Below are 1,153,433 nucleotides of genomic sequence, written 5' to 3'. Positions count from 1 at the left end.
AACAACCCAAATGTCCATCAACAGCTGAACAGAGAAACAACATATGGTACATACATACAATGGATTATTATTCAGCCTTACAAAGGAAGGAAATCTTGTCTCATGCTACAGTGTAGATGAACCTTGAAGACCTTATGCTAAGTGAAATAAGCCAGTCAGAGAAAGTCAAATACTGTATGATTCCACTTATATGAAGTATCTAAAGTAATCAAATTCATATAAACAGAAAACAGAATGGTGGTTACCTGGGTCTGGGAAAAGGAGGAAATGGGAAGTTGTTTAATGAGTATAAAGTTTCAGTTTTGCAAAATGGAAAAGTTTTGGAAATGGAAAACCATTAAAAATGGTTATGATGGTAAATTTTATATGTTTTTTTACCACAATTTTAAAAATTAAAAAAAATATATATCCAATTGTGGAGAGTTGGATTTTTTTATGGTAGACCAGGATGATTTCTACTCAACGAGGCTACTGGGATCAGGGACAAAGGACAGATATGTGCACTATTATCTGGTATTTCTTGGCAAGAATTAGCTAGTTTGGCTATCCTGGGTCCTGGGTACAAGAATAAATATCTCTTGGTTGGATTTTGGGAGAAATTTTTTCTTTATACTATATATACTATATATATATATATATATATATATATATATAAAATATATATACAATACGTGTATATATACTATATATATATATACAAACATAATAAATAGGACAAAGATATAGATAATCTTATCAGAACAAGAGTTAATTTATATAGGGTACACTAATCTCACCAGTAACTTAACAACTAAAAACTTACAACATATACTAGCAGAAAATATATTATAGATATTGTAGTCTAGTATTGTTCATGACAGTAAAACAGAAAAGTTATATACTGACTTAAAAATAAAAGTGCAGCACTGTATCCTATAAATAAAGCCTTTAGCTCTTTGAATGCGTTTTTGAAGTGAATTTTCTTCTTTTGGAAGAATAACATTAGTTGAATTGAGAATCACTAGATTCATTTCATTTTGACAGATCCAGTGTTTGATTTGTATCTTGGGCTGTATTTGATTAGTTGTTCTGGGGGGAAGAGACACATATGACCCTTCATTGACTCTACCAACTTTCCTATATGAGTAATATCATCGAAACAAGTTTGTAAGAAACTGAAAAAGTTTTCAAGATAGTCTTTGTCATTTATTGAACTGAAATTCAAACATAGGTATGTCCTCACTTTAAGTAATCTTAATAAACAGAAATACAGGTTTATAAGACAAACAAGTTAATCTGAGACTGTTCACTTCACAAAAGGAGTCATCCTAAATTATATACTGTCCTAGCAAATTTTACCTAGAATTAAATTTTGTTTTATACAAGTTCTCAGTAAGAGGTTTACTCTGCTGCTAATGCCCTTCAGTCAAAGACAATCAGGAATATACCTGCAGGTGAACAATTTGGATTTATTACTCATCGCAGCGTCTTCAGTAAGAAGGCATTAGGAAGAATTTATGATAGGATTTGGCCTTTGGTTGGGTGATACTGGGGAGGGTCTAAGCAAGCAAGGGTTTGCTTTGTATTGAGTGCTGTCAGGAAGTTGGGGCAATTCTTTGACTCAGTATCTTAATAGATTTTATCTATAGGGAGGGCAGGCTAAAATAAAGATAAAGCTGTAATTGGTTAAAAAGTAGCAGTCACTCATAGTAATTTAGTTTAGATCATGAAAGCCTTATACAGAAGATTAAAACTTTTATATTTCATACTATTAAATATGAAGATCGAAGAATTTTAAGTGAAGAATAACATAACCAACTTTTAATTTAAAAATGATAACAAAGATTAGAAGGTAAATATTAGGGACTGTGACAAATTAGTAGAGAGCTGCACTAATTCTTATTTTGAGGGCTCGAATTGACTATAAAGATGGAAAGATAGAGATCTGAGAATGATTTGGGAGGTGAAATCTACAACACGATGACTAATTGTGTATTAGTCAGGGAGAGGAGAAAGTCAACAATGACTCCAAGATTTCTGAATCATTCCCTGAGAATGAAAATATGGGAAAACATGCAGGGTTTTTGGGGGAGAGTGGATAGCTAGAGGGAGGGAGATGTTGAGTTTACTTTTGAATATAATTCATGTTCTTAGAGGACATCCAAATAGACATATCTAGATAGAAATTGAAATGTGAGCCTCAACGTAAAGGGTCTGCCCTGGAGGTAATGACTCAAAGTCATGTCATTGTATCATGTGATGGTTATTTTTATGTATTGATTTGGCTTGGCCACGGGATGCCCAGATATTTGTTCAAACGTTATACTGGATATGTCTGTGAGGGTGTTTTTGTATATGACTGATATTTACATCAGTGGACTGTGAGTAAAGCAGATTGCCCTCAATAATGTGGGCCGGCTTCATGCAATCAGTTGAAGCTCTGAATAGAACAAGAAGACCAGTCTCCTGCAAGCAAGAGAGAATTCTCCAGCACACTGCCTTCAGACTTCATTTGCAACAATCGGCTCTTCTTGCTTCTACAGCAGATGACCTCCAGACTGAAACTGCAGCATTGGCCCACCCTGCAGATTTTGGATTTGCCAGCCTCCATAATCGTGTGAGCCAATTCCTAATAATAAATTTCTTCATATATATATATATATATATATATATATATGAACATACCTATATATACACACATTTATATATATATATATATATATACACACATCCTATCAGTTCCATCACTCTAGAGAACCCTCACTAGTGCATACAAATAAGTAGGAATGGTCTGCCATCACCTAGAGGCTAAGTATAAAATATCCAAAAAAAGTAAACATATTTAGAGGATGAATGGAGCAAGAGGATTCATGGAAACAGACTTAGCAGGGTGTTAAGAAAACAGGAAGAGAAGCAGCAAAAAAATAGTGTCCAAGATGAGCTGACAGGAGAGTTTCAAGAAGTGAATGGTGAACAGGGTCAAGTACTGTAAGGAAGTACAAGAAGATAAGGATGGAAAAGCGGATTGCGTAAGTAAGAGGTAGAAGTTAGATCAACCAGAGCCTCATCCTATCTTTTATGAGATGCTGTGACAGCAAAATATGAGAATAATGCCTTATATTTGTAGAGTACTTCATCATCTACACAGTTCTTTCACATATTTATTTGATTTAATCTTCACAACAACACACTGTGAGAGAGGAAGGTATAGTTATTCTCATTTTGAATTTGAAGAACTGAGAACTTGCACAAGCTTTCCAAAGGTTTAACATTTAAATGTCAAAATCAGTACAAAAATCTAGGACTGCTGACTCCTAGTGTAATTCAATTACACTATAACACAAGGAACTTCTACTAAGTTACATAAAGTTCTAGAGGATCTGGACATCCACTGGCCAGAAACTTGGTTTTCCTTGACATCAACGTCAGAAGTCATGGACTTCCAAAAGATTCCTGGCTTGAGCAATCCATTATGGAGTTTTCACTCTTTAAACCCTTGTGGGAGTTGCTCATATTTTTATTCTCTACCACTTTGTAGGGTAATTACATTCCATATGTTGATTACTATTTTGCATCCAGTCACACTTTCTTTTTTAATAATACTTACATAATGATTACCATGACACTGTTCTAAGCAGTGTATATATTAAATCACTTAATCCTCACAACAAACTTGAGGTAGGTCTTATTATTATTACTCCCATTTTGCAAATCAGAAAACAGAGATACTGATTATTTAAATAACTCGCTCAAGATAATACAGCTAAAAAATGGTGAACCTTGGATTCAAATCTATTCCTTTCCAGTATTCTAACTGCTCTTGTCTTCCAAGCTCAAAGAGGCCTATTAACTATGATATTCTAGCATTTAGTGAACAAATCCATACATACTGTTTGTCCTCTTATCTTACAGACTTGTCTTTCAGACTCTGTGTTTAAATTGAAATTTTAGTTCTCTTAGTCTGTACTTAAACGGCAGCCCCTCTAGTTCTCCTTCTCTCCTGTCCCATGCCCCATCTCTTATAGGCTTTTTTGGTCCTTTTCTGCATGTTATTCAACATTATAGTGGCTTTCTTCAAATGTGGTGCCTGAATCCCAGTTATGTTTTCATGAGTTACAGATGCATGTGTTTTGATGTATATTAAAAATAAAGGGTTCAAATGTTCTTAGCAAAGTTGTCATAAAGTTATATTATTACTCTATCTTTTGGACTGTGAGTAACAATTATTCATTTCTATTGTCAGTAAGTTCATGTAAGTCTATTTTATTTGTAAAAAAAAGAAGTAGTATGACAAGAGCAATGTGTTTATCCAGCTTTTGAAAGGACATTACCCTTGATCTTTTCCTCCCCTCTACTCTAAAGGAAGATTGCAATATAGTATTTTCATCAATCTTCATTCAAGGCCTTTAAAAACATTAATTTGCTTAATCCATTGGACTAGTGATTAGAGCTGTAGAAAAGACTGTCCTGTACTGTACAGTTTAAATACTTCACATAGACACAAGGTTGATAGGTTTTTGAAACCTCTAACTACTTAGAGCACATCTTCTCCTCTGTCATTAATCGACTGGCATTCTTTTAACTGTTTGCTCTACAATAACAGAGAAAACTTCGTTACACATTTCAATGACACTTTAGATAGAGTGAATACTAGAGAGACAGTAGATTGCCTGAACTGGAAGAGAGACGATAAGTAGATTTATATCCTTTTTTTTTTTTCTTGCAACTCTGCAAAAACACAAACAGAATTATATAGCCAATCATTTAAACGCCTTTATTTTATTACATAGGCCTAGATCAAGATAATTCCTTTTTAACACAACAGTAATGATGTCGCAGTGCTTCTCAAAGCAGTTCTCTTTCTAACGTTTCATTAGCTTTTTAAACTTCTTGCTTTGATCCAGAGTATTTTTTCTTTATTTCATTTGTAAAGCAAGTAAATGTAATAAGCTCCCTTTTGGAAAATCAGCCTGGCTTAAATCATGCATTCTTTATACAATGTTAGGAGGAGAATGGTTAACATTTGTAGCCTCATGACTTGCAAATGAAAGAAAATAATAACGCTTAGCAAGACATTAGAAGAACACATTCACCATGAATCATACTGCCCTTGAAGGTGCAGCTTAAAAAAGCAGAGAAATAGATTTGACACCACTTGGACTTGAAGCTCGGACATGCTGCATTAAACTGTTCAAAATTAATTTAATCTGAGCAAGGAGAATAATAGCCTCTCAGTTCAAGGCTTCTGATAGCAGTAATTTGCACTCGAAAGTACTTCCAAAGGGAAAGAATAAATGAAGGGCGACTCTCCAAAACTGAGTGAGCAAATATATTCACTAAATGAAAGCCTCTTGATCACCCTATAAAAGATCATCCAAAAAATGACACATTCTATATCACTCTCTTGGGTAGGAATTTTCTCTTGCAACTGTTCAGTTGCTCTGCTTTGGGGATAGATTCATCCCTTTTTGAACTGTTGATAGCTCTGGAGGAAGTTTCTGGCTTCAGTTGCTACATTAATTCAGTGGCCCAAAACCAGTTTGATGAAAGATCATGTAGTCATGGGCTTCGTGTCCAATATTCTCTTTCATACTCTTGGGGAAGACCTTTCTTGGTGAGTAAGTGAGCAAGAATCACAGCAAGTACTTTGGGTTTGAGACAATCCATTCCACATTCTTACTGTCACAGAAATGGTCTCACCAAACTCAGGTGCCAAGATGCTGAGCACAGGGAAGGACATGTACCCAAGAGAGGATGCTCACACTAAAAAGCCTGACTCATCAAACCAATCAATGAGTAACCAGGAGGGGCAAACTGGTATATAGTGTGACTTGAGAAGAACCAATATGATCTGCTTGCTCGAAATTCTCTCTTCCATTGACTTACCATACAGTCAAAAATTCTGCCCACATGTCAATCCCTTAGGGGCAATGCCTTCAGGAATCACTGACACATTTATTTATCACATTAGCAATTGTCCAGCACTTCGCAGAACTCTGAGAGACTGGGACACAACATAGGCATAGAGAAAATTAGCTTCAAGGGTTCTGGGCAGGTGAGTGCCTTTGGAAGTAGATGGAAGAGGGGACTCCTGGTAAATGCCTCTTGTTTGTAATATAATAATATAAAAAAGGAGTAAATGCAGATGAAAATAGTGATGCTAAGTACCAAAATAATTACATGCACCATGCAGGAAAAGACAAAACTAACTTCATTTTAGACAATTTACTTTCCTTGATGTTAATCAAGTAGTTTTCTGCATATACTGGGAGAAATTATTTTTCCCTTGATTTGAGTTCTAATGGTGGTGAAAAAGTACATGCAGGGAAATACAAAGAAGGAGTATTTCCAAACAGCATGAGAATAAGTAATATATTAGTATTCAAGTTTCATTTCCAATTCCTTAGTTGCTTTTCTTCTGCAAATTTAGAGGAAGGAAAACCAAAAGGTCTTTTTAAATTCTCTGGTAACACTTAATTTCTTCTGAATAATTTACCTGCCAGTAGTTATTTATTCTATAATAATTCAAAGAATGCTGGTTATGCCAAAGGCCTTTAAAGAAAAAGAGGAGAACGTCTGTAGGATATGTTAGAGGTTTAAAATAAATTGAAGACTTTCAGGACATTAAAAAACATAGTCGCTGTTGATCAATGTTGCCAATTAAAGCCCCACTTCCCCCAAAATAAAACAGAAATGAATATCATTTACAAGTTGCACACAATGTTTTGCATACTTATCTGGTCCTTAATGAAAACTAATGAAACTTCTTCACAGAGTTACACCATTTCTCATGGGTTAGATTGATATTATTAGATGAGTGGTTTTAAAACTTTTTTGTTAACAGAACATTTAAGAATGGCTAAAATTTTGTTAACTTCCTTATGTTAGCAAATTTCTCCTTTTCATTTCAGAAGAAACATAGAATTCTATGTATTACCATTTGATAACAAATTAGATCATGTTTCTCAAACTGGGGCTATAAACCATTTGTATCAGAATCACTTGTGGTATTAAGAAAATATATAGTCAGCCCCCGTCCTTGAGGCTCCCTCCCTATGGGAGTTGTTCTAAACTTTGAGAAACCCAGTTTTCCATATTTTACACAAATTCCTATCTAATGCAGAAACTCACTCTACAATATCATTGAAGGATAGGCCTCTGCTTTAAAACTTCCACTGAAATGAAACTTGTGATGTCACATGTCAGTCATTATTAAACAGCCTTAATGGTCAGAAAATTTTTCTTTATACTGAGTCAAAATATATTATGAAACTTCTGCTTTCTGGTTCCAGTTCTTCCCTCTGAAATCATGCAAAATAAATGTAATCTCTTTTCCATATGACAGTCTTTCAAATATTTGGAGACCACTACTATATTCCCTCTGTTTTCTACCCTGGGCTAAGGATCTTCAGTTTCTGCAACCATTCCTTTTCTGATACCATTTCCATATGCTTTACTGTTCTTGTCACCAACCCTAGATAGGTTCAGGCTTGTCAATGTCAGTCTTCAAGTGTGGCACCTAGAGCTGAACATAATATAGATGATGTGGTTTGACCAGTATAAAGTGTTGTGACAGTAATCTTTCTCTCACTTGTTTAGAACACTAGACAGGAATAAAGTACCCTAAACTCATGCAGGCTTTTGTCACTGTGTGTATTTTTTTTTGCATCCACATGTCACTGTAGCAGCATATTGTACTCAAGTAGACAAAAGCCTCTATGTCTTTGTCATGTAGAAGGTTATCAAGCCAGCTCTGCTACACATTCTATGCATTATAGTTGATATTCACATCTAAGGCCAGGACTTAGATTTTATTTCCTTTACATAAGATTATATTAGCCATCATGGAAGCAATATGCAAGTCCGTATGCTTGTCAACATGCAAATCAATGTGACTTTCTTTTATCACACACAATTTAGTAATATCCATTCCAGCCTGCTTTGGGTCCTCTGTTAAATTTGAGAAGTTTTACTTTTTTAATGCCTTCATTCAAGTTACCAACTAAAATATTGAAATTCAGGAACAAGTTTAGAATCCTGTTGGCAAACCCCTAGTGATCTCCTACCAGGCTGATCTAAATCCATTAATTAAAACTTTAAAATTTCTTTGACATATTTATTTGTGAATACATTTGAATTTTTTTCATGCATTTGCCATTTATATTCACTTTTTGGTTATTACTTCGTATCCTTTACCCATTCTTTTTCCTTAATAGTTTTATTGAGATCTTTGTCACATCTCATAAAATTGACATTTAAAGCATACAGTTAAATGTTTTTAATATATTCACAGAATTATGCATTCATCACCAAAACAAATTTTTGAACAATGTCATTACCCCATAAAGAAATTCCATGCCCTTTAACAGTGATTCTCCACTCCAACAACCCCAGAAACCTTAGGCAACAACTAATTTACTTTCTGTCCTTATATATTTGCCTATCCTAGACATTTCAACTAAGTAGAATCATACAATATATGTGGAATTTTGTGTCTGGCTTCTTTCACTTAGCATAATGTTTTTAACATTCATCCACATTGTAGCATGTATTAGCACTGCCTTTCTTTTTATGGCTGAATGATTTTTCACTGTAGGTATACCACATTTTATTTCTCCATCCATCAACTGATGGACATTTGGATTGTTTCCAAATTTTGAATATTATGAATCGTGTTTCTATGCACATTGCTGTACAATTTTTTGCATGGACATATGTTTTCACTTTTCTTGAGTATACATTCAGGAGTGGAATATAGGGCTCAGACCTATGTTTAAACTCTATGGTTAACCATTTGAGGGACTGCCAGATTGTCTTCAGAAGTGTCAGTAACATTTTATATTAGCACCAGCAGTATAAAGTTTCCAATTTCTCTATATGCTCAGCAACACCTGTTATTGTCTGTCTTTTTTATTATAGCCATTCTAACGGATGTGAAGTGGTATCTCATTGTGGTTTTCATGTGTGTTTCCCTCACATCTAATGATGTTTAGCCTTGTTTCACAAGTGTATTGTCTATTTCTATATCTTTGAAGAAATATCTATTCAGATCATTTGCCCATTTTTTAAAATTCCTTTTTTGATCTTTTTATTGAGTTGTAAAAGTTATTTATATAATCTGGATAAAAGTTCATTATCAGATATATGGGCAAATATTTTCACCCATTCTGTGGGTTGTCTATTCACTTTCTTGACGATGTCCTATGAAGTACAAGATTTTTTTATTTTTTTAATTTTGATACTGTCCAATTAATCTACTTTTCTTTTGTTGCTTGTGCTTTTGGTATCTTATCTAAAAAACATTGCCAAGTCCAAGGTCATGATGATTTATACCTATGTTTTCAACTAATAGTTTATACTTTCAGCTCTTACATTTAGGTCTTTGATTCATTTTTAGTTAATTTTTATATGGTATGAGTTAGGGGTTCAATTTCATTTTTATGCATATAGATATCCAGTCGTCCCAATGCCATTTGTTGAAAAGACTATTCTTTCCCCACTGAATTGTCTTGATACTCTTGTTGAAAATCATTGGACGTAGGTATATGGGTTTATTTCTGTACTCTCCATTCTACTCCACTGATGTCTATGTTTGTCCTTATTCCAGTACCACACCGTCTTGATTGCTGTAGCTTTGAAGTAAGTTTTGAAATCAAGAAATATGAGTGCATCAACTTTGTTGTTTGTTTTCAAGATCATTTGGCTGTTGTGGATGCCTCGACTTTCCATGTGAATACTAGGATCAATTTGTCAATTTCTACAAAAGAGGCATCTGTGATTTGACAGAGATTGCATTGAATCTGTAGATCAGTTTTAAGTATTGCCATCTTAACAGTATCAAGTATTGCAATCCATAAACACAGGATATCTTTCCATTTATTTAGACTTTTTAATTTCTTCAATGATGCTGTGTAGTTTTCAATTATATAAGCCTTGCACTCTTTTGTTAACTTTATTTCTAAGTACTTTATTCTTTATATGCCTCTGCAAATGAAATTATTTTCCTAGTTTTAATTTTGGTTTGTTCATTACTATATAGAAAAAATTGATTTTTCTATATTGATCATGAATCCTGCAATCTTGTTGAAATCATCTTAGTTCTAATAGATTTTCAAGGGATTCCTAAGAATTATCTCTGTACAAAGTCATGTCATTTTCAAGTAGATATAATTTTATTTATTCCTTTCCAATATGGATGAATTTTATCTCTTATTCTTCCTTACTTGTCTTGGGTAGGACCTCCAGTACAATGTTAAATAGAAGTGGTTAAAGTGAACAACCATGACTTGTTTTTGATCTTAGGGGGAAAGCATTCGATCTTTTACCATTACGTATGATGTTAGCTATGGTTTTCTCACAGATGCCCTTTAAAAGATTGAGCAAGTTTCCTCTTGATTCCTTGTTTATTCAGTGCCTTTGTGATGAAATGGTGTTGAATTTTGCCAAAAGCATTTTCTGCAATAGATCATCTCTGTGGAGATGATCCTGCACTTTTGTTTCCCATTCTATTGATGTGATGTATTACAATAATTGATTTTTTGGAGGTTAAATAAATTTTGTTTTTCTGGTATAATTCCCAATTGGTTATCATGTGTAATCATTTTTATATATTGCTAGATTTGATTTGATTGCTTGTATGTTATTCAGGGTTTCTGTGTCTATATTCATGGAAAACCTTGTCCTGTGCTTTTCTTTTCTTGTGTGATATCTTTGCCTGATTTTGATATTATGGCAAAAATGAGTTGAGGTGTTCCCTCTTCTTCTATTTTTGGAAGAGTTTGTGAACAATTGGTACTAATTTTTTTCAATGTTTGGTAGAGTTCAAAAGTAAAGCCATCAGGGCCTGCACTTTCATTTGTGGGAAGTTTTTGGATTACTAATTCAATATCTTTATTTGTTATGAATTTATTAAGAATGCTCATTTCTTCTTGAGTCAGTTCCAGTGTTTTTATGTCCTTCTAGGAATTTCTCCATTTTATTTATCTAATCTGTTGGCACACAGTTGCTCACAGAATTACCTTATAATTCTTTTTATGTATGTAAGGTTGGCAGTAATGTTCCCTCTTTCATTATTGACTTTAGCAATTTGAATCTTTTCAAAAAAGAATCTTTCAAAAAAATATTTTTTTCTTGGTAATTATAACTAATGTTTTGACAGTCTTCCAGATCTTTTCAAAGAACCAACTTAGTTTCATTGATTTTCTCTACTGTGTTTCTACTCTGTTTCATTAATTTTATGCTCTAATTCTAATTATTTCTTTCCTTGTCCTTGTTTTGGCTTTAGTTTGCTTTTCTTTTTCCTGTGTCTTAAGGTAGAGATTTGCTTGTTGATTTGAGATCTGTCTTCTTTTTTAATGTAGATGTTTTCAGCTGTAAGTATCTCTCTAAGCACTACTTTAGCTGCATCCTGTGAGTTTTCATACGCTGTCTTCATTTTCATTCATCTCAAAGTATTTTCAAATTTACCTTGTGATTTTACATTTGAGTCACTGGTTATTTAATAATGTATTGCTTAATTTCCACATACTTTTGAATTTTCCAAACATCTTTCTATTATTAATTTCCAATTTCACTCCACTGTGAACAGAGAACATACATAGTATGATTCAATTCCTTTAAATTTATTTACATTTGTATTATGACCTAGCATTTTTTTATCCTGGAGAATGCTCAGTGTGCACTTGAGAAGAAGATACACTCTGCTGTTGTTGTGTGGACAGTTCTATAGAGGTCTGTTAGGTCTTGTTTGTGTATAGTGTTGTTCATGTCCTCTATTTCCATGTTCATCTTCTTTCTAGTTGTTCTATTCAATACTAAAAGTGAGATGTTGAGTTCTCTGAATATTATTCTTAAATTCTCTATTTCCCATCTCAATTCAGTCAGCCTTTGTTTCACACACTTTGGATCTCTGTTGCTAGGTACATATTTGCTTATAATTATTATAACTTCTTGACAGATTAAGCTTTTTACCATTATAAAATGATACCCTTTATTTCTAGTGGCATTTTATGTTTTAAAATATTTTTTATGATATTAATGTAGCCACTACAGTTTTCTTATTATTGCCGTTAGCATGATATATCATTTACTTTTTGCTTTCACCCTATTTGTATCTTTAAATCTACAGTGTCTCCTATAGACAGAATATAGTTGAATCTTGTTATTTTTTATCCAGTCTAACAATCTCTGACTTTTCATTACTTTTTTTTTTTGAGGAAGATTAGCCCTGAGCTAACTGCCACCAATCCTCCTCTTTTTGCTGAGGAAGACTGGCCCTGAGCTAACATCCATGTGCATCTTCCTCTACTTTATATGTGAGACACCTACCACAGCATGGCTTGCCAAGCCGTGCCATGTCCGCACCCAGGATCCGAACTGGCGAACCCTGGGCCACTGAAGCGGAATGTGTGCACTTAACCGCTGCACCACTGGGCTGGCCCCTCATTACATTTTTAATACATTCACATTTAAAGTTATTCATGACATAGTTGGATTTATGTCTGCCATTTTACATTTGGTTTTCTGTATGTCTCATGTCATTTTCATTCCTCTTTTCCTCCTTTACTGCTTTATTTTGCATTAAATAAATATTTTCTAGTATAACATTTTATTTATTTTAATGATTTTTCACTATATTTTTTGTTATCTTCTTAGTGGTTGCTATAAGACATCATATACATTTTAATTTATCAGAATCTACTTTAGAATTATATAAACTTAATTCTAGTGAGATATTCATATGGTACTCCTACATAGCTCTATACACTCTTCCCTTTTTCTGTGTTATTATTGTTATACATATTTCATCTATATATGTTACAAACCCAACAATACATTGTAATAATTATTACTTAAATAAATTTATGTCTATTTAAGAAGGTGAGAAAAGAAAGGAGAGCAAGTATATATTTGCCTTCTTATTTAACATTTATGATTTCTTATCTGTTTCTGTGCATTCCAGTTATCATCTGGTGTCATTTGCTTACTCCAATACAACTTTGCTTTCACTCACCTCTTGGGAGCTGTTATCAGATATATTAAATTTCAATATGTTATAGAATCAATAATCCAATTATATATATGTGGTTTTACACAATTGATTTTTAAATAAGATAAGAGATGAAAGACAAATAAATGTGCATTTATACTATCTTTTATAATTACATTTACCAGTTTTCTTTGTTGTTTCAGGTGGATTCCAATTTCTGTTTGGCTTTACATGCTTTTAGGTGAGGAACTTCTTGGATGTTTCTCAGTTTTGTTTATCTGGGAATGTCTTTATTTTACCTTCATTTTTGAAAGTTAGTTTTATTGGATAAAAGATCGTTGGTTGACAGTGGGGTTTTTTTCCTTTTTGCATTTTGAATATTTAATTCCACTGCCTTATGATCTCCATTGTTTCTGATGAGAAGTCAGCTGTTAATCTTATTGGGGCTCCCTTGTACATGACAAGTCATTTTTCTCATGATGCTTTCAAGACTGTCTATTCATCTTTGGCTTTCAGCATTTTTTCTATGATGTGTCTCAAGGTGGATCTCTTTGAATGTGTTCTACTTGGAGTTTATTCAGCTTCTTGGATTTGTAGACTAAATGTTTTTCAGAAAATTTGGGACACTTTCAACCATTATTTCTTTGAATAGTTTTTCTGCTTCTTTCCTTTTCAACTCTACTTCTGGTACACTCATAACACATATGTTGGCGCAATTAAAAGTGTCCTACATTTCTCTGAAGTTCTGTTGATTTTTCTTCATTCTAGTTTCTTTCTACTCTTTGGATTGCAGAATCTCTATCAATCTATCTATTTTTAAGTTTGCTGATTCTTTCTTCTGCCAGTTCATAATATACTTGGAGATTCTCTAGTAAATTTTTCATTTTGGTTATGGTACTTTCCAACTCCAGAATTTCCTTGTTTTAAAATAATGTCTATCTCTTTAGTGACATTCTCTGCATGAGAAGGCATTGTCTTTATATCTTCTCTTACTTCTTTAAGTATAATATCCTTTAGCTCTTGTAATATTTTTATACTGACTAATTTGAAGTCTTTGTTAAATCAGACATGCGTCACTGTCAAAGACGTTTTCTGTTGCCTGCTTCTTTTTACTGTGTATCAGCCTGTTTCTTTGCATTTTTCAATGGTTTTTCTTGAAAACTGGAAAATTTAGGTAATATAGCAACTCTGAATGCTGATTGCCCTTTCTACTCTCCAAGAATTATTTGTAATTTTGTTTGCTTATTTATTTGCTTTGTGACTTGGCTAGGCTATTTTAGTAGAGTTTGTCAGCTCTGCAATGTGAAGCCATTGGTATTGCTCCTTAGCAGGTACAGCCTTATATATTTATACAGTCACTCTGGAATTACAATGGTTTTAACAGAGTTCTCTTTGTATCTTTCCCTAACTTCTCTGTTAAACTGTTTGCCCCATTTTGTATATCACTCAGTCCTTAGATCACACTAATTCCTGGTTGATTTTTCTATTATTTTTTATAATGCCCTGGGGCATATATTGTTTGACAGCCTGATCCAATTACATTCAGACAGGGTTAGATTTTGAGGCCAACTTTGAGGTTTGTTCTGACCCCAGGAGGGCTCTCCTTACCTGTTTCCTTCCCTGGTTCCCTTTGGTGAACAAGATGTCTAGTATTTTCCTTGTTGCTCTTAATTAAGAGGAGATACTCTTTTTAAGAGTGTCCTTAGGCTTGAACTGTCCACATACTGTTTCAAATAGAGTCAGTTCCTTTGAGGAGAACTCTTTCCATATGGACCACCTCCCTTCCTAGGTAAATTCTCTGTGTCACTAATCTGGGCACTTGGAAAGTGTAGTGGGTTGAATGGTGGTCATCCCCAAAACATATGTCCACCGGAAACCTGTGAGTGTGAACTTATTGTGACAAAGGATCTTTGCAGAGATAATTAGATTAAGGATTTCAAGATGAGATAAACCCAGATTATCGAGGTGGGCCCTAAAGCCAATGACAAGTTAACTTCTAAAAAGGCAAAGGGAGAAGACACACAAGAGAGGACCATATGAAGTCTGAGGCAGAGATTAGAGTTATGCATTCCCAAAACAAACAACTAGAGCCACCAGACGCGGGAAGAGGCAAGTAAGATTTCTCCCATAGAGTCTTCAAAGGGGGTGCAGTCTTGCTGATATATTGATATTGGAATTTTGCCTTCAGGAATTTGAGAGAATAAATTTTTATTATTTTAAGCTACAACATTTTTGATAATTTATTATGGTAGTCCTAGGAAATTAATGCAGATTTTGTTACCAGGAAGTGATGTGCTGCTGTGACAAATAACTAAAACTGTGGAAGTGGCTTTGGAATTGGGTAATGGGCAGCAGCTGGAAGAATTTTGAGGCATGTGATAGTAAAAGCCAAGATTGCCTTGAAGAGACTATTAGAAATATGAACATTAAAGGGAATTCTGGTGAGAGTTCATAAGGAATTGAGAAGCTCTGTAGAGAAAGCTTCTATCATCTTGTAGAATGCATATATAATTATGAACAGAATGCTGGTAGAAATATGAATGCTAAAGGCATTTCTGGTGAAAGCTCAAAGGGAGATGAGGAACATGTTATTTAAAACTGAAGGAATGGCAATCCTTGTTACATAGTGGCAGAAAACTTGACTGAATTGTATTCTGCTGTTGGGTACGAAGCATAATTTGTAAGCAATCAACTTGGATGTTTAGCTAAGGAGATTTTTCAGGTAAAGTGTGGAAGATACAACCTGGTTTCTCTTTGCTGCTCATAGTAAAATGAGAGAGGAAATAAATTGAGGAAGACATTGTTAACTAAAAAGAAACCAGCATTTCATGATTTGGAAGTTTCCGGCCTATCCAGAGAGTAAAGGATGCTAAAATTATGAAATTCACTCTTGGGAAAGACTGCTCTGAGGAGAGGGACAAGGATGCTGCTGGACAAATTTTTGCTGAAGAGATTGGGTTTATGATTCAGAGATCCAATCAACCATCTCAGCAGAAGTCAGAAATAGAAATAAGGTTATCCAGGAAGGATCTGTGGAGAACTCTGTTGTCTAATGTCATAGACCTCCTTGAGACATGTGGGAGACCAACTAGGTTTCTGAGAATCTTTAACCAGTAGAAATACTTCCAGCTTGGACTAAAGGGGAAAAGACAGAACAGAATGAAGAAATGCTGTCAGTCATTTGAGTTTCTACAGACAGGAAATGGACTGATAGAGCTACTCAGCTGCAAATGTGCTACACTTCAAGAAAAAAGAATGATTCTGAGGGCAGAGCCTTGAATACAGAGACAGAGTCTCACTCATACCTGATTTAGATAAATTACATGATTTAAATGATGAGATTTGGAACTTTTTGTGCTGATCATATTTACCTGAGAGTTTAGACTTAGAGTTGATGCTCTAATGGGTTGAGACTTTTTGGATGTTAGGATGAGTTGAATGTATTTTGTACATAGAAGAGAGATGAATTTGGTGCACAATGGGGAGGACTGTAATGGGTTGAATTGTGCACCCCCCCAAAAAAAGATATGTCCAGCCAGAGCCTGTGAATGTAAACTTATTTGGAAAAAGAGTCTTTGAAGATGTAATTATGTTAAAGACTTCAAGAGAAGATCATCCTGCCTTATCAGAGTGGGCCCAAATCCAATGAGAAGTGTCCTTATAAGAAGTAAAGAGGGGAAGACACAGAGAAGGTCATTTGAAAACAAGCAGAGACTGGAGTTATGCATACCCAAACCAAGGAACACCTGGAGGCACCAGAAGCTGGAAGAAACAGGAAAATATTTTCCCCTAGAGCATTCAGAAGGAGCATGGCCCTGCTGATAACTTGATTTCTGACTTTTGGCCTTCAGTACTGTGAAAGAATAAATTTCTGTTGCTTTAGGCCACTGGATGTTCAGTATTTTTTTATGACAAAAACAGGAAAATAGGGTGGAGTTATAGCCTCTGGACTTCTTGCCTTGCCTCTCCTAATTTAGAATTTTGTCCTACCACTGAGCTGGGATGTAGCATTCTCAGCCTGCAGGGCCTGGGTTAGGGCCTCTGCCCTATAGGTAGGATCTGGGTCGAGGAAGGGATCTTCTGTTCTCTTGGCCAGACTCACCAAGAATTTAGCCTCTTAAACTTAGAATTGGAGAGGATAAGAAATGCTAGTGACCTGCTCCTTCCAGTGAGATGAAGTATGCCATGACTTAGAGCTGAGGGGATGGGGAACACTGTGTTCTTGCTCACACACACCATGAGTGGAGCATTCATCAGTCTGATTTGGGGAAGTAGAGTGGGAGAGGATCATAGCTCAAATGGCACAGATTCTTGCTATTCTTACCTAATTTTGGTAGATTTTCTTGAATAAATATTTCTTCATTTGCTCTATAACCTTAGGAAAATTTCCCAAGACTTTAAATGGCTGGGATTTTCTATGGTTTTCATTAGCTGTGCTTATTTCACTGGAGAGAGGATCCACAGAACTCCTCACACTGTCATCTTGGAAGTGGAACTCCCCCATTCATTTTTATTGGGTAATTGATTTTTTACTTAAAATTTTTATTTTGAGATAATTTTAGATTCATATGCAGTTGTAATAAATAATACAGAGAGATTCAGTGTACTCTTTACCCAGTTTCCCCGAATAATAATATCTTGCAAAACTATAGTACAATATCACAACTAGGATATTGACGTTGACAAAGTCAAGACAGAACATTTCCATCACCACAAGGATCCCTCATGTTGCCCTTTCAGAGCCACAAGCACCTCCCTAAGAGCCTAAGGATTTATAGGTAACCAACAAGCAGACCAATATATCCATTATGGGAGTCCCAAAAGGAGAAGAGATGGGATAAAAAGGGGGTAGAAGGCTTTTTTGAAGAAATAATGGCTACAAACTTCCCAAATTTGAGGAAAGGCATGTATATACAAATACAAGAAACTCAATGAACTCCAAGTAGGATAAACCCAAAAAAGACCCACACAGAGACACACTATAATCAAACTGTTGAACTCTTGAAAGCAGCAAGAGAAAAGTGATTCATCATATACAAGGAATCCTCAATAAGATTATCACCAGATTTCTCAGCAGAAACATTGCAGACCATAAGGCAGTGAGATGATATATTTAAAATGCTGAAGGAAAAAACCTGTCAACTGAGAATTCTATGTGTGGCAAAACTGTTCTTAAATACTGTAGGAGAAATTAAGACATTTCCAGATAAACAGAAGCAAAGGGAGAACATTAACACTAGACTTGCCCTACAAGAGATGATAAAGGGAGCCCTACAAATCGAAAAGAACGGCCACTAGATTCAAACCATATGAAATGTAATGTAAAACCATATGAAAATATAAAGTTCTCTGGTAAAAGTAAATACATAGACAAATATAAAATCACCTATTATTGTAATTTTGAAAAAGAAGTAAAATTATCTTTGTTCACAGACAACATAATCTTATAAATAAAAACCCTAAATAATCCACAAAACACTGTTAGAAATAATAAACGGACTCAATCTACACACAAAAATCAACTGTGTTTCTATATACTAAAAATGAATAATCAAAAAAATGAAATTAAGAAGCAATTCCATTTAAAATGGCATCAAAAAGAAAAAAGTACTTAAGAAAAACTTAATCAAGAAAGGAAAAGACTTGTACACTGAAAACTAAAAAATATTGCTGAAACAAATTAAATAAAAAACAAATAAACGAAAAGACATCTCATGTTCATATATTGGAACCCTTCATATTGTTAAGTTGTCAGTACTAACCAAAGAAATCTAGAGATTCAATGGAATCCCTAACAAAATCCCAATGTCATTTTGCAGAAAAATAAAAAATCCATCTTAAAATTCATATAGAATCTCAAACTATTCGAGGTTGCCAAAACAATCTTGAAAAGGAAGAACAAAGCTGCAGGATTCACACTTGCTGATTTCAAAACTTATTACAAAGTTAAAGTAATCAAAACAGTGTGGAACTGGCATAATGACAAACAAAGAAACCAATGGAATAGAATAGAGAGCCCAGAAATAAACCATTATATATACAGTCAAATTATTTTTGACAGGGATACCAACATCATTCAATGGAGAAAAAACAGTCTTTTCCACAAATGGTGTTGGGAAAACTGAATATTCACATGCAAAAGAATGAAGGTGGACCCTTATCTTACACCATGTTCAAAAACTAACTCAAAATGGATCAAAGATCTAAACATAAGAGCTAAAACTATAAAACTCTTAGAAGAAAACAAAGGGCAAAAGCTTCACAACACTGGATTTGGCAATGATTTCTTGGATCTGACTCCAAAAGTACAGGCAACAAAGAAAATTAGGTAAATTGGACTACATCAAAATTTAAAAGTCCTGTGCATCAAAGAACAAAATCAGTTAAGTGAAAAGGCAACTAGAGAATAGGAGAAAATAGTTCTAAATCATATATCTGATAAGGGGTTGATATCCAGAATATATAGAGAACTCCTAAAATTCAATGACCAAAAAAAAAAAAAGACAATGTAAATAGGCAAAGAACTTGAATGGACATTTCTCCAAAGAAGATATACTAATGTCCAGTAAGCACATGAAAAGATACTCAACATCAGTAATCATTAGGGAAATGCAAATAAAACCACAATTAGATAAAATCTCACAGCAATTAGGAAAATTACTATAAATAAAAACAAGACAGAAAATAGGTGTTGACAAGGATGTGGAGAAATTGGAACTCTCATGTACTGTTGGTGAGAGTGTAAAATGGTGCATCTATGATGGAAAACAGCATGGCAGTTCCTCAAAAAATTAACATTAGAATTACCATATCATCCAGTAATCTCACTTGGGATAGATACCCAAAAGAATTGAAAGTAGGATCTTCAAGACATATTTATACAGCCATGTTCATGGATGCATTATTCACAATTGCTAAAAGGTGGAAGCAAACAAAGTTTCCATCAATGGATGAATGAATAAAAAATTGTAATATACACATAATATTATCCAGCCTTTAAAAAGAAGGAAATTCCGACACATGCAACAACATGGATAAACCTTGACATCATGCTAAGTGAAAAAGAGCAACTGGAAAAAGACAAATACTATAGGATTTCACTTATTTGAAGTACCTAGAGTCATCAAATTCATAGAGACAGAAAGCAGAATGATGGTGGACAGGGGTTGGGAGAAGGGAGGAATGGTAATTTTTGCTTAATGGTTACAGAGTTGCAGTTTAGGAAGAAAAAGAGTTCTGGAGGTGGAAAGTGGTGATAGTTATCCAACAATGTGAATGTATTTAATACCACTAAATTTTACACTTAAAAATGGTTAAGATGAAAAATTTTATGTTATGTGTATTTTATCACAATTACAAGTGTATAAAATGAAATAAAATCAGTTAAATATAAAAGAATGGGTTTATTTCTTGACTCAGTTTTATCACCTTGGTCTATATGCCCATCCTTATGCTAGTACCACACGGTCTTAATTACTATAGCTTTGTATAACTTTGAAATCAGAAAGTGTGAGTCCCTCAACACTATTTTTCTTTCTTAAGATTTTCTTTTTTTTTGCTTTTCTAAGCTCCTCGAGTTTTCTCATGAATTTTAGTATCAAAAACCAGGTAGGATTCTGATAGGGATTGTGTAAAATGTATGGATCAATTTGGGAAGTATTGCCATCTTAACGATATTAAGTCTTCCAATTCATGAACATGGGATACATTTCCAGTTACTTTGGTCTTAAATTTCTTTCAACAATGTTTTGTAGTTTTTAGAGTATAAGTTTTGTACTTCTTTTGTTAAATTTATTTAAGCATTTTATTCTTTTTGATGCTATTATACAATGATTTTTTTTCTTAATTTCACTTTCAGATTGTTCCATGCAAGTGTATAGAAATACAATTGGTTTTTGTGTATTGATCTTGTATCCTGCAACCTTGCTTGTTTTATTACTTCTAATATTTTTAAGTGTATTCCTTAGGATTTTCTGTATACAAGACCATATAATTTGAGAATAGAGATAGTTTTTCTCCTTGTTTTCCAATATGGATGCCTTTAATTTAAATTTATTGCTTAATTGCCCAAGCAAGAACATCTAGGACAATGCTGAATGGAATTAATGAGATTAGCTATTCTTGTCTTATTCTTGATCTCAGGGGAAAGTGTTCAGTATTTCACGATTATGTATGAATTTATAGGTGGGTTTTTCATAGATGCCCTTCATCAGGTTGAGGAATATATCTTGTATTCCTAGCTTAACATTTTTATCATGAGGGTATACTTGATTTTTTCAAATGCTTTTTCTGCATATTAAAATGATCATTACTCATTAATTCTTCAAGCACTCTTTTAGCCCTACCCAATTTCTCCTCTATTCTGGGATTCTGAAAACTTGAATGTTAGATCTTTCCTTATAAGACAGACAAGCTCCTGAGGTTATCACCATTTATTTTCATTCTATTTTCTCTTTATTTTTCAGATTGGGTAATTTCTATTATTCTCTTTTCAAATTACTGATTCTTTCCTTTTATGCCTCCATTCTGCAGTTGAGCTTATCAATTCAGTTTTTATTTTTGTATTTTTAATTTATGAAATTTCCATTTGATATTTTTTATATTTTCTGGTTTTTTGCTAAGTTGCTATTTCTTTGCTGAGGCTTCCAATTTTTTTTATTTGTTTCAAGCCAGTTTGTAATTCCTCCTGTAAGCATATTTATGATGGCTGCTTTAAAATCATTGTTAGGTAACTCTGTCTTTTCTGTCATCTCAGTTTGGGCATCTATGGATTGTCTTTTATCATTAAATTTGAGATCTTCCTGATTCCTACCAGGATGAGAGGTTTTTTTAATGAAACCTAGGTATTTTAGGTATTATGTTATTATAATCCATATCTTATTAAAAATTTCTGATTTTGCTGGCTTTATCTGATACCACATGCCAAAGGATAGTGGGGTGCTGCTTAGTTATTGCAAAATGGGGGTAGAAGTCCAAGTCCCCCAGTAGGTCCTCTTTTGACACTGAGGGTGGCTCCTTATAACTGGTGGGTAGGGGTGCGAGTTCTGGCTCCCCACATGGAGTCCACTAATACGGTAGTGGGAGGATGTGTGGCTCATTACCGAACGGTAACAGTGAAAGTCTTGATTATCCTGTAGACTCTCTCTGATATCACCCCAGTGGGGAGAGAGAGGGTTCCTCATTACTTCTGGCAGGGGTGGAAGTCCATGCTCTCCAATGGTATCCAGTGACACCAAGCAGAGGGTAAAGAGAGGGGTGTGCCTCATTACTTCCCAGTTCAGATCAAAGTTCTGCCTCCCTGCTCAGCCTTCTCCCTACTCCACATCTCCCAGCTCTGGGTTTGGGGCACCATATTAGAGCCTGGTGAAGGTACAAGTCTAGGTTCTCCACTAAACCTTTGCTGGTGTGGGTAGGAATTGGTCGATAGGTTTTCTTTGGTGTTTGGCTGGAGTAGAGCAGTTATTGTCTAAAAGTTTTCTATTTTGATTGTCCACCCAATTCCTGGTCCTTTACCTATAAAGAGGAGATTTAGGTGATGGGGTCTCTTTTTTGTTGGCTCTCGTTCATATTTTGGGGTTGTCATCTTCTTCTAAGTCTGGTATATTTGAGGCAAAAAGAAAACCCAGGGAACTCACCATCACCTTGTGCCTTTAGTCCCAAGGTCCCCAGCCAGTCTTCCTTCTTCTCTCAACCTTTAAGAGTCTTCTTATGTTTCTTTTATATATAATATTCATAGGTTTCAGTTGTACTTAGAAGGAGGAATATAGAAAAGTACATCTACTCCATCTTCCCAAAAGTATAAGACTGCTAATCAAAATCTTTTAAATAAAGCTGTTCAACTGGCTACACATTCATTTGACTTACTGTTACTCATCCCATATTTAATCATTTTAATGCATTAACGTATGCATACTTTCATTTAACAAATGATTATTGAACATCTACTATATGCTAAGAACTAATAAATAAGGTCCCATCTTTGCCCTCAAGAAGTGCAGAATCTAGTGAGTGAAGACAAGAGAATATTTGATAAAAATATAATTTCAAACGTGCAATGGCCTTGCAAAGGAGAGACACCTATATGATAGATAAAGGAATCTGTTAACGTCTTGCTGAAATCTAGATATGGTATCCCTTCAGTTTCCCTTACTACAAGCCTACGAGTCTAGTAACCCTTTAAACAAAGGTAATTAAATTAGATTTACAATGTTTATTTTTATTGAATCAAGAGTACTCTATATTTACTAATTTTTTGCTAAATGTTCACAAGCTTATCTGTTTATAAATATAAAAATTGGGAGGTTATTAATGCCAAGATGTCTCTAGTTTGTAATTGGAAGGATTTACATTTCTCACATTTATGAAAAAAAGTGAATCAGAACAACATTTTTGAATCAGAGAAACATTGGTACATCTCTATTCTTCTGATGATTCTCTTATTTTTGTGATTTACCAAAGATTAGTGACAGAGGTTTCATGACTACATCTGGAATTTCTTCCATTTCCCTTACATATAATTCATCTGGCCTGGAAGTTTGAAGCATTGACAGAACATGCTCTCTTACTATTCTTTCCCATGTATTGGCCCTCATCTCACTCCTAACCATATGTATTCAATGGGTTCCAATAGGAAAGCATTTCTCTTTCTTATAAAATTTGGACACATTATATTTCTCCCTGTCATCTGTTAATATTTTGTCTTTAGCAAAGAGCTTCTCTTGTCCTGGTTTTTATTCTTACATTTAATACAGTTGTCTGTATTAAAGCCCTTTTGTCTGTCCTCAGCATTTTTATAGCTCTCAGCATATTTTGTGTTTAATCTTTCAAACCATATTCTTAAAGAATATTTTGTATTTGTACTTGATTGTATGTATTTTCTTCTATATTTGAACATGTCTCTGAAGAAAAATATGAACTCATGAGAGATTTCCCAGTGCCACAGTTTTCTTTAGATGCCTGTGATGAGAAAACAGCTATTTTGAGTTGCTGCCTAGGCATTTTACAGTGTAACAACCCTGCTCACACCCAGAGTCTGGATATTGAGATAAGGATCCTAAGTTAGGATTCCCATCCCAAGTTCCAATTTTGCTTTTCCTGGGGCACCTTTTTAAATAACCACTTAGAGTTGAGCCTGCAAGAAGTTAGTCACCTCAGCCCCAACCACCTTATAAGTAATAGGTGTTTGCTACTCTACTCTCTATCTCCTGCTCACTCATGACCTGGGACAGAGGACTGCCTTTCCCTCTTCTCGTTGCACCCCCTCCCTATTTTTGGGATTTCTAAGTAATAAATCTTGTGACTTGACTTCCTTTGTGTGAGTGAACTGAAACTGTGACTACAATCAAAACAACCCTGGGGTTTTCACCTTCTCTAAGTGGGAGCTATTCAGCCGGTCATAATCTGCATATTCTTAATTTAATACACCAGGTATGGGTCCCCCAGGGGTGCATTGAACAGCAATGCCTCTTCTGTTCAAAATGTTTTTTTAAAATATCTCATCCTTCTTGTGTACTTTTCTATCTTAGAGTCTCTGTCTTCAAATCTGGCCTGTGGAAATATTTTTTTTTTTTGAGGAAGATTAGTCCTGAGCTAACTGCTGCCAATCCTCCACTTTTTGCTGAGGAAGACTGGCCCTGAGCTAACATCTGTGCCCATCTTCCCCTACTTTATATGTGGGACGTCTACTACAGCATGGCTTGCCAAGCACTGCCATGTCCACACCCAGGATGCGAACCCCAGGCTGCCAAAGCAGAACGTGCACACTTAACCTCTGGGCCACCGGGCCAGCCCCTGGAAATATTATTTTTAAAGTCAAGAATACCTTTGAATATTCAAACCTTCCTTCCCTTGACTTTCTTCCCTCTTTCAGTGCTTTTTTGGGTCAGTATGTGCCAGTAAAGTACACAAGCACTTTTTCCTAGATCAATGCTGCCAAATGCCTACTCAAATAAATGAATACTTTCCTCTCAACTCATCTCTTTGGAGGGACAAAAAGTTCATATGGTAACCTGTGGATGTATGGATGTGTGCATATAATCTCTGCTGCCCCATTTATATGAATATAAAATATTTAAAACAGGTATTTCTGTTATCATGCCAACATGTCTTTACATCAAGAAATGATATTTTCAACTAATGTTTTTATGCTGACATTAACCCACACTTAGCTAAAAATGGGTCATGTGAGGTTAGAGCAAAAAGGATCACAGAGCAATCATTAAAGAATTTCATATTCTCCCAATATACTTTTACTATAAGATATTACGAAAAAACCACAATACAATGCATCACACACACACACACACACACACACACACATCCACGCACACACACACCTATGTCTCCAGAAAAAAATTCCACATAATGGCCTAGTGTTGTATACCTCAAACTTTTTCACTCTGAAATCCTACTTTATACAAAATAACACAACTCTGATACCATAAGACATATAAGAAAATTTAAATCTGGGGTAGCTATTTTTAATAAGTATATATAACTATGATTATTACAATAGCCATTAAAGATTTAGGATGCATGTAAAAAGCACACATAATACCCACAATATTTTCTTTGTTTTTGCTTGTGAAAGGAAGACTGGTTTTCCCTAGTAGTGTTTTTTCCAACTATTTTGAGGTATGATTGACAAATAAAAATTGTATATATTTAGGTGTTCAACATGATTTTTAATGTGTACAACATAATGATTTAATATACGTAAGAGTGATTTATGTACCACCACTATAGTATTAGAGTATTCTGAATTTGACTATATATTTACATTTACCAGTGAGTTTTGCACTTTTATATGTTTTCACATTGTTTAGTGTCCTTTCCTTTCAATTTGAAGAACTCCCTTTAGCATTTCTTGTAAAGCAGAGATAGTGGTGAAAACTTCCAGCTTTTTGGGAATGTCTTTCTCTCTTCATTTCTAAAGGACATCTTTGTCAAATAGAGTATTCTTGACTGGCAGTTTTTTCTTTGAGCACTTTGAATATATCATCCCATTCTCTCCTGGCCTGCAAGGTTTCTGCTGAGAAATCTGTGGATAGCCTTACGGGGGTTCCCTTGTATGTGATGAGTCCCTTTTCTCTTGCTGCTTTCAAAATTCTCTCTTTGTCTTTACTTTTGACAATTTGATTATAATTTGTCTAAGGGTAATCTTCTTTGGGTTGACCTTGCTTGTGGTAATTTGAGCTTCATGTATCTGGAGTTCCATATTCCTCCTAAAATTTGGGAGGTTTTCAGCCATTATTTCTTTAAACAAACTTTCTGTCCCTTTCTCTCTTCTCGTTCTGGGATTTCCATAGTGTATATATTCATTCTCTTGATGGTGTACCATAGGTCCTTGTGCTTTCTTCACTCTTTTTTAATTCATTTTTTCTTTTTGTCTCTTTAACTATCTAATTTCAAATGACCTGTATTTGAGTTTTCTGACTATTTTTTTCTGCATGATTGAGTCTGCTTTTGAAGCTCTCTATTGAACTTTTCCGTTCAGTCATTGTATTTTTCAGCTCTAGAATTTATATTTTTTTTAATGGTCTCTATTTCTTTATTAAACTCCTCATTTTGTTCATGCATTGTTTTCCTGACTTTGTTTAGTTGTCTATCTGTGTTCTCTTGCACATCTCCTTGAGATTCTTTAAGAAGATTATTTTGAATTCCTTGTCAAGCTATTAATAGATCTCCATTTCTTTGGGGTCAGTTACTAGAGCTGTATTAGTTTCTTTAGGTAGTGTCACATGTATCTGATTCTTTGTGATCCATGTAGCCTTGCATTGGTATGTATGCATTTTTTAAGGAGCAAACACTTCTTCCAGTCTTTACAGACTGGCTTTTGGCAAGTAAAGACCTTCTCCTGTCAAGTCCCCAGGCTAATGATATTATCTCTGCAATCACAGTCTAGTGGGGTTGGAGCTAGGTCAAATGGCTGTTTCTGGGTCTGCAGTGGGGTCTGTGGTTGACAGGCCTGTTACTAGGGACTTGGTCAGGTGTGGATTTTGTTAGGTCCCTTGGTGGATGGGATTTCCTTTAGGACCTTGGTCTTTAGGACTGGCACTAGGACAAGGGTCCACTTCAGGGTCTGTAGATGGTGGGCCTTTTACCAGGTACATGGATGAGTGTCGCTTCCTCTAGATCCCTGGGAGGGTTTTTGACAGGTCACTATGTAGGTCCCCAGGTGGGCAGGATTGATCTCAGACTGCAGCTGAGAGGGGCTGGAACAGAGTCAGTCTGTAATATTTTTTTATTGTATAAATTTAAAAGTAAAGATCCCTACTCAGTTCATCTAATCTTTGGTGTCAATGCTTCCTGAACTTTTCTTAATTTTAGGTAGTCATGTTGACCACAAAAACCAACACAGGACCAGATCAAAAACAGCCTATCCAGTGTAAAGGAAACCATTGTAGTTGCTGAAATAACAAATGGCCTTACTTGAACGTCCCTCTATTTCCAAATAGTGTCAATTCATTATTATTACCATCATCCTAAAATTGATGTTTGCAATATAGGCAGATTGTTGAGCCCTCAGTCTGTTGCAGAACATTATATTTTATTAGGCTCATTCAAAAAATAGGAAATTTTACCATGCTGCTCATTAGAAGCATAAAGATAACATCTTGAATTTCAAATTCCAAGCATATTACTAAAGACATATTATTTGGTGACAGAGGAGTCATGATGTAGATTATTTGAAGAATTATATTTTACATGATTAACAATAAAAGTGAAAACCATGAACTCATTTAAATTAGTTATTTTTTTTAAAGTTTGCTGACATTGTCTAGAAGCTATTCCCTCCGCACATCCTCCCCACAAAATGAAGTATACAGCAATACATGGTTATTTTTATTCTATGATGTAAAGCTTTTGAAACTACATGGAATATTAACCTTCACAATTGACTTCAACTTTTTTCCTGCTTTGACATCTATTGTTAATACAAGAGTACATTTATATAATATAAACTTTTAGCTAGAAGCTAAATTTGGTTTTTGGCCAGATATCGATGAGATGTAGATGCCCCTCTGGGCTAAAGTAGAGCAGATGAGATGATATCTTAATGGAATGGAGTGAGAAGAGGTTGAAGACACCAAGGGTGAGAAGAATAAAATAATGCTTCAAATTTAACCTGAATTTTTATTTTGCTTCAAATCCTTTCTGTTCTAAGTGGAGTAGATAATTGGAGTGGAGGCAGATGATGAGAAAACTCCCTGTGCTATAACCTACAGTTATAGTTTTAGCTCTATAACTCAACTTTTACACAGCATGTTATCTGGAGTTTGATAGTTTATACAATTTTAATGATTCTTACTTTGTAAAATAAGAACAAAATAATAATAGAAGGCTTTCTAATGAGTCTAAAAGGGTAAATTTAAGTTAAAATGTCATAGCCACATCCAAGACTAAAACATGCAATTAGCCATTTTGATGACCTAGTAATTTTTTTTACAAAGTAGCACCTTTAAAAACACCATATCATCTTTCATCTCCCCAATCTTGAGTTAAAATGATAATGGAGCACCCCAGGTGCTGTTGAAATTTGCAATTATATAACGTGCTTGGAGTCACATATTCTACCACTAGTGAGAGGCTGCCACCATACAACTGTAAAGTGGCAAGATCTAAGGTGGTTTTCCAATTTTATTTAGTTAAAAAACCCCTGTCATCTGAGTAATTTTTTTCTGGAAATACACTTACTGCTTATGCCTAGGTTTCTCTTCTGTCTTTAATTCTAACATACTCTATGTTATTTTTTGAGGGAATCATTCAAATCCTACCATTCTCATCATCCTCCTTTTTCTACATTTTTCAAAATATTTTAAATTGTGTATAAATATATCTTCCCTCAAAATGAGGACTCATTGAAGGTAGGGAATATGTCTTGTTTAGCTTTTAAATCTCATTACCTAGCGCTGTGCTGGATGCATAATGAATAAATAACTTCACTTTAGCTCTGATTGCCACAATTTCCTATTTATTATTTCTTCTCTTCTCTCTTTCTTCCAATTTCCATTAGTAAAAACTCTAAGAGATGTATCACAGGAAGTCTCCTCAGAATTCACATCTTAAGAAAACATACTGTTTAGATTTCTAACATCAGGCCTTAAAATTCTGCTGTGAAAATAGAAGAGAAACTAGACAAGAAATTTGAAGAAAAATCTGCTGTGAAATGCAAATATGGATCATGAAACTGGGTCAATATAATTTAGTAAGATGGCAAAATGAACTCCCCAAATGTAATCATATTTGAAAAGCAGTTTGTGGTAGAGTGAGTTTTATAGTAAAATGGCAGAAAGAAAGAAAAGGGATAAAGGCTCTGTCAGGTAACTTTTGCTTAGCGTCATCACAGAAGGCCTAAGATTTAGTGTGAACAAGGAAAAGAACAGGGAAATGAAAGAAGAAAAAGTAATAAATAAAGTGACTTACAGAAACATTACTATATAATGTTTTAAGAACTCTCAAAGGTAAGTTGAAAAGAACTAATTGCCAATATTTATTTGATTAAAATATCACAAAGTATGTTTAATCTTTAACACATCAGAAATAGATAATGAAATTTTCAAAGATTAGAGAGAATATATAATTTGTTCAAAATAGAGTCCTGAGCATATATCTACTGCTGGTTCTCCTTAAAAATCCAACTGAAATTACTGAAAAGTACTTAGAGAGTATAACCATGGGAGAAAAGAAAATATAAACACAACCAGCAAACTAGAAATTTTGAGAAATTTTATTTCTGATTAACAGAAATAAAAGAATAAGTAAAGCTACAGCCTAAAATAAGTGTGGTCTATTGCACAGTTGGGAATAGCTCTTTCCTAAGAAAGCCTCAGATAGACTCAAAGTTCAAAGTCAACAAATACAAAGAGCAGTAAAGAATCTGCAGGTACCAGGGCTGGCCCAGTGACGTAGTAGTTAAGTTTGTGGGCCCTGCTTCAACAGCCTGGGGTTTCTTGATGTTGGATCCCAGGCAGGGTCCTACACCACTCATCAGCAGCCACGCTGTGGTGGCAACCCACATACAAAATAGAGGAAGACTGGCACGGATGTTAGCTCATGGACGATCTTCCTCAAGCAAAAAGAGGAAGATTGGCAACAGATATTAGCTCAGGGCCAATCTTCCTCACCAAAAAAAAAAAAAAAAAAAAACGGAATCTGGAGCTGTCAGGATAATTAATCAATGGAGTGCCACCCCTCCCCTGCATATAATGTGCTGTAGGGCACAGTGATATTTGTCCTCAGGATAAACTCATGAATATCTGTTTTTCTGGGTACTAGTCATTTTTCTTAAACATTTTTATTTAAGAAATACACGTACATAGTTTTAAGAGCCAAAAGTATTAGAAGTCTCATAATGAAAAAATGGGATCCCATAGCACTTCCTACACTAAAGAGTCAACTACTCTCAACTGTTTTAACTGCTTTATTTTATTATTGTTATTTTTTAATTTTTTTTTCATTTTAGACTCTTTATACTGACTTCTGACTTCAGAATATTAATATTTAGTGCTAATTCAGCAACATGTACTTCTAATACTTCATCTTTCCAATATGGATATATCATCACTTATTTGTTAAGTCAATATTTACTTCTTAAATTATTTTGACTACATAAATATTACTCAAGCTGAATCAATCAGTGTAGTATAATTTAATTTTCTTTCTTGTACAGCTATATATTTTTCCTAGAGTTAATAATTGCTTCAAATTTATTTGCTCAGTTTTCTTTGTAGCTATCACTAACTTGTCTCCAAAATATCTGACAGAACGCTATAGCTCTTCTCAATGTGGTCACATGCTGGAGGTAATTTGTAGGTTACATTTTTTCATGGAGACATTACTCTGTAATACCTCCATTCTTTTACTCCAATCAGAATTGATTCTCTTTAGTGCCACTGTATAGCTGTGATATTGGGAGCTCTATTCACCATCATCCTAAGAAATCCCTTTACTTCTTTCTGTGTTGGATAACCCATTCCCAAGATAGAAAGATTTCCTTTTTCTTGGTTTACTGCTCCCTGAAATTGTCTCTGCTCCCCTTCTTCTTAAATTCTTATTTTTATGTTATAGTTTATTTTCTTGTCTGAATTTTTAAGATGGAAGTTATCTTCAAAAATCTAATGTTTGTTCAGTCATATTTAAGGAAAAAAAACAAGCATGAAAACTTGATTGCAAACGCATTATGGGAGGGTTGGCTTTGTAACTGGTTGATCTCCCAGGGAGTGATTGAGTGGGGACCTAGCAACGTCATATGGTTACTTTGAAGTGTTAGTATTTGACAGTTTTTTGAGGGCTTCAGATTCCTCAAAGGTATAGTCTAACCAGCTAGTTTGATAGGGGTGAGTTAGACCCACTGGACCTTCAGTGTTTTGGGAATAAGTAGGGGGATGAGGGGTATTAGAATTAACTAACATAGGGTTTCATATGATCTCTCTTTTAAGTAAGGTACCTCATTCCTGTCCTCTGCTGTGCCTGGTGTCTTCCAGGACAAAGTTTCATTTGTCCAATTTTACCACATAGTAAAATTCTCATTTTGTACAAGAAGTGGTGGTGTGATACACTCATCCTTAAGTGCCGGTTCAGAAAGGGGATCAGGAGTCTAAGCATTCCTCATACAGATTTTAAATATTTCTTTTTTTAGCCCCATTTTCCTCCTGCCTTCAGAGTTACCTGATGCCTCCAATTCTTGGATTTTTCTCGGCTTTCACAGTGGAAATTGGCTTGTGTACTGTGGTGTCCCCCCAACACTTCCACTTTTGCAGGCACTTAGGGAAAATAGAAACCTAAGTTAATTACCACTTGTCAACCCACTTTCCATCTTCCAAAACCACATTCGCATATTTGTCTGCTTTCATCATCTCCTCTTTTATCCTTGTGGCTTTATAACTTTTAAAAATTTCTTCGCTATCATTTTAGCTAGATCTCAGGAGGGGAGAAAGACAAAGACATACTCACTTACTTATATTTACAAAGAAATCTCAGAACTACATTTTAAGTAAGTAAAGGGCTACTAATGTGAGTAATTAACCTAACAGAGAAGCAGAAAGGAGCCTGAACATAACTCTGAAAAGAAGAACAAGCAGTAAAAGGAATACCTGATTCTAACATTTTCTCTCAGGATAAAGCCCTGTTTAAGAAAGTGTGAAATTGGAGTTCTGACTCTGTCTCTCAGAATGGATAATGGGCCTGATGAAGCAGGGAACTTCTCTAGGAAAGAAAAGGAAATATCTATACTCAGACAACCACCTATGGATACAGTCCATGCAACCAAATGTCCAAGCCATCTCCCTCAATTACCTAAGACAGACGTCTGAATCAAAACCTGTGTTCTTCAACAGTTGAACCAGGGTTTTGCATTTAGGTAGGCTGGAAGCTCTATTTAGAGTTCAAATACAAGGTACAAAGAAAAATCAAAAATCACCTGATTTTAAAAAGTAACCCTCAGGTAATAAAATTAATTGGGAAAACAGAATAAAAAATGTTAAAGAAGAACAACCAATATAATTAGAGTAATTTTATAAAAAACAATATGCGTCAAAAAGAACAAACTTCACTGTTGAAGAAATAAACTTCTTGGGGGCCGGCCTGGTGGTGCAGCAGTTAAGTTCGCACGTTCTGCTTCTCAGTGGCCTGGGGTTTGCCAGTTCGGATCCCGGGTGCAGACATGGCACCACTTGGCACGCCATGTTGTGGTAGGCATCCCACATATAAAGTAGAGGAAGATGGGCATGGATGTTAGCTCAGGGCCAGGCTTCCTCAGCAAAGAGAGGAGGATTGGCAGTAGTTAGCTCAGGGCTAATCTTCCTCAAAAAAAAAAAAAAAAGAAAGAAAGTTCTTGAAAGAGATAAGCTTAAATAATTAATGAATAAAATGAATGAATGAACATGAAAACATATCAATAACTTTGGGATGACACTAAAGCAGTACTTAGGCAAAAATTTGTAGGACTAAGTCCCTATACTGAAAAAGAAGAAAAGTCTCAAATCAATTAATTCAGCCTCCGCTATAAGAAACAAGAAAAAAATAAAAGCAATTTAAAGTAAACAGAAGAAAGGAAATAAAGAAAAGAGCAGAAAATAATGAAAGAGAAAACAGAAAAAAAATAGAGAAAGCCAAATCTTTGTTTAAGATAAACAAAATTGAGTGCTGGCCCGGTGATGCAGCGGTTAAGTTAGCACGTTCCACTTCTCGCCAGCCCGGGGTTCGCCAGTTCGGATCTGGGGTGCAGACATGGCACTGCCTGGCAAAAGCTATGCTGTGGTAGGCGTCCCACGTATGACATAGAGGAAGATGGGCACAGATCTTAGCTCAGGGCCAGTCTTCCTCAGCAAAAAGAGGAGGATTGGCAGTAGTTAGCTCAGGGCTAATCTTCCTCAAAAAAAACAAGATAAAATCGACAAAGCTACCTTGATCAGAAGGGAAAAAAAGAGAGAGGACAGAAACTTTCAATATAAGAAATGAGAAAAGTAACATTAATAAAAATTCTAGAGGCATTAAAAGGATAGTAAGGTCATTTTATAAACAACTTTGTGCCAGAAATTTTCAAAATTTAGTTTAAAGAGACAAATTCCATGAAAGATGGAAACCACCAAGGATCACTCAAGAACAAACAGATAACCTGAATAGTCTAGTCTATTTTTTAAACTGACTTTATAGCTAAAAATCTTCCCACGAAGAAAACACTAGGCCCAGATGGGTACACTGATGAAGTCTACCAAACATTTAAGGAAGAGATAATACTAATTTAAAAAAAATTCTCCCAGTAATTTGAAAAGTAGGAAATACTTCCAGAATCATTCTATGTAGCTAACTTTACCTTCATATTCAAGCCAGACAAAGACATTACAAGAAGAGAAAACTACTATTTTAAACAAAATTTTAGCAAATTGAATTCAACAATATATAAAAAGGATGATACATTATAACCAAATGGCGCTTATCTTAGGTTGATTTAACACTCAAGAATCAATTAGTGTAATGCATCATATTATAAAATTATACAAGAAAAGCCATATGATCATTTCAATAGAGGCAGTAAAAGGTCTTGGCAAAATTCAATATCCATTATAAATTCTCAGAAAACTAGGAGTGGAAGGAACTCCTTCATCTTGATGGAAGACACCTATGAAAACTTTCTTTTGTTTTGGTAGTGCACTCAAGTCAATTCTAGCTCCAATGCTATTCATACGGTTTCACAGTCAATTTTTCAGGAAGTGGGTGGCCAGGTCCTTCTTCCTAGTCTTAGTCTGAAAGGTCTGCTTAAACCTGTCCACCATAGGTGATCCTGCTGGTATGTGCAATACCAGTGGCCTAACTTTCAGCATCACAGCAACACACAGCTGCCAGAGTATGACAACCGACAGATGGATGGTGTGGTTCCCTGTGGAGGAAACGAACCCAGGTCACGGCAGTGCACAGCTTAACCACTAGACCACCAGCCACCATAGCTGGTATAAAAACTTTACATTTAGTATTATGCTTAAATGTAAATGATGGAATGCTTTCATTCCAATATCAACATCAAGACATAGATGTCTACCCTCACCACTTCTCAAAATTTCACTGGATGTTCTAGTCAAGGCAATTAGGCAAAAAAAAAAAAAATTGAAGGCATTCAGTTTGGAAAGAAAGAAATAAATCTGTCTTTATTTGCAGTCAACATGATCATGCATGTAGAAATTTTTATAGAATCTGCAAAAGGCTACTAGAACTAATAAACTAGTTTACCAGTGGGGCTAGATACAATATCAATATACAGAAATAAATTGCATTTCTATATATTAGCAATAGACATTAGAATATTGACATTTTTTAAAGTACCACTTACTAATAGCACCAAAAAAATAATAAATACTTAGCAATACCTCTAAAAAAATTGTTCAGGACATCTAAAGTTGAAAACTACATAACATTAATGAGAGAAATTAAAGAATATTTAGATAAATAGAGAGATATATGTTGGTCATGGGTCAGAGGTTCAATATTTTTCTTTTTTGGGGGGAAGATTAGCCCTGAGCTAACATCTGCCACTAATCCTCCTCTTTTTGCTGAGGAAGACTGGCCCTGAGCTAACATCTGTGCCTATCTTCCTCTACTTTTTTTTTTATATGTGGGACTCCTGCCACAGCATGGCTTGAAAAGTGTGCATAGGTCTGCACCTGGGATCCGAACTGGCGAACCTCGGGCTGCCAAAGTGGAACATGTGAACATAACCGCTGTGCCACTGGGCTGGCCCCTCAATATTGTTTTAATGTTAATTCTCCACAAATTGATCTATAAGTTCAACACACTCCCTATCAAAATACTAGTAGGCATCATTTGTAGAAATTGACAAGCAGATTCTAAACATTTATATGGAAATGTAATAACGTAGAATAGCCAAAACAACTTTGAAAAAGAACAAAATTGGAGAGCTCACACTTACTAATTTAAAACTTATTATAAAGTCTACTGTAATTAAAGTGTTGTGGTATTGCCATCATGATAGACAAATAGAAAAATGTGACAGAATATAGTCCAGAAATGTATCCATACATATATGGACTAATAATTTTTGACAATGGTGCAAAACAAATTCACTGAAGAAAGGAAAGTCTTTTCAACAAATTGTGTTGGAAGAATTGTATCTCGACATGCGAAAAAACAAATTTTGATTCATGCCTTATACCACATATAATAATTATTTGAAAATGGATCATAGACCTGATGTAAAACCACAAAATATAATTTCTAGAGTAAAACATTAAATAAAATCTTTTTGTTCTTGGGTTAGATTTCTTGATCTGAGCCCCAAAACATAATCCATAAAAGAAAAAATGATAAATTGGACTTCAGGAAAATTTAAAACTTATGTTCTTTGAGAGATAATATTAAGAGAATATAATGACAAGCCACAGACAGGGAGAAAATATTTGCAAAGCATATATCTGGTAAAAGACTTGTGTGCAGAATACATAAAGAACTCTCAAAGCTCAATATAAGAAAACAAACAGCCTAATTAATTAAATTGATAAAATATTTGAACAGATACTTTGCCAAAGAAGATATCTGTATGGTACATAGGCACATGAAAATATGCTAAACATCATTAGCCATCAGGTAAAAGCAAAATAAACCACGGTAAGTAACTACATACCTATTAGAATGACTAAATAAAAAAGACTAACCATAGCAAGTGTTGGAGAGGATATGGAGCACTCGAACTTTCACACACTGCTGGTGGGAATATAAAATATCACAGCAACTTTGGAAAATAGTTTGGCAGTTTTTTAAAAAGTTAAAACATATGCTTACCACATAATCCACCCATTCTACTCCTAGGTATTTACCCAAAAGAAATTAGAGTATATGTCCACACAAAGAGTTGTACATGAATGATACTAGCAGCTTTATTTCGAATAGTCTCAAACCTGAAAACAAGCCAAATATCAAAAAGAAAAAAGATAAATTGCCGTCTATCTGTTCAAAGGAATACTACTCTGAAATTTAGAAAAACGAGCTATTGATGTATGCATCATGGCATGAGGGAACTTTTGTGGATGATGAATATTTTATGTGGATATATCTCTTGATTGTTATGATGGTTTCTTAAGTGTATACATATGCCAAAACTTCTTAAATTATCTACTTTGAAAATGTGCAATTTCTTTTATGCCAAAAGCTTCAGGCACATGTCACTTCTTTCCAAATTAGCAAGAAAAAGAGTCTGCTTCTCATAAAGTTCAAACATACATCTCAGAATTAGACTGACTTGCTCTGATGAGCATGCCTCATATCATGTCCCTATCCTTGAACCCATCACACTGGCTTGTGACTGGGATATATACCTTACACCAATTAGAGCCTATCCCTGGAGTATGAAATGGGGTTGATCCAACAAATTCACATGGTTGGAAAATTCTGGGTATTGTTAGGTTGCATAAAAGAGTAATAAATCCTGGGGAGACAATCAAAACTGTCCATTACAGATTTTAAATGATTTAGGATATTTTAAAAATCTAAGAATTCCTCATCAAATTCCTTTCAAGAGCTATATATTCTTTGATCCAGTCAACAAATATTTGTTGAGCTTCTGCTCATTTGTTAGGCAATGTGATAGGCACTAGGATACAGCAGTGATAATAACAAACCATATCCCCACCTTCATAAAATTCACATTCTGGTGAGGGAGACAGAACATAATAAAGTAACTTACACAAATATATCATTTTAAATAGTGATAATTGCTTTTAATAAAAATAAAACATGGTAAGGGGAAATAGTTATGGGGATATTTCAACTTTTTATTATGAAATATTTAATACATACAGTTATAAATATATATATATATGTTTGTATATCTATAAAAAAGTAAAACGAACACTTGCATATCCACCACTAAGTATAATAATAGAAAATTACCAGTACCTTTGAAACCGCATGTTTTCACTGCTACTACCATGTACCTAATGCCTTATTCAGAAGGGGAATATTGTAGATAGGAATGAGAAGAAAGTCTCTCTGAGGCCCTTCTACATTTTATGAAGAGATCTAAATGAGGGAATGAAGTGAGCCATATGATGGTCTTGGGGAACAGCATTCCAGGCACAGGAAAGAGCAAATGCAAAAGCCATTAGATACACATTAACTTTGTTCTTTGAGGAAAGACAAGAAGAGCACTGTGGCTGATGAGGAGCAAACATGTGGAAGAGTAGTCGCATATGAGGCTTGAGTGGTATCCAGGAACCAGATCATGTTGATCCTTAAAGACTGTGAAAACAAGAGTGGATTTTATGCTAAATGAGACTAGAAGACATTGGAGAATTTGAGCAAAAGTGTGATGTGATCTGATTTTACTTTAAAGCAAAGATTACTCTGATTTTAAGAGGTCAAGAGAGGACGCAAAAAGATTACTTATAATGCCTTGCTGTAGTCCAAGAAAGAGAGATTACGGTGGTTTAGACTAGGATGAGAGGAGTGAAGGTTAGATTAATTGGATTTGGGATATATTTTAAAGTTAGGATATGATTTCCTGATAAAAGTGATGTACAAAGGGAAGAAAGAAATCAAGGATAACTATCAGATTTGTCCTGAGCAACTAAGTGAATTGTGGTGCTGTTTACTAAAACAAGGAATATCAAAGCAGGAATGGGTTGAGAGGCAATCAAGAGTGATGTTTTGGCCATGACAAGTATGAAATGTCTATTAGGTATCCAATGAGAGATATCGAACAGGCAGTTGGAATAATTCTGAAACACAGAGCAGAAATCAGGAAAAAATAGAGTATATACCTAGGAGAGGTATTCCTAGGGAATAGAAGGATATAGCACTGAACAGAAGACACAAAAATTTGACCCTCCTAAAGTTTATATTCTAGCAACAATAGCCAACGCTTCTACAATGCTTGCCATGTGCCAGGTACTGTTCTAAGGGCTATGTATATAATGACATTCGATACGCACAAAATTCAATGGGATAGGTGTAACTATTATATTTATTTTCCAAATGAGGAAACTATGGAACAGAGAAGTTAAGAGACTTGCCAAAGATCACATCACTAGTAGGTGATAGTGTAGAATTTGAACTGAGTCTGGTCCTAGAGTCTATGTTCATAACTACCATGTTATACTGTCCCATTCAAAAGAGCAATAATTCATATATAGATAAAGATGCAGATATTTAGATTTAGAGATACAGCTTTATGTGACAGAGGCATATAACATATGTTCAGAAAGGGGGAGGGATAAAGAAACTCACAGGTAATTATGTAGCAGGTGCTTTCAAGTTAGCATATTTGTTCAATCCCCATGGCAGCCCTAAATGCTAGATTATATTATTCTCATTTTCACATAGAAGACATAGAGGTTGACAGGCTTGGCAGAGATATGTTTGCAGGGCATAAATAGAAGGCCTTAAACCTTAGGGTTATAACCTTAACTACAAAGTAAATGATGACAGGTTATTCAGAATAAGTAAATAATTGTTCAAAATGATGAGACCAAAAAGGCAAAAAATTAAGTTTAACTTAACTTATAACTGCACCTCACTTGATGCACAAATAAAGGGGTACTAGGGAGATATTTTTTTCACACTAGATCACAGTGTTTCTTTCTATTTTCATAACACTAGCATTAACATATTTTGTGTAAAACAAAATCAGAAATACATGAGTTAATGTAAATAAGGTAAGTGAAAGGAGGACAATCAGCATGGCTGACTTTATTTCAACTTCCTTCTCCGTTATTAGAATTACTGTGGTTATTTAGCAAAAAAAAAAAAATCTAACTTCAGTGAACAATTTGTCATTTACATTTGCTTACATTATTCATCATGAGCTATTCAGGGTTACCTCTGGTTATGCTTACATTATTTTAATATGAAGGGAAAAGTTCTCCTGATAATTTAGCTTTCCCCTGTGGTCTAAATTTACCTTTCCAGAGCATTTGATGTGAAATATATTTAGAAATGCAGCGTGATCATATCCCAGAAATGTTTCATGTTTGGTTATCTTTTTTTATACTCTATAAACAATTTTGAATTTATCTAGACAAATTAAAAAGTATGGATCAGATATGATTTTATCGTCAATGTGATAAAATGCATCCATGGTCTTCAGTCAATCTAAGTCTCTATGGGACCCGCAACGATCATTCAGGGGTTTAAATTAACAGAAGTCTTGTGATTTTATAAGTATCCAGCATCAAAGTCACTTCAAGAACATTATTTTACAATAGTATTTATCTGACCACTTCTTGTCAGACAAAAAGAAAATGATATCAGTGTATGTGTTTAAAAAGTTATACTTTATAACTTACCAATAAATGTTTGCTTTTATTATTTTCTAATAAACATTATTGACATACTCTATATCCAATAAAATGCTCACAATTAAGTATATATTTTGATGAACTTTGACAAATGAATATACCCTTGCAACCGCTACTACAATCAAAATATAGAACATTACATTCATCCGCAGAAAATTCCCTTGTGCTCCCTCTCAGTTAATCCCTGTCCCCACCCATAAAAATTGACCACTTGTTCTGGTTTTCCAGGGAGTGTCATGGGTTTAGCACTGAAATTCCTGCTCCTAGGAAACTTCTCAGCACCAAATGAAGCCAGATGGTGAAACACTAATCTGCTTTCTATCATTATAGATTAGTATTGCCTGTTTTAGCGTTTCATACAAATGGAATCATGCAATATGTATTCTTTAACATCTCAGCATAATTTTAAGATTTATCCACATTGTTGCATGCAATAGTAATTCATTTCTCTTTAATACTGAATAGTATTACATTCTCTGGATATAACACAATTTGTTTATCCATTACTTGTTGATGACATTGGGTGGTTCTCATTTTTTTTTTTTTTGAGGAAGATTAGCCCTGAGCTAACATCTGCCACCAATCCTCCTCTTTTTGTTGAGGAAGACTGGCCCTGAGCTAACATCTGTGCCCATCTTCCTCTACTTTATAAGTGGGACACCTGCCACAGAATGGCTTGCCAAGTGGTGCGTAGGTCCGCACCCGGTATCCAAACCAGTGAACCCCGGGCTGCGGAAGGGGAACATGAGAACTTAACCACCGTGCCACTGGGCTGGCCCTGGGTGGTTCTCATTTTTTAGCTACTATGAATAATGCTGTTATGAATATTCACACATAGGCCTTTTTATAGACATATGTTATCATTTCTTTTGGATGAAATAACTAAGAGTAAATACCTAAGAGTAGTAACGCTGGGTCATAAGATAAGTATATGTCTAAGTTTACAGGAAACTAGCAAACTATTTTCTAAAGTAATTGTATCATCTTACATTCCTACGAGTAATATACACGTGTTCTAGTTGTTCCACATCCTAGTTATAACTTTATCAGTGTTTTTAATTTTTGCCATTCTAGTAGTTATATAATAAAATCTCATGATTTTAATTTACATTTCACTGATAATTAATGATGTTGAGAATTTTTTCATGTGCTTATTTGCCATCCAAATATCATCTTTTGGATGCCTGATTAAATATCACAAAGAGCACATATAAATCCAAAATTAGCTGGGAAATGTTGATGCCCAACATTATTTTGAATTGATATTATAGAAACAACTGATAAATCGTAAAATACACAAAATTTGTTTTTGAGGTTCAACTAATACTTATCACACTTGCTACACAACAGAAATAACTTTAAATTTTGTGTAGCATTTAATATTGAATAAATTTATTTTCAGAGACTCAGGTAACTCTGCCAAAGTCATAGATCTAGGACATTACAGAACTAGAATTCTAACTACTTAGCTCATGGTTCTGAATTTTGTGCTTGTATTTCTCCCACTCATTGTTTCTCCTTCAACCAAATGCTTCCTCATTGTTGCCTCTGTCCTCCCACTCTAATCCTTTGTTCTCTAATCCATATCACCTCCTGAGAAGTGTGCCATTAGTCACACTTTAGCTGGTATCTTCACCTTCATCAGACTTATCCCTTTGTTGGCTTATTGTTACACTAATCCAAGTGAAGGGTAAATGACCACTACTGCTTAGGGCACTAACCTCACATAACAAAATTGACATCCTGTTAACAGAAGTCTCTGGCTACCTAATGAAATTAGAATTACTGTGAGAATCTTAGATACTGAGACCAGACCAGAAAGGAGGCATAATGATGTGTTTAGACATTTTTGAAGGTCCCTTGCACACATTACCCTAGGCAGCTGTTGACTGTGCCTACTTCAAGAATAAGCCATGGGTATACATAGACTATATGTTGATACACTACTCTTACCCCAGAGAGTGCGAAATGATGAGAATTTCTTTTCACTAGCCTTCACTAAGTAGCCTTACTCAGCACTCCACCGACAGCTGTGTTTTCTATTTTAAACTAGGGGACACTAGAAATAAATATAAGTGGTGAGAATTAGTATACAGATTACTATTTTTCTTGATTTTCATCTCTAAATGGTATGAAGTGAGTTAAATATATAAACTGTAAGCCATATAATTTTTACTTATTCACATCATCTGGACATGTATTAAACATTTATCAAATGGCTTCTATGTACAAAGTACTGTGTTTGGCACTGTGAGAGTTTAAAAAAATCCTGCATATCACACAAATCTAGCCCTCAGAGATTCATGTAGTCTGCTGGAGAATACAGAAATGTCTATGAGAATTGGGAGGGAAACAAACTTAGTATGGATATATCCAGCTTCAAGTTTAATCCACTCATTCAACAATATATACTCAGCACCTACTATGTGCAAGGCACTATGTTGGAACTGTGGATTAAATGATGAACATAACCCACTACAATCCCTACGTCATGGTATACAGAGACTAGTAAGGAAGACAGAGACATAAAGAAAATAATTATTTAAAAAGTGGAAAATTTTCAACTGTGAATAAGTGTGATGAAAATGAGGTAACAAGAGGATTTTACCTGGACAGGAAGCTCAGAGACATCTTCACTGATAGAAGGATAATTAAGCTACAATCTGAAGTGTGAATAGAAGTTAACCTGGTAAAAAAGGGAGAGAATAACATCCCTGGCCCTCTGGCAAGAGGGAGCAAGAAAGAGACTAAAAAAAAGAGCAGTGTGGCAAAAGAAGTTAAAGCACATACATGATGAACCTAGAGAGGTAGATGAAGCCAGACTATGACACAAAGACTTGTGCCATATAATATAAAGTTTCAAAATTAGCGTTTTCATGATGGAGTAGAACCTATTTAAAAATTCCACCCTATGGATATGCCTGATGTTAGAATCTTATTTATATATTAATTATATTTGTATATTTCCCTCTACATTATAGCTAACTTGGTTAATCATGTAAATTACTCTTTAACAAAAATACACAACAGATAAGAAAATTTAGCACTTAATCTTTCACATGCTTCTCTAAATTGTACACTGAAAGAGAGAGGTGAGAGGTGTGCATTTGCAAAGATTTAGAGATCATGAGATAAATTCAAATTGGGAATTAAATATGAAAATCATTCTGGAAATAAATTCTATAATTTTAACATATTGAGATCATTTGTTTTTCTAAGAAAAGGCCTGAGGAAAATGTGATCAAATACCAGCTATGCAAAACATTCTCTAGTCATCAAACTGCTCTGACTTTTAACGAAATGAAAGAGATGCAAATTCTTTCCTAAGATACACACTTTTTTTTACTCTCCTCCATTTGGAGTTAAAAATTTGTACTGTATTTAAGGTTTGACCAAGTGTGTTTTTAACAATCTGGATAGTGCAGCAAATACATGTTGTTCTAAACGCTATCTGTGTCACTAAGAGGTGCTTTTATAGCTCTGCGTATCGGAAGTTCAAAGTAAATTAAACCCATGGTACATACTTAAAGGCCTACTTCAACCCAGACATAGCTGTATATTTTTTCCATTATAATCATGGCAGATACAATATCACAGGCATTAAACAGAAGAAATAGACTGCATAGGTCATGCTCTACTCATTATGCACATCTATAACTTCAACAACGCATGGCTCTTGTTAACATACAGGGAACTATGTAGGTGAAATACGCTCACCAGAAATTATAGCCTCAAGAGAGAAAATTGTGCTTCCTGGTTCCTAGTCTAAATAGAGAACAAGAAAGCAAGAGTAAGCACAAAGGCCTCTTCCTATTTAAATAGTATAATGCTTTTATTAAATATATACTTGATGCAGGATGAATAGTATATACTTCTCAAATTTCATAAAATATTAAAGTACATTTTTAAAAATCAAATTTTACTAACACAAGAAACATTTCAACATGATATTTTTAAAGGAATTCTTGAATAAAAAGCTATCACATTGCTCAGGCTTTTTTTTTTTTTCCTTTTCCATGTACATCTTGCTCAAGAAGCTTGAGAGATTTTGGAAACTTCAAAGATCAAAGAGCTTTAATTTTGTCAATTCCACATTTTTAGTGGAACAAGTACATCCCCATTCAATGTTCTTGAAAGCATTCTACAGTAATCAGCACTTGAAAGCTAATCTGGTTATGTAGCTTAGCTCACTGTAGCTGTAACACATCATGTTTTTTCAGTGCAATGGTCAAATTCAGAGCAAATGCTTCCTATAACTAAAATGGAGGCTATTATTGAATATGAACTATGTTACTATTTTTATATATATTAACATCGTTATTATTTCCATCACTATTGCATATGGCATTCTCAATTTTTTAAAGCAACTTTTCATACTGTAACTTCTAAAATATTAGTTCATTAATGTCATTGTAATTTGAAAATCTCTCTCTCTTAGTCAGTTTGGACTGCTAAAACAAAGCACCATAGGCTGAGTGGCTTATAAACAAGAGAAATTTATTTCTCACAGTTCTGGAGGCTGGAAGTCTGAGATCAGGGTGCCAGCCTCCTCATGTTCTGGTGAGGGCTCTCATCTGAGATGCATAGTGCCAAATTCTCCTTGTATCCTCACATGGTGAAACGAATGAGAGAGCTCTCTAAGATCTCTTTTTTGGGGGCATGAATCCCATTCTTTATGTGAGTCACCACCACAGCATGGCCTCTGAGAGACCAGTGGTGTAGGTCTGCACCTGGGAACCAAACCCAGGCCACCAACATGGAGCACACTGAACTTAACCACTAGGCCACTGGGGCTGGCCCAGCACTAATCCCATTCTTGAGGGTTCCATGCTCATGATCGAATCATTTCCCAAAGGCCCCACTTCCTAATACCATCACATTGGGGGTTAGGGTTTTAACATATGAATTTTGAGAGGACACAAACCTTCAGTCCATAGCAATCTCCAAAGCAGCAAGTTGTTTAATTTACAATGATTTTTCCAAAATTAGAGTCAAATGTGTTTTCTGAAATCAAGATTAACAAAATGCCTGCTACATAAGATTTATTAAATTTATTAAATAAATTTATTAAAATTCCAAGAAATTAGATTCCATTATAGGTCAAGTATGATTTATCTCCAGCATTTATTTTGTTTATTACTGAAATCTGTGTGCATCTTTTGAGATTTTTGGCATATTTAAGTACCATGGAGAAATCATATGCTGTAGTTCATTATTCAGTATTCTTGTATCATTAGTGAACTCAAACTTCTGGAAAGCCTTAGGTTCACTAGTGTTGACATCATTCAAATAATATAAATTTAGTATGTGCACTAAAAGGAACATATCTGGGGGGGGAAGCTGAAATATAGTCATTTGCTGTCTGAATAAAACAAAAAAGCAGTAATGCTAAAAGACAAATAGGATGATAGGAATAGAAAATTAGGTATGAGCTTACAATGTGATAAAAAGAATAGAAAGGCAAGTACTCCCCTCACAATTTAATACAAGGAGTCTGTTCAAGAGAGACTAGGACATCGTTTCATCAAGCAATAAATGAGGTACTCTGTCAGTACTCTAGAATGTGAAGAACAGAACTCCCTGATAGTGTTTATCTGCAAAATAATTTTTTGGACAATTAAATCAGCCATTAACTCACAAGTATAGAAACACATTGATGATGAGAAATGTTAGATTTTTGAAGTCTTCAAATTTTTTAAATGCATAATCTATAGAGCTTTGCTGTCATGCAACCCGCTATATTGTAACATTTGTCTGAATTTGGGTACATATTGGAATTTGCTCTAGAATATTTAGTTAACAGATTTATCAGCAAGAAAAAGTTCTTGCTCATTAAATGCTTTTCTGTAGTCAAAATATTTGTAAGAGTGAAGGTGGGAAAGAGAGACTCAAAGTTGCCTTCTATTACATGAATCTCAAAAAAGTTGGATTGTATTTTATGGACTCCTTACTTCCCTTAATAATTCTGTCAGGGATATCTAACTATGAATTTACCTAAATCTTAGCAAAGCTATTTATATTATTATGCTGTACATTTGGTAACAAATGTTCTCTTTTTTTAAATTTTTTATTGAGTTAATGATAGGTTACAATGTTGTGAAATTTCAGTTGTACATTATTGCCTGTCAGTCATGTTGTAGGTGCAATTCTTCACCCTTTGTGCCCACCCCCACGCCCCCCTTCCCCTGGTAGCCACTAATCTGTTCTCTTTGTCCACATGTTTAAATTCCTCATATGAGTGGAGTCATACAGAGATTATCCTTCTCTATCTGGCTTATTTCGCTTAACATAATTCCCTCAAGGTCCATCCATGTTGTTGCAAATGGGACGATTTTGTTCTTTTTTATGACTGAGTAGTATTAAATTGTATGTATATATATATATATATATGTATATATACCACATCTTTTTTATCCAACCATCTGTTGATGGGCACTTCGGTTGCTTCCATGTCTTGGCTATTGTAAATAATGCTGCAATGAACATTGGGGTGCATGGGAATTTTGGAATTGCTGACCTCAAGCTCTTTGGATAGATACCCAGTAGTGGGATAGCTGGATTTTATGGTAGTTCTATTTTTAATTTTTTGAGGAATCTCCATACTGTTTTCCATAGTGGCTGCACCAGTTTGCATTCCCACCAGCAGTGTATGAGGGTTCCTCTTTCTCCACAACCTCTCCAACATTTGTTACTATTTGTTTTAGTTATTTTTGTCATTCTAATGGGTGTAAGGTGATATCTTAGTGTAGTTTTGATTTGCATTTCCCTGATGATCAGCGATGATGAACATCTTTTCATGTGCCTATTGGCCATCAGTATATCTTCTTTGGAGAAATGTCTGTTCATGTCTCCTGCCCATTTTTTGATCAGGTTGTTTAATTTTTTGTTGTTGAGTTGTGTGAGTTCTTTATATATTATGGATATTAAGCCTTTGTCAGATGTATTACTTGCAAATATTTTTTCCCAGTTAGTGGGTTGTTTTTTTGTTTCAATGCTGTTTTCCCTTGCCTTTAAGAAGCTCTTTAGTCTGATGAAGTCCCATTTGTTTATTCTTTCTATTGTTTCCCTTGTCTGAGAAGACATGGTGTCCGAAAAGATCCTTTTAATACTTATATCAAAGAGTGTACTGCCTACATTTTCTTCTAGAAGCCTTATGGTTTCAGGTCACAGCTTTAGGTCTTGGATCCATTTTGAGTTTATGTTTGTGAAAGGTGAAAAAGAATGGTCAATTTTCATTCTTTTACATGTGGCTGTCCAGTTTTCCCAGCACCATTTGTTGAAGAGACTTTCTTTTTTCCATTGTAGGCCCTCAGCTCCTTTGTCGAAGATTAGCTGTCCATAGATGTGTGGTTTTATTTCTGGGCTTTCAATTCTGTTCCATTGATCTGTGCACCTGTTTTTGTACCAGTACCATGCTGTTTTGATTACTGTAGCTTTGTAGTATGTTTTGAAGTCAGGGATTGTGATGCCTCCAGCTGTGTTCTTTTTTCTCAGGATTGCTTTAGCAATTCGGGGTCTTTTGTTGCCCCATATGAATTTTAGGATTATTTGTTCTATTTCTGTAAAGAATGTCATTGGGATTCTGATTGGGATGGCATTGAATCTGTAGATTGCTTTAGGTAGAATGTACATTTCAACTATGTTTATTCTTCCAATCCATGTCCATGGAATGTCTTTCCATCTCTTTATGTCGTCATCCATTTCTTTCAGAAAAGCCTTGTAATTTTCATTGTATAGGTCTTTCACTTCCTTAGTTAAATTCACCCCGAGGTATTTTATTCTTTTTGTTGTGATTGTGAATGGTATTGTGTTCTTGAGTTCTTTTTCTGTTAGTTCGTTATTAGAGCATCGAAATGCTACTATTTATGTAAATTGATTTTATACCCTGCAACTTTGCTGTAGTTGTTCATTACTTCTGAAAGTTTTCCAATGGATTCTTTGGGGTTTTCTATATATAAGATCATGTCATCTGCAAACAGCGAGAGTTTCACTTCTTCCTTACCTATTTGGATTCCTTTTATTCCTTTTTCTTGCCTGATTGCTCTGGCCAGGACCTCCACTACTATGTTAAATAAAAGTGGTGATAGAGGGCATCCTTGTCTCATTCCTGTTCTCAGGGGGATGGCGCTCAGTTTTTGCCCATTGAGTATGATGTTGGCTGTGGGTTTGTCATATATGGCCTTTATTAGGTTGAGGTAGTTCCCTTCTATCCCCATTTTGTTCAGAGTTTTTATCATAAATGGCTGTGGGATCTTGTCAAATGCTTTCTCTGCATCTATTGAGATGATCATGTGGTTTTTATTCCCCAGTTTGTTCATGTGGTGTATCAAGTTCGTTGATTTGCAGATGTTGAACCACCCCTGTATCCCTGGTATGAATCCCAGTTGATCATGATGTATGATCCTTTTGATGAATTGCTGTATTTGGGTTGCCAAAATTTTGTTTAGAATTTTTTCATCTATGTCCATCAGTGATATTGGCCTGTAGTTCTCCTTTTTTGTTCTGTCCTTGTCAGGTTTTGGTATCAGCGTGATGTTGGCCTTGTAGAATGTGTTAGGAAGTGTTCCATCCTCCCTAATTTTTTGGAATAGCTTGAAAAGGATAGGTATTAAATCCTCTCTGAAAGTTTGGTAGAATTCCCCAGGAAAGCCATCTGGTCCTGGGGTTTTATTCTTTGGGATGCTTTTGATGGCTGTTTCAATCTCTTTCCTTGTGATTGGTCTGTTCAAATTGTCTGCTGCTTCTTGAGTGAGCTTTGGGTGATTGTAGGAGTCCAAGAATTTATCCATTTCCTCTAGGTTATCCATTGTGCTGGCATATAGTTTTTCGTAGTATTCTCTTATAATCTGTTGTATTTCTGCGGAGTCTGTTGTTATTTCTCCTCTTTCATTTCTGATTTTATTTGAGCTTTGTTTTTTTCTTAGTAAATCTGGCTAGGGGTTTGTCAATTTTATTTATCTTAAAGAAACAGCTCTTTGTTTCATTGATCTTTCTACTGCCTTTTTTGTTTCAATAGCATTTATTTCTGCTCTGATTTTTATTATTTCTCTCCTTCTGCTGACTTTGGGCTTTGTTTGTTCTTCTTTCTCTAATTCTGTTAGGTGTAGTTTAAGATCGCTGATTTGGGATTTTTCTTGTTTGTTAAGATGTGCCTGAATTGCGATGAATTTTCCTCTTAATACAGCTTTTGCTGCATCCCATATGAGTTGGTATGGCATGTTATCATTTTCATTTATCTCCGGGTATGTTTTGATTTCTTCTTTAATTTCTTCAATGATCCATTGCTTGTTCAATAGCATATTGTTTAGTCTCCACATCCTTGTGCCTTTCTCAGATTTTTTCTTGTAATTAATTTCTAGCTTTATAGCATTATGATCACAGAAGATGCTTGTTATTATTTCAATTTTTTTTAAATTTGTAGAGGCTTGCCTTGTTTCCCAGCATATAGTCTATCCATGAGAATGTTCCATGCATGTTTGAGAAGAATGTGTATTCTGCTGTTTTTGGATGGAGTGTTCTATATATGTCTATTAAGCCCAACTGTTTTAGCTTTTCGTTTAGCTCCACTGTTTCTTTGTTGATTTTCTGTCTGGATGATCTGTCCATTGATGTGAGTGGGATGTTGAGGTCCCCTACTATTATTGGGTTATTTTTGATATCTTCTTTTAGGTTTGTTAATAGTTGCTTTATGAACTTTGGTGCTCCTGTGTTGGGTGCATAGATATTTACAAGTGTTATTTCTTCTTGATGAAGTGTCCCTTTGATCATTATATATTGGCCCTCTATGTCTCTCTATACCTGCCTTATCTTGAAGTCTGTTTGGTCTGATATAAGTATTGCGACACCTGCTTTCTTTTGTTTGCTATTAGCTTGGAGTATTGTCTTCCACCCCTTCTCTCTGAGACTGTGTTTGTCCTTGGAGCTGAGGTGTGTTTCCTGGAGGCAACAAATTGTTGGATGATGTTCTTTAATCTATTTTGCCACTCTGTGTCTTTTTATTGGAGAGTTCAATCCGTTTATATTGAGGGTGAATATTGATGCCTGAGGGCTTAATGCTGTCATTCTGTTGCTCATTTTCTGGTTTTCCTCTGTTTCCTTTGCTTCTCTTCCTGTGTGTTTTAGCCTACCCATTGACTTCTGCAATTTCTTATGCTGGGTTTCTTAGATTTTTACTTATTTATGTTTTGTGTCTCTGTTCTGTTTTTTAGTTAAGTGGCTACCCTGAAGTTTGTATTCAGAATCTTGTGTATAACATAGTCCATTTTCTGGTGGTCTCTTACTTCCTTAGCCTAGACTGTTTCAGTCCCTTTCCTCCTCCCCTCCTAAATTATTATTTTCATCTCTTATTCCAACTTGTGTTGGGAGTTTGTGGTTAGAGTGATAAGATTGCCTTTGCTTTGGTGATTTCCTTCCCTTTATCTTAATGCTATAGTTGAATATTTGCTGTCCTATTCAGATTCTATCTATTTCTCTCCCTACTCTATGTTTTGTGACCCCTTACTCCCCTTTTTTCTTTTTTCTGGTATGAGAGCCTCCTTGAGGATTTCTCATAGTACAGGTCTTGTGACTACAAAGTCCCTTAGCTTTTGTTTGTCTGGAAAAGATTTAATTTCTCCCTCATATCTGAAGAATATTTTTGCTGGATAGAGTATTCTTGGCTGAAGATTTTTATCCTTTAAAGTTTTGAATATGTCACTCCAATCTCTCCTAGCTGGTAAGGTTTCTGTACAGAAATCCGCTGGAAGTCTGACGGTGGTTCCTTTGTAGGTTATTTTCTTCTGCCTTGCTGTCATGAGTATTCTTTCTTTGTCATTCATTTTTGCCATTTTTACTACTATATGCCTTGCAGTAGGTCTTTTTACGTTGACAAATCTAGGAGATCTGAAAGCTTCCTCCACACACATTTCTCTCTCAATCCCTAGATTTGGGAAGTTCTCTTCTATTATTTCGTTGAGCACACTTTCTGCTCCATTTTCCTTTTCCACGCCCTCAGGAATTCCAATGATTCTTAAGTTGCATTTTCTCATTGAGTCAGCTATTTCTCTGAAATTTTCTTCAGTTTTTCAAATTCTTAGTTCTCTTTCTTCCTCTGTCTGGAGGCATTCAGCCTGTCTATCTTCGATTATGCTAATTTACTCCTCTATGGTGTCTACACAGGCATTCAGGGAATCCATATTCTGTTTTATCTGATCCATTGTATTTTTCACCTCTAGTATTTCTAATTGATTCTTGTTTATAATTTCAATCTCTTTTGTGAAGTAACTCCAGAACTTGTTGACTTGTTTCTCTATATTTCCCCTTACCTCAGTGAATATTTTGATGATAGCTGTTTTGAACTCATCTTCACTTAGTTTACCCATTTCCAAGCCCTCAGGACCTACTTCTGTATTTTTATTGTTTTCCTTTTGGACTGGAGCCTTTATAAATTGCTGCATGGTAGAGGAGCAGGTTTTGCACATGATGCTATTATTTGGTTGCAGTTACAGCCTGTTGCCACTATCTGGGGGTCGAGAGCCTTGCATTCTGAGCCTTCCACCTTCAGCTGTGATGGCGGAGCACAGCATGGGTTGAGGGAGGAGGGGCACTTTTACTCACACTGACCTGGATTGGATCAGGTCTTGCTTTCTGGTCTCCCAGGGCCCTGGCTTGCTGGGGTTCCCCCACGAAAAAGCTTTGCCCCATTAGAGAGTTTCCACTGCATTGGCGGTGGGAGTCCTGGATGATCCCCGGATGTGTGGCCCCACCCCTGCTCCTTCTCTCACCTGCGGCAGTGATCCCAGTTTGTAGGGGAGGGAGCGAAGTTCTCTCCTACCCCATTCCAGCTCCTCCGAGGGTGGCTCCAGCCTCTCTGCCTTCCATCATTTGGCTGCTGTGGGTCTCTGGCGATTTCTGTTATTACGATTTTTTTTTGGTTGGAAAGTAGTTGCTCTTTTTGGTTGTAATTTGGAGGGGAGAGAGTCCTGAATGAGCTCACACCACCATGTTGCTGACGTCACCTCCCTGTCGGGTAACAAATGTTCTTAACTACACATTGCAGTAAAAAGTAGTCTTAATTTATCTTGTATCTACATTCTGTGCAGGGAATAAATGTAGATCTCACTCTCAGAAATCACAAGGGTTCCATTTCAGGTCCATAAGAATACAATGAGATACTGAGAAAGAAAATATGGTGCTGTTTTCACTTACAAATTAATTATCTGTGTTTAGTTTATTTTATATCCAAGAAAATTGTATCATTAAAATGTTCACACTGAACTCTTTCCTCTAGTCCAAAATAGCACCTATAGTAGATCCAAAAATATCTCAAATCTCTCTATTGAGAGAAACAGGTGTCATTGGCACAATTTGGGATGGTGTGCATTCATTAGTCATACATTCTAGTTAAAATATTAATATTAATATACTAATATATTATGTTCTATATATATGGATTACCAATCATTAAAACAGAGATTACAGTAAAGTTAATAATATTATAATGTCTGCAACTACTCTTGCTGCTTCTACACTTGTTATTTCATTTGGTCCTTACAATGACTCTATTCTGTAATGATTACTATCCCATTTTACAGGCGAGAAATTGAGGCTTAGCAAAGCTAAGTAAGTTCACTACAGTCACACAACTTATTAGCGTCTTATCCAGAACTTGAAAGAGATCCAATACAACTTATGCTCCTTCCATGACCTTTGATGTAAAAATTAAATATAAATAATCTATTTTAACCTTTCCTTCATAATCATCGTGATGTAAATCACTCTTAGGCAATAGATGTATAGATATGTCACACAGAATATTGGGTAGCCCTATATTCTTCTGGATTCACATTCCACGTGTTTCAGTGGGTCTCCAGATTTGGGTTTTTTTTTAATTTCCTAAAAAGGAATTCATTGTCTCTGATTTTTCCTTACATTTTTTAAAGCTTCTATTTAATTTGATCTTTTAAAAAATATATTTGACATATAACATTGTGTAAATTTAAGGTGTACAATATGTTGATTTGATACATTCATATATTGTAGTATGATTGTTGTTATAGCAATATTTAGCACCTCTATCATTTTGGATAAAGAAGCCTATGGGTCAGTTTATGAGAGGACCTGGCATTTGAATACAGAAATGTGTGGTATAATTGTTTAACATAAACTCAATTTCCTTTTGGATGAGATTTTCTGCCTTGAACCTTTCTTTTCTCTCTTTCTTTCTCTTTTTCTTTTCTCACCCTTGGCACTGTTGACATTTTGCATTGGATAATTTTCTGTTCTGTAGGGGTATCTTGTGCATTTTAGGATGTTTAGCAGCATCCTTGGCCTCTGCCTAGTAGATGTCAGTAGCACCTCCCTTCGCCAATCATGACAACTAAAAATTTCTCCAGAAATTGCCAAAAGAAATATCCCTTCAGAGGCAAAAGCACCTTCTGCTGAAAACCACAATTTATGACAATACCACTAAAGAAAAAGAGAGCAGATCAACATATTTCAGTGTAGCTTTATTCAACTTAGAAAGAAGGCAGAATCATGGACGTTGCTTTTCTGACCAACTTGAGGATTATACAGTTGCCTATTGAATGAAGAGTTTTGAGTATATTATTATAAGCATAGTTTATTTTCACCGATTTTTCATTAAAATTAAACATATTTTATTAAGTAAATTTCATATAGATGATAAAACTTTGAAAAATACAAGGAAGTCACCACGTATTTAGTGTTTTTAATATGATCACTGTTATAAGTAATATACTCAGTCATGGTTTTACATTGCAGAGATTTCCCACTCTGTGCTCCTGTGAGTTGGATTCCATGCTTGGCCTAAGAAGCTATTTTCTCACTAGATTAAATATTGCGAAATAAAAAGAAAATATGTAAATATAATATGCCCCAAAGCAAAAAATTAATTTTCAACACGGATGGGTTCCAGGAGGTTTAATGCCAAAGATTTTAAAAATCTTGTGCCGGGGGGACTTTGCAACTAAGAGAAAATGCTTCCTGTATTACCCTCACACAATGATGAGTTTCTTTCCCAAAGCAGACGTTAGAAGGGTCATTTGAAATAAAGTGAAAAGTGTTAAATATCCAATTCCTTCAGTCCCAACAGTATCATTAACTCCATCTGTCCTGCCCCCGAAAATGGAAAGAAGGACTGGTAGGTAGGAAGGTGGGTATACTGCATTATGACGTGAGTTTTTTCCCAAACTGAAATTAAACACAAAAGGATAATTCTGAAGTTTCTATTCAGTGACAACCTTATATGAAGTCAATGGAGGTTGAATCTAAATAAGGACAAGCTTATTTCTCATTCTATATGGTGAACTGATACCAATGAAGTCTTCCACAAGTAGGAAAGAAAACGTTCTGATTATCATCAAATGACACATTTCCTTGCAGCCTTCCTTTGTCAATAAATAAACACTGCAGTGCACGGAGGGGTCAGGTTATCTATTCAACATTGGATCCAGTCATTGCCTTCAAAGAGTTATCATTATATAAAAGGTAGTTAGGACAGAGATACAGGGAACTGCTGGAAATACATAATCACACTTTTTTTCCCCCCTGAACACACAATATGCACTTAATCAATGTGGAATGTAACCAAACTGAGAGAAGTTACACGAGTTAGAAAACAGACTGAATTGTTTTAGGAAGACTTATACCCATATAAAAGAAAGTTGCAAATGACCTCAAATTCTTAAAATCCTCTTTAGGAATGCTTTAGTAAATCTCAAGATATTCTATTTGATTATTCAAAATGTGCAGCTTGGGCTAACAGACAAGTTGAGAAAGAATCATATTTGCAGCCACCACACATCTCAGAATTTCTGCAACAGTCCATTATCCCCATAAATTCACTTGCATGTGTCCCAATTTTGGTAAAGACAGTTTCCTCAAAATAAGCACTTTATTCTCAAATGTAAATCTTAAGGACCCTTCTAGCTGTGGCTTTGCCCTTGGTTCAAGTGCTTGGCTGTGTAAACGTTCCTCTATAACTTAATTTGTAGTTGGACTTACGCAGACAAGTTTTGGGGAAGCTATTTCTTTATAAATGTTCAACATGCCCACTGTGGCATTATGGCTAATCTGGGAGACTCACTTCCAAAGGAGAAATGAGAGGAGAGAATTTATGGCTGAAGTCAAAGGCCCAAAGAAGTTTGCTCTGCAGGCTGTGGTCTCTTCTCCTCAGTAAAAGAATAACACTCTTCAGAGTTTGAATGACCTCAACATGCTTAAGCCACCTTATCCCTAGTCTAAATAAGGGTTTATTATTTCATACTACACAGTTCCAAAAAAACTAATGATAATGATATTTAGCATTGAAATTGTTATGCATGCATAATTATTTGTAAAAACTAGGTATGTTATGATAAGATATGCTCATTTATTTTAGATGGACATTATCTCAGACATAAAAAAATTACTCTAAATAAAAGTTTTGGTCAACTCAAACAAAAAAGCTAATCTTGTATATATACCTCAAAGGAATTCTCTATAGAGAGAACACCATCATATAAATGAATGACAAGGGGCACTAGCAATGTAAAATTATTAAAAGATAAAATCTACTTCTTACCACAAAAAGTACATTTAAATGCTGTAAAAAATATTCACATTGTGAATGAAATCTTTTTTTAAAATGATACATGTTCCTCATACTGTCTTCAGAGAACACAATCATGGAAATTTACACTTAAAGTGATATAAGAAAAAGATTGAATGCACCATAATAATATTACTGATTTTACTGTGACCCTACAAATGTTTATTTTTTGCTTAAACTTAAGGTTCATATTTAAAATATATATAATAAAGTCTACACTATCTAATACGGTAGCCACCAGTCATGTGTGTCCTTTATATTTAAATTAATCAAAAATGAATAAAATTTAGTTTCTCCATTATACTAGTCACATTTTCAGTGCATAATAGCCACATACCCAACATTACAGAGAACGTTGTCAATTCTGCTATGCATAGTATAGGTAGTGATATGAGAAATATATGTATCCTGAAAATATTTAAAGATTGAGAGAATTTACATTTTTCCCAATTGTAGAGCACCTGACTTTGAGAGGAAAGGCACTTCTAAACATTGACCAGTTCTATCTGATTATGCAACACTTTTATCAGTCACTCCAATTAGAACCAGGAAATATTAAATTAAGACTTTTCTACTTCATGCACTTTTGAAAATAGCTTTCCTAATTTCATTGACTAGCTCTCCACCAAACTGATGACAAGGCTAAAGAGTACAAAGAAGATTATTATATGTAATTTTACTGATTGCCCCCACTATTATCATTACTTTCTACTTAGTTTTAACTTCTTTTGAAAACTTGGGGGTAAGGACGGTGTAACAGTCCTGATTCTCCACAGAAACTGAATAGGAATATATATATATATGATTTATTCCTAAGGAATTGGCTCACACAATTGTGGGAGCTGACAAGTATGAAAGCTGTCAGGCAGGCCAGCTGATTTGAAACTCAGGCAGGAATTGATGCTGCAGGCTTGAGGTAGAATTTCTTTTTCTACGGGAAACCCCGGTTTTTGCTCTTAGGGCCTTAAACTGATTGGATGAGGCCTATCCACATTATCAAGGGTAATCTCGTTTACTTAAAGTCAACAGACTGTAGATATTAACCACATGGAAAAATACCCTCACAGTAACACCTAGATTACTGTTTGATTATAACTGGGCCTAGCCAAGTTGACACAAAAGTAACCATCACAGATGGTAACAAGGTCATCTGAATTCTCTAAAATGGGACTAGGGTGGGAGGGAGGTCTCTTCCCATGGCCAAAATGTGTCCAGGTCTCTGTAAGAATTCCTATTTACCACTTCAAACTTCAAACAACCCTTGTTATGATAATGATCTAGACAAGAGGTTCTTGATCAATGTGATTAAACTGGTGGATTGCAAGGCACTCCCTCCTTTGCCCCGATGGACTGGTGAATTGTCTGCAGTTTTCTGCCTTTGTCTCAAGGACTGTTTCCAGAAAAGTGGTGATTTTTGATTTATTTTCTTTGTCAAAAATCAGTGAAAATAACACTACACACCTGTGCCCTGCCCTCTCTCCTCCCAACTTGATACTTTATTCCTACAATCATTGACATTCTTGTTCTCAGCCTCCTTCCTTTTTCTTTATTGTTCTAACCTCAGTTTATTTCAAGAACTTGAATATAGATCTAATTTATCAATCAAATTTTTAAACACTGTGGTCAAAACAAATATTTTTTATTAAAAGCTATGATTTTGGAAATTTGAAATTACTTCAAATTAAGATAAAATGGTGAGAAAATATTATTATAATTCATGCTGTATATGAATTAAACTCAGGGTTTAAGAGTATACATTCTGAATTTCTTGTTGACATTCATTTAATATTTATTTCCAGTTTCAGAATAAAGCAAGATAGAAGCTGAACATTCTTGCACATTTTAATCTCAAAACAAATGTGTATGCCCCTTCCCCCAAAAGGTTTCAGGCATATATGCCTATGAACTCAAATATAAGAATGTTAAAGATTGTACTTTGTGATAAGATCCTGCAGTAACATGGAGAATCATACATCCACAGGACTCTAGGTTATATGCTTTGAAAAATACAAATAAGAAAGTTCAAATTTACAACTTGGAATGGCAATTGCATTAGAAGATAAAAGATGGATAGTGAATAAATACAAGGTCATAATCATTCACTGAGAAGGCCCTTGCTGACATCATAAAACATGGGAGCACAGTTTGAACAGCTTTTGTATGTTGGGAGACCCCCAAGAGTGATTTGCAACCACTTGCTTCTCCATTGTCGCACTTAATATATAAAAGGTATGTTTTTTACCCCTTTTAAGAGCCTCTTCTGAAAAACTTTTTTAACTGTGAGGAAGCTTAGAGAAAGTTGCCCACCCCATTTCTATGAAAATGCAGTTTGAAACTTTTTATCATGAGGTGATAATGTTAATTAATTCAAGAAATATTTGTCAAGGGCTGTGTTAGGTGCTATAATTACAGAGATGAATACCATCAAGTCCTGCCCTCAAGGAGCCTACAGTGACTTTAGCACAGTTGTCATTAATTTGTATCAAAGTGCCACCTAAAAGAGATTTACAGTAGTCCTCCAATTTGATCCCTGCATAACCATAGTTAAAACACGCTGGATAGATTTTCTAGATACATTTTTATTTGGGAATAATTTTAGATTTATAGAAAAATTGAAAAGATAGTATAGAGATGTGATGGTTAATGTTATGTGTCAACTTGACTGGGCCATGGGTGCCCAGACATTTTGGTCAAACATTATTATGGGAGTGTCTATGAGGGTGTTTCTGGATGAGATTAACATTTGAATCCGTACACTAAATAAAGCAGATTGACCTCCCTTATGTGGGTGGGCCCCATCTAATCATTTGAAGTCCTGAATAGAACAAAAAGGCTGACCCTCCCTTGAGTTAGACAGAATTTCCTCCTTTCTGACTGCCTTCAGCTGGGACATTGTGGGGTGTTTTGTCCTACCATTGAACTTGGACTGGAACTAAACTATACTACTACTATATACTATATACTACTAAACATATATTTATGTATCCTTTTGATTCTGTTTCTCTGGAGAACCCTGGCTAATACAAGAGAGTTCTCATATATCCTACACCCAGTTTCATTTTCCCATATGTTACCATCTTCATTTTTATGATGCATTTGTCAAAACTAAAAATAACAAAAACACATTGCTACATTATTATTAACTAAACTAGAGATTTTATTTGCATCTTACCAGTTTTTCCTCTGTATACTTCTGTTCCAGAATCCTTTTTCTGTTCCAGGATCCCATCCAGAATACTACATTGTATGTGGTTTCCATGTCTCTTCAGTCTCATCTGGTCTTTGACAGTTTCCCAGTCTTTCCTTGCTTTTCATAACTGACAGTTTTGAAAAGAACTGGTTATGTATTTTGTAGAATGTATCCCTATTTGGGTTTTCTGATTTTTTTCCTCATGATGAGACTAGGATTATGAATTTAGGGGAAGAATACTATGCAGGGGAAGTGCCGTTCTCATGCCATATCAAGAAGCACATGATATTGTAGGGGACTCGTCTTGGCCACGCCAAGGTATGTCTCTTTGGCATGAGGATTATTTGAGGCTGATTGCTTTTGATAAACTGGGACAGGGAAGGAGGCTCTGAGGAGTGGAACTTGCTTGCCCTTTGTTAGGAGACTTTTACATTGTAAAGGAAATCTCTATCTGTAAAGGTGCCTCCCTCTCTGGACCAGGAAGAAGAAAGGGGATGACCTTGTCTCTAGAAACTCTTAATCAATGCCAAAGGCAAGGACTTAAATCTGCATAATAATCTTATTCCTGTTTCTGGTAACCTCCTGTAACTGACTCCCCCCACCCCCAACATCCTCCTTTGTCATTAGCTGAGATGATTTAAGGTGAGGGCTTCAGCCATTTTGGCGAGTTGCTCAGCTTGCCTGACCTCTCCCATGTATACATGTTATAAAGCTTTGTTTAATTTTCTCCTGCTATTCTGTCTCATGTGAATTTAATTCGTTCTCTGGCCAGACGAACCCAGAGTAGGTAGAGGAAATGTCTTCCTTTCTACAATATCCATATGACATCACTAGTACTATTAACCTTGACCATTTTTTTAACGTGGTATCTGCCAGATTGCTCTACTATGAAGTATTTCTCACTTTTTGTATTCTATTCCTGTGAAACAAATTACTATGTCTGGTTCATACTAGGAGGGGCGAAGGGAGTAATCTCCACCTCCTGAAAGTAGAAGTATCCACATATATTATTTGGGATTTTGCAAATTACATGGTTAACAAAGCCCTCTCCCTCAGTAGGAGAGACTTCATCAAGAGACTGAATACATGATACACAGCTATAGAGATTCAAAGTATAGAGCTTGCAGTTCATCTTTGCTTGTACATCATACCATGTTCATGGTGGCAATTTGGGTATGGATAGTAAATCATTAAAGGCCATTTTTTTCTTCCCCAGGAGCTGTTTAATGCCCTTCAGACTGGTGGAAGATAGGAAAGAGAAACACAGACTGAAATTTAACTCTTATCTCTTTGTACTTCATTTCAATTCCTGGAAATATTGGTCCCTTTGCTCCCAATATTTACTTAAAGTGTGGATCTCCCATCCTTGACAATGGAAACTAATAAGAAATATCATAAATGCTGAACACATTGTGAAGATTATTAAAAGTCTTAAGTGTTTAGCTCCAGCTATTTAAAAACTATTATGCTGTCTTTGAAACAAATATTTCTCAGTGTTGTCATCCTTGGGTTTTGTTTCTTTATAGGTTCCACTATAACTCCTTGTCCAATTCCTATCACAGTTGAGCATATCCTATTATTGTTGTATTAACATATCCTTAACACAATAACATTGTATTAAGTAACTAATTTTTTCCTGAAATGCATCAATATGTGAATTTGAATTTTATCATTTTGTCACCACTACAGAAAACACATTTTGTTTTCTAGCCCTAACTTTTAAAAAATTAGCCACATCACTAAACACTGTTCACTAAGTAATGAAGATGAATAAGAAACCATGATTCCTAGTTTAATAATAATAAATATTATATTGCCTTGCAGTTTACAGAAGGCTTTCATATATGTTCTCTCATGTGATCATGTCATCTCCTCCCAAAATCTCAGGAGGAAAGCATAGATTAGAAATCATAATTTGAAAACGAAAAAACCAAGATGCATAGAAGTTAGTGGCTTGCCCTTACTGCTCCTGAAAATTAGGGCCATATATAGAACATATGTGGTCTCAATATGTTTCAATCAGACTAAATGAGTTTATGCTGTGTACCAACATCCCAGGAGCTTAACACATTAAAAGTTTATTTCTCACTCACACAAAGTCCACTCTGAGTCTGGGAAAGTCTCTAGGGCATCTGACCTCTATTTGGTCATTCAACATTCTAGGCTGCTTTCATCTTTATTCCTCACCCCAATCCGATAAACACTTCCACAATTACCATGGCAAGGAAAGAGAACATGGAGAATCTCATACCAGCCTTTAAATAATTCTACCCGAAATGACACAGGTCAATTCTCCTCTCATTTCATTTACAAAGCAATCATATGACCATATCCAACTTCAAGGAGGCATGTGCCCAAACGATGAAGAAAATTAGAGATCTTGGTGAACATTCGTATGTCCACCACAGATTACTTGCTTGGATCCCTTCCACAAGATCATACCACCTCAACTCAGAACGTTCATGAGTAGTATCAGTAACAACCCACCAGCTAATGAAGTGCCCTTCTAGACCTATAGTCTAAACAATTTTATGACTCTAAGCCACTTTTTAATCCACATGGCTAAAACATTCCCAAAGAGGCACTATTACCTAGTCATCAAGAACTTGAGCTTTGAAGTCAGAAAAAATTTGTTTCAAACCCAGCTCTACTACTTACTATCTTTGAGACCTGGGGCAAGGTTTTTAACATCTCCAAGTAAAAAGAAGATAAAGATAATATCTACCTCACAGATTTCTTTTGAGCTTTAAGAAAGATAACGCATTAAAGCACAATGTTTGGCATATAGTAAACCCTCAATCAATGTATGCAACTTTCATTATACTGTACCCCACTGTAATTATAATAAACATAGGTCCTCGGTTTTCAAGGACAGTCCCAGTGCTGTCTTATCTTCCCTTACTCTAAATGTATTGGCTTTGGTGCAAAAACATTGCTACAAGTATAATCTGCAACAAGATAAATTTGAAATCTTAAAGAAAAATAGACTACATCTAAAAATGCTGACATATGAATATCAATACACTAGAATAATATTTTGGGAAGAGTCAGAAGAATATAACATCTGCTTTACTTCCATTCTATTTAATAAGGTCATTTGTCAGTAAGAGGAAGAAATTAAAATGTTCCAATATGAATGATTCTTGATAATTCATGTTGTTTACTCTATTACTCTGAGGTCTTATAGATATTTGACAATTGATTGTTTAGTGTTTAGATCCATGAACTACCAGGGTGGAACAGCCTTCAAATTAGAAAGTCGGGGACACAACTAAGACACTTTTCAACCAGATACAGTTTATGGTATTACTGAAGGTATAGAAAGGTATTTGAATCACCATAAGCACTAGCATAACAGAAATTATTTTAGTATTATTTTTGAAGTACCTAATGCTACATAAACATTTCATATTGTCAATTAATGTGCTTATAAACACTAGCTTTCCCCCAACACCAGTAGAATCCCATAACAGTGGACACTTCCTATTTCCATTCATTATATATATAAATAACATCCTGAGTTTACAACAGTTCCAGATAAGAAACCATTTAGATAAGCTCCTAATCAATATTAGGCTCATCTAACCGCTGATCAGAAGGAAATTTCGGAACTTTTGAAGTTTAGCCATCCAGAATATTAACGATTTTGTGTTTTGTGTGTGTACCTATGTGAAGCATGAATTTATCCTTAAAATTACACTGAAATAATCTGCTAACTTCTTTTTTATAGATCAACAAATATATACAAATGGAAGTGAACTATTGACCTAACGTGAAGACACAAAATTAGGACTTTACCTCCAACTCTACACTAATTGATAAGCACTTATTGAAATAATATTCTTCACACAAAGTAACAGTATCTTTTCTAACACTTGCCTCACTCCATTATAATTTTTTTAATAAAATGGTATGTTTATGACAATTGTCACTGATTAAAATTTGGCCCATTTTCCCACTTTCCGAAGCATAAGTGAACCTTTGAAATCTGACTGAAATGAATTACAAATGACAAACTTTGCCTTCCTTTTCAGAAAGAAGCTAGATTTCTTTTAAACTCCACTTTCCTACAGTCACTGACACATGTATCCATTATAAGAAATTAATTTCCCAGATTGTCTCAGTAAGGTCATGTTTCCTTGCTAATTTACACTAAATGAATTTTGTACCCTACACGAGGGTGAAAGCATCTAACTAAACTGTTAAAGCACCACCAAATTTGCACTCTAACTTCATAGTTTTATACCAGATATTTTGGGCCCTCCTGTTTTCCAAGGTCAATATTAAAATACTTTCTATTAAGATCTCATGTAAAAAACTAGTTTGCATATTGGAAAACTGAGATTTATTTTAATTATTCCAGAAAATTCAAATGAGGAATAAAAATAATAATACACAGTGAATAACTAATATCTTATAGGAACATTGTTCTTCTGAACATGAACTGGGAAATATTGATCTAGACAATATGCTGCTCAAGGCAGTGACTATGACTTATTTTTCTATGCAATTTCCCCAGTACCTGACTTAGTGCTAGCAAGTGTCTAGTAAATGTTGAATGGATGAATGGACAAATGGATGGAAGGATGGATGGATAAATGGATGGATGGATGAAAAAGTGAATGAATGAACAAATGAATAAAATGACTTCTGATCAACAGTTGAAGTAGGTCACAGACTTCACTTTATGAGGTCAAAATTTCTTTGCCCCAAGAAAAATTCTTTTTGTACTCTATTAAATGGCCTTTTAAGATTTGAACTTGACATTATCATCAAATCAGTAGATACATTTCAAGAAATAATACATGATTTTGACCTTTTTTATTGTAGCCACCACATCATCAGTCTGCTTGATTAACTTGTCAGCTTTCTCCTCTCCAGACAGTGAGCCAAGCCCTTTGCATTGAAAGCTTTTAAAATGGCTAAAGAATCCATGATAAGGTCAGGATATATCAATAGAGAAAGCAGAGCCAGATTTTTTATTTTATTTTTATAAGATTAAAATGACTGAAAATTGATTAGTGGCTGTCTCATGACACTTCACTTATTCATGATTTTTTGTGTGCGTACAAGTAGGACACAAGTTTTCTCAGGGTAAAAACTTTGAAATCAATTTAAGGTATATTTCTGTTTTAAGACCCCATAAACTGAAAGTTCTTTATAAAACTGCAGCCTGAGCGGCATTTTCACGAAGTATCTTATTTATTAAACAAACAGAATAGTAAAATACCCTGAACTAAGCAGAGAGAAATAACACTACAATTCCCAAGACTAGCTGTTATCAATGTCAATCAACATTTTGTCGATCCCATTTGACACAAAGCATTGTACTACATATTACGAAGGGGTCAGAAAATAAGTTTTCTAAGTACCTAAAATCGATGTAATTTATATAGAAAGAGAAACAGTCAGGTGATTCAGCTTAAGACCTTCTAAAAACATTGCTATAAAAACATATAAATTTGAATACTCAGAAGAAATAACAGGTAGAGGACACCATAGTAAAGGAAGGATTAGGATAACAGTTCACAACGGATCAGCTAAATCAGTGGTTCTCAACTAGGGGAGATTTTGCTCGCCCTGAGACATTTGACAATATCTGGAGATATTTTTGTTTGTCACAACTGAGGTGTGCTACTAGAATTTAGTGGATAAAGACCATGAATGATGCTAAACATCCTACAATGCAGAAGATGGTCCCTCACAACAAAGAATCTGGCCCAAAACATCAGCGCTGCTGAGGTTAAGAAACCCTGAGCTAAGTTGTGGTAAGACAAATTCATGATACTCTCCGTTTTCAACTTTCCTCATCTTCCCAAAATATTAGATTGCTAAGTTTGCACTAAAGCAATCAATATTTGAATGCTCACATTGCTCTAAAAATTATGTGATCTAAGTCTATTTTCCTACTTTAATGTAATGACAATTGACCCTTATGCACTGAAATTATTTTAGTGATGGACATAAACAATTTTACTGTTTGTTAGTGTATGAGATAAGATTATTTGATTTTCCATGGCTATTTTAAATTTTCAAAGAGAAGGAATAGTGAACAAGAGTTAATGACAGCTATTATAACATGTCTCATCTTGAAGGTAAAACAATAAAAATAGAACTATCCATAATGACCATTTCTATCATCAGAGGTTTTTTTTTTTTTTTTTACCACTTGGTGGGAAACACGATTATTAGGAAAAGAAAAGTTTGAATATTGGTGTATTAACTTTTTTTATAAGGTAAACATTTACTGCCAAATGTCTTTCATATCTCTGTCAATGAAAAGTACCTGGTCTGTAAATAAAAATTTCTCAAACATCATGGTCTCAGTTCTCAGTGTTTTGGGCTGAGATTTTATATGCTCTTTGACTTGTCTTCTAAAAGAAATGAAACAATCTCAGGAGTAGCTTAAAAGTTTTAGGACCCCATTTCATATTTGGTAATCTGAGCAGATGAGACATGATTTTCAAATGACCTTTGGCAAGAAGTATTAAACAAGTCCTCCTGAGTTTTTGTTTTAGACAAGCAAATTCAGGATGGGAAAGGTTTCAGAAAAACCTTGGAGTATTGCTCATATAGCAATCCTACTTTCTATCTCTGGAACCTTGGTGCATCCATAATGCTGCTCAATTCCCAGCATGCTTTTCTACAGTGTTTCCATTCTTCTCTCCCTCACTTGGGCGAAGTTCCATAGCCAGAACTTGTAACACCCTGCTTCCCTCAGGAGATGTTCTATTTGATCACTGACAGTAATCAAGATAACCAATCCATACTAATCATCGCCAAAGTATAATTTATCCAAAGTACCACATCTGCATTTCAATATAGCCCTTTTAGAAATACAATGCCTTACATGAAAGCAGTGATTCCAAAGCAACATTAGTTGATTACCATATTGATTGCATTTTTGGCCTAATAGATTTATTAATATGTGAAAGATGCAACTTAACCAAGTGATAATTGAAGCAATGAATTCATAGACCTAAGAAAATAAAATACAAAATAATTGAGAGATGGGTGTCTCTGATAGAAAGTGACACTGATCATAATAAAATATACACATGCATATTCAGTGATTGTAGGAAAGGAATCAATCCTATCTAGTATTAATATACTTTGGTGGTAGAATCTGAAGTTTGTCCATTTTTGATAAATATTAATCTAAAAGATAATTCCTAAAAAAATAATGTATTTTTTTGTTGCAGTTGTCATTGTCAGGTTATTTTGATTTAAAACAAGCGAAAGAAGACAGAGTTGACAACTGAATAAGTATTCATCATAAGATAAATAGTAAGGATATATCTATCAGTTTATTTTTATAATAATTCTAGCAAAAGCAAACTATTACATTTTACAAATGAACAGAATACAATAAGAGAATATAGGAAGACAGGATTCTATTAGACTAGGATTGTATGTAATTTGGCTTGAGATCTATTTTCTATGACACTTACAAGTGAGTGTGATATTCCTCTGGATTATCAGCCAAAATCCAAGAAAACATGGATAAATAATGGCTGAACTCCTACAGCCTGAGAGGGGGGTTAAGATGCCTGTTACCATGACAAACTGTAAAAGTTGGGAAGGAGTAAGTCTGGATGTTACAGTTGAGAAAATTAGGTGAAATGACAAATTTACAATGATGGTTACACCGAGGGAGGAGATAGAACTTCACTGTAGGAGGAAAAGATATAACATGACAAAATAGTATGTAGTAAGGATCATAAAATAATGAATCGCTAAGAAGGAAAAACTAATATAAGAAAAATCAAGAAAATGCTATAATTGCTTATCAATAAAATATATTTTTGAAAGAACTATAGAAACATAGTATATTGGCTTTAGAATGAAGCATAGAAAGCACCTAGTCCATCTCCATCATTTTGAAAATGACGAGACTGACATCAAGAGAGATAAAAGTTGTCCAAAGTTACAAAATAAATCAATGGCACAATAGTATTTTACATTCTAATAAAAGTATCACTTAAATTCTGAAGATAATTTGTTTATTCAAATTAGATCCCAACTCTCCCACACTAATTCCCCAAAGAAGTAAGAAGTGTATTATCCAATGGGGACTTTTTTCCCATTTGCCTCTTATCTAAAGATCGCTGATCATTTTAGATTGGTTTTATCCATATTGAAAAATAATAACTAGCATATATTCATTGCTTACTGTGTCAGATACTGCACATATTTTTCTTTTCTCTCATTTAACTCTTAGAGCAATCTTATGAGGAAGACACACTTAATGTCCCCATTTTAGACAAAATAATGGAGGCTTAACAAGGGAGTAACTTACCAAACTCTCACAAATAAAAATAGAAGGACCAGGATTTTAAATCCAAGTAGTCTAGCTTTGGACATCTCTAGGCTCTACAGCTTCCAAAAGATGGAATTTGCCCCTAACACCTAGTTTTTCAAGGTAAGTACGTAAAAAATGAACAAGGCTCAATACCCTGGACTGTTCAGTGAAGCAACATGCGAATTAAGTAACAAGCAAATAAAGTAACAAATAAAAGAACAGAATTTTGCTTGAGATCTAAGCAAAGCTGATTGCAGAAACAAATAAACAAACAAATAAAACTTAAAAGATAATATCTCGGGGAAGGTTTAATTGTCCGTGAGTTCCAGTAATGAGGGTAGAAGCTTGGAATGAGTCAACAGAATCAGAGATTGGCGATACAAAAAAGAGGGAATAATCCGTAGAACAAGATTCCTACAAAGATAAGAAGGACGGACTCAGCTCACAGGCAAGTTGGTTAGCCTTGGAAAGCAGGAAGGACACCTCTTCCCTGTAAAATAAGGGAAAGAGGAAAATACGGGTGTGGACGCAGAGATGATTTTTGGTTTGGTAGCAGTGAGACAGAGTGGGGGAGGTAATTTAATGGTGTCCATTTTCTCTGTGAAATAGGCAAGAGATAATCAACTGTAAAAGTTTGGAGGTTTAAAGAGAATGAAAAGTTTTGAAATAGATGCTGCAGAGTATGGATGAGAGCTGACTGGGGAAATGTAGAACTATTGTCAAGTAGCATTAAGGGCCCCTCTGAGGGAGGAAGTGATTGATATATTTTATTGTGAGATATATCATGTATGGCGGTTAATTTGATGTGTCAACTTGGCAGGGCCACTGTGCCTGGATATTTGGTCAAACATTCTGGATATTTCTGGGAGGATGTTTTTGGATAAGATTTACATTTAAATAAGCGGACTTTAAGTAAAGCATCACCCTACATAATGCAGATGGGCCTCATCCAATCAATTGAAGGCCTAAATAGAACAAAAGGCTGACTTTCCTGGGGCAAGAAGGAATTCTCCAGCTGACTGTCTTCAGATTTCATCTGCAATATCAGCTCTTCCATGGGTCTCCAGCCTCACTGCCTTTGGACTTAAACTGCAACTCTGAGTCTCCAGCCTGCCAGCTTCCTCCATCAGATTATGGACTCACTAAGCCTCCCCAATTGCATGAGCCGCTTCCTTAAAATAAATCTCTTCCTATACACGTACACATCCTATTGGTTCTGTTTCTCTGAAGAACCCTAATTAATACATCACCTATACAGAAAAATGAATTAAACATAAATACATAATGAAAAAATTAAAATTATAAACATTAGTATTTATAGATTAAGAAATAGAACATTCCTAATGCTCTGAATACCTTATGTTACCTATCCTGATCCCACTTCCTCCCAAGACCATATCCTAAAATTAACAACAATTTACACAATTGTATCTTTTTTTTCTTAATAGCATTCAGCAACCCTCTGTAGACTCCAAAAGGGTAGATAGGTGGATTGAGCCAAAGTTGCTTTTAACAGAATGCTACAATATAAGGACAACTGGATTAAAAAAAAATAAGAATAATGACAGAGTGTCTGATGGAATGGGCCATATCGGAAAAGGGGTAAGCTGATATGTTAGAAAGGAAAGAGAAGACTGGAAACCTATAAAATATGGGCTTAATAGACCAGAGCCACTGCTAGCTAATGATAGCCAGAAAGAATGGCTTCCAGTATTCCAAAATTAGTTAAAATTATTAGTAAATATCCCTAACATTTAACTGACTTATAACCAATAAAACTATCTAATGAGTTAACCTATTTTGATCCCTTGCTATATATTTTTCAACCAGCTTATACTACAAGGTTAATTGGAGAGCTGTGTTGCTTGATTTTAGAAGTATTATGGGTGATTTACTGAGCTTTCCTTCTTGTAGGTGAGAATTTTGCATGTGGCATCAAACTTGGGGACTTCTGATATCTGTTTATCTGTGTACCAAAGCAGAACATATTGACCTTGCCAACCCTCAATCCACCTCTACAGAGATGAAAAGGTCTTCTTTTCAAATGTGCACTCTCATTAGGCTTCTTTACTTGATAAGAAGTCATTTCTATGCCCTATTGATGTCGAAAGCTTACGGGTCTACACTTCACCATTACCACATTTCATGCTATATACCTCAGGCCTGTTCCAAATCAATATTTATTTTAAAAATTATTAAGTGAAATAGGACTTTTTAGAGGATTGTCTAAAAGTTATGCAAACCATTCATTTCTCTATTCACCAAAACTTTGTCCTTGGATTAAGCTAAACCACCAGGGAGTGATATACTCGAATCATATTATTTAAGACTCATATAAAGTTATTTTTATTGATATCATTGTCTCATCTTGAAGAAGGCTATAAGGAAATATCTTATGAAATGCTTCATTGTATTTACTGTAATGCTAGTGTTGAGGACATTGTTCATCATATTATATAACATCTTCCTTATAACAATGCCTTGGAAAATTTTCCTTACATCTCAGTACCAATATAATTGTATTTCTTTTATGACACTGGCTTATTTTTATCTTCTGTTTACTGTGAATCATGTGTCTATCTTTATATTAAATGTTAGCAAGCTCAGAGGTAAATGTTTGGCATACTTCGAGCAGATATACTGACATTATGTCACTAATTCTGTGTATTTATATCACCCCGGCTTTGTTTTATTTTTCTATGTGTATTTTTATTTTGCTCTGATTGATCTTCCTTACTTTCTGTTTCAACCTTTCTGTGCTGTACGAATTTTATAAGCCATCTTAATTCCTTTTGAGAATGAGATAGGGCATAAATCAGTAAATATACTATATATAAATTATGGACAAAGAGGGAAGCATGGACTACTGGAAAGAACAAATTCTAAGGTCACTTAACTGGATCTCTGTTTTATAATGTAAAAAAATATATAAGTTACACTTTCTCCTATTGCTCAAGATCCTTGTAAAAAGAAAATCAGATAATACATATGAAAACACTTTAAATAAAAGACTAATTCTTAAATGCAAAACAACTATAGTATTACCTTCGTACAAGTATAGTATAATTGATGATTTGTGCAATAAAAATTTAAGTAGAATTATATCCCCACAATCACACTGAAAATAATAATAACCATGTAAAAAAGGCCCTGTGGCCAATATTAGTGGTTTTATCCCAACTCTTGGTGACAAGTGACAATCTGAAATTTGGCATTATCATCAGCTAGTTAAAAATTGTTTATTGCCCTCCTATGTGCATGAAACGTTCTGTAATAATCCACAAAGGTCTTTATCCCAGAAAATAAATTGCTCAGTTCCCACACCTATAAATTGAAGAGGTAGACTACATGTTTTCCATGTTCCCTTCTGGAAAAAATCTATATGATTTGATAGCTTTTCTGGGTTATATAAGTCAAACAATTATTCACAGTATGGTTTTTTTTTCAACAGTTTTTTGTTTGTTTGTTTTTGAGGAAGATCAGCCCTGGGCTAACTGCTGCCAATCCTCCTCTTTTTGCTGAGGAAGATTGGCCCTGAGCTAACATCCGTGCCCATCTTCCTCTACTTTATGTGTGGAATGCCTACCACAGCATGGCGTGCCAAGTGGTGCCATGTCCACACTTGGGTTCCGAACCAGCAAACCCCGGGCCGCTGAAGCGGAACGTGCACACTTAACCACTGACCCACCGGGCCGGCCCCTCACAGTATGTTTTTATGTTGTCATAAAATAATAGTTACTATTAACTTTATTAAACATTTATTTATAGAACTAATTATTACAAGTTCAGTGCTACTTATCCTATTGTGCCATATATAATAGCCTCCTACTTAATACCACAGTCTAATCCATAACAATATCATAAAAGACATTAGAGAAACAAAAAAACACTGATAGGACTGAGGAAATGTCATATTCAACACCCATGTTAGGAGCCAAACACAGAATGGATAAAACGTTTCTTGGAAAATAGATCCTGGTGACTGCTTTAGATGTGGCTGTGAAAATCCAGGAAAAAGCATTAAAAAGGCTATTTGGAAGCACTGTTAATAAAGTGCTTAAATATTAAGATATTAAAGAGACTGTAGGAAAAATCAATAGGTACCTACTACCATAGCTGCCATTGAAGCCATAAAGAAATAAAATCACCCCTTCAGGTGGCTTTCTTAGTGACTATGAGGAATGACTAAGAGGAATAAGAGGTCAATAATGTGGTGATTTTAAGACATGTCCACAAATACTTTGATATTCCTAACTTCAAGTGCAGAGCCTAATTTCCCTCCCCTTAGTGTGAACTTTAGTTAGGGATGTGCTTCTAACAAATCAAATAAAACATTGTGTGACCTCAGAAATTAGTTCATAAAAAGCACTTCAACTTCTCTCTCTCTCAGATCACTTATTCTGGAGAACCCCAGATGCTCAGTCATGAAGACACTTATCCAGAGACCTGTGTGGTGAGGAACTGAGGCGTTCAGCCAGTGAGGAACTTGAGGATTCCTACTAACGGCCATGTGAGTGAACTTAAAGTGAGTGAATCCTCCAACTTCTCAATCAGTCCTTCAGATGACTGCAGTCCTGGCTGACATCTTGCCTGTAACCTCATGAAAGACCTTGAGCTACACTCGCCCAGCTAAGCTTCTCCAAAATTCCTGAGTCAAAGAAACTGTAAGATAATAAATGTTTGTTATTTTAAGCCACCAAGTTTGCAGTTAACTTGTTATGCAAAAATGCATAACTTATACAAATAAGGAAGTTAATCCTAGACATCTCAGGTATATGAATTTATTAAAAACAGGAAGAAAGAACTTGAATTACTTGGTGAATAGTGGAGAACACCTGACAAAGTCATATACCTTCATGTTTCAAAGGATGGGGGCTCAGCTATGTAAGTAGGTTATTCAAATGGGAGAGTTTATTTTTATCTATTTTGAAAACAGTTTTCAAAGTTTAATCTTTTAATATGGTCTTACTAGTAACTCTAAAGAAACTCTTCCTTATGAAAGACTGTTCATATCAAATAGGACTCTTCCTCCTACTCTTTCCTTTCTTTTTAGATATTGTGATTATTTTTAATCCCTACTAGACTAGTAATCAATTTGAAAGTATTTGGTGTGTTTTAGTATTGCTAGGAGTTTAGAAACCAAACAAGAAATGCTTTTAAATATCACAGAGGCATAACACTACCAACCTGTAAAAATGCAGATAATCACTCTCCCAAACATATGCTACTTCAAATGCACTCCCCCATCCATTTTGATTGTGCTCATCATTTTTCAAGCTGACAAATCAGAAAGCTAGACCTTTTTCGTTCCCTTCAGCTATTGTATTTATTCAAAGTGAGCCATGAACAGGCTTGGAAAAAAGTAAATTTAACTGACAAGGTGACAGTTGCGCAATGATATAAAATACTATTCCAGCCTTAACCCGCCTCACTTTCAACTATCTCTGGTGCTCTCATGTTGTAGAATTTTACTCCTTGATTCTTATACATGCAAAGCAGAAGCATTTCCATCTTATTTTTATTAGATAAAAATGACATTGAAAGGTTTACATTGTCCTTCTCATTGGTTAACACACTAAACCATCACCATAACAAGTTTGCAATATAGAAACTTCTACCTCCATCCAAATACACATTGAAATAACAAAGGGGAGGAGATCTCGTCAAGATGGCGGCATGAGCAGACATTGAACTCGCCTCCTCCCACGAACACAACCAGGTTACAACAATTTTTGGAAGAATTACCCTGGATTGAAAACTGAAAACTGGATAAAAAGAACCCCCACGACAAGAGACAGTCCTGACAAAGGCACAAGAGGCAGTAATTCCGGCCTGAGAGGAAAAAAGCCACCTTTGGGAGCAGCAGAGCTTCTCAGCTGGCCAGGCGGGAGCCACCCTAAGGTACGAGCCCTCCCTGGAGGAGTGAGGTCTGGAGCGGCGGCGATACTGCTATAAGCACCCTTTGGACTCAGCCCAACTGAGACGGGGGTCTTACTGTCTGGCTTTGCTGGCTATTAACTGCTGCAAGGACACCCCTAGAAAAGCTATCGGCTGAAAGCCGAAAAGACCCGGGTCTTAAAGGGCCCACGCACAAACTCACTCATTGCAGCAAACTAAAATCACCAGAGAGAAGGCTGACTGTCCTTTGGTGAAACAAGACTCATGTGGTGGGCTCTGGGGGCATCTTGGTGAGAGGAGGATCCTCTCCGGAGACTGAGACATTGGTGGGGGCTGTTGTTCTGAGCTGGTCCAGGCATGCTGATACGGACACTGGTGGGGTGCATCCCTTGGGCTGTTAGCCCAGGGGTCTGCCACACCCACTAGAACACAGATTTAATCCAGTTCAGCCAGGGCAGGCAACCCGCCCTAGGGACTGGCTGAACCTAACAGCAAGCCCTCAGGCTACTTTTCAGCCTGCATTGACTGGGTGCCTTGATCCTCTACAGGCTGGCAAGGGTGTCTGCCTCTGTGGGGAAGGGCCTGTGTGAGGACCAGGTGAACTGTGGGGGGCATTGGGGGAGAGGTGGAGGCCTCTGCAGTGTGGTGTTGGGGTACGCTCCAGTGGGTTGAGACATGTGCAGGACCAGGACTGTGTTGACAGTGTATGTGGTCCTGTGGGGAGTGAGGCTTATCAGCAGCAGAAGGCTTGTGCTTCACAAATAGCCATAAAAAGGATTAGCTCCACCTTCCAGAGCCTGAAACAATTGAGTGCCCCCATGCCAAGGGCTAGCCCCACTCAGCTGCACTCCTAAGAGAACTGACAACAGCCTTGGTGGCCTCAGGCCTAGCATAACTGTAAGCCCCTGAGCCTAGCAACCAGCTACACTGGGTACAAACCCAATTAAGGAGGACATTTGCAATAAGGGTGTGCTGATAGACTTTGTAGCCAAGAGTGCTGAGGCCCCCCAAACCGGATTTACAAACAGCTGGCCAGGGAAGGAAAGATCAGACTCCATGGGCACCTGCAGTGGCGGCAACCCTGCCACAGCAGAAGGAAACAAGTAGCCCACAAAGGGGTCACTCCTGGTTCTTATGGGCTGGTGACGAGAGGGAAGCACACTGCTGGGACTCATAAGGCATCTCATACATAAGGCCACTTCTCCAAGATCAGGAGACTTAGCCAACTCACCTACTACAAAGAAAATAGCACAGAGAAAGAGGCATAATGAGGAGGCAAAGAAATACTTTCCAAGTAAGGGAACAGTACAAAACCCCAGAAAAAGAACTAAGTGAAACAGAAACTAGCGACCTCCTTGACAAGGAATTCAAACAAAATATCATGAGGATGCTCACAGATATGCAGAGAAGAATGGATGAACACAGTGAGCACATCAGCAAAGAACTGGATGATATTTAAAAAAACCCAACCAGAAATGAAGAATACAATACTCGAAATGAGAAATTCACTAGAGGGAATCAATAGCAGAGTAGAGGAAGCAGAAGAACGGATCAGCAAGCTAGATGAAAGACTAGAGGAAATCACCCAAGCAGAACAGAAAAGAGAAAAAAGAATTAGACAGAATGAGAACAGTGTAAGGGAACTCTGGGACAATATCAAGCATGCTAACATTTGGATTATAGGGGTCCCAGAAGGAGAAGAGAGAGACAAAGGGGCAGAAAATTTATTGGTAGAAATAATAGAGGAAAATTTTCCTAACCTGAGGAAGGAAACAGACATCCAAGTTCAGGAAGCACAGAGAGCTCCAAACAAGAGAAGCCCAAAGAGGCCCACACCAAGACATATTATAATCAAAATGTCTAAAATTAAAGACAAAGAGAGAATCCTAAAAGCAGCAAGAGAAAAGCCACAAGTGACATATAAAGGGAAGCCCATCAGGCTATCAGCAGACTTCTCAGCTGAGACCCTACAGGCAAGAAGAGAATGGCATGACATATTCAAAGTGGTAAAACGAAAAAACCTACAGCCAAGAATACTCTATCCATCAAGGTTGTCATTCAGAATGGAAGGAGAGATAAAGAGCTTCCCAGACAAGCAAAAATTAAAGGAGGTTATCACCAAGAACCCAGTTCTACAAGAGATGCTGAAGGGACTTATTTAAGTGGGAAAGCAATGACCACAAATAGAGATAAAAAAATTATCAAAAAAAAACCAAAACAACAACAAAAAAACGGGCAATAAAATCACTTGTAAGGTAAAAATATAGTAAAGGCAGCAGATCAACCACCTGTGAAGATAATATGAAGGTTAAAAGACAAATGTACTAAAATCACCTATTTCAATGATAAGAGGGTAATGGATAGACACACACTAAACAAAAGACTATATATGATGTGAAAAACATATAATGTGGGAGGAGGGGAGTGAAAAAGTAGAGCTTTTAGAAAGAAGTCAAGCTAAAGAGCCTATCTACTCAATATAGACTGTTATATGCATAGTATATTAAAAAGGATCCTCATGGTAACCACAAATCAGAAACGTATAACAAGCAGGAAAAAAGTAAGACAAAAGAAATCAAACATATTACTGAAGATAGCCATCAAACCACAAGAGAAGAGAGCAAGAGAAAAAGACAGGAACAGAGAAGAACTACTAAAACATCCAGAAAAAAAGAAAAAGTGACAAAATGGCAATAAATACATATTTATCAATAGCTACTTTAAATGTCAATGGACTAAATGCTCCAATCAAATGCCATAGTTTGGCCAATTGGATAAAAAAACAAGACCCATGTATATGCTGCATACAAGAGACACACTTCAGACCTACAGACACTCACAAAGTGAAAGTGAAAGGGTGGAAAAAGATATTCCATGCAAATGGCAAAGAAAAGAAAGCAGGGGTAGCAATACTTATATCAGACAAAATAGACTTTAAAACAAAAACTGTAATTAGAGACAAAGATGGGCACTACATAATGATAAAGGGAACAATCGAACAAGAAAATATAATACTTGTAAATATCTATGCACCCAACATAGGAGCACCTAAATATATAAAGCAATTATTAATAGACATAAGAGGAGAAATATACAGTAACACAATAATAGTAGGGGACTCCACTTACACCATTGCATGGATCATCCAAACAGAAGGTCAATAAGGAAATACGGGCCTTAAAGGACACATTAGACCAGATAGACTTAGTAGATATATACAGAACATTCCATCCAAAAACCACAGAATACACATTCTTTTCAAATGCCCATGGAACATTCTCCAGGATTGATCACATATTAGGCCACAAAACAAGTCTCAATAAATTTAAGAAGATCAAAATAATACCATGCATCTTTTCTGACCACAAATGTATGAAACTGGAAATCAACTACAGAAAGAAAACCAGTAAAGCCACGAAAATGTGGAGATTGAACAAAATGCTACTGAACAATGATTGGGTCAATGAAGAAATCAAAGAAGAAATCAAAAAATTCCTGGAGATAAATGAAAATGAAAACACGACATGCCAAAATCTGTGGGATACAGCAAAAGCGGTTCTATGAGGGAAGTTTATAGCAATTCAGGCCTACCTCAACAAAGAAAAAAAATCCCAAATAGACAATCTAAGAGCGCACCTAAAGGTACTGGAAAAAAAACAACAAAGCCCAAAATCAGCAAAAGGAAGGAAATAATAAAAATCAGAGCAGAAATACATGAAATAGAGACTAAAAATAATAGAAAAAATTAATGAAACCAAGAGCTGGTTCTTTGAAAAGATAAACAAAATTGACAAAACCTTAGCTAGACTCACCAAGAAAAAAAGAGAGAAGGCTCAAATAAATAAAATCAGAAATGAAAGAGGAGAGATGACAACAGACACCTCAGAAATACAAAAGATAATAAGAGAATACTATGAAAAGCTATACGCCAACAAATTGGATAATCTAGAAGAAATGGATAAATTTTTAGAAACATACAACCTTCTAAAACTGGACCAAGAAGATGTAGAAAATTTGAATAGACTGATCACCAGTAAGGAGATCGAAACAGCAATCAAAAGCCTCCCAAAAAATAAAAGTCCCGCACCAGATGGCTTCCCTGGTGAATTCTACCAAACATTAGAAGAAACACCATTAGAAACACCATAAAGAAGACTTAATACCTATCCTTCTCAAACTCTTCCAAAAAATTGAAGAGGCGGGGAAGCTTCCCAACTCCTTCTACTAAGCCAACATTATCCTGATACCAAAAGCAGACAAGGACAACAAAAAAAAGAAAATTACAGGCCAATATCACTGATGAACATCGATGCAAAAATACTCAACAAAATACTAGCAAATCGAATAAAACAATACATTAAAACGATCATACATCATGATCAAGTGGGTTTCATTCCAGGGATGCAGGGATGGTTCAACATCTGCAAATCTATCTACGTGATACACCACATGAACAAAATGAAGAATAAAAATCACATGATTATCTCAATAGATGCAGAGAAAGCATTTGACAAGATACAGCATCCGTGTATGATAAAAACTCTAAATAAAACGGGTATAGAAGGAAAATACCTCAACATAATAAAGGCCATTTATGACAAACCCACAGCAAATATCATTCTCAAAGGAGAAAAACTGAAAGCTATCCCTCTAAGAACAGGAACCAGACAAGGATGCCCACTGTCACCACTCTTATTTAACATAGTATTGGAAGTCCTAGCCAGAGCAATCAGGCAAGAAAAAGAAATAAAAGGGATCCACATTGGAAAAGAAGAGGTGAAACTGTCACTCTTTGCAGACGACATGATTTTATATCTAGAAAACCATAAAGATTCCACTAAAAATCTTTTAGAAATAATAAAGGAATACAGTCAACTTGCGGGATACAAAATCAATGTACAAAAATCGGTTGTGCTTCTATACACTAACAATGAAGTAGTAGAAAGAGAAATTAAGAATACAATCTCATTTACAATTGAAACAAAAAGAATAAAATACCTAGGAATAAACTTAACCAAAGAGGTGAAAGATCTGTACACCGAAAACTATAAAACATTGTTGAAAGAAATCGAAGAAGACACAAAGAAATGGAAAGATATTCCGTGCTCTTGGATTGGAAGAATTAACATCGTTAAAATGTCCATACTTCCTAAAGCAATCTATAGATTCAACGCAAACCCTATCAAAGTTCCAACAACATTTTTTACAGAAATAGAACAAAGAATCCTAAAATTTATGTGGAACAACAAAAGACCCCGAATAGCCAAAGGATTCCTGAGAAAAAAGAACAAAGCTGGAGGTATCACACTCCCTGATTTCAAATTATACTACAAAGCCATAGTAACCAAAACAGCAGGGTACTGGCACAAAAACAGACACACAGATCAATGGAACAGAATTGAGAGCCCAGAAGTAAACCCACACATTTATGGACAGCTAATATTCGACAAGGGAGCCAAGAGCATACGATGGAGAAAGGAGAGTCTCTTCAATAAATGGTGTTGGGAAAACTGGACAGGCACATGCAAAAGAATAAAATTAGACCATTCCCTTACACCATGCACAAGAATCAACTCAAAATGGATTAAAGACTTGAATGTAAGACCCGAAACCATGAGACTTCTAGAAGAAAACACAGGCAGTACGCTCTATGACATTGGTCTGAGCAGCATATTTTCAAGTCCCATGTCTGACCAGGCAAGGGAAACAAAAGAAAAAATGAAAAAATGGGACTACATCAAACTAAAAAGCTTCTGCACAGCAAAGGAAACAATCAACAAAACAAAAAGACAACCTAACAATTGGGAGAAGATATTTGCAAACCATATATCAAATAAAGGGTTAATATCCAAAATATACAAAGAACTTATACAGCTCAACAACAAAAAAACCAACAATCCAATTAGAAAATGGGCAAAAGATCTGAACAGAGATTTCTCCAAAGAAGATATACAGATGGCCAACAGGCATATGAAAAGATGCTCAACATCATTAGCTATCAGGGAAATGCAAATCAAAACTACAATGAGGTATCATCTCACTCCAGTCAGAATGGCTATAATTAACAAGACAGGAAACAACAAATGTTAGAGAGGATGTGGAGAGAAGGGAACCCTTGTTCACTGCTGGTGGCAGTGCAAACTGGTGCAGCCACTATGGAAAGCAGTATGGAATATCCTCAGAAAATTAAGGACAGATCTACCATATGATCCAGCTATTCCACTGCTGGGTATTTATCCAAAGAACTTGAAAACACAAAGGCATAAAGATACTTGAACCCCTATGTTCATTGCAGCATTATACACAATAGCCAAGACTTGGAAGCAACCTAGGTGCCCATCAAGGGACGAATGGATAAAGAAGATGTGGTATTTATACATGAGGGACTACTCAGCCATAAGAAATGATGAAATCCGGCCATTTGTGACAACATGGATGGACCTTGAGGGTATTATGCTGAGTGAAATAAATCAGAGGGAGAAAGTCAAATACCGTATGATCTCACTCATAAGTAGAAGATAAAAACAACGACAAAAAGAAAAACACATAGCATTGGAGATTGGACTGATGGTTACCATTGGGGAAGGGGGAAGGGGGGAGGGCAAAAGGGGTGATTAGGCTCACATGTGAGAGGATGCACTATCATTAGAGTTCAGGTGGTGAACATGATGTAATGTACACAGAATTCGAAATATGATGTACATCTGAAAAAAATTAAAATTAAAAAAAGAAGTAACAAAGGTATCATTATGAGGCAGTTTGGACTTTGATGGCTTCAAGGAAGACAGCAGGGCTATAGTGAAATGCCAGTGTGTTTATTTAACTTCATCAAAACTATGCTAGGATAAGTACTAAGAATGTTAGTTGAAAATAATAAGATACCAATACAGATGCTTAAGTTTGATTTTTTTATTAAAAGCATGTTTACTTTGAATAACATTGCAAATCATTTAAATCACTCTTTATTTGTAAGGGTTTTAAAAATGAAAAACAGTATGTGAAGTTGTTACAACAAGCCATGGATCGTGGTATGCACTCAATAGGTAGGATTTACTACTACCACTAGTACCGCTGCTGCTCTCATTTTTTATCAGAAGTAGTAATGGTAGTGGCAAAAATAATCCAGTAGCTTGACAATAGTTCCCTGCTCTCTTCCTCTTTTTTAGGTGTGCATATTTTCCAGAAGGGAACAATTATATTAATTATAGAAGGGCCAGTCCCTCATTTAATCCCTTTATTGTACATAATCAGGAGAAAGGGAACAGATTTAATGGAAGACAACGAAAGACCCGAGTGAGAGTATAAAGGGAAGGAAAGCTGGAGAATTCTTCTTAAGTTTTGCAAAGAGAGAAAAGTCCATATTTTATCTACTGAGACATGTAATAATACCAGCCCATTGTGGGATTCACTGCTATGCGTTGTAAAAGATATTACCACTATGAAATCCACAGAAAGAAAAGGAGGAAAAGGAAGGGAAAAAAGCATCATCATCATCCAATATGGAGACGAATACAGAAAGGAAGGCAGTGAGAACTGAAGACAAGTTTGCTAACTGTAAAATTATATTGACAGGAAGGACAGAGACAAAATGTGGACCTCTCCTCCAAAGCTTATTATTTTTACAGACCTAGGCACTTACCCAGTCTATTTTTTATAAGGAGGTGACTCTGGTCCTAACTCCTCCACAGAAGAAGTTGGATTTATAGAGGGCACACAGATTTCCAAGAAAGACAACTTAAGATTGTAGGTAAATATTTGGGTTCAGGGATTTCAAATCCTGGGGAATCTTCAATTCAGACACTGAATTACCCTGAATCCTCTCTTAAATCATTCAGCCTCTCTGCCCTTCTGTTTTACTTAGTTAAGAGGTTTCTTTTCTAAGTCGAAATAATGTGCATTCCTATATCAGTCATGATAAAGACTCCTTAGAAATACAAAATAAATTTCAGCTGTTATAATTTTTTTTAATTAAAAACTACAGTTTTATCTAAGATCAGAATTAAAGTCAGACCAAGGTGGAAGTGCCGGGGGAACTTAGAGTCCAAGATATTTATTTTTCTTTATCCTCAGCACTTCTGAAGTGTTCACAGAAATATTAATATCTGTTTATTAAAAGCAAGAGAGAGGGAGTAGTGGGGAATGGATAATAAAAAAGAACTTGATTTCATATTTAGTTCCTTAAGTTATCAAAGCTCTTACGAAACACTTTACATGGTAATAAGTTAAATGTCAGCAGCGATGAGCATGGGTAAAATGAGATACCTTTTGCACTTGGCAACAAGTTACATAGAAACTTGGGGGAGAGAACTTACTTTACTTACTTACAGTGGGGGTATTTGGTAAGATGCAAAGTGCTGCTATTGCTGTTGTTCCTGTTGAACAAACATTTGTACAGGACTTACTATTTTATCAAGTGCCTACAATAATTTTTATTATTGTTCATATGCACCTAAAGAGGTGAGCCAATATTAATCATCCCATTTTCCAGATGAGAACGCTGGGGTACTTAAATTTTTCAAGCAGTTGTTACTTGAATCATTCATTGACAAAGAGCTTTTTAAAAGTGGTTCGCCCAAATAGGAATAAGCTCCAATTAAGAGTTATTCTTACAATCACCAGGACTTCAAATTGGCATGAGTCCATCCGATCACTAAATGTCTTTTTAAAACATTAATTGATACTTTAAATTCAAAACTTCATAAAACCAAAAAAATACAGAGAACGAAAATCAGAACTAGGTAATGAATATATGCAGTCTGCTGGGTATTAATTTAAGCATATACACTGTATATTAAAAAAATACCAGACAATCCCTTTTCGCTGTTCTCTGGACTATATGGTACTTCCACATCTGTCACTGTTTCATGCCTCTGCTAGACCACAAAAGGCTTATCTAACTTCTGATATAATTATAGACTTTTTATTCTCTCTCAGAAATTATTCAAGGTTCAGATTTTATATTACTCAAAGGTCTTTTCCTGTTAGCCAATTTCTTAAAACTGTACACTCAGAAGCTAGAATTAAAAGCTACTTCCTTGCAACAATTAAAAAATGCTTTTGCTGAGGTTTTCTCATTCAACTATTTTGAGCCCTTAACCTGTGAGTTACAAATACAATTCTCTATTTCTGTCTTTCCACTCAGTTGCTTAACTATCTGAAAAAATCTTTTACTATCTTCAATACCTGAATAGTCATTGCTATTTAATCACAAAATGACTACTGGGGTGAAATAAAACTGCATGGGAAAGGAAATAGATAGGTGGCCTTATCTAGTACTGCAGTCTACTAATTGTCCTTATGAATAATTTCTAACAGAATGGGTGAGTTACTGAAAAATAGATTATATATTTCTGTTCATAAAAACATCATTTTTTCTCTGGCCTATATTTTTTAAATTAGAAAAATATTCCAATGGGGTTATTTGGCAGAGAAAGGAGAAAAAGAAGTAAAGTCGAATTTTTAAATCCCATTTAAAAATTGTGCAAGCTGTTTAAAATCCTACTTTTAAGGAATTATTAAACTATTTCATTAATGAAAATACTCAAAATAATGAATAATTATTTCCAGATCCTTGTACATAGTTGGTGATTGAAAAGTGTTTATTGAACGACAAAATATCACCACATAATCTTGCATAATCTCACTAGAAAATATATCCTTTAGGGCACTGGATTAATATGAAATAATATATACCCTTTAGAAGTTCAACAGTCTGTAGAAAGCAGATAGAAAGAACAGACCTGCCTTATTTTTAAAAGTTCAATAGATTCATTGTATGCCAACTAAATATTCCTTCTTTCTCTACTTACTATTGAGTTGATAAACTACTACCAAAAGTTGCTGGATTTACACTACAATCTCTTAATTGCTCCATTTATTGACATTTCCAACTGGGCTTGTTAACTTCTTAAAGAATATTGGAATAGAGAAGAAGGCATTTCCTTTCATTTGAAATACTTTTGTGAACGAGGCAGCACTGTCCTCCTTAGGAAGATGTGTCTCCATGTATTAGAAGAATTAACAATCTTCTTTACTATTTTCATAAAATGATTATCTCATCTGCCTTGGATTTCCTTTAAATGAGGTGCATAATGTCTTATATATGTACCATCCCCCCTAAAAACTTCTGCATTTGGTTTGGTTGAGTAACCTCCACCCCACATAGCAATTTCTGTCAATGCTCTTTATAATTTTACCCTGCTATAAACAGTTGTAGAGTTCATTCATTTTACATCACTGTCTTTTCAGTAAAGGAACAATTCTTCTCTACAGAAGTCACAACGTATAAGTGAAGCTAATGCCCTGCCTTAATGGAATTTTAAAGTTTTTCAACAGCTGATTTGTAAAAGCAACATAGAGACTAGAGATTTTTAGAATCTTCAACATTGGATCAAAAAATAATCTGAATAACCTCACCTTAAATCACTGCCACACAGAACCACTAGTCTGCAAAAGAAACAAACACTAAGAGGAACTCATCAGAAGGAAAACTCCAAGATTTAACTACAGGAGTCTAGAGGATTTAACTAGACACATTTTTCTTCCATATAAGAGTGGCAAAAAAAAGTGGTTTGAGTTTGAATTTACTTACCTCTCCCTGCCCTCCCCCCCAAAGTAGAAGTAGTGATGAGATTAAATAGCCATAGGCTGAAAGGATAAGAGAAAACAGAAGAGCACTTGGATCATCAATCTGTGAACACTGGAGAGTGAATGATACCAAAAAAAACGTTTCTTCCTTCATCATGTGTCAGTGATCACGCTTCACCTTGTACTTATGTCTTCTCCCTCTATTTGCTAAATTCCTAGCAAACATTTGTCTTTTACAAATACAGTTTAAAGTATTTTAAAATATTGGTTGTTAAATCTCTGATACTAGAACGAGGCCAGGAATTGAGAATTATCCTACACTGTCTGCCAAGGTAAATCAATTTTCACTTGAAACTTTGACTTGGTTAAAGTTTAGGGACAGATTTTCATTAGAGGATTTTTCACGTAATAATACAGCCAGGAATAAAAGCATTTGACAGATTATCACATAATTCATTAGTAGCTAGTATTCTGGTAAAACAAGAGAGCCAATTGTTTGTCCTCAGGATATGTACCTGTAATTGAGGCTGTGCCCCATCACTAATGGAGCTGTTGAGCTCTCACAAGTACATAGACCATCTGCAGGATTCAATCACAAAGACCAGAAAAAAAAAAGATGAGACAGAGAGAGAAAAGGAGGAGGAGGAAAGAAGGAACAGAGGGGAAAAGGGAGGGTGAGAAGAGAGAAAATAAGTTATACTAGAACACAATTTGCACCCTCATATTTCTTCTATGGTGAACAGACTTTCAGCTAGCCTCCATGATACTTGCCTCCTGGTGTTTATGTCTTTGTATAATCCCCTCCCTTTGAGTGTAGATGAGACTGGTGACTTTCTTCTAACAAACAAAATATGTCAAAGGTAAAAGGATGTCACTCCCATCATTGTGTTATGTTATGTAAAACTCCATCTTGCTAGCTTGCTCTAGGGTCTTGTTCTCCTTTTTGGCTTTGGAGAACCAAGCTGCCATGAGCCCTACAACTATAAAGAAATGAATTCTGCCAACAAACTGAGAGAGCTTGGAAGCAGACACTTCCTCAGACAAACTTCCAGGTGAAAATCCAGCCCTGGCTGACACTTTAATTACAGCCTTGCCAAGGACTCAGATAAGCTGTGCCTGGATTCCTGACCCACAGAAATTATGAGATAATAAATGTGTGTTTTTTAAGCTATTAATTTTGTGATAATTTGCTTTGCAGCATAGAAAACTAATATATCTTATTTTGATAACATGAACATGTATCCCAAATTAACTTAGCCTACTGACTAGTTTTTTTTCTGAATAAATTAAAAGGTCTGGCATAATATTTTGAAATTTTCATATCCCTTCCATAGTAATTGAGAAGTGAATGCCAACTAGTGATAACTTAAATATTTATTCTCCTCAAAACAACACTATAAAATACTTGTAAAAATAGGAAATCAGTTTTTACTACTATCTGTAGGTATAAATTCACAGTAATTGAAAATGTGTATGTAAAGCATTAAATGCTAAATTTTCAGATACTCAGTTATTGTCAATATTAAGGTGATTTGAATAAAATCATAAATGTAATAGAAGTGAAAGGGACCTTAGAGAGGTTTAAATCCAAGTCATTCTTTTCAGAGACGAAGTTGAAGCCCAGAGAGGTGAAGTGACTAAAGTAACTTAGCTATTTAGCGTCAGAGCAAAAACCAGAAACCTCAGGTACCTCATATTTTTCACCATTCTATCCTTATACCTAAAACTGTCCTGTTATTTTAAAAGAAATGCATAACACATTCAAATGAATGTAATCTTCTTAGAATATAAACAAATGTTTAATTATACAGGTAAGAATTATAGGTGCCTACTATATTTCTTTTTTTTATTGCAAGAAATGGTGTCCTATTACATTCACAAAGCCATGTCATCTCTTTTTCCAGCACATTGTCTTTCTACATTAGTGCCAAAGTGGTGGAGGTCAATCCACTTTTGCTTTTACTGGTTTGAGACAGAGTTACATATGATTCTTACTGAAAGACATAATATTTGAATAGTATAGTTGAATATTTCACTATATTGATTAAACACTTCAGTTTCTGTAAGTGGCTCCTAAGTTGTTGAGTCAGTACTGAAACACAGTAATTCTCATACTTGCAGTTGGCTCAAAACATTTCTATATCAATCTGCCATATATTAAAGACCATCTGGTACTACATTTTATATTATAACATTTTTATTTGGGTTTTGTTAAGACAAATTTTTATTTTTTTCCAAAAAATGAGTTTGCTAGTCATTTTATTTTCATTCTAGAGCACCACAATGTAACTAAGTCAGCAAATACTCCTTAGTCAGTTTCCATAAATGAAACAACCCAATTAGGTAACCTTTCAAACTATAATATTTGGATTGCAAATAATCTCTTTTAAGATATTCTGGTAAAAAAAAGTGATGGGAAAATATTATACTACCCACATTCAAAACTCAAGCTGCAGCCTTAAACTTATAGTTCCTTTATAAATTCTTATTGTCCAGTAGATGTTTCTCTATAGCTTTGAATGCCTCCCAGGGAAGAAAGTAAAAGGAAAGGAAAAATGGGACAATGTACTAAGAAAAGAATGGTAGAATATCACTAAAAATTGTATCAGATAACCCAAAATTCCATATCTACCTCTGGGTTATACATAGCATATTTTTAAACTTTCAACACACATACACACATGCACACTTTGATTTGACCCCTTTGAACAACAGACAGAAGTAAACTAAGGGAATTTATATGAAGAACAGCATATCTTGACATTAATCCTTTGGTAAATACATTCCCCCCCAAATAGGACAAATTGTCCATTACTGTCTTTGTGTAGTTGATGAGACAGCAAGGCACTACATTGTATGGATCTGCCGGGCAATAAGCAGCCTAGTGCTTGGGAGCCAATTCAAAGGGATTGGATCATCCCCATCTTCCAGGATTGCTCAGAAATGAAGGGAGAGTCTTTAGTAATGCCTTGTCATTACTTGAGAACTGTATGACTGAGTTCAACCACTTCTTTTCATTTCCATTTTAGTTTCTTCAAATATACTGTAGATAATAAATACATTGTGGTGGTCCAGTGTTGTAAAAGTTGTTAAACTAGTGCTCTTAAACAATATTTCAAATGACATTTTTATTAAGCTGGCATGAACCATGTTGCTAAATTGCTTTTAATATGATAATGTTTGCAGTTTACTATGCCATAAGTGCAGTTTGGCAGTGGAATGTACATGAATATTTCATCCAGCAAAGGCCATGATTCTGTAATTATAAATAGACCTGTTCCAACAGGAGTAGACAGATGCTTGTGTTTCAAAGAAAATGTTCTAAAGTACAGGTAGCTGGTTAAAGGCTTGGGGCAAAGCAGAGGAATGCGGTATATGTGTGTGTTGTGTGTGTGTGCATGCATGCAAGTGCGTGCAAGTACATACACCCAGGTGCACATGTTATCTGTGGCAATTCATTATTTTAGGCACCAGGAAAGTTGAGAAGGCAGCACTAACATCAGCCATAGCTGTGACTGAGACTACGTTACCTCTGTAGCACTCCATTGTACTTTTGCTTCTCTTGTGCCACTTCCGTTTTGGAAAAGAGCTTCTGTCTTTGCTCCAAGTACACCTCTCAATCCTAAACAAATAGTACCAAGATCACCAAAGGGCTTAAGCAGGCTGTATGCGGTATGTTTTGTCACAAGTAAATTAATTAGCTAATGCAATTTTCCACTTTTCTTTATTCAACATTTTTACATGATGTATATTGAGTGTTGTGTCACCAAGATGAAATGACCTGTATCAAAATGAAGTAAGAGTAAATACTGTCTTTCTGTGTGTACTTCTAGTGAACTCAGTAGTCTGAAAGACAGTGGCTCTTAAAGACATACACTGCTTGCTACATTTTTTATGTTAATTTTGTGTTTCTTCTTTGCCTCATGTTTGATTTGATGAAGGCAATAGTATACACATGGTTAGAACACAACACAGAGACAATAATAATATAGTACAGCACCAACAAGATTTTACCCTATGGTAGTTTTCCATAAGACTAAATCTTCACCAATACATCTAAAATCGACTCAGAATTTTCTCAAGGTGTAAAAGGTGTTGTATTTGAATAAAAAACAATGTCTTGATTAGAAGTGTAAATTGCAACAAAGTTATAAATTACTCAATACACCCTTGCTTTACCAATAATGGAGTCATTGGCAATGAGAAATTTTATCACCATTTCATAATAATTTCTGAAATTATTGTTTCAAACACTATTGGGTTAATAATAAATGTAAACTATAACCTTTTTCTTTATGTAAAAGTTCATGCAATTAAAATGTATATGGGATGAGTTTATAATAGTAAATGCATTCCTTGAGTATTTTATGTTCATTTCTCAGTGACCTTTATAGTTTGTGTTGTTTCCTTAGCCAGTGGGAAATTGGATGGATAGTTCACATATAAGAGAAACAAAAAAATTTTTGAAAATTATAATGTACTTTCTTGGAGGATGTTTTTGCTTTCATGCTGTATTGTTTTAAAGTTTTGGTTTTGTTTTTAGTTCTGAAAAGCTTATTATTATCCATTGCTTTGTACCTTTGTCCATTCTACACCAATCACAGGGTTTCTTTGTTCCATTACAAATTTGTCTTCTGTAGAACCAAAAAGGAATCTGGCATAGAATTTGTCATATGTTTTCTAGTTTGTCCAAACTAACCTCATCCTTTTAAAATATCTCTGCATATCTAGTTTTCTTTGAAAGTGCAATTCAATTTGAAGTAGACTTGGAAAGTTTCTTAGCTAAACTAGACTGCTTTTTTTAATCTAGGTTGTACAGGCAGAGAAAAACATTTTTTTCAACTAATTTGGGTAACTCAGGGCACTATTTAGGTTAAAATGTATATTTTTTCTTTCACATGAATATTTGGCCTTAAAAATTGTCTCAAAATAAATTCCTAACCCAATAGAACTAATTTATCATTAATACTGCTAATAACCATTTATAATTACATCCCTATATCTCCACCTCTTTTACAATACAACTCAAGCCTGTTCCTTCTATTTTCTTTCCTTATTCTGCTTCATCTTTCTCTCCTACTCTTATTATTTAACTGAAGTTTTATTGCCATCTTTGCAAAATGTTCTATGTTGCCATTTGTTTGAAGGATGCCATAATAAAAAAATTTGTAGAGTATTATATTTATATACCACTTTTTACCTCAGAAGATCCTAAATCACTTCAAAAACTATATAATGAGCCAAAATCTGCAATCAGTCCATGCACACAACTCCTATTAACTTCATAGGGAATTCTGTGTAAAAAATGATTACAAGATCACATCCCCTGAATAATACCCTTTAATCATGTCACCCTCCACTGAAATGTAGTCACCTCTGGGTTTGGACCCAGAAGCTGTTTGAAAGCACAGCACAATACTCCACAAGTTTAGAATAGGAAATGAGATTGCAGCTATTCAAAATAGCAGAAAGGAGGTGATTAGTTGTTGTTTGATTCATAAATGCACCCAATGCTATAAACAGCCTCTGGGCATATATACATTCATAAAAAATGTAAACACTATTTCACAAAAGAGAGGAGAGCAGTTGGGTGAAAATAAGTGATCCGCTTTATAGCTGAGCTCATGTGTAAATAAATAAATTCCTTATGGGGTAATTTCATCCTTACCTTCCTGGCTAAGCCAGTCAAAATGAAGAATACTGAGAAAATTTATTAAAACAGCAATTGAAATTACAGAGAAGAACATTTGACTCGCTAGGGAATTTGTGGTGAGAATGAAGATTCAGGAAAAGTAATCTCTGAGGGAATCCTCAACAAGGTCCCCAAATATTTTCTTAGGTGATCTGAATAGGTAGGGCATTTCTTTGCATCAACTCTCACCATCCTTCTCCAGATTTCAGGCTTCTTCCAGTTTTGATCCTCTCTAATCCCATTTGCAGCTACTAACAATCACACCAAGTGCCTATACAAAGAAACACAGGTTTGCATATGTTCTTCTGCCTCTCTTCTTCCTTCACTGTGCTTGAAAGAGCTGCTTTCTATGTCTTCTACATCTTGGACTAATTTTCTGGACTATCTTCCGAAACTCTTCACATTACTCGTTCTTTCAAGCGGTAACCACAATGCCCCCTTCCCTACATACTAAAATCACTCATATAAGGGAAGATGATCTGTTCCTTACAATTCTTTTAGGCTAACAGGTAAAACTATAAAGGCAGAAAGAAGATAAATGACTTGTCTTAGATCATACAGCTCAATAGTGACAGATCCAGGACTCAAGTTTCCTAAACTTACTTAATCAACCAGCTCTTCCAGAAGAACATTATTCTATTTGTATCTAATCAGTGTGAGTTATTGAATTTTATCTAAAATGTGAATCCAAAGTATGTTTCTACCTGATTCACAAACTTCCTATAAACTTTTCTTTTTCACTGTTTTTATTGAGGTAAAATTCATACAACATAAAATTAACCATTAATCATTTTAAAGTGTACAATTCAGTGGCATTTAGCACATTCTCAATGTTGTGCAACTGCCACCTATATCTACCTCCAAAACGTTTTTATCACTACAAAAAGAAATCCTGTACCAATTAAGCAGTCACTTCCCATTCCTCCCTACTCCCAGCCCTCAACAATCACTAATCTACTTTCTGTCTCTACCTATTCTGGATGTTTCAGACAAATGGAATCAAACAATATGTGACCCTTTGTGTCTGACTTCCTTCTGTTAGCATAATGTTTTCAAGGTTCATCCATGTTGTAGCATGGACTGTATTTCATTCCGTTTTTATGACTGAATAATATCCTATTATATGGATATACCACCTTTTGTTTATCCATTCATTAGTTGATGGACATTTGGATTGCTTTCAGTTTTTGGCTATTATGAATAATACTGTTAGGAAAATACATGTACAATTTTTTTTCCTTTTTCTCCCCAAAGCCCCCTGTACATAGTTGTGCATTTTTAGTTGTGGGTCCTTCTAGTTGTGGCATGTGGGACACCACCTTAGCATGGCTTGATGAGCAATGCCATGTCCGCGCCCAGGATTTGAACCAACAAAACCCTGCCACTGAAGCAGAGTATGCGAACTCAAGCATTCGGCCACGGGGCCGGCCCCTACACGTACCATTTTTGTGTGGACATATGTTTTCAATTCTCTTGAGTACATACCTAAGAGTGAGACTGCTGACTCATATGGTAATTCTATATTTAACTTGCTGAGGAACTGTCAAACTGTTTTCCACAGTGGCCAAACTACTTTATATTCCCAACAATATTGTATGGGGATTCTAATTTCGCCACATTCTCACCAACACATACTATATCTGTTTTGTTTTGTTTTTAATTATAGGTATGAAGTGGTATTTAGTGGTTTAATTTGCATTTTCCTAGTGACTAATAAAATTAGTCCTGGTGGTCTAGTGGTTAATATTTGGCACTCTCACCTCCACAGCCTGGGTTCATTTCCCAGTTAGGGAGCCACACCACCCGTCTGTCGGTTGTCATACTGTGGCAGCTTCATGTTGCTGTGATGGTGAAAGCTATGCCACCAGTATTTCAAACACCAGCAGGGTCACCCATAGTGGAGAGGTTTCAGTGGAGCGTCCAGAATAAGACAGACTAAGAAGGACTTGGACAACCAGTTCCAAAAAAACTGGCCGTGAAAACCCTGTGAATAGCAGTGGAGCACTGTCTGATATAGAACCGGAAGGTGAGAGATGGTGCACAAAGACTGGGAAGGGCTCCACTCTGCTGTACACAGGGTAACTAGGAGTAGGAGTCAACTTCACAGCACTAACGACAACAAAAGTGACTAATAACAATGAACTTCTTTACATGTGCTTGTTGGCCATTTGTATATCTTCTTTGGAGAAATGTCTAATCTAATCCCTTGTCCATTTTTAACCGGGTTGTTTGTCTTTTCGTCGTTGAATTGTAAGTGTTCTTTATATATTCTGAATATTAGACGCTTATATTTATGATTAGCAAATATTTTATCCCATTCTGTAGGCTGTCTTTTCACCTTCTTGATAGTGTCCTTTGATGAAAATAATGTTTTTTTCACCTATAAGCATTTTTCTATAAAGTTTTTCATAGCATTTTGGGTGTTCCAAGTGCTGATATAAATTTTACTGTTGTAGCAACTTTTATTGGTTTCTTTCATAAGCATGCCTATAATTGTATACCACTATTGTCTACATTCATCTGACAGATGGGTTTTGTTCTGTTATACTTTTACCAAAGCTATAAGTCACAATAAAAATGAACAAAAATGAATTACTTGACTTCCTTTATCATTCTGTTTCAATTAAATGGCTGACAGTTGCTCCCCATAAAATTGTTGTGAGATTAGATAAAATCAGAATATTATTGCACTTCTTTAAAAAAATGTATTCTGTGTCAAATCATGGTAACTTTTCCCCCAGCTTTATCTTTTTAAAAAGAGATGTTCCTTAACGTGCTTTTGAAGAATAAGGATGTAGGCTACTTTCTAGTATTCATTAATTCTCCAGAATCATTAGCAGTCTTTAAATTTAACTTAGATTTTCATGAGCTCATAAATGATTTGTTTTCATTTTTTAATGTTCTCAAAAAGTCCACTTTGATACAATTGCCTAAAATATTAACATTAACAAAGAAACTAGTAGAAACCTTCTTGAAAAAAAGACAGTGAGTGCCATTCTGAAATAGTTGTAAATCATCAAGTAATACGGTAATATTTTCACCATTGCATAGTTTTTCTGACCATCAGGAAAAACAGACCTTTCTACTTGGATCCAAAGTATATACCCAGTACAAAACAGGGAGCTTAGGCATATGCAGTAAGAGATGCTGGTATTTCCTTTTTGAAAAGTCTAACATTTGTACAGAATTAGAGAAAGAGTATTCATAATTTTAAAGGTGAGAATCTCAGAGAAAATATAGTATTCTCAGGATGGGCGCTAACAAATAAATTAAAAATATGGCCCATGTAGTTATTTTGGTGGCCTTTATAACTAATGGCAAGAATTATAGGAAAAAAAATGGAAGGAATAAAAGGACTAGTCATGATACACGTTATAGCATATCTACTCTGAGTCTCGGTCCAAGTGTAAAAATATGCATTCAAGGTTCCTCCATGTCTTTTAATGGCTCACAGCTCATTTCCTTTTAGCACTAAATAATATTCCACTGTCTGGATGTACTAGAGTTTATTTATCCATTCACCTAATGAAGGACATCTTGGTTTCTTCCAAGTTTTGGATATTATACATAAAGCTGATATAAGCATGCATGTGCAGGTTTTTGTGTGGATAAAAGTTTGCAATGCATTTGAGTAAATGACAAAGAATGTGATTGCTGGATCATATGGTAAGAGCATGCTTAGTTTTGTAAGGAACAACCAAACTGTCTTCCCATGTGACTGTACCATTCTGCATTCCCACTAGCAGTGGGTGAAAGTTACTGTTGTTCCATATCCTCGGGTCAGCATTTGGTGGTATCAGTGTTCTGGATTTTTGCCATTCTAATAGATGTTGAGTGGTTGTCAATTTCTGGGTAGATTATTTCTCTACAAAATCATCTTAATTTCCTTTCTTAACAAAATCCATAACACATACAATACATTATAGCATACATATGTTCTCAATAAGAATAGAAAGTCCTCAGATGTTTCCCTTTGTGCTGTCCCCTCTTCAATGATGTCCCAGCTGGGGGTAAGAAAGCAGAAACCTGCACCCTAGAAAGCCATTGACAAAACTGCAAGACAATTGGTATAGTTTGAAAACAGAGCAGTGATATATGCTTTGCCGTAGCTTGAATTGTCTTCTTTCTAAATCAACTTGATTTTAAGATAGTTTATGTAAAATAAAAAGCGTTCATTTTAATTGTATAGTTCAATGAATTTTGACAAATGTATATACCTATTTAACCACTACCACTATCAAGAATATTTACATCACTGCCCGTCCCCAAAAAAACCCTCCTTCCCCTTTTGCAGTCAATCATTCCTTCCCCTCATCCAAATCACTAGTCCTCAGCAACCAGTGATCAGATTTCCCTCATTAAACATTAGCTTGGTTGTCCAGAATTTCACATAAATTAAATCATAGAGTATTATTTTCTGTTTGGCTTCTTTCATTAAGCATGTTTCTGAGATTTACCCACGTTTTTTGTGTACCAGGAGTTTGTTCCTTTTTATTAATAAGTAATATTCCATTGTATGGATATACCATAACCTATTTATCCATTCACCTGTTGAGAGATCTTTAGGTCATTTCAAGTTGTGCGCTATTATGAATAAAGCTGCTATTAAAATTTGACTATAATTATTTCATTTTGTAGACATATGTTTTCATTTCTGTTGGGTAAATAAATATCTAGGAATAGAACAGCTAGGTCATATGGTAGGCATATGTTTAACTTTATGAGAAACTATCAGACTGATTTCCAAAGTGGTTATGCCATTTTATACTCCCACCAACAACATATGAGATTCCTGGCTGCTCCACATCCTCACTAACACTTGTCAGTCTTAATTTTAGCCATTGTAGCAGATGTGAAGTGTTATCACACTGTGGTTATCATTTGTAGTCTCCTAATGATTAATGATCAGAATCTTTTCATGTGCTTAGCTGCAATTCATATATCTTCTTTGGAGAAGTGTCTGTTCAAATATTTCTTCCAAATTATATTCAGTTGTTTTTCTTCTTAGTATTTGGTTGCAAAAGTGCTTTTTTTTTCAAATTACAAATACCAGTTTTTTGTCAATTATATACAGAGAATCTTTTATCCTAGTCTGGAGCTTGCCTTTCCATTTTCTTAATATCATATTTCAAAGAGCAGAAGTTTTCATTTTGATGAAATCCAATTGATCTTTTATTTTTAATTTTATGGTTAGTGCTTTGTGCCCTCTAAGAAATTTTTGCCTTTCTCAGAGTCCGAAGGATATTCCCCTAGAGTTGCATTTGGATGATTTTTACTCTTAGCTTTTTCAGTTAGGCCTATGATCCATTTTGAATTTAGTTTTGTATATGGTATGAAGTAAAGGTCAAGGTTCATTTTGTTTTCATATGGATATTCAGTTAATTTAGCACCATTAGCTGACTGAAAAGACTATCCTTTCCCCCACTGAATTATCTTAATACTTTTGTTGAAAATCAATTAACCATATATGTGTGGTTTTTTTCTGGACTCTTGTGTTTCCTGGATCGATATGATCTATACATCATATTTAAAACTAGCTTTAGAGTAAGTTTTCAAATAAGTGTGAGTCTACTAAATTTATTACTGTTTTTCAAAATTGTATGGCTAATGTAATCCCTTTGCACTGCCATATTAATTTTAGAATCAATTATCAACTTCTCAGTAAAACCTGCTGGGAATTTACTCGAGATTCTATGGAATCTATAGATCAGTTTGGGGAGAATTGACATGTTTACAATATTGAGACTTGTAATCCTCATACATGGTATATAACTCCATTTATTTAGGATTCAATTTCTCTCAGCAGTGATTTTCATTGTGTGGTTGTTGTTGTTTGCTTTTTGTAGACACCATTTATCAGGTAGAGGAAGTTTCCTCCTATTCCTAACTTCCTGGAAGTTCTTATCCGAAACAAGTGTTGAATTTTGTCAAATTTACTTTCTGCAACCATGGGGATAATTTTCTTCTTCTTTACTCTGTTATTATGATGCTATATAACTGATTTTAAAATATAAAACCAGGGTTACATTCCTGGGATAAACCCGATTAATCCTGATGTATTATCCCTGTAAATACTGCTTCAGTTACATTCCAAAAATTTTGATATGTTGTGTTTTCATTTTCATTCAGTTCAAAACTTTATCTAATTCCCCTGTGATTTCTTCTTTAAACCATGAGTTATTTAAAGACTTGTTCTTCAAAATCTAAGTATTTGGCGATTTTCCTAATATATTTCCATTATTGATTTCTAATTTAATTTCTTTGTGGTCAGAAAACAAAGTCTGTATAATTTCAATCCCTAAAAATTTATCATGACTTTTTTATTGCTGACCATATGACATATCTTGGTGACTATTCCGTACGCACTTGAATATAATGTACATTTTGCTTTTGAGGGTGTACAGTGTTTTACAAATGTCAATTAAGTCAACTTAGTTATTAGTGTTTTTCAACTATTATAACTTTACTTATTTAGTATTGTTATGTCTTCCTGATGAATTGATTCTTTTATCATTGTGAACTGTATCTCTTTATCTTTGATAATATTCTTTACCTTTAAGTCTACTTTGTTTGATATTAATATAGCTTTCATGAAATATAGATTTCATAGGATTTCTTTTTGTTTGTTTGTTTGAGGAAGATTTGCCCTGAGCTAACTACTGCCAATCCTCCTCTTTTTGCTGAGGAAGACTGGCCCTGACCTAACATCTATGCCCATCTTCCTCTACTTTATATGTGGGATGCCTACCACAGCATGGCTTGACAAGTGGTGCCATGTCTGCACCCGGGATCCGAACCGGCGAGCCCTGGGCTGCAAAGAAGCGGAACGTGCACACTTAACCTCTGCGCCACCGGGTGGCCCCAATTTCTTGTGACACTCTTTGCATGTTATGTTTTTTCCATCCTTTTAATGTCAGCCTGAATCTTTGTATTTAAAGTACATTTCTTGTAGGCAGCATGTAATTGAGTTTTGCTTTTTTATCTAATCTGCCAATATCTGATTTTTAATTGAAGCATTTATAACATTTACATTTCATTTAATTATTTTGGTTCTGTAGATTTTTAATTATCATGAAATTTAGGAAATTTTTGGCCATTATTTTTTCAGCTGACCCTTCCTTCTGCAACTCTAATTTTGCTTAAGATAACCTCTTAATATTGTCCCACAGGATACTGAGGCTCTGTTAATATTTTCATATATTTTTCCTTTTTTCTTCAGTTTAGATAATTTTTATTTCTGAGTCTTGAAATTCACTGATCTTTTCTTCTGCAGTGTACAATCTGATATTAAGCCAATACAGTGAATTTGGCTTTTCAGTTATTATATTTTCAGCTCTAGAAGTTTCAATTTTATTCTATCTTCCACCACTCATTTCATTGTATTAATGTTTTCCTTTAATTTTTGAGCATATTTACAATAGATGTTTTAAAGTCCTTTTCTGCTAAGTCCAACATGTTAGTCCTCTCTGGATCTGTTTATATTGACTGATTCGTCTCCTGGTTTTCAGTCACAATTTTCATTTTCTTTGCATCTCTAGTAATTTTTTATTGGATGCTGTACATTATGAATGTTGTATTTTTGAGTGTCTGAATTTTGTCTTGAGAGGCAGCTAATTTACTTGTAGATCACCTTAATATTTTTTTTCTTAAGATTTTATTTTTCCTTTTTCTCCCCCAAGCCCCTTGGCACATAGTTGAGTATTTTTAGTTATTGGTCCTTCTAGTTGTGGCATGTGGGATGCTGCCTCAGCATGGCTTGATGAGCAGTGCCATGTCTGCACCCAGGATCCGAACCGGAACCCTGGGCCATCGAAGCAGAGCACGCAAACTTAACCACTGTGCCACCAGGCAGGCCCCTCACCTTAATTTTTTTTGATGATTGATTTAAGATTTGTTAGGAGAGGTCTAGGGTAGTCTCTATTCTATGGCCAGTTTAGCTCTACCAAGGTTTGACCCTTCTTAAGTCCCTACTGAATTCCCCAGGTGTTCAATAAATTCTCTTGAATCTGGCTGGTCATTAGGCAAATATTTAACAGCTGTAGGTTATCTCTGGGACTTGTTCATCTTAAATCTCCCCCACAGCTGATCTTTGCCCAACCTCATGGATGTTTACCCCACAATGCACAGCTTGGTATTAAGTAAAAAACTTAAGGGGATATGTCAATCTTCATGGCAGCATTGTTCACAATAGCCAAAAGGTAGAAACAACCCAAATGTCTATCAACACATGAATGGATAAACAAAATGTGGTATATACAAACAATGGAATATTATTCAGCCATAAAAATAAATGAAATTTTCTATATATTACAACATGGATGGACCTTGACAACACTATACTTAGTGAAATAAGCCAGATACAGAAGAACAAACATTGTATGATTCTACTTATATAAGGTACCTAGAGTAGGCAAATTTATAAAGACTGAAAGCAGAATAGAAGTTAGTAGGTGCTGGGGTGAGGGGCAGTTATTGTCTAATGGGCACAGAGTTTATGTTGGATAATGAAGAAGTTTTGGGTATAGATAGTGGTGATGAGAATATAGCACTGCAAATATATTTAATGCCACTGAATTGTATACTTACAACTGGTCAAAATAGGGCATAGTATGCTATGTATATTTTACCACAATAAAAACATAATTTAAAAAGAAGCGAGCTACAGAGAAATATTGTTTCTACTTTCTCACTGTTTATGGAACAATTAATATGTATGTTTCATAATAAAAAATACTTTTGTTCTAAAAATAAAAACTAAAGGGGACCCCCCCAGGTAGATTTCTAAAGTTCTTTTTTCTGTGTAGCTTCCTCCTCTCCAGTATTCTGCACTGCAAATTCCACTACCTTGCATTCCAAAACTCTGATATCTGTCTCTTTGAATCATTGAGATGGACATGTTCTTCTTGGGGATACCTCCCAGTACCATTCTCTGGAAAGTGCCCCCAGGTAGAAAGTCAAAGCAGCCATAAGGCTCAGATAATTTGTTTTCCATCTCTCAAAGATCAATCATGAGCCCCTGTCTTAGTTTGTTAGGGCTGTGATAACAAAATACCACAGACTAGGTGGCTTAAACAACAGAAATTTATTTTCTCACTTAGAAATTTACTTTCTCACTTGCACTCTCACTTGGACTCTTAGTTCTGTAGACTAAGAGTCCAAGATCAAGGTGTCAGCAGTTTTGATTTCTTCTGAGGCCTTTTTGCTCTATCCTCACATGAACTTTTCTCCATGTGCACCCATCCCTAGTATCCCTTTTGTGTGTCCAAATTTCCTCTTCTTATAAGGACACCAGTTAGATTGCATTATGACCCACCCTAATAACCTCATTTTAACTTGATCATCTCTTTAAAGACCTCATCTCCAAATATGGTTATATTCTGTGGTATTAGGGATAAAGACTTCCACATATGAATACGGGGGACACAATTCAGTCCATAACAGCTCCCTATTGTACAATGTCTGAAAATATTTTCACATTATTTGTTTATTTTTCTAATTGTTTATAGCAGGAGGACAAACTTGGTACCAGTAAGCTTTCAGGGTTTTTTTAATTAAACATTTTACTTTGAGATTATTGCAGATTCACATACAGTTCTAAGTAATAATACAGAGAGACATCCATGTATCCTTTAACCTGATTCCTTCAATGGTAAGGTCTTACAGAACTCTAGTACAATATCACAACCAAGGTATTGAGATAGTCAAAATACAAAACATTTCCATCACTAGAATAATCCCTCATATTACCTTTTTGTAGCCACACCCACTTCTCTTCCCTGCAATTCCTCCTTAACCATGTCAACCACTAATCTGTTCTCCATTTGTATAGTTTCATCATATCAAGGATGTTATATAAAGGGAGTCATCCAGTATATAACTCTTTTGCATTGGCTTTTTCCACACAGCATAATTCCTGAGAGATTCATCAAGGTTGTAGCATGAATCAATATTTCTTTCTTTATATTGCTGAGTAGTATCCCACAGTATGAATGTACCACAGTTTGTTTAACCATTCACCTATTGAAGAGCTTCTGGATCATTTCCAGTTTATGGCTATTATAAATACATCTGCTATAAATATTCGTGTACAGATTTTGTGTAAACATAATTTTTCATTTTGATGGGATAAATGTCCAGCAGTGCAATTGCTGTGCTGTATGGAAAGCACATGTTTAGTTTTGTAAAAAATGCCTACCTGTTTTCCAGAGTGGCTATGAGTGACCAGTTTCTCCACATTCTTACCAACATTTGGGGTTGTGATTTTTAAATTATGTCTATTCTGAAAGGTATCACATTGTGGTTTTAATTTGTATTTCCTTAATAGCTAATGAGATTGAACATCTTCTCATATGCTTATTTGCCATACATATATCTTCTTAGGTGAAATGTCTCTTTCTGTCTTTTACCCATTTTCCAATTGGATTTTTGGGGGGTTATTGCTGCTGAGTTTTGAAAATTCTTTATAGATTTTAGACCGTAATCTTTGTTGGATATGTGGTTTGCAAATGTTCTCTTTCAGCTCTGTAGTGTCTCTTTTCATCTTAAAAAGGGCTTTCATGGAGTGAAAGTTTCTAATTTTGATGAAGACCAACTTATCATTTTTTTCTCTATGGGTTATGAATTTGCTACCAAGTGTGAGAACTCTGTCCTAGTCCTAGATCCTAAAGATTTTATAATGTTTTTTCTAAAAGTTTTAAAGTTTTACATTTGACATTTAAGTCTGTGATCCACTTTGAGTTAATTTTTGTGGAAGACATGCAGTTTAGGTTGAGGCTCATTTTTTTGCCTATAAATATCCAGTTGCTCCAGCACTATTTATTGAGAAGACTATCATTTGCCCATTTAATCTGTTTTGCACCTTTGCCAAAACTCTGTTGATGATACTTACATAACTGTATTTCTGAATTCTCTATTCTTTTCCATTGATCTATATATCTATCCCTCCACAATTTCCACACAGTCTTGGTTACTGTAGCTATGTAATAACTTTTGAAAGTAGGTAGACTGATTCCTCCCACTACATTTTCCTTTTTCAGTCATTTCAGCTATTCTAGTTCACGTTTTTTTAATATAAATTTTAGAATAATCTTGTCTATATCTATGAAAATAATATTGCTAGTATTTTCATAGGAATTGCATTAAATATATATCAATTTGGAAAGAATTGACATTTTTACTATGTTGGATCTTCCAATCTATGAACATGGTATATCTCGCCCTTTATTTAGATCTTATTTTATTACTTTCATTATTGTTGTGTACTTTTCAGCATATGTCTTATACATGTTTTGATCAATTTATATTTAAGTATTTCATTTTTTGAATAATTGCAAATGGTATTGTTTTTAATTTTGATATCTACATGTTTCTTGCTACTATATAGAAATACAATTCAATTTTGTATGTTTATCTGATATCTTCTGACCTTTTGTATGTTTATCTGGTATCTTCTGAACTTACTTATTTCTAGGAGGTTTTATTGTAGATTCATTGTGATTTTCTACACAGTCAATCGTATCATCTGAAAATAGGGAGAGTTTTTGTTCCTTTCTGATCCGTATGCTTTTTATTCCCTTATGTGCTGGCTAGATTATTCAGCATTATGTGGAATAAGAATACTGAGAGCAGACATCTTTGCCTTCATTCTGATCTTAGAGGGAAAGCCTTAGTCTTTCACCAATCAGTAAAATGTTAGCTATAGGTTTTAGTAGATAGTCTTCATCAAACTGAGGAAGTTCCCCTCATTTCTTATTTTTCTGATAGTTTGTATTGTGAGTGGTTGATGAATTTTGTCAAGTTATTTTTCTGCATGAATTGGTATTATCATGTGATTTTTCTTCTTTAGCCTGTTAGTATGGTGGATTGATTACACTGCATGATTTTCAAATATTGAACCAGCCTTGCCTTGCTGGAATAAATCCCTCTTAGTCATGGTGTATGATTCATTTTGTATATTGTTGAATGCTATTTACTAACATCAAATTAAGTTTTCTGGGTCTATACTCATTAGGGATATTGCTCTGTAATTTTCTTTTCTGGTACTGTCTTTTCCTGAGTTTGACATCAGAGTAATACAAGCTTCACAAAATGAATTGGGAAGTGTTCCCTCCTCGTCTATTTTTTGGAAGAGACTTTCTAGAATTGGTGTTTTTCTCTCCTTTAAACATTTGGTACAATTTACCAATGAAACCATCTGGGCCTGGAGATTTCTTTGTTGGTAGTATTTTAATTATGAATTTAATTTCCTTAAATTTTATCGAATTATTCTCTGTTTCATCTTGGGTAAGTTGTGACAAATGCACTTTTTTTGAGGAATTGGTCTATTTCATCAAATTTACTTGATGTCAAATTTATGTCTATAGAGTTGTTTGTAGCATTCCCATGTTATTCTTTATATGTCTTCTTGGTTTGCAGTGATATGTCCTGTTTCACTCCTGTTACTGGTAATTTGTCTTCTTTCTTTTTTCTTTGTCAGTCTTGACAAAGGTTTGTCAGTCTCATAATTTTTAAGAACCAGCTCTTTGTTTCATTGATTTAGTCTATTGTTTTGTTTTTCTGTTTTCAGTTTTACTGATTTCTGCTCTTATCTTTTTTTTTGAGGAGGAGGATTAGCCCTGAGCTAACATCTGCTGCCAATCCTCCTCTTTTTGCTGAGGAAGACTGGCCCTGAGCTAACATCTGTGCCCATCTTCCTCTACTTTATAAATGAGATGCCTACCATAGCATGGCTTGCCAAGCAGTGCCATGTCCGCACCCAGGATCTGAACCGGCAAACCCCGGGCCACCCAAGCAGAATGTGTGCACTTAACCACTGCGCCACTGGGCTGGCCCCCCGCTCTTATCTTTATTGTTTCTTTCTGTCTGCTCTCTTTGGGTTTGACCTGCTCTTCTTTTACTAGGATCTTGTGATAGAAGCTCAGATTATTTATTTGAGACTTTTCCTTGTGTGCATTCCATGCCCTAAAGTTCCCTATCATCATCACGTTATCTATGTTCTATATATCATAACATGTTGTATTTAAATTTTTATTCAGTTCAATGTATTTTTATTATTGCCACTGGAGACTTCCTCTTTGATCCATTGATAATTTACAAGTGTGTTGTTCAGTTTCCAAATGTTTGGAACTTTTCCTGTTATCTTTCTGTTACTAATTTCTAGTTAGATTCCATTGTGTTTGGAGAACACATTCTGTTTGATTTCAATTCATTTAAATTTCTTAATTTTTTTTATGGCCCAGGAGGTATGGCCTATCTTGGTACATTTTCCACAGGCACTTGAAAAGAACATGTATTCTGATGTTTTTGGATGGACTGGTCTCTAAATGTCAATCAGACCTTGTCTTTTGCTAGTGTTGAGCTCTCCAACATCTTTGCTTATTTTGTTAGTTCTATCAATTGTTGAGAGAAGGATGTTGAAAACTCCAACCATAATGTACATTTTTCTATTTCTCCTTTCAGTTTGATCAATTTTTGCCTCACACATTTTTAGCTCTCTTTTTTGGAGCACATGCTTTTAGAATTGCTAGGTTTTCTTGGTGGATTAACCCATTTATCATTATGTACTGACCCTGTCTGTATTGGGTAGTTTTCTTCACTCTGAAGTCAACCTTATCAGATGTTACCATAGCCACTCCTACTTTGCTTGGATTAATGTCTGCATGATATATGTTATTTTTCCACTCTTTTACTTTCAATATGCCTATACCATTACTTTTGAAGTTGCTTTTTAAAGACCTCATCAAAGACAGTATATAATTGCATCATGTTTTTAAATCTAGTTCACCAATCTTTTAATTGATGTGTTTAGACCATTTACATATTGATATGTGATGGCTTAGATCTGCCATTATATTTTTTTATTTTCTCTTGGTTCTCTCTGGTTGTATTCTGTTTTCTTTTGCCTGCCTTCCTGTGGGATACTTGAATATTTTTTGGAATTACATTTTTATTTATCCATAGTGTTTTTAATGTCTCTTTGTAAAACATTTGTAGTGCTTGCTCTAGATATTAAGTTATATATACATAACATCACAGTCTACTGGTGATGTTATTTTACTGGTTCAAGTATAGAAAATTTAATTCTCTTTACCTCCCTTTAATCACCTACATTATAATTCTCTTAAATATTTGCTCTACATATGTTTAGAATTGCATCAGACAGTGTTATAATTTTCCATCAACTGAAAAACATAATTTAGAAAATTCAAGAGAAGGAAAGCCTATTATATTTACCCACTACCTTCCTGATGTTTGAAGATTCCTTCTTTTATCATTTCCTTTCTGTTTAGAGGGCTTCTTTGTCAGTCTTGACAAAGGTTTAGCCATTCTTTTAGTGTATGTCTACTGGTGAAATATCCTCTTAATTTTCCTTAATATGAAAATGTCTTGATTTCTTACTTCATTCCTGAAAGACCTCTTGGGGGATATAGGATTCTGGATTGACAGTTCTTTTCTTTTGGCACATGAAAAAATGTTGTGCCACTTTCTTTAGGTCTCTATGATTTGTGATGAGAAAGTCAGTCATTCAAATTGCATTTCCACTATAGCCTGGCTGCTTTCAAGACTTTGTCTTTAGTTTCAGAAATTCAATTATAATTTGCCTTAGTGTGGATTTCTTTACATTTCTTTTCTATGGGATTCACTTAGCTTCTCTAATATGTAGGTTTTTATCTTTTGCCAAATTTGGAAAGATTTCAGATACTATTCTTTCAAATATATTTTAGTCTTGACCTCTTCCTCTCTTCCTTCCAGGACTCCAATTATGTGAATGTTTGATCTTTTGTTATAATTCCACAGGTACCTGTGGCTCTGTTCATTTTCTGTCTATTTCCTCTCTGTTGTTTAGATTGGTTAATTTCTACTGCTCTGCATTCCAGTTCACTGATTCTTTCTTCTGTTCCTTCCATTCTGCCATTGAGTCCATACACTGAGGTTTTTTTTTTTTTTAATTTCAGTTACTTTATTTTTTGTTTCTAAAATTTCCATTTGCTTCTTCTTTATATCTTCTCTTTCTTTTCAGAGATTTTCTATTCTTTGCCGAGGCTCTCTCTTTTCTCATTTGTTTCAAACACATTTATAATTACTCACTGAAGCATTTTTATGATGGTTGTTTAAAATCTTTGTCATATAATTCTAATATCTCTGTTATCTTGGTGTTGGCATCTATTGATTAACGTTTTAGTTAAAGTTATCTTCCTTGTTCTTCATATAATTTTTATTGTAATTTGAACATTTTGTCTCTTACTTTGACACACATCTTTTTAAAATATTTAGTTTTAGCTGGCTTCTTCTGACATTGCTCCATCAAGGCAAGGGGAGGTGATTACATTCTTGTTACTGCCAGTTGGAGGTAGAAGTCCAGGTTCTTTCCTTGGCCTCCATTGGCACCCTAGGTAGAGGAAGCTCTTCATTACTGCTGGGCAGTCGTGGGAGTTTCTTATATAATCTCCACTGAAACCACAGTGGTGGTGACCTCATTACTGACAGGTAATAGTGAATGTCCTAGCCCTTTTATGACATCACTACAGTAGGGAGGGGCTAGAGTACCTAGTTACTGTTGGTGGGGTTAGAAGTTCAGGCTTCCCATGTTGTTCCCATTGACACTGTGGGGAGGAGCTTATTACTTTCCAGCAGGGATGAAAGTCCCATGCTGCTTCTTGAACTTCTCTGACTTTATTCTGGCACGGGTGTTCAGGGCCTCCATTACAGCTTTATGAGGCTGGAAGTCTAGGTTTTCCACTCAACCTATGCTGGCATGGATGGGAATAGAGATACAGTTTTTTCTCTGGTGTTTGGATGGAATAGGGCAGCTTTTCCAAAAGGTTTTCTGTCTTGCAAAACTGTCCCCTTCCTGGTTCTTTGGTTTGAGAGAGTCAGCTCTTGGTGGGACTTTGGTTTTTCTGGGTTGCTGGCTTCTTGTGGTCCAAGACTGGCATATGTGAAAAAAAAGGAAAATCCTGTGGATTTACCACCATGTCATCCCTTGGGTCATGAGTTCCCTAGTTAAACCGCCTTCTCTCCACCTGTCAATCTTCTTATGTTTGTTTTATAGATATAATATCCAAGGTTTTCAGTTTTACTTAGCAGGAGGCAGAGGAGAAATTATGTCTACTCTGTCTTGCCAGAAGTAGATTTTTACAGTGTTTTTTTATCTTGACATTTAATTTACTTTGCAATTTCAAGTATCATAGAGGAAGGCTGGAGATTGTTATGATTATCATGAGATTTTTAAAAATTGGGAAGCACTAGTCTCACACAAAATCTCCTTAGGTACTATTTGTTGCTGTGTGTTTTAAGCACAGTCAGATGTTTTTCTATCCCTATGAACAAAATTTACCCATACGTAGTTTTGGTGACCATACAAAATTATTTTCCACACTGTCCTATGACAATTTGGTATTTTCCAGTTATCATTAGACATATCAGGAAACATTTTGCATACATACAGTATACTTTAAATTGCCGTAAATAAAGTGTTTCATCTGCCTCACCTGATAAATATGGTGATTTTTCAGCTATAAGAATGGATTTTTCTAGGAAAAAATGGTGAAAAGACTTATGAAATTATCTGTTCATAAGTCCTTATGTTCAGATGCAAGTGCTAGCAAGACAAAAATCAAACTGTAAAAGTAGTAATAAAAATAGTCTTCCTATCATGACTTCAATTCCCCCTTTATGTAAACCAACTGTTTAGGAACTTCCACTGAGTTATCTTGTTGGCCTTTCACTCCACCTGCCTTACCAAATAGCCTAATCATTTTTCTTCCATCTCTCTCTCTTCAGTCAAAATTCATTTTTCCATTACTATTATTTAGCTGGGGCCAGGGAGGGACTTTGCTTTCCCTAGGAATATCTGATAAACTATCTAGGTGCCTTATCTATAAAATGAGAATAATAATAGTATCCAGTTTATAGGGTCTATGTCATGATTAAATGAGATAGTGGATACAAAACCACTTATTTTAAAAGTGTATTTTAAGAGCAATCTTAAGAATATTAAACAAAAGCATTCATTATGATAGACATTTCAGTATAACTTCTGCAGCTAAGATATTTTTTAGATGTGCCCCACCTGGAACTCTTCAAATAATACCACAGTGGTATTATTCCTTCTGCGTATGCTCAGGAATGTGCCTGATTATGACCCAAAGGAAAAATATACTGAAATATCAGTTGCTATACCAGGTCATAAGGTTTATCCATCTAATATTCTATTACTAAGAATATTTTCATTCATTCAACAAGTTCAGCATCTACTATCTGTGCATTATTGTTTTAGGCACCGAAGAGATATCAGTGAAAAATATAGACCAAAACAAACAAAAATAAACAAACTCTGTCTACACTTTGGTTTTCATGACTGATGTCAAGTTTCAACTTTCTAAAGTGGCCACATCTAGCTCTAGTATTCATAGATTTCTCTGAACTGTGTTTGAATACATTCATATTTCTTGCAATGTCACTTAGCATAATATGTCCCATTCACCTCTTATCTGCTAGTTAATTATATTTTCCTAAGTTTACTTATTAAAATATGTTAGCACATTGAGATTTGGCATACAAGTCATGTTAACCTTATCCACATATTCATTATTTTATAGGTGTCAACTAAGTATCATTTCATCTTTGGCTCTTCCAAATTGGAAGGTCCTGGTTTTCCATTTATTCATAAGGCAGTCCACATCAATCTTCCCATCATTTTAATGGTGCTCTTATAAACATTCTCTAGTTCTAAATATCCTAAGAGATATGCAGTAATTAGAACATAACAGAATTCCAGGTGCAGATGTACCATAATTTTACCTAAATTAGGGGAAGATCTTTCCTATGACATTTTCAATATCTGTTTTTCCTGTTTAATTTCTTAAACATTGTGTTATGTAAATTTTCAAACACATAGAAATGTTCAAATAAATGTACAGTGAACACCTGTATATCAACCACCCAGCTTCTACTATTAACATTTTATTATATTTGTTCTATTATGTATCTATCCATATGTCCAACCCTCTATCCAACTATAAATCCACCTCACGTACTTAAACATTTAAAAGCAAATTAAAGACATCAGTATATGTTCCCCTAAATATTTTATCATGCATATCATTAACTAGAATTCTATATTTGTTTATATTTTATTTTCTTTTAAGGTAAAATTAACAAGCAATGAGATACATGAATGTTAAATACACATTTGCTGAGTTTTGAAAAATGAATATATTTGCACAACCCAAACTCCTATAAGAACATAAAACATTACCATCACCCCAGTAAGTTCCCTAATAACACTTCCCAGTCAAATCCTGATACCACATCAAAGAGAAAACCATTACATTGCCTGTTCTAGAACTTCATATACATAAATCATACTGATTCATCCATGTTGTTATTTGTATCAGGAGTTTTACTTCATTTTTGTGTATCTTTTCCCCCCAGTTATACCGAGATATAATTGACATATAACATTGTATAACTTTAAGGTGTACAACATAATAATTTGATATATATATATATATTGCCAAGTGATTAGCACAAGTTTACTTAATATCCATCACCTCACATAGTTACAACTTTTTTTCATTGTGATGAGAACTTTTAGGATCTACTCTCCTAACAACTTTCAAATATACAATATAGTATTGTTAACTATAGCTACTATGCTGTACATCACATCTCCAGAACTTATGTATCTCTTAACTGAAAATTCGTACCTTCTGACCCCCTTCACCCATTTTCCTCATCCTCTACCCTCCCCTCTGGCAACCACCAATCTGTTCTTTGTTTCTACAAGTTTGGTATTTTTTAGGTTCCACATATAAGTGAGATCATGCAGTAACTGTCTTTCTCCACCTGACTTAGTTCACTTAGTATAATGTCCCCAAGCTGCATCCATGTTGTTGCAAACGCCAAGATTTCCTATTTATAGCTGAGCCATATTCCATTATTTATATATTTTTTCTTTATCCATTCATCTGCCAATGGACAGTTAGGTTGTTTCCATGTCTTGACTATTGTAAATAATTCTGCAGTAAACATGGGGATGCAGATATATTTCTGAAAAACTGATTTCATTTCCTTTAGGTATATACACAGAAATAGAATTGCTAGATAACATGGGAGTTCTATTTTTAACTTTTTGAGGAACCTCCATAGTGTGTTCCATAGTGCTTGTACCAATTTACATTCCCTCCAACAGTGCACAAGGGTTCCCTTTTCTCCATATCCTTGTTAATAATACTCTCTTGTCTTTTTGATAATAGCTATTGTGACAGGTGTGAGGTGACATCTCATTGTGGTTTTGACTTGCATTTTGGTGATGCTTAGTGATGTTGAATACCTTTTCATATACCTGTTGGCCATCTGAATATCTTCTTTGGGACAATGTCTATTCAGGCCTTTTGCCTCTTTTTTAATCAGATTATTTGTTTTTTTGTTATTGAGTTGTATGAGTTCCTTATATATTTTGGATATTAACCCCTTATCAGATGTGTGGTTTGAAAATATATTCTCCCATTCTATAGGTGGCCTTTTCATTTTGTTGATGATTTATCTTGCTGTGAAAAGGTTTTTTTTTTTAGTTTGATATAGTGTCACTTGTTTATTTTTTATTTTGCTGCTTGTGCTTTAGGCGTCATATCTAAAAAATCACTGCCAAGATTAATGTCAAGGAGTTTTACCCCATGCTTTCTTCTAGGAGTTGTACAGTTTGAGGTCTTAAATTTGAGTCTTTAATCAATTTCAAGTTAATTTTTGTGAGTGGTGTAAGATAGACATCTATTTTCATTATTTTGCATGTGCATATCTAATTTTTCCAAGCACCATTTATTGAAGAGACTGTCTTTTCTCCATTGAGTATTCTTGGCTCCCTTGTCAAATATTAGTAAACTGTTTAGGCATGGGTTTATTTCTGAGCTATGAATTCTGTTCCATTGGTCTATGTGTCTGTTTTTATCCAGTACCATTCTGTTTTTATTACTATAGCTTTGTAATATAGTTGGAAACAGGAAGTGTGATAGCTCCAGCTTTGTTCTTCTTTCTCAGGATTGCTTTAACTATTTGGAGTTTTTTGTGGCTCCAAACAAATTTTAGGATTTTTTTCTATTTCTGTAAAAAATGTCATTGGAATCTTGATAGGGATTGCACTGAATCTATAGATGACTTTGGGTCATACGGACATTTTAACAATATTAATTCTTCCAATCCATTAACACGGGATACCTTCCCATTTATTTGTGTCTTCTTCAATTTCTTTCATCAAGCTCTTACAGTTTGCAGTGTAGAGATCTTTCACCTCCTTGGTTAAATTTATTCTTAAGCATTTCTGTTCTTTTTGATGCTATTGTAAATGGGATTGTTTTCTTTATTTCTTTTCAGATAATTTGTTGTTAGAAATGCCACTGATTTTTGTATGTTGATTTTGTATCCTGCAACTTTACTGAAACCACTGATTATATCTAACAGTTCTCTGGTGGAGTCTTAGGATTTTCTATATATAAAATCATGTCATCTATAAATAGAAACAATTTTACTTCTTCCTTTCCAATTCTGATGACTTTTATTTCTTTTTATTGTCTGATTTCTCTGGCTAGTACTATATCCTAGTAATTTCTAGTACTATGTTGAGTAGGAGTGGTAACAGTGGGTACACTTATCTTGTTCCTGATCTTAAAGGAAAAGCTTTCAACCTTTTACTATTGAGTATAATGTTAGCTGTGGGCTTATCATATATGGCCTTTATTATGATGAGGTAGGTTCCTTCTATAACCAATTTCTTGAGAGTTTTTATCGTGAATGGATGAGTAGTTAATTTTTTGTTGTTACTGAGTAGCATTTCTATTATATGACTACACCATAGTCTGTTTATCCATTCACCTAATGATGGACATTTGAGGTGTTTCCAGTTTAGTTAGAAGTTTTATAAGTAAAGTCTATGTGAATTTTCTTGTATAAATCTTTACATGAACATGTCTTTTTTGTTTTTTTAAGATTGGCAACTGAGCTGTTACCAATCGTTTTTTTTCCTGCTTTTTCTTGCCAAATCCCCCCAGTACATAGTTCTATATTTCAGTTGTGGGTCCTTCTAGTCGTGGCATGTGGGATGCTGCCTCAGCATGGCCTGCTGAGTGGTGCCTTGTCCATGCCCGGGATCTGAACCGGCGAACTCCAGACCACAGAAGTGGAGTGCACGAACTTAACCACGCAACCACTGGCCTGGCCCCTACATAAACATGTTTTTTCATTTATCTTTTGTAAATATCTAGCAGTGGAATTGTTGGGTTATATGTTTGGCTATTTAAAAAATTGCCAGACCCTTTTCCAAAGGTTTGTACCATTTTTACACTCTAACCACAATGGATAAGAATTATGATTGCCCCATATCCTTGCCAACATTTAGTTTTGTAAATATTTTTAAATTTCAGCCATATTGCAACATGTATTGTGGTCCTATATCCTTTGGAATGGTGTCAAGCATTGGCCAGTCTTTTTGACTACAGCATCACATGAACATGTTATCCTTAAGAAATACTCTACAATGAATCCAAAACGACTTTTAAATGGTAGCTATTATCTCAAAGCATCTTAGAGAGATAAATTGATAGTCTAGTAATTACTTATATATATAATTATATGATAATAATAATGTTACCACTCACACAAACTTGTAAGATCATTTCACATTTTATCCTTTCTAGTTTGGCTCTTGGCAGGTGAGAGGAGCTTATAAAATTGGCTAAAAAATTGTTAAAGGAGTACGAATCCCTGGCTTATCTTCAATTTGATGGTTAACATCTGTGCATTAACTAGCAGACCCCATATAAAATCAATTTAAATATAAAAGATAATGGTTAGTTCTCTTATTATATAAAAACCTTTAAAAAATAAAAATTAATTAAAATCAAAATAGAAAAATTAGGGAACAACATGTATAGGTGATTTGCAAAAGAAAAATATATATTGCCCAAAATATGAGATGCACATATATATCTCTAACCTATGTTGCAATATATAACATACACATAACATAACATATATATTGCAATAACATGCACTGCAATATATAATAATATATCTACTTAATTATTTGATATATCTAACAGACTAGTGGTATATAGATTGATGATGACAGTGCAGGGAAGCCAGTGCTTCCATGCGTTATTGATGAAAGGGTATATTAGAAAATAATAGTGAAGTTTATTTGGGCAATACATATAGGAAAATTTAAAATATAAAGCATACATAAATTTTGCCCAGAAATTCCACTTCTGGAAATTTATCCTAAGAGAAAAAGCAGACAAGTGCACAAATATATGTACAAGGATAATAGATGCAGCATTGTTTATAATAATAAAAATATTTAAAATAACCAAAATGCTCACAACAAGACTAAACTATGATGTATTATAATACTATGAATCAATTTTAAAAGACAAGACTACTTTCAACTGACATGTGAAGATACTCATATTATTAAGTGAATAAGAACTGGCTACAAAAGAATATATGTAGTGTGATTCTATTTTTGTGGAAAACAAAAATGTGTATATGCATGTAAGTTTTATATATGTAGAGAGAAAAGCCCAGAAGCAAAAAGACTTTATATTCAAGAAAGAGTTGGCAAACTTTTCTTGCAAAGGGTCACCTAAAAAATGTTTTACAATTTGTAGGACGCATGGCGTCTGTCACACTACACAATTCTATCATCAAAGAATGAAAGCAGGCATATACATGTGTAAATGAATGAGCATGGTTGTGTTCAAAAGAACTTTATTTATGGACACTGAAATTTGAATTTCCTGTAATTTTCACATGGCACAATATATTTTTCTTCAATTGTTTTAAATAATTTAAAGATGTGAAAAATATTTCAGTTTGTAAGCCATAAAAAATAGGAGGCAGGCTAGATTTGTCCCACAGGCTTTAGTTTGCCAACACTTGCTCAAAATTATTAGTACTTACATTGTGAGGTAGGAGGTTTTTGGAGGGTAGGGTGAGTGAGAACACTTTTATTTTATACTTAATAAACCTTCAAATTATTTAAAAATTTTAGAGCAATTTGTGTTACTTTTAATAATAATAAAAATAAAAATATTTTATACTGAACGATGAAATGTTCATTTTCTCATAGGAACCAGGAAAATTCTAGAATGAATACTTCCTGCTTCTTTGGTGGATAGTCATCTTATAATTGTTAATTTTCCTCACTATCACCTAAACTAAAACAGAATTTTCCTGGGCGAAATACATAGGTTTAGATATAGGTATAGATACAGATGATATAGATATAGATATAATCTATAGCTGAAATTATCCTCAGTAGAGAAAGACTGAATGATTTTCCCCTAAGTTGGGAAGAAGGCAAGGATGTACACTCTAACTACATTTATTCAACAATGTAATATGGGTTCTAGCCAGTGTAATAAGCTGGGAAAATAGCTAAAAAGGCATACAAATTGAAAAAAAAGAAACAAGAGTCTCTTTATTTACAGATTCTATTTATTTATTTATCTTGTAGTTATTTATGATTGCATAGAAAATCACAAATAATCCACATAAAAGCAACTAAGATTAATAAATGAGTTTAATAAGGTCAGAGTGCTATAGACTGAATATTTGTGTCCCTCAAAATTCATATGTTGAAATCTAATGCTCAATGTGATCGTATTAGAAGGTGGAGCCTTTGGGAGTTGTTTAGATCAAGAGAGCAGATCCCTCATGAAAGGAATTAGTGCTTTTATAAAAGAGACCCCACAGAGCACACTAGCGCCTTCCACCATATATGGACACAGTGAGAAGTCAGCAGTCTGCAACATGGACGAGGCCCTCACCAGAACCTGACCATGCTGGCACTCTGATCTTGGACTTCTAGCCCCCAGAACTATGAGAAATAAATTCCTGTTGTTTATAAGCCACCCAGTTTACAGTATTTTTGTTATAGCAGCCCAAACAGACTAACACAGAGGGTCAATGTACAAAAATTTACTACATTTCTGTATACAAATAATGGAAAATAGGATATACATTTATTAAATAAAAAGTACCATTTAAAATGACATCAAAAACATAAAATACTTAGGGATATATCTAACAAAATATGTGAAATATTTTTATGCTGAAAACTATGAAACAAAGGTAAGACAATTAAAGACATAAATGGAGAGATCTATCATTAAAATTCAATATGTTTAGGATGTCAATGCTGCCTCAAATGTTCTACATATCCAATGCAATCCCAAACAAAATCCCAGCAGGGTTTTTTAGTAGAAATGGAAAAGCAAATACTAAAATTTATATGGAAAAACAAGGAACCTAGAATAGCCAAAAAAAATTGACAAAGAATGAAGTCAGAGAGCTTGAAGTACCAGATTTTAAAACTTACTATAAAGGTAGACTAATCAAAATAGTATGTTGTTGACATAAGGATAAACATATCATCAGTAGAATACAATGGAGAGTCCAGAAATAGACTCATACATATACGGTCAATGGCTTTTCAACAAAGTTGACACAGTACTCAATGGAGAGGTTTATCAGTAAATTATACTAGAAGAACTGAATACCCATATTGAAAAAAATTCATCCCTTACTTTGCACCAGCTACTAAATTTAATTCAAAATGGGTCATAAACCTAAATATGAGACCTAAAACTACAACACTTCTAAAGAAAACATAGGGGAAATTCTTTGTGACCTTAGGTTAGACAAAGATCTTTGAGAAAAGCCACAGAAAGCACAAATGATAAAAGAAATATTCACTGAATTTTAAACTTCTGATCCTTGAAAGATGATGTTAAAAAAATAAAAGGACAAGCTAGATACTAGGAGAAATATTTGGACATATATTTCAGATAAAGAACTAGCATTCAAAATATATTTTAAAAATCACACAACTCAATAATTAGAAAACATAAAAACCCAATAATAGAATGGACAAAAGATTTGAACAGACACTTCACCAAAGAAACAGTACAGATGGCCAAAATACATATGAAAATGTGTTTAACATCATTGGTAATTGGAAAATGCAAATTGAAACTGCAAGAAAATATTACTATACACCTATTAGAATAGCTAAACCACTTTTTAAAAACTGACACTATCAAGTGCTGGAGACAGTGTGGAGCAATTGAAATTGTTGGTGGAAATGCATAATAATAAAGCCATTTTGGAAAATAGTTTGACAGATTCTTATAAAATAAAACATACTCATACTCAACACAGTACTGAGCAATCCCTGCCCTGATTACTTATCCACAGGTACACAAAAAGACCTATGCTTGAATATTTATGGAGCTCCTCAAAAACTGGAAATAACCCAAATGTTGTTCAGTTGTTGAATGGAGGCACAAACCGTAGTACATCAATAAAATAGAGTACTACTCCTTAATAAAATCAAACTACTAATTCATTCAACAACAATGATGAATCTCAAAAGCATAATGTTAAGTGAACAAAGTCAGAAACAAAGATTACATATTCCATTTATATAACATGCCAGAAGAAATAAAACTGTAGGGACAGAAATCAGATCAGAGAAGAGGGTAGGTGAGGTGACTGATTACAAAAGAGAATAAGGGAACGTTTTAGAATGATGAATATATCCTATAACTTAACTTCAATGGTGGTTACATAATCATAATGTTTACATGAACAACAAACAAACATGATTACATGTTACTCAAATCCATTAAGCCTGTACATCTAAATAGGAAGAATTTTACTATAAGTAAATTATACCTTAGTAAACTTGACGTTAATCAAATATTAAAGTTTAAAAATTTATAAATTTGGAGATTTTTGATTAGCTGTCTGATAGAACTTTGAAAACTTGGTTTTTGTAAAATATTCAAGTATATGGACCATAGTTTACAAAGTATACTTCTAAGTAAAAGATTATATTATTTGCTTGAATAGAAATAGTCGTCACACCTTTATTATTTTGTTTTGGGTTCATGACATTTATCATGAAATCATTAAAAATTTATCTTTTTTTCCTTTGCCTAAAAGCCAAAAAATTATAAAATATTTAATACTAGTCTTTAAAGCAAGTGATTATTTTTAATATTATTTTTTTCTCTTTACAGTTTTGGGAAAATATTTGATAAATATCACAAGCAATTATTTGTTTTTAAGATCTATTCTCAAAAAATATAGGAAAGAAACCTCAACTCATTCTGCTAGAATAAATGTTCTTTTATTGTGCAATTATCAACTCCAGAAATAACTTTACACGAATTTGTCTATTCCAGCTGAAAATGCATTCCATGATATCATTGGACCCATATGCACAAACTTTGGTGAAAATAAAAATTTCCTTTGGAATCTGTAGATTTTTATGAATTAGGGTAGTAGGTGTTAAACTATGCACTGAAATTCGAGGAGTTCTGGAAAGTAACCACCTGACAGAATCTATTTTCTCTGCTTGTTGGCTACTAATATCAGAAATCCCACTGTTAAATGTCCATTTGCTTAAGATGCAAGTGCCCTTGAAAGAGAAAATCAATAATTTCCCCACCTTTTACAGTTAAGAATATTCACTTATTTTTCCCTATCAGGAAGAGTAAAGAATCAATTCGAAAACCCTGGAGGAGTGGGGAGGGTGCTAAGAGTAAGAAGAAAGAATCAAGAAAGAAGATTGGCCCACAGAAAAGAAACTTCTACCAACCTCACAATACTGCCTGATATTGATTGTCAAAGGGTAAATGTGAATGTTTCTCTACAAAGCTCCAAAATGATGGCAATTTTTTTCCTTTATATTGGCAATAAAATCCTTATTTTGAGATACAAATAATTTTAACAGCTATCATTCATTTTTCCTTTTTTTATTTACTAAGTTTTACTTTCATAACTCACATACTCTCTTTATTTGATTCCAGTAGCACAATGGAATGAATAGGCAACCTGTATATCATTCACTGAACATCCATCTTGTAAAAAAAACAACACAAAACAATCAATACAGGATACTTTACTCCTATTTGTAACACTGCACTGTATGGTGTGACAACAGGAAAAAAATATTGATGGTAAGCTTTTTTTTTCCTTTAAGTCTTCAGCAATGTAAGAAATATGACTACTTCTCTTTTAAGGCTGTATTCATTTTTAATGATATTACTTTTGGTAAACAGTAATGTTGTAGCCTTAAAAAATTGTGTATATAGCTTAAGTATCAGTTTCATTGGAGGTCCATGCCTTTGTTTTACTGTGCTCAACAAGTAAGATGAAGTGTTGTCTAGTTTTCTACTCTAAGTAAATTTCAGACTTCTGATTACCTATGAATCTTTTTTACTCTTTATGGGAGAGAGCCATCAGCCTCATAACACACAAGCAGTTACTAACATCTTAAAAAGTATTTTTCTTACATTCAAATTCAGTCCTTCCAACAGTATCACCCCAATATAAAATTTCATTTTATTTATTTTTTCTCATGGTTTTGAAAGTTATAGTTTAATATATAATGGGATTACAGGTCTGGAAGGGATGCCAAGGCCCTTTTGATTTGTAATGTAAAAAACAAAAAACACTTCTCTCTCTTTTTAAGATTATTTTCAGAATATATTTTATCAAATAAATTGTCTTGTGGATACTATATTTATAGATTAATAGATTTATTTATAAATACTATATAAAGATACTATATATGGATATATAGATACTATATGTGAATATCACTAACTCTTAATAAATCATCTTGAGGTAGTTAGATCATAATATTCTCCCAATCAGTTCTTGGGACTTCATGTTATAAACTTTAAAAATCTAAATTCTGCACATATGGGTACCTATCTTTGGGAACTCAGCCTTATGGTAAGAGATTATGGTAATGAAAATTGTCTCATTTTAATTTTAATTTCTAAAGGATCCTCAGTGCTTTATTCTCACTTGCATAGCTCAAATAGATGATTATCAATTTTATAGTTAAGAAGAAACAGCCCAATGACAATTCTATATGTCATATCCATATCATAAGAATATTAGACATTTAAAAGGCCATAAAACATCCTTACAAAGTATATTGCTGGCTAGCTCAATAAGATATACTAACAGACCTAAGAGGTCAAGATCATATGGTAAGGAGGCACCAGCAAAAATGACAGAGTAAGAACCTCTAAAAAACTGCTCCTCCATAAAAGCAATGAGAACATGGGCAAAAATTGTCAAATCAATTTTTTCCGAACCCTGGAAATTAACCAAAGTCTTGTAGCAAGCTAGGTAGTGTTTATTCAAGAAAAACAGTTGAATTTCAGTAATAACAGCAAGCTTTGTGCTGTTTTAAACTTAACCTATTCTCATCTTCCCCTTTCCCAGATCAGCAGTACTTCTGAAAACCAACAGCCCACAATCATGGTGAAAACCAAAAGCCTTGCAGGAATCAGAGGAGGCAATATGGAGTTGGAGATCCTTGTAAGCCCCATTCCCAGAGAATTATCATAATTTGACCTGTTTAATTCTCAGAGAATTATCATTATTTGGATATTCCCTGGAAGATCCCACTTAAAAGAATGTCTCTATTTTAGGAGCTTATCCAGTATAAAAGCCCAGGGGACTCAGTCAAAGACAATTGCAGGCAATTGTGACTGCCTAGGGCAGCAGTACTAGTTGGGGCAAACAATAGATCACCCAAAAAACTTAGAAGTAAAAGCTTTTGAATAAAATGTCCATAGGAGCTTTGAAAAGTTATGAAATATTCATGGGAACCTAGAAGTCCATATGTGTAGGGCTGTGTGCATGCCCAGGGCTGTGCATATACTCAAGAAAGATCTGAGGAGGCCCTTATTTCTCACCACCTCCTGAACTTGACGCTCTGCAGAAGCAGGATATAAAGACTAAGACAGAGTTATTAACTATCTGGCTGAGTGTTGAAGGCATGTCTCAACAAACATACAGAGCCCCTTGGCAAAGACTGAGAAACTCACTGGTTCCAGGCATTTAAGGAAATCTTGGTCCAGTTGTTAGCTGACCACTAAGCTAACTAAGCAGAGATTTCTGTGTCCACATATATCAAAGAAGACAGACTCTACAGGAATTAGCCTAGAAAAGTCAAAATGCAAGCAAACAACAACCAATAGCAAAAAGAACAAAAGTGGAGAAGGTGAAGAATCTGATATCTAGAGTGGCTACATTATATTATTTAAAATGTCCAGTTTTCAACCAAAAATATAAGACATACAATGAAATAGGAAAATACAGCCCTTCACAAGAAAAAAGGCAACCAATAAAAACCAACCCTGAGAAAGCCCAGATTTGGACTTAGTAGACAAAGACTCTAAACCAGCTGTTTTAAATATGTTCAAAGTACCCATGTCAGGAGAACTAAAGGAAAGTTTGAGAATGATGTATCACCAAAGACAATTTAAATAAAGAGACAGATATAAAAAAGACCCAAATAGAAATTCTTGAATTGTAAAGTAAAGTAACTGAAATAAAAAGTTCAGAGGAGAGGTTCAATGTGAGATTTGAGAAGGCAGAAGAAGGAATCATTGAACTTGAAAGGTCAGTTAAAAATTATCCACTCTGGGACCAGGCCAGTGGCGCAGCAGTTGAATTCACACATTTCACTTTGGTGGCCTGGGGTTCACTGGTTCATGTCCCAGGTGCAGACCTGTGCACTGCTCATAAAGCCATGCTATGGCAGGCATCCCACATATAAAGTGGAGGAAGATGGGTGCAGATTTTAGCTCAGGGCCAATCTTCCTTAGCAGGAGGAGGAGAATTGGTGGCAGATGTTAGCTCAGGGCTAATCTTTCTCAAAAAAAAAAAGAAAGGAAAAAAAATTATCCAGTCTGACGAAAAGAAAGAAAAAGGAATGAAGAAAATGAAGAGAACCTAGGAGACCTGTGGGATGCTATCAAAAGTACCAAAATATGCATGAGGAGAGTCCCAGAAGGAGAGGAGAGAGACAAGAGCCAGAAAAAAAACATTTGAAGAAACAACAGCATAAAATTTCCCAAATTTGATGAAAAACATTAACATCCAAGAAGCTCAACAAATTCCAAGTAATTTCAAAAAAATTTACATCTAGACACATCAAAATAAAGCTGTCTAATGACAAACAGCAAATCTTGAAAACAGAAAGAGGGAAACAATTTATCATGTATAAGGAATCCTCAATAAGATTAATGACCAATGTCTCATCAGAAACCATAGAGGCCAGAAGGTAGTGGGATGACACATTCAAAGTGCTAAAAGAAAAGGACTGTCAACCAAGAATTCTATATCTAGCAAAACTATTCTTTAAAAATGAGGGAGAAATTAAGACATTCCCAGATAAACAAAAACTATGAGAATTCATTGCTAGCAAACCGACTCCAAAAGAAATACTAAAAGGAGTCTTTCTAGCTGAAATGAAAGTATATTAGACAGCAGCTCATATATGCGTGAGAAAATAAAGAGCATTGGTAAAGTTAACTAAATAGGTAAATATTACAGAGAGTATAAATGCATTTTTTGTAACTCTTTTTCTCCCCTAATTTGAAAGACAACTGCATGAAGCAATAAATACAAAACTGTTTGAAAGGCACAAAATATATACAAATTTAATTTGTGCAACAATAAAAGCACAAAGGAGTGGGTAGGAAATGAAGCCATAAAGGAGCAAAGTTTTTGTATACTATTGACATTAAGTTGGTATTAATATAAAATAGATCATTTTAAGTTAACATGTTAATTGTAATCTATATGGCAACCACTAAGAAAATAACTGAAAAAAACATAGTAAAAGAAATATAATAGGAATTAAAATGGTACATTAGAAAATATCTATTTAACACAAAAGAAGGCAGAAATGGAGAAACAGAGGAACAAAAAAGACATAAGACAAATAAAAAATCACAAATCACACATAATTAAACAGATTTCTTTACTGCAAGACCTCAAATATTTTAAAACATTAATGGATTTTATGAAGCTCCAATAAGGGGAGTATGCAACATACTATGCAGAATTTTCCAAACATACTTGGACATAGAACTGTTTTTTCAAAGGTTATTCCATAGGTCTAATGTTCTATTCAAAATACCCTTTAAAACATACTAAATTAAATCTTTATAACATAGAACAACAACAAAAATCTATTATCCTTTTTGTGATTCATAATTCATAGGCTTGAAAATGAATTTTGACAGTATTCTCAGGGCCTGAGAGGGAAATTTCTTACTATCTTTCTTTTGTCAAAAAAGATAAGAGTTTTATTTTATTTATGAGAGTTGATACTGGCTCATACTATATATTGGGGGGGAGATCAGAATCAAGCAGAGTGCAATGGAGAGAAGAGAAGTAGTTGCTTGGGCTTTTGAGGCTAATAGAATTACTAGCCACATAGGAGCTTTATAACACTGGTTAAGTTATTTAATCTAGTTAAGTCTCCATTTTCTCCTCTGTAAAACAGAAGGTGTTAATACCCAGCTCATAGGATGGCTTGGAGGAGTAGAAGACATAAACATCTAATTATTATATCAAACATCTTATTATTGCATCTGGCACACAATAAGCACTTAAGTATCACTCATATATTATTCCATGGGTAGCATGAGTAATATGTTATGGTAGGTCCAATAAATGCTTCCGTCAACATCCTACCAGTGCCATGACTTATTCTCAGAACACTCAGGTGATTATTTTCAGTTATTTTGTGTAAAATTTGCTATTAAATAATGATTGATCACATCCATGAGTGAAAATGCAGCAGCTACAATACAAATAAATGGTTCACGCGGAAGTTGTAAACTGTGTCTTCTCTTTCAGATTAGTAAGCATGCCAGAGGAATGCCTGTCTGTACAGAGACAGGCAGTGGGAGAATAAAGTGTCATGTATAAGAGGTGGATGTGAGTAACCATTGCCACATCCAGCTCTTCCCAGGGAAAGTAAGCCAAAGAACTAAAATAGTAAATACTATTTATTGAGCAGGTACTATGTGCTTAAGCTGTACTTTACCCATATTACTTCATTTTACCTTCACAGCAGCTTTATAAGTTTGTAAAACTGCTATCTCAGCCTTAAAAGGTGAGTACTATTATTATCCCTGTCTTGCTAACGGGGAAACCGAACCTAGGAGAATTGACTTGCTGTATCATTCAGAAAATATATTCAGCAGTTGTGAAAGTTAAATGAGAGATGCATATACACCATTTAGTATAATTCTTAGCACATAATAAGTGCTCAATACATACTAGTTATTATTATTCTAACTATGAGATCTTCAGAGTAAATATACTAATAATAGTTTTCTCATATGTGAAAATAGGACTAACAATGGTACCTATTTTATATGAAGTGTTGTGAAGATAAAATGAGATTATGCATGCACAGCCCCTGCACATACTAACTGCTCAATAAATGTTAGCTATTATCACCCTCATTTTACATATGTGGAAACTGAAACACAGAAATTGTTAAGCAGCTTTTCCAAGGTCATAAGAGCAATTATAGATCCAGGTCTGAATCCAGTAGCTAGAGACCATAGCCTGGGTATTTAACCACAGAGTAGTACTAATTCTTCATCTGATTAGCAGAGTTAGAGACAGTGTTCTGCAAAGCACCATTTAAATGCACATATCCCCTCTGGGAAGGGAAGGAGGACCCATTGCCTTCTCTTCTTAGCACATCAGCACAAATTGATTCTTAAATTTAGCTACTTGTCACCTCAGGAGGCCCAGAGAGACTGCCCACAGGAGAAAAGAGATGGGACTGTAACATTTAATGAGAACTAAATGGGAGTAATCATAGCAGCTACAAGCCTTAGGTTATAGAATATGGACATTGTGTCAGAAAGAGCAAGTTCCAGAGAAAGGATATCCAAATGAGTGGGTACCAAAACTTAATTCCTTCAAAGACCAGTTCATTTGACTCAATGTTTTTGTTAGACTAGGTGCTGAGCTCTCAATTTTAATTTCATGACTGAATACTGTCTTTGAGCCCAACTCATTTAATTCCCAGCAGTTGGACCAGGGTAAAAAGGACAGTTCCATCCACCTCCACAAGGAGCCCAGATTCCTACCGTATGGGAGGAATAAAGTTCAGCTAATATCCACAAAAGTATTGTTGAATGTAAGCCTTCAACTGCCCAAATCAAATCTCAGGTCAACAAAGCTCCTTTCACAGTTCCTTATTTTACCCTTCCCCTTTCCATTGCCCACTGTGGTTACTTATACCCTGTGATGTAAGGCCTAAAATTAAGGCCCAATATTATGTGCTGCCTTGACATCTGGTGAAGTTGGGAGGGACTCAAATGGCCTAGTGGCATGTTCCCCTCCCCACTCTGCTCCTGCAGATAAAGTATCCAAGCTAAACAACACTCCTTATCAAATGGACCAGGTGCAGTTTCTGCTTATCCCTGAGAAGGGGGTTTCAGTTCCCTGCCAGGCCCATGGAATTATTTAGACAAGACAATCACAATTTCCTGTGGGTACTAGGTGTCACCTCAACCTCTTGATACTACAAACCCTGCTTCCCACAGGCCCTACTTGTTCACTCTGTTCCCAAGTACAACTTTCATGTGGCCCTGCATAGCATCCCCCCAGGCTATGAGTATATGTGACTAACAAACTGCTATCCATCTCACCTGTCCAGCATCTGATGTCATGTGTTTGGCAATCCACATAGCCCTAGGGCAGGAATCACTCCCTCATCAATGAAGTGAATAGGAAACAAAACAACTGGAATCATGAACAGGATGGTCCCACTATGACCAACAACATCTGGTAAGCTTTACCTAACTCTTCTTGGCTAACTAACTGGCTCCATGATACAATGAAGGCCACCTAAAATGAAACTGCCAATTGCTGCTGGGCTTGTGCTTTGGCCCAAGCAGCACTTTGTTGTATTTGTTGAATGTTACCATCTCTCTCCACCTTCAAATGCTCTCGTCCTCAAGAGGAGAATTGGTATTAGCTGACTATACCCTAGCATGATTTGTTAGGTTCAACCTACGTTTGAGAAGTGGTCTCTGTGGCTCTTGCCTATAAAGGTGGTGATGACACAGCACCTCAAGTTGGCACTTGTGTTCTGCTTACGAAAGGTCAGGCTAGAGCTCTCTGGGCACGTATAGCCTCATGACCATCAGTGACTGCTTGGGGCAGCCATATGGACATTGCTTGCGACTGTGCACCCCTACGATGGGCTGGAGAATGGCCCTTTGTTAGGTTTGTGGGAAAGAAGGAGACTATCAAACTGGGGAGAATTAATTATGGCATTTCCAGTTGCCTAACAAGAGTCTTTGTTGTTCAGGCAAGGTGGCAGCCTTGTCCATTTCCTATGCTGCTGTTTCCTTTGCTGTTATCATGTGGGCTCTCTTGATCCCCAAAGATATCAAGGTACATACTTATGGTAGTCCATGGCCCAGGTGCTGATGAGAAAAAAAAATAGAAAGGAGTATTTGGTATCAGCCCTCCAAAAACACCAAAGAAGGTGAATTGCTCTCCCAACACAAAACCCTTCGCCAGTGTGCCTGGGCTTTGCTTAGTGCTGCTGCTTACCAGCTAGTGAAGCACTAATCTTGTGATCATGGGGATTAATGGCCCTCATCTGGTCCACAGACAAAATGACTTTACTGGACTTGGACTGTGACCTAGGGAGGCTGACTGACACTCCCTGGAGAAGGAGGAGGAAACCTATGAGGTGAGCCACTGGGCACTCAAACTTTTCTCCAAAACCAACCAGAAGACCCAACTATGGGTGATCAGATGGAGACAGAAACTGAAAGCCATCATTTCATGTGACTAGAAATCCAACATACTTTGAAAAAAATCCTTACAGAGAGAAAAGGAAAAAAAGTAGCCATTAGGTGGTACATTGAGGTCCACACACCTAATAGCAGACAGTTCACCAGGACCTTTAAATATCTTTGCTGCCACTGCCTATCACTGTAACAACAAAGATCCTGGTCCTCAAGGTTATGGGGGAAAACACCCATGGCACTCCTGTAGGACAGTAAAGGGATTAATTCAAACCTGACTTAAGCCTGGGATCCTTAAACTCTACAAAGCATCCATTGCCATCAGGACTCATAGCCCTGGCAATATCGATATGAGGCTTTCTGGAGGAAGATATTTATAAATATGAGCAGGATAGAGGGGACACCTCTTAAGGTATATCAGGTTAGGGTGGGGAAATAGAAAAGAAAAAAAGAAACCTGGATATAAGGAAAGAAACAAGGAACTGAAACAGAGGTCTACAATTTGACCCAATTGGGAATTCAAAATTTACCAAAAAAATTTATACAAGAAAAAGATAAAAAGTTGCTGATTGGCTTTTATACCTCTGCACACAGGTTCTGAATTAATCTACAGAAACATACTGATTAGCAAGCCTTCATGACCTTAATCAATACTGGGGCTCAGATTACAGTTATACCTGAGGATCTCACTAAATTTAAACATGGCACACCCTGTAATCTTAGGGAAAGCACTGAATATAAAATAAAAGACAAGTATATATGCTTCACTTTAACCACTGAAACTATTCCTTTGCGTAAATTCTCTATGGCCATAGCACTCTCTGGCCTAACGTTAGGACAGATCCATACTGAGTATAGACACTCTGACACAATGAGTAATAAATTAAAACTAAATTAAGTCTTTGACACAAATTGCCTTGAGAAAATGGAATTCCATGGATCATATCCCCAGTTACAATAGGTAATATGGCCAAATATAAATTAAAACAGGGCCTTTAAGGATTGGAATCCCTTATATAAGACCCATATAGTGAATGGGGTGATTATCCCCATTGTTTCTTTGAACAGTCCATTTGCATGTTCTTAAGCTTGGAATGAGTGGCATCTCACAGTGGTTAACACAACCTTAGTAGTGTGGTCCTATCCATTAAGGCTTCCATATCCAATAACCAATATTATCAAAATTACTAACTCCATCCAGTTGGCAACTGGAATATAGTTTGCTATTATACGTTTGGCCAATATGTTCTATTTCGTGACTACTTCAACAGCCTTTCATTAATAGTTTGCCTTCATGTCCAAAAGGAAATGATACTTGGCTACCCATGGGGTACCTCAGCAGCCTTGCCATCACACACAGTCTTTATAGACAGTATCTTAACTGCATCAATCTTTCTCCATGAGCACAGGTGTATCATTACATGGATGGCATCTTTTGAGGAGAAAATTCATTTGCCACATTTATTCAGGACATACAAATATAAAAGGGCTCACAAAAAGGGATGGGCCATTGTCCCATATATAGTGGAAGGGACATGCCATCTTGGTTAAATTCCTAAAAATTACTTGGTAACCCAAGGGTTACTCCATCCCTGACGCTGTCAAAAGGCAACTATGGATCCTCTATGCACCCTCAATGTTAAAACAAGCCCAACATCTTTTAGGCTTTTTTGGGCTCTGGGGGCAATGTATTTATCATTCAAAAATTTTATTTAATCTCACTTATGCTGTTACTTGCAAATCAGCCCACCATGAATGGCACCTCCTCCAAAAAAGGCTTTAGAATATGTCCAAATTGCCATACAATAGGAACTACCATTAGTGCCCATCAGACTTCATTTTAGAGGCTTTAGCAACCTCCTCTCATGCCTCATAGGGTCTCTGGATCACCCATGATAACTAAAAGCTGCCCATAAACTTCTGATGCAAGAAATTGCCCTCCTTGGCCAGATGCTATACACCATTAGAGCAGTAATTTCCGGCCACCTACTCAGGTCTTTTGGAAGTTTAGGCTCTCATTGGCCCTGGACCCACAACCCTCTGCACTCAGCTGAGCATTAGACCTTGGGTTATAAAAGCAGCACTTTGAAATCTTGGCATTGCTACTAAGGCCTTCTTGCTACAAGATGGAGCCAAACCTGAGCCTTCTGGCATATCCCACCTTTAGAAAAAGGTGACTTCCCCCGCTCTCACTTCCTTGCCAGATGCCATGGTGCTGGAGGCGTTACCCCTCTTCCAGACCTCTTGGCTACCCAGAGAGTCCCTTGGGATCAACTGAGTGAACAGCAATGAAAGTGTACACTTTAGGGATACTACTGCCATTATATAGGTGATGGAGCTCAGTGGGGATTTGCTGCTTTTTCATCCCTTAACCAGGATATCCCTGATAAGGGACCAGACCTAAGGGTCAGCACAATTGGCCACACTTCATACAGTCACCTCAGCACTGGATGCCCTAGCCAGCAAATGGCCCCACCTGCACATTCTTTCAGACTCTTAGGCCTTTGCCTAAAAGTTTTCCCCTCTGGGGTAAAGAACTCTGGGAATCTCCTGCCTAACAGATACCCAAAATATGAATCAAGGTAACAGAGGTTTCTATGATATGAAGGCCATAATATAAGCCCTTACCAGGACATTCCTTATCCACTTCAGAGCTCTAGACATTGCTGATCGTGACCAAGACGCTCATTTCACTCCTTGGAATACACAATGCTGGGCTCTTGAAAAAGGCATTCAATGGAACTTCTACCTCCCCCATAAGCCCCAGGCAGTTGGTTTATTTAATTGAGGAAATATAGGCTCCTCAAAGTACTCCTATTTTAGTTAAAAAGAGTCAAATGGACCCCCTTCCAGGTATCACTATTGACACAGATATTAGTCTAAATTCACACCCCCTGGGGACATGTTCCTATTATCATGCCACACAAGTCTCTCAATTGGCTTTATTAGCCATAACGGGAGATACCTCTAAAGTTCATGGTTTTTACTACCACCTTAACATGTGGTCCTCTCCCTTTTGGTCAAGGGCCCACTTTATTTCCTAAGGAGGCACTTCACTTACTCCCTAGAAGTCTTAGTCATCACCTAGCTTTAAACTGATGTCAAGGAATCAAGGGGTCAATTGTTGTGTAAGGCCTAAAATTAAGACCCGATATGATGTGCTGCCTTGACATCTGACAAAATTGGGAGGGCCTCAAGTGGTCTAACTGCAAGCTTGCCTCCCTAGTATGTTCCTGCAGATAAGCCCCCCTAGCCAAACAACCCTCCTTATCAAGGAGACCAGATACAGTTCCTGCTTATCCCTGAGTAGTGGATTTCAGTTCCCCGCCAGCCCACAGAATTATTCAGACAAGCCAAGCACATCCTCCTGTGGGAATGAGGGGGCACTACACCCTCTTAATACTACAAAACCTGCCTCCTACAACCCATGGTTGTTTACTCTGTTCTTTAATGCAACGCCTGTGTGGTCCTGTGTGGTATTCTGTGTTGTTCTCACCTGGGCTGTGAGTATATGTGACTAATAACTACTGTCAATCTCAACTGTCCAGTATTGAGTGTCATGTGTTTAGCATACTCATAACCGTAGGGCAGGAATTCCTCCCTCACCAATGGGATAAATAAATGATTAAAACACACCATTTCATTGGGTCACCAATAAGCATAGATGAATACCAAGCAGCTATGCTTCCAGGAAAGCCTGTCCTCTGCAAGGCATAGAAAACGAGGAGTTTGGTGGGGGGAGAGGGGCAGGAGGCAAATTTCGTTTGGAAGAAGTACAAGCCATGTCAGGGTAAATATGGATCATGTGGGAAAATGATGTACAAATGAATCAGATTTGTGAAATGTAGGCTACACAATGTTCCTCATCCCAGACTAAAACTGTAAGTTGTGAGAATTAAAGGTAGTAAAGTAAAAAGAGAGCAAGCAGGGGAGTTTAAACATCACTTTCCAAAATGTTCTTAAGGAACCTGTGAAACAGGAGGCAAATGAGTTAAAAGAGCAAGATAGCGGGTGGATAATGCACAAATACACGTTTAAATAGAAGTTGGAGGTTTCTTTAAACAGAGGAAAACATGCATTTGTAAGAATGATAACAAGTGAGAAAAAGTTTGTCATAGATGGGCAGGAAGCATGTCTTTATTCTTTTATTTTTACACGTGCTCACAGACCCTAATGAGCAATGGGTCCATGCAATGAATATAAAAGCTCAATAACAGATGTTAGAATCATCCAATCTACTAATCCCTTACGCTCAAATTACAAATTCAAGATTGTTTTGCAATTTTTCTCTACCACTATATTACATTTAATTTATTTTACCTGGAATAATTAACCACCCCGAATAAGAAAGGATCTCTGCTTAACATTTTAATAAGTATTTTTATGGGCTATGTATTGGAAAGCTAGGATTCCATTAGGCTCTTTTAAAAATTAGATTCAGGGCTGGGCTTTCCCTTTTAGTTTGAAACTTGGCAGCCTAAAATAAGAGCAAAATAAAACTTTGGAAAATTTGATTGGTCTCTACAGCTATTTCCAGGAAGTTGCAACACAACTTTTGCAGCGAGCGTTAGCTAGAACTTCAGATGACAACATCATAATTCCAGAGCAGGTGAATACCTCCAGCTCTGAAGTCAGTCTTCACCTGTCTTATGAAACCAGCAATGGGACAAGAAACACATATGAGAATCATTGTGATTCCCTCCCTGGAAGTATTTCTGATTTAAGTATAACAGCTTCTTAGTGCCTGTTACATAGCAGCTGGGTGATCTTGAGATTACAAGGAACTCCCTTCCTGCCCTGCTGCTCCTGAATGAGATTTCCCTCAGTTGTCTGCACCTGGGATAGATCCACTTTGCTTTTCACTTTCCCCTAGGATTGGAGCAGTCTTTGAACTTTGCAAAAAAAAAAAAAAAGAAAGAAAGAAAAGTAAACGTACCTAAAGCACTAATATAACTGACTGCCAAATGAGAGGCGTTACTTTGACTCTTAGGAATACAGAGTTGGGAAGTCAAGAAATGAAGGACATTGTCTTTGGTTTGGTTTTTTCTCCTCACTAGCATCCAGCAGAGTTCTAAGTACACAGCAAGTGGACAATAAATTCCTAATGATTGTTTTTCTACTGAATGTGCAAATAGATGGCTCTAAAGATTGCTCTCTACTCATAGAGTAGGTTTTTTTGTCAGCATGATCCATTTCTAATCAGAAAACTCTCAAACCCAAACCCAATGCTGGCGAATAGAAACCTTGACAATTCATCCCTATATTCTCTCCTTAACAATACATATTTACTTGCTTTTTTCTCCGAGGTTGGATGAAGGGCAGTCCTACTTGCTGGTACAGGGTGAAGCCTAGAACTTTGGCTCCAAATCTGTAGATCATAGATTCCTGGGCAACTAAGAAGTTATCTATTATAACTGGTATATGAATCTAGAAGCAAATTACAGTAATTTGTTCTGCAAACAACAGAATAGACTAGAAGTAAAACAGAAGTAAAAACAAAAATGGTTTTCATCCATTAAAAAAAGTTGAGACATATTGGTCTAGATAAACACGTAGGTACTCTGCTAATTCTATAGTTCCACTGCCAGTGAAATATAAAACAGTTAACAGATAAAATTTTTTAAGTTCCAAAAAAGTAAATTTTAAATTAAAAGCTCTGACATTTCATTTTCTTTTTTTTTTCAAAGATTTATTTTTTCTTTTTCTCCCCAACCCCCCCACCCCCCGCAGTACACAGTTGTATATCTTTTCAGTTGTGGGTCCTTCTAGTTGTGGCATGTGGGATGCCTCCTTAGTGTGGCCAAATGAGCAGTGCCATGTCTGTGCCCAGGATCCGAACCGGTGAAACCCTGGGCTGCCGAAGCGGAGTGCACAAACTTAACCACTCAGCCATGAGGTCGGCCCCTGACATTTCATTTTCTGATTCATGCTCTTGCTCTAAGTGTCTCACCCCTGATTTTGCAACTTTCCATGTAGTTTAATGACAAAAGCCTCTAAATGTTAACAAAATCCTTGATTCTCTTTATTTTAAAAAACATGAACATATGCAAAAGCAAGATACAACATTGCATATGGAGTTCAATCTCAATTCTGTAAAAGAAAAAGACCAAAGGAAAACAAAGTGAAATTATGGCTGACTTGTATTTCCTTCTTTATACACTTCTGTATTTTGAAAATTTCTATTACAAACGCAGAAACAACTTTTATAATAAATAAATGCCTTGTAAGTTCTCTTAGGAGAAAGAAATCAGGAATAATAATTAATAATAATGTAATGTTACAAATCCAAAAGGGTTTTGAATTCCTACTTTTTTTACTAGGTCATGCTGATTATCAAAAATCACATTTAACTTTCCCTCCTGGGATTGTTACTGGCTCTTAGTTAATATCAGCCCTGATATTGGTTCCCCTACAGTGAACCCGGCATATATGGGTTAAAACTAAAAGCACACATTTCCAGTCCCCTGGTTCTTTAGTTACACTCATATATAAATGCTTGTTTCTTTAACCTCTGACTCCCTGAGCTTTACAACCAAACAGAAGTTACAAATTGTTAAAGCTCAGATGGACTCAACGCTGGGCTCCCACTAATGTTGTAGCTAATCACAGGACCTTGAAGTTCTTTTACAGAGAAACTAACGTACAGGGAACATCAAGAAACTGAAGCTTCCCAGGCCCAACTCGTTGGCTTCCTGACATCAGAGTCGATCTTTCACCATGGAGATAAACAGCCAAGGACACTCATCTGAGAAATTCTTTGTCTCCTCCACCAGAAGCAGCCTCAGACACAGGCTCAAGGGAAAATGCTGACCAAGAAGGCCACAGCCCCCCTCCCGTACCTAAAACCCCAAATAAAAACCCCTACCTGTTTCTTAATAGGGAGCTAGCAATCTTTGAGACACCAGCCCTTGCTTTGCTCCCTCTGCTTGGCAAAGTAAAGCCTTTCCTTTTTCACCCAAGACTCTGTTCTCATTATTTGAATTGGCATCAGGACCAGAGACCGAACTTTCGGTAACAGGATTACTTCGTATATTGTTAACCAAGTCAATGCTACTGGAAAGCTAGAGTAACCAGAATGTTTTGGGGGATTGTGCATTTGTATCTTCTGTCTTCTGCTTGCATAACAATGAGTAAGAAAAGGTAAGTAAAGGAGACTCTACTTAAGGACATATTAAAATTTTCAGCAAATAAATTCAACTCCTCCAAAAAACCAAAAACAGGATCAGGATCATTTTGACTTAAGCCTGCATCCAAGAACGAAAAGTGCCCAGTGAGTCATCAGGTTTTCATGTTAAGTGCATGTTACTAGACTACTGACATTCTTGACAATCTCCAAATTCAAAAACGCTATGACAGAAAGATTTATAAGGAGCAAGTTGAAAATAATGTCTCATTCCAATATCTTTTATATTTGGATGTTGTATCTGTCTTTCTCCAGGTTTGAAAGGTCTGCCTGTCTGTTAGTGAAACTGGGCTATCTCAGCAAATAATACTTGGATAAACCTGTAGTCAAAATGCCCTGGATTTTTCTGTGTGGGAATCATTTGGAGAGTACAACGTGAAAAATAACGAAATATATCAAGTGGCTATGTTGAATGATTATATACCTAAGAGACAGATCAGCTAAGACATGAAAAAAAATTTATTTTAGCTATGTGTAAAAATGCAAGGTAACAATGTTGAAATTATTGAGGAACTGCCAAACTGTTTTCCACAGTAGCTGCACCATTTTACACTCTCACTAGCAATGTAAAAGTGTTCCAATTTCTCCATATCCTCACCAACACTTGTTATTTTCCTCTTCTTTTATTATAACCGTCTTAGTGGGTGTGAAGTGGTATCATGTGACTTGACATGTTATTGTAGGCCATTTGTATATCTTCTTTGGAAAAATGTCTCTACAAGTCCCTTGCCCATTTTTAAAAATTGGGCTGTCTTTTTGTTGTAGAGTTTCACGGGTTCTTTATATATTCTCGATACTAGACTGTTATCCTATATATGACTTCCAAGCATTTTCTCCCATTCTGTGGAATATCTTTTTACTTGCTTGATGGTATCCTTCTGAAGCACAAAAGTTTTTAAATTTAAGTAAAATTTTTCTATTTCTTCTTTTGCTGCTTGTGCTTTTTGTGTCATATCTAAGAGTCCTTTACTAAATCCAAAATCACGAAACTTTACTGCTAGGTTTTCTTTCAGTACTTTTATTGTTCTGGCACATATATTTGTGTGTTTGATCTATTTTGAGTTAATTTTTGAATATGTTCTAAGGGTCCAACTTCATTCTTCTGCATTGGCATATCCAGTTGTTGCACCAATATTTGTTGAAAAGACTACTCTTTCCCCATTGAATGGTCTTGGCATCTTTGTCAAAAATTAATAGGCCACAGATATATGGGTTTATTTATGTATTCTCAATAATATCTCATTGGTATATATGTCTATCTTTATCCCAATATCATACTGTTATGATTGCTGTAGGTTTTTATTATGTTTTGTAAACTGAAAGTTGAGTCCTCCAACTGTATGCTTTGTTTTGAATATTGTTTTGGCTCTTTGAAGTCCCTTGAAATTCCATGTAAATTTTGGGATCAGGTTTTCTATTTCTGCAAAAAAATTGGATTGTGATAAGAATTGCATTGACTCTGTATATTGCTTTGAGGAGTATTGCCATCTTAACAATATTAAGTCTTCCAATCCATAAACACTAGCTTTCCACATATTTAGGTCTTTAATTTCTTTCAGCAATGTCTTGCACTTTTCAGTGTAAAGTCTTCCATTTCCTTGGTTAAATTTATTCCAAAGTATTTTATTCTTTTGGATGCTACTGTAAATCACATTGTTTTCTTAATTTACTTTCTTGAGTGTTCATTCTTACTGTATAGAAATACAACTAATTTTTGTGAGTTGATCTTTATATACTGCAGCATTTCAGAAATCATACAACAATTTTTTTTCTGGATTCTTTAGGTTGTATTATACATAGGATCACGTCATCTGTGAATAGTGATAGTTTTACTTCTTCCTTTCCAATCTGGATGTCTTTTACTTCTTTTCCTTGCCAAATTGATCTCACTAGGACTTCCACTACAATGTTGAATAGAACTGGCAGAAGCAAGCATCTTTGTCTTGCTCCTGATTTTAGAGAGAAAGCTTTCAGACATTCACTATTGAGTATGATGTTAGCTGTGGGTTTTTCACAAACACCCTTTATCAGGTTAAGGGAGTTCCCCTCTATCCCTAATTTGTTACATGTTTTTATCAGGAAAGGGTGTTGGATTTTCTAAGATTCTTTTTCCTGCATTAGTTACAATGATCATGTAGTTTTCTCCTTTTGTTCTATTAATATGCTATATTACATTGATTTTCATATGTTGAACCACCCATAGATTCCTAGAATAAATTCCACTCAGTCACAGTATATAATCCTTTTAATATGCTATTGGATTGGATTTTCTAGCATTGTGTTGAGAATTTTTGCATCTAAAGTCATACGGGATATTAGTTTGAAATTTTCTTTTCTTACACTATCTTTGGTTTCGTATAAGGGTACTACTGGCCTTATAAGAATGAATTAGGAAGTGTTCCCTCCACTTCTATTTTTTGGAAGAGTTTAAGAAAGGTTGGTGTTAATTCTTTCAGTGTTTGGTAGAATTTGCCCTTGTACATGACCAGTTGCTTCTCTCTTATTACTTTCAAGATTCTCTCTGTCTTTATATTTTGACAGTTTGACTATAGCATGTTCTGATGTGGATCCCTTTTGTGTTTATTCTACTTGGAGTTTGTTGAGCTTCTTAAAAGTGTAGATTCATGTCCTTTACCAAATTTGGGAAGTTTACTGCCATTATTTTTTTCAAATTTTTTTTTCTTCCCTTTTACTCCTCTCGTTCTCAGACTTCCATTATGCATTTGTGGATATGTTTAATGGTGCCCCATAGCTCTCTTCGACTGTATTCATTTTTCTTCATTTTTTAAAATTTCTGCTCCCCAAACTGGATAATCTCAATTAACCTGTCTTTATGTCCACTGATTCTTTCTTCTGCCTGCCCTACTCTTCTATGATCCTCTCTAGGGAAATTTTTGTTTTATTATTATTATTGCACTTTTCAGCTGCAAAATTTCTCTTTGGTTCCTTTATTTATTGAGATATAATTGACATAAAATATTATATCTTTGATTCCTTTTGATAATTTTTAGCTTTTTAAATATTCTCTATTTAGTTTGACATTGTTCTCCTGATTTTTTTCAGTTCTTTGTCCATGGATTTCTTTAGCTCTTTCAGCATATTCAAGACTGCTGACTTAAAGCTTTCTTTAAAGAAATGAGTTCAATTTTTGTGGTTCCTCAGGGACAGTTTCTATTAATTTCTCTTTTTCTGGGTATGGGCCAACTTTCTTGTTTCTTTGCATGCTTTGTAATTTTTTGCTGAAAATTGGACATTTTGAACATTATAATGTGAGAATTCTGAAAATCAGATTCTTCCCTTCCTCACAGTTTGTTGTTATTTACTGTGGTTTATAGTTATTTATGTAGTGACTTTTCTAAAATATATCTAAAGACTATTTCTTTGTTGTATGTAGTCTCTGTTCCTTTAGTTTTTGGACAACCAGTGGTTTGATAGTGTTATAATTCACTGTCAGTCGTATAAATACTATTTAGTGTTAAAATAAAACACACATATATTCTTTGTCATTAGAAAAATGTGTACTCCTAGAAAAATGTGGACAATAAGTAAATGTCTCTTTTCTAAAACAAAATGCATCTGGAAGGTTTTAAGGATAAAGTAATTAATTTGCAACTCATATTTCTTTGTAGCTGAAAGGAAAAATGCCAAGACTCTTAGAACATTGACTCATTTGTATCTAAGAGTGAATTTGCCAATGAAATTGATACAATCCTTAACAGATTTTTTTCTCAACTTTCAGTTCTTCACCAAATATCTTTATGATCTCATGGCAATATTCTAAAGCCTCAATACAATTGAGAAGTGGACAACTTAAAATTTTTGTTTGAATCAACAAGCTACTATAGTATATCAATTCAAATCTCAAAAGTTCCTAGGCCAAGCAGTCCTTACCTCTGGTACGTTATATGCATCCAAACTTATATGAAGGATTATACATGAACACATGTTGAGGAAAATCTAGGCAGTACTAATTATTATAGTCTAACAGGAACACCAGAAGCAGCGAAGCTTTCCGAAGTCAATAAAACCGGTCTCATATTTATGCACATGATGTGATCAGTAACAAAAATAGGTACAAAAAACTCCTGGTATAGGTAGGAGAAATATTTCCGCTTCCCATGGTTATTTGACAGCATGAGAAGATGTTATACACTGTCCCCTGGAGCTCCATAAAGTCCTCCTCTTTCAATAGAACATTTTCTCCATTTTAACTTTAGAAATGTCTATTTTGTCTATTTTCAAAGAGAGGAGAAAGATTCATTCTCTCAGCCATTTAAGAAACAGTTTTAGTGCATCCACTATGACAGGAAATAGACAAACAAATAAGTAATTATTTAATAAATGAAAACTTGATAGATGGTATAGAGAAGGATAATGCAAAGAAACAGGAAGTGATATGGTAGAAATGGTACAGAAATTGAAGGGATTGCCTCACAGGCCACAGAGCCTCGTGGGGAATACAGTCAGGAAGACTTTTTCAGAGACTGATGTAAACAGGACAGAAGACATCATGGGATTCATCCAGATGGTCTCAGAACACATAATGGAGGTGAACTTGGGACACTGAGGGGCCCAGAAGGGTGGTGGATCAGTCAAAGACCTGGGCCCTCCCCTTTAGTTCTTCCAATGACTTCTGGCAAAGAAGGTAATCTTATCCTGAGCCAACGGAGCTCTGGGTCTCCCTCTTGACTCTTCCTGAATAAGATGTGGAGGCCTCCACACGATAAAAATAGAATGTGTTTTTTTTAACACCTTAGCAATAGCCAACAACCTATTAAATGAAAGCCAAAGGAAACATTTTTACAACTGTAAATAAAGCCTCACACACTATTTGAGAGATTACAAAGGTTTGTGGCACACTGACAGATTGTCTGTTGGTAAATTCCTTTTTTCTTGAAAAACAGTGCAAGTTCATAGGGCTGGAAATTGCTGATGGAATTTACTTCATGTCTTACAGATATTCTGTTGGATAGCACAATATAAAGTAAAGTACAGTAATCATGTTTGGTTCATATTTATTCTTGAGTTTCTACAATATTTTACTGTCCACCAACATAAAAGCAAGGAACCGGAGGCACTGGCAAGACTTTACGTGACATTCTTCAGTAACTTTTATATACTGTTTCTTTTCATAATTTGAGATGCAATAATGATTTTTGTTATAAATTTCTTCATAAATATTCTTACTGATGGATGATGCATTTATTTAGGCATCAGTGGACAAATAAAGTTATCCACGGGTGACTAACAACCTTGAATAAATACCACTTCACTCAGTTGCTATCCATAGTACCTAAGAAATGCAATTACATGCTGGGACCTATTATCCCAATTAATGGACTGTTTTATATTCACTGTGCATTATACTTGAAACACTTTAGGGGCCTGGCCTTCACTTAGCTACAGGCAAAGTAAAATTTATAACAAATAACCAAGAAAAGGCTTTCATTTACTTACCAAGATATGTAGCGTGTAATTATACTTTAAGCATAACTAGGCAGGGCTCAAAAATGCCCTTTGATTTGAACCACAATAAAAGTATATTTTTTAAACCATAACAAATATAACTTTGTAATGAACAAGTCATTGTGGGCTGCTGCAACACTGGAGGTTTCATTATCAACTATGTCTATCTTTCCCTTCTAGTAATGATGTGCCAAAGGGTAAACTTTATTATTATTTATTATATTCAGAAAGATTTTCACTATTCCAGGCATATGAACTAAAAGAGTAGCCATACACGAAGGTCTTCCACTAGCTGGATGGATGAACAAATAAAATAGTCTGCTAAAAAGTACACAACCCCTCGTTGTGTTGCTACTTTGTAAAATGTCAGCCTGAGGCTATGTTTTACTGCAATGGAATTTGACCACTGAAGTTTAACTCTACTCCCTCTGGTGGTTTCCAAAGCTGTATTACCAAAGCTATAAAATAAAACGCAGTTGTAATTCTTCTCCTTATTGTAAGAAGCATTGATCGCCTCTGATTGTATATTATAGCAAAGGGGCAGTCTATTACATAAATTTATTGCATTTTCTTCCTGATAATTACTGGAAGTTATTGAACAAGGCAGGGAGTTATAGCCAGTAAGTTCCTGCTCTAGCTGAGGAAGCAAATCTACAGATATTTAGTGGATCTAAACAGCTGTAAACAACACATCCTGTTTACAGTGTACTAGAAATTTATCATTTACAGTGCATTTGAGGTTATTTTAAAAATTATACTCTCAATTTCACAAATTTAGAATTGAAATATGAACTGTAGCAAAATGTCACGCCAACTATATCATCTTTCTTTTTTAAAACTGATTTGACAACACTTAAAATGTCAAAAGTCAAACCGTTTGGATTTGCTATTTCACTTTCTTAAGACAGATGAGTTTTGTTAATTTTTATTTAAATTTGTCATGTATAGTGAACACATCATCTTTGGTCATATTTATTTTTGCACTTGAAATTATAATCATTTATGTATCTAAACTTACCTTTGTTTAGTAGAAAAACCGTCCAATAATCAAAAACATAACCCAATTTTAAGACATCAAGGTCATTGGAAGAAAAAGATGCACGTTAAAATACAATACTTAATTTCTCTTTCTGCAAAATATACGACAAAAAATGGCAAACATAAGAAATCAGGAAATGTTAAAATAAATAAAAATATATATACATATATGTGTGTGTGTATATACATATATATACATGTATGTGTATGTATACACACAGACACATCTCCAATTCATGCTATACCAAGTGTGAAATAAGGTTATATTTATACAACAGTCAAGGAAATATAGGTTGGTAATCAGCTAGTACCATTCACTATCTTATCTTATTTATATATTCTAAAATCACATAGTTTGGATGCTCCCTGTCTGACATAGAGGATTAACTCTTACCAGACCAACATTCCTACAGATAGCAACTCTGGGGAAAAAACACCTGAAGGCACTAGAGAGCAAGCAGAAGCAGGCAGATACTTTAGGGAGATTACACTTGGAAGAAGGAAAAAGCAATGGTTGAGTTTCCATATTTTGGAGCATTTTGCTTGAAGGCAGGCCCTAGGCAGTCCCAACTGAGATAGATAAAATTGTCTAGAAAATCCAAAACCATAATGGCTTGAAACAAATAAAAGACATACGAGCAATGACAGCAGCTAAAAAGTGAAGGCAGTATCTCATAAAGAAGAAAGTCATGGGGCAGGGAGGGAGGGACAAATTCAGTGTGTAAAATCTCCCTGTGTATCTAGCTGACCTCTGAATTACACAGCTGTGAGACAGACTGTAAGCATCCCAGTTATAGCTAAAAGAAGTAAATAGAGATTTCAACTCCTGTCCACCAAAGGGGAAACAAAATTAGGAGTAAGAGTTCAGCAAAGTTAAAAACTGCTGCCTGTTCTAACAAAAATAACAACAACAAAAATCAGTACCCTTCAGAGGACTATAACAGAATTCAGAATTTCTGGATTGTATCATTTATAATGTCCAGGATATAATCTAAGACTAACAGACTTATAAAGAAACAGGAAAATGTGACCTATATTCAAATGAAAAGCGAATCAATTGAGACTATATCAAGATGACCCAGATGCTGGAATTGGCATATAAGAATTTTAAAGCAGCTATTATAACTATGCTCAAAAACATAAAGGAAACTATGTGCATAAGAAATTACATAATAGAAAATCTCAGCAAAGAAACAGAACAATAAAAAAGAGCCAATGGGAAGTTAAGAAAATAAAATACAATTTCTGTGAAAAAAATTCACTTGGGTGGATTTACTATCAGATGGGAGATGATAGAAGAAAAAGTAAATTAACATGAAGATAGAACAGTAGAAGTTATCCAATCTCAAGAACAGAGAGAAAAATAATTGAGTAGTCTCAATAACCTGAGAGATAATATCAAAAATTTAAACATGCATATAAATGGAGTATCAGAAGGAAAAGAGAAAGAGAAAATGGGTCAGGAAAACAAAAGATTTGAAAAGAAAAATGACTAAAATTTTCTCAAATTTTATTGAAAATATAAATGTAGAGACTCATAAAACTCAGTAAATCCCATATAAGTTTATAAGGAAAAGCTTAACAAGAGATATCACGTCACTTTGCTAAAAAAAAACAGATATACAGACAAAATTTGAAAACTGCCAAAAATAATACATTATATAGAGAGGAACATTTATACAAATTATTGCTAAGTTTTCATGAGAAACAATGAAGACAGTGGATAGAATAATGACATTTTGAGATAAACAAAAACAAAGCTAACTTGTTGTAAAGAAAGTTCTTCAGGTTGAAGGGAAATGATACCTCATAGAAATTTAAATCTTCACAAAGGAATAAAGAGTACCAGATAAGAAAATATACGAGTAAATGTAAAAGATTGTTTTCCCTCTTAATTACTTTAAAATATATATGACTGTTTAAAGCAAAATTGTAATATTGTATTGTGAGATTTGTAACATACACAGATGTAATACATACGACAACCAAAGTGATAAATAGTAACTTTAGTATGATTGCAGGGAACGAGGCTAATGTACAAAAATCAATTTCACCTTTATAGACTAGTAGCATTTAGCAAATTAAATCTCATTTAAAAATAAAATTTCATTCACAAAGTGTCATAAAACATTTTGGGAATAAATTTAGCAAAAGATATGCAAAAGCTCTGTGCTGAAAACTACAAAACTTTGCTTAGAGACATTAAAGATGTCAAAAAATAGAGAAATGGACTTTGCTCATGAATTGAAAAGACAAAATTTACTTAAGATGCTAATTTCTTCAAAGTTATACATATTAATATACTTGTATATATAATATTTTATGTCTATATACCTAAGATATAATACATATTATGTATACATATTATGTTATATACATATTATATTATATATCCATATATCTATATATTTCTCTCTCTCTCTCTATATATATATATATGTGTGTTACCCCAGGCCTTTTGTAGAGTTTGACAAGTTGATTCTAAAATGTAGGTGGAGTTGCAAAAGACCTAGAATATCTAAAACAATCTTGCAATAAAAGAATAAAGTTGGTAGATTTATACCACCTGACTTCAACACTTACTATAAAACTACAGGAATCAAGACAATATGGTTTTGGCATAAGGATAGACAAATATATCAAGGGGACAGAACAGAGAGCCCAGAAATAGACCCACATTATACGGTCTATTGATTTTTGACAAAAGCACCAAAGCAATCCAATAATGGTTGCTAGAGCAACCTACCTCATATCACACACAAAAATTAATTTAAGATGGGTCATAGCCTCAAAGTGAAAACCAAAACAATAAAATTTCTAGTAGAAAACATAGAAGAAAAGTTTCGTGACTTGGGGGTTGGCAAGGATTTCTTAGACATGACATAAAAAGCAATAATGATAAAAGGAAACTGTAATTAATTTCACTTCATAGAAGTAAAACTTCTGCTCACTGATAGACACAATTAAGGAATAAATTGCCAAAACGCAGGCTGGTAGAAAATATTTGCAAAGCATAGTCTGATAAAAGACTCATCCAGAATATATAAAGAACTCCTATAACTCAATAATAAAAAGACAAAAAGCATTTTTAAAGAGCAAAAGTCTTGAACTGACATTTCAGCAAGAAAGATATACAAATGGCCAATCAGCAGATGAAAAAAATGCTCACCATCACTAACCATCAGGCAAATGTAAATGTGAACCACAATGATATTCTATTACATACCCTCCAGAAAGGTTACAATTAAAAGACTGGCAACATCAAATGTTGGTAAGGATGTAGAGTAACCAGAACTCTCAAAAATTATTATTAGGAATGTAGTTGACAATAGCTACTTTGAAAAAGGATCAGGCAGTTTCTTATAAAACTAAACATACACTTACGCTATCACCAAGAAATACTACTCACAGATATTTACTCAAGAGAAATGAAAGTTTATGTCCACATAAAGACTTATAAGAGAATGTTCAAAGCACCTTTATTCATAATAACTAAAATCTGGATTCAATTCAGGTGTCCATGACCAGAAAAATGGACAAACTGAGATACATTCATTCAATGGAATTCTACTCAGTAATAATCCTCTGAAAAACACAAAATGGATGAATCTCAAAAACATTAATCTGAATGAAACAAGCCTTACACAAAATAGCGGAAAATATATAGTCACTTTCACAGGAAATTCTAGAACAGACTAAGTTTATGGTACAAAAAAATCAGGCAAATGCCTTCTTGGGTTGCTAGATGCAGAGATTGACTTAGAAGGGACGTGAAGGAATTTCCTGAGGTAATGTTAATGTTCTATATTTCCATGAAGGTTTGGGTTATGCAAGTGTACACATTGGTTAAAATTTACCAAATGTTCACTTAAGATCTGTGTATTTCAGTATGTGAATTTTCTTTCAAAAGAAAAAAATATATAACCACATATTGAACTCTAGTTAACAACATCCATGCTGAAATGATTAAGGAAGAAGTATACTGATGTCAACTTTTTGAAATGCATGAAAAAATAAAATATTTTGATATATCAATAGAGGGATGGTAAGATGGATAAATATGTGATAAAGCAAATATGGCAAAACTTTATTGTAAAATTTAGATGGTGGTATGTGGGTGTTCACTGTATAATTCTTTCTACTTTTCTGTATGTTTGAAATTTTTCAAATAAAATGGTGAAAAAATACATCATTGAAGAGAATTGTTTTTTAGTTATCTGTTACTAATTAACAAACTATCCTAAAACTTGGTAATTTAAAAGAACCATTTTACTTTACCTCATGATTTTGGGAGTAAGGAATACAGACAGGGCTGGGCTTGACAATTCTTCTGCTTCACATGTTGTTGACTGGGATAACTCTGTAATATTCAGTTAGCAGCTAGACTGATCTGAAGGGTACAAGATGGTTTCACTCACACGCCTGGTACCTTGTCAGGATTGGCTAGAAGGCTGGGCATATGTGGGCTCACCTCCCTTTCCATATTGTTTCAGGGGTTCTCCCACTTCCAGCCATATAGTTGGACTTCTTACATGACAGTTCAGGGTTCTGAGAGACCATCATGGAAACTCTCTTAAGGGTTAGGCCATCACATTCTGTTAGTGAAAACAATCATAAACCAGCCAAGATTTAAAGAGATGAATGTCAAATAATTTATAGCTACCTTTAATCTGCCAAACTTAGCATAAGTGTTTTAACTGAAGCAATGTAGATATTTAAGTATTTGAACTACTGAATACATATTTATTGACTACCTATTATGAGTGGTCAGAATTTAGTGAGACATGGTTTGAAAACATGATTCTTACCCTCAATGGGCTTAGAGCTTAGGTTGATGGGGAGAGGGGTAAACATAAACTTATAACACAACATGATAATTACTTTAATGGAAGTAAATACAGAGAAGTTGGAAACAGAGGAGGGAGCAAGGAAGAGTCAGGGAAATTTTCCTAGAAGAGAGAAAAACTCAGTTGACTCTAAGAGCAGTGATGGAAATTTGCCATACAGATAACAAGAAGGCATTGTGTAAAGAGAAGGAATGCATGTTACTTCAAAATCCTTTCCTGCCTCCTTTACCTCCCATTTAGGTAATACTCTCCACTCCCCTCTTTCTGTCCTACTATACCTATGCAGATTTCTATCATAGCACTTAGATCATCTACTGTATTTATTTACACATGTATCTCCCCCATTAGAGCAAAAACCCCTTGATGGCAGAGAAGATGACTTACTTATCTCTGTATCTTTGATGAGTGAATAAAAGATCTCAATAAATGTTTATGAAGGAGAGAAAAAAATAATCTGCCAGCAGTTCTTTTAGCATCCAATTTATGGAGATATTTTAGCCTGCAACTTCACAAAGATGTCAAGGCACGTGACTTTAGGCACAGAGCTTGAAACTCTCTTGTGGTCCACCTCAAAGTGGGAGCAGAGATGCATTTTAGTATTATAAAAGTGCCTCTGTAGAGAAAGCCAAAGAAAAAGAGGCCTCATTTGGAGTTCTACCCCTTGTACTGGCACTTCCTCTTCCCCATTCAAAAAATCATGAGAGTTAAGGAGTTGGAAACATTTCTGTAAGTGAATACATAAATGAAAAATAAAATAAAGCAAGTAAAGTAACTAAATGGTAACATTAATTCCACTATGGTAAGGAGGGACACAGAACTACGCAAAGCCTTCATCTCTATTAAAAAAAAGTAAAGCAAATCAAAAGCTAACAAATGTCCTATCAACTGAGGTGAAAAAAGCTTGTTTCCCCCTCTGATCCTCTGGCTTGAAGAACAGTCAGAGAATGAATAACCTTTTCAAGGTCCCCTAGTGAGATAGCCAAGAGCAGAGAGCCCTTTTCTCAACAGAGCCTAAATCACATGCTTTCATATTAGATTCCCACATGAGTAAGGATAGTTTCAGCCATTTTTCCCCTGTCTAGTCAGCAATATCAAAACCTATAACTAACAGACCCTTCTCTCTCTCCACAAAGATTCGGCTTTACATGATACCAAAGCCTCGGTATTAAATTATTACTAAAGAGAGAAAAATAATCACTCTTTAGCTCAGGAAATCTCAAGGCCATTCTGACCACTCCAATTATGAGAAAAGCCCATATTGAGAGAGCAAGTGTGAAATTTTCACATAGCTGTAATATTCAGAAGCACTGACTAGTCACTGATGGTAATTAATGCTGTAATAAACCAGGAGGCCTATGATGGGCAAGTAAGAACTGTGGTGGGCAAAAGAACAATAAATATTAGCATAATCAATCAATGAGTTAATAAGTGCTCTCTCTTTAATGAGAGCCCCCAATTTCTTCTTTAGCTATGGATCTTCTATTTCCATCTTTCTCTCTTGTGTATATAATTTACACACGTATTTCCCCTGGTTATGAATATTGTTTTCATATTGACACAATTATATTTTCGTTTGAATGAACATTTATCTATACAGCACACATGCTTAGGACTAAAACTGAAGGAAAACAGAAAGGAATTTTCATACATTTCTCCAAACTTCTTTTGTCTATGATGGAAGTTATTAAAATTGTTTTATTATTATGCATGGCAAGCTGCCCTAAAGGTTGTTGGCTAAACAAATATGTATGTCATTTTTACTTTACATTTATTGACACATCACATTACTTTGGAGAAGATAAAGGATTTATCTTTAGTAAAAAGCCATTATTGCCATAATATTTCACAAGTGACTTGCCAATTTCCTCCATTATCATAAAATCCAAATTATCCCTGGTGATCACCCAAGTCAGAAGTAAAGACAGAATAAAAGGCACCATATTAAAGGAAAATTTAAAACTATTCATCATTGTCCCAGTTTGATTTTTTTAATATAAACAACTTTAGATAAAATATTTAGAGTTGTGCCCTTTTAATCTGTTTTTAAATAAAATGAGCGTATAATACCTTAAGATCTTGTATCCCTAAAAATATTTCCTCCCCAAATATTTACATTTATTTTCTGCTGAGTGCATATTTTTTACCAGATATAAGAAATTACTGTTACACAATAAGAGCTGATATTGCTGAGTCCCTATAACGTGCCAGGTACGGTATTAATTGTTTAAGATAATAATAATAACATTAATCGTGACAGACATTTAATGAGTGCTTACTACATGTCAGGTATTATTCTAAGTGCTTACATTCATTTAATGCTAACAACCCTATGAGACAGCATAATCATTACAATTTTATAGATGAGAATATTGAAACACATCAAGGTTAAGCAATTCATGATACCAAAAGCATGAGAAACAACCAAAAAAACAGTTAAACTTGACTTGATCGAAATTAAAAACTTTTGTTCTTCAAAGCAAAAGTTTCATCGAGAAAGCAAAAAGATAACCCACGACATGGGAGAAACTACTTACAAATCATATATCTGATAAAGGACTTGTATCTCAAATATATGAAGAACACTTACAATTCAATAATAAAAGAGAAGCCAATTTAAAAATAGGGAAAGTTCTTGAATAGACATTTCTCCAAGGAAGATAGACAAATGACATCATTAGTTACCATGGAAATGCAAATAAAAACCACAATGAAATACCACGTCACACCTACTAAGATGGCTAGAATCAAAAAGTCAGATAATAACGACTGTTTGCAAGGGTGTAGAGAAATTAAAACCCTCGTGTAGTTTTGCTGCACCATGTAAAATGGTACAGTCACTTTGGGAAACAGTCTGGCAGTCCCTCAAATGATTAAATATAGAGTTACTATATGACCCAGCAATTCCTCTCCTAGGTATATACCCAAGAGAAATGAAAGCATATGCCCACACAAAAATTTGTATACGAATGTTTATAGCAATATTATTCATAATAGCCAAAAGATAAAAACAACAGAAATGCTCATCAACTAACAAATGGATAAACAAAATCTGATATATCCATACAGTGAAATATTATTCTACCATAAAAGGAATGAAATTCTGATTCATGCTAAAACATGGATGAGTCTTGAAAACACTATGCTAAATGAAAGAAACCAGTCACAAAAGACCACATATTATACGATTCCATTCATATGAAATGTCCAGAACAGGGAAATCTACAGAGACAGAAAACAGATTACTGGTTGTTTAGGTAGGGGAGAGATGATGGGTGCTCGTGGGATGATATCTAAAGCGTATGGGAGTTTCTTTTTGTGACAATGGAAATGTTCTAAAATTGGCTGTGGTGATGGTGATGGCTGCACACACCTGTGAATATACTAAAAATAACTGAATTGTGAACTTTAAATGGGTGAATTGTATGGTATGAATTATATTTCAGTCAAGCTGTTTTTAAAAACATTAAATAACTTGTTCAAGATTTCACAGTTGGTAAGTTACAGAACTGGGATTCAAATTCAGGCAGTTGGGCCCCTGAGTTCAAACGTTTAACTACTATACCCTTAGCCTCCTATGTGTCTTTTTTGTTTTTCCAAAGATTGGCACCTGAGCTAACAACTGTTGCCAATTTCTCTTTTTTTTTCTGCTTTATCTCCCCAAATTAACCCTGTACATAGTTGTATATCTTAGTTAAAGGTCCTTCTAGTTGTGGCATGTGAGACGCTGCCTCAACGTGGCCTGATGAGCAGTGCCATACCCGTGCTCAGGATTCGAACCTGTGAAGCCCTGGGCCGCTGCAGCGGAGTGCACAAACTTAACCACTGGGCCACGGGGCCGGCACTATGTGTCTTATTGTGTTTAATGTTTACAATAACCCAGAAAATGGGGTTTGTTATTAAATTCACATTATAGATAAATGATAAATGAAGATATAGACATGGTCTCTGCCCTTAAGGAAATTTTAACCAAGCATGGAGGAGATAACATGCATTAAAAAAAACTAAAGGCAAAATAAAATGAGTATTACAATAGAGGTATGGAATGCTGATGTAAAGCACAGAGAAGAGATCAAAGAAGCATTTGCTGTACAAAATTCTTGTTGCAGAACATTCAGAAAACTTAGTCCATAAAGCACTATTACTTTGAAGTGACCAAAAAAGACTTAGAAATAACATTTATGAAGCTACTCAAATACCCTTCTTTCTGTCTCACCCATCCATCATCACATTGCTTACAGAATGAAATTCAAACTTCCTATCAGTGATATTTAGGGTCTCTCACCATCTGGCCTTAAATGAACCTCCTAGCTTCAACAATAACTGCATTCTAATGCACACCCTATGCTCTAGCCATAGTAAATCATGTCTTCTCAGGCCTCATCCCTTCTGTCATGACTCCAGAATGGAATGCCCAGTTCTCCCTTCTCTTTTTATCAAAAAGGCAATCTCCATGGTTCAGCTGAAATTTTAGCCCCTCCATAAAGATTTTCCTATCCATTTGGTATTAGTCATTCCTTCCTTTGCATTCTACGTGAGCTTTTTGCACCACCATTATAAAATTATTTCAACTTATTTTATACCATCTTGTATTATACTTAGTTTTTTATGCGTGTCCTTCCTGACTCCCACTACATTATGCAGTCCCTGAAGGCAGAGACCAGCCTTATATATCCATTCATGCTTTCTAGAACTTTAAACATCATAAATGTCTGTTGAATGAATATCTGCCAGTTCTTGATGGAAATTATACAATTGTTCCCTCTACTCCACCTACTCTGATTTAGATGTTAGCATCACAAGCCTGTTAAAGATTTCATTATCAATTGTCACTTGGAACAATTAATTTATACATGAACTGTAATGCTTCTAGACCAAGTGCCTTGATGACTCAGAGTTTTTATTTTGTCTCTTTATCTCTAATAATGTGTCTGGTATACATTAGGACTATAGTAAAGCGGTTTTTTAATTCATATTATTTTTATTGAGATTAAATCAAAGTTTCCTCTGACTTAAAAACAATTTTTTTTAAATCAAGAATGCCTATTTTTTTAAGTGTAGAGTTCTTTTTTTGATGTAAAATTGGTTTAAAACATTATATAAATTTCAGGTCTACATCGTTTATATATTTCTATTTCTGTGTAGATTACATCATGTTCACCACCCAAAGGCTAATTACCATCCATCCCCACACACGTGTGCCTAATCACCCCTTTCACCCTCCTCCCTCCACCAATCCAATCTCTGTTGTCTTGTGTTTGTCATTGTTTTTATCTTCTACTTATGAGTGAGATCATACAGTATTTGACTTTCTCACCCTGACTTATTTCACTCAGCATAATACCCTCGAGGTCCATCCATGTCGTCACAAATGGCCAGATTTCATCATTTCTTATGTCTGAGTAGCACTCCATTGTGTATATATTCCACATCTTCTTTTTCCATTCATCCCTTGATGGGCACCTAGCTAGCTTCCAAGTCTTGGCTATCATAAATAATGCTGCAGTGAACATAGGTGTGCATGTATCTTTATGCATACGTGTTTCCATATTCTTTGAATAAATACCCAACAGTGGAATAGCTAGATTATATGGTAGTTCTACTCCTAATTTTTTGGAGGAATCTTCATACTGTTTTCCATAGTGGCTGCACCAGTTTGCTCTCCCACCAGCAGTGTATGAGGGTTCCCTTCTCTCCACATCCTCTCCAATACTTGTCTCCAGTCCTGTTAATTATAGCCATTCTGATGGGAGTGAGGTGATATCTCATTGTAGTTTTGATTTGCATTTCACTGATAGTTAATGATGTTGAACATCTTTTCACGTGCCTGTTAGCTATCTGCATATCTTCTTTGGAGAAATGTCTGTTCAGATCTTTTGCCCATTTTTTAATTGGGTTGTTAGTTTTTTTGTTGTTGAGATATATGAGGTCTTTGTATATTTTTGATATTAACCTCTCATCAGATATATGGTTTGAAATATCTTCTCCCAATTGTTAGGTTTTCTTTTCATTTTGTTGATGGTTTCCTTTGCTGCGCTGAAGCTTTTTAATTTGATATAGTCCCATTTGTTTATTTTTTTCTATTCTTTCCCTTGCCTGATCAGACATGGTACTTGAAAATATGCTGCTAAGACTGATGTTGAAGAGTGTACTGCCTATATTTTCTTCTAGAAGTTTCATGGTTTCAGGTCTTATATTCAAGTCTTTAATCCATTTTGAGTTTACTTTTGTGTATGGCATAAGATAATGGTCTACTTTCATTCTTTTGCATGTGGCTGTCCAGTTTTCCCAATACCACTTATTGAAGAGACTTTCCTTTCTCCATTGTATGATCTTGTCTCCCTTGTCAAAAATTAGCTGTCCATAGATGTGTGGGTTTATTTCTGGGCTCTCAATTCTTTTCCATTGATCTTAGTGTCTGTTTTTTTTCCAATACGATGCTGTTTTGGTTACGACAGCTTTGTAGTGTATTTTGAAATCAGGGAGTGTGATACCTCCAGCTTTGTTCTTTTTTCTCAGGATTCCTTTGGCTATTTGGAGTCCTTTGTTTAAATTTTAGGATTCTTTGTTCTATTTCTGTGAAAAATGTTGTTGGAACTTTGATAGAGACTGCATTGAATCTATAGATTGCTTTAGAAAGTATGGACATTTTAACTATGTTAATTCTTCCAATCCAAGAGCATGGAATATCTTTCCATTTCCTTGTGTCTTCTTCGATTTCTTTCAACAAAGTTTTACAGTTTTCAGTGCACAGAATTTTCACCTCTTTGGTTAAGTTTATTCCTAGGTATTTTATTCTTTTTGTTGCAATTGTAAATGGGATTGTATTCTTAATTTCTCTTTCTGCTACTTCCTTGTGAGTGTATAGAAACGTAACTGATTTTTGTATGTTGATTTTAAATCCCCAAATTGACCACATTCATTTATTATTTCTAAAAGTTCTTTAATGGATTCTTTATGGTTTTCTATATATCAAATCATGTTATGTGCAAATAATGACAGTTTCACTTCTTCCTTTCCAATTTAATTCCTTTTTATTTCTTTTTCTTGCTTGATTGCTCTGGCTAAAACTTCCAATACTTTGCTAAATGAGAGCAGTGGAAGTTGGCATCCTTGTCTGGTTCTGTTCTTAGAGGGGTAGCTTTCAGGTTTTCTCCATTGAGAACGATATTAACTGTGACTTTATCATATAGGGCCTTCATTATGTTGAAGTACTTTCCTCCCATACCCATTTTATTGAGAGTTTTTACCATAAATGGATGCTGTATCTTTTCAAATGCTTTCTCTGCATCTATTGAGATGATCATGTGATTTTTTTTTTTGAGGAAGATTAGCACTGAGCTAACTGCTGCCCATCCTACTCTTTTTTCTGAGGAAGACTGGCCCTGAGCTAACATCCGTGCCCATCTTCCTCTACTTTATATGTGGGAAGCCTACCACAGCATGGCTTGCCAAGCAGTGCCATGTCTGCACCCGGGATCCGAACCGGCAAACACCGGGCCACTGAAGCAGAATATGTGCACTTAACTGCTGCACCACCAGGTTGGCCCAGATAACGTAATTTTTATTCTTCACTTTGTTAATGTGGTGTATCACGTTGATTGATTTGCGGATGGTGAACCATCCCTGCATCGCTGGAATAAATCCCACTTGATCATGGTGTATGATGTTTTTAATGTATTGTATTTGATTTGCTAGTATTTTGTTGAGGATTTTTGCATCAATGTTCATCGGTGATATTGGCCTGTAATTTTCTTTTCTTGTGTTGTCCTTGTCTGGTTTTGGTATCGAGGTAATGGTGTCTTCATAGAATGAGTTAGGAAGCTTTGTCTCCCCTTCAATTTTTGGAAGATTTTGAGAAGGAGAGTTATTAAGTCTCCTTTGAATGTTTGGTAGAATTCACCAGGCAAGTTGTCTGGTCCTGGATTTTATTGTTCAGAAGGTTTTAGACTACTATTTCGATCTTCTTCCTGGGGATTGGGCTACTCAAATTCTCTATATCTTCTTGATTCAGTTTTGGAAGGTTGTATAATTCTAAGAATTCATCCATTTCTTCTAGATTATCCAACTTGTTGGTGTATAGCTTTTTGTACTAATCTCTTATAATCTTTTGTATTTCTGAGGTGTCTGTTATAATTTCTCCTCTGTCATTTCTGATTTTATTTGTGAGCCTTCTTTTTCCTTGGTGAGTCTAGTGAAAGGTTTTTGAATTTAGTTTATCTTTTCAAAGAACAAGCTCTTGGTTTCATTTATTTTTTCTATTGCTTTTTAGTCTCTATTTCATTTTTTTCTGCTCTGATTTTTATTTCATTCCTTCTACTGATTTAGGGCATTGTTTGTTCTTCTTTGTCCAGTTCCTTTAGGTGCACTATTGCTTTGTTTGAGATTTTTATTGCTTGTTGAGGTAGGCCTGTATTGCTATAAACTTCCCTCCCAGAAACGCTTTTGCTGGATCCCATAGATTTTGAAATGTTGTATTTTCATTTTTACTTGTCTTCAGGTATTTTTTTATTTCTCCGTTGACTTCTTCATTGACCCAACTGTTGTTCAGTAGGAACAACAGGGAAGGCTGCATACCTTAGAATTGCTCCTAGTTGGCCATGATGCTCCATGGGTCACAAAGTTGGCTTTTTCTCTCTCCAGGAAGGAATTTCTGCCTCTTTCCCTCAGTCAGGACTCTCCCTTGTTGTAGGGGTTCTTTTTATCCAGTAATCAGTTCTCTGTCAGGTGTAATTGTTACAATAATAGTTTTAAGTTGGTTGTGTCCATGGGAGGAGGTGAGTTCAGAGTCTGCCTATGGTGCCATCTTGACACCAACCCCATAGTAAAGTGTTACTGAGTGAATGAACAAACATCCAGAAGAGACTATTTCTCCAAGTGACATAAAACATGCACACATTGTTATTATACAGATCATATCTGAAAAATATAAATGAGATAGCATACAATGTCGTAACTTAAAAGTTGCAAAAGTATAGATCAGCATCTAACGGTGCAAATATTGGTCTGCCAGTCTCATTTCCCTTAAATTGTGTTGCCAATCTTTAGTTTCAGAACATTTGTTCTCACAGTTGTTTCTTAAATAACTCAAGAGTCTAGTTATAAAAGGGAATTAATGTAAAAACACATTTAAATGTGTGGCATGTCAGAAAATAAAGTGTCATCATGAATGCTATAATTAAGGCTAAAAAGGCAAGTAGACTATAAGCACATAATTTTAAGGCTTTTATTTCTCACAGAAAGATTTGTGAAGGTAAAGGTTTTCATGGTTGTTCCTAGTCTAACTATCCATTTTATTTTAGAAAGTTTTGGAAAAATGCGTCACTATTTTATAGTGAATTTGGCCTAAAATACATATTCTAGTCACTCAGAAATTATTTATATGCTTTTCTCACTGCTAAATGATTCAAAACAATTTCATTTTAAAATGTCAAGCTTGTTGTGTGCAATACTGAATGGTAATGTGTGACGTTGCTATAATCAAGTAAGTTTGATTTTCAAAATTGAAAAAAATATTTACGGAAATTTTAAATAGCACACTTAAAATAGTATGCACTACAAGAATTTCTGTTTCTCTACAAAAGAGACAAGCCTGATGTTGCTCTGTTCTTTGCAGTTGTAGATCCTAAAGGTTCTGGTAGTCAGAAAGGAAGAGAGAGACAGATTGATTCAGCTCTCTTTTTTAAAGGAAATGTGCTCTTTTTAAACTTTCTTCTTGGTGCTCCAAGAACCCTTGCATGAGAGAAACATTATTCTCCTATTTGAAGAGTCAGGAAGAAGAAATAATGCTCCATCTCAGTAATCAATCCATGCAAGCCTCATTTATTATTATTATTATTATAAAATAAATACATGACACGAGATCTACCCTCAAATTTTTAAGTGTACAAGACAGTATTAACTGTAAGCACAATATGGTACAGCATATCTCTAGAATTTTTCATCTTGCATGACTGAAACTTTATACCCATTGAAAGAAATTTCCCATTTGTTCCTCCCCCAGTTGCTGGCAACCACCATTCTACTTTCTGCTTGCATGAATTTGATGACTTTAGATACATCGTGTAAATGGAATCATGAAGCATTTGTCCTTCTGTGACCGGCTTATTTTACTTAGCATAACGTCCTCAGTGTTCATCCATGCTGTAACATATGACAGAATTTCCTTCCTTTTTAAGGCTGGATAATATTCTATTATGTGTATGTACCACAATTTCTTTATTTACTCATCCATTGATGGACATTTAAATTGTTTCTACCTCTTGGTTGTGAATACTGCTGCAATGAGCACGGAAGTGTCAATATCTCCTCAAGATCTTGATTTCAACGTTTTTGAATACCTGAAGGTGAGATTGTTGGATAACATGGTACCTCAGTTTTTAATTTTTGTGAGGAACTTCCATACTATTTTCCATAGTGGCTGGAAGATTTTACATCCCCACCAACAGTGCACAATTTCTGCACATCTTCACCAACACTTGTTATTTTGCTTGTTTGGTTTTTTGATAATGGCCGTTCTAATAGGTATGAAGTGATACCTCATTGTGGTTTTGATTTGCATTTCCCAGATGATTAGTGATGTTGAGATCTTTTCATACACCTGTTGGCCATTTTTGTCTCTTCTTTGCAGAAATGCCTATTGAAGTTGTTTGTACAATTTTTTAACTGGGCTATTTGTTTTTATGCTATTGAGTTGTAGGAGTTCCCTATATATTTTGGACATTAACCCCTTATCAAATATATGGTTTATAAATAGTTTCTTTCATTCCATAGGTTGCCTTTTCACTCTGTTGATTGTTTCCTTTGCTGTGCAGAAGCTTTTCAGTTTGATGGAGTCCCATTTGTTTATTTTTGCTTTTGTTGCTTATGCTTTTGATGTCATATCCAAGAAATCACTGCCAAGAGAAATCTCAGAAAGGTTTTACCCTATGTTTCCTTCTGGAGTTTTACAGTTTCAGGTCTTAAATTTAAGTCTTTAATCCATTTCAAGTTGACTTTCGTGTATGATGTAAGATAAGCATCCAATTTCACTCTTTTGTATGTGGATATCTAGTTTTCCCAGCATCATTTGTTGAAGAGACAGTCCTTTCCCCATTGTGTATTCTTAGCACCCTCATTGAAGATCATTTGATACTATGTATGTTGCTTTATTTCTGGGCTATTTTGCTCCATTGGTCTATATATCTGTCTTTCTGCCAGTGCCACACAATTTTGATTACTGTAGCTTTGTAATATATTTTGAAATCAGCAAGTGTGAGGCCTTCAATTTTGTTCTTCTTTCTCATGGTTGATTTGGCTATTGAGGTCCTTTGTGGTTCCCTATGTATTTTAGGATTGTTTTCTATTCCTGTAAAAATGCCATTCGGATTTGATAAGGACTTTACTGAGTCTATAGATCATATTGGGTAGTATAAACTTTTTGACAATATTAACTCTTCCATCCCATGAACATGGCAATTTTTCCATTTATTTTTGTCTGCTTTAATTTCTTTTATCAATGCTTTGTAGTATTCAGTATACAAGTCTTTTACCTCTTTGGTTAAGTTTATTCTTAAGTATTTTATTCTTTTGGATACTATGATAAATGAGATTGTTTTCTTAACTTCCTTTTCTGATTGTCATTGTTAGTATATAGAAACATAACTAATTTTTGTTGATTTGATATCATGATTATTCTAGATACATTATATAAGTGGAATCATACAGTATTTGCCTTTTTGTCATTGGCTTATTTCACTTAGCATAGTATACTCAAGGTTCATCCATGTTATAGTTGAATAATATTTCACTGTATGTATATACTACATTTACTGAATTTATTAATTAGAACATTTTCTGCGAAATCTTTAAGGACTTCTACATGTAAGATCATGTCATCTATGAACAGATATAATTTTACTACTTCCTATATAATTTGGAAAATTGGAAGTATTTCTTTCTTGCCTAATTGCTCTGGCTCTGACTTCTAGTACTATATTGAATTGAGGTGGCAAGAGCAGGCATCCTTGCCTTGTTCCTGATCTTAGAAGAACAGCTTTCAGTTTTTCACCAGTGAGTATGATGTTAGCTATGGGCTCTTCATATATGGCCTTTGTTATGTTGAGGTAAATTCCTTCCACTCCTAGTTTGTTGAGTATTTTTATCACGAAAGAGTTTCGAATTCTGTCAAATGCTTTTTCCACATCTATTGAGATGATCATGTGATTTTGTTGAACTATTTGAATGTCACAAAGTCAGTCAGGAGGAAGGAAAAGTTGAGGCAGGGTCCAGCCATATCACACTGACACACCTGGTCACCTGGATGGTGTGCTCGCAGTCTGCTTGTGGGGATGTTCAGGCAGAAGGAAATTATGAATTTATTTTTGTATGTTAAACCATCATTGCCACCACAGTGATAAATCCCACTTGGTCATGGTGTAGAATCCTTTTAATGTGCTGTTGAATTCAGTTTCCTAGTATTTTGTTGAGAATTTTTGCATCTATATTCATAAGGGATAATGGCCTGTGGTATTCTTTTCTTTTTGGGTTCTTTTTTTTCTGGCTTTGATATCAGGGTAATACTCGCCTCATAAAATGAGTTTGGAAGTATTCCTCCTCTTCAATTTTTTGGAAGAGTTTGAGAAGGACTGGCATGAATTCTTTAAATGCTTGGTAGAACTTACCAGTGACGCCATCTGGTTTTGGGCTTTTCTTTGTTAGGAGATATTTGATTACTGATTCAATCTCCTTACTAGTTACAGGAATGTTCAAATTTTCTACTCATGATTCTGTCTTGGTAGGTTATATGTTTCTAGGAATGTATCCATTTCTTCTAGGTGGTCCAATTTGTTGGTGTATAATTGCTCATATGAGTCTCTTTCAACACTTTTTATTTCTATGGGATCAGTTGTAATGTCTCCTCTTTCATTTCTGATTTTATTTGAGTCTTCTCTCTTTTTTTCTTAATCTAAGTAAGGTTTCGTCAATATGGACTTTTTTAAAAAGCAACTCAGTTTATTTTTTCCATTGCTTTTCTATTCTCTATTTCCTTTATTGCTGCTCTAATCTTTATTATTTCCTTCCTTCTGCCAGTTTTGGGCTTAGTTTGTTCTGCTTTTTCTAGTTTTCTGAGATGTAGAGTTAGGTTGTTTGAGATTTTTCTTCTTTTCTATTAGGCATATATTGCTATAAACTTATTGGTATATAATTGCTTGCTGCATCCTATAAGTTTTGGTATGTTATGTTTTTGTTTTCATTTGTCTCAAGATATTTTCTAATTTCCCTTTTGATTTCTTGTTTGACCTACTGGTTGTTAAAGAGTGTGCTAATTTTGACATACTTGTGAATTTTCCAGTTTTTCTTCTGATACTGACTTCTAGTTTTCACTCCACTGAAGTCAGAAAAGATACTTGGTATGATTTCAATCTTCTTAAATTTGTTAAGATTTATTTTGTGATTGAACATGTGATCTATCTTGGAGAAATATTCCATGTGTGCTTGAGAGTGTCCATTCTGCTACTGGGTGGAATGTTCTTCACATTTGTTATGTCCATTTGTTCTTTAGTATTGTTAAAGTCCTCTGTTTCCTTATTGATTTTCTGTCTGAATATTCTATCCATTATTGACAGTCAGGGATTGAAATCTCCTACTATCATTGTACTGCTGTCTATTTCTCCCTTTAGTTCTGCTAATGTTTGCTTCATGTATTTCCGTACTCTGACGTTGAATACATATATATTTATAATTGTTACATCATTCTGGTAAACTGACTCTTTTATCATTATATAATGTCCTTCTTTGTCTCTTGTGACAATTTTTGACTTAGAATCTATTTTGTTTGATATAAGTGTGCCATCTCTGCTCTCTTTTGACTGCCATATTCACGGAATATTATTTTCCATCCTTTCACTTTCAAGTATGGGTGCCCTTAAATCTAAACTGAGTCTCTGTAGACAGCACTGAGTTGGATCTTGTTTTTTATCCACTCAGCCATTCCATGACTTTTGATTGGAAAGTATAATCTGTTTACATTTAAAGTAATTATTGATAGGGAAGAATTTACTATTTATTATTGCCATTTTGTTAAGTATTTTCTGTTAGTCTTGCAGTTCTTTTGCCTGTATTTTTCTCTCTTGTTGTCTTCCTTTGCATTTCATTAATTTTATTTGCATGTAAATTCCTTATTAGAGGGATTTGCTGGTTTCTTTTTTCAGGAGCTGGCAATCTCTTGCTCCTTCTGGCGTCTGTCTGCTGTCCCTTTGGACCATGGAGTAGCAACACACCACCCACCTCTTTTTTGTTCTCAGTGGTCCCCAGGCATCTAGAGTATGCTGGGTTCCATCTATATCCTGATTTGGGTGAAACAGAAATCATACCTTTGTGCAGCTCTTCAAACAGCCAGAACATTGTACACTTGCTCTACTCTTCTCTTCCCTGCTGAGAGGAAGGCCACTGGGCTGTATTGTCGTTTGTCTGATTCACCAGAGGTCCTCTGGAGCAGCAGCATGAGCCCAGCTCTTTTTTGTTCTCAGTGCCCCCAGGCATCTAGTGTATGCCAAGTCCTGTCTGTGCTATGAGACAGGTAAGACAGATATCTGTTCCTTGAGTCACCTCCCCAAAAACAGAATTTTGGATGCATGTTCTGCTCTTCTCTTTCTCCCTGAAAGAGAGGCCATTGAGCTCTATTGACCTTTGTCTACTGTAGGTCCTCTGGAGTGGCAACATGCTGCCCAGATATTTTTTTTTTTTTTTTGGTCTCAGTGGTCCCTGTGCATCTAAAGCATGACTGATCCCATCAGTGCACCAAGACATGTGAGACAAAAGCTAGTAGCTTGGGTAGCCCCTTGAAATGTCAGAATGTTGGACATATAGTTGTCTCTTATTTTTCTCTCCGGGGAGAAGCTAGGAACTAGGAGTTTCCTCCCAGTGATGTGGCACTGTGCCTAGGAGAGAAAGTATGGCAAGAATGTGCCACAAATTTTCCTACTGGCTTCAAGGTGGCTGGTTTTGCACTCACTTGGGGTGCAGGAGTCTCTTAAATGATTTCCGATTTCTCACAAAGGGCATTGGTCCATATATTGTTGAACTGGTGTCTCTGAGAATGGAAGGAAGGTCTGATGCTTACTATTCTGCTATCTTGCTGATGTCACTTTCATGCAAGCCTCATCTTGACTGGTAGGATACAGATAGAGTTATTTGGGAATATGATTTTAATTCCTGTGTAATTAAGAGATTTCCAAAGTACTATGTTAAATTAGATTTTTCAAAAATCCAAATGCATTTTTGTCACATTCTTTTTAATAGTAATCAAAGCACCTAAACTTTGCCTTTCTATTTTAACCAACCAACTTCACTACAGAATGCCCTAGCTAGGTATCCTTTAACTTTAGTCTAGCTTAGTTTACTTTATTTATTCACTCAATCATTCATTCATCCAACCATTAATTTATTTATTAACATTCTTCTCTTTAGTTAAGGAGATTAGGAGAAACAGAGTCCACAGAGGTTATCAAACTATGGTCCAGGTCCAAATCAATTCACTATCTGTTTTTATTAAAGTCTTATTCAAATACGGCCACAATTATTCATATTATCTAGGTCTACTTCCATGGTACAATAGCTGAGTTGATTAGTTGTCATCAAGAGCAAATGACCTGAAAACCCCCAATTATTTACTATTTAGTCCTTTACAAAAAAAATGGCATAACCCTGCTCTATGGTATAGTTCGTTCTCATTATTGTCTTGTGTTATATAAAATCGTGGTGTTTCTAAACATTTGTGTTCAAGTTGGATTTTTGTGAATTGAATCATGTTATATAAACTCCATCTCTACGTTATGTCATCCAACAAGGAATCTTTTTGTATTACAAATAGTACACTGTACATATTCTACTGGATTTAAATTCAAAAGAACTTTTTTAATAGTAGCGCCCAGATAGGGTGGCTTGGTATGCCAGTGGAATGGCACTAAAGAGCATTTTGCTCTTAAGAACCAGAAATATGTCTTTTATAATCCAATATTTAAAACTTTTCTGCTTTGAAAGTAGGATATACACAGAAACACCACACACCAGAAGCTGAGATTGCTCATTATCACCACGCACTTTTAAATAGTGGACTACTTCCTGTTCATTTGAAACTTAATTGTGATTATTTCTTAATTTACAAGTCTAGTTCTTTTAAACTTGTATCTTTCATTTAAGAGGCTGTTTTAAAGGAAGTTGCAATTTTACCTTTACCTAAAATATATTTACACACACATAGAGTGTAGTTTATACATATAAATATATTTTTCATGAGTAACTACAAACCAGAACCCGGTTTCTAATGCGTAGATTATTTTATTATTTTATCTAAGAACCTTCAAAAATCTCCCTGTACCTGTATTATGTTCCTTTTTCTAATTTTCCAAAATGCAGTCATTTTAAGTAAAGATATCTTTATGAGCAATAAAATGTATTTTATTCAGTCACGTGTATATTTTAAATAGAAGAGATAATTTCAATAACCAAGCAAGATGCTATTCAGCAGCTACTGTAGTAGAACTTATTTGATATGTTTCTTTATCCATTTTCTGGTCCTCTGGTTAGAAATGGGAAAAAAAAAACTGAATTCAGTATTTCTCAGAAATTACACATTATTATAGATGTATAAATAAATATCCAACTTCTTGGCTACCAAAGTTAATCAGCTTCTCCTTCTGACTTTTCTTTATAAGTAGTTAGCTCATAAAATGACTTTTCCTCCATCACTGAAAAAAACATAGTTTTCCAAAAGAAAGATAAGTATTCCACCATTTACAAGTGTATAGTTATGATTAACAATCTCAGCTTCTGATGTACAATGCTTGTCTGTATGTCCCATTCTCAAAACATATAATATGTCATTTTTAATAGTTAATTTTGAAACACATTTTCTTGTTTTAAACAGCATAATGTTTGATGTTATTTCACTGGCACACCAAGCCACTTCTGGCTGTGTGCTGTATAAAGCAGTTCTCTTTTTAAAATTTTAAGCCTCTAGAATGTGTGCCATTACATTAAAACATATATCTTTTTGGTTAAATAAAGGGTGGATGATTCTAATCTTCCCATTTCTTTAGTTTATCAAACAAAATAACAGACTAGATTCAAGTGACCATGGAAATCTTTTAAAGAAATATTTCTTTGTTAGAGATTCTGTATACTTTGGCAATGATTCTTAGGGTGAGAACAAAGGCTGTCAGTGGCAATCCATTAATTTAGTGCTTATTCTGCTTTTATTAAGCTCAGTTAATTCAGGTAGCAAACACAATAGTTAGTCCCAATCTGTGTCTATTGAACCTTCTCAAGAAATTGGTATGTGAGTAAGTCACAAGTTGCCTTATTTTTAAGTTGGTTCACTCATCATCTTCAGTCTTCTAACAATACAAGCAAATTTAATTTGCCTTAATTTAATCCAAGCAATCAATAAATATTGAGGGTCTACTCTGTATACTATGTAAAAGATATTATATTGGGCACTACTGATCATAGATAAGTAAAAAGTAATCTCCGTTGTCAATATACTTGACCTTTAGAAAATGATAAAGGGCAAATGTCCAAACAGCTGCAATACTAGGCAAACTACCTACCATTTGAGTAGTACAGAGTACTGGAGTGGTTCAAAGAAGGAAGAGAGGGCATCTGACTAAGGGATCCAGATATTTTATGGTTGAGGAAGCTTGAAGAATAAGCCATATCTGATTATAATTATAAGTAAATAATGTAGTCTAGAAATAGATATTTAATGTCTGTTTCCCTCAGTGGAATTTAAATTTCATGAGAGCTGTGACTGTATCTGTCTTGGACCTATCACCATGTCTACAACATACTAGGCATTCAGTAATTATTGAATGAATAATATATGAGTTAAAAAGGCAAATAATAAGATTAAAGTAATATGATACATTCCAGTAATACTAGAAGGAAATAATGGAGCTTTACATGATTATTGTAGGGAATTTCCTTTAGGAGAAACCATAAAATAGAGGAAGCATAAGCTCTAGAGCTAGACTGCCACAGTTTGAATCCTGACTTTCATTTACAAGCTGTGCAACCTTACAAGAGTTCTTTAAGTTCTCTGTGCCTTACTTTCCTCATCTGAAAAATGAGAATACTAATAATACAGGCTCTCCCATGTCTATTTTGAGGTTAAATGAGTAAATACTGGTATAACACTTATAACAGGACCTGGCACATAGTAAGCACTCAATAAATGTTAATTGTTATCATTACTGCTACTGCCATTAATAATTACTACCACTATTACTATACATCATAAACTATTCTTAAGGTCCAATGACCCAAAGATGGGTAACATGGCACAATAGTTTTTCTGGGAAACAGACAAGAAAGTAAGTGATTACAACAAATATTAGCTATTTTTTTGAATGACTGAAGAAAAGGATATTCATATTAATCATTTTGACTAATATAATGTTGCCATATAGGGCATACACAGTTCACCAATCTTCAAAGATTTTAGCTCCAATAAAGTACGCTTGATGCTAAAAATAAAACTGCATAGTTTACTTCATCTTTGACAATTCAAAAGCAACCCTATATTTTGCATTTTTTTCAGGGTCATAATTCAATGATCAGTTATCAAGTATGGGAACACCTGTTAATAGACATTCTGGTTGGTAAAAACTAGAGGAAACCAAAATTGATATTTACACAAATATAATCTGTTGCATAAATATATTTAGGATTAAGTCACTAACTTATTTGAATAAATAGTTAATTGTTAAAATGCTACCAGTAAGTCAGTCTACCTATCTTAGGTATAACTAACTTGAATCTGAAATGAACTGAAACAAAATTGATGTAATGAATAAATATCACGTTATTTTACAAAGTCAACTCTAAAGAGACTTCAGGAAGAAAGAGTTATGACTACTAAATTACATTTAATGAGATAATTATAAATAAATGGGATTATTTGTCAAAAGCATTATATATCCACTATTATTCCTTTACTCATTCTAGGAGGAAAGGGAGGAAATTAAACACTCTATATACAGCATGTATATATGTATGTAGGTATGTGTGTGTGTATATATATATATATATAAACACATATAAATGCATATATATTACAGAATATGGAAATGAAGACTTACATGCTCTTTATTCTCGATCTTGCTGAGAAACACCTAATATAGTTACAATAGATACTATATAAGTTCCTTTAAAATTAACAAATGTAAATCTATCCCATTATTTGACAAGAAATTAAGACTCTATTCAGGATTTTAGTTAGTTGAAGTCAGAGTATCTCTCTCTTCAATTATTCCTTCCAACAAAAGAGTTTTGACTTTTCATCAGTAAACTTGGTCACAAAGTCCTACCAATATCAGGGAAAAAACACAATGTCTTCTTTTGCACTGAAGGAAAGCTAAAAACATTGACAGGGAAAAAAACCAGCACACCACCTTATAGAATTTGGAACATTTCCATAAAATGACACAAGTTTCTCTATTGGGTCTATAATGGGAATGAAGTAGCAAGCTCTGTGTTGCTTTTTGGAAAAAAAACAGTGAAATAGCCAAAGGAAATGTGGGCTGAGGAGAAAATGAAGTGGTCTGTTTAACAATTCCACTTCATATCCAGGAACCTGTTGATCATTCATGGGAATGGAATACTTAGATTGGCTGCTACTGTTAGGAGATCTTGGGATCTTGGAATATTTGGTCATTGTGTGAGGGAAAAAAGCCAAATGGAAGTTAAGTTTTAATGCTCAGATAATCTATCTAGCTCTGTAAGATCAGGCTTTTCCCCCCAATTTTCATCAACTATATATATTCATTTGTGTTTTTTTTTACTTTTTATTTTGAAATAATTTTAGACTTAGAAAAGTTGCAAAAATAGTATGTAGCTTTATCTAATGCCTTTACCCAGCTTGTTACATCTTACATAGCCATAGCAAAATCATCAAAACTAAGAAATTAACTTTGGTACACCACTATTAGCTAAACAACAGATTCTGGATTTTACCAGTTTTTCCAATAATGCCATTTTTTAAATTTTTTTTAATTTTAAAATTTGTAATTATGGTAAAATATACATAACATGAAATTTACCACCTTAACCATTTTGATGTGTACAGTTTAGAGATCTTAAGTATATCCACATCACGCAACCTGTCTCCAGAACTTTTTCATCTTGAAAAACTGATACTCTATACCCATAAAACAACAACTCCCCATATCCGTCTTTCCCCAGTCTCTGGTAATCACCCTTCTTTCTTTTTCTATGAGTTTGATTATTCTAGATACATTATATAAGTGGAATCATACAGTATTTGCCTTTTTGTCATTGGCTTATTTCACTTAGCATAGTATCCTCAAGGTTCATCCATGTTGTAGTTGAATAATATTTCACTGTATGTATATACTACATTTTGTTTATTCCTTCACTCATCAATGCACATTAGGGTTGCTTCCACCTTTTGGTTATTGTGGAGAATGCTGCTATGAACATAGGTGTACAAATATCTTTTTGAGATTCTGCTTTCAATTGTTTTGGCTATATATCCAGAGGTTGAATTGCTCTATTTTTATTAATTTTTCATTGTGAAGTATAGAACACCTAGAGAAGAGTGAACAAAAAAGAAATGAACTACTCAAATAAATTTTCACAAATTGAACATCCATGCAACTTCTACCCAGTCAAGATCATTATTCCACAACACTCTCCAAATACTACTCCTTCCCAATCACTACTCCTTCATTCCTCTAAATTTAACCACTCTTAATTTCTAACCATCACAGTTCACATTTGCATATTTTGGGACTTTTTATAAATTAACTCCAACACTATATATTCTTTTGTGCCTAGTGTGTTTTATTCACACCCATATTTGTAACATCCATCCATGTGATTGTTTATATGTAGCTACAATTCATCCACTTTCATTATTGCATACTATTCATTGTGTGAATATTTCTTGATCAATTCTACTCTTGATGGACTTTTGGATTATTTTGAGTTTATGGATATTCTGAATAATGCTGCTATGAACATTCTTGCATATCTTTCTTATTGTAAATGTATACATATTTCTTTACGGTATTGATCTAAAAGTAAAAATCTTGGGTCACATGAGTATGTAAAAATTCGGCAGAGTACTAGTTGCTCCATATTTTTACCACTATTCGGTATTTTCCATCAATTTCACTTTAGTCATTCTGGTGGTAAAATCTTGTAGTGCATATAATTTTCATTTTCATTACTAATGAAGAGCATATTTACATATTTTTATTGGTCATTTGAACACCTTCTTATGTAAACTGTCAGTTTAAATCCCCACCTATTTTTTATAAGGTTGCCTATATTTTTCTTATCAATCTGTAGAAGTTCTTTATGTGTTCTGGATATGAGATCTCTGTCAGTTACATGTGTTATAAATTATTTTTTCCACAATGTGTCTTGGCTGTTCAATCTATTAATGGTGTATATTTATCAAGCTTTTCTTTTATATTAGCACTTTTCAGTCCTCTTTAACAAACTTTTCCTACCTGAAGTTCATGTGGATAGTCCTGTCTTATCCTGTAGACATTCTGTTGTTTTGTCTTTGATTTTTAGTTGCGGAAACTGAGTTTGCATATGGTGTGAGGGACCAAGTTTTATTTATTTTCTATATGACTATCCAATTGGCCCAGTGACAGTTATTGAAAAGACTGTCTTTTTCTCACTGCTCTGCAGTGTCTCCTTGTCCATATATATGCAGGTCTATTTTTTGACTCTATAATGTTTCGTTTGTCTATTTATCCAAATCAGTGCCAATACTACATTCTCTTCATTATTGTAGCTTAAAAATGGATGTTGATATCCAGTAGACCAAGTCCTCTGACCTTCTTCAATGCAGTAGTACTATTCTTGGCCCTCAGTATTTCAATATAAATCTCAGAACTTGTTTGTCAAATTCCACTAAAAAGAAATCTATTGGTATTTAATTGGAATTGCATTGACTCTTTTTCAAGTTGCATTTTTTATAGATACATAATCACATATAAAATTCACCATTTTAAGGTGCACACTCCACTGGTTTTTGTAATTCACAATGTTGTCCAATCACTACCACTGTCTATTCCAGAATATTTTCATCACCCCAAACTGAAACCTCATACTTATTAGTAGTCATTCCCAATTCTCTCTCCCCCAACCACCCTGCAACAAATCTACTTTTTGCATCTATGGATTTGTCTATCATGGCCAGCATATAAATGGAATCATACATGTAACCTTTTATGGTTGGCCTCATTCACTTAACATTATGGTTTCTGAGGTTAATCCATGTTGTAGTATACATCGGCACTTCATTTTTTTATGACTAAATAAGATCCCATTGTATGGCTATACCACATTGTGTATATCCATTCATCAATTGATGGACACTTGGGTTGTTTCCACATTTTGGGCAACGGGAATAATGTTTCTATGAATATTCATGTACAACTTTTTGTGTAGACACAGGTTTTCATTTCTCTTAGGTATATACCTAGGACTGGAATTTCTGGATCACAGAGGGTAACTCTATGTTTATGCATTTGAGGAACTGCCAGAATGTTTTGCACAGGACCTGCACCTTTGTACATTTCCACCAGCAACGTATAATGGCTCGAATTCTGCCACATCCTCATCAAGACTTCTTATTGTCTTTTTTTTAAATCTGTATTCCCCTGACAACTAGTTATATTGCACATCTTTTCATGCACTTGCCGGCCATTTATATATCTTCTTTGGAGAAAAGTCTATCTGGATATTTTGTTCATTTTATAACCAGGTTGGTTGTATTTTTATGATTGAGTTGTAAGAGTTCTTTATATATCCTGGATACAAATCCCTTATCAGACAAATCATGAGCAAATATCTCCTCTCATTCTATAGGTTCTCTTCATTTTCTTGATAATGTTCTTTGAAGCACACAAATTTTCAATTTTCATGAAATTATCTATTTTTCTTTTATTGATTATACTTTTGGTGTCATAACTAAAAAACCGTGAGCTAATCGAAGGTCATGAATATTTACATCTATTTTCTTCTAAGAATTTTATAGCTTTAACTTTTGCATTTAGGTCCATTTTGAGTTAGCTTGTATCTACGGTGTGAGGTAGGAGTCAAAATTCATTCTTATGCATGTGGATATCCAATTGTCCCAGCCCATTTGTTGAAAAGACTATTCTTATCCCATTGAATGGTCTTGGCACGCTTGTCAAAAATCAATTGATCATAGATTCATGGGTTTATTTATGCTCTGTTCCATTTATCTATATGTCTATCCTTATGTCAGTAACATGCTTTGTTGATTACTGTAGGTTTGCAGTAAGTTTTAAAGTTGGAAAGTGAGTCCTCTAAATTAGTTCTTTTTGGTAATCTTTTTCTGACTATTCAGAGTCCCCTGTATTTCCATACGAATTTTAAGATCAGTTTTTCCATTTACATAAATCATTACTCTTTAGATCAATTTTTGGAGTATTTGCACATTTAAAATACTGAGTCTTCCAGTCCACGAATGTGGTGTATGCTTCCTTTTCCTCTGTTTGCTTCTAAGATTCTCTCTCTTGTTGCTTTTGAGCAGTTTTATTAAGAACTGTCTGAGTGTGTGCATTTGTCGGGATCCTCCAGGAAAGGGTATATAAATATAGATATAAATATATGTCTAGATATAGATATCTATCTAGATATCTAGATATAGATATCTATCTGCATAGATATAGGTAGAAGATAGATAGATAGAGACAGAGAGAAATGAGAGATGTTTATTTTAAGAAATTGACTCATATGATTGTGATGGGTGGTAAGTCTGAAATCTTCAGGGCAGGCTAGCAGGCTGGAAATTCCAGCAAGAGTTGATGCTGCAGTTTTGAGTCCAAAGGCTGGAAACTCAGGCAAAATTTCTCTGTTGCAGTCTGGAAGCAGAATTCCTTCCTCTTCAGGGACCTCAGTCTTTGCTCTTATGCCCTTCAATTGATTGGATGAGGCCCACTCACATTGTAATCTGTTTTACTCAAAATCTACTGACTTAAATGTACATCTAAAAAATGCCTTCACGGCAACATCTAGACTGATATTTGAAAAACAACTGGGAACTATAGGCTAGCCAAGATAATACACAAAATTAACCATTACAGTATGAACTTCTCTTATTTTGTTTGACATTTCATTCGGCTTTAAAGATTTATGGCTTGATGTTTTTCATCAGTTTTGGAAAATCCTCAGCTATTACTTCTTCAAAAGTTGTTTGTGTTTCATTTTCTTTATCTTCTCAATATGAGACTCCACTACCATATGTGTTAGAATTTCTCCTATATCCCTTATGCCCCTTACATTCTTTTTGTGTGTGTGTTTAAAAATTATTTTGTCTCTTTGCTCATCAGTCTAGATATTTACTCTAGCATATTCTATTTCCCTAAGTAATTCTTCAGCTGAATCTAATCCTCTCTTAAACTCATCCATTAACTTCGTAATTTCATTCATTGTATTTTTCAGTTGTAAAAGTTTTTATTTGGTTCTCTTTTATAGTTTTAGGTTTTTCTGTTCATGTTTTCTGTTTATATTCCTTGATCTTAATAGGCAGTTATTTTAAAGTTCGGTTTTCATAATTCTATGATCAGAATTTTCTGTTTCTCTCTTTGTTGTGTACTGTTTTTCCTTTTGTTCATTCAATTGGTTTTGGTCACTTTGTCTCATTATCTTCATGCGCCTGGTTTGTTTTTTATTGAGGACTAGCTATTGTACATTAACATCATAAAATATTTATAATATTAAATATTATATTTAATTAATAATTAAATATTTAATTTTTAATTAAAAATTTCAAACTTCTTCCAATTAGTATGTTGGAACTTGATTGTTTTCTCATTTCTCTTCCCTAAAGTTCAATTGTTACCCAAAAATAGACCAAAAGGAAAAGGAGAAAAGAGAAAAATGAAAAATAATACACAACCTGGATAAGTCCTCTGAACAATCCAGAACTAAGTAGTTTTACATTAATAATAAAATGTGCATTAGTTAAATTGGGGTAATCACTATGATGAATATTGAACGCTCTTTCTAAAACTTTGTTTTAGTCCCAAACTTTTCATTGATTAGTCTCTCCTTTCCCACTGATCTAAATGCCACTTCTGTCATATACCAATATCTTATTTATGTGGAGTTCTGTTCCATTAGTTCATTTCTCTTTCTCTTTCTCTCTCTCTTTTTTTCCCCTCCCTCTCAACAATATCACACAGTTTTTGTTTGTATCTTTGTAATATGCCTAAGAAACTGTCGCTAAAATGGACTCTTCTTTTTCTCTTTGATACTTCTTTAACATTTTTCCATGGATCTGTGAAAAACCTAGTCGTCATTTGGAGTGTAATTGTACTGAATTTATAAATAAATTTGACAAGAATCAATATCTTGATTCTTGATATATCGATATATTGATATACTGAATCCTGGCCATCCATCACTATGCATATCTTTAATTGACACTATACTTTGGACATTTAATAAAGTTTTAAGAATAATTTTCTCCAAATAGGTCTGACATATCATTTGTTAGACTTATAACTAGTTACTTTATGAATTTTCTGAGAATATGATCTTTTTTTTTTTAAAGATTGGCACCTGAGCTAACAACTGTTGCCAATCTTTTTTTTATTCTCCCACAAACCCCCCAGTACATAGTTGTATATTCTAGCTGTGAGTGCCTCCGGTTGTGCTATGTGGGATGCCGCCTCAGCATGACTTGATGAGTGGGGCCATATCCGTGCCCAGGATCCGACCCGGCGAAACCGTGGGCCGCCAAAGCAGAGTGCACGAACTTAACCACTCGGGCACGGGACCAGTCCCTGATCTTTTTAATTTCAATTGCATTTTCTAGTTGCTGCTGCCAGTGTGTAGGATCACTACTGGTTTTTGTACATATAGACATTAGGTCCAGCAATAGTGCTGATTGGTTTTAATATTTGGTCGGAATATTTGCTTAGATTTTATATCTAGATACTTAAATCATCTTTGAGTGAAGACAATTTTTGTTCCTTCCCTTCTGATTCCTGTTTTTCTTATTCTCCTTTTCTCTTTGTACTGGGTAGAACCTCTATTGCAATGTTGAAAAGATATGAGAATAGGCATCTGTATGTGCTAGCTGACATTGAAGAACGTACCTAATATTTCACTATGGTGTCTAAATAGGCTTTTGGTAGATACTATTGATGGGGTTAAAGAAGTTTACAGCTTGCTATGATTATATGTTAATTTTATTAAATGCTTTTTCCGTATCTATTAAGGTGATACTATCTTATTTCTCTTTTCCTCTGTTAATTTTATTAATAGATTTTCTAATATTAAACCATTCTTTTGTTTTTTTAAAGATTGGCACCTGAGCTAACAACTGTTGCCAATATTTTCCCCCCCTTCTTCTTCTTCCCAAAGCCCCCCAGTACATAGTTGTACATTCTGGTTGTGAGTGCCTCTGGTTGTGGTATGTGGGACGCCACCTCAGCATGGCCTGATGAGTGGTGCCGTGTCTGCACCCAGGATCCGAACCAAGGAAACCCTAGACCGCCGAAGTAGAGTGCACGAAGGTAACCATTTGGCCATGGGGTCTGCCTTAAACCATTCTTAATTTCTGGAATAAAACATACTTGAGTTACTTTTAAAAATATGTTGTTGGATTATGTTTGCTAATATACTAGTCAGTATTTTTACATCTATGTTTCTGATATTGGCCTATTGTTGCCCTTTATTTTACTATTCTTATTAATTTTGTGTATTAAGGTTATAGAATTCTCATAAAATGAGAAGAAACACTCTCTCTATTCTCAGGAACTGTTTGAATTAAAAAAAGGGATTATTCATTCCCAGAGGGTTTGCAAAACGTGCCTTTTTACACCCTCTGGATCTAGTACTTTGGGGAAGGAGTAGATTTGCAATATTAATTCAGTATATTTAATGTTGGTAGGACTATTCTGAGTAATTGAGTAAAGTGATCTAACTTTATTAATATGTATTTACCTGGAAAATTTCCCATTTCATCTTGGTTTTCTCATTTAGTGGAATAGAGTTATTCATAATACTCTAACTTTAAAAGTTCCTACCAAAGCAATACAATGCCCCCCTTTTCATACAAATATTATTTAATTGTCCCTTCTATTTGTTCAACAATATTGCCAGAAGTTCCTATATCTTAATAATTATTTCAAATATTTAGTATTTCAGTTTTTTATTCTCTCTACTGTCTTTTCCTAGAATTAACATCTGCTTTTCTATTTATGGTCTTTCTTTCTTTCTTTCTTTCTTTCTTTTGGCTTTATACTAATGTTCTTTGCCTAACTTTTCAAAGTGAATGCTTGTATCAGTAATTTTCAATCTTGCTTCTTTTCAAATACATTCATTTTAGGCTATAAATGTCCTTCTAACTACTGCTTTTTCTGCATTCTACAAGTTTTGATTTATAGCAGTTTCATTGTTTTTCAGTTATAAGTATTTAGTAATCTCCATTATAGTTTCTTATTTGGATCATTATTTATTTAGAAATTTCTTCTTTTAGGTGTTTTTAATTCCCACATATGGCAGTTGCACATACAAGCTTTATTTTGGTGACACATTGACAGGTTTGCATGCATGTAGGGATGTCCCTCACAGCATGAGAATGCCCAAAGGCTGTGGTGCTGGTGTGTAGCTACCACCTAGAAAGAGATAAGGGCAAGGGAACTCCAGGGGGAGGGGGAATCAGAGATGGGGCTCACGTGTCTAGGTGATATACCTCAGCAGCACTGCAGGGAGTCTCTTGGCCTGAGAGCTCCAAAGGGTGACATTGGCTGGGAGTCTTTATAGCTGCAGGGTTTATCTTACCTGTGGCTAACAGATGTCTTGCAGTTTCACAGGGTATGCAAAGCAGGCAGACTCTAAATGGCTAAAAATCTGCTTATTTGGGGTATGTTTAAAACAATCGGATGTGTAAAAATTTGAGTTTGGTGCCAGAGGGCATTTCAGTTAAGGGATCTCAGCCCGCTGTGTAGGAAAAAACAACCTAGAGGCCAATATACAGAGGCCATCATTAGCTTATTTATATAACAAGTAAAAGAAGGGCATGTACACTAGTGCAGTATATCCTGTTGCCTGAATTGCTATGCTTAGCTTTTGACCAATGAGTGTCATGCTGAAATAGTTTATATTTCAAGTATACTAGGCCAATTCTTAAAGAACTCTTTTAAACTCTAATAGTAATTTCACAATGAATGCTAACAGAGTAGTGCCTGGCTGGCTATGGCTAAGACCTGGTCTTTGTATATGAGCCAAAGTCACTGAAATGTAAGATGTTTGAAAGGAATGAAACTTGGAAATAGATCATCTGATCCAATGTTTCATTTTAAAGATGAAGAAATTGAATCACAGGAAGACTAAATGAAATTTTCACAGTCACAGAGCTAATTAGGGACAGAACCATGACAAGACTCCAGGTTTCTTGGTTCTTAGTCTAGTAGTCTTCCTACTGTGCCATAACAAGTCAAACGTATTAGTTGTAGTAATAATTTTATAAATAGGATCTACCAATTGTTTTGTTCCTACACTATTCCATTTATTTATTTTAGCTACATTCTTCATTTTGTCTTTATCAAACCTTATGTTACCAGTGAGGGAAGCAGAGTAAAAGTACAAACAGATATGAAGCCAGGGTTAGCATCTAGGTGTCAGTTCCCAAGCTCTTCTTCTCTGTGCTACACAATGGTTATAATGAGGATATAGCTATAGTTAGCAGAAATACAGTTAATGGTACGTTATCCTGAAATTTCATCATAACCAGTATTTTTTCTTAGTAAAGCAGTTATATCAAAGTGTTATTTGAAAAGAGTAACAGTGAACAGTTTTATCAATTTCAATTCATTCTTAGCAATGGGTGGTCATTTCAGTAACCGTTTTTATGAGGGCAAACAACTTTCTGCTTGCTCCCTAACAACTCTAACCTCACAAGAAAGAGAGTATATAGATTTGAGGGATGTACACAGTGGGCTGTATTTTGTTGTGCTCATTATTGTTTTGTGTTTCAGACAAAGTAGAGTAATAGCATTTACCACAGATTCCATCACTAACTCTTGTGACTCAGTCTTTTAAACGTATCAGCCTTTGTGGACATGTGTTTAACTACCATCTTAAGTTGTGAAACCGAATTCAAGAATGCTTACAAGTTGCTTCGATGTTCTTTTTAAGTTTAGGCACATTTTCCTCTTCAAGTGATCTGAGTAACATCTTTAAAGCTAATTTTGCCTCCTCAAATACAAAAAAAGATGAGTATACAGCAAGCTCAAAATTTACATTTATATGCAGACATGAGAAAAGCAAAAGAATCTGCTATGAAAGGTGAATATTTCAGAAATATTTGGAGTATGCATATTTCCAAGTATGTTATGCTGATAACCTGTCAATCTTGGAACATAGATCATGTAACTAAAGCACTTCACCTGAGTCATGTTAATTGTATAGAATAAGGTGTTCTCTTCTTAACTTAATGGTCCTCTTTTATTGCTTTTAGTACAAAGTGTTCCACAAGAAAAATAACACTGATGACCAGACAACAGCATTTCATAAGTGTCTCTGGCATTAATCAGTGTGCTTGAATCCGAGGAGCTATTAGTTTAGCCACATTTAAATCCTGATTGCATTTTATTCCGCGTTGGCAATGCTCACAATGTGATCTTCATTAGAATGTATTTTAAGCTTTCACATGCTGGCATGGCCATTATTTGTATTCTATCCTGTAAGCCGTAAATCATGTGGAAGATGCCTAGATGCAGAGTTCCAGGCTTCAAAATTTACCTTCTTTTTGTTTTCATTTTGTTCTTAGTGTTTCTCAAGAACTGAAAGGAGGCTTAGTATATAACTATCTCTGGAAACTAAGCACATTAACTGGAGAATCTCAGATCCCTACTATTTTCAAATAAATTTACAGATGTCTTCCCAGTTCCTCCAGTATCATCATTCTGGCGAATAAACAGAAAGTGGATTGGGTATATCTAGGTATCTTGGTCCATGTCAGAACACTGCAGAATTACTTCAAATGCTTTGGATAGTTGGAGCAAATGTTAAAGGGCCTGATGTCCTGAAGTTCTTCCTATACCAGCTGTACATTTATCTCCTTACTCCAGATGTTCTTTTAATTCACTTCGGAAAGCACCTATAGCCTTCACACTTAGCAGTGTGAAGCTCTAATATGAGAAGACTTTTATGATGTTTTCAGCAATTGTGAGTTAGGTCACATTTAGCATCCAGACCTGACTTCCCCTAGCATGTACCCTTTTATTCTGCTTGTCATTCAGGGCCTATCTATGTCACATTCTGTAGGGACGGTTTCACTTAATGTTGAAAATCATGGAATTCTGAATCAGGTAGACTTGAATTTGAATCCTAGGCTCCCTACCTTACAAGCTTATGACCTAAGGCAGTGGTTCTCAACAGGAGGTAATGTTATACCCTGTTGCCCCATATCCAGAATATTTGGCAACGTCTAGAGATATTTTCAATTATCATAGCTGGTGAGTGCAACTAGCATCTACTGGTAGAGACTAGAGATGCTGTTAAACATCCTACAATGCATAGGATAGCCCCCTAAAACAAAGAATTATCTGGGCCAAAATGTCAACGATGCTCAGGTTGAGAAACTTTGTTATAAGGCAAATTATCTAACCTTTTTGAGCTTCCTCATATTTAAAATTGGAATAATACAGTGAACTCTCAATTACACGGGTTAAACTGACTATTTGGGCATGAACTTAGTTAGGGCTTAGCGAGTGACCCAGGATGTACACACAAGGGAAAGGGGGGTTGCTAATTTTGCCTCTAAAAGTGTAGGAGTGGAGGAAGCATATAGCCATATGGTTGAAGCAGGGCTAGAGGTAGATGGCCACAACTCCTCTGCTAGGCCTCTCCATCTTATCCCAGTCTCCAGTTTAACCAGATATATTTAAATCTGGTTTAATGTCAAAGAAGAGAGTAGTTTCTTAGTAACTTTAGTTCCTGAGTCCTTCTGGGGACAGTGCCCCCTCATCCTCATTATGTTTCCCATTAGTGACTCTACTGGCTAGAATTTCAGACTAAGTAGGAAGGACCAGCATGAAAGTGCATTACAAGACAGCTTTCTTCCAGTTAGTCCTTTCAGTATCTCACACAACATACTATGGAGACAGGTAGCTATTCTTCCGAAACAGAATATACCCTGTAGGTAAGCACATAGGACATTTATAATAACTAACACTTACACAGCACTAATGTGCATGGCACTATACCATCTAAGTTCTTTACGTTATCCACTGATTTTAATCTTCACACAAACCCTATAAGGTAGCTACTAATATCTTCTTTTTACAAACGAGGAAATTTGGGCCCTGAGAGACTAAATACCTTGACCAAGTTTACACAGCTAACAAAGTTGAAGGGTCAAGATTGAAACCCAGGATATCTGGCTCCACAGTCTCCAGTCTGTGCTATTAACCACTATACAAAGCAGAGTCTCAAATAAGGAATACAGAAGGAACCTGAAGTACAACGTTCTGTATTCCAGAAAAGAAGTCTTGCTAGAAAGGCAACTGGAGTTTTATGAGTTGGATGGGAAGAAAGATGCAGTTCAAATGCACAAAAGCAAGTCAGATTTTAAAGTAGAAGCTAATGCAGCATAGTGGAATGTCCATGGGCTTTGAAGTCAGAAAAACTCAGGGCCTAAATTCAGACTTCTCACATAAAGGAATTTAGTCAACTTGGGCAGTCTACTACTATAGCCTCTGATCCTCACTTCTTTTTGAAGGCCAAATTAACCAAATTTGTAAAATACCTTAGTGCCTGGTACATAATAGGCACTTTACAAACGTTCGGTTGCATCCTTGCCCCCAACATTCTGCTTATATCAATCTTTTCCCAAAGGAGACTAGACAAATAAATGTTCTCCTTGGAGTGCCCTAATCTACAAAGAACCATATCCTAGATCACATGGAGGAGACAATGGCCTAGAAAATGTGGAGGGCTGTAAATCCTCACTGTACTTAGACTGGGAACATACCTCTGCTATCCTTGAGTATAAATTTCCCTACCTCACGAATAAGGATGATGTGGCATCATCAGAGGTTCCACCTTAGAACAGTCACAGATTATTAGTGGATCAGAAAAGCAATTTAGTGGAGCCGGCCTGGTGGTGTAACCATTAAGCTTGCCCACTCCACTTCAGCAGACCAGGATTCGCCCGTTCAGATGCTGGGCATGGACCTACACACCACTCATCAAGCCATGTTGTGGCAGCATCCCACATACAAAATAGAGGAAGATTGGTATGGATGTTAGCTCAGCAATAATCTTCCCCAAGAAAAAAGAGGAAGATTGGCAATAGATGTTAGCTCAGGGCCACTCTTCCTCACCAAAAAAAAAAAGAAGAAGAAGAAATGCAATTTAGTAGTTATCCCCCAAATTTTTTTAATAAAATAGAATAGATAAGCTTAGAAAACCCAGCAATAAGGGTAAATATTGTATTGTGAAATATTTTTTGGCATTATATGTACAAATATGCACATATGATCATATACATCTCCATATATATACACATACAATGTGTATACATATATACACATACATTCATATAATATATTATATGTTATATAGTGTGTAATATATGTTATATAGTGTTTGTATATATATATGTATTATATATACACACACCTATACACACACATATATTCAGTAGGCCTTGATGTAAAATGCATTTTTTTGTGGTAAAAAAATTGAAAAACACTATATTAGAGTTTGGAATTCAGTTTTTGTTTCTGACAGTTAGGATGTGTAGACAATGTAACATTCATAATCTCTCACAGAAAATCCCCCTTGTGATCAGGGTCATGGAACTGTAAGGTGACTAGCTAACACTGGGATAGGGCAGTCTGTGACCACAAAAATACAATGTAAGAGTTTCAGCAAAAACGATCATATAGTAATTTCTTGATGTCCTACTTGCCTATCACAGTACTCTGACTAGAGTAAGTAGCCAATAAATAATGGCAATAAGCAATGCAATAACAGGTGAAGAATCACCTTGATGGTTTCAGAACCATGTTCTAAAGCAGCTACAGAAAAACTTTTGTGCTGGCTCAAGAAATTTTGAAAAACAAAACACTTTCATTTTAATTAACATTTTCTCTTCTGGAAGAGTACATAATTGGTAAACCAAAGATACACCTCAAAATAGTATCTCTAGCTATCAGATTTTTGCTGATTTCAACAGGATAGAGAAATGTGAGCTAGAAGATAATAAAGTTAGGGGAACGCATGTAAATAGTTGAATAACTAAAACAAATGATGCAATTTAACAGAATAATGTCAATCTAAAACGGAATGGTGTCAGTCTAAAAGGAGATCTGCAACAACATGCCAAAGAAGTTCTCTGGTCTCTGGCTTGTTTAATAATTTGGTAAATGAATTTTCTGAAAATATGAATGGTATATCCAGCAAATTGGTAGATGCCACAAATCTGAGTGAAGGAAAAAATGGTTTTGATAACAAAATCAGGATCACTATGATTATCACAGGTTGGCACATGACAGGTGAAATCTAACAAGATGAAGTATTATAGGGGTAAGGATAGTGTCCTGGATTTGTATTCAAAAAGCCAACTGCACAAGAGCAGCATGGGAAAGACATGGCTTAGCAACAATACATATTAAAAAAAGAAAGAAAAGAAGAAGACTTGGACATTTTAGCTTAAAGTGAATACAAAATGAATCAGCCTTCAAAAAGTGGCTTACAATTTATGTTATATTAATACAAGCATAGTATTTTTATAAGGGAGTCGATAATCTTGCTCAGACCACAGCTGAGTATGATGCTCAGGTGTGAGAGCCATATTTTAAGAATTTGTTTACGTGAAAGCAGTCAAACTGATGAAAGAACTTGAAACCACTTTTTATGAAGAATAGGTAAAAGAACTAGTAATGTTTAATCTGAAAATGAGAAGTCAATGGAAGGATACTAAATTTCTTTTGTAAACTCCCAAAAGAAGAAACTGGGACTGATGGATGGAAGTTACCATGTGCCAGCTTTCAGCTCTATATAAGGAACAACTTTGCTGCCTCCGGAGGCTATAAGTTCCTGGATGGAATGAGGGAGTAAGGAATTCACTTGGAAACCAAACCTTCACTTTGCAGGAATGTTGCAAATAGCATTAAAGTATTGAATGTTGTGACGTTCAATGACCTTTAAGGTCCTTTCCAACTTTCAAAGTAAATTTTAAAAATGAATACTATTTTTGTTATATATCATTTTTTGGTCTTAAGACTGTCCCTAAATAATAATAATAATAGTAATATAGAATATTAAAACTCCACAGGATTACAAATCCTTATATTAAACCTTTTATATGAAACACATTAGCTGATACTGCTTTGGTATAAAGCAAACTTGAAACTTGTAGCAGAAATGTATATTTTAAAGAAATAAGTATAACAAACTCCATGATAAACTTCCAAGTAGTTCGATGATGCCTAACAGGTCAAAAGAGACAAAATTTCAGCTGAATATTTTCAAAATATCTGTTTTGCTGCTCTTACACATATAAAAAAACTAAAAGTATGGCAGATGTTTTTTCACTTTTTATTTTGGTGTTGGATAAATGGAACCTGAATCCCCAATTGCAGACTGATTTGCTAGGAGCAAATTTGAGTTGGCTGCAGACATCCAGATATTCTGCCCGTTTAGTAGCTGGCAAACAGCACAATTAGTTCAAACACTGCCCATTTTGGCAAAACACTTTAATTGTAAAGGAAAATCCCCTTAGGAAAATTCCTAATAAGATAATAGTTTTTAGATTATTCAATCATTAAAACAACAGAAACAATATGTAAATCTCCAAAAAGCTGGATTACCAAAGCATTGCTGAATTGTTATCATTTGTTTGAAAATCCCCCTAATCAGGCTCTTTCTTGTGAGTTGTCTGTTTTTAGGCCACCTGTCAAAGCAGAGTTTTAAAAAGCACCCCAAATAAAACAACTGCTTCCACTAATCATGTCATCAACAGTATTGATCATTGTTACATTCCTAACCACGTTTATCACTGCTTCTGGGAAAGCAACTATGTAGCCACTAAGCAGTAAGGGATCCTCCAACATATCACAGCATAGTTGGGCACACCAAAGCATATCATAACATGTGATCATTATGAAACATAGATACTGAAAATATTAGGTGATCAAAATATAAATTTTATCCACTTGAGTGTACATATTTATACATAGATGAATGATTTCCAGGAGTGATGTGTTTTGTGCAGCTTAAAGCCACAGCTATAAATATGAAAAGTTAACAGAAAATGGTAACAATGGGTGAACACAAATACTCTAATATATATATATATTATATATATTAATATATATATATTTCTCTCATCTTGATAATCTTATGCATGTCTGCATTTAATTTATTTTTTTAAAGGTAAGAAAAAGGTAGTCCTACAACATCATATGTTGTCCCTCATAGAGGATAATCATGTTTTCAAATATCCCTTCAGTCACTTTCTCATTATTATTGGGCAGTATTAATTTTATTTTGATCTTATAATATCTCACAGACTATTACAAGTGCAAACAACAGAGATCAAGAGAAAACAAATGTTATGTGCATTTGTAAAATGCTACAGCAGATAAAGTCATTTATTTATTTGATCACCTTTTCTCTGGCCAGGAGAAGCTATGACTTTAAGTCTCAGAGAAACATTGCTCTCTCATCTATTTTATACACGTGAGAAATCACACACACAATTATAAATTATTTCAATCAAATATAAAGCATTCAATGTGTAAAACCCAACAGCAGGCAGAAGAAAAGATCAGTTTCCCACTCCAATCTAGGAATGGATACCACATCTTTCTTTTAAAAGTGAGGAGTTGGGGCTGGCCCAGTGGCATAGTGGTTAAGTTCATGTGCTCTGCTTTGGCAGCCTGGGGTTTGTGGGTTTGGATCCTGGGCATGGACCTACACACCACTCATCAAGCCATGCTGTGGTGGCATCCCACATACAAAATACAGGAAGATAGGCACAGATGTTGACTCAGTGACAATCTTCCTCAAGCAAAAAGAAGAAGATTGGTAACAGATGTTAGCTCAGGGCCAATCTTCCTCACCAAAATAAAAAAGTAAGGAATCAACAAAGGGCTATGTCATGAATATATTTTTTTCAAATAACAATATGTTTTTCCTTTCATATTATCTTAGCTCAAAGCAGCTTTATAAAGCACTAAATTTTTCCCCAGGGATGGAATGTGATTATATGAGAATTATTCTTTGCCAGTGTTTCAGCTGGTCATTATTATGAGGAAATCAAATCAATATGTTCACTTTGCTTTTCTTATAAAGGTAAAAGGACATCCAATTTGAATCATTGCCAAGTTGTCATTTTTTTTTTCCCAGAGAAACCTCAGAGCACATCCTTCATTTTCTGTTTTCCTCATGACAACTCTTCTTACTCATAGCAAATCAGAGGAAAAGTGGCCTTTTTTCCGTTAACACTTGCTTCTACATGTCTAAACACAGAACTATCCACGGGCATGATAAACTCCATAAAAAATAGCTGAAGGACTTAGACACATGTAAGACTTTGTGTGTGTAGTTTTCAAGAATCACCTTATTATTTCAAACTTCTGTCATTACATATCTCTCAGAAGAAGTTAGGAGAGGTTTCTGTATTTTCATAATAAACTTTTAATTCATTCTAAGTCCTTTAGTAATTTTTCCAGTGAAACCTATGATAAGTTTATTCTGTAATGAAAAATAGTCTTGGGGTGTATGGTCCACTGAGTACAGAATACGACTTGTATTCAACAAAAAGTAAGTTAAGAACCAAATGCACATATTGAAATTAGCGGGGAGCATTCATAAACGTGCAAAGTTTTATCTTATTTTTTTTTAAAGATTGGCACCTGAGCTAACAACTGTTGCCAAGATTCTTTTTTTTCCTCCTTCTTCTTCTCCCAAAAGCCCACTAGTATATAGTTGTATGTTCTAGTTGTGTGTGCCTCTTGCTCTGCTATGTGGGACACTGCCTCAGCATGGCCTGACAGTGGTGCCATGTCTGCGCCCAGGATCCAAATCAGGGAAACCCCGGGCCGCTGAAGTGGAGTGTGCGAACTTGACCACTCGGCCACAGGGCTGCCCCGATCTTTTAATTTTACAAATAGTTTCATGAAACTGATTTTTTTTTTTAGGAAGATTAGCTCTGAGCTAACCTCTACTGTCAATCCTTCTCTTCTTTGCTGAGGAAGACTGGCCCTGAGCTAACATCCGTGTCCATTTTCCTCTACTTTATATGTGGGATGCCTGCCACAGCATGGTTTGCCAAGTGGTGCGTAGGTTCGCACCAGGGAACCCAACCAGCAAACCCCGGGCTGCCGGAGCAGAATGTGTGAACTTAACCACTGTACCATCGGGCCAACGCCGCACGAAGTTAATTTTAAGTTTGATTATATATATATAAAAGATGCTCACTGTAAAACTTTAAAACAGCAACATTTCAAAGAAAGTATCTCTTGAAATCCTTCCACCAGAGATGAGGACATTTAAAATTTTGTTCACTTTCTCTTCAGATTTCTGTATAGCCAAAAAATACTTATTTACAGATATTTTAAAATATCTTTAAAACAGATTACAGCAGATAAGAAAGAAAACTAAATAAAGTTTTAGAACGGTGAGCTAACAGGATGTTCTCATGATTTTAAGCACGAGGAAAACGCTGTGAGTGTTGTATCAGTGCTTGTGGTAGGCAGCTTCTGACATGGTCCCCAGCGAGCCCCGCCTCCTGGAATTCACAGCCTTGTGTAAACCCCTCTCCTCCATTGTGGGCTGGACATAATGACTTGCTTCCAACAAATGTAATACACCAAAAGTGATGAGATGTCACTTCTGTAATAGGTTTCAAAACACTGTGACTTCCGTCTAACTCTCTCTCTCTTGTTCCTACTCTTTTTGAGTATTTGCTCTGATCAAAAAAAGCTGGAGAGGTCCACCAACCAAGGAACTGGGGCCCTCACTCCAATAACCTTTGAAGAACTGAATCCTGCTGCATTAGTTTCCTATTGCTGCCATAACAAATTATCACAAACTTACCAGTTTAAAACAACACAAATGTATTATCTTACATTTCTGGAAATCAGAAGTTTCAAATGAATCTCACTAGGCTAAAATCAAGACATCAGCAGTACTACATTCCTTTTTAGAGGTTCTAGAGAAAAATCCATTTCCTTACCTATACCAGCTGCTAAAGGCTAGCCACATTCCTTGGCTCACACCCCATCCATTCCATCTTCAAAGCCAGCAATGGCCAGCTGAGTCTTTCTCACATTGCATCACTCTCACAAAGATTCCTCTCCTGCCTCCCAATTCCACCTTTAATGCCTCTTGTGATTACATTGGGTTTACCTGGATTTAGATAATCCAGGATGATCTCCCTTTTTAAGATTAGCTGATTAACAACCTTAATTCCATCTGCAATTTTAATTCCAATTCCTCTTTGCCATGTAACACATAACATATTTGCATGTTCCGGGGTTTAGGGCCTATAATTCTTTAGGGAACCATTATTCTGCCTACCACATCTGCCAAAAAGTGAGCTTGGAAGTGAACCCTTCCACAGTGGGGCCTTCATATCAGCCTTTAACCCTGCCTGACACCCTGACTGCAGTCTTGTAAGAGACCCTGAAACAGAAGACCCAGCTAAACCATATCTGGATTCCTGACTCACAGAAACTGTGAGATAATAAATGTATGTTGCTTTAAACTGCTAAATTCTGGGTAATTTGTTACACAGCAATAGGTAACTAATACAGTACTTAAAACTAAATTATTGTTGTTATTTGCACATTTTCCCTAGATTTTATTTTGGCATCCATTTAATTAAAAATAAATGTGTTCCATTGATTTCAAGTTGTGGAAATTACAGGTTACATTTAAGTTACCCTAACCAATAGCTAAAATGATTAATTATGATAGTGTTTGTAATGAAAAGCTCCAATTTGCTACACTCACACAGTAATTTTATTACATCAACAACACAAATCACTCTTGTTTTAGCTACAGACTGATCTTCAAAATATGATTACAGTATTGAAAGATGATCAGTCAGAAGAAAAGGCATGGTGGCCCAGCTACACCACAACGTTTGTAATTATAAAGAAATTGTGGTGCATTCAACTGAAATTTTAGCTGCTGGAATCAAATTAGTGTGTTGCTAGCTACATTTTCTCTTCTTTGAAAATTAAGGATGTTTTGCTTCTTTGTAAAACAAGGCACACCAAAAGATGAAATTACTATAAAAACTGAAAAGTTGATTTATCTTTTAAAGCTTTTGATATTTTGTGGGGGTGATATCTATACCAATTGATCTGTAACTGATTCACTCAATTAGTTAAACCAGGGAGATAATGAGTGAACCTAATTGCCCCAGACAGAACTCAAAACTTTGTTTCTTTAACACTATGTTCCCATCAGCCAAATGAACACTCTTTCTAAACACCATTATGAATATTAGCAGAAGATTTGTTTGTCTTTCACTAGTAAGAAAGTTTAAAATTGTACATTCCATATGCTTGTATTTATTTCATAACTATTCAGAGAGATTCCCTGTTTAATGCCGATCAGTTGGTTTTCACTGTCACTTCTAAGAAAGGAAAAAAGAAATCATACAAATCGTTTTAGAAACTGAAGCTAGTACTGTTCCAAGTGTGTTTTCATATGTTATTTCATTTAATATTCACAACATCCCTATTCAGTAGGTATTATTTTTCTCATTTTATAGACGGGAAAACTGAGGTACAGAAATGATGAACAACTTACTTAATATCACACAGTTAGTGATTGCTGTATTAGGATTTGAATCTCGTTTACCCCCTATACTAGAAAAGAGTTCTAGGAGCTGTGATAGTCTTAACTGTTCTTTTTTCTTTTTCTCCCCAAAGCCCCAGTACATACTTGCATATCCTAGTTGCTGGTCATTCCACTTCCTCTTTGTGGGATGCTGCCACAGCATGGCTTGATGAGTAGTGTGCAGGTGCACACCCAGGATCTGAACCGGCAAACCTCGAGCCACCGAAGCAGAGTGTGTGAACTTAACCACTTGGCCACGGGGACAGCCCCTCTTAATTGTTCTTAAATCCAGATGTCTATGTAGAAAAAACTATATTTAGGAGTCTTATGGGTTGAATTGTGTCCCCTAAAAATTCACATGATGAAGTCCTGAACTCCAGTACCTCAGAATGTGATTTTACTTGGAAATAGGATTATTGCAAATGTAATTAATTAAGGTGAGATCATTAGGGTGGGCCCTAATCCAGTATAACTGGTGTCCTTATAAAAAGGGGAGCTATGGACACAGAGACAGAAACACACACAGAGGGAAAATGATTTGAAGTGGCACTGGTAGAAGATGGCCATCCACAAGCTCAGGAGAGAGGACCGGAATAGATCCTTTCCTCACAGCCCAACTCTGCTAACACCTTGATTTTGAACTTCTAGCCTCTAGAACTGCAAGAAAGCAAGCTGCTTTTTGAAGACCACACAAAAACAACAGATTGAGCTTTCAGATGTTAGAAAAGCTCTGCTGAACCGCGCCTCCTTCTAAAAGCTCAGGAAAACTAATTTCATTTAAAAATGAGTAACAGAAAATGTTAGAAGAAAAATTCCAAACAAAATTATTATAAAGGAAAAAGAGAATAAGGAGCAGAATGACATTTCCTCCCAATGTGGGTTTGCCCTAGAAGGGAGTTTTGGCTGCAGTTTTGAGAGATCATAATGCCGAGATGATCCAACTCCTTCAACCGTACCACAGATCACCTGCATCCATTCTAGTTCTGCTTGCTTTTCTCAAATTGGTCCACTGTGTTTTCTAGTAAGTACTTTCTAGTAAGTACTAAGTATTTTGGTTTGTAGAGTATTTTAGGGTTTTCTTATTTTCTGGCAGATGATCCATTTTTTCCCTCTGCTTACCTCACAGATTGGTCAGGTCTCATAGCTGTGATTCACCCCCAGCCTCCTGTATTTAGAGCTCATGGGAATATCTCATCACTTACTCTTTTGTATATGCTGTCCATGGACTAATATTAACATTAATACATTGCACGCGCACTTCACTCACCTGTTCTGGCCTCGGTGGCCCCGCCCCTGCACAGCCTCTGGGCCGGAACCTGGTCCTCCATACCTTGCTGCAGGCCCCTGGGAAAGGCGCCTCCCTGTGACTCAGAGGAGAGGGGCGAGACTTTGACGAGAATTGGGGTTTGCTTGACAGGTGGCGCGAACCAGACTCCTTAGGTGGCGCGAACCAGACTCCTTACGGACGAGTCTGGGAAGAAGAGCCTCCTGCACCCGTGGCACCGACGCGTTCCTCACTGCAGGTCTCCGGGACCAGGCTCTGTATATCTCCCTAAATCCCGCGAGATTTGGCTTCTTAGAGGAAGCGCGATAGCGGCAGCAGCGCCTCTTGCCTCTGCCTAGTTCCGCCATCGTCTGAGCTGCCTCTGACTCTGTCACGTCTCAGGCCGTCCTCTCCCTGACCCTCCAGCTGGACCAGCATTTACACCCCCATACACATGCGAAGCTATGAAGTGTACCCTGCAAGCTCCAACTGCGCCCTGTTTACCTTGCTGGGAAACCCCACATTCCACCCACTCTGGCCAAGCCCTGGCTCCAGCCCGCCGGGGCCCCATGGTGTTCGAAAGATAACATTTCCTGATGGAGATGCTTGGGTGAAGGGGCTAGCTCCACCATCGCAGACTGCTGACATTTGGGCTGGGTCAGAGAGCAATGCTCTGAGGCTCTTCTTCAGGGAGAGGCTCGAGTACATGTAGTGATGGCCCCAAGGACGAATTCTAAACGCCTCGCTAGTGCCAGGAGGAACTAGCCTCAAAGATGTGCAATGGAATGGTGTATTCGGATCGCTTCAGCTTTGGACCTTGGCAGACGTCGGTTTGGGGTCCCAGGGTTCTGCGCTGGAAGCCTGAGTCTCGGCCCCGGGGCCTTCAGCCTCCTGGAAGATGATAGACTTGCGGCTGTGCATGTGCAGTTCACTACCCCATTCTGGCCTCAAGCAGTCCTGCCCTGCACAGCGTCTGGGCCAGAGCCGGGTCCCCACACAAGTGGCCACAGGGCCCTAGGTCAGGGCACCACTGCACTGTAACTCTGTGCAGGGACAAGGACAAGGATTGGGGCTTGCTTGATAGGTGGTGTGAGCAGACTCCTCGGAGTCTGGAGCGAGGGGCCTCCAGCACGTGGTGCCCCAAGGTGTCAAAGATAAAAAGTTAATATATTAATTAAAAATAAGGCTGTAGATATAAAATTTCAATCATTCAAGATTAAAAAGTTCTAGAGCCCTGCTGTACAACATTGTGCTTGTAATTAACAGTGTAGCTAAATTTTACAGTTAAAATTTCCTTAAGAGGGCACATCTCGCATTATGTTTTTTCACAAGAAAAAATAAGGCTATAAAATATTATGTGCAATTCTACATAGAGGATGTTTAAAAAATCTGTCATACTTATCTGCGTGGGTACATATATGGAATTAAATATATAAAAATACAGTGATACCTCTAGTGGTGGGATTTGGGTTGAATCCTTTTTTCCTGTTTCTGTGTATTCTATTTTTATAAAGTGAAATTAAGCTACATTTATAGCTGCACTTATAATCAGAGACTATTCAGAAAATTGATTTCTTCTGTTTCAGATCTCGTTGGTTCTCTCTTACATTTCTGAAATCAAAAAGACTGGCCCCAGCAGAAGACAAAGCTCCTGTCCAGGATCAGACATCTCCTTCATTTGAAGCATGGTAATCATTTTTTACCACTCTCACCATTCCAGTCCCCCGGGCTTTACCGGGCACACTTCTCCTATCCCTAAGGGATCTGGAGGGACGCTGAGCCCTTTGTTCCCGCCCTTCCTGCCATGGAGGCTGCTGCCTCATCTTGCCTACCACAAGAACTTTTTCCATACTCCACCCCTGCCGATATGCTAGTTGCAAATGCTCCCACAGAAGTGCTCTTATTGTAGCCACTTCTGATTCTGCTTTTGCTAGTGGAAGTGGAAGGCAGTATATTAACTGTGGAAATGGGAATGGGGATTTGAGGGCACAGCTCCTGCATAGGGTCCAGTAACGGGTATGAAGAATGGACAAGGAGGTGCAATGGAGAATATTGCTGTGATCCTCCACTTTCTCCACACAGAATTTTGTCTCTTTTTCTCTGAAGCTTCCACAGGATCGATCTAAAAGGCCTCTTCCCGCGTCCCCTTCACTCTCCTGCTCAGAAAAATACCCGTATCCCTTCTGCATCACCACCACCTTCAGAAGTGCCTGCAGGGCCGCAGTACCAGGCCCACCCCTACCATCGGTAATGGCAGCTGCTGCCAGGCCTGATTCTTTCCCCTCTTCCTCCACCATTTGTACTTTTCCTCTATTGCACCAGCACTAAATTTAGACCCACCAGAAAAAATACCTGCACGTGCCCATCTTTCCAAATGTACAGGGAATATTAGGATCTACAAAATATCATAGTATCTTCTCTCCTCCCCCTCAAAATTGTTGTGTTTGTTCCACCTGACAGCCCTCTTCTTTGCCAGTAGTCCTACCCCAAGTAACCAAGGCCCTCATTGTTAGTCATATCTCTGAGAGAAGAGATTTCTGGTATGACAGGATCATTTTTGTTGTCCATCCCTCATTTCACCATACTCATTCCAAGAAAGAGTCCAGATCTTTTTTTTTTAAAAGATTGGCCCTGAGCTAACATCTGTTGCCAATCATTTTTTTTCTTCTTCTCCCCAAAGCCCCCTAGTACATAGTTGTATATTCTAGTTTTAGGTCCTTCTGGTTGTGCTACGTGGGATGCCGCCTCAGCATGGCTTGATGAGTGCTGCTAGGTCTGCGCCCAGGATTGGAACCAGGAAAACCCTGCTGCTGCTGAAGGGTTGGCTGCTGAAGCAGAGCGCAAACTTAACCACTCAGCCACGGGGCCAGCCCTGAAAGTGTCCAGATCTTTATCCCCCCTTATCTCAGAGGAGGTTTATGCTGCTAGCCTGTATTTAGTTTTCTATAATCTCGATCATCTTGACTAAATTATGTTAAGGGAGAGAAGAGTGCTTTAGAGAAGAGAAAGGAAGGAGAATACTGCTTATGATACCTAAGCACTCCTTAATCCCTGCCAGGACCCCAGGGAGAAGGCAGGGCCCCAGAGGGGAATGGCTGCTTAATGTATATAGGGAGGCTGGACCCTAGGAATCAGGACTTCCAGGATTGGCAGACACCTCCAACCTCTACTGGTCCTAGAGAAGCAGAAATGCTCAACTTTAAGGGACCATGTGGACTTAGACAGTGAGAGTACCAGGGACAACCACAATGGATTGAAGGCCCCATAGAAACCCCTCCCCCCTCCCATTCTTGGGTAACTGCAGGAAGAGGAGGGGCCCTTCAGTCGTGAATGAGATTGAACTTTCCTTGACCTCAGTGGGATGGAGGTAAGATGTAGATTTAAGCTGCCACTTCTGAACAAACCTGCCCCAAGATACACACTACACAGAAGACACAGCAGGCAAATGTGTCTTTATTACTTTATTACTAATTAAGATAAAAAAAAAACCTGAAAAAGTTGAGCTTGGTGAGCTGGCAGATCACATGGGGAAACTCTAGGACATCTTTTGTTCAGACTGGAGGCTGATCTAACTTCCACCCCCTGGACTTTATACTGGCTCCCTCTTTGCTTGCAACAGCTGCCTCAGCAGGGCAGAGAGACTGCAGAGGACATACCAAGTGGAAGAAATGGGGCTCAGGGCATTCTCAAAAGTACTTGTCCCAGTCCAGTTCTGTTTTTAATCCAGTTAGTCCTCCCAAGAGAAGCACCATTCATAGCACGATGTCAGTCCCAGGAATCCACTTTGTTCTTCATCCACTCTTGACTGGAAAGGACCTTGGGATGGAGGCAGCTAAGACTGAGGGCTCGAGTGTGTAGCCAACACTCCCCCTGGCACTATGCTTTAAGAGAGTCATCCAGCGGTCTTTCAGACAGCCAGGAAAATAGCTGCCCCTCTCAAGGGAGGAAATCAGCAGTGTATCAGAAAAGTCCTGCCTGCACTTTCCTGAGGCTACTTTCTCGATATTTGCCACTGCTCATTTGTCTAACCTGGAACCAATGACATGAGCAGTTCAGTCCCTCAAGTCCAAGTCCTTTCATAAAAGTCTTTGATGTTGCCCCCCAGAACTGCAAAAATAAGTGGATGTTATTTCAGTTGAGTTTACCCAAAGGCCACCCTGCATGCAAGGCAAAGAAGTCACCGCAGATCTATTTTGTATCTCAAATTATACTCTCTCCTATCATCTAACCAAACTCACCAAAAAGAGTTATGATGTGTGCACCAGATAATACCATATAGTTCTAGCTCCTAACATACATTAGGCAATCAATAACTATTTTTTAATGAATTAAATCCATCAAATTTGTTATCATCTATAGAATTTAACACTGCAACCAGCCTGCCTCAACTCTTCCAAATCAATTCCTTGTCCCAACGGAGAAATTAAATTCTAACAAAATTTTTTTGCCCTCCTTTTCCCCCAATGGGTGCCAAAGCATCTCTTCTTCGCTGACTTCTCACTCTTCTCAGCTCCAGCCAGTCGGGGTCTCACTGCAGTGCAGGTCGGTCAGAATTGAGGTGTGATTTCTTTAGGCTGTTGGGACATCTTCTAATGGGTCAGGTTCAGCTTCTTCAGCAATAAACTAATTCTCTGGGGCTCAGAAACCCAAAAACAGGCCCTCACCTATAGAACTGAAATGAAACAAAAACAAGCACACATGAACACTGTAGTTTACAGAGGAACAATAGCATTTTCAAGGAAAAGCTGTGCACCTAAAATCCAATAAAACTTATAACTAAAAACACATGGCTGTTCCTAGCCAAAGACACGGCATTTTCAGGAAAAAGAGGTTAATGAAAAAACAGAAAAGAATGGAAAAGAAAAAAGAAAGTCTTCATCACTTCAGCTTCTCCAGGGTGTCAACCAACCAGCATCAGTCATCCAGAATCCGCCACCTGTGAACCTAAGTGCAGTTAGGAGAAATCCCTATTTAAAAAGTGTGATACTTACAAGTAGTCTATCTGTTAAAATAAATCTATAAGAATATATATACATATATTTGTGTGTACTCAGAATGATAAAAAGTAGTTAATCTGGGTAATAGGATAATGGATTTTTGATTTAATTTTTTATATCATAATTTTGATTTTCAAATTTTCTGTGAAGTAAACGAGTTACTTTTTTATCAGAAGGGTGGTCTCAGAAAACTGGTTTTTCTTTGGAGTGTTTCCATTCTTACCCACCTTCCTGAAATCAGTGAGTCTGTCCTGGGTCCAGGCCTTCACTCTCAACTGCCACACGAACTTTCTTGCATTTGTAGCAGGCCTTGCGCCAGGAAAAATTCTTCGCTTTACAACACGGGCAGTCCCAATTTACTGAACTGCAGCCTGAGGCCAACTTCTCCTGGTGCTGGGATTCAGAGGCTTTTTTCCCTTTTGGCTGCTTGGCCTTCTGCCCCTGAGCCTGCTGTTTCTTTGGGCGTTTTTTCACACGATGTCTCCTGCTGCCCTCCAGGGGGGATGTCCCCTTGGGCCTCTCTACACCTTCTTCTTGGCTGTGGCTCTTGCTCTTACCCAGGGGGTACGTCTGGGGCATCACTGGACATTCCTTCTGGCTGTAGATTCTGCTATCTCTCAAGGGGGCTGTCCCCTGGGGACTCTCTGGATCTTCTTCCTGGTTGTGGCTCCTGATGTCCCCCAGAGAGGTCATCCCCTGGGGACACACAGGACCTTCCTCTTGGCTGTGGCTTCTGCTGTCACCCAGGGAACATTCCCCCTGGAGGTTCTCAGGATACGCCTCCTGAACATGGTACCTCTGGTCACACAGTGGAGCCATCTCCTCCTGGACCCCCACTGCAGCCCTCAGGACAGGTGGGTAGATCACCGGAGGAGGCCTCTGGGGTGCGACTGCTGCTGTTTCTACTGCTGCCGCTGCTGCTTCTGCTTCCATGACTGCTGAGGCTGGTAAAGGTGAGGAGTATGGGAATGCCACTGGGAATGGCACATAGAACGGGGATGGATATGGCACTGGCATTTGCTGAGGGGGTTGCATGGCCTGTGCCCAGGGGCTCGAGGATCCTGGCATGTAAAGCAGAGCTGCCTGGTCGGCCATCTGGGCCTCCGAAAACGACATGCCCTGCATTCCCACATCCACGGGCCATGTCACAGCCCCAGGCTGTTCAGCTCCTGCGATTTCTTGAGGTAGTGGGTATATCTGGACAGACCTCTCTGCCTGGGGCAGTCGCCCGCGCAACACATCTCGCTCAGCCATTGCTTGCTGCAGGGAAGCTAGTGTGCATCGTAGCTGCGCAGCTACCTCTTCACGCTCCTTGCATAGGCGCTGCAGCTGGGAGGACAGAGACCAGAAAGCGACCTCGCGCTCCTCTAACTGTGCCTGCAGCCGCTGGACCCGGTACGCCTGCTGCTCCTGCTGCCTCGCGGCCACTCGCACACTCAAGGCCAGCGCGCTCCAGGCGCAGGCCCTCTTGATGGGACTTGGCACCTGCGGGTCGACCACGACGGCCAGAAGCTGGTCCTCTACCTCATTCCAGGGCCGCGAGCGGAAGGCCATGTAGAAATCCGGACTTCCCCCATTCATGAGGACTTCATTGTTGATGAACTTGATCACCTCGTTGTGGCGGAACCCGCTGGCGTGGTCCCCGTAATCCATGGCCATGGCCGCCGCGGCCTAGTCAGCGGAGCGCCTCACAGGCGATGCGGCCCCTGGCGCGGCAGATGAAGGCTGCTGCCGCCGACAGTTCCGACCCCCGCCTCCCTGCTCGGTCCTCCTTCAGTCCTAGCCCAGTCCTAGCCAACTCCTGAGCCTCTTCCCTTCCTCACTCCCTCCTTTTCCTCACAGAGTACGCAGACTCCCTCACTAGGCCAACCCCTGCCGGGCGACGGTGTCCCCCGTCACAGAGATGAGCTCTGAGCCACGCGACAGCATGACACGTCATAGACACGAGCTCTGAGTCACACCGCAAGGCCTGCTGGGATGGACGTCCCTTGGCAGAGTGCCCCCTATGGGGCGAACAGGCCAGATGGCTGCACTGGGTGCTGCAGTGAGCCCAGAGAGCACAGCAGATCCATTGGTGATACTAACAGTGGCCGCTCAACTCACCCAGGGGCTGGAATGGGACTTTCAATGACACACACACGCACTCACACACGCACACACACACCTGGTCTAAAAGGAAGGATGGGTCAGAGGAGGTCAGAAAACTTCTGGGGCGGAGAGAGAGTTGAAGTGGAGGTGATTGGGGTTGCCCGACCCCCGGTTGGGGGAGGTAAGTGGAATACAAGCCTGGAGTCTATCAATACCCAGAAAAAGGGCAGGATAGTATTGAGAGAGACTTGAGAGAGAAGGCTGTGCTTGCACTACTGCTGTGGGGATGGCAGTGAGGTTGCATGTTGGGGCAGCAGTGGGAACCAGGTGAATGAGAGCAGAATATGCCACCTCAAAGTATGCCACTTTGGCATATTGATTATTTTTAATTAAATTACTTAAGAAACAGCTGGTACCAGAAGGACACTCTGACCCTCTTTTGTTCCCCTTAAAGCAGGAAATAAATCTCCCATGTGAAAGATACTCGCTCTGTACCAGGAAGGTAGAAGGCATGCTTATCACCAGAAATAGGGAATTTAGGGCCAAAAAGACTGTATAAATAAACCATGTTATTTCTTCGCTAATTTACTACCCCAAACCCAAACCTCTTTATCTTGTCAATTTTTTAAAAGGTATAAAAGCTGCCTGTTTTGGTCAATTTGAGTCTCATATTTTTATGGGACTCCCATATGTACAAAATTAAATTTATCTCCTGTTAATCTGTCTTATGTCAATTTAATTATTAGGCCAGCCAAAGAACCTAGAAGGGAAGAAAGGAAAAGTTTTCCACTCCTACAGTTCAGGCCCTGAACATGGGGCCCTCCACTGGCTGGATATTGCTCACTCCAGGACTACTGCAGCTGAGAGATCGCCAGGACTTCTAATAAAAGTCAGCAGACGGTAAGAGTTCTAAGCAATCCTTATTAATATTCTAATGGCATTTTTTTACAGAAGTAAAGAAAACACTCCTAAAATTCATATGAACCACAAAAGAACCCAAATAGCCAAAGATATCCTGAGAAAGAAGAAAAAAGCAGGAGGCATCACATTTCCTTGTTTAAAGCTATACTATATAAAGCTATAGTCATCAAAACAGTATGGTGCTGGCATAAAAACAAACAAATAGACTAACGAAACAGAATTGAGAGCCTGGAAATAAACCCAAGCACATACGGTCAACTAATATTTGACATGAAGGTAAGAATATTCAAGGGAGAAAAGATAGCTTTTCAATAAACGGTGCTGGGATAATTGAAAATTTACATGAAAAGGATGAAACTAGACCCATATCTTACACCACTCACAAAAATTAACTTAAAGTAGATTACAGACTTAAATGTGAGACTTCAAACCATGAAAGTCCCAGAAGAAAACATAGAAATAAAGCTCCTTGACATGGTCTTGGTAATGATTTTTTGGATATGATGCTTAACGCACAAGCAAGAAAATAGAAATAAACAAATGGGACTACATCAAACTTAAAAGGCTTTCACACGACAAAAGAAACCATCAACAAAGTGAAAAGACAACTTACAGAATTGGAAAAAATATTTGCAAACCATATATCTGATAAAGGGTGAATATCTAAAATATATAAAGAATTCATACAACTCAATAGCAAAAAAACAAATAACCCAATTGAAAAATGGGAAAAGGACATGAATAGATTTTTCTCCAGAGAAGATATACAAAAGGCCAACAGGTATGTGAAAAGATACTCAATATCACTAGTCTTTAGGGAAATGCAAATTAAAAGTACAGTGAGATATCACTTCACGTATGTTAGAATGGCCATAATCAAAATGGCAAGAGATGGGGCTTGCCTGGTGGTGCAGTGGTTAAGTTTCACATTCTGCTTAAGTGGCCCAGTGTTTGCTGGTTCAGATCCCAGGTGCAGACACGGCACCACTTGGAAAAGCCATACTGTGGTGGGCGTCCACATATAAAGTAGAGGAAGAAGGGCACGGATGTTAGCTCAGGGCCAGCCTTCCTCAGCAAAAAGATGAGGATTGGCAGCAGTTAGCTCAGGACTAATCTTCCTCAAAAGAAAAAAAATGTAGTGCTGTGGCCGTGTCCCACATACAAAATAGAGGAAGATGGGCACATATGTTAGCTCAGGGCCACTCTTCCTCAAGCAAAAAAAGGAGGATTGGCAACAGGTGTTAGCTCAAGGCCAATCTTCCTCAAAAAAAATCGCTATGCACCCCCATGTTCATAGCAGCATTATTTATAATAGCCAAGACATGGAAACAACCTAAGTGTCCATCAGTGGATGAGTGGATACAGAAGTTGTGGTGTATAATATTCCATTGTATATATATATATATATATATATACAATGGAATATTATTCAGCCACAAAAAAAACAGGGAAATCCTACCATTTTCAACAACATAGATGGACCCTGAAGATATTATGCTAAATAAAATAAGTCAGACAGAGAAAGATAAATAAGGTGTTCCCCTCTTATCCATGGGGGATATGTTCCAAGACCCCAGTGGATGCCTGAAACCACAGATAGTATCAAACCCTGTATATACTATGTTTTTTCCCAGACATGTTACCATCAGTCAGAACACGTTTTCTGTTTATGTCTTCAACCCACAAATTTAATGCCTTTTCTGTCTTAACTAAATATCACATACTGTGCCCCTAAGTTTTGGAATTTGAGGTACAACAGCAAAACTAGGATGACTTTATTTTTCTTTCTTCACAATTTTGTGAATAGAAGATTCATTCTTACTATAGATTTTAGCAACCTCAGCATATGATTTTTTTCTTTATTAAGTCAAGAACTTTCACCTTTTCACTTAAAGAAAGTACTTATGGCATCTCTTTGGCACATTCAAATTGCTAGCATCACTACTTTTTTTTTCGGATGTACATCATATTTCGAATTCTGTGTACATTACATCATGTTCACCACCCGAACACTAATTATAGTCCATCCCCTCACATGTGAGCCTAATCACCCTTTTTGCCCTCCCCACTCCTCCCTTCCCCAATGGTAACCACCAGTCCAATCTCCAACTAGCATCACTACTTTTATGCTTTGAGGTAAAATAAGGGTTACCTGAACACAAGCACTGTGCTACTGTGACAGTCTGATAACTGACATTGCTGGTAACTGACTAATGAGCAGGTACTGTATACAGCATGGATTCGCTGGACAAAGGGATAATTCACATCCCGGGTGGGACGGAGTGGAGATGGTGTAAGATTTCATCATGCTACTCAGAACAGCTTGGAATTTAAAACTTATGAATTGTTGATTTCTGGACTTTTCCATTTAATATTTTCAGACCTCAGTAGACCTAGGGTAACTGAAACCACAGAAAGCAAAACCACCAATAAGGAGAGGACAAGTGTACTGTATGATCTCACTTATATGTAGAATCTAAAAAAAAAAAAAAGAAAAACTCATGAGAAAAGATATCAGCCTGTGGTTACCACAGGAGGAGACTAGGGGGAGTGGAAATTGGAGGAAGGTGGTCAAAAGTTACAAACTTCTAGTTATAAGATACATAAGTACTAGGGATGTAGTCTCCAACATGATTATGGCTAAGACTGCTGTATGATATGTAGGAAAGTCGTTAAGAGAATAAATCCTGGGGCTGGCCTGGTGGCACAGCAATTAAGTTTGCACATTCAGCTTCGGCAGCCCCGGGTTCACAGGTTCAGATCCTGGGTGTGGACATGGCACTGCTTGGCCAGCTGTGGCAGGCGTCCCACATATAAAGTAGAGGAAGATGGGCAGGGATGCTAGCTCAGGGCCAGTCTTCCTCAGAAAAGAGAGGAGGATTGGCAGCAGATGTTAGCTCAGGGCTAATATTCCTCAAAAAAAAAAAAAAAGAAAAGAAAAAAGAGAATAAATCCTATGAGTTCTCATCACAAGGAGAATTTTTTTCCTTTTTTCTTTCTTTTCTTTTTATTGTATCTATATGAGAAGACAGATGTTAGCTGAACCTATTGTGTTATCATTTAACAATAAACATAATCAAACCATCATACTATATGCCTTAAACTTATACAGCGATGTATGTCAATTATTTCTCAATAAAACTGGAAAAAGGAAAAAGAAAGAAAAAAAGAAGGTAAGAATTCTTAACATGTCAGCCTCCCAGATCTCTCCTGCAGGGTCTTGTAGAAGCAAGAGTGGTGAGAATCCTTTCCTTTTTCTAAATTTCGTATAGCAGGAGAAGATATTTGTGTGAATTAGTTCCTGGGGCATAGCGACTCTGGTAAAGATTCGTTATGAGTAGTCTTGTTTTCTATTGATCTATTATTTCCCAGAGAGGTCATTGTTTTCTTTTGTCTCTGTTTTCTGTGTTATTTGTCATAACGAGGAAAACCCAAGGGTAAAATGCAGACATAAGTCCTATAAGCCTGTTGTTCAAGCTGGCCTCACAGACTGGTGAGTTCAAAGTTCTCACCAGACTGGGATCTGTTTAGACAAACTTTGCTGTGAGCCCCCTAGTAAAAACCAGATGAGGTTTTTATTTCATCTCATTCTGTGTCCTGAGAGCCTGGCATTGTCACCATTGGGAATATTCTCTCTTGTCTCTGCCAGCCAGAAGGTGCAAGTACCGGCTTGCCTCTGGTGGCCAGACAAACAGGGTGGGAATCTGAGTCACAAAGTCACAAGCAGCATCTCTTTGTCCAGCTGTGCCAGCTCTCAGAGGAGTTAATCATAAGGGGTCCCAGTCCATAAGGGATCTTTGTCGTCTCAACCTTTATTGTCTTGTTAATGCTGTAAAAGTCCCATTCCAGCAGCACCTGTCCAGTGTCACAGATTAGTGGGTCCGTGACTGGAAGCATCTCACATTCTTGTGGGAAACCAGAGACACCATTTTCACCACACCGTCCTTACCGCTTGTGACAATGAAGATTTTTTCTTTCTTAGCCTAACTATGGGAGTGAACTTTCTGGATCTTGTGACGACTGCATGTTTTGCACTCTCTTTTTGGATGCCTCTTGTATCCATGGTTAAGCTATAAAAAGGCTTATTTGACTCACTATTGAGATTAATATAAGATCCTCCTTGTCAATGGCCAGATGATGGGTCCTCTTAATTGGGAAAACTTCTATATTTGAAAAGAAAGTTTTTAGAGATCTCTCATCCTAAACAATTTTATTATTGGTACATATAGAAAGACCATGTTAAAAAGTGGATACAAAGGAATATAATGGCTAGCCTCAGGGATTCCCTTAACAAGAGGAAAGAACAGAAATTAGACTTGGAACAAAAAAAAGTCCACATCCAATGTAAATTCATCTTCTTAATATCCAGCCCCATCCCCTCAGCAAATTCCCTTAGCTCCCCAAACTCCTCCACCTTCCCCAGAAAATTCCTTAAACACCCAACTGCCTGTTTCAATTTCCCTTTCCCTATGAGATTTATCAAGAGCACTCCAGCCTGATCTCCAGGCCCAAGGTATACAGGTTACTCATGTAAATGCTAAAAGCCAGGAAGTGGATTCAGCAGAAGCAGCAAGACAGGCAGAAGGGCTCACTTTGCTGTCCCTTACAACTCCTCCTACTTTCCAGGGCTCTGTAATCAGGCTCTGCCTGCTTCAGTGCTCCCTAGGCAATGTCCTTTATGGATGTATCCTGGACCCCCCACTGCAAAGAATTCATGTCCCCTGGACAGTAGCAGATCTGTTAAATTGTAAAGCCCTTTACCTCCACTTTCAAAAGATCATGCGAAATTTAGAGAGATGTTAGAAAGATTAATGGTCATTCACAACCCCACTCACAGGTATCTTGACTGGCTGCTGAGAGGTGTTCTTCCCATCATGATTATATTGTAATTGGCTGATAAGCCAGATGTCTGCCTGGTAAAAACAAACAAACAAACAAAAAACTTTACAGAGGAAAAAGATGACCAGAATTTGTCCCAGGCCCTCCTAAAAATGTTCGGGAAGTGGCTCAGATAGAAGGAAATGTTCAGGGGCTAATAGAAGCAATAGTAGAGGCTTTTCTCCCTAAGGTGTATTGGTCCATGGTTGAAATGTACACTCAGAAAAAAGGAGAGCATTCAAAGGCCTTTGTTGAAGACTTTATACACACTTTTTAAAGGCATACTGCACTAAACCCTGAAGCTTCAGAACATACAAATCTTTTGATTTCCATCTTAGCTGGAAATCTTATCCCTGATATAAAGAAGTAAATTGAAGAAAATGTAGTTGGATGGGCAAGTCAGCCCCTTGATATCATTCAGGCTACAACCCAATTCTTTGAGACCTTAAAAACCACGATGTTTGCAAACCTACAAATACAGCTCTACCTTACCAATCCCCAAACCTTCCCTATTCATCTCAAAATGCTTGTGGATATTGTGAAAGATCAGGACTTTAGAAACAGAACTGTCCTGCACTTAAGAAAAAAAGTAAAAATTTAAATAGTAATTATCCTAGACTTTTTTTCTTTTGCTGAGGAAGATTTGCCCTGAGCTCACGTATGCTACCAATCTGCCTCTTCTTTATGTGAGCCACCACTACTGCATGGCTATTGACAGATGAGTGATGTAGGAACCGAACCCAGGCCGCTGAAGTGGAGCATGTCAAACTTGACCCTTAGGCCACTGGGGCTGGCCCTACCCTAGACTTCTGATAACAGAGAAATATTTCCCAAAATTCCTGGGAAAAAAACATGTATTCTTTCTCAGTCCCTTGAAGATGTACTTTTTACCATGTCTTTGAAATGTAAATGTTCCAGGAGACAACTAAAACACTATCCACAATTGCCTGAACCTAAAGAAAAAAAGGAAAAAAGAAGCTTTTTAAAGTACAAACTGTTATAAAAGCTCCTTTGCCCAAACTCTAGTCCATAGCCTCCATAAAATTACTTGTCAAAGACAAATACAAATCTTAAAAGTTTTCTCCACAAATATTACTAAAAAGTTTTAGCCATCTGAGAGGGCAAACGTAACTTGTTCCAACTGCCAGAAACACAATTTGGATCCAACTGTTATTCATAAACTAATGAGTAATGAGTAATACTACATTGGTATTACTGTACATGATTCATGGCTAAAATTTTAGAATGAAAGCTATATGGTCTCTGTTTGCATCTGTTTGTATGTTTATGTATGTATATAAATGTATGTTATGTATATGTAATATATTCCTACCTCAGGATGGTATTGCCAAAATCAATTTGTTTAAAAAAGGCTCTATTTAATTGGCTTAAAGAAAAGTAAGTGCTTATTGAATATTTCTAAGCTCTCAGAAATATAATAGAAGCTAACCCGAATGCTTTTCAAGTTCATGTGATCTGGGATAATCTTCAATATGTAAATAAACTTTGTTTGTTGGTTTAATTAAAATAGGAACATCTTAAGAATTATCAGCATTAAATATAATGCAGACATGCAACTTCTATTTTACCTGGGTTTATTATTCAAATAAGCTCATATTATCTCTGTTACAAAATTTGTCAGCAAGAAAAATAACAAGATGATGGCTAGTTGTTTTAATGTCTCATAAAATTTTCATGAGTAGTCTAAATATGATTATCAAAAACAAGTGATTTAAATAGATGTATGTGAGATAAAAATTTTAAGTAAAATTTTCAACAATAATTATATTATATAATATGTCTATTTAAATAGTTTCCAAAATCATTTTTGTAACTTGAAACCTTAAAGATTTATAAATTAAGTTCAATGATGGAAATTTGTTGAATATTTAGATCACTTCCAAATAAGATAAAATACTGAAATATTAATTACTGAACATAGGTGCATCCACTTTTGGATTCTTAGTACAGACAAACTAAAGATATTTGGATCTATCGGTAAGCATGTCCTGTGCCACATTGAAAAATTATACTATAAAAAAGGCATATGCTTCTAGAAATTATGAAATGTATTCATAAATTTGCCAGTCTAAAGAATGCTGGTATAACAGGGTTCACAATTGCTTACTTATTAGTTTTCACAAATGAGAATTCCTAAGTGTTAAGAATTCTGATTAATAAATGCAATTAAAATTGCCTGAAATAATAGGAGAAACATCTCTGTGCAAAGAAAGTAAGACATACTTTTGGCTAAGAAAGAGTATGAGATTTGGAGATGTGTTTGTTAAAGGAAAAAAAGTAATTTTGTCTACAGTAGAGCATCTGCTTATTTCTGAATAGAAAAAGGAGACTAAAGGACAAACTAAATGAATATAGAAAGTTGGGAAGAGAGAGAAAAATCTTACTTTGCATAGTCAAGCTGGCTAAAATTTAATAATTTACTATAAGGTCTTTTAAAAAAATAATCTTTAATATAAATAATATACTTAGGCTTATGTAAAACTAAAACTTAATTTTCTTTCATCTGATAAAAGGACAAAGGTTTCTTGGACTATTGATCTGCTCCTGATAAGAAATTGTCAAAGTTTTTCTTTACCTTTAAGTAATCTGCCTGGAAAACAAAGATTCTGTACTTTTTCAAAATAATTTACTGTGTTCCATGCTGTCTTAGTCAGGCCTTTGATTATTTAAAACTGAGTCTTCTCAATATTAAAAGAGCTAAGTTTCAGGGGCCTGCCCAGTGGTGCAGCAGTTAAGTGCACACACTCCACTCTGGTGGCCTGGGGTTCGCTGGTTCGAATCCCATGTGCGGATGTGGCACCGCTTGGCAAGCCATGCTGTGGTAGGCGTCCCGCATATGAGATGGAGGAAGATGGGCAGGGATGTTAGCTTGGGGCCAGTCTTCCTCAGCAAAAAGGGGAGGATTGGCAGGAGTTAGTTCAGGGATAATCTTCCTCAAAAAAAAAAAAAGAGCTAAGTTTTGCTCACAACTATGTAACCTTCTGTATCTGCCTTTAAATTGTTTAATTGTCACTTGGTTAAATGGATGACTAAGTATTGCTTCACAGTGACCTATGACCCTATTTAATTAAGCGTTTCAAAATCTTTTGATATTTTTGACAAACTTCCCAAAAATCAAATTCTAAATGAAGTCTTTTTGACCTCAAACTAACTTTGGGATTTTCCAGAACATCTCAAAAGATGTTTCCCTGGAACATCTCAAACGATTTATTCTCTCCTTATAAGAGTTATTCTCTCATTATAGAAAGAGACATGTTAAACTAATAGGCTTGTCTGATGTGTTAAATTACATGGGAAGTATTGTCAAATAAGAAGTGATGTTTAACCTTCTTTGGTTAAATTTGTATTGATGTATGTTATTAATAAAAGTATTCCAGAAATTGTATAAAATTCCTAAACATCTAATATGTAATGCTGTCATAATTCCAGTTGTCACCTTAAAATGTTGTGTGTCACAGAATAACCAAATTTCCTTGTTGATTGTATTATAATGAACTCTCATCAGATCTTTAACCATGGCTATTTTTAAGTCTTTTGCCATTTATAGACAGTTATTGTTTTACTCTGATGCTTTTGCAAAAATGTTCCTGCAAAAGTGTCTCATCTTCAAGGAGACTCATGGAAAGGACTCTAACAAGTACTGGTTTCTGATACTTTCAGATCATAACACCAAACTGGTAAGAATTTACAGAACTCTAATGGAGAAACTGGTGGCTTTATAAAACTACTAACAAAAGATCAAGATCAATAAGAATTAATTACATGGGACTGAATGAATTGATGAGGACGATTATTATTTTTGTGTCTTTCTGTTTCAAACATTGTTGGTACTTTAATGTTTTGATTTTCCCAAATATAAGAAAACCTTTTTCTCTTTTCTTTTAAACCATCAGCAATATGGTAAAGTATACCTTTGTGAACAAAGATGAAACAATTACTTCTTCTCCCTACCTGATTCTGCCAGAATTCAGAAGCTCTTAATGAGTATTCTTATTTTCATGGCAATATAGTTATTTGCATAAGTTCAATAATAATCTGTTCTCCTTACAACAGGGCATAATTGGAAACATTGGTCATATTACCAAAGCTTTGACTGGAATGTCATATTTGAGAGAGATCTACATGGAATCAGATATGGCCAGACAGCTTTATGCAGCCAATAAAGCTCCTCGGAAAAAGGGCTTGCAGGATTCCAGTCAGCCTTACCAGGTGAGTAAGAAGGGCACTTCTTGGCAGGCTCGGGAAACTCAGGATGTTTTGAAGACCTCAAGAAGAGAGGAGAAGTAACTAAAATTTATAGATATTGCAAGTGAAGTCTGATGGTGTGTCCTCGGCTTGGCTTCCTTAACTCAAGAGGCTTTTAAGAGTTCAGTTAGATTCCTTATGAAAATTTCCAGCAAAGCAGATTTAACAGAGCCTATATGGTCAACCACTATTCTTGCTGCACTTATGAAAATAATCAAGCTAAGTTTAATGAGACTAGACTTATTTTGAAAACAAATTAGTCTTACTTTGATTATCTCTGATAGAAATGGGAGAGACCGTAGAGAGAAAAATTACATTTCAGTAAAATTTATAACACATCCTTGTGGATATCAGGCTTTAGTCCTGTTCATAGTCTTTGTGGTTTTGTTATCTGCCTGTAAACTGGACTAAATCCTGAATTCTCCTAGTTTCCTCCAATATCTGACCACAACTCTCCGAATTTTTTCCAATTTTTCTCCCACCCTTCTGACTTAGAATCAATGAGAACTAACACTTCCCTTTTCCTGAAGCCATGCCAGCTAAAGCTGGACCACTTGATATAAACCTCAGAGAAATCACAACAGCTCATATATGGACAATCTTCATGCCTGTTGCTGTATGAGCCACTCAGAAAGATCACCAGAGACATACAAACTGTATACTGGGAAAATCTATCAGATTGCCACTGCCTGCCCTCACTCCATCTGAAGATGCTTTGAGTCCAACATCTAGAAATCTTGACTGTCTGCCCTCAGGACTCAGACTTGGTTTATAGTCTGCTCCATCTATTAGCCGTGGTTTTTCTTTTGTTTCCATAGAAATGCCTCTTATTAACTTTCTGATGCAGATACTTGAACTATATAGGCCTAGCTTTGGGAGACCAACTGCAACGCCACTTGCAGAAATGAGACACAACTATTTAACTGAACTGACTTATTTTCAAGATGAAGAGACAAGTTCAGTTAAATAATGGAGCAGTCTACCAACTCAACTTCTGAATTGTGAAACTTCTTGGAAATTTCAAAGGTGGGACTGAAGGAGAACAGAATATGCCATGCTAAAATATGCCACTTTGGCATATTGATTATTGTGAATTAAGTTTACTTAAGAAACAGTTGGTTCAAGAAGGACACTCTGGGGCTGGCCCAGTGGCACAGTAATTAAGTTCGCGCGCTCTGCTTCAGCGGCTTGGGGTTCACCTGTTCGGATCCCGGGTGCAGACTTACATACTGCTTACCAAGCCATGCTGTGGCAAGCGTCCCACGTATAAAATAGAGGAAGATGGGCATGAATGTTAGCTCAGGGCCCATCTTCCTCAGCAAAAAGAGTAGGATTGATGGCAGATGTTAGCTCAGGGCTAATCTTCCTCAAAAACATTTTTTAAAAATTTAAAAATTAAAAAAAAAAGGACATTCTGACCCTCCTTTATCCCCCTGAAATCAGGAAATAAATTTCCCATGTGAAAGGTACCCTCCTGTACCAGGAGGGCAGAAGCATCCTTATTACCAGAAATAGGGAATTTAGGGCCCAGAAGGCCATATAAATAAACTTTGTTACTTCTTCACTAATTTACTACCCCAAACCTGAACCTCTTTATCTTGTCAATTTTTTCACAAATTTATTGTTTCTTTATCTAAAAGGTATAAAAGCTGTCTGCTTGGGTCATTTCTTCGAGTCTCATGTTTTTATGGGGCTCCTGTACATGTGAAATTAAATTTTCTCCTGTTAATGTATTTTATGTCAATATAATTATTAGACCAGCCAAAGAATCTAGAAGGGAAAAAAGGAAAAAGTTTTCTGCCCCTACATAGGCTCAGTTGTGTACCCTATACCTGAGTGAAGGGACAGCCTTGCAGCTGTGAGAGATTACAAGGCTCAAACCATTGGTGAAGGCTGGCGAGGGGCACTAGGAAGAGGACCACTGTGATGGCTGAGTGGATAAGGAGGAAAGGGAAGCTAGACCAAGAGGTTATGGGAACATGGGAAATTTCAAGGACAGAAGGCCACAATAAGGATGAATGACCTGATTCAGTGAAGAGAAGGCGAGGACATTTCAGATTTCAGCATTCCAAACTGAAGTACTTTGATGGTTGACGAGACAATGTTTGTGAATATGAGTGGGAGAAGTGAATTGTAGTGAAGATGTTCAATCTCAGGTGTTTCTGGCAGCTTCCAGAGGACACTACAAACCATATAGAGGGGGTTTCCATTATGGAGTGAGGGTAAGGGAGCTACTCTGCTCAATTCCTCCTCATATACATCTCAGTTTCCATACTGTACTCTAACCTTCTGTATAGTTCCTACCTTGCTTGTTCTCACAGAAGAATTTTCTCTTCTTAACTTTAAAGCTAAATCCTTCACCTATGATTTAGATCCCAGCCTGTCCCATCTACTCAGGGAGTTCAATCCAGTCATAATTTCTCTACTCTCTTCTCTATTTCAGCCTCTTCCTCTCTACCAGCTCCTTCCCCGTCATAGTATGAGCATGTTCAAGCTTCTTCCATGCTGTATAATGTTCTTGTATACATTTCCTGTACCTTGATTTCCACTCATAAAACTAAAGAAAATATTCTAAGGGCACCACCTTTCTCCTCTAATAATCCAAGTGTCTTTTACCTCTACCCTTCTATAGCCTTTGACTCTGTTGACCACTCCTCTTTTAAAATTCAATCCTCCCTTTTCTTCTGTGACACCAAACTCTACTGATTTTTCTCCTGTCCTTCTGGCTGCTCTTTCTTAGTTTCCTTTTACTGCCTGCTATTCTTCCATTCACCCCTTAAATACTTGTGTCTCCCTGAGTTTTGTCCTCAGACCTCTCGTCTTTTTCCAGTCACTCTCCCTCATTCAGACACTTTTTTTGTATGATCCCATCTATTCTCTCATTCTTAACTACCACCATTAATTGCTAAAGACTCCCAAAACTTTATACCCAGTCCTGCTCTATGTTCCAAACTTCAGATTTACCTGACCAACAACTTCCTAGAAACCTTCACCTGGATCTTCCATAGGCACTTTATTCTCCATAAGTCCTAAACTCATCAACACTATTTTGGACAAATGGCTTGCAAAATTTTTTAACATTTCTGAGAATCCACATCCTCAAAGAGTTGTTGCAAGGATGAAATAATGACACACACACACACATACACACACACACACATATATATATATACATAAAGTAATTATCACTTTCATTGTATCATCCTTATTACTATTAAAGAAGTCTTCATGCAGAAAGAGGGACTTTATCTGGGATTTGAACAATAAAATTTAGATGAGGACAATAAGGGGAAAAACGAACCTGAAATTGACAAAAGATGTTTCTCTATTATTTACTAATCAACTACTTGGCCAAGATTTGTACCAAGTCACTCTGTTCTGCCATATCCAGTTGAATTATATTGCTCAATTCATACAACAACTGCTTTTTGTGCTTTTCTTCCATTATGTTTTTAGAAACTGGCATCTGTTCCCCCACCTACCTGCCTTCTACATTTCAGCTATTTCCATGGATGCTCTTTGCTAGAGCTACACATCTGATACCACCAAGGAAGCACCATGTGTGTACTGGCATTTGTGATATTTCCAGGATCTATGTTGCCTTCTGGGTGCTGAAAGCATCATATGGCTCTGATCAGAAACAAAACATATTCTGTATACAAAAGTAGAAACAGTAGAGTTGTTGGAGAGTAGAATTAGGACTAGATTTGGAATATAAAGAAAAATGAAAACACATATTGTGAAGGTATAATTAAGAAGGTACATTATTATATATATAATAATAATAATAATATCTTTTAGGTCAGTAATAGAAAAATAAAATGGAAAATTCTGGTATTACCCTGAAATATTAAAAAGCCACATTCAGCGTGTTTATCTAGCTCTCTATATAGATAAGCAGATAGATAACAGCTTTCCCTGAAAATAAAAACATTCTCATGCTTGGACCAGTTCAACTTGCCAAGTGTTGAATAAATATTATAAGTAGTAGCACTGTTTTGCTAGTTATATAAAAAAGCATTCAGGTGTAAGAGGAGCAATTATCAATATTGCCAGCTCTAATTTCCAAATTGGCAGTAATCACTGCTGCATATTAAGTGAAAGTAGAAGTGATTCCATTTAAACTAAAACTAAAGTTGTTCACTGATGATCTTTTCAATAGCCCTTTGCAATATTTACATTATAAACAATAATAATGGTGCTGATAAAAAGTTTCTCTTCTGGACTTTTTATACAGTAATAAATAATAGATAATATTTTAGTACTTACTATGTGCTAGGTGCTGTGCATACTTTGTGTGCTTTATCATATGCAGTCATCATCACAACCATATGAGTTAAGTAACAGTATTACCTCAATTTATTAAATAAGTAAATTGGGGCTTAATAGCTAAATAACTTTTGCAAGGACCCAGAGCTAGTGTATGTGGAAACCAGAACTAATATTTTGATTGGTCTGAGTACAAAACCCATGCTTCTAATATTACACTCTACTGCCTGCAATGACGCATTTCCCCAGATCTTTGAGACCCAAACTAATAAAATCATCACATCATAGTTGTAATAATACATGCATAAAACTCACTAAAAGAGAAAATGTCTTTCAATCCAAAATCAAGAACGAAGCTTGCCTATAATCTATTAGGTAGCCTAAACATATTTTTTAAATGAGTCAAATGAAGAGGAATGTACAATTTGAAACGCAGGAAAGCAGGAATCAAAGTAGAAATTTAAATTGGCATTACAATCTGTCCAATGTAGAGGGTGTTCTAACCATGGATGGGAACTTTCCAGTCTTCTGGCCAGATCTATCCCTGTAGTGGAGACAGAGGCATCAGACCATAAGAGTTCCATGACAAAATTCTATGAAAATCATCCCACCAATTCCAGTTGTTATCATTACATGTTCACCTATAGTCTCCTGAAAATATTTGAACTCCCAGGACAAAGTATGGAGGGAACTCCCTGATCATCAACTTAAGTGTTTCAGTCTACTTGACAGTTATGCTTATCATTGTAAACAAATAAACCAGAACTCGTATTTTAGACATTGATCCCTTTTGAATTAGATTAGTGTAAGTTAGTCACTGAGAAATTGGTAACATTTTGGTACCTGACCAAATTGAACGTCTGACCTACAGAGCTGAGAAGCACATCCTGGAATGGGGTATCCACACAAAGTTACATTCATCCCAGGTGACAACTCTATGTCATGATTCATGCAGGCACAGGTTCACCTACTTGACCTAGACCGATCAAGACAATCATTATAATTTCAGGGAGAATCAGATATATGTTGCCATTTGTATTGTTTCTCATTGTCTGAAGGCCCTAGAAAATAATTGAAATTACAAATAGTGGCATTGAAAAAAGAGAAAGTTAGTCACGTGCTACAGTAACTGCCAACATTCCACTAAAGCAACATTCCTCCTTGATGTTCTACTTCAAGAATTGACCTTCTATAGCTAATGAGAATTAGCAATTAAGTTTAGATGGCTCTAATAGAATACTATTGCTTTTGATCCACCTATTTAGATCATCGTTATTCATATTTGTAGTGGCAAACTTAGTGTATTATGTTTCCCAGGAGAGTTATTTCCTAATCCACCTCTGTGATCTTGCTTCTGTTGTTTTCCTTTCAATATTCTTTGTCAGAGAAATAAAAATACAGCATTACACTTCTCAGACTGCATTTTAAGTTGACAGGAAAATTAGAATGCAGTCATGTGTTCCTATCCCTGCTCCTATGGTTGTATATCAGTAGGGCAAATAAACCTATGAGTGATAGTAATCCATTTGGTATATATCCAGACCACATTACAAATGGTCCTATGGGTGAGTGCTATGATAAATATAAGAAATGCCTTTTATGTCTATCCATTTAATAGGTTAATGATGCCGCCACAAACAACCTTTCTCCTTTTAATAAATACTGTAGGTCTGCAACTAACAAAAGTATCTAAAAAATTTAAGATTTTTTTTTCAATCTCTACCATGTCTTGGAAGTTAGAAATTCCAGTGCTCTTCTATCTACTTTATGTAAAAGAAAGGAAGAGAACATTCTACTAATCCTAAATATTGCCCTTTTAGCTTCCTACTCAGTCCTCAGTTTCATGGATTCTGGATCTCATCTCTAAATCCCATATCACATTCTCTCTTCCCTCTCTAATTATTTGGTATCTATTGTCATCATCTACTCAATCAACAAAACTACAAATTTTGAAGTCAGCTAGACTCCTCTCTATCCTTCTCTCCCCCTGTATCCAATTAAGGGGTATGTCTTCCTTAATATTTTTGGGGTCCGTCATCACTTTAACATCCATATTACCCTTACCCAAGGCAACCATCATCACTTGTCTAGACTAGTACAACAGCTTCCTAACTGTTCTCCCAAACTCTTATCTATTCCCCTTCAAATTTACATTCCAAAAAGCTTCAGGGCAAATCTATTTAAAAATTTACATATAAGCACCACGCTTAAAAATCATTCAATGCCCATATTTCCTACACTATGATGCCCAAACTCCTTAATATGTTATTTAAGCTCTTCATGATTGTCCCTATTGGCCTTGCCAATCTCATTTTTCATCCACTCCCCTATCAAATGCTACATTTAAACAATGCTAAATGGCTTGTAGTCCCTCACACCTACCTTCTTGCTTCTCATGTGTTTCCTTTGTTTCTGCTGTCTTCTCCACCTACTTCCAAACACACCTCACCTTGTTAACTTCTAATCATATTTTAATATTCAAAATAGGTATAACCTTACCAGAAAGCACTCCCTCACATCAGGCTTTTTCCCACTATCCTATGAACTACTCTATTTTATTCATCTTTGTATCTCTAGCATCTAGCACAGTACACAATATTTGTCTATTGAATGAAGGAATTCCAAAGGGTAACTCCTAGCTATTAAATATAGAGATTTGATGAAGAGCTCTAAACTCATCCTTTCCCTTACAATGTCTAGCTTTCAATTTCCATCTTCTCAGATTAAAGAAGCCTAATCTTTTTTTTTTAATATTTTATTTTTTTCCTTTTTCTCCCCAAAGCCCCCCCCAGTACATAGTTGTATATTCTTTGTTGTGGGTCCTTCTAGTTGTAAGAAGCCTAATCTTTATGGTCTGTTCTTAAAGATCTTGCTCCCCATCACCCTGATTACTTGTTCCTTATATTTAGAGCTTCTCCAGCTCAAATGCAGCTTCTAGATGTGGGAGTAAATCTTTAATTTTTTATACAAAGTAGAACGTTGTATTTTTTATTTTTTTTATTTTTTTTTAAAGATTTTATTTTTTTCCTTTTTCTCCCCAAAGCCCCCCAGTACATAGTTGTATATTCTTCGTTGTGGGTCCTTCTAGTTGTGGCATGTGGGACGCTGCCTCAGCGTGGTTTGATGAGCAGTGCCATGTCCGCGCCCAGGATTCGAACCAACGAAACACTGGGCCGCCTGCAGCGGAGTGCGCGAACTTAACCACTCGGCCACGGGGCCAGCCCCTGTATTTTTTATTTTTAATACCCACCATGATTATGCTCATTATTTTCTTGACCTTTTGGCCACAGCAGCATGCTAAATTGATATCTTCAGGACATTCATGCATTCAACAAATATTTAATGTGTCTATTTTGTGCAAGGAGCTGATGATTCAGCACAAGAATAACAACTAAAAACAACGTCCCTATTCTTATGGAGTTTGCATCTTATTTAGGGGGTGGGAGAAATCAACACAGACAACAATCAAATAAATAAGGAATAAACAATAAAATATGCGTGGCAAGTGCTATAAACAAAATGAAACAGGTGGTTGTGAGAAAGTGTCCTTAGGTCCCTGGAGAGGCTACTTTAGACAGACAAACAGATCTTTCCTATGGATGTAACAGATAAAATAGGAACCATTAGCCTATTATTTGGATTGTTTCCCTCAAATGCATGCTGTGTACCACACTAACTCTCACTCACCACCTTCCTGCTCACTCACCTTGAAAAGTCATAGCTGCTTTCCTTTAACCAATAGGACACATCTTCCAACTCATTTGAGTCAGGGAAATGTTAACAGTGGTCCCACAGAGTCCCTGGTTGAATTCGCCTCTTTGCATTACAGAGAGTTAGAGTGATCTCATAGAGAATGAATTTTCCATTGCTTTACAACCTCCAACTTAGCATTTCACTGCCTAAAAGACTATGATGTTAACTGCCAACTTGGCAAATGTATTGTGGACTCACTCTTCCACACAGTTTTATTCAACAAACATTTAGCAAACATCATATTATAAATTTATGAAAAATAAGATTAGTCTCAGCATTGATACCTGTGAGACATCTCAATTTCCACTTGTCTACCCAGAGAAGTACATGCCTAGCATCAGTTTGTCTTTGTAGTTTCCTACTCTTTATGCACCCAGTAACTCCCTTCAAAATGATACAACTTTTGTTTCTTTGTGAAAAATTATCCCAAAAGGTCCAACTGCTAGTGTTGGTGATAGAAATGAAGAGAAAGAGAAAATGAGAAGATCTAAGAAAGTTGATGTTTCTTAGCCAGCAAAATAGAAATTTTATGTTGGAAATTATAGTGATTATAGTGGTATTTGCAATATTAAGAATTTTTAATAGTCTCTGGATATGTCCCTCATGAACATTAAGAGTCTATAGCAGTATTTTCTTAAATTGCCTGATCATCAGAACCACCTGGGTCACATGCAAAACATATAGATTATCAGGCTCCCTCCTCTGGAGACTATCATTCAGGAGGTAAGCTGAGGGCAGGGAATCTGTATTTTTAACAGTTGTACCAGATGAATATAAGACCTGACGGGACTGAGAAACACTGGTCTATAATAGTTTCCTCATAGGATAAGAACTTGTGAAAAGGGATTGTAAAGGTTTTCACAAAAAATAGGTACTCGATAAATGTTTTCATCCCTTTCCTTTTCTTCCTTGTTTTTATGGTCCTTTTATGAAATTGTAAGATTTAAGGAGGTTTGTATATCTCGCTTTTAAAGCTCTGCTTCATATGTGAAAAGGGAATCAAGTTCTTACATATTATTGTGGTTTTCTCCCACAATTTTGACATATAATCCCAACACTTTTACTCACCCAAATACCATATTACTTATCATGTCAAACTTTCTTAGTAGCTGAATTTTATTTAAGCATTTTGTTTGGGCCATTCATCAGTGTTATTTTACATTTATCATGTTTTCCATTTAAGTGGCTTTCAAATCTAAATATTTTTCTAGGCGTAGAGTAATGATGATTTTATCCAGTTTGTTATGCCTGGAAGAATAGATTGGTATTACTATAACAGTATTTTAATCAGGGCAATCATAGAACTAATCAGGAGCAGAAGTAAAACTGGAAAAAATTTCTTAATTCTCAGTCCAGTACTCTTTCCACCACACTACACTGCCTCTCAGAGTGCATTAATGTAAACAATTATAAATGCTCATTTCAGAACAATAAACAAATTGTTAGCTGTTACTTATTCTAGAACAGTTTTATTCTGCTGAATCTATAGACCATTTGTACTTAGACTGAATCACCTTTGGAGTAAATGTTAATTTAATTCTTGAATTATCAAATAGAATTAGTAGCATTGTTATTCGTTTCTAACCTTTTTACCTTTTTACATGACAGAACTAGGTATGTCAGGTTTAACTGTAAGGGGGAAAAACATTCTCAAATGCTTTCATTTCTGTTGACCTGAGTTTCTCAGAAATGACCTCACTAAGGAAACTTCCAGTAACACATAGATTTTTAAATGTGGTGCATCACCTAATATGACCCAAGAGAAGTTTATGGGCTAATCATAAGGTATCCTTGTATTTATATTCTCCCTTTCCCACCCTTATGTCCTGCTTTCTCAAACTAGATGATCAGCTCCTAGAGAGCAGAAACTACATGGTAAATCTCTGTTTTTTACCCAAAACCTAGTGAATTGTCATTAGATGCATGCTGTTTGGTTGATCACCTTCTCAGAGTATCACAAGGTAAAATAGGACCTCCTGGGAGCATCTAACTGGTTCAGACGCCTTCCTAAAACTAGGCAAACAACTAAACCGTAGTTCGCACAAACTGGCAGCCCTCAAGCTGAATCTAGCCTTCATAAAATAGTTATCACTAGATTTTTAAAAGAAACAATCTCATAGTCCTGTATCCATACCTCTCGGACATTTTTATCTGCCTGTCATAAAGCAACCACTAATGTCGTTCTGCTCATCAAAATCTCTAGAGATAAAGATTTTAAATATATAAATCATCACCCAGGTAATCAAGAGAGTTTGCTTGGTAACCAACTCAAACTTCTCCACTTTTATCATTTTCTTTCCTCTCCTCCATTTCTCAGTGATCAGAGACTAGACAAAATCTTTCATATTATAAATTTTATATTAGAAGACTGTGACAAAGTCACCCCTTAGCCATCCATTCCCCAGGAAAAATAAGCCTAATTCATTTCACTTATCTTCACAAATCTATTTTCTGTATTTTTCATTCTGTCTCCCTGCCTCCAGTCTCACTCTCTCCAATCCCCACCAAGACCAGTGGTTGGAGCCAAATGTATACAGAACTATGTTAATTCCCCTACCTTAAACCTTTCCCCAGCTCTCCACTGACTATAGGATACAGTTAAATCTCATTATCATGGCATACAAGGCCCTGAGGGCCTAATTTCTATCAAATTCTTACATGTATCTCTTGCTACTTCCTGTTTTACATTCTATGCTCCAGTAATTCTATACTTGTGTTTTTCCACCTTTCACCTATATGCCTTTGCTTCAGATGCCCTCCCTACTTGGAATACCCTTCCAAAACTGTCTCCACCACTTTCTTACTCATCCTTTAAGTTTCCATTGTTATTCCCATTCTCCACTGATTTCCACAAGGAGGTGTGCACACCTGGGGGCGTACATAGGATGATGTGTTGGAGTGTGGAATATTAGAACTTACATGTGTATGTATTCTTATATCATCTTTTTAATATTGACATTTTGGTGGTATCTATGATAAAAATATTTATAAAATATACACGTATACAGCTTAACTAACACACACACACACACGCACAGGGAGGCCAAACTTTTTTATGGATAAAATACATTACCAATAAAATTTGGGGTCTACTGCTTTTCTCTTTTCATTTTTCATGATTCTCTAAATGATACTGTCTACCCCTGTAGCATCAATTAACATGAAAATAAAGATGACTCCCAGATCTATATTTTGAGGCTGAACTACACTCCTGACTTCCACATTTAAATTTCCAACTAGCTACTGAATATGTCCATCTAGGTGTTCTGGAGTTATCTCAAAATCAATCTGTCTAAATTTGAACCAATATTTGTTCCTTCCTATTTCCCCAATCTATTTTTCCTCATATGTTTCCCACTTTTGTTAACTACAGAGTTTTCTAAGCTAGAAATCTAGAAGCCTTTCTGGAAGCCTCCTTCATGTTTTATAAATACATTTCTTATTGTATATCTCTACAACCATGTCTTTATTTGAAGCCCTCAATTTATTACAACTAGACTGTTGTAAGTCTCCTAACTAGTTTCCCTACCTCCAGTTTTATTTCCCTTCAGATCTTCCTTTTGTTTACTGTCAAAGGATCTGTATAAACTGCAAATGAGATTATGTCACTTTTCCTTCTTAAAACGGTTTGTCAGTCACCATTTGACTTCAGAATAAAATGCATGATTTCTTATCATGGCCTGACAGGCGTTGAAGGCCCTTAATGATGGTATGGCCCTTGATATCTCTCCAAGGCTGTCTTCTGACCCTCTTATAAGCTATGGACAATGACTTGCTGTTTTCCAAGTGCACCATGCTCTCTCATTGCTCAGTTTATTTACTCATGCCATTTGTTTTGTCAAGAATGCCATTTCCTTAGAGTCCTTGCAAGACTCGATTCAAATGGCCAATTCATTTCAATTCAATTCAAATTCAAATTCTTCCTCTAGGAATCCTTTTGCTGATAATTCCTTCCAAGATTGGTTTCATCCATCAATTGTTAACAAAGAAACAATTAATTAATTGTTAATTAACAATCAATCTTGTTAATCTTCTTAGGTGCTTCCAGAACTCCAGGTGCATGGTTCCATTGTGTGTGGGGTGTGAGTAGAGATTATTTTTGAGTGAATGAATGGTCTGCAGCTATTTTCTGAAAAATCTCCAGGTTATCCATATATCATAAATAAAATTCAGAGGAAAAAGTTTATTTTTATAAGATTTGAACTAGTTCAGAAAATGGTGGGAAGATGACTTCTTTGCCTTTGTATAACAGATTCTGAGAGGTTGAGGGCTACAAGGGAATCACAGCAATTAATTAGTCTCACTCTCATTTTACTGCTGAGAAAACTAAGGTTTGGAGTTTACATACTTGTCTAAGCTGTATAGGTAATAAGCAGTAGAGATAGAAATCAAAACAATCTCTTCTGTCTCTCTTTTTGGTGTCTTTTTCCCCCACTACACTAGAAGTTCTTAACCCTGTTTGTGCCAAAGACTCCTTTGATGGTCTGGTGAAGCTTATGAACTCCTAAAAATAATACTTAAAAAAAATAAAATACATAAGATTTTAAAGAAACTAAGTATATTGAAATAAAGTTATCAAACTATTTGAAAATTGTGATGTGGGAAAATACATGATTAGTAAAGCATTAAGTAACAAGATATATTGACAGGTTTAGTAACTGTTCTAATTTTGAAGTAGTGATGAGCATAAAAGCTATTTTGAGACATCTGCAAGAATTATAATGTGATTTTTATTGATGAAAAAGTCACAGGTACCGCTAATACAACTGTGTGAGTTTTTTTGTTTTTTGTTTTTTACCTACATTGATCACTGAAGAAAGTGCTAATTTTCAGTAACAGAATAGTGGAAATAAAAAAATAATAATCCCCTCATAAAAATTCATGGACACTAAACACTTGAACCTACGCATGTGATAAAACCTATAGAACTATACACATATAGACACACACACTCACGTGAGTATAAAACTGGGGAAATCTGAACAGGATCAGTAGATTGCATAAATGTTAATATCCTGGCTATGATATTGTACTATAGTTTTGCAAGATATTACCATTGGGGGAAATTGGATAAAGGGTACACAAGATCTCTCTGGATTTTACAACTGTATATGAGTCTACATTTACCTTAATAAAAATTTCAGTTAAAAAAATTCATACTCCAAGAACCCTTGCACCATCAAAATCTTGATGTAGTGCTTTCCAAAGTGTTCTTTAAGATGTGTTCCAAGGCATATTAAAGGTATTGAGAAATCAAGAAATATTTTTTAAAACTTTAACTCAGACTTGTCTAGGAATATTTGCACTAATATTTTATTAGTATCTGAAATGAACTTGAATTCCGCAGATGCCACTTTGAAAGTACTGCCTTGTTCATCACAGGATCATGTCAGTCCTTATCACAAAAGCCCAGGAAAAGCATTCAAGATAGCATTTGAATTAGGATATTGCAGCAGACTGTTACCACTCTTCTTTCATCATTGTTTTTGAGCAACATGGTTTACTTCGGGGCGGTGCCTGTTTGGAAGGATAAGGCAAACCAGGTGGAAGGGCTATGTGGGTGTACTGTCACACTTTCACACTCATTATTTTCCTTTGCTATTCAGTGAGCTGTACTGAATTGAAAATAAATCTGTCAACAACCAAAGCAAAAGAAAAAAATTGTTCTGAGAAAAAGAAGAATCAATTTAAGGGAAAATAACAAAAAAATAAAAATATACTCACCATTAGATATGTACAGAACTCTCTTCGCAAACGTTATGCACATAAGCTCACATTTGAGGAAACTGAGGCATGCTCTTTTGCACATTCTTAGAGAAGGGACTTCTAAGTTGAGTTTTGTTCAGCATATCAGCCCTTTTGAATTTTTCCTTCCCAAGATTTCTGAGGTAGTACCACTTTGGAATGATTGTAAGTTGTATTCAGCTTGATGGAGTACAGTGTGGTGGGCACTCGGCTTGGAAACATGCAATGAGGATTCCAGTCACAATTATCTTACTCTCTGTGTGACCTTCGACAAGTCATTTTGCCTCCCTTGGACCACTATATGTAGTTTCTTGCTTACATTCATGACTGAAAAAGAACGAAGTTTAGACTAGGTGATCTCAAAGAAACCTTTTAGTGATTTAAAAGTAATTGCCCTTTAGCTACTGTACAAAACATGCATTATGTTCAAATCAAAAGTCTAATTGTCAACATTTAATGAATCTTCCTGTGCAACAACTATTTTGTGTGTTTTGCATATATTAGTCATTTGGATCCTCACTAAACTTTATGAAGTAAATATTACTATTATCCAGGTTTTACAGGTGAAAAAACTGAGACATAGAGGCCAAGTAACTTTCCCAGTGTCATGCAGGGATGAGCAGGAGTGCAGGGATTTTAACCTAGATAGTCTAACTTCAAAGGCTCTGAGATTAACGAGGCTATTGAAGGGGAACAAAATTTGCCACCCAAAACAATGCCCCTTTGATATGAGGATTATTTTAGGCTGGTTATTTTTAAGAAACAGCAGACATAGGAGAAGTTGTGAAAAACAAGTTACCCTTTTGTAAGGGACATTCACATCTGTAAGGGAACTCTCCATCTGTATGAGTGTCTCCCTCTCTGTACATGAAAGAGGAGGATCACTAAAGCTCTAGAATCTCTCCTCAGCGGAGAAGGCATGGACTTAGATCTACAAAACAACATCACCCTGGTTTACTGTGGTTTTCCTGACAGCCTCCGATAACTGAATCCTCACCCCTGACATTTTTTTTTTGTCTTTAGCTGGAGATGGTATTTAAGGTGATGGCTTGGGCCATTTTGGAGAGTTATTCAGTTTTCCTGGGTCTTTCCCATGTATACAGGAAGTATACATGCTATTAAATTTCTATTTGTTTTTCTCCTGTTAGTCTGTCTCTTATTACAGGAGGGTCTCAGCCAAGAACCTAGAAGAATGGAGGGAAAATTATTTTTCCTCCCCTGCAGTATGAAAGAAACTGAAGAAATAAACACCCCTGCAAACAGAAAAAAATGAGTCCCCCCTCAAAAAAGAAACACAAAGAAAAAGGAGAACACTCTAATCATCCAATTTCAGTAGGTGTATATTCCATATGTATGTCAAGACCCTGAGTGGTATTACACAGATGGAACAATATGAAGCACTCAGGAAGCTATTTTGCTGTGCTGAAAGTTATCCAATAAAGAAAGACACTAATAGAGAATAAAACTTTAGTTGCCCCAAATCTTTATTGCCCAGCCTGCACTCAAGAAAATAGATCAATGTGGTGTTCCAAAAGATTATGAATAAAATGTTTCCTTTTGGTGTATTCTGTTTGGAACATATGAAATAAAGTGTGTGTGCTCCATAGACAAAGAATGCCAGCCTGTATGCACATAAGAAATCTTAATAGTTTCCAATTTGTCAGTGAATAGTTGTATAAAAAAGAATTTGGTTGACTTTTTTCCTCAGTTCCTGGGAGGTAACTTCTAAATTCTTGGAATTTCCCCACTGATAAGAGTGTCTTTGTTATTCATGGCAGGTTCAGATAGTTTATCCTAAAGAAGTGATTCATGGTGGGCTCCTATATAGTTTAAGCTAACTGGGATGAGATGATTTAGGGTAGGAGCTGGCTATGCCATACAGACCAACTATGTGATTAGATGTTTAGGGCTGTGAGCCATGTGATCTTCAGGGAAGGAAGGGAAGCTTGAGATTGAGTTCCATCGCATCGCCAGTGATTCCATCAACTGTGCCTATATAGTGAAATTCCAATAAAAAGTCTGGACACTGAAGCTCAAGTGAGCTTTTCTGGTTAACAATACTCTGTGCATGTTGTCACACATTGATGTGTCAGGAAGATGATGCATCTTGACTCCACTCCGAGAGGATACTGGGAGCTTCAATTTGGGACCCTCCCAGATTTTGCCATATGCATCTCTTCTTTTGGCTGGTCTTGAGTTGTATCCTTTTTGCTGTTATAAAACGGTAATCATAAGTATAGCACTTTCCTGAGTTTTGTGAGTCATTCTAGTGAATTATTGGACCTGATGGGGTAGTGGGAAATCCTGGATTTATAGCTAGTTCGTCGGAAGTGTCCATGGCCTGGGAACTCCCAAGCAGGTGGCTGATGTTTGAAGTGAGGACAGTCTGGGGAAGATTGTGCCCTTAACCTGTGGAGTTTGGCCTAACTCTGGGTAGTTAGCATCAAGAGTTATTGCAATAGTTCAGTAAGAACTGACTTAGAGTATAACATCAGAAGAGAAGTTGGCCACTGCAAATTTCCATAATGCATCAGGATTATACAAACAGCTCTTTATATAATACGTTTAAAATTTTTTTCATCACTATAAATCATAACAATGTTGAACTCTCAAATAACACTTTTACAGTCAGTCATGAAACCAAATTCATAATCTATGAAATCATACATATCAGTGCACAAAGCTGAATTTGTTGATGTAAACCAAGACATTCACTATTTCTTTTTCTTCACTAAAATCAAAGCCTTTCAACTAAGATATTTTTGTCACACTAAATAAACTGATTAGACAGGTAATTTTCAAACAAAACTATTTTTCTTTCATTGAGTCTAAATCCAAACTTCAATCTTCTATTTTTATTCCTCAAACTGAACTTACAGTGACATCAATATGGTTAGGAAAAAGTCTTAAGTGTGTAATATACAGATAATAATTTTGAGTTTTCAATAACATTATAGTTCTACAAATATGTCCAGTGATGCTGAAACCTGTTACCAAAACAAAAGAAAGTCATTTTGTTTGCTGACTGTAATGGATTTCTTATATCCAGTTTGAAGAAAACACATCCCATTAAGTAAAAGAAGGCTGGAGTGAAATAAGGAATCTAGTAAATAAAGAATTAATTGAACTCATCCTCAACATTGAGAGGGTGGGTCGATTTGTTTAGTGTTTCTGAGGGAGACTATACAATCTGATTTTCTAACAAAGTGAAGGATTATTGACCATTGGTGCTTAGTTCAGTTTTCCAATCATCGTGATAAAGAACAGTTTTAGATCCAGTGCTTCATTCATCTTTTCAATAAATGTTTATTGATTACTCGGTGTGTATGCAACACTATGTTAGGCACATGGAAAATAGAGATGAAAAAAAACCTCCCTAAGGAACTCTTGTCTAATGGAAGAAACAACCAAGGAAGTAGTGTGGTAAATTTTGTAAAAGTGATACCCGAAGCATTCTATTGGAGCTGAGAGGAAGGAGCACTTCTGCCTGGAAGTATCAGAAAAAGTTTCACAGAGGAGATGGACTGCTTAGGCCAAGTCTTCAAGCTATAGTTTGAAAAGAAGTCAAGGCAAGGGATGGGAGTTGTAGGCATAGAATAGGGACATGGAGACAGGGTGGCCACACATCCTGCTTTTTCCATAACTGAGGGGGATCCTGGGACACAATACTTTCAACACCAAAACCAGGAAAGTCCCAGGAAAACCAAGATGAGTTGGTCATATTTCAAGGAAATTGTGTTCCTTCAGTGGCGCAGGACCAGCATTTTTAAAAAGAAAAGAGTGCATCACACATAGTAAGGTTTAGTATTGTTTCATGACATTTTTGTTTCTGAAATGGGGGGTGGGGTGTATGCACATGAATGTGTATTAGTAAAACCCAAATAGAGGATTTTTTCAACATTTCTTAAGCACTTTTGAGCAACTACCTGTTCAGAGAATAAACAGGGACCTTGTTTTCCCAAGTGAGCACATCTTGCAAGCAAGGCAGGCTTTATGCGCATAAGACTTATCTAGTAAAGAGTCCCTGATCTCAGAGGGGAACCCACACTTGGTTTAACATTGTACTATTACCATCATGAAATCAAGTCCAAAGGCACAGTGGAGTATGTGCATGAGCAGAGGAGATAGGCTTGGTGGCAGCACGCACACCATAAGTGCATGCTCAGGAGCACAATGAGCATTGAATTTGGTTGCCTGAGACCCATTCGCTACCTTAGGGCAGTCTGGGGCTCTGAAGGGCCCTAAGGGAATTACTGGGGCCAAAACCTGGGCCCAGATAGGCAGCTACAGTGGTGGCAGCAGCAGTAGAAGTATCAGCAATGGTGGCAGTGGCTGTGGCCTGGGACAGGAAGAAGTTCCTCTTGGGGGCAATGTTAAGACCTGCAGGGGGAAGTCAGTTAGCCTGCCCATCTTGGCATCCCATCCCTGCAACATCTGTACAAATAGTAACTCTCTGAGCAGGGACTGCAAGATCTCAGGCAGAAAACTTAGTCAGTGAATTATTACAAATTAACAGCATACACATGGACACTGCAATAAAACGTTATCAAGGAATTATTAGAATTCTTTGAAAACTTGAGAATTTCTGGATTTGAAACTTGCTGCAACATTGCAAGGCAAATATCCACAGACTTAGTAATAGAAATTAAATTTAAAAGGACATTATTTTCATTTGAAGATTCACATGAAATAATTACTAATGGGGAAGAAAATTTTAAATTAATTTTCCTTGTAATTGAAGATAAAACAATAGAATGCATAAACAGATATTATGAATTAGATACAAATCCTGGAAACACTTTCAGTTTGTTCTACAACCTTAACAAGTTACAGAAAATGTCAGAGGAAACATTAAAATGCCGTCATATAAATTTACACTTAAAATTGAATTCAGACTTACATGAAACTGATTTGTATGAAGAGTTAAATCTTTTTAGAAAAATTGTTCTGCAAAAAATACCAATTTTAGATGTACTAAAATCTGTATTTAGAACTAACCTATCAGAAATTATTCCAATGATGTCATGGCCTATGTATTACTCTTAACAGTTGCATCAGCGGAAAGACCCTTCTTAAACTTAAAAATTATCAAAAATTATTCGCAATCTTGCATTTACCAAGAGCAATCAACATCACTTTCAATTACAGCAATTGAAAATGAAGTGGCTAAGGGGCTGGCCCCGTGGCCGAGTGGTTAAGTCTGTGTGCTCCGCTGCAGGCGGCCCAGTGTTTCGTTGGTTCGAATCCTGGGCACGGACATGGCACTGCTCATCAAACCACGCTGAGGCAGCGTCCCACATGCCACAACTAGAAGGACCCACAGCGAGGAATATACAACTATGTACTGGGGGGCTTTGGGGAGAAAAAGGAAAAAATAAAATCTTTAAAAAAAAAAAGAAAATGAAGTGGCTAAAAGTATACATTTTGATGACCTAATAAGTGAATTTACAGAAATGTGAGCCAGAAAAACATTTTGATGGATCAAGATATCACATTAACAAACTATTGTCATTTATTGTATTATATAAAATTATTATACCAAAAATATTAATCTTTTGCAGTTTATAACGTTGTTATTCATGTGTTGCTATTATCTCTATTATGTTTTATAAGTAACAAAATATTTTAAAGAAAAGTTTTGTATTTTAGTACCTTTCACTACACTTTTTTCCTGCTTTTTGAGGAAGAGACCCCACATTTTTATTTTTCATGAGGCCCTGCAAATAATGTAGCCCACTCTTCTTGTAAGTATTACCATAGAGTAAGAGAAACAGAGAGAATCTTAGCCATTCTACAAATAAATTAGTATTTAATTGATACAGCATTAAGTAAATGAAGCTATGGTATTCTAGTAATTATTGCCTGTCTGCTCAGGATATTTTACCAGCCCCATTTCTTGTAAAAATGTGTGAGCATGTGACCCAGGATGAGACCATCATAGCAACCAAATTGTATGACCAGTGATTGGCCCAGGATGAGAATGCCATCCTTGAATGCAATCAGAGCCCTTCTTCAGGATTTTTCAGCTACAGGTAGTGGTGAAAATGTCTCTCTTACCTCTAAGGAACTATAAGGATATCAAAGAACTATAAGGATATGACTCTACTGGGTGCCAGAGGCTATTTTTTCCACCAAAGAGAGAAGCCTGAGAGGAAGAAGCTAATACTTAAAGAAGTCAATGGGAGAGAGGGATGGGAGAAAAAAAGAGACCCATGGTGCTGAGACTCTACTTTACATACCTGAGATTCTTAGAGCTGCCTTGTCATTGCAGTTTCTTTCTTTCTTGCTTGCTTGATTCAGAGAGTTACCCTATATGCTTTTAATACATTCATTTCTCCCTCTAAGCTAGTTGGGGTTGGATCTCTATCTCTTGCAACCAAAATAAACCAGACTAATAGATGAATGATAACAACTTTATATCATCAAAATTATAATGCTAATCTTTGTAGAGTATTATATAACATGCAAAATACATAGAGTATCTCATTTGACCTTCACATCAATTCTATGAGCAAGGCAGGATAAGTATTATTATGAGTGTGTCTTTCATACATTAGATGGCAAGCTTTATAAGGGAAAAATCTGTATCTTTTTCAAATTTTATAATTACCAAATAGCCAACTATACTTTAGAAATACTAAAATCGAGGTTCAGGGATATAATTGACCCAAGGTTATACAAATGGTAAGTGGCTGGTCAGAGACTGGTTCTCCTGAGATCCAATATTTTCTGTTTTCTGATAGGCCCTATATTTGGCATTGTAGATGTAGCAGTGAACAAGATTCTAGTTTCTGCTCTCAAAGAATTCAGAATCTAGTGCAATGGTTTACTAAGATGTACTTTTCAATTCTGATACCCGCCCCCCCCGCCCCGTTCCATTCCATTGACATGACTGGCCTGGTGATAGGTTTGTATTAACTATACTTACAAAAGGGTCTTAAAGTTCACATTCTTTATATATTTCATCCTTCTTTAGTTTTTATAAAACGATAACATAATTTCCTGGTTGAGAAAGACCCCATCCATGGGAATTCTGCCACATCCAGTGTAGTGCTAAAACCTGGCACATAATGGATGCTTAATTAACTAGTTGTATTGCTGCACTCCTCGCCCCCACCTCCAACTGTCTCGTTCAGAGGTGATGTATTAGAGTAGTTAAGAGACTGACATCTTGAGACAAATAGAACTTGGTCAAGTCTCATTTCTGCCACTTATGAGCTCTACCACTACTAGAAAATTTCATAGTCTTTTTGTGCTTCACTTTCCTTATCTGTAGCTTGGGGATATTAACATTACTTGTCTCGTAGGATTCAGTGTGAGGACTAAATGTAGTATTGCAATATAAAGCACTTGGCCTATATTTTGCAATGCAATACATTTTAAAGTTTATTTTTTCCTAATTCTAAGTTAAAATAAGGTATAAGAAGTACTGGTAAGTGATTAAATAATCAAAACAGCATGATCTGTAGTAAAGAAAAGGCACACGCAATGTCATGATAGTGCACTTTCGTGATTAAGTAAATAAGAAAAGCCTACAGACAGCACTTTTGTATGACTTTACTACTAAACATATTTACTTCTGCTTTGACATTAACGTTGATACCACAGCCACATTGGTTTCAAGCATCTAGTTTATGAAACTTGCATGGTTCATAGATTATCAAAGTTAAATGCATTACAAACTAAGCTTTTAATTCTGTAGTTGAGCTTGAGAAAGCATGCCCATTGCAATCTCCTTTTTCCCTCATTTACTTCCCTTTTGAGAACAACACTATCCAAACTTCTTTTGGGGGCTAATATTATTTAAGTCTGAATGTGAATTTAAAAGTATTCAATGGATTAAGTATCTTGTTAATTTGTAGTAATTATCTTAACTTTTTTCCATTCTAATTTTCACAAGAGATTTGAATAGCAAAGTAGCATGCATTGATTAAAATTCTAAATTGACAAAGGCTATTAATTTGGGAAGTGTACATTTTAAGCAAAAATGGTGTCACACAAAGTCTTACTTATTTCAGTGTAGGATGACCCAGTATGGCGATCAAGATACATGCAGATCAGAGATCAGCTTCAGCCCTATAATATTTTTCCTTGGGGAAAAATGAATAGCTGCCTTCAGATGCTGTAACTTCAGGCACTCTTCATAAAATCTTTGAATAGTTGCTCAGTTCCAGTGAATTTACTTAATGTCGCAACTACTATGGATATTTTGGCTTGCTAGAGACATCTTTTGTTTCATACATTTCCTTGGTGTAAATTAGGGGTCTGTAAACTGCAGCCCATGGGCCAAACCCAGCCTGCAATCTAATTTTGTAAATAAAGTTTCCTTGCAACATATTCATCCACACCCAGTCAGTTATATATCAGCTGCTCCCTTGGCTTTAGGACAGGAGAGTTGTGACAGAGACAGGAGGGCCCTTTACAGAACAGGTTTGCTGACCTTTGGTCTAAATCATTCAAAGCATTACATCATTTCTCTGATATCTTGAATCTGTCCCTCTCCACTGGAAGCTTCACTAAGCCAAATTTGATTTGGGGGCTCCTTTCAACTATGATAGCATCTTTTCACTTTTCTCAGTCAAATTCCTTTAGATTTAGTATAGACCCATTGGTCACATCTAATAACCATATATCCACTCCATGCCTAACTATTCTATACTTGAGGTTTCCTAAACTTTTAAAAAACAATTTTAGCAGTTTCTTTTTAATTCTTACTACCCTAAACCTTTCATACATGACACTTACGATCACCCCACCAGGAAAGGTACTCTCTCATTTCTTGGCTCTGATATATGATAAAGTCTTATTTCTCCTGCCTTTCTGTAGTCTTCTCTAGTCATCTTTCTCTCACTCTCTGTGAATGTTCTCCTTGGCCATGGTCTAGTCTCATGCTATGTATATTCATAGAAAAGCCATTTATTCTTATTACTTTATCACATCTGTGCCTGCTGACTACAAAAAAAGATCACCAACAAAAGTTTGTTGATCAAACGATGCTGAACACATTACTTGTTGTAGTAAGGGGAAATACCATCTTGACAGGCTCTTAGTAGTATCTTGAAAGGGGAAAGTCAAAGGCAGATATTTATAAAGTTTGGGGGTTTGGTTTAAGTCACCACTTTCAATGCAAGGATATGATTGGAATTAGAGAAAATTTGTAATATAGATTTTTACATTGGTGAATACAGCAAAACAAGAGTTTTGAAGTAAGTCTTATTGAGTAATCATTTGAAAAGTGAACAATTTGTCCATTGAGTGATTCATCAATCCGAGAATGTGGATTGTAGGGGTGGAAAAATTTTCCTTTTTCCCCTTTTAGTTTCTTTGGCTGGTCTGATAACTAAATTGACATCAGACAGATTGACAGGAGGAAAATAAATTTAATTTCATACTTATGGGAGCCCCAAAGAGATGACTCAAGGGCGAGTTGGGTGGTTGAGGCTTATATACCATCCTGAACTAAGGATAGGGGCCTGATGTTTCGAAGGGGAGGAGGATAATTCACAGGATGATAAGAAGGGCAGATGTTTGGGAATTAGAAGTTTGCCCTGCCATACAGATAGGTCTTTCAGATTAAAAAAAAAAGTTATCTCTGGTAATAGCTCCTTTTCTGGTACAGACCCCCTATTTAAATTATTTTAGGTTGTTAAGGAGGAGGTGCAGATTGGCCAACCCTGAGGTGATAGTTTCAGTTAAGAGACTTCACCTGCTAATTAGCTAGCCCTCAAGTGTTGCTTCAGATAAAGACACTTCATATGGTAATTAGTCAGCCCTAAGATTTTAATTAGAATTACCTTTTTTTCCTCTTACTCGTCACACTGCTTATACAGTCCTGAAGTATTTTAAAGTAAATTGCCACTCAGACAATATAACTCAGCGACTCCTGCAGGCCTATACATGTATAAACATCAACAAAGCCCTCCCCATCCTCTATAACCTGGTGGCCAGAATGTGGGAGAGCTACCTTTCATAGACAAGTGGGATGAACCCAACTTCACTCTCAGCTCTGCCCTTCAATGTATAATTGAGTATTTATGTCCATTGCCCCTACTAGAATTCCAAATACAGTACCATTATCTTTCTCTGAATTATCACAGCACTTCTGGATCTTTTACAAGATCCTTAAGGCAGGGTTCAGTCTGTCTTGATTACTGCTCTATTCATGGCTCATAAAACAGTTTCTGATGAATGAATGTATCAATGAATGAACACATTAATGAATAAACTGAGTGATCCCAGGCTATTATTGAATCTCTCTGAGCCTCTGAAGTTTCTTTATATGGAGAACAGGAATAGAAATAGTACCTACTTTATACTACTAATTTGACTTAACTCAAGTACACTTTACATAGTGCTACCACATTAATTTTCTTGAAACATTATTTTATACAATCTTACCAGTGACTGGACTTACAATATTGTTGCATAATTATCTCTTTCCTTTTCTGATTTTACCACTGGATTGTGAATTTGTTGAAGGCTGAGACTTGACATTTTAAATTGTATCCACAGATGTAGCACTGTGAAAAGCACATAGGAAGCCTTAATGAAAGTTTGTTGAATGAATAAATCTGCCTGAGTTGTTTAAATTGTTAAAATTAACCTAACCGTAATTGCCCTCGAGTATCTGAGTACCAAATTTAATGTTATACTTACATTCAAAGTTTGCCGCTCTGAAGATTTCCATTCTATTATTAGATTGTGTCATGTGAAAAGTTAGCTTTTCGTAGGAAATGAATTCCTCAGAGTAAGTTAACTGAGTCAGTTGATTTGTGGGTGCGTGTACAAAGGCAGACGAAATAGAAAGTTGAGTAATTGCTCCGTCAATTTAGTCAATATTTACAGCCATTCTGGAGCACCCATACAATTTACGTTTTTACCTAAATGGTACAGATAATTGTCTCTAATCTAAAAAGAATGGCTTGAATTTCTTCCCCACATGACATAAACCTGGTTTCTGTGAAATGGAAACTTAGAACTTAAACGAAGATACTAGTACAAGGGTACCAGTTCTGCAAATATCAGAAGGAAATAGTTTTAAAGTACTTTTACCTATAAGACAGCTACATGGCATGAACCTTGAGGAGAACACCAGTGGGGACTGTATAGCTTTCAAGGAAGGGCACCAAGGAGTTGAAATTTTTATTTCCACTGTAAACTCATTATTTACAGTTCCACACAAATAAACACACTTAACACTTCTTTAGAAACATTTGTCCTACAAGTAAAAAGATAAAATTACCAGAGCCATGACATTTACAATTGTTCTGGCAAAACTCTAAAATAAGCAGAGACCTTTAAATTCTTAATTTTGAATTTTTTAAACATAAAAATTTCTGAAAAGCAACATTTGTATTTCCATTTCTGGTTCTTTCAAATTCAAATCGTTTTCTCTATATTCTTATCTTCATATTATTTTTGTTCAAAATCTGAAAGTTATTCCAAGGAGTACAATATATTTTATCTTATTTTAAGTTTATTTGTATTGTTAATCAGCACCACCATCCATTAAAATTACTGAATTGACTTATGTATTAAAGAATATGTGATAATCAAATGCCATTTGTTTAGTGAAAATTGAATTTTTCTGGGAGGTTAGGGTTGATCTAGTTGCAATCAAGCCCTAAGTCTAGTGTTAATCTTCCTGAATTCAAAGATAAAATGAACATTACAGGATTATATAGTTCTTATTTTCTGTAGAAGGAGCCAAAATTATTTGTTTGCCGAGACAAATGTTATTGGAGTTAAATTATTACATGAATGTTTGAGGAGCATGACATAGATATGGAAGACATGACAGGCACTGACCTCCACTTTGATTTGATAAAAGATACAAAAATATTTTCCAGGTGGCCATTTCTTGTAGACTCAAAAGTAAAATGGAAGGTCATGACAGAAAGTTGTGATCCAGTAAAGGTATTGTTGCTAAAAAAAATTGGAATTTAAATTCCATTGGGAGAATCTCAAATTCCCGCTATAACACTTCTGCTCAGCCTCAGCAGCCTCACAAATATGCACGTCCCCCTCTTCGTTGAACCTCCTGTCAGTTTTCAAATACTACAGCCCTAGCTGACATCTTGACTATAACCTCATGAAAGACCCTGATCCAAAAACACCCAATTAGCTTGCCCCTGGATCACTGACTAACAAAAATCATGAGATAATAAATGCTTGTTGTTTTATAAACTCTAAGTTTCATGGTTATCTGTTACGCAGTAATTGATAACCAGCACTCAGATAAAGGAAACATGATTAGATGCAAATGAACAGATTTCTCAAAAGCAAATCTTTGAGGAAAAGTGCAACATCTAAAAATGTTATTCTCATTACTAAATCATTGTTATGACCAAATGGAAACTGACATCTAGCCGCCTGTAATGAGGTTTTGTGGAGTCATAAATGAATCAACAAAGTTAGTTTTGAAATGACAGTTTTGTGCCTGATGCATGTGCTTGTGTGGTGTATCTATGCATGCTTGTATGTGCTATAATAATTATATTATTTAAATAGTCTCACTAAATTTTCTCTGTAGGATATCTTTAGTGCCTGGCACAAAGTAAGAGCACATTTAATAATGTTGCATTGAATCTAGTGGAAGTTGACAATGATGCTGACATCTATCAAGAAATTTTAAAAATGTGTATTTTATGCTTATTGGAGGGCAACATGGCATAGTTCCATGGTTCTCAAACTTCCATATACAGCAGAATCTGTTTAAGAGCTTGTTTAGAGTTCATATTCCTAGGCCCCAAGCCTAGGGATTTGTCTTGATATGTTGAAGGGAGCCATGTGATCTCTATTTTTAATAAGCACCTTTGGGTGATTCTGACATATGTGGTCAATATTTAATATTGTACTTTGAACATGTACCTAAGTGTAACTCAGATGTTACCAGGTCCCAAACAAAATGCCTCAGGCTCCCATCCTCTCTACTGTGGAATTTCTCACAACATCCCAGCCTCCAATATTTCCAATGGTTTCTTAAATGTGATACCAAAAGCACAAACAACCAAAGAAAAAAATAGATAAATGGAACTTCATCAAATTTTAAATGCTTGTGCTTCCAACGACACTATTAAGAAAATGAAAAAACAACCCCCAGAATGGGACAAAATACTTGCAAATCATATATTTGATAAGGGTCTAGAATCCATAATATATAAAAATTCTTACAATTTAACAGCAGAAAGACAGATATCCTAATTAAAAATAGGCAAAAGATCTGAATAGATGTTTCTCCAAAGAAGATATACAAATGGCCAGTAAGCACATGAAATAATGTTCAACATTATTAGTCCTTAGGGAAATGCAAATCAAACCCACAATGAGTTACCACTTCATATCCACGTAGATTAGTGGTTGCTGGTGGCTGGGGGAGGGGGCATTGGGGAGAGACTACTAATGGATATGAAGTGCCTGTTTGGAGTGGTGAAAATGTTCTGGAATTAGATAATAATTATCAATGCATAGTTGTGTAAGTATACTAAAAACCACTGAATTTTACACTTTAAAATGGTAATTTTTATGGTATGTGAATTATATCTCAATAACACTGTTTTTTTTTGAGGAAGATTAGCCCTGAGCTAACATCCGCTACCAATCCTCTTCTTTTTGCTGAGGAAGACTGGCCCTGAGCTAACATCCATGCCCATCTTCCTCTGCTTTATATATGAGATACCTGCTACAGCATGGCTTGACAAGCTGTGCATAGGTCCACACCCAGGATCTAAACCAGGGAACCCTGGGCCACTAAAGCAAAGCACACAAACTCAACCACTACACCACTGCGCCAGCCCCTCAATAAAAGTTTTATTTAAAATTGTTCATTTAATAAGGCTTCATTTTAGCTGGGCATGCCACATGAAAATTAATAAAACATTTCAAGTATTCAAATGAGTATTTCAAACTGTAAGGCACGTCTTTCTAGCTGTGTTTTGAGGGAAAGTATTTGCTAATATGAGAGCTAATATCAAAACTTTCCCTCTTCTTTGTTTCACATTATATCAGTTATCATTTAGCTGGAAATACTTTCAGTTCTACCTAACAAAAAAATCTCTGACCAAGAGTGGTTTAATTATATTTAACAATAGTAGTATTTAATTATATTTCATAACTAGATGTTTGGAATCAGGCTGTCCCACGTTGGTTTTGGAGTTCAGTGATATCGCAGTACTGCTGCTGGGTTGATATTACTTCAAGTCACTTGACTGTTCTGTTTTGACCAAAAGATTGTTGCCACAGCTCCAAATACTGCACCCTTATACCAATATCTGAAAAATGGTGGGTGGCAAAAAGGAATTTTTTCTTACTCAACCCTCACCCTTTTTCTTAGAGATAAAAACCTTTCCCAGAGGCCAGTCCTGGTGGCCTAGTGGTTAAGTTTGTTGTGTTCTGCTTCAGCAGCCTGGGTTCACTTCCCAGATGCAGACTTACACCACTGTCTGCCAGTAGTCATGCTGTGGTAGTGGCCCACATACAAAAAGAGGAAGGTTAGCAACAGATGTTAGCTCAGGGTGAATCTTCCTCAGCAAAAAAAAAAAAAAAAAAAAAAATCTTTCCCAGAAATTTCCATCAGACTTCCATTTGTATTTGCCAGAATTAGGTAACATGCCTACACCTAGACCAATCACTTTGCAAAGCAAAGGTTAACTTAGAACAATCATGATTTATTCCCTGGGAATAAAATTAGGGTTCTGTGTTAGCAAATAAGTGGAAAATGTCTGACACCGGGCAGCCAAAATCTTTTGCCACAAAAGATTAGTCTCAAAAAGGCTTAATAGTTCTTAATAACTCTGAATGTAGGACTGATTTCATGCCCTGTTATAAGAAATTCCATGTTCTTGGAGGAAAAAAACAAAACACACACAAAGTTTTCTACACAGATGGCCCAAGTTTTTGAAGAATAAAACTGATTTCTTTCCATAAAAATGACTACAGATCTCGCCTGATTGTTCCAGTTTTTATTGATTTCCCTGTCTTATGATTTCCTTCACTATGAATAGCCTCTACTTAGGGATAGATCCGAATTTTGAGGGGACTGAACTTATACATGATTTGGGGAACCTTCTTTAAGAAAAATAATATACAATTAGATTCAAAAGTGAGCATTTGTTTGGAATTAAGAGATAAATCACAACATATTATACATTTCAAATGACTGATAAATACTACAAACGTCACAAAAATCAAGAAAAATAACACTCTTTATTATTTAACTACCTGACACACCCATTCATTTGGTGGATGCATACTCTTGATCACCTCTTGATATGACAATTACTCTGTAAATTTCATTGTGTATAGGGGGAATAGAAAGATAATTTATGTAATGTCTTTCTTTCACATAGTTGATCAAAAGTGGTGCCTTTTCTATTACTGTTAATAAATATGCATAAAGCATGTGACTTCATACAGATGTAGTCACTGTTTATAATACTGCTATAGATAAGTGCCTTGCAAACAGAAATTTTGATGAATTATGTTTCATACAATTTCCATCAAAAATGAAAAGAAACATATAGTCCTTTTATAATCATGTTATCAAGAATATTTCTGATAGGAGAGAACATTTGACTAGGCTCTGGTGAGAACCCAATCCTTTGCTTATAATTTTATACATTTAATGTTTGAAAGACTTTTGCGTAGACAGGCTTCTGGCTTCATACATTTCAAATCTTGCTTATCTTTCATATTTCCAGTGGCAGAAGCTATAGGTCATGTTTATGTCACAACACGGCTCAAAAACTTTGCATTTTTATGTTGTAGGCATGGAAGGTGATAGGAGTGTTCCTGGAAGCCACTCTTACTCTGGGGTAGCTAGTAATAAAAGTAACTATATACAAAAGTGACTATGAACCACATAGATAAATCCTATTAAAGCTAAACTAAATGATCTCTAACTCGACTTCCCCTTAGCCAGATCCCTAATGTGCTTGCAGCTACTCCAGTCTCCGTCCATACAAGGCAAGGCGTGTGGGGAGAAAAAGGTGAAATGTTGAAGTGGCTGTGGAACTGAATAGCCTGGCAGAGTTTTGTGGTGCATGTTAGAAAAAAACCTATATTATGTTGAAGAGAATGTTGCTAGAAATATGGAGGTTAAAGGCAAATCTGGTGAGGAATCAGAATGAATAGAGGAGAGCTGTAGAGAAAGCTTCTATAATCTTAGAGATATACACATATCATCACAAACAGAATGTGTAGAAATATGAATGTCAGAAGATGCTTCTGTTGAGGTCTCCAGTAGAAATGAGGAACATGTTATTGGAAACTGGAGGAAAGGTGATCCTTGTTATAAAGTGGCAGAGAACTTAATCAAATTGGTTCTAGTGTTTTGTGTAAAGTAGAACTTTTAAGTGATGACCTTGGATATGTAGCTGAGGAGATTTGTAAGCAAAGTGTTGAAGGCACAGCTTGGTTTTCCCTTGCTGCTCATAGTAAAATGCAAGAGAACAAATATAAATTGAAGAAGGAATTGTTAAGAAAAAGGGACTTGAACTTGAAGATTTAGAAAATCCTCAGTCTGTCCATATTGCAAAAAATGAGATAGCATATTATGGAAAGAACTTCAGTAGCTGGACAACCATTGCTAAAGAGATTATGACATATGACTTAAGAATCCAATCAACCATCTCAGCGGAAACCAGGAATAGAGATGGAGATTTACTAATAGAAATGCTGCCATCTTGGCCTGAAGGGGACAGTAATGGGATGAAGTGAAGGAAGGCTTCTGGGATTCTACAGGATGGGCCAATAGAGTGATCTGTCTGCAAACAGACTTTATCCTTCAAGTAAAGGGAAGAATGACCCCCAAAGGCGGTTCAGAGGTCATTAGGGCTGCCACTGCTACGACGGGCTCACGGGGCACAAGCCCAGGGGACAAAGCCTTCTCCTCCTCGGTTCCAGAGGGGTCAGGCAGACACCCAGAGCCAAGGGGGCAGGGCTGCCTCCCAAAGCTGAGGGAGTGTGACTGTCACACTGGTAGACATGGAGGGTAGAGCATCAAGCTAAAGAGGATTATTCTTGAGCCTCAAAATCTATTCATATTTGCCTGCGAGGTTTTATACTTGCTTGGGACCTGTGATCCCTTTCTTGTTTTCAATTTCTCCCTTTTAGAATACCTATCCCACTACTGTATTTTGGAAGCACATGTCTTGTTTCACAGGTTCACAGCTGGAGAGGAATTTTTTTTCTTTTTGAGGAAGATTAGCCCTAAGCTAACATCCACCGCTAATCCTCCTCTTTTTTGCTGAGGAAGACTGGCCCTGATCTAACATCCATGCCCGTCTTCCTCTACTTTATATGTGGGATGCCTGCCACATCATGGCTTGATAAGAAGTACGTAAGTCCGCACCCAGGATCCGAACTGGTGAACCCAGGACCACTGAAGCGGAGCACGCGATCTTAACCAATGCGCCACCAGGCCGGCCCCAAAAGGGCTTTTTTGTGTGTGTGATGCAGATTCTCCTTGAGCTAACATCTGTGCCAATCTTTCTCTATTTTTTATGTTGGATGCCGTCACAGCATGGCCTGAGGAGTGGCGCTGGGTCTGTGCCTGGCATACGAACCTGTGAACCCCATGCCGCCAAAGTGGAGAGTGCGAACTTAACCACTATGCCACTGGGGGCCGGCTTTGGAGAGGCATTTTGCCTGCAGATGAATCAAACCTGGAATCTCGCCCATATCTGATTTAGATGATATTTAGATGAGACTTTGGACTTAAGAGTTGATGTTGGAATTGGTTAAGACTTTTGTGGCTTTGGGATAGAGTGAATGTAATTTACATGTAGCAAAGACATGAATTTTGGGGGGCTAGAGGGCAGAGTATTATGGGCTGAATTGTGTCCCCTCCTAAATTCATGTGTTGAAGTCTTAACTTCCAATAAGTGAGAACATGACTATATTTGGAGATAAGGTCTTGAAAGAGGTAAAGTAAATATGAGATTATATGGGTGGACCCTAATCCAATATGATAGTTAGCTTTATACAAAGAGGAGATTAGGACACAGACACACACTACATGAAGACACAGGGAGAAGATGACCATCTATAAGTCAAGGAGAGCCTCAGAAGGAATCATATCTGCTGACACCTTGATCTTGGACTTCTATTTTCCAGAACTGTGAGAAAATATTTTCTGTTGTTTAAGTCACCAGTCTGTGGTACTTTGTTATGGCAGCTCTAGCAAACTAATACAGTCCCCCTTAGGACTTTGCAAGGGACCCATTCAAGAAAGGGTCTCTGAAGCTTAAGTTTCATTAGCTGTCTGTACCTCCCAATTTATCACTTAATTTGTTTTTATCTTGTATCATTCATTAACCATTCTAGCCAATTCAATTGTAAGCACTTTGAGGATGCTGACGGCTTTTGGAGTCTTCAACATCCACCTCACTTTTGTCTTGTCCCTCTTATGTCCCAAAGATAAAAATGAACATAGTAGGTATCTAACAGATAACTTTTATTGATTTATTCGTCATGCCTACATGTAATCTCACCTGAAGTTCTTAAAGGTTTATTAAAGAGAGCATTTGCCATCTCCCTAAGATTACCTTATTTTCTGTGAAATCATAGTTATTGTTGCAGTACAGATTTTCACATACTTTTTTTGAAAGCCAGGATAATTTTGGTATACTACTAAATACTATCATAGGCTGAAATTATGATATATAAAATGCCAAACACCAGATATCAAATAAATATTCATAAGTAGAAATAAGAAAACTAATTTATATTTAAAAAGCATATAGAGGCAAACCTCGCTTTATTGTGCTTCATTTTATTGCACTTTGCAGATATTGAGTTTTTATGAGTTGAAGATTTGTGGTGACCCTGCATTGAGCAAGTCTGTGGGCGTCATTTTTCCAACAGCATTTGCTCACTTCGTGTCTCTGTGTCACATTTCGGTAATTCTCACAATATTTCAAACTGTTTCATTATTATTACACTTATCATGGTGATCTGTGCTCAGTGATCTTTGATGTTACTATGGAAATTGTTTGGGGACACAATGAACCATACCCATATAAGACAGTGAACTTAATCAACAAATGTGTGTGTTCTCATTGCTCCACCGTCCAGGCATTACCCCATATCTCTCCCTCTCCTCCACCTCCCTATTCCCTGAGACACAATAATATTGAAATTAGGCCAGTTAATAACCCTACAGTGGCCTCTAATTGTTCAAATGAAAGGAAGAGTTGCCTATCTCTCACTTTACATCAAAAGCTAGAAATGATGAAGCTTAGTGAGGAAGGCATGTCGAAAGCCAAGATAGGCTGAAAGCTAAGCCTCCTGCCCCAAACAGTTAGCCAAGTTTTGAATGCAAAGGAAAGTTCTTGAAGGGAATTAAAAATGCTACTCCAGTGAACATGAATGATAAAGAGTGAAACAACCTTATTGTTGATATGGAAAAAGTTTCAGTGGTCTGGATAGAAGATCAAACCAGCCACACCATTCTCTTAAGCCAAAGCCTGATCCACAGCAAGTCTCTAACTCTCTTCAATTCTATGAAGGCTGAGAAAGGTGAGGAAGCTGCAGAAGAAAAGTTTGAAGCTGGCAGAGGTTGGTTCATGAGGTTTAAGGAAAAAAGCCATCTCCATAACATAAAAGTACAAGGTGAAGCAGCAAGAGCTGATGTAGAAGCTGCAGTAAGTTCCCCAGAAGATCTAGCTAAGATAATTAATGAAGATGGCTACACTAAATAACAGATTTTCAATGTAGATAAAACAGCCTTCTCTTGGAAGAAGATGCCATCTAGGACTTTCATAGCTAGAGAGGAGAAGTCAACACCTGGCTTCAAAGCTTCAAAGGAGAAGCTGACTCTCCTTTTATGGGCTAATACAGCTGGTGACTTTAAGTTGAAGCCAATGCTCATTTACCATTCCAAAAATCCTAGGGCCCTTAAGAATTATGCTAAATCTACACTGACTGCGCTTTATAAATGGAACAATAAAGCCTGGATGATACTGCATCTTTTTACAACATGGTTTGCTGAATATTTTATGCATACTGTTGAAACTTACTATTCAGAAAAAAAGATTCCCTTCAAAATGTTACTTCTCATTGACAATGCACCTGGTCACCCAAGAGCTCTGATGGAGATGTACAATGAGATTAATGTTGTTTTCATGCCTGCTAACACAACACCCATTCTGCAGCCCATGGATTAAGGAGTAATTTCAACTTTCAAGTCTTATTATTTAAGAAATACATTTTGTAAGGCTACAGCTGCCGTAGATAGTGATTCCTCTGATGGATCTAGGCAAAGTAAATTGAAAACTTTCTAGAAAGTATTCACCATTCTAGGTGCCATTAACAACATTTGTGATTCAAGAGAAGAGGTCAAAATATCAACATTAACAGGAGTTTGGAAGAAGTTGATTCCAACCCTCCTGGTTGGCTTTGAGAGTTTCAAGACTTCAGCAGAGGAAGTAACTGCAGATGTGGTGGAAATAGCAAGAGAACTAGTATTAGAAGTGGAGCCTGAAGATGTGGCTGAATTGCTGCAATCTCATGGTTAAACTTTAAAGGATGAGGAGTTGCTTCTTATGGATGAGCAAAGAAAGTGGTTTCCTGAGGTGGAATCTACTCATGGTAAAGATGCCGTGAATGTGGTTGGGATGACAACAAAGGACTTAGAACATTACCCGAACTTAGTTGATAAAGCAGCAGCAGAGTTTGAGAGTATTAACTTCAATTTTGAAAGAAGTTCTACTGTAGGTAAAATGTTATCAAACAGCATCACATGCTGCAGAGAAATTATTCATGAAAAGAAGAGTAAATTGATGTGGCAAACTTCATTGTTGTCTTATTTTAAGAAGTTGCCAGAGCCACTCCAACTTTCAGCAACCACCACCCTGATCAGTCATCAGCCGACAACATTGAGGCAAAACCCCCCACCAGAGAAAAAGATTATGACTCATTGAAGGCTGAGATGATGGTTAGCACTTTTTAGCAATAAAGTATTTTTTAATTAAGGTATGTACATTGGGCTTTTTAAAACATAATGCTACTGCAAATTTAATAGACTACTGTATAGTGTAAACATAAATTTTATATGCACTAGGAAAGCAAAAAATTTGTGTGACTCACTTAATTGTTATGTTAGCTTTATTGTGGTGGTATGGAACCAAACCTGTAATATCTCCAAGCTATGCCCGTGAATGTCACGAAAAGAGAACTTCAGTAAGTTATCAAATAAGTGTAGAGGTTCATTAACTTCATGTTTGTTGAGGCCAGGGCCTGCTCAGTTGAATCAATTGTTAATAAAATTTCCCAAGGGTGTTATACCCACCCTACCCTCTTCTTGGAATTGTAATCTGAAAAATATTTTTTACATATGCATAATCCTAGTTTCACTTTTTCATATTTTATTATTCTGGCGAGTGCGTGTAAATAAAGGTTGAATTTAGAAAGTGAATTAATACCTGTTTAAATCTGAAAGGAACTACTAAATCCTGTCCATTTTTAATACATTGCTGCAAATTCTGTCCTTTTTATTGATGGACTCAAAATTGGTTTGATTTCTATTCGCTATTCTTAAAAATTACTATTGACAATTATTTTCCTGGTTAATAATTTGATAGGCTTTACTCTCATAATTCATTAAAAGAAAATATCCAGGGCTGGAAAACATAATTACTATTGTTTTCATTATGATTTACTTGATTCTGCTAATTTTTTTTAGGTGTTGTTTGAAAATGGAGTTTAGGAAACCTGAATCCATAGAAACTTTTGACTTCTCGAGGCAAGTCCCAGATAGACTTTCTTATCACTAAATAAATAAAATTCCACAACTGAGCAAGCCAGTCTGTTTCTTCTGAAACGGAACCTTTGTTTTCCCTGTCAGACATATGGGCAAAATTCTAGACATGGCCCTGGTAAAAGAGTGGTAAACTGCCAGCAGGTCTCATCCAGAGGGAGGAATAAAAAATTAAATAAGTTCTACTTCATCTACGGTATTACAATGTAATTTTCCCTATTGACCAGCGTTCCATTAAATAAATATGTTTCCTGGCTTTAAAATAATATATGCTCATCATAGAAAATTAGGAAAACAGAAAAGTTTAAAGCGAATGCTCTATATACACCTATATCCCACTTTCTTTTTTTTCATACATTGCATATCTCATGCATTTTCCCAAGTACTTTATAATTCTTTATAAACATCATTTTCAGAATTTCATTTTAACAGTAACTTCCAGAAGTGGGCTAAATAAAAGGTTACACTTTGAAGCATATTAGACATATTTAAAACTAAATATACTATATCAAGAAAGAATATACATAACCAGCGGCTATTTGTTGTTTGCTGGACAATATTACATTTTTAAACAATTATTCTTTCTAGTGTTGTTCATTTACTTGAATTCTCATTTATGGAAATGAATAATTGTGTCTGAATAAATGTGTCTGAAGTACATAATGAAAGAACGTCATTAATATTTCCTCAGAAGAACTTTTAATTTGGACTTCCTGTAATTGATAATTATAGCTTCTAGTTAAATTGATGTAAACATACAATAATTCAAATACTCAGCCACATGACTTTTTAGCACCTTAAATTATGTGTTCCCTAATTAAGGAACTCATTAAGCTCAAGGTTCAGGTAACATATATTCCCAGCACTTGACTGAACTTAGGTCAGTTGCTTGGTTTTATTTTAGGCAGTGTCTATTCTGAGATTTTCCAAACCATTTTTTCAAATGTTATGGGAAAGGCTATAACAAATTAGTGAACTGTCTGTCCATGAACCTGTCCAAAGTCTTTACCAATAATTAAGAAAAATATCCTACTTTGCTCTTGATGTGGTTCTTTTAGAATAGAGAATAGTCAGAATCTTGAGATTATTTTTAACCAAACCATTTCTAAAGAGAGAGAGAACAGGTGGCTTAAAGAGAGGAAGAATTTTAACTTATGAAAGTGACTAAACCTTTCTAAATCCATAAATAGTATCCAGTCCTCCAGTTGTTCAATTCTCAAAATTTAAATGCTTTTGGCTACAAAAATATTACATCTAATAATTTTGAAGTATACTTTCAGTACTGCATTTTTTATTTAAAAATGTCTTAACACTGAGAATGTCATCGTGAATTATGGAACTTTTCTATATTTAATTTTATTTGGTGCCATGGGCTATGAGGAAAAGATTTTAGTGAAATAAGAGCTAATAATAACTTAACTTTAACTTTAATTATTTTTATTTATTTTCTCTTTTTTTATTGGCTAATCATAATTGAGTACCCATTAAATCAGGACACCAATGACACTTTGTTTCCAATTAACAGTAAAAACCTTCTTTGATCTTTTGACTTTTTATGAGATGAATTTATATTTTCCAGACTAGCATGCATGACAACATAATTCTCTATACTCATTAATATTCAACTTTACTGCTTTAATGAGAGACACCAGGAGAAATGTAATGTCATCTGCTTATCTGAGGCATTAGTAACCTCTGTTAATATAGAGAGAACAAAAATGCTTTTTGAATAATAGTAGCCAACATTAAATGAGCACTTGCTATATGCCAGACACTGTTCTAAGTGCCCAAAATGTATTAACTCATTTCGTGCTCAAAACAGCCTTATGAAGCAGGAATCATTGAATAGTGAACACAAATAAATATGCTCAACCTACTTTTAGGTTTAGTCTCTTATTTGTTCCATGGTTCTAGGTTATCATTAAAATGAAACTCTTAAAATGTTTAAAACAAACATTTAATGACATGGATAAGTGCGTGTGATTTAATGCTTAAACTCTATATATAGTGTTATACTGGCTGTTTTATGTAGATGCATATTCATGTATATATACAGAGAGGAAGTTCATCAAATATTCATACAGTTCCCTCTAAATAATGGAATTTCAGGTGATTTTCATTTTCATCTTTACACATTCTGTATGATTTGAACCCAGGCTGCACCCACCAATATATATAGTCTGACAATAGAATATTAACAAAAATCACATGAAGGCTGTGGACTGAACTGATAGAAAATGATGTTGTTGCTAGTTATTAATACTCCAAAGCAGAAGGACTAAGCTATAAGAATTGTTGATCCAGTTTCAGCTGATATTCTGGTGATCTAAGAGCAAGATTTAGTTCATAGTAAAATGTGCAGGAGACAACCCATTTTCTTCTGTTCTCATGAGCCAAATGATCATAGATGTAATCCTTACTGATCCATTTCTATTCTTCTAAAATTAAATGGGTGCATCCAATGCTAAGGGTACAAAAATAGAGTCCAACAGCACTTTTTAACTTTGTCCTCTCTAAATCCAAAGAGACCCATTCAATTCTGATCTATATTTAAAAGGGTTTGAATGAAGTGTAATGAATTTGTAAAGAATTTATTATATCTTTGTAAGGATATGGATATTCACTAAAAATATTAATTTGAAAATATCATATATTAGTAAAGGTAACATATTTAAGTTGATATTGGAAACTGTCTAAGCCAGTGTTTCTCAAAGTGTGACTCTCTAGATCATGTGTATAAGAATCATCTGTGGTACTTGTTAAAAAAGCAGAATCTGGGACCGGCCCCGTGGCCAAGTGGTTGGGTTTGTGCGCTCCACTTTGGCGGCCCACGGTTTGGCCGGTTCAGATCCTGGGTGCGGACATTGCACCGCTCATCAGGCCATGCTGAGGCAGCATCCCACATGCCACAGCTGGAAAGACCCATAACTAAAATATACAACTGTGTACCAGGGGGCTTTGGGGAGAAAAAGGAAAAATAAAATCTTTTTTGTTTGTTTTTTGTTGAGGAAGATTAGCCCTTAGCTAATTACTGCCAATCTTCCTCTTTTTGCTGAGGAAGACTGGCCCTGAGCTAACATCCATGCAATCTTCCTCTACTTTATACGTGGGACGCCTACCACAGCATGGCTTTTGTCAAGCGGTGCCATGACCGCACCTGGCATCCAAACCAGCGAACCCCGGGCCACAGAGAAGCGGAACGTTCACACTTAACCTCTGCGGCCCCGGCCAGCCCCTGACAAATAAAATCTTAAAAAAAAATGCAGAATCTTGGGTTCCCCTCCCAAACTTAGCTGAATGAAAATCTCTGGGTGTGGAGACCACGTTATATAAATTTTCAACAAGCTCCCTAAATGGTGTTATAGCACACTAAAGTTTGATAATCACTGTCCTAGAGGTAAGATTTAGTCTCTGACAATGAGCTACTGTTTGTATTCACAAAGCAGACCATAATGGAGGATGCATTTGTACTGCAAAATCCAAATTTAAGGACTGGGTTGTCTCTGAAGAACACAGTGCTGAGGACAAATGCCTCTCATGGTAACTTAGACTAGCGCGTGTCAAATCCGGTTGATTCTCAGAATTTCCTGGGAAGGCTTTAAAAGCACAAATTCTCAGGCTCCACACCATACCTACAGAATGAGAAACTCTAGCGACAGGATCTGGGAATCTCGTCTAATTTTTTAAACTTTCCAGGTGATTTTGATGATCAGGTATGTTTGGCAAACACTAGTCTAGACTACATGGCAGGCCAAGGGGTTTCATTCTGAACTAGTTTTCCTCTCTATCTAGAAGTTCATCTTTCTAGGCCCCCGAGTCTGCCAGAGAATGAAACTAGGTGTTTTTCATTTTGTTTTGTCTTTTAGGAAATTGATCAAAATCTTGGTCACTATGATATTTTATAGAAACTTGTTCATGGGTGTGGCAATGTATCATTAGCTCCACTGACACTGATTTCTGCAAGCTACATTGTGTAAATAAACTGTGGCCCATTGTTTTGACTAACCATTAACAGCCAATGTGAGTGTGAGCTTCTGTGAGTAGCTTATATGTGCATAAGACCAAAGGATTGAAAATTGAAAGCTGATTTGATTAAATTTATTTCCCACCCAATTCAGAGGGGAGATTGAGGCTCACGAACCTTAATTATAATAAAATGTTCTGTGATTCTTTTTACTGATAAATGAAATTATATGAGAACTGGCAGTTCCTTCAAATTACAGAAATATAAGCATGATTACACAAGAAACCTTTTAATAAATATGCCTAACCTCTGTCTGGTGCTTTCAAAAATCTTTCATATGCATTGTTTCATTTTATTTGAACCTCAGAGGAATCATGTGAGATAAGAGTGTCTAATATTAGCTTTGCCATTTTATAGATGTGCAAGTTAAGGTCTAGATATTAAGCAACTTGTGTGTAAGGTCGCTTAGAGCTAGTCCAATCACAGAACCTAGCCCAGAAGCCAAGGCTTCTATCTCCTATTGTTTTCCCCTTTCTGCATGATGTTACCTTCTTTATTAAAACCTGTCAAAAGTGGAAAAAACTGGACAAATATATTTTTTTCTTTTAAGGGGAAGAAAAAGTGTCTTTAATTGGATGTTTTGTTTTCTGAATTCTGCTCTCACCGAATGCTACCTTATTAGAACAACTCATTTTCAGAAGAGTTTGTTTAGTCCAACCCCCTTGCAGATAAGTCAGTCCCCTAAGCTACAAATCAAAGGGTGTAGCAGTTCCACACTGGTGCATTCATGGTACTATTAAAAAAGACAGTAAGCTTTATGGATAAACAAAGTTTCAAGCCACTAATACATTACTTCATAAAAATATGAACACAAAGCATGCTGCGCCCAACTGCTCCAGATATTCCCATTAATGGGCGGCTAACAAAAAGAAACCAAAGTGTCATAACTGTATTAAGCACACAATGATAACGAGAAAAAATGCCAGCAGTCGGATGGAAATTTTAAGGATGAAAGAAGATTGTAAAGGTGTTATGAAATAAGAAATTGAAAAGTTAGGTCATACTGGCCTCATCAAGATATTATTAGCTTACTAACAAAAACAAAAAATATGGGGACATTTTGAGAAAGAACCTATGTCAGAACAGTGATACAGAAAGAATTATTTTTACTTTGGAGGATAACCCTTTAAACTACCCGCTTTGTGAGTTTTCAGTGACACCGAATACTCAAATACAGATGAACATTTCCAGCCCAACAGGAAACCTCTTGATATCATGTGAACTGGCACCTTGGTAAGAATTAGAGAAGTTTGTTCAATTCAAATCAAGGGCTTACACTGGACCTTAAAAAATCATTTCAGCGGCTAAGGAACAAGCCCTTTATCTCATCCTGTAACTGTCATCTCTTTGCTCAGTAAAGGTTTCAAAATAGAGGAGCCAGATCTGAAAAAAAAGTATAAGCGGTTTTTGAACCTCATCAGCAAACCTTTTCTTGATCAAAGCTGACTTTATCCAAACCAGATTTTTGTACGGTATTTATGTGTGCCTAGAGGGTAATAAGCGCTATAAACGCAATGAATAAAATAAAATACGTTTGGCCATATTCTCTCCTGTGCCCACGTCTCTCCCTGGGAAGTGAGTGAGGTGGTTAAGGAGGTGCATTAATGTTTTTAGGCTACTAACTGCATAACTGCTTGAAAGCGTACTAACCTTAGTGGGCTCCCTAAGCCTCTAACTTACTCCTAAGGAGAGACTTACTGGGAATATTAACCTCCAAATTACATAAAAAGCTTGATAAAATGCTAAAGGTACAAGGAAATTCAAGATATGGAAAGGATGCAGTCAGCATGATGTAACTTTCACCCTAGTTGGAAAAAAAAATCCTCCAGAAACTACAGTAGGCTGTTTCCCAAAAGAAGAAACAGAGGCTAAGATACCTGGAATAAGTGAGTATTCTTATTTTTCTGCACAGGAAGAATTATTTAATAGCCCAGCAAGGGTTGTGCTCTATTGCTCTGTCATATGATTATATAAGAAGTCAAATATAGCAACGAGACCAAATATTGATCTGGGAAGATGGATATACATATAGAGAGATATATGATTATGATTAAGGGAGAACTAACCTTAGGTGAGATATAAAATGATATATACATATAAAATGAGGATCATATATATACATCCATCCTCCTAAAATTGAAGATTTTGATTAAAAAAGGAGAAAGAAAGAAAGAAAGAGAGAAAGAAAGAAAGGAAGAAAGGAGGAAAGAAAGAAAGAAAGAAAGGAGGAAGGAAAGAAAGAAAAGATGCAGTAATTTTTCTTTTACCTGTAAGATGAGGAAATCTGTATTATTTAGAATTTATAAATATATATCTGTGGCAAAATATACCCCCACTGATTGACTATGTAAAGATTGTGAGAACTAGGTATGACTCATGAAAGCAGTGGGGCATCAGACTAAAATTTGGAAAAGATACACTTGAGTGGAAATGACTAACATTTTTAATTAAAAGTAGAAAAATAGCTAAGGCATTAGTTTTCCATTGGTGCTCAATGGCAAAAATATACTTATAGCTTTGTGTTCTATAAAGAAAATTTTGAGTATGCTTCAATATGCATGCATTTATATTTTTTATTTACTAGGTAAAAAAAAAAATTCTATGGGACTTATTCTTCCACTGAGGCATGAAGAAATTATATAGGGAAGTAATTCTCAAGGGAATCAATGAAAGAGTAAGCCATTTAGCATTTTATAATTCTCTTTATTCACTCAGTCCACTTCCCAAATGAATATGCCCCAAACCTCAGAACCAAAATCTGTAAAATTACAACCTACAGTAACATGCACTTTCCAGGAAAGTGCTATGTGTTAACACTTTGTGTATCTAGATATGCTTATTTTTGAGATTTTGGAATATTTAAAATGCGTTATGCTTATAAAGTATCCTTTTTGAGATAACTACATTGAAAACATTGTTTTAAGACAATACTTGCACGGCACTCTACTTTCTCCAGTTAAAAGCCACATTCTTCCCCATAGTATTTTGCAGGGCTTTTACTGGCAAAGAGTTTCTCATTGCCTTCATATTTCAGATATTGGTTTCCAGGAAATTCATACACTCTTGGAAACTTCTGGGAAAGGGTAGTACACATTTGTTCAAATCTTTTTTTAATTAAACGTGCACATGATATAGGGAAGTTAATTGTGTTGCATACAAAACACTGCTCCAAGTTGCAAGCTGTTTCAGGGATGTGGGAATGCAGCTCATGAAAACACTTATAAAGTCAAATTTGTCAGGTGAACTCTCAAGATTCTATTAGAGATCCTTTGCATGGCAGAGCAAACAAAAACACAAATCAGCAACACAAAATAAGAGATCCTTAGAAATTCTGGATGGAGATAAAAATCAGTGACACACATTCAGGAAGATTTGAAGAGGTTAGGGGGTCTAGCCTGAGGCTTCTACAAGAAATTATACTCATCTGAGAGAGAACTTTTGTACTATCATCCTTATCAGAAGCATTAACACCTCATTCATCTGGAAATCCCTAATTCAGAATTTCTGATGATCAAAATGAATTTGGGACTAAAGTTTGCCTTTGTAATCACTGTGAAAGATTTTCTATGTCATCAAGGGTTTGAATCAGATAGCAGAGGAAATATTTGATTTGTTAAGCAAGCACACTTTTCAAGCTCTCTTTAAAAATCACTTTATTTCCCTCATCATAACAGCACTATGGAAAACTTGGAAAAAAATACAAAAGCAGAAGAGAAAAGTCAAAATTTCCAATAATTCAATAATTCAGAGATACCCACAACTAATATTTTAGACGGCAGGGGTGGACAAACTTTCTGTAAAGGGCCAGATAATAAATATTTTAGTCTTTGTGAGCCACATAAGTTCTCTGTCACTTATATGTTTTTGTTTTGTTTTGTTATTAACAACTTTTTGAAAATGTAAAAAACCATTCTTAGCTCAAAGGTCATACACAAAGAGATCCCAGACTGGACTTGGCCCGTAGCTGTAGTTTGCCAATACCTTTTTAGTGTATATATCCTTAACAGTCGTTTTTCTTTTAACGATTGTTATTTTCTATATAAAATATCTTAAATAGTCAAAATAATAATATTTACAATGTTGATATTTTTACGTTATCAATTTTCAGTATTAAACTTTGCCATATTTTAACATCCTTCAAAAATAGCTCAATATTACAGATATATCTGAAGTTCCATCCCCTTCCCAGCAACCAACTTCTAGAGGTTTCTTTACCCTGAAGTTATGTATATATTATTCCTGCGCATGATTTTTAGGCTTTTACTATTTATATATGTACCCATAATAATATTGTTTGGTGTGATTTTTAAATTTTCACAAAATAATTGTATTGTATGTACCTTGTATTTTGCATTCAAAACACATTTGCATTGGAGATGTCTCCAATTGTTTTCCCTCTATTTAAGTCCCCTTGATAATGCTGTGTGCATATGTATAAGTTGATATAAGTCACTCTAACTTATTTTACAGAGATTTTATTTGGCAATACTCTGTTAACAATTAGTCTGAGTTACTGAATGTATTAACCTCACATTTTATATGTCATAGTTTAGAGCTGAGGGGACTCAGAGACTATCTAGTCCAAATCCCTCATATTACAGACGAGTAAATAGGCCCAATGAGAGTAACTGGCATGTCCAAGATCACACAGCAAGTTCGCATCATATTCAGAACTAGAACCTAGTTTTTGTGCTTGCCACTTTTTTAAACTAATAAAGCTATTACAACCCATGTGCTCCCAGGCCATAGTAAGTTTGCATCATAATCGAGGCACAACAACAATAACAAAGCGTTTCTCTGGCCTTGCTGGCACTTGTAGAATTGCTGAAACTCCTGTTCCCTTCAACTTGCTCCAATTCGGTGAGTCCCTGAGGAATATCTCACATAAATCTGAACATGCGCATTGCTTGATTATCACAAGGTGTCAACCATGTTCCCTTCGGATGCCCTCCAGATCAATGATCTCTAGAGGGTAATCTTCCTGGATATGTTCTTCCATTTTCTTCCTCTGGGTGCTATAATTGATAGCTCTCACCTGCCATTACAAGTGCTCAAGTGGATGATGTCTTCTTTAACATTTTCTTTGTGCTCTCTGTAGGCTAGTGTGGTTTGTTGTTCAAGGTGCTGTGCACATTTTGTGTTCTAACAGTGACCACAAATGAGGAACATGTCTATCACATTACTTGTCCTATATAAGTCCTACAGAGTTAGCGAAGCAGATTTTTAAGAATTTATTGCAGCTCCTCTCCTTAGCACTTTGGCAGAAGATCATGAGGACTGGACAATGGGATAAATGAAAGCGACAAAATCACTCTACCCATATGAAACTGTTGTTCCTTGGACAAGGTTTTTTTGCCACAATTTTCTTTTTCCTAATGATGTACCCTATTCCCACTCCCAATTCAGGATACTCCATGATCCTTCATGAAAATAGTTTCCTTCCAAATCTATTTCACTAACCTTTCAGATATGCCCAGATAGTGTAGCTCCCAGGATGATCAGTCTATTTCTCAAAGTAAGGTTTCCTGTTATATTACATTTAAAAATTCTGTAGAGGAATTTTTAAAATTAATTTGCTCCAGCCTTTCTTACATCCTTCTTTATTCTGGTATTAAAGATTTATAAAAACGAATTTTCTTCCTCTAATCCAAGCACTACATTGTTGTTTTCCCTTCAGCTTTATTGAGATATAATTGAAATATAACATTGTGCAACTTTAAGGTATACAGTATAATGATTTGCTACACATATATATTGCAAAATGTTACCACAATAAGGTTGGTTAACATATCTTTCACTTCACATAATTACCATTTTGTGTTGTTGTTATGGTGAGAACATTAAAGCTTTACTCTCATAGCAACTTTCAAGTATACAATACACTATTCTTGGCTATAGTCACCATGCTGTACATTACATACCATGAACTTATTCATCTTATACCTGGAAGTTTGCAGCCTTTGACCAACATCTCCCCATTTCTTCAACCCCTCAGCCCCTGGCAACAACCATTTCACTCTCTGATTCTATGTTCAATGTTTTTAGAGTCCACATATAAATAAAATCATGCAGTATTTGTCTTTCTCTTTCTGACTTATTTCACTTAGCATAATGCCCTAAAGATCCATCCATGTTGTCACAAACGGCAGGATTTCTTTCTTTTTTTATGGCCGAATAATATTCGATTGTAAGTATTTTTTATATATCACATTTTCTTTATCCATTCATCCATCGATGGACACTTAGGTTGTTTCCATACCTTGGCTGTTATAAATAATGATGTTATGAACATGAAAATGCAGATATCTCTTCAAGATAGTGATTTAATTTCCTTCAGTTATATATCCAGAAGTGGGATTGCAGATCACATGGTAGTCTTATTCTTTTAATTTTCTGAGGAGCCCCCATACTGTTTTCCATAGTGGCTATACCAATTTACATTCCCACCAACAGCAAGCATTACATTCTTGATTCACAGGAAACGCCATGTGAGATTTCAGTATTTGACTACTGTTACCATGAAGGAGAATTTATTTCTTGTATAAGTTGTTTTTCCTTCTTGTCTTAATAACCAGTTAGGGTTAATGTAGTAGGCATAATAATGACCCCTCAATTATGTCCATGCCCTAACACCTGGACCCTGCAATATATACCTTACATGGCACAAGGGACTTTACCGATTTGATGAAAGGTAAGGAACTTGAGATGGGGGATTATCATGGATTATCTGAGTGGGCCCAATGTAATCACAAGTGTCCTTAAAAGTGTAGAATCTTTCCAGGATGCAGTGAGAGGGAGCTACGACTACAGAAGAATTGTCAGCTAGATGTGACGTTGCTTACTCTAAAGATGAAAAAAATGAGCCATGAGCCAAAGAAGGCAGGCAGCCTCTAGAAGTTGGAAAAGACAAGAAAATGAATTCCTAAGAGAGTTTATAATATATTATGCAATGATAATGTCCCCACCAAAATCCATATGATAGACAGAAGTCCAACTATGCTAAATTATACCATTAGTGTTATATTTTGATAATACAATTTGCCCAAATCAGTGCAACGATGATCTAAGTTACAAATCTTCACAAGCTTTCTTTCTATGTCCTGAATCATTTTGAATTCCAGTTCCTAAAATCAAATAATTGTAGGGCTTAATGACCTTAGATATCATCTATACCCCTACAGAGGAGGGAATTGGGAGTCAGAGTGACACAGCCAGAATCACATCACAAATTACTGTCAGAGCTAGAAATAGAATGCAGGTGTTTCCACATTTGTTGACTTCTCTCAAGTCTCTCTGTAAACTTCCTTAGAAGATGAGGCACATCTGAAAAAAGAAGAGTTTTTTTTCAAATTAAGGTATACCTTCCTTATTTTGACATATTCTTCATCATAATTCCAAAGGGTACATTTTCTTCCTCTAATCCAAGCACTGAATTCTCGATACATAGGCAACTCACAAATATTACCTTTGGCTCTTTTGAAACTGGCAGACTTAACTGGGGAATGAATTCTTTTGGTAGACTTAGATTCCTTCCATAGCTGTATTCCTTTCTTTTCCACGGAACAGAATTTCTTTCTCCTTGCATACTTTTAAAAGTAGGAAATTCAGTGTAGCATAAGTAGAAGAGACTCTGAGTAGAAGAAAAAAAGAAAGATGAGTCAACACTAAAAAAACATTAACTACTTATAATTCATTAAGAAAAATGCCTTTTAGGTCAGAGGAATCACAGGGTGGCTTCATTTAGTCACACAATTCTGTCTCAAATCTTCCTGGTAAAATAGTGACAATCACAGATTGGCTTCAACCAGAATTCAGAAAGATCTTTTGATCTTATTTTGTGCATTATCTCCCATCTGAATACATGGATCCTTTTAAAGACAACAGAGCTTAATACACGGTAGAGAGAATTGAGTGACAGAGCAACAAAAAAAGTTAAAGGATTGCTATTAATTTATATTGTTGGATATCTTGTCTTTGTTTTGATAATGGTATTTGATGGATGAAAATTCCTTGTTTTATTGAATATTTAAATTCTAGTTGCACATTGTCTATTTCAATACTGTAGACCATTGAGATCTTTAATTGCTGGAAATTGATAATTGAAAGTTAGGAATAAGTTATTATCTTTTAAAATATGGAGCTATATTTTCATACTTAGGGAGTTTCTATTCTCTCTAACTAAAACAATATGTTCCATTGTTTAACATTCTAGAATCAGAAACATTGCATCAGCCATGCAGATGGAGAAAGCACTAGACTTCACAATGAAATTTAAAAAGAAAAAGTAGTTACCAAAGAGCTGTAAGGATGAATGCACACAGAAGGGGCGAACATGCCAGATCAGAACTGACAGATTGCTAAGAATTAAACTGAGCAATGGCAATAAGACAATATTTGTTTTCAATAGATTTTTCAAGTCACATTTGCACTTATAGACTCTGACATGTTTTAAATACATACTTAGTCAATTTCTAAGCATGCGTCAAGTGCAAGAAAACATAGAAACTAGAATCCTATTTAGGGTGAAGTGATTGCCACAAAGCAGGTCAGATAAACCCTTGGAAGAATAGGACACATAAGAAAGTTTACAGGTACCCCCGGCATAGTGTCTTTTAAGGAGAAAGGGGGGAAAAAAACCATGTAGATTCTCTCTAGCCACCTTTCCTGGACCCAAACAATTAGCTTTCTGGGGACATCCTGTCTCGTTTCTTATCAGAAAGCTAAAGCATTCTTCTATTGTCTTTAGTTATTTGGCCAAAGGTCCTCAGTCCTGTCCTGGAAGACCCATGACGTTTTTGTTTTCTTGGTTCGTTAAGAAGCTCTGAACGGGATCTGTGGAACCTACAGAAGTATATGGACGGTTCCAGAAGTGTGGTTCTTAAACTCCCAGAAACTGTCTGCAAAAGGTATGGAAATGTACATTTCTCGGCGAAAATGGTGCACAGGTTTTATAAGATTCCTGAAGGAATACGTTACCCCAAACCTTAAGCATCATTCATTGAGTGTTTGTATATATCTAGTGACTTTCACTTGACTTTGGAGAGAGAAAAGGATGGAATAATGATGATCATAGTATTTACAATGCCTTACCTACTATCATACATTAGATAGCTAACAAATTATTTTCATACAAGGGTCTATCCTGAAGAGCTTATCTCTCAGCTGGGGCAAAAAACATACCCTTCAATTGTTTAATAAATATTCATTTTCTGCTATGTGTCAAGCTCCGTTCTAAACACTTGAGAAACACCAGTCAATAAAACAAAGATCTCTGCCCTAGAAGATCATCTTACTTTCTGCATTTAACAACTGTAAAACATGAGGAGACTTCAAAAGCAATGTATACTCTTGTGTAAAGTGAATAGCAAAATGCTTACATGCTACGGAGTAAAGAACTTCCATTTAAAGCTCTCCTCTTAGAAAGAGCATTGTCTTACGTATCAGAAATACCTTGCCTTGCATACTGCTTCCTACTTTCACATAATGTTATGGAATCAAATTTGAAACTTGCCTTGCCCTAAATCCTAGACTAGCCTTAATACTTGAATATTTTTTATTATGGATCTTCAGATTTAGGCTGATTGTAGAAACATATGGTCTATTTCAACACAAAAGCCTAGAGGTGGAAGTGATGATGATTTATTTTTTCTTGCCTCTTTCCTAGAATAATACATTATTTCATAGTGGTATGAGCTTAGACCATATACATTATGGTCTATCTCTTTCTGTTTGGGTTTTATGCCCTGCTGGCACTTTGCCTAGTACAAGTGGTAAACAAAGCAATATAATTTTTTCTTTCTAATTAATAAGAAGTTAGCAATTTATTTTTAGGAGCACAGAAAATAGAATGTACACATTTATTTAAGTTGTGAAAAATACCAAGGAAAAAAGCATTGGCTGGCAAAGCCTAAGAAATTTGGGTGGTGATATTAAACCATGGATGGATATTAAACCATTGGATGAATATTAAACCATCCAGATGGAAGAAATTATACTCAAATACATTAATTATTCAATATGTAGTTTCTGTGTTCTTAAATTCATGCCTGAGAAGGAAAAGCTGACATAGTAAAATATTATGATAATGTTTAATTATAAATATTATATTACTAAATATTCTTACTAGTGGACTTTCTATCACTTAGTCTGGACTAGTTAGTCTGCCTAATGTAAGCTAGAGTACAGAATTTCCAATTGTTCCTTTTATAAACTGTTTGGTAATCAGAGAGAAAAATCTCTTTTTCCTTGTCACAGGCTGCTCCCCTTATCAGGCACTGTGCAAATGCATGTACTTAGGGGAACGTGGAGCACTCAAAACAGAGTAACCCCTTATCTAGCAGAGAAACAGCACTTCTCCTAATAAATGAGCCACAAATGCCGTCTTCATATACGAAAGACAGTATGTGTTGTCTTTGAATCATGCTCATGACTTTGAGATTGTCAGAGCCCTTACCATTTTTATTCTTCGCACTTACCCCTCTTCTACATAGAGTACGTATTCATTTAGCCCTGAATTCTCAATTCCTGATATTACTGAAGGTTTTAATCTTTTCTCTAAGGGTCAGAATGGGTTCTGGTAAATCATAAAACTGATGTTCTGGGAAGAATTGCTGTAATTGCTGTTCTAACAGAGTTCTTTGTGCCTTTGTATCTATGGAGGGAAGGAAAATTTTTCCCTTTCCTAATTGTCTTTCCTTCTCCTTAGTGTGCCAATTTCATTTAGTAGGACTATTTTAAAACTATTCTTTAGAAAGTGATTTCTGTCATTCTTTAAAATATCTAATTCTCATGGGGCTCATTATCCAGGTTCCCCACTGCCGCCTTCTATCTGTGTAACACACAAACAACATTTTATCTTCTCCATTTTCACATTCTTAATATGTCTGTACTCTCTACTACAAAAATATTTCTGCTTTTGTGTTAATCCTTATCCCTTTATCTGTTGTTACCTTTAGGTCTATGATGAAATCACTTTAAATCAAACAAATGAAAACTTATTTGAAAAGAGCTCAGTTGTGGGGAGGGGGGTTGAGTGTTCATCAAAATAAGCGAAGGGGGTTAAGAGGTACAAACTTCCAGTTATAAAATCATATTTCACAGGGATGTAATGTACAGTATAGGGAATATAGTCAATAACATTGTAATAGCTTTGCATGGTGACAGATGGTTACTAGACTTGCCATGGTGATCATTTTGTAATGTATATAAGTGTCGAATCACTATATTGTGCACCTGAAACTAACATAATATTGCATGTGAACTATACTTCAATAAAATACTTTAAAAAATAAAAAGAAAGTGCTCAGTTCTCAGAGTTGGAAGGATGCTATAACTGAGGAACTGGCTGTCAGAACCCACCTAATATGACCTTGAGGCACCTCAGCCCTAATAAACCAGAAGAGCCAGAGGTAGGAGCCCCCAACTCAGTGTTTCAGATGAGCTCTCCATCAGAATCAATTATCTTTTTGGCTCTTCTCCAAGTGCTCAGGTTCATGGAGCAGTCTGCTCAGGCTGCCATAACAAAATACCTCAGACTGGGTGGCTTAAAAAACAGAAATATATTTTCTCACAGTCTGGAGGCTAGACGTCCAAGATCAAGGTACCCGCAGGGTTGATATTTGCTGAGAGCCCTCTTCCTGGCTTGTAGACAGCCACCTTCTCATTATGTCCTCACGTGGCCTTTCCTCTGCATGGAGAGATAGATGTTTAGTGTCTCTTCCTCTTCTTAAAAGGCCACCGGTCCTATTGGATTAAGGCCCCACTCTTATGACCTCATGTAACCTTAATTACCTCCTTAAAGGCCTATCTCCAAATACAATCACAATTAGGGTTAGGACTTCAACATATGAATTTTGGGGAGATAAAATTTGGTCCATAACAGTACTACTCTAGTCTATCCTTGAATCTCTATTCTGGGGATTCAGTTCTCCTCTCTGTGACTCTCCACAGTGTAACTTACCTTGGCATGCTTCTTTAATGACCTTAATTGTACTTGACTTTTCACTCTGTTGTCTCTGTATTCCTGGTTCTTGGCTCCTTTGCCTCCATGTTTCAGGTACCACTTCTGTATATCTGACTGGGTATTTGGATTATTGAGTGAGTTGTCTTGCCAGCTCTTTCCTCAGAAGAGAGCCTTTTCTAAGAAATGATAGAATGATTTTCATTTGATGGTAATGTTCTAGTTGAATTCCCTCAGAGATTTGTGAAGCTCAGCCATTACCTGCCTCCTACACACTGCCCCACTCCCCCACAGACACATGGCCTGCTCCTCCCTGTCCTGGGCACAATCAGTTGCTGTAACACTAAACTCCAGTCCTCAGGCCCTTCCCTGTCCTGCCTGACTTCTTTGAATACCACGTAAACTCCAAACAAACATATGCCTTATAGTTTTGTTTGTTTGTTTGTTTTTAATAATAACCAAAATACCACTGCCATTCAGTGATGACCCACAAAAATTACAAGTTCTGGTTTTTGGAACGATAAAATAATTTTTAACATTGAACCTGAACCTGAAGAGCTGAAACCAATCACTGACTACACTATCATGAGATATGTCTAAATTAATTAGTTTTTTCATGTCTTTTATTAAATTTTAACATATCATTATGCCCACTCCCTATCAATTATATTTTCCTTAAATTGAGCTATATATATCAGATGACACATTTCCACAATCTAAACTCTTACATAACAAAGTAAGTATCTCCACAGTTTTGTGATACAATTTCTTCCATAACAGTTTTTGGACTCTTTTCACTATCAAGTTTTGTGAAAATTCCAGGTGAATGGCTTAGATTTTTGAGAAATAAGAGAGTGGGGTTGGTAAAGGAGAGAAAGTATTTCTAGTGAGAAAAAGAATCCTCTGAAGAACTTTGTACACCAGTGAATCCCAGAGAGAGAATTGAAATTGATGTCTCTGGGGCAAAACAGCTCATAGAGCCAGAGGCGAAATTCTACCGACCCATCTGAACACATCTAGCTGATGAGAGACTGTGTTGCTTGAGATTCTTCTGTATTCCCAAATGTGCTTAACTTAGATTTCTATATCCTTTGTGCTTTCAGTGGAAATGCTCCAGGAAGAATTGCAGTGATTTAAAAATAGACACTTGCCACAGTTTTCTTTCCATATTTCAGTGCAACTGACTGCAGATTATTTGAGTTCGAATTCCGAAATATTCCAAGCCTGCATTGAAAACAAACAAAAATCTATGACTTCTGTATGTTCATTGCTAATGTATGGCTCCTGAAAATCAGAATTTCATATGCGTCTGTCACCAAATTCAGAAAAAACATTAGTGCTTGATGCCTGATGCTGAAGGATGAATAAAATTTATCATCTGAATTTTTTCTTTATAGCATATTATTTCTTTAATTGAAAAGATTTTCAACTTAACATATATGTCACAAGAAGATTGCTGTGCCGAACCCTTTTTGTGTGGATTACTTTTTTCTTTTAGTGTTTTCCACATTGATTATAAAAATAATCTATAATTATTTTGCAAATTTTATAAAAATGTATAAAGAAAAAGAAACGATCTTTTCATAAACGTACCATATTGAGACAATCACTGCTAACATTCCAGCAAACATTTTTTCAAATATTTCTGTATATTTTATATAGTTGAAATATATTATACGATTTTAGTATCATTTTAACTTAAGGGTATACCATATCTTCTTATGTTATTAAAAAATTTTTAATATAATATGAAATGGTTATGTAATATTCTATTGTATGGACATTTTTAAACGTTCCTGTAATGTTGAGAATTTAGGTTGCTTTTAATTTTTCATCATTAGAAATCACACTATAATAAATATCTTGATACTTAAATTCCTGTGCAATTTCCTCATTATTTCCTCAGCATAAATTCCTAGATGTGGAACTATTGGATCAATAAAAATTATTTTTAAAAACAAGAAATATTAATGCTGATATTTCTAACCTCTTGGGGTTTGCAGATACCTCTGAGAATCTGATATAAATGTTGTCCTTCTTCCAGAAAATGCTAATAATTATATTGTTTTCTTCACATAAACATAAAATTTTTTAAGTATGTCTCTCTCACTCATGAAAACATTGAAATTCTGAAAATAGAGCGAAAAGAAATTTTAGTTTTGCTCAAAAGTAAATTTCAATGAGAATGTCTTTGTTTCAAATAAGAGTTTAAAATTTAGATGACAATACATGCAGTTTGAGTCACCAAATGACTTTTGAGGCCGTAAGTGCTGACAATTCTGACTCACAAAATTATGTAGAGTAACAAACTGAGTCACGCAGCTTTGCTGGATGAGAGTAAATTTGTGTCAAAGAACCTCAGAATTCTCTAAGCTTCTTCCAATTGAAATCATGTCCCAATACGTCCTTTGTTCTCAAACAAATAAAGTATCTTTTGTCGCAATTTACTTTATTGAAGCTGTCCATTTTATTAAAGGAAGTTTTATAAATCAATGCTTCAATTTCAACATCAACTGAGCAGGAACTTTAAAAGGAGTTGGTAATGTTTTTAGGTATGCCCAAATTTATGCCTGTAGAAAAATTGCCCAAGCTCTGGCAATCTTGGCTCCACCCATCAGAAGGAGTTTGTCCAAGTTTACAAAGTTTGCCTATTTCCAATCCCCTCTTTCAGAATAGCAAGCTTGGCAACGACAACAACAAAACTTGTAAATTTTTTCCATGGCAACCATAATGGCGACAGCAGGACCCTGAATGAAAAGATTTCTCTTAACCCTACGGCCATCATCAAATAAGCCAAACCATCGTTCTGTAAATGAGCTATACGTAAATAAATAAATTTAACTTCTTCATGTATTTCAATCTAGCACTTGGTCTGTTTTTTAGAAAGCCAGAAAAATCCTATGTAGTCCAAAATTTTAAATTCTATTCACATTTCTTCACAAAACCTCTTGCAAAAAAAGGAGATTCAAGTTCGGGCTTTCAGGAAGTTGACAAATTCTACAATACCATAGGTCTAGCACAAAAAGGACAGAAGCAGATAAGTCTCCTGGTGCCAGTCTATGGGGGCACCACAAAGATGCCAATTTAGCTTGGATATGGCAGTGTACAGACAGATTGGGCTTACTGTAGAGTGAATGTTTGTGTCCCTCTAAAATTCATATGTTGAAATCTCATCTCCAAAGTGATTGGCATTGGGAGGTGATTAAGTCATAAGAGCAGAGCTCTCATGAATGGTATTAGTGCCATTATGAAAGAGAGCCCGGAGAACCTCCTTGCCCCTTCTGCCATGCGAGGGTACAGGGAGAAGGTGCTCATCTACAAATCAGGTAGCAGGCTCTCACCAGACACCAAACCTCACCAGACACACAATCTGCTGGCAACTTGAGCAGACTTCGCAGTCTCTAGAACTGTGAGAAATAAATTTCTATTTATAAGCTGTCCAGTCTATGGTACTTTGGAAAATTAGATATATGGTCAAGCACTGCAGATTCTCCAACAGTATAAAAGACTACTAAGATTTTTTTCCTCTATTGAACTTTTGCTTGGCAAATAACTTTCCATTTTAAAGATATCAACAACATCTGAGTTTCCAAAAGGGTCTTGCAAAAACAGGAATTCTTTTATGGCATTAGTATGCTTATAACCTATAAATACTAGGTGCAGTCTGCACTGAGAGACGTGAGTGGTGCTAGCCAGTTCCAGTTCTTGCTGGAGGCAAACATTTTAGCTACCTATTTCTTTATGTGTCATTTCAAAATATTAGAAGAACAGTCGTCAATTATGGAGTCAATAGATTTGACAGAAACACTGCCTGCATTTTCTTTGTTTTCTCTAAGTCACAATCCAGTTCAACCTTTTCCAGAGCACATAGCTTCACCACATCCCTTAAAGTGTATGTGGCTTCTTTTGGCTAGGAATGTGACAAGCAATCTTATAGGAAAACATTAGAAAAGCTTTTGTGTTGAGACAAATTCAAGTCTTGGTTATTTCCTTGTCTTTTCAAATAGCTATCTTTTTAAAAATCTACACTGTTGCTTCAAGTTTCCATTGACAAAATCTTTGACACATAGGAAGCATTAAGGCTTTGCCCATCATATTCAGTAATGAAAGTGAAACCCAAGTATAGTCTAAGTATTTTAATAGATTATTTTAATTTTTTTACATTTTCCAACTTACGTTTGGACATGTATAAACAATAACATATCCTTTATTGTGAACTAAGTTTTTTTAAATTTGAATCAACATTAAATTATGTTAAAACTCAAAACATTGTAATATTACCTGAGAATGACAGTTCATTCCAGCCCATGGTTAATGACATAATTTGGGTAAAATATTTCAAGACGATCTTCAAAATGAAGGGAACAATATACACACACTTAAGTACACATATAGACACGTCTATAGAGACACATATATTTCATACTTCATCACACTTAAGATCATTTGAATATTTTTTTTTCATGCAATTTTCAAAGTAACGGGAAAAACATTGAAGTTATATAGATATTTACACATATATGTTTATGTGTGTGTGTGTACACACATGCACATGTAACTTTACCCTGTTAACAGTTAACAATAACTGCTATACACTTTGATAACTCCTATGAGCATGACTATATAACAGAGATCACAGAATATGGGTGTTCATAATGAAGACCTAGACTCATTACCTAAATTTGAGTTATATTCAGTAGACTCTATAAATTCAGAAGATGAGTAATCTTTTCTATAAATATTTCCATCAAAAATAAAGTAATTTTCAAAACGCACAGATGTGCTCCTTCAGTTCCATTGGTTAGAACCATGTCACATTAGAAGTGTCACAGTTTTTGTATTCTGCAATGAATTTGTATCCAGCAATGAAAGGAAATCAATGCATACTTGGACATTGTTGTGCTTTCTTACTTTGGAAGTTTTCTAACTTAAGACAGATTCATTGTAAACAAAAGTAATCATCCATGATTATAATAGCAGGATACATGTTCTTAACAAGGTAACTAATCAGAATTAGGAGAGGGCGCTATAAAAAATATCTGACAAGCCTGGGACACATGAAGATTCTGATTAGATCTATCCTTTGGGTCAAAACTGGGGGCAGCTGCCTTTGTATGGAGATCTCCAGAGGTGGTAGGAGCAATCACCTGGAGAGGGGACACCTGTAGTATTGCCTCAGGAAAGGGCAGAGAGTGGGAACCCAGAAGCCAACGTACAACAGGCAACAGACATTAACAAGTGCTCTGGTACAAGGACAAAAATCCCATGAATAAGGCTGGCTGGAAAGCTACTATGCTCAGTGTTCTTGTAGGAATAAAAGAAATTATGTGGGGAAAGTGTTTATCATAGAGCCTGGCACAGAATAGATTCTCAATGATTTTCCTTTTCTTTCCTATTTCCCTCCTAAAGGAAGTCCCCAATTCTCTTCAGAAGGACCTAACTGATTTCCAAATGGCACACCCTACTCAGACTATTTTAGGTGCAACGAACTGGATATTCTTATAAACAAACAAAAACACCTAATAAGTAATTTTGGCAAATAAAGCAGAACAATAAACACAGTGTCTCACTTTATTAAGCAATAGAATTTTGATGTTGTGATACCAAGACTCCAAATCAGCCACATAATTTGAGGGGCCCACTGCAAAATGAAGATGTGAGGACTCCTTTATCAAAAAGTATTCAGAATTTCAAGACAGTGGGAGCAGAGCATTAAACCAAGTGTAGGTCCCTTCTGTGCTCTGGGCCCTGTTTGAATACACAGGTTACACGCCCTGTTAGACTAAAGGGACCCTGGACCTGAAGTCCAAAGGCCTGGAAAATATGCTAAATTGGCAAATTTTCACTGGTTGATCTGAGTCCCATCACTTTACTTCTCTGGACCTTAATTTCCACACTTGTAAAAGCAGCTCTGATATTCTATGGCTCTGTGACACACCTTGGAATTTCCTAGAAAATACATTGCTTAATTTTTCCTCCCATTGAACAAACTTTTTAAATTACATTGGACCCACGAAACAAATGCATTCAGGATTCTGTTTCCCCCTCTGACCTGTCTTTTATGTAATTTGTGCTACTCACTATAGAAGCAAGGCAATACAGGACTAATATAACTAATAAAAAGAAAATATTTTTTTCCAATATCTGAGTGCAAAGAGTCCAGGTTTTCAGGTAATAGGGATTATTGGGAGTAGCTATGCAGGCAGTTGCAGGTCCCAGTGCTCCACTGGAAGAAGGGTACATATTTGCATGGATAAACACCAAGGTCTGATGATAATATGCATGCATTATTTGGACTCATCTCAATTAGCTGAACTATTTAGTCTTACTAATAGCTTTGTTCCCATTATATTCAGTTCGCCATAGAGTGAAAGAGTGACTGCTTCAAAAACACAAAGCTGGGGGCTGGCCCCTTGGCCGAGTGGTTGGGTTCGCGCGCTCCACTGCAGGCGGCCCAGTGTTTCGTTGGTTCAGGTCCTGGGCGCGAACATGGCACTGCTCATCAAACCACGCTGAGGCAGCGTCCCGCATGCCACATCTAGAAGGACCCACAATGAAGAATATACAACTATGTACTGGGGGGCTTTGGGGAGAAAAAGGAAAATAAAATCTTAAAAAAAATCTTATTTAAAAAAAACAACAACACAAAGCTACATGAATGTTCATCTTCCTCCTCATTATCAAAGAACTTCACCCCACAGACTAATCAAAGAGGAGAATTTGGAAAAGTACCAGTGAGACACAAGCTTAGCATGTGTGACCAAGATTAACTCAAAATTACTAGAAGAGAGACAGGAAAGAAACAAATTAATCCATACCCCCTGCAAGCGATAAAAAAAATTAGCAAAAGACTTGATTAAAAAAAAATCTCCAAGTCAAAAAGACTATTTGAACAAAAGCAGCACTTGAACAAGATGAAACAGAATACCCCGGGCAGAACATAAATGGTATCCACTGGAAAGCTGATGTTCCCCAAAGAAGGAAACTCCCCAGAAATTCAGAACAAAGATAAAGGCATAAAGAATCAAAGTGCACATTAAGAATGTTAAATTCTACTAAGTGAACAAAGTGCTTGATTCATAAACAAGCACAGTAAGGAAGCTGTCTGCCCAGTATTGTGTTCTGCCTGAAAAAGCAGGCAATGAGTACAAACAGGCACGCATGGCCATGCAGAGACCACCACCTCACTATGATCTTGTTTTGGGGGTTCACGGCATGGGACCATACTGTAAATGAAATGGCCTCACAATGGGGTTGCTATGGATTGAATATTTGTGTCCCCATGAATTCTTATGTTGAAGCCATAATCCCTAATGTGATGGTATTTGGAGATGGAAATTTTGGGAGGTAATTAGGTTTAGGTGAGATCACAAGAGTGGAGCCCCCGTGGTAGAATTATAAGTTCTGACCTCTCTCTGCCACATGAGGACACAGCAAGAAGGTGACGTGGGCAAGCTGGAAGAGGGCTCTCACCAGACACACATACTGCCAACGCCTTGATGGTGAACTTCCCAGCCTCCAGAACTGTGAGAAATAAATGTTCATAATTTAACCCACCCAGTCTAAGGTATTTGTTACTGCAGACTGAGTTGATGAAGACAGGGATTCTTTTCACACTCTCAGAAATAACATCCACATCCCCACCCCCACCCCTGAAATCAGGAGACATCAAAATAGAGGTAACTTAAGCTGCTTTGAATAGTTTTTAAAAGTTTTGTTGAATATCAGTACTTTTTATGTTTGCTTCAATTTAATTAAATATTCTTTGAGCGCCTAGTATCTGCCAGGCTCTATACCAGGCACAAAGGATACAGAGAGAAAAAAGCATGGCCCCTATCTGAAAGTACCTTAAAATCCAGTAGAGGAGACTATAGGAGACCAGGTATATTAATACATGGTACAAATGGAAAGGTACAGGTATCATACCAGTGACAGAACTAAGTGACTTGGCCCTTAACTAAGTTTGTCAAAAGGAGTCTCCTTATACTGTCAACAATTTACAAGCTTTTGGCCTCTTGACCATATACTCTTTTGTTCCCCCATAATATCACCTTTACTGGGCAAAGATACTGCCTATGTGAACAGGATATAAACAAAACAAAACAAAACATCAAAGGACAAGATGGATTTCAAGTCACATTGTGAGGCCAAAGAGGTTTCCTTTGGCTCCTTGCTCTTCTCTTCAGAAGCCACCATTCCAGACTCTCGGTGCCGACTTGTGCCTCTCAGGACCCAGAGCAGCCTTTAATTCCTTGTACTGCTCCCTTTCAAAACTGACAATTTGTTGGAGACCATTATAATAATTAGGGCTGCAGTTTACTGAGCATTTACTAAGCATCAAGCTTCATGCTTAAGATTTAATACCGTAACATATAATACCTCATTTAATTTTCACAATCCTAGGAAAATATTTTCTTCCTCATTTTCTAAACAGGGAAATTGAGGCTCAGTGATGTTAATTCAGCTGATATTCCATAGCCCCTAAAGAGAAGAACAGGATTCCAACCCAGATCTATCCAACTTCAAAGTTCTGTCCTTAACCCTAAGTGATGCTGAGTCTATAAACAAACTCTTGCCATTAGGTTAATGATTAAGAGTAAAGGAAATTTTTGTCTTTGCCCCAGGGTGTCTATATTTCAAAAGACAATATTGAAGAATGCAAACCATTCATCCCAACGGAATAGTTCTCTAATGGTGGAATGGCTAGCACTAAAAGGGACCAGGCGGTCACTATTTTTAGACTCATGGGACTTTTCACCGTTCTAAAATCACATTGGGTAGATAGGCACTTTCTCTACCTGTGTAGAGGCTGATGTCCAGTTCTTTGCCTGTCACATCTTTTCGCCATAGCATCCACATCTTCTAGTCTAATATAGTAGTTGTTTAGTTCATTCACGTACTTAGTCATCCATTCAAGAAATATTAAGAGCCATACACTGAGCTAGGCATTGTAAATGCAATGGTGAACAAGAATGATATTATCTTTGCCCTCAGGGTTACAGAAGAATTAGACATGATGAATTTCTACTAAGATACTACTTAGAACATACAGCAATGGCTATTTCTATCCCCATATACATTATAAGCAAAGGTATTCTTGCAGCCTGATGGTAAAATAATTTAAATCACACTAGAGACATGCTTAGTTTTCATGTGAAGAGAAATAAATTAATGAAAAAATCTACAAGGAAATATTATGAATTAGCATTCTTCTGCAATGAATTACTTTTTGAATCAGCAACTTTGGAAAACATTCACATCGATATGGTTTATTGTACCCTGTGAATTTGGAAATGAAAATTGACAAGATTATGTTACAAAAACACGGGCATTAGTTCCCCACTTCTTGATAAATTCTAGAATATACATCTCTTTAAAGATGAGCAAAGGGACAGGTATTTTCCAAGTCATTCAGCATTTAAATGGGTCAATCTTACTGAAAGCCATTGAGTTCAAATATATTAAATGTTAAAGCAAGGATATTGTTGAATGCAGAGCTTACAGTAACAGATCTGTAGCAACACATTAAGACTATTTCTTTGACATATCACCTTTAGTAGATGCCCTTTTCAGGAGACCACTTAACTCTGCCCATTTAACAATCCATTCCTTGCCTTTTGCTTTTGAAAGTGCATTGACACTTGCCCTTCCTATTTCTTCAAGCAGGGTCATAAAGCTTAATTTCAATCACAAGGTTCAGCAGCTCAGAAAATTTGTACCCCTCCATTCCTCTTGTGATGAAAAGAAATGTATTTTTTTCTAGCTGGGAAAGGGGTAATGAAGTAAAGACTTAGTGTTCATGATTATGAGTGGTTTCTGCAGTTAACAACTTGTCTTTTTAAGAAGTGTCTTTGGCTATATGTTACAGATATAATTAATGTTGACATAAAGCATATTTTTAAGTTTCTGTTAGTTTTAAATAAAATTTTATTATGGTTAATTAGCATTAACAAAATAAGAGTGCTACTTATTTAACCATAATTCATATTAATTTCAAACATAATGAAATTAATTTAAATATTATAAATGGATAATTCTTTCATCAATGTTCATTATCTTTCATACCATTTAATTTTCTTTTTCAGTACAAATGGAAAAATGTATTCAAGGAATGAACAAATTCAAATTAAAGTTGAACTTTCTTTGTATTAGTTTCCTATGGCTGCTGTAACAAAGTACTACCAAATTGGTGACTTAAAACAACACACATTTGTTCTCTTATAGTTTGGGAGACTGGAATTGTGAAAACAGTTTTGCTGGGCCTAAATGGTGTTGGCAGATCCACGCTCCCTCCAGAGGCTCTAGGAGAGAATCCATTCCTTGGCTCTCCCTGTTTCTGGTGGTTGCCCACATTCCTTTGCTTGTGGCTGCATCACTCCAATCTCTCCCTCTGTGGTCATACCGCCTTCATCTCTTCTGTGTGTCAAATTTTCCTCTGCCTCCTTCTTATAAGGGTACATGTGATTACATTTAGAGTCTACCCAGAAAATCCAGGATAGTCTCCTCATCTCAAGATTCCTAACTGAAGCACACCTGCAAAGTCCTTTATTGCCATAGAAGGTAACATTTACAGGTTTCAGGGGTTAAGACAGGAATGTGTTTTGGAGGCTATTATTCAGCCTACCACACTCTCCTGAAGTACATATAGGGCCATTTTATGACTTCTGCTGGCCATAGACACTTTTGCTTTTGTGGTTCTTTCCTCCAAAAAGAAATTTAAAATTATATTTTGACTGCAGTGATATAAAGATAAGTATTTATATATTCATTGTTATCAATATGTATGCTTTGTTACTATATTCATTTTCTCTTCTAATGTCAAAAGAAATTAAAATGAAAACATTTTTGTGGACCCCTAAAAGTGTTATGGGCGCTAGGTACTATGCCCATAGTAATGGAATGAGTAATGGTAACGGAAGAGTCAGCCCTGCATATAGACGACACATAGGTGTCTGGATCACAGCAGCCAATAAAATTTTAAAAGTACACAAGCTCAGGAAAGAATTCTAATAATTCTTAATTGCACTTGGGTTTTCAAAATTCACAGGATTTCTGCTCCAGTTTATATAAGTGCTCTATTTTCTAAGCTCTATCATTTTTCTATCATATAATCTTTAAAAAGGGAAAGGCAAAATATTTTTGAGAAGGTCTATTTCTTCCATACTTCACTGATAGAAAAATAATGCACAAGACCTTTTTAAATGTCATAAAAATGCTCTCATTCTGTGTCATCTCACTGCAGATTCTGCATGTAACAATACACAGCCCATTGTGTATGTTTTCTTTTCAATTTTGAAAGTTTGAGTGTAAGAGAGAAGTAACACTAATAACGTTGAACTAAATCATGCAGCTTCAATGTGACCTGGTTGGATGTCGCCCAATTTACGCCTTGTCCAAATTGGGTGTCTCAACAATAATGTTGTTCTACTGTCAAATGGTTCATAATTGTTAACACAGTTCATTTGTGGCTTGCAGAACTACATTTCCTTTAGCAATACAAGGACAGTGAGAAATCATACAAATTTTTATTTTCAGTGTGTTATGAAAGATTATGTTAATCAAAGAAATCACAGCTTGGGTATCTAACAGCAAATCAAAGTTTGTTTTTTTCTCCTTTAAGTGAGAAAATGCTATTATTATTGTGCACTGCTTTTCAACTAGGAATGCAAAAGCACACATTTTCTAATATGCAAACTTTGTTTCACAAACTCAGTTCATTAGTTTTAATAAACTCTTCTGATTTATATGATGCAACAGATAATATTTTATATTACATTTTATTACCTCCAGGACAATTTTAGCTACACCTAAACTAAAATGTGCTATTGCTGTATCTATTCATTGCTTTCTTTGGGAGAACATAATGAGTAATTATATGATAGATAAATATATTTGAAAATATACTTATTAAAGAGTATTCCTATGTTTATTTTCAAATTGAATTAAATTTTTCATGCTATTATATAGTATACAACATTTTAAGTCTCACACAGTTATGAAATCACAGTAATAATAACAATAGTTAAAATTTTGGCTTTATATGCATTATCTCATTCACTGCTGATAATAAGAATTTGAGACAGTTTCTTTTATTGTTTCATTTTATAGATGATGACACTGAGGTACAGAGCAGTTAAATAATTTGTCTAAGATCACAGAGCTAGTAAGTAATGAATTTGAGATTTAAACCTAAGCCATGCATGTCTGGCTACAGAGCCTATGCCTATACATTTAACCAACATATTATACTGTCTCCACATAGAGTATCTTTCCATGTTCGTATATTTTAATAATCTATTTTTTCTGGGAAATACCAATGATCATAAAAAGTTTTCAATGACTGCAAAGTAGCAACCAAATTCAATAAATAAGACACACATATGCCATGAATCAAATGCAGAATATACTCAGGAAGTTAACTGGAGTTTGCATTGTGTAGGGTATGTCCAGCAGAGTGGACTGGAGAATGGGATTAAAACTGTCAACGTTTTGATACCCTTATGGATAAAGCTGTTAGTTTTAACCTGTTACAAAATAACAGACTTAACCAGTAACAACAAATCTGTTGTTTCTACTGAAAAGAAAACCAATCACAGACTATGTCCCACTGAAGAGGGGATGGTATTGCCGCATTATATTCAAAGGACAACATTAAAACATAAGGAAGCTATGGGCTTTAATTGAAAACACTGTGCTGTGCATTGCTATTTTAAAGATGGAGGTATCTCTATTAATACATAGTACTAGAAGAAGTAAAATAATAGCAATAATAATAATACATGTATGAATGTTTGCAAGATGCCAAAGCACTATTTGACTCACTCCCTCATGCTGCCCAAACTCACAAATCATTTTGATCCCATAGAATCTAGGAGTTGGGAGGGGTCGTAAGACTTCCCAAGCACAGTTTATGACCAGTGCAGAGTTTCCCTCTACACTACTTCTAGTAGGTAGACATCCAGTCTCTGCTTAACCCTGCCAATGATGAGCAGCATGAAAAGGAGTCCATTCTGTTATTGTACAGTAATAATGTTTAGATTTTGTTGTCTTACAAACCGTCTGTACATCCATTTATTAGGCCTAGTTGGCTTTTTTAAAAGGACATAATTAGACTTAATCTGTTCTCCACATGACAGTATTTTAAGGTAGCAATTATGTTCTTTCTCTTCCTTTGGCTAATCACCGCAGATTCTGTTAACCATTCTTCATATGGAATGTTTTCATAGAAAGAACACGCAACTCTTAATTTACTACCTGATTTGTTATGGGCCAAAGATCACAAGATGACCCTTGTAAGTTAAAATGAGAAAGGAGTCACCTGTTTCATATTGGCAGCTTTCCTTCAATTCTGAAGTTATTATCTGTTATTTTCCTGAAGCAAGTCTCATGAGAAAAACATCTTCCTCAGATATTTCATTATGCTTGTTCTTAAGCAATTTGAAAAGAGAACTTTGCCAAAACTCTTGCTTGATTCAGAGGCATCTGAATTTGTTGCATCTGATCCTGCATCTATGTAGTTAAAAGGTTTTCCACCTCATGTATCAGCCCAGCACGCTTTCTTTTGACTGTTGATTATATTGGCCTTGTGCCTACCCTATCAGTTTTATCCTCCTGCTAGCATTGGTCACAGTCCTTAGGATGTCATAAACATGAGTTTTTATTTTCATTCTGTGAATCTTGGTTAAGACAAAGAGGAGAGAAGGCTTGTAAGTCAAGCATTCAAAAGTTAAGGGTAGCCTATATTTTATCCTCTTCCGTCAACCTGAGAGCAACATTCTATTCAGAAACCTTAAGTTATTTAATCTTGTCTCCAATCTTTTCATCATATATGCTTTCTCAAACTTTCAAGTCTCTATTGCCTTGAACTTTCTCCTTCCTCTCATTCTTCCAATTGGGATTGGGTTCTCCTCTCCATCCTTCCAACATATTCCTCCTTTACAATGCTTTCTACTATATCAGTCTCTTTCACGATAAACAATCTACCTTTGCTGTCTCCCAAGGAAAGGAAGCTTTCTCTGAGAAGTCAACCGGAGGGAAAGCCACTCAATGCTATGTTTTGAGTGAGAGGAGAGGGGAGGGTGCTCCTGGGAATAAGTATTAGCTAGCTCTCATTTGCTGCTTTCAAAATTCTCCCCTCTCCTGTTAAAATATCTCGTCCTTGAAGGCGGCTTTACCATTGTCTAACCCACTCCATTACTATAATCTACAGATTTTCTGGTCAGTTTTGGGCTATTTAGTTTTTAGAAGCCCCATCAGCCTATAGATGCGTTTTTCTGAGATTGAAGACGGCTATATCTGGAAGCTAGGATGAAACAAACAAAAGTTTCCAAGACTGACATCAGAGTCTATTGTCACCTGCTTCTGCCTCTCCTAATATCTAGAGTATATTCACCCATTGTCTTTATTTCTGCTTCCTTGTGTCCTTTGGGTAAACTATCCTAGACTACAACCAGGCTTTGCCCTACCACTGCAAGTAAAGTGTTCTCATCAAGGTCCTCAATGTGTCCTGGTTGACAAATCCAGCGGATACATTTATTTGACATACCAAAGACTGTAGGCCATTCTTAAAAAATCTCTTACTTTGGCTCCCATGACACTATTTTTCTCTAGGTTCTCCTCCTTTTTTGTACCCCTCTAACTATCACTTACATGTTGATTCTCCTCCAAATTCTGTCCTAGGATCTCTTCTGTTTTTACTTTATACTCTCTCTTTTGGAAACAAAATCTGTTTCTTCTCATCTCATTCCTTTTACCACCATTACCCTGGTTCTAGACCTGTCTGATTCTATCTGGTCCTTCAAGTTTCAGTCCAGCAATTCTTTCCTCTGAAGAGTCTTTCTTCTTTTTTTCTTCTATTTTTGCTGAGGAAGATTCACTCTGAGCTAACATCTGTTGCCAATCTTCCTCTTTTTTTGCTTGAGGAAGAATAGCCCTGAGCTAACTAACATCTGTGTCAATCTTCCATCACTTTACGTGTGGGTTGCCACCACAGCATGGCTGACAAGTAGTGTAGGTCTGCACATGGGATCCGAACCCGTGAACCTTGGCTGCTGAAGCAGAGTGCACTGAAGTTAACCACTATGCCATGGGTCTGGCCCATGAGGAGGCTTTCTTGACTCACTTCCCTCCTACCTCTTAGAGCCTCCCACACTTCTTTGCTTTTAGAATATGTATTCATTAGGGGCCAGCCCTGTGGCTGGGTTGTTTCCACTTCAGTGACCCAGGGTTCACAGGTTCAGATCCTGGGTGTGGACCTACACACTGCTCATCAAGCCATGCTGTGAGGTGGCATCCCACATAGAATGACTAGAATGACTTACAACTGGGATATACAACTATGTACTATGGCTTTGGGGAGAAAAAAAAAAGAGGAAGATTGGTAACGGATGTTAGCATAGGGCCCATCTTCCTCACTGAAAAAGAATATGTATTAATTAGTTCTTACATTTATTTTGTCTTCACTTTTTGAATGTTATTTTCCTTAAGGTGTATGGTATATTAACTGTTTCTGGTTTGTTTCTTGTTTGTTATAGGTTTAAAAGGGGTCATCCTCTCCGAATGCTTCTATTGCTATCATTTCCTCAATAATGTCTGCATTGTTATTAAATATAAAGTTTAAAACAATGTTTCCGTTGGTGCTTTCTCCCTCTTTCCTTGTGAGGAATTAAATTGTTAGCAACATTAAGATGAGAATGTTTAAGTGGTTCTACTTTTAGCAGAAATAATTATAAAATATGTGTATAAGTGAAGTTTTTAACCTTACGATGTCTTGCCTATGTAAGAATTGGGGTATTTTGAAATAGGTATCTACCATATTCTCTGTCTAATTGGGTAGTGTATATATGTTTTAAAATCATAATTTCTCTCTCCTCTTCCTTTAGCCATATAAAATATCCTCACCACATTTCTACACTAAGGTTCTTGGATTTTCATATGGGTGGCCATTTTGATAAACAGTGTCATTCCACAATCCTTATTTTTAATTTCCGTCATCATAGCCTAATTATGAGTCACATTTGTAGTAGGCACCATTCTGAGATGGCCCAAAGATCCCCTCCCTCTGGTACAGGCTTTGTGTTTAGCACCTTTTCTTAAATATGATCAAATCTATGAATATGATGAGATACCACTCCTGTGATTAGGTTACTAATCAGTCAGTTTTGAGTTAATCAAAAGGGAGTCAGCCTGGCATGGGGTGAGCTCTTTAAAAGAAGGTGAAGTGTCAGAGAGGCACTTCTGCTGGTCTAGAAGAAAGCCAAGCATCCATGTTGTGAGCTGCCTATGGAGATCACATGACAAGGAAATGTGGGCAGCCTTGAGGAGCGAAGAGGTCCCCAGCCAAAAGCCATTAAGAAAATGGGAGCTTCAGGGATACAACTAAACCAGCTTAATCCTGCCAACAGCCAGTGAGCTTCTATTTCAGTCCGTAGGAAATTCACTTTCACCACTGTTCTGAGACTATTACTATGACAGTTTTACAGTGTTTCCCAAATTTCTCTGATAATAAGAATCATTTTTGTGCTTGACAAAAACAAAACAAAACAAAACAAATTCCCAGGCCCCACCCCACACCCATTGAATAAAAATCATAAGGAGGAGGGGCTTGGTTATCTGTTTTATCAATAAATCCTTGTAGTGAATCTTATCCAGGAAATTGGGGAATGCTGGTTTATATCATGGTCCAGAAAGCCAGCTTATCTTATTTGACACCAGCTATGGAACCACCTGATATATCTTTATATCCTTTTAATACTTCCAAAATCATTATATTTTACTGGAAAAAAATGAAAATTCCACTTCTGTCCCAATTCCCTTAATTTCCTACCCTGAATTGAAAAATTACTAGAGATTTATTATTCTTTAGTTTTGGTAATAAAACACATTTTTCAGTGCCTCACTGTGTTTGGATTGCCTCTTTTTTATTTCATTGGTAAGGAAGATACCCCCACCCTAGGGCTATGGGGATGGCTAAACACATGACACCGGACACCGAACAGATGAATTAATAGCAGTTTACTAATCACATACACTCATAGTCTGAGGAAGGAGGACACTACATGCTATGCAGTGCCACGCTGAGGGGGTGGGGGTTGTACTCAGCAGCCAAGTGAAGAACTAGGGGCTGTAGGAAGCAGGCTTTGTAGTATCAGGAGGGTGAGGTGACCCCTGATGCCCTCAGGAAGATGTGATTGGTTTGAATAATTCCATGGGCTGACAAAGAACTGAAACCCGCTACTCAGGGATAAGCAGGAACCGAGCCTGGTTTCCTTGATAAGGATAGTCGTTGGACTAGGGGACCTTATCTGTGGGAGCAGAGTGGGGAGGAACACTTATGGTTAGGCTATTTGAAGCTCTCCCAGTTTCACTAGATACCAAGGCAGCACGTAATTTTGGCCTTAATTTTAGGCCTTGCACTACTCACTAGCTCTGATCAACAATGGCAGCCAAGAGCCTCAGCATATCCTGAATACGTGTACCTGGAAGATAGCTTATGCCCCACTTAAGCATGCTGGATCAGTGAATCTTTAATACATATTTACATGTAACCATTTTTTATTTGTAATATTTATAACAATAAAAAAATCAGGTTCCTGAATTCTCAGCTGAATGCACATCATGTATTTATTTCTTGTTGAGAAATCAAATTTTCAAAATTATTAATGGAGGAGGGATATTGAATTATGTTATCATGAAGTCAGTTTAAGTCAGCTTTTGAAGTAATCCATTTCAATTGTACTTAAAATATCTTATAGGATGGAAACAATAAGAAGACCATAATGCTTTCAATCAAATAAATTTATGAGTCCTTGTTATTTCTAGGAAGTTGCTAAATGACATATGTGTCTAAATAAATTCACCCCTGGCTCCAACTTCAGAAACAAAGAGTAGAAAGCCATTTGGGCTACTGTTTAATTTTTCTAAGAAGAAGAAAGTAGACAATTCTTTCTATATGAAAAAAAAATTTACTCATAAAATATTTTTTTACTTTCTATATCACTAGGAAAACTTTTCAAACCTGACACATACGCCCTCTTCTTTTCCTCCCTTTCCGTTGCACCATACGATATTGCCCGCTAGGTGAGGCTTTTTCCTTGGTAGAGAATCATTGTTGTAGCTTTCAGGGGAGCCATGAGCGTGATTGAGGCAGGGAAATTGATAACCACTGTCCAACAGTACAGTATTCCCTCCTTTCCCTCTCCTTCCCCTCCCCTTCTGTCTTCTTTTTTCTTTCTCCTCTTTCTACCTTACTCCTGTTGCAAGTTAATTGAAACTTATAAAAAGGACTTCAGCTGCATGTTATGAAAGAGAGCAGTAAGATAATTGAGTCTTTTAGCCAACGTTCTCATGGCCTAGAGTTGCAAGAGGCTTAAAAGTCTGACGTCTTAGAGCTGTAGAACCTCTCTAGGGTGCATATAATTCTAAAACATAATTCAGGGTGATCTAGTGAGCAGTCTAATCAAAATAATCAAAGTGAGGATTAAGAACAGAGTTAGATTAAAGTGTTATTTCTGTTAAGGATTTCTGGGATGTTCAGGGATTTTCTTCCTAAAAAGCTTACTTCATAAGCATAATCTTTAAATATTGTATTTTTAAAGTATACCTACATATAGCTTATAAAGAAGAAAACTAAAAGTATGTCTATCTGAGACTCAGGGGAAACCATTATTGTTTGGACCAGGTATTCCTATTCATAGCACCTTTGCCAGTTGGGAGTAGTGATCATATTTGCAATAAAAACAACTAAATGAAAAAAACCTAACTCTAGTGAGCTGAATTTGCACACTTCAAGTTATCCAGTAATCACAAATATCATGTATGTCAATGTAGTAGTTGCAAATGTGAAACATAATCTAGTTTAAATCATAATTAATCAGAGATGGGCAATGGTTCAGAAATGTAATGTTTCCATTTTAAAGATGTTAAAATTCATTACTATATGAGTTCATGTTTTAAAAAGTTTTTGGACACTGGGTTTAGGCCCAGAGGAATTTTGAAAATCAAAATTGACAGTACATATTTAACTATCATAACCACTCAGCAATTATGCTTAGCTGCTATATTCTCATCCAATAACTCCACAATCTAGGAACTTCTGTGTATATTGAGATTCCTATGGAAGTTATAGCATTAATGAAATTGAGTTTTAAATTTCCCTAGGCTCAACCTAGACATTAAGAATATAAATGTAAATTAACAGAGAAGAACCAGCAGCCGTGAATACTAACACTCAAATCACATTCATTTTCATTTAAATTTTACGCCGACATCAGGGAAACAATTTCTCCTCCTTTTCTCCAAAGAAATTATATTAATAATTTTGGCAGTCTTCCTGTGAAGGAACAACGTGCAACATCTTTACATTACTCAGAAAACAGGCATATTGAAAACTATCAGTTGATAGACCATGCTTGCTTTGCTTGTGGGATGATTTTGGAGATGATACCTAAATAAGCTACTTCTGGGTTTAAGGAGATTCTAAGGTTTAAAAATATGAGTTGAACATACTTACTGACCAATAGCCTGTTAATGGGATTTGGTACTACCAAGTATAACAAAAGGAAGCATAAAGTAAATAGTTAAGATAACAGCAACATCTTTGCATAATGATATAACCAATAACTTTCTCCCCCCATCTTTCCAGAAGATTCTGCCATGATCAGAGGGTTGTATGCCTTTTATGGGGCTTTACTGGTCCTTCTTTCTCCTCCTTTCCTTCAGATTAGACAAACAAAAGGAAAGGGAGAAAGACTAACAAACTGCTGGGTATTTAGTGTTTGGTTTACTTGATGTTTGCTAAAGGGAGGACCTCCCATAGGTGGAAGGTCCAAGTAGTTTGGGGTTCCTGGAGAGACAAGTGGACACCAAGGTCAACCTCTACTGAAAGTGAAAGTGAAATTTGTCCAGTGACTGACTCCATTCCAAGTTGTTTATTTGAAACATGTATTTATTCAGTTAGGTATGGTTGAGTAGGACAGTGAGAGCAAGAAGCTTAGCTTATATGTCCTAGCCCTTGGGCCCTTCACTCAAGATAAGGATTTGATCCTCTGCATCTACTTCATAGGGTCTCCCCACCTAATTTCTCTGTGAATTTTTCATATGGACTCTCTTCTCGAATGGCAGGGTCTTCCTTGGTGTTACAGATAATTTTCCTCTGGGAAATACATTCCTAAATATTAATTTTCATATAACAATAATCCAAATTCATAATCAATTTTCCACAGCATTCCTCATAGAGAGGTGGTGTCATAAAAATTTCTGAGTAGTAGAAAGATCTTCTTGAAATTCTGTATAGGTGGAAAATGTGCAAAAATATTCTTTTTTTTTTTACCACAAAAAGAGTGAAAAAAGAAGAGTGAGAGAGGATGAGGAATGCCTTACAGGAAAGATATCAGAACACACTATAAAATAATGTTAATATAGCATGGTATTAGTTCAGGAAAATCAGCAAATCAGTAGAATAGAACTGAGAATTAAACAAAAAAGATGTATGAAGGTATATTCATTTGATTTATAATAAACTTCAGATTACTGAGAAAAGGATGCACCTACAATAAAAGGTTTTGGAATAAGTGGCCAACCAAATGGAGAAAAAAAAATAGGCTGTACCCTTAATAGAAGCCATTAACGAAAATAAACTTTAGAGTAATAATTTTTTAAACATATTGAAAGTAATAAAAGAAAAGAATGGATACTTTAAAAAATTGTGGGTAGAAAAGTCATCCTAAGCCAAATACAAAACCCAGACTCCATGAAAGAAAAGACTGACAGATTTGGCAACATGAAGTGATAGACTGAGAGAAGATATCAGCAACATATACAACAAAAGAGTAATGTCTAGAATATATCAGAATTCCAACAAATCCATGAGAAAAAGGAAAATAATCCATTAGAAAAATGACAAAATGACAGGCATGTCCCAAAAGAAATTAAAAAAGCAATAACCATGCGAAAAAAAGTTCTACCTTACTAGCAATCAAGCAAATATATATTAAAGTATCAATGAGATAATTTGCCCATCAAATTTAAAATGTTTGCTTTTGTACAAAGCTGTTGACTATAGAGGAAATGGACACTTTTATACACTTGCTTTTTTGAAGGGATAGTTGGCAATATACAGTGTTTAATCCATCAAATCCATTCTAGGAATCTATTCTAAGGAAAGTCTCGTACAAGTGTGCAAAGATTGATAGTGAAAAAAAGAATGAATTCAAGAATGTTTTTTGTAGTATTATTTGAAAAAGGAAATAATTGGAAACTCCCTGAGTGTCCATCAATAGAAAATGGTTAAAATAAATTATAGTACATCCACAAGATGGAATACTATGCAGCTGTTTAGAAAATGAGGTAGAGGGGCTGGCCTGGTAGCGCAGAGGTTAAGTTCGCATGTTCTGCTTCTTGGCAGCCAGGGGTTAGCTGGTTCGGATCCCAGGTGCAGACATGGCACCACTTTGGCAAAAGCCATTCTGTGGTAGGTGTCCCATGTATAAAATAGAGGAAGATTGGCATGGATGTTAGCTCAGGGCCAGTCTTCCTCAGCAAAAAGAGGAAGATTGGCAGTAGCTAGCCCAGGGCTAATCTTCCTCAAAAAAAAAAAAAAAAAGAAAAGAAAAAGAAAATGAGGTAGAGAGCCAGCCCTGATGGCCTAGTGGTTAAAGTTTGGCACTCTCACTGCTTTCGTGGCCTGGGCTCAGTTTTGGTTGTGGAGCCACACTGCTTGTCTGTCAGTAGCCACACTGTGGTGGCACCTCACATAGAAAAACTAGGACTTACAATTAGAATATACAACTATGCACTGGGGCTTTGGGGAGGAAAAAAAATGAGGTAGATCTATAGGTACTGATATATCACCATACTATATATATGTGTATATATATATATATATTTTTTTTTAAAGATTGGCACCTGAGCTAATATCTGTTGCCAATCTTCTTTTTTTTTTCATTCTTCTTTTCCCCAAAGCTCCCCAGTGTATATTCTAGTTGTAGGTCCTTCTGGCTCTGCTATTTGGGACACCACCTCAGCATGGCTTGATGAGCAGTGCTAGGTCTGTGCCCAGGACTCGAACCAGTGAAACCCTGGGCCACCTAAGTGGAGCATGCGAACTTAACTACTCGGCCACAGGGCCAACCCCTGTACTATATTTTTAAGTAGAAAAAGTAAGTTTCAGAATCCCGCATATAATGTGATCCAATTTAGGTAAGGGAAATGCATATGAACATATTTATTTATATATATACATATATAAATGTGTAGAACTAGGACTAAAGAAATGCACACCAAATCTTTGACAGAGTGAAGGTAGAGGCAAGACTACTGAGAGTTATAGCAGAGTGGTTAAGAGCATAGGCTCTGGAATCACAGAACTTAGAGATTCTGCTACTTACTAGTTATGTGACCTTGGCAAACTTCTTAACCTCTCTGTGCCTCAGTTTCTTTATCTACAAACTGGTGGTATTATTGCTTAACTCAAAACTTGTGAGGATGAAATGAGGCAATGTATGTAAAGAACTTAAAATGAAGCTTGGCACAGAGTGTAAGCTTACTGTGTAAGAGTTTGCTATTATCATCTTCCTTAAAGATTTTGCAATGAGAATGCACTCATGGATTTCCTACGTAACAAAAAAGAAAAAAAAAGAGAAACCAAAATGAGAATGGGACAGAAATCCTTCTAAATAAAGAAGAAGAAGAAAGGAAAATATGTCACCTACACTGGAATTTTAACTATACCACAATCCAGTAGAACATTGAATTGATAATAATTCACATCTTAAATTGTGCCTGTGATACAAAAGAAAAGCATGGCCACAATACTTTGCATCTCCTCTTATCAAGAGATGAACAGTGTATTTCTCTGGTCCTGTGATTTCTTTTGAATAATAGAACACAGCAGAAGTAATATTGTGTGTTCTGGAGCCTGGACCTTTCCAGGCCTTGTAGCTTCTACCTTTGTCATTGTGGGATACTGCCCTGACACCAGCATTTAAGGCAGCTGGTCTAGCCTACTGGAGAAGGAGAGACCATGTGGAGAACTGACAGCTCAGCATCCAGACAACACCCAGCACCTATTGCCAGACATGTGAGTGAGGCCACCTCGTATCTTTCAGCCCAGCGAACCCTCCAGTTGCATGCAGCTGCATGAATGTGTCAAGGAAAAACCAGCAGAGCAAAAGTGTAGCTAACTCAGAGAATCATGAAAAATGATAAATTGTTGTTGTTTTAAACCACTGAGCTTTAGGGTCATCTGTTATGTAACAATAGTTAACTGATACAGAGGATCTGAGATCTCATGGAGACCACATGGAGAGAGAAGCCTAAACACCTCAGTTGTTCCAGCCACCCTAACTGAGTCACCAGACATGTGAGTAAGGCATGCAGGATGAACCCAGCCCCAGGTGACCTGCCTACTGAATGCAACTACTTGAGTGAGCTGAGACAAGACCAAGAGAAAAAATTCCATCTAACCCACAAAATTGTGAGAAATGACAAAATGTTGTTTTAAGGTATGAAGTTTTGAGGTAATTTGTTATGCAGCAGTAGATAATTGACACTTTATCCAAGAGCCTAATTTACTAGATATGCAGAAAAAATTTCTTTTAAACACAATATTACCTTTTAGACTTTCCCATGGCATAGACTAAGGATGATGTCAAATCAAGGCACAGATTTTGAAGGAGATTTCCTATATGAGGTAGGCAATTGATAATTCTAATTAAACTTGATTGAATAGAACATATTATATATTTCTCTTAATTCTTCTCATGATTTTAATCCTTTATTTTAGAAATAAAGCTGTTAAATTCAAAACTTGTCTCCAATTATTTCTTGAGAACCTACTATGCATAAGCAAGATATATAGGGGGACATGTCCCTGCCCTCAAAGAAATAAAAGTACAATAGGAGAAATAAGAATCTAAATAAATAACTATAATACAAAGGAGAATGGGATAAGGGCCAAGAGAAGAAAAGTGCTTTAGCAATTCAGAGGAGAGAAAACATTTCAGGATGGAAGCTCAGGGAAGGCTTCTTGGAAAAGGCAATAATGGATATGAGTCTGATAAGTATGGATAGACAGCTAGAAATGCAGAAAGAAGGGCATCACGGGAAGATGCAGAAGTGTTTTAAACTGGAATATTTAGGCTTTATTCCCAGCAGTATTTGAACAAAAGGATAGACTGCCCCACTGTAAACAGTGTCTATTTGATGGCCTGTGGGAGAAACTGTACTTCACACAATTTTGAGACAGACAGAGAGAGCTGCAGTAGCCTGTAGCATCTAGAGCTTCAACCAAGGCTTCAAGTATCCTAGAAAATTGATGAACCTACTTTGCGGTGGTAGTTGACTCCTGCCTATGCCCATCCTATGACTGGAATTCCTTTGGTGATAAAGTGGTCCTGAAGAAGTCCGCGTTATTAAAATGATTGTTACTGAAAAAATGTGTTTAAAGCAAATCTTGAGATAAATATAATCATACCTTTAAAATGAAAGGGAAGAAAGGGTGCAGAACTTGCAAGGAAGATTAGTTCTGTTTTTATTTTTTTAATAATAGCTTTCTGATTATGAAATAACACATATTTATGGAAAATAAAATATAGAAAAATATTTAAAAAATTAAATTCACCAACAGTCCCACGAATCACTATTAATATTGTGATCTATTTTTCCTAATTCTTTCTCCATGCATATATTTGCAAATATTTTAGTTTTAGTTAATTAGTATAAGCATGAGATTATATGCTTTTGTAATCTCCCATTTTTCCTATTTAAAAATATATTAGGGATCAGTTCAGTTTTAAACAAGTTGAGTTTGAGGTAATCGTGAAGTATTTAGGAGGAAATATCGAGCCAGCTGTTAGAGATGGAGCCCAGGAGGAATGTTGGGACAGGGAATATGGGATCGAAGTTATCAAACTAGAAGTACCTACTGAAACCCGGAAATGGGGTGCCGTCATCCACACTTTTTCAAAGTGTGGGTTAACTGGGTTAAGAAAGCAATTGATTTCGTTGGAATAAAATAATTTCCAAATGCATCACACAGTAGTTGTAAGTAATCATTCTGGATTGCACTGTAAAAATCAATTTCTTATTGTGAATCTAAGGACTGAGCCTTTAGGAAGAGTAAAAGACACTGATAGGAGGGAAATCACAACCAGTTTGAAGAAAAGAAGATCGATGGTTGGCATTGGTCTCCGGACCCCTTTACACTCAAAAATTTTTGAAGACCCCAAAGTGCTGTTGTCTTTGTGGGTTATTTCTACTGATATTTAAGTATCAGAAGTTAAAATGGACAGAAATTAAATATTCATGTATGGATGCACTTAAATTAACAGTAATAAACTCATTACACGTTAACATAAGTAAGATTTTCATGAAACACCACTAAATCCCCCCCCCCAAATTGAAAAGAGTTGGAGTGTTATCTTTAATGCCTGGCTAAATAGAACAGCTAAATTCTCGTATCTGCTTTTGCATTCAATTAATTGATGTACATTTGTAAGAGAATGTGAGTGAAACGCAAATAATATCTTAGTATTATTATGAAAATAATTTTGACTACACAGACACCTTAAGAGTCTGTAAGGAAGCCCCAGGAATCTCTAGACCATAGAGAGGTCAGGAAGAATAAGGATAGAAAAAGGTTTATCATTTGAGAGTTGGCAAGTACTGTATAAGGATTTGATTGATTTAAGTAAAGATCCATTGAACCGTAAATCAGATCATATCATACCTTCCCATTGTCCATAGGGCAAAATCCAAAATCTTAAGCCCTTGTATGCTTTGGCTCCTTTCTGCTTCGACTGCCTCATCTTATGTCACTTCACCCTCCCCCCAATATGCTACTTATGCTCACTGCACTCCAGATGTACAGGCTATCCTCATTTTCCTTGACATTGCCAAGATATTTCTCACATCAAATACCATGGATTCTTTTCTCTGTGCTAACTTCTCATTCTCCAGGCCTCAGTAGCCACTGCCTCAGGGTTAGTGTGCCTCACTAAACACACCAAGCCAATCTAAATGGAATCTCCTCTGTTGTTCTCTTGCCAATACCATGTTCTTTTCCTTCAGAGCACTCATCAGTTTGGAACTATTGACCTTATTGTGGGGTAGGTTAGGTCCTTCCCTGCCAGTGGACTGTCATCTCCACAAAGGCAGAAGCAGGCATGCTTTGTTCACCACTCGCTTCCCAGGACTTAGCACTGAGTAGGCACATAGTAGGTATTTTATAAATCTCGGCTTAATGAAAGTATGAATGAGAAAATGAAGATACATATGGGGAGCCTGTTTCCTTAGTCTGAGAAGAAATTATTCATGTTTATTGTGTCGCATGGAAAATAACATCCTAGTTCCCAATTTTCATATAAAATGCATTTAAAATCTGTTTATGATAGACTATCCTAATAATTGTTAGCATCTAATAGAAATTGTTAATGTATGTGGCTATAAAAGTCTTCTTATGGCCTTTATTAAGCATGCATTTTAGAAGCACTAAATGCTTTAGTTATTTCAATATAAATTAATAGTTACCTGTAAGTCAATCATGATAATAATTCACTTAAAAGGTTATGATGATGAGGTCACAAAGTTAGAGAGAAGTTCAAGTGCATTTAAATGCCAACAGAACAGTCCTAATTGTTCTATACTCTTTTCTTTTCAAATTCTTTTTCTGGAGTGTAATTTCATCTCTCAAACAGAATCACGGTACATTTTGAAATCAATATTTCTCCTTTTCAACAACTGCGATAGTTAAAAAGTGCCAAAAAGTAATATTCCTAAATGTATTTCCAATAAAAAGACAAACACCAGCATAAAGCCAGCCTTCAGATCTGCAAGGGAAGGCACTATGTTATCTTTACGAGGGTACAAATTATTGTTATTGCCATATTTTTTATGCGTATGCATATCAAATACTATAAGTGAATTTCATATAAATTAAAGACCAAGGTGCCATTCTTTTAACTGTCTATAATTTTAAATTTAGGCAATTGTTTGAATCCGTTATAGCAGAAATACACATGGATTGAGAAGCACCCTATTGAGAAGGCTTGGTTTCTGAAGGTTATGATTAATCTGTATTAGGGATACATTTTATTTCGAGAGTAAGGTGCAGCAGCATTGATGGAGCTTTTCCATTGAGGGATATTCTGTACGAATGTACACTTCCACGAGCAGGGCTTGTTACGTGGAAGACAAAGTGACTTGCTAAAGCCCAAAGTTAAAAAAAAAAAAGTATTTTGTTTCTCCTCGGAACTCTAGCCAGAAAAGTGGATCCACAGGATCTATTTGGAAACTAAATAGGAATAGGTAAGGAGAGGACTTTAATTGGCTTGTCAGTTGTTCTCCTGAGCCTTACTTGGGTGTGTGAAAAATAACGTGTCTGACGATCTGTTCTGAACAGATGGATGCAGAATCCTGGCCACCAACTGTTCACATCCAGGCTCAAGTGAGCTTCCTCCAATGTGGCTGCTTTCCTCAGAGGGACCTACAGCCTGCCGGAAATGGGCACTCCCAAGCAGCAAGCTGCTGACTGCAATTTTACAAGCTCTGCTTATGGAAACTCTTTGGGTAGAAAATCATTAAGCTATCCTTCCTGCTTCCAATCATTGTAGCCAAAAGTTAAGATGCCAGCACCATTCATAATCTCTGGTAGCTGATCTCTGGATGACATTATCATTGCAATAGGAAATAATGGTTCACCACAACAAGTACATACTGAAACTGCCTTTGGAAACATCTTCCTATTAGACAAGCAACCAAACAAAACTCCTTCAGATGGTTCACATTGATTTTCTTTATGTAATTGTTATTGACTTTAGTCTTCTAATATTATCCTACTTATACTCTTACTTATGAGGGTAGTTAGAAATCACTGAAATACGTGATATTTTCTATTATGCATTCTTTGCAGAGAATGCAACCTATGGATTAAACAAATATGCTAAAAAAATCAACGGCAGAACATCTAAATATTGTTCTCTTAGGTTGAATTGTTCTAGATGCATGGTAACGGCCACTCAATATATGCTTGTTAATTAGTGAATTGTTCACAAATCTTTGAACATCTCTTAGCTTCTTTAAGTCTCAATTTGTTTACCTGTTCTCAGTGCTGGCACAGCTCCTAGAACATAGTAGATGCTCCATAATCATTTGCTGAATTGAATTTATGTAATTACCCTAGTTCCGGGAATAACCAAATAAGGGTGTATATGTGCATGCATATGGTCTTTGTTAACGAAAAGGCATATCTCTTTTTAAATCCCTAGCAAATTATTTGAATAATATAATCTAGGCAACTGGGTAACTGTCCTATACAGATTGCATGCTCTGCTATAATTGGTTATATTTTCCTTTACATTGGCCATTCTGAAACTGGCAATTTAGCGTGCTTTCTTCCTGATACCCACATTTGAAATAGAAGTTCTTGGTCCCATGAGCAAAACGACTTGAAAATTCTGCAATTTCCTGTTGCTTAAATGTGTCTAGGGAATCTCTACAGTTGAATAAATGCTTTAGAAAATCCACCTACAGTATCAGGCTATGGACCTCCAGAAGCCGTAAATCAGTTCATCGGCGACAGAGAAAAGTGACAGAGCCCTCTGTACTTTGGAATTAGAAAGGGAAACAATGTTTTTGAAGGAACTAAAGGGAGACAGGTGCAGACCAAATGAATTAAGGACTCCAGGGAGCTGTGGAAGATGGTTAAGGAAAATGAGAGGGAAGAATGTGAGAAAAAAATATAAAGAGGAGGCAGTAGAAGAGAGAGTTTTTTTTTTAAATGATTAAACAGACTGCCGAATTGCCAAGAGAGAAACAAGCTGAGTTTGCTTTCATGAAATTCCTAGCTATCAACCATCCCTTCCTCCTTGTGTCTTTAAAAAGAGTGAAAAAGAACCAGCGAGCATGAGAGTGAGATGATCATGGTTTTAAATCCTAAGTCCATTTCCATGGCTGTTATGGTTTGTCTATACCCCATTCTGCCAAAATTCTCTTTTCATTAACGAGGAGCTCTTTCCTTAATCCTTGGTTACAGAATTTCCTTAGACTCAAGAGTTTTTCCAGTCACTAGAGAAGTGACTGGCCAGATATTTCTTTTTCCTCCTTCCAGAACTCTTGGGTGGGAACTGAGGAGGTATCCTGAAACTCTTTTCCCTCCACAGTTCAGGGGTCGGGTAGTTCTTAAGGAGGAATCTTTCTTTTATTTAGGATATATATACAAATGCACGTATACACACACTTTTGTTTTGTTTTGGAGGAGGGTATGGGTTTTAGGAAGGTTCGTTTACATGTTGGTGGCAAGACACAGGTTTTACAGCCATCCCTTTCCCACTGCTTTTTCAACAGCCCAACACAGAGATGGTTCTGGAAGCAGTTGCTATCCCCCTACAGAGTAGGGTTGTCATCTTTTGTTTCTTTGTTGGCGGTGGGGTGGGGGTGGGAGGTGCGGTGATGGCGAGCGGCAGGGATCCAAATGATTCCTGCCTGAAGCCGAATGCAGTGTTGGAAGAAGGACGAAGGGAATAAACGTGTTCTTGATTCCCAGATTTTTCCCCCCAGAGTGTTCAGCTCGGTATATTTCCTCCCCTCGGTGGTGCGCTGGGCTTACAATGCTCCCTCTTTGCAAATACCTGTATCAAAAGCCAGAAAGATGGGAACACACGGTTCTGAGATCTCCCCCTGGCGTCACCCTGTACTACCTCTCTTTAGGAAGCCTAATCCAGTCCCCCTGCTCAGGAGCGCAGAGACCATCCAGCCCGGAAGCCGTCCTTGCGCAGCTGCCACCACCCGGAGAGGAGAACAGCTGGAAGCTTTGGTGCGCGCCCATCGCGCCGGGAGCAACTCTTCCCGGTAATTAGCGTCAGCCAAGGCTCCAAATGTGCCTTATTGCAACCCCTAGCGGGCTCTCAACTCGGCAATAGCTTCTCGCTTTCCTGTCCCTGCTCTTTCGGAGAAAAATTACAAACGTGCGTGCACACATACACATTCACACACGCCCTTCTTTCTTCACTCAAGAAAACCATTTTTTCTCCCAAAGAAGGTTCGACTCTTCGCGCTTTCTTTTCTTTACCTAGAGGTTAGCAGTCCCTTCGAACACACGTGGGGCTCTCTTTGCTGCTCTGCGCGCCCCCTACCTGCCCACGGCGGGGGTGGCGCTGGGGGGAAGGGGTCCGGGACTACGCTAGAGTCCTGTTTCTCCAGTTGGTGCAGCTCCCCTGGCTCGACACTTGGTATCTCCCACGATCTTGCTCTCGCCGGGAAGCCGAGAAGGAGAAGGCGACTGTGGGCGTCGCCGCCGCACTTCCCGGAACTGGAGCCAAACTCCAATTGGGAGCCAACGCCTCCCCCTTTAGACTCACATCTGGCCCAGCCGTGCAGGTGTTGGCGGCTGGAGAGTTCCTCCACGCGAGGCGCCCCAAGTCCTGAGCATGCCCAGTAGGACTCCTAAGGCTCCCGAAGCGAGTTTCTGGGCAGACCGATTCCGCTTTTCCGCTTTTTCGAAGAAGCTGAAGAGGGTGGGAATGGAGGGATTCAGGGCTTGGGGCAGCGCGCTGGGTTCGCCCGGGTACGTGCCCTCGTGCCCGGCTGGGTGAGGGGCGGAGCTGGTTGGGGAGCCCAGGGATCAGGGCGGCCGGGCAGGAGCTGGAGCACTGGGCCCACCTCTACGGGGACATTGTCAATGCTGACTTGACGCGTCGCCAGGAGGCCAAGCGTGGCCGGCCTTGGCGCGCTGGGGTCACACTGTCAGTGGGAGGCAGTCAGGAGTGCCCTCATACAGACAAACGCATGAGAGCTTTCGGGTCACTTACTGCACTTACGGGCTTGGCTTTTCTGGAAGGTGGGGGAGAGGGGGAAAGAAGGAACCCAAACAATTTCTCTCTCTCCCTAGCTTTTTTCCTTTTTTGCCAAGTTATATTGGCAAGAGACTTCGTATTCTTTCTAAGTTCTGAGGCTTTACACACTGTAGCAGTGATCGCGCTCCTTTCTGTGTGTGTGTGTGGTGTGTGCACGCGCGTTTGTGTATGTCGTGACTATGAAACACTGTCCCAGGTTGATCTTGGGGATGACAAACACTCCTCTGAACCCTCCACCCTACCTAACCCTCAGGGAAAAATAATATAAGCTGATCTTGAGAGTCCCCGGCCGGGAACTCATTGTGATACGAAATCTAAATTTTGTTTATCTCTATTTTTTTCACTGCTCCCATCTCCAGCTTCCTCCTTCCCTCTCTTCACCCTCTAACACCCTGATCTTTCTCATCTCGACTTCCCTTCCTCTGCCCGCTACCTGCTCCCTCAGCCCTCCTCCTCGTTCTGCTCCTCCTCGCTCCCCCCCGTCTCAGCTGCGGCTAAAACCTGGAGTCTTGGGGAAAGGGGAAAAAAAAAACCCTCGGCTGTGGAGCTGTCAAACCGGGCATGCTCAGTAGACAGGGCAGGTTTTTTGGTCTCGAGTAGCGGAGAAACATTTTTTGCACCACCGCAACCAGCCTTAGAGCGCGGCGGCGGCGGCCACGGCAACATCAGCACAGCCCTTAGCCGTGCAGACGCCCCGCACCCAGGAGCGCGGCGGGCTCCGGCTTAGCCCGGAGTTCACCTCCGAGTGCCCCGGGGGCTGAGCTCACCCCTTCTGCTCGCACACACACGCACACTCTCTCTTTCACGGATACACACGCGTATATACACTCGCACACACATACGGCCCCGGGCACAAGCACCCTTCCGGCAGCGATCGTCCGCTGGCGCGATAGTAGCCAGGTTCGGTCCCTGCGCCCGGCGGCTGCCGGCTGAGAGCACCGCCGCCGCCAACCGGAGGAGAGCGATGCAGGGGCCCGAGCGGCGGCTCGAACAGTAATGTGGATTTACAGTCGTTTCCCGCAGGAACCGGCTGAGACGCCTGAAGTCCCGGTCACGGGCAGCGCCCGGCGGGGCTGAGCACCTGGCGAAGGGGCGGGGGACCGCACCTGGGGACGCCACCGAAACTTGAGCCTGGACTAGGTAGGTGCGTTTCTCCTGGCCCCCACCTCCTTCCCTTTGGCTCTTGGACCCCCAACCCCCACCTCCCACCCCAAGGACTCTGGGCGAACTTCGCCCGGAGGTTGCAGGCGGCGGATGGCGGCTCCGGGCTGTGAGCGGCAGGCTGTGTCCGCTCTGGGAGTCCTGCCGGAGGCGGCAGAACCTCCGCTGCTTCTCTCTGCCTTTGCCTGGCCCGGGGCTCTGGACCAACCGGGGGAGCCGGGAGGTCGGCCTCGTTGGTAGTTCAAGCTTCCAGCGGGCTCTGGGGGCGCTGCCCTTCTCGGGCTTGCTGAGCTTCTCGGGCGACACTTTGGCAACCAACTCCTCCGGTTTTGAAAGGGGGACCCACGCCTCGGCTCTCGCGCAGAGCCCCGGCACTCTAACAAGTGGACCTGGAGGCTGCGCGGGCGGAGGGGTCAGTCGGAGAAGAGACAAGGGGCCCTCTCCTCCCGAATCCCTCCAACCTAGAGGTTCAGCCACTCGGGTCCCGCTGCTGCCATCTCGAGAGAAGATACCCAGGGGCTAGGACGCACTTGAGTACCTGTTTGCTTCTGAATTTCTGTTTGAATCTCACTCGGGGAGCCGAGGTTCCTGGGGGAACTCCAGGACTTCCTTCTAACCTACGCCGTCTGGGGCCCCACCCGATGCATCCTCCCTATACCCCAATCTTCGTCAAAACAGACAGTCATTACACAGCAGTCAGTGTTCTGGGAGCCGTCGGTGTTGGTTTTAACCATGCGCTCAGCTGCGCGGGTTTGTGTGTTTTCGCATTTCACCCTGAGACGTGGTTCCGGGAATCTAGCAACAGCCAGCACATCTGCCAAGTGCCAAGTACCCTCTAGCCATGCCTGTGGAAATGTAACCTCACTTTCTTCCACTCCACAACTGGCAGATTGCCAATTCAGTTTTAGGATGCTTTTCCTAGAGGTGGAGAAGGGGAGACTGTTAGCACGACTTGGTGTGTGGATGTGTTTGCAATCAGGAGTGTATTTAAACATTTCTGCAAACCCAGTGCAGCCGGTTGTTTACAACTGCGGAGACAGACGATCTCATTCCACTAGTAGATGTCGTCTCGACATCTATTTCGCCATCGGGAGAGTAGCGGCGGGGGCGGGGGCTGGTTTTCGGCTCGTGCTCGCCGTGGGCAGCTTCGGGTTTAGCAGATCTGCATCACTGCTACTGGCGATATGCTGATATGGGTAAAAAAAACTCTACATCTTCAATATGAAGCAGTTGGTCAGGAGACGCCCTGAACTTTCCCGTTTTTTCCTGGGATATTAATCTAGAGGTGTATTCGAGGTGGCCCAAAGAAATACAAAAAGAAGTTGCTGGTTCCATAGAAGGGAAATTAGTAGCCATTCAGTTTTAGAAACCAAAAGGAAACGAAACGCCCCAGTGGACTCTAATAAGTACTGTTAGGTTAGCACTTAATTGATCGTGTTTGTGGTAAGTAAGGGTCATAGATAGCTTCCTTGAATTTTAGATTGTTGTTCTATGATTATAATTAATAAACCAGGTACACTAGGCTATGAGAATCAATTGCTACTCTTAACCTCTTTGATGAAGACATTGCAAATGTCTGCTCTATTATTTTATTTTGGCTGAAATATCCTGGTCCATCTTAGTCCCAAGACTTCTGATTTGGAGCATAGGTTACTCCGGTGCTGCCAAGAAAGAGTGCGGTCTAGGAAGGAAAGGCTTTTTTTTTTTTTTTTATTAAAAGGAGATCCACAGCTCTACATTCTGCTCCATGATTGCCCAGCATCTGCTTGCTTGCTCACCACCCTCCTTGCTCTTCATATCTGCAATATGGGGAAAAATGAATTTTCATAAGGCATCGTATTACCCTTAAAGTAAAGAACTGAAAAAGCAGAATCCCAGTTTTGCCATTTTTGTCCAAGTTCATAAGAGTTTTTTTGTGATGTGTTAAATAATTTACTATTGCAAAGTTTTTTTAAAGGGTAGTTAAAAAAGCTTTCAAGTACTTATGCCAAAGTAATGTTGTAACCTTTTAATGATAATAAAAGAAAGTTGCAAGATGCATTTGAAAAGGGGTTCAGGTAATTTTTAAAATGAATCCATGCTCTAAATGTTATTTAAAATTTTTCAGATTGTCCCCCAGAATGTTTTTGAAAAACAGGTGTTTCTGGAAAACAACTCTATGAAGAAATGTTAATATTTGCGTAATAAAACGAATAGAGTCTAGTTCCTAGAACAGTGACACATAGTAGAAAATGAATATTTTTTGAATAAATGAATTAGTGTTTACCATTAGTTCTAGGTCCCAATTATAAATTAAGAACAGTCATGCCATTTGACAAAATCTACAGTGGGGCTGACGGAAACAATGCTTTGTAGAATCATTGTGCTGTAAGGATGATTGAGATTCCAAATATTCAAACATACAGGTGTGTTAAAAAGTAAAATCAGATTATATGTAATCACTGTCTCATTCAAGGGCCTAATTCAAATTCTGAATACCCTAAAGGTCTCAGCGTTTCAATTCAGCTGTCATACGTGTAAATAACGCTAACATGACCGTCGTTTCCCTTATAGTCATTGTACCTTTCTGATGGCTTTAATACAAAGATTCTTGCAAGAAGCGAAACAGTCCAACATTTACGTTTATTCTGTACAATATTACTTTAAATTGTCCAACTGCAAAATATTCTTTTGATATGTTGCCTTTGAAAACAGAAAGCTTAGTGGAACTTTATTTTCCGTGACATCCTAAAAAACTTGGAAGTGGTAAGAAGGTTCGGTGTTAATTAACGTAATTTTTGTTTTCCATTCTATGTTAGGGACGGCAATTAGAATCCATGAATTTTTACTTGAAGCTTGCTTTTCTGGAAAGTCCATCAGTTTCAGTTTTAAGTATAGTTATCGAGTGCTCTTTATCGATTATGGTTAATAAATTCCCTAAGGTTTCCCAAACAAGTGATTTATTTATTTATTTTCTTGCTTAGTGACTGACCTGAGGTCAAAAGAAGACCAGTACAAATTTTCTTATAGTACTCACATATTTGTTCTCTCTCATTCTCTTTCTCTCTCAAACACACACATACACACACACACACTTAGAAGCAATCTCATGAGAATGCCATGCATTGGATATAAGACATATAGGATAATTTTATTAAAATTATATATATCTCTTTAAATTCCTGTCAGTTTACCCTCAAAAGTAGTAATCCGTGCATACTTTTAAAAAAAGAAGCAGCTTTCCATCATTTGCCATTTGGAAGAAAGGTTTGAACTGGATTACTAGCACAGTTACAGGCAGATTAAATGATGAAAAATATTGTAAGAGATAATATTTAGCCATTCTGATGAACAGCATATATCCGTAGCTGGAAATGTAGCTGCTGATTATAAAAAATTTAAAGGAATCAAATTTCAGAACTGTTCCCATACACAATAACTGCTTTAAATCATCTGCAAATTGAGTGTTAGATTAAATCACTATTTTGAATGGAGATTACTGTTATTTTTCCTTTCCCTAAAAGGTAAAACATTCTGTATCCTGGCTTAATATATTATTTCTATTCCTTTCTGTTTTCCATTGATTTTTTAGAACTGAGGAAAGTAAATATCAAATAGAACCAGCTAGAATCATGCTTAGTTTGAGCAGGTGCATGCTATAAAAGGTTTCATGCAGCTTTTGATGATTTCTAACGACCTTGATGGTCCAACCATAGGTGTCTCTTCAGTATGTGGTACTCTGTTATGACAATTTATATAATGTATAGAGATTTGGTAGTTTGCTAGAAGTACTATGATGCAATTTAGCAAGACCAACGAAATTGCTTGCACCCGGAACCCATGGAAAATAGGGCTGAGGAAATTGGAATATGATGGCCTTAACTGAAAATTATTGTATAAAAATATTTATATCTATTTCACTGCTCACATTTCTCCGTATGATCAAAGCAAACTAGGTTTAATTGGAGATAGTAAATATTTTTACAGTTGGTCTTGGATCTCTAATATTTCAAAACTAATAATTTAGAGTCTGATAAACAAAGCCTGTTAAATTCTTACGTAACTTAAGGACTCATTTCTAGACCTGGAAGTAAAATCTTGGATAATTTACAACTTAAAAAAAAAATTCTGACTTTTACTTCCTGTCCAAGCCTCCACTTTAGGTAAACAATAGCATATGGTGAAACATGCATATATGCCAACTAACCACTACCTCTTGGATGATGTTTTCAATGTGATGTAATGATTCTGAAATATTGGGTTCTCCATTCCCACCCTATTCTAACTGTATGAGTGGATAAGTTAGTTGGAAAATGGACACAGGAAAATGTGTTAAATCATCTCTTTTTATGTCAGTGGATCACCCCCTGTGAAGCTCTTATTTGGAGCCTCCATACCTGTGTTTATGGTAGGTATGTGCCAAGATTAATATTTTTTTCTGGGTATTTATGAGAGGTCTCTGTGGCTGTATCTAGATGACACCCAAAAATGTGAGTGAAAAGTTCTGTCAACCATCCAGCTGTTTGGGGTGATGCAAACAAACATCTAGTTGGTTGAGAGAATTTTTTACTTAGTCTCTGGGTGTTTTGGAGTCATTTAACAGGCTGATGAATTTTAATATCTATGTCAAAAAAGAAAGAAAAAATAAAGTGAAACACTCTGAAATACATGTAGGGTACCTTAAACCCTCTTGGGTTACTAGAAAATACATAATGAACCAAATGGCATCCTGAATCTCCAGCTTCCTATGAAATGTTTAAGGAGATGTTGCTTGCATCCCTCAGCAATTACAAAAACAGAAACACACTGGCCTTTTCAAAAAGCCAGGAAATTAAAAAGTTTAACTTCAATTCTACCTCCCCCCTCCGCCCCCGGTACTGATTCATCGGTTTAAAGATTCAACTTAAAGAGTTTGATGTGTTGCCTTCGTGCAATTTCCTGCACCTCATTTTCCACCGATTCTTCTACTGCCATGGAAACTAGACGGGACAGACAGCTGGGAGTCACTAATTCAGGATGGGAACCTGCTTGTTAATTTAATTTCATGCCAGCCTGTTGGTCCCTGAAAGTAACTGTAAAAGACTGGGGAATTGAAGTTGCAAGCAATAAATGCATAAGCAGAACAAAAATCAGTGCCATCTCTGTCATTTTCCTGAAGATCTTACTGCAACCCTATTTGTCCCTGCTCAAGCAGTTCCTTAAAAATCATCATAGAAAGAGGTTTGATTTGTGCATTCCTATTGGTATTTATGTATGCTCCAGAGCATTTTTGTTCTATGAGGACATTCACAGCTGTAAAATAGTTTCATAATAGCTATTACATTGAAAAAATATGTTCTTTCAAATTATGATTTTGTAGACTTTGAAGAGGCCTAGTTAGCAATCACAGTAAAGTTAAATATAAATGATGCTTGAATTTTCTGTAGGATTTGTTATTTTTCCTTTTCAAATACAAAAACAATTTTATTAAAATATCTATGCCCCACTTTTCTTTTAGAGAGACCAAATGGATTTGAATGCATATATTTGAAATCTGTAAAACACTCATTTTACCCATCACCGTAAAGCAAACTGATTGTTTTAAATTGACTAAGTTTTCAGTTGATAAGTAGTCAACAATGAGGAAATTGCCTTTTAATGTTTCTCATATTCTGTTGTAACACTTTTGTGGCTGATTATGACTTACAAAATTGAATTTTGGAATCAGAAACTATAATATGAACTGAATTGCAATCCGTGTTAAGCCTTTTGCAATATTATCAGCTCTGAGTGCTGATAAACTAATATTCTTTTGCTGTGAATTTATCGCTGGAAACAAATTTCTATATTACAGCTAAGAAAGAGTGATTCCCAAAAAGGATACTGGTAATGAAAAAAATAATGGAGATCTAAATCTGTATTTATATTTATATGTCACAAGGTATTTTTCTTTTTTAAAGTGACTAGAATTAAAAAAATAAATATCCCAGACAGAATTAATAATGATTGAATGAAGTAGTGATTTAAATGTTTAGGAAAAATAACGTTTTCATTTTTACATTTTAGGGAATATTGAGGATATCAGTATCCACTTGTTGGGTATTGAATTGCATGTATTTTGTCAATTCGTTTGTTTTTGTTACTTGATCTATATCTGTGTGATACCAAAATATCTGAGTTAATCATCATTGTTGAACATGTAGATTTTGCAGTACCTATCTGTGTCATACCTTCCGTGTCATGTTGATTTCTTCTAACCTTTCATCAGATGCTTGGCATTTGGATGTAAAATGAAAAAAAATCAGTCAGTCATTTGGATGTTTCCAAATATCCAGTCAGTGAATTTTGACTGTTCATCCAAATGATGTTCTAGAGGTGTAGCCTCAGTTTCCCTTTTGAAATTACTATATATTTACTTTTCAATTGTTTTCCTCTTAATGAAAGATATTGTAAATATTCAGAATGGTGATGCAGATATGTGTGTGTGAGTGTGTGTCTGTGTGTCTTTGTAACTTTCAGTAGAATCCTTATGGGTTATATCAAAGGAAATCCATTTTCATTTTAATGTTTGGAATCACAGTTTAGTGCTTTTTAGCTGCCTATATGAATGACAGTTTTTTAAGCAGCCAAAATAAAAATACACTGCTGTCAGTGCATACTTCAGGGAAAATCTGATCACTGGCTGAGGTCAAGGAGAAAATTTCCCAGTTGCATGTTTTTGCATAATTGGTGGATTCTAAGTGTTTATATTACTTCTAATGCCTCTATCTGCTTTAGACACCTGTCAAAGAGAAGGTGCCAGGTTAGATGGACAATTGGTTTATTAGATATTGCCATCCCTGTGTCCCAGCTGTATATAGGCATTTTAAGAAAACTCTTCAGTTGTTCAGAGAAATTAGAAAAAGATACTGCAGATGCTCTATCTCAATAATGCAGGTTTTTTCAGGTACATTTAAAATTAAATGTCCTAAGAGATGATTAATTCAGGAAAGTTATTGATAATGAACTCATCTTATGCTACACATCCTTTGCACCTATGATGATGCCTTATTAAAGGTGTCTCAATCTTGCTAATTACCACCTGTGTTTAAATATAGAGGTGTATAAATACACTACAACCACACAGTGACTGGAAGCCTTCTACACCTGAAATGTTCCTAGCTAACTTAGTTCCTAGCAGCAAAATGTTTCTGATCAACATTTTGAATTTATACTCTGCTCATTGCCCCCTTTAGCATTAATGATTTTCTTTTTTTAAAGCTGTTCTGCTTAATTGCTAGCATTTCAGTTGATATTGATGTGTGATCTCCTGCTCTGTTAACTAGCCCAAAAATACGTTTGTGTTTGTCTGTGTGGGGATGGAATATTTTTCTAAAAGAATATTTAATAAAAGGTATATGTACATTTTTGACATGGATTTTGCAAGCATCATTTACAGAAACATACAAGCACGTCACCTGTCTGCTTACTCTATGCTTGAAATGAATATATATTTTTCTGGTTGTGACTCATTCTTTGTTTAGAGCTTTAAGCAATGTAGGGAAGCATTGATAGAATTGCTATGCAAGTCGAATAAGAAATTCTTTTTGGAAAGGTAGTATTAATTTCATTAATGAGATCTAGCGTGCTTCCTTCCTTCCTTTCTCTTTTTCTTTCTTTCAACTATTTCCAAGAGTTGAGGCACTATATAGGTTTATGAGAAAGGAAGCTCTGAGACATTCACTAAAGTATTGGGAGTGATTAATCTTTACATTCTTTTTCTAATTCTGATCAATTCTTTGTGCATATCCTAGAGAATTATAAGTATAATGTGAAATATTATTCCTTATATTGTTTTTGGCTCTTACAATCTGTCAGTTATCTTGAGCAGGAGCCCAAATAGCATACTGATTTCTTGGATTGGTACTACTTATTACAGATTTACTCTGTGCATGTATCCATACATTGTTAGTGCATTTGTGATTTATCTTTCATGTTTAGTCTAATAAAATGTCAACACTTAGGTGTGACACCATTTATTTTTGGTTTCAAATCCGTGAAGTGTTAACACAAGGGTGCTACATTTTTTTCATTGTTTTGTTCTTTTTCCCTATTTGAGTTATTGCCTTGATGAAACATTGGACAACTTGTGAAAGTGAGGTAATTTTAATGTAAACAATTAGAATTCAGTGCAAGGGAAATATTTTAAGGGTAATTTAACACAGAATAGGGAAAATTTTAACAATATATTTCTGTAAAACATAGAATAAAACATGTTTAAGAAAATGTGTAAAACAGCAATAGACATAATGAGACAACACTAGTCTCAGACATTTAGCAAAATACTTGGGACTGCTTTGTTGTTGAAAAGGCAGAAAAAGAATCAATGTTTACACAGAGCTCTGGGACAGTGGGTCTTGAAGCCTCAAGTATTTTTCACAAAGACTCTCCAGATCGCATGGACTGGCCTTTCTTTTTTTTTTTATTGCTGAAGACTTCAGTATTATCATAGTTCCTCTGTGATTACAAAAATAGTTTTACCGTGGCCTACATGGCCCTACATGATTTGGTCCCTTACTGTTTATTGAGCCTTATGTCTTACCATTTTCCCTACCAAACCTTGCTCATAACATTCTAGCCACACTGCCCTCCATTTCGTTCCTTAAACATGCTGCGTAGTTTTGTCTCTCAGGGCCTTTGCACTTACTATTTCCTCTGCCTGAAATGAATTCTCTCCAAGGTTTCTATAGGCTTACTTTCCCACTTCGTTTAGATCTTTAATCAAATATTCCTCAATCATAGAGGGCTTCCCTGATCATTCTATGTAGTGAGTCTTATCAGGATTTTTCATTTTCTGTGCCTTGATCCACTTCCATTTTCCCTCTCATTCACTCATCACTACCTGGTATCACACTGTATTTTTGTTTATTTGTAATTTATCAAATCTACTAGCATATTAGCTCCATGAGGGCATGGGCTTTGTATCTATTTTGTTCACTACTGCATCCATATCCCCTAGCACAATGCCTGGTACATAGTAGGTGTTTAATAAGTATTGATTGAATAAATGAATGAATAATAAGGACGTGATGAAATTTTAGTTGGTATAGATTTGGCAGTTTGCAGCAAAAGCCTTAAAAATGTTCATACCATTTGACCTAGTAATTCTACTTCTGGGAATTTGTTATAAAGAAATAGTGTGAAGTGCAGAAAAAGCTTTATTTGCAAAGATTTTCACCAAGCATTATTTGTATTAGCGCAAGAAATGAAGGAACTTGAATGTTCAACAAGGGAATTGTTAAGTGATTCATGGTACATCTAGACAAAGTAATATATTATGGCCATTAAAGATGATGTTTACAAATGTTTTCTGATAAAAGGAAAACATTTATGTTATACTATTCCATGATAAAGCAGGATACAAAACTATATATTCCCAATATATAAGAAAGAAAAAAAAAGCCTGGAAAAATATGCACAAAAGTGCTAGAAATGATGATCTTTGTTTGAGGGAGGTAGTTTACAGATTATTTTTTTCCTTTATACATTCTGTGTTTTCCAGATTTTCTATAATAAGTCTGTATGACTTTCAGTACAGAAAAAATACATTTACAAAACAAAGAGGAAAAAACTGCAAAAAAGCGAACATTGCCACGTTCAAAGTGAGGTTTAGGTAATAAAGAACAAGGAGGATAAACCTATTCTCTTTGAGAGATGGTGCTGGAGGGAGAGAAATATGCCAATTGTAACTGGGGCCCACTGTTCCCTGGCTGCTTTGTTTTAAAGAAGTCTACAGACGGGGAAAATAATTGGGATCCACTGACCCAGTCCAATCTTCACTCATTGGAGAGCCAAAGAGGGTCGAGTTTATTCTGTCAGGATTTGGACAGGATGTTCAAGGGACATTAGGCAAGTTAAGCCTTCTTCATATTGCTGTGGAAAGCACTAGCAATTTGCTTCATGTAAAACAGAAGTGATTACTCACTATATTTCTTCATGTCATGTAGTAAAAACAATTAGGTGAAGTTAGACTATAGATTACTTGGCAATTCAGCCACAGTCACCTCTAATGGAAAAGAAGAAAAATAGCATTGACAAGTTTTGGCAGGTCTCATCATTAGAAATGCCCATATTGCCAGAAAAAAGCAGCTGCAGCCAATAATGTAAACCTAGAAGTTCTCTAGGCCCTGAGGAAGAGAGTGACAATATAGAGTGTTGCAGCATTAATTGTCTGAAAGCACTGATCATTGTAATGGGGAAACTGTCTTTGTTATTAACACAATTATTTTCTACAAGGTCTTTGAGTAAAAGTCCTGTTAGAAAAATAGCATTAGGGGTTTCAAAACATGTGTAGCAGTATGTAAAGATATACTCATTAGTAAAATAAAGTGATCTATATGAAGCCCAAAGTCCCCTGAAATATTGTTAATATAAGTATTGTAGTTATAATTAGCATATAATTGAGATATTATTGAAAAACAAGGCAAATGTCTCACTTCCTAAACGAATAGAAATTATACTTATCTAAGAAAGATATCTGTCCATACACACATATATGCATGTTCATATATATGTGTGTGTTTTTTGAACCGGACTTTTAGACCCTTCTGCTCTCTTCCAATTTATGCATTTGATCTGCAATAGCCAATCGCAAATGTAATTTCATTTTCAGAAGCTGAGAACTGAAGGATGTAGAATATTATTTTCTATAAGGACCAAACAAGAGACAGTGGCACTAATTTAAGTCCAGGTTAGATGATCTCTTAATGAGCTGTTCACATTTGGATATTGGACTCTGCTTGCAGGCTCTACCCTCTCTCTAAAACCAATAGTCAGTTCTGTGAGATGCATTTCTAACATTTGTAGCTCCTACTGTTTTTGCTTCTGGTATGCGTTATTTGGTTGCATTCAAAGATGGTCCTGTCAAACATTCTAACTTGTTTTTTTCTTAGAGAGTAGCCAGACTACATGCAGTATTAAGACAGTTAACAGTCTCATTTTTGGAAATTAATTCTTGAGTCGAATAAAGAGGTAAAAGTTAAGGGAAGTGGTACATGTTGGGAACTGGCAAGTGATTGCAGGTAACCTGGAGTATCTTATATAGATCAATGTATAAACTGGCCTTCTCTTATCATAAATGGGGAGATAGACTCCTAAAGGCTTCAGTTTGAAGGCAATTGAGAAGTAAGCAGAGAAGAGCTATATCATTTTAAAGCCCTCTGTATATCTCACCAAGGCAAAATGCTGCATATACGGCAGTTTAGTTTTTAAAGCATTTTTTGCTAGCCTCCTTGCAGAATCAGCCTGATGGGTATAAAGCCAATTTCTACAGACTTGCTCTGGTATATGTGGAAGAAGAGCCAGAAATATTTTTTTGTAGTCTAGATCTAAGTACTTTCTGAAATGTCTTCCCTTAAGAGATTCTAACTTAGCACTATTATGGAACCACATGAACACTTGAGCAAAACTATGCCTTTTTTGAGCAACATTAACAGTGATGAAAAATGCACATCGGGAAATTAGATTGCAACTAATCAAGAGCACCACTTCAGTCTATTATGAAGGATTTATATATAGTGTATTGGATATGGAGATCATTAGTAATAATATAATACTCTATTATCATTACAAGGTCACCTTGGTGATCTTTGTCAAAGGTGACAATGATGTTATTGACCTACATTTTTTCAAAATGGCATTTAGATATTGTCTTCTGTCTTGATTTACTATGTAAAAATTTTGAATTGTTTGCCCTTACAACTGAGATTTTGCCTAAAATATAAAAAAAAAATTGGTTTGGGGATTACTTGATTGATAAATTGGGGCCATAAGGTTAATTAAGTGCCAGTCATGAAATATTGGAATGCTAAAGTTTAAAGTCTTCCTTTTTCTTTTCCTTTTGCTTTAATTCACCACACTGCCTTTTCTAAGATGAATTTTTGAAGAATTTAAAACATATAGCTTTTTATATAGTATGAGTTATATATGTTCATTATAGAAAAATTAGAAAATACAGATACACAGGAAGAAGAAAATCATATATATTTTAGATACATATATATCTTTTTATAAACTGGACTTACATTGTAATTACTTTATAATGTGCTTTTTTACTTATCAATATATTGGTAACATATTTCTATGTCAGTAAAATATATTATATGTCTACATACACAGCCACACACACAGATATATGTAGGGAGAAAGAGAGACAGAGAGAGACAAAGACAGAGACACAGAGAGGTGAAAAAATAACCAAAAATGTAAAGAAAAATTGCATAATTGCCCCTTCCCCCAACTCTTTCAGAGTGTAATTTAAAAGCAGCAAATTAAAACCTTAGGTAGAAATTATGTGAAATGGCAACATCCTAACAATCTCCGTATCATACTTAATGGCTGCTTAGTAATCCATCATATGGTTGTTCCTTGATTTATTTAACCAAACTCCAATTATTTGGCATTTAGGCAATTTACAACGTCTATTATTATAAAAAACATGAAAAAATGATAATACATACCTCTTTGCACACATCTCTGATAATTGCCTTATAAAGGTATAAATGTGAAGTAACTGGATCAGAGTTCATATTTTTAAGGTTTTTGGTACCTACTGACAAGTTGCCCTCCATACTTATTGACAAATTTACATTACTGCTGAAGAATTATTTAAAGTTCATATGTGAAACATCTATGTGACTTCATATTGGGCACCATCCAGATCAGAGGGAAAAGTGTGTCTCAAGTCCAGTAAATTAGTGGGGATCATTATACATTGGCACGGTTCCTGCCCTATTGCCCAGTACCAAGCGAGGCATATGGAAACACATTTTACAGTCAATTTTATAACTGTTGAATAAGGGAAGTCATGTGGGACATTGGAAAAATGACTGAACCAAAAATGAGAGGACATGGATTCTAGTCCTGGCTCTGCCACTAACCTCATATGTGACTTTTTGAAAGCCTTTTGACTTCTCTGGGCCTCAGTTTCCTAATCTTATAACAGGGTTGTTTTGAGGACTAAATGAAACGTGTATATGAAAGTTTTATGTAAACTGTAAAGGACTATCTTAATGTAAGAAATTATAATTACTATAAATAGTTTACATTGGTGAAAACTTCTTGAAATTGTGGGCATTTTATCTTAAAATGAGTTGTATATTGAGTGAAAATTGAATAGTACAAATTTGGGAGAGTCTTTGTGGGTGAGGATTCCATAGCCCTCTAGGTATACTCATCTATGATTAAGAAATTCTTCATTAGCATCATAGTTAATATAATTGTTTGAAGTTTCAAGCAGACCTTTTAAGAAACTAACCCCTCTATCCTTTGTGAATTGCAAAATGAAGTCTTATATTTGCAACCCCCATACCCACTTCCACTCCCACTCCATATGCGTCTCCTCCTTTTTCTCATATAAGGACTGCTTTGGACCTGCTTGTATATATGTTTGAAGGATAATTTGGCCTAATTTGTTTACAGGAATTACAAGGGTGACCTTTATTCAGCTGTCTCCTTTTTGATTCCCATAACTTCTGGATCTATCAAGGTATGTGCATTCTACACTGAAATTTACTTTGAGAATTGAATATAATGTGAAAAGAATGGAATGTTCCACTCATATAATCAGTTATATTTATTGAGTGCTGTGTAAATGAAATGCATTGTTTTAAACTTTTAGAAACCTATTTGGCCATTGTATACATAAGCTTGTGTCTGTACTCTAATTGTTAGAGAATCTTCACAAAACCAAATACGTGGGCTAGCCTACATATTTGAATGATTCTGTGACCTTTTCTACATACAGCTACTAAAACCAAGAGACTGCTTGACTAATGGGAATATTTACAGAGTATGAGGGAACAGCAATGGCCAGTGAGAATGTTTGCAAACACTTAATAGTTTTCATTGACTGCAAATAAACATAACATTTTTCCATAACATGGCGAAAATATTCCCATTCAGATAATTTTACTGACAAAATGAAAATTTGCATCCTGAAATGAATGTTTTAATTTTTAAAGAAAATCTCAACTAAAATATCTGTGTTGACACACTATTGTGTTAATTTATTTACCCTTCTGTCCTTTCTTTCATCTATCCATCTGTTGAGCCATATGCTCAATAAATATTTATTGAGCAACTATTGGGTGAAAGTTATTGTGCCTTTTCTTTTGGTGAATGCCAATGTAGATAGAATTCACTGTGAATATTGAGGGAGTACTTGCTTCTACATTCAGTCCTCTGATAGATGGAATAGGTGAGGAAAATTGGCCAGATGGGGGAGACTTTTAGATTAATCAAAATCTTCGGTTACCTGAAAGACTTCCCTCATTGGTCTTCATTCTCATTAAAAATATTGGTCAATGTTAAGTCCTTAGTAAGTAAGGAATAGAATTCCAACTTGTAAAAATCTCAAGCAGACGATCTGATTTTTGTGACTTTTGGAATCACTTGATACTTTCTTTAAAGTACATGAAAAATGAAATCCTTAAAATCTTGGAATTTGCACTGCCACTCGAAAAATAGTACAAATACTTCAAGAGTTTTTTAAATTGGGTTCTAGTTAATTGAGATTAGTCTGTAATGGGAATTTAAAATGGAGTTGTCAGTTTTAACTATGTACGTAGTTCTGTTTGCCATTTTTCTAGAGCTGCCGTTAAGGGAATACCATTGCCAAAAAGTTCAGATCACTATAGGAGAGAAAGTAAGATCAGAAAATTAAATGACAGATTAAAAAAGAAACTTACTGAGGAGGGAAATTGAGATTTTTGTATATTGTGTCACTTGTGAAAATAATTTTCTTAATTTGGGAATTGTGAGTCTGCCAGTTGAGTTAACTGAAGGTCTTTTTTCATCCCGAGAGGGTTTAAATATGTGAAAGTGATCGTCTTCCTAACCTAATGTGATTGAATAGATTGGAATGGAGGAAAAATGCCTAACGGGTCAAAAGAATGCACGCTTATGAAAATAATTGGCACTAAATATTTAAAAGGTTCAGAGAGCAGGTACTTTTCCTCCCTTAGAGAGACTACATGGTATAGTAGAAAAGCCCTTGCCTGTCAATCAGAAAACCTGGGCTGTCCTCCCAGTCTTATACTAGTTACATGGTACTCCTCAGGTCATTTCTCCACTCTGAACCTTGGTTTTCTCGTATCTGTAGTAAAAACTTTATGCTGGAGAGCTCCAACTTTCTCCCTTCTCAGTCTATGATTTTTAACAAAATTAAGTGCTCTTCTCAAGTAAGCCAAATGGAGTCAACATTGACCATTAAGTTGGAATACACACACCAGTTGTTGAAAAGATTGCTGCCTGTTTAAGTGGTTTAGTGCATTGGTAATAGGTTATTTATTTATTTTTTATCTTGAAGTAATTGTGTATTCTACCACCACTACCCTCCCCCCTCCCCCTACATGTGCACCAGTATTGGCATTGTACTAAATAGATGCAAGTAGAAGTTTAGTTACTAGTCTCATTTTCCTCCTTGATAAAAATGCTTAACTTTGGGATGCTGTTGTACTGCTCCTCTGTCAGTCTCTTGAAGTTCAGCAAAACTGTATGCTTTCTCCCTCGTGCAAGGTGGTCATTCAAGGTCAAGCATCTCTCTATAACTTGGAACCAGCCAAGTGCATAACCCGATGACTTCAGACTCCAATGCTTTCAATCTGGCACCTTTCATGAGCATTGAGTTTATATTAAAGCATTTAAAATATATTCTCCTTCATCTACATATCACAGCAATAACAACCTGGGCACAGGACAGTGCCTGGGAGCAAATAACCACTTGGAGTTAATGATCTGAGGGGGCAGCTGAAGGACCATTGACTCTTCCTAGTCAGTCCTTCATCCCTATAAAATGCCTCTTCCTGAGAGGCCAAGCCTTCAATAATTTTTCTGTCTCACATCAGATTAAGTAGTAGCCATAAATAATACCATTTAATACATAATAATGAGAAGTGGTAATGCAATAAATTGTCAACAATTCTAGTAGTATATAGAGGTGGCTATTCTGATAAAACCAAAACAGGGAGTGGTAAATGAAGTTCATGAATCATAATATTTTAGAAGTGACTTTCCCCTTATTGATTTGAAATGAAACGTGAGTAAACATTCATGTGGTTTAGGGGAACAGTTCCCTTTGTTTTGCTCCTTATTCCACTGACAAATGATCCATTTTAGAAATAACATCTATTTTAAATGGACTTTTAAAAAAGTATATGTTCAGCTCCCCCCCCTTTTTAGCGCTAGATTCAACTTTTGAGATATGTACAGCTCTGAACTAAGTGACAAATACAATTCTACAGATTTTTTTCCAGAAGAAGCATTTTCCATTTATTTATTACTGTGACAACTCTACAGTGTGCCAGGCATGGTGCTAAGTGCTGGGGAAACAGAAATCAATAAGGGACATGGTCCCCAATCACAAGCTCATGGCAGAGAGGTGAGAACTGACCTATAAACAGAGAAATAAAATAATCAAGTGATGTAGGTATAGAATGTATGTGAATTTATTTGCTCATGGCATTCATATTATTTTTCTAAATTAAAAAAGATTCACATATCAGAAGATATTCAATAGGGCAATGAGATGTATAATCTCAAATAGCCCCTCACTCAAAAAATTTATAGGAATCACTGGTCATAGTAGGCAGAATGGCCCTCTAAAGATGTCCGTATTCTAACCCTGGAACCTGTGAATATATTGTATCACATGGCAATGGGGAATTAAGATTGCAAATAGATTTAAGGTTGCTATTCAGCCGACCTTAAGATAGGGAGATTTCTTGGTTAACTGTGTGAACTCAATGTAATAACAAGGGTCCTTAAAAAGTGGAAGAGGGGGGCCGGCCCCGTGGCCAAGTCGTTAAGTTTTCGTGCTCTGCTTCTGCAGCCCAGGGTTTCACCGGTTTTGATCATGGGTGCGGACATGGCACAGCTCGTCAGGCCATGCTGAGGCGGCGTCCCACATGCCACAACTAGAAGGACCCACAACTAAAAGAAAAAAATATGTGCAACTATGTACTGGGGGGGATTTGGGGAGAAAAAGCAGAAAAAAATAAAAGAAGATTGGCAAGAGTTGTTAGCTCAGGTGCCAATCTTTAAAAAAAAAAAAAAGTGGAAGAGCGAGAACCAGAGAGATGGCAGTATGAGATGAACTCAGCCCAACACTGCTAGCTTTGAAGATGGTGGCCATGAGCCAAAGAATGGGAGCAGCCTCTAGAAGCTGGAGAGGGTAAGGAAAGGATTATCCCCAAGAGCCTCTAGAAAGGAATGTAGCTGTGCCGGCACCTTGATTTTAGCCCATCAAGACCCATTTCAGTCTTCTGACGTCCAGAACAGTAAGATAAATCTGTGTTGTTTTATGCCACCAGGTCTTTGGTAGTTTATTATAGTGGCAATAGAGAATTAGTACACTGAGATTTACCCAGTACAGAAAGCTTGGGGAGAAGTCTCTAGTTGTTAGTGGTCATGTTTGCTGAAAGCATGGTTCATGCTGATCTTGGTGGCACAGGAATATCTATCTAGTGACCATTTTTCTTGGATATCCATATTAGGCCCTTCCTTTAGAAATACAACCACTTATGAGATCCCTAAAATACTTGATGATTCTCTGTTGCTCCCACCCCGAATCTCAGGGAGAATGTAGCCCTCTTTCCCTCTCCTTCTATGGACTACTTGTGCTTCTTCCTCCTTTCCCCTTGACCCCCATCCCTCTGCCTTGATGTCTAGGATGCAAGGTTTGTGGATAGGTGAAAAGTGGAAAATTATCCTTCTTTCATGAGGCACCTACAGCAGCAAGAAAGATACAGGCACTACTATCCTAATAAATTACCTTGGCATGGGTTTTATAACAAACATAAAGTTTGGAATTGAGTATAGTATGAAACAGGAGTCTCAAGCTAGTGGCCGACTGCTCAGGATCAGCCCTCAGATGTGTTTCATTTGCAACCCAGGACTCTTCTTATCCTCTCTTCTCTCCTCTTTTCTCTCCTTCCTTTTTTTTAATGCTTATAGTTCAGTTCCACAGTGTTCCATAGTGTCTGCCACCCCTTATTGTCTTATTCCTTGCTTACTTGACTTGTGTGTTATGAGCCTGGTTCCTGTGCTGTAGAGGTTAAGTGCATATGCTTTGGGGCTTGAATAGATGAAATGATCCAATTCTGTCACATATTGGCTGTACAACTTGAGCAAGTAGATTAAGTATAATCTTTCTAAACTTCAATCTCCTCACCTTTAAAATGGGGATAATAATTATACCTCAGACCTCATAAAGTTGTGAGGCTTAAAATGGCATGCACATGACATATAAAGCACTTTGAACAATGTCTGGCATATAACATAGTACACGCTCAATAAATATTAACTATCACTCCCACTACTATTATTGCTACTGTGAGGGCACAAAGGGGGCGCAATTAAATCTAGTAAAGGGATGAGGAGCAGGCATCTGAAAAAAGGCTTCGTGGAGAAGGTAATGCTAGCAATACTGGAGCCATTCTGTAAGTGTGAACTGGGGTAGGGCATGGTAATTTGGTATTATTTGATGAAAAAATGGTAGGCATGGGCAGATGTTCAAAGCAAAAGAAGCAGTTCTAAGCAATAGAAACGTCAAATTTCCTGATCTCTGAGAGGAACTTCCATCATTCTATATAGCTAAAGGGTGATTGTGGAAAGTGGGCACGAGAAGAGATAAGGCTGGAGAGGTTGGCTGGAGACAGATGAAGAAGGGCTTCTGTGTCCTAAGGAGCATCTCTCTCTCTCTCTTTTTTTTTTTTTGTAGGCCGGTGGTTTTCTAATGCTACTTGTGAAATTTGAAGTTTGGTGTACTACCCCCTGAGGGCAACCCTTGAAACAAATTCACCTAGGAAAACAGTTTAAGAACCACTACTATAGGCATGGAGAAACTAAGGAAGTATTTTAATGATCACGTTTGTGATATAGAGGGTTCACCCTGATGATAGTAAGGAGGATGGATTGGAGGAGTCAGGACTGAAGGCCAGGAAACCAGCGAGGAGATAACTGCTATAGGCCAGATGAAAGATGATGAGGGCCAGGTAGCAACTGACAATGGGAATAATAATAAAGGGATAGATTTGAACGGTGGCTCTCAAACTTGTATGGGTATAGGAATCACTTGGAGAACTTGTCAAGTTGTGGATTGCTAGACACTATGCTTGAGTTTCTGTTTCAGTTGGTCTGGGATGGAACCCAAGAATTTGCTTTCCTAACAAATTCCCAGGGGATGGTGATGCCCCTGGTCCAGGGACTACGCTTTGAGAACCATGAGATTTGAGATATGCTAACTATGTAGAACTGACAGGCAAGAGTCACTCATTGTATCTGGAGAGTAGGGGAAGGGTTTCTCGCCTGGGAGACTGGGTAGACGGTGATAACATTCAGTGTTACTGAGATCAAGTTTAAGGTGAGTTGAAAAAAAATTTTCATGACCCTGGCAAGGGAAGGTCAGCTAAAAATCTTTAAACATGGTTTGTAATCAGATCCTGGGCCCTCTTCTGGATATCATGACCCTGTACTTTTGTGCCAATTTCTCTCACCCCTACCACACTCCCACCCCGACCCCGTTCATGCATCTTGGTACCATTCACTTTCAGGAAGTGAAAGCACAGATCGGATGTGAGTAGGATATTGAGCTCCATTTTATACCTGTTGAGTTTGAGGAGCCTATGGAACATCTAAATGAGAGAATCCCCCCAAAATAATTTAAGCTTTAGTTTTTGTTTGTTTGTTTTTAATTTAAGAAAGGTTCTTCTCCTTACTTCAGTTTGGTCATCATCTCCTCTTTATGCAAAATCAGAGTAGTCGAGATATAGGTCCAGATATAGTTTGAGCTTTCATCTAGTGACTTCCTATATATTTGCAGTCCACCCTTCAAGGGTTTCTGAGTGTTAAATTTGCTCATAACTGACAGTGTCCTTTTTATAGTATAGATCAGTGAATCCAAAACATGTTCATTTTTAAATTCCCCTTGAACATTCCTGTGACCTAGCTTTCTCTATATTACTGTTTCACCAGAAAGAAAAATCAAAGTATGGCAGAATTATTCGTGCTGTTAAGTAGGGTATAGTAAGAGAGTATCATGTAGGTTACCCTTTTTTCTTTTCTCCTTTTCCTTTTTTGTGTGTGGCCTATTTCAGTAATGGTCAGATTTTTCACCAAATCTGCAAGCTGTCTCTCTAAGTTTGAGAGTAGGCAAAGCAAAGATCTTACAACAGGATAAAATACTTACATGTAATGGTGAGATGAGGAATAAAACAGAGCCTATTAGACTTTAGAGGAGCAGTAGAAGTGGATACCAAGCAAGAGGATTAAATGGATAGACGATTTTGTTCCAAGGTTGCAGCTGTACAGGTAAGTCGAACCTTTCCGGCATGCAATATATCCTTATAGATTAGACAGGTAGATAGATAGATAGATAGATAGATAGGTGTAGATACAGATATAGGTATATAGAGATATATAAATTCTGAATTCACTTGTCACTTTATAGTACCATGAAACTGTAGAATAATCTTAATGTGGGGGCAGAAATATGGTCAGATGGTCAATTATAGCCATTCACTGCCATAAACTTCCTTGAAAAGATGCATTTAACTGTGCCATCACTCTCCTTTGGAGTCTACTCATCTTGGTGGCTGATTACATACTTGTATCTTGTGGATAGGACAGCTATCCATCTACAAGGCACATAATGAACCTTAACTTTGTAGACTCAGTTCATTTTCTTGTAGCATTTAGCACTGATCTATTAAGGAAAATGGAAGCATTGCTCAGTTGGTGCTTATTCCTCTACCTTAAAAAACACACACACAGAGAAAAAACATCATAAAACTGAAGACAAAGCCTTGGGGTTTTGCTAAGTGTTTACAGATAAGCCCTAATCTGAAATGCATCCATGTTTGCCAACAAGCCCAACATTGGATGTTTAGGAAATGGGATCAGAGTTAATAGAAATGGCTCTTGTGGTTTCTGGAAAATCTCTCTGAGCAGATCTTCCTTAGGAGTATTATTTCAGTCCCATGATGTTGCTAACCCAACAGCTGAATGCAGGAAAGTGTCTTTTGGGTGAGGCAAAGTCCAGCCCTCCATCTCACCTTAATAAATTTGAAATTACTATTTCTTCAGCCTAACACACTTCCAACGTATATTGAGAATCGTACTATATTCTTTTTTAAAAAAGTAAAGAAAAATTAAAAAAACAATCACACAAATTCTGAAATAAGTACAAAGGAGTAATCTAATCCCATGCCATGTGGCACACTATCTGAAGTAGTCAGGGTCTTTTCTATAGGATAGACATTGAATTGGTGACCTTTAAATATTGTCCTACTTTTGCTAGATATCTGACAAATGTCAGTTGAAACTATTCATCTTATATGGTTTTAAATGGCTATTTTCCAAGAACACATCAGCTACCTATTTTGTCCCAGACTCACCAGTACTACTGCGTGCTAACTTTAATTTTAAAAGGTGCACTTTAAGTGATATGGCTGACTATCACTGTGTGCAAAATCAGTTGATTTTGTTCTCTTATTTGCAAAATTCTCACCTGGTTAAATTGGATGGGTATAATTGATAGTGTATTATGTAAACCTTCAATGATAAATGAATATAAACAATACAAGTTTTCGATGTCCTTTTAAATTTTATTTAATTTTACACACTGCTTTGTTCAGCAGCACCCTGATTGATGCTTGAATATTTTGTATACTGTGTATAAAAACAAAATGAAAGCTGCCTTTATGTGCATGCCCTGATCCAAGCTTATGTCCACACATTGTATGATGTGAGTGCCACCCATGAGTACTAATTTACACCAAGCTTATAGTTTTATTCATAAGAGAGCACATGAAGTTACAATTCATTTTATTGTTGACAATAGTTTGAGGAAACGGAGGAAGGAGCTCAAAGAAGACTGTTTGGTAATTCTGAGAAAGGCTGGTTTTCAGTTAAGTACATTTTTGTAAGTCATTTTGTCATTTGGTAAACACACAGTGATTATTCCTTCAGACAGATGAAATATTCATTAGAAAGAGAAGTGAGGAAATCATAGTACTATTAAAGAATAGGGAGGGAGTGGGAGGCCTGTCAAGAATATTCTGACCCCAGGAAAAAGAAATCAGAATCGCCATAGACAGGGACTACGGAATGCAAACTTTTTAAAAGGTTATTTCCGTAAAGTCTGAGGAAATCTTGGCCTCCATTAAGATTTTTGTCCCTGAGAGCCTAAACTGTAAGTACAGTATCTGCTTTGTCTGCAGAATAAAAAAGGAGATCTTCTCTTAATCATTATCCTGGGAGCTGAACATCCTGCTACATTTGAATAAAAATGCCTACTTCATTACTGATGGGAACACAGAGTTCCGTGTACCAAATGATTTACAGTAGAGCTTACTGACAGGGCTACCTTACAAATGAACTGGCTGTTTAAAAGAATACTAGTTGTTAATGTGTTTAGTACCAAATGAAGTACATAATGCCCACAAATTTTAAGAAATCTACCAAATGAGTGCTGTCTACTAAAAACATAGTTCTATCGTACCCTTAGGTAAAACGGAAAGTGATGACGTAGAAAACAGAATTCTGATGGAGTTGACAATACCATCAGGTTTTTTTCTGTAGTGAAATCTCTTAAAATGATGGGAAACATAGAGCTATGAAATAACTGAGCTGCTGAGGACCTTGAGAAATCATTTGCTCTAGGCTTCTGCTTTCCAGCATGTGAATGTCTGCATAAAGGGTAGGAAAATCATCTTGTCAGCGTTATGAGTACAGAATTCTTTCTTTAGCAAATATATATGGCATTTGTGTGTCAGGCACTGTTGTAAGCAGTTTACAAATATTAACAGGGCACATTTGTCCTGGCACTGCTTTTCCTTTCTTCTACTCTTTCTTTCTCTTTCCCCTTGTTTTTTCTCTGTACATCTTTTCCTGTTCCTTGTCCACTATTTATTTCTCACTTTTGCCATTGACCTTCGTTAACGCTGTTCCAGGCTTGTTGGGGCTCCCTAGCATAATGAGGTTACTGAACTCTAGTGTAAGCCTTTTTTTTTTTCTCATTGCTTTTAAGAATGTCATGTAATTTAAGTCAAATTTCTTATAAAGATCAAAATAGATTATATTATCATTTTGCCTTCATCTCTGTGAGTTATCATTTTATCGTGGAAGAAAATAAAATTGGCCTAGAATAATTGGATGTCCATACAGCATTGACAGTTACTTCTAGTGTCTTAAGATCATTTCTTTAATGATAATACTTTTGGATAAGATTAGAATTGGAAAGAGGACTGCATATAGATTATTCCTCAAATAATAATTTCCCATTTTAAATTTCCAGTTTGCCAAACCACATGAGAATCTTCTCTTTTTTCTCATTCTTGACATTTGACAAAAGAGAGTGAATATGCTTTCTTCATTTTTTATTTTCTCTTCTCATTTTTGAGTTTGTGTTTTTTATTTTATAAACTTAGTAGGTCTTTATCAGTGACTTCTCACCTTGTTCTTTCACTTTTCTGTTTAGGACATAGATAATCCTATGAGACTGACATACATGTATTTTAAATAGTAGTAGAAAATTCAGTTTTTAACCTATTTTTAAAAAATTATGTAGACTTTTCTATGTATTGCTTATTGACAGGCGTGTGTGTGTGTGTGTGTGTGTGTTTGAGAGAGAGAGTGATGTAGCAAGTTATGAACAATTGCTTTATGCCAAAAACTGTTCTATTTCTTTCATACCTGTTATCTCATTTAACCCCTGCAGTAACTTTATGAAGCCTGTACTATTATCATCTCCAATTTTAAAGTTTTGAAAACTGAAGTCAAGAAAGGTTAAATAAGTTGGTTAAGTTTACATAGTAAATAAGTGGTATGGCCAGTATCTAAGTAGGGTTTAGCTACTATTTTCTTATATCTCCATTTGTTACTAAATCCATTAAGAGAAAAATTGTTTTTTTAAAATTTGACTTGTTTTGCTTGTTCAGGTGCCCAAATTTAGGAATTCCTAAGTTAAGGCATCTGAATCTTGGGCCAGACCTCTGGATATGGCAGAAGAATGTCAGACACATGCGCAGAGAGTGTTCTTGTTGTGGAATACTTCAACTAAAGGATCCTAATGTGACCCCTCTGAAGTATGACTCTTGTAGATATATTCTGAAGTATAGTCTCAAAATATTTGCAGTAGCCAAAATAAGTAGATAAATAGATAGATGGATAAAGTGAGTCAGAGTAATCTGATTTTCTGGTATCCTCTAATTCTTTGCCTACCCATATCACCATTCTGAGAAGAAACTGTCTTCTCTTTGTCTGATATCAGTGTTGTTCATTTCCCATGAAGCTTCCTTGAGTAAAGAAAATGGAGATTTCTTCTTGGATTATTTTCTGCTTCCTATACTCAAACTGTGGATATACTTAAGATCCATTACTTGTTTTTCTCCTTCTACTTTTTCTTCCTTTGGGGATTTCATCTACCTCTATGACTCTATCTGCTATTTCTTATATAAATGACTTTTAAAAACCTATTTCTTATACTATGGTCTCATGTCTCCAACTTCCTGCCACAAGTGTATGCTTGGATATTCTGCTGATATCTGAAACTCATCATGTTTCTAAAGGTAAGCACATCATCTTTCCAAGATCCCTGGAAAGAATCCAAGATCCCAAGATCCCAAGAAGGGTCCCCTGCCCACCTTCTCAGTTTCTGTCAGTGACACCATCATTCTTCCAGCTACTCAAGCTTAAAACCTTGTGGTTTTATTTGCCCCCTTCTTGTACTTTGCTTTCTTTATATAATCAACCACTATGGCCCATTGGTGCTTCATAATGTCTTTTACTTCCCTCCTTTCTTTTTTGTACCACTGCCATGAGCTTTACCTTTAGTTTAGACAGTTTAACATCTTGCTCATTAATCCCCCACTGAAGCTTAGTCTATCGCCTTGCCCATGGCAGGAACTCAGTGTATTTTGGTTTTGTGATTGATTGAGGCACAGGTTACCTCCTACCTCCAGCAACAGTGAGCAAGTCACTTTTGGAACCAGATTTTTTGGAGTCCATCTTTTCCTGCGTGTGTGCAATATCCCTTTTGTAGCCAGTTGTACACATTTTATCTGAGTCAGTATTATATATCTGTCTTTCATGAGCTAATTTGGGGAAGGGGACTTAAATTGATCTCAAATTAATGAGTTCCAGTGCTTTGGAGGGACTATCAGTACATTTTATCCAATGAGAGTGAGATAATAAGCTTAATGACGATGGAGACCATAGAGACTTCATTTGCTGCCAGATCCCTAGCACCTAGCTCTGCATCTAGTAGGTATTTACAAATATGTATTCGATGATTTAATGGATAAATGCCAATGATAGTGATAACTATGCTGTGCCAAAACAGGAGAAGAAAAGTCTCCTGATGACTTGCCTCATTCACTCTAATATATTAGACTGAGGGGATTGTACCCAGCATACTGAGATTTTTCCACATAGTCATATATTTAAGGCAATAACTGAATCTTTAAGTAAAATTTATGTCCATGCTAAATTATGCTTCTTGTGGGATATCATGGCATGAGTCTACTTGGGCACCACAAATTATATTGATGGGCTGAAATGTGTTTTCATGTCTGTTTGTAAAATGTGGAATATTATTGAATTACTTTAAGTGTCATGTTTGAGATGAGTTTAGGCTGGTTTCTTTGGGTTTGACACATTTCAGTCTGTCATCCTGTCCTTAGAGATGTTGAAAATTAAATGGAGATACTTAAATAATTTAATTTATAAGTTTGCTTACAGCTATGTGGTTTATCAAGCCAGATGTCGGTAGCCTCAGTTTCTTGCAGCTCAGATGCTGCCAGAACATAAATGAAAGTTGTGTTTACATGCCAGGGATTAGCATGTAAAAAAGAAAGAAACTTTCTTTCTGATAGACAATTTCAGTGTAGTCATTGCTAGGAAGTGCCATTTTTTAAACCACTGGCTAATTTTGAAAAAAGAAAAAAGAGTATGATTCATTCATAAAACAAGCTTAATTATATTTCTGGGGAAATCCTGTTCCCTGATGACGTAACTCACATCTCTATAACACAAAGTCTATAATAGAAATGTTATTCTGGTTTCGCACTTCCCCCTCCCCAGAAGTTGTTTCCTGTTGTTTAAATGCAATAGATTTACTCAAGTTTTTATGGTTATACTGTCAACATTTCCAGTTTCTCTTATAAAAATTTGTCTAGACAGTGTTTTAAAAGGGCATTTTTCCTAGCGAGAAAGTATGCATCTGAGCTCATCTTCCTTCACATAAATAGAAAACAAACAGCCTCTATGCCGTTTAAGCAAGGTTGTAGGAGAGAACTTGAGGTGATAGGAATGATGAAGCATCTCTCCCAGCACATCCACTGTGAGACCTTGGGTAAGTCAGTTGCTCTATCTGGGTTTATTTCTTCTCGTATAAAATGAGGAGTTTAAGCTGAATCATCTCTCAGTTTCCTTGTGTGGTTTAGAATTCTTTGAGATGTTTTAAAGTCTTTTTGAACAACAAATGTCTTTGAGTGGATTCTGACTCCTAGTCACCCTGTGTATAACAGAGTGGAGCCCTGCCTGGTATTTTTGCAACATCCTCTCACCTTCTGGCGCTATATCAGACAATGCTCCTCTGCTATTCATAGGGTTTTCATGGCCAATTTTTTTTAGAAGTGGGTGGCTAGTTTCCTCTTCCTAGTGTGTCTTAGTCTGGAGCTCTGCTGAAACCTGTCCACCATGGGTGACCCTGCTGGTACCAGTAGCATAGCTTTCAGCATCACAGCAACATGAAGCCACCACAGTATGACAACTGACAGATGGGTGGTGTGGTTCCTGACTGGGAAACAGACCCGGCCCATGGGGGTGAGAGCACCAGATCTTAACCACTAGTCCACCAAGGCAGGCTACTAGACCACCAGGGCAGGCTTTTAATGTCTTAGGCAGCCTTTATTTCAACTCTCTTTGCATTATTAAATTCCTTCCATCCTTTAAGGCCCATGAAATATTCCAAGCTGCATGATTCTAACTTGACTTTCCCATTTTTGAATTTCTACAGCATTTATACAGTCAGAATGCAGAAGTTTGTGTGTTTATGTAGTCATATTTTATTATCTAATTCTTTTTTGTGCGTTGAAATTATCTCCCCAACTATATTGCAAAAATCTCAAATACAGGAACTATGTGTTACGCCTCTCCTATTTTTTCCTTTAAATCTATTACATTTTGAAGTACATAAAATTATTAATTGATTTGGATGAGATGTGAATCACTTATCACCTGAATTGAAAGAATTTGAAGTATGAATAAAGGAAGCCTCTGTTCATGAGAAGCTGATTCGTTTGGTAGCTAAAAAAGGGTATAAAGGCCTCTTCTGAAATTTTTGCTCTAGAGCCCTTAAATTGAATTAATATTCCAATCAAAAAGGATTTTTTCTGAGTCTTTAGATCTGGGGATTCCATTTACAAGAAACAAGTCCCTGTTGGCAGGAAAGAGCTATTTTGATCATTTTTCTTTTCTGGACCTCTAATATCAACTTTCTAATCCAATCCAGCCAACATAAATTCAGTGTACACTATGTGTCATGTACTGTGATAGACACTTGTGATGGGTTAGAGGAAGACTGGTGTGTGTAAAGATTGATAGGACACAATTTTTATCCTCAAGGGGTTCACAGTGTAGAAGTTGGGGTGTAATCGACATAAAAACAAACGAACAAAACCCGCCTATAATATAATGTAATAAGAACAATAATAGAGGTATATATGAAGAGATTTGGAATCACAGACAAGGAAGCTTCTGACTGTATGTCATGTTTTATATCTGGGAATATACTACAGAAAGGTGACGTTTATTTGGGCTTTCGTAAATGACTAGGAACTTGGCTGTTTGAAAAGGTAGGGAAGTGAATCTAAGATGGATATATTAAAATAAGTAAATGCATAAAGGCATACAATCTATGGTATGTCTGAGAGACCATCTGGTATGGCTAAATTTTAGGATGTTTAGGGAAAACACTTCAGAAGAAGGAACTGGAGTAGCAGGCCAGCTTCCTAGCTTATTACTGATCTTCCAAATTCATTTAATTCCCTAAAGGATATATATCATAGAACATTTTCTAAAAGTAATGAAAGTCGTGGAGTGGGGGAGATGGTATACAAGAGGAACTTGTTGTGCAAATATATCCCTTTCTGCCATGAAATTTTCAGAATCAACTTCTTCAACTGTCATATTTACAAGACAGTAATCTTTTTGCCCTTTTCACTTGCATGTGTATTGGAAACGAAGAGATTGTTTTAATTCATTTTATGACTAATTAAAATAGAAAAAATCCCCTAAGAATGCATCTGAAACTGAAATCTTACAACTCATAGCAGTAGGCAGCAACACAGACAGCTGACACTACATTGCATTCAGGCTTGAATACAGGAAACTTTAGCAAGTTTGGAATGAGGACCTGGCTTTCCTGTGTACTTCTTCAAGTCTCAGTGGTGGATATTTCCTATTCCCCCAGGCAACCAGGGAATTTCCATTTACCCTCTTCCTTTGTGTCCATTCCTCGAAAACATAAAGCCTACTCTCAGCAGAGGAGCTGACAAACTTAGTCATTTGGAACCCTAAGCAACTTGAGGCTCTGTGGGATGGTCTCCCACTGCTGTTTGTATTTTAACAAGGGGATAAAGGCCTTGCTTAACTTAAATAACAGACTTTATTTCCTGGTAGCTACTACCTCAACGCTGGCAAGAAGTCACTGAAAGCACTTCATATCCTTTCATCTTCTCCGATATATATTAAGCTACTTGAAGTTTGATATTTCTTGCAACTAAAATAAGACTACATAGCCAGATTTTTATAACAAAAACAGTATGAAGGATTTGATTCTTCACACTATTTCTCACACTTACTGTTTCCCTTTATAGTAAGGAATAAACAATATTTTAGTTAGAGAGAAAAAGAGAGTGAGAACAAAAGAAAAAAAACTGAATGAAGAAATGATTTTCTGAGACTTGGGTTCTTTCCTGTGGGACCTTAATTTTGCCTTCTCCTACATGCTGCTAGTTTGAGAAACTGATTTTTGATTGGCAAGGAGAGTGTTAAGATTTTGAATAGCAACTTAGCTATTAAAAGAACTGTAATTTATGTAAGCAAATTAGCATGGGCTCGGGGTGTTTAGTTTTGAGATAAAACTAAATCTATTAAAAACTATCTGAGGGTCAGATATAAAATAGATATCTCAGTTCCTTTACAAGCAAAGCCATAGCCTGACTGAGAAGCAAATTAAGGAAGAGGAAAATAATTCTGATTTATACCCGCCATGTGTGGCCACCATAGCCAGTTTGTTAGTCAGTTCATTGTAATTGGATTTCTGAATTATTTTTCTTCATCCTACATTATTGCCATCTTTAAAAGGAATGTGGTCATTTTTCAGCTTCATGCATTGATAAGTAGGTACACAACTCCCACTGTTTTTCACGTGTGTCTAATTTTTGCCACTCTGCTGAAAAATATGTGGCAAAACAGAAGTCAGTATATTGTGTTTTACTTCCTCAGTAGAAAACAGTTTCAGCAGGAGGTACAGTATAATATCTAGTGCTTGCAAGTAGAAACGATTTATTTCAGCCTGCAGGTATGCCTGTGGTTACTTGGTTGGGTACTAGGTATGAGAGAGAAGCAAAGCAAAAGATGTGTCTTCTTCCCTCAAAGTGCTTATCCTTTAGGATGAGAAATATGATCTGTACACATGCAGGGTGTATTGGTTTTCTATGGCTGCATAACAGATTATCACAAACCGAGTGGCTTCAAAGAATGTCGATTTATCTCACAATTTCTGTAAGTCAGAAGTCTGGGCATGACTTAGACGATTTCTCTGCTCAGAGCCTCACCAGGCTGCAGTCAAGGTGTTGGCTGGGCTTGTTCTCATCTGGAGGCTAGACTGGGGAAATATCCGCTTCCAACTCCCCTAAGTTGTTGACGGAATTAATTTATTTGTGATTGTACAACTCATGGCAGCTTGATTCTTCAAAGCTAGCCGTGGATAAAGAGAGTCTCTGCTGCTTCAAATCTCTACCTTCAGAGATGGCCTTAACCTTCTTTAAAAAAAAGGCTCTCCTGACTATGTCAGGCCGCCTCAAGGTAATCTCTTTTGATAAAGCTAAAGCCAACTTATTTAGGGACCCTAATTATACCTGAAACATCTCTTTGCCTTTTCCATATTCTATAGATTAGAAGCAAGTGACAGGTTCTGTCCACACTCTAGGGGGAGGGGATTACATAAGGGCATGACTTATTGAGTGTTACCGTAGGATGTGTTTGCCACATACAGCAAACACTAAATACAAGCAATGACAATAAAGTACCTTGATACAGACAACACGTCTAAGTGGAAAGTGTGCATAGGGACTGAGGGAATATAGAGAAAAAGAGTGATCCCTGCATGGGAGTAGTTCATTCATTCAGCACAAGTTTATTGTGCACTTACCATATACCAGGCCCTGTGTTAAGCTCTGAGGCTGAGATAAATACTGAATGGCAAGTACCTTAGGTTACTCAATTCCAGAAGACTCCAGAACCCTATTAGATGTATTTGTCTGAAAAAGAGGTACTAAAGAAATAGATGACAATAAATATGTTTACTTATAGGCATGATTTCCTTATATCTTGGTGTGGAGGTACAGTAGAGATACATACAGATATATAGACACAGACACACACACACACAAGCATGTCAACAAAGCACTGTAAGTAAGTTTGACTGAATGTAACGATCTGCAAATACATCCCCTGACACAAATTTGTGTTTACTTTATTCTGGCTTCTTTATTTACTTTGCGAAGAAGGTGGAAAATTGTAATGATCAAGGCCGGGGTTTTGAGATCTCACTATAGAGTCTATTCAGGTAATGCATGTGGTGAGCGAAGAAGCTTCTCTGATCAGTCAGTGCATTTAACATATCACTCACAGTTTGTTTGAATCTTTTTTCTATTTATTACCTTATTGGATCTGAACACCAGCCCTATCACATATGCAGAGCAAAATTCTACTCCCACTTTACAGAGGAATTCCTTGTTGAGAATTAGATAAGCAGGGTAGCGGAAAACAAGGGCTAAAACCCAGGTCTTTTCACTCCACATTCGGAGATTCCTATGTAATATTTATGACTTAATAGTAAGGAAGAAGGTTGGAGGAGAAAATAATATAGACAAAAAAAGTATCCAGATTCTCCCGTTCTGCCGTGTGATAGAAGATTCCCCCTCTTATTCTGTGTTTGCTTGGTCCTTTTTTACCTTGTTAATTTTTAAGCCCCAAGTCATGGAGGCTGGAGTCCTTTATGGAGTCAGAGTATTCATACTCAAGAATTTATGAAAATAAAAGTCGGTGTCCCTAAAAAGTTGCCCTTGAACCCACCTAGAAGGACCACTTCCTACGAATTGGCTCTCTGTGCCCCATAAGTTTCTTGATCTCTCTATTGAGAGTGCAAACGAGCTTGCCATTTCCATAGTGACTGTAATGATGTGAACATCTGCCCATTGGGAGTGAGACTGGAATCACCAAATCATTTCACGTAGGCTATTGCGCAACTGACAATTACGATAATAAATATCAAGACACTGCTGTCTGCTTGTTCAAATCCACTTTGGGATGTTTGCGGTTCATCTAATTTTGCCCCAGATTTTATGTTCTTACTATTTTCAGGCTACTTTAGACCAACCATTTAGTCAGTTTTTCATTTTGTAGCCTTACTGTCTGCATCCAGGCTTTACATAGTATACGGGAGATAGTGCTTGGTCACCTAAGGTTGCCGCATCCTGTCAATGGGAGATTACGTTGAGCACTAAATCCTGAGAGGAGTGGACATTTGCTTCATATAGGTATCTCACAAGTTAATTGCAAAGGCCCTTTCATGATTCTATTGCAATGTATGTTTGTTTTCCACAGGTGAAACTCAGAGATTAAACAACAGTGTCATATCTGACTGAAGCTAACAGCCTCAAACCAGACTAGTTATGGAGATTTGATTATAGGGAAATGGAATTTATGATTCCATAGTTATTTAGATCCAAGCTAATATGCAATTTTATCTGTTTTCAATTATTTGTATCTCATTTCACAGACATATTAAAGATATACCAGCCCCTAACCCTCATACCCAGCCATTTTTGGTAGCCTGTTTCTCTAAAATTCTCTTTATAAGGTTAAATTTAAATTTTTCTAGTATCTCAATATTTAATATGTTATAGGATAAACATAATGAGCCTTTCATTTTACACTATAAGTACATTAGACTAGTAATCTGGGTCTTTGAATTTTAATTGCTGACTTTATTATTAACTAGCTGTATGACATTGAGAAAATCATGTAACCTCTCTAGGCCTTGGTTTTCTGGTTTATTTCCCAAGGTTATTGTGACAAAAAATCAAGACTGTGTATAAAAAAATACTTTGCAGAAAATGAAGTGCATTAATAATAATAGTTATTAGTAATAATTGCAAATGTCATTAACTTGGTTAGTGTTGCTATTTAAATTCATCATATGGTAAAATTTTTGTAAGTGATGTTCACTCCCTAGTGTGAATATGGGCATTCTTAAATTAGCATTGTTTCATTTCAACTTAAATGTTGTTTTCTAATGAGGTTATGGTGTTTTACAGTTAGGTGTAAATGAAAAGGGCCCAGTTTTTCAAAGGTTCCTAATGATATGTTTTTTATAGAAGGCATTATATGTTGTTAGATTCTACTCCCTAGCAAGTAGGGTACAAAATGAGGAACAGATATTGATTTGTTCTGCTTGCAATGCTATTATGCATCTATATGCATTTTCAAAACATGCTCTATCTCATTACAGATCACATGTGCAAAATGCGGGTGCCATCGACACCAAATCATTTGAGTTATTCTTTACTAAAATTATTTTTCGCCCTAATGGCAAGAGTTGTGGCTCTCGAAGCACCCAGAAAGTAACTCAGGCCAACTATGATGGCTTAAAAATGTGATTACCGTATTAGTTTATAGCTGCGATAAAATATATGGTGAACAGGGAGAAGACAAACTGTTTTCCAAAAGAAATCTCCATGTAATTTCCACTACCTGAGTTCTCTGTGGAAGCAAGTTTAAGGAGTTAGCATAATGCTCTTCCTGAATTGTGGGCTTAGTGGCACCAGTATTTCAAAAGTTGAGCAGAAAACAGCCCAGCTTTTGTCTTCCTACTGTCATTAAAAGCACCTCTGCTTCTCTTACCCCTGCCTATATCCATGGGAGTCTCACCACATCAAGAAACACTACCTGTCATTGTGATGCCTTTATGATGCAGGTGTCTAAATTTTTCTTTTTCCCCTTTGTCTTTAATGCAGTGTAGTAAAGTAAAGTAAATTCAGGTTTCCTATGGAGAGGACATCTTAGAAATAAAATAATGTCTCAGATCTGCATACATATTTCTTTATGTTAGTGTCTAATGACTTTGTTTTGAACCATGTGTATATTTATCAATAGAGCCAGATAATATGGCAAAAATCCAACTTCCTCCACATTTCTGTTTAATATGCAAGACCAATCTTTCTCCATCCTCTTCTTTCCCGCCTTCTCCTCCTGTGTCTCTTCCATCCTCATAATGGTGTTAAGAATTGGTATAATTTCATTAACTAGAGGTTATGCAAATTAATACAGAAGGTTTCTTTTAATGGCCTAGATAATGTGAATGAGAATCACTTTCTCACTGTAAACTAATCTGTAATGACAGACACTCAATGTCATTTGTGTCACTGACAGCTTTTTATGCCAGCTTTAGCAACCCTTGTCCTACTGAATCAAGTTTGTTTTCTACTCATAGATACAATATTCAGTCATGAATACCTTTTTGGTAGAAGTTGAATGGAGGAGGTGGTTGGTATTGTAAATAAGCCATAACTGTTTCCAGAAACTTCCTATACTTAGGCTCAATGCAGTTTCACTCTACTCTTTATGTTTCCAGTGCCAGAACAGTGCCTGCAACTATGGTATACTTATACAAATTAACATTGATTCAGTGGAGAATTGAAGGCACACAGGAAAGGAGCTTTTCTCTGTTATTCACTCAGTGAAGTATAATTTGGAAGGTTGTTATCACACCTTAAGTGCATTCTTAGTCCAATGGAAGAAGTCAATGAAGCAGTTTGCAAGTGCTCATTGAGTGTCTACTATGTGCTAGGTACTCTGCCAGGTACAAAGGAATAATTTTGATATTTCAAGTGTTAACTTTATGTTCTTTGAATTTTAAGTGTACTATAAATTCAGAGAAGGGAAACAGTGCAGGCTATAGTATTTATGTTTGCCTTTGTAGAGGAGTTGAGACACTGGGACGTGAGGAAAATCTACAATCTGGAGAGATTGAGAGGAAGGGTGAAAATATTCCAATTGGGCAGAATGACATAATCAAAGACTCAGACTGTATTTTCTAGGCAAGAAAAAATTATTTGAGGATTTTAGGCAGTTATATGACATGATAAAATGGAATTATGGGAGGGATTGAACGTGGTTTGAGAGCATTGTCTAGAAGGGTATCACAGTAAGCCATGTCTATACATTACTTAAACAAATTGCCAGTTCAGGTTTTGTGTACACACATGACTGAAATCAGTCAAAGAACTAGTTGTTTTGAAATTAACAGACTTGGAACTGTTGTGAAAACAACCAGTTTGATTGAATTCAGTTGTTTCTCTCCAAATCCACTCATTATTATAGAAGCACTATGTGTTAATTACACTCAGAAAAAAATCACTTAAGCTTGTTGTTTCATGGCTTACAGGCAAACCAGCTTGTAGATCACCTAAAAATTTGGCTTTTCAGCTGGAAGTTTCAGTGTTGTGTCGATACAGCCTTTAAAGAGTTGCATATATATTGGCAGGCAGTACTAAGATATGTTAGAATTACTAGGTGTTAGGAAACAGACTTAAGTTATCGCCCATAGCAAAATAAATCCTTGAGCAAAGAAGTGACAAAAACCCATATGGTATACTTATTAAATTATTTTCAGTGGTTTAGAATTTACTAACTTATACATTAAAATTTACAGAATGGAGAATGGATGAGAAGGAAAAAGTGACCAAAAGGATGTATTTTATATATCATGTTTAAAATAATCTATATTGGAGGATATACTATTGGTAGGAAATAGGCTTTTGTGAAGAGAAATTCATTTGTTAAAACCGTATTCCAAAGGTTTAGTACCAACCTAAAGATTAAGCAGAGGTCATGAATAATTTTTAAACACTTATTTTCTCAGATCTGAATATTGTTTCAAACTTACTTTTCCTGAAGGAGCACCAACTGCTCTATCCTTAATGATATCCTGGGACATCTTTATTTTTGCTTCTCATAGCCAACCTAAATATAATAGTTATATCAATCTTTCTTGAACATTAACTATTGATGCTTTCTAGATTGTTATTATGATGGCATGTTAATGCTGAGTAAGTTATCTGATTGTGACAGCCTGTGGCAAGAGCTATTCACTGGCTAATGAGTGGGGCAATATGAGGCAAGAAAGTCCCTTTGAGAAAAGAAGCACTTTTTCTGTGGCAGTTCTTGCCCAACAACCACACACTGCCACTACTCATTTCTTTCCAATTTATAGCTATATCAGTAATACAGCGTCCAGAGAAACTAGAGGCAGGAATACCATTTAAGAGGCCATTGGTACAGCCCAGGAAAGAGTTGATGGTGGTCCGAATCAAAAAGTAGTGGCAGTGGGGGAAGTAAGAGATGGACAGAGACATATGGTAGAGATATTATGACAGTTGAATTTTCAAACTTTGGTAACTCTGGGAAGATGGAATGTTAAGAGTGAGAGGGAAGTTCAAAATGACTCCAAAGTTTCAATTTTGGGCAACCGGGAGTATCGGTATCATTAAATGAGATTGGACATTCAGGAGGTGGAGTAGGTTTGTGATGGGGGAAGATGTTCCATTCAGGACATGTTGTCTTTGCGGTGCGCGAGGGTGTGATAGTCAACTGACTGTTGGGATTGTGAGATTGGGGCTAAGTTAAGAGATTGGGACTGGAGATGTAGACATTGGAGTCATCAGTATATTCAGAATTTAGGTGTTAATTGAAGCTGTGGCAATGGATAAAATTGCCCATGGAGAGAATCTAGAGAGCAAACAAAATAAAGCAGAGTAAAATGGCCTGAGGAAAAGACCTGAGGTGCTGATGGAAGAAGAGTAGCCAATGAAAGATTAGTGAAGGGGCAGTTAGAGGGGTAGAATGAGAACCAGGATAATGTAGTATTTTGGAGTCTAAAGGAAAAGAGGGAATCAAGAGGTGTGAGGGTGGTCCTCACTATCAAATGTTGCAGAAAAGTTGAAGAGGCTGAAGATCAAAAGAAGGCACTTGGCACTTTGACACTTTTGTGACCTTTATTTAAGGAGGAATTTCAGTGGAGTGGAAAGAGCAGATATCAGATTGCAATGAGTTACTGAGGAGGTAGAAGTAGGAAATATATGCTAGGTCATCATCAGTGATAGTAACTATAGTGATAAAGTAGAAAGAAATATGAAAATTGCCATAAGTTTATAGATTTTGATTCTGACAGTGCACAAACACTTCATCAGATACTCTCCCCAGTTCATATGCTTATGCTTCATGAATCCAGTATAGCGCTGTGAAATTCTGTCAATAGCCGTGATAGTTTTCACAACCAAAATAGGGAGCAATAGAGGTGAAGTCAAAGGAGCCATTACCTTACCGAGTCCTTTTCTGGATTCCTTAGGTCTCACAGAACCACAAGTAGTAGGCACTCAACAACTGTTAGTTGAACAGCATTGAATCCCTTGAGAATCTCGATCTTAATATGCTGATTGCTTTAGGGTAAAACAATCAAATAAAAGCTTTTCCACTGACCAGGGCCCACACGTGCTACCATGTCTTTTGGAAAAGTAGAAGTTAACATTTTAATTCTTCAGTGCCAATGTTTGATACTGGACTTGTGGTGAAATGCCCCCAGTTTCTTTATGTGCTTTTCAAAGTGATTTTAATAACTAGGAACTTCGTGTATATTAGCAAATGACCTTAACAGAAACTCCCTCGCCTACATACACATGTGTGCACACACACACACTGCCTTAAAATTGATTGTGAAATGAAGAATTTTCTGTATGGAACCGAGAATGATTTAGATTTTTTCATTAAACATTTGTCTTGATTTCACAGACAAGACATTGTTGTCGTTCTTTCATCTAATTGGTTTATCATCCAGACTTAAGCATCTGCATTAAATCTACTTACCTTGGTTAACTCGTTAACCTACAAATTCTAAACATTTACAGTGCATAAACTTCATACCACCAGTGTTTTTTTCATGTTTCTGTATCATGTTAAGATTTTTTACATCAGGTTATATACAAGGAAGAACTTTCTGGGGGACCTGTTAAACACTGGGAAGTGATGGAGAGATGCAGAGAAATATGTTCATTCTCTTAAAGTCTACTAATGATTGAAATAATTATCTCTCTGGTAATGGGGCACAGGGATTCGTGGTCAGATAGGGTTGATGGCCATGGTAATAAGACCTCATAAGCACTTTTGTAACTCTTAACTTTAAATGATAATTTAGCCATCTCAAGTCATTTCGGTATAAGATGGAGCCTAAATAAATAAATTTTATTATTTAGGATGTTCTTGACTACGAATTGAAAATAAACCTACAACTCAGAGGGGCTTTAACAATGAAGAGATTTATGATCTCACATAACAAGAACTCTTAAGGTAGGGCTGGTCACTTCTGTGGCTTAAAGATATCATTTTATTTCCTGCTCTTCCATCCACAGTATGTAGAATAGTTTGTCCCTCATAATATCAATATGGCTGCAACAGCTCCAGGCAGCACATCGTCATACAACAATGCAGAAAGGGACAGAAAAAAAATTATTTGTTTCTCGTAAACTCTTTAAGTGCTAAGAAATCTTTCTTACCCTTTTACCCTCAAGAAACCATTCCCTCACACCTCATTGGCCAAAATTGGGTCACATGAATCTTCCTTAGCCAATTGATGACCAAAAAGAGTGGAATTACCATAATCCACTTGCACTAATCAAGAAGACACTCTGTCATTGACTCTGAGCATCCAGCTTCAGCTGGGACTAGGGCTGGGTTTGTGAATAGACTTTTTTTTTAAACAGCTTTGTTGAGATATAACACACATACTGTAAAATTCACACATTTAATGTGTATAATTCAATGACTTTTGGTCTAGTCATAGAGTTGTGCAATAATTATCACAATCAACTTTAGAAAATTTCATCACCCCTAAAGGAAATTCCATACCCTTTATTTATTTTTTATTTATTTTTTTTGGTGAGGAAGATTGTCCCTGAGCTAACATCTGTGCCAGTCTTCCTCCATTTTGTATGTGCAACAACCACCACAGCATGGCTTGATGAGCAGTGTGCAGGTCCGCACTGAGATCTGAACCCGTGGACCCCAGGCTGCCGAAGTGTTGTGTGCAAACTTTATCACTATGCCACTGGGCCAGCCCCTCCCATACCATTTAAATAGTCACTGTCTATTCCCCTTTTGACTTAACATTTGATATCTTTTTTGAATTCTCAGGATTTCTCGGTTACTGACTCAAGATTCAGCATAATAAGCAAACATATCTGGATATAGTCATCAATTCCATACTTAAAATATGGCATGAAAAATATAACTCTTTAAATTCACTTGGGCTGATGTATTAATTACCCCAATAGATGATGTAGATGATATGATAGATGATCAGTGGTACAACATCAGTTCTCAGAAGACTTTGTCAGGCCCATTTATCTCAGGACTGGGAGTTGGGTTTGGTGAAGAATGGCAAAGAGTAAAATTTTTTTTAGAAATGTGATCATGGGCATAGGAAGATTTATTCAGCAGATGGGTGTGTTAGTCCTGTAAATACACAGGCCAAAGCTAAATTCAGTCTGAAAGTTTCAAGGGTGCCAGCAGGAGAAGTTAAGGGGCTTAAAACCAAGCAAGAGTCTGCAGCTTCTTTCTTGTGATTAGTAGTCGTATGCTCCTAGTGCTTTGTGTGGACCTCCCTGAGCATTTGTGAGTCATTGTACCCCATTTCTTTTTTAACTGAACTCCATTTCCTTCTGGTTAGTTGCGCCTTTCTGGATCTCAAAATCTCACCTCTTCATGTGCTCGTGGACTGTTTCCGCCTTCGCTTGCCTACACAGCTTGGATCTCTGGAAGCTGACTCCAACTCTCTTTATTTAAATAAGCACACTTATTTGTGATCAGATACTGCTATTTGCTTATCCAGCAAGCATTTCCTCTTCCGTTGTTGTTGACATAATATTAGATTTTTTCAGATATCGAGAATCCTAGAGTCAAAATCATAGGTGATATTTTATAAATGCAAGGGAGCTTAGAAGTCACTTAGTCCTCATTTTTTGACTGTGGGAATGACATTCAAGCCTATATCCTGGGCCTGGCACCTCAAACACTAACCTCCTCTAGTCTTCATGTCCATAAATATACAGTGGTTCCTTGACACCGGTCTGAGCCTTGGTGTGGGTGATTTTGCTTACTAATACCGTATGAGCCCTTGTCCTCTTTGGGGAACCTATTAAATCAGAATCTTTAGGAGTGGAACCCAAAATTGGTACTTTACAAGCTCCCAAGAGTGATTAAAATGTGCATCTAGTGCTGAGAGCTGCTGGCTAGTATAAATTCCCCAAAAATTGCTTTGAGAAGAATGAATATTAATGCCCTAAAGGGCTATGCTTGGGTACAACCCTAAATTTTTCTGGTTGCTATCATGTAGACAGCCATGACCCGTCATCCCTGCTCCAAAATGCTCCTTGGTACCTCTACAAAGACTGTCTTGACTGAGACGGACAAGAATTGATTCAGTTTGGTATTTTCCATGATTTTAAAAAATATACTTATTATCTATGTCAGGATGCAGGTGAGAACACATTCAAAAAATATTCCTTCCCCTCCATAAATTTGATGTCTTTATTTTTGGTTTATGGATGTGTGTCTTAGAAAGTTCAGTTTCTTCACATTGGTGTGATATATACTATATACATTTGGTTTAAGAGGTGAGTTTTAGGAATACTGAAGCATATTGAATATTCTGCTCTTTTACCTTCCATCAGCTCGTGAGTTTGTTCAAATGATGACACTTTTTCCCTGATTTAGCAAGATTATTGCTCAGATATATGTTTAAGTGAAGTGTTCCAGGGAGCATATTTAAGCATTTCCAGGTTTTCTTCTGTGAATTGTACCCTAATTAAGCTCTGACTAACATATGATTGTATTTTTATACCTTGGTTTTGGACTCCTTTCACTTTAGAAATGCATTCCAAACGCAGCCATCAGTGTTGAATTCATAATGCAAAGTTATTTGGAAATCACGGCATGTTAGTTTGTTCACACCAAATAGACTTGTTGGGAGGTCAGCCATTCTTCAAAATTGCTCCCAGAGAAACCAATCATCATCAAGTTTTATTACATGTGCATGGTGTAAAGTGCTCCAAAATCTATAACAGCAACAAAAACATGGTGTCAGTCGAGGGGTACAAAAGCATATGTAATGTATAAGTGTCTATCTGCATGCAGCCTTGTGCTGAGTACTTGGATTGTGACCCGGTGCTGACATTTCTATTTTCAAGCTGTATTGCATATTGGGGTGATTGCTCTAACAAGCTAGTTAAACAGAAACAGAAAATTGTCCCAGAACTTCTAATATAAGGCAAACAGGCTATGTATACATGTATGACTATGGAACCATTTTCTGAGTGATTAAGTAAAAGTGATCAGCTAGAGCAGTGGTTCTCAACTGTGACTGCGTATTAGGATCACGTAGGAAGACTTTTAAAAAATAGTGACGCCCAGTCTCTACTGTTGCTGATTCTGATTTAATTAGTCTGGAGTGAGGCCCAGGCATCAGTAGTTTTTCAAGTCCCCCAGGTGATTCTAATATGCAACAGAAGTTGAGAATTACTGGACTGGACTATATGCCGTGTGAGGATAGGCCAGTGCCTGACACATAGCAGATCAATAAATATTTGTTTCATGCAAAGTTACGAGCAGTAGAGCTGGTAGAAAGCTGAATATTTAGGTAGATTCAGTATTTCAGGCATTCAAATAGCAACGTTTGCTAAATGTTTAGAATAATCAGAGATGGTTATAAAGAATATGATCTCACAAAAGCCCTCGTTAGGAGGGTTTCTTAACCAACCATCCGTTATGCCTGTGTCTTGCCTAAGATGCAAAAGTGTCAAAAACAAAAATGCACAAGCCCTGACCTCAAGGTGTTTGGATTCTACAGTCTACTAATTTCCCATGGTCTCCTTTTTGTATGGTCTCGTTTCTGATCTTAACTCCCTTAAGAAATGTGGACAAATACTACCTCAGATGGGTCTGCTTTTTCTTTTCATAATAATATAGAGAGGAGGAAGGTGAAAATATGTTGAGTAAAGAGCAAAAGACTTCCGTGGAAATTTCAAGATCCTTTCCGTCTGTTAGCGCAGTAATGTCTCTGGGTTATACTTTTGCTGTAACTTCCTACTTTGAGATCTAGTTTACTCTTAATTGCATCTTAGAAACTTCTTCAAACAGAAAATTTTCAAACTAGTTTTCATCTTTTACTCTTTGTCATAACTTCGATGACTTCAGAGTCTTATCCCAAACCTCTGGGTTATGACTTCAATTTAAATATGTAAATTAAAAAATATAATGCCAGTGCCCTTTCTCTTTAGAGTGGATTGGCTCCAAACGCTGGCATAATGGAGATTAGATAATTACTTTGGCCTGTAGTAAATCTAGTTGGGTAGTGAATCAGGTAACATTTAACTAATTGATTGTATTTTCTTTTATTAATTCCATGTTTGCCATTGAGTTATGTATGAAGCAGTAAAAACATCCTGCTGTTCTTTGAAAATTGTATTTTATCACACTGTTTTAAGTATACTAATGTTTAAGGAGATGATGTGAAAATTAAAATACAGCTTTAGTTTATTGAAGAAATACCTCTCAACAATAGTCCATACAACACATATATGGTGAAAATAACAATCAACTGACCTATTAAGTGTGGAGACAGATATCTTGTGTAAAAGATTTCTGTGTCATCGCTGGGAGACATGAGTGTGCATTATTCATCTCTGCTCAGGCACTACATTCAAATCCTTTCCAAGTGTTCCCTTTTGAAACACTTTCATGCTAAATTGCTGTCTGTGAATTTGTGCCTTACATTTAACACCCAATTTGACTTTTCACAGAATCATAGTAGCGAAGTAGGGTAGAAACTAAGGGTCAAAGAATAGCTTAATCTGAAAATCCCAGCTTTATGTAGATACAGTTGGTATAAGAGGACTCCAGTGAGGAAGTGCTTTGTGAAAATGAAAGCTCTACAAATGTTAGATGGGATTACTGTACTCAAGTATGCTTGGCATTAAAACACCCTCTGTTTTGCTGATTAGTAAAGTTTCTCTAATTACCCATCAAGAAAAAGAAAAAGAAAAAGTAACTCTCAATGCTGTTTTAGTAGTCTCATCTGAGGAATTTAAGCCAGTTAGAATTTTTTTTTTCTCTTCACTCAGGAGGTTAATTCAGTCTACATCCATAAGAGGAATAGATCTTTTTTGTAAAGGGTTGAACCAGTATAGAAATACGTATAATGAATGCAGTAAGTGATTCTGGAAATTGTGTTTGAATAGACTCCCCCTCCCCCCAAGTCATACACCCCAGGGTATTCTAACAGTTGAAGCTCCTGGAGAGAACTCTGCTTGTTTTACCTTTTCTGTGTTAAAAGAGAACACTTGGTGGCAGTCCTCCTTAAGCACCAAATTTCCTTGATTTAGCTCTTTCTTTGGGGAAACAAAAGAGTTTCCCTCAAGCTTTTCTTGGGCTCCTGATAGATTCCTTTCTCCTTTAAGCAGTAACTGAATTACTAAGACATTTCCTCCAGTGAGGAAACAGCAGTTGGGGGACCCTAGCCTTATGATTGCTTTTTCATTTGGGACTCAGCTTCCTCAGGAAGCTGTTTCCGTGGGATTTTAGACACACCTCCATTCCTTGCATTATCACTGACTTCATTGTTCTCTGTTCCTTCTCTCTTTTCTCAAGCAACTCAGTCAGTGGGATCTGGATTAGGCTTGTTATATTGCTCTCTTCAATAGCATCTCTCAGCCTCTTGACCATATAGCACATCTTGAATCCAGAAGATTTTTTTGGGTGGTAATAATCTTGGTCTTCATAAACTTCCTTCTTCACAATATCCTAGTTTGCACAAGCCATTCAGGTAAATCTGGTTCTGTGTGTTCCTAGAACTGTATGGCTAAAGCTCTCCTCTTAGAAATTTCCCGATAGAACAATGCCTTTTAAGTTATACTGGCAAGCCTTCTCTGAATACCATGAACAGAGAATCCTGTGTTGTTTTGTCCAAGTGAACAAAAATGATCATTTTTCTATAGTTCATGTCCTCTCCTTTCTTTGCAGTTGAATGGTATTCCATACATGTGATGTTTTTTCTCTTCCTCCGCATCTGTATTGTGTAGGGGAGGAAAAATATTTTCCCCCTGCCGTTCTAGGTTCTTGGCTGAGACCTCCCTGTAGTAAAAAGACAGACTAACAGGAGAAAAACAGAAGTTAATCACATGTATACCTCCTGTACGTGGGAGAGACCTAGGAAAACTGAGTGACTCCCCAAAATGGCCCAAGTAAGCGCCTTAAAAACCATCTCCAGCGAAAGACAAAAGAGGTGGGGTTTGGGGAGCCAGTTATGAGGGGGTTATCAGGCAAAGCAGAATAAACAAACGTAAGGTTGCTATGCAGATATAAGTCATCACCTTCTCAATTGATAACAGTTTTTAGAGATTTATTGTTATCCTTCTCTTCCTGGTACAGAGAGGGAGACAGCCTTGCAAATGGAGATTTCCCTTATACGTACATGTAAATGTCTCTTAGAAAAGGATAACTTCTCAATTTTCAGAGCTTGTCCTATGTCAACTGTTTCTTAAAAATCATCGGCTTAAAATAATCCTTATGCCAAGGAGGTATATTTTGGGGTGGTGTATTCTGTTCCCCTTTAGTTGGCCAAGTCATCTCTTACTTTCTTAAATGCACACACATTCACACACACATTTCTCTGCACATTCACAGCACTTCTTACTCTTCACTGCCTTCCATGGAGCATACTGCCCTACTAGATGAATACACAAAGTAGCTTTATTATGATGCTATCTAGGAAAAACCCATAAATTAAAAGTAAAATCGACTTGTTAAAAATATCTTTTAATATGTTTTGTACAGTGCATGGACATGAGATCCAAGATGATATATATATATATATATATTAGGTGGGGAAGATTGGCCCTGAGCTAACATCTGGGCCCATATTCCTCTATTTCGTCTGTGTGACGCCACCACAGCACCACAGCATGGCTTGATGAGCAGTCCGTAGGTCCATGCCTGGGATCCAAACCTGCGAACCCCAGGCTGCCAAAGCAGAGTGTGTGAACTTGACCACCATGCCACTGCCCAGCCCCCAAGATGATATTTTTAATGACAAATTTCAGTTTATGTTAGCTAAGGTTGTTGTGAGGTCTCGTTGTATTTACTTAGACCAGAGTTTCTCCTGAAGGCACTATTGACATTTGGGGTTGGGTAATTATTGTGAGGGGCTGTCCTGTGCATTGTGGGGGTGTTTAGCAGCATCCCTGGCCTCTGTCCGTTACTTGCCAGTATCATACCCCCCCAAATGTGACAATCAAAAATGTCTCTGGACATTGTGAAATGTCTCCAGGGTGGGGGTGGGTGGGGACAAAATTGACCCTACTTGAGAACTGCTAGGTTAGACTATCTGGGGCCTGGCCTTTCATTAAAAAAGATACAATCTCTTTTCAACATAAACCATTTATACAATTTTCAATTAATGCCAGTTATACTATTTGTACCACTCTCATGACCCTCAATATGCTTCCTATATTTGTAAGAGTTAAAAATAACCTCATCTGTTTTCTATGATTGTGACATAATTATCTAAGTAATTTATAATATCCTTACGCAAGCCCCATTTTCAAGCATTTTCTCTTACAAAGCAATAATGTATAACATACCACAAACAGTTCATCTGTGTCATTTTCTGCATTGGTTTCTGATCCGTGTGTTATGCTGACTTGCCATTATTTTTAAAGCAGTGATGCTAAACTATTTTGGATAAATACTTTCATTGCTTTGTAACTTTGCTGGAAAGATTAAAGACATTTTATTTTAATATTTGGGGGGATTTCTTTTTTACTAAGGATTTTTAGCCAGAGTTGCTTTTTAAGGTATCATGTTCTGATGATTTATTTGTTAAGTTTACCCTTTCAACATAACCACTGCTGTAAGCTTGAGATGTGTCATACATTTTCAAGACCTGTCGGCCTACTAGAATTTCGATTTTTTCCCCTCACATTCACAGGAATTTTATACAGACAGATTTCCTATTTAAAGATAACTTTGATTTTGTATAAACCTCACTGTGCCATTTAAGTAATAAATATTGGTGCATGAACGGGTTTGACTTTCTGCTGAGAACTTCTAAAAGCCTTTTAATAGAAAACAATAGGGAATGTCAAACATTGAATCACGATCTCACTGAAGCAATTTTTCTTAGAAAGACTTTCATCACACAGAAATTTTATCCTTGCTCAAATTTTGCCAGAAATTATATCTGGCTAAAATCTACTGTGGTGCTTTGTACAGCTTGCTTACCAATGTTTTCATGAATAAAAAACGTGCTTTTAATATTTTGCTAGCTTTTAACAATTTTTATCTGTTGCTATATTTAGAGACAAAACAAGGTTATGACTTTATTTTAGGTTAGGTATTCACTAAGAGATGTGGTATAATAGCCACGTGTATGTTTAATAGTAGATGACTGTGGGGGGATCAGAATTTGCTACCCCAAAATCTGTCTCTCTGGCATGATTACTGTTAAGACCAAAAGACTCAAAAAGAAACTTTGACCTTTCGCCTAACTGCCTAAAAGAATTTAAGATAAAAGGTCTGTCCCAGGAAGGAGCCGTCACCATAGATAACTCTAGGTGTGGTAGACTGGGAGGACCCTTGCTAGGCCCATTTTATCAAAGTTCTCTCTTGGGTCCCATTGTCTATAGATGGCCCAGCAAACATTTGTTTACCAAACATTTGCTTTTCCACCTCCATGTGAATTGCTTTCCTCGCCTCTGAAGTCCCAAACCACTACCCTCAGCATCCTCTTTCATCTTTAGCTAAAGATGGTATTTAAGGTGGGGCTTTGGCCACTTTGGGGAGTTACTCAGTTTTCCTGGATTCCTCCCATATGTACATGCTATTAAACTTTGTTTGATTTTCTCCTGTTACTCTGTCTCACGTCAACTTAATTCTTAGACCACTCAGAAGAACCTAGAAGGGTAGAGTAAAATTTCTTCCTTCCCTACAAATGGTTGCTTTGAAGTGAATAAGCTAGAATTCCCCTAAATAAGCCACTTATTTTCACTATGTCTTCCTGCCAGTCTGTACCCTCTAACCCAGGCCAGCTGTCTCACAAGAGAGACCATGTGAAAGGAATGTAGACTCAGGAGAGTTCAGTCACCACTATAGAAAATTTGCTAGAGTAGTATAAACTACTAGGTTTATTTATTTTAGTATTTTTCAACTATGATATACTCTCTGTGAGTTTTGACTCGGCCTTAATTTTTGAAATTCATATAGATCTATTTAGAATAGTTGAGAAGGGAAAATAGAAATGAAAACCAAACAGTAACTCAGATTACCTGTTCTGGCTTCTTGTAAACACAATCTTGTGTGTGAAATGTGAAAAGTCCCTTTTCACAGCTAACCACAATTTTGGACTTTTCCTTATCTCCCTTTCTCCCTCCCTCTCTTTCTTCCTTCCATTTCTTGATAGAAGTGTTTAGCTGGTGATGGTCTTGATTACATAGGCTACAAACATGTGTTTGTTGCTGAAATAATAGTTTAATTAGGCTAAAAATTAAGAATGCTGCCTGTGTTGGACCCTAGAGGAGTTGGGTCCTAAGATACCTAAAAGATGTGAGTTGCACACTTCCATCCTAATTTAGTGCCTCACATATGGAAAGTACTTTGTTTTGTTTTTTTCTTTGATCAGGGTATCCTTACATCAGAAGCAAAAAATGATCCTGTTTTCTTCTACTTTTAGTTTCCTCAATGGTCACAGTTACTTCTTCTCCACAGATGGGGACACAAAATGTTTTATGTAGCATTACCATTCAATATCTTAAATATCCTTAATTCCATGGCACTTAAAGTGTATTAGAATTTATCCATTCTTGCATGGAAATTATTTTTCTTAATAATTAAATATATTAGTTAATTCATTTACTACCTACAAATTCATTGAGAACAAAATATTTACCATACCCCGTGCTAGGCACTGGGGATGTAAATGGATGAGATGTCATTTCTGTCCTCAGGAACTAATAATCTAGTGGAAGAGTAGAGGACACAAATAACCATGGCCTGGTGGAACAAGGGCTATAGTATAGATTTTCACAATGTGCCATGGCAAACAGAGGAGGTCAATTTTGTTAATGGAGACACAGAGTGGGCTCTAGAAGGAGAAGGTAACATTTGAGCTGGTCTTGAAAAATGGATAGGATTTTACCAGTTAAAAGAGTAAGAATGTATGTTGGGGGTGTGGGTGGGATCCATTCCAAGCTGCTGAAAGAACATGAACTAAGGCATGGAAATACATGACTTGTTTGACCTCGGTGTCATAGATTCCAGTGTGGCTGGAGCATAAGTTGCATTGGGACAATTTAAAATATAGAATACTAGAAGGATGGACAGAACCTTGCATACCAATTAATGAATTTTGACTTTATCCTGTAGGCAAAGAGAGCCACTAAAGTGTTTTAAGTGGAATTCTGGCATGATCTTGTTTCAATGTCATAGAGAATTTTGGTATCAGTATCAAGGATAGATTAGAGGGAGAGGATGTGGGATATAAAGGAACCAGTTAGGAGTTTGCTACAATTATCCAGGTAAGAGATGGTGAGTGCCTGAATTAGGACATGAGCAGTGTAAATGGAAAGGAAGAAATATTTTGTAGGTATGATAGACAGAACTTAGTAACCAATTGTATATGGGACACAAGGAGCAATAGAGAAGAGTGACCCTAAGTCTTTAGCAACTACCAAGAGAATACAGGAGGAGGATTGAGAAAGGTGCTATTGGACACGTTTGCTATAAGATAAGATTACTGTGGAACACTAGGCATTCAGAACTATGGAACTGGAGTTCGAGAGAAAACTCAGAGCTAGAGACATAGATTTGAAAATCATCAGCATATATGGGGTAGTTAAAACCATGTACCCGGGTGAAATTGCTCAATAAGAGCATATAGAATGAGAAGAGAAAAGTGAAGAGGACATAACTCAGGGGAAAGACAGGTTTTAAGAAGCTGGTAGAGAAAGGGAAGCCGACAAAGGGACCACATAGTTGGGCTAGAGAGGTAGTAATTAAACTAGAGGAGAACTAAGATATAGTGCTGTTTACGAACTGAAAGAAGAGAATGAGAAGGAAGAGAAGGAATGAGAAGAGAGAAATTAAGAAAGGCAGAAAGATTGAGAAAGAAATTGAAAGACTGAGAGAGATTGAGAAAGAGATTGAATGCTGGAGAGAGAGCAAGAGAATGAGCAAGAGAGAGAAAGAGAGATTACAAAAGGAAAGTGAGAGAGAGAGATTGACAGATGTATAGAGAGAGAGTTAGAGATAGAATTTTGAAAGGGAATATAATTGACAGAGTACATTTTCAGAAGAGGCAGTACAGGGGAGGTGGAGGTTAAAAGCACAGATGGGGAAGATTCTTGGAAAATTCAGAGGACATTTCTTCCTTTGATGCAGAAGAGAAAGGAGTAAGAATAGATGAAAATACATTTTCAAGGTATAGATAGGTAAGGGAAGTTGAGTTCAGACCTGATGACTTTTGATTTCTCTAAGAACAAGGAAAAAAGTCATCCATGGCCTGAGTGAAGTAGGGCTAAGTAAAAGCATCAATGCTATATTTTTTTCAATATAATATATATTTAATTGAAATGAACTACATACCCTCTTTAAAAATTTTTTTTTATTGTGGTCTAAATAGTTTACAACATTGTGAAATTTCAGTTGTACATTAATATTTGTCAAACACCATATAAATGTGTCCCTGCACCCCTTGTGCCCACCCTCCCCCTCCTTCCCCCTGGTAACCACTAAATTGTTCTCTTCATCTGTACGTTTGTTTATATTCCACATATGAGTGAAATCATATGGTGTTTTTCTTTCTCTGCTGGCTTATTTCACTTAAGATGATGCCCTCAAGGTCCGTCCATGTGGTTGCAAATGGGACTATTATGTCTTTTTTATGGCTGAGTAGTATTCCATTGTATATATATACCACATCTTCTTTATTCAATCATCAGTCATTGGGCATTGGGGTTTCTTCCATGTCTTGTCTATTGTGAATAATGTTGCAGTGAACATAGGGGTGCATAAGTATCTTTGTATTATTGATTTCAAGTTCTTTGGATAAATACCCAGTAGTGGGATAGCTGGGTCATATGGTAATTCTATTTTTAATTTTTTGAAAAGTCTCCATACTGTTTTCCAAAGTGGCTGCACCAGTTTGCATTCCCACCAGCAGTGGATGAGGGTTCCCTTTTCTCCACAACCTCTTGGATATTTATTATTTTATGTCTTAATGATTATAGCAATTCTAATGGGCGTAAGATGATATCTAAGTGTAGTTTTGATTTGCATTTCCCTGATGATCAGTGATGTTGAGCATGTTTTCATGTGCCTATTAGCCATCTGTAGATCTTCTTTGGAAAAATGTCCATTCATATCCTCTGCCCACATTTTGATTGGGTTGTTTTTTTTTTGTAGTTCAGTCGTGTGAGTTTTTTCTATATTATGGAGATTAACCGCTTATCAGATATATGATTTGCAAATATTTTCTCCAAGTTGGTGGGTTGTTTTTTCATTTTGATCTTGATTTCCATTGCCTTCCAGAACCTCTTTAGTTTGATGAAGTCCCGCTTGTTTATTTTTTCTTTTGTTTCACTTCTCTGAGTTGACATTGTATTTGTAAAGATCCTTTTAAGGCTGATGTCAAAGAGTGTACTGCCTGTATTTTCTTCCAGAAGTTTTATGGTTTCAGGTCTTACCTTCAAGTCTTTGATCCATTTTAAGTCTATTTTTGTATATGGAGAAAGATAATGCTCTACTTTCATTCTTTTGCATGTGGCTGTCCAGTTTTCCCAGCTCCATTTATTGAAGAGGCATTCCTTTCTCCATTGTATGTTCTTGGCTCCTTTGTCGAAGATTAGCTGTCCGTAGAAGTGTGGTTTAATTTCTGGGCTTTCAATCTGTTCTCTTGATCTTTGTGCCTGTTTTTGTACCAGTACCATGCTGTTTTGATTACTCTAGCTTTGTAATATATTTTGAAGTCAGGGATCATGATGCCACCAGCTTTGTTCTTGTTTCTCAGGGTTGCTTTGGCTTTTCGCGGTCTTTTGTTGCCCCACATGAATTTTAAGATTCTTTGTTCTATTTCTGTGAAGAATGTCATTGGGATTCTGATTGGGATAGTATCATCAATGCTAGATTTTTAAGGACCAACTCTTGTAGAAAAAATTCATAGATCTGCCATGGAACCATTCAGCAAGAAGATGTGGGTTTCCTCTTGCTCTCAGCTGCCTGTGAGCAGGAAGAGGAAAAAAAAATGGAGGAAGGCTGGATGCAAAGTTGTGAATTAACAGGCCAGATGTGGTAGCAGGTCAGGGGCATAAGGGACATGTGATCACTGATAAGGGTCAGATAGGCATGGAAGGGTAGTCAGGAAGAGGCTGATAAACTGGGAACTTAGAGAAAAGGATATGATTGGAGGTTTCACTGAGGTTGAAGGACAGATTTAGTGGGAGTAAAAAGTATATTTTAAAGTCTAATTATAAGGTTAGAATCTTGCAGATTTAAATAGAGAGTCTATTATGGCTCAACTAATTTTTAGAACCAAAAAGTAATGTTGAGAGAAACATGAATCTTTAAACTCTTGTGAAGCATGTGCCTGTGATTAGAGTTGTGAAAGCTTATAGGAGTAAGGTCAGAAAAACTGAAGCTGGAAATGAAATGCTATGTTTGTGTGTGTGTGTGTATACATATACACATTGTTATATATTAATATTTATTATATATGTAGTATATATTTTTAGATGTATGTATTTTTTCTTTCAGCCTATTTGAAACAAGAAAAGCTTGAAAAAATTTGATGAACCTGTGACAAGGGAAAGATTGGACCTGAGAAGAGCTAATGGATATTATTAGGGGCTATGGTCAGATTCTTGGTGGGTGGGCTTAGCATTCAAAGTGACTTTTAATATATTGAAGAAATGGTTAGAAATCAACCAAATTCAATTATGGCATGTTTTGGGGTACCTGGGATTCAAAAACAAACCATGAGCGAGGAAGGCCTGGCTTGCTAATCATAAACCCTTTAACTTCTTTTTATGCCTCACTAAATATGTGTTGTGTTAACTTAAAATGTGAGTGGATTTTCCTTGTTAGCAGGAAAAAACTGCCAATTAACTCTACGCTTTACTCTATTTACCCTAACTCTCTCTCTCTCATCCCCTATCCAGCTGGTCCCTACTTATGGCTGGTTCTACTTCAGAAATAGCTTCTTGAATTGATCTGTACCACCTCTATGTTAACATACTGACCTTATGTTAGCATAAAATTCACATATGTTGCCTAGTAAATTTTGCTGACCATTTGTGCCGATTAAAAGGGAATACATGGGGTATAAAAGCTCCTTCTTCAAAGGGGCAGAATTATATTTAGTTTTGCTACCATAGTGTCCTGAATCAATATGGTTTTCATGATTAAGAAAGTTAAATCGCAAGTCGTAAAGATTTAACTTTGTCCTATGCCAGTGAACCCAACCTTGATCAAACCAAACTTGAGCTCTCAGTTCCTAGAGGGCATTTGTTCTCACTGTGTTTTCTGCTTGGTTTCCCTCAGTTGAAGTGAAATGGATGAAGAGTTTTAATTTGTCTTTTTTGCATTCAAATATAAAAAGTCATGAGTGTTAGTTGAAAATTTATGAAGTGACAGTCTTGTTAATAAAGATAAATGAGATGACTTGTTTTATTAATATTAATGTTGTATGTAATGTAGCTTTGCTAAATAAATATAGGGTTACATTTAGCAAATTTTGCAAACTAAGAATCTATAGCAATTGTAGGACTTAAGGCCAGGTTGTAATTTTCAGGTGCATTTAATTGTTGGTAAATTGAAAAAATTAGAGAATTGCTTGGATTTATTTGAAATATTTGTGACGAAACCTGGTTACAGCCTTAATGATTTCCAGTGTTTGCAGTGATGTCTCAATCATCATACTTACAACGAGAACTAATGCAAAACGTATAGTTACCTGGTAATGGAGAAGCAGAATCCTCCATGGTCTAATACAAGTCGATCCTATCACCGTGAACTCTATAGGGGAGCGAGTTTTTCTGGCTGCAGTGAAATGCTTATAGTCTCAAAGAAGAAATAAGGCCAAGATTTTCTGTGGGAGATGGAGATTACTAGTTGGAGGGGAGGGAAATGGATAATGGAAAAGGAGAAGGCCTTGGACATGTCTTCATTTCACTCATTCATTTATTCATTAAATATTTATGAGTACCTATTATGTGCCAGGTCCAATGCTAGGTACTGTGAATAAGAGATAAAGTCCTTGCCCTCATGGATATTCATCACTTTACTTCTCAGATGCAGTGCTCATGTGCTCCTGTGGTATTGTTAGTTCTTTGGGGAATTTGGCTGGGTCTTTCTGGTCAAAGTGCTAACTTAGTAAAGATGATTAAGATGTTGAGGTGGAGAGAAGGGATAATTGGAGCTGAACAGAATTGACGTGAAGAACTTAGCTCTCCTCACCTCTTTCCTTCTTGACTGCCTGCCTAACTTTCATAAAGGATCAGCAAATGTGATATGTTGCATAGGCACTTCATGACTCCATTTCAAGTTTTTCATGATTATTTTGGAAAGTGACAGGAATTAGAAGTATTGGCAGCACAGGAGGTAGGAGAGACATTTATTCCAGAGCACTTTTTTCTCTTTTTTGTTTTATGATGTAAGCTGTGATTACAAGTGTAACCATATTATTTAATCTTTAAATTTTATATTATCAGAACAAGTATTAATGTATAAGAGAGGAACACAATGTAAAAAATCAGGCACATCTTTGGATTTATTGGAGGATTAGTCTTCCTAACTTATAAATGACTAAGGATCACCGACAATGCCAATGAATTTGACCAAAAGTTATCAGAATGATCCTCAGACCTTGTGTACATTTGGATTTAGTAATACATCATTCTGTACTCCAATGGGAAACAAAAACATTTCAAAACCATTCTGTTGTAAGGAATTTAATTCCTTCTTCCTTTCTTAAATAAAAGGATTTGCATTATGACTAAATATTAATCTGGGTCAATGTTACATCAGAAATACTTATGAAAAGTAAAAATCTATAAATTATCCAGATGTTTTTAAAACATCCAGGTCTTTAATTTTCATAGTCTAGGAAAATTAACCTCTAGATTGACTATTTTTCCCAATATCTGGAATTGATATTTTAGATAATGTAAAGGGAGAAGTAAATGCTATGTTAGTCTCTTTTCCAAGAAGCCTTGTGGCTTTTTCTGATTTTTTTCGCCATGGGATTAATCATCACGATATTGGAGAAATTCTTGTTTCACAATCTAGACTGTAATGTACCTTTGATTTGTGTATAGAATACTTAATTTCTCTTTGATAGAATTTCTAATTTCTAATGCCCCTGTGTTAGCATGTAATTATTTTGGTGATAGGTACTTTAAAGGAAAGTTACAAATGGTTGCACTACCTTTACCTGGTAGCTAACATTAGTTTCCATTGCAGAAGACATGCAAGTTATTGTCAGTCTTGACAATATAGAAATAAGATCAGCTTTGCTCAAGAAAGTTTTCATTTAGGTTAATAATATTAGAGTAAAATCCCAGCTGAGTCTATATCAGGAAATCTTTTATGCTCTTATATCATTACGCATTCAAGAATAACAACCTTTCTTTTAAATAAAATTAGAGGGAGTCAGTTCGAGGCTGAATTAAAAAATATGTTGGAAAACTGTGTATAGTGGAGATATATACTCTCGCTCTGTTGGGAACCCATTTATCTCTGACCCTGAAACTAATCATATCATTAATAGTCATACACACTCTGGGCAACTTGAAAAACAATCAGTTATTTCAGTTCTAGAAGGACCCTCTGAGATAGCTTCTCTTGCCTGAAAAAGCCTCAGTTTGACTCCAACTCTTTATGAGATTATTCAGTATTTTTCTACATTTTTTGCTTTTGCATGTGTATGCATCCCATGATGATGCTTCATACTTGAACTGTCTTTATTGTTCATATTCTTTTATTTCATTTTTTCTCCTTGGTAGACCCTGTCAAGTATCACTGATCATTGACAGATGTTCTCTGGGTGAGCCAGGTTGGGGTCTACATCTTATTTCCAAAGGCCTCTTGCATACCACTGGTCTAGTGAATCCAAACCCCCACTGCTATTTCCTTTGGATAAGTTTGTTCACGACTGTATGAGCAGCATACATCTACACTGATATACTTAAGATAGCTTATATTTTCAGATGGCAGTTCTGATCCATTTAAGAATGACCTGAAGCCTTATGGAGATAGTTCTACTAGGATGAGGCGACTAGAAATGCGGAAACGTCAGAGTCAAGTACCATTGCCATCCAGGCTTGACCGTGCAAGGGAAAGAGACCATGTTGCACAGTAGCAAAGATTTACAGCTTCTTTACTTAAAGAAATACAATCATCTTTTTAAGTAAAATTCTATGTGGAACCCCAGTATCTGAAATAATTGAGAAAATGCAGTTGCCCAGATTAGAGTGAGGGCTGAGGTCCAGTCTCTCATCTGCTCTGCCTTCTGCTTGGCCTCCTTGTCAGCCCATACTGTGACCCTTAATGAACCTCTTTGGAATCCTAGAGCTCTGATGAAATGAGATTGAAAACCAGTCGGGTAATACCAAAATTTCAAAAAAATCATTGCTCATTGATTTTGGAGTGCTATTTAAAAATTTTTTACATTTCAGAATTGGAGTGTCAGCTTTTTAACAAAGTCCTGTCAGTTCCTGACAGGAGAGGAACTAATATTTGTTGAGCATCTACTACCTGCCAGGCTCCCTGCCACGTGCATTAAATTCTCTAATTTAGTTCTCACAACAACCCTGAGGGATAGAGATTATTCTTATTTTACAAATAATGAAAATTTGGCTTATAGAGGTGAAGAAACTTACCTAAGGTCACACAGCTAGGAAGTGGAGAATCTGGATTCTGAACCCTAATCTGGCTGGCTTAAATGTTCATCTCCTTTCCCCAATGTTATGATACCTTTCCAATAATATAATGAGGGGCAGCAAGGGTATCATGAAAGGTAAACAGTAGAGAGTTCTGAAAAATCTGCCTTGACGTGCCCTTGACCACTAATGCAGTCTTTTTCATTTACCACCTGCGTGCTACCACGTTTGTGCCTCTTCCTTTGATTTTCAATATATATTTAGTATATTCTTTCTTCTGCATCTCTCTTCTTCTCCCATGCCTCTCTCCTCTTTTCTCCTTTCCCTTCTCTCTCTACTGCCACCTTCATAGTTGCAGTCTTAAGGGGGCTGGGTCCTCCTTTCTTCTAGTCAAGGTTCTTTTTGGTTGCAAAAAATGGAAACTCATTTAAGATAGTAAAGTGGGAAGGTTATTGAAAGAATATTGGGACATCTTACAGAATGCAATGGCAAGATGTGACTACTATATTGGAAACTTAGGTGGCTTTTTCCACTTCTCTGCGAGTGCATAGTTTTTCTTATGTCTGCTTCCTTATCATGGCTTCTTTCTGCACATCTGCTCCTTCTCCCCTCACACCTCTGCTCCCTGTAATTGGCTTCCTCTTCTTAGCCATGTTGAGCATTGCTCACTATGGATGTCTGGGCCCTAACTCTGCATGAGCTTTCAGATCCAGTACCTGGACCTTTCCTCCACGTCTCTAGGTTTAAATTCCTGATGGCCTACGATTGGCTCAGCCTAGCTTGTGAAGCTAGGCCCTCCTTCGTGAGTTGGGTATTCAACACTGATCCAGTCAGCTACATTGATGTGGCAGGCCACAGATTCAATTGTGGCCCCTGAGTAGAAGCTATAGATAGGGCCTGAACCCCAAGACATGTCAAGTATACTTCCCTTCATACTGGACTTTTCTTCCAGCTGTACTCTCCTCCCTCATACCCTAATTACCCTAGACTAGGAGGGAAGGAGTGACCCCTATAGCTAGCAAGACTTTCTCCTGCAAAGGTCAGATTCTTCTACTCAGCACTTGTGGTGGGAGACATGTTTAGCTCAGTCAAAAACTGGCATCCCAGAGTGTGGCAGAAAACTCAGAAATCTTTGTAGGAAAATAAATTGAAAAATTTTTTCTTGGGTATTTGTTTTTGTGCGGAATCAATCCTTGTAAAACTACTTTTCGAATTAGAATAAACAACCTGAGAAGCTTTTACCATGTGGTACAGTTGCTTTAGACACGGGTAAGACACATGCATGTAGTCCACCTTGCCTGAAATTTTTTACTTGTGCAAATAGTAGGAGGTATGTTTCTACAAATAAGATGTGCTAGATGCTTTGTTTCTAATGGGTTCATCCATACCTGAAAGAGAAGTATCTATGATGCTGCTGCCATTTAAGGCCTGGTAATACATTACAAAATCACTTCAAAGGACATCATCAAACTGCAGTGCAGCCCTTTCATACTCCGTGTGTGTGTGTGTCTGCGTTGAGGATAGAGAATTACAGTGTGAAGCTGGAGTAATGTTTGCATTATACACTAATGAGATTGTATCAAACTTTGGTTCTAGGAGTTATGATTTGAGTAGATGATATGAGATGTGATATGTAAGGACTTGGTTAAGAGAATTCTGGGGTGCATGAGTTTAGTCTTGATGCATCATGTCTTTAATTTTCTGAAAAGCCTGAAAAGGTTTCCTTGTACTCCTCAACCATCTTTCATTATAAGCATTTAACTGAGGAAGTAAAGAAGATGGTCATAATCAATAAGTCTTCAAACTTGGTAGTATATCACTTTCAGGTTTGTGAGTTTTTCCTGGAAACGCTTTGCTTTTAGACCCCACCTCTTGTCTTCCCCACAGTGTCAGCAGCTTTAGTGGTGGCTTAGGGAGGGCAAGCCACTCTGCGGTGGCTCAAGCTTTTCTATCTCAGGGTCTTCCTATATGATGATTCCCCAAAACTCCACGGATGGTGACTTCGTACTTCAGGGAGGCCCTCTCTAATCATCTAATCTAAAACAGACCTCTTCATCCCCCCTATTCTCTCACTTTATACTCTGTTTTATTTTCTACATTTTACTTATCACAATCTGCAGTTATTTTATTTAATCATTTCATGCTTTATTGAATGTCTTCCCCATCAGACTATAAGCTGTCAGAGGGCAAGGACCATATCTATGTCAGTCACCATTGTTATCCCCACTGCTTTATACGGTGTCTTGCACATAAAAGGTGTTCAACAAATATTTGATGGATGGATGAATGAAGAAAGCAGTAGAACACTATCATCCATGATTACAGAGGAAACACATAAGCCATTGTTTCACTTTAGAAAACATATAAGAAACCTATTGGCACACTGGCTGTGTTTCTTATGTTCACTTGGTTAGTATTAGTGGGATCAATGGAGAAACGGGTGAGGGATTTGGGCAAATCATACTACATGGAAAGACCCCACACCTACCCTTTAGAAATAATATTTATCAAAGTTTAGTATACATATAGAAAAGCATCCTTATTATAAGTGTACAGGCTGATGATTTTTCATACACTGAACATACCCATGTAGCCAACATGCATATCAAGAAACTGAATATCCCCAATATCTGCCTGCTGACAGTCACTATCTCTTCAAGGTTAACCACCGTCTTGTCTTCTAACAGCACACATTAATTTTGCCCATTTTTACTTTATGTAAATGATATCATAGTTTGCAGTCTTTCAATATTATGTTTGTGAGATTCATCCATCAGCCATATTGTTGCATGCCCACACGTAATGTTTTTAAACAAGTGGAAATGAATGCCAAGACACAACAAGAGGCCAAGGTAATGGGAGAAGGAGGTTAGTCATATAGAGATTGGAGATTTATGTGCTGAAGCGAGGCATGTTCTATTAAATTCATTTTGCTTTCTTTGCTTCCTCTAGCCTTGCTTCCCAAATCTTAAGCATGTAGCTTACAAATATCTGCCCTTGGGAAAATACTTACTGATCCACTGAAAAACCATCTTTGCTACTGCAAAAAAAAAAAAATCTTTTAAGCCAATGATCTCTCCCTGAGGTGTGTCATCAGTACCATTTCTTTATATCAGGGGCAGCATTTAATTATTGACTCAATGCAAATGTCCTCAAGGTGTTTATTAAACTGAGTTTAGGGACATTGTTCTTTCCATCTCAATGCGTGAGATTCTGAGAAGACCTAGGAGGGAGGGGCAATAAAAAAACTGATTAAGTTTCTGAACTTTACATAGAAACAGATAAAAATAGGATACTATGTGTAATTTAAAATTAGCAAGGACAGGCCTTCGGCATGAAGAAATCTCTTCAAGTTATTAATGATGAGTTACATGTTTTTGTGACAAAGGTAGAAGCTTTAATTAAACACACTTTAATAACCTTCCCTTAAAAAATCTCTTTTTAAGAATAAATGTGGCATCAAATAATCTATGGAAGGTGCCGAGTAACTCTTCTAGAGTCCTATATAATTAGGATGCACTCCCTGACAGAGAAGGGTGCCAAGCACTCGCACAAATTACTAACGAAGGCTGGGGAATCGATGGCCATCTGTTCAGCATGGTTCTCATGCAAGTGTGCCTGGAGTCAGGGGGCTGGTTGATATGATCTTAGAAGGAAAAGACCTTTTGTTTTTCATTTGATGATTATCAGGAGTCCTCAAGTCTAAAAGATGCCTTAAAATTTAAGAAATGAAGTAAGGTATTCCTTTGGCTCATGCAGTGTGTCTGTCTCTCTCTCCAGTATTTTCAGACTTTATTCTGGAGACCACTTGGAGGCAAAAGACACCATTTATTTTACTCCTTCCACTCTTAGTACCGCACATTAAAAAGAAAAAAAAAAGTATTGTGCTGTTGCTTTGGTAAAAAGCTATTATTTACTGGGCCTCATTTTAAAATGTTTTTATTGCTTTTTAAAGTGGTCAAAATGACACTTTTAAAACCCACAATTTTGTGTGACCTGCATATTGAACCAGGCCAGACACCACTTGAAAGGTCTTTGCAGGCCGCTGTGGCTCCATACACAATAATAATCAATACCACTTAGACTACTTATTGGGCGCATGCTAGGTGCCAGGAACTGGTAGGCACTTTACATATATTATCTCATTTAATTCTCTCAATGATCTGGCAAGGCAAGTATCATTATTCCACTTTAAATGAGAGAAGTATATCTTGGCCAAGTTGGATAACTAGCTCTCAGTCACATAGCTAAGTTTTTCAAGCACTGAATTATGAACCCAAGTCTATATGACTCTGAGGCCCACATTGCTTTTCTACATTATACTTACCTAATACATTGAGAAGCCTGGCCTGTTTAAAATAAGACTCTGAAAGGACACAACTTCTGATTTGGATCTATTTCTAGGTTCAACTGATTTGTTTCTTAGGCGTTTCTGACACATTGGTAAGTTTGGATTTTAGAATTGGATAGTCCTAGGTTTGAACCCTGTCTTTCCTATTTGTCACCTCTGTGACCTGTGGCAAGTTACTTAACCTCTCCAAACTTCAAGTTCCTCTTCTGTGAAGTAGTTCAAATAATAGAACCAATCTCATAGAGCTGCTTTAAGGATTAAATGAGATGATGCAAGTGAAAGGATATATCAAAATAATAAAGAGCAGGTAGTAAATGTTCAAGTAGTATTAATAACAATGGTACTAGAAATGGTTTCTGAACTTACAGGACCTTGTCAGTCTCTCTTCCCCTGCTAGTATTTATCTTGGTTGCCTCCCTCAGAAGCCTTTTTTGTTTCATCAGGGCCAGAAAATATTTCCTACCATCCAGAGTTTAGGTTCACCAATTGAATGAAGGCTGTCATTATGAAAGAATCTTGTTTCTCAAACTTAGGTTTTTTAGCAGCCTGCCTTCCCATCCCTAAGGTCCAAAGAATATCCACAAAAATATAAACTAACCCCAATCAAATTAAATCATATGTGTCCTAACATCCCAAACCTTTAAAATGTTGTAATAGCAGAATTCATGCCTATTTACCTAGCCCTGTGGTTCTCATATATTCCAAACCAAAGACTGACGAAGAATTATTTTTTTGGATTTGTAATCTGATTTATAGGGTAAGATTTATGGAGGCATAAAAATTAAATTGCATTGTTACGCATTTTATGAATCACTTTTATGGAGGAGAATACAGGTCTCCCAAAGAGTTGAACTCCCTCAAAGATCAGGGACAGGTGCTACTCCACATCCTTCTTTTGAGTAAAAGCTTATCAGCAATCTTTGGAATATCCTTGAAAAGTACCAAGGTAGAAGGTTGTTAACATCCATTGCAATGTTAATGAATTCATTCCAGCATTTCCTTTGGTTTCTGTTGGATAGCTTCACTTGTAGAACTGCTATTAATGCAATGCTATGCTTATGGAAACACATGCTTTATCTAATTTTTGCAGTTGGTAAAATCAATGCATATTCAGAGGGGGAAAAAAGATAATTAGCCCCAGGGTTTGATAGACTTCATTTAGTAGTTGTCCAGTTAATCTAAAATCCTGTATATAACCAATTACCATTGTAATGAAAACTTTAATTTTTAAGCTTCCTATTCTTTCAATCATTGCTGCCAAACGTTTGAGAGCCAACAATGCAGAAATTGCTTTATAGGCCTGCGTTAGAAGTGGTTGCATCCCCAGGAGCTAAAAACACAGAAGATCACACATGTAGAATGATCTTCTTTTTATTTTGAGCATTATATAATTTAGGCTTTGAAAAAAGTTGTATTAAGGAGGAAACCAAGCAACTTTTAGTGCTTAAAAACACACTTTGCAACCATGTTCATAGAACACTCACCCGAGGCCATCTTTTCTCCTGATTGTTCGAAAGAAATTGTACTATCCGAAGTGAATCTGAATAAAGAATGTTGAACACAGAGGCCAGCCTGGTGGCATAGTGGTTAAGTTTGCGTGTTCTGCTTCGACAGCCTGAGGTTCACAGGTTTGGATCCCGGGAGTGGACCTACACATCAAACTCATCAAGCCACTCTGTGGCAGCATCCCCCAAACAAAACAGAGGAAGATCAGCACAGATGTTAGCTCAGGGACAATCTTCCTCACCAAAAAAAAAAAAGAGAGAGAATGTTGAAGGCAGTTGTTAGTAAGATTCTTTATTTGGATTCAGCAGGTCTTTGTGTGTCTTTTGCTGTCAAGGGCCTTTTCTGCTTCTCCTCCCCCATCCAGTTTCCTCTTCTACCTGTGCTTAAAGAGATTGCCCTCTTAGCTGAGGGTGATTCATTTCTGCTGGTGGTGAAAAGGCATTTTCATCCACCACTCTGAGGTAGTATTAATCTGTAGGCCTTCATAAATTTCATTGTGAAGGGACTTAATTTGTTTCCATTATGAGAACTTTTGAGTACATTCGGTTATCATAATCAAAAAGCACTTAACTGCATGTGTGCTATGCCAAAAAAATTACAGAGACACATTTTCTGCCCTCTGAGTGTTCAAGTTTAAGAGTAAGTGCCAGGTTTTATGGATCACTGTGCAGAAGGACAAGATGATGCATGCTCTTGGTGAGCAAACCGGGGGTGAGGATGTCAGGCCATACCAGAGGACCTGCGTCACAAGTGGGAGTTTCAGGGGAGCTGAGAGGTGTATGAGAAGTCTAGCCATGATAGGGACACAAATAGAAGCCTGGTTAACATGTGTGAATTGAGAACTGCACTCAGAGGATCAAGCACAGCAAAAGGGTACAGGCGGGAGTGGAGGTCAAGCACATAAGCAAGTTGGTCAGGATTCATGTCAGGCAAGAAGAAACAGGTGATAAGAATTTGGGCCCAGATTCAAAACAGATAGGCATGCCCCACTTAATAACACAGTCCTGGTGGGGATCTATATTCCTTCACTTGCCCTGATTTTTAAACAACCTTTCTGGCCTATTTGGATTGAGAGTTCTGGTTTGGGCTGCTTCCTCAGGTGAGGCAGGCTGCTACAGATGCTGAGTATTGCAACACAGACTAGGATCCTAACGTGGGTTCTTGTAATTTTACCTTTGAGACCACATTAATATGAATAAACATTGGAAGGTCAAAAGATATCTTAGTGCCTCAGGGTTGTGGTGTATCTGGACGTTTTCTTAGGATTCCTTCTCTCTTGGCAATGAAACACAGACTACAGGCTGACTCCCATCAAAACAGCTGTTAATTTAGAACTGAGGAAACCAATTGGCATCTGAATAGAATTTTTTTCAATCTTTAGTCCCCAAGGGCAATAGATTTCCCAGAAAGGGATCTTAGATTCTGGTAAATTCCAGATGTTCAGTGAATCTGTTCTGTGGTGAGTACCAAATTAGTCCATTATTTTTTTCCAATTTTTATTTAGTTTTAATTTTTCTGGAGGAAAAGTAGTCATCCATTTAGCTGCAGGGCTTCACCTTGGCCTTCTAGTCATCCTTTAGTTTGATGCACATTGCCCACTACACTGGTCTCAGCTGCGGCAATGATACTATTTCTGCATAGTGTCAACTGTGATTTGATAAACAAATATCAGTGCCCTTTCTGGGATAAAAGCAAACATAAGGAAGCCCTTGGGTGAGTGAGAGGGAAGGAGGTCAAGGACTTTCAGAGATGCTTAACAAGCTGCTAATTACTCTTGATGGCATTATGCCACTGTGCATGTATTAAGGATTATCTGGATATTGGAGCAAAGAGCCAGAAAGTATCACTTGGAACCCTGAGGGCAGGGGTAAGGTGGTGGGGGAGACTGTTGTAAAGAACTCTGGGGCAGTCAGTTCAAGAAAGTTAGGGCTCCGCTTGAGTTTGACAAAAATAATTTCTTACTGTTACCTGAAGAATAGAACAGCTCTCGGGTTGCTAAGAAAGGGAGAGGGAGAAATGGGAGAGAAAGGCGCCCACCATTTGTGCATTTGCTCTTTATAGTAGCATTATGAGAATGTATATATTAGCATCCTTGTTTTACAGGTGAGTAAACCTAAGCTCAGAGAGGTTAAGTAACTTGTCTAAGCATTGTGGTTAAGAATTAGGGCTTTGGAGGCAGAGGAAGCTGAATTTGCATTCTGACTTGCACTAATTTCTAGCAGTATAACCTTGGAACAAATACTTAAACTTTCTGTATCCTGATCTCCCCATCAATGAAATAAGGATAATAATAATACCTATAATCAAAGGAGTTTCATGGATATTTAATGACATAATGCATATAAATCACTTAGCACTGTTCCGTACTCTGAGTAAGTGCTCAAAAGGGATATCCATTTCTAGTTATCACCACCACCACCACCACTACCGCCCAAACATGCCAGATACCAAAGCTGATGCTGTTCCTACAACATTATAGCATCTCGAAGTGGTGGTAAGAAGAGCCAGGTAAAGTCGATGTGTACAAGTAGCAGTTACAAAGATAAGGCAGTGAGAAAAAGGAAGGGCACAGTTTAACAAAGCAGTTTAAAAGGAACTTTAAATTAGGTGGTGTGGTCACTAGAAGGCCACTAGCTAGCAGTTGTCTCAGGTGCAACACAAAGTGTGTTTTACACTAGAACAACCCGTCCTTTCTGAAATCCTAAGTCCTCTAGATTGTAGAAACAAACCGCATGTGATCAGTAAACGAAATTGATTGACAGGCCCTCATTAAGCTCTGTTTGAGAAAGCTACTGTAAGTCGAAAGAGATTAAAAGCTAGTTCTAAGGCCATATACATGCAATGAAAAACATGGTCAACTCAGCATATTTATTTGTCTTAATGACTGAATCAAATTAGTTCCATGACCTGTGGGATACAAGGAATGATCATTAAGGTATTAATTAATTAATTTAACTAAATCTATTGAACTCTCAAATCACCCCAACAGTCAAATGAGTCACGCACTATGGATTTTCTGTGTACAAAAAATTACTCAAATTGTGCAAAAGCTGTGTGAAACTATTGTGTGAAACTTTAACTCAATTTCGTATCATTTGCATGGATTTTGATGTTGCTTCTTACGGATTTTCAACACAGCAGCACCCAAGACAGCACCCAACTATGTGCAACCCTTGGAAGAAGAATGTCTCTAACATGTGTAGGTGTACAAGAAAGCTAACTTGTAAGCCAGATGGAGCTAAATTAACCTGATGAATTCATCTTCCCTGGGATTGCTGAGTTTGACCTTCATTTTAATAAAAAAAAGTGAGAACAAATAGGGTCCTTTTTACTTATTTCTCTAGTAATTGATCAACATTTGCAGTAATTCATTCTCAGTCTCTACCCAATTCTCCCAAGGGGAAACAACCAGAAGCCTTCCACCTGAGAACTCTTTGGTTCCAAGCTTGAGTAACTTTCATGAATATTGAAGTTAAACATACAGAACTAGTGGACACTAGCTGATGAAGATTTAACCCTTTTGGCCAGGTGGAACTTTTAAGTTCCAGGTAGATATTTCCCGCATTCTGAGAGTTGGACTTTCGACCTGATACCTTAACCAAAGCAGTGTTCTCTTTATTCACTAGGTGGCAGGAGCTCCTTAATATAAATATGAGAGATTTCTATAAATGCATGTTTAGACCAATGCATCAGTAAAGCTGTCATTTTAGAGAAAGGAGAATACATGAAAATGTTAGCCCATGCAATATTAAAACAGAACCTATGAGGAAAGAAATTCTTTGTTTAAGCACATTAGTCTAGGATTTTATAATAGTAAAACAAGATTATTATTCCTTTACATAATGCCATTTTGACGAAATTCTAGTAGTAAGTTAACCAAAATAGAGTGAATTAATGAAATAATTTATTCCTATGTGTTTTGCTGTTTGAAAGTTTCCTTCCTGCAGGTCTGTGCTAAAATTTCATTTTATCAGCAGGGCCTGAACTTCTCTAGTGCTCCGTAACACCCTGATGTTGCTTTGTTTCTCTCCACAGCACCTACTGCATTCTGACATACTTTATATTTTACTTGCTTGTTTGTTGATTGTGTGTCTGTCCTATCCCCTCTAGAATGATAGCTCTACCGGGGCAGGGACTTTGTTTTATTCATTATTATATCCCCAGTACCCAGACCTTACTGGTACATAATGGGCACTCAATATATATATTTATTGAACGAATGGATGAAGGACTCTAAATAAATTAATGTAATGGCACACTGACTTAAAAGTTGAATTTAAAATTATCATTTTTGAAAAGCAATTCAATTAAATATGATTACAGTAAACATTTTAGAGTATACGTGTTCTAATTTTATTTTTCTATAATGGTAAAAATATAAAACACTATCGACTAAGGAGACCAGTCATGTTAACACTTGATGAAACCTGAGGTAATTAATTTTTAAGTAATTATGCCAAATTTTCTAGCTATTCTCATCCCATTAATCAGGATAATGAACCTTGTCCTTGGTAACAGTACAGTTTACTGGTATTTTACCCTTTGATTTTAGTTTTTAGCAGTTGTGTAATATTTTTTTTTTTAAAGATTTTATTTTTTCCTTTTTCTCCCCAAAGCCCCCCAGTACATAGTTGTGTATTCTTCGTTGTGGGTTCTTCTAGTTGTGGCATGTGGGACGCTGCCTCAGCGTGGTCTGATGAGCAGTGCCATGTCCGCGCCCAGGATTTGAACTGACGAAACACTGGGCCGCCTGCAGCGGAGCGCGTGAACTTAACCACTCGGCCACGGGGCCAGCCCCAGCAGTTGTGTAATATTTTAGGAAAAGAAGATTAAAATGGTGTGAAATTAAACAAGTGAACTTAGAGCATTGTGTGTTGTTATTTTTTAAATATTCAAACTGCCTCTGCAAGTATATCATTGAAGTTTTGGTTGTGGTATGCTAAAGAGAGCCTGAGACCGAGCCTTTAAAGACGGGTTGAGTTCTCTTGGCTTTGCCACTTACCGGCTCGATGAATTTGGCAAAGCACAGAATATTTTCAGGCTTCAATTTCCTTATATATAAACTGGGGATAATAATTTATGCCCTGCCTATTCATAGGATTGTTGAGATATGTCAGAAATTCTCTGTGAGATGTAAAATTCTACTCAACTATAATGAGTTATATGATGCTGGTAAATAACATCATTTATCAAATGATTTTGCCTTTAGAGTTAGAGGTGTTTTTTTTTTTTCCTACCATATGTGCAATATTGTTATATGATTCTTTAGAATGAAATAAAATCAAGTTGAGGAGTATGTTAGTGTTAGAAGAAATGCAGGGACAAAGAAGGTTTTTGCAGACTAGGCATGCTTTGCTAAGGAAGTGGTCATCGGTGTCAGCTTCTTCAGAGAGCTCTAAAGAAAGGTGAAAGCTAAAAAGCCATTGGACTTACCTTTTGGGAGGTTATTGGTTTTGGTAGCATGGCACTGGAAACTAAATTTCAGAGAGTCAAAGAAAAGGTGGAAATGGAGAAGTGAATGTAAATCACTTTATCATGTGCTTTTGATGGTACAAGAAATCTGTGACTTACTGATGAGCCTGGGACAACCTTGACACTGGATAATTTAGATGGGAGAAGGGAGCTTCTAAGCCAGCATGCAGAAGGGTGATCTGGGGTGAGAGGTCAAGTCGCTGTTATCTAAAATACCATGTGTGTGTGTGAACACGTCTAAGGCAGAGCGAAGAAGGAAAATGCAAGCCTAGAGGGGAGCTAATGTCAGAGGCCTAAGAAACTGGGTCCTCAGTCAAAACAGAAGGAGATGAGGTTATTAGCCAAGAAAACTGAAAGGGAATCTTGGAGCGTTGCTGGTGGCATCATGTAGTTTCAAGATCCACAATAGCAAGTGGTGAGAGCTGTTGTTTCTATGTGAGCCTAGTATATTTTGTGTGTGATTGGGCCTGTCTTTTGAAACTGCTGAACCAGGGTAGATAGGCAGCAGGGGTGAAGTAAAATTTCGGTTTGGTCCAGTCTTAATCATGGAAATTTTTTTCTAATGACAAAGGGCTAGTATGCATGTTAGCAATAAACTTTGAAAGGTATCTCAAGTTTCCTATTGAATATTCAGTATAGATGGGCCTTACTTAAATTTCTCTTCAGTAGTACACAATCTCTCAAATACTTTGTTTCTAACACCTTCATGTAGGACTTTAGATATGCTCAGGCTGCCATAACAAAATACCACAGATAGGGTGACTTAAACCACAGAAATTTATTTTCTCACAGTTCTGTAGGCTGGAAGTCCAAGATCAAGGTTCTGGCCAATTCAGTTTCTGGTGAGAACTCTCTTCCTGGCTTGCAGATGGCTGCCTTCTCACTATGTCCTCACTTGACCTCTTCTTCATGCGCGTGTGGAGAGAGGGCTAGCTCTTTGGTGTCTCTTCTTATAAGGACACCAATTCTATCCCATCCAGGCCCCACCCTTATGACCTCATTTAACCTTAATTGCTTCCTGAGAGGCCCCATCTCCAAATATAGTCACACTGGGAGTTAGGGCTTCAATGTAAGAATTTGAGGGGAACACAAACATTTAGTACATAACAAACCCCAATAGCATCACCACAATAATGTTTAGAATAGCTAACTTTTATTGAGCACTTTTTTGGATGTGCCAAGTACTGTGATACTTTAAATGAATTATCTCACCTTATTAGTCAAATATTTTGGTGACTTATCACAATAAATATTTATTTGGCATTCACATGACAATCCCATGAAGGTCAGTGAGAGCAACTCTTTTCTGTGTAATTATTTAAGACCCAGACTCTTTCCATCTTGTGGCTCTGGTGTCCTCTAAGTCCTAAGAGTCTTATAATTTAACCACTGGATGGCTAAAGAGAATGAGGATTGTATACGGGAGGTTTTTATGGGCCATACCTGAAAGTGGCACATGACCACTTTTCATTAGTAAGAACTTCATCTCATGGCTATACCTAACAGCTGAGAAGTATAGTCCACCTGTGTGTTGAGGAAGAGGAGAACAAGGAAATACAGATATTGGTGAGATTTAGCAGTCTCCAGCACACTCATTTAATCTTCACGGTAACCCAATGAGGTAGGTACCATCATTGTCCCTATTTTACCAATGAAGAAAGCATGAGTAATTTGCTCAAAGTGACACAACTAGTGATTTGGATTTGAACTCAGTCTAGCTTCAGAAGTTTGCTTTTAAACACTGTGCTGTCCTTTCTGAACTAGGGATAAGAGTATTATTTTTTTACTATAGTGAATATTTGAAATATTGGAAACATCCCTCACAGATGTTTTAGTAAAGCACTATGTTTGGCTTAGTAATAGATCACTTTGTTTGGTTTTAATTTGTTTTCTTGCTAAAGGAAAGAAGAAGGAAAAGAAGGGAGGAAAGGAAGGAAGGAGGACATGGGAACAAACAAGAACAGCGAGCTTTTTGTACAGGTGGTGGATGCTGTTTGTTATGTTCAGTCTTCTGTGTACTTGTTAATACCAGTTTATTCACCATTAGGCATAAATTATAGAGATACTTTGTGTTTAAGATATGATTGTGATATCAAAGTATGTGGAGTCTTTTGTCTGTCCCCGAATAATTACCTCCACACAAAGGAGCTTCTACTGTCCAGAGGGACCATGTAAACTCATCTCAGAATTTGAGTCCATTTGTCCATGTTGAGCACAAGTTGGAAGGTCAAGGACTAGGATAACTGCTTCCCATGGAAGTGATCCAGGGCAGGAGAGATAGGAGATCCCCCTTTCCTTTTACATAAGTGAATACAGTGCTGAACATCAATTACAATAGGCTGCCACTTGTTTTTTGGACCTGGGGTGACCTTATAGCCACCTGGATCAGGCTTCCTTTCCATTGAAACCGTTAAATGGGAGTTGGTTGGTTTGCAATATTCAACAAATGTCTATTTTTTTCCATTCTTATGTTGTAGTTGAGAGTTCATTTTCTTTTGATATATAGTACAATACTATCCTAATTCTAGCTAAGTTGAACTAACCAACTACAGAATATGAAATTCTAAGCTTCTAAAAGTTATTTTCCTACCATTCAGATGGTATGTTTCTTAAAATGCCAACATATCCCAAAGACAATTTAATTCAGCCTGCTTGAAGCACAAAAAGGAAGCATTTCTCTAGCAAAGCTGTTCTCCTACCATATTAAGTGAAATTTCTCCAATACTATAATAGTCCTGGTAGCTTTTGAAGGTGGAGGGAGATAAACTGTTTAGACAGAGTGTGAAAGAGCTTAAATGTTTCCTTCCTATATTAAGGAGAGTAGCACTCTGGATGGTTTCATCTTAAAATAAATTTGTGTTCTGTGGTTGTTGGTAAAGCGGTAGGGAAGCGCACTGGACTGACCTGTTCCATTATTAAAAGCCAAGCCAAGATTGCTGCCTGTGCATGTATATGTGGTCAAGTCAGAGTTCATAGACAGTGATATTACAACATTAGACTTTCATCTGATGCTGTTGGTAGTAACAATAATATGGATCAGGCCTGTCTTACCAATTCTGAAACACTTTATAATCTGAGAAAACATTGAAATCAAACTTGTAGAACTGAATTAGAGATGTGTGGGTATTAAAATACTCCATCCAACCCATTTCCACATGTACCATCTGTTGTTTCCAGATGTACTGCTTCCTAGAGGCGGTATTCATGGGCATGGCATTATAACAACAACAAATCGGCATTCTTACTTCTGGGACTTAATTCCCAGAAATACAAGTTTTCATTGGCTGCACTTCAGGGAATTAGACTCCTCTGTGGCTAGGGACATGCCATTACAACCATGGTAACGGAAATAGACCAATTCAGAGCTTATAAGGCATCAGGGAACCTTCAAGTTGGGAGCACTACAAAGTTTCTCTTATGTGAATGTAACTCAAGGTAAGTTGAGCAACACTATTAAAACTCCCCCCTTGGTGATTAGATATGCCTAGCTCATTGTAGATAAGGTGTTGGAGGTATCTTTCCTATGTTAAATTTGATATGGGAAGTTATAAAACACTCCAAAGGCTCTAGAGTATATGCTTAAAGCCTTGTATATAGTCCAGCGCCTTAATCTGGTGCTGTCTGTAAAGCAATGGGCTGTCACCTCCCTCAAGACCACTGCTTGCCTCATTAATACCACTGGAACAAATTATCACTTCACAGCCCAGAAATCTTCTATAGCAGTTGTGGTGATTGATGTAACAAGGCTAAAAAATAATGATGAAATGCATGTTCCAGAAGACAGATTCAAATGGCAGGAGCTTCAAAGGCAATTAAATGTGACACAGAAGGAGTCTTCCTGGAATAAAGTATTTTCAAATAAATGGTAAGATAAGTGTGATAATCTCCCAGACTCACATTACACATAAATTAGTTTGCTATGAATAATTATTTCTGAAGGCTTAGTGTACATTGAAGTAAAAGTTTAGAAACAGCCAGTTTGAACCATTTAAATATATTTCTATGTATTTTGGTTTAAGATAGGGAAAAAAGCAATGCTTTGGGCCTGACATATTTGCTCATGATGGGATTTGTTTATTTGTAGCCATAGTACTTGAATGACATCTTTTGATATGCTTTAAAGTTTCCTGTTGGTTGGAAAGTAAAAGAATCGTGACTACACATGTCAAGTTTAACTGCCTTCCCCCAGAGTGAATCAAATGATTCTTCTGATGTATTGATTCTGTACCATTAAGTTGCTAACTATGCTGTGGGAGGGACCTGCCTACTCAAGAGAGTGCAGCTGTACATTAGACAGGCACATGAAGGTCACTGTGTAGGGGAAATTTAAGACATGTGAAAGTAACGGGAACAGCTGGTCAATGTTAAAGCACTCTGGCATCTAAACTAAAGCTCTGGAAAAAGTGAACCTCAAACTGTCATTTTGGATCTGTAAGTGCTACTCCCTTGTTTTCTTGCAATTTGAACACAGGACAGATAAGAGAAGTACTGGCTCAGATGTAGGAAGAGAAAGGTTATTTTTATAGGGATTTTTGATTAAAAGGTTAATTGTAGGACTAGACTTCCAAAGAGAGTTTTAGGAATAAATTTAAACAGTAATCTTTAAAAAATTATGTTGTTTGAGTTATGTGTCAAATGATCCGGCTCTGCATTGGATATTCGTTTAAAGCTATTTCTTCACTAATCTATTATTAGCCAAACCTAAAGAGGTCATTTGTTGATTTCTTGGCAGGAGCAAAGGAACACATTTATTTAAGGTAGAATATGTGTCGATCTCACTCGGAATTATTTAGATATGAGTCAATGCAATTCAACAATGTTCATTGCACTTTTATAATCAGTTTGACATTTTTTTTAACAATATCTCGACCAGCCTTTTCGGTGACATGAGCAAATGATTCAGAAACTTGTTTCTAATTGTACAGGCCATTATGAACTCTGCTATTTACCCTTAGGGGGTTGAAGTGTCCTTTTGAAATAAAAATTAAGGACTATTTTGAGCTAGTTCTTTAAATTAAGAAACACTTTTATGCCAGGACACTAGGTAATGTGTAGACCACAGACAGAAATATTCACCAACTGTCAAAGAGGCTGGGAAGTTATTCCCACTCTAAGATGTCTGCAATTCACTAGTTTAGACAAAGAGACACATACATGAATCGAGTGACTGTTTTTTTAAATGAGCTTTAAAAAATTGCCTTAACCTCTTAAAAAGTTTGAGTTTGCACTTGAAAAATTTTGCCTTTTACTTACCTGGCTTGTTAATTGGTCAGAAATACTGAAAATTCATACTTCTGTATCATGGATGCCAGAAAACATATATGACTAATATGACAGCTGCTTGGAGGAGAAAAAGCAGTAAAATGACTTTGTACTTTATGACACATTTATGGACTGGTAATAAAACTCCTTCCTAATCTCATTCTCTCATCACAGCACCCAAGTGATTTCTGTAATTATTATTTTATCTATCTTTTTAAACAATGGAAAAGCCAGAAGAGGAACCTAATGACCCAGAATTCACTTTTATTGTTTCCATCCTTCAACTACATGCACTCTCATAGTCATTTTTAAGAAAACTCTGAATTTGTTAGTCCTATCCAAAATCATGTCACTAAGTTCTCATATCTTGTGACGACTGACAAATGACAGCTAGAGTGTATTTTTTACACTATCTATGATTTTAAACAACGTTGAGAATTGGTTGCTTATATGGCATAGTTAAAACACGTGATAAACCTTTTAACTGAATACTTGGAACCACCCAATTCCAAATTAGTCATGTAATATTTTAAGAGAGGAAATATACTTACATGCACTGAGTACCTGCTCTGGGACAAATACTATCATATAGGTAAACTTATTTAACAGCAACTTCACAACAACATTATGTGGTGGTTATTTTTATCCTTATTTTTATGGAGAAAGAAACCCAACCTCAGAGTCTTTAAGTAACTTCTCCAGTGTCACACCAGCTACTCAGTGGCAGAGCCAATATTCAAATGTACATCTGCCTGGTTGTAACTACTACATTACATAGCTTTTAAATAAATGTGGAGAATATGTTTGATAATAATGGCTAAACCGAAATACATTGGAGTAATTCTATAATACTGTTCCTCAAGGTAGAAGTATGTGTTTAGTTTGTTAAATTGCTTTATCCAAGACACTGGGGTAAATTAAATGCATCAGTGATATCAATATTTACAGAATTTTATTTATTATATTAATGTTGTTTTATAAATGATAGTAGTGATTTACATCTAGGAACAGTCTACACAAATATTTAATGGAAAAAATAAAGTTAAGTAAAGTTATTTGCACCCACACGTTCATAAAATTATAGTTTTTAAAGCTGGAATTTCTATTTATTTTCCACAACCTCCTATACAAAATAAGCCAACTACCAAAATTAAAAAATGATATTGCTTCAGATTTAAACTATCTGTTGCTAAGTGTGAAGACTGTTAAAGATATTCTGGTGCAAATTATTCTTTGAAAAGAGGGCTTAAATATGTTCAGTTGTATAATATACTTTTGGCTTTAGGTTATAATATAATCAATTATTTCGCTGTGATTTAATATTGACATATTTCTGCTGGAGAAAAAGGCCAATTACTATGGAAAGCAATTGTATGATTCTACATGTGTAGAAATCTTGCAATATAATTGCATCCCTGTTATTTTTTCTACTAATCATTTATGAGTGTTTAAGCCTTTTTTTTTCACTTTCAATCCAAATGACACTTTTCTTTGCAGAATTACAGAAATAACAGGTTGAACCTACAAATGACTGTAATATTTTTTAGAAATAGTAACTATTCCAGAAAGTGCAGCAAAATAAGTTCATATTTCTTCACCAAATGAGTCAATGTTAAGTACCTATGGTAATCCTTCAAGTCTATATGATCTTGTAGTTCTGTAACCCCTCTGAGCCCATAGCTTTCTTATCTATGAAATGGGATAATAACTACTTCTCTGGGTTACTGTAATAGTTACATAATATAATATATGAAAAGGGTAATGAACAGTGCATCTGGCAATGGGTAGCTATCAAATTGTTATTGAATCAATCAATGTTTGTGCATATAATTCAGCATTTTTGAAATATGATTTAGGAACGTCTTATAATCTGATGCAGAAATTGATTTTCAAAATGAATGAAACCTCAGTTACACTGCAGCTGCTTATCAGATCCCTTTGACAGCTTCCCCAACATTGATTAAAATGATATAGACCTTTCAAGAGCATGCCTCCTTTGCCACATCTTACCCTACACTCTCCCTCTTGTGTTTCACTACTTTCTCTCTCAAAGAAGAGCATTTTGATATAGCTGTTTGACATGACTGTTTTAATGGACGCATATTGACATAACTACATCCAATAATCCTATCAAATATAAAATCACTGGTTTTTTTCTTCCAAGAATTGTATATCATGTCAGGCATTTCTGAACCTAGTTCTGTCTCTAAGTACCACCCACACTGCATGGTTCTTTTTCTTCCTGCTTTACTCATATTTAAATTGTTTGACTTTTTCATTAAAATGTATTGCTTTTATAATCATAAAGAACAGAACTATTTTAAAAATGCTTACAATTGAGTTAACCTCCAAGGAGAGTGGTGATTTTGTCCCCAAAACCATCATTACAAAAGAGTGCTACCTCATAATGTGTGTATCCCACTGTGGAAGTTGTTAGAGGAATTATTCTCATACCTCATCCCCAGTGTCTTCTGGGGTTGGCAAAATCAAAAAACCTACTAAAAACATGTAGCCACTTAAAAAATATTTTCTACTGGAAGACAGAACAAATTCCACGATTACCATGCTAAATCTGTATTTCACTAGAGATTAAATGTGTGACCATTGTAACTTCAAGAGATCAGATAATTTGAGATGGTGACCATTCAGCAAAGAAAATGAATGATGACTGATACTTCTTTGGAGAAAAGCATGTGTGATAAGCATGTGGCTCCTGGTTTTATATCGTGTAGATGTCAGTACCTAATCTCAACCTCATCCTTTACCCCATTTCTGAGCTTCTTGTCATCCCATACTCTTCTTGCATATAAATCAGGGATGGGGTGAGGTTCAAAGATAAGATGAGGATGATTACTTTGCATATTGCTTGATTTAAAATAATCTGAATATTTCCTCATTTTGTTTGTTAAACCTTGTCACATTATCAAAATATCAGGTACCCTCTTCCTTCTTTTCTATATGCTTGTCTCCTCTCTCTAGCAAAATACCAGGTGGTAGATAGTTGTGCTACAGATCAGGGTTTTGTGCCTGTATGTGTGTATGTTGATGGGTGGGGATAGGATGGAGAATGATGTATGTAGTTGGTATAAGAGGATGGGCATCATTTTCCTTGATTTTTTCATTTTGATTCCCTGCTTCTGTGTCATAAAGTGAGTAAAAATTCTGAAATTGCATAATAAAAGAACTGCAAGATATTGCTTAATAATAAAGAATATCTATTAAAAATGTGCTTTCAAACTAAAAATTAATACCTATTCAAAGATAATGTCTTGGAAAATACAGTGGAAAGGCCAGAATACCTGCCAACGATACAATTTACCCATGCCGTTATGGGAAAGATGAGATAGATTCAGAGAAATATTTGTGCTAAAAAAACAGGCCTTATTTTTGCAAGCAATCTGCCTGACTATAGTTATGTAGTAACAGACCAAGACTTGAGTGAGTAGAATGATAATAGAAAACATCAATGTAGAACAAGCTGGTGATATACCTTATAAGGCCGTGTTGGCCATGGCATATCTCATACAACAGGCAGATGTTAAGATAATGTCAATAGTTACGTATTTGTTGAGCATCTATGAGCAATGTGTTTTTATAATCTAATGGATGCAGACATTTTAATTCCTGCCTTTAGACAGTTTTCAATCTGGAAGGAATCATATGACATGCTGACATACAACTGATTGTAAAGAAGAACAATTTTTAAAACATTGCTTAGACAGGTATTTAAATATTTTTAGTGTGTAGAACTGATATGGTTGGGTCAATCAGGAAAAGGTCTCTGGACCAAGTAAACCTTAAGATGAAATTTCTAGGAAAGGGTTTTGTTACTCAGTCTTGTTTTTGAATCAGAGGTGTTGAAGACTGCTCAAGGAACCCTGCGAATTACATTATTTTCTAAGTCTAGAGACTAAGAGTGCTGTCATAAGAAAAAGTTCGTGAAAAACGACTGATGGGGGCTTTGGTTGAGTTTAGTACATGCTGATTTTATGGTAGCAGAATGTCATCAATTGGTACTATAAAGACTATTACACACTACTCACACAATTAGAAGATAGCAACCATTCATTTCCATTTTGATCATCTTTATTTTTTTCTAGGATATTTGTAGCTTGTAAAATAGGATAACCTGATTAAATTTAGTCCCTTGAATCACAAGGAATTCTAGATTATTTCCTTTTTAATTCTGGGAGAACTTAAGCCATCTGTTGCCTTGAAGCAGAGAGATTTAGTAATCAGGCACAGCAGTAAGAAGATATTTGTCTGGGGATGCTATTAATTAACAAACTTGGAAAGCATTCTGCATTTCTTACCTTAAAGTCAAAGCACCCCTAACAAGTATGTCGGACAATTAGATGAGAAAACCTGTCTTGGGTCAGATGCTCTTTATGTTCTCTTTTGTATAGTGCAGAAGAAAATGTGAACAGAAGATGTTGGATCCAGTACCATGAAAAAAAAATAGTAAATGATAAGAATTGTTGATTGTGAGATCCCAAATAAGAAAACCCCAGTATTTCTATCTAAGCAAGTACTGTTATATTTTTACATAGACCTTTTTTATTTAAAAGTAACTCTCCTGGTGTTCCTCCTAATTAACTCCTAAATTTAAATTGGAAAATTTGAGCAACACATTTTGAGGGAACTAGAAAACATTTTTTCTTTTGTTTCTTTTTAAATCATCTTCATTTAGATATATTTACTGTACAATAAAATACACCCATTTTAGGGGCTGGCCCCGTGGCCGAGCGGTTAAGTTCGCGCGCTCCGCTGCAGGCGGCCCAGTGTTTCGTTGGTTCGAATCCTGGGCGCGGACATGGCACTGCTCATCAGACCATGCTGAGGCAGCGTCCCACATGCCACAACTAGAAGAACCCACAACGAAGAACACACAACTATGTACCGGGGGGGCTTTGGGGAGAAAAAGGAAAAAATAAAATCTTTAAAAAAAAAAATACACCCATTTTAACTGCGTACATTGATGAGTTTTGACAAATATATATACCCACAGAATCACCACCACTACTGAAGACTTAAGATGCTTCCATCACCCCTTATGATAGATCCTCTTTTGCCCCTTCCCAGTCGATTCTCCATATCCCCAGTCTCAGAGAATCACTGATCTACTTTCTGTCACTATAGATTAGATTGGTCTTATTTTTTTTTTAAGATTGGCCCTAAGCTAACATCTGTTGTCAATCTTTTTTCCTTCTTCTTCTCCACAAACCCCCAGTACATAGTTGCATATCCTAGTTCTAGGACCCTCTGGCTCTGCTATGTGGGACACCGCCTCAGCATGGAATGATGAGCAGTGCTAGTTCCACGCCCAGGATCCAAGCCAGTGAAACCCTCGGCCACCAAAGCGGAATACGCAAACTTAACCACTCAGCCACGGGGCCAGCCCCTAGATTTGTCTTTTCTAAAATGTCATGTTAGTGGAGTTGTACAGTATTTACTCTTTTGTGTGTGACATACGACTTCTTTCCACTTAGAATGAGAGTTTGTTTTGTTTTTTCCATCTTTGTCAAGGTACAATGGACAAATAAAAATATATATATTTAAGGTGTACAGCTTGATATTTTGATATATGTATACATTGTGAAATAATTGCCACAATCAAGCTATTTATATATCCACTACTTCACATAGTTACTATTTTCTTTCTCTTTTTTTGTGGTAAGAACACTTCAGATTCACCCTCTAAGCAAATTTCAAGTATATAATACAGTATTGTTAACTATATTCACATTGCTGTACATTAGATCTCCAGAATTTATTCATCTTGCATAACTGAAACTTTGTACCGTTTGACCAACATTATCCATTTCCTCCTCCCCCCAGTCCCTGGCTACTACCGTTCTACTCTCTGCCTTTATGAGTGTGACTATTTTAGATCCCATGTATATGTGAGAGATGCAGTATTTGTCTTTCTGTGTCTGGCTTATTTCCTTTACCTGAATGTCCTCCAGGTTCATCCATGTTGTTGCAAATGGCAGGATGTTCTTCTTTTTTAAGGCAGAATAATATTCCAGTGTATGTATATATTTAAGAAAATGTGGTATATACACCATATATATATATATATATATGCACACCACATATATATACACCACATTTTCTTAATCCATTCATCCATCAACAAACACTTAAGTTGTTTCTATATTTTGGAATAGCATGAATAACACTGCAATGATCATGGGAGTGCAGCTATCTCTTTGAGATCCTGATTTCTTTCCTTTGGTTTTATATCCAGAAGTGGGATTGCTGGATCATAAGGTTGTTCTATTTTTAATATTTTGAGGAATCTCCATACTATTTTCCATAATGGTTGTATCAATTTACATTCCCACCAACAGTGCACAGAGTTTCCCTTTTCTCCACATCCTCGCCAACACTTATCATCTCTTGTATTTTTCAATAATAGCCATCCTAACAGGTGTGAGGTGATTATCTCATCATGGTTTTGATTTGCATTTCCCTGATGATTAGTGATGTTCAGCAACTTTTTGTATACTTGTTGGCCATTTGTATGTCTTTGGAGGAATGTCTATATTCAGGTACTTTTCCCATTTTTTAGTTGGGTTACTCGGGGTTTTTTGCTCTTGAGTTGTATGAGTTTATTATATATTTTGGATATTAACTCTTTATCAGGTTGATGATTTGCAAATATTTTCCCCCCTTCGGTAGGTTACCTTTTCATTTTGTTGAGTTTTTGTCCTCAAATGCCTCTAGGGTACTTAAGTAGAAAATGACCAATCTAGACTCTGACATCAAGCAGACCTGCGTTTGAATCCCAGCTCTTCCATTTACTACCATTTTACTTTTGGAAAGTTATTTGACTACTCTAAATCGTTGCTTCCTCAATTCAGGGTTAATGAGAGTACTTTATGAATATGATTATTGATAGGATTCAATGAGATAATATATGTATGTAAATACTTTTACAACAGTGACTGCCGCATAGAAGGTGCCCGCAAATGTTAATCCCTTTCTTCTTCCTTCTGTCCTTCTAAGAATTAGCTTTATTCTTCAATAAACTTCTATATATCCTGTACTTCCCCAGTCCAAACTATCCTATATGCTACAGCCATAGGAATCTCCTAAAGATGCCTTTGGGATCATGCTGTGCCCTGCCAAACAGTCTTCAATGATGCCCTATTATCTACTGGGTACAGTTCAAACTTCTTAGCTCAATGTTCAAGGTCCTCCACAATTTGACCTCAGCTATTTCCTCCCTACCACTCTACGTGAACATTTCGCTCAAGCTCAGTTGGTAGACACCAGTGTTTCTCCAATAGGTCAGAGGACTTGTTTAAGGATAGGGAGGTTTGTTATTGTGGGACAGGATAGGATGTGATGATGGAAGTGCTGATAGCATTTCAGACAGGAGAGGGCAAGATCAGAGAAAAAAATATTTCTTTTTCTCTCTACTCCCCCCACCCATTAAAATATCTTTTCATGAAGTATGCTCAGATCGTCTTAGCCAAGAAGTGTTTCTTTAAAAGAACAGTTACTGAGCACCAAGTCTGTGCAAGATATTACCCTAGGAATGAGCATGTGTCCATGCGTATGTTTGTGTATTCTGAAAAACAGAGAGAAGTGTGACAAAATGATGTAAGTAATCATTCATTAAGAAGGTAACATTTGAGGGTGAACTTGAGGTATGCAAAATTTCAAGACGAACAAGAGCACTGAGTAATGGTAAGACAGGAAAGACATTTGAGACAGAGGAAACAGAAGATGCAAAAGGATAGTGACATGAAAGGGTTTGATGTGTTCAGGGAATCACACAGAGTCTGATGAGACTTCAGCATAGGATTAGAGTGGGTAGGGAGTGGAAAATAATGAGAAATGAGGCTCTGAAGGTAGATTGGAGCCAGTTTTGGGATTATAATAATTGCAATTATAATTTATTGAACACTTAATATGTGCCAGGCACTGTGTAAAAGGCTATATATGCATTGCCTTTTTCAAAGATTTCTATCATATGAGGTATAGGAAATATTACCTCCATTTTATAGATGAGGAAAGTGAGGCAAAAACTAAGTAATTACCCAAGGTCATCAACTGGAAATGTCAGAGCCAAGACTCAAACCTAGGTCTGTATGACCACAGAGTCCGTGAACATGAGTGAATGAGGCAGTGACAGTAGCAAGGTTTATATAGAGCAGAGGGAGTAGACTCTGAGGCATCCTCTGAGGTAAAAACATAATGTTAATGTGGCTTCGTCACTGGTTTGGCGTTGAGGGATGAAGTAGAGTGATACGTGGAGGATGACTCTAAGGTTTCTAGCTTGGAAGGTGGTTTTGGAGATATGGTAAACTCATTAGTGGAGATGGGAAATTTAGGAGGGAAAAGAGTGGAGGGGGTATTAATGAATTTGGATTTGGATGTTTCATAAACTTCAAGATCTTCCAGTGGACTGCAGGCAGTCACTAGACAGGTATAAATACAGGTTGAGAGGTCTGGACTGGACATAGAGATCTGGAACCATCAGCATATTGACAATAATAGGAGGTTTAATCATGGATAAAATTACTCAGGGACAATGTGTAAAAGTCAAGGAGAAGAGCACCAAGGGTAGAATGCTCCTTCCTTTGAAATTTGTTTAACGATTTCTTTGCTAAATAGTGTAAGCATTGTAGTGTTATGCAGAGTTTTCTTTTTTCTTTTCTTTTTTTGTAACCTCTGATGTGTATTGGATTATCAGCTACTTGAGAACAGAGATGTCTCTGATTAATTTCTACAAGCTAACCAACATTTAGCAGAGAGCCTTGTGCATAGTGTGAATTCATTATATTGGATTGTCCTGGAGCATGGGATGGCTTTAGGATGGCACTCTGAGAAACCATTAACAAGGGGCTTTGGGTGTCAGCTAGGAGCCAGCATGAAAGCTGTGCATGAGGAGCAACGGACGCGAGGAGCAGGTGTCTACTGCTCCAGTCTCATCAAGGGTTGGGCTATTTCCCTCATTTAAAGGTGGAAATGTACTCATGTCTAAAAGTATACATATTGTGTTTTATTAGGTAGATATTCCCAGGCTTGGCGTTTGATAGAATTTAGTGGCAGCAGAGAGAAGTCCTTCAATTTCAGCTTCCACATTCTGAAGAAAACTTCTGATTCTAGTAAATAACGAGCTTAGTTTTTATTCTTTTTAAAATTTAGGAATATAATATCTCAACTACGCATCACAATGTAACTGTTTAAACAAACTATTCAGTGATTATTCTGGGATTTGAGAAGACACAGGACACTGAATAAAAGCCAACTATTGTTCTTTCATTGTTGCTAACAGACAAAATCAATACTTGATTACTCTGAATTAGTATATCCAGCCATGCAAATCTTTAACCTCAGATTAGCTAAATGTAGGACCATGACCCAACCCACAACAGTACCATTTAGAAATAGAGAATTAACTGATGCAGAGCCCATTTGTAAAGCGTGGAGTTGCACTGATGCCCAAACTAGTTTTCTGACTATCATTCTGTCAAAATAGCCACAGAATTACAGCAAGCAGGACTTTGACTAATTGGCATTTCTGTAATCCTTCCCCTTCCCCCTATCTCTACTACCCATTTTATAACACAGCTCATAAATCACATCTTCCTACTCCCAGCGGTACTTTTCATCACAGTAAAGGTTGTTTCCTCTGTTAATATTCAAAATAGTTTTACAAATTGCCATTTCTCATATCCCTAAATATTCATTAAATCATTCAAGATTTAGCACTTATGTATTGAGTACCTGCTATGTGTCAGGTACTATTGTAGTATTCTAGACACTGGAGCTTTTGTGCTCAGCAAAACTGTCAAGGAACCTGTCTGTACGTCCTGTAATAGGAGAGACAGATAATATACAAAAAAATACATAAGTAAACTAGATAATTTCAGATAGTTATTAATGATTTAATGTCTGATTAGATTTAGAACTGATTAGATTTCCAGTGTTTTAGAACCACCCACTGTATGTTGTTACTGTCCTTCCCAATTTTGCCTCTCCCTGCCCTGAGTAGGAATTACTCATTGTTCTCAACAGAGGGGCACATCCAGAATTTGAGAATCAGACATTAAAAGGACTTTGAGTCCTTACAAAGGCAGTCTCTGTAGTGCAGTGTGGCTAATGCTTTGGATTCCACCACAGTGAAGGCAATACTGCCTGCAGAACTCTCTAGTTCCCCTTTGTCAGATTCTAGGTGCACCAAAGTATCTTCTTATTGTCAAATATAACCTCTTCTATTTGTACTATACTCACAAATACCGCCACATATATGATCTAATTTAGTCAGCAAACCAACCCTACAAGGTAGGTTTTCATCTATGTCTAAGAGTATGAAACTAAGGCTCATAGAAAATAACCCCAGGAAAATATTAATCTTTACATAAAATGTAAGGAAATGAATGAATGTGGTGAATATCTTGCAAATAGAACCAACAGGATTTTTTTACGGATTAGGTGTGGAAGATGAATAATGTAGCTTCTTTGTCATTGCTACAGAAAGAGAAATTGAATTAGTTAAGATTAGCCTATAGTTGTTGCTAGGAAGCAGCTATTAATTCTTCCTGAAAAAAAAAAATTGGGGCTGGCCCTGTGGCCGAGTGGTTAAGTTCGTGCACTCCACCTTGGCGGCCCAGGGTTTCGCTGGTTCGGATCCTTGGGGTGGACATGGCACTGCTCACCAAGCCATGCTGAGGTGGCGTCAGACATAGCACAACCAGAAGGACCTACAACTAATATATACAACTATGTACTGGGGGGCTTTGGGGAGAAAAAGGAAAAATAAAATCTTTAAAATAATAAAATTCTTCCTGCACGTTGTTATGTTTGGGTTTCCAACAACTAAAATAAAAACTTTTAGAAAGACTTTTTCTTTCGTTTCTTTCTAGTTATCTCGTCTTTGAGATAGCTCTGGATTAAGTCATCCAATTGTGAATATTCCATTTGCTGATATTAAGTACTCTATTGAATAGTGTAAAAAGAGTTCTTTTTTTAATGTGAGGAAATTGGCTGTTTCCTTTAGGGGGTCAAGAGATATGGTTGGGGTTGGAGGGAGTTGGACCTTTGAAGTGGGAGAAGGTGCTCTTACTAATGAAGAGTAGACTCCAGTTATACAGTGACAGATGGGATCCAAGGAGGTCTGGAATTTTGTGAAGGACATTTGACAATGTCTTAAGTGGAAGGATAGAGTTAGAGATAGATTTCAGTTTCCCTAGGCTTTTGTAATCTGTGATGTGCTACATGCTTAAGCAAAAGTTGGAAGTAACTGGGAAAGAGGAATTGAACTCAGATTTATAGACTTCCTATAATGTGCCAGGAACTGTGGCAAGATTTTTCTGAGTGTTATCCCATCTACTTTCCACAAAAACACTGGAAGGAAAAGGGTAAAGTGGTGCACCTACAACACGACCGACAAGCAATAATGTACAACCGAAATTTCACAAGGTTTTAAACTATCATAATCTCAATAAAAAGTTAAAAAAAGAAAAACACTGGAAGGAAGTACTAAGCCCATTTTACAGATGAAAGGATGCCACTGACCCTTCAAGAGGTTAGGTAACTCGCACAAGGGACAAAGCTGGTAAGTGGCAGATTTGAGTTTCAGAGCCAGATGACTCCACGGCCTGCTTTCTCTTTGTGCTATAGCCCTTGTGATGACATGAATGGACTTCCTTAATTAAAATTGCTGATTTATTTGTACTATTAAATGTGAATCATAACCAAGCTTCCCACTGTAGTTAAGTCTTAATTTTACATTAAGTTAGCAAGATTGACCTCCCTAGTTCTGGAAATCAGATGGTTGAGTTATGGAAAGATGCTTTATGGAACCACTTTATATGATACTTCATTTTGCTGCCAGTTTTAGGAGAGCAGTTCCCCTTAATATCATGGTTTTGGCTATTTGACTATCTTCTTCTTGGAACTGTCAAAATATCTAAAGGGTTATAATGAAAACAGAGCCCTAAAAAGTCAAAAATCATGCTATCGGCCAAAGAGAACTCCAAACATTAGCCCACATGGGAACCAAGGCACCTGATTATGTACTGAGGTACCATTAAGATTTACAGTGTTAGTGCCATATGAGAACAAAATGGGACTAGAAATGTTCACAGCTTTCATGGTGAATTTATAATATTGAAACCAAATTAACTGAGGGTACCATTTTACAGTATCTATGTCTAAAAGAAAATTACAAGGCCTGGAAAAATCTAAGAAGAGCCAATAAGAACTGAAAAATGGAAATCTTTATAATTGGATTTTTAAAAATTAAGAGTATATAAATTCAACATACACTCCTACTTTTTGCGTTATGGTTGTAAAATTGTTTGATTATAAAGGAAAATACATTTACAATGTCAAGTCTGCTACCTCAATGAGAATAATTTATTGAGACTCAAGATGTGAGATTTAAAGATCATTTCAGACTGGAATTATTTTCATCATTGATATTTGTTAGTTTGTTTCTTATACTTCAGAATTTTCCTCACTGTTTTGGCTTAAGTTTCCATCTCCAGGACATAATCTTGCAAGATCACCTCTCACCCTTATCTCTTGGTGACTGGGTACTGAGATGGGACATTATGAACTTGATCTGACAACTTAATAAGATGTAATAAGACCTGAAATAGGGGCAGCGCTCTCTCAACTGAAAAGATCTAGATAGGTACAGAATCTTTTCAAGGGTATGTCCAACTAAATTCCCTTTAAGACTTCCCTTTAAAGCATTAAATGTCTTTTCCTGTTTCAAACTAGAATGTGATCAGTTGGAATATTGGCGAGGAACAGGTCATTAGCAAGAACTCCAATGAAGACAATTGGCTTTGGGTTTGATTTTCCTGTTTTTGCGGTTAGCTTAGCACCAGATGGTGCCCTAGTGAGTTCTGTATAAATAATACAATCATAGGGTTGAGTGATTCTCCACCAGTCACAGACTCAAGCAGAAAATAGCACTTGCCTTTCCACACAAGTCCATGTAGATTCTCTTATTGCTGAATTGTTCCTATGCAGCTCTAACCCTTAAATTGTTGTTATGGTTGGTGTTTTTTCTGTTTCTTTATTGGGCAAGCAAGCAGCCAAATCCTCACTGTGACCCAGAGGGAAGGGCTATTGATTTGAGGATCTTTAGCTGATACATCCATCCATTGCAGACACGAGGAGAGGCAAAGAAGCAAGATCTCTGCATTCCCTCTATTGTTCCTGAAAGGGAAGAGTGGTCTCAACACTCCCTTGACAGTTGGTGCACATTAGGGGGTGATGGAACTGGCTTTGCTCACTGAAGCCCTGTGGTAACCCCTTACAGGCTTTCAAGGTCCAGCTGAAGTGCCAACTCCAGTCCGTGATGCTCAGTGATCTTTCCTCTTTCTCTGGGTTCATGTGACAATCACAGTTTGCACCTCAAGATCCAGCTCTTCTTTATGTGCTGTTTGGTATTATACTTTTCCATGCAGCTCTCCCTATAGATGTAAGTCTTGTCTCACCGATAGGATTCTAAGTTGCTCCAATCTATTTTCTTACAACCTGAACTACTTAACACAGAATTGGGCATTTAATAACTGTTGTTGCCTTCATAACACATATGTGGGTCACAGCTCCCACACATTGGAGCACAGTTTTAATGGTTAGTACCCCATTCAATGAACAGAGTTCATCCATTGTGACACAAAGGATTCTAGTTTCTTAAGAGTGATGAAAGAAAAATGAAAAGCCTCCCCAACTCTTCCCTTTCTCTTTACTGTTCTGAAGATTTGACCCATATAATAGCAAACCATGGAAAAGGTGATGTAGCACATTGGGGGAAAATAGGCAGGATCACTAAGAACCTTTCTTCTTTTGAAAGATGCCTGTATTTCTACTTGGGAAGCACAAATAACCGTATAATGCATCCAGCCTTCGCATAGACCTGCAGTAAAATTGACCCACTCAAGTGTCATTCTGAGCAAGCTTGGGACTCCATTTCCAAGTAATTGTTACTTCCCATGTATTAGATGTTTTGGGTGACCTCACAAAGGTCATTAGACTATTCAGATCAAGATATTTAAACAAGTAATTTATTAATTATATCCAAATGACTCATTTCACATATTTCCCAAAATATTGTATGGTCTGCAGCAGGGTCCTCAAAGTGTGTCCTGTGGAATATTAGTATTCCATGTGATATGAATAGATACTTCTTGTAAAAAAATTGGTTGTTTGGGTGTTCGGAGAAATGTTGCATACTCTATTTGCCTCATGGAGCATCACTTAGCATATTAAAGGCTCCAAGGAGTCCTGCAGCAAAAAGATCTGTTTAACTTTTTGAACTTGGAATTTAGCTAGCATATTTGATCTTAGGAAGAGAAATAATGTTTAGTGAGTATTCTGTGCCAGGTATACGTTAGCTTATCAAATATTCACAATAAGACTCTAAATTAGGTATTATTACCTGTATTTAAAGATGGAGAACTTAGGTTACTCTGTATTAAAGGATTTTTTCCAGATCATACAGTGACAGAGTCTTGTACAGTGAGTTCTCATGTTGACTCTGCCACCATTTTGAACAAATAAGTCAATCTTGTCTTAATTTCCTTATGTATGAGTCACGTTAAAATAATAATGTTGGCTTGAAGATGAAAGGAGTTGAACTTATATTACTATATTTTTGGGGAAAAGTGCTACACAAGTAGCTTTTGTACTTTACAAAAAATGGGAGGAGGAGGAAGAGGGCAGCAACTAGCCCCAGGAAACATGTTCACTCATAGCATATAATGTTAAGGGCTAGACTTTTAAGAGCAAAAACAAACAAAGAAATAGTTAGAGCTGCCCAGAATGCTCACCAGAACATGTATATTTTCATTTGTAAGTACTGTGTATTCTTGGAATAGCTAGACTCTCAGACTTACAGATTGATCAAATTGGGTAGTTCAGCATTAAGACACCCAGTGGTACTGTTGTGAAATGTTAAGACTAGAAATACATTCTGACTAGATATTGGAGCTTTGATCCTTAACTGCAACTCTCCTTGCTTCTATGTCTTTAAGCCAGAAGCTGAGCTTTTTTCAATTTATTTTTGTATCATTCATTAAGTAGACATTATATAAACCACTTGTGGCTCTGCCTCACTCCGCCGATTCCACCATATGGTACCTGATTCCTAGGATTCCATTGTCTCTCTCAACTTGTGAAATTCACCATGTGAGGTAAACCCATTTCTGCTTGGCCTCTTGGAAGCTTAACTTTGAGTGTTTTTCATGTGTATACATTTCCCCCAATTTTTGAGTCTTTATGAAATTGTTTCACCTGAAAATTCTACAAATAAATACGTAACATGATATATAACACGTAGTCTAAGTTCTCAGTAAACATATTCTACATACCAACCTACGTGTGGTGATGAGTTTATGACAAAGGGGAAGAGGACTGCTAATTAGATGTCTACCTTGCCAAATTGGAAACTGATTTCCTTGTTACCTAAATTGAACTGAATCCCGTTTTCAATCTAGAAGTAATTACTAAGGCAGTGCACAACTGAACTGAGGCAGGCTGCATTTTGCATTCTGCATCCCTGAACTATCATTAGCTGATATCATAAATATTGATACGTAGTAAAATACCCCACCAAGTTTATTAAAAGAATAATTTAGAAGTCCATAGTGGTTTTATCATCCAGGGTTCTACCATTCTCAAATGTGTGATGAGAGTTTCCGTGGTTTTCCTAGATTTTGTATTTATGAGTTGTTTATGGCTCTGACATTATTTTATGCCAGAATTCATTAACCTTTAAAAAGTTTCTGATATGGTTAGGCACTATTGTCACCTCTGGTTTCTAGATACACAGAATGCATCCTAAAAAGAGGAGATGGACCTGATAGCATTCAGATTCACGGGAAGCTGCTTTCTTTGGCCACTTGATCTCTGAGGTGTAGTGCTGTATGTACTGGAGAGGGCAGAACTGCTTTTGATGTGATGACATTCCAGTTCCTTTGTTAGAGCCCCAAATTACAAGCTTCATTCTCTGATAACTGTGATTTCTTGAAAGGTGTGCACCCATATCTTTACTGTAAAGAATAGAAGAGAAATAATGCCACTATTTAAAGAATATATAAAAAAGGGTAATTGCCATGCAATCTGTGCGTAGTCTAAATGAGCTTATGCTCTGACAAAAGCATTTCTCTAAAGGCAACTGCATGAGTAGATTAATGCTACTGTCTGGGTTCTGCTCAGTAGAGCTTGCAGGACTGAATGGGATGGACAATAAAAAACAAACAGCCAGGCGTTAAAAACAAAAACCTCTTCCATTCACTCCTAAACCCTTTGGTCTTTATGCAGCTCAAAAGATGAAGCAAGTATCAGAAGTACTTCTTAACACTTATTGAATATCGAGCCTTCTGCTGCTAAGTAGTGACTTAGGAAGGAATGAGGCTGAAGTTAGATCTATTTTAATATTGATTCTGGCCTGAAATAAATGTTTATGTCCTTGAAATAATTTGCTGGGGGTTGTTGATTCGTTATTTTCTTTATATATTAAATAGGAAGTCCTTTGGTCTCCTTCAAGTACTAGATGGGCTAATTAGCCATTTTGTAAACCAATATAGTACAGTATTTCATCTGGATAAATTAATTTATAGTCTTGAATTGAAGTGTAATTAAAATGTTGTTGAAACTAGTTTTTAGTCCCTAATCAGCAATTGCTGTTACTCTGTACATGAATTGGACGGTAAATTTCATTAGCTTGTTTTCCTGGGCAAAAGGTAGTGTCTAATCACAGTCTCTGATCCACAGACCTGCAGAACAAACGCTTGGCTTCAGCTTGCTAAGCAAAAGTTATCCACGCCCCGTTTTAAAAATATACGGATGAAGATGTTCCTTTTTGCTTTGATAATTTGTTTTTCATTTCCTTGATGTTGTCTTTATGCTTGACAATACCCACCTTATGAAGTTGAAAAGAAATAAGGCTATTTTTGACTGTAATTTAAGCCAATATTCACTTATTTTGTTCTTCCTACATAAATGCCAAGTACAATTGCAATCAATCCATCAGTTTGTTTGCCAATGCTATTTAGAAGTAAATTTCAACATTGAAGCTTATCCATTCACTCATTTATTCTGTCACTCAACAAATGTTTATGTGTGACTACACTGTTCAAGGTATTGTGCCAAGTAGACCTTATGATATTCTTTTGCAAACATAGCAAGACAATTTCTTAAGTTTAAAATTTGAAGTTAGTCAAATTAAAATTTTATAATATCAGATTTTTAGCAGAATGAGGCCAAATTGGTGACAATGTTTATCCCATTTTCACAACATTAATACTTAGTAACTAATTGTATAAAGAGCAACATATTTGCTGAATACTGACTTTTTTGGAAATTTAAATTGCTTGAGCCCTTTAAGAAAACACTGACAGGTTTTCTGTAATGGTTTGTGCAATCATGTGATTCAGATTGCTAACGTTTTTTCTTGGGAAGGCACATTACCTCAGGATCAAAATAAGAAATACTGTACTATGTTTGTGTCACAGATCTCAATTTTAACACATTTAGTAAATTAAATTGAACGAATCAAAAATCAGTGAGGCTTTTGGGTTGTGAAAAGGTTATTTAGAATTTTTGGTAACAGCTCTTTGCACCTTAGGTGAGATTTTTAAAAATGTTTAGTGTTGCTTTGCAACATTGCTTGAATTTGTAGAAATGAGGTTTTGTGATTGTTTCTAAACACAGATGCGCACACACACACCCCAATTGAAACCCCAGTTGAAAAAAGGAGGTTGGATCTAGTCAAAACTAGTAGACACAACATAATTAACAAATCCACTTGTCTAATTCAGAGTATACCTTCCTGATTGGTTAAGGGTAAGCCAGCAAAATGCTGTGAAGTGGGAGCTAGTTTACATTTTCCTGAAAAGGATAAAGAAAGAGCAGAAAACACCCTCTCACCTAAACTTGTTCTCAGGCATCAGGTCACAACTGCCACTCCATACCAGAAACTTGGTCTTCAGTAGGTAGGTCCAGACGGGCCGCCAGCTTTCTCACATGAGGGTAGCGTGGTGATGCTTGGTGACTGTGGAGACTGGACAGCCCTGGAGCGAGGGCTGCACTGTTCTATGGTGACTGAGTGCACAAAACAGGGCGCCATTCTTTCACTAGTTTCTCTGTGTCTTACCAGTCTCTTGTTTTGACATTGCTACCTCTAACATCTTTTCACCAAAGATTTAATAATCTTTCTGTCAATATTTTGCCATTAAAATAGTTGAAAAGACAGCCCTTTTGAAGCCTGTGTTTGTTGGAGGAACTGTTTTACCCATCACTCTGCCACTGTGGTAGTTCTCTAGAGAAGTTTGACTCACTACATACTCTGCTCTAGGTGTCATGGGGAATTAGGGCTATTTATTAGGTCTAGTTAATCAAGTATCACGGACTCCTAGGATAGGAGGAAATTCTGTGGTCATTTAGGCCAACGTTTGTCTGATGTTTGGATCTCTTCTGTTTTTAAAAAGAATCTCACTTACAAGGAACTCGTTGCCTCCTGAGGCAACCCCTATTCAGTGTTTCCTCAGGTGTTCTCTTTAATTTCAGTTCTAAGAGGTACTTTACAAAAAGAAGTGTTCCATGGTCAAATAAGTTTTGAGAACCAGGTAGGCTCTGAGTACATCCTACAGAAAAGACACTTGTTTAAATTAACCTGGAGTTTCCCTCACCTGATTTGGTCATGAAATCTCTTCTTCCCACATAACATATTGGAATACCCCATTCCACAGAAAATGCTTTTGTATGTTTTTCCAGATAATACATATTTATTAAAGCAACTTACAATTGAATTGCCTTTTTGGATTCATATCAAGCTGACCTTTGACTCCTCGAGTCTTATTCTCTAGTACAACTTGGGGTTTAGCACCATTTTCTTCATGCTTTGCTGTGCTTGGCTGTTTGGACTCAAGTGTTGGTCTTCTTTTTTGCATTTCATCTTATTGGATCCATCCCACCTCTCCAGCTTGCCTTTTTCGATCATGGCTATGTCATACTGTACATTCATCAACAATCTGAGATCTGTGCTATTCATTGATGTCATGAGCATTCCATCTTTATTCAGTTTGTTGATTAGGAAGATGAATGGGACTGGGCAAGGTTGGTATCATTCCATAAACCATCACCCTTTGGTTCTGATTGTTAATCTCCCTAATTAGTAGTAAAACCTTCAGTAGAGCGTTTCCAATAGCCCATGCCTATAGTCTTTGTGGTTTGCAAACCTTTTTTTTTCAAGAGGTAGATCACCTTTTCCTATTTTTAGCTCCCCAAGTTTTTCCCAAAATTTGGTTTCTAAATATAGTGGCTCATCAACTGTTCATAAAACTAATGTCACCTCTTTTGAAAAAGTAATGTTGGTCAAAATCTTGCTTTATATTTTGCAGAAAATATTTTTGGGATGTCTTATAATACCTGTGGTGTCTTTCTGAGCCTAGATAATTTAGTGGGGTTTTTTTTTCTTTGTTTTCAGTATATTTGTATGTAATTTTCTATCTGAAGGAATAGTCTTTTGAAATTGTATACGCTAATTAGTGTAGTTTGTAAAATAATAGATACTTTTGAATGTGTGGGAGGCAAGGCTTTCAAATGCACCATTTAAATATAATTGCTGTTTAAACATCATTTCAATTAAAAGACATACATTAATTAATTTTTCTTATAACTGCAGGTTTGGGGTGGTCTATTGTTAATTAATTTCTGAACAAAGCAAAAAAATCCAATGTATTTCCCAAATTTGCTACAAACATCCTATTTTTAACAGAGTTTATTGGTATTTATACTAGTACGTTTGCAAAGGTTTAACCACAGCTATTTTATTTCACTAAATAGAATCCCAGAGAAGAATTTTTGCTTTGTTTGCAGATCACTAGGGTAGTATTATCAAGATTTTGAGTCTACTTTTCAATATCAGAGCATCTTTAAATTTTCATTGTTAAGGTCAACTTAGAAAGGAGTGTGTCAGATGCAGTAGAGAGCTCAAGTTCTGAGACTTAAAAGACATGAGTTCATAATTGATGCCATGCCATTTTCTAGCTGAGGTGCCTTGAATAAGTTAGTTTTTCTTTCTTTCTTTCTTTTTTTTCTCTTTTTTTGGTGAGGAAGACTTTCCCTGAGCTAAAATCTGTTGCCAATCTTCCTCTTTTTGCTTGAGGAGGATTCTTCCTGAGCTAACATCTGTGCCAGTCTTCCTCCATTTTGTATGTGGGTTGCTGCCTCAGCATGGCTGCTCACACGTGATGTCAGTCTGCGCCAAGGAACCTAAGCGAGGCTGCTGAGGTGGAGTGTGCCAAACTTAACCACTAGGCCATGGGGCCGGCCCCTTGAACAAATTATTTAATGTGTCTAAATGTCAGTTCCTCATTTGTAAAATGGAGATGAGTATGATGATGGATATGTCCTCATAGCATTGTTGCAAAGATTACATGAAGAATGGTCAAATAAAGCACTTACCCACACTGAGAATTAGATAAGTGATTATCAATCTCTTAAGTTTCATCTATAAGCAAAACTCTAAAAATGTGCAGACAAAGTTGGCATGTTATAAGTCAAGCTTTTATTTGAACAAGGCTCTGGCAATCAAAATAATTATATTTCTCAGAATTCTTCAATTTTCATGATGACTATGGATTACATTATCTGACTCACAGTTATACAGCATGGCAGCATATTTGGAATTGAGACTGTTCCAGACAATGTATTTCTTACAGCCACCATCTCATAGTACCCAAGACGTATCTCAATCATAGCATGTATCACAGTGTACTCAAATGTATATTGTAAGTGGGATAATAGGGTCTACTGCCCTTGCATGGCCCAGACATGGTCCAAACAGTCTGTAGGAAAAACAAAACAAAACAAAACAACAATTCCTTTCCACTGGGCATCTGATTATTCTGAATTATTCAAAGTGGAAATGGGCTTCTAATTTAAGTTTAGGACATGGATCTGGATATTTTGTTTCCCTATCAAAGGCAGCTAATTTGATTAAAATTTTGTCTGAGTATTTTTTTCTTTCCTTAAGAACAGCCTCAGTTACAAAATATGGCAGTTTGTACCATGGCTCAGAGTAAAATGTCTTTGGGTGGAGTATACCCCTATTTAATATTAAAAGGACAATGAGGTTTAATAATCACCAATCCTATAAAGACCGAGGTGAAGAGACCAACTAGCAGCCCAAGTCCTCTGGGATACCAGCCCCAGGGAACATATCCAATAGATGATCTCAGGTAGTCAGCAGGGCCTCAGGGATGCTTGTGCAATTTCTTTTCTACACAAGGATGCCTTACTGATGGGACATGAGTTTGGCTTGAAATAAAGCCTGTGCTCCACTCACTGTGGGCCCTTTGTAGTTGTTTTGCCTGGAAATGGCACCTTGTGGTAATTTTTCAAACCAGAGAAGGTATCTTGTTCTATTTTGCACAAAGGTGCTTCATAAAGAGTGCAGACCTGGCAATCAGTCTCCACTTGCCTTTGGTTATCATTCCATGTGCCTTCTGACTGTACCTTGAAGGGACAAAACCTTTTCATAAACAACTTTTCCTGTGATAGGGGCTGGGAAGGCATAACCTGGTCCCTCTCAGAAAGATGCACTTGGATCCCATGATATTGTGATTTATAAGAAAAATGTAATTTGGTCACTCAGATGACCATAATATATTTGTGATATATATTTGGTCTCCTTCCACAGTTCCCAAAACCTTTGGAATTTCCGAAGTGTTGAGAGTGCTCAAGGTGTTTTTTCTTATTGAATCAATCACCAATGGCCAATGATGTAATCAGTTATGACTTTGTAATGAAACCTCCATAGAAACCCAAAAGGACAGTGTTTGGAGAGCTTCTTAGTTGGTGAACACATGGAGGGCATGGAAGCTTCATGCCTTTGCCCCACACCTTGCCCTATGCATCTCTTCCATCTGGCTGTTCCTGAGTTATATCCTTTTATAATAAACTGGTGATCTAGTAAGTAAAATGTTTCTCTGAGTTCTGTGAGCCACTCCAGCAAGTTAATCCAACCCTATGAGGAGGTTGTGGGAACCTCTGATTTATAGTCAGTCAGTCAGAAGTATAGGTGACAAACTGGATTTGCGACTGGCATCCGAAGTGGGGGGTAGGCTGCAGTCCTGTGGGACTGAGCCCTCCACCTGTGGAATCTGATGCTATGTCTGGGTATATAGTGTTAGAATTGAGTTGAATTATAGGACATCCAGTTGATGTCCCAAGAATTGCTTGTTGGTGTGGGCATCCTGACCCCCATGTTGGAAAATAAGTCTCAGAACACCGAAAAAGTTCCACAACATTTCTAAAAATGATACAAGGATCACCTTGGTGACATAAGAGAAAGAACTGATACTTTGTAGTCAGAAAACCCAAGATTTTAATCCTAATTTCAGTACTTACTGGTGTTGTGACCTTGGTCAAGTTAATGAAAAATGTGAGATATACAACATCAAATTGACTCTCTATGACATTTTAAATGGTCATATATGCTGTGAATTTTATTAAATTTCAATGAAATTTGGTACATGTGTAGAAAGAAAGGAAGGGTTTTTGAGACAAAGAAATGACTCTCTTTGCTATATTAAAGCAAAATAGTCATTCTACCTGCAGTATTTACCCTGGGTAAAAATCACCTCTGGTCCATGTTGACTGCTAGAATATGCATATGATTCTTACAATTGTGTGAATTCTGGAATTCAGAGAACCATCTCTTATATAATGACTGCCTCTGGGATTTAGAGGAAGTGACTCCCTGTGCTGTAATCTGGCCCTCTGGAGTTTGAGCTGCAGAGAGGAGATGCCCCATACCACTACATTTTTAATAGCTTGAAATTTGAGAGCAGCAAACCAGACCACAGAAATCAGTCATTGCAATGTATGCTGTGCCAGCCTTACAAGTATGTTTCAGAAATTGATAGGTGGCCTACAAGAATCCTATTCTGTTAACCAAGTGTTTTTCCTTTAATCTCCCAAGTAGAAATAGTTCTGCAGAGAAGAGCCCATTGCATGTAGAATATGCTTATCAGCAATTATATTCCAAGGTTGTTATTTACACAGGAATGGCAAACACCAGCTGGTGGTTCTGGATGGCTTTCCTCGTTAGAATATGCAGTATATAGAGAGTCTACAGTTGTTAGTCAGGCGTAAGTTGTTCTGCAGAAATCCTGAGGTGTAACCTAAGAATACATAAGTACAGAATTAAACTTCAGTAATATCTTTATAATTCTTACTAGCTCCTGGAATATGGGAAAAAGCCTTCCAGAAAATGATTTTCTCTCACGTAGATACTTTTAGTAAACAACATTGAATCGTAGAGAATATTCTGTGTGTTGTTTGCTAGTTATTTTTATAATTTGATCTGTGATTCACATGTTTAATTCTGTTCCAGATCTGTTCCTTATTATTTTCTGGTGGTACTGGGATCAGAACCCATATTAATGTGTGGTTTCCCTGGTTCACAAATTCCTACTTCTCTGGAGCACTTTTCTCCCATATTAGACCATAGAATTAAGCTTTATCCAAAAATTGGTTTTTCTAGTATCTGTATTTCTTGAGATCACATCTACTGTTGGGTTTTACCTTCCTGAAGAGTACTGTCTTTCATATGACTCCTTTTAATGTGTCTTTGGGTTTTTTTAATTGTTGCTTCTGTTGACAGCATTTTTGGGAGAAATGTTAAATTAGTTTTACGACTTTTTTTGGTTGCTATAAAGTCTACAAAGCTTTAACTGCAAAGTAATATCAGGAAAAATAATAATCTTATAAGGCATAAAACACTTAATCAAGTTTAATGTGACCTTTCCCCTTCCTTTTCTTGACTGAATAGCTTCTTTCTGTTGGGATCCTTAGATTGACAAGCTGGTTAAGCAGAGAATGTGTTTGTTTGGTAGATTGTTTGAGTTGTCATATTCTAGAGAGTTTCACTTTGATGTGTACTTTGATTAAAAGAAATTCATGTACAAGGATGGAGCATGATTTCAGCAGTTGGTGGGGATTACTTGGAAATTTTTTTTCTACTTTCATGTGGGTATCTTTCTATTCAAAACATCACATTGGCAGATACTGGTGTAAATCTGTGCAAGCCAAAAAAACCTTTTGACTATGTATTGTCTTAATTACCACGAAATAATTCATTTCTCCCCTTAAAAATACTATTCGTGGTTTAAATTAGATGCAAAGGAAACACTTTCTCTTCTATACTATTTCGGTCTTGATGTTGGGTTCCCTAGCTGATAGATTTGGATCTTAAGGACCTATATTGTGAATGAACATTGGGCTAGTCCTCCTGATCCCTAAAGGACCTTCTTGGTAGTCTGTCTACCTGGGGGCAGATTTCTGGCTACCTCTCCCATGGATCATTTCTTCTGACACCCTAGTGTCTTTGCTTAGCACAACCAACCTATCTGGTCTCCTGTTAGTTGACTATACTGCAGTTTAAAGTTTCCAAACTTAGCTGAGCCCTCAGCATTTCTTTTAGAAGACAATCTTTTTATCCCTCCACAGTAAACTTCTTTCCCCATTCCACTCAATAGCTATCTCCAGCTGTCTTCCTCCCTCACACAAGATGATTAGGTCTCCTAATTTCTCCAAGAAGATGGAGATTATCAAGCATGAACTCTCAACTTTCCTCATCTCTATCTTCAAAATATTGTCAGGCATTTTTTTCTCTTTCCCTCTTTGTTCTTGAGTAGCAAGCCTGTTTTGCCAATATCTTTTCATCTGTCCTTTTGCTTTCTGTTTTCTTGCTGCAAGTCCCATAATTCAAGCTGTCCTCATCTGTCATCTTCTAACTGTCATGGTCTCCAGTCTAGTCCCCCAACCCAACAACCCATTCTCCACAGTATAGCCAGAGCGATTTACCACTCTTATCCTGTCACTCCTCCATTGCCAATTCTTCATTGCCTTTAGATTAAAATCTAAAATATTTAATAGAATGAATGAAATCCTTCCTAATCTGATATGTTATAATCTCATTTTCCACCGTTTTCTTTGCTGCAGTCATAGTCACTGTTTCCTGACCACACCATGTAATTTTATATATTTGTGCTTTGCCCATGAAGCTATCTCTATTCCCTTTACCTAGAATGTCTTACCAACATTCTGGACACAGTGAACTCCTACTCATCCTACAAGACCTAGTTGAAATATTGCCTCCATGTGAAGTCTTTTCTAGTCCACCCCTAGGCAGCATTATTTCTTGTATCTTTTCATGGCTCTCTTTGCATAATTCTGTTACAGTGTCACCACATTGCATTGCAATGATCTGTTTGTGTGCCTTTCTATGCTTACTAGCCTGGTGAGCATCATGTGTTAATCATTTTTATTTTTCAAGCCTCTAGTGTAGTTCCTGACATGCAGTGGACACTCCATATTGTTGAATGAGTGAATGGAAGAATGACAGGTGAGTAGCACAGGTTTCATTTTGGATAGTCAAACATAACTTGAAGCCTCAAACTCCAGACACTTGAAAAGATACACAGTATTGCAACAAAATTGGCAAAAATCAAAGAAAGAGATGACACGGATAGTGGCAGAAATAATTACTGGATTGCTAAGGCCATACACTAGCTGAGGCTTTTGTGTGATGATGTGAGAGTAGAGGAGGCAGAGATAGAAAGAGCAACAGGGAGGCGGAATGAGTGGCTGACAGTGATGGATTCCTTCTCCATCCCATGACCTCCACACACACACCTCTTGATTTTCCTTCTGGCACCTCCTACAATCCTCTTACATGAATATAAGAAATCAGTATCTTTCCATTTCTCTGTCGAAGTACTTTCCCAAAGGGCCATGTTCACTACTTGACTGTGGTGTTCCTGAATGTCCTTCCCTGGGCTCTTCCATGGCAGAAACATCAAAGAGAGTATGGTTCAACTTACTGCCTTCCTCAACTACTGCCATCTTCAGACTCCTCCCATTTGGCTTTATCCCATACAGCATGCCAAAAATTTTTATTGAGTTCTGTCTCAAAAGATTGTAAGTAGATCTAACTGCCCACTAAGAATCATCAAATAAGTTGAAATTATGAACTTCCAAATCAAATGTGTTGAAAGACTTCCCCATTTATTCATTAATTTAACAATCAGATTACGAGTGTCTACTGTGTGCCAAGCCATAGAGTACTCAGAAATATGTTCATCCTGCCCTCAAGGGATGGTCTATTCTCATATACTAATTGAAATGATGCAGTCCTCCTGCTTTTTAATTTTAAGTAGTTTTTTGGAACTTAGTTACGAGTCATGTATAAGGATGAATAAAATTAGGTGGTACTAATTAATAATCTTAAACCCGACAATCTTAAAATGATTTGATTGCAGGTAACTCCAGGAAATTTTTGACAAAATTGAGGCTTATAAAATAATTCATTTTACCAACCAATTTGGAAAAACCACAACACAGAGATCCTTAACTGTGAAGATGATCCTGAAAATTTATGAACCTTCTCTGGAGACCTTTATAACAGATCAACACCCCATTAAAATGTTATAGACAATCATAAACTTGGATCAGTTGATCTTTTTGAAGTCTTTTCAGCTGTAAGATTCTATGGTTAGAATCCATGCCAGATGTCACAGATTCTAGGACAAACCTCTATTTAGCTTTCTGATCCCTTTTTTGGTATCCCATTTAGGAACGTGAACTAAAGTAAGCAGACTTTGGGCTAATTTGGAATACAGTGAGTCCTCTTTACATCACTGAGAATGGGGAAAGAACTGTGTTATATGAAGATTTTACTGTTGAAAACTGATATTTGAAGCTATTATTTGACTCATGGTATATCATTTCGTATTATAATGAGCTATGTTATGACATTGACATTTAGATGAAGTGCATTTGATGTTAAGAAAAGCTTTTCTGGTATTGTCTTTGTAGCCATTTTTGTACAAGAGGTCAATTTTTCCTTTCTTCACTCTAATCCCCTAATTTTCCTGATCTCTTTGCTGTTTGAAAAAATAAAGTTAAAAAATTAGTAGACTATTTTTAGCACTATTTTGTATTTACAGAAAAAATAAACAGTATAAAGATTTGTCCTATTCCTCCCCTTACCCGCACAGAGAGTTTCCCCTATTATTAACATTTGCATTATTATGGTATATTTGTTACAATTAAAAAACTGATATTGATTCATTATTACTAACTAGAGTCCAGAGTTTATTCATATTTCCTTGGTTTTTACCTGATGTCCTTTTTCTGTTCCATGATCCCACCCAGGTTACCACATTACAATTAGTTGTCATGTCTCCCTAGGCTCCTCTTGGCTGTGACAGTTTCTCAGACTCTATGTACTTGATGACTTTGGCAGTTTTGAGGAGGACATATCAGATATTTTGTAGAATGGCCTCTACTGGAACGTGTCTTATATTTTTCTCATGATTAGATAAGGGTTATGGGTCTTTGGGAAGAAGACCACAGAGGCAAATAAAATGCCCTTTTCTTCACAAAATATCAAGGGTACATAATATCAACATGACTTACTGTTGTTGATGTTGGCCTTGGATCACCTGAGAGTGTTTGTTGGGCTTCTCCACTGAAAAGTTACTCATTTATCTCCCTTTCTATACTGTACTGTTTGGAAGGAAGTCATTATGTTCAGCCCGCACTTACTGAGTAAGAGGCTCCACCTCCTTGAAGGCAGCTTATGTACATAAGTTATTTGGAATATTGCACAGATTTGTCTCTTTTCTCCCGTTCATTTAGTTATTCAATCATTATTTATATCAGTATGCACTCATGGATATTTATTTTATACTTTGGGTTATAAACCAATAGTACTTTATTTTGTTGTTCAAATTGTTCTAGCTTTGGTCATTAAGAGATCTTTCACTTGTTTCCTGTGTCCATTTGAACTATGCCATCAATGCATGATTTGTTTTTTTTTTCTTTTGAGCATTTACTTACTTTTTTGAAACAACAGGATGCTCCTGTTTTTCATTTTCATTTTATTTTGTATGTTGACCTCTTTGCTTTTAATCTCAGTGATCATCATAGAAGCTGCTAGAAGATCGCAGATGACCAGAAAAAGCTGATTAATGGTTTAGGAAAGTTGGATGACCTCATGCCTTTACTAGTCTCTTATCTATGACTTCCAATTGTAGTTAATGAGAATTCTTCTTTTATATTGATTTCCCCCCAAGTTAACTGTTTTCTATACTAGAAAGCCAGAATATGTGAGTGGTGACTTTCATTGATTTACAAATCCTTTGGTGGATTTTAGATTCACTGAATTAACCTTAGTCTTTAGAAGAAAGTAGCTAATTTAAATGAAAAGATATCTTTGCTCCCATATTCAGCAGCAGTATTTACAATAGCCATGACATGAGAACAACCTAAGTTTCCATCAGTGAATAATTGATAAAGAAGTTGTGGTGTATGTATACAATGGAATGTTATTCCACTCTAAAAAAAGACTGAAATCTTGCCATTTGTGATTACATGGATGGACCTCAAGGACTTTATGCTAAGTGAAATAAGTCAGACAGAGAATGACAAATATCATATGCTCTCTTTTATATATGGAATCTAAAAAATAACAAAAAAAATCAAACTCATAGATACATAGAACAGGTTGGTAGTTGCAAGAGGTGGGAAGTCAGAGAAATGGATGGACTGGTTTTTTTCAGTTTAAAAAACATAAATAAAGCATATGCATAAATTTAGAAAAATAAAAAAGTAGCTGATATGTTTGTGCTCAGACATTATAAACATTAGTTATAATTAATGAATTAGAAGAGAATTCTTTTCTATTTAAAATATTGCAAATATGATTTATTATTTAAGTAATTGAAAAGGTATGTAGATTATGTCCTAGTAGTAACTTAAAGGGAGACAGTGGACATTGAGCATGATAAATAAGACCGTGATTTTAAGAAGAAAAAGCTTAGTTTACATATACTGCCTATGCATATAGATATTGTCACTTACACACAAGTGACATTAGAGGTGCTCATGATACTACAATCTTCTCTCATAAGGTCTGTCAGCATTTTCATTATAAACCTGTTTTTCAAGGGCATATAACATCTCTTAAATTTCATTTGGGATTTAAACTTGCCAAACACAATTGCAGACTGTGAAAATTTCTTTTGAAAATTTAATCAGAATCATTGTTTTTGTCCCAGTGCTTTGACTTGTGTGATAGCTACTTTCTTTCTTCCTGTGTCTTGATAAATGGTTTCCCTCTCATCTGAGAATGATGACTGTTGAATGAGAACATGGCCTTAAATTCTCTGACTTTGATGGGTGGTATGTAATATAACTCTTTGATTCTACAGCAGGCAACTTCCAACAGAGACTGTGTTTCCTAAATGGCAGTAAGTGTTTCCTCTTCTTTTTTAACGTAGTACCTTTGGGTTGTGCTGTACTTCTCTGTTGAAGCCCCAGAAACAACAAGTTAGAAATTATAAATATGAAAAAAGAGTTTATTGGCAATACTTAAAAATAAATATCTTCAAGTTCTAAGACCATTTTTAATAAGAAAAATATAAAGCTTATATTTTCTTCAAAATTCCAAATTTTCTAGAGAAACAAAGTAAAATTTTAATAAATGAGGAGATGCACCATATTCTTGGATAGGATGCCTGAATATTTAAAATATATAATTTTTTCCAATTCAATTGATTTATAGGTTTACAGGTATAGGAAATTCAAAATTAATTTATAAGTTTCATATAAATTCAATAAAAGTTTCTCTTCACTTCTTACACAATGATTCTGCAGTTCATTTTGGAAGAATAATCAGATTTTAATAGTTAAAATATGTCTTAAAGAGATCAATAAGAGGTATTAAAATGTATTACAGAGTTATAATTACTAGTGTGGTAAAGTTGTATGAGTAGAGAGGTGAATAAAACGAAGTAGATAAGCTTGACAGAATTATTTTATTTTATTTTATTTTTGCTGAGGAAGATTCACCCTGAGCTAACACCCATGCCAATCTTCCTTTACTTTTTAGTATATGGGCCACCAGCACAGCATGGCCTTTGACAGAGCAGTGTAGGTCCACGCCCAGGGAACTGAACCTGGGCTGCTGAAGTGGAGCACACTGAACTTGACCACTAGGCCACCAGGCTGGCCCCCCAAAATTATTTTTATGATAAAAAAGATCATAAACAATGGGAAAAAGAATCATTTAATAAGTAGTTCTTAGAAGATTGGCTGTTTGGGAGGTGGGAGAGTTTACCATAAAATCTCAGGCTAGAGCTTCACTCCACACTATATGCCTAAATAAATTTTTGAAACATTTGAAAGTTAAATGTTTCAAAAGTTTAAAAATAGAAACAAATAGAATTGACTAACTGATTTTATGATGAGAAGAAATGACAGAAAAAAGGATGATGGATTTAAATCTATAACAACCAATATTTTTTTCCCAAAAACTATCATTAACAGAATGAAAAGGCAAATCATAAACCTGGAAAATATGTGCAATGTATATAACAAAGGCCTAATGTTTGTAATATATAAATATCTCTCATAAATAATTAAGAAAAAGATGAATACCCCTATATGAAAATGGCAAAGATATGAATAAGAAATGTACATGAGCAATAAACATTTGGAAAATACAAATACAAATTAAAAGCAGATTTTGTTTTTTGCAAATCATATTCACAGATATTAGAAATAATCTTAAGTTCTCGTGAAGGTGCTGTGAAACAGGTACTCTTGTACACTTCTAGAGGAGTTTAAATTAGTATAATCTTTCTGAAAAGCAAATAGTAATATGTACAAAGAGCCTTAAAAAACTATTAAGCTTTAACCCATGAATCTTGTATCTCGAAAACAATCAAGAAAAAATAATCTGGATGTGGACAAATACATGCAAGGACAATCATTTTATTGTTATTACTAGTGATGAAAGACTGGAAAAATCTAAATGCCAACAAGATGGAAACATGAAAAATATTATGGTACGTCTATTATGATAGAATAATGTACAGGCATTTATGACCACATTGGATACACAATTTCAGTTGTCATTTGAGTAGGTGACTTTTTTTTTTATCCTGCACATTTCATGCCTGAGCCTGATCAAATTAAAATAAAAGATTGGTATTTGAATCTAGGGAACTTTACAGAATTTCCAAAACTCTCGACAGTCACTATTCATTGGTTTCCCGTTGGATCTTTTGGCCTGGGTCAGGACAATGCTCTTTTGCAGGTATCAAATTACACTTATGACTTGCTTAGAAGACCAGTCCAGAAAAGACCTTAAAAACCGTGTCTAGTAAAGAACTCAGCTTCTGCTCCCAAGTAGGCACATTAAAAGGTTGACCATTCACTTTCCTAAAACTCTTTCCTCTTTACTGCTGGGTCGCTACTCTCCCCTAATTGTTCACATATATTTCGAATTGTTCTTCTGCTGTATCCCTAGTATGATGGGGGGTGGTAACATGTAAGTCCTTCAAACAACCCTCTGCAATTCAAAATGGCTGTCCTTTGGGTTAAGATACTTAATCCATCATGAAACAGAATAATGAGCACGGGATTTGGAGTCAGACAGACCTCAGCACTGCTACCAGTCAGTGACTTTGGGCAAATGACTTCACCTCTCTGAGACTTAGATGCTATGGATTAAGAGATAAAATGTTTATAACACTTAGTTCATTGCCTGGGATGTAGTAGGCAATTAAAATGTTATTGTTATTACTATTATATATGAGGGACTGCAGAAACCAATGAATTTCTAAAGAAAAAACTGATGTTTTTAGGAAAAAGTACTTTATTGTTATCATTTGAACAGCTAATGCTACCAGAAGAACAAAATATCAGCTGAGCTGCCAGTCTGAGTACTTAAGATATAAAGGAAAGAAGTAGCTCTCAGGAAATGCTCTAAGCAAGTGGCACTTAGAATTCATGCTTCATCGGCCTCTCCATCCCCAGCACCTAGCACAGTTCCCAGCAGGTAGTAGTCTCAATAAAGATTTGTTGAATAGATAGACGGATGATTGACTGGCTGACTGGCTGGCTGAAGTATGACAAATCAAAGCATCTGGTAGCCAGGGAATAATGTGAAGGAGTCTAGTGCATGTGTGTCTGGAGAAGAGAGGATATAAGTGTGGGGGAAGGGAAGGGAGGGGTGAGACAAAGGGAGATGGAAGGGTATGAAAAAATACCTCCCAAATGTTTGAGCCGCAATCCCCCTGTCCTCTATATTTTTTTCACACCCAATTCAAACAGCTGGGAACATATTGGAAGAAAGGAAAACTCTTACGGTCTCACTGATGGACTTGAGAATCCCCTCCTTCACTCCTACCCTGCTGGTGAAAATTAGTGATGAGATGACAAAGCAGAGACTACTCCAGGCAGCTATTTCTGAAGGCTGTAGGGATCTGGAATCTAGGCTAACAGAACAATAGGACCATGGCCATAGTGACCTGTTTTCTGAGCCTTAAATTGTGACACATGGTATGACCAAGATTTTTTTTCTAATATGTGCATGTATGCATGGTGACAATCTCAAGAGATATATAGATTATATCCCCTTTAATGAATTACCATTATTGGAAATAATAAAATTCTCTGAAATTAGGGCTGTCCTAAAGAGTTGGAAGCATATAGTTGTCATGGCTTTTTGCATCTTTTAAAATACAAGGATTGTGGGGGACTTTCAAAAAAGTTCAGTAATCTCATGGATTACACACACGCATACTTTTCTTTATTGTAGGAAGTCCTGTCAAGATTTCAGGCTGGGGGATTTTTCTATAGTCAAAACCAGGGTACAAAAGTCCAGGTAGGACGTGTTCAGCCTCAGAGGTGGTAGGGGAGTGGGACCAATAGATGAGGTGTTAAGCAGACTTGACTGATGAGGGTAACAAAATAGAATCTAGACCCCAGGAAGTCAGGAATGAAAATGGGACTAGAAGGGAAGATTAAGCATTCATTGGGCTTGGAGTATAATAATTGGTTTCCCTTGGTAAATAAACAAAGAAGTGGATGCATTTGTTCAATGGGAAACTGAATCTTTGTGGAAAGACTCCAAGAGATGTTGGACTTTATGAAAGAGGAAAAGTACACATATTCAATTATCTTGAAAAGAGAGCAGAATGAGGAAGGTTTCAAAGACAAAAGTGGTGTCCACCACCATTCATTCAGTCAACGTATATTTTTGGTATGCGTAACATGTGCCAGACAGTGTTCTAGATACCAGGGATAAAACAATAAGCAAAATCTACCAAGTTCCTGCTTTCATGGAACTTGCATTCTAATGGGAAGACAAACAATAAATGAATAAACAAATACACATGTAATGCGTTAGGTAGGGATAAATGCTATAAAGAAAAATAAAATAAGATGAGGATAAAAGAATGGTTGTACAGCTGAAGTGTTATTTTAGCTATGATGTTCAGAGGCCTTCTCTCTGAGGAGCTAACACTTGAATAGAGACATAAATGAAGTGTAGGAACCAATCATACAAAACCTAGGGGGAGGGGATAGTATTCTAAACAGATCCATTAATAAGTGAATACGCCCTGAGGTGGTATTAAGCTTGGAGTATTAGAAGAAGAGAAAGCAAGCCAGTAAGGTTGGAGCTTAGTAATATGAGAGAGGCAGGGATCAGTTTGTGTGGGGCCCTCTAGGCCGTGGTGGGGAATTCATTTTATTTTAAGTTTGATGGAAAGCCCTCAGAGGCTTTTAAACGGAGGAGTTAGGTGACCTGATTTATATTTTAGAACGATTGCTCTGATTGCTGGATAGAAAGAGATTTTAGGGAGGCAAGAATTGAACCGGTGAGGCCAGTTAAGAAGTTATTTCCCTAGTCTAGGTGCAGGCAGGTGGTGGTGTGGATGAGAGTGGGAGTGATAGAGGTAATGAGGAGTGGCTAGATTCCAAAGATATTTTGAAGGCAAACCTGATATAACTTGATGATTGATTGGCTGTGGGAAAGGAGGGAAAGAGGAATCAGGGAGGGCACCAAGGTTTTTGGTGTGAGCAACTGGGTAATTAGTGATGCCATTTATAGAGGTGGAGTTATAAGAGTGGGGATGGTTTGGGAGGGAAATCAAGGGACAGATTATGAACATGTTAAATTTGAGATGCTTATACTGTAACAAAGTGGTGATTAGGAGTAAACAGTTGATATAGGGGTACAGTGTGAAGTTCATGGCAAGGTCAGGATTGAAGTTATAATTGGAGGAGTGGATGCGTAATATTTAAATTCTGTGACTAGATGAGATAATCTAGGGAATGAATGTAGATAGAGAAGAGGTCCAACATGTATGGATTCCATAGAAATTGCTCTCACCGGGATTTATTTGTTTAGTCAACAAATATTTCTGAGTGCTCATTATATGATAGGCTCTGTTCTAAGTTTGAGGGATATAGTGGAGAACCAGATAGATAAAGCTACTGTCCTTACAGAGTTCAGAATGAAGAGCTTGGCTGATAAGTGGATCAGGACAAAAGCATTGCCCAGAAGGATAGATTAAAATTCTGAGCTTTGCAAAGAATAAAACAAACCTCGCAATTGCTAAGTCAATATGCTCCAGTTGAGCCAGAAGACAGAGAAAATGAGTATTCAAGATATGTGTGGGAGATGGGGAAGTCGGAGAGGATCAGAGGCAGGAATATCTCTAGGAGTGAGGTTAGACAGCTTAGACGCAGAGCTGAAGCCTTGGATAGAAAGTTTGGAGCCTATTGGGAAAATGTCTTTCTTACTTAAAGTAGATATGGAATGGAGGTGCATTCACATTGTGCTGGAAAAGACAGCCTGGAATCACAAGTAGAGAAAAGATCAGAAAGGCAGTAAGTGGTTTTGAGCTCAGGTTCCAAAGTGGAACAGACTTGGCTTTATATTTGCCACCTTTAGCTAGGTGACTTAGGCAACATACTCTAGTTTCTGAGTCCCCATTTCCCCATCTGTAAAACAGGGAAGAAAAGTACCGATCTCGTAGGGTAGATGTAAGGATTAAAGTAATAATGTGTGGAAAGTATCTAACAAGATGCCTGGTATATAATAAACACTGAATAAAAGCTTATAATAATTGATTCTGATGATAATAAAGTTTGAGAATCTTCTACAGATGAGCTAGTATGAATATCCATCAGACTGCTATTTCCTCCCAATGAACTGAGGAAAGAAATGGGGTTATTGATGCTCGTGGGTAAGCTATGTCAATGCTTGGTAAATATGTCTGGTTTTGTATTTTGTGATTTTTTTCTTAATTTCACCCTTTGAGTTTCCATCGTTTATTGGTCAAGACCTTTTCCTATGTTCCCTCTCAGCTGTTTCAGAGAGAAACAAAATATTTTCTTCATCTGGGCATCTTATCATCTCTAGAGCAGTGCTTCTCAAACTTGAATGTGCACAGGAGTCACCAGGGAATCTTGTTACAATGCAGATCCCATTCAGTAGGTTTGGGGTCGGGGAAGGGGCTTAAGATTCTGCATTTCTAACAAGCTTCCAGGTGCTGGTGCTAGTGCTGCTTCCACGAACCAAACTTTGAGCAGCATTGAGCTGGGAAAGCTACCTGGAGAACACTAGAAAACATAGTAGAGCTGGGGAAACTAGCGATCTATCTGAGAATCAAATAAGTGAGGCGCGCTAACCGTGGTTACTCCTGCTTCTCATCTCAGCCTCAAGTGGTTCTTTTACATTCACCCAATGTAAAGAGAGGATTTGAGAGTGGGGAACAGGGTTACAAAAACAGAAATGCCACACATGATCCTTTACAGCCTCCATGTTGTCCTGAAACAGATGTGAGTGCACATCTGTCTACTACAAAGAGAGCTTCTGAGGAAAGTCTCCATGGAGCAATATATCTTCCCTTTATCATTTTCCTCCTTATGATATTTTCTTTTCTCAGTCCCATGAACAATCACATAATGGGATTTTATTGTAGCCAGTTTGAATGAATAGGACAATGGAGGAATAAAGTAGTCCAGAAAGTGTTCCCACAACTAAAAGAAGTTTATCTGAGAAATGTTTGTGGCAGAATATAAGCAACCATTAGAAATGAAATTTGGGCAAAATGAAAAATTGTTCAATATAAACCGCATATTGTTTATCAGAAATACTTGTAATATACAGAAAGATTTTCATTATAATTATTGAGATAAAAATGTGGCTTTCAAATATATTGTTCCAATATGACCAACATATTTTATTGCAAAAATAATCCTTCCTCAAGAGAGACCTCTGATAAATGGAGATTGAAGTAGATAGTATATTCAGATGCTACTGAATATCTTCAGATATCTGGCTTTTCAGCAAGTAAACCAGAAATTGATGGTGACAGTCTTCCTGCTTTGTTGACCTTTTCAACGTGATCCATTCTTTTAATAAATGAAACATTGAGTTTTATCACGTTATTTTAGAGGCATTCATTGTCTTTGTATCTTTTCGATCTTTCTTTGCTGTTTAAGATCGTTTCGTCTTCAATTCATAGCCCATTAGGTATTTTGTCTGTACATGATTGATTGATCTGAGAAGCAGTATAGTGAGTTGCTTAACAGCATAAGCTTTAGAAACAGATTTGAATCCTGCCACTGCCACTTATTACCTGTGTGACTTTGGAGAACTTATGTAAGCTCCTGGTGTCAGTTTCTTATGTAAAATGGGAAGAATAATAGTCATTACTTTATAGAGTTGCGCATAATATGTGAGTTAATACATGTAAAACAGCCAAAACTATGACCAGCATAGTTGTGAACACTTAGTAAGCATTCAAAATATTTTGGCTAATCTTAATACTGCTGTTACATGGTAAACCATTTCAAGTCGATGCTCATGTTTTATCTCCCCAGCCAGACTACAAAAACATTTTAATATTTTCTTTTCTGATTGTTTCCTTCAATGAAATTATTGTTTCTGTATGTTTGCCATCATCACTACAGATATGGCTTGCACATGCAACTACCAAGCGGTGCGTTATAAATTAAAAAAATGGAAACTGCAATTAGGAAACACTGCCATCAATAAGCAGTAGGTAATGAGGTGGGGTAAATGGAAAGCACATATTTTCTCACTAGTAATTAATACTAATTATAATAAACCTATTTATCAAGTACCTATTTTACTGTGTGAGACACTTCATGTCATCTCTTTTATTCTTCATGATAATTCTGTGAATTAGAAAACTGAAACTTGCAGAGGTTTAGTAACAAGTTTCAGGTCGCTCAACTAGCATTCAAACTGATTACTCTCTAATTGCAAACACTTCATTGCTTCATCTCTTTTTTAAAAGTCTGAAATATGATTCTTGGTTAAAACAGCTGAATTTGGTTCACATAACAATTCTGCTTCTCACTAACCATGTGACAACTTGGAATTCAGAACCCATGTTTGTACAGAAAGACTCTCTAAATCTAAATCTAAAGCTTCTTTGTAAAACACTTCATCCTCTGCCATTTCCCTGCCAGGCTGCTGCTCCTGCTTCCAGAACCACACGAGTTGATCATTTCCTCCAAATTCTCTAGTTACTGCCAACACAAGACTGCGCATCCTCTGTTATCATGCCCCAGGATCTATCCTCCTTTTCTTCGTAGGTATAAGTTATGATAATGCACTTCTGATTTTCCATTCAGTGAGAATAATCCAAATATGAAAACATTGTATTTCTCCATCTGTTTCAACACTTGGGCTAGCTATCACATTTTAATTAGTAAGTACTATTCTGAAGCAGTGGTCCAGAACAGAAAGATAATGATCAATGCTGCTGGTTCAAGTTCAGATGTACTATAATGAGCATCTTGGACATAAACAGAATTACTTTGGTTGATTTATAGTCTTGGCATTGGCAGATTATTAAACCACTAACAATCTTCTAGTTCTACTTTGCCTGTGGCCAATGATTTCAAGGGATTTTTCCCTTCTCTCCTGATCACTTCTATTTTTTACTATTCTTATGGAGTGTGTGTTGGGTGGGGGAGTTGGTCAAGGGTGGGAGCAGAGATGGTGATAGATTAGAGAGTAGGAAGACCTGTGAATGTGCTTTCTTTTTCTCGAGAGTCCTTAATATGAGAATATATTTTGCCTTATATTGATTCAGTCACCTGAATAATATGTGTCTTTAAGGTTTTGATTACAGTTCCTTCATCATTTGCTTTTCTTCCAATTTGAGTATCATTTGCAAACTAGGAAATGTTTTCAATATCATCATCCAAATAATTACATTCATATAAAAAATCTGTTAATGAAACATTAGAGCTAAGGGCTTAATTGCTGAAAAATCAACTCTCAGAGCTAGAAAATTCAGTTAAGGTTCCATGGCAACAAGATCTATTATTAACTGTATAAATGTTATCTAATAACATTTTGAAATTAACATGCTAGTTTAGGTACTTTCAGGACTATATATAGGATAAGGTGCTGTTTAAAAATAAAATAGATGATTCAAATAGTTTCTCTGTGTGAAAATTATGAAAATTTCCAGTTCCTTCCAATTATTTTATTCCTTATCAAATTTTATGCTCGTTTTTCTATCAGTTAATGAGAAAATGCTCCATTTCTTTTGAAATACGACAACATTTAATGTCCGTGAGTCAGATTTCTGTCTTACTTTTTTCTGAAGAAAAACTAGCAGAAAAGGAAAATGCAAACACAAACTCTATGAAGTGGGAAAGCTGCTGTAGAATGTGTCCTAAGAAGGGAATTCAGCAGAGCAGATCATCCTTTGAAGGAAAGAGTCCTAGACATGAGAAAATATGTTGGAAATTTTTAAGTATGATAAGGATGGCAAAGGCATCTCAAGTTGAGCACAAGATATTGCATACTTATTTGCCACAAAAAGGTGAAAACTGGCCCAGGTCAATAAAAATGAGTGTAGAAAGGTGATAGGAGTTTTTAGTAAGCACATCGTTAATATCAGGGCAAAGCGATTGAATATTGAAACTGCTGAATGTATGACTGAGAACTTCTAGTAAGCATATTGAAAAGATGATTCAAGAATGGGGAGCACTGCTGAAATTTTCTCCTTCAAACAATGCTCATGATACAGATGGCTAACAGGGGCCCAGGGCCAGGTAGTAATTTCCCCAAAGGCACACAGCACAATAGCAGCAGCCTCAGCACACAGAAAATTGCCAGACTCCACTCCTCCAGAGAAAAAACACATCATCATGAGAGACTCCTTCATGATGATGGTATTCAAACCCTGGAAGAAGCATTTATTGGACACATGGTGTTTATTCATCACTATGTTGGTTAACACAGGGAATCCAAACCAAAAAGACATGGTATTTGCTCATGAGAAGCTTTTAATCAATTTGGGAAGACAAGCTCTAACTAACATATTTACATTAACATCTAGAGGACAAGTCCAAGTTCAGGTAAAACATAAAGATCTAAAAGGCTACATGGTACAGACTATATACATGTTCCTGGAGCAATTCTAAGCGGAGGTAGATTATTATGGGGTGAGGTGACTCTAAACTGTGATAGAGCTTCAGCTGCTGGTGTTCTGTTGACACTAAAGGAAAAGACCAAAAATAGACCTTAATAAAAGTAGAGATTTAGGTTAATAGTAAAGAATAACTTTCATTAAGTGAAAAACTATTGAGCTTTTTTACAGTACTTTTTGGGACTGAGAAGAAGGCAAAGGAAATATAGTACACACTTCTTGCTCTTTATATGCTTGTGGTTTAGTTGTAGATACAAGGTATCATTTTTGAAGTGTAAGACATAGATAAGGAAGTTGATGATTAGGTACTAAAGGAGAGATGTAAACAGGAAATCAAATGAGCATTCTGGAATGATCTCAGAGAAGAGGGACTATGAGGATTAGTGACAACATGATGATGTGGAAATCCTGTAAGCTCTGGAGTCATACAGATTGAGTTCAAATGCAGATACTTATCAGGTGTGTGGCTTTGCTGAGCCTGTTTCTTTATCTGTACAACTAGGAATGTAATACCTAACTTGTAGGGATCCTGTGAAGATTGTCAGTAATGGATGTAAGGGTATGAGGCTTCTTGCTGGGATAGTGAAAATGTTCAGAAATTGTGGTGATGATTGCACAACTCTGTGACTATACTAAAATCCATTGCATTGTACACTTTAAATGGGTGAATTGTAAGGTGATACACACACACACACACACACACATATAGCTATACATATATATATATTCAAAAAAGTTAAACATAAATTTACCACACGAAAAAAATTTACTGTATGATCCAACAATTCTACTCCTAGGTGTATACACAAAAATAATAAAAACCTATGTCTACAAAAACATATTTGAACATTCCCAATGGTGTTATTCCTAATAGCCAAAAAGCAGATGTAATCCAAATATCTATCAACTGGTGAATGGATGTATAAAATGTGATATATCCATACAATGGAATATTATTCAGCCATATAAAAGAATGAAGTTCTAATGCATGCTACAACATAGATAAATCTCAAAAACATTATGCTAAGTGAAAGAAGCCAGATGCAAAAGACCACATATTATATGATTCTGTTAATATGTAAGGTTCTTAAAAGGCAAATTTATAGAGGCAGATAATAGACTAGTGGTTGCCAGGGGCTGGGAGTAGGAACAGAGAGTGACTGCAGATGAGCACAGAGAATGTCTTCAGGGTGATGTAAGTATTCTAAAATTGGCTTGTGGTGATGGTTGCACAACTCAGTAAGTTAAGTAAAAATCATTGAATTGTACATTCTAGATGGGGGCATTTTATGGTATGTAAACTCTGATAAAACTGTAATGGATTTAAAGTGTCAAGTAATATATGCTTAATAAATGGTAACTTTTATCATTGTTGAAGCAATCAGGGAAGGCCTTCTGAAGAAGGAGACCTTTAATGATGGGTGATGGGTAGAGTTGGGCTAGATGATGGGGAAGGGAAGAAGGAAGGCTAGGGAAATAGTATGAGCAGTGGCCTGGAGTGAGAAATAGGCCTAGTGCAATTAGTATTGCTACAGAGCTGACTGGAGTAGGGAGTCTGTGCTTGGGGGTGTTGGTAGATAAGAAACTGTTGGAATCAAACCTGAGACTGAAAAGGGACTGGTAGTGCATGGCTGACACATACCATTGATGAGTAGGTAGAAATGAAGAGATTTGAGTGGTAGAAGCCCCAGGTGATGGAGATCGTTTATCAGCCGGCTGGTGCTGATCCAAACCATTTAGAAGCTGAGTTAGGAAGAATTTAGTTGGTAGGATGTGATACCATGTTGTGTGGTGTGATATGACAGGTCCCTAAGCAGTAACTTATATAAGATCAGGTTTGTGTCTCAACAAGTAGGCTAGAAGGGCCAACCTGAGGATGCAGGCTCAGAGTGACTAGCTTGGGAGCAGGTAAGGTAAAGATAGTGTTGTGGAAACACGTAGGTGGGAAAAAAAATACAATGGTGATCCAGCTGGATATCTTTTCTCCGGCTGCTCATGGAGTCATGTAAGCACGGACTAAGCTGCCTTCCAGTCTTATGAGTTATTTGAGTAAGCAGCCCTGTCAACATTATGCCCTCTAGCTTTCCAACAAATTCAGCGAGGTCGCTGGGGGAAAGAGCTCTGAATGTCTTCTCGAAGTTGTGTAGAATTTTAAAGATTTCCCAGGCAACTTGAAGCACATCCTTACAGCGATTAATCTAAGTGATGTGATAAGATCATGACCTTTTCAGAAATACCTTTGACGTCAATCCTAATTCCGCTAAATTTTACCTGACAGGGTAAGAATGAAACATTATAAGCTAGTTTGTCAAGCATCTCAGTAATCTGTTGTGGCAATAATCTGTTGCAACTCAGCTCCGCAATGATGGGGTCTGGTGAGTGATGCTGCTTGACTTGGAAGGAACTTATTAAACGTTTGACCAGTGTCTAATGAAGTAAAAATGCACTAGGTAGACCTTACAGTCATAAACTGAACAGGAACCTTGGCATCCATTAGTCTCTCCTGCCCACTATCTATACTGTGATTTATTTTGAAAATTATGACTGCTCGTTTTCTTACCCATATACCTACAATGACTCAGAAAAACCAATGTTGACAATCAACAGATACGAAAATGAAAAATATTGCCGGTAACTCCTATTTTGAGTTTTAATCACCATTATACCAGTGGGAAAAAAAGTGCCCATAAAGGAGTTGTGAAAGCCCATTTTTTCTCAAATGGCTTTTCTGATGTGTAAATTTTAAAAACTATGCCATCATTTTTGATAATATAAACATAAAAGATCAAGGAAATTGAAATTGCATTTTTATTTTTTCAGGTACACTTTATTATTGCCCATTACAGCAAAGTAAGTATGTGATATTTTTGAGTTGATCATCCATTAAGTTTTAGAATGCTTTTAATCTCTTCTTCATCAGTGTATCCCATTTTCCCCAAGACCATAGATACTACAGTTCACAAACTGAAAAAATGAGATTATTTTTGTCTTTATAGCTTTTCTTAATATTTTCATAAGTTATCAAGTTTCTTTCTGTTAATATTTCCCTCCATGTCCACATAGATTATTGAATGCTTAGAGGATTGACAGCATACTAATTTTCTTGCCCTCTGCTTTGTCCCTCAATGTGATGCACAAGGTTTGATCTGAAATATTTGATACTTTTGTAGACTAAAGTTCATGAATCCCTATTGAGGCTTGTTTGCCATGAGTTACTTTTTCTTTTGTTATCCAGGTTAGATTTTAGCTTGTCGTTTCAGACTATAGCCTTTGAAACTTCTTTATAATCTCTCAATGTGATTTTAAGGCAAATGACCAAAAACCTCCCCCTTTATCATAAAAAGACCTTACATAACATTATGAGCATAACATAACATTTATAATATTCAAAACCAGATGAGGTCTAAAACCGAGGAGGCATGGAAGATTCCATCAGACCTGAAAGATTTGACAGTGTTGCCTGGTAATTTCTTCCCTAGACTTCTACAGGTATTTTTGTTCATTACAGCCCCTCAAAACTTGAGTACTACACTCCCAAACCGTGCTTCATGACGCTTCCTGTGTGGGCACTTCATTTACCAAGAATTACAATTTCTTAAAAATGAAGTGAGAAGTTATTGGTTTGATAACACAAAGCAATTCTTCATGTCTTGGTGCCCAACAGGTACGTTTATAAATTACTGACAAATAATAGTAGATGAAAATTCCTGCATTGCTGCTACTGCTAGATAAATCTATGCCATATTATTCTGGCTTTTATTGTCTCTTAAAACATCATCAGATTGATTTTACAGTAGCAAGGATATAAAATAAACACACAAGATACCTTTCCAATAAAGGAGAGGAAAAGCAGTCTTCTTTGTGCCTGAGAATTTTAGTGTCAAAATGGAATGCCATTTCTGAGCAACTTCTTGTTTCAGCAAAAAAATGTATATCTGTTTCCTACTTAACTTTGAAAAATGCAGGGGCCAGCCCTGTGGCCGAGTGGTTAAGTTTGCGTGTTCCACTTCAGGGGCTCAGGGTTTTGCTGGTTCGGATCCCGAGTCCGGATATGGCACCACTTATCAGGCCATGCTGAAGCGGCGTCTCATATAGCACAACCAGAAGGACCTACAAACTAGAATATACAACTATGTACTGGGGGCTTAGGGGAGAAGAAGAGGAAGAAGAGAAAAAGAAGATTGGCAACAGTTGTTAGCTCAGGTGCCAATCTTTAAAAAAAAACAAAATAAAAATAAAAAATGCAGAGCTAGTTCATTGTAGAAAAAAAATCACAGGACCGAGAGAAAGAAAAACCAATGTTTTATTCCTTCCTCTGTCACTAACAAGCTGTATGACCTTTAACAAGTCACTTACGTTTTATGCACCTTAGTTTCCACCTCTGTAAAATTATACAGTTAAACTATATGACCTTCAAGATTCCTTTTGGTTTTAATATCTTATAGTCTAATATGATGAATTCACATAACATCATATGTACCATATGATAACTATGTACCTCCTTTGGATGACCTGACAGTCCTATATGACTACAGAGCTAGCAACTTTTTGAAGATGAAAAGAGGATGTGGCTACTGAGGCAGGCTAATAATAATAACTAATACTTGTGTATTATTAATTCACTCAACAAATATTTATTGAACACCCAGGTGCCCTATCAGTGGTAGGTGTAGAGTGACAATGAAATACTCCCTTTCCCTTCACATGTAATAGTTAAGGACATGGTTCTATAATATAGAAAAGTCTTGATTAACTAGATGCTTAGGGAAGGGGATGTTAATCAGTCTTTTAAAAAATTCAGTAGCACAGCTATCTTTTATTTCAATCTTTGTGGTTGGAACGTTTTATAAAACTGCAGTCCATTTTACTACCATAACAAGTACAGTTTAGTGAACGTAACTGAGTTTTACTTTAGTATTTGGAATATTTTTTCAGGATCTCAGGTTCATCATTCTGAAATCAGTTCTTATCGTACAAGAAAAGTAGGAGATTGTGATGGATTATATTGGACCAAACCACTTCTTGGGAGATGGGTTTGTTTTACTTTCAGTAAATTCAAGATGTCTGCTTGCTTAGTTGCCATGTTTTATTTTTCTCATAAAAGTTGAGTATAGAACATGAAATAAAATGTTTCATTAGTTAGGCTTCAGTTAATTAAGGTTTTCCTGTACATAAAATCCTAATTAGTAACATGGGGATCTTGTTGCCTTTTTGGGAAGCAGTATGCTCAGTTTTTGCTGCCAGATTTGGTTAAAAACGTGGGCTGACTGCATGATGACATCCAGAAGAGATCAACCAGAAAGGTGAAGGTAAAGCATGCTATAGTTACTATTTTTTTACCCACCTTTATTGAGATGTCATATCATGTAAGTTTAAGATGCATCATGCAAAATGGACAAAGGAAGTTAAAGTGTTTGGGGTGAAGAAAAAAGACCAGGAGATATATCTATTTACCATCTATTTGCAAAGCTCTCTTGTGGAAAAGTGAGTAGAACACACTTGGAAGGGATCTGAAAGGTTTTCCAGTCCAATATCTCCTTTATATATGTAATCGTATACTATTTGAATCCCTTCTACAGCATTCCATTAGGTGACTGAGAACATCCGGAGAACTTCTGAAGCAGCCCATTCCACCCCTGACTACCCCTGTTAGCTCTTCTTCATACTGAGCTCAAATATGTCCATCCACTGGTTTGAGCTGTACAGAAAACATCTAATTCACTTCCACGCTATAGCTCCTCAGATAATGGAAAAAACAGTTAAGCATGTCCTCCTATTGGATTCTAATTTTCACTCCCCTGAATCTTAACAAGTAGACTTGTTCTCCAGAAGGTGGAGCTAGCACCAAGAACACGCCCCTGCTTGAAAACTGCTATTGACTCTCTATTGCCTACAGGATACTATACAAGTTCCTTATCATGGCATTTGAGGCTCTACCTACCTTTGGTCTTAATTCTCATTATTTCTCCCATACTGGCTATACGCCAATCTCCCTGGACCTTTCTCTGTTTCGTTAACAAGTTATTTATTTTATCTTCATTTATTCCTTTGCTGATGCTTTCCCTCTTCTGGAGTAGCCTTTCCCTTCTGAGACCACTGAACTTTCGGGTAATCGGTCAAGGCCCAAATCAGATGTCCTCTTTTTGTTAAATCTTCCTACAGCCCTCTTCATACTCATCTCTTTCCCTCAGAAAACTAATTTCTAATATTTCCTTATACTCATAGCCCATGCCTCTTTTAAGTTATTTATGACATTTTATCGTGTTTAGGTGTTATGTATTTGCCCAGCTAGAATGTGGACTCTTGAGGTTAAATACCATGTCTTGTTCATACTTCTTACTCTATATATTTGAAAAAAAATTAATGTATAACTGATATATGAAGTAGTATTTCATTGGTCATAAATTTCATTCATCAATTTCATGGGATGCTGCCTAATTTCACCTTTCTGAAATGTGATTCAGTCAATCCATAACTTCATTTGTTTGACTTCCATCATATACCTTTCTTCTCAGCCTTTGTCTTTCCAGGTTGAAGAAGCTCAATACTTTCTGTCTGTTCCCTCTTCCATTAATTAAGGTTTTTCTGGATCTTTTCCATATCTATCATGGAGCAGAACACTGAAAAGGAATAATTTGGGACAGTGAGGGGAGGCATTGTGGCACCCGATAACACCATTCATCCTAGGTAAAAATCTTAAACATTGTCACACTACCATCACCACTTCTTTTCACTCTAGCTTGCTACCCCTGGGACAGCTCTTAATTCTCACTGAATCACATAGCAGTTGTGATTACTTCCAAATCAGTGTCTTATTATTAGTTTGTCTTTCTTTGCTCAATAATGCAAATCAGAGAGTGTTTTACCTAAAATGATATGCAGTTTAGTATATGGTACTAGAATATTGGTTCTTACTCTTCCTTTGAACATACGTCTTCCAAAGCATTGCAGGTCAATTCTGACTCAACTTTTCACCAGAATTTATAGAAAATTACAGGATATTTCAAAACAAAGTTTTTTTTGAAATTTCAGTTGTACATTATTATTTGTCAGTCATATTGTAGGTGCACCACTTCATCCTTTGTGCCCACCCCCACCCACTCTTTCCCCTGGTAACCACTAATCTGTTCTCTTTGTCCATGTGTTTAACTTCTACATATGAGTGGAGTCATACAGAGATTGTCTTTCTCTATCTGGCTTATTTTACCTAACCTAATACCCTCAACATCCATCCATGTTGTTGTGAATGGGACGATTTTATCCTTTTTTATGGCTGAGTAGTATTCCATTGCATATATATTACCGTATCTTCTCGATCCAGTCATCAGTCGATGGGCACTTAGGTTTCTTCCACATCTTGGCTATTGTGAATAATGCTGCAATGGACATAGGGGTGCATGGGTCTCTTTGAATTGCTGATTTCAAGTTCTTTGGGTAGATACCCAGTAGTGGGATGGCTGGATCATATGGTATTTCTAATTTTTTGAGAAATCTCCATACTGTTTTCCATAGTGGCTGCACCAGTTTGCAGTCCCACCAGCAGTGTGTGAGGGTTCCTTTTTCTCCACAACCTCTCCAACATTTGTTATTTTTTGTTTTGATTATTTTAGCCATTCTAACAGGTGTAAGGTGACATCTTAGTGTAGTTTTGATTTGCGTTTCCATGATAATAAGTGATGATGAGCATCTTTTCATGTGCCTATTTGCCATCCATATATCTTCTTTGGAGAAATGTATGTTCATATCCCCTGCCCATTTTTTGATCGGGTTCTTTGAGTTTTTGTTGTTGAATTGTGTGAGTTCTTTATATATTATGGAGATTAACCCTTTGTCAGATATATGATTTGCAAATATTTTTTCCCAGTTGGTGGGTTGTGTTTTTGTTTCTATCCTGTTTTCCCTTGCCTTGTAGAAGCTCTTTAGTCTGATCAAGTCCCATATGTTTATTCTTTGTATTGTTTCCCCTGTCTGAGAAGACATGTCAAAACGAACTTTTATTCTCTCAAAGAAGAAGAGGAAGGATGAAGTGGAAAATTATAAAGGGTTAAATGGGAGCCTGAAGTCAATTTCTTTAGTTAAAATCTGAAAACAAACAGCCTCCTTCTGAAATCAACAACAAAACAAAAACAAAAGGCAACCACCAGAGAAGCCATTTCAAACTTTCACAGTATTGAGAAAGCTATGGCCTGCCACATAGTTCAGACATGGTAGAAGTTTGCCTGCCTCACCAATAGTCTTTGAACAAGCACTCCTTTTGATGTCTGAACTTGAGTGACTGAGAGCCCAGATAAGTGATACAATACATCAACTGGAACCTGAGAAGTGATGAGCAGAGATGAATGCTTTTTAAAATAGAGGGAAGCAATAGGAAAAGCTTTCCTTAGATAGACTATATATTTCCCCCTCCCTGTCAACAAATGGCATTTAAGATTCTTTCCCCTGGAGTCTCTGGGAAAATGTCCCTTACCCAGAAGCTTCCAACATAATAAACTGGAATCTATTTGAACACCAATGTTATTTTGGGAATAAATGGTCTAAAATGCTTGGGAAGCTACTAGATTTTTGATGAGATTGAATTTTTCCCCAGTCTCCTTGACTTGTATTCTAAGGAAAATTAACACTTTCCTGGGAGAGTTGAGGCAAGAATGCCTGTTGACATTTGCTGTGCATCACTGCAAACCAATGTACTGTTACGGTGAGAAGTGAACATTAATTCTCTTGTGCTGCCATTTCTGTTTCTGAGAAAAATTACATTTGAAAATCACTGAAAATGAAGCATTTATGCCTTAAATCCTAGAACTATAAATACTATATGTTTGGGCCTTTTACTTTTTCCTTATGCCAGGTATTTTTACCTTTAAATAGATGACATTTAGGCTCAAATATGTAAGTTGAATCAAAAACTAGAAGGAGTCATTCTAATTTGAAGAAACCCAACTTGGGGTAATTCATAGCAAGAGGTCCCAGGCTCACTCCTCTTCTGTGGTCTTTTAGGGCTTCTGACCTTCTCTCCCAAGCATTGAATTTTGCCTACAAGTTCCTTTTTTCCTTGATCTGGCATTTGCTATGCTAGGAGGTAGCTTTTTAAAGAAGGATTGCATGGAATTCTACCAAATTGAACTAATGTTTTAAAAAATGGACCTAAGTTTAAACCAACCAACCAAACACCAAACAAGAGGACATTTAAAGCAATTAGAACTGGAAATAAACTATGTGTGCCTGAATCACTGAATTCAAAGTTCTTAGTGTTCTCTGAACTGAATATGTGTAGCATGGCAATATTCATTCAATTTAATTTACTAAGTCAAATGAGAGCTTATTTTCATGCTTTGTTATTGCCTTTGGAAAAAAACAAAATATTCTTTAAAAATTAACACAATAGTGACAGAATTATAGGATATTTTCAGTCTGAAAGTGACCTCAGAGACTAATCTGACTGCCTTCTTTCTCAGATGACAAAATTGAGACCCAGAGAAAGTGGACTAATGCAGCTCTTATATAACTTTGATATTCTCTCAGTTCAGTGATCTTTCCAATACTGCAAGTTGTTCCCTATGCAGTCAACTGTTTGGAAATTGTAACTTGAAGAGAACAATAATGAAGGATGTTAAAAATTGCCACTAATTCTCTGCTTCCCTTCATTAGCATAAGTAGCTAGGCTGAGAATCAGGCTTATTGGAGGGAAGGACTCTGGGCCAGCAGCCAGTAGTAGATGGAACTGGGGAAGGTAGTCCCAGGCCATCTGAGTTTCAGAGAAAAGCTGACCCAGATAGAACTTATCCATGGAATAGTCTTAATCCTGCAGCAATCCTGTGTTCCTCAGTTCCCAGCTTCCCGCCAGCTCTCACTCTTTGCTCCTAACTTCCTACCAGTTTGCCCTCTTTAAGACATAGACTTAGGCTTGGAAGAATCCTTTTCTGTAAGTCATCTATTCCTGTTGTTTGAGTCCTTTCCACAACTTTGTTGACAAGTGACCATTAAATACATGCAGGGATGACACATCTTCATGCCGTTCAACTCTCCTAGTCACTCTCTTCTCAACACGCTCTATTTGGTCCATGGTCTTTTTAAGATGAGGAGCCCATAGGTGAATACAACATTCCAGGTATAGTTTGGGCAGCCCAAATCAGATCAAGACTATCATCTTTTCTTTCTAGAGTCTACGTTTTCATTCACACAGGGTATGCTCACATTAACTGTGTCATTTTGCTAACTCATTGTGCTTACAGTCAACTAAAATCTCTTAGTCTCTATACACATGCGATTTTAAAGCCAATATCTCCCACGATGTACTTATGTAGTAGAGATATTTTGTAATGCAAATTCAGGATTTTATATATCTGTCTATGAAATTTTAACATGTTATATTTGGCTCATAGTTCTATCCTGGCATGAATTTGGGGCGTCACGATTGTATTGTTCAACAGGTTAGCTATTCTGACTAGTTCTGTGTCATCTAAAAACTATTTCATCACCCAGGGCATGGATAAAAATGTTAAACATGATGAAGCAAAGGAGATCACTAAAGACAAATTAACCGAATTAAACCTTTGGTATGGCTGTTCATTCATTTATTTGTCATTAATTGTGCCATCATTTATCCCATATATTGTTTAAACTCATCCAGTAGTATATCATGAAAGACTTGGCAAAATGCTTTGTTGACTATGAAACACTTAAATCTACCTATTTCCTTGTCTTAGCATTTTAGTCAGCCTGTTCAGAAGGAAAGTGAAGTTAGTCTGTCAAGTCATATTCAGAGTATGCCTATGCTGAATACTGGTACTGACTGCTTCCTAGTTCAGAGCTAAGTCAGTATTCTCAGAAATCTTTCATGAGGGCCAAGAAACATGAACATTTTTAACACTACTTCCTCATGAGTCCTGGGCTTCAGTTTATTCTTCTTAATGATTCTGTTATTTTTTTCTAGTCTAAAAATAAATCGCTGATGGAAAAGACAGATGCAAAATAGGTGTTATATACTTATTGATTCTACGATTTGTTTGACAACTATCGTCGGTACACTACTGACTCTTACAGTGTTCATATCCACTCATTTTTAATCTTGCCCCAGATATACCTAAAATGCCTCTACCAATGCCTTTTTTGGCCTCCACATCTTTCACAAGTTGTATTAGGTTTAGTTAGTCAGACCCTATTCTCGGTTATATGCTATTATTTTCATCTTTTAGCATCACCTTTTAAAAACATATGACTTTGTCAAAAAGGTCCCAATTTTACCTATATCTTGATCCTATGTAAATTTCCCCCTTATCTCCTGTCATTACTATTAGGATAATGATGGTGACAGTTATGAATATGACAGTGACAACAACAAAAGTATTATAAGAGCTAAGAGCTATTAAACACTTACTGTGTGCCAGCAACTATTCTGTCTCAGTTGGTTAAGGCTGCTATAACAAAGTACCATAGACTGAGTGGCTTATTAACAACAGAAATGTATTGCTTATGGTTCTGGAGGCTGGGAAGTCCAGTGCCAAGGTGCCAGCAGATTCAAGTTCTGGCGAGAGCCCACTTCTTGCTGTGTCCTCACATGGCTGAAGGGGCAAGAGAGCTCTCTGGGGTCTCCTTTTTAAGGACACTAATCCCATTCATGAGGGCGCCACCTTCATGACCTAATCACCTCTCAAAGGCACCCCCATCCTAACACTGTCACTTTGGTGGTTATGATTTCAACATATGAGTTTGGGGAGGACACAAACACTCAGTCCATAGCATATTCAAAGTGCTTTCCCCATGTTAATTATTAATTTTTGTAACAATCCTTTGATATTCTATTGTTTTCTCAATTTCACATATGAGCATATGTGGGCATAGAGAGGTTAAATAGCTTGCCCAAATTCCATGGTTAGTAAGTCTCAAAGCTGGAAACCCTGCATTCTGATTTCATAGCCTGGGATCTAAATTTTTCATCCATTGCTCGAGAACACAGGTCAGACACTGAAAGGTTGAATTACTGGGGGACACATGATGCAGTCTCAGAACATCTTATAAGCAAACTTGTAGAGTATACAGAATTGTTTTTTTGCATGCCTCATCTCTTCTTCTGCACGTTTAACTACTCTTACTGCTTCTTGTTGCCAGCCTCTGGGTCTCCTCTACTTGTAAGCTATCCTTAGCTCTTCAGCTACACTGTAAAGTTCTAGAGAGTGTGGTTTGTGTTATTCCTGCTCCTTTGTTTCCCACACGCTGTAGCCAAGCACGATGTTGGATATGGGGTGTATGTGAAATCCTTGTGGAATTAAATAAGTGGCAAACTTTGGAATTCAATGCTTAAAAAAAGATGGTGACTTGTGTTCTCCTAGAGGCGGTATGTCTGTGCATGCACATTCACACTTAAATGCATTCTCAAATGAACTGTGAGTAGTGAGGGAAAACATGATACCTGGCATAGAGCAGTGCTCAGTGACTATCTTAAATGAATAAATGAATGAGTCAGAGAGGAAGAGAGAATTTCCCTGAATTAAGATCAATATCAATTGTCCTCATGCCTTATTTCTACAAAATATATACTCTTTTGAACCATTAACTAATTGATGCAGTGTGCTAAAGTCTTTTAGTCAGATCTGAGTCATAGTAATTATGCCAGAAGTTTACAATACTATTTCAAGTTCAGGTAAAACATGAGTGTGGATCTGTATGCAATGAATATATATATGTGTGTGTGTGTGTGTGTGTATTCTCAAAGGGAGATAAGAATATTATGGTTTTTGTTTGGGTAAACAGATCAACTCCTAGTGTCTTTCAGCTAGGTGAATACAGTTTAATATCTTAGTATCTGGGTAAATCTTGAGGTGCAAATTGACTCAGACCTATTCAAATTTAATATCAGACTTTAGACAAATCCTTTCATAACAAAAAATAAATGGAGAACATATGATGGCTTAGGTCTTTTATATATAATTATATGGTTCCCAGAGGAGAGTTATAATTGAATTATAAGCTGCCTCATGAGTATTCTAGCTGGTGTTTAGAGAACTGCGAAGCAGAGCGAGCAATTTTTTTTTCACCACCTAGAATGTGAACAAGACACCCTATAATTCAATTATAACTAGCCTCCAGGAACCATATAATTATATTATAAAGTAGTTTGGGGAAACTGGGAAACTGAATGTTTTTCAACACATTGTATATGTTTAAATGATAATTTGATAATTTTACTTTACCTCTCACCTTTCCTAATCACACAGGTATGGGGACACTTTTTGTGACCTTATTCCCATGTACTTTTCAGACCTTTCAGAATAAATTATCATACTGAGAAGTTCTTAGCTTACTCTCCTTTGATTGTAGGACTATCTGTATATCCATACACACCACTTAAGCACTTTGGTCCTCAATTTTCCCAACTATAAAATGACCAGATTTGATTTAGATGATCTGTAAAGTACTTTCTAACACTAACACTCACTGAGTCTCATATTAGGCAGAGTTCTTCAGAGAAGCAGAACCTATAGAATCTATCTATCTATCTATCTATCTAATCTATCTTTCTATGATGCATGTATATATTTGTATATATAGGATGAGAGAGAGACCTATTTTAAGGAATTGGCTCACACTACTGTGGGGGTTGGAAAATCCAAAATCTGCAGGGTAGAGTGGTGGGCTGGAGACCCTGGGAAGAGTTACTGTTGCAGCTTGAGTCTGAAGGCAGTCTGGAAGCAGAGTTACTTCTTCCTCAGGGCACCTCAGTCTTTTCTTTTAAGGTCTTCAACTGATGGGATGAGGCCCACTCACATTATGGAAGATAATCTGCTTTACTCAAAGTCTACTGATTTAAATCTTAATCACATCCAAAAGAATACTTTCACAGAAACATATAGACAGGTGTTTGACCGATAAGTGAGTACCACAACCTTGTCAAGTTTACACATGTTAATCATCACAAGTCTGTATAGCAAGAGAATTTTGTACTATCGAGGTCTGCTTCTCCAGATTGGGATTATCTTTTAGGGACATGAATGTAAATCAGGAAGGTAAAACTTTAGCTCTGAAGCTTTGGTGTAATTCCACATTGTCATGAATACAATATATGAGAGCAGAAGTTTTTATTCATAACAGACTCATCCTAAGAAATATGCTTTCAGAAAAGGAAAATGACATGTTTAAATCTATTTCCTATTGAACACTTACTCAAAATTTCCACTCTATAAATAACTGATAGTACAATAACTCTCCATAGAAAACCCATCCTATCTACTTTTTCACCATCTTACCATCTTATGGAGGTTTCCTCTAGTTTTTTATTAAAAAGTAATGCATACACATGTACATGAATGCTCATAGAAGCACTATCCTTAATAGTTAAAAAGTGGAAACAACTCAAATGTCCATCAACTGGTCAATGGGTAAACAAAATGTGGTATATATCCAGTGGAATACTATTCAACCATAAAAATGAATGAAGTTCTGATTCATGCTATAGTAATGATGAACATTGAAAACATTATGCTAAGTGAAATAACACAGTCACAAAAGGTCACATATTGCATGATTCCATTTATATGAAGTATCATGAATAGGTAAATCCATAGAGCAGAAAGTAGATTGGTGGTTAGCAGGGGCTGAAGGAGAGAGTGGAGTATGGGGAATGACTGCTGATGGGGACATGGTTTCTTTATGAGGTGATGAAAATGTTTTAAAATTAATTGTGGTGATGGTTGCACAACTATGTGAATATACTAAAAAACATTGAATTGTGCACATTAAAAAATGAATTGTATAGTATGTGAAATATATCTCAATAAAGCTGTTAAAAAATAATGGACACATAGGAAAAGATTCAGACAACATTGAAGAGTATATATTGGAAAGTTAATGTCCTTCTCTCTCCCACCCTAGTCTGCACTCACCCTCCAACTCACTCCCTACTAGTAACCCTATTAATTTGTCTTGTTTTCCCCCAAACACTGTTCTATCCCTTGATGTTTCTCCACAGTGATGTTTTAAAACTCTTTCTGTATAAGCTTATACATATATATGTATATATATATATTTAACATTCTTTAATACAGCAGTCTACTACTCCTTTATCTACATAAATACATCAGAATCTGCTTAAATATTTCCCTCCTAAGGAATTCTTAGTTCTTTCCAGTGCTTGTGAAAAGACATTCTTTCATATCTATTCACAAGACAGTGAAAAAAAAATCTGTAAGATAAATTCTTAGACCTGAAATTGTTTAATCAAAAGGAATGTGCATGGGGCCGGCCCGGTGGCGCAGTGGTTAAGTGTGCACGTTCCGCTTTGGCGGCTTGGGGTTCGCTGGTTCGGATCCCAGGTGCAGGCATGGCACCACTTGGCAAGCCGTGCTGTGGTAGGCATCCCACATATAAAGTAGAGGAAGATGGGCCCAGATGTTAGCTCAGGGCCGGTCTTCCTCAGCAAAAAGAGGAAGATTGGCAGCAGTTAGCTCAGGGCTAATCTTCCTCAAAAGAAAAAAAAGGAATGTGCATTTTAAATTATGATAGATATTGATTGCTATATTGCCCTTTACAATAGTTGGACCAAGTTAGACTCCCATTGACAGTGCCTGAGAGGGCTTTTTTCTCCAAATTAACACTGGATATCATCAAACTTGTTAATCTTTATCAATAGGATAAATTAAAAAAATTCTCTTTTCAGTTTTTAATTGTGAATGAAATTGAACATCTTATATTTTGTCATATGTGTTTTTTTCCTGTGAACTTTCTGTGTGCTTTGTTCACATTTCTGTTGGGTTATTGGTCTTTTTATTATTGATTTGTAAGAACTCTCAAACATTAAGGAAATTAGCCCCTTGTCTGTCATAAATGTTGCCAAGATTCCCCACTTTTTCATTTGTCTTTATCTTGTGTTTATGGTACTTTTTGGATGGATACTTTTTTAAGTGTTCATTTTGTTGCTTTCAAATAGACTGGAAAGTACAATGGAAAATATAGTCCAAATTGAAATCACACTTTTATGTGACTTATTTTTTTAATGAGGCCATGAAGTCCCCCCTGGAGGAAACTCTCCAACTCCTGGTGCTGTCAATACTCCACTTTACACAGCCGCGTCCTCATGGAGATCGGATATTTCTTAATTCTCATCCTGAAGTTTGCTTTTAGAAAAGATAAGAGTATTTTTTGGTTGTTTATTTTTTAATTAGTCACAGATTGATCAATGAAAACTTGATAACATTGAACAGATTTCAGATCTTTTTTCCTTTGCCAGGGCATTCTCACTTCACTCAGTATAACAGCTGCCAAAGTGCTTACATTATTTGCTAATTTAACTCTGTTAGTTCTTTCTCATATACTGCAAGTCTTTACAGCACACGATTTTAACATGGAGACAAAAAGACACATAACATGGTTTAAAGGACAAAATGCAATTAAAAACACAAAAGATCCGACAGTAGGGCATTAGCTGTTAGGACTACTTTTCTTTTCTCTTCCCTTCCTCCCTCCCTCCATCTCTCCTTTATTTTTATTTTAGTTTTTAATTTTTTTTCTTTTTTTCCTTCCTTCCTTCTTTCATTTTTTCTTCCTTTATTTTCTTTCTTTTTCCCTCCCCTGTTGTGAAAGCAATACAAGCTCACAGTAAAATATGTGTGTGTGTGTGTAAATAGATAGATATAGATATAGATATATCATTACAAACAGGGCATATAAAGTAAAACCTCTCCTACCCCGTGCCCCGAACTCTCCATTCATATGCCCTAGAAGGTACAAGTTTTCTTTATGTATTTTTCATGAAATTTTCCATGGGAATACAAATGGGTATGTAGGTGTGTGTGTGCAATATAACATATTACCTTGCAAGAATATATGCACACAAATGAGTGTGATTCCCTTGAGAATAATCATCTCGGGCTATACACTGATTCCAATGTTATCCTTGCTAAATATTTTCTTTGAGTTTCTTTCTGGCTGTTGTTTTAAGACCTTGAGAATTATCATGAAATGTTCTCACTGGCGAAATTTGTTTTCTTGGAAGATGGATTTGATTTTGGGGAATGAACCAAATGCTATTTGGAACCAAGTTGAATATAGGTATTCAAAATGTGTAGCATGACCTTTGATCAAAAACTCTAGAGTAGTAAAGCTGCTTTTTAAAGCAGCTCATAAGCAAACACTAAAGATAATCATCAATGAGGAATTCTAAAAATATTTTGAGTAACATTGTATGTTTATAGCATCGCAAGGTGACAGAATCAATGAAGGAGCCAAGGCTCATTTGGATGTATGAATTCTGCTGTGCTGGTTTTTGGATGTCATAGTTCTGCTTACAGAATTTGCCTTAGTTCTCCTCCTTAAGATCCTAAGAAGCCTCATTCTAGGTCAGCAGTGTGGTACATGCGGCACAAACTTCTGCTTCTGACAGTGGCCCCGAGGGGTTTAATGACAGTCTCAGAGGTGAGGAAGAGCTCCCTGGATTTTTTGGCAGTCTTTAATAACCCTCTGTGCAACGGCTCTTTCTTTTTTTAAAAAAAAAAATCTATTTAAAAAAATATGTCTGATTACAGTCTGTTTCTGGAACAGATATGTTGTTTCAGTTCAGCTTAAATTCATTTCTTATCTCTTTAGCGAAGCAAGATATATGTCTTATGACATTCTCTATCATCATTCACATTGAGACACTTTTTTTTAACTCTTCAAAAGCTGTCACTTAATGAAATCATTATTATGTCCAAATGTTCCAGAATTCCTTGCTTAAGGACAGCTTCTATTTCCATTGGTTTTGATGGCCAGTATAGAAGCTTAAAATTTAAATTAATGAAGGGCACAAGAATAATCTGTGGTAAATCTTGCCCAGTTTAGATGAGTTGTGGCACGGATAATTGTTTTTTTGCTTCATTCTGTAACAAGTACAAATGCTAGATGCGACAAAACTAGGAAACACATTGCACTGTGATTATAAAGAGAATTTGTGGTACTATGTGTGGGTCATGAAAGAAAGTAATTATAAAAGCCATTCATAAGAAGTGAGCCTTGGTTTCTAAGCATGATGGGGTAGATAGGAGGAGGCCAATGATTTGGATTCCTAATAAGAGCCCTAATTTTCAAAACAAAGAACAGGGCTCTAAATTAATTGCATACTTTCTTCAACATTTTTTTCAGATGAAATATGATGAGGCAACCCTGTGTTGATTAACTGTTTTAAATATATAACTATTCAAGTCTACAATGAAGCCCTTTGTCAGGCAGCCCCAGTTCTTGTTAAATAAGGACTTCCATGTTCCTAGTCAGTGGTTCCTTTTTGTAACGTGGCCTGTCACGCAACTGAATGGGCAAAATGTGGGTAGAAGTGTCTTCAAATGGCTTTATTGAATTTATATTGACAAAATATCATTCTTTCATTCAAAAAGCATGTGTTGAATACCTACTATGCACCAGTCACAGTGGTAGTTACTGGGAATATAGAAATGAAGAAGGTGGCATCTGCCTTTGGGGAACTCATAGCCTAAGGATAGAGTCTGGAGTCAGGGGAAGATCTAATAGTCAAAGCCATAAAGTACAAAAGGCGCTGGGGAAGAAGGGTCTGCATGGCATTGACTGGCTATGCTAAAAGCGTTCTCAAGTTTCCCTTCCATTAAAAAAATAAATAAAAGGCAAATCTGAATTCAAATTCCAGTCCTGCCACTTACTAACTGCAAAACCTGATGCAAGTTTTCCAAATTCTGTGAGCTTTTGTTTTCTCTTCATAAAATTGAGATAATAATAATTACCTTATAGAATTTGAGTGACCCTTATAATTTATGCATATGGTATGAGTAGTCTTTCGTGAGCAGTCAATAAATGGCAGCTAGGATTGTGATTATTAATATATAATTTGCTTATATGGATTGCATGATGTCCGATTGAGTTCTTTTTTCTTTTCAGAAACAAAATTTTTACAATTTAAAAAGTGACAAATGTTAGAAATGAAAATGACTATATTTTCCCAAAGCCTTACAAGTACTTGCAGATCACACCAAACGTGCTTTTATGGTGGTACGTTTTGTATCTGTCCAGCATGGCATGCATATTATGCTTGCCTTAAACACAATAATTTCATTTGCCACTTAACTTCTGTCTACACGTTTTTCCTTTAGATTTTCTTTGTAAGGGTCATGCCAAGACAGCCTGTGCACAGAAAAATGTTACCCTCCCCTCCTCCACATGTCTACTTTCTGTTCTCTGATATCTTCCCTGTCAAATTGAAGCCTTAAAATTGGACTCACTTTAGGACATGAAAAGCCAGCATTGAATAAAGAAACAAAAATACTTCCACCTGACTTATGGCAGAAACTTACTTGTACTGTTTCCTCTCTCTATCTTTTATGTTACTGGTTTTAATCTTTCTCTACTTAATGTTGAAAGATTCAGTCATTGGGAAAAAAATCAGCCAAATTAGTTGGCCATTTGTAGACATATTTTTTTAACTGATTGCACTGCTGGAGCTTTTTGATGTTGTGATATGTTGCTACAGACTTAAATGTATCTTTCAAATGAGAGATAATATTTGCTTTGGAGCAGGAATGTCAACTTAATCATATTTTTTTTGTTAACTGACTATTAAGCCAAAATTCACTTTTAGTTTATTACTAGTTAAAAACCCAATAAGTAATTTTACTTCCTTAGTAAATTCAATAAAGGCATAGACAGCACATTTCATATGTGTATATTGAGAAATACGTATCTATCGTGTGTCAAGTATTGTGGTACATATTGAGGAAACTGATAAGATGTGACCTCCTTCCCCCACCTTGAAAAAGGGTCATGATGTAAACAGAAACTTACTAAGAAATTTGATGCATGTTATGACAGAAATATGAACAGAGAGGATAGGGCAATTAACTAGCATTCATTCATTTAAGAAATATTTATTGAGCACCTACTGTATGCCAGATATTACGCATAACACTAGGTATTTAGCAGTGAAATAGACAGACCCAGTCTCTGGCCTTATGTAATTTAAAGTTGAGACAGACCAGAAATAGCTATAAAATTAAAATTGTGATAAGTATGCTGAAGGATAATTACCAAATGCTATAAAAAAATATCAGGGTCTTTAAACCCAGTCTGGTGGGCAGGGAAGGCTTCCTTAAGTAAGTGACATTTAAGTTGAAAGGTTAGGAGGGGCAGGAGTGGCCAATACAAAGAAGGTAGGACAACAATTAGAACAATAGTTCTGAACTGGAAGTAATTTTGCCCCCCAGGGGACTTTTGGATATTCCTGGAGACATTTTCGCTTGGTACAACTTGAGGGGAGATGCTACTAGTATCTAGTAGACAGAGGCCAGGGATGCGGCAAAACATCTTACAATACATAGGGTACCCCATCTCCCAACAAAGAATTATCCAGCCCTAAATGTCGATAGGGCTGAGACTGAGAAACTCTGAATTAGATTCTAGAGGAGGGGAAGGTCAGTGTACTTGTGAAAAGCAGAGAAATGGTACAAAAGAAACTTGAGTACAGTTAAGCAAACTTTATTGAGTGTTTACTATATACTAGGTATGGGAAGGAAGACATCATTCCTATCTTTAATGAGCTTAATCTAGTAGGGAAAATATAAGCAAAATTCAGAAATAATACAAGTGATACAAATTATCATACTGTGCTAACAGCACATTGAGAAGGGATGCCTAACACATCTTGAAGAGGTCAGGAAAAGCTTCCCCACAGATATGACACTAGAATAGATTTAAAATTGTGAATATGAATTAATCTTTCTTAAACTTCTGGAATCATTGATGGCAGAAAGTTAAAAATGCACTGTAGAAAGTTAGAAATGGACTAGGGAGCCAAAATTAAGGCTTGGGAACACAAGACAAGAATATGGCATACCATAAGCTAGCAAGCAGGCTCATCCCACTACTAGAACAAAAATACAAATGGAAATTCAGGCCATCCCTTTCTTTGCCATCCCCAGCTGTGTGTAGATCATTTGGGCAGGGAATTGTGGGGCACAACATGGTCTGGATGGAGGGGAAGAGCAGTCTCAATGTGGGCAAGGCTCCCTGGCTGTACAAAATTCTCATTCTGTGAGCAGGGGAGTGTCTAGGTGGGAGCCAAATCAGGGTCCTCTAACATGGGGTCCAGGGCAGGGATGTCAGCAGCCCTAACTCAGAAGGTGGAGCTAGGGGTTTGGAGCCAGATGAGTAGTTACAAATCAGGACACAGAAAACACGATTGATTTTAGGTAACGGATATACTCTGGATTTAGGATATTAAACATGAGACACTGCTAACAAGGACATCTTCATCCTAAGGCCCCAACCTCTGAAACAGCTGTCTCAACCAGAAGCTTCCTGTATATCTTCCGCTAGTGAAGAACCAATGCAAACGTATAAGCAGATAAATGGCTGTTTCTTTTAAATAATTTAAAAGTTTGAGTGTCTAATGCTCATTCTTCTGAAGAGTTCTTTTTTTGCCATATAGGATTGCAGCTAGAGGTAGTATAGGAGGGTTAGTTGATTTTATCTTGACCCTTCTGCCTACACTGTGACTAAATTCTGATGTTAGTTTAATTACCTTCTTGTAGAACGATGGAATTTTTGAAGTTAAAGAAGTCCTTAGAACTCATATAAAAATTGTACGTTGTATCTTTTAAGCAACAAAACCTTTTTGTTTTTGAGACAGCATAGCATAGTGGTTAAGCATATGGATGGTGGAGCCAGACTGCCTGGGTTCAAATTCCGCACCTTTTGTTTCCTAGCTGCGAGAACATGAGCAAATTTATCTAACCTCTCTGTGTCTCGATTCTCTCATCTGAGAAATGGAGATCATGTGAAAATTAAATCAGCTAATACATAAAAAGCACTTAAAACACTGCTTGGCACAAAGAAAATGTCATTTAATGCTTAATATTTTTCCAAAAAGTAATCTTTTCTAGAACCCAAATCTATACAGCAGGCAAAAGAAGAGCTACTCTGGTTGAATGGGAGAGGGTGGCTGAAGTGGCAGCGCTGGTCAGCCACACCCCACCCTGCAGCCACTACCAACGTGAATCCATTCCTTCCTCCTTCCATAGAGGCAGCCTGGAAAGACTTTGAAAACCTGAAAATAGTTTGGAAACCACTGATCTAAGCCAATCACCTCATTTTGCAAATGAGAAAACTGCTGCCTTAGGTGTATTAACTCATTTAATCCTCACCGAAATTCCCATTTTTTTAGAATAAGGTTCAATAAATTTCTCAAGGATGTGCTTCCAGTAAACTGCAGAGATGGAATTTGAACCCATGCAGAAAGACTAGTCAAAGAATATGGATATTTTTCCATGTTGGCTCCCACATCTACCAAACACAAAGAACACGGACAGCTTCCCCAAAGAGAACTTTGTCAGGCATAGATTATTAGATATTTGATTTTAGAGTCATCTTCAACTTTATTTAATCTCAATTAAATTAGAACATTGTAAATTAGAGTATAGTAAAATTTCAATTAATATTAGCTCTTATTTTTCTTCCCTAAAATTTTCACAATCACCTTCTACTGTTTTTTGTAATAGTCTTAACAACTATCATGTCAACATACTATCCTAAAATTTTTTAAATTACCTTTGTGCCACTTTTGGAAAATGTGTTTGGGGGAGCAACTATTTCTCTGCTTCTCTTTTCTGTTGGCAAAGCCTGAAGTGTTTGTATTGTGCTCCTGAAAGCACTTGGTGCTGGCGAGTATGGGAGTGGGAGTTGTATTATCCATTTGATTTTATTTGGATTGCAGTTTTTTATATTTTCACAATATTGGTCTTCATGTGCAAAATGAACTAAATGTCCCTTTCACATTATCATTATTATATCTTCTTAAGGGAGTGAGAAATCTGGTTGCTTCCTTTGATTAGATATTTTTGGATATTTGGTACAGCACTATGATAGGAGTTGAGCTTGCTCCTACAGGAGGGCAGCAGGGTTTTGGTGACTTGCGTTGGGCTCTCTCCAGTAGAAAGTAGCTTCAGTGAAAGCCTAATGCAGTAAATTTCACCACTGCATCCAATTACTTCACTAATTGAAAAGGACAGCATTCCACTTTAATTATGTGTTCTCGTTTCTGCATTTCTTTTAATTTATGGAATGATAAAAAGTAAAGCAATGCAAAAAACAACCATTTGAAGAGCCATTTGGTATTGTTCCTGTTTGACCCTGTCCATTTGAGATTTCCAGATTTTCTGTGATTTTGGTCTGTCTCCCTAAGCATGGTTTGCTAGCTTCACTGGTTATTTTCAACAGCACATTAAATGTCCCCTGAGACCCTGCTTTCTGGCTGAAATTTGATATTGTTTCTGCTGTCACATTTAAGATTCTGTACTTCTCCAGCTGTCGAGTTCTGGAGTAATCTGTCTGTGTTGCTCACATCATCAGAATCATTTAGAAATTACAAGGAAACATGAATGGGGATGTGATTGCACCAGTATTTCTAATGAGCACTTTTTTACTTCCTATAGTTAATGGTAATAATAATAATACAAAGGAGAAGGAAGGCAGAGGGGGGAGAAGAGGAAGATTCCATCAAGAAAGTGAAATGACACCCCATAGAATGGGAGGAAACATTTTCAAACCACATATCTGATAAGGGACTTGTATCCAGAATATGTAAAAAACTCTTACAAGTCAATAATATAAAAATAAATAACCTAATTAAAAAAGGAGCAGATATCAGCAAGATGGTAGAATAGAAGGTATCACACTCATATGCCCCCTCAGCAACAATAACTTGACAGCCATCCATGGGCAATAGTGCCTTCATGAGAGCTTTGAGTTCTAGGTAGGAGATTAGGAGATTGTCAAATCCCGGTGGAATCCAAGACTGACGAGGCCCATTTTGAGAAGTCAGTCTCCTGCCCAGGTGGCAGATTGCCTAACCGTGGTCCCCAGAAACAGCTCTGTAGGCTCCACTATAGCCTTGTTTGGCTTTGGTCCTGCCACAAGAACCATCTACCAAAGACCCCGGCAGGAGTCTCGCGCACCCATGCCCTGGATAACAGAATTGCTGAACTCAATCCTAGCTGTGGACCATGAAGCGGCTGTGACCTGGTCCCAGCTCCTTTTAGCTGCCAGTCTTGCCTGCCCAGGAACTGGGCAAGAAACATACTTGACTGTGTCCCTGAGACAGGCCTTCCAACCCTGGTCCTACTGCAGGTCCTGAAATGGCCCTGTAACTCGGTCCTAGCACCTCTCAACCATGGGTTGGCAATACTCCTGCCTGCCCAGGGACCAAGTGAGACACATGCTCATACATGCCTCTGAAGCAGGCCTTGTGACATTGGTCCAACTGCAGATCCTGAAATGGCCCTGTAATTCAGCTCAAGCCCATCTCAGCTATGGGCCAGGAGCACTCTTGCCCACACAAGAACATGCTGGGAAACATGCCGGTCTGTGCCTCTGGAGGTAGGCTCACTGACCTTGGTCCGACTGTGGACCTTGAAGCAGCCCTGTAACCTGGCTCTAGCCCCCTGCAGCCATGTCCAAGTAATGGTCCTGTCTACCTAGGAACCCCAAGGGAGATGTGCCTGTCTGTGCCCCCTGAGGCAGGCCTCCTGACATCGGTCCAACCACAGATCCTTAAACAGCTCTGTGACGCAACTCCCCCCTACTCAACCACACTCTGTGGGCAGTCTTGCCCACCCAGAAACCTGGGAGGAAGAATGCCAGTTTGTGCCCCTCTAGGCAGGCTGGTAATCCTTGATCCAAAATGTGGACCCTGAAGTAGCCCTGTTACTTGTTTCCAGACTCTCTTAGCTGTGGTTTGGGGCTAATCCTGCCTGCCCAGGGACTTGCTCTCTGATCTGTTGGGAACCTGCCCAGGGACTCGGAGGAAGCCCCAACTACCTGCACACCTGGTAACAGACCTGCCATCTGAAGACACTGAGGAGAACCCTTGTCACATTGCCAGACCTACTGACCAGGGTCCTGGAGGCAGTCCCCTCCACCCGAGGACCAGACCAAATCCACTCCCACCTGAGACCCTGGTAACAAGGCTGCCAACCACATACTCCACTGCGGACCCAACAGCAGCCACATGACTTAGGTCCAGATGGTTTGACTGCAATCCTGGAACCAACACCATCAGATTAGGGACCCGACAGGAGAAACATTTTACCAGCCAAAACCACTCTTTAAAGACTTGAAGAGATTCTAGCTCCTTCAAAAGCACAAATACCAATGCAAGGTTGCACAGATGATGAAGAATCAGGCGAACATGACACCACCAAAGGAAACTAATAAGTCTTCAGTAACCAGCCCCAAAGGAATGGAGATCTATGAATTCCTTGACAAAGAATTCATAAAACCCTTCTATAGAAGCTCAGTGAGATGCAAAAGAACATGGATTGGCAACTAGAAAAAAGTGAGGAAAACTATGCATTAAGAAAATGACAAGTTTAAGAAAGAAATAAAATCTATAAAAAATAGCCAAACAAAAATCCAGGAGCTGAAGAATGCAATCACAGAACAGAAAAATTCGACAGCTTCAACAGCAGACTTGATCGTGCAGAAGGAAGGATCACTGAACTCAAAGAGAGGTCATTTGAAATTAGCCAGTTAGAGGAACAAAAAGAAAAATGAATGAAAACCCACACATATATGGTCAACTAATCTTTGACAATGGTGCCAAAAATAAAAATACAGACTGGGGAAAGGATACTCTTTTTAATAAATAGTGTTGGGAAAACTGGATATCCACATGCAAAAGACTTAAATTGGACCATTATCTTAAAGCTTACACAAAAATTAACTTGAAATAGATTAAGGACTTAAACGCAAGACCTGAAGCCATAAAACTTCTTGAAGAAACATGGGATAAAGCTTTTGATATTGGTCTTGGCAATGATTTTTTTAAATGTATAATGCTTCTGGTTATAATACCAAAAGCGCAAGCAATAAAAGAAAAAAATAAAAATGTGAGACTACATCAAAACTAAGAAGCTCTGTACAGCAAAGGTAACAATTGACAGAACTAAAAGGCAACCTATCAAATGGGGGAAAATATTTGCAAATCATATATCTAGTAAGGGCTTAATATCCAAAAAATATAAAGAACTCATACAATGCAATACTAAAAAAAAAAACCTGATTTAAAAAATTGGCAAAGGACCTGAATAGACGTTTTTCCAAATTAAAACATACAAATGGCCAATATGTATGTGAAAAGGTGTGCAATGTCTGTATTCATCAGGGAAATGCAAATCAAAACCAGGGTGAGAATATCATCTCACTTTTGTTAAGATGGCTATTATCAAAAAGGCAAGCGATGACAATCATTAACAAGGGTGTGGAGAAATGGGTATACTTGTACACTGTTGGTGGGAATGTAGATTGGTACAGCCATTACGGGAAACAGTATGGAGGTTCCTCAAAAAATTAAAAATAAAACTGCGATATGATCTAGCAATCCCACTTCTATGTATTTATCCAAAGGAAATGAAAGTACTAATTTGAAAAGATATATGCACCTCCGTGTTCACTGCAGCATTATTTGCAATAGCCAAGACATGGAAACAACCTAAGTGTCCACCAAAAGATGAATGGATAAGGAAAATGTGGTGTATATATAAAATGGAATATTATTCAGCCATAAAAAGGAAGGAAATCTTGCTGTTTGTAACAACATGAATGGACTTTGAGGGCTTTATGCTAAGTGAAATAAGGCAGGTAGAGAAAGACAAATACTCAATGATCTCACTTATATGTGGAATCTAAAAAAAACACACAAAAAACCCAAGATCATAGATAGAACAAATTGATGGATGCAAGCGGCAGAGGGTGGAGGGGTGGGGAAAATGAGTGAATGGGGTCAAAAGGAACAAATTTATAGTTATAAAATAAATAAGTCATGGGGATGTAATGGACAGCATGGTGACTAGAGTTAATAATACTGTATTGCATATTTGAAAGTTGCTAAGAAAGTAAATCTTAAAAGTTCTCATCACAAAAAAAAATTTGTAACTATATATAGTGATGGATATTAAGTAGACATTGTGATGATCATTTTGCAATATATACAAATTTCAAATCGTTACATTGTACACCTGAAACTAATATAATGTTATGTCTATTATACCTCTATAAATTAAATAAATAAAATATAAGTAGATATTTTCCTTTTTCATAACTTAAAAAGATGGTTTCATTTATTTTTATATTCTACCAGTGTTGAACATTTAAAATGTTGCCATTTTATCCTATCTATCTATCTATCTATCTATCTATCTATCTATCTATCTATCTATCTATCTATCTTGGGCATCAAGGCCTTCCATAATGATATGGAATGGTGGGTAGGAAGATACACAGGAGCTTTAATTTCCCTTCCTGATGAAAAACAATGAAAATGTTATGTCCATTTAACTTTAGTGTTCATAGCAGCATTATTCATGATAGCCAAAAAGCAGAAATCCACAAAATGTCCATCATGTGATGAATGAACAAAATATGAAATATCCTTACAAGAGAATATTATTCAGCCCTAAAAAGTTGTGAAGTGCTGATACATGCTTTAACATGAATGAACCTTGAAAATACTACACTAAGTGAAAAAGCCAAATACAAAGGGCCACATATTGTATGATTCCATTTATATGAGATGTCCAGAATATGTGAATCCATAGAGATAGAAAGTAGATTAGTGGTTGCCACTGAGGGGAGAGGGGATTGGAGAGTGACTGCTAACAAGTATGAGGTTTCTTTTTTGGGTTATGGGAATAGCCTGGATTTAGATGGTGGTGATGTTTGCACAATTATGTGGTTATACTAAGAACCACCTTTAAAAGGGTGAATTTTGTAATATGGGAATTAGATCTCAATAAAACTGTTATTTCTTTTAAAGGAGGAGGATAATAGCCAACATTGGGCACTTATTGGATTCCACGCATTAGGCTTAGCACTTTTCCAGTCATGATCATGCTTAATGTTGACAACAACTGTATGTGCATAGGCACTATATTATTTCTTCTGTTTTACATATGTGAAAATTGAAGCTTAGCACCATTACTCAAGTTGCTAAAAAATCCGAGAACTGGAATTTAGAATCTAGATCACCATGCTGCACTCTTGACTACTACGTGTTCTTCCTGCTTACATTTCTTATAATAGCTTTATGATATAATTAACATAACATATAATTTGCCCATTTAGATGAACCACTTGTTCAATTTTTTTAGCAAATTCACAGATATATGCAACCATCACAATAGTCAATTTTAAGACATTTTCATTTTCTTATAAGCAGCCCCTCCCCTCCAGCCCTAAGCAACCACCAATCTATCACTGTGGTGGCAGAATAATACTGCCACTTGCATCATTGTGTTATCTGTTAAAATTGTGTTAGTTGATGTAGCTGCAATGAAGGATATATGAATTACTTTTAAAATGGCTTGGAGAGCCAGCTCTGATGGCCTAATGATTAAAGTTTGGCACTCACCACTTTGGGAGCCCGGGTTCCGCTTGTGGTGGTGGAACCACATCACCTGTCTGTCAGTTGCCATGCAGTGACGGAAGCTCACGTAGAAGAACTAGAACAACTCACAACTAGGATATACAACCACGCACTGGGGCATTGGGGAGGAAGAAAAAAAGAGGAAGATTAGCAACAGGTGTTAGCTCAGGGCAAATCTTTCCCTGCAAAAAAATAAATAAAATAAAATAAAATGGCTTGGAAACCTCCATTGTTAGAAAACAAAATAACTGAATATGATTTAAATGGACTCCTAAAGGCAAAGGAGGGACATTGCAGGTGTCAATTTATCCTATTTTTGGAATTACCTGCACTGTTTTACTGAGGAGCTAGGTCTACTCAAAAAAAAGGAAATCTTGATTGCAAAAAAGATTTTATATTTTGTTTTTGAGAAAGAATGCAGAAATTGTCAGAAACTTTCTTTGCCTTTGAAATTGGCACAATGCCCTCTAGCTAAATGGTTTTGCTAAGTGGCTTTCCTAGAAACCTCTCCTACCCTCCTTGTCCCAAAGCTACTGCTTTTCCTCCTGACCCTCTTGACTTCAGTTTGAGTATATGTCTTCCAGTTAACAAGTAATTTGAGGGAATGTCAAAAGGTAACTAGTGTCCCCTGGGTTACAATTAACCTAAAAATTAAAAGGAGGAGTTTAAGGTCCTCATTAAGTATAACAAAAACATAAAAGGGAGTTTTTGAATTAGAGTTGGATTTAGAAAGTCACCTTTGAAGTAATGAAACTGACTGTACTTGACCACATACCAGGCTAGGTATCTGAGAGAAGATATATATTTGAGGGAGGATATATAGTATAGTTTAGTAGCGATTAGTGGTTTAGGCAAAATGAGTAGAAAACATTCTTTCTAGGAGCCTTTTTTTGTGATCCCACTCACTCACAGTGTACACAGTAAAGCCCTTCAGTTTTAATTACCACTGATTTCTGAAGTATGCTTATAAGTGTTATATTATTTAAATTAAGAATTAATGTTTTCCCATTTAACCTGGCCAGATATTTGGCAGCATTATATTTCCCTGAGAAATTTTCTTGATGGTTTACTTTTAAAGGTAGCATAATAGAAACAGCTGGAGTCTCTAAAAATGATTTATAGTGAACTCTTACAGCTTAGTAGTAAATTCTAACTAATATGTATTACTCATAATGGATGCCTATATTTTGTCAACTCTGAGCTAAAAGTGGGAAACAATATTTTTTTTACTATGTAAACCTTAAGTATCCATTTTGTGTTTGGTATACTCGAAACATTGTGGATGATTAAAATATTTAATAATTCAGATATGCCAATTTAAATAATTCTAACAATTGGTTCAAAAGCAACAAGGTTCTTACTCTAAAATAGCATTTAGAATCCCATTTTATAGAAGTCAGTTTGTGATCTCTAGAAGTAGAGTTATATAAATATCATAATCAGCTACTGAACAGGAAAATCGGGGGAGGATTGAAAAATAGCACTGCTTTTTGGAACGTTCGGACTGAATTGTTCCCCACAGATGTGCATGCCCTCTCTTCAGGTATTTCTATTAAATGGTGCTTGGGTAGTAATAAGCCACATTTACTTATTTAAATATATTCCTCTTATCTCTTGCCCCAACACACACACACACACACACACACACACACGCGCGCACACGCAGATGAGCAAATACTGTGCTGTGGTTTCCATTGTTTTAACCTTCTCAGTTGCCTGGCTTTTAGGGAAGTTCATTTGGGTGCGTGGAAGGATTTAGAAGTGAAATGAAGATCACCCCACTGACCCGAAGGCAGCAGGACTTTGAGTTTAGAAACGCAGATGGCCTTGCCAGTTCCTTTGTAACCTGTGGCACACATTTCTATAGCAGCTGGTTGGGGTTAGGCTTTCTTCTGTATCCACTGAACAGAGAAAAGATAACTGGCCCATTTGAAGATCGAACCCCCACCTCCCTCTCATTAGCGCTGGGCTTTAACCAACAGATAAGGGATTATATAGAAGAAAGCAAGTAGCAAAGGGCAAATAGGAATTTACGGCTATATGACAGAGATATGTAGCCACCCCTGGTGGTCTAGTGGTTAAGATTCGGCATTCTCACTGTCACGCCCAGGTTCGGGGAACCACACCACCCGTCTGTTGATTGTCATACTGTGACGGCTGCGTGTTGCTGTGATGCTGAAAGCTATGCCACTCATATTTCAAACACCAGCAGGGTCACCCACGGTGGTGAGGTTTCAGTGAAGCTTCCGCACTAAGATCAACTAGGAAGAAGGACCCGGCTGCCCACTTCTGAAAAAATTGGCCATGAAAACCCTGTGAGTAGCAGCAGAGCATTGATATTGCACTGGAAGGTGAGAGGATGGTGCAAAAAGACTGGGAAGGGTTCCGCTCTGCTGTACGCAGAGTCACTAGGATCCACCAGACACTAACAACAAATGACAGAGATATAGTGTAGATATCTAGGACATTTTCTTCTTCATTAGGAATGGTTCTGAAGGCTCACACACTTCAGTTCTTTGGAGAGTCATTTAAGATATGTCATGTGTAAGGTTACTACTGGATTCAAACAGACCATAGGGTTTTTGACTAAGGTCAAAGAAAGATTTTTAGTTGGTGTGAGTGCATGAGCAACCTTGACTCTTTTTAAAATACATGCATACGGATAAAAATAACATCTTCTAAAAGTCCAGTGTTTTTGTACTTATTTCCTTCATCCTTCAATACATCTTTAAAAAGTGAACAGATTTCGTTACTTAGTAGACCTCCTCTCAGTTTAGTTTATATCACCAGAAATGGATTGGCAAAATTTAAATTTGCTTTTTTTCTGTTTTTAGTACTATTCTTCCAATATTTTGATTTTTCCAAACTCCCTCCAAATCAGGAGTGCCAATGTAGGAACTGATTGCTCTGCTTCTTCAAGAGAAAAAAATGTTTCTAGTGTTTGTAAATGAAAAATGGTATACTAATGCGTATGGGGGAGTCTTTTAATTGAAATTGAATTGAAATTAATTAGTGAAACTGTTTTTGGCTTAAGCTAAATGAGTCTTTGATGTGCTTTCCACTCTCACAATAAATGAAGAATTTGATGATAGAAAATGATCTGGAGCTGACTGGTGACTAGTTCACTATCTTGACTGTTGAGAAGCAACTATTTTGTATTTGCATTAGGGTCACAATGATGGTCAGAATTTCCATTGACAAGGGTTATGCCTAACTGGCATAATGATTAAGGAATATGGCTTTTCTGACTCCTGAATATAGATTTCATAATTTCCCTGGCATTTAATACTGATCACCTATAGCCACAAGTAGTAAAGCATTCAGGAGTAAAGGAAAAAGGAAAAACAAACAACCAAACGAACATGCTTCCAACTTGCCCCATGGATATATGCAAAGGAATGGAATATATTTTAATCCAGAATCTAGTTCACTTTCAACTGGCAGCAAAATCAGAGACTGCTTCATAGCTTACAAATCACATAAAATATCATTAGTTTTAGGTATATTTCAGAAATAAATCAAAGAACTAACCATGAAGAAATGAATCACTAATGGAATACTAACACTGTTAAGATAATAAAAAAAGTAATTGTCACATCTTCTAACAAATTTGAAATTATTCATCAAGTTACAAGATTTGGTAGTATGTCAGCTCTCCATTCCCCCAAATGGTTGCCATTTAATTTGGAAGAATATTTTTGTATAAGGCCTTGGGTTTGATAGAAAGATAGGAATTTTTCTAGGCTGATAATACACCACAACCTGGAATTTATATAATCTCTGTTGTGGTTAGTGATGAATACTTAGGCTAAAGAGATATATTTCTATTTTAATTTGGGTTTATTAAAGAAGATTCCATATGATATGATGATTTTATAGTTTTTAAATTTCTGTAATTTTATAGGTACCTACTCATCTCTAAAGATTAAGGTCAAATTAACTTGTTCCTAAACTTTCTACCCAGATGTGATTTTCTTGCCTGTAATACCCTAATTTGTATAATGTGCTGACCAACCCGTTGTTAAACTCTAGGCTGGTATCTGACTTTTGACACCTATCATCCTTCCAGATATTTGTCGGTGTCGCAATTCAATGTACACATCAGGATAGATGCGGAGAAGGCTGATGGCCACTCTGAGTTTATTATAACCAGCGTTTCAATATATACGTAGCTTACATCTGTTAAACATACACAGGTGTTCTGGACAATGTAATTAGTGAATGCCAAGAATTCTTAGTGATTTCTCAAGGAGCCCTCCCTCGGCCTCTGTTTTGATATTACCATGTTATTGCTGTGCTCGTATATTTTTATCTCGGAGCATGCAAGGCCTCTTAGGCAACGGCCCCTCCTGCTCAGATATTTTTTAAATGTCAGCATCTAGTCAGGGTCTTGAACTTTGTTACTTAATGATATCCTCTTCTAATTGGTCAATCATATTTCTTTTAACAGGCCAACTTGGTATATACTATAAAAGAGGAGTGGTTTCATATCGATGCCCTCTCCTTAGGTATCCACATATTTTTCTTTTCTCTTCTCCCCAAATGGCTCCCACCCACTACACTGTGGTGCCTGAAATTCCTCTTTAGAGTTAAGTCATTATTGCTCTAGGAGTCCCATGCTAAGTGCAATTACCTGTATTGACATATTTTGTCTGATTAGTTTATCCAAGTCATTTTCAAGTTTCTTATTTGAGAGCAGAATCCTAAAGGCAAGGTTAAGTTTTAGCTTGACTCAGGAGTGAGAGGAGCAAATTTGAAGATCATATTATTATCCATTCTGCTGTTAAGTCAGAAGATAGTATAAAATTACTGGTGTTACCCACTAAGATAAACAAGGGGAGGGATATAGAAATAGGGAAAGTGGACTTAGAAAGAAAAGCAGATCTACAAAGACCAACATTACCTACTTTACTGTTCTGCCCAAGCCTTATTCAAAAATGTAGAAGTAACTCAGCTCCTTACTGGCATTCACTTCAAGTTATATTGCTGATTTTAAACCTAAACCATATCTAATTCTGTGATGAAGAGAAATTAATGAACAACCTCAGCTTTCAAATAGTTTTTTTCTCTAAGAGTACTGAAGTCTGTTAAATAGAAAGTGCCCATTAATTGAAGTATGGGACATGTCCAGATATGAGTGGTTTTATTATCCTGTGAAAAGCACAATGAATAATATAATTTTTAAAAGTCATTAAATCACACACATTCTACTTGAACTGCTATATTTATGTAATCTTTGCCACATTTACCCATGTGGTTATATCCTCTTAAATTTTTTCTTCTTTTACTCTTTCTCCCTTTCATCCTCTTTACTATTCATCCATGCTTCCTTCAGCTGTTCTCAACATCGCTAAACTAAAAGAATGTCTAATCTCCTGAGTGGTACCATTGAGTGGTACCATTTGAGGGATGCCAAAGGATTTACTTGAAATTCCCACCACTTTTTATGGTTTGTGGCTAAGGTACTAGCCTAAAATGATAAACAAAACAAAACAAAGCAAAACACCCATAAGCAGAGTGCATATTTCCAAAGTGAGTAGGCTCACCTTTCTTCCTTACAAGGCAGAGAGAAGATACAATGCTCTATTTTTCTTAGGACGCATGTTAGAGTTGGAAAGGATCATTGAAGTCATCTCTAGTTTTTAATTAAACTTGGGACTTTTTTGGTTTCTTTTTTGTTTTGTTTAAGAATCCTTTCCTTAAATATATTTTATATGAAAGTTCAATGAGTAAAATAGATGAATGTGAGAACATTAGGGCTTGCCTTCTCTGCTCCTTATCAGTTCTGTGGAAGCCTAGTGGTTCCATGGATCTTAAAATGAGCTCACAGTTCCATAGCTATTTTGTGGAGAAAGTGTTACTAGAAGTCCAATCTTCCGAATCCTAGTGCAGGACTCTTTCCATTCATTGAACTAGTCCCAGTGATGACTTTATTCTTTAACTCACCCAAATTTCTTCTACTCTATGGAAATAATCTTATTAACATGCTACATAATAACACTGCAGTAGTACTAAATAGTGCAATGACAGCCATAGGGAAAATAACCCAAAGGGGAAGGAAGAAGGGTGATTCTGAAAGAGAATCTTCCCCAGCAGGGTCTACAATTTCCAAGAGAATCTCTGAACTATAGCTGACTATGAAGATTGGGTAAGGGTGTTGTATTATTGGTAATTTTTATTTTTTCAACGACTCTCCAATTAGCATTAAAGTAATATCCAAGTAAAGTAGCCTTTAATAGAAAAGAGAATGAATTGTAGGTCAGATTCTCCCAACTTCAGAAGATTACTTTCTGAAAACAAATAAGGATATCTGGTGAAAACCCGTATACTGGGGTCATGAGCCTAAATTTTATTGCAAAGCTCCAAATGATGAATAGTATCAATTTTTTTCCTTTGGCTCAGATTTTTAATGTCAGAGGAAAGGATGCTATATATGACAAAATAGATGTTATCAGTGAATCCAAGTAGGACAGTTACTGTGCAGTGGAACACTGGATCCAAATGGAATCTTACTAATCAGAATATACTATACTAATTAGGAGGACAGTTGATGTCATAACATACATCTAGTGATGTTTTAAAGTATTGTAACTGTTGAGAGTTGCCCATATTAAGAATTTAAAGGGGTTTTTGCAATGGATGGACTTTTTCAATTTCCCAGTTTCTGGGAACTGCAATCTGAGTGTTAGGGAGGGCCTGACCACAAGACAGAGAAATAAATTTCACATCATGGCATTTTATGGTCCTAACTTCCATAGACTTTCAATTATTTGATTTTTGTTGTTCTAAGTTTCTATAGCTTTTCTTTCAGAAACACGTCTCTTTCTGGAAGACGTGCAAGCAGGTGAAGATCCGGGTTTTTTGGGGTCCTGAGGTTTATATAATTTGAGGGCCCCTCTTTGAAAAAAAATACAAGATCACAAATGCAAAATTAGGCATGAAAGTGAATATTTAGAAGGGGCCTATGCGAGTAAGGTGCCCTGAGGCTTAAGCTTCAAGGTAAATCCACTCCTGCATGCAGAACACACCACTAAATAATTTAGTAGTTGATCAGTGAAGGAGAAGGAAATTTTTCAAAAGCCACAACCCTTTGATTTCAGAAGGGTTTTTGATATGTTAATGACATGTATAAATACAAGTGACAAGATTGCAATCATTTGGTCAAAGAAAGACAGAATTATAATGCACAGTTTGATAAGATGAGATCTAAATTAGATCAATTAAACTTTGATAGTGCTGTGACAATCTGGTATGTCTTTATGCAGTGCATCTTGAGGAATTTAGTTACAATTATTTTAAATCGCTGATAGTACATTTTATACCAATGAAATGAGAATTGCCAAGAAATACATTCAATCTGATCAAGGTTAATAAGAAAAGGCTCAACATTTTCATAAATGCCCTCTTAAACAGATGGTCTTGTGTAACATGTAAAATGAAATTTAGGGTAAAAGTAATGACTCATTTTTTAATTTGTGATTTAAACTGCAATTTCGTCTAGAATCACTATACTTTTATACATCTGATTCTATTGTCTGAGTAGTTCGTTAAATAATAGCATCTACTTATCTTCAGCTTCGCTAAGAACCTTTGTACACACAGTTTTATCTATCAGTTTCAGGTTTAACTATGTCTGTTTTTTAATTCGTTGGCAGCTTAATTTAAGGTCTATCTATATCAATACTAGCAGAAAAATTAGAGTATATACTGATGGTTTCTAATGTTGGATGAACACAATTGACTTGTGCTTTTGAGACCAGCCATGTAGATGAGGGAAGCATTTGGCTCCCTGATTGGTACCATTCGAGGGACATCACAAGATCTACTTGCAAGAGTGTCTCCGCCTCTGTCTTCTTGAAATTCTCAGCATTTTGATTATGGTTTGGGGTTAAAACACTGGCCTGAGAACACAAATCATCAGGAAGAGCAAAGAAGAAAAAACAAAACTTCTGGAAGAAAAAAAAAAACTCATCTGATATCTATGCATGCCAAATATAAAACTGATGAGAGCTTGGCTATATATCCAGTTAAAGGTGTGTATAGTCAAGAGGGAGATAATGAGTGTTATTGGAAAGTATTCATAGGCACACAGCTTGGATTAGGGATATAGGTAAAATAAATTGGCTCACTGGGAAAGAGACCTTCGTTCTACTCCTTCCTGACTTGGTTGTTAGGTATGACTTCAAGAAAGTCACTTGAATTCTATATATTTTCCCTCTCTGTAACAGGTAGGAATAGGTCCCTCCGAGTGACAAAAGTCTATTTATTTAAATACATGTTAAGCATCAACTTTTTTTTAGCTTAGTATTCTGGAATATTAATCCAGAGTTCTTTAAACTGAGGTCTGTAAGCCATTTGCCACTGATGATCTTAGCAGTCACCATTTGCTGATGTACTAGTAAGTTCATATTCACTTTCCCTTTTTCAGCACTCCCTTTTGGTGTAGAGGTCTAGGTCAATTACAATGGTTTTGTGAGACGAAAAATAAATTGAAAAATGACAACTTTATAGGCTGACTTAAAATTATAACTTGAAAATTGCCTAGTGTGGACATGCATAATTCAAAAAAGGTGTGACTTTCCCTGTACCCATATCTATTGCATATAGTTGGATGTGGCCCTCTGAGAAAATTATAGTAAAGGTCTCACTTTAAATAGTAGAGTATTCCATCTGCCTATAATAGCTGTTATAAACAATAAGGTGATTTTATAAAGCAAATGTATATATGTAGAATTTACTATGACTCAGGCACTGCTCTGAGTACTTTAATATATTTACTCATTTAATCTTTACAATACACCAATGAGACTTGGCATTATTATTATCTCCATTTTACAGATGATGGACTTGAGACACAGAGAGGCTAAGTAACCTGCCTAAGCTCACAGAGCTCAAAGTGGCAGATGGGAGGATTGAACTGTCTGACTCCAGAGTCATCCTGAATAACGTAGAAAAATAAAGGATGGCTAAACTGTCAAAGGGCATGGAAGCATCTCTAGCTAGCCAAGCAAAGATATTTTACACCTAGTAAAGTATACTCTAACACATACAGTTATTAGGAGCCACTTGCGGCAGTAATCTACAAGAATGGGCAGTATGAGACAGACGAAATGTGAGGGAAGTGTGGCTGGGCAAATGTGAAAAATGGGACCACAAGGCTCTGTTGTTTTCCTGACTCTGTCTCTCTGCCTTGGAATAATAGCCCTTGCAGAAGCACACCTGTGAACGTGGCATTCCACATGCCAACACGAAACAGATGACGTTCTTTCCCACTTGCTTCTCTTGGCATGACATGTGGAACACAGAGCACTTTATAACAAAAGACTGGGAAAATGGTAGTGGGCAGTACTGAGAACATTCCAAGAGCCTAGAGAGACTAGTTTATGAGGAAAGATTAAAAGGATTAATTTTATACAGCTTGGCTCAGTCATGACTAATGAGAAACACAAGAACTGTCTATAAGTATCTGATGAACAAATACACCAAGGAGAGAAGGGATTTACTTAGTTGGGCACAAACAGATGAAACTAGAAACATTGGTTGAAATTACAGAAAGGATCGTTTTTGCACAATAGTGTGTAAAACTTTTTGACAGATAATACCTCCTATACTGTAAAATAGATTCAGAAAATAAAACAAAACAAACAAGGGCCCAGGATGGCCTTTAAGAATATCAGCGGGGTTTATGGGAAGGTGCAATGATGTACATTAAGAAGTATAGTCTAGGTTAAATACTCTGGTTTTACAGTATCATATCCCTCAGAGTTGGAAACGTCACTGCCCGTCCCACTCATAACAGTCTTACAGCACAAGTAAGGTTGTTATGTTTTACTTCTTACTGCCCAGTGGCAGGTCCAGTAGTTTCTGTGCCTGTTTCTCTGGATAGGGGTTGCTACAGGAAGAGAGGGGGCACCAGTGAGAATCAATATCTGAATATCTGTTCTCTTGAGGGAGAAAGTGTTGTTTCAAGCAAAGACCAGACGCTGGAGCTCAAGAGATTAGATATTGTAAATTGGGCATTTTACTCAACATAGTAGGTGTTCCCTTATTATTTATAGAATAAATAAATGGATGAGTGAACAAACCTCACTGAATTGAAATATCTCGATCTGTAAAATATGGCTGGTAAAAAATACCTACTGATAAGCTAAATTTTAAAATTTAACTAATGTATGTGAAGCCTGACAAAAGGTATATACTCAATAAATGGTGGCTATTATTATCTGGTGCTCAGTGAACTGGTACAGAATGATGTTTAAGCTCTTCCTTTGACTACTCCCTGCCCTTGCACCCCTGATTATGCTTACCTCATCAGGAGGGTGTTGACAGGGGTCATAATACTTAAACTCCTTGGGGAAAGTCAGGATGACAGAATGAGCCACAAGTGAAGCAGTCATTTTTGGATTCAAATTAAGTCGTTCTGCACAGAGTGGAAGCCTGATGGTGCCACTGAAAAGAAAAGTAAATGACCATGTTTCACAACATTGTTCTGGTAGAAGAAATTAAGATCATTTTATACCATAGGTTGCCCAAATGTTTTCCTACCCTTTTGCTTCTCTGTCACTGGAAACCACCCATGTTCATTAAGCTTAACATCCCAGTTGGCCATTGGAATATTCTCATAGAAACTCCAAGTTTTGGTGGGTATTGCAATACATCTGAAAAGAAACATATTGTATCCAAACCTCTCCCCAACACCCTGTGTTATAGGTGAACCCTGTGTAATCTTTGTCTCCCTTTTACAACTTCCCTTTTACATTTTACATTTCCCTTTGACAATTCTTTGTACATTTTGACACTTTAACTCACAAGCATTTCAAACTTAAATGTGTTTTTAATTCTCAGATGTTTAAAATCAACACAGGCCTGTTGCAAAATCATGATGCTTTATTTAGGGTGAAAAATCCTTCTTTTTAAAGATATAGTGGTTGAGCTTTCAGCAAATGCATCCTTAAAATGAATGTAACAAAAGCAATACTAAGCATAAATTACATTCAAAGATAAATCAGGTAGAAACTGAAAATTTTGACTAAGTGCCAACTGCTACATAATGTTGCTAAGACTTAAAGAATACATTTACATTTATTTAGCAAAGATTAAAGGCATCTCTGTTTGTGAAATGTCAATTAATAAGGACCTGCAGTTTTTGTTAGAGAGAGCATGCATTTTAATTGTTTCTGTGGAATTTTAATAATGATTGGATTGTCCTTGTAACCCGATTACTGGCCCTCAGTCTCCAGAGTAGCCTGAGAGATAATACATAAAATAGTCCCTGCAATCTTTTTTTTATAAACTTATCCATTGAGAGTGACATGCTATTGTTCCTAACAGGGCACCATAGTGGGAGGACAGCATACCTTCTCCATTCACAGGGGATAGGCCCTGAGACCTTCTGGACTCTCCACATCCTCAAATATCACTCTAGCATGTAATTTCCCTCATAAAATGCAGTAAAGTATAACTGAAAAATTTAACAGACCCTTTTCAGACCATTAATGATTCTATAAATACAAGAGTAAAGTCATTTACAAAGCCATTTTCTGGCTAACAACTAGCACTTTCTTTTCACTGCTAGTATTAGCACTAGCAGTTGTTTTTCTTTTCAGGGCCATTTTCCACATAGAAATAGTTAACTTCTATCACTTCAGTAGAGTTGCTGCATATACCACAACAGGCATAGAAGGGCATAGAATTTTGAATGCTGGGCAGTTAGCCAGCTCACTCACTAGCTGTACCAACTTTAGTATACCAGCCTCTTGACACCGAAGAGCCAAATTCATGTGTCAGCAACATTACAAGTTGCTACAGGTCATGGACCCATGGAGTCACTTTGTGAATAGTCAAAATTGCAAATGTTAAATCCATAAATTCCAAGAATCTACTATATTTACCAGCTTAATGAGCTTGGGAGTTGCTTTTCACTGGTGGTTATAGCAAAGTATAAAAAGCATCTAAGTCTTAATGAATTCTTGGTGCTATTATCAACTCTACAAAGAAATATAGAGAAATGTTTTATGTCATAGGTGTTGAAGCCCAACACTGGCCTTTATGCTGCTATCCATATTCACTTTTTGATACTCCCAGATGTAGTATACCATTTCTAGTAAATTTCATTTATTTTACTATAAAAAAATTAGAGAGCATTCTATTTATCTGAAAATGAGATGCTAAATAGCAGTATATATAAGCACTAGCTACCTGCTATATCTAAACACTGTGTTTGGCAATATAGTGAATAAAAATATTAATACAGAAGAATTCACTTGTTGGTCACTCACCATACGTCAGACATTGAGTGAATCCCTTTACATACATTATCTCATTACTCCTAATGATGAGCCTGTAAGGACATCTCCCTGCCCTTAAGGAGTCTGTAATCTGAAGTAGTAAGTCTTAAATGTTATATCTGATTGGTTCCTTAGGATGGCCTGAGAAGTATAAGGGGTTTTACCCAAAAATATACTAGAAGTCCAACATCCAGTTTTCCATACAATTGCTTTTTCCCCACAAATCAACTAACTTAGAATTTCTGTTAATTCCAGTAGGTATCTCTGAAGTTAACATTTGTATATCTAATTTTTAAGGATTTATCAGGAATATTAATAGTAAGATATTATGGTATAATAATTGGTATAATAATATAATAATAATTATTATATAATAATAATTAAATATAATAATTAATCCTAATTGGACCTATCTACTTTTGTGCTTTTTATTCCAAAACTTTCCATTGCATATAACCGGATCTTTATTTTTTATTAAAGTAAATTCTACAGCCCTGTTGGGCTTGTGTTAATTTGTGAGTCTACTGTACCCTTACCATTGCTGTTAGATCAGAATTTTCATTATTTTCCACGGGAGTTACAGGCATGAGGCAGTCTCAAGCTTGTTCTTTTAGAGCAAGCTCAACTTAGTTAGAATTTGTTAATCAGTGTGGATTGATGCCGACTTTTGCAAATGACAATTTTTGTTGTCCCGCCTCCTCTGGTACAGTTAACTAAGAGCAGTGTAACATAGAAAATGCTGCAAAACCAAACAGATTGCAGAAGTCTAGCATCTCGGATGGTATGTAGATTTGTTGCTTTTCCTAGAGGGCTCTTCTTATCTGTGAAGCAATAAAGGCGGATAAATAAAGTCTCCTGAGTCTCTTGAGTAATATATTATCTAGGGAGTCAAGAGCTGTGGCTTCTAGTCCAGGCCTTGACACAAACTATGTGACTTCTAGCAAGTTATTTTATCTCTGGGGGCCATGGTTTCTACAGCTATAAAATGGGATGACGAGTCTGTCTCATAATGCTATTGTAAGGGCAGATGCAAAAAACTGTGTTCCTTTCAGAAGAAAGGCATAATATTCATCCAAAGTAGTGTTCTTAGATATGCACGTATGGGTTTTTTCATTGCTGACATGTATAATGAAAACTATTTCTCATTTTATTTAACTGTTGCAGCCCAACAAGAGGTACAGATGAATAAAATTTGGTTATAAACAAAGGAAGAATATTGTGTAGATGAGCTGAGTAAATTTTTCTTCTGCAATGTATGCAGTTTATGATTGTGATAGTCAGGAAGAGGATATGAAAAAAGGTAGCAAATCTGCAGTTATTCAGCACCAATCTGTATAAGGTAAAACGCTTTGTAGCAAGCCCATGGTTCAAGAGAAGGAATTGCGGCTTCCAATGCTTTATCATCCCTTTCTTGCTCCCTGTCTCCTACTACTTATTACCAGAGGCTGCTTTTTCCACTTCCAAAACTCCACAGCTGGCCCTCAAGAGGCTGAGCAGGCTCTATTGTCACAGCTTTGTCTTCTTCATTGATTTCAAAATGCAGTGAAGATGACATGATTATCTGTAGATATGAGATAATATACGTGTGTTTTAGGTTTTTTCTTTTAATATGTTTAAAGTCAGTAAGTCTTTACCTACCTACCATGTATCCAGATTAGTGTTAGATACCATGAAGGACTGATGGAAAATAACCAACACGGTCCTGACGCCAAATAGTTTACACGCTGAGATATAACATTTTTATTCATGGCACACATGCCATCTTCCCTTTGAACTAATAAGCTCATTGAGGTCATGAGCTATATTTGATTCATCTTGGGCTTTTCCACACTCAACTTTTGGGAGGGAGAACTCTTCATATTATGGGACCCCCTCACACCATTGCATGATAATTATTATCTCTGGCCCCTATATACTAAATGCCAGTAGCATCTCTCAGTCCCTATAACCACCAAAACTATCCCCGCACATTTCCAAATTTGGGGTGACTGTCCCCCCAACTAAGAGTCAATTTTATAGCCTCATAGATGTTACCTTGCACATGATAGGAGCGCTGTTAATATTTTCTGAAGGAGTGAATTCATGAAACATAACAATTGGAGAATAATTCAGCAGAGCATAAAATTACATGCAAGAATCTTTGGAACAGAATACTAGTACATTAGGGCTCTGGGAAGCGAGACCGTGTTATGTTGGGCTGTATGAATTATTATCTTGGGCAGTGCCTGAAAGGATAGGTAGATTTGCAAAACTGGATGGGAAACCAGCAGCCTGTGTAAGTAAAAGTAGCACAATTAAATAGGAACAGTTTTTGGAATGAACCACATTGACTGGGTTGGAAGACTGGGGAGATAGTGTAAGAAATGTTTGGATATATAGGGATGTACCAGACTGTAGGCAACTGAAGAGTCTGGACTTGATCTTTTAATCAGCAGTTTGCTCCCAAAGGCTTTTATACGAGGTTATAACAAGATGGAAATCTTATTTTATGAAGATGAATTTGGTTATGTGGATATATGTTGGACTTAAGAAGGCACATACTAGACACTGGTGACTAGTTAGGAAGCTATTGCCGTAATCTTATTGGAATATATGTCATTCCCTCTTCATTTTTTGTTTGGTTTCCCATCCACATTTTCCTTTTATTGTTTCTTCACCTCCTTTAGGTAGAATATTACTTTGATACCAAAACTAGTTAACGTTTTCTTTCATTTCTCCTTACCCCTCTAGTACTAATGGAACATAGTCTATTACTTCTATAATTTTAAAAAATCTGCCTGATTTTATCTTCTAGCCCTTATTTCACAATTTAAAAACCTTCAAGTACTGGAAGATGGAAACAAAAATAAACTCAGAGATCAATCTGCTCTGCTCCTAGAAGAAATGGGAGAAGAAGAGGAAACATTTAACTCTAAATATGAAGGTTCTTAAATATAAATGGATGAAGCTCACAGAGGAGCAATGCCTTCTAGTTTCTGAAAAGAAAAACTTGATGATGAATTGATTATATTAACTCATGTTTTTCTTTGCGGATTCTTTTGTTCAATTGCAAATATTTTAAAATTTCAGTTGAAAGGATATTAGAAGAGGGAATGATGTTTGTCCTTACTTCTCAGATCAATTGCTATTTACTTAAGATAACTAGAAAAGGGGCAATATAGTTAATATAGCAATATAATATGGCAACAACTCATTAATTTATATTAACTCATAAAACAATTCAAATTAATATACTAGTATGATTCCTAGGCTGATTATTTGAACTTTTAAAGGAATACATTTCTAAAACATATTTTTATTCAAGTACCCATTTATGTACAGTCAATATACTAGTTTCAAATTATTTTTATCTACTCATTAAATGTCCTAAGGGACCACTATTAGTAACACTTAGCATTTAGCAAGCATCATTGTTTGCAAATTAAGGTAATGAAACTATTGCATTAATTGAAATATTTTAAAATTTAGACCTTTTTAAAAAAATCATAATTTTCTTAACACCACTAAGATGTTACTCTATATATAATGTATGTGTTAACATATAACATTAAGCAGAACAACTGTTAGACTGTTTAGGTAGAGACAAATGAACTTTTGGCATCTGTCATATATAGTTTGAAAGTACATTTTGGGAAAAGAAAGGATAAGACTGAACATTTTTCATGAACAAGTAGTTAAGAAAGTATAGAATATAAAATCTTAGATGATATAGGAAGCCATTTTGATGGCTCAAAACTAGAGAAAATAAAGTAGTAGCTTTTTACATTGATAATTAAATTTCCTTTGACATCTTTTTGAACTGAAGTCTTTTGGTAGGCCAACAAAAGAACAGTTAGAGTAAATACATTTATGGAGTAAAGAAATCAAAAATAGTTAAGAATGAGAATGTAGTTAAGAATGAGAAATGTATTTTTCCCATAAGTAAGACGCCGTTTGTGTTTCGTGAGTTCCTCAGTGCTTACTTTCTTTGAATCTTTCAGGATTTAAGTTTGATGTTTAGCCAATTGTGATTCTGTGATTTGAAGAAGAAAAAAGGCTTCATGTTGCCTGTGAACTCTTTCAAACATTAATTTGATTAACCAAATGATATGCCACATAAATATATTTAAAATGCCTTGAAATACATATTAGTAAAAAGGTAGCAGATACACTGTAGATAGTCACTTATCAATTTCACTCACTTAGAAAATACGAATGACACAGATCAAATCCACGGACAAATCTCTTAAGTTTTTCCAGTAAGTGGGCCAGGATCATGATACAATCCTATTTCGAATATCTTCCATGGCCCAAGTCCCCTTGCTTGGTAACCTCGGTCTTAAATTCTGATCAGTGCCCTACTCTGGTGAACTGGGTTGGACCACGTGTCAACTGCAAGGACTCTTTTTTCCTAGGCCATGGGCAGACGACAAGGATAAGCTGCACCACTTGTTTCCTCTTGGCTTTCTAAAAGTGGCCTGTGGGAAGCCTGCGCGTGTCTTCCCTATGGGAGGACTCCCTGGCTCTTCTTACTGCACTGGCTGCACGAGTTCCAAAAAATAAAAAGAGCAGAGCGGTGTAATACGTACCTTCGAGATTTATAGGTTTCCATAAGCATAGGAGAAGAACATGGTTTGTAATTCGACCAACCTAAACTCCAGTCCCAGGTTTGACAAACATGAGCTTTACCGTGTGACCTCAGTCAAGTTGCTATACCACCCTGGGCCTAGGTTCTCCATCTGTAAAATGGCTAAAAGCATGCCTGCTAGGATGTTTTGAGGTTAAAGTGCAGCGAGACATGACGAGAGATGAGTATCTTCTTCTGGATATTGGAAAGAGTTGATATAAAATAGACTGGTTCCAAGAAAGACTGATTAATACCTGTTGTTGAGATTTAGCCTGAGGATAAATAACTATTATTAACATCTGGCTTGTGAATAAATTTAAGGAAAATCAAACAGGGCATAGATCAGGATAGAAGTAAGACTTCATGGGACTGTAGCTAGAGAACTCTCCAGAAGAGTGAAAGAACTACCTAGAAGTTCAGTGTTGGGCAGCCTGAAGACGAGCCTGAAGCCAAGTGCCGTTATTTCTCAGTGTGCATCAAAGCAGGATTAACAGTGTCCAAGGTATCCACAGCACAGAAATTCCGAATATTTCATGGCCAGCATCTATAAAATGGAGGACTATACCAGGAAAACACGAGTGACGTCTTTTATCTAATGGCAATAGGCTACAATGCCCTTTCACATCCATAAAGTCAGTTAATTCTCGCCCCAACTCCGAGATCGGCGTGACAGCTATTTTTATCTTTAAAAAAAATCTTTTTATTAGACTGGAAACAGGTTTGGGAGAAGCAAGAAAAGAAAAGGATGAAAAATAAAATCAGTTCCACCCTTAACATTTGCCAGACCTCAGGCCATAAGTACTTACATATGGAGGTTGACTTATCATATGACTAAAAATTTAAAAGCTATATATGAAACTGACAAACTTTTAAATAAAATGTATTATACCCTCCTACCTATGAAATATACCTTCATAGTGACCTAGAGGGCCAGGTTCAAATTTAGAACACTTGGAAACCTCTAAGTGTCCTCACGTATACACAGTTGCCATCCCAGCCAATGTATACACTCCATCCGCTTGTCCTGCAAAAAGCTACCTCTTGACCCCTTTGGACCAGGGGATATGTACATTGAAATAATGCCTGCCATTAGGTCTAAAGACTTAGGGAAGAAACCCTTACTAATCTTGGAAATGGTTCCCAGCTATTTGAGTAGAGAATTCCTGGGTCTTGGGCACCCGGAGCTTGGTTTTTCCCTCCCTCCCTTCTGCCCCTTCCCTCTCTCCCGCTCTCTCTATTGTCTTATATATGTGAAGTTTTAGGTGATTATTGTGTAAGATATTTGACTTCTAAAGCCAAATGGCATTAAAAGGTATCTCTAACCTAGCAGCAATTCATAAGTAATTTTTAAATTTCTGCTCAGCTCATGATTTTTTAGGCTTCTTTGGTATCTCTTCTAACTGCTGAAAGGTTTTGGAGGGGTGGCATTAAGCTGCATTAATATATATTTAAACCAACTTATCTGGTCATTTAAATCATTTGATATTTTGTGGAATTTAGTATCTTTGGGGTTAATATTTGGAGCTCTTTAGCAGCATATGAAGTCAACATATGGATGCTAAATGGCAACTTTTAACTGGTACCTCAATACAAAACTTAATTCACGATGAGTTTATCCCAGATTTTTAATGTCAGGCTGGTTCCTAAAGTGGAGAGAAATGTTCAGGAACATTGGATGAAATAGCTTTTATTTTCCTCTATTTTATTATTAATGATGAAATATGTCAAATGTACAGGGACTTCGCGTCATGAATACTCACATACCCATCACTCTTTTATTCAGCTCAAATCTAACGTGTTACCATATTTTCTTTAGATTTATTTTCAGGAATTAAAACATTACAGACAAAATTAAAATTTCTTGTGTACCCCCAGTCCCATTTCCCTCCCTCTCAAATACAGCTCTCAGATGTAACCAGTATCTTGAATTTGACATTTAGGATTCCCATGTATGTTTTATTTTTTATAGCATCCATATAGGTTTTCATTAAATACATATCCTTCTTCAAATGTTCTTTTGTCTCTTAACATTGTTTCTGTGATTTAACTGTGCTGCTCTGTGAGGCTCTGTTTCATTCTGTTAATTTATATAAGTGGTCTATTAGAAGAATACACTAATCTTCCCTTGTTAATGGACATTTAGTCTTCCCAAAATTTAATTTTACAAACAGTGCTTCAGGAAACATTCTCGTATTTTTTGTGTGTATGTGTGAGAGTCTTTTAGACAATGCACCTAGAAGTTGAATTTCAAGTCGAAGAGCATGAATAACCTCAACTTTACTAGATATTGCCAAATTGCTCTCCAGAGTGCATGAGATGAGACTCCCACCATCAGTACATGAAATTCCTAACTCTTTATATCCTTATCAACATTAGTTATTGCTAGATTTTTGCCAGTCTGCATGCATGTTATGAGTCCTCACTGATTTAATTTACATGCTACTGATTGCTTGTGAGGTAAAGGGGTTTTTTATGTCTATTGTCCATTCAGGTTTCCTCGTCTGAGAATTCCCTATTGATATGATTTGTTCATGTTTCCACTTTTTGTTTTGTTGTAGTTTAAAAAAAACTCCTGAATACTAATCTTTGTAGTTCTGACCTTTGCATTTGTCATCTCCAAGTTTATGACTTGTGTTTTCAGTTTGTTTCTTGTGTCTTTGACTGACTGGCATTGCATCAGGTTTATAGATTAATTTGAGTACAACTCATATCTTTATGATATTGAATCTTCTAATTCATGAACATATTTTGTTTCTCTGATCATTGTAATCTTTTATGCCCTTCAATAATTTTTGCAGCTTACTCCATAAAGGTTTTGAAAAGCTTTTGCTGGATTTATTCTTAGGGTCCTTTAGCTTTTGTTAATACTATAAATGAGATCTTATCTTTTTTCCCTACTGAATTATCTAATCGGTTATTACTTGTATATGGGTTTGCTATTGATTTTAGTATATTGATTTTGTTTCCAGCAACCTTGCTAAACTTTCTTGTTAGTTTTAATAGTCTGTACTCACTCTTGGATTTGTCTGTGTAGACTGTTATTTGCAAATAATAACAGTTTTATCTCATACTTTCCATTTTTATACCTGATTTATTTTGCTTGTTTTATTGCATTGTCTGGGACCTCCATTAAAATGTTAATAGAAGTGGTGAGAGGAGGAGTCTTTGTCCTGATTTAGTGGGAACGCTTCTAAAATTACAGCATTGATTATTATGTTTACTCTAGGTCTTTAATAGATACCCTTCAAGAAGTCAAGAGACTACTGCTGTATTCCTAAATTTGCTATATAAAAAAAGATTTTTAAACGTGAATAGATGTTGATTTTTGCTGGATGCTATTTGTGCATCTATTCGATAACATATGTTTTTGTTTCTTTATTTTGCTAATTTGGTTAATTACACTGATTAATTTTTGTAATGTTGAACCAGCTTTTCATTTCTTGGATACACTCAGCTTGGCCATGCTGTATTATATTTTTTACACGTTCTTGGATTTGGTTCGCTATTTCTTAAAGTAATTTTGCATGAGTAAGGTTAGTCTGTAATTCTTCTGTCTCAAATTGCCCTAGTCAGGTTTTTGAACCATGGTGATACAAGCGTCAGTGAATGAGTTGCATAGCTTTTCCTCTTTTTTTTTTTAAGTCTCTGAAACAGTTTATGTAGACAGAAGTTATCCATTGCTTGAAAGTCTGATAAATTTTGCATTTGAAATTGTGTGAGCCTGTTGTATCTTAAAGGGGGAGACGTTTTTCTTTATGGAAGTGTAGTTGACATAAAATGAGAGACTTTTGATTACGCATTCCATTTGTTTAATGGTTATTGTTTACTTTTAATTTTTTCCTTAGAATGTTTTGGTAACTTATATTTTCCTAAAAAATATTCTTTTTATCTAATTTTTCAAATGTATTTACAAACATGTTTATAGTTAAATTTTATGGTTCTTGTAGCCTTTTTGTGGTAACATTGGTTTATAACATTATAAAAATTTCAGATGTACATCATTATATTTTGATTTCTCTGTAGATTACATCATGTTCACCACCCAAAGACTAATTACACTCCATCACCACACATGTGTCTAATCATCCGTTTCACCCTCCTCCTTCCCCACGTCCCCTCTGGTAACCACCAACCCAATCTCTGTCTCTATGTGATTGTTTCTTTGTCATTGTTTTTATTTTCTACTTATGAGTGAGATCATATGGTATTTGACTTTCTCCCTCTGAGTTATTTCACTTAGCATAATACCCTCAAGGTCCATCCATGTTGTCACAAATGGCCAGATTTCATCATTTCTTATGGCTTAGTAGTATTCCATTGTGTATATATACCACATCTTCTTTATCTATTCGTCCCTTGATGGGCACCTAGATTGCTTCCAAGTCTTGGCTATTGTGAACAATGCTGCAATGAACATAGAGGTGCATGTATTTATGCATTCGTGTTTTCCTCTTCTTTGGATAAATACCCAGCAGTGGAATAGCTGGATTGTCTGGTAGTTCTATGCTTAATTTTTTGAAGAATCTGCATACTGTTTTCCATAGTGGCTGCACCAGTTTGCACTCCCACCAGCAGTGTACAAGGGTTCCCTTCTCGCCGCATCCTTTCCAACACTTGTTTCCTGTCTTGTTAATTATAGCCATTCTGATGGTACTGAAGTCATATCTCGTTGTAGTTTTGATTTGCATTTCCCTGATAGTCAATGATGTTGAACATCCTTTCATGTGCCTCTTGGCCATCTATATATCTTCTTTGGAGAAATGTCCGTTCATATCTTTTGCCATTTTTTAATTGGATTGTTTATTTTTGTTGTTGTTGAGATGTATGAGTTCTTTATATATTTTGGATAGCAACCCCTTATCAGATATATGGTTTAAAAACATCTTCTCCCAATTGTTAGATTGTCTTTTTGTTTTGTTGATGGTTTCCTTTGCTGTGCAAAAGCTTTTTAATTTGATGTCGTCCCATTTGTTTAGTTTTTCTATTGTTTCCCTTGCCCAGTCAGACATGTTGTTTGAAAATATGCTACTAAGACCAATGTCAAACAGCATACTGCCTATGTTTTCTTCTAGAAGGGTCATTATTTCAGGTCTTACATTCAAGTCTTTAATCCATTTTGAGTTAATTTTTGTGTATGTTGTAAGATGATGGTCTACTTTCATACTTTTGCATGTGGCTGTCCAGTGTTCCCAACACCATTTATTGAAGAGACTTTCCTTTTTCCATTGTATGTTCTTGGCTACCTTGTCAAAAATTAGCTATCCATAGATGAGTGGGTTTATTTTTGGGCTCTCGGTTCTGTTCCATTGATCTATGTGTCTGTTTTTGTGCCAGTACCATCCTGTTTTGGTTACTACAACTTTGTAGTATATTTTGAAAGCAGAGAGTGTGATCCTCCAGCTTTGTTGTTTTTTCTCAGGATTCCTTTGGCTATTAGGGGTCTTTTGTTGTTCCATATAAATTTTAGGATTTTTTGTTCTATTTCTGTGAAAAATGGTTTTGGAACATTGATAGAGATTGCACTGAATCTGTAGATTGCTTTAGGAAGTACGGACATTTTAACTATGTTAATTCTTCCAATCCAAGAGCACAGAATATCTTTCCATTTCTTTGGGTCCTTTGAAATTTCTTTCAACACATTTTAAAGTTTTCAGCATACAGACCTTTCACTTCTTTGGTTAAGTTTGTTCCTAGATATTTTATTCTTTTTTTTGCAGTTGTAAATGGGATTCTATTCTTAATTCCTCATTCTGCTAATTTGTTGGTGGTGTATAGAAAGGCAACTGATCTTTCTATGTTGATTTTGTATCCTACAACTTTACTGTATTCATTTATTATTTCTGAAAGTCTTCTGATGGAGTCTTTAGGGTTTTCTACATATAAAATCATGTCACCTATAAATAGTGACAGTTTCACTTCTTCCTTTCCAGTTTGGATTGCTTTTATTCCTTTTTCTTGCTGATTGCTCAGGAGAGGCCTTCCAATACTATGTTAAATAAGAGTGGTGAAAGAGGGCATCTTTGCTTGGTTCTTGTTCTTAGAGGGATAGCTTTCAGTTTTTCTCCATTGAGAATGATGTTAGCTGTGGGTTTGTCATATATGGTCTTTAATATGTTGGGGTACTTTTCCTTCTATACCCATTTTATTGAGAGTTTTTATCATAAATGGATGCTGTGTCTTGTCAAATACTTTCTTGGCATCTATTGAGATGATCATGTGATTTTTATTCTTCATTTTGTTAATGTGGTATATCACATTGATTGATTTGTGGATGTTGAAGCATCCCTGCATCCCTGGAATAAATCCCACTTGATCAAGGTGTATGATCATTTTAATGTATTGTTGTATTCAATTAGCTAATATTTTGTTGAGGATTTTTGCATTGATGTTCATCAGTGATATTGGCCTGTAATTTTCTTTTTTTGTGTTGTCCTTGTCTGGTTTTGGTATGAGGGTAATGGTGGCTTGATAGAATTAGTTAGGAAGCTTCCTTTCCTCTTCCATTTTTTGGAAGAGTTTGAGAAAGATAAGTATTAAGTCTTCTTCGAACGTTTGATAGAATTCACCAGGGAAGCTGTCTGGTCCTGGACTTTTATTTTCTGGGAGGTTTTTGATTACTATTTTGATCTCTTTACTGGTGATTGGTCTATTCAAATTCTCTTCTTCTTCTTGATTCAGTTTTGGAAGGTTGTATGATTCTAAGAATTCATCCATTTCTTCTAGATTACCCAATTTGTTGGCATATAGCTTTTCATAGTATTGTTTTATAATCTTTTGTAGTTCTGAGGTGTCCATTGTAATTTTTCCCCTTCCATTTCTGATTTTATTTATTTGAACCTTCTCTTTTTTTCTTGGTGCGTCTGGCTAAAGATTTGTCAATTTTGTTTATCTTTTTAAAGAACCAGCTCTTGGTTTCATTGATTTTTTCTATTTTTTTTTTTTGCCTCTATTTCATTTATTTCTGCTCTGATTTTTATTATTTCTTTCCTTCTACTGATTTGGGGCTTTGTACTTTTTCCAGTTCCTTTAGGTGCACTGTTAGATTGTCTATTTGAAATTTTTCTTTTTTGTTGAGGTAGGCCTGTATTGCTATAAACTTCACTCTTAGAACCACTTTTGCTGGAACCCATAAATTTTGGCATGTTGCATTTTAATTTGTCTCCAGGTATTTTTTGATTTCTCCCTTGATTTCTTTTTTTTTTTTTTTTGAGGAAGATTAGCCCTGAGCTAACTACTGCCAATTCTCCTACTTTTGCTGAGGAAGACTGGCCCCAAGCTAACATCCATGACCATATTCCTCTACTTTATACGTGGGACATCTACCACAGCATGACTTTTGCCAAGCGGTGCCATGTCCACACCCGGGATCCAAACTGGTGAACCCTGGGCCACCGAGAAGCGGAACATGCGCACTTAACTGCTGCACCACCGGGCTGGCCCCCTCCCTTGATTTCTTCTTTGACCCAATCATTGTTCAGTAGCATTAAGTTTAATCTGCACATGTTTATGGCTTTTCTGATTTTCTTCCTGTAGTTTATTTCTAGTTTCATACTGTTGTGGTCAGAGACGATGCTTGGTATTATTTCAACATTCTTAAATTTATTGAGACTTGTTTTGTTGCCTAATATGTGACCAATCCTGGAGAATGTTCCATGTGCATTTGAAGAGAATGTGTATTCTATGGTTTTGGATGGAATGTTCTGTAAATGTCTACTAACTCCATCTGGTCTAATGTGTCATTTAATGCCAGTGTTTCCTTATTCTTTTTTCTTTTATCTGTTCAACTTGGGTGATTTCCTCTAGTCTTTTGTCCAGCTCTCTGATCCATTCTTCTGTATCATCTACTCTGCTATTGAGTCCCTCTAATGAGTTTTTCATTTCCAGTATTGTATTATTCATTTCGCATTGGTTCTTTTTTATATTTTCCAATTCTTTGTTGACATTCTCACTGAGTTCATCCATTCTTCTCCCAAGATCAGTGAGCATCCTTACAACTTTTTGTTTGAGCTCTTTGTCAGGTAGATTGTTTATTTCTGTTTCATTTAGTTCTTTTTCTGGGGTTTTGTCCTGTTCACTTGCTTGGAACGTATTCCTTTGCCTCCTCATTTTGTTTCTTTCTCTGTGCTTATATCTATGTCTTAAGTGGGTCAGCTACATCTACTGATCTTGGAGAGTTAGTTTTAGGTAAGAGATGCCTTATGAGGCCCAGCAGTGTGCCTCCCTCTTGGCATCAGTTCCAGATGTTCCAGGAGTGACCCCTGTGTGGGATATATGTGTCCTCCTGTTGTGGCAGGGTTGCTCTTGCTACAGATGCCCAGGGAGGCTAGACTGGCCCCTTGCTGGCTGGTTGTAATTCTCAGCTATGTGTGGCTACTGTGAACCCTTCAGTCACTTTATTGGGCATGGGGAACCGTGGCACAATTGGCTGCAAGGTCTAATTGCACATTCCTGTTTCAGTTTTTCTGTTAAGTGAGTAGGCCCCCAACGTGGCTTGTTGCTAGTCTCAGGGGTTTACAATTGCTGTAGGCCTCCAGCCTGTGAGGCTGTTGTTAGTTCTCTCAGGATTGCAGCTGAGTGGGGCTAGCCCCATGCACAAGAGCACCCAATTGTTTCAGGCTTTGGAAGGTGAAGCTGATCCACTACATGGCTTTTTTGAGAAGCAACAGTATTCTACAGCTGACAAGTCCCACATTGCACAGGGCCATAAACAATCAACACAGTCCTGGCCCATGCACACATCCAGACCGCCTCAAGCAGACCCAGTTGCCCTGCAGCAGAGGCCTCACACACTCCCCAAATGCCCCCCACATTCCATCTGCTCCTCATGCATGCCTTGTCCCACAGAGGCAGACCCACTCACCTAGGTCAATGGTTTCTTAAAAATTTGTAACCTCGTTGAAGAGGTCTGCCATCAGGGCCTTTTGTTATTCACCTTGCTGGCCTCAGAGCACTTTTGTTGCTGACACTCCTCTGGAACTGAAGTCTTGGAGAGCACTGCATACTTGTAGACTCAAAGCCCAAAACACCAAAATGCTTTACATTGCTTTGCAGTTTCTCTTCTGTTCCTAGTCCAAGGAGATGTTAATCTTGTCTTTGAATTCAGCTATTTTGGGGGGGGGGGTTCTCTTTTTATCAATTATCTCTCATGTCTATGTATTTAGAGTGTAAGGATGAATCATTTTGACTTTCAGTATCTTTCATAGTTTTAAAGCATTTACTCCTCTATAAAGATGAAAAACTAGCACAACATCCTCACTTTCTACTTCCCACACCACAAACAATATTATATGTACTTATGATCTTCTCAATCAATCTTATATTTTAACTAAACATCCCTCTTCATGCAATATTGGAAACTCCTCTTTGTTTTATGGTCATTCAGAACAATACTTACAGGAACATTGACCTCTGTTTTTTGGAGCCTTCAGAAGTGATTATTCCAAAATAATAATTTTGCTTTGTGTTGAATATTCTCAATACAACTTCTTTTAAGAATTTCAACTTTTCAATATAAAACTGAAGATCATGCTGCCTGTTGATAACTGACTCACTCAAGTAACTGAATTATAAGGCCAAACAGAATTGATTGGGAGTTGGCAAGACTCTGCATTTTCAGGGCTTATCAGGAGATTTAGTGAAAGCTAATCACTTCACTGCAAAAACATCTAAAAATGTAAAGGCCCCTCTTGCATTTGGTAAAGCATATTGACGGTAACTAGAGGAGAATAATAAAGCCAACTAAGTGCATTATTCTAAGTATATCTTAATGGACAGTAAGAGTATAGGTCTTGGCTTAAGGCAAGCATTGAAGAATGCATCTCCTCTACCAGTGTCCGTGACTGAGAGTATGGCTACATGCTTTATACTGATCCATCCAGGAGCGCTATTTAATACCGCTGCCCCGTCCACTGAAATTTTGGTTTTTAGATTCTTATGTCCATATTTATGAGGCACAAGCTACTCAGTAAAACTGTATGCACGTCATCATCTATCATCATCTGATGTGACTCTTCTGGAGCATTATCCTCACCAGAATCTTAACCTGTCTGATTGATGAAGAGCCATAAGACTCTGGTCAGTCTTCTAAATATAATGTCAGCACATGTCCATTCTTAATATTTAGCCAAATGGTGGATTCCAGAGCCTAATACTGTGGCTTTCAGAACTGGTGGGGCCCAAAACTTAGTGGACCACCTTGTTTCTTTAATCCTGCATATTATTTTTATACATTCGATATGCAGAATATGTGATTTATAATAAATCTACGTTAAAAAGGATGATAACTGAACACAAGAAAGAGAAATGAAAAAGAGTTATCAAATTAAGTTTTATTTCCTGGGGATCCACAGAGAATATATATTAATCCTCCCTTATCCTTTGTTTCACTTTCTGTGGTTTCAGTTACCTGCAGTCAACAGCAGTCTGAAAATATTAAGTGGAAAATTCCAGAAATAAACAATTCATAAGTTTTAAATTGTGTGCCATTCTGAGTAACATGAAGTCTTGTGCTGTGCCCCTCCTTCCTGCCTGGGACGTGAATCATCCCTTTGTCCAGCATATCCACATTGTGTATGCTACCCACCCACTAGTTATTTAGTAGCCTTCTGGGTTATCAGATCAACTGTCATGGTATTGCGGTGCTTTGTTCAAGTCGCCCTTATTTTACTTAGTAATGACCCCAAAACACAAGAGCAGCGATGCTGGCAACTCAGATATGCCAAAGAGAAGCTGCAAGTGCTTCCTGCAACTGAAAAGGTGAAAGTTCTTGGCTTAATGAGGAAAGAAACAAAATTGTGTACCGAAGTTCCTAAGATCTACAGTAATTTTTATTACAGTATATTTTTATAATTGTCCTATTTTATCATTAGTTATTGTTGTTAATCTCTTTTTGTGCCTAATTTACAAATTAAACTTTATCACAGGTTTGTATGTATAGGAAAAAACATAGTCTATATAGGGTTTGGTACTATCTGAGTTTTCAGGCATCCACTGGGAGTCTTGGAACTTATCCCCCATGGATAAGAAGGGACTACTATATGCACATTTAATGTAGACCTAAGTTTCTCAAATATAAAATCAATTGTACTTCAACTCATGCCTCAGAGGGATAAATAGTCTATTTTAGTAAGAACTGCGTTTCTCTAAGTTGATTAGGCCCATTGATGCTTGGGATGCCAAACAAAGTTTTAAATGTAATCTTGTAGTCATGGAAATACTCTTTAAGCGGTTCATTATATATTATATTTGAGACTGGAGCTTTTAGAGCACTGGGCTATTACTGAAGTTCCTGAAACCAAGGATCAAACTCTATTTGCAGTAATAATTTTGCTACTTGGCCCCCATATCATAAGGCTACCTGAATTTATGAGGAGTTAACTTAAAACTAGATCATGTATTTTGCACATTTTGCCCTGAAAATTTTCATGTTGTTTTCAGTCTAATTTTACTGAACCCTGAGCACCACTTCTGCTTGTTTTTTTGTTTCCCCCTTTGCGTGGGACACTAGATGAGGTCAGTATGAATAGGACTGAAACCTGTAAGGTTCAGGTTTTATTTCTCCTACAGTTTTAGTATTTTTTTGAAAAATATTTATGGATCTTTCATCCTGTGAGTGTAGAGTCACTAAGCTATAAAGCAAGTTGTGACACACATGTTAATATTTGAATGTTGGGCAGGGAGCTTGAGGTTACACACAAGGAGTTAGCAACATTTATTTCCAGCCAAATAGGTAATTAACAAATAATTTGCTAAATGAATGAATGGCCATAAATTCTTCTAGAACTTGCTACAACTTCCTTAACTTTTTAATGCTGTATTTTTCATCATCAGCGCTAAAAAAGGATAATAATTTCTGCAATGTACAAATGTCATGGGACAATATAGAGCAGGGAGTGGCAAACTATGACCCTCAGCCAAAAGCAGCCTGCATCTTGTTTTTGTAAAGTTTGTGAGTTAAGAATGATTTTTACATTTTTGAATAGTTGAAACAAGAAATCAAAAGAAGGATAACATTTTGTGACATGTGAATACTATATGAAATTCGAATTTACCTGCCCATAAACAAAGATTTATTGAAACAGCGCCATGTTATTTGTTTACACACTGCTTTTGTCCTACAAGCTGTGTAGTTGTGATAGATTTTATATGAACCACAAAGCCTAAAAAATTTACTATCTGGGGCCAGCCCTGTGGCATAGTGGTTAAGTTCAACATGCTCTGCTTCAGTGGCCTGGGTTCTTGGGTTTGGACCCTTGGTGCGGACCTACACCACTCGTCAGCCATGCTCTAGTGGTGACCTACATATAAAGTGGAGAAAAATTGGCACAGACGTAAGTTCAGGGATAATCTTCCTCAAGCAAAAAAAAAAAAAAAAGAATAAAGAAAAAGAGGAAGATTGGCAACAGATGTTAGCTCAGGGCTTATCTTCCTCAGCAAAAAACCTCCAAAACAAAACAAAAACTTACTATCTGGTTCTTTAGAGGAAAAACACATTGCCAACCCCTGACTTAGAGGATTGATGAAATGGTTTTCATAAAGAAACCTACCAGGGGAAAAACAGTACTATATAAGCACAAAAGCATTATGACTATTTCATTTCTAAATCTGTTGCTATTATTTCTGAGCTATTTGCTTGCAGGCATTATAATGGTAACAGGTGCTAATGCACAAGAATAGAACAATAACTCCTACCATAATTGTCCACATTCATAGAAAACTGCAGGTATAGCTGCAGCCAGATGTTTAAAGAATGGGAACTGAAATGAAAATGTAAAAGTCTTTACTGGAAAAAAAAAAGGATAAAATGATACAGGAATTGCACCTAAGACTTGGTAAGAAGCACAGGCAAAGAATTCCTTGTCTTTAATTCATGTGTATAATCCCTAGGATGGATTTTTAATAGACAGCCTCACAAAAAGCTCAAGAAATTTTACAAGAGCATAAAACAGTTTTCTTTTCTAAGGCATAAACCTTAATTTCCCTAAAATTTACATAACATCAACCAGTTCAAGTAAGAGTTACATTTCATTTTATTAAAGAGTCATATAGAAAATTTTGGCAATTTCTTTATAATTATAATATAAAGCCTTAGTGAGATGTCTATATCCCTATTGAGTATGTGTGTAGGGTCTTAATTCAGGGGCAGACGGCTGAAAAGAATGAAATACTGTATCAAACTTTGAATAATACAAGGAAAATTAAGCAGATTTTAGGACTACAGCCATTTTTTGGGCTAAAAGCTTACAATATAGGCTATCTTAAAACAGCACAAGTGGAAGTGAAGTTTAAGTAATGGAGTTCATTTAACTAATGTAGACAATAAAACCAGATATTTCACTCCCCGAATGGGATTACATTTTGGCAGTTATCTAGTTAATTTGATTCATGGGGATTTGTAAATTGGATCATTCACAGTCCAAAGTGAAATGGTGATTTAAATGCAGCCCAGTGGCCTCTGGAGAAATAATCAATTCTGTAGAATTCATCTGAAGAATTAAGTTTTATCCTAATTACTCACCTGGAGAATTAACTTGAATTTTGAAGCATTTGACTAGGACAAAAATAAACCTGTGCCTTCCATTTAGAAAAACCCTCTAGGGAACGACTTTGGAAAAATTTGAGCCCAGGTACAATAGGACCAAAGCTTACTTTTTTGATTAAAAAAAGTCTTTTCTCAATTACATTGTTTCATGGAGTTAGCAGATGTATTCACTTGTTTATTTGGTAAATATTTGTGAAATCCTTCTATGTGCCAAATACTTGTGTAACCACTGGGAATACAGAGGTAAACATGTGGACAAGACAAATGTAGGTTCTCTGCCTTCTTGGAGCTCACATCCTTGTGGGGGAAGAGAGATGCTAACTATGTTTTTTTTAAAAAAAAAAATTCAGGTAGTGACACATTCCATGTGATAAAATAAAGCAAGGTAATTCAATACAGAATGAGATAAGAGGCACTACTCTAGCTAGTGTGGTCAGTGAAGGCCTCCCTGAGGAGGTAGCTTTTGAGCTGAGACCTGAGCGATGACAAGGAACCGGTCATTGAGAGTTATTAGAAAAGATACACCCAAATATGTAAAATTAACCTCAGTATGGAGGCCGATTCCACTGCAGAGACTATTTTGTTTTGCTCAAAATTGAAACCCAATCTATGTCTTCCAATCAATACGCAGAAACATCTTTGAGGGACAATTGTGACATGGACTTGTTACTAGTGTTACTTTTCCTATATTATAATTAATATTTTATAACTCTTAGAAGTTGAGATGTTTTCACACATATCATTCCATTTGAACCTAATGTGGTGTAGGTACTAATAATATCCCTATTTGATAAAAAAGAATTGGGTTCAAGGACGTCAAGTAGTCTGCTCAAAGCCACTCAGAAAACAGTTTAGCAATTGTGGAGATAGGGCCTTGAAGCTGGACTTTTTGTTCCAAATTTCCAAACTGCTCATTTTATTACACCATTCTACCTTAAGCTATACTTGTATTTAAAATAGTCTGAATACTAGTTACTATCCATAGCAGACAACATATTTCTGTCTAATAAAGTAAGATTGCTTAATACGTGCTACTTTAGGAAAAGCAATCAGAACAAAATTTTCCATCTGAATCTTCATGATGAATTATGATCAAAATAGAGGATACAGTCGATTTTATATAGTATCATACGATTGCCCATATTTAGTTTTTTTGCTTCCTCTTTTCAAAATAATTCAACATATGTAAATATCAACATTGTAATTGGTTTATTTCTAAAAGGAGAATTGTTCTTTAAACAAAATCAGTGATAGTGCAAGTTTACAATTTGGTGGGGCTTTGTTTGGTTTATTTTTTTATTTGTTTTTGTTTTTGAGCTGCCCTGGTGCTGATTTGAAAATGCCCCCCTTCTCTGGCCTGGGTTTGTGGGGGTATTCATTGACTTTATGTCCATAGTAAAGTAGTGCACATCGTCTTATGCGCAAAATACATTTGGCTATGGTTGACAGGATTTTCATTTTCCATTCACAGATGTAAAGCGTTTTCAATATAACACAAGCCTCAGCACAACAAAGTCAGCAATTTATGAGAGTCACACAGCTCTGCTTACCTTTCATTTGTCAAAGGTTGATGGCAAACATCTATATTGCTTGTTCAGTTTGTTAATTGTATGTTTTCATCCAAGCTGAACTGACAGGCTAAGATCTGTCCACTCATATTAGTCTGTAGGGATGCTCTTGTCAATAAGGCCTTTAAACTGCTTTACATGTGACCTATAACTCACGTAGTTCTTAATAAAACAATACTCGAAATGTTACCTACGCTTTAATAACACATTGGTGACACACTCTAAAGAATAGGATACAAACGTCAAAGACTGCAGTTTCATCATCTCTAAGGTTTATAATTTAATTTTAAGTGGGTTACTATTAACTTTGAGGAAAGAGTTAAAAAATTTAGCATTGAAAATACTATGCTTTTAATTTTTAAATTATGCAAACTTCTACAAAGAATTTGGGGAAGTTTGGATAAGTAACATAGTGAGTTTTAGAGATTTTTCTCCCCAAATAAGACCTGAAAAATCATTTCAAAATCCAAATTGCAGAATATTTGAACTAGGAGCATAGTGGACTATGAGCCCTTTGAGAGGAGTATATCAACCACTTAGCTCTGGGTCTAGTGTACAAAAAGTGCTCAGTAAACAACTGATGAGTAAGACACCAGTCTAACTTACTAATTTTACTGTTTTTGAACCTGAGGCCCATAGAGCTTAAATGACTTTTACGTGATCAAATAACAAGTTAATGGTATAAGGGGAAGAGAACTCTCATCTCTTGAATCCCAGTCCACTCACTGCCTTTTCCTCTGCAGTACCATGTTTCTTATAATTTATTTACCTTGCTTCCTTAGTTCTAATTTCCAGTGACTTGGGTGGAGTACAGAAATGGCTATTTAGGCTATGTCCTAATACAAGACTACACTCTCAAAACAAAGAAAGTATAGATAATATATCAAAGCATATATATCGAGCTTTTAAAGTTAATAATGATTCCTCCATAAAGGGGTCAGTTTTTACTGGCTGCGCCTACCATAGGTTGAATCTCAGCAGTGACAGCTGAAACTAATGTGCAGCACAGCTTTTGCTCATTAAAGAGCTATTGGGCAACATTGGGAGCAAGAACATTTTCTGCATAAATGATCAAATTGAATTGCTTGCTCTGATATATTACATATATGCTCCTGTGATATATTGCATAATCCTTTGGGAAGTGTTATCTTATTGATGCACTGGAGGGAAGGTTTCAGTAAGCGTTGCCAGATAAAACACAAGATGCCCAGTTAAATTTTAACTTCAGATAAACAATTAATATTTCTTTTCAGTGTAAGTATGTCCCAAATGGGACTTATTTGCTGAATCTGGCAATCCTAGATTATCTGTCATGCAAAAACAAACATGCGAGGATATCTCGATGTGCTTTTTGACAGCCTGCTCTTCCTTGCTTGGTTTTAATAGTGATGGTGATGGTTTTGCTCACCATCCTCTGCACTGTTAGTGAACCTTCAGAGCACTACTGTGGGCCAGTTGCTAATACTGGCAATTTACATGACCTGTTAACAGATTAGTGACCCAGGCACGACAGAAACCTTTCCCCAGGGCCTTTTGGGAGCTGGGGCTAAACCTTCAAAACTATTTTTTAACCTATTCAAACAAGTATCTCCTTTTAAGAAACATAAAAACTTATATCCCTGAACTCCATTGAGAGTGTTATTTTCTGTAGATTCTTTTAGGAAAATGTTTTGACTTTTCCATTTTACAAATATAAAATGGTATTATGATAGTAAGTATGCTTGTTCAAGTTAGACTTCATATAACATTGCTCTGGAGATTTTGAAATCCAACCCTGGAGAACAAGGCCCCCAACTGAGAATCAGGGGTATATGAGATGCCACAGCCAATCAGTGAAAAGTCAAGTGTTCAGTCGAGCGACACATTTAAAATTTTCTTCTTATTTTTTGCTAAATCAGTGTTTCTCAGAGAGTAACTTCAACAAAGTTTAAATAATAATTCTAAAATTATTTTAATGTGAATTAGAAAATAGTGGTTTTCCATTCTGTTGTAGAAATAGAAAGCTTCAGTTTGGAAACCACTGGTCCATATAAAAGCAAATAAATAGTTTGCCTTTTAAAAAATTCTGTTACCTTCCACTTTTTTCCCCTAAGTTGACCAGCTGTTTGGGCCTTTTGTAAGTAAGCGCAAGACTTCTGCCTTTCAAGATGGCAGGCCACATACAAATCTGAAAAGCCTTTTGTTGTTAACAACTGTAACATCATAATACCTTGCATTTGTTTTCATTTATCTTTTCAACACAGGGATACTGTTATATTATTCCCATTTTGCAGATGAAGAAGCTAAACGCAGAGTGAAGAGACGCTTGGTTAAACCATTGAGGATCAGATCATAATCTTTGTTATAAACCATAGCTTGTTTTTATTTCTATTGAATTAGTTTTAAAAATTACATTATTGCACATTTCTGTGCTTCAAGAATTTATTGATATATGAACTGTTAGACTTAAAGGAGGAAGTTTTTATAAGAAGATTAATATCTAGGCAATTATAGCCCTAGGAAAGAAGCTTAGAGATATGTATTAATTCTCCTTATAGATATTTGTTTTATTTTCACCCAAATGATAGGTTTAGCATCATGCAAAGAAATATGTAATAGCAAAGTTTTGTATTCTATCATTCACTCGTGGGTTAAGCTTGCTGAGCTGCTATGGCAGCACAGGGTTCACACATTTAATCTGGTTAGGCTGTTGCCTGCCGATTAACTAGGACGTATTGATTTTTTTCAGGTTGGAGAGCACTGTGACTCAGAAATCTTTACCTTCTGATTTAATCAACGTAAAATAAATACCAAACTTAGACTGATTTCTGAGTTTATCACATAATATCACTCGAGCATAGACCATCACTTGTCATTGTGGCATATCTTAGCCTCCTAAATAAAGGAAAACACAAATTGCCTAGTGAAATTTTTTGGTGGAAAGGTATGAAAACACCATGATACTAATTAATTAGACATCCAATATTAGTTCTTCATGTTAACAAAAGGCAGAAATGAATAATCAGGGTCTTTAGTGGTTACTGTAATTTGAATTACGTATTTTAAGGTTATTGCAGATTAAAGTATTAAGCACTGATTACTATTAAAATTAAATACTAAGATATTTATCAGGCTCACTTTAAAATGCATAGTCTGTCTTGAAACAAAATTTCTACAGCAATCAAATTTAGATAAAATGTCTAAAATCCTAACCTAAAGCAATCATTTTGTAGTTATGCTTTCATTTATGATTGCCCACTCTCATTTGCCTAGATATCTTGATTTTTAAGACAATGTTTCATCTTTTCTGTTTATCATCATAGAACATCTAAAAAGATTATCAGATGCTTTGGAGATGAGGACAATGAGGTGTAGGAAGATTAAGTAACTTCATAAAGGAATTTCTAAAGCTTCTTCCTCAGCCAGCACTAGACAGAATTGTAGATATAAGCATTTTGGGAATCTGACTCCCTGATGAAAAAACCATTCATAGAGAAAGTGAAAAATTGCCTGTTAACTAGATAGTAAATCTACACAGTGCCCAACTTTTAGATACTTTGAAAATATCTGGTTGATTATTTTCACTTGTAAATCAGATGCTTGGCAACCTTGTCAACCTAACCATCTTGTATATATTTACATAAAACTAAAATACCATGTTAGTCAATCGACTAGACACCAAATGACCTCAACTAATATCTGTGAATTGTTCTGATCTCATGCACATCCATCTTTGGTCTTGTGCTGTATCAGTGTTTTTATGTTTCCTTCCTTTAGACTTCATTTAAATTGATTTTAGGGATAACAAAGTGTAATTCACTTTAAATATAGTCCTCACTTGATTTAGAATGTTTTTGAAAATATAATTATTATACTATTCTGTGAATATTTAAGTCATTTCTAATTGACTATAATGAGATAATCAAGATATATATCAAAGAGAATACTTTAATTAAATTATTACAACCTAAAAATTGGCTCTGGGTATGATGATGTGATTAAATTATTACAATTATATGATGCTTTTATTTTAAAGTACAGTTATAAATATATTTAATTTGAAAATGTACTTTAATACTTTAGAGTTGTAAGGAGCCAATTTACTTCTACATGGGTAGTCTCATTTTAATATTTGAAAGTGGACAGAAATCTGTTCTGAGTTTCTTATCACTGGAATATTGCATCATTTTTCCTTGAGAGTCTTTTGAACATATAAAGTAAGGTAAACCCTAGATTCTCCTACTAGAGTGTTTATCAAAATATGTTTTCTAGAGATGCTCCTTAAACAACAAAAATAACACACACACAGCAACAACAACAACAGCAATCAAAAGTTTATCATTTAATACAATGGAGAAATATTGTGTACTTACCATATTTCTATGTTGGAGATTCCCAATGTATATTAGCTTATTAGAGGCTCTAAAAAGTTCTACAATAAAGAAACCTGTTTCTTTAACCCAGGGTTTCCCAAACCTGTTTGACCATAGAATTCTCTTGGTGGGTGTGCGTAACACCTGTTAGCATCCTGAAGAATGAGTATTACATGGAACACACTCTGGCTAATGCTGGCCTATTTTCTTTCAGTATTCTTTTACAGTGAAATGTGAACAGCAACTTAGTTTCCTGGAAAGAACATAGGGCTAAGAGACATGAAAACTTTTCATTACCATATTCTTAGTGCCTAGCACAGTGTCTGACACAGAAAAGGGACATGTCATTTCTGTTTTGTTACAAACTTGCTCTGGTATCTTGGACCAGTCTTTTGAATATTGATTCTTTTTGAATATTGATTCAAATATAAAATTTGAAATTTGATTCTTAAATTTCTGTCTTAAAAATAAGAAAGATTGCTTGACCTACATACCTTAATAGATGTTGAGAAAATAATAGAAATTAAAATAACTTTAAAGTAAAAATACAATATAAAAGGTTATGTTCTTTTTATATACAGAAATATTTAGGGGAGAAATATCATGGTATCTGGGATTCACTTTAAAATACTCCAGGTAAAAAATTAATGAAGCACATTTCTCAAAATACTGATAATTATTCAATCCAGGTGATACATATGTGGATGATTATTATACTATTCTCTCTATTTTTATGTATGTTTGAAAATTTTTAGAACAAAGAGTTTTAAAAATTCAAAAAAATGGTATGCTCTTTATGTGTAAAGCTGCAATTACTAATTCAGACATGTTTGCATGATTTTACATAGCAAGATGTAAGATTGCAAAGAAGCATACCCATTTTGTTATCTTGTCCTCCCTGTAACCCAGGGCAGACATTTGTTGAACTGTCAAGTCTGGTTAGGGTAGTCACATCAGAATTTTCCTCTGTGTAAAACCAACTGACTGAAATGAGATGTGACTTAAAACCTTAGGCTCATTATGACCATACTCTAGCACAGTAATTCTCAAAGTATGTTCGTTGAACCAGTAGCATTGACATCACGTGGGAACTTGCTCAAAATGCAAATCCACAGGTCCTATCCCAGACTTACTCAATCAGAAACTCTGGGGGTGGAGTCTAGAAACATGTCTTGTAACAAGCCCCTGAATGATATTGATGCATGCTTAGGTTTTAAAATCACTGCTCTAACCTATTGTGTTGACCTACATATACTGAAGTACAATATGAAATACATTAGCATTTTGTAAATTTTCTCTTAACTCTATAATAGGAAAACGTTAAGAGGGATTGTATCATTGGTTGACTTAACGTGCTGCTTCTCCATCTTTAGAGCACTGTTTGCATAGGTTGAATAGATTGAGTTAGGAGCTGAGAATGTGTCTACTATTTTAATGACCTTAGAGTCTTGCTGCATGCCGCAGTGGTCCCATCTACACACGGCATGCTTACAGGAGGCAATGAGAACCTTTCAGTGTGCAGGTATATTTAGACACACTCGAGTTGTTGTTGATGGCTTATTATCTTGGTTTTTATGACAAGGATATTCCTCAGCAGGGTCCGCTTATCAGTAGTGGCTGGCAGCCTATCTTCATGCCCGCAGCATATATAAAAGCACACAAGTTACTGGATCACAGAGTTTGGGTTCAGGTGCTATTTAAGTAGGAATTGGTCACTGAAGTGGAAATGTCCCTCTCAGTTTTTGTAAAAAGCGAAAGGAACCCACAGTTATCAGGCTGAGGCTTCCAAAAGTTATAAAGCAACCTAAATTCTTCCCCTGTGAGGCTTTATGGTAGAGGTGGCTAAAATCTTCTATCTTTAAAATAAAATCCTAAATCAAGCTTCTTCAGAGAAATTCATACAGCTTTGCATTCCACTATTAACTTGCTGAATTAGAGAAGAAGAGAATAATTTCTGTACAGGGGGAAATTGATGAGGAAACGGAAATTTGGGAACTTTTCTCTAATTACATGCTTGGCATTATATATGTATTCTAAATGCAAAGCAATATAGCCCCTAGTCTTACATTTTTTAATGAGGAAGCCCATTTTGTTGATCGTATTTCACTTTTTATGCTAACACTTGGCAAAAGTTCTTCCCTATGTTCATGGAAACACAAGATCAGGCCTAGCATCACAGGAAACTTTCTCAAACGCTCTCCCTATTTCTGTTGCCCCATCAAAAAGTGGCAGAAGCTTTTGGCTTCATAGAGACCATGCCTTTTCTGATCTTGACAGCTGTCGTGTGAGTTTTACTGGCACTGTCCTGTTGGCAAATCGAGGGCATATTCTTACTTTGTACATTGAATCAATATTGCAATACGTTTTAGCATTTACAGTCTTTCCTTTCCTGCTCACTTTTAATTCATTCAATTCTAGAGCAATTGAGACTGAAAAATTTCCAGTCTCATTTAACAAATATCTTGGGACATTCAAGAGCTAAGTCAATTTCTGAAGCAGTGAGATGTAGAAACCAGGGGGCCCTTTAATTAGTTAATAGAATCACTTGGGTTTGTAAAGGAAAGATCCATTTTCTGGGTCTTTATCTGGCAGTTGCTACAACAAAGTCTAGTAAGGAGGAAAAGATGAGGGAGCAAGTCTTATGGAAGTGGTTCATTTCCTTTTGCTTGATTTTTGTCTAAATCTATTTGAAATGTTTTAACGGAAACTCATTGGAAAGGGCTTAATATTGTGCAACAAATGTTGAGGTTATTTTTTTAGCTTTATTGAGATGTAATTGACAAGTAAAAATTGTATATATTTAAGGTGTACAGTGTGTGATTTGATGTATGTATACACTGAGAAATGATTGCCACAATCAAGCTAATTAACACGTCCATCACCTCACATAGTTACCTTTTTTATGTGGTAAGAACACTTAAGGTTTACTCTTTTAGCAAATTTCTAGTACACGGTAGAGTACAGAAGGTCCCCTACTTATGATGGTTCATCTTACACTTTTTCAACTTTACAATGGTGTGAAAGCGATATGCATTTAGTACAAATGGCACTTCGAATTTTGAATTTTGACCTTTTCCTGGGCTAGTGACGTGCAGTAGGATACTGTGTCGTGATGCTGGGCAGCAGCAGTGAGCCTCAGCTCCCAGTCAGCCACTCGATCATGATTGTAAACAACTGATACGCTGACAACTGTTCTGTACCCCTACAACCGTTCTGTTTTGCACTTTCAGTACAGCATTCAATAAATTACGTGAGGTATTCAACACTGTATTGTTAAATAACTTTTGTGTTAGATGATTTTGCCCAACTGTAGGCTAATGTAAGTGTTCTGAGCATGTTTAAGGTAGGCTAGGCTAAGCCATGATGTTCGATAGGTTAGGTGTATTACATGCATTTTCAACTTATGATGGGTTTATCAGGATGTAACCTCATTGTAAGTCAAGGATAATCTGTATTAAGTATCATCACCATGCTGTGTATTAGAGCTCCATAATTTATTCATCTTATAACTGAAAGTTTGCACCCTTTGACCATCTCCTCATTTCCCCCAAACCCCAGCCCCTGGCTACCACCATTCTTTTGTTATTAGGGACTCTGGCACGAAACCAGGCTTTCAGTCTAAGACAGGATAAAGGCAAGTTTGCGATGAACAAAGACAAAGTTCAGGAGATTCAGGGGTACCAAGACTTCTGAGCTTTGGCTTAAAGAAGAAAGGACCCTCAGTCACTCAGGGGAAGAGAAAGTGACTTAGAGGACAGGTCTGCCTAAGGGACTTTATGTATGCCATCCAAGAACTTGTTTCCTGGCCCCAGAAGGCATTCTCCACTTACAGTAGTAAAAGAAATTCACCAAGTTCAGATCCTAATTAAACAAATACTTTTTGAGAACCTTGCTCTCTAAAGAAGGAGACAGACAATAAATAGCAATTACAATATAAAGTGATAGATGTAATGATAGTGCAAGGACAGGATGCTGTAGGAGCCCAGGTGAGAAGCACCATGTAATTCAAGCCCTCCTTCATTTGCTGAACATATGTTTACTGGACACCTCCAAAGTTCCAGGCACTAGGTGATGAGAATGCAGTGGTGAATAAAACAAAGACATGAGTCCTGCCTTCCTGGGACTTATAGTCTAGGAGGGAAGAAAATGAAACTGCTATACTCCCCAGGCGTGATCAATTTAGTCATTCTGGGGTGATAGATTCCTTCATGATAGGCAGTATAGCCTCATCTTTTGACCTGAATTGGTTGTGTGTGTGTGTGTGTGTGTGTGTGTATGTGTGTGTGATCTCCCTATACAGTTAGACAGAGGTAGATGTAAAGGTAGAGGTAGAGATATATACACACAAAGTTAGTCAAGGTGAGTAATACTTTCTGCTGTAACAAACAACCCTCAAATCACAGTGGTCAAACACAATGTAAGGTCCGCTTCATAGCATGGACTGGTGGGGCAGGAGTTTAGGGATTCTACTCTGTACCCCCATGCCTCTCATTTTGGTACATATCCTTTTCCTGCCCTGCATTGTTATATATCCTTGTATGGACATACCTTATCTCCCTAACTAGGTTTCTAGCCTCTTTTAGAAGGCTAGACCTCTTCATTTTCCTGGTGCCTATCATATGTTTGTTGAAAATAATTCTCTAGATATGTGTAAGTTATTAAATAAAATAATGGAGCTGATTCAAAGTGAGTTGAATCACAGATGGTTAAAACAGGGAAAAGAACTTGGGGATCATTTAGTCCCAACTACCTCATGTTACAGATGAGGAAACTAAGATGTAGAAAACAGTCCAAAGACTATCATTTCTCTCAATGAATCTCACCTGACACAGTCAGCTGAGCGGAAGTGATGATAAAAGGTAATCAACTATGGTGTGCCCTGCTTCCTATTACTTTGCAAGGAAGGCTAGAGGGATGTTTAAGCTAATCCACATTATTTCTGGTGCTTGGACCCCCGTCTGATCCCATAAATTTATATGCACAAGGGTCTTTTCATATATATAGTGGAATTTGAAAAGAATTGAAGTTAGAGAAAAAAATAAAAACAAGGTCAAACAGGTACTTATGGGATGTCTGGAGTATACTTTCTCAGGATGCTGGACCAGCCCTTAACGGCTTGTTGTAAGCAAAGTCCTCTCTGGAATTTAATCAAGATGCTAATTTGAATTGAAACAAGTAGGGAAAAAAGGAAGCTCATTCAACTACAGTAAAGTGAATTCCAGAGGAGTCAGTCTCTGGTTGTGATTAGAAGCGTTTGGAAGCCTCAAAAACTAGAAACAGGAAGTTTGGGAAAAGTTTTATTTCAGAACATACCTCTCAAGTGGCTAGGCCTTTTGGCCAGTGAAAAACCATTTGGTTGCAACAAATACAACATGTACATGGTCATTTCTCATTTTATGTGAAAAATCAGACTCAAACAGGGTTTAGAATTTTCCATACAGTTTATCACTCGGTGCACACACACACAAAAAGACTTCTTATTTTGATATTAAGGCAAGCATCTTCTGCTCATGCCAGAGCCTAACTCGATGTATATTAACATATCTCCTCTCATGTTTGTAACATTTGCAATTTGGAAATATGATGTTTTTAAAGGAATTCTGGCAATGTAAATCCCACAAAACAATGTAACTTCCCTCTGTTCATTTACTAGTTTTTCTATCCTGACATGAGTAAAAAGGTGGCCCCAGAGTTCAGGGACTTCTGTTATTCTGAACCATGAATTTCAGATGAACTTCAAGTTTCAGCATTTTCCTTGCTCTAGGTCAGATAGTATTTTCAATTATTAAAACCATAATCTTGAAGACAAGCATACTTTTTGTAGCTTACTTGTAAATTTGTAAGTTTAATGACTTAGTTTATGCTGAACATGAATAATAAACTATCACCTATTAAACCTGGAGAGCACCAGAAGTTACTAATATGATTTACAATGCACTGCAAAATGGGGTTCATTATTATCTTGCATTTTAAAGATTTGCAGTAGAGTAGCGTAAACAAGTATTTACTTTAATTAAGGAAATTGCAAGGATTTTTTAGGGCTGTATTTTATGTAGAAAATAATTATCTAATAACCAGAAATCTCATGCTTGGTAAAAAGAATACTCTGCATCTACTGAATTCTACCAGAAAATTTATTCACCCTTTTGAAAGACAATAAGGCATTTCTAAAAGCTTTTCTACAGACTGCTGATGGCCCCTTCAGTTCCTGCCAGCTTGCCTTGTCTTTAAGGCAAGGTCAGTGGGAGGGCCTTTCCTCAAAGGAGAGAGAATTTGAAGTATCTGTGTTACTTTTCTTTTCTTAAATTGCATTTGTGGAGCAAGACATTTATTAGTGGGCCTTGGCAGATCCTTGAGACTTACAAAATCACAGGTGGAGGGATAATAGGCTAACTTTAGATCATGGTCAAACTCCCCAGCTAACATTCATTTGGCAACCCTCTCCCCGTGGGATCTGGTCCACCGTGATATCTATGTTTGCCACTCCCTGCTAAAGTTAACATCTGCTTTTGTTGATGTTTGCTTTAAAAATGGGTTTTAGAATGGCTGCTATTTGATATGGGTTAGACTCTTTTTCAAGTCCACTTTTATTAGCTAATCAAGTTAGATTCCTCTACCCTACATGGAAGATCTTTTCCCTCATGAAATTTAACTTCAAGCCCAGGTCATCCTTACTTCTTTCCATGGAGCCCCTGTCAACTAATCTAGCCCATGCTGATCTCCACATACATGAATACCCATAGTACTTATGATATGTCTGTGCTTGGAGATACCATATGTAGAAATAGTCTTCTCTAACAGTCTTACATAAAATGTGTTATAAAATGTATAACCTTTTAATTTGTTAATATAAACAACATTTACATTTTAATATGAATACACATACTAGAGCCAGAATTTATAGAGTTAAGAAGTTTTCTTCTAGGGAAGTTATTACTGATTTTAGAGATGCTGCCACTGCTCCAGAATTTTGGGAGACTGTTTTCAGAGAGAAAGTCCATCTTATTTATTCATGCTACATCATGTTCTTGACCTCAAATGAAATCATCTAGCTTGATAACTCATTTCATTTGACAGACCTTATCCCAACTTATTTTTTTTAGTATTTACAAAATTTAAATTTAACCTCAAAGATAGAAGATTTCTGCTAGTAAATAGAATAAGAGTGTCTTTCAGGTTTAGAACACAACCACTAAAGAGGAATTCTGGAAATGTGCAGCAGTGTAATAAGTGTATGGCTCCCTAAGGTGACTACCTTGAACATGACAGTCCTCATTTGCTTGTATAAATTTTGCTATATTCTTAAAAATAAATCCATGATTGCTGTGTTCTTAGGAGGGATATATCAAAGTGTATATCCAAGTCTTATTGCCTCAACCAAAATGTAGTCTCATGCCCCAACCAGGCATTTAACCTCAGGAAAAAGTTACTTAATTTCTCTTTGCTTCACTTTTCCCGTAAGTCAAACGGTTGTAATAAGGCCTGTCTCATGGGACGCTATGAAGACGAAATGAGAGTGCATAGAAAGCAGTCATGCATTGTGCCTGCCATGCAGTAAATACTCAGTAAATGTTAGCTGCTATTGTTGTTATTATTATCAGTGGTTCTTTGGAAATCCCTGTTCATATCTACCCTCTTTACTCAAATCCTGCGGTATTTTCCTTTCATATTTTGGACCCCAGTCATCTTATATTTAGGTGACCATGCAGAAAACTCCTGCTAAAATCATCTTTATCAGTTTCTGAGTTTACTCCTTTTCTTAGTGGTTTCCTACTTAATCGGTTCCAACTTCAAACGCATTGAAGCCAGTTTTAATGCTTATATCCTATTACACTCATTGAAATCAGAGACTATACTTCTTTATGGTTCTAGCATCATGTAAATTACCTTAGTAAATAACAATAATACCATAATGAGCTGCAATGAAGAACTAGCTGCAACCTGAAAGGCACTTAGGGGAAATACTTATGGGAAATCTATTTTTTTTTTCTAAAATGAAACTCTCCAGTTTGAAGTCACATGGCCATTGGCCATAATGCAGAATCACATGTGAAGCAATTGAAAAACTCCCCCCATCTAAAACGAACTTGGACAACTGATGCTGTTAATAAACAAACTCAGGGATCACTGCCTTGACCTTGTACAGAGATGAAAACAGAATGGTTTAGGAGATGGAGGCTTTCCAGAGTGGTTTAAAAAATGGTCAGAGGTTGTTCTACTTGAACAACCTTACTATCCATGTTGAAAATGGGACAAGGGAGCAATCAGATCTAAAGTAGAAAATTACAGCCCAAGTTGTGTCCAGGTCTCCACTGTGTCTCCTTTTGGTGTCCAGAGCCACTGCCTCACATCCAGCACTTAATGTAGCAGGGAATGAGAGACTTTGGCATTTGACAGAGCACGTTGTCAAAGTTCTCATCATTCACTTGACCTAAACTAATGGAGGCATTCATGATGAGAACGCACAGGGAATGTTAAAGCACATTACACTGAGACCTTTTGTCTCTGCAGAATAATGTTTTGTTTTGAGATTCCTCATTACACAAAGTAATGAAACAGCCAAATCACTATGTACATCTGTGTTTGTTGATACTTGACATTTGGTTTTAAAGTAAGATTTAGGAGGACTCTTATTTAATCTGGGTTGGACTCTCCTGTGATCCAGTTTATTTGCTGTCATTTGGATTTCATTTCCATAGCTGAGCATCCAGTTGCCCCAACATAAAATTAAAAGGCCTTCTTCTTTCATTAATTATGCTTACCATATTCTGCACCATTATTCAGCTCATTCACCTTGAAGAGTTGGAATTAACTGTATCTCAGGGCCATAGACAAATGGCACTCTCAGCTAAAGCTGTGCTTTGGAGAGGTTTTGGAATACAGTTGTAATTGCTATTGGCTCAAATTCAGACTCCTTAATCTAGCATTTGAGACCTTCTGTAATCTGGCCTCAATTTGCCTTATCTTTTCATAAAATCCCTTGCACATTCCCTGCACAAGGTAGTTGCTTAATAAATCAGTTATGTTTTTCCTTCTTCCTGGTTTTCCTTGTTGTACTTTAATCAACCTGGTGTCCACATACTTTGTTTTTCAAACTATCCATCCTTTAAAGTCCACTGAAACCCCATCCTTTCTTTTAAACTTCTCCTTGTAGTATAGCCTCCACTACTCTTTGTCTCTTTTCTTTCACTTATTTGGGTCTGGGTGCTAGATGCTGGTGGCTAGTTGATAAATGTTTCACATAGATAGATCTTTTCAATAAGATTATAATGGGCAAGTGGGCAAGGACTGCATCTTATTCACTTATATAGCCTCCAAAGTGCCCGGCACAGTGCTAAGCTTATAAACCACACTTGCCGATCTATGATCAAGTGATTGATTGACCAGCCGTACCTTTGAAACTGTTTATTTGATAAGTATATATTGCCTACAACGAGGGGGATTCTGAGAAAGTGAGAATTTCATGACGAATGAATCATGGGGTTGAATTTCATTTGAAAGTGCAATTATATTATTCTGGAAGGATAAAAGTGTGGGTATTTTTTTTTTTTTTGGTTATTTGCCTTTTAGCTGTAATGGAATCAGTAAATGCCCTCCTGATTTAACATGGAATCTGTTGGTAAGCGGCTGTTAGGTTTCTAATCCTGAAATCCAGAAAATAAAATTGGACTTTCAACTGGAATATCTATTTTTAAGAGTGCTGTATTAGACATATGTTTTCAGATGGACTACTCAGAACCCAATCACATCTGTAAGATAGTTGCTAACATAGGGCAGCCTGGATAAATTAGGTTTTTGTGTCACTAAAATATTTGCAGGGACTTAAGAGCATTTGCAAAAAGCTAGGTCAAAAAGTTAATATGGAGGAGGATTAAGAATTTGAAAGATCAGGCACCTATTAGATGATTATAGTACTTCAGGATTATAACTCGGATTTTCTAAAGAATATGTGCAATTCTCAGATTTCAGTATTAAAATTTCAATTAGTTTAAAATAAAAGCCTCCTATAAGTAGTTTTTCTAGAAAAGCATTTCATAAATTTTCTTTATTATTTCACTTAGCGTTTAAAGTATAAAAATGCACATATTTCAGCTTATGACTTGTTTTAAGGAAGAACAGTGTTCTATTTGGGGTTTTTTCCCCTTCCAAATAAGTAACAGCTTAGTCTTTGAAAGGTTGTTTGTGATGTTTCTATAAAAACATTAGACATTTTAAAGAAAAATGAAACTCAGAAACCCAGGTTAGCAAATTGAAAGTATTGGGAAAAAAATTTTCAAAAGGAACTTAGATATACTTGTAACAGCACCACATGTTTTCCTTTTATGGTTAATGCTCACATAGTTTCCTTTAAAATTCACGTATTTGATGATAATAACAACACTCCGGACTCACCTTCTTTAAAGCACGTGATTTATTGTTCTTGTAGTGGGACTGAGTTACTGGTGCATTCATACACTCCCCTTGGTGAAAAATGTCATGCATGTGTGTAGCAGCTGGAAGAAGTTAGGGGGTTAGTTTGTAGCAGGGAAATAGAAAGACACTAAATTTCCCAATCCTGTGTTCTTCGCCTAAATAGAGGCAGCATTGTACCATGAAAAAGAGTTCTGAACCAGGACTCAGGAAACTTGGATTCTAGCTCTGCAAACTTCTGGAAATTCATGCATTAATTTATTAAATGAATATTTGTTGAACTAAAAGCAAAGCATTGGGCTAGATATTGGGGATATAGTAGAATAAAATAGATAGGATCCTTGCCCTGATGGAATTTACAGTCCAGTGATGAAGTCAGACATTATTAAAATAATCACATATATAAACAGTAAAACTATGCCTGTGATAAGTACATGGAAGGAAAGATACAGTACTATGAAAAAGCATATAATAAAGGAATTTGAACAAGTCAGGAAGGTCAGAACAGGCTTCTCTGTGGAAGTGATGATTAATGCCTGAAGGTACAAACTAGGCAATAGTGTGGAGGGCAGATATTTCCAGGCAGAGGAACAGCATGTGCAAAGGCCCTGTGGTATAAGGGAGCTTGGTAAGTTTAAGGGAATGAAAGCAAGTCAAAGTGGTTGGAGCAGAGGGAGTGAGGATATAGGTGATACAAGAAGAGACTGCAGAGGTCAGCAGGGGCTAGATAGTATAGGACTTTTTGAGTCACATTAAAGAATTTGTTGTGTATCCAAAGATCAATGAGATACCTTTGAAGAGTTTTAGACAGAGATAGGTTATGATCATATTTGCACTTTGAAAATATCACTCTGACTACAGAGTGAAGAGCAATCAGAATGGGGCCAGGGGAGAAGCAGGGAGACCACTTAGGAGACTGTTGCAGTGGTCCAGGAGAATGATGGTAGCTTGGACTAAGATGGTGGTAGTGGAGAGAAGTGGAAAGATTCAAGAGACAGGATGTAAAATTGGAAGAGCTTAGACTGGACCTAGGGGTGATGAAGAGGGGCCGTTAAGGATGACCTGTAGATTTCAAGCTTGTATAACTAGGCAGGTGGCGTGTCATTCTTTGAAAGATGGAACACTATAGGAGAACTGTGATTGGTTTTGGGGGGCCAGGAGGGTAACAAAGATCATGCATTTTTTTATCAGATATATTGAGTTTGAGTCATTTAACCTGTTTGGGCCTCAATTTCCTAATCTATAAGATCAGGGTAATGAATCAATGAGATCTTCTCTAGAGTAGAGGTTGGGAAATTTTTTTCTCTAAAGGTCCAGACAGTATTTTTGGCTTTGTGGAACATGCAGTTTCTGTTGCAACTACTTCACTCAGCTGTTGTAGCTGGATTAAAGTATTGCACCTCAGTTATCAGGTATATCAATTCTTAGACCAAGTCAACACAACCCTGCCAATTGTTTTAGTCAATTACAGGAAGTAATCAGTCAATTCAATGAAGAACTGATTGCGTCATGTGTTAATGAGTCAAATCAGTAAAATCATTTGAGGCAGTAGACTTGAATAGACATAACTACATGTTTTATGAATATAACAGACCCTGCTGCCAACCTAAGGGATGACAATCAGGAGAGTATGGATTATCCACCAATGTAAAAACTAAACAAAGCAAATCAGAACAATCATTGTGAAATCAGGGCTATACTAGGCACTTACTCTCTGAGTAGAAGTTACCGTTTTTGCTGATGTTGCTTCCTCTTCCAGTCATGGGTGTTGCCACCACCTCTGTCTTAGAGTCTCAGGTGTGACCAGTGGGACAGGCCAGCAATGGAGATGCTATGTGTGTGTGCATGTGCACATTTAGGAAAGTAAAGTTATATGATGAATATTATATTGTAATGTTATTTTTACTTAATGAATGTTTTGGACATTTGTTAATTTTATTAACTTTTGTTGAAAATATACTTATTCTTAACTTTGTGGGTTGTCTGTATCTAATTCTCATTTGACTTTGCCCTTGCCACCCAATATTTTTCTGAAATAGCTTCTTCTCATCCTCAGTTGGTATTTATGTTGTCTGTGGCCACTGCTCAGAAAATGTTTTTTATGAAAGTGGGGTAGAAGCATCATATAGTGTACTCCCAGAGCTCATTAGGTTTAGGTTCTGAATAATATACTATTGTCAATGAAATGTTTTTCTGCTCCTCATCATTAACAGGGACCCTCAAGAATTAGCCATGTTTCAATATGACATATAATAAATATGCAAAATGAGGCTTCTGAGTATTTGGGCTATGGCAATTGGGTGAATAATTGACTATCTCAGGAAAAAGTAAAAGTTTTAATCGAATCATAGCCATAATCCATCCTTATGAAATACTAGTTCATTTCCATTCTCTACAGCTTGTTATGAATGAATATAAGAAAGCTAAGCCTAAAGCCAAAAATATTTTTCATAAAATTCTTTCAATTTGAGGCACATAGATTGGCATTTTCATGATTTATTCAATAAGATACTTTCTCTCCATGCTATATTACTGTTATTTAATATTTATTGAACACTATAGACTGAGATAATTGGAGGGGGAGATGAAGGTAGTTTGTCAAGTCTTAATTTACACCAGTTATGAGCAAAAGTTTTGCTGTAGCATTGAGTTAAAGCCATTAGCTCTGCCTATTGTAACTGGAACATGACCGGCAGTAAGGTCACCCAAATTAAAGTGGCCCATATCTGGAAACCAGGCAGATGGATAGGGGTCAGACAGAGCATTGCAAAGATCCAGGAAGATTTTGGCGGTGGGGAACAAATAGAAGGAAGTCTAGACATGTAGATAATTGTCCTCAGGAAGTTGAGTGGAAAATAAAAAATTTAGTAAGAAGGTTGAATCTGCATCACAGAAAGCCAATGGCAGATATTTAGGTATTCTAGTAGTCAGTAAACATCAGGTCTAGCTTTTCCAGGAGATGACAGGGTAAGAGATTCAGAGCAAAGTTTCCATTCCCCAGAAAGACTGGAGTGAACTCACTACCCACTCCTGGGGGAATTGCAGTTTTAGGCAAGGGAGTTAAAAGGAGACAAGGCAAAGACTTGGTTCCCAGAACTAGGATCAAGGATGGGGCTTAATTGTAAAGGAGCAATATTAAAATACTAAAAGAGTTCACAAGGTCAGAGCAAGTCCAGTCGCAAAACTGATTTGATGACAGATGTCTGAGTCACTTAGAGCTTTTTTATTATTCCAATTGTCTAACTCATGATTGGTCCCAGATTCAGGGATGGAGGGAGCATTGAACATAAGTGTGGGGCCTTGGTGACACTGGCTGCTCATATTAGAAGAATATGGAGTCAAGAATCGTAAGTATCCTATCATTGTCAGAGCAGGATGTACTCTCCCCAACCCTAGCCATCTCCAGCTATGACTGGACTGAAATCTCTCTACTGGCCACTCCTTTGGGAGGAAAAAGAGATGGTTGCTGTATGATTGCTTTGAGGGAGATATATTCCAAATATTTCAGAGAAAAGACACAGAAGGGGTAGAAAGTGTCACTTTGTCCAGGGCTAGTCCTGTACAAAGTTACTAAGTAGGGGTGAAATCAATCTTTGTCTATCTCCCACCTCACCTTTCATAACCTTGTCCCCAACATGGCAAGCCTACCAAATTAAGTTCAAATGCCTCTGCCCAACAACAAAATCATATAGCTTCAATCTGCCTTTCTAGCCTTATCATTCCCTGCTCTCCTACAGCTTCCCTCTACTTTAGACAGACTTACTCAATATTCTGTGAATAACATCGGCATACTCCCATCACCCTGCATTTGCTCATACTGTTCCCTCTGCATAGAAACCCTTCTGAGGGCTCTATCTTTACCTCTTGAAACCACCTACATTCTAGTTATCTACAATTCTTACACTTGCTGTGTCACTGTGAGCAAGTTTTTCACCTTCTGTAAACTTCAGTTTCCTCATGTGTAAAATGAAAATAATAGTCCCTTCCTTGTAGGGGAGTTGTGAGAATTGAATGAGATAATGAATAAAAAAGTGCATAGCAAAGTGCCTGACACATAGAAGATATTGAATATATAATAGTGCTAATTAGTTTTATGAGCATATCTTAAATACTCTAGCTCTTTCATGAAATCCCTTCTTGATATTATTTTTATATACTTTGGATCTATTTCAATATTTCTTTTCGTGTCTAGATCTTCTTAGTTAACTATCACTCAATGATAATAGATAATTGTGATATTGTGATTTATAATAAGAAATATATGTTTGCTCTTTGTCCACAGTTGCTGGCACAGAGCTTCTAAAGCCCTTGGAATTTTCTAAGTGATGAAAACAACAAAAGCGTCTCTTGTGTTAATGAGGTGACTTTTGGACGTCACCTAAGGATAGGCGCTGGTTGCCAGGAGAACCAATCATATGACTTTCAGTCCCACCCCCAACCACCAGGATGGAGAGAGGGGCTGGAGATTGAGTTCAACCATCAATGGCCAATGATTTAATCAATCATGCCTACATAATAAAGCCTCCATAAAAACTCAAAAAGCCGGCATTTGGCTGGCTAGTCTTGAGTTATATCCTTTTATAACAAACCAGTGATCTAGTAAGTAAAATGTTTGAGTTCTGTGAGCTGTTCTAACAAATTAATTGAACTCAAGGAAGGGATTGTTGGAACCTTACTAGTAAATCAGAAGTACAGAGAACAACTTGAATTTGCTACTGGCTTCTGAAGTGGGAGTGGGGGGGTTTTGGAGGATCAAGCCCTTAACCTATGGAATCTGATGCTATCTCTGAGTAAATAGGTGTCAGAATTGAGTTGAATTGTAGGAAGCTCAACTGGTGTCCCGAGAATTGCTTGTTGGTGTGGGGAAACTACCCCACACAGGAATTGGTACTAGAACTAATTTAATAATAATATTAGAAGCAACCACTTTTTTGAGCTCTTATTTTGTGCCAGGCACTATATTAAGCACTTAATGTGCATTATCACATTCAGTCCTTAACACAATTCTATGAGGGAGGCACATTCCCTCTCTCTCCAGACACCAAATTCTGCTCCATTTCTGTGAGGTTGGTTAAAAATGAAGTTATTCTTGTCTCTAGCTTTAGTGACTAGCACAGTGGCTGTCATGTTATAGGTACTCAATGGAAGATTACTGGTTGTGTTACCTCATAAAGGGCGTGATCTGCTCACCATGAGACAAAAGCCAATGGTCAAGAGGCAAGATGGTGGCAGAGAAAGGGCGTTTTAATACAGCTTGCTACCAAGAGGGAAGATAGCTGACTAATGTCCAAAAGAACCATCTTAAGGGGGGCACAGAATCTTGAAGCAGTTATATAGGCCAGTGGATTATAGGGGAGGAGGTTAGGATTGTTCAGCCAGGAGTCGCCACACCAGATCTTTCACTTTTCAGTGATGATGGCTATCAGCAGAGACTCTCTGTTCTGGGGTCATCATATCCCTAAGGAACTCAAAAAAATGAAGTTTTCATCTTATTGCAGCTGCGAGGTACATGCACAAGCAGGGGTCATAAAATCTACAGAGCAAGTTGATCTCCTGGAGGGGGCATATCCAGCTGGGTTGCTTAGTCAGAGGTCATTCAAAGTTCCAATATGGTTTCTTTTCTACAATATGGCTTCCCTTATGTCAATCTTGTGTTGAGCCACTATCAGTTGACTGAGTGAATGCTATTCCCTTGCTGCTCAAAACCCCCAACCATGGTGCACTACTTAGGTTTGAACACCTGAGTTTATCCCTAGCTCCACCCACATTAAATTTTATCTTTTCTACATTAGATACCTTCAGGGCTTTTATTTCTGCTGGACAGTTGATAAATTAATACTGATATGATGATAGCAGCAGATAATTACTGTGAGTATGTTAATGTGTCACCCCCTTTACATAGCTTATTTGCATTTTAATGTAGCACTTCTGGAGATAATCCCTTAAGGCAAAGGAATTAATGTTGAGGGTGAGAAAGCCAGAATCAGTGCCAAGCTGCAGTTGTGGGGGTGGAGGGGGAGGTGGTGATGTGCATATCTCAGAAGTGACACCATATAGACAGCTGCTTACTCCACCTATGTGTTGTGCTAGCTTTGATGAGTAATTTTTAGAAGCCAGAATTATGATCTATTGCTGTTCTTCCTTAGTTTTATATTAGATTTGTTGATTCTCTAGAGCAAAACCTCAAGCCCTTTTGGTCAAAGACAAATGGCTAAGCCTAATAAGATGCATGGTGCTGTGAAATTAGATTAATTAACTAGGATTTGAATTGAAGGTTTTATTGAGATGAAATTTGTCCAAAATGTACTTTTATGAAGTGTTTGTTTGCAATGTCTACAGTATGCCACATTGAATGTAATTCTTCTTTGGATACTGAGAAGGGAAGCACATAGTGGGACATCTCAGAAGAGGAGAAAAATATCTCACTCTATATCCTTCTCTCATCCAGAAGGCCTCAGTTTAACTCTCCGTGGTATATTCCATTTTGGTCAATTATAACTTTAAGAGGTCTATAAGAAGTATATTACCACTTATTTTCAAAAGCTTTAGTATTTTCACCTTTCTAAGACATGTACACATAGTCAGCTTTTACACATAAATGATTCATTTTGAGGTTGATATACCTAGATTATTTTCAAGTAACAAGATGGTGTTATTTAACACAGAGAATTAATTAAATCTCTGCCAAATGGCTTATTGCCCTAGTGTGAATGCTTAAGATGGTTGTTTATTCAATAAACATTTGATGGACATCAGCTATGTACCAGAAACTATGAAAGGAACAATGGAAATGCAGAAGTTATTAATAAATATATTTCATATATCTTCATCCAGATCTGAGGGTTCAGGCTATTTTTCTGAAGAAGACTGCTTTTAGAAACTGCTTTCATTTGGTTCCATTGATCAGTTATCTTTTCTTAGACCAATACCATACTTTCCTGATTAATGTCATTTTGTAATAAGTTTTAAAATCAAGTAGCATAGTTGCTTCAACATAGTTCTTCATTTTCAAGATTGTTTTGGCTATTCTGAGTCTTGTGTTTTTCTACCTAAATTTTAGAACCAGCTTGTCAATTTTTACAAAAAAATCCTTCTGTTATTTTGACTGGGAAGGCAATTTGGGGAAAATCAACATCTTGCTGATATATATCCATGAACATAGTATATCTCTCCATTTATCTAGATCTTGTTTCTCTCAGTAGCATTCCATAGTTTTAAGCACAGAGGTCTTGCACATTTTTGTTAATTTTTTTCTTAAATATTTTATGCTTTTTGATGCTATAGTATTAGCATTTTAAATTTAATTTTCCAGTTTTATATTGCTAGTGTATAGAAATAAAACTGATTTTGGTACATTGATCATGAATCCTGTAACCTTCCTACATTCACTTATTAGTTTCTAGTAGCTGATTTGTCAGCACTTTAGGATTCTCTCTGTAGACAGTCATGTCATTTGCAAATAAAAGCAGTTTACTTCCTTTTTTAAAATTTTATTCCTTGTATTTCTTTTGCTTGCTTTATTGTGTGTTCTAGGTCCTCTAGTACAATATTGACTAGAAATGGTAAAATCAGACATACTTCCCTTGTTCCTGATCTTAGGAAAATAATTTTTAGTCTTTCACTATTAAGTGCAATGTTAACTACATGTTTTTTTAATAGATGCTCTTTACAATTTCAAGAATTTCCCTTTTTATTCTTGGTTTGCTGAAAGTTTTTTTTAATCATAAATTGGTGTTAAATTTTGTCACATACTTTTCTGCAGTTGTTAAGTTAATCACATGAATTTTATCTTGTATCCTCTCAATACTGTGAATAACATTGATTAATTTTTGAATGTTGTACCAACCTTACATCTCTGAGATGAACCCTATGTGTTTATGTTTATTATCCTTCTTTATATATTGCTTGATTACACTTGATAATATTGTGTTGATGATTTTGTGTCCATGTTTATGATGGATACTGGTGTATAATTTTTTTCTTCTAATGTCCTTGCCAAGTTTGGGTATCAGGGTTATACTGGTCTAGTAAAATGAGTTGGAATACTTCTTCCCATATGTTCTGAAATAGTTTGTTTAAGATGGTTTTTATTTATTTTTTAAGTATTTGATACAATTCACCAGTAAAACCATCTGAGTCAAAGGTTCTCTTTGGAATTGGTTTGAAAACTACAAGTTCAATGTTTTTAATAGATATGGGAGTGATTAGATTTTCTGTTGCTTCTTGTCTAAGTTTTGCTAGTTTTTACAGGAATTTGTTCATTTCATCTATGTTGTTGAATTTATTGCTTTAAAATTGTTCATACAATTCCCTTATTATCCTCTTTAATGTCGATAGGATCTGTAGTGATGTCCCCATCTCCAGTCCTGGTATGTCTTTCACCTTAGTTGGTGGTGGTTAGAAACAGGTTAATCCTGAATAATGTATAATCATGAGTATCTCTTCTTTTAGATTCCATAGCCAGTGCTTCTTAATCTCCAGGCACTTGTTTGTCTCTCTCTTCCATAATCCACTGCTTTGTCCTTCCAAAACTACTACAGTTACCCAGAAAAAGCATTTTTTCTGTATAAACTGGTGCTATTTTCTTCCAGGGAACTTTTAATCAATAAGAAACAATCAATTATCTTGAGCCATTCAAACCTGACTCCAAAAATAGCTACCACATTTGAACTTTGATAAGCTACAGAAGTTTTCAGATTGTTTGAAGAACAACCAAAAACCTAGTTTTAGTGTAAATGCTTGAATTAATCATCTACAGTTCGCGGTTCTAGAGATGTTCCTCTAAAATCCTGGGAAGTAAATCATGAAAGTAGTTAGGAAGTACAAAATCTTAGCCAAAAATTAGATGTGTCTTTGAAGGCAGTCTCATATCATCTTTTAAAATTGATAGATGTATACATATAATGCAGAGCATGTGGACAATGTATAGTATCCATAGTTCCAAATAGTTCTTAACTGTTGTCATTTTTCTGCATTTTCATTAGGTCTTTCTTTGGTGTTTCCATTTGGTCCTCTTTATGCACAGATTTGTTTTGACTTAGTTATAAATGATAGGGTATATTTATTTTTCCTTCTCTTAGCATTATATCATAAATCTGTTCTCAAGTCTCTACATAGTTTTATTTCTCTTTGCTTTTAATTATGGCATAATAGCAAATCAAGTGGCTATACCAAAATATAATTATTTCCCTACTTTGACTCATTGGATTTTTCCCCAGTATTGCAATTCTCTGAACAATGCTAAGATGAACATCTTCATATGTATAAGTTTTCCTAATATTTTGCATTTTTTAGTTAGGATAGATTCATAGAGGTGAGTTTATAATTAGGTGTTAAGTAGGAAACCCACAGGATTTTTTTTTAATTTGGCCAACTACAGAGACTTTGTTACTGTGAACTTCCTATTGGAATTCCTTACATGTTGAAGATGATGATTAGTATGGTTATCATGGGATCTCAATTTGGCACACTAAAAAAAAATTCTTGAGAGCTAAAGGTAAGGCTAAGTGTAGTAGAAACATAAAGAAACTTGAAGCCTTTCAAGATCATGGATTTATAAGGAAGCCAGGTCTATGGGAAGGATATGATGCAGGAATGGTGGAGTGGGTTGTGCAGTTAATTCCACTGAAGAGTGAGAAGACATGTAACAACTTAAGAAGTCCCACTGCTGAGAGATCTGACACACATCCATGGGAAGCCCCGTGTTTCATAGGAAAGTCATTTAAATGTTAGAATTTAAAGCTACAAACAATATGGTTGCTTCTGAGTTGTTGGGCATTATATTGTCTTGTATTCAGAGAGAAGCATGTGAGTATTTCATAGGAGATTGTCTCAAAAAGTATTGTATGATCAAGTAAACCCTGGAACAGCAGCCTCCATGCTTGAAAGAGTCAAGGAGGCTTTTAAATTCTTCCTCAGCATGAGGTTTAAGTATTATATGAAAGTGACAACTCCATTTCATTTCTTAAGAGGAGAAACGTTACCCTGACTATCGTGCTCAGAAAGATTCAGGAAAAAATTCAAAAGTATGTGCAATGATACCATTGGGCTAGCCTTTCCCAAAGAAAACTGCACACCTTAATAATTCATTTTCACTGACTGAAAGGTCTTAGGGTCAAGGAAAAGGGAATACAAGAAATAGAACATTAAAGAACTCCTTATTTAATGTATATCTGATTTTGAGTAAAGCTATTATTAGTATTATTTCAAAACAATATTAGTATCACTTCTCCTTATGTTTCCCTGTGTGTCAGCTTTTACGCCACTATTTCTAACTTATGTCTTGGCTGTTGGTTAGAGACTGCAAACTTTTAACTACCAGATTTCCTTCCTACTGGCACTGCAGCTCAGTACACTTGATGTGCCACATTTAATTTTCAGTGCTTTTTAAAATGATGTTTGAGTTGTGATGTTGTGTAGAAATGTCAGGGCTACTGACTTGTCAACCTCATTATGTTGTGCTCCAGTGACTGCTTCCCAAACATTAATTACATTGCACAGAAACCATGTCTATTATTTTTAGTTTTTTTCCCTTTAAACTATGAACTTTAAATTGCTTTAAAAATTAAATGCAGCTAATTAGTATTTGTAATATTCTCTTAATTAAACACAGTTGGAGGTCCGGGCTACGTATTTTATGAAACACTGACAGCATTGCGAAAAGATAGCCCACACCCGGTTCATTTTCTGTGACAAGTAGTTTGTAAATGATTACAGCTCATGCCACATTTGTCAACCTGTGTGTATTCTGATGTCAAGATACCTTAGAGATATAAATGACTACTTATCTCTAAGCATAGTGGATGTCACCCATGTGTTAGTCACACTTGCTCATGAGTAAATGCTTTAAGGTGACACTGCATCAAAGAAAGTTATAGTGGGCTTAGAAGGTGATTCAGAGGTCTATGCCTTGATGGTAGTGTTTTTATAAATTCAGTATGATTGAAGAATCAGATGCCCTGCTTAATCAAATAATATTCTTTGTACTACTTCCAAGGAATGAGAATTTAGTAAACTATATTAAATCTAAAACTATAATGAATGGAATATAGTCTTTGAATATTCAGAAGGCATTTCCAGTTTATGCTGTTCTTCAGGGTCATCATTAGAAATATCTATTATGGTACTGGCTGAAGCCGCAATCAATAGAGATTTCTTGCTGACAGAATGCCAGAACACAGAGTGTTGACTGTAATTCACATGCTTTGTTTCAGACGAAAAAGTCGGAGTCAGTTACTGAAGGCATTTTTAACCTTAGATATTTGAAACAAGCACCAAATGAGACTCAGTGAAAAAAAAATTCTAGAAATACCAATTCATTTGCAGTAACTTGATGCCAGAGAGCTTCTCCAGGACTCTTACAGTATGGCAGAGGGGGAAAAGAGGCCCAGCTTTGTATCACTGAATCCTATTAGAGGAATTTTATATAAGTACATGAAGACTACAATTCATAGGAAGTTCCAAATTCTTAAACTATTCAACAGTGTTAATTCATATGTTCAGGCAACCACAGATGTAACATTGAGCCCCTCTGAGGCTGTGGAGGGGAAAAAATTCATCATTCTTAGTTACGATCTAGAGATTAGCTCAGTTCTTCTCACTTAATAGTAAATCCATGAAAGACATTCCGTGAGGATTTAGACCAGTCTTGTCTCTGCCCTGTGGCTCGAAGAATCAGGTCCAGCTAGAACTCAGCCCCGTAAATTCAGTGGTTGCTGGAATACTTTAACTTTGGAGGCACAAAGGAAGGCACTCTCCAGCTACAGGATATCTTCTTTAATGGTTTACTATGGGGCTTAAGTTTCAAAACTAAGAATTAATATCTTTAGTCAAAGTCACTGAATTTCCAAATGACGTCTGTTAAAATTAACTTCTTCTGGGAAGGATAATCCATTTAGTTCTGATTAGTCATTAATCACTTTGAATAAGTTGTTGACAGATAGACATCTGGAAAAGACATGAGAGAAAGGGATATAGAGACAGGTCAAGTAACCTTTGATGAAGGGGAGGAAAGAGGGATAGATTTGGAGTAGCCATGAAGGGAAGGTGCTATAGTAGGGTCTTTTATTCAGTCTGGGAGCAGGAAAAAGCCACTAGGATTCTGAAGAAGTGAGAAGGGATTTCCTGTGTGTGTGTGTGTGTATGCACAAATGCATGATTGAGAGAGAGAGAAGGCGCCGATTTCAGAGAAAAACTTTATCTACTGATTGTAGTCTATGAGAATTGGTAAATTATTACTGTTGAAGAGCATTGTTCTTCTTTAATTTTTATTATTGGAAGTCCCTTTCTTTTCTTGATGTGATTGCACATCTCTCTGTCAAATCTTTATATCACTTCTTGCATACACTGTCCCCTTGTCAAAATTTTGCTCCACTTTAAGCAGTCTGATTCAGTGAGGGCCTATTATGTATTGTTCACATTTTGCTTTGTGACTTTCTCAATCAAACCTACTTATTCATGATTCGTGAAATGAGATGTGTCTATATATGTGTAAATTTCAAGCAGTATGTTAGGCATTTTAATGGAATTAAGTAAGCTACTAAACCTCTCCAAGCCTCTGTTTTCACACCTATAATAAGAAGAACAAAATGATGATGATGATGTTAGTGAGAACAATGATGGCAGCCAACAATGAAGAAGTGAGTGCTTATTGTGTGCCCCACAGTAGAATAGGAACTTCGCATGTATTATTTTAAAATAGCATGTGATGTTCTTTTCCTCATTATAACATTAAAATGTTTTCATTATTAGAAAAAAATAAGATAAAAAGAAAACAACAAAAATTTGCCTTTAGTACCATCATCTAATAATAATCAACCTAAAAATTCTACCATCTAACCATTGTTGATACTTGGATGATGTGTACACTTTTAAACTTTTTGCTACAAAAAACATCTACCATATGTTTTTGTTAATTCTCACATCAATATTACAAGGTAGATATTGTTATTCCAGTTTTATAGATAAGCGAACGTGAAGTTAAGTGAATGCAATCCCTGGTAGTAGAATCCAAGTCTATCTGATTCAAAAGCTTTCTCCGATATGCTGCTTCTCATTCTTCTGTAACAGAGGTATTTAAGGATGCATACTCCTCCCTTTAACCAACTAGACGTCTGCAATTAGAATGAACTCCAAAATATTTCATGTCTTCCCCTACACAGACTAACTTCCCAGTAAGGAGTCATCTGCATGCAAGACAAGGTTTGCCAAAGTGAAAAGATTGACAATACCAGCTGGTAGACAAGTCATCCAAAGTGACAGTTGATATTTCTGGAAAAGACCCCTGTGTCATCCAGTGAACCCCTCCACTTAAACATAAGGACTTCATTCTAACTTGGTATTTTCCCTGTGAGTTTCTATTGAACTAGGAGTTAAGATTCCTGTAGGAGATAAAGCAAGAATTTCGTGTTCTTAAAAATCTACAGAGATGTCTTCAAATACCCTCGCAGTGTCCTGCTCTCCAGCATCTCTCTCGCCTGCTAGAGAAGAGGCAGACACTTGTAGTGATTAGATCCTTTGGACTTCACTGAGGTCTACTTGGGGGTTTTGCAACCTCCCAAGGCAAAAAGGGCAAATATGTTATTCTGTGTAAGAGCACTAAGCTACATTTGCCCTACACTTTTAGTATTCTTGGCTGCTTCCTGGTTTAATTTTCTTTCCTGAGATTATTTTTATTCTCTAAAATTACAAATCCTTATTGTCCCCAGAGATAAACCTAAGACTCAATTTATCCCCACTTTCCCTGAGCTGATGAGGAATCCAGATGACAACCTAGAGTTTTTCTCCACAGTGGATAATCTGGATAGTTTGTACTCACAAATGGGTCAAGCATATTGCATTCAATGTTCCATCAAGTCATGCCAAGTTCATGCTCTCATGGGTTTAGATTTCAAAAGAAAGTGCTAGGAGGTTGTGCATTTCCTGGCATGGAGCATACCTCTTAGTGAAATGAAAGACACTTTGCAGACCAAAAGTTGGCATGAAACATACCTTTGATTTCATCAGCAAGCATGCCATATGTCACAAAATTCTACTGCTTCCTCTCTGTTATTTCATCTGAATGCCTCTTTCCTGCACATGGCTCTCAGTTTCAGTCAAGCAAAACGGATAGTATGGTTAATTGATGTAAATAACTTGAATTCAATTGGGCCTAAGTTAGTTATTTGCTAAATTAATAGTATTCCGAGTTTGATACTCTTTATGGGAGGCACCACGTTATAGTGAAAAGAGAACCAGACTAAGAGTAATGAAACCTAAGTTCTTGTTCAAGATCTGTTATTGCCTTGCTATTTTACAAATATTTGAGGCTCTGTTTCTCATCTGAAAGTGGGAGTAATGGTATCCTCCCAGCATGCTATGTCAGAGAGGGATAAGCCTATAAACTGTCGTACTGTATGTGAAATTTGAAAGTTTGAAAATTTCTAAAGTCCTTTGTAAAGTACGAGGTACGAGGTACTATTAATATATATCTTCTAATGAATAGCCAAATAGCCTCACATCTGTATGAACATGGACAGCAAGAGCAGAAAGGAAGGTAAAAATTTTAATTTTTCCACACAAAACTTGTCATTCCTATTTTTCTGATTCCTATTTTTCTAATACATTCTCAATGTAGAGAATAGGAAAAATATAAAGGAAATAAAAATTATTCCTAATCACACAACACACCAAGATAATTTCCATTAGTATTTTCATGTATTTCCTTTCAATTTTTAATTTTTTTTCAAATAATTGGTAATAAGCCTCTGTGTATGAAGGGTACTGTTTTTCTGATTAAAACTTAACACAACTTAAGTATAGAAAATTTAATAGAAATTTAAAGTTCTCTAAGTTACTTCCTCTTCCCATGAAACTAATTTTAACAATTTTTCCTTATTAATTTCAGTTTGTATCTTATGTTTTCATTTAACATTGTATTCTAGTATTCTCCCAAATCATTCAAAATTCTTCAAAACTGAGCCAGCCCTGTGGCCTAGTGGTTAAGTTCAGCACGCTCTGCTTCAGTGGCCTGAGTTTGGTTCCCAGGCATGGACCTATACTACTCATTGGCAGCCATGTTGTGGCGGTGACCCACATACAAAGTAGAGGAAGATTGGCACAGATGTTAGCTCAAGGTGAATCTTCCTCACTCAAAAAGAGGAAGATTGGTGACAGAGGTTAACTCGGGGTGAATCTTCCTCAGCAAAAGAAAAAACAATTCTCCAAAAGGATTTTGACTTTTATTATCTGAAATTTCAAACATACATAGAATTAGAGGGCATGATTGAATGAACCCAATGCCTAGCCATGACAAAACTTCAGTAATTTTCAACTCATTGACAATCTTTGTTTCATCTACACCCCACCCTGTTCCCTCTCTTGCCTCCCTAGATTTTTTGAAGTAAGTCCAAATTCTCATATAATTTCATCCATGAAACTTCAGTATATGAGCACAAGATGTGAAGACCCTTCTTTAACCTAATTATAATACTATATTGTGGCTTAAAAATAAACAATAAATCTTTTTTTTTTTTTGAGGAAGATTAGCCCTGAGCTAACTACTGCCAATCCTCCTCTTTTTGTTGAGGAAGACTGGCCCTGAGCTAACATCCACGCCCATCTTCCTCTACTTTATACGTGGGACGCCTACCACAGTATGGCTTAGACAAGCAGTGCCAGGTACACACCCGGGATCTGAACCAGCAAACCGCAGGCCACTGAGAAGTGGAACGTGCGAACTTAACCACTGCGCCACCAGGCTGGCTCCTAAACAATAAATCTTTAATATCAATAGACATGGTGTCTATTTCCAAATTTCCCAGACTATCTTATAAATGTGTGTGTAATTTTTTCATTTCTTTGTTCAAATGAGAATCCTAATAAGATGTACATGTTACAATTTATAGATATATCTCTTAAATCTCTTTTAATTCCTATACTTACCCTCCTACTTTTACTTTTTTTCTTGCAGTTTATTTGTAGAAAAAACTGGATTGTTTTTTCTATACAGTTTCTCACACTCTTGATTTTGCTATTTGTATCTCTATTGCATTATTTGACATGTTTCTCTGTCTCTAGCACTTTCTATAAACTGGATGTTATATCTAGACTAGTACTTCCTGATAGAAATATAATATGGGACACATATGTATTTTTTAAATTCTGGGAGCCATATTAAAAAAGAAAAATAGTAAACAGGTGAAATTAATTTTAATAATATATTTTACTTAGCCCCTCGATATCTCCAAATGTTATCATATCAATATGTAATCAGTATAAAATTATTACTGAGAAATCTTACATTGTATTTCTTATATTGCCTTTGAAATACCAAGCAAAAAACCCATAAATCCCTAATATCTAGCAGTTTGATAAAATCCCACCATTAAAAGATCTGTGATTTGGGCAGTACTTCTGGCTGTGGCTAATGAGGATCTACAAATCTACTTCCTAAAAAACAACTGTATGCTATAAAACTCAACAAGTTGACAGAAACAACCCTTTAAGCACCCTGGAAATCAACCAAAGGCCTACACCAATCCAAGAAGCATTTATACTTGAATACATTATTGGACTTTGGGTAATAAAAGAGGGAATCTATAGTGTTTTGGCCTAGAGCTATTCATGCTTGGCCTCCCTTCCTCTGAAACACACACACACACACACACACACACACACACATATAGGTCAATGCCCATGGCAGGGCAGGCTGTAAGAATTGTAGCTGTACTGTGATGGTTGAAGATGGTTCATTTGATGTGGAGAGATGCATGATGCCCATATCCAGTGACATTGTTAGTAAAAGTGACAATCGTAGTGGAGTTGGGCCAATGGGGAAGGCCAGCAGTTCCTCTAACCTGAAGTTGTGAAAAGCACATTTCTGTCTGAGACTGAACACATGCAGCAGACAATGGAGATTTGAAAGGGCTCAAGGCAACCACACACTGTTAGTCAACCCTGAGCTAGTGCACAGAGAAGACACAAAAAGATTCAATGGAAATAAAGGTTGTGGCAAACTTGAAAATGGCGTGAACTTTGAATGTGCACTCTTTCCCACACACAGATCCATTGGCAAAAGATAGAATCCTTACAGGCTCGAAGAGGTTGAGCACAACCTCTGTGCAATCATTGACTGACCGCAAAGCTACAGGGACACAGAGTTCCCCCTTAGGAAACCAGACTTAAAAAAAGAATATAACAAAACTACTGACCAGAGAAATCAGCAGCTGCTCATCATTGGGTAACATATTTCACAAACTTAGCTCAGGTAGGTTACTAAATAAAGAAAGAAAAAAATCGGCGATAATTACTTTCAGGGGAAAAATCAGAATCCAAAGTTGCCACAATGATATCCAAAATGTCCAGATTTCAACAAAAAATTATGAAATATGCAAAGAAATACGAAAGTTTGACTTATACTTAGTAAAAAAAAATTAGTGAATATAAACTGTCTCTGAGTGTCTCCAGAGTGTCTCAAGATGTTGCAATTAGCAGAGAAGTCTTCAAAGAAGCTATTATAAGTATGTTTAAAGAAGTAAAGGAAACCATGAATAAAGACTTCATGGAAAGTATGACAAAAATGAACAAATTAGTGATTTTCACGAAGGAAGTAGAAATTATAAAAAGAATGAAGTGAAATTCTGTGATTGAAAAGTACAATAATTGAAATGAAAAATTCACTAGAGGGACTCAACAGCAGATTCAAGATAACGAAAGAAACAATCAGTTAACTTAAAGATTGATCTATAGAGTTGTCCAATCTGAATAACAGACAGAAAAAAGATCAAAGAAAACTGACAGAGTGTCAGGGACATGTGGGGCAACATCAAGAATACCAACATATACACAATATGAATCCCCGCAGGAGAGGTGAAAAAGAAAGGGGCAGAACATCTTTAACAAAAATATTAGCAAATTTAACACAAAAACATGTAAAAAGGATTATATTCAGAAATAGAAAGGACATGAAATACTAATACATGCTACATCACGGATGAAAACGAGCATTATGAAAGCATTGTCAAAGAATCCAGATGCAAAAGACCACATATTGTATAATCCCATTTATAGAAAATGTCCAGAGCAGGCAAGTCCATATTGGCAGAAAGTGTATTAGCAGTTGCCAGGGGCTGGAGGGAGGTTGAATTGGGAGTAATTGCTTAATGGATGTGGGGATTATTTTTAGGGTGATGGAAATGTTTTCAAACCGGATGGTAGGGGCCGGCCCTGTGGCCAAGTGGTTAAGTTCGCATGTTCTGCTTAGGTGGCCCAAGGTTCGCTGGTTTGGGCCCTGGGCACAGACCTATGCCCTGCTCATTGAGCCATGCTGTGGCAGCATCCTACACAGAAGAACTAGAATGACTTACAACTAGGATATACAACTGTGTACTGGGGCTTTGGGGAGAAAAAAAAATGGAAGATTGAAAACAGATGTTAGCTCAGGGCCAATCTTACATACACACACAAAAAAAACTGGATGGCGGTGATGGTTTCACAACTCTATAAATGTACCCCAAATCATAGAATTTTACATTTAAGATGAGTGAATTGTATGTTTTATAAATTATATCTTAATAAAGCTATTTAAAAAATAGTAAACAAACCAACAAAAACAAAACAAAAAGATCAGTAACATTGATTCCCTGAATAATATTTTCTCAGAACAATAGATAACCTAAGATTGGTACATTTACAGTTGCAAAAGTCATTAATTAATAATCATCACTGTGTAAATTGTTTACAGTTTACATGGTGCTTTCATATGTATTATTTCATTGGAGTCATCTTCCAGCACTCTGAGGGAGAAAGGACATTTAGACTTCATTATGCAAAAGGAGGAGAGGTTAGCTGATTTATCCAATGTCATACAGTAAGTGACACAAGATGCGCCCAAACTCAGACTTCCTGACTCCAAGTTCAGTGCCCTTCCTGCTACATTATGCCAAGTTTGCTCTCTGTGGAGGCAACCCAATTATAATTACATTGTATTACTCCCTGTAGGTGAATACAGAAATTTCGATATTAGAAAAGGGAATCACAAAGGTGAAAATTACACTTCAATCTGTGCTATGTTCTTACTGAGTATTTGTTGGTAGGGAGGCTGAGGAAGTGTAGTTAATTTCCTGCTCGTGGCCTGGAATGGTGCAGAGATCTGTATGAAACTGACCACACATTGACCCAGCAACACCAAGTCCAGTCTAGCCCTCTTTCACCTGGGGTGTCTAGTAAATGCAAAAGGTAGTAGGCAGGGAAATTGTGTTGCAAACTGATGCCTGATAACATTGCAGAGCAGCCATGATTTTATGGTTTTACTGATTTCACTCATGGCATCTTAGGACCCTTGTGCTCACATCTAAATTCCCTCTTTCCTGGGCATCTTTTTGCCATCCTTGTCCAAGACGCTAATTCTCTGTTACATAGGCAATGCCTTTATGATGCTTTGGAGGATTTAGAGGCTACTTGGTCTCCGAATCTGCAACCTAAAATCTTGCTTCAGTTTCCCACTCTGATTTTAGCAGCTTCCTTTGAATCTTATTTCAGAGAGTCTGTGACCCTCACATAGCAAAGAGATTAAGAGTACATGCTTTGGAGCTGCACCTTTTGCATTTGAATTCCATCCCCATGAGCTGTGTGATCTTGGTGAAATTAACCTTTCTGTGCCTCTGTTTCTTTATCTGTAAATGAGGAAAACATATCTCATTATGAAATTTTTGAGGATTAAATGCAATCATGGATATAAATTACTTAAAAGAGTACCTGGATCTTCTTTCTAGTCCTTTTACTTCTGATGATAATAATAATAGTAGTAATAATAAATATTATTATTCAAGCAGTTAACAACTTGAACTTATACTGAGGGCTTTCCCCTGGTACTTATATTTTAGAACTTTCAATCAGATCATTTTCATGTGCTGGTCATAATAGCCCTGTGAGGTTCATAAGATTAATGATATTAGGTATTTCCCCCACTTTATAGATAAGAAAATGGTAGCACATTACTTTGTCATAAAGCTGGATCTAGAACCTACATTTTAGGATTCTCTCAAAGGGCTCTTTCTAATATGGCCTGCTGCCTTTGGCATAGTTAGCATTTTCCCAGAGGAGCAAAACACTTGGTGCAAACCCCGGCAATCATTATTAACCCATGTATCCACCTCTATGATTGTCACTAAAGGGTCTACATCTTTGTAGCATATGTTATGTTAATTTGATTAGCTCCTTTTCCATCTAATATTTAACATAATTGAAAATGAGGTTCAAGTAGTAAGCAGTGAAAATGTTTCTGCTCCCAGTTGTCACACATGAAACTTGAGAGGGTTACTGATAAAGTACAAATTTCACTGAACTAACGCAGAAGATGGATGACAATAGACAGCTATGATTAATACTTGCTATTTACAAACTATGGAAGAAAGTGATATCTCTGGTTGTTCAATACCTTATTTAAAGCCTATTACTTTTCAAGATGCTATATTAAATTTGATGCTACATTTTGGATAAGTACGTTAATGCTAAAATTACTGTGAAATTTATAAAACCTCAATGGATTTCACTGTAAGGAAATTGAATTGAATATGATTGTTTACTTGGGGAAATAAGTAGTTATTGTTCTTCTCCAAAGAGTAAAGATGCTTTTATGTGTTGAGTTACCTTCAATTTTCTCGAAAATTGTTCTCCGTATTACGTGTTTAACTGATTTACATAATCCACCACAAAGGATATTGAGAAGTTATAAGAGAAAGATAATTTGAAATTACTTTAGGAAGTTGTTAGAGTTCCAAAAGAGGTGGTGTGATGGAGATAGATGTCACTGCAGCTCAGAGATGTATTATTATTTTCAAATTACTAAGCAATAGAGATGTGCTAGGTAGTTACACAATTTAAAACTAACTCTGCCTCAGTGAACTTGAAAGATGAACCAGAGGTGCTGTGCCCTCATTTTGGCACGAACTAAGCTGTTGCCATTTATCTAATGGGATATTATGAAATACTCAATAAATCTACAAAATCATCATATATATATTTCCAGTCCCCAAGAACTTTGTCCAAACTTTTGTGTGTGTGTGTAGTAGACAGAAGAGTTTTAGAGTCTAGATTACCTAAGCTGTGATGAAAAATTTTAAATGAGAGTAAATGTCCAAAATAATTGGTCTAAGGTTCTGGATATTTAGTTTTTAAAAAAAAACATTTTCCAAGTCAGAGTTTCTTTGTGGAGTCTGGTGACACCACCAACTTTTCCATTCCCTAATTTTTCTTTCTCTCCACTTGTCTCCTGTGATCTAGTGTCAGTGTCCATAAAAATGTTAGGAGCTTTTAATCCAAAAATAATGAAAGAAAATAAAGACACAAGCAGCCAGAAAAAACCAGAGCATCTACAGGAAGAGATGTGAAATTAATTAATCATCACTAGTTGTGGAATTAAGTGACTTCCATTTTTATCTTTCAAAATGGCCTAAATAGCCTGCAGAGGCACCATGAGAACATCAGCTACAGCTGTTCTCACAATTCAGTCAGATCAATTTTGACAGAATATTTTTCTAGGAGGGACCCTTCAATCTTCTATTGAAAGATTTTAAAAATGCTAATAGAACTATTAGCTTAAACAAACACATGCAAACCACTGCATTAAATGGAATTTCATTTCAATTCTTGAGTGTTCTCTCTCTGATGTACTAGGATATCTATGTACCACAAAAGCAGTCTACTTCAAAAACCATCATCTCCTGGATAAGAAGTCCCATATGCAGTACATAAAATTCTCAGCCTATCTCCTGAAAAATGATGATTTATTTTTCTTTTTGTTTACTAAAGTTTTATGGCTGTATACATGAGACGCCAAAGTAACTGGCCAATTCATTGGCAAAATCAAACTAGTGCTTTAGGCTTTATGTACCTGTCTGGGCTCTCCTCATAAACAAACTGATATATATATTTTTTATATTAAAATTCAGTCAAACTACAATTTATTTCGTGAATAAATGAAGTCAATCAAACAGCTGCCGAGTAATTAGACACTAATAAATTGTTTTCAGAATAACTCTTGGTTTTAACAAGTTTGTCATATTTTTCTAAAACAACTGATTTATGTGCAGCCAGTGATCATGCTTTCCTCTTAGTGTAATGTTCCTTCATCTAAACAGAACGCAAATAAAAAGTGCAAACACCATACCATGAAAGGTAGTTTCAGCAAATATTATAGATAAAGGATGAATTTATTTGGTATATTGTACCAATATAGTTTAATTTTTTAAAAAACGCACTAAGGTCCTCAGTAGATAAATGCACAAAGGCCATGAATAGTTCACGAGGAAGGAAATAGAACTAGCAAACACATGCAGAAAAAGTTCAGCCTCACTAATAATCAAGGAAATGCAAACTAAAAGAAGATAGCTTTAATTTACTTATTTCAATTAGACATTAAAAAATGATACTCAAAGTTGGCTAGGGTACAATAAGAGGAGAGTGTTCCCACACATTGCTAATGGCGGTGTAAATCATTGCAATCCCCCAAAGCCACAAACATGTTCAAATCTTTTGGCTCATTAATTCAACTTCTTGGAATATACCCTAAGGAAATAATAAAAAAATATTGAAGATGTTCATGTTATCTTAGTATGACTTCAGTTATAATACTTGGGGAGGGAAGAATGGAAATACCCAACAATAGGGGAATGGGTATATAAATTATGGTACATCTACTCTACACTGTTATTAAAAATGATGGTTATAGAAATTCTGTAGAAATGTGAAAAAATATCTAGAGTGGAGGAAGCAAGATGAAAAAAATCTATGTGTATGTTACGACTGGAAAGAAATGGGCCAGAATGACAGCAGTCACTCTTACAGGCTGGTAGGAGTATGGGAGAGATTTCTCCCTCATTTTTGTGAAGATTCAAGTGATCACGTTACTTTCATAGTTTTTTTCCCCCACAACAGTTCACTACTCGTTTCCTTAACAAAAACAAAGAAAAGTGAGAGAAGAGTCAGCCAATAGTCCACGTTCCCTTCAAGGGCTTCCTAAGTACAGTGTTTTCTGAATCAGTCAATCTGCATTCATGTAAAAGGTCTTTATTGAGGAAAGATTATTGTAATAATTCCAAAGAGTACTATCTCCTTTTGCTAGCTATGTTCCAGGTACTGAGTGGCCTCATTCACTCTGTCTATTGTGCCATAAAGGCCTGTTCTCCTTGGGCAATGTCCTAGGTAACCTTTAATTTGTTTTCTGGAGTGGAGCAAGCCTTTTTGGTGAAGGACCCAACCTATAAACAGCTACTATGAGTAGGACAGGCCCTGTCTGTGCTGAGGGTAAACCAGGAACAGTCTTCCCTTTTGAGAGGCAGTATATGTGATTAAGGACGAGAAATGGAAAGAAAATAATGGCATAGAGAAAGAGATGAGGAGGTTATCCCCGATGCATAGATATATACACAGACCCATAGATTCAAAAGTAATATTTTAGTTAAACTACTCTATAATAGATTGGAATGTGTGTGAGAGGGTTGGGAAGAGGGAGAGGAAAGGAAGGGAGAGGAAGGAAGAGGGAAAGATAAATAACATAAACTTGGACTTGAATATACACACCATTTTATTGGCCAATCAATCTAAGCTTCCCTTCAATTTTGTATACTATCATGAGATTTCAGAGCTGGAAGAGCTCTTTGAAAGAATCTGATCTCCTTATTTTACATTTAGAGAAAGTAGAGGCCCTGAGAGAGGGGAAGTGATGTACCTTTAGCCACTCTGCCAGGTGTTCTCCTGAAAGACAGTGTGACATACAATCATGTGTTGCTTAATGGACAGGGATGCCTTCTGAGAAATGCGTCGTTCAGCAATTTTGTTGTTGTGCAAACATCATAGAGTGTACTTATACAAACCCAGATGGTATAGCCTACTGCACATCAAGGCTATATGGCACTAATCTTATTGGACCACTGTCACATATGTGGTTCGTCGTTGATGGAAGTGTCGTTACGTGGTGCGTGACTGTAGTGATTGAGTGTGGCCTTTGGAGACAGATTGTGTGAACTGAGATCTCAGCTCTACAGCTTACTAGCTGTGTAACACTTAACTGCTGTGTTCCTTGGCTTTATCCATAAAATGGGGCTAAAAATAGTACCTACCTCATAGGATGCTAAAAGAATTAAAGGAGTTAACATATGAAAAACACTTGCAGCAGTGCCTGGTAGGCCTGGTACCTGATTACGGCCATATGAGTTAGCTGCTGCTGCTGCCGCTGTTGTTATTGTGGTAATTATGCCATTCCAAGGCCAACGATTTCCACATACCAAGTTGTCTCTCCACAGCCTTATGATGTCTAAAGAAAGAGACATAAACCTCCATGAGTCTCCTCTGAAGTCACCTTGGAGTTTTATCTTGTTAGCAAGTAGAAAGTGGAAAACACAAGGGTAAACCACAGGTGGTGACATTTGAATGTATGCTATGTGATCTATCTGAATGGATCTTCGGCAGTAGCAAAGATCATTGACTTTTTTGTTTTTCACTCTGTTCCATAGCAGCATGCATTTTGCCAACACAATTTATTTTTTTTAAAGTTTATCATTATCAAAATCATAGAGAAATAAAAAATTGCTTTGATGCAAATAGCATTATATGTACATTTGGTTTTTCTATGAGTTGACAGTATCATCATCATGTCTAAAAACCTTCGCTTGTCAGTGGACCTCCAGGATGCCATGGTGGGCACTGAATGAAAAAATCAGTTAAGCAAATGTGAAGCTATCCTTTACCTTAGAGTTTTTGCAACAGCATCTTTTCAGAATTATTGTGCTCTTAAACTTTGTTAGATTTAAAATATTAGTTTTTTTATTAATGTTTTCCCACTTTTTTATTTTCAAAAAGCAAACTGTGAGTGAAGTCAAGCTCTGCCTTTCAAGACTTTTGTAAATATCACAGTTATATATTTTCTCAGCTCTAGGCACACAGAGTTGTATGTGCCTCCATATCATGTGCCTAAAGAGAGCTGGAATGTATCCTCTGCCATCTGGGTCCACTCACACAAATTTTAAGACAAGAAGTTGTGTTTGAGGATCAGGGAGCGGGGAAGGATTATTCTCTCTTGGTTTATACCAATTGGTGGTTTAAAGGAAGATTGCTTCCAAGGACACCTTGAATAGATGTGACATTCCTAGCTGATTCATAGCTGTGATTAGAACTTTGAAAATGGTTCAAAATGGCTATAGGAATATTTTTTCTCTTTCTCTCTCTCTCATTCACTCACTCAGGAGTTTTCGTGTTGCAAATAAACATATTGAGGAAAAAGAGAATGTCTAGATTTCCATACACAAAAATAAGGGTGATTTTAACATGATAAATCATAGTTGCTAAAACACAACATTCGGCATTAGAAGTGAGATTTTTTCGTTTTTAAATTTAACGTGTTAGGTTTGAGTGGTGTAAGATAAGTTTAAATTTGTACCCAACTGAGGCTTAAGAGGGAGTGTTATTTTGGCCATACCTCTACTATGTTAATTCCAATCAGAGTGAACCAAACTTGATTGAAGGAGCAAGTGAGAGATGGGGTGTGTGCTTTAGAAAATAAAATAGTATCTATTTATCTCTATATTATAACAGAAAGCATTTTATTAAGTTATTTTTAATTATAAGGCTCATGATTGGTATATTTGCATTATCAGTGTCCTTATGTGGGAAATAGCTCTTCATCCCTACTCGGTAAAGTTTCATTCTTTAATGAACAAGGAATTGTATGCGTTGATGAAATGAAGTTAGATGAACTTTATTGATGCCTCTTTTTCCGAGTGAAAGCCCAATCCTCAGCTGCAAAGATGCGTCTCTGAAAGTCTGCTATTGGTACATTTCTCAGTTTGCACTGTTTGTAGCAAAATCAAGGCCTAACATCCAGACACAACTGTCTACCTTCTGAAGAACATGCTATGGAAGACCTAAGAAGAAAGAGACCTAAATTGGCCTTATGACATAGATGCTCAATGGAATTTCAGTGGTTGTGGTGATGGTGTTGGTGATGAACAAATAAGCTAAATCAAGTACAATCCTTTCCCAATATTTTCATCTTTGGTGCGCAAACATTACTTTGTCTTTCTTTATAAGAATCACTTCATTCTGCTTTGTGGTGGAGTTGTTTGTTTATCACTTGCATTAGATTGTTAAATTCCTTGCGGGGCGGAGACTATGGCCTGTTTATTTCCACATTCTTTCTAGCCCCTCCTGTGAATACTGGGCAATGGTTATTCATTTCATTCAACAAGTATTTACCAAGTGTCTACTATATGCCAGACACTGTGCTTATTCTATAGCAATTAATAGAACAGATAAAAATACCTACCTTCATAGAGCTTACATTGTAGTGGGGAGAGACACATGGCAGACAACAAACAAATAAGCAAAATACATAGTATGTCATCTAGTGGTAAGTGCTACGAAAGACAGGAAAGAAGATGAGAAGTGACATTTTTTGGTGGTTTACAAGGGGAGGTTGCAAAGGCCTTGAGGTGTAAACATGCCTGGTATTTTCAGAAATAGCAAGAAGGCTAGTGCATTAGAGTGTATAAGGATTACATGTGAAAGACAGGAATCAAGGATGACTTTGAGGTCTGTGGCTTGAGCAAACAGAAGAATGGAGTTGCCATTTACCAAGATGGAGAAGACTATGAGAGGAGCAGGTTTGGGAAGGGGTGGGAATCAGGAGCTCTGGAATTTTGAACATATTCAGTTTGAGGTGCCTTTTAGATATCCAAGCAGAGATAGTGAGTAGGCAGCTGGATATTCAAGTTTCTGGTTCAGGGGAAAGACCTACGTTGGAACTGTAAATGTGGGAGTGTATAAACAGTGTATGAAGCCATGAGATGGTATGAGACTAGATTGTAGTTGAATCATCAGTATGTATTCATTTACTATACTTTATCTGCTTTCTCTCCAAGTAGTCTCATCTCTGATATTAATTCAGACCGAATTAGGTATCTCTGTAGACCATTTATGGAAATTGCATGTTTAGGAGTTAAATAGTTTCTACTATGTGTGCGCCTAGAGTAGTGCTAAGTGGTGTAGGGGATATAAAGATGAAGAAGACTCAAATTCTGCCTTCAAGGACCTGAACATTTGGTTAGGAAAATAAGACTTCAACTTGTGAAACTTTGTGCACACTACGAAGCATTATGTACCATTGAATGCATCAGTCCACAAGCTTTATTGAGTGATTTCTGTGTTCTATGTGTTTGCTCTACATGCAATATAAATTTCAAAAAGTTAAGTGCTATACATGACAGGGGAGCCACCATCTAGATGTCTATAGATTTCTTTGAGAATACACATGGTGAAGAGCTAAAGAAAAATAAAGCAGTCCATTTCACTGCAAAGTAAAATCATAAAGTCATTTGGTTTCAAGCTGTGTTCTTTTTTTTAACATTGTATGAGAGGACCAAGTTGCAGCAGGGGATGAAAATGATGATAAAATAATGTAAAGAACGAAAATAAGTATATGTTTATAGAGCTTTAAATTTTTCAGAGAACTTTGACATCTCAGATGGCATTTGATCTTCTCAAACCTCTCTGTGCTAAGTAAGGCAGATAATGCCTCTACTGGCCCTAAGAGCCTTAGTGGCTCTTAGCTCAGCGTTCTGTGGGGAAGGGAGGTTCTTTCAGTGATTTATCACGAAGTTTAAAATTTCTATTTCTAAACCTGATTTAGATCCTGCTGTTCCTATACCAGTGTACTCACCAGAAGTGTTGTTTACATTCTCTCGGTACTATGAAGAACAAAAATTTACCACCGCCTAACTCATTAAAAATACTTTGCAAGCCTGAGGCTCAAAAGCCACAGTATGAACACAAAGAGCTCAGTCCCCCTCTAGGACACTTTATTTCATGAGCCTCTCTCACAAAGAATCCTTCCTTTCCTCAGAGCCCCTTTCTCAAACGCAATATTAAACCAGAGGCAAGAATGTGTTTTTTCTGAATGTAGTTCTCTTACCAGTTTTCGTTTCAAATGTGAAGTGTGCTGGGTTAATATTTGTACTCCTGGCCATGTTCAAATCTTATAATGTTTTTAATCTAACCACTGATTTTAACATTAAAAACGTGCACACACCATGGAACAACGTTGTCCTTTGTTTGAATTCCAATACAAATATTTCTGAAAGCTGTCTTTCTTTTACCTTGAGTATTTTCTGATGCTGCAACCTCCAGCTTAATACTAAATGCTTGGCAATATATGCATGTAACACAGGGTGTTATTATTGCCTCCGGCTAGCTTCGTGTCATCTGGTTTGTCTTTTGCTCCATTCCTTTGATAGTATTATCAGGACCAATTGTGAATCTGCCAGATGCATTTCCTCGCAAAAAGACAAATCTAAGAAGGCTTGTGTTTTTTTCCTCCCTTCCAGGACTGCTTACATTAAAGGAGTTCCTCTTCCTTTTTTTCATGAAACTGAGTTTGATTAATCAGAGATGGAGCAAACGGACTGCAAACCCTACCAGCCTCTGTCAAAAGTCAAGCATGAAATGGATCTGGCTTATACCAGTTCTTCTGATGAGAGTGAAGATGGAAGAAAACCAAGGCAGTCATACAACTCCAGAGAAACTCTGCATGACTATAACCAAGAACTGAGGATGAACTACAACAGCCAGAGTAGAAAGAGGAAAGAAGTAGAGAAATCTACTCAAGGTATGTTTTTATTGGATTTTTATAACTAATATTATTTCTCATTAGGGAATACTTGTGTGCGTAAACTTATGTTTCAAAACCAAATTTGCTGATGTTAACTGGTTAGTAATTTGCACTGCTTACATATGCTTAGTGAATGTGTTTCATATGCCAGCGCAGCTGAGGTTGTAGGTTACATGTGCTTTTTATGGATTATGCATGAATTTGGATGCAACAATCCTCTTATCAGAGCATTCAAAATTTGTCTAATCCTACAAATAGCCATTTACAGACTGAAGGATAAATAATTTATAGTAAGATGAAAAGTAAACAGCTAAGTGCTTTTCAAGCCATTGCCTATATGGGACAAAAGTCTCAAATAAATATTTGGTTTCTAAAAGAGTTTTAAAAAGGTTGCTGGAGACCACCAAGCACTGAACAGAATGCTGAAACCTTGAGCAGCACAGTCCCAAGGGAAAGTAAGAATTTGTGGAACCCTTGCTGCTACAGCCTTAATGTGGAGCACATCTTTTGGTCAACCCTGGTTTCTCAATTATGGACTGAAAGACTGTTTCTAATAAATAGAAAACAGGTAGATAGAAATATGTTTTCCTTATTTCTTTTCAATTGATAGATAAGCAGTATTAGATACTGTTTTAACTACATAGAAAAAAAAGATACTGACATTGACACACATTACTTTTTTTTAAAAGTCAATGCTGAGATGAAGCAAGAAATAGATTTGATTATCTAGATCAGTGGTTCTCAAAATGTGGACCCTCGGCCAGCAGCAGCAGCATCACCCAGGGGACTTGTTAGAAATGCAAATTCTCAGGCTGCACCCCAGACCTACTGAATCAGAAATGCTGAGGCGGGGTGGGATCCAGCAGTCTGTGGTTTTACAAGCCCTGCAGAGGATTCTGATGCACGCCCAAGTTTGAGAACCACTGCTCCATCCCTTTGAAATCTCTTTTACTCAGATGTCTTCAATGATAGCATCTATTTGGGTGACTTTCAAATATTTCTCTTCAGCCCTAACCTATTTCCTGAGTCTAGTCCTAAATTTTCAGTTACCTACTGCACATTTCCAAATGAATAACCCCCTGGCAACTCTAAATCAATATATCTAAAATGGAAGCAATCATCTTCGCACCCCTGATCCTACTCCTCTTCCTTATATCACAGCATCTGTTAGTGACTCTCACATTCTCCCCAGCCATCCATATATGCTTTCCATATCTAATCAGTAGCCTATTCCAGCAGATTTAATCTCTAAATGTCTCAAATCCCTCTTCTCCTCTCCATTATCATTAACTCTACTCTCATTATATCTTACCTAGACTGTTTTTTGTTTCCTAGCTGAGCTCCTTGGCTCTTACCTCATCCCTCTTCAATCCCTTTGCCATGTTGTTACCCCTTCCTTGGAAGGCCCTTCCCTACTCTCTCCATTTATCCATAGTCAACCATTTTTGAGGCCTAGCTTACCAGCATCTGTGCCATAGAGCCCTTGTTGCAGTATCACCCCCTACCACCATCACTACTCCATTGTGAAGGTGATCTCGTCTTCCCTAAACTTCAAGGATACTTTCTTTGTACCCATTACTACTTATTATTAGATTTGTATATGCTCTTCTAGATTGTACACTCAATGAAGATGGGGATCATGATTTATTTATTGATCTCTATTTTTCTATAATACTTGGCATATAATATGTGCTCTATAATGTTTTTAAGGAATAATTTGCTATCGACTGAAATGTAAGTACTTATCATGCACTGAAAACTGCTTTTTAAATACTGACATTGGCACAGATTACCTTGTTTAAAGAATAAGTCAATGCTGAGATGAAAAAAATAGATTTGATTATCTAGATCAGTGGTTCTCAAAGTGTGGAATGTGGACCAGCAGCAGTGGCATCCACAAAACTTGTTAGAAATGCAAATTCTCACGTACTGCCCCAGACCATGTAAAATGCAGTCATTATAAATGAAAGCTACTGTATTCTAATTAGTATTAGAATACTACATTAAAAAACTTTAGGGAGGCTGACCCAGTGGTACAGTGGTTAAGTTCGCACGTTGCCCTTCAGCGGCCCAAGGTTCGCTGGTTCGCATCCAAGGTGCAGACGTGGCACCACTTGGCAAGCTATGCTGTTGTAGGCGTCCCACATATAAAGTAGAGGAAGATGGGCACGGATGTAGTGCAGGGCCAGTCTTCCTCAGAAAAAAAGAGGAGGATTGGTAGCAGATGTTAACTCAGGGCTAATCTTCCTCAAAAAAAAAAAAAGAAAGAAAAAGAAAAATTTAAATTGAGTTAAAGATTTAAGATATTCATACTAACATTTAAATATACTTTAAATGTTTCTGATATTGACTATGTTACTCATTTTTTAGCTCTTAAAATAATTGGTAAAAGTTTTATATCTTTTCAAGTAATTCATTTTAATCTTCCCTATTTATTCAACTAAAGACAGTGTAAATTTGTTATAAAATAATTTTCTTCTCCTGCCTAACTGGCATTTGGGAAATATTTTCCCATGGGAATTCTTTTGGCTCTGTTACACTGTAAGAAGCGTTTAGATCGCATTAAAATATTTCTCTATAAGTTCATCTTTACAGAATATAAACTTACAATTGTGAGTTGTGGGTTATGGGATTGGAGTGTAGAGTACTTGACCTAATATGCTGTGAGTTTAAATAAGAATGCACTTCTGGTGACAGTTCTAAAAATATAAGCAATTTGTACTGAGTCAGTATAAAGAGCTAGCCAGCCTTAGATATTGTCTCTGTGCATTGTGATCAAAATGGATTTTGAGACAAGGGAAGTTTGTCTTCTATGATGCCATTCTAACTTCCTTTCAACAATGTATTACTACTTAATAAGCTTTTATTTAGCACTTGCTATGTGTCAGGCTTTGAGTCAGATGCTGGTGATGGAGATTAGTACAGTAGTTTCCGCTTGTAGGGAACTTATAATGTGGTGCAGAAAACAGACATCAAACAAATTGTTGCAATTAAATGTAGTAAGTACTTTTACAGATAAAATGCTATGGAAGTACCCAGAGGCATCAGGTTCCATAGAAAGATGATATTTGAACTAGGTGTTAAAATTTTCTTAAGAGTTTAGTAGGAAAAGGACATTCCAAGAGGGGAGATTAGCAGGTGCAAAAGAATAAAGCCGTGAAAAGGCCTGAATGGTGAAAATTTCAATATGGCTAGAGTAAGGTACATTGGACCCAGATCACGAAAAGTCTTGCATGCCCAATTTAGGATTTATTTTTTTCCTTTAAGCATTACAAAAAAAAAAACCCTTTCAAGTGATGGAGAAATTCCTGATGAATTATAATTTTTAGGCTGAGGAATAGAGAAGAGAATTGTAGATGTGTAAGCAGCAGTGGAGAAGATTGATTGCAATTGGGAAAAATTGGATGCAGGGAGGCAATCTGTGAAGCCACTGAATTAGCCCAGGCTAAGAATGGTGATGAAGGTCTAAACTCCAGCTGTATCAGTGGAAGTGAAGAAGCATATTCAAGAGACATTAATGTGGCAGGGGCTGGCCCAGTGGCGCAGTGGTTAAGTGCGCAATTCTGCTTCTCGGTGGCCTGGGGTTCGCCGGTTCAGATCCCAGGTGCGGACATGGCACCGCTTGGTAAAAGCCATGCTGTGGTAGGTGCCTCAAGTATAAAGTAGAGGAAGATGGGCATGGATGTTAGCTCAGGGCCAGTCTTCCTCAGCAAAAAGAGGAGGATTGGCAGTAGTTAGCTCAGGGCTAATCTTCCTCAAAAAAAAAAAAAGAGAGAGAGAGATTAATGTGGCAGAATTGATGAGACTTGGTAATTGATTACTTGTCGAAGTCCAAAGAGATGACAAATCTGAGGATGAGTCTAAATTTCAAGTTTGGGCAAGTGGGAGGATGATGATCCATTTACCAAGAGAAGGAAAATAGGTGGAGGAGTGGGTTTGCGAGGGAGGAGAATGAGTTTCTTTTTGGATATGTTAAGTTTAAGATGCTTGGGTGACATCCAGGTGGATTTTCCCATCAGGCAGTTGGAAATATGTATCTAGAGTTCAGGAAAGAGCTGGACTGTTGATATAAGTAGATTTGAGTTCATCAGTGTCTTATCGTAGGAGATGCCTGGGGATGAATGAGGTTGCTCAGGGAGAATGTGTAGGGTGAGACTAGAAAAAGGCCGAGGACAAAAACTTAAATTTATCATCCAGGAACTGACATAAATGCATTTTCAACCTACAGTAGTTCCCCCTTATCCACAGAGGATACGTTCCAAGATCCCCAGTGGATGCCTGAAAGCAGAGATAGTACCGAACCCTGTATATACTATGTTTTTTCCTATTCACACATACCTTTAATAAAGTTTAATTTATCACCCAAGCACAGTAGGAGATTAACAACAATAACAACTAATAAAATTGAGGAATTATAATGATATACTGTAATAAAAGTTATGTGAATATGATCTCTCTCTCAACATATCTTATTGTACTGTACTCACCCTTCTTCTTGTGATGATGTGAGATGATAAAATGCCTATGTGATGAGATGAAGCGAGGAGAATGATGTAGGCATTATGATATAATGTTAGGCTACTCTTGACCTTCGAGGATAGGTTAGTAGGAAGATCATCTGCTTCCAGACTGCAGTTAACCTTGGGTAACTCAAATCACAAAAAGCAAAACCGAGGATAAGACTTTCACTTCAGTCCAGTGACTTATATAAAGTATAAAGATCCAGGAAGTGAAAGTCTTGAAACTCGATATCATATCTGCCACAGACTCTCTGACCTTTAGAGACACCTATGAAGCAAAATATGTACTTCTTTGGAGGAGAAAAGAATTATCCTACATTAGGCAAAACCATGGGCCCAATTATCATCTTTTTTACGTGAGGTCTGGAATCCTCCTTTTTCTTATTCCATATATTACTACCTATGAGTAAAAGAAAATGGTCTTCATTTTCACAAATATATGTCTTTGGTAGCATCTTGCATCAGCCTAGCTAGAGTTAGGTCTGACTCATTGTTTTTAAGAAATAAAATTTTCAGAAAATCATTGAATTTTAAGTCGGGAAGGAAGAAAGCAAACAATGTTGATTGGGCACTGGCTATAGTGTCAGACACTGTGCTAGATGCCTTTCAAGCTTACTAACTGCAGCCTTAAGCAAGTTACTTCAGCTCTCTGAGTCTGTTCCTCATCTGCAAAGTTGACTTCATTATCATCATCATCAACACCATAATCACAGTAATAATAATAATAATAATAATAATAAGCCTTGAATAGTACTTACTCTGTCCCAAGACTGTACTAAGTGCTTTACATTTGTTCCTCATAAACACCTTTGAGGTATGAGATATTATCCCCAGTTTACAGATGAGGTAACTGAGGCTTGGGAAGAAATAACTTGCCAGACTTTTTGCAGCTATGAAGTGGTGAGAGTGAGACTGGAAGTCAAGTTGATGGCTACAGAGTTCCCATTGTTCACTAAGCTACACTGCCTTCCATACCTACATCATGGGTTTGTCATAAGGTTTAATTGTGATCATAAGTGTGAAAATGTTTGGGAACCCAATAAATGTTAGTTTCCCTTCATTTCTTTCCTCAACAACCTTGTCAGCCTCTTTATGTTCCAATGACCAAGAGTTTAAAAGGAAGTTTAAAGAGCTTTTCCAATTCTGATTATCATTAAAAAAGGGCAAATGATATACTATATAATTTGTAATGAAATATCCCTGAGTCTGTTTGTTTCTACTTTTTAGGGGAGTCATTGTGTCATCCAGCTCAGGGCTTGGTTTGGGGAAATATTAATAAGAGGAAATACTTTATCCCATATGAAAGTATCTTCATATTCTTATCTTTATTTGCTAAGAAAGCAGCATCCCCCCCCCCCCACACCGTGTACACACAGAGTGCTGGATTCTAAAAGTGATTTTCTTATTTTCCAAAAGCTTTCGAATTAAGGGATGGACACTAATCTGGTATTATTCACAATTCTTTACTAACAGGATGAATGAGCCCTAGGCAAGCTTATTTTATATAATTTTTGGCAGGTCTAATAACAGGGGTAGATTTCCTGGAGGCACACAAGCTAGCAGTTGTTCCCAAGCAGCCTCATTTCCAAGGGAGGCATAAATTAACTGAGAAATTAGTATAAGTCAAATGAAAATATAAATATGTGGATATATAAAACCATCATAATTTTAGTTATGAGAATTGCTGTATAATTTTTATAATAGATAAGATTAGTTTTGAATATAGCCATTTTACCGAAAAGTAATTATGAATGAAAAGTCACTCATGCATAAACAAGAGGTATGGTGAGGATCTATTAAAAACCCTGCAAGAGTATGGATTCCTGAGATACTTCAGCTGACACAAACATTTCATTTCTCCCTTCTCAACCTGCTTTTCTGTGACTTCCCTTTCTCATACCGTTTTTGGTTGGTTGGTTTGTTGTCTTCCTCTTTCTGTATTACAACGTAAGCCTAAATCTCACATTATCGCCATCTGGTGGAAAAAGTTTAAAAATGCCAATTTGTATTTACCAAGATTACATGGAAGCAAAGTTTATCTGTCTGTCATCCATCCATCCATCTACCCATCCACCCATCCACCGATTCATCCACCCTTTCATCCATCCATCCAGCTAGCCAGCCAGCCAGCCAGCCAGCCATCCACTCATTTTTTCATTTACTCATTTATGCATCAAACATTCATTTAGTGCCAACTGTGTTCCAAGTACTGTGCTAGGAAGATGAAGTTCACCTTGAAATAAATAGACAGAAGTGACTATTATTGTTTCCCCTCCTTGTCCCAGGCTAATAAACCGCTCACTTCATCTCATAGCAGAAGCTACTCAAGCAGCATTGCCACTTTTGGGTTCAAGGAGTAGACAGAAGCCCAAATTTGAAAAGCACATTTCTAGGTTCTTATTTCAAGCAGTTAGCAGTAGTTTAAACTATTGTTTGCTTATATCTAAACAGTTTGGATAACAGTTCTTACAAAAATTGTGAAAGAACTCCTAAACTCAGGATCTGTATTTATGTGGTAAAGACCACAGATGGCAGGTCTAATATAATGTAGCAAAGTCTATAAAATGAAAATTTCAACAGCATTTGATCACATGTAATGAATTTTCTGCTGTGAGCATGTTATGCTTCTAGTTGTCACGTTTCCAGCATAAAAATCTATAATGACTACCCTGAAAGAACTTAGACTATAAGAAAAAACTAAGTTGTTTAGCAACAACTCTAATTGGCTCATGTCTTTCAGCCTGTATCATTTATTCATGAAAACTTATTCAATAAAAATTCATTTATATAGCACCTAAAACTGGGGTGGGATGTCCATGGCATTTGTGCCATTGCTCTCTCAAGCTGTCCCGTGGTAGACATCCCTAATCAAATCGTGGTGCTCTTTCTTATTGAGCCCAACTGCAGATGCACATCCTCATCAACACAGCATTCCATGCAAGCATTGTCAATCAATGAGGGTTGACAAGAGAGATAAAACCTATTTCCTATCTGAGGTCTGCTTACCTGTGCCAAGTTCTGTGTTAAACTTTGAAGATATATGGATAAATAAGAAGCAGTCTTTGCCCTGAAAGAATTCAGAGTACAGTTGGGAAGGCAGATATAAATCAGCAAAGCGATGTAATATGATTGATGTTATAATAGTGATATATGTAAAGTACTACGAGTCTCAAAACTAGAATCACGTACCCTGCTTGGGGAATGATAACAATGATTGTAAGAGAAATATCTAACATTTATTAAGCACCAGGCACTGAGTAAGATGCTTTAGATGGATTATATTATTTAATCTTCCCAATAATGCCATGAGATTGGGATCATTATTATCCCCATTTTACAGATAAGTAAAATGAGGCGCAGAGATGCTAAGTAACTAGCCCATTATTACAGAGGTACTAAGTAATAGGACTTGAATTGGAACCCGGGCAGTCTGATGTTAGAGCCCACTGCCATGACTACTATGCAGAGATAGATAGCTCTAAATTCATAGCTCGAGTTCTTGGAAATGGTGTCACTGTGTGCATGCATGTGTGTGTGTGTGTGTATTTGGACTCATGTATAAATAGGTGGCTCCTGAAGCTTTGGGAGTAGAAGAGATCATCCAGTGAGAATATGTACAGTCAGAAATAAAGAAAGCCAAATGTGATACCCTGGGAAACACTTGAATTTTAAAATAGCAGGCAGAAGAAAATAGGTGGGCTTGAGATGTCAGAGAAGAATCAAAAGGAAGGGGTATGACATAAGCCAAAGGAGGAAACTTTCCAGCAGGAAGATGTGACTACTATTGTCAAGCATTTCAGAATCAACAATTAGATTGAGAATTGACAAAAGACAGTAAAACAGGCAGTTTAGAAGGTCATTATTGACTTTAGACCAGAGATTTTCCACCTTGACTGGACAGTAAAATTACCTGGGGAGTGTTACAAAACCCAGTGCCAAGACTGCTCCTCAGATCAATTAAATCAGAATTTCCAAGGGTGAGACCCAGGCATTTTTTAGATCTCCTCAGGGGATTCCAACGTGCATCCAAGACAGGCATACACTGCCCTTTTCAATAATCTTAGGAAAGACACCAAATCACAAGGATTTGAAGAGTGAATGAACGTAAATTTGTGATGACTGGAATAAGGCTCTGCTGGAGGATGTTTAAGGATCTCAGGTGGAAAGAAAGTCTTTGAAAGGGGAAAGTTCAAGGCTTCCTATAAGACAGGAAGTAAGTTCCGAAATGGAGTGGCAAGAGTTAAAGTTGATGTCTTGATAATCTCAATTTACTTGGATAAAGAAGATACCAGGTTATCTGCTGAAAGTGTGGATCAAGTCAAGAGCTTCAGGTGAGTAATGAGAGATTTTTGACTAGACCAAGAGGGAGTTGTACATACATATCTGGAGTTCAGATGAGGTGGGACTGAAGATGGAGATGTGGGAATATTAATGACAATAAATATTGTTGACCCAAAATGTGTCAAGTACTTTGCTGAGCAGGTTCACGTTTAGTTTTTATTTAGTCCTTATCACAACTATGATGTAGAGATAGAATCATCGTGAGCCCTGTTTTATAGAGTTACACAGCTTAGGTTAGTAGCAGAGCTGAGATATAAATCCATGACTCTCTGACTAAAGCCTGTTACTTCCTGCTATACTACTAGGCGCAGCTCTAGTAGATGATGTCCACACTGCGCTATGAGCTTTGAGTATTTATTCTCACTGGGAAAAATGGTTTCCAAACAGTATTGAGTGCCAAAATGAAGTAGGAACTTCTATATTTTAGGGGTACCACTCTATAACAGATTTAAGGGAGACAGAGTATGTACTTTTTGAGTTAAAGTTTCTTCTTCTAATGAGTAAGGAACTCCAGACTCTCTTCCATGTTGTTGCCAGTGATCTTTCTAAAACACAAATCAGCTCATTACCATTCTTCTGAAAATTCCTAAATGTCTCCCAATGCCCATAGTAATGGTTCTTCAAAGCAAGGGGTAGAGGAGGGGGCACTACTGAATGCTTTGAGAATCTGATCAAAGCTCTGAATCTTCTTTTCAGAAAAAAAATGCACATGCAATATCTGCCGTACATTAGAGGGGATCAGAAAGCCCTTGAAGTCCTTCTGCATCATGGAGCATGGGTTAAGATTCTCTGCTAAGGGAATTTCACCTCCCTTTGTTAATGCAACTTAGACCTTCCAAGATTTAGGACTAAACGGAGAATCTACAAGTGTGTAGGGGTGAGAGACCACCAAATAGTACACTCTGCCCCTGAATTTCACCTTCCCTTGGCATTGTGTCACCCTGACTTACTACTATCATCATCAACTAGGGAGTTTTCCCCCCGGGGCTAAATCCACAGATGGCCTAGATTTTGTTTCCAACAAAGGAGGCAATATTTCCTTATATAGACATTTATACAACATGCCCCTATGTACAAATGATATTTTCAAGTTATGCTGATGTATGCAAAAATATATATTGTACAGGTAAGTTTGGAACCTGGTCTTGGAGAAGTGAAGGGAGCCAGATAGGTGGAAAAATGGAGGAAGTGTATTTACAGTGAGGCAGTGTAGAAGTTACACCTTCAAGCATCCTCCAAACATCATTATTTCTGTAAAACTCTCCATTTCCTCATCATCAGGTAGCTACGAGTATACGGGGTGACAGTGAGTCACAATTCATCACTTCCTCGATACCAATTCATTAACAAATGGTAGGATTCACCTAGTAGGGCAAAATTTGATGGAAATAATTCTCTATATAGATTCTTAAACTAACTTTATGAAACAATACACAGTAACTACCAGTTAACAGATGTATTACACAAGTGTCGTTTTACCTTTGCCCATCTGTGTCTCGTTGATGGACATTCTCTACCCAGGAATAGCTAGATCAGTTTCTCGATTCTTGTGCCTTGCTGCTTCTGAGGCTACATAGCTTTTTGCTCTCAATCTGAAAATATCTCTTGCCTCTACACACTCATTCCATTTCTACGGTCTATCCCTATGTTTAACCCTTTGTTTAACCCCTTAATGCTTCTCCTAAATCTAGATTAAAACCTATGCCATAGTATGGAGAGTGATCTGGTGCTCTTTTCTGAAATAACTGTTTACTTGATGGAATTCTGTATTTTCCTTTGAGGATCTACATAATTTCAGAAGGAAAAGACAGGCTTCTTAGCTAAGTGTCACATGGATGACTATGCCTTGGGAAACAAAGCGACAACGGTAATCCCCCCTTATCCACGGTCTCACTTTCTGTGGTTTCAGTTACCCATGGTCAACTGTGGTCTGGAAATATTAAATGTAAAATTCCAGAAATAAACAATTCATAAATTTTAAATTGCATGCCATTCTGAGTAGCATGATGAAATCTCGCGCCGTCCCATCCAGGATGTGAGCCATCCCTTTACTCAACATATCCATGCTGTGCGCGCCACCCATCCGCTAGTCACTTAGTAGCCATCCGGGTTATAAGATTGTCTCTCACAGTATCACAGTGCTTGTATTCAAGGAACCCTTATTTTACTTAATAAGGGCCCTAAAGCACAAGAGGAGCACTACTGGTGATTCAGACATGCCAAAGGGAAGCCATGAAGTGCTTCCTTTAAGTGAAAAGGTAAAAGTTCTCAACTTCATAAGGAAAGAAAAAATTGTATGCTGAGATTCCTAAGAACTATGGTAAATTTTATTAAGTATATTTTTATAATTGTTCTATTTTATTATTAGTTATTATTGTCAATCTCTTACAGTGCCTAGTTCATAAGTTAAACTTTATCATAAGTATATATGAACAGGAAAAAACATAGTAAAAACATAGTGTATATAGGGTTCGGTACCATCCACGGTTTCAGGCATCTACCGGGTGTCTTGGGACATCTTCCCCATGGATAAGGCGAGGACTACTGTGTCTTCTTTTAGGTACATAATTTGGTTCCTCTTTTTGAATTGCTTCAACTACAGGGCAGAATCAAAGGGAATATATAGCCCTGGGATTGTGAAGACTGGGAAACAAAGCTTTGTTCTTTTCCTTTTAACTCTCTAGGTCCCATTTGTTATATGGTTAACACAAAGGCCAGAAACAAGTGTAAATCAGATCATTTGAATGATAACCACGATAGATAACATGGCTGAAGCAGAGAGACTATTGAAGATTGATGAAAAACGGAGGCTGGTGCAAAATAGAAGGAAGCAGGGGCTGGCCCGGTGGCCAAGTGGTTAAGTTCGCGCGCTCTGCTGCAGGCGGCCCAGTGTTTCGTCGGTTCGAATCCTGGGCGTGGACATGGCACTGCTCATCAAACCACGCTGAGGCAGCGTCCCACATACCACAACTAGAAGGACCCACAACGAAGAATATACAACTATGTACCAGGGGGCTTTGGGGAGAAAAAGGAAAAAAAAAATCTTAAAAAAAAAATAGAAGGAAGCAGTTGCTAAACTTAAAAAAGTGACATGAAGGGGCATGGCTTTAGTTCAATAGATAACAGGGAAACTGTGACATCTTAAAGAGTTTTAGTTCATAGGGTTGATTGAGACCATACCTGTGTTATATGTTGATTCTCTTTTATTATAAAGATTTGAGCAAGATTCAGAATTTCAACATATAGCCTTATATTTATGTGAACAGTCCTAAGCAGTTTTAAATATCTACAAAGGCATGACTATGAGGTATGCCAACATGTCCTATCAGGAAAATCATCCTGTCAGAAAACTGTTATTCTGCTTTTTTGGTCATCTGTGATGCAGAACTAGCTCCATATACAAATAAGTTTTATTTATTTTCAGCACTTTTCTTTCTCATTATAATTCTGAAAAGGTCTAGAGGTGACAGAAGATAAATCTCGTATCCCCTGGAAGCTTGGAAATAGTCTCATTCGAAGCCTTTATACCAAAAGCTGAGGATTCTGCTATTCTGTCAGTATAAACTGAACAATATGCAGTGCTATTTTGGTGCCAAACATTCCTGTAACACATGAAGTATTTAATTTTATTACTCTTGAGTCTTTAACTGTTTGAGCAAATGACCCTTTGTGTCTTTTATGTCATGTAAGAAAGCAGTTAGAAATGAGCTCAAAGGTGAACAAAAATTAACAAGAACACGCCCAAACCTTTCATAGAATTTAAAGGTTTGAGTTAAGATCCATTTCTCTAGCTTTAACAGAGACATTTACAAGGCTTCACTACTAAAGTCCAATTATGTCTTCTCATTAATGGTTCAAATCCAGAGTTTCAAGAACGTTTAAAAAAATTATCACTTCGACATACAACCAGGCTGAATGCTAACGTGTCTCAAATTAACCAATAAATATGGTCCAAAATCACTTTCACTAATTGGAAAATAAGTAATCTGTGGTTTTGAGAAATGAGAGACTCACAAGAAATGCAGAATTTTATTTTATGTTTTATGTGTATCCATACACATATTTACGTCATATACTTTTGTGATCACCATAATTCATATATATAATATATATTTTATAATTTATGTTTATATTTATATATATAATTTAAAGAAACAATGAGGTGGATCAATTTTTAATGGAAATGTTCTCTAACTTTTTCCTATTGATTGCATTTTCTTAAGCAAGACATACTTGTATGTAATAATGGAGAGGCAAGATAGAAGACACGTTATATGGAGCATCATCTAAAATTCATACCTGGACACTTATGCCTTCTGTTTCTCCCATAACTTGCCACCTCAAATACTCTAAGTTGTAGGTATACTCAGCAAGCGTTATTGGCTGGCAAACTATGTGTTTCTCAGTTGTTTCCCTCAGACTACCTCATGCATAGATAGCAATAAAGACGATTTCTGAAGCATCCTAACTGTAACACACAGCCAAGGTCATGGTCAGAGTGTTCTTTCCAATTTGCACTATGATTGGCAGGGCCAGTGTATGTGTTCAATGGACCATGGAACATATCTGATCAATTTGACTTAAAAATACAATTGGGCTGGCTGTGCCATCTTTCTACCACTGTGCTTTTGGAATTAACTTTAGAGCCTGGAACAATATTTGGCACATAATAGCTGTTCAATGAATATTTATTGAACAAATGAGTTTATTAAATGTATGGCACTTAGCATTCTCTTCTGGTAAATTAAAATTTGTAAGAGGCTCAAATTTGAATATTGGCCACCTTGATTGCTATATATCTTTTTTACTTTTCATAGAAAAATATTTGATAATTTTAGCGTATGATGCTTTGCCATACCATAAAAAACAAGTTTATAATGTTTTGCAGTTAATAACAGCCTAAAATTCATTGACAAAAAGCTTTCTAAATTGTGTAAGTGTCCTTTTTTCCATACCATAGTTTGTAGACTTGAATTTGGTTGTGGAATTGGCTTAAGACTTTATGTGTGTGCAGGAAGGTGTTAGTCTGGTCAGTTGCTTCCACTTTTACTGTACTAGACTGCAGATATAGAAACCATTGAAGAATGGCCTCCATCTAGAAATAAAGAACCTAAAAGCTCAGAGTGGCTTTGTGTTGTTGATATTTGGCTCATATCAATGTCAACTGCCAGTGGTAGTGGAAAGGGAGATATTTCAATTAAATGAGGCTCCTTATTGTTTGGATTTTTATTAATTTTGGTTGTACTGTACTAATTAGATGATTTAAAATGTGTATGTGAAACTCTTAATTGCACGCATGTAGGTATTGTGGGATTTAAATGTACATTTTAATATAAAGTTTGGAGCCTATGTTGTTAGAATTCTGCCTTCATAAGAACATTGTGAAGGGCTGTCATTCTGGGATTCGTAATCTTATATGACATCTGGATTCATCAAGAGTGCTGTCAGAAAGTTACCTTTTCAGTGAACTAAACAGACTCTCATAAAATCATTCTCTTGGTAAAAACACTTGAACTTTTGCTAAAATAACGCTTAAAAAAAGAGATGCTGTAAAAGGAACACAATTAAGCAGTTTTTATTACTCAGGTTCCCAACCAAAGTTCAAAGCACTTAAAATTGGTTCACAAGGCTACCAAAGACCTTCAGAGAACATGTCTTCAGGCAGGACCACACTAAACCTACCCCTCTACAAATTATGTGAAATTTGATTCTATTTCAGTCCTATGACCAAGCTTTGGTGATAGTGTGGTGTGTTGATTTTTCCCTCCCAATGTTAGCATAGCAATTCTAAATTTTCATTCTATATACCCTTACATCTCGCCAGAGTTCAACTCAGTAATTATTGTTTTCCAGAGGAAACATTCAATAATTATTTGTTGATCATTGATCTTGAAGGCGTCAGGAAATTACTATCATTTTCCAGTGTTTGACAAGGTTTACTGCTAAGTGTAAAATTGTTCTGTCCTTGGAGATCATGGAATATAACCAGACACCATTAGCCAATAGCTAGACACTTCTAAATAATGCAATATTTTTCACATAGTGGGCCAGGCATTTAACAAATATTTATAATTTGAATTAAAATGTTGCGTATCTTTGTTTTGATGCATCTGTTGATGAATTATCAGGGTGATGTGATAGAAAGAATACTGAACTAACAGCAATTTGAATTCAAGTTGCTCTTTGACTTAATAGCCTAGCACAGTGTCATCACAGAATAAGTGCTTAGTAAATATTGTCCTGAAAGAATGAATGAATTGAATTGAATGAATGAAGCCTTGGGTAGCCCTTCCCCTACAACCTTCTCAGGTGGTTCCTCACACCTTCCAACCTGCCTTAAACATGGCTCTCCCCTGAGGTCACTGTTTCTCCATCAGCCACTCTCTTGGAGCTACTCTTCACTATCCTACACTCCGCAAACCTCAATCCCCACTGCAGCACTAAAACTCCTTACTCTTATGTTAAAAACCCACACACGTCAATGAAACTAAAAATCTGTTCCTTTGTGGTGCACACCACCCAGCTATACCACTTTACCAATTTTACAAGCATGGTCCCTCATTTCTTCAATGTTTTTGGACCTAATAAAATTCTTCCTGTTGATTCCAAATGTTGGTGTAACCCTGGGTCCGCTTGTACCAGCTTTCTTTTGTGGCTGAAGCATTTTTATAAACCTGTTTCTCCCCTCCCTTCACCTGGCTAGATCCTTCTCAGCCTTTGAGTCACCGTCTAAGCGCTGCCTGATTGGAAAGCCTTCCTTCTTCCCATGCAGTTCTGACTGGATGCCCCTGCTGTGTGCTTCTCCAGCACTCTGGATATACACCTACCATAGCACCAATCACTCTTAATTGTAATTGACTATTGACTTATTTCTTTCTTCAGCTAAACTGTAAACTTCTTGAGGGCAGGGACTGTGTCATTTTCACTCTTGTAAACTCTGCCACATAGCAAGTGCTCAAAAATATTTTTTCTTTTAATAAGACAACTTTTACTAGATTTTGTTTCCTCTTATGTAAAGTGAAGATAATATTTCCTTACTGTGGTACAGAGGACCAACTGAGATTGTATACATAAATCATTCTGAAAACTGCCGGGACACAGATATTATTCCCAATTGTCAAATCCTTTCACAGTGCCTTCAGCTCATAGAATGCCAATTACAGCCATTTTCAGAGAGTGATTTCCTGCTCATTCTTAGGATCTAGGAAATTGTGTCACTGGAAATAACATGAAAATGAATGAAGTGGAAGTCTCTGCATGGGAATAAAGGAGCATCCTATGTCCAGACCAGCCTGAGTGATTTCATTGAGGATTGTAAATCCCCATGCACTTGTTCTGTAGCTTAACTATATGGATGCACAATAGTGGGAAATGGCTTAACAAACTTTTTAGCCCTGTCATAGTGACTATAGTTGTAAGACCTACAATTAAACTGCTGTGAAACACCAGAGAATGGTTTTCAGTTCAAATCTTCTTAAGAATGTCTTTGCTAAAAATGACATGATTAACACCAGATAATAAAAATTTTAAATCCTGAAAGAGTATTGATGAAAATCAAATTCCTAACATCCATCTTTTTCAGTATTGTAGTCATGCACATTAACTAATTGGATTAGAAGAGTCTTACTCTGTTATAATCTGCCAAAAGCATCGTGGCTTTTGTTACACTGTGGGTCTCTGAAAACTCTATTCAAAGTAGTTCAGCATTAGAACATGTACTCCCTCTAATACTACTTCCTGATGGCATTGACCTCAAGGATGGAGTTTTAGTGACCCTTCAACAGCAAATGTCTTCTCCTGTAGGATTCTTCATCACCTTCTATTGTCTTCATGTCACAAACTCATTTGAAAGGTTTTATGACCCAATCTCATTTCAGTTTCTTTCGTTGCACACCCATATTTATTCAAAATTCTGTACATACTAATGAGTTTGTTATTTTGGGAATGCTCAGGGACTATTAAAAGGTTGAACAAATTAATCTGAACATTTTCCTTCATTGGTAGAATACAGGAAGTACATTCTGTTGATGTTTGAATAAATGGAATATTGCTCTTTATTATCCTGATGGCCCTCTTAACTAGGCATGCACTGGATTATTTTACAATTTAGTCTACTCAAAGTGAGAATAGGAGAGTTTCTAATCTTCTAGGAGATTTTTTTTCTTCTTTGAAAGGTTATGATAACTAGAATTGGTAGCTCATAAAAAGCCCAAATCAATATTGCCATTGACTTAATCCACATAAGAGGCTTAACTTCATAGGTGACTTCGGAACAGCTGAAACAAAACAAAAATCAGTCTCTGGTGAGTTTCCAAGTTTAAAATAAAGTTCAAAGCTGTTGCAGAAAATGCTTCTAGATTAACAAAGACAGCAGAGTGGGACCTTGTAAACAATTATGTTTCAGCAAATAAATCCTCATGCTTTTCCATTTTCAAGAATAATAATAGCTAATATTTTCTGTGAGTCAGACACTATGCTAAGCATGATCTCATTTAATGTTTAAAACAACCCTATGACATTTGGACACACTTAGAATCCACAGTTCACAGGTGATAAAATTGAGGCTTAGAGAGGGAGGTTAACTTTCTCAAGATGACACATCTACTAAGTGGCCCAGTTGAGTCTTGAACTTATGTCTGCTGGACACTAAAGATCATGCTCTTAATCAGCATACTATATATATATAAAATGTCATTCATCAGGTATAGCAGTTGATGGTCAAATGGGTCTATACTGGAAGATGATCTTCCTTACCGTCAGAAATGTCTGTATGGTTTTTCTAGTTATGGGAAAATACCCTGAGCCTTCTGCACTTTAATGTCAGGAATCCACTGTGATTTGCATCAGACCAATATCATTTGCAAGAGGGCCATGCAAGACTAAAGTGTATGCCATGGCCATGGGACAGTGTTCTTTTCTTTGTCAGTATAGCTTTCTAGGATGAAGATCAAACTCTGACCTTATTCTTTCTAACATTATGTACTAACTACCTGAATTAACTAAGCCAGAGGTAATTTACTCATTGATAACCAATTTATTCCAAGGCCTTCAGTTTAACAGCCTTTCTTCTTTTGAAATTCATACCACCTGACTTTTGTTTTCTCCTTTCTTCTACCTCATTAAAGTGGTCTATCAATCTTCAGACTATTGATACGCATTTTTCAGTGTCTGGTGGTTGCATCAAGGTCTTCCTCATTTCATTCTCTACTAATATATACAGGAAATCCAACATTTAGGTTAAGAATTTTTCTGATGTCTAAGCCTTAGAGTTCCTTGACATCTTTAGTAAATGCTCTTGTCAAGATCACCAAGGCCTCCATGTTGCTAAATTCAATGGTCAATTCTTAGTTCTCATTGTGACTTTTCAGCAGCATTTGACACCATTGATCATTCATTCCTCTTCACTTGATTTTCAGGATATCATATTCTTCTAAGTCTCCTCTTATCCCATTGACTAGTCCTTCTGAGTCATCCTATGATTCTCTGTTGTATTCTCCTCATCTTCCCAAGCATGAAACATTGAAGGGCCTGAGGATCCAGCTTGAGGACCTCTTCTCTTCTGTTTGATACACTTATTCCCTTGGTCAAATCATGCTGTCTTATGGTGTTAATACCTCTTATATGCTGAAAAAATATTTATAGCTCCAGCTTGAACCTCTCTCCTCAAACTCAGACTCATATATCCAGTGGCTATTTTTTTTCTTTTCTTCTTCTTCTTCTCCACAAAGCTCCCCCCTCCACCAGTACATAATTGTATATTCTAGTTGTGAGTATCTCTGGTTTTACTATGTGGAATGCCACCTCAGCATGGCTTGATGAGTGGTTCTGGGTTTGTGCCCAGGATCCGAGCCAGCGAATCCCTGGGCTGCCAAAGCAGAGCACACAAACTTAACCACTCAGCCACTAGGCTGGCCCCCCAGCTGGCTATTTTTCATTTCCCCTTGGATGTCTAAGTATCTCAAACTTAACATATCTGTATCAGATACCTCTTGTTCTCCATGTCGCGTTCTCTCATCCCACATTTTTCTTCCAGCTATTGGTGTAGCTACCAGCTGCATGCATATGCACACTAACAGCACCTCTTCTCAGCTACAGCAGATGTCTCTCATTTCTTGTCTTTTCTGCTACCTCTATGTGGAATGCCTGTAGCAACCCACTCAGTCATTCAGAGGCATGTGCAAACCTGGAAGTGTGTGAGAGTTAGTACACCATGGGACAACTCTTGACCTATAAGAGAAAGCAAGCCAGTCATGAATGCCTCCCTCTTCTGAGTTCAAGCAATCATCCAGGCATTTTACAAGCTCCTCAGAGAGTCCGCAGTAAGATTAAGCTTCAGTTGCCCATAGCTGTGACCAGCTCAAAAACTCACCCTTGGATTGACTTTCCTTACTTCTCTATTTACCTTTCTTGGTCCTCCATTCCTGTTTTCTGGATTACTTCCCAAAGTTCACTCCCTGCGCACAGTCCCTTGTCTCAGGTTCTGCTTTTTGGGAGACCTGACCGAGACAGTATTCAAACGAAACTCCTGAGCCTCCCTCCAAAACTTGCTCCTCCTTCAACCCTCTCCGTCTCAGATTATGGCAACTCTTCTTTCCAGGTCCTCTTATCAAAAGCCTTGATGTAATCTCTGACTTCATCCATTTTATCAGCAAGCTTTGTTATCTCTACCTTCAAAATATGGTCAGGAATCTGACTAATTCTTACCACTTCCTCTGCTACTACCCTGGTCCAAGCCACTATCATTTCTCATATTGATTTTTGGAGTAGTCTTCTAACCTATCTCCTTGCTCCTGCCCTTCCACCCCTGTAATTTATTCTCAATACAGTAGCCAGAATGATACTCTTAAAACCTAAGGCAGATCGTGTCACCCTCCTCTTCCCCAACTCAGAACCTGAGTGATTCCCCATCTCAAAACGTAGGAGTCTATGTAACGCAATCTCCCCTTGCATTTGTGACCTCATCTCCTACTACTAACTCCTTCACTCATTCTGCTAAGAACACATTAGCCTCTATGATGTTTCTCAACCAATACAGGCATATTTCTGCCCCAAGGCCTTTGCAATTGTTATTTCCTCTGTCCAGAATGTTCTTCTGCTTGATATCTACTGGGCTTGGCCTCTCACCTGATGCAGGTCCTAACTCACATGTCACCTTCTCAGTGAGCCATTCCCTGACCATGCTATTGAAAATCACAATCATCCACCCATACACTCCTTTTCTGATTTTTTATTTGTCGTACTTATCATTTAAGTGACATTACAATTTATTGTCCAAACTGGGACATTTTTGAGAGTGAAGGGGTGCACTAGGAATAATTACATTAGGACCACAGTTACAAATCAGGACTCTCTGAGATAACTGAGACATTATGGTCACCCATCTTATCATCTGATACTACTTTACTTATACTTTACATATTTATACTTACGAGATATATATATATATATATATATATACCATAGTATATAAATATGGAATGTATATTTACTTATATGTATTACTATATTTTTATTTTACTCATTTATTTTATGTCTCCTCCACTAGAGTTCTATGAGAGCAGAGATTTTTGACTGTTTTATTCTGTGCTAAATCCCAGTACTTAGAACAGCGCCTAGAACATATTAGGCATCTGATAAATATTTATTGAATTAATGCAAATTGCAAACCCACTCAAATAGTGTCTGGAACATAATTAGCTCTCAATGAATATTAGTTATTGTTATCAATACTTGTTATTATTATTATTTATCATCAAACAAAAGTGATTGCTTTGAGCTCTGACTGAGAATGGTGTCCCTTGAGTGGCATTACATAATTTTATCTACTCTTCAGTAATATTTTCATGAGCTACCTGTATAGAGATGCTTGCAACTGCCAAATTTCATTGAGATTATCTGCTCTCCTCCAGTTTTTTAATCAAGATACCTGGTAGTTGAGTGGCTTACAATTCCTTGTGATTCATGACATACTGATGAATTGTTCTTTTGTACATCAAGGAAGATAAAAAAAAATTAGCTGGTAAAACCTTGTATTAAGTTCATGTTTTAATACATTGGATTAACTTGTTGAAAGCCCAGTTGTGAATATTTTAAAAAATGTTTGAACTTCTAATTGTAATAACAAGTAGCACATCTCTTGTACACTTTATCAAATTGGAGAATGTAGCTAAAAATATCTTAGAAGAGTGATTTTGAGGTCTTTCAGTAAAATTCTAGAAATGCAAATTGGGATAATTGTAATGATCAATCATTTACTGGTATGTTAATTTCTTAATGCATTCAATTTATCAGCAGCAGGGTTTTCCTAATTCTAAAGAAGCAATGCTTAATTCTCTTTTTACTGATTAATTGTGGAGAATTATACTTCTGGCAGTTGACAAAGGGACTTACATGGCTTCCTTCAATACCATTCAAGACATAGGTAAATAATAAAAGTAAACAATTCATGAGAAGTGGAAACATAATTAACAGCAATCTTATGAATGTTTGTCTCTTCTTGCAAAAATCCTGGTAAGCTATGGCATGAGCTTCTGGTTTTCTTTGGATGAGAAGTACTTCTTAGTTAATCAATGTATAATCCCAAATACTCCTTAAATATTAGAAAATTGACATTAGCCAATTAGATAATTCAATTGGACAAGCATTTATGGAGCATTTACTATTCAAAGAATTTCCTTTTGGTCACAGACAAATAAATACAGTAGCATCCCTTTGTAAAAAGCTATTGTTTGGAAGCATAACTGGCAGCTTTTTTATTTTAGCTTTTGTCTTACTGCCTTTATATTTCAAGACATAGGATTTTCTCTACAGTATATCTGTAGGCTTATAATTGTGGGCTGTGTTATAACAGGATTGTGCTTTATTGAGATAGAATGGATGCATTGAAAGTTCACTTGGTAACTTCTTTTATTTTAATACTGAATTCCATGCTGAGAAGCCTTGTCTTCTAACCTTTTGTGCAGATAGTGTCCCTTATTCCCATTTGCCCCCTTTTGGATTGCCTCTACTATATCGTCTACTAGAAAGATCACATCACTGGGTCAGGACTCATGCTTTCAATTTTGCTTCATTCACTCACTGAATGACCTTAGGTCTTCTTTTAACTGCCTTTACTAGTATATTAATAGTCACCTGGGGTCTTGTGGCACAGTTAATCAAAGTCCTAAAAATAATTTGAAATGTGCAGCCCTCTATTCTGCCTCTAGAGAGGATCTTTGAACCAAAGAAGAAAAGTAAAATGGAAAGGGAGATTTGCTAAGATAATCAACAATATCTCTGTGTGATGATTTCTTTTTTGGCGCTGGCCTGTCTGATCCTCCTTAGTCGCCTAAAACTGAAATACTCATTTCTGAGATTCTTCTTTATAATTTCTCATTTGAAGAACAGACCTTAAAAATGACAAGACTGACATTTATTTGAAACAAAAATAATAAAACTGGTGATTTTTTATGATGTCTGTGTTGAGGTACAAAAGTACAGAAATTACTTCCAATATATGCTAATAATATAGTATCAGGCTTGATCTGCATGTAGATATGGCTCAGAAGAAGTGATTGAACTCTAGCGGTATCCAAATGGTGACAAGAAGTCAGGTAAGAATTTAATTCTCCTCTAAATTACATTGCCATCTCTTTTCTCCACTGTTTTTACCTCTCTGTCCAATGCTATTACCAGTATTCAGTGACTTACTGTTGCTATTAATATGCTTCTACTTTACTTAGTTAATTACAGCCTTATCAAAATAGCTTTGAAAAATGCAAAGGTATTTTTTTGAACTATTCACAGTGAGCCCAGTGGGGGCAAAATGTACCATTTTTAAGGCGGACTTTGGTGTACATTCGTTTATATTGAGGAGGATTTCATAACTTTTCTCATTTCTCTTGACAATGTGGTAGACACATTAGAAGAGTAAAAGAAAGTTTGGAAAGTTACCAGTTAGGAAGACATTGCAATAATGTAGAGGAAGAGATGATGAGGGGCTTAACTTAGGCATTGAATGTCTGAGTAAAGAAAAGGAGGCATACATGAGAGAGAAATTAAAATTTGCAGGATTTGGTGGCTGACTGGATGTGGCTGATGAAGGAGAGAAAGGAGTGAAGCTTTCCATCTTTGATAATTCAGTGAAGAGGGGTGCTAGCGGTCAAGGTAGGGAAGCAAGAAATGTAGAGTTTTAGAGAAAAAATGTTCTTTTTTGAACATGCCTTTGCAGGGACTGTAGGTTTTCCAGGTAGAAAAATCTAGTATGAAGTTAGATATATAAACTTTTAAGTAGTGGTGCTAGAAAATGGACTTGGCAGTTGTTGATGCATAACTGATACATGAAATTGAATGTGATCACACAGGAAGAGCATGTATAACGAGTAGAACACAGAAAGAAGGAGGTAATGGACAAAATCATGGTGCACATCAACATTTAAAGGACTGGAAGGAAGAGGAGCCCAGGAAACATACTGAGTAGTTAGAGAACTAGATGGAGAATCAAGTGAAAGTGGTATTATAGAAGTCAAGAAAGAACAAAGAATCTAGAAAGAGAGGATAACAGTATCATATACAAAGAAAGATCTAGTAAAGACTCTGAAATCTTTCTGAGATTTGGCAATCAGGAGTTCATTGCTGACTTTACCAAGAGAGTTTTTAATGTAATAGTACAGGCAGAAGACAGATTCCAGTGGGTTGAGGAATGAGTGGAAAGAAAGAAAGTGGAGACATTAAGTATAGGCTTTTAATATGCCTGGCTAATAAGGAGGGATGAGATGGTTGAGGAAAAGGGTAAGAGCTTAAAGAGAACACAGGTTCCAGGAAGGAATTTTTATTGTCTTGTTTGTTTTGTGGATTAAAAAAAAACCACTTGACCATGTAAGCTGACCTAGCCCTGTACCTCCCACAATGAATAAATATTTGAAATATGAATGAATGAATGCTTATAGAATGAGGGAAAAGGACTAATGAAGAAAGAAAATTTTAAGTGATGGGAAAGAGAAGCAATATCTGATGGAGCAATGTCCTGGAGAAAGCCTAAAGGGATGAGATCCAGAATACAGATGGAAGGTTTAGCCTCTGAAACATGAGAAAAGGAGAGATAATTGAAGGAGTTCATGATGCTTCATAACATCTGTTTTCTATGTTAAGTAAGAGACAATGCCATTTGTTAAGATTCAATAAGAGAGAGTTGTGAGTAGAGTAAGAAATATTAGCAGGGTGAACAATTAAAAGATAAAACAGACTAGGAACAAAAATACTAAGTGGTATTAGGATTGCAAGGAAGGTTAGCATATAAATTACGATCTTGGTTCTTAGTGACAGAAAGTCAAGTTAAATTAACTTAAGCAAAAAGGGAAAATTTATTGGTTTGAGGAATTTTAGAAAAAAGCGTTTTGAATATCAAACTTGGGAAAAGGCAGGAGTGTGACTGACATCAGAAACAACTAGAGCTAGTAATCAAATATTATCAGCATAGTCTCTAGATCTTTCTAGTGGTCTTTACATTTAAGCTTCACTTTCTTTTATGAAAGTCTTTCTCCAAAGAATGGAAAAACATGGTTGGTAAGGGCTCATGAACTTCTCCTCTTAAGTTCCAGACACTGTGATAGAGAAGGTTTCTATTCTATGAGCTCCAAGTCCTAAATTGCTAAGCACGGACTCTGATTATCCTTGCTTGGTTCAGTTGCCCATCCCTGGATCCATCAGTCATGACCAGGAGTGAGATCTGTGAAATGTACCTTGGTTGATAAAGCATGGGTCAGGTGCTCACACATGAATTCATCATCTGTGACAATTCGTTACATCATACAACAGGCATTTATTGGGTGCTTACAGTGTTCCAGGTCTTCTTCCAGGTGTTGGTGACACAGTGGTGAAAAATATAGACATGGTCCCTACTTTGGGGAGCCTACACTCTAGTAAAGTATGGTTGATAATAAATAAACAAGATATTTCTGGCTATTGATATATTTGCTGAAGAACGTAAAACAGGTTTATAATAGAGAGTAACTAGTGGTAGGGTCTCCTTTGGACTGGAGGATCAGGGAAGTCTGAATAGCTGACACCTAGATCATAGGAAGAAGTCAGCTATTTGAAGAGTTGGGTGAAAATCATTCAGGCAGAGGGAAGAATAAGTGCAAAAGCTCTGAGTGGGGAATGAGCTTGGCATATTTAATTAACAGAAAGCAGGACTTTCTGTTATTTCTGTGACTGGATCTTAGTCAGTGGAGAGTTGTGTGAAATGAGGTCAGAGAGGTGGGCAGGAGCCAGATCACTATAGGACATTGTGGGCTGCAATAAGGAATGACCTGTGGGGTTGGTCCAGCTTAACCAAATGGCTGTTCTTGTAGTAACCATTTGGATATAGGGGAATATTCCTAGAAAAGGAATAATAAGCACAGTAATATACGTTTCTTTATCACCCCATGTGCAGGAACAGTGGAAACCAAGGCAAAACCTCTTCCAGGACACACAGGGCAGATCAAGTGGAAAGATGCAGGAGAAGGGAGAGGTGGCGCTGCCTGAGAGACTAGTTGGAATGACTGATCCTGGATTCAAGAGCACCATAGAAAAGAGCTGAAGTTAGGAGGGGGCTGATAGGCTGGGAAAATAGAAAGAGGTCGTAAGCCTTGTGGTCTTTGTCAAGGTTGAAGAGTAGGTTTTACAGACATGAGAAAATCCAATAGGTAGAAGGTAGGATATCAGAGTGAGATTTCCTAGTCAGAAGTGTTGTAATGCCCTTTCTCATTCAGATGAATATTTGTTTTTATATATTTACTTATACCCAATCTAAGTTCTTGAATACTTTGTTAATGTTCCTAGTTTCCAGGAACTTGCTGATGTGAGTTCAAAACACCCTCTCTTTTTGCCCCCCTCCCTTTTTAAAATTGTGATCTTTTCCATTATTAAACATTGGCTTTTTTCCCAGGGATGGCAGTGAAGAAGAAAATCAATGACATATCTAGCCAGCCGCCTTGGACTGAATGGGCATTCAAATAGACTCTAAGGGCCAAGTACAGATGGTGATTTATTGTGCATACAACTTCTACAGAATGCCTTCATTTGAGCATTGATGTATATACAATTACTTACCAGAATGCTGCACTTTTACAATTTAGCCAGGAATCTGTGGAGAGATTATGTTCACTAAGAAATCCACAAATGTAGTTTCCACCCTTTGCAGTAATTCTACAAACTCTCAGTAGTCTTCTGCGTGAAGAAAAGAGATTTCAAAAATAGTTCTTCCATTTTACCACATTTCCCACTATTGTCATCCTTATGCAATTCCCATTTCAGAACCAATTCAAATTTATTAAACCATGTTCCTCTCCTGACATGTAAGTAGATGGAGTTGCTAGAGGCAAAGCATTTACTGTGGCTATTGTGAAATCTAAAATTGTGGTAGTCATCTACACATATCACAGGCTCGCTCATTGTAAAGGTCGTTTTTAGGCAATGTTTACGTGATACTGAAACAAGCAATTGAAAGTTGAACAGCTTAAATAAACCAGATACTTCACATCTCATAGGCAGAAAAAACAATGAGAACACTCTTAAATTCCTTTTTCGTATTGTAAACAGTTTGAATTATTAGAGTTTGTCCTTATAATTTGAACTTCAATTGAAATTGTAAAGATATTACCTTTAGGAGGGTAATTTCCAAATCTTGCTTTTTCTCTCCGGCCAAATATTACCTCAGTGCTGTGCTATTTGGGGATGGCACCCACGTCCAAGCATTTATGGGTTTACATCGTATTTGTGTTTGATAATATTATGGAGAATGGCTTGTTCTAGTTTACAACTGGAATTAAATTATGTTTTTCTTTGCACCAACATACGTGCAGTTATATCACAGTGTACTTTCTTTAATATTTGGGCTAAATTTCAGTGAAAAAAATGTTAATCATGTTAATAGAAACACTTCAGACCACTCTTTAATGCAAACAATACACAGTCAAGATTAATAGAAGCTATAAATAAAACGAAGCTGTAATAATATTGATAAAAATCAGCTCAGCAAATGAAAATGAGGGAGTTCAATAACAAATAATATACTGCAATGACATAGCCCATCGAGTTGCTATATGAGGCAGCATGAATAATAGCCCTTCAAATTATTTATGTGCCTTACAATATAATCAGCATCTTGGATGGTAAGTTACTAGAAGGGATATAGAAACTTAGTTTGTATGGTACTGAGCCCAGTCCTACCCTCAAATTAAACGTGAATATGCATTTGGTGCTGCATGATAGTGCTGCTTCTAACGTGATTATCCCATCATCGTTGACTAACTCTCCAGTTCTCATTAGGATTTTTGTCTTCTTATCTCTGTTTTCTCCTTTCTCAGGGAATTTCTCCATTTGAATCTTAGTGTGTTTCATAATGGAAAAGTTCATGTTCTACGTCTGTTAATATGGGGAGAAGCACTGACATGAGCATTATTTATTTGCTGAGCATTGCAATAGGCACTCTTGGAGCAATAAACATAAAATAAAATCTATGGAAACTATTCTCAATGTATAGAGTCTAGACAGGAAGAATAGGCATATACCTGTGGAGGAATTTAAAGGCACTTAAATATAACTTACTAAAAAATAAAAATCACATGATCATTCCATTTTATTTTTAATTGAATTCATCCACTTATGATACCATTATTTCTGTATACATATAGATTATCATGGTGATTATTGATTCCATATTACTATATCATTTGTTAAATGAATGAGTGAATAAATGGATGAGTGTTTTCAGTGGTTCTTGCCAATATTTATGGGTGAAGTGTGATGGATAAGTGGTAAATAGTTGTAAATACTACATTTTAAGAATTGTGACTAGCCACTAAAGATTTATTTATTGAGTGCCCCCCCAACATGATTAACCATATTTTGCTTTTGCACCAAAGACAGCATTGTCATTATTTGCACTCTCAGTCAGTCAGTATCTGTTATGCGTTTCCTTAGTATTGCATTTAAGAAATAGAGAGAGAGACAGAACCCCTATTATGTGCTAGGCAATGTACTATGTGCTGAGTATTGTGGTAAATGAAGCAAATATACAGCCTGCCTTCATTGAGCTTATGGTCTACTAGGAGAGTTAGACAAATAAACAGTGCTATGAAGGTAACCAACAGTTTGAGGACACAGGATAAGGCTGGGGTCTACTTGGGGTGTTCGGGGCATGCCTATCTTAAAGAAGTAATCTTTAAACTGAGATAAGAAGGATAAGAAAGAGCTAAGCACATGAAGAGCCAGGGACTGAGCATTCCAAGTAGGGGAAACAGCAAATGCAAAGTTGCTAAAGCATGAAAGATTTTGGTATGTTCCCATAACTTTAAGACGACTAATGTGACTATAGTGAAGAGAGGGAGGGAAAAGGTGCTACTTGTTGAAGCTGGGGAAATATGAAGAGAGCAGATCTCGGGCTCTGTAGGCCATGCTAAAGATTTTGGTCTTTCTCATAAGGGTAATGGGAAAATATCAACTCCAATGTAAGTGGGGTTTACATATTTAAAAGACTACTTTGGCTGTTGATTTGATAATGCATGAGGAATACAAAAAAAGGATAGAAGAAATCAATTATAAAGTTAGTGCAGAAGTCCGTGCAAGAAGTGAAGTTAGAGGGAAGTGGGCTAAATTGAGATGTATTTTGGAGATACAAATTACTGGACTTTCTCTTTCCAGTTATATTTGAGCGGAGAGGGAGAGGGAAGAATCAAGAATGAGTCAGGTTTCTGGCTGGAGCAAGTGATGTAGGGAAGACTGAGAAATGAATGGGCTTCAGGCTAGAAATCAAGAATTCTGTTTTAAACATTTGCATTTTCAGATACCCATTAGATATCCAAGAATATATATAGGTAGCTTCATTTACCAGCTGATGATGTAGCAAGTTCAGAAGTTTTGACCATAAAAATAATCGACAAGAGTGGTTTGACTCTCATGTTTTAATTAATTCAGCAAACATTTGTTGAGTCTTTGCAATGTGGCAGCTATTGTGCTAAGTGCTAGGAATACAAAGTCATAGTCACTGCCAATAAGGAGCTTATTATAATCTAATGAGGAGACTGAAACAACATGGATAATTTAAAATCCAGCGTGATTAGAACAGTAGAAGGAACATTTAACTCAAATAGTGGGTTGGAAGGGTCAGGGGAAGATTCCTGGAAGATATGACATCTGAGTTAAGTTCAAAAGGAAAATCTAGCCAGGCACAGAGGAGCAAAAGACATTCCAGACTATCTTTATTAGAAAAAATTGTATAAATAATGGACTTAAAACAAATATGAAAAGGAACATTTTAATATTTTTCTGACCACAATATTTTTAGGGCTATACAATATGGTTATTGAGTATGTCCATAATATCAGAATATAGAAGTGCAAGAGCTGTTAGGAGTCATCTAGTATAGCCACCTTGTTTTACAGATGGCGAATTAGACTCATAAGGAAGTGACCTATTCAAATAATCAATTCCACTGTTAATTTTTCATTTTCAAATATTATAAGTATACTGTGAGTTCACAGTCTAAATGGTGCCCCAAAGCATTAATTTAATCCTCCAAATTGCCCACCTATTATAAGAGAGTATTTTATTCCCAGAGAGATTGCATCACACTCTGATTCTGCTGTTATTATTTACCCCTTAATTCACAATGGAACAGTGTGAGGCAATCATTCAATAAGTGGTATCAATTAAACAGATTGTATGACATTATAGAGTGACACTTAATATATAATCTTTCAAAAGAATGGATGTGGTCACGTTCTCTTTACCTCTAAACCATTTATAAGTATCCATTCTCTTCCACTGGACATACCCATGTTTTAGGGGAAAGATGAGAGTTGACTATTCAAACTCCAGTTAGAGTTGGTTGCCTTTGTTTCTATTGCTCCTTTCCTTTGCCAGACTGACTCTGGGTTCAGCTGCACCATGGATTTCCTACCTGTTCTGCCACCATTGTTTCTAGTATTGTATGTACTAGAAAAAGCAGCTCCTCACAAACCATATAGACAGTAGGCAAAAATAATACAAAAGCAGGGAACACCATTTTCCTTTCCTTCCCTTCCCTGCAATGCTAAATATAATCTAAATAAGCTGAAAACTTTAGCAAAGAGGGCAAATTATGTCACAACAATAGCAGCAGTGTCTTCAAAATCAAAGGAAAGGATCAGATAGTAGATCCTTACTAATTTAGACCGGTTGAGAAGAAGCTCATTTGAATGTTTGAATATATTAGTAAGAATTGCAATTCTGTTACTCTAGAATACAGAGAATCAGGCACTCTCATGTAATGCAAGTCCATGCAATCTCTTTAGAGGACAATTCTGGTAATATCTGACAAAAACAAAATGGAATCACTTTATATCTCTATCGCTAGGGACTGGGTAAAAAACACTTCTTTCATATAATGGAATACTATGCAGCCATTAAAAAGGAAATAGATAGATATTGCTCCAAGATATTATATCGTTAAAACAAAGTGTGGAATAGTCTGTGTCAAAAGCTCCCAAATTTCATTTAAAATGTATTATACATACACATGTATAGACAAATACACGCACATTATACTTTGATGTACATATACAAAGGCATGTGCACACACATACAAAGACTCATATATGTGTGTATGTGCATAAAAGATACACAAATATTCTTAGTTCTTACCTCTGGAGAGTAGTATTTACATAATTTTTTATCCTTTTGGAAGTGTTTACCATGTGCAAGTATTCTTATTTTATAATAAAAAGTTATGCAATATGTGAAAATGTTTCCATAGAAAATATATTGTGCAAAATTGTATACATAGTATTATGTAGCTATATAAAAATTATGTAGTAAAATATGCCAAAAGGATTTTAAAATGCAGAGAAACTTAAACTGCTTAAATAAAGTGTGGTCAAATAGAAATTCTTTGATATCTGTTTTAATGAACAGATAAGAATTACTACCAGTTATTGGAATGTAAATTAAAATACTTTCTAAAAGCTTATTTTAAATAGCTTAAGTTTTTCTCTCTCCAAATTTTGATTTTGCTATCAATTTGTTTTACACACATTTTTCACTAATAGTAAGTTTCTAACAAAGCCTATTGGGATTTTAACAAATTCTGGATTTGTAGAACATTAATGAGGATTTTAAACATCTTTTTAAAATTAACAATGGATGATAGCTAATTCCTCTTTTAAACTACCCTTTGAAATCCTGAATTAAATATTGTCTATAAGTTGAGAAATCACTCCAGCTTGTTCTAATCCCCCTTGATGAGTCTTTAGATTTATTTATCCTCTTTGAACTCATGGACAAGTTCTATTTGACCGGTGAATCAAATGCTTTGGGTTGTTGAAAGAGGGCTTTCCCAGTTGGTGGATTGTGTGTGCCTTTCTCTTTAGCTGCTGGCCTTTGGCCTTTTCACTGCTCATTAACAACTTGAGAGTGCAGGTAGCTGAAAAGAAAGGTGAAATGCAAACTGGTTGATCCTGCTGTCCCCAGGACAAAAACCTAGGAGTAGCACTGCATGAAACCCAGAGGTTAATTTTCTCTACACTATCACGTGAATAATCAAGAGTTGGAACTATAGGAGGATTTGGTTTTAAGATTACTCCTGGGATTGTTTTTAAATAGAATTTATGATTGATTTGAACGTGAATTCAGCAAGTGTAGTGACTTTATTATGGAACCTATTCAGAAGCACCTCTTGGGATTTTTTTTACTCTAGCACTGATTGTGATCTCAAACCTAAGTATGCAGAAATGCCTGAAATTTAATTAAAGTAAAAAATTTTTAAATTTATTTTTCTGTTTGTGTTATATGCAAGTTTAGACAAAAATCCCACACGAATTGTGATGATTTATTTTACTTTAATCTCTAGGGACTTTAATTTCCATATTAATAAAAATATCTACACTGATTCTTATGCTCAAGAGTAAACATAGTAACTGTGACTCATGCTGAAGGTCGTATTTGGAATCTCATATTTCCCTTGAGTTTCAGTTACAAACATTCTTTCTGGGATTCTTTCTCGCATTAACAAATCCTATCCATCCCTCAAGGCCTAACTCAGGTCCCGCTTCTTTGGTAAAGTCTTCCTTCTGACTTCTGCCTATGTTGCTCACTGTCTTCTGTGAACTCCTACAGTTTTTGTTATCTGACATTCACAGTCTTGCAGTTGACTATTTACTGGCTGAAGCCTTGGTTGTAGAGTTTGTTTCCCCAGTGAAATGGTAAGTTCCTTAGGGGTGGGGGCTGCAAATACTTTCAATTGTATTGATTTACAGGTCTCTTGAATTCCTTACGATACCTAACATAGAGTATGTAGTAGGTGCTCAAAATATTGGATTTTTGTAGTTCATTTTGGGGCTATACACAAGTACATTTAAAATTCCTTCTATCTCAATATTGCCACTGCCTCAATTAGTTCCATCTCTTACTATATCATTTTTTTTTACAAGTCAGGCCAAAATATTGCCACTGATATTGAACTCTAGTTTGGCTTATCTGCTGGCAGCAGGCTTTCCTGTAGGGCAATGTGAGCTTTTACAAAGCTAGTATACCTAATCTGTTACAGAGCTATCTTGCCCTTTTGGTCTGATTTATTTTCATGGGGCTGCAATATTCTCTGGATTACAGTTGAAGCTCAGAATTCAACTTTTGCAAGCATCAGTGACCAGGTAATAACTTTGTAGAACCAGAAATTATGGGATGTTCACAAGTGACCATCTACACTTAAAGGTCAAACAATTCCTGTGATGATGAGGGGCCTTTTGGCAAGTGTGTGTGAGGGGGAGGGAAGGAGGAGTGGTGGTGGTATCTTCTCTCCCCTTCACCTCTATTTACCCTAACAGTCCCAGCATACTTCATGCCACGTGAGATCCAATACCTTTAAGTAATATTTTAAATATAGCACATAATAATTTATCTTCTTTCTCGAGCATAGGCCATAGAAAACGTTTGCTTCCCTCCTCTGCTCAGGTCTTAAGGAATCTCCTTCTATCTGCCAGAAAATCAACTTGCGAGACTTTAAAATTTGAGAGATTTATTTGGAATCTTATGCGGCTACTCTGTAGCCATTCCTGCCAAGGAAATAACTCCAGAGGAGTCAGGGACAATATTCAAGGGTTTCAAGAGGCATCCTATCCTGCTCTTGGGTGTTTTCTGCTGTTTCAGCCTCATGGTTCCTCTCTCGGAAAAGAACAGGTGTGCCTGACAGCAGGTGTGTTTGTTCTACTTTTCCTATGGCAGCTGTCACTCCCCAGGTAACTCCCTTTTCCAGGTGGTGAATTCTTACAACCCATCATCTTCTTTCCTGGCTACCATCACTTTAAAAAAAGGTTTGGCTGTCAACCGTCCCTCGTTGGACTTTAGATTCTGTTGAAATGTTATTGTTGATTTTTTTGCTTTTGAGTTTTCGTTGATTTTTTTAAAAGGGAAAAATATGTCTTCGGATGAATTCTATTTACAATTCAGGCAAACTTAACGTTTTCCTTTTAAAAGCCTCCATAAAAGTCTGCAGCCCTCTTTGATTTGGATTGAGTTTTGAAGCCTTCTTCTATGACAGCTTTGGGTTTCTCCATTTTTGCATTTTCCAGGAGGTCTTGGGGGCCATCCTCAGTCAAGACACCTGCTGCTGGGACTGCCGGTCACCACATGCTTGGCTTTTATCCTCCCTTGTTTCTATTCATAGCGTGTTATTCTCATAACTCTAAAGGACTATTTGATGGCCCCACGTTGTTTAATATCTACATGATTAAAGCAGCTGAGAGAATTAGCACGTGTCCTAAGCCTAAGGAAAAATTCAGTCCAAAAGAAATCATATCGCAGGCCCAAATCATTTTTAATAAGCTCTGCTGCTCAATCTTACCTATTCCTCTGTTGGGCTCCCTTGGGCATTTTGCAGATATTTGAGAGTTAACTTTAAAAGGATACTTTTGGGCATGTTTGGCTCTCAATATTACAATATTTACTGAGCCCCGACAGTGTGCAGGACCCTAACAGTGGTCCCATGGTAAGATACAAGAGAAGCAAACATACCATTCTAATGCTCAAGGAATCAAGTGATTTGGAATTTGCGACAGACTGAAAGAGACAAAGTGCACACAAATAAGAGACAGGTGCATTTTGAAGGCATCAGGTAAATAAGTGTGATGTGAGTACCAATTAGGTACATAAGGGGGGGCATAAAGTGAATATGTGATCACAGTTGGCAGGAGGTAGGCAACTTTAGTGAGAGCCTCAGAGGAGTGAATTGTGTGAGTGCGAGAACTTTTTTCATGAGAGTTTTCAGGGTCTTCAGTAAGGCAACGCACAGTGTGGAAAACAAGTTTGTCTTCTGATACAGTTATATGACAATAATAATAACTGCTACTGTTTATTGAATTTTTACTCTGTGTCAGTGTAAAATGAATGGGAGACAAAGGGAATAAGAGACTACAAGCTTTAAAGAAATACATTCTTGAAGTGTCAAGTATATGACCATGGATTGTAGTCTAGCTAGGGAGGTAAAAAAAGTGTCTGTATGTGTTTGTGTGAGAGAAAGACAGAGACAGAAACAGGGACAGAGACAGAGAGATGGAGAGAGAGAAACAGAGAGACAAAGACAGAAAGACAGAGAGAGAGAAAGAGACAGAGAGAAACTTGGAGAAAAGCACAGAGTGTGAGAATTAGAGGTTATAGTGTAAATGAGTAGTAATTTAAGTGAGGAAAGGAGTATAAGAAAAGAGAGGCTGTGTTCAAAGAGAAGGATTCCTAGTTCTAGATCTTGGAATTAAATTCTTTACCTTCTCAATGGATTTCAGTGAAACCTTGGACTTATTTTGCTCATGCATAATAAGATAGAACATTTAACTTTGAAAATACAGTTTTCACAGAAAATCAAATGTTACTTTAAAATGCTAAGTTCTTGACTTCTAGGGTATGTCCAGGTTTTCTACATATTGGTAATCCATGGTAATTCTAGAGCATAGCCTATTGGAAATTAGAATGCTTAAGCCATGTCAGAAAGCTAAGTATGTATAGATTTACAGTGAATTATTTAAGAGACTCACATCGTCACATTAGCACATGGCTTAGCTGTGTCATGACAGTGGAAAACCTCACATAAGAGCCTCCTAGAGCACCGAGTAATATGCCGGAGGTCCCTTTCCTGCAGGTGAACTCTCTAGTGGCGGTTACCGCAGTTTATGCCAGAGGCTTATTTTTAGGCAGACATAATCTCTGGCAGAAATTTCACAGCCTCGGTTGACAGAACTGACAGTGTATATAGGCCCAGGGTACTACACAGCACCAGCAATCGGTTAGCAGTCAGCAAATATTTATTATGTCCTTCACCATGTGCCTAGCACCAAGCTAGAAACAAAGGGGATATAAAGAAGAGGCATACACAATCCCTTCAAATATTTTACAGTCTAGTTCAAGCAACAGGACTGACATACTTAAAGTAACTAAACCGTGGCAAAGCTATATTTAATCAAATGGCATGTTGGAGGTGTGGGTATTTTAGGATGTTGGAAAAGGAGAGATCAATTAGAGCAATAGATTGGGGAAGGCTTCATGAAGAAATTGGAACTTGTTCTGTAACTCAAAAGATAGGTAGAATTCAAAGAGGCAGAGTGCAAAAAGGAAGTCTGTTTACATGGAGAATAATTCAAAGGAAGGCAAAGAAGAAACCTGGTATTTTTATAGTACAAAAAGGAGATCAGCTTGATTGGCATGGAAGACATGCTTGATATCAATAGAAAATAAGTTTGGCAAGGCCAGATTATCAAAGGACCTTGACAACCAGGTCAAATATTTTGAATTCAATATATTGAGAAATGGGGGACCATTGATAGTTGCAAGATAGGTGTATAGCATGATCATCAAGGGGGCATTTTAAGAAGATGAGTATGATACTAATATACAGGATAGATTAAAGAGGGGAGAGAGAGGGATACAAATATTTCCATAGCTGTAGAAAAAGCACATATTTGACTTCAATCTCACTTTCAAAGAAGTCATGCAGGCCATTCCCAACAAAGTCCTAGATTCCATTGTTAGAGTCAGAATCCAAGGCTGGAGGGACCGTGCACTTGCCTCAGTGGAGAAAATTTCTAGCTCTCAATTTTAATTCGGTCTCTACAGATGCTCTTCTAGGAATTACCATTCCTTTTCATTAGACATACTTTCCAAATTTTCTTCATCATCTAGGGCTGATGGAATAGCTTGGCAACCGCGATTGTAGGAAACGTGGGGCATACGAAAAAGATGGAGTTTTTTTTTTTTAAAAGGAGAAACAATATGTATAAGTAAGAAGAAAATAGAAGCAAACCAAAATAATTTAGATGTATGACCCAAAACCAAGGAGATAGCTGAAAATAGAAGGGCAAACAAGTGCCATCTCAAATAAAGACAAACTAGAATAAGATGCGCAATGCACAGAACTCAGGGCATAAACCAAATTTCACCAAAATGATACATAAACGTTGAGACAATTAGTTATTTCAGTTTTGATTCATACACTTGGGTATATCTCTGTCAAACTTTGTAAGCGTAAACTTGGTTAGATTAATATCATCATAAAGGAAAACTGCTAGATTTGATGGAAGGAAATATTTTTCTTAAAAACAATTAAAGATGAAGACACAGGAAACCCACTTCTCCTATGAAAACCTTTTAAAGATAATTGATATCAAGAATGGGCTAATTAAATGACACTGTAAGAAAAAAACAAGTCAAATATATTTTTACCTATTTGTCTTTTACCCTCCTCAGTTCCTTCCCTACTGCATGACTTCTTTGCTTTAGACCAGTGGTTCTAACCCTGGCTGTACATTTGAATCTCTGCGGGAACTTCCAAAAAGTCTGCTGCCCAGACTCCACCCTAGGTTAGTTCAAACTTTGGTATTTTCCATAGCCCCCCAAGGGATTCTAATGGGTAGCGAGAGTTGGGAAGCTCCATATTAGATCAGCCCCAGCATCTTTCCCTCTTCCCTCCTTATGTAGTCCCTTAAGGCATAACACTTTTTGCAAGGGACATATATTTTAGTAAACTAAAAACTAATATTACTCTGATGACTGAATGTTCTTGAGGGCATATCCTTGTTTTGTTCATTTTTATATCTCTCACTGGGCTTTGGTCTGTAAGGTTTGTTAAATAAGTGTTAAATAGAGGTGTAAGTAGTAACCAGGATTGGAAATAGGACCTAGGACAAGTGAGTTTTCATGTAACGGGGTAGCGATAGGAAAAATCCAGATTGTAGCATATATTGGTGGCTATACCGGGAAAGTCTTGGCTACATCTGTGGATGTAAAATACTACTTTAGAACTGTAGTCTATTGCTAAGATTCTTTAGTTATTCACACTGTGACTTTAGGTAAGTCACTTGTCCCTGGATGTCCCTAATCTTTGTAAAATGAGGAAAATAATTTAAGTCCTATCTACTTCACAGGGTTGATGTGAGATTTAACTGAAATTTATAGTTATGAGTGTTCATTTGACAATATTTTAGGTACAATATGCTAGATATATGTAAAATTGTTGTTATTACGATTCATAAAGCCATTGAATACACTTTTTGTCAGGATAAAAAGCCTAGAAGAATCAAAAGAGCACTATAAGTGCCTTTAACCATCAAATTCAGTAGAAGTGTGAGGAAGAGACTGCCTTTGAAGGTCTTCTTCCCTCAAAGGTTGCATCTCTATAAATCTGAAAGAGGATTATGTTCTTGTTGGACATCACATAATTTGGGCAGACTTCAATAATGCAATGGAAATAATCCTAAAGGAGGAACTTGATAGGAATTCAAGTTCCACATACAGTATTAACTGGCTTTATGAACTTGGGCAACAGACACACAGCTGTACTTGCATTTGTTCATTCATTAAAGGGAAGGAGTCAAGGCATTATCACTTGTTGAAATCATTAATTAATCTATTCAGTGTATATTTATTGAACAGCTATTATGTGCCAGGCAGTATTTTTGGAGCTGTGAATAGAGCAGTGAGAAAAATAAATACATTCACTACCCTCTTGAAACTTACTTTCCAGTAGGAGATGGGGCATGATATAATTCCTGGTACAGAGAATTGCAATTGGAAAAAAGTAAAGTAGGGTAGGGCCACAGAGTGATGAATTAGGGCTAAGAGAGTGGACGTTTTCTATGTGTCAAGATCCACTGTAGGCACTTCCCATATGTTCTTTTTGTTTAATCTTTACAAGTATCCTATGTAATAGGTATTATTATCCTCATTTTAGGGAGAGAGAAACTAAGACTCAGAGAGTTTAGGAAACTTGCCTAAGGTTATACAGTGGCTATGGAACAAAAGTTAGAATAGGAACTCAGATCTACCTGAGTTTAAATCCCGTGTTCTTTCTATTATAGGTGGCCAGAACTTGTATGACTTAATCTGTCTGTGTTTCCATATGCCTTTCAAAATAAGAACGTTGGACTCGATCAGAAATTTAAGTCTGGCATGCCATGCACCCTATATGTCTTGTAGACATATGTTTTGGATAGTAACATTTTTAAAATTGAATTAGTTATCAGCATTTAAAAGTAAGAGATTTAGATTTCACATAAAATTATTGATTTCCAGCTTGTCTTAAAGTGCTATTGGAAAATCTGGCAACCCTGAGCATGTTCCCACAAGTCAATCCCAGCTGAAGCTAAGCAGTAGCACCTCCTATAGACAGAGCATGTGCCTTCCGGTTCTCCACAGTCCCCATCAATTTATGTCATCATATCTGACCCACTCCACTCACTTATATTGCTTACCTGGCCCACGCAGGTATTTAAATTTGTGATGCACTAGACCACACAGTCTGAAAATCTCCTTCCAATTCCAAAGTTATTTTTCCTTTTAGCTTTTAGTTATTCACTTGTCAGACTCAGCTATATTTCAGTGAGTTTTATTCCTTCATTTGTTCCTCTCTTTGCTTAGTATTTATGGTTTAGCAACCATGGAAACTATAATCAAAACTACACGCTAACTCTTTTGTTTTTCCATTTAAAAATATGATCCAGTGAGTCTTTATGCACGAAAAAGCTTGAAACATGCTAAACATGTTAAAAGTCTCAAGTATGCATATAAAATATAAACAGCATCATTAACAAGTGATTCATATTGGTAGTTAAATTCTGCCAATATGGAAGCATGCAAACCAGTTTAGAAGTCCATGTTTTAGTTAAGTCTATAATTCACCAGAGCCTTTAAAATCCAGATAATTTATTAAGCTAATATTGGTTAGAAGAGAAAATTCAATGATAATGCTGAAGGGGTGTAGGAAAAGATCTCTTTCATGGAAATCATTCAAAGTATAATTATTCTTAAGCACAACATTATTAAAATATATTTCTATAATATGAAAGTTTTTATTAGTATTCTGTGATATAAGATGCCCTGTTGCAACATTATGTTAAATTCTTTCTCTCTCCATATTTATAAATTTTGTAGCGTTTATTTTATAGCGGTAAACAGCGGAAACACTGCTAGACTCAGTGAATTACAATTGTTTAATGGTGTGGGTACAAGTTGTTTTGTCAGCTCACAGGCCCAATTATCTGTCCGTGTGGTTGCCCTAGAGCTACCCTGAGGCACAGTAGCATATATGGCCAGGGTATCCAGTTTGTTTGGTGGTTCATACTCTGTAGTTATCTGTTTGATTTCACAGGTGGAGTAGGAGCCCGCTTACGTAGTGCACAATGAAGTATGACACAGAGCCCCCTTCCCTCAGCCCAGCCACAAATGCCTCCCTATATAACCTGCCACAAAGCCTGGAATTCCCAGCCTTGGAGAGTCATTTCTTTGGATAAAGTTATTGTGCCTTTCTGGAGAGCAAAACCACTTAGAAAAGTAAGCCATTGCCCCACATATAAGTCGTATTGGCTTCATTAACAGCATGAAATTGTTCATTGCTTTGCATGCTGAAGTGTCATGGAGCATAGAGCAGGTCCCTAGGGGAACAGGACACAGAACAGGTAACTTGTAAGGGGGAAGATAGAATAGTCGGGTCCAAATATAAAGTATTCACCCAGAAAGTCATGCCTGGGATGGGGCTCTTTGGTGGGGAGCTTTGAACAGTACAAACTCGGTTGGGGACAGAAGGTTGGGGATAAAGTAATGGGACAGTAAAATGGGGAGGTGAAAGTGAAATAAAGTTAAATCTTGGCCTACTTCCTGCCACTCCCTCCCTGGGGATAGCCTTCATGTTATCTGTTGGTTATAAATGAAAAGGATAGTAAACTTTCAATTAGTATGAGTGCACGAGGAGTGGGGCACTATAACCGAAAGCTTTTGTTAATTTGATTGAGATATACTGTAAAATAAAGATACCAGGGAAATTGCAAATTGCTGTGAAAGGGCCCATAAGGGAGAAAAAGCCAATTTAAAATTAAATAATAAAATGGAAACAAGAATAAATACCACAGAAGAATATTAATGTCCTTATTTAACTTTTGAGTTGATGTTTCCCCATCATCCATCCACCCATCCTGCCCCCAATAATTTGAAACGTACTGGTATCTACATTTTATAATGTTGTCTTATTTTTCTATTGCTGCTATAAGAAATTCCCATGAACTTAGTGGTTTAAAACAACACAAATTTATTACCTCAGAGTTCTGGAAGTCTGGAGTTTGAAATGCGTCTCCCTGGGCTAAAATCAAGGTGTTAGCAAGGCCGTGCTCCTTTCTGAAGCCTCTAGGGAAGGATCTGTTTCCTTGCCTTTTCTAGTTTCCAGAGGCCACCCACGTTCCTTGGCTCATGGACCTTCCTCTATCTTCAAAGCCAACAGTATTACATCTCTTTGACCATTATTCCAACATCATAGCTCCCTCTGTATCCTCTTCTGCCTCACTCTTCTACTTTTAAGGACCCTCGTGATTACATTAGGTGCACTCAGATAATACAAGATGATCTCCCTATTTTAAGGTCAGTTGATTAACAATCTTAATTCCATGTATAGTCTTACTTCCCCTTTGCTGTATAATCTAACATATTCACAGGTTCTGGGGTTTAGGACATGGACATCTTTGGGGGCCATTATTCTACCTACCACAAACATAATAAACATAAATTATTACACTGTAAGACTTCATGTTTATCACAATATTATAAATGAGTTGACACCTTTTATTCCCAGATAAAAACACACAGATTTACAAATTTTAGCTAATACACATACAAGACCAAAATATTAAACAAAATGGTGAAAATGTTTCAAAATAAAAGAATGGACAAGGATGTGCAGGAAGATTTTCAATAAATAAAGAGTAGAGTAAGGATGCCAATATTGGCTAAAGTGGCATTTAAGGCCCAAAGCATTAAAATAGAACCTACATGTATTCATTCATTCAACAAATATTTATTGTATGCAACTACTTAGAATTGTACATGAAGCATTTGATAAAACTACAGTGATAGTTGTGGGAAACAATTCTCTCAGAATTTGAAAAATAAGTAGGCAAAAAAGTAACAACACAATAGATTTGAATAATATAATCAGGAAGCTTGACTTACTAGTTTGACAAATACATAGAATTATATACTCTAAAATAAAATATGCATTCATATCTTGCGCCCCAGACCATTTATGAAAATTGGTCATATATCTTTTCCACAAGAAAAACCTTAATAAATTCCCAAGTGGAGAACTGACAGGTCACACTCTCTCACGAGGATTTTATAAAGGTAGAAATCAACAATAAAAATATAACAGAAGGTAAACAGAAAAGAACCTTGGAACCATAAAATACTTTTGTAAATAACTTTTGGATCAAAGAGGAAACCTGAACAGAAATTTAAAATTATTTAAAAATTAAAAAAAATGAGATTACTTCATAAAAAACCTAGGGATGTGTCTAAAAATATACACAAAAGCAATGTATAATGTTAAATGTATTTAAAGCAATTTGCAAAAATTATCCAACTTAGGGGAACAGAAAAAGAAAAAAACATATGTATCACATGAAAGTAGTCATACAAAACTAATGAAGATATAAGCTAAAATTAATTACAGAATTTAAATGTGCACTTAACAAACCCAAAAGCTGGTTCTTATAAGATGTATAGAAGAGGAGTTCTTTGTTCTACATTTAACCATACACTGATAAACTTCCTGAACTCCGAGGATAGAGAGAAAATCTTGCAGGCTTCCTGGCAGAAAGACCAAGTTATCTACAAAGAAAAAAAGGAAAACTGATATTGGTTTTCTCAGCTATATGATAGAAGCTAGAAGGTAATGAAATAACATCTAGAAATGTCCAAGAGTAAAGGGCTACAATCCAAGCATCTTATTACCCAGTCAGGATATCATTTAGCTGTTTGAGTCAGAGAAAGATATTTGAGGACATGCAAGAATTCAGAAATTACATCACTTTCATACACCATTGAAAATAAATTATTTGAGAAAAAACTTAAACCAAACAATAAATGAATCAGAATAGAGACCTCAAGATGAGAAAAGATAGATAAGAGAGGAAACAATGATAAGCAATGAATCTGACTCTCTGGAAAAATAATTAAATCTAAATGGAAAGGCAGATTGCTTAGGATAAAGTGCCAAACTAGGATTCTTCAAGTAGACAGGATATTTTATAGGGGAAGTGTAATAATATTCCAGAACTCAGCTTTTCAATAGAAATATAATGCAAGATATATATGTAATTTAAAATTTTCTAGTCGCCACATTTTAAAAAGTAAAAAAGAAGTAGATGAAATTAATTTAATAATATATTTTATTTTACTCAATATATCTAAAATATTATCATTTCAATGTATAATCAATATAAAATTATTAAGATATTTTCCTTTCTTTCTTCATGCTGAGTCTTAGAAATCCCATATGTATTTTATACTTGCCGTGCATCTCAATTCAGACTAGCCACATTTCAAGTGCTTAATCGTCACATACGGCTACTGGCTACCATATTGGACAATGCCAGCTTATAACTGAAAATACTAACCCATCTCAGCAAAACATAGGAGCTGGGGGTAAGAGGAAGAGGAGAAGAAGAGCACCCAGAAGGTTTCCTGAGGTCGGGAAGATAAGAAAGACAAATGTTAAATGCAATATTGTTTATAGGGTTAACCATAGCAACAAAAGGAAACAACCTGGATATCTAACAATGGAACATTAGCTAAATAATGAATGGCACATTCATAACATCGAATATTCCCAGATATTGAAAGAGTGAGTTAGAGGCATATCCTATCATAGAGGAACATCTGTGTTATATCATTAAGTAAAATTAACAAGTGTAGTGTAATGGTAAAATACATCATTTTCATAAAAATAAGAGGAAAGTCTCTTTATATTTATATTATTTCTGTGAGTCTAGAGAAAAGTAGGGAAAGATACTCACTCTACAATGAATATCAGTTGTCTTGTGATGGGATCAGAGGAGGCAGAGAGGGAGTTATTAGTTCATTTTGTCTTTTTTTTAAATAAACATTTTTCTTTTCTTTTCTTTTCTTTTTTTTTTTTTTTGAGGAAGATTAGCCCTGAGCTAACATACGTGCCCACCTTCCTCTACTTTATACGTGGGACACCTACCACAGAATGGCTTGCCAAGCGGTGCCATGTCTGCACCCCAGGTCCAAACTGCAAACCTGGGGCCGTTGAAGCAGAATGTGCACACTTAACTGCTGCGCCACCGGGCCAGCCCCTCATTTTGTCTTTATGAACATCTGTATTCTTTGATTTGTTATAATGAGGAATTTTGGGGTGATTTTAAAAACATATAGTAGAAATGAACCTGAGAAAGAAAGAGAAATAGACAGCAATAGCACTTGGTGAGTGGAAAGGACTTGCTCTCTCTTGATGCAGTCAGACAAAGCCTGAGTTGATAGCATTATTCGGTCATTAATAAAGGGAGGGGTGGGAATAAAGGAAAATAAAGGCAGGATCCTTTTTAAAATAATTTTGTTATTTAAAAGGGCTTCCTAAGTGAAACATGAAACCCAGAACCCATAAAGGAAAAAAATTGATAAATTTGACAGTGTAAAAATTGAACACCCAAAAACAACAGTAAGGGAGACGCAGTAGGCTGAGAGATAATATTTGGTAGATATAAAATGCAATGGGCTAGCACCTTCCATCTACAAATGAAAGAATTACATATTACCAATAAACATTTGAAAAGACATTCAAGTAGAAAGAATGTAAATATAAATAAATATAAATATAATGCAAATAAAAATGACCTTTTTCACCTTCTAATTTGGCAAAAGGAACAAAAAGATGATTGATAACATCCACTGTTGGCAAGGACATAAGGAAGCCGACACTTGCGCACACTGCTGGTGGGACTGTGAATTAGAACATCTTTGTAGCATAATTTGGCAGAATCTAACAAAACTTAAAAAGCACATACACTGTGACCCAGTAATCAGACTTCCAGGAATTTGTCTTACAAAAATAATAGCAAGAGTGTAGAAAGATTTCTGTACAAAGACGGTCATTGAACTTTGCTTGTAATGGTAAATACTGGGAAACAAGCACAATGTGTGGGTCTGCTTAAATAAATGATATCCTCAGACAATGTAATTTCTTGCAGGTATTCAAAAAGAATGAATCAGTCAATCGATATATTCTAACATAGTATTAACATATATTGATATAATATTAACATAATACAAGTTAATATAATAATAGCATAATATAGTATTAACATAATATTAAGATGGAATATTAAGAGGTAAGAAAGACAAGTTTCAGAGCAATACATATAATATATAGTGTATTATATAATATATCCCATTCTTGTAAAAACACAAAAAAAATCTGTTTGTGTGTGTATGTTTTTTGCACTTTTCAAATAATACATAAAAGCAATAAAATTATAGTGAACTTTCAGTCAATATGATGCTTAGAAAAAGAGGAATTCAAGTTAATCCTTAATTTTGGTTGATTTAGAGTTAGCTATAATTTTTTTTCTACCTTAAATTGTTGAAAATCTTTCTAAAATGACTCCTTTTCTACTTGTGTGACATCTAGAAGACATTTTTGAACTTTCACTCTATGACTGTCGATCTCGAGTGACTCGTGTTCAGCATTGTTAATATCAGTTGTCTTTGCGTTCATCCCTACTAATAGTGACAATTTCTCCATTTGTCGAGCCAGGATTCAAACCTAGGTCTCTCTGACACCAAGTGTTTTTTCACTAAAGAGAATCCCCTGGGAGTTGCTCTCATTGTTTAAATCCCTGAAACAAACATGTTCATTTTTCATTTGCTTCCTCTTTCTCATAGTGAATGGCTAAAAGGAAAAGAGTCGTTCAGTTAGAAATTTTGGTCTATTGAGTTCCAAAAGTTAGGGTTCTATGTATTTACCACTCAGCTTAAGAAATAGAACATTACCAGTACCTTTTTGGCTCTATTGTGTGATCCTTCCAGATCCCGGCCCTGTCCCTCACTCCCCTGCTAGGTAACCATTATCCTGAAATGTGCTTATCATTCTCTTGCCTTTCTTTGTTGTTTTATCATGTACATATGCATCCCTGAACAATATATTATTTAGTGTTTCATGTTTTCAAACTTTTTAAGTGGAATCATATGTATATTTCTGGAACTTGCTTTTTTGTGCTCAATATTACATTAGTGAGATTCATCCATGTTAACTTGTGTGGATCCAGTTCACTTATTTTCAAGGTTATATAATATTCCTTTGTGTGCTTATACCACAATTCATTTATCCTATAATCCTCTGTTGAGAAATATCATGGAACATCTTTAAATAAATTGTAATATCATGGATGCCACAAACTATTGAATACCTGTGGGTGTATAGCCCTTGTTATCTGTCTCCTCAGTCTGGTAGTGGAAGAAACAGACAAACCAAAGAACTACTACAAGGCATTTAATTATGAGTATCAGAATAAAAGTCTAAACAGAGGACTGTGAAAGTATGGGGGAGGATTAGACTAACTGGCCAGAATAAGACTTTGAAAAGATATGATTTGAACTGAACCTTAGAAAATGATTAGAATTTTAAACAGACGGATATGAAGAGGTTGAACTTTCTATGCAAAAGAACCATTTGAGCACAAAAGTGGGACTGTAAGGACAATACGCAAATAATGAATAGCATAGGTGTGGCTGGAGTGTAGGTACTTGAGGGTTTGGCTTACCCAGGCTAGGTAAGAACAAACTTTAGAGTCAAACAGGTCTGTGATCAGATTCTAGCTCCACTTGTTTTTTAATTGGAAATGTTACTTAACTTGACCTTGTTTTCTCATCTGTAAAATAAAGTTAATAGTGCCTATCTCTCTAAGTCGTTGTGATGATTATATCTTTGAATGGGAGATCTATGTAAAACTCTTAACACAGTGTCTGGCACACAGTAGGTACTTACTGAATGTCAGTTCCTTTCCCTTCCTTGACACTGACTAGAGTAAGGCCTCTTTTGCTTTTATTTCTTAGGGAATTGAATGGATAGGCAAAGGATAATATATTTTTCTTTGAATTTCTCTTCAGGCTCAGAGCCCCACCATGACAGTTTTCTTCCTTCTGTTAGAAAATTTGCTACTCTCTGACTCAATGTTTCAGCATCTTCATTGAGTTGTCTTCCTCTTCCTAATTATTACATGCAAATATCAATTCCCATACTTCAGAGACAGCCCTAGCTAGGATATGAAACTCAGGATAAGGAGTCTGGATAGAAAGAAGGAAGAATGTAGACAAAATTTCTGTTTGGTTAACCTGAGCTGAGAAACCAGCACCAAGAGTAGGGTTTGAAATAGATTCCAAAACTTATGAGCTAGATGTTCTCTTTTCTATTTCATTCCTAAGGCAGAGTGGATGTCAGAGTGTAGACAGCTCTGAGCCTATGCATTAACTGGCTGCCATGGAAGAATGTTAAGTCATGTTCAAGCTACTTTATCTTACTTGATGAAAGTGAGAAAGCCCGATGAGCTAGTGAATGTACTAGGAAGAAGCAGAGAGTGAATGAGTGCACAGAGAGTGAATGAGTCAGATACGGTTGTCCAAGAGTTAAATCATATTAGGAGGCAACAAAATAGAGAGTGACAAGCTAGCAGGGCAAGCATGTAAACAGGGCATATTGGAGTTTAAGAGGTAAGAAGATTAAAAGTCTACGGGAGGAATCTATCAAAATTCAATTCAATAGATAGTTATCAAGCACTGATTATGAACCAGGTTCTCCTCTTGGTCCTGGGGATGTACAGGTGATATATCCAAGGACAGTTGAAAATTCAAGTCAAAAAACAAGAACCAATAACTCTGTGTAGGGTTAAGGAATGAGATACAAACATTCATTAAAAGAGACTTGACCATGAAGATACTTTCCAAATCCAACTCTAGACTATTTCCTCTGATATTTTTAGTAGTCAAGACTCTGATTGCAATGATGGAAACTCGACTCCAGCTAGCTTAAGAGAAAAAAAGAAAATTTTCAGCTCATATAACCAGTCAACAAAGTGGACATGGTCTTAGGGAAAGCTCGAACACAGGCTGGAACCATGGACTTGAACACTGCCAAGACTCCTTCTAAAGTTTAGCTCTCTCTGTGTGTAAACTTCATTATGTATAAGCTGGAAATACGGCTGCTGCCGACTACCCTGGGCTGTCAGATTAATAGCCTACCTAGCTGACTGAAAGGAAAGAATCCTCTTCAGCCCACTTGCAGTGAACATTTAAAAAATGAAAAAAAACCCAAAACCTGAGGATGTACCCGGATTGACCTAGCCTATGTCCCATACCGGTATCTGGACCAATCCATGTGGATAGGGAGGTGGGGCATTATTATTGGCCCAGACTGGATCAGGTGTTCACCCCTTGAACAACTGCTGTGGCTAAGACTACAATACAAAAATCGGAACATTTTTCAGATCACAAGTCTAAAATGGTGATAAAATTATGATCTTTTCCGCGAAGTGAGATTGCCATATACACATGGCCACTGAAGGAATCACTGTGAGCCAGTTATTCGAATATGAGGCAATTCCATTGGGCAAGAACCTCTCCAAACATAGATGGTCTACAGATACTGAAGGTAGGAACAGATATTTGGAAGCACTAGGCTGAAATGGAGCATACATGAGCAATTGCAATAGCAGCAGATGCTGAGAGGTAGTTCCGAACCACCTCAAGCTTTCAGTTGTTCTCTATTGTTTATAGAATAAATTTTGAAATACTTATCTTATTGGTTAAGATCCTTCACAATCTTCCTTCCCAATATTATCTTCTTTTTCACCCTCTATATGAACTCTCTAATCCAGCCAAGCAACCCTCATGCTATCAAAAGTCCTTTAGATTCGGCATCCCCATTCCTATCTGTGTGCTTATGCTTCTATCTTTTCTTAGAATGCTTTCCTGATGCATTCCTTTATTCAACCAAATATATGTTGATGATTCTGTGTATAAAAAGTTGTTTCGGATACTGGCTATACAGTCATGATCAAGACAGACATGGCCCCCTCAAGGAGTTCATATTCTTGTAGGGTTAGTCATTGCATAATTATATAAATAATCTTAAAATTATAATTGTGGTAAGTGCTGTGGAGAAAGGAGGACCTAATCTGGTGTGGAGGGACAAGGAAATGAGCTGAAATCTGAAAGATAAGAAGGAATTAACCAAGTAAAGAGTAAAGAGATGGGAGTGAGTGGGAAGGAAAAGAAGGAAGAGTATGCACAAATGTCATGAGTTGAAAAGGAGGATGGCACATTTGAGAAACTGGAAGAAATAAAGTGTTACTGGAGCAAGAATAAGAGGCTAGAGATGTAGATAGAGAGCCATATCATAAAGGGCTCTGTACAGTATATTAAGGATTTTGGTATTTATCCTAAACATGACAGGAAAATATTGAAAGGAGGTGATGTGATTAGTTTTATCATATCTTTGGTGGCCGTGCAGGGAATGGATTAGAGGGGAACAAGAGTAGAAGCGAGACAGGTTATTGCAGTCATCTAGGGCAGAGATTATTGAAAGTGGAAAAGGAAAGATAGGTTCAGGGTATAATTAGGAGATAAAAATGGCAAGGTTTGGTATTGTGTTGAATATGGGGGATGACTCCTAGGTTTCTGGCTTGTGCAAATGAGTGGATGGTGGTTCTGTTCACTGAAAGGTGATGCCAAGAGGGGGGTCAGATTTGGAGGCAATGATAATCATATTAGTTTTGGACATTTTCTTTTTATTTGAGATGCTTTTCGAACATCTAAGTTAGATGACAGATGAGTGGTTGGATATACAAATCTGGATCATGATATCGGGATCTAAACTCTTCTTTCTGCTCATACAAACCTTGCCCATTCATTGAATCCTAGCTTAATCTACTACTGCCTTGAGATGTCGCTGACCCATATTTCCCATTCTGATCTTCCTCTTCTCTGTGCTCTCCCCTAGTGCTTATTGCCTGGACCATTCATTAGGCCCCAGTTAATATACTCTACCACGTATATGTGAATATGTCTTATTCTCATAATTAGAAATTAAGTTTCATGAAATTAGAGACCATGTCAGATTAGGCTACCCCTCACTGCCACCACCAGTGAAACATATAGTAAGAGTTCATTTTACCTGTAGCAAAGTGAATGCATACCCTTTCTGCTACTAAGTAGTAGTTAAAAGCGAAAAGGGTGTTAAACACAGACAACTGAGATTTGAATTTTGACTTCACCTCTTATTAGAAATGGTGGCTCTAGTCAAGTATTTTAACCTCTTCAAAGTCACAATTTCATCAGTTGTTGATTCAGGATAATAGTAATACCTGCCTCAGAGTTATTCTGAGGATTAAATGCATGCTGTATGTGAAGTACATAGAACAGCGTTTGGCACATGGTAAGTGTTAGAATAACTGTTAGTTGTTATTGTTGTTATTATTGTTACTATTGTTTTGGTAGGAATCAGAAGGTACCATAATTTAATACGGCATCCAGTGGCTCAGGGGAGGTGACAAGTTAGTGAATACAAAATCTAGTAAATGCGTATGCCTGCTTCTCCAGGCTTTTTTCTGTAGTAGGGTTTCCCATAAGTCTCTACTTCAGAGATCAGCCATCAATTTGTCCTCTTTATCCCTGGCTGGAGCTTGGCCCCTAGCTTTAGAGAATATTCTAGTGGAGCCAATCTCTTGTGTTTCACAAAGCATAAATTAAGGTATGGCTGAAAATCACAATGTGTAAGTTATGTAAACATGTGGACCAGATGTATGTACATAGGTGCCTATTAATCATTTTTATTAAGAAGACTCATTGCTCATGGTGTGTGCCATGCATTTGTCATTATGTTGCTGACAAGTAAGAAGAAATCACTCATTTTAGAGGAGAGAAGCACATTAACTCTTCAAACTAGTGGGAGGTGCTTTTAGTACATTACTTCTTCCAGTTACTTTAATGGTGTCCTAGTCACCCCACACTAATGTATCTCTGATCACCAAGGAGTTTTCTGTCATCTCACCAAGAGATCTAGGATATTTCTTTTTTAATATCAAGAACCTTGGGAGGGAAAGTGGAATTTTTTTCCTTATATTAGTGAAGTATTTATTTATGGAATTACATTGGGAATGTCCATTAATGTATAGTAGATGTAACTTGTCATTTCTACTTATAAAAATCCAGTATCTCTTTTGAATGAATAGTACGAGTAAGAAAAAAAATTTATGATAAATGTTTTTCCAACATTTACATACCAGTGAGTCCAACTTTATACTTAAGTTATTCTAGTAATTCTTACTGTAAAAAGCTTTTTTATTGAAATGTGGCCTTGGAATCTAGTGGTATTTTAGTACACCAGTAGATAATATATATTTCAATTTCATATATGAATAATTAGAATTCAACATGGCCTTTCCAGTTAGTTTTCTTTTCACACCTCTCTTAAGGCCTATTTGAATTTTATATAAGTTAAGAAATAAAACTGATTTCCTAGATGAATGAAAGTTATCTTTCTATAATTTTAGCCTAATGCTAAAATTAAACTGTTCACAAATGTACTGTTTTAAATAACCCTGCCCAGACATGAAATTCTTAGAGCAAATATTATTTGGCATTTATATAGGACGCCCTATCCAGAATGGGCGTTTATTTATTGATTATATATCACGAATTAGAACAGTGAGGGGCCACCCGGTGGCGCAGTGGTTAAGTGTGCATATTCCGCTTCTTGGCTGCCCGGGGTTTGCCGGTTTGGATCCCGGGTGCGGACATGGCACCTCTTGGCACGCCACACTGTGGTAGGCGTCCCACATATAAAGTAGAGGAAGACGGGCACGGATGTTAGCTCAGGGCCAGCCTTCCTCAGCAAAAAAGAGGAGGACTGGCAGTAGTTAGCTCAGGGCTAATCTTCCTCACACACACAAAAAAAAGAAGAACAGTGATATCCTTATAATTTTATAGATAAACTGTGGAGTAATTCAATTTTTCTCATCCTCCCCACTACCAAGTCCCAGTCACTGAAGGCTGCCCTTCCTCTCCCTTACCCACCCTCAAGATTATTTTAAGCTCCCACATGTTTAGCCAAAAATCTTTTTGGAAGCAAAGTCAACACATATAGCAAGGCCAAATGCAGCCTATCTCAGCATAGCTTCCCAGGGTTCAGCTTCCTAATGGAGGATGCACAGAAGACATCGTTTTCACATTGTAACATAGCTTTCAATTGTTACAAGAAGCTAAATTTCTGCACCACTGCTTTCATATACTCGAGGTTTAATGAAGCCTCTCGAAGGACCCTGTATTAATACCCAGATGAAATACACAGACAATAATACAACAGATTAATATACAGATGAAAATCTGTGTGGTTCTGATACTGAGTTTGGTCTGAACACTATTATTACAAATTGATTCCAACTAGAATATGAGCCCCATGAGGGCAGGGAATTTTGTCTATTGTGTTCATTGCTTTTTTCCTAGTACCTGACCCAATGCCTGCCACACTATATGGTTAATAAACATTTGCTTAAAAATGAATTTCCTTATAGTCTGGATTAAAGTTCTAGAATTTCCAGTCTGCTTTGTAGATTTCTGAAAAATTCTTAAAATTCAGTTGTATGCAGATTAATGATTCTGGAGCCCTTACATATAGGAATAGTAAGCAGCGTGGGATATAATTTGAGACAAGTAAGGCCCAATTCCTTAGCGTGGCATATAAGGCCCTTTGCAAACTGGCTTCTGTACCCATCCACCTATAGTACAGAAACAGAAAATTATTTGCTATTCTTGAAATTCACTATTCCCTTGCACGTATCTTTGCCTTTGAACACGTGGTTCTCTCTGCTAGAAATGCTCTTACCAGTTTTTTTAACTTTCCCGAGGTATATTCATCCTTTAAGATGCAACTCGAAGTGTCATCTCTTTTCCGAAGCCGTTCTCAATCTTCCAGGCAGGATGAGTCCTTCACTTCCCTTGGACTCCACAGCCCTTTATGCGTGAATTTGTCATGGCACTGACTTTCTTGTCATGTCCTCATTTCCATGTCTGCACTAGATTGTCAACCCTTTCAGGGCAGAGGATACATCTTTTTTTTTTTCCTTCTTTCTCATCTGCCTGGATCCTATCACAGTGCATATCACACAGTAGGTGCTTAATAAGTGCTTATTGAATAACTTATGAACTGAGTGCATGAAAACTAAGGATGGAAGTGCTCTATTAAAAATGATAATATATAATTTGGCATGAATTTGGGAAGAGCAAGTATACTAAACCTAGCTTGAATTTATCAAATTTACTAACACACTGCTTTGCTTTGAGATAGTTGGCTACAAAAAGGAACATTGGAAGAAGAAAGAGAGAGTAAACAAATGGAGGTAGGAATTCTAGACAAGGAAGTGACATCATAAAAATAATGGATGCTGGGTATGGAGTGAGAGAGGCTAAAGGGCAAGTGGATGGGAAAAAAGAACAAAATTACTTTAGAATCATGCCTAGGACAAATCTTGGATCCAGTGACAGACCAAGTACCTATGTCGAAAGTGAAAATTCAGCCAAGCAGATGTTTTGTCAACGTAGCATCACATCACTGTTTGGCTGTTTATTTGAGGTGTTTTTCCCCCAAGGTGATAATTTGGGGACTGAATGGAGTCAACCATTCCAGCATTGTGTAGACTCGTGTTCCATCTGTCATGTATATCATTAATGTCCTTGGGCAATCCTGGTAGATTGTTTGACCTGCACATCTTTCCAAAATCTGTAAAATGAACACGATTGCATTCATGTCTATAGATTGTCCATTGTTTTTTAAGTGCTTGAAATGTTAATTTGCTTGTTCGGGTTAAATGTTTAGGGCAATGTTAATAAGGAATTGGGCCATATAAATTTCCGATTCAAAAGCACTAATGTCATTGTTGCTGTTTGTATTTGCTCTCTAGCTTGAAGAGGTTTTGGAAAATGAATTTTGTAGAAATTGCCTGCAGTGTTAGGACTAAATGATAGCTAAAGAGAAGCATGCCTTTATCTAATTTCATACCTCCTTGATAAATTTAAAATAAGGAAAAACCTTCCTCAACATTTAACCAGAAACTGTAGAATATTTTCAACTCGAAGCCTTTCTCTGAATGCTGTGATACATGTAAAATTCTTAATGTAGAGCACAGATTTAGGCTCAATCTATTTAGCCTGAGATGATAATGCTACCTTGTAAGCAGGAAATGCCCCCAGTTTTGATTTGACTGTCTCCTCTGGCTGGGTGATAATGTGCTGCAGTAATACCCCACACGCGTTCCCGATGAATGATATTCCTCTCATCTTTGTTAATGTTGTTAAATAATTTCAAAACTCTCCTCAAGGCAGCTGCTGCGAGCTGGGGAACTAAACACAGGAGAGGCCAACATTTTCTTTTATTTGTCCTCCTGTAGACACAGATGTTGTTTGTGTTGTCTGGAAGCACAGAATATGCTCTAAAATATCACTGTTATTTTCAGTGAGTCAAAGTGACATGATGCTGGTTAAGTGAATCCATAAGAATTAGTACAAAGTGGAATAATACTTCAAAAGGAGATACAAAAATACTTTAAACTCATGCAAGAACAATGCGCTAATATATGCATAGTTTAAGGGTGTCTTTTTTGTACTGTCAGTGACAAAGGAAATGCCCATTTTCTCCCAGCTGCCATATCCCTCAAAGTATTTTGGCGACTGGCTGTGAAAATCCAGATGGAAACAGTAGCAAGCTGAATGAAACCTAGGAGGCAAAAAGCAGGAAGTTCTAGCATCAGCCACATGCACATTGCACAAATGAGGAGATCTGGGCTGTGAATTTGAATGTGCTACTTATAACTTCATATGCTGTATACAGCGATTAGGACTTAGTGTTAAAATTGTTCCCAGTTAGCTTTGCCACTTGGTATCTATGTGGCCTCTTCGAGCTTCAGTTGGTTTATTTGAAAAATATGGATAATAATAACCTTTCTCACAGGGCATACTGTGAAGATTAAACAAAATAATGTATGCTTCAGGGTCTGGTACATAGAAGATGCTAAATCCACATTTGAATGTACTTTTATTTTTTTTAATATGTAAAATTGCATGTTCCTTGGTAGCTTGACCTCCATCCACTTGTGCCCTAGGACTGGAAAATGTGTGCTTCGAAATCGGTACTAGTCCAAGTGGTTAAGTCTAAAACCTTGTACTTTGTCAGTTACAAGTGAAGTTTGCAGTAACTGAGGTAGATTAGCTTTCCAATTTCCACAACTAATAGAGAATGGCCTTTCTTTCTAAATATGTTTGTACTGGTAGGACTGTAATGTAAACTCAACTCTCAAAAAATAATTCTACCAGTTCAGATCTACTATACTTCGGAATGAGGTCAAGACTGGTCCCGATTACTAGAGTGTTTGACTTCTATGCTACTGTTTCTGTCTTATAACCCATTCTGCCATTACGATATATATACAATGCTACTAAAGAGCTTTCGTAGAAGTTAGTGGTAAACAAAGGGGACATTACTAACCTCCCATTGTTGAGAGGTATATTTTGAGAGTTGTTTAAATAGTAGGGCTGTATTTGCATTGAGTTACCCATATCCTGTCATCTAGTCCTGTTTGAAACAAATAACATACATTCAGCCAGAATGATTAGCCAGGATTATGATAGAAATCTGTGTTATAGAATAAAACAAAGGCAGCTCGCTTGTTAAGGTGGGAATGGCAAATGTGTGTTACCGATATTGAGTCCACCTAATCTGTCATGGTACTTTATCATTGAGCCCAGATTGGCCCATGAATCCTTCCTGCCCCATTAGGATCAAATCTAATTTGTTGGTTGTGTTAGCATCAGTCTATAATGATCTAAGCATTTAGGAATTTCAAAGTGCAGGATTGAAGCCCCTCTGATTCCACTGGAGTGAAGGCAAATGGCAGACAAGTGAAGAGAAATTCATGTCAGTTCCCTCATTCATGGCAGTTTGTGAACACAGCTTTGTTTTTCAGTCTTACCAATCATGTTACTTTGTTTCATTGCACCCACTGTTCGACTGGGACATTTAAATTAGGCAAGTAAGAAAAAAATTCTTGTTTACTCCCTCTATTTTCTAAAAGCTTGTTTATTAGAGTATAATTAATATACAGAGAACTGTACACAGTTATAGGGCACAATTTGGAAAATTTTGGCAAATGTGTATATCCATGACAACATCACCACAATCATCATAGTGAACACATCCATCACCCCAAAAGTTTCCTCTTACCCCTTTATAATACTTTTCTCTCTACCACTCCCCACCTACTCCACTCCCAAGCAACCACTGTTCTTCTTTCTGTGACTATGGATTAGTTTGCATTTCCTAGAGTTTTACATACATGGAAGCATATACTATGTAGACTTTTTGGGTGGCGCTTTTTTTAAACTCAGCATGGTTTGATGTTTATCCATGTTATTGTATCTATCAATAGTTCATTCCTTTTTGTAGCTCAATAGTATTCCATTGTATGGATATACGAGAGTTTGTATTCATTTGCCTGTTGATGACTATTTGAGTAGTTTCCAACTTTTGGCTATTACAAATAAAGCTGCTGTGAACATTCATGTACAAGTCTTTGTATGGACACATGATTTCATTTCTCTTGGATGAATATCAAGGGGTGGAATAGTTAGATCATATGGTAGGTGTATGTTTAACTTTATAAGACGTGAAGGTCTAATTAACCTTAGAGAAAACGTTGCTCTCAGCTTACCTAACAAAGCTTAATAGCAAGACCCAAGAGGATAAAACTATTGCCAAGTATTGATCCCATACCAGAACAAAGTTCAATAATATGTATAGGAATACAAAAACCTTTTTGTGTACTCTACTCAACGCCCATGAATTACAAGATTTTTCACTCTGGCTGTTAAGAACAGGGACTGTTTCCAGCCCTGTTTCAGATTCAAAGTTGTTTCCTTTAATCCTTTCGGGTGGTTATTTCCCCAGTTTCATGTGGTTTCCTTGCATGCATGTGCTGTTCAGTACTCAGTGTATATCCGGGAGAACCCTCTGCAGATCTCTGGAGTCCTCTTTCTGTGCAACTCTCTCCTCTTTGGTACTCTGTACTACAAACACTAGCTGCCTTGGCCTTCCTAGACTACCAGGTCCATCTCCTCAGTTCAGAGAGACCGCCAGCCTCCACCTATGTTCTCCCTCCCTGTGCCTAAGCCTGGAAATTCTTTGCAAACAGTAAGCTGGGGTGATCATAGGGCTCATCTCATTTGTTTCCCATATCTCAAGGATAACTGTCCTTTGTTGCCCAATATCTGAAAACCATTGTTTCATATATTTGTCTGGTTTTTGTTGTTGTTGTTTCAGACAGGAAAGTCAATGTGGTTCTTGCCACTCCATCTTGACTGGAAGTGAAAGTATTCTCCAGAATTTAATGTTTTTCTGTAAATAGAATTCCAATTCACAAGTCCCTGATGAGTATCCTGAGAGTTCTTTCTACAGCTTTTGTCCATTTGGAGAGTTTCTTCTTTCTATCCCCGAAAAAAAAAAAAAATTCTCCGAGTTCATGAAAACAGAGTTTCTCAGAGGAACCTCCTACTCACTCTAGGATACTCTACAAACTTGCAAAGATGATAATTTTTATCTGGCATATGGGATAAAACTGATTGATGATAAGGACAAAGGAAGTTTTGATTCGAGTCAGCTGAAAGATTGTCTTTTACCGAGGCTTTGTGACTGGTTTCAGTAAAAGCCTCCTGGTTCTATACCCTAGGGTGTATTTTGAAGAATTTTAATAGGGAGTCATTTCCCAATTCATTAAGCCAAAAAGTACAGTGAGGACAGTTTCCTTTGTGAGAATATTTTAGTCAGAAGACGATACAGAGAACTTGTTCTCTATTAGTCTAATATTGCTATAAATTTTTTTCCTGGATCCACAGCCAGGAGGCTGTTTTCTTTCTCTCCTTGCCAAATTTGTGAGCATCTATTATTTGGAATGCACATAGCTAATTTACTGAAACAACAATATTTCAATTTGCATTAGTAGGCATTGCTTTATGTTAAGCAAAGTCATCTCATAAGTGTCAGAATTGTATTCAAGAATTTAACTCTTCCAAGAGTGGTTTCATATTAACTACTGACTTTAAAACTTTGGTATTTAATGACCACACTTTACCTAGAATTATTCTAGGGCCTGAGGGGATGGCAATACTACCTCATATTTATATAGTCTTTCATAGATCATACGGCACTTTGCAGAAATAATTTTATTTGATTTTGAGAGGTACCAAAAGTTTAGAAAACACTATAGGATCTGGAGGTCTAATTCAGGAGGTAACACTGATGATATACATATAGAGAAAAAATAAATATACAATCAGCTATAAAACTATGTCATAAGATTAGCAATGCTATAGAGAAGGGTAAGATTATTGGGAGGGGGGAGAGGAAAGTTGGAGAATACTTTGTGAAGGTACTGACTCAGGCGGGATATTAGGAATTAGATTAGTGAAAAATCAAAGGGAGATATTCCAGGTGGTTGGCACAATATGTCCAAAGATACAGAGGCAAAAATAAGCAGGTCACCTTTGAAAGATGGCAAGAAGAGTCCCCTAGTGGAGCAGAATGTAGTTTAGTCCGTAGTTCTTCATGGACACTGACTCTGGAGCACAGTTCTATCTTGGCATCTTTAATCATTCATCACAAAATAAATGCTTACAGATTACTGTAGAATCTTACAGAAGTCACATTGTTTCCCTTTATGATTATGTGTTTGAAGCACTTGCAGGTGTTTTTAGTGGTCATTTAACTCTTTAGCTCATTGGTCTGACTTCTCTCGATGGAATTATACTGCATATTAATGCAGTTTAAAATATACCACATACACACACACACACACACTAAATAAACAGCTTCACATGCTTAGCGAACATAATGAAAATACAGAAGTATACCTGGAAGACCATGGTGATCGATAAGGATTCAAGGTCCAAAGTGTTATGAACAGCCAGAAAATTGGACCAACACAGGTAAGAAATGAGAAAATTTTAGGGCCATTGAGCACCATGCATTTTCAGTGTTCAGTAGCCCTGAAAATTTCTCATTTAGGCCAGGAAGTCTCTGTCTCATTTGAAATGTTGGAATAAAGGAAACCTGCACAGGTTCTCATTGATCTAAATTTCTGTTGAAGTCCAGGACCTCCCACCATCTTTTCTAGTCCCCGATTCTTTTTCCAGACTCTTGTTATGAAGGCTGTAGAGCAGGCATCGCCTTTGTCATTGTAGTGGTAACTGCTGTCTAAGTTAGCTTCAGAGCAAGTTCTCCCATCTTACATGAGTATGATCAAAATGGGGCCCTGCACTAAGGTGAATATTAGTGCAAGGAAATAGAAGTTGATTATTCCCATGTCAAGTTTTCTTCCTTCTTAGATTGCTGAAAGATATTTTCATCTCTATCTAAATACGATTGGAGTCCTTTTTGATTTCTACAGGGTTCCCACCTCATCTCCCTTCCTTTTGACTTTGTGCTATAATTCTGTGTCTTGCTCTGGTTGGAGCCTTTTTTACAGATTTGCAACTCACTGTACTTCTGAGAGCATCCTTTTTGACATTAACATGGTCTTTTAACTATGTTCTGGCATGGCTCCAGTTAGCCAATATTGGTCACAAAGCATGAATGTTTATACATCAGGCTTTTAACTCTGCTCAGATTTTTTGCTGTGCTTTTTGCTACCCTGACAGATGGAGAAATCTTGAAAATTAAATAAGGCATAATTGATAGGTCCTGAGTCACGGGATAATGGGTGCGTCTGGATCTGTGAGGGGAGATTAGGCTATAGGAAGCTTGGTTATTTTCTTCAAGTCCTCTGATAACCACAGGCTCCAGACTTGCATGTGGGAGCAGTCCATCTCTCACTCTTGTGCCCCAGAAAAGGCTGATGAGCCCTCAGCAGAAAAATAAAGATCAGGTCTGGGTGGTGTGTCTTTATTACTTTGTCGTCATTTGGACCTTTAAAAAGCCCTCTGTGGAACTTGCCGTAGGACATGACGTCGTCCTGTTAACTCACTCTGCTCAGTGCCTGGTACAGTACTGTGCATTTGATAAAGCTTTTTCGTGAAGTAAGAGAAGAGGAAATTAAATTGGGCTAATTTTCTAAGACTAAGAGAAATCAGAGAAGTCTATTTTATTTTATTTTCTTGACTTGAAATTGAGTGGGTGTTCAGCGGAGCTGTGTTTGAGTAAACTTACATGAACTGATTTGTTTGACAATTTGGTATTTTCTTTTCAAAGCCCCCAAACCGAGAAATACAAAATGGTATCCAGTAGTGAAAATTATTTGTCTCCTGTCTGGTGTTGCTCATTTCTTTCTTTCTTTGAGTTTTTTGCTTAAGACTGTATTAATCCATTATATTTTTCTCCTGGAGCCAGTAATGAATTATTAGTGGGTCAGCAATGTTTTTTAATTGTGTGAATTTTTGTTTAATATGCCATAGAGTACTGTTTGCAATAGCCATGTTTATAAACTGATAATTTTATGTTTGATGAGTAATTATTTACTCAGTTGATTTTTTACGTTATATATTTCACATACTGTATCAATAATCTTGCAATTCACAATGGATACCTAGGCTACATCAATACTTTAATATAGTAAGACTTGTAATCATGACTCAAGATCTTATTTACCTAATGTGTGTGATTATCCTTCACAATAGATGTATGAATAGTACCTTGATCCATGAAACCACTTATTCTTTTCCCATTTGAAAGTATTAACCATTCCACATTTTGCCATAAGAGTCTCAAGTTATAATTTCAGAATTTTAGATCAGAGGAGTTACCTAGAGACTTATTTCTAACTGGACTTGAACATTTTACAAATAAGAGAACTGAGACTCCAAGATGTTAAGTTACTTATCCAGAAACCATGTGAGTAATTAATGACAACTGCTTTTGCATATAATCCATAAGGCTTGCTGTGAGTCATAGTAATTAAAGCTAATAATTTTATCCCCTTTCCCTTTTCCTTATTTTGGAAATGGACTACATTCTTGAGAAGTTGTATCCCAAATCATTCAGGTCATGGCTAAGATTAATCATGCTTTTTGACCTCCAATTATTTATTTTGAGTGTGATTCCTTAAAGCTTCCTTTTTACAGAAAGTACAGGTGGGTAGAATTTTAAGAAAAGTCAAGTCTTGAGCTTATCAGATACTCAGGAATGGCATTTCTAGAAAAACGCTGATATAGATTACTATTACTTTCCCTTTCAAGTTTTGATTAATGGCTTCTCCAGGCTGAACACCTAAACATCAATCCCTAGATTCAGAGAGCAAATACAGTAGTCCATTTTATTCAGTACTTGATAGCATTTTTACAAAATTATTAATTTGTTGGCATTAATAGAGGCCTAAAGTAATCCTTTGCACCAAATTCACTCAACTTAGTCTCATGATCCCCAGCTACAGAATGTTCCCTTAACTGCTGAAAGCTCATCAATGATCAGTTTCATCCATAGTCTCCCCTCTAAAATTGGCTTTAAACTGTTATGTTCTCAGGAAAAAAGTGCTCCCTGGAGGATCACTGAGAAATCATGCATCTGTTAGCCTTGATGCCTCTTGGCTTAGATATAAGCAAGATTTTGACTACCTTTTTGTTCATGTTACACGTGCTTTTTTCCACTAAGAGGAAAAGAGTGAGGCCTCCTTCTAGCTTGGGGTCCCCTGGTTCCATCTATGAAAACTGACTGATTCTCCGGTCTCCTCATTGTCCTACTATCTGATGGTGTATAATCCACTAAAGAAAAATTATAGAGGTATAATTGAAGTAAAATAAACTAAACATATTTAAAGTGTACAATATGATGCACTTTGACATGTATACACTTGTGAAACTATTACCCCAATCGAGGTAACAGACATTTAGATCATCCCAAAAGTTTCCTTGTGCCCCTTTGTTCTCCATCTCTCCCTCACTCTCTTCCCCAGGCAACCACTGATCTACTTTCTGTCAGTATAGATTGATTTGCCTTTTCTAGAATTTTATTTAAATGGAAGCATACTGTATGTAGGCATACTGTCAGTCTTCTTTCACACAGCATAATTATTTTGAGATCCATGCATCTCGTTATATATCAATAGCTCATTCCTTTTTAGGACTGAGTAGTATTCCATTTTGTGGATATACCACAGGTGGCTTATCTTTTCAGCTATTCATGGACATTTGGCTTCTTTCTACTTTGTTGCTTTTATGAATAAAGCTTAAGAACAACCTTGTACAGATTTTTGTATGGACAGATGTCTTCATTTCTTTGGGATAAATGTCCAGTGGTGCATTGCTCTCTTGTTAAGTATAGCTTTATCTTCCTAGGAAACTGCCAAACTATTTTCTAAATTGATTGTACCATTTTACTTGCTCATCAGCAGTGTAAATAGTTGCTCCAGATCCTTGTCAACACTTGCCATGGTCAGAGTTTTTTAACCATTCTGCTAGGTCTGTAGTGCTATCTCTGTGGTTTTAATTTGCATTTTCCGGAAAACTAATGATGTTGAGCATCTTTTCATTTGCTTTTCAGTCATTCCTATATCTTTCTTTGTGGAGTATCTCTTCAAATCTTTTGCCCGTTTTAAAAATTGGATCTCAACTCTTTATTAATATGCTCAGATTTCATCTCTTGCAAGGCTGCAAAATAGGTTTTCCTTACAGTAAAAATTAAATAGACTTTTGTGAGGCCCCAAATACATCATTCACTTGGCAATATCTATATCTTTTTACTCTTGAAATGTAGGTTCTCATGGTAAGAGTCTATCCATTTAAATCTTGGGTATCCTAAGATTGTTCTTACATTTCTCTCGTGACTAGCTTTTTGATGAGAATAGATCCATAATAAATCCAGTTGAACTTTCTCTTCTCTAGGGAATATGTAGTATTTTAGGTAACAAGGTTATATGTACAAGGCTAAAAACAACCACTTAAGGTGCATTGTAAGTGCTTTGTAGAAAATGCATCCTATGGGAATTTGGAACACCACTAAGACTTTTGTGTATTTAAGGAAATAATTTACAGTGATAAAACCCATTTCAAAAAAGGGAAGTGAGTCAGTTCAATGAACATCAGTTACTGTGAAAGTTTTTCTTTTCTTTCTTTCTTTTTTTCCTTTTGCTTCAACATTAAAAAAAGCGAGCGACTAATAACTTCCTCGATTGTTACTTTTTCTAATTACATATCAACAAGGAAGTAGACTTTTATCTGACAGTGTTTACCTGGAGAATTTGTGGTTTAGCCTTTGTATTCAAATCAGAGTATAGTTCCCATAGAAATATTATGCAATTTTTTTATCAGATTACACCATATTTCCTTAGAAGGAAACAAATTCATGTTCAAATTTCCTTTTGAATGAGAAAAAAATCTCTTTAACAAAGAGAGATTCTGCTTACATCTATCAGTGAGGTTTTTTTTTTAACCTTATCTAGTATTTTATTATTTTGAATGAGAAATTGGCTGTGTATTTTTATTTGCTCATCCTTTTCCAATGAATATCTTTACTATGACTCAGATGCTCATTTTAAAATCTTCTGAAAGTCACATCTCATATGCCGTTGTATGAGTGAAAATAAATGCAAGTCTGTGGTTTTGAAAGCAAACTTCTTAATTAGTGCCCTGAATTCATGGAAAATAAATGGAGGCACTTCACAGCAATTTAGTTCCAACATTTTCTTTCTTATTTCTCCAAGTAGAATTAGAACAGGTTGCTGCAAAATCTTGGGTAATGCCACAATAGGTTGTTCTCTCACTTCTTCCTCCCTTTTCCTGGCTACCAGTCACTTTAGAGAAATCTCTAGGGAAGTAGTTTTCAAAGTGTGGCCCCTGGACCAGTAGCATAGGCCTTACCTGGGAACTTTTTAGAAATGCAGATTCTCCAGCCTACTCCAGAGTCTGAGTCAGAAACTGAAACTGAGGGGCAAGCGCAGCAATCTGTGTTTTAACAAGATTTCCAGGTGATTCTGAAGTATGATGAAGTTTGGGAACCACTCGTCTAGAGGAGTGAAGGAAGTTGTGAATGCAGGCCTATATAAAATTCCTTTCCTACAGCTTCAAGCTGGCAGGTTTCATTACCAGGTTGCTGTAGCAACAACTGCACAGCAGGATTGGATAATGAAACATTGTGAAATTAAGAGACATGAATACTAACCAATCACAATATTTTAGATCACTAAGATTTACATTGGGTAAAATGGATTTTTACTTTTAGCCTTATGTCAGGTAGAAGCACAGTTTCATAAGGTTTTATGTTTGACAATGGAAACCATGCCTATTTTTCATACATTACTCCTTGGAATTTAGACAAATTTTTATAGAAAAATAAGATTGCTCTTAAAGACATTCATCACAGAAGTCGTAAGTAACATTCTCAGCAGTGACATATAAGCCTGAAAGAATTAATTTATAACTGAGTTTTCCTAATACATTATAGTAGCTTTATTTGCATGCGATATCTGTTTCACAGAGCACAGTGCTGGGCACCTAATGGCTATTAAATAAGCATTAAGATTTGATTTGTTAAATCACGTTTGGCAGTTATATGTCAGAAAACTAGCTATTTTAAAAATATATTTATATTCTGCACTCATCTTTCTAGTATATATCTATCTAAATTCCAGCACTTTCTGTATTCAAAGAATTAAATTCATTTTAGGGTTTGCATTTTATTGATATGTGCTGAGGATTAGATGCACTCAGTTAAGCTTCTTCCTGGCCAAATGACATACCCTTTCTCTGATGTCAGTTTGAGAAAATCCAATGCAGTGTACAACATCCCTGGATTACCTTATCTGAGTATTACATGGACATTTCAGATGATACGTCTTGGCATGTGGTCATTTTTCATTAACTTATTAGGGACTGTTAAAGCATCTTTTCCCCCTTTTGACACCTTGCCATAATTGAATGCAAAATTGACTGAAAGACTGAATGCCTGATATTCATGCAGTAAGTTGATGGGGCTTCATTCCTGTCTAGCAGAAACCACGTCCAGATGTGTGTTTTAGGAAAAAGAGTTCCTTTGCTATGTGATGTAGGCTATGGACAACTGACATCTACCCTCTGGACTTTATTTTTCTCAATTGTAAAACGGGGATTTGTTAAATCATCTGTAAGACCCCAAATATTTTGATTCTAAGACTTGGGGGAAAAGAGGGGAAAATCCAAACTATGAAACACTGCTGAGGTGCAATATACAACTAAATATTTTTAATGTATTTGTAGAAAGAATGAATGAAACAAAATAATTAGCATAAATTAAGCCTCAAACTCCTTTGGAGACAAGGGAAATAATGATATTAAGTACTCATAACTTTAATGTTTAGACTAACTTGTTTTAGGAAAAATACTTCAGAAAAGTATATTTAAACTTAATGTTTTTTCCTCACTGGTTTTACATTGAATTATTTATTCTTAGCTCTAATGTGTATAAAATACTTAGAAAAGCCAATAATTTTAATATTTTAAGCGTAGGTGCACTCTACAGATCATACATTCTTCCTAGAAGAGAACTCTCTTTTAAAGGACAGCTCTCTACACTTTATACTCCTCTGCACTCACGTATTTCATTACATTTTGTGCAACCTTAAATTGTAGCTATAAAGCTATTTTGGGCATGCTTTTTCCAGAACCTTGTAAGAATCAACAGGAGCATAATTTTAAGCTACAGAAGTGCAAAATAAGCACAGAATCCTTGCTACCATAAATAAAAAGGCCAGAATTCTAACTTTGCAAAAACACATAATTACTAGCAATGGGGGAGGAAGACATAAGGACTAAAAGTAGAATCTTATTGGGTATTTATTCATGTTTCTAAACTTCTTCTCTGAACTTTGTTTCTTCTCAGAGATGGAATTCTGTGAAACCCCTCACACTCTGTGCTCTGGCTACCAGACAGATATGCACAATGTTTCTCGGCATGGCTACCAGCTAGAAATGGGATCTGATGTGGACACGGAGACCGAAGGCGCTGCCTCACCTGACCATGCACTGAGAATGTGGATAAGGGGGATGAAATCAGAGCACAGTTCCTGTTTGTCCAGCAGGGCCAACTCCGCATTGTCCTTGACTGACACTGACCATGAAAGGAAGTCTGATGGGGAGAATGGTAATGGAACTATCTATACTGTTTAAGTAAACCCCAGAGAGAATACAGTTTTAGTCTTTGAATTGTTTTCCATCCCTATGTCTGCCTACTTCCATTTAATATGCAGGATGGAAATGCAAGTTAGCAGGGTCCCATGGAGAAGGCATGCACCTACATATCTGGCAAATAGACATATTTATTTACAATGGTAGATAAAATACTTTATTTCTGGTGATCCCTCCAGGGAAATAATCTCGTGTAGTAAGCAATACTGTACATATCTTATTTATTACTCACTTTTTATTTCATCTTTGTTTTCCAGTGCAATACTAGTAAGATTTGTTATAGAAAGCACTCATTTCAAGTGTTGTGGCTTTATATCAATATATGAACAATGAGATGAATAACTGTATAGCATGTGTATTCTGTATGAGGTTTCTCTTTTGAGTCAGACTAACCTGTCCAGTGTACAGACAGATTCAAATTAACCAAGTTAGACTGAAATGATTAAAAACACCAGAAGATAAATTCACATTAGCCATTTGCCAGACGATAAACAATAACAGGAGTATCATTAAATTGTAATTATGTGTTATTTTCTTTAAATTTTTTGAAAAAGGAAAAGTTTTGTCTTTTTGATTTGTTGGGGAGGGGTTGCTTTATTTTATTTCTGTTCTTTTGTCCCTACCAAAGAGCAAAATCCTTTCATAAAAAGCACGTTAATGCTTATTAAACACATTAATCTAGTCTCTCCATCATTCTGTTTGTCTAAATTTCATAGGCCCCATCGCCACAACCACAAAGGCCTGGTCTGTTAGCAGTGGCTAATCAGTATTTTCTCAGGTGGCCAAAAGGTAGCCAACAGCCCTGTAGCTGCAACTTTTTCTAGTCTGTCCTCCTGTGCCTCCTTTAGCCCATAGAGGACACCGGTTACAAGGATACAAGCAGGAATGACTGTTTGCCCACTGGTTAGGATATAATTTCCTAAATTATAGGCCATGACACTTTCTAATATCACCAAGTGTCCTTGGGGTCTTGATCATTTTAGTTTATTTTTACGTATGTATGTACGTATTGCTGACTTTGGCCAAGAGTGTAGGAGGCGAATTATGGAAATGAGAAGGGAACATATTTGACCTATGTATGCATTTGCATGTCAGTGAAAGAGCAGTAGGATGGAAGTCAGGAGAACTTGGACTGATCCCTACAGTTTTCTGGGCTTCAACTGTCAAACAGGGAAAATAAGGACCAAATATATGGAAATTGGGTGGTAGATGATCTCCTGTATTACCAGGACTTATTCTCTCTACTTCACTCCTGACAAAGGAAGTTATAGCCAGTTCACTGGGTTGAAACATTAAAATAAAAGAAAGAAGTTTCCTCATGAAGCTCCACCATTCTATTCCTGCAAGACCCTAGGTATGAGGTTTTATTTGGGATAATGAAACTATCCTGGAATTAGACAGTGGTGATGGTTGCACAACTCTGTGAAAATGCTAAAAAACACTGAATTGTACACTTTAAGTGGGTGAACATTATGGTATGTGAATCATATTTCATTGACTTTGTTATTAAAAAAATGCTACTGAATGAAGTGTAAGGGTTGAAGATTGAGGAGTCCAAGATGACTTGGACAGAGATTAATTAGTGATATGTTTGACATTACAGGTTTTAAATTCTCTCCTGTTTGTTGTGACATGGAGGCTCAAGCTGGGTCTACTCAAGGCAAGTATTTTCAAATATTTGAACACATTATTTTTACCTCACCCCATCTTTGACACCCACCCCGCAAAGTGGAACCCTGCCTCTCTGAAAAACACCACACAGGCCTGGTTAATTAACTTGTCAAAGATTAGTTCATTGGCAGCTTATTGGTTTCTTTCCTCTGGAAAACTTCATGCGTGTGTGTTGATAGTGAAGAGGAGGTGAGCGAGGAGCTGGGGAGAATGACAAGACAAGATTTAAAGTGGGATAGGGAAACGCTGGTTTAGCGTGGGGGCTAACCAGGTTGAGTGGGGTTTGGCCTCATGATTTCCTATGTTATCTACGATTTTTTGCATGGCTCTAGCCATTAATTTAGTATAGTTCAGATACTGTCATAACTTTACAGTGCCTCAGCAAATGGCCTTGGTCTTTTCCTTCAGATGCTCTGGCTTGGCTTTAGAATCACACTACATCTGTGTCATCCATTATAAATAACACTTTCAAATGAAAATGTTCATTCTTTTCTGTAAACCTGTGTTTATACTGTCTTTTCTCAGTGAGGGGACATTGTTTTCCTTCTATTTTTGCCTTCATTGTGCTTATTGGACTTTGTCCTTTTGAAGACGGATACTGAAAGCAATATTTATAAATGATTTTGGTGAAAATCAAACACTTTTGGGGGAGGATCCTCACATCTGACCACAGGGCAATGACTCGAAATTGGAAAAGTGCTGGAGGAAAGATATCAGGGGAAAGATATATTAAAATCAGCTTTATCAAAATGCACATTATCAGGGCCAGGCCCCTGGTGTAGTGATTAGGTTCAGTGCACTCCGCTTCGGCAGCCTGGGTTTGCGGGTTCAGATCCTGGGCAGGGACCTACTCCACTCGTCAGACATGCTGTGGTGGGAACCCACATATAAAGTGGAGAAAGACTGGAACAGATGTTAGCTCAGGGCTAATCTTCCTCAGCAAAAATAATAATAATAAAATGCACATTATCCTCCCCCACCCCCACCATGAGAACTTTTTACCTTGCTGAGCCACTGTACTGTGTTAATGTGCCCTACACCTTGGATGTGTTAGGGACTTTCAGGAATATTTGGGGCTGTTCAGTTTCATTTGACCTTCAGTCTAATGAACCATCTAGCTTGACCATGTAACACTATTGACTGAGACAGAGTTGGAAGACTCAGGGGTGAAGGACATGCATCTTTTCTTTTCTGTGTAGGTTTACTTTGCTTATGGTTTATTTTAGGAACTGGATAAAATACTACAAAATTGGGCTGGGCTGCCAAGGAAAACCTACAATCCAGTCTGCCAAAAACTAGTCCTTAACTGCAAGCCTCTGTTGGCCCAATGTGCACCTCCAAGAATGACTTCATCTTTTGAGAGGCAGTAGCGCACAGTAATTAAACATTTGTACTGCAGAGCCAGATAGCCTAGGTTTAAATCACAGCTGTGTGACCTTGGGAAAGTTACATGAAGTTTCTGTGCCTGAATTTCACCGTCTATAAAATAAGGATAATGTTAATATGTACTGGATTTTGTGGGTAGGATTTCGTGATGATTGAATGAATTAATGAACATAAGGGTTTCGAATAGTACTTGTAACATACAAGTAAAATATTAACATTCACTATTATTATTGATCTGCACTTCACAACTTCCAAACACACTTTTGATGTCTTGATCTCATTTCATCCTCATGACCGCTCTGTGAAATAGATTCTATTGTTATCTGCATCTTACATAGCAGGAAGAGGTAAAACAGCAATTGAGAAACCAGTTAACTAAATACAACAGATTGTTTTCCAAATAGTCATTTTTTCCCTTCCTTAGATTATATATGAATATAAGACATGAACTCGAACAACTCTTCTCTGCTCAGAGTTCTGTAAGTCTTACTCTGACTTCTATTACTAATTTTAAATAAGGAGTATACAATTTAGAATCTTATTTATGACCTATAGCAGGATTTTACTAATTTGGATTCCATAAATTTTAAGTGATAATCAGGCCTGACCTGCCTTCATCATTTCCATAAATTCTCCCAAAGGAGGTTTGAGTTGAGATGAGACTGTAAATGGTTTTTCTAAAAGCATGTTAATCTGAAGAAATAAGTTATTCTCAATGAATTGAACCTGAAGTTTATGTGCAAATGTTGCTGTTTATTTCCCAATGACCTCACCCATGTATGAAAGCAAGCCTAGCAGGGCATCTATTTTACCAATTTGAGTTTATATTTACTATATTTGAAAGAGGGAAGCAGCTTAAAAGTTTTAGGGTTTATGTATTTCAGAAATTACCTCTGACTCCATGCCCCCCCATCTCTGTGCCTCAGTGTGAATGACATTTTATTTTGTTTTTGCCATCCTATACATTCTGATTTTTAGATTATTGATGAGGCAATGGGCATAATGTCATGGACCAGCTTAGGATGGTATAAACTTCATTCTTGTAAATGTGGGAGAAAAGTGAAGATGGGGAAACTGTTAATTTGGGTGAATTGTTTAGTTGAAAAAGATTCTGAGAAGGGATTTCAAAGACTCTTTCAATTCTACGCATCCTAGGAGATTATGACTTGCATTTTTTACTTACATTTCCAGAATCATGTCTATAAGAACTTATTTCTTTAATTTCATTAATTGGTCAAGCTTTTCAAAATACTTATTTTTTCTCACTTTCATAAACTCTATTTGATTACCCCTAATTGAATTTAAATCTCTGGCATGCTATAACCCATGAAGAATTAAAATAAATAACCCTCAATTTCAGTACTGAAACACTTGGACTGAGAGGCCTGTAGTACAGGGAAGGGAGAGCATCAAGTAACAGAAGGGAATCTGGATTTCTTGGCTTTCACAGGGCAATCAGAACACTAATGCACTTTGTTTCCGTTCCCTCAAATTTATCCTAAGTAAACCCTTTGTTGTCTATTGATGCTTAATGGTCTATTAGGAAACATGCAAATTTACTGAAGTTAGCTTCATCCTGAGGCCTGTGAGCAGGACACTGATACAATCATAACGCTTTACTCGTTTTACCCTTTCTCCACTCCCATTTCACCTTACTCCCAAACATTACTGTTCATCATAGGCTAATACTTGTGTGTTTTCTATCCTCGCAATGGTTTTTAGTAAGTACTAGACGGGAGGCTGTTTGAAGCCAGGGCCTGGTTTATTTGCTGTTTTAGCCTTGATACTTAGCCACTGGATATGGAACACAGTAGGCACCAAAGATATGTGCATTGTTCTGAGGGGAAAAATTAAAACTGAGAGATATTTTTTTGTAGATCTTCTCTGATCTTACAAGGATAGAATTGCTACAGTGGGTCAAACCTCTGGTCATCTAACACACACCTCTGCCTCTGACAGGTGATCCAATGGGCGTTCCTTAGAAGGATTTGGCAGTCCTACTTGAGCATCAACCTCAGTGATTAGGGTATTTCTCAATAATGACACTTGACTATACATTAGGCTGGAGGAAAAGCTATATCAGCAGCTAAATTTGAATAATCAATTTCCAAGAATGTATTTTTCACATATGGTCTAAATGAAACAGTTGGATTATAAAAAGTAAAAATGAAATTGCTTATTAAGAAGCTAAATGGAGAGAAATAGGTAGAGAAAAACCATTTGTAATCTTTAACTAATAAAGTATAAATCGTGAAGAAATTATAGCTATATTTTTGTTGATAATGATATTTCTGTGCAAACAATATTTATTGAACACCTACTCTTTTCCAGTCTCTTTATCAGAGAGTGAGGATATATATAAAAGATGACCAGTACACAACGACCCAGCCTCAAGGAATTTACGGTCTAGTGAAAGAGATTGACACCCTATTAGTTAGGACTGTTTATTGTTATTTATTATTGTTATTGCAAGAAACAGAAACCAACTTGAGCTAGATTTAAAAAAACAAAAAATTTATTGAAAGGGCATGAGAATGCTTCATGGGACCAGGGCAAGAGTATTGCTAGACCGCAAGATGGTACTAGATCAGAAAAATTGTCCCGACTTTGCCTCTTGCTTCTGAATCCATTTCTTTCAGTCCTGTCTCTGCAGATTGACTTTCTCTAAATCTCCATCCACAAGGAAGGCATAAAATTTCATACAGCTCCCCAGTTTATATTTCTTCTGTTCAGGAAAGAAGTTGAGATTAACTGGATATTTTTCCATGCCATTTCTGAATTCCAAGGGGACAGAATAATTTTCCCAGCTTGAATCAGACGTCTACCACCGGTCCCATAAGCTACAACCAGGGAATAATGTCGGTAATACAAATGTTGCTTTCTGGGAGCCCACCCATTGGATCCTTGGAACAGTTCTCAATGCAGAGCAGTCAGAGTCAAGTGGGCAAATAACCTAAAGAGGTCTACTAGACAGAATACAGAACTAATTTTAATACAATTTAGTTGGTACTATGATAAAGATATGTGCAGTTTGCTATGAGACCACAAAGCATGTGAAACTATTTATTAATGTAAAAATGGTTATATTAATGCAATCTAATAAACCATATTCTCTGTACAATGAGTGGTTAAGAGCATGGAATGTGGTATAAGAGAAACCTAGGTTTGTGCCCTGGTTCTGCCACGGGCCTGCTGTGTGTCCTTGGACAGGTAACTAAAGCTCTCCAAGCTTCGGTTTCCTCATCTGTCAAATGGAGACATTACCTATTTCAGTTTTGTGTGTGTGGGAGGGTTAAAAGAGAAAATGGGGGGCTGGCCCCGTGGCCGAGTGGTTAAGTTCGCGCGCTCCGCTGCAGGCGGCGCAGTGTTTCGTTAGTTCGAATCCTGGGCACGGACATGGCACTGCTCATCAGACCACGCTGAGGCAGCGTCCCACATGCCACAACTAGAAGAACCCACAACGAAGAATACACAACTATGTACTGGGGGCTTTGGGGAGAAAAAGGAAAAATTAAAATCTTTAAAAAAAAAAAAGAGAAAATGGATATATAACACTTCACAGTGTGCTTGTTATATATTAAATATTCAATAAATGTTAGTTGTGGGTATTTATCACTAAGCAAGAATTTATTCTGCATGTATTGTGGGGTAGGTGCTACAGGGTGAAATATCTCCTTATCAAGGGTTGGCCAGACATGCAATGTGGCTTCTGAAACATCTGGTGTCCCAGGAAACTCTCTAGCCTAGCAGAGTCCGGCCTACTTCCTCCTTGTTTTCAACTGGGTAAAATTCCTTGCACTTGTCTTACGTTAAATAATACATCATTTCAGTAGCCAACAATATTATTCTGCTAAGTATAGAAGACTGTGAGAGGAAATTCCATGAAACACTTCAGACCTGGCTAAGGGTTCACTTGTACTATTGTATTTCCTCTTGTCATCGTAGTAGCCTCTTAAGGTAGAACTGGGGTTTCAACTACTCAGAAGCACTGTTGATTTCCATGATTGTTGGGCAGCTGAGCTGCCTGTGTTCTGCTCAGGAACTTTATAGGTAAGGGATTATCTGATACAATCCCATAATAGTCAAAAATCCATTAGTGCTGCTCCCCATTGCTTCTGTACTGCGTACCACAGAAACTTGGTAATATACCATGTGCTACCAATAAACACCAAACCATCATAGCCATGCATATGTCATTCTCAGGCCCTAAATTGCTTCATTGAAACAGCAGGAATTGTAAAAACATGGCTAGCCTGACACCTGGGTTTCTTGAATGACATGTGGTAGTTATACCCAAATGAGGAGTTATTCCTTCTGATATTTGACCATGGGGACCATTCGTGTGTATTTAATAGAGGGAATTTGTTTGTTTTTTTACATTTCTTTCCTTTGCTTTTTTGTTTTCCCCTGGTAGTATAAGTTATATAGGACACTTCCATAGCAGTGATAACAGTTCCCTGGGAACCATTTGAATGTCGAAGGAAGTGTGTGAAACAATGCAATGACTTGGTAATAGCTTTGGCAGGAGCTCTGCCATATAACTGACATCCTAATGGCTCTGTTGGACCCATTAGGCATGTATAAGACAGTGCAGTTGACTTTTTAATGGCTCCTTTGGAGACGTTACACGATCAGAGGAAGTGGGTAAGTCATTGGGATTACTTTATATGTGGGTGAGGCACTTCTGTGGTGACTGTGATACTCTTAAAATTGAAAACAATTTTGATGATATTGAAATTCAAGCCATTATAAAGTTAGATATAACAAGTTCATATTTTTTGTAGCTAATTTTAACTAGTATTTTTTTTTTAGTATTGACGTAAGATCAGCTGATGGTTTAAAAATTAAAACAATAAAAACAGATTTAAAGTGAAAAATCCTTCTCCCTCTTGCATTTCAGGTGCCACTCTTGAGAGACAGCCAGCATTAACACTGTGTTATGTATCTTTTCCCAAATGTTCTGTACGTGTACAAATGGGATAACATACTGTAGAAAGTCCAATAACGTTTTTAGAGTTAATATTATATGTTGGATATTTTCCCATATTTGCAGTATAGATCTGCCTCATTCCTTTCGATGGCTGTCTAGTGTTCTTTTTCCGTATGTATCATTTTTTATTTAGTCAGTCCCCCGTTGGTGGACATCTAGGTTTCCAGTGCTTTGATATTAAAAACAGTACTGCATTTAACATCTTTGTACACATCTTTTTGCACACCTGTTAGAGTAGAAATGATGGGCCAAGGGTATGTACATTTAACATTTTTAGACATATTATGAAGTTTCCCTGTTAAACAATCTATTTAGCTTCCTACTAATGCACCTGTTTTCTCATATCCTTATCAACACTGGCAATGATGAAAAAGGTTTCTAATACCCAGTCTACTAGATGAAATATGGTACTTTTTGTGCTATTATTTCACAATTTATTCACGAGTGAGCTTGGACATCTTTTTATATGTTAATGACCACTTGCATTTCTTTTTCTCTGAATTGCCTGTTGACATCCTTCACCCATTTTTCTACTTGAATTTTCATATTTCTTATTAATTTTCAAGAACACTTCATATGTTAATGGTAAAAAAAGCCTTGGTCACATATTATGCATTTATCCTAGTTTGTCATTTGCCTTTTGAAATAAGTTCATAAGATGTGTCTCTGTGTGTGTGGATATAGAGCTGTATAATTTTAAGTGGTCAAATTTAACCATCTATATTTTATGGCTTATGGAAGTATATGGAAATGATAGAAAGATAGAAGATAGGTAGATAGCTAGATATAGATATAGATATAATTGTTAAAAATATTATATGGCCCGCAATTATAAAAGTAAACTGAAAATTTATGTTAATTTTAAAATAGAATATAAGTATATACAAAAAAATAATAAATCTAGGGGCCAGCCTTGTGGCCGAGTGGTCAAGTTCGCACGTTCCTCTTCGGTGGCCCAGGGTTTCACTGGTTCGGATTCTGGGCGCAGACATGGCACCGCTCATCAGGCCATGCTGATGCATCATCCCACATGCCACAACTCGAAGGATTCACAACTAAAAATATACGACTATGTACCGGCAGGCTTTGGGAAGAAAAAGGAAAAATAAAATCTTTAAATAATAATAATAATAATAATAATAAATGTATGGTATTCTGCATCATAGATATGTTTATGTGAAAACAAGCTTGAATGTAGAAGTTACAGTATAAATAATGTAGGCAACAAAAAATATTAGAATTATTTAGGTTAATCTTCATAATTGATCTGAATGTATTGTTTAGTCACTTATTTCTTTAGTACGTTAAGTAGTGTGAATGTAGCCAAAAAGAGTTAATGTGCTTATAGAGGTAGCTTATCAATAGATTTCTTTAAAAGGAGTTTAGAAAATGTAAGAAAAACTATGAATGAGCCTATATTCACTAGAAATAAAATAATACTGTCTTCTGAATTAGAAAATGATGCTCCAGTTGCCATAGTTAGGACATGTGACTTTGATAGTTCTTTTCTGGGTTTGGGCGTGGGTTTATGTTAAGTCATTCATGTTTCCTTCACTGTCCATCTTTTAACTATTGATAGATATCTGTGAGATTACTGGTCAGAGTTAATTTTGTGTGTGTGTATGTGAAGTGGAATGCAATCTAGCCACAATTTATATGCATGCAGGTGAGGGTTTTATTAATGTATGTCCTAGTTTATTTTTTGGAATAATAACTTTAGAGAAAAGGGAAATCACGATGGCTATTTCAGAAGCAAGTTGACTGTTCTTTAGTGAGCTTTTTTGAAAGTAATACTTTTTAGCAAAAAGATTGATAAAGAAAATTGGGAAATTACTGAAAAGTAAGAGAAAGAAAACCTCAAGGTCCCAGGCCCAAATAAAATATTAGTCGCATTTTCTAGTGAATTCATTGTGTTACTTTTTAAGGATCCATGCAACGTGATATTTTACTTGAATTAAAACATAAGCATGTTCCATGGTACCATGTCTTTATTAAACAGTATTTTAAATATATTAGTTAAGTAGATGTACTATAACTTAATTAACTATGCCCTATTTTTGGATATTAACATTTGCAGTATTTTGCTACTATAAAAATGCTACATTAGACTTCTTTGTGGTCAAAGCTTTGGTTCATTTCTTATTTCTTCCTTACAGTAGATTTCTACAAATGAAATTACCAAATTCAATAATTTTTGCATTAGGGCTCAAGATATATATTATCAAATTATTTCTGAATTCATACTCTCTCATTAGCATAGCATGAGAGTAGCCATTTCAGTATTCCCTCACTAGTCCTAGATGATTTACTTTAAAATACTTTTTGCAATTTTTTCAATGAAATGTAAAAAAACATAACTGTGCTAAGCATTACATATTATTTATTGATTCAGGAATTGAACCTTTTATCATCTCTTTTTCATAATGACATTTCCTCATTTTTAATTGAACTGATTTTTGAAATGTGTATCATAAAAAATCTAGAGTTAATAGATAAATCCAAGAGCCAATTCTAGGGGGAAGGCAATAATATATATAACACAATCAAGAAAAGGAGAGAAGATAAGAAATAAGCATGTCAAAATGACTACAGATAAAGAGGAAATCGAATGACTCACAAGAGACTACTTTGTGCATCTCTTTTAAGATACACTTTAAAACCTGGACAGAATAATCTTATAATAAAAATATAATTGACCAAAACTGGTCTCAAAAGATAGAGAAAATCTAAATTCTCTAATTTATATAATAGAAATAAAATTGCCGAAGAAGTATCCAAACAAGAAAAGTATTAGACAGTTTCATAGGTAAAATCTGCCAAAACTTTAAGGAATACATCATCTCAATGCTACTTAAATGCTTTCAGAGCATAACAAAAGTGAAAGCTTCCAAATACTTTTTAATCATTTGGAAGCAAGAAAAGCATTGAGATCTAAAGCAGAAAGTGAAATCACAGAATAAATCTATAAACCAATTGTACTTGTGAATACTAATGCAAAATTCTTAACTAAAATACTGACAAAAGCGGTCTAGCAATAAAAGAATAATACGCAACAACTAAGTGCAATTTGTATTAGGAATGCAAAGATGGTTCAATATTAGGAGTTCTGTTACTCTAATTTACTGTATGAATAGATAAATATAGATAAACCATATGAAAAATTGCAGAGATGCTAAAAAGGCGTTTGATAAAACCCAATGTTGTATTTAACAAACACACAGTGTTTACTCTCTGCCAGACACTATTTTAAATATTTTACAGATATTAATGAGTTTAATTCTCATAACCAGTCTATGTCTTAGGTACTAATAATATCCCTATTTACAAATATAGAAACTGAGGCTCAATGAGGATAAGTAAAGTCATTTAGCTAGTAAGTGGCAAAGCCAGGATTCTAGACCTAGGCAGTCTGACTCCATATCCTTGCATTTATCCACTATACTGCCACTCATCAATTTTTGATAGAGAATCTTAATTAAAAGTATACCTAGTTCCTTAGCATGAGAGTATGTAAAATCACAAAATCCAGTTTTATTCTAAGTGAGGATGCACTAGAAGGATTTCTATTAGAGTCAAGAACCCAACAAGTACGTCCACGTTCACCAACTACTTTAAGCTTATTATGAAGGTGGCAACTGTCGCCTTTAGAAAAGAGAAAGAAATAAGAGGAATAAAATTAGAAACAATGAGGTAACGTTATTTGCAGGTTATATAATTGTGTATCTAAAAAAATCTAAGAAAACCTAACAATAAATTAATACAAACGACAAGAATTTAGTAAATTAATTTGGTACAACATTAGCACACAAATTAATAGTTTTCCTCCGTACAAACCACAACCAATCAGAAAACATAGTTGAATAATTTATTACTTTTCCCGTAGCAACAATGACAATCAAAATGCCTAGGAATAAACCAGTAAAAAGAGCAAGACACACACACCTGCACACACACACACACGCATACACACAGACTACAATGCTATTGAGGAACATAGAAGAAAACAGAAATAAACAGAAAGCCATACCCTGTCATTGGATGATGAGTCTCAGTATCATAAAATTCTCCCTAAATTAATCTATAATTTTAACATGCCTCCAGTAAAAATGTCAATTGACCTTATAATAACCCTGACTTAGTGGCTCTAATGTTCAAATGGAAAAATAGTAAACATGTAAGAACACTTTCAAAATATTTGATAAAAAATATAATGTTGTGATAGTAAGTTTGCCAGTTGTTAAAAATATATTTAAGTTCATTTTAATTAAACTACTGTGCTGCTAGTATATGAGTAAACAAAGTGTTCTAACGGAAGAGGAAGTCTGAAAATGGATACAAATACAAATGAGAATATAGTATACGATAATGATGGCATTTTAGATTAATAGGGAAAACATGAATTGTTTAAAAATGATGTTGAGACAATTGGGTAGCCATCTAGAAAACAATAAAACTGGTTCTCTACCTCACTCCCTACACCAAAATAAATTCTAGTTGAATCAAAATTTACATATGAAAATAAATGCTAGCAGGAAATACAAGAGAACTTTTTCCTATCCCTAGAATAGGAAAAGCTTTTCTATATATAGCACAAAAAAATAGAAGCCATAAACAAAAATGTCGTCATGCTATATTTGTAGCATCCAGAGACAAAGGGTTAATTTCCTCTTATGTAAAGAGTACTTATAGTCAATAAGAAAAAAAGCCCCAACAGCAAAATGGAAAAAAATGGATATAGGCCATAGAAAAGGAAATGAGAATGGCTCATGAACATATGAAAAATGTTAACCTCATTCCTAAGAGAAATGCATAATAGGACTATAAGTTATTATTTGTCACCTATCACAATGGCAGTAATAACAATTTGATAATATACTTTGTTAACAAATGTGTATGAAATGTTGGTTATAGGAGTATAAATACATACAGTCTATGAAAGGAAATTTAGCATATCTAGCAAAAAATATACCTCTTTTGACTCAGCAGTTTCGCTTCTTGGAATTTATCCTACAGATATGGAATGAGTACGCAGGGCTATGTATGAGGATGTTCACATTAGCGTTGTTTGAAAGATCAAAAATTTGGGGATAAAAATCAAAATGTTCATCAATAAGAGGCTAAATTATGGAATAATTTATGGTACAGTTATGCCATGGAATACTCTGCAGCCTTACAAAGAATAAGACATATAGATCTTCCTGTACTTACGATGGTGTTACATCTCAATAAACCCATTGTAAATTGAAAATATTCTAAGTTGAAAATGCCTGTAATACATCTAACTTATCGAACAGCGTGGGTTGGCCTTGCCTACCTTAAACATGCTCAGAGCACTTACATTAGACTGCAGTTAGGCAAAATCATCTAACACAAAGCCTATTTTATAGTAAAGTGTTGAACATCTCATGTAATTTATTGAATACTGTACTGAAAGTGAAAAACAGAATGGTTGTAGGGGTACAGAATGGTTGTCAGTGTATCCGTTGATTAAACCTCGGGATCGCATGACTGGCTGGGAGCTGCGGCTTAGTGCCACTGCCCAACATCACAACATATTGATAACTTGGGAAAAGATCAAAATTCAAAATTCAAAGTGCTGTTTCTACTGAATGCATATCGCTTTTGCACCATCGTAAAGTTGAAAAATCATAAGTCAAACCATCATAAGTGGAGAACCATCTGTAAGTGGTAGGAGGAGAAGTAGAATGGCTTAGGAGGATTTGCAAGGTGGATTTCAACTCTATTGACACTACATTTATTTTTATACTTATTTATTTATAATAATTTCTTAAACTGGGTGATGGGGGTACACGGTGTTTATAACATTGCTCTTCATCCCTCTTGTGGATGTCTGAAATCTTTTAAAATATATTTAGCGCAAACAAAATGAGACAATTCTGTATGTATTGAAGTGGAACAATCTTCAATATACATCATTAAACAAAAACCACAGGGTTGAATTATTGTGTATAGCAGTGGCTTTTTTGTCTGTGACCTAGAGTAGGACAGACATTTTACATTTTGACCCAGTTCACAAAGAATCTATTAATAAAAATAAAAACTAGAAACAAAAATTTCACAATACCAACCCTTACTATGAACAACAAACTGTGACATTTTTTCTTCTCTTATTTTTTGTCTTTGTAATGTTAATTGTGATCCAGTAAATTTATTTCATAACCCACAAATAGGTCACAACCACCCACAGTTTAAAAACCATGATGTCCAGTGCACTACACTTGATGTGTGATTTTTAATGGAGCTACATGTATATGTGCTTGACTATGCATAGAATTTCTCTGCAAGTATTCAAAATAACTGGATAATCCTGATTGCATTTGTGGAGGGGCACTAGGTGACTGTGGGACAGGAGTTGGAGAGAGACGTGTTTTCCTGTGTGCTCTTTTGTAGGTTTAGAACTTTGTACTATGTGCTGTTACGTTTTTTAGTTTAATATAATTAAAAAGTAAATAAAATGAAAATGGTATCACAGAGGGATGAATCCAACTCACTTGCTTTCTAGACCACTTTTTGAAATAATCAACAATTGCTGCTTACAGAGTTCTTTCCAATATTTTAAAAGAAATGAAAAAAAAAAACCTTCCCTGATAAAAAAAATCAGAAGAGCCCAGGATTATAAAAGATTCCCTGTATAGCGATCCCCAGGTCTAGCTCTTAATTTATTTCTTTAACACAGCTTTTTCTCTGGTATGTGTTCCTTCTAAAAATAAAGTGAGAAACAAATCTATTAGGCTGGGGGTAATATCTTGCTCCTTACATTACTATTGTCACCTGCTCATTCTGATTGTTGTCATGAAATTAGAGGCCCATATGTGGAAGAGACATACTCTTTTGTTTACTTGAAAAAGCTATGTTTGGAGATCAATTTTCTGTCTTACAGAGGAAGCAAGGCATGGAAGTATTGTTATCCAGTGAACCAGCAGTTTTATGTTTCAAAGTTGTCTGCCAAAATTAGCAGTTGTAAAACAAAAAGACAGCTGCGAATTTCAAACCTTTCATGTGATATATACCATACTATTTTCCTTTGAAACCAAAAACACGTATTTGCCACTTAACAATTTCAGCAGTGTACACATAATTCTGTTTCCATGAACAAATGACTATTATGCTAAGGGGTTGATTTTAAATAGCATTTTCTTATTTGCCAAAGTCCATACTTTTTTTAATGCTTTTTGGTGAGGAAGATTGGCCCTGAGCTGACATCTGTTGCACATCTTCCTCTTTTTTTTCTCCCCAAAGCCCTGGTACATAGCTGTATATCCTAGTTGTAGGTCATTCTAGCTCTTCTATGTGGGACGCTGCCACAGCATGGCTTGATGCGCAGTGTGGAGTTCCACACCCAGGAACCAATCCAGTGAACCCAGGGCGACTGAAGCGGAACATGCAAGCTTAACCACTCGGCCATGGGGCCAGCCCCTCAAAGTCCATATTTTTAATGTTCTTTTTTCAATTTTGTGGGTACTATCATCTGGAAATTTATGCTCAAATAATTTTACTTTATTTTGATATTTGTAAGTGCAAAACGAGATAACTTACCTTTTATTTTCATTGTTCCTTGGCAAGTTTATATTTGCTGAAATAATTCTGCAGCTAGAGAGATGTGTGGCCTGCACAAGTCTTCAGCGTAAAGATTTAATAACTTTTACTATGAGAAATTGCCAGCCTTGTGAAATACTCCAAAGATTTCCCTTCTACTACATGTTTTATAAATCTGGGTTATCACTGCTAAACAAAGACCAAAACAAAAGAAGTATAAAAATAAGGGAGGAGCCCATTCCCTGACCAATTGTGAGTTCCCTACGCTTTCTTCACATGGCTTCTGGGTTACCACGCTCTTAGTTTTCTTCTTATCTCAGTGGTCACTTCTCTATCTTATTTGTTGATTCTTCCTCTTCTCTCTGACCTTTTACTGTTGGAGAGTCCCAGTGCTCAATCTTTGTTCTAAAGTCTTCTCCATTTACACTATCTAACTCAGTGATCTCATACGGTTTTGAAGCTTAAAACACAATCTAATATACTGATGAGTCCCAAATTTACTTCTCTGCCAAGACCCCCCTTCCAACATCCATTTACAAGAACTTACTTGATAATTTCACTCAGGTCTAATGGGTATCTTAAATTTAACTTCTCCAAAACTGAGCTCCTAGTCTTCCCTGTACCCCAAACTTTCCCCACTTGCAGACTTCCGCATTTCAGTTGATGGAAATTCCATCCTACCGCTTTCCCAGGCCAAAAGCCTTGGAGTCATCCTGAAACCTCTCTTGCTCTCATACCTTGCATCCCCTCTATCAGCAGACACTGTTGCTTTACTACCAACCCCACTCTTGTCCAAGCCACCATCATCTCTCACCTGGATTAATTCAGCAGCCTCCCAAGAGGTCTTCCTGTGTCCCAGAGTGATCCTTTTAAAGTATAAGTCTATTCTGCTAAAAAATGTTGCAATGGCTTCTCATTTCACTCAGGATGAAATATTTACAGTGGTCTGAAATGCCCTCCATGCATGATCCAGCTCCCTGATATCTCTTTGACCTCACCTCCTTCTACATTTCCCCTTGTTAGCTCTGCTTCAACCACACTGACATCTTTGTCAATCTCCAAAAAAATCTTCAGCACATTTTTGCTTTGGAAACTTTGCTCTAGCTGATTCCTCTGCTTGGAACTCTCTTCCTCCAGATATTGAATGTTTAATTTTCATATCTCGTCAAGTCATTGTTCATATGTCTCCTTCTAAATGACGTCTACTCTGACCCAAACCATATAATATTGCAACTTTTACCCCCAACCCCAAACTGCCAATATCCTTTACCCTGCTCTGCCTCTTCTTTTTTGTCTATAGCTTGTATCATCTTGTATATAATTTACTTCTATTCTGTGATTATAGTTTATTGTCTTTTTCCTCCTATCAGAATTATAAGTTCCACAAAGGCTTGGATCCTTGTCTGTTGTGTTCACTGAAGTCTTTAAAGCTCCTAGAATAGTTTTGAACACTTATTAGGTATTCAATAAATATTTTTGAATGAATAAATAAATATAGATATGTAATTCCTGGCATATATTTTTTGGCTATGTCTTTACACAGAACTGAATAACTGTTTTTTATTCATTTCAACTATTTCTTGCATAATTGATGTTTTAGGGCAGTTGTATGTGTAAACCAGTTTGGTTTCTGAATGATTTGGTCAATCAGCTCATTAAAATCAGTGGTTTTTAAACTCCTATTTTAATAGTTGAATCAGTCAGACCTATTTTCTGCTTGCCTGGATTTGTTTAGTTTCAGTTTGTGATGACTGTACTGGTTTTTATAGGTAAAATATTTGAGCTAATTTGTGCATGGAAATACAGCTGCGAGTGATATGCCAAATCAATGCATATAGACATAACCATATTCAATCACAATTAGACTACGAGTCAAGTAAGCATTGTAGGATAACTTTATAGTTAGCATAGTTCGTTTTTAGACTAAGAAATAGCAAACACCAATTGATTGAGTGTTCATAAATAAATAAATATGCACATACATGTATCTTTTTGAATGATTTATGAAAATAAGCAAGTCAATCAAAATTGTCAAATATCTTGATTCATTTGATGTTGCCTAAATTGATATGTTGTTTGACTGAATTTTCTGGTCATTCCAGTGGAAACTATTAAACCTTTTGTTTATGAAGATACCACCTTGTTCTATCAAATAACGCATAAATTGATTTTTTTTAAAAAAGCATTCCAATTAGAATTGATCAATCAACCCACTCAAAATGGTCAAGAAATGTAAGTCTACAGGACAGTCAAGCCAAAAGGAATACTGGGATTAAAGAGTACAAGATGTTAAAGTGAGATTTTACTAATCTTGAGTCATGTCAGAGTTTGAGGAAATGTCTGTAAAAGTTGAAAAAAGAGTGGGAAATGAAAGTTCCACATTTCAGCCTTGAATGAGTCATAAACCCATCAACTCATGACATTTTCACCAGTCCTCCCAGACTTACTGGTGTCAAACAGTGCCACAGCTGATACTGAGGTACCTCAGGAAGGAAAAACATGACAAACCTGAACAAAACAAAACAACCACAAAATTGAAAGAAAGGAAAGGAAGGGAAACAGACAATAGTAGCTCCATGGATTAAGTGCTTGATATATATTTTTATAACCTGCCTTCAACATATGTGCATAAATTATTTTAACCTTTGGCTGCTTTTGTTTTAGTCCGAGGTCTTTAGGGTACTTTCTGTTATTTTGTAGAACTTTCATAAGAAGTAGTAAGGATTTGGATAGTAATTTTCTCTTTTCCCTCAAGTGTAGTTTTCTCCCTAGGCTCTGTCATTTGTACATCAAACTAATACTGTCATTTTTTATCAGCTTCAGCCACAAGAAGGTTTATCAAGATGTTTCTGTTTTACTTCTCGTTTCTAAGCAGCTGCCTAGAACTAGAGTCACGAGTCTGCTAAATTGGGCAGTCATTTGGAACTTTTTTTTTATCACATTCTTCTAAGAGCCATAATTTTATAAAAAGAAATTAGCCCAAGGTAAATCTCAGCAGAAAAGTGGTTTTCTCTGATAATAGTTTGCCTGCAAAGAAGAGGTTGGTCTTTGCCCACAAGAACCAGAACGAATAATTTGGACATATTTTCTTGTACCTTATACCTTGGGCCTGTGAGACTTAAAATAAAGAAATATCTTGCTTTCCAACAAGTTAGGTTTCAGTTGTTCTAGATTGAATTAGTGTAAATAAAATAGAAAGAAGGGCCCTAGCAAATCAATACTGCATTGGTAGTAAACTGGAAAATTCTGACAAATTCTCCTTTTAGGCCTTAGCGAGGTTTAATCTAAACATCGTTTTCTCCTGACAGTATGAGAGAGAAGAGGGTAGTTTATTGCACAGTCCTGATATGGATGAGAAAAGACTGCTGCTTCTTCTTCACCATTCTGGCTCTTTCCCTGTCCATGTCAGTTCAATTTTTGTTTTGCTCCAGAAAATCATTCTCCAATAATATGTTTATAGGCCTTTATAAATGTTAATGTGCAGCACTGCTGCCTTATCATGGTACATTGGAGTACTTGCCAGCTTGTTTAAGAATGTAGGTTTTTAAGTGCTATGTTGAAATTCAGGTGTCTCTCATTACATGCATGAAGCATGTTCCTAAAGCGTTATACGCAAATCACTTAATAGGTTTACCTGCTGTGTGAGATCACGATATAAAGTAATCTTTTAGAAAATCCAGTCACATTAGAATATGAATAAGTATCCTGCCCCCAAATTTGTGATTTTCGTAACTTGGGACTTTTGCTTGTTGGTTTTATTTAAGATATGCTCTATTTCTAGTTCACTTCAAACTTACTACCCATTTACCAGAAAGGGGAAATTTGTTTTTTGAAAGAAAATTATTTAATGTTGTTTCTTTCTAGTTTCTTAGGAGTTTCAGTTGTTGCATTATATAACTCTTATTCCATGTGAAAGGTGTGAAGTACAAATATGTGTAATGTGTAGCAGGAAAATTAGGTCAGCAATTTGCTCATCTTTTTCTGTTAATTAAATCAGTTGTATTAAATGTCACATTTTCCAACATGGATGTGATAAAATAACATTTCTAATTAACCCAAGAGGGATATGGACATAAGAAAACCAAATACTTGCTCCAGGCAGGAACATTTCTCAAGATACTACATTATGAACAATATTTAAATTACTGCTTATACTAATTGCACGTATTTTTCAAAACTTTGTCTTGTATTGACATTATACCTCTACAGTTATTATTACAGTAATGAAGAAGTGAACCTCAAACTTTTGTACACACTTTGGGGATAGTATATATATTAAATAGTAATATTTTTTTCCTACATAATGTACTCCATACCAAATTGAAGCCTTAATATGTTTAATTGCTCATCTAGACTACAAAAATGTTTAAATTTCCAGGTACCTCTAGCCAAAAGATTAAAAAATTAAGTTAGAAATGGTGAGTATATTTACAAAAGGAAGAATTTTAGTAAGAAACTCAGTTAAATTTAGTTTTATTGGTTCAGAAAGGAAATAAACGTCTTCTGGAAAACATTTTCTAAAAGAGGAAAATGTATTATAGATATATGATTGAACTATTAATATAAGTATTGCAATCTTAATCTACTATAGACCAAGCCATTGTGATAAGATTTCTCTATATAATTAGCAGCATGTTGCATGTGCCAGTGAGTTAAAAAGAGAAAAGAATCAATTTGATGACTTAAACATAATTAACTATGATGTATAAATTTACTTTACTTCAGATATTGTGTGAAACATTATTACCATTTTGTGAGACTTTTTAAGTTGTTAAACATTTTAAAATTTCCTTTGGGAGCAAGGCACTGTTATAGGAGAGATATGGGGAGATGTATGGGGAGAGATAAGGATTAAAGACAAATGTGGCCATAGGCCTTCTACTGAACAGCTTGCTTACTTAGACCTAATGGTGCTGATAAAAGTAATTCTGATGGCATTATTAGCCCTTCTCTATACAACTAGGACAATTGACCAGAATAAGATCAATATTTTTTTCCCAATTGTCAAGACAGCCAATCACCACAGGTTTGATTGGTTCACTGCCTGGTCGATCCAATTGATTAGTTAAGATTACTGAAAGAAACCACACTTGGAGAAATTCAAATTCAAGTTAGTAGGCAAGTGCCAAGTAGTGGAAGAGTTCTATAAGAGCAAGCTCATCAAAGATTTCTGCAAGTCATTATTTATGTCCAAAATTTATTCAGTGAGTAAAGTCATTTGAAGTGTCTGGAAGATATAAGTAGAAAAAAATACTTTTGAAAATTTAAAATGAAAATATTTGTTGGCATTTATTACAGTTTATTTTAATGCTAGAATTTATTCAACAGGCATTTCTGAAGCACCTATCATGTGCTAAGGACTGAGGACCCAAAAATGAATAATTAGATATTTTCCCTGAGCTTGAGAAGTTCACAATCAGTGAGTAGCATAGGGAAGTAGATAAATAAACAATTATGATGCAATTTAGTGAGTTTTATAATAAAGATATATGGAAAATGCATGCAATGAAAACATAGAGAATTAAATAACAAACTAGGGAAATCTGAAAAGCCTTCACACACAAGTTGATATTTGAAGTATGAATACAAATTTACCAGGCAGAAAGGAAAAGGAAGGACATTTCAGGCAGAGTGAACAGAATGTGCATGAACACAGAGGTATTAAAGGGCATGGCATGTTCGAGAAATTGCAGGAAATTGAGTCTGGCTAAGACGTAGATAAAAGATGATACTTAAAGGTAGTTTGGGGCCAGTTTGCAAGAGCCTAGTATGCCATGGCAAACAGTTTGGATATTTTCCTCTTGAAAATGTGGAGCTACCAATTTATGTGCCAGGGTGATAAGATTTGTGCTTTAGAAAGACAACTTTTATGGCATTGCAGAATATGTATTGGAATTTATTCAATAATTCAACAATGTTTACTGAACACTTACTATTTGTCAAGCAAGTGGTGGAAATTAAAGACCCTGCCCTAGAAAACTCAGACTAGTAGAAAGACAGATATGCAAACAATTACAGCTCAATGTAGTATGTCCTATACTATACCTATGGCCAAAATACAATGAGAACATAGAGGAAAGAGTGCCTACGTTATCTTGAAAAAATCATATAAAGCTTCACAGAGTGTGCAACAATTCAGCTAAAACTTAAAGGATAAGTAGGAATTTGTCACATAGGCAGAGAAGAAAGACATTTTGGCATAAGGAAAATCTAGAAGTGACTTACATTTTTAGAATGGCAGAATAAAGTTGGCCCTGCCCTTTCTTATCTCTGAAATTACCCAACAAGGTGACTGAGAAACAGATGTCTGAACCACAATGAATGGATAGAGGCTGCCAAGTGCCATAATGATCAAGGAGTGTAGGGAGATGCCTCGAGATGACTAGTTTTCAGACAAAGCAGAGCATACTTCCCCAAAGTAATCAGCTCACACTGTGAAATAAACCAACAATCCTTTATTTAGAAAAATGGGAATAGGATCTATAGACTGCTGGTGGAAGCTTCCATGGGCAGAAGGGCGTTCAAGTCTGAACAAGGAAACACATACATATATCACCTTTACAGTAATCATTTTGAGGAATGGTAGAGGAGAGAGATTGAATTTTGAGTAGCCCTACAGCTTCCAATATTCATTGACTGGAGATAAATAAAAGCCAAAATAGCTTTCTCTCTGCCTTTGTCTCTGTCTCTGTCTCTGTCTCTGTCTCTCTCTCTCACACACACACACACACACACACACACACTGTATCCAAAGGAACTCCACTCTGAACCAGGGAGAATTCCTGTTGGTCAGAACAGTGCATTGGTTTGTCCCCTCCATGAGCCTACCACTGATAGCTGGTCTAGGAAGAACTAACCTCATTCAAAGATGAGTAGTAATCCAGATGGAACCAGAACAGAATCTATACAAAGAAACTACAATAAAAATAAGGAAATAAATAAAAAAAATAAATGGCAGATAAGTACTCATCAAAGAAATGTTGCCCCCAAATAGAAAAAAGTGGAACAAAACATATTGCCATGAGAGGACATGGGATATAAACCAGAGAGCTCAAAGGAGAGTGATGCAGTTATAATGAAACAATATAAAGGGATAAAATGTGAGACAGTAGAGTTTAGGAAGTAACAAAAGAGAAAAAACTCATGAAAATGAAGCAAACATTGGTAGCAACACACAAGAGTACAGATACTGCTGAAAATACAGTAAGACACATGAAGAACAGGACAGAGAAAAGCAAAGGAAAATAATGGAATAAACAAATAATATTAAGGGAATAGAAAGAAAATCAAATCTATGTAAGATGGGCAAAAGAGATCCAATTTAACTGCAAATATTATTCCCAAAGAAGAGAATCAAACCAAAAAAACTCAAAAAATATTCAAAGATGCAATTCAAGAAAACATTCTATAAATTAAACGAGTTGCATTCATAGGTTGAAAAAGTACAGTATTCCCAGGAAAAGTGTTAAATGGGTCATCAACATTGAGACACACCCTGGTAAAGTGAATGGACTTCAGGAATCTTTAACACATTCAGACAGAACAATTCGGTATATATCAGGGTGCCCTGAGACTACTTCACAATAACCTTCAACACTAGAAGGCGGTGAATCAATGCCTGGAAAGTCCTCAGGGTAAAAACAGAACTCATGAAACGTGAGGCAAGCAAGGGGTCTAGATTTAAGGCAGTATTCAATTTCAAGTGCCAACACTACACTTACACAAAAGAGTGAATGCCTTCTTAAATTCGGTATTCCAGGAACCTCCCTTACTTCTCTCTAATACCAGCTCTGGATACTGGCTACAAAAATATAGGATATTTTATAAATGTAGATATATGTATATAACATTCCATAAATTTATAACTATAAAGATAACCATTAGTGAGTACTAGTAGAACTAAAAACAGAGTACAATGCTTCTACATTATCAGAAGAAATATGCACATATAATACAATAAACAGAGAAAATATATACCATGTTATTTAAGAGAAAAAACAATAAAATATATAGAAAACATAAAATATGACATAATGGAGCACAAAAAGCTGCCATATTAATAATTGTTAATGAGCTAAACACTGTGGCAGAGACAGAGAGTTTCTCAATATCTAATCTACCCTTCTTACTTGATAATGAACTCACAAATGTCAGCTGTGCTTTTGGCCACCAGAATAGACAGACTTTAATCTTTCAGGGGCTTTTACATCTAGGTTTGGTCATGTGACTAAGTTCTGGCTGATGGAATTTAAGAAGAAAGGAATACAACTTCTCGGAAACATTTTTAAAGATGATGAGTATTTTCCTCTCCTCTTTTCTCCTTTCCACTGGCTGCAATGCATTTGTTATTAATGGTGCTATATCAGTCATTGTGGACCACAGATGGAAACTATGTGTTGAAGATGGCAGAACATAAAACAGAAGGAACGTGGGTCACTTATGATTTAGTGACTGTGAAGCTGCCATGCCAACCCTAAATCATCTATCCATATATTTACATGAGAGAGAAATAAACTTCTATCTTATTTAAGAAATAAATTTCTTTCACTTAGAACTGAACTTAATCCTAATGAATACACATCTACTACAAGAATGAAATTTTCAGATTGCATCACAAAATATACTAAATGTTTGGTAGGCAGAATTCTATGATGATTCCTATGATTTCCACTCCCTGATGTTCCTCCTGTGATTACATTAGGTTACGTGGCAAAGTGATTTTGCAGATGTAATTAAGATTACTAATCAGTTGACTTTAAGATTGGGAGATTGCCTGCGTGGGCCTAACCTAATTACATGAGTCCTTTAAAAGCACAGAGTAGCTGATGGCAGAAAGAAAAGTCAGAATGATTTGAAGAGTGAGAGGATTTGGTGTGAAGAAGATTCTCTGTTGCTGAGATGGAGGAGGTGATGGGGCAAAGACCTGAGAATGGTCTCTAGGAGCTGAGAGTGGTATCTGGCTGACAGAGAGCAATAAAATGGGGGAGCTCAGACCTACAACCACAAGGAATTGAATTCTACCAACAAAAAAAGTGAACTTGCACAAGGACCCTTACTCCAGATGAGAATGCAGTCCAGTTGACACGTTGACTTCAGGCCTGCACAATTTCCTGCTATTGTCCTTATTTTCCAGGCCTTGAACTATAAAGCTGTCTCACATTTTCCTATTGTCTCATCTTTTCAGGTTCTGAACCCTAAACCTTCATCCCTTATATCTCTTAAGTTTTATGCATTATACTTTTAAAATTCCAGCCGTATCCATCCCCAATCTTCTCTCCACAACCACTAACCTAGTCCAGGCCTTTATGACCTTGTAACTGAATAACTAACATTGTAGTGGACTTCCCCAACACACATCCTCTCCCTCTTCCACCCCATGGCCTATTCTGTATTTAACTCACGCTGTCTAACTCTGCTTTTATCACAGCACTTCTTCATTCTAAAACCTTCTTTTACTTCCTAATTTCCCTTATAATAAGTTTAAACTTCCCTTCCTGGCATGTAAAATAATCTATAATCTGACTCTTCTTGATCACTCCAACTTAATTTCTCCAATGTGCAAATTCCATTATAGCCAGCTCTGTCTCTTCTTGATTTAGGTGGTTCTACTGAGAATAGGCTCAAATCGTTTCTCATATATGGAGACGTCAGGAGTCTGCTTGCTGTGTATTCCAGCCCATATTGGCCTTCTTTCTTAACTCCTGCAGTACTCATGTTTTGTACTACCTCTAATTGTTTTCTTAACTCTATGATATCTATACTATCCTTCATCGTTCTTTTTATGTGTATGTGTGTGCATGTATTTTCCTGTCTCCTCATCTAGTCCATAAGCTCCTTGAGAACAAGAAGAATGCCTTGTACTTCTTTGACAGTCCCACAGCACTTAGTGCAATGCTTTGTCTAAGGTCAACATGCAATAGTATAAATAGTTATTTGTTGATTTCAGGCAGTGAGGTTCGTTTGTAATAATGTATTTGTTAGTCAAAAGGACCCTTATCGATACCTCTTCAAATCAACAAGAACTGCCTTATCCGCCTGTTCTGTAAATACACATCTTTTATAAACCATTACTAACATAAATATATTTTATAAGCTGTGCTGTTAGGTCCCTGTTTTATTTTGTTTTTGTCCTATTCCCTGCGTGTCTCCATATTGAGCTGATAGGAAACTGAGAGTGGCACTTCTGATTTTGCTGGGTTAATTTTTGATAAATTTCTTCAATAATTCTATATGCTGTGATTGCTAGGTGGTGGCGGCTTTGCACTTGAACTGAGTTGATAAAGTGCTAGGCCCTTAGTGAAGGCTACGGTAGCAGAATGGATATACTTTTCAAGTAAATTATACTTTTTCCTGTGGTTTATAGCATGTCTCATTCTCCTCACAACAAGCCCCTTGTATTTTTCTTTGTTTTCCTGTTTAAATGTGTGTGCACACACATGCACGTGCATTCGTGTATATATATATATCAGCTAGTACCCTTTAATTTGAGAGTGACAGATTATCCAGTTCAATCTGGCCTAAGGAAAAGGTGAATGTTTGACTCCAGGTGTATATTTATCTTCAGATATGCCTTGGTCAGGGCTCAATTTATGTCACCAAGATCCAATTTATCTCTGTCTCTTGTCTCAAGTCTACTCTCTGGGTGTTAGCTACATTGTGAGGCTATGTAGTAGTGACAGAAACTATTCCAGTGAGGGAAGAAAACCTCCCTCTTTCCCAGCAACTGGGAAATGTCTAAGTGCATCTCATTCCCATTAGTCATTTGCCCAATGCTGAACCAATCACTACAGCCAGAAGAATGAGATTTGCTGATTGTTTAGGTCCCTTAGAGGCCCACCTGTAGAGTTGAGAATGGAGTCAGCCTCACTCAAAATGTGAAGGTTGGAGAGTGGTAGTTTACAAAGAGATTTTAAGGCACAGTTTTACAAAAAGAAGCTTGAAAAATACTGACTAGCAAAAACAACAGCTCACCACCACAGTTTTGCCTAGTGGTTGTTTTTCCTGACCTGTGCCTAATACTCAGATTACTTCTGAACCTCTTGTTTTTGGAAGAAGCTCTTCTTTTTTTTTAAATAGCTTTGTTGAGATGTAGTTCATGTGCCATACAATTCAGTGATTTTCAGTACGTTCACAGTTATGTGCAACCACAACCAAGTCAATTTCAGAACATTTTTGTCACCTCGAAAAGAAACCCCTTACCTTTTAGCTATAACCCTCCAAGCCCATATCTCCAACCCATAGAAACCACTAATCCACTGCTGTCTCTATAGTTTTGCCTATTCTAAGCATTTCACACAAATGAAATCATACAATATATGGCATTTGGGGTCTGGCTTCTTTCACTTAGTATGTTTTCAAGGTTTGTCCATGGCATAACACGCATCAGCATTTCATTCCTTTTAATTGCCAAATAATGATCCATTGTATAGCTACGACACATTTTGTTTATGCATTCACCAGTTGATAGACATTTGGGTTGTTTCCACTTTTGCCCTTCTGTTTTCACAGGGGATTTTCTCTTTTTTTCTTTTATATTTCGATTGTTCCATCTTGCTGATTTTTTTATCATCTTGGGGATTCGTATGCATCTATATATCATTTTTCCCAGTTGAGAATTATTTGTTCTCCTGAGAATGAGATAAACGTGGTTTTCTCTTAGATGAAAATAATCTTCTAGCCATTTCTGTGATCAGGAGTAAAGCTCTTCTTTACTCTCTGTGAGATGTAGAGGCAGCTGCTAAAACAGTAACTTTCAAACTTTTTTGGCAATGATCCACAATAAGAAATACATTTTCCATTGCAACCCAGTAAACACATAATATGTGTGTATATATTAAATAAAAGTTTCACAAAACACTACATATAATGCACTATGCTATCCTAACCTATTCTGTTCTAGTCTATCCTACCCTATTCGATTTGATTCAATTCAATTCAATTCCACCCTACCTTACCTTACCCTACCCTATTCTTTCCTATTTTAAATGTGCCTTTCATGACCCCATACATTGATTTCACAACTAGAGTAACTGTGGAAGCAACTAGAGTAACTGTGCTATGTATATTATCCCCTTCTCTTGGGAGTTAACTTCCTAGTTATGACCCATAATATTTCTTTTGTACCAACAATCTAATATTTACCATTTAAATGTTGTTACCCTGAAAAACTCCTTATGGGCTTTCCCCTCTGTGACAAGATTTCTCTGGAGTGACAAGTCCAAAGGACGCATAAGCAAAGTGTTCCCTATAGAAACTAGAATAACCTGAAAGACTGTTCAGATTCATTTCTCATATGACCTGCTTTACTAAATTTGGCTTTAACAGCTTAGGTTCTAGAAGGAAGGATAATTGCCAGTCAGAATTGGAATGTCAGTGAGTAAAATGTGTCTCTAGGACACAATATGATGATACATAATAGTGACCTGTTTTTTTAAAAACTACAAGTCCCAGCCTTACATAACTCCCCTTGATAGCTCCTAAATAGAAGGGCACTCTTACTCTCTCTCCATGATGACTTTATTCCTTCCCCCTCCCACACCTCTCCCCAAACACATATAGCTGGAAAAACTTCTTCAAATTACCTCCCTACCTCCTATACACAAATCCTGCTTTTCCCTTGTCTTTATTTTTCCCCCTCCCAGAGTCTTTTCGTCTTGTACTTGTGACTGCCATTTCCAAAAGAATCCAAAATGTAAAACTGACAGGAAACACAATCTGGTTTAGAGGGAAGAACAGAAACTTCATCTTCCGTTTTTTCCTTTCCACCTGTCACCCTGATCTTTCAGAAAACTTAATTTTTCATTGCAAAATTACTGCAAAATTATAATTGAGAGATAATCACACACAGCAAAGGACTCAAGGAATCCTAAAAAAGAAGAAAGTAAAGATATAAGAACCCTCTGGCCTGTTACACGCCCCTCATTTTACTTATTCAAACTCTATCCATTTTTAAATTTATATTTCCAGCAAGGTTCATCATAACAGCTCCATCAAACATTCAATTTTAGTCTTTTTTTATATGGAGTTATTATTTCCATGGGTGGAGAATTTCACACAAAGCAGTGCATTTAAGTATGACTAATAATGTCTAGGAAAGATGGTTTTGTGTATATACTTTCTAAATGGCAGATAATGTCCAAATCAGGAAAGAAAAGACAAAAAAAAATCATAGATGAAAATTTAGCATATATTTCCTATAGTTAAAGCTTATCTTGACTTCAGTTAAGAACTATGACTTATAAAGGTAAATACAAGAAAATTTGGATACCAGTTGTCAAAAGTAAAATATATGAAGGTTTCACAGACCTGTGAAATACCAATGCACTTTCACTTATTATGAGCACTAATAACTTTAATTAAGCCAGAGCATCTCGAAATAACAATAATGAAAATTACATTGGTTAGAAGACTATAAAGTAGACTTGAATTAATATTTTTCTTTTCTTTAGGGATGTTGGCTAATATTCAGTCTTCAAGTATAAAATATTCTTTACATGTCCCTTTGCAAAAAAAAATCACTTTTAACCCAATTCAATTTTACGTTTTTCTATTATCCTACCAGGCAGAGTTTAATGCAGTATAGCTGGACTTGTGTTATCTTTTATTGAATAAGTTTATCCTACTTGCCCAGAGTTAATGCATTTTACTACTTTGAAAGTCATTATTTAAACTTAAATATGTTTTCCACTCTTTTGCCTAACAACAGTTTAAAGTATCTATTTGGTTGAAGTATGTCTTTAGATTCTGAGATTCTTTCCGCAAACAGTATTTACAAAACATATTTTCTGTTATTCTATTGCAATAAGTTTTTTATAATTGGCATTTTAATGTTTTTTGAACCATGAGAATGATATTGCGTGTACTAGATTTATAATCCTCCTTATTTTTGTTTTGGACTGATAAATCTACTGTTTTGATAGAAAAAATATCTGTCTGAAATAATATACCTCTATTTTTTTGACAGATAACTCATCTGAAACTCTAATTTCATACTTCCTTGACCTTCTTCAGGCCAATGGCCATTGCCTCTACTCCATTTCAGCAAGTCACTTCCACTCCTTCAGTCTCACTAAATTACCTCTGATGTCATCAAAAGCTCTAGGCCCTCCCAACTCCCTAGCTACCTATTTACCTTCAGACCTTGTCGTGCTTTCTTTCTTACTACTCCTAACACTTTTTAACCATAAAATCATTGGCATCCTTGTGTTGCACCATCTTGCCAATCCTCAACCTTGGCCCATTTTCACTTGATGTTTTCTTTCTTCTTTCTCCCTTTATGCTGAGCATTGCCAAAGAAAGTCACATATCTGATTAACTGGTGCCACAGCAAATTCATAATATCCAACCTCAGCCAAGCCCTTAAAATTAACCCTTGTCCTTTTAATTTTGTCCCTAAGTCAGCTCCCTTTCTAAGTACACCATTCTTATTGCTCTAACACCATTTTCTTTTAACTACTTCCTTTATCCACACCCTTACAGACAGCAGAAAATGTCGCTTTCTGCCTCATAGAGAAAACAGAGGCCATCAGTCATGAAGTTTCATCAGCTTCCTACCATCCCACCTTCAACATACCAGTATTCATACTTAGTCTTACCACAAGTTTCACAGTCAGAAGTATCCTGCCCCGTTTTCAGTGTCAACTCTTGTCTTGTGTTTCCAATCCCATGCACTCCTCACCTTCCCTGGAGCTTAAGCCTTTAGTTCTCTCTCATTAGCATTATTAATTTCTCCATTGTCTTGTAAATACTATCTCCTTTACTATTCAATTCTCAGTCTTCATGGATTGCTCCTTAATTTTTTCAGGTCTTAGCTCAAATACAACCTACTCTGTGAGTCCTTAACTGACCACACTATCCAAAATTACAACTTCAGATACCTTACCACACATAGACTCCCTATCGCCCTTCTCTGCTTAAATTTTTCCTTTAGTCCTCATCACTATCTGACATACTTTAATTTATCGTCTAATTATTTATCTGCTTTCCCTGCTAGAATATAAACGCCATAGGGTAGGGATTTTTGTTTGAATCCTTAACAGCTATAAAAATGTTTGGCACATAGTAGGAGCAAAATAAGTATTCATTGAATAAAATGAATAAACAAACTGTAATTTGACTTCTGTCTCCTTCTCTAGTACATTCATAAAGATGGTCAGTGATATGTTGGCCAAATCCTCCTTCTAGTTCTCCTCCTAGTTGAACTTCCAGGAGAAGTTAGTGTTATTGTCCAACTCTTCCCTTGGGAAAAGTCTTTTCTCTAGGTTCTTCAAAATTTTTAGACGCCTTCACTGATGTCTCTTCATCATTCTGACCTTTAAAGGTATCACTGTTCCCCAGAGATCGGTCCTTGGACCTTTTTCTTGTCTTCTTTATACTCTTTTTCTGAGAAATATCATCCATATCCATATTTTTAAACACTGCCAGTGGCTTCCCATTCTAAATCTCTAGTCACCACTTTCCTCCACAGCTATTTCTAGCTCCTATTGGGCATCTACAGGATGGCCCACGTGTTCTTCAAACTCAGAACAACCAACACTAATTCATTATCTTCCCTTATTCCTGAATGCCTTGTTTTAATTAATGCATTAACATCTATGCAGTCTCCCAAAGTATGTACATTCTTTTTTTTTTTTAGATTTTCTTTTTCCTCCCAAAGTCCCCCAGGTACATAGTTGTGCATTTTCAGTTGCAGGTCCTTCTAGTTGTGGCATGTGGGATGCCACCTCAGCGTGGCTTGATGAGCGGTGCTATGTCTGCGCCTGGGATCCGAACTGGGGAAACCCTGGGCCGGCGAAGCAGAGCGCGCAAACTTAACCACTCGGCTACGGGGCCGGCCCCAGTGTGTGCGTTCTTAATTTATTCTAGGCTCCTTTTTCTCCCCCACCTCCAATTCTGCTCCAAGTTCTAACAACTCTACTTCCTAATTCCATTTCTAACCTATCCCTTTTTCCATCTCCAACAGCTCTGCTTTAGTTCAAGCCCTCATAATTTTTCATGTCATATAACAATAGTCGCTTAACTGATTTTTCTACCTTCGGGCCTGCCCTTATCCAATCCAGCTTTTACATAGTCACTAGAAATACCTTTGTCAATGCAAATATTCCCATACTAGTCCCCTCTGGAAACGTTCAATGTTTATCCATTATGAGATATACTCTTATATTCCATAAAATTTAGCCTCAACCTACCTCTTCAGCCTCTGAAACTCTATGGGCATATTTATTTATTCACTTTTTCTTCAAGTACACCAAGCACTTTCACTACTCTACACATACAGTTTCTTTTACTTGGAATGTCAATTTCTTTTTCCTACATCTGGTGAACTTCTAAGCACTATTCAATATCCCAATCAGATACTAACGCTTCTGTAAATCTTCGAGTCTCACCAAGAAAGTCACCTTACTCTCCGATCTTATAATGTTCTGTATTATCATCTCTATTAAAAAACATGTTTACATTATGTTCTAGAAATTTGTTTAGGTGTTTGTCTCTTTCCCTGGATTGTGAGCTCCCAGCTCCCAAGTAATTAAGATAGTCTACCTGAGGAGATAGAAGATTAAATAGTTAAGTTATGGTGATCATCATGTGAGGGAAACAGACTAAAGATAGAAAAATGAAAGCAATCAGGATGGGGTTGGATGATCAGGGAAGGCTGCACAGAGGAAGTGAGTTTTGAAGGTTGAATGGATTTTGGATAAATCAAGAGGCAAGGACCCAGTATTTCACTTAAGGATTATGCTCTGAGCCAATATGAGACTATTAGCCTGGATCAAAAAGGTCAAGTAGGAAAGTAATGAGGTATATATTGGGAAAGGGAGATTTGAACTTGCTTGTGGGTTGCCTAAATAGCATGCATTTATTATCGTGTTGTGTATGTATGTGTATAGGCACATGCATGCTGCTTAGATATAAGACATATTTTGATCTATCATCTGTCATTTTCTACCTATTCTCATCCCAAAAAGACCAGAACTAAACCAAATTCCATTATCCTATATTACTTAAAGCTGTCCTCCTGAAGTCTACGGAGTTCATTTTGACCTCAGTCTCTGATCTGAGGGGCCAAATTGTACATTGCACTGATTCTGAAAGGAAAGCAGAAAAAAGAGAGAAGTTCATTAATGGGATAAAATGTGGATCACCGAGATCATTTTCTTGATGTGGCAACAATTTTCAGCTGATAAGGTGAAGAGGCAATAAAAGCAGCAGTGCATTTGGTTCTGCAGTTTCAACAGCAAATTGTAGCCATAGCATTGGCTGTCCCACTTGCTCTCTAGTTGTCTCTTTATTCAGAAGTCTAAGTTAATTAAACTTGGCTCTCCTAGTGTTTGAATGCCAATTCTAAATGCCTGCAGTGAGAAAATCACAACCTATAAAATCAGTCAAAATGCACTTTCTAGAAGAGTCATCACAACTGATAGTGATATTTCCTAACATCCTTTCGTCCCAGTATTCTGCTTTTTTTCTGCCCTGTTTTTTCTAATTATTATCTGTTGCGATTAGTGGTTTGCCCTTTGCTTTCTGGCATGGCACATTGTACAAATTGTTCGTGGTAGGACTTTAATTTGTTCATGATGACACTCTTTCTGCCTTTGCCCGTGGGAAAAATAAAATTGAGTCATTCTTCCTCTGGCCTTCTTCAGCTACATATCCTGTCAGTACGATGTTTATCTCAACTTGCCTATTGATGATTACATTGATTGTGTCGTATTCTCGTGTGCAGCTCTGTGCTTCTGGCTTTTTAGTTTTGTAGGGTTTACTTCCTTTAAAAGGAAGCTTGTGTGAACTTAAAAAGTCACCAATCTCCTGACATTAAGAAACAGAAGTACCCCTGACATGGGTTATCAGCCACTACTGTATTTGGTGTAACTCAAAAAGGAAATTATATGGGTGGCAGAATACATAAAGCTGTGTAATAATGAACCACATTGCAGCCAGGTTCTACTATAATAACTCTTACTGAGTTTTTGTTTCAAATTACTGCAAGTGAGTGCTGGAAAATGTAACAGATTTGGGGGAAGAGAAGTAGGATTAGATGTGCTACTTTTGGGTGGGTAGCCAGACTACCAACTTCTTTTAATCACTGATTTTTAAAGTGTTCTCTGAAAGTGAAGTGGGTTTTTAAATATTGGATCATTTTTTTTTCTTCTTGTTTGTGTCCTGTTAAACACAGGTGTTGGCTATGAATCTTGGCTTAGCTACCTACTAGCTGTGACACCTCGGGAAAATTTTATAACCTCTTAAAGCCACCGCATCTTTATCTATGGCCACTTCAAAGGGGTAATGTGAGGATTTTGTAAAATAATGGATGCAAAAGCATAGAATAGTGCCTACTGTAAAGAAAGTGGTTTATAAAGTTCAAGTGTATGCATTTGTTAGTGGCTAAGCAGGAGGAAGTTGGTAGACAAAATAGCTGATTGAGTGCATTCTCTTGTCTTCCACTAGTTAGTATATCATCAGACAGATTGTAGAACAAGTTAATTGTATTAATTTTCTATTGTTGTGTGACAAATAAGCACAAACTTAAGGACTTAAAACAACACACATTAATTATCTCACAGTTGCTATGTGTCAGGAGTCTGGGCACACTTAACTGGATTCTCTGCTCAGGGTCTCATCAGGCTAAAATCACGAGGTTAGTTGGGACTGAGGTCCCTTCTAAGGATCCCCTTCTGAGCTTATGTAGTTGTTGGCAGAATTCAATTCCTGTGGTTGTAGGACTGAGTTTCTTGTTTTCTTGCTGACTATCAGCCTGGGGTCACTCTCAGCTACTAGAGGCTATTCCTCAGTCCTTGCCACATGGCCCCAGCCAGGCCCACTCACAGCACGGTGGCTTCTTCAAAGTCAGCATCAGAGAGACGGATAGACCTTATTACATGCTAGTAAAATGAGTTTTACATATATAAACTGTAATATAGTTATGGGAATGATAGCCCATCACCTTTGCTACGTTCTATTGGTTAGAAGCCTACATGCAAAGGGAGGGAATTATACAAGGGTATGAACATGGGGGCCACTCTATAGGGTCTATGAGCCACGGTACTCAAAGAAATAATAGACAATTCACTGGCCCAAAACATAAGAGCAATAATGGGTGTGTCCCTTAATAATGCTTTAACCTGCCTGATGAGAACTAATATCAAATGCTTCTCATTTCTTTTTCCTGAGTGTATGACTTTTGAAACTAATGTTACGGAGATTATTGCAGTAACGTCTTACTTTTAAAAATATTAGGTACATGATTATATGCTTATTGTAAAAATGAAACAAACCACACAAAATTATAAAACTTTAAAGTCCTGTTTTCTTCACTCCTACCTTGTCCCAAAACATTCCCCTATTCAGGGGTATTCAGAATAGTGGTTTAGTAGGTATCCTATAGTATTCATAAAACCTAAATGGGATCATGCTATATGTGTTGTCCTATGACTTGCTTTTTCCCTTTCCTAACAATGCACATTGGAGATTTTTCTATGTCAGCACAATAGTCCCCGCTTATCCACAGTTCCCCTTCCCGTGGTTTTAGTTACACAGACTGCGAGTCAACTTTGGTCCGGAAGCAGATCATCCTGTGAGGTCAGTAGTAGTTTACCGTTCCATCACAATGCCTACATCATTTATCTCACTTCATCACATCACATAGGCATTGTATCATATCACATCGTCATAAGAAGCGTGAGTACAGTACAATATCTTGTGAAAGAGAGACCACATCCACATAACTTTTATTATGGTATATTCTTATAATTGTTCTATTTTATCATTAGTTATTGTTAACATCTTACTGTGCCTAATTTATAAATTAAACTTTATCATAGGCATATGTATAGGAAAAACATAGCTGTGTAGGGTTCAGTACTGTCTGCAGTTTCAGACGTCACTGGGAGTCTTGGAACGTGTCCCCTTTGGATAGGGAGGACTACTGTATATGTAGATCTCCCTCTGCTCCTTGATATCCCTTTATGTGTATGGGCAATTAGTCAATTTCCATTTTTTTACTTTTATGAGCAACACCACAGTGAATTCCATGTACATCCATATTTGTGCACCTGTGGGATTATCCTGTTGGAATAGATTCCCTAGAAGTAGAATGGATGAGTTAAAGGGTTTACACATTTAATATTTTGATAGGAAAATAAATGAGAGATATCTGATATTTATGTACTGCTAAAATGTCCTCCAAAAAGACTACACACATTTACAATCCTACCAACAGTGTGCACGTGAGAGTTCCCATTCTTTTTCACAGAACAATCTTTTCCAAAATCAGTAGTGTATTACTTTTAGCAACTCAGCATGGGGAGCAATAGAAACCAGTGAGCATGGGGATAAGTAGGAGTAGGAAAGCTGTGGAAACTATGGGCATGAGCAGTGCCCATTTAGCTGGCCACAAAAAAATTTAGGTACACTAATAGTTTTTGAAAACGACTTCCAAGACTGTATATCAAGAGATGCTATGTCTCATGGTATATAAAATTAGAGTACTCATTCTAATTCAGCCCATATTAGGTGCACATACCAACGTGTCCTGGGAGGGAGAAGGAGGGAGAGAGAATAAGAATGGCTCATTTAGGGAGTGAACATTTTGGGAGTGTAAAAAATATCATAGATTGTTGATAATGCATGTTATTAACTCAACAGCTCTGAGAGTCCTTCTTTAAAGCCATTTCCAAATCACCTATGATTACATGATTAGAGACCTCTTAAAACAAGTAAAATAGTTCTGTAAACTAGGTTATCTATCAGAGTACTAAAAAAGCATGCTGACAGCTATCATGTAAAAATGTCACAATGAGTACCCCGCAAAAAAGAAATACAATTGCCTTGATAATATATAATAATGCAAAAAGATAGACTGTAGGATGGTATTGCTGGGGCTCATGGAGATTTTTCAATTTGCTGATTACAAAGCTTACTCTGAAGCTTAAGGTTCATTCCAAACCATTGTGGTTTGTTGAAACCTGAGTTTCTTGTTCAGTCTTCTGAAAGTAATTATGAATGTTGCAAAAATACTCAATTTTATCCAATTTCTGACAGCTATATTCTGATAACTATATTCTGATAACTACTCCCATTTAGTGTTTCTGTTTTGAATGAGAATATATAGAAGGAATACAACAAGCAAATAAACATTTCTCCATGTTTTCTGTTTTGCACACACACTTTCAATTAATTATGTCTACAATTTGTGGCTAGATCATGTAAATTGGTAATCTTGGCTTAGTCCAATTGGTTTAATCACCCTGAATTACATGTCCAATACAGAAGTTACAGACACACTACACTGTGAACACTGAAAGTTGCTGATTACAAGACAGCATTGGTGAATAGTGTTTTGAAAGATCTGAAGATATTTTGTACACAAGCAATTTTTAAAGAAATAACTAAACAATATTTATACCATTTCTTAAGTTTAGAAATAAATGATTACTTCAAATATATTCTAATTTCCCAAACTACGTTATAGCAAAGCCCTAGTTTTTACTATGCGCTGAAAGAGAAAAACAGGCAATGTGTTCAGGAAATGCTGTTTAACATATCCAGCTCTTGTTAACTGATGATACATATCAGTATATTAAAGGCTTTGAGAAGTCCTAAGAAGAAACCTGTATAGAAGTGTTTAACACCAAGTTCCTCAAATTTATTTGTATTGATAACTCTTTTTCCTTAAAACACTCACTAACATTCCCATACATTAAGAAATGTTGACATAAGAGATATCGTTAGTAGTGTAAGCATTATTTAGCTGTAAAATATTTATTTCAACACTTACTGTGCTAGTTTCATGTCATTCCTTTTGATTCATTTGACGGAAATTTTAATTCCTTTTAAAAATACAAATGTGTCTCAAAATATTAAGATAATATATTTGGCTGGCAATTGAAGGCAGCTTTTGTTTATAAAATGCATCATAAAAGGCTTGTTAATTAAGATTGTTGAATTAGCCATGCAATGGGGAAGAAGATGATTCTGGATAACCACACCCCTCATTTCAAAAGATTACTTGATTCGTGTTTAATAAAACATGCAGCCTTCCGAAGATGGCATTTGATAAACCCTCATCTTTGAATTAATTTATTTTTCTTGCTATCATTGTAGACTTGCTTGTGAAAGATAATCTAAGGGCACCTCAGGAATTAGATAAAGAAGGACTGCTGGGCCACCTTCATCCAAGTGATGAACTGATAACTGTGATGGAAAATTGTAGTCAACTTAAAACAAAACAAAATAAAAAAGGGAATTACCGTCAAGTGGAAGTATAGCTTTGGAAGCTGAAGCCTTATAAATTGTATTGACGGGGCACCTGCACCTGAGCCACGGTGAATCACTTCACTTGGATTATATTTAATGGCAATTGAAAATATCCTTGTTCCTTATGCTTTCATTGAATGGCTCTTTTTTTTGGTGGTTCAGCTCAGAAAGTCAAGTTTATTGGGAAATAAATTTTCAGTGTTTCATATGTTGTCTTTAAAGAAGCAGTGGTCACCACCTGCCGCTTGACACCCACCGATGTCGTTTTTCTTCCCCATCAAAAGAAGCAGGTCAGCAATTTCCTAGCAGGACGAAAGTACTAAAAGTTACTTTTTTCCCTGCACTATATCATGGTCAAGGCTTACACTTAGTACAGTTTGGGGCATATATCTTCCTAACCTCCCTCCAACTACCCTACTCCCCACAAGAAGAAAAAAATTATTTGGACAATGGTCACAAGACCTGAAATTCTATATTACTCTCTCCTTCAGGTCTGAATAAATATATTTTCCGTGAAGGCTACATTTTGGCCAAGTGCTTATTTGTGCAAAACCTTTATCACTTCTAAGCCTTTGTATTGGTGTCCTGTGCCTGGAACCTTCTCCTCCCCTCTCTCCTTCCTCCATCCTCTCACTCATTTCCTCCCCAGGCTACCAGACTCCTGTGCATCCTTTAGACCTAAACTTAGATGCCACTTCCTCCAGGGCACTTCCGCTACTCCCTCCCGTCCACACCCAATCACATCCTGTAATTTCCCCACGTTGTCAATTTTTTTTAAAAGCCTAAGTCCCAATGTTCTTAAAAATAAAACAAAAGGTAATTTTTAATTTTGAGAATAACTACAGGTATTTCTTTTGTTTATAAACCCCTCTCCAAGGATTCAGTTGTTCTCTCCCTGTAATGGGCCTACTAGTCACCTGGAGTGCTTATTATACATGCAGATTTCTAGACCACAGCCCCAGAGATTCTGTATTAGGTGGCCTATGATGGGCCCAGGAATCTGCAGTTTTAACAAGCGGGATAGGCGAATCTGATGCAGGTGGTCCATGAGCCTCACTTTGAGAAACAGTGGGAGGTGGAGAGTGATAAGGAGAGAGAATGCAATATAAATATATTAAAATAAACACTATCTGCATCAAGCCAATTGTAGATATTTTCCTAAAAATACAACACAAAATGGCAGATAGTTTATTTTCAAGGGACCAGGTGAACAACATATTTTACCTCCAGCACAACTTTTATTCATGTTTGCCAAAGTTTCACAGTCAGTGACATATAATTTTTCAATATGAAATATTAGTTCTGTGGAAGGGCCTGTGGTTAAAAGCCTTAGCTATCATTAGTTATCAGAGAGTATATAGTCTTTTACTGGAAGCACTCAAAACATAGTACAAAATTATCACCCCTCCCCCCTCCACCACTACCACCCCATTCAACCACACAGTCCATCAAGACGGAGAGACTGCTGCTGGGAGCACCAAAGGGAATATTGTAGAGGGGGAACTTTCTCTTAGTAATCCAATGTAGATCTATAGACTGTAGCTCATGCATTTATAAGGACTTGAGAATAACTTGGGCCAGGATGTGTCTATTGGCCTGGCAACAGATTCCAGAATTGAGTAATGAGATACATTGGAAATGATAGCCTGGAATACACCTTTACAATAGTTTATGTGCTATAAATAGTAAAGTATTTCCATATTTGAATGCCCTTGAAAATTGCTTTCTGCTTGGCTACACGATCCAGTGCCATAAACTCTAGGTGCAGTAAAGGAGAGGCTTTGCCTATGTCTAAGTAAAAGTTCCACAGAGCACTGAACTAGAGAAAGATAAATCTGTTACATAAACTGTGCATCTAAAGAGGAAGGTGAGGAAAGCCACTTGTGCATAATGTGGTTCCCCTATGAACACAGCAAGGAAGCCAGGAAGTTGATAAAGTTCTTGATTCCACTCTGGCTGCTAATGGTAATGAATCATTGAATGCATCTGTTCATTGCATTCCTATAGCATCCCAGGAGGAGAGAAACATAAAACATAAAACCTTGAGGAAGTTAAGAGCACAAAATGAAGAATACAACCAAGGAAAGTAGGCATCTCAGTGAATCGGGCTATAAGCACCAACAGGTACTGCTTAGGAGGTAGGGGAGCCCAGCTGAGATCTGCATCATGACTTACAGTAGTCCCCCCTTATCCACGGCTTTACTTTCCACAATTTGATACTGTGGTCAGCCACCCTCTGAAAATATTGAATGGGAAAATCCAGAAATAAACAATTCATAAGTTTTAAATTGCATGCCATTCTGAGTAGCGTGATGAAATCTCCTGCTGGCCCGCCTGGGAGGTAATTGGTCTCTTTGTTGGATCCCCAACCCTTGACATCCTCTGCTCCTGACATCCAACCATCGACATCATCATGGCTCAGTGACCCTCCTTCTGACTACTGTCAGAAGGTCAACAGTAGCCTAATGCTACGTCACGATGCCTATGCCATTCACCTCACTTCATCTCATCACATAGGCATTTTATCATCTCACATCATCACAAGAAGAAGGGTGAGTATAGTACAATATTTTGAGAGAGAGAGAGATCATATTCACATAGCTTTTATTATAGTATATTGTTATAATTGTTCTATTTTATTCTTAGTTATTGTTAATCTCTTACTGTGCCTAATTTACAAATTAAACTTTATCATAGGCATGTATATATAGGAAAAAACATAGCGTGTATATGGTTGAGTACTATCCACGGTTTCAGGCATCCACTATGGGTCTTGGAATGTATCCCACATGGATAAGGGGGGACTATTGTATATGGATTTATAAAGAAGAAACAGAATCACATTTGGACCCCTCCTTTAAAACAAAAGCAATTTTTGCTGAAAGAAGAATACTAAGGATATCTGAGTTTCTTCCCAATGGACTACTGCAGTGTTTTATGAAAGATGTGAGAAATAAATTGATTAGCTTCCACTCAGGTTCGTGCAATGTTCAAAATAGCTGAAGAACCACTAAGGAGGAGTTGGGAGGTGAGGACCAGATCTCTGTAATGGGGCAGGTTGTGAGGAGGGTAGGAGGAGTGGAGAGGCAACAGGAATCAGCTGTAGTTAGTACACTCCTAGGCTCTGAATGAAGCCCCAAACAGCACATTCATTAGCTCCCCAAGTACTGAAGGTGTTGCAAATAGCAGTAAAAACAAGGAGTTTCAGATGAATTGAATGCTGGTCAAAGTTGATCAGGGAGTTAACGACGTTGACATAGGTCTAGAAAAGTGGAAGCTAATGCATCTTAGATAAAAACACTCTCTCATTTTGAGACAATGCTTAATGGGAAAAGTTTCATTTGTTAATTACAGGTATAGAAGCACTGTTGGCTATCTAATTCTAATATGGCTACTATGCCGATAGGAATACCTAGTACATGATCGCTTCTTGTTACTGCTTGCATTTGAGTTGGATAAAGCAAAAATAACACCCTGAGTGACAGCATTTGAGGCTTCCACTACTACAGGTATGTTCATGCTTCATGAAAGGACCTGAGGTTTGAAAGAAGAGGTGGGACTGTGCAGGGATTGGCTTCATTTGATCCAAGGGAACCTGAATAGAATGACTGGCAGTAATGGTGTCAAGGAATTCTGTGCAGTTTGATGAACCCAAGGGGAAAAAAAACTATTTGGTTTCCATTTTCAGGAACATAATCCTCCTATATTCTGACCTTCAGACTAGAAATCCTTGGTAATTAGCCTGAAAATGGAACCAACGTGCTATGGACTGAATTGTGTCCCCCCAAATTCATTTGTTGGAGCCCTAACCCTCAATGTAATGGTGTATGGAGATGAGGCCTTTGGGAGATAATTTGGTTTAGATGAGATCTTGAGGGTAGGACCCTTGTGATGGCATTAGTGCCCTTAGAAGATGAGACAGAGAGCTTTCTCTCCTTCTCTCTGTCATAGTAGGACACGTCAAGAAGGTGGCCATATATAATAATTTTTTTAAAAAGGTGGCCACCTTCAAGCCAGGAAGAGAGCCCTCACCAGGACTCAGCCACCCTAATACCTTTATCTCAGATTTCCAACTTTCAGAACTGTGGGGAAATAAATTCCTGTTGTTTAAGCCACCCAGTCTATGGCCTTTTGTTATGGCAGCCTGAGCTGACTAAGGCACAGTGTAGTTGTCATTCAGCTTCCAATTTGGTTTCCTTTTCATAAATAGAGCATCAGCAAAGGAATCTGCTGCTTGTGAGTAAAGAATGGATGATGCTTGCATATCAACCTTATTATTTCAACCTAAGGAGTTTATCCCATTTTTCTAGTCATTTTGCAGAACCCTGAGCAATTCTGTCAGGCCTCAGGATCTTTTCATTCACTCATATATTCGTTTCACAATATTTATTAATCACATGCTTTGCGTCAAAAGGTACACTAGGCATTGGATCATGGTAATATGGAGTTCTAGGCAGTAGATTGAGAGCATAGAAATCCCAAGGGGTGATGAAGAAATATCAGAAGAGACATGGAAAACCGAAGGGTAAGGAAGGTAAATACCTATGTCATGATTTTTTCTACGCCCAGCTCTGATAACACTACAGGTAAAAGAGTAAATGCTGCAAACTTTGGAATATTTCTAAGGAACCAAATTGACTTTCTAGAGGCCAACTGTTCAATGGCAAATATGACTTACTATTGAACAGCAGACCCCAAATAAGCCAACCTAGAGTGATTATGCATGAGAGAGAAAATTATTCAACAGGTTCTTGATATGTCCTGGAGACACTGTTTACAGATCTTCAGAAGTTTATATAATCCCAAGCAGGGCCTGTGTTTCCATCAAGATGATGCTGGCATCGCATATCTTCCTGTTCAGTAAGTGGATGGTGGTTTGAGAGCATCTGAGGTGATAAAGACATAGTGTCTTTGTTGTAGTGTCTTGACCACTGGTAAAAGGACCAGTAAGTGGCATGTTGATTTCATGTCTATCACATCCTCTCCAAATTCATGTCTTTCTTTTATCATTCTCAAAAAGAGGCAGCCAGATTACTCACCTGCTAGTCAAGACGGGTCACAACCTGTGCTCTGCACGCAGAGCTTTTGAGAAGCCCCGGGTTACCGGGAATGATGCAGAAGCAATTGTACATGATTGGTCCTCCTCTGCTCTGAGTTTTGTCCACTCTTTCCTAATAACAGGGAATACATGTTGTGTATCGAGGAAGTCTTTTTGCCTTTGCAGGAGTCCTTGCTTTCATTTACAGAATACAAGCTCCCTAAATATTGTAGCTGGGTTTCGTTTTAGTTTAAATTCTATTGCTCATCTGTTTTCTCCGTTTTCCTTTTCTTTCTTTAACCAAAAGAACAAAAGATGCTGTGTTTATCGAAGTGCGTGCTTTCTGTTGAGGTAGAAAGTCGTGGGGAAAAACACTTTCTCCACCCAGCTGAGGTTAACGTTTAGAGACAGCTAACTATTTTCTGACTATTTTTGGTGCCTGTCATTTTAGCAAAAGTATCTAGTTACATGGAAAGGTTTTAGTCTTCTGAGCCCTTGGGTACAAACTCTCTAGAAGTAATTTTAGACATAGAAATATCTTATCCATGGTAACTATGTCCCTATTTTGATGAGCAAAAAAGTGTAAATCACCTTGAAATAAGCACAGCAAATCGTATTCTAACTTCATTCCTGTTTGGCTGGAGAAATCGAACTGAAATGTAAAAGTAAAATGACGTATTAACTTTGCTGTAACATATAATGCCTAAGTAAAATTATATGTGTGTTTGTGTATGTGTGCATATATATAAATAAATGCATGGAGAGAGAAATATATATCCAGTTATTTTTAGCTCTCTATTTGGCCAAATTCTATTAGTATTGAGCACCTAGAGCTTCACTTGAGGTGGTCACATAGGCAGTTGGCTACTGATTAGCACATATTTTAAGCATGATCTGATTAACCTAAGGAGAACAGATCAGCAGCTTTGGGGAACATAAGGTATTTTGGAGATGTTGTGCTATGTGCATTGGCAGGTTTGTGTGGTTTTTAAGCTATATGGCAGCCCCTTTTCTTTATCTTTTGCATATTTATCTGCAAGTGTTCACCCAAGGGGTTAGTCTTAAGCTGTTTCTAAAGTTTACCATCTAACATAATTTGTACACATGTAAATACACCTGAGCAGTCATTCTGGGAGTTAAATAAATGTCTGAATTTTCTTCCATGCTTCTGCCATGTTTATCACTAAGTCTCACTGCGGAATGAATAGCTAATGCTCAGAGCTAGGTGGTGGTTAATCTGGAAATTTAGTAAATGCTTTATAATCATATCATGCTTTCGAAATTTTCGGTATGAAGCAGATCAGTCTTGATGCTCTCCCAAAAGAGTTTAGTTGATGGGGTACCAAAAGAACTTGCAAAAGTGGCTTTTCCTGTAAGGGAATCTCATGGCATTGGTTCCATGGACATCATTATCATGAGGTTGTTGTGTAACACCTTGTGTTTATCTAATGGTGAGCATCCAAGAAAAGAAGTATATTTTAAAAGTAGTGTCTGGTGGTCGATATTATTATCTTCATTTGAAAGATGGAAAAACAGAGGTCCAGAGAGGTCAAGCCACTTGTCCAGCTAAGAAGTCGTTGCCAGAGATTGAATTCTCAAGGCTTCCATCCTGTACTCTATCCAGCCCTGTCACTCAGCTGTGAAGCCATCAAGGATTTACTATGAGCAGAAGTAGAAACAGCAGGACCTCCTTCACTTGTGATGTACCAAAGAGATAAGGTCCAATCACTTGACAGAATGGATTGAGGCTGATTGTATCTGAAGGACATGGGCCAGATGATTTAAAAGAACTTTTTTTTGTCCATGCCAAAAATTTCTATTGAAATATTTCAGTTAGAAAAAATGCTGTAAAAATCATGTTTCATTAATTTCCCTCTTCTGAGTATGGTATCCTTCTATGACTAGCTGACAAACATTTTTGTTGAATGAACAGAGCTAACGATGACACTTCCATCTAATCAGCAACTTTCCGTCACCCTTTTGTACACTGAGGCACTCTATTTTCTGTCCCTAGTCTTTTCTAAACACACAGACACACACAGAGAAAAACATGCACAAACACTGACTTTAATTTTCTGTATGAAACCTTTTAAACATATGAAAAAAGTGCAGAAAATATGACATTTATGTGCCCACAACCGATATTAAACCTCTATTAACATCTTGCCACATTTCTTTCATAGTACTCTTTATTTTTAAAGAAAAATATTAAAGACCTGTGTGAAGTTTCATCCCCTCCTTTGCTTCCCAAAGTTAATCCCTCTCCCAAAATTGAATTTGGTTTGTATCATTTCATGCATGTCTTCCTAATTTTATTATATATATGTACCCATCACTAAAACTGTTTTTGCCCCTAAAATTTGCATAAATATTGTACCTTTCGCAAATTGATTTTTTTCAAACAGCTTAGTTTTTGAGATCTATCCATGTTGATTCAGACAGATCTAGACAATTTATTGCTGTGTAATATTCCATTGCATGAATAAACCACAGTTTTGCTTTTTCCTCTACTGATAGACATTGAAATTAATTTTTTTATCACCATCAACAAAGCTTCAATGAACTTCCTTATGCCTATCTCCTGGAATACGCATACAAGAGTTTTCTAGGATAAATACCTAGAAGTGAAATTTGTTTTTAATCTTCAAATTTACTAGATATTCCAGGTCACCTGCCAAAGTAATTGTATCTGCTTTCACTCCCACCAGAGATGTATAGTTATTCCTGTTTCTTCATATCCTCACCAGCACTTGGTATTATTTGACTTATTAATTTTTCCAGTTTATGGATGAAATAGAATCTTATTGCTGGTGGGGTTGAGTGCCTTTTTGTAGTTATTGCCTGTTGGGGTTTCTTCCTCAGTGTTTTGCCTCATTCTGTCCTTTTTCTATTTTCCTTTTGAGCAGTTTGTTTTGCTGATTGATTTGTAGGAATTCTTTGTATATTCTGGATAGTGATCCTTTGTGAGTTACATGCACTGAAAATATCTCCTCTCAGTCGGTGGTTTGTCTTTTCACTTTGTTTATGGTTTTCTAACCTTTTCTAGTCTTTTTCTTTTATTGCAATTTTCAAATGGAAAAAAACCAAATGACAGAAAACTTAGGTTCATACCCTATTAATAGACAAAGTCAGATTCCTTCCGTAAATACAATTGTTTTGATCTTCCTTTCTTCCATGTAACTGCTAAACTTATTAAAAATCCAGTTCAAATACTAAAAGGATCACTGCATCTCTATGGTTACAGAGCAAAATAAGATGAATTTTGGATTGTACTGATATGGTGCACATTTCCTTCTTTTCCTCTTGGTCTTTCTGCTTCAGCACAAAAGCTAATTGCTTATGCATTTACCAGGTCCATCTGCCCATTTGAAGGAAGAATCTCTCTATCTTGCTAGAGAATTGCTCTTCTTCACAAGTCTGATGAGCTGGTATGCCTGGGGGACATGTCTAAAGTCTCTCTGCTCATGTTTTAGCCTGTTTGATTTCATTTCCTTTAAGTGTGAGCAATGTATTTTCTGTTTGTGAATAAGATTAGGGAACACACTTTTCCAGTATGCACCTGTAAAATAAAAAATGTTTGGCAAGATTTTTTGCACCTAACTAGGCAGAAGTTAACATCTGTCTCTGTATGCTGCAAAACTCTTTCTACCTGTCTTTTTCCTGTCTAACCTATAATTAAAATAATGCTTTATTTAAAATATTTTTCCATTGTCATCATCCTTGTGAGTTTCAGTAATTCCTTTTTGCTATCCCATAGGCCCAGTAGACATTCTAGTGGAAAAGACCATGTCACATTCACTCAGATGTGATTGTTTAAGGTTCCTCAACGGATGGTAATATGATATGTTTAAAGGTGGCATTTATATGATTTGAACATAACCCATTTTACGCTTAACTGATTTTCACCAATCAGGGAACATTTCTGCCTTTGTTTCCTATGCTGATGGAACCATATTCACCTCTTTAGACATAACTGACTTCAAGGGAAGGAAGTAGTTTTTTTCACCGTTTTTTGCAGAAATCTGTGTCACTGAACCATCTGAAGAGGACGTGATGGAGAGAATAAGATCTGTGTGTTACAGTTGGATGGCAAAACCTAAGCCTCAAACTATAATCTAGATTATACCAGGTTGAGGCAGGTGAGCAGCCCAGGAGCAAAACCTGACTGACATCACAGGTCATGGGATTGACAAACTGGAATCAGTAGAGTAAGAATCCAAATCCAGACAGAGAGCACGGATCTAAAACAAATACTATGAGAGTGACAAAGAACCAAAGTCAGAAAGCCAAAGCAGTGGGAGTAAAGCAAAGACAAAGTAATAGCAAAACCAGAGATAGGGTGGAGACTTTGTTTTCTTAAGCAAGCCATTTCATTTTCCTGAACCTCAATTTCATCATCTTTAAATGTCAGGATTTGATTATTGACAAGGGTTCTCCCAGCTTTAACATGTTTTAATTCTGATTCTAGGATGTGAGAAAACACAGAGGACTGATGCTAAATCCAGCTATCAGGAAAATGTTTACTTTTATGAGAGGGGCAGTTCAACAGTCAGGCAAACAAGAAGGTGATGTAGAATATCTTGATGGTTGTACTGCATTTTGAACCTTTTTACATTTCCAAGAGCTTGGATATACAAGAGGTAGAAAAATACAAGGAAAATATCTGCCTTCTGAGAAAGAATCCAGACTTTATTATGCTTATGTAGGGATAAAGGGTAGCGGTCAGACTGATAATGAGCACTCTAGTGATGAGTGGAAGAAGGAGAGAAAAGGCAGGAAATAGAGGAGGAGGATAGAAAGTTTTTGCAGTGAGAGTTGTAAGGGAGCTGGAAGAGAGACTTGGACACTAACAATGAAAGAGGATTGCAGAGGACCTCAAGACAAAAGATAGACGGTACTTTAAAAGGAGGGAGGGGGTGTATTTTCCTGCATAATCACAAATATATTTATCATCCATGCATATATGTACTCATCTATAGAAAGTACTGATGTGGACATAGAAATCCATATAACATATTTTAGACAACAATTCTTAATATCAAATCATATTGAACATCCCTTGATGGTGTGACATGGAACTATAATTAAAAAATGTTCACATGCTTATCCCTTAAACCAATATCACTAAGCCACCTGTGGTCCATGGAAAATCATTTTATTGGCAAAGTCATCATGAACCTTTCCAGAGCCCACGCTATATATTTTAAACCCGATTTCACCCCCTCAAAAAACCTCTCTCTCGTGCATACAGCATCTATAACCTCTTTCCTATGTCCTTGGAGCAACTTTTAATGAATGGCTAAGTGGGATGTTCCCCCTGAGGAATGATATTCCAATGATCATTTCTCACTTGTAGAGCCCCATTTTTGCTGTTATTTCTTTAATTTTAATATTTCCCATTACCTTGAATCATTTATGAAGGTAACTCTGTGCCAACTCTTAGTGACCAGACAAACTAAAAACAAATCAGTGACCTCTTAGAAGCTAATGTGGGGAATGTGTCCTATTGCTCCCAATAGGATGGGAAATATTAACACTTAGGGTAAGAGGTTAATAAAAACTAGAGTCGAATGCTGTAATGAATTCATTCATAGAGCAGAAATGTATTTTAACATTTTGTAATATATATAAAACATTTATAAATATCAACTAATGTATATTTAATGAACATAGCAAGGATTCTACTGCCTAATATCCAAACATTATATTTCATAATTATGATCTACTCATTGGGCAATATTTCACAGATGAGAGGTCATGGCTGGGAAAACAATTTCTAGAAGCGTATGCCCCAAATGTACTTTTTATAGCATTTGACAAATCAGATTACTGTATTTACCCATGTTCATCTCTATCCCTTAATTTTGAAAAGTAAGTAGCCTTTATCATTATTGTTTAAGTCAAAAGATATTTGCTGAGCAGCTCTTATGTGCTGAGGAACCTTAAAGGACACACAGGAGTTTGCTAGGTCACAAAACAGGCTTGGCATTTTAGGCAGTGAGAATTACACATGCAAAAGCCCAGAGGCATGAGAGCGTGGAATTATTGGAGAAACTAAGGCTAACTTAGTAAACCCAGAGGAAAAGATGCCTGTGGGGATGTGAGGCTGGAAGTGGGCTGGGTCTACTTTATCAAGGACCTTCTATGTCACCTGTGGAATTTCGACTTCATTCAAAAGGCAGTGGGGAGCATGCAAGTGACATGATTGCATTTGCATTTCAGAAGCTGAATCTAGCAGTAGCTCGGAATAAAGATTGAGTGAGGGATGGTTAAATCTGGAGACAAGGAAGCCAATTAAGAGGTTATTTCATTGATTCAAATGAGCAATAATGGTTTGGGCTGAAGTTGTGAAAGATGAAACAAGGCAATGGAAGAGGCAACATGGTGTGATCATGAGCTTTGGAGTCTGTCAGGAACAACTTTTAATTCTAGCAATACCATTTACTATCTCTCTGGCTTTTGGAAAGTTAGTAGCTTCTATGAGCCTACAGTGATGTGGCACAGTGCCTGGTGTGAGTGTTCAATGAATGGTTATTATTTTATTATTTCGGTGGCATTATCTACAGGACTCAGTGACCAGTTGTATGTAGAGCCTGAGAGAAAAAACAAAATATACAATGACTCCCAGATTTTCTCTTCAGATAAAATTGTCAGTGGCAGGCAAAGCTCCTGAGAAGTTGAAGAGTGGCATAAATGGTTGTTTCTCAGTAATAAGAGAATAAGTGTACAATCTTGTTTGTACATTTATATTTGGGGATATGATTTGAACGTAGGAACAGTGGTTGGTGACCGTGAGGTAGAGAACTGCGAGTAAAAGGAAAAGATAAGCAAGATAGATGAGACATCTGGAGGTAAGGAATTAGTCTTCATAAGTTTTAACTGAAAGCCAATGGATGGTTTTAAGGATGCAAGCAATATAATAAAAATATGAGAAATATTAAGTCATAGAATCATAGAATTTTAAAGCTAAAATGGACTGTAGAATCCATCTAGTTCAATTACCAAACCTATGACCCCAAGAACCCACTAAGCCCATAAGCATTTCTGCTCAAAAGCAACCTGTGGTTCGTTCAACTCAATATCTTCCTGGGCAGAGCCTTTTAGAAAGTATGGTGGTGATTTTCCATGAAGTTCTTCTCCAGACCTAGAGGGATCATTTGACAACCACTCATAGATTAGCATTGAAAAGTGTTGGTGAAAACCTCTTGAGCTGATTCAGCCTATGTTTAGAAGTTCATCTTTCTCTCTTATAAACATACCAATATAACTTACAATGTGTACCTAACTTTTAGCTGTTGGCTTTTGCTAATTTCTACCTATCAGTACAGGACATATAATTTCCATTCAACTTTCTTTCAGCTATTTTTATTTTTTGCTATTTGCCATAAAAGAAGATGTGCTTTGATGGCTAAAATGCATGTAACCAAATTTCATTTTTTTCCTATTACATCCAATATTGTTGAATAATGATAACACCTAATGTGTTTATTGCATACTTACTATCTGCCAGACACTGTTTTAAGTGCTTACATACATGAACTCCTGCAATCTTTACCTGAGTTAGGCACTGTTATTATTCACATTTTACAACAGAGGAAAACAGAACCAGAGAGCTTAAGTAGTTTGTCCGAGGTCACACAGCTAGTAAATTGCGGAGCCTGTATTCAAACACAGGCAGTGGCAGTCTGACTCCAGAGCCAGACTTTGATCCCCTCATCTTACTGACCAATATGTTTTACTGGCTAAGAAACAGACACTATATGGAACATTATACAACATGGGTCTATTCAGGTACAATTATAACTCCCTTAATATTTATTTCTCTCATTTTGCCTCTGCTAAAGTCTTCATCCAGGCATTTATTTCTCTTTTGACAATTGCCTTAAGATGCATATGTTTTCATTTGTTCTAATTTTGTTTAAGTTTTTTATTATGAATATATGCCCAGGGCAATAGCAAGAGTTGCATTTAAAAAAAAAGGAAGGGGGGAATAGGAAAATAAATAAATAAGGCTTTCTCCCACTTCTTGGATCTCAAGGGGCTGTGGGATGTGAGAAAGCAAAACACTGTTAAAAATTCATACTAGTAACTTGTGTTGTATATTATGCATGGCAACTAAACTTTTTAGTGTCTTGGCAAAGCCCTGGGGCAGCAGAGAGGTACCTCAGAGCACAGAAAGTGCATTTGAAATGGTAATGAGAAGTGAGCTGTGTGACAAAGTGCTAGTCTGTGAAATATTTCTCTGAGACACACATAGATTTGGAGAGGGTGGAAAGTCATTGACTGCTGCCATGCCATGACCTATTTTAATGTTTTCTCCCCCCACCCCCACGCTATGCTTAGATGACTTCACAGAGGGCACACTTTTCATAATGCAATAAATACCCATCCATTGAAGCTTGATGCTAACATGCTGCATTATTAGTTCTTAGAATGGCAACTTTGGGTTTCATGGTTTCAAAACAATGGCAGATCCTATATTAAAGTACTTGCAAGGTTTAGATAACTAGAATTACTACTTTCTTTTAAAGAAAATTCCAAAGTTCTTCTTTATCATGCCTTAATAGACTATAAACTTGCTTTTTCTCTGGACTGCTGGATAAACAGTGAGTGAAGTTCCTTATATAACCTATTTTTGTTGGTACAAAGTTCATTAAAGTCTCAGGCTTCTGGTTGCTGATGAATAAAATATGATAATGAAAAAGAAGCTGCTTCCAAGTTTGCAAGAGTCACTGAGTACCATTTCTCATCACACACATACACACTTCAATATTCTGTGCAGCCTGTGGGATACGGGTACAATGAGCTGCCTTAAATCAGCTGGAACTTCCAGATGCTCCAGGTTTTTGTCCAGAACTTTTGAGTGAGAGATTAGGAAAGAGAGGCTGTCTAGGGAAGCTCTCAGTTCCAGGCCCTAAGAAGAAATTGGAGGAGGAGAGGAGGAAGACTGCGGTGGACTGTGAAAACTAAAGAATCCATCTCCAGGGAGAGAGCACTCAGGGGACAGAGAATGACATTGTGAAAATGTATTGGGAACAAGGGAAAAAGCAAGGGACTCACAGATCCTCAAAAATTGTTCTTCACTAAGACAAAGAAAACTATGGACTGGCCCCACACTAAATCACCACAGCCTGTTACACCCAGGAACTCCAAAAGAGAGCACTTGAAAACCAGGAACACAAACAAAAACCAGTATGGACCTCCAGTGTCTTTTGACATATATGTGATGCTTCTTGGCCCTTTTGAGAGGGCTTGTGGAGTTCAGTATCCTAACTTTGTAACAAGTCTTGTGTATAATAAGAGGTAGGAATGGTCATGATATTCATGACAATAGGCTCCATAGCCTGTTTAGAAATGCCTCGAATTTTTTCTTCATTATTCAAGGATCATAAGTCTGGGAACAAATGAGGTCACATGAACATCAGTACTCAGACTTCCCTAGCATCCCAATAAACACTCACATGTGTTGCCTGCAATTTGCAGAATCACAGCTTCTCACTAGCTGAGTCTCTCCAATTATTTCCGGAATCACTTAGTACCACATGCTCAAAGCCAATCCTTTCAGTTTTCTGCTCTGGCCTTACCATTGCCACTGCCACAACTAATGGTACACTCTTTAAGTGGACTGGGTCCCCTTCAGGGCTCCCAATGTTGCCTGCTCCTTAAATGTACTAAACTCTACTACTGCTTCTCAGCCCTCACTGTGTTGCCAGAGTCATACTATCTTCCATGCAGAAATGGGCAAACTGCCCCTCTCCCCTGTTCTGTGTCAATTTTTAGCACCTAGTCCCTGAAGCAGCACCACTTATACGCAGTCCTTCTTGAATACAGTTCCTTCAGTTTTTGCCAGCAGCCCTTATTAACATATGGGCTCAGGAAGCCAGGCAGAGAAAACATATTATGTCAGGCCAGCCTCAGTTCTCCATCTCTAGCCCCCAGATAGCCCTCACCACAAATTTCCATATGACACATGTACTCAAAGATTGCTCCCCCCACCCCCTATCCAATTAACCAGTTCAAATAAACTAACTCCTCTGGTAGTTGTTATATTCCCCACACTCACTCTCAGTTTATGCTGAGGCGAGATCACCTAACTATGTAACTTGGGATATCTAGTGCCACAGATACTTACTATGTTTGAGATACTGGGGCCAAAGGATTTTTCCCAGGTTTTATATACTATCTGAAGAAAGGAAAGAAATGAGTATTTAAGAAGTGGGGTTTTTTTTGAAGGTGGGGTAGAGGTAGATAGAAATTGTGGTGAATAATGCCCGCAGATCATAACATAATCAACTATGTAACAGCTACCATACAACTATGAGCCTAAGCAGTCCCAACTTTTAAGTTTACAGAGGGAGAATGCTTACAGAAAACAGTAAATATGTCCAAACTGAACGATTTTTACCCTTCCTTTTGAGTCTCTCACCCACTAGCTTTTGTTGTCTTGGACCTTTTTAAAGTAGAGGCCACTAGTCTTGTATATTATGCCCCTGAGACTAGGACTAGGCTGGTTTGAAGAATGTAATGTCTTAGAGGACACAGTCTGTGTCTCCTGTGTATCTTTCCATCATCTAGCATGCGTGTACTCTCAGTGAATATTAAACAATAAGGTGTGACCCTCTTAACCATAAGAGATGATTCCTCGTTTTGAGATGATGTGCCCTGGGAATAAAGAATGCTTCCTTCATTTTCCATGGCTGTCAAACTGGCATCTTTCATCAACACTAAATTCCCTTTTAAGTAGTGGAATGCTTACACAGTTTTAACAGGAAATCTCTCAGCACCTCTAGTTATTTGTTGAAAAGAAAACAACTCTTTTTTTTCCCAGATACATCTTGCAGAAAACCATTTCCCAAATAAAATACAAAAACGTGGTATCATATTTAGAGGGAAAGAAATAAGCCCCTGCATCATAGTGCCAGTTTCATGTTTTCCTTAATGTTGCAAAGGTGATTATTTTTGCCATAATCTTCTTCTGGCTGTTAGCCCAGGATAGCAAGCTGTGTAGCCGCCTTGTTAAATAAAAGAGAGGGGAGACTTTCTTGAAGCCATTTTTTTTCAGAGGATTTGTACATATGTGTGTGGGAAGAGTGTGGGTAGGATCCTCAGGACAAAAATTTGCCATCTACTACTTTCATAATAATTCATGAAAAAATGGAGTTTTATCACTTGTTATTAATTCAAGCCCTGGAAATATACTCTAATCATCAATATTGTTTCCAAACAACATATAAATGTGTTTCAAACCACCCAACAACTTACACTCAGGATGTATTCTGTGGCTTCTTTTCTCCTTTCTTCTTTTTTTTTTTTTAGTTGGGAATCTGTGTTGGCTCTGTAAGGAGAAGAATGTGTACATATTCAATAGGTTAGTCCCTTGCCCTGGGCCTCTATGATAATCATTCTTTACTTTTTTTTTTTTGTCTATTCAAATATGTGCCGTTCTAAAAAGAACAGTTTATTTGAAAAGGGTCTAATTGGCATGAGCTGCTGTTGTCACACTGAACTCCGGCTGACAAGGCTAAGGTTGGCAGAGAAACAAATAAAAGCAACTGATAAATGTCAGAAGTGAGTTGTAGTAAAACATACTGTTTGTTTAATGTTGATAAAAGGGCAGGTGGAAAGTACATCAAATTCTCTTCTGAGAGAGTTCTTGACTCATAAATTGCAAATGCTCTCCAGAAATTAAATTTATGTCTTCTTTAGTCGTGGCTAAAACAATATCATCACAAGTGTACTAAGGGTATAGCATAGAGCAGGCGCTGCTTCAAAAAGATGATATTCTAATGAATCCTTTAGCCATTATAAATACTTAGATTTTAATATCAGAGCAGAAGGACTGTGGTACTCCAGAAAATAACCCAATATTCAGATAACTCACTGAAATGAAAATATTATTGGAAAAATGTGTGTAAATGGTTGATAATCAAAGCCTGTTTTTAAATTGATTTGGTTTACATAGGGATTTCTGAGATCTATTACCTTCCGTTCTGGTTACTCTTAAATTGGTCATGACTCTCAATGCTTTATCACAAGTTTTAATTTCCTGCTTTCTTTATGTCATCTGACAGTACTAGCACTGGGGCCCTTTCTATTTTTGTGTGTGTGTGTGAGGAAGATTGACCCTGAGCTAACATCTGTTGCCAATCTTCCTCTTTTAGCTTGAGGAAGATTGTCACTGTGCTAACATCTGTGGGAATCTTCCTCTATTTTGTATGTGGGACGCCACCGCAGCTGGCATGATGAGCGGTGCATAGGTCCACGCCTGGGATCCAAACCTGCGAAACCCAGGCCGCAGAAGTGGAACACGTGAACTTAAAACCAACTGTGCCACCAGGCTGGCCCCCACCTTTCTATTTTAAGGGTCACCTTCTTTCGAAATGTATACATATAAAGGAAGGGGTTGGCTTGCGATGGGAATATAATAATTAACCTGTGTTTGCTTGTTCTTTAAGTCTGTGTTAACTATATTGACTTTTCCTAAAGGGGTAAAATCTGTGGATAGTTAACTCAGACCAAAAATATTTTAAATTGTATGTTAATTTTTTTTTAATGCAGTAAGGCTATGAAGTCCTGACTTGGCATTGTAACCATGCTTTTCTCGGGATAATAAGGGCACACACATGCTGCTTATCTGTTTGACACTTCCTTCAGAAGCAGGAGATGGTTTTATTGATGTGGGTGAAAATCCTACAGTCAGGGCTTCCTTCATATAGAAAATAATGATGTTAACCCTGGCTCTTAGGAAGGTCACAGACTTTGAATCTGAGCCAAAGATCTGAGTTTTATTTGGGGCTCCCCATCAAAATTTTCCCACAAGAACTCCTCTAGATTCACTTCACTGTAAAATAATCACATTTTCCCTCCCTCCCAGGTTTAGTGTGAAAGGCCCCTTTGCTGTACGGGGCTGCTGGGGCAGTAGTTACACTTTGATATTGAGTACCTGTGAACTTCCAGCTAGAAAAGTGAATGTTGTCCAGGTGGGTTCGCTAAAAATCAGAAAACCTACATAAAATTTTTGCAAATTCGTCTTTCTTGCCATGCTTTACTTTTGTAAAGAATCTGCAATTTGGAGAGAAGTAACACATTTTTGCTATTTGGAAACATTTGTTATTTATTTATTTATTTATTTATTGAAACACCACTAATATAAGAAACAACCAAGGGATGTGGCAGTGGGCAAAAAGTGTGACCTTCACAAATATTGTTCCTGTCAATATAACTAGAGTCCAAACTTTTGATGTCAAGTAACTGTTTTAAATTTTATTTTTTGCTGATTTTTGGGGAAATTGGTGATCATTGCAGAAAATTTAGAAAGCACAGAGCAAAGAATTTTGAAAATACAGAAAAGTATAAAAATGCAAGGGAGAAAATTTTATTCTCCCACAACCCAGAAAGAACAACTGTCAACATTTTGGCTTATTTTCTTGCAGGTTTTTCATTTTTTATTTAAAAAATGTGGATCATATTATTTATGTAATGTTATATCTTGCCTTTTGTTTAACATTAGTCACATGTAAGTTATAATACCAGTAAACAACTTTTTGGAAATCATTTTAATGGCTCTATCATGTTCCATAATTTACTGAAATATTCCCCCGATACTGGATATTTAAGGTGCCTCCAATTTTTCGGCATTCTAAATAATTCTACATTGACTACTTTTTTGCATGAATCTTTGCCTACATCTTAGATTATCTCCCTAGAAGAGCTTCAGCGATAAAATAATAGGTCAAACAAAGTGAACATTTTTAAGATTTCTGTTATGATGGTTTCAAATTGATTTCCAGAAAAACTTAACTCATTTATATTACAGCAATGTATGAGAGGACCTGTCTTATTAATCATTTTCCCCAGCACTGAATTTTAGTAATTTCTTAATCTTTGTTAATTTTATTGGTAAGAGGTGGTCTTGTGTTTTAATTACTATTTCTGCACTTGATTAATTTCAAACGAATGTAAACTTGATGAGACCTGAAGGCCAGATCCCGCACCACAGGCTCTTCGTCGGGATGAGACGCTTTATTTACAGTAAGAATTCCCCATTAAGTATTGATGCATATTTGAAACGATATAAAAAGTATATCGTGCACACGTATTTTATATCAATTAAATGCAAAGAATGATTAATTGGGGATTAGAAAGACTCAAAAGCAAAAACACTTGCATAATTAATACTTCCTTTTTTTATTTTTAATCACGAATATTATAACCCATAGACTTATAAATAAAACTGTGCAGAAGTAGTAAACCTGAATGTTTGGATCTTTTTGGATTGATATATTCTTCCCAGTTTTCCACCTAAAATGGGATAAAGAAAGTTGACTCGTATGAAAGAGAAACTCATCACTTCCCGCTTGCAGAATATCATTCAATCCAAAAGCAACATATAGTATAATAATATTTTCCAGATCTTGCATTATTACCTTTCTTGGAAGAGCTTGAGACTAAAAAAGGTTAAGCATAGTCTTTTCCTTCATGGAGTATTTTGGTTTGGTTTGCTGTGCTTTGTGGCCAAGCCTCAATATGCAATAAATGTTTTATTCAACACAGACCTGGAAGCATGAATAGAGAGTTAAGACACTAACTGTATATGGTGAAAAAGAATAATATTTTCCTTACTTTTCTGTATCTCATCACCTTCCTATTTTATCATTTTTACTTCAGTGGAAGCAACATGTATATAATGAGGAATCTTTTTAATTTTATTTTTGGTATGGCAAAGGTTAGATGGGAGATTAGCTTATTTCCAGAAATCCTCCAGTTAGAAAAAATGCTGTCCTTAAAAAGAACATTGCTCTGATCTTAAAGTGTAAAAGGTAAGAAGTAATATTGCACATTAGTAATATTGTACATTAAATGGATTGTGTTTTTAATTTTCAAAGTTATATTCTGCTGTTGTTTTATTTGGACATGATAAGAACAACCTGGCAGTGGTTAAAAGCATGGATTTTGAAACCAAACAGACTCAAAGTTTTCAATTCTGGTGCTGCCTCTTACCAGCTGTGTGATGTTAGAGAGTTTAACTTCTTGGAAACTAAGTTTTCTTATCTGTAAAATGGAAAGAATAGTATCTCTAAGGCTGGGTGTGAAAATTATAAGATTATTTATTAGGAATTAGATACATGTGCTTTTCGTTGCAGGTTGCCCATGTAAAGGTGTGTATGTGGTACTCCCTCTTACACTTACCTGTTTGGTTCTCCCTTCCATCAGGTGGCTACAACACTTAGTGTTGTCTTTCTTTTGTGGCCCTCCATAAAATGCATGAAAAAAATGTCTAAAGTGGATATGGCAGGTGAGCAAAAGAGATGCTGACAGGTACAGAGAGCCATAGATCCAGGACATTTGCCTTATTTGCCTTTAGTCAACTGAGCTAAAGAAGCAACAATTTTCTTTTAAAAAAATTTAAGAAAAATTTTGACAAAAAGGCAAATTCCTCATGAAATATCTTAAGTAATCAACAACTATTTTTACCCCTACATTTTGTGCAATTAAGTGTAAATGAAATAAATGTGAAGGAAGGAATGAAGAGATACAAAGACAAGAGGGAAGTCCTACACTGGAGGTCTAGTTAAATAAATTAGGGCATATCTACACAGTAAAACATTATGCAGCATTAACCATAATGTTTTAGAAGACTAATGACATGAGACATTTTTCATGATATGTTAAGTGGAAAAAAGCTGATTACAAAACATTATCTATGTAATGATCACAATTTCTTAGAAAACATAATTATATATATTTTAAATCAACCAGAAGAATGTCCGCTAAATTGTTTATGCTGGTGATTTCTGGGTGATGAGTGTATGAAGCCTACATTACTTTTGTAAATTAAAAATATTTTCAGGGAAAAAAGGAAAAATAAACTCTATAAGCATAGTATATTCACCTATTAGCCTTTTGGGCTCCCAGCTAAAAATCTATTTTTTAGTGTTTCACACTTTTTTCTTTTAATTTCCCCCTTTGCCTGGCATAAAGAATTAAGAAATGTTATTGCATAATGATATATCACAGCACAAAGAATAAAAATTAGTTTTTTTAACTGCTGTGCTCAAACTTTCCTGTTTTACATTGATTTAGAATGGTAAGAAGAAAATAAATCTCAACCTGGGGCCAGCCCTGTGGCCAAGTGGTTAAAGTTCCACATATTCCGCTTCAGCGGCCCAGGTTCATGGGTTCAGATCCCAGGCACGACCTACTCCATTCATCAGCCACACTGTGGAGGCATCCCACATACAAAAAATAGAGGAAGATTGGCACAGATGTTAGTTCAGGGCTAATCTTCCTCAAGTAAAAGAAAAGGGAGAAGAAGATTGGCAATGGATTTTTGGGGGTGAATCTTCAGGGTGAATCTTCCTCACCAAAAAAATAAATAAATAAAATAAAAATAAAAAAATAAATGTCTCAGCCCAAGATCTCATGTGCAAATTGTTAAGCATATTTATTTGTTTCTTTCTAAGTCATCCCTTTGAAAATTTCAGGTAAATTTCCATTTTTACCAATACCTATTTTTCTTTAGTACCAAACGTAACATAGTCTCTGCCATATAGTAAAAATGATGGTGTGATGTGAAGGCAAGTAAAAGAAGAGCAGCTTAATGTAACAGTGTAGGTTTTAGACTCAAAATGGTTCTTGGCCTATTCAGTACTTGACTCTACTAAGCCTTCGTAAGAGGACAAAAGTTGTTACCAAGGAGCACTTTCCCACAATCCATTAGGACTTGGTCATAAGTGAGTGTAAACTCTTTAAGGTTAACTACCATGCATTACTTCCCTTTATCTTCTTTGGTGCTATGAAATGCAGGAAACAGAAGGCAGCGTAAGATATAAGATAGGAGGGTCATAGGTAAAAGTTGTTTTGGGGTCAACTTGTTGTTGATCCTGGGACCTAGATTCTTTTCTGCTTCCATTGCCTATGACAAATGTGTATTTGCTCCAGCCTCATTCAGCTACAACAGTAGATTATAGACAAACAGCATGACGCTCAAATGTTTCAGTCCTTCATTCAGGCAACAAGCACTTCTCGAGAAAGGCACAGAACTGGTGCTTTAGAGGTTACGCAGGAGAATAAGATATGAACTCACTCTCGTGAAGTTTGCTCGTAGAAGAGATAAGAGATACACAAACAGGACTTACTTTATGAGGTTAGAAAATGAGAAGTCCCGTGAGAAAGGGACAGACAAGGTTATGTTCAGCTGGTGGAAGCTTGGAGATAAAGCGGGAAAGGCTACGTGGAGAAGTTGCATTTCAATTATGACCTAAAGTATGGGGAGCGCTTTGGCACAAATATATGGATGCAACGGACACACGCAATAATAAGCTCTTTAAATAGTTTCTGGTATATAATAAGTGTTAGTTACATTTGTTAGGGTAAAAGGCTTAGTCACTATAGCAAAATGACCGAACAAAGAAACTTATTGCGTTCTTATGTAACAGTCCCATGTGGATGAGCAGACACCTCTGCTGCACAGAGTCATGCAGGGACCCAGATTCATCTCTTCATGTTAGTCCATTATCTGCTAGGGCTACTGTTATCATCTTGGTGGTTGAAACTGCTCCTACTACATCCTAGTTCCAGCAGGTAGGAAGGAGAAAGAGTGGAGGAATACATTTGCAATGTGTTGAGACTTCCATTGGTGAACACATAGTCACCTAGCTGAACTGGAGCTGGGAAATGTGATCTCTGGCTGGGCAGTCATGTGATTTCTATAACTCTGTTACTAAGGAAGAAAGGGAAAATAGATTTGGGTGGCTAGCTGGTAGTTTGTGCCAAAGCTATTATTGCTATTGCACAGTGCATTACTATCACCAAGCCGTAAATGTACCTAGGAATCTGAAATGGCTAGTCCTTCTCCATAAGCAGTGAATTTTCCACTATACAAATGGCTTAATCCCAAGATATTCTTGTCACCATTATTATAGAATAGAATCCAAACCATTCCCAAGGCCTAGGTCAAGCTATCACTGAGCAAACTTTCTTATCTGTTTACTTAAAGCTCATAGTTTTGCCCCTAAGTATCCCAGGCTGTGAATAAATGGGTTATAAAAGAGTGGATTACTGGGCTGGCCCAGTGGTGTAGTGGTGAAGTTCCCGCACTCCATTTCTCTGGCCTGGGGTTCATGGGGTCGGATCCCAGGCACAGACCTAGCACTGCTCATCAAGCCATGCTGTGGTGGCATCCCAAATAAAATAGAGGAAGGTTAGCACAGATGTTAGCTCAGTGACAATCTTCCTCAAGCAAAAAGAGGAGGATTGGCAACAGATGTTAGCTCAGGGCCAATCTTCCCACACACACACACAAAAAGAGTGAGTTACAAAATCAGTGCATCTGCCTGCACTGAATTCCCTGCTATTTTGATTAACACACCTTACAATAGACTGACAAAGGAAGATTGGTTGAAATGTTCTATTCTATACTAAATTCTTCTCTTTCACCTTTTAAATGTCATTTACTGAAAAAAATCTTCAGCAGGTTCATTTTGAAATTGCAAATAACAGTTCTCCTTTTGTGAAATATTTTGTAGTAAATTAAATGGGTAGTAACCAACACCATGGTACGTTTATAGCTTTCATAATGTGTACTTTTCTAATTGTTCTAATTGTTCATGGTCATCTTGGATAAGAAGTGGCACATCATCTTATCCAAACTTGGGAATTATACCAATTGGAGTTTTTGAGTGCTGTGCAGAAATGTCTGTTTTTAAGCAGCTTTCATTCTATCCTGTTGACATAATGATTTATTTGTAACTCAGAAATGGAAGGACAAGCCACCTGTCTGTAGTGATCACTTGTCTTATGTAATCTTAATTGCAATGCTAATTTAGTCTTGGAGTTAGGGAGACAGTCAACTAAATGGTAAGTACAAGATATTGATAAATGACAAATAAGGAAAGTATTTAGTAAGTTATTGGCAAATCTGTTTTATCTTAATGTATTGAGACATTTGAAAATTAGGTGAAGGAAATGAGAGCGTATTTATGAAATTTTATAAATTAACCACTGTGTCCCAGATATTGTTCTAGATGTTGTGAAGTGTTATATAAAGACAGAAGAGAGAACTCAGCCTTTGGTTGATCGTTGCCTTTTTTGAGTAGAAGACAACATATACTTAGTCAAAAGGGGGAGCAATACTGACAAGGCAATATGTTAAGTATAGGTCACATCATAAGAAAAGAGCCAGCTGTAAAGCAGGAGATGTGGCTTTCAGGATATCCACCAACTTCATGTGTGACACTGATCAGGTTTCTCCTGCTCTTCAGGCCTTAGTTACCCCACCTGCAATATGAGGGGGTTGCATTAAATGGACTATGATCCCAAAGAGATTATGTGATTATTTGAATTATGTAGCTTATGTGTAATATACACTACCTACTTATATTGAGAGAATGCAGAGCACTGAGGGAAAACAATACAAGTGTGAGAAGTTCACATTCCCAGTGATGATTAGTTTTAATGGACCAAAATTATCTAAGATTTTTGAGTGATTGCTTTTAGTGACCTTCAAGGACCCTTCTAACCTTAGGACTTAATGATTATTGGTAGGCAAAAAGCAAGATCTCTCTAAAACCCCTAGAAGATCTAAATTGCATGCTATTTTCACATCTCTATCTCTACTCATCAGATGAATTGGAGAGAACCCAAATAAAATGAACTAAAAATGAAGATCTAGGGCCAGCCCCGTGGCCAAGTGGTTAGAGTTCCAAGTGCTCTGCTTCAGCAGCCCAGGTTTACAGGTTCAGATCCCAGGTTTGGGCACAGACCTTCTCCACTCATCAGCCATGCTGTGGAGGCATCTGGCGTACAAAGTGGTGGAAGATCGGCATACATGTTAGCTCAGGGCTAGTCTTCCTGAAGGGAGAAAAAGAGGAAATTGGCAATGCATGTTAGCTCAGGGTGAATCTTCCTCATCAAAAACAGAAAAAAATGAAGGTCTGTGTGTGTGCCTTTTATTGGTGGGGAGTGTTCTTTGACTTTGGGTAAGATAAAAAACTTTAATTTACATAATTAGTATAAGGGAAGACATGAAAATAATGTCTTACTGAAAAATGCAAGTAAAAGCCAAGCAGAAAGAGAAATGAGTTGGCTGATTCAGGGAAGAGTTGCAATGAAAATGATGGGCTGCATGTCACAAAAGTGAAATTGGGACAGAACGCTAGGACAAAAATACATTGACTGATATAGGGAAAAGGAATGCAGCTGGGATACTTTAAATTCATATGGCCCAGTATCATTCAGATTAATTTAAAAACTTGGAGCTTGAGAATTTCGTGGTGCTCGTGCGTGAGAGAGGTCTAAGGTTAGCAATAACTGGAGAAGGGGAAGACATTTCTTACAATTATGTAAGCCAGAGACATTCACCTACTCTCTCAGGCATTATGTTCTCTTGCCTGTTGCCTGAAGAAGAGCCTGTACTGGTCAAGTTTCAGTTATACCACTCTGTAATAAAGAAAGAATTAGAGCTTAAGACTCTAGGCGTCAAATCATTGAGACCACATGATCTAGCGTTAATTCTACATTCTGGTCTACATTCTGCCAATGACATCAGTGACATGTCAATGACTTTAGCCAAGTCACTAAACCTATCTACATAAGTTTTTTCATGTAACCAGTGGGGGCTACCGCCTCACAGAGTTGAATATCATAAGAATTAAATAGGGGGTAAATCACTTTGAGATTTTTAAAGTGCTATAAAAATTCACCAATTTCCTGTACCTTCTTCTTTGCTGTCCTGTTTTTTTAAGTGACTTGGTTCATAATAGTGCACTGAAAATATTTTTAAATTTAGGACTGGTTAAAGCACCTGGAATTTTTGAAATTCAGATGAATTTCTCAAATTATTTTCATCCAAGCCCTTCTTGATTTTTCTGTTAGTGATAAGAATAATCCATAGCCTGATTAAGCTAAGAGCAGGCACTGAAATTTGTGGTTCGATTGTTTAAAATTTGTTGGATTATATTAAATTTATAGTCTCCTCAGAATTGCATCGTCATTATCTCATTTTGTCCAAAACTGGCCTGGCGTGCAAACTCTCGCATTAACCTTACTCTGAGCTTACTGTACTTGTTCTTCGGAAAATTGTTTAGTTCTTTAATGTTGAAAGTATTCTTATGCACGCTGACAGCTTTATGCTATGGACTGACATGAGCCAATTTGATCCTGCAGAACTCAGGTTTTTTAAATAAATAACAGTAGCCTTTGAAGAAGTCTTGAGAGGATTGAGGGTTACTCTCTGAAACCTCACTATCAGGTTATAAGAAAAGCAAATCTCAAGCCAAATCCTGCTATATGCACATTTATTAAACATTTATTAGCAATTCAGCATATAAAACAATTTATTCAACCTGTTCCGTAGGCTCAAGGAAATCACAGTTCACTATCCTTTCGGGTGCTCTAGAGATTCAGAGAGACAACTACCCTGAGGGAGATCTGGAAGAGTTTATGGGCTAATCCTCTCATATAACAGGTGCTCCTAATACTGAGGGGACTTTACATAACCACGGTACTAAGTTCAGAGATGGCGTATCCTTGGTTGTTGGTTAGTTGAGAAATGACAATGATGATGATGATAAAAAAAATAACAATAAAAAGTAGCAACCACGTTACTCCATCACAATTACATCCCAAAAAGAGTAAATTGCACGAGGGCAGGAACTTTGTTATATTCACCATTCTATCTCCAGCACCTAAAATTGTGCCTGGAACATAGGAGGCACTTCGTAAATTTTTGTTGCATGAACCAGTGAACAACAGTAACAACAAACAATTAGAGTAACGGATGGGTCAGGCGCTGTTCTAAGCTCTCTACGTGCATTATCACATTTTCTTACCATGAAAACCTATGAGAAAGGCGAGTTAAATAGAGTAAAGCTTTTACTGATATAAATGTTCAGGGAATGAAGTATATTAATTAACTGCATTTTCTGATTAACAGAGTTTTACACTTCAATTCTTTTTGTTTTTACCCTTTTAATTGCAGATTAAAAAAGAAATCAGTGACTTTGCTGTCTTAATGAATAGAATCTAGAGGACATTCGTGCGTTTTCGGTTAGCAAAGTGAAGATTTTCTCCAGGCCCAAGGAGAAACTACAAGCATCACTTGTTTGTGCAGAATCATAAATGGAGAAGGTGTAATACATAGATTAAATGCATAAATAATCTCATATTCTCTAGAAGTCGTTTTTCCTTTTTTTTTTTAAGATTTAATTTTTTTCCTTTTTCTCCCCAAAGCCCCCAGTACATAGTTGTATATTCTTCATTGTGGGTCCTTCTAGTTGTGGCATGTGGGACGCTGCCTCAGCGTGGTTTGATGAGCAGTGCCGTGTTTGCGCCCAGGATTCGAACCAAAGAAACACTGGGCCGCCTGCAGCGGACCGCGCGAACTTAACCACTAGGCCACGGGGCCAGCCCCGTTTTTCCTTTTTTTCTTTCTGGGGGTGTGGGTGGGGTTATGTTGTGAAAGCTTTCACAGAATCTTGTTCTCCTCTGTCAATTCCTTCAATCATTCTTACATATCCCTGGAGAGGCAGTAGAGCATAGTGGAGAGAGCGCAGGTTTTAGAGTGTGAAGACACTACATTAGAATACTAGTTCTGTCCTTTAACTGCTGTGTAATGTAAGCAAGTTTCTTAGCATGTTGGAGCCTTAGTTTTCTCTTCGATGAAATGGGGAGAATCCCACTTAGTAGAAGGTTTGTTGTGAAGATTGCATGAGGTAGTGTATGTAAAGCTCCTCTCACTTAGCTGCTGCTGCTGTGGGAAACTCAAATGATGTGAAGGCAACTTAAAAACTATAACTGGCTTTAGAAACACATCAAGTATGATGCATGGGTAAGAGCATATTCTTTGAAAATTGGCAAATTTTGTATGAAATGTATACAAATGACTAATTATAAAAGTACTTTGTTCCGTTTATAACAAATGACAATGATAAAATACTAATCTGAAATGACTAAGGTAATTTTTAAACTTTTACAGCAAATGGTCCATTTTATAAATTCTGTATAGTAAAACATATTAATTCTGAAACCATTAATTATTTATGATTATGAGCGCAGTGGCTAGGCTACATCTCATTGCTCTGTTTAAGCTGTGGACTGAGAAGCGAATTCAGACTTGAAGTAAGGTGGTAGAGAGCATAAGATACTTGAGAGAAACCAAAGTGTATTCAAACTCTTTATAAGCACTCATTTACATATAAATAACTGATATGCAAATTGTGAGTCATTCTTCTATATTTCCAAAAGCAAGTTCTTAGTAATATTTCCTTAGCCTATGTTGAACTGTTATATGTACTTTAAATATGGTGCATGTACACATACACAAATGCATGCACACACATTATATCTCCATACATGCATATATTAAGCATTTATTTTTTAATGAACTATAATTCTTATGAGTTTTTTTACAAATTGATCTGAAAGAAAGGTTATTTTGTTGGTTTTTATTTATTTATTTTATCCAGTTAACATTGGCTTATAACATTTTATAAATTTCAGGTGTATATCACATTTCAATTTCTGTGTATTATTGTATTTTATTTATCAACACCTATTTTGTTATCTCTTTTCTTTCCAGTGATGCTGATATAATTACCATTTTACGTCCAATGATTAATTTTGTCTGTATGACAGCCGTATGATTTTCATCGTTGTAATCATCTCTTGATATATTCACAGAGTAATTTCCAAAATATTCAGAAAGAAACAAAGAGATGTTCTGTTCATTTTCAAACATCAGACTCAATTCTGTTTCATTAACACAGTTTTATAATATTTTAAAATAGTTTTATTTGTTTTCAAATATATTTAACTCTTAAGTAAACTAAATTTTTAATTGCTTGAAATTTGAAACAAATGCCATTTGTTGTACAGAAGAATTCTTCTCTCAGCCATTTCACTTCCTTTTGTTTCATACGAGTGTTTCTATCTGTTGTTTAAATAGCTGTTTGCCAAGTCTCTTCAGATTGTTTCACTGGATGATTCTGTTTGACTGAACAATTCACAATGTCTTAAGTCAGTTTTACTTTCTCAAGTTCACTTTTTTTTTTTTTTTTTTTTTTTTTTTATTTATTTATTTATTTTTTTATTAATGTTATGATAGATTACAACCTTTTGAGATTTCAGTTGTACATTTTTGTTAGTCATATTGTGGGTACACCACTTCCCCCTCCGTACCCTCCCCCCACCCCCCCCTTTTCCCTGGTAACCACCGATCAGATCTCCTTCTCAATATACTAATTTCCACCTATGAGTGGAGTCATATAGAGTTCGTCTTTCTCTGACTGACTTATTTCGCTTAACATAATGCCCTCGAGGTCCATCCACGTTGTTGTGAATGGGCCAATTTCGTCTTTTTTTATGGCTGAGTAGTATTCCATTGTGTATATATACCACATCTTCTTTATCCAATCATCAGTTTCTGGGCATGTAGGCTGGTTCCACATCTTGGCTATTGTAAATAATGCTGCGATGAACATAGGGGTGCAACGGACTCTTGAGATATCTGATATCAGGTTCTTAGGATAGATACCCAGTAATGGGATGGCTGGGTCATAGGGTATTTCTATTTTTAACTTTTTGAGAAATCTCCATACTGTTTTCCATAGTGGCTGTACCAGTTTGCATTCCCACCAACAGTGTATGAGGGTTCCTCTTTCTCCACAACCTCTCCAACATTTGTCGTTCTTGGTTTTGGATGTTTTTGCCAATCTAACGGGGGTAAGGTGATATCTTAGTGTAGTTTTGATTTGCATTTCCCTGATGATTAGCGATGATGAACATCTTTTCATGTGTCTATTGGCCATATTCATATCTTCTTTTGAGAAATGTCTGTTCATGTCCTCTGCCCATTTTTTGATCGGGTTGTTTGTTTTTTTGTTGTTAAGCCGTGTGAGTTCTTTGTATATTATGGAGATTAACCCTTTGTCGGATAAGTGGCTTGTAAATATTTTTTCCCAATTAGTGAGCTGTTTTTTTGTTTCAATTCTGTTTTCCTTTGCCTTGAAGAAGCTCTTTAGTCTGATGAAGTCCCATTTGTTTATTCTTTCTATTGTTTCCCTCAACTGAGGAGTTACAGTGTCCGAAAAGATTCTTTTGAAACTGATGTCAAAGAGTGTACTGCCTATATTCTCTTCCAAAAGACTTATTGTCTCAGGCCTAATCTTTAGGTCTTTGATCCATTTTGAGTTTATTTTGGTGTGTGGTGAAAAAGAATGGTCGATTTTCAATCTTTTGCATGTGGCTGACCAGTTTTCCCAGCACCATTTGTTGAAGAGACTTTCTTTTCTCCATTGTAGGCCCTCTGCTCCTTTGTCGAAGATTAGCTGTCCATAGATGTGTGGTTTTATCTCTGGGCTTTCAATTCTGTTCCATTGATCTGTGGACCTGTTTTTGTACCAGTACCATGCTGTTTTGATCACTGTAGCTTTGTAGTATGTTTTGAAATCGGGGATTGTGATTCCGCCGGCTTTGTTTTTCTTGCTCAGGATTGCTTTAGCAATTCGCGGTCTTTTGTTGCCCCATATGAATTTTAGGATTGTTTGTTCAATTTCTGTGAAGAATGTTCTTGGGATTCTGATTGGGATAGCATTGAATCTGTATATTGCTTTAGGTAGTATGGACATTTTAACTATGTTTATTCTTCCAATCCATGTGCAAGGAATGTCTTTCCATCTCTTTATGTCATCGTCAATTTCTTTCAAGAAAGTCTTGTAGTTTTCATTGTATAGATCCTTCACTTCCTTGGTTAAGTTTATCCCAAGGTATTTTATTCTTTTCGTTTCGATTGTGAATGGGATAGAGTTCTTGAGTTCTTTTTCTGTTAGTTTATTGTTAGTGTATAGAAATGCTACTGATTTATGCACGTTAATTTTATACCCTGCTACTTTGCTGTAGTTGTTGATTATTTCTAATAGTTTTTCTGTGGATTCTTTGGGGTTTTCTATGTATAAGATCATGTCGTCTCCAAACAACGAGAGTTTTACTTCTTCGTTACCTATTTGGATTCCTTTTATTTCTTTTTCCTGCCGAATTGCTCTGGCCAGCACCTCCAGTACTATGTTGAATAGGAGTGGTGAAAGTGGGCACCCTTGTCTTGTTCCTGTCCTCAGAGGGATGGCTTTCAGCTTTTGTCCGTTGAGTATGATGTTTGCTGTGGGTCTATCATATATGGCCTTTATTATGTTGAGGTACTTTCCTTCTATACCCATTTTACTGAGGGTCTTTATCATAAATGGGTGTTGGATCTTGTCGAATGCTTTCTCTGCATCTATTGAGATGATCATGTGGTTTTTGTTTTTCATTTTGTTGATGTAGTGTATCACATTGATTGACTTGCGGATGTTGAACCATCCCTGTGTCCCTGGTATAAATCCCACTTGATCATGGTGTATAATCTTTTTGATGTATTGCTGTAATCGGTTTGCCAAAATTTTGTTGAGGATTTTTGCATCTATGTTCATTAGTGATATCGGCCTGTAGTTCTCCTTCTTTGTGTTGTCCTTGTCAGGTTTGGGGATCAGAGTGATGTTGGCTTCATAGAATGTGTTAGGGAGTTCTCCATCTTTCTCAATTTTCTGGAACAGTTTGAGGAGAATAGGTATTAAGTCTTCTTTGAATGTTTGGTAGAATTCTCCAGAGAAGCCGTCTGGTCCTGGACTCTTGTTTTTGGGGAGGTTTTTGATTACCGTTTCTATTTCCTTACTTGTGATTGGTCTATTCAGATTCTCCATTTCTTCCTGATTCAGTTTGGGGAGATTGTAGGAGTCTAGGAATTTGTCCATTTCTTCCAGGTTGTTCAATTTGTTGGCATATAGTTTTTCATAGTATTCTCTTATGATCTCTTGTATTTCATTGGTATCTGTTGTGATTTCTCCTCTGTCATTCCTGATTTTATTAATTTGCGATTTCTCTCTTTTTTTCTTGGTGAGTCTGGCTAGGGGTTTGTCAATTTTGTTAATTCTTTCAAAGAACCAACTCTTTGTTTCATTGATCCTTTCTATTGTCTTTTTTGTTTCAATATCGTTTATTTCTGCTCTTATTTTTATTATTTCCCTCCTTCTACTGACTCTGGGCTTTGTTTGTTCTTCTTTTTCTAGTTCTGTTAGGTGTCGTTTGAGGTTGCTTATGTGAGCTTTTTCTTGTTTAGTGAGGTGAGCCTGTATTGCGATGAATTTCCCTCTTAGGACTGCTTTTGCTGCATCCCAAATGGTTTGGTATGTCGTGTTCTCATTTTCATTAGTCTCCAGATAAAATTTGATTTCTTCTTTAATTTCTTCAATGATCCATTGTTTGTTGAGAAGCGTGTTGTTTAGTCTCCACATTTTTGCACCTTTCTCTGCTTTTTTCTTGTAGTTGATTTCTAGTTTAATAGCATTATGATCAGAAAAGATGCTTGATATTATTTCAACTCTCTTGTATTTATTGATGTTTGCTTTGGTTCCCAAAATATGGTCAATCCTTGAGAATGTTCCATGTGCACTTGAGAAGAATGTGTAACCTGCTGTTTTTGGATGAAGTGTTCTATATATATCTATTAAGTCCATCTGGTCTAATTTTTCATTTAATTCTATTATTTCCCTGTTGATTTTCTGTCTGGATGTTCTGTCCATTGGTGTTAATGGTGTGTTGAGGTCCCCTACTATTATTGTATTGTTGTTGATGTCTTCTTTTAGTTCTATTAAGAGTTGCTTTACAAATTTTGGTGCTCCTGTGTTGGGTGCGTATATATTTATAAGTGTTATGTCTTCTTGGTGGAGAGTCCCTTTTATCATTATATACTGTCCCTCTTTATCTTTCTTTATCTGTTTTGCTTTGAAATCTACCTTGTCTGATATTAGTATAGCGACACCTGCTTTCTTTTGTTCATTATTAGCTTGGAGTATTGTTCTCCATCCCTTCACTCTGAGTCTGTGTTTGTCTTTGGGGCTGAGGTGTGTTTCCTGGAGGCAGCATATTGTTGGATCTTGTTCTTTGATCCATCCTGCCACTCTGTGTCTTTTGATTGGGGAGTTCAATCCATTTACATTTAGAGTGATTATTGAGACGTGGGGGCCTTCCACTCCCATTTTGTGTCTTGTTTTCCGGTTTTCTTCAGTTTCCTTTGTTTCTCGTCCCATGGTTTAATCTGTTCTGATGTAGAGCTGCTACTCTCTGTTGTTGTCCTTCTACTTATCTCCTCTGCTCTTGGTTTTGTAGCCCCTTTCCTTTTTTGGATTTTTCAGGAGTGAGGGTTTTCCTGAGGATTTCCTGAAGAGGAGGTTTTGTGGCAATAAACTCCCTTAATTTTTGTTTATCTGGAAAAGTTTTTATTTCTCCATCGTATTTGAAGGATATTTTCGCTGGGTAGAGAATTCTCGGCTGTAGATTTTTGTCCTTCAGATTTTTGAATATATCATTCCACTCTCTTCTAGCCTGTAAAGTTTCTGCCGAGAAATCTGCTGATAGCCTGATGGGGGTTCCTTTGTAGGTTAGTTTCTTTTGCCTGGCTGTCCTTAATATTTTCTCCTTGTCGTTGACTTTTGCTAGCTTCACTACTATATGTCGTGGAGTTGGTCTTCTTGCATTGATAAAGTTTGGAGATCTATTGGCTTCTGTCACCTGCAGATCCATCTCCCTCACCAGATTTGGGAAGTTCTCAGCCATTATTTCTTTGAATAGGTTTTCTGCCCCTTTCTCCTTCTCTTCTCCCTCTGGTATACCTATAATCCTTACGTTGCATCTCCTAATTGTGTCTGATAATTCTCGGAGAGTTTCTTCATTTCTTTTAAGTCTTGCTTCTCTCTCCTCCTCTGCCTGCAACAATTCTATATTGCCATCTTCCAAATTGCTAATTCTTTCCTCCATATTATCGGCCCTACTGTTCAGCGCATCTAGATTTTTCTTAATCTCCTCTATTGTGTTCTTCATTTCCAATATTTCTGTTTGGTTCTTCTTTATCGTATCAAACTCTTTTGTGACATAGCTCCTGAACTCGTTGAGTTGTCGGTCAGAGTTCTCTCTTAACTCATTGAGAATCTTAATGATGGCTGTTTTGAAGTCGTCATCATTTAGGTTATATATCTCATTTTCTTTGGGATTGTTTTCTGTGTATTTGTTACCTTCTTTCTGTTCTGGAGATTTAATGTATTTTTTCATATTGCTTGATGTTGTTGATTTGTGCCTCCACATGGAGATAGAGTTTAGTTGCTCCTTTCACTTGTTTCAGCTGCTGTGGTGGGGGGAGCCGCTGTTTATACTTCACCTACCAGGAACCCTGTCCGTAGTTGCTAACTGGGCCTGGGCCCCTCTTCGTAGCCACAGTGGCCCTTTGTATTCCCTCCTCTGCCGTGGGGGCCGTCACAGGGGGGCTTCAGGCTGCAGGTGCCTACTGTTGCAGCCCACCTAGATGTGCTCTCTCCTTGGGGCCTGCAACGGTGTTATGGGCTTTTCCAGCGGCCAGGGGTGGGATCACTTATATTTGTTGCTCCGTTGCTCTCTGCTCCCACCAAAACTCACTTGTCCTCTATGGGTCGCAGGAGAGCTATTGGCATCTTCTACAGTCTGTGGTTAGTTCACCTAGCTATGCTGCTTTTGCCCTGGGGTCTTCCAGCCTTGTGGCTGGCGGCTGGGTGCCTTCTACTGGTGCTGTGCAGAGGCTTTCCCTAAGGCTGCTGTGAGCCTGTAGGGTTTCCCCCTAGGCTACTAAGCTGGGTCTCTGGAACTCTCTCCAGCCCCAGTCCTCTCTGAGATCTCCGGCAATCCCTAGCCTCAGGGGGCGGGCAACGGCAGCTGGGGGTCGCCCCGCCCTCAGGGCTTCTCTCCCGGCCTCTGCCGGAAGCCCTGAATGCTGGGCGTGGCCCCTCTGCTAATGGCAGACAGAGAGTTTTGTCTGCTGCCTGGCGGAGCTCCGGCGCTTCCCCTCCGGGTCGCAGGACCGGCCTTTGAAACTTCCCCCCGCCCCGGTCCTCTCCGAGATCTCCGGCAATCCCTAGCCCCACGGGGCGGGCAACGGCAGCTGGGGGTCGCCGCGCTCTCTGGGATTCTCTCCGGGCCTCTCCCGGAGCCGTGAATGCTCAGCGTGGCCCCTCTGCTAATGGCAGACAGAGAGTTCTGTCTGCTGCCCGGGCGGAGCTCCGGCGCTTCCCCTCCGGGTCGCAGGACCGGCCTTTGAAACTTCCCCCCGCCCCGGTCCTCTCCGAGATCTCCGGCAATCCCTAGCCCCACGGGGCGGGCAACGGCAGCTGGGCGTCGCCCCGCTCTCTGGGATTCTCTCCGGGCCTCTCCCGGAGCCGTGAATGTTCAGCGTGGTCCCTCTGCTAACGGCAGACAGAGAGTTTTGTCTGCTGCCCGGGCGGAGCTCCGGCGCTTCCCCTCCAGGTCGCAGGACCGGCCTTTGAAAATTCCCCCCGCCCTGGTCCTCTCCGAGATCTCTGGCAATCCCTAGCCCCACGGGGCGGGCAACGGCAGCTGGGAGATCTCCGTGCCCTCCGTGTCTCTCTCTGGGACCCTCCGGGCGCCCCGAGCACCAGGCTGGATCTCCCCGCCAATGGCGGGGAGAGACTCTCCCCGCGGGCTCAGGTGTGCAACTCCAAAGTTTCCCTCTGCGTTTAGGAGTAATTGCGGGGGGTTTAGGTAGGGTTCTGGTCACCTGTTTCCACCGTCGCTCCTCTGTTGTGTTCTCGCTCCTGGCCTAGATGTGTGTGGATCCTCTGGGGGCGTCCGTTGGAAGAAAGCCGCTTGCGGGTACTAGGCTGCCCGTCGGGGTCGGAGAGTTTTCACCTATTTCCACATCCTCCCGGAGGAAAGTCCATTCGCCTTCCGATGTATAGTCGCGTGGGTGTCTCAGACGTCCTGAGATGTTGTCTGGATATCCTTTGTCAAGCGATAAGTGTCCAAATAATTGTAGACTCGAAGGGCGAGAGACAAAGAGGACTACTCACGGCGCCATCTTGGACCAGCCTCTCTCAAGTTCACTTTTAAGATAAAATTTTCTTTATTCACCTAAACTACTTCTTTTTTAATTAACAGAGAATCTTTTATTATTGAAAATTATCTCTAAAATATAAAATGCTATGTACATACTGATGGTATTTTAGAGAAAAAAATAGAATCTATTTAGCTTCTGCCCATAATTTTTCTGGCAACTAATTTCAGAGGACAATAGTCATTTAAAATTTAATATTCTCTAGTGTTTTGCAAATCCCAATTAGAACATTATAATTTACTGTATAATGAAATCAGTGTTGGAATAAAAATATCTGGCTTTAATAGAGTGACTCAGTTGTGTCTTGGTTTTAGGAAAGTTTCGTTAATGCATTGTTTCATGCCACCAAATTGAAAATTGTCTTTATGAACATTGAAGAACACTGTAAGTTTCATTATTTTGTTTGATTTATTTATTTGCAGTTGAGCTACAGCATATGATTTGATGGAGGATAAGGAGAGAGAAAACCTTTTATTTTATGCACATGGGCTCCTTAAATAAGCATTTCTGAAACCCTGAGCTGACTCTGACAGACCCAAGGTATTGATGTAGTAGCGTTCCAGCCACCTACAGTCATGCATAGTCTCTGGAACTCTTCATTAGGAAATAATGAGGAAACAGTCATAAATACATTCAATTGATTATGCATTACTACTGATGCTTGCATTCCCTTTCAGTACTGGGTAGGCCTAGTCTAGAGTTTTAATTAATAGTTTCCAGCACTTGCTGATGGAAACATTAGATGTACACCATCAAGACAGAAATAACTTCTTTGCTTGATTTAATGAAATGTTAAATTCTGTTATGACTCAGTTACCATAATACTAGCATTGGAGGTTACATTCAGTGTCAGCTCATACCCATAGGATTCAGTTAAACAAGACTGGAATCACTCCTGACCACCAATCCCCATCACATCCTGCCTATCCTCCATCCTTTATCACACATCTTTGTCTTGGCCCTTCTGTATCAGTCAAAGTCTAATCAGGAAAAGAGAAATCGAAATTAAAACAGAGAGATTTAATATTGGAACCTGGTTACACAAGTCATGGAGGAGCTAAAAAGCTGAATGTGGGACATTGAGACCACCCAACTATAAACCACAGCAGGAAGCCACCACTCCCTCTAGGGTGAAGGGACAAGGGAAGAGTCAGCTGACATGGAAACCTAGGAATGGAGAGCAGGGATGAGCAGTGGAGGAGAAGCATAAGTAACAGATCTGAGGGCAAACAGACCCAAAACAAGCACAGTTGCAGTGGGCTTTTAGAAGGAAAATGAGGAGGAAACAAAAGGATGAAAGTTAGTTTGAAGCTCTGAAGAAGTGAATAAAGCCATGTTAGTAACAGTAATAACAATAACATTGATAATGGTGGTGGTGGTGGTGGTGGAGGTGATGAGGATGATGATAACAGCAGCTAACTGTGGAGCACTGTGTGTCAGGCATTGTTCCAAGCACATTAGACATTATGTCTATTTTATCCGACGATGAGTTGGCACCAGTATAATCTCCCTTGTGCAGATGAAGCTGGGATACAGAAAGGTTACTTAGCTTGCCCAAGGTCACATAGCCAAGATTCAAACCTACACAGTCTGACTCCAGAAATGGAGCTCTTAACCCCTACTCTGCAACTACCTCCCAAAGAAAAGCTATGCTGTTTCCCTCTTGGCCATTCCATTCTCCAGCCATATGCACAATTGACCATGTCCTAAGTTCCTTTGGTGGCACTATACTGATTCTGGTAAGAAATAACAAAACCTTTCACATGCAAAGCAGCTCTCATTAAAACACTTCCTTGGGGGCCAGCTCCGTGACCGAGTGTTTGAGTTCGCGCGCTCCGCTGCAGCAGCCCAGGGTTCGGATCCTGGGCGCGGACATGGCACCACTCGTCAGGCCACGTTGAGGCGGCATCCCACATCCCACAACTAGAAGGACCTGCAACTAAGATATACAACTGTGTACAGGGGGGGTTTGGGGAGATAAAGCAGAAAAATAAAGATTGGCAACAGCTGTTAGCCCAGGTGCCAATCCTTAAAAAAAAAAAAACACTTCCTTTATAGTAACAGGTAATACACACATGTAGTAGAAATTATAGTGATATTTTTTGAACCATATGAAATTGCTGGGTTTTTTATGTCAAAAGCAATTCATTATTGGCAATTTCTTATAGTTCAACCTAATGCAGAGGGTATGCAGTAAAAATAAATGTTTCTCTCCCATACCCCTAGTTTCTCTGAAATCAACCACTCCTACCAGTTTCTCAGGTATCTTTCCGGAGATATTGTGTAAATACTATAAAATCACATATGCAGGTATATTCCCTCTTTTGGCCCAGAAAGAAGCACATTATGCTCACTGTTCCACGCCTTGTGCTTTGTGAGAGTATCTTGATCATTATTTTAAACAGCTGGTGAGTTTCCAGTTGCACAAATGTACCATAATGTATTTACCAATACAAGATTTAGTTTCATTTAAGTTAGCTTCATTCATTTGCTGTTACAAAAACATGCTATAATTTTTTTATGCATGTCATTTTACACATGTAAGTTACTAGAGGTAGAATTTCTGTTCCAGAGTTTCTGTGCATTTTTAATTTTGATAAATTTGACGGTATCAGTTGAATATCATCAAATTGCCATCAATAGAAGTTGGACCTATTTGAATTCCCATCAGCAATGTATGAGACTGCCTGTTTCTCAAACACTTGCAAACACTGGGTGTTATCACACTTCTTGAATTTTGTGAATCCAAAAGATTCAAAATTCAATATTACTGTATTTTAATTTTGCGTTTTTCTCATTGTGAATGAGAGGGGGCATTTTTTATATGTTCACGAGCCATTAATATTTCATTTTCTCTAAATTATTCATATTGTTTACCACATTGAATTGATCTTTTATTATTGATTTGTAGGTACTCTTTGTATATTATGAAAATCAGTCATATATTTGGGATATGATTTGCAAATGCTTTTTCCAGTTTATTTTTTGTCTTTTATCTTCCCAGTCAGGGATGTGTGTGTATGTGTGTGTGTGTATGTGTGTGTGTGTAATTGCTTTTAAAAATGTCCCATATGCCTTAAAAATACCCTTACTGGCCAAAGCAGATTGTAACTACTAATCAAGAAATCCGAAGGAAAAAGGTTAAGAGATTCAAAATTGGTTGGCTCATTTTGGACGTAATTGGAAAAGTTCTATTGGCTTGTTTTATTTTAATCAAAACTATTTACTTATATCCTTTATTTCAAAATTTTTATACTGGATTTTTAATTCTAAAAATTATTTTGTATAGGCATTCATTGCATGCTTGGAAACTGTGTCATATGAAATGTATGAAAATGTTTTTTGTTGTTGCCACTGTGTATTCGTATGAATGTAAAAATACAATCAGAAAGAACAAGAAAACCCTTTAGCATTTTTTCATCATAATCCTTTTTTCTTATTTGTGGAAACAAACTGGAAGTCTTTTCCCAAAATGACTTATAAAAAGTTACAAATTTTATGATACTGATGCTATCGCTAATCTTACTGACAAAGTCATAACATTCGTGAGGTAGACGTTAGAGTTGAAAGTATCTATTGGAATGTAAAATAAAACCCTTAAGATTTAGCAATGATTGAGATCACCTTTTTCTTCTCATTCTGGCCAAACATGAATACTTTAAAAAATCATTGATAATGCTACATTAAGTGCTATCTTATTTTAGCTGTTTTTAATTTTTAAAATACTATTTTGAACACTCATTATTATATACTAAGCCTATTTAATAACTGTTAACAAATGATTTAGATCTTCATTAGTTAGTAACACAAATCATTTCATTTTCATTCCAAATATTTTCTTAGTGCCAAGCTAAATTTCAGTACTGTTTATGTCCATGATGTCACAAATATCATTCATAACCATTCATTCCTTTACTCATTCATTATGTTAATCAACATGATTTTATTTAGCGCTTAATACACAGCATTGTGCTAAGGGCTGGAGATACAGCTCCACTGAGGAGCTTATGTTCTGGCTCATTGGGTGAAGTTGCCTTCTTTATCATCATCACACTCCACTTCCAGTATATAATACTGACTCCATTCCTCTCTCACCTCTTTTTACCCTAGCAACCTCTGAAAAAGTAGGATGTTCCATTTTACCATGTAACTCATTTCATTTGAATGTCTACTTCATCAAGTCCAAACTCTTCTTTAAGCCTTTCAAAGTTTAAAATATCATCTGTCACTTCCCTTTGTATCTATTTGGTGTTGTTTTCTATGACTCCTTAACATATTTGCTCTTCCAATAATCTCCTCAGCACAGCACACTTCAAAATCACTCTTCCCATTATTCATGTTGTTCTTCTCACCTTATCTGTTTTCTCCATCCTTCAAGGCTAGCATGTAGCTGAGTGAGAAATGCACATAAAGTCATTTCTGGATTTCTGTTCCAGATTTTACTTGCTCATAACAACTGTGTGACCTTGAGCAAGTTAAATGAGATAAAGCGGCTGGCATATTTCCTGAAATATAGAAGACATGATTTTTTTTCTCCCTGCCCTCACTCCACATGGTTGTCCATGAAGACTTCCTTGAATGCACACTCTCTCCTCTGAACTAATCTCTCTCTCCTCTGAATTGCAAATACTCCCTACATCACACAAACCAATAGTATCTTGCAATAATGTTGTTTGTACATTTTTTCTCCAAACTAGGTTATCAACATCTTTAAGTGAAACTTTCTCCTGTGCATCCATTGCCCCCCTCCCCAAAGCACTTGTTATAGTACTGAGGCTACCAAGCACTCAAGAAATACTTGGTGATTGGTTCGTCCATATTGGAAAATAGGAGAGCCGTGTCAAACTTTCTTCTATTGGTAAAGTATAATTTTAGGGACACATAATTCGAGGACCTGGTACTACTGTTTTCATCTTTTTGTAGTCCCTGCTAATGTCTTTTGGTTTACAGATGACTGGATACAAAAATTAGCAAAAATCATTTTATGACTCACAGAATCTTTGTTATTAGAAGTCACTTGTCAATACTTCTTAATTGGTTTTAGGATTGTAGGGGGAAACGGAATCAAAGCTGTAGTGATTTAAAATATCATAGGATAGAGGATCCAGAAAATTAACATATTTAATTATAGATTTTGAATGACTTCAAAGGAAACTCAGTTTTTTTCAGGGGATTATGCTAGGAACTGGGCCCTTATTACAGGAGGCCACTTGGGCCTCCATTTAGCCAGTTTCTGGCACATTCATTGACAGGAATAATTTAATGATTTTGAATAATCACCAAGTGTAGGAAATAAGGTCCTCTTTGAATCATAAAGCTTTTAAACATGAAAAATATTATGCATTTGTTTGAGAATGGTGAAATGTGTGAACTAATTTCATATTGTCCTACCAATTATGAATGTGTTATTTCTGGCAAGCAGGTCTCTTTAAAATTGCATATGCTTAGTTCCTTGCCAGGGAGGTGAGAGAAAAACATTGTCAGCCTCTTTATACCCAGCTGGGGCCAGGTGTTGTTCATTAACATGTAAATAGTGCAATTACTGCCAATTAAGATTTTTAAAAACATTAAAGTGTATGGGAACACAGTTATATCACCTATAAAATTTTTAAATATATATACATCTTAGTCCTTTAGGTTCCTACAAGCCATATAATATAACTTTTACTCTTAATTACACAGTGTGTCAAGTTGCAATTCCTTTGCAGACTGTCACGTATGTGGTTAGAATGGAAAGTAAAAGTACGTTGGCTGGGTTAGTGATCATAGGCAAATATTGAGATTTTATTATGGGTTATGTTGATTGTCAGGTTATAGTGATTTGTCCTTCAAAAATATTTATTGGGTTCCTATTGTGTGTACGGAACTGTGTTATGTGCAATGTATTCAGCAATTAACACAGCAAACATGATCTCTGCCCCACTGAGCTCATAGTCTAGTTGAGCTCTACGAATAAGTATAGAATAAACATACAAATAAGCACGCAACTAAACCAATATTATTATAAGCAGTCATGTAAAATGAGAGAGTGCCATTAGAAAACATGATGGGGTGGGGCAGACACAATTTGGTTAGAGTTAGGAAGCTATCTATAAATAAGCAACATTTCAGCTGAAACCCAAAGGATGAGCAGGTCACATCCTATTGAAGAAAGTAGAAAAGAGCATACTAGCAAGAGAGATCAGTGCTTAGGCAGGCCTTGAAGCAGGAAAGAGCTTGATTTCTTCAAAGAATTGATAAAAAGAATGCATGCCTACTTCAAGATAGTGGTTGCCTCTTGGGAGCAAGGGAGCAGAATAGAATTTAGGAGAGGTAAGAATGGGACTGCAAGAGTAACTGTAATGTTTTAATTCTTTAATAAGAGATATGGAGCAAATATGATAAAAGATTAACATTTGTTAATTTCCCATGGTGGATTTATGGATGTTTGTTATATTACACTGAGAACTTTTCTACGTGATTAAAATATTTGATCACTGAAAGAAAAAAGCAAGTGAGAAATGAGAATGTGGAGCTGAAAATTTTTTTCAATAGCATAAACTGGGCTTAATTTGTTATAAGACAGAGTTAAAACTTTGTGTCTATTTTTGCTTAAATCTAGTCTTTAGAAGAATACTCTTTATTTTACTTTAGGGTATTCAAAATCCTTAGCTGCTGTTGACACTTATTAGCAAACCCTATTATCTATTGACATAAATACTATGATATCAATAGATGTAACATGGCAACAAGCACACCTTTTTGCTCTGTCCCACTTTGAGGTACAATAATTTGTTTCTACAGTAATAAAGCCACTTGAAGCTAAAACAGTGGGACATAAAAAGATACCTATAGAGCTAACGTTTTTAGGTAACCAAACCCCTTTATTAAAAACCACTAAACAAACCCATCCTGCATCAAATGCTATTATCACTGAGCTAGCTCCATTATAATCTTAATGCTTTAATTATGCTTCCAGGGAAGAATAAATCATGCCACCTTTTCTGAAAATTGCAACCAAGTAAATAGGGAACCCTTGAAAGGAAGTTCTTGAATTGTAGTATTTTAAACCCTCTGCCTTATCAAGGTAGTTTTATACCTGGATTGACAAGTCTCTAGAAATACCTAGTGACTAAGAAGCCAGGGAGAAAAATGATCCTACAAATCATCTTGGGCAGCCCCCCAAAACTATGTCATATGGAAAACCACTCAGAGAATCATCAATTGGAGGTTGCCCTTTTCATCTACTCGCCTGACTGAAGACAGGGAGCCAGACCCATCCAGTTCAGCCACATTAGCACTAAATATCAGTTCAACAAATATTTGAGTGATTATCATGTACGAGACACTTCATGGGCTACAATATTCAGTAAGATACAACCTGAATACACAAGGAGTTTACAGTCTACTTGTGGAGATGAAATGCAAATTATAATCTATTTCAGAGTATGAAGAAGAGTGGGAGTCAGGGACATGGTTAGGTGGCCGGGGAATGGGAAATGATTATATTTCTTTCAACTCCCAGATAAAATGATTCAAATTAGACTAATACCCCTTATTCTTATCACGTTCTCATGGAAGACAAACTAATAGAAATCTAGAAATATTCCTTGTAGTTAAATGGCTGTTTTAATTACCAAAGCAAAATTACTTATATGTGATTATCTTTCACAGTCCAGGGAAACTTTTTTCATAAAGTGTCCAATTATAAGAATGAGTGTCAAGGTCTCTTAAGTGTAAATCTTAGAGTTGAGGCTTAAATAACTAAGGTTGTATTTGACACTTCAGAAGATACAGGTTGATACATTATAGAGAAATTTTATTCTGTCTGATATACTATCTCTTCTATATTTAGTATAATAATGAACTCTCCCCAGTGGAGCACAATATTCTTGAAATCTAATGTTTGACACTGGTCCCAAGATGGTGGTACTCAAGCTACTTGTTTTAGAAGGAAGAAAACAGAAAGATTATCCTGTGTTTTAAAGTTGAGAAGTCCTGATTTTGTAAATTGTCTTGCATAGAAAAGTGCATAAAATATGATGCGAAAGTCATAGGAGTCTGTTATCTGTTCCAAAATAGTGATCCCTGGTGGAAAAGCAACGTAGTGCATATTGCCACGTGCTGCAAAATGAAAGTGTGTTATCCCACCGTTCATAAGCAGGACCTACTGAACTGAATAAGCACAGATGTACTTCAAATTAATATTTAATCTGATACCGAAAGCACTTAAAGGAGTTAGGGGATATGAGTTCCTCATAAGAAATGACTTCTTTCTCACAGAGAGCAATTGTGGTACCACAAGATAACACAAATAAGATTGTTGTATTCTCCTTAGGCTTAAATAGTAAGTCTGGAGGGGAAAGCATGTTGTTGACTCTTTTTTGAATTTTCTAAATATTTCTTAAAAAAAGAAAAGGGAATTCCTTTTGAATGTCAAGGCATGGATCAAAACTAAAGCTAATAAAGTGACTTTGATTGAGACTATCTCAGTCCTTGAGAGTAGATGAGAGTGATTTTTAGTTGACCTCATTAGAATATTATTAGAATAAAATAGAACCAAGTAACCTTTATTAATCTTTAAAAGAAAGTGTCTATAATCAAGTTACAATTATAATTTCCTTCTGTTGCTTTTCGAGGCCATCTTTAGAAATATATCCCCAAAATAAATTTGAGTCCAGAGCCATCTCATGCCTTTCATTTTAAACTCAGTTTTGGCCTGTGAAAGATTTTATCATCACATTATATATTGAGTACTCAGATGCTACCACCTTAGGTTAAAGTGACATTTCATTTCCTAGGGTACTTTTTAAAATTTATTTATATAAAAATGACAACCTACTATTTCAATAGGAGGTTTAAAGCAAAGACATTTTGCAAGTATAATAGTATTAACGGGAACACATTGTATAACGAAGAAACACAGGCAGTATTACACTTACTGACTGTCATGTTTAACTCTAAAATGTTAGCTCCTTCTGAAAGATAGTGAGGCTTTGTAAGATCAAAATGCTGCATGGGCATTGTATTGAGGTAAAGTTTTAGGTGATGGGTTAGTTTTATACATTTTGGCAATTAGAAGCCATTTATTATCTTTTAGTTTTAGAAGAGATAAAAAGCATTCCTCATGCCAGCCCCATGGCCTAGTGGTCAAGTTCGGAGCACTCTGCTTCAGTGGCCTGGGTTTAATTCCCAGGCGTGGACCTACACCACTCATCAGCAGTCATGTTGTGGTGGTGACCCACATACAAAATAGAGGAAGATTGGCACGGATGTTAGCTCAGGGCGAATATTGCTTGAGCAAAAAGAGGGAGATTTGCAATAGATGTTAGCTCAGAGAAAATCATTCTCAGAAAAAAAAAAAGCATTCCTTCCCAATCATTCGTTTGACAAGTATTCAAATGTACTCTTTATTCATTAATTCAGTATATATTTGTTGAGCACCTGCTACAGCCAGACAGTGGAGATACAACATTGAACAATGCTGCTTATGGAGTTTATATTCTAATGGGAAAAAGAGGGGAAAATCAAATAAACAAAGAAAAAATATTGAATTGAGGATATAAGTACTATGAAGGAAATACACTAGATGCAATGAGGCAAGAGTGGAGTGGGAAGAATCTTTCAAGCATAGGCAAAGGACCTGTGGTGGGAAAAGATGACCCCATCTAGGGACTGAAAGAAGACCATGAGACAAAAAAGAGGGAGGACAGTTCAATAAGAAACTGTAAACTAAACAGTAGTCAAGTCACATAAGACTTTGGAGGCCATGATGATGAATTTAAACGTCTTCCTAAATGCAATAGGAAGCCATTGAAGGGATTGAGCAAGGGACGGTAGTATCCAATTCACTCTTTAAACATTACTCTAGGGCTGATTATTGTACAGCATATAGATTGACATGGGTAAGATTGGAGGTGGGGGACCAGGGAGAAGACTACTGCTGTTATTCAGATGAGAAATGACAGTAGCTTGTTTTAGAAAGCAGAGAGAAGTTCAGATGGAAGATATATTTCTGAAGGAAGCCAATAGAATTTTGTGATGAATTGAATGTAGAAGGTGTGGACAAAGGAATAATCTGAGATGATTTCATTTTCTTGCTTGAGCAACTGGATACCTCAGGTGTCACCTAGGTAAAGAGGAGGAAAAGAGCATGATGAGAGTTAGAGAATCAGGAGTTACATTTTAGGCGTGTTAAATGCATGCCTCTGAGATATCCAAACTATACATTGAATTTCAGTTGGATATATGAACATAGGCAAAAGGAGCTCTGGAGTTAGCCTTCAGCTAACTAGGAGGAGTCAACAAACATCAGCATTTTAGAGTCATCAAAGTTCTTGATAGTCCCTGAATACTTGCTGCTTTGGATACAGACATCAAAGGCTCTATTCAAAATATCGACACTACCTCCGTGGTGTAGTTCATCATACTAGATGCTGTCCCCACACACTGACTTGAGAGGATGTGCTACAGGATGAATGAGTTTTGTTGGAATGCAGAAGGTTTCAAAAAAGGTCTGAGGCCAGCCTGGTGGTGCAGTGGTTGGGTTTGCACATTCCACTTCAGCGGCCTGGGATTCACTGGTTCAGATCCCAGGTGTGGACCCACACACCACTTGTCAAGCCATGCTGTGGCAGGCGTCCCACATATAAAGTAGAGGAAGATGGGAATGGATGTTAGCTCAGGGCCAGTCTTCTTCAGCAAAGAAGAGGAGGATTGGCAGCAGATGTTAGCTCAGGGCTAATCTTCCTCAAAAAGAAAAAAGGTCTGGATTATAGTTTTATTTAAGAATGCATGTTTGGGTAGGATTTCATATCCGGAGGGGATGGAACCATGTGGGAGGAAAGGAGGAAGCTGTAAAGGAAAGGGGGTTTTAAAGACAGAGGGAAGAAAGTGCTCTAACCAAAACTTTGAGTCATTTCATAACTTTACCTAGAACCAGGCCTGCTACTAAATGTGTATCTCTAAATTATTCTGAGTTCCTTTTTATTGATAAGAATTGCAAAATTTAGTGAACACTTTCTATATGCCAGACACCATTCTAAGTACGTGAACTAACTCATTTAGCTCTCCAGAAAGCTATGGGATATTTGTTATTTGGCCACTTTTACAGATGAGGGAACAGGCACAGAGGGGTTCAGTAATGTCTAAGTTAACAGAGATATTAAGTGTACTGGGATTTGAAACTTGATAGTCAGTTTCCAGAGCCCCTGGTCTTACCACTATGCTATACATTTAAGTTTGCACGTAATGTAAAATGTGATTGTAAATGGCTTTTTGTCTCTCTAATAAGTAGTTCTTTTAACATGAAGGCCATTGACATTTTAATATTCATTATTTTTTATTCTATTAGCTCCACATGTTTTATGGCATGGAGAATGGTTGTGATGATGCTTCTATGATATTAAGATATCTACTCTCTGATCTACATATTCTGTGATTTTTATTTTATTTTATTTTTGTTTTCTTCTCATGTTTCTTAGCTCTTTCCCTTTAAAAACAGAACGAGAACAGTATTTAATGGTCATTATAGATAACCATTACCCAATTCTGCAGCCCTGTTATATTGACCATAATTTATTGATGAAGTCCGCCATCTCAAATTCTTCATCCATATTTCCTCCCATGGGGAGAAGACTATAAAATTATTTTCTTGCCTGGCACATTTAACTCCAGAAACTTGTATCTAACTACCATTGTGGTGAACAACTTCGGTAGCTGTGCCAAATTCAAAGCCATTTTACCCCATAGAGACAAATGAAGTATGCTAATTGACTAGAATATGTATTATAATATTTATTTATTTATTAAGTTAGTTTAGCCATATGTTAAAGTCCATGTTTAGAAGCCAGTCTATTTTCAAACTAATATTTAAGAACTGCCCAAGTGTACAGAAAAGCTCGATGGACTAAAATTTGTAAAACAAAGCAAAAATTATCTTTCATTGAGTTTAAACTTGCTTAGTTAGTGACTTGCTATTTTTAAACTCAAAATACTTAAAACTCATTGAAACTTTGTTATAATCAGTTGATTTTCAGCTTGCTAATTTGAAAGTGCTTTGCCTTTTTAAAATGATTTTTTTAAACCCTAAAGAAACATTTTCTTTTCTTATGCCTAGGTCCCATCTGTCATTGTGCATATGGGCTTGCCCTTTTCCTTTTGCAAATAGTCTATTTCCCTTTTAACAAATATGTTCCCAATTTTCATAGAAAATATGAAACAATGTTTGCTGTTATCCTGTGGCTGAGAAATGGCATAAACTTATGACTCTAAAGAGTTTATTACTGAGAAAGTCTGTCCCTTGGAGTTATAGATGGATCTTTGCAAAAAAAAAAAAAAACCCAGAAAATTTTTTCCCTTCTAATTGTCGTCAACAATACTTCAGTTGAAGATAGGTTTAGAGGTAATTCCTGTGTCACTGACATGTTTTTCTGGTGCACTGACCAAGTAATAGACACACAATCTGAAAACAAAATGACCTACAGTTTCTGAAAGCTTACAGGTGCTAAAGACTCTGGAAATCTGCCTACGGAATACCTAGCACACGATTTTTATTCAGCATTTATTAGGAAAAGAAAATACAAATTCTTTCAAAGAAAAAATGTGTCAGGAAAGATGCTGGGGAAAGGAGGGAGTATGGGGATTGGGGGAGGGGAGAAATTAGATTGCTTGAGTTATTGAAATGATTCAAGCTGGCAAGTTTCTAGAAGCACTCCTAGATTCCCTCTGAGATAATTCAGTCCTCTCAAAGATAGGTCAGGTGTTTCCCAGAGAGAGGAAATATTGTACTATCTGAAAGAAATAAAATCCTTGCCTGGCTCCATCCTTCATAGGGAGGTTAACATCTCCCTGAAGGCTCTCTGTCAGCTCTGGAGACACAGTGTGGTGTGTCTGGGGAGTATATTTTACAAACACACACATACACACACTATCACTCTTTCTCACACATACACACTCTCACACACACAAACCACTAAAATAAGACAGAGAAATAATGTCTCTACTTACTGCCAGCTTCTGACTAAACTGTGCCAATCCTATTGCTCTCATAATGGAGAAAATTAATCTATCTTGTCAGGGCCACATGATATGAATAGTGAAATGCTGTGAAGTGACTGCATATAGAAGAGTCGGGAAATCCACTTTGATCTACATTTTTGATGTTTGATAATTGCGCTTATTATCGGGTCCTTTATGCTCTTTTTCTTTGACACGAGATCCATTATCAGTGACAGCATGAGTGTGAGTATGGGTTTGATTTGAAAAACTACTTAAGATGAGGTAATGGAAAATAAGCTTTTCTTTTGTCCATGCATATTAAGGGAATGGCAGAAAATTAAGTCTCATCATACAATACCTCACTTGAATTATTTCTCTTTTATGTGTGGTATTGTTTGGGCACCTTATGAAGTTCCTTTTTAAAAAGAATTTGTTCCCTAATGATATATTTTGTATATACATAGACTGTTATTTGCTTTGATGCTTTTATTCTATGAGAAAACATTTAGTGAACAGATAAAGAAATGATGGTCACAAAAAATTGGACAGGTCATTTAGCCAAACTTTACATCTTCAGAAATCATTATAAGTAGAGCGCACAGGCATATGTGGGTAGGACAGGACTAAAAACAGAACACAAACTCATATTTATAGTAAGAGAGTTGGTAAGTTAATTCACTAGGATTCTTTCTGTATCTGTTAATTTATTTTAAATAACACAAGTTACTTTGATGCAAGTCATTATTGGCAATTAATATGTGCTAATGTATTTGAACTTTTCCGCTTGCCTAAATTTCACAACAAGGGCCAAGGCTAATTTAGCACTTCAATGTGGAACCTTGCATATTAACAAATTAGTATTCATCACAGTAGAAACCTACGTAAAATGCTGATTCATTCATCTATCTACTATTTATCTGTTACAAGCCTTACCTACTGTTTGGTCTTTGGCTGTCAATATTATATATATAAATAAATATAATATAAGTGATACATAATTAAATAGTAAAATTATACAACTCTTTCAGCCAAAACTAAATGCTATTGCTATATTTTTGCTTATGAGTTTTTCTTTGCTGCATGACAGAGGAAAGTAAAATTGTCTTTACTTAATCAAGTTAGATTGTATTTAATTGGGGGCAGTTGATGGAACTAATAGTCTTTAATGTCCCTCTTTTCCATGAACTATTCTTTTTTCAGATATGTTCTCAATAAAAAGTTACTGGAGAAGTAGCATTCCTACAGCTTTCGGAGGAAATGACATTGCATTGGAAAATTCTTTATAAAGTAGTTGTTTGTAGTCCCTGACTTTCTCTGAGTGACTGTACCTAAATACGATGAGGTGAAAGCATTTTATATAAAGTATAAAGCACCACACAATTGTCAACAAGTGTTAGGAAAAGTAGGAGAATATGACAAAAGTAGGAGAACAGGTAAGGTAGGACAAAGTGCAACCACGTACTTTCCAAATGAGAGCCCTAGCCAAATTTGAACTACATTTGTGCTACCTTCAAATTACTAGTCTATTTGTTAGTGTTCAAGTGCATGTACTAACTTTTAGATTCTAGCCCTTATTCCATTCTTCTCTAGATTTATGTAAATCATTTTGCACATCTTTGGGGAACTAGGGAGATGGTTGAAGTATTTTAAATTGGATATTTGTAAAATAATATTAAAAGCTTGTAGAGGAGAAAAAATAATTTTCCCTCTAGGTCCCTCTAATTTTCTTTCTAGGTTCTTGGCTGAGACCGCCCCCCCCCGTAATAAAAGAGAGATTAACAGGAGAAAAACAAACAGAAGTTTAATAACACGTATGCCTCCTGTATACATGGGAGAGACCCAGGACAACTGAGTAACTCTCCGAAATGGCCCAAGCCATCACCTTAAATACCATCTCCAGCTAAAAGCAAAAAGATGTTGTGTGTGTATGTGGCAGGGCAGAGGGCATCAGTTATGGGAGGTGACTAGGAAATGTACAGTAAACCAGGTAAGGTTGTTACGAAGATCTAAGCCTTCTCCAGTGATAAGAGTTTCTAGAGATTTAGTCATTCCTCTCTTCCTGAGACACCCTTACAAATGGAGATTTCCCTTATAAATATAAATCGATTTTACAAAAAAGTCACTTCTACTTGGTTTTCACAGCTTTTCCAGTGTCTGCTGTTTTTTTTTTTTTAAAATAACTGGTTCAAAATAATCTTCATGCCAAAGAGGCGTATTTTGGGGTGGCCAATTCTGCTCCCCCTCAAGCTCATTTTTCCATCCAACTTCAGAAACTAATAGAAGAGCTTACACCATTGTCAGAACTCCTTTGGCCCCAAACAGCCAAAGTCTGACGCTGTTATTTGAATATGATCTCTAGGAACAAGAGAGAGCATGTTGGGTATTGGTGGCCCTCCAATAATTTTTTGATGGAGGTTGACCCTCGTACTATATAATGAATATCAGACTACATCAAGAGTATCACTAAAGGCAGGGCCTGAAGTCAAAAGATTAAAAGAAATTGAAAGAGACCAAAAGCAAATTCTGCCTATAGCCAATAACATCAAGACAAGATTTACAAGAAAGTGACATTTCCCAAAGTTTGTGAAATCCTTTAACTGAATTACTTCCATTTGATGAAAGTACACACAAAGTGTTTATAGAGAGACATTATTTGTTAGTAAGATTACATTCCCAGACATTTTCACAGAATATTAACTTAAATGCCTGGTCAATACCATAGCTGATGACCTGAGATATTTCAGTTCCAACTAGCATGCATTTGCTTTGGTATAGAAGTGTTAACGATTAGCACTGCAATGAAATGCTGTATAATACTTTGAAATTGAAAGTTGTGTTGGGTGGACAATAACATTTTCATTGAAATGATAGAGTATTGAATGAAATTACTAATGTTTTCATGAACACTAAGAGTAAAGTATAGAATTACTGTGATTACAGAATTATTAACCTCTTTTGAATTGAGATTTTGGTGTCACATCTTCACATTGAGGTATGTTATTTTTAAAAGAATAGAAAGTAGTCTCTCCATCACATATTTGCATCGAGTTGTTAGGCCACATTCATTCCTTTTCTTTGTCTTTCTGGCTTGCTTTTTTCATTATCATGGATTGGAAGAGAAATAACTTGCTTTTTCCATATAAATAGTGGCTCAGATGAAAAACTAGCAAGTTGTTGACCCATAATAATATTGCATTCCATATTAAAACTCAGCTACAGGAGCACCAAGCTTCCATTGGTTTTTCATCTCTGCTTTGCAACAATTACATATATATATTAATATATATGTATATATATATATATATTAAGCTCTTTCGTTCGGATACAGTTGATTTCCAGAAATGTTCAATTTGTGGGTAGTGTTCACTTAAGAATTTCATAAATGTTTGAGAAAATAATTTGAATGTTGACTGATGATCCACTAAATCCTTTGAAGTTGACCACACAGTCCTCTTGCATATCGTAAACCTAAATTGGTGTGAGTAGGTATTGGGGGGGTAGTCTACAGAAAAAAAAATACTTTATTTTACAGTATGATTTCTTGCAAGTTCATTTTAAATCGTGCGGTTAACGTGTAATTTAACAGAGCACTGATTATGTATATACACTTGCCAGAGCACTTATGTTGGATACAGAAGAGATATATCTGAAAACTCACTGGCAGAAGCAAATCCGCTTTATTAATTTGTCTTCCTGTACAAATATCAACTGCTTCCTGCTTTGAAAATGCAGAGTTAAGGTAGAGAATTTAGAGCAGCTTTTTTTCCCCTGCTTTCAAAAAGATATCATAGTGAATATATATTAAGCTTTATATTTAACATTCTTACAATGTAAATTTTCCAGCTTTACCTGGAAATGCCCCAGTGCATTTGTGTATACCTAGATTGCTTTTTATATTCAAGAGTAACGTTGGCCTGTTACACTAATAATAAAATACACGAGCCATATATAGTTCCTACTTGAGACAAATGTATTTCTGGCATAAAGCTACTATAAGACGTTTCAAATATTCATGGACTATTCAAAACTGGAGTAAACACTATTGAACAAAGTATAATATTTATGAATAATTTGAAATTTCACCTGCTTGGATGTTTGTTTCAGAGAATGACAAGATAGAATCATCGTCTAGAATGACAAGTTTGCAAATCTGGGCCTCTTGAGGCGGTACTATCCTCTTCCTGTATCTGGTACTTCATATCTATTCTATTTTGTTACAGCATATAGAATTATTTGATCACCAGGGGTCTGCCTTACCTTAATCAAACTCATAAGAGATTGATGTATAAAACCAGTAGGTCAACCGATTCATTTAAAATATGAAATATAACCTTTTTTTTTTTTGAGTATTAGCCCTGAGCTAACTACTGCCAATCCTCCTCTTTTTGCTGAGGAAGACTGTCCCTGAGCTAACATCCGTGCTCATCTTCCTCTGCTTTATATGTGGGACGCCTACCACAGCATGGCTTTTGCTAAGTGGTGCCATGTCCGCACCCGGGATCTGAACCGGCGAACCCCGGGCCGCCAAGAAGCAGAACGTGGGCACTTAACTGCTGCGCCACCGGGCCAGCCCCTAACTTTTAAGCATGTTAAAATATTCTAGCCAATGGTCCAAGCATTAATTTCCTCTTGGGAAGCTATATGTGAAGTCAAATGACAACCAGCAGTTTCCTTGTTTAGGGGCAGTAAAATTTTCCCTTCTTCCTTTCTAAGTTCTTTGGCTGGTCTAATAATTAAATTGACATAAGACAGATTAACAGGAAAAAAACAAATTTTCATATGGGAGCCCATAAAAATATGAGACTCAAGGCAGTTAGGCAATTGAGGTTTATATACCATCCTCAGGTAGGGAGAATGGGGTGGGGGTCTAGGGACTCAAAGGGGAGGAAAACAATTCACAGGAAGATGAGAAGAACACATGTTTGGTAAAAAAATGTTTTCCCTGCCATGCAGGTAAGTCTTTCTGGTATAGAAAAGTGATCTCTGGTAATAGCTCTCTTCTGGTCCAGGCCCCCTATCGAAATTCTTTTAGGCAGTTAAGGGGAAGGTAAAAAGTTTTTCCTGAGTCTGCTGGATCATAATTGCCTTCAGCTCAAGACAATCCACATGCTAAAGTGGCACATTTTGGGCTGGCATGTTCTGCTTTCCCTCACTTGACAACAATGGATATGAGAGAAAAAAGGAGTTAGTTGGAAGATCGAAGTCTGAACATCCCAGTATGGGATATACCTAGTCTAACTCCAGACACTTAGCTTCCAGAATCAGGCGACTCCTTTAACTAGACAGTATGAGAAAAGAGGAGAAGGATAAATTCTACGATTCCTCTTTTCTATGTCTCATGTTTCTGATAGCATGTTCTTTGTTCAGATAGACTACTATAACTATTAGCATGTCAATTTAATCATATCTGGCTCTTCTGAAATACTTGATCACTCAGTTATAGATTATTGTTTAGGATGGCTTCCTTCTACAAATAACTGATCTCATTCATTACATTTTTTTTCTAATTTCATTCTCAATTAATGGCTTTTACGTTTAAACTTGGAAAGGTACCTTATTTTCATGTTCTTATTACTTCCATTTCTCAGCCTTGAACCATTGCCACATTTAGCACCTCATCAATTCGTGAATGGCCAAAGAATAGAAATATACATAGCCACGTAACAGAGAAGTTTTTTGATGGCAAGTAACAGAAACAAAAAAAATTTAGAGAACGGAATTTATTACAAGAATATAGGGTTATATCAGAGAACTGAAGGACAGAAGTCACTACAAGCCCTAATGAGGAACTGGAAACAGGAATTGAAAAGAGATTAGTAACTCTCACAATCTCTGTTTGCTTATCTCTGTACGTGGCTGAAAAGGGACACACTCTTGATTTTGTTGTTTTTTGGTTTTGTTTTTTCTTTGGTGAGGAAGCTTGGCCCTGAGCTAACATCTCTTGCCAATCTTCCTCTCATTGCTTGATACAGATTGTCACTGAGCTAACATCTGTGCCAATCTTCCTCTATTTTGTATATGGGTCACCACCACAGCATGTCTTGATGAGCAGTGCCTAGTTTCATGCCCAGAATCCAAACCTGTGAACCCTGGGCGGCCAAAGCAGAGCACGTGAACTTAACCACTACGCCACCAGGCCAGACCTCCCATGACTTTCAATTGACATGATATCTCAATTTAAAAACCTAACTGAGACTGACTAAGGCTCTGTTCCAATTCTAAAATCCCAGGAGAGATCATCTAATTAGTAAATCTCGGATCAGGGGCCCACTGCCAGAGTGTTTAGCTCTCAGAATATTAGAGGAGGAATCACATAACTGCCATGGGAGCCTTATCTCTGTGTATATTAGGCAGTTTTCAGAGAAAGGGGAAGGTGAAATAAGCAAATACCCCAATTTACTGTTATATATGAAGAGGCTGATGAGAATTAGGCATGTTCTTGACTTGGATTTCCTTATCTTTTATTTCAAATATTGTAATTTTCACTTTAGAATTTCCATTTGTCTGTTTTTATATTTTCTATTTCTATGGTGAGATTTTCTTTCTTTCCATTTATTGTGAGCATATCTTCCTTCATATCCATGAGCATAGTTACAATAGCTACTTTGAAATCCTTGTCTATTAATTCCAACATCTGGGTTATCTTGGGATAATTCTCTGTAAGGTTGTCTTTTCTCTTGAGAATGGATCACATTTTCCTATTTTATCATATATTGAACAATTTTCGATTGTATCCTGGACATTGTGATTATTATGTTGTGGAGACTGGATTTTGTTATGTTCTTCTTAAGAAAATTCAATTTTTTTTTGACTCAGACAGCAAACTCTGCCTCTTTGGGTGCAGCTCAAATTTCAGTTCAGTTCCTTTATTCTCAGTTGGAGTGTGCCCCACACATGCATGGCTCTAGGATCAGCCAGAGATTAGGGCAGAGTTTACACACAGAATGTGGAGTGCAGCCTTTCTCCTTTTGGGGTTTCCCCATTGACTTTCTAGTGGCTGTAATTGCCTGAACTCTATCCTCCAGTTCTTTAAACCAGAGATACTGAGAGTTTTCTGTCAAGGTTATTGCCACCTTCTGCAGCTCTGATAGCTTCCTATCCTCGAGTTGAAAAAACATAAAGACTAGAAACTCACTTAGGCCTTCTCTTCTTCCAAGTGTTGATTCCCTACCAGAATCTGCTTGTTTTTTCTCAGTCTCCACTGCCTACAGGTCATTGATTTTTCTGTTGTTGAATTTTGTCCAGTGGTTATTATCTGCAGGAAGGTAGGTAGGGTATGGCAGAAATTTACTCAACTATGCCCTTCTCTTCACTTATTGGACAACTCCTACTGCTATTTATAAGTTAAATATTTGTTGTTTTTAAAATTAATGTAATACATGTTAACTGTAAAAACAGTATAATAAAAATAGCTAGCATGTATATAGTGCTTAGTATGTGCTAGGCCCTCTTCTAAGCACTTTACATATAATAGCTAGTTCATGAAATCAAGTACTATGAAGTTATGTAAAGTACATTTAAAAGTTCTACTTCTCCCATTATTCTACTCCCTGAGAGATGAGTATTCTTTCTGGTATTTTTTACACAAAGGAGATTATACTATATCTCATCTTTCTGCAATCTGCTTTTTTCACCCTCACAATATATCATAGATATCTTTCCAAATCATTTTAAATCTTAAATTATCTAAAACAAATGTGCTACTACTACAATCATTACTACTGTTGCAACTCACAAACCCACACCCATAGCCCAGGTACTTTCATAGAGAAAGTTGTGTGGTCATTTCTACAAATGAATTTTTATAGTTAAGGTAGTTTTGCCTAACTAATTTTCTTTTCCTCCTCCTTTAGTTGATTAAACCATGCCCACGCTCAGTGTCAGGATATTGAGATGCAGACTGCACTCTACAATTAACTGTCCTTTTTTTTTTAGTCAAGTCATTTAAGTCTCCATAATCATTATGAGGCTAAAGGTGAAATGATATATATGAAATATACTTTGAAAAGTTTAAATTGCCAAGTAAATCCAAGTGATAGCAATTAAACCTACATTTCTTGAGTGACTGCTATGTATAAAAGTCTGTGTTAATTGCTGGGTATTATAAGAATGAATGAGATGCAGTCCCTGTCCTCAAGGTGACAGCAGTCTACCTTTGAAAATAGACATATGAACAGCTAAACTATATTTCAACTTAGAAATATAGTTAATGCTATGATGCAGATTTTTTTAAATGTATTATGAGAGTGGCAATAGGAGGGCAATTGATTCTGACAAAGAGGAACAGAGAAGATGTCTTAGAGATGATGACATGTGAATTGGACCATGAATGGTAAAGAGAATTTCAGGTTTGGGACAGAAGAAAGAGAATGGATTCTAAGATGAAGAAACAGCATGGGCATGAAGGTACTTTTTTTCTTCTGAGAATGCCAGGGAAGTCATTGTGGTTGAAGTAGAGAGTATGGTATATGTTCCATGGGAGGGTGAGAGTTAAGGATTGAAAGTAGAATGAAGCTAGTAGGGTGATTCAAATTTAGATCATGAAGAGCTTTGTATATTCTAAGGAATTTGCATAGAGTACGATAGCCAATGGGTGAATAATTTTGACTGGAGGAATAGCATGGTGTATTAGTTAAGACAGTGCCACTTGTGTTACAAACTAATCTAAAAATATACAATGGCTCAAAAATAGTAATTTATTTCTCATTCACCTTTATGCAACCTGAGAATTCCTGATTATAGGCAGTTCTCCCAGATATGACCCAGTTCTTAGGCTCCTTCCTTTCCATGGCGCCACTGTCTTCTACACATGGCTTGAAAAGTTGCCATGTTTGTCTACGTTAAGCTAGAAGAAGGCAGAAGAGCAAATAAGATCGTGAATGGGAGTCTTTTATGGACCAGACCTGAAAGTGGTACTCAACACTTCTATTTTCTAGACTCAATCATATATCTAGACCTATGTGCAAGAAAGGCTGGAAAATGTGGTCTAACTCTGTTCCTTGGAAGAAGAGAGAAAGGATTTAGTGAACAGCTAGATTGTCGCTGCCATCCATAGTCAGATTTAGTTTTTAGAAAGCATATTCTGGTGGCACTGTTGATGATGGATTGGAGGGGGAGGATACTAAAGGGAGGAAGAGCAGATAAGAGGCTGTTGTAATGGTTCAAATGAGATATAATGAGGCCCCAAAGGCAATGCCTAAAGCATTTGCAGCAGGGCTAAAATAAGGATACAAGTCGCCCAGGCAGAGTTTGGTGTCTGAGATTCTGGGGGTGGGGAGGTAGCTGATGATCAACTAGATGAATGGTGAATTCTCTATTTCATGTGAATAATGCCCGTCCAAAAGTAAAAAGTTTCTTTTTTAGACTCAATTATTGAGTGCTTAATGGATTGGAACACTTTAGTAAGAAGTATAGGAAAATTGAGTAGAAATAATTGCTGTAGCCTTTCCCTCACAGAGTTTTTAATCTATTTATGGAAGGGAGAATACAGGAAAAGAACAACTTGAGAATTTTATGTATATCAGTAACACAAATTAATTCACCACAAACTGAATCCAGAGTGCTGGAGATATTCAGGGGAAAGCTGTGATCAGGAGTGCATGGGATCATTTGGAATAAGTATGGGGTTTAGATTTTATTCCTTTGTTTAACAAACATGTATTAAGTATATGGTAAACTGGATAACTTGTAGTGCCTAGCTCAAAGAAGGGCTCAATTAACATTTGTTGAATGAAAATTAGTTGTTTAATGAGACAAATAAAATACAACCCTTGCTTTTGAGGGACTTATTGGAAATAAGTAATAGGTTCATTAGAATTAACATACAGGGTAAGCAATAGTACAATAAAGTTTAACAAGTGCTATGATAGGATGGTCCAGACAAGGCACAAAGGAAAATGTTTGCAAAGAGAGGCCCTTGAACTTGTCTTGGAATAAGAACACAAGTGACCAAAAAAACCGACAATGAGAGATGAGGGAAGAAAAGTCTTTCCAATACAGAGGCAAAGAGGAAGAAATGAGTAGTAGACAGGACATGAAGTATAGTGTTTCCTGAGGGTAGAGACCATGTTGTGTTAGTATCTGCACCCCTTGCCTACCACAGTACTTAGCCCTTCGCAGATGCTCAGAAATGTTGGATTCTAACCCTGTATGCATTCTCAGAGTCCTTGCTAGTGTGTCTAGTTTACTTCTCTCCAACTTCAGACATCTAACTAATTAACAGAGGTGGTAAAATAATGATTTTTCCATCAGTAGTTGAAGCTCTGCTTGTCCCCGCTGGTGACCTCACTTTGCATCCCCCTAAGGCTACAAAGTCATTTGGAGGCGTATGTGGTTACTTTAAATCACAGTTGCAGACTATCACTGATATAAGCCATCTGAGTCCCAATTTCTGTTCAAAGTGAAATGCCTAGCTGAAATAATAGTATCACCAAATACCATCTTGAATTCAGAATCAGGTTGAGGCAACAAATAAAGTTGTATGTGATGTGAATCACCAGTGGTTTGAGTTTCTCTTACTGCAGCGGAACTGTATTTCTTAAAAGCTAACAACCATATTTTCTTAGTGAAATTTACTGTTTGAAGTGTATAAGTACATTTTGGTCCTTGAAGGGTAATAATTTTAACCTGAAATATTTCAGAATAAGATCATAAGGTAAGAAATGAGCACTTGGGCAAGGAGTTCGAAAATGTAATCTTATTTCCTTGGAATTTTTGTATCTATCTTCATTTGCGTGTTTATGCATAAAATAACTACCTATTATAATTTAGACTTTGTGGTTTCATTTTCCTTGAACTCGATCCATAATCCTCATTGGGTAGAATTATACTCTTTTAAAATAAGGGATATTTAAAACCTCTTTGGTGTCTTTCTGCTAATAAATACCTTACATTAAAATAAAAATAGGATAGAGCGGATATTTGAGGTTAGGCAGACTCAAGTTCAGTTCCCAGGTTTGCCACTTACTAACAGGGTGGCCTCTTTGAGCCTTGGTTTCTTCATCTGTGTCTTAAGCCGTTTGGGTTGCTATAACAAAGTACCATAGACTGGGTGGCTTATACACAATAGGAATTTATTTCCTCACGGTTCTGGAGGCTGGTTCATAGACGGCCATCTTTAGACTGTGTCCTCACGTGGTGGACCGGATGAGGGAGCTCTCTGGGGTCTCTTTTATAAGGGCACTGATCCCTTTCATGAGGGCTCCATTCTTATGACCTAATTACCTCCCAAAGGCCCCACTTCACATTCCATCACATTGGGGGTTAAGTTTTAACATGTGAATTTGAGGAAGACACAAACATCTGTTAGCAATCTGTAAAATGTGAATAGTAATAACTACCCTCCTGCAGAATTTTTGTGAGAATTAGAGGTTATATTGTGGGAATTACCAAGTGTGAGGTCTTTAAAGTTTGGAAACGTCTACTGCCACCAGTGTTGTTGTTAGCCTCTTTCAATTAAAGTCATACCTCCTGAGGTGGGGGGAGTGTGTTTAGAAGGGTCCTCAGCATATAACAATTTTAAAACTTTTCCCCTTTGCACCAAGATTAAAAGTGAAAGTGAGGGCCCCCAAGATCCAACCCCCATCCTAGTCCCTAAAGACATGTTCCTGAAACACCACTAAAAGACCATTCCCTCAGTGGCACACATTTAGAAGTCCTGGGGAAACTTAAAAAGTAACATTGAAACAATAGCAGGATGATTAGGAAAACATATATGTATAGTTTCTGGTAGATCCCTATATGATCTAAATACTTATTCCATGGCCATCATGATGGAATCGCTGCAGTAGAGACTTACAAGAAAATTGTGCACCATGCCTGCTGGCCTATCATTTCAAAAAGAAACAAATGGAAATCGATCTTCCTTGAATACAGAAGTATAAACTTTTCATGGTTTCCTATCTTGCCTATAGGTTAGCTACAACCTGCAAGCCCACAGTTATTGGAGGAAGGGACTAATTCCCTCAGATAATGCAAGGCCACTGCTAGACTAAACGGCTTTTTTTTATGTGAGTAGGAAACATCAACCCTTCCTCAAGACACTTCTTACAATCCATCAGAAAATTACTATAAGATACAGGTTGTTAAAATAAGACTCTGTACAGCTATCTTCCAGAAACCTGTTTTAATGAACCTGTAGATTTGCAGTATCTTCAATGATGCACAGTGTCTCCAATGTGAGTAGCACACCCTGGGATGGAGTGCTCTTGTGTAGTGTGCAATCTGCATGCTATTATACACTGACCCTGCTGATATCCATATTTCTTAATGAAGATGAATTGTTTGGTTAATTAAAAATGGCAGCTAATTAAAAATATAATTTTCACTTAAATTTTTTCACAGAATCATTAGGAATTGAGTTCAAATAAAGCAGTAACACCACATAGATTCTGGAGTTTCAAGAGCTTCTCTGTAGGTAGATAAAACTGCAGCAATTCGGCTGTCAACAAAATTATAAGCAGATTAGGTGCTATCTATGAATTTAAATGTAAAATTTGTAATAATCTTCCTGGAGGTGATTGAGTTGAATGTAATTTACTCACATTGACAGAATGAAACTCCTTCCTTTACTTTTTTATGGCTTAAAATATATTGGAAATATAAATACATCCCCTTGACTCTTAAGCTGAAGTACCTTTAGAATATTGAAAAACCAAGGCAACATTCCTTTCAGTCCTCAAAAGCAAATTTTTATCAAAAGTTCTACTCATTGGAACAAAAGTAGTTTGCAGTTTAAGAAAACGATTAAATAGTCCTGGTAGTGAGCTCCACTTTGTGAAATGAATCCAGGGGGTAATGAAAACCAAGCCAGTACAGCGGGGGTCAGCAAGCTATGGCTCATGGGCCAAATCTGGCCCACTGCCCGCTTTTGTAAATGAAGTTTTATTGGCACCCAGCCACACTCATTCATTTATGTTCATCTACGGTTGCTTTGGTGCAACACCGGTAGAACTGAATCCTTGGACAGAGACCATATGATCTACAAAGCCTAAAATATTTACTATCCAGGCCTTCACAGAGGAAGTTTGCTGACTCATGTAATATTAAGTTATTTCAGTTAAATATTAAATTATAACTTAATATCGAAATGTTTCAATATTATATGGTTGTGCGCGCAAATTAAAAAATATTGGGAAGAATATTCCACACCACTTTACTTTAGCTGTTCATTGTTATTAGGAAAGATATTGGAAATGAAATTGAACACTTTAACCTCCCTGTTGTGCAACTCTAGTGCACCCCAACAGAAGATCTCTAAATGGCATCAAACAAACACTGACACTGGTATCAAGCCATCCCATAGAGGGAGCTGTTGGGACAGTCATAATTTAGGGAGAAGCAGAAAGTCAGTTCTGGAATACAGGAGTTCAGCCTCAGAAAGACTGGAAAAACTGATTAGAAGGAGTGGTGCTCAGACTATTTGTAGAACCCTTTCTTCAAGCAAAGTTTCAGGGGGAAGCTCGAGATATGAAAAGCAAAGTCAAGGTGATGATGAAGCTGGGATGGATGAGTGTAAGTTCTGTTTGCTTGGATCCCTCTCTCTCTGTCTCTTCCTTGGAGAGGAGCTATGTATTTTCAATTAGCAGTGTATTGCTGAAAGTGAATCAGAAAGCTGTCTCAAAGAAACGAAATATTCGTCTATCCACTCCATCTAATTTCCAGCATGTCCTGATAGGCTTCTTATGCTCTGTTACTGTCTCCCACTGATTTTGTCCTTTATTTTCCTGTTCTGAAATATTTGTGACATACCATACCGAAAAAAGTTGTTTAATATTTACTCATCAAATTTTGCAAAACTTTAAACCTAATAAATTTGCATATAAACAGAGAAATATTTTTGGTATGCTTTTCACCCAGTATTCACAGGAAAAGTTTAGTTTTTTGAAAGAAACAGTCTAATTTTACATTCTATTCATGATATTAATATGTTTATCTATGTTTTATTGGTTGAACCAGTGCTATCACAACAGTGAATAATAATAATAATAGTTGATATACGTTATTGAGTACTAATTAAGTACCAGGCACCATTCTCAACACTTTATGTAGATTAATTCATTAATCTTTACAAAATCCCTATAATGTAGAAGCTATTATTATCTTCATTTTAAGTTGAAGATACTGAAGCCCAGAGTAGTTAAGTAACTTACTAAAGGTTACCTAGCTAGTGAGTGGCCGAGCTGAGATCGGGGCTTTGAATTCAGATAGTCTGACTATAGCACTCTTTCCCTCATTCGCTCCTATTCACTACTTTTTTATCTTTATCTTCTATTGCCCTCTGTTGAATTGATTTTATCTTATTCTTTTTATCCCTCTACTAGTAATTATTTATTTTAGTCCTATTATTTTAGTAAATACCTTTAATTTTTATCATCCTTATTTGACTTGAAGTCTAAGATTAGTCAGTTTCTCTACCCTTTTCCTAAACAATAGATGGAACTTAGAATGCTTTAATTTAGATCATCCACTTTTCACTTACATGTAATTATCCAGTATTTTGGCCCCACTTTTGCAGGAATGGCCTTTATTAATAGCCAAACCACGTTCAGTCATTGGCTAGGAGTAGCCCACAGGAAATATGACCTCAGCATGAACCTGGTACTAGATTAGAAGGGCAGGAACTGGAATATTCGTCAGTTATGCATCCATAGAAGACCTGAGTGGTGCATTTTTATAGCTGCCTCAGATGGTCTTAAGGTGCGGATTTGCTTTTATTTATCCTGCTTGGGAGTTGTGCTTCCTGAATCTGGAAATTTTCTCAGATTCTTCGATTCTTTAATCAATCTTAGAAAATACTCAGTCGTCATTCTTTCTTCCCGTTTTCTTTATTCTCTGCTCCTCAAATGTTTATTAGATCTCTATTGTACCATGGCATTCTATCTTGCATGACCCTTAACCTTTCTTTTATATTCTCCATCTCTTCACCTGTCTGCACTACATTCTGTATAGTTTTCTCAAATATACATTCACACTCACTAATTCTTGCTTTATTTGTGCCTTATTTGCTATTAACGTGCCCTTTATGTTTTATTTTTTATTGCTTTACATTTTGATATTATGATTTTCAATTTTAGAATTTTTATTAGTTCTTTTTTTAAGTCTACATGATCTTTTTCTTAAAAATGGTCCTTTGTTCTTATGTTTTCCATTCTTCCTTTAGTCTTTTTAAACATCTGGTCTTTTTATAGTCTCTAAACAATGGCACTATTATCTGAAATTCTCAGCAATCTAATCTTATACTTTGTTGAGTCTGTTGACTTTTATTTAAGGTGGACTGTTTCCGCATATAATTTTTAACTTTGGATTGTGATCTCATTTGCAGTTGCCTCTGCCAGGGCCTCCAGATACTTCTATACGAATGTCTCATATTGGTAGTTACTAGACCACACAGAAAGTGTAAACTCAACTCTAAATCCATGCATGATATAGGCCCATGCTTATGAATTCTCTGGAAATATTGTTTATTGTTTTTACCGAGAGCGCAGTACAGGACAAACAAGATTGTTTCTTGTCTCCTTGTGCTAGTGGGCAGATTTTTTTTCTGGTATACCCTTTGTGGAAGTGTAGCGTTCTGAGTGTCCATACATGGGCAACATATGCAGGTCTCAGGTGCAGATCCTACCTTGTGATGACCCAAAGCCTCATCTCCCGCTTCTCTTACCTTAGCCTTAAAATCCATGTCCTTAGATCACCCACCTGTAGGGGAGCTGCAGCATCAACTCCTGGGCGTGCCACTCTAGTTTAGAGTTCCCACCTTAGTCTTGGCTTCTGGGTTTTCCTTCACTTCTTCTGAGTGCCATTCTTCATTTAAAAGGATATATGTTATGTTCATCCAGCGTTTCTAGTTGTTTTGTAGGGTAGAAGTTTTTAGGTTTTCTAGTCTACTATTATTTCCAGAAGCTGAATTCTTAATTTGTACCCTGTACTATCTCCCTGTAGTTTGGTTTCCAAGCATCAAACTTTGCTTGCCATCAACACACCTTCTCTTTATAGTTTGAGAAATTATGATATTAGAACAAATCTTGATACTTCTGACTTCAGAGAAAACTTTAGTGCTTCCAGGCCAAGTAGAAGAGGTCACAGACATGCTAGGCAGAGACACTGGAAAATGTTTTGACCAAGCTTACCATTGTGTCACCGAAGGAAAAGCAGACGTCTTTTTTAGAGAGAGTACTGAAAGGCACACTGCTCCTTTTTTAGCATAGGTCATTGTTCCAGGGAAATAGCTCTAAATGCTATCTGTTTTCTATCATCTACTAAGAAACAGTGAGGAAATAAGCCTACTGTGACCCAGCTGGCTCGTTGTGTAAGTCACAAAGTTTTATTTTGTCAGTAAAGACTTTTCTTAAGGTGGTTTGTGTTCCTGGGTCCTGTAAAAGCTGGATGAAAAGAAGTCAGCTGTTAGATTATTACCACAGATGGAAGTTCCCATCTAGTGGCAAACGTTCATGCAAACTCAGGTCCATACAATTCACAAAAATAAAAATAGGTTCATGCTTTTATGTCATTGGCAGAGAATGACACATATCAGCCTTTCAACATCAGCTTTTTAATAAAAATCTCCTTTACAGTATGTTGAAATATTGTTTTAAAATGATTTCCTATTCTTTAAAGGAGATTTCAAATTGTCACCTACTGAGTAGATATTCTAAATTAGAGATTGGCTTTTTAAAATTTTTATACCTTTTATATCCCTTTTAAGAGGCAAATTTTGGGTTAATTTAATATAGCAAAGTCTCATAATTTTCAAACTCATTATCATATTGACAGGGCTGAGCTGAATCTTACCCTGAAATATCTCATTAAAAGGGTGTTATGAAGATTGTAGAGTTTCTTTCACCTGCTTAAGAGCATAAACTCTTTTAAGCAGTTGACATCTTTATTGTTTTTGTTTAAATCAGTGACCCTAAGGGCCTCTATAGGACATTAGTAGTAGTAACATTCATGCAGTGCACTTGAAAGCAAATTATCACATACTTATATTTAAAATGTGATTTGGACTTAATTAATAAAAACTGACTCTCCAAATTAGGCTGAATTAGTAGAGTTTAAAAAACATCTTTAACCATTTTCTTAAATTTATACATTTTATATGCAGAGGGAAAGCATGGTTTCTTTTTCTTAAGCTGTTTTCCTAAGGAATCATTAGATTTTCATGACTCACACCTTTGGATTCCATTTTTACTTACAATTCCAAATCAAGCTGCTCCTGTCTCATCTCTATTTCAAGCAATTCTTTGCCTCATTCATTTTGAAGATGTGGTCAGAGATGAGGGGGTGAGTGGATAATATTCAATCCAAACAACATGACTACACATAATTTAAAGCATTCACTGCATTTTAAACTGACATTTAAGGATTGCTCTGGACTAATTTATCCTGCCCTCTTCAGCCTACGTATTTCTTCTGGCATAATTCCTTCTTGAAGTTAATGGGAATTTGGCATGTGGCAGGGAGTACATGTTTCATGAAATGGGAATCTGGGGCCTGTCATTAAGTAAGAAATCTGCTTCTACCTTAATTGGTCTTTCTCTCTAATGCCTTTCACTATACCATAGCAGCATAGGCAGGCAGTCCATTCCAATGTGAAGTGAAACTATTTTCAAACGCAGGTATATGTGGGTTACCATGAGCAGAAAGCAAGTAGTATGATCTGTTGGACTGAAGATGGAAGGATTTTGAAATGCTGTACTTACTGAACATAGCATAAAAGTAAAAATTTCTATGTGCTGCATTATCAACATTTTCATTATAACACATATTTTCACTTACCCATACCAGTAAACCCTGGAAAACATCTTAATTATGCAATGAGCTTTAGGACTAGGACTTTAAAGTGAAGGGAAAGTAATGGTTTTCGTCGTTGTTCTTCAGTGCTATGCACTCTGCACTGGAGTTTAGCCTTTACCGTAAAATCTACATTTTCTACATTTGCAGGATGCCAATAAGTATTTCTTATAGGCAGAGTGTAATAATTTTTAGCATCTAAAACATTTTCAAGTAGTTATTAATAATTTGCCAACACATTGGATTAATAGTATAATAATGAATAGTATCCATGCAAAGGAGTACTATGCAGCTTACAAGAAAAACTAACAAGATTTCTATGCACTAATAGGGAGCGATCTCAAGATGTATTTTTTTTTTTGAGGGAGATTAGCCCTGAGCTAACATCTGCTGCCAATCCTCCTTTTTTGCTGAGGAAGACTGGCCCTGAGCTAACATCCATGCCCATCTTCCTCTACTTTATATGTGGGACGCCTGCCACAGCATGGCTTGACAAGCACTGCGTACATCCACACCTGGGATCCAAACTGGCGAACCCTGGGCCACCTAAGCAGAATGTGCGAATTTAACCGCTGCGTCACCCGGCTGGCCCCTCAAGATGTATTTTTGAGTGAGAAAAAGCAAAGTATAAAAACGTGTGTATCGTATACTATATTTTGACTATGGAAAAGAGAAAATAATAATGTATATTTGTATGTTGTGTATTGGCATGAAAAAATACTGAAAAGATGAATAAGAGTCTAGTAAAAATGATTACCTGCAGGAGTTGGAAGAGGAATGAGGTGGAGGGGGAAAGAAGAGAAAGTGAAGCTTCTCACTGTATATCTCTATATACAGGTTTGGATTTGTTTGATTTTAGTCTTGAAACGTTACTTTAATGGATTAGGGAGAAAAAGAATTCACCAATACGTAAAAGACTTTTTTACCTGCTGGTTCTCCAAGAATACATAAGTTTGCCCATTAGACATATATTTTTTTGACTCTGCCACTAATTAGCTATATGACCTTAAGCAAGTCACTTAACTGGACTTCATATTGTAAAACAAGGAAGTTAGAATAGACGATTTTCAAGGTCCCTTCCAGTCTAACATTCTATGACGTGCAAATGGGTGACAGCATAGTATAGATACATGGAAGTCAACTTCTTAAGGACTGAAATTGTGTCTGATTTACAAGAATATTTATTGCTACTCTAGGGTTTTTCTGTTTTGACTAATTTTTCTCTTCAAATAAAATAGTAGTTAAATGGGTTTTCTTACTCAGGCATATAGGTGCACATTGGATAGAAATTACCTTTTGAAAACTCAAATTTACTGCTATGCTAAAGAAAATTTATTTTAACTTTGGGCAAAACTTTACCAATATTTTTTAAGATATCATAAGTGTACTAGCACAGATGAACTCAAAACATTGACTTTAATTGCTAATCAGTATTTTGATAAGCTCCTGAGTCTTTATTAAATATGTGTTCATGTTTGATATCCATTCTGTTTAAGCTTCAATTATTTAATTACAGGTCTTGATATGAAACTAATCATGCATATATCCATACGAAGCTTGCATACTGACAGGATAAAATCATTAAACAGTCATTACTGTAAACTGACGTTGGCCTGAAATTTTTGCAGTTAACGGGGGAGTTGATGCTTGATGAACAATCCAATTAAAACTGGCAACAAAAGACCTAAAATGTCAGCCAAATTGCTTTTTAATAGTCAATGCAGCCGTCACAAAACATAAACATTAAAGTCCCCATAGAAGCATAAAGCTTCGTGGTGAAACAATTCTAGAAAATGAATAATAATTACAGCATCTTGAGGATTCTTTTAATAGATGTGCACTCATTAAAAATATTTTGTTGGTGGGAATCAGATGACAGAGTACGTTTCGCTCAATACTTCCTTATATTTGTTACAGTAATGATTTTATTTAATATTAGACAGGTATAATTTCTATTATTAGCCAGAAAAGTTATTTAAAAAGCATTTTAATAACCTAGAAGACATAGTTATGACAAAAGGAGTAAGAAAAATATACAAAATGACCTGCGAACATCTCAAAATATAAGACAGTAATGAATCCTCAGTTATGCTGAAGTTTAAATGAAAAGACAGGGAAGCCAACTGTGGTTTCCACAGGTAACCTGAAAGCAATAGCCAACATTTAGACTTTTGAGGCCCTGGGTGTGCAGTACTGAATATGTGAATGGATTAATCACCTAGATGGTTCCTACTATCCAGAAGTTTGATTTTTAGTTGCAGATACAAATTCATATATTTTACTGAATTTTTCACCTTTGGTTCAGATATTTCCCACATGGAGGCCAAAGTGTTAGATTGCTCTGAAAGACTGTCGTGTATGTTATGAATAATCCAACTTCTCCCTCTGTCATTGCTACCACGTTTTTCAATAAGCGAAGAAAGAAATTGTCATGTTTGTATCTTTGTCGTGTTGTAACATAGGAGAAAATATCAAATGGCTCCTAGGGGAAATGTTTAAAACATCAGGGTTTTAATAATCAATTCATTTATTTTCCCAATAAACATTTGCTGACTCTTAATATGTGTCAACACAACGTTGACCGCTCTGGGAATCTGGAGATGAGTAAGATTTGGATACCATCCTAAGCTTCCTATTTAGTTGAAGGGTAAACATGTAAACGGTAAACTGTGAAAAAGGAAGAAATGTGTGAAGAATTCAGATCAGGAGAACAAAAAGTACTTGTCTCCCAGATTCACATGGGAGTTAGGATTCCTTAGCCTGCCATATATTTTTTGAAAATATTTTGTGGCATAGATATACACAGCAAAGCCCTCAAACAGATGGTGTCCTAATACATTTATGTATTAGAATATCTGTCAATTAAATATTGCCTTCCTCTACAGTCATAGAGTGTAATTTTATGTGCTATGAAGGGTAAATTGACGTTCACACTTCTCCAGCTGTGGTTCCTGTTTTATCTGTCGAGGAAGTTAGTGCTGTGTTTCCAGAACAATAATTTAAAAGAAAAATCCCTCAAAGGAGTGATAGACACATTGGGACTTCAAACTCTATTAGCTGAAACAGTGAGGAGAAAACTCTACAGGAATATAAATGAAACTTTAATGGTACCATATCACAAAATATTAAATGACCCAACTATCCATAAAAAACTGCTTATTTTTTAATCTTTTTTCCTAATATAATTATGACTAAAAAAAGGAGGGAAAATTCTAACATGTAGGCTGTATCTCTAAACCAGCATCTCAGCCTGTGGGAAAATAAAAATGCCTTGGTCTATATCATGCACATAATCGGATAAAATGATGTCAGCAATTTGATTAAGTGTTGGCTTGAACAGAACAAATTAGCCAGCTCTTTTACCAGTGTATAGACCACTGAATAATAAATATAAACACAACTTTCTACCCATAAATTAATCTTTTAATATTCAGGCATTTAGAAAAGAACAATGAAGCCTTCAATGTGACAAAGAATAGACAGATAATAGATAAAAATTCTTATGACCTCACGTAAATTGCTTTGTGTGTATTTTGCATTTGCCAATGTCCGTTCAGACTAAATAATATATCTCACATATTTAGCAAAGAATGTGGTGCCGATTATGACCTAGGCATTTTATTGGGCACCAAGGATTTAAAGGTGAATAAGATAGAGACCTCACCTTCAAGCACCTCACCACCTAGCTGAGGAAACTCACACAAAGAAATAATTCTAATAATGTTATGAGATCTCTGATAGATAACTGTAATAAATTGTGTGAGAACACAATAAAGGGAAGGGATGAAGGTGTCACAAAGGTGGCAACGTTGCCTAGAAGACTTGCGTTCATCCTTTAAGACCCAGCTTCATTGAGGAATGTGGGAGGCAATGGCATCTAAGCAAAGGAAGCATGTACAATACTGTAGAGACATGGAAGTGCATGGCCTACGTGAAGTAGAGGGACAGGAGATAAAGCTACCAGCGCTTATTGCCCTACTAAGGATTTTGTACTATATATTATAGGTGATGAAGAGCCACTGTATCAATCATTATTAAGAAAACAGTTGTGGATTCACTTATTTTGATTATTCATTGATAATACATATAATTAAGTAAGTTGTTAATAAATTTCAGAGATATCAGACATCCTTATTTTGATAAGAATCAAATATTTGAATTCCAGGGTATTATCTATAGTCAGTGTTTCCTACATTCCCCTGCCTGTATTTAAGTCAGGTAAGGATTTTCCAAGATGATTTCTTTATAAGACATCATTAGTATTTTTTCCTGTAAAAGCGGGAATAAAACCAATATCATGCCTATATAGAAACCCTAAATTTTAAATATAATATTATTAAAAGAGATCAAACAATGAAATTACTCTATATAATTAATTCCTAGCTCAAGGATTGCCAGAAAATATATTTTTATTGTCCACAATTATTTTAATGTTAAAACCAATAACATGGAAACTTTTGGCCTCATAAATTACAGTTGAGCAACTTAATGATTTAATGGACAACACGGTATAGATCAAAATAAGTATAGATTTATTTTTCTCATGGTTTCCCATGGTTAGAAATATATTTTACATCATAATAGACAAAACTGAAACAAAAGTCTCATGAAATGGTTCTTACCCTTACTAAATAATTTTTTAACTTTACTAAAAAATGAAATCATTGAGCTGATGCTTTATGATGTATTCTATTCTATTTCATTTTTTAAATGCTGGTCAAAATCGGTCTCATAACCCATCAATTGGTCATAGCCAGAAGTTTGAAAAACATTGTTATAAATAGAATAGTTGAAAGGAAACTGGATCCGAAGTAAAAGAATACTGGATTAGAAGCTGAAAGACTTGGATTCTTTTCCTACTTTCTCTTTACTTTCTAGCTCTGTGACCTTGGTGAAGTCAGTTAACTTCTCAGTTTTTTATATACAAAGTGAGGATGATGCCTTCTGTGTCTGTCTCACCGACTCCTGTTGTAAGCAAATGAGATAATGTATTTCAAAGTGCTTTTCAAACCATAAAACACTATGTAGGTGGAAGGAGGTGATATCCATAAAATGAGACTATACTTCATTGGTATGTATTTCATGTGACTCTGGTGAACCTTTTAATCCTTCGAATTCATTCTTGAAAAATAATTTCCTTGAGGGTATCTAGTCACACCAGATATATCTGAAAATAAGGTTGACAAAGTGTTTCCCATTCTTAATAAGAGACAGCAGTGACTTTAGTTCAAGTACAGTTTACATTTTCGGCCTTTCAGAAGAGAACCTGATACAGATCACCACCCTTTAAACTAAGAAGATGCTTGTTAAAATAATGGGAGGAATGCATGGCTTCGTATTAGGTAATTTGCTTATATGACACATCTTTTATGATACATGGTGCTGCTGCTAAAGTTAGCCTTTGGCAAAGATATGTCATCAACATGTTTGCAGAACTCTAATAGGAAGAAATGCATAACAGTGAAGAGGGAGACAGGCAAGCCATTCATTTGAAAAAACAATGTTGAGTAAAGTATTATTCTGAACTACCTGTGTTCAGTTCTTTCCTTGCTAATAATGACCTGAAATTAAATACAGTTTGGTGATCAGTTGTCCAGTTTTCTCCCTTCACTCTTCCAGCTAGCATTTATTGAACACTGTCTGTGTGCCACACTGCAGGTGCTATAGGAGTCATGAAAAAGAAGAAGTCATTGTCATTGGCTTTCAAAGGACCTATGCTCTGTTAGGGAAGGTAAAACAAGTATATAAATATAAGGCACAATATTAGTCCATTTTGGTTGTGTGAAACAGAGACTTGCTCAGACTAGCTCAGGTGATAAGGATTTATATCGTAAGCGTGCATATCCAGAGATTGAAAATGAATCCAGCTCTAGAAACCTCAGCAGTACATGAGGGTGAATATCCAGCCTAGGGTCTTGCTACTTATATGACACAATGACTGACCTCATGGTGCCCTTTTCTGTGACAATCTGCTTCTCTTCCTGCTATTACCTAGCTTCGTGTGCCATAGGAGGTGCTGAGAGCATAAGAGGAATATAGTGCTATAGGAGGTCAGAAGAGAAAAATATTGCTTCTTTATTTGGATTTCAAGGAATGCTTAATGAAAGGAATAGCATTAATATTGGGCCTTGGAGGAAGCGTGGGATGGAGACAGAATATGGAATGAAAGGACTTTAAAATGGAAAGTCAAGTATGAACGTACAGGTTCAGAGATGGGAAGCACCCACTGTGCCTGTAGAATGGCAAATATTGCAATTTGGCTGGAGAAAAGACAGTATGGAATGGTAGACTAGGGCAAAATCATGCCCTTTTAACCTCCCGAATATGTTTTTTAAACTTTTGAATTGAATTAAAATCTACTCAATCTTTATGCACATATTAAATATATAGTAATAACAGATAATAATTAATATATATTGTATATACTTATATATTATATATAATGATATTATACATTTAATAATATATATACATAATTAGTTTTCCAATTTAAGAAACAGTTCAAACAAAGCATACTTCAAAAATGTCTTCTCTGCCTTTGCTTCCATCTATTTTGCCGAAACTGCAACACATTTGTCACTCCATTGACAAGCTTATCTAGTGAGGCATGGCACTAGGCTGTGTGTGTGAACTGATAAAATAAGAAATTCCCTGTCTTTCAAATTCACCATTTAGTTGAGGGACAAGACAAACAAGCAAAAATACAGACATAAATGTACCAGAGGCAGGTACTTGTATACAACTGTCACCAAATGCTTGCATAATCCCTAACCACTGGGCACGGGTACTACTACCCAACTCCCTCTTTAGCTTTCTTTTCCCCTTCTCTCTTTTCAGATGTCTTACTCGTCAGTCTGCCCTACAGCAGCACGAAGAGACATCTAATTTGTTCTCAAATTGAAATATCTAGTCCTCCGTTTAAAAGCCAACTACCAATTGCTGCCCACCCCCCATAGTCATCCAACTGTCCAGTTCCCATTTCTACCTAGCCATGCTCTCCTCTCCAGGGTGGCAAACTTGTCATTGGAAAATACTGTCTTTCGAGGATCTCAGAGTCTTAATAGAAGGCAGAAGAGCAAACGATGAATCACAGATAAAATTTGATTACCTTTGATAAAGTAACATGAATAAGGGCTTAAAATATAAATTCCTTGATAAATGTTGGGTCAAAGCTTAACCAAACTCTGTAAATAACGATTATATGTTAAATAATCAAGATGTACCAGCAAAAGTGTTTTTTATTTTCTTACTAATTCTCTAGGAAATAGAAGCTAAGTAATCCAAGGTGACATGACTATAATAGAATTCAACAAAGTCTCAGTCTGTTCCAGGATAGAAAGATATCTTCTTGCTTCTTCTGAATGCTCTCCTGAAAGAGAAGGCCACATCCAAGATTGTTCCAGATTTATTCCAAACCCAAGAGAGATCTCTATGCCTATTACCTAATTCCACTACCGCCACAGCAGTGATGACCGTGTAAAGTACACAAATAAATGGCTCTAAAAAGAAATACAAACGTGTCCTCACATGAAACCTAGAATATTTGTGGAGTGATCTATATAGATTAATGACATGGCAGTGAGTAGTGGCAGCTCTACTGAGAAGAGCAGACAGGCTCCTAGGGAGACAAAGAACCTCAGGCCTCATCATTTTTTCCAACTGACTCTAAGCTTTTCGAAGCTGTGTGTGTGTGTGTGTGTGTGTGTGTGTGTGTGTGTGTTCGCATGATAATAGAACTAAGATTTCTTATATAATCTGAAGATTTAACATGTAATTTTGTTTTATTGAACTTCTTTCTAGAATCTTGGATTAAGAATATTTACAAGGTAGGAAAACAAGATACTGCTACTTCTGTATAAAACATTAGAATAGATTCATGGTGGAAAATAATGCAATAATATGAAAATACTGCTAAAATGAATGGACTTGGCACCTGAAGAATGTGACTAAAACTAGGGTCCGGTAATATGCTTTAATTGTATATATGTCTGTCCTCCATGCCCCAGCCCCCAACCCGCCCCACTGTGAGCTTTTGAGAGCAGTGACACTTACTTTCACCATTATATCTTGGGTACAAAACACTTAGTAAGTAGTCTATAAATGCTTGTTTAGAGAATGAAATAACCAGTTTGAGGTAGGGACGGTATTAAATCAGTATTAGTATGTCTATTGTTTTCTGTTCCCTCTCTTATTCCATTATTTGCTTCTGCCATCTTTCCATTTCCACATGTCATTCACTAAGCCACCAATAAACTCTAATCCCTTTCAATAGGGCCATTTCCCTTCCCTGTGTATCATTCAACTTTTCTATGAAACCTCATAGACTAGTCTGTTCTCTTTCTTTTTTTTTTTTTTTTTTTGAGGAAGATTAGCCCTGAGCTAACTACCGCCAATCCTCCCCTTTTTGCTGAGGAAGACTGGCCCTGAGCTAACATCCATGCCAATCTTCCTCGACTTTATATGTGGGACGCCTGCCACAGCTTGGCGTTTGCCAAGCAGTGCCATGTCCGCACCCGGGATCCGAACCGGTGAACCCCGGGCCGCAGAGAAGCGGAACGTACGAACTTAACCGCTGCACCACCGGGCCAGCCCCTCTCTCTCTTTTTTAACTCTGCTATCATTTACTAGTCCCTGCTCGTTCAGTCAATTGTGTTCAGATGTATTTGCTTACCCCCACCTCCCCATGTCAGTTGTAAGACTTTCTTCTCTGATGACCACCCACTGTTTCTGGTGGTGTTTTTTCAGGTTGATGCACATGTTAGGGGAAGGAGAAAAAGGGCTGAAAGGCAGATCGATGTCTGTAATCTTTGGAATGAAATTAGTCAGTAAAGAGGACATAAATGTATCTTTTGCTCTTCTTAGTCCAACCTATAGTGCATTTTCTAAAAAACGTGATGCTGACCATTTGATATAAAGGTGGACAGTGATTATGACATGGAGTAAAGCCATCCTTATCACAAATGCCACCCCTGGTTGACCATGTGATCTTGAGAAAATAGCATAAATTTTCCATGCTTCATTTTCCTCATCTTATATTTAAATGTATTTGTATATTGCTCCAGTAACTGTATAATGACAATAACTTACCATATATTATAATGAGAATGATATATAAACAGAATGATATTTGCACCTTTCTCTGTGTCAGAGAACTGAAAGTAATTAAATACAGTAGAAAATCATTTACTCAGAATGTCTGAGGCCTGATCTGTTCTGGATTAATTATATCTGTATTTAGATATCCTAATTCCAAATGAGCATAACAATTTTTAAAGGAATGTGAGCTCATAAATTATGCTATATAATGTGGGATGTGAAATATAGTGAGAAATAAGTCTTAAAATCATCTGTGCCTTAGAAAGTCATATATAATGTGGAACGTAAGATATGGTAGAAAATAAACAAGTTTTTAAAACGAGTCTTAGAAAATGTTTATTTGGTGTTAATATAGCATCCAGATCGATTGAAGAATATGTGGGTCCTATGGGCTGAATTGTGTCTCCCCCAAATTCGTATGTTGAAGCCCTATCCCCCAGTGTGGTGGTATTTAGGAATGAGACTTTTGGGAGATAATTAGGTTTAGACAGGATCTTGAGGGCAGGGCCCTCATGAAGGGATTAGTACCCTTTAAAGAAGAGATGCCAGAGAGCTGGAACTCCTCTTCTCTCTCTCTCCCTCTCTGTCTCTCTCCCTAACCACCACCCACGCCCCTAAGCATGTGAGGACACAGCAAGAAGGTAGCCATTTATAGGCCAGGAAGAGAGCCCACACCAGAAACGGATCATGCTGGCACCTTGATCTTGAGCTTCTAGCCTCCAGAACGCTGAGAAAATAAATTTCTGTTGTTTAAGCCACCCACTCTATAGTATGTTGGGATGGCAGTCTGAGCTGACTAAGACACATCTGGGTAGTGAGTAGTGAGGTGCTGCTGTAACAAGTACCTAAACATGTGGAAGAGGCTTTGGAACTGGGTTATGGGTAGAGGCTGGAAGAATTTTGAGGTACATGCTAGAAATGTGAATGTTAAAGGCAATTCAGAAAAGGTCTCAGATGGAAATGAGCAACATGTTACTGTAAACTGGTGGAAAGGCAATCTTTGTTATAAAGTGGCAAAGGACTTGACTGATCTGTGCTCTGGTGTTTTGTGGAAAGTAGAACCTGGGAGCTAAATATCTAAGTTAGTTATTTAGCTGAGGAGATTTCTAAGCAAAGTATTGAAGGAGTAGTTTGGTTCCCCTTGTTTATAGTAAAATGCGGAAGAAGAGACATGAATTGAAGAAGGAATTGTTAAGCAAAAAGGAACCAGAACTTGAAGATTTGGAAAATCCTCAGCCTATCCACATTGTAAAAAATAAGAAAGCTTGTTCTCAAGAGAACACTACAGGTGTGGTTTAACAACCATTTGATAAAGAGCTTATGGGATTCTACAAGCAGGAACACTGCCAGTTTGAACTGAAAGGGGTGGAGATGGAATCAAATGAAGGAAGGCTGTCAAACCTTGAATTCGACAGGACAGGATGATAGAGCTATTCAGCTCTCTTTGAAAAGAGGGGAAAATGGGGGCTGGCCCAGTGATATAGTGATTAAGTTTGTGCATTCCACCTCTGTGGCCTAGGGTTTGTGGGTTCGGATCCTGGGCACAGACCTACATACCACTCATCAAGCCATACTGTGGCACCATCTCACATATGAAACAGAGGAAGATTGGCACAGATGTTAACCCAGGGACAATCTTCCTCACCAAAAAAAAAAAAAGAGGGGGAAATGACCCTGAATGTTATTCAGAGATTATCAGGGCCACTCCCTTGGTGTCAACAAGCTGGGTTGCCTCTGACACAAGCCTTGGGGGTGGGACCACCTAGCAGAGGCATGGGGTTGACACTGTCACCCCAGTGGACCTAGAAGGTGGGCTATCAAGCCAAAGAGGATTGTTCTCAAGTCTTAAGATCTAATGGAATTTGCCTTGCTATGTTTTGGACTTGCTGAGAAACTGTCACCCCTTTTTCCTTTCTGATTTCTCCCTTTTAGGATGGGAATATCTATCCCGTGTCTGTCCCACCACTGTATTCTGGAAGCACATAACTTACCTGGTTTCACAGGTTCACACTGGAGAGGACTTTTGCCTCAGGTTAAATTGTACCTATAGTCTTATCCAAATCTGATTTAGATGATATTTAGATGAGAATTTGAACTTTAGATTTTAGAGTTGATGCTGGAATAAGTTAAGATTTGGGGGGCTGTTGAGATGGAATAAAGGTATTTTGCATGTGAGAAGGTCATGAACTTTGAGAGACCAGTGGCAGAATGCTATGGACTGAATTGCATCCCTCCAAATTTCAGGTGTTGAAGCCCTAACCTCCCCACCCCAGCACAATGTATTTGGAGATGGGGCTTTGGGAGATAATTAGGCTTAGATGGGGTCATGAGGGTGGGGCCCTCATGATGGGATTGGTGCCCTTATAAGAAGAGACATCAGAGAGGTTTCTCCCTCTCCCTCTCCCTGCTGTGTGAGGACACAGTGCAGGCCACCTGCAAGTGAAGAGAAACCCTTCACCAGAAACCGACCATGCCAGCACCTTGACCTGGGGCTTCTAGTCTCCAGAACTGTGAGAAAAGAAATGTTTGTTATTTAAGCCATCCAGGCTATGGCATTTTGTTATGGAAGGCTGATCTAGTGAAGATGGTAGGTTATTTATAATTTTATTTATATAAATACCTAGGTTTCTGTCTTCATATTTTGGTCCTTAGTAAGCATGTCTTTTTCTTTTATCATCACGTGATAAAGCTGAAATTTTCCAAATGCAATCCCTTGTTTTCTCTTTCCATTGTATATATTAAAGAATAAGGTGTATATGTTTACAAGATTCAGTGCATTAAAACTATTCTTACCTGTTAAAGCATAAATGACCAAGAACAGCACAATTCTTGTGTTATCGGCAAGATCTATGATGGTCATCATGTAATCATCTATCACAATTTGTCCACACTGTCCATAATGCTTGGATTTGGCCTCTGTGATATCGCTAACCCACATTATCACCATATGACTGAGATAAAACAAAGATTCAATTAGTGAAGGAATGACATGACTTTTCTATCATGATACAAGAACACATAACATAAAATTTACCATCCTACCAATTTTTAAGTCTACAGCAGAGTAGTGTTAACTATATGCGTGTTGCTGTGCAACGGATCTCTAGAATTTTTCCATCTTGCAAAACTGAAACTCTATACCCATTGAACAACAGCTCCCCATTTTCCCTTCCACCCCTGGAAGACACCCTTCACTTTCTAAGAGTTTGACCACTTCAGATACCTCATATAAGTAGAAACATGCAGTATTTTTGTGACTGGCTTATTTCATGCATAATATCCTCAAGGTTCATCCATGTTGTAGCATATAACAGGATTTTTTCTTTGTTAAGGCTGAATAATATTCCATGGTATGTGTATACCACATTTTCCTTTTTGATTCATCCATCACTGGACATTGAGGTTGCTTCCACATTTGGGCTCTTGTGAATAATGCTTCAATAAACCTCGGTGTGCAAATATCTCTTAGAGATCCTGTTTTCAATTATTTTGGATGTATACCAAGAAGTGGGATTGCCAGATCATATGGTAATTCTGTTTTTAATTCTTTTTGAAGAACCTCCATTCTGTTTTCCATAGCATCTGCAACATTTTACATTCCCACCAACCATGTACAAGGTTCCAATTTCTCCACGTTCTCATCTGCACTTGTTAATTTTCCTTTTTTGATAGTGGCCGTCCTAATGTGTGTGAGGTGATATCTCATTGTGGTTTTCATTTGCATTTTCATAATAATTAGTGGTGTTGAGCATCTTTTCATATGCTTGTTGCTCATTTATATGTCTTCTTTGGATAAATGTCTATTCAAGTCCTTTGCCTATTTTTTCATCAGGCTATTTTTTGTTGTTGCTGAGTTATAGTGGTTCTTTCTTTATATGTTCTGGATATTAACTTCTTATCAGATATATGGTTTGAAAATCTTTTCTCCCACTCTATAGGTTGTCTTTTCACTCTGTGAATTGTTTTCTTTGCTGCAGATTGAGCAATTGTTTTAAAAGTAATTTTAGAAAAATTCTTTTGTTCAGATACTTCTATTCATTAGACTCCTGTATAAACAAATTTCTGTTGTAATGTCTAGAGCATTACAGGTTGTTTTTGTTTTACATTTTCAGATCTTTCAAATGGAGATGCTATATAAATTATAGTAGAATGTTTGTGTTATGAGGAATATAGTAATTGATGCGTAACAAGTTACTAAAATCCATAAAATATAAAATAACGTTTAATTCACCTTTTTTTTAAAAAAAAAACAGCACTAATACCCCCATGATTTTTAGACTTTAGATTTGGGCATATCCATGAAGCATTACACTATGGATTTGTATAATACAGCCAACCGTTAAAGCTGTTTTTGAGTGACATATGTAGTGGTGCTATTTCTAGAGTTGCTACTCGAGTTACCCTAACCTAAGCATCCTCATCATTATCCATTGTCGTAACTCTAACACGTATTTCGAAAAGGAAAATCCCTCCATGTGATTCGTAGTTTAAGGAAATCCATTTTACTTTAATAGCATTTATCTGAAACCAATTTGGAACTCTCCGTAAGTAGAGAGATGGTCATCGTGAATGCCAGTTGTTGTGTAAACTAAGAATTTATTTTATAGCCATAATATTTCATTAGTAAATATGGTTAGGCTTTAACATGCAGAAAGAAAAATAGCATAAATAAATCACTCAGTGGTCTTTTTAAAGCAAGCCCATTAAGCTATCTCTTCTGATATTTTCAGGATCAACTTGGGATAAAATGATGTACCAACTAAGTTAAAGACTGTTAATAAGGATCACATAAATTATATAGGTACTACTGAAATGAGGATATTTGCTACCAAGAATTAAAAGGAAGCATTTAATGATGTATGCATGAGCCTACAGAATTGGGTTTACAAATACAATAATCCGTTACAAAGATTTCACTATAAGCTGTTACATAACTAATTTAGTCACAGCGTTTTATCTTCGTTGGTTGCAGTAACTATGAATGGCAAGTGTGACAGAAGCACTGTTGGTGTGGTTTGCTTTGAATCCCAGGAGAGATGGCTGAGTGGCAGCAAACAGAGTCAGTTCACTGCTATAGTACCCAAGGCATTGGACTAGGATCTTTACTTTTCTAAATCTCATATTCTCCATCTCTAAAATGGGCACAATATATGATTTTGAAACAATGCATTTTCTTCAAAGAAGTGGAAATTATTCTTCTCCTCAGAAGGCTTTCAAAATCTCACATTCTTAACAACAATAACAATTTTTTTCAAATAGTCCAATTTCACAGCATACTAGTTATGTGAGCAAGAAGATGCAATAATAGAGTATGGAAGGCCAAAAATAATAACATTAAAAAGAAGCGGTAAATGAAGCTGGTGCTATGTCCACAGTGAATGTGTGTAGATTAATGTCATCTTTTCATGGCACCAATACAATAGATTAAAATTCTTTTTAAGTCAGACACTTCGTTTGGTTTATAAGAAGCCCTCATCTAATATGGTCTCCCTAACAAAAAAATTAAAAATACCCATGTGTTTTAATGATATATCCACAGCCTTAGTCTCCATGACAACCAGACACTGTGTAAATGATTCTAGTCAGAAGGCGGGAAGAGGTCTTAACATCTCAGTAGCCATGCCTCGCTCCATCTTGAGCTGCTGTATCTAGATGGAAGAGAGACGTGTTTTTCTTTTCTTCATACTTCGCAGGTACATATCTTAACAGGAAATAGAAAAAGAACTAGTAGCAGCAGCAACAAATGTGAATACATGTCAGTTTTCACTGAATTCTTTGAAAGAAAATTGTTTTCCTAACCTAAATTCAGAATGATAACAACTACAATAATAATTATATTGGCAATTAACATTAGCTGAGTTTGTAACATCTACCAGGCACTATACTAAGTACTTGGCATGCAGTCCCTGTATCATGCCCATGCTCTTTACATTTACTGTAGACTATCATTAATATATAATGGTTTAATAAATATATTTGGATACACTATAAGGCAAGTCACCTACTCCAAATTAGGTTTATACATGGTTACAAAATTGATCAAATATCATTAGCTCATAAAGTGGATGTTAGTCTTGGTGCCATTATGACAAAGTTCCTGTGTATTTACTGTGAAAGTTATACCTATGCAACACTGTACTTCTAAGTAGTAGTCATAGTTTATTCAGTGGTATTTTGGGACATACAATTTTAAGATGTCTCTGAATATTCCTGACACTTTAACCAGCTATCCACAGCTCCTTCTCTCGTGGGGTTTTATGTACTTTGAGGGAATTCTTTGAAAGGCAGTCTTGCTTGCAGCTTGGACCAGTGAATAAAGCATCAGATAATAGTTGTGAAGGTCTTTGAGAGACGCCGATGAAAGGTGCTTCCTAAATACAAAGCACTAATGTTGCATTCATGAAAATGGCTTTTCTTCACATCCTTTGCTCTAATGTTAAAGTCCCAAGGTGTTATTGCAATAGGTACTTTAGAAATGCGTGTATACCCCCAAATCATTTAGTATAGGGGAAAATGCAAGTGAACGCATTCAGAGCACTTAAATAAAAATCATGAAATAGAGTCTGTTATCTGAAGTAAAAGGGACTGAGAGCATAATAAGAAAGCTAATCAATGGAGAGTGTTTGGTGTGGCTTGGAGAAAAAGGAAAAGATAGGAGTCAACTATTCTTATATTGACTCATGACTTCAATAATAGCTTCTTAGAAATGTTGGGAAGAAAATAGGAAACTTGTGGAAATTGTAAAATGTTTTTTAACTATAATGGAGAAGTTTTAAGTAATCAAATATCTTGGAATCAGGTAGTTTTTCTCTTAGGTTACTTATTAGATGGTACTTGAGTTTTGTAGATTTCGTTGTGTTCAATAATTGATCATTAATTTAATAATATTGTTTAGTGTAACTGTGTCCCAGGCACTCTACTAAGTGTTTTATATACATGACCACATTCATTCTCACAAAAATATTAAGACATTTATTACTATCCCTATTTTACAGGTAAGGAAACAGAGGCTTGAAAAGGTTTGATTGACCAGCATCAAACTGATAGTAAACAGCAGAGCTGTGATTTAAATCCAGATTGATCTGACCCTAATTTCTGTAACTTAACACTGTGTCATAAGACACGATGTACTTACTAATTTAAACAAACTATGTACAGATAAGCTCTCTAAATAAGTAGATTAGTAGTAGAGAAATTACTCTGTACTTGATTCATCATATTAAAAATAAACTAATGAAACCAAGACACTTTCTTTTTTGTCTTCTACTTCTGAATACAAGGTGTACCAGAACTAATTAGGTGTAATTCCTTCTCTACTTTGACTTCTCCATCATTTCTTTTGAAAGTTATAAACGGTAATAACATATTAGTATGATATGAGCCCTACCTTTAAAAAAAGAAGCATATTTTAGTGATGGGTCACACTTGACCTTTTATCCTATATATGTCTATACCTTGACCTGCAACTGACTTTGTATAATTACTATTAGGAGGCCCTGTGATCGACTATAGCCAGACTGCCCCGTGGAAATCCCCTAAGTGGAAATAAATGGGAAGCACCTAGGCCCTGTACTGTACGTACAGACAAGGGAAATTGGTCTAGTGCTACCATAGCAAGAATTCGAAGATCAGGGAGCTGAACATTAAGCCTGTGTGATATGACTTCCTGAGTACAAAATTATGCTTTACGTAAGCTGTTTCCAAGTGCTAATGAGGCTGAGAGTACAAAAGATAACAATCTCATAGTACTATGTTCTTTCCCCCATTAGACATCTCACTCTGTGCAGGCTACAAAGACCACCAAATCAAAGCTCATCCTCATGAAGGAAGACAAAATGGAGTCATGTACACATGCCTGTGTCCTAATTTTATTTATATCCTTTGTGGTACTGATTTGCACTTGGGGAGTAAACCAAAGTAAAAGCAAACTTGAATTAAATCCAGGTTGTCATCACACCCCTCTGTGAACCCAGAGCTCACTCTGCGGTTTGGTCTGGTGCAGACGCTCCGTATTAATACACAGGAAGGAGCTTTCTTCGCTCATTCACTGATTTCATGCACTACAAGAGGTCTCTCTGAAAACCTCTTCACATAAGCAGTGTGTGTTTAATCCTCTATCCCCCTCAGCATGTCATCTATCATACATAAAATGTTCCCCCTGAGTACCATTTGAAAAGTTACTTAAATGACCTTAACTAAGAATTAAGTTGCTTAAGGTACTTTCTTAAAGGAAACCCTTATCAATCACTACCTATGGAATATTTTCTTCATTTCTCACATTACCATTTATATTTATTACTGCAGTCTCATGTATTTATAGTTTTCTCAACACATGTTCTCATTTTTCCTTCTATTTATACAGACTGAATTTTTTCCCCTTCAGACAAGCTAATTTGTTAGTTTTCCTGAGGCATCTATACATTGAATCTCAATGGGTGGGAGTGGCAAGGAACCTGTCAGAATTCACCAGTTCAATCTGCTCTAACAGTATTTTAGTAGATTCCACTAATTTGCTTATTTTGATGGACATTTTGCTTGATCTACTAGCAGACACATCTATATCAATATATCAGTATATTTCCTAATTGAGCTGCCTTCTCATGACTTCATTAGCCATCTTCCAGTTAATGAAGTCTCAAGTGCAATCTATACGTAATTTGAGGCTACATGTGAGAAGACATCATTACAAAAGAATTTGTCAGATAGCTTTTTTGTATTCTGGGTGATGTTCATCCAGAATGTTGCATTTTGTTTGGGGAACCATAAAGACCTAGTTAAATTGGAGGGAGTCCAGGGAGATAAGCAGTAATGTAATTGAGGGAATGAATCAGATTTTGAAGGAAAAATAAAATGAGTTAAATATGTATAGCTTAGCATAAACAAAGTTTATAAGGCAGGCTTAGAAATAGGTCTTAATGTTGGCACCTTTCCAAAAAATAGCTCTATTCAACATCTCACTAAAGTAACATGTTGAAAAACAAGAAAATGAAAATTTGCAATAATGAAGGAATTAATCAATGAACATTTCAGGCAGAAAACTTCAGATGTGGCCTTTGCCCAGACAATGCCAAAACAGCTGGTAGAAATGTGAAGAATTCAATAAAATAAGATATTTGGCATCATAAAACATTCTCTCCCACCATAGTCGCCACAATCGTTCTTTTTTATAAAATAAACTTAGTTGAATAATTCAGACTTTAAAATTTTCAATTCATTCAAATTAATTAAATTTTCAGAGAAACAAAATTAAAAAGTTATTGGATAAAGTTACGGGTTAAGCGTGTGGGAGAGATCAAGATGATTCAGACCTAGATCCTGATGTAAGACAAGTAGATTCATAGCTTGAAGGCAAGAGGGGAAGTAAAACTCACTCTCACCTTCCTACAGAACTGTCACTTCCCAGCTTATACTAGGAGACTTTCTCAGAAACCCAAAAGATATCAGGCTTTCTGGTTGATGGCAGCCAGTAGTGTGCTACCATCAGTAGTCAAGATCACAATTCTCAATTTTTTGAGCCCCAATACATTTGAATAGCATGTACATGTGTAAAACACTCCTGTGAGAATGCCAAGATTTTTTTCCCAGGCTTCTCCATTTTCTTTTTTGGGGGAGGAATAGCTAAACTTTCATCATCCACATGGTATGCTAGAATCATTTTACAAGCATGTGGATCTGGAAATCAGCTATTAAAATGGCTTATGGGATCAGAGATGTACCAGTTCCCAGCACGAGCTGCAACCTCACCCCTTTCTCCCATCCAGGAAAGCACATTTAAATGCAACTCAGTGAGAGCATTAGAGGTATCACCTTGAATCCACTCTCATCTACAATTTTTAAAATAAATCATCTGTGAATTTTAGTCCTCTATTATAGTAACAAATGATTGCAAAACATTGGTATGTTTGGATCCTGTAACTGAGAACCGCTGAACTACAGCAAAACATGGGTGAAATTTGAGAATCTTCTGGGTCTTGTGAGTACTGCTGTAACAGTGCCACCTCTTCCCATTGTCCCAGATGTGGGCCATATACCCGTTCAACTCTCAAGAACAGATACTGGAATTCCCCTCCACCACTCCATTGGGTGTCCACAGGTCCCCTTTGTTCCTAAAGTTGTGCTGGAGGGGAGGAACTACAGGATATGGGGAAACGGTCTCACCAAAATAATGTTAGTTAGATGGTGGTATTAATAATCAGTACTTTTTCTTCAGTCTTTATTTGAAAAGTTTGGGGTGTGGAGGGGCTAAAATCTTCCCCAACCTTCTCTAGTTGTCCATGCTTTGTTTTTATCTTCTAGGAATTTTTGTCTTTTGCTTTTTGCTTATTATTACTCTTAAGATAGTTTACCATCCTTATTTAACATATGGTAATCTGAAAAATATTTTCTCAGAGCTTTAGACGCAGTCATAATGTTTTCTTGATTTGTGCTTCAAACATTGAGTTCCATTTTCATGACAGAGTGATTTTCATCCACTGCTTTTTGAACAAATATAGGGTGATCATTTGTAGTAGTCCAATAAAAAAGAAGCTCTGAAAATGAAAACTTTGTAAAATTCCAGAATATCTATTAGCTAATTTATTAAATGATTCACTGTCAATTAATTCATAACCCTCCATTACCTACTTGCAAATAAATAATGGACTTGGGGATTGAAAATAATTGAAATACCTACATACAACTTTAGTTTGAGTATAAACTAAATATGAACTTTTAAGGATCATTACTTTTTTATATTTTCTTTTTGATATACTTCACTGCCTAATAATGGAAGCCACAGCGTCATTGTCAGCATAAGATAAAACAGGGCAATTATCTGTTTCATGTTTCATGGTACATAATGGATAATAGAGTTTCCTTCAAGACTAAAGTGAAAAAGGCTTTGGCCAACCACTAATTTTAATTGTTAATTAATACCATATATTAATATTTAGAATTTGACATTTAAAATTCCAAATTGTACCATAAAGTAGAGCTCTTTACCATTCTTGGGAAAATGAATAGACAACAAATGTATTGCTTTCATTTCTCTTTTTTCTTTAACATTGCCAAACTACTCTGAAAATATAAGCAAAGATGTATCCATCCTATGTTTTCACAACCGAGAAAATCAGGTAGTTTGAACAGTTTAATAATTTAAACAAAACAGCATTTAGCCACAGTCCTTTCTTTTTTCTTGGTTGTAAATCCTAGTTTATTTGTCTTAATCTATGTAAGACAATTGATTGAATTAACAAAGCAGCCACTTATTGGCATAAATAGTGACTGTTATGCCTAAGATTGGCTAATTGCACTATGTAAAGCCAACACAGTGCACAGCACAGGTGGATTCCCTCTATATACAGAGACAGGAAGAAATAACTTGGGGGACGGCTGCTTTGTGGATATTTGACTCATTGTTTTGCTTGTACAACATGTGGAAGGGCAGGAAAATAGATTAACGAGACCTAGGAAATAGAAAGTCTCGACTTTCTGGAGGTAGAACAGCATATCCTTTGAAGATAAGCATCGGTTTATGGAGAGACAAGTGCAAATACGAGTTTCAGCACAATCATGTCAAAGGACTGTAGGTGCTTCAGTGTTGACCTTTATTTCTAGTGGTTGTAACAAAGAGCAACCTAACTGACAAAAATTAATAGAGCATACTGTTACTTGCTAGCTTAGTGAGAGGACCATTCAAAGTCCTTGAAGGGATGCACTTAACAATCTCAAAGATAGTACATAGTATCGCAGGGCTGGGGAGCTGTGCAGAGTGCAGTAATCCAGAACCAGGATGAAACCATGTAAACTGGAAGACATTGTAATTTATTGTTAGCCTTCGCTCAGAGCTTCTGTGACTCTTCTCCTGCAGTCATCTGCTTTAATTGAGAATTCTCCTCTCTGTTTTGCTCTCCTTCTGTCTCTTTCTGCTGTTGTCTGTGTCTCACTCATACACATGCCCATACAAACACACAGATATCTATTAAACATTAGCTATTTAATAGACTTTATTTTTGTTCTCAGTCTAATGGTTTATTTAACGAATGAATCTGCTTTTATTAAAGGCTGTTGGTATATTAATACTAAAGCAGTATTATTTGAGCCAGAAAAGTGATAAGGCATACTTGTTTACTCAGTTTTCTCCTGAAAACCAATTTTCTTACCTTCATATTCTTTGAGCCTCTAATAATAATTATAATGTTGAGAACAGAAATGTCCATGGAAAGATATACTTAAGACTCATTTCATGATCATTGAGTACTATCAAGTGAATGGATATTGGCTATAACATTTGAATTTATAAACTAACTCCTCACTGGTTTTGAAAGCTCCTTGTGACAAGTACTAATATACATTTAGAATTAGTAGTAATAGTTAATATTAATAATAAACCTCTCCTCTTTCTTTTAAACCTGTTTTTTTTTTATCTGTTCTCCTGCCTAGGAGGGAGAATAGCTCAGAAAAGCAACCCAAGGAACCAAAGGCTTATAATTGACCTCAAGAGACTTGACATAAGTAGTTATGGCAATAACCCTTGGTGTCCTGATGTTCTTGCTCATGTAGATTACCAAAGTCTTCCGAAGCATTAATTAATATTGCCTCATAAGAGTTCGGAGAGGTGGCTAAATACTAATATGGGCCCATAATCCCTTCTTCGAAAATCTTTGGCATCTACTTGTTTCCGAATTTAGATTTTTTTTTTCAGATTTTACCAAGTTAATGGCATACACATGCTGTGTATTATGTAACACCCAGACTGGGATGTGGGCCAGCACCCCTTAATAAAATACACCAGTATTTCTGTAGCTAAATGTATGGAAATTCACCAAATGAAGTTAAGACCATAAACATCCTCATATCAGTTCAGGTCAGGTTTTATCACCAAATGAATTAGGAAAAACCTTGGTTTTCAGGAATTTTTCGATTCCAGAGTTGCAGACAAAGTATTGTGGAGCTATCTCCCCTTTGGCCAATAGGGTAATGAAACACAGACTAAGGCCAGGAAGTGCAGACATGCTTTCTGACTCCCTGTGACCTTTTTCTAGACTATAGGAATATATGTGCCCTTTTTGGCAGCATACACTGCATAGTAACTTTGGGAGAAAACATATTTTGAGAGATATTGTCATAGTGTCACCACAGAAAAGAATGATGTCTTTAGTACATGGATCTGGGGAAAACTAGGGATGTGTCTGCCTTGGTCAAGTTTTTCAGGAAAAATGATCATTACCGTATTAATGACAATATATTTTTAACACCTACAGAAAATTATTTTGCATGTACAGTCAGTTCTGCTACAACACTTGTTTTGGAAGCATTAATTTGTTCCCATGCTATTGGCATATTTGAGAACAATTTGAACGTAAGACAAATTTTGCGTTTGCATATGTGCGATTCCATCTGTTAAAAAATATTAGGTAAATGCAGAAAACTGCATACAGCAGAATGAGCTGCAAAGGAATACACAAAATGCACACATGCATGCACCTGAAACCCCCCAGCCGTCATAGTTCACCACGTGTGTTAGGAGCCTTGCCCATCCACATCTGGTATTAGAACTTGTCTGTCTGATTCAGATAACCCTCCTTCCACCACGTCACAATAACTCACAAGTTGCCACCCTTCTGACACCCCCTTTCACAAGCAAACTTCAGGTCTTGTGCCCCAACCCTTTTGTCCCATAAGCCCTTTTCCCCTGCATTATTTTGCATAGTACAGTGAATTTTAGAAATGCAAATATCGCCTTATAGCTGGACTGTATGTGTTAATGAAGCATAAGGGGCAAATCACCATTACAGATACCTCGATAAGTTCCCATACAGTGTTCTGAACAGAGATATTCTCATTTCTGGTGAAAAATTTCTCTAGTATATGATCCCAAATAAGGTGTATTTGCAAAAAAGAGAAAAAAGAAAAAGCTATGCGTGACAACTTTCTTCTCCCACTTACCCTTCAGAGACAAGGGCAATGTTGTTTCTGAAGGCTTATACTTCTGTTAACAGCTCCGCCACACCTAAAATGCCTTGGATATAGTTTGGAGGAGTTTCCTCCCCCTAGAGTTTTTCTTACCAGGCTATTTTAGGACCTTAAACCTGAAACTGGCTTATCCAAGTATATTATGTGAATTAGACCTTTCCATCTGAAAACTTAATTTACTTTCAAAAAGCTTCATAAGTATGTCTGGATATCCACATTTGCATAATCACTACTCCCTCCTTCTCCCTTGCCTCTCTCTCGGGCACAGAAATGTATGGTTGCCAGATACATTTGGAAGTGAGTGCCTGTGACTCTTAACCCCTTGGAACTGGTGTTCTAGAGCTCCTGATACTGAACCCTAATGTATTTTTCATTAGTGTTTAATGTTGGGAAATCCCATTTCATGGAGCCCAAGGATTAAATTACTTCATTTGGGAGGGAAGAAGTGCATTCCCCATGTTTCTCCTGAGGTGAAAAAAAGAATGAAGCTGAGATAATTTGCATTTCATAAGGGCTTAAGGTCTGGATGTGTTCCACTCAGTGCAATAATCCAATATTGTGAAAGCTTTTAAAGACAATATTAACAAGTAGGGAAACCTCTGCATATTAAAAATGTGGAAACAAAAATCACAATAAAATAGATACGAATTAAAACATATGTATAATCAAAATATATGAATTTTTCTCTATATATAATCATTATGTAATCAAAATGATGCTACAAAGTGGTTCTACTGGCAGCAGAAATGGTATGCTATAATAATACCATGATTGTACTTTTCAGTGAAGTAGAATTTTTATCATTTTTCATAATAATAAGGGAGTTGCAAAGATTTTGAAGAAATCCAACAAGCAGTAAATTCAGGTGATAATGAGTGATTCTTTCTTTTGAACAATGGAACTGAATAGAAAATTTCTTTCCTTTGAACAACTGTACTGACAGAAACACCTACTGATTAGAATAATTGATGTCATATGGGTCGTTTGGAGGTGTTCTGAACCCAGGACCTAAAATCGTCTCCTTTTCTTCTTCTAACTCTGGACTCCCACCGTTTACTTCCCTTCCTTGCATCATCAATCTCATGGATTTGGATGGCAAATCTGTAGTATGTCAGTGCTGCTTTTTTCATGTCTTGGAGGGACATAATTTTAAGCACTCTCTTCAGGGTATTGTTGTCCTTCCTCTTGGCTCTAGGACAGATTTCATTGAGACCTTAAAGGAGGAAACCTACTGCTCTGTGAGCTATCAAATAGATATCCAGTGGCTACGTCAGAATGAAAGCCAAGAGAACATTGAGGGTGGTTCTCTAGGTCCCATGGACCAGAGAAACACTTTTGTATAAATAAAAGCTTTTAGGGATCTTACTCTATACCTAGCACTGTACTCAATGTCGTGTGGCATACAAGAAAAGGAGAAGATGATCTTGCTCTAAAAAACATGTAGTCTATTTTGGGAAATAAGACAAAAACATGAGCTATCAAGGGAATGTTCTAATGTTGCAAACTCAGGGGCCAAATTTATGATAAGAATAGTAAGTGTTAATGTCAAGACAAGAGAGTCATATTTATTTTCTAGACTAGTATAGTGAAAAGAGTACTGTGCTGGGAATCATCAGACATAAGCAGGCAAATTCGTACAAGTTGAATGACTTTGAACAAGTCACTTCACCTCTCTGAGCCTCTGAACCTCCGTGAGCCTTGGGTTCCTCATCTGTAAAATGAAGAGGAGAGGAGGGAGGGCTGAACTAGGTGATCCCTATGGTCATTTCCAGTCTTAGAGCTTTATACTCCTACTACATTCAGTAAACAAATAGCCACTGGCATACTACGTCCAGGCACATTATAAATGAATTAAACTTAATTGTTAGGAAAAAAGATTATCTCCATTTTACAGATGAGAGGTTAAAGCTTCTAAATGGCAGAGGCACAACTCAAACCCAGCTTTGCCATACTCCCAAATTCTATGCACTTTCCACTATTCTGTGCTGCATTCCATTACCCCACACTGGCTTCCTTTCTACACTTAAGGAAATCTTATCTAAGAGGGAAGCAGACGTATAAACAAATAACTGCAATGCAAGGTGGTATGTCATAAGTGAAAAATCTGGAAAACATGTACTACTCTGTGTCTCTAAATTTTAAGAAGGTAAAGAGAACTCATAGTACAGAGATCTCCAATACAGTGAGTGGAGCACTGGCCGGAGAATCAGGAGATATGGGCTCTAGTCTTGGCCATGACACTAACTAGCCATGTGTCCCTGGACAAGCAATTCTTTAGACATCAGTTTTCTCATTTGCAAAATGAGAGGATCTCCAGGGTCCCTTGGGTTCCAGCATTCAATGCTTCTTTGAGTCCTAGGAAGGAAAGCACGCTTCTGGTTATGGTTATGAGTATGAGCCCAGAAGTTTAAAAGAATTAATGAGATGTTAAATACTTGTGATGATTTTTTTAGTGGATATGGGATTTGGGCTGGGCCTGGAATAATGAGGGTGATTTAGAAAATTCATGAAGCATTTTAGTTCCTTTTAAATATACAAGAGTAGCTGACTATCTAAAGGAATTCTTTGTATAAAAGGAACGATCTCCACTCCCTTCCCTATCCATCTTTTGTACAATTCCATTTTTCATATAGCAAGTTTTTGTAAAGGGAGAGCCACCAATACTAGAAAACACAGACAAGAATTTGTCATGCTCTTGGGCACTAGTTTCTTTTTTTCATATGAAAACCATGCCGATGTCTTCATACTTCAAGAATGAGTTGGAAGGATTGAAAGAAGTGATGTGAGTGTGTGCGTGTGTGTGTGATCAGCCAATGCGAAGTGAGTCTCGGCACAAACCAGCTGAGCCCTTTGCTAGGCATCGAAAGCCTCTGGCATTTTTCTGCTTTTCAACTCTTAGTCATTTGGGAGGTGGGACAGAACCATGCTGCCTGCAAAGTTTATCCAAAACGTGCCGGTGTTACAAGAAATCACTTGACATCTATTATGTTTCTCCTATGGAAGAGAGGTGACTATCAGCTGCAATAGCGATTTCTTTTCAAAGGGGTTTAATTGGGGTATTTCTCATGGGCCAAATTCTAAGTCGCTGTCTTTACATGTGCCTGCCAGGAAAACAGTGGAAAAATACCAAAGAATAGCAACAACAGAAGTCTGAGGACCGCTGTCCCAGGCTGCCCCCTCTGCAAACAGGCAGAAAAAAACTGTTTTCCTGCTGCCTAAGCTGCTGCTGACATGGCAGAGCTCCTAGAAAGGTGTGGCAAGCGAGGAGGGGTACAGACTATGCTTTGCATGGCCACAGAAATATGTATAATAACCTGAACAAACTCCTTTTAGCCTACCTTTTATGAGTGGCACATGAAGTTGGGGGGCTGGCAAAGAGATTAGTTTCATGCAGCTGTTACACACTTGTGAGCTGTTTTTCTGAAGTATGGATTTGCTCCTGTGTAAGCAGGCTAGCATCCTTTCCTGAGGTAAGCCAGGAGGTGGCCTTATACTTTTATTTGAAGTGTCGAATGAGCTTCCTTGCAACAAATTTGTGCCTTTCATTGGTATTTTCCGAAGTGAGACTTTTGCAACTGATGGCAATCGGCTCGCTTCTGTTCTGGAACTTAGTGTCTTGTTGATGATTTATTTGTTCAGTAGCAGAAACTATGACAAATTGTGTAAGGCGACCTCATTTACTTTTTAGCTTCTATAGCCCAGAAGAATTTACATGTGAATGTAACTCTGAATGTTTTACATTTCATAAGCGTGCTGCACATGTTTTTGTAAGTTAAGTGACATTTTTACAGATAGACTAAACTTAAAACTCTCCCCCAACCCCACAGGTTATATTATTCTGAAATCCTGATAAGTCTGACATGCTGTGTTTTCCTGACTGCCAAGTGGGGAATAAGTCTCTATTTCTTGTTTTTCTTCTCTCCTCTTTAGACATGCAGAGCAGCCCACACAACCAGTTCACCTTCAGACCCCTCCCTCCACCACCACCGCCTCCGCATGCCTGCACCTGTGCCAGGAAGCCACCCCCCGCAGCGGACTCTCTTCAGAGAAGATCAATGACTACCCGCAGCCAGCCCAGCCCAGCTGCTCCAGCTCCCCCAACCAGTACACAGGATTCAGTTCATCTGCATAACAGCTGGGTCTTGAATAGCAACATACCATTGGAGACCAGGTACTTGAGCTATTATTGATCTCGCTAAACTTAAGTATTGGCAGGGGATGATTCCACTGAGGGCAGAAACTCATTTCACCATAGACATCTGCAGAGACACACAAATGCGCACAGAGATACACACCCAGATGCATGGGCAAAAGGGCAGACCACTCCACAAGCACAGACGCACACACATCTAGATTCAGGCACGCCCACAGACACAGCTCAAAGCAGATGCACGTGAAAAGATGAAACCACATACTTAAAAACACCCCGTGGGCAGACACCCACAAAAATATATGAAACAAAGCAATTATCTAAACTATCATCGCATCCTCAAAGTAAAAGGCAGCCATCCCTTATTTTAAGACCTTCTAATATTACAGGAAAATCTAAATACAATTGGAGGAACAGTGATAGTTTGCATTTAATTTATTATAAGATTCTTTGAAAAAGTAAGTTGCCTTCAAACATTTTAAAAAAGGATTTGCTTCATGACTTGGAAGTCTATGTATAATTTTAAGAAGTTGATTCTGCCTTTAGGATGAAGTTTGGTCTTTTGAGCAAAAAAGTTTGCCTCTATTTTTGTGTCATTGTATATAGCTAGGATTCCAGATTCACTCCTCAAATTTTTGTCATGTGATTAAAGTTCTATTTCTCCACAGTTCTAGGTTCCTTGATAATAATAGACTTTAGCACTAGATATGATTAACTGAGAAATTATTCATCATTTCTAGAAAGTCATTCTCTCTTAAATCAAAAATTACAACTTTCTATTAACGTAGAAAAACATTCCCTAATAAAACATGCTATTCTATTATCTTTTAAATTCAAGGACTTTCCCTTGTCTTCTATATGCCTTTATTGAAATCTGCCACCAAAGCTTTTCCTAAACATATTTGTATGTAAATGAAGGGGAACAAAATTTGCCACCTCAAAATGTGTCTCTTTAACATAATGATTATTTTAAGCTGATTATTTCTTAGAAACAAAAGACTCAGAAGGTTTTTCTCCTTACCTCCCCCTTAACTGCCTAAAAGATTTCAGATAAAAAAATGCATCTCAGGAAGCAAGCTGTCACCTTAGCACAACATGAACTAGGTGGTAGACAAGGAGGAACCTATAGAAGCCTGTTTGTTGGGCTCCCGTCTGTGTTCTTCTGTTTCTGTGTGGCCAAACACTTGTTTTCCAAACATTTGCTCTTTTTTATCTACCTGTGAATTGCCTTTCTTCCCTTTGAAGTCCCTGACTCTCCCCACCCCCAACATCTTCTTGAAGATGATATTCAGTGTGAGGGCTTTTGCCACTTGGGTGAGTTACTCACTTTTCCTGGGTTTCTCAGATGTATACATGTTATTAAACTTTTATTTTCTCCTGTTAATCTGTCTCAGCCCAGCCAAAAGAACTTAGAAGGGGAGAGGAAAATTTCTTCCTCCCCTACATAAATAGTGGGTATAATATATCACTTGATAAACAATGTCTAGCATCAACTCTGATCAATTTCTATCCCAATATCTGGGAATTGGAATGGAAAGGAGGTAACTAATAAACCCACACTATAAGACTGGTTATTTTTTTCCTTAGCACATACTAAGTTAAATGCCAGCCATGGCACCAGAGAATATGTCACCACCAACAACCCAAAAGCACTATGGCTAAAATCCAGGAAACTCTATATCATTCATCACTTACTAGATTAAACAGTTTCATAAACTGATATTTCTGATAAACTTTATATCTCCCAAGAGAAAATATAGCAGTCAGCACCTCTGGTAAATGTAACCCAATTAGAACTGTACTAGTGACAGGATTTGTGTATTGTTCTTTTTTTTTTAATTGAAGCAAAGAGATGAATGAAGTGAGAGAAGCAGAGAAGAATGTATATCTTCAAGGAGTTTTCACTAACGGTAGTAATTTACTCTTATTTTAATTCCTTTGCAGGGCTTACTGATAGAGAGCTAAGGAAACAGTGGGGCAATCTGGTTAACTAGCAATCCTGACAAGCAAACACACTCCTTTCCTCTAAGCAGCCAAATAACAGGAAATCTGGAAGAGGGTGGGGAATGGGCTCAGGAAAATGGAAAGAGAAAACTATTCTTATTTGAAATGTACATCTAGGCATGTTTGTACAAACTGCACCCACGGACCTTCTGTATCCATGCAAGGAACGTATTAATTGATCTCAGTTTCATGAGACGCAGAGAAGAACATAAGTTTTCATGTGAGACTGAGCAGAGAGTACCTTTTTAGTATATTTGAAAATATATTCAGCATCACAAAGATGAATTTTTTAAAAAACCTAGAAACTCTATCAGCCTGATCAGCTAGGATTTTCCAAATATATCCTTTAAAGTGTTTATTTCACATGTAGTCAATCAAAGGTAATTCTGTGAGTGCCCTGGTGCTTACTCATGAGCTATGCAACATAATGTCTCTGAGCATCAGCTTCCTCATCTGTGAAAGTGAGTATAAAAATGCCTGTCTCAACAAGTTATTGGGAAGATCAAGCTAGGGTCACACAAAGTGCCTCCTACATTGTAAAGCATTATAGAATTCAAAGCTAATATTGCTATCCTTACTAAGTGGTCACCTGCCTCTGCTTAAATATCTCTAAAATAGGGAAATGACTCATTCTTAAGACGTTCATTTCATCTCAAACAATTACTGGAAGATTCTTATTGAACCAAAATCTTCTACCTCTTAACTCTGCCCGTTTCCCCCAGATCTAGTTCTAGGGCCTCACAGAATAAATAAAATCTCTCTCACACCTGACAGCCCTTCACTGTTTCTGATTTTTCTCTTCTATTAGCTAAATGTTGCCCCAGTTCCTTCACCTATTCCTCACATTAACTGGTTTCAAATCCTCCATCCTGGTCTCTTTAGAACACACTCCAGTTTGTCCAAACTGCTCTTGAAGTGTCATGGCCAATGCTGAATGCAGGTGTGGGTTCTTATTATACTCTTCGGTTGCAAGAAACAGAGATCATTCAGGATGCCTTGAGTAATTGAGAACATCTTTTTAAGTATGTCATCACTTCCTGGGAACCCAGGAAACACTGGTCAACCCCCAAAGGAAGAGTAAGGACTGTAGATCTCTGGCACTAACATGACTCAGCAATTATCTTCATTTTTGCCCCTCTCTGTCTCTTTTTCAAATAGTTTATCATCAGCTCAATATTTCTTTTGTCTACCACATAGCTTCCATTTTCTCATAGCAATGTCTGGTTTCCACGACACCACAGGACTCCATATACCTCCTGACACCTCTTACCTCATCCCTTTAGCTGCATGTCCGTTGCTAACTGCCTAATTCTCTTACTAGCTCTAAGTTCTATAGGGGGAGGAAAATAATTTTCCCTCTACTGCTCTAGGTTCTTGGCTGAGACCCTCTGTATTAAAAAGATTAACAGGAGAAAAACAGACACAAGTTTAATAACATGTATGCCTCCTGTATATGTGGGAGAGACCCAGGAAAACTGAGTAACCCTATGAAATGGCCCAAGCCATCACCTGAAGTACCATCTCCAGCTAAAGATAAAAGAAGATGTTGTAGGGGAAGGCAGTTATGGGAGGTTACCAGGCAAAGCACGGTAAACCAGGGTAAGGTTGTTCTGTAGATCTAAGTCATGGCCTTCTCCACTGACAAGAGTTTCTAGAGATTTAGTGTCATCCTTCTCTTCCTGGTACAGAGAGGGAGACACCCCTACAAATGGAAATTTCCCTTATAAATGTAAAAGTCTCTTACAGAAGGGTAACTTCTACTCAGTTTTCAGAACTTCTCCTGCGTCTGCTGTTTCTTAAAAATGCCTGGCCTAAAATCATCTGTATGCCAAAAAGACACATTTTAGGGTAGCAAGTTTTGCTCCCCTTCAGTCCAAAAACCTAAAGGAGGGAATTTGATTAGCCTAGTTCATCCCTTTTGTACCAGGCTGTGTTTAAGTTTCTTGGCAAGCCCTGTCATTTATTCTCTCAGAAAGTTTAGGCTAAGGGGAGAGAAGGTAAGGTGATTAAGAAAAGTAACAGCGTGGCCATGTATGGCTGCCCCTTGAGCAAGGGCTGGGAGCAGATCTGCTGTACCTTACGTGGAACTAACTCTTCTTACCAAACCAGGATCATTTTGCCCATCACATGAAAAGCCAATCACCAAGACAAGTTTGCACCAGAAAAAGGGTTTATTCATAAGGCAGCCAAGCAAGGAGACAGGAGAAGAAATCTCAAATTTGCTTCCCCATAATGTAGGGATTAGGGATATTTATGGGATAAAGGGATGGAGTGGTCTGAAGTGTGGGGATAAATGATTGGCCGTAAGGAGAAGTGAGGTAAATTATGAGCTGCCCAAGCATAGTCAAGTTTCATGGCTTTTCAAAAGACATGTGTTTACAAAATGGTGGTATTAACATAATCTGAGGGTGGAATTTTCAGTTCCCCGATGTCAGGAAGTCACCTATCATAGGTCATCTGTACAGGCCCAGTTGATGAGTTGGTGGTCTCAACTGGCCTGAACTGGACAAGGGATAGATGCTCAGTTCCTGAAAAACTTAAGCACCCCACCCATTACCATGGTGACCCAAGCATAAGAGATATTATGTATAGGGTGGGCTTTAATAATTCATTGTCTAACTACTTTTGCAAACAGACAACTAACTGAGTGTAATTTAAGCAAATTGGCTCCTGGTTTCACGCTCAGCAGACAATCACCTTGATTGATTCATCCAGAAATTTGTGCTATGACCAACAGTTTTCTTTCTTATTCTAACAAATATTTCTGTTCATGCTACTTCAATATCAGCTTTTTTGGCGGCCACATAACACTACTGATACATATCGAGAACACTAAGTAACTAAACTCTTGAAACTTTTTAACAATTTCTGAGGCTAAGTCATATTTCATTTATTCTTTAATTATATAGTTGAAGCTTTTCTTAATTGTGTGTTTGGGATGGGGGAGTGCAGGTGGAAATAGGTTTAGGGCCTTGGCTTGGCCGATTCGATTTCATCTTGTTAGCCTGTGGAGGTGCAGTTGAATTTTAATTCTGCCATACAAACTATTTGCATTGTATTGCTCTCACAATTGTGTCATGTGTAGATTTTTTAAGTATGCTTCCCTCATTTTATGTAAGTCATTAATAAAAACGTTACATAGGGCAAGATCAAGGTCAGAGCTCTGCAGCATGCCACTGGAAACCTCCCTGCGGGTTGACATTTATCCATCAGGCAGCATTCTTTTACTAGCATATAACCCACATTTCTCCATCTTGTTCACAGGCATATCATAAGAGACCTTGTCAAATGCCATGCTGATATCCAGATACAGTATGTCTACATTTTTACGGATCTGCCAATCCAATACTCATGTCAAAAATAGAAGTGAAATGAGATTTGTCTAACATGACTTGTTCTTAGAGAATCTGTGCTACCTTCTCATGGTTACTGCTTTTTCTCTAAGTGCTTACAGATCATCTTTTTAATAACCTGTTCTAGAATTTTGCACTCAATCAACATGCTGTTTCTTGGTCTAGTCTAAGGAGCCCATGTGCTTTCTATCCCTTTTGAAAACCAAAGCCAATATTTGCTGTCTCTAGTCTTATGACGCATTTCACCCACACCACAGTCCCAAAACTTTAGCAACCATGACTAAGCAATCCAATCTACAAGACCTCTCACCACTCTGGGATATAATTTTAATTCATTTGGAACGATTGAGTGCCTTCTTATAGACAGTGTGCCTATCTTGGGCTTCAATTTATGGTTATTGATATTTAAAGTCTATAATCATTCTTTTTCACAGAGAAAACTAGTCGTTGAGAAGGCCGCATTGATCTTGATCATCCAATAACATTGCATGAATTGCACATCTATCCTATCCTTACTCTTCTTGCTCTAAACATATAAAAAAACTTTTTGTCATCTCTAGTAGCTTTTTTTCAAGCTTTAGGCTCATCTGGGGTATAAATCTTCTTGGCATTATTTTTGTCATACCCTCTTGTATTTATTTATCCTTGATTCTCACCTCTTCCTTTTGGTACATGTTCTTTGGAAATCTAAAAAAATGGAGAGCATCCAGTACAGGCACACTGGTTTCAATAAGCAACAAACCTTCCCAATTCTTAATTTATCTCCTGTTTCTATTGTCTCACGGCATAGAATCATATCTACTTCACTTTAGAGAACTGCTTTCCTTGAGTCTAGGATTTTTGCTTCATAATGTACTTATGGACTCTAAGCTAAAATGGTTGCTTTCTCTAAAGGTTCCTATAACCTTTGACTCACCAGTTTCTTTTTTTTTAGTCATTAAGAGAAGCAGGTCTTCTTATCATTTTCTCTACTTTCTGGAAGGTGGAGTTGTGAACAAGGGAGGTCCGGGACTTGTCATATATCTGCCTTTAGTTAAATGATTAGTCTAGGAGATGTCTGTGGGGTTGAAATCACTCATATTTACTAAACTTTATTCTTAGGACACGTTTGTGGTCTGTGTTAGAAATGAGCATCCATTTCCTCCATCTGGCCAAGTGGCTTACTGTAGACTCCCTGATCCACAATCTATTAGCTATATGACCTCGGGCATATTACTTAACATCGCCATGCCTCAGTTTTCTCATCTTTAAAGTAAGGATGATAGTAACATCTATTCATAAGGCTGTCGTGAGGATTAAATGAGTTAATACCTGTAATGTGCTTAGAGGAGCCAGGCACATAGTAAGCACTCGATATATGTTAGAACCATAATAGCAATAATAATACACAAGAAACAACTCTACATTTTGTCCCTTTCTCTTTCTATCTTCATCTAATTAAAGATGTTTCTCCCCTTACGTTCATGGTTTCCCACAAGTGAATACATACAGCATCATTTCACTTCCTCTCTTAGCATGCTTTTAAATAGAATGTACTCTTTCACTGCTGTCTTAGTCCATTTGGGCTGCTATAACAGAAATACCAGGGACTGGGTGGTTTAAACAACAAACATTTATTTCTCACAGTTCTAGAAGCTGAGAACTCCAAGATCAAGACACAGGCAGATTTGGCGTCTGGTAAGAGCCCGCTTCCTAGTTCATAGGCTGCTATCTTCTTGCTGTGTCCTCACATGGTGAAAGGGCCGAAGGAGCTCTCTGGGGTCTCCTTTTTAAGGGCACTAATCCCAATTATGAAGGCTCCATGTTCGTGGCCTAATCACCCCGGAAAGGCTCCACCTCTAATCCTGTCACACTGGGGATTAGGTTTCAACATATGGATTTTGGGGGGCCACAAATATTTAATTTATAGCAACCACCAAATTCCAATTATGAGAACCATTCCCTCCTCTAGGTTTTGATGGCAAATATCTGTGAGGCTTTGTAAGATTCGTATCTGTGACAAATCTGCAGAACAGCTTCTGGATTGTTATTTGCCTTCTGTCATTCAAAGAAACAACGCCCTGACTACCTAGAGCATTCAGGATTATGTCCTCCCCTGAGCCCTCTCTTGCTTAGTGACCAGCCTTTCCATCTCCTCCCCCAAGCCTTCTCTCAGCATTCCCACTGTCTGGATTATCTCTTTTGGAGTAGGGTGAAGGGAGTGTTTTTCACAACCTGGAAAGATGGGCACATTGCCAAAGATGGAGATGGCGAGTCTGGGAGATGTGTTAATAAACATACATGCTCAAACAACCCTGGACTAAGCTACTTGCATGGTTGTGAACTTGGATACATTACTTAACTTCCATGGGCCTCAATTTCCCTATCTGTTATGTGGAGAAAATGGCAGATCCTGCCTTGTAGATTTATTTTGAGAACTGAATGAAATATGTGTAAAACATCTGCTCAGAGCTGGGCACATAGAAAGTGTGCAGTAAATATTATTATTTTTAATATAAGAGCCTGGCACTGACCGACTGGCAAGGAGAGGAATTCAGACTCGCTACAGTTGAGAGAGCCACATTAGCTTTAATCTGTGCTAAAAAGATCCATTATTCACACATACCTCCCTTTCTGTGGATTATTGAGCATGCCCTGCACAGCGTGGCATTCAGCAAGCATTTACTGATTATTCACTGTGCACTGCAACTACTATGAGGAATAAGAGTTCCTGTACTCAAGAAACTTGTGATCTAGTAGTAGTAATAAGAATGATAGCTAAACATATACATTGCTACATGCCAAACACTGTTCTAAGCCCTTATAAATCAACTGCTTTAATCCTTACAATAACTCTATGTGGTAGGTACTATTAGTATTGACATCCTCATCTGAGATGAGGCAACTGAGGTACAGAGAGGTTAAGGAACTTTGAAAAATCCCTCATGTAGGAAATGGCAGATCCAGGTCAGATTTTGAACCCAGACTGTAGATCCAAGGTCTTCACATTCAGTTGCTTTCTGTGATAGGGGAGCCCAAGTAAAATAGATAGTAATGCCATGATAATTGCTTTATTAAATTCAAATAATCCAAAGGTAGGAAGACTTGGATGTGGTAGATCTAACCCAGATGGGAATAGTGGTGGCAGAGGAAGTGTTGAGGTAGGTAGAAGAGGGAAAGTGGAAATTTCCCTGAAAAAATGGCCTAAAAATCATTTTAATCTAAAATTATGAGGAGAACGCATTAGGTGAACAATGGGGAAAGAGTATTCTGAGAAGAGCATATCATATTCAAAGTTGTGCATGGTCACCAGTTATCCTTTCAGTAATATTAGGCATTATTTTTCCTCTTCTTCCTCTCCCTTTTTCTTCATTTGCCATTTAAACTCTCTTTACTACGTTGGCTATTCTGTGAGCAAATATATTCCTTCTGATACTAATAAGAGAAAATCATTCTGGAAGCAAAAGCCCATAATTTTTAAGCTATGAGCCAGATATCTGAATTTCATTTTGAAATTCCTACTGTTAAATGGTCATATTCTCCTTCCTTATCCAGGGGCCCATCCTTGGATATACTAGAGTTTGCAGACCCTTGCATTCTGTGGTTCTTCTCCAGGAAGTCTCTTTTCCTTGCCTGTGGGATAAGCCTCAATCCCAAAGCCATCATGTCACTTTGGTGGTACAGTGCTGTGATTTCTTCATAAAAGCTGTAAGAGTGGTTAAGAGTTTGGGTTGTAGAAATAATAGATGTGGGTTTGAGGTCAAATTCTGCTCCTTATTAGCTGTATGTGCCTTGGCAAATTATTGAACCTTTCTGAACCTCAGTTTCCCTACTTCAAAAATGAGTTAATAGCTCTCACCTCTTAAGGTTGTCACAGGATTATTTTAGACCTCACATGTGATTTGCAGTCTCATCTTACTTTCCTCCCCTCTTTCTGTTCTTCCTCTGTGTCATATTCCTCCCTTCTCCATCCCCTTGACACTAGTTTTTGCTCCATTCTATCTTCTCAGAATCTTGACTACTGCTTTTCTTTCTGTACTGGTCTCTCTATTCCATCTGTGCACTTTGTGAGTGGATTGCTCTGCCTTTAGCATCAGGTAAAGTGGAGTAGTGCTCATTTCTGTCAGGAAGTCAAACAGAGCCCGCTCCCTGCAGAACACGGTTCTCTTAGCTTCTCAGCCTCTTTATCCAGATTCGCTTTGAAGTGGAATTACAGCCCTTTTTGGTTTCCCTTAATTACACTCTTTGTTGTCCCCCAACTCAAGCTCCTCACTCAGAGTTTACTTGATACTCATACTTATTTGGAATTTTTGGCCAGTTGTTGACTCTAGATACCAACTAAACTTGCTTGATCTGCTCTCAATGATGATGATGGAGATTAACCATGATCTATTCACCAAAATGAATCTTACTTAAAGATTTTGCCATGATATTCAATACTAGGGAGAACCTGGATTTGATATTAACATAACCACTCCAACTCACAAAGGCAAATCAGGATTGTGTGGAGGAGTCACTCCTGGCCAGAAGAGTGGGTAGCAACTATCTTCACTGATTTTTAGCATATTCTGACAGATAGCTGTAGCTTGGTATGAGGCTAACTGTCCTTGCTGGCTTTGGGCCAATGTGACAGTTAAGTGGAGTCAACAGGGTTATTTTTATGAAAGAAAAGTCATAGCCATTGGCAGAGGAGATGTTGGCAAGGAATGGAAAGAGAAATGAAATCTGTATGACCAATCCTTGTTACCAGACTTCTAGAGCTAGTGTCTATCTTGGGGAAATAAGAATCATTTGGAAGAAATATTCATTAGTGGTAATGGCACTCATTTAAATATCTATGGAATAATATTATTTAAATATTAACCCATAAATGTAAGTTCCTCAGTGCTAGTTATGTATTTCTTTATTATATAGTACGGCTAAAATCTACCTAACATTTATAAGTAGGTTTTTTTTTCCCCCTCAGGACATTTGCAATGGAAAAATAGATTTAGAGATACAATTTTTTCCTTCATTAATGACTAGAGAAAAAAAAATGCTCAGAATGTACATATTCAGTGCTTAGATCCAACAGTATCTCATGCTTTAATCCTTTAACAGCACTGGGGTTAGCAAAATCTATCTTCAGCCACAGATTTAAAGATTCTTTTTAAGACAGGAAGAGACTTCGTAGAACTAATCTATGACCTATAAATCCTGTTTACTACAGATGAACAGGAATCAACCAAGCTCTTCAGCCTACACCAAATGACGGATGTGGAATACGTTAAATTTACATGAAGGAGAATTCTGTAGTCTTTAAAAATATATTTTACATATTGAGAGTAAAAATATATCTATAGTAGTCTATTGTGCTTACGCAGTGAAGGCAATATTTTGAAGACTATTGTGATACAGTCTCTAGTCACTTTCGTGGTGATATTATTTTTTAAAATGCTTTTAAATTGACTACTTTCAGTTTCTGTTCAAAATAAAAACCAAAGGCAAACACAACATGTGTCATTTTATAAGGAAAGGAAATTTCACCGTAGGTGAGATGAACTCTGGTTTTCATATGGAGAAGATTTATTTAGCCATCCAAATTTGAATCTAAACAGATGTTTTAGGGAATTTCTAAAAATGAGTTGATTGGTGAAATATGACTACAGAAAACAAAAATTAAATTTTAGAGGAATCTCTGTACCAACCTTTTTGCCCTCCCTCATCATATGCACTTCCTTATCCTGGGTTGTATATTTAAAACAGAAATATCTGGTTTTTTAAATTTTTTACATTTTTTTATTTTTGAGGATGATTAGCCCTGAGCTAACTACTGCCAATCCTCCTCTTTTTGCTGAGGAAGACTGGCCCTGAGCTGACATCAGTGCCCATCTTCCTCTACTTTATACGTGGACGTCTACCACAGCATGGCTTTTGCCAAGCGGTGCCATGTCTGCACCCGGGATCTGAACCGGCAAACCCCGGGCCACCGAGAAGCAGAATGTGCACACTTAACCACTGCGCCACCAGGCTGGCCCCAGAAATATCTGGTTTTGATCAAGAGAAAAACTAGTTCTTGGCAACTTCATTGGGTACAAAGTTACTTACCCAGTTAATCATAATAAATGTTTTCATTGCCGCATAAAGTTAATAGACACTTTGTTATATTTTACTAAAAGTATGAGATATATTTGAAGTAGTAAAAAATGAGTTTCCTGTCAATTATTCTCATTTTCTACAGAGATGTGTGTGTGTGTATCAAAGACATTCTACTAAACATCTCCCTTTGGGAGAATACAGCTGGCTCTTTATTAATTCCACAACACAAAAATGTTTGTAGCTTTAAAAGCAAGTGATAAGATCAGGTTAAGTCTTGAGGTCTTTGAAATGTCTCTGCAAGAATTGCAAAAGTGTGATATTGAGTATTCTATTTAAAGAACAGGAAAGCTCAAAAAGAATCGCCCCCCTTGGCAAACAGATAAGCAAATAAACAGTAACATCTGCTTCTCCATTCTGTTGATTTTGTTTTGGTGTGATATCTGAGGGTATAAGAATGTGTATAATACTAATATTTTAAATGAAAAGTGGTTCAGTATAAATACTATGATGAATTCTAGCATAGATAAGTTTTAAAAAATGTTGACAGGTATTTACTGAGTGCATAGTGTGTACGAGGCAATGTTCTACAGAGAACAAAACACACAAAATCTCTGCCTTTGTGGAGCTTACTTTCCAGTGGGGGACACGGCCTTTATCCTAAAATGCTAATCATATTGAGGCTAATAATATTGCAGGATCTGTGGTCTGGCTAGATGTAATAAGGGAGAAGTGGGAGAGGAGTCAAAGATACCTCTTAGAAGTCTTCCATTACCTGCCTTCAATTCCTCACAGCAGCTTTCATAGACGTTCACCTTATCTATGGTCTCATAGCACTCTGTGCATATGTTTATGCTTATTCCATTGTATATTTGCATTCCAAATATTTTATTTGCTTGTCTTTATTCCCTGTTGCAACTTGAGTAAAGGACTATATCTTTTTTAACTTTGATTCCTCAGTGTTTGGCTCATATTGTTCAACAAAATTTTTGTAGGGTAAATGGACAGACAGACAGGGTTATTGAACAGGGAACTACAGATGGAGTAGATTTCTGAAATCAGAAACGGTAGTTGTTAGAAGCAATGAGTTTTATTTTGGAAATATTGAAACATCTATATGGGACATCCAGTTTGAAATGATCAATATCCGATAAATAGTGGAAAATATGGATCTGGATACCAGGAAAGGAAGAAAGAGAGAAAAAGTTTTTCTCTTACCCCTTATCAAATACTTACAATGTGTCAAACATTGTGCCAAGCCATTATCACATTTATTCCAACTTATAGTATTTAAAACTGAGGCTTAGAGAAGTTGAACAATATGCCACAGGTCACCAGTTAGTATGTAATGGAGTCAGTTGAAACCCACCTTTGCCTTATTCCAGAGCTCATGGTAGGTGTGGATAATTAAGAATTTCAGAGATAGACATAATAATTGAATTTCCTTGAATGATGGAGAAAATGTTGAAAAACCTAGACAGAGAGTTGAGTGCAAAAAGAAGACCATAAACCAAACCATGAGAACATTTACATCTTAGAAGTCCATGAAGGAGAAAAAGCCACCATAGGTGATTGAGGAGCAATCATAGAAGAGAACAAACAAGAGAGGAGAAAATTTCAAGGAGATAATGATCATGGTTTTCAAATGCCTCAAAAGAGTCAAATAGAATGTGGATGAGAAGAGACCACTGATCTGTCAATTACAGACTTCCTGACTTTGAGGCAGCCAATTTCAGTACAGTGATAAGATTGAAGCTACACTGCACTGCATTGGGTCTGAAGAATTGGTAAGAGGTAGGAAAATGGAAACAGAAGATAGACTCTGCTTTTGAAGTGGAATAGTAGATTGAGAAGAAGCTGAATCTGGGCCAAACTTTCATATAAATTAGAAGGAGGAAAACAGAAGAGGGAACTACATTCAGTAAGGAGGTACACAGTAGTCACCAGGATGATGATGTGGTTGAGAGGAAAAACCAACAGAGCAAGTTAGAGATCAAGCTTCCTTAATGGTAAAGAATATGGAAAGTTGTAGGGATTGTCATATAATGCTGAAGAAAACAGCATGATCCCAAACAGTGACACAGGCTTCCTAGGTTTCCAAGTCTCAACAAGAACATAGAGCCAATGATGACACTGCCTTTGGGAATAAACAATCCCTTAGGTGCAAGAAGTTTGCCTTTGCTAGTCTCATCCTAGAGGGAAGGTATTATACCCTCCCACTCTTGTTTAAACGTGGTGCTCAAATGTAAGTCATATTTCCAAAGGCAAGTAGCTATCACTGGCCAACCCAAGATTATAATGTAGACTTCCTATCTCCAATTGGCATACACAAAACAATAGGCAGTCCCTTGTTACTGATAAAGATACTTAATAGTGACATATGTGTGCACAGGGCTTTCATTGACAACATAAACACTAACTTATGACTATTTCCAATTCAACTATCAAAATATCAAGTACATCATAAAAACACAGAAATCATTTATTCTTTCCTTTTGTGGCATATTATTAACCTCCTAAGTAAATTGATTTTCTTCTGGAATAAAATAGTCACAGTCTACTTTTCCCCACCTTTCAACCTTTCAACCAAACTGTTCATTTGTTTTTTATTTATGACAGTCTAATCTTTCAAATTTTGTCATTTATCATGCTGAATAGTATCATTAGCTTAGATAATTTTATGGCAACATGACTGGTTGCTTTATAATACATACACTTGTAGCTAAATACTTTTTCTTGTTTGTCATATTCAAAAGACAGATTTTAGACAATATATTGTATAGCTGTGTATGAGTGTGCGTGTAGGCATATGTGCATATGTAAGTTTGCATGTGTAATTTTCTATTGTTTAAAGTCCTTCACTCATTATCTCATTTTAAACTCTAAACAACCCTGAGAGGTAGACCTAATAGAAATTATGTCCAATTTAGAGATAAAGAAACTGGGAAATTTTAATAATGTGTCCACATGACAGTTGGAGCAAGAGTTGGAGCTGGAATGCAAGTCTCTATGCAACCAATCCGGTATTCTTTTCACTATAGCAATTTGTCTCTGGAATATACAGAACCCCAAGTCATCCCTTTTTCTCGTTCAGTTAAATTTCCCTGCCTGGAGACATAATCTAGGTTTTATTCTATTTATATTAAAATCTTGATGAGCCTAAATGCCTAGAAAACGGAGGGATCTGGTTAATTGGATTTGGTGGCTAGCTTAAGGTTAAATAGAACTTTTTAAAAATTGCCATTCATGTTGAAAATCATTCTTAAATATGAATCTACTTTCCATTTTAATCCAAATGATAATTTAATCTTTTATAATTGAAAATCTTACAGTATGTCAGGGTTGTCATTTTGAACATGATTTTTTTATTGTACAGCACTCTAGATAGGATATTGTAGAGTGAACAAAATGTCTAGTGGTCCCAGGATACCCTTTGCAAATTTTGGATGGCCTCTTGTGAGTAGTTGAAAAAGCACTGGATTTAGAGCTAAAAATCTTGAGTCCAAGTCCAATTCTGCAACTAAAAAGCTCTGTGACCTTGATAATGCCTCTTTCTTCCTCTCAACCTCATTTTCCTCAACAGTCAGATGAGAAAATAAAACTAAATGATATTTGAGTTATTTTCTGGCTTTACTATCCCTGTTATCTTGTGGCCTGTCTCCTTTTCATTTGCTCCTCCACTGAAAGAATTCTACTCAATTGAGCTTTCCAGTTAGTTGGATTCTAATTAATTGCAAGATTACTAATTCTAGGTAAGGTCTCCAAACAAGTCAGATAAGTTTAAATTGAACAGTCATGATTCCTTCAGAATTTCCAATATCAAAGAAGAAATGAGGAAGATGCTGCACATTCTTTTCTGTCAAAGGTTAGTGATAATGTCAGGCAAGTATAGTTAAGATGGCAATCTGAGGCTAGTACAAGACTAATCTATGATTATGTTTTGCCTGCTACACAATAGGTGCTCAATAAAAGTTTGTTAAATAAATGAATTTAAGAACAAAACCCTTCATAGAGACAGGATTCAAGATGCAACACCTTATATAGAAATCTGGCTTGCCTTGGGTCATGTCGTGAAGTTGCAGTAGTTTTAATAGTTTCTTTCATATTGTCATTCTCTAATTATGAATTAAATATAACTTCATTTTGTGTTCCTTACTCAAAGATAAAAATAAAATACAGATTGGGTGTAAGTTCCAGCCAGCTATTTCTATACTGTATCTTGTGAATCCATGATGATTTTTTTTTCTGAGTATTGACAATGATGCAGAGAGAAAATAAGTTCAGGTTTAATTACGTATTTGCCAAATAGAGATGTATGTGTAGAGACCAAGGAAGTATGTGAAATCACTACACTCTTGAAGTTGACCTTTCCTCCTTTATCTCCCTGTGCTGTCTCTGAATACCGAGCCAATGAGTTTCTTCTTTGCACTCTTGAATACACATGGCAGGGAACTAGGGAGAGAACATTTCCATGGAAGGAAGGCCTGGTTTCCACAAATTCTCTTATGCTCAAGTGGGATTATAGTTACTGAGCTTTAGAGCATAGCACAAAGCTGAATTTGACTGTTTCTTAGGTAGCTTAGCCTGAGGGGAGTCAATGTTGTTCAATTTGCTGTGATTATTATATTTTCTGCATGTTTTAATCAGCGTTTCAGGTTTTGGATTTATTCCTCATGACAGGTTCATGAGGGGTACAATTTGAAAAGCAATTTTAAAAATTGAAGGTAGAAAATGTTTTCTATTCTCCATAACTCACAAAGATTTCATTGTTTGGTCAGTAAGGGTAAATGTTTGAGGTAATTATCAGTGAGTTGTCTATGCTCTCTGGACCTAGGGTTCAGGGTATTTGTTTAGATAATAGACCAATCCCAAGTGCAAATAGTCCCAAGGGAGGAACAGCTGTGAGCTTGGGAAGGACAATAAGATCATGAGTGCCTGGCAAGAAAATCTTTTTCTGGAAGTCTTTAGAAAGCAACAGATTCCCTCCCATAGGCATGTTGAATACTTCAAAACTGCGTGTTCCAGTAGGAGGAACATTCTTAGACCAAGGTTTTTCAACCTCGCCACTATTGACATTTCAGACTGGATAATTCATTGTTGTGTGGGTTGTCCTGTGTATTATAGGCTGTTTAGCAGTATCCCTGGCCTCTACCCACTAGATGCCAGTAGCACCCTCTCCTGAGTTGTGACAACCAAAAATGTCTCTGGACATTGCTAAATGTCCCCTGTGGGCCAATTTGTCCCCAGTGAGAAACACTCTTAGATTAATGATGAGGCAAAATCTATTGTTTCCTTGTTTACTCACTTTACTCAACCCCTCTTCAGACTCTTACAGTTTCTCTTTTTTTTTGGCAGAAGATTAGCCCTGAGCTAACTACTGCCAATCCTCCTCGTTTTGCTGAGGAAGACTGGCCCTGAGCTAACATCCATGCCCATCTTCCTCTACTTTATATGTGGGATGCCTGCCGCAGCATGGCTTGCCAAGCAGTGCCATGTCCACACCTGGGATCCGAACCGGCAAACCCCGGGCCGCGAGAAGCGGAGCGTGTGAACTTAACCACTGCTCCACGGGGCCGGCCCCTCTTGCAGTTTCTTTTTTCCCTTCCCATCTTTCCTATCCCTATTCCTTTCCTCTGAAGACTTTGTTGGAGGGTTTAGAGAATTATCCAGGTTATAGTATAATTTGGATTGAAAACCACTGCTGTAGACTGAATGTGTCTCCCAAAAGTTCATATGTTGAAAACCTAATGCCCAAGGTGATGGTATTAGGTGGCACCTTTGGGAGGTGATTAGGTTTTGAAGGCAGAGCCATCATGAATGGGGTTAGTGCCCTTATAAAAGAGACCTCAGATTGCTCCCTAGCCCCTTTCACCCCTTGAGGACAAAGAGAGAAGTTGGCAGTCTGCAACCCAAAAGAGGTCACCCTACCATGCCAGTACCCTAATCTCGGACTTTTCCAGACTCCAAAACTGTGAGAAACATATTTCTATTGTTTATAAGCCATCCAATTTATGGTATTTTGTTATAGCAGCCCAAATGGATTAAAACAACTACTAAACTAAGTCCATTTAGGTCTAAGCTCCCCACTCTCCACCAGTTGGTTTCCTTTTAATATAGTGGCAATTCCTCATGTAATTTTATCCCCAATTAACTTGTCATACCCTGCATTTCTATGTGAGATTCTTAAGCAAGAGCAATATATTTTTGACACATTGAATATATACTAGTTTCTACATATACTTAACTGGCTTGTTTTCTGGGGACACAAAAAGCTAGAAAAATACAATGTATCATTGCTGACTATTTAGATCAGATCTAGACAGCCTATAGCAAAAGAGGCGACAGTGACCCCCAGAACAACTAACAAATGATCCTCTACCCTTGCATAAATAGGCAAATTTATCTATCAACTATTTATCTATAAAATTTCCTTTCTTACTCTCTTCCTTTCTCTTCTCGTACATTCTTCATTCTCCCTATGTTCAGTGTTTATTCTCTCTCTCCTGCCATTACCTTAGACCTATGCTACTCTTGGGCATTTCTTAGCTCTTCTGATATTGTTCTTTGCTAAAAAGCTTCCAAGGACGCAGACACCTGAAAGAAATGGTACATTTGGGAAACCACACATTACATAGGATGGCCAGGGCTTCGAGGGCATTGGAGACAATAGCAGTAGTGAGGTGGAGAGGCCTGCAGAGGCCAGATCATGAAGGACTTTATAAAAGTAGTGCACCTTTGCTTCAAAAATAGCATGAACATGGGAAGTCACAAAGAAAAATAGTAACAAAGTCCGTCACTCAGATGTAGTTACTATTAAGATTCCCATGTGTTTTCTTATAGATCAGGTCCATGCAGAGTAGGGATTTGCAGTTGCTGGAGTTGGTTTTGGTTTTGTGTGTGAGGAGACAGCACATGGTTGTGGTCGTACTGTGTATATGAATTCTGATTTTTTCCCCAACATGGAAAATTGCTTATTGCCTTAGAAACTATCCGGTTAATGGGAACAGAAATGCTTTAAAACCAAATCAAGTAAAAAGGAGGTTTTAAAAAATGACACAGGATAATCTCACAGAAAGAAAGAGCAATGAGTACAGCCAGGCCCAATGAGAGAGAGAACTCTCTCCATAGTTCTGTTTCTTTCTTGGGCCACAGGATGTGTCATCTCTGTTCCTCTCGGCACATATGCTCTATTCTCAGGCTTCATTCTAGATGAGATTTCTTTAACTGTTTCCCTATCATGCTGTAACTCCAGCTCTGGCTCAACATGACTTTGCATCTTGGCTTCCCTAGCTGTCTGGCTTTCTGTGTCTAGATTTCTAAGAGGGAGAGAGAGGAAGGGAGGGAAAGACAGAGAATATGATTGTCTCTGAGGTTAGATATCCAATTCTGGTCCAATTAACTATGGCTGCAAGCAGTGGGGAATAGGGTTGGGAGGGTCATGGGTAGGGATGTTCTGGCCAGGGCTCTGCCCTGAGAGACAATGATCAGCATATCTAATATGCTTATGTAGTTAAAAATTCTTAGTATTTTTCATAACTTCATAATATTGTGTGGAATGAGTATACTACTAGGCTCCTTCCATATTGGAGTCTGCTCTCTTTTGGCCAGTGGATGAGGGTGGAGATTGAGAATCATGGGTGGGAAGTTTTTAGGAGCGAAGACTAGAAGTGTCAAACACCACTTTTGCTCCTGTTTAACGTTTCATTAGCCAGAATTCAGTCACATGACTATACCTATTGGAAATGGTGACTGGGAAATGTAGTTTATCTGTGTGCTCAAGAAGAAAGGAAAACATGGCTATTGGTGAGGAGCAGACAGTTTCTGCCTTGGGCCACATCTTTGATTTTAAGGCTGATATTTCAGAGGACAGCCATGCTTTGCTAGTTTGTCCCTTGGAGAAATGTTATGCTGGCTAGTTTAGAGGACTGATTTGAGTGGCATTTCTTATGTTATTTTATGGCATTATAAAGCATTCTTGCCTTTAATGTACATGGATGAGTAAGACTTTCAAAGAAATGAAAGCTAATGTAAGGCAGATATTGAGCAACATCCTTCAAAAGTTGCATTAGAATGATAGTCTAGATTTTCAACCTGAAGAGCTTGGTGGGAAGCTCTTAGTTTCTGTCCTTATTGTGCTCCTTTGTAATGAATTTGAAACACTCTTTCTTTAAAATAAAATGTCCTTGCTAATATAGATTACAATTCAATAAAAACAAATGATACAGAAAAGCATACCATGTCAACTAGCTCATAAAACAAATGAGGAAAATACATACCTGTAGAAAATGAGGATGAATAAAAAGATAATCAAGGTATATAATACTCTGCCCACTACCCACTCACTTAAAAAGAAAAGTAAATAAGCCAAGTAACCAGTGAAGACCAATTCTATAAAATCAGCAGGTTGCTCTAGTGAGCAAAATTGGGAACAGGCTTTCAGCTTTTACAAAGGGAAATATAATTGAATTCTTTATAAAATGAATATTTTTAATTGAGATTCATAATAGTTTACATCATTGTGAAATTTCAGTTGTACATTATTTCTTGTCTGTCACCACACAAGTGCTCCCCTTCACCCCCTGCGCCCACCCTCCAACCCCCCTTCCCCTGGTAACCACTGAACTATTTTCTTTGTCAATGTGTTTGTTTATAAAATGAATATTTTTTAAAAGTCCTAGAAAATTTGAAGTCTGGTTTAATTTTAAACATGTGCTCATGAATTTTGCCTAGGTCACATGTTTGTTCCCATTTAAAACAGTCCCTGTAGGGAAATGCACTACTGAAAACTGTGGCATTTCATTATTCTTTCATGGAGAAGATGTATAAAATCATAAGAGGATTGAAAATCTCATCCACCAATAGCTTTCCAAAGTTTTTCTAGTTTGAAAGGATTATAGCTTCCACACCATATCTCAGGACCTAAATTACTATTAAGTATAAAAGGAATGAAAAAATGGTAAGCTTACTTATCTAAGTAAATAGTTTCGATATATTGGCCTGAGCCTTTTAATACAGGAACATTTGCATTAATAGAAAATATTAATTTGATATTTACCCTTCAACTGGTGTAAGGCTTTTTAATATCAATTTTTAAATTAAAGTTACATCTACAGAGCATGGATCTAACTTGGAGAAAGAGAATGAGAGAGTGGTTTGAAAGGACATCATTTTGAAGTGGCAGATAGTTGTTTATTTTAATTTATTTTGAGGCCTACTAAAGCAACTTAGTAAAACATTACAGAGTATGTAGTATTTTCTTTCTCTAGCATTTATCTATCTATGCCAGCACACCTAGCTCAAACTTGTCTCTGAATATTCTGTTACAGAAATCTATAATTTATATGGGAAAGTCTGATACATTCTTACATGAAAAACTTTCTGATGTCCCCCATATTCTAAACAGGGAGACATGACAGCTCACTTTCATAATGATAAGTATGTACCCTCCTGATAACATTTTGTCATTTCTGTAATTTTAGGAATTGAAAGAAATATTTCCATAAAAACATATTCAGTGGAATACTAAGCTTGTATATATTCATTTTGAAAAGAGAAATGTCAGATGATCATGTGAATTAGGAAGATTTTATTACCTTAATCATTAGCATCATCAGTGATATCATGAGTTAATATGTGCACAATGGTTAAGTAAATGGGTTTAATTGTTCATGCATGGATTTAAAAATATTTATTGAGCTGGGCACTCTGTTTGCTGAGCACCATTCTAGATGCTAGGAATACAGCAGTAAATAAGACAGACAGACATTCCTGTTCTCATGTAGCTAATGTTCTAGTAACCAACAAAACTGAAGTAGATTCCCAACTCTATTGCTTACCAGTTGTGTGACCTTGGGAAAGTTATTTAACCTTAATAGCTGAGCCTCAACCTCCTGAACTGTGAAATGTGGATAATATCATCTACCTTATAGGGTTATTGTAAGAATTCAATGAGAAAAAAACACAGAGTATTTTAGAAGAGTACCTGGCAAATCGAAGATGTTCAGTAAATAGTCGTTGTTGTCATTATCATGAACAGTGATTATTTCTAATTATTAGTATTTTTTATTAACAGTAATTCTTTCATTACCTGAATGGCTCACAAAAAGAGATGAAATATGAATTAACTATTTCTTTGACTCATTTGTATCTTTTAGATTATATGAAAATGAAATGGAAGCTTATAGCTGTCCTTTTACATTCAATAAACCAAGAGATATTTGTTCACAAGTAAACACTTATTTTAGAGTATCCAAGCCTCATTTATTCTGCACACTGAATCAAGAACCTTTTAGAACGAGCAAAGGCATCATGCAAATCAATATATATTCATTGAGTACCTTTGAAGTATGAGACAATTTACCTAAAAATTAAGAATTGATTCCTACCTTCAAGAAAATATATAATCCAGGTAGGACAGATATTACTTCTGATTAAAAGAAGAGAGGGAAGGGGCCAGCCTGGTGGCATAGTGGTTAAATTCGCTTGCTCCACTTCAGTGGCCTGGGGTTCACAGGTTCGGATCCCAGGCGCACACCCTACACACCACTCATCAAGCCATGCTGTGGCAGCATCCCATATACAAAGTAGAGGAAGATTGGCATGAATGTTAGCTCAGGGCCAATCTTCCTCACAGAAAAAGGAAAAACAAAAAGAAGAGAAAGAATAATAACCACAAAAAGATTTTAAAAAGAGCTTTTCCATTAGTTGCTAACTACCCCACTTGAAAAATCACAAGAATAGCAATAAAGACCATAGAGTATTGCCATTTAAAAATAGGTTGTAGAACTAAGGCTTAGGCCTAGAAAAATTAAGACATAAATAGGTATCCCAAAACACTTAAAAGAAAACTCGTAACAATTATGAATGACATAGAATATAGACTTTGTATGAACACTTAGCATATAAGGTCTGGAGGGGATGTATGGACAGGGTGGCTTAAAATTTGGAAGAAAGAACCCTAGGACATATAAAATGAAATCCTCCTCTATGTAGCTGTTAGTAGAGAAATACAATTTGTTACCCCCGGAGATTGTCCAAGTTGATAAGGCGATTTAGGTTCAAGACGACTCTTAAGAGTATTTATCCTAAAAAGGGATATCAGGAATGGGCTATTAAAGCAAAACTAGAGATGTTGAGGTTGATATCTTAGCCAGTAACCACACTTTTCTACAAAACTTCACTAGATATTTTTGTCAGAGAAGAAAATGGGGCTAACCCATATTGGTATTTTCTCATGTTTTTTGAAGGTATAAAAATAAATACCTATGAATAGACATTTCTTCCAAGAAGATATAAAAACAACCAACAAGCATATGAAAAGATTCTTAGCATCACGAATCATCAGAGAAATGCAAATCAAAACTACAATGAGGGGCCAGCCTGGTGGCACAGCGGTTAAGCGCACACATGGCACCACTTGGCAAGCCATGCTGTGGTAGGTGTCCCACATATAAAGTAGAGGAAGGTGGACATGGATGTTAGCTCAGGGCCAGTCTTCCTCAGCAAAAAAGAGGATTAGCAGCAGATGTTAGCTCAGGGCTAATCGTCCTCAAAAAAAAAAATCTACAATGAGATGTTACCTCATGCTCATTAGGATGACTACTATAAAAAATAGAAAATAAGTGTTAGTAAAGATGTAGAGAAATTGGAACCTTTGTGCACCATTGGTGAGATTGTAAAATGGTGCAACTGCTGTGAAAAACAGTATGGAGGCTCCTCAAAAAACGAAAAATAGAGCTACTATATGATCCAGCAATCTCACTTCTGGCTATACATTCAAAAGAATTGAAAGCAGAATCTCAAAGAAAGATTTGTATGCCCATATTCATAGCAGCTTTATTCACAGTAGCCAAAAGGTGGATGCAACCAAAGTACCCATTGATAGATGAATGGATAAACAAAATGTGTATACATACAATGGAGTATTATTCAGCCTTAAAAAGGAGAGAAATTCTGTTACATGCTACAACATCGTTGAATCTTCAAGACATTATGTTAAGCGGAATAAACCAATCACAAAAAGACAAGTACTGTATGATCCCACTTATATGAAGTTTCTAAAGTAATCAAACTCATAGAAATAGAAGGTAGAAGGATAGTCACCAGGGGCTGACTGGAGGAGGGAATGAGGAGTTGTTGTTTAATGGATATAGTTTCAGGTTTGCAAGATGAAAACATTCTGGAGATCTGTTTCATGGCAAAGTGGATATACTTAAGACTGTTGAACTATAAACTTAAAAAGGGTTAGGATGGTAAATTTTAAGTTTTGTGGATTTTTTTCTATGTGTGTGAGAAAGATTGGCCCTGAGCTAATATCTGTTGCCAATCTTCCTCTTTTTTTTGCTTGAGGAAGATTGCCCTCGAGGTAACATCTGTGGCAGTCTTCCTCTATTTTGTATGTGGGATGCCTCCACAGCATGGCTCGATGAGCAGTGCGCAGGTCTACGCCTGGGATCTGAACCCATGAACCTGGGGTCACCAAAGTGGAGTGTGCGAATTTAACCACAACACCACCAGGTGGGTCCCTGTTTTGTGGGTTTTTTAATCACAACAAAAAATTCATTTAATTAATTTCTTTGAAAAGGGAATAAATACCTAAATTCCGTTATTCTATCTAAATTTGATTTGGCCTTAATAACTTGACTCAAGGCCTTTTCGTTGCAGTCTTCCTTTTTATTCTTTTTTTTTTAAATCAACCTCAGCTTCTAACTGTAAGTAAGTTGAATTCCTTCCTCTAAGTATAAAATGAGTCATATGCTTATGGCTTAAGGGAATACAGGTTTAGATATTCGTCTCATAAGTATGTTTACAAGATGTAAAAGAGAAAATCCTTTGGTTATTTATGCATCTGTTGTTAGAAAGCTGTAGATTTCTGTCCGCTTCCTATAGAATTTTAAGTGCCATATTAAATCACTTTATTTAGTGCTAAGAGATACCCTCAGAATTATGTAGTGTGAGGAGTTTAAAAAGAGAGAGTACATTTTCCCCTTTTTTATAGATGATTTTAAAATCCTTCCAGAAGCATTTATTATATTCCCATTTACCACCACTGGGTCTCGTCAGTCTTGAAGATATTTTTTTTCAATTTCCTTATATGCCCATTTCCTTTTGGCAATATCTTGCTTTTCCTTTTTAAATTTGAACTTGAATATTAAAACAGATGCAAAGGAGAGTACTACTTACATATAAACTCTTGAACTGCATTTTTATCATTTGCTCTGTGGAAAAAACCCAATTGTATAAAATTGATAGCAACATTTTAGTATATCCTCAGGTCCCCAGGGAGAAGCAATGTGCTTAGACAGATGATTTGATTTTATGAGCACATAGCTGAAATCTAGCACTGTGCATTTGTCTTTATGCTCCTACTTTTTTCAGGGACCACGAAAACACATTCAGGCAATAGTTTCACTTTCCAACAATGGACTGCAAAACCTATGACAATACATAGCATTTGCATTGCTGTTTTTCATGAGGTGCATCAAAGTATAGATCACTTTCGGCATAGAATCTTAATCTGAGCTTGTTAATAAGAAAACAAGAACCTTAATAGATGAACTCATTTTATTATTTACCCTCACTGAGGACTGTGATTTGGATTCCACTCAAATATGAATGAGTTTAAATGTTGCTCTCCTGCGACTGCCGAATTTTTTTATTATGCTGCAATATTTTACTTATGAAACTGCATTTGGAAATCCTTTGGTGTATATCAGGATGAAATTACAGTGCTCAGGGATATTGATTATTGCTTGTAATTGCTGTCATAATAGCCAACAATTGTCGATCTTTCTTCTACCTCTTAATGATATACCAAACCAGATCAATATCCAACATATTGGGCCACTTACATTGTCTCAAAAATCCAATTGTTCTCCTTCATAAATATGCAAAGGATCAAAGATTTTATCTCCAAACATTGAATAAAAGGGCGCCATACTGCTGGGTTTCTCTTTTATCCCATAGGAACATGCCAGAGCATTGCTGTATAAGACCAGTTATACATAACTGATATTTTGTCCCCTCCCGAGTAACCACAGGCAGTGGTGGGGAGACAGGGAGGCTACTCCACTATGCTGTCTGTGAAGTACTACACTTCTTGCTCACTAGTAAATTAGAGGGCCGAGGGGGAAAACATAGACTGGGGGAGCTAACTAGACATTAAAGAAAAAATCCACATCCTTATGACATGGAGATTATTTCAGGGCCTAAAGAGGAAGTGCAATCAAATGGAGGGAGCATAATGCTGTAAGTCACTTTTTCAATAAAGTATATTTATGCTTATTTCTACTATATACTGTTTCTCCATTCTGAGGATAAATTAGGTAGCTTTAGAAGCAGCAATGACTCCTTTTGGTTCTTAACAACTAAAGAGTAGCTTCTTTGTAATGCTTCCTCGTTCATTCAAAATAGCTAATAGTCTTTAAAATTTACTAGAACATGTGAAATACAGAAGAATAGACATGTATTATGTAGTACTGTTTGAACAGATTGTATTTGTTTAGCCTGGTTCAATTAACCCAGGAGATTAGAACCTTCTGCTAAGCCAGTGAAGACCGTGCTTGGCAGGTAACACAGGGCAATGAAAATACACTATTTTGGAACTCTCTGATTCCAGGTTCATTCATGCTATTAACTACGTATGTTACTTTTAGGTAATCCACTTTTATTCTCTGGGCTTCAGTTTCCCTAACTGCAAACTGAGGGTGTTGGGCTACTAGGTGATGTCTGAGATCCCTTCCAACTCTGTGATTCTGTAGCCATCATCCTCACATTTTTGTCATTGATCCCAAAGGAAACAGGGCAAAAGCATGACTCAATCCAGTATCATCCACATGCCAAAATCAACACAAAGCATGCTGCTTCTGTGCTTTAGCAGGCCTGGATTCAAATCTTAACGTGTCCGCAAATGCATAACCCAAGTATAGTGTACCATAATGTAGTGGTTAAGAGCAATGGCTCTAGAGCCAAACTTCTTGGGTTGGAAACTCAACTTCATCAATTACTAGCTGCGGGACCGTGGACAAGTTGCTTAACCTCTCTGTGTATTGGTTTTCTTATCTGTAAATGGAGATACTTACTGTAATGGGGTTATTAAATTAGATAGTACTTTATGAATTATTTAGATAATGCCTGGTACAAATAAGCACTTAATGAATGTTACCTCTAATTATCATTATTATGATAACCACTATGACCACTTTACTCCTACTAAACCTCTTTTGGTCTCTGTTTCATTGTCTGTAAGATTAGAATAATAGTATCACCCTCACAGACATATGAGGATTAAAATAATGCATGTAGAGTACCTAGTTTGGTGTCTGGCCTTTCTAGGTGCTCAATAAATCATGTTCACATAAGTCGAACCAACTATGCAGGGGATTGGTGTTAGTCAGTGCATTTTTCCCACTCACCCCACCCCCAACGTTTTTGATATTAGTTATGAAAGCAATACAAGCTCAGGGCAGAAAACTTCAAAAAATACTCCTACTATCCAAAGATAACACAAATTATTATTTTTCCATGAGTGTATATATATATTTTTTTGATTTTAAAAATTATATCCTATTGCCCATACTCTTTCGAAGCCTACCTTTTTTCACTTGGTGCTATCTGTAAACACTTTTCCTAGTGAATAGATAGTCTTTCAACACAATTTGCAATGGTGTATAGTATTCTACTATGTGTTTGTAAAATAATTTACTTAACTAAATACCTATTATTCAGCACTTGAGTGTTTATTTTTTGCCATTATAAGTAACACTGCAATGAATGACTTCTTATACACATTATCATACATATTGTTTCCTAAGGATAAATTCCTGTAGACATAACTATTGGACATATTTAATGTCTTTTGATACATAATGCCAAACTGCCCTCCAGAAAGGCTTGTACATCTGCCCCTCCCCCCAACAGCAACCAAGCCCTTTAAATGGCCTTTACCTCATGATACTAAGGCAGAATTCACCAGTGTGGATAGTTTTCATTAACCGGCATGTAGAGAGTTCTTTTTTTCTTTAAATATATATACTTTTGTTCTTTAAAAGTGGAAGCTAGAAATCAGTCTTAAAACAATTTTACTTCCTTCCGAATTTGGGCATATATGACATGTAGAGGGTGATGTTGGCTCTTTGCTTAGTGGAGGGGTTTTGTGCTGTAGTACCTTAGAATGTACACCAGAATGAGTTTTGCTTAGCCATGCATTTTACTGCCCCAGGCGGCACAGTAGCGTGGTTAAGATTGAGGATTCTGGAGCTGGAATGACCTAGGTTCCTATTCTGGCTCTGTCATTCACTTGCTAGGTGAATTTAGGCAAGTTATTTAACCTCTTTAGACCTCCATTTCCTTAAATGCACAATGTGGATAATAATATAGCCTGTTTCATATGAGTGAAGACTAACTGAGATGATGAGTGTTTAGCACAGTGCATGGTACCTAGCACTCGATAAGTGTAAAGTATGTGAACGAAAAACATGCTTCCATTTATTTGTTTTTGGCAACTCCTTCCATATAAATAAATCACTACTGTTTACAAAACATCCATATTACAATAGTCATGGGCAGTCAATAATCATCCTATAGTAATTCAAACATGAGAGTAGCATGAAGTTATAGGACAGGCAAAACTAATGCATGGTAAAAAAAATGCAAAACAGTAGTGGCCTCTGGGAGATAGGAATAGGGTTCACTTACAAGGGCTGGAGGGAATTTCCTGGGGCGATGGAAATATTTTGTATCTTGATAAGGGTTTGGGTTGCACAGGTGATTGTATTTGACAAATCTCAGCAAATGTACACTTAAAATTTGTGCATTTCATCATGTATAATTTTTATTGAAATATATTTACATATAACATTATGTAAGTTTAAGGTGTACAACATGTTGATTTGATACATTTATCCATGGCAATATGATTGCCATTGTAGTGCTAGCTAACACCTTTATCAAGTCACATAATTATTATTTCTTTTCTGTGGTGGGAATAATTAAGATCTAGTCTCTTAGCAAGTTTGAAGTTTATGATGCAGCATTGTTGTCCATAATCACTATGCTGTTCAGTAAATCTCCAGGACTTATTAGCTTCTGGTTGCAAGTTTGTGCCCTTAGACAACATCGACCTTATTTCCACATCCTCCAGCCCGTGGCAACCACCACTCTACCCTCTGTGTTTTTACTGTGTTTCTACAAGTTTATGGATGGACCTTGAGGACATTATGCTAAGTGAGATAAGTCAGACAGGGAAAGACAAATACTATATGATCTCGCTTATATGTAGAATCTAAAAAACACGAACTCTTCGTGTATAAATTTGACATTAATAATCTGTAAAAAAAAAACATTGAACTCTAGATAATAATATGCAAGTTGAAATATGTGGAGGGGCGTGTACTGCTGTATGCAATTTACTTTGAAATGCTTAAAGACTAAGATAGACTGATGGATGAAGACAGGAGATGGACAGATAAGTGAAAAAGTGAGTATAGTCAAATGTTAACCGTAGAATCTAGTTGGTGAGTATATGTGTGTTCATTATCAAATTTGACTGTATGTTTGACAGTATTTATAATAAAATATTCAGTGAAAATATATCCATAAAAGTTAATCACTGAATAAAAATACTGGTTTCTAGGCTGTTCAGATTACCAAAATGCCTAAGGATAATTCCCTTTCTGTTTTTGAATCAACTCTTGAGTATCACATTTAATGAAAGGGAGCAATATAGAGAATTAACACCACATGCAGAATGTTAACGCTCAGAGTTTGAGAAATTCACTAGCCAGCAAGTCAGGGAACAGAAACCCTCTTTCTTCTTCTGAAGGATCTGAATGAGAAAACAAAAGGGAGACCACCAATGGCAATCTGGAGTTAAATCTTAGTATATGAAAATTTTGTTGAGCCCCTCCCAGTTCCCCTGAGCTTTGTCATAGCCTGATTGTTTGAAATTAGTGGAGATTGTGTTTTTGTAGCAACTGGTCTTGGTTTTTATAGCCCAAACTTTTGTCTTTTCTTCGCAGGCATTTCCTGTTCAAACACGGATCTGGTTCCTCGGCTATCTTCAGTGCAGCCAGTCAGAACTACCCTCTGACGTCCAATACCGTGTACTCGCCCCCTCCGAGGCCACTTCCTCGAAGCACTTTTTCCAGACCTGCCTTTACCTTTAACAAACCTTACAGGTGCTGCAATTGGAAGTGCACGGCCTTGAGCGCCACTGCAATCACAGTGACTTTGGCTTTGTTACTAGCATATGTGATTGGTAAGCCCTTTTTTTTCCCCATATATCAGTTTTCCTCTTAATCAAAGTCTTGTTTTGCTTGTGGTGAGGGTGGGAGACTCTCTCTCAACTGAGTCCTACAAATTTGAACCAAGGCTTAGCATTATAAATAACAAATAGATTTCTAATTAGGTTTTTTTTGGCACTTCTTAACCTTAAATACTGCTGAAGAGAGTAAAGAATGCTCTTTGAGAAGAAATATTTATACTACAAACGCAGTCTTATTGATTGCAATTACTGTAGTTAACCATTTTCGCTTCAATTAAAAGGTTGCTATGGTTTACTCATTAGAAGTCATAAGTACCAATCTACAATAGCTTCTTAAATTATAGTTAAACAATAATACTGCTACCAAATTTTCAGGTACCGATTTCATTAAAGTAGTAGTCATTTGGAAGCTATCAGAATATCTAGCGCATAATTTCTTTCCAAGAATTCGGTTTTACCTGGGACTTAAAAAAGGTATTATTATTTTCACAAGGTAAATGGTTCTACAATTGTGTGGATACTATGTTTGGGGAGGTGAAGGAGAAAACAGTTGTGAGGCAATCTTCCATTTTTAAGAAAAATATTGTTGGTCTTGAGTCACTCTGATTAAAGTCACCCTCACTTGATAGCAAATTGTATTGATTTTTCTGGATGGCATTTTATTTTGACTGAACATTAATTTCCTTGCTTGACTGGTTCTGCAGTCTAAAATGTAAATTAACTTAAGAAACATGTATTTTGCGGAAGCACTAAGAGAATAAATTTTATCCAAGTATATCACTAGTAACTTCTTTTCAGATTTAACCCCAATTCCTAATTGAAGCAGGATTGCCCACTAAGATACAATGAATGCGATTCTGAGAGGTAGATAAAAAGGGATTTAGATTGTTTTATAATTATAAAGAATTAAGTTTGGGGCCGGCCCGGTGGCACAGCAGTTAAGTGTGCACATTCTGTTTCGGCGGCCTGGGGTTCGCCCGTTCGGATCCCGGGTGCGGACGTGGCACCGCTTGGCAAACGCCGTGCTGTGGTAGGCGTCCCACATATAAAGTAGAGGAAGATGGGCACAGATGTTAGCTCAGGGCCAGTCTTCCTCAGCGAAAAGAGGAGGATTGGCAGCAGATAGCTCAGAGCTAATCTTCCTCAAAAAAAAAAAAAGAATTAAGTTTGGTTGATTCTGATTTATTCAAAATGTGAACAATAAGAAAGTTCACATAACTAGTTTTTATAGGAATCATGGAATAGAGAATGGTAAGTAAATAAACAAATATGTTCTGTAGGGAAGTCACTGATAATGTCAAAAGTATAGTATCATAACCTGTATTGGTGTTCATGATTATCTCTTTTATATTTTCATCATGCAATCTGAATATATTTGAATAATGCTTTATTAAATGTGGATAATATTACCCTATAATATAAAAATGTGTCTTTTATCTCAGACATTTCAGGGCAACCCCTCATGTGTGTTTATTTGGTCTGTAATAGCCTGTAATGAGAAATAATGCTGAAGGAATGAAGGTTGGAGATGAGAAAGTACCACAAACATGATTTAATATGTAATATTCAAAACAAGGAGTAATTTGAGAAGTTTAAATACATATAATGTTTTAGATACAAGACTTAACCCCTGGTATAAATAAATCCAGGTAATAGTAAGCTATTAATAGGTTTATACTGTGTTCAAACCTCTGTTTCTGTTTAAATTTACTACAATGGCCACTCTTGTATTAAAAATTGTATTATATACTCTGAGACTTGTTTAATTAGATTGTATATTTATTCATGTCATAAGTGAAAGTAGAACATTTCAGTCATTTCCAGGACTGCCTTTTCTATAGGGTTAACACTGGCATGTAAATTTGACATGATACTTAAGGCAATTTGGTACAATAGTTAGGAGCATGGATTTTCAGCCTTCTGCCACTTATTAGGCATGTTACCTTGGGCAAATTATTTAACCTTTCAAAGCCTCCATTTCCTCATCTGTAAAATGAGCCTAAAGCAGTACCTATAACATAGGTTTGCTATGAGAATTAAATGAGGTAATATAATTTAAAAACTTGGAATAGTGCCTAAAACATAGTAAGTATACTATAAATGTAAATATTGTTGTTGTTGCCGTTATTATCTTTATAATTTTGTTCACTATTAAAATGCACTGGTTCTCAGAACTAACCATTTTATTCATATCTATATCCCAACACCAAGAACAGTGCCTGGCTGTTCTCTTGATAAAAGTTTATTGAAAAACTGAATTATGCTAAGCACTTTACTTATATTAGCTCATTTAATTCCCACACTTATCTTAAGGGTAGCTATTAGCATTAAACATATTTTATAAATGAAGAAACTGAGACATAGCAATGGTAAGAGGTCACATAGAGGCCACATTGAAATTAAGAGGTCACATCACACTTCATTTACAAATAAACCATATGAAGTAGTAGTCAAGAAGTGGGGATCCTGAGCTTTAAGCCAGAGTTGACTGACTCCAGAGCACATACTCTTGAGCACTAGGCCTTGCTACCTGTCTACACTGCAGTAAACTTTGCAGCTCATTTACTTCTTGCTCGACTAAATAAATCCACCAGACAATTTTTTTTTCATGTTAAATTACAAATTAAGTTAGATTTACCAGGTCATCCATTGCAACAGGGAGTACAACTAAGATTTGTTAATTGGTGGGAGATATCTGTTGAAATCATTTACTGTGAGATTGTTTAGACACGAAAATATAAGGCTAAATGCTAACATAGTAGGTTGAATGGGTTGAAAATGAGGGATGTTAATGGCAAACTCTATAACTTTGTTTCTAGTTTTTTCATGAGCTGGACATTATGTGGCTTTGGATAAATCAGTTAAAATCTCTTCTTTGATTTACCCCATCTGTGCCATATTGCTGACCACCTCAGAAGGGTAGAGTAAGAATTCATAAATAGGCACTCAGGTGAAGGATGTCACATAAGAACTATAACATACAAGATGATTTTTAAATGGCTTTCTGTGGTTGAAATAAAAAAGTATTATATTTCAAAATATGAAACCATTTCACTCTCAACTCTTGCTGAGTCTGTAAGAGTCATCGTTTTTTTTTTCAATCTCTTTTGTAGTTGCTGTATAACCCAAGTAAAATCTTTCGCTGAAACTCTTTACTGCTTCTGTTTCCCGTGCAAATTCCTTTCTGCTGTTTCATTTTCCTCTATTATCCATTATACATAACCTTTAGATACTAATGGCTGTATGCTGTGCTGCCCTCAATCCACTAGGGAAAATCACATCAATATCAATGGGACATCAATAGACAGCTGTGTGCATTATGGCTCTGTAAGTGGTCATTTGAAAGCAGTGGAAATCCAGCATGTGAATAGCCAGAGCAGGGTTGTTCAGGCAACCAGCCCCATCCCCACACCTACCCACTATACCTTTTGGGTCAGCAAGAGAATAATTCCTTTGAGTAAGTTTTGATGTCATAAAATTTGGTTTAGGGAGGCATGGAAAGATACTGATTATATGAAGATATCATGGAATTCCTATTGTCATCACTTTCCCATATATCTGTAATATTTTCCATCTGAATAAAAAAATATGTCCTTATGCTTCATCCTCTCTGATATTTTGGCATCAGTGATGTATCAGTGCCAGTCAGAAGCACATTTGCTTGAATTTACAAATAAGCCACATGAAGTAGTAGTCAGGAAGACAGATGACCATATGCAAGGCATCAAGAGAAGGCGAGGTTAAGGTACTTCATCAATGGTTGTGAAGGGCACAAACACGGCTTCTCTGGTAATCTTTGAGCTTTTGATCAAGTTTCTCCACAGTCAGCAGTTTGTATAAGAGGCAATAGAAACTCACAGGCAATAAAAACTCACAGGAATACACCGTGCCTGGGGTCAAGTGGGCTGTTGCATTGACTGAGTTGGGGAGTAGGGATTTCTGGCTCTCAAACCCAATATCATCAGTTAATGACATCGATGTTCCTTTTCCTTTACCATGAAATTAGTGGCGATTCATATCACCTTCAGGGGATAAGGGTAACATCCAGACTCTATAGATGAAATAATTTAAGTCCATAAATCTCCCTGCCAAGACATTCTATATAGCCCACATGTAGAAAGTTGACCAGAATGGATATTAATACAAATTAGGAGAGAGAGAATAATGAGCCCAATTCTCTGATCAAAAGTTTAGGGATGAAACTATTCAAGAGGGGAAAGCTCCTGCTTCCCCTTGCTCTCTGCACCAAAATTGAGTAACACTGATGTTAGTGCTTTCTTCTCTCTCCTTTATACTAGTCCAAATTGCCCTGCTTTCTGGGACTGTTATTATGGTGGAGCAAGAAAGTACTCAAAATGATAGAATGAGAGAAGTCATGTGTGTTCATTTTGCCCTCCTCACAAGGAAAGTACAAATACCTCACAATACAGGGAAACATAAAATGTAATATGGCAAATTATGATTTTGGAAAATTCAAGAACTTGGATTTTTTTTAATGGAGAAAATAGAAATGGAGTTTTTTCCGTTAAATCTAAATACACAGTGCCTCTCCACACAAAGTTTACTAAATGTAGATAAATGTGCTAACCAAAAACCATGTCTTTCACTTACTAGCAGCTTCATTAATGCCTCTTTGCCTCAGTTTCTTCATCTATAAAATGGGAATGTTGGTAATACCTTCCTCATGGATTTTCTTTTTAATTAAATGGAATGAAACATGTAAAACACCCAGGACATTGCCTTGCAAATCTAAATAAAGATTAATGATTATTGTTAGTGGAACAGGGTTATTATTAGGATTATTAATTTGAGCCAAGGTAAGCATAATAAGCATATAATTTATCCTAACATGAGCTACTTTTATTTCCCTTCTTCCCAAAGTCATCTAAAACAATTTTCTCAGAGCTGGAATATCTGTTTCACAAGAATCCTCTAATGAGTTTGTTGTTTCCTTCTGCCTGGTCTAAAATATCTGTAACTTTGCCTTTATTTTACTAATTTTCCTTTTCCTTGGTGTTTTGACCATTCAAATGGTTTTATATTTCTATCTGGAAGCCATATCTAGGTTGAAACACATTTTAATTAAAATGCATTATAGCTTATAACATTCAAGAAATGACTCAGCACAAAATGCTAAAAAGCATTTCAGTTCATCCTATAGACCGTTATCAATCCTTTTGGTGTCATGTTTAATACTTATTACTACCTCTAATTCACTCTTGTGGGCCTGTTCATGATAGTGATGGCAATTTCTGTGTTAGCATTGATTTGGCCTCCTACCCATGAATCTACCAACTTTCTAGCATTCTGCCTAGGCAAGGATCCAGAATATGGTGGTATAACTTCCGTCTAATTATAAATCTGCCATCCGCGCCTTTATCAGAACTCTCCTTTTAAAAAGATTTATATTTTCATCGGACATCACCTTTTGGTGTAATATGTTCCATAAGTTTTATCTCCACTATGTAAAGTGGCACTTTTACCTGTCATAAATAAAAGTATACATTCAATCCAAATTAAACATACTAAAACGACAGGAAGAACCTGCGTCACATACAATTAATTTGCAGAACCATAGTTAGCGCCTGTTGCTCAAAATGAAGTCATTTTAATGAAAGGCAAATAGTGTGCCTGTTTTCTCTTGGAGCTCTAGCATGCTGTGGATTTAAGACAGAGTAAGAGAGAGCATTTCTTGGGTGAATGAGTAGTGGATACTAAACATATGTCTTGCATCGAGAGATTATTTTGTTGTCTCAAGGAGAGGCAGTCACCCTACTAGGTTCTTCTCATACAGTACTTTCTTAGCCTGGGTAGGGAAATTAAAATGAGGTTTTGTGAAATAGATAAAGACTCACTAGAAGGCATAGTAAAAGAGGACTGGACAGAATATAAGTAATTTTGGAACTTTACATACTTATGAAATTTTAGAACAGCCAGAATCAATCTTACAGACATGGTATATGTATATATATAGATATACAATGGAATACTATTCAACCATAAAAAGACAAAATCATCCCATTTGCAACAATGTGGATGGACCTGGAGGATATTATGCTAAGTGAAATAAGCCAGACTGAGAAAGGCAAACACCATATGATTTCACTTATATGCAGAATATAAACAAATACATGGACAAAGAAAATAGTTTAGTGGTTACCAGGGGAAGGGAGGTGGAGGGTGGGCACAGGGGGTGAAGGGGAGCACTTATGTGGTGACAGACAAGAAATAATGTACAACTGAAATTTCACAATGATGTAAACTATTATGAATCCCAATTTAAAAAAAAAGAATCAATCTTGCAAATTCAGAAAAAAATTTTCTCTCTAGAAATCTCTGATTTCAATGTAAATAATTTGAATTCTATTGCATAAAGGAAATTTCACTCCTGTTTAACTTAGTTTCACCCCATCTAAATTACATATATAATACATATATAGACATGTTATATGAATATTTTTAGACCCACATGGCATAAGTTGTTAAGCTGTACTTACCCTGAAATGAATAAGAATAAACTAAATTAGAGCAATGGCTTTGAAACAGATGGCAGGTTAACCCATTTTAAACTCCAGAAATGTGACTGAATTTTCATATAGAACATGCAGAGTGGGGAGGGCCAGTATCACCAACGGAATATCTGATCCATCACAGTCAAAACTAAGAGGTGGTATCTTACAGGGTGGAGACACATTCATTTGAGGCTCAGCAATATTCCCTTTACAGAGAGGTGAAAAAGCATAATATGTTTTATTAAATACAAGAATACTGAAAAACCTGAGGAAGCAAAAATGGAGGACATGGGAGGGTGGCAGGAAATGAAGATTGTAAGCAGGAGCAGATCATGAAATGCATTTTAAGCCATGGTAAGGAGCCAGAAATTTATTCCAAGAGCAAGTGGGGAGATTTTTATGCTTTTTCATTAGGACAAAAAAACTATTTGCTCAGATTTACATCTAGAAAGATCACCCTAACGGCAGTATGGACGTTGGAATTGGCAGGCAGGACAAAGGGGTTTGTAAAGTCGAAGCCATGAAGACAAATTAGGAGGCTATAATAGTAATCTAGGTGAGTGACGGTCAGAGCATAAACTTCTCAGAATGGAGAAGAAGAAGATGGAATCAAGAAGTATTTAGAAGATAAAACACACGACTTAGTAACTGATTAGACGTGGCAAGAGAAAGAGGAATTGTTGTCTGGCTTAGGAACTGGGTAGATGATGACGCCATTAGCCAAGACAGAATATAAAAAGAAGAGTTTTAAGGGTGAAAATAGACACACATACAGGTCAAGATACCTAGTACATTATTAAATATCCAGTACTGAAGTTTTAGAGCTATCTACCTGTGAGGACACCAAAATCATGGGAGTAAGACAAGGGAAAAAGAAGATGAAGGCTGGAACTCTGGGGAACACTAATATTTAAGAAGGCTGCAGACAAAGAATCTGGTAAGCAGACTAAGAAAGAGCAACTAGAGAGGTTGGAAGAAAACTACCAGATGGTGGCGATAGAACAGTGGTTCTCAATGTGTGATCTGGGGACTACTGGGGCCCCAAGATCTGTCAGTGGGTCCACAAAGTAAAACTGTTTTCATAATACACAAAGACATGATTTATCTTTTTCACTACAATTCTCTCATGAGTGTACAGTGGAGTTTTCCAGAGGCCACATGATATGTGATATCACAAGAGATTGCATGCAAAAGCAGATATGGGAATCCAGCTGTCTTCTATTAAGCCAGACATTAAAGAGATTTTCGATGACCTAAAACAATGTCACTCTTCTCATAATTTTTTTGGTTTTCTAAAATATAGCTATTTATCGTAAAATATATTATTTATGTCAAAATATAATAGTTTATTGTTATTCAATAAATTAATAAATACTTTTAAAAGTTATTGATGAATATAACATCAACAAAATCTCTCTGATGTTCTCTGTAATTTTTAAGAGCATAAAGAGGTTCAGGGACTAAAATATTTGTAAAGGGCTGATGTGGGGAGACCAAATACATAGAGTGTTTCAAGAAGAGTGATTAAATAAAATAAGGACTATTTATTGTTTGCACCCAGGTGGAGGCTTGCAGGGCAAGTGCAACAAGAAGACAAAAGGGATAAGGAAATTATAGTTGCTGGTGACAAAGTTTTTGAAGCAATCAGCCAAAGGATCAAACTTAGTAGGGAAGGAAAATAGGGGGAGGAAGCTAATGGAATGCAAAACAAGAGATGGGTCCAAGTGTCACGAGATCTTGATGATATTGTAGGGTATTTACAGCTATGAGTGTGCCAAATAGCTAGGATGGAATGGGTGGAGGGTAATATATCAGAATTTTAGATTTCAGACTCAGCAGAAAAATATGATTCCTCTATATGTTTTAGACCTACGTAAGGAACATATATGAGGAACTCCTTTCAGATGAATCATTTGCTCAGGGAAGGCTAGATTCTTGGCTAGGTATAATCCCACAAGGTAGTCTTCCCTGGGTAGACACACAAGCCCACCAAAGTATAGATAGTATTTAAATAAGAGCACTACATTATATTGGATCCTCCAATATAGGCAAGACCCATGTGGAATTCCAGATCACAGTATGGTTCCTCAAGAGCTGTTCCTCTAGGGCTCTTAATGATTTCTATGGGATAATAATGAACAAATGAAGAGAGTCTGAGATAACCCATTGTAATTTTCTGCTGATCAAAACCTCATCATAACGTTGCCAATCTAGTTAATGTAGACGTTATATAACACATAGTTAACTACTTGAGTAATTGCCTATCATGAGAGTTTCTAAGGAAGGGCCTCACAAATATCTGATTATCAGGTTGAATGTGACAACAGGAAATCCTTAACTGGAAACAAAAACATATGATACGGTGCTTTGTAAAAAACTCTTGATTCCCACTCGTTTCTTTTATATTAAACAAACTCAGTATCCTGATCCAATGACCAGGAAACCAAAGGCTCTAGCATCTGTACATAGAATATCAGAGGAGGTTATTGAGCTCTCAGATAAATTAGTTGTGGCTGTGGCCAAAAATGAATACAAATGTGATTTTGACAGCAAGCAATCTATGCTGCTCTACCACCTGGTACAGATTTTGCTCTTTGATATTCATAAGTTTCACCAAATCAACTAGCCTTGCTGTTTATGTTATAGACAAGGTTCTTAATTCAGTTTTGCCCTTCGTTCATGGAAGGAAGAGCCTAGATCCCCTTTAATCTTGAACTTTAATTTTAATTAGACATAGATATTAAATATGGCAAATAACGACACCACATAAATGTGTTTTGTGTATACCATATCTCCAAATACTTTGCAGAACTAACTAATAAAACTGTGGAGTTAAATGAAAATAATATTAAATGGAGAGAGGAGTTGGAAGATATTTGACTTTACTCATAACAAACAAGCAAGTTAATACTAGCTGAGCAATGCATAGGAAAGAGAGTTACCAGCTGTCAAGAAATTAGAAACAAGTATACTGTGCTATGAAAAGAAAAGGGGAAGTGAAATGGAGTGGTTTTGTTAAAGATCAATCATGAGCTACCTCTAGACATAGAATCCTGATGAATCCAAATCCTCTGAAGCTATTGAATAGTTGAGTAGTTTCCCCACCACCTAGCAGAGAGCCGAGAAGTTTTTTATATCCTTGACCTTGGTGGTAAAGCTAGCCTCAGTCAGTCCATAAGCAGTTGAAGGGTCAGATGACTTTTGAACTTAGTTGACCTATTTGGTTTTTTGGAGATGAACATTTTTACGCCAGTGGGAAAATGTGGTAAAGCACTGCACATGCTCAGTGCTACTCCAGGCTATAACAGCACGTGCTCAAGGATTATCATATAGGATATTGGAGTGATGGCACTAGTTAAGATTTACCAACATACAAAGCTGTGGGAGTATTTGAAAGCCAGATGGTACAAATAGATCCTTTCTTTGTCATGCCTAAAACACAGCCTGTTCCAAGACTGAACAAAACCCAAACAAACCATTAGTATCTTTGGTTTCTGTTCCTGTCTGCTGCATATTTTTAGTTTGGTTTCTCTGACCAAATCCAGCCCTTGGACTAGCCAGCATAACTCTCCTTGCTGATAGGTACCAATCTGGTCTTGTGAATCAGTGATATATAAAATGTAGAGAGAAGTATCCATCAACAGAGGGGAAAAAGCTAAATTTTAAAAATAAGAGATTCAATGGGCAATGAAGATGAAATATATAAATGAACTTTCAAAAAATCATAACATGAGGAGTTTATAGAGACCAGTGATATGTGTCTTTTAATCCACAAGAAACAGAATTATTAGCATACACAGCAAACTGATGAATATAGTCCTATTTTTCTGGGAAATTATAGTGCGTGTGTCTTTTGTGATTTGAGTAGGTAGGAAAGAAACAAAAATATTTAGATTACTCACTGACTGTCTTAGTAGCATTCCTGCTAATGAGAGCAAGGTCATGGGCTCAATCACTATTTCAGCCTTCCAGCTCCATTGTTTCTTTACCAAAGCCTGCAGTCTACATCTCCCTTTTCACTCCATTCCCCAAATCAGAAACCTAGTTCTGTCTTCTACTCTCTAATAAAACTTGAACTCAGAAGTGAATCTGATAAACTATATATTTTTGCTTGGCACATATAGAATTTGTCAAATGTTGTCAACTAATTTAAAAACTCATCTAGAGATTTTACATAAAATCTCTGGTTTACATAAAATTTCTAGAAAAATAGAAACATCTGGCACACCCAGACCTGCATTCACCTACTCGCCCACACATTTATTGAGTACCTATGTGCCAGGCACTATTCTAGTCTTTCGTTTGGCAAAAACAATATGACAACCATCAACTGGGGCTAAATAGAGGCTGCTCCCAATAGCCCCATGAACTCTCCAGTACCTCAGAGTACCCATTCTGCCCTCTTCACTGTTTGATATTACCTGCCTTCCTTCTGGGTAGGCATTTAAGCTTGCAACCTGTGTAATAAGATAATTCACACTGAAAATGTAAATGAAATGTAAATGTAAAAATGGCTGTGACCAAGACATGTGTTATAGCTCCCTAGGATTATTTGTGTTTTAACAGAAGACAAAGTCGTGAGCCGAGAATGTCAGGGATTTCCCTGACATTAATGTTATCTCTTCCCTGTCCCAGACCCATGGAAGATATAAGTAATCCAGTGCAACAAACAAATCTAGACTCCTGCTGAGTCTAGATTCTGCAGTTAGAGTTAACTCAGACGTTGAAATATATTTGCCATCACTACTTTAAGCCAAAGAAATGAGATACTCATAATGAATTTCCTGTCATTAGAAGTTTAAGAGGAGATATTATGCAAAAGGCGGGAAAATACACCTGAAAACACAACACAGTCACCATATTAGTAAATCTGTCCCTGTTCACAGTTATAAATGGTAGCCATAACCATGGCCAACTATCTCATAGATGCGTGGAACTGAACATAAAGAACACTAGGCAGGTAAAATTATAACACATCCTCATTGTTAGAGATTCATTTCAAATAAATGTCCTGTAGACACTGGGAACAAAATGTTCAGGTGTATGTGTCTGCATATGTATTATATAAATGTAAAAATAGATATTAATATTGACTTCTGAATTCCTGTAGAATAACGTTGGCCCCTTAGATCCAAATCTCTCAACACCATCCTCCAAAAAGAAATTCAAATCAACAAGGAGAACAAATAAAACCACACATAACTCACTTCAATAGCATAACTTGGAGACCGAGAAGTCTACACACTTGAGATTATACATAAGTAGAGAAGTAAACAGCCAAAAGAAGCAGAACTAGCTCTTTAGCCCATGCCAGAGCCAAGGGTCAGATATAGACTAAATGGAAGAGAAGATATGAGAGTTGGGGCCTAGTGATGGCAGAAATGATCAAATAAAACTCATTAAAATGAAGTTCGACCCTTAGTGGACAGCTGCTGAGAACAGATTTCAGGGGCCAGCCCAGTAGCATAGTGGCTAAGTTCACGCACTCTGCTTCAGCAGCCCAGGGTTCACTGGTTCGGATCCTGAGCACGGACATACACATCTCTCATCAAGCCATGCTGTGGCAGCATCCCACATAGAAGGACTTACAACTGGGATAAACAACTATGTACTGGGCCTTTGGAGAGAAACAAAGAAGCAAAAAGAACAGATCTCAGACTTAGCATTTGAGAACACTTGCTACTGAAAATTGAAAAGAATGTACTTTAAAGCACATAGAACTAGGATTGGTAGCCTTGGGAAGGCAACGTGTAGAGGCACTGACTTGGAGGAAGGGTCCCTCAGAGGCTTGATGGTGAAGGAAAAGAAGGAAGCAAGAAGTAGAATTTTGGGGTCCTGCAGAAATAAAGGTGAATCATAAAATGAAGGGAAATACCAAACCCTCTATCCAAAATGTATCATTGATTTTAAAAATTGCACTTTAATAAGAACTAAGAAATCTAGTAATCTGGGAAGCCACCCAAACTCCTGACTCTTATCTGCGTACAGCTTTTTGCTGATCCAGGGAAATAAAATATTTCAGAAAGAACGTAAAAAGACAGACAACATCCATGCAAAGCTCTATAAGAAGAAAACAGAAAATAAGAATCAATTATTTCAGCTGGTGAAAAACCTCTCCAAATAACCACCCCCAAAGCAGAAGAAAACTGCAATAAAACATCTCAAACTTAATTAGGTATCCTTAAACAAACATTTGAAGATATGAAAAAAGACTCAAATGATAAATTTTAAAACTGGGAACAGAAATGTGCAAAAAGAAGATGCAAAATGAGAGTTGACTGAATTTAGGAAATAAGTTTAAGAAAAAGACAAAACCATATTGAAAATGAGGACTACACTGAATGACAACGAGAGAGACAAGATCTGAAAATATAATGAGATGCAATGAGGAAAGGCACTAGAATAGCAAAGACAATGAGGTTGAAATAAAGAGGTAAAAGAGACCAGACAAAATGATTGATATGGAAGATAGGCAGAGAAATCCAGACTACATATAATTGTAGCTCTTAGTGAAGCAAAACTAAACAATGAAATAGAACTAATACTTAAAACTATAATCAAAGAAAACTTTCCTGAAATAAAAGACCTGACTGCAATTATGAAGGGAAAAACCAAAAGTACCTTGGAAAACTGATTCAAAACAGTCAACTACAAGTCATATCCAAGTAAAAATAGTAGACTTTAATGACAGAAAAAAATAATAATCCCCTGGGCTTTGGAGTGGGAGAAGCCATTTACAAAGGAAAGAAGTTTCAGTTGGCATCAGACATCTTGACAACAGACAAAGCAAGGTAAGAGTAAAGCACCATGTTCAAATAACTCAAGAAAGGAAGTGTGAGCCAAGGATTTTATTCAAAAAAGTTGTCTGAATTATTAAGGGTATAGAAAAACAGTTTTAAACCTGCAAGAACCCAGGGAATACTGTACTAACAAGCCCTGCTAGACTTGGAGTCAGCAAACATTTTCTGTAAAGGGCCAGATAGTAAATAATTTAAGCTTTGAAGTTCATACAGTCTCTGTCACAACTATTTAGCTTATAACCAAAAGCAGCTATAGACAATATGTAAACGAATGAGTGTGACTATGTCCAATAAAATTTTATTTATGAACACAGAAATTTGAATTTCATAAAATTTTCACGTCATAAAATATCGTTAGTCTCTTGATTTCTTTTAATCTTTTTTTTTTTTTACATTTTCAATTTAAAAATGTAAAAACCATTCTTAGCTCTTAGGCCATACAAAAACAGGCCATGAGCCAGATTTGGCCAAGGTTGTAATTTGCTGACTTATGATTTAGAGAACAAACTAAACCCAACTAAGAGATAATGAGGGAAACTTTGGCAAAAGGGCTGCTGGTGAACGTTAGAGCTACTTAATTGTAGATTTAAGATTAAAACAAAGGTGAGGACAAGGATGGAAAAATAATCTGAAAATGTTATATATTTTGATAATGTAGTAATAATGTAGCTGAAACTGGAAGGAGAAAAGAAGAGAAAAGGAGAAAGTAAAATCAACTCATTGATTGTCACACAAAGAGTCAAAGAATATAATTTCAGGCTGACAAACCAAATAGTAGAAGGTCAAGCAAGCAGAATGGGGACTAAGGGCATTATAAGAGGTAATAGCATAAAGGTCGTCAATAGAACAAAAATGCAAACCTTCTTAAATATCAAAAGAAATTTTAAAAAACAAAAGAAAACAAATTACATAAAGAAATACAATAAAATTAACTTAACACTGTAAATATAACATAAAATAATATGATGAGTTGAGACCAAATGTATCTGTCACATCAATAAATGTAAATGAGTTTAACTCGCCTATTAAAAGGAAAAGATTTTCAAAATAGTTCACAAAGCAAAACCTAATTCTATGCTATTTGCAAGAGACACACCTGAAATAGAAAGAGTCAGAAATGACTAAAAGTTAAAGGATAAGTAAAGGGTTTGCCAGGTGAATGGAAGCAGTGAAAAAACAAGGCTTATAATCCTCATCTCAGGCAAAGTAAGACTCAGGTCAAAAACCATGAAACACAACAAAGAGGATATTCTATAAAAAGCAATGGCTATCTGCACACAAATAACGAAACAACTGCCTTTATAAAGCAGAAATTACAAGAGATGCAAGGAGAAATAGACAAAACCAACTAATAGGAAATTTTAACCCACCACTCTCTATTCAAGACAGGTCATGTGGACAGAAACTTGGTAAGTATATAGAAGGTCTAAAAAGGCAGAATCAATAAGATAGATCTTATGGCTACGTATTGAACTTAACACCTGGTTAATAGATAATATACTTTCTTCTCAAGTCCTCAAAGAACATTCATAAAGTTTGATTATATATTAGATCACAATAGGAACTTCAATGAGTTTCATAAAGTAAAAATACTACAAACATCATTCCCAGATCACAGTGCAATGAATCTAGAAATTAATAAGAACATTTTAAAAACAGAAAAGCCCTTCTACCTGAAAATTTTAAAATTTTTAAACATCTTGTGTAAAAGGGGAAATAGAACATAAAATTATAAAATTTCTAAGAAATAATGGCAATGAAAACACCACATGTCAAAATTTATGGGATAAAATTAAATCATTTATAAGAGGAAAATTCATATCGATAAAAATAAAAGAATGACGGTGGCCCCATGGCACAGTGGTTAAGTTCATGTTTTCCACTTCGGTGGCCTAGGATTCACAGGTTTGGATCCCAGGCACGGACGTATGCACCACTCATCAAGCCATGCTGAGGTGGCATCCCACAAACAAGATAGAGGAAGATTGATACAGATGTTAGCTCAGCAACAATCTTCCTCAACTAAAGTAAAGAAATAAAAGATTGAAAATATAGCTTAAAAAGCAATAAAGTAAACTAAAAGAAAGCACAAGAAAGAAAATAACAAAGATAAAGCAGAAATTAATGGGGTAGAAAACAGAAAAATAATATAAAAGCAAAGTGTTGAAAATCAACAAATAGACAACAAGCTACCTTAAATCAAGAGAAAAGGGGAAAATATATGCAAAAATCAGAAATAAGGGGAAATAACCATTGAAACAGACAAATTTTAAAAAATGGTAAGAGACTACTTTATGTGACTCTCCTTCACAGGGGTTGTACCATTTTGTATACCCACCAGCAGTGTGTGAAAGTGCCCATGTCCCTATGGACTTAGCACCTGAGTGTGTTGCAAGCTTTTGAATCTTTGTTTTTCTAAAGATTGGCCTTGAGCTAACATCTGTTGCCAATTTCTTTTCTTTTTCTTCTTCTCTCCAAAGCCCCCCAATACATACTTGCATATCCTAGTTGTATGTCCTTCTATTTCTGTTATATGGGATGCCACCTCAGCATGGCTCAATGAGCGGTGCCAGGTCCACACCCAGGAACCGAACTGGTGAAACCCTGGGCCACGGAAGCAGACCACGCGAAACCAACCGCTAGGCCATGGGGCTGACCCACAAGCCTTTGAATCTTTGTCGATCAGATAGATTAGAAAAGATATCTCAGTGTAGTTTTATTGTATATTTCTCTTATTATGAGTGAGGCTGAATATCTTTTGTGTGAACTGTATGTTCATGTCTTTTGTCCATCTTTCTGTTGTTTTTTTGGTCCTCTTTGTCTCAAATTTTAAAAGTTCTTTAAGTATTAGAAAGATTCACACTTGAATACATAACTCTACACCCTCAGGAGGACATATTCCAGGGCCAACAAAACCATAAACTTCAAGCTGAGTAGATTTAGTTCTGGTAGTGGTATTGGTGTAGTAATTCTACTGCTATTTTGTGTGTCTTGTAGGATAGGCAAATGAGCAAATATATTGATGTTACTGAGAACAGGGCTCACTGTGTAACAAAGGAAATAAAAATATGGAATGAGGAGAGGAAGAACTCTGTGGTTTTGGATTAGAATTAGGGATATCAATACAAACTTTTAAAAATAGACATATACACAGATATATGTAGTGTGTGTATACATATGCATATATATGTACGCACATACACACATTAACAAAGCAGGTAATAATATCTAAAAGTTTTGTTCTAAGTGTATATATCCTTGCTTTGTCCCCTTAAAGGACTTAAAAACAGTGACACCTCAGTAGTAATGAGCATATTTTATACCCCAACTTTGGTTTCTAAGTACATTTCCTACTAAAAGCTCCTTGGAGAAATGGCTGTCTCTAGGTCTGTGGCAGAAAAAATAAGTGCAAAATAAGCTTGGAACATCTTGTGCTAGGCAGCACAGACATGTCAAAATGACACAGAAACCAATTCGAAGAGGCTTCCGCTGGTCAAATTTGAGCATCAAAAAGAACAAGGGATTATACAGTGAACAACAAAAAAAAGAATCTGTGAATCCATTGTAACACTTAGAAAAAGTGGGCAGTTAATTTCTGGAAATAGAAATGAATCGTACTTTAATTTACATAGGTCCCTTTATGCATAGTCATAGTATCTTTCAAATTAGGTATTCTTATTTCTAATTTGCATATGACGGAACTGACACTCTGAGAGGTTAAGCAGCTTGTCCCAAACCGCACAGCTAGTTAGTGGAAGAGCCATCACACTTCAGGTCTGTCTGACTTTTTAAAAAGAGCCTGTGCCCTCATATATTACACTAAATGGCCTCTAAAAATGAGCTCATATAATAAATACTGTTTTATGACTTGACTTGTGAGCATCTTTCTCTATCGTTTAATATTTTTCTACAACATTGTTTTTAATGGCAATATCATCCTCTACTGTATATAGTCATTGATCTAAACAATCCCTATTTGCTGGACATTTAAGTACTTTCCAATATCTTCCTATTATGTACAACATCATGGTGAACATCGCTGTTTTTAAATCTATTCAGATTCTTTTCTTAGTATAAATTTCTAAACATGGAATTGCTGCATCAAAATGTTTAAAAAACATTTTCAACACTTTGGATATAGATTGCCAATTTGCCCAAACGTTTTGCAACAATTTATACTCCTACCAGCAGTATGTGAGAGTGCTCATTTCTCTGAATCCTTGAAAATTTTTGATATCGTTTATAAAAGAGAAGAGAAAAAACGCCATTTTGGTAGGCAAAATGATATTGCAGTGTCTTAGCTTGCATTTTTAAATTACCACTATGGTTGAACATTTTTAAACATCACTGCTAACTTGAATTTCTTCTTTTGTGAATTGCCTATTGATGTCTTTTGCCCATATTTCTACTAGAGGTTCAGCTGATATTTATTGATTTATAAGAATTTTAATATGTTAAGATTTTAACATAAACTGCATATTTTAACATTGAATTAAAAAAATCAAAATTACAATTTTAAATCAAAGGTAAAAAATAAAAACTGAAACACTGTCATATTCTTTTCCCACATTTCCTGATATTCCGGTACAAGACATTTCAGGAAATTTTAGATTCATTTTCAGGGATTCTATGAAGTTTAGTAAACTTCCCACAGCCTACCTTTTCTTTAAAGCAAAACTTGAATCTATTTCAAAAATAGAAGACAAGGCCTTGGACAAGAAAGTGATCAGTTTTAACAGAAATGCTAAGAAGGTTGAGATAAAAAAGAGAAGAGATTATAGAACCAGTAGAAAATATATAGTGTATATATGACTTCAGTTACCTGTGACCCAGTAATCCAATAAAATAAAGTATCCATAAAAAAAGATTATTCTACTAATATTCATGTATCTTGAATTGATGAGGGGTTTTATAGAGCTTCCAGTTCTCCTCTATACACTTGCCTGAGATGGATGGACGAAATTAGTTTGAATAATCAGTCTGTGGGCAAAGAGGAGAGTTTTCCACTATGCAAAGGCAACTGATTGGCATAAAAATTTAACCTACAATATTTGACTCATTAGCCAAACATTCCAGCCAAATTACTTCAGTACTAAGTGCCACTGAACAGAAGAAATGGATCACATCTTCTCTTGGTCCTGAATAAGAGAGAAGCTAGTCTGTGTGTCCTAGGGCAAAGCACTTCTCTCTAGGCTCTAGTTTCCTCTTCTATAAAATGAGGATGAATTGAACCAGATGGTTGATCTGTGGTCTTTTCTTTTCCCAAAATAAGCTTTCACTTCTAGAACGCTTTTAGATTTACAGAAAAGATGCAAAGACAGTACAGAGAATTCCCATATATTCCTCATCTGATTTCTCCTATTATTAACATCCTAAATCACCATGGTACACTTGTCACAACTATGAAACCAACATTAATAATTACTACCAGCTGAATTTGACATTTGATTCAGATTTCACCAGTTTCTCCCCAATGTCCTTTTTCTGTTCCAGGATCCCATCCAGGATAGGATATTACATTAAGTGTCATGGCTCCCTAGCCTCCTCTAGTATGTGACAGTTTCCTGTCCTGGATGACCTTGACAGTTTTGAGTAGCGCTGGTCAGATGTCTTGCAAGAAGTCCCTCAATTTGAGTTTTGCTGATGTTGTCCTCATGTTTAGATTAGAGTTATGGGATTGAGGGTGGAAGGCCACAGAGGCACCATTATCATCACATAATATCAAGGACACATGCTATCGTACACATGCTATCACTGATGATGTTAACCTTGATCACTCAGCTGAGGTAGTGTTTGCCAGGTTTCTCCACTGTAAAGTTACTCCCTCCCTCTTTTCCAGACTATACTCTACTAGTCTGTGGTCTTTTTGAACTCTAACATACCATGATTTTATTATGTTACAAACAGATTCCCTTACCTGCACAGATCAATTTGCTAGAGTTGAAGCCATCACCCAGAAATGCATACTCGTACTGGGTAACTCAGCTGAAAATTTTCTTGGGACCCATTCCATAGTAGATGGCTTTGTGAAAATTCTCAGTTATGTTTCATAAAATGAGACTCTAACCACTTTCCGCTGACCCTTGTAGAAAGTGCACTCTACTAGGAAATGGTGACAACTTTACAAATATTAAGGATGCCCTAATTTCTGGAAAACTTGTACCAAGAGAACCCAGCTCTACAACTTCCAAACGCCAGTGATCATGCTGCTTTGGGGGATGTTGGTGGGGGTGAGGCGAGAAACCAATGTCTGTTCTAAATAAGTCCAGGATTTGGAATCAGGAAATTAGGTGAGTTTTTTTTTTTTTTAATTCTGCTATACAGCTGTGTGTAGATGGTAGCTGCTGTTCTTTCAGAAACTGGAGTCCCTTTACATTGCTCTCTCCAGAAAAACACAGCTAAACAAACCTCTTCCAGGGCGGGAAAGCAGAGGATGCAATGGGCAAATGACCTGCCTCTCTCCACTTCCAAGATGGTTTGGAGAAGGCTGGCTTAACGGAAGAATTAACCAGGCTTAATAATAATGGCTAACATTTATTGAGCATGTACTATGTGTCAGGCATTCTTCTAGGTACCTTACATGTACTACTGACTCACAAGTTCCTCTCAAGAGCCTTATGAGCAAGGTGCTATTACTATGCAAATTTTATAGTAAGGGTACTGAGACACAGAGATTAACTTGCCCGAGGTCACTCTGCTACTGACTGTCACAGAGTTGAGATTTGAAACAAGGCACCTTGGCTCCAGAGTCCCTGCTCTTAGCTACCACATGACCATTGCCTTCCTTTAGATAAGGTGTAAGTTCCAGCATGGCAAGGGGTTTTGTAACCAAGCGGTCACTGTTGTATCCTTGGCATCAGTACAGTGTCTAATACATGGGAATCAGCCAACAAATAAGGATTGCATGCAAGGAGGAGAAAGCTTGCAGATCCTGGTCATGAATCAAGCCCAAACAGTGGTGACTCTTCTAGAACACTGTCCTACTGCCACCTCAGAAAACCCAGAACAAACTGGGTCATTATAATCTCCTCCACTTCATTCTCTGTATCTCCCCATCTGATGAAATGTTATAAGGCGGCTGAGAAGGCTTGGTCCAGACCCAGCTCTAGTTGTCTACTGCTCATCTGTTTTCCATCTTCTCTATTATACCTCCTGAATCACCAATCTCGTATAAGCCTCGCTTTTTAGTGCTAACTGTGAATAATCAGCTAATAGAAAGGGTTTTAGGGGCTGGCCCCGTGGCCGAGTGGTTAAGTTCGCGCGCTCCGCTGCAGGCGGCCCAGTGTTTCGTCAGTTCGAATCCTGGGCGCGGACATGGCACTGCTCATCAGACCATGCTGAGGCAGCGTCCCACATGCCACAACTAGAAGAACCCACAACGAAGAATACACAACTATGTACCGGGGGGCTTTGGGGAGAGAAAGGAAAAAATAAAATCTTTAAAAAAAAAAAAAGAAAGGGTTTTAAAAATCTCAAAATCTGAAAGTTTGCGGAAGACACGTACCATGTTTTCTATGGCTATGATGACATGATGCTAAATCAGGAAAGTGAGTTTCAAAGCATCAGCTACCAGGAGTTGAGAACATAAATGAATGAATACATTTCCACTTTTGAAATTTAAATACATACAGGACAAATGGGTAAGAGGAAGAGGGAGCCTCTGTGTAGGTCTATTTCTCACTTTCCATAATCACCAGTTTTATTTGGATCTTTTTAAAAGAATATGGATATTATTACCAATAAGCACTCAAACCAGGAAAGAGGCTAAGGGACTGTTTAGGAATCTAAGAAACTTCTGTCATCAACAAGAATGAAGTAATAGGCAACGATTTAGACCATAGTGAAAGGAAGAATTCGTTGAGCAGAAAATGAAGTAAAATGGGAAAGAAGAAAATTTTAAAGAAGGATGAAAAGTGCTGATTCCTGGCTAACTTGATATCTTTGCTGCCTTATTCATTAAGGTTTTTTTTTGAAAAAAAAATGTTCCCCATCGTTATGCTGCTTATTCCTCCTGACTCCACAAAGCAAATAGTAATACAAAAGTAAGTAAGATTTGAGTTATGGAGAGCACTTATTGGTGCTGTGACTTGAGATGAAAACACTAAATAATTGTGTCTGTCTGATAAGGAAAACACAGATGGGCCCGTTATGCAACTGCAAATGGAGATCATATATTAAACCTGTGATAAGGTACACAAATAGACATGTTATTTATAAATATTGCTGCAGCCTTGGAATGGAAAATATAAAATACATAGTAAATGAAAGTTTTAAGATAATATAATACAGAACTGGGATATTAAAATGATTTATTACCTTGATAGAATCTTTTCTAGCCTGGATATTGGATAAAAAGTAGAACTATACTAAGGCAAAAAAAAAGTATGCTGCAATAGAGAATAATTCATTTCATTTAGAAAGGAAATGTAGGGATTCAAACATGCGGAGCAACAAGAAAAGTGTCCTTGTTGCCTCTATTGTACTGTTTCAGTCTTTTCTTTAATTGGCGTTTAATTTTACTGTTTCACCATGGCCGACTTGCAAAATATGTTATATAAAACTGTTCAAGTTAAAATGCATTTTTTTGCTTATTTTCTTTCTTAAATTAGTGAAGTCCTTTCTTTCAAAGGAAATTTTAGCCATACCCAACATGACAGCTTTATCAGGCTTTCAAACATTTTTGAAAAGGATCTCAAAGCCAGATTGACTCCATTCAAATTGCTTTGAAAAGGAACATTTAAGTATGTTTTATTTATGTTCATGTTGTCGTGCAAGCACAGATAATATTTTTAGTAGCAAATGTATATATATAACCGTAGGGAAAAAAAGAGAAAATTTGAATGAAACTGCTGAGGCAAAAGTAAGGTACCATAAATAAACATGCATTACTTCCTTTATTTAGTTCTTGAAAAATGCTTCTCTGAAAACTAATGGTTTTCAGCCCTGCATGTAATCTGGTTATTACCAGGATAAAACCGAGATCTGAAGGTAATTTATCAAAGGGCCGTAGTTCACTCATATACCAATTTGATATTTAATATAATGAAAATGGGATTTATTTTAAGATGGAAAGATAACCTGGTTTCTGTAATGTTAGCAGCCGCCGCATTTAATTCAAGTAGCATTTATTTTTGTAGTGATGTGCCTTATTGCAGAAGCATCTAGCTTCACACGATGTCCACTGAAGTATTGGTCTGATGATATTACTTCCCGCAGGAGTTGACTTGAAAGCTTGAAGTCATCAGGGGTCACCATCTGGGTAATGTACTTGGTATATTTTTCAGGAAGGGAACTGTCCAGCTTACAAGTAGATCTGGAGCTTGACAAGCTTTGGAAGTAAAGTACAAAAGCAGTAGCATTCCTTAGCCTGGAGGAACGTGAGGCAAGATATGTAAGGGAACTGGTGGGGGAAAAAATGCTGACAAAAAAGAAAAACGAATTATCTTGAAAAATATCACATGCTTTTGTATTGACATGATTTGAAACTTATAACATCATTTATAATGGGCAGGACTTTATTTGTGAGATAGATTTCAAATCTTCTAAATAAGTTTATTTAATAGAAGTAGAAACTAATGCCAAAAAATTCATGCAACAAATAAATATAGCATTCTTAGCTGAATATGTGTGCATTTAAAAATGCAAGGTGAACTGCTTGATTGCAAAGTTGTATTTGCCTTACAAATATTGCAATTTCAAGGTTTACTTCTATATTTATCATCAAAGCCCTATTTACCTTCTTATTAAGTGGATTCTAGTTTTAACTGTGAGAGAGTGGACACAAAACACCAAAAGATAAAGAATAACATGGAAGGTTTCTTATCTCCTGACATTAGCTTTATAAAGATATTCCAATAAATTTAACTGCCTAAAAACAATTCTTCCCAGCACCCAAATTTTCCTTATTCAGACATTTTGAGGATGATTTTTTAGGCCAGTAGATTTCAAACTGTATCTTCGGAGCTTTTGGGCCCCCAATCCCTTTTAATCAAAAGTGCTCTGTTTTATCTCTTTTTATGTGTTTGGGGTTATTCATATTTAATTGCTGAATTGTTCTGCTGCTTTAAAATGTTTTGCTCTATTTTAGATAGAAAACAGTAATAAAAGAGAGGGAATAAAACAATGCATCTATCCATTCAGCTTTAAAAAAGGTTTGTTGAGCACCCAGTTTTTTTATTGTATAATAATATATGAATACATTATCATTGTAAAAGATTCTAACAATATTATGAAAATGTTGACGTTCCCCCCAGCTCCCCACTCTAAAGATCAATAGTTTGCTATTAATCCTTCTAGTTCTCTTTCTATGCATTTGCATATATAGAGATACATTTTTTTTTACTTAATTAAAATCATTGGATATGCATTGCTCTACAGTGTCTTTTATACAAATCTTAGTGCTCTTTCCATGTCAGTACATATCGGTCATCCGGTGGTGTGCTGATAAATGTTTAACAGCCAGCTCTCTGGGCAAGAAAGCCTTGATTCACAACATTTGCTGACTCCTGGAGTGTTAAACACCCACCATGGTGATTTCAACTACCAATGTGAAGTCACTAAAGATGGAATTGGGAAGAGACGTGCACAGTTGGCTCTTGTAAACCAGGCAAAGTTGGCTCCTGCACACCACTGGACCAGTCCTTTTTCTCTCTTTTTTGACTTTTTACTTTGAAATAAATTTAGGCATACAGAAAAGTTGTAAATGTAGCACAGAACTCCTGTATACCCGTCACTCAGCTTCTACCAGTATTAACATCTTGCATAACCATAGTACAATTATTAAAAGTAAGAAATTAACATTGGTATGGTGCTATTAACTCACCTCAGAGTTTACTTCAGATTTCTCCACTTTTTCCACTATTTTTTTTCTGTTCCAGGGTCCTATCTAGGATCTCACGTTACATTTAATTGTCATGTCTCCCCAGTTTCCTCCAATCTGATAGTTTCTCAGTATCAGTGCTTTTAATTCTTACATAAGATTTCATAGTATCCACTCTCCCACAGGTGGATATATTGGTAGTTCTATATTTTTTTACTGTATTGACAAAGGCATTATATTAACAATGCTATATTGAATTTCCTTGTACATGCGCCTTTATGAACATATGTGATTATTTCTTTAGTACAGATTCCTAGAAACAGACTTCCTTGGTCAAGGAACATTCCCAACTTAAATGTGGATAGCTATTACAAAGTTGCTTTTCCAAGCCACTTTACCACTTTACAGTCCTGTCAGCAGTGTATAAGCAGAGTACTTCCCGGCACCAGTGATAAAAAGATGAAGAAGACATGGTTCCGTCACTCTGAATACTTAATAGTGATGAGGCAGACAGATAAATAGCTATCTTCAATACGACATAGTAGGTTCTATGATACGGTGCTAAAAGACAAATATTATAGGGGGCTGGCCCCGTGGCCGAGTGGTTGAGTTCGCGCGCTCCCCTGCAGGCAGCCCTGTGTTTCGTTGGTTCGAATCCTGGGCGCGGACATGGCACTGCTCATGGGACCACGCTGAGGCAGCGTCCCACATGCCACAACTAGGACCCACAACGAAGAATATACAACTATGCACCGGGGGGCTTTGGGGAGAAAAAGGAAAAAAATAAAATCTTTAAAAAAAAATAAAAGACAAATACTATATCTCTTTGTGAAATGTTCTAGATGGTCAAGATCAGCACTGTCCAATAGAATTACAATGCAAACCACATATGTAATTTAAAATTTTAGAGTAGTCACGTTAAAAAAGTAAAAAGAAACAGTAGGAATTAGTTTAAATAAAATTTTTATTTAATCAAATATATATTTAAAATATTAACATTTAAATGTGTAAATATAAAAATTATTAATTAGATATTTTGCATTCTTTCCTTCATACTAAGTCTTCAACTCTGACTGGCCACATTTCAAGTGCTTGATAGACACGTGTGGTGAGCGGCTACCATATTGGACGGTACAGACCTGGGTCTTTCAGCACGTATTTCCCACATCTACTTCCAAAGCACTCCTGTGGTCTCTCCCTTATAAGTGAATATTTGCTTTTTGAAGGGGAGCAGGATGGGGAAGTATTACCAATTTTAAATATTACTGGAGGCCATCAGTCTTAAGAGAAACAAAGACCAGCATCCTGACAGAGAGTGCAGAGAAATAACTCCAGAGAGACTCGGTTTGAGCCTGTAGGACTGTGCAAGTTAAGAGTTTCTTCTCATGAAGTCAGTCCTGCCTTGAGATCCAAGGTGCTTCATTGAGTTTGGCAATTGGAGACAGCGAGGTATTCCGTTTGTTACCTTAACTTTCTAATAAATTTCTAATTTCAAGACATAGCTCTTTACAAGTGGATAAAACAGGAAGGATAATGATTATACAATTTACAGGGCTCAGCACTAGGAAACATTTTTTTAGGAGAGCATTAAGGACTGCCATTCTTAATCGGCTGGGAAGACATTACTCTTAGAACATCTGAATAAGCATACACATTCTGTCCAGCTATTGAATTTCAGTGAAGTGCAAATAACGGAACTGGTATTGCCTGAGAGAGCTGGGTAGTGTCCATCTCTACTCATTTAGGATGTATATTTTTAGATATGTCTTTAAGAAAAAGAACTTTGACTTTGGGGTCAGGTGTAGTTAGATCTACTATAACCATCATTGCTCATTTGGAGGTATATGTTCTGGTATGAATGATTTTAGTATTATTAGTTTCTATTCACTTGCAGTTTATTGGTGACCAGGTAGTGAAGTTGGTTAAAGCGCAGACATAGCAGGATTATGGGTCCAATCCTTCTGATTATGAGTTTTCCTACTACTCTTCTCCGTCCTGACCGAGCTCCAGTCACACTGGGCTCCTTAGTGTTCCTCACATATTCCATACAAGACTTCAGGGTTTTGTGTAATTGATTTTCCTTCCTCCTAGAAGATTCTTCAACTAGATATTCATATGGTTTAACTTCTTTCAAATCTTAGTTCAAATATTATCTCCTCAGAGAGGCCTTCCATGACTACTCTTATTTTTTCTTCATAGCACTTATAACTACCTGACATTATTTCATTTCTTTGTTTCTTTGTTTCCATATAGTTATATTATATTAATTATATTATATGTTTACTCATTGTCTGCCTGTCTTAACCCACCACCCTCTCATATGAGTTCTGGGAAGGTAGAAATTTTTTTTTATTTTATTCTCCACCATAAACTTAGAAAAACAGTTCCTGGCACAAAGTAGACACTCAAAAAATATTTGTTGAATCAATATATGAATGTATCTTAACACTGTCCTGTTTTTTCATTGCTGGTTAGACCCTTAATTCTAGCCAGTTGCCTCATAATGTTTACACTTGGGTTTGGGGGACTTGCCTAAAGAGTGTGGCTATAAATACATACCATAGATCTGGATGCGGATCCACTAGAAGCTAAGGACTGTGTGTCTTCATCTTGTATCCAAGGCTAATCTGCAACCAGTGTGTCCTGGTTAGGCTGTATGGGTTGTTTATATCTGATATCCATATTGGTCAGCCAATGCCTGTGCTGTCTTGGCTGTTATTTTTATTACCTTTGCCTGTATCCCAACATTCCCAGTGTGCCCAGCATAAATTTTGAAAATATTTCTTAAATGAATCTATAAATACATCCCCACAGTAGAAGTACTGTCATATCTTTCTGGTGGTGTGTTGGTATGGCCCAAAGGTCAACATAATTTTATTTATTGGTCTTAGTATGAACAAAATATTATTTATTTCTAATAGAACTCAGGCATTGGAGTTGTTTAGTTACCTCAGTCTACCCTGAACATAAATGCACTTTTTGACTTCCTTTCACAACTCAGCATATGGAAGTTCAGTTTGGAGGAGAGAAAAGACCAGTAGCTTGCCATGGTACCCATAGTCTGTAGCAAGTAAGTTAACTTTCATTATGTCTTCATACAAATATACATTACAAACAGCTTGTTGCCTGGAAAAGACATCATAAACTCAAAAAAATTATAAAGCTTCACCACCCTCAAAGAGTATTCTACGAAATATGTCCACATCTCTTTATCTGTCTTGATTGACTAGAAGCAATCCATTTCAGATGATGGTGAAAAATTAATCCTTACCTTATCATTTTGAAGTGATTCTCAGCACATGCATTTTCTCCCTCATTTTTGAGTGCCCTCCGGAAACTGGCTTAACTTAAATAAAGTATGTGAAATAGCCCCCTTGATCTCCAAAATGAGAACTGCTGTGCCTTTTGTTCCTTATGGCCCATCTAATTTCACAAAAGTAACTGAACCGAGGGAATCAGACACATTTTCAGTATAGCTTTTAGTATCTATCATATTCAAATTATTTGAGGAGCAGAGTAGACCAAATTTTCTACAAAGCTGATAAACAGCTTTAATTGGAACAAATATGTGACGCCAAGCATACTTTGAGGCTTTTGGCAAAGAAATCTCAGAGATGTCACTAATATACCTTTATTAGCATGCCATACTGTACCTTATGCAGAACCACTATTATTTGAGTTTCAATTGTTTCCAATAATTGCAAGAGAAATTCGTCAGGCAGCACTGGCCTTAATCCAAAGAAAAGGGTAGAAACCAATTAAATGTTTAAACGTTTAAAGGATAAATTAGAAGATATGTGTTAAAAATCTCTTTAGCTCCAACTAAAAGTGGATGAATGATTTTTAAATAGACTATCTGGCTAGCTTTCCTGTTCTCAGTTGCTAATCCATATACTATATATGAGTATTAGACATACAAATTTAGCCCCTTTCAGTCTGCCTAGTAACATAAAGAAAAATATGAGATGGCTTATGAATGGATCCACTTTTTTTTTCCTTTTGGTAAGATCTGGTTGATGTTTAAAATTGCAATGAGAAAACAAAAGGATTTCCCCAGCTTTTTTCGTAGGCACCGTTTTCTTCTAACATTCTTTCCCCTCAGTGACCTCATTCACTCTCACAACTTCCACTGTTGCCTCTGTGCATATATGATTCTGCAGTCTTGTTCTAGCCTTCATATTTCTCCATAACTTCAAACCTCCAATCCTCCTGTGTTGAACATGTCTGTCTAGACAGCCCATTCATCCCTGGAAACCCAGCATCTCTAAAGATGAATTCATTTTATTCTTCTCATCACACTACCCTGCCCTTAACCAACTATTTATCATTCAACAAACACATATCCAGCACCAATTATTTGTAGCTAGAGCCGGGCCAAGGGTGGAATTCCCTAACTCTGTTAATGGTTCCACCTACACGTGTGCATGAGCATGCAGGGACACACACACACAGAGCTTGTTGCCAAATCCTGAGATGACAATTATGCGATTTCTACCTGAGGAAGCACCTTTGCATTTCCACTGCCAGTGCCCTAATTGAGACACATTATTTCTCACCTAGATTATTGCAGTGCCATCCCAATTTGTGTTCTTGACAAATCTTTAGGGCTTCAATTCATCCTTTTCCACACCACTACTGGATTTATCTTTCTACAAAGGCTGCTCTGATATCATTTATTGCCTAGAATCCATCAGTGCTCCCCACTGCTATCAAATTAATCTTCCTAAAGAAAACTGATCATATCACTCATCTGCTCAGAAAATAGCAATGCCTTCGTGTTGCCTAATAAATTGAACCTAAATATCTAAGTGTGGCCTTCATTGTCCTCCACTGTATGGCCCTAATCTACCTTTCCAGCCTTAACTCCACTACCATTTGTATATAGTCAAACTCCAACCAACCCTAGCAACTCACTTTGCCTCGGAAGAATCTTGTGCTTTGTAAAATCATATTTTGTTCAGCCTGCCCCTTCACCCCACCCGTTGCTGTTACCTTTCAAAGCCCAACGTCCTTCAAGGTCCATCTCTAATCCTACTTCCTTCATTAAATTATCCCCGATCATCCAACAAATTTTAATCTATTGTTCATTTAAGCCATTTCTTTTAAGACAAAATTTTATTTTTCCCCAGATGGTAAACATCACACATGTTCACTGTAAAAAATAGAGACAACATGGGGCCAGCCCACTGGCATAGTGGTTAAGTTCGTGCACTCCGCTTCACTGGCCTGGGGATCGCGGATTCAGATCCCTGGTGCGGACCTACACACCACTCATCAAGCCATGCTGTGGCGACGTCCCACACAGAAAATAGAGGAAGACTAGCACAGATATTAGCTCAGGGCCAATCTTCCTCAAGCAAAAAGAGGAAGATTGGCAACAGATGTCAGCTCAGAGCCAATCTTCCTCACAAAAGTAAAATAAAATAGACAATACAGAAATCATGAAAAAGAAAATTAAAATCTTCCATAAGCCCCCCATTCTGTTAACATGTTGCTATATATCCTCCCAGCCCTTTCTCTCTCCGGACATCAACATATGTACCCACATACACACCTAATATATGGATCACACTGTTTGTACTGTTTAGTAGCCTGATGTTTTCCATTTGATGCATCATAAATATTTCCCATGCCAATTCATAGTCTTCTGCAACATGATTCAATAGCCACGAAATCTTGTATTATTTATAATATCATCAGTTATCCAATCTTTTTTGCTGGATAGTTAGATTGATCATAACTTTCTAAAAGTTTTTAAATGTTACGATGGATAGCCCTGTAGTTTGGTACACATTCATAGTTAATTCATAGAAATTGAATTGTTGATTAAAAAGATAAGCCAAATTTTAAGTTTTTTCATAAATGATGCCCCATTACCCTCCAAAAAGATGATTGTTTTTTATATACTTTCATGAAGACTGTATGAGAATGCCCATTTTCCTGCACACTGATCAACATAGGTATTTTTAAATTCTCTGATAGCAATTTGAACCTGGGTCATGTCAATTATTCTGCATTATACTATAGTTATTTTAGACTTGTATTACTCCCAACCCCTACCCTAATGGGCATCTAGATTTGAGCATCTACGCAGCTATCATAGGACCTTATGCATACTAGGCACTCAGGAAATATTTGCTGAATTGAATTGAATCAGACCCATAAAGGTCTCCCATGTTCTCAAAATACCTTTTCCACCATTGCTCTGCAGTTTCCACATGCAAACTAGAGTTACACAACGAAGGGAAATGGAAAAGGAAGGGGTTCCAGCACTGAGGAGCAGAGTCCAATGCCACTGTAGTTGGGTAACTAATACTCCAACTTCTACCCTATCACTGGGATAGCTTCAGCCTCAAAATTTTAACAACAGCTGCTTTAAAAAGTAGCTACCTGTACGATGTAGGTATAAACTGCAAGTTGCTTGGCCTAAAGAGAAGAAAACTGGTCATGACATTTTTAGATGCAAAGGGACAGCTGGTTTAGAGACGTTCTCAGCAAGTCTGGAATAAGTTCATGTATGGCTTGTTTTCTTGCAGCAGTACATTTGTTCGGCCTGACTTGGCAGTTGCAACCAGTTGAAGGAGAGCTCTATGAAAATGGAGTTAGCAAGGGGAACAGAGGGACCGAATCCATGGATACTACTTACTCTCCAATTGGAGGAAAAGTTTCCGATAAATCAGAGAAAAAAGGTACAGTGATCAAAATGATTGATTGATTATTGATTACTTTTCTTCTAATTTGGTCGTTAGAACCAAACCTGGGATGGTTTCACTTCACATTAAATTTCATGATCACTTGAAAGAAGTACTTTCCGTGGACAGAATAAATACATGTAAATGTCTGGTGAAAGCAAATTTTCCTTTCTCTAGTGCTTTCAGTATAAACCAATTAAACTTTTCAAATACGTTGGCAATTTTGAAAATAGATAAATATTTACAGGAAGGAGGTTTCAATACAATGGAAATTGCATTTCGCATATAACTACCCTGAAGCAACATGGGATTTTGATTAAGTTCTCTGTGTCCGAGCCCAGCATTTATATATAACATTTTACAAAGAGTATATGGGAATTCTTCTGTTTCTAATAAGAAAAAGACTTTTATGCTTAATATAAGGGTGAAGGTTTATGTCAAAGTAGGGGAACATGAAGTTTTTCTAATTAGGGAACATGAATTCTTCCTAGTTGGAAAAAAGGAAAAAGCACTTTTAGTACTGAATTGTTAAATTTAACCAACGTAAGCTCGAACTACTTGACTTATTTACAGTAAATGTCACAGTACCAGTACTCTCAACATCTTATTCACATTGAATGGTCTTAATCTTAATATACAAGCATTGAAAATAGCTGGAAGTTCGTATTATGATTTCTCGTGAAATAGGATTCAGTATAGAGGGACTCAAGCCATGTAAAATTTCAGGATGTCAATTCAAAAAGTAGAAATTGAAAACAAAATGTATAATCAGCACTATCCTAAATATTTTTAGATCAGATATAAACAGATGAATGAATGAATGATGCAAACCCTACCCACAAGAAGCTTCCAATTTTGTAGGGGTAGGAAGACAGTGTTATTTTGGTTCATTGGTTTCAAATAAGATATTTTAGTTTCTTTGGAGGGGCTATCTGTAGGTTTGGTTCTGTTTTGATTTTGTTTTCTTTTGAAAAATAACTGCTTTGGTCCATTCTTTAGTAAAAAATTAATGCATAGATTTCAGGAAAACATTATGGTTTGTTCTAGTTTTCAATTCATGCTGCAGTTTGCCTTACATCCTCATTTAGAAATACTGTTTCTACTGGGCTGACCTTTCCCAGCAATTTCATTGTTGCTGCTGAGAGGGGCTGAGGATAGTGCAGGGGTCAGAGATAGCAGAGGAAAGGGTCTGAATACACTTGGACTTGGACTTTTTCTCCCTTCTCTCCTACTATTTGATTCCTTTTTATCTGCAAGTACGAGAGCCACCATTTGGTATCACACGCCTAGAGGTTTTTTGCCATACACACTGAAAATCATGAATTATCTGTTTGAGGAAAATGAAACATGCAAGACAGCAGAAGATCATCACATAATTGTAATCATTGTATATTTGTTTTTATATTCTAATTCAGATCTCTGTAATTCCTTCCCACAAAGTAGTTTGATGATGATGACTAATTTATTAAATAATTACACGTGCCAAGAATTGCTCCAGACATTTAACATGTATTGTATCATGAAGGTAACATTATGGTCCCCATTTTCCAAATGAGAAGCAGAGGCACAGAGAGTTTAAGTAACTTGCCCAAGGTCACAGAGCTAGAAACTAGTGGTCTGATTCCAGAGCCTTGTCTCTTAAATTCTGCACTCTACTCAAATCCACACACAAAATGTATATGAAAACCACAAAAGATAATTTACATGATGAAAGCAAAGCGCCAGAGTCTATTCATGATAGATTTTAGAGAAATTCTATACACCTATATTTCAATGTGTTGTGACAAGTTTCATAAATGAAAACTGTTTTTAAGTTTCTGCTTAATTATAACAACAAAAAGGCCAAACCAATTTCAATATAACACTTTATTAAGGAAAGTCATTATAGGTTGATGCCATATATAGCAAGTTGTTATCTTAAACTGACTTTTTATGGAAGTCTAAACAAAACTTTATAACCGCACATCATAGTTCTGCTATATTAGGTCTTTACTGCATGTTACTTACCAAGTAAAAACATAGCTCCTCTTTTATAATGCCATGTGTATACTAAACCAAACCTTGTGGAAGATATAATATAGTATAAGGATATTTTCAAATGGTCAGCTGTATCCTTTTATGATTTTCTAGACATCACACACCCCATAAATACAGTGCTCGAAGCTTGTCTTAATGGTGCTGTATGCATTAAAATATAAGCCTGAAAACCAAATAATTCTCTTTACATTGTTTTCCTTACTCTCCTGGAGGATCATGCATTGTAGCACTGTGGTTAAAAGCCTGGACTTTTGAGTCAGACACATCTGGCTTTGAATACTGACCGTGCTGTTTACTGGCTCTCCAACCTTAGGAAATTAATTGAAATAACCTCACTGAACCAGTGTCCTTGTCTGTAACCTAAGGATGATACAATAAACATAAGGATGATAATAGTACCTGCTTCATATAGTGGTTGCAAGGAATAAGTGAGACAATGGAGGTAAAGCATATAGCACAGTGCCAGGCACATTGTTTAATTTAGTAGTAATTATTATTGAGCCAAATGAGTGGAAAATTACCTTGAATTTATTGTCATCCTATTAGGTACTATAGATCCTACTTTCAAACTGATACCAACTTTTCCATGACTGGCGGTGTAGGAGAAGAATAGTTTCCCTTCTTCCCTTCTAGGTTCTTTGGCTGGTCTAATAATTAAATTGACCTAAGGCAGATTAACAGGAGACAAAACAAACTTCACACTACAGGAGCTCATAGAAGTGTAAGACTCAAAGAAGTGACCAAAGCAAGGAGCTTTTATACCTTTTAGACAAAGATACAATAAATTTGTGGAGAATTAACAAGACAAAGGAGTTTGGGCTTAGGGTAGTAAATTAGTGAAGAAGTGACCAGGTTTGTTTATCCAGCCTTCTTGGTTCTGAATTCCGAATCTCTGGTGATAAGGATGCCTTCTTGCCCTCCAGGTGTAGGGAGGGTACCCTTCACATGGGAGATTTATTTCCCACTTTCAGGGGGACAAAGGAGGGCCAGAGTGCCCTTCTAGCACTGGCTGCTTCTTAAGTAACTTTAATTCAAAATTATCACTATGCCATAATGGCACATTCTGGGGTGGCATATTCTGCTTCTCTTCAATGGCTTTCCTGGGATTTAGATGTTTCCTCTCTTTAAAGTTTGGTCTCTCTTTACTTACCAATTTAACATCTATTATCTTTTAATAATCATCAGCTTTGTCATTAGAGTGATGGATAAGTAGAATGACACTTAAAAAAATCAAATTCTACTGAAATTGGTTCCTCATTAACAGTAGTTATATGCATCTGCTTCTCATTCAGAGATTAAAGAATTTTCTTACCAGTTAGTTTTCCAAATGAAAGAAAAAAGAATATTTGATTATAGACATGATAAAATTTTCTTTTTGAAATTTATTTCAATAATTTGAGTTTAATTTCAAAAAGAAGACATAAATCACAACCACATGTTGGAATCTAACAGAAAAATCAGTCGTCAGTTGTTCAATAAACATTTATAGAATTGAAAGCATTGTACTAAAATAGCCCCTACTTCCTTAAAAGCTTACACACTGATCATAACTCTTTCTCTTCAAAGAGTAAACATTACGTAACAACTTTAAACAGAGCAGGGAACATGAAAAAATAAGAGACTTATTCCTAGATCTGAGTCATGTAACTACCATAAATTGAACTAAAAATAATTACAGTGTAATTTGTCAACAAATATAGAAAGTTAAAATCTTAAAGATTATCACATCCAATATCCTTATTTAAAGATGAACAAACTGACGTCCAGAAGGGTCAAGAACACACAGAGAGAACTGGGCCTAGAGCTGAGGACTCCTGGTTCCACCTCATCTGTTTTCTCATCTCTTATGGTAATAATGTAACGCAAACATAGAAATTGCCAAAGAGGTTTTCAATATAGGAAGTATCAAAGACAAAAACTGAACAGGTGAGGAAGTTGATTTTATTCAGGCTCTCGCAATAGGGAGAGCACCCCAGATCTGAAGATTAGAGTGTCTGGGCAAGGTGGTTTTGCCTTAGACTTTTATAGGAGGACTAGATAAGTTACACATGGGATGATTTATACTTGGGATTTTGTACTCAGGGCAAGTCTGACAGCTGAAGATGAAATGTTTATCTCTGGCTAGCTAGTTGAAGGGGATACAAATAGTTCTAATCTCTGCTAATTATTTATGAAACAAAGAATCAGGAAATTGGAGGTCTGTATTTGGTCTTTCAGCAGGTTCAGGTAAAAGGAGAAAGGTCTGTGTTTGGCATTGTCACAGGTAAACAAGAGAATCATAGGCAATTCTTATGGGAGTCCTGAGAAAGAATGGACAGAGAGCCTTATCTAATCAGTCACATGGAAAGGGTTTTTCTTAATCTGGTTGTGTTCATTGTTTGTTTTGCGGTAAGCCATTTCCTAAAACAAAAGGGTAGGAGGATTTCAGAAAACAAAAGGTTGGGGGAAATTCTTAACCAACACAGTTTTCCAGGAGCATAGAGCTCAGGTAAAGTCCAACATTGTCAGTCCCAATGTGAAGGAGGACAAAGATTATTGGGTAGTTGAGGATACTGAATTCCTGCAAGTTACATGCCAAAATAGAGCACTGGGAACAAAGGGTAGGTGGAAAGATAGAGAACTAAAGGAGACTAAAGACAACCTTTATCTCCTTTACAATTTTTGCAAAAGGCTGGCCTTGGGGGAAGGTGTCATTTCTTTTAAATTCATCCTACAAGATCTATCTCCACAAAGTGGAAGAAAAAAATGACATTTTCTAGTCAGTGTCTGCTGAATATACGACCGTGTAAACAACATATAGCTGATTGATATGACACAATTTATAGCCTGTCATGAAAATGCTTTAGCCAAGACCAAGCAGTGACTATAGCTTCACCTCTCTGGGCTCCATTTTCTCATCTGAAAAATAAGAGAGTTGCTTTTAGAAGAGAGGAAAAATAATTCTCCCTCTACCCTCCTAGGATCTTGGCTAAGGGGACCCTCCCCCTGTAAAAAAAGACAGGTTAACAAGAGAAAAACAAGTTTAGTAAAATGTATACCTCCTGTATACATAGGAGATACCAGGAGTAACTCCCTGAAATGGCCCAAGCCACTACCTTAAATACCATCTCCAGCTACAGGCAAAAGAGGTTAGGGATGAGGAGTCAGTTATGGGAGGTGACCAGGAAAAGTATAGTAAACAAGGGTAAGGTTGTTACGCAGCTTTGGGTCCTGGCCTTCTGCAATGATAAGAGTTTCTAGGGATGTACAGTCATCCTTCTTTTCCTGGTACAGAGAGAAAAACAACCCTACAAATGGAGATTTCTCTTACAAATGTAAATGTCCTTACAAAAGGGTAGCTTTTACTCCCTTTGCAGAGCATTTCCTATGTCAGCTGTTTCTTAAAAATAATCAGCTCGAGACAATCCTTGTGCCAAAGAGGCATATTTTGGAGTTACAAATTCTGCTCTCCTTCAGCTTGCAACCCTTTTAGGGGCAGGGGAGGGGTACTGGGCTGTGAAAGACTTTTTGCAGACTAAATCTTACCCAGAAATTACAAATATAAAACAGATAAAAGCCATGCTTCTCCAGATAAAGTGAGGGAGGGGAGCAGATTCCTGCCATGCCTCCCCCTCCCTTCCCCTTTCCTTCTTTTGTCCTCCATTTTCTTCCCAGCTGCTAAGGCTTTGACAAACACAAAATAATGCTCAGTAGGACTAGCTTATCTCTAAGATCCCTACATGTGTGCACATTATGAATCAGTGAATTCTAATTCTGCAGTTAAAGAAGAACAATTAGCCATTCCAAGTGAAAGTGAGCCTATTTTTGCAAAAGGTGTATACTCTTGGAAAATGGTTGAAATGTACATCTATAAAATTTGTAAGCCACGTTTGCCATTTAAAGTACTTGCACAGAATTCTATTGAAATTCCAATAATTAATTCCCAGCTTTATACCTTATAAATTTCAATTTTTGACATGTATGTAACAATAACAGTCTGCACTCAGAGAGCATTTACAATTTCAAAATAATATCTTTTATCCACATAACAGTTTTATGCTATAGCAGCTATTGTTCCCCTTGTTTTATAGTCGAAAAAGAAAACACAAGAAGGTTAAGTGACTTGCCTTGCATAATAGTCACAACTACAGGCAGAGCTGAGATTAGGATCCAGTCTCTTCTGACTGTTAGCTCAGCATCCTCCTTTGGGTCTTTTTTAAAAAAAATGTTTTTTTAAAGATTGGCACCTGAGCTAACAACTGTTGCTAATCTTCTTTTTTTTTCCTGCTTTTTGTCCCCAAGTCCCCCCAGTACATAGTTGTATATTTCACTTGTGGGTCCTTCTAGTTGTGCTATGTGGGACACAGCCTCAGCATGGCCTGACGAGCAGTGCCACGTCCGCGCCCAGGATCCGAACCAGCAAAACCTTGCACCACCGAAGCAGAGCGCACAAACTTAACCACTTAGCCATGGGGCCGGCCCCTAAAAATTCTTTTCTCAAGCCAATTGTTTAAGTAACAGCTGTCTTGATTAAAAAGATCTCAATGCAAAATAGTCAAATGTATGTCACTTCCGTAAGAGTACTTTGCAGATCTTACATTTCACACCAAAGATCTAAGTTCAGCAAGTACTCTCTCTTCCTCAAAGCGAACATACACACACACACACACACACACACACACACACACACAAACACACAAGTACTCTTGGAAATTGAAAGTTAAGCAACAAAATCGACCTGTTTATGACGGCCTTTCATTGTAGACCTAGCTGGTGACGTGTGTGTAGCTTGTTTTTTGGCTTTGTTTTTTTTTTACCTGCAGCATGGTTACATCAGAGGCAATTTATGCAATGACAATTGTGAACTTTGAATAAGAGGTTGAATTCTAAATTGACTTACAATTTCACTGATATTTATTTCACAGACTCAGTCAGTAGGTAAAGAACTACACCTACCCCACCCAGGTAGTCATTGTGCATTCATGTGGAACAGAGTCCTGCAGTATAATTCTGTGGTTCTTCAATATTGGTTCATAGGACATGTGGATGTTAAAATGCACTCAGCTGCCCTTTGAGTCAACCCATAGTTTCAGTATCTTTTACTTAAAGGATATTAGAGCCCAGGACATTGTGGTAGAATTGGGAATAATTCATATAAGCACAACAAACCACATGAATAAAATAGTAGTAATGCACTAACAAAGACAACAATGTTGGGAGCTTAACATTATTATTTTTAAGGATTGATGGCAAATTACAGTAAATGTTTCCTATAATGCTATATAGATGTTTCTCTAACACAGGGTTTCAAGGGGCCCAGCTAGAGTGCTGCAGCTTGTTTTCAACTATATTAAATCACTTTATCAATATATTTCAGTTTTAACAAAAGCTTTTCTAAAGCATACAGGAGACCTGACTTCTAAAACAGATTTATGGAAAGAGTTCACTATGCTAAAAGGCAAACTTATTTATGGTATAAAAAATTCATGCTAAATGTTCTTGGTCATGTATGTTTAATGTTTTATTCTTGTTTCATTTTAATCCTCATTTTACTTTTTTTTTTTAAACTAATACACACCTTTCCTGTGATGGCAAAAGAAATGTGTCTGCATTGTGGTCTCTTAACCTAATAGTCTACATCTGACAGGAGCACTAAGTGGTGTGCTATAAAATGGCATATTTATCCACTTGGACTAGTCCTTCAAAAGCTACAGCATCTTGCCCTAACATCCTTATAACATCTTTTGTTTTTTTGGAGGAACCAGTTCATTGTAGAAATGTATCAGCTATGTGTAAATTTAATTCAGTTGAGTATCCATTTATATCTTTCAGTGTGTATTACTCTTGGAGGAAATTTAAACATTTACTAGCTTTTTTGTGAAGTCAAAGGCAATTTTAGTATGTGAAATTTACTTTTGAAAATAAAGCCCTTGAGTTCCAGCATTTAATGCACAAGTCTGCATTTTCCCTGTGAATAACTTTGGTAATCCCATAGATAATAATCACATGTCCTTTTTTATCCTTCATCTTTCTAATATTAAGAGCCTTTGGTTTTACTTCTGTGCTCTTCTTGTAGCTTCTGTTTTCTCTTCATCATTTTAGTTGTCTTTTCCTATTTCCATTATATATCTTCCCAAAGATATCTTGACCAGATTGCACACAAATACCATCTTCCCATTTCCATTGGTTTAGAGAGAGGGAAGAATAAAAGTAAAAAGCTAGATTATGAGAGAAATGATTCTTGACCACCTCAAATCCTCTATTAAAATAATATAAGGGGAAGAAAAATGAAATCTCAGCATTCAGAAACATAGAAGCTCATGATTTTTAATGCTGTATGACTCAAAGTGCTATTTTAACTGTACTAAGTACTATGGGAAGTTAACAAATGAACCTAAGGACATAGTTTTTGCCCTTGAGAAAGTTCCTGTTAAATGGGAGAGCTGGAAGAAACATGCATACTGTCAAGGAGGAAAACTTTCTCCTCTATCCTTCTAAGTTCTTCCAGCTAACCTAAGAATTAGGTTGATATAACACAGATTAACATGAGAAAAATAAACAAAAGTTTAATAACATGTATACATCCTATATACATGGGTGATATCCAGGAAAACTAACTCACCTAAATAGTCAAAGCCCTCACCTTAAATACCAACTTCAGCTAAAGACAAAAGAAGATGTTGAGGGTGAAGAGTCAATTATGGGAGGTGAACAAGAAAAGCAGAGTAAAGAAGGGAAAGGTTGTTATGCAGATTTAAGTCTTTGTCTTTTGCATTGATAAGGGTTTCTAGAGATAAGGTCATCTTTTTCTTCCTGGTCCAGTGAGAGAGACATCCTTACAAATGGAGATTTCCCTTACAAATGTAAATGTCTTTTACAAAGGATAACCTTTATGCCATTTTCAGAACTTTTCCTGTGTCTGCTATTTCCTAAAAATAACCAGCTTAAAATAATCCTTATGCCAAAAAGGCATATTTAAGGGTAGCAAATTCTGCTCCCCTACAGACCTGCCTTTGAAACTTCCCCAAGAAGTTTCACAGTCCAGAAGTTGAGTCAGTAGCTTGTTCCATCTCATTAAACCAGCCTCTCAATCCTGACAACAGGTCAGTTTAGTTAAACTCATTTCAGGAGACAGTGATGCAGGTAGGCTTCCAAAATTAGGCCTATATTATGCAAGCAATCAGGGATTTAATAACAGGTATTTCCGTGGGAAAAAAAGAAAAAAATAGTCAATGATTAGAGCAAATTATAGACCAGTTTCTGAGTTCTGAGGGTAACCAGTTAAGAAGACTTTTAGATGTCTTGCTCAATGCACTTTCAGGTGGAGTGAGGGCCAGCAGTAGCAATTTGACAGATTTTCCTAATTTTCAGTTTGAATGTTTCTGGCAATTTTTCTCAGTGGCACATACAGCAACAGCATGAAGATTATCCATTCATGAGCTATTGTGGTGATTTCTCTGAAGCTTATATCAAGTTGTCCAACTTTAGTTTGCATGGCTTTGGAAAAAGGGCAGTTTTAGTTCTTAATGATTCCAAGTCAGAAAGGGGGAGAAAAAATTGGAAACGTTAGTTTGGAGAGTTGTAGCAAAATATTGAAGGAAGCTAGAAAAATTTATGATCCAGTCCAGTTTATAGGTAGAAAACAAAAGGTTAAAAAACAATGAATAGCGTTAGAATCTAATATCCACAAAGGTGTATTATTGTCACACAATTTTTCTCTCTAAAATTACCCCTACTTTTACCAAAGATAGCCAGATTAAGACTAATTTGTTTGCAAAATAAGTCTAGTATGACTTAAATTGTCCTAATTATTTACATAAGCGTGGCAAGAATGGCGATTGATCGTATAAGTTCTTTTAAATCTGCTTTGCTGGAACTTTTCACAAAGAATCTCAGATTGAACTTTTAAAGACCTCTTGAGACCAGGAAAGCCAAGACAAGAACTTGCCATCAGACTTTGCCTGTAATATCTATAGATTTGGGTGAAATATTCTCTTCTCGAGATCCCCAAGATATCCTAAGGTTCCTGAACCTGCCAGGAAGTGACCATTACTCACCTGGTTAAGCTGTTGAGAACCCTGTAAGCATAGTACCAGTACCAGGCTGTTTTTCCAAGGAGCTTTTATTGGCCCCATAAAATCAATCTTAGTTCCTTAAAGCTGTCTGGTCGTACCTGAGTTTATGCTTATGTCTCTCAAATATGACATTCCAGTCAAAGCTTTGGTCATAAAACCAATGTTTCCAATCATATGCTGTTAAAAGGAGAACAGATTCTTATTGAACTTATGCAAATAGCTATAATGCTATGAAAATAACACTCACTGAGAGTTTTCAATTTTGGAGGGATCAGGTAGGGAGAAAAAGAAAAATGGTTCAATTCTGTTTACAAAGGTATAATTTATCAAATTTCTGTAAGTCATAGTTAGCTTAAGAGGAAAGGTTTCCTTATATTTGGAATACAAAAAAAGAATCAGAAATATTTCAAACAAAAAGTCATAAAAATTATAATCATCCTTCTCAGTTCATTCAGTCCCATGTAATTAATTCTTGTTGATCTTGATCTTTTGTTAGAGGTTTTATGAAGCCCTCAGTTTCTCCACTAGAGTTCTGTAACTTCTTCTCTAGTCAATGGTATGACCTGAAAGTTTATTAGAAACCTATACTCAGAGTTCTTTCCATGAGTCTCACTTCCATGAAGATGAAACATTTATGCAAAAGTATCAGAGTAAAACAATAACTGCAAATGACAGAGGACTTAAAAATGGCAATGGTTAAAAATCTGTTTGGAGTTCATTATAATGCAATTGACAAGGAAATTTGGTTATTTCTGTGACACATAACATTTAAGCTAACTAGAATTATGACAGGTAACATTATACCAGGACATATCAGAATTTTAAGAATTTTATACAATTTCTAGGACACTAGTATTAATAACGTATATCCAAACAAATATAATCTAAGAACATTTAATGTCACTTATTTGACAATGCTTCCCATGTAATTTAACATATCAAATAAACCTAATCAGTGTAACATCTCTCTTTTTATAAGAAGAGAGACCAAATCTTTTGAGATGTTTCAGGGGCCCTCTGAAAAATCCCAAAATTATTTCCAGATCAAAAAGACTTCATTTAGAATTTGGGTGTGGGAAGTTTGTCAAAAATATCAAAAAACTTTGAACATTTGCCTAAATAGGATCATAGATCATTATGAAACAATACTCAATTATCCATTTCACCAAAGTGACAATAAAATATTTCAAAGGCAAATACAAAAGGTTAGATAATGGTAAACAAAACTTAGCTCTTTCAGCATTAAGAGGACTCAATTTTCCTAAGTAATCAAAGATCTGATAAAAACAACAGAAAATTATTTTGATAAAGCACAAAATCTTTGCTTTCTAGGCAGATTATTTAAAAGGTAAAGAAATTTTCACAATCTGTTATCAAAAGCAGACCAAAATTCCAGAAAAATTTTACCCTTTTATCAAAGAGAAAACCAAATTGTAATTTTGCACCAGCTTACTTTTGATATTAAAACTCATTTATTTCAATCTTAGCCAGTCTTGACTATGCATAAAATTCCTTTCCAAAGATTCCTTTTCAATAAACCTTCTACAGCTTTCATTTTTCTAAACAAAAGCACATCTTCATTCTTCATACGTTCTTTTTCTGAAAACACACATCCTACTTTTCTTGCCTATGAAGATGTCCCCATATTATTTCTAGTACTTTCAATCACATATATTAGAATTCTTAACCCTTACAAACTTTAATTTCTAGTGAAAACTAAGTAATCAGCCATTGTGAACTGTCTGTTACTCCAGTATTATTTTGACTGGAAAATTTATGAGAACATTTTATATTTTCTAGAAACATATGCTTCTTCATAGTACAATCTTTCAATAAAGCACAAAACATCTTTACTAACAGACCCAAACATCTTTTGTTTCTCTGCAGTAACCCAAAATTAGGTATACTTATGTTCAGTAATTAATGTTTCACTATTTTATCTTATTAGGAAATGATCCAGATAGTCAATAAATTTCCTGTAATTAAATTTATCTTAGCAAAACTCTAAAGTTTCAAGTTGCCAAAAAGATTTTGGAAGCCAAATTAAGTACACATACCCTAAAACATAGTTATTGCTAAAAAGTTCACCTAAAAACTCTTTTCTCACTTATATCTATTTAAATCACTTGCTCCCAACAATTATGTTTAGATGACCCATGAAAACTTCATGAGGCATTAGACAAAGTCAGCCATCACTCTAAGCTAATTTTTTTTGCTGACTAATTTTGTAACAGAGATAGCATGAACTGCTTTGACTAATAAACCCAGGTAGAATAAAAGTTGTTTATCTGCATTATATTTAATGCCGATAAATCTGAAGGCATCTGTTTTAATTAAATCAATAAACTTAAGTAGCTGTTAATTTACCAAAGATTATCCCAGATCATGTGAACTTGAGAAACATTTGGGTTAGTTTCTATATTTCTGAGAGTTTTAGAACACCCAATCATCACAAGTGCTTGACTTCAAATCTACTAAATAGAGCTGTTTTACAAATTAATTTTGGCAGTACCATCTGGAGGTATAAACATATCACACATCTACAGCGTGCATATATGGACACATATGGACTAATGCAAACAGAGACTTTATAGTTACTGATGTTTGTGGAGAAGACACTTAAGATTTTTCATTTGACCAATTTCCAAATGTCTTCTTTTTTTCCCTTTCGATGAGAAATTTATCCCTAAAGTTTGCATGTCAAAGAATTACTCTTTTTTCCTAGAGAAGATGGGGGTAGAAAAATCTGCACTACAAAGGCACAAGTATTCGAGTTTTCTCCAAGATGGAGTTTTGGGGAGCATTTTTTGCCTATTATCAGAGGTCTAGGGCGATTTACATTTTTAAGTGCAGGACAGTTCTTGTTCTAACATCCCAATATCTACAAGCATTTTAAGATAAATAGGCAAGTTTTGGAGATTGGTAATTATAGGTGAGCTTTTGAATTGCATCTAGAGCCACATTTCTGGTTTTCTAGAGATTTGCAAGGCAAATACAGTTGTTTTCAATTCCTCAAAGAATTGAGTGGTAGCCTGAATATCAAGAGACTGACCTGCTCATCCAACTAATCTTTCTTCTTTATATCAGAGAGATTTCCAACTAAGATGGAAATCAAAAAATTTATATGTTGTAGAACTTCAGGACAATTATTTAGACAGAGTTCCACCCCCCCCAAAAAAAATTCAATTTATAAGTTTTTCGGATTTAAAAGATCCATTTTCTGGCCATTAACAAGTAGGATCTATTCATCTCAATACCAACTCAAACCAGAAGCCTTTTTATGGCTTAACCAAAGAGACAAAAGGGGTCCCCCATGATCATGCAAAGGATACAGCCCTCACAAGATCCAGAAAGTTCACTCCTAGAGATAACCAAAAGAAAGAAAGAAAGACTTATCTAGCTGCAAGTGGGGTGGAACCCACATTTCTGTCCAGCCATATCTAGCCACAAGTGGGGTACAACCCACATTCCTGTCCATCCAAATTTGAGGGGCTCCCAACCTGATGGTTGCCAACCCAAGTTCTCAGGACACAAAACAACACAAAAAAGAAAGCAATAGTTGACAGAAAATACCTTTTGTTACCACAGGCAGTAAGAATGGCATAGTGCAAACTGTTGTCTCTGGTTTCCCAGAAGAATGTGAAATGCCTCCAGTCACAAACCTGCTAATCTCTGACACCTGGAAGGTGTTACTGGAATGGGACTTTTCTAGCACTAACAGGGCAACAAAGATTGAGACAACAAAGGCCCTTTATGAACTGGGATCCCTTATGACAAACTCCCCTGAGAGCTGGCATGGCCGAACAGGGAGAGTGCTGCTTGTGACTTCATGTCCGGGAATCTCAGTCTATTCAACTGGCTGCCAACATGCACCCTGGTAAATGCACCTTCTGGATGGTAGGAACCAGAAACAATATTCTCACTGGTCACAAAGCCAAGCTCTCAAGACATAGAACAAGACAAAAGACACAACAGACAGGGACAAAGGAAAACAGTGACCATCTCTAGGAGAAAAATGATCAATAAAAACCCAGAGTACTCATTTACCAAATTTTTACTAGAATTGATATATCCAAGAAACTAGTTCCACAAATATTTTCTCCTGCTAATCTAAATTTGGAAAAACTCGCCCCTCTCACTTGCATTGGACTTTGCAGGCAGAGATCCAGGAGACTGATGTGGTAAGAACTATTACCTTCTGTCAGCTTTTGTCAAATGTTCCAGTATCTCTCAGCTGTAGCAGTCCCAATGTGAGCAGTGTCCCAGCCAGTAAAATTGATCCTGTCAACTATGCCAGCTGTTGGAGAGGAAAAACTTCTCCTCCATCTTTATAAGTTCTGGCTGGTCTAGGAATTAAATTGACATGAAACACTAACAGGAGAAAAACTAACAAAAGTTTAATAACATGTATATACCCTGTATACATGGGAGAGACCCAAGAAAACTAACTCCCCAAACAGGTGGAAACCCTCACCTTAAATAGGTCTTCAGCTAAAGACAAAAGAAGATGTTAGGTGTGGGGAGTCAGTTATGGGAGGTGACCAGGTAAAACACTATAAACAAGGGTAAGGTCATTACACAGATTTAAGTCCTTGCCTTCTCCACTGATAAGAGTTTCTAGAGATAAGCCCATCCCCCTCTTCCTGATACAGTGAAGGAATCACCTTTACAAATGAAGATTTCCCTTATAAATGTAAATGTCTCTTACAGAAGGGTAACTTTTACTCAGTTTTCAGAGCTTCTCTTGTGTCTGCAGTTTCTTAAAAATAACCAGCTTAAAATATTCTTTATGCCAAAAAGGCATATTTTGGGGTGGCAAATTCTGCTCACTTACAATACAGACACACACAATGCAAAATAACATGCAACCAACTGTTGTATAGAAATAGAAATAAGATGGTTAGGCGATTAAGAGCCTTAAAGAAAGAAGATGAAATGATGATTGTTATTATAGAAGTAGTTTGAGCTGGGCCTTGAGAAACAAGAAAAAATCAATCCTAGTTGACTTTAAAGAGTACATATTTAAGAGAATGGAATAATAGAGTGGTAAGGGGGAAATGCAGGTGGTAATAGCCTAAGTGGTAAATGGATCATAAAGCAATAGAGGTAGCAGATGGAGACAGTTTGGCAAGGAAAGGAAGGAGATAAGTGACAGTATGATAACTAGATGAAGGGACAGTTGAGTTATTTTATTCGTTTTTTTTTAAAGAAGAGAGACTTGTGCTTGTTTGAAGACAACGAATAAGAAACCGATACAGAGGGAGACATTGAGGATGCTAGCAAGAAGGCAGATCGTGAAGGGACCAATGTCTCTTGGCAGGAGAGTAGAGGAGGGAGGGCCCTCAGAGATGAACTGGGATACCAAATTGTATGGCACACTGAATATGAAAAGGGTATTTTGATATTGGAGAAATGAGAGGTAGGAGTTCAAAAGAGGACACAATAAGTGTTCAATAGATACTACCATCTATTATGATTATTATTACTATTATTATTATTTCTGTCTGTAATGAGTGTTCTTTGTGAGAAGTTTTAATTTGATATTATTCAAGATTTTCTCGGTTCCTAAAAGGCAGAAATCAAAGGCTGTAGCAATATGGCAACATATGAGAGCTGCTGCCTATGCTTGCTGCTTCTCTTTCTCAAGGCCTGGCCCAAGAAGATATACAACCCCCTCATTACTCTCAACTATGGGATAGGTGTGTCATAATATAGCTGTCTTATTATATGTGCAGTAGCTAGATGTCAAGAATTTAGACAGACGTGACTGCCCCATCCTCTGGGGACTTATGTTTTAGGATGCCAAAGGGAGAGCTGGATAAATTGAGCTGTGATCAGCCCTCCTTTCACCATCCCAGAAGTCCAGAAGGATGTGATCATTATAACCTACATATAACAAACATTTAACATGGTGTAAAATATAGAAAATAAGCATTCCTGCTGTGTGCTACCAATTATGTATTCTAAAAGTACTAGGCAGGAGACAGTCAGCTTCTAAGTAGCAGGTGACCTTCTAAAAACCACTTGGAAACACATCAAAACTCTCATAACAGTGCATGATAGTTTGTATATGTGTGTGTGTGGGCTATTTGTGTCAATCTATAACTTGTAACCATATTTGTGTGACCGCTTTGTTGAGATATAACTTACATATTGTATAATGCACTGATTTAAAGTGTATGACTCAGTGATTTTTAATATATTCAGAGTTGTGTAGTCATCTCCACTATTTAATTCCAGAATATTTTCATCACACCAAAAAGAAACCTCATAGGCGTTGGCAGTCACTCCATTTCCCCACCTCTCCCCAGCCCCTGGCAACGCCAATCTACTTTATGTCTCTATAGATTTGCTTGTTTGTATATTTCATATAAATGGAGTCAGATAATGTGCAGCCTTTTGTGTCTGGCTTCTTTCACTTAGCGTAATATTTCCAAGGTTTGTCCATGTTGTAGCATGTACCAACACTTCATTCCTTTTTATGGCTGAATAATATTCCATGGTATAGGTATACCACATTTTGTTTATCCATTCATAAGTTGATGGATCTTTTGTGGATTTTCACCTTTTTTTTTTTTTTGCTATTATGAATAATGCTACTATGAATATTCGTGTACAAGTTTTTGTTAGAATACCTGTTTTCAATTCTTTGGGGTATATACCAAGGTGTAGAATGGCTGGGTCATATGGTAATTCTATGTTTCACTTTTTAAGGAACTGTTAAACCGTTTTCCAAAGAAGCTCCAGCATTTTACATTCCCACTAGTGCTGTATGAGGGTGCCTATCTCTCCACACCTTTTCAACACTTGATATTGCCCATCATTTTTATTTTAGCCATCCTAGTGGGTGTGAAGTGGTATTTCACTGTGGTTTTGATTTTCATGTCCTTGATGACTAATGGTATCGAGTCTCTTTTCCTGTGCTCGTTGGCCATTTGTATATCTTCTTTGAAGAAATATCTATTCAGGTATTTTGCCCATTTTTCAATTGGTTTATTTGTCTTTTTACTGTTGAATTGTAAGTCTTCTTAATGTATTTTAGATACCAGTCTATTATTCAATATATGATTTATAAATATTTTCTCCCATTCTATAAGCTGTCTCTTCACTTTCTTGATGGTGTCCCTTGAAGCACAAAAGGTTTTAATTTTGATGAAGTTAAATTTATCTATTTTTCCTTTTGTTATATGTGCTTTTGATGTCATATCTAAGAAACTATTGCCAAACCCAAGGTCACAAAGATTTATGCCTATGTTTTCATCTGAAAATTTTATAGGTTTAGTCCTTAAATCTAGATATTTGGTCCATTTTGAATTAATTTTTGTATATGGTGTGAGGGAGCAGTTCAACTTCACTCTTTTGCTTCTGGATATCCAGTTGTCCAGCCCCACTTGTTGAAGACTATTCTTTCCGTCATTAAATCGTCTTGGTGCATTTGTTGAAAATCATTTAACCATAAATGTGACTTTTCTTAACTCTCAATTCTGTTTCATTGATCTATATATCTATTGTAATGCCAGTACCACACTGTCTTGATTCCGTAGCTTTGTAATAAGTTTTGAATGGAAAAAATGTGAAGCCTCCAATGGTTTTCTTTTTTTTTAGATTGTTTTAGTTATTCTGAGTCCCTTGAATTTACATATGAATTTTAGCTCAACTTGCCTGTTTCTGCTAAAAGAGGAACTGGAATTTTGATAGGGATCACATTGAATCTATAGATCAATGTGTGAAGTGTTGTCATCTTAACAGTAGTAAATCTTCTGATCCATGAACATAGATGTCTTTCCATTTATTTAGGTCTTCTTTCTTTTCTTTCAATGATATTTTGTATTTCTCAGTATACAAGTCTTGCAACTTCTTTTGTTAAATTTATTCCGAAGTTTTTAAATTTTTTGATTGTACTGTAAAACAGAAATGGCTTCCTTAATTTTTGGATGTTTCATTGCATGTGTCCATATTGATTCACTAATCTTTGAATATTTTTTTGTAAATGGTAATGTTATTTTCTTTTAAGAAAACATTTTATTCTTTGTTGACTCATGACTGTGAGTAAATGTTTGAATAGGTAACAGTGTGATGATAAATTTGAGTTCCATATCCATTCTAGTTTTTGCCAAAGAAATTCAAATACTGAGTACTTCATGTACCATTGGTACTCAGCATACTGAGAGTCTATAAACATAATTTGTATGTCACCGTGTGAGATTGTATATCAAGTTAGGAGAGCCTTAAATTTGGAAACTAATTCTTCTGAATACTACTTAATGGCCAATAGACCACACCAGAAGAACTATGAAACTTTAAAGCTTTTTAAGGAAACTAAGTTCTTGCAAAGAAATTTAAAGAAATCCTTCTAAAAAGAGAATTATGTCTTTTAAATTATATATATTCAACAAACAGATATACAGAGTCAAAATGCAATTCAAAATCAGTCCTTTAATTAAGGGCAACATTTCAACAATGCCATTTCACTTCTGTCTGGGATGTATGCAATACTAGATAAGCTACTGTACTGGAATCCGAAGTCTTTCAGTGCCTGGATATAATTGTTTACACTTACACAGTAATGTACTTACCAACTGTAAAATTAGTTAATGGACTTTTCTACACAGTCAAGTATCTATTGTCAGTGTCAGTAAGACAGAGGGATTTTATTTCTAAACATATTTTATTCACAGTTAATTCCCAAAGGTCTATGTGTGTAGATGGTTTCAATTCTTCCTTCCACCAAACTTTGTACTGAAATGTCAAAATAAGCTATCAACATTACTTAATAAATTATCAAGCTTACTATTTTATTAATTCATACAAACACTATTTACCAAGTGTCTACTATGTACAAGTTTCATTCTTCCTTTTCTTTCTCCTGGGTTATATAATGGATATTAAAAAAGTGTGTAATACACAATGTGGAAAATCTATCCCTGAAGAATTGAGAGTTGAATACATGTTTTTCTTCAACAGTTTATATAAGGAAAATTGTACAAGGCTACATAGATGGAAAGGGTAGGCTTTTGCTGTCCCCTTTTCATCTTTTCACAGCTTTTGATCACTGGGAATAGGGGTTGATTTCACCTCCTCATTTGGCTCCAAGTGCTGATCTAAACTTCACAGAGATTTGTTACTGTGAAACAATTATTATATTTGAAGGAACACAAAGAAGATGGTACTTAAATCATGAGACACACACTAGGACTAATTCAGGTGAAAGACCATACCAAAGCCATTTGATTATGTCGTTTGAAGATTTTGAATGTGCCATAGGATTAGGTGAAGGGTAAATATGGTCTTAAGGCATAATTTCTTTTTCATCTCTGTGGACAACATTCTTTTCAGTTAAAGCAGTACCTTCTTAGCTTGGACACTTTTTATAGAATTTGCAAATGTCTTTAAAAAATTAAAGTTATGGACACAGTCTTTAACCTAGTCATTTTTACACAAGGACCCGATAGTGGGATCTTTTTAATGACCATGTGTCAGTATCTTCTGTTAATATTCCACTGAGTTTTGCACAGAATCATTGAATCCAGTCTAGTTATATTAAGTAGAAAAAAATAAATACATGTATATGTCCAGAATATAGTTATTTTCCCCCTATCTTATGAGGACAATGTTATCAATAATCATGTTATTAGTATTCAGGTATGTGTCTGAGTCTAGATACAATGAAGCCTTTGTTTAGTTGATACAGCCACTGCACACAGTGTCTGTCACCAATTCCAGTCCTCTATATTTACCTTCCAGGAAGCTTGACCTTTCCCTTTTGAACTAAGCTACCATCAGCTAGTTTGCCATCCTTCAACATGCCATTGTTTTTTCCCACTCAGCAGTTGATGCCTGTGTTGTAACCTATAAAGAGAGTGTTTAGCTCAGACTAAATTGGTGGATATTGGTGAGACTGTGATAACTACTATACTGCACAGTTTGATATGATTTGTGGCTCTCTGCTCTTCACCTTGGATTTGTGCAAGGAAGCGTTCTGTTACTGGAGAATATGTTCTTCCTTCTGATACACTTCAGTAAAATAAGTGATTAAATGCCAATTAAAGCGTGAATATTACAAAAACTGTACCTTAATGCTGACAATTTGCAAATGAAGGATCCGAGTCAATGTTAAGTTTGGCCAAAATTATGCCACTAGCCTATATTGATACAAAATTTCTTCATAAAATCACATTACATATTGTTTATCTGCGTCTAATTTTCTCTCTTTAGTTTCCCAGTTTGGGCTACCATAAGAAAAATAATGAACTAATATATGAACCTAATTATCACTACATCATAACCCATAACTAACTTTGGGAGAAGATAACATGGAGCAGCCTATTTAGTGATGTAGATTGGTAACAGAGAGATATCTTCCTTTCTGACGCATGACGCTCTAAAAGGTTAGAGACTCAGAAATTTTCTGCAAGCTGTGAGAATTCCTCTTCTCTAATACCAAGTTGCTGCAACTAGCTTGCTTTGCTATTTTTATTTAAATTATAGTCCACATGTTCTTTGGTATTGTCATGTCTCTTCACCTTCCTTGTCTTAACTGTGATGCATGCGCTCAATGGGCAAGACCGTCTTCTTCTAAAATCATTTTTATAAATGACTTATGTATATATGCTTCAGATATTTATTAATGCTTGTAACCAGGAAACTTCAACAACACAACTTCACGAGTTTCTTTTGATTTAGTGAATAACATTTAAGTAGCTTCATTAAGACAACATATGATGCTATAAAGTGCAGAAGGAAGAGATAGTATAGCATTTGGTAAGACTCATATATAAAAGTTAATGTCCATCAGCCAGTTTTGCCCTGATTTTTTAAAATGACAGTGTCTGTATTCATTAAAGCCTGTTTGTAGCACCTTTAAAATACTGTTTGCTGAACCTCTAACATTTTAAATTGTTTTACATTTATAATGCTGTTTGTACAACCAAATGATGCATTTTAAGAAGTGATAAAAGCCCCTAATGAGGATAGCAGTTAAACAAACTGAACATTAAGTTGAGAACAGAAGTGTCCACATAAACATGATCTGCTAATTTCCTGCTCATTGAAGACATTTGTCAGCTCCAGGACCCTAAGAGTTAAATGTATAATCAACCCTCTGAGGACCAAACTGTTCTGTCCCACATGGAAAATAGTAACTTTCAGTGAAAAATAAGGACCTCAGTTGGTCATTTATCATCTCAAAGGGCGTATTTTATTATAAATGTCAATTCCACAAAATTATGTGTCCTGTAATACATAATTATGTTCAAAATTGCATTTGAAATCTATTATTAACAGTTAACAGTGAACATTCTTTAAATAGTCATTACTCTTGGCCTTAACACAAAAAGCAATAATGGAGGTATTTTAGGGAGTTAAAAGCTGCAAGGCATTGGCCTCTGAATAAAGCCACTGCAGGTGTGTTTCTTAATGGGCTGTTAATTTTATAGCGAGTGAACACAAGGGACAGAGACCATGTGTGTTTTTTAACTGTGTTTGGTGTGGAGAAGGAGTTAACGGCTGAAAAATATAAAGGCAGTGTGAAATGAGGCCAAATTGAACTTTCCCTCCTGAGGTGTAATCCTCCTTGCTTAAAATCAAGGCAGACTAACTCTTGCCCCTCCTCTTCCATCCTTTCCCTTCTCACCATCCCATAACAAAGAAATCCACAGAAGCCTATATAAAAGTAACACATCAGAAATAATTAGAAAATATGGCAATAAATAATAAAGATCTGACTGGTCAAACTCGACATCCTTTCACACTAACCAGCTCCTTTTAGTTTTCTTATTTTTGCTACCAGCACTAAGTCGCCCAAACTCATAATCTTGGGGTCAGTTTTGACCCTCTCTTGGCCCCCACACCTAGTGTCTCAGTGTCCTAAGAACCTTGCTTCTCAATCTGCGGGATGTGGACCATGCAACATGAGCATTACTTGGGAACTTGTGAGACGTATCTGACTTCAGACCTACTGAATTGGAATTGGCATTTTAACAAGACCCCTGTCTTAGGCACATTCAAGTTTGAGAAGCTCTGCTATAGAATCTTCCTTTATATTGTTTTCTTCCTTCTTTCCTTCTTTTTTCTTGTTTTCTTCCTAGGGAAATAACTTTTTTATTATTATAAATAACTCTTTTTATATTTTAGATATATATTTTTTTAAAACATGTAATTAGATTTTGCTCTTTAATTCAGAATGATGGTTCTTAACCTTTCAACACAAGAATTTAGTTCATTGCTCTTTAATTATAGATATAGATATATGAAGTTTATCTTCCATCTTCTTTTATGTTTTCTAATTGACCCATCTAGTTTGTGTCTTCCCTTTCTTGCCTGCATTTAGATAAATTATTTTTATCTCAGTGTTATTTTCTCTATGCTATTTCAAAAAATCAATTTTTATTTTTTAGTATTTATGCTTGAAATTACAATAAGATTTTTTAATTTATAATAATCTGAAGTTATTTGACATTTGTACTGTTTTTCAGGATATCCCAGTTTTACACTTCCTAGATAATATATGATTGTTGTTTTAAACTTTATTGGGGAATAATTGAAAGATATATTTCTATATATTTAAAGTATACAATGTGATGATTTGATGTACATATACATTGTAGAATAGCTACTAAGATCAAGATAATTAACTCATCCATCACCTCACATAGTTAACATAGTCAACTCTTCTTTTTCTCAGTGGTGAGAATGCTTAAGATCTACTCTCAGCAACTTTCAAGTATACAATATCATATTATTAACTATAGTCTTCTACATTAGATCTATAGGTCTAATAGATCTATAGATCTTCTATAGTGCTCTACATTAGATCCTCAGAACTTCTTATAACTGAAAATGTGTGCCCTTTGACCTACATCACCCCATTTCCACCTCCTTCCAGCCCTGGCGACCACATTCTAGTCTCTGTTTCTATGAAATCGGCTTTTTTTTTTGATTATACATATAAGTGATACCATACAGTATCCATCTTTGTCTGGCTTACTTCACTTAGCTTAATGTCCTCCAGATTCATCCATGTTGTTGCAAATGGCAGGATTTTCTTCTTTTTTATGGCCTAATAATATTCCATTGTGTGTGTGTGTGTGTGTGTATATATATATATACCACATTTGTTTTATTCTTCGATCCATCAAAGGACATTTAGGTTGTTTTCATATCTTGGCTATTGTAAATAATGCTGCAGTGAACATGGGTGTGTAAATATCTCTTTGGAATTCTGATTTCAATTCCTTTGGACATAAACCCAGGAGAGGGATTGCTGGATGGTATGGTAGTTCTATTTTTAATTTTTTGAAAAACCACCATACTATTTTCCAAAATGGCTGTACTATTTTGCATTCCCACCAACAATGTATAAGGGTTCCCTTTTTTCCACATTCTCGCCAACTTTTGATTGCTTGTCTTTTTGATAATAGCCAAGCTAACAGGTGTGAGGATATCTCATTGCGGTTTTGATTTGCATTTCCCTGATGATTAGTGATGTTGAGCACGTTGTCGTGTACATGTTGCCCACTGTATATCTTCTTTGGAAATATGTCTATTCAGGTCCTTGGCCCATTTTTTAATTGGATTTTGGTTATTGAGTTGTCTGGGTTCTTTATATATTTTGGATATTAACCCCTTATCAGATACAGTAGTCCCCCCTTATCTGTGGTTTTGCCTTGCATGGTTTCAGTTACCCACGGCTAACTGCAATCTGAAAATATTAAATGGAAAATTCCAGAAATAAACAATTTGTAAGTTTTAAATTGCAAACCATTCTGAGTAGTGTGATAGAATCTTGCACTGTCCTGCCTGGGATGCTATGTCACAATGCTTACATCAGTCACTTCACTTTATCTCATCACGTGTGCTTTGTATCCTCTCACATCATCATAAGTAGAAGGATGAGTACAGTACAATAAGGTATTTTGAGAGAGAGACCATATTCATTTAACTTTTATTATAGTATATTGCTTTAATTGTTCTATTTTATCATTAGTTATTGTTGTTAATCTCTTACTGTGCCTAATTTATAAATTAAACTTTATCACAGGTATGTATGCATAGGAAAATACATAGTCTGTATAGGGTTCGGTACTATCTGAGGTTTCAGGCATCCACTGGGCATCTTGGAACATATCCCCCATGGATAAGGGAGGACTACTGTATATGGTTTGCAAATATTTTCCACCATTCTGTAGATTACCTTTTCAATTTATTGATTGTTTCCTTTGCTGTACAGAAGCTCTTTAATTTGATGTACTCCCACTTGTTCATTTCACAGTTGTCTGAAACATACTTTTTCCACATGAGCTGTTGGGCCCACCCTAAATTTAGATCTTCATGTCATTTAACCTCAATTATTGTCCCATAATTCTTATATCATTCTTGTGTCTTCCTGCTCTAAATCATCCTACCTTCTGCCTCAAGATTAGCCTTTCTAATATGCCCAGACCTCTCCCCTCTTCCTAAAAACATTTAATAGCTTTCCATCCTTTACCAAATAAACACTTTAGGACTGGCATTCAAGGCCCTATAGAATATGATGCCATCATTTCCCTCCAACCCTATCTCCAACTGCCCTTCGGTATCTACACATACACAAGTAAAGCATACTTGGCTTTACAGTTTCCCTCCTCTTGGTTTTGGTTCACGCTGTTCCTTCCACATGGAGCATCCTTCCCAACAGCTCTGTTGAAATCCTCTCCCTCCCTTAAGGCCCATCTTCAATACTACTTCCCATAAATACCCTTTTCTGATTCATTCGTTCATTCATTTATTGAATAAATACGTACCGATCACATACTGTTTGCCTACATTCTTCTAGTTACTGGGAATGAAGTAATGAACAAAACAGCCACAGCTTCATGGAGCTTATATTCTATTGGGAAAAAACAAGCAGCAAACAATAAATAAGTAAAACATATGGTATTTTAGGTGGTGATAAGGCTAAAGAGAAAAATAAAGGAGGATAAAGCGGATAGAGACAGCGAGGAATGAGGAGCATCCTCCAACCAAATACCTTTCCCTCCTTTGAACAACCAGAGCACTTATTTTCCTTTACAATGTGTTTATTTGTGTACTTGTCCTACTTCCTCCCTCACATTTAAAGCTCCTTGAGAGCAAGAACTGCATTCTACTTATCTTTGTATCTCCTGCAGCTACCAAGACAGCACTCAATAGATAATGGTTTAAAATGAATCAAATGATGGAAATAAATGCAATAGGAGTTTAAGAGAAGGGAGAGACTGATATAGTGGTTGGTTAGGGAAGGCTCCTTGGAAGATATTTAATTTGGGTAAAGCCTTGAAAGGTGGGCGGGGTGGCGAGGGAGACAGAGCTGAGTAAGTCATTTTGATATATCTCTTCTTGAAAAACTAAATACCATTGCTTTATAAATTAAGATTAATATTATGTGTAATTTTCTTTACCTTTAAAACCAGTGTTTCAGAAGGGACGGGCAATAGACACCGGAGAAGTTGACATTGGTGCACAGGTCATGCAGACCATCCCACCTGGCTTATTCTGGCGTTTCCAGATTACCATCCACCATCCTATATATCTGAAATTCAATATTTCTTTAGCCAAGGACTCTCTGCTGGGAATTTATGGCAGAAGAAACATCCCACCTACACACACACAGGTATTTGATGTTATAGGTATTTCTTGACCCTTTTAGAGTGTGGTGGGATGAATAGTTCAGAGTTTATGACTTGCAAAGTGTGTGGGACTCAAAGGTAAAGGCAGATAGTCTTTGTAATGAGCAAATATCCAGAATAATCACCCTCAAGTGAATTAAAAGATGGCATTGAGAAATAAGGAATAGCATTTAGCAGAGAAGATTCAGAAAAGGAAGGTTAAGAAAATATTCTTGAAACTTGAATTCTGCTTCCTGGAACAGGATGATCGTGAGCTTTCCCAGCCCCCTCATCTTACTTAGGTTTGGCACCCACACCCCTTTGGCTGGTTCTATACATCCATGAACCCTTTCCCCAAGGAAGGAATGCAAATCAATAAGGAAAATGAGTCAAAAAAGGAAAGTTTTATCTTACAGGTAGAAATTTTTCCTTGTTACTGTTAATCATTGGTGGTCTGGTGGTTAAGATTTGATGTTCTTACCACCGCAGCCCTGGTTTGTTTCCCTGTCAGGGAACCACACCCCCATCCATTGGTTGTCGTACTGTCGTGGCTGTGTGTTGCTGTGATGCTGAAAGCTATGCCACCGGTATTTCAAATACCAGCAGGGTCACCCATGGTGAGCAGGTTTCAGCGAAACTTCCAGACTAAGACAGACTAGGAAAAAGGACCTGGCCACCCATTTCTGAAAAAATTGGCTATGAAAACCCTGTGAATAGCAGCAGCATTGTCTGATTTAGTGCCAGAAGGTGAGAGGATGGCACAAAAAGACCAGGCAGGGTTCTGCTTTGCTGTACACAGGGGTGCTAGGAGTCGGAACTGACTCCATGGCACTAACAACAATTGTTAATAATAACTCAAATACATAAAACCTCTGTGGTTTTACAAAGCCCTTCCATAAACTTTAGCCACCTCATTTCTCTCGTTTTCTTTTTATTATCTCTTCTTTACGTGAACCCATTTGGGGCCTTGCTCCATCTAGGAAGTAGCATAAGGAATCATAAGAACCTGGGGCTTCGTTTTTTTTTCAACAGATAGATCTGTAGTCCAGACCTTACCCTCTGGCTCAGAATAGGCAGGGAATTGGAATGCTATTCAAATGTGACTCTTAAAAAACAGTCCAAGGAAATGTGTGCCATGTGCTTGTCCCCTGATTAGGGACAAAAAGGAAGGGTCCTTTGAATATTTAAATATGCTACCACAAAGGTAGTAAATGGTGATGAATGCTGTCAAATTATGACTGTTCATTTATTTGTTTTAAAAACTGTAAAACTCTTTAATTTGTAGAGAAGGTCATAGTAACATTTTGAGGGGAATATGTGGTTTCAAGTATCTTCTATCCGATAGTTGAAATCTCACTTTCAAAGATATCAAAGATTCTCTTGCATAATACTAAACAAGATTTTTTTCTATTTCTTGGTTTATTTATTTTTAAACAATTATTTTAAATATTCCCAGACTGAAAAGTTTATAGCATTTGAAAATACAACAGAGGTTTCTTTGCTCAGAGTTAATAATATGCTTTTGGGTTTAAACATATGTATGACTAACCTTCTCTGCTTTGCCCGCCTCCAAAGCAAAGAAATACGAAATAGAGCATCTGAAGTTAAACATGTTCGCAGTCTAGGAGTAAAAGTAGTGGCTGATATTTGTGTCTGTATTTGTTCCAGTTTGATTTTGTAAAACTCATGGATGGAAAGCAACTGGTCAAGCAAGACTCCAAAGCCTCTGATGATACCCAGCACTCCCCTCGGAACCTGATCTTAACCTCACTGCAGGAGACAGGTTTCATAGAGTATATGGACCAAGGGCCTTGGTATCTGGCATTTTACAATGATGGAAAAAAGATGGAGCAAGTATTCGTGTTAACTACAGCAATTGGTATGCTGCCTTGGCTATTATTTTGAATTGACAGTATAATTCTAGAAAGACACAGTCACTGACGAATGTGATAGAGATGTTATTTAAACTTGTTGCTCATTCTACCTTAAAGTCATTATTCAGGATAGATCACTATGAAAAAGGCTTACATTGTTGTTGTCATTAATGTTGTTTAAATTCTGAATGAGATTTTCTAAATGCTCCGTTATTTGCTACTAGTTTAGGATACTTGCCATGTTTTCAAGAGAAATAATTACTTGGATAATATTATTACCAAGGCTACCTAGATGAACAACTTCAGTGAAGAAGGGAATAAACAAGAGAAACCCTGTTAGTTCAAGTTCTATTAGAAAAGAAAAAGCAAATAAATGCCTTTTAAAATGGAAAAACTAGTATCAGCCCAGTTCCTTAGAGCAACTCATTCTGGAATCATTACAGTTTCAAGATACAACCTAAGAGTATTTAGAGAAGAGTGCTAAGGATAATAACTTGGGTCATTCAAAGCCCTTTTTTTGAAATTGTTTAGTTTAAAAATCATCACAATGACTCATTCAGTGTGCTCAGAGCCTTTTAAAACATGTTCTTTTTAATACAATGTCTGCACACTCTTATTCACTTTCACCCTAGTTAATCAGAGACATCTCACTCTTGTCATTTTTTGGTGAATTCATTCCCCATGACTCTTTGTGTGAATAAAGCTGAGCTCTTTAGCAATTTTAGAGCCCTGAGGGTAAACAACTCATAGACACACTATTTTATTGTGTGAATTTCCCTAAAACACATGTCTTTTAAAAGAAGGGAAAATATTTTACAGCTGTCAGTTTTCTATACAATTCTCACCACTTTATCGTTTAGTTAACCTGTTCAACCATATGTTTAGGAAGATGTGTTGACTGTTAATAGATATACCATCTGCTCTTTATAACAATTATGTTCTATTTTTACTTGATGCTGAAGACCTTGCCTCAGTAAAAAATGGTATTCCGGCCATAAGATTATCAAAAATTTTCCTCTAAAATAACCAGAAAGATAAAAATATACTGATGATTTTTCCCTCTAAAGAAAAACTCCGCTGATCCTATATCTTCAAAAGAGAAAATATTTGCTAAGTTAGAAAAAAATATTTTAAGTCACGACATTGTTTTGCCACTCGCAGACTTAGTGGGGTAGATTCAACAGATACACCTGTTATGATACTTTTCTATCAAAGCCCAATTTTGATAATATGAATGCCAATGAGTTATGAGAGGTTGAGTTTCTCCTAAGAAATCAGAGCAATTAGGAGATCTAAAATACTTGTGAAGAAGATTTTCTTTCTTCCTGTTGTCCTTACCACTAAGCTCACCTTAAAACACTAACCAAACTATTAACCTTTCAATAATCAATAGACCCAAAAACATGCTTGGAGTTTTTTCCTGTCCTTTACTTCCTCCCAAAAAGAGCTTAACCTTTGAGATACAACTCCGATTATCCAGATATCAAGCTGCCAGTTTCATACGCAACAAGATATTTGCTTTTTCCTTATGCAAGTCCATTTCTTTACTTTTCTGTTGTCTTTTTAAGATTAGAAGCAACAAAAACATTTCTCCTACAATTCCACTTCAAGAAAATCCAAGTAAATTTCTGAAAAAACCAAAGGTATATAAATTATTTACTCTAAATCTTCCCATTAATTTTTTGTTTTTATATTTTATCTTAATCATAGTAAAAAGAGGCTAATATATTTGATTAAACAAATTAAGGTTTGTATGATTTTATTCTAAATACTGCTCATTTATCTATTCCGTGATCATGTTAGAATCAGTTGATTGATCTTAACTATATTTAGTCTGCTACTAATAAGGATCAAGACAGTATTAATAACCAACATTTATTGAATGACTAATATAGGCTAGCCACTGGTCTATATATATATGTGTGTGTGTATATATAATTTGCCAATAGTACAGACAGAGTTGTCAATATCCCCTAATTTCATCCAACCTGCTCTGTAACATTATATATACCATTTATGGAGTGCTACTCTGCCCCAAGAACTATACTAGATGCTTTACATTCAGTTATCTTGTTTGATTTTCATCATAACCTTGACAGCATAGGTATAGCAATACTTATATTACAAATAAGAAACAGAGGCTTGGAATGAGTAACTAATTTGGTAAGGTCTCACAGCCAGCAAGTGGCAAAATTGAGATTTGAGACACCCAGTATGTCAGATTCCGAAGCCCATGCCCTTTAGACTATACTCATTCATTAAGATTATTCATTACCTTTAGTTTCTCCCATGAGAAAACCTGCCGGAAGCAAGACTCATCATCACTGCAGATGCAGATACCAAGGGGCTTTAGACTGCATAAGAACAGAGTTTTAAGCATAGAACTTTAAGACGATCCTTAACACTAATGAACTGGAGTCTAGGAAGTGATTCTGAAGTAAGATTAAAAAGATATAAGGCAAAGCTTTCTGAACGCCAACATAGATAGAAAAACACATCCTTTTTCATCACTAGTTATTTATGTGTTCCTGCTGTAGCCATCCTCTTCCTGGAGTCCCTGGGCTGTCCCAAAGTTTCTTTGATACCCAGTGGAGGTGGCAGCTTCCAAAACCTCCTATATTGCCTTCTCTTCTCGTTTACATTGCTGATGTTAAGCTCTGTGCAGCAGTGTGGGCCCAGGGACGTCTCCTAGACAAGTCAATAAGATGTAGGGATTTTTATTTATTTTGATAGCAAACTTTATTAAACATTTTTTTCTACAATTGCTACATTCCCACAAGGCTGCTACCATAAAGCTGTCAATAGAATCTGGTGTGAAATTAAATTCAACTATATTTACCTTTGAAAGCTTCCTCCATGGCCTCCTATTAACCATCCAGGGCAGGGGAAATCCAAATGTAGATTTAAGAACTGCCACCACTGCTTGGTGCAAGAAAGCCAGATAAGAAAATAGAGAAATAATTATTCCATCTCTGAGTGAAACAAACAAACAAAAATTCCTTGTGCCTTTTCATAATGACCTTTTAAATAAATTAATGATTTTATGAAAATAACTAATGTTTTAATGAGTTAAAAATGGTTAACTCTTTGTCAGATAGTACATTCCTGCCAGCCCAGTTGTAGTTCAGCAAATGACATGTGTCAGTTTCTTATCCAGTTAAGTTTTCTAACACAGGGATCAGAGAACAGACCATCATAAACCTGCAAAACACAATCTGATGTATCAAACTGTGATTGATAATAGGGTGGCTATTCAACGGCCACTGGATTCATTCCCAGTTTTCTAAAAATCCCCAAAATGGACTAGATACTGCTTTCTTCCTCTTGCTTTATTCTGCCCAAGGCAGAACTCCAAGTCTAGATCAGAAGTTCTCTAACTATGGAAGGTTACTAGCATTGGGTCTCAATGCTTTAATGCGGTGAGCACCTGGAGGGGCACATGAGGTGTTTGTTAGAATGTAGATTACTGGGCTGCGTCCCTCAGAGACAGACTCAGTAAATCTGGAGTGAAGCCCAGGCATCTGCATCTTAAGAGCCTCAGGTGATCCTACTGATACAGGTGGTCAGAAGGCCAGAATTGAAGAAATATTATTTGTTGACCCTTGTTATAAATTCTCATAATTTAGTGGAAGATGCCAAGACCACTTCCTAGAATATCTCCTTCTAATTGCAAAAAGCTTATCCAAGTGAAACCAGATGAAATAGACAATCTGGATTGAAAAGGAAAAGCTGGTACATATGAGAAGTGTGAGTTTAATGGGCTAGAACATAAAACTCAGAATCCAAGAATGCTAAGTATGGAAAATTTACAGAAAAGACTAATGAGAAGATGATTTTTTTAAACTACAAGAGTAAAGCATACATATCATAATAGTTCATGGACTTGGAATTTGATGCTATTATACTCAAATACAATTTTAAACTAGAAACCATTTTTAATGTCATTGTCAGAGACTGACTTTCGTGTAACTTTATACCTTTCCAGTCAAGTTGCTTACCACAAGATTTATCAAAGTTCTGTGGCACTGCACATCTTTGTGTCACCAGAACTACTTATGGGCACCTTCAAAGCCTTCTCAATTCTCCTAAAACCTATTCTTTAGGAATGGTTTGAAGGGAAATTAGCAGTAGAGAACTGATAGGCATTTACAGTCAAGAAAGTGTTTATCAACAAAATATTTAGATTCTAATGCTTTTAGTGGTGGTGAATATAATATGAACACTTACTTTAAAAGGCTTCCACTGCCACTTATTAATGAAAATTAAATACTGGTTATCATATTTAATCTGTCAAGATAGTAGATTAAACATTTTAAGGTGCTAGAGAAGAAATATTTATTTGTTATAACTCAAATTTGAAAAATAAACCGTAGGCTTAGACTTCTGGGTTACATTTTTAAGCGCATTTTACTTTTGAGAAATGTCCTATAATCTTAGTACATTTTTAGCTTTATCATGAATGTCTCATAAGAATACAATTCATCTAGACCCTTGATGCACTTTACAGATGAGGTTGGTTTTTAGTTCCACTCTTAAATAGCCAATTCAGCAATTCCAGGGCCCTTTTAATAATTTGGTACCGTGTGTGCATCTGATTTTAAATAGTAAGTGCTCCATAGACAGCAGAGGGCAAGGTTGTTATAGGCCAAGAGTTCTTGCAATTTTAAAAAGTTCAGGCTCTACAACCTGGAGGTTTGTTGATTTTTTTTCTTTTTCCATTAATAGAAATAATGGATGACTGTTCGACCAATTGCAATGGAAATGGAGAGTGTATCTCTGGCCATTGTCATTGTTTCCCAGGATTCCTTGGGCCTGACTGTGCTAGAGGTAATGATGCTTTGTTGTTCTGCTTGATTTATGGAAATAGATGTCAGGATTATTAGCACTATTAATAGGAGGAGGAGTGGTAGTAGTGGTGGTAGTAGCAGTAGCAATAGCAGCAATACCCCCGCACCACCACTACCAAAAGTTGAGTACTTACTCTGCCAGGCACTGTTTGCGTTACCTCTTTTAATTTCTGCTTCCTACCATAGCCCAACGGGGTAGATCTACTATTATCCCAGTTTTATGGGCAAAGAAACAGCCTCAAAGAGGTGAAGTAACTTAACCACGGTCACCTAACAGCTGGAATTTGTACCTAGATCCTCCGACTCAACCACTACATGATACTTCTGTTTCCTTCATAAACAAATTTATAATGGACGGACTTTAAGAGTGGGGAAAGTAGAATGCTGCCTATGTATACCAATGTAAACTGAAAGGGGTAGGCAATCACCCAAAGGGTAATCTAGAAAGGAATGACTGGAAAGTCAGAAGTTAAATTTACCGAACTTTACTGTTTCCCAGACTTGCCCATAGTTTAATTTTTGAAACGCTCTAGGTAAATCACATTGTTTTCTGATAGACTTACAGCCATTACTTTAGAGATATTTTCTGCTCATTTTCGATGTGTTCTTAAAGTTCTCGGTCTGCTAATACTTTAGTCTCAGATTTCTCAGCCACTCTGTTTCTTCAGATTAAATTCTATTCAACAGAGAATTCCGTTTCACTTTCTAGGTTCCCAATACTATAATAGATATTGTCGAGATGGGTGGTAACAATGGAGCTGATGGCTAGTGTTACAAAAATGAATTAAGACAGAAGATACAGGCCCTGCCCTCAAGGAGCCCAGAGTTTTACTAGGGAGACAAACAGTGACAAAGCAGAGTTAAGTGTTCTAATGAAGATCTCCACAGTGTGTTGTGGGAGTAGACATCTGTCCAGCATATATCTCTTTAAATGCACATTTTTTAAAAGATAAAATCCTACAATATGAATGACTCCCTATTTATTAGTTTTTCAAATTTTCAGGTTTTTCTTCCTAAAAGTAGCATATACATCTGTTTGAAGAAGAAAAACTGTAAGAGAAAAAAACTCCTAACTTAGAATAATGATGATGATAATAATAATAATTGTTTAAAAGTATGGTGGAATCAAAAGCAAGTGCTTGACATAATTTCTCCACTCAGGCTATTTTTATAATTTATCTTGATCCCACTTCCATAAGACGGCAATTTTGTTTGTAATCATGAACACATGCCTATTTAATAAAGGCTAAGACAGAAATGGTAAAAAATTTTTGCCTGAAATATTATGCAAGAATCAATGGAGAATTGCACTTTCGAGATTTTTAAAGCATTATGAGAACATGAAAGTTCATTTGCCAACCTTCAGATTCGTGCCCCGTGTTGTGTGGTGGGAATGGAGAATACGAGAAAGGACACTGTGTCTGCCGAAATGGCTGGAAGGGGCCAGAGTGCGACGTTCCAGAGGAGCAATGCATTGACCCAACGTGCTTTGGCCATGGCACCTGCATCATGGGAGTCTGCATCTGTGTGCCAGGATACAAAGGAGAAATCTGCGAGGAAGGTCAGAGCTCCATTTCACTCTGTCACTTCAGACTTTTCTCTCACTGAATTGTCCAAGGTGTCGTTCTATGTTTCTAGTAGAGATATAAGTGGTCTTTGGAAACCATAAACGCTCAACATGTCTACTTAGTACCCGGAGCCGGGGACTGGAGTCAGAGCTGCTCATGTCTCTTCTGACAGTCTCTACTACTCACATTAGGCCAGATCTGTGACACTGGCAGAGCAGTAATGAAAAATGGCATTTCCCCCCTCGTTTTAACACTGTTTTCTAACTTGAGAATTTCCATACTGATAATTTTAGGTGTTAATTCATATGTTTTCACTGTTCCTAGGTGCACTAGGCTACATCTTACTTTAAAGCACATAATAAAAATAATAATATAGGCACATTTAGGACCATTTTGTAAATGTTTTCTTTGGGAGTGATTTCTAATTACCATTATTATTATGCTTTATATTATTTGTTTTTATACCTCATGCTGAAACTTGACCTCCACACCTAAGGAATAAAACTTACCAATAATGGGTTTTAAGGCAGTGCCTTTATATTAAAATTCATTCCAAAGGAGCCTTTACACACACACACACACACACACACATATCATATTTTGAAATGGCAATAGTTTTATCATTTAAAGAGACACATTGGAAAATAAGTTTACTAGTAATCAGAATTTTTTCATGCCACATTCCTCAAATAAGACTGGTTTCAGAAATAATATTAAACCATTACCATGGGAGATAGTCTCATCACAACCGTTGTTCAGGAAAGAGGCTGCTGAAAATGCACTATAATTGCTTTTTAAAGATGGCTCATTAAGACTATTACACAGCATTCTAAAGGGTTTAATCTCATTCTGCTCCATGAGCAAGCAAGACTTTAGCTTTTCCACTTCCCATTAGCAATAGTAGAATTTTGGTATGAAGATTGTATCTGCTCCAGTGAATGGCGTGGGGCCTAGACAAGGCACCAGAGTTCCTAAGTTACATTTGGAAATTGTCTTTATGATGATCCAACTGCAATCATTATATTTAAGTTGTAAATTCAGATGCTGTATGGACACACACATTCACCCAAAAAAATGGTGTCTGTTACAACATCTACAATTTGCCATCAAAAACATTTAACGTAATTAATTTAGACCCTTCTGATTTAAATTTTGTAAGCAGTTGAAAAAGGACTTAGCTTAAATTTGCTTTCTAGGGGTCACTAAGAAAATTTGTAGATTGACCAAGATAACAAGGAATACCATTTTTAACGGTGTAAACTTTTCAAACACAATAGAAAAAGATGTTTTAAGTCAGATATCACAGACCAGGAGCCCACAGACTGAACTGGGCCTATGGATGGGTTTTGTTTGGTTCACTAGTGGTAGTGGTGGTGTTTTTGTTTTTGTTTAATGTGACTTATTTGCCAAAATTTAAAAATAGAGAAGTGTCATATAAAAATCTCCATTTCTAGCCTCTCTTGAACAACTAGAAAATCTAATAACGCTGAGCCCATGTTCCCACTTGGTGGCAGTCAACTGGAGCTAAGTAACAGCAGCTTCCTTTAAACTGGACGCTTGCTCTCAGTTCATTCACAACATACTCTGTTTTCTTACATCCAGCGCATCTTCATGTGTGCTACCTGCCTGGCCCCTTCAGCCATATGGTTTTGTGCCTCTGATTTAAGTGTGATTTACTTATTCGCTGAAGGTGGCCTTTTAATAAAATAAACTGTGTTAAGTTAAATGTTATTGTTTATTAAAATTGTTGTTGTATTTTCATATAACAAAATGGCCTCCTTCTAAAACAATATTCCATACTTCAAACTTTCCCTCTTCCTCCAAATAACAAACGAAATCAAATTAGATGTACCTTCTAGTATTTATTTACTGGTTAGGTCAGGTATTAGAACCTTGTGCTAACGACTCTGAGATCACAGGCTAATTGTAATGGCAGTAATACTAATTATAATAATGCTTACTTAGACTTAACTCTGTTCCATGCCCTCAAGCCACACCCTATAACTAGGCCAGTCTTGCAAATGATGGCAGGTTGTATCAGTCTATTTCTATTGCTGGAAAAGTAATCCAAAGCATACATCCTCATCATGGTAAGTTGTTTTAGTCTCATCTTATTGGTATGGGAAGACCAGAAAATTGGAAATCAACTTTCACATGTCCCATGAAATGCTAACTTAGTTGAAAGCACAAAACAATTTTCTCTAAGGCAAACATAGGAATTGACTTCTAAAATACTTAATGCATTTATTAGAATGTGTCCCAAAATTTCTAGGCTCACAGAATCACAGACAAATAGAACTGAATCTGTGATATTCTAAAACATTGAAAACTATGTCACAGTATCCTGATAGAAAGAGAAACCATGAAGAAAATAATTTTTAAATTAAGTTTAAAATATTTCATTTTCAGTGCTTCTAAGGAATAAATGAGAGATTATAAGAAATTGATTATAGTGTATGATTTCATGAAACTGCAGTCACCTCACCTAATAATTTGAATAAGCCAAACTTTAAAAAAAAAAATATATATATATATTCCTCTAGACACATCAAGTAAAAGCCATTTTGGGGAGCTGTGATTCAAATTTCAGAAAAGACAAACAATGCCCCCCCCCCAAATTCTTGGGCTTTTTTGCAAAGTTGAAGAATTCCTATAGAAGGCCCACTCTGGCCCACCCACCCATTTGTGTGGGAAGATTACACACGGCTCACAATTTCACACAGCGTATGTGTGGTTTCCTTCTTCTAAATTTAGAATGCAACCTTTATGATACCCTACTGTGTTTGTAAGTGTTAATAATCTCGTTTGAACACAGTATTTACGAGTCATTTTATTCCCTAATTAAAACAGCATAAATGATATAATATTAGGAAATCAATGTGAGTATCTTGGTCTCGTTATTCTAAGGTATATTGGCCACACCAGTTCACTTTGAACCTTTTTCTCCCTTTTTTGGGCCTTCAGAGGACTGCTTAGACCCAATGTGTTCCAGCCATGGCATCTGTGTAAAAGGAGAATGTCACTGTTCTACTGGTTGGGGAGGAGTCAACTGTGAAACTCCACTTCCTATATGTCAAGAACAGTGCTCAGGACATGGGACTTTTCTTTTGGATGCTGGGATGTGCAGCTGCGATCCCAAGTGGACAGGATCTGACTGCTCAACAGGTAACTCTGTAGTTATCTTTTTCTCCTCTTTCCTCTGCTCCCCAGTTCTCTCTGGTCTTTGCCTTAAGGTAGTACTTCTTAAAGTCTGATCTCTATGCCTTCCTGGGTCATAAGGGGCTTCCAAGCACTTCCTAGGCTAGTTTTTTACTGGGCTTTCGTATGCAACATACTGCTGGTTTTTTAATCATATTTTTCATTGTCGTAGTTCTGCGCTTGAACCTCTGTCCTTGTTCTGTATTCTCTTGTAGTTAATTTGTTGATTCTCAAGTCTCCTACTATCAGTTCTATGCAGATTACTTCAAATCTGTATCTCCTCTAAACTCATATAATCCTTCATTTCCAGCCATCTGCTAAATATTCCATTGAATATCCCATAAACCAAAAACACAACTTATGGACTGGCCCCGTGGCCGAGTGGTTAAGTTCACGTGCTCCGCTGCAGGCAGCCCAGTGTTTCGTTGGTTCGAATCCTGGGCGTGGACATGGCACTGCTCATCAAACCATGCTGAGGCAGCGTCCCACGTGCCACAACTAGAAGGACCCGCAACAAAGAATATACAACTATGTACCGGGGGGCTTTGGGGAGAAAAAATAAAATCTTTGGGAAAAAAAAAAACACAACTTAGCCCAGGAACTCTACTCTGTTTATATCTTGCCAGATTGCTGCTCAATTACTGTTCCCACAACTTTGATTTCCTTGTCCAATTCTCTACCCTAACATCAGCCACGATTCTCCATTGTCTATAGATGAACCTCAAATATTCTAGCCTGATATTAAAAGACCACCACAAACTACTCCAAATCTCTATCTCTAGCCTATTTTCTACTTCTGCTTCCTGCAGAAATCCTTCCTTCTGCTAAGGTAATCTGCAGGCTCTCCTCGCCCCCAGTGCATCACATGTTCACATTTTTCTTTATACCCTTTCCTTAACATGGAATGCCATTACCTTTCCAGCTACAAAAATCCAACCCACTCACTAAGACCAACTACAGTTTTAGCCATTCTATAAATCTTTTCCTGATCACATCAACAGGATCCTCTGAAATCCTATCGTACCCATTGCCAGAGAGTAGAAAAGGGATTGTGGTGTAGGTATTTGTGTACACAACTTGTTTTTCCACCTGAACTAAAAATAATGGGTCATTCTTTATACTTTTTTTTTCTTATCCTCAGACCATGGGCTCATTAAGTGAATAGAATTAATAAATGATAACTCCTACAAAGCCCCTGCCTATGAATTTTGTTGAGGATGTAAAATGACATGGGATAAGCAAGGATAGGTGCTCTGTGAGACTTTTTGTACCACTGAGTCAGCTTATGAACCGAAAAGTCTACAATCCTGTGCTGTAAAGAAACAGCAGAATCCCTCTGTTAGGAGAATTAATTCTAACCTAATATTTCACTGTGCAAAATTTTGTTGCCTTACAGAGAAATAATACGGGAGAGAAGATTGTATTTTACAATTTCAGAAAATGATTCAAAATGCTAAAGACAATGTAATAATAACTAAAATGCAAATCTAAAAAAATCTTTCGTTTATACATTTAGAAAATATTCGTGTGCCTGCTCTGTGCTTGGCACAGTGCTCGGTGCTGGAGTTAGTAGTGAACAGAATGGACGTGGTCCTTGCACAAAAGGAGCTTATAATCTAGTGGAGGAGACAAAATAAGCAAGTCAGGAGAGGGTTATAAAAGGGAAGTAACTGGGTATTATAGGACTGTACATTATGGATCTAACCTGATTATTAATTTATTTATTGAATGCTACTGAACACCTTCCATCCTTCCATGTGTCAGTTATAGTATCATGGCCTAGAGCTTCAAGTTTAAAATAATAATATTTACATTAGTATTATTATTAGAGCACACACTTACATAACAATTATTATGTATTAGGCACTATTCTAAGTGTTGTACATATATTAATTCACTTCATCCTCATAGCAGCCCTATGAGATAAGTACTATAATTATGTCAACTTTACACATGAGGAAACTGAGGCACAGAGAGGTTAAATAATTTTCCCAAAGTCACCCATGTAACAAGTGTCAGAGTCAGAATTTGAACTAACGTATTCTGGCTTCACATTCCATGTATTTAACCACTGTACTGTCCTGTCCTTTAGAAACCAATCATCTAATTCACTATGTATAAAAAAGTATCATTGTTGGACCATGTCCAGGGCCACCTGCCACAGAGCACAAAGAGGGAGCAGTAGGTTATTTCTGTGAGAGGAGGCCCTACAGTCAGGCAAGACTCTGGAGAAGTCTTAACACTTGAACAACACTAGAAAGATGACTACAAGTTTATCAGGTGGACAAGAAAGCAAAGAACATTTCAGGCAGGAGTAACTTAAGCAAAGAAATAGAGATGTAAATCCAAATGACACATTTGGGGACTTGCAAGTCATTGGGTATAGCTGCAGCCTAGAAGTCCAGAAGGAGATAAAATTGGAAAAACAGAGAGGGGCCAAAACACAGGGAGTTTTATTTACACACCATGCTAAGGAACTTGCATCTCTTCTTGACACAATAGGAAGCCACTAAGTGGTTTGTAATAAACAGCATTTTAAATAGACCACTCTGACAGCAACTGAGAGGACCAAAGGGAGATGGATGATACAAGGATATTAAGAGACAAGTTCAGTGTGATTATTGGAGTATTCCAGGAGTGAGATGATGGGGAGGGCCTGAACTGAAACTTTGATTGTGAGAATGGTGAGGCAGAGCCAGACCAGGAGTGAGTTATAGTTACTATGGTAGAGGAGAGACAGAGAGGAGTCAGGGATGGCTGGATAAAAGGAAGCACTACTGGCTGAGAAAGAAATGCATAGGTGGAAAACCAGGTTTGGAGCAGAGGGACAGGACATGGTGAGCTCAGCTATGACATGTTGCGTTGGAGGTGGCTGCAGAAGATCCAGGTGGATGTGTCCAGTGAGGGATTGATAGTCAGGAATGGAACTTATGACAAAAATCCTGAACTGGGACAAATATTTGGGACGTAGTTCAGACCTTAAGAATGCATGTTATTGTCCAAGAAGAGTGTGGAAAATGAGAATGAAGAAAGTCAAAACCCTGGAGAACACCAACAGTTAATATCTTTATCAGATTAGGATTCTTAACATTGAGTCAAAGACTTGCCTCTTTATATATGACTTAATAAACACTTCATGAATAGTGATTCTGTATTTTACAATTTCTCCATCAGGCCACTCATATCCCTTATGTGTCCTTCCTGATGCCTCAGAATTGGGTAAAATTTCTGGTAATATACCACTCACCAGCTGCACAAATTCAAATATTTGTATGTCCACTAAATCAACATTAAATTCAATGTACTGAGTGTTTCTCTTTCCCCAGCCCACTCATACTACCTAATACACAAAGATACGCACCAATCCTGTCAGCAAAGAAGAAAATCATTCAGAAGGGCAGGAAGAGGCTAATTATGAACATGCCTCTACACTCACCCTCCTTCCCTCTCTTCCAGGTGAAGTACCCTAAACCCTACCCTCCTCCTCCCTCACCTTGAATGATACCTTACTCACCAAAACAAACCAAATGATGAGAAAAAATTGATAGAGCCATAGAAGATCAGATCTAGAACAAAGTGTATAGATATCTGGTTCAATTTTCACAAATTTGGTGGCCTCTAGTCCACCTGCCTTGGCATCCCTAAGGATTCCAATGCACTGAGGCACAGAGAAGCTACCCAGTTTACCCCTGGTATGAGAGCCACTGCACCATTCTAACTTCCTCATTCAATTGTTCATTTGTCAAACATTTATTGAGCCCCTATGTCCCCATCAGCATGTGAGGCAATGGGATGCTTTATGATGAAACATATCTATAGTTGAGGAGACATTTTGGAACAAAGATTTTAAATCTCTCTCACTAAGTGCTATAAAAGAGACAGAGATGCAATATGCAAGGTGTATTTAACATTACCTGAAGGTCTAGGAAGTGGTCACAAAAAACTTCACAGATCATGAGAGGCCCTGTATGCCATACTTTGGAGTTTGGACATGACCCTCAGGACAATGAGAAAGCCATTGAAGGGATTTAAAGGGGTTAGTATCATGGCCATGTTTTCATTTTAGAAAGATCACTCTGAAAATGATTTTGAGACTATATTTAAAAATGATGAAAACCTGACATAAGGAAATTTAAGTGCAGTTGGAGAGGAAAGGACAGACATGAGAGAGGTTAGGAAACAGGACTTGGTTACTGTATAAATGTCAGAGGCAGGAATTTTCACTGTCTCTATGATTTCTACATTGGGAGACTGGATGAATGGTAACAATGTTAATGGAGATATGAAATATTCGTCTATTAAACAAATTTTCATTGAGCACTTACTATGTGCCATGTCTTAGGCTCTTGGTATACATCAGTGAGGAAAACAAAGATTCCTGCACTACAGGAGCTTGCAGTCTGCAGGGAGAGACAGACAGTAGACAACAAACAAGAAATACACAAGGTTCTAAAACAGGAGGAAACTGAGAGCCAGAGAAGTTAAGGAATTTGTCCAAGGCCAAGATCGGGCTAGTTGCAAACTTGCAAGTACAAACCGGGTCTGTTGATTGCATTCCATGTCTAGCTTTCTTTTCAGCCCTCCACGCCCACCCCCACCAAAGGAAGAAGGAAAAGTTAGACAAGGAGCCGGGAGTCGGGTGAATAGATTAGCTTACTGAAAAGGGAAAGTTCAAAGAGATGAGGGGTATCAAATATCAAGCGCATGAATGACACATTTCTGTCCAGAGATCCTAGACTAAAACCACAATTATCCCTTCTGGATCCAGTAGAAAAAGAACACTAGAAGCATCTCTTGCTCAAAGAAGCAAAAGGGTGAATAGGTGTGACCCAACTCAGTGGATTCTCAGGCAAAAGTCTTCCTGATAAAACTACCAACTTGAAAAATAGGGGAAAGAAATGCCTTCCAAATCTCCAGTGTCATGGTAGGAATAGTCCTTCTGTGATTTTTAAGCTCCATAAAGGTTGTTCCCACAGAGCGTATTTAACCATCGAGATGATCTCACTGTGCAGACTTTTAATTGAGTGTGCTCAGTACAGGAAGCAATTTAACATCTGATTCTTATAATGGATCATGTCATTTCAAAGGTGGATATGCTCTTTGCCATTGATCATTTTCTTCCTCTAAGCGCAAGAAGCTTAGCTGTTAGCATGTTAACTGTGCTGCTCTGATACCAAAGGGACTGCAGTGAATGGTTTGCTGATTATTTTCAGTCTGTTTTCTAGGTACGTTGAGCATTGTTAGCAGCACTGAATTGATACTTGATATAGGCTTCTTTAACCTGAAAGTCTCGTGGTACCTCACAAAGGTTAACTCATTAGTCTTTAAAAATACCTCAAGAGGAATACAATAGAAGCTTGTTATAACATGGTGTACATTTGGATATACCACAGGTCAAATCATGCTCCCTTAAAATGTAACTTCTTGCCATGAAATCTCAGTAATACATTTAGTCTGTACTAAGGGTTTTCGCCCTAGCCTCTAATATCAACATTGTAAAATGCATCTGCTATATTTCTTTCATTAAATCTGGCTTCTCCTAGTCACATAGTCTTTGAGGGGGAGCAGAAAAGCAGAGTTTAGAGCTTTGTACTCCTCTCTTCTTGATGAAACTTCCTCTGAGCCACTCTGTCTATTGTTACTTGCAGGTAACTGGCAGCAAAATTCATAAAAGGTAAGCGTCCACATAGACAGGACAACTCCTGCCCTTCTCTACCGTGATCGCCTCGTATTATACTGTTATCTTAGAAATGAATTAATAAGTCAGAGAGGTATGGAACATTAGACCCTCAGGTATTTCTGAACATACTATTTGCTACAGAACAGAAATCACAGGAGGTACTATTATCGTGTACCCCATCCAAGCAGGGTTAGTTCCTGAAGATCCCATAAAGCTTTGCTATAAGGAGATTTATTTTCAGGCTATCTTACAACATGTGGCCATCTTGTCCATGAGAGAGATGACAGTATGTATATGTGAGTGTGTATTCACAGCACAGTGACCTTGAATAACTCACTTCACTTCTTTAGGTCCCAGCTGCCCCATTTTTAAAATGGTAGAAGATTAGCCAAATGGCCTTTGAGACCCCTTTCAACACTGAGATCTATGATTCTTGATCCTGTATATTGAGCTTTTGACACTGATTGAATGGTTCGTGGATTTGGTCTATAAACTCTCTTAACTCCGTATTATTTGTGGTGAGAAAATATTAATGTAAATAGCTTTGTTTACTTTATAAAGACATTCACACTTTGATATATAGACCGTGTTGTTTGAGAATTTACCTTTATTTGTAGAGATACACATGCACACATATACATAAACATGTGCATATATATATCTTCATTATAACGATGTCTCATTATGTTTTAAATGTTCCCTAATGGATGGTGATATGCATCTACTAATAAAACAGATAATTAGAGAAGGAAGTTGTAAGAGGCCCATATAATTATTGTTGCTAGGGAAACTTTCCTTGATTATACAAGTACCACATGCTTTTAAAACATTATTAGTTTACCCCTTTATTGAAAGTGCCAGTAATCAAAAGATTTTCATCTGACTCTGCATGTCTATCACATACAATGCATCCTTCTCCTCCAATTTCCGGGTATTGATTACTCCATTTGAAATACTTAGTGTGTACACTGTAATTTTCCTACAGATGTTACAATAACAGCAAGGTCATATATGCTATTTAATAAGGAAGCTATGTTCCAAGTGTAATGGACATGCCATGGGCATAACTATATAGCCATTCTTCATGCCATTGAAGAGAAAAATCCACTCATATATAAAGTAACTAGAATTTAGCATCTTCAATAGAAGGATAATTAATGTAAGCAGATTAGAAACGTAAGACTGCAGGTACTTTTCCCTATTCAGTTCTGGACACACACCTTGGGAACAGTAGGTGAGTTCTCAGAAGAAATCTTTCTATTAGTTTAACAATGTTAATATATCATAGTGCTACAAATTCCCTGGATTTAAAGAAAAGCTCAAATATAGACAACTAGTCACTGAAACATGATGGGAGGTTTTATGGTGCTTTTTAGTGTACAAGGACTGAAAGGCTTATGACTAATTCCTATGTAGGCTTAATTGTCTTTAACTTGCTATTCTAAGTGTGACAACATCTGATCAAATTTATTTTAAAGTAATTCTTTTTTTACTCAATAAAAAATAAAGGGTAAACCTTAAGGTGACTCTGATTTGATTGGTAAACAAACCCCTGCTTGAAATATAGTGGCTACACCGTTAACACTACAGTGAGGTCAAAATATTAACTCTAGATTATTGAATCAGTAAGTGAGGTTCATTGATGTCACTAGAAATACAACTCAAAAGCATCCTTAAGAGAATTCCAAGTCAAATTAAGTGTGTATGACTGAATCCAACAAAATATCTTTGGGAGGTAGATATGAAATGGAAAAAAAAATCACACTATTATCATGATTTCCTAGCAACACATCCTACTCAGAGATGGTTTGTCACCCCATAAGCCTTTTCTTTTTGGTCTCAAGTGAAAATAGAAATTGAACCAAAAATATTCTCAGATTCAAAAATCCCTTATCTTTATAAAAGAGAGTTCATTTAATGGTCATAAGATTGTATATATGGTGAAGTGATTCAAAGCATATCAAATGTTTTCAAAATACGTCTTTTGCATTTTGTTCTGAGAATAAAAACCACACCTGTAATGCCATCATTAGCAGGCAGCAATGCAAAAATCCAGTGAAACTTTTGACAATTTGACAAGTTCGAACTAAGAGGTAAATTCGCAGCTGCCGCTCTGTAAATCTGAGCTAACTCCACAGACTGTTCCAGGACATTAAAGCTTTGAAATTACTTTTCAAACCAGGGACCTATATTAAAACAAGGTAGCAATAGTGAGGCAAGACAACGTAAGTAAGCTCGAGTGTGTGGATGCGTGCTTATTTACCCGGTTAAAATACAGTTAATAATACGGAGTGGATTTAGACAGACCAATAGCATCAAAAAGAAGAAGGCAAATGTTGTGTTCCACTATTAAATGCATTCCTCTCATTTATGCAAACTCTTATTCCGAATCCCAGGTTCATTTACTAGTTGGCAGGTTTTTTTCAATTCACCTTTATCTACATGAAGTGAAAATAGACCCAGAAAAGAGTGCATCTAAAAGGTGCTTTTAGCCCTGTAGGTGAGACCCAGTAGGGAAAGTAGCCACCTGGATGCACAGCTCCACATGTGACCTGCTGTGATGGCAGTCCTCTGATAGGGGAGGAGGGGAGGAAAAGCCTCTGTAGTGGAGATGGCTGAGAGAGGTCAAAGGAAGCTGAATTCAATTGTGCAAAATTGGTGGCCAGAACACAGGGAAGGACAAGAATAAGTCGCCCCAATTCTGCTTGCCAAAATCAGATGATTGGAGATATTGAAGAACACCCTCATACATCTCCCAAATAAATTGAATGATACTTTCATTTCTGTAATAAAAATATCCTGCATTTATCCGATGGTTTTAATTTTTTTTCCGAGTGCTTACATACCTATTTTCTTCTTTTCATCATTATGGCCATCCTCCAGGGTCATTAAAATTTGGATTGCATATTGAGCTTTGATAATACAAAATACCTGCAGGGCTGTGCCAGAGATTCGGTTTTTATATATTCTTCTGAGTCATCGGAGAGAAGGAGAAGAGGGCTGGGAAGGACAGAGATGAGTCCTTCATTAAAGAGTAAGGACAATACGTTTTCACCTGGAAACCTGATAAGGTGGAGCTCATAGAAATTCTGAGTGGGAACTTACATCTGCTATAAAGAACTTGACTTGTACCCAGGCTTCCACATTCCCAGTAACCTAGCAAAAAGGTTTCTATTACTCTCATAACGTCCATAAGATGTGAGGAGGGTAGGTAATAGTTTCCTCATTTTATAGTTGAAGGAACTAATTTGCTGTGAGACACAGGGCAAGGTACTTCATCGCATATGCTTCACAGTTCAGGCTGGCAACAGAATTCACAGCCCAGTGTCCTGTCCTACCTAAAGATCAGTGTGGATTAATTTTTTTTGTCCTGCTTGTGACTTGATACACTTCTTGAATATGACTCATGTCTTTCATAAATCATGGAAAATGTTTAGTCATTATCTTGTTGAATCTTGATTTTCCCACCTTCTCTATTAGATCATCTCTTTTCAGGAGTTCCATTAAACTGTCTCCCTCTGGTCTCTATATCTTTCACTTCTTTTTCCTGTTTTCCATTTCTTTGTTTCTGTTTCTCTGTTATATTATAGGTAATTTCTTCATGTTTGTCTTCTAGCTCACTAAATATTTCTTTAGCTATGTTTATTATGATGTTAAACCTTTCCATTGAATTTTTAATTTCAGTGATGACGTTTTCTTTCTAAAATTTTAGTTTAGGTTTTCTTTCAAATGTGCCTCATTAGTTGTTGGTAATTTCTTGCTCCTTGATCATGTTTTTGGTTACTCTCTTTTCTTTAAACATATTAAACATAGTAATTTTATATGCTGTAGCTGATAAATGCAACATGTTGTTTTTATGGATGTGGGTCTGTGGTTTTTGTTTCTATCCACTCTTGTATATGATAGCTTGCTTTCTTGTTTCTGTTATTTTGTATGTGTGAGTTCAAATATGTTGAAATTCTCTCTAAGTCCTATATGAAAGAAGTGTTCCTCTGGGGAAGATTTACCTTTGTTTCTGTCGGGAACCTGTCTGCACTACGGATCAGGATAAACTTTACATTAAAAAGCTCAGGTTACAGTTTTTTGGACCAGACAAACAGCATAAATTCAGGCCCCAAATCCACATGAAACTTGGCTAGTGGCCATAAACTCTCAGAGGAGTCTTGTTATTTAACATCTTCATAGTGCCAAGCCTGAGACAAATCATTTTCTTCTAGCCCATCTTTGCAAGGCCCATTTTGTTCTGAATGGGTTTTGAATATTGATCCCTGATCCCGTGCAGGTCTAAGTTTCAGCCAACAGTCTGGTCCCCACTCTGGACCCTCACCAAAACTCTAGTTCACTCAGTTCGACAGATGCCTCCAGTGTCCTGGCACAGCTCTGCCTTTCCATGTAATCTTGGGCAAATCAATCACTCTGGGTCTAAATTTATACATCTGCAAAATGCATTTTTCAGCTAAATTCACATTTCAATTTATTTTTAGTAATTAACCTTTTTTCCCTCTATGTGGAGAAAAAATTTTAAGTTCCAATTACATCAAGATTTTTTTCTACTAAGATATGGGCAAATATATTAGAGTTCAACAAATCTAGAAGAATTCATCCCATGCCAGCAAAATGATTAAATTAATGTGCATTGGAAGAATGTTCTGAGAAGTAGTGTTCAAAAGATATTTCTGAAACCATAGCAGTCAAAGTTAACAGTGGAGTCAAGAGTTAATAGTTTCAACAATCAAAGAAAGCTTCCCACACTTCTATGCTAGATCCATTCATTTTTTTAAATTGAATTCTACAGGCCAAGCAATGAAAGTTAAAGCACTCCAAATATTATTGCCTACTTTCTTTCCCAACAGTCTTTCCTTTGTTCATTTCTTCTTTGATAGACTTACTAGAATAATCATGGAACGTTGGCACTAGATTAGATCTTAGAGATCACCTAGTTGTGTCCCCTCCTTTGACAGATGAGAAAACTGAGGCTCAGAAAGGTTGAATGACTTGTGTAAAGTCATGCAGCTAATTAGGCATATAGTTAATATGTTAATATGAGACACATCTCATGATTTCTGGTTTAGGCTTTTTGTTCAACAAACCATTCAGAGAGCCTTGTGCAGGTTCAACAGATGTCAACTTTCCATTGTCAGCCTTTCCACTGAGTCTCTAGAAAATGAGCAATGATGCTGGCAGAATCCCAGCATCTCTTCTTTGACTATCAGAACATTATGAAAATTGTCAGAGATTCAGCATAGGAAAATTCAGACAGAAAGGAACTCAATTCCTAGCTCTGCTTCTAAGTTACTGTGTGACCTTGAGTAAGTTACTTGGTTTCTCTGAACCACTCCTGTAAAATAGGGAAATGATTCTTACTTTGTAGGGTAGTCATAAGGGTTAAATGAGATAATATATGTAAAATACCTAGCATAGCGCTTCTCCCATAGTAGACATTAAATTATAATAATAAATGGTAGCTATTATTGTCATTATATTTCAATTCTCATTGTAAAGACACATTTCAAAGACATAGCTTTTGTAAGTAGAAGATAAATTAGTAGCTGTCTCAAAGAAATTCATTTTCAGATACTGTAAAGCTGAATTAATTTTAAGGAGTATGAAAATTCTTTCTACTCCAAAGTCATGACATTCTTTTGTCTCTACCCAGATGGGTTATTTCCTGTGTTTGTAGAATAGATGTTCTACTGAAAAGGTGCCTAAAAAGTGGTTGTTCTATGTCTTCACTCCCTTTGCTTTAAGTCCTGCTGTTCATTATAAAATCACATTCAAGGAAAATTTATATTCTTTGTGTGTCAGCTAAGATTAAAGTGACAGGAAATACCTCCCTCAAGGGAAAAAAAGAGAGTAGCTTAAACAAGATGTAAGTGTGATTTTCTCTCACACAAAAGAAATCTAAAGGTAGACAGTCCAAGGCTTGTATGATGACTCCAGAAAGAAAGCTTCTTCTAGTTCACACCTCTACTGTCGCTAGAATGGGACTCTTATCCTCATAGTACACAGTGGCAGCCTGTGGTCCAGCCACCACATCTTCATTCCAGGCAAGGTGAAGGAATGGGGGGAAAAAGGCCTGTCCCCTCTCTTTTAAGGAGACTTCATTGAAGCTACTGCTGTAAACATTACTTATACCTGTTTGATCAATAACTAAGTCACATGGCCACGCCTAGAAGCAAAGGAACCTGAGAAATGTCATCTTTATTTAAGGAAGCCATGCATCCACCTAAATAATATCGAATTTCACTGTAGTTTTCTAGCTCCCGACCAACATACGGGGCAACATGATCAGTTCTTTGATTCACTGTGCCCTCATCATAAAGACAAACCCATAGCTCAGTGAAAATAAAACTTTTCTTTGTAGTGAGACCAGTGAGACACTTCACCTACAGATCCTCTTCATGATTTGATATGGAAAATGAATTGAAGTATCTTCTTAGTTTTTGTATTAATTACATGTCAAAATGATAATACTGGTTATATTGGGTTTAGTAAAATATATCATTAAAATTAATTTCACTTGTATTTTTAAAATTTTTAATGTAGCTACCAGAAAATTTTAAACGACTTATGTGGCTTGCATTTGAGGCCCACGTTATATTTCTATTGGACAACACTGTTCTAGTATATGACAGTATTACATTTAGCCTGGAAAATACAACCAAGCGTATCTTCCAAATTAAACTGATTATATTCAGGTACCAAGGTAGCTGAAGTAAACTTGTATACAGGATTGTTGACAAAGTCAGTTATATGTGGAGAAGCTCTACCAAAAATGGTGATTTGGGTTTTAGTATAATTGACCGACAATCATTTTTGGCAATAGTAAGACAGCAAAAGTAATCATTATTAAATCCACTTCTAGTTTATGACAACACAACCATAATAAAGAAGTATAAAAGAATATTTATATTTATATTTCCTAAGACAGGAGAACCATCAAGTCATTGATTCGCAGAGTTCTGCAAAATACGATAAAGAATACAAATGTGGCACAATAGTAGAATAATCAAATGCCTAATGATAACCTACTTCTTTTATAGAACATAGGCCTCAGAAGTCCAGGCTTTCAATCTCTCAAAAAGGAAACCAACATATGTTTTAGATAAACTGTCTAATAGGGTAATAGGTTTATAACTTGAATGGAGTAAAGAGTTTTTATGTCATAAAATGAGTTAGAACACTCTGGGTCAAGCCAGAAAACCTAGAGATAATAAACAAACTGGCAAGAATTAGAGCTTGTCATTCGGAGTGATTCTTGGATGGTTCTTAGGCCGTGAAATCTTCCTCAGATGCTTTATTTAGCTTGAGTGTTTAAAAAATCATGTGTGCTAGATAAGAGGGAATTACTAGGATGGAGATAGAGGTGGCTCGGAATCACCAAGTTGTCAGCTGGCATCTGAGCTGCCGTGACCTCGTTCTCCAAATTCATGCCTTGTATAACTGCCACAGAGCCTGGCCTCTTTACTGGATGGAACAATCAAATCCAGATCTTTCTACAAGGTCATATTAAATCTGCGTTTTTGCTTAGCAATAAGCTTTTCATAAATAGAAGTTGACTTTGATAAAAATCCAAATGGCCTCTTTTTATTTATGAAGGTGTCACCACATTAACCTGGCTGGAATCATTCGTTTGTTTTTCTCTGTTCAACATTCTTGTCGAACCAGATACTGGGACAATAGAGACAGAAAGTATATCCACTTTAGTTATCATCAATCCCTTCAGAATGAGAGATGTCCTTCACTTGAGGTGCATGAAGGAAAGGTTGAAATAGTCCATGGAAATCAATGGATTACCAATAGAGTGTGAAAGCCTCAGTCCATCTCAATCCTCTCAGCCTCCTTACATTGTTAGTCCAACCATAAATGCAGACAAGAGCTGGAACTACTATACCAAGGGCTAAGATAGTGAAGAAATGATTAATATCTACTTTTTTCTTTTTGCCTTTCATAATATCCATCTTGAGTATGGCAGTGAGAAAGGAGAAATTAATCGTAGTCTGTAATCCTATGCGACAAATGAAATTTATAATGTTGGCCTCCAGGCTAGCTACAGACAAAGTTTCTTTAGATTTTATCCCACATCCTACCCTTCAGTACCAGGTTTGGTGCATAAATACACTTTTTGTGTGTAATGAAATTTCCCTTTGGGTCAATACATCTCTCTCTAAAAGTATCTCTCTCTCTAAAAGATTGGTTCATGGAGAAGCAATCCACATAGTCCATAAAGATTTCTGGTAGAAAGCAATAGGATCCACCACCCTCCTAGAATTCAGCTCCTAAGATATGATTAATTCTACCATAAGGAGCAGAGAATGGATAAAAGTTTAAAGATGATTTTAAAAGGACCACATATCTAAGCAAACTATGTGCACTTTGACAGGAGATATACAAGCATAAAGGCAAATCATTTCCAGATTGCTAGGGAACTAAATCAGGACCAAAAGGAAGAGAATCCAGTTATATATGTCAGACATTCAATAATAGTTCGCCTTACCTCTGCCAAGTTTGGTAGTTGTTATTGTTTCTTAGCTAAGCAGAGAAGGAAAGAGGCCAAACTCTCATATTTGAGAAGATACCTGTGTTAAAAACAAGACCTCATGAACACGTTAAAACCAATTAGAAAAGGCAAAGCAACAACAGGGTCTCTACCTGTGGAATTCCAGCCTGGGATGTTCCAGAAAAATCTTAGTCACCAAAGTACCCTTTGATGACTCTAAGGAATCTATATAAATAAATACATCCAATGTAATTATTACGTATTATTATGCAGTATATTGTCTGCTGAAGCTTCTGCCACCATTGGACTAGCTGACCCTAATCTGGCGACAAAAACCTCTTGCTGCAGAGTTTACAGACTCCTGTTTCTAGGAATGTATACCTGGAGTGTATATCTGGAATGTATACCTCTTCTGGCCCAGATAATCTGTACCATTGTGGGGCTTATCAATGACTATAATGATATTTATGGTAATGATGATGATGATGATGTTACATTTATTGAGCTCTTACTATATATGTGATTTACAAATATAATCCATTTCATCCTCATAAGTCAGTATTTTCCAAAGTATTTTCTATACAACTGTTTTTTGCAAGATGTTATGGACAAGCAAAAAACATTCTGTAGTGAAAAAAATAAAAGGAGAAAAACTATAGGTGTTAGCTCCCAGTTGGAAAATCATAAAGCACATTCTGATGTTACAGATTCTAAAAAAATCTCCGTGTAAGGAAAGCTGTCTACCAGAGCTTCCCACAGAACTTTGATCAGGAAACCCAGGTTTTGTTTAGCATTTCTTCATGTCCTCTGGAGATAGCAATGTCCTTTGGAACGCACTTTGGGAAAAGGTGCTATAAAATTTATCATCATTTTATAGATGAGGAAATGAAAAGTTAGAGAAATTCAGCAGTGTGGCCTCAGATCACATAGCCAGGGGGAGGCAGAACCTTTGAAGCTAGGTCTGTTTATTGCCAAAGTCCATGCTCATCATTGACTGCAATGACTCAGAGGCTCGTTGTCGTGTATTAACTGTCACTTATGTTCAAGGTGCTTTCTGTGTGCTGCCTCTCACCCTTGTAACACTCTTGCAGTGAGAGTACTGTTATCCCCATTTTATAAATGAAAAAACTGAGACTTGGTTAGATCCAATGACTTACCCAGACCTTACCAAGCAAAGAAGCTTATCCAGTACTGTCAGCAGGGATGGAGAGTTGGCTGCTTCCAGTTATGTAGTCTTAAGCAAATTACCTAACCTCTTGAAGCTTCAATGTCCATATCTGTAAAATGGGTGTAATACCTCTGGCATATAGTTGATATTCAGTAAGCAGTTTCTATTACACAGGCAGTAATAAGTTTAATCAAGCCAATACACTTTACAATAAATACATAGTGAGGCTTAACATTGGAAGTATGGTTCATGAATTTATTCATTGCCTCTGAGGTGGATATGAACTTGATATCAATCACATTTTTAGGCATCATTAGAGAAGGCAATTGAGGGCCAGAGAGTAGCAGGCAGCCAAATAAACCCTATGCCAAGTGAGGGAAGATATAAATTCTGTAAAGGTCATACTTTCAGATTCAATCAAAAAGGTTCAGCACAGTGTAGTGTAAAGAACACAGTTTCGAGTCAGACAGATCTGAATGTGATGCCAGTCTCACCCCTAATTGGCCACATGACCTTAAGCAACTCATTTAACCTCTCCAAGCCACAGCACCTCATCTGAAAAATGGAATTAACACTACCTTGCAAGGTTGCAGTGAAGATTAAATGAGATAATATATAGAAGGATTCTAGCATGGAACCTGGCACTCATTACATGGCAGCTTTGGCCCCTAGGGCTTTGCCTTTTACCTTCTAGAACAACGTGCTTTAACCAAGAGAAGGGAAATGTAACAATGAATGGGCATTGGCCTGGTCCCGGAAGTGTGCCGAGTGCCCTTTACAACTTTAAGGGTGGTCTGGGGTGGAAACGGGTGTTGATTACAGTCTTAAATGTTAATCCCAAAGTATCCTCAATTGCTTTGAGAGTGACATGTGTCACTGTGAATGAGGAATCCTGAGAGAATAAAGTAATAAAAAAAAAATCTTAAAAAGCAATGGGGAAAGAAGATTTCCCAACTTTGGAAGCTGATTTACATCTATTAAACTGATATAACCAAGTGCAAAATCCTGGGGCAAAATTTGAATATTGCTATTTTTTTCCCTGCAAATTTCAAGCAAGGTATAAATTGTATGTGTGTTTATGCAAATATAGATGTGTTGTAGATACAGTTGGGGGGGCATTTCCCTCATTCTGTGCTGAGGCTAGTAAATTAATTCTAGAGCATGCTCTAATGACTGCCTAAATAAAAGTACATGTAGCACTTAATCTCCAAGCATGTATTTAAACCAGAAAGTCACACACTTGCACGCTCACAGTCAAATGCATCGCCACACGTGCATTCACACAAATGCACAAACATGCATATACTTACATGCTCATAGACACACTCAAACACACTCATGTGCATACAGGCAATCAAACAGTCCTCATGTGCATGCACATATACTCAGTTCATGCACACTCACATAATCACACATATATGCAAATAACTACTGCACACTCATGTAGGCACTCAACCACATGCCCACTCATACACACCCATGCACATTTGCACACATTCACACTTACACATTGCTGTACATGCACACTATGAGTTTGTGTCCATTCATAAAGAATATGGTCATTAGTGTGAACAAAAAGAAAATTATTTTATAATAATATCCTCATCCTAAGCTTATTTTATATACCCATTGAATACTTAAAGATTTTATTTACTTGGGTTACATTCTACATCAGAGAGGGTAAAGAATTTTAAAGGCTTTAAATTGTGTTCATGCCCTTTTAAAAGTTACCTCTCTCTCATTCTGTCTCCAAATACAGAGCGTCTTTAAAACTGAAGTGCTTTGGGAAAAAATGTAAAATTTTGTAATAGTTGTAAATTGGTATGTGCACTGTAGAGTAATTTAAAATCATTAGAATGATGCATTTTTTAAAGTAAGTGCTTCGCAAGAAAATGAGTGAAGCAATATCACAGTGTATTAATGGAGCTTGAGACATCTTAAATTGATTTTGAAATTAAACATCAAAAACTACAACTTGAAAAAAATAATTAGGTAAACCATTATATAGCAATCAAAAAGAAAAAAACCTCTTGAAATTTAGGAAATTGCAAATTAAGGGTGTCAGTCATCCTGATTTGGCAAGGGCAAGGATTGTCACTGAAAAGAAAACATATGCTGCTTGAAATATTCTTGAAAACTGAACTGAGCCCAAGGTTTGCTGCTGTTTTGGATTCTGGTGTGGGGCTTTCCTTCTCTTGTTTCACATATCCGTGTGAGAGCGTCATTCAGCAAAGGACTCGCACAGTGGAAGACGACCCTGTGAGGCTTTTGCCAAGGAAGCTGGGGACACTAGACTAGAGGAAATGGTCAGGTTGCCCACCTCCTCTTTCCCAGCCCTAATAATAGATTGATCTGTATGAAACTGCTGCTATTCGACGTTTAAATGTGACATCCTTACATGATTCAACCTAATATTTTCAATGTAACTAGATTTAGGAGGAAAGGGAGTTATAATTATCTAGGATGTGGCCTTGTTATTCTGATCCCAGCAGTATACTGAGAATAAAAGTGATCTAAAAATCATGTCTGAGACATGTAGCTAGTTACTTAATTGCTATTAGCTCATTCATTTAAAAACTCAGAATAACACCAAGATACCACACATCACTCAAAAGTTAGTAGGATAAAATTAAATAGCAAGTATGTTTTTAGATAGTCCAAATTACAATACCAATAAACTCAAGTGCATCCTCATCTGTCTGGATCTTTCATTTATTCAGACTATTCTCAGGTGTAAGCTAGCTTGCACAAAGAGTTTCTCCATTTTTAGTATCAGGGCCAAATACTTAAAATTTTGAAATATCTCCATGCTGAAAACATTCATCTTCAGATGCCCCTGAATGAGAGGGATCAAGAAATCTTTTTTAACATTATCTGGATTTCTCTATTATATGGATTGAACCCAGTCTCTGTAAATACAGGTGCCTGCAGTTTTGTTCTATTCTATTCTTCTTCTCCTATCTCCTTGGGTCTCTGGCAACTCCTTGTCAAATGGAGTGACAAGATACAATCCACCCCCTCCTTCTAGGTAACTCCTTCTATTATTTATTCTTCAGGGACATACTGATGATATTTTGTACTTTGTTTCATTGTGACCTTAACCATTTATAATAATTATTTCCATAAGACAAGAAGAATGACTTCAGCCCTGGAAAGAACTTTACTCAGGCTCTGTGTAAGGCAACAGGCATATATTCAGCGCCTACTATGTGTGGAATCCTATATGTGGTGGGAATGGAACACACATACAGGATAGTAATCCAAACAGTATTTCTAGACAGCAATTTGGCAAGTGTACAAGGCTATTCACAGCAATTATTCAAAATAGGAAGATATTAGCTCCAACTTAAATGTGCAACGGTATTAAAATGGTTAGGTAAATTAGGGTGCATTTTAGAATATTACAATGCCATTACAATGCTTACAAAGAAATTTTAATTTATATTAGAAGGTTTTTAAGATATAGGAAGTCCAAAAGTAAGCTAAAAAATATGTATCTAATATCTCAACAAAGTGCATGAGGGGCAGAATGGAAGGAAAGATGCCAAAATATCGACAGTGTTTTTTGCTAGATTGGGGCATACTTTTTCTTTACTCTTTTCTGCATTAGGACCTTAAAGGATTTAGGAATATAGAAAGCTACATAATTTAAGATCCTGGACAAAATGATCCTTGAGGACAGGTTAAGGCCCTTATTAATTCAGAGAAAAAAGAGTTTGTAAGAGACTTAGTAATAGTCTTCAAACACTTGAAAAGCTTTCAGATGGGGCATGGTGACCAGGTCTTCTCCGACCTCATAAAAACTAGAATAAAAAGAAGTAAAATACAGCAAGAGAAATCAAGTTTAGCTATGTAGGAGAACTTCACTGGGGGAGCGGATGATTTAAAAATCAGAATTGCTTATCATGGCAAACCATGGCATTTCCTTTTTAAGAGGTTTGAACAGCAATCTTTTTCACGTGGCTATGAAGACTCAGGAACAATCTGGGCAGTCTCCTGAAGGCAGAAGGGTTAACTGATTATACTCGTGAAGTTACTTCAAGTCCTTTGATTGCATCATTTGTCCCATTCCCTCAGAGCACATGGTGCAACTCTGCCCCCTGAACATTATGCCGTTGACAATGGGCCCTTCTGAAATCCATGTAAACCCATCTTGATAGTCCTTAGAAAAGCAACTGGAAAAGATGCCTAATTTACTAGTAATCAGAGAAATTCAAATAAAAAAGAGACTTCTTTTTTTACTCCTCATATTAACATATTGGTCAAGCATATTGGGGAAACAAGTATTCTCTCACTCTGTTTGTGAGTGTATTAATTGGCACAGTCTTTTGTCAGTATCTATCAAAATTTAAAATGCACAGAGCCTTCATACCACTAATTCCATTTGTAAGAAATATCCTAGAGAAATGCTGGCACATGTGCACAAAGAGACATTGTTTATAATAGAAAAAAGTTTAGAAACTATCTAAATGTCCATCTGTAAATGATTAAACTATAGCACATCCAGAAGATGGTTTTCAATAAACAAAAGAATGAGTTATCTCTAAGTGGACTTAACAACATGTCTTTGAAATATTTCCCAGTTCTAGAAAAATATATATAATATTATACCATTTAGGTTAAAATATACCTACAAAACAGTCATGTATTTCTATGTACATATATTAATTTAATGCGTAGGAAGAAGTTTTATCAGAGTTGTTGGTGGTTACCCTCTTGAGAAAGAACTATGATTGACAGCTCAAGAAGGATTATTGTTTTATCTGTAGTCAAAAATTTTACAGGGAGAATGCATTCTGTAATTACTTGTAAAGCATTTAATTAAATACAAACATAAATAAAAATTAGGAAACAGGTATATAATATAGAAATGGAGGCAAGTGTTTAAAATAGATGTTTGTGGCATTTAACAAGGAACAAGACTAGGAGGATTAGGCTCAAGCTAGAAAGGATAGTGGCAACAGGGGTTGCAGGGGGAGACAGAAAATATAATGGAAAAAAATCATGCTTATGAAAGCGAAAAATATTCTTAAGATTAAATAACCCAAAATGTACAGAACTGTGAAGAAAACTATAAAACTCTGCTGAGTAATGAGTGAGGACTTGTCCTACTATTTGTCAAAGTGTGTTATAAAACTTAAGAAAATAAAACAATTTGGTATTGATATCCTAATAGACACATCATGGAATAGGATGGAATGTCTAGAAAGCAACCAAGTACATATAAGAATCCGGAGTGTGATAAATCAGTAAGGATAGGATGGATAAACCAATATATTCAAAAGTTTCATCCCAGCCCAAGCAGCATGAAAGGCTGACCACATCTCCCTGAATAAATAGGAAAATAATGGGTGGAATGGGAAAAATCACAGAATTCCCCAGAGTAGGAGTAATTCCACAAAGTAAAGAAGTTTGAATGCTACTGGTTTAAATATACTGATTTTTCGTGGTTCTTAGGTTCTATATTTTCACTTAAAGATTTTACTTTCCTGTGATGACATAGGAAGCAGGGGTAGGGGGAGTTCTTAAGGACCAGTATGTTTGTGAATGGAGTCCGGGTATTATTTTCCCTTAATATTTAATCTCACTTTTATTTCATTAACAGCCTCTTGCCTCTTCCGGTGAAGTTATAAGATGTCCAGGAATGTCAGTATTTCTTGTAGATTCTAAAAGAACTTGGGGGAAAACTAACTGGTGAACTAGTTACCTTTCTGGGGAAAAAAAAAAAACAATCATCATAACAGGAAGAAAAGCTTAATTCAAGTCTCCAAGGAATTTAAAGTAAAACTCATAAGGCAGCGAGATGGAAACCCCTAGGCTTTTGGAACCAGTCCAAGCTGAACCAGAAGAGCCTAATGCAGTCATTCATTGATTTGAGAGATAGGATATGTCAAAGGTATTAGAGTTACAATGAGGCAACCTACAAGGCAGAGGCTAGCCTGCCAACCCTTACTTGATCATTTGCTGCTTGATATTACTGGCAGGAGGGTCAGAAATATTACCTCTTCCCTGCCCCCTTTCCTCTTTGTGTTATATCTAGTCAATTCTCAATTCCCCTCTGCTTCAGCTCCAGTTTCCTCAAAAATAAACATTCCCCAGAAAGCCTACCTTTATTACACATATATCATTTTCCTCATGCTTGACACTGTTCACTCTAGTCAGGTGTGAAAATGAGGGAGGGTCAATTAGAAACCCCTTAGTATCCTTTTGTCTCAAGCCACCCTTGTCATTCCTATTTAGTGACACTTATTCAGTGACAACTCTTGGGGCATGTGGCAAGATAACTTAAGCACCTTAATTTCTACTTAAAAGAAGGAAATCTAATTAACATCAGTAGTAATGACACTCAAAACTTTGGCACAATCAAAAATAAATCTAAAAGTTATAAAAATAGCCTGAGACTAATGACCAAACTTCTATACTAGGGAATCAATGAGAACTCTTTTAAAGCCCACTTTCCCTTGTTAGATGCTTTTTTTCTTAGCACTAGAGCCAAAAGGGAGGAGTCTCAATATGGTAGAGTCTCTCTCTTTTGGATAGAAACATCTTGGGCAGGTAGTTTTCCTTTGTTTTCCCTTCTTTGAATTTCTCTGTAAGATCTTCCACTGATTCATTCTATAGATATTTACCAAAGACTCACTTTGTGCCAGGCACTGTGCTTATGTGAAGCAGATACAGTGGTGAGAAAATCCAAACCCATTTCCTCCCTTCCTAGAACTCACACATGACGTGGTCTGGTACATAGGGACCGTGTGTTCTAGTTCTGTTATAGCACCCTCACAAATAATGAGGACTCACTTCCTTGTTGAATATGTTTCTTAAAGCTCTGCAAGGGCACAGACTCTGCAGCAGTATTTCTTAAACTTGAGTGTACATCAGAAATAACTGATGTGCTTATTGAACATACAGATTTTTGCCCCCTCCTGGAGATTCTAATATGGGAAGTCTGGGATAGGGATCAGGTATCAGCATGTTTAACAAGCTTCCCAGATGATTGCAATGCAGGTGATACAAGGACAACACATTGAGAACATTGCCTCCACTCTCGCTTATAGCTAATTAATATTTCACATATTTCAATTTAGGCAATTAACTTTTGTTCAGTCTTCTCTGGATACAGAAAACAGATGCTCAGCATCTTCTGTCTATGTAAGAAGTCTAGACAGAGCCTGGAATTGGCCATTTTGTGGTTGATTTGGGGCTTTTGGCCATATTAATAGCCAATTGCTGTGCAATCAATCAGAACAGATATGTGGTCAATTCAACCATTAAGATGGCCAACAAAATAACTGAGCTGATGGGCTGGCCCCGTGGCCGAGTGGTTAAGTTCGCGCGCTCTGCTGCAGGCGGCCTAGTGTTTCGTCGGTTCGAGTCCTGGGCGCGGACATGGCACTGCTCGTCAGACCACGCTGAGGCGGCGTCCCACATGCCACAACTAGAGGAACCCACAACGAAGAATACACAACTATGTACCGGGGGGCTTTGGGGAGAAAAAGGAAAAAATAAAATCTTTAAAAAAAAAAAAAATAACTGAGCTGATGTTGCCATGCTAACATTTAGACATGTCCAAAGTCTGGAAAGTCACAGCAAAGACAGTTTTTCAGTTCTTTCCTAATCATGGTGACAAAGCTTAAAGAAGAATACTTTTAAGTAATTTCCGTTGAAACGGTTCAATTTTATGATCCACCGATGGCCGGTTCAGATCTGAGTGTTGGCAGTTAATGACTGCAAGGAATATTTATATCCTCATCCCTAAAGGAACATAATAATTCCAACTTATTTAAGGATTAAATGGCATAACATGCAAAAATGCTTACTACATCACTCCAGTAGTTGCTCAATAGATATGTTTTCCCTGCAAAATGATCCGGACTTCATAGAAGTTAATCCATATTAAAAAGTTATTAATTAGTTGGGATAGCAGTATATATGACGCTACTAAAAACCAAAATAAAAAAGAGACTAAGAGAAAACACTTAGGTAATTCATGAATTATCATTCTTTTTCCACTTTATTTCCTAGAAGTTGTTAGTTTTTATAAGAGGTTTCGGCTGAAAATACTGCTACCTTACCTTTGTGTGGCGTTACACGTTTCAAAGCTCTTTCCCAACCATTATTACATTTGAACTCACAACAACTCTGTGAGGAAATGATGTTATTACCATTAGACAGATGAGGAAACCAAGGCCCAGAGAGGATAAGTGATTTGCTCACATTCACCTAGTTCATGAAGAGCCTGGATAAAATACTAAGTTTCTTGCATGAATACAGTTCTCCCTCTACAAGCTATTTAATCATTGAGATCATGCTTGAGTGTCAATAAAGTGTGTCTGAATTTCAACAGCCTTTCAATTGAGAGTTTGAAGCCAAGATACTTTCATGCAGAAAACTCCTCTGATCTAGGCACGAAATGCTACCTCAGCCAACATTTACTCAGCTGCTTTGCTTGTCCTTCTATACCTAAAGCTACACATTTTTTTAAAGCTAGATTTAAAAAAATAAATCTTCGTGTTATCATCAAGACACATTGCTTTCTTCTTCCTTTTGTTTAAGAGACAGGAATTAAGAATACTGTAGAGAAGATGTCTTCTAGGCATAACATCAGATAGTTTATACTTACAGGCCTGATATTAAGTCTTGGACCTGTTTGTAGCAAAGAGACCCTATTTTGCTTTTGGAAATACCTTTATCATAACTTCCCAGATAAGGTCATTTGGCCCAATGCGCTAAGCAAACCAGGACACACACAAAAGAAATTACCCACTCTGTGCCCAGATTTTATAGATTTCAATCCTGAACCATTTGGCTTCAACAATCTCATACATCAATTCTTGTTTTCTTTTCCTTTTAACTTCTTTAATTATGACATTTAAACCCATCCTACATTTATACCTTCAACCAAATCCCCTCCAGGTTGAAGTATGTTCAATTCCTCTTAGTCTCTATTCTTCAGTCTGCCTTCTAGTTACTGTTCAGTACTTCTAGATGCTATCTGGGTAAGCTTCTTTCTAGCTTGAATAAACCCTGGTTCCTTTCCTCCTGTATGCCATCTCATGCGCAGCCACCTCATTTTAGTCTGGTCTTGTTTTATAGGGATGACCTAGAGGTAGAAGAATTGGAGAGTGTTTTCATGGGCCAGCAAGCATAGCATGGAGCTTCTTGGGAGGGAGATATATCAACTTCTGTGGTACAACAATCTATATCAAGGCTCATTTTCTAGACTACCTTGAGATTACATGCACTGGGCTGTCAAGAGAGAATCTTATGTGAGGACTACATTCTTTACAAATATGAGAGGGGCAAACAGGTCCACCCCTAACATTTGTGCTAACATTTGTGGAACCTAGAGCAAGGATACAAATGGAGATCTGCCTGTATCCAGACCTCCTTCTCCTCCCAGCCCTGACTCTGTTCCACACCTTGAGGGACTTCATGCAGATATACCTGGACACACCAGCCAAGTTCTGTCCCATACCATGCCCTCCTATCCCCAGAAAACGACTGTCCTTTGGCCCTCCCTTAAGCCTAGAAGTGCATATATTGGCAACACATCCCATCCCTGGCAAAGAGTTCCCCATAGCCCTGGAAGTCAGTTCAGACCATATAGACAGGGAATTCTGGGCTCCCAGCTGCCCAGGGAGTGGTCTAATGGGAGTTGGAGACGCAAACTCCAGGTAGGCATATACCACTGGCCCACCGAATTTCTTCCCCAAGGGAGGAGTGTGGATGAAGGAAGGCCAAAAGGGGCCATTTAAAGCGGGCTCAAAGGAGACCTTAGTTGCCTAGGTCTGGGGTGATACTAGGCTCAGAAATAATGTCGTGTCTTGGAGTTTTTAGTATTGTTAAGGTCCAACCATCCAGTGCTACAGAAACCACATTGGGGAAAAGATTCTTGTCATATTACCAGGTGAGATATTATCAGGCAGTGAAAGAACTGAAATAGAGAATAAAATGGGAAGATTTAAAGGTTACAAGAATAATTTGAAGAATGAAATACTTTATGACTGCCTGACCTACATTATAGCTGGTTCTCCCATTTCCCACTGTCTCTTCCTTCTATGCCTGGGTTCTATCTAAATCTTCAAGGATGCTTGGGATTTTCTTAATAGTTTGTTGAAACTAGGATACCACTCTATTCTTCCCTTGTTTTATTTTCAGAATAAGTTCGGCATACATGTACATTAAAATCAAGCACACTGGGATCAGTAGGTGTCCCTTCCCTGAATTTTCTTAACTTCATTTCTTTCCCTGGTCATTTTTATTTTTTCTTCATAATGCCTCAGGCCTGGCAAGCGGGGAAAGCTTAAGGTGATGTACATGACTTGAGACATTATAATAATGGATCAGAAAGTGCTTTGTAAAGGGTAAAGTTCTATACAAATGTCAGTTGTTGATCATCTCAGCAGGCAGCATCTTTCTATGGCAACCTTATTTCGAATAGTACCTCTCACTCAATCCCAAAGGGAACTTTGAGCTAGGGCCTTCACTCAGCTTTACAGAGTGTAGAAGGCAAAGAAAGGTAACATTCAGTCAATAGGATGGTACATGCATTTTTTTTTTCTTTCCTGCTCTGGAAAGAAAATGGATTGGAGGACTAGTAAATTGATTTACTAATATCCAGTATGATCAACTGCATATGTGTTATATGTGAAAAGTCTTTGCATTCATATAAGAACACAAAATTGATGAGAGAATATGGTTTGGTAGATAGACGAGTAGATGAATAGATGGGTGGATGACAGGGAGAGAGAGGCAGGAAAGGAGAAAGGGAAGGAAGAACATTCAGATTAATAAGTCTTCCTCTTCCCTCCACCTCCCCAACTTGGAAAATATAGGCCTTGAACAAAAATAACTTTATTCTGAGTATAGTTATGTAGTCAGTTGTCATTTCAAACTCATAGCACAATAAGAAATCTCCTCTCTCTTGAGAATTTGCTGTTGGGTGAAAAATGTTGGCATGCTTTTTATCACCAAAGTTGAAGATGGAAGACACTGCTGGAAGGAGGAGAATTCTGGGTTTAATTCTTACGAAAAACATTGTCACATGTATTTGCAGTATAGAATATTGTTTCAACCTAGTAGACGAAATCTACTTTTTATTTTTTATTCTACCTGAGGGCTGTGACAAGCTCCTCCTCTCAGTGTGGGTGACTTTTTGCAGTATAGATTCATAATTGGGCGCAGTTATCAGAATGGGTGTGGTCAAGTAGATATAGTTTGAAAAAGCACACCCAAGGTGGTTTTTATATGCCCCCCAACACACACACACACACACACACACACACACACACGCCTTGATATCACCGTGGTACCCATTTTTATTCTATGCCTAAACAAGCATCCCTGAAACATATATATACTTTGATTTTTCTGTCTTGGTTGAAACTGTTCTTCATAAAAATGAGTGACACTGAATGACCTTTCTCATATTCACAATAATCATTTTCCTTCCAGCCACAATCCAATAGAAAATTTTTTGTTTTCTGAACAAATCATATTTTAAAATTCAGCAAGGATGAAAACTTACAGGCATACTATATTAAAACATTTACTCTTGCATGCAAGGCAAGTTGCTTAGTGGTAAGAGGCAGCTGTGAAGTTCAAAATGAATCTAAAAATGTGTACCTTCTTTAGAAATTAGTTTCTAAACCATGCTGTGCACTTGAGACTTAGCATTCATTATGGGTAACATTATGTGCACCTAAACATTGTGACATGAAAAGTCACAATATTCTTGAGGATTTTCTGTATCACAGTGGGAGAACCAAAGTCTAGTAAGTAGAACAAGAGACAAAGAATGGATCATTCTGTGATCTGTTCCCATTCTAGCTTCTATTTTATCTCATGACCCTGAAAGAGATTATTGGTCTTCTTATCTTGAATATAAAGATACTTATTCTGTATGTCTGCTTTCTATGTATTCTAGGGCAGTGATTTTGAATTGTGTTCACTAAATCCTGAGGTTCTTCAAAGCTGCTTTAGGAGCTTCCAAAAAAGCAGGGGGAAGTTAAGTAGGTTTGGATCTCTTCACCATTTTGTATCTGTTTTATATAAACAGAGGTTCTAAATAAGATTTCATTAGAACAGAGGGTATTGTGGTAGACATATTCGTGTTCACCAAGATTCCAATTGCTTTCTCCTATGGAGCACAGAGCCCCTTTGTAGTTAGATGTGACCATATGACTTGCTTTGGCCTATGAAATGTGAGCAGATGTTATGTACAGCATTTCTAAATGGAAGCATTTAAAAGCCACTGCACAATTCTTGATGTTCCTTTATCCTGCCTTAGAGGACCCTAAAAACCTCATGTTGAGATGGCAGTGTTCTAAATGTTGATCAGAGCATTGCATTCTGAACTCCACTGGACATGTAGCATGAATGAGAAATAAGCTTCTGTTGTTTCCATCCCATGAGATCGGGGGGCTCATTTGTTACCTAATCTAACCTATACTGACTAGTACAAGTGTCCTTTCAAAGCCACTGCTATATTGGGAAAAGCTAAATGTCAGGAGTCTTAGATCTAATTCCAGCTCTGCTACTGACCAGCCCTGTGACTTTAGCTAAGTCATTCATTTCTTTGAGCCTCCATTCTCTCTTCTTTATGAAAGCAGAAATGAGCAAGCTGCATGCTTCATAGAATGTATAGGAGATAAAATGATAGATATGAAAGAATAATTATTTAATTCTAATATTATTTTATAAGCTATAACCCATATAAATGTTTGCAAATCAATATAATGCTGAAATTTTTAGAAAGGGGAGGACAGAAGACCAAATTCCTAAATATTTTCTCCCAAGTGCCTAAGTATCTCCCTGGTAGGAAAGATCTTGTGTGAAGGAGGCATCATGCCTTACCCAAGCCACAGGTATCCCTAAATCTGGCTGATTTATTTTACTAAGGATCCACTAAGAAATAATATTTCCTGTTGAGATTCGACTACACACACTTAATAGGAAGAGATGCAAGACATGTTACAATCAAAGAATTTAGATGGCAATAAACTTTACAAACCTTGTTAAAGACCAAGAGACTAAGGCAGAATTCATAGCTTTTCTGTATTGACACTTAATTACTACAAAATAGATTCCAAGAGCAGTGAAATTTGGGCATTGGAAATGCGTGTTCCTCTTATAGTGATTTCATATATTCAAAGGTAAAGAGTGAATGCCTGCTCTCTAAACTGTATAAATTTGTAGGTCATGGAAGACAATCCTTTTCCTTATTCATTTCTAAAGTATTAGCTCCTATTATTGCACTATAGGCAGAATCAGATATTTTGAGCTTATACACACATTATCAGCTTTCTGAAGGAGTTTAAAGCAATACAATCAAACTAATATAGGATTTTGGGCAAAGTATTCCAGGCCTCTGTTTTCCAATTATCAAAACAAAAATAGCTCTCCATCTCTTCTCTAATGGGTTGATTATGTGCTTATGTTAACTTGAGCTCGTAAATTAGAAAGCATTGTGAGCTGTTGTGAGAAAGCCCCCACTTACAAATTGATTATAGGAAATATCGATTATTATCTTCAAATTACCCACAATGATCACAACATGGTACTTACCAGCATTATCTTTCTTACGTAGACCATCCTTGGGTGATTCCAGGGTAAAATCTTTATCTGAATTTTTAATATCCACCTCATATGGTGACTGTATATTTACAGCCATAGCCATACGTTTTCCTTACCTTCATGCTTCCTTGGCTTTAGGCATTAATCTTATATTCAAGGGTCATAATCCTTAGGGGCGATGTTGCTTTTTCCTGTACTCTAGCTGAATTATTTCTCCCAGTCTCAACCCTTTGTGTGCTCCTGTGGCGTAAGTTTCCACTACACTGAACTCCAGTGAGGGCAACCAAAGGTTACACGAGCATGAGACAGAAGTAAGTCTGGGTTACATCTTATGATGAATTTTGTTTCCCCACTCCAACTCCACTAGAAATGATGAAACACAGTTCCCTTGGTATCGCCGCAGTTTTGATTAAGCATGTTAAAAAGCTTGTTGCCTGCAATTTGAACTCCTGGCAACACCTGTCTTACAATTTCACTTGTAGTATGCCTTGCTCAAAACCAAATGCTTTAGATACATGTAAGAGAAGAAATAACAGCACTGGTTCAAGGATCTGCAAATCCATCTCCTCTAAAAGCTTCATTTTTAAAAAGTTGATCTTGGCTTGGGAGAGTTTTATTTCTTCAACAACTATGTCAGTCTAATTTTCCACCCTATCAGATTTAGTTTTTTTTCATTTATTGTAAACGATTTCCCACAATATCCTTATTTGATCTGCCAACTTGTACGATCTATGGGCCTTAGGGGGGAATGGGGAAGGCAAGTTCTACTATTCAAAACCCCCTGTGTGTTGGCTACAGCATAATTGTATTTCTGCTTTACACCTATATCATGGTTGGGTAAACAAAGTTATACCCAATGGTGAATGAGTAATCTTTTTCAGTAGTATCAATTTCCAGAGCTTTGGCCCCATGAAATGAAATATCTGTTAGTATGTTTACCATTACCAGTCCAACTCATAAGATTGTATTGATTAGATTTTTGCACTGCAAAAATACCATTTTAAACCAGAGTGAAATCAATATGGGTGTGTATTTTTTATATACAAATTGGATTTAGCTCAAAAAGAATATTCTTCATTGGAGCAGAAATAAATCTGGAAAGAAAATCTGATAAAGCATCCTAAAATGAAAAAAAATAAAAGTTTACCCTTCCTGGTGGTTTAGTCCTTTCCCCTGACTATTAATCTGAGCTCAGTCCTTGCTGTCTGAGTGGAGATTTCTTTTCTGCTCAAAGCAGATCAATGTTTGCACAAATTAGGACTTGAGATAACATCATCAGCGTGCAAATGCCTTCTTTAGATTTAAATGACACAATAGTGTTCCATTCAGCTCTTTGGGAAGCAGCACAAACTGAAGTACAAAACAGCCAGTGAGGCTCCTGATGGCAGTGCGCTTACTGTAAAGCACAGAAGCTCTTTTTCTTGGAGCACTTAATGCTTCAGAAACATCCCACCAGATGGGGTAGGATTATTTCCAGAAAGCAATTAAGGCAGTTACTGGAGCGATGGTAAGGCATCACTGTGAGTAAGCAAATAGCAAAGTTGCAGCCCCTCAACTTGTACTAGTTTTCATTTGATTGGTTAAAGCTGAAGTTCAGAGATAATGAATATGGCTTTGGAAAGCTGAAAAGTGATGTATATTAACTCTGAATGTGGAATTCCCTTTCATGAGGAAGACTGCAGCTTATTCCTGAAATCATTTTACAAGCATTTGACTGAAACTAAAGTCAGTGTTCCCAGGTTCCCTTATAATACTAACAAAAACACTTTGCTAATAAAATCCCGGATCACCTTTTCCTGGCCTCCTCACACAGGAAGTACTGACTAAATGTTAGTTCACTGACTCTTCTCACTGTATCACCTGATTTGCACATACTTTATCTTCTCCGTACCTGCTGCTCCCGTAGTCTTCTCCATCTCAGGAAATGCAATTCCATTCTTCCAGTTGCTCAGGCCAAAAGCTTTGGAGTCATCATTACCTCTCACATCCACATCCAGTCCAGCAGCAAATCTTATTGGCTCCATCCTCAAAGTATATCCAGAATCTGACTACTTCTCATCACCCACACTGTTACTATCCTGGTCCCAGGCCACCGTCATCTTTTGCCTGGATTATTGCAATGGCCTCCTGACTGATCTCCCTGTTTCCAGCTTGTCCCTCTAAAGTCCATTCTCAATACAGCAGCAAGAGTGATCCACTGTAAGTCAGATCATGTCACTCCTCTGCTCAGAACTTTCCATTATCTCCCCATTTCACTCAGAGTAAAAGCTGACTTCCCTACCGTGGTCTGCAAGGCCCTACACAGTCTGTTCCCTCCCACCCCCGCCACCTGTCTCACACCATCTTCTACTGCTCTCTCTTCCCCTCATTCACTCTGCTTCAGCTATATATTTTTTGGACTCTGGCCTCCTTGTTATTCCTCAACACTCTGGTCGTGGTCCTGCTTCAGGCCCTTTCTGCTTGCTGTTCCTTCTGCCTTTCCCACAGATAGCTGCAAGGCTCTCTCACTCGCTTCGGGTATCTGTTCACTTGATAGATTATTAATAATTCATACATTATCATAGAGATCACTGTATATAAAATAGCAACTCCCCACCCTCTGTCACCCTGTATCCCCCCACCCTGGTTTAATTTTCAGCATAGCAGTTGTTACCACCTGAAATATCCCATCATCATTTACTGTCTGCCACACCCTGCCCCTCCCCACACACATACACATCAGAATATAAACTCCATAGGGTAGAAACTATCTATTTTGACCTCTGCTGTGTCTCCAGTGCCTGGAACAGTACCTGGCACATCATAAGTTCCCAACCAATATTCGTTATCAAATAAATCTCCTAGAGTACCAAAATGCCTACCATTTTGTCTCACTCCCTGTTGTTTCCCCCCTCCTTCTCTTCCTCCTCTTCCCCTTCCTTCTCTTCTTCATCACAGCCATTACTTATCGAGAACCTGTTGCTGGGTGCTGTTTCAGACATTGTTCTATTTTAATCATGACAATAACTCTGTAAGGTATATATTATCCTCATGTTAATAAACGAGGAAATTAAAGCCCAAAGAGTAATGCAATTTGCTCAAGATGACTCAGATAGTATATCAGAGCTATGACCTAAACTCTAGTCTGTCTGATTCCAAAACATTCTCATTCCACTTCTGCAAACCTAGTGACTTATCTGCCTGTCCTCTTTTCCCTTCTGCTACTCTCCCTCTAGCAACTGGAGCATTCATAAAATCCAAGAATGCTGGATCCAGACAAAATCTTAGATGTCAACTCATCTAACAGTCTTGCTTTCTCCCCTTCCTTTCCTACTTTCCACCATTTTGTAGTTGGTGAAACTAAAGCTCAGAAATATTAAGACTTGTCTGAGGTCACATGGATAATAAGTGGCAAAATGAGGACTAGAACCTTTTTATTCCCAATCTTGTATTCTTAGTGGAACACTTACACATCTTTTAACAGCCAAAAGGACAGCATGAGGTTACTAAGAAGGAATGCAGATTAAGAAGATGATAAACATTCGTAGATAAGGAAAGAAAAGAGAGATGGAAGAGTGCTTACTCTCCCCACACCAAATCAGCAGTTCTAAAATATTAGAATGCGTGAAAATCACCTAGAGTATTGTTAAAAGGCAAATTCCCAGGCCCCACCTCCACATTTTGACTCAATAGATCTGGAGTGGGTCCCAATAATCTACATACTTAACTGGATCCTCAGCAAGTGGCCTGTGGACCATACTTTGCTAAACCCATATAATACAAACACACTAGTTTTAGGGTGACAGCATATGGTCTTGCTTAAGATGCCATAGAAATTATCTTTAAGAAGAAAAGCATTACATTGCTTCATTCAAAAAGCTTGGAGAAATTAAATTGCCATTTCAATACTGAAAATAACTTGGAATGGTTTATAAATTTGGAGCTTTAATATCCATTGACACAATAAGGATTCAACTTTTCAAGTCAGCAAAAGTAACACAGGACGAGAAAAAAGTCTGCTTGGTTTGATATATGATGATGAAAATATGTATGCTAATTAAAAGCCTCTCACTTAATGGGAACTGTGCATTTATTAATGATGCATGACATTGACATTCCAGTGGAACAGCAGATCATGTTCCATATTATCCAATGCATTGTATTACAGTAAATACCCCTAGGATTAATAATGTTTCATTATGGGAAAATCAAGTTTAAAATCATTGTTAGGTTACTGGACAAGTGACATCAGTCCTCAGAGGCTGAAAATACAGACAATACTGAGAAAAGCAAACATTACCAAAGATGAAATTGGCAAAGCAAAACCAGAAGAGTATTTGTAAATGTTAGATAGCTGTGCTTTCAATATTGGAAAAAGACACTGGAGATTAGAAAATGGAATTTGCTCCCAAAGCTCACCAACAATTCTTTTGCCCCTTGACTCCATATATAACAGAAGGTCCCATAGATCACAACCTGGAGTTATTTGAGGAATAGACCAAAAGAGAAAAAAGCTGCTTTATGTGTGATTTTTAAGGTAAAACTTTCTGTTAGGCCTAAGAAAGGACAAAGCTGTTTTTATACACATAAAGCCACCTAGTCAAAAGTAGTAAAATTCATCCCTTTTATTATCTTTAGTGAAAGAAAAGCCCATCTAGTATGGTGAAAGTGGTATTGAACTTTAGAGAACACTTCAAAAGCTCGTACTCGAGATATTGAAGGCCAATTTTCAAAAATGCAGCCTCTGTTTTGGTTGGACTCAAATTGATTTTTCCAAGAAAATGCAGGACCTGACACTTTGACTTCACAGTAGTTCTGGGGCTCTGTCCTTAGGGCTTTTTTTAAAGAGCTCCATGTAGGAGAAGCCTACCATTAGTCCTAAATGGGTTATACTTGTCCTGGGTCTAGAGGTGTTCTTCAGAAATAGAAAGGGTGTAAAAAGGAGGGATAGGGAAGGGAAATAACATGCATCAGTTGGTGCACTAAATATTTTCATAAATATCATCTACTTAAAACAACCCTTTTAAATAGATACTTTTATCTCATTTGACAGATTAGGAAACTAAGGTTAAATTGAAGTATTTCCTCAAGCCCACATAGCTAGTAGATGGCAGATCTAGGATTCAAATCCAAGTCTATCTGTCATGAAAGCTCATGTTGTTTCTATACATCAAGATTACTTTGGTTTATTGTTTAAGTTTTCAAAGTACTTTTACATATTTACACCATATTTTCGATGTTTCTGCAAATTAGGGTGGGTGATAGCATACTCCTTTTGCAAGGGAAGACATAGACTCAGAAAGGCTAAACCACATTTCCAGGTTCACATGGCTAATAATTAGCAGACTTGGGACTTCCAGTTGGGTCTCTTGATTCTACCTACATATCAATGACTTTGTACCTACAGATGAATTTCTGCCCCAATAGCTTCCAACTGATCATTTGGGGCATTTAGCAAGGTAAAAAATCTATCCCTTGAAGGAATGAAATTTTGGGAAAGAGTAATGTGATTCTGCTTGAGGAAGCCAACACTTTAAGACATGTCATACATAGACAGATATTAAAAATATGAGATTGAGCCTACTATGCGTTAGTACCCTTTTATATCATTGTTAGCTTCTGAAATAAAAATATAATTAAAAGAGAATGCCAAAGAAATGGAAGATGTCTAAGGAGAATTTCCTATAACAGCTGAGCAATACAGATGTCAAGGCAGAGCAGAACGCCTCATTTTTGAGGAAGAGCTGCTGATTTTGAGATGGCACCATATTACCATGTCTTTTTTCCATTTTGCTGAATAATTTATGTAGATTAAATAAATTTACAGCAGAAGGTAGTGCAAAAGTGTGAGAATAAAGGAGGAATGTGGTCAAATTAAAGGGTGAAAATGTTATTGTGATAATGTAATGATTTTATTAAAGTGTCATTTGCATATATTATAGAGCAAATATCCTAAAGGAAAAAAAGAAAAATTGGACATTTTTATTAGAATAACATCTCAATTTAATGCTAGCTGGGGTAAGTATCATATTGTAGAAGTTATTTTTCTGGTCAACTCTGGTCACTCAAAGTAAGTAACAAGACATCTTGAAAAGCTTCCATTTCATTGTGATGTAAACTTGTGCTTCTTATATAGCGATGAATTGTCTGGATATAGATTGTACTTAAAAACGAAATTCCCTTTATTGTCCAGTCTCATTGGCTATATAAGCATCTACCAACTACTGTCAGGCATCCAGACTGCTCTTGAATGTAGTCCAGCATAGGGGTTAAAAGGGTGGGCTCTAGTGTCAGACTGTATGGGGTCAAATCCCTGCTCTGCTGCCTAGTATCTCTATGACCTTAGGCGAATTGCTAAGCCTCAATCCTCATCTGTAGAGTGAGGTTAATTTCAGTGCCTCTATCATAGAGCTGTGGTGAGGACTAAGGAAAAGAATTCATTTAAATCATTTAGCACAGTGCCTATTATCTAAAATTCCCAATAAATGTTAGCAAAGGCTGTTACCATTATTGTTATTATTATTATTACTATTATTATTATTATTGCTTAGTCTCAAAAGATCTACAGGTTGAGAATACATTATGTGGTCTTGATAACTACAGTGGAATCACTGTTTAAATAACAATAGAAATTTGCTCTTTCACAGTTCTGGAGGTTAGAAGTCTGAAATAAAATTATCTTTCTCTGTCTGGTTTATTTCGCTTAACATCATACCCTCAAGGTCCATCCATGTTGTTGCAAATGGGATGATTTTGTCTTTTTTATGGTTGAGTAGCATTCCATTGTATATATATACCACATCGTCTTTATCAGTCATCTATAGATGGGCACTTGGGTTGCTTCCACATCTTGGCTATTGTGAATAATGCTGCAGTGAACATAGGGATGCATAAATCTCTTTGGATCATTGATTTCAAGTTCTTTGGATAAATACCCAGTAGAGGGATGGTTTCACTCATAGGTGGAAGATAACAAGTACATGGATAAAGAGAATAGATTAGTGGTTACCAGAGGGGAAGGGGGTTGGGGAAGGTGGACGAAAGGGATAAAGGGGCACATATGTATGGCGATGGATAAAAATTGGACTACTGGGGGTGAGCATGATGAAGTGTATTCAGGATTGATAAACAATAATGTACACCCGAAATTACACAATGTTGTAAACCATTATAATCCCAATAAAATTGCTTGGAAAAAAACATCCTGTGAAGCTCTCAACTACCAAACTTCTAAATGTCAAAAAAGAAAAAAGTATCAACAGGGAAGCAGTACCTCTGGAGACTCTAGAGGAGAAGTCTTTCTCGCCTCCTCCAGCTTCTGGTGGCTGTCAGCATTCCTTGCCTTGAGTACATAACTCCAATCCATGCCTCCATTTCCACATGGCCTTCTCTTCTGTCTCTTTTAAAGACATTTATCATTGGATTTAGGGCCACCAGTTAATCCAGGATGATCTCATCCCCAGATCCTTAATTATATCTGCAAAAATCCTTTTTCAAAATAAGGTCACATTCACAGGTCCCAGGGGTTATGAGAAGGACATATCATTCAACCCACTTTACTCAGTAAAACATCTTTAGTTTCATTTCCTCTGTCTTCATCACCTCTTAGATTGATACCTCCAGGGAAAAAGTTTGTCTTCTTCAGTTTAGGCTGTTATAACAAAATCCCACAGACTGGATAGCTTACAAACAACAGAAATTTATTTCTCACAGTTCTGGAGGCTAGGAAGTCCAAGATCAAGGCACCAGCAGATTCAGTGCCTGGTGAGGGCCTGCTTCCTGGTTCCTAGATGGTACCTTGTCACTGTGTCCTCACAGCGCAAAAGAGGCGAGCTAGCTCTCTTGAGTATCTTTTTTTTTTTTAAGATTTTATTTTTCCTTCTTCTCCCCAAAGCCCCCAGTACACCATTGTATATTTAGTTGTGGGTCCTTCTAGTTGTGGCATGTGGGATGCCACCTCACCTGGCTTGATGAGTGGTGCCATGTCCACACCCAGGATCCGAACCGGCAAAACCCTGGGCCACTGAAGCAGAGCGTGTGAACTTAACCACTCGGCCACGGGGCGGACTCCTTGAGTATCTTTGATGAGGGCACTAATCCCAGTCATGAGGGCTCCATCCCCATGACCAAATCACATCCTAAAGTGTCCACCTCCAAATACCATCACATTGGGGACTGGGATGTCAACATAGGAATGTTGAGGGGACGTAAACATTCAATCTATAGCAGAGTTATATCATTTTATCTCAGATTTTGTCATCTTGAAGACACAATCTCATCAAATTTGTGAAAATAACAAAATTTATCTTCAGTAGCCTGTAACTTCTTCCAGGTTCCTGTCTTTCCCTATGTGGCTCTTCTGTCCTTGTTCATATGCTCTACACATAGCACATTCATTCTGCCTAGGACCCCCACCTGCCACCCCACCAAATCTTCCTTACCCTGAGCAGTACCTCAAATTCTAGACTTATTTTTTTCCTTTCAAATTCCCAATAATCTTATTATCATTTATTTTAACAATGCTTTGTTAGCACATTCTCCCAAAAATCTGGTGAGGAAAATAATATAGGCATTATAATGAAAATTTGTGAAAAAACTGACTCACTGGCTAAGGGTTCTTTTCAATAGACCAGTCAGTGGTTTTTGAACTCCATTTTCAGGCAACAGAAACTTCCAGTTAAATCTTCTGCAGAACACCAATAAATAAAACAGATGAGAGTGGAACTGCTCGTGTGGACGTGGAGGTATCTGAATTGTAATGAGATAATACCTTAGTTGTGGCAATTTCAGGCACTGTGGGCTAGCTGTCCTTTGACTCCGAAATCAATATATTCAACCCATTTCTAATGATGCTGGACAGATAGGACCTTCTCAACTTAAAATCTGTAATTATGTGCTAGTGCTTTAAAGTTCTGATGAATGATCCCAAGTGATAAGCAAACTAGAGAGCATTACTGTAATTTATTGAGAAGAGTAAGATTTTCAGCTTGGAAAGTATTCAACTTTGGATTTATTCTGACACTTCGGAAGTTTACTAAGTTATAGTTTCAGTGTTTTTTTCCATCTGTAAAAGGTTACAGAATTTCTATATATATAGGAGCTCATTTAAGGGAGAATATAGAAAAACTTATTTTTCCCTAGCTCAAATAAAAATGGTCTATCATTCTAATCTCTCTTGCAGATACCCTGAGATTCCATGCCCCATTGGACTTACCTGGCAAAACTCAAACAATGAACGATGTCAACTGTTAGCCTTTTCCCTGTCTATACCCAGCAACCAAACTCTGTTGAGAAAAATCACAGTTTGGGTAGATTGACACCAAGGAAAATTCATGGTCACCAACCTCATCTGGACCCTCAACACTGCCCAGCAATATTACTGCATTCCTCAGGTTACCTCATTCTGTCATCCTCCACAATTGCTTTTGCAGAATTTCTCTACTTTTCTCAAACTTTCAACTTCCCCGATGTTCATTTGTTCTCAATGGATAACCTCACCTCCTGCTTCACAGAGAAAATAACCACCCCGTGAGAACTCCCTCAATTTCCTGCCATCAAATCTAATATCAGATCGCTTCTGCACCCATGCCCTCTTTCTTCCTCTGCTGCAGTGTGGGAAGGGTCCTGTCAAAGGTCAGTCTCTCCACTTGTGCTCTAGATCCCACTCCTCTCCCACTTTTTCTCACATGTAAGTTTAACTCCAAAGTATCTACTGGGTCTTTCTCAAGAGCTCTGAAATATGATCTTGTCTCTCTCACTTGAAAAAACATTCCTTTTTGAATCCCACATTCTCTGCTAGCTAGCTAATCATCTCTTACCTCCCTTTAATGATTCAACTTCATTTCTCCACTTCCTTACCTTCCATTCATCTTTTCTTTTCTTTTTGAAACAATCACAAGCTTACAGAAAAGTCTAAGTACAGTATAAGGAATTTTCCTCTGAAATATTTAAGAATAAGTTGTTGACCCATTTCCCCCAAATACTTTATTGTGTGTTTCCTAAAAACAAGGGTATTTTTCTACATAACCACTAGACAGCTATCGATAATCATCTAATTCTCAGATCTCATTCACGTTTTGCCAATTGTCCCAGGAATGTCCCTTATAGCAAAAGGGTCTGGTTCAAAATCAAGCATTGCATTTTAGTTGCTGTGTCACTTTATTCTCCTTCAGCTTGGAATACTGCCTCAGTCTTTCCTTGATTCTCATGACTGACATTTGTGAAGATTGTATGCCAGTTATTTTATAAAATGCTTCTCCATTTTAGATTTTCTGATATTTCCTCTTAATTAGATTTAGGTTATGCATCTTTGGCAAGAATATCATAGAATATTATAATGCCGTGTTCTTCTCATTGTATCGCATCAGGTGGTACCCATTATTGATTTGTTCCACTACTTGAAGTTAACTCTGAACACTTAATTAAGATGGTATCTGTGAGGCTTCTCCACTGTACTCTCCTTGTCTCCACTTGTAATTAACAAGGCTTTTGTGTGGAGGTACTTTGAAGCTATGTAAATATGCCATTACTCATCAAATTTTCAATTTATTCTTTCATTTATATATAGCTGTTTAAACTTATGGTTTCCTAATTCAATGGATTCTATTTGTTACTATTTCTGTTTATTTTATTATTATTAATGTTATGATAGATTACAACCTTGTGAGATTTCAGTTGTACATTTTTGTTAGTCATGTTGTGGGTACACCACTTCCCCCTCTGTGCCCTCCGCCCACCCCCCCTTTTCCCTGGTAACCACCGATCAGATCTCCTTATCAATATGCTAATTTCCACCTATGAGTGGAGTCATATAGAGTTCGTCTTTCTCTGACTGGCTTATTTCGCTTAACATAATACCCTCGAGGTCCATCCACGTTGTTGTGAATGGGCCGATTTTGTCTTTTTTTATGGCTGAGTAGTATTCCATTGTGTATATATACCACATCTTCTTTATCCAATCATCAGTTTCTGGGCATGTAGGCTGGTTCCACGTCTTGGCTATTGTAAATAATGCTGCGATGAACATAGGGGTGCAACGGACTCTTGAGATTTCTGATATCAGGTTCTTAGGATAGATACCCAGTAATGGGATGGCTGGGTCATAGGGTATTTCTATTTTTAACTTTTTGAGAAATCTCCATACTGTTTTCCATAGTAGCTGTATCTGTTTGCATTCCCACCAACAGTGTATGAGGGTTCCTTTTTCTCCACAACCTCTCCAACATTTGTCGCTCTTGGTTTTGGATGTTTTTGCCAATCTAACGGGTGTAAGGTGATATCTTAGTGTAGTTTTGATTTGCATTTCCCTGATGATTAGCGATGATGAACATCTTTTCATGTGTCTATTGGCCATATTCATATCTTCTTTTGAGAAATGTCTGTTCATGTCCTCTGCCCATTTTTTGATCGGGTTGTTTGTTTTTTTGTTGTTAAGCAGTGTGAGTTCTTTGTATATTATGGAGATTAACCCTTTGTCAGATAAGTGGCTTGTAAATATTTTTTTCCCAATTAGTGAGCTGTTTTTTTGTTTCAATCCTGTTTTCCCTTGCCTTGAAGAAGCTCTTTAGTCTGATGAAGTCCCATTTGTTTATTCTTTCTATTGTTTCCCTCAGCTGAGGAGTTACAGTGTCCGAAAAGATTCTTTTGAAACTGATGTCAAAGAGTGTACTGCCTATATTCTCTTCCAAAAGACTTATTGTCTCAGGCCTAATCTTTAGGTCGTTGATCCATTTTGAGTTTATTTTGGTGTGTGGTGAAAAAGAATGGTCAATTTTCAATCTTTTGCATGTAGCTGTCCAGTTTTCCCAGCACCATTTGTTGAAGAGACTTTCTTTTCTCCATTGTAGGCCCTCTGCTCCTTTGTCGAAGATTAGCTGTCCATAGATGTGTGGTTTTATCTCTGGGCTTTCAATTCTGTTCCATTGATCTGTGGACCTGTTTTTGTACCAGTACCATGCTGTTTTGATCACTGTAGCTTTGTAGTATGTTTTGAAATCGGGGATTGTGATTCCGCCGGCTTTGTTTTTCTTGCTCAGGATTGCTTTAGAAATTCGTGGTCTTTTGTTGCCCCATATGAATTTTAGGATTGTTTGTTCAATTTCTGTGAAGAATGTTCTTGGGATTCTGATTGGGATAGCATTGAATCTGTATATTGCTTTAGGTAGTATGGACATTTTAACTATGTTTATTCTTCCAATCCATGTGCAAGGAATGTCTTTCCATCTCTTTATGTCATCGTCAATTTCTTTCAAGAAAGTCTTGTAGTTTTCATTGTATAGATCCTTCACTTCCTTGGTTAAGTTTATCCCAAGGTATTTTATTCTTTTCGTTGTGATTGTGAATGGGATTGAGTTCTTGAGTTCTTTTTCTGTTAGTTCATTGTTAGTGTATAGAAATGCTACTGATTTATGCACGTTAATTTTATACCCTGCTACTTTGCTGTAGTTGTTGATTATTTCTAATAGTTTTTCTGTGGATTCTTTGGGGTTTTCTATATATAAGATCATGTCGTCTGCAAACAATGAGAGTTTTACTTCTTCGTTACCTATTTGGATTCCTTTTATTTCTTTTTCCTGCCGAATTGCTCTGGCCAACACCTCCAGTACTATGTTGAATAGGAGTGGTGAAAGTGGGCACCCTTGTCTTGTTCCTGTCCTCAGAGGGATGGCTTTCAGTTTTTGTCCATTGAGTATGATGTTGGCTGTGGGTCTATCATATATGGCCTTTATTATGTTGAGGTCCTTTCCTTCTATACCCATTTTACTGAGGGTTTTTATCATAAATGGGTGTTGGATCTTGTCGAATGCTTTCTCTGCATCTATTGAGATGATCATGTGGTTTTTGTTTTTCATTTTGTTGATGTAGTGTATCACGTTGATTGACTTGCGGATGTTGAACCATCCCTGTGTCCCTGGTATAAATCCCACTTGATCATGGTGTATAATCTTTTTGATGTATTGCTGTATTCGGTTTGCCAAAATTTTGTTGAGGATTTTTGCATCTCTGTTCATCAGTGATATCGGCCTGTAGTTCTCCTTCTTTGTGTTGTCCTTGTCAGGTTTGGGGATCAGAGTGATGTTGGCTTCATAGAATGTGTTAGGGAGTTCTCCATCTTTCTCAATTTTCTGGAACAGTTTGAGGAGAATAGGTATTAAGTCTTCTTTGAATGTTTGGTAGAATTCTCCAGAGAAGCCGTCTGGTCCTGGACTCTTATTTTTGGGGAGGTTTTTGATTACCGTTTCTATTTCCTTACTTGTGATTGGCCTATTCAGATTCTCCATTTCTTCCTGATTCAGTTTGGGGAGATTGTAGGAGTCTAGGAATTTGTCCATTTCTTCCAGGTTGTTCAATTTGTTGGCATATAGTTTTTCATAGTATTCTCTTATGATCTCTTGTATTTCATTGGTATCTGTTGTGATTTCTCCTCTGTCATTCCTAATTTTATTAATTTGCGATTTCTCTCTTCTTTTCTTGGTGAGTCTGGCTAGGGGTTTGTCAATTTTGTTAATTCTTTCGAAGAACCAACTCTTTGTTTCATTGATCCTTTCTATTGTCTTTTTTGTTTCAATATCGTTTATTTCTGCTCTTATTTTTATTATTTCCCTCCTTCTACTGACTCTGGGTTTTGTTTGTTCTTCTTTTTCTAGTTCTGTTAGGTGTCGTTTGAGGTTGCTTATGTGAGCTTTTTCTTGTTTAGTGAGGTGAGCCTGTATTGCGATGAATTTCCCTCTTAGGACTGCTTTTGCTGCATCCCAAATGGTTTGGTATGTCGTGTTCTCATTTTCATTAGTCTCCAGATAAAATTTGATTTCTTCTTTAATTTCTTCAATGATCCATTGTTTGTTGAGAAGCGTGTTGTTTAGTCTCCACATTTTTGCACCTTTCTCTGCTTTTTTCTTGTAGTTGATTTCTAGTTTAATAGCGTTATGATCAGAAAAGATGCTTGATATTATTTCAACTCTCTTGTATTTATTGATGTTTGCTTTGGTTCCCAAAATATGGTCAATCCTTGAGAATGTTCCATGTGCACTTGAGAAGAATGTGTAACCTGCTGTTTTTGGATGAAGTGTTCTATATATATCTATTAAGTCCATCTGGTCTAATTTTTCATTTAATTCTATTATTTCCTTGTTGATTTTCTGTCTGGATGTTCTGTCCATTGGTGTTAATGGTGTGTTGAGGTCCCCTACTATTATTGTATTGTTGTTGATGTCTTCTTTTAGTTCTATTAAGAGTTGCTTTACAAATTTTGGTGCTCCTGTGTTGGGTGCGTATATATTTATAAGTGTTATGTCTTCTTGGTGGAGAGTCCCTTTTATCATTATATACTGTCCCTCTTTATCTTTCTTTATCTGTTTTGCTTTGAAATCTACCTTGTCTGATATTAGTATAGCGACACCTGCTTTCTTTTGTTCATTATTAGCTTGGAGTATTGTTCTCCATCCCTTCACTCTGAGTCTGTGTTTGTCTTTGGGGCTGAGGTGTGTTTCCTGGAGGCAGCATATTGTTGGGTCTTGTTCTTTGATCCATCCTGCCACTCTGTGTCTTTTGATTGGGGAGTTCAATCCATTTACATTTAGAGTGATTATTGAGACGTGGGGGCCTACCACTCCCATTTTGTGTCTTGTTTTCCGGTTTTCTTCAGTTTCCTTTGTTTCTCGTCCCATGGTTTAATCTGTTCTGATGTAGAGCTGCTACTCTCTGTTGTTGTCCTTCTACTTATCTCCTCTGCTCTTGGTTTTGTAGCCCCTTTCCTTTTTTGGATTTTTCAGGAATGAGGGTTTTCCTGAGGGTTTCCTGAAGAGGAGGTTTTGTGGCAATGAACTCCCTTAATTTTTGTTTATCTGGGAAAGTTTTTATTTCTCCATCGTATTTGAAGGATATTTTCGCTGGGTAGAGAATTCTCTGCTGTAGATTTTTGTCCTTCAGATTTTTGAATATATTATTCCACTCTATTCTAGCCTGTAAAGTTTCTGCTGAGAAATCTGCTGATAGCCTGATGAGGGTTCCTTTGTAGGTTAGTTTCTTTTGCCTGGCTGTCTTAGTATTTTCTCCTTGTCGTTGACTTTTGCTAGCTTCACTACTATATGCCGTGGAGTTGGTCTTCTTGCATTGATAAAGTTTGGAGATCTATTGGCTTCTGTCACCTGAAGATCCATCTCTCTCACCAGATTTGGGAAGTTCTCAGCCATTATTTCTTTGAATAGGCTTTCTGCCCCCTTCTCCCTCTCTTCTCCCTCTGGTATACCTATAATCCTTACGTTGCATCTCCTAATTGTGTCTGATAATTCTCGGAGAGTTTCTTCATTTCTTTTTAGTCTTGCTTCTCTCTCCTCCTCTGCCTGCAGCAATTCTATATTGCCATCTTCCAAATTGCTAATTCTTTCCTCCATATTATCGACCCTACTGTTCAGAGCATCTAGATTTTTCTTAATCTCCTCTATTGTGTTCTTCATTTCCAATATTTCTGTTTGGTTCTTCTTTATCGTATCAAACTCTTTTGTGACATAGCTCCTGAACTCGTTGAGTTGTCGGTCAGAATTCTCTCTTAACTCAGTGAGAATTTTAATGATGGCTGTTTTGAAGTCATCATCATTTAGGTTATATATCTCATTTTCTTTGGGATTGTTTTCTGTGTATTTGTTACTTTCTTTCTGTTCTGGAGATTTAATGTATTTTTTCATATTGCTTGATGTTGTTGATTTGTGCCTCCGCATGGAGATAGAGTTTAGTTGCTCCTTTCACTTGTTTCAGCTGCTGCGGTGGGGGAGCAGCTGTTTATACTGCACCAACCAGGAACCCTGTCCACAGTTGCTAACTGGGCCTGGGCCCCTCCTCGTAGCCACAGTGGCCCTTTGGATTCCCTCCTCTGCCGTGGGGGCCGTCACAGGGGGGCTTCAGGCTGCTGGTGCCTACTGTTGCAGCCCACCTAGATGTGCTCTCTCCTTAGGGTCTGCAACAGTGTTATGGGCTTCTCCAGCGGCCAGGGGTGGGATCACTTATATTTGTCACTCCGTTGCTGTCGGCACCCACAAAATCTCACTTGTCCTCTATGGGTCGCAGGAGAGCTATTGGCATCTTCTACAGTCTGTGGTTAGTTCACCTAGCTATGCTGCTTTTGCCCTGGGGTCTTCCAGCCTTGTGGCTGGCGGCTGGATGCCTTCTACTGGTGCTGTGCAGAGGCTTTCCCTAAGGCTGCTGTGAGCCTGTAGGGTTTCCCCCTAGACTACGAAGCTGGGACTCTGGAACTCACCCCAGCCCCAGTCCTCTCTGAGATCTCTGGCTATCCCTAGTCCACGGGGCGGGCAACGGCAGCTGGGGGTCACCCCGCCCTCTGGGATTCTCCCCGGGCCTCTCCCGGAGCCGTGAATGCTGGGCGTGGCCCCTCTGCTAATGGCAGACAGAGAGTTTTGTCTCCTGCCCGGGCGGAACGCCAAGGCTTCCCCTCCGGGTCGCAGAGCCGGCCTTTGAAAGTTCCCCCAGCCCCGGTCCTCTCCGAGATCTCCGGCAATCCCTACTCCCACAGGGCGGGCAACGGCAGCTGGGAGACCTCCGTACCCTCAGTGACTCTCTCTGGGACCCTCTGGGCGCCGCGAACACCAGGCGGGGTCTCCCCGCCAATGGCGGGGAGAGACTCTCCCCGCGGGCTCGGGTGTGCAACTCCAAAGTTTCTCTCTGCGTTTGGGAGTAATTGCGGGGGGTTTAGGTAGGGTTCTGGTCACCTGTTTCCACCGTCGCTCCTCTGTTGTGTGCTCGCTCCTGCCCTAGATGTGTGTAGATCCTCTGGGGGCGTCCGTTGGAAGAAAGCCGCTTGCGGGTACTAGGCTGCTCGGTCGGGGTTGGAGAGTTTTCACCTATTTCCACATCCTCCCGGAGGAAAGTCCGTCCGCCTTCTGATGTTTAGTCACGTGGGTATCTCAGACGTCCTGAGATGCTGTCTGGATATCCTTTGTCAAGCGATAAGTGTCCAAATAATTGTAGACTCGAAGGGGGAGAGACAAAGAGGACTACTCACGGCACCATCTTGGATCTTCTATTTTATTTCTGTTTATTTTGATTCTCAAATTGTTTTGTTTTGACCAGTGGTAGCCCCTTCAAACTGGCTTTTGTGTCCTTTTGACATGTCCTCATCATTCTTTGAGCACTTCCTTACTTTCTGGCACAATAAGATATTCCAGTCTCATTTTGTACTTTCTCTGTCCTAACCCTGGAATCAGGCTTTCCAAGGAGCCTGATTCCTTTTGGTGTGATGGTATTAGAAGTCAAGTTCTGGGCATTAAGTGTGTTTGTTGTTATCAGGATTTGCTGTTCCTAGGCCCGCACAGTGAACAGGGCTAGGGAATATACACACACATTTACATGCATAATATACTCATTCATATCTATATTAATTTATCTATCTGTAGAAAATCACAAATTTCCATTAATACCTCCCATTTCGATCCAGCTCCAGAGAGTTCATTCTAGTCTTCTCCCTTTTTTGTATTTGCAACTCTCTTCTCTGACAGAGCTTATCCTCAATTCCCTTATCCCTAATATATATACACTCTAGTCAGTTGTCAACCTATTCCATTCTGGCTTCTACTCCCCATCACTTCATCTTTATCTTCATCTTACTTAACTTTCAGTAGCATTTGGCATAGCTAACTGCTCCATATTTATGGAAAACTCTTTCATTGGTTTTATATACTACATTTTTCTGATTTTCTTCTTACATCTATGGCGAATCCCTCTCACTCTCCTGTGTTGGATCTTCCTCCTCTACTTGACCTTTAAATGTTAAAATTTCTCAGTCTTAGGCCCCATTCATTTCTCATCTTAGTCTACATGCACTCCCTTGACTTCAATTATCATTTTTACTGGTAACTCACAAATTTAGTTTCTAGCCTTGACCTCTCTTCTTAATTCCAGACCCATAGATCCATCCACTCACTTGACATCTTCACTTGGATTCCTCACAGGCACCTCAAGTTAACATGTCTAAAGCTGAATTCACAATCTTCCCCCAAAACCTGCTTTTCCTCCTTTATTCCCTATATTGATAAAAGTAGCATCAACACTCACACAGGTTCCCATGCCAAACCTAGATGTCATTCATGGCAGCTCCATATCCATTATCCCTGTTTTATCTAACCAATCGCCAAGTGTTGTCACTTCTACCTCCTAAAAATATTTTGAATACATCCATTTCTCTCTATCTCCTTTGCATCCACCCTAGCCCTAGTGACCATTGTCTCTTATCTGGACTCCTATAGGTCACCTAAATGATCTCCTTGAATCTCTTCTTCTTCCTTCCACCCTATTCTCTATATTGTATCCAAAGAGACTTTTTTTAATAGAAATCTTATTTTTGTCACTCCCTTACTACCTTTCAATATTTTTCCATTGTTACTACAATAAAGTTCAAAATTTTTAGCAAACTTACCTGGCCCCTAATTCTCTGACCTCTGTTTCCCCAGTCACATCTCATGGTAATTCTACCCCTCTCTCTGACTCTGCTTTAGACACACATTATCCATTTCATCTCCCCCATCACCACACTCATATACCCACACATCCTATGGGTTTCAGCTTCAATGCCAATGCCTGAATGAGGTCAAAATCCTGACACCTCCAAATTAAATTGTCACTCTCTTATATTCTCTCATTGTGTTTGTATCGTCCCTCCATACTAATTTATCACAGTTTGTAGCTACATATTTGTTTGAGTATCTATGCAGTAGATTTTATGCTCATGAAGGCAAGGGCCATACCTGTCTTTGTTGTATTTCCACCAGTTAGCACAATGCTTAACTCATGGTGCACACTCACCAAATATTTATAAGATGGATGAGTGAATGGAAAGTTAAAAGGAAGCAAAAAAGGAAGAAGTGCTGATCCTCACAATGACAAATATTTGGGTAAAAGATAAAAATTTCAGTCAAATATTTAGATATATCCAAATCGTCACATATTTTAGGTTTACGTAAATATAGGCAAACTATTTTTCTCTTTTAATTCAAGCATAAGAGCCAGTCTGATTGGCTGACATCTAATCATTTCACTTTGTGCCATTAGAAATCATTTTGTGATTTTGAAAGCTTTTCTTAACTCAGTTGCTCAAAAATGAAATTGGATTGTATCCCGGACACAGCAGGAAGATAATTTAAAGAACCCATGAACATTGTTGAAATTATCATGCAAGCTTATTAAATGCAATGTATATTTAAATTGAAAAAACTTTCTTTATTAAACCTAGATAGGTGAAATTTTACAGCTTCCAGCACTAAAATATATTAGATTTGAGAGTCATGTTTGATTAATTTCTAATCTTTATGGAAATCATTTTTATTAAAAAGTGGAAAGTTAAAAATTTGACAGTTACAGGGTATGGATAACTCTAAAAGGGTCATCATTTAAATATGCATGGAAAGTAAAATCAGAGTGCCTTCATGATAAAGATGATTTGTTTATTTTATACGCTCATTTTTAAAAGCTGTTTTAATATTTAGGCTTGTTAAGGAAAATCTGAAATGTAGTTGAATATATTAAAACCTAAATAAGAGTTTTAAGTTTCATTTCTTTTTATAAGAACCAACCAAATTAGTCTCAGCCTGGATTTAGATGCTAAAATGAAAAAGATTAGGGGAATATTTTCACTCATAATTCATATGATCAAAATATTTGTTTTTTATTTGAGAATACATTCTATAATTTTCAAGTTAACCAATATTTTCTACTTTTATTAGAGAATATTTCACATAATTGTAACATATTAGCTGATCATTTATATTTCATATTGTTTCCATTTAAAGGACACTGGTTTCGCGGGTGATTAGCTCAGAGGTGCATAAAAACATTGTTTTCCCCAGAAGATGGCTGACAGCAGAGTAGGAGGAAACTGCCTCTCTCCTTTGAATTTGTGTTGCTCTTGGCATTCTTAAAAGTTGGAAACCAAACCTCAAAGGAATACAACACTTTCCTCCTCCAAGGAGGGCATTTGTCTAGTGTGTTTATTGGTAGTTAGCACGTGTCTGGGAGGTTGTAACTTGTGAGAATTGACTTTTGAAGTCTCAGCAAGAGTTAACTCTCCTCACACCCTAGGCTTTTCAAACCAGTGATTATACAGAATGAAGTCCTTGCTAAATGACGATGAGTGAAAATAGAGATTCAGGTCTTTACTTTTGAGTATCTACCAGAGAAATTTAGAAGAGGAGTTTAACAAGCACACATGAGAAAAGGCCATCCCTGTTCATAGCCACTAGTATTTTCTTGTTACTTTTAGTGTTAATCTCAGCCGAGTGCCTAAGAATTAACACTATAACCTTTCCTGCCTTCTTTCTGTATACACAACAGCACCTAGCATGGAGCTTTCAAGATGCCAGCTCAGTAAATATCTATCATTCTGCATCATATGCCAGCATTTAAATTCAACACATTCAAAACTAAGCACAGCCTTCATCCCAGGCAATCACTGCCTTTTCCAGACCTCCTAATTTCCCTCAATGGTGCCAACATTTTTCTAGTCACCCAGACTGAAAATTTCAGTCAGACACTTTTATATTTGTCAGTAATTTATTTATTAAATGTATATTAAGGTCCTATCATACCCTGAGCTACATGGGGTACTCAAATGTTTACTTAATGAAGTAATTCCATGCGTATTTATGGAGTGCTTATCATGTGTTAGGAAATGTAAGAGAGAAAAAAGATTGAGACTCAGCTACTGCCTTCATCACCTTGTAATATTGTAGGGAGAATAATGCATATGTATAAAAAGCTACTGTAAGAGATTATATGGAGTAAGAGCCGTAGCAGATGTGTAAACAAAGCTCTGCAGAGTACACAATAGGATGATATCATCCCTGCCTTGGAGCATCATGGACCATGGACTGTCACCTGAAGAATGTGTCATTCAAGCTGCAAGTTGAAGGATAATTTTGGCAGATAAACATAGGCTGTGGGAAGAGCATGGAAGAAGGAAGGAAAATATGATGTAGCTCCAGAAGCATGAAAAGGAAGGTGACTCTGGGAGAGGGCTAGTCGTCAAATTTACCTGTCGCAGAGGATGCAAATAGGGGAATAATGAAAGCTAAGTCAGAAAGGTAATGATTGTGGTTTTGTTGGGAAGAGTTTATGTTTATAGGCTAAGCAATTTGGATATTAGTGTGTTTTGGGAAACTATGAAACATTTTTACACATAATATGTGACCAGAGCTATGCCTTGTCCAAAGAGGAGAAGCCAAGATGTTAAGAGTAAACAAGCCATGTAATGTAAGGAACAGTTGAAGGACTCAGGGATGGTTAGAAGAAGAAAAACTTTGAGATCAAATAGCTATTTTCAGTTATCCGTGGGGCTGACAGTGGAAGAGAGAATATGTCAATTTTTGGTAGACCAAAAGGGCAGAAATAAACAAATTGGTGAAAGAAAGAGGACAGCAGATTTCAGTTCAAATCAGCAAATTACTTTCTAATATGGCTGCATGAAAGTAGAATTGTAGTTGACTGGTTTTGCGAAGCAATAGCTAAAACTTCGGGGGAAATATCAGAAAGGTAGGAGGCTTGTATGTCAAAGTGAGGGGTTGAACTAGATGAATTTTACAGTTCTCCCAAATCCTAAGATTCTATTATTCTAGCTTGTAGTTGGTTACTGGATGTATAAAGAGAGAACAGAGCTTTTGTGAGACTCAAGACAAAAGATGATGAAGGCCCTGATAAGTATATTGGAAACAGAGATAATCATAAGAGCTAACACTTACATAGCACTTATTATGTACCCAGCAATGTTGTAAGCACTTTACATATATTTACTCATTTGATCCATGCAACAACCCCATTTTATAGATGGGAAACCAAAGCACAGAAAGTTTTAGTGACTTGCCCAAGGTCACAATAGTTAATCCATGGCTGAACTAGTATTCCAGCCCAGGAAATCGTCTTCAGAGCCCAGACTCTTAACTACTATGCTATACTGGCTCTCCAGAGAGAGAGGGAGAAATCAAGTGGAATTGGAAACATAAGAATTGAAAGACCTGGCTAGATACGAGCATAGGGGAAAAAGAAGATGAAAACATAATGCCAAGTTTCCTAGCTTTGGAAACCAGGCACATTATCACGGTATTAACAAAAATAGTGGAATCAGGGTAAAAAATTGGACTATGAGTAGAGATTAAAAGGCAGATTATTAATAAGTTGAGTTGAAGGTACCTAACTAGATAGAAATACATAGCATGATATTTGTGAAATTGAAAGTAAATCAAGGACTTTAATTTTGTTTAAATATAGTTAGATTAATATACTACTACTCACAGCTTTCCTACAGTACAGTACAACCTTACTGAATGTTAATATTGTGGGACAAGGATAGATGTGAAGTCAAATTCTTTATTCCATTATTAATCCTTAGAAGAGTGGATATGGCAGCTTTTAGGAAACATATAAAATATATCTCTTAAAGTTCAGATGAACTAATAACCGTGCAACCTTTTAAACATTTTAGTGATTGTCATAGAGTAAAATTATAAATTAAAAAAATTAAATGTATTAAATGGTACTAAGTTGTGCATTCAGATGATATATAAGGACATTTATATGTCTTTGTCTTCATCATGCAGAGGATTTTGTGGACTTTGGATTTTTTACATTTCTTTTCTCCTTGTCATATTTATTTATAGGGGTAAAAATAAACTGTAGGTGCATGGTCTGCTGGCCAATGATGGCAGCTTCGTAAATATGTATGCAGCCCTTCCCCAGGTCTTTGACAGAGAGCTGCCTTCCATGCCTCTGTAATGCCTTCAACACACCTTCTGTGTTAAGGATGCAGGAGCCTACCACAGTTGCAGAGGTTGTCTGATGACTATTAGCATTGTCTCTCTGGTGGACTCCAATTAGACCTCATTTTCAAAAGCCAGAGAGCCCTTAGCATGAGTGTTGAATGGGGAAAAAACAGCTCAGTAAGCTCTTTTTCATTCGGAGTAAATTTTTCAGTCTGCATGAAGTGTCCTTCCAACAAACAGCTTTGGCTTCCCCACGGAAGTAATGCTATCAGATGTGTTTGGAGCCTTGGATGTATCTTTAAAGATCTCTTTAAACCAGATCCCTGGTTTATAGAGCTTTGGGGAACATGAGCCTTTCTATCCTAAATTGGGAGGTGTATTGCCTTAGAAAAACTCCATGCAGGAGTTTTAGATGTGCAACAAAGGGATTAATAAAATTCATTTGAAGGAAGGGAGAAGTAATGCCAAAATTTTCTCAAGAAGGAAAAACAGGTCTAAATCAGTCAGAGAAGGGAGAGAAAGTTCTCCCTGACGCAATTTTAACATTATGTCAAATCCTTCCAAAAAGAGTGCTAAACTTTATATATAAAGAACTGCTTCCTAACTTACCAATAAATGCTTCTTAAGTAGCCACTCTGAGCCAGGATGGAATAATAATTGTTCCAGTAGTAGTTGTATGTGGTTTTACAAGTGAGAGCACTGTTTTATTGAGTCTGAGGACATGAGTTTGATACCTCGATGAGCCAGTTAAGCTGGCTCTTTTAGGTGGTCACAGTCTGCAAATAGGCAGCAATGATGATAAGAAAGTCTTAATTAAAAAGCTGTGGATAGACCAACAGAAACTTTCCCACAGCTGAACAATCAGTACAGAGCGCGTGGCCTACTACTAATGATAGGTTGGGAGTTTCCAAAGTTAACATTTTCTCCTTAAGGGTGATGGTTTTACCTTAACAACCTGATACCTACCTATTGAGTCGAGTGAAAAGCATTTGTGAGACAAGTGTCTAGATTTTAACATTCTTTAGCACTTGGGGATACTATTGGACAGGCAAGTATGTTGGGTTCATAATCAAAAGATTGAGACACAGTTGCATTCCATAGCCATGACTGAGTAGAGGTTCACCTCAGTCTCAATGCTTCCAGCTTCTGATCCTTGAGCTAAGCAAAATGTGACCCCTAGAGTTATGGGAGAATATTTTATTTGGCAGGAAACAGGATTTATTCCAAAGGAAAGATTCTAGATATTTTTAAAAAGCCAGTTGATTACTTTATTGAATTCAAAAGTTGTAAGCAAGGTACGATTTTTCCTGTCCTGTCAGTTTTTCAGACTTACCAGAGAACAGGTCACCATTTTATAAAGGAAATGCAAGGCCATGTGATAACCATAATCCATGAAACAGTAAACTGAAAGTCAATTCAACCCTCGATCTTCAAATACAGGATTCCTTCCAATTTTTGTTCTTATCCATCAAGAATTTGAGACTCATCTCAAGATTTTTATAGGCTAGAGTGTGTTGTTACTGCTGCTTGTATGTTTCTATTTGTACAGAAAGAGCTAACTGACATTTTGTAATCTCTTCAGATTGGTGTTTAAATGTAAAACAGAGTTAAGATTACTAAAACATATTGAAGCCCATTGTAATGCTAGGGCTGAGGGACAAATGTTATGCTAATGTGATAGGTTTTGTGTGTTAAAATGAGAGATACACTATTATACCTCAAACACAGAAAATGTGACATATAGCCTGTAATAAAACCAAATCTTTGTCATAGCAAGGTACTAGTAAAGATAAGGAGAAGGTAGTATTCAAATTAACTCTATACAATAAAATAGATACCTTAACAATTAATATTTTTCAAATTGCTTTTCATAGAAATAGAGACCAAAAATGTGTGTGTGTGTATGTGTATGTGGGTATGAGCATGCTTGTGTGTGTGCATGCATGAGCAAGGCTTCTATAAAGCTAATAGTTATTTATAATAGTCACACTCTCAAGAAGAATGTTGACCACTGAGGACTGGAAGGATCTGAAAGTCGTAAAACAAAAAGCTTCAAGTATTTGAAAAAATAATACCAAGTACACAAACTTTTGTTCTTAATAATATTTATTACTCTTGGTTGAGTCATTGCTTGATTTTAGTGAAGAGCCTGGTATACACTGTAAAATTTTTCCAGCCCTTAAGCTGCTCGAGTTGGCACTGCTCGCACTTACCAAGTCAACTTATTTTTCTCCTTACTCTTATTTCCCACATTAATCACACAAAACAGTGAGAAAATCCTCATAGTTTCCCCAACAAAAACTGTATTATAGTCTAACAAACAGACACTCTCTATGTATTCAGGTTCATTCATTCCCAAGTCTTGATTTTCTTTTTGCTCCCAGCCTGATTTCCTTTGATCTTTAAGTGATTCTCCTAGATGCTGGACAAATGGACATAGTAATTTATAAATTTTTGTGAATTTTCACATCAAAGTTGTCCTTTCCTTGTTTAGAATGTCATATTGTATTATTGAAACTTTTATATAAATGTATATTTTAGAACTTAACTGATATTCAGATCTAACATTTGGGGGTACCCAGTATTATCACTGTCCAACATTGGCCACAGCCGAAGTGCCAAGAATAACAGAATTTACTTTACTGGGAACTTTTGTCTAAAAAGTAAATCTCAGAGAAATGGTTCTGAGGGAGGCTCTGAAGGATTTACTATTTAATCAAATTCTTCTTTGTCAGCTGCAACAAAGAAGTGTTCCAGTTGTATCCTAGTTCAATTTATACAAGTGTTGTTCATTGTTGACACGCATAAAGAAACTTATTAAAAATGAAATGTCTCAATAGAACTTTAAAATGTCTGCCTATATTTTTCATGTTCTTTTCCAATACATTTGCAAAGAAGAATGTTTATATTTTAGCATTCTTTTGTCGTATTTTGTAGCCTGTAATGTTAATGTATTTTCAACCAGATAGAAAATATCACACATAGAATAGCACTATTCGTGAGACAAATATATTAGAGCAAATATCATTTCTATCATGTTTGTAAATTATACAATTGCCAGCATCTATTTTCTGTTAGTCCTGCCCCCACACCTACCCCACTGCTCATTATAAGAAGATTGGGATTGAAAAAATCAAAATCAGTCCAGGAACTCCATTTGGAACTGGATACAATTGCAGGAATGTTGATGCCGTTCAAAATGAGGAATGCTTATTGTTTAAGATCTGCTTCTCCATTTGTAGTAGTTTATTTCGCAGAGAATTCCTGTACTCATGAGGATGTCGCTTCCCACCTGGATGCTTGTGCTGAAACTGTAAGTTAGGTTAGTGGCTGTGGCCTATATCCGTGGAAGGCTTTGTGTTGAGTACAAGACTTAGGTTAAGTCAGATCTCCACTCATTTATTCAATAGAGCAGTCCCTAAAGACAGTGTTACTAATTCTTTAATTTCTTTTTTCTAAATTATTGCTAAATATTTTGAGCATATAAAATAACATAATGAACAACCATGAACCCACAACTTAGCTTTAAAAATTAACAAATACGAATGAAGTGCCTGTGTATCCTTTTGTGGTCCCCTCCCCCTCCCTTCCCTGCAGCAGAAATGACTACCCTAAATGTAATCATCCCTGTACATATTTTTAGGCTTTTACAAATATGTATATAGCCATAAAAATATATTGTTCTGCATCTGTTGAAATTTTATATGAATAACTTGCTTCTTCCTTCATCGTTATGTTTTTAAGGTTGATCCATATTGTGGCATGTACCTCTACTTCATTCAAGTTAACTTCCGTACTTTTTACGTTGTATGAATACAGCAAAATTTATACATCCATTTTCGTGTTGATGCACATTTAGGTTAGGAGACACATGCACATCAATGAATATGCTTCTTCAAGATGTTCTTGGGTATTCTTAGTCTTTTCTGTTCCGTATGGATTTTAGGATCAGGTTTTCAAGCTCTATGAAAAGTGTTGTTGGGATATTGACTGGAATTACATTGAATATACAGAACTAGTAGAGGAAAATTGACATCCTAATGATACGGACGCCCGTGAGCCGTGAACACAGTCTCTCTCTGCATTGATTGAGTCTTTGTATGTCTTCTTCAACTCAAAAAGTTTAAAAATCTTATATAAAAGAATGCTGAGCTTTTTTTTGCTAGATTTATTATTGTGAATGAGTTTTTCTTTAATTATGTGTTCTAATTTGGCTGTCCCTGATATATAGGCATGATGTTGATTTTTTTTTTCTGTTAATCTTGTATCCAATAACCTTGCTGTCCTCTCTTCTAGGTTTCATAGTTTACCTGTATATTCAATTTTGTCTCTCCCCTCTAGGTATTAAACATTTTACATTTTTGGTTGCCTTATTGTGCTAGCTAAGATCTCCAGGACAACATTGAATTAGAAGCAGTAGTTAATTGTAGTACTTCTGACTTTAAGGGGAGTATCTTTATTATTTTATTGCTAAGTGATGCATACTTTAGGATTTTGGTAAATCACCTTTATCATATTCAGTAAGTTCTCTTCTAGTCCTATTTTGCTAAGAGATTCTATCATAAATAGGAACTAAATTTTATATAGTGCTCTTTCTGTATATGAGATGATAGTTTTTCTTTAATCCACTATGAAATGAGATTAAAGTGAAATGGATTCATTCAATGATGAATTACATTAATAGATTTTCAAAAGTCAAACCATCCTAGCATTCATGCCCACTTGGTTATAATTTCTACATTTGTCTGTGTGTGTGTGTATTGCTGGTTTGATTTCCAGATCTTTATTGGAGATTTTTGCAGGCATGTTTGTAAGTGAGACTGGCCTATAAAGAAGTCATTTCTTTCCTTAACCCATTTTGGAAATAGATTATAGTAGTCTCATAAAATGATTCAGGAACGTTCTCTGTTTTCCTCTTCTCTGGTATAGCTTAAAATCAAGATTATCTGTTCGTTGGAAGTTTGGCAAAATACACCTGTAAAACTGTCTGGGCCGTTTTCAGTGTCTTTAATGTATATTGAGGCTTTCTGTTTCTTTTCAAGTCCTTTTTTTATCCTTGAAAAGTGTCTACTTTGTCTAAGATTTCAAACTTACTGGCTAAAGTTCTTCATAGCACGCTCTAATTTATTTTTATATTTTAATCTTTAATGTTTATTTGTATCAGTTCCTTTCTTTTTTTCTTGCTCTACCTTGCCAGAGGTTTCTCTCTAATTATTCCTGTCAAAGACACAGATTTTAGTTTTGTTGATCTTCTGTATTGTTTCTTTGTTTCTGATTTCATTAACTTCTGCTCTTAGATTTATTGTTTGTTTCTTTCGACTTACATGTAGTCCTCTTTCTAACTCCTTGAGTTGGAGAGTTTGTTCATTAATTTTCAATTGTTCTTCTTTTCTACTGAATGTCTGTAAGGCTGTAAATTTCCTTTAAGTTACTGTCTAAGCTGCATCCCAAAAATTTTTATAGATAGTATTTTCATTGTTATTCAGTTCCTAATTTCCAGTACAATGTTTATGTAATCCATGAATTATTTTAAAATGTATTTTTAAAGAACACTTTTCTGTAGTTTTTCTTCTGCTTTTTGTTTATTGACTTCTAATTTTAGTACGTTTTGCTGTAACAGCGTGATCTGTATGATGTAGAATCTTTACCATTTGTTGAGCCTTGCCTTGTGAACTAATATTTGTCAGTTTTTGTGGGTATTCTGTGTGTGGTTGAAAAGAATATGTACTGTATAGCCATAGCTTTGGGATTCTCTATATATCCATTACATTAAAGTTGTTAATTATACTATTCAAAATTTCTGCATCTTCCCTATTTTTTTATCTTCTTCTTACTGATTGTGAAATTTTCAATTTTTCTCCTTATCAGTCTGTCAGTTTTTGCTTTATATATCTTGAAGCTATATTTTCTTACAGGGTCTGGATTGTTATATCTTCCTGGTGAATTATTCCTTTTATCATTATGTAATGACTCTATCTATAATAATGCTTTATGCCTTGAAATCTATTTTGTCTGTTAATGTTATAGCTACACTAAGTTTCTCTTGGTTGGTACTTTTCTAGAATGCCTTCTTCCTTTTATTACTATCTTTTATGCATTAGTATGTTTCAGGCCATCTCTTATTAAGAGAAAGAATGTGACTAGATTTTCTTTTTTACTCAATTCCAGAGTCTCCTTTAAATTGCAAGTTCAATTTGTTTTTATTTACTGGGATTACTAATGTGTTTAGATTTATATCCTATGATCTTCTTTGTGTCTCCTATTTACAATATTTTTTTTTACTTTTCCCCCTTTCTGCTTTTTCTTTGACCAATTGAGTTATCTTCATTCTTTTTCCCCCTTTTCTGATTAGGAAGTTATATATTCTGTTTCTGTTCTTTTGGTTATTACATTTAATTTCTTAACCTTTTATTAAAATATAACACACATACAGGAAAGTACATATAGCACATTGCTATAGATCATCCATTTTCATAGTGATGTACTATTTCTTTGCAAGAGTACCACAATTAATTATCTATTCTATTGTTGATGGATATTTGAGGTGTTTTCCATTTTTGGCTAGTACGTATAATTCTATTATGAACGCTTTTTTACGTATCTTCTGGTGAATGTTTGCTTGCTTGCACTTCTGTTGAGTGAATACTGAGAACTGGAATTGCTGAGCCACAGGTACACATATATAAAACTTTAGCAGATAATGTCAGAGTTTTCCAAAGGGTTTGTACCAATTTACACAATCACCTGTAGTGTATGAGATTTTCTATTTCTTCGCATTGTCACCAAATGTATTACTGTCAGTCTTTTAGATTTTAATCATTCTTGTGAGTGTGCAGTAGTATTTCATTGTTATTTTATTTTGTATCTCCCTAATAAGTGATGATGCTAAGCATGTTTCCATGTGCTTTTGTAGAGGTGGATATCCTCCTTTGTAAAGTACCTCTGCAGATCTCTTGTCCATTTTTCTATTGGGTCATGTGTCTTTTTATTATTTATTATTTTTTATTTTTTTAAAGATTGGCTCTGAGCTAACATCTGTTGCCTGTCTCCTTTTTTTTCTTCTTCTCCCCAAAGCCCGCCAGTACATAGTTGTATATTCTAACTGTAGGTCTTTCTAGTTGAGCTATGTGGGACACCACCTCCACATGGCCTGATGAGCAGTGCTAGGTCCGTGCCTAGGAGCCAAACCCAGAAACCCTGGGCCACTGAAGCGGAGCACATGAACTTAACCACTGGGCCACGGGCTGGCCCCATGTCTTTTTATTATTGATTTAAAGAAGTTCTTTGTGTATTCTGGATACAAGCTCTTCTTTAGTTATATGTGCTGTGAATATATTCTACCACTTACAGCATGTGGGTTTTTTGACTTTTGATAAAAGAAGTCCTTAATTTTGATAAAATGCAATTTATTAATTTTTGCCTTTATGGTTAGCATTTTTGTGTACTGTTTAAGAAAGTTTTTCTACCCTAAGATCATGAAATTGTTTTCTTATGCTGCATTCTAGAAGCATGGTTGGTTTATGTTTATTACATTCTGTCTAGAGTTGATTTTGTATATGGGATGAGGTAGAGATGAATTTTGTCTCTAATGGATATTCAGTTTCCCAGAACCATTCACTTTAAAATAGTAATCATTTCCCACTTCCTGCAGTGGCACCTTTACCATAAATCAAGTATCCTTATATGTTTTAGGATTCTATTCACTCTCATTGGTCTATGCTGAAAAACTATAAAACTTTATAAGAAAAATTAGAGAAGACCTGGATAAATGCAAAACTGTACCATGTTCATGAATCAAAAAACTCAAAATTAAAGATGCCAATTTTTCCCAAATTGTTCTTTAGATTCAACGCAACCTCAGTCAATATGTTGGCAGTTTCTGTGTGTGTCTGTACGTGTGCGTAAATATTGATCAGCTAAAGAAAGAAGCCGAATAAAGTAAGGAGATGTGCTCTAGTTAATGGCAAGACTTATTGCAAAGCCGAGTTAATTTAGACAGTCAATGCTGACTTCTGATCATTGAGACCAATCATTGGCCATTCACTCTCATTGGTCATTATATTAGTTCATGTTATGTAATGCTAGATTTGCTGTGTTATTTTGTTTAGGATTTTTGCATCCATATTCATAAGTGATATTAGTCTGTATTTTGTCTTATAATAGCCTTGTCAGAATTTTATATCAAGGTTATGCTGGCTTCATAAAGCACATCAAGAACTGTTTCCTGTTTTTCTACTCTTTGGAAAAGTTAATTCAAGGCTGGTGGATTTTCTTCCTTAAAATTTAGTATGTTTGCAAGTGAAGTCATCTGAGACTGATTTTCTTTGTGGGAGTATTTTTCTTTGTGGATTAAGTTTCTTTATAGAAACTATTTAGTTCCCATTTTTTCTTGTGTTCATTATTATAAGTTGTATTTTTCTAGGAATTTGTCCGTTTCATTGAAATTTTCAAATGTATTGACAAAAAGTTGTTTGTAATATCCTCTTATGATATTTTATGTTTGTAGGATGAATAGCGATGTCAACTTTTTTGTTCTTGATGTTGGTCATTGGAGTCTTCTGTATTTTCTTCTTGCTCAATCCCCACCAGGGGCTTACCAATTTTATCGATCAATACAAATCATCAATATTGGCTTTGCTGATTCTTTCTATTGTATGTTTGTTCCTATTTAATTAATTTCATCTCTTATAATTATTATTTTCATCCTTCTACCCTTTTTGAGTTTACTTTGCTCTTTTTTCTTCTAATTTCTTTGAATGGATGCTTGGGTCATTGTTTTTCAATTGGTTTTCCTTTATACCTTATATAAATGTTCCTATACACATGAATTGAATTATATTACACAAATTTTGATATGTGGCGCCTTCATTTTCATTCATTTCAAAATATTTTCTAATTTTCACAATGATTTCTTCTTTATTCTATAGTTTAGTGAGAAGCATATTTTTTAATCTCCAATCTTATGTGGATTTTATAATTATCTTTTGTAACTGATTTCAAGTTTAATTCCACAGTGGACAGAAAACATACTATAAATAATTTCAATACTTTGAAATATGTTGAGACTTGCTTTATAGCCCAACATATGGTCAATGCTTGTAAATGTTCCAAGTGCACTTTAAAATTATGTGTATTTTGTAGTCATTTACTGCAGTGCTCTATATTTGTCAATTAGATCAAATTTGTTAATCATGTTGCTCAAATATTCCATATCTTTTCTGATTTCTTGTCTGCTTGTTCCATCAATTAATGAGAAAGGGGGCATTAGAATTTGTCTTTTTCACTTTTGTGTTCCTTCGATTTTGCTTCATATATTTGGCTTGATGTTTTCTTCAGTATTGGAAATTTCTTACCCATTATCTAGTCAAATATTTTTTCTGCACCGATGAGACTGACAAAAGCTCAGCCAGGTCTCTGAGTCTTCCAGCTGCCTCTACCAGAATTGACAGACACTTCTAGAGGAAAAGCATCCACAAATGTCAGACTCACCTCTCTAGGTTTTCTTTTTCTCCTGGAACTTGGCGCAGTAGTACTTTACTCTTTTGTGAACTCTAGTAGCATCCAAGAGATTTTTTTAAATGTATTTTGTCTAAATTTTCTAGTTCTCCTCAGAAGAGAACGGTAAAAGTTACTTAGATCACAATTACTAGAAACAGAATTCCACCTTTAAATTTTTATATGCATACTTGACAAAATATCTCCTACCTGACTCCTGAATAATACAAGGCTTTAGAAATATTTCACTCAGGGCAGTCCATTGTAAGTATTATTGTTAGGTAGTATATTATTTTAGTACTGTTTTCTAACCCCGAAGTTTATTATAATAATTATCATTATATTATACAAATTATTATGTATTATTACAAAATTATTATTGCTATATACTCAGTGTTTCCTTGTCATCTCTCTGGGCTAGTGGATAGAGTTTATTAGTCCCCATCTCACTGAGATTGCAGCCTTTCAAGGTTCCTTAGTTTCTGCAGGAGTTTCAGTCCAACTCCCCATCTTAAATGGGCGAAAGACCTCATACTTTTTTCCTTGTGGACATAAATACCCAGGCCTCTAGTCTTTACAGGTATAATAACCCTTCAAGGCTGCCAGAGGGTTGAGTTATACGCTTACTTCTTTGACTATTAGCATCCTCTTTGTTTCTGAGACTTGAGCATTTCTCTTTCTTGTGAGCAATTTTACAAATTGTTACATTATATTCAACATTTCTAAGTGTTTATATTGAGATGGTTTAAAGATAGCCTATTCTGCCATTTTGTTGATACTGTTCATCTAAGTCCTATTACTTTTCAGGAAATCACAGAATGATATACTCCTCTATGCCTAAAATTTATGGTTGCATAAAGCAATATATGCAAAATATTTGCCTCTAATTGTTTCAGTTAGCTCTGACTTGATTGGCTTTTATTAATTTAGTTCCTTAATCTTAGAAAAACCCTTTCAGTTCAGATTTTAGTGTCTTGGCGGAGACCATTTAGGGGAGCACAATTACAATCTCTGGTTCACTACAAGAACTGCAGTTAAAAATCCAGATTATCATTCAGAGATTCAGAACCAAGATAGAGAAAGTAGGTGCTATTTCAACGTTAACCTACCTGAGTTATAATTTACTAGGCCAAGCCTCCTTTTTTTGTATTTTCTGGGTCCTGGACTTTTCTTCCAACCTGATGATCCCACGCACAGTTTTCCATTCAGTCTTCCACCCATTAGAACCTGGCTTTACAACTACCACGTTATCAATGTAACTCTTCCTAAAGTCACCAACAATTTCCATGTTGATAAATCCAAGGGCTGCTTCTCTGCTTGTCTCACTTGACCTTTCAGCAATATTATACGGGTAACTACTCTCTTCTGGAAAACGTGTCCTCTTTTGGCTTTAGTTACACCACAGTCTCTTGGATTTCCTCCAATCACTCACTGCCCTCTCCTTCCCAGTCTCCTTTGATGGTTCCTCTTTTTCTGCCTTATCTTTAAATCATGGAATACCTCAGGGCTCGTTCTTGAGGCTCTTTTATTCTCTCTCCTTAGGGATATCATACAGTCCCATGCCTTTAAATACCACCTGTATGCTAATGAGTGCCAATTTCATATCTCCAGCTCTGGCTTGTCAAATTGATGTGTCCCACTGCCTAACTAGCGCCTTCACTTGGCTATCTATATGTTATCTCAAAATTAATCTGTTTTATCTTCCATCCTTATTCCTCTTTCAGCCTTTCCCATTTCATTAATGGCAGCATTGTCCACCCAGTTGTTTAAGCCAAAACTTTTATTTTTCCCTTTCCTTCATTCCTCATATCTAATCTTGAGGAAATCTTGTTGGTTCTACCTTCAAAGTAAATTTCAAATCTGCCCAATGGCCCTGTGAGGTATAAATATTATTACTTCCCTTGTGTAGTTCCACAAGCAGAGATTAAGAGAGCATGTTAGTAATTTGCCTAAGGGTACATAGCTTTTACACAGAGGAATCCTTATGTCAAATCCACTGCTCTTTTTATCATACCTTGACCCTCAGAGAATACTGTGAATTAATTAGTAAACAGATTGATCTACATAGTAATAAAATTCATGACCATGGCTTTATCAGAAGAATAATCTCATCTACTGAAAAATAATCTGCTATCTATAGAGTAGAAACATTTGTTACAAAAAAGAGCTTTCTTACATGTAATATAGGATAACACTGATATCACCACATGTCAGTCCCTCTCAATATATAAAATCAGTTTCAGAATTTGAGACTATGAAAGATAGACAACTTGATTTCCAGAAGACCGTTTTTCCTTCAAGGATATATGGCCAATTGTACCCAAAACCTATTGCATTCTTTCTGTAGGCTTTTATCCCCCTTCTCCCCCTCCAACAAAGGTATTCAGTCAAGAGAAAGGCTTGCCGAACTTTTATTTTGGCTTCTCTACTGTGATAATTTTATTAATATTCAATGTTCCTCAAAAAAAAAGCCAAGGAGACAGAGGAGAGAACTTCGGCAGAGCCCATATACATCTTGATTATATTGGCTAAATATTGAATGACATTTCGAGATAAGAAGACTATATTTTAATCAACCAAGAGTTATTTTAAATGCTTGAAACAAATGCAAATATTATTAGTATGATCAGGGAAGCCAACTGATTGCCATCATTGGCAGCTGTACCTTTTGTATATTATGAATTTTACTAGAAAGTTATCTTTCCAATTGTAGAAACTGTCTTCCTGAATGAAGTGAGAGCACTATTTTACTGTTTGCCTGTTTTTCCCCAATGATTTCTTGCAGCGTCATAAAATCCCTGCAACATTATTAGTGATCTTAATGAATTTTTAGTGACACCCACTTGACATTTGTTTGGCATTGACTTCATTTCTAAGCCTTGAATGGCATTATCACTTTATGGACTGCTCAAAATCAACTTGACTGGGAGTTTATTTTATACTTGGAGACTTAACTATATTTTTTACAGAATTCCTTGTACGTTCACTCAAATGCTAAAGGTCTTTGTGACATTTTGTTTATATATTTAAAATATAAGTATAGACTGGGATTTTGGGTAATTTTAATGTCTTTTGGAAAGAGCAGACTTTGGTTTTAATAAAATGCGTAAATGTATCTTCTTTGAATTCCCAACAGAGCTGTGTACCATGGAGTGTGGTAGCCATGGAGTCTGCTCAAGGGGAATTTGCCAATGCGAAGAAGGCTGGGTAGGACCAACATGTGAAGAACGCTCCTGTCATTCACACTGTGCTGAGCATGGCCAGTGCAAAGACGGAAAATGTGAGTGTAGCCCTGGATGGGAGGGCGACCACTGCACGATTGGTAAGTACTACTATACTTTGAACAAAGTAAATTGGATTAATTGAAGAAGTAAAAGCAGTCTAGCAAGTCAATCACCAGGGTTTTCATAGAATTTGAGGTTGGAGGAGAAAGAAGGAGGGTTAGTCATAGTTTGTAGGTTTCATTAACTGGGAGGTTTCTTCTTTTGTTGATAATACCTTATTTCTTGTGTCATTTCCTTTCTCATCACTTCAGTATTCCTTATATTTTTGCCTTCCAAGTGCTTTGAGTTATTCAAATGAAAGATGATACATTGGAATAAAGCATCGTTAGTTAATAAGAGAAGTGTTTTTGTTGTGAAGATAACATTCACTGCTCATTTTTCCTTTTGAAAAGTATAGGTTGTTTTGGTTGAAAGCACTTAGAGGCAATTTCATTAAATGAGACTACTTTAACAGGGGCCATTCAATATCATTAAGGACTGTCTTTAATGTACATGAGGAAGACATTCCTGACCTACCATCACTAGAACATCTGTGTTGAATTGTTTATTGGGTCGTATAGAGAGTTTGTACCGAGGCATCTGCCCTCTCTCATCTCCTGTCAGCAATTTCACTCATTTTCAGAATGCTGCCTGAGAGAACAGTCTGTGGCTATGAGAAAACCTCTGTAATAGTTAATCTATCACATGGTCTTCACACAATTAAAAAAACACTACATAAGAAATGACGAAATCCGGCCATTTGTGACAACATGGATGGACCTTGAGGGTATTATGTTGAGTGAAATAAGTCAGAGGGAGAAAGTCAAATACCATATGATCTCACTCATAAGTAGACGATAAAAACGACAAAGAAAAAACACCTAGCATTGGAGATTGGACTGGTGGTTACCATTGGGGAAGGGGGAGGGAGGAGGGCAAAAGACGTGATTAGGCTCACATGTGAGGGGTGCACTATAATTAGTGTTCGGGTGGTGAACATGATGTAATGTACACAGAATTCGAAATATGACGTACATCCGAAAAAAATAGAAATTAAAAAAAATCTTAAAAAAACACTAATAGTAATCAAGGTTTCAGTTTTAAAATGCTTTATTTTTCTGGAAAAATACACGTATCTGCCACAAAGCTTCCCTGCATATACAGAGGGATGAGTAAGATTCCCACTATTTAGCTAAGGAAAATGGGTCACAGAGTGTTCCAGTGGCATTTCATGAACACACAAACAATTCATGCAGAGCAAAGGCAAGCATGCCCTCTGGATAACAAATTCATTGTTTGTGGGCTCTTTTTCCCTGACTAGACGGTACTACAGCTTTCATTTTTAGGTGAAAGTATTTTGTTATAACGGTTGGAACCTGCCAAAGTAATGTATAATATATATAATATATATAACATATAATCTTAATAAACTGCATTACTACTCTACTAAAGGTACAGTAAGTCTTGTTCTGTGACTGTGGAAAATATTTAAGATTCATTAAAAAGGTGGTGAGGGGTGAGATTCAGATGCAGCTTAAGTAATTACATTCCTGCACTACAGTAAGTTTATTGCCTTCACATAAGAGGATTTAAATATTGTGATGATTACCAAAGGTGGTTACTCCAGAACTCCCTTCTAAAGATATTACTAATAAGAAGTTCAATCTAGTGCTCTTTCATGAAAGTTATTACTGAAATGTAAAAATGCAGTTCTTATACTTTTAATGAAATATGACACTTTTTTTGGAAGCCTAATAGAGTTTCTTGGAGAGAAGCCATTAATATCTTTCCCACAGAAAATATTATTCACAAACTGCACAGGCCAGTATACCAACTTTTGAGCTGGAGGCATTTCAGTAGTGTGCAGTTTGCTGTTCTCCTCCCAGGCAACACATAGTAAACCATTAGTACATGTTATGTAGCTTTGCTCTGCCAGAAATTGATTCAATCACTATTTCCCCCCCTTTTCAGCTCACTACTTAGATGCTGTCCGAGGTAAGATTTTTCTCACTAGTTTTATAACAGAAAAATATTTTAAACGGAAAATATGCATGTGGGAAAGGAAGGGTTGGTGGGATTTTTTTCTTTTACTTTTGTCAAGCTTTCTTAAGTGTAATATTGCCAGGTTCGTGCTATAATAGTCAGACTAAAAAGTAATTTGTTTTTCTAACATCAAAGAGTCATTTTTTGTCTTAGTGTATAATGGATTGATAAGTAGTTTTAAGAACTATTTTTCCTTGTCTTTACGTTGAGTTCTATGTGTGTGTGTGTGTCTGTGTGCATGTCTGTGTGTATAACATGGACAGGAAATTATTAAGTGAACTAATTTGTTGGTAGACAGCTGAACTTTTTCTTTAACATAACAATATAGCTCTAAGCCCCTGTACTGTATCCTTACAAGGGCAGGAGAATTATCCCCCTGTAAGTACCCTATCATCCATCCCCCAAGGGACCTGCCTTTAAGGCATAAGGGATATACCTTTATCCATTGGATATACCTTGAGAATGGAACTAGATAAATTCCTTTCTTAATCCTATATATGTTCATCCTATACTACTTCTTGAGAAATATATATATATATATAAAATCTTTTCATATTTTCTAACAGCCATCTGTCATTTTATTTTAAAGTTTTTTCATCCTCTGGTCTGTTGATAGTTGCCTGGAAACCATTTGGAAGGAATACTGGGTTACTTCTACAGAATTAAAAGAAAAACATTCTTTTGCTCTTTACACTTCTGGAATTTTCTTTCAAAAACAGAAAATGAAAAGAGTGTTGATTGGACTGTCTCCAGTAAAATCTAGACTTAGCCCTCTATTGCTACTGGGAAAATTTCCAGAAGCTGTATGCCATTATTGCTGTCATCGGCCCACTGAGCGCTTGGCATATGCACAGTTGCCCTTTGGAAGAGCCTAACTCTAAACTACTGGTAGAAAGAGTAGGGCATCCCTGAGAAATTAAAAGTCTAAATGGACACCATTGTTAGTGTTTGTGGTTTATCAATGGCTAGAAGTCATTTAAGCATAACAATTTCCTCTTGACTATATTTATCCAGTTATTCCGTAGAATACTGAAAGTCTAAATTTGGCATGCGTTAATTCCATAAACATTTGTTGAGCACTTACTACAGGCATAATATGATGCTAGCTTCAGAGAAAGATATCAGATAAACAAAAAATTCAATCCTTAGCCCTTAGATCAATAATAATCTTGAGAGGAAAAGTTAAGTAGTTGTAAAACAACTGCAGCACGTTTCTATGGCACCATATGGGCAAATACTTAACGGTATGGTCTGAACTGTATACGAACACACCTAAGTCCCAAAGCAGTACATCAGAAGGGAAAAAGCAGCCCAGACTAGAAGTAGTTAAGGAAAGTTTCTCTTCATAGAAACTGCTGTCTTTTCCCAACTTATTGGCCTTAACTAGATATAATATCATCCATCCATTTTTGATTGAAATGAAGAGATAAGTTATTCGAAAAGAAACCAAAAACATTTCTATCTCTATCACAGTTTTCATCTTATCTGAACCAGAGGTGGGGAATTGGAGTTAGCACTAATAATGCTTAATTGGCTCTCTAAGGAAAAGCACGGCAGAGTAAGGGATAACAAGTTCCCTGGGAAGGTTTGGTAAGCAAGCAATCTCCTCTTCCATTTATTCAACACCTCATCTGAATGGAGCCCAGATCAGATGCTTGCCTATAGGCAGATACATCATTGTTGGTCTGTCCTATTCTGACGTCTCTGTGATTGTTATCTGCTGTCTTTTCAGATGGCTGCCCAGGACTCTGCTTCGGAAATGGGCGATGTACCCTGGATCAAAATGGTTGGCACTGTGTGTGTCAGGTGGGTTGGAGTGGGACAGGCTGCAATGTTGTCATGGAAATGCTTTGTGGAGATAACTTGGACAATGATGGAGGTGAGTCATTTATAAAATGTTCGTATAAGAAAGGAATAGCCCAGCCTCTAGCACAGTGATGACCAATCTGGCCAACAGTGAAAATCAGGAATCCTTAGTATAAACAAACAATATTGAGTTACGTAAGGTCATACAAGTTTTTTCAATCTCAACTTATTGAATATTCACTATGATAAGACAATACTCCAAACTCTTTGCATGCATTATATATGATTTAATTTTCACGACAATGCTATTAAGTTTAGCTACTATTATTTTTCCTGTTTATAGATGGGAAAGTTGATACTTGGAGTGCAGATGGTAAGTGACTTTTCCAAGGTCACACAGCTAGAAAGTAAAAGAACCAAGGTTCCAATTCAGGGCTATATTACTTCAGAGTCTGTTTTCTTAACTACTACAACCATGCTGCTTCCCGTACCTATGACTTTTATTATTCCAAATTAAATTAATGTACCATTGTCCAAACTGTCAGATGCTAGTGTAGCTTGCATTATACACACTGTGAAATAGTGTTCTTTGTTCTTAGTCATTTAGGGCTCCCTCTTGTGTCTCTACCTTTTAGTAACACTTTATATCTGTCAAGGGACACAGCATCAAGACAATTCACAGTAGAAATTTTTATATTTAATTCAAGACCTGCAAATGGTGTTTTAAAAAGCAATATGTGGCTCCAAGGCCTCAGGGTAACCACCTATTTTATCAAACAAACAAAAGCATCTAATACATTGTACAATCAGGCCTCCAAACAGCCCAAATCACCTCTGAATGAGCCTGAAACAACAAATCCTCACTTTCCTATTTCTTTCTCCTCAAGGAAACATGAAATTACCAAAAAAAGTTTATTTCTAGTTTCTATATATTAGCTTAAAATTGAAGCAGATTATTAAATTTGACTCCTCAGGTTTCTATATCTGCCTAGACAATTATATACTTTGTTATTTGAATCCAGACATAGGGCTTAAATCAATAAGGTAGCAATCATAGTTTAAGCACCTAATTGGGTGTAAGAGTTTGCTCCTTTATTTGTTCTAGCTAGCCGTTTACCTTAAAACGTTATAAGACCTTATGAATTTCAAGCTGAAGCAGCTTCATCATTAAGAGCACAGGGCTTTGAAGTTAGACTTTCTGGGTTCAAATATTAGCTCTGCTATGTACTTACTGGCTGTGAGATTTGGGAAAAGTTTGTTGATATCTCTGTGCTTCAATTTCCTTATCTCTAAAATGGGGCTGATAATAATATTAACTGTCTAATAGGATTGTTAGAAATATTAAATGAGATAATTCATGTGAACTACTTAAAAGATGATAAACTACACCACTCATCTCCCCCACACACACATACACACATAATGAGCTTAGGATAACCATTTTCTGAAGAGACAGTTTACTACTACCCACCTAAATTGAAAACTTTATTTGGAAAGCCAGAGTGAGATTTTCAATTAAATGGGGTACACTGATCAGCTATTTACTTGACTTTTATGGTCCTCCAAGATTCACCTTCACCTTCCTTTACCACCTTTTCATAATATGCCCCTTAACCTGGTATGCCCTCTCCTCTACACCCATCATTCTCTGTCCATCATTTAAGTCCCAACTCAAGCCATATCTTTCATGGAACCTCTGACATCCACCACCCCAATCTCCCATGGTGCTTATCATGTGCACCATGTAATCGAATACTTAATTATATTTTGTCTATATGGTTTTCTTATTACATGTTAAGCATGACTCATAGTTATATGCCCAACATAATCACTAATAACATTAGCTCGCTTGTATTCAGGATTTACTATGTGCAAGGCACTGTGCTGAGTCCTTTATGTGAATTATTTCATTTGGTCCCCATGAGGTGAGGACTACTATTAATACTACTTTACGAATTAGGAAACTGAGGCACGGAAACGTTAAGTAAGTTTCTCAAGATCATATAGCAAGGAAATGATAAAGCCAGGGTACAAACCTAAGTGGTCTGTCTCTTTCCAAAAAGGATTTGAGGTAGTAATAGAGATTTCCCAGTTGATGAATTGATTACAAGGTTTGTGCTCAGAAAATACATTAACAACCTATGCGATTATAATTTCTGACTCAGTTAGGGTTGAGCCAAAATAAGTGTCCTGCCCTAATAAAGCACAGCTTGATAAAAATAATTGAGTACTTAATTATAAAGTATTTGTTTATGACCTCAAGTTCACCTCAAGGCAGTCAAAAGTGTTGCATGAATAGATCCATTAAATATTAATGAATTCGTGGATTATCAATTCTCAATATCTGTGGTATATGTAGATACAAAAAGTATAAAAGATTTTGCTGAATCTGTATTGACCTCTGAACATTCTTTTAAAACTATGTATCTATGTGGGAATCAAAAATCAAAGACCCTGTTAAGACTTTAGTGCATTTGTAAGATTGTCTCTTTAGGGAGTGGTGGGGGAAAGCTCCTTGAGAGTTCCCTTACCATTTTTTTCCTTTAGTAGGATTAAGATGATATTGATGATAAATATAGATTCACTTCTACCTTGAGATGAAAAGATGGATCAAATAACCTCTGAAAGCCCCATGACTAAGATTTTGGACAATAATTCCATTTGTATGATATCTAAATATTATCCCTAAGAGTACGTTAAACGCCTCTCATTTGATCTCAGCGCTCCAGCTATCCAGAATGGCTAGATTCATTTAGTTGAATATGACTAATGATTAATATTTGCATACGTCTGTGCATGTGTGTGTGTGTGTGCATTTCAATTAAATCAGAAAGTGCCAATTGAATGTTTTAGAAAAAAGTGGTCCTAGTTTTTAAAATGTAATTCTTAAGAAATCTTCCCAATCAAAAATAAAATCACTTTCAAGCAGTTGCTTCAAGTGGCTGCTGCCTGATTACTCCATATTATAGCTGGTACTTAAAGAATGACGGGATTTTTTTGCATTCTAATCAGCTTTGAATACTCATTAGTATCGCTGCTACTTCCTGCGGCTTTGACTTTGTTACACTCTGATTCGATGCATTGTGACTCTTAGTAACTAATTGGGCTGCATTGAATATGTGGGTTGACACAGCTGGTCTAGGAACTATCTAAGTGCTCCTTGAATAGTAAAAACAGAACAGAGAACAAATAACCTTTGTATTTTTTTCCGTAACATGCAAAAAAACGAAAGCTATCTTATGCATTGTGTATATAAGACCTAATTACTATAGAAATCACAAACCTATCAAATGTCTTGACCTTATGTATGCCCTTAGCTAACAAGCACCTACCACGTGCACACCCTGTGCTTGGAGGAGAAGGCAACATTATGGTGACCACATTTTCATTTGTTAATCATGTGTCCTGATTTGGGGTTGGGAAAATAAGATCACCATACATTACATGCACGAATGAATTGACATTAGAAAAAACATTTAGACATTATATTAACTGAATCAGAATAGCTAAAACAAAGAATAGTGAGAGCAAGCTAGAACTATCAGACATTAAAGAATATTTTAAAGGTAAGATAATTAAAATAAAGTGATACTGATGTAAGAGTAGACAGATCAATACAACCAAATAAAAAGCTCTGGAACACACTCTAGTACAAATAAAAATTTAGTATATTATAAAACCAGCATCAAAAATCAGTGGGGGAAAAGCATTATGAAATAAATGATGCTGAGACAACTGTTAAGAAAAAAAACTTAGATTTTCAATTCACACCATATTCCAAAAGAATAAGATAAATAAAAACACTCCAGCTGATTAATGAGTTGAAGGTAAAAGAAAACTCAAACATAATTAGAAGAAAATATAGATGACAGATCTCAAGATAAGAAAGGATTTCTCAAACATAAAAGCAAGGAAAGAAATTGCAATATGAAAAAAATGATAAATTGGACTTTATCAAAATTTTAAACTTCTTTATGATGTTTGGCTAAGTTTGTAGACCATCTAGTATCTATTTGAACACATCAAAATCTGGACTGTCTGATATAGTTGCCACTAGCCACATGTGAGTATTTAAATTTAAATAACATTTAAAATTTCATTTCTCAGTTGCATTAGTCTCATCTCAAATGCTCAATAGTCACATGAGGCTAGTGACTACTGTATTGGCACTGATTGAGAGCATTCCCGTCATCAGAAAAAGTTCTATTGGATAGCACTGATCCAAATGTTTGACTCAAATGTTTAGCTTTCAGTCAGATATTTCATATTGGGTACCCAGTTTTCCATTCATTCATTACTACTTTGTGCCAAGTATTGTGCTTGGCACCGGGGAGAAAATGACAAACAAGACAAGTTTCTGCCTTCATGGAGCTTATGATCTAGGGTGGAAGACAGATATAAAGCAAGAAACCACACAAATAAGTATATATTTTCAACTGTAAAGAGTGCTATAAAATTTTTAGAGTGCTATAAACGTGTATAGGGGGACCCAACCAAATCTATGTGATAAGGGAGGCCTCACACAAATCAGGGGAAGAACTTTCCAGGTCAAGGGAACACAGCATGTACAAACGCCCTGAGGTGGAAATGTGCTATACTCTTCTAGGAGTAAAAGGTAAGTCATTGTGGCTGGAATACAATGAGTCAGGGAGAGATCGGTGGGAGATGAAAATATAAAGGTAGGCACTGGACAGATCATACAGAACAGTGCGAATTTTATAAGATCTTCAGCTATGAACAAAGATTACATTTTTTTCCTTTTTCTCCCCAAAGCCCCCTGATACATAGTTGTATGTTCTTTTTGTTGTGGGTGGGTCCTTCTAGTTGTGGTATGTGGGACGCTGCCTCAGCGTGGCTTGATGAGCAGTGTCAGGTCCGCACCCAGGATTCAAACCAACGAAACACTGGGCTGCCTGCAAGCGGAGCGCGCAAACTTAAGCTCTCGGCCACGGGGCCAACCCCCAAAGATTACATTTTATTCACTCTAGTTAGAGGAAGGAAAGCGGTTTCTGATACTGTGGAAAGATTGTCAAGAAAGTTCAATTAAAAAGATATAGAATAAGAGTGTTTAATCAAAGTGGACTTTCCCCTCTTGATCACTTAAGTATTTGTCACATGTTTGTCCAAACTTCTCTTGTACAAATTCTTCCAGTGGTCTATATTCATATTCATTGGTAAAATCAATAAGTTAATTGCATAAAAGAGAATGATCTTCCAGGATCATTCTTCATAACAAGTCACCATTCATTAAGAATAATAGCTGTTTGCAAGCCTATTTTATGATGTAGTGTTTCTAGATCTAGAAATCAGCACCATGGGTGAATTATGAACACATATAAGCTCATGGATCAATAAGCCTCATGTTTTGAATGTCACCAGCATGCTGCAGTGTTTAATAAATAGAAAAATGAAATAGAAGGAGCAATGAATTGATAACATTTGCTCTGTTTAGGGGCCAGACACCTGCTCCATGTTTACTTTTAAGATTTGGCTGGTACAAAAGACCTAGAATCAGAAAGCATACTCCTAATTATTCTCTTCTGACCATCTCCTCCTCATTTCCAAGCAACTCCTTTATTAAAGGATCATCACTTAGTTATGAGAGCCGAAACTGCCAAGTGATTCCAGATACAAGTGGGACAGGACTGAAATTTTAAATAAGGTGTCAGAGAAAGTCTCACTGGGAAGATGGCATTTGAGTAAAGACTTAAAGGAGGTGAGGGGTGAGCCGTACTGATATTGGAGAGAACAACACTCCAGGCCTAGGAATAGTGGGGAAGGGGGTTGCAGGATAGTAGGAGGTCAGGTCAGAGAGCTAAGAGAGAGACAGCAAGGAACCAGACTGTGAGGAAGTAAGTCTTGTCAGGACATGGGCTTTCACTCTGAGGGATATGGGAAGCCATTGATGGCAGGTGGGGACCAGGAGGACATGAACATTAGTGGCATATGAACTATTTATTTTTCTGACCCAGAAAAAGCAAATTGTATGAGGTTACAGCAATAACAGTGATTTGAGCAGGTCAAATCCTGAGTACACTTGAGCTTCTCCCACTTTCTTTTTACTAATACAGCAAAAAGCTTGGGTGAAAAGTCAGCCTGAATAAATGAAAAAAAATTGTTTCTAAACTATTTCCAAAGGAAATACAGTCCTATTACCTTCAATGCATATAATGGCAACAACTAAGCTAACAGGAGTGCCTAATAGGGAACCTGCTTTAGTAAAAATTTATGAATGATTTATAATTAGCCAGTGTTCATGGGTTTCTAAAATGCCTGAGATTTTGTTTAACTGAGTCACTGAAATGATCAGCCCCTCAATTTCTCTTTCACTACTAATTTGCTTGGCAGACCCTCTATTCTGTAGATGCTGAAAAGGTTAAGCTTCAATCCAGCCCCTGTCCGACTGATAGCAAATTCTGAATTTATGAAATTCAATGAATAAAGATTTACTGTAGCATTAGTGTCTATTTAGAGCCACATAAGATCCCACCTATCTGACAACCTAACAGAGCAGAGTTCACAAAATGAACACGTTCCAACAAACTGAATATGCTACACAAAGGTTAATTGCCCTCTGGCCAGTGAGAAGGCAACTTCAGTAGCAATGAGTCTGAACATTTTAAGCTGCCACTGCAGACCATTGGCATCTACCCCTAGGACTCTATGCTTAGACTCTTTGCAGTCTGTACAGTCCAGATTTTGGTTAATGGCAATACCTCACATTTATCAGGAGTGCTAGCTATGTACTAAACACTGTGCTAAATAAACTCTTTATGATTATTATAGCACATGACCCTTACAACAACTCTATGGGTGGGTATTTTTATTATTCCCATCTTGTAGATGAGGAAATTGAGACTCCAAAAGTTGAACTGATTTGTCCAGGATTATATCGATTGTGAGTGGTAAAGTCAAGATTAGAATCAAAGTAGTCTGGTTCTTTGACATTAACCACTGCATGCGTTCTAAATGCCTATATAAAGTCAGGCACTTGGAAGTCTTACAGCCGAGGTCAGTACTCATAATACTACTTAGATTATGATGTTGAACCTGTGATCTGCAGTCCGAACACTGGGCGCTAATATGACTCCCAGATTACTTGCAGCTCTGCAACCACATTTAGCCTCCCCATCTTTATTTGTAAAATGGGGATGAGAATGTCTACCTAACAAGATTCTTGTAGGGATTAGTTGAAGTAATATATGTGGAAGTACCTAGTGCCATACCTCACAAATATTAACTAATCTATACATGTTTCCAAATCCTTTTGGATACCTTACCATGAACAAGCTGTCCTTTTTTTTATCAAGACGATAATGTGAGTGCTGTCCCTAAAAGGTATATATTTATAAATTCATTTTAAGGATTAGGAAAGTATGAGTTTTTCCCAACATCATTCATATTCCTTTGTCCAATCCTTCTTTCAACCAAGGGTATACATCTAGTAGGTAAAAGTTTAATAGTGAATGACTTGATCATGTACAACAGAAATCAGTGTCCTTGATCTTCATCAGTACCAGTTAAGCCAGCTGGCATAGTCCTTAACTGGTTGGCAAAGCTAGGATCGGTGAGTGCCATGTTTAGTCCTTCAAGACAGCTTAACCTCCTTCTTTTTTGCTTTTATTTTTATTCCTTTAAAGGGAATAAGCCCTAAAAGTAAAATAAGTTAACATTTGATATGTCCATATCTGATACCCTGAGCCTGGCTGTCAGGAGGGTGCCACAGCTTCCAATTCAGAACAATAAAAGAATCGTTAACAGCCAAAAAAAAAAAAAAGAAGAAGAAGAAGAAAGAAAGAAAAAAGAAACCCACACATGCGGTGTGACTGTCATTTGCACTTCTTTGTAACAGTCTAGACATACTGTATGGGGTGTTATCTAATGTGATAATTGGTAAGAAGATCTTTGCCCATCTACCGGGCTTACCTATGAATTATAATTTGGGGGTTGCATGCCATTATTGGTTTGCTTGCCTGCAGCCTTTCTAGATTCAACAGAAGTCTTGCTGTTCTCTCAGAAAACAAAGGTCTTAGAGGGTCAGCCCTGTATAATAGGCAATTATTAAATAGGAAACATTAGCTTGGAATTTATAGCGCATAACTAGATGAGAATGTGAGTCCCAATTCTGAATTGGCTCTGTGTTTAGTTTTAGAATACAGTTTTGAAGATCATTTGGGCATTACTATTTATTTAAAATCTATTTATTTTCAGAAATAAGTTAGAATTGTGTGGTTGACAGATTGAAACCTGTGAATGCCCAGTCTGATTATTACTAGTGCATTTGTTACCAATTGAAAGATAAAGGTGACTGCCCATTCGAAAAGCAGTTTTTCATTGTTTAGTACATTATTCCAGACATGAGAAAACTCTTCTTCATCCTGATATTTTTGCCAGCTTTCCAGTGCATCCAGATGTTTAATTAGCAGAGTAAAGAGATAATGTGCTGATAGGAGGCTGAGAACAACGTATTGGAGAGAGAGATGGTAACGGCATCTAAAATCTATAGAAAATCTATTAATATAATTTGCTGAATGAGGGGTAATGGGGAGCAGGAGACTTCTTATTGAAATGAATCCACACTTAAAAGTTAGTCAGTGAAAAAGAAATATGTATACAGAGAAGTAGAAATCGGGGCAAAAATACCTTGAACAAACAGGGAAGACAAAAAGAAGCAAACTGCATTTTAAATCAAAGTAGTCTCTATGGTACAGGGAATATGAAAGGACCTCATGCGGGGAAAATATTTCCTGGGTGCCCTACAGCTGCTGTGCCACATGCCTGCTCTCTTGGTGTTCCTGGCTTTCATTGCCCCGAGCTGTGGTATGTCCCCCTCCAGCTCCATAGGAGCAGCCATGTAAGGGAGAGAGAGCAAGCAAAAGAGCCACATGACACCAGTGCCAGTAACTTTCATCATCAGCCTTAAGGAGCCGGTAATCCATCTGAACCTCCCTATTCCACTGCAAGCCAGGAAGATTAGCGTCTTTCTATTTACCCTTGTTAAACATCTAAATTAGAGCCACTTGTCTACTTTAAGGACTTTGGAAGGACTTTAATTTTTTTGCTTATTGGGTGTGGAATGAATTGTCCATATGCTCAATTTAAGCACTCCAACCTCTTCTCTTTGCATGTAACTCTCTTATAACATTTACTGCATTTTTAACTAGCATAAGAGTCAGCTGTTCTATACACCTATTTCTCCTACTAAGCTCCAAGCCCCTGAAAACAGGAAAAGGACCTTTTTCTTTCTTTACTTCTGCAAGCACCTAACACAGTGTTTTGCACCTATTATATTCTCAATGGTCTCCCCTCCTCCTGGAACCCCTATGCCCCACATCATTTCTCTACCAAAGAATGAAGGCTTTATGTGATTTTTTTTATTGGTACAACCGTGCATTCAGGAGTCTAGAGTAAATGGTGATGGCCTAGGAAATGAAAGAGAGTGACTCATCACGTTCATATACCTGAGATTTATTAGTACTTGCATCAAATAACTACTGTTAGGAACAAGTAAGCTCTAGTTGCTTCTACAAATTCCTAAAAATGTAGTTCTGAAAATTTAATTGCTTCAGAATTTCCCAGATTAAGTATGTGTAATCCTGGGCTCTGAAGAAATTCTGACTCAATAGTTGGGGCTCAAGAATATACATATTTAATAAGCTCCCTAGGTAATTGACTACACATTCGAAAATCACTGCCCTGCTCTACACTTTGTCACCACAAGAATACCAACCTTTATTTTGAGAATTACCATTAGACAAGAATATTGGGAGAATTTTTAAAATACAAGCTAATTCAAGTTGACAAGCGTTTGTTGATTGTTTGCTCATAAATGTACATGGTGTGAGAAATTCGAAAGAATTATAAGAAATCATTGCTATCCTGGAGGAATCGTCTTGATGAGGAAGAAGGAACCTTCTAAAGAGTGATATCTAACAGAATAATCTATCCAAATACTAAACAATACACCACAGCCTATATATGCTAGAGAATTCAAGAAAGATTTATGAACAACATACTTTGAATTTCACTGATGTGCCATATAAACTCAGAGTGAGTGCTAATTCATGAGAAACATGTGTATTTAATAGATTCTATTCTCAAAATATGGACAGTTACCTTTGGCTATATTCTAGATTTTTCTCCATTTGTGCATATTTTAAACTATGTTGTTTCTCTTGAAACTAAATTTCAAAATTGTTTTTTTTTTTCAGATGGTTTGACCGACTGTGTGGACCCTGATTGTTGTCAACAAAGCAACTGTTATGTAAGTCCTCTCTGTCAGGGCTCACCAGATCCTCTTGACCTCATTCAGCAAAGCCAACCCCTCTTCTCTCAGCACACTTCAAGACTCTTCTATGATCGAATCAAATTCCTCATTGGCAAGGACAGTACTCATGTCATTCCTCCCGAGATCTCATTTGACAGCAGGTATATATGTATTTATTTTATTGCTTAATGAACAGTAGTCCCATTTTTCCTTAACTATGAAAGGAAGATAACTTCTAAAGATCAGATTGCTTCCCGTTCCACACAGTCCATACTGATTTCTTTTTTAGGCTTCTCTGGAATGCCCAACACCTTACTGATTAGTTAAGGGAGAAAATTCATTTTTAGAGATTCTTTATCATAAAAGACACATATATAAATATGTATGTGTGTATCTATATATATGTACACACGCACATATAGACACATGTATAAATGATGAAATAAAGTATAGATGTGGCTTTTAATGACAAAAATAGGATGGATGACAAATTAGGACAAAAATAGGATGACAAAATATAGGATGAAGCATAATTTGGAAATTTATTGTTTAACTTCTGGATTGATCCCTTGAAAAATTCTTGAATTTCAAAAGGTAAATTTTAAGTTTTATCCTGTGATGTAAAATGTTTCCATATGAAAGACCAGAGTGAATTTGATGTCCTAATGAGGAATGCAAGCCTTGTGAAAATCCGTCTTCTAAGAAAGCTCAAATGCATGCATTGTCACTAAAGACCTGAGACCAAAGTCCAATCCATTAGGTGAAGAAATTTTTAAAAATTATCTTACTTATTTGAAGTACAATAACATGAATTTGCTCATTATTCTCTGCTTCATCTTCAACAATGATATATTTTACTAATTAGCACTAGATATAAGTCACTGAAGTCAACATTTCTGGTCTCTTTAAAATGTTCTCCTTTGTTCATTCTACAAGTTGATATTTTACTAGCTTCTAGACTATTGCAAACAAGAATTTTTTTAAAAATATGGAAAGTATTTGTCCAGGAGCTCCTGTCTACATCCCACCCACTCAGTTACCTCCTGCTGAGTGTTATCAGTCCTCAAGAAAAACTCGGTCAAGGGTTTATATTGTTATCAGTGCCAATCTAAGAAAATTCAACTCAATCTTGACCTATACACAGTAGAAAAGGGAAAAAAAGATGTGCTTGGAAATTTAAAACACTCAGCGTCCTTCCCACAGATTGTATACTAGAACTGTTATTGAAACTTAAAACTTTCTCATTATTTTTATTATTGTGCAGTTCTGACCTTTTAGGTCTCTGACAGAACCCAAAATCCAAATGCCAATGCATCACAAGAAAGTCCTTTTCTGCCAGGAGATCTAGTCAAAGTTTCCCTTCTTCAGAGACTCAATAATCCCCATTTTGAAGTGTTTCTCCCAGCTCAATAACAACTCTGGGGTAACTTGTGGATGGGCTGCAGTCAAAGTAATTATTTAAATAGTGGAGACTTATTTATTGTACACAAGAGGAACAAAAGGAACAAAACGCAGCCCTTACCCCCATTTTCCTATTTAAGGTAGAGGTAAGTCATCAACTCTGTAGCTTTCTCCATGCTTAGGGAAAAGTCAATCCAAAAAACAAAGTGAAAGAAATAACAACCTCCATGACATGGAGATATATTAAATGACTCACTGAACTCAAGTAAAGGGAGAAAGTCAGGACCTGAGAGAGACAGGAGACAAGTCATTATGACCCAGAGCAGGGTGTTTGAGCAATAAACTTAGAAAAGTGAGGAGAAACTTCAACCCCTGCAGTTCAGCTTCATGCTTCAGCAGCACTTGCCAGCCGCTCACAGAGTGAACAAACCTGTTACTTGTGGCGGTTAATGCCCTTCTCCTCCTCCTGGTTTGACTGAGTTTTCCTCACTCTTTCATAAAATTCTCCAAGTTATTATTTGGCTCTGCAAGTCATGTTTGAATTCAGGACGACAGGATTCCTTCATCTAGCAGTCTCAGCTGTTACAGACATATCTAATCTGTCCAAAAAGGCACGGGCCTTTTCCAAGGGAAATAGTTGGGGACAAGCAGTGTATATTTCCTCTCAAGAACTCCACACGTGCAGTGTTACTCTGGGTATCTCTAGGTAAAATAAATCAAACTCTGATCACATATATAAACAATAATATTATAGGCTCTTAGGTCGATATAGTACTTTTTAGTTTGCAAAGCTCTCAAATACACATTATTTTATTTTATCCTCACAGTATCCCTGTGAAGTAGGTTTGTATTGGTGCATATTATATATGAGGAAACTGAGGTTCAGAGAGATTCAATACCTTTCCCAGCATCACACAGCCAGCAAGTTTGTACTGTAGCAGGTACACCACAGCTGCCCCATTTCAACATATCCTTAAATAAGCCTGGTGACTTGGATCTAATTTATACTAGATAAATGGCATCTAGGTTAACACAAGAAACTTAGAAACCAAGTAATATTTACAAATCCAGTTCAGTTTAATACATTTCAATGACATTATTTACAAATGCCAAGCCAGTGCTAATGAACTTCCTCTTGGTAGAAGAACACAATAGAATGACTGGTGAACTGGGTCTTTTGCTCCCTGTAAATTGTTATGGAGTGCTTATTATGTGTCAAGTCTCACCCTAAGCTTTTACTTGCGTTATCTCATTTCATCCTTACAAAAACCCTATGTGGTAGGCACTATTATTATCCTCACTTTTGTGGTGCAAAAACAAGAACTGAGATGTCAAGTAAGTCACCTGCCCAAGGTCACAACCAGTGAGAGTCAGAGCCAGAATTCGAAACCAAGCAGACTGATACTGAGAGCCTGACCTCTAAACCATTATGTCGAGCCACTTCAGCTGCTTAGAAAGCCGGGCTAGCTGACCCTGAAAAGACTTATGGCCCTTAGACATTCCTGACTGTGGGGTTGCTCTCAGACAGATCTAGAATACTTATGCGCCATAATCTGGTAAACCAATCTGCTTTTTCGCTTTTGCCACATATTTGAGAGATAGGTGGGTAGGCAGATGAAGAAAGCATTACCAACAGGTTCATTTGCCTACTGGCAAAATGTGACCCACACAGATGAGTTGCTGCTGAGTGTTGCCACCAACAGGAGCCTTTGGAGCTAAAGATGGCATGCAAGTGACCAGCTGTTGCAAGGACACATAAAGGTTAAATAACTGTTCATCCTTGTGCATCCAAGTGAGACTACCCTTTCTTGTTATGAGTTTGCTGCACTGGCATGTGAGGGCACATGGAATGTGTGCCTCCTGTGCCCCATGATGGTGTAATGTCACTGTGAACATGCAACCTGCCTTTGGTGGAGCCCCTAGCAAGCCCAACTCAGTTACTGTTTTTTCCTAAATACATTTTACCCTATAGCCTGTTTCTTTCTTTTTTTCAATCTACTCCAAACATGACTACAAAGCAAACCACATATTCTACATGCCCTGTATGACTTATTACTTTTTAATAATGTAAATAGGTGAACAGAAGCATTATTGATCTTCAGTGTCTAAGCATTTAATCACTATTAATAATGTAAAAGGTTTTTATAAATATGTAAAAACAAGAGTACATTAAACTAAACGACAGCAGTAATTTGCAAAGCCAGACATTTCACTCGCCATCGCTAATGGAGAAGTGCATTTAAAACACAAAATCCTATGAGGGTTAGTGCAACCGCTGACAGCAAGGTCTGGCCAAACTCATCTGTCTGTTTTGTAGCCATGAGAGGCTGATCCCCACATCAATCCGTGTCAAGCAGCTACAACAGAGATTGCTTAATATCAGCCCACACATGTATTTTGTTTGGCCCAACATTTAGAAATTAGGAGCTGTCATATAAAAATTGGAATATCTTCCTTCTCTAGAAAATTTACCAAGTTTGGCATCTCTGGGCCCACGGGCATGGCAGAGGTCGTCTGGATCAAAGTTGGGCCAGCTGCCCCTCTGGATGGGATATGACGTGCCTCTCTACCTCACCATGCATTGTCTCCCTTACACCTGGCTCACTTCCCTCACTTTCCATTTCATGCCTGGCCCTGCTGGCATTTGAGTTTGTAACCTCTGGACTACACAGCTTCTATAGCTTTCCTTGGAAAGACCTCAAGTGTTTTTTTTATTTCTGATCTATTTCCCTGAGAGTCTTTAAAAATCTAATCTTATCTTTTTACTTAACTTCTGAACCTGTAGTATGTTGGTTTAAAAAGAAAAAGAAGGTGAACAGGAACTAGAAATCACAACTGGCACCTGGCAGGAAGTAGATGAAAAATGAGTGAATGAGTGAGTGGCTTAGTTGTAGTGACACGGAAGTGCTTTTCTCATATTTGCTAATGAAAAACTTGTTTTGGTTACCTAGAACACACAAATGATATTAGGACCAAATAAGTCAATTCCCAAATGCAGAGCCTAAAGGTAAGATTACTGTTCTCCAAATAGCACAGGAACAAATTTATAAAAGACGAAGTGATTATATAACAGTAGCAAACTAATTACTCTTTTTTTTAACTTATGAGACATTCTACCACTGTCAGAGCCTGTCCATGATTGACATCATTTGTAACTTTATATAAGCATCAATAATTCTCTCTGCGTTCAGTGGGCTGGATAATGAAAATTCAGAGACAAGAAAAAATTAGAAAATAAGGAGCAGTATCAGGAAGTCAGTAGGATAATTGCTGTTAACTGGCTCACTTTGGCCTGCGTCATTATTCGGTGTCATGAGAAAACCACAGACAAGTGCCCCAAAATGAATTGAGATACTACAAATACCTTGAGTATGGCATTTTTAGCAAACTCTTTACTTACCCAAGCCTTCCTCCTTCTTTACTATACCCCACTTGATAATGAAATCTTGAATCATGCTCCTGATTATTCATGCTACCTGGTAACAGCCATCATTACTTATCATAACTTGTTTAATAAAACATGCCTTTCTCACTTAGTTGAGCTGGGAATTTATACCATTTGAAATCCGGTGAATGGAAAAATGAGTTATTGAATCAAGACTTGGGTTAAGGGGAAGGTTGCAGAAATATGGTCATTGCTGCAGAAGCTGCTGATCGTGAATATAGAGTAAGACATAAGAATAACCATACTTGACAGGTACCAATTACTGTTTTTTAAAAATATGTATTTTGTTGGAATATTAGTATTTCCAGAGTAACTGAGGACTTTAAATTCCTTAGAAGAGATAGTAAAGTCCTCTGCCATCTCTAATGTAACATAATATCTCGATATCATCTCATTTTTTTAAAAGGGGTGAGGATGTGTATTCATCCACTTAGCAAATATTTTTTGAGTACCCATTCTGTGCCAGGAACTATGTAGATGGAGGTAAACATAACAATCACAGTCCCCTTATTCACAGAATTTCCCTTACACTCTAGTGGTGGAGGCAGTCAAAACATCAAGTGAACACAAAAATAATTAAATCAATTACAAATTGCAACAAGTTCTGTGGATTATGGAACATCAGGTTTCTAAGGGAGCTTGAATTTCATCAACTCAGTGGTCTCGAATTCAACTGCTTTGATGGAGCAGACAGGTAACCTAAATGGATGTAAGACAAGAGGTATCCTAGCAAATGAGGCAAAGTCATTAAACAATTACAGAAGTGAGACTGACCTGGAAGTTTTCAGCAATAACTCAGAGATGGGACTAATTGACACAAGTGAGCATGAAGAGCTGCTAAAATTGACACACACAGGAGACTATTGATGACTTGCCAGAAAAATACAAAGCTTATTTGCACAGTGAGCAGCTTAACTATTTGCAAGAAGTTTCATCCTTTGACATTTGAGGCTATAAATAATTTTTTCTACAATTTAAAGTGTTTGTATTAAATAGATGAATTCAAGGGAAAAAACAATCATCAAATAAATTCCCACTTACTACAATGAAAAAATTCCCATTAACCACACATTGGCGTCTTTTATAACTAGATCCTAGAGTTTCATTCAAGATAATCCATATTGTGGAAGGTTGATCATTTCACTCTTAAGATTGATGAGCAATCCAATGTTTACTTGGTTCATTTATTCATTCAGTGATTGGCACTGTCCTAGGCTCTGGGCTACAGCAGATAAAGTGCCTTCCCCGTACAGTCTAGTGAAGAAGACTGATAACAATGAAAAAGGTAAATGTCACATAGGTATGAGTACTGTCAAGTGAGATTTAAAAAAAGGTTAGGGACAGAGAGTGGCCATTTAGACGGAGTGGGCCAGGAAAGACTGTCTGGGGAGGTGACACTACAGCAGAGACCTCCTAGCATTTATATGTTAGATGATCTTGGCATTTATCTATATGTTAGATGTTTCCTGCCACCTAGACCCTTACGCAATAGATTGTCACACAAGCTGGAGCCTGGCGGTGACTTTTAGGGGCCCACTGAATGAAGATTCTGCAGTATTGTGTGAAATATAAAGGTAAAATAAACCTTCCTCAAGGAATTACTACCTACTGGTTACTGTACTAGGTTTTACTGATAAGTGGATGGGATGCCTGTCCTCCAGGAGTACACTGAACAAATTTAAATAGCTCAGGCGAACTGAATAGCCTCTAGAAAGAGAAATCAGCAACAACCCTAGACCATTTAGCCATAAAAAAGAAAAAAAACCAAATAGCAGATCTTCATCAATTTTTGTTGAACTCAAAAGAGAACAAATATATAGAAACCTCTTACTAATTTGGAATTATGAAAAAGAAGAGGTGAGAAAAGCTTACATTTTAGAATATTTATAGGGAAATACAATGTTATTACAGTATTCAATTCACATTCAGCTTTGCCTATGTACAAGTAACCCCTAGAAGGTCTATAACATAATCATTCGTAATTTTGCTGAGGTACAAATTTGAATCCATATGCTTTGTGTTTAACTTTTTCGTGAATCTGTTAGTTTAGGACCTCCGAGTCTATTTGCTAATGGCAGATTTTTGTGTATTTTTAATCGAGGAATGTGTAAAACATTATATCAGGTACACGACCAGGGGTTGTTAAACACACAATGCAACAATTGTTGCATAAATTGAATAAACTAAGGACTAGGGGAAGCTCTTCCTAAGGCATCAGCATCCGCAAACCTATCTTGTGTTCACCTTTCTTTCTAAAGGAAGGCACTGCACGTGACCTGCCTACATTTAGAAAAGCAATCCAAGTGTGGTTTGGGTTGGCCATGCTTCCTTGTGATTCTACTTGTCTTCCCTTGTTGCTTTTCCTGAGCAACCTCCTTTGCTTATCTCCTCTGTAGTTGTTGTCCCAAGTGGGAACTAAGATTGTTGCTACTTGCTAATAAAGCACTTTGATCTCGTTTATATGAAAGGTGTTACGTGTGTGAAGACGGGATCTCCTGATTTTCAGACAACTATTTTGTCTAATGCTAAAGTTCAGGAAACACATGTTCAAGACACATTTAAAAAATTACAAAGTAATGAAGGTTCCAAGATTTATACTGCTGACTAGCTCCTGAAATCAGCAGTCAACACCTAAAGGTACCAAAAAGAAAGAAGGTGTGACTTTCACTTCTTTGCAAATGCTCTTGGGAAAAGAAGAATAAAAAGAAATCAGAGCACAAATCTTCAAAAAGCTGTTCCATTGGTTATTTGTGATATTCTGAAACTCAGATGTTCTGAGATGCTTAATAATTGTAATCTGTAATACCTGTAGCTATCTACAGCTTATCTCAGAGTGAATACGTATCTTCTAATATTTTATCTATCTTACTACTCAATTAGGATCAAAATTCAAAAGGCTCAAATCCTTATTACCTACCTCTTAGCCACACTATCATCTCGCAGTGTCTCTATCTGGTTCTATCATCTAAATTTGCCCCGAGAGAGGGCAGAGTAAATGCAAGTTTGAAGAGAAAGAAGGAATGACATGTTGTAGCTCAGCTCCACCACACACCTGCACAGAGAAAGTACTCAGCAGTTGGTAAATGTCTACAGGTAACGATGTCCTATGGATAGCACCATCTTGGTAGGTGAACACTTTCTTTTCATTTGTAGCCACATTTTTTGCATCTTAAGAAAGATCTGCGGTACAGCTCAAAAAGTCGAAAGACCTTTAGAGTCCAGGTGAAAAAACCTCCTCCACTCTACAGCTTACTAGCCGTGTTAACTTGAGCGATTCTTTTTAATATCTCTGAATCTGGAATCCGTTTCATCATTTTTAAAACAGGGCTAATAGTTGTACCTACTCAGGGTTATATTAATATTAGATGAAATAACATAAGGAAAGTGCCCTGCATAGCACCTGACTCATAGTCAATGCTTAATAAATATTTTATTTGTACAAATATATATATATTTGTATATAACATATATATTTAATAAATATCAGGGCACATAATAGAATATAATTTGAAAGATCCAGTTCAAAATGCAGTCATTTTACTGGGTTATTTTACTGTTATGGCATCTTCGTGAGGTGACTAAGGATATCACAGGGAAGAGCTGTTGTTCTCACTTTCCATGAGGAACAAATGAGGCCAAGAGTAATTCTCTTTCTTAGGAAAAGTCAAAACGGTGATTACTAGCAAGCCAGAGCTAGACCTAGTGTGGATAGAGCTGGGCCACACTTTTTCCTCCGTGGAGGGAAGAGTAATCCACAGCCAGGCTACAACCAACAAGACAGACTTTCCCTATATTTAATGACTATCCATTATTTGAAAAGCAGATTCACAGAGAAGTGACAGGAAAGGTTAATGAGGTTAATAAAACCCCATAAGGCTGATTACAAAGATAAACCATTTGAGTCATGGATAGAACAGGCAGAAAACAAACCAAAATAATAATCATAAGTTGAGACTATTCAAGAGTTGCAAGGGCTTACAGGACAAATATTTCAGGATTCAAATTCTGGACAAAAATAATCATGTGTCTAAATGAAGCAGACTGGCACTTAGGCAGTCCTGAAAATGTGACTGTGTCGTCAGTTTTCTTATTGCTTCAAAACACTTGATCTTTTTCCCATTACTTTGGAGATCTCAGGCATCCAAAGCAAGCCTACTTTTGACAAGCAATTACCAGGGCAGATGGGAAAATGGCCACCCTACCTCAGGGTGAGTGCCCCCATTTTGTTTTACTTGAAACATCACTAGCCATGAGGAAAATAATTCTGCTTAAAAAGCTATCTGCATTTTCAATAGCACCACCTTTCCCAAAGTCCTAGAATGTTGATGGGTAATGCTCCCAGATGCTATTAATGTTACCCATTTGGTAGGTATTATTTATTTGGGGTAGTGACCAACTGAGTAGGATTAAATCGGCCTGCTCTATTTAAGTAAAAACTAATGAGATTTTATTGGGTTTGCATATGAACATTCACTGCATTCGCATTTTCAGAACATGAAAACAGGTTTATGCTATAACATTAAATGTTTCATGGTGCTGTGCCAGCTTAGATAACATATATCAAAAAACCAGCATGTGTTGTGTGGAAAACCCCCAAAATATCTGAATATTAGAACCCTCAAATGTATTTAAATTATGAAATACCAGATCATAATTACATGGTAATATATAAAAGAATAATGGGGTTAGTGTTCATAAATTAGGCATTTGAGGAGGACTGTTCATTCATTCTTCCCAATCACAGGGGTACTATTTAATTCCCTGAAGTAGTCAATTATCAAACAAAACTCCCAGGATGAGAAAGTCATAATGCACAATCCAGAATGCTGGCTTCTTAATAAATGAACTGTAAGGCATCTGGCACGCAGCAACCTCAAAGTAGTCTCCAAAACCTTTGAAGCAGTGCCATGAGGGTAGGTCGCAAGTATCTTACAACTTCATATAAAAATATTTGATTTGAAATTCGATGAAGCTTTCTTGAGCACGGGCTGTATACACCAGACACTGGGAAGGACGCAGAGAGGAAAATCACACAGTTCTTGCCCTGGAGTGACTAATAGGAAAGACGGACCTATAATTCTCATCCAAGACAGGCTATGACAATTGCCATAACGTGGATATGAGCACTGTCTAATGAGAATAATAGGAGTGGGGAAGAAAGTGACACTTATTTGGGACAGATAAATCATGTTAAAACATGTTTTTCCATTTTATAATCTCTGGATTTGAAGGGGCCCTACCGTTCATCTTGTAGGCCAACCACCACTCTGTCATGACAGTTTCAATATAACTCCCCAAACTACAGTTTTGCAAACCCTTTTCCAGAGGTTTATATGGAAGAGTTAAAAATTCATGCCTCACATTTCATAATGGTAAGATTCTCAACCACTTGGTAGCTTGCCTGCCTTTACATGGTTTATGCCCCCTGCCTCCCTTCTCAGGAGTTCATACACCATAATTGGCTGAGTATGTGCTAGTCTTGCTTTCCCTAAAGCAGTGGTTCTCAAAGTTCAGTCTTTAGACCAGCAGCATCAGCACCACTGGTGAACTTGTTAGAAATGCAAATTCTTGGGCCTTACTCCAGACCTGTGAATAAGAAACTCTGGGAGTGGGCCCAGCAGTCTGTGTTTTAACAAGCCCTCCAGGGGATTCTGATGCATGATCAAGTTTGAGAACCTCTGGTCTATATGAGAGGAGTACCAAAGAGGACTGAGGAAATTCCACAGTCCCAAAATTACACTGTAAAGAGAAGGTCCTTTATTCACTGAGTGATGGCAGTGGATAAGAGGACACCATAAACCCTTTATCCCAGCCACTCAGATGTATTTGCATTCCAATAGGGCCTCCAGAAGCAGCAGCGCTTTAGCCCAAATGACACAATCTACAACTATAGAATTTTACAGTATAATAGGTCCATGGAGATGTCAGGAGAACCATCGAACCACACCTCATATGCAGCAGGTTTCTGTCCCTTAGAGACTTGAACCAACTGACAATGACTCATAGAGGAATTTACAGGGCAGGATTCCAATACTAGTGAGCGGAGGATTCACAAAGCCTCTCCCTTCTCAGTCCTTCTCAATGCTCTCTCTTGACTAGAGCTGTCAGCTGTGGAAAGGATTTCATCTGTTCTTAGGGAGAAAACAACCTAAGCTGCCCACCTGCGGCTGGATCCCCTGCTGGCCAGGTCCTTGATTTTGAATGTTACCCTTCAAAGGTTGCTTATGCTCCTGTTAGCAACAAAAGCAAATAGTTATAACTTCCCTAGCTCTGAGCCTCATTTTCCTTACGAAAGATTTTAATCAGAAATACAATGCAGTAAATTACATCTTCTTTCAGCAATTTAGTTTTCAGCCTTGTTTTTCAAACCAACTTTTTGTGCTTGAGGTTAATGTTTTGCCTGAGGTGTTGAATGAATATTGAAAATTTGACACCGAAGACAAAACACAATAAATAAGGGAAGAGGAGAATGGAACCAAGAGTCTATTGAAGGCTAGGGATAATTTGACTGTGCCATGAAAACAGCAAATACAGAATGAATTAGACCTTTTGCATCAGAACTGTCTAACAAGCAGCTTGTTAGTTAAATAAGGCCCTTGGTAAAGTATATTCTGACTTGCATTTCCCAAGATGCCCTGTTCTTCAGACCAAGCTCCAAACACCTGGAAGATTCAGCATTTAGTTAAAGGGAGAAGCAATTCCTTCGGGCTTGCTGCTTTAGCATAGTGACAGCAGATAGACAGCTTGGCAGCAACCTGTATTCTCCAGAGAAGAGGAAAAGAGACGCTTGTGAGGGGTGTTCTTCCCTATACATGTTTTTAAAGTCACATTGGACATGTCCATCTAAGTTCAGGTTCTCTTGCTCTAACCCACAACAGCGGAGAGAGGCTCTTGTTTTTAAAGATTGAAGAAAGCAAAGCATCACATCCATGTCTGTGAATCAAAGATGGAGAGCCCCAGGCAAAGATGGAAAGCATGCAGTACCTGCCATTGAGAGTACACGAACATATACACACACACACAACCAACACAAAAGATAGTCACACTGGGCACATACTGCTGTACACATGTGCAGGACCCGCTTCATGACAGTCCAGACAGTAGCTTCTAATGTCTAGTTTGAAAGGTTCAGAAGAGTTCTGTATATTATTTAATTGAAAAAGTTTCAGAAAATGACAGGTCCTTGAAGGATTAGGACTCAGATTGATGGTAGTTTTGATGTGGCAAAAATGTAAGAGTTCATGATATTTCCCCAAAACAGGCTGACTGCCTTATTTAGATGGTGATTTGAAGAAGCTGGAGACTCTCTGGGAGAGGAAACAGGGAGGCACCACAATGAGAATGACGAAAAGCACAGAAAGTAGGATTGTGGTACTACCAGAGACAGACCCCACCATACACACCGCACGGCTTCAACAAGGATCTCACCTAGGAAAAAGATGAATTATACAGGCTGCCTTGGATGTGAGAAGCATAATCAAAATAGATTATATAAATTGGGGAGAAACTCCATTCTAGTGGCCGTGTGAATCAGAAAAAATAAAGCAGATACGAATCTACCATCCACAATTAGGAAGAAAATTGTGTTTAGAAGCTGGGAGTGCACAAAATGGCAGTTGAGCGGAACGAAGTAGCACAGTCACCATACTTGCCAAGAATATATATGAAGTCTCCCTAAGGGCCATCTGGAGCTGGAGTCGCCTAAGGAAGCGAGTAGATTCAAGAGCTAAAAGAAATGGAGAGTTTGCCAGAGAAGATTTTTCCCTAGGTTTCTGCGGGCAGTGCCAATCAAGATTACTGCAAATTAAAGAAAAATACTTTAATACTATCCCAAAATTTAGACAACTTACACTGACGCAGGATGACTGATGTTGGTCAAAGATTATAGTAAGTACTAGTAATCCAGGAATAAGAGGAGCTAGGAGTTATTCTTGTGAAAAATGGATGACATGGAGTGTGTAAATAATGGGAGCAAATGCAGCAAGATACAGGGAATCTTAGAACATTTAAAGTCTAATACATTACAAAGAGAGTTCAATGCTGATAAATGTAGAATAATAAGTTTTATGGGGCTTTATCATATGCTGTAAGTTGGTGTGGATCATAAAATACGAGGAATAAAAAAAGCAGGGAGTTGAAAGACAAGTCTGCACATTATTTATGAATGATGAAGAGTGAAATGAATGAGAAGAAGAACAGGTAGACAATGTCTTGAATAATGATGACTTTGATGAGTCGTTATCACCCAAATCTGTGTGCTTCATAAAATATGAGGAATATTAAAGAGCAGAAGAGTCAAAAGACAAGTCTACTCAGAATGAGATACAGAATGAAGGAAGAGAGGAATGCAAGAGAAATGCATAGAATAATGATGACTTTTATGAGACTTTCACTCACCAGCCTGGATCCTTCATAAATATAAGCTGTATAGAAAATAAAAGAGAAGAGACAGGTCTGTGTCTGTCATAAAATATGAGCAAATAATGCCAACTAGGCCTGACAAAATAAAAACAAAAATAATTGAGCCTAGTACAGCTGTGAGAAGACACAATGTCTAGATTAATGTGAACAAATAAAATGAGTGAGTGTAGAATTGTCTTGCCAATAGGGAATCAGCAACCACCCAGGTAGGCAGTATTGTTGCAAAGGCCACCTTGTTAACTGGTAGAGCCTTGGCAAGTTCCAAATCACCGCCCACCACACCCCCAAAAAAGCCATCAGCACTTAGGGCTCAGGAAGCAATATTTAGTGGATTTTTAAATGATTCAACCTCGCTAACACAGTCTTCTCAGCCCCTCTGGCTCCAATCCCTATATAGTTTGCAGGAGGTTTTCCCAACTTGTTTCTACTTAATCTATACCCAGCTTGTCAAGTTTTGCTTTGTAAAGACCTTCAAAAGTTTACCGTGTGAAACTAGAGACATCATTTTATTTCGTTTCTTGTTACATTGGACTTAGAACCTGGGACCAGATCTGTCAGGATTAGTTCAAAATTCAGAATTCAGTGACTTTCAAATATGTGTCTTCTCTATTAAAAAAAATGGAATTTTAAAATCTCCCCAAAAGAGACTGAGGGAATCAGACAAGGCAAAGCAAGTGCCAGTATGTCATTTGCATGCCACTCAGAACCGTGATTTACAGAATTCATGAAATGTGCAGCTCATTGGAAAGAAGAAAGCCACTGATCTATATCAGAACTAGAAATGTTGGTCTGAGAGCTCTATATACAAAAACACTAATAGCAACAATTATACTCGCTTACCTTTATGTAATACTTAAAGGCTTGTAGTTTGTGTTGGGGACAGGCCTTAGGTAATGCAAGATAAATCCTACTGGCATAATTTATATTCAGTTCCTCTGATTGCAATAGAGTTTAGTAGTGGAGCTTATTAGCTATAACATATAAAGCAAACTTGGGCTGGTAACTATCTTTTGCTTTTTCAGAGATTTTTCTTTTCTCTCTCAAATGATCTTTGTGGCCAAGAGCCTTTAGATATGTTGCCTTGACTTACTGATTCTGTTCCAAGAATGTATAATGCCAGAGTGGAATTATTATGGTTACTTTGTAAAGTCGTGTTTGCCCAAATAACGTGGACCTATTTAATCCAACATTGAGCTTCCTTGGATACCCTGCATCTCACTTGGTGAAAAAAACAACATTGCTGCTCTAGGAAAAATCATTGACCTTGCCCAACCTTCCTCAACCCTACCAGCTTCAACCATAAAATGTGCATTCTAGCGCTCAGGGATGCCAAGATTAGGATTGGACTCTGGCGAAAAACTCTTCCCACCCGCACTCTACTACCTGCCCCACTCCCACCCCACTGCCCCCAATAACAGCAGACCAGTGAAAAATCTTTGCTTGAGATTGGCCCCTGGGCACTCTTCTACACTGCCAAGCTCCTGAAATTTGTTACAACTTGTTGGCGAGGCTGGAGCTGAAAGTATACACCTTTTAATGGACTATGCCCCAGGGAGAGAGTCCCGTTTAGGGGCTAGTTTAATGGAATCCCATTCTTTGGCAAGGATGACACTCCTTTGTTTCAAAGGAAAATCTACTGAGATATTTTATTTCAATTAGGCAAGAGAAAGAGGATACTATAGTCAGGGATCATATCTCTTTTGAAGACTTTAACTCTTTAAAATTAACCCAACTAAGTCTACTTTTTTATTGTTTTCCCAGAAAAAGCAATTTGGCAATATGTATCAAAAGCCTTAAAAAATGTTCATACCTATGTATGTAAAAGAATACAGTATGCTCACAACAAAATGATATTGCTCATTCCCTCTGGGAAGAAAACCCGGAACTGGGAGAGAGGTGGTCAGCAGGGACTTTAGTCATATCTACAATATATTTATGTATTAACTAATGTAATTGATTTTAATAAGCGAAAAATATCCTTCTACAACTAGGACTATGTCTCAAGGAAATAATAAGAAATCCAATGCAGAAAAAATTAAGAAACAACTAAATGTCTTAAAATAAAGAATTGATTAAACAAGTTAAGGAATACTGTTTAAGGCTATATTATATAATAATAAAATGATATATTAAGGAATTTCTAATTACATTGGACAATGTGAATAATATACTGTTAACTTAAAAATATCAGGATACAGAACTATGCTAAGTATAATCCCAGTTTTGATGGGTAAAAAAGACAAACATATCCACCCCAAAATGTCAGTAGTTACTACTGGCTGGTGAAATTATTGTTTTCTTTGTTATACTTGGCTGTGTTTTCCAAAGTTTCTCCATCTTGGCTTCTAGAATCTAGTTTCAGCATGCTTTTATATTTGCCTTTGATCTTTGTTGCAGGCGTGCTTGTGTGATTCGAGGCCAAGTGGTGGCCGTAGATGGAACCCCTCTGGTAGGGGTGAATGTTAGTTTCCTGCATCACAGTGATTATGGGTTTACCATCAGCCGACAAGATGGAAGGTATGTCAGTATTGCTTCTGATTATTATGAGGGCCAAATACTGACTTCTAGTCATGTGTCAAACCAGGACTTGGATGATACATTGTTTGTAAGCCCATCTTTCTTCTAGCTATATCTAGAAAAGTCATTGGTGATATTTATCTCCTCTATTCCCCATCTAAATCAAACCAAATTTCTCTTCTAACCCTCCGCTATTACTCTCAAGTCTTCTTGAAACCTTGGCCATGTGGTAAGTTTTCTAGCCTTCATCTAATTCCTTTCGTAAATCCATCTTCAAAATTCGGTGAGATTGTGTAGGTAATAAAGAGAGAGCCGTGGAACACTTAGGCTGTTCTTCCATGATAGCCTCAAAATATTTCAGAAATGAAGGTGTCGAAAAGGTTTTTTCCAAAGGTAGAGAATTCACCTACATTAACACTCTTTGTCAATGTGTCCTCCCTAGACTGCCTACTTTACCAGTGGCTGCAGCTCATTGACAGGCAAGGCCAGCATAACCATTGCCCTGTAGTGTCTGTATAGCCATAGTGTGTTAACCTTAAGCACCGACTACCAGGCTGCTTTCTAAGGGCTTCTCACGGTTCTCTGAGACCTGGGAAGCAAGACTACTAAGTAAAATCTTTTCATCCTGGAAAAGGATTTGCTCATAGAAATATTTTTGTTGCTGTCATTTAGGAAGACATTTGTTCAGAATATTTGAGTCAATAGGCCCAGGTGTCCAGCTTAAATGTACCTATTTATCACTCTCAGGAACATTGTAATAATAGCCTTGAGGAGCCCTAGTCTCCAGGTGGCTACCCTTAAAATGTCCTACTCATAACATGCTGCTTCCATACTTACACAAAGAGACCTGTTGGCTTGGTGCTTTATCACAGTGTGAGAGACTATCTCATTTCAAGAACCTACAATCAAACCTTATTAGTCCTAACCACTTCAGAATTGTTAACCGTTCAACTTGAGCTATGCTGAATTTATTTTTTCAACTGCCTGCCTAAAAAATGCTTATAAAAATTAGTTAAAGAAGATAACAAGGAAGAATTTTAACCAACTTATGGAAACAAACTGTTTTTAAGACTTTGGTAAATCATATGAATGATTTGTATGTAAATGATATTGCTAATTATTAACTAGCTGCCTGTTCATTATAACAAACTCAACAGAACTACTCTGGGTGCAGGTATACACACACACACACACACACATTGCTTGTATATATAAGAAGTAAAAACTACATTTCCATTCAAATATTCCATAATCAGAGCTCTCTACTAATTGAAATGGATCTTTCTCTCAATTAAATCGAATGATGGAATTTTGGTAGTTCACTCACCAGTAACTGGTACACAAAACTAGCCTCTCCCTCACCAGCGTGTTCAACCATGAGCCAGAAATTGAGAAATGAATTGTTTCTTTAAATAGAATATATCCTCAGGGACATTTGACTTCTCATGGAGAATTGATGGGCCCTCAGTTTTTTTCTAGCTTGTGTATAAAGCTTTTGGTGAATTATTTGATATTCACAAAAGAACCTAAAAGAAACTTGATATCTAAAAAGTCTAAAAATTTCTGTTTTCAGGTTACAGAAAACATTAAAAGGGGACAATTTTTGTTGTTATTTTTGTTTTTAGTTTTAAGTAAAATGCCAAGACCCTCCTCTGCTGAGCTCACTGTGAGAACTAGGTTTGTATAGATGACAGATGCTAGCCAGAGGCCCCTTTGGCAATAACTCTCCCCTCAGGCTCCACGAAGGGTATAAGCATTCAAAAGATGTGCCCTAAGTGCCAACCAAACTGTCCCACTGTCATCTCTTAGACATAAAGTGACAATGTGATGAGAATGTCCATTTCTATGTTTCTGCTTGTTGCTACCTCAGATTAAATATATTTCAAAAGTAGGATATCAAAAGGAAACTACACCTGAGGGCAAAAATATTATAGAATGGCTGAGATTAGCGTTTACATACCTGGTAGACAGAGGATGATATGCAAGAAGCTCTAAGGCCCTCTGTCTCCGAATCTCAATCCCACCAGTCTGTCGCCCACCCCTGTAGTTCCCATCAATGGTGTCACTGTTTTGGATTAAGCTATTGACTCTCTCAAAGTCCCTGTTAAATGCAAATATGTTATGTGGGTCCATCCATTTGCACAAGTTAATTGACAACTTTCCCTAGAGAACCAGGAAAAGTCTAGGTCAGGGGACCAAAATGATGTATAAGAAGCAGAGGAAGGATGGGAGTGGAAGACGGGATCCTCTAAAAGTAAGAAGAAATTAAATACGCAGATTGGGAGAGACCAGAGTAGCAGAAAAGACAAAAAGGCATTTCTAAGGGAAAACTAATATATCTGAGTATTTGCTGTATGCCAGACGTTTTCATAAATACCATTCTGTTTCCTCCTCACAACTTTATGAGATAGGTATTATTATTATCACCCTCCTCATTTGGCAGATGAGAAAACTTATTCAAATGAACACAGCTAATAAAGGTAGAACCCAAAATTTGAACCCAAGTAATCTGGCTCTTATCTTCTATGATTTACCACCTTCAATTTAGATATATAACATGTGCTCAGTAAAGTGTTAAAAGAGAATTATTAATAAATAGTTCAGCTGGTCGTAAGCAAAACAGGTGAAGAATTGATCTTCTTAGAAGATTCTTGAGAACCATTAAAGGTCTCAAGAACTTTGTTAGGAAGACTTCGGAAGATGAAGAAAGGATTCCCTCTGATTCCCCTCAAGGTAAGAGTTTGTTCATTTCTAGATACCGTAAGGCAGACATAACATTTGCATAGGTTTCAATAGTCTTCCACCTGTGGATAGGACTGGTCTGACCTATTATGGATTGACTACAGTGTCCAAACAAATGTGCCCTCTCCCTGGGGTCTTTTATACTCACTATCATATGACTTTATAACCTGTTCTTAATGACCCATGCCAATGGAGATCATTTGTGGTGGGGGAAATCCCAAAGGATTAATCACTCAGACAGCATTCTGTTTGGCATTGGAATGGTTTAGATGGATTTTTGGCTACAGAGCCACCTCCCTGGCAATTAATGAGTCAACCACATAGTGTTTACTGTATATAACAGCTAGGTGGGAAGAGGAGAAATGTGTCAGTCAGGGTTCTCCAGAGAAACAGAACCAGTGTGTGTGTATACCTTACATGTATGCATAGAGACAGACAGACAGACAGACAGACAGAGACAGAGAGTGAAGCAGAGGGAGAGAAGGAGACTTCAAGGAATTGCTTTATGTGATGTGGGGATTTGCAAGTCCAAAAACCATGGGGTAGGCTGACAGACTGGAATCTCTTGGAAAGGAGTTGTTTCCATCTCTGCAGCCTTGAGACGAACTTCAGTTTTACTCTTAAGTTCTTTCAACTAATTGGATTAGATTCTTCCACATTATCATGGGTAATCTTTTTTACTTAAAGTCAACTAATTGTAGATATTAACCATGACTACAAAATACCTCCTCAGCAGCGCCTAGATTAGTGTTTGACTGAATAACTGGGTACTATAGCCTAGCCAAGTTGACAAATAAAACTAACCATCACAGGAAGCCTAAGGGAAGTTCCAAGGAGAATTTAAAAATCAGTATCTGCTTATGGAGATAATCAAATGCTGGCCTAGAGTTCATTTGAACTCTAAGAGAAAACATCTGTAAATTTAACAGGGCGATGGACTGGATTTGAGAAGAAAGCTAACATTTATTGAGTCCCTACTATGTGCTTCACCCTTGAGTCTTTATTTCATTTACTCACTTACAATAGTAGCTAAGTGATAGATCATATTAGCCCAATTTTACTAATGAGGAAGCTGAAGCTCGTGGAAGTTAAATAACTAGCCCAGAGACACAAAGTTAACGTGGCAGAGCTGGGATTCAAACCCAGGTGTGGATGAAGCAAAAACCACATTCTTTCTACAAAGCAAGAATCCTGCCCTATCTGCTTAATCCTTCTAGAAGTAGAGAATAATTCCCAGGTTCTTGTTTGGATCGTTTATTTTATTTTTGTGTTTGCATTTGTTTTTGTTTTCGAATAAATAAGTACTTCAATTTTAAGGAGTCAAGAGCTGAGGTTTCGGTGAAGCAAATAAACTTGCCCAAGGACACAGAGTTAAATCAACATAGAATGTGAACTAGAGGAAAGGTCTCCTGACAAGTAATGTAGGATTTTCCCCACTATGCTTGCCTTAAACTGTTCCTGTATTATGAATTCAGCCTCTCTGTCTTAAACCGTAAGCCCTTTGGGTTTTCTTTTTTTAGTTCAAACCTAGGTTATTTTCTAGAGCTAATGCATTTCTTCAAATCCTCTTTTTGGAAACTGCCTTAATATTACAGCTACTTGACTGAAAGAGCAACAATAAAAAATACAGTATTAGCCATCCTCTGTTACTGTCCATTTATCTTTATCTGGATGATTTCAGCAACAAGACACGATTGATAATACAATAATAATATAATAAATGTCATGTGAAGGGAGTGGTGATATAATTAAGTCTGATTCTCTATCAGGGCGTCTTATCATTGAAAAAGTGTTTTACAGAAAGATCTTTTTTAATGCAGGGAATGCTTACGTCTCTCTCCTGTGGATTAAGCTTTGAATATTAAGGAGCATCATATTGCCCTTTATCCATTTGCAAGATATAATGATAATAATTTATCATTATCTTACTTTTATATAGTATTTTATACTTCTTGAATGCTTTCAAGTACATTATCTCAAAGACATCATTATACTTAGAAGTAATGTAGAACCATCTAGTACAGAATGGACTGAAATCTGAGTCTGTTATGCTCCAGTGTAAGGGTCATGTCAGAAACCACATCAAGTGATGGACAGAGTTGGCTTCCAGGAGAGGTAGGCTTGCTTTGTCAAAGATATGAAAGGAGCTGTCGGCAGAGATGGACAGGGTCCATCACAGGCTGTCTTTCAAAAGGAAACCAAGAGACATTCTAGAGGGAACCAGAAATCCTAAATCTCAGGTTCAAGTAGAATCAGGAGCCAAAGGAGGTAGCCAGATGTGGGGGGTTCAGGCATGGTATTGTTCAAGCAAATTTCACTGAACTATTTTCCTCTGCTGGTATCTTTCTCCAAATGCCATCTCAAAAACACCATCAGATTTCTGACACTATGTTTGTGACCATGAACAAGATATTTAACCTTTTGGCTCCTTACTTTTCTTGAGTTACATTATAGGAATTTTTTTGAGGATGAATAATGCATTATATTAAAGATGCTACTGAATGTTAAATGGTCATCTTGTTATCTCTAGCATGAGGGGGAACAGTGATGTCAGATTTGGCTTTACAGAAATACATACTGTCATTTTGTTTAAGATAGTATTAAAATTGGTTTACAAATTCTGGGTGACTATCAACCGGCGATATGAAATATTTTCTTATAAGTTTACTGGATAGTGAAAATAAGTCACCCATGGAATGAATATTTAGCTAGAGGAAACTTATAAAATAGAGAATACGAATGGATACAGTTGACTCCCGAATGAGGGAAAGGGCAGTAAATTACCTATTTTTTATCTTTAATTTTTTTTGGTTGTTTATTTGGTTGAAACTATCTTATATTTTTCTTTCTCAGCTTTGACCTCGTAGCCATCGGCGGTATCTCTGTCATCTTAATCTTTGACCGATCACCTTTCCTATCTGAGAAAAGGACACTCTGGTTGCCTTGGAATCAATTTATTGTGGTGGAGAAGGTAACCATGCAGAGAGTTGTATCAGACCCACCATCCTGCGATATCTCCAACTTTATCAGCCCAAACCCTATTGTGCTTCCTTCACCACTCACATCATTTGGAGGGTCCTGTCCAGAGAGGGGAACTATTGTCCCTGAGCTGCAGGTAGGTACATTGGCCTTTGAATGCATAAAATCATCATATCCTGGGGTGGTCAACAACGTATAATGGCTAGATTCCTTTTTCTAGTAGTACTGCCAGCCCTATAATGTGCTGCCCTTCATTTGTCAAGAGAAATCTTCAAATATAGTCTCTCTGGCACACATTTGCAAGGTGATTGGCCAGGGCTGTCGGGCACTATCTGTGGCCATGAGACAAAGCCAGATGAAGTAGCTGTCATGAGAATTAAACCCCAAACCTTGACCTAATGAACACTCTGCTCTAAAGAACAAAGCTAGCTGGCTAAATAGTGATAACAGTATAATCAATGAGGTGGGACCATTTGTTGTTCTGAAATTAAAGCTTCTTAAGAAATCTAATTTTCTTCCATTGTCTAGTTTGCATCTATTGTCATTGTTCTTAGAAGTCATGACAACTCCTCTTGGTTAGCTGTGTTTAGTAAAGGGAGTTTTCAAGCCTATGGGTTTTGCTTAAAGCTTTGCTTTTGAGCGTTCAAGTCTTATAGTCAGAGGAAGACATATTTTTGAACCTTAATATTTTCAGATCCCTGAGAATTTTTCTTTATTGAGCACTTGATATTTTCATTTAAATATTAAGCCATTCAAACATCCATAGTACAATTCTCTTACCACATTATAGAAACGTTTTAATGATAGTTAAATGTGAAAGCCACCAAAATGGACTCATAGATGTACAAATCCAGAACTCAAGAAGTATACTCAAGAAGAGGTAAGGGCCAGCCCCAGTGGCCTAGTAGTTGAGTTCAGCATGCTCTGCTTCAGTGGCCTGGGTCCGGTTCCCAGGCATGGACCTACACTGCTCAGTTAGCAACCATGCTGTGCTGGCAGCCCACATACTGAAAAACAGAGGAAGACTGGCATGGATGTTAGCTCGGGACGAACCTTCCTCAGCAAAAAAAAAATGAAGAACAGGTAAATAGACATTCCAAGACTGAATTGTTTTTTCTTCTATCACAGCATCCTCACCAACTATTAGCAGTGCCCAGAGGGTACCACTTATGAAAGGCTCACAAAAAAAATAGTGCTCTGCAGGAAAAGGAGTTTGATGAGTTGCCATTTCTGTCTTTTCCATTGTTTTTCCTTAGAAACGAAGAAAAAACAAGACAGTATTTGAGTACATTTGCCTAGTACACCAATCCCTTCACAGATGTCATTAGGAAGTATGGCTCTCTTTCAACACGAAAGTTTTCAAACTGATCTAGGATTGCATGTTTCCGTAGAGAAATTAAATTCTAAGGTTGTAAATGTCGTGCTATCCTTCACCATTGTATTTCTGCCGTTATCTAGAAACACAGGGCCTATGTGCAGCTTTGGTATCAAATAGCTAATGTAGAGTGAGAAAAAGTGGGCAAAAAATAGACAAAAGGGGTCCCTGCCCTCAGAAAGAGAAGAATGACAATGTGAAATGCCAGATGTTTGACAGTCAGTTCTACTATGTGTACTAGTTTGGAAAAGGAAGAAAAGACGTTTTGAGCTAGAAATGAATGAAGGCTCAAAAATATCCACACTATCCATGTCACCTTAAATGTATTGAACAGGATGGACTCTTTCTTCAGCTGTATTTTGAAAGTTGAAGTTGAAAGGCACAGCACACAAGATTTAGTTTAAGTGACCACTTTTGGTTGTTTAACTCCATCTGCACTGATAAACAAATACATAATAGCAATTAATTAAAGAAGCCAAGTAGTATTTTCACTCTGGGACAAACGTTTAGTATAGAATTTGCAGAGGAGTTAATGGGAGTTATTTGCTTCTCAGTCACAAGTGCCAACTTGGAAAAACTTGCTCGCAGCTATTGGTATATCCAGGCACAGAGAAATATGTAAGCAAAATTTGATTAAAAATGTGGCCCTTGGTGTCATTCCAAACCTCCAAAGAAGACAAGTTTGATGGCATCAGTAAAGATTAATTCTAGAAAATCCATAATCTCTGTCATAAAATATCACTTGCTGGGCCTGCTTCCGGAGTCCTTCCTCTTAGAAAACCTAGCCTGAATGAGGATTACAGCAATGGTTTTGTGATATATGACAATACACAAAACAAGATTTTGTGTATGTATATATAAGAAAAAGATTCCTTAAAGAGCCCATAGCGCTGAAATGCTTGACATTCAGCAGTGTGATCTTTTCCAACTTCTAGTAAGCAATTTTTGAAACACTACTGAAAAACTGAAGTTGTTCTTTTCACAGTCTTTCCTGGCAGGGAAAAAAGGAGAGCAGTCCTCAGGGCTGGCTGGATGTCTTGTCCCTCTGCAGATTCGGTACAAAATTTGAAACCTATGGTCACGCAGCCTCACAAAGATTCTAGAACAATTGATTTGCCATCTATAGATCCCTTTAAGCTCTCTCCTTTGGTGTGTTTCTAAGACAACAAAGCATGCAGTATCCTCATCTACCTGTAACCATTGGTAAGAGCCAATTTGGCTTTTTTTCTTTCAGGTTGTACAGGAGGAGATCCCCATTCCTTCCAGCTTTGTGAGGCTAAGTTACCTGAGCAGCCGCACCCCCGGGTATAAAACCCTGCTACGGATCCTTCTGACACATTCAACCATTCCCATGGGGATGATAAAAGTACACCTCACAGTAGCTGTGGAAGGGCGACTCACACAGAAGTGGTTTCCTGCTGCAGTTAATCTCGTCTACACATTTGCTTGGAACAAGACCGACATCTACGGACAGAAGGTTTGGGGCCTGGCAGAGGCTTTGGGTATGTTGAAACAATTCTATGTAAACAGCAGTATTCTGTTCACAAAACAGAAAGTACTAGCTGCATATTAATTTGTATTTGGAATAATTAGGGATTTTCTTCTATTTAAAGGATCTACGGCATTTTTAAACATTCCCTTTGGGCCTGTTTAGATTTCCCTTTTGACACATTTTTGCTTCAGAATGATTTTAGTTCCCCTTTCACGGTGACTGCATGCCAGTGGAATCGTGCACTATCTGACTTGTAACTGTCTCCAGAGCTGAATATTGCCTTCTAACTGTGACCTTTGGTGTGGCGTTCTTTGGGCCATGTTTTTGGATTTGACATTTAGGCTGTCATTTCCACTTAGAAGCTACAAAATTTTAACTTATAAGGATCTGCACTTATTATCTTTTATGTCTAAGATGGTTAAACTCCATTAACTTGTTACTTTGGTAGGTTAAATAAAAAAATCACCCTGCCTCCCTAGTCCTTTTGATTTTCTGTTATCTCAAGGCTTAAAACCTAGAATCTTATAGATAGCAGGGACCTTAAGAGGTCCTTCGGGCCTATAGTTTTCAGATATTTAATTCTTTCAGACAAATGACATTTTTAGAAAATGAGATGGAGACAGCTTTGCCAACTTTTTATTTTGCCAAGTAAGAATATTTTAAAAAGGAAAAAAACCCCTACAATCTACTATTGCCTGCCACTACCATAATTTCATAAAGGAGGGGTACTGTAACACTAAAAAAAGGAATAGTCTGTCTTGAGAAATAACAGTAAGCAGTCTAATACTGACACACAGACACACACACACACACACATACACACACACCCCACTGTCTCTTTCTCTCACTCTGTAGGAAACAGCGAAAACTTCCTAAGGGACCTGACACAGGTCTGTGGAACCGCAGCTGGCAGCCATTGATTCTTGTCCCTTCAGGCAGTACCTCATGGAAACCACCCTTGGACAGATGCGAAAACTATTTTTAAAGTTCTATAGAGGAGATGTTTTCATATCGTCCCTTGGAAGTGTCTATCATGATACCACTTCCATATAACTGACCTATATTTCTTAGACTACAGTGTATCAATTTCTTCTCTTTCTTTCCAGAGGAAAATATATAGAGCGGGGAAAAAAAAGACTGGGTGACTTCTTTTCCAAGGAGACATTCATATATTTAAATAATTAATTCATCTCTGTTGAACTTTATTAGAATACAAGAAACATACAGCAGTTCAGATTTCCTCAATTAGTGGGGAATTATTGTAAAGACACATGGGAAAGTAAGAAAGAACAAGAAAAGGCATCGGCAGCCTCACAAGGAAGCCTCACCAAACTGCAGCCTTGCCCAAGATACCTCATAGTTCTAAAAAGCCAGCATCGGCTCTGTCAACTTAGCCATGGCTCTAGTTGCCCCCTCTGCAGCAAGAGTCCACTGCTTCCCACAATGGTGACTCCGCCATATTGATGACTAAGCTCATCACTTCTCCTGCCATACTAACTACCCTCCTTTACTCTCAGCTCTTCAAACCCCACAGCCTGGTGATTTGCTCTGTATCTTGCATTCAGATTCCTCATAAAGAGAATATCAGATTGTGTCAGCCAGTCACCATACAGTAGAGAACACTCCTATAAGGCAGAGCTTTACCGTTAGACTGACTACCACCGAGGTTGCTGGTCAGCCTGTGGAGTCCTGCTCAATCCCTATTCCAGTGAGTGTAGTGGTTGAGAGAACAACTATGGAGTCAGACTCCCTCCTAGGGTTCAGATCATCCCCTCTCTATTTACTAGCTGTGCAACATCAGGTAAATTACTTAATCTCCAAATCCCACAGTTTCTCCGTCTATAAAATGGGTGTCATAAAGAGAAGGTTACTCCTAGGTTATTATGATATGAGGATTAAATGATGTGAGTAATGTAAAGTGCTTCACTCATGGTAAGCACTCAACAAATGTTGGCTATTGGTATTGTTTTTTTCAATTTTGCTGTCAACAGTGTATTGGGATCACAAGGTATAAAGCATGGAGCCCATGCGGGTGCTCATTGCCGCAGCTTCTCTAAGAAGGGAGCTGTGGGTATAATATAACAGATAGGCCCTCTATGTTAGTTATTCTCCATTTGCCCTCCCTGCCCGCCCTGCCCCACACACAATCTCTTCCCTGTCCTTCTCTGTGCTCTGAGAGCCTGGCTTCTGGGCTGCATTGCCTGGACTCCTTTGCTATCTGGCTTCCCTTTTGATTTGGTCAATGGGTGGCACTATCCAGAGTCTGCAGGGTGGAGTGAAAAAGAGGTCAGGATGTTTATCCCTCTCCCTGCTTCACTGCAGTCCTGGCCGTGACTACATTAGAAGGTGGCCGCTTCTGTCAAGTAGCCCCCCCAAATCCCCAAATCTCTCTCTGGCCTTCTGTATCATCCTTCCCTCGCCTTGCCCCTGCAAGCCAGGAAGGCTTCCCAGTGTTGCCAGTCCCTGGGTGGGTCATCATCCTTGTCAATTCCCTTAACCCTGCTCATGCCTCTGTAAATAGCTCCTTCATTCAGTTCTCTGCAGTGAACACTTGTGAGTGTGACATCTGAGTCCGGCTGGGGCCCTGATTGATGCGTGTTCAAAGCCTCGTATTCTCTTCTCTAGGATATTATCCTAGAGCCTTTGCTTCACTAGAATAATCTAAAATTCCTTTAACAGTTCTCCATAAGACTTTGTTTTCCAATTACTTGTGACCCTCCTTAGAACCCCTGCCAAACTGTTAGTTTTTTGTTTTGGGAGTTTTTTTTTTTACTTTTTTCTTAAGTCGTGACACTTAACAATTTACCCAATATTCTGATGAAGAACTGACCAGGACGGTATCTTGTAGTCATTTCTTGCTAAGGTTCACATAAATGCAATTCAATCTTACTTTTTTTTTTAAATAACAGCTTTATTGAGATATAATTCACATGCCATAAAGTTCACCCACTTAAAGTATGTAATTCAGTGGGTTTTAGTACTTTTACAGGGTTATACAACCATCGCCAACATCTAATTCCAGAACATTTTCATCATCACCCCACAAAGTAACCCCGCTAACAGTCGCTCTTCACTCCTCCTCCCTTCCAGGCCCTGGCAACCACCAATCTACTTTCTATCTCCATGGATTTACCTATTCCGAATATTTTAAACAAATAGAGTCATACGATATGTGGTCTTTTGTATCTGGCTTCTTTCACACGGCATAGTGTTTCCAAAGTTCATTCATGTCATAGCGTGTATCAGTACTTCGTTCCTTTTTATGACTGAATAATATTGTATTGTGTGAATACACGACATTTTGTTTGTCCATTCATCAACCAGTGGATGTTTGAGTTGTTTCCACCTTTTGGCTATTGTGGATAGTGCTGCTATGAACACTTGTATTCAAGTATTTCTTTGGATATCTGTTTTCAGTTCTTTCAGGAATATACCTGGAAGTGGAATTGTTGGGTCATATGGTAATTCTGTTTGACTTGTGGAGGAAACACCAAACTGTTCTCCACAGTGGCTGTACCATTTTATCAACCTCACTTTATGTCTAAATATGTTATATCTCTTCCTTTTAAATACCTCTAGTGCTAAAGATTCTAAAATTGTCTCCTTGTGGTTAAGCACTCTTAATGACTTAGCTTCTAATATGTCCGTGGATGATTGAATAAACAACTCAAACATGAAGAAAAGCAAAGGCTTTCTAGTATACACCCCCGTGATGAAGCCTGCACTCCTATAGTTTTCCTGTGGGTGTTGGTTTACTTCCTATTTCTACGATTATGTTCCTGGTTGAAACTTCCTCAAACATTCTGACTATAATATGGCCTTAATTAAAATGCTAAAATATGTGTTGTTGGTTCCTTTTTAAAGCTAATAACAGTAATAAAAGCAAGAAACAATTGACCCACTCAGAAATATCCAAAGAGAGAAGAAAAATGTTCCTCGTGGTGTTTTATGTGCACTTAAGGGACAGATTTTTGTAGGGTAGCAAAAGAAAACTGGCAAGGATCCCAAGGAAAAGAGCCAAAATAATTTTAAGTGTGGTACCTAAGATGGAATATGGATTACTCTCCTTGTAGGAAATGTCCCTGATATCTTAATCATGGTTAAAGGGATTTTATTTGCTACCTAGTCCCCATTACCATCTCCATGGAGAGTCAGAGAACTTTCTTGACAGTGGTAAAGCATTAGAACAGGTGGTAGAATAACCTGGAGAATCTACTTCTCTGAAGATGGATTGTGAGCACCTTCAGTATACAACGGGCAATAAATTGTTCAGGTGATGAATGAATGGGAACAAAGGGATGTTACCATTGAGCTCATACCTTAATAGATACAAATGAATCTAAACAAACAAAGAAGAAAGCATTTAGTTGTACTCCTAGCCATATTTTATAATCACTTAACGGATGTGAGACGAAAGAGACTAAATTTTGCACCACATATTAACAATGGTGCTATATGTGACACTTCTCAGGTTTGCTTCAGATTCAGAAAGCTTAGTGTAGCCTTTTGGTAGGCAGAAGAATAGCCACCACCCACTTCAAAGATGTTCATCCCTGGAACTTGTGAACATATTCTGTTACATGGCAAAAGATAAGTAAGGTTACAAATAGCTGACCTTGAGAGGGGATGATTATCCTGGATTATCTGGGTGGGCCCAATGTCATCGCGAGATTCCTTAAAAGTGGAAGAGAGAGGCAGAAGGGAAGGTCAGAGTTAGAGGAAAATATAACTATCAAAGAAAGGCACAGCAAGATGCGACATTGCTGGCTTTGAAGATGGGGGACGAGAGCCAGGAAGCAAAGAATGTGGGCCTCTAGAAGCTGGAAAAGTCAGGGAAATGGATTTTCCCTTAGAGTCTCTGGCCTGCTGCCACCTTGATTTTAGTTCAATGAGACCCATTTCAGACTTCTGACCTCCTTAACTGTAAGATGATAAATCTGTCTTGTTTGAAGCCTTTAAGTTTGTGGTAATTTGTTACAACAGCAATAGGAAGCAAACCTTGACCAGTGTTCATACAGTCTGAGTTATTGCAAGGATTTTGGTTAAAACTATGGCTGGAAAGGTCTCCCACTCTTCTTCCTCCCCATGCCACTTAAATACGAACCTCTGCCCCCCCATTTCTGGGTGATAGAGAAAGAGGAGGTCAGAGTTAAACAGGCTGAGATTGAAGTGATGGCGAATATCTAAGTTGAGATGTGGGATTCTTGTTTCCCACATAGCTCAGCTGTGGGGAACTGGTGTGATCTCTAAGGGCTAGAGTGTTGCCAAAGAAGAATAGATTGTTGAGAGACAACCAAAATGAGAAAAAGGGTGCTTGAGATCCTAGGATATCCCACCATTTTTCACCATTTTTTTGTAATGAAACAGACTTTGCAACTGGAGGTGTAATACCAAAGTGAATAAATTACCAGCAGAGGTTGTGTAAACTACTTCCTTGGAGAAGTATCAATGGCAACTGATAAGATTGATCAATCCAAGTACAATATTGATCAAGTGGAAGAAGAGTAAAACCACCTGCAGGGTTGCAGTACAAAAACCACAATCACTAGTTCATCTGACTTAAGGATTTTGTTGTCTGATACACAGACAAGACTCCCCTGCTGAAAACTCCATGTGAGCATTTGAAATAATTTGGCCTTAAGACTTTATTCTCTGGCACTAAAGAAGGTGTGATGTCTGGAAATCATTGTATATTATTTAGTTTCTTTCCCAACTCTGCTGCTTGCAAAATAATGCAAAAAAAAATCATTATTGTTAAGTTCACGATGTTGTTAAAATTCTAGAGACGGCTTATTTAATTTGACAAACTGGCTTGTTCAGGGGCTCTGATCTGCATCCATTATATGAATTTTGTCAAAGTAATTCCCTATGTCCGCCTGTGTCCGCATACATTATCAATATGTAATGATGCATTCTGCCTGGTCTTCATTTTAATTAAATTAAATTGCAGTGGTTTGAAGTCCTGGAAGTTCAGGAAATCAGCCATCTGCCTTTAGTAGCACTGCTATAAACAATTCTATTTTTCTTCAAGGTTATTGGCAACAACAATTGCATAATTATTTAGTACAGTAGTTTGGCAAGAAAGAGTGGTGTTTCAGGGAGAACTAGACTTCCTAAAGGTTCACGACGCATAGGAGTCTGTGTAAATTGTGTTAGAGGGAAACAGGAGAACATTAATAGTAATAGGTGCTAAGCTACGGTTGCTTTGTGCACACAAAACATCCCCGAGAACGATGCTTTAGTGTTCATAAATTTCCCTTCAGTAAAACCTAAGCAGGCTGGGCAGCCACCAAAATAGCATCCACTGAATATTTTAATAATAAATGGGTAGTGCTTTACAATTTGCAAGGTACTTTCACATACTTCATCTCATTTTAACCCTTCTAACTTTCCTGCCTGGCAGGCATGGCACGATTAATATGATCTTCATTTTACAGAGGGGGAAACTGAGGTTCAGAAAGAGCAAGTGACTTGCCTAAAGTCCTGTCCAGAGCTAGGATTCCCACTCGGGTCTCCCAGTCCTGAGTTCTGTATGCCTTTCACCACTGACTCTCTTCACTAAAGTAACCAACCCACCTTACCGAGTACACAATTCAACGCCCCAGTGGCTTTCTGTCAAAGAAGCTGGCAGAGATAATAATCTTTCATCATTTCTCTCCACTCATGAATTCATAATCGTTAACTGAGAGCACGGCTGTTTTATCCATTCAGCTTTATAGGCACAGCACCAAGGATATGAGTTTTTCAAGGATCTACAAAAATGTTTGCAACATGAAAAATAAATTTATTAGCACCAAAAGAACCTCAGAAAATCAACATTAATAAGTGCTTAAACAAATATCTGCAAAATGGAGCATTATGTCAGCTGCAACTCAATTTTCAGACTTACATATGAAATATGTTTAATGTTAGATATGGGTTGTGGGTTGTATCCATTTTAATATGTCTGATAAGATGTAAGATGGGACCTCCAAAAGTAAGAGTGCCTGGAGCTTACCGGGGTTTTTAAATGACCCTGAGTGATAGTCTGGTAAGCAAGCAGTGTGTGCCCACTTCGAACTGCTGGTCACACCCATTAGTAGATTATGAAATCCATTTGATGAGTCACACAGTATTTTCTTTAACGGAATAAAAGTGAACCTAATAGAATAGAATACAAATTTTCAGAATGTAAAGCTATTAAGAGAGTATTGTTTTGGAAAACTCTGTTTCAATTATATGTGTGTGTACGTGTATCTATCTCCCCATGGGTCACAATTAAATGACTTTCAGGCATAAGAATTTGACAGTCTTTGGTAAGATGATATAGTCAAGAGACAGAAGCATTAAATGATTTACCAAACCATACGACTTATTTTCTAAATCAGCATTTAGGACTGTTCTTGCCTCCCAGTCTCCTCTACCAATCCATCTCAGAGCATTATGGAGATATCTCTTCAAGATTGGGTGACCATACAATTTATCATTCAAACCAAGATACTCATGAGAGTAAAAGGGAATGCTGTTAATAATAACATAACTGGATACTGTTTTTGGCCAACCGAGATACACGATCCTTCTACTTCAAGACTATCTCTAGCTTCCAATCCTTATCTCTTAAATTCAGGGCAAATAAAAGGTTATTTATTTAGCACTTCTGAATTTTGAATTTTTCCCTGAAGAGTTGTGATCTAGCATAGTGGAAAAAAGCACTTTGCTAAAAAATCACTGGGTTTGAGCTCTGCTTCTGCCATTTACTAGCCAGATGACCTTGGACTAGTCACTGCACCTCTCTGCGTCTATCATCTTATCTATCAAATGGGAGTATATATATCTTCCTCGTGAGTTTTTGTGAGTCTTCAAATTAGATAATATACACAAAATTGTATTTAACTTTTACGTGTTATGCAAATGTAAGGTGATATAATTTTAAGGAGGCTATGGATAAAAGTTCCAGAAGGTAGGTAACCCTTCAGAGTATGGCCTCTCTCACATGACAGATTATCCTGGCCTGGGTAATATCTGCTGTATCCGCACCGCTTAGCAGGTCACTTGCCTGCCACACAGAGCAGCCCAGGGAAGGTTTGCTGAGTCATTAAACAGCAGCACCTTTCTTTCCATTACAATATTGCATCCCTTTTACTCATCACATTGTTTCAAAGGATAACAAGTCCATTTTCAAGGTGAATCTATTTTCTAAAATCTCCCCAAAGAAAAATGCCTAAATACTGCTAGAGGATATTAGTCTTGTTTTGTTTTGTACTGGATCGGGGAGAAGGGGAAGGGGTTGTTCTGCATTAGTTTTTGATTCACTAGAGAGAAACTGACTCTCTAGCCATCCTGACCTTCTTTAAATCCCCCGAGACACCAAGCCTCAAAACCCTACACAGATGCTGCTGTCTCTGCCCAGACTGCTCTTCCCTAGACTTCAGGAGATAAACCCCTTCTGCATCAAGAGGCTTTTCCTTGCCTCCCCATTCCAACTTAAATTCCCTTGTTACAATCTCTCGTAATAACTCCACATTTTTCCATCATAACATTTATTACAATTTGTGTGTGTGTGTGTGTGTGTGTGTTATTTGTTTTGTATTTGGTTCTCTGACTTGAAGGTGAGCTCCACTGGGCAGAGGGGTGCTATCTTGTTCTATCTTGTTCATCCTCACATCCCCAGCACCTGACAATGGCAGGTCCCCATTAAATATGGCATATTTGTTGAATGACTGAACGAACAAATGAATAAGGACAGGGGCTAAGGTTGACCTGCCCAGGGAGAGGAGGGTAGTACCCAAGCACCCAAAGGCCCTCACAAATGTGGGTGTGAGCCAGTAAATAACCCTGCCTTAAGTGGCACATAGGTCATCCAGATTCCAGGTTTGCTTTTCTGCAGCTATGCTCAGACAAAGCAGCCAGAAAAAAATCTCCTAATACTAGGTTTCGGTGTACAAGACCTCTTGGCAAAAGCATTGTGTGGCTACCTCACTCCTAGATGCTTTTTACTTTTCCTACCTGTACTTTCTCTTCATCCAGCTGCCTCACTTTTAGCACTGTCATGTTTAAACCTTATTTTTGTAAACTGGTAGAGGACAGATCCTACCTAAAATATTACCAAATCAAGTCCAGTGATTCATTTAAAAGATCATAACATTATAACCAAATAGAATTTGTTTTAGGAACACTGAGATGGTTCAGCATTAGGAAACCTATTGCAGTAATTCACCACCCTACTAGATTAAAAGAGGAAACTATGTGAATATCTCCATAAGTGCTGAAAGACACTTGATAAAAATTCATCACCTGATTCTGACACTCTTAGTAAGCCAGGAAAATAGATACATAAACAAAGCATTTCAGGCCACTGGGCAATGTGTCAAATTGAGAAGCCTCTGGAGTCATCCTATCATATGATAAATCACTAGAAAATAGGAAAAGGTAGAAGAAGTTCTGGGAACAGGTGCCTCTTCCCAATAGATAGCATTTTATCTATATAGCCTTGGTCTCTTGCTGCCATGGCCTTCATTTGGTTCCTTAGGTCTCCTGTCTTTTGTTCTTGTTGTTTTGCATTAATCTACCATTTTAAAAGAGTGAGAAATATTTAGAGTTCTATTTAGTGATTCTTTTTCAATAAGAAGGTTTTGATTCTGTTGTTAGTTACCTTTTAAATGTCATGAAATTATTTTTAGATGTTCCTTGAGTTCATGAAGCTAACATGTAAATTTCTCACACTGAATATCAGACTACTTTTAATTATATATTGCCTTCATAAATGCATCCATTATGAATTCTGAAGCCTTAACCTGAAACTGTTGAAAATCATGTGCTTAATCTTGTTATATTTTGCACATCAGCTTCACTTCAATCTGCTATCCCAGCCCTTATGGAGGAATGTCATAGTCACTTAATTGGGCATCAGGGGCACTGTGGCCCTCAGCCTTCTTGTAGTCCCCACATCATACAAATGCTGCTCCTCTGATAAGTAGAATGAGCATTCAGTTATTTTTTCCAATGTCATATGCCTTTGGGGGAGCAAGCTGTAGTCTTTCTTTATAAGCCGGAATGATAAAGTCTTCTTTATAAGACAGTGTAATATGTGCAAGATGACTAACAGTGAAATCAGAGGTGCAATCCTGTGACCAGAGGACAGAGTTCTCTGCAAAAGTAACAAACCTATCTTGACAACCAATGGCTCTTGGTTAAGGAACATCCCATTAATATCTCTCTGTGGAGGTGAGGGAGAGAATACAGGAAGACAGAAATCCAGACAGAATTAAGGGTGTCACAAGGGAGGCAGTCAAGTGGTCCAGAGAAAGTATTCTGCCATATTAATTGCTCTCTTCTCAACTGCCTTCCCAATATATACACACCAGCATGGGACCACTAGACCAGCGCCTGGGCAGTATAGTCAGGACCCCCCCTTCCTCACCTATCTCAACTCACTACCAGACTAGTCTATCTTCTACAGCTCCTTTAAAATGTTGCTGAATAATTATTTTTTCCTTCCTCTTACACGATTCTTCCTAGTCGCCACTCCAGAGTGCCAGAGGCTGAATTCATGGCCTATGCTATGCTGATGATCAGATGTGATAGGCAACAGGTCACCTGGGAAATGGCAGTGGTCCACTCCGCTTTTTTAGCTGAGACTCAGCTGTCACGGCACCACGCAGAGTATAATGTCAGGGCTCAGCATTTTCAGTGCCAGCCACTGAGTAGCCCCTTTTTCCCCATATTTAACTATATAAAAAAGAGTAGGTGTTTAGTGCATTACAGTCTACCTCCATGAGAGGAGGTCTAGCATTGGTTGCTACTGTATTTGCCAGTTCCCTGTGCATTTGGAGAGCAGCTCAACTCCGTGGGGTGAAACGTCTGCCTTCTCATAAGCCCATTGCAAGTTCCAGGATTATGTTAAAGTGGGCTGCTGTCAGAAAGAATCCTTGCCTTGTTACTCTGAGCAAGGAGCCACATACAAAAATACCCTGACACACAGCCATTCTCATTAAAGTCAGTTGGAATTTTGGACAAGTCTTAAGTATAAATTATAACTTTATTAGCTCATAGAGTTTTCTCAGGAGTTAGTAAATCTAATAAAAATTAGAGGGAACTTATTAAGTGCCTGCCTTGTTGCTATTTGCTATGGTTAGGGGAAAAAAGTAATATAATTGCAGGGTTTGCAGCCAACGCACTTTTTTGTTGTGGACTAGAGAGCAATTCAGAGAGCAGATATGAGGAGGTGAAAAGAGTATGTCTCATTACCATTGCACTGAGAACACTTTAATTGATACTTTAGATAAGCGTTTCCTGCTACAGAGTTGGGAGGATCTTTAACTGTTACTGAGAGGGAAAAATCAGGCTCCAAACCACCATCGGAGGTCACCAGGGCACACTACTTATTTGCAAAACTGCACAATCACTTTCTGGAGCAGGGATTCTGGGGGAGCTCATCAGACTTACCAGGTACACAAGGCAGATCCTGGCAATGGCACGGAAGGAGATGATGGCTTTAAGGGAACTTGTAATCATCATCATTGTGATTATTTATTAATCAAGACTTTTAACTGTTGGCGAGAGAAGCAGGAACTGTGTTATCCCACATACCAACATGGCCCTCAGTATGCTTTCTCATCACCTGATTATTCCAACAGGAGATATAATGCTCTCCTTGGCTTTTGGGTTCGATCCCCAACTTGAACTAATCACATGCATACTGTAGAATCATAGGGTGTTAGCACTAAAGGGGAATTATAAGAATTATCTAGTATGGAGGTCTTTGATCTGAGATCTGTATTTGGACTTCAGAAGGTCAGTGAACCCTCTGGAATTATATACAAAATTTTGTGTGTCTATGCATTTTTCTAGGAAGAAGATCCATAACTTTCATCAGATTCAAAATAAAAGGTTCCCTGACCTGAAAGGGTCTAAGAACCACCAATGCCAGTCCACCCTCCACCCCACCTCCGCACCACTTTGTTGCCAATGAGGAGATAACTTTCAGAGATGGAGAATAATTTGCCCAACAGCTAGTTTTAATGGCAAATCCAAGAGTTGAAGTCTTTTCTGACTCGAAGTCTAAAAGCAAATCTTTCCACCATACCGGAGTTGTTTTAGCAAGTACCGGGGCTATGATAAGATATCAAGGAGTTGTTGACAGCAATGATTTCTGCCACTAGTGTAACCTGAACTAGATTACCTTTGAGATCCCTTTCATCCCTGAAATTCTGTGTTTCCATCCACCTTAATAGAGAACAGCATTGACACAGATGATGTGAAGCTAATTTCCATTTAGAAATTATTTCCGTTTTATGATTAGTCTTTCCCACTGCCTCATTGATCTCCCTTGCTAATAATGCTTGGTTAGAGCTAATACTAAAATGAGTTTGCATTCTATGAGTTTTCACCAGCTGATGGCAGGGTAGAAAGGCATCCCCATCAGGACCAACTACACGATTTGCAGGGCCCAGTGTCAAATGAAAATACAGAGCCTATTGTTAAAAAATTATTAAGGATTTCAAGACGGTGACAGTAGAGAGCATTAAACTAAGTGTGGGGCCCTTCTAAGCATGGGCGCCTGTGCAACTGCACAGGTCACACACCCTGAAGATAGCCCTGATCCTTATTAAAGCTTTGGTGGAGTGGGGGACAAAGAGAAGCCAGCCTGTGATTGAAAATTGGCCAAGGTGATCCACAAACTTAGAGTTGTATATTCATAATCATAAGGACTTTTTGGCTTATCTGTGCTTGTGCTCACACACACACGTTCATATGCGCACATAAATCAATTCGACTAAAATTACCATCTTTTCTCTTCACCTAATGCCAAAAACCAAAACTAATTTGCTTTAATTTTTCATCTTATTGTGCTGGCATTGTTTAAACAAACATATTCATTCCAGTTTTCACAACCAAATGACAAAAGAAGGAATGAGTTCTCCAGGGGCATCTAAAGAGTCAGGTAGAGGCAGGTACTCGAAAGCAATGGCAGACAACCAGCTAGGGATGTTTTAAGCTGCCAGAAATGGAGAAAGCAGCTTCAGGGTATGCAGCGTAATGAGCCAGTGCTCTCAGGCTTAGGACATTATGAGGACAGAAAGCATTTTAATTCAAGAATCAGGAATCAGGGGTTCCAACAGGTAAGCAGGTTTACCAACTGAGAAAACGGCTGGGACTTGGTATACTTGAGCTATACATATTTCAGTAGAGCAGAGGCACCCAAGCCACCACATTCCACACTTCCCATTTTAGTGGCATACCAGGGTTCTGAGTTTAATGCACAACATCTGTGCTTCATAAGAGTTGAAGCCAAATGTTGGGTGATGTCCCATTGGTTAACTATATGCAGAAACCAAAGTATAATGTGCATAAGGTGGAATTTACTCTTGCAGAGCATGCAGTACTCTAAGCAAACTCAGGCTTCTCGGCAAACTAAAGGCCAGTTAGCACAAGAGAAAATATAAATTGGGCAAATCGATTTTTATTACTCTCATGTGTAGTCAGTTGTCGTATGAGTGACCCAGTACTCCAAAGTCAGCTTCCTAAGTGCATTTTGCACTCGAGAGAGATAAGAAAGCAGCCCTCCCTGCACTTCTCCAACGAAGGTAAAGAAAGAAGTTACATCACCAGAGCTTAAGCCTTCAGAGGACTTACTCCTTCAGCTTTACAACACAGCCTCCAACCCAAAAGCCCACACTAAAGTTTAATGTCCATAAGCATATGGTACCTACCTAATGACAGCACTCATTCACCCACTCATTCATATATTTATCCAATGTGCACTGACTGCTCGCCTTTAGACGTCCAATGCTATGCTAACTGCTACGCTGTACTGTGCTAGGTGAAAGGTATTTGTAGTCAAATTTCAACCCAAATCAGAATTCAGTAGCAAGTGCAATATTCACAGAATTATCAACCAGTGTAAAAAGGAAGGAAGTATTTTAAAATTTTCTAATGTGTTATTAACTCCTTGTTTGCAGTATCTGTGGGGTATGAATATGAAATGTGCCCTGACTTTATTCTCTGGGAGAAAAGGACAGTCATCTTACAAGGTTTTGAGATGGATGCTTCTAACCTAGGAGGTTGGTCGTTGAATAAGCATCATATTTTGAATCCTCAAAGTGGTAAGCAGCTTTTTGAATATTTATTAATACTGTTTTCTAATGCTGTATACATATGTAATACATATTCATTGCAGAAAATTTAGAAAAGTACAAGGATAAAATTACCTGTAAGTCCACCACCTCGAGATGACCACATTAGTATATTTCTTTTCGAATATGATAATCTGATTTTGAATTAGTGCTGGTATACTGAGACCACTTGATCACAAAGTTATATAAAACTGGGTTTTTAAGAATCATCTTCGGAGCCAGCCCCAGGGCCGAGTGGTTAAGTTTGCACGCTCTGCTTCAGCGGCCCAGGGTTTCACAGTTCAGATCCTGGGTGTGGACATGACACCACTCATCAGGCCACATTGAGGCAGTGTCACACATGCCACAACTAAAAGGACCCACAACTAAAATATACAACTATGTACTGGGGGGATTTGGGGAGAAAACGCAAGGAAAAAAAAGAATCATCTTCATTATTGCTCTATCCTAAGTGATTAACCAGTTTCTCTGACATTGTAACCAACTTTTAAAAAGTGGAAAAATAATTGCCATATATCATATAATCTAAGACACCATAAATTATAAGTACTCCATTATTTTATGGAAAATGCTGCCAATTAAACTATGACATGCATTGATTGCAGGATATATACTTATTTCAGAGATGTTAAAATGTGTGCCTTAGAATTAATGAATCTTCAATGTGATGCAGTTTTCAAAGGGCTTTAGTGAACTCTGTCCCATTTTAAACACAACAACCCTGCAGTGAGGCATTAACCCCATTGAAAGGGTCAGTAATCTGAGGCTTCAATGGTCACGTGACTTTCCCCAATTTGCACAGTTACTAAGTGGTAGAGCCATGTGCTCTTTCTCTGCACCACGGCTGTTTGTCCACATAAATGGCAGTATAGCCAAGAAGAAGCTAGGAATAGAGTAAAAGGATAGTAATGGTAAAAGAGGAGAAGAGGTAGGAGGAAGATGGGAAGAAGTGAAAATCTGGAGAAAGAATGCAGTCCCGGACTTCACTTAGTTTCAAGTCCCATAAGTCCTGGATTTAGGAAAAGAGGAAAACGTGGTGAGAACCAGGACACTCTCATCTTCAATCTTTACCTTCTTTGGATCACTTTTCCTGATGACATTTTCTCCTGGTTTGCAATTTAAATGTTAAATAAATCAGGAGAAGGGGCCACAGGTAGCTCTTGAGCCCATGCATCTCTAAGATAAACTGATTTTGCTACCTGGGTTATAAATGCTTCATCCAACTGGGAAAACACTTGGGAAACCAATCATTGGTGTTTCCATCCAGCTTTCATTTGAACATCTACTGGCAAGTTTTCACAGTAGATTTCATCATATTCCTTTTCACCTAAAGATGCAGATTCTGGGCAATCTTTAGTAGGACGTGTACTTTGGGTTATTTCCCCAGGACTGGGGCTGTGAACATATAGAGGCAGCTACACTCTTCCATCCAGCCATCCTTGTGTCCTTCTTACCTTTGTGAAACAGCTGGCTAAGGTCAGGTTACCTTGTCAGGCCATGAACTGACCAAGGCTCAGAGATCAATTTTATAATCACACCTACGATCTTACTTTGTTTGCACCACAGCTGAATCAACCAAGCCAACCAGCCGCGCGGGCTGGGAAATTTTGATTGGCAAAGCTAACCAGGTTTGCTTCAATCATAGAATGAGACCACCTACCATAGTCACACTGTGGGACCCTCACGGTAAAGGAGTCCATTGGTGTGTGCCCCCATTATACCTCCTTCTCCCCTTTCAAGGAAGACTCTAAATTCCATTTCAGATTGTTTATTTTTTTAAGAGCAAAGATTCAGCCACAGATATAAAATGTCAACTTTTTTGTTGTTGTCAAAAGGAGAATCACAGTTTTAAAAATACAAAAACGAAAGGGCAGATCCCACTTATTAAATTATTAGAGTTTTTGTTTTGATTTGAAAGAGTTTGACATTTTAAGCAGCCGTTTCTTTTCCACTCACTTTTATTGGCTTGTATGGATTGTCTCTTTCAAATGCCTGTCATTGACATTAAATACAAAGTGGGAAATGACCTCAATTGAGTCAGCCCCCAGCTGTGTGCTCCCAGTCCTGTATCCTCTTACCATTTGCTTCACACAGGCGAACAAATCAGAACAGAGAGGAGCCATTCAGAAAGTTGTCCTTGGGGGGGTCCCCCTGATTTCCACAAATGTGTTCTCCCCACCCCTAATTCACCAGTAGTTTTTAGGTAATGGGTAACAAGTTATTTCTGAGAATCTTTTTAACAGCTTTATTGAAGTATAATTTAGACACCATAAAATTCACCCATTTTAAGTGTACAATTTTAGATTTGTACAGCCATCACCATAACACAGTTTTAGAATATTTTTATCACCCCAGAAAGATCCCTTGTGCTCACCCCAGTCCCACTAACTCTGCTTTCTGTCTCTTTCTGAGAATTTTATTCTGAGAAGAAACGTTACTTTGGATGGTTTTTAAAAAGGAACATTTGTTCATTTTATCATCTCATTTGTAGGCACATTGTATTTTTAACCAAGAGCTGGTCACACTTTCCAGGAAAGAGATCTGAAGCCAGTTGTGCCAGTGCCTTTCAGCCTGACCTTGGACATGAACCCCCCCCCCCCCCGCCTTATGATGTTTTTGAAGTCTAAATCCCACCCATAAAGGCAATTTGAGAAGCAGGAACGATAAGTGTGAAGGAGCAGCATTGGGAAGACCAATCTAGAAAGCAAGGCTCTTTCCCCCTCAGGTCAGATAGTCTTCTGACTGATTAAGGCAAGAGTGACATCTTTCCAAATTCCCCCACTCCACTTCTTTCTGGAAAAAGCCTAACTTTTTAGGCACCCTGCTTTTTTGATCTGAGACAGCAGATTAGAAACAAGAATCTATCTTCCCCCAATTTTCTCTCACTAGTTGGAAAAACACTGTAATTAGATTGGATGTCTGCTGCCATTCAATTCTTCAGTTTTTCTTTGGCTCCAAAATCATTATGCAGTGGGTAGTTTCTAGTAGGCAGTGTTTTCAGACCATTTATCATTCCAGTTGAAGCAATTATATTTAACTGACAACTAACCATTGGTTGTGGAGAATTGTTTCCAAATATTATGCCATCAGACATATATCAATATATAGATGGTTCTTACTTTCACTGAGACAAAAAACACCAGGAACTTGTGTTTTTCAATATTCCTTCAAAATACATCTTCTTAGTGATTACAGAGAATGCATAGTCATTCCTTTTAAGACAAATCAGTTCCTTAAAATTATGAAAAATTTAAAATGTGTACATGAGTCATCTATTACAGAGCTAAGCTATTTGTCACAGTATACCTTTATATCAAACATATTCCCTAGTGTTTCCTGCCATTTGAGTGTTAAAAATAATTAGAAAGAACAATCCAGAGTACTAATTGGGCATTGTCATCTGTCTGAAATGGACAAAGAATTTTCCTTAACTTAGCCTCCAAGATAGGCCAGTAGTTTGTCGACAAACAGTTTTACTGGGAGGGGAAGTAAATTTCCACTGATCACACTGGCATAGCTCCCAGTTTGTGTTTATATCCTCTCAGTCAAGTCCTAAGAGAAATATGTATTGTGTCCCTTGTTGTTCATAAGTCTGAAAAATGGTTTCTTCTTTGAAATCAGCATAAAGCACCACCCACTGGCTTCCAAGGGAAATTTTTATTTCAAACTTATTTATAAGCTTCAAAAGGAGTTCTGAGCAAAGTAGCAGGAGGCTATGAGTAGTGTGTTTAAAAGTATGCTTAACTTATTACACAACAGACTTGGCTTTTTGGCAGAGAAAAGTAAAACTCAGGGGAGAAAATGTGCAGTAGGCCCCATCCAGGCAGGTTTCTTTGTTGACTGTAAACAAGACACCCAATCCTTAACAGGAAGTTGGCCTTCATATAAATAATGTGTGTTGTCCTAGGATCATTTGATTCTGTTTTCAAAATGAGCATGTGTGGCAGAATAAACTGGAAGGGAGGCAGCAGTAATTGATCAAGATTTCCAGGAGCATAAACAAAATATTTTCAAAGCAACCTTTTGCAGAAGAATTGGTGTTAAATCATTGTTGCTAGATGGTATGCCCTGGTTGTATGTAATGGAAGGTTAAACAGATTCTTGAAATAACAAAAACACCCTTCAAAATGATCTATTTTTCCCGGGCAATACAAAAGGGGCTTGCCCATTTTTGTTTTGATTGCTTCAGCTTTAAACAGGAATGGTAATTTCAGTACACAGGCACTTTAGTACCTTGCATGAAAGCAAGACATCAATTGTTGAGATGTAATCAGAAAGTACATTGCCTTATGTTTTATTTCCTTTAATCATTCTTCTTCTTTGATGGAGTGCTGGGCTTTCTAATAGAAAAGGGGAGTTTTAGAGTTGCAGGCTTAGAAGAATGGTTTAGAATAGCCATCTTTAGTTTTTAAATTGCCAGGAGCCTGGTAATAACATGTCATTTTGAAGGTAATTGTTAACTATACCGTTATATTGATATAAAAAAATGGAGATCTACCTGTGAAAATAGATGTTAATAGCAAATCTGGTATTTCCAAGCCAATAATTGGAAATATTTTTGAATGATGTACCCTATAGTGCATTGCGGAAATACTGACATGCTAAACAGTATGTTTCCTCATTTATTAGAGAACATATCATAGTCTCATTGGTAGGATATTCAGCTAGTGATCATCAGGAGATTTCTTTTCAATGATCTTGTTCAACTGTCATTCCAGTTCTCATTCACTTCCTCCCAATTCATTTAAATTGCAATATTGATCACACTGCAATTAAGTGTTTTTTGGGAAATGAAATTCAGTCCTATTAATCTTACTTAATTAACTATTCTAAGTCTTAAGAAATTTTTTTTGCTGCCTGAAAGAGTTATTAATAAAGTTAATAAGAAAGTAGTGATCCTCAAGATCATAGTTCTGCAATAAAAGATTTTTGTTGATAACTCATAGCTACTCCAGCAGATCATATGTTGAAAAAACAGCCCGAAATCACCTCGGGAGGGAAAGTAAAACTACTTAGATTTGAAATACAAAGGCTATATGATGTACAGGATTTCTCTTTCCCGGAAGGTCCCTTCCAAGTACATGTTTGGTGCCATAGTGTTGTGCATGTTTTACCCTCTTAATTATTTTTGCCAGCAATGTTCCTATTTCAGAGTGACCAATAGCTTCTATTGTAGTACTGTGTGACCAAGAGTTGGAAGAAAACTGAGGAAGACATTTCAGGAAATGTTAAGGGAGAGTAACAGGCAGTCTGAGGAGATAGATAGCAGGGGTCATGGGAGAAGAAAATAAGACCGTGCAGCATAACTGCAGTCATTCATTGTTGTCAGTTACTTCAGTCTGACACATTGGCAGGCCTCCTCCCAACATGGTTGTTTTACTTGCCCTGGCTCATTCTGGGTAGACTTGAGCTATTTAGCGCAGCAGTACTTGTTTCTCGGATTTTCTGCCCAGGCTCAGCAGGTTTGCGAAATCATTGGGATTTGGACAAGGAAATTACAAGAGGCTCAAAGCCTATTTCCAACACTTACTGAGCGCTTAGAATGACTTGGCCACAGAGGTTGGCACTAAAATGCAGAAAGGAGTAAGACAGAGGGTCTGCCTTCATGGAGCTCATGTTCTAATGGGAAAGATAGAGAAGTAATGAAAACTGTATCATACAATGGAATAAGTGTATTAATAGAGCTATGGAAAACAAACTGGGAGCGCAGAGGAGGGAGTAACTAATCTGCCTGCACAGAGCATAGGGGAAGGAGTGAGCTGAGCTTTGAAGGATGGGTAAGAGTTGCCCAAGCAGCCAAGATGAGGAGGCATTCAGGATAGAGGGAATAGCATGTACAAAAGCAGAGAGGAATGGAAGTATGTGAAAGTAATTGTAAATAGTTTGCTATAGAGGCAAATGAGAGGGGAGACTGAAAGAGTAGGCAAGGATCAAATCATGAAGGACTTTGTATGCCTTAATAATAAGGAATGTGTCCCTTATCCCATAGGGAATATGGAGCTATTGAAAGGTTTTAAGTCACACATTGAATAATCTCTATGGCAGGAGTGTGGACGGTGGTTTGGAGATAATAGGTACGCCTAGAGACCAGGAGACCAAGAAGTTAAGAAAAACTAAACTAAAACAGTAGTAGTAAGAATGGAGACAATGAAACTGGTTCAACATATTTTAGGAGATATGATCAATGGGAGTTTAGTAATTAATTAGGTTTAGAGAATGAGGAAAAGAAGAGCTATGATGATGCCCACCATTTTCAACGTGGGTAAATACAAGCATGATGATACCATGCATAAGATGGGTAGGGAAAAGAGGAGGAAGAGCAGGGTTTGGTGGGGGTGCAGAAAAATAATGAGATCAGTTTTAAACTCGATGAGTTTGAGGTACTTGGAGTGGGGCATCCAATTAAAGAGATCTAGTAGGAAACGACTTGTTGGGTGAGAACTCTGGACGAGAGAAAGTTTCAGCATATAGAGGTGAGAGTTAAAGTTGTGAGAATGGATGAGATTGCCCAAAGAAAATGATTGCACAGTATTTTCCAGCATTTTCATAAGTCAGTATCTCTATTTCCTGCACTGATGATAGTGAGATATGGTCCAAAAGAGTGGAAAATTCAAGTCTTTTTCTTATATCTTTGAAGTGCATTCTAGCAGTATGATTTCTTTTCTTTTCACAGAAGTAGATTACCTTCTTGACTGTGTTTTGCTAAGGTTAAAATTAAAATTGACTGATATTCCCTTTTCAGGAACCAGTTGCATAGTGAGAGTAATTTGAAGTCAGAGAGGTATATGCCAGGCATCAGGAGAAAGTCAGCCAGAGATGAAAACTTAGCTACAGATGATTCACAGAGCCCAAAGTGAACAGGAGACAAACGTTAGTCATCAAATGCTTTATTGAGGCATTCAGAATCAGCATTAAAGGGACTGGGTGTATTTCCCCATTTAACAGATGGACAAACTAAGCCAAAGCATTATTTTGCTGTTTGTCGTGGCTGTGCAGTTAAACAAAACCAAGGGCTGTCTGCTTCACTCTTAAGTTCTTTTATGCCAGGCCAAAGCGCCTTCTTGCTTTGAACAATGAGAGGGAAATTAAAATGTCACTGAGAATATTGTGTGGTAATTGTTTTATTTTTTTTCTTTCTCTCTCTCTTTCTTTTTTTTTTCCCCTGGCTCCAGGAATCATACATAAAGGGAATGGAGAAAATATGTTCATTTCCCAGCAGCCCCCAGTCATATCAACCATAATGGGTAATGGACACCAACGGAGTGTAGCCTGTACCAACTGCAATGGCCCAGCTCACAACAACAAACTCTTTGCTCCTGTTGCCTTAGCTTCTGGCCCTGATGGTAGTGTGTATGTTGGCGACTTCAATTTTGTAAGGCGAATATTTCCCTCGGGAAACTCCGTTAGTATTTTGGAATTAAGGTAAGTCTCCTCTAATCTCTATGTTTGCTTAGCGGATAAAGGCAAGAATGAGATAACATGAAGAGACAAGGCAGGCGTTGCCAGAAGGAGCAGAAAATGAAGTTGCCCGTATAGTAGCACTGAGCTAAGATGCAGGAATAGGGACAAAGGACATAGGTCAACATGCCCACTGCTCCTACTTGAAGGAACCTTTAAGCATTGCTTTGGAGAACCAGGAAGCATTGACATCCCTGTATGTGTGGCCCTCCCTGTGTACATTGCCGTCATTGACATGGATCTCAATACTTCCAAGTGCTCAGGTAAGTCACTCAGCCCCTGCTGGCCACTATGAAGATTGAACAAAAATATCTATTCCATTCTAGCAGGTAGAGGTGTTGCCAGATCCAAGAGGCTAAACTTTCTAAGTTCTCTAGGTTCAATCTTTTGAAGTGGTCACTTCATAAAAAAGAAAATGGAAGTCTGTGTTTGTGTGACATGATAAGGGAGGAAGAACTAGTTTTTTACCCTGAAAAGCTCTATCTCATTGGGGAATAAATGATTAAAACATTCATCTTTAGACTTTCTCACTCTGTTGTAGGAATTTTCTTGACAGTACAAAGTATTTTGACACTTTTTGAAAGGAATTCATGCCTTTTAGTATTCCATGTTCTGAAGTTCCAAGATTACAACTAAATAGACCGTGGCTTAATCAGCTTTATTTCTCCCTTTCTGAGGTTATAAGACACAAACATATGCCCTCTGGAGTCCCAGAGAAGGAAAACATCCACTCCCGTCCCAGTAGGGATAGACAGACCTGCTTTCTCTCCCTTGAGTAAATTGGTAGAACCTTCCTTCTAATTGGTTATGACAGTTTTATCACTGACACGTGCCTTTGGAACATTAGGCTGAAAGTTTCTCTATGTCCCAGAAGATTTTGATGCCATCCTATAAACTATTCCATAAAACAATTGTTTTGACCTCAAGGATAACCTCATTGACTTGAAAAGTAGTGACCAAAAATAGTGACTAGGAGAGCAGAGACACTGATGGAGCAACGTGTATGTACAGAGTACAAAGGCCAGTCAAAACATATGAAAAGTCATGGGTCATTTTCATTTAATGCTTTGTTCACACAAGCATGGAAATTTGGTTACATAAGGACATTCCTCCAAATTTTTCAGATTCTCGTGCTTGCTTTGGAATCTACCTCTCTTTTCTCTGAATTAGTCCTTCGCACCTGGCTGGGGAAATCTTCTGGTCCCAAGCCCCCATCCTTTTCTCACATTAGTTCACTCCAGTTTTAATACATTTCTTAATTATAATTTCAAAAGCTGTCATAGAGAAGAAAGCTACTAAATCCCTTGGCTAACAAAAAAAAAATAGACTGTAAAGATTTTATAAAAATAAAGCACATCTAGAGAGTCTAGAGAGGTGCTAATTCGTAGCACCCCTGCCCTAACCAAGTGTTCATGTACCTCAGGAGGTCACACCTCACAGGGACTTGTTTCCATCCGTATGTCTCTTTGGGTACCTACTTACTGGAAAGTCAAGGAGGAAGGCCAAGATGGTTGTATGCCTGGATTTGGAAATGATTTATACAACATTATACATTGTTTTCAAAACCCTAGGGATGCTTTATCTACACGATGCCAAACATAGATGGAGCACTTAACAATTCATTCACTGTCAGAATGTTTCCAGTCATGTAGATATTGGCCATGAAGGAAACATAGACCTTGTCTTCCTGAGCCTTTATAGCTAACCCTAGAAAGCCTATATAGCTAGCCCCTATATAGCTAACTCCTTAAAGGAAAAGTCTTAGAATTATCTATAAAATAATAACAATAATCATGTTACTATAAAGAAAACCCAGCTAAGTCCTTTCCTTTGTAATTTAAATGCAAATTTACCTAAGTTGGAGCAATTGTCATTCATCGATGAGATTCTCCCTTGGTCGAGGATCCTTAACAGTTCACAAATTTGCATTTTAGTCCAAAGTACCTTATGACCTTCTACACAAAGTCATTCGAAGAATAAAATAGAGTGACTTGGACCGTAATTGCAAAGTGATTTTCTCAGTATAAAGAAAAATTAGCTTCCGACAGTATGAAGTAGTGTCCATTCCCTCTGTTCGTTCTTACTCCACAGTGCTGTTTTCCCTCATTCTCGTAACTCTTCTAATACATAGGCGTGCACACACCACCATGAGATCACACACCCAGGCTCTCTTGCTTAGCCTGAGTTTGCCTAGCTGGCTTTTCTGAGTTGACATCCTTTAGAGTAGTTCTTAACATTTTTTTAATTCTCAGACCCCTTTGAGAATCTCTTGAAGGCTTTGGGCCCTCTCCCCAGGAAAAAACACATTCACACAAAATTGTACTCTTCATGCCCCCGCCCCACAGCAACCTACTCCTGTGGATGAATTCCTTTTATCGACTCATGGTTAAGATTCCCTGCCTTAGGTTCAAGGAGAAAAAAACAGTTCTCCCTTCTTTACTCCAACACTCTTGTGATTGGCCATCAGAGAAATAAGCCGACTGAATATACAGGATTATTTTGACTTATTTGACAGGTAACTTTCTATTTGACTATAGTCAAAACCATCAAACCAGTTTATGTCAGCAAACATTATTTGTCATTTTTACTCAGAAATTAATACGGTTCTTACTGGATTAGATTCACTTTTCTTTTTAAAGTATCTATCCTGATCAGTAGCCTATGCTGTATACATTGCATCTTGCACATATAATTGGTGAATTTTTATATTTGCTTTATAAATTTTCCAGATTTAAACTTCCTGTGGAGAAATAAGTTGATATAATAAGGCTTTGCTATCTTAAGAACCATAATGTTTGTTGAATTCTGCAGTATGTAGATAGAAACTTCATTTTGTACCAGTTTTTTGGTTAAAATAAGTTCACTTAATTGTCCCCCTCCCGTGCATATTAGTCATTTTGTTTGGTTGAGTCATCTGTTTCCTTGGAAACACAGACTAATATAGTCATTATGTTATTGGTTGCATTTAAAACTGTGAATGGAAGAGCAATATTATCAATAGGTTATTACAGAAAGGGATAGAGAACATTCTAGATCTTCACTCTCTATAAGGTTATTCTTTTTATAACCTAACTACTCTGTTCTCTGCTTCTCTATCTATAAAACTGACCTCAAGTTACTATTTGAGCATCTTCTTACATGTCTTATACAGTTTGTCATTTTAGGATCCACAGATGTGTAGTTCTGAGCCCAAAGTTTGATGGCATTTTGGGAGAGCATATAGCTTGCTACTTCTGGATACCCTTCTAGATTTCCTTCTCTTCCATCTTCTTATTCCCTATTGGGCCACATTGAGCAATTCCAGATGCCCCTTGACATTTCGAATATTGGACAACTATAGATTTTTTCTACCTCAGCTCTACTGATCCAAACTGTCTCATCTGACCTCAAAAATAATTTCATTTTCATTGGTTGTCAATCATTTATTATCTCTAGTTGGTTCCCTATTGGCTGAATGGGGAGAGTAAGAAAAAGTTAAGTATGTCATTATTATTAGCAATATGCCAAGAGCAACAATGTTATTTCTTGTTATTTAAGTAAATAGTACCCCTTTGCCTGTTTCCTACACATTTCATCTGCACATACACATTTTGGTGCTTCCTTCCAGTGGGAGATTGAGGTAAGATAATAAAGAAAGGAAGCTTATAAGATCATGCAATTAAACCTTTAAGGGAGTCTCAAAAATACATTCTCTGAAGATTTTTTAGAGATAGATTCATTTCTATGTGACACGGTTTAGGTCTTGGTAATCCCTGGGGGTTAATTTTATACACACACATTTCAGTAACACAAAAGTGACGTCACAGATTTGTGAGCTTAGCATTAGAAGAGTTCCTGGAGGTGTCTGGTACAACATGGTACCCACCATGTCTCTGACAGTTGGCTATCTTTACTTTGTTTGATCCCTTTCAATAACAGGAAATTTAAATACCTCTAAGACAACCCATTACGTCTTTGGAGTGCTTGTTAGAAAATTCTTCCTGGGGCCGGCCCAGTGGTGCAGCGGTTAAGTTCACACATTCTGCTTCGGTGACCCGGGGTTCGCTGGTTCAGATCCCGGGTGCAGACATGGCACCGCTTGACAAGCCATGCCGTGGTAGGCATCCCACATATAAAGTAGAGGAAGATGGGCACGGATGTTAGCTCAGGGCGAGTCTTCCTCAGCAAAAAAGAGGAGGATTGGCAGCAGATGTTAGCTCAGAGCTAATCTTCCTCAAAAGAAAAAAGAAATTCTTCCTTATATTAAACCAAAATCTGCCTTCGTGAAACATCCACTTGGTAGAGGCAAATGTTAGCATCTGAAGCAGCACAGAAGCCTCTTCCTTCTTTTACCTGGCAAACTCTCACAAGTGTGAAGACACATATCATAGTTTCCTGAGCATTCTCTTTTTCAGTCTAAACATCCCCCAAGTCCTTCAACTATGTTTCACTAGTTATGACTTTATTTCTTTTCCTTTGATTATGGCCTTAGGGCCACTTCTCAATTTTCTAAAACTAACTGGGATAACTATATAAGTAAAAATAGGAGACACCATATGAAGTGCTTTGCAAGAATTCAAATATGAATATCCTCTTGCTCTCTTCTCATCTTCTAATTTTGCAATTCTATTGGAAAACCTATTAAACATGACTGGAAATGATTTATTCTTTATAAAAACCTCATGCTGTTATTGTTCAAGATGCTGTTATTCTCCAGATATTTATTTTGTCCTTCCCTTAAAAATGAAAGAAAGAAAAAAATAAGAACCTGGCAAATGCTTCTTGGTACCTTGAGTAATTTGGACTCAGCAAATGTCAATGTGACATGAAAATTTCTCTTGAGATTTTACTGTTTCTTTTGCAGTGACTGGTTAATATTCCCTCCATTGTTCTCAGGACTCGACTCCTGTCATAGACTGAGGATTGGGTAGATCCGGAATAGCACCCATGCAGGGGCAGCTAGCATGCTGAGGGGCAGTGGGACATGTACAGCACTCTGCTGAAGGAACAAATGGAACTCGAACTTTGAGAGCTCTGAAAATATCTGAGAAATGACAAGAACCATGCTCTTATCAGCAGTGCTGGAGCTACCGATAGACAAACACTATATGTAGATGAAATAGGTGGTTATCTCCCCAGTTTGCCTCATGTATTAGCAGTGGCACTCAAAAGGCTCCCTCCACCTCACCCAAAAACGTCTTCACTGGCCTTCTACAGTGCCCAAAAGTTTCACTCTACAAAATGTGTTTCTTCAAGTTGAGACATTGCATCTCTATGAGTCCCTAACATAAGAACCTCTGTTATAATGACCCATCGAGCGAGCTAAAATCATCCATTAGTCCCTGGGCATGGCTTTGTTTATCAGATTGATTTTCAAAGGAACTACTAGCTGAAACCAGGGCTCTAAAACACAAGACTGGTAAGTGGTGATAAGGGCAAAGGACAGAACCAGAGCATGGGGGAGGACAGCCTTAGATGAGGGTTGCTGGAGTTGGAAACTCTAAGAAGTCAGTTAACAGCAAGAGTGGGAACTGGTCTTCAAAGGAAGAATACCATGGAAAGATGAGCAGGGAGGAAAGTCTGTTCTTCCGACATCAAATATTGCTGGCTGAGTATAAGGAAAGAAGCTAAGAACAAAATGAAGAACAACGAAAGTGTTTCAGCCACCACAGAGCAGTCCAGGCAAACTCTAATGATGCCAGGTCACTAGGTAGTAACTCCAAAGTTGGCATATCCCCTCTTTCTCCATCCCCCACCCCACAACAATATAAAAAGAATGAGTTGAACATTATGCTAAGTGAAAGAAGCCAGACACAAAAGGATACGTATTATACGATTGCATTTATATGAACTATCTAGAATAGGCAAATCCATAGAGACAGAAAGCGGATTAGTGGTTGCCTGGGGCTGAGGAGGGGAGGACTAGGGATTGACTGCTAATGCATACAGGGTTTCTTCGTGAGATGATGAAAATGTTTTGGAACTGGGTGATGATGATGGTTGCACAACTCTATGAATGTACTGGAAACTGCTGAATTGTACGTTTTAGGAGGGTTAATTTTATAGTATATGAATTATATATCAATAATTTTTTTTAATTAAAAAAGAAGAATAGATGGCCCTTTTCATCATTTAGATCCTGAAAAAAATCAAAGATCAACTTAAAGGAACATTTCTTGCTCCGAAAAGATTTGCAATTCCACTCCTTTCTCCTCCTAACTCACGACAAGCTTCAAGTCAGCCAGTTGCCAGGTGGTGATGCCCACTGACGCGCCCGGGCACTTGTGAAGAGCTCACACACTGGCCCCTCAGCGTGTAGTCAGACGCTAGCTAGACAGCAGACCGACTTTGGTGGTGGCTCAATCCTAAATCCTTAACGAAAAGTAATTCTGAGACAGAACAAGGTCACACACTGGAAATAAATTCCGTCATTTTCGCTTCCTCCCTCTGAGATGTTAATGAGAGAAGCTGCTCTGCATAATATGGGACATCTTTCCCAATTCACAGTGACATTATTGGCAGGATCAGAAGCAGCTGCAAGAAAGTCAAATCATCCCCCTCTCCACTCCTTACCATCACCTAAGAATTTCAAAACCCTTTGTAGCCACACAAATCGTTCTGCACCATGAGATTCTGTTATAGATGAAACCATGTTTAATGAGGTCCTTCTAGTACTTTCACAATTAAATTTCCTTCAGGAGGATCAACCATGTAACAGTGATTACAGCCAGTCTCAAGCACACTCACCCTGTAATTTAGAGGCCACAAAAACCAGCAAGTGTCCAGAGATAAAGAAACAAGTTCAAATGCCCGAGGCCAGGTTTCTCATCAGAGTTCCCCGTCCTTCCCTTTTGACCTTTTGTGTCAACCCACAAGATGCCCACCCTTTTGTGGAGGGCCGAAAAAACAGAAAAGACAGTGGATTCTGACCTGTGGGCCAACTAGTAAAATCCCAGAAAGATTCTCTGTTAAAAGGATTGAATCAGTAGTAGAAGATAGCTTCAAATGAAATCATTTTGTATCCTTTCTTCTTGCCTGACGTTTCCAAAAATGAGAACATTTTCTAGTTTAGATAAAAAGATTTGTTATCTTCATGTTTTTCAAAATGACATAAGGGCCAGGTTTAAAAGGATTTTAAAATTAAAATGACTATATTTTACAGATGATTCTAGCCTTTTCGTTCTGGGAAGATTTGACCCAAAGTCAGGCCTGTATGCAGACTGCACTCCGTGTGAGAAGCCTCATATCAGGTCCCAGAGTGAAACACCCTAGGCAATACCCTTTGCCAAGGTTGACAGATCAGGGGCCCCCGAAGTGTTCTACTTCTCCTGACCTGACAGTTCTGTTTGCCTACCCCAGCTGCTCCCTTGGAGAGTGAATAGCTGGAAGACACAAGGCCATACTGGCTGATGTACGTGATGTTTGACTGAAGCTATTTTGATGCCAGGGACGTTCTGTCACGGTCTACGGGAAAACCTTTCTACTTTCAATTTGTTAGGGTTTTTTTAACATTGCTAAGTAATGTGCTAACATCCCTGTCTTACCTCTGAGATTATGTGAGCGGCTCAGGGTTATGTTTGGGATGTCTGTTGCACACAAGACGAAAATAAAACACTGATTTAGGGGCCAGCCTGGTGGCGTAGTGGTCCAATTCACGCACTCCAGTTCAGAGCCCCAGGGTTCACAGGTTCAGATCCTAGGTGCAGACCTACACACCGCTCATCAAGCCATGCTGTGGCAGCATTCCACATACAAAACAGAGGAAGATTGGCACAGATGTTAGCTCAGGGCCAATCTTCCTCACCACCCCCCCTGCAAAAAAAAAATAGTGATTTTGCATTTTTGATAAGGTGCCTTTCAAAACAGTATCTAGAATGGTCAGACACTTTGCAGTGGCTACTTCTTCAAACTCTAGCCCTTAAACCTTATTTTGTATCAGAATCACCAGCTGAATTTGTTAAAAAATAAAATTCCCCAGCCCCACTGCCACCTCAAGATTCTGATTCAGTACAACTAGGGAAAGTGCTGGGAAGCTGCACGTGTGGTGAGAACCCTAGTGGTTCTGATGAAGACAGTCCAGAGAGAACTTTTTGATAAAACTGCCTTAGAGCTTTGCCCACCCACCTAGCAAGATATTTAATCGCCTTGACGCCATCTTGGAAGGAGAAGCCAAGAGGGATTGGGTCCATTTTGGCTTGCACATCTGACTGAACCATCCCTGCAGAGTCTCTCTAAGAGCCACAAGCTGAGTTAGGAATGGGTGTGTCTGGTTCGATTTGGCTTGTTGAATGATACTGATGACTCTTTATTTGCTTTTACCTGCCACTCGTGGATACCTTGTGCACCCTAGAAACAGAGATACCAGACATAGGTAAGCAAATCACCTAGGCAGCTGCCTAATGCTCCTTCTTGCCTAAGAGGTCACCTCCTAATAATGTGCTAAAAGGGAAATTTTACTTCCTAAATAAGGTTAAAGGAATATTGTGAAAGTGAATTTGGAAGTTATGACTCAGGTAAGTGTCTTCCAAAGAAAGAGAGCTCCACTAAGTTGGAATTTGCTGAAGGATCAGACTATATCAAAAAGAAAACAGGATAAGTGAAAGCTGGCAGTCCAGTACTTCATGGGAAAGCAAGGCCTTAAGTGTCATCATGTTTTCCTTAGGTAATATCAGAAAGGAGTCTGTAAGTTCAAATAGATTCGATGTTTTCAAGTTGCAGGTAGATAGAGAAGGAATACAGCAATCTTCCTAGGTCCAGAAGTAGAGTTGACCAGTGTATTAAGAGACAGTGACCACAATGACCTTCTTGAGTAAGATTTTTCTTTTTCCTTTTATGCGACCTCTTGGTTTCTATTTCCTCCCACCAAAAAGAACTAACAGGAAAACTTTAAACTGACCATTTACCAACAATGGCACATAGCTCTGAAATTAATCATAATGAGTATTTCTATTCAATTTGTTTATACATTACGCTTGTCAAAATTGCCCTAAATTACCTGAAATTGCAAAGAAGAAAATTGAATTTGTTCACTTCCGAATGCCAATTGTCATCCAAATGGCTCTGATAGGATTTTTAATTTGGATTTCATTTGGGGATGCCACTTCCTAAATGCCAGTGCACAAGATCAGCCGTGCTACTTTGGCATAACTGATTCCTTAAACAAATTAAGTTGGTTGTCAAATTGCTTACTGGTAAAGTGTTGCACAGGAATGATTATAAGCATTAATTGCCCATTTAACAATCTATGTGATTTTAACTAGCATGAATGAAGTCATCTTTGCTAAGTTGAAGGGCATTGCTCAAATGTAAAGCTAACCAGAAGGTGACAATAAGTCTAACACTGAAGTTATAAAAGAAATTTTCACATATCTCAAATTGCAATATGCATTTAGACACGAGGGGTTAGAACAAATTGGAATGCAGTCCAGTGGTTTTTCTTTCTCAGGTATGGCATGTTTTCAGAAAGTAGAAAGAAACCCATGTCAAAAGAACTGAAGTGCGCTTGGGAAATGGCATGAGATGGCAAGAAATTGCGTATCAATATAGGAGAACTTCCTCACTGTTGGCTGCCAAGAAAATTATATTAATCAGATTTGAATTTGGTGTGTTGGGCTATTCCGTTTTCTAAAGGCCAGTGCACAAAGTTTGAGAACAGCCTAGCTGAGCAACATAGGATATGTTGCTCAGTTAGAAGAAAGCAAGAAAGCTGGGGGCAGTTTGCCACTTTCAGAGCAAGAGTATTCTGAAGATATTCTGCACACACCATCACATGTGATCTAATCTAATCTTAGTCCAGGCACAAGCTTGTTAGTGACCCTGGGTTAGCCCTCTATGTGTCTGGGTTCCCCCAGCTGAGATTTGTGGAGAATGATAATTCTAACTTCCCTCACAGTCACATTGGGGGTATTCAATAATAAATGAATGCAATGCATTCCAAAGTGCTTTTGTGCGAATAACGTTTCTCTTAGAAAAATAACCTATGGACTTTACCTAAACACAACATGATTAATCTGGCTCAGTTGAAACTTCCACAAACTGGCGACCAATGTATTGAAGGTTGTTTTAGGGAAGGGTTGTGACCCCTTCTTTATTCTAGAAAGATCTAGGGGCACTGGAGAAATTTTATTCTGCAGGCAAAAATTCAACTAAGTGTGTAAAAACTTTTACTCAAACCCCTATTTAAGCAGTCTTTGCTACAGAGATGCCTTGCCTGATATGACTGCCAAATCAATTCTGGAATCTGTTGGGGCCCTTTACAGTTTATTTACAGCAGCTGTCATGGTGGTTCCAGGGTTGAAGATGTCCCTGGAATCTACCGGATTCTCTTATTTGATGAAGGTAAGTAGAAAAAAATCAAGAATTCCAATTGGATCTGATTTTTTTCCCATTAAAACTATATACTGGATCTCAAATCAGTATTTGTCTCTCTTTACTGTCATTATCATACAAAAATATGCATAGAGGGCAAATATAATTACAAATACAATCAAGAACATGCCAGTTCGTAAGAGTATCTTAATTATTCTGATGACCCTCTCCCCTCCATTTTGCTTGGCTAGGTAGCCAGGGCCTGAACTCTTCCATGTCTTAGTCAGTTTCATGTCCTACGGTTCAGTTTCGTTCAGCACTTACTGCATATTGACCCTATCAGACACTCTCTTGGCAGTGAGGATAGACAGATGAATATGATTCCTGCCTGCAAAGAGTTCAGAATAGTTAGAGAGAGGGAGATGTGAAAAAAATAGTGCTTATGCCCAGCAGTCAGATCTTGGTTTCTAATACCATTCTCCAATAAAAGGAACCAGGGCTCCTTGGAGAAATGACTCATTCTAGTACTGGAGCAGGGATTATACAAGATAAGCCTGGAGCATCTTGTAGTTCTAGAAAGTAAGGAAGTGCTCAAAAAAAGAGAAAACACTCGACATCGATAAGGGTGTGTCAAAAGGGCACACAAGCCTACAGAAAGAGCTCCCAATGGCTAAAGCTGGAACAGCTTGAGCAATAAAACAAAGTAGCATTGGATTTTAATGCAAAGTATAAAACAAAAATCCATGAGTCTGTAAGGATATAAATAAATGGTTGAATTCATAAATAAAGGGAGAAGAGATAAAGCTCTCATGCAGAAGAATTCCGAATAATTTATGTAGATACTCCACCCTCAAAACGGTAGAGTATAACTCCCTACTCCTTAAGTCTTACCTTTGTAAAGTGGCTTCCTTCCAAAGAGTACAATATGAAAAGAGGGAGAGAAAGAGTAATTTTACAGTGGAGAAACCTGACAAACACTACTTCAGCCGGAAGATCAAGATCAACATCAACAGTGATAAGTGACGTGATATAAACCCTTGATTCGATTTGATGGGAATGGCACTTTACACCTGTGGTCTTCCTTCCAAAAACTATAACCCCTGTCTAACTATGAGAAAAAATCAGGCACATTCCAATAGACCAATGCCTGACCAGTACTCCTTAAAACTGTTAAGGTCATAAAAAATAAGGAAAGTCTGAGAAACTGTCACAGCCCAGAGGAGCCTAAGGAGATATGAGGACTAAATATAATTTGGTATCCTAGGTGGAATCCCAGAACAGGAAAATGACATTAGGTAAAAACTAAGGACATCTGAATAAAGTATGGATTTCAGTTAATAATTTTTAAAAGTAGTGCTAATACAATGTGACAAATACTGCGAGGTCACGTGTCCCTCCTCTCTGCTCATTTCTCTCCCTCTCTACTTCTCCCATTGTAGCACCTGTATTTATGACAGTCGTAGCCTGCTTACTGATCTCACTCCCCCACTAGACTGTGAGTGTCACGAAGAAGGGGGCGTTATCATGCACACAAGTAGGCTTCCAGACCACAGCACAGTTCCTAGGTACATTGTTTGCACTTAGTAAATACTTTTTAATGAATTATTGAACAAATACACAATACAGAAATGGTACCAAGGAAAGAGTTCAAGTGAGAGATGATGGAGCCTTAGACTCATGACAGGAAATAAAGAGAAGTTGGCAGATTGGAGAAGGGTTTAGGAGGTAGAAATAAAAAAAAAACCATGCTGCATTCTGGCTATATGAAACGATAGAAAGAAGGAGGAGGAAAGAATACCTTCTGGTTTCTAGCTTAGACAACTGTGTGCGAAGCAGAGTGCTGGGCAGTGACATGTTAGAGATAAAACAAAGGTGTACTCTTCCAAGCTCTCATGGTTTATTGGGGGATACAAACACCAAAAAAAATTAATATGATATGTAATTCCCAAAACAGAGGTAAGCATAGTGCAAATAACCCAGACTGGAGATTTAGGAAGCCTTCCCTCAAACATGAGTAAAGCCTTAAAAGGCATGTGAGAATTTATTAAGTAAAGAAAGGTTTGTATACCACACCAAGAAACATTAAAAAGTTTTCAGAGTTTTTAAAGCTGGGAGCCAAATTATCAGAATAAACCTGAAGGCAGTGTGAAAAAAATGGATTTAAGATTTCAAAAACACCTCTTATGAGCAGGAATATAGAAAATATTCCTGCCAGAGATGATGAGAGTTAGAACTAATGTGATGGCAGGAGGGGTAGAAGAAGAGAATGGATAGTTTTCATGCACAACTGCATGTGGAGAGAAAAAGAGGGAGTAAGGATTAAACTTCCAAGTTTGGGGCTTGGCTTATGTCAGCAGTACATGGACCTTAGGTTCAAGCAAAATATCCCCCAAACCAAAGTTACTGCAGTCATCAAAAACATGAGAGGCTTGTCCAATGGCATAATAGTTGAGTTTGTGCACTCTACTTCAGCAGCCCAGAGTTCACAGGTTCAGATCCCGGGCATGGACCTACACATCGGGCCATGCTGTGGAGGCATCCCACAAACAAAAAAAAATAGAGGAAGATTGGCACAGATGTTAGCTCATGGCCAATCTTCCTCACCAAAAAAAAAAAAATGAAATTAGGAAGAATCAAAATTAATGAATGAGCTGTCATGTATGCAGATAAAAATAACACAAGAGATCCCATGTAAATATCTAATTGAAGAATTTCAGGAATACCAAAATCCAATCAAGATAACTTTAGAGTCACCTTTCAGAGGTATGGCTGATTGTGATTATAACAAAAAGATCAAATGTAATCAGTTCTCTAATGTCCTGAAAGAAGGAAAAAATGGATTAGAGAAGTGTGGTGGGCAGCTAAAAAAGGGAAGCTTGGAGAAAAAAAGGTTGGCAATGTATGTCCAGCACAGCCCTTCCTAAACGACACTCCTCTGTCTTTGGACATGCCTTTCAATTTACAGCGGGAGCCTCAGAGGATGGTAGTGTCCCCCAGTAAGGCAGGAAGCCTGAAAGAGAAGATGTAGGTTATTGAAGGATGGGGAAGGCAGGAAGAGAATAACTTCTGTTTTAGATTTGTTGAGTTGGAGGTGACTGTGAGACATCCAGGCAGTCATCTACTAAGTCACTGGAGGACTGAGTGTGAAAGGTACGTATGAGAGAAATAATCTCCTGGGATTTTCTCTCTTCTGCTTCTTTCTCTACCCTCATATGAGTGGTATTGAAATATCAGCATCATTACAGGGTAGCCGTACACATTGAATTTTTTTATACCCAGCCCTATTACTAGAAAAACAAAGTATCTATCTCCTTGCTACATAAGGAGGAAGATACATTAATTCCTTCATTTCTTAAGAGAATTTTCCATTTGTGACAAAAGGCAAACTCTAGGGGGTGCATACTGAACAAATTGCTTTGAATAACTTTACTTTTCTCTTCCTTAGCACAAGTCCTGCTCACAAATACTATCTGGCTATGGACCCTGTGTCTGAATCACTTTATCTATCAGACACCAATACTCGAAAAGTCTACAAGTTGAAATCTCTTGTGGAAACAAAAGATCTGTCCAAGAATTTCGAGGTGGTGGCAGGAACAGGTGACCAGTGCCTTCCCTTTGACCAGAGTCACTGTGGAGACGGCGGGAGAGCATCGGAAGCTTCATTGAACAGCCCACGAGGTAAAAAAAAAGAAATCCTTTAAGGCATCTAAAGATTTCATTTGACTTCAAAAAATCCTAAGACTGTAGCCACACTGTAGTCTATCCAGCTCAATATGCCTCTAACAGACATAGTCTGTGAAGTCTATCCCAGAAGATAGGTCCACTCAGGACTAATTTTTAGCCAATATGCATCAGTATAGTCATAACTGCTACTAAAATAAAGAAATGCTTCTTTTCTGGTTGATAATTATTGCCCAGAGCCCTCTGAGCGCCTCCCTGACACCCCAACCTCTCTTTGGGAAACCCCACAGTCCAACAACTGCAAGCTTAACTCCTGGCATGGCAGAGAACCTCAAGGACATAGGCTTTAGCACTGTGGCCTGCGCTGGCTGGGATCCACGTCTGTGCCCGCCTTCTACCAAGTAAATATGTTGACTATCTCACAGACTCTAGACATTTCTGGCTTTCGCTTAACAACCAATCTTTAATGAACCTTTCTTCCTTTAATTTGTCTAAATCATTCTTGAAGCTATTTATATTTTCAATTTATATCACCCCTAAGACAATAAATTCCAATTTTTTTTTTTTTTTTTGCCTTTTGTGGGAGCTTGGCCTTATTTCTACTTCTCCTAAATTTACCTCTCAATCTCCAAGTGCCACCCCTCAGTTCTGTTGCCTGGGATTTGTGAATAAATCTGTGTTCTCCCCATTGGCCTCATGATTTTATGGACTTGGACCACATTCCCATCTTAGGCCACTAAGCGGAAAGATAGTCAACTTTTAAGTCTGTCATCATAAATCATCCACCCAACTTTCATAATTATTTAATCATTCTTTTCTGTTCCTTCTCCAAGATATTGTGTGTGTGTGTGTGTGTGTGTGTGTGCTTTTATTTTAGTAGGTCTTATGAAGTATTTGTTTTAGTGGGTTTTAAGAAGTCAGTGTTTTTTTTAACTATTATTCTAATAATACACACTTGTTGCAGAAAATTAGAAGAGAGAACACAAAAAAGTTTTTAATTAAAATCACCCATAATCCTACCACATGTAGAAAACCACTGTTAACATTTTAGTGTATATCTTTCTAGATTTTTTCTGTGCGTATCATATATTTTATTCTCTAATAAATGCGATCGAATTATTAGAACGCAGTTCTATAATCTGCTCCTCATACTTAATGTGTTATGAGCATCTTTCCATGCCAAAAAATATAGTGAAGTCAATGTGTTTAATTTGTTAGATGGTCACTTATTATTTCAAATATTAAGAGGTTACTCTTTAGCCATTTGACATTTGCCATATGGGGATTAAATTCCAACTACAATCAGATTTTAAAGCCTTCCATTTCTTCAAGGCCTGTATCTGTCATAAAGCCCCTCTGGCTAAGCCCAGCCCATTAAATCTGAATTTCTTTAACAGTATCTACACTACTCAATTAGCACTTGATTATATTTTGCCTTCTTTTACTTTCCAATTTTTTCATGAATGGGAGGTTTTTTACTACCGAAGTAAGTTGCTTGAGATGAGAAACTACATCTAATATTTCTTTTGAATCTCCCCCACCTCTCCAGCAATATCTTGCACAGTGTGAGGTCCCCGGCACATGCTTATTGTGTAACTGATCAATTAGGTAAGGCTTATCTGTACCAAGTATTCCTAAAAAGAATTTCAGTGGTGCTTAAAGGGGAAGACATTTTACCCTAGGGGAACATAAGCCTCCCAAGTATCATGGTAAAGTGTTTTGAAACATTTTTTTTTCTCATGTGCCAGCTCTCATTCCTTACACACAGTAGGTCCACAATCAATATTTGATAAGTGAATGCATCCGTCAAGATACAACATAAAATCAGCTCATCTTTCAAGGAAATACAGCAGGCTGGGTCCCACCTTTTCCACAGGTTTAAAATTCTTGCAGGTATTATAAGGATTTCTGCATAAGAAATAAGGAGGAATCAAGCTTGTATTGTGCCTGAAATTGACATCCTCCTGAGTTGCTGCTAGTATGAAAACCACTCATCTCGCCTACCACATTCAACCTGCCACATAGAGGATGAATATCTCTGCTTTTCCAAATAAAGCAAATAATTGGTTCACTGCAGCTTTTTCTTTTTCTTTTTTTTTTTGCTTGGAAAGCAGCAATAATAGAGTCCTGATGAACAGGATTTACATGAAGTCTTGAAGCATCAGTAATGAGAGTGCCAAAATTTATATATCTATTAAAGTTAATATTAAACTAAGTTTTTCTTCCTGTCATAGCTAGTAGTGCATTTTCCTTTGGTTGATTCATCCATCTCTCTATCCAAGAGTGGCCTTTAGAATAATCTGGTACACTTTATTCATCCCAAAGCAGTAAGGGGACCTAAGAACATCTGGCCCAGGCCTCAGGACAGCTGAATATCTAATCCATCTCAGACAGCTTTTACATAAGGTACTGAAGCTGATGTTGGCAACATCTGCACTGATGCAGTGAGTGAATAAGAATGTTTAAAGGAGGGGAATGTGTGGCTCACACTAAGTATCCACCACATCTCCTTCAACCACGTTAACAGTGTTTCAAGACCCTGTTAGTGATCTTCAAAATCATTCAGATGGCAGAACCTATGTCCAGACATCAGTTACTCTGAAAATGCTGGTCAGAGCATTTAGATGCCTAGCTAGGGCACCTATCTCTATGCTGAATATAGACAGCACTTACCTTTGGCAGTGAATCAGAAGTGAGATGCTCATTATATGGAATGCTGCAGGGCAATTTCATAGAGTTCGGGAGAAGAAGGAAAAATCACGCAAGAAATCATTAAAGCACAGTGTGCGAATTGAGAGGAGAGTATTGCTAATTGCTAATTATGTCTTTGAGGTTCTCCTGTAGGTTCTTTATCTCTCAAGAAAGCCCAATGTGTTTGTTTTTTGCTTTACAACTACCATGCACATCAGCTCCTTCTTCCTTCTCCCTTGGAAGACAGCAAACGTTTAATGGATTTCTTTAAGGAGAGGTTTGATTTTTCTCTCCACCCAGAAGCTAATAAAGAAACGCTGTAGATCAGTAGAAAATAGAAATGTACATCTAGGGAGTACCATTTCTAGGTTAGGAAAGAGAGCTTGCTCTAAGACTTTAACAAGCAACATATTGCAATTATAGGCAGGTTCTCCAACATGTCCTTAATTATGCAAGGTAAGTCAAATAAATGTTAGTCTGCAAGACAGCTAATTTATTTTCTGAATCTATTCTAAAAATAGGATGAAATAAAATTTGCTTTTGAGATCATTCGTCCTTAAATCAGAATAAATTATCAAATGGGATTAAAAAACAGGCAGCAAAAGGTAAAAGGTCAGAATCCGTGGGGTTTTTTTTTTTTTTTTGAGAAATGGCAGGAAATTGTGACAAATACCGGATTAAGGAGCTTAGACTTTCTTGTTCAATCCATGTAATGCCAGTGTTTCTTTGAATGACCCTGTGTAAGTCACTGTACCTCACTGTGGTTTCATCTCCCTGAACATTAAATAGACTTAATGATGCCATTGACTAGTTTTGTAACATTGGGCTAGTCATTTAAACACTAGGTCCTGAGATTCTTAGATTTTAAGCTGAAGGAAGGGCTTGTGATGATCTCTCTCCAAGCTCTAATGTATTAAAATAGCCATAGCTATAACTTACTGAGTGACCAGTGTGTGCCACACACTGTGTTAGACACTTTACACACAGTATATCTAATCTTCACAGCAATTCGCAAGGTAAATAGTATTGTCCCCACTGTATAGATGAGGAAACAGAGACTCAGATAGGTTAAGAGATTTACCCAGAGTCATACAGTTTACAGATAACACTGAAGCTCAAAGCGGGTCTGCCTGACTCTAAAACCTACGATGCGGGGAAAAAAAAAAAAAAAGCCCATAATGCCTCCCCCATACCACACTGCCTGCCCTTAACTCAAATCCATTGTCTCTGTTGGCTTCTCTGGAAAGATAGGAAATATTGGGAAAATGCTTTTCAATCTAATAACATGTATTCAATGGGAACAAAGTATTTTTATTTGCTAAAGAAATGTCTTTTAGTTACCTTTTCGCGTTAAAACTATTTCTCTAATTTTTCTGACCTGGCAGTGTACCCATAGTGTGCTACATAGTATTTGCATAGTCTGTAAGTATAATTATTCAAATAAATCTCCAGAAAACCTTGTCATATCTCTTTGGAAGATTCTACAATTAGGAACTTCACCAACTTTTCTTAAGTGATGGAGCCAGGAAACCTTAACTTTATTAAATTACTTGACTGCAACTGGTAACTACAAATTTTGTTTAAAGGAAAAGTGGAAGTGTTCCTGAATAGAATTTCATATAAGATAGCCCCTGGGTACTTCGCCTGGGAAGAAGTCTTTATCTGATACAGTTTTATGCACTTTGATTTGAATCCCAATAAAGGGAAACATTTGCCATTTTGCTCATCAATACTTCAATGTAATGGGGCAAGGAAAAAAAGTTTAGCAAAGAGGTTGATAGTGTGCTAATCCCTGGCATTGTATATGAGTTTGAATTGACTTTGAAAGATGCTTTTAAAACATGCATGGATGATGTAGTTGGAACTTAGATTCCATTTATTATTTTTACTGCAACTTTCTTTAATTCTACAGAGAACTCAAACTAATGAGTCATGTAATAGATGACCAAGTACTTAAGCAGAATGTGAAATGGTACTAGGTGGGGATATAAAATAAAATTTGTGACAAGCTGAATACATTTATTTTTTTAAGTAGATACAGAGGGTGAAGGAGTGACTGGACAAGATGAAATTAATCAATGACTTAATTTGGTTCTCTTGGACCTCACCAAGGATTATATCTCTATTATCATGTGTGTCTTTAAGCAAACTGACCTCAGAACTCAGCAGGACTTAGGCAATATCAGACAAGTGCAAACAGCCCCTGAGCTGTTCCCAAGAAGGGAAATGCTCCTTAAATCTTGACAGGTTCCAAAAGTGTTTTTAGGGTATTCATGACTCTAATCATACAGGAGTCACTTTAACTTTATTGGCAATTAAGAAAGCTGGGTATGATAAAGTCTAGACAAAAACAATCTGTTTTGTCCCTCCCCAGATCTATCTGAGGTGCACCCTGAAGCTCTACTGATCCCCTTGGCATCTACGTGCTATTCTGAAAGGCGAAATTGGGGGTTAATTGAAAGATACTAAAACTCTAATCAGTGACATCTTGCTGATATCACTGGTGTCTGTGGGGGAAAAGTATAGTGCACAAACAGGTATGAGAATGTTCTTTTGGTTCTCCCATGCAATGAGGGGTAGTAAGGTTTTTCCTAAATTCCTTTAGTGTGTGAACCATTATGGTGACATAGCCATTTGGATTGGCATAGGACCAGCGCTCAACAAAATTGCAGGCAAGCACAGCATAAGTAAAATGAACGGTATATTTAGGAAACTATAAATAAATAAGTACTGTTAAAGTAAAAACATTTGAGGCTAATAGGAGGAGAAGGGGCACGAATGGGAAGTTCGGATTTTATCCTATGGGCAAAGGATTTGAAGCAGGAGAGTGACTTGATCATCCAATGCATGCATTTTTGATTGATTATTTTAGTGACAGGCTAGTAAATGCACCGCAGTGAGACTGGGGCAAAGAAATGATAGAGAGTACTAATATCTATAGGGTAGACGATGGAAGGTGATCTAATGAAAGAGACAGAAGGGAAGCCTTCAGAAGAAAAGGAGGTGAACAAAGAGAGCTTGGTATCCAGGAAGCCAAGGGAATAGATTATTTTAAGAAGGTGTGGAAAACAGTATCAAATGTCACACATTTGTAGCCAGTGGATTAGGCAGTGAGGAGTTTATTGGTGACACTGCCATTGGTGGTTTGAATGGTGGTAGAGGTGGAAGCCAGATTTCTGTCATTTAACAAGCCAATACGAGGTAAGAAAGTAAATACCACAGTGAAGATCACTCTTCTGAGAAGCTTGGATGCGAGAGAGAGAGTGATAAGTAGTGAGAGGACAAGGCACTCAGGGGAGGCTTTTTCTGTAGGAGACGTGGCAATGGTTGTAGGTAAATGCAAACACACAGAAGACAGAGAATAAGTGATGAAAACAGGTCTGGAGGAAACTGGGACAGAATAGGCCTTGAATGGGAGGGGAGATTGGAGAGACTATCCTAAAATAATGTTAGGTATAGAGATGAGGATAAGTTTGTAGATAGAAGGAGCTAGAAGGTTGGTGGTACTCCATTCTGATAACCTCAGTGTTCTCAGAGAAGTGGATCTACTTTGCCAAAAATGAGGAAGTAATGTTAAGCCTTGAGGTATAAGGGAAAGGTTTGAAAGAGCCACTTAGCGAAGTAAGCTTTTTGGGTAAGATCAACATTCTGCCACCCATGGCCAAATTCCCAGCTTCAAGGCATTTCCTGTGGGAACTTTATTCCCACCTCCTTGTTCTAGAATCAGAGCATCTTGAGATGAATATGTTTGACAAAGCCTTAAAATTTAGGCAAAATAGTTGCTTTCCGTTACTCAGTGATACCGTGCTGTTTCCACTTCTGGAGATTTCTTTCCTAAACTGTGTTATTGGTCTCTCAATTTACAGCAGCTACACCAGAGGACTTAGTGTCTGTTATACAACCGGAATGAGAGCTTAACTTGTTATTTGCAGTTAGTCTAATGCATCTGCTTATGATGGTCAAAAGATTTTGACCTTATATTATGTCAGTGGCTGGAACTTGAGAACCTTTCTGCCTTTTCTGACACAATCCTAAAGCCATAAGCTGTTGGTGGAGAAGTCAGACAAAAGGAAGTCACTTACATCTAGCCTTGGTAATTGGTCCAGGAACCATCCATGGTTAATACAGGGAAACTTGTATTAAGTTCATTCAAGTTTTATAAGGCTACAAATGCATTATTAAATGACTTTTTCTTCTACATTTATTTTGCTTTAAGATTTTATTTTTCCTTTTTCTCCCCAAAGCCCCCCGGTACATAGTTGTGTATTTTTAGTTGTGGGTCCTTCTAGTTGTGGCATGTGGGACACTGCCTCAGCACAGCCTGATGAGCGGTGCCATGTCCGTGCCCAGGATTCAAACCGGGGAAACCCTGGGCTGCCAAAGCTGAGCATGTGGACTTAACCACTTGGCCACGGGGCCAGCCCCATCTTCTTCATTTATTTTAATTTTCATGTGTGCATAAGATTCTAGCAAACACAGAGGTAATATTTTAGAGGCCAAACACCATAAGAGATAAGTTCCCAAGTTCTGGAGTCAAACAGAACTGGATGCAAATCCCAAATCCACCACTCCTAAAATGTGTGACCTTGAGTGAGTCACCTAACTTCCCTGAGCTGCAGCTTCCTCATCCATGAAGTTAGGATACTAGTAATATTGCCCACGTAACGGAGTGCTCGGTAATGTGTATAAAGTGCAGTGCCCAGCATGTAGTGGGTACACGTTAAATGTTACCTGCCCTTATGATCAGGCTTACTGTTTTCTTGCTAATAATAATACTGCTTATTATCCAAACATGGAATAAGTTACTTTGGAAGAAGGCAAGTCCCATGTCCTTGTAAATAAAACTGAGATACAATAATTTCTAGATAGGAATGGTGCCGCAAAAGAAGCAAGAGTCAAGGTATGGTGGGATTCAGGTGGGATTCGTTGTATATGATTTAACTAGTTGTTCCCTCAGAAGCTTGAGATACAGTAATTCTAGTGCTGGTTCCTCATACATATTGTATTTTGAGGAGCCCCCCAAGGCCCACCTAACCAAAATAATTCCCTTAGCAGTCTACCATTTCACCATTAAATTCATTCCATAAGGGTTTTCTTCAGATGTGAACTTCAGTTTGTAGTGCAGGATATTGCCTGGGAGAGAAGCACGTTAATCCCTCACTAAAACACTTTATGGGGGCCCTGAGGGCATGCAGCACAGGATGGGTGTGTTTGGACAGATGAGATCACCTGAGGGGGACAAGCCAAGGTGGAAGCTACTCCAGGTAGCATGGGCAAGTGCAATGCTAGGTATCTGGCAGAATGGCAGCAAAGTGGGGAGAGATGGAGGAATAACAATGATATCCTTCTCTTCAGCAGTATTATCTAGAATGAAACTCAGAACCCTACATATCAAGACAGAGAGTGTGGAATTATGATTCTTCCTCTTTTTATTTAAGATCACTAGCCAAAATAACGTTGCTTCCTTATCACAGCTCCTCAGTGTCGCATCTTTCTTATCCGTCCACTTAGGAATCGCCTCGGCTGATAAAAAGAAGAACCCCCTCCCAACCAAACAAAAATGACAGCGATCACACACTAACAGACTGCAAATCACTTAAATCATATTTTGAGTGGTGTATTATGGTAACCTATAAATAACTAATTGCGTAAAATTGCTTTAGTAGTTTCTAGATGGCAGCTTTAATTAAAAGCACCAGAGACATTTAGAAGTTTAGAAATGGATGGCATGTAATTTGCCCTTTTACCAACCATAAAATGGTAATTAAGGAATTTGATTCACTTCTTCCTATTAAAAGTTTTATGAGAATAGCAAGTTCCTTCTAAATACAGTTTCTCTGCAGCAGAAGGTAGTACGTTTGCTTTATCAGTCTTCTCCAGCAGGGTAAGATGTTTTAATGTACAAATTCTTCAGAAGTTAATTAGGAAATTTCTTTCAATGTAAAATGTTTGTTTTTAAGGTTCTGAAACATGAAACTGTATTAGAGCTAAAGCTTTGATCATGGCCCCATATTGCTCCACCATCAATACAAGATGGCCTAGTCGTTTCAAGTTTACCAAATGCGTGGAGCTGACTATGAAATCTAAGAAATGAGGAAGTCGTTTCCTGGTGATCTGGCATGCTTTGCTGATTCTTGAGTGAATCTAAAGTCTACAGTGTGTTGACATCCCAGAGAGTCTAGAATGTTCACTCCACAACAGAGGAGTCATCAGAAGATGTTTTTAACTTCACTGATCCTCCAGCAATACTGGATGAATTAGCACGTATAGAGTGTAAAATTCAAACAACATGCAGCAAATCCGGATGTCTTTGGAAAGCCGTGATTTTAACATCATCACAGGCTAAAATACAGCTGGAAATGGAGCCAGGAAACCCATTTTTATTTTATAACTGATCAATTGGTTGCATTTTTTGGCCACTTCAGCCCAAGGATTATAGATGGCGCCACACAGGGCATTTAGACCAGCATTTCAAAGGCGCTGATGACTTAAGTTATTTGCACATAAGAAAGACAGCTGCTGGTTTGGGTTTTTTTTTAAGTCAAGCAGATTCTCTAAAGTTATCCAAACTGGATGAACTTAAGCAGAAAACTGGTAAAATAGGGGATGTTTGAAAGGTCTCCTCTTCATTTCCTCTCTCAGTGACTCCCCTTGCTAACTCTGAGCCCATTCCTCCAGCCCTCAGCCTGTCTTCCCCAGATAGAAATCCAGCCTTTCCTCTTCCCTCTCCCCTGATCAGAACTGGGTGGGCATAGTAAAGTGGTACACTAAAGGGGGATGGGACAGTGGGAGGAATATTTTATCACTGACATTGTTTAGAATTTCCAGTGAATGGTGATAGTAAATACAGACCTACTATTCATCAGTTTTATTATTGTTTTTAATATTTCTACCGAAAATGCACACGCCTTAGTGTCTGCACCCAAGGCAGATCACTCCCACAGCCCCCAAACTTGGCACACCTCTGCAGGCATAAGGAAAGTGCTCACAAAATAATATTCAGTGGAAAGTTTAGGAAACAAAGCTGTACTGTATGCTGCTACATCTGTAAGGGTGCACATTTAGGGTATACACAGAGAGAGAATAGTTTGAGAGGAAATTTATCTAAATGTTAGCAGTGCTAACTGCTGCCTAAGGAATGTTGAGTGATTTTATTTTCTTTAATTTTCTGAGCGTGTATTATTTTTATAATTCAACAAAACATAAAACGTGTTATTTTAAAACACATGCACACACACACTGTTCTGTGCTATAGCCAGTCTCTGAGGACTCAGGTTTCTTTGCTTTCATAGATGACAGCTCTCCAGAAGGGGTGTCATAGTACTGATGGTTGACAACCGGTTACTCTCATCTGAGCGTGTTGCTGGAGACCTGCTGCATGGGTGAAACCATAAGTCAAGGGAGAGACCTAAATGGAAGACATTGAAGGAATCCTGGCAGGCTGATAGTAAAAGATATTTTAATTACATTTATTATCTTTTAAGAAAAAGAAGTTTAAAGAATAAACATTAAAATGGCCTATCATCTCACCATCTAGATAAGCCAAGTTGATATGAAACAAAAACATAAAATATATATCTGTGGTTTGAAAGTTCAAACTCTATAGAAAGGTACAGAAAGAAAATTCCAGGCTTCTTTACCACAAACGCCCACACCCTGGTCTCTCTCTTTAAAGGTAATCAGTGTTAACAGTTTCTTGTGATTCCTTTGAGACCTTTATGTGTATTTTTCTCTTACATAAAAAAGTCAGGGGCCGGCCTGGTGACGCAGCGGTTAAGTGCGCACATTCCGCTTTGGTGGCCCAGGGTTCGCTGGTTCGGATCCCGGGTGCGGACATGGCACTACATGACAAGCCATGCTGTGGTAGGCGTCCCACATATAAAGTAGAGGAAGATGGGCATGGATGTTAGCTCAGGGCCAGTCTTCCTCAGCAAAAAGAGGGGGATTGGCAGCAGATGTTAGCTCACAGCTAATCTTCCTCAAAAAAGAAAAGGATCATACCATATAGGTTAGTCTTCACCCAGCTTCTTTCATTTAATAATATATCTTGAAGATCTTTCCATAAAAGCATGTACATATCTACCTCTTTGTTTTTAAGAGCTGTATGATACTACAAAATATACCATAACTTATTAAGCCATTTGCTTCTTGATGGAGAAGGTTTTTTTTAAAATCTTTTGTCACTACAGTGCTGCATTGAACAATCTAGTTCACATATTTTGGAGCACTTTTCTGAGAACATACATAGGGTTCATTTTTAGCAGTAGTAGATATTACCAAGTTGTCCTCCCAAAAGAGTGAACACGTTAATGCTGTCACCAATAGTGTGGAAGAGTGCCTGTTTTGCCTTACCTTCAGCAGGTATCTTGTAGCTTGCAGCTTTGTTTTGAATTTCTTTAATTATAAATGTAGTTGAGGGTACTTTCATCTCTGTTGTGACCATTTGTATCTTTTTCAGTAAACGTGCCTTCATATCCTCTGCCCATTTTTCTACTGAACTGTTGATCTTTCTGCTTTGGAAATTAAGAAATGCATCCCTTTGTCTCTCATATGTGTTGCAAATATTTTCCAAGTTTGTCATTTTGCTCCTTTTTAACCATACAGAAGTTTTCTAACTTTATAGAGTCAGATTTATCAACGTGTTTCCTTAAGGTCTCTAACACTTTGTGTCCTCCTAGAAAAGCCTTCCTGTAGTAAAGGTATTCTTAAGGCAAATGGACAGGCTTTTCAACGACCCTTAAATCATACTATGAGTCTTTCCCTCTTGGACCCTGTGCAATTTGGAAAACTTAGGAAGTGTTTAGAGTAGTTAAAAAAAAAAGACTTTGGAATCAGGCAGATAAAACTGAGCTCAAATTTATTACTAACATCTCTACGCCACTGTTCTCATCTGTAAAATGAAGATAGTGGACCTACCTTCCTTATCAGGTTGTAGAGGATGAAATGACTCAATATGAGTTTATCCAGTACCTGGCACAGATAAAGTACTGAATAAGATATGATGATGAGGATAATGATAAGTAAATAATTTTTAAACTAATAACTTATTAACTGGATTGTTTTCAAAGCTAGCAATATACATTGTGTTTTCAAAATTGTTTAGCTGTATTTAAATTTTCCTCTGTCAAACTTTGTTGACTATATATACACAGCCCTAATTTAATTGTTTGCAAAATATGTTGTCCAACTAAAGGAAAAAATGCAACAATGTATTTGAAATACTTAAAGAGAGGTACTGGTGGGAGCTTGGCTGAAGAAAAATGTATGAAAAATCAGAAGTATACATGTGCTAGGATGTCATTACAGTACAAAAAATGGAAGGAACCTAATAATCCATCAAAAGGGTTCAGTCAAATGAGGGAATATTACACAAAAGTAAAAATGAACTAACTAGATCTACATGTAAAAACATCAATATTTACAAAACACGAGGTTGCATGAATAAAAGAGAGAATTACAAAAGAATATATATGGTGTGGTATCATCAGCCTATTTTTTATTGTGGTAAAATATATAAAACACAAAATTTACCACTTTAACTATTTTTAAGTGTACAATTCTGAGGCAGTAGGTACATTCACATTGTTGTGCAACCATCACCACCATCCGTCACCTACATGAGTTTTTGAAGCATAAAAACAATATTTATATTATTTGTGGACATATACATATGTATAAAATGTATGAAAAACATGCATAGGAATGATGACACTAACTGCAGGACAGTGGTTACCTCTGGGGAAGGAAGGGAAAACCGAGTAGGGATAAGGACGTGGGGCTTTGGGGGTTTTTTTAAGAGGTATAGGAAGCAAATGTTAACATCTATTAATTTGGGTGGTAAGTGCATGGCAATCTGTAATACTATTTTCTGAGTTGTCTGCCATTTGAAGCATTTCATAATTGTAAAATTTCAAGTCAGAAGTAGAGTTTAGAAAGCAACTTGCAAATTTATACCTGACAATTCCACTTTAAAAAGTGATTTTTCTTTGTTTGTTTTAAATAAACCTTTCACTCATACAGACATGATATTCAAAATATTTAACAACCTGTAAGGCACAGATCACCCACTTCCAAACAAAATTGGCCATAAAACCCCTATGAATAGCAGCACAGCATTGTCTGATCTAGCGCCAGAAGGTGAGAGGATGGCACAAAAACACTGGGCAGGGCTACTAGGAGTTGGAGTCAATTCCATGGCACCAACAGCACCAAGGCACAGCTACCAGCATATCAGAGCATGCATCAGCTTTGGCCCTGGAGTGGGGTCTTCAACACCCCCTACAGTGTCCAGCATTAATCCATTATTTTCTGAGCTGATTGGATTTGAGGCTCTTCCGTTAGCTACAGAGCTCAGCAACACCTCTAGTACATGTCCATATGTGGAATTCCCCAAATGGCTGACAGGGAGCTTGCTCAATATTAAAGAACCTCAATACGAGTCAGCTTTATCATTGACCAAAGATAGTCTCCATTTCCATGGGAATGAGTCCTGGCCCATTTAAAGTTTCTCCGTGAGGAATCAAAAGCTTAATAACTTAAATGTGAGGTTATCTTCAAGCCCCAAATATCAAAGCCTAGCCAGGAAACCCCAATGTTATTTGCTCTATTTTTCTTCCAGTTTAATTTACTAGCTGTTCCATTTGGTTTTTCAAAAAGCTTGTTAAACTATGTAATAGGTTTTTGGGAAAAGGAAGGTGGGTAGGTGCCCCATTTTACCAGTATTTATCCAGGAAAGAAAGCTGATTGCAGCAGTAATTTCCCTTAGAGAGCAGGAATCGTTCTTCATTTTGGAAGGCATCACTAACCCAAGGAAATTGAAGCCATAGTGATAGATTGACAGGTCAGCTTTGTCCCTCCCCAAGCCAAAGCCCATCAGAGTGGCTCCTGCCAAGACTACCTACTTTGGTTTCTATAATCTTGTCTGTGTGCTCTCTTGAACAAAGTAAAATCAGAACTGTAGGCAGGCTACTACCCCAGCCCTGCTTTAGGACTGGGGGTCCCTGAAAAGGTGCCTTCTCACCTTTCCCAGAGTGGTAAAACTGGGGACAGTGCTGGGGAAAGTGGTCTTAAGAAGGGCTACTTTTAAATCTTCTGATTTTAGCCTGTTAGGCTTGAAATTTTTGAGAAATCACAGATCCACACTTAGCACCCTCAAAATCTTTCTTCTTGTATTTTTTTACTAATGCTGGGCACTATTTTACTTCTCAAGTATATCTGGTCTAGTTTTAACAGCATGCCTTTATTCCAATAATCTATTTTAATGTTAAAAAATTTAGTCAATCAATGAATGACCAAAGCCAGGACCTTCTGAATTGGCCCTAAACTGATATCTTCCTAGTTCCGAGAAATGCTAGAGATGTTTGAACAGTTGAATTAAGGAACTATTGCAGTTACAAAAATGATATCTGGCAGTATTTCAAAATGCCTCAGTGTCCTTTTGTTTTACCTCCTTTATTAGACTCACTGGCTTTTATTGATTTGTTTTTTTCTAATTCCTCAAAGCTTTCTGTTTCTAATATAAACTTTAGTCATTTATTCTATAAACATGTAAAGCACTCCTGTATGGCAGGAACTATGCTAAATGCTATTGTCAAACTCTGCAATGTAACTCTCTTGTTAAAACAAAGACTTTCTAGTTATCAAACAGGTGTCCAGAGATGTCCAGAATTAATACTTTCAACATACTTAACAGGTGTCAATAAGACACTAGTGTCAATGATCCACTATACTATTTATAAGACTCCCACTAGTTTTAGCTACTCTGTCAGACCCGCACCATGCTTCTGGTAAATCTAGAAAGAGAACCATGTTCACTGAGCTCCACTGTTTCGTTCAGCTTCTCAAGCAGAAAACAATCTGGTCTGCATTGGGAAATTTGGAATTATAAGTGGGTAAAAAGACATGGTCCCTGCCAATGAGTGGAATATGATCTGGTTGGGGAGATAAGAGAGGAATCATTAGGGGAGACTGTAATCCAGGATTAGGTTGTGTGATGTAAACTATAAACACTCCAGGGACCAGAGAATGGAATGCTGATTGGGATTTGGAGAAAAAGGAAGAGAAAAATGAACAGAAGGTGGAAGATATGGAGGAAAGGAAAGGAAATGAATCTGGAAAAGGGCTGCCCACATGGGTAAAGATAAACTGGGAATTGGATTCTGACCTCTATTCCTGATAGGTTAGGTTAAGTGAACTCAAAAAGGAAAAAGAGATCCAAGAATAAGCCAAGGAAGACCAGGTAAGGCAGTAGAGAAGAAAGAGGCAACACTGAATGGGAAATGAATGACTCAGCCCTTCCTAGGAAGGTTGGGGTGGTCCTGAAATGGATTTGTTAAAATGACCCTAAGTCAGTATGTAAAATGCATTCTGGAGTCCAGTCAAAACATCCCATGCTCTTAGTTACAGGCCAGGCTTTAGATTCGCAACCTAATGACATATTATAACTGTTGAGAGCCTCATTTCTACACATCTTTTCTAATAGGCTCAGATGTCTACCATCAGACAAGATGAATGACATTATTTGATACAATTGACAAGGAAATACCTCCATCAAGATATTTGCAAGTCTTTGAGTCAGTTTGTATGCTGTAATTATTTCGGCTAGACTTGTAGTGTCTTGAAAGATGAGCAGGATTTGGATACTAGGAGAGAGAAAGGGCATTCCACGTACGGGGAGCAGTGCAGGCAAGTAGGTAGTGTTGGGAAACTGAAAGGTGTGTTTCAGAGCCAGGGCATACACAAGTTTGACTGGAGACGTAACACAGGACCCTGTACAGACTGACCATCACCATCAGTGTGGTGGAGATGCTGACAGAATCACACATAGGGTTCCTGCCATCTAAGTCAAGCCATGCTGAAGCAGGTAATTATGTAACAGATAAACCACGGCATGATGCCAGAAAACTAACAGTTAATCAAAAACATAAATATTAACACCACCTGTGTTAACCTTTCAGAAAGATTTCACAGAGAGAATAGATTATTTTTTAGATTATTTTATTTGATCTTTACAGTAATCCACTGACATGGCCAACTCAATTTTTATTCTCACCATTAGACAAAGGCAACCAGAGGACTAGGAGAGTGTATAAATTTTTGAAAGTCACAGTCAGTCTCACAACCAGATCTCCTAGCTTCTACCCCTAGACTCTTTTCCTCTTCCTCTCATATCTCCCATGAACATGTCTAGGTGATTGAATTTAGAAGCAAATAGGTGGGGAAATGGCCTTGGAAGCCCCAATCTCAGTCAAGACAAGGCTAGAGAAGTCACTAGCGCCCTTTGAACAAGGCATCCTAGTTATTTTTAATACCTTTCAACATAACTTTGTGCCTACAGATTGTCAAACTTGTAGATCAGAGCATGGAAGAGAAAAAGTCAAAGGAGTTGTTTGTCTCATCAGACAACTGCTTTGGCTAATTTTCTTTTTTTACTCAGCTGTCGTATTTGTGTGTGCTTGTGTGTGCGCGCGTGTTGTTGAAATCGTATACTCTTGATTGAGCTCTCCTAAGTGTCACTTAAACTTCCATTTAAAAGGTTTAAAAATTGTATTCACACAGTGTTCGTTACCGTGCCTTACCTTTTGCAAATGACTGTCTACCACTTCTGACTTTGTGAACTTCTCTTTCAGCATTAGCTTCATTAGTCAAGATGTATGGATGTTGGAAGAATTTTAAATGGGCCTTCTGTGTTGTTTTTGAATGGGCACCACATGCAAATAACTATCCTACAGAAATTTTCATTCTTCTTGGGTTAGCCCACTTTTGTGAAGAGTAAGCACTGTCATGCTTAATTCCTCATAGCCTGCTTTTATTGAGTATTCAAGCCAAGGTATTCTACTTAGTTTGCTTTTTTATTAGAACCTCTTGGTTGTTCACATACCTTGAGAGAAACTCATTTTCCCCAGAGTGTAACAACTGCAATTAGTTTTTTGCTGGTCCATGGGCAATAAATGAACTTTCCCTCCTCAGGCTAATTGTTCACATAAGGTTCTTGTGAGACTGTTTGTTTCCTTAGAATGACAGAGGCATTTCTTCAAAATGTGTCTGAGTAGTGTCCCAGATATCATTGCTTGATGTTTGAAGATTTTGAAGGGGGGGGGGGATATAAAATATTCAACTCACATTTGGTAAACCTCATTTATCTTAGCCTATTTGTACTGAGTCCCCTTAAATCTCAGCCTGCAGGCATCTTTTGAGCAAGAACTCCAGCACAAAAATAAAAAAAGAGATGTAAATTTCGATTTGAACTAGAACCATCTACTTACCCCAATCTCTCTTACACACACACACACACACACACACATATACCCCCTACCTTTATAAAGTAAAGAAAAATAATTCACACCATTATTAGTGTCTGGTATCAAATAAACATTGAGACACCACCACCACCCCCAGCCCAGTGTCTCCCTGAGCCAATTGCACAGCATGTGGCTTCATTTATTTGATTATCTGCATAAAAACTTTAGCCATCTTATAAAAGCTTGAAGGCTTTTATACCAATAATTCAATAGTACAGTACTTCCCTAAGGTAACAAAATTGTTTTCAACTACTGCCTTGTCTCTATGGTGAATCTAACATAAGGCACTCTGCTACTGACAAGGGGTACTTAATGCTTTGTGGACTTAAATCTTCTACTATGTCTGTCCAACACAGAAAAGCCTAAAATGTTGAAGCAGGGCCTATGTGGAAATCTTTGTCTACGATTCTAGGCTTAGCATAGTCGCTTTCAGAAAGAATTATAGCAGTGGCTGAGCAATTAGGACACCACTTAGCACCATTCTAATACTTCATCTTCTTCAAAGTGCTTTCATTTCATTGGCTCTTGTGATCTTCACACCATTTTACCCTGTGTAGTAGGTAGTATATGTGTTAGGAAATCAAGATACTGAGTAGTTAAATGCCTTAGCCAAAGTCCTACAGCTAATCTGTAACAGAAGTCAGCCTTAAACTCAGATCTCTGCTTTCCCTTATGTAGTCCATAGTGAAGCAAATTAAGGCAAAATCATGAGGTATTTCTGTTTCCTCAGAACTCCTAAGATGGTAAGATTGGGAGAGGTCACAGATATAACACACAGTTGTGTTGACAGAATAAAGTGGATTTTTGGGGGAGCCTGAGCTATTCAGTGTAGCTATCTACATGCATTGAATTCATTTGCAGTTAATAAATCCATGGTCCTTATTATGTTTGCTCTTAGCTTTCAACCACCCTTTTCCCCATAATCTAGTCATCACTGATTGATAGGGGACTGTATTCCCCTTAAAGGTCTTTAGAGAAAGAGATTACCATTGCCTCTTTTCTAAATTCATTTTTAGAGAAATTCATATGCAGCTTTTCACCTCATGGCATGCTTTATTTGATTCAAGATAAATGTGCTTCATCTATAAATATGTGGCAATTAAGTCTATAATTCAGCAAAGGCTACTGAATGTTTGTGTCCAGTTCTGTTGGATTTGAAAGACCAGAATGAACTGGAGTCTGTAAGGAAGGCTTCCTGGAAGAGAAACATCTTGCAGAAGCCTTGAAAGATGAATAGGATTTGAGTTGGGGAATGGAATAGTTAGGCCAAGCTAACAACTACAGTCATGTGCTGCATAACGATGTTTCAGTCAACGACAGAACACACATATGATTGTGGTCCCATAAGATTGGTACCATATACCTAGGTGTGTAGTAAGCTATACCATCTAGGTTTCTATAAGTACACTCTAGGATGTTCCCACAATGACAAAATTGCCTAACAACACATTTCTCTGAACATATCCCTGCCATTAAAGGACCCATGACTGTATATATTTAAAAAATTCCGTATGATCTAAAGGGCTTAACAAAATAGTAGTTTATTTCTTGCTCATGTCACAGTCCAATATAGGTTTCCTGGTGAATAGGAGGAATCCCTGCTCCAAGAATTTACTCAAGGAACCAGGCTCCTTCTATTTAGTGGCCCCTCAGTTTCTTAGGCCTTGGAGTCCTCCACTGGATGCTTTGCATCCAGCCATCCTAAGGGGAAGGGGTGATCCATAGAGAAGCTCAACAGAGTTTTGTTAGTGATCAGGCCTGGAAGTAGCATACATCACTTCTGCTCACACCCAGCACTACAGAGGAAGCTGGGAAATCTAGCTCTATTCTCAGAAAGAAAAATAGATAGGATGACCTGAACACATAGCTTTGTCTCTGCCATACTTATGTGGGAGGGTTTGCTGAAGGAAGGTTGAAGAAGATAAGGGTGGCAGAGTAAGAGCAAAGTTTAATTCAGCTTGGAAGCTTACTTTTCTGGCTTGATTTGACTAAATTTGATGAACTTGTCACAAATTTTGAGTTTTGATCTTGGTAGGATCAAAGAAGCCTGCATTCTTAGCAAGTATTGTATCATTAGCCATCCAGGTATTTCATTTCCCAGTGATGAGAATCACAACTAGATTTGATTGATTATCTTTGGTTTCACAGCACTTATACCAAGACATAACTTTTTTCAAATAGATTTTATTTTTAGAGCAGTTTTAGGTTCATAGAAAACTTGAGCAGAATCTTTATACATTGCACCTACTCCGTATGGTACTCTAATGGTGGATACATGTCATTATACATTTGTCCAAACCCATAGAATGCACGACACCAAGAATGAGCTCTAAGGTAAACTGGGGACTTTGGGTAATAATGATGTGTCAGTGTAGGCTCATCAGTTGTAGCAAATGTACCACTCCAGTGCAGGATGTTGATAGTGGGGAGGACTGTGTAAGCGTGGAGGCAGGGGGTATATGGGAACTCTCTGTACTGAGACGTAACTTTTAATGGCAGAGCTACAGTGATTTATTCTAAGTTCATGGATCTTCTCTGCTCATAGGAGCCTCTTTACTGACCGTATATTCATCCTGATTGTCCTCTAACAATCATCACAAATTGGCAACTCAGGGAATAAATCCAATTCAAAGGTAGAATTCATTGGTCCACACTGTGTCTTTATTTTTAAAAAAGATTGAATGCGTTTGGGGGGACATGCTCTCTTTAGTTAACCTTAGTTTCCCCTAGAACCTATGTAGTCTAACACCTGGTCTACCTTACCAATTTATGCCACCTGCCTGACCCCTGACGATATACGAGTTTGTGATACTTGTTTCTGGGGCCTCCTTTTCATGTGGTAGATCATACGATAATAGTCCAGTTACCAAAATCCTCACCACATAGAAACTGAATGCTTTCACAAAACTCACCAGCTTTGTGTGGATGAAACCACAGAACATCTTTGAAGGATACTTATGAAGAGGTCCAGGAGATCTACATGAGTATAAGAATTCTTAACAATTTTTGAAAGGGGTCCTGTGTCGCTTTGACAATCTAAGAAAAGCAATGGACCATCTCCCCATGACAGTACCCATACACAAAACATTCTGCAGATAAGTTCATGGAGTTTCTGAACCCTCTGAAACCAGTCTGTATGCCACTCCTGTGGTAGAGTGATTGATAGCCCCATTTAGGCCTCTTGGGATAGTGATTAAGGGAATGGACATTGAACTCAGACAAGCATGAGCTAAATCTAGCATATGCTAGGTAGGCAAACTGGAGTTCGTCATTCTACCTCTGAACCTCTATTTCTTCATCTAAAAAATGATGTTAATAATATCTATTCCACAAGGCTGCTGTGAGGATTAAAAGAGAAAGTGTATGTAAAGGATCCTGCACAGTGCCTGGAATATCATAGTATTCTCAGCAAATGAAAATTATTATTATTTAGTGATATTAGTTATCCTTCATGGGTTTTTGATGGTGTTTACCTGGATTTCACACTAGGCTCATCAAGAATTCAACATGGTCCTCCAAATTTCTGCTTACATGTCACTACTCAGAAATCGTTTGAGACCTTTATCTCCCCAGCCCCTCCCCCAAGGCTGCTTCCATGGCACCTTGGACTTGCCCCAAACTAGTGCTATCGCAAGGCATTGTACTGCCTGGTTATCTGTCCATCTGCCCCACCAGTTTCTGCACTCCTTAAGGCCAGTGCCGTGTCTGTTTATGTTCTGCTGCATTCCTGGTACCTAGCACATAATAGGGGCAAAATAAATCTTGAATAAATTAATAAGTAGGGAGAAAAACAGCTTCCCCAGTAAGCTATTAGAAAAAGAGTGGCTGGTGGAGGTAAGAGAGCTTTTCATTCACTCTGCCTTGGCCTGAAGGCTAAAGCTTTGAGGGGATCAGAAGGAGCTGAAAAGAAGACAAATGCTAAAAACTGGCCTTGACTGTCTTTCGACCAGAATGTTTGGTTAACTAGCCCACAAATCTACTGTTCCCTCTGATAGCTCTGAAGCCCTTTAAAGTACTTTCTGAGTCATGAAAGAAAGGACATTCCAGTCAGTAGAATATTAGTTTGAATGCTTATCATTTTTAATTTGTATTTAAATTCTTTGGAAATTGACCTTTACTGTTTAGAACATACTGTAACTTTTTTATTAAACAGAATATCCGATTAAATAACTCACACTATTCACTAGTCATGTGATATTACAGCGAGTTTATTAGAGTCTCTTATTGAAGAAATCCTGTTCTCATTGTTAACCACACAGTGAAAGCATCTCAGCTGGTCATTAAGCTCTGCCTCCGTCTAACCCTAGTGACACACAGATATTTGTAATTCCTCCAAGTTCTAGAAGCTCCATTTAGTGGCTCCCCAGCAAGTGAATTTAACAGGCTTCTTGTGCAGAAGCAACTTAGCCCTTTCTGACCCCAGTGAGTAATTAAGTGGGTAGTAGTTAGATCAGTGGAAGAATGGACTTTTCTGCCTAGTGGAGATTTTCCATATAGACCAACATATGATACCAATTTTCAGAGAATTGAAATGCACATAAACAAAGCAAAATATTTTAATCTCTTTTTGTTTTAAAGGGCACTCTATGATCAACAACTAGTTCCAGTTACACAATTCAGCACTCTCAGTATTGGAGATTGAGCTGGTGCCGTATTACACTTTGGGCATGCTCTCAAAGTTTATTTTAACCATTTATCTCTGTATCATAAAATTAAAGAGCAGATTGTGGCAGGAAAAAAAAAACAGTATTTTAGTTTTGTGGTGGCTAAGTCTGTAGATGGAGAGAATTTTATGACTACTTCCAAAGCTTATATTCTGAAAGAAGGCTCATTTTTGATATAGAAATGGTAAAAATGTGGGTGGCCTCAACAGCTGTAATTTTTATAAATTAAGTACAGAGATGCCGTCTGCCAACATTTGAAATTGGCGTTCTGTGCAGCCAGAAACTCTGATCTTCACTGTTATCTAATTTGAGATTTTAGTTACTATTTCCAGGTTATTAACCTCCACATCTGGACTCCCAGTGATCCCCCATCAGGATGCCCCTGCTGCTTCAGTATTGATCAGCAGCGTCCTCTTTCCCAACAGGTGATAAATTTATTAGTAACTCTCCAGGCTGCCCCAGCTTTAGGCAATTGTCTTCTTAAGAATTATGGTATTTATTCGTTGGAGGATAATAAGACAAGGGAAGAAGTCAAATAATTTCGCCTGTAATTTGCAGCTGTTTCATACAGAGCTATGCTTCACAGAGAAAAGAGACTGCAGTTCAGATATTATATAATGTCCCCTACTTTGCTTAAGACATTGTGAATAATTTTTTTACAGGATGCACTTTATTTATGAGCAGGTCCCTCCATAGAAAGAGCTTGTTAGGGCTTAATGCTGATGAATGGAGACAGCACCATTCACACTTCCAGGTTATGGTCTGTCAGTGCTTTCATTATATGCACTAACTTATAAGGATTTATTTATTTTCTCACAAATGTATAAATGTACTCCAAGCTAAACATGCTGTCTGGACATCTGAGCCCAATGTTTTCCTTGGCGGAGGTGAGGCGGTGTGGGGACTCAAGCTGTTGTTTGCTATTCTTCCCATCTCCACTCCCATCCATCCTGCATCACTGCCTAACCTTGTGGTAATATCAGAGATCTATATATTTTTTGCTTGCTCTAAAAATAAATACTGTTTAACATTTTAAGCCCTAAAGTGGTTTTCTCAATGCAGTTTGATTCCTTTCTTATCCAAAGACCATCCCTTCAATTGTGTCTTAAATGCTAATGAAAATGCTGTCAGTAAGTGGTTTGGTTAGTCAGTTAGGGAAGGAAAATGAGAGGAAACATAAATATGTACATATAAAATATGCCTAGCTGTATTAATAAAGCACACAGTCTCTAAAAGCCCTCTCTACTATTTCCTTCTCAACTCCAAGCATAAGCATAACCCAATCAAATTTAATTAAAAAGTCTCAAGGAAAAAGGAGTATTTTGTAATTTGGACCATGATAAAAGAAATTGCTGTACAAATATATGAAAGGAGACTATCCTACAACTGTCAGCCAAATAAGCCCTGAAGGCCAATCGTGAGTATTTAATAAGCTCATCCCTGGAATTCAGCTGACATGAACAGAGAGAGAGAGAGCAGTTCACACTGCTTAGAATTTCACAAAAATTAAAAGTGGGGAAATCATGTTTAGTCCAGGATTATCCTCCCTGGATTGGTACAAACTTTGCCCTCTTATGAGGATGAGGAGTGTAGTAGTCAAGGAACAGAACTGTTCTCCGTGCTGTCAGAATAAAGATGTAAGGACCTCCCCACTGTACTGGTTTCTGTGGGAATACATTTATTTCTCTATACCTTTTGCAAATCTGCTCCAATTTTCAGGGGATTAGATTCTCTAAATTTACTACCTCCTAGTTAGAGCAACACTTTGAAAGTATTCGTCTTAGTTTCCATGTACCTGGATTCTTTGTCCTTTAGCCCTCACAGAACTTGGCACAGTGACATTCAGTATGTGTTTGTAAATAATTCTTCACATCATACACATCAAGCTTATCTGTTCTCAGCCTTCCTCTCTCCAGACTTGAGTCTTCATCTTTCAGTTCATTATCTTATGAAAACAGCCAGATTTTAAATTTCACACTCAGTGATATTTAAGGCAGACGTCATAGAAGGTGATCCCAAATCACAGGCCTACCACAGACCAGACCAAATTCTACGCATTCAGGAAACCGATTTTGCTGAAATACGGACAAAAATAAAAAGCAGATGTACCGCTTGGTTCATCCTCAGTCCAAACGTTCTGGAGATGAAAGAAATGTTCAAGTGCCGTCATCCCTTGACATACTCAATCTTAAAAGTCTTTTTTAAAAACCTCCTTAAAGGTCCTTATACCTCTAAAAATGAGAAAGGGGCTTATTGACATGGAATTTCCCTTGTTTGGACATGCTGGTTTCCTTGGAGAGCTCACCAAAACATAGATGTCTTTAGAGGCGTTCAGGGGATGTTGAAATGAATCTGTGACTTTTATAGATGTTAAGGATTCATACTTCATGAGGAACATCAGGATTAATCAAAGTACACTATAAAGCTGAGTCTTAATATTAACCTCCTGCCAACGAATTGGCTCATCTAAAAGCAGTTTATTAAGTTGAGCTTGTAAACTGTCCTTAGATGAGTTCACTCTGCAAGGAAAATTAGAGTGGTGTGCGTGCATGCCCACACACACACACTAATAGGACATACTTGTTATCACAGATGTTCCTAACTTTAACATACATTCTGAGTTTCACGAGGTCTGAATAAAGGAGAGGTGGGAGAAGACTAAATTGTAGACGAGTTTTAAAGTGATGCCGTGTGGTTATTTTCAAGAGCACTGTCAAAAGCACCAAGGAAAGCAGGAGTTGAGCCATATGTTCTTTATATGTGTCTGACACTTTTTAAATGTATTATTTCATATGATACTTCTGACAACCTAGGTGTCGAATAACCAGCTCACCCAAGTTTGTCCAGGACTATCCCAGTTTTAAAGCTGAACTTTGCCTCACTGCCAGGCAAACCAAGATAGTTGGTCACCTTAGCTAGGTAAGGCAGGGAAAGATTATCTAACACCAATTTCCAGCTTGGGGGCATAGTTTCCCCTACACCACCAACGAGCAATTCTCCAACACCAGCTGGATAGCCTACAATTCAGCTCAGTTCTGACACTACCTACCCAGAGATAGCATCTGATCCCACAGATTAAGGGTTCAGTCCTACAAGACTTCCCCCTACTTCAGACTCCACTCAAAAGTCCAGGGTGTCACCTGTGTTTCTAACCGACCAACTGTAGATTGGAGGTGCCAAGGACCCCCTCTTCGGTTTCAATTAATTTGCTACAGAGACTCACAGAACTCAGAGAAACGGTTTAGTTACTGTATTACCGGTTTATTATAAAAGGATATAGCTCAGGAACAGCCAGATGGAAGAGACGCATACGGCAAGGTGTAGGGAAGGGATGAGGAGTTTCCATGCCCACTCCAGATGTGTCACTCTCCCCAACTTGCCACGTGTTTGCCAACCCAGAAGCCCTCTGAATCACATCTTTTTGGTTTTTATAGAGGCTTCATTACAGAGGCATGATTGATTACATCATTGGCCATTGGCAATTGATTCAACCACCAGCGTTCTCCCCTCCCTAGAAATCAGAGGGTAGGACTGAAAGTTCCAACCATCTAATCACATGGTTGGTTCTCCTGGCAACCAACCCTCATCCTTAGATGCGATCCAAAGTCATCTTATTAACATAACAAAATACACCTTTATCTCTCTTGCCACTTAGGAAATTCCAAGAGTTTTTGGTGCTCTGTGCTAGAAATGAGGATGCAGACAAAATATATATATTTCTTATTATAAATCATAATATCACAGGCGGGTATTCTTTCGCATATCTTACCAAAGAGGAGGCTGGAGAGACGAATGACTCAATCAAAGTCACACATCAGTTGTAAGTGGTATACCAAGTATTAGAACCCAAGCCTTCTAATTGCTATTCTACATTTTCCAAGAAACCAGGATGTGATTAACATAGTGTGTAAAAACTACTACTGTGAGGATTTTATTGGCTTTTATTTTTCCTAGAAGTTTAACCATTCCCTTTGTGACACCATGATTTTGCTCTCCAATCCTCCTCTTAATGGATAAGACAGAGAAAAAACTCAGTCCAGTTTATCAGAATTATTATAGACTCTGTTAACTGAGTGTGAATTGATGAAAATCATTTTAATGCTTTCCAAGTCAGTTATTTCTAATGCAACTATGAAAATAAGCAGTGGCCTGTTCATCTGCACCCTAAAGGAAATGTAACATATGCTGCCTCCTCTGTCTTTTCCCATTTATCTTAAAGAGGACTTTTTTTCTTTTTGTGGGGATAAGCAAGTAGCAGGGGGTTGGAAAGGTAAAACTGGGCAACACAAAATTATTAGACCTGGCTTTATCTCTGCATGTTACATTTTGTCATTTCTTCTCAATACACAAAGAAGTGAATGTGTGTCCAAACAAACCTCTCCCATTACTGTCCTGTCTGTGCTGAGCAAAATTGAATCCATATGTCTTTACAATGACTTTCCATTTCTATGGCTTCTTTCAAAATACTGATCTTGGTGCAAATGTGGCCCACTAGACTACTAATGCTCATTTGCTCTTTCCCAACAGGCATCACAGTTGATAGGCATGGATTCATTTACTTTGTGGATGGCACTATGATTCGAAGAATTGATGAGAATGCTGTGATCACAACTGTAATTGGCTCAAACGGTCTGACTTCCACACAGCCACTGAGCTGTGACTCAGGAATGGACATCACTCAGGTAGGCACCAATGGTTTTCAAGTGTTATCACTATTTGGCATCATGGAAATGGATAACAATTTTCTCATACAGAAATTGGGTAGAAAGGAAGCCTGGTGTATCTATTATAACACCAGGTAGCAGAAGTTTCTCTTTATGTAACTTACTTTTTTCTTCCTCAGAAAAACTAAATTGGGAGAAAATGGTAAGCTGGGAGGGGAGTGATGCTAGGTGGAATATTGGCGTAAGAATTGGGGTAAAGTCTCTCAAATTTGAATTAATTAGAGTGTAAGGCCAATCTCATTTATTGAATATTTTCCAAGATATATAATTTTATTATTTTTAAATAATACAATAACTCACATTTGGAAAAGTATTGACTACTAAAGTCTTTAGAAATATTTCTTAATGAGTATATGAGCATGACTTCCTATTCATGTGTATGAAAATTGCTATCTCTAGGGTGTTTGAAAGTTTTAAGTAAAAGTAATATTCCCTCTGAGATCTATTTTACATTTATTCACTAGAGCTTTTTGCCAGTGAGAATAAAAGGGGAAATTCAGTGTAACTCTCACCTGGGTCCAAAATTCTAGTTTTACCACAATTCTACAAAATTAGGATTAGACATGAAGAAAGATTAAGGAGCATGCAGCACAGTCCCAGCAGCCTGTGGATGTCTTTTTGATTCTGCAGACACAAGAGGTTGGTGTGTAAAATGAGAGAATAGACTAGACAATCCTCAAAGGGACTTTCAAGGTCTAATATTCCACAAATCTTTGACTCTGATGAAATAGATTATCAGATAATCTTTTCAAATGAATTAGAGTAGAAGTTGAGAGTTTTAGGATTGGTTAGATGTATCAGGGAGGATGGTTTTGACTGCAAATAGTAAAATATGTATCTAAAAGTAATTTAAACAATGTTTCATTATCTCACATAGTGAGATGACCAGAGGTAGGCAAAGGTGTCAAGAGATTTCCTTCTTGTGTCACATTGGCTAGAATCAACTCATATGCCCATGCCTTCACCAATCACTAGCAAAGAGGAAATGAGATCTCCAAAACAGATTCAGACCCTCTGGAACTGGGTCACCTTCCCTGAGCACATTGCTACCTAATTCTTGAGCCAAAATCAGGGGTCTGTTAACAAGGAATGGAGGATTGCTGTTGGATAGGAAACTAGTGATATTCTCCACAGTTAGAATAATTCTGTTGCTTCATTCTTCATATCACCTGAAAGCTATGATAACAAGGAAAGTAAAGTGAATATACCACTCAGAAACCTTGCTTTAGTCATTAGCTCTAATGTCCCCTCCCATCTCCATCCTCCATGCATAAAATACTAGAAATGCGCCTATTTGGGGGTTACTTCTTCTCTATGTGCCCCTGCCTCACCCCAGAAACTCAGAAAATGGTCAAATATAGTCAACTACAAAAATCAAGTGGGAAGTGGAAGGCCTGGAAAATTTACAAAGTGAATGAACCATTCTTAAGAGAGATTTGGGTGGATCAGGCTATCAAGTCCTAGAGCAGCCTAACTTTCCATGGTGCAAAATCCGGCAGAAGGCAAGGAAAAGGAGCATTATTTATGGCAGTAAGGAAGGGTGTGAGTGTGTTTATATGGAGGAGGGGGACGAAAGAGACAAGATGCACGTGTATGATTCACTTGTGGGATATTTTTAACTTAAATTAGGACGCTTAGTGTTGCAATCAGTCAACTCTAAACAACTTATCTGTTTCTGTGTGGAAAACTTATGCTGAAGAGAGAATTCTTTGTCTAAATAGAGCAAACATATGATCCTCAGCACCATGAGAAGGGTTCTTTCTCACATGACGCTTTGCAAGCCATAATTGCCACCATAAAAGCTACCTCGTCTCTCTCAGGTTGGGATGTAGAGTACAGCCCATTGAACAGGAGCCCTGGTAACCCGGAGCACATTTTCCCTGTGGCATTTCATTCCAGGCTTCAATTCTCCTGACACTCCCCCTTCCCTTTTCCTTATACAACTTCAGCTTTGGAAAAACAGTAGTTTTTTGTGTTTTTTTTTTTGACGGGGGGGATGCGGAGTTGAGTGGGGGGATGAGGTGGGTGGTGGGTGTTAAAAACCAGCAGGACTGACTGGGAAAGAAAGCAGGCTTCATGTCCAAGTTATTTGGCAGCTATCTCTGCTGCTGTCCACCTTTTCCTGTTTCGTGCTTGAAGCACCCTAAAGAGTAACTAGGGTTTTTCCTTTTAGGCTGGCACAGAACAGTAAGTCCTTACTGATCGCTACCTCGGTGTCCAGATTATGACCCTCCACCTTTATTAGGTGCTTGCTTCTCATGGCCCTATTTCCTCAGTCTGAAATTTATATCTACTGGTCCAAATCCCATTCCCCACCCTCCTCACACCTCACCTTTTCCATGGGACCCTCCCCTAATGGTTCAAGTTCTCACTGTTGTCTCCTTCTCTTACTGAAATTTAATATTACCACGTTTAATATGTAATCTGTTCTCTGTGGCCAAACAGTGTGTCCAACTAGCCTCCCAAGGTAGACTGTATGTTCTTTGGACATGCATAGTAAGTGCTTAACAGGCACAGTTAACATGTATACTGATACCAAGAGGACGCCATGGTGCAAAGAATATAGAGAAGTAGTGAGAGATGAAGCTAGAGAGGTAAGTGGAGATGATATGGTAAAGGAACTTATAAACATGATAGAGTGGACAATGGAGAGCCAATAATAGCATCAAGCAGAGAAATGCATTTTTAAAATAGTATTAAGCTTGGAAATTCATTTTTAAAAGATCATTAGCTGTACTATAGAGAACTGAGTGGAGAGAAGCAGTGTTAGAGGCAGTGAGACCACTTAAGAGACATTTGAAGTAATATAAATGTGACAAGGACGAAACATCAATATATAAATGATTAGCACCTTTTCATGGGACTTCCATATAAATTAAATTGCTTTCCAATGTTTTTCTGGATGTTCAGATGATATTTCTTTGGGATACAACTCTGTGATGACACTGACCATGAAGTTGCTCAGCTTTATCTGGGTCGCATAGGCAAGCAATGATAATGGCCAAATCTAAAGTGTTAGCAGTATGGGGGCTGGCCCCGTGGCCGAGTGGTTAAGTTGGCGTGCTCCGCTGCAGGCGGCCCAGTGTTTCGTTGGTTTGAATCCTGGGCGCGGACATGGCACTGCTCATCAAACCACGCTGAGGCAGTGTCCCATATGCCACAACTAGAAGGACCCACAACGAAGAATATACAACTATGTACTGGGGGGCTTTGGGGAGAAAAAGGAAAAAATAAAAAAAAAATCTAAAGTGTTAGCAGTATGGATTAAGAAAGCCAGACAGATTAGAGAAATATTGGAGCTAAAATCAAAGAACTTGCTGGCTGACTTAATTCCGGAATTAAGGAAGTTCTTGTGTGGTGGTACCACTTACTGAGATAAGGAACATAAGTGGAGGAGAAGCAGGTTTGGGTGAGAGGTACATGATGGGTTCAGTATGGGGCATGCTGAGTTTGAGGTGCCAATGTACATTCTGTTAAATATATTTGGCAGGCAATTGGATATAGGTCTAAAGCTCAAGGCCTGAAATGGAGATTAGATTTGAGATCATCAGTTTACACATGGTGATGACAAATAGGGGAGTAGATGAAATCCTCCAGGGAGGGTGCATAGCATTTAAAAAAAGGAAAAGCTTAAGACCAAACTCCAAGGATATCGGTATTCAGGAGAAGGCTGAGGAATGGGAGCCCATAAAGGGGCTGAGAGGAAGAGACCTGACAGGTGGGAGGAAAACCAGGAACGTGTGTTTCAAAAAAGCCAAGGGAAACAAGCTTTTCAAAAGGAAAGGAATGGTTAATATCAAATGCTGCTTAGAGGTCATGTAAAATGAGGTGTTTTTTTAAGAAGCTATTTGGTTTGACAGCATTTGTGACTCTGATAAGAGTGGCTTTGGTAGAGTGCTAATTAAGTGGAGTCAGATTGCTGTGGTAGAGTGGGAGGTGAGGAAAAGGGGAGAGTGAAAATAGTTCACTCTTTTGAGATGTTTAGCTGGGCAGGGGAGGCTTTGCCATGGAAGTAAATCAGCTCGCAGGTGTGTGCAAATCAGCACCCGGGCGTGGCACGAGAGGACGAAACTTGGAGCACAGGAATGAAATCAGACAGATGAGTGGATAGAGTGTCTACCAGGAGGAAGCCAGTGTGTGGCACAGCTTCCCAGATGCTCAGCCTCTATAGCCAGAGTTTCCCCTGTCTCTTTAGAAAACTGTGGCATAATAGGGACCTATATTTCCTATGACTGCGCTTAAGAACATGGACTGTCTTCAGCTAGAGGGAAGCAAGCTGAGTAGGGAGCTTCATAACACCTTCCCAGAGCAAAGCCCCAGTTGTTTATAGTAGTACTTACAGTGATCCAGCTGAGCTTACACAGTGCTCAGTTTCATATTTCAGTAAATCAAAATATATTGATGGGTAAGGGTGGAGACAAATGTCTAAATGAGAACACACAGATTCTGCTGACAGGAACAGACAGGAGAGAAAATAGAGGCCTGTGCTGCAGCATGAAGATTTGAATCAGACCTTTTGAAGAGCTTACTGATTCTAAGACCATGTGGCAGCATCATACATTATCAAAAGATCTTAAACAGTCCCCACCTTTTGAAACTTTTAAAGCAAATGTTGGATGGCAATAATCTATGAATGTCGAAATACAGACCTCTCTGGAGTCAAGAAGATGGATCAACTGTTTTCTCAAGGTCCCTTCCAACTCCATGAAGATTTCACTACAGAAATACACAGAATACACAGAAACAAGTCCTAAAGTTCCTTGTTACTTTTCCTACATTTCAAAACTAAAAGATCCCAAACAAGGGTGGGCCCATCCGCGCTACCATAGTACATTTGGAAGCTGGGAAGTGATGCAGAGAACAGTCCTCTCTTTCTTACTTACTTTTATCTTCTGCGCTTTTCTGAGGCAAACCTGAGCCCTGGGAAGAATCAGTCCTCGATAGCTTACCCTAATCTTCAGTAGATCATGATGTCTCCCTATGGTGATTCTAAGAATAACTGCTACCACTTATTGAGAGCTTACTATGTGCCAGGAACTGTTCTAAGCATCTCATTCACACTGTTCCATTTTATCTCCACAACCCAGCCACCCCTGAAAGGTAGATATAATTATCCCCACCCACAGAGAGAAAACTGTTGTCAGAAAGATTCTATATTGTGCTATGACAATAGAGCTATTAAGTGATAGAACCAAGATTCGAGCACAAACTTTCTGACCCCTACTGTACATTTTTCCAACTTCTACATTTTCAACCACAATTGGAGATGACCAAATATCATCGTATTTAGTGGGTGAAAAATGTCATTTGGTTGAGGAATATGCTATTTATTCACAGAATGTGCGTTTTGTGGCACTTAGGAAATAGTTTAATAAAATCTAATCATCTCCAGAAATGAAATTTACTTTGACAATAAAATCAGCCATTTGTTCAAAATCAATATCTTTTTTGATTTACTGAAATGTGAAACTGAACTCTTGGTATAAATTCTGAAGCATAACTGCCCTTTGTAATCACCGCTATAAACAACCAGGCCTTTCACTTCAGGAGATGAGTTGATTATGAAGAGATTGGGATCTTTATTTCTGTTGCTGCTTTTGAATCATCCTGCTCTGGTAATTCACTTCCATCTCGTGCCTGACTAGAATGGAATTGGGAGTTAGACCAAGTGTCTTGGTATGATAGCAAATTTGAGAATTGATTTACTCCTTGGAGCCAGCCAAATGCTCTCCCCAAAATCAGCCTAATAGCAGATACACAAGCAACATGGACCTTGTATGCACAAATAATCCTGTTGAACCACTGTCCATAAGGCACCCGCTTTGAGGTGTTTGTCTAGAGTGTCCAATATATAACCAGTCCTCCATAAGTGCTTGTTGGATCATCTGTATATTCCCCAGTGGTTCCCAAAAGCACCCATTTGTCAGATGGGCTTAACAGGTGGAGGGAGGCATCATCCACGGTTATGAAGGAAGGACAGTAACTGGTTCTTTGGAGGAGCAAACTTTGGCCCCGTGCATTTAACCTATTGAGCTAGTCTACTGGGAATCCTATTCCTCTTTCCAGTCATTTGATGTTGGACTTTCCTCCAGAATATTCTCATAGCAACAGTCCAACCTCTCCTCAATGCCTCGTGATGAAGAACTCCCTACCTCCTCCAGGCAGCTCATTCCATCTTTGAATGTCTCTGACTGATGGAAAGCTCTCCTGGGATTCCTTTAACTTTAACTTTTTAATCTTCCTTTAACTTTCACCATCTAGTCTTACTGCAGTTCTTTAGGCCCTGTGTTATTAATTTAATCTGTTTTCTATGAACCAAGCACTATACTAGGTACTTTCATATATGTTATCTTATTTAATTCTCATGATAATCCATCAAGGTAAGTATTATGTTCCCCTATTCTTAATAAACATGAAAAACAAGGTTCAGAGGAGTTGAGTAACTTGGTCAAGGTCTCACAACCAGAAAGTGGCAGAGTTGAAATTTGAACTTGGTCGACCTGATGCCAAAGTTCACATTCTTTTCACCAAACTGGTGTATCAGACTGCCTTCTCCACATGACAGCCTTCTCAGTCTATGTGAACAACTCTCTCAGGCCTCCTAAGTCACATCCCCAGTTGATTGAACTGTATCTCACTTGGCATGGTTTTGAGTTCCTTCTCCATTCTCATCACTCTTCTCTGAACATTTTCCCATTTATCTACATCTCTTTGAAAGCGAAGCTTCCAGAAATGAATGAAATAAATCAGATGTGCTCTAACTCAGAGGTAGGATGGAGAGTATCACAACCCTCTTTCTATATTCTCTGTTTCTGTTCATTTTGTCTGGTGGTTTTCAAAAGGACTTTTGCCAAAGAACGTTTACTTCAAACAAAATAAGTCCCCATTTATAAAACTGATGCAAACAGCAGATTCAAAGAAGAAATAGTATCCCAGAATCTTCCTTATTCGGGCTCACTCCCACTCAATGGTAGTTCACATGGTGACCCCCAAGGGACTTTTTCAAAATGCTAAGGAAATAAAAAGCACAGATTGAGAAATCATAGCTAAAGTTGAATTGGATTTTTGGACACTTCTGATGTAAGATGTGATTACAGAGTACTAAAACTTCACGACTCTCGTCCCCCATCTCCTCATCTTGTACTTGCACAGCTGGTTATTTGCATCATAGTGCAAGATCTTACATTAGTCTGTATTCAATTCCATCTCAATATATTCAGTCCATATCTTTGTATTCTTCTGTTATTACCCAATATCTTCACTATCCTTCCCAGCCTTGTGTCACCTATGGATTTGATGAATGCTTTCTTTGTCTTCACTGATGATAAAGTTGATGGATAGATAGGCCAGGATGAAATTGTGGCACCACTAGACTAGTTATCTGTTAGGTTATGAACCTGTTTGTTTGAACTATCACCTATGAGTTGTGTTTCATAGTAGATCAGAAAATCAATATAATGGCCTCTGACCAGCTTTAAAAAACAAAGAAATAGAACAAAAAAATTCAGACTACATCCTGTGTATTAAGGGTAAGTAAGTAATTATCTTTCATGAAACTTTTATTTCAATTGTGTATCCTGGATAATGGTGTAAAATATATTTCTAACCGAGAGTACAGTCAAAACAAGTTTGAAAGCCACTACCCTCGCCTCTATTTCCCCCAACTTATCCCCAAAGGTATCCATGAGAAACTTTATGAGGTTGGTAACTCTGTTTAAAAAGAAATAAAAATCCCTTGACATAATTTATTTCCAGTCATAGTATCTATAAACACCACTTCCTCATCTAAGAACTAACAAACAGTTATTTAATAACACATTCAAGGATCTTTTGCGAATCAACATCAGGTTCCCTCCCTGGAGTTCGTGGGGCATATCTTCTGATTCTTCTTGAAGTTGGAACTAGGTTTAGCCATCTCTAATTTTCAAGCACGTCTTCTACTGCCCACTATTTCTCAACAGTCACAAAAAATGGTTCTAAAAACCCATTTGCAAGTTGTCTCTAACAGGTAATTCTTCCTGGTCGGGAAACTTGAACTCAGTTTAAAGAATTTAGGTGCTCTTTTACAGTCCTTTGAACCCATTTTGGACTTTAGTAACTTTGAATCAATGTTCTTTGTGGTCATTCACCTTAACAAGGAAAACAAAACTTCCCCTCTCTCATGCATCAGCATTACACCACCTGCCCCAGGCAGATCTCTCCCTCCCCTGGTTGTCTTCCACTCTCTACATAACAGAAAAGGCCATTTTCCATTCTCCTTAGAATTTTTTGCAAGCTTCAGATAAATTAACCTCAACTGAATAGAAGAGGAAATATAAAGCCTCCTCTCCAAAATCTACATGTCAATTCAACTTTATACAAGTGGATTCAGCATTTTTCTGTGGTTTTGAAAAAATGTATATAATAACATCCAGGCGTGAAAAGTTATAGCAATCAGGGGAGGAAAAATAAAAGAAACAATAGTTTTATAACAGAAAAAGCATCTTCTTTCCCCCTTCTCAAACTCTTGCCTAATGTCTCTCATTGTCTCTTCCTTTCTCCCTTGCCAACCCTTTCATGTCTACAGAATGTCCTCTATCACCCTGAGTGAAATGGATGATATTGAAACTTGAGTTCTTCAGGGGTTACTTGCCGTTCTTTGCGCACTACCATCACTCTCCCATGTGCACACTGAGAAAGAACAGAATTAGATCTTTCTATTGAAGGCCATTATAAGTGAAATTCCCCGCAGGGACAGACTTCTGAGTTTTCTGAAGCTCTGTAGGGAATCAAGAAAATCTGAATTATAATAAGTTTGCTTAAATAAAGGGATCTCCCAGGGGAAAAAAAGAAAGTTTATTTTAAAAGTTCTTGCCTCCAGAGATAATCTCACCACCTCCACCCCATCACACCCTCCCAATACTTCAACGGCTATGGAACCCATCTCACTGTGAAAGCAAAGAAAAGGTCTGTGGCCACACTCGACAATTCAGACAGAGGGAAATGGGATAGAAGGAAGGAGTGAGCTGCAGGTAAACAGCAAGACAGGGAAGATGAAAGCAACTTATCTGAAGTATCTGTACACAGTTCTATCAGGGGCTAGCAACACCAGTGGACAGCAGGCACAGCTAGTGAGAGTCAAAAAGAGGTGACAAAAGGGAGTGGAGAATGGCTCAAACAGCAGATTAACAAGGCCCAGGGAGTAGCAAAATGAAACTAAAAAAGTTATTTCATAACCTGTGTGCCAATCATTTATTTTATCCAATTTAGTCATGGTCAGTTTAACCAACTGAATCAACCACTTCTATAGTGACCACCAAATAATGGATCACATGACATGAAAACTCATACCAGGATAAAGAAAACCTGGTATATACTGTAGGGGAGGAAGAGTTTTCCTCTACCTAATGTGGGTTCATCTGGCCGGAGAATGAATTAAATTCACATGAGACAGAATAGCAAGAGAAATTAAACAAAGCTTTATGAGGACCATGGCCCAGGGCCTCTCTGCCCGAAGGAAGAAAGGGCACCGAAGAAGTGGGGTGCACAGAGTGGTTATATACCCCCAAGCAGGATATTTCACATATGATTGAAATGTCCCTCCCACAACAGTCACAAGATTGCCCTGTCGGCACAGTGCTTGATGGACACGGCAGATAGTGGGTCTGCTATCTCGGTGGGCGTAGCAGGAGGCAAGTCTATTGTCTTGAGCTGGGTGGTCACAGGTGAGTGCAGCAATCAGTTCCTAGCATAAGGAAAGATGCTTAATCCTTAAGGGAATGCTGACGTTGGGAGGGGGAGGGAAGTCAGTTACAGGAGGTTACCAGACAAGCACAATAAACAAATGCAGATTTAAGTCCTTGCCTTTGGCATTAATTAAGAGTTCCTAGAGACAAGGTCATCCCCTTTCTTCTTCCTGGTCCAGAGAGGAAGGCACCTTTACAGATAGAGATTTCCTTTACAATGTAAATGTGTCCTAACAAAGGGTAAGCAAGTTCCACCCCTCAGAGTCTCCTTCCCTGTCCCAGTTTATCAAAAGCAATCAGCCTCAAATAATCCTCATGCCAAAGAGACATATCTTGGTGTGGCCAAGACCAGTTCCCCACAATACATACAATAGAATACTATGCAGACTTTAAAAAGAAGGAAATCTTGTCACATCCCACAACGGTGAATTACCCTTGAGGACATTATGCAAGTTGAAATAAATGGGTCACAAAAAGACGAATACTGTATGATTCCACTTATATGAAGTATCTAAGGTAGTCAAAACCAGAGAAACAGAAAACAGAAAGATGGCTACAGAGGGGAGAGGGAATTAGTGTTTAATGGGTATAGAGTTTCAGTGTTGCAGGATGTAAAAGCTCTAGAGATCTGTTGCACAACAATATGAATATACTTAACACTACTGAACTGTACAGTTGAAAATGATTAAGACTGTAAATTTTATGTTTATGTGTTTTTTTGACAATAATAATAATAAACTCATACCAACCAAACCTCCAATGGATTTTTCCATTTTCTTTCACTGTTCTCAGGCCTGGACAACATCAATAGCGCAGGAACCTAACTGCTCAGCAATTGGTTGTTGCAGCAGTGCAAATGTAAGCATCCTAAATCAGCAATGCTCTGCTCTATTCTTTTGAGCCACGTGCACTCAGTTAATCCACATCAGTCACAGCCAGTTCCTCCTGCTGATCCAAAGGCTCATACTCTAAATGTAGAAATGGGAGTGGGGGAAGTACTAGTCTCTACAAGGTAAAGAGGGAGCTCAGTCTACATCAACCATGGCAGGAAGGCACTGCTAACTTAGCCATGCTCTTCTCAAAGACTTCAGTATATCAATAACCTTAAATGCAGAAGTATTTAATTAGAAAGTGATGGCTATTGAAAAAAAGGAGCAAACTTGCTAACAGACATATTCGTAAGCTTGGAATAATTATTCATTTCTTCAGGAGCACTAGGGCATATTTTACCAAAGTTCTCTAGACAGCTGCCTCATCACCCACTTCTCCTTGAACAAGATAGCACGTCTAGTAGAAAGAACATAGACAGTTCGGGGTGTGAGTCCAGATTCTGCCATTTATTAGCAGTGTGACCTCAGGCAAGTTACTTAAGATCTCTGTGTTTGAGCTTTTCAACAGTAAAAAGTGGGATAAAAACATGTATTGTCTTCTAAGGTTGTCATGATAGTTAAACAAGAAAACAAATATGAAAGAACTTTGTTTTTTGAAAGACACTTGCAACTGTAAATTGTTAGTGTTGATCAGACGTGAAGAGAGAGGTCACATTGGTGTTACATGTAACCTTGGCTTTTATGTGTTCATTTGCCACAGCACTTAAGTGGGTGGCATGTGAAAGGAAGGTGGCACAAACCTCAATCCATATAGCAGTCAAATTATGCTGTAACAGAGCATGAGATGGCAGTTAATGTTGCTCAGACTCTGATTTGACAGCAGCACCAAGAACCATTAAAAAAGTTTTCTCTGGGAGTCTATTGGCTCTCCACGTTGCTCACCTGTAAATGAGCGATCCATTAGAGTTTATGGCTGAAAATTACATAGTAATGCTAAATAAACACTACTGTTAGTTGCCATTTCTATATTTTAGAAAAAGAGCATCTATTTTTGAATCATTTATTCTGTTCTCCTCTGAAATACGGCGATATAGAAAAAAAATTAAATTATTTTTGTCTACTTCTTGACCCGAAAGAGGTTTCTCTGTAATTTCATATTCAGCACTACACTTGGAAAACAGACACTAGAATTTTAGAGCCAGCTAATTATTCCTCTTTATGAAGGCTAATTCAATAAATGACTCAATTGTTGATTAAGTGTCCTCACTTTTTTTAATGTGAAAGCACTTGGAAAAGTATGAACTGCTTTATAAATATAAGGGATGATGTAAGATGTTAATTGGCATCTTCAGGAAAAATTTTCTGTTGATTCATCATACACTTGCTAAAATGGGAGGACACAAGAACAAAATAAATCTGCAAGGTGGTTATTCTGATTTTGTAATATCTGTGGTTGTCCATCTCTAATTTAAATGCATTCCTGGATAATGTTATTTATTGCTCATTCAGTCCAAACCTACTCTCCTTGCTCTGACAAATGCAGGAAAACTCCTTCTGGAACTGCAAAGGGGAGCCAAACCTTTCTCTAATCCTTTAGCAGAGGGTGCAAGAGACAAAATCAGGCCTCTAGGTAGACTCTCCTTCATAGTTATGCCAATATAAAAAGGCGGTAAAGCATAGTGGTTGGGAACACAGACTACCTGGGTTTGAGTCCTGGGTCCACCACTTGCTAGATGTGTGTCCCTGGGAAAAATTCCTTATCTGTAAGTGGAGATGATGTTACCTTCCTCCATAGGGAAGTTCTGAGTATTAAATGAGCTAATATATATATATGTATATATACATATATATATATATATATATATCTTAGCAAAGTATCTCGCTCATGACTGCTCAATAAATTAATAGCAGTAGTAGTAGCAGCAGCAGGAGCAGCAGTAGTAATATTTGACCTTCCATTCACAAAACAGAGAATTGAATTGATAATTTACAGAACCAAGATAAAAAGGACAAAGTTTGGAACTGCTATGGAAATTGTGTGATTTTCCCTTCTGTCCTTTGTACGTAGGTGCACCTTTTACAGAGAGGCATGCGTATACCCGTAGATGAGTTTGATGGGCTGTAACAAGCATGTGCTCCAAAGACTGGTCTTAATCTGCTATGACCTTCACAGAATGTGTCATCTGCCTAATGCTGATGTGAAGCTCTGTCTAGATCACTTAAAGGATGGTCACTATAGTCATTGAATGGTGCCCCAAATCCTTCATTTTCTTTCTACTTTCCAGAGGTGTCATGCTGACTATGGAGCTAAGGCTGGAATGTAGTGTGAGTTTCATACAACTGTGAATTTGAAATCAAGAGGTAAAAGAGCAGTTCATTCAGTGGGTGGCCCGTAGCCATCCTAGGTGGCTCAATTTCACAAAAAATTAAACATGAGAGTAGATAAGTAAGAAGACAGAGTTTATCTAAGTCAATATGAAGAATATGACTTTCCTAAGACAAAACAAAGAGGCTCCCAGCTAAGTGGGAAATCAAAAGGAAAGAAGTATGAGGCGGATGTATTCATAAGAAGAAAGCAATGTCTTAGGATTTTTGAAGCAAGTTTAGTCTATGAGCTGCTTTGTCTATCCAATGACCTTTCTGTTTTTATTAAGATATTCAGGCTCCAAGTATGTCAATCCGTTTTAAAAAATTTTAATATATAGAAAACCCAAATTTAACAAAATGATAAGCTGGGAAAAGCATTGCACTAAGATGACCCACAGAATTCCTTTAAATATCATTTCTCTTCTCCAAATTCATTTAAACTCGCTTTTTTAAACTGTACTTTTCAGGCCTACGTGTCTTGGGTAAAATCACAATCATAGAATAATAACCTATTATCAGAGATATTTGCATGGTTCCCTCCAAAATGACAGCTCGGGCTGTTTATATAAGAAGTAAAGAATAGCAGGCCAACAGATTCAACTCCAGGATATCCAAATTCTGTTGAAATGTCTGCACACAAGCAAATAGCCGGAGTTGTCAGGGACCTTAAAATAAAAGTCAAGTACCGTGCTCAATGCTATATCGAAAACATAATTTATCACATAAATAAAACTCCCTCAGCAGTGTCCTCTTTCCACACAAAGGACAATGGCACGTTAGCTCTTATTAAAACTATTAAGCACCAGAGGAAAAGCATCTTCAAAGTTCAGGGAGAGTCACAAGATGCGAAGCTTGCAAACTACTTTTGAACCACTCAGTCTTCCACAGATTTTGCTCGGCAGGCGCCATGACCTGAAATAAACCTGAAACTCTCTAAGAGACAGAAATATCTAGTTGGTAAATTCAGTGGTTAGCATCTAGGGCTTATACGGCCAATATCCTGGGCTATTTTCCAGTGTAAGCCACTTGGCCTAACCCTATTTCAGACCATGCCTTTAAACATAGCCCCACTCTCGGTTAACTGTGGGAGGGGAAAGTGCATGAACCAGTGCCAACCCCGTCTGTGTTCAATGGAAGCACAACTCAGAGAGAAAGTTCTATTGACTGTGATCAGGAATGTCATCATTTCATGCAAAAGTTAGCATATTTGGAAAAGTGAACACAGGGACATATAAAACATTTACCAACAGGCTATACCTGTTGAGAGTTGTTTACCTTGAGATATGTAAGAAGAGCAGGCGTTTATTTGGTCCACCTCAGAATACACTTCCAACTCCAAATCAAAGAGAAGAGGATCCTGAAGGAGCAAGCCCAATGTCTGACAAGGAGACTCGCAGCAAAAGGGAATATAAAAGATATTTAGTAGTAAATACCGACGTGTTATTATTTATAAGTAAATTCTAAGCACACAGGAAGTGTTGTCATAGGCCAACCTTCTGAACCATTTGGTACAGCATTCTGTCTCCAAAAGGCATATGGGAGCATGGCATGATCCATCATAAAATCAGCCTCAAAAATCAAAAGAATGAGAAGTTTCTAGAGAATAATGACATCAACATGGTTGTTTCAGAGAATCACAGAAGCTCTGGATAAAGCCAATCACAATCAACTTCATAGAGTCCAAGCAAAGTGGATTTATTTTATATAGATGTTTTCTGGAAATGGCAGCTTTATAGGCCATTAGACACACAGAGGATACTAGTGACTATTAAGTTCTCTGGGGCCAAGATAGTCTTTGCTGGTTCTTGTTCACCTTTACTAGTTTTCTATTACGGCTCACCTACAATGCGTATTGTTCTTCCTCTGTGCTTATATACGGATTCGTGCTGTGAATATCAGTCAAGATCCACCCAGAAAAACAGAAACCACATTAGTTATTTTAACAGAGAAAATTTCATATAGGTAATGGGCTACAGGGGTATTAGAGGGTTGAGAAAAAAGAGAGATAATATCTGCAGGAGGCAGCCACCACCTCTAGGGCTGGGGAAACAAAGGAAAGAGGTTGGAATTGTCAGAACCTAGAAAGATGGAGGATTTCCTCCATCGAGGTGGGACCTACTCTTCTGAGAAGAGGATGCCAGTCGGCTGCTTCCAGGACCTCTGAGTGGGCGTGGTGAGACCAATTCTTGCAGTATGGAAAGGAACTGGAAAGTGCAGCCAGCTACTGCTGCCAGGATGAAGAGCTGCCGTTGCAGCAATGCTGACCAGAACAGAAAGCAAGCAGGAAGGAGCAAATCCCTTCTTCCTCTTCTAGCTTCCCAGAATCCTTTTATTTGCCATATTGTTGGGACCTACCAGAAATCCAGCTGGCAAAAGAGAAATGTAGTTTGCAGAGTCCCAACTCCAGCATCACAGAGCAACATCTTTAAAGGGACAAGATTGGAACTGTGAGACAATAGCTTAAAAACTAGCACACTGTGCAATGAAGTGTTAGATTTCCATGTCATTGCTGCTGCTGGAGTCACTCAGATATGCTTACAGTTTGGATGAAACATTAATTAAAGTGGACTGTTTGCCACAGAGGATTTCATCATTACTGAATCCATGAGAAGCTGTTATTGGGAGACTTCAACCAGAGCTGCTCAGTGTGTTTGTGAGAGTAATTCTGACTCCCCTCTTGTTGAAGCTCGGGTACTCAGTATTCATCACCATTTTTTGCTTTTGTTCAGGCTCAGTTCCGTAGCGTGCCTGCTTCCTTAAATGATTCTGTACACATGGTAAGTGGTCAGGTGGCCAGTCTCCAGAGTTCTGGGAGCATGAAGCCTGAGCTGGGCCATCTGTTGAGTGCATGCTGTTTTGTATTACACACAGGGAAGTGGTGAGCAAAACCCGGAAGCACACTGGAGGCCTAATGAAAATAGGACCGGTTAAATCTTCCCTCTAAATGTTCATTAGACCATCTGGTCTTATTAGTGTCCTTATCATTTGGAAACATTACAGAGTTAAGATAAGAGAGACAATCTGTGGAATTCTAATCTAACTTGAAATGAACTTTTGAGTAGAGCAATCATGAGTTGTAATGTTTCTCTTCCCATTCAGAACCCTACCCACTTATATCTTAACATCTCCATGGTGAAATTTTTTAATAATTCCTTCCTGAAATATTATACAGGAAAGAAGGGTTAGCAGTAGCTACAGAAATGAAAACATAATCTCGGAGTGGCTGATCAATGAAATCAGACCATTTCATAAAAGCCGTGCAGTCATACTTCTGGCCTGTAAATTGCTTTAGGTGCCAGAGGGAATTGGAAGCTTGGTATATCCTGTTGAGCCAATACTGTAATATTAACAACCTGCAACAGACAAGTTTCTGCAACTTCTCAACAGGAAGAAATTCTGAAAAATGATTCCAGGGGCTTCTTCTAAGTCTCTGGCTCCTTTGTAGGCAAAGCCTTGGCTCTCAGGAGGGCAAGACCCTCACCTCCTCCTTCATGAAGTCCCATAGTGGTCCTCTCCTTACTCTGAATTCTCTCAGAATCTATAGGCTCATCACCTGGCCTCACATTTGATTTCATGTTACCTTGCACTGTTCTCTAGTTGTCTCCTCTTCTGTATGTGTATCTCCCACAGTGCTGGATATACAGTAGGTATTTAATAAATACATGTAAAATTAAATTGAAATAGAGACTCAAAAGAAAAAAAAAATGGTAAACATGTTTCTCTCCCCACCTGCAGAAGTGCTGAAAAGGTTAAGTTCTTTGACTCTAACATAATGGTAAAACCCAAGATACAGAGAGATACAAATAGTAAACCCGCAAGTAGCATCATGTACAATATGTTCTTCTTACAATAACAATCAAATTTACAGCAGCTTAAGGTACCTAAACAAATTGGCTGTGGAGTCTGAAGGACATTCTGTAGTTTTCACACTGGGCCTTCATCTCCTGCTGATAAATGACTTTGACTGTAAATTGAAAACTGGGAGTGGTTAAACATTCTGTATATTCACCAGTGCCATTTCCAAAATTGAGGCTTCAGAGAGGAGATGCAAGAAAGGGTCGACGGAAACTCAGAGCAATTATGCCTGTTATTAAGATGAGGTAGTGTCAATTACACAGCAGACTCATAGAGAGTACGTACGTGCTGATTGCTCCGAGGGAGCCTGTAAGAACAAACTTTTATAGCACCCGTTAGGCCTTGGGTCTCTGGAGGAAGTAAAGATTTTCAGCCACTCTGTCAGTTTGCTTTTGGACAGAGCTTATGGGCCCAGGAACCATCTTGGAAGGGATACGTGCTTTTTTCGTAATGAGCTTGAATGAAACTCTTAAATAACAGAATGGTTTCCTTCACTGTTTCTTTCTCTAGGACAACCATTCTCAAGCTTTTTGGCATAGGGACCCCTTTACACTCCTAAACATTGTTGGGGACCTTAAAGATTTTTTCTGTATGTGGGTCTTATCTATCAGTATTTACCTTATTAGAAATTAAAAGTATGCATTTTTTAAACACAAAGATAGATTAGCCTCAGGTACCCTCTAGAAAACTCCACTGTACACTCATGAGAAAGTATAAAAGGCAAATGGTATTATTCAAAAAATAGTTTTGAACCCACAGAGCTCCTTGAAAGAGTCTAGAGGATCCCCAAAGTCTGCAGACTAAAATGGGAATACTACATTTCCTCAATTCTAAGATACCATGGATCATAAGACATACCATCAATTTGACAACTTTGGGAGATGGGGAGAAATGCTCCATTAAATGTACGCATTGGTTATAGGACACATCCTCACTTCAGAAAAGTTAAAATATGGTGGGAGCGGGAAATACACTTCTTAAGATTGAGGAAGTATGGCAACTCCCACTAACCTCAGTGGGTGTCTGGAAACTCAGATTTATTGACTCAAACATGTTGATGAAAATTAGTTTTTCTTAGAGCCTATTTGCATTTTATAATTTTTTAATGCTTTCATGGACTGAAAATGTTACAGTCAATGAAGCACTAATGTTTTCATTCAGTAAACATTTGCCAACTGTAATACGAGGTACCGGGAATACAAAAATGAATCAGACCTCACCCCTACCCTTGAGGACTCAAAGACCTAATGGAGAACAGAGGAATGCAAACAAGCATTTACAGTATAATGGAGAAAAGTTGAATCTGAGTAAGTCATGGAGCTTGAAAGCAGCTTAAGGTACCTAAAGATTGAGCCCTGGGTAATCAAGAAAGTTTCAGGTTAATCATTACGTTTAAGCAATTAGTCATCTTCTTAACAAAGGGCTGCCTTAGTGGACTTTGCCACATGTGTCAGTCACTTTATGACATTAATTATTTTAATTTAATTTTGCGAACCCCGGTGATCTATCCAGAGATGTAAAACTAGAAATTTGCTAGACCAGTTTAACCATAATAGCGTAGTCAGTAGTGCCAGTCAAGAACAAAGCCTAACAGAACATTTTCTTCACTGCGATTAGATTCAGCTGAGAATAACAGAAAACGCTTCCAACATAACAGTGACAAACGCAAGATAGCAACCAGACTAGACATATAGTCTAGGACTGGGATGGTAGCTCCATGAGATCATCGGGGACCCAAGTTCCTATATTTCTGCCCTGCCATTTTAGTATAGAACTTCCAGTTTCATGGCCACCTCATGGTCTAAGATGTCTGCTAAATTCTCACCAGTATATTCATATTGCAGAATGGAAGGAAGAGCAAAAAGAGGTTCCTTCCAGTTGGGTCAGCTCTCCTTAAGCAGCCTTCCAAAGCATCGATTTAAAAGTGTGGATGCTTCCATATTTCCTCTTACATCTTATTGTCTTGAACTTTATCACATGGCTACAGAAAACTGCAAATATGGCTGAAATATCTTCTATTCTAGACAGCGGTGTGCCCAGATAAAAAATTGGGTATTTACTACTAAGAAGAAAAGAGTGAATGGGTGATAGGATAGGGCTAGAACTAGTAGTTTCTGCCACAGGCACCTTAGTAACCACAAATTCAATATTTTGTTTTGACCCTGATACTGTCTGAGCTTTCTTCAAATTTATAAAAGCCGTCTAGAGAAAGTGGGGTTTTTTTTGCAGTTGGAAAGCACAATGACCCCTTTCAGAGTGATACCCCCTATTGATCTTGCTTTTTAAAAGTAGAAATTATTAGAAGATGAAATACACCAGGACTACCTTGGAGTTTGTTTGTTTGGTTTGCTTTGCTTTGCTTTGTTTCCTCCACTTCTAAAATGTTTTAGGAACATTGAGGTAGATGCAATTTAATCTATAGGCCATGTGGCAGAGTGATTCTAAAGATCAGTCCAGTTGCAACTCGTGATTAGATTGATCCTGGCTATTCATCTGCAATGAATGATGCGACTGAAGTGTCAGTTATTCTGATTGGCAGCCATGGAGACAGACCATACAGATGCATTTGACCAAAGGTTGAGAAGGTCCTCAAACTCTCCAGCCATTATTCAGAGAAACACAAGAGTGTGGATCTGAGATAATAGGAAATAATTTGCCGGTTGACAAGCCCATATAGTCCTGGTGTATTCCATCTTCTAATAATTTCCACTTTTAAAAAGCAAGATCAATAAGGGCCATCACTCTCAAAGGTGTCATCATGCTTTCCAACTGCGGAAAACCAAACTTTCTCCAGAATGGCTTTTTCCCTCTTTTATAAATTTGAAGAAGCTCAGACAGTATCAGTGTCAAGAAATGAGAAGGCCATTTGAAAACTGACAAAAAGTGATGCGAACAGTCTGGAGTTGTCAGCTTTTAGAAGCATGGGGAAATCTAATGTGGAGCTGCCTGAACACCTGGCAGAGAGTGCTCAGTCCCGTCACTGTCTCTTCCCCAGGGCTGGTGTACTACAGAAGAGATAATCATATACTTCCTGGAAATTCCTACTGAAGAGGCCTCAGAGATCAAAATCAGAGTCGTTTTTCAAATGAGCCATAAGGCTGGAAATGTAGTAAAGGAGGGAGATTATATGTGTCACGTTTGGGATGGGGAGACAAGGCCTTTCGGGGAACAACTGGTTTCTTCAGCATAGTTGGACTTTGGGAAAAGAAGTTATTAGCATTTGACGGCAATTGTGAAATATAGTAACAGTGATGATATGTTTTTGAGGGTCTTCCATGACAGTTAATTTCTTAAAATGGATGAAGTGGAACAGAAATAGTCTACTGCTCTGTGTCACTAGCAAGCCCTTGTACATACTGGAAAACAAAGAAAATGAAGTTGGCAAAAGACTGTAAACTCTATAAGGGCAGGATCCAGGCTGTCTTGGTTAGAGCTGGCTCCCTAGTGCCTAGCATAGTGCCTAGCATAGTGCCTAAAATGAGACAAATAGACATTCATTAGCAGAGGAAAGCAAAATAATTAAAGTAGCATGTTCTGCACTTGGAATCGTACCAAGAGTACAGTTACAAATAACAGTGGGGCATTCAAGTAATAAGCTAAAATATTAGCCATGAAATTGGTTGACAAATGTATGTGAAATAATATATCCCAACATAAGCCAAATATTTCTTGGAGGATACATAGCTTAGAAGGATTCTCAAGGAATGGAATAAATGAACAAGGAAGAAATGGCTGGTGGCATAGAAGCAGGGGAAACTTTGAAAGAGCATGACTATACGATTGCACTTGCGAGTTCATAAGATAGCCAAGGAAGAGAATATTGCAATTGTCAGAAAGGGACCAAAAGAAATACATGCATGTTCCATAATAAAAAAAAATAGCTAGCCTTTACAGAGCTCTTTCTGTGTACCAGGCACTGTAATACATGCTTTATGTGGATTTTTTTCATATAACTCCTATAATAAATTTTTGAGGTGATATTATTACTATTCCAAATTTCTAGGTGAGGAAATTGAGGCTCAGAGAGGTTAACTGATTTGCTCCAAGGTCACAAAGCCAGCAAATAAAAGCCAGAATTTCCCAGGGAGTCTTAACTCCAGAGCCTGAGCTCCTTACCGCTTCCTTATACTACAGCTGAGCCTTTTTCTAGGGAGAGTACATAGCTTTCATCAGATTCTCGAAGGGCTTTGTAAATCAACAAAAGTATGAGAAGCAGTGTTCCAGACTCTAAGCACCATGAAAGCAGGGACAATGTCTGTCTGGGTCAGCACTCAGATATTTGTCACATGGTTGGCTGGAAGGCTATATTAACGCGTGAATGTACTGATGAGTACCTGGCCTCCAAGTTGGTTCCCCTGCATCAGTCTGGTCTCCCTCCAGCCTGCTCCCCAAACTACAGTCTAAGTGACCTTTCTAAAATATTAATCTGGCCATGTCAGCCCCCAAGTTTAAAGATCTTGATTGACTCCTCAACACCCACAGTTTAGGTCTAAAGTCCTTCGCGTACACAGCCATGCATGACTTAGTCCAGTGGTTCTCAACAAAGGACAGTTTTGCTTTGTCCCTCAGAGGACATTTGGCAATGTTTGGAGACACCTTGGGTTGTCACAACTCAGGGGGAGGTGCTACTGGTATCTAGTGAATAAAGGCCAGAGACACTGCTAAACATCTTACAATGCACAGGACAGTCCCCACAACAAAGAATTTTCTGGCCCCAAATGACAATAGTGCCTCAGCAGAGAAACTTAAACCTAGTCCCTGGCAAACATTTAACCTTCCTTTACCACCACTACCTACCCTGCTTTATGCTCTAGAAATCCCAGACTGTAGTTAGTTCCCCCACTCCCATATGGTTTCATGCTTCTGTGCTTTTGTTCATTCTTTTCCCTCTGCTAAGATCACTTTTCCCACCTTACTTCTTAGCACCTTTGCTTCATCCTTCAAGATTAAGTTTACATTTACCTTCTTGGAGCATTGCCCTGAACTCCCTCCTCTGTGTTCCCATGTCACCCCGGGCATATGTCTATCATGGCACTTGATCACATGATATTGAAATGACCTGTTTCTGTATCTGCCTTCCCCCACTTGGATGTGAACTCATCAAGGGCAGGGACCTATTTTATTTACTTTTATGATAGTGCCTGGCACAGAGTAGACACCCACAAATCATTGAACCGAAAGATAACAGATGACAAAGAGAAAGACAAATCACTCAACTCCTAATGAGCTTTGACCTTCTCAGCCAAACAGAACAACCTTTCAGTTGATTCAAATGAGGTAAAGCAGGGGCCAGACTTGGTGAAGAGAGTGTGGAAATGTGTCCACTCTTCTAGATGAGAAATCAGATGGCATAGGGGCTAAGAGCACATATCTGAAAATAGGGATATTAATAGTTTCTTTCTCAAGTGATTACTTTAATCATATAAAGTAATAATCCGTGTAAAGAGCCTGACACGTAGGAAGCACTCAATAAACAGTAGTTACTTTTACTAAAGGCTCAGATGAGTGAGCCTGTAGTTTTATAGATGTTATTGATTAGGATCAGTTCAAAGGAAGGGGAAGCACCTATTCATATTTAAAAAGTAGGTCAATTTAAAGAAAAATATTGTCAATAATAGTGCAAGTGGTGTAGGGGTAAGGCAAAATTCATGACGATGTTATGTGGACAACTGAAGTCTGGGAAACAGAGCTGAAAGGGAGCAACGTTGAATAGTAACTGGATTCGATTTCCTCTAGCTCTAAAGGTCAATGTCTCTGAAGCCATTGTTAGTGATAATACCACTTACCATCCCTTACCTTGTCCAGGCGCTGGACTGAGCACCTTGTGTCACGATCTCATTTAACCCATGCAATAATGCTAAAAAGTAGATAGACTATCATTAGCCTCTTTTCCTTGTTACAGATGAGGAACCCAGAGACCCATAGAGGATACCTAACTTGCCTAGGGTTATACACTAGAAAAGGAAGGGACCAGCCTTCAAACTGTTAGAGGCAGCCCAAGCATACAAATTATGGTCTTTCTCCACATTGTGGCATTAAGTTTATAAGTGAGGAATTTTCTAGTTTAATCTAATCAAGGGCTCATATTTAGATATTGCTTTTACACACGAATTTTCCCCTATAGGATTCTGCTGCTTTATAAACTGCTACTTAGGTCAAAATTAGCTGGATCTTTAACCAACCATGAGACTGGATGACCTGAGAGTCAAGTCCCTTCAAGGCACATTTTCAATTAGCAAAGAAAGACATAGTGCTGTCAAGGCTTGACATCCAGACCAAGAGCTCTTTTCTGCTCAGGGTTATTTCCCAGGGAAGGTTGTTGGAGATGGGCTCATACCACCAGCTGGCGGTTACACCAGTGACCTTTAATGCTAGTTTAGCTTAAATACATTTTGACAGTTCAAATAAATTAATATATTTTTACAAGGTGAGGCAACTGCCACAAATTAGGCCAAATGGTTTGCCTGTGGGCCAGGTCACTAGGTAGATGTACCAAGGCTTCGCTGCTGCTCCTACATCTCTTTCTGCTCCCACTCCCCAAAAGGAAATATTTATTTCTCCCCAGAAGCCACTCGGACAAATGCCAGCAGCCCTCAGAGACTAACCTTAGCCACACCTCAGCAGCGTATAATTCTGGGGTCCCTTGGCAACTAATAGATGCTAATTATGACTGCCGGATTCAGCTCGAAGACTCCCTTCCATACGTTAGGTTGTATGTTATGGAAATGCCTTGGTAGTAAATATAGTGTTTCTATTGCGTGGGTATAAAGTGCCAGTTCCTTGAAAAATTACCTGGAAATGGGAGTATTTAACATGAGAAGGATATAAAAGGAACTGACAACCTAAGAGAGGTGAAAAGGTCCAATTTCTAAAAGGCAGACCCTAGACTGCTAAGTAGCCACACATCTTTCATCCGAGCAGATTTCCTAGACAAGCTGCCCAGCTAAATCAAATGGGAATTAGAGGGATTCTGTGTAGCTAGTATAGAAAGTGTCTCAGAAGCACAAAGGCCACTTTAGTCACAGGAAACTGCCAGAGGGTGACTTACCCGATGGAAAAGAAAACAAACAGACACAATAGCTGGTGTATTTTTGAGGTAATATTAAATCTAATAATAAACATGACACCGATAGTATTGACTTAAATCAAGTTGGACGAGTTGGAGAATTTAACAGCTTATCTTCCAACTACCAGCCTTTATCTCAGAGGCCCCTTGACAGCAGAGAACAGAGTCCAAAACATGTCCTTCTCTGACTCCTGCCAGGTGTGTGCCCTCCCTGGCCCTCTGCCCTGGCCTCAGCTCTCAGAGTGGGGATAATTAGAACGTCATTCCTGCCAGCTTTGTTTTTTCTGGGTCACTGATTTCAGATTTGATCAAAGTAGGAGCGTTGTGCTGAAATAAATTCACTTCCTCTACCTCAGCCAGCCCCAGCTTATTTCCTGGGGGACCATGCTCCATAGGACCAGCGCACACAGATGCTTCTCTACCGACACAGTAGTGTATATAGAGGTCCCAAGAGGGGGCACGTGGTGGAGGAGGAGTCGGCACCCTCTGCAGCAGCAGGACTCACTCTCCCTCTCGGCGGCAGGGCTCTGCCATACACAGGCTTCAGATAGACGTGCTGAGGAACGTATCACTGCAAACTGCTCTGGGAGCTGTTAGGGCTGGTGTTTAATGTTTATCCAATGGCCTCAGTCTGAAAGGCTCTGTAGAACACGCATAACACAAGTTCAGCTTTATACTCCATTACCATTCAAATTCCTAGCTGCCCAGAGGCATATGGTACTGACCAGAGAAGGCCAGCCTGTGTGGAAGTTGAGGGCATGCAGAGACGTGGGGACAGAATGAGGTTGCTGGGCGTCTGGGAGAGACACTCAGAGACAGGGGGCAAGGAGCCCCAAGTGGTGCAAGAGGGGAGGTCAAAGACAACCTTTGTCTTCTTTACAACATCAACAGTTGCTCTCCGTTAGGAGAATTAGAGGAAGGGCCTTATCTCAGACTGGCATTGTCCACTTCATTACTAAGTATAAGGCCTCTTCCAGCTTGGGAAACAGTGGGCCTCAGGATGCAATGACAGTGCAGATCTTGTTTTTAGACTTTCAGGTTCAATGAGAAAAACAAAGCTTTCCTTGGGCTTTCACTCAAGGCAAAAAGGAGGAGAGGAACATTATTGTTACTATTTTGACCAGGAATGGGACAGATTTTTCTGCCTTTGTCTAGCCTTCGAGAAGAGAAATAAAGTACAGAATACGTGAGTGGTGGGATGGAGAGTATATGTAACACTGTTCTCTGAGGCGTGCCCAGTGATAAATAGCAGCTATCAAGGAGACATCAAGGCATTGGGCTAACTCTTGTATCCAAAAAGGACCTAGAGCGGAGCCATGTTTGGTTGGCCTGTGTGTCCCCAGTGCCTAGCACAGCACTTGGCACAAGGTATACCAGACACAGACACACACATGCATACCAGTCCTTTTGCTTCTAACTCCCTAACGTGTCTCAAATCCATCTACTTCTCTCCATCCCCACTGTTGCCATCCTAATTCAGGCCACCATCATCCCTCACCTGGACCACTGCAGACCACTGCAGGAGCTTTCTAACTGGTGGCCTGCCTCCCATTTCACCTCTTCCTGCAATATGGCTCAACAGCAGCCAGTGTGATCCCTGTGGAACCCAAATATGACTATGTCACACCCTTACTTAAAGCCCTTCAGTGGTCTCCTGCAGCCATCAGTATAAAGCTGGACATGTACCTCCCTCCATTGTCTGGTGTATTAGTCAGCTAGGGCTACCATAACAAAATACCACAGACTGGGTGGCTTAAATAAGAGAAATGTCTTTTCTCACAGTTCTGGAGGCTAGAAGTTCAAGATCAAGGTGGTGGTAGGTTTAGTTTCTCCTGAGGCCTCTCTCCTTGGCTTGCAGATGGCTACCCTCTTACTGTGTCTTCACATGGGCTTTTTCTCCGTGCAGACACACTTCTGATGTCTCTTTCTCTTCTTATAAGGACACCAGATTTGTTGGATTAGAGCCCCACCCTTATGAGCTCATTTAACCTTAATTACCTCGTTATAGGCCCTGTTCCCAAATACAGTCACATTAGGGATTAGGACTTCAACGTGAATTTAGGAGGGACACAGTTCAGTCCGTATACCTAGCCACTGTCTACTTCCTGATTCTCATTCTTCACCACTCCCATAAACTCAGCCTTACTGAATTGTTTGTAGTAACCTGGATGGGACATACTGTCTCTAACATCCACCTCTAGACCTTCACCCACGCTGTTCCCTCTACCTGGATTGCCCTCAACTCTGCTCTGTCCTCCCATTTTCACCTCATTCCTCTCCTACTGGTCATTTCAGGCCCTGCTTCGGTAGCACCTTCTCTAGGAATACCATGCCTCCTGATTTCCAGTCTGGGTGAAGTGCTCTCATACCCTCTCTGCTGTCTCCTTCTCATAACATGGGAAGTAATTGCCTAATGGCTCCTCCAACGGCTCTACTAGACCATGAGTCATTTGGGGGCAAAGGCTGTGTCATGGTATTCTTTTGCATCCCCAAAGCCCGGAGAAGGTACTCAGCATTCAGTGAAAGAACAAATCACTCTGCTTCTTTGTGGAGGAAAGGGAGATATGGAGTGAACCAGGCCAAGCTAGGCGGCACTGCGCTACAATTTAGGATTCCAAATCATCAGCTGATGAAACGTACCTGAGTATTCCACAAGATGGATGCTAGGTCTCTGCTAATGGAAAATCCTCTCCCAAAAGGTTGCTGTTAGAGTAAAATCTGGTTTCTCCAGCACTCTGTTTTCCAGAAGCCTCTATGACTTTACTCTTCTATGCATCTACAGGACAGTGGGAGAGATTTGCATATCATAGTGACACAGAAGCCCTAGAGCAGTGGTCCTCAGACTTCAGTGTGCATCAGAATCATCTGGAAGGCTTGTCAAAACACAAGTGGCTGGGCCCCCACCTCCGGAGTTTCTGATTCAATAGATCTAAGTTGGGGCCTGAGAATTTACATTTCTAACAAGTTCCAAGGTGATGCTAATGCCACTGGTCCAGAGTCCACACTCTGAAAAACACTGCTTCAGAGGATCCTTCTGGAATTATTGAAAACAAATTTACATTATTCTTGGAATTTTAAAGTGATAAGTATGTTTACGAGAACATTTGATCAACCACTTGATCTTCCCCCAACTTTTCCAGACAACACCAACGTTGCTGAAATTCATGAGACGGGGGGAACCAATAAACCAATTTTTCTTTCAAGGTAAGACTGCCCCTGGAAAGATATTGTAACCTAATGGTGTGTATTCTGTTCCTTTCTGCAGGTGCGATTAGAGTGGCCAACAGACCTTGCAGTCAATCCCATGGACAATTCATTGTATGTCTTGGATAACAACATTGTGCTGCAAATTTCTGAGAACAGGCGCGTGCGGATCATTGCAGGGCGCCCCATTCACTGCCAGGTGCCAGGCATCGATCATTTCTTGGTCAGCAAGGTGGCAATTCACTCCACTCTGGAGTCGGCTAGGGCCATCAGCGTCTCCCACAGCGGGCTGCTCTTCATAGCTGAAACAGATGAGAGGAAAGTAAATCGCATTCAGCAAGTTACCACCAATGGGGAGATCTCCATCATGGCTGGTGCCCCCACTGACTGTGACTGCAAAATTGATCCCAACTGTGACTGTTTTTCAGGTATGACCTTTTTAGCAATTCACCAGCTCCCCTTCTCTGTTTTCAAAAGAAAAACGTGCGTCAGAAAAGTCAAAAGGAAAACAAAGGTGTTGCTTGTGAACATTGGCTTGTGCAAGGGAGAAAGCAATGGGTTGGGGGTCAGACAGCCTACTATCTGGTAATAGTTCTGCAACTGACTCACTGAGTTGCTCTAGGAAAGCCACAGAACCTCTTCATGATTCGCTTAATTCATCTGTTGGATAGAAATACCACTTGTCTCAGTTGTATCACCTTGCTGATTTGAGGATAAACTAGTATAATAAAAATTTTGATACTTGAAGAAGTTAAGACCACTATACAAATGTAAGATCATGATATTATTTGTACTTTAGAGAAAGGAAAACTAGGTAAAACCTACATGTACTGATTTAGCTAAAGAAAAAATTACTTCCTGTAAGTGACTGGTTTCCAGATTAGTAGTGTGTGCTATTTGGAGCCTAAAGGGACTAGGGCAGGCCGCTTTGGGGACACATGGGCAAAATTAAATTCCACAATGAAAGGTTCTCAGGACATCAGTCTGCTATTGCACTGTTTAAAAAATATCCAAAACTTTCTCCATAATCAATAGTGCCCTTTACTTCCAATTGAAATAGAAAAAATAAAAAGAGCCTTTTCCCCAAAACATGAAGTAGATATTCCAGATATCAAACAGTTCTCTAAATGTCAATAGATACATTTATAGCTGGGACATGGAAACCGCTCCATGCTGCATACAACCCTGTTAAACTGTTCATCCAGGCCTGAATAGTTCTCTTAACCTTTGCCTTTCCTTGGGCCAGAGGAATTAAGAGCCGGTACCTTGGTCAATAGGACTTTTGATCAAAATTTCCAATGTTTTCCTGGACAATTAGTTTTATAGTTATTTTGCTAATTTTTATCTTTCATTCAAGGCAAATCTAGTGTTTACTCCAGTTCTCAAATTTCATGTTCTGAATCCTTGTTGCGCTTATAGACTTAGTGTACTTTGACAATGTGACAATGGAAATTAACGACAGAAAGGTCCTCTAGGCACAGTAGCATTCGAAAGCCCTAAGATAGTTGCTACAAGCATTGACGGGCATAAATCTCATGGATTTCCAGCCAGATTTTGTGTGGCTGTCATTATTTGCTGTTTTTGCATCTTGCAATACAATAGATTCCAAACAGCAGGATTGAGGATTTCACAAAATTGGTGTTAACTGAGATAATTGCATCTTACTGTTCGTCTTCAGTGGTACTGACTCCAGAATTTTGAATAAGTTTCAAATTTGTCGAGGAGGGCATGCAGAGAATGCTGGTTCACTTATTGTTCCTTTTAACACGATTCTTGATGCACAATGATTTCCGTATATAGTATGTTCCTATAAATACTTGTGATAATTATTAAAATCACGGTCTTTCTCCCATAGGTGATGGTGGCTATGCCAAAGATGCAAAGATGAAAGCCCCTTCCTCCTTAGCAGTGTCACCTGATGGTACCCTTTATGTGGCAGACCTTGGGAATGTTCGAATTCGTACCATTAGCAGGAACCAAGCCCAGCTGAATGACATGAACCTTTATGAGATTGCTTCACCTGCTGATCAAGAGCTCTACCAGTTTACTGTCAATGGAACCCACCTGCACACCTTGAACTTGATAACAAGGGACTATGTGTATAATTTCACCTACAATGCTGAAGGTGACTTGGGTGCAATTACCAGCAGCAATGGCAATTCTGTGCACATTCGCCGTGATGCAGGTGGGATGCCCCTTTGGCTTGTGGTCCCTGGTGGGCAGGTGTACTGGCTGACTATAAGTAGCAATGGAGTCCTGAAAAGAGTGTCAGCCCAAGGCTATAATCTGGCCTTGATGACCTATCCAGGAAATACAGGACTTCTGGCTACCAAAAGTAACGAAAATGGATGGACAACCGTCTATGAGTAAGTTTCTCATTCTCAGCATACGCTGTGTTAGATTTTTATTTGAAATTGCATTATAGTGGGAAAATGGCTTAGTAATTGCTGGGTATTGCTTGCTATTTTCTCCTAACAACCACAATAAAAAAATAAAAAGTCAAGGAGAAAATTTTACTCAACTCCTAGGGTTTGGACCCATTTCTCCAGAGCAGTTTTGCAGAGCATAATAATAAAAACATAAACTGAATGAAGAATCAAGTGTGGCACTGCAGGAGACAGGAATGAGGTAGAAGTCCGTGTACTCAAGAAATTTATAGCATAGCTGGGAGAACAAGGTAAAATTTCATTTAAATCACAAACTAGAAAATATTTCTAAAGCAGCAAAGAAGCAGTGTGGTTTAACTAGTATTTATTGATCCCTGTGGGGTTTAATGAATGAATAAATGAATGTGTGCCCAGCCTAGCCCAGCCCAACTCAATATAAGTTGCTGTGGGAGGTAAGAGAGAACTTAGAATATAAGAAGTAGACCCTGGAAAGCAAGTGTGAAATGATGTGGCGCAAATGCTGAACAGGAGAGGCTGCATTCATTGCCTGCTTTTGTGACATGTGGAGCCAAATGCTCCTGTATCACCTTGGGCTTCCTTGGTTTCCCTGTACAAGTCAAAGAATCCAGCGCACTTGGGCATTCACAGACTGGATCTGTGATAACTTTGTTTAACTAGAAATTGACACAAGATGTGTCTGACAGCACGCTACTGGGAGGTGTCATGGCATGGAAATAGAGATCATTGTCCTTGCCTTTTAAAGCGTTGACAACCTTGTCTGCAAGTCAACCTATTAAGAAAGCTAGTCTGCCAGTACTCAGCAAGCATCTTTCCCAAAAAGGGAATTGCTGAATTTTTAGCCAATTAATTGAATGAATATAATCCGTAGAATCTGAACCCAGAACCGGAAATGGCATTAAAGTTGAAGAATGTGAGAATTGGTGATATTAAGTAGGAGTGGTTCCAAGTGTGACTAATCTGTGAGGTTGTAGAGAATATGAAGAGAATATGTCCAGTCCCATGAAAGTCTCCTGAGGAAAGGGACAAAACAATTGGCCTTCAGGTTTTGGATCATTTCCCAAAGAAATGCCACTTATACAAAAGAGCTGGACAGCTATTTTAGTTTCACTTAGAGAAATGTATTCAGTTGTTTCTGTTAGAAGTTTTCCTCTATTTTTTGAAAAATTTCTCTTACATCTCAATAAGAGTAATAAAAGCCACTGCTCACTGAAGCTTTATTATGTGCCATGTACTAGGCTAGGTGATTTACATACATTATTTTATTCAATCCCCAAAATAACAACATGGGCTAGGTGCTCCTAGTATGCCTGCTTTATGGATGAGGAAACTGAGACACAAAATGGTTTACTTGTCCTGATTCACACAGATATCCAGAATTCAAACAGCAACGGCCAACATTGTTTAATATACTTAAGAAAGATAAAGTTTCTAATGAGAACATCTTTTTTAAAAATTCATGCAAGATCACCCTGCAGCTGAATTTAGACAAACTATTTTGAAAGCTAGTAGTTGACTTCAGTCAAGCAATAAGAAATGGCTGACAGGGCCAGCCCAGTGGCATAGTGATTAAGGTTGCACACTATGATTTGGCAGACCAGTGTTCGTGGTTCGAGTCCCTGGCACAGACCTGCATACTGCTCCTCAAGCCATGCTGTGGTGGCGTCACACGTATAAAATAGAGGAAGATTGACACAGATGCTAGCTCAGGGACAATCTTCCTCAAGCAAAAAGAAAAAAAGAAATGGCTGAGGTATTAACTAGTTTTCAAAATAACCAGTTTAACCATTTATTTATCAAATCATCACATTGTGCACTTTAAATATATACAATTTTATTTGTCAATTATACCTCAATAAAGCTAGAGAAAAAAGACACAAGGTAACCAGTTCAACCAGTCATTTATTTATTCAACAAATGTTTACTGAGCAGCTACTATGTGCCAGGCAATGTTCTGGTGCTGGGGATACAGCCATGAACAAACCAGATGACAAGCCCTGCCTTTATAGAGGTTACATTGGTCTGGAGGGAGACAAGTAAAATGCACAGGATTTCAGATGGTGATAAATTCTAGAGAAAATAAAGCAGGGTAAGGGAGATTGAGAGTGTGGGGCAGAATGGGTTTCTATTTCAGGTTGGGTGGTCAGGGAAGGCCTCCCTAAGAAGGTGACATTTGAGTAAATACCTATGGAACGTGAGGGAGTAAGCCATATGGATTTCTTGGGGCAGGGAAGAGAGAGAATATTCCAGGCAGAGCAAACAGCAAGTGCAAAGGCCTTGCAGCAGGAACAAACCTGACATGATCAAAGGGAGGTAAGGCAGCCACTGTGACTGGAGAGGAATAGAGTAAGAGGACTGGGGAGATGAAATCAAGGAAGTGGTCAGGGCTACATCATGTAAGGCCTTGTAGGCTCGGTAAAGACTGACTTTTACTCTAAGTAAGAGGTGGAACCACTGAAGAGTTTTGAGTAAAGGAGTGACGTAATCTAACCTACGTTTTTAAAGAATCACTCTGTTTTGAAAACAGACTACATGGTGGAAGCAGTGGAACATAATGGTGGAGAGCAGAGGGGTTTGCGAATAATCCAGGCAAAAGATGGTAACTTAGACCAGGGAGTGGGGGGATAAGAAGTGGTACAATTCTAAATAGATTTTGACAGTAGATCTTTCAGGACTTACTGACTGACTGGGTGTGCAGTGTGGGAGAGAGAAGGGTAGAGATAACTCCAAAATTTTGGGCCTGTGCAACTGGATGTTGGACTTTCCATTTACCGAGATGCGGAAGACTATGCAAGACGTACGTTATACTGGATGGGAGATCAGGAGTTCAGTGTTGGATATGATCAGTTTGGTTAGGCATCCAAGTGAAAATATCAACTAAGCAATTGGATATATGAGTTTGGAATTGAGGGGAGAGGCTGCAGCTTTGCAATTTGCAGATCCAAATTTGGCATCCACCAGTGTTTAGATTGTATTTAAAGTCATGAGCTGGGATGAGATCTCCATGGAAGCGAGTGTAGACAAGGAAGAAAAGAGATCTGATGACTGAACCTGGAGCACTTCAATGTTTACAGTTGAGGCTATGAAGAGAAACCAGCAAAAAAGACTGAGAAGGAAAGTCCAGTGAAGTAGGAAGAAAATCAGCAGGATGGGATGTCCTGGAAGCCATGTAAAACAGGAAGAAGTGATCAGCTGTGTCACATACTCCTGATAAGTCAAGTAAGATAAGGACTGAGAATTGACTATTCAGTCTAGCACTGAGGAGAACATTGTTTGCCTTCAGAAGAGCAGGTGCTGTGGTGCAGTGGAGGACAAAAGCCTGAGCAGAGCGGATTTCAGAGAGAATGGATACATGCATGTTCATAGCAGTATTATTCATAATAGCCAAGAAGGGGAAAGAACCCATGCCCACCAAATCATGAGTGGACAAACAAAATGAGGTGTACCCATACCATGGAATAATATTCACCTATAAAGAGGAATGAAGTACTGATTCATGCTACAATGTGGATAAACCTCAAAAACGTTATACTAAGTGAAAGAAGCCAGACACAAAAGGACAAATATTGTATAGTTCCTTTTATATGAAATGTCCAGAAAAGGCAAACTCATAGAGGCAGAAAGTAGATTAGTGGTTGCCAAGAACTGGGGAGAGGAGTGAATGAGGAATGGTTGATAATGAGTGTGGGATTTATTTTGAGGGCGATGGAAATGTTCTAGAAGTGGTAGCAATGTTTGCAAACATTGTGAATGTACTGAAAGCCACTGAATTGTATACTTCAAAATGGTGACTTTCATGGTTTGTAAATTATATCTCAATAATAAAAAGAGAGCAACTGGGAGGAGAGAGATTGGAGACAGCGAGTAAAGAACTCTTCTGAGGAGCTTTGCTGTAAAGAGGAGCAGAGAAATTGGAGCTGGAGGGGAAACGGAATAAACAGAAGGAGTTTTTAAAAATGAGAGAAATAACAGTATGTTTGTTTGCTGATGAAACTGATCCAATACAGAGGGAAAAATTGATGATACCAGGTAGAGAAGAGAATGTTGTAGCCAGATCAGTGTGCCTGATTTCCACTGGCGGCACGTTGATGCAGGCACTGTGTGGCAAGCAGGATACTAACGGGGACTGGAGCCCAGGCTCTTACCAGGAGTTGGCAGGCAGTGAGTGAAAAGGTATCAACTAACATCGTTTTGTTGAATAGTCAATCTTAAGCCACTAAGAGTTGAGAACGCAGGCATTCACATAGGGGTAATCATGGAATATTCTGGCCACAAAGAGACATTAGAGGTCACTTTACAAATGAGGAAACTGAGGCCCAGAATAGGGAAGTAACTCGCCCATTTGCATTGCTAGTTGGCTGGGTCTCTAGTCAGGTCTTTGAGCTTCTAGTCTAGTGCTCTTTCCACTGATGCCCCACTGCCTTCCAGGAAAAGGAGGAGGATTTGAGATTACGAGAGTGACCATGGGAAGTCTAGGGAGCTAGATTTCCCCTCCAGTAGCAGGAAAAGAGCAGTATGATAGCACCACGAGATAGACAGGGTGGCTGAAACTCCATTTCTTCCTTCTCCCTCCTTCGTAACTCCAGTCAGGATTATGCTGAAGCCTCTTGAACAAATAGCGTCTTTGGGGAGGAGAGGTTCCCTCTTCCTCCTGAGGTGATCCGTTCCAGTGCTGAACAGCAGTCCTCAGTGAAACATTGCCCCGTCCCTTCTCGCCTGCACATATGGGAATGAGCGATTTCCCAACCCACGTAATGTAACTAATTCTTCCTACAGTCTTCTCTGTACAAAATCTGACTTCTTTCACTTTTATCCTCCAGCGCTTTAGCCAGTTCAGAATACTCCTCCGAGTTTCCCCTTGTGCTTCTGAAGCTGGGGAACACAAAATTGGACCTACTATTCCAGTCAGAGGCAGAGCCATGCTGAGGTCGGTAGAAGGTGGCTATGCCCCTGCTGCCAGGCCCTTCTAAAAGAACTCGAGCCTTTCTCTGAGGTGAGAAGGAGCCTGCCTTCTCTGGCCAAAGGGGACAAGTGGTTTGCCAAGGTAGAAATAGGAATTCTGCTCTGAGATGAGTGGCAGAGAAACAGAAACAGAAGCAAAATCTGGCAGGATGGAGGACTGCTGTGCAGAGGTTCCTAAGCCGGTGATTCCTCCAACTTTCAATTATCTGCGGCAGCAGAGAGGAGATATGACACAGATGACCCTGAACAGTGGAGAATTCAAATGGGATTTTAAAATGCATCTTGTGTGGTGGTAGTGTGAGGGCTTGTATTGTGCAGTGTGACGTTGTTTAAATAGTTCATTGATTTTCATAATTCCGTTTGACTTGGACCGGGATCAAAATTGCACACCCCAAGTATTAGTACTTGATGCTTGACTGCCCCTAAGTGTCCTGAGTGTCAGGGGAAAAGCTGACCACAGAGAAATGGCTAACAAGGAGGTGACTGTCAAGGCAAGAACGCTGGCCAAATGAAGCAGGGGTTCTGGCCCGAGGGGCTGGCGGGCTCCTAATTGCAATGACCCTGCCATAGTGGAGGTCCGGGGGAGGGGCCCAGCAACTCACATAGCTTGTTTCTCAAGCACTTCCCTGGCAAAGGCTTCTGCTGTACTAAACTGAAAAGGTCCCTGCCTGAGGCCAAAGCGTCAGTTGTGTCACTGCTGCTGGTCCAGCTGAGCTGACAGTTCCTCAGGCCCTTGCCCTTTGTGGGAGGCCTCCGCTGGAAGGAGACTGTGCATTTACATGATCTCGTGATCCTCAGTCTTCTGTATTCTCTCTGTTGCTTGACTTTGGTAGCACGCCCCTCACCCCCCACCCTCCATAAAACGCCATTCACTGACAACTTGGAAAAGCCCTCATAATAGCTCTGGGTGGCTTCTAGGCTGTTTTACAGCTGCTCAGTTTATGGAAGATGGCTAGTGAGGGATTCTCCCTCCTCCCTGATAAGATTAGAAGGGGGTAACAAGGTAAACAAGCCGTGTCTCTGGGTGAGATAGTTGACTGGGCATAGGATGTGATTCCCATGTAGAACTGGTCAGTCCAAACACGTCAAAATATTTCCAGTGCTTTCTAGAATCTCAGAGTAGGGAGGGAACTAAGGCACTGTGTGGTCCAGCCCCCTGCCTCTAGGCAGGTGAAGGATTTCAATTCAGCAAGAAGAACATAGAATTGTCAACTGTTCCTTCAGGTCTCCAAAGACAGAGACTCGATATCTTTGCTCAGTCCCCTCTCCATGTGCTTTATGCCCTTGAGAAGGCTCCAGAATAGGCAGACAGAACTGTCGTGGGTCATGCTGAGAAGTACAATAGAGACAGGGAGTGAGTAGAGGGAAGAGAGGCTACTGGCAGAAAAAGCTTTCAGAGTTTGGCAGGGAAGATTAGCTGCTGCACAAGACATCTGTGTGAGCCGAGCCTGGCCTCCCAACACCACCATCGGCGGCTCTGTGTCTTCTCTAACTACGTTGACTCTCATATCTAGCCATCCTTTACACTTCCACAGGCAGCAGCCTGTTTACCTCATTTAACAAGTACATGTAGTGAGAATCTACTCTATGCCAGATTCCAAGAATATGGAGATGAATGAGATACTGTGCCCTACTTCTAAAGATGTGAGAGTTTACAACCTAATAAAGAAGACAATTCCGAGTGATAGGCAATCACAATACATTTAATAGAGGCAAGAAGCCACCATCTTCTGTTACACAAACTAAGGCTGCAGCCTCCCAACAGGTCTCCCTGCTCCATATCTCTCCTTCCAAGATTCACTGCCACCAAAGCACTGCTTTAATCATAGTGTTCTCCCCCGAAAAGCTTTCTATGCCTCTCCTTTCTCTACTGACTACATGCTTTCCTCCAGAGACTGGTACCCCAGTTCCCCCATGCTCTGGCTCCAACATGCCTCTCCAGCCTCATCTCCCACTACCCTCCCAGAGGAACCTTGTGCTCCAGCAACCTGGTTCTCTCAAGGGACATCCTGCCCACCTGTACACTTTCCTTTGTGCCATCTCTTGGAATGCCCCCCCAATCTCTACCTATCAAGGATTGATCTCTACCTACCTTCCAGGATTCAAATACCACTACCACCTCCTTCTCTTCTTTCCCCTCTTCTGCTAAGCCCAGCTGGAAATAACTTCTCCCTCCTCTGAACTTCTACAGCTCCTTGTTTACAGAAGTGCATGGCAATATTCCGGAATTAGAGTAATTTGTGGGCATATCTTATCTGCCCCACTAGACTTGGAATTATTTTCAGCACTGTATCCTCAGTACCCAGCACAAGACTGATATTTATTAAATAAAGGACAAGTGAAGATAGAAAGGCATTATGGACTTGGAGCTGAATCATAGGAAGCCAAATGAATTTATTGGTGAAGAGGAGGAATCCAGTATTTCCTAAAGAATGCTTATAAGTTGGTCAGTTTCTGGCATGAGAGGGTAAAGAGGGTCTGTTTCCTTTTAAAAAAATAAGCAATGAATCTTCCTTCCACAATCTTCAATATTTTCGTAAAACCAAGGGTGAAGGAGCTCCTGGTTCTCACTCTGCATAGTTTAGCTCTGGCTTAAATTGTCCTCAAGGGAAAGGGCAAGCTATCCCTTATGAGAAAATATCAGACCAAATATATTTTTAATAATGTGTAAATATCATCTTCCCGTCTAATCTATATGCTCCTTAAGGAAAAGAATTAATTCTGAATTTCCTTTACAAGTGTTTTCTTTGTCCCGCGGGGGCATGTCTATGTACGTGCACAGATGCACACGCACGCACATACACACGTGCAAGTGCACACAGCCTATCACCATGCTGAGCAAAAGGGTAGTTACACTCACTGCTTCACTGATGGGTGTACTGTGGGACCCTCATAGTGGATCTCTGTGAAACCAGGACAGCAAGGGACAATGTGATGGGAAATCTCCTCTTACGAAACCCACCTCTGATGACTGCGAAGACAACAGTCATTGGCTGATGGCACAATTCACCAGCCAAAATTTGCAGGCCTGGCCAAGCAAGTGCTACACCCTGGCTGGGGGAAGGAGAGGATTGCTACCAGGCAGTGGCCTGAGGGGATCAGTTTCAGCATATTGGCTTGTACTCTGCACCAAAGGATGCAGGCACCAAAGGGAAACACACACAGCATAAGAGATTTTGATTAAACTTGTTTCTTTGACATTCAGTCTGGAAACATGCATTCCCCTGTGATAGAGGGAAAAACCTCAAGCAAACCGTAGGAAATCAAAGGCTCCCTTTATTTCTTATCTACTTTTGAGCAATCTTTCCAAAGTTGTGGAAATTATCCACTGATGATACATCTGCCTGTCACTCTTCCTTTGGAAATGATGCCACAAGAAAGAGACATGCCTATATGTTTAGGGCCGTATAAATGTTTGAGCATATGAGAGACACCACACTGCAGATACCACCAAATGCAATTGCTTTGCCGTGGCTAGCAGACTTGGGGTGCGTGAGTATGCTGTGGGATAGAATGCTTTAGGGTTTGTTTTCTGGTTCCTTCAGTTTTATTGAGATATCATTGACATACAGCACTGTATAAGTTTAAGGTATACAACATAATTACTTGACTTATATATATTGTGAGATGATTACCACAATAAGTTAACATCCATCGTCTCATATAGATACAAAAAAATGGTTTTTTCCTTCTGATGAGAACTTTTAGGATTTACTCTCTTAGCAACTTTCATATAAACGATAGAGCAGTATTAACTATTATCATCATCCTGTACGTTACATCCCCAGTACTTATTTATCTTATAACTGGAAGTTTGTACCTTTTGACTGCCTCCCTCCAATTCCTTCTCTCCCCACCTCCGCTCTGGTAACCACAAACCTGATCTCTTTTTCTATGGGTTTGGTTTTTTTTAGATTCCACATATAAGTGAGCTCATACACTATTTGTCTTTCTCTGTCTGACTTATTTCACTTAGCATAATGCCCTCAAGGTAGAGTGGTTGTTTACGGTAGAGTTAAAGTGAAATGTACACTTTCAAATAAGGATGCCTCTCCAGCCTCAGAAAGGAAATCAGAAAATATAACCTTCTAGCTACGCAGTGACTACATAAGACTATGGGAAATTCTTCCTCATCCCCAACATCATTGCCTTTCTCTCGATAAAAGGACCAGACAGCAGCCTCCTAGATCTAGACCTATCTGGACAGTTACCCACGACTGTTTAGCTTTCCTCTCCAAATGTTCTTCTGTCAATCTGGGGAGTAGGTTTGGGAACAGACTATGTAGGAACATGGCTGTGCTCTTGGGAATAAGCTTTTAAAGGTACAATCTCAGACAAAGAGCACCAGTGACTGAGCTTAAAAGGTGTTTGGGGAAGTGGGCTTAGGAAACCGGATTTATCCACAGGCCACTGCTAAGGTTCATTGGGATTTTTGGCTCTTGTACATCTGTTCATGGATGGCTCAATTGGCATCTGATCTTGTCATCTTGCCCTGAGGAGTGGACACAACTACTGCCCTCACCTTTAGATGAAATCTTTCTTTAAAATAAGATGCTATGTGACCAGGAGAGAAGGAAACTTTCCCAAGCTGGAAAGCCCATTGGGAACCTGCGTGCAGAGCATCTTAGGTCAGATTTCCTGGAGGAATGATGAAGAATGACCTTGCCAAGGGTTGAGGAAACCCCTTAGAAATCAAGAAAGGGAAACCACTGAGCCAGAGTTGCTGGCGATGGATGTGAAACAGAGAGGAAATACCCGATAATCCAGGCTGTAGGGCCACAATCTCCGTCATGAGGAAGGCCTACAGCAGCTTCCTTCTCTCTGCTGCCTGGAAACTCCTTACTACAGGGAAAAGCAGATTGGTACCTTGGGAGAATCAAGGCTAGACATTGTTTTCTTCTCCTGGACGCAAGACCAGCCAGACAAGGTTGGGGCTTTGCTAGTCATTCATGCCCTTCTATGTCCCATTTTCATCAAGGGCCTGCTTCTTGCAGCCACAGAGCCCCAGAGCAGACCGTGGTCAAACAGGCTGAGCAAGAGGGAGGATTTTGCAATTAATCCCAAGTGCAAACAGCACCCTTCAGCCTTCCCTTGGTAATGAGGCTTTAGCTGCATAATAGCAACATGCCAATAACCATTTTGACTAAAATCCATTTAAACAAAGGGTACATCCAATTAAACAACCAGGGCTTGACATATCTATGATGTCAAATGACCTATTTGATTATTTTTATTTGCATACATGACTGTTTTAACTGACTGCACTTGGGTGCACGCACACACACACTCATGTACACACAGAACTGAACTTGAGACAGCATTGTGTATAGCCTCAAGTTCAGTTCTTTCCTATAAAATAAGGTCCAGCCCCTTTTCCCAAGCCTACCGAAGGCTAGTCTAGGTTTTAAAATTTGAACAACTATCCAGGCAGGCTGAGTTCTTTAAAACCCAGTGGATTAACACTGACTCACTATGCCATTTGGCATAATTGTTGGGGGAGAAGGTAGCAGAGCCAGCCTCCCCCATTGTGTCCAGGCTGTATCCTGCTCACTTTGGGTAAAAAGAATATAATTGTTTAACATTTTAAAAGCAAATAAAAGTGCTTAAATATTTTGTAATTTGCAACTTGAAAAGAAAACAGTAATGGGTTTCCAAGTGCATGTCTTTACTTTTAATGAAGTGTTTATTTTTCATGGTTCTATTGGCAATAAAAGAACAGCTCCACATCAAAAGCCTTCAGGGAAGCAGTTTCCATTTGGAGGACAGTGAGATTGCCAATCATTCTGATTTTTTTTAAAAAGTAAACTCACTAAACTATATGCCTAGATATAGGTTATTGCCTATTATCCCAGGTAATTATTTTTTTTTTGTCTGTTACTCATATTGGCAAATTATAGCACATTATGTACTATACTCTAAAAGATAAAAAAAATTAAGTGACACTGAGATCAGGGGGCTCCAGAATGTTTTAATGAACATGTTTCCATTATCCTCTGTGCTTGTTCATTTTGTTGGAAGAATGATTCATTCATTTCAAATTTGGCAACTTAAACAGCAGCAAATATAATTTTCCTATCACAATGCAAAATCAGTTTATTGGCCTTCTCGGGTTTGGAGGGCCATTCGTGCCTCCTTTTCCTTTGCCAACAGCACCCTCTGCTGCTGTTTGTTGTCCATTGCATCTAATGGGATCGACCCAAATTGCAAACGGAGGCCTCCCTGCAACATTGCACACAGCAGGACATGATTTATAAATCAGTTTTCCACCCTGGTGATTCATTACCAGATATATTTTCTCTGTAAAACAGCACAGCTCAAGGAAGTCATCAAGAATTCAGAAGCTGCAAAAAATACCTTCGTTTGATTAATCATCTCTCTGACCTTTTTCTTCTTATTGAACAAGGTTAATAATACTTGTTATCACTCAAAGTTAAACTGTATTAGCTGCCAAGTGATTTTTATTTTGCAAAGGCCTGTTATCACTGCCAAGAGGCTTCAAAGTTGGGACTGGTTCCATTCCTCAGGTATGACCCCGAGGGACATCTGACCAATGCAACATTTCCCACTGGGGAGGTCAGCAGCTTCCACAGTGACCTGGAGAAGCTGACAAAAGTGGAGCTAGATACTTCCAACCGTGAAAATGTCCTCATGTCAACCAACTTGACAGCAACTAGCACCATATATATTTTAAAACAAGGTAAGAATATTTCCAGCTTTCTCTGACTATAATAGCACCTATCTTAATTTCTACCATCAAACCTCTGAACACCGTTCATAAATAGAACTCATTTCTGGCTGAGAAGATGGCTTCTTCTCCCTATTTTCCAGCTATGGAGGCTGAAAGCCAGACAAAATCACACCTTTCACGAAGTCCACATAGCAACATTGGGCCGTGTCACTGTGGGAGTTATGGGGTTAAATCGCTGCCAAATCTGCTCTTGCATCAAGTCATTTCCCAACACCCAGCTGTTTGTAAGCACTTTTAGGCTCTCATTGGGTCATATTAAAGAAATGAAGTCTGTGCCCCATCTGAGATTAGCATTCTAGATCAATGCTGACATGGGTGAAAAAAAGGATGAATTAGAATACACACTGAGCAAGAATATAAGTGAAATGAGAGAATTAAAAGCTCATTCTATTCAAAGAGAGGAGAGTAAGGAAGAACCAAAGAAAAAGGAAAGGAAAGAGGGAGGGAAGGAAAGAAGGAAGAAGAGAAAAGAAAAGAAAGAAAGAAGGAAGGAAGAAAGAAGGTAGGTTGCATTTGGAACAAATGTCTTGAAAGCTACAGGGGAAGTAGACACAGAGAAATTGTTTTCTCTCTGCCCAGTCATTAAGGACTCATTTTATTGTCAGGTTATGGGGCCTGACATAGAACTGTTCAACATTCCAATCCACTCTCAAAGGATCAGTGGTGGCCTTTGTCAGTGTTATCATTTTGTGGGGTACAGCAACTGTGCTAGTGTCCCCAGGCAGTAAGGATGCTGAGTTGAACGTCATACTCGTCTCATTCTAGCTCCCAGCATTTCAAACTGAGGAGGCTGATCCACCACGTCAGAAAGGGCGCTTGTGAGGGAATTCTTCAAAAATGAAAAAGAAAAAAAAAAAACAGCCTGCAGTATTAGACAGGAGTCTTTTATCCAAGAAACAAGACACCCCAGCTGTGAAAATAACAAGACCCAAATGGGCAGAGAGCACATCCGCCTGTCAGAGTGGTTGTCTAGCCCAGAAGGCAATTAGGTCCACAGCATCTCACCTGCTCATCCTCTCTCAAACTTGCCTTCTAAAGCTAAATCCTTCTCTCCTCTGTTTCCTGCACTTCCCTTTCTTCCTCCTCTTTCTCCTTTACTCCTCTGTCTGCAGAAAATACTCAAAGTACCTATCGGGTGAGTCCAGATGGCTCTCTGCGTGTCACCTTTGCCAGTGGTATGGAGATCAGCCTCAGCTCGGAGCCACACATCCTGGCCGGGGCGGTCAACCCCACCCTGGGCAAATGCAATATCTCCCTACCCGGAGAGCACAATGCAAACCTCATCGAGTGGCGGCAGCGGAAGGAGCAAAACAAAGGCAACATTTCAGCTTTTGAAAGGAGACTGAGGGTAAGGGTTGACCTTATACAAGATGTGGAACTTCTATGTTTGAAAACCACAGAGCCTCTCTAATCTAAAGTCCCATTTCTCCAAAGCTTTTCTGGTGGCTGACTAGGTTATATGATATACTAATTCAAGAGAGGGTGCTAATGGCTGATAATGGTTCAGTATCCTTAAATGAACATTCTAATAGGAGCTTTCTTTGTCATTAGCCAGCTAAAGTGCTCTAACAGTAGCAATTTCAGTCACCAAGAAAGTCTGGATGGAGAAATGTGTTTAGTCGGGAGGCCCTCCAGAATCCCCCACAGCACGCCCTAGAGATGGTTACCAGGTCTACCACATTGACCAGGTCCCTGCTTTGGGGTAGTTTATTTGGAAAGACCAGACAGGCACACTGTGACACAAAAGGCAACATTTGGACAAAGGTAAGATAAAGGGAAAAATAAGTGAATTATATCATTGCCATGAGTATGTCTTAAGAGGAAATTAAAGATTTGGGAGTTTTCAAGTCCTTACCAAGCACGGTTCCCCACAGTTAACCAGAGATCTCTCAGGAAAAAAATCACCTTTTGGCAGCATATGAAGCCTACAAACACCACAGCACTCTGTCTGCCTGTCCCTTCTTAACATTAACCAATGTTAGGATGACGTGACCAGCTTTCCAGATGTAGTAATGTTCACTATCTGCCCCAGAGCCCTGCCACTCTGAGGGAAACAATCGCTCACTGTTGAGGCCAGGCCTGCTTTGAGCACCTGTGTCATGCCTGGGATACCAGGAGTGCTTGCTGCTTCTTCATGCATAGTAAAAATTTGCTCACAGAGAAAACGTGGTTACCTTTAGGCCCTGGAAATGCAATGCCAAACAGCCACCCGATTCCAGCAAGAAGCAGTCAAACCAGCCCTATGGTGTGATGTGGACAAAATAATCCACGACAGTGCTCACTTTTCAATCATTTCTATTGGTGACACTTAGACATAGACTTCAGTGGGTGTTTTTTGTAATAGCCACTAAAGTTGGCTACATGTGCTAGTCAATTTGTGTATTTTGATTCTACTGACCAGTCTCTAACAGAATATTTACCACATCTGCCACGGAATTAAGAAGTAAAACCAGTCCCAGTAGTTGAACCTCTCTGTATGGGTAGCAGTGAGGGTTTCTATTAGAGTTCTTCTAGAAATGGGATCTCCTGGATGGAACCCTGGATGGGGAAGTTAGATGTCCTGGCCTTAATACCCAGTTTTACAACTGGCTTAAGGAAGGCCTTTATTTTCTTCACCTGTGAAATGAAGATAATGACTATATTGTACTAGAGAAAAGTAAGACTTATCTACATATGGTGAATCAACCTCATGGATTCATCACCGAAAAATTTTATCAAATAAGTGATCCCTTAGTGCCTCCCCCAGCTTATAGCCTCAGTAAAACGTTATGAACCATACCATACACTATGTGACTTTGGGATTTTCCATTCTTTACGATAACCCATAGTATAGTATGTGACTTGGGGATTTTCTACTTTCTAGGGTAACCCATCCTCCATATGCACAGATAATGGAGAGAGACTATAAAGTGTGATTTACACCTCATATCCCAGATTGTTGTTAATGTTGAGAAGCTAATGGTCGTAAAACGTTTGGAGGCTCTTTAGTATTAAGGAGTAGAGTGAAGTGTTAATGCTATCTATATTTGACCCGTTTCCCATCCTGTGGTAGAGTTGAGCAGGTTTGTGAAATGGTTTATAAGAGTGACAAATTCAGGGCCTTCTCCTCTACGTGACTTCTAGAGTACTTCCTGAGGTCCTGGGACTGGAGAATGGAGCCACTGGTTAGCTGGGTGGTGTTGCTATGCATGTCCCTAGAAATCTAACAACAATCCTTTACGTTTATTTAGTGCCTTCAAGTTAACAAGATGCTTTCATAGCCAGGATTTTATTTGATCACCACAGCCATCAATTGCTGTTATTCCCAATTTACAGATAAGGAGACTAAGGCCCAGAGAGGTTAAGTGATTTGCCCAAAGTCAAACAGCTGCTAAGGATCAGAGCCAGCACTAAAACGCAGGTCTTTGCCTAGTGCAGCACTCTTCCACTACATCATGCTGTGCTGCCTTGTTCCTTAAAATAATTAATCTATAAATCATTGCCCCACTCAGTGGAGCCACCTTGGCAGGGCCTGACTCTCATTTCAATGCTGACAAAAGGAGACAAATAATCGACTCTAATGTACTGGCAAGTGTGGGTGGTGCGGCACAACTGGCTGGCCTCCAGGCAGGGAAAATCTGGAGGAGGCAAGAGGAGGGAGGCTATTTCCCAGGTTAATTCTTACCTGCTCTCCCCATCCTTAGGCATTTTTGTTTATGCTGCTGCCTCAGTTTCCCCAGATTAGGCATATCCCATTTAATAGAATGAATATGCTCCCAAAAAGTAGTGGTGAAACCAGTTTTGACAAAGCAAATTCTCTTTCCCTTCTGACTTTATTTCAGAGATAGTGCCCCTTCGCTCTGGTAGCTTTTCAAGGGGCAAACTGATGACACATGAGATGTAACTTTCTCTCTTCCTGGGCTGAATATGCTGTTACCTATTTGTAAGCATAGCTGTAAAGAATAAACCTCTCTGATGCCCTGAAGTACTTTGAGACCTTGGACCTAATCATTTATTTCTCCTGGTGGACCAGCCATTCCAGAGCAAGGGCAAGTAGGGGTAGCAGAGCTTTTGAGACAGAATACCAGGTTCAGATAGTCACACAACATAGAAACCCCTGCTGTACTATGGGAACTAGGGCCCCTCTTTGCAAAATCACGCAAAGGTGTGATTGTAATTTTTAAATGTGCTTGAACAGCAGGTCATAAAACACTAATTGGTCAGGCACAAAATGACAGGTTCATTTAAAGGCCCATTTTGTAAGATGATGGACATTCCAAAAAGCTACCTCTCACATCCACCCTAGACCTTCTAGCTGGAAAAGAAAAATCAGAAAAGGATAGACCTCTCTTGGAGATAAAGCAACAAGAGTTGCTTTTCTCCAGTGATCGGTGATTTTTTTCATACAAAGTCGGGGTCCCCTTCAAGGTGAAGGAGGCCTGAGCAGGCACGGGATTTGTTACCTCTGGGCCATCCTGCACCAGCTGCATTAAGTGAAATAAATTACGTTAACATCCTGAAACGTCATTTATTTTAAAAATCCATTTCCCCCCAACCTGAGTCGTGTTTGAATCATCTTCCTTGCAAAGTACTTTTACATCCAGTCCATGTATCTTCTCATCTGCTGCATCAATCTGTCCCCATAAATACATTTCCCTGGACAATAGAGAAATTAGAGTGCAGATAACAATAGAGGCAGTTGTAAAAGAATTGGACATTCACCAAAAGCAAACTGGTTTAGGAACTACATCCAGATTGCACCTTGCCGTGTCCATGGATAATAATGCCATTATATGAGACTTACCCCAGCGTTGGATCCCAGAGCTCTTTACGAGATTTCACAGACTGAGATGTGAGGGCACAGCCAAACCCCAGAACTGCAGCCTCCTTTATTAAAAAAAAAAAATCGAGGAAGCTTAGCACTTCAAACCAAAGTCATAAAATCAAGACGATTATGTGTTTACAAGCAAAATGAAGCAAAGACTAATCTAAAACCCTCACAATTGATTTTTTTTTCTCTCCACCCAAAGATAACTGAGAACAGGGTAGATTGGTTTTTAAATGCAACATGTGAATGTTCATACGTGATCTGAGCTCTGAAAGGAGAAACAAGCCCATTTGAAACACAGGATCCCAGGCTGACAAGTGATGGGGAATTTGGGAGGCAGCCAAGAGGGTTCCAGCATCTCCCTCCATTCTCAGAAAATGCCTTTGCTGACAGGGTGCTCAGCTTCAGGCTGTTCAAAGTTGGAGTTCACATTGGCTTCACAGTATTTTAACTTCCTTCTCCCCAGGTTTGCTAGAGGGATTCATTTTGTGAAAATTTAGATAAGGAGCCTGCTTGCAGATAGATTAATCTATTTTAAAAATATATCCACAGTTCTCAGTCCCAAGGAACAGTGTGTCTACCCCTAAGGAGTCATCTGGAGATGGAGATTTCAGGCATCAAGGCCACTGGGCAGTGTTGGTTTTCGGGTCAGGGGATTCTTGGGGCCTTCAAATCACAGAAACTTGTTTTTCTATGTATTTGTTAATCTTGGGTCAACTCCACTAAGATAACCAGAAAATGTTATTTTACGTGCATATAAGCAATAATGATTTGGTATAAAAAATTTTAAATGTCTAATGTATGGTTACATGGATAAATTCACCAACGGAAAAGTATTTAAGCAAGAGCAAATTAATATAGTGCAAAAAGCGTCCAAGTTAAATGATATGGCAGAAGTCAGGTGAGAGGCGTGGGGAGAGAACAATAATTTTCCATCTACACTTCTAGGTTCTTGGCTGAGACCCCCCCCCCATAACAAAAGATAGATTAGCAGGAGAAGAGCAAATAGAAGTTTAGTAACATGTATGCCTCCTGTACACGTGGGAGAGACCCAGGACACCTAACTCCTTGAAATGGCCCAAGCCAATGCCTTAAATACCACCTCCAGCTACAGACAAAACATGTTGGAGGGAGCAGGCCAGTTATGGGAGGTTATCAGGAAAAGCACAGTAAACCGGGGTATGCCTGTTATGCAGATTTAAATCCATGCCTTATCAATCGATAACAGTTTCTAGAATTTAGCCATCCCCCTCTTATTGGTACAGAGAGGGAGACACCCCTACGGATGGAGATTTCCCTTATAAATGTAAATGTCTCTCACCAAAGGGTAACTTCTGCTCAGTTTTCAGAGCTTCTCCTATGTCTGCTGTTTCTTAAACATAATTAGCCTAAAATAATCAATATGCCAAAGTGACATTATTTTGGGGTGGCAAATTCTGCTCCCCTTCAGAGGAATGAGGAAGATTTTGAGGAAGAAGTGGTATGCCTATAATTTTGCACCTCTTTTCCCATCTATAAAATGAGGGATATGGGCTGTGCAACCTCTATTATCAGTAGTATTATTACCATTAGTCATAATTACAACAGCTAATGTTCACTGAGGTCTTACTATTTGTATTGCCATATATTAACTCATTTACTACTCATAACACCTTACCAAATGGGTTCTATTATTATCATTCCCATTTTACAGATGAAGAAACTGAGGCACAGAGATGTCACACTGCTAGTAAGTGGTAATATCAGGATTTGAACCCAGGCAGTCCAGCTCAATAGGCAAAGTCCTAGGATCCCTTCTGGCACTAAGATCTTGTGGGCTGGCGACGTAAAGAGAGTCTTGAGAGTAAAAAAGAAAAAAGGGTAAAAGGAAATTCCAGATGGAACAGTAGAGGCTGATGCTAACGCTGAATACATGCCCTGTTCATTTGTAGGCAACTCTATGAAACATAAGCAAGCCTGAGTAGGTTTTTCATTGCCAACCTAGCATCAATAAAAAATAAAATCAGTAGAATTGTATCGATTGATTTCTAAAAATTAAGTACTAATTACCTTAAAACCAGTGAGCGTAGGGTAGCATGTACTAATTTAAAATCAACTGTGGCTTTTCTATCCATTCTCTTAACTTCATGGAAATTAAATGCAGTGCGTCTCCTAAACTGCGAGGTGGTTATTTGGCCCTTATTCAGCAGTTTCTTCAGCAAAAATTAAACAGGTAACTCAGTTGCATTGTGAGCTGAAATGCTGGACAGCATCCTTGAAAATTCAGCCTTCTCCTCCTCATAGAATAAAGAAAATCAACTGCTATGATCATAGCTTAGAATTTAGCACTTTGTGTGTGTGTGTGTGTATTCACTTGAACCATAGCAAATTGCTCTTTTTGTAGGCAAAAGACAGTCAAATATCAGCAGTCGCCTATAGATCAACCTAATGTATCTTAATCCTACTGATTGAATGAGTCTCGAATTGGAAGGGTTGAAAGGACTTTCTCTTAAGCAATTAAACACAAACTACTAAAAAAGAGCAAGAAAAGGCCCTGAGGGGAGGCAAAGGACACTTTCTTTTGGAGCTTCTGCCTGTACCCACCCTTCACAGGCACTTTGATTTCTGCTGACAACACAACCCATGGCTCCCCAGGGCACACTCCTCCCTCTTTCCTTTCTAGTCCAAGTATGAACAGAAAGCAAGCCCCTCTCCTTACTTCTCCTTAGGAAAACTGAAAAAAATGGAATGGAAACCAAAGGATAAATCAAAGCGTAGATACTTCTTCTCTTATTAAAAAAATTACCAAATTCTGGGCCAGCCCTGGTAGCCTAGTGGTTAAGTTCGACACACTCTGCTTCGGTGGCCCAGGCTTGGTTCCTGGGTGTGGACCTACACCACTCATCTGTCAGTGACCATCCTGTGACAGCAACTCACATACAAAAAGAGGAAGATTGGCAGTGGATGTTAGCTCAGAGAAAATCCTCCTCAGCAAACTGAAAAAACAAAAACAAGTCCAGCTTTCTTATCCCAATATACAGCTCATCAGTTGCCAAACTCAAAGGTCTTCTTCTTCAATGTGCAACCTGCCCAAAGAGACTCTTGTCAACTTGGGACCATTCCCAAATTTCAACCCTTTTTTGCCCCTCTCTTTTCCAGGGCAAGGATTGGTGTAGACTGTTCTGGAGGAAGAGTGAAAATAAGGATGGATGGCCCACACTTAGGTCAAGGGCTATTATTGTACTTCAGGCATTTGTATGTATTTCAAGCGTTTGTACGAATGTGGAGTGTTCCCAACCCTGCTCATGACCCCAGCAGTCAGAGGCACTCAACCTTGTTCTGATTCCTGCCATGAAGGCGGGAGGTGCATAAGCACTCAAGAAGGACGGTAGGAGATCTCACCTGGAAAAACATTCTCCTTCCCAGCCTTCTCACATGTGGTTTCCACAGGAGACTCTGGGGGACTCTGTGGCATCTTTAATTCCTTCATCTCCTTTCAGCTCGTAGCTGAATTTTACGTTACCTTCCCTTTTGGGTTCCCGGACCTGATTTCAGTGTGAGCAGGGGAGTAGTTCCCCACACCAACAAGCAGTCCTTGGGACTCCATCTGGGCGTCCTGCAATTCAACTCAATTCTGACACTATTTACCTGGAGATAACATCAGATTCCACGGGTTAAGGGTCAACTCCCCACTTCAGATACCAATCTCAAGCCCAGGTTGTTACCTGTGCTTCTGACCTGCTGGCTATAAATCACAGGTTCCCATGACCCCCTCCTTTGGTTCAATTAATTTACGAGAGCAGCTCACAGAACTCAAAGAAACATTTTCCTTATTAGATCACCAGTTTGTTATAAAAGGATATAACTCAGGAACAGACAGATGGAAGAGGCACATAGCGCAAGGCATGGCGAGAGGGCACAGAGCTGCCATGCTCTCTCCAAGCATGCCATTCTCCCCAAATCTGCACATATTCACCAACCCAGAATGTCTCTGAACCCTGTCCTCTTGTGGTTTGTGTGTGTGTGTGTATGTGTGTGAGGAAGATTGGCCTTGAGCTAACATCTGTTGCTCATCTTCCTCTTTTTACTTGAGGAAAATTGTTGCTAAGCTAACGGCTGCGCCAATCTTCCCCTATTTTATGTGGGATGCCACGACAGTGTGGCTTGATGAGTGGGTCTAGGTCCACACCCAGGATCCAAACCTGGGAACCCAGCGCCGCCGAAGTGGAGCGTGTGAAACTTGACCGCTACGCCATTAGGCCAGCCCCTCCTTTTGAGTTTTTAAGGAGGCTTCATTATAAGTCACCACTGATTAAATCATTGCTCATTGGAGACTGATTCAACTTCCAGCCCCTCTCCCCTCCCCAGAGGTTGGGAGGAGGGGGTACTGAAAGTTCCAACCCTCTAATCACATGGTTGGCTCCACTGACAACTAGGCTCCGTCCTTAGGTTACCTAAAAGCTTTCCAAAAGTTGCCTTTTTAACATAACCGGAAACACCTTTATCACTCTAATCACAGTAAATTTCAAAGGTTTTAGGAACTCTGTGCCAGGAACAGGTCAAAAAACCAAATACATACTTCCTCTTATAAATCGCAATATCACATTTTCCAAACCTGACTTTGAAACTAGTGTTTCAGCAACATCTGAATATCCGAATGCATTATCCAGGAAGAGAAGTATGGCTGCAGAAGTCTTGACAGGCAGAGCAAGAACATTAGGCAGAGTTTTCCCCTGCTTGCTTTGTAGTGGATTTTTAACAGAGATCCCTGCTTGTGTAGCTGTAATGACTTTATTAAGAAATGTGTTCTTGAGTAGTAAACTTAATCTATCAGACAAATAAAACCACAAATTTAGTTGAACTAGAAATCACTTGTTACTTTGGCTCTTTAGCTATCATTATAACATAAATTGTAACAGTTACAACCATCTCTGGGAGTACATGGATATTTTACAGCTATTGTAAATGAATGGTATTACAGTTGGAGATATGTGGCTATAAAACCACAGGAAAGGTAGTTGAAGAAAGAACACCTGGTTTCACATAGGTTTCCAAACCCTATGTATCAAAAGACAGAAAATATGTGCTTCTCTATCACCTTTTAGGTGATAACAGCAGGTTACTGTATATTTATGTACTACAGCACTACGCACATTGGCTACAGATGCTTTCAAGGGTCATGATTCCCCATCTGTGGCTCTATGCCCTGAATTAAATCCACCCCTGAGACTAACAGCATTTCCTCCCAAATAATTTGAGCATCTAATCACTAGTCTTCTGGATAGAATTCAGGGCACGGAACATTTGCTGGGTCCTTTTTTTGCAGAAGCTCAAAATTAAGGGCAAATATCATTAGCCTCAGCTGGCTGATGAAGAAACTGAAACCAAAAGAGGCTGAAAAAAGCCAAGTGCCACACCTCAATAGAAAAATGGGCAAGCACCATGAGCAGACGATTCATAGAAGACATACATGTGGCCAAGAGACATTAAAAGGGATTCAACCTCACTAGTAATCAAATAAATGCAAATTTAAACCATAGTAACATACCACTTTCCCACTCTCACATTAGGAAACGTTTACTAATAATGATAATACTCGATGCTGGTAAGGATAGAGTAAGACAGGCTCTCTCACTACTAGTTAATGGGAGTATAAATTTGTATAGCTTTTGTGCACTGTAAAGTAAGATCTCGAGTTGCATCAGGAGTCTTTCATATATTCTTATCATTTGACCCAATTATTTCACTTATTGGGTTCTGTATTAAGAAAATATTTATCTATAAAAATGTTCAACACAATATGAGATGTGAAAGCAAAATGGAAAACAAAACCTCTAATTTCCAACAACAGGAGAAAGGAAAAATAAATATTTATTATGTAGGAAGATATTATGCAACCATTAAAATCCACATTTTAAGAATATTTAGTAACATGAAGAATGCTTAAGATAAAACATTAGCTGAAAAAGCAGGACATAAAACTTTAAGTACAATCCTAGTTATATTCTTTAAATATATGGACATAGATCATGCCAAAAAAAGTAGGATAAATGGAATGAAATGCGGCAGAGTATTAGCAGTGATTCGCATTGGACAGTGGGATTACAGGTAAGTATTCTTTTTTGTATATTTCTGCAATGGAAAAAATATCACTTTTATAATGGGGGCAGAGGGGGCTGTAAGGAGGTTATTTTAAAAAGGAAAGTGAGCAAGGGAAGAGCAAAGTCTCAAATGAGAACGTTGGCTTTGCAGTCTTCCAGACCACTAAGATAAAAAACACTTTCTGGATCTCGCTTATATGTGGAATTTGAAAACAAACTCATAGACACAGGAAAAACAGAGAACAGACTGGTGGTTGCCAGAGGTGGAGGGTAGGGGGTGGATGAAATGAATGAAGGGGGTCAAAAGGTACAAACTTCCAGTTATAAAGTAAATACGTCCTGGGGATGTAATGTACAGCATGGTGACTATAGTTAATAATACTCTAATTGCATATTTGAAAGTTGCTAAGAGAGTGGCTCTTAAAAGTTCTCATCACAAGAAAAAACAGTTGTAACTATGTGTAATGATGGATGTTAACTAGACCTATTATGGTGATCATTGTACAATATGTACTGCTAAAAAAACAATATTCAACTGAGTAAATTTGAAGATCAAATTGACTTCATTCAACAATTCATGTATCGGACGGCATCTCTTCTAACAAATAGAAAGGAGTTCTGAGGAGCTGTACAAAATAGAAGGCTTTTATAGGCAGAGAGGGGGAAGAGTGGATTGTTTCAGGCAAGGTCACCTTCCTTTAGGGGATGAAGGGAGTCTGTCAGGTGGATTACCTCACTAGTGCTGACCAGGAAGTTCCAGACTGACCGGTTAAGCTTCCATTCCTGGGGGAGGTTGAAACTGCATTTAGGTTAGGTATTAAGTCTCAGTTTAGTGACGTGGGCTCAGCACAAGTGACTCCATTTGAGGCCTGTTGTCTCATTTTTAACAATACAAATATTGAATCATGTTGTATGCGTAAAACTAATATGATGTTATATGTCAATTATATCTCAATTAAAAAATAAAAATAAAAAAATTCTAAAAATAAAAAAACTTTTTCTGAACCTGGATTTTGAAATTGGACTCTTGAGACCTCTAGAGGTTTTATGTTTGGGTTTCAGAGCCCCCTTGAGATTTTATCTAAAATGTTCATATTTGTGCTTATGTGCATTTCTCTCAGACACAGTGCATAGCTTTGAGGTATTTAAAGGGATCCTTAACCACAAAAACTTAAAAATGAACATAAAGCTTAGTTGGATAGCTAGTGAATCAGTTTAGTCCAGCTATGATTAATGTAGTTGTGGGGGAGGAAGAACTATTCCTCTACCCTCTAGGTTCTTCGGGAAGGTCTAAGAATTAAACTGACATGACACAGAATAACAGGAGAAAAATCAAAGAAAGTTTAATAACATGTATACATGGGAGAAACCCAGAAAAATTGAGTAACTCACCAAAATGGCCAAAGCCACCACCTTAAATACCATCTTCAGCTAAAGATCAAGGAGGATGCTGAGGGTGGTGGTTTGGGATGTCAAAAGGGAGGAAAGTAATTCACATGGAGATGGAAAAGTAAATGTTTGGTAAACAAATGTTTGCAGGGGCCATCTATAGACAATGGGACCCAAGAGAGAACTTTGATAAAATGGGCCTAGTAAGGGTCCTCCCAGTCTACCACACCTAGAGTTCTCTATGGTGACGGCTCCTTCCTGGGACAGACCTTTTATCTTAAATTCTTTTAGGCAGTTAGGGGAAAGGTCAAAGTTTCTTTCTGAGTAATTTTGTTCTTAAAAATAATCATGCCAGAGAGACACATTTTGGGGTGGCATGTTCTAATCCCCCACATAGTCAAATCCTAATGTAGGCTTTTTCCCCTTACCTTGTTAACCAGATATTTAATGTTCTATTCAGGATCATGTTGACAATTCCTGCAGATATAAATCTGGTACACCAAGCTACGATCACCTTGGAATCTGACACATGGGCCCATTCAGAACCCTAACTAAAACGAGGAAAGTAATCATTGTAGTCTAAAAATAACAATTACCAATATTATTTTTACACTTCACCAGGTACCTGTATATGTAACCACATTTAATTTTTAGAAACAACTCTGTAGTGTAAAGTGCTAGTATCACTCCAGTTTCACTGATAAGAAAACTAAGGCCTTGATAGAAGAAATGACCGGTGCACAGACAAGCAGCTAACAATGTCTCCTGACTCTTGGACCACTGCTGTTGATACTTCTCAAAGTTTCTACATTTTCATTTGAAGGGGAGCAGAATTTGCCACCCAAAAAAAAATATGCCTCTTTGGCATAAAGATTATTTTAGGCTGATTTTTTTTAAGAAGCAGCAGACACAGGAGAAGCTCTGAAAGCAGAATAGAAGTTGTCTTTTTGTAAGGCACATTTACATTTATAAGGGAACTCTCCCTCTGTAGGAGTGTCTCCCTATCTGTACCAGGAAGAGAAAGATGACTCTGAATCTCTAGAAACTGTTATCAATGCAGACAGCATGGAATTAAACCTGTATAACAACCTTACCCTGGTTTTCTGTGTTTTTCCTGGTCACCTCCCATAACTGGCCTCCTCTGCCCCTCAACATCTTGTTTTATCTTTAGCTAGAGATGATATTTAAGGTGTTGGCTTGGGCCATTTTCGAGAGTTACTCAATTGTCCTGGGTCTCTCCCGTGTATGCAGGAGGCATACATGTTATTAAACTTCTGTTTGTTTTTCTCCTGTTAATCTCTCTTTCATTACAAGGGGGTCTCAGCCAAAAACCAAGAAGGGTAGAGGGAAGATTATTTTCCCTCCCCTACACATTCTTGTCTTTGTTCCTGCTAGATATGCTTGGACTCCCTCTATCCAAATTAAAAGTCTGTACTTTGAAAGCTGGGTGAAGGGTACATGGCAACTCTGTAGCATTTTTGCAGCTTATTGTGAGTCAGACTATTTCAACATAAAAAGTTATAATAAAACAACACAAAAAACTCATTAAAACTAAAACTTAATTAAAGTGAACTAATCTAAATAAATAAAATAAATTTTAAAAGCTTTCCCCTTGGCCTTCCACTTACCTCCTGCAAAGCTCCCCTTTTCCATGGAGGCTCCTTCAGCTGTGTATTATGATCAGCTAGCCAAGGCAGAAGTTACTAGTGGGACTGCCAAACACTGGCACCACCAGCTGAAGAGTGGGGAAAAAATAGGTCAGTTGTCTAGGTGTTTTGAAAACCCAGTAAATTTTCCTTTTTACTGATTTTTAAACCTTTTTATGAAGTTGTTTTGTTGTCTGGTTGTCTTGTGTGGACCCAGCTGATTTTCCTAGAGTCAAGTATCACTGAGTGTTGTCTTTCGTGGAATCTCCCCGAGGTGAGGCTTCCTCTGGGACAACTTTGTGGTTGTGAGGTACACAGAGGAATGCTAGTATGCAGTAGAGGAAGCCTAAAATCAGAACCTAGCCAAACTACTAATTGTTCCTAAACTTAGTATCCAAATTTAATTCCATGCTTTAACCTCATTTAGTGGCACCACCCTTGCAAATACTAGGGGACCTACCAACACCTAGCACGTTTACCTGCTGGCCTCCAAGAAAATATTGCTGAGTGGGGTTCCGTCACTAGAGGGCAATCTGAGTTCCCCTGTGATAGATGTGAAGCCATGTGACTTCATGCCCAGATGAACATGGAAGCCAAAGAAGGAAATCTATATAAATTAGTGCGGGCTCACTGTATTTCTTTTTTTCTGATTTCTCATCACATAAATAATTCACCATTCTATGTTGTAGCCACTTCACTGGTAAAAAGAGAGAAGGAAGTCTTGCTCCTTAATAGGCATCTGACTCACATAAAATAAAAGATTACATAATTATTGAAAATTGTGCTAGTACACCTGAGGCTTGTGTTGGGAAAAAACAATCAACAACCATATACTGGGAATCTCGTGCATGCCAGGTATTCAGACATAGCCCCAACTCTCCAGAATTTTACAGGCTGGTGGGAGAATAAAGATAAGTATCATCTGAGGAACGTGAAGCCATGCAGATTCAAAGGCGAGAGATACCCCATTGTTGGAGAATCAGAGAAATCTTCACAATTGTGAATGTACTAGATGAGCGGAACCAAGACAGCGCTTAAAATGTATCTCATATCTCTTTTTTGTAGGCCCATAACAGAAACCTGCTCTCAATAGATTTTGATCATATAACTCGCACAGGAAAGATCTATGATGACCATCGGAAATTCACCCTTCGAATTCTTTATGACCAGACTGGACGGCCTGTTCTGTGGTCTCCCGTAAGCAGATATAATGAAGTGAACATAACATATTCACCTTCGGGATTGGTGACGTTTATTCAAAGAGGGACATGGAATGAAAAAATGGAATATGACCAGAGTGGAAAAATAATTTCAAGAACTTGGGCTGATGGGAAAATTTGGAGCTATACCTACTTAGAAAAGGTAAATATAAGGGAAAATAAACTAGTTATGAGTTTCTGAATGAGAATATTGAAAGTGGCCCTAATCACCCACCTTGGTGAGGACCTGCAGGAGAAAAGTGTGTGTTCTGGCTTTTCTGCTCTGTCGAAGTAACAAAAAAATGTTGTACCTATAAGGATAAGCTGTTTTTCATCTGAAAACTTTCCCCAGCCCCACGCTACACCAGGTACTCTTTCAAACTGAAGTCAGGATAATGGCTTAGCTTTCTCCTCATTTAAGCATATTTGTTCATGCTCTTGAAAAGGTATCTTTATTATTATGAAAGCTCATACGGAAGTAAAATAAGTAGAAAATTATAAAATTGTGTGTTAATGTATCTCAGCTCTGGAAAAGAGCCTCTTATACGGAGGATAAGGAATTCTAGTTTTGTTAGGATAATCCGTGAAATTTTAGTAGTATACATTTGAGAAGGAATTTTCACAAGTAACCGTGGCAGTAGGACCTCATTGGTAATAGTCCTTTGTGTGCAGTGAAGTCTCCAATAGCATCTGTAATGGCAGCTCGTGGCCTCTATCTGGTAGGAACACACAAGGATTTTTAATCCCACCACCGGAACCATTTGTCTAATATCAACCCTCACACATCAAAATGGTTTCTGGCCAAATCAGTAGCAGAAAACAGTAAGAGAAGTTGATCTCTGTCTGCCATCTCAGTTTCTGATGTCGTAAGATAGTGTCTCTTGTTTCCGAAATCTTTCCATTGAACTGAATTCATCAGTCCTGAATTGATTTCTGGGAGAGCTGAAAAACCTTTTCCCCTGAGGATTCAAGGCTACTCAGTGCACGGTAACCCCCAGAATTTCTTTAAAACGTCATAGGAGCTTATAGCTCACGTGGTAAAATTTCACTATTTGCACCAAATGATGCCAAGCCTTTCTGATATACCCCCCCAAAGTTTAAAAACAAAAGTGTGCCAGTGGTTGTGTATGACATCATAAAACTACTGTACTCTTTCCCAGAGTCAGTCACTGGGGAATTGGCCAAGTTGGAAATACCTAGGAGATAAAACAGGACTCCACTCGGGAGCTAGAATAAAGGAGGGTGTCCTCTGCTCTATCCACCGCATGTCTTTTTCTGCCAAAGAAATCGATCAAATCTGTAATCTGTACTCTACACTGGGAACATGTGAATCTTATAGAGGGCGTCTTTCTTCTTTTGAATTTTAATTTTAATAACAAGAATGATTGGCAAAATCATCTGACTAATGTCCACAAAGCGGACATTATAATGATGACCTTTATATGTTTCTTACAGCATATAATGATGACCTTCATAGGAGAAAAATATGCCACTGATTATTAGCAGGATACAGGCTGATTTGTTTTTCTAGGAATGAGGATGTGTTTGCACTGATCCTTCCACAGGTCGTACATGTGACTAGCGAAGAAGCCAACACTCCTTAGGAGTGTGCATGCGTTTGAACTCGAAACCCCAACCTCATTAGCACCAGAGTCTGGCCACAGAGCTAATTGCCTGTAGACAGTTGCATCTGGGTCTCTAAGGCTTTCCCTTTAGGCCGTCTATACAATAACAAAGAGCCCATTGAAAACCTAAATTTCAGCCCTGCATGCAGTTATTCAGCCTCTCCTCTGACATCAGTGAAGCAATTTTATTGTTTCTCTTCTCTGAATTAGCTGATTATTTCATCAAACTTACTTGAGCAAAGAATCATGTGAAGTAAACTTCACGTGAGTTCTCTTTGCTACAGAAACTTAGTTGGCAATAATTCTTTCAAAACAAAGCAAAACAAAGAAAACGCTGTGTGATTGTCAGTGTCTGCAGCGGACAGAAATAAGATTTTATTGACCCAGAATAATGTATCAAGAAAAGCCTCAGTGACTTCCAAAGACTAGTTTACTGACCAGTGGGACAAGCCAAATCACTTATGTCTTTTAGTTGACTTTTGTCCCTTTCTTGATTTCACATTTAATTTGTTCTCTAATTAGAAGGTAAGCCCCTGACTTAAGCAATCCTGTTATGCAAAACTCAGAACCTACAAAATGCGTAATTATGGAATAGTTCTTGACTTTTCAAAAATCATTTATCATGAGATTGATCTTATTAATATTATTACCAGTGATAATAACTAATGCATTGAATAGATGCAATGATTAAATGAAATAACTTAATATAAAGCATCCCACACATCTAGTCATTCAATAAAAGTTCATTTCTTTCCATTTAAATAATGCATTATAGCATTTATTATCAAGTCGAGAACTCAAAAGCTAGCACTTACTGCTACTTGAAGGTAAATTAAAACAGGAAAGAACAGAAGGAAGGAAAAAAGGAGGAAGGGAAAGAAGGAAGGAAGGAAAAAAAGGAAGAAAATGAAAACATCTTTGAAATTGTGATTCCAGGAAAAAAAAGGGAAAGAATTTTCAATTTACCAAAATCCAATTTATGCGTAACTTTTCCAATGAGGTGATGAAGTTCTGCATCTCCCTGTACTGATTGCAATCCTCTCTTTAACACGACCTTTGCTGGCACATTCTGTCACTATGTGTGGGGCAGAGCAAGGACAAAGAGGCTGGCTCTTGTATATTGTAAAGTAAGAATTCTCAAACCTTCAAATGTATACCTCTTTTATACCTCAAAATACTTCTGGTATTACCTCTGTAAATTTGCTTACCATCCCCATACCATGATACCTTAAAAAGCAGCAGCAGATATTTCACCTCAACATGCAGAAATTTGGTAAAATTGTTTGACTTCCTCTAGAATAAGTGAAAGTTATGCGTGTCATTTTCATGCACAATGGTTTGTAGCCGTTAGGAGAAAAATAATTATTTGGGTGATAGCTGCGGTTGCTTAAATGATCTCTTCTGTGTTAGAAAAATCAATTATTGTTTCTTAAATTTTCTCTATGTGGTCATTAATTCTCTACCTTGATTTATGAGCCTTGTCTTAGTTAATTATATTTTGAAGACTTGTGGGGCTAAAAGTTTGTATTACGGTAAATGTAAATCTTTCAGTTTCCAAAAATCATTCTTCAGAACTTCATTTTTAAAATGCATTTAAATATATTTTATAAGCATTTAATAAGATGCCTTAGTCTGATACGTTTACACAAAATTGCCTCTTTGGGGCCTAGAGAAACAGAAGGCAGCCTTTGACTTGAGCTTCCAGGTGGCCCCACACTGCCATCTGGTGGTCATTCGAATGCTTTAACTTTTCAAATTTCTACAATCTCTCATTTCTATTCTTGTTCAAATGAGCATACAGCCATGATTGTTCTTTTTTTCTTCTTCTTTACAATGATCTCTTTTAGGATCTCTCAATCAACTAAAAAAAATAAAAAGTCTTCACTCTGTTGTTTGGATTGATAGAAAATGGCCTTTATCCTGTAGCAGCACTGTGGGCATTGGGTGGACTCATCAGCATTGTTTTTGAACAAACTGATAATATGCCCACCCAAAGTGATAAAGCAGCCAAGTGAAAGCTAAATGGTATTCTGGAAAGACAACAGTTACATTCAAGAGATTTCGAATCATATCATTCACATTCTTGCCATTGGCAGGAAGCTTTAAAGCAGATCAAGGAGCTTTCCAGACAGCACAGCATCAGCACCACCTAGGAAAAGGGTCAGGCAGTGGTTTGCTGCAGCGTGGAGGATGAAAGCAGGGGAGAGAACACAATGGTGATGTGCTATAAATGTTTGGCAAGGCTGATACAGCGACTGGAGAAGGCATGGCCCAGGCAGGCTGATACTAGATAATGCGTGGGAGCCATATGGTGATTGTCCCTGGCCCACATCACAGGGGACAGATGTCCTTTGTTCATGGCAAACTGACGGAAGAGAGTGGAAAGGAGCTGAGAAATCTGACTTTCAGCATAGAGGTAACATGAAGGCATTTTCCACCAATTCTCCTAGGTTCTGTTGAGTTCTGCTTGGTCAAGGAGGCCATTCTCCCTTCATATCCCCATACCCATGGAGGAGTTTCAAGTCTCCTGCCTTCTGGTCAGTAGGGTTTTCAGAGCTGCGGGTTGTCCACAGGTGATGAGGTGCCGGGTGATGAGGTTTCCACACACAGCTCTGTATCCCCAGGCAGAGTACTTGGTGGAAAAGAAAGAAAGGATGAGCAAATGAGCAAATACGTGCTGACTTTGACCCCACAGTTCTTACATGTGATTCAAAATCAATAATTATCAGAAGGGCAGGGAGGGTATGCAGTTTCAAGAAGCGTATTCAATATTAGAATATAATTTCATATTTGGAAGATTTAAATGTACATTATATGTTTATGTAATTCATAGTCATAAATATTTATGTAATTTATATTTAGGAAATGAAAAGATACCTATTGTTTGCATAACGCAAACTTCAGAAAATAAAGTCCTACTAAATCCTTTTGCCTGTTAAAGTAATTCTCAAGAAGGGAGGAGTAAAGCTCCCTTAGGGAGTTATATCAGAATCTCCAGGGGTGAGAAATTTTTATTTTTATTAAAAGATGAGATTTAAATGCTTTTCACTTAGAAATAGGGTTGAATCCTCCCTAAAACAGTGCTCTTTTATGTCTATATTTAAGATTAAAATAAGATAAATGAAACACGTATTATACGCAAGGCATTGTACCTCAACAAACAACTGTTTCTGAAACACAGATCCAGGTGGGGGAGAGAGCTTGCACACCCAGAGAATTCTTCACTTTTTTTTTTTTTTTTAAAGATTTTATTATTTTCCTTTTTCTCCCCAAAGCCCCCCGGTACATAGTTGTATATTCTTCGTTGTGGGTTCTTCTAGTTGTGGCATGTGGGACGCTGCCTCAGCGTGGTCTGATGAGCAGTGCCATGTCCGCGCCCAGGATTCGAACCAACGAAACACTGGGCCGCCTGCAGCGGAGCGCGCGAACTTAACCACTCGGCCACGGGGCCAGCCCCAGAATTCTTCACTTTTAATGGCATGTTCCCCTAAAATAGTTTAAAACATGAATTGCAAAGCAATAATAATTCTATTTATATGCAACTCTTCAGGAAGACATTTACTACCTGAAGTCAATAAATACTTCTTGGTGCCTATAACTTAGTATGTGGCATGCCCTGCCCTCCATTTACCTCCCTCCAATCCATCTCCACGTTGAAACCTTTCTGGAATACTGACTTGATTGTTTCTCCCAGCTGTGCAAGTGCCCCATCCTTCAACTTGCTTTCAGTGGTTCCCTGTTGGCAACATGTTTAAGTCCAAACTCCTGGGCATGGCTTAGAAAGCCCAGCATGATCTAGACCTAGCCTACCTAACTGGCCTCATCTCTTACCATTCACCACCACCCCTCAACACACCCACTCTCTGCCCGCACAAAATTCCTCTCATTCTCTGAAAAAGCCACGTTCTCTTTCTTATCCAGACCCTCACAATGCTGTGCCCTCTGTCAGCAGTACTCTCTCCTTACTCTGCCCCACCCGCCTTTGTGCCTTCACCTGGCCGACCCCTAGTCATCCTTTAGGTTTCAATTCGGATGTCATTTTCCCCAGGAAGTCTCCTGACCTCTTAAATCTGGGTGAGCTGCCCTTTCTCCACCTCCTGTAAGCACGCTGTACTTCCCCTGTCATAACACACTTCACGCTGTATTGTAATTGCTTAGTTACTTGTCTTTCTCCTCTATTAAACTGTAAGTTCCATGAGGATAGACACCGTTATTACTTCTGTATCCACGAGGGTCCACCACAGTGCCTGGCACATAGTAAGTGCTTGATAAATTTGTGTTGAATGGATGAATGTGTATTTGCTTTAATCTTCTCAACTTTAGTGATACACATTATGCTATTTTGCCTTTGTGTCGTTTCAGTCTGTGATGCTTCTCTTACACAGCCAGCGGCGTTACATCTTTGAATATGACCAATCAGACTGTCTGCTCTCAGTCACCATGCCTAGTATGGTGCGCCATAGCTTACAAACCATGCTTTCAGTGGGCTACTACCGGAACATCTACACCCCACCAGACAGTAGCACTTCTTTTATCCAAGACTACAGTCGAGATGGCCGACTGCTACAGACCCTGCATCTGGGGACAGGGCGCAGAGTTTTATACAAGTACACCAAGCAAGCAAGGCTGTCTGAGATTCTCTATGATACCACTCAGGTCACATTAACATATGAAGAGTCTTCTGGAGTGATTAAGACAATACACCTGATGCACGACGGCTTCATTTGCACAATCAGATACAGGCAAACAGGTTTGTTGTGAAAAGATGGTAATGTGTACAACCACATCAGTATTTTATGATGAAAGTTTTGCTGGCCACAGTCTGAGATAAGAGCATTAACCTATAGACATTCAATCCAACAAACTCACTTTAGTTATCAAATTATCTTCCATTGAAAATTAAAAACATTATAGGCTGCATAAAAGCTGAGTCCTTAAAAACATACAGTGCGTTTCTCTTTCTCTCTCAGCTCTCAAGAAAGTTGAGATCTAAGTACCTCATCTAACTGTGTACCTGTTTGTACTCACCACCAAATCTTCCCAAAGATGCAGCTGCAAGATATGAGTGTCACTGAAACTAGCTCAAGCCCCATGTAACCTCTGTGGGCCTCAGGAGATGGCAAAATAGCTTCAAAAGTCAGAACTTTTGGATATATTGCATCCTTTGGGTTTCCAAAATGCCCAAATCCAGTTACTTGAATGCTGGACTGTGTCAAAACCCGCCCCTCTGACTTTGTAGCACAGGTTAAATGAATTGAAAGTATTTTTGTCAGTCATTATAACGAGAAAGCATGTTCATAATATCAGGTTCATCACCCCAGGCTACTGGATGGGTTATTACTTATGTCGTTCCTATAATTAAATTATTCTATAACTATAATATACAGTATTTTAATTTTTTCGTATTTAATGACAACTATGAGAATATTCTATGAATATCTATGAGATGATAAGCCTATGCATTAGATATCAGAGCTCAATCTCTAATATTTTATTTTAAATGTAAAAGCATCAATACTAAAGAAAATAATCCTAGACCTTTCTGATCAACACTAAGCATCTAGCTTTGTTCTCATTATTTTTCTTTTGATTCCTTTAGGACCTCTTATTGGCCGCCAGATTTTCAGATTCAGTGAAGAAGGCCTTGTGAATGCTCGGTTCGACTACAGCTACAACAACTTTCGCGTCACCAGCATGCAAGCTGTGATCAATGAAACCCCTTTGCCCATAGATCTGTACCGATACGTTGATGTCTCTGGTAGAACAGAGCAGTTTGGAAAATTCAGTGTAATTAATTACGATTTAAATCAGGTCATAACTACTACAGTGATGAAGCATACCAAGATCTTCAGTGCCAATGGACAAGTTATTGAAGTTCAATATGAAATCCTAAAGGCAATTGCCTACTGGATGACTATTCAATATGATAATATGGGTCGGATGGTAATATGTGACATAAGAGTAGGAGTAGATGCCAATATAACAAGATACTTCTATGAATACGATGCTGATGGGCAACTTCAAACTGTTTCTGTAAATGATAAAACCCAGTGGCGTTACAGTTATGATCTGAATGGAAACATCAACCTCTTAAGCCATGGGAATAGTGCTCGTCTTACTCCTCTCCGATATGACCTCCGAGACCGCATCACCAGACTAGGAGAAATTCAGTATAAAATGGATGAAGATGGCTTTTTGAGGCAGAGGGGAAATGACATATTTGAATATAATTCTAATGGGCTGCTGCAGAAAGCTTACAATAAGGCTTCTGGCTGGACTGTGCAGTATTACTATGATGGGCTTGGGCGACGTGTCGCCAGTAAGTCCAGCCTAGGGCAGCACCTCCAGTTCTTTTATGCCGACCTTGCCAACCCCATAAGAGTCACTCATCTGTACAACCACTCAAGCTCGGAGATTACATCCCTGTATTATGATCTCCAAGGTCACCTTATTGCCATGGAGTTAAGCAGTGGCGAAGAATATTATGTGGCCTGTGACAATATGGGCACCCCACTAGCTGTGTTCAGCAGTCGAGGTCAGGTGATAAAAGAGATATTGTACACGCCTTATGGAGATATCTATCATGACACTTACCCCGACTTTCAGGTCATCATTGGTTTTCATGGAGGACTCTATGACTTCCTTACTAAATTAGTGCACCTGGGGCAAAGGGATTATGATGTTGTTGCTGGTAGATGGACGACACCTAATCACCACATATGGAAACAGTTGAACCTCCTTCCTAAACCATTCAACCTCTACTCCTTTGAAAATAACTACCCAGTTGGCAAAATTCAAGATGTTGCAAAGTATACCACAGGTATTTAAAAGGTGTAAAACTTTACGCTAAACTTGAGATAACTTGGTGGTGTTTATCACATAATCTCAATGCCTTTGTAAATATGCTTCCTCTTCCTGCCAGTTAGCCCACAAGTTATTGTGCACTCACTCTCTTCCTTACTCTTCTAGAGTGAGCAAAACTGTGCAAGTTGGCATAAAACATGATGCTTTTGCGTCCCAGTACATTTTTTCTTTCCTTTTAAGATTTCTGTTTGTAGTTTTCACTCTTAAAAGCTTATATGAATAATTTCATAAAAGAAAAATTCAGCATTCTGTTGCATCAAATAAATCTAATATGACAGTCTGTGTGGCCTTAGTACCACTACTGCATTAAGAGTTTCATTGCAGTAACCTGAACCTATCTCTGTGATTATCCATGAATCAAAAGGTTTCCTGGGGCTGATGGCATAGTGGTTAAGTTCAGTGCACACCACTTCATCGGCCCAGGGTTCACAGGTTTGGATCCCAGGTGTGGACCTATGCCACTCATCAAGCCATACTGTGGAGGCGTCTCACATACAAAATGGAGGAAGATGGGCACAGATGTCAGCTCAGAGCCACTCTTCCTCAAGCAGAAAGAAGAAGATTGGCAATGGGTGTTAGCTCAGGGCCAATCTTCCTCACCAAAAAAGAAAAAAAAAAGTTTCCCAGTAGAGAGAGGATCATATGTTTTAGAGTGGGTCATATAAGGGGGAGTTCTATCTCTAACTTCCCATTGGCTAAACATATTGAAGGCAGGAGAGGCATCTTTCAAGCTTTCCACAAAAGTTGTAAAGTATAGCCTTTCTAAATTTTTTCCCTCTAAATTTTGTGTCTCACAGACATTGGAAGTTGGTTGGAGCTATTTGGTTTCCAGTTACACAATGTTCTACCTGGATTTCCCAAACCAGAATTGGAAAATTTGGAATTAACTTATGAGCTTCTACAGCTTCAGACAAAAACTCAAGAGTGGGATCCTGGAAAGGTTAGTAAAAGTTTCACCATCTCTATTAAGCCAAAAAAAAAACAAAAAAAAAACAGAAGAGCATCGCACACCATGAAATGGTATTAACATGTATTTGCTTAGTTATTCTTGAGTCTTCTCAATTGAATATTCGTTAAAATGTCCGTGATTAATGAGGAGGTAGAAAAAAGCTTCCATGAGGAAAGGATCAGAGAATTGGAGCTTTTGGAAAAGAAAAGACTAAAATGTGACTTGACCACTGCTGCAGTAGACAAACAAGAGGAAAGAGGAACTGAACTTTTAAAATTCTGAAATGGGCTACCAAGGGCAATTATGGATTCTATATAGAGAAAATTATTCACTTAAAGACATAAAAAGACCAGATTTACACCTGCAAAATAATTTAGGGCATAGTGCATTAAGAGCATGGGAATAATACAATTAAATCATTCTGATAAAGAAAAAGTATCTAACAGTAATGAAGCAAAAATAATATTACAGCGATAAAGTCTCTGGAAAAATAGTAATACCAAAATATTCAAGACTCAGCAGATAAATCATCAGGAATAGAGGCCGGCCCCGTGGCCCAGTGGTTAAGTTCGTGCGCTCTGCTTAGGTGGCCCATGGTTTTGCTGGTTCGGATCCTGGGCGGGGACATGGCACCGCTCATCAGGCCACGCTGAAGCGGCATCCCACATGCCACAACTAGAAGGACCCACAACTGAAATATACAATTATGTACTGGGCAGGATTTGGGGAGAGAAAGCAATTTAAAACAAAAAAGATTGGCAACAGTTGTTAGCTCAGGTGCCAATCTTTAAAAAAGAAAACTTAAAAAAAAAATCACCAGGAATATGAGGTACAAATGAAAACAAGAAGGAACTTCTTCTTTGAACCGAAAGAAATAGGAATATCTGTATTTGTGAAAAAAAAAAACCGCTTTAAAAATAAAACTATGGGGCCAGCCTGGTGGCGCAGCGGTTAAGTGCACACGTTCCTCTTCAGTGGCCCGGGGTTCGCCGGTTCGGATCCCGGGTGCGGACATGGCACCACTTGGCATGTCATGCTGTGGTAGGTGTCCCACGTATAAAGTAGAGGAAGATGGGCACGGATGTTAGCTCAGGGCCAGTCTTCCTCAAATAAATAAATTAATTAATTAAATTAAACTGAAATTCGGGTGGGAGGGCTTGAAATTTAAGTGTAAAAACTATAAAGGAAAGGAAATTCTAAATAGATCCTATAGGTTTATCCCTTTTTGTAAATACATATAAGATGTAAATGCTTTTTGTAATTAAAAGTTCTAAAAACAGTTTAGCAAAATGTTGAAAATTGCTGGAGCTTTGTAGTGGATACTTGGAGGTTCACCATTCTCTTCTCTTTATTTCTTAGTATGTTTGAGATTTTCCATAATAAAAAGGGTTTTTTTTAAGTCCACGTAAAAGGGTCAGTGAACTTCTTGCTGATTTGTCATCATTTATAAGGTTATAAGCTGCTTGAAAGCAAGAATGATGGGCTATTCATCTCTTTAAACCTCCCTGTGCCAAATGTGTTACTCTACGTCCAGTAATAACAGCTATTCGGCGTTAGTTAAATTAGTAACAATGAAATGTCTTTGTTTTGGGGGAGCTGGACCTAGCTTAACTTGAAGTGGCTTCTAGCTGAGATTCTATGATATCAAGTTGGAACATATTTCCTTATGCTTAACTCACCAAGATATCAAGAAATAAATGCCAGGTGATCAAGTCACCTGTTAGTCTTTTCTTTTCCAAATCTCTGATGAAGGGATTCCAAATTTGGCTTGTTTTTAAATCACTCACCAGCAAATTAAAGGGAGAAGGAAGCGACCTTGCAAGCCTTTGCTTTCCAGAATCACCAAGCCAATGACAGGTGTCTGATCCTGTGCTGCACTTGCACTGTGCCTTTCCTCTTTTCTAGACTATCTTGGGTATTCAGTGTGAGCTCCAGAAACAGCTCAGGAATTTCATTTCCTTGGACCAACTTCCTATGACTCCCCGATACAATGATGGACGGTGCCTTGAAGGAGGAAAGCAACCAAGGTTTGCTGCTGTCCCTTCTGTTTTTGGAAAAGGTATAAAATTCGCCATCAAGGATGGCATAGTCACTGCCGATATTATAGGAGTAGCCAATGAAGATAGCAGGCGGCTTGCTGCCATTCTCAATAATGCACATTACCTGGAAAATCTGCATTTTACCATAGACGGGAGGGACACTCACTACTTCATTAAGCTTGGCTCTCTGGAGGAAGACCTGGTGCTCATTGGTAACACTGGGGGGAGGCGGATTCTAGAGAATGGTGTCAATGTCACAGTGTCCCAGATGACTTCTGTGTTGAATGGGAGAACTAGACGGTTTGCAGACATCCAGCTCCAGCACGGAGCTCTGTGCTTCAACATCCGGTATGGGACAACTGTCGAAGAGGAAAAGAATCACGTGTTGGAGATTGCCAGACAGCGCGCTGTGGCCCAGGCCTGGACTAAGGAACAAAGAAGGCTGCAAGAAGGGGAAGAGGGTATTCGAGCATGGACAGAGGGTGAAAAGCAGCAGCTTTTGAGCACTGGGAGGGTACAAGGTTATGATGGGTATTTTGTTTTGTCTGTTGAGCAGTATTTAGAACTTTCTGACAGTGCCAACAATATTCACTTTATGAGACAGAGCGAAATAGGCAGGAGGTAACAAAAAAAATCTCTGCCTTTGCGTCACCAAAGACTGCCTGTTTTTAAAACATAAAACGGTTTATTGTATTGGTTTTCTAGATCAGAACTCTGTATATGTAAATATGGAGGAAAAACATATCCAACTGCCTTTCAATGTGACGGAAGATGGTATTTTAATATTGTTTGTTTAAACTCTTTAAGAAACGACAGCGATTTTTAGTTCTTGTGTGGCAGTATTCAAAGTAACACAAGTAGAACTCAAACAGCTAAAACAAAGTTCTCAGAAAGCACCATTTTCAATTTGTCGAGCCATGCATATGTTCAAATATAAAGAACCCAAGGTTCTATATCTCTCTTGTGACACGAAGTTTCATATTTAACTGTTGGCAGAACTTGCGGGCTATTTGAAAAGGTGGTGCAATAGTATCTGAACCTTGCATTTCTAAAGACTGCCAGCCCTTTCACATTTTCCAGATCTGTTATAGGAAACTTAAAAAAGTGTAAAATGTCCTCAGCCACCATCTCCTAGAGTCAGGACCCATTTGCCCTTCCTCCCTGATTATTCCTCCTTGCTTGTTAAAGTAAATGCCATGTTGTTGTGCTGTGTTTTGGCGTGTGGTGCTGGGTTCTGTCTACCACGCTTCCCTGTGGGTGTGGTAACCAGACTGAACTGCCACTATTTGCTTGTGTGTACATGATGTCAAGGCAGCTGGCCAGTGTAATTTCTCCCATACAACCTGTTTTGACTAACAGTTTTTACCAAATTGTCCAGCTGTATTGGCGTCATGTAAACATAGCTTTTGTTAACCTGGGTAGGAATTTCGCATTTATATATAGGGTGTGTTTGGTCATAGGTTCACATTAGTGATTCAGTATTTATACACTAATCCAATGATGTTGTGCACAGGAAAGGTAATTTACTACAAAGTATAATTCTGGTACAAAAAAAGAGGCTTTAGCAGGCATACATGCCTGGGATGCCGATAAATACATTCACTACTACTGCAGAAATTCATCAGAGCTAAAATCTCAAAATAATAGACCTTGTACTAAGATGAAAGGAAAGTTCCAAAGGGAAGATCAAACCAAACATCACAGTAGTTGCTGCCACATTGTTTCACCCACTTAGATTTATCTTTCAAATGTACAATTCTGTATTGAACATCTCCCAGCCATAGTCAGGAAATTTAATTAAATGAACTCTTTCCAACCTACAACATTTCAACTAATTATAGAGAGGCAGACTATTTTTTACTAAAATAATTTATATGGTTAGTTATTTTAGTTCTCTGTCTTGGCCAATTTATTTTGATTTGATCATCTCCCCGGCCTAGGAAAAAAAGTATTTTCCAGGAAGGGTTCTTTTGTTTTATGATTGTTTAAAATTGGGAAAAAGGTCAGGATTAGTGTTAGTATCAGCTGTAGTTTCTCAATCTCTATGAATCCTGTAATAAAAGAAGCCCCTGGTAAGCTGGGAGATTGGTGCCCAGTGACAAAGAGACAGTTTATAAAATGCTGTGTAATTGTAAGTTACCACAAATGAAAATACATGACTGCACAATGTGGCCTGTAGAAAATTCCCCTGAGCCAGCTTCAGCACTGTCATCACCGAGTCTGGACATCTGCTATGTCTGAAGGAGAATTTATGATGGAACGTTACAGTTTGGATTCTTTCCAGCTACTACCTAAACGCAGAGTGGGGTCATTGCCTTGTTTTGTGATGACAGTTTCTTTGAAAATATGCAAAGTCAGAATCCAGGCTCATGTCAAGGTTTTCAAAGAGTCTGGCTCCTTACTACACAAAGTAGAGAGAAGGAAAGGCAAGGACCCGCAGATAACAGAGGAGGGTGTATCCAAACATTTCATTTTTCAAACCTGCAGGTTGGGATTACCACATTCTTACAGGGTATTCCGAGAGTGGGAGAACTCATGAACTCATCTCTCTTTTTAATTGGAAGTGCATCAGCTCAAGAGATTACTAAGCCAGACTACAATCATATTATTGAGGGTTTTTTTCCTGAATCAGGCCTGTGTTAATGGTAAGGTATTTATCCAGGATGGGATTCTAAAATTTCTACCAAACTTGTTGAAAATTTGAATACCTCCACACCAGCCTAAAAATGGACCTTAAGTTCCTAGAACCTCTGATGTTCTTTTAAATCAATGGAAGAATAATTTGTGAACTGTATATAGAGAGTGCATTCATAAATGGGATGATGTATTTTATCACTAATCCAAGATGTCGATATTAGAGTCTATTTTGCTTATATTTTAAGCGATTATACTTTTTTGCAATTCACTGATGATGTATCATTTTCAAACTGCTTTAAATATCCATTAGAAACAAATATTTGAAGCTTTTACTTAATAGTAATTACCTTGAACTGTGCATTTCTAGTTTGTAATACATATTTATTTAGTTTGTGCCTTTGGTTTCTTAAAGTTATATTTGTATTATATTCAGGAAATGCACTTTTATCACTTACAGCTGTGGTTTTAATACTGCCTTGAACTATTACTGTTCTCTTTAACACTTCCAAAGTTTTTGGGAGGAAAAAGAAAAAACCCAAAAGGTTAGCACTAATGAGTAGTAAATCTAAGAGAAACATTCCGGCATTTCTTAATAAGAACGTGGAGATATTGAGTACATCGCTTCCTATTCAGCTGAATACAAAGAATGCCTTCGTCGACCTGTAGTTCTGAAGTTTAAATTAATGAAAGGACAATTTGTTTGCATTTGCTGATGAAAGTAAAAGCATTTTAAAGAGAAATATATGAATTTCTCACACCCAGAAGTCAGGCGGCTGACACTGCACAGCCACACACCGTTCAAGTAAGTTAGAGTGAGAGCACAGTAGTTGGGCTCTCTTATGAAGAACATTCTGGGCTGGAGGCAGAGAATACTCCGTAGTTGTTTCTTTTTCTTAGTTAGACCCATTTTATTTGTGCTTTTTTGTTTTGTTTTGTTTTTACTCTTGCACTACAGTCTAGAGATCCAAATAAGCTGAAAAGTTCACAGTTTAACAGACATTTAAATATATTTATTTTTAGTTGGCATTCTAATCATTATTGATTAGAAGCATGACTCCTGAAGGAAAGGGAAATAAAGCCCAATTCATACTAATTTTTAGCAAAACACTCACCATATAAATAGGCGTATGTTTTATTTTTAACAACCCAGCAAAATAATGTATAAAACAAGCGTGTCCTTTACTGTCAATTTATCTAGAAGATCTATAATATATAGACTATATGTATAATATAATATATACAACATAGCCAAATGTATTAAAACGACAATGTATAATTTGGAATTCACATGCTAACTACATAGAGAGGTATAAAATTAAATTATAATTTTCATAAGATTTTCTTTTTCATCACTGTTAAGACAGTTTCAAACATTCTATCATTGCTGTCTCTACTCTTTTTTCTTTTTTCTTTTCCTTCCTTTTTTAAAAATATTTTTTTAATCAGACCAGGCCCCACTGTAATATCACCTAAGAGAGTCAGGGCAAAGTTTTTACATTTATGAGGATATATTCCTGTAAGGACAGCTGTAATGGAGTTCAGTGGTAATGGAAGCAAAAGTACAGTAATCAAGTGTTGAAGGAAACTGTTGGAGAGACTGGAATGTCTTGTAGCTTGTGGGAAAACAGAAGGCTACAGATTGGATACAACATTCTTGTTTTCTTGGAGGAACTCACATACACGTAGCTGACCTGACTAGTACTTCAGATCTCAGACTGCTCTTCCACAGCCTTCTGTAAGGTTCTTTATTCTGCAACAAAAAAACAAAAACAAAAAAACAAAAAAAACAAAAAAGCAAAACAAAAAAAAACAGAAAACAACAAAAAAGAATTCAACCACAAAATAGTGACTGTTATTTCAGTGTGTCCTTCATGTGAAAGCTATTAAGGACCAAATATACTACTGTGTGTAAGAAGAAATTACTTCCTAAACAGTAACTGAAAATAGTTAGAGTTAAATTTGCTGTGGATTTTGTCTTGGCAGTTGTCATCTTACATTATTTGTCAAAGGAAATGTGTTTGGCAGTTAAAAATCTTTCCTTAGATTTAGTGGTGGACTTTAACCTCTTAAATAAATGTTAGTATATCAGATTGTGTCCTTGAAAAATATTTTACTTGTATGAATCATGACAATGTCTAAATCTTTACTATTCTTCTGGCAAAAGCATCAGTAAGAGAGAAGGTGAAAAAGAGAAGTATAGCCTTTACACCAGGAAAATATTCTTTCTAGCTGCTTACTTTCTCATGAGAAGTAAAGATGTTTACAGTGTATGCCAAGATTTTCAGTTTCTATATAACAACAGTTAGAGGTTCTAATCATACTGAAAATTGTGTTATAATGGCCTGAGCCATGTTGCTAGGAAACAATAGGTTCCAATTTTGTATTCCTGCTCTCACTCCTGTGCTGAAAAGTGACTGGATACTGTACAGGTTCATGTTCTCTGGCTGCAGTTAAATGGTCTTTTGCATTTTGCTCTGGCTTTCAGGCCAGAAGCATGCATTTTTCTACAAGAGCATCACAACAACACGCTGTAAATATTTAAAGTTAAACATTATGTGTCGATATTTGAAAGAAAAAAGTACTTTGAATATTTCATTTTTAAAAAATAAAATTGCAAATGAACACCGTGTCCCATTTTATTCACGCGCCCAACTGCATTCCCAAGTCAGCCTGGTCACCTGAGATATGAAAAGCGGCTCCCTAACAGGGAACAGTAAAACTGCGTCATCTCAAAAATGTAGGTGCAGAAATCAAAAAGGCATTAATCCTAAGCAGACGTCTCTTCATTTTTATTTTTCATACAAATAGGATCTCTGACACAAATGACCATTTAATAAAAAAAGAAAAGTAGCTGTTGCAAGTTTAAATGCCTCTAGGCTATGACTTTTAAAAAGGTTTCTCCTGTTGATGCCTTTTTCTCAGCAATAGAAAGAAAATAAAGAATTGCCAAACAGGTAGGGGAGGGCTAGGAGGGCAGAGCACCCAAACGCTCTGGCAAAGAATGAATGGGGGACAATCAGGAAAGACTACAAGACAACAGCTCTTCCAAGGCTCTACGTCTTGGGCAACTACAATGGCCATTTGGCACTTATTTTTCGCTAGAAGACATTTATGAGTGACACTCGGAAAGCTGGCCAACAGATCGTCCAAAATTCACCTTGATAGTAACGGAGTACCTGTAGTCCAAACAGCCTGCTACTGAAACTCACTTGGAATCCTGGAATTGACACCACTCTAAAATGCCCTGCTGCCTTTTTATTCACTGATATATACATAGATACAGTGAAAAGACTCATGGAGCAGAAGACAATCCTGATTGTCTCAACACAACCCATCAGCAAAAAGAAACGGGGGCAGGGGGGTGTTGGAATTTAGTATCACCTGGAGAATTTTTTTTCAAACTATGCATCCCACCTTCAGAGTACCAAAAGAAAGAGGTAAGAGCTCCTACACTGAGAGAACTATTAAAGGAGATAAGAGATTTCTCCATATTCCTTCCCTATTCACCCTCACTTTTAGAGATCTTTGAATATCAACGCTATTTAAACATTTAGTAACATTACTATCTTAAATTTATATAATTCTATTACCTCAATAATTCTGTGAGGTGAGCAAGGCTCAATTGTTCCCACTTGGCAAATGCAATAATAGTAACAGACTGACTTACCTAAGGTCACACGGAAATCAGTGACAAAGCTGAAAGAAAATTCGAGTCTCATATATTATGTTGATGGGCTCTCTCTAGTCAATCAGGTTTGTTACATCTTCCTACATAAAAATATTCATTTAAAATGCAAATGACAGGGCCGGCCTGGTGGCACAGTGGTTAAGTTGGCATGTTCCGTTTCTCAGCGTCCCAGGGTTCATTGGTTCGGATTCCAGGTGCAGACATGGCACCGCTTGGCATGCCATGCTGTGGTAGACATCCCACATATACAGTGGAGGAAGATGAGCATCGACGTTAGCTCAGGGCCAGCCGTCCTCAGCAAAAAAGAGGAGGACTGGCAGCAGATGTTAGCTCAGGACTAATCTTCCTCAAAAAAAAAAATACATAAAATGCAAATGACCTAATGATGAAAATTCAGCCTTTTACTACAAGTCTGGCCAATGATCCCAAATTATGAAAGTGCCCAAATTGGATAGTTTAACTTCACTCCAGCTGCAAACTGCAAAATCACGCTATCCCATTTACTGCAAGGGCAAACATAAGTGACAAGGTTGAATTTATAGCCCATTAACAGGAAGACTAGGCTTCTTGTAACCTTGAAATGCTCAAGGGCAAATCTGGGTTTTATTATTCATAGACTTTGGATTCTGAACTCAATAAAGTGAATCAAATAAAACATACGCTGATGTCTAAACATCCTTAACAGATTTTAAGGCTGTTTCCCACATTTTTAATTCTCTATCCATTCTACCACAAATAATATCTTAAATCCAGCCCTTTGTTTATACCAGACTTAATCAGAGGCCTACCTATATACTAACACAAAGGTACCCTGCCTGTAACAGCCAAACCAGCAATTACCTAAGCTTGTCTCCCTACTGACCTTATCTCTTAACAAATTTCAGAGGAAATGAACAGGTATTTGATAAATTGTCATGTTCCTTGTGGGCTTGCTGACACACTTTTTTCTGAAGAAGGGTGTATACTTGGAAATATATGTGCGTTTTTCTATCTTGACTCAGCGTCTTACAGGTATATGTTAGCATGGCAATATTTTAGATATGGCAAGGATATGACCTTTCTGAAAGGTGCAAGCTATTATGTACTGGGAAATAGCAAGGATGCTCATGCTGGGAAAGAAAAAGTGAAAAAAATTTGATGAATAAAAGGCCAGCAAGAGAAGACAGCAGGTAGGCACATCAACTGGAAAGTTTGACAGTAGCAAAATCAGAAAAGCACTTACCTTTCTCAGGGAATCGGTCCAATATGATAAGAAGGCCTTCATCAATGCTTTATTTACTATATTAATAGCACCTATTTTTGAACATTTTTAAAGGAATATTTTAACACAAATTAAGTAAATAAAGCTTTCAAATATTTTATTAAAATATAAAAGACCATTAATGATTCAAAAAGCTCTTTCGGAAAAGGCTCTGGTAAAGGAACATGTAAACATAATTCATATATTTAGGATTATTCCAGAATGAACAAATTAGAGAGAGTAAAAATTGCTTACACCTATTAAAATTTAAACCCAAACTACAAATAATTAAAAATTATCTAAACATATGCATTTTATTTTGAAAGTCGGCTTTCTGAATTCCTTTGCAAGTTAAAGTGATGCTTGTACTTCTACTAATGGTAAACAGCCCACAAGACATTATTGTGGCCATCCTCCATCTTTGCACTCCCATAGCATCCATGTTAAACACTCAGAAATCAGATCTTGCCAGCACACAGAGAGTAGCTGTCTCTTGGCAGTCCACTAATTATTAACCACTACTCATGTACAACCCAGAGTTCCAGTTTATTAGTTTACAATGAAACTCAGCCTTTTCCTATAGACCATGGACCAAAGTATTTGTATTGACTCATTCTGCCTCTAAAGACAGATCTACAGACACATTGGGACCCTCACTTACCATGTACTTATTACCTTTTATCATTATTTTCTTGTCTTTTATTGTTGCTTTTTTTAATTGTCTTTTGTTATTGTTTTCTTGTCCAACTAGACAGTGAGCTGCCTGAGCTGAGGGCAAGGTGTTTTACTTCTCTACCCCAGTGCCTATTGCGTTTGTTGAATGACTGAATTCTATGAGCTGCCTGAGCTGAGGGCAAGGTGTTTTACTTCTCTACCCCAGTGCCTATTGCGTTTGTTGAATGACTGAATTCTATGAGCCCTGAAGCAACTTGACATGTAATGAAATCACAAGAGTCATGAGAATAGAAATGCAAGAAGAAAATACAAATACCCATCACTGCGTAAAATCTTGGCTCTCACTTAGGTTGCAATCACTTGGAATCGTTAAGAATTAGTGTGACCATAGGCTTTCCAATGGCCTTGTAGGGCTACCGAATAGGAAGACTGCTTGTAAATCAGCTACTCCGGAGCTGCAGCTGCTGAAGCTTCCCTTCAGAATGAGGGTTTACATGGAGTAGCAACAACTGGGGTGGAGATAAAAAGAAGAAAAGTCCACTTTGTCTGATTTGTAATACAATTTCAAATCCTGTAGCATCAAATATAGTAAACATTTAGAGCATATTTTAAATTATGGGATTTTTAAACTCCAGATTGGTCTGTGGATTTTACACTAGGCGAGGAGCTTGCTTTCAGAATTAAACAGAAATTCTTCACTCTATCTGGTACTTGTTTTAGCGCACAGTGCAAAGCTTTACAAATCCCGAAAGAGCCTACAATGCCATAGCTAGTGGAGAGCATAATACCTAATGTGGAACCGCACATGACAATGACGAGGGGCATGAACCAGCTTCCCACCGCGTGATCAAGCAAGACATTTTAAAATCATTTACTATCAAATAATATTTCACTAAAAATGGTGTTTTGAGAAAAACTGAGGATTATTTTTATTTATATTTGACAAGAATTGACATTAATCTTTTATAAAGTATCATTATGTTTTAAATCGTTTTCCATTTGTAAATAACTGAAAATAACCTGTGGAATTATTTTTCCCAATCCTCATTTCAAAGCTCCTCGTTATCCGCAAAGTCCATTTCAGCTTTAACATCACACTAGATGCTTCCATTACAGGACTATGAGGGTTTTAGAAATACATTTATAGCTCACTGAACTGTATTATCTACAATATATAAGACTTAGCATATATTTAAATTACTGAAAATAAAGTACAAGGTATTTTATTTTTCTTCATGGTGCTTTCAGGAAGACATCAGGATCTTCTCTTCTCCCTAAAGGAAAATAATAACAGAAATCAACAACAGATCAACTTACAAGCTATTAAAATTACAGGTTAACTCGAACTTATAATCATAAAATTTCCAACTGCATAAAGCTCACAGATACAACCCAATGATATAGCTCAAGCAACTAGTATTTAAAACTGAGTTATAAAGAATGGAATACAGTGCAGAAAAGAACAGTTAGCCAATTTGTAAATTGGAGTTTATTGATATTTCCATTATAAAGGCTAACTATTCACTAATTTAATTTACCATCTGAGTCTAATTGTTAGTTTATGCCTGAGCCTGGGTCCCTGTCAAAAAAGGATATAACAGCTCACTTTCTTTTATAAAAAATACTTATTGTTTCAATCAAGGCATATCCTCTTGCTCCAAACAAATGACTAACCCCTTTCAATAGATGAGTGGCCGATCACATAGCTGATAGCTGCAAACATTGGCGAGTATTCAGTCATTAGCTTGACACATACGCTAAAATAGCTTTGCTCGGGAGATGTAACAATCTGTGCCTGTGGAACAATAAAGTCTACTAATTTAACTTCCATTGCTACAACAAAATTACATTAATTCAAGCACTACAAATTCAGAAATCAGGATCTTGTGGGCCAGGCTAACAATTAGCCTTTCCATCCCTGAAGGGAAAAGTTAGTTTACTAAGCAAAGTTAAAGGACAGCCCAAGTGTTCTCCGAATTGTCCCATCTTTCAAATTATTTGTGTCTGAATTAGTGAAGTGAAATGGTACTTACATATTGACATAAGCGACTGGGAAGAACAAGACAGGACAAGAGAGATGAAAATGTTTGGGGCTTATAGAATTTTTTACATTTTTGCAGAGTTTTATTAAAAGTTTACAGTACGACATATTGAAATCACAGCATGGGAATAGCCTCCTCTCACTTGGTTTGCTGACTACATCTACTTTCTCATTGCATTTTTCTTACAGAACTTCCTATATGTTTATGAATAGCTTGACTCAAAACCCTGCGCTTCCAAACCCTGTCAAAAATTAACAGTACATCATACCTGTAGTACTTTGTGTACTTCTAGCTGAAGACTTCTCAACTGGATACTGCAGAGGTATTACAATGCCTTGATCTGGCTTCTGAAATGCTGAAATGAGATTTTTTATTTTCCGGAAAAATCTTTTATGTACCCCAGGTGCTGTCTGGAAAATAAAAGGCCAAGCAAATTATTCACATACCTCATAGTGATACAAAAAGGCCTCTGAAATGTGTGAGGGATGCTTAGAGAGGTAACATTTGTGTAACTTGCTCAAATATTTGAAAACAAAGGAAGAAGGAAAAACAACATTCCGGAAGAGCTTACTTTGGTTGGCTGAATTTCCCTGCAAGAGGAGCTAATGAGCTGTCATTTCAGTTCTCCCAAGGGTGGTATTAGATTGTACAAGCTCTTGCTCATCGCCCTGCTCTTCCTGCCTGCTGCCCATTATACAAACCGAACCTCTAAGGGTATACAGGCCATTCCCCACAATAAATTCACCAGCAGAGAGGATGCAGGTAAACACAGAAAAAACACAGATCCTACAGGTCGTTAGTAAAAAGACTGAAGAACCAAAAAAACAACAACAAAAACCACCACCACCAACCCATCCTCCTTGTTCTCACTCCACAATATAAAACGCTCCACAGGAAGTTAAAAATTGACTGCTATGATACACTCAACGCATGGCTAGTTAGTCCTCACACTCTTTCACCTCCCAATATGTCCTGCCTCATCCTTCACATTCAATTTTTTCCTCTTTCGGAAACTTCCCTAACCTCCCCAAAATTGCCCTCTCTGTCAACACTTCACTCTGACAAGGTTTTCTCTATGACACAAAAATGAAAGACTATATAAGGTCACCTTTATTTATTTATTTGTTTGTTTTTGAAGAGATCATTATTTGCAGGTGACTATTAAAATATGCTCCTTTCCTGACATCAACTCTCTTCCAAAGACATGGCTTGAAATCAACAACAATTTATCGCAAAAGCTTATGAGCCAAGCTTTAGGCATCAGCCCCAAACTGTCATTTTACATGAAATAAAATAGCATTGCTATAAGCAACTGAACAATGACTAGTTTTTTTTTTTTTAGAAATCTGTCTTTCAGCTCTTCCATCTGGAAGGTTTTTGAGGTGGGAGCTGTTTGTTAGCATTTAAGGAGAAAACTTGAAGGCTAGCATGCAGACTTTTGCCAACTAGACTCAAAGCTGAAGATAGTAACTCTCGGTCATTTCCTACATTGGGGTAAGTAATTTTTCATTGAAAACACTGAAAAAGTTATTTTTAGCTTTAAATTAGTGTCCACTCATAGGCTCCACTAGGAGCCTCAGTAGGTGTGGAATATCCTCCCACTCAGCTCCATCCCTCTGGTCAAAACACCTTCCCAGAACTCTGTTGAGACCTCATCCAAAATAGCATGGCCATTCTTACAGGGGTCTAAACAGTTCTTTGGCTCCAAGATAGAATCTCCAAATTGCAAAGGCAGGTCATAGGCACAAGACACCTCCTTGTATCTTCCTTAGAGCACTTTTTCATTTTCAAAGCACTTTCCCGTCTCTTCCCCCCACTATTTCCTCACAAATTGGCAGTTATTGGCTGATTTGGTTATTCCCACTTGACAGATAAGAAAACGTAAATACAGAAAGATAATTCAGCTTGCCCAAGGTCACACAGACAACCAGAGGCAGAAGTGGTTCTAGAGCCCAGGATCCAGTGTCTTGCCTTTCAGATTAGGACTAGACCAAACAGGTTCTAGTGAAGTTAGTGTCACCAACCAAAAGAGAAACTACACCCTCTCCCAGTGTGAAAAAATTTCAAACCACACATCTTTTTAGCTGTTCTTGTGGCTTGTAAAACCATTTATCAACAGAAGCATCTTTTTCATGGGGACTTAGACACAGTTAACACTCGATTATCCATGCTAACAGAGAGGAATAATAGCACTGCATGTATGGAAACAATTTTAATTTGGGATACAATGTTTCGTTGGCAAACGATTTACCTAATTTGTAGTGCTTTGCTTAGGTTAATAAGTAAAATTATTTAACATCTACTGATGATCAAATATCCAGAAAAGCCCAAAGGTACTGAAGTTGGCAGGGGGACATTAGTACGTTTTTCACAATGTACTGCTGACAATGCACATATTAATAAATGATAAGCGACTCTATGTAGAATTCTCTGAATTAACAATTGAGCAAAATTTTAGCCTGTCACTTTAGGTAAGTTAATACACTAGGTAATGATATAAGCTAAAAGTCTACCTAAAACTAGAAATTCACATAATATTTGTCTTTCGTAATTCAGTGGATCCAGGGTTCAATTTTATTCCACTCTTTGAAACAAATCTCAGATCTACCTAGATTTCTAGGACAATCTTTGCACAGAGGATGGAGTGCTACTGCCATGATTTTCCCTGCAGTGTGGCAAACTAAAGCATTGTTCCAAAAAGCAGTATAAATATGTCATTTATCCAATTTTGAAAATACATTTACCACAAGAATTGTACCCCTGACAATTCCCATCCTGTTGCTAAACTCAGCTATTGTTCAAATTTGCCCAATTCCCATACTGTCATCTCTTAGTTTTCCACGGAAACATTTTTGGATCACAGCTGGTCTTCAATATGCTCTAGAGAAATTTCTTCCAGTCAGGTGATACGAGCTCTGAGAATGCACACTAGTTTAATATTCACCTTAGCACAAACGTAACTAAGAGGGGAAATTTAGTAGATAGAAAAAAATGCATTTCAAAAACAAATCTAAAGAGTTTTTTTTAACTGATTTCCCTTTGGAGAAAACATGCCAATCTTCTGCTCTCTTGGTGCAGATAATTACAATATTATTGTATAAAGGGAGTCAGACCAGACAACAGGGTGAGAGAGCATTTATGTTCAACAAGCCTTCTCTTCCTTAACAAGATGACAAGCATGTAACAATCTGCATACAATGTTATACTTGAAATGAAAGAAAACTAGTTTAAAGACTAGGTTAGCTAAACCCTAAAAATTTAAGATCCTTTCCATAAAGAATATTCTTCAGCAGCCGAAGGCTACTTCTCTACGGGGAAAAAAACTATTTCTGGTCAAATTATGTACAAATATATACGTATATATCATACACAGCTATTCTTCATAATAAGTAAAGTTTACTTTCTTATTCAATCACCTCTGCAGAGATACAGAGAATTTTCAAAAATAAACAGGCATAAATAGTTTTGAATAGAAATGGTATTGCTTTTCCTATAATTAGTATTGCAGTATTAATTATCCTGCTATAAAGCAACAATGTGTTTGAAAACTTGCCCTAATTCATTTCAGTAGTTTAAAACATTTGTAGTCTGCAATTTGTGCTTTCTAGTTAACTGATGAATTTGTAAAGGTTAGAACTATTTTAATTTTTTCAAGTCTAGACTTTAGAGGTTCTTAAATGCATAGATTGATTGCCTTATTAATAGAGGTTGATATTAGCATTTATGTTTTCAAACAGCTCATAATGAAGTGCTTTCATTAGAAAGACAGCCTGTTTGAAGGAGTCAGAAATCAGAGAAAGAATTTGAGGTCAAAAGTTCCAGTTGTAGAGACTTCTACATTGGTAGTATGCGATGTACTACCCTGGTACATGGAAATACATTCACTCTACAGGCATTCTTTGCAATGGTACAGTGACTTTCAAATGTTTTCAAAGCCATCAGAACCCATTTTTCTAATGAAATCTTACTCAGAGCCCCAGTTGATAAGCAAAATAAAAGGGACCTTCTCAGATTAAAGATTAATTGGGGACCCAAAACCATACCCGCTTATGTCCTCTTCTCCCTCTGTAACCCCCCAGGCAACCTCAAGGCACCCAGGTAGATGAACCTTAGGATTTTGCAGAGCAAGCTTAAAACCCACTGCAAAGTTCCCTCTGTCTCTCTTCTGCCTATCCATGTTCTTCTCACGTGGCTCAGCTGAGCATCCTGTCTCCACACATAGAGCAGCCCTCATTACCCTGATACTTGGAAAATCCTCCCTTCTTTGAATTCCTATGCTAGCTAATTTAGCACTTGACTGCAATCACCTTCAGCAATTTGGGCAAGTTCACATTTTTGAGGGCTTACTATGTACTACGTCCCGTGACTAAGAGCTTTCTTTATACACATTATTGCGTTTAATCTTCAAAATAAGCCCTATGAGTAAAGGACTATTCTTAGGCTCATTTTACAAATCAAGAAACTGGTTCATAAAAAAGTTAAGCAACCTGCCCAAAATCACAGACCTCTCAGAGAGGAAGGGGGACCAGACTTGAAACCCAAATCCACCTGACAGCAAAGGACAGGCTCTCTGACTGCTGTTTAATTCATGAGGTATCTCCCTAAGCATATTGTGGCCTTTTAGAAAACAGGAGTCATGTTGTTCAATCCCCCATAGCACCAACGCTGATATTAGCATCATTCAATAAATAATTGCTGATTTTAATTATTTTACATATTTTATATGCTTCTAAAATTTTGCATAGACACTGTATTTTTGATACAATCTTTCAACTTTTTTATTTCTTCACTCAAAGTGAGACCACTTCATACAATGGTTGTTGAACAGAACCGGGGCCAAAATTCTCTAAAGGCTTCTTTTTTTTTGCTTCTGCTTTTTCTCCCCAAATCCCCCCAGTACCTAGTTGTATATTTTTAGTTGTGGGTCCTTCTAGTTGTGGCATGTGGGATGCTGCCTCAGCATGGCCTGATAAGCAGTGCCATGTCCCTGCCCAGGTTCCGAACCGGCGAAACTCTGGGCCGCCAAAGCGGAGCGCACGAACTTAACCACTCCACCATGGGGCCAGCCCCTCTAAAGGCTTCTTAATGGCCCATGAACAATTTTGGATTGGAGCTTTAGTGATTTGAACATGATGAATATTTTGAGAATGTAGGATTTGATAACTCTTTTATAAAAGCAGTCTAAATTTCAACCACCTCCCTGATACCCACAGAAGTAAAAACAAATAAAAGAGCTATACCTCAGCGCTCCAAGAACCTGTTTCTGTCTGGGACACTCGGTATGTATAAATGTAACCTTGATACCTGTGAAAGAATAAACTTCCATTACTGAAAAATTCCAAAAGAACAATGGATGCTCTAAATTTGAGCTTAACTGTTATAAACAATGTTACACACTCTGGGACACACGTATATGGCACCATTGTATTCGTAGGAAGAAAGGCCTGGGGAATCTAATTTGCTTGCATACTCTATCTGGCTAATCGCAGTTTCCAGTACGCCTCTTTATCTTTTCATTTTTCTTTTAATGTGGGAGCTTACACTCCTAAGGATTTGTCTAGTTGAGAGACTGGACAGAAAGAAACTAGAGACTTGTTGTAATTGGTAAAAATCACAAATTGTTAAATAGATTTAACAAAGTGTAGTCATTATTTTTAAGTACATATCAAGCCGTAAGAAAAAAACATTTCACTGGGATAAGGTACTATCAGGCCCACTTAAATTAATAGTAATAATAATATTAATTATAAATATAATACTATATTCCTATATTACTATTGCTATGTTACTTTAATATGTTATACTATAATACAGCAGTAATAGCAATTTGAATTAAAAAGGGGTCCTGTTAAACTACTCGAAAGCAGCGTGTCCTTTTAGATCGGGTAAGCACTTCCCCCTTAACTCAGGGTGTATGCATACTGCACATTTGTGCTGTTGATTTCTACTACATGCCAAGAGTTTTACATGCGATATTAGTTTGCTCCAGCTGCCACAGCAAAATATCATAGACTGGGTGGCTTAAACAAAAGAAATTTATTTTCTCAGAGTTCTGGAGGTTGGAAGTCCAAGATCAAAGTGCCAGCAACATAGGTTTCATTCTGAGCCTTCTTCTCTTGGCTTGTAGGTGGCCGTCTTATTGCTACGTGCTCACATGAGCTCTTCTTTGTGTGCATGCACGGAGAGAGCGATCTCTCTGTCTTCTTCTTATAAGGCCACCAATCCTATTGGATTAGAGCCTCACCCTTATGGCTTCATTTAACCTTAAATACATCCTAAAGGTCTATCTCCAAATACAGCCACATTAGGTGTTAGGCTTCAACATATGAATTTGCAGGGGACATGATTCAGTCCGTAGCATCCCACCACTGGTGCCCCTAAATTCACATCCTTCTCACATGCAAAATACATTCATTCCATCTCAATAGCCCCCAAAGTCTTAACTCATTCTAGCATCAGCTCTAAAGTCTAAAGTCCAAAATCTCATCTAAATGGTATCTAATTAGATATGAGTGAGACTTGAGACATCCTGAGGCAAAATTCCTCTCCAGCCCAGACAAGTTATGTGCTCCCAAAATACAGTGACAGGACAGGCATAGGATAGACATTCCCATTCCAAAAGGGAGATATTGGAAGAAAAAAAGGGGTGATGAGTCCCAACAACGTCCAAAATCTCCTAAGGCAAATTCCATTAGGTCTTAATGTTGGAGAATATTCCTCTTTGGACTGATGCTCTAGCCTCCAGGCCCATTGGGTGAGTCCGTCACCCCCACCGCTCTGCAAGAGCGACCCCACCCACTTGGCTCTTTTGGGCATTGATCCCACCTTTGAAACCTAGGTGGAAGCAGCCCACCCCCCAGCCAGGGGCCTGTGCACTCTGGGCCTGTGGTGGGAGTGGCATCCCTGATGATCTCTGAATCGCCTTCAGGGTCCTTCCCTTTTCTTGAAAGATAAAGCATGTTTGCAGACAAATTACTCTATTGTTCTGTCCTGTTCCCTTTGGTCCAAACTGACAGTGTCTCTGATGCTTTGGTCCAAACTCTACTCCTGGCTTCTGCTGAGATGGCTAGTTAACATCATGGGGAATCTCCTTAAGGAGTGATTGTCTAACCATACCCTTTGTGTTCTCTCCAGAACAAGCTTCCCCATTTTTTGCCGTATGGGTAGGCTGAGAATTTTCCAAATATTTAAGTTCTGGTTTTTCTTTGCTTAACAATTCTTTCCTCAATTCATCTCTCTCGCTTTCCATTTTACTATAAGCATTCAGGAGGAACACTACGCTTAGAAATCTCTCCAGGTAAATATCCAATTTGCAAGTTCGACCTTCCACAAAATACTAGAGCACAGTTCAGCCAAATTCTTTGCCTTTTACAACAGGGATATCCTTTCCTCTAATTTCCAATAACGTGTTCCTGATTTCCACCTGAGACCTCACCAGAATGACCTTTAACATCCATAATTCTATCAACGCTGTGTTCACGGCAAAGCAGGGCTTTGCTAGCCTGCGCCTCCAAACTCCTAGCCTCTACCCATTACCCAGCTCCAAAGCCCCTTCCACATGTTTAGATTTTTGTTACAGCAGTAACGTACTTCTTGGTACCAAAATCTATATTTGTCCGCTCAGGCTGCCATAACAAAATACCACAGACTGAGTGTCTTAAACAAAAGAAATTTATTTTCTCACAGTTCTGGCAGTTGGAAGTCCAAGATCAAGGTGCCAGCAACATAGTTTTCATTCTGAGGCCTCTTCTCTTGGCTTGTAGGCAGCCACTTTCTTGCTGTGTGCTCACATGACCTCTTCCTTGTGTGCGTGCACAGAGAGAGAGAGCTCTCTCTCTTCTTCTTCTTCTTATAAGGCCACCAATCCTATTGGAATAGGGCCCTACCTTTATGACCTCATTTAACCTTCATTAATTCCTAAAGGCCCTATCTCCAAATACAGCCACATTGGGAGTTATGGCTTCAACGTACGAATTCGACAAAGACACGATTCAACCATAGCACATGCGTTATCTCTTTTGGACCCCCACAACAATTCTATGAGCTTTACATTGTGAAATTCATTTTATAGATGAGGAAACTGAGACTTCGAGAAGTTAAGTAACCAAAGCCACACTAGAGACCAAGCAGCAAAGAAAGGATTTGCATCAGGCCTACTGGACTCCAGATCCCCAGCTCTTGATCTCCACACTGTAATGGATATAGATTCTTTACTATATTTTAGTATATACAGTAATGCTACTTAATTTGCCTGACAAACTTTTACTTCATAGAAAAGTAAGGTAAACTTTATTCTGAATTATTTCAAACTATGAATGTGAATCTGGATCAACAGAGCTTTATTTAAGACATTTTCTGATTGTTATTCTTAGGCACAAGTTTGGGTCAATATAGATCTTTGGTTAGAATACATGGTAAACTCTGGTAAAAATAAATGTGTTTAAACTTAAAAGAATGGATAATTCTAAAGCATTCCAAACAGAGGGTCATGCTTGAGTAATTGACCTCATTTTCCATTTACCCCCTTTAGAACTAAAAGTCTTTAAAGATGTGGATTAAATTACTATATCTTTAATCAATATCCATCAGTACTGATTAAAGGACAAAAAATATACACCTAAAACACTCTAATCAGGTTCATTTGATTTGCAAAACCAAAAAAAACGTCAATTTAATTGTCGGTGTGATTACAGGAAATGTTTCATTTTTGATATGAAAGTTTGCCAGAATAATTAGATCATATATAAAATAGCCTGATATATGCATATATAATATGCTAAATAAACATAAAATATTATATTGTTAAAGTCTTTTGTTTTTTTAAGCAATCAAAATCTATCTCAAAACCCACTGATTTCATTAAGTACTTTAGGGGAAACAAGGTAAGAGCATTGATTTCCATTTTTCACCATGGGAACTTGAAACATAAGGCTTTAAGTGATTTTCTTGAAGTCACGCAAGAAAATGGAGATAGAAGCAGGGAAATGGCATAGGCCTTTAGTTCCATTTTCCCTATGGGAAGCAATTAATGGCAATAACTTGGTATCATTAAAGGTGATGTAGAAACGCATTATTTAAAATCTCAGCAACAAAGCAAACAAAATCATAAGCAACCGGTTTTCCACTTTCTAAAACAGTGGGTCTCTAAAAAGTACAATGAGTCTATCTCCCTACTATCATTCAGCCTCATTTAGTCAAAATAAAAGAGTCTGTTTTGAAAATTGTTTCCTAACGAATCTGATCTTATCTCACTTTCAGTTAAGCAGCAGGAACCTGAGTACCACTTCAAAAGTCCTTACCTCCTTCAGTCTCTGAACAACCAGGTGTCAGTGGCACATAAAACTTCTTGTGATTAACCCATCTAATATTAACAATTTCCTACTTCCCAACCCCTCAAATTTCTGAATGAGCAAAATCGCTTCACCCCTCAAATAAGCCAGCAGTTCATCTCTTCCACTTTCAAGTCGCTGAAGTAACTGACCAAGGATCGCAGGCAGTCAACTCATACGTTGACTACATTATCATCTGTCATGGATGGAAGAGATCCAAAACAGTGCGATTCAAATGACCATTCCCGGGATAATAACATCAGCATCACCTGTGAGCATGTTAGAAATGTAGAGAACTGCTGAATCAGAATCTGCATTTTAGCAAGATTCCCAGGTGATTTGTAAGAACATTAACGTTCCAGAAGGACTGACTAAATTCAAAGAGAATGCTCACACCTTATTGGGAATATTGATGGTAATTTCCCCAAAGTCAAGCTGGCTTCTTTCACTCACCCAGGGTACTTCGGTGCCACCTCTCCCATAGTCACTCAGTCTATGCTTTGAGAATGCAATTTTATTTACATATAAGCTGAAGCTTTTTCAATTGTTTCACTTTTCACAGAGCAGTGTTTCTGAACTATTTACTCCCTCTTCCCCAACAAGATTTCATAGTTTTGTTTTCTGTAGCTTTTAGTACGAAACAATAATTTTATATTATAAAATTAAATTAAAATATTCAATATGTTTTTTCAAACTACACCTACTCTTTCCCTGTCTGCTGAAAAAAATCACTCTTTTGGAAATAAATTGGCAAGTAATAACAAGAGCTATAGAATCATGCATATTTTTGACCTAATGACCTCGCTTATCTTCATACATTCCAAGGAATCAGAAGGAAAAAGCATTTGACACAGATTTTCATAGTAGTTCTATTTTAATAGTGAAAAAAATGGAATTCACCTAAGTATCTCTAAACAAAGAATGTTACTCAAAATAAGGAAATGGTAGCAGAAAGAATGGTTCAAAATTATGCTGAAATTCAAAGGTATCAGAATTCTGTATTTTTCAAAAAATTTTAAGCACATGGACCATGTTGATATAAAATGATGGTATATGAAAAAGTGGATACAAAGAGATGCCATTCGGACTACAACTGTTCAAAACTGCCTGCCCTTGTATGTATATAAACCAGAAGTAAATTTAAACTAATAGAAATGCAACCTTGCATATTAATTTTCCTATAAAGTTATATAAATGACTAATAACTTTTTTTAAAGAAAAAGAAGCAAAATTACAATTTGGAGCTTTACAAATCTAAACTAAGCAAATCACAAATCTAAAAAATATCATTCATTTTTAAAAACTGTTACATCCCTTTTAGGGTGATCTTTCCTCTGATTCCCTCCATTAATACAGACAAACCAAGAAAGTAGTGTAATTTTAACTTCTTTCTCCATCAAACTTTTGTCAGTCTTGTTGATAACCCTGAAATTTAAAATGTGTCATGAAAAAAATCTAGAAAATAATAGAGGATTTTTTGTTGTTGGCATTAATTAATTTTCTTAACTAATATTTTTCATTTTAATGACTACAAAGTACGTATTGATTCAGTCCCGGCTAATATTAAAATTTGCCTTCATTTTCTCAAAAACTGTTCCCAACTCTTAAAAAAGTATTCTGGTTATAAATAGACAAGAAGAAAGCAACCTGACATTTCTTATTTGTTCAAGGGGTCAGTGTTGGGGACAGATCTTGGTTTAGAACTGACAAAACCACATCAATTCCTTCTTTATACCACTTCAAGGACTACACAAAAGAAAAAGTTTAGCTACCTCTGACTTCATGACGTGGCAAATAAAGCAAGCCAGTGCCCATGCTATGTCTATAGAGTAGTTACCCCTTATCCCCGGGGAATACGTTCCAAGACCCCAGTGGATGCCTGAAACCACAGATATTACTAAACCCTATATAGACTGTTTTTCCTATACATACATGCCTATGATAAAGTTTAATTTATAACTTAGGCACAGGAATAGATTAACAACAATAACTTCTCTTTGGGATATCTAAATTGCCAGCATCACTACTCTTGCACTTTGGGGCCATTATTAAGTAAAATAAGGGCGACTTGAACACAAGCAGTGTGGTACTGCGAGAGTCGATCTGATAACTACCAAGTGACTACCGTGTAGCTACCAAGTGACTGCCGTGCTATAGCGCACACAGCACGGATACGCTGGGCAAAGGGATGGTTCACGGCCCGGGTGGGAGGACGCAAGATTTTATCGCCCTACTCAGTACAGCACACAATTTAAAATATATGAATTGCTTATTTCTGCAATTTTCCATTTAATATTTTCAGACCACGTTTGACCATGGGTAACTGAAACCATGGAAAGCGAAACTGAAGATAAGGGGGACTCCTGTACAAACTAAGGCTACGTGCAAAATTCAAGGTGCAATTATAACGTGACTGATTCATTAATAAATATTTCAGAACTTTTATATCCACAGGAATGGTATCCTACACAAAGCCAACATTATTGAGATTATATTCTGATTCAAGAGGTTTCCAAATTTCCAATGGCCCAATCTTCATTCTTTCAGAGTGAATGTGAATTTTCAGAACCGTCAAAAGTCATTCAACTTCAAGCCTGATGGTAAAACTATGTAATACCAGTTTCGATGAGTCATGACAATAAATATAATCTCTTCTTCCCCTGAACTGCCACATAATGTTTTATTTATGTACTCTTATGATGGCCTAACTTTGGATTGTAATTGTTTATAGATCTTTTATTTATATTAACAACACCTACTACATGTTAACTATAAATATTAACTCATGCAATAATCCACATGACAACCCTATGAGGTAAGCACTATTATCACTATCCCCTTTTTCACAGAAAAAGAACCTGAGACACAGAAACTTTAAGTAACTTGACCAAGGTAAAATAGCTAGTTGAGGGCCAGAGTTAGGATGCACACCCAGAGGGTCTGGCTGGAAGATCTGGGCTCTTAAGCACCTTTCTATGCTGCGTCTCTTATATCAGAGGAAATGAATTAACAAATTGTCTTAAGGTGAATCCAAAAGCACAGTTCTTAGGGCTAGCGGTGTCCACTGAGGGGAAGGATGAAGAAAGGGGCTGAAGGGAAGAGGCTACATGGGGAGAGGCCAAAAGAGGTCAACACAGACTTCTCCTTCACTTAAGCTAAATGGCATCTTCAGACCAATCTTGCAACTTCAATTGTACATTGTCAGATTCAGCACTTGATTTACTGGCCTGTGAATTGTCCATTTGGTGATTTATGGGTTGCAAACTTAATACCAGGCTGGCCTTCTGGCTTGCTCTGCCATTAATAGATTGTACTCAGATAATCCAAAATAATTCTGGTGACCTAAATTATCATGAAGATAAATGTGGCACCAACACACATATCCTATTGTATTAAAAAACTAACTGTAAGTTGTTATAATTTCTCATTCTTTCGAGTTCTTTGCCATACTGTTCCCCTCTACTACAACTGATAAGCTGGAATTTTATTTTGTCTCTGCTCCTTCCCCCATTTCTCCAGTTCAATTTGTTTGATAGGCACTTTATTCCCAGTCATCTTTTAATCTGAAAAGATAAAAAGATAATTATCCTTTTATCTAAAGATACATATGTCAAATGACTTCATTATGTGTCCTTGAGGCTAAAGAATATAATAGCATTTTTTCTTCCAAATCTTCCATTACTTAAGTAGCAAAGTCAGATATGTACAGAAAGATGCTAATTATGGAAATAAACTATTTCTTTAAGCTAGTTATTTTAAATACTTTAAATTAGTTTTTCTCTTATCACCAGTGAAGTATCCCCGTGGGCATTTAGGACTTTCCCAATGGCTGTCTACATTGAGGGTGGGAAGGGAAGAAATCTGAGAGCTTATATGTACCTTAGTGAAAAGAAACAATATATCATGAAAACCAAAAAGACTAAAACAAAATAAAAACTATTTGCATTAATAAGAGCATTTAGGGGCTGGCCCGATGGCACAGCGGTTAAGTGCGCGTGTTCTGCTTTGGTGGCCCAGGGTTCGCTGGTTCGGATCCCGGGTGCAGACATGGCACCGCTTGGCAAGCCATGCTGTGGTAGGCGTCCCACATATAAAGTAGAGGAAGATGGGCACAGATGTGAGCTCAGGGCCAGCCTTCCTCGGCAAAAAAAAAGGAGGATTGGCGGCAGATGTTAGCTCAGGGATAATCTTCTTCAAAAAAAGTAATAAAATAAAATAATAAAATAAAATAAAAAAATAAATAAGAGTGTTTAGTATACTGGATGAATATAAGAAAAGTACACAAAGTCAGTGGCTTTCCTATGCAACAGAAAATATGGTGGAAAAAGATTCCATTTATAATAGAAACAAAAAATCAACACATATTCACATACACAATAACTCAAAATAAACTTAACAAAAATTCTGCAAGACCTATAGGAAGAAAAACAGGAAACTCTACTGGAGTTTTGTAAATAGATGTAAATTTTAAAAATTAATAGATGGAGAGATCTATCAGGTTTTTGGATGGAAAAACTAAATTCTTTAAAGATGAAAATTCCTCCTTAATTTATTAATGAGCTTAATGTAATCCCAATGGGATTTTTTTTAATTTAACAGAATTATTCTAGATTTCATCTTGAGGAACCAACAGATAAGAATAGCGAATAATTTTTTAATGTATTAAAACATTATCATACTACAGTTCTAGTAGTACAAGCGTACACAGATCAATTGAGCCAAATAGATAGTTGCAAAGCTATAACTATCATATGAAAGAATTTAATATATGGCAAGGAAGGTTAATAAAGCCATGTGGAATGGAAGTTCTATTTATAAATTATATTGGGACAATTGTTAGCTATTTCAAAATAAAATCAAATTAGATCCTTTTTCCACATCAAAATAAAATTCCAAATGGAGTTAAAGAGTTAAATGTAAATGAACCAAACCAAAAATTTAAAACAAAAAATGAAGTTTTATGACATCTATGGAGGAGAAAGCACTTTCTAACCTGGAAAGCAGAGGAAGAAATCAAAAACAAAGAAAAGGAGTGACGGATTTGACTACTAAAAATATTAATTTTTTGTGTGTCAAGGAAAAGCAATGGCAAACACCAAACTCAGAAAAAAATACTTGTAACAGATCAAAGATTAGTATATAAAAACTTAATGTATTAAGTAAAATAGTAAGATCCAAATGGTTAAATGGGCAAAATACACAAAGAGCCAATTCATGAACGAGGAAGTACCATAGCTTCCTAACCATATAAAAGACACTCAACTACCAACCAACGAAATGTGAAATAGTGAGACACTAAATTTCAAGGAGAATTTTTTTTAACAAGAATACTCATTTCTAAGAAGGGTGCACTGAAATGGACATTCTCATACATCATTACTGATGAGCATACATAAAAATTGGAATAACCATTTCGGAAAAAATATTTGGTGATCATGTGTACATGAAGAATCCTAACCTGTTCATGTTTCCTGACCTAGAAATTGCACATCTTGAAATTCCCTATAAGTAATCATAAATACAAGAAACCTTTATGGACTGAAATATGAATCGTGATAGAATTTATAATAGAAAAAAATGGAATTATTCAAACGTCTAAAAATAGATAACTGGTTAAGGAAAATATAGTACATTCACTGGTTGGACTATCATGCACTCGTTAAAAATAATGTTTTAAAATTGTTCATAAGGACCTTATATATGAATGGGGTTTTTTCATGTGAAGTGGAAAATGCAGCAGAATATAATATTGTAAGAACACATGTGTGTTTACAAAGCATTTTTAAATTAATATAGAAGAAAATTGACTTAATCTTCAATAATAATTGTCTTTAGTTATAAAACTATAGATGATTTTTTCTTCATTTCCATTATCTACATTTTTCAAATTTTCTATGAGTATGTATTAGGAACTATTTTAATAGACTCATTATACAAAATCTAGATTTATTTATTGAAAACAATTGGAAGAAAAATTCACTTTAAATGAAGGTGAGCAATACTATAAATGGAAAACTTCTTTAGTACTTTATGAGATTCAATCTTCCAAAACTGAACAGAGGAAAAGGCCATATCTAGAGGCCATGACTGGGGGTTCAGAACTGGGAAAAGGAGCAAGCACAGCTTGAAAGCATAGTTTAAAGTTCACTTCGAAAGGCATACGCAATGTGGTATTCTACAATAAAATTACAGAAACTAAAGCTCAACCAAACCTCCTTGGATAATGGGAATAAACAAAAGACAGAATGAGAAACTATTCTGAACGAATCCTATAACGAATACATGCTTATTAGCTGTACCGTGTTGTTCATGTGTATAGGACATCATTCATATTGTTATTTCTACTGCATGTCATAAGCATATGCATTATTGTTTAAAATGAGTACGTGGTTTATTTCAAAATAAAATCTAATTTTGTTACTACAGTGTAGTACTAAAAAGGGGAAATGAAATGTTTATGTTTATCAAAAGGGACCCTTGGCTCAAAAAAGTTGAGCAACTGTCATAAAAGACAATGGATCCTCTTGTCTTCCTTCAGCAGCACAGTCTGGCAATCACCCTGTAAGACGTGGAGGCCCCAGCGTGCCCATCAAAAGACATGCTAGGAGGACTCCCAACTTGCCTCCTATATTCTGCTACTTCATAAGGAGTTTTGCATGGAGTACCAAGACTCATCAAAACTGCATTTATGTAAGAGTCATTCTGGGTGAAAACTTAAATGCTTAAGAATTTCCCACCTGCTTAAATTAATTCCTCATGTCGTCCTGGCCTACATGGGCAAAAGGCTAAAGCTGTCCTTCTCTCTTGCATATTTCACCAACTGTAATCTTATGCGGGGGTTAGGGCACACATTACTATTCCCGTTTTATAAATATGGAAACCAAGACCCAGAGAATTTGAGTCATTTCCCAAGACTATACCCTGGCCTCCTGATATCAGCCCAAAGAGCTTTGCAGTAAAGAACAGTATTTGCCTTGACAATTCATTCATTAATTCAGAAATATTTATTGAGTGCCCATTATGTGCCTCATAATGTGCATCGTAATACCTATTATGTGCCAGGCTGTGATCTTGGTGCATAAATGAATGTCCCTGCCCTCGTGGAGATTACATTTTAGCAGGAGAGCCTAGCAATAAATAAGTAAACAAGAAAATGTCACATAGCTTGAAGCTCCTTGAAGAAAAATAAAATAAAGTCATAAAGTGTAACAGGGCCAGGGAAAGGGCACTTATTTTAGATAGGGCAGTCACGGAAGTCCTCTCTGAGGGAAGAGGCAGAAGGAACAATAAGTGCAAAGAGCCTAAGAGGAGAGCGCGCTTGGCAAGCTTAAGAAATAACAAAGAGGCCAGTGTGGCTGAAGCCTTAGGCACATCTTTTCACACACTGTCCCCTGCTCTCCTCCCCCTGCCCAGGCTTCTCTTGTACCTTATTTTTTACCTTTATGTTAAGGGGCCCGTTACCTCCTATGTCAGCTTCCCTAAAGCAGCCCCTTTTGCTGGCCCGCTGACTTCTCTACCTTCTTTTGATCAGAAAAGAGCCTAAGAACACTAGTTGGCTGTCATTGACCTTGCCCAGTTTCCTCTTGGGAAAAACAATAATATAAGCAAAGCATAAAGATCTGAGCCCAAGAGATTCAATAACTTTGACGTATTTCCTTTGAAGTTTTTATAATAAACGTATTTAGCATGGCCTGAGAGTTGCCATACACATGGTTTGACCATTTAAAAATATAAATAATGACAATCCTCTAACACCAGCCTCAGCATAATCTTTCTTCACTGATCCAGAGGACACTTCAAAAGTTTGCAGTGTATCATTAGGTACCAAAATTACTACCAAGCTTTTCCCCTCATTTTGTTTCTGTCTAGAACCTATTGTGCAGAGTTGGTCTTTTCATAGCTGTTTTTATCCTGCTGACAAAAAGTGATTGAGCTAAGTACTTCCTTGGAAATGCCCCATGAGTACTGAAAGAAATCGACTGAAGAAAGGCATATAATAATAATAACGATAGCTTACGTTTACTATGTGTCAGGTCCAGTGCAAACTTTTTCCCTGCATTATAGCCTTTAATCCTCATGATCCTATGAAGTAGGTAGTAATATTATACCCATTTCATGGACCAGAAAACTGAGGGACTGAGAGGTAAACTTGCCGAGGTCATAAGCCTAGCATTGGACAAGCACAGTTTGAAGTCTCAGTTCTGCCTGACTCTGGAGCCCCGGAGCAAAGATGAAGATGCATCTGATTCAAAATGAGGTGTTACACTAAGACATGCCTAGGTAAAGGGCAAAGTTGAATCATAACAAGGGTGCTTTCCCTCCATGCTCTTTACGACTATTGTCAGCCCTAGCTTTTATCAAGAAGGGTCCTATTTCTGAAACCTCTTGCCCCCACACAGCTCTTCTAAAGGAAGTTAAATAAGCAGATCCAGAGCGTCAGTTTCACTCACAAACTTCTCCCTCTCAGCATCCTAACTTAACCGGCATTGCATTCTTAGAGTAATGGATTAGTTTCTTAGTCTTCTTCCTCTCCCTGAATTTCATGGTCTTCCTTTCGGATGACACCTCCAAATCGATTTAAGGAGATCTAGGGAAAGGCCTCTCAATTCTCTCAGGAGCTGGTGGCCCCAAATATGGCCAGTCCACCATCCCAGGATTCCACCTCGCTGGCTTCTAATTGAGATCAGAATGGAAGTTGGGAGTCTGGGTCTTTCCCGGAGTAGAGGTAGATTCTAGGCTGCGTTTCTGTACCCAAAAGGGCATTCTCTGCAGCTGCCCTAAAAAGCCCCGGTGAGGCCCTTCTGGAAAGCGGGAGGCCCGGGGAGTGAAATCCCCAGTGAGGGGCCTAGGCCAAACCATGATCCACCACAGCCTTGGGCTGAACCTGAGGCTGTCTGGTGGGCAGTGAAGGAGGCCTTGACAAAGCTCCTGCTGCCCTTGCATTGCCTATCGAGGCCTCCAGCCCCCACCGTCCGTGCCTACTGCCCATGCCCTCCATCCGTGCCCACTGCCCATGCCCTCCACAGGCCCCAGGCCCAGCCACCGCAGCGACGTACTCACAGTACACACAGGCAGTACACGCCCGGGACACTCTCGCTGTCCCTCAGCAAATAACTGCCATCCAGACCTGTGGCGAGCAGGAGCTTCTCCCCCGTCTCCCGGCTGATTTTGCCATGATACACAGTCACCGCATCCATGGCTTGGTGGACTCTTGGGCGGGCCGAGGCGTGGGACGGATGAAGGGACGGCAACCAGGCGCGAGTCAGCCACCTGACTCCCAGTGCAGCCAGATGTGCAAAAAAGAGAGAGGAGTGCCCTAACAACAGGATGTTGTCTACCTGCCTTAAAACCTCCTTCTCACACTTCAATTAAAACCACCTCAGCAATTCAGCAGCTTGGTTATTGCCACAGGGTTCCATCCCCCCTCCCCACCCTACTCCCCCTCCCCAACACAGGGTTCATAAGGAGAGGGGAGGACAACTGGAAGAAGGTCCTTGCAAGATTTGGGCCGCACTACCAATGCAGACCCTCAAACACAGACAGGAATGCTTGGTAATGCTTCTGTTCTTGCATTTTTCCAAGGGGCCAAACACCAGGGATGACTTAGCTTAACTACTCCCCAAAGGGATTGATGAGAGAGGCAAGTTGTACATGGCCTTCATGTGGGGCAAAAACATACTGACAGAGAATGAAAGGACCAAAAGTTCTGAGACCAAAACTGAGCAGAGCCAGGAGGCTCCTACAGAATCGGAAGGAGTAGGTGAACAAGGGACTTGGGGCAAGTATCTTCTCTCCCTCCCCAGTCTTCCTCCTCTTTTGCTCTTCCGAGTCTTCTTGAGCAATCTTGATCTTGAACAAATACTGATTTTTCCTACCTTCTTGTCCAAGATCCCAAAGTGCTGATTGAGGTACCAAAATTAGTCTATGTCCAAAGATGTTCCAGACTTATCTATTTGATGAGCTTTGGATGACAGAATGAATCATATAGTGGTGTTTAGCCTTTATGTGGACTTGTATATGCCCTCTGATGTCATAGAGCTCACCTTTCAGCATTTGGAGCATAAAACTTGTTTTAAATCATATTGCATATTACAATGTATACTTGAAATTTATTTAATGTTACAAACCAATGTTACTGCAATAAAAAATAATAAAAATGAATAAAAACCAAAAAAATAAAAAATAGTACAAAAATTCCCATATACCCTTCACCCAGACTCACCAAAGGCTAACATTTTGGTTCATTTGCTTTTCATCTTATCTAGATATACGTATGTTTTTCTCAACCATTTGACAGTTACAAATATAATGTTCCTTTACCCCTAAAAAAATCATATTGCAAGTGTTGATAGTTGTAACTTTTATCCTCTGTTGTTAATAGAGAATATGTTTTTTCTTCAGTTGATGCTAAACTATCATTAATTTTTAAAAAGCTTTCAACCTTCACTTCCCTCTCTGAAATAAAGCCTTGCTTTTATTTCAAAATGTGCTGTGAAGTAATATTTCCCAAAAACTTCCTCCTTTTTCACTAGAAAAAGACTTTGTTTAATGCTTGAAGCTGAACGGTCTTATACATTTTTCCTTTTGATTTTGTAAAATACTTTTAAAATCGGAATTTAAATAGCTGAAGTTATGTTGTCTGTTGTATCTCTTCCACAACTTCAGAGCCTAGTTCCCCGAGAACACGGCAAGGCTGGGAGCTCAACAGGAAGAACAACTTTGACGTCCCCACATGTCCTTCAAGTGGATGGGATGCACAGAGCTGCCTTGCACCAGAGCCCGATATTTGCTCTCCCCTGGCTATGGTTAGGAACAATCCTGTAAGATTTCAGTGGCAGCTAGTGGTAACTCTCCTTCTTGATGAAGCATGCCCAGCTTTAGAATCTATCAACCTTAGCAGATAAAAAGTAAACATAAGCCTCCTACAGTCATTTGCAATACCAAAAATAAAGAATAAAGAATAAAACAGCATTCGAGATGATATTTGGGGATGGCTCTGGGGAACTGAACAAAGATTGTCTCATCATCTCCCTGCCTCATTTTTTTATGGCCGACTCCACCTCTCATCCTTTTTCACGCTTCAAGTTAAGGAAGAGGTTGACCTGACGAGTGAATGCATACACCAATGTTAAGGACGTGAGAAGCTAATCCGCCCTGAATTCTTTATAATTTGAGCAGGCAAACGCTTAACCCAGAGAAATAAATCATGATGGTGGAATTTCAAACACGAAAGGAAAAGCTGGGGAAAGGGATCCCCTCATTCTATCCATATGGACAACAGCCCACCTGTGAGGGAAACTGTGAGAACATTCAGAGTCACATAGGTAAAAACAAAACTCAAGCCTTTTCGGCTCTGAACAACCCTGAACAAATCATCTAGAAACTTACTTAGGAACAGAGCAACCTGGATCTGACAGCAAAAGTGTACCATGCGTTCTTCTTTTCGTTCTCTGTTTTGTTCTGTATTGCTAAAATAGCACACCTGTCAAAGCAGCCAGGTACGATGGGGTTCAGCACAACTAAAATCGCATAATAAAAGAACAGATAAATTATAAGGTAATAGTACAACTCTCACATCCAGTACCTCATTGTCATCTCACAAGCAAGATGACAGCTGAGCCAGCCCACTACTGCAGTGTTGATGAAAAATACTGACATCTTCACTCTAGTGCTACACCGTTACTAAACCTGACTTTAGCAAATTCAAAACTTCACGCTGAGCTTGAAGTGTAGAGAAAGAGGGATTGAAATGGCTCTCTTCCTTCTCTCTCGCCATACCTGTAAAAGCAGAAAGGGGAAAAAAATGAAAGAAGGGAGCAATGGAGATAGTGGAGGCACCAACAGAGAAAGAGTTAGGAAGAGTGGGCCCCAAATACGAGTATAATCCACTTAGAAGCAGAATTGTCTGAATGTTTATTGTCTGTCTCCTCCACTAGAACACAGGGTCCATGACATCAGGATTTTGTGTACCTTGTTCACCACTGTATCCTCAATGTCTGGCACATATTAGATGCTAAATATTTTTGTTGAGTGAGTGGATGAATGAATGAAATCAGTGCTCAAGAAAATAGGAGGAAAAAACACACATACACACACACTCATGCGCGCACACACACAAATTTGGTTCTACATGCCTCTGGCCCGCCTTTGAAATGGCAAGATGAATTGGAATGAGGACTAGTCCAGCAATTATGAGAGTCCAATTACACTTCATATTTTGCCACTAAATCACTCCCTCTCTCTGAGCCTCATTTTCTCCATCTGTCAAATGGAGTTGAACCAGATGACCCCTAAGGCCACTTCCAGCTTTAACATTCTGTGCTTTAAACAAAAGCCAAGCTTACTTTAGAGAGAAACAGAGGGGAAATGGACTGAGCTCATTTGTGTGCAAGAAGCAAGAGCTGTTTTCTCAATAAAGAGTTTTGCTCTTGTTCTTGTTTTTATACAACCTAAGAAATAAAAATCATGAGGTGGAGGAAGAGAGCTTCACAGGTTAAAGCAAACTACAACCTTCTAGAATATAGATGCCGTTTAAATCAAATATAAAAGCATTGACAAGCTGTCAGCCAAGGTTGAAAGTGTTTTCTTATCTAAACTTGTCACCTCCTGAGGGCTCTGAGAGGTGACAGAACTTTACATGTGGATGCTCTGTCTGAGGTGCTAATTGTCTTCATTTCAAATGCCCTAGGCTATTCTCAGACCCAAGTAGATTAAAAGGATGGTGCCAAGTGTGGTCAGTTTTATAGAGTGGATCTGACATTTCAAAATCTTTTTCTCTAACCTTTCAAAACTAACTTTGTTCTTCAACTAGCTCATCTATAGGTGTGAATTCTCCTGCGACAGTGTTATGATATTGTCACCTGTGGTGAGTTTACACATTCTCTTGGCACTTACTAAAATTCACTTCCTTTATAAAAATGAGAAACGAAAAAAAATGTCTTAAAAAAAGAGCACCTCCTTTTGATAATATCTGGGTGTATCTACAAGGCTAATTTTTCTAATGCTCTTTCGTAAGTGAGAAGCCAGAGTGAGGGTTGTTGTGTGTGTTTATTTAAGCCTATTTTAATATGCTTGCTCTGTCAACCAATATTTATGAGCATCTACTGTGTGACAGACACTGTAGTAGGTACTTAGGTTGGAGAAAAGAAAAGCACATACCTGCCTTGAAGCAGCTCATAGTCTAGTGAAGAAGATAGACAAGCAAATGGACAATTACAACTCACTTATTAAGAGCTGTGATAGAGGAAAGGATGGGGTTCTAGGGGCACAGTAGAGGGACATCTAATTCAATTTATATTCTAAACCTGCACCATCTGCTCCAGACAGCAAGTTCTTTATCTTTCTGTCTGCCATGTACAGTTCCTTTTACTTGTCCTAATTTCACCTCCTTCCTGACTCAGAGGATGCACCCTAATTCTAGCTGAAGCTCTGCCTGCTTCTAAGGTTTTATTCTTGGAATAACAGCTAATATTTGTTAACCGCATACTACATTCCAGACATTCCTGCTAAGCACTTTGCGTGTTTTATCTCATTTATGTATATCAATAACCCTATGTAGCAAATACTATATTATCCTCATTTTACCAATGGGAAAGCCAAAACTCAGAGAGCCTGGGTAGCCTGCTCAAGGTGGCACAACTGGTCAGTGTCAGGCCCAGGATTTAAACACAGGCCACTGACTTCAGAGCCTGTGCATTTCACCGCTGTTCTCTTCTGCCACCCAATGTTAATTCTGAGGTCACTGCACTGCATTGGTCAGGCTTCAGTCTCCTAGTTAGCAACTGTAATTTTGACTTCTAGAATATTCTTCTTACATTTCTCAAGTATCAAATGTTCCCATGCCCTGACTTGTAGCATGTCTATATCTATATGCCTTATGAGATCAGATACACTATTTTAGCCTGGATCTCATTGGTTAGGATGTCTTGGAAGGCTCTTACAGAGTTGAGGTCTATTTTCCCAGGCTTACAGGTCTGTAATCTAGATCATCAGCTAGCTTATCCATCCAAAGTAATAGAACACTGAGTAGTTTATTTTTTTTTTAGGTGGTCTGGGCATCTTCTATACTGGGCAGACTTGGATACACAAGTAAGGTCTTATCGCCCAATTCTCCTTTTTCCCCTTTTTCTAGACCAAATAAAGGCCACTTTTCTCCAGTTTTACTTACCTTTCCCTGTGAATATAAAATGAAATGACATATGTGATATGCCTGGAACCCAAGAGACACTCAAAGTTTCTTTTTCCTACTAGCTGTGAACTCCTGGAAGACAGGGATGACGTCGTATTCCTCTTTGCACATCCAGATCCAAACACACTACCTGCACCTAGTTAGCTCCCTTGCTTTCCCCCTCCTCTTTTCTTTTGTAGAGAGAACTCTCTGCAGAGAGTGTGGCCTCTTACCTCACGGAGTATATCATTTCTGACATTGACTTCGTTCAAATTCATCGTTTACCAGTGCCTAGCCTGTGGTCTGCCTCATTTTGGTTTATAGAAACAACTCTTCAGGGCCGGCCCCATGGTCAAGTCGTTAAGTTCGCACGCTCTGCTGCAGCAGCCCAGGGTTTCGCCGGTTCGGACCCTGGGCACGGACATGGCACTGCTCGTCAGGCCACATTGAGGCAGCGTCCCACATGCCACAACTAGAAGGACCTGCAACTAAGATATACAACTATATACCGGGGGATTTGGTGAGATAAAGCAGGAAAAAAAAAAAAAGATTGGCAAAGTTGTTAGCTCAGGTGCCAATCATTAAAAAAAAAAAAGAAACAACTCTTCACATCCCACACCTCAAGCACCTGACAGACAAATAAATCATCGTGTAGCTCTTTTGGTCTCATCAACCCAGTCGGCTTTGGATGGTGACCGAATCTTCTTTCTACCTCCCTTCATCCTGGTTGGAGGCACTCGGTATGAGATCAGTACAAGAAAATATCAGTTCTTTGTAAAAGAGGCTCCAGCTCTCCTTTAAAAACTCTTTTCTCTGTCTTGGAAGCTCAAAAATAACGTTCCACTACTGGAGCTTAAACTAAAAGATTAAAGTCCAAGAGACTGTTGTCTTGTCTATACATTTTTTTTTTGCCTGAACATTTTTTAAGAAACCTCTGATGTTTTGAAACATGGATGAGCACTTTGATCTGTATACCACAAACACCAAAATTTGGCAAAGGAATGGAATGAAATGGATTATATAAACGTTTCCCTAAGCAGATTTGTAAATACAAATGAAATATTATAACCCGGCAAACAAAACAGCTAATGGTGCATTTCCAAATACATTTTGTAGGTACAGATGCAGCATTGGCATTATTTTTCTTTTCCTTCTCAGTAATAAATATTTCATGAAAAAAATGCTGGAAACGTTGATCAGAGGGGAGTTCAATAGTATGAGTCTTTTACAAAGCAGGTCATATATGTTCTGAAGTTTCAAAACTGTCTAGACAATATCAGGAATTGTAGTGGTAAAGGCTTGACCTTTTCAATACTTGCTCAGTCCTTTTCTTTCCTGGAACCAATATGGCTCACTAAAATGATCAAAGTAAATATATATCAAGCAAAAAAGAAATGAGATTAAATATCCTAAAACTTTTACTTACAGACAAAACCTTCAGAGAGCTCTTTGTCATCGTTTTATAAACACTGGGGTATGGTTTAATGCTGCCTACCACAAAAGTAAGCACAGGTTTCTGCCTTGTGTGTAATTATTTTTGTAATGTAGTGCAGAATGAAAAATAAAACCTAAAATAGTAGGTATAAACATAAAAAACAAAAAGGTGGAGAATGTCACAAGTGAAGCTGTAATACTGCATATTATTTTGAAGTAAAACAAAGTCAACTTTCCTAGCAACTTTTTCGTCAACTGGGGGCACAATTTGAAACCATCTGGCTATCGTGGAACCTTTGCAACCCAAAATGGTACATACTGAACTTGGATTCCTCTAAAATCCTTCAGCACTTACTGGTATTTCACACGTATTAAAACTACTAGCTTTCTACAAAAATTGTTCCCAACTTGTGTTCCCCAAATTCATATAAGACTAAGAAGGTAGTAATGATAGATTCTGAGATATTGTCAGTATTACAAAGAGCCTAGTAAAATGGCCCTTTTGTCTGTGACTAGGCTGCATGTAATAATGATAATATTCATTGAATCCTCACAAAAATCCTAAACTTAACTGCAAGTGACTGTTTTTCTTTGAATTGTATCAACTTTGTGTGAGGAAACTTTATAAATATACAGGCTTTCTTAATTTTAAAGGAGAAAATAATCATTTCTTAAATAATGCTGTTTGATACACAGAATCTTTTGAAAACTGACATCTACAGGCCAGAAAATATGATGAAACAATTGATGAAAAGGCTGATAACTAGCGTTTGGTGCATATTTGTCTTATTTCTTCTAATAGAACAGGAGATCATCAAGGGCAGTAATGATCACTTCCACAGAGTCTAACACAGTACCCAGCACATAGGAAGCCTTCCCTACATGTGTGCTCTTTGCTTATCCATAGAGTAATAAAAAGCTAGAGATTCCTATTGGAATTTCTTACCTCTAAAATTAACACTAGGGAGGATATGATGCTTTTCTACAATTGCTCTATGCCCCAGAGAAATTGGGCTAGATGGGCCAGGATCTGACCTACTGGAGGGATTCTCTTAGGTCCATTGAACAGAATGCTTGCAACAGCAAACCAAATAGTCCTGAACACTTGTCTTAAGTGCCAAAGAACAAACATAGTCAATGAGAAAAACTGTTCAACGGCAATCTCATATAGTCATAGGCCAGGGCTGTTTAGCATCCTTAAGTTTATGCGAGGCTTAGTGCCAGTGGATGTACTCACTCTATCGTGTGCTGGAAGAGAGGAAACCGCTCAAGAGTGCTACGCACAGTACCTACACCACATAATACGAATCTGCTACTATTCACTGTTGAGGCTTTACAAAGTAAGTGATAAGGAAATTACGCATTTCTTTGCCACTCTGTCATAGATTTAGTACCATGATTTAAAAAAACACCAATTCCATTCTCCATTTTGCAACACGAATCTAAACCTTTTAGAGTCTCCTTTCCCCCTACTTCCTTGCTGAAAAGTATATATGCATATATATTGTACTGTTACAGCTGGCACCTTATTCACTTAAAATGAAAACTAAGCAATTCAGACAGACTTTAGATAAGCAGTCAAGATGGACTCTCTCTTAATAGCATTAAACTCGGCTTATGAACTTTCCATGAGACCAGTCTACTGAGTCAAATACAAGTCACTCCCACTGCCTAAATTACCATCCTTTTTTTTTTGCAGTCCCGAGATAATAAATGGTCCTAATCACTGGCCGCGTAGCTGGCCACATATTCCAAAGCTTGGGAGGTTCTAAAAGAGCAGCTCCATGACCACCAGCCTGCCACTAGGCCTCAAAGTATCTCCGTTACAGTCATTTCATTGGGTTTAGGCAAAAATGATCCATGTTCACAGGCAAATATACTACTTGGTAAGGGGAAAAGTGCTAAGGCAGTGTGATGTAATGGAATGAACACAGACGTTAGAACCAGCAAAATTTTATTTTGAAGCCAGGCTTCACCAATTCTCAAATTTGGGTATTGAGTTAGCACATCTGTAAAATGTGAGTAATAATACTGTGAAGAATTATTAATATGGGTACCTATTATATCTTACAGTCACCAAAAAGGTAATGTGCTTAGAGTACCTGGCACATAGTAGGCACTCAATGGTAGTTCTTACCATCATTAATAATCCCTTATACTCATTACCACAACATCCAGAGCAGAACCCTGAGGGTAGAGAAAGGGAACCACTGATTGGGGCTCTGAGAAGGTCAGTAACTTGTTCAAGGTCACACAGCTAGTGAACAGCAGAGCGAGTAACTGAATTCAGGTCTCTCTAACTCCAAAGCCCAGGTTCCTGCCTCAGAAACCCACTGCCTTGTCTTGTGTGTAACCAGACCAGAAGAAAGTAGTGATTTGACAACCTCAACGATTCAGGTTGCTTTGGAAAAAGTCAGCCCTGAAAGACTGTAATCATATTAAACTATATAAAAGCTATGCACAAGATGAGTCTGCTTTTGTGCAGAGCTAACGGCATGCCAATGAACAGCAGAATCCATTTGAAACCATAAATGAAGCAACTGTAGTGAGATATAGAATGCCCTGCTGGTACATCAAAATGGATTATGCTGGAAAATTCCCAACTCTCATCTGTGTCTCATCTTTGCAAAATTCCAGGGAGCTATCAGCACACTCAAAAGTATCACAAATCCAGCCTCTGACTCAGAAAACCTAGCTTTGGGTTGACGTCTCTAATGGTCCCCTTCTTCCCCAGAGCCCTCCCAAGTAACCGAGGCCTCCTGGTAGTCAGGACTCTGAGGGAAGAAAGCTGGTGGGGCAGGATCACTCTGTTCTCTGACCCATCCCTGTCCCTATACCAAAAAGGTAGCCAGACTCCACCCCTCTTTGCTTCAGGGAACATTTATTTTGTTAGCAGACCATCTAAGCTTGGCTGTTTTCCAGAATCCTGATCTCCTTGATGGGATTATGCATAGGAGGCAGGGGACAGTACCTTGGAGATTAGAAATGCAGGAGGGAAATTTCTGCTCAGAGAGACAGGGCCTCAGGAAAATGGATTCTTGCTGCACATATGGAGGCCAGACCCCAGGCATTAGGGCTCCCAGCCTGAACAGAAGTCCCCTCCCCACCTCACCTCTCATGCCCCATGGGCCCAGGAGAAGCAGAGATGCCCACCTTCAAGGGACCATGTGGACTTGGACAGTGAGGGGAGCAGGGACAATCACAATGAACTGAAGACCCCATAGAAGCCCCTCCCCTCCCATTCTTGGGTAACCCACAGGAAGGGGGGGGGCCCTTCAATAGTGAATGAGATTGAACTTTTCTTGACCTCAGTGGGATAAAAGGGAGATGCAGATTTAAGCTGCCACCTCTGAGCAAACCTGCCCTGAGAGACACACTACACAAGACACAGCAGGCAAGTGCACACTCTTTATTACTAGTTAGAATCAGAAAACTCCTGACAAAGGTTGAGCTTGGTGAGCCGGGATCTCATGGGGGAACTCAGGACACCTTTTGTTCAGACTGGACGCTGATCTAACTCCTCCCAAGCCCCTGGGCTTCACCTGCCTCGGGGGAGCCCACAGAGAACACACCAAGTGCAAGAGAAGGGGTCCAGGGGCGTTCTCAAGAGTGCCTGTCCCAGTCCAGTTCTGCTTTTAATCCAGTTAGTCCTCCCAAGAGAAGCACCATCCACAGCACGATGTCAGTCCCAGGAATCCATTTCATTCTTCATCCACTCTTGACTGGAAAGGACCTTGGGATGTGGTGACCTGAGCCTGAAGTGTGTAGCCAACACTCCCCCAGGCACTGTCCTTTAAGAGAGTCATCCAGTGGTCTTTCAGACAGCAAGGAAAATAGCTGTCCCTCTCAAGGGAGGAAATCAGCAGAGTGTCCGAAAACTCCTGCCTGCACTTTCCTGAGGCTACTTTCTCAATATTTGCCACTGCTCATTTGTCCCCCCTGGGACCAATGACATGAGCAGTTCTGTCACTCAAGTCTTTTGATAAAAGTCTTTGATGTTGCCCCCTGGAACTGCAAAAATAAGTGGATGTTATTTCAGTTGGGTTTACCCAAAGGCCACACTGCATGCAAGGCAAAGAAGTCATTCCTGATATAATTTGTATCGCAAATTAGGCTCTCTCCTGTCATCTAACCAAACTCACCAAATGAGGTTATAATGTGTGCACCAGATATTAATATATAAGTCTAGCTCCTAACACATACTAGACAATAACTATTTTTTTAATGAATTAAATGAAATCCATCAAATTTACTATCATCTATAGAATTTAGCAATGCAAACTCCCAACTCTTATGAATTAATTCCTTGTCCCAACGGAGAAACTAAAATCTAACAAAATTCTTTTGCCCTCCTTTTCCCCCTAATGGGTGCCAAAGCATCTCTTCTTCCCTGACTTCTCACTCTTCTTGGCTCCAGCCAGTCAGGGTCTCACTGCAGCACAGGTCGGCCAGAATCGAGGTGTGATTTCTTTAGGCTGTTGGGACATCTTCTAATGGGTCAGGTTCAGCTTCTTCAGCAACAAACTAGTTCTGCGGGGCTCAGAAACACAAAAACAGGCCCTCACCTATAGAACTGAAACGAAACAAAAAGAAGCACACATGAACACTGTAGTTTACAGAGGAACAATAGCATTTTCAAGGAAAAGTCATGCATCTAAAATCCAATAAAGCTTATAACTAAAAACACATGGCTGTTCCCAGCCAAAGACACGGCATTTTCAGGAAAAAGAGGTTAATGAGAAAACAGAAAAGAATGGAAAAGAAAAAAGAAAGTCTTCATCACTTCAGCTTCTCCAGGGTGTCAACCAACCAGCATCAGTCATCCAGAATCCGCCACCTGTGAACCTAAGTGCAGTTAGGAGAAATCCCTATTTAAAAAGTGTGATACTTACAAGTAGTCTATCTTTGTTAAAATAAATGTATAAGAATATATATACATATATTTGTGTGTACTCAGAATGATAAAAAGTAGTTAATCTGGGTAATAGGATAATGGATTTTTTATTTAACTTTTTATATCATAATTTTGATTTTCAAATTTTCTGTGAAGTAAACGAGTTACTTTTCTATCAGAAGGGTGGTCTCAGAAAACTGGTTTTTCTTTGGAGTGTTTCCATTCTTACCCACCTTCCTGAAATCAGTGAGTCTGTCCTGGGTCCAGGCCTTCACTCTCAACTGCCACACGAACTTTCTTGCATTTGTAGCAGGCCTTGCGCCAGGAAAAATTCTTCGCTTTACAACACGGGCAGTCCCAATTTACTGAACTGCAGCCTGAGGCCGACTTCTCCTGGTGCTGGGATTTGGAGGCTTTTTTCCCTTTTGGCTGCTTGGCCTTCTGCCCCTGAGCCGGCCGTTTCTTTGGGTTTTCTCTCTTGCCACTGCTCCAGCTGTCCCCCAGGGGGGTCGCCTGAGGCCTCTGTGGGCCTTCTTCCTGCCTGTGGCTCCTGATAGGCCCCAAAGGGGGACTCCTCTGCGGACCTTCTCCCTGGCTGTCGTTTCTGCTGCCCCCGAGGGGGACAGTCCCCTGGGGCCTCTCCAGATCTTCCTCCTGGCTTTGGCTCCTGTTATCCCCCAAGGGGGCTATCCCCTGGGGTCTTTTTGGATCTTCTTCCTTGCTGTGGTTCCCACTGGCTCCTATGGCTACCATCCCCTGGGGCTTCTCTGGACCTTCTTCCTGGCTGTGGTTCCTGCTGTCGCCCAGGGTAACCAGCTCCTGGGGCCTATCTGGATCTTCTTCTTGGCTGTGGCTCCAACCATCTTCAAGGGGGACCATCCCCTGGGGCTTCTCTGGGCCTTCTTCCTGGCTGTGTCTCGAACTATCTTCAAGGGAGACCATCCCCCGAGGCTTCTCCGGGCCTTCTTTCTGGCTGTGTCTCGAACTATCTTCAAGGGAGATTATCCCCTGAGGCTCCTCTGGACCTTTTTCCTGGCTGTGGCTTATGATTTCCCCCAAGGGGACTGTACCCTGGAGGACCTCAGGACCTTCTTCTTGGATGTAGCTACTCTGATCCCGTGGTGGGGCCATCTCCTGGAAGCCCACTGCAGCCCATGGGCCAGGTGGGTAAATCTCCAGAGGAGGCATCTGAAGTGGGACCACTGCAGCTTCTGCTCCCATGACTACTGCTGGTGGTAGAGGTGGCATGAATGGGAATCCCACTGGGAATGGTGCGTGGCATGAAACTGGGTATGGCACAGGTGTTGGCAGAGGGGGTTGCATGGCCTGGGCCAAGGGACTGGGGGGTCCCGGCACATAAGAAACAGCTGTCGGGGGTGGCATGGGGGCCTCAAAATACAGCCTACCATGCACCCCCATGGTCACATCTCTCTGCTGCTCTGCATTCAAGGGCCATGCTGCGGCCCCGAGCTGCTCGACTGGAGGCCCAGGCACTATTCCAGGGACCAGTGGGGTGAGCGGGACAACCTGGGCTGCCCTCTCGAGCTGGAGCAGCCGCCCACGAAGCATATCACACTCATTCTGTGCCTGGTGCAGGGCAGCCCTTGCACAGTGCAGCTGCACAGCCATCTCCTCACGCTCCTGTCGCAGCTGCTGTAGCTGGGAGGTCAGAGCCCAGAAAGCAGTATCACGCTCCTCTAACTGCACCTGCAGGCGCCGTACGAGGCGCGCTTGCTGCTCCTGCTGCCTCGCGGCCACTCGCACACTCAAAGCCAGCGCGCTCCAGGCGCAGGCCCTCTTGATGGGACTTGGCACCTGCGGGTCGTCCACGACGGCCAGAAGCTGGTCCTCTACCTCATTCCAGGGCCGCGAGCGGAAGGCCATGTAGAAATCCAGACTTCCCCCATTCATGAGGACTTCATTGTTGATGAACTTGATCACCTCGTTGTGGCGGAACCCGCTGGCGTGGTCCCCGTAGTCCATGGCCATGGCCGCCGCGGCCTAGTCAGCGGAGCGCCTCACAGGCGATGCGGCCCCTGGCGCGGCAGATGAAGGCTGCTGCCGCCCACAGTTCCGACCCCCGCCTCCCTGCTCGGTCCTGCTTCAGTCCTAGCCCAGTCCTGGCCAACTCCTGGGCCTCTTCCCTTCCTCACTCCCTCCTTTTCCTCACAGAGTACAGCAGACTCCCTCACCAGGCCAACTCCTGCCGGGCGACTGCGTCCCCCGTCACAGAGATGAGCTCTGAGCCACGCGACAGCGTGACACGTCATAGACATGCGCTCTGAGTCACACCGCAAGGCCTGCTGGGATGGACGTCCCTTGGCAGAGTGCCCCCTATGGGGCGAACAGGCCAGATGGCTGCACTGGGTGCTGCAGTGAGCCCATAGAAGGCTTTTTATTGTTTCCAACAACTTTGGAAGAATAATATCCAGCATAATGGAAGGAATTCCTAGCTGGGTGGTTGAGTTGCATAGGTAGGTATAGTTCTACTCTTTTCTCAGCTCCATCTCTCATAACTCATAGGTGATACTTCAAACCTCCAATACAGTCACTCATACTGTCTGTGCACTTCCTTCCTCATCCTGCACAGGTGAACTTGGAGTTCCTGTCATCAAGAAAATCCAGTGATTGAGCCATAAATTCCCTGAACTCTCCCTATAAATTCTCTGTCATGTTTACCTAATCGACTCTATTCTCAAAAGCTGTCTTCTTCTTCTGGACTAGGTGCTCCTCTCGTGATCTGGGCTTCCCTACAAGAAATGGCTCAAGGAGTCCTTCAGGCTGCACTAAATAGTAACTGGAATCCACACAAAGAAATAAAGCACACACTAAAGGTAACTACGTACGTAGCTAAATCCAGAAGACAGTATTAATGTATTTTTTAACTCCTCTTTTTTAATATATGATTTAAAAGATGACTGCATAAAACAATACAAATCGATCTTCACAGGCACACAATGTATAAAGATGTAATTTGTGGCAATAACAAAATAAGGGATAGGTGGAGCTATATAGGAGCAATGATTTTGTATACTATTGAAATTAAGTTTGTATTAGTCCAAAATATACTGTTATAAGTCAATGTGTTAAATGTAATTCCCAGAGCAACCACTAAGAAAATAACTAAAAAATATACAGAAAAGGAAATGAGAGATCAAAATGGTACACTACAAAAAAAGAAATCAATGAAACACAAAAGAAGGCAGTAATGGAGGAATTGGGGTGGGGGGAATATAAGACATATTAGGAAACAAATAGTAAAATATCAGAAGTCTTTCCTTATCAGTAATTATATTAAATGAAACTAGATTAAACTCCAGTTAACAGGCAGACATTAGCAGAATGGATAATTTTTTTAAAAACATGATCCAAAAATGTTATCTATAAGAGATTCATTTTAGATTCAAAGATGCAAATTGGTTGAAAGTAAAAAGGTGGGAAAGGCTGTTCTGTGCAAACAGTAAGCAATTGAGAACTAGCATGGCACTCTAAATATCAGAAAAAGTAGACTTTAAGAAAAAAATATTAAGATAAAAAGTAGGGTATTATATAATGTTTAAAAAGGGCCAGTCTGTCAAGAAGATATCAATTATAAATATATGTGCACCCTATGTATGCCTATAACAACAGAGTCTCAAAATACATATCAAAAATAGAATGGAGGGGAGATAGAGGAAGTTCTACAGGAATAGTTGGAGATTTCAATACTCTATTTTCAATAATTGATAGAAAGTCTTGACAGAAAATCAGTAGGGAAATACAAGACTTGAACAACACCCTAAACCAAATAGACCTAATAAACAGCTACAGAACAGTCAACCCCAAAACAGCACACTACGTATTCTTCTCAGGTGTACATGAAAGGTTCTCCAAGATAGATCATATGTTAGGCAACAAAATAAATCTCAATAAATTTATAAAGATTGGAATAATACTAAGCATGTTCTCTGACCACAATGGAATGAAATTGGAAATCTATAATGGAAGGAAATTTGCAAAACATAGAAATATGTGAAAATTAAATACCACTACTAAATTACCATTGGGTCAAAGAAAAATGTCACAAGGAAAATTAGAAAATATGTTGAGAACAATGAAAACAAAAACACAACATACCAAAACTAATGGAATTCAGTGAAAGCAGTGCTCAGAGGGAAATTTATAGCTGCAAATGCCTATATTTAAAAAAAGGGAAATTATCAGGTTAATAACCTAACTACCTACCTTAAGGAATTAGGAAAAGAGGAGAAAACTAAACCCAAAGCAAGCAGAAGAAACAAAATGATAACAATTATAATGGAGATAAACAAAATAGAGGAGAAAAAAAAATAGGAAAATAAATGAAATCAAAAGTTGGTTCTTTGGTAAGATCAACAAAATTGACAAACAGATTCTTCAAGAAAAAGAGAAAGATTCAAATTACTAAAATTTGACATTTTATTTTTTGCTTCCAAACTTACAGAAATAAAAAGGATTATAGGAGAATACTATGAATAATTATATGCCAACAGATTAGATATCTAGATGAAATGAACAAATTTCTAGAAACACACAAACTACCAAAATGAATTCAAGAAGAAATAGAAAATCTGAGCAGACCTATAAGAAGTACAGAGTGAATCAGTAGTCAAAAAGACAACCAGAAAAGCCCAGGAACAAACAGCTTCACTGGTGAATTCTACCAAGTATTTAAAGAAGAATTAACAGAAATCTTTCTCAGACTCTTCTAAAAATATAAGAGGAGGGAACTCTTTCTAACTCATTATATGAAGCTAGTATTATCTTATTACCGAAGCCAGACAAAGACATCACAAGAATAGAAAACTAGGGGGCAGCCCAGTGGTATAGTGGTTAAGTTCACACCCTCTGCTTCAGCCGCCCAGTGTTCATGAGTTTGGATCCCAGGCACAGACCTACACACCACTCATCAAGCCATGCTGTGATGGTGTCACACATACAAAATAGAGGAAGATTGGCAGAGATGTTAGCTCAGCGACAATCTTCCTCACCAAAAAAAAAAAAAAAAAGAATAGAAAACTATAGACCAGTATCCCTTATTGATATCAATGCAAAACTTCTCAACCAAATACTAACAAATGGAATCCAGCAGCATATTTAAAGGATTATAAAACTTGATCAAATGGGATTTATCTGAGGAAAACAAGGCTGGCTCAATAATGAAAATCAATCAATGTAATACATAATACTACTTGAGTAAAGGAAAAAACCTACGTGATCATCTAATAGATACAAAAAAAACACAAGCATTTGAAAAAATGCAACACATTTTCATGAGAAAAACCTCAAAAAACAAAATAGAAAGGAACTTTCTCAACATTTGGGCATTTATGAAAAAGCCACAGCTAACATGGTATTCAATGGTGGAAGGGTCAAAGCCTTCCCCCTAAGCTGAGGAACAGACAAGAATGCCACTTTCACCACTGCTATTCAATATCATCCTGGAACTTCTAGCTAGAGCAATCAGGCAAGAAAAAGAAATAAAAGACATTCAAATTAGACAGGAATAAGTAAAACTCTCTCTCTTTATAGAGGAAATGATCCTACATATAGACATTCCCAAAGAATCCACAAGAAAGTTACTAAAACTAATAAATTCAGCTAAGTAGCAGGGTACAACATCAACATGCAAAAATCAGTATTTCTGTACACTAGCAATGAACAGTTCCATTTCAAGAAAGTTAAGAAAATAATTATATTTACAGTAGCATCAAAAGAATAAAATACTTAGGAATAACTTTAACCAAAGAGATGCAAGGCATACAGTGAAAACTACAAAATATTGCTGAAAGTAAAGAAAACCCCAAAGACATGGAAAGACATCTCATGATCATGAATTGAAAGATGTCATATTGTTAAGAAGGAAGTACTCTCCAAAGTGATCTACAAATTCAATGCCATCCCCATTAAAGCCCCAACAGTGTTTTTTTGGCAGGAATGTAAAAGCCGATCCGAAAATTAACATGGAATTGCAAGGGACCCTAATAGCCAAAACAATTATTAAAAAGAATAAAGTTGGGTGATTCATACTTCCTGATTTCCAAACTTACTACAAGGTTGGAGTATCAAAACAGACTATTACTGACATATAGATAGACGTGCAGATCAATGGGATAGAATTGAGAGTCCAGAAATACATCTATGGTCAAGTGATTTTCAACCAGGGAGCCAATTCAATGGGGAAGGACTAGCCTCGTTTACAAATGGTTCTGAGATAACTGGGTATCCACATGTAAATGAATGGAGGTAGAATATTATCTCAGCCCATATGCAAAAATTAACTCAATTTCTGTTTTGTTTGCTGCTGCTGCTTGTTTGCGGTTGTTGTTTTAGTTACTTTTCTAAATCTTTTTTGTGAAGTTTCTACTCTATATCATACGTAACCACGGAAGTCTGTGTTCCATTAGCTTTGCGGTCAGCTAGTATTGACAGAGTATCTATAAATACCTGAAGGCCCAAAATCTTTTTTTAAAGAATTTTTTAAACTCCCCTGCTCTTTGGAGATTGCTTCTGTGTTGGGACACTCCTTCAGTGCTTAACCAGGCCGTTTACAACTGCTTTCACCTTTACTTCCTGCTTGTGCAGAGCCCGAAGGTCAGGCAGAGGTGAAAGCTTAGAATCTTCTTTGGGGATTAGGCCACTTCTGAGCATGTATCCAGTCTTGGGCATATACAAGGCCTTCTCAATTCCCTGATTTATGCAGGATCTTTTAAAAGCCCTCATTCCCCAATGTATCTCCTTTCCCAAACTCTTTCTTCCCAGGCTACTTGACCTGTCTCTTGCTTGTCCCGACTGTTATCCCTTGCCCCAGGCTGCTATGGTCAGTACTTTTTTGCCTTTAAGTACTTTTGGCAAATGCCACCTGGGAAGCTGCCCCAGATGTCGGAATGCTTTGAATTGGGTGAAACAAAGGCAAGCCCTCGTGCACTGGTCCTTCCGGGAGCCACCAGACAGATCGAAATATACAACCACAATTCTTCGAGAATAAGGTCTGTATTGCTCCCTCAGGTACTTGACAACCTGCAACAGCAGCACAGGCTACTGTCTTCATGGCTGCCTCCCAGCTCACCAGCAGGGTAGGTAGGCAATTTAAAACACCAGAGAACTCTCTTGCTTCAATGCAGCAGCTTCTTTCTTCATCAAGCTTTCCTGTGGTTGCTGTTAAGTTTTCGACTAAATTCCAGAGTTCTGCAAATGTGAATTCTGACAGGTTTTGGCAGTTCATTAGTTGCATTAATAGAGGGATGGAGCCCTGGGGTTCCCTACTCTGCCCTTTTTGGTATAAAGAAAGCTGTCATAGCCAAAAAGACATTAATATTCCAAATAAGATGAATTTCATTTCTTTGTCATCTCTCACCGATCCTTCCAGCTCAGGCGTCACCTCCTCTAGAAAGACTTTGCTGACCACTCCACAACAAATACTGTAATAATTTTACTCTTCTTTCTCACCAACTAGACTTAGTCCCCTGAGAGTAGAGACTGTATCCTTTCATCTTCGGATCCCTAGCCCCTAATACGGTTCCAGTTACATGATAGTGCTTATAAATGCCAAAGGGAGGGAACAGTGGAATAATGGAAGACAGGGGAAAAGGAAAGAAAGAGGGAGAAACAGAGACTATTCCATGATTTCTATAATCCTGGCTAAAATTCAGACTGAAACCTGTAAGGGGATATCCTTGTCATGGTTTCAATCTAATGTCCAGGCTTTCAATCCAAAGAAAAGTAATTTTTTTAAAGACACACACATCCCTAAAGAAAAACAAATTCACCATATCCAAACGGATGTGTCTCTCTTTTGGGAAAGTGATTTCATAGAATGTTAAACTTTATAACAACTTCCAACTATTTCTAAATTAATGCGATAACACTTCATAAATGCCAAGGTGTTCTAAAATTATTATTATTAAATTTAAGATACTTTTGACCTTTAAGACCTTTATAGAATCAATTTCCACTGTATTGAAACATGAGGGTGATATATATGGCCTTAAAGTGAGATTCTAAAAGTAACCTGACTGAGTTATCATTCTTGATGAAACAATGATAATATCACAAATACCACCACACTCTACTTTGCAGGTGTGCAAGTTTGCAAAGTGTGAATATATGTTTACATGAGAGTAGAACAATTCAATTGCATAAATTAATCAATCTGAGAAACCACATTAAAAACATAGCTAATTTTTACATGATTTTCAGTAAGTTAGTATACTTTCAATTTTAGTATAACCTCTGTCACAAAGCCTTCATAACAACTTTAAATGATAATCATTGATGATAAAGGAAGGAAAATAACATTTTAAAGTTCATCATATTAGTATGTATCTACGCTTGTGCAGATGTAATCTCCCAGGAATCAAAAGTGGTAAATAGAATAGAGAAAAGGCATATACAGTAAATATAAGCTATATATGCTGAGTAGGGAGGAACAGTTTTACACTGCTTTAGGAAAATTTACACCTTTTATTACATATACTTTCTTTTCTTGTACTTTGCACCCATAGTGACCTCTGCAATATAGCTGCCCAAAATATGCCAAAAGAAAAGAGGAGGCACCTGGGCAGTTAATCTCAGAAATGCTAGAGTCACATTCCCTGAATCTTTTTTTCCCAGAGTACACGGGTAGGAAATCATAGCAGATAATCAACACAAGTATGAGCATAGCTGAACACAATGTCACGTTGTAAGTAAGTATAGCCTACAATCAATTTCATCTGACCCATATTGACAGTATACATTGTCATTATCGTGCATATGGTAAAATTAACCATGAAGAGTAAGCAGACCTCATAAATTCATTTTATACAGACTGCATTTTTGCATTTCCTTTCTCCATGTTAGTTCTCAAGTATCTGTAAGTAACATCACTGTTGAACATTTTCACTGAAATCATTCATAATTTTAAGTCTTCTCACCCCCACTCCTGCCACAAACACACTCATAAGCACAATCTTTTACATATGCTCTCATTCTGGGGTGGCCTGGAGAACTCAAGGAAGCAGAGACTCTGGGGCATTAAGCTCTAGCCGACTAACTTGCTGGTAAGTGATACTTGGATCACCACCCTTGGAGGGGAGGGCAAGGACAGATGAGTCATCAGCCACGTGCCGTGGAGTGAAATGAAGAGGAATGGGTTCTCAAACCCCTAGGATCTGAGAGTCTTAAGGTTGGTGCCAAAGGAAGGCGGCTGAAGCGGAAGGGATGGAACCAACCAGGTGGCAGATCTATGAGCAGCTAGTTATCTCAGGACAAGCAGAGACTGACTGGTATAGAAAAACTGGGATACAACCTTTGAGAAAAATCACTGAACTAGAACTGGAGGAGATTGAGAAGCCCTTTTGCCCTAGCAGGTCTTAGAAATAGCTTGCCAATGGTACCACCTCCAAAATACATTTACATTATTAATGTAAGTGCATGTATAGTAGAGTGTAAAGAATGACTACTGCTCTGGTTTTGATCTGATGGCAAGGAGACTTTTGAGGGTGCTGGATACCTAAAGGTCAATAGGCTATAGCTGATGATTAAATAAATGGAAAAGGTGAAATGAACTTCTATTTTTCTCTGCTGAGGGTAGTACTGAAAAGCCCAACCCCACGCCTCTTTTTGAAATGCCACTTAAGGTATCCCTGTGATTTTCCTGTAACCTTTTTGATACTTGCTTGGTGGCCCTCATTTTGCTATTAGAAAGGAGTGCAACAGGCAGAGCTGGTAGGACTTTATCCAAATCTACCTAACCTGAGGAGGACAGGCCCATAAAGCCACTGATAGAAGAAATCAGTTCTCCTTCCAGAGCTGCCTCAAGGCTGAGAAGAGAGAATGGTGACTTCTTCACCAACTCTGCCAGTGCCTGGGTTCCCCCCTCCACTACTGTCCTGCTCTTCACAAGGCAGGAGATAGGAAGATAGCAGACCACTCTCTGGAGCTGCCATCCTGTTCTCTGGAAATCTGGGATTAGAGCTTAGACGCACCCAGATCGTACAGCGCCTTGTGCCGGGTAAGGGCATGACCACCCTAATAAACACAAACTCATAAAAATGTTTCAGGGGAGACAGACACTGTACCCAATGGAGCAGCTCAATGACAAGACAACGTTTCAGCCCTGTTCTCTCTGCCCAAGGGCACACTCAGCTCTGTACCATCACCAGAGGGACTTCTGCTCTGAAGTGTCATATGTCATCTCTCTCTGGAAGGCACCTTTTCCCATCTTCCCTTATTGACCCACAGCTGAAGGAATGCTTTTGACACTTTCTTGCTTGTAATAATAACAGCTATAATTTAGGGAGTGTTTATGTGGTGACTAAGCAAAAAAATGTATATATTACCTCATTTAATCTTCCAAACAACTCTATGAATTGTATGTACAATTACCTCATGTTACAGATAAACAAACTGGGGCTCATTGAGGTTAAATAATTTGCCCAGTATCACACAGCTAGGAAGTAGTGAATTTAACACTTTTGTAAACACTTTGCACACTTGCTTTAGATCTTTTTCTTTAAAGAAAATTAATGTGGGGCTGGCCCAGTGCGTAGTGGTTAAGTTCCTGCACTCCACTTTGATGGCCCCAGGTTCACAGGTTCAGATCCTGGGCACAGACCTAGCACCACTCATCAAGCCACACTGTGGCGGCATCCCACATAAAATAGAGGAAGACTGGCACAGATGTTAGCTCAGGGCCAGTCTTCTTCACAAAAAAAAAGAAAGAAAATTAATGTTAGTGATACAAATAAAGCTCTCCTCCATCACAGTTTCTCCCTCTCCCGCTTCCACCTTCCCTCTCCAAAAGTAACCCAAGTTTGGTGTATATCTTCCTGTGTATGCTTCTATAAATATTTATTTATCCATGAACAGATATATAGTATTACCTCTGTGGTAAATGCTATCAACTTTTTCAAACTTGCATTTTTCACTTTACGTGATGTTTTCTAAATCTTCCCATGTTGATAACTAAATTAATTCACTCATTTTAACTGCTGATTAAGAGTCTACTCTGTGAATGTGCATTTTCCATTTTTTTCACCATTAGCAACAGTTGCTATTAACAACATTGTATGTGTCTCATGGCATACCTCTGTGAGTATATGCTTAGGAGTGGATTTTTCCCCATGCGTGCATCTCCAGTTTTATTATGTGTTGGTAAATTGTTCTCCAGAATGGTCTTTCTAGTTTATACTTCAGTCTGATTACAAATACAGAATTTCTGCATCCCAGAATTTATTGAACAGTCATGTTAAATATAATAGCACAGTTGAGACAATTGATACTTAATAGAGATAGCACAAGATAGTGGTTCCCAAGCCTAAATGTCCATCAGAATTACCCATTGGACTTGTAGAATGCAGATCTCCAGGCCTGGCCCCAGACAAAATAGTCCCCAGGTGATCTTGATGCGGTGGATCTGTGAAGCAATGTTTGTAGACCACTGGACTCAGCTACGTTCTGACCATATACTATTCCAGATTTTTCTCGTCTTTAACTATATTTTAATTTAGACTGTTAGAAAGCAACACACATTAGCGTTACCTGCATTAGCTGCTCCCCTTTACCCATTACCATACAATATGTGCTTGGCTATTACTAAAGGCTGTCATAAAAAGAACCATATAAAAATTGGGAGGAGGTGGGTTGAAATTAAGTAATTCTGTTTCATTCTGCTGTATTCTGTGTTCATTCCTAATTAAATTAAGACAAAATAGTGTGGTTTTAGCTGCCCCAAATTCATCAACAGCAGCCAGACAAGGAAAGAGGAACAACTTTATGCTGTAAACTTTTAAAAGAGAGAACCCGGGGGAAAACTTTTCTGGTGCTCCCAAACCCACCTCCATTCCCATAAGTAAGACTGAAGAAAGGAGTACTGACAAAAGCCTGACTACTTTCACTAATTTTTTTCAATTTATAGAGACATGGCTTGCAAGAGTGAGTAGGAGTAAAATTGGCTAGTTTTTCTCGAGTCAGTTTTGATAAGTAATATTTTTCTAGGAATGTTCCAACTTCATCTAAAGTTTCCAATATAGTCATTTAGAATATACTCCTATTATCTCTTTAATGTCTGCAGCATATGTAGTGATGTCTCATTTTTCATTTTTGATATTGATTATTTAGACCTTTACTTACTTTCTTGATCAGTCTTGGTAGAGGTTTGTCCATTTTATTGGTCTTTTTGTAGGAAAAACTTTTGGTGTTTCTGGTCCACTCTATTGTTTTATTATTTTGTATTCTATTTCATTAATTTCTGTTCTTACTAACAATGTCGAATGTTATCTGAGCCTTATGCTCCCACCCTTTTGTGATCTGGCTAACTTGTGAAGGACCACCCTGCCCTCACATGTCCCTGGAGAAGAACCACTTCCACTCTCCCTCCATGCGTCAGATAAGATCATCGCCATCCTTCCTCATGACTCCCATAGGACTTAGACATGAGTTTCTTGTTTACCTGCTTCTATAAAACCCCAGATCCCCTTCCTTTTCTTTGAGACATTCCTCATTAGGGAATATTCACCTGATTGCATTAGCCCAAATACAATAATCTCCTTAATTGTCCAGTGTATTTTGTCTTTCATATCTTCTTTATTGTTTTCTTCCTTCTACAATCTTTGAACTAAATTTTTTTTAATTCATGAACTTAGCTCTTTAAGTTTCAGCCTTTCTTCTTTTTAATCCAGACATTTAAGGTTGTAACTTTCCCTCCAGATACCACCTTAACTGCATCTCACAAGTTTTGATATGGAATATATTCATTGTGAGTTCAAAATACTCAATTTTCATTATAATGGCTTCTTTGATCCAAAAATTATTTCAAAATCTGTTTCTTAATTTCCCAAATATGGTGATTTTCTAGATATAGTTTTGTTATTGATATCTGATTTAATTGCATTGAAGTTGGAAAATATATTCTCTGTGATTTCAATTATTGGAAATGTGTTAGAAGTATCATTATGGCCCAGTTCATGATTATATTTGATATATGTTCCACATGTACTTGAAAACAATTATATTCGGCAGTTCTTGAAACAGTATTTTGTATCTTTTCATTAGTTCAAATTTGTTCATTGTACACCTTGAGCAACAAAATAAATAACAATAATATTGGATTATAACTCAGAGAATAAAGTAAATATCCATGAGTCCATAATGATATAAATAAATGATTGAATAAATATATAAATGGTGAGAAAGAGACAAATCTCCTATGCAAAAGAATTTGAAATAAATTACATAGACATGCCACCTAAAGGAGGGGGCACATAACTCCCCACTCCTTGAGTGTGGACTAGGCTTACTGGCTCAGTTGCAAAGAATGGAGTATGGAAAGGGGGAAACAGTGATTCCACAGTGGAAAAACCTGGTAGACACCACCTTAACCAAGTGATCAGAGTTAACAGCACCAGTGATAAGTCAGATTGAAATCATATATGCCCTGACATGATAGAATGACATGGGTATTTCACTTCTATTGTTTTCTTTCCAAAAACCCATAACCCCAGAGAAATCATGAGATTTCAATCATGAGAAAACATCACATCAAACAAACCCAAACTGAGGGACATTCTACAACATACCAGACCATTCAAAATTAGTAAGGTCATAAAAACACTGACAAATTGTGACATATCAGAGGAGACTAAGGAAACATGACAACTAAATGTAATGTGGTATCCTGGATTGGATACTGGAAGAGAAAAAGGACATTAGTGGAAAAATTGGTAAAATCTAAATAAAGACTGCAAATTAACAGTAAATGTACCAACATTAATTTCTTAGTTTTTACAAATGTATTATGGTTACTTAAGATGTTCACATTAGGGGACGCTTGGTGAACTCTCTGTACTATCTTTGCAACTTTTGCATATACTGAAATTTATTCAAAATTAAAATTTTATCAAAAACACATTTATTCATTGTGCTTTTAAAATTATGTATATATAATATATATATACATATACATATATATACACACATATACACAGAAAGACAGTGGGAGAGAGAATTTTTCCCCACCTATACTGTCAATATTGAGAGAAGTATGTTGAAATCTACCACTATGATTGTAGATTTGTTTAATTCTCCCTGTGGTACTCTCAATGTTTGGTTTTACATTTTTAGGCCATGTTATTAGAAACATAAACATTTTTAATTGTTACATCTCTTGGTGAATTGAAACATTTATTTGTATGAAGATTCCCTTTTCATCTCTAGTAATGATTTTTACCTTAAATTCTATATTGTCTGTTAATAGTAGTGAGCTTCCATGTTCTTTACCATTTGCCCTTTATTTTTGACATAGTAATTCCTTACTATGTTGTCAGTTATCAATATTTTGAGAAGCTGTAATTAATAATATATCGAGTATTTTTACTTGTTTTCAGTGGGAGAATTGGTCTGAATAAAGTGGTTCGCTGTTACAAAACTGGAATACCTAAAAGTGAATTGAAATCAGCATCCAGTATTCAAATTCTAACTCTTAGGGCAAAACAAAGTTATCTCAGCTAAAGGAAGAAGGATGCCAAGGAGAATTTACCTGTAGTCTATCAGAGCAAACAGAAGATCTGAACAAAGCTTTTCACATTAGGCATGACCGTGTTATCCCTGAAAAAATGAAAACAAATGCCATGGAAAAAGAACTCAGACTATGAAAATAATATATCTCAAAAACAGAGGTATGTTCACCACAAGATTTTTGTGCTATAAAAGAACTTAATAAGAATATTAATTTAATAAACCAAGTGCTAAGGACAAATAACATAACAAAAGAAAAAGTTGAAAAGGGAGATTGGAGAACTAAGGAAGAAATTGAGAAATAAAATAGCACCATAATGGGTCTATTAAATATATTAGGTATAATAAGAAACAGAATAAACATAACTGAAAATAAAATTAATGACATGAAGTAAAGGCTTGAAATAATCACAGTAAATGCAGAAAATAATGACTATGAGATTAAAGCAATTAGAAAATATATATGGAGGACAAAAATGATCCAACACAAAGATATTTGGTGTCCTTGAAACAGAAACTCCCACCAGAGGAGCACAAAGACTTGTCTTGTGCCAATACAATTCAATGGGGAAAGAATAGTCTTGTCAACAAATGGTGCTGGAACAACTAAACACATGCCAAAGAATAAACTTGGACCCCTACTTCACACTGTATACAAAATTAAACTTAAAATGGATAAGAGCTAAATGTAATAGTTAAAGCTATAAAACTCATTCAAGGTCCATTGGAGTAGGCAAAGATTTCACAACAGAATACAAAAAGCCTTCATCATGAAAGAAAATATTGATAAATTGAACTTTGTTCAAATTAAGAGCTTCTGTCCCTCAAGAGACCATTAAGAGAAGGAAAAGACAAGTCACTTATGTAACATATATACAATAACGGACTCATAGGCAGACTATAGAAAGAACTTCTACAAATCAACAAGAAAAAGACAAACAACCCAATTTTTTAAATGGCACTTCACAAAAGTACTGAATAAGTACTCCACAAAAAAGGATAGTCAAATGACCATTGAACATGTGAAAATGTGCTCGTCATTAGACATCAAGGAAATGCAAATCAAAACAACAATGAGATACCACTAAACACCTATTAGAATGGCAGAATTTTAAAAGGCGGACAATACCAAGTGTTGACAAGGATGTTAAGCAACCAAAACTCTCATACGTTACTTACAGGTATGTAAATTAATGCAATCACTTCAGAAAACTACTGAGGCCCGCCCCATGGCCAAGTGGTTAAGTTCGTATGCTCTGCTTCGGCAGCCCAGGGTTTCACTGGTTCGGATCCTGGGCACGGACCTAGCACCACTCATCAGGCCATGCTGAGGTGGTATCCCACATGCCACAACTAGAAGGATCCACAACTAAAAATATACAACTATGTACCAGGGAGCTTTGGGGAGAAGAAGGAAAAATTTTTTTAAAAAAACTACTTGGCAATATCTTCTAAAGCTTTTTTTTTTTTTGCAGGGGAAGATTCACCCTGAGCTAACATCTGTTGCCAATCTTCCTCCTTTTTTCTTCCTTTTCCCCCTCAAAGCCCCTGTACACAGTTGTGTATAGTTGTAAATTCCTCTAGTTCTTCTACGTGAGCCACCGCCACAGCATGGCTACTGACAGACAAGTGATGTGGTTCCATGCCCGGGAACTGAACCTGGGCTACCAAAGCAGAACATGCGAAATTTTAACTGCTAGGCCATTGGAGCTGGCTGTCTTCTAAAGCTTAACACTAGCCTACCCTCGACCCACTAATTCCATTCCTAGGTACATACCCAAGATAACTGAGTACATATACCTTTCAAAAGACATGCAGAAGATTATTAACAGCAGCTTTATTTATAATAGCCACAACTAGAAGCAAATCAAATGTTCATCAATGGTAGAATGAATAAATAAATTGTGGTATATTCATACAATGGAATATGAGCGACAGCAATAAAAAGAACAATGTACTGCCACACACAAAAACATGGGTGGATTTCACATACATAACGTTGAACAACAGAAGCCAGAAACAAGAGTACTTTTGGTAGATTCCATTTATATGAAGTTCAAGAACAAGCAAAATTAACCAATGGTAATGTGAGGGGGGGAAAAATGGCCACCAGCTTTTTCACAGCTCCTGCCATCGAGAGGTAGAATTTATTTCTCTGCCTCTGGAATCTGGGATGGCCTTGTGATTTGCCCTGACCACAAGAATGCAGTAGGGATGACATTATACAACTTCTGAGCAATTTGCTGTTGCCTTCTTGCTACCCTGAAATCTTCATGTAGAGCAGCCCAGTCTAAACCCTTTGAGGATTAAATACCCATATGGAGAGAAAGAGGTTCAGGTGATAGCCAGCACCAATCACCAGACATATGTATGAGACCATCTTGGACCATCCAGCCCCAGTCAGCTGCCAAATAACTGCAACCACGTGAGTGACCACAGGTGAGACCAGCAGAAGAATTGCCCAGCTGAGCCCAGCCTAAATTTCTGACCCAAAGATTTATGTGCAAATAAAATAGTTGTTATTTTAAGCCACTAAGTTTTGGAGTGGTTTGTAATAGATAACAGATACAGTGATAGAAGACAGAATACTAGTTGCCTCTGAGAGTGGATATTGACTGAGAAGGAGCATATGAGAGCCTTCTGAGGTGCTAGATATATTTTATATCTTGATCTGAGTGGGCGTTATGTTAGAGAGTGGTTATACACTACACAGCTGTATATTTATATAAAAATTCATCAAGGTGTACACTTAAGATTTGGGCATGTTTTGTATGTTATACTCCAATAATTTGTTTTAAAGACAAGGTCATTTGGTTTGCTTCTCTCTGAGTGTGGTAGGCAGAATAAAGCCCCCAAAGGTGTCCTAGTCCTCAGAAGTTGTGAATATGATAAGTTACCTGGAATGGGGGAATTAACATTGCAGATGAAATTAAGGTTGCTAATCAGCAGCTAGGGAGATTATCCTGAGTTAGCCAATGTCCTTAAAAGTAGAAGCTGGAGGCAGAAGAGTCGAGTCAGGGGGAGATATGACTACGGAAGAATAATCAGAGAAACGCAACATTTCTGGCTTTAAAGATGGAGGAAGTGTACCACAAGCTGAGGAATGCGGGTGGCCTCTAGAAGCTGAGAAAGGCAAGGAAATGTGCAATACTGTGATTTATAATATATATTTGGTCTTTTTTTTATAATTTGAGAAATTATATATTTCTCAGCTATATTTGGTCTTCACCCACAATTCCTGGCTCACAGCTCCCAAAACCCTTGGAATTTCCTGAGCGATAAGAGCAATGGGAGCTCTTGTCCTCACTTCCTGACCTCACCCAAGAGTGGGGGCTGGTTGCCAGGAGAACCAGAGGTTTGGATCTTTCAGTCTCACCCCTTGCTTTCTGGGGAGATGAGGGGGGCTTGAGGTTGAATCATTTGCCAATGGCCAGTGACTTTGTCAATCGTGACTAATAATGAAGCCTCCATAAAAACCCAAAAGGAGAGCTCGGAGGCCCTTTTATTTACAGAGAGCTCCTGCACTGAGAAACCAGAATGCTTCTATGTGCAGGTGCCAAGCCCCAAGCTCCACAAGAACAGAAGCTCCTTTGTTCGGGACCTCGCCCTATGTATCTCTTCATCTGGCTGTTGATTCATATCCTTTAATATCCCTTGTAATAAATCAGTAATCTAGTGAGTAAATGGGTTTTCTTGAGTTCTATGAGCCATTCTAGCAAATTAATCAAACATGTGGAGGGGGTCACTGGAACCTCTGATTTATAGCCAGTTGGTCAGAAGCACAGGTAACAACCTGGACTTGGCAATTGGCATCCTGAGTTGGAGGGCGTTGTTGGAGCCTCCAGTTTGTAGCCAGTTGGTAAGAAGCACCTGGACTTGTGACTGGTGTCTGAAGTGCAGGGTAGTCTTGTGGGACTGCCCCTTTACCTGTGGAATCTGACTCTATCTCCAGATAGACAGTGTGAGAATTGAGTTGAATTCTCAGATGCTCTGCTGGCATCTGAGAATTGCTTGTTGGTGTGGGGAAGCCTCCACACGCACATGCTGGAATTGGGTCCAGGAAGTCTTTGCAAAATGGATTCTCCCCTAGAGTCTTCAGAAGGAACTAGCCCAGCCAATATCTTGATTTTAGCCCCATGAGACCCATTTCAAACTTCTGAATTATGGAACTGTAATACAGTAAATTTGTGTTGTTTTAAGCCACTAAATTTGTGGTAATTTGTTACAGCAGCCATAGAAAATGAAGAAACTGACCTCAATGGATCTCGTTACAGCTCTTAGTGATGAGCAATTTCATTTCACACCCAATTACTTCGTCACATAGTAAGGCAGCCCTATAAGAGTGAGGGCAAGAACAGTTCTTTAGTGCACAGCCTCAGAAAACCAAGACTGCCATCCAGGGCTGGCTTCATAGGGCTGGCTTCGTGGGTGTACAATCTGTGCAGTTGCACGGGGTCTTATACCTAGAAAGGCCCCACCCTTGGTTTAATGCTTTGCTTTTGTTGTCTTGAAATTCTCAGCAATTTTTGAACAGAGGGCCCTGCATTTTTATTTTGTACTGGGCACTACAAATTATATTGTCGGTCTTGCTACCATCCCCTGCATTCCTCTTTACTCAGCGCTAGGGCTGGCCCAACAGAGCAGCCTCTCTTGAAGTTTTTGGTAATCTTATTGCATGGGGCCTATTACTCTTTCCTGGCATTAGGCCTTGAAAAGGGCCACTCTCTCTACCTTGATAGATCCTTCTAACTCCAAATCTCAGGACAAAGGGGTTGGACATATAAGTCTCTTCCCTCCCTGGACTTCTCATGGTGACTGGCCCACCCTCACTGTAGACTTCTCTCCATCTGTCTGATGAACATCTGCATAACTGAGATGGCCTCTTGAAGACCTGCTCCAGGATGCCCTTCTGACTGCCCATATGGAGAGTGACTGGCAGCTCCTTTCTCTAAAGAGGAAAAAATATAATTATCCTGGAAAGGACACGCCACTACATGTAGAACACTAGTGGATATTAATAAGTGTTTCAACTGTAGAGGTAGAAAAATTTTCCTTCTATCCTTCTAGGTTCTTTGGCTGATCTAATAATCAAATTGACATAGGACAGATTAACAGGAGAAAAACTAATTTAATTATGTACATATGGGAGCCCCATAAGAATATGAGATCCAGTGGCAAGATAGGCAGTTGAGGCTTATATGCCATCCTGAGCTAAGGAATAGGATAGGGGCTTGGGGCTTCAAAGGGGAGGAGGATAATTCACAGGACAATAAGGAGAACAGATGTTTGGTAATTAGATGTTTGCCCTGCCATACAGATAGGCCTCTCAGATAAAAGTTATCTCTGGTAACAGCTCGCTCTCTCTGAGCCGGGTCCCCTATCTGAATTTTTTTAGGTAGTTAAGGGAGAGGTAGAAGTTTTCCTGGAATCTGCTGGGTCTTGACTGATTTCAGGTCAAAGTAATCTGCATGCCAAAGTGGCGCCTTTTGGGGAGGCTCATTCTAAACCCCTTCACAAGAAAAAGGAGTTATATGGCTAAGGAACATTGTCAAACTGAGTTTAAAAAATTAAATAGGTTTTTTTGCTGGGGGATTTCTCAGCTTGCTTGGTGTGCTAAAGTATACTATGACTCTGCAAGGTGAGGGAGAGCTAAAGTATATAGTATTTAATGAACTTATTTGACAAGGGACCTCTTTTCTTCTGGGGATCTTGCAGGACTAATTTTCCACAGAAAACGTTTTGGGGAATGTTCTCCTTAACAAATTAAGCCCTTACCAAGCTGAACCTTCAGTTCATCTCCTTTTCCATTGAAACGTAACCACGTAAGCAAGCTCACACCAAGTGAGAAGAATTTCTTTGTCTAATTCTTCCCTTCCTCTGGCCCTCTGCTCACATGTGTACTCTATACAGAAGGGCAGCTGCCTGGGGAGTACTATCCGAATCCATGCTTCTTGGGTGGGATGATATGGTGAAAGGGATGATGATGGTGAAAGGGATGATGTTGATGAGAGCTAACATTTAGCAAGCACTCACTCTGTGCCAATAAGCACTGTTCTACGCACTTGTCACACATCATTCTATTTAATACTGTTGGCGAGAATAATCTGTAACCAACCTGTAAATCAAAATTGGGGTGAGTTTATTACGAGCCAGATTTGAGGACAATAGCCCAGGGCAAGGAAGGGCACCAAAGAAGTGGGGTGTACACAGTGGTTATATAAGATCTTGGAACAAAGAGCGAACATCACATATGACAGACATATCTCTTTTACTACTGCCACGAGATGCTTAGCTGGCACAGCAGGTCAGTGGTCAGCAAGTCAGTGGTCACAAAGTGAGCACAGCAGGTTAGTAATTAATCCTTAGTTTCCAGAAAGAGATGCTTATCCTTAAAGAAATGCCGATATGGGGGAAGCTACATCCATATCTTTAAGGGCATCATTCTTGTCTTTGAGACATAGTAAATGTTTAAAGCAAATATGTAACACATGCTCAACAGGCCAGTTCATGCACTTTTGGAAAAACAAGGTCAGACCAAATTAGTTTTACACCAAAAGCTTTCCTCATATTCTCCAATATATCCTATTGCTTTTCGTTTACTTGTCAATACCATGGTCAACTTAAAAGAATACCCTGCAAGAAAAAAAATACCCTGCATTTTTAATGCAAGGAACCTCAATGTACAATTGATAAATCTCAATGGCCACAGATGACGGTAAACTCAGCATTTTTTGTCACAGCATAGCAACATTTCCAGTGGCACATCTCCACCCAAGGGATTATAGAATTCCTTTTCTGTACATAAAACCAACCAACCAACCACCAAACAAACCTTTCTAAACCAACAGCAAAGTACTCACAGTTTGATTGTAAACCTGTTGGGGATGAAGTTGAAACACCTGGCACTTTTTCCATTCAAATATACATCAATGAATGACTGATGATACTGCTGTTCAAGAAAACTAAGATTTGTTCTGGAAGCTGGGAGCTGATTACTCAAGTGAGCTCTAAAGCAAATGCTGGGGGAAATATGCTCTCAACCTCTGAAGTTATTCTCAGGTCATAAAATATTTCTGTAAACATGTGTAGAGGATGTTCAACTAATGGAATGTTGAATACAAAAAGGAGAGCTCCCTTGGTTTTTTATCTTTTATATAAAAAAGTAATAATGAGGGGCCGGCCCGGTGGCGCAGCAGTTAAATTCACACATTCCACTTTGGCGGCCCGGGGTTCACCGGTTCGGATCCCAGGTACGGACATGGCACCGCTTGGCAAGCCATGCTGTGGTAGGCGTCCCACATGGAAAGTAGAGGAAGATGGGCACGGATGTTAGCTCAGGGCCAGTCTTCCTCAGCAAAAAGAGGAGGATTGGCAGCAGATGTTAGCTCAGGGCTAATCTTCCTCAAAAAAAAGCAAATAAATAAAAAAATAAAAATTTAAAGAGTAATAACGAAAGTCAATATGATGGCTGCCACTCTCCCAACAAATAGCTCTGGAACCCAAATTTCTTCAGGCTGCTCCAACCTGTTATATTTAACAGAGGTCCTGTTAAATGTAATCATTAAATTTCACTGGTTCTTCCATTCAATGCACCCCAAACCCCAGCTTCTTCAATTAAGGGTCTTCCAGAGTGTTTCTAGGTATTCTTGGGGAGTAGATAGCACCTGCGAGCACAAATGACTTGAACCAGCTGTCTAATCAGCTACCATGTGATTTCTGCCATTTTTTTCTACTTCCACCTCTCCTGCCCACTCTCTTCACTGGGCTTCATAGCATCAGCCAGGCACCATTGTCCCCCACTAGGCATCTCCTGCCATCTCCCACCAGGCTCCTCAATATCTCACTGAAGCTAAGGCACTAGAGTCTGGAGATGTCAGATCTTCATGGTGCTCTGCTGCCAAGTGGGGAAGAAGGCTGCTTGTGCTTTATTATCTTTTTTAGTGACGGAGGAAGAGAGGGTAGTATAAGTGAACTAAAGCTTCATTGTTCTTATTGGGAGTATGCAGATATCGCTTTCATCCATAAGCTACTGAAGGGGAGCAGAATTTTCCACTTCAAAATATGCCTCTTTGGCATAAGGATTATTTTAGGTTGGTTATTTTTAAGAAACAGTAGACGGACGAGAAGCTCTGAAAACTTAGTAGAAGTTACTCTTTAGTAAGAGCAATTTATGTTTATAAGGGAAATCTCCATTTGTAAGGGTGTCTCCCTCTCTGTACTAGGAAGAGAAGGATGACTAAATCTCTATAAACTCTTATCAATGGAGAAGGAATGACTTAAGTGTGCATAACAATCTTACCCTGGTTTACTGTGCTTTGCCTGCTAACCTCCCATAACTGGCTCCTCCCCCAACATCTTTTGTCTTTATCTGGAGATGGTATTTATGGTGGTGGCTTGGGCCATTTCAAAGAGTCACTCAGTTGTCCTGGGTCTCTTCCATGTATACAGGAGGCATACATGTTATTAAACTTCTGTTTGTTTTTCTCCTGATAATCTCTCTTTCATTACAGGGGGGTCTCAGCCAAGAACCTAGAAGGGTGGAGGGAAAATTATTTTTCCTCCCCTACAGTACTCAGTCTCACATGTAAATAGACAGGGAGACAAATGTGAGTGATTCTTGTTTCCTTAAACAGGAGTTCCTGAACTTTTTGTGTGCCATGCACCCCTTTGGCAGTCTGGTGAACTCTATGGACCCGTTCTCAGGATAATGTTCTTAAATTAATAAAATAAAATATATCAGATTACAAAGGAAACCAATTATATTGAAATACAGTTATCAAACTATTTTTAGTAGAAATTTTATATGGCAATGTATATACTTTTATTAAAACATTAAATAAATGATCTAGCAGCAAATCTAACACCACAATAATTCAAAGTAGTGCTTGAATAAATAATATTTTGAGACATCTGAAAAAATTGCAATGTGATGTTGCTGCAAAATAACCACTAACCACTCTATAGATAAGAGAGAGAGGTGAGTTTTACTTGAGCCAGAGTGAGGATTATAACCCAGGAAGGGCTTTTCCAGAAACGAAGAAAGCATTCTGAAGAAGCATGGTTTTCAGTACAGTCATACAATTTTAAAACAAAGAACATAGACTAAATGCCCAGGATACATATTCATCGAAGTTTCAAAGAGGTATTCATTTGCAAATTAGCAGGTCAACATGACCCTGATGTCGGGAAAGGGACTAATACGGGGGTTACCAACAGGGCTAGGAGGGGAAGTACGCATTCTAATCTTAAGAGAGTGCTTTCTTTAATTTAATAGTTAAAGCAGGTGTACAATGTATGTTTGACAGGCCAAAGTCAGGCTTTTTTCAGTTCAAGCCAAATCAGTTTTCAATGAGAATAGTTACTCCTTATACCCCAATATGTGAAAATCTCTTGTCAGTGATATAAAAATATCTGTGATTTCTATCCATGACAGAGTCACAGATACTGCTACTACTGATGTGGTTTGTTGCCTATGTTCATAACTGGGGGTAAATGCTAAATTTCAAAGATGTAATTACTTTCCCTTCCAAGTTCACAGACCCCATGAATTCTATTCATGAACCCCAGGTTAAGAATCACTGTCTTAGAGTGAGTTCTCTTTAAGGAGTCCTCACAGGGCCTCATGCTAAAAGACTTACAGCTGCCCATCCCTGCAGTTCATTGCATAAGCCCAGACGAATCAAAATCCCAGCCAGGACTCAAGCTGGGAAGCCTACTATATTTAGATGAAATGTTTTAAAAATAGATGGGTCTATTATTAGGATATCTCCGGATAATCAAGAGATCTCCTTGACTGGGTCAGTTTGAACCTGCATTGCTTCCCAGCCTCCACAATCCCCACCAATCTACCCACCACACTGTGACAAAAGTGATCTTTTAAAATGCAAATCTGATAGTGTCACTGCCTTGCTTAAAATATTTGGCTCTTCTGACCCTCTGTCACTTTCAGAAAAAAGCCATTTCCTAAGCAGGTTCCCAAATGTTACTCCACCTCCCCCCCTCCCCCACTGAAGTTTACACTACAGTGATTCGAAATCATTAAACCACATGCTGTTGCCCACATACACCTCCTACTTTTGTACATCCTGTTCTCCTTTCCTGGAATGTCCTCCCACTTCACCCTTACCTGGAAAATTCCTCCTTGTTCTTTAAAATCCAGCTCAAGCACTGAGAGGTATCATGTCTTCCCCGGCCTCCCTGGGAAGAGACTATTACTTGCTTCTCCCAATCACTGGACCTTGACTATACATATAGTGTGGCACTTATATAAACTAGTTTATTGAAGGAGCTAAACACAGTAGGGTGTAAGCAGAAAGCAATAGAATTCTTTCACACCACTGCTTCACACCACAAGCTCTGTGGACTCATTTTCCCCAACCCCTGCGTGAAATTTCAAAAAGAGCTCATACCTTTTTCAGTCACTCTCAGATATTAAGAAAGTTTTGTTTTTTAGGCATTAAAAATTCCAGTCCAGTCTAATATATCACAGCTTCAATCTGTCACCCATTTCTAAGCTTCACCCCTCCCGCAGCTCAGGTTTAACTTAGCAGGAAACTTGTAGTGGGGGAAGGGCAGGGAGTGTGGTTGGCTTCCCGCTTCATCTCTTCTCTCTTCTCTCTCTCCTCTCACATTCAGTATGCTGCCTCCAACCCTGCCTCCAGGGTTGAAGCACAGGTAAGGACTAGAAGGAAGGGCCCAAACAAGCTTTCCTTTACTGATTCAATTTTAACCTGGGATTGGAGAGTGTCGCAGATGTTCAAAGCTGATACTTTCTCTAGAGGGTTAATTGGAGTTCTCCTGTCACTGGAGACCTCTCACCTGCAGTTTCCTTGACCTGGGCAACATCTCCTCTGGTTGGCCTCTTTCAACATCTCTGTCTCTGGTTTCTGTGAGGCTATTCTTCTGTTGGGGTCACTTCACACCTCTGAGCAGCCCTCTTAGGGGAGGTCCCTAATAAGATGACTCAACTCTAAATTCCTAACATGAGGACTATGTCTGGCCCCTGGGAAACAGCTTTGCCCATATGTTGGTGGAAGTAAAACTCCCTGCAGATGCAGCCCTCTCTCTCTCCTCTGTTGTCCACGGGCTGCTTGAGCCACAGCCTCTCTCACTGTAAGACTTTGTTTTCAGATGTAAGTCAGTTGCCAGTCCCTACAAATGTCAATCCCCAGGGAATTCATGTCAGGCCTCAGAGTGGTTCACTTGTGGCCCCATTCCACTTTAGTGAGTGGGAAGTACCTCCTCCAGTCCCTCATGAGCAGAAACAACTCCAAGTCTTTCATACAACTCTCTTTGAAACCATCCACTCTACCACATTCCACTCAATCAAACCCCTAGCCTCTCTTTATATTCCCTTAGGGTAAGTAATAGTCTAAGGGGCCACAGATCATGTTTTGTACGTCATCCTTTAGCAAATTGTGTAAAGATGGCATGTGATCCTTTGTTTTCAGCTTTGGATTCGCATCCAGAACTGAAACAGGAAAAGTCCCATTTTAATATCTGTTGCATAGGACTGCATCTGCTACTACACTATGAGCTTCTTGACACCAGGAAATAAGTTTCACTCATTTTTATACCCCCAGCACCTAGTATAGTACCTGCTACAGGGAAAGTGCTCAAAACTATTTGTTGACTCCGGTTCAAGATGTTGGACTAGGTACATGCGTTGCTCACAATCCCTCCTGGAGTCCATTAAAATAAAAGTACAGCAATACATAAAGGAATAAACCTCTAACAGGAAAAAGAATGAGATGAAGGTGAAGAGAATGCCAACAAAAGAGATCTCAACACATTTCTGGGAGAAGGAAAGTGGATACGAGCAAGATGGTGAGTGAAACAGATGGATGAAACCACAGTCTAGAATATGTTATGAGGAAGCTACAGAGGAGATGGGAGCCAGCCTGCCTGGCAGAACCCTGGAGATACTCTGGGCTCAGAGTCAACAAGGACAGAAGGGAACAGAAATAAGAAGTGGGGATTTAAACTGGGGAATTAATTGAAGATTTGTAAAACAGAACAGCTGCATTAGTCTCCACCACCATATTTCTCCCCAAATCCTTTGCCCAGAGTACCTTTTACTGGCATTTGCCAACAAGCAAAAAAATTTTAAAACTCCAAAAGTAGAGGGCTTTTATCTGAAAAAAAAAATTGAATGCCATGGAGAAAGCTAAGGCTTCTAGTTTGGATATCAGCTTCTCAGAGAAATACCCTTCTCACTGGGCATTTAGAGGGCTCATAGCCAGATAGACAATTCCCAGCCTACTCACCCTAAAACAAAGCTTGCCAAGCAACCAGTTCCTCCTGCCCTACCTCATAAAGACTTCACTGTCAGAATTCCCAGTCAGACATTAAGGAGAGAACTACCTGGAAAACAGACCTGCTTTCCAAAACAGCAAAGGGAAAACCCGCATCAGCTACGCAGTAATTTTTCTTTAAAAACAGACAGGATAGTGACATCACCAAAAATGGCAGAGTAGGAAACTCCCGTGCTCCCTCCCTCCACAAAAGGAACTAATTAGCTGGCAAAAATCTTTCAGAACCAAGTTTTGCAGAACTCTGGAATCTACTCAAAAACTTAAAACATCCAGGGAAGCCTTGGTGAAGAAAGAAGTGGCTGCTAAATGTAAAGAGAGAGATGTAGCATTTTAAATTGCCTGTCTATCATCTCCCGATCTCCAGATTGGCAGTGGCTCTGGGGACAGCAGCCCATACTCCCGGAGCAGGTTGTTAGTACTAGAGGGAGCAATAGAACTTATTCTCAAAGAATTGTGGCTGTTCATTACTACCTGTCTGGTGGCCCCCTGAAGAACAGGAACAAGGACTTGTCTTTGTCTCATATGATTCATAGCATTCTCAGCTTCTTAGGCAGCATTTACCAAAAACATTTAAAGGCACAACTATTGGCTGCAGCAGATTGTGGCAAGGGACAACAGTGGGGACAAGTAATAGACCAAGGCATATGGGAAGGAAGAAGTTATAAAGGAGCTATGTGTGGGTATAATGTGTTTTATAAGCTCCCAGATGTTCCAGGGAATTGAGAAGGCCACATACATACCCAGTGCGGGATGCATGCACAGAAAAGGCCAGAGAAGACCATGAGCTTTCACTTCTGGCTGACCTACAGGCTCTGCATAAGCATAAAATGAAGGCTGAGGCAGAGTTGTAAACAATGTGGCTAAGCTTTGAAGAAGTAGGTAACACAAAGCCAATGTGTCAAGAATGAGAACGGATTTTTTCTTTCTCTGGCCCCCGACATTTAAAACACTAGCTGACTACCAAGCTCATAGACCATAGAATTCAGTGACCACACACCACAAAGAATAGAGTCCTTACAAAAATAGTTTAGAAAAGTACTATACAGATAAACAACTATAACCCAAAACAAGTAGCAACAAAAACCCAACAAAAAAGTGGGAAGGGAGGAGAATCTGTTCTCTAGACTTACCATATTAATATTCAAAAATGTCCAGTTTTCAGCAAAAAAATTTCAAGGTATGCAAAGAAACAAAAAAGTGTGGCCTATTTCTCAAAAAAAGGTGAAATCAATAGAAATTATCCCTGAGGAAGCCCAGACGTTGGACTTACTTAACAAAGACTTTAAACCAAGTGTTGTAAATATGTTCAAAGAGCTAAAGAAAACCATGTACAGAGATCTAAAGGAAACCAAGAGAACACTGTTATCAAATAGAGAATATCCAATAAAGCAAAAGAAATTATAAAAAGAAACAAAATTCAAAGTTTGGAGCTTAAAAGTGCAATAAATAAAACAAAAAATTTACTAGAGTAGTTTAACAGTAGATTTGAGCAGGCAGAAGAACAAATGAGAGAACTTGAAGGTAGGTCAATCAAAATGATTCTGTCTGAGGAACAGAAAGAAAAATGAATGAAGAAAAATAAGCAGAACCTAAGGGACATGTAGGATACCATCCAGGATACCAACATAGGCATAAAAGGAGTCCCAGAAGAAGAAAAGAGAGAGAAATGAGCAGAAAAAATGTTTGAAGAAATAATGGCCCCAAAATTCCCAAATTGGATGAAATACATGAATCTAAACATCCAAGAAATTCAACAAACACTAAGTAGGATAAACTCAAAGAGACTCATACCAAAACATATTATAATCAAATTGTTGAAAGACAGATAAGGAAAGAATCTTGAAATCAGAAAGAGAGAAATGATTCATTATGTACCAGGAATCCTTATAAGATCAACAGCCAATTTCTCTTTAGAGACCAGGGAGGCCAGAAGACAGTGCTATGAAATATTTAAGGTGCTGAAAGAGAAAAACTTGTCAACCAAGAATTCTACATTTGGCAAAATTATCCTTCAAAAAAGGAAATAAAAATTAAGATATTCCCAGATAAACAAAAGCTTAGGGAGTTTATTGCTGGTACACCTGCCCTACAAGAAATGTTAAAGGGAGTCCTCCAGGCTGACATGAAAGCACACTAGATAGTAACTTGAAGCCCTATAAAGAAATAAAGAACATCAGTAAATGTCCTTTACATTCAGAAGTAAATATAAAATCCAGTATTTTGAGTTTGTAACTCCTCTTTTGTTTCCTGTATCATTTAAAAGACAAATGCATAAAACAATAATTATAAATCTATGTTAATGTGCACACAATATATACAATGTAATTTGTGACAATATCAACATAAAGGGGGAAAGACAAAGCTATATAAAAGCAGAATTTACATACAATTTTTGTATACTATTGAAGCCAAGTTAGTATTAATTCAAACCTGTTTGTTATAAATTTAATGTATCAATTGTAACCCTCAGGGTAACCACTAAGAAAATAACTAAAAAATATACAGAAAAAAATGAGAAAGGATTCAAAATATACACTAAAAAAATCAATTAAGCATGAAAGAAAGCGGTAATGGTGGAATTGAGGAGCCGAAAAGATATAAGACATAGAAAAAAATAGGAAAATGGCAAAAGTAAGTCCTTACTTATCAGTAATTACTTTGTATGTAAAGGAATTAAACTCTGCAATTAAAAGACAGAGAGTAGAAGAATGGATAGAAACACATGGACCACTATATGCAGTTTTACTTTAGAAACTTACTTTAGATCCAAAGACACAGGTTGAAAGTGAAAAGATAGAAAAGATAGTCCATGCAAATAGTAACCAAAATACAACTAGAGTGAATATACAAATATCAGACAAAATAATCTTTGAATAAAAAATTTTTGTAAGAGACAAAGAGGGACTTTATACATTGATAAAAGAGGCAATCTGTCAAGAAGATATAACAATTATAAACACACACATACCTAACATCAGAACCCCAAAATATATGAGGCAAATACTGACAGAAATGATATGAGAAATAGTGTTACAATAGTCATTGAAATCTTTAATAACCTCCATTTCAATCATGAATAGAGCAACTAGACAAAAGATCACTAAAGGAATAGAGGACAACACTATAACCAACTGGACCTAACAGATGTATACAGAACATTCCATGCAAAAAGAGCAGAATATATATTCTTCTCAAGTGCACATGGGATATTCTACTGGATAAACCATATAGTAGGCCACAAAAAAGTCTCAATAAATTTGAGAAGACTGAAATCATACAAAGTATCTTCTCTGACCACAATGAAATGAACTTAGAAATCAATAACAGAAGGAACATGTGGAAATTAAACAAAACATTCTCAAATAACCTAGTGGGTCAGAGAAGAAATCACAAAGAAAATTAGAAAATATTTTAAGATGGATGAAAATGAAATAACAACATACCACAACTTATGAGATGCAGTGAAAGCAGTGCTCAATGGGAAATTTGTATATATAAACACCTGCACTAGAAAAGAAGAAAGATCTCAAAATAGTAACCTAGCTTTCCACCACAAAGAATTAGGGAAAAAAGAGCAAATTAAACCCAAAGCTAACAGAAAGAAGGAATAACAAATTTCACAGCACATATAAGTGAAATAGAGAGTTTAACACAATGGATTAATCAATGAAATTGAAAATTTGTTCTTTGAAAAGATCGACAAAATGGATAAACATTTAGTGAGATTAAGAAAAAAGAGAGAAGATGGAAATTACTAAAATCAAAAATGAAAGTAGGGACATTACTACCAACCATACAGAAAAAATGCTCAACATCATTAGCTATTAGGGAAATGCAAAACAAACCATATCACTTTACATCCACTAGGATGGCTACAATCAAAAACCAGAAAATAACAAGTGTTGACAACGATGTGGAGAAATTGCACACTCATACATTTCTAGTGGGAATGAAAATGGCGCAACCACTGTGGAAAACAGTTTGGGGATTCCTCAGTAATGTTAAACATAGAATTACTATATGACCCAGCAGTTCCCTTCCCAGGAATATTCTCAAGAGAACTGAAAACATACGCTCACACAGAAACTTGTAATAAATCTTCACAGCAGCATTATTCATAATAGCCAAAAATTGGAAACAACCCAAATGTCCATCTGATGAATGTACAAATAAGATGTGGAATAACCATACAATGGAATATTATTCAACCATAAATACGAATGAAGTCCTAATACATGCTACAACATTGATGAACTTTAGAACTATATGCTGAGAGAGAGAAGCCAGATACATAAGGCTGCATGTTGTTTGATTCCATTTATATGAAATGTCTGAAATAAGCAAATCCGTAGAGACAGAAAACAGATTAGTGGTTGCCTGATGCTTGAGGGTGGGGGGAATGGGTTGTGACTGCTTAATGGTATGAGGTTTCCTTTTGAAGTGACAAAAATGTTCTAGGACTAGGTAAAGGTGACTTGTACAACATTGTAAATATACTAAATATCACTGGATTGTATACTCAAATGGTAACCTTTGTGTCAAGTATAGTTTTACCATAATAAAAAAAAACCCAAATGGGCAATTTAACCAATTGATCAAAATTAATATTTCCAATAATGGGACAAAATATCATGTGCCCCCTGATATGACATACTGAGGACGTAACATCCCTTCTGTGTCATTTCTACCAAAAATGCATAAGGAAATATCACACAAACCCAAATTGAGGGTCATTCTACAAAATGCCTGGCCAATACTCTTAAAAAGTGTCAGGTGTTGAAAGACAGAAAGTAGAAGGAACTGTCACAGACTAAAGGAGACGAGGAGATTCGACAGCTAAATACTTCTTGTGCTCCTGGATTGTATCCTGAACCAGGAAAATGACATTAGTGAGCAACTGACAAAATTTGAATGAATTCTATTGATGAGATTATTTTATCAGTATTTATTTCCTGATTTTGATAATTGTACTATTGTTATGCAAGACATTTACATATATACAAGAATTCTTTGTACTATTGTTACACCTTTTTTTTTTTAAGATTTTATTTATTGCCTTTTTCTCCCCAAAGCCCTCCAGTACATAGTTGTGTATTCTTCGTTGTGGGTTCTTCTAGTTGTGGTATGTGGGACGCCGCCTCAGCATGGCTTGATGAGCAGTGCCATGCCCGTGCCCAGGATTCGAACCAACGAAACACTGGGTCGCCTGCAGCGGAGCGCGCGAACTTAACCACTCGGCCACGGGGCCAGCCCCTGTTACACCTTTTTTTAAGTCAGAAATTACTTCAAAAAGAAGAGTTTTTAAATTTTTTAATGAAACAATATGAATGAGCAGTCAAGAATCCACAGTGTCAGGGATCTAGGCTTCTTTTATCTTGTTGGTTCACCTTCCCCAGGGTATTTATCTCATATGCATGTTCCAAGTTCGTGCACCATCTCATACATCCATGTTCCAGGCAACAGGATGGAGGGGTAAGGATAGACGAGGGAAATGAGAAGAAGGGCACAATCTGGAAATTCCAGGTGTCACTTCCACTTATACACTATTGGCCAGAACTTAGTTGCATGGTCACAGCTACCCACAAGGAGGGCCAGGAAATATCTTTATTTGCCCAGCTAAAAATCAGAGGAGTTATTACTGTTTTAGAAGGGAAGACTGGAAATCGAAGGGCAACTAGCAATCTTGGTCACAACCTGATCCAGAAAATAGTGGATTTATCTCAGGAGAGCAGGAGAGGGAAGGTTAGTATTATGGCTGTGCAGCAGGCCTCAGGAACAGCCAGGTCAGAGCAGAACAGCAAAACAAGCTTGACAAGAAAAAATGTGGCCTCAATGTAATAAATGGTATAATGAAAAACTTGGAAAAGACTGAGATATTACAAAGTTAAATAGAATTAAAAGAAAGTGGCAGTGCTAGTTCCTTGGCGTGATTGAAGGTGACTTTAATGCAAAAAGAAGGGCTATTATTACATGAGTTTCTTTAATTTCAATTTATTAAAATTAGAAACTTTAAAATAGGTTTTTCTTGAACTTTTCACTTCCACTTACAAATGTTATTCTATTTGTTAATCAACCCAATTTATAACTTTTAACTAAATTCCCTTAAACATTTTGAACTGCATTTTTAAATGTAATATGTCTAATTTTCTTTTTAAATGTCCATAGCAAGCACTAAACAATTAAACAGGTACTTAATTAAACAAGTACTTAACCAATTCTAGTAAATATAATAAATGAAATGTATAAATATGGGTGAATCTTAAGTCTGCATAAACATTCTAATACTGTTTAGAAACTTCATAGAATTTCCTTACTCCTTTCAAGCCTAAATCAGAAGTCTAAAATCAATTACTCAACTGGAATCATAAAGCTAAGCTGATTGATACTTCTATATGTCAAATTCTCTCTTTACAAATGTTTAAAATACCATATATATAAATTTCCTCAACAATTACAAAGACATCATTTCTGAACTTAACATGAAAGTATTGATATTATGATTTTCATTTATTTCATTATATTTTTTTAATTTCATGATTTCTATACTCAACTCTAAGCCTCCTCAAAGTTAAAAAGACACTTCCATTATGCAAGTAATTATGCCTTCCTAACATCAGAGTCACCATCTCAGAGGATTTCAGTTGTTTATTGACCAGAATTTGTGGCTAGGACTCGAGATTCTGATAATTTCTGCGACATGAATGGACAAATTGAGTGCTTTTTCTAATAGTCATTATACCAGTTGAAAACTCATGTGCAGAATTTCCAAATGATGTACTCTCATAGCCCAAACACACTGAATTCAGTTTACACATTACCTAACTCTTCCTTCTAATTTGAGTCTATACTCCCACATACAGGTTGCGTCACACTTGTCTGATTCTATCTTCTCATGTTTTTACCTCCTGACAGTGCTGTAACCCTTTGGATATTTAACTGACAACAAATTGAATTTTGCTATTCTCCAAGACTTCATCTGGCTGGCCACAATTCTTAGGTCATGCTAAGGACAGAACGAAAGAGAGAAAAAGAAGACAGAGACAGGGAGAGGGAGGGAGGAAGAGGGAGTGGGAGGGAGTGAGGGAGGAAGGAAGGAAGGAAGAGAGGAAGGAAGGAAATAAGTAAAGGTAATGCAAAACACCAGAAAAATCGTTTAAATGTACAAGAAATTTATAATCCCAGCATCAAGGAAACTAAAATAATCTAAGTTTTAGTCGATAGATGAATTGTAAGAAAATATCATAAAATAACACACATACAGAAAATCTATTTCACCTTGATACTAGGATCCATAGAGGATGTGATGTAATTTTAGTGCACTGATTGGCTTGGCATTTCTTGGCTGGTCATTATATGCCTCAACATTGAATAATAATTATGCAAACATATATGTGCTATCTTGGTTTTCTAATTTTAGTGTTGGTCTATGGACAAGGCGTGGAAGACAGCTGTATTTGCAGGATTGTATTCGTCAGGAAAACTGAACCATTATGGGTATTATGGAGTAAGATGTTTGCTATAGGAATACAACCTTCCATAATTCTGAAAGAGGCTGGGAAAGTAAGGATCAGAGAGTTGGAAGGTCAGAGGAAAGTCAAAAAACAGCCAGGCATGTCTTGCTGCCACGGTGGGAATTCAAAGGTTGGCTGATGGAGAAGTCTATGGAAAGCTGTGCATATAATACATGTGTGTAAAATATATGTGTGTAAAACACACATGTGTATGTAAATATGTGTATAAATATGTATGTATGTTTCACAAACATTTTAAAGATATTTTACGTATATTTTCTATATATATATATATACATATACATATAATGAGTGTGTGTGTGTGTACCATGGGCATACTTACACTAAAAAAGTACTCATTGTTTTTCTGAATTCGATTTAACTGGTATCTTGCATTTTACCTGGCAACCCACACTGCTAGCCTGGGACTGCCCTTAGTCAGCAAGGCTGGTAGTTGGGAAGAAGAGCTAGATTCTGAGTGGGGGAAAGCAAGGACAAGCTGGAACCCGCAGGCCCCTCTGCGTCTGGCTCTCACTGCCTGTAACAAGAGCCTTCAGCGAGTGAAATGGCTGCTTCATTTCTCCCTTCCAAATCTCGCACAAACTTTTCTTTTGGCCAGCTCTAACCTGGTACCATAGAGGTCAGGGGAATCTGGAAAACCCAGTTCAGGCTTAGCTAAGCTGACAAAAATTACAAAGGATTGAAGTCCATCTAATATGTTTAAATCATAGGAACTGTAACACTAGGTAACCCAATAGTAAATGAGGGGAATTGCTCTTCATAAAACTGTTCCAACTAATGAGTTGAAAAGAAATTATACAATTTAAATATCATCATTTTGCAACCTCCATGGTTTAATAGATATAAGCATTAAGCATCAGTAGCTGCTAACATTACAAAAAGAGGGATGACCAGACACTATATGCCTCCCAAAGTCTTGCCAAAGGGATCAAACCTGAGTCTGATTCAGTCTTTGGATGCACCTGCCAATTTTCCAGAAACACAGAGGACAGAGAAGCATGTTGGACTCCACCGTGCGTGTGAAATCAGCAAAAACCAGACTATGGGAAACTGCAGATTTTATTCTGAGTTCATTGAGAGTTAAATTGTAAAGAAAAGAAAGGGATACAGGGTGAACCTATATATTAAAACAAACTTCTAAGATACATTAAAATGTGCACACTGAAATAATAAAACTACTCTAAAAACACAAGAAAACAATTACTCTAAAAGTCAGGATAGTGGTTTCTTAGGATGGGAAAGAGGGAGCTGTGACTGGGATGGGGAATGTGGAAGGGCTTCTGGGGTAGCTGGCAACGTTCTGTTTCTTGATCTTGGTAATAGTTATGAGAATGTTATCTTTGTAATAGTTCATTGAGCTATAGAGTTTGTTTTGTTTATTTTCTGCATCTTTTTATTTATGATAAAGCTGTTTTTCGAAAAGTCATTTGGAGGAAACAGACTGTTCTAGGGAAACAAAAAATATCATTAATATCTTGATAAAGAGAAGAGAAGAGATTGCATCCACAAAACAAAACAGGGTTCCATAAAAAGGGAACGATTGGAGAACAAAAAAGGAAAGCTCGTAGAAATTAAAAACTGGATAGCAGAAATGAAAAAAACAAGTGAAAATGAAAATAAAGCTGGAAAATAAAGTTGAAGAAATTAGAGCAATAGAACAGAAAGATAGCTAAGTTCTGGCCAATGAGATGTCAGTGGACTATAGCCTTTGAAAAGGAAACTGGCTGTCCTCCACTCCTCATTCTTTCTTCCCATGGCTGGAAGGAAGAAGTCGTGGTCATTATCCAGCTTGAACCATGTAGACATGGACAGCACCCTAGGGTAAGGGTCAGCAAACTTTTTCTGTCAAGGACCAGATAATAAATATTTTAGGCTTTGCAGGCAATATAGCCTCTGTCCCAACTACTTAGGTCTGCTGTTATAACTCGAAAGCAGCCTCTGACAACATGGAAACAAATGGATATGGCTGTGTTCCAACAAAACTTTATTTATGGACACTGAAATTTGAATTTCATATCATTTTCACATGTCACCAAATATTCTTCTTTTGTTTTCAATCATTTAAAAATATAAAGACCACTCTTAGCTCATGGCCATAAAAAAAATAAGCAGTGGACAGGATTTGGCTGAGGACGATAGTTCACAGCTCCCTGCCCTAGGGAATATCAGAGCATTTTGACGGAGGAACCTGGGATTCTGGAACACCTCATGGAACAGAGCCACCTATCTGAACTGGACTGAAGACGGCTACATGAGAGAAATACTCTTAGAGTTTGTTCGGGCCAGTGTCTTTTGTATCTTTATTATATTGACTTAGTCTAAACTCTAACTAATACAGGGCACTCTGATAAATTCTCAAAGAAATTGAAGTTAAATAATTTTTAATAAGCTGCTAAAGCATTTGATGGGGTGGAGGAGGTATGACCACAACCTACAACCCAGCAATTCTTTTACTTCTAGGTAAAAACCCTCGAGAATCTCTCGCATACGCACATAAGGAGACTAGTATAAGAATGCTCGTTGCTGTATTTCTTACAATAACAAAATTTAGGAGCCATCCATTTAGGATAATGGATGAATAAATTGTGATTCATTCACTCATTTGAATACTACAGAGAAGTTAACATGAATGAACTAGAGCTACGTGTATCAGCATGGAAAATTTCACAAACATAACATTGAGCAAAAAAAGCAAGTTACAAAATAATAAATACATAATGATGCTGCTTATGAGGTTTTAAAAAGGGAACCAGTACTAAATATCATTTATGGATATATGTACAATAAAAGTATACACGTATGCATGGAAATGTTAACTATCAAGTTCAGGATAGTGGTTATCACTAGAGAGGGAAGGAGGAGGGAAATGGAACCCTGGAAAGGTATACAAGGTCCTTCAACTGTATCTTTCTTTTTCTTTCTTTTTTTTTTTTTTTGAGGAAGATTAGCCCTGAGCTAACTGCTGCCAATCCTCCTGCTTTTGCTGAGGAAGACTGGCCCTGACCTAACATCCGTGCCCATCTTCCTCTACTTTATATGTGGGACGCCTACCACAACATGGCTTGCCAAGCGGTGCCATGTCTGCACCTGGGATCCAAACCGGTGAACCCCGGGCCGCCAAAGAGGAATGTGAGCACTTAACTGCTGCGCCACTGGGCTGTCCCCCAACTGTATCTTTAATGTGTTATACATCTTTAAAAGCTCAGAAGAAACAAAATTAAATGTTTGTTGAATGAATGTTGAATTCATGAATATACACATCAACTATCCTGATATTTGGTATATTTTCAGTTTCGTCTCGAAGTTTAGCTTCAGAAAAATTCCATGGCTAATTATTCTAGGCTGGCTAACACAAAAGCAGTAATAAATTCAGTCACTGTCTTTCTGTTTATATATCAAACAAGGTTTCTAGCCCGAAGATCCAGGAATGGCAAACAGGCATTTCTCCTACTAGTCAGGTTTCCAAACACATTTAATTAATAGGGATGCATGATTTGCATCACATAGACCTACAAAGGTTGTAACCAGATAGTGAGCACCGCCATCAGGACCGGGTACCTCACGTGGGCGAGTGGGTATGTGCTCTCTGCAGTGTACTCGGGTGGTTTGTTTATCGTAACAATAGATGATGAATCCAAAGGTGATAAGGATGTGGGAGAAATCCAAGCTAAGGAAAACATCAGTGAGCGTAACAGAAAGGTACCTTACTCTTGAACAAAAGCTAACTGTAATCAAAAGCTGGATTTGCTCAGTGATGCCTAGGTTTTATAACTAAACAATTATATTTCTTAACTCTACTTTTACTTAAAATTCCTGTATGAAACAACCCAAAAACATGCAAGAAAATGGATTGACAAATTGCAGTATATTTATAAAATGAAATACTACATGTCAAAAAAAGAATAAACCATTGATATGCACGAGAACGTGGATGCATCTCAAAGACATTCTACTGAGTGAAAGAAGCCAGACATAGAAGAGTACATACTGTTTGATTCCACTTAAGTCCTGTAACAGACGAAACTAAACTATGGCTGCCTAAATCAAAACAGCAGCTGTGGCTCAGGAAGGAGTTATCACAAAGTTGCAAGGAAACGTTATTCATCTTCATTGGGGTAGTGGTTACACAGGTGTATACATTTGTTAACAACAACAAAAACCATCTCATTGACCTATACATTTAAACTATATATGCATTTTATTGTAAATTATACTTCAATAAAGCTATTTAAAGTCCCTATAGGAAAAATGGTTTTGTATTTATGAGTCTAAAACCCTCTAGCCCAGAGATGGCAAACTGGCAGCCCACAGATATATTTTGTTTGGATTCAACTTTTTTTTTAACTGCATTAGTTGCCAACGTTTGGAAATCGACATTAAAGTTTTTTTTTTAAATGTCTAGCTTCTCCTGAAAAATCTTGAGATCTTGCAATATTGGGCCAGCATTTTTTGCATGACAATAATTTTCTGGTGCACCTGCCCCATTATACAAAGCATGTACTCCCCGTTCTCCACAGCTCCCACCACTGGACACTGTCTTTCTTACACCAGACTGGTTTCATCCGGTTGATATTATCAGTCTAGTCCCTGTGGATATTTGATGTAGGTACCTCTGCTTTAGCCTCACCTTACTCTCATTTCCCATTGAAAAATGAGACGTGTGTGTGTATGTGTTTGTGTGTGTGTGAGGAAGATAGGCCCTGAGCTAACATCTGTTGCCAATCTTCTTTTTGCTTGAGGAAGATTGTCCCTGAGCTAACATCTGTGGCAATCTTCTTCTATTTTATGTGGGACACCGTCACAGCATGGCTTGATGAGTGGTGCAAAGCCCATACCCGGGATCCGAACCTACGAACCCCAGGCCACCCAAGGCAGAGCGTGCAAACTTAACCAGTACACCACCCAGCCAGCCCCAAGGAGACTTTTTTCATAACATGAGGTTCCTCAGGAATGGCACTATGGAGTTATGGCAGAACAAATTGTTACAACTCAAAGAAATAGGGAAATTGGGGAGAAGGAAATTGGAGTAGGGAAATTGGTGAGTTCTGTTGTACGCATAGTGAATTTGAGGTGTTAGCGGATGCCCCACTGAAAAGATTTGATAGCCAGCTGGAAACTCAAAATTGGGGTTCTAGAGTAGTCATGCCTAGACATATGGACTTCATGTCCAAATTGAAGCAACATTTCTTGAGCATCTACTATGTGATAATCACCATACTAGGAACTTTCGCAGATGGCATCTGCATAGTGGAAGACACAGAAGTGAATTCAATTCCTAAGGATATATACAGAAAAGCACAAAGGTTGAAGACAGGACCTGGTGGAAGGAATGTTCCAATTTAAAAGGTTTCAGAAAAGATGAGAATTGAGGGAACATTAGACAGGAGTGGTTAGAGACGGAAGAGCAAGAAAGGGTAGTGCAGAGTGCCAGAAGCCCAGAGAAGAGAGAATTTAAAGATATCAACAGTGTCAATTGTTACAGAAAGCAAGGAAAATGAGAACTGAGAAAATGTCGTTTGGGCAATTAAAAGGTCGCTGGTGAGAGTAGACTTGAATGGTTTCAGTAGAGTACTGAGAATAGAGGTAAGATTATAAGAGGTTAAGGAGTAAAGGGGTGGTTAATAATTAGGAGAAGCAAGTGAGAGAAGGATGATGGAACATAAAGACATAAACAATCTAATATCTAAAACCCATCACCAAAGTTCCCTCCATTATAGACTAGATCATTTCCACGTCCATCTTCTTACATATGTGCTCCAAGGAGCTGGGGATAGAATGGAGGGCAAATATAGACCCTGTCCCCACCCTCTTAGAGCTCGTAGTCGAGTGAAATGGTACAAGGTAGCAGTTACTTTGAAGGTGGGATAGAACAGAAATGCAAAGCAAAAGGTTAACAAGAAAAGAGAAAGAAGAAAAAAAAATCAAAATGACAGTTATAAAATTCAAAAATAAGGATAAGAATGGAAACTTTCCCATTTATTTTTCAAAGTAATCATAATCCTTATTCCAAGCTGATAAAGATAGCATGTGTGCACACATACACACACACACACAAACATAAGACCAATTTCAGTTATGATTATATGTGCAAAAGTTGCATATAAAGTACCAGAAAAGTGAATCCAACAGTATATAAAAATAACAATATATCACTAAATATGGCTTGTTGCAGGAATGTAAGGAGAGTTCAACATAACGAAACCTATCTATATTACTCATCAAATCAGTAGAGCAAAGGAAGAAATATTGTTTGTAAACACAAATAGCAAAAGTACATTTGATTAAATTGAATTTTAAAAAGGAGAATGAAAAGAAATCTCTTAATAAACTTGAAATTGAAGGATGCTTCTTTACTAAGATAAAAATATGTTTGTTAATCCAAATTCCAATATTTTACTTAGGAGTAAAACACTAAAAGCATTTCCTTAAAGTCAGGAACAAAACAAGAATTCCCCTTACGATTGGCATTGTGTACCTTTTCTAAAAGTGCTATCAGTAAAACATGGAAAATGAATTAGAAACATAACTATTAGCATGCACAATTATAATTCTTACAACTTATGTGTTTGTCTTCCTAGAAATGCCAATAGAATCAAGCAACTGAAAATCTAAGAGAATAAGTGGCTATACACAAAATAAATATACAAAATCAATAGGTTTCCCATTATAAAAGCAATAACCTATGAGAAAATACAATTGGGGGAAAAGACCCCATTCATCTTACCAATATATTATATAAAATCATTAGAAATAATTTGATTCAGATGTATACAAGATCTATTCAAAGAAAACTACATACATAAACTGAATGGTAAAAAGAAAAAAACTTAAATAGACATAAAAAGTGCCTGGATAATAAGCATAAGGCTGATAATCATAAAGATATCAATTCTTCCCTAAGTTATATCTGTAAGATAATTTCAATCAAATTGACATAGGGAAAATTGGTTATTGGAAAAACAAAATAAACTGAGAACATTTCTTCAAAGTTTATACCAAAATGAATTCCAAATGTTTTCAGGAGTTAATTTCCTTAAAAAATACTAAAAAAACCTGGAAGAATATTTAAGGCAGATTATAAATATAAAGTGGAATATCAGTCTGGTCTCAGGATGATAAAGGACCTTCCCAGCATAAAAGCAATGAAAAAAATAACAAAGGAAAATATTTATAGATAGTTAAATTTATAGATAAAGCATGTAATGTCATAAAAAAGACAATAAACAAAATGCAAACAGGAAAAAATGTCAACAAATATGGTGGACAAAGTATTCATATTCAAAGGTCTCAGTGAACAAAGGACATGGAGAAGCCACAAAATAAGATATAAAATGGTCACTAAGCATGTGAAAATAATATTGAGGCTCATCAATAATCAAAGACATATTATTCAGATTATTAACATATCTTATTTTTTTCCTATCAAATTGGCAAATGTTAAAAAATAAAAATAGGAGGAAAAAGACAATATTTAGTCCTGACAAGAGTTTTATGAGATAACCTATCTCATGTTCTGCTGGTTGGTGTATAATATGGTATAACTTCAGACAAACAACTTGGCAGTATGCATCAAAAACCTTAAAAAATATTTCTGTTCTTTGACCCAGAAATTCCTTTTCCAAGAATCTATCTTAAAGAAGTGATCAGATAAATGGAAAGATATTTATGTTTAAAGTAAGATGACCATATAATTTATGCTCCAAACTGGGATATTTTTGAGAGCTAAATAGGGCATTGTTAATAATTATTCCAGGACAACAAGTATTAACAAGGATGGTTCCAGGCAAACTAGGTTATATGGTCATAGTTTAAGGCCATTGATTGCTGCATTAGAATAAATTTAAAATGTACAAAGAAAGGGTAAAGTTTAAATAATAGTATATCCATATGATAAACTATTATGTAGCTAAGTAAAAATCATATTTCAAAATGTATTTATAATATTGTGTGCTTTTTAAAATTAGGATAATAAACTATATATAGCATGATCCAAAGTGGCTAAACATCTATGTAGTGAACATTCGTTGATTGCCTATCCAACATCTGATCTTCCTTGTCCCCTTCCTAAAACCATCCAGACTTCTCTCCTTGTAACAGTGTCTGTTCATGGATGGGCAGAGCCCTCAGCAGTCGTCTGGCCACAGCTATTGGTTCATATTGGTCCAATCAGAGAAGAACTTAGGACTTTTACTCAAAGGTTGCTATGAGTCACCTGAAGCTCTGTTCCTTTTGCCCTCAAGATCTGAACCACAAGGGAAGCTGGAACATTGAAAAGAGTGACCAAGAGAATTTCAGAGAAGCTTAGCTAGAGTCCTGATCACACGGTGCTGGAAGCCTTCATTACCTCTAGACTTTTCAATTAACAGGAACCAAAAAATACTTTATTTTTTAAACCATTTTCTGTTATTTGCAACCAAAAAATCCAAAATGACTCAAGATATAGATACATTATAGTAGTACTCAACCTGAACTGCATGTGAAATTTACCTAGGGAGCTTTTAAAATTACCTATGCCTTGGGGCTGGCCCAGTGGCATAGTGCTTAAGTTTGTGTGCTCTGCTTCAGCGGCCCTGGGTTTGTGAGTTTGGATCCTGGGCATGGACCTACACACCACTCATCAAGCCATACTGTGGCAGCGTCTCACATACAAAATAGAAGAAGATTGGCACAGATGTTAGCTCAGGGCCAATCTTCCTCACCAAAAAAACTCTGATTCAAATGTTCTGGGTGTGGGAACCTGGCACTGGTATTTTTTTTTACACCTTCTCCTGGCGATTTTAATATGCAGTGAAGGCTAGACCATAAATATATTTTACAGTACATATGTTAGGTACACATAAAAGCTTGGAAGAAAAATACATCAAAAAGTTAAGAATGATAATCCCTGAGTATTAAGATTGCAGAAGTTTTTTGTTTTTGTTTTAACCAATGACATAATTTGTTTAAATTTATTTTGTTACTAAGTCTAACTCATCTTTGGGTCATTATTTATCACCTGGTGAAGGAATAAAAACTACGTATATATGTTTTCCTTTACTGTTTTTTTAAAAATTATTTTGTTGAGGTCATATTGTCTTATAACTGTGTCAATTTCAAGTGTACCTTATTATATATCAGTTTCTGTATAGGCTGCATTGTGCTCACCACCAATAGTCTAGTTTTTATCCGTCATCATACATATGTGCCCCTTTACCCCTTTCACCCTCCCCCCCAGCTCCTTCCGCCTTACTGGTTTTAATCACAAAGTAATAGACTCAAAGTAATAAATTCAAGAATGACAGAAATTTACAATGCAAAAAGTGAAAATTACTTTAGAAAGCAAAAGCTCCCTCTTATTTCTTTTATACTTTCCTGTTTCCTACAATGAACAAGTATAACTTTTATCTTTAGAAATAAAGTATTGTTAATAAAGAAAACATTACATGGAAAATAAATGGTGCAGTCCCAAATTATTGCATTAGAAACAATACCCACTGCTCTATTCAGTTGGAAGATTAGGAAGCATGGGCTGCATTAAAGATAAGAAAATGCAACTTCAGTGGCCTGTGCTGAGTGAGGACTGGAATCTCAATTGATCAGAGTGTGAGGAAACATTTGCTTACACTAATTCTGGTTCTATGGAAGGATCATGTGTGTAAAAAGCGTGCTGCACAGGCTAGAAGCAGTCAAGAACATACAACGTATGTGCGGTACCTCTCTGCGGACAGATTTTACTCAGAGTATTTGATTTTACACAAATGTTTAATAGAACAGGCCTTTTTATTACATGCAATTGTCATAGTAAGTAACAATTTTCTTTATATCTAATTCCAAAGCAGAAATGTCCTTGATTAATGTTCATTTTATCCCCGTGTTGTTTATTTGTAAAACGTAAATTTATTTGGAAACAAATTTATAAAATTCATAAACATAAAATTATAAATCTACAGATAAATTATGTATAAGATGTATAGTTTATAAATCGATATTTATTCCTAACTTATTTTATAAATGTGATTTGTAATATTATGAACAGAATTTGTTTATAAAATATTAATTTTATAAATAGAAATATTTTTATAATATGGGTATCATATAGCTTATTTATAGAATAATTTCTGAATATAATTTCTAAAATAAATTGCTTTATAAATGTTGATAGAAGAGGGAGAAAGGAGGCATTTCGAGGCATTTCTTCCTGCATTCCTAGCTTTCCATTTTGATCTCCAGAAATCAAAGCAAAGACTCAGTTGCTGAGGAAAGAACAGCTTCCTCATTGTGTATGCTTCAGTGGAGTGCACGCCTAATAAGCTCACAACTGTTCTAAAGCCATAGGAACTAGATTCATTCTAGGGACTCACTAAATAACGTGAAAGAGGAACCGAGGCACCTGTTATTACATTTAACTGCTCCGTTCCTTCCACGCTGTCTAATAGTTGAGCCTCTTTCAGCTGCAGTAACGGAAAGCAATAACAGCACATATATAGCAGGACAATAGAACATCACTTCTCTAAGATTTTGAAGCTCATTTAAAAATATATTGTCCAAATGATCTAGCAATTGTTTTTATGGTGCGTCGGTGGAGTGAGACATGCTCTGATAGCATGTCAACAAAGCATCAGGCTCTGGGAGAGACACTTGGGAATCATTTAAACCATTCCATTCAGTTTTGTGAACTGTTTCAATCTGTTCTGTTCAGCTGGGGGGTTTTTCTCACAAAATTTTTTTTAATTTGATTATAAACGTTTGCCATTTCTGAAGGCTCCTCCTGGTTCACAAAACCATGTCACCAGCAAAGAAGAAGGTGCTTGACTTGCTATGTGTTTACTCAACATATTTAACAATCATCAAGCTATTGAAACGGAAACTATAGAAAAGGGCATCTAGGACAAAGCCCTGCGTTATACCACTTCCGATTCTAATTTCAACTGTCAGGCATTTTTACTCACTCTGATTCTTATAGAACTGTCTTTTTTCCCCCAAGAAATTTAAGATGTACATAAAACTTCAGAGGATAATATAACAAATACATTTACTTTCATTATACAGAACTGAGAACTGTTAATATTGTCATCAATGCTTCAAGTGTTTATACACACACAGATGCACAGAATGCTTCACTGTAGTCAGCTCATACTTATACTGAAGAGCTGTTTGTCAAATTTTCAGGAATTTTGAGTATTGATTGCTAAAGCTTTGGTAGCTTGAAATTGGCCATGGTGGGAGTATTACACCATGGGAATCCGCAATGCTGTAAATAAGGGGGGTTTTTTTGTTCCTGGAGTGCCAGTTGTTAAACATTTATCAGCACACTACTGCTCATATATAAAAGAAAGAAAACCTTACAGGTAAATTTGGCTCACCTTGGACCCACACTCCCAATCCCATTATCCTTCTCCCTCAGAGGCAATCGCCATTATAAATTTCATGTGCATTATTCCAGAGCATCTTCTATACTATAAATGCATTTACATGCATCCATGAACAACAGAGTATAGTTTTGGTGTGTTTTAAAATGTACATATATGTAAACTGTACTACATCTTGCTTTTTCACCCAATATTTTATTGCAAATGGACCTAAATCATTCCTTTCATCTACTATTTAGAAGTCTACCTTATGAATATACCTTATTTTATCTATCCATGCTTCCATTAATGGACACCTGGGTTGTTTACAATTTTTCACTATTAGAGACAATGCTAAAATGAATGGTCCTTGTCCATATGTACATGAGTCTATCTAGGTATATAGCCAGAAGTATAATTGCTACATTGTATGGATGTTGTCAAGGTAACTAGATATTGTCAAATTCCTCTCTCAAGTGTATAAAACCAATTTATACTCCTACCCAACAGTGAATGAGAACTCTCTTTGCTCATCATTCTAGCCAACATTTGATACTGTCACACTTAATTTTTGTCAGTCTGATGGGTGTAAAATGACATCTCATCGTGGTTAATTTTCATTTCCTTGATCACTAGGGAGGTTGAGCATTTTTTTCTTGTATTTATTGGCCGTTTGTGTTTTCTACTCCACGAATGCCATTTCCTTTGCCCATTTTTCTATTGAGTTGCTGGCCTTTTTCTTCTTGATTTGTGAGTTCTCAATATACTTGGATACTAATACTTGTCTTTTCACTTTGTTTCTGGTAGGTTTTTTTTTTCAGTGGTGTTGGATGGGGTGAGAAGAAGATGCATTGAGTCTCTGTGGGCTCTTTGAGGCTGTGATCTGTGGGTCTAGTGGTCAGAAGACTTGTCTCACCTGCCCAGGATGATGACACACCCAGAAGATGTAGTTTCCAAGGCCACAGGTTCTGGCTGACAGCAGATCTAGAAACTGTAGACTTGCTCTCTGCTCTAGCCAAACTGAATTTTTCTTCAATTGCTCCATATCGTCTTCCCTTTGGCCCTTGCATATGCTGTTTCCTCTGCCTGGAATGCTCTTCAGTCCCCTATCTGTGCCCCCCAGAGCACCTTCTACTTTCCCTCTCTTAGCACTTAACACATTGCACTTCAATAACCTGATAGCTTGCCTGTCTCCTCCACTAGACAGCGAGCACTGTGAGAGGAAAAAAAGATTTTTTGCTGCCTTTGTGGCCCCAGTACCTGGAAGAACACTTAATAGAATTATTGCTAAAAAGAAAAAAAAGTTTATTGAATGAATGAGTGAATGAGTGAGTGGGTATGGTAAGACAAGGGGCAGCTATCTGGAGGGTCAGAGAATGTTTCATTCATTCATCCAACAACAAACCTCTAGCACTTGCCAGGTACCTGCTAGTGATGTGGACCCTTCCCTCACCAAACTCACAGCCAGCTGGTGAAGACGGACTCATGCCTACCAAGCACACTACACTGACATCAGTGTCTTGATGGAGAGAAGCACAGAATGCTGAGAGCATGCAGAGGAGGGACACCTATTCCAGCCAGGGTGGAAAAGAGTTTAGGAAAATACCCCTCTCAAAAATGAAGATAAGGGGCCAGCCCCGTGGCCTAGTGGTTAAGTTTGGAGCGCTCCACTTTGGCGGCCTGGGTTTGGTGCCCAGATGCGGACATATACCACTCATTAAGCAGCCATGCTGTGGCAGCAAACCACATACAAAATAGAGGAAGATTAGCATAGATGTTAGGTCAGGGCCAATCTTCCTCACCAAAAAAAAAAAAAAACATTTAAAACAAAAAAGATGGAAATAAGCCAAGAAAAGATGGTTATTTAATAATCGGTCCCTTAATTAAAAGTGTAATTGAAATTCTCCCTAGCAATCCCAGGGGCTGCTATTTGGCTTTCTTAGAGTATGTCAGTAAATGAGTTTGACCAGGTGTTTTCATCCTTGGTTCAGGCTAGAGCAGCACCTATCAGTGAACTCTCAGTACTAGAGCCCAGCCATGTACCTCAGCTCTGCGCCTTGGATAAGAGACAAAACCCAAGGTCACCCACTGCCCCTTCCCTGCTCTCTCTGCTATACATTCACTCCTTCTAGCTACAAAATGCCTCCTAGCCCTACCTTTATCTTCATCCTCACCCCCAAAACTGGCCCTTCCACCAACCCTCTGCAGGCCCTTCCTGCCACCAGGCCAAAATAAACACAGTTGCTCCACTTAAATCTGCTCCCATTCAGCATTTCTTTGGTGACAAGTATGTACCAGGCAGGGCTAGGCACTGAGAACTGAAGAATGAGTAGGAGCCAGCCATTAAGGATTTGGGGGAGAAGTTTTCCAAGCAGAGAAAGGAGCTACTGCCAAATTCTTGCAGTGAGATAAAGCCTGGAGTGTTCTAGAAACTGATAGAAAGCCAGGGAGACAAGAGAATAATAAGTGGGGGTAGAATGCTACAAGATGAAGCTAAAGAGATGGACAAGAGAAAGGCACTGGAAGACTTAAGCAAGGAAATGATAGGTTTTCTACTAGCTTTTTTTTTTTTTTTACTTCCATGGCATGTGTCAGTTCTCACCATAAAGTTGGGGCTGAATAAAGGCTGTAGTGTCGCCCATAGGGAGGATCTGTGTCCTTAGGGAGGATCTGTGCACAGTTGGGGATTTCCAGGAGAAATCCACAGATAAGAAAAGTTCTGGGGCCTTATCAAAGAGGGTTTTCAGTTCAAGTTAAGCACTATAAGAAAGCACAAGGCTAGGAGAACTAGAACCATGCTGCTCAAGCTCTATCACCACGCCTCTCCCACCCTGGTTCGGTGGCTCTTCCTGAATCACATTGCACAGCCTTTTTAGTCTCTATCCCCAGAGTAATTAGCTTCCAGGCATTAAGGCCCAGACTGGGCTAAAATGACATACACAGATTAAAGCAAGCACAAGTTTATTTGTGACTTGCTGTCTGAGACTCTGGTACATGCACCTGCATGGGAATAGTCTTCACTCCCAAGGCAAGGGACAGCCCACACATCTCTAGTTAGGAGTCATTTCAATTGAGCATTACATCATTGACACATAAGCATAAGAATCTCCTGGGTCCCTTTGCTATTATTCAAACATCTGTTACCTCCCCACTCCCCTTGCCTCCCTCTGGGGTTCAGGAGCCCTCTTTTGCACATGGCTCCATTCCTAAAAAGTCATTCTTATTTATTTTCCTGGAACTGAAGAAGACTTGGAAGGTCTGGCCCTCTCCTTTCTGGGCTCTGCCTCTCAACTGTTAAGACCTCTGACACCCCAAAGGTGTTGGAAACAGAGGGAGCAGCTCTTCTCTCAGAGACAAGAAACGCTGTGAGAACTTTGCTTGTGCTTCTACTGTGCTCACAATGCCTGCTGTTTGCTTGAATGCAAGGTTCCTTGCTCAGAGTGTGATTTCTTGATCTCCAGTCTGTTTAGAGATACGGGAGCATATGTCTCTGGTGGCCACATTTTGCTGAAGTCTCCACTAGACCAGGGCAGGCAGTCTGCAGCGAGGTGGAGTGCCCCAGGTTGACCAGCCCAAAGAACCAACCCTCCTCTCAAAAGGAGCCAGTGCTTTGCTGTAGAAAATGTGCCAGAAGCCCCTCTGAGACCTCCTCCTCAGAATTAAAACCAGGCAAAACTAATCACTGGGACTTTATTCCTAACAGACATCTGTCACTGAAATAACAAAGCGCACACTATTTACCAGTGAAATGGAATGTTCAAATCAAACAATAAAAGATGTTTATCTATATTCAATTTTAGATCTCCTAACACAGAAGGAATTATATTTTCATCAGGTGATTTTTTAAGTCAGTGCACAGCTCCCTCCAACTCTTTCTGGATCTGCTATGAAGTACTTTTCAATACTGCTTGGGGAAAACAAAGAGGGAGTCTGAAGGGCAGCCGTGGATCAAGTATGCATTTGTTCGTGATTCTACGTATCAAAAATTCTACCTCACCTCTCCCTCCAACTCCCAATCTTCTGGGAAGACAGGTGGCACTAGAAGGAGAAAAACATAATTCCATCCCCGAAACATAAAGTACCCATTTGCCTTTCTCTTTCTTACTTACATAAAATAACTTGATCTAATACTAATGGCAAGGATATATTCCAAAGCCTTTTTTTTCCCCATAAAGAGCTAAAAGAGCCTCCTAAACTCCCAGCATGGAATTTGAGATCACTCAAAACACATTTCATCTCAAAGCCCCTTCAACCCATGCTTTTTTCTTCACAGGCACATTTCTTCATGGTCCTCTACACCCACACATTCTCATAGTTCCCTCTAAGAAATGTGTCATGAAAGAGAAAAGTTATCAAAATTGTATTTTTTTCAGCTTTATTGCGGTATAATTGACAAAGAAAATTGTAAGATATTTAAAGTGTACAGCGTGATGATTTGATATATGTGTTCATTGTGAAAGGATTCCTCCCATGAAGTTAATTAACACATCCATCACTATATATATATATATATATATATATATATATAAGTTTATATATATATATACAAAGTTTATATATATAAGTTTATATATATGTTTATATATATACATATATATTTATATACATAAACATTTAAGTTCTACTCTCTTAGCAAATTTTAATTCTACAATACAGTGTTATCAACTATAGTCTCCATGTTATACATTAGGTCCTCCGAACTTCTTCATCTTACAGCTGAAAGTTTGCAACTTTTTACCAACCTCTCCCTTTTTCCCCCACTCCCCAGCCCCTGGCAACCACTTTTCTACTCTCTGTTTCTATGAGCTTTATTTATTTATTTATTTATTTATTTATTTAGATTCTGCATGTAAGTGGTACCATGCAGTATTTGTCAGAGCTCCCTGAAGAAATGTGTCATACAAGAGAAAGGTTAACAACATTGTATTTTAAAGGAGCAGAGAGTGATGGGGTTCAGGGCAGGCCACTCCAAAATATGCCACTTTGACATATTGATTATTTTGAATTAAAGTTACTTAAGAAACAGCCAGTGCAAGGACACTCTGACCCTCCTTTGTCCCCCTGAAAGCAGGAAATAAATCTCCCAGGAGGTAGAGAGAGACTTTTATCACCAGAGATAGGGAATTCAGGGCTGAGAAGGCTATATAAACAAGCCTTGTTACTTCTTTACTAATTTACTAGTCCAAGCCCAAAATTCTTTGTCTGTCAATTTTTCACAAATTTATTGTTTCTTTGTCTAAAAGGTATAAAAGTTGCCTGCTTTGGTCACTTCCTTGAGTCTCATATTTCTATGAGCTCCCGTATATACAAAATTAAATTTTATTTTTTCATGTTACTCTGTCTTACATCATTTTAATTATTAGGCCAGCCAAAGAACCTAGAAAGGATGAAGGGAAAAGTTTTCCTCCCCTATAAGAAGGAGTATTAAGTTTTAACCCTGAAGTATTTGAGTTTTTCATTTGCTTCTACGTCCCTTCCAAATACTCACTGAAAGAGGAACAACTCATTTCTTTGAATGCTCCTCCCAGGCCTGGGACACTGAAGAACTTCTTCATTTGACTAGTCACTTCTTTGTGCCAGCTAGTTCCATGTGATTGTGACACTGGGTGTCATGACTCAGGTCTGACCTTCAGCTGGCCTTGAAGGTGAACCTTCTTTATGCACCATGGCCAAAGGCATGATAGTTTTTGATATAAACTTAACAACTAGAAGAATAGATTTTAACTAATCCAGGAAAGCAGAGTGGGCATTGCTGGCAAAGAGCCTAAATTAGGCCCTGTCTTTACATGGGGTGGATAATCCACAAGAAGAAGATGCCTGTCTGTAGAAACCTGAAACTAATAATTGCCACCATTTATTGGACACCTTCTATGTGCTAGCAACTTTGAATACATTATCTCATTGGATTTTTAGAACAAATCTATGAAGGAAATTGTGCTTTCAGTCCCTCATTTTACAGATGAGGAAACTGAGGAACCAAAACATTAAGCAATTTGCTCAGGTCACACACAGCTAGTTTAGTGAGGCAAGAACTATGTCTTCTCAATCTTTGAACATCCCTCCCAGACCTGCTGCCCAACCCTAAGAGCTCCAAAAGTCTCCAATGATCACTAGATATAGCTAACTTTGATTAAGCAGAAGATGGGAGACTGGGACCCCATCTGCTTTCCACCCTCCCCCATGGCTCCAGTGAAGCTCCTCAGAACCCTCAGCATTCCATGAAACAGTTTAAAAAACTTGCCGATTCTACTTCTCCCAGGATTGCTCCTTTCTCCCTTGATTGCACCTCTGTTGGGTCTGTTTGGCCTCTCTTCTTTTTTTTTAAATTTATTGAGTTGAAATTCATATAATATAAAATTAACCATTTCAAAGTGAACAATTCAGTGGCATTTAGTACATTTACAATGTTGTCCAACCAACTTCTCTATGTAGCTCCAAAACATTTCCATCACTCCAAAAGGAAACCTCGTATCCATTAAGCAGTTTTCCCCATCTCCCCTCCCTCAGCCCCTGGCAACCACCAAGCAGCTTTCTGTCTCTATAGATTTATCTATTCTGGATATTTCATATAAATGGAATCAGACAATATGTGTGACTTTGTGTCAGGCTTCTTTCACTTAGCATAATGTTTTCAAGATTCACCCACCTTATAGCATGTATCAGTACTTCATTCCTTTTTAAGGATGAATACTATTCCATCGTATGGATGTATCACATTTTGTTTATCCATTCATCCATTAATGGACATTTGGTCTGGCCTCTCTTCTCGAGCCTCCTCCTCTTGCAGTCACGAAAGTCTGCAGACCCTGTCAAAGCAAGTGTAGCCGAACCATGTAGTCTGTAAAGAACTAGAGCCAATTTATGGGAACTCTGGACCTAAACTTATGCCATCTTCTAACCCAGTGATTCTCAACTGGGGGCAATTTCAAACCCCCTCCCCCAGGACATTTGGCAACGTCTGGAGATATTTTAGGTTGTCACAATCAGAAATGTGCTACTAGCATCTAGTGGGTAGAGCCCACAAATGCTGTTAAACATTCTACAATGCAAAGAACAGAACTCATAATAAAGAATCATCTGGCCCAAAATGTCAATGGTGCCAAGGTTGAGAAACCCTCTCAATTTAATCCAAGTGATCAGCTGAGTTAACAGAGGTTCCAGTGAGATTTGATAGGATGGACAACTGTTCACAGACCTGATCGTTTTGACTGTCTTGAAACTTATGAAAGTTACGTATAAGACATTCATGGATTCAACATACATGTACTGAGTCTGGCCTGCCTCAAAGTGCTCACAACTTAAGCTTCATATAAAACTATTCATTTATGCAATATATATTATATGTAAGATGTTATAAAACTAACAAATTTACTTCCTGGGGATGTGAGGTTTTGGATGCTAGCTTTTTAAATTGTGGAAACACTGAGAAACTAGTTCCTACATCTACAGTATATTGTGTTAGTATAATTTCAACACAATGAACCATCTTATTTAATTTGGCATCCTTCAATTTACCCATCCTGACTCCTGTGGCTTAGTGCCCCAGGCCCCAGCTAATTGTGTAAGAGATTTCACAACGGACTCTGTAACCCTTAAACCTCATCTTTTCAGACTGAGTGATTCTTTCATTTCCGTTAAAAAGTTAGAAAAACCATGCTTTTTCTTGCCTTTTCTTATTCTGGCTGTGGTGGTTGTTTTGTGTGTTTTGAGTTTTTTTGGTGTTGGTTTGTTTAATCCCAAAAGCGAGAAATTCAATGGCAAGAAGAACAAGGCTTTATATGAGAAACCAAACTGTTAACACAGGACATGTCAAAACTGCCTCTCCACTCTCCACCCACTGTGAAAGACAATTATATAAACGTGTCCCCAGGAAATGCAAAATGTCAACATCTACCACCCTTCTTTTGCTCAGCCCATGCCACATTGGTTTATGATTAAGAGGAAATCTTGACTGTCTAGGCTATACCCTAAGTGTTATTGTGAAGCAGGCAGTTGGTTCTGTTGAGATTTATATCATTTATTTTACTGCTGCCATGGGAGATTAAAAATTAAATCATAATTTTAAATATTTTCATAAAGGTTAGGTAGGCATGTTTGATTTCTTTATTGCACCATTGAATGTCAGAGGCTAGAACATTCACAGAGGACTGACAGTGAGGAATGATGGTATTTATAAAATAAATGTCATTAAGTTTACCTTTGAAGAAGATGCATTCTTGACTTTACCTAGAAAATTATGCACAAATTCATTCCTTTGATAAACTAGTTTTTTTCCACACTAAGATTGTTATACTCTACTTTAAAAACCATGACAACAAAATATGTCTAAAGCAATGAACGAGTCCCATTACAGGGTTTTGTTTAAGCTGGGTACAGATGTAGGCAGGACCACAAAACCTCAGAAGTCTCCTGAGTAGTTCTGGCTTACTCACATGGCTGAGGATAGAAGGGAGGCCCTCAGTGAGACTATGAAATTTTTCTTCAGGGTCTAAATCTCAGGTTTCTGTGTTCTTTGCCCCAAAGGGAAAGGTGAAAGTCAGTCAGTACAGATCTGGCCCAATGGTAGAGCCAAAACATTCAGCAAGGCTGGTCACATGAGGTGAGAATGGAAATCCTAAAGAGAGAGAATTCAGCTAGAGAGTGTAGAGCCTCAAAATAGAAGTAAATTTGGGGGACAGTATGTGTGTGCATGTCTTTACTGTAGGACTTCTCAGCACCTTTAATATCCTAATATGCACTGTGACTCTCTAAGAAAGGGGATAGTTTATTCTGCAAACATATTTGATCATTTATCAAGATATAGTAACATCTTGTGGGATGTTATGGTTTCACGGAACATGGTTTGGGAAGTGTTGCCATAGGCACATTATTTCCAGAAGTTAACAACGCATCTGATAAAAGTTCCTATAATATCCTCATGAATAATATAGAGTAATAAGAACTGGATGAAAACACTCTTGTGGGGTTGCCAGATAAAATAGAGGATACGAGATATTGCATGAGACATATTTACATTAAAAAATTATTCATTGTTTATCTGAGATTCAAAATTCAAATTTAACTAGGCATCTTGGGCTTTTTGTTTGTTTGTTTGTGTTAAATCTGGCAAGCCTACACTCCTGATGAGGTTCTTGGGTATCCTGACAAATACATCTTTTTGTCTTCACAAGACACATTTCATCCTTAACCAGCAACCCATTGTTCTACTACCATGAGGCACAGTCCAGAAAACTAGATCCTGCTCAACATTATGAATGTGGTCAACTGTTAATTTCCCTTAGCTTCCATTCTCTGCCAAAGTCATCCCTTTCACCCTATGAAAAAAAATTAAAATTCTACCTGTACTCCCAAGCCCTTCAAGCTTCACATCCCACTTTACAATCACTAAAGAGCCAGTTCAGTCTATTTTGATTATATCGTTTGTTCCCACATGAATCAGCAGATGTAGGTAGAGGTCATTGAGCTTGACAAATCTTGGCAGAATCTCTGTTTTGTGGCTGTACACTCAAGGAAGAAGGAACATTGTGGCAGCTCTGCATTTCCCTCTGTCCTCCTCATTCAATCACTGAACAAATAGCTCCTGGTCACCTAGAATGCACCAGGCACTGTGCTAAGCATTGGGTATATACCACAGCTGAAAAAGACAGACCCGGTCCCTGCCTACAGAGAGGCTACATTCTAATGAGGAAGGAAGAGGGGCAGAATAAGTAAATAAACTAGATTATTCTGACGGTGATAAGTTGCTGTGAAAGAAATTAGAGGAATATGATACAGAGAGTGAGTGGGCTGGGGGGATGCTGGCTACATTAGATGGCGTGGTCAGGGTAGGCATCTTTGAAGAAGTAATATAAAAGCTGAGGAATGAAGAACCAGGAGCTCAACATGCCAAGAGCCAAGGGAAGAGCAACCCAGGCAGAAAGCAGGCCACAATGCTTATTTCTAGTGTTAGTAACAGGACCAATGCTGATACGGCCTAGTAAATGCGTCCTGTAAGGCCCGAGATGTTAGTCCTTGGCCGATGCTTGCTTTTACACATTCAACTGAAGGACAGCAACTTAAAAGGCTGAAGTGAAGAAAATAGTACCAAAAATAGGTCGTGAAGGAACAGCAAGGCAAATGGCATTTGCCTCTACTTCCATTTAATACAAGAGAGAAAACACAGAGGCAATGGCTGGAGAACAGTATTTTTATCACATGTAGCCTTTATTTTCAAGGAGTTCTGGAAGTTCTCACCTAAAACCTTCTGTGATCTTTCAGATTCTCTCTCCCTGGCTTGTTCCTTGGAGAAAATATGCAGCAGTGTTTTTTGGACTCAACACACAAACCAGATGATTTGGCTCTGAGGAGTGGAAAGAAAATGATTCTGAAATCATTTTGGGAACTTTCCCTCCCTAGACTGGGTAGCAAAAGCAGCAACAGCAGTTAGTCCTCAAGTCGCTATTAAGCCCATCTTGGGTTTGAGTTTTTTTACATTTATTTTTAAATGACTCCCAAATTACCTGCTTTCTGAGGTGACAGAATCATCAACTGTTTTCTCAGTTTGGTGTGGTTTACTATGAAGTCGCTAAAAGTGAAGAAGGCGGCCAACTGAAAACTTGAGTGTCAAATACCACAAGTAAGAGATGCAGACTGACTAACACAGGTTGTTTTAGAGTGGTATTTACAAAATGTAACACGATGAATGTAGGCCAGATGTGGAAGAGAAGATAAACTAAGATTCAGTGTTTTAATTATGCATGAAAAATGCATAGTTACTTTAGCTCTCAGATAAGAGGAAAAGATGTTATTACTGCCAAAAGGTGCTTTTACGGAAGTTTCAAATAGAAAAGGACAGATTGGGGGCTCTTTGGGAGCCTGGTTGAATGTTTTCCAAGAACCTTTTTGGGGCCACAGCAACTCAGTGAATTCACCATTGTCTGAACTTCAGGCTTATGATCACAGGAGACTTACTTTGTCAGCATAGCTAGAGTAAACTCAATTTCCCAGAAGTCTCACCTTTATTCATTAAACGGTGTTCATTAAGAGCCTTTTATGTGCCAGACTCTGTGTTCTAGGCACTAAGATGCAATGGTGAGCAAGATAGATATTAACAAATCCCTTCAGATGAGTGTGTCCTTTCTTCAGTTAAGTTATTACACTTACAACCTAAATGAGTGAGGTCACATAACCCTTTAATGACCAAATCTGAGCATTCATCCCCCTTAACTGCAGAAAATCTAGTCTTTTACCAAATTCCTCTCCCCAGGAATTTTTGAGAGTCCCTAAGGAATGTTTCCACATTACTTAGATCCATCCTAGTTACCCAGCACAGTAGGTATTCAGTAAATGATTATTATATGTGAGAATGAATTTTGATAATTCCTTATATTTAAGTTTACAAAGCACTTTCGTGGTTCTTTCTTCTTAATTGATCACTTACTTTGTGCTCTGCTGAATACATGGCACTACGGGGGATAACATTCCCTGCCTTCAGGAGAGTCAAATTTCATTTGTGAAAAAGAAATATACACATAAGACACTTAGATAGCTAAAAATCCAAATGAGCGATATAGCTGGTGAGTGTTGTAGAAGAACTCAATGGGGCATTTAGTAGCTAGGTAAAGCCTCATATTTGGGAATAGGAGATCCTAACTAGTAAAAGGAAAGGATAAGAGTTTGAGTTGTGCATAGTGCTTAGAGCCCAATGGTAAGACCCAGCTGGCTGGAGCAGGAGGCACGGTAGGAAACAAATTTGGATAGGTCAGATGGAGCCAGGTTAAATTCTAGGCCTTTAGTGCCAATTTCAGGAGTTTGGGCTTCACTGGCAGACAGGGAGCAGCCATTTCTGCATGGTGTTTATGCAGAAAGAAGCATAATGATATTGTTAGCATTGTCCTATTAGGGTTGAAGGAGAGGACAGAGTCAAATGTTTCAAACTTCACTGATAAAGAGAAAAGCGATACCACTTGTGGAAATGTGAAGACTTTTATTTTCCCCCTAAATGGATGAAACTTGTATAAATCTGTGAAAAGAGTTGTTGCAACAAGATTTGAGGTTAGAAAAATGTCAGTGCTCAAGTGCCCTTCAATGGATCAAGAAGATGTGGTATATATATACACAATAGAATACTACTCAACCATAAAAAAGACAAAATTGTGCCATTTATGATAACATGGATGGACTTTGAGGGTATCATGCTAAGTGAAATAAGTCAGATAGAGAAAGCAAATATCGTATGATCTCACTCATACGTAGAAGCTAAAGAAACACACACATAGATAAGGAGAACAGATTGGTGATTACCATAGGGGAAGGGGGTGAGGGGAGAGTGAAAGGGGTAAAGGGGCACATATGTATGGTGACAGATAAAAACTAGATTATTTGGGGTGAACACGATGCAGTCTACACAGAAAGTGACATGTAATAATGTACACCTGAAATTACACAGTGTAATAAACCAATATGACCTCAATAAAATAATTCAAGTAAATAATTTTAAAAATTTTCAGAATGCCTTTCCAAAAGAAATTATTTTAGCAGGGAGAAGGAGGTAAATTGATTGAAAGTCTCTAATCTAAGGCTGCACTAGATCCCTAAATCAACTTTATCCTGATACATCTTTTCCACTAATTCTATTCAGTTCAACAAGTATTAACTGAGCACCTTGTATATGCTTATCTCTCTGTTAGGCACTGTGGGTATAGGAAAGAAGCACAGAGCATCTAGCATGGTCCCAAACCATCAGGAAGTGACAATCTGGTAGATAATGCTATTGTTATCGAGTACCTGCTATATGCCAGATTCCTTGTTAAATGCTTTCCATGAGTCTACATGAATTTAATCCTTCCAACCACCCTGAGAGGTAGGTATTAGGATCTTCATTTTGTGGATGAAGAAACTAAGACTCAAAAACAGACTAAATTAACCAAAAAAATGGTTAAATTACTTGCCCTAGGTCACCGAGTCAGCAAGCAACCAGTGGAACCAGGATTCAAATTAAGATCTGTCTGACGTTCTTGCTTTTAACTACTAAGACATTATCCAGGGCTTACATGCAGAAAACAATTAAGGAACAATACCAGATAATACCGCTCAGCATGGTCTTGTGTGCTTTGTGTGACTGGAGGCAGTTTCATAACAGGAATGAGATGTGCTGTCAAGAATTATCTTAGGATGACCTTTTTGAGGACTAAAGGCGAGTCAAGCTGGGAAATGGAGAGGGTCACAAAATTTCAGTCCCTGCATACCCATGATTCATTTTTCCCCTCTCTGGTTATTGACCTGCTCTCATTCTCTAGTACCTTTCCGCTCTACTCTTTCACCTTGAACCCATCTTTAGACCTCCCAGATATGCGGCCTTTCAGGGGTCTAACTGGAGCCAAGGTTAGAACACATAATATCTATAGGAGTGAGGATGTAGCATGTCCCTTACCTAAATATCAGTTCTCTGAGTCAAGCTCTTGATAAGAGCTGAGGCAGACAATTCAAGGTTAGGTTCACTATCAAGTGTCTGGAGCAATTAGTAGTCTAGTTCAGTGGCCTCCAAATTTTTAACACAATCAGTTAAAAAAAGCATATACTCCAGGGGCTTGGCCCCATGGCCGAGTGGTTAAGTTCGCGCGCTCTGCTGCAGACAGCCCAGTGTTTCGTTGGTTTGAATCCTGGGCGTGGACATGGTACTGCTCATCAAACCACGCTGAAGCAGCGTCCCACATGCCACAACTAGAAGGACCCACAACGAAGAATATACAACTATGTACTGGGGGGCTTTGGGGAGAAAAAGGAAAAAAATAAAATCTTAAAAAAAAAAAGCATATACTCCAAATAAATGTAATTTTTTAAATTTACAAATTATATACACATACTATAACTATACTAATATATTTCATACATTAAAGATACACAAAAATATGAATTTTAAAAGGATGAGAAAAAAAGCCAGCAGTGTTTAAAATATGACTTTATTTTTTATTAATGGTACAAAAATAATTTTGTTCTCACTTAAAAGTATTATTCAGCATAATTTATTAAATGAGAGCAATATGACCTAACATGGTTCCTTAATTTTTAAAACCTTGTGATACATCCATTTGAATGACTAGTTCTAAATTTAGATTATTTTGATGGTAGGTTTAATGGACATCTTGGTTGAAAAAGAGAGGTCACAAAGATACATAAATCCAAACAGAGAAAGTATGTCATTGTACTTAATACATCATTACGAATGTGTTTTTTAAAATTTCATACTCTAATTATTCAAAGATTTTTGTTGTAATTTGTCTGGTAAATTTCTATAGTATTTCCTGATGTCAATCAGTTAGGCCTGCAAACTAATCAGCAGGTGTGACATAACATTTTGAACAAATGGGTTCCAGTTTTACTAAAATTTTTCATTTGGGAAAGTTTAAAGAGGTTAGAAGCATTTTTCCAATTTTAAAAAATTATGCAGATACCAGCGGTTTTTCTTTGGTGACAAAGCAACAAAACCACATAAAAGATAGAAACATTTTCCAGTAGGCATTTTTAAAATACACTTTTTTAAGCAGTTACTTTTCACTCGTTAAAATTCACCATCAAGGGATAGGTTAAGTCTTTTTTTTTTTTTTTTTTTGATACGTAGTATCTTCTGAGTATCATACTATTGCCAACTACTTAGCAAGTAAAAGTCAGCATATTTGGAATATTTGCCTTTGTTTAAAAGAAAAGAGTATAACATCTCTAAGTTCAACAAATTTTAAAATCTTTTCCTCAAGATAACTAGTGAACCCTCTGGATGGTACAAAAGATTTCCATGGTCATTCTCTTATAAAGTATTCAAAAGATTCTATTATTTGAGATTATATAGCCATAACTTTCTCCCTTGCACAGGTAAACCAGTATGTTGCAATATATTGAAAGCAAAAGCAAGCAAGGCCACTGCTGAGAACCACTTTGAATTGTGAAACGCTTCCTCTTCCTTCAGGGTGCTGATGGACGTACGTGACCTGTCTAAACTAGAGATCCAAGCGAGCGGGCAGTGTCAATTCAAAGATTTGATGTTATTAAGGCTTAATTTCTTTCCTTTTTAGATAAAAAGTAAAGAAAAATTTTAATGTTTTCCCCACACCCAAATAGATCATCTTGCACACCCCTGAGGGTCTATATATCCACCACTTTGGAGATCACTGGCCTAGGTTAAGCCAAATGAGTAGGTAGGTGATAGGGAGAATATTTATTTAGAGAGATGAGAAGCTCATACAGTGTCCTCAACCAGGAGAAGGCCATCCTGGGTGTGCTCAGAAGTGGGCTGAAGGAGGAGCTAGGACAAAATAGGATCAGTGGCTAAATTTAATATTATTAGGTACTAAAACAATATTTTCAATTCCATGCTGTGAGATATACTTAAGAAAGTAATAGACATTTCTGAGAAAGAAAAGTTAATAAAGAAATTTCATATAGACAACACATCTGAAATATTAGTAATTACTAACATTTCTAATGTTCTCTATAGAATCAAAGCAGTCTCCCATTCACTAACCTATTTAACCATCGCAGCAAACCTATGAGATATATATAGTCTCATCCCCACTTTATAAGTGAGGAAACTGAGGCCCAAAGGGAAGACTTAACTTGCTCAAGACTACATACCTGCAAAGCAGCAAAGCCAAGCTTAGGGTCCAAGTGATGCTGCTCTTCCTTCTGCTCCAAGCCTAACATGGCACACAGCGGGGTCAGTCTGGCCCAGCAGCTCAATTCCAACACAGAACTAATAAAGTCCACTTCAGGAGCTGCTCTACTCTTCCTTGGGTCCTTGTCTTCCAATCCTAAACTAAATGCCTTACCCTGGCTCCCTGACTTCCCAGACACTATTAAATCCCCTACAAATGTCCACTTTGCTGTCTGCGTTGCTCAGTCCTCCAAGAACCAGGAGCAACTCTGGAAACGCACTTAGTGCACAAACACCATGTGCAGCATCGTGTGTTTTCACCCACTACTTATGCTCGTGGTCATTCCTCCTACCAGACCATAAAGGGCTGCAAAGTGGACTATGGTCCATTCACTGGGGACATGCACTGGTTCTTCTTAGTTACCACCTGACAGCCCCTAGAACTGGGAGGCAATGCACAGAGTAGGAACTACTGTAAAATTTTATCAACTATGACATATGTGGATAGAATAAAGGTGAAAATATTAAAATTCCTTTGGCTTTAGCACTTTGAAACTTAATGTAGCATCCTTCATAGAACTAATTTGTTCTTCAAGGCAGCTTATTAATGGAAAAGAGAAATGGAATATTCCTAAGGGAATAATTTCAGTACAGATGAAGGTCAGCTAGTCTTTCCTTTAAAAAGTGTTAATACCTCAGCATGACACAAAGTAGCATGGTGCACATTTAGCAAATTTACCCACATTCATTTTCATATATATGTGTGTATATATATATATATACACACACATATACATATATACGAATGTATGCATATACACACAAATATATATTTGAAAAATAAACATATAAGAAAACCAGAGTAGTCTTAACAATTAAAGAAGCTAGAGCACATCTTAGAAAGATATGGGTTAAAATAACAGTGTCAACCTGGGCAAATTAACTCTGTTTCGGTTTCCTAATCTTTAAAATAGCAAAATAATAATTTCTATCCTCACTGGATTATTGGAAGGATAAAATGAACTCATGTGTGTAAAATCCTTAGCACACTGCCTGGCAATTAATAAGCACTCAATGAATGTTAGCTTTTTTCAAAAAAAATGATGATTACCAGCTATAATTATTATTATTGTAAAAGCAAGAAGCCTAAAGACGCATTTCTTCTGGAGTGAATTGAGAAAAGCCTACATTGTCACTGCAGAAAGTTATTTAGCCTAGAGAAGACTTAAAGAGTATGGTCCAATAGTCCATGAAGGGATTTGATGAAGATAATGCTGAGAAGTTAGTCTCAGTGTAAATGAAACACTGACCAAGGAGAAATGGGCAAAATTCAAGTAGGAGAGACACGGTTGGAAATAAAGTTTCTTGACTTCTCTGGAAATGGAACAGGCTACTGAGAAAGCTGATCCCTAGATAACCACCCAAAGGTTACAAATACCCATTCGTTTGGCAGAAAGCATGTCTCAGGTCTGAAAAATTCTATTTATAGATCTCCAAGACATCATATGCCCACCAGCTGTAATGAGAAATTTCCATTATCAATCAATCAACAGGGAAACCATACCGAAACCCTGACTTCTGCCTTTGACAAAGCCAATTCACACAACTGCAACGGTAGCTCTCTGCCCCAGCACCATAAAGATCTTGATCCCAGCACCACTATCACTTTCACCTTTAAATGTCATCATCTGAAGAAATTAATGGGCACATTAAATTTTCCACCTGCAAATGAGCAAATCCAACTTTTTCAGATGACTCAAGCTGAAAAGTAATCTGAATTTTCCATCCAACACTGAACTCAAAAAAGCCAACACCACACCCACATGGGGTTTTGTTGATTTTGTTTACAACAAACCAAACTGAAAAGTACATTTCTTTCTGAATACAAAAGGCTTAGCTGTAGAATTACCAAAGTAATATAAAGTTGTGACATGATAAATTAACTATTTTATGGCAAAGAGGTGTCAATGAACATGATATTAGTTGTGGCCCTGGATTTTAAGTTCTTAAAGCTCCTTCTTTGTAAGTCCAATGCTCCTTCTGTATTCTGAGGGTTAGACAAGTCTCTGGACTGGTCTTACTAGTACATTTCAAATAGTCAAGTCCAACATTTATTGAGATCCTGCCCATCTTCATAGCTTCTTACAGTACATTTTCCTTCAATTTCAAAAGCAAAAGGAACTTTACGTGTTTTCCCAGCTTAGAGAGGTTGGACTGATTGCTAAAAATAGCTTGGAAAGAGGACCCAAGAGACTATTTTGTTTTGAGAAGTAAGGTCAGTTTTCAGGATGCAAAGCAAGACCATACCTAGGGTGCATGGTATAGAGGACAAGGTCAGAAAGCTTTGCTTTCCATATCACTTCATTTGCTTAGAAAGGGTGGGGCTTCTGGAACTCGTCACACACACAGTCCTGCTTCTAACCTAAATATCTAGGCTATTTCTAGAGAAGCGACAACTTCTGTAACAGCTAATCTCTCCATTTACGTCATGGGCTTCACACTCTAGACTTTGCCCCCACTTTCTGTGGGGGCTGGCTGGAGGGTGTTTAAGAAAGCTCTTTGAGATGTTCAGGCCAAGGATGCCCGAGAGGGCCATTTTCTTGATCAATTCTTAGCAAATTTCTGCGGTCAACCTGTAAACTGACTGATGCTCGAGAAGCCTGACACCTTGGAGAGCAAACCGTTGCAGACACCAAGCATACAGCCAATGACCTGAGATATGTACATGTGCACTAAATACTATCATTCTAATCTGCATGGGGCCAGCTTTTTGCAAAAACACTGACTCCCAGAATGCACATGCATGCACACACACAGTCCATGTGTCCTACTCTTCCCTCCAGTTCTGCTAAGCTAATTAGATAAACTGCTCCACAGCAAGTCTCTGATAACTGTTTCCAGCTTAATGTGTTGGTGTCCCTCCCTATATTTTTAAGAGAGGCTGCAGAACGCACAATATTTTGTTTCTTTCTCTAATGGAAAGTTCAGGCCTTGGGGCCTGCCTGTAGGGAAAGAATTTGGCAAAGGAAGATTCTTTCTCCACACCCTACAAATCACGAGGCTTGGGTGACTGCCTACTCCCTCGACATAAAGCTGGCTCCAAGTCTAAACACACACATATGGTGTCCAGCTGCCTCTCACTTCAGAGTCAGAGACTTGGCCTTCCTCTTGCCTTCCCCAACCTACATTCCATCACCTCCTCATAGAGCACTGATGGGAGCCATATGTTCAGAATTTACATGCACTGCATTCATAACGGAAAATTGTAGTCAGACTTCTGCAATAGATATCTGGATGTCAGCTTTGTTAAATTTCTCTGGACACTGAGCAAAGCCATTTGGCAGTCATATGTGTCTCTATGTCTTATAAAAGGAAAATAATAATTTTTTGTACTAAGGTAGACTTCCTTGACTGTAGATTCTGAAGACTTTTGTAAATATTCTCATAAGCATGTGATTCTCTTTCATCTGTTTAGATTAATGTATCACTTTCAGAGGTGAAACTTAACTGTTTACATTTCTAAATACATTCCAATCTGTCTTCACACAGAAAGATACACACACATGCAAGTATTGTGTCATTCAGTTGCAGAAGCCTATAGTCTAGCCTAGATAGATGCTTCCCCAACCTCCAATTTGTGCCAGTTTAGCACTTTCTTGTACAGTGTCTTATATGGTCCTCTAATTGCTTCCAATGTATTAAGCCAATCTTGCCAACAACATGGTAACATCCTTGAAGCCCTGGTCTACATGTGATACTCCTTACATAGCCTGCAGAACCTACCACAGTGGTGAGCAGATGGTAGGAACTCTGAAGTGAATGGCTGAATCAAATTAGTCTTCTTAGTCTATTCTCTTAAAGTACTGGGGAGGACATTTTAAAATAAAATCAAGGCATATGGGTGGGAGGAGAGTGTGACTATAAACGGAGAGCATGAGAGAGTTTTCTGGGAGATGGTTACAAGAATCCATACATGTGTTAAAATTCATAGAACTGTGCGCACTTCCTGAAAAGTCAATTTGACTGTATGATAATTTTAACAATTTTAAATCAAAGCAAATAACTGAATACGTTTTACTTTAAGTACTATTCTCTCACTAATCTTAAAACTTACTATAATCCTTGTTTCCTATCCAGAATTAAGTAAAATGTTTCTTTCAAATCACCCTGAATTTCTCAGAGCCAAGTTCCCCCAAACACCTTTTATAAATCAGGGACAACCATCACGTAGGTTTCAGATAGCTCTGCTCTTTAATAAAGGCTATCTTCTGAATCATGCCAGAAGTTACAATACCCAAGGTGATCAAAGGAAACTGAAGTTCTAAGAAGTCTCTTAAAATGACAGAGCTTGGACTAGAAGTTATTCCAAATCCAGTGCTTTTTCACTGTACCACAGAGCTCAAAGAACACAGGATTCTTCTATTTATAGTTTATATGCTTCCTCATACCACAAAGGATTTGAGGCAACTTATAATAATACATACAACACATTACATATAAAAATGATATTAACTAAAAATCAAAACCAGGAGAAAAACAAGCAACAAAGCCAGAGGGAAGAGTAGGACACAGATATTTAAGCCATAGAGTCCTACATGGTTAGTGAAGTTGGAGGTACAAATTTGGCTCTGAACATCCTGGCAGCCAAAGCAAAATGATCATGTTTCCACATGATCATTTACCAGATCTGTATTGTCCGTAAGGAATAAAAGCATGACAGTTCCTCAGGATAAACAGATTTTCCTGGCACTTGGTTCTAAAATTTCTCACATGGGGATGTCATATAAAGGACACTGAAAAATAAAGTGGATGAATTCTTCAACAGAGTTCCTTATAATACATCTTTGTACTATATTTAGCTAGTTCTGCAGGATTCTAAAAACCAGCCTGTAAAAAATGTTCCTGGGTCAAACAAGTTGTGACTTTGGGAAATTAACTGCCCCTCCTCTGAGCCTCAGTTTCCCCAGCTGTGAAAATTAGGGGTTGGACTAGTCTGAGCTCCTAATTCCCTAATCGCTATGACATTCCTTGACTCTGAGTTACTAAATTAAATGTTGTTTTCCCACCAACTGTTTTCCTTCCCATCTGTTTTTGCTGTATGCGTGTATGTATGTATGCTGGATGTATCTTCAAGGGTCTATGGCATTCAGTTTCTCTTCCACATCCTCAAACAGAGCCAACCTCAAATGTACACATAACAGCTTCCAATTGGATATAATTATTTAATGATAAGAGGCCACCTCACAGCCCCCACAGAACCCCCCTAAAAAACAAAAACAATAAAACCTTCTCCATAGACCCTGATGCCTGAAGTTGTGCTGTTCCTTGGCCAAAGGGTAGGAAAAAGGAGGAAAAGCATTATTGACCACCCACTATGTGCTAGATACTTTTACATGAACGTTATTTCATTTATTCCTTACAACAATCCTATGAGTTAGGCATTATTATCTCCCATTAAGAAACAAGCTTGTGGTGGGTTTGTATCCCATCACCCTAGCTAAGCTAGAACTAGGGTCTCTAGAATCCCCTTCCCTATTCCAAATAGCTCAGATCAGCATGGGCTGTGAAAGATATTTGCATGAAATTTGAAGGTGGAAGTCAAGTAGCAACCATCATTTTCTTAGGTCCAGATGGTAGACGCAGGGCGCCAGGTGCTATTGCAACTTAGGCATGCTGTCTCTTCTCTCCTGGCTCTTGTTTGGGGCATGGGGCAGTGTCTGAGCCCCCAGCAACTACTAAGCCTCCTCCTTCAGCTTCTCTGAATTTGAAAGCAACGGACATAGGCCACAACTCCTCCATTTCCCATGGGATCTCCTCCTTCAGTTTCTCCAACTCAGGAGCCAGGTGTGTGTTTAGCTCCGTAATGAAGCATACCACCTTCTCCTGCAGGACACCCCCATCTTTGAAGTTGGAGGCCTAGAGGCTGTGAGAGACTGATGCAGATTCCAGTTTGTTCTCGTGGGTTCTAGCTGGTCCTAATAAGTTCTAGTTTGACCTTGCTCCCTCTTACTTCACCTTCATCTTCCTTGACTATCTGTCCTGCTGACTTCAGGCCCAGCGCCAGATGCCGAAGCAGCAGCCTGACATGAACTGTTTAAACAGCTCCCACAATTGCATAAGGTCAGATCCCCATAATAAATCCTTTGTTATATATCACACCTAATAGTTCTGCTTCTCTAATTCGACACTCACTGATACAAGGCTCAATGAAGTAAAATTATTTGCCCAAGGTCACAAAGCTGGGAGCAGAATTATAAATTAAAATAGGGTGGGGTTGGCCCCGTGGCCAAGTGGTTGAGTTCATGCACTCTGCTCCATTGGCCCAGGGTTTCGCCAATTTGGATACTGGGCACAGATCCAGCACTGCTCGTCAGGTCACGCTGAGGTAGCATCCCACAAAGCACAACCAGAAGGACCTACAACTAGAATATACAATTATGTGCTGAGGGGCTTTGAGGAGAAGAAGGAGGAAAAAAAAAAAGATTGGCAACAGATGTTAGCTCAGGTGCCAATCTTTAAAAAAAATAATAAAAATAAAATAAAATAGGTTCATCTGACTCCAAATTCCATGCTTAACTGCCTGGGTAAGGAATTTCCTGTTACCTAAGCTGTGTGGAGAACTAGCATTGATTTTCCCATGGAAATAGTAAGCAATTATACTCAGCACTCCAACCCTCTCCATCCTGCTTTACTTTCTGTCAAAAAATTTATCACTATTTAACATATTATACATTGAACTACTATATTTTGTTCATTTTCTGCTCAGTCCAATAAAATATAAGCTCCATGAGGGCAGAAATGTGTATTTGTTTTGTTCATTGATATAGCTCCAGTGCCTAAAAAAATATTTTGCACATAGCAGATGCTAAATACTTGTGGTTGAATGACTTATGGAACTATGTCATACCAGCCAACAGGGACAGCACTTTGGGGTAATGAGAGACACTAAAAGAATCCAAATTTAGTCAAGAAAAAATTATTATAAGTGTTCTGATTATCAAGCTCTCCTAAAACAAAAGCTAATGCTGAGAACAAAGTGTTTCAATAGTGTCAAGAACTCATATCAACGTAATGAAAAACCACCACTAATAACAATACAAAAACCTAAACAAATGTATTGTCCGTGGTAGCCTATCGTCTCTGACACTAGTGCATGTGTACAGTATAGCCACATTTTGAAACATCCCTACTTGAAAGTCAGTAATTGTTGATGGCTAGCCTGTCTTTCAGACAACTAGAGGACAGGGGAAGAAGCTCAGACACAAAGGATCACAGACTGTCACTGCTAGAAGTACTTTAAAGGCAATCTTCATGTTACAGGTAAGGAAACGGAAGCCCAGAGAGAAGTGTTGCCTAAGGTCACACAGGTAGACCTAGGTCTGGGTCCCAAGCTGCCTAGAATCAAATATCTACTCTACTATGACCTCTGTAAGTAGTAAAAGGAGAGTAATTGTATCTACCTCAGAGTTGACATGAAAATTCAAAGAATACGTGGAAAACGAAAAACACTTAGCACGGTGCCTGGCACATAGTAAACATATTAATTACCTCTCCCTACCAGACATGCACACACACACCATAGCCCGTCAATACAAATCTTTCCCCTTCTCTTCTCCTTTGTCTATATATACATACAACGCACACCATCTAAATGAGCTTTTCTACTTATAACTATCTTTTGTGATGACAATTCTGGAACCATTTTATGAATCTAAGGAACTCCAATAAAAATGCAAACTTCAGAAACAGGGGCAGTTATTTGCTGAATAAACAGATCCATAGCTGGGTTCCTTTAGCTAGCATATTCCACTGGCACATTTAAAATTGGAATTGTTTACCAAAAGTGCATTTACTGACTACCATTTCAGGATGAGGAGCAGTGGCCGAGTTCCAGGCACACCTGCATTCATTTCAAGCCATCTGGAAAATTCCAGACATCCTCATTTCCCCCAGTGTAAGTTTGATAGTCCCCATGCTGTTGTCTGCCCTCCAAAAGTTGATGAAAAGGAAAAGAAGTAACTTCTCAGGGAGGTCTACTCCAAGAAGGCTTTACTAGAATCTCTACCAAACTTGGCATTTTGCTAGGAGATTCTGGAAAGCACAAATAAATTGAGAAATGGTGGAATGCCTGGCAGTAGAATTCAGGGGGAGTAATGCACCGCCAGCTGTTTCCTCAAATCTCATTCTGTAGATAACCACATCTGCTACTATTTCTTAAAGCTAATTCTGTTGGGGTTAACTTGAAGATGTTACTAGAAAGCCAAATATGCTCTCCACAGTCAGTGAAAAGTCTGTCCAGAAAACTATGGAAAGAGCAGATACCTGTATTATTCTTCAAGGGCAAAACGGAATTCACGTTCTGATTTGCAGTCATCAATCATTAATAGTCTGTCCTAAAAGACTGTCCTTCTCCACTTCTATCAAACATAAGTGCATCTCATCTTGTGTACACTGCTAGGGCCTTGTGACAGACGAGAGGAACTAAAATTCTGAGCAGGCACTGCTGTATTCCAGTGGTAGGGCAGAAGGAAAAAAGAAAATGAGGCTCAAGGCCAATTCCTGATCCATTCCAGGACCACACAAGCACTAAAGCCATCACTAGATCCTTCCAGATACCCGCAACAGAGACCACTGCTGCTGTTTCCTGCAGTCTGTCTTTGGACCTGAGACTTGCTATGTGGCAAGCTTCTAAGAGAACCAAAGGCAGGTAAGGAAGGCGGCCAGCCACATTCTACCTATGGGCCAGCCTCCAACCATTAAGAACATCGGTGTTCAAAAATTTCTTTTAGAAGCATCTTTCACGTAACCAAAAAAATACCATAAGATAGATGCTTTTAGTCATAAAGTAATGCTTAAGAAATATGGAGTTTCAAAGAGCTGAGTTGGAATCCAAGCTCCACCACCTACTAGCTGGGCACCCCTAAACAAATAACATTTCCGCTACATTTCAGTTTTCTTGTCTATAGCATGGAGATAATTATACCACTACTTCATGGGATCCTCGTGAGTATTAAACAACATAATATATGGATTACAATGTCTGCCATTTACCTTATGATACTTCAGCATAGACAGCGTGACATTGACACTATGTGACTGGGTTTCGGTTTTGGTTTTACCCCCAGGTCCAGTCAGTTGCCCTCATACGGATTCCCAGATGGGGACATAGAGCCAGAGTTATATTAGAAAGAGCCAGAATCCAGAGGTGATGACAACACATGCTTCTGTTACCTGTATCTCAGATACAGATCTACCCATACTTTGCTAATTAGCATAACAAATGTAAAAAATTGGTTTTCACTGATGAAAAATAGTGGCATGTTAACTTGCATGATAAATATTAAAAATTGGCTCTAACTGGTTAAAAATACATATTTTAGAGACACTCCTACCCTTGCATGAACTGGGTATTAGAATCTAGGGAATTCTATATCCTGTCTGTTCCCTTAGAGAAAGACTTGAAAATTAAACCTAAAGAATTCAGTTCCAGGCATTGATTTAGCTGTTTTTCTTGGTTTTCTAATATCTACTGTAAGGCACAAAAGTCCTGCTTCTGGGAGTGATGTCACTGAATATAGAGGAATAGGTAACTACAGGGCTCCTCCCTAAAAGCAACTAATGACCTAGCAAAAAGTGTCAGAATCAACTTTTGAAAAACTCTTGAATACAAAATCAAAAACTGACAATTACCATGGGAAGGCTTGAAGAAAAAAGAGGCTGCTTTTGGTAACAAAGCACAGTGTTATCTTAAATTACCCACCCTCTGTTGCTCACACATTGGTTTGCAAACCACAGCCTGCACCTCTGATGCAGATTGCTAATGCCAGAGGGAGCAATATGGACCTGATTCTCAAAAACTTGGGTCTTGACTTGTCTGGCATTTCCCTCAAGGACCAGAGCAAAGGCTACCCTTTGTCTTGCCCAGATCAGAGTTCCCAGTGCTAGGGCAGTTTCCTGGGCAAAGGCATTAGAAAAGGTATAGGTGCTGGCTGTAGCAATCTGGGGAAGAAACAATACTTGGGATAAGAAATAGACCAAGAAGCCTGGGAAGGTTGGAAAAGGAGCTACATGTGGGAATTAGGGCTTTTAAAAGCTCCTGTATACACCAGAGAATCAAGGAATGTACACACATGCCCCATGTGGGATTCATATTCAGAAAAGGCCTGAAAAGACTCTAAGCTTTAACCTCTGGCTAGTCCTCAGGTTCTACATAAGTGGGAAGTAAAGACTAAGAGTTGTAAATGTCCTGGTTAAGCATTGAGGAGTGCCCCTGACATAGAACCAATCTGCAAAGACTAGGAGAGTAGTCCTTTTTCCTTCTTCTTTATTTTCTCTTCTTTTTATCTTTGGTTGGCTGTAGGCATTTAAGGTAACTCTGTCAAAACACCAGCTAACCACTAAGCTAACAGAACAGAAACTTCAGGGGCCACATATGACAAAGAATACAGACTTTACAAAAATTGTTTAGAGAAGTCCACAACAGGCAAACGCAACAAATTCTGGGTAGGGTAGAAAATCTGATTTCCAGAATTGTCACACTGTAATATTCAAAATGCCCAGTTTTCAACGACAACAAAAAATTACAAGGAATGCAAAGATACCAGAAATTATTGCCCATCCACAGGGAAAAAATTAATAGAAACCGTTCCTTAGGAAACCCAGACATTGGACTTACTAGACCAAGACTTTAAGTGAACTGTCAAATATACTCAAAGACCTGAATAAAACCATAGACAAAGAACTAAAGGAAATGAGTAGAACAATGTCTCAACAAATAGAGAATATCGATGAAGAGGCAGAAATTATTAAAAAAAGACAAACTAAAATGAAAAATTCACTAGAGCGAGTTTACTAGCTGATTGAGGAAGCAAAAGAAAGACTCAGCAGAAGAAAGAACCAGCAAATTTAAAGGCAGGTCAATTGAGCTTATTCAGTCAGAGGAAAAGAATAAAGAAAAATGAACAGAGCCTATGAGACCTGTGAGACACCATCCAATGTGTACCAACGTGTGCAGAAACAGATTCTCAGAAGGAGAGGAGAGACAGAAAGGAGTGCAAAAAATATTGGAAGAATTAATGGCCCAAAACTTCCCAAATTGGATGAAAAACATGAATCTGCACATCCAAAAAGCACAAAAAACCCAGTCATGATAAATTCAAGGATCTCCACATAAAGACACATAATAGTCAAATTGTCAAAGACAGACAGAGAATCTTGAGAGAAGCCCATCACATATGAGGGACCCTCAATAGGATTACAAGCCAATGTCTCTTCAGAAACCAAAGAAGAAGTAGGACAACATATTTAAAGTTTTAAAAGAAAAATAATGTAAACCAACAATTCTACATCCAGCAAAACTATCCTTCAAAATGAAGGAAAATCTAAGGCATTCCCTAATAAACAAAAACTGAAGGAATTTATCACTAGTAGACCTGCCAACAAGAAATGTCAAAGGGAATCCTACAGGATAAAATGAAAGCACACTAGACAATAACCCAAAGACATATGAAGAACAATTGTAAAGGTAGCTACATAGGTGAGTATAAAATCCAGTGATATTACATATATCACTTATAACTCTTTTTTTCTTTTCACCACTTTTTTGTCCCCATGTGATTTAAAAGGCAAATGTGTAAAATAATAATTACAAAGTTATATTAATGGGCACATAATATATAAACATGTAATTTGCAAAAATAACAACACAAAGCAGGGGCACAGACCTGTAAGAGAGCAGTTTTTATATATTATTGAAACTAATTTAGTATTATTTCAAACTTGATTGGTATAAAGTTAAGATGTTAATTGTAATCTCCAGGGTACCCACTAAGGAAAAACTAAAAATATACAGGAAAAAAATACAGGGCAATCAAAATCATACACTAGAAAAAAATCATAAAGGAGGCAGTAATAGAGGAATTGAGGAACAAAAATTGTCTAACTCAACAACCAAAGGAGGAAAAAAAAAGAAAAAAATAGGCAAAGGACTTGAATAGACATTTCCCCAAAGAAGATATATAAATGGCCAGCAAGCACATGAGAAGATGTGCAACATCATTAATCATATAGGGAAATGCAAATCAAAACCACAATGAGATACCACTTCATACCCACTAGGATGGCTATAATCAAAAAAAATGGAAAGTAACAAGTGTTGGTGAGGATGTGGAGAAATGGGGACCCCTATACATTGCTGGTGGGAATGTAAAATGTTGTGGTCCAGTGGAAAGCAGTTTGGCAGTTCCTCTAACAGTTAAACATAGAATTACCATATGATCCAGCAATTCCACTCCTAGGAATATGCCCCAAAGAATTGAAAACAGGTATTCAATCCAGTACCTGCACATGAATGTTAATAGCAGCACTATTCACAATATCCAAAATGTAGAAGCAACCCAAATGGCCATCAATGGATAAAAAATGTGGTATATCTATATAGTAGAATATTACTCAGCCATAAAAAGGAATGATATATGGATACATGCTACAACGTGGATGAGCCTTTATGCTAAGGAAAAGAAGCCAGACATAAAAGTTCACATATTGTGTCATTCTATTTATATGAAACTTCCAGAATAGATATATCCATCAAGACAGCAAGTAGATTAATGGTTGCCAGGGGCTGGGAATGTGGGAGAGAGAAGGTGAGTAGGGAATGACTGCTTAATAGGTATAGGATTTTCTTTGACTGTGATGAAAGTTTCTGGAATTAGAGTGGTGATGCTTACACAATATTGTGAATGCACTAAACGCCACCAAATTATACACTTTAAAATGATTAACAGGGGCCAGCCCTGTGGCTGAGCAGTTAAGTTTGCGCACTCCACTTCGGTGGCCCAGGGTTTCGCCGGTTCAGATCCTGGGTGCAGATCCAGCACCACTCCTCAAGCCATGCTGAGGTGGCATCCCACACAGCAGAACTGGAAGAACCTACAACTAGAATATACAGCTATGTAGTGGGGGGCTTTGGGGAGAAGAAGAAAAAAAAGATTGGCGACAGATGTTAGCTCAGGGACAATCGTTAAAAATAAAAAGATTACTGGTTAATTTCATGTTGTGTGAATTTTACCTCAATAAAAGATAAAAGGAATGACTTTTAAAAATCCTGCTTCTGAGTTGTGGTTGTGCCTTCCTCCTATGACCCTTCTAGGCATGATGTGGTCAAAGCCTTTTATTTTTACTTTTTTATTTTTTGCAGAGAAGGATTCACTTGAGCTAATATCTGTTGCCAATCTTCCTGGGTATTTTTTCCTCCCCAAAGCCTCAGGGCATAGTTATATATTATAGTTGTAAGTCCTTCTAGTTCTTCTATGTGAGCCACCACCACAACATGGCTACTGACAAACGAATGGTGTGGTTCTAGGACCAGGAAATGAACCCAGGCCCCCAAAGTAGTAAGAGTGCCAAACTTTAACCACTAGGCCATCAGGACTGGCTCTCAGAGCCCTTTAAATGACAGATTGCTGGGACATTATCCAGCTTGCAGAATGGGTTGCATAAACTGTTTTGTCATTGTTATTAATGAATGACTGTTTAATAAATGTTAATGTGTATGACAAAATTTAGTCCAAGACTTGCTTTCATTATAACCTCATGGGGAGATTGTGAAAAAGTAAATAACCCTCACCCATCTCAAACTCAAATTTCTTTGATAGCTACCATTATCTTCAAATAAATATACATAGATAAAATCAAATTGACTAAGGCCAGTTTACAATGTGCAGTAAATGTTCAAAGAATGTTAATTGTTATTATCTTCCAAAATGAATTTAATTATGACTTATAAAGATCTGCAAGGACAGTGAAAAAGGAGGAGAGTGATTTACTTATAGAGCCAATAAGAGAATTTCTAAATAAACCATGTATGTATAACCAGACAAAGTAAAATCATATGATGTGCAGGTTTCAGAAGCCCACCACCACAACCACCACACAAGCAGAACTACAAACACTCCAAGGGTTGGGGAGCCAGCAAATACCTTTAGACAATAAAATAAATCTTATGTTTGGAGGCCAACCCCGTGGCCGAGTGGTTAAGTTCGCGTGCTCCACCTTCAGCGGCCCAGGGTTTCACTGGATCTTGCCCCAAGGGTGGTTCAGATCCTGGGCATGGACATGGCACTGCACGTCAGGCCACGTTGAGGCAGCGTCCCACATGCCACAACTAGGAGGACCCACAACTAAAGATATACAACTATATACTGAGGGGATTGGAGGAGAAAAAAAAAAAGATTGGCAACAGTTGTTAGCTCAGGTGCCAATCTTTAAAAAAAAAAAAGGAGGATTGGCAGCAGATGTTAGCTCAGGGCTAATCTTCCTCCAAAAAAAAAAAGTAATAGAATTTTAAAAAAATCTTATGCTTAATCACAAAAGGAAATTTACCAACTCCCAGTAGTTAAAGAACATTCCCTTGAAGCCAGATTGTTTTTAAAATCCATTTAAAATAATACATCCTTACATTTTTTAAGATTTTTCACTTTCCTAAGCATGCTCACACAGCTAATCATCTTATTCTCTCCACATCAATGTGAGATATGTAGAGCAGGCATTATTCCTATTTTACACATGAAGAAACTGAAACACAAAGAAAGGGACTTGCCTAAACTTGCCTAAAGGTACACACAGACTGGGTCTTCTAATTCTCGGCCCAGGGCTTTTTCAACTCAACTTAATATCACAATTGAGATAAAGGTCCAAACCATTAAACAAAAGAAACCAAAACCGTGTGAAGCCACAGAGCAAAACACACGATACGTTTTTCTCCAACAAAGAATCACACTTTTCTTTATCCTCATTTGTAACATCACCTTGCAACAACTTTGGTAACACTCAGAGGCAACAGCCAAATAGATTCAAATGAGAAAATCATACCACCACCACTACACAATCACCCTACCCTACTGGAAGCCAAAGCCATTGGCATCTGCGGATGTGACATGACGAATAGGCCACTGAATGCAAGCTCAGAGGCACAGCAAGTCAGGCCTCCATCTTGTCCCAAGGGTGGAAGCATTAGAAACTGGAATGGAGATTCTTCCATCCAAATAAGATCACCTGAAACTCAGCACCAGGAACCAAGAAGGAAGCTGCTGATAGGAAGGGAGAAAGCAAAAACAAAGAAACTCTGCACGGACGTGCCAGTCCCTTAAGCTGCAAGCAGTTCTTTTCTCCCAGCTCCTACAGTACTTTTAGTTTGTGCTACTTAACACTTACAAAATTGGCAAGCATCTGTGGAATACCTTCTATATTGGCTCAGTATACAATAAGAGAATTCTGAAGGGCACAGGAGAGAAATGGCAAGTACAGTGCCTGCCCTTTATTATGAAGAGCTTTATTATGAAGTTGGGGAGAAAAGATACTTATATCCATGAACAACGAGCCCAGGGTACAGGGCATTAGATAATAAAAGACTGTTATGTAGGAAAAAGCCGACAAAATAAGAGGTCAGAAAAGAGGCAGGGAGAAAAGAAATTCGTTTAAACCTAATAATAACCCTATGAGGTAGAAACTAGTATTATTCCCACTTTACAGATGAGGGAACTGAAACTCTGAAAGGTGCAAATTACCAAAGAAACATAGGTAGTAAGTGGCAGATTCAGGAGTTCAACAGATCTCTCTGAGTCCAAGAGGATGGGAGTAAATGGAGAATGTTTCCTGGAGAAACTAAGGCTTGAACCAGGCCTTAAAAGATGGAAATTTGAAAGGCCTTGAAAACAGGTAGGAATTTGGTAACTATCAAAAGGCATTGTGCAGTGTCACATATCAAATGTGGTGTCAGGAATATGAATCTACGGCAATATGCAGAATGACCTGAAAGAGCGAAAGACTAGAATCAGGAAATCAGCTAGGTAGCTGTCACAGAATGCAAGCAAGCAATGCTCTAGGGCAGCCTGAACCAGCATAGAAGGGGGTATAGTGAAGCAGAATTAACATATCGCAGGGAGAAAAAAAAACAGGGTGAGGTGACTTTAAAAATAGGGGTAAAGGAGATGGGTAAGCAAAGATTGCAAGAATTTGATCCTGACATACCCTGAGAATGCTGGTACCACATGATGGAAATAATGTCATCAGGAAGGGAAGCAAGCTGGAACAATGGGTTTGGAACAAACTGAGCCTGAGGTGCGGACAAAAAATTCAGGTAGAAATACCAGGAGACAGTTGAAGAAATAGGTCAGGAGCTCAGATGAGGTCAGAGCCAGAGGCAGGCATCAGCCTCCACATGGAAGTGCTAGTTGAAATCATGAAAGTATGTTGATTAGTTACTGTGGCAGACATTGTGACTTGCCTACCAAAAAGCTATTCCTCATTTCTTCTTTGCTTACAGAATCCCAATTTCATCCTATAGCAGATACGTGTGTTCTTAAGGGAGGCTGGGAGCTTTCCTGCTCCTGAGGGAAAATCAGAGAGAGTGATCTATGCCAGTGGTTCTCAACCTTGGTTGCACAGGGAAATCACCTGGGAAACTTTAAAATGTTGATACCTGGGTCCCACAGAGATTCTGGTTTAATTGCTCTAGGATATGCCTGGGCATGGGGTTTTTAAAAGCCCTCCAGGTGATTCTCTTGTGCAGCCAAAGTAGAGATCCACTGGTCTAAGCCAATCAAAAGAGTTTCACTCCCCTTGTCAGTAATTGATTTAGGTAATCCTAACCAATGGGTCCTGAAGGGAAGTTGGGGGGAGGGGCATGGAAGATAGATTTTTCTTACTCTTAAAATTTAAGTGCACTGCAGGAAACACCATTCTTTAGATGAACATCATCATTTCTACATGCAATGCATGGAACTGCTGCAACCATCTTGCAGTTCTGAAAGGGATTCGTTAAAGATAGCAGGTGAAAAGATGGACAACACCTGTGTTGTTAATGAGGTCCTTGAGCTACTGAATTGACCAATTCTGGAACCTCCCTAGCTTTAGATGTCTTGTTATAAGAAATAATATTTGTCCTTATTGTTTAAGTCACCATGAGTTGAGCTTTCTGTTACTTGCAGCTGAAAGCATCCCAATTGGAAACATATATAGATGCCTCTGCCATGGATTGCCATAAAAAGATTTCACATATATTTCATAGTAAATATTATACTGTACTGTATTCATTGATTTCCTGTCTCTTTCCCTAGTTTTTGAGTTCCCAGAAGACAAGGCTTGTGTCTAATACATTTCTGTATCCTCAGAGCATAATTTTTGTTATCAGTGCCTATAGAGTGGATTTTGACTGCTAGCAACCCTGTGTACAGCAGAGTGGAACCCTGCCCAGTGTTTTTTGTGCCATTCTCTCATCTTCTGGTGCTATATCAGACAATGCTCTGCTGCTATTCATAGGGTTTTCATGGCCAATTTTTTTGGAAGTGGGTGGCCAGGTCCTTCTTCCTAGTCTGTCTTAGTCTAGAAGCTCCACTGAAACCTGTCCACCATGGGTGATCCTGCTGGTATTTGAAACACCTGTGGCATAGCTTTCAGCATTATAGCAACACACAGCCACCACAGTATGACAATCGACAGATGGTCGTGTGGTTCCCTGATTGGGAAATTAACCTGGACCACAGCAGTTAAAAGCACCAAATCTTAACCACTAGACTACCAAGGCTCCAGAGCACACTATAGGTGTCCAAACATAAATAAATATTGAAAAATATAAAAAATGATTGATGGATAGATGAAAGAGTACACAGAGAAAAGACGTGAGTGTCAACAACAGTGTCTTCAGGAGAATCCACAGTTAGAACGAAGAAGAGAAAAGAGGGAACCAGGAAATAAAAGAGAAGTGTGGTCAAAGGGATAGAAGGAAAACTAGTATAGGGCTGTGTCATGGAAGCCAATATATTTTTAAAAATTAATGTTAGGGTAGTCAGCGGGGACAAGAAAACATGGGAGTGAAGAAAAGCCTATTGTGATTTGGTGAGAAAGAGATACCTGGGACCCTCTGGTATGTATTTTCCCAAGCAGACTCAAAGCCTCATGAGGAGATATTTCTCAACAATCTAAGTTACTCGTCCTCTGCAGTGGAATCTTCGGCATATTCAGGTGCTTATGCTGAAATTACTATTCTTAGTCAATGCAGCATTTAATGGAATCTCAATAACTTTGTCTTCAGTTTGGTTTCTGGTGACATCATCAGCTTTGGGGATCCCATACCCAACTGAAACTAGATCAAAGTCAATAGTTATTACCATCATCATGAAATACGGTAAAATATCATTGGACAAAGAAAGAAGAGATCAAGTTTTCTCTGCAGGAAAGTGAAGAACTTTGGGTGTCAATTTCTTCAAACACACCATAGCACCTGTCACAGATATGTCGGTGGCATAAAAAGGTCACCTGCCTGCAGCCTTACTCTCTAGCTCGCAAGTCAACAGGGGGTTTCCCAGGGTGGTAACACTCTCGGTTAAGATGTTCTGGAGCCCTAATTTCCACTTCAAATGATAGGTTATCTCTACTTTCGATTAAACAAGTAACTTTAATCTGTTGCCATGGAATTCTTCTGCATGACTTTGGTCTCTGAGAATGGTGTGTTTCTGGGAAGGAGTCTTGGGGAAAGTCCCCTTCTTCAGTGCACAGCCCTTCCTCTGTTTCCATCTGGAAGCTTTTGCCACTGCCCCGCAAGTAGAGAACATTGGATCCTGTAGGTAAGAAGTACCCTCTGAGAATTCTTTGAGATCTGTAGGAGCCCATTCAGCCTCTAAATAATTAGCTGAGAAATGTCAGGAACTCCCCAAATCCAATAAAGTTTGACCTTGGCATAGTCTCAGGAGAGCATGATTGTATCAGCATGTTTAATACAAAGTCCACTGTTTCCCACTGTTCCCTGTGGTAGATAAAATAATGACCAGCCCCCCCGCAGATGTCCACATCCTAATCCCCAAAACCTATGAACATGTTAGTTACAGGGCAAAAAGGACTTTGCTGATGTGATTAAGTTAAATATCTTGAGATGAGAAGATTACCCTGGATTATCCAGGTGGGTCCAATGTAATCACAAGAGCCTTCTAAGAGCAAGGCAGGGGTATCAGAGTCAGAATAAGATGTGATGACAGAGCAGAGGGGAAAAGGAGAGGGAGAGGGATTTAAAGGTGCTATGCTGCTGGCTTTGAAGATGGAGAAGGGATGTGGGTGGCATCTGGAAGCTAGAAAAAGCAAGGAAACGGTTCTCCCCTAGAGCCTCCAGAAGGAACCCAGCCCTGCTGACACTTTGATTGTAGGACTTCTGAACTACAGAACTGTAAGAGAATAAATTCGTGTTGTTTTAAGCCACTAAGCTTATGCTAGTTTGTTACAACATCAATAGGAAACTAATACACTTGCCATCATAACTTTTGAAAAAAAGGTCAAATATGGAGGAAAAATACAACTAAGTGGTCAGCCTTCTTTTGGAAATTCACAGTGCACATTCGTTCACCAATGACCCTGAGAAGGCCTATGGAAAGAAACCTATCTAACTTTAACTCAGTATTGACCATGGAAAAAAATTTTAGCTGCAAACATCAATTATCTTCCTGCAGAACAATGTTCCTTTCTCAGAACACTGGTTTGAGGTAAAGCTGCTGCTAACTCAGTGCGTGGTGATTTGACTGAAGCTGAAGGGAGACGTGTTAACCAGAGGAGAAGTTAGCGTGGAGAGCTAGAAGGTGGTGAGTCAAAGAACAAGAAACTCTCAATGTGTTGCTCAACTGGTCCAGGAAAGCTCATTCTCACATACAAATATGAGTATTTAGTCCCTGCTGTCTGATCTGTCTCTAGGATGGGGCTATCACAGGTAGATGGCAGAAGTCATGAAGACAATCCAAGGAGTTCCCCTAATTCTCCTTTCTCCCCAGCCAACCTTCTGCTATCGTTAAGCTTTATTTTCAACTCTGGCCTGACTGGCTAACATACCAACTCCAGTCTGATTAACAGTTATCTATACTCCCTAAAATGAATAAATTGGAATTTGGCTTTGCATCTCTATCCCTTGTGATTTAAGTTTGGTGAGCATGAGTCCATCTCCAGGAGATGACTGACCTCTAAGTATCTCTTACAAAATTCAGTTTCTGGGCCTAACTAGTACACTTTAAGGTCCTGCCTAAATTGCCAGACAGACAAACCATCTTAATGACACTTTGACCCTGCCTTACTCTAATTGCCACATCCCTCTTGGGGGCAATTTCCTTGTCCATAACAGCTTGGCCACCATGTCTAAGTAAAAGTTTATTTAAAGTGCGTTCATTTGACTGAGTTCGCCTGCAGGGGGAGGTCAAGCAATATCAGATATGAACAGAAAAGGGCTACAGGGGCAGAGAACAGGGGGCAACTTGGGATAGATATGATGATCCTCCCTTTGGACCAATGCCATGGGGGTAAATGAGGCTACCACATCCATTTCCTGTACTGATAGAGGGAGGATGTCAGAGCAGAGATGAGAAGTAGTACCATATATCCATTCTGATCCCTTGGTAGAAGCCAGGTGGAATGCTGGGTTACAGTGTGTGCACAGCTATTGTCTTCCCAATACTTCATTTCAAGGACTTTTCCCTTCCTTCCTCTGTCCACATGGTACCAGTGGGAACTGCATGTTCCTGCAATGTGACGTGCAGCCCTCTGTCCATGGTTTTATAAATCCCTCTTTTGTGAGTTACATTTGGTTAGCAAAGGTTGATCCCCAAGAGACTGAGTCCAGGGCTGGACACCTAAACCAAACTGAGCTAATAAATTCCTTCTGAGGGAATTTTTGAGCTAAGAGAGAAATCAGTTTCTCTCTCTGGATGGTCAGATCCATTCCATGTAAAACTCGGGTGATATTAGCCACCACATTTTCTTCCATATGGACTAGAAAGAGAGAGCTGCTTTAATGTAAGAGGGAAGAATGAAACACAGGTACAAAGAGGTGCAGAAGCAAGTGGTAGAAAGAGAATCCAGATAGTATTTATCCCACAGTTCCAGTTCATCTCTGAAGATCACCTGTATTCAGGAACTTGGGTTTTATGAGACACCCCTGAATTCATACTAAAAAAAAAGAAATCTCCTTTTGTGTTTAATCTGTAAAATTGGGATAATAACTCTACCTTCTATGGTTGATTTAAAAGAGTCTGTAGGAGCCGGCCCCATGGCATAGTGGTTGAGTTCGGCACACTCCGCTTTAGCAGCCCAGGTTTGCAGGTTCATTTCCCGGGTGCGGACCTACACCACTCATCAGCCATGCTGGGGTTTTGTCCCACATACAAGTTAGAGGAAGACTGGCACAGATGTTAACTCAGGGCTAATCTTCCTCAAGCAAAAAAAAAAAAAGAGGAAGATTGTTAATGGACGTTAGCTTAGGGTGAATCTTCCTCAGCAAAAAAGTAAAAATTAAAAAAAGGGTCTGCAAATTTGTAAATTTATAAAGCCTTTAGAACTCTGCCTAGTACATAGTAAGTGCTAGATAAGGATTTATTAAAAAGTATTTTTGTTACTTGCAACCAAGAATGCTGTAACTAATAATAGAAGGATCCAAAGGGCATGCCCAGGCTCAATGGGAAAGACAGCTCTGATCAAATAGCACCTAATAGGAGAGCAAAAGTGGGAGGCAATGACATATATATCATGTGTAAGAAGCACAACTCAGGGCTGGCCTGGTGGCGCAGCAGTTAAGTGCATATGTTCCCCTTTGGCGGCCCAGGGTTCGCTGGTTCAGATCCCGGGTGCAGACATGGCAGACACGGCGCTGCTTGGCAAGCCATGCTGTGGTAGGCATCCCACATAGAAAGTAGAGGAAGATGGGCATGGATGTTAGCTCAGGGCCAGTCCTCCTCAGTGAAGAGAGGAGGATTGGCAGCAGTTAGCTCAGGACTAATCTTCCCCTCCCTACCCAAAAAAAGAAGGGCAACTCACTTCACCAACTCAGGATACAAATTTTTAACATTTCTTTTAATGTTCAAATTATTATGACTGAGTTTTTACATTCCATATTGACAGGAAATTCAGTCCTTATCTTGGGGTCCCTTAGAACACAGGGTATCAGATATACTCCCTGAGACTACTATACAGCTTTGGCCACTGGGCTGGATTATGTCCCACAAGGATGATGGGGTATGGTTGCCCAGACAAATGTTTCAAGATAAAGTAGGTTGGGCTCTTCCAATTCTTTCACACACATGGACCTTTGCTTGTGGCATAAACTTGCCCACAGGAGGGGCTGTGCTGAGGCAGTTCTGGTATCAGTGGCTTCAAAGACTTTGCAGAAATGTCCCCCAATGCCCCTTGCACCACAGGAGCCCCAGTGCAGGGGCCAGCTGCCTGGTCCTGTCTCCTTCTACCCTCATAGTGCTTTTTTTTTTTAAGAGAAGTAAGCCTTTATTTCCTCATTTCACAAATAAAGCTGGCTGAGTTGGTTGCTTTTGGTGATTAGTCAAAGATACCAAATCTCATATCTTCCTCCAGCTCCTCCGACTCTTCCTTTGCTTCAGCCTTGACTGGGGCTGCGGCAGCAACAGGAGCAGCAGTGGTGTCAGTGGCCTTGATCTTCTCAGCAAGTGGGAAGGTGTAATCAGTCTCCACAAACAAAGCGAGGACCCACTTGTCCCCACTGGTGATAGAACGGGGGTACTGACGTGACAGCTGGGTAACCAATCTGCAGACATATGCAGGCAACATTACAGACACCCAGGAAGCAAGAATGCAAAGTTTCCTCCGTGACGTCAAGCACTTGAGAGTTGTAGATACTGCCATGATCAAACACCTGCTGGATGATAGCCCAAGGGAGAAGGGGGAGATGTTCGACATGTTCAGCAGTGTCGCTTCTAGTCTTAATCAGCCGCACGCCACTCAGAATTTCAATGGTGCCCCTGGAGATTTTAGTTGTAATGCCTAAAGCCTGGAAGGAGGAGGTCTTCCCAGGCCTCAGACCAGTGTTCTAGGCTGCCAAGTAACTTCACATGGGGCAATGGTACCAATACAGGTGCAGCTGGCACCTTATTGGCCAGCAGCAGCACGTCACTGATCTCATGGGAGCTTGTTGGTCCTTCTTCAGGAACAGAAAGCCCGCTTTCCCCCGGATATGAGGCAACAGTTTCTCCAGAGCTGGGTTGTTTTCCAGATGCCCTTGAATGGCCTTGTGCATCATGGTGTTCTTGCTCGTCAGCACCACAGCCTTCCTGCAGAGGGACATGCAGATCTGCTGCATCTGCTTGGAACCCACATTGTCTGCTCCCACAATGAAGCATTTTACATAATCATCCCAAAGCTGGATGATCTTAAGGAAGTAGTTGGACTTCCAGGTCACCCTGTCTTCCCCAGGCATCATGGTGCTTCCTCAGGGATTGCCATGCAGGGTTTAAAGATGATGTCACTCTCATGAGGACACCTGGCAAGCGGAGGTCTCTCATGGTGCTTGTGTGTGTGTGTGAGGAAGATTGGCCCTGAGCTAACATCTGTTGTCAATCTTCCTCTTTTTGCTTGAGGAATATTGCAGAAGATTGTCGCTGAGCTAACATCTGTGCCAATCCTCCTCTCTTTTATGTGGGATGCCGCCATAGCGTGGCTTGATGAACGATGCTAGGTCAGTGCCTGGGATCCGGACCTACAAACCCCAGACTGCTGAAGTGGAGCACACGAATTTAACCACTACATACCACCGGGCCACACCCTCTCATAATGTTTTTTATCTCAGGAGTTTTGTTGCCCTTTCCTGCTCCCTGGAATGGGCCAGGACCACCCTAGTCTATCCTAAAACGTTATAATAACTTTGGGCCTCAAATAGAAAAGGGTTGCAATCTCAGTCAGAAATCCAGGATCTCAATCTCAGTCTCAAATAGAAGCCCAGGTACTCCTTATGCAAATTTCCCCTATTCCCTTGGGACAACTATCAGTGTCCTATGTTGATGGGCATGTAGTGTTTTACATTTTTGTAAGTCAAGGGCCATTCTGGTGACTTTCCCAGAATAAAGGAGGAAAGCCTCAAAGAGAATCAACGTCTTCACTAAAAACTGCCAGCAACCTCCAAATGGCAGCTTCCCTGCTTAGGAAATAAATAAGGAGAGTCTCTTCATGGGGAACCACAATGCATAGGTTTGCCATCCCCAAGTTAGAAAATGGAAAGACACTGGCACCTAGAGGAAGGGAGGGAGGTAGAGGAGTGAAAATTGATGGAGGTACAAACAAGACTGGAAGCAACAAATCCAAACCACAACTTTGCTTATGACCAACCTAATGCAGTCAAGAGGTACTATGCAGGGAAGTAGCTGAGGGCAGCATGGGCAAATACACACTCCTTGAAGGAGCACTGCCAGGGAGCCCACAGACCCTGCCGCAAGGGGTCTGCAAAGCCTTCTGCTTGCTTCTTATCGACTTGGCAACAAGAGCTTCTTTCCCATTGGATCTACTTATTGAGGTTGTGCTAGAGCAGTGTTTCCCAAAGGGTGGTCCCCAGACGAGCAGAGCAGCAGCATTACCTGGGAGCTTGTTAGAAATGCAAATTTTGGGGCACCTCCCAGACTTGCTGAATCAGAAACTCTGGGGTGGGGGGTGGGGAACCAGCAGGCTGTGTCTTAATCACCTCCAGGTGATTCTGGTGCACACAAATGTGATAACCAGTGGCCTAGATCTATTTTAATCCACAAGCTCTGTGCTTTGCGCTGGGGTGGGGATGCCTGATAAAACACAGAATGCCAAGTTAAATTTGAATTTCAGATAAACAACATTAAGTTTAGTGTAAGTATGTTCAAAATATTGCGTGGGATAGTTTTCATTTTATTATATATTTATAAAAGCATCTGTTGTATATCCAGAATTCAAATTAACTAGGCATCTTGTGCTTTTATTTACCAAATCTAGCAACCGTAGATGGGGGTACTCCAGGGAAGATGATGATGGCACAAGCCTAGCCTTTGAAGGGGAGCAGAATTTGCCACCCCAAAACATGCCTTTTTGGCAGAAGAATTATTTTAGACTGATTAAGGAAGAGCGGACACAGGGAAATCTCTGGAAACCAAGGGAAGTTACCGTTTTGTAAGACATTTAGATTTATAAGGGAAATCTCCATTTGTAAGGGTGTCTCCCCCTCTCTACCAGAAAGAGAAGGATGACTCTCAATCGCTAGAAACTCTCATCAGTGGACAAGGCATGGACTTTGATCTGCACAACAACCTTACCCTGGTTTGCTGTGCTTTTCCTGGTCACCTCCCATAACTGGCTCCCCGCCCCCAACATCTTCTTTTGTCTTTAGCTGGAGATGGTATTTAAGGTGAAGGCTTGGGTCATTTCATAGAGTTACTCAGTTGTCCTGGGTCTCTCCCATGTATACAGGAGGCATACATGCTATTAAACTTCTGTTTGTTTTTCTCCTGTTAATCTGTCTTATTACAGAGGGGTCTCAGCCAATAACCTAAAAAGGTAGAGGGAAAATTATTTTTCCTGCCTACACCCTCAAGGGTCCCCCAGATCAGTTGGGTGTGCAAAGCTTTGACATAAATCGGATAGAGAACAATTACAGAGAAAGCGTACTCAAGAGTGTAAAACTTAAATC

The 1,153,433-nt window shown here is 37.4% G+C and overlaps 4 protein-coding genes and 2 pseudogenes across 5 annotated transcripts; 2 read left to right on the top strand and 4 right to left on the bottom strand.

Moving 5' to 3' along the window:
- Positions 1–188,598: 188,598 nt before the first annotated feature.
- Positions 188,599–190,020, bottom strand: LOC106829915 (putative testis-expressed protein 13C). The gene has a single exon (XM_044763517.2). It carries the CDS (start codon positions 190,018–190,020, stop codon positions 188,599–188,601), a length of 1,422 nt encoding a protein of 473 aa, XP_044619452.2.
- A 522-nt stretch (positions 190,021–190,542) lies between these two features.
- Positions 190,543–235,202, top strand: LOC139042622 (tigger transposable element-derived protein 1-like; annotated as a pseudogene).
- A 48,258-nt stretch (positions 235,203–283,460) lies between these two features.
- Positions 283,461–1,031,803, top strand: TENM1 (teneurin transmembrane protein 1). 2 transcript variants are annotated; one of them, XM_070502851.1, is made up of 34 exons: positions 283,461–284,009; positions 297,447–297,513; positions 498,796–499,076; positions 564,141–564,401; positions 566,049–566,105; positions 696,047–696,287; positions 725,695–725,933; positions 756,607–756,759; positions 782,282–782,481; positions 784,145–784,355; positions 789,076–789,177; positions 790,564–790,758; positions 793,730–793,930; positions 858,251–858,436; positions 860,349–860,372; positions 862,153–862,299; positions 872,438–872,654; positions 888,158–888,277; positions 893,873–894,134; positions 896,608–896,875; positions 910,806–910,949; positions 918,152–918,401; positions 926,767–926,787; positions 932,170–932,402; positions 958,588–958,742; positions 985,893–986,259; positions 987,687–988,197; positions 999,723–999,895; positions 1,001,059–1,001,294; positions 1,014,934–1,015,230; positions 1,021,055–1,021,442; positions 1,022,292–1,023,512; positions 1,024,354–1,024,496; positions 1,026,411–1,031,803. In XM_070502851.1, the coding sequence occupies exons 3-34, from the start codon at positions 498,860–498,862 to the stop codon at positions 1,027,167–1,027,169; spliced, it is 8,199 nt and encodes a 2,732-aa protein (XP_070358952.1). In that variant the 5' UTR covers positions 283,461–284,009; positions 297,447–297,513; positions 498,796–498,859; the 3' UTR covers positions 1,027,170–1,031,803. The 2 variants fall into 2 exon arrangements, with proteins under 2 accessions (XP_070358952.1, XP_070358953.1); XM_070502852.1 differs by lacking the exon at positions 860,349–860,372.
- Positions 1,031,804–1,035,688: 3,885 nt separating this feature from the next.
- SH2D1A (SH2 domain containing 1A) lies at positions 1,035,689–1,055,526 on the bottom strand. Its single transcript, XM_014839224.3, has 4 exons — positions 1,055,216–1,055,526; positions 1,042,067–1,042,130; positions 1,037,095–1,037,236; positions 1,035,689–1,036,058 (listed from the first exon to the last, which is right to left on the bottom strand). The coding sequence occupies exons 1-4, from the start codon at positions 1,055,350–1,055,352 to the stop codon at positions 1,036,018–1,036,020; spliced, it is 384 nt and encodes a 127-aa protein (XP_014694710.1). The 5' UTR covers positions 1,055,353–1,055,526; the 3' UTR covers positions 1,035,689–1,036,017.
- A 10,835-nt stretch (positions 1,055,527–1,066,361) lies between these two features.
- Positions 1,066,362–1,070,875, bottom strand: LOC123282454 (testis-expressed protein 13D). Its single transcript, XM_070502854.1, has one exon. It carries the CDS (start codon positions 1,068,637–1,068,639, stop codon positions 1,066,894–1,066,896), a length of 1,746 nt encoding a protein of 581 aa, XP_070358955.1. The 5' UTR covers positions 1,068,640–1,070,875; the 3' UTR covers positions 1,066,362–1,066,893.
- A 78,899-nt stretch (positions 1,070,876–1,149,774) lies between these two features.
- Positions 1,149,775–1,152,449, bottom strand: LOC106829912 (large ribosomal subunit protein uL10 pseudogene; annotated as a pseudogene).
- Positions 1,152,450–1,153,433: the final 984 nt, after the last annotated feature.

Source organism: Equus asinus, chromosome X (assembly GCF_041296235.1).
Source record: "Equus asinus isolate D_3611 breed Donkey chromosome X, EquAss-T2T_v2, whole genome shotgun sequence".
NCBI classification, from domain to species: Eukaryota; Metazoa; Chordata; class Mammalia; order Perissodactyla; family Equidae; genus Equus; species Equus asinus.
This window is presented reverse-complemented; position numbering and strand designations above follow the sequence as displayed.

What these genes read in the sequence shown, in the direction of transcription:
- LOC106829915 (XM_044763517.2), bottom strand. Translation starts at nt 190,020, where the DNA reads ATGGCCATGGATTACGGGGACCACGCCAGCGGGTTCCGCCACAACGAG.
- TENM1 (XM_070502851.1), top strand. Translation starts at nt 498,860, where the DNA reads ATGGAGCAAACGGACTGCAAACCCTACCAGCCTCTGTCAAAAGTCAAG. An exon ending in ATCAGCCGACAAGATGGAAG is followed by an intron (nt 888,278 to 893,872) that starts GTATGTCAGTAT and finishes TTTCTTTCTCAG; the next exon opens with CTTTGACCTCGTAGCCATCG. An exon ending in GTTAGTATTTTGGAATTAAG is followed by an intron (nt 918,402 to 926,766) that starts GTAAGTCTCCTC and finishes TGTGCACCCTAG; the next exon opens with AAACAGAGATACCAGACATA.
- SH2D1A (XM_014839224.3), bottom strand. Translation starts at nt 1,055,352, where the DNA reads ATGGATGCGGTGACTGTGTATCATGGCAAAATCAGCCGGGAGACGGGG. An exon ending in CAGGTTCTTGGAGCGCTGAG is followed by an intron (nt 1,037,237 to 1,042,066) that starts GTATAGCTCTTT and finishes TTTATTTTCCAG; the next exon opens with ACAGCACCTGGGGTACATAA. An exon ending in AAGTACACAAAGTACTACAG is followed by an intron (nt 1,036,059 to 1,037,094) that starts GTATGATGTACT and finishes ATTTTCCTTTAG; the next exon opens with GGAGAAGAGAAGATCCTGAT.
- LOC123282454 (XM_070502854.1), bottom strand. Translation starts at nt 1,068,639, where the DNA reads ATGGCCATGGACTACGGGGACCACGCCAGCGGGTTCCGCCACAACGAG.